The sequence below is a fragment of the Pinus tabuliformis genome, chromosome 5_2 (assembly GCF_031772625.1).
Source record: "Pinus tabuliformis cultivar Carrire ecotype Pingquan chromosome 5_2, CPIR1, whole genome shotgun sequence".
Taxonomy (NCBI): Eukaryota; Viridiplantae; Streptophyta; class Pinopsida; order Pinales; family Pinaceae; genus Pinus; species Pinus tabuliformis.
In genome coordinates, this window is record NC_142306.1 from 327,327,499 (window position 1) to 328,480,931 (window position 1,153,433).

General features: G+C 38.9%; 3 protein-coding genes and 1 pseudogene across 11 annotated transcripts; 3 read left to right on the forward strand and 1 right to left on the reverse strand.

The window, feature by feature from the left end:
- Positions 1 to 44,898: 44,898 nt before the first annotated feature.
- LOC149158830 (uncharacterized) lies at positions 44,899 to 567,982 on the reverse strand. Of its 6 annotated transcripts, none has more exons than XM_089436329.1 (13): positions 567,829 to 567,982; positions 567,614 to 567,698; positions 536,157 to 536,581; positions 496,264 to 496,476; positions 458,725 to 459,246; positions 451,434 to 451,544; positions 417,640 to 417,739; positions 371,366 to 371,434; positions 332,571 to 332,648; positions 234,186 to 234,320; positions 135,138 to 135,188; positions 46,256 to 46,522; positions 44,899 to 45,654 (listed from the first exon to the last, which is right to left on the reverse strand). In XM_089436329.1, exons 4-13 carry the CDS (start codon positions 496,347 to 496,349, stop codon positions 45,496 to 45,498), a joined length of 1,578 nt encoding a protein of 525 aa, XP_089292455.1. In that variant the 5' UTR covers positions 496,350 to 496,476; positions 536,157 to 536,581; positions 567,614 to 567,698; positions 567,829 to 567,982; the 3' UTR covers positions 44,899 to 45,495. The 6 variants fall into 6 exon arrangements, with proteins under 6 accessions (XP_089292455.1, XP_089292454.1, XP_089292453.1 ...); XM_089436328.1 differs by lacking the exon at positions 536,157 to 536,581 and adding an exon at positions 566,497 to 566,662; XM_089436327.1 differs by having other exon boundaries at positions 567,808 to 567,967.
- Positions 463,392 to 466,428, forward strand: LOC149158831 (uncharacterized). The gene is made up of 2 exons (XM_089433391.1): positions 463,392 to 465,994; positions 466,126 to 466,428. Exons 1-2 carry the CDS (start codon positions 463,790 to 463,792, stop codon positions 466,318 to 466,320), a joined length of 2,400 nt encoding a protein of 799 aa, XP_089289517.1. The 5' UTR covers positions 463,392 to 463,789; the 3' UTR covers positions 466,321 to 466,428.
- Positions 567,983 to 732,001: 164,019 nt separating the features above from the next.
- LOC149158832 (pentatricopeptide repeat-containing protein At2g13600 pseudogene) lies at positions 732,002 to 737,305 on the forward strand (annotated as a pseudogene). Of its 3 annotated transcripts, XR_016261725.1 has the most exons (6): positions 732,002 to 735,411; positions 735,510 to 735,689; positions 735,821 to 735,959; positions 736,238 to 736,649; positions 736,906 to 737,010; positions 737,247 to 737,305. The product of XR_016261725.1 is annotated as a pentatricopeptide repeat-containing protein At2g13600 pseudogene, transcript variant X2 (transcript). The 3 variants fall into 3 exon arrangements; XR_016261726.1 differs by lacking the exon at positions 736,238 to 736,649 and having other exon boundaries at positions 735,510 to 735,699; XR_016261724.1 differs by lacking the exon at positions 736,238 to 736,649.
- Positions 737,306 to 855,534: 118,229 nt separating this feature from the next.
- On the forward strand, positions 855,535 to 934,204 carry LOC149158833 (nucleolar protein 56-like). The gene is made up of 9 exons (XM_089436330.1): positions 855,535 to 855,832; positions 878,179 to 878,380; positions 878,502 to 878,716; positions 878,817 to 878,974; positions 908,737 to 908,924; positions 909,045 to 909,297; positions 909,430 to 909,578; positions 909,677 to 909,835; positions 933,562 to 934,204. The coding sequence occupies exons 1-9, from the start codon at positions 855,830 to 855,832 to the stop codon at positions 933,894 to 933,896; spliced, it is 1,662 nt and encodes a 553-aa protein (XP_089292456.1). The 5' UTR covers positions 855,535 to 855,829; the 3' UTR covers positions 933,897 to 934,204.
- Positions 934,205 to 1,153,433: the final 219,229 nt, after the last annotated feature.

A 1,153,433-nucleotide genomic window follows, 5' to 3' on the forward strand; every position in this document is an offset into this window, starting at 1 on the left:
TTCAAGCTTATGTTCTCTGTTGGCTACTTCTCCCCTTCGACTGTCTGCTGTCCTGTTGGCCCTTCGGCCCTCTTTCTGTTCTGTTGGATCCTCTCGTTGCCTCTGTCTCCTCCATATTATTTCCACAACGTTCAATAGCCTTCAACAGCATTCACTGCTGCTGCTTCTGCTATCTCACACTCTGGTTCTTCACCATACCAACAGTCACCACAGTCCTCTGTTTTTACTGTTTTATGCATTCCTGTGCCTCTGTCCATTCGTTTCCTCTTACACCGCCTCTTAGACTTCCTCAGTGCTCGCTGTCATTTCCTCTATGCTCGCTTGCTTCTTCAGCTTCCCATCTTTCAGTTTCCTCTGTCTATTCATGCTCACAGGACACGTTGAATCAATGGCCAGGTCCAAGTCATACGCAGAGGACACATATTTAGAAAACTGTAACAGCGCTCCTGTTTTCTCATGATAGCAAGCATACACAGGGATGGAATTATTTAACGGACCTTCCACGTCTTGATCGCAATCGCCATCGACATTATTTCAGCCTCCTGAACTATTAGAACCATTATCATATGCATTTAGGCCCTTCAAACCGAGCGCAAGGAAAATATGTAAATACACAGGAAATATGAGCAAAAATAGGCGAAAAGGCTAAAGGGTGGACTTCAAGAGTTATTTTACTCGCATCTATTCCGTATCGAGTTCGCTATATATATCGCAATTGACAATCAAGGTTTTCAGGGTCCTTTATACATCGAGCCCATGGCATCGCCAATCGCCCTGCGGATGCGATACAATCATTAAGCCATGTTACAGTGTTGAAGCGGGTCCACATGTTTTATCGCAATCAGTGCTTTGCAAGGTCCTATAGGCGGATGCGATATATAATACACGGTTTCATAATGTGCAGCGCGTTCGTGTTATTATCGCAATCGTAGTTTTAATGTGACAAGGCTTTAAGCGCTGCGATACATAACTCCCGATATGATGGACGCAATATTATTATAGACTGTTTTTAATGCCTCCGTCGGGTCCATATATATATATTGCAATCAGTGGTTCGGGGGTGACAGCCCTTTATACATTGCGATTACCGCGAATGCGATATTATATCAAGCCAAGTTTTGATGTCGCATCAGGTCCACAATGTTCTCCTGTCACATTAGTAAAAAAACATGTGAGGTTAAACCTGCTGTCCGATCATTCATTAGGCGATCTGCAGAGGTTCGCTCCTCCTAATCCCGCGAACCGCCCGCACGTTAACTCACGATAAAGCGGTTTTTGCCATGTCCCATCTACCATGCGTCGCCCGGTGATTGTGATCGCTCGCCCGCGTACGATTACCGCGCACCCTCGAAAGGCGGTGCGAACAATACCATTTACCGCCGTCCCTGCTCGCTATCTCCCGTGCATCTTTATCGCCCGGTAGCCGTTGGATCTTTTCGCTAGAAATCTGACGGCTCATGTTTGTTTGCTATTAAACGCGTCCACTGCTCCTCCGATAGCTCCTGATAACTCTGTCTACTTCCTCTATGGCTCCGATGGCTCTGTGTGCTCCTCTTCTTTGGCTATGTATGCTACTCTCCATTGGCATCTGACATGTACATAGATATCGCTCCTCTGGTGGTGCTTCGTGCTCTATTAGCTCCTCTCGTCTCCATCTGCTCCTTTGGTGGCTCTGTCTGCTCCTATTTGCTCTTCTTTGTTTTGGCATATATATATTATATATATATGTGGCTACTCCTGTAGGTTCTTCGTGGGCATGTATTACATGCAACGCTCTTCCGATATGGCTCCTCTTGCTCTGATATGCCTCCTGCTATATGTTCCTCCTGTAACTCCTTTTGCTTATGGCTTGGCTCTCCTGATGGCCTTGCTCCTGTCTCTTCATGAATCTGCTCTGCATCCCCTTGGCTTCATGTCATCCTCTAGTATCCAGAATATTTCCATATTGACATCAATGACAACCTAGGTCAACAGAAACTATATCACCACTCAATGCCCCTCACAGTGATCAATACATAGCACAACACATGTCTGTGTGGCAAGAAAGGTTGGAAAACACAGTTAGAGTTCCATTGTGGAACCTTAAGTTTTCCTTTACCTTTTTCCGTCCACCACCACCTTATCCTTGTTTGACGCCAAACACTGTGGGCCAGGATAACCCATAGTGACATGATGTAGGCCTGATGATAGGACCCTCCAAGTTGACTTGTCAAATTACATGGAGGCCAAATGGGCACCATGTGGGCAGTATGCTGTCATGGCCCCTTCTAATGGGGTGAGCTTAAAACATGTGTAACTTTTGATCTAGGAATCAGATCAAGGAAAAGTTGGTATCATGAGAAAACTCTCAACAAGCTGAACGTAATAGGGGATATCAAAGGTTAATTCCAAAAACTTTAAAAAATGAGGGTTTTTGCAAATGCCATCTTCATAATGGACCTTGTGGATAAAATTAAACAAAAAGTAACACCTCCTGCAACTTGAGAAAGAATAGGGGGTGAAAAGGAGTGTTGCAACAATATTAGCGTCAAGGAATCTTATCCACCCACTAGTTATTTATCAAGGGTTTTGGTTTTTGTTTGTTTGTTTTGTTTTGTTGTTTTTCTTTTTTGTTTTGTTTTTGTTTTCATCTCTCTCTCTCTCTCTCTCTCTCTTTTTTCCTACTCTTATGTATTATGTTTCCATATTATTAAAAAATTAATGGGTTAGGTAATTGCCAAATCCCACATCATGCCAACATGTTCTTAACATCAATTCACGTAGTCTTAGCCTTGCATCTCCTTTTTTCTATTTTCCTTGCCGAATCTTTTGTTGTTCTTTTCCTGACTTTTGGTTGTTTTCTATTAGTGGGTTTAGCTAATTGTCTTGAATCCCACATCACTTCAACACATTATTATTTTCAATTCATATTTTTCTAACTACTTATCAAATATATCAACATTCAATTGGCATCATCTATTTTGGTCAAGAGGATTATCAACTCCTTTCTTTTCCCTCCAAATCATGACAAATATATAGGTAATAACATATGTTGGGCAACAACCTTTATGGATCGAATCGACATGGATTTATTATTTACTTTAGTGCTTGGAACCAAGATAGTTATTTAACCTCAGCGAAAGATGACATGGTGTTAATATTTAATTAGTTGTTTGGCACCAAATTAGAGAATAATGGAAACTATCCACAAGATTTAAACCTCATTTGTTGTAGATACTTGCCAAAAATGAAGAGAGTTCCATCATTACATTGTCTTCAATAATTAACAATTTGATGTCACTAAGTGTTCTATTTTCTTCCACTAGAGTAGAAAAGAGATCAAATAAAAGAATATTTTTGTTCGTTGATCCACTACAAATAGTTTAATAGCATCCTTCTACTAGATTTGGATACTATATTTCTTCTTCTTAACCCTTTTAAATGTTTATCAATCATTTGATTAAACCTAAATCCAATCCACATTTCATGTTATCAAGTATTGACATTTGAATCAAGGACGGCTTTTCAAATATTCATTTTTCTTTCTTTGGCATGCTAATGCTATATTGATCCCCTTTCCCTAATTTGTTTTTGCATAGGGTGGGGCATTCTTTTGTCAAAGTGTTTACGACTCCACACATATTACAATAAATTTATTTTTCCTTCCAAAGGGGTATAAAAAATGATATCTTTTAGATTAAATAAAGTGATGCTTAACATCCACCTTATCCTTAACCTTTAATGCTTGACATACTCTTTAAGGGATCAATTTACGGGATAAGACCACACAATATATAGTTCAAGGTCTTCAAACCTTATGGGCACAATATGAAGTTGGATATGTATTTTTATTGTAATTGGTACACCATATACTAGTGGCTGGAGTATCACAGCCACTATCGGCTCAAAAAACCTCAAGGTAAAGGGCATGCTTAGATTTAGCTCCTTAAAACCTAAAAGTTCAATTTGGATTATAGTCATATCTTGAGAAAACAACATTTTTCCTTAGAATGGCCTTGTTGAGTGTAGACTACATATTCTGATATGCTAAATTGAAAGATCATTTAATTTATGTTGCATCCTTTATATTTGTAATTAGATTAAACTTTTAGCATTTTACTAAATCTAATCACCATTTCTTTCAAATTGTTGAGCCCTTTGGAGGGCTTCTTTAGAATTTGACAATCCTAGAGTTCAAGTGGAACTCTCAATATTTGATTCAATAAAAAGCCATTATTATAATATTTTGTTGATAATAGTAGCTATTTGGCTCAATGTTCCTCAAACCTTATATCATGACCCCTAGTGAATATTTACTCTTGTAGGTTGCTTACCTTTGGAACATAGAACACCAAGGATGATGTTCCTTTATGGGGGTGGGGTCTGTAACAACCATTTTTTATAACACCCCATGCATGTAAACACAACTGTATGAACTATATATGTATGTGAATCTATGTAAAAATTAATTGATGTTTTTCTTGAATGAAGGGACACATGGATCCAAATCTCTAAGGGGAGGGCTATCAAGTGACTATTTTATTCCTAGAGGGTCGCTTATAGGGTGCCATGAGCAATCCCACACCAATCTCAATAAATTGTAATGACTATTTGCCTAACCACAGACTGGCCTATGCTGACAAGAATTGAAGTTAGATTGGGAAACCTGAGTGGAGGAACTTTCCCATACCATACCCTCTCATTGTGGAAAGTGGTACAAAGAGAGAGGAGGCTGCAAAACAAAAAGGTTGAAGGTGCGAAGGAAGAAGAACCTTGTGTCATTTATGTGGAGAAGGATGATCGTCAAAGTCTGCAGTGGAGGAACATAATAATTGGTGCAAAATCTTACCACACATAAAGTAGACCATGTGATAGAAATAATAGAATAAGGGAGCTCTAGGTGAGGACACTAGGGAGGAACTCTGTTTCAAAGCTACTGGTGTGAAGGAAGAAGGAGTGAATATGTGTGTGTATTGAAACCTATGCTCTACGAGTTGGGGAAGTGTTCTCTGAGACTGTGTTGAGGCCATTGGATGATGTGTCTAGCCTGATTGATTAATTGGGAGCTCGATGTGTTGAAAAATGCAGCAAGAAAGTCTCACTTTGATTTTGCCTTGGTCAAATTGAGAAAATCCAAATTTCCACATTAGCAGACAACTTGGATGTAGTTAACTTGTGTGACATGGTTATTGTCACTCAGTTAGCTCAATAAATTCGAGTTAGAGGAGTTGGAGTTCAGTTAATCATGTGTGATTTCTAATTTTTAGCAATAAAGGTCATTTATTTCAAGTTGTTTTCAGTTAAACTAGTTATAATTGTTGGAGGAACTAGTGGAAGGTCAGCTGTGCAGTGGGACATAAGTCTAACTAAGTAATCATCCAATTAACTAATCAATTAGCCCAAAATAGCTAGTGCATGCAGAGAATTCGAGCTCCCCAGCTATGTTGGAGATTCCAAGGTAGTGTAACATCAGTTGTAGACTAGTCTTGAGTGTACAGGTGTTGCATGCAGTCAGATGATCAACCTTAGGAATTGCAAAATCAATTTGGAGAAAATTCCTAAATAATAGGGGCCTAATTTCTCAAAAATTGCACAAGGAAATAGGGGCTCAAGAAGAGGTAGAAATTGACTAAGTCTGGGTTATAGCTTCTCAGTGAGAAGAGAGATATGTTATTCACTTGCAGGTTGAGGTCAAATTGAACTAGAAATTGTAATACATCTCTATTCATCAGATTAATGCAAGCAAACATAAGGGGTTTTTAGTAGATTAGTTTCCCTTGGAAAAATAATGAATGCATGTGTGTTATTTCTCATTTCATGTTTGTGATTGATGTTCTAAATTGTGAATTGAATTCCATAGAGAATTAGAGTATGTTTGTGTCTCTTGATTTAGATTAAACTTTCATGAGCAGTTGCAATTCTACACCATAATTTCTACATGGTATCAGAGTAGGATTCATGTTAGAGCAAGAATTTTGAAGTTGTTTCTCATGAGGTTTGAATTTGCTGTTCAATGTAGTAGGATTTCTTCAGAGTTGGGCAGATGACCTTCAACGAGATGAGAGTAGAGTATGCCTTGGAAGGTAGCTCTAATTTCATTGCATGGAAGGATTGCATGGAGGCAGTGTTGGATGACAACAAATTGTTAGAATATGTCAAGACAAACATTCCAAAACTAGGATCATCTAATGCTCAAAAACTAGCTCAGTGGAAGAAAATGTAGCCAAGGCGAGGAGAATAATCTTGGAGGGAGTACGAGATCACATTGTCTCAAATCTCCATGAGAAAGAAATTCCTTTCGCAAGGTGGAAAGAACTGACATAGCTGTTCAAGAATAGTAGTGACCACAGAAAGTTGGCACTCAAGGATAAACTTTGAAATATCAAGATGCTGAAGAATGACACTATTCCACAGTATCTGAGCATATTTACACAAGTTCATGATGAGATTGGTGGGGTTGGTGTAAATGTTGTAGGAAATGACTTGGTAAGCCTAGATCTTCTAGGCCTTCCCAAAAGTTGGCATAACTACCAAGACTTGGTGAATAGGAGGGAGAAATTACTGAATTGGGAATTCTTATGGTCTGATTTGGTACAAGAAGAAATCAAGTGAAGTACCAGAGTTGGAGTAACATCCACAGAAGTAGAAGAGGACTTTTCTCTAGTGGGAAAATGATTGAAGTCCAAGGGAAAGAAGTCCCAAGGTTAGGCTGAATCCGGCCAAGGGGGCAAGAAGAAAGACTTGTCCAAAATAAAATTCTTCAATTGTCATGAATTTAGGCACTATGCTACAAAGTGTCCACACAAAAAGTCTAGCAAGAAGGAGAATGTAGTAGGAGCAACAAGTAAAGCTTTGGCTTCATAGTTTGAGCTTGAATTCACTCTTATTACATGCATGGACAACATAGTGATGGGGAGCATGTGGTACTTGGACTCAAGTGCATCATTCCACATGACAATGTGTAGAGAGTTTTTCAGTGACCTGGAACATAAATATCTCCATATGCATATTGAGTTTGGGGATGACGGAAGGTACACTGTGACAAGGATTGTACAGTCGCCTTTCGTAGGGAGTCAAGATCCCCTCTTTGACTCAAGGATGTCATGTTTGTTCTAGGCCTAATGAAAAATACCATCTTTGTGGCAGTTTTGAAAGATTTTGGTTGTGATGTGATCTTCAGCAAAGGGAAAGCATTCTTGAGACACATAACCATTAGACAGGTGAAGCAGATAAGGGTTTGTATCAAAAACCTATATGCACTTGAGATATAATATGCATGTACAACCTTGAGGAGAAAGACATAGATTAGAGATATGGTGGTTGAGAGGGAACATGATAGACCTCTCAAAATGGAGCCTCAGGAAGTTGTGGGGCAACCACAAATGGAGAGGAAGAGAGGAGGCAAAGTGGAGACATCCACTCATGTAGAAACCTCTAGTAGGGAAAGTGTTTGAGCAAAGTGTGTAGAGGGAGAAATTGCATCTATACCTCCAAAAGTGAGGTGGAGTGATGTAGATCCCTAGCCCCATAGTTGTAGATATTTGGGCAGGGTCCATTGAGGCGTTCTCCTCATGGATCATTACTTTGCTACAAGGGCCCACAATATTCAATAGTAGGAGGATCAGTTCCAGTCAGATACTGAGGAGTGCAGAGGAGTGTTGACAATATAGTAGGAGGCTCAATAGTAGAGTCAACAACAACACATTTTCCTAGTAGGCAGATTTCAGACATAGTTGATTCAATTTTTTTTTGGATGCTTCTCATTTGCAGATGTTGTAGTAGAAAAAAAAAAAACACTGAGAGGAATTTCTATAGTACATTCCACATGTGTAGGATAGGGGTGGTTGATAATCCATTTCTTGATGAGAGGGAGTGTTGAAAAATGTAGAAATAAAGTCTCAATTTGATTTTGCCTTGGTCAAATTGAGAAAATTTGAATTTCCACATCAACAAAGAACTTGGATGCAGTTAACTTGTGTGACATGGCTCTTGTCACTCAGTTAGTTTAGTAAATTCGAGTTATAGGAGTTGGAGTTCAGTTAAGCATGTGTGATTGATAATTTGTAGCAATCAGGGTCAGTTATTTCAAGTTGTTTTCAGTTAAACTAGTTCTAATTATTGGAGGAACTAGTGGAAGGTCAGTGGTGCAGTGGGACATCAGTCTAACTCAGTGATCATCTAGCTAACTGATCAATCAACCCAAAATATCTAGTGCACATAGAGAATTTGAGTTCCCCAGCAATGGTGGAATTCCAGGGTAGTGTAACATCAGTTGTAGACTAGTCTTGAGTGTACATGCAACCAGGTGATCAACCTTAGGAATTGCACAAGCATTTTGGAGAAAAATCCTAAATAATAGGGGCTTGATTTCTCAAGAATTGTGCAAGGAAATAGGGGCTCAAGAAGAGGTAGAAATTGACTAAGTCTGGATTAGAGATTCTCAATGAGCATAGAGATAGGTTATTCACTTGTAGGTTGAGCTTAGATTGAGCTAGTAATTGTAATACATCTCTATTCATCAGATTAATGCAAGAAGACATAAGGTGTTTTTAGCAGTTTTCTTTCCCCTAGAATAAGATTATGTGTATGCGTGTTATTTCTCATTGCATGTTTGTGATTAATGTTGTAAATTGTGAATTGAGTTCCATAGAGCAATAAAGCAAGATTGAGTCTCTTGATTTAGATTAAAATTTCATGAGCAATTGCAATTCTACAACATAATTTCTACACAATGAAGGACTAGATCATTGTGATGCTTCCTATAATATTGTGAATCTACTTGGTGCTTGTTTCATACTATTAAACCATTAGGATAGGGAAATTTGGGCCATTGTGGTGATTTCCACAAGGCTATGAAACCACCTGGACAGTGGACTATGGACCCCTACGATGCTTTCTATAAAAATGCAACCGGTAAACCATGAAAAGTAGTTAATTCAACCTCCTGGAAGTAAAATAAAACTCATTTGATCTTGGGTGAATCCCTATGTATAACCAGAGAGTAAGTCTGAGTAACTGTGGTGTTTACTGTTGGAGAGAGGTTGATAAACCACTTGAACAATGGAATCCTTCTCCCGGTCCCCTTAGACTTTGTATTTGGCTCATGGGTGGTTAGATGTAAGAAGGATTGTTGTGTGGTTGGCCTACAGTTGGGTGGAGAATTTAAGTCCCTCCTTCAGTTTCCAGTCATATTTAAACACATTGATAAGTGTACATTGATCATATGCATTGTCTTATGGAAAATAATGAATCTTGTTACATTGTGAATGATGCATCATCTGTGTTTATAAATATAAATGAATGTTTGAGCTATAAGGATTACTATATGTTCATGATTAGAATGAAACCATGTGTGCCCATGAATTTTTGAAGTATTCATGGAATATGTTTTTTATTATTGCGTGCATGGTGAATTAAAAATTATGTGATTATACTTAGTTAGTTGAGTTCCAGACTTATGGGTATACTTGGCTTAATTAGTCCTTACTAGTTGCCTTGTCAAAGTTGAGAATTTAAATATTAGGCATTGGGCCATGAATTTCCTTGAGCATGCAGAAGGCAGGGCATGAAGCAATCACCTCTTTGTTTTAAAAGTCTATCCTAATTACTCTTTAAAATTCACATATGTTATGCCATACCAACGGGAAGCGGAGTGAAACCCATGTGAATGATGGCGGGACGACATCGAGCGAGTATTGGTGGAACCACATCCTAGCGGAATCATGCGTTATGTACAAGAACCAATCATCAACCATAGGTTATAGTGGTTAATTTTAATAAAAAAGGTATGGTTGATACACATTCCAACACTGTTTCACTGTGGGTGAGAATTCTACGGGTGAAATTTGAGTGAAATTTGGAGTGTAGAAATTTATCATAGCTCACGCTCATTGCCCCTCACAGTGATTAATACAAAATATAACACATGTGAGTAAACTGATGGAGGTTGGACAAATCGGTCAGAGTTCCATTATATAACCTTAAGTATATCTTTACTACTCGTTGTCCACCACTACCTTATCCTTGTTTGACGCTGAACATCGCAAGCAAGGATAACCCACAATAACATGATGTGGGCCTAACACTATAAACCAATGAGTTGACCTATCAGACTGTATGGAGGCCACATGGGCACCATGTGGTCATTATGATAACGTGGCCCCTTCTGATGGGCCAAACTTAAAACAAGTGTAACTTTTGATTCAGAAATTGGATCAAGGTAAAGTTGGTATTGCTGGAAATATCCCGATAAGCTAAACACAACAGAAATGTCACAAATTAATTCCAAACACTCGCAAAAATGAGGGTTTTTTCTAACCCCATCCTCATAATGGACCTCAAGGATCAGGTTAAACATCAAGTAATGCCTCCCACAACTCGAGAAAGAACAAGGGGGCGGGAGGGATAATTACAACAATGTTGGCATTAATAAATCTTGTCTAGAATTGGAGTAGGTGAAGATGAATATTTTTAAAGGAATCCAACACTTTGGAATTGGACTAGATTGAAATAATCTAGAATGTGAAAGGTCACTTGATTTTTGTATCCAAGACCAATTTAGCACTTGTTGTTGACGATATATTCTTAAGATTTGACATGGGCTTGTAAATTGCAAGATGAACCTGTTTATGATGAAATTCATCTTTATTTTAATTTTATTTTGAAGTGGCATCATTGATTTGATTATGTGTTTTCTATTGTTGAGAATCGTTCTCAAATTCAAAAAGAGATTTTTTTTGAACAAGGACTAGTTCAGGATGTTGATATTTTGTGTTGTATTTCATTTTTTTGGAGTTGTGATTCAAGTTGTAGAAATTTTATTTTGTCTTAAGAATCTCTCAAATAGGTTAGAACATTAGTGAGAGTTTGTTTGTTTATTGTCATCGTATTGTCGATAGTAGAGAGTATTAGAGTATTCAATAACTTTGTTATTTGATCAATTCAATCCATTTAATGAATCACCTAAACCTCAAATTGTTTCTTACAACTCCACCCTTTAACAATAAGGCTCAACAATTCAAACTTAGCACATGGAGGGTGTCAAATTCTAAAAAAAATGTACTCATTTATAATTCAATTCAACTTAATTTCAAACATGTAAATGTAAAATTATAAAAAAAACATTTGCAAGTTACAATTATTCTTTATTTTGGAGTTGAATTGATACCATTGTCAAGCCACTCCTTGAGCAGGGGTAGTATGATGGTAGATACAACACCTCCCTTCAAGGCATCTCTGTTAGATCTAATTACTATATCCGAAGAATTCTATTCATATAACCACAAAGTAGGGAACAATGCCACATTTCCCTTCATTCAAAATAATACATTGGTATTGTGCTTGCAAGACTTGCAATCATAAAATAACTATAGAAATTGGCTCAAGTTATTACCGTGACAGTTGTTAAAAGCATGAAATTGAGTGTAGGCTAAGGTATATTATGGTGGTCAAAGTGTTTGGTTCAAGTGTTGAATCTTATATTTCTACTTTCAATGAGCAAGCAAAGAAAATCATTTGACACATAATAAATGAGCTTGTAGCTACTATATTTGAAGAAGTGGATCAAAAGGTATGGAAAATAGAGATTACGAAGCTGATGTGGGTTCCTTGTGTCCCTTTTATCACATAATATAGTTCAAGTACATGATTGAGATGAGGAAATGATTACATTTCATTGATGATCGAGGGAAATGTTGCTTAGGAAAAGGTTTTTTTAATTATTATCTATAGTTGACAATGCTTCTAGATTAAGTACGACCCTTAGAGGATAGTGAAATTCATAACTACAATTTAATCTCAATCTACCTAATCAAAAACCAAGTGGCATTGCAAAAAACATTTTTTCAGCTCAAGAGTCTTCATCATCCTCATTGTGGGGAGAACATGTAGAAGAGGAGAGGTGTAACAAACATTATTGCCAAAATTCTTGGAAAAAATCACCCATTTTCACCATGCACTCTTTCCACCTCCAAATCGTGTGTTATGTATTTCTTGAATTCCAAAAAAATCATGTGAAAATATGTAAATATCAAGCTAAACAAGCTCTAGGGATTTCAATATTTTGAAAGAAGGAATTTTTTTGAGGCAATGGAAGACCAAATGCCTACAAGGAATGGAAAATAGAAAACATAATTCATCGGAAATGACACCTATGCTACAAGTTCAATGGCCAAGGATACCCTAGAAAGAAACTTCCATGTAGAGAGAAATGATGCCTCTTTCTTTTTCATGCCTCCCGCTCTGGTAGAGTCATAGTAACCAAAAACAAAACGAAGCTCAATTTAGATATTTCAAATTCCTCTTATTTTTTCTCACATCGACCCATGGAAACCGTAACATTTTCAAATTTAAAAGAAACCCTAGGAGAATGCAGAGATAAATGATCTATGGGAGGAGGAGAACACAACTATGTGTGATAGAATTGAGACAGATGTTTGGAGGAATTCTTGAGCAATCACATACATAACACTAAGGAACTTCATAGAGTTGTATGAGCAAGCGAAGAAAGCCAAACACTCTGTTAGCACCTAAATCTGCCCTAGGCTGAAGGAAGGCAAAATTCAGGGTAACCACAAACCACGCTCAGTCTGGTAGCTAGCCCTACCAGAACAGGAGAGGGCTCTCTCCGAGTCACGCTCAGTGAATGGATAAACGAAATGGTCTGAGATGACTTACAGTGAAATATCTATCTTAGGCTAGTAAGTGAATATGGATACAAGAAACAATTTTTATGAATGACTGAGCTTCTGGGATGTTATGGGACCAACGGACAACAATGAACAAAGAATTTAATAAAAAGGCACAGATTACTTCGTGAGGCAAGGCAGGCGGAAAATGTAGCAATTTAGTTTGAAATAACACAAAATGGAGAGATTGTTTAGGAGAGTGAAAAGGGCATAGGAACATGAATACTTTTCAACAGAAGAAGAACATTGAACATGAAATTTTCCCACAGGTAGAACAATAAAATTGAATTCTACCTTATCTAACTCAGAAAATTTCACTGGAAATGAACATGAATTGAATTACGAAACATAACGAAATACATATGAAAAAATAAGAGACACATTTGCTACACTCACAACCACATGAATCTCATGAAACAGAGCCGCTGCCTTTCATTAATTCTCTGTCAAAAATATATAGTGAAGAAGCAGAGTTTCTTTCCCACAGTCTCCCAGAAGTTACAAGCCAACCCACCCTTTGCAAATGGTTTACATGCAATATATAGAATGTGCCATGAAGAGATAGAACGCCCAAGGGTTGGGGAGTTACTCAAATCATTACAAAATGGAGATGAAGAGCCAACCATCAGCTACAGGTGCAGCGTTACAAACATGACAAATGGCTTGGGTGACCGTTTGCCTTCCTTCGCCACTTGGATAGAAGCCAATTTGGAGAGAAAATACTTTAAATGCTGCCTTAGGTGCCAAAAAACCGAAATTTAGATGAGCGGGTCCACTTGGAGAAGTTGCGAATCAAAATTTCGCGAAACAGAAGCAAATTTGGCAATTTTTCCTGTGTGCGCCGCGCTACTTTGGAGCCTGATTTGAGGCACTTTCAGGTGTTAAAAATGTGCCCAAGTGTGCTTGTTGGAAAGCCTGTCCTGTCTACTTTCTAACCCAACTAGAATTTCTAAATTTGGTGCTCATTTGCCCCTCCAAATCTTCATTCTCCCAAGAATGCTTCCTGTGTGTCAAAAAAGGGGCAGAGAGGTCATTTTTTGGGTGTTTTTGACCTCCTGGAGACTCAGATCTTGCCCAAATTTCTTGTCCAAGCACCAGTAGTCGTGATTTTTCATGCTGAATCCAAAAATGCAAACCATTCTTCATTTGGAGCTCCCAATTTTTAGCGCCGCGCCACTGGGAGAAAAAACCTGTGTTTTGCCCAAAAATTTGTCATGTGACCAAAATTTCCCCAAATTCCTTGAAATTTGGGCTGGAGGTTCTCTATGGGGTGCTATGCTGTGCCAAGGAAGCTTTAGCCAAGATTCAAAGCCGATCTTTCTCTTTTGCCTCTTTTTCCTCTTTTGTTACTTTGCTCAATTTCGCCTTCAAGCTCCTTATCTGGGCCTTTGCACTCATATTTCGTGTCCTGTAATGATAAGCCATGTGTCTCAGCAAGGCATGGTCCTTGTCAGCTTTGTCCAGTAGCCTCTCCAAGTGCATGTTAACGCTCTCGAGATGGGCCTCCCGGTCCTCATTGATCTCTTGCTCCAATGATGTGAGCTCAACTCTTCTTCTTTGTGCAGCTTGGCGATGCTCTCGAATGTTTTGTAGCTCCATGATCGCCCGCTGATCCTCTAGCTGTTTGTTTCTCTGCTCCAGGTACTTCATGTTCCACTTAGCCCTCTCCAAGTCAAGGGATAAGGCCTCAATCACTGATTGCTACTCCTGGATGATCTCTCTAAGCTCTGCATTTGTTGGTTCTGTATCTGTCTCATCATCATGGAGGAGAACGAATTCGGTCTCTCGTTCACCTGATGGCCCTTCCTCCTGCACTGGCTCCTTACCTCTGCCCTGCTCCTATGATGCTGATGTCGGAAACGAGGCCCCTTCCACCCCGGGTGGAGATAACACTCGCTTTGCCGCTGCAAATAAATGTCTACTGCCTCTCTGATAGGTGATGAATACTGGCATAGTAGCAGTCTCATGGCGCTCATACTAATGTGAAGGACCACCTATCTCATGCTCTGCCTCTGATACTACCTGTGGAGCGCTGAAGAAGTCACGGGAGATGAAGTCCTCCCAAGAAATGCCCTGCAATCCCAACTGATGATCCACCAAAATCCGGATAAGAGCAAAGTGATAAACACTGTTGAGCTGCTACTGAGGGGTCTTATGCTGCATGAAATTTTTCATCCTCTCTATGTTCCCGCAAATGAAAAATGGGAGGTTCATCATCCGCACCCTGGTAAAGTGCATGAGCAACCTGATGTGATAGGCATATAGGCGAGAAAACCTCCCCTCACAACTGAAGTACTTCATGATCAATTTCATGAGCGGAGCATACTCATCTTTCAAAAATCTGAATGGGAAGACTCTTGTGAGATGCCTCAAAAAACTGGCCTTAATGTAAGGTTCATAGTATTTCCTATCCACATTCTTCTTCTTATGCCACTGTTCTCCAACATTTGGTATGCCTGTTGCCACTGAGATAGTTTCGGGTGTCAATGTGAAGGTGACCCCGGCCAAGATAGATTGACCTCCATGTAGGTGAAGCACAAACAGATGGGCCAACTCATGATGAACTCTGACATTTGTCACCCTTTGACAAAATTCAAAACATGCTAGGTGCTGGAAACATGACATAGCAAGAGGGCATGCCTGCAACTCAGTGAGGGTGTTTGGCTCATCCCTAACATGTTTGCCACTCCTGTGATGTCTCCTGGGGGCCTGTTCTCCTGAAGCTGTATCACTGTGAGTTTCCACCTCATACTCTGATGAACCCTCAGATGCCATGACTGCTGTTTATATACTGTATTAACACTGCCCTTTGATGATGGTGAAACTGAGTGTTGTTTGTGATATCTGCCACCAAGGGGAACAATGAAACAAAGGGAGTATTAGGAGGGGAGTAATGTAATGGGAATAGGGGTTATAGGGAGAATTTTGTTTAGAGAGATGTAGGGGTTTTGGGTATTTTGATAGGTTAGGGTTTGGGGGTTTTAATAAGGTAGGGTTTGGGGTTTTTATTGACCAATAGGAGGAGGGGAAAGGGAATATGAGTTTGGTAGTGTTAGGGTAGTGATAATAGGAAAAATGGCATAGGGGAATAAGGAATAGGGGTAAGGTAGGGAAAATAAAGCCTTGGCAACAACAACACAATGGCACAACCCTAGCAAAATGGTTTTTTGGTGTCTTCTTGTGGTTAACTTTATGAAATTTTTTGCATTTAATCACAGGAAATAAACCACCATATCTTTATCAAATTTGATGCACAAGTGAGTTTATGGAGCCTACCTTGCAATTTATGTGCTTCACAAAAAAATTTGAGGGAGTTTGTCAAATTCTGGGCGCTTTGTCTCTGTGCGCTGCGCGCAAAACCTAGTGCGCCGCACCAGTTATAAAAAAGCACTGCGGGCGGGCTCTGTGTGCACCGCGCCCCTGAAACCTTTTCCAAACTCCTCCAAATCGCGCGATTTCACACTCCACGACCTTGCAACGTTTTCCCTATGCCTTTGATTGCACAATGGGTTTGGTTTGTGATGGAAACTTGTGTATAAGACTTGGAGGTCATGATTTTAAATTTTGCTTTTTCAAAAAACCCACTTTTCTAATGTCATGTTTGACACTTTTTCACTGATTTTAAAACAACCCTGATTTTCACTTTTCCTTTGAAATTTTGGCTCAAATGATGAAATTTTCGACACTTTTTGCAGGGATTGCTTGACAGGACATTTGGCCACGGAAACCATGACTGCACTTGAAGAAATCAACTGAAGACCTTTTTGAAAATTTTGTCACCAATAACACTGTTTGACTTTTCTTCAAAACAGAGTTTTGAAGAACAGTCGAAGTTTATCAATATGATGATGAAACTCTGTGAATCATTACTTTGCAAGGGCATCACTCTGGCCTGCATGGCTTTACTGGACATATTAAAGACCAAATTGTTTAATTCCTAGACCTAATGACCAAAAATGACTTTTGTCCATTAAAGGACCAGACCTTGACTGTCATGGACTTTGGTGATCATTGACAAAAGACCTAAGCCAGTAGGGGCTAGACATGAGGGGAAATGACTAGCATGACCTTCTCCGTCAGATCATGGCATGCCCCTAGCGGAATGCAGCTGAGTGAATGGAGCGGGACACCTAAAAATGAAATGCATAAAGAGTTTTGATCTCTGACGGAGGACTGACCAGACCGACTCTAACACACTCAAGGAAATGTAATGCCCAATGGTAAAAAAAAAAATTTGGTGAGAGGGAGAGAAACTTGGATTTGAATAAATGACCTGGTTTGATACCACTATTAGGTGGAGGAAAAACTCCACATTTGGTAAAGATTAATGTGATGCAATCTATTAATATGATACACATAAAATATATGAGCTAGGACCTTTGGATTCATCTGTTAAGATGTCTTTTGGACTCCCTATTACCGTTCCTATTCACTTATGACTTCTAATATTCCTTCTAAATTGAATAATACAAAATATCATATCCCTAAGAGTTTAGGTTTCCAACGAAGCTGAAAAAACATTACCATGTTTATAGAGTTACTTATACTTTAATCGAAGATAGACATACATGTTGGCCACAATGTGTTGAGTCTCATAATTTTTATTTTATTTTTTATTTTCATTAATGTTCCATATTATCTCTATTAAACAAATAAGAGGATGACATGGTTCACACACCATATTACTTAATGGTTTCCCTTATTAGATAAATCATAATGATAATAAGAATGATGATGTCGATCTTCTAGATTTTTTATATCAAAGATAATGAGTTTTGTTTTATTAATTATATGTGTTAATAAGGAATATGTTCCTTCTAAAATCATTGTAACTTATGTTAGTTTTACAACTTTTCTTACAAAGATTTCATTAAGGCAAAATAAATTTAACAACGCCATAAGAAAATGTAAAGCCCTCTCTAGTGGTCTTATTATCCACTTCTTGAAAGTTAATGGTACCTTTAATATATCAATATCTTTCAAAGTGGATGACATCATTTCTAAGTTTACTATTCATTTATTTCCAAATATGAACTTTTTCAAGCTTCTTGATCTATGTGCTTCTTCATAGTGGTTATTCCTCTTCATGTAGTTCCTTAAGGTTATTAATTACATTTTTCATTTTCTAGGTTATGAATTTTGAATCTCATTTTGTAAATGGGATTTTAGTCATATAAAATTTTGTATTTGGGATTTGATTTCCATTTATCTTCCCTTAATTGACTTGTTCAAATGTCACTTCAAGTGAAAGTATGCATTTTATGCACATAAGAGAAAAAAATATAATTGCATAGAGGGACCAATTCATCCTCCCCTAGGAGGCAAGATGATTCCTTGAGTCTCAGAACTATAACCAATATTAGAAAGACATTTTATTTTATATTAGTAGGTTGTAAAAAGTATTATATCAAGAAACTCATAAAAAATAGATAATTTTTTCATTAGATGAAGGTTGGGTGGAAACATTTAATGTAAAAGGTTTCCTAAAATTTGCTAAAAGTACCTTTTTATATACTTTCATTGTTGAAAATAATGTTGGGTTCCATGTTCTTGTACGTTTTTCTCTAGTTTGGTATTTGAAACCTTGTTGGTGGTAACTGCCCATATATATTTAGTCAAATACCTTTCCAATGGCTTAAATCTATAAATCTCCATGGTGGTGCTTTGAAGGATTTATGTTCTACTCTAGTTTTGGCTCCTCTAGACACCCAAAAAAAAATTGAATTTCAAATATATGATTTTGATGCAATTCCTACTCAAGCAACTCATTATTGTTTATTTCGAGAGTTTTCAAAAGCAACGTTACATATATTATATGTGAAATAAGCTATTTTGCTTAGTTAAAGTTATTATGCATCAATGTCATTACTTCTTGGCCAAGGAAAAAATTGTGTACATTGATAATCTTCCTCTATAATTTTTCGATTCAAAATAAAAAATTGGATGAATAACCTATGAAATGGGCTACTTATCTTCAACAATTTCACCTCATTCTCAAGAATATGAAAAGACAAAACAAGAAGGTATCAAATAGGTTGTCTATAACTTCTGATTATTCATTGAGTCAATCTTGTTACAATTTCTCATCTTGGTCATCAACATTGACAAATTTATGTAGATGATAAAGACTTTGGCCGAATTTATTATATCTTCTTCATCCATACAACTCCAACATCATACCTTATTATAAAATATCATCTTAAAAATATGATTTTGTATAAATTTCACATATTATGTCTCCCAGGTGAAGCACTATTAGAAATTCTTTTGAAGGAAGTACATTCTGCACTTTAGAAAACCATTTTGGGAAACATAAAACACCTTATCATAATCAAAATTTATTTTACTGTCCTTATATATTAGAGAAATTATATAGTTTATTAAAAAATTTACTTTATATAGAACATCTCAACATGCTAAGAAAAGAGTTGGTCTCTCTAATCCTTTACCCATTCCATCCATGGTGTGAGAAAGTACTTCTAGGGTTTTTTTCTCAAGTTTTCTCATAATTCTAAAAAAACACAAATGCATTTTTGTGGTTGTTGGTAAATTCAACAAAATGGTTCAATTCATATCATGCTCTAAGATAAATAATGCTAAGGAAGTTTTACATATTTTCTTACTCATATATGAACTTATTTTGGTCCTAACAACATTATATTTGGTTGAGACTTAGGTTCGTTGGTCACATTTTTGGGATCCATTTGATATCTTTTAGTAAATACACTTTATTTCTTTACTGCATTTCATCATCAAATAGCCTTTCAAATTGAAGTGATTTAAAAAAATCCCGATCCTTTCTTTTGCTATATTTGACACAATATCCTTCACCCAATGGTATCTTTTGTTATCACATATTGAACATACATATAACATAGTAGTTCATATATAGTACATTTCCATTTGAGGTATGGATGGGTTTCCAACTACAAAGCATGTGGGATAAGGACAAAAAAAGCTTGAATAATTCTTCCTCATGCCAGACAACATCAATAAGCCCTGGATAATTTGCATTGAAATCCAATGAAGTAGAAAGCATAAAAGAAAAACAATGACTTTGAAATCATTTTTTGGGATGGGATAAAATTTGGTAGCACTTGGAAAAAATAATGTTCAAGCAACACACTTATCGCAAATACAGGCTTTGTGCTATGGTCCATACACAATTATTCAACAAATTGGTGATTTTGCTTTCATATTGGATCTTCTAGTTCACTTATGAATTCATGATTTTATTAACGTATATTTTATTAGGTTATATCAAGGGTCCACCTTAGAGATATTTGTTCAACATACACCATATGTCCTCCAAAAGCTATAAAAACCTTTGAAGATAGAAACTATTTTATATGCAATAGAACAAATCTCTAGTTCAGGAAAAATATTGCAGTCCAATACTTTGTCCCATGGGAGCAATGATGAGTCTTCTTAAATTTTTGATAAAAAATACTTTTCATGTTAGATAGGTTAATACCATGATCAATATGCCATTATGATGTTATTAAGTTAGAAAATTATATAATGCAAGATATTGTGTAATCAAATTATATTTTTATTAAGTTATAAAATTATATAAACAAGATATATTGTAATCAAAATTTGTGTGCTTTATTAAACACTAAATTAGGGAATGAATGGGAATTAAATATCAATATTAAGTGAAAATATATAATGAAAGGCCCATAAAAGACATACATTGTATGGGTTATCATCAAATTGAACAACTTTTTTCTACATCTTTGTCCCTTTATAGTTTCCTTGTATTTTATTAGGAGGTACTTATCCACCCACTACTTGTTTATCGATGGTTTTGTTTTATTATCTTTTCATCTCTTTTCCTTGCCTACTCTTATGTGATATTTTTCCACATTTCTTTTTAAAAATTAATGGATTAGGTAATTGCCTGAATCCCACATCACGTCAACATGATATTAACCTCAATTCATGTTATCATAGCTTTGTGTCTCTTTTTTTTTTCTCTTTTCATTTCCTAATAATTTTGTTGTTTTTTTCTTTGTTTTTTATTAGTGGGTTTAGATAATTCTCTCAAATCCCACATCACTTCAACATGCTCTTGATAACAATTCATACTTTTCTAACTACTGATCAAATATATCAACATTAATTTGGCCTCATCTATTTTGGTTGAGAGGATTATCAACTCCTTTCTTTTCCCTCCAAAGCATGACAAATATATAGGTACCAGAATATGTTGGTCAACCACCTTTATGGATCAAAACATGGAGTTATTATTTACTTTATTGATTGGAACCACGATAGTTATTTAACCTCAGTGAAATATGACATGGTGTTAATATTTAATTAGTTGTTTCGCACCAAATTAGAGAATAGTGGAATCTATCCACAATATTTAAACCTCGTTTGTTGTAAATACTTTCCAAATTTGAAGATAGTTCCATCATTACATTGTCTTCAATAACTAACAATTTGATGTCATCAAGCATTCTATTTTATTCTACTGGAGTATACAAGAGATCAAATAAAAGAAAGAATTTTATTTCTTGATCCACCACTTCAACGATATTAATAACATCCTAGAATACTTGCTTTCATTCTACCAGATTTGGATACTAAACTTCTTCTTCTTTACCCTTTTAATTGTTGATCAATCATTTGATTAAATCTAAATCCAATCCACATTTCATGGCATGAAGTATTGGCATTTGAATCAAGGTGAGATTTTCAAATATTCATTATTCTTTCTTTGGCATACTAATATCATATTGATCCCCTTGCCCTAATTTGTTTTTGTATAAGGTGGGGCATTCCTTTGTCAAAGTGTCTATGACTTCACAAATATTAAAATAAATTTGTTTTTCCTTCAAAATGGAAGTCACATAACAAATGATATCTTTTAGATTAAATAAAGTGATGCTTAACATCCACCTTTCACTTAACCTCTAATGCTTGACCTACTCTTTAAGGGATCAATTATGGGATAAGACAACATGATATATAGTTCAAGGTCTTCAAGCCTTATGGGCACAATATGAAGTTGGATATGTATTTTTCTCATAATTGGTACACCATATAGTGGCTCAAGTACCATGGCCACTATAGGCTTCAAAAACCTCAAGGTAAAAGGCATGCTTAGATTTAGCTTCCTCAAAACCTAAAAGTTCAATTTGGAGTATAGTCATATCTTAAGAAAATAACATTTTTCCTTGGAATATCCTTGTTGAGTGTAGGCTATACACCATAAATTTTCTCATATTTTCAATTGAAATCTCATTTAATTTATGTTGCATCTTTTAGATTTGTAATTAGAGTAAAATTTTAGCATTTGACTAAATCCAATCACCATTTACTTAAAATTGTTGAGCCCTTTGGAGGCCCTCTTCAAAAGTTTGAGAATCCTAGAGTTCAAATGCAACTCTCAATGTTTGACTCAAGAAAAACCCATTCTTATAATATTTTGTTGATACTAGTCGTTGTTTGGGTCAATGATCCTCAAACCTTGTATCATGACCTCCAAGAACTTCCATATTGTTGTTGCTTTACCTTCTTGAATTGTTAGGCAACCAAATGTTGACTTCTTATATAGAGAAAATTAGAAAAGAAAGAACTTGAGCATTATATTTAGTTAATGTATATCCCTACTGACTCAAGTTTATAAACCAATCCAAAATTTTACCTTAGTGCAAAGATTTAAATCTTACTAGCTGGTAAATGTTTCACATCAATTACTCAAGTTCTCCAAATTGTTTCACATACAAAAAAAGTGTTTTGTCCACCTTGATCCAAATTTATAAACCAACCCAAAGTTTGACTTGTAGTGCGAAGCTTCAAATTTTTCTTGTTAAATTTTTACATCAACTTCATAAGTTCTCCAAATAGTATTACACAAACACTTTTTTTTTGAAGGTCCTCATGCCAATTATACACGAATGTATTGATGTGTGACTAAGGAGGATTATGCATCAAATATTTACTTATATTGAATTATCAATCCACAAAATCATCTTTGTTAACATGTGTTTTTAACTCAAAGTCTCCTAAAATTTCATTCTTTGATTTATTATAGCTTTGACTTTATTAATGTGACTTTTGAATGGAATATACACTAGCATTCTTATCAACAATTTCTTTCAGTTAAAGGATTTAAAGGATAGATATTTATAGATGAACTTTCTTCACCACTATGTTTCTTGACATCTTTCACCATCAAATTTCAATTCCTATTAAGAAGGGTGGTTCTCATGTTTGATTGTATTATATTTATTCTTAATAAGGGGAGTGGGACCATGAATCAATAATACAATGCTTAATTATAACATTCATTACATCTTCTAATAAGTTGTCGAGTGAACACATTTATATTTGTACTTTATCTTTTATAGGTAAAGTAATATGCAATTATCACTCACCCCCTTTGTTGTCTTTTATCTAGAGACATGACTAAACTTGACTATGTTTATAGTTTGTAATGTATATACATATTTATTTTTTTTCCTTGGAAAAAGGTTGCAACTTCTTATTTAACATAAAAAGAGTGCATTTCACATATGCTTGAAACCAACATTTATGTAGCTGTCTAAAAGGATAATTTCCTTTCCTATATACATTCATATTAATCAAAGGCACAAACACTCTTCATTGATTATAGATAAGCTTCCCCATGTATAAATCACCAATACTAAAAAAAATATCTCTATACAACCCACAAAGGTCATGATCTCACCTATTATAAAAAATAAAAAACAATACATGCAATAAAAGTCTTTCCAACACATCATATAAAAGATATTTAAATTGGACAAATGTTAAAAACCAAAATGAATAAGCTTCTTATTTGAATTTAGAAAAACACATCCCTTGATGATTATGTTGTAGTATGCTGAGTGTGTGATCACAATGTCGAGTCATCACAAGTTCACTTGCTTCCCACACTTAGCCATTTTCCTGAAACTCCTTCCGATTGGACAACCCCCCTCTCACTGAACTCCGATTGGGCTACGCTACACAGTCTCAGCCCTTAGTGATGCTGCTCTGCTGCCTGGAACTGCACAATGCTTGAGGCTGTCCTCCGGGTCAGTTGCTTTGCACAATCCCAGAGGTGAGCAACCTACCTTCCCTCCACGAATTGCGTAGAAAATGCCTCAGGACCCGAATTGAACTGTGCACTTCGTAAGATCAGTCATCAAGCCTCCACCTTGCCTACTGGAACCCCACAATTCACAGAGAACTGAGCCTGAACTGCTCCCATAAATTACACAGAGGTGTCCTCCTAGTGACCTCCCTCAGTCGGGACTCACTGCTCTCACAAACTGCGCAAAACTGTCCTCTGGTCCCTCTGTTGTCCTGCCTTGTCTTCCCTCAGGAAACTGCATAGAGGTTCCCCTCAAGGTCCCACTTTGCAGTTGCCATTGGTGTCCTCAGTTGCGTAATCCTGCATCCCAGTGGCCTCTACGTAGTTTTCCCTGACAATGAAGACTATGCCCTGGAGTTCCTCATCCAAGCTTGAGCTGTGCTCTGCGTAGTCTCAGTGACCAGTCTCCCTTCCCCACTACATCCTGTTATAGTGGAAGAAGCATTCCAATAGTGGGGCTTCGATATCATTGGGGAGATTTTCCCACATTCATTAAAGCAACACCACTATATTTTGACTGCCATAGATTACTTCACGCAGTGGAAAGAAGGAATTCCACTGAAACAAGTGAATGATCAGGAAGTCATCAAATTCCTACAATAGAACGTCATCTCTAGGTTTGGCGTTCCTACGTCACTTGTTTTTTACAATGCAACGTACTTCTCTTCGTTAAAGATTTATGACCTTGCATTGCAAAATGGTATTGTTTTGAAGCACTCTACTAATTACTACTTGCAGGGAAATGGTCTTGCTGAGTCTACAAACAAGAACCTCATCCACATCATAAAAAAGACCATTTACTCTAAAAAATGAAACTGACACTCCGCTTTGGTGAATTCTTTATGGGTTGACCGAGTCACACCTAAGCCTTCTATGAATACCTCCCCCTACTTCCTGGTATATGGAAAGGAAGCCATCCTCCCATCGAACATCTACTTGCCTGCTCTCCAACTGTCCCAAGAATCCCAAGGTAAGTCGTGTCTGTTAGTTCAACGTAGGATGGAAAAAATTCACAAGCTACAGGAAGAAAGGATGAAAGCCAAAGAAAAATTTACACTCCACCAAAACCATATCAAGAGATGGTTCGACAGAAAGTCTGCAGGGAGTACTAGCTTTAGTGTGGGTGACTTAGTCTTAAAGTGGGACAAACCCCACGAGGACAAAGGAAAATAAACGAAGTTTCAATCCCTGTATATTTGTCCATTCACAATCCACGAGAAGCTTGGCCAACACATGTATCGTCTTCAATCACTTGACGGGAAGATTGACACTCTCCCTGTCAATGGACAAGACTTAAAATGTTATTTTCAATGAGATATGGGGCTGCAACCCGCGCTATGTACATAGTCTTTTCATTGCTTGTTGTGTTGTTTTTGTTCATTGTTTTGTTTTCTTTACTTTTCTGCTATTTTGCTTAGGTAAATAAGTGTTGTGCCTCACTGCGTTCTAGCTTCTGAATGTGTATGTGGTTGAAATTCAAAGAGTCTTGTGACACTGCAATGCTTGGCTAGTCTTGTGTCCATCTTCCTTGTGTTTGGTTGTAACTTTTGGCCGATGAATTCTTGACGGAAAATAGGATCCATCTATAAGGATAGTTTTGGTCAAACCATGAACTTGTGTCCAAACTGAGAAACCTCATGCCTACACTCAGTTTTATTCTCTGGTGTGTTCAAGCTCATCCAACTAGTAGAAACGAAGAAGGGGAAAATCTAAATGAGCAAACTTGAATCAAAGGTATTTACATGCTTCTTTGAAGGAACAACCTCTCCTACTCTCAATAAGTCAGGATCCCTCTTCCGACCCAAAAATAAATAAGTTCATATGCACAGTCCTCGTTAAAAAATAACAAAGGCGAAAGAAGAGAAAGGCTTCCTGCGTAGAGAGGTGAAGCAAGCAACTCCACCGAGGTACTGTCCAGGCTCGCTGGTAATGGAGAAATGCTTGTGTGCCTGCATGACTCCATCGGCATACTGTCCAGGCCTGCTGGCAGCGGAGCAACAATAGAGATGAAAAAATATACTTTGAAAATCTTAAGCTTGCGAGCCAAACTACCCTACCTGATTCGAAACACTGTGATCCGACTGAATCTTATGTTGTGTTCAATTGAGTTGGTACAAGGTGAACCATGTCTGTCCATGGGGTAAGTGGGGAAGCCGAAGTAATCTACACGATGAATCAATACTCCCGAAGGACCAAGGCCTTGCACTAAAAATGAACCAAAATAGAGAAACTAGTATTCAACCAGTGTGTCGCCAAGTGTTGTAGCAGCTGCAACACCCTCCAAAATTTTGGCTTGCACTCAAATTTCAGAGCCTTCCTTGGTTTTTCCTTTATGGTTGCAAACACTCGGGCTCATTCCATGAGCTCCCTTTGAGTCTTTTCACCCCTTTTTCTTGTTTGACCAACTGTCGTCTTTTGGCATGTTGATTGCTTTATCATGATTGTGGTCTTATTTTGATGATTTCGAAGGTTTGTCTTTGTGTGTTTGAGTTTTCCTAGCTATGTCTACATCTGTTGCACTCACACACAAAGTTGTAAGCACTGTTGTGCAAGTGTCATCATAATCGTCCAAAGGTCTATCCCAAGTGTCGCACTTGTCGCTTTCAACTCTAGACAGTCCCACATAGGTCATGCTTTGTTATGTTGTCCCAGTGGTCAGTGTTGTCATATTGCCAAAGTATGCTGAGTGTGTGATCACAATGTCGAGTCATCACAAGTTCACTTGCTTCCCACACTTAGCCATTTTCTTGAAAATCCTTCCGACCGGAAAACCCCCCTCTCACCAGACCCCGACCGGGCTGCACTGTGCAGTCTCGTCCCTTAGTGATGCTTTTCTGTTGCATGGAACTGCGCAATGCTTGAGGCTATACTCCGGGACAGTTGCACTGCACAATCCCAAAGGTGAGCAACCTGCCTTCCCTCCCAGAATTGCACAGAAACTGCCTTAGAGCTCGACCTGAACTGCACACTTTGTAAGATCAGTCATCAAGCCTCCTGCTTGCCTATTGGAACCCTGTAATGCGCATAGACCTGAGCCTACACTGCTCCCAGAAATTGTGCAAAGGTGTCCTCCCAAGAACCTCCCTCAGCCGAGACTCATTGCTCTCACAAACTGTGCAGAACTGTCCTCTGGTTCCTCTGTTGTCTTGCCTTGTCTTCCCTTAGGAAACTGTGCAGAGGTGTCCCTCAGGGTCCCACCTTGAAGTTTCCACTGGTGTCCTCAGCTGCGCAATCCTACCTCCCAGTGGCCTATGCACAATTTTCGTCGACAGTGAATACTGTGCCCTGGAGTTCCTCACCCAAGCCTGAGCTGCGCTTTGTGCAATCTCAGTGACTAGTCTTCCTCCATGTCACTTGGAACTGCGCAATGCGCAGGTACTAGGCCTTGTTCCTAGCCTGTCATCTGTCCTGGGCTCGGAACATGGAAAATAATGCAACATGATAAAATAGGAGGTTTTGGATTTGATGTCATCCCGTCATGAGTGAATTGCAGGAAAATGTACTATGATAGATCATGGCGAAGACGACGAATGGGATGATGAAGGAGTGCACATGCTAGAAGACTTACTTGCAGCTGGACGGACAAAAGAAGCCCTTCAAACAACAAGCGAAAGGAACACATGCATGTAGCCATCTTGCAAGACCAAGACCATTGAAGACCCCATAACATCAAGCCATGCAGAGGAGAAGACAAAGCACACCCGAGAGTACATCCATCACTTAGCAGCACAACAACTTGACATTGCCACCACAGCCAGCTAGTACATGTCAGTAGTGTCATGTCAAGTTGTGTCATGAGTTGTCAAGGCCACATCACCACTATGGGCCATATCTGTTGTAACCGAATGTAATGTAAAGTGAAAGTCCAATGGACGCACACATGAAGTTGAAGAGTCATGTCAGTTGAAAAGTCATAGGAAGTTGAACAGTCATGAGGGTAGTCCAAGAGTCACAAGGGTCAAGCATCACCCTTGGCTATATATACCCCTCCCATTGTATGAGCAAGGAATTTTCTCCTTGGCTCCTCCCACATAGCCTTGAGAGTTTCAGTCTGTTCTTTGAGGAGTGAGGAGTGGCTCCGATGTCCCACTACTGGGACTAGTGATGTATGATGTACATATGTGTCTTGGAATTTTTGCTTAATTCAGAAGCCTGTTAAGGCCATCATGTTTTGACACATGTTTTGTAGATGCTTGTAAGACTACTCTTTAAACATTTGTAATGCATGTTTGCTTAGCCTGTACTAATATAGTTGAACTACTTTGGTTGTTTTAGTACTTACATTGTTGAGTATGTGCTGCATTGCTTATCACTGATGTCTCGTCCTTATGGACTAATCTAAAGGACATTAGATAGACCTATCTTGTTTACTGGTTATAACAATCGTCACATCCGTGTGGAATACTCTACTAAATGGTGTACGTGTTTTCCCTTCCACTTCGGTTTTAATGATTGCTGCATCCGTTGTGGACTACTTCGATGGATGGCATCACATACCCTTTCTAGTTCGCATGTGTCTCTTCTTGGGTGGTACTACTACCTCTCACTTAGAGGCTCACTTTACTCCCCCCCTTTGTAGTAAGAGAACCTAGACACAAGTTACATTACACACTCACTAGGCATACTCACCTTGCTTTTTGAAGATACAAGCATAACACCCTCATGTGATGAACAACAAGAGCTAAGGAAAATCTCTAAGAGAATGGAAACTAGGCCATCGTACCAGATGGGACTCCTACACCAAACAATGTGAGGTTTAATTGGGACTTCATACCGGGGAGATCCTCTGAATGTTGGCAGTCCAACACCGTCAACAGATTGTCATTGATATTTTAGTCTCACCAACCCCATCCTAAACCTCCATACGAACCCTCAAATTGACTTGCATCTGTAATCCTTCTTTTGATAGGCCATTTGTTGCTACATTGGGTTCTCTATAAACATAGTGCTAAGGGATGTTTGAACACTATGTCCATTCTTTTTATCTATTCTAGAATGGGTTGTAATATGAAGTTGCCTATCTTGTAACATATTATAATCTAATTTACTACCACAAAAAGCCACCAAACACTTATATTTTTGAGATCCCCTTATTTGCTACTAATCTAAATAAAAGTGTTAGAGCCATCAACTTTGCATAGTTGTTAGATCTCTTGTAATTCTGCTTTATAACTACTATGATGAAAATTGTTAAAAAATAAAGTATCCCCTGCACTACCTATAACTTGATTCCCTAGGTGAGTACCATCAAAATACCCCCAAGCTCCTAACTTATCAATTAGAAGATAGTTTATCTTGGATTTTTGAACTTTAGAGAATTTTTATGCTTTCAAGATTGGTATAATTTCATATGCACATTAAAAGGATGATGGATACATATCTCAAAATAAATTGACATTTATAACTAACCAAATATCCAAAGATACCACAAGGGGAAGAAATTTGAAGATAAGTTTTGTTATGTTTTTTAATTTTAATTTTTATTATTCATGATTTTATTTATTTATTTTATGTTTAAATAATTGATTATTTCATTAAAAATTTATTGTTTTATTTTTATATCCAATTCTTCAAACACTCTACTGCATGCCTTTTCCATCCACCCCTACCAGTATCCTCTCATCCATCTTTTCCTAAATATTTCTAACATATGTACAATTGTTTAAAAGATGATTATTGTTTCTAATTTATACTTGGATGAAATATCATACTTCAGACCATTACTTCATTTTTGTATAACATCCCATGTCAATGATTAATTCCCTAGAACTAACAACATACACACCTTTGTTTTAAAGGGGGTTAGTTTTCCACAAGCCTTCCACTACTAGGGATCCTATTCTAGGTCTGCATCCACAAACATTAATTTGTACCCTAATCTAGGAGAATATTACCCAATCGATGGATTCCTAAACTAGACAAGGACATCCTCCTTATTGATTTGTATATGACTCTTCTTGCAATGTTCCACATAAAAATTCCATTGATAAGCTTCTACCTTTGTCATAGTTATAAACTCTACATTCTTCCACCCTTTTCATTAGATTGAGGCAATTCCTTAATGAACAACTTGACACATATTGTGAATTCCTTGGTATTGCAAAGTAGGAATCATATCCATTGGCTATCTATAGGCTTCTCCACATCCAACCTAGGGGCCAACCCCTATTTTGATATTATCCCCACTGCCAATTTTCTATACTAACCAATGATCCATTAGAGAAAAAAGACATTTCTAGAGCCTTCTAGACAATAGACACATTATGCCTATGTTTGTTTTCCTTCCTAATATGTTCTTCAACCAGAAGAGGTTCAATGTATTTTTGAGACAACACCCACCTCCCCAAACCTTCCTTGGAAATTAGCCTCCATAGAATTTTTATATTTAAGGCCTTGATAAAAAAATGCATGTTTTTAAAACCCCAACTTCTTACTATGGGTTAGCCAAGCATTGCGAGTTCACTAGGGGTATGCCATCTTTCTATCTCTTGCACATCCACATAAACTTAAGCATTTATTTCTAATAGTTTCCAACGCCCCTTTAGGAATTAAGGCCATAATATGCCAATAGACTGGAATTACCATTAGAATTGACTTGACTAGGGTCAATGTTCCTGCCACTAAAATCCCTTTATTACAACAAAATTTTGTTCTTTTTTCAATAGTCTATTATCCACTTCTAATTATTCTTCCTATAATCATTTGGTTTCATAGAGAACCTCGAGTACTTAAAACCTTTTTACAAATCTACATTTTGAAAATGCAAGATCTGTAGAATCTTTCTAACCTAATTATTGTCCACCTCATAAAAGGAAATGTATGATTTATGTATGTTTATTACCATATCAAAGAATATATTGTATAGATATAATATCTTCTTTATCTTGTCGACACATCTTCTATATCCATCAAAAAATAATAGTACATCGTCAATAAATAGTAAATGAATAAAATAGAAAGATCTTTCTTTTTATTTTTGTATTTTTGTATTTAGAGGAATCAACAACTAGGCTGGTCTTGTACTCACATGACACAGGGTTGATTCCAAACGCTACCACTATAACCTCTAGGTTCCTACATATGCCCCTTCTGTAGGCACAAGAGAATCGAGGGAATTTGAACCTTGGACCTCCTCACACATAACACTTCATTTTCACGACCATCACCAATTGAGCTGCCCCTAGGGGCTAAAGATCTTTCTAATTTTATTCCACTCAGAGCACTTGATTTTTTAGCCTTTAGAATTGATTTACTTAAAGCTTCTACTGTATATTGTTCCTTAGGTTGTTTTTGATAAGGGAACAATATCAAGGCATCCTATGAATGTTTTTACATCTTTCCATTTTAAGCTAATATGAAAGAATTTAATAACCATAAAAGGTATTCCTTATAATAAATAAATTAAAAAAAGGGCATTTCAAAAATTATAATAATAATAATAATAATAAATCAAATGACTTTGAACTATAATGTTACAACACACCTCATCAATTAGCCAAAGATAAACACCCTTATCCCATTCTAAGTAGATATAAAAATGAATTAAAATAATAATATAAAAACCTCACTTCAAATCCCATCAAGTGTGATAAGTTTAAGTCCTATTACTTATAATTCTTGGAGAATAGAAAGAGATAACTAATTCTTGGAAAATAGAAAGAGATAACTATCGCAACAAAAATGATAATAATAAATAAAACTAAATAAATATATCATTCAAAAGTTTTCATTCGAACTTCTCAACTTTCAAGTTAGCCATATTGAATGCTAATCAAACATTTTGAATACAAAACATTTCCTAAAAACATTTAGGACATAATCCAGTGTAATATTATGTATTAACGAGACTGGTAACAAAACCAACAAAGAAAATGATAATTATTTCATAGATCATGCATTTAACCATTAATATTCATCATTTTGAAATCATATCCATATGCAAAAATAATAAATGAAAACAATAAATGAGATAAAAAGAGGAAAGTAAATGAAAACAAAAATTAGAAATTAATTGTTCAAAATTAGTGATGAATCTATACCAACTTTTTAATGTGTAGTACTGTAATAAGGAAATTCAGGGTAAATAAAACGTCCTTGTTTAAGCAAGTTCCTAAATAGATGCATTATATTCATATAGAAAATGTCGGCCTCTAAAAGAGATGCATTATATTCATATAGAAAATGTCGGCCTCTTTGCTATATGAACCTTTCGTTTAAATAAATCCATTTCCCTAATCGTTTCTATAATTATTTTTATGTAGATATTTTTTTTCATGAAATTTACAATTTATTTAACTTGCTTATGACACTTGTCATTTACAATTGGCCAAGGCATTTTTACTTTTGATCTACAATGGGCCAAGGCATTTTTACTTTTGATCTACAATGGGCCAAGGCATTTTTACTCATTGAAGTTGTTACCTTTTTTTTCTTTGGCTATGGTCCCTTATCCGTGAATGACACATCTTTGTGATTTAGGTAGGGAATATTCTTTTTCCTCGAATGTTAGTTCTTTCTCTAGGGTCACATGCTAACAATGAGATATTGAACCTGCAACACATTATCTTGCTATATTCTTGCACTAAGAGAATAGTATGCCTACGCATTTTCTTGTATGAAATCTCAAGATCAGTGAATAAATAAAATGGAACTAGTGGTTGCACTTGATAAAATATCCTCACAAGAGCTAATGTTGAAAAATACCAAGATAAAGAGTCAATGATTCATTGTGCAAATAGAAATATTGTCACTTCAAACAATAGAATCTAGATTATCATGGCAAGCTGCCAAAGCAGTTTCATAAGCATGTTTTAGATACATCCAAAGATCTGAAGTCCATGAAAGAGTTAAACCATACTTGCAATGGGAACAAGTTGATCCTTAAATGCCTTTGTTATTCCCTTCACTTTAGTAATCTTGTGCTGCATGATTGTAACAAACTCCTCCTTTTCATTTACCCTTCTAATGTTTAGAACCACATCAACCCCTTTACTCCTATAGCTTCTAAAGAGAATTAGTCGATAAATAGTTATGAAACTAAACAATTTGTTCACCTTCTTCCTTATTGGAGAATATATTAGGTAACAATTGGTTAACTTCAATTTGTGCATTAGCCATTACAATAGTCTCAGAATAATGAAACAATTCAACATGTGATCTAAAGTCATGCATATGTTCTATGATTTCTCTCCAAGTTTTCTGCTTGGCACCAATTAAACAATTCCTTCCTAAGAGTTGATTCGATGCTTTTTTAGATCATCTTAAGCTTTTTATTAACACAACTATTTCCTCATTTCTTTCCCTGATTAATTGATTTTGCAAAATTTTCAACTCTGATTCTTTTCCTCTTTGATTTCATCAATCTTATCTTTGTTTGACTTATTCAAACAATTGATTTGATTAGCCAAATGAACAAATTGCACTTTATATGATGTTATTTGATCTAAAATGTCATTAATATTATCTTCATTATTTGAAAGATGAGGATCTTGTCAACATCCTCATCCAAAAAAATTGACAGGGATTTAAACTAAAAAGATTTCTCTATCAAGTCTTTTTATTATGAGCTCTTTTTATGATCTTTCTATTTTAGAAGAATATTCTTCGAAAGGCTTAACCTTTTCTCTCTTGAGCTCTGCCAACTTTTTAATTAGATGCAAATTAGTTTCTTTAATCTCACATTCTCTTATGCTAACAATTTTTTTAATTTATAGCATTAATTACTTCTTTAGAATTTTATTTCAGAATCTTTATTTACACATCCATGGCTTCCATTAGACTTTTTAAGTTTTCATTTCTCTTAGGCAAATTGGATATAGTTATCATTTTGTTTTCCAACTCTTTAACTCTTGTTTATAATACTTTCAAATTTGAGTTGTAGATTAAGCTTGCTTACTAAGCTTTACAACTTCTTTACATATGTTGTAGAATAAATTGATCTTTGAGAAACCATTTCTCTAGTCTACTTATGCCATTCCACCAAATTTGTATTGTTGATTTTATTCATATCAATTTGTGCAAATGATGCCTTGTACGCTAACTACTCTGAAACCTTTTGAGTGTTTGGTTGAAATACCAATAAGTTAAACTTATTCCTTTCTCGATCAATGGATGCCAATTGTTAGCTATTTAGTACTTTCATCATTAGTTGTATAAAGTTTCATTATGCTTCCTAGATAATATTTCAATTATGCTTCATTATGCTTCATTATAAAGTTTCATTATGCTTCCTAGATAATATTTCATCAAGGATAAGTTTTGTATTCTCTATATCATCATCAACATCAAGGAAGCATCAAGAAGAAGGTGCACCTTATCAAGTAAGTATATTTATGTCCACATCTGAATTTGTCAAGATGTTTTTTTGCAAGGAAAGCAACAAATAGGTTGGGGCTTCAAACTATCTTGCATGGAAGAAAATGAGATATCTGAATCTCATTGAAAATGAGGTTATGGAACATGCCAAAGGATCAATCACCAAACCAACGAAGGAAGATGCTCAAGCACTTGCAAAGTATATGAAAGGGGAAGTTAGGGCTCAAAGGATTCTTATAGAATCCATCAAGGATCCCCTCATCCCATATGTATAAAAACTCGAAACTTCAAAAGAAATCTATGACAAATTGGTGGAGTTGTATTACATAAGAACTGCTGGAGAAGTCATCTCATTAAGGAAAGAAATCTACAAGCTAAAGATGTCAAAGGAAGATGGAATAACCTCATACTTTATGAGGATATCTAAAATCAAGGATCAACTACAAGATCTGGGAGAAGTAATGTCTGATAGAGAAATGACTACAGTCGTATTAAATGCACTACCAGAGGAGTGGGGTAACTTTACTTCAAGTATTTATGGGAAGAAAGAAGCTACTCCATTCTAGGATCTATGGTCACTGTGCAAGATTGAAGAATCTATAATAAAGGCCAAATCTGATGTAGGATTTTGAGAAGTGTGGTTCTCGGAAAAAGAAAAGGGGCATGGCTAGGATTCAATCCTATAGGTGTCAAGAATATGGACACTACAAAAGAGCTTGTCCTAAGATCAAGAAGGACAATAACAAAAGAGGAAGAGAAGAAGCCCATATCACCGAAGAAGTGGAGGAAGCTGAAAAGAAAAAGTCTAAGAAAGAGGAAGTAAGACATCTCTACTGTGACTGAGATAGTCTTCCTCACCTAAGTTCTTTTCATAGCTAAGTCTTTTGTTGTAAGATATGGATATCATGATTCATTAAGAAATATGATGGGATGCATCATGGCATCATAGAAGCATTGAAAACAAGAGCTTGTGACATCATCATAAAGAAGCACGAAAGATAGTTGAAGCATGGCAGTGAACTATGAAAGGATATAGCTCTTAGAAACCTCATTTGTAACATAGGTGGCACTTATGGAGAAGAAAGAAAAAGGCCATCTAGAACAAGGCTCATCATACATATGTCAAAAGGAAACATCTGCTGGATGGGGATACTCTAGATCCTCAAGATTCTCTGGTGGAATCTTCATTGAAAGGTTCACTGATCAAGAGGTCATCGAGAATTCCAAACTTGTGGAATTCATGGGATGATGGTATGATGACATAAAAGGTGAAGCATATCAAGGGATTGAAGCTCTTTTCAATCAAGGAAGCTACTGAAGGAAATCTGGATGACATAAATAAAAATTAGGCATGTATGCTTACATTCGATATTGTAGAGTCATGTCATATGGTTGTAGGGAAAATGGATCAATGCTCTATCTTGAGAGCATAATCAAAAGAAAGGATCTCCTCCTTTGAAGGGACGCAGGAATGCATGGGTCACACATTCACTAGATAAAATCAACATAATGCAACAATTGAAGTTATCCTGATTGGAAATTCCTGGGAATGAAATGTGTGAAGAAAGGAAGGAAGAGATCATGGGATATGCAACCATGGAAAAGACAATCAACATCCAAAGACCAACAGATTTGACGTGGATATCCCCAAGAAAGATATGTAGACTCTGATGAAGTGTGAAAAAGAAAGAGATCCTTGATAATACATATCTTTGGGAGATGTGTCGATGTGTATGCAAGGTGCAGATGCAAACTAGAAGATGTCATGATGAAAGACCATCACAAAGGTAATTTTGATTTAAGTGCTCATTTCTTATTTTTGAACAAATATCTAGATGGGCTTATGTAGGGCTGATGAGGGAAGATCTATGGATATCTTCCACCACCAATGCCCATGTAGTAAGATGAAAGATCCTTAAGGAAACATGGCATGAAGGAAGGCCATATATGAACTGATGGATCACTTTCCGATGATGAGATGAGTGACTCATGGATGAAAGTGATGGATGGTCTGTGCCCTATGAAGAAGTCCCAAACATGAAGATTCTTGAATAACGAAAAGAATTTCATGATATTGTAAGGAGGAGTTCTTCAAGTAGCTGGTTGTCCCATCATCACCCCCTGAGGAGCTGCTGTAGGTTCTTAATTAAGAGGGAGCCTGGAAACAAGTTTATTACTTGAAAGAAGCTTGGAAGCAAAATTCCTAAGCCAAGAAGGAGCTTAGGTACATTCCTTCTGTAGGAATGAGTACATTTCTTTATTAGAATAGATATGTCCTCCCTAATGAAGAGGGAGAGATAGACACATCATTCTTGTATTCACTTGGGAAGACAAAATGGAGGATTAGGTAAACATCTAGCATCTGGTACTCTTTGGGAATGAATTAGGGCATCCAAGATAAGAGTAGTCATAGAGGACCAATATTCTTTGAGGACTGGGAATCCAAGATAAGAATAGTCCTGGTGGAACACACCTTGAGAACCCGGGTGGGGTATGTTCCGAGAGAGACAATGATGAGGGTGTCTATACATCATTGGTCTCACCAACATTGAGCTCAGATCTTATGGAGAGATAGAGCTATTAGTCAAGACCTTGCTATGTGATAATGCTGGTTGATATGATGCTAAACAAATGGGTTACCAATCCGACTATTCTTATGAGAATTCTTCAGATTGAGAATGACCAACTACCATTATGAATACCTCCCTAGTTAAGAGGGAGTGTTGAAAAGTGCAACTAGGTTCAGTCTTCATAATGACATGTGTAATAGTGATTTTATGTAATTGATGTAAAGAAGAAAATTAAATTATTTTTGTAGTACTTGAATCATGGGTTTCATGATCAAGGAATTTTATTTTAGTTAAAGTTCCCATTGTGAACCTTTAGGTTTTGTCATCTAGTCATAAGAGTTATATTGAGTCAATGTCATATAAGAAGGCCCCCCAAGACCAAGCAAAGGCACCTCCTACAAGTCAACTACAAGATGGAATAAAAGATATTCACCAAAAGACATGTCGACTCACACTCAACTCATGTCGGCTTATATACATGGGCAAACAACTATAAATAGGCAACTCGACCTCATTTCAGAAGGCATAATTTCGGTGAAGCAAGTTCGATCTGGAATTAAGAAGTGCAAAGATCACTTAGGAAGGAGCCTTATCATCAACAAAGTCTTTAGGAGTGTTTGCGACTATTTTAGGGTTGAACTCCACTCTCATGTGTGAAAGAAATTATTGTTATTGCTATAGAAAAGGCCGAAGTTTGTCTTGTTGTGCTAGAAGCCAGGTCTAGCAGTATATAAGGTCATACATCAAGCCGAGTTGAAGAAGAAATCCTTTCTACCCAAGCAAAGGAGATTAAGGGGTTAGATCATCACATGTGCTGCAACTAGGGTTTGCAAGGAGGACAAAATAGGTGCAGGTATGAAGCAGAAGGAAGATGAAGTTGAAGAATAACCGAGAAGGAGGAAGGAGTGGAAGGTTGACAATCGTTGGCTAAGGATCTCATCAAGGAAGCTTTGTGTCTTGGTCTTGGAGTGGCAAATAAGTCAAGGGTCTTGGTCTTGGTATTCGTTAATTGAGGTCTCTATAAGAAGAAGAATTTGTTCAGGTTTTCCTCTCAAGTGGGAGAGGTTTTGGCCCTCGCTGATAGCCTATATTATGTGTCTCTTGTCTCTTTCTGGTTTATGCATTGATAGCTGTTTGATGAAGAATAAGACTATAATAACATAAGTAAAAGAATATCCTAATCTAAGAAGTAAAAAAACATTCACAAGCAGTGGTCAATAGAAGAGATATCACTTAATCTCGATGCCCTAGATTTCTCAACAAGTTGCATGCTAGGGGTGGTGCTGTTCACTTAGGGGTTATAGTGGTAGTTATTGGAATCGACCTTGTGTCACGTGAGTATGAGATCGACCTAATTGTTGATTCCTCTAGTTAAAAAAAATAAATAAAAAAATAAAAAAATGACAACAACAACATTTTTTTTAGCTAATCCGTGTTTTACAATGAAGGAGAAAATATGAAAAAAGATATATAAATTTTTGAGATAAAGTGTAAATGATTTGTTGCAAGCCTTTGTCTAAGGTATTCTAAGGATACTATATGAGATAATATATACATTAGTAAAAGGCAAGGCTTGATATCACAACCTTATACTCAAATTGTAGTGTAACCTTGATATAAGTCTCGATCTCCAATCCTGGTCTATAGACTTAGTTGGAGAATCTCATAGAACTCCGTTTCCATTTGAGACGAGGCTTGTCTAAGGAGAAGGGTTTATACATGAAACAAAAACTAATTCACAAATTGCATGTGATCTCCCTTTGATGTCCTTGATAGAGGAATTGGGGTCCATTTCAAACACTCATAAGCGATTATCTTGTTCATCTTGCTTCCAAAGGTTGAGATGTGGGAAAGAGTCACATTGAAATTATTATAACAAGTGTATCATATATGACTAGCATCGAAACATCTTGAAATCATGATATGTGCATAGTTGTTAGTGAATAACTATGGCTAAGAATTTTGCAAAATTAAATATTCAATTAGATGAGAACTAGATGAGGGTAAAATATTATTCGTAATACTTAACATAACTTCATCTACATTGGAATATTCATCATATATGAATATAAGAGAAGTCATAAAGACTATTTGCTGAGGAATTGGGTAAAATGAAGAAGATAACATGGGGAAAAATTTGATATTGAGCTTTCCTCTAGCCATAATCGACAAATAATTTCTTGATTCAAGGACCAATTATTCACTTTGGTTGCTAATTCCTCCTTGTGAATGAAATTATTAGAAGAGGGCAGAAGAAGCATGAAAGGATTGGGTTTAGGAGTGACGGTTAAAATTTTATTTGTGCCCTATGCAAAGAATATATTGTAATTAAACGGGCCATATGATTTCCAAAAAGTATCAACTAAGTCCAGTTCATAAAAAGTAGGTATCATAGCTTGTGTTAAACCCCTTGACTGGATGGATGAAGAATAAGCTCCATTCAAGGTTCAATTTTTCATTGATTCTTGCGCTTTCCATAGGTTACCCCCAATTATTTGCATCACAAAAATATCCCAAAATAAATCAATTAGGATCTTTGAATCTTTAGAACCATATTCTATCTTACAAGAAAAACCTTTTGTTGGGGACCCATTCGCTTAAAAATCAATATCAATTATCCTTATCAAAACAATCAATGAATAGTTTGGTGTAATTACCCATTTTAAAGGAAAGCCCACTTGAATCACTCCTTTACTTGACAGTGAAAATAATCTAACGTTCTTGGTAGGCGAGCTTGAATGACAAAGATTTCCTTCCTAATGCCCAAATATAAGAAAAATCCATAAATGTTGCATACTTGTGATAATTAACAAGGTCAAGGTAGTTTTATGAAAGCAATTTCCTATTGTTCCAAAATAGTTGCTCTAACTTTGTAGTTATAAATAACCCATCATGTGATTTTAGATGAGGTTGTAATGTTAAAACTCAGGTTCCTTTTGTCTCGAACTGAACCCTCTGTCATCAGATTAATTGAAGGCGTACAAGTAGATTTTTTGGGTCACACAAAAAATGTTAACAATTTAGAATCTACGAGCTAGAAACAATATTCAATTGTTAGATACTTTTATTACTTGTTAGATTTTTCTTATGTTCTAAACACCATTACTTTCTTGGTAAAACCTGAAAGAAAGATGAACCATCAAATTTGGTTATTCTTAACCATTTGATTTTTCGAGCACATAAATAACATTAAAATTCACACAACTTATTTCATGAATAGTGATAATGAGATAAGTGATTCCATATCATTTGGTCTCTCAAAAAAATAAAACCTCAACAATCAAACAACTTTTATCATGAAATAAATATTAGCCATCAATACTTCAAAATATATGTTATCTAATCCTTTTGGACAAGATTTTTCTCACCAAATCCTAATAAACTTCACACCTGTAATAAAACGTGCACCCTTGAATCTATCTACAAAAGATTCAACATAAATATTATGAAAGGTATTTAACCATTGATTCAATTTCAAGCAAAATAAAACCTAATGTTTCATTTGAATATAAAATTTATTTACAAATTTCACTAAATTTTCCCATTAATACCAAAAACAAAAGAAAGAAAATTTAGAGAAGGGATAAATTGATTTAGCCAAATATGAACTATAACAATGTAATTAGAAAAAAGTGAAGTGAACAAAGGGCATCCTTGCATCAATCCTTTAATGGATATGAAGAACCTCGATGTCAATCTATTGATCAAAATTGTGAAAAAAGAATAGTAAAGACAAGTGGCCCATAATCCATCTCATGATTTGAATAAAGAAATAAATATGATATAGCAAGCCTTAGACATATCTAACTTCTTAACAATGGCATTCAACCTTTGAGTTTTGACAAAAAGTAGACCTTCTCATGCCACTCTTACGACATCATGGATTCATCTCCCATGCAAAAACCCAAACTATTCTTTAAAATTGCTCTGGAAAGACCTTCTTCACCCTAACAACAATTTTTTTTGCCTTTATCTTGTATATGCAATTTCAAAGTGAGAGAGGTCTAGAGTCATCAAATGATGCCATATTATTCCTTTTTAAACCGAATTTAGAAAAGTGAAATTAAAATCTCCCATTTTGGTTCTACTTGAATGATCTTCAATAGTTCTTTTATCATGTCATAGAAACATATAAAAGACTCCACAGTCCAACCAATCCACCTTGGACTCTTATCGCTCTAGAAAGAAGCCCAAATTGATTGAACTCTTTCTTTGACAATTCCTCCACCAATATTTCATTTGTCTCATCTCCTACAATGATTGGGAAAAAAAGTGATCTTTATTATTTATGAAATACTTTCTCCATCTAATTCTTTATAGAGCTCCTCAAAACGAGAAACCCAAATATTTGCAATTTCCTTGAAAGAATTAGCTTTATCATAGTATTTGCTAATGTTTTTCCTATGTTTATCACAATTGTGAAAGTATCTTGTATTTTCTTCTTCATTGGTTAACCACAAGGCCTTGCTCTTTAATCTTTATCAATATTTCTTTCTTCAAAGAGTTTCCTTGTAGAAAGTTCCACCCTTTTTTTAAACTATTCCAAAAAATTTCATCTAAGTTTCCTTCATCATCTTAGGCATATATATTTGTGATTTGTTTTTTCATAAAACTAGATCTTGATCATCTCTCCTCTTGATATGAGCTTAATTTGACACTAGACTCTTGAATTTTTAAAGATTAACAAGAAGTTGAACAATGGACTCCCTTGAAGAGTCACAACCCATTTTGACTTTAGTAGATTTATGATTCCCTGGTCGTCTGGCCACTTTGAATTAAATTTGAATGAACTATAAGGTTTCTTATCTTCCTCCTCTATTTGTAGCAAGATTGGAAGATGCTTTGAATTCCCTTACACCTCTAGCTAACACTCCATCATTTCAAAATTACTAAATATTGATTCAAATACTAGAAATTTATGGAGTCTTTTATAGATCTTCTCTTCCCTTACCCTCAAATTTCCCTAGGATGGGATCAACTTTATTAGCCTCACATCCACTTGCCTTGCTTCTTCATGTGTGATAAAAAATAAGCCAAAGGATCCTCATTTTATGAATTCCCCCATATCTCAACTCTTCTGATGGTAAGATTAAGGTCCCCTCTCGCCAAATGAGTTTAAGAAAATAAAATTCTAGTCCAATAAATCCTCCAAGAAAGGAATTCTTTCCTTATAAGGCCCATATACATTAACTATAGAGAGAGATTTCACAAGCTTGATTTGGCAGAGTTTAGCTCCAATCCTTGATACCAAAGATCACATGATTAATCAATCTCATTGAACTTTTTCTTCACCTAAAGAACAAACCCTCTAAATGCCCAACATTATTCATTGCCAAAATTTTCATTCCTTCAAGGACTTTGAGAGATCTTCAATGATTTTCTTTCCCTCTCCCATAGTCTCTTGAATCAATATGACGTCAAGTTTGTAAAGGTCAACTAAGCTATCCAAGGGATATTATTGGTGGGCTTACCCAAACCCCTTATGTTGAGGGGCATAATTATCAATGGGAAGCTTTCTCTAGGGCATGCCCTACTCTATAGGTCCCTTCTATGGTTTTTTGTTCTCTTCTATAACTTCCCTAAGGGCTTCATTTAAGCCATGGAAATATGGTTTTTCTTCCCCTTATAAGTTGAGATCCTTCCTTCCCTACATTTCTACTTAAGCCCCATACAACACCTCCAACATCCACAAACCTTGTCCCTTTCCTATATTCGTGGTGATATTTTAAAGGGTTGAGGCTAGGAGGTTCCTCTCTTACATCCATAGAGAAACAGTTTCCCAAGTCTCTTTGAGACTCTACCAACTCTAGTTGAGAGGTCACTTCCCCTACTAGAGATGGAAATCCTCACACACCTTGAATATCACTTGAAAACTGACCTTTCATCACCTTATCATTTTCCCCCTTCCTAGTCTTATTAGTAGGAAACACTTGTACACTTAAAGCCCATGCCATGTTTCATGAAACAAATTTACCTTTGTATTCTCTAGATAAAAAAGACAAATGTAAGAACAATTTAACTTACCAGGTTAGATAAAACTTTGTTCTAGTGGGGATTTCAAGCTCTTGGTTTCTTGAGAAGACATCTAGGTCCACCTTTGTCATTTCCAGTAGAGGACTAGTTGCACTCATGGGGTACCCTTCACAACCTAAAGGGATTCATTTCCAATTCTCTTTTTACAATCTATAATGTAGGATCTACATGATTCCGCTCTTTCTTTTCCAATGGATTACTACAACTAATCCTTAGTGCTTTTACATCCAAACCCTTGGTGGAATATGCCTCTTTTTCCATATTCTAACTTGTTGCTTGCATGACTTCTCCATTCTCTTTTATGGAACTCTAGGAGACAATGAGACCAAGTGCTCATATGTATCACATCTTGAACATTAGAATGGGATTCTAAACATACAACATTTGCACATAGTTTTGACTCCCCGCCTCTATTTCAATATCTTTGGCTAGACCATCTTTCAAATCTAGCTCAACCAAGATGAAAGCCACTAAACATGAAGTATCCATTTTAAATCATTCATTTACTTACAAAAAATTCCCAAGACTATCTCCAATAACCTTAAAAACTTCCATTGATTAGAGCTCCAAAGCCAAGTCCAAAAATTTAAGCCAAATAAGATGCATCGTAAGCCTCTATGACCTAGCTTCAAAGCAAGCATACCATTTTGTAGGGCTCTAAAACCATCCCGACTTCAAAATGTTTCTGCATCCTTTTTTGTTCAAAAATGAAATGCCAACCTACCTATCAATAAGAGTGTGGTAACTAGAGAAGTACCCTAGCATTGTCTTCCAAACCCTCTCTATCCAAAGTTTCTTGTTAGAAACATACATTCCATAGAATTGCCTAGTTAGGGTTTTCTTGACATTTTGACTACTTGATCTATAATAATAACTTCACCTAAGATTGGTTTGGTCTTTGATTTTAATGGCTTGAAACATTTTCTACTCTCCTTTAAATTAACCGGAGGAATACCACATTTCTTTCCTTTGTGATTCAAACCCTCACTTCTCATAACTTCTTTCTCTTCCACTTATGGAATACGCACCATTCTCTTTCTCGATACTATGACATCTTTCCTTCTAGTTCCTTGTATCTATGCACAAAAATATCTAAAGGTAAAAGGTTGTGACAAAACAAAGATGGCGTTGTTTCCACCTGACATGGGGTCTTGTAACCAACATAGCTAAAAATAGTTTTGCTTCTAATCTTGTCCTTTTGACAAAACTATCATCCCTTTATGACCTCCATCCTTCCATTGCACTTGAAGGTTTTTGGTATAGGTGATGGAATAGGCAATTTCCTCTATTTCCTTAGAGTGAAAACCATAAAAACAACACTTTGTCCACATGCCAGGTTTCCTCCATTAAGGAAGATAGGGAAACCCTTGATTAGATTTGTAGTGTAATTGAAATCATTCTATTTTGGCCCTAGGTTTTGCAAAACCCTAAATCTTCCAGCACCCTCCTCAACCACCATTGCTCACTACCATGTTATCAATTGTATTTGATTCCAGTGTATTTCTTTCAATATAAATGAATATACATATATTTCTTAGATCAATGACTCCACTTTATATTGAGATGTTTCAAGAACATGGTTAACAAAAAAAGTCTCTTTAATACAAAGGACGGTATAAATGATTCCTAAATTGATGACTTTCCACTTTATATTGAGATGACATTACAATAGGACAGTTAACAAAAAAAATCTACATTTATTGACAATTCAATAAAATTTGATTTTATCACAATTAATAAGTTCCATGTATTTCAAATACTCTCTTAGCAGGCAGAAGAAAATTAATTTTCTATTCAACTACGGTTTTGCATTATCCTCGGGTAAAGTTATCCATACGCATAATCTCAACATTTCTCACAGATCTCCAAAATAAACTAGAATTAAAAGTGTCAATCATAAGTTATTCCTTCTTGCATAACAACAAAATTAATTAGTCTTTAATTTTCTAATATTATCGTTCTTTAATCTTCATTTAATGATAATTCCATTTGCCATCTTCATCAATATAATGTTTCATAATTAAACAACTCAATTTTGAGCTTTGATTGTTCTTGTGGGCCTCTTTTTTATTTAATTTATATAATTAAATGAAAACTTAGCACAATAGAACCAATGCACATTGATTAAATTATTCATCCATTTGAAAAGATAATCTGTACACAAACTTAACATACATTCATTCACAGACTAGTACAAATAATGAAATTATGAGTGAATAAGCACCAAATAAAATATATATCTTTGGATTTGGCGTCTACCAATATTAAGTAGTCAGTTACACTTATACGCTGACTATGGCTCTTTTTTGACATTTAACTATTGACATAACTTGACACCTTGACTCGACCATCAGCCAACATTGAAGATTTGACTCATAAATCACGTACGGCCATTTGAACATGTTAGATATTTTTTTGACAATTTATAAAATTGACAAAATCATAATGCATAATATTAATTGAAAAGCTGACGCCTTTAGTCTTTAAAAATGTTGAATTAAATTAAAGGTTATCTTTAGCCTCGTGGATGTTAAAATAATTTCTTTCTTTCTTATTAAGAAAGAAAATGATCTTAAGATGCTGAAGATAACTTATAAGACAGATTGCTTCTTCATTTGGTTGATGTATTCGGCCCCTTTCCTGTGAAGCTTCACAATAAACGCTCCCAACTTATCGACAAACCCCTGACTAAATAGAATACCCCAAGAACTAGCTGCCAAAATATCTGCATAACTTTTATTTCTCAACTCTACTTGTAAATGATATTATGATAAAATGGCATTATGTAAATAATTTATCTAATTCAATGAGGCTCAACATATGAACATTGATTCAGACATAATAATCCTTCCCAGACAACAGCTCTTTGTGGGCAGACCTTTTCTAGCATAGCCTTGAGATTGCATCGTTCTTTTTCAATCCTTTCCAACAATTCCTTGCTTCCATTACTCCATTGCAATTGCTGGTGCATTGAAGAAAAAAAAGTCTAAGGTGATAATATATTAAATAGACAACCCTTTGCTAGTCACAGCAGACAATGTTTATATGATGTCATATTAAAAAAAGGAGAAGAGGGATATATATATATATATATATATATATATATATATATATATGACACACCAAAGAAACCCAAAGGATGCTTCCTCAAGATGGCACCCTTAGTAAACCTGTTGGCTTGGATTAGGGTGCTTAACCCAGGAGGATTCAAATGGGGCACTTGCTAGCATGGAACTAGCCAAATGCCCAACAACATTGGTGACAACTAGTTGAGTTACTCCTTGCACTACACACATATAGCCCTAAGGGTTAGCCCAATCAGTTGAACCATCTGTCCAAGGCATGTTGCTAATGGGCAGGCCATAGATCACAAGTTCAAATACAATCAAGTGCATCAGGGTTACTAGCCACTATTGTGGCCGATGGTTGAGCTTCCTTCCATCCGGATATTCTGGGGAAGGGGGGAGGGGAATGCCACAAGATTTTCATATATATATATATATATATAAGTGCCATGTAAGCTGTTATATATAATTTTTTTGTATCAAGAATTGAAAGCTTACCATGATCATCCACATCTTGTACATGGTCGCATACTCTTTCTGCTGGGTCGTATCTTCAAAGCCAGTGTCGGGCACATTCAAACACATGTCAATAAGCTCAAACTCTTCATCCAGAAAAGCATGTAATTGTTGGTAACTGTAGCCATCTGTAGGAGCTTTTTTCTTAGGACTGATATCAGAGTCTATTGTAGATGATGTTTCACTGTAGTGAGATCTAGGCTGCTGTATCAATTGATGAAATATGAAACGGCGGTGAATCCAAAGAGCCTACATCACAATAAGGATACAATAAAATAATGAAAATAATGTCAAATAGAAGGCATATGGATGCAGAGTAAGATGAATTATGTAGTTACATGGTTTTATACAGATGAAGTTTTCCTGTGAGACTTTGCCAACAGCACCATATAGGGGTAATAAACACCCTTCAAAACATATGCATTATTACAATCTGGTTCAATTTGTGATCAGTTTACTTTCCAAATTAACAGAGCATTAGAATCACAATCCAACATTTCTTCCAGCTGCTACATTTAAAGAATATCCATCTAATTGCAATTGGAGAAGGAACTTTGCATTCTGACCTTACTACTTTGGATGTACATAGTTGTGGGCCCAAAGTGTAAAATGACAAGGACTGATGATAGGGATATTTAGTGCACGATGAATGGAAATCGGAAGGATCCTTAGCAGAGAATTCATGTGCATGGGTGTAGCAAAACTTATTTTTTATCTAAACTCAAATATCAAGTAATCTCAAAACGGAAAGAAGTTAGCTCAAAAGTAGAAGATTCCCAAAATTAAAAACGTGGCAAAAAGCATAGGGCATACGTTTTATCTAACTTCATAGGATATAGGTACAGGAACATATACAAAAAGAGGCAGGAACATATACCAATATGTAATATTGTGAAAACTTTGGATACAACATAGCTGGACAACATATCTCAAGATAAATATGGATGTATATATGCAAAAAAAAGTTTTAAAGCATTATGTTCTCCAAAGCTAGTTGTCAAGACTCGAGATAATCCTTCATAACCTATAAAGGTGGATTTTCATCTACAATGAGGTATGCAGTTTTACGATGTCTTCAAGTTTGAAATATATTCCTTGGAATTTTGTTAAATTTATGCCAAAACAGTGGTCAAGTAGATAGAAAATATATCTTACCTAACATCTCGTGGTGCCACATTTAATGTCTTTTTGGCCGCAAGAAGCAAATATAATTTGGAATATTTTAGCAAACATCTATTAGCTGACATGAATGTATATAATAAATCTAGCATAAAGGATCTCCAATTGATGAGTAGTTATGTGACATACATCAAGCCTAATTACCATTTCAATACCAGTTCTGCATTTTCAGCTGTGTATTTGTTAAAATTGGCATGAATCTTGATTTATGCAATGTTCCTTCTTTTTCACTACATAATGGGAATTAATCCAGAACACATATGAAACAGATCCTATATGGATCTTATTACCACAAAATCTAGCGGGCCTTGGAGAGCGAAACCCTACAAGACAAAAGCTAAACAAAGTGCTAACAATGGGGTATAGGCCCTGCTGTTGCACAGAATGTCTAGGCACCGCGACAACGGCTTAGATTGGGGGCTGTCACCCTGATCCCCAATCTCTCCGATTAAGCTGTCTCCTACAACTGGCTAAGTGATCTAGGGGGATCCTCAAAGTGCTCAGAATTTTACAGTCTCAAATGCACTCGAAACCAGTGCCAAGTTGAAGAGCTCATCGCGCTAATTCCGACAGTATATTCGGTTTCGAAAATGGCCTCCGTATGAAGGAGAAAACGCACTCTGAAGTTTATGGCAAACATATAAAAAAATGGGCCTTGCAGGCAAGTGTCAGTCTCTCAGTGTGACAGGTGGCAGTCAACACATGTCAAAGTCAATGCATGTGGTCAAAGGTCGGTTGGATGGGTAGGGTCAGGGTCGAACCTGCGACCTTTGCCAACACAATGCAAAACCTTACCAATACACCATGTATTTCATTTATTAAGATATGGGCACAAACATGTATTTCTTGTTTTGTAGTATGGCAAGTGGGGGTAGGGTGGCGGAGCCCGCCACATCCGGCAGCCTCGCCAACCCAAAGACTATGGTTATCAACACTAACATATAACAAAGGTTGCATTAAAAACAATGGCGCAGAGTAAAGGTTATGTTTCAACGAAGTATTGATATATGGTGCAAAGTTATTAAAATCGACATGTCATATGCCACGGGGTGCAGTCTGAGACCATTGCCGTATATGGTTATAATATATGCCATATTTATATAATACGCCACCCATAACATTAATACGATATGCTATGTATTAATTCAAAGCACCAAATTAAAACTTGGTTATAATGTTTTTCAACTATGCCAAAAGAAATGCACCATGTATTAAAACAAATTGCCATATTTGCCATTCAAGTCCAGGGGGTCCGTGGGTTTGACCCCGGGACCTGCCCATGACTCTATAAAATGATATGCCATTTGTTGATTTTTGGTAGCATCGGATGTGCTCTAGCCATGAAAATTGGTGGAGAGGCTAAGGCACATGAGATCTCCAAGACCCAGAAATCGTTTGGAGAAATTCCACTCAGATGAAGAGATATTAAAATAATTAATATTTTTAATGGGTTCCTAAGTCTAAACTTAGGAAAATAAAAATATTAATGTGTATTAATATAAAATGGGTGAGAAAGTTCTAAGTGATGAGGATCAAGCCAGTTCTAATCTTAGCCGTTGATTAGGGACTTAATCTCGACCGTTGAATCGTCAACAGGAAAAGTATAAGAGGAGGCTTGAGGGTCAGTTGGAGACACACCAAGTTGATCAAGAATTCGATTTTCTAGGGCAGGGTTTGCTGAGAAATCAAGTTAGTGATCTGTTGTAGTGAGGGGTAGTTCGACAGAAAGCAGAGAATACATAGCAGAGAGGCACAGATAGTGTCGGAGAGACAATGCAGAGGCAGCCTGGGCTGGCGCAGAGACAGCCAGAGCTGATGCAGGCAAACACAGAGGATAGCAGAGCTGACGTTGGGCAGAAAGAGCTGTGCTGTGGTGTTTTCGTGGGGCAGATTGAGAACTGAGAGGCAAATGCAGAGCCATAGAGGGTGACGCAGTTCCGGAAGGAAGCTTGGAGTAGCTTTCGCTGTCCAGCGAAGGAACATTCGAAGTCACTGTGGGGTTCATCATCCAGTTGTTGATCAACCATAATATTTGTCTCTGGAGCAAGGTACTTCTGCCAAGGAAAATCTCTGAAGGGTGAGCCATTTCTAGCACCCTAGTTGTATTCAGAGAACTGCATAATAATAAAACCATCATATCTGTTGCACCAGTTGTCTCGCATTGTGTTTTTCTAAGGACGATTGTCCAAAAATAACGGTGTCCCTTGTGTTGTCTCAACTATTTCAGTTGTTGATCTATATATGTGTGAAAGTTGCATTTGTGTATATTTCGGTATTTATATTGATAAATAACTTGTTAATTGAAAGAACAAATAGGAGATAATAAACCAGATAATGCAGTAGGGATTTCTGATGTGTCAAACTTAGAAATTTCCACATGGTATCAGAGCGATTGCATATCACAGGAGGACAGAAAGACACCAATAGAAATCTGAAAATTGCAGCAGAAGCAATTGTCTCGAGGGACAACGCTTTTCCAAAGTAGAAGCAACAAGAGAAGAAGTGATGCAGAGCTTGCATCATCATTTCGAGCCAAGGGAAGGGCCAATGCAGAGGCAGAAGAGGCTCACGAAGAGCCACATCATCAAGTTCAGCCACGTAGGATTGACGCAATTGGTCGGAGGAGCAGATTCAGCCTCTGCTGAGATTCCGTAGAGCCTGAAAGGTTCCGTTTCTTCAGTTGCTGGGGCTTAGGGAGCTGGTGGGATGTTGTTTCTGTCAATATAGAACAATGTCTAAGGAGACGGACCCGAGGTAGAGGGAATCACTACCTCGACGGATTTCTAGCCAAGGAATCCAGATCCGAGCTGCAGTTGCAAGGAGAATTGGAGAGGAGCGGTTCGACAGCTGGCCAGAGGATTTCCAGAAGGGAAATCAGGACTTAGAGGGAGATTTCCAGGAGGGGAGTCGAGACTCAAAGGGAGTCCAGAAGAGGAGTTGAAATGGCTGTGAATGGACTGAGGGATTAGGACAGGTTGGACGAGGCTTCCAACTTCATCATTTGGAAGGCCGTAATCCTGGCAGTCCTGGATTGACATCGCATCAAGGACTTTGCCTTGAAAGTAGTGGCTATCCCAGTTGACCTAGCTGAGAATAAGAAGTATGAGGAGGCGATGATGAGGGCAAAGTGCGTGATCCTAGACAGGGTCAAAGATCATGTCATATCACATATTGTTGAGAAGAACACAACAAAAGAGTTGTAGGACACCGTGACCACCTTATACCAGGGCTCTTTCGTGCAATAGAAGATGCTATTGGAGAATCAACTGAGGTCATATCAGATGCATAAGGGAGAGCAGATAGATCCATTCCTTCTCAAGTTGCACGAGATTCGTGACCAGCTTACTTCCGTGGGATCTACACTGGATCCAGAGTTTATGGTCAGGACTGCCCTGAATGTAGTATCTGAGGAGTGGGAGACATTTTTCCAAAGTATTTTGGGCAGGGCTACACTTCCCGGTAGGGAGGAGATGTGGCAAACTCTTCAATAGGAAGAGATCAGGAGGATGACCAAGGTGGGGAGTAGTGGTATGGGAGTTTGAGTCAAGAAAGAGGAGGAGGAGGATGTAGCTCTAGCATTTGCGGGACAACAAGGGAAAAGAAAGAAGAAGGATATCTCCAAGGTCAAGTGCTTCAATTGTGGGGAGCTGGGTCATTATGCATCTCAGTGTCCCAGGAAGAAAGGAAAGGGAGAAGCTTCCAATTCAAAGACAACTCTAGCTAAGGCAGAGAAAGAGGTCGAGACTGATGATGATTGTGCCATGAATGCTTATGCGCCTCTAGAGAAGAGGTGGGGAGAAATCGAATTGTAGTCAAGAGGACTACATACTAAGGGTAGGATCCTTGAGGTGCCCAAGCTCATGGATCACATTCGACTATGGGAGCCCTGAACGAAAATAGCATGATGACAGGTGTCGGGGGGAGCAAAGTGTGGAGGAGCGGCAAGGCAGAGCTAGAGTGCAGAAGTCTGTAGTAGGCACAAAGGTGTTTGCAACAACGCAATGGCAACAGAGGGATCACATGATAACAACTGAGGTAGCTTCAACATCACGAGGCTTCTAGGTTGACTGGATGTTAGTATTTGGGTGAAGTCAGTTACTTACTTCAAGGTAACTGAGTTGCAGTGCAACGGTTAGCAGTGGCAGTGCTAGGGGCAACATGATGCAACATGTCGAGAGGGAGCTGTAGTACAGATGTAGCAATGGCAGTGTCATGGGCAACAGTGTAGAGGATGCGAGTCAGTAGGCCAAATATCAGCACAGGTATCGATGTGGAGGATCAGTGTGATGTTTCTATGGTGAAGCATTATTAGAGCACATTCCTCGCTAAGAGGGAGTGTTGATTTTCGGTAGCATCGGATGTGCTCTAGCCATGAAAATTGGTGGACAGGCTAAGGCACATGAGATCTCCAAGACCCAGAAATCGTTTGGAGAAATTCCACCCGGATGAAGAGATATTAAAATAATTAATATTTTTAATGGGTTCCTAAGTCTAAACTTAGGAAAATAAAAATATTAATGTGTATTAATATAAAGTGGGTGAGAAAGTTCTAAGTGACGAGGATCAAGCCAATTCTAATCTTAACCATTGATTAGGGACTTAATCTCGATTGTTGAATCGTCAATAGGAAAAGTATAAAAGGAGGCTTGAGGGTCAGTTGGAGACACACCAAGTTGATCAAGAATTCGATTTTTTGGGGCAGGGTTTGCTGAGAAATCGAGTTAGTGATCTGTTGCAGCGAGGGGCAGTTTGGCAGAAGGCTGAGAAAACATAGCAGAGAGGCAAAGATAGTGCCAGAGAGACAACGCGGAGGCAGCCTGGGCTGATGCAGAGACAACCAGAGGCAGGCGTAGAGCCGTAGAGGGTGATGCAGTTTCGGAAGGAAGCTTGGAGCAGCTTTCGTTGTCCAGCTAAGGAACAATCAAAGTCACTGTGGGGCTCATCATCTGGTTGCTGATAAACCAGAATATTTGTCTCTGGAGCAAGGTACTTCTGCCAAGGAAAATCTCTGAAGGGTGAGCCATTTCTGGCACCCTAGTTGTATTCAAAAAACTACATAATAATAAAATCCTCATATCTGCTGCATCGGTTTTCCCGCATTGGGTTTTTCCGGTGACGATTGTCCCAAAATAATGGTGTCCCTTGTGTTGTCTCAGTTATTTCAGTTGTTGATCTGTATATGTGTGAAGATTGCATTTGTGTTTACTTCGGTATTTATATTGATAAATAACTTGTTAATTGAATTAAAGAACAAGTAGGAGATAATAAACCAGATAATGCAGTAGGGATTTTTGATGTGTCAGACTTAGAAATTTCCACATGGTATCAGAGCGATTGCAGATCACAGAAGGACTGAAGACACCAACAAAAATTTGTAATTTGCAGCAGAAGCAGTTGTCCTGACAAGCAACGCTATTCTAGAGTAGAAGCAACAAGAGAAGAAGTGACGTAGAGCTTGTGTCATCATTTCGAGCTAAGGGAAGGGCTAGTGCAGAGGCAAAGAGAGGCATAAGAGGCTCACGAAGAGCCACGTCATCTTGTTCATCCAGGTAGGATTGACGCAGTTAGCCAGAGGAGCAGATTCAACGTTTGTCGGGATAGCGCAGGGCCTGAAAGGTTTAGTTTCTTCAGTTGCCGGGGCTTCAGTTGTGGGCAGATTATGATTTGAGGAGCTGGTGAGAGGCTGTTTTTTTCAATACAGAACAATGTCTAAGGAGACGGAACCAAGGTAGAGGGAATCACTACCTTGATGGATTTCTAGCCAAGGAATCTAGAACCGAGCTGCAGTTGCAAGGAGGATTGGAGATGAGCGGTTCGACAGCTGGCCAAAGGATTTCCAGGAGGGAAATCAGGACTCAAAGGGAGATTTCCAGGAGGGGAGTTGAGACTTAGAGGGAGTCCAGAAGAGGAGATGAAATGGTTGTGAACGGACTAAGGGATCAGGACAAGTTGGACGGGGCTTCCAACTTCGTCATCTGGAAGGCTAGGATCTTGGTAACCTTGGATTGACATCGCATCAAGGAATTTGCTTGAAAGTAGTGGCTATCCCAGTTGACCTAGCTGAGAATGAGAAGTATGAGGAGGCGATGGCGAGGGCGAAGTGCATGATCCTAGACGGGGTCAAAGATCATGTCATACCACATATTGCTGAGAAGAACACAACAAAGGAGATGTGGGACACCCTGACCACCTTATACCAGGGCTCTTCCATGCAGCGGAAGATGCTATTGGAGAATCAACTGAGGTCATATCAGATGCATAAGGGAGAGAAGATAGATCCATTCCTTCTTAGGTTGCAGGAGATTCACGACCAGCTTACTTTCGTGGGGTCTACACCGGATCCAGAGTTTATGGTCAGGACTACCCTGAATGCAGTCTCCGAGGAGTGGGAGACATTTGTCCAAAGTATTTTGGGCAGGGCTACTCTTCCTGGTTGGGAGGATATGTGGGTAGCTCTTCGACAAGAAGAGATCAGGAGGATGACCAAGGCGGCGAGTAGTGGTAAGGGAGTTCGAGTCAAGAAAGAGAAAGAGGAGGATGCGGCTCTAGCATCTGCGGGACAACAAGGGAAAAGGAAGAAGAAGGATATCTCCAAGGTCAAGTGCTTCAATTGTGGGGAGCTGGGTCATTATGCATCCCAGTGTCCCAGGAATAAAGGCAAGGGAGAAGCTTCCAATTCAAAGGTAGCTCCAGCTAAGGCGGAGAAAGAGGTCGAGATGGATGACGATTGTGCAATGAGTGCTCATGCGCCTCTAGAGAAGAGGTGGGGAGATATCGAGTTGTAGTTAGGAGGACTACATACTAAGGGCGGGATCCTTGAGGTGCCCAAACTCATGGATCACATCCGGCTACGGGAGCCTTGAGCGACAGTAGCATGATGACAGGTGTCGGGTGGAGCAAAGTGTGGAGGAGCGACAAGGCAGAGCTAGAGTGCAGAAGTCTGTAGCTGCGCAACAGAGGTTGCAGCAGTGCGAGAGGCATATAGGTGTTTGCAGCAGCACAGTGGCAGCAAAGGGAGCACAAGACAACAACTGAGGTAGCTTCAACATCACGAGGCTTCCAAGTTGACTGGATGTCAATATTTGGGTGAAGTCAGTTACTTACTTCAAGGTAACTGAGTTGCAGTGCAACAGTTAGCAGTGGCAGTGCTAGGGGCAACATGATGCAACATGTCGAGAGGGAGCTGTAGTACAGATGTAGCAGTGGTAGTGTCATGGGCAACAGTGCAGAGGATGCGAGACAGTAGGCCAAACATCAACACAGGTATCGATGTGGAGGATCAGTGTGATGTTTCTATGGTGAAGCATTATTAGAGCACATTCCTCGCTAAGAGGGAGTGTTGATTTTCGGTAGCATCGGATGTGATCTAGCCATGAAAATTGGTGGAGAGGCTAAGGCACATGAGATCTCCAAGACCCAGAAATAGTTTGGAGAAATTCCACTCGGATGAATACATATTAAAATAATTAATATTTTTAATGGGTTCCTAAGTCTAAACTTAGGAAAATAAAAATATTAATGTGTATTAATATAAAGTGAGTGAGAAAGTTCTAAGTGACGAGGATCAAGCCAATTCTAATTTTAGCCGCTGATTAGGGACTTAATCTCGGCTGTTGAATCGTCAATAGGAAAAGTATAAGAGGAGGCTTGAGGGTCAGTTGGAGACACACCGAGTTGATCAAAAAATTCAATTTTTTGGGGCAGGGTTTGCTGATAAATCGAGTTAGTGATCTGTTGTAGCGAGGGGCAGTTCGATAGAAGGCTGAGAATACATAGCAGAAAGAGATAGTGTCGGAGAGACAGTGCAGAGGCAGCCTGGGCTGACGCAGAGACAACCAGAGCTGACGCAGGCAGACGTAGAGGCTAGCAGAGCTAACGCTGGGTAGAAAACGCTGCGCTGTGGTGTTTTCGTGGGGCAGACTTTGAACTGAGAGGTAGATGCAGAGCCGTAGAGGGTGACACAGTTCCGGAAGGAAGCTTGGAGCGGCTTTCGCTGTCCAGCTAAGGAACAGTCGAAGTCACTGTGGTGCTCATCATTCGGTTGCTGATCAACTGAAATATTTGTCTCTTGGGCAAGGTACTTTTGCCAAGGAAAATCTCTGAAGGGTGAACGATTTCTGGCACCCTAGTTGTATTCAGAGAACTGCATAATAATAAAACCCTCATATCTGTTGCACCGGTTTTCCTGCATTGGGTTTTTCTAGGGACGATTGTCCAAAAATAGCGGTGTCCCTTGTGTTGTCTCAGTTATTTCAGTTGTTGATTTGTATATGTGTGAAGGCTGCGTTTGTGTTTATTTCGGTATTTATATTGATAAATAACTTGTTAATTGAATTAAAGAACAAGTAGGAGATAATAAACCAAAAATGCAGTAGGGATTTCTGATGTGTCAAACTTAGAAATTTCCTCATGGTATCAGATCAATTGCAGATCATAGGAGGACTGAAGACACCAGCAAAAATCTGAAAATTGTAGCAGAAGCAACTGTCTTGAGGGACAACACTGTTCTAGAGCAGAAACAACAAGAGAAGTGACACAGAGCCTATGTCATCAATTTGAGCCAAGGGAAGGGCCAACATAGAGGCAAAAGAGGCTCACAAAGAGCCACATCATCAAGCTCAGCTAGGTAGGATTGACGCAGTTGGCCGGAGGAGCAGATTTAGCCTTTGCTGGGGATTGCGCAGAGCTTGAAAGGCTCTGTTTCTTCAGTTGTCGGGGCTTGGTGAGCTGTGGGCAGATTGTGATTTGAGGCGTTGGTGGGACGTTGTTTCTGTCAATACAGAATAGTGTCTAAGGAGACAAAACTGAGGTAGAAGGAATCACTAACTCGACGGATTTCTAGCCAAGGAATCCTGAACCGAGCTGCAGTTGCAAGGAGGATTGGAGAGGAGTAGTTCGACAACTGGCCAGAGGATTTCTAGGAGGGAAATCAGGACTTAGAGGGAGATTTCCAAGAGGGGAGTCGAGACTCAAAGGGAGTCCAGAAGAGGAGATGAAATGGCTGTGAAAGGACTGAGGGATCAGGACAGGTTGGACGGGGCTTCCAACTTCGTCATTTGGAAGGCCAGGATCTTGGCAGTCCTGGATCGACATCGCATCAAGGACTTTGCCTTGAGAGTAGTGGCTATCCCAGTTGACCCAACTAAGAATGAGAAGTATGAGGAGGTGATGGCGAGGACAAAGTACATGATCCTAGACGAGGTCAAAGATCATGTCATACCACATATTACTGAGAAGAACACAACAAAAGAGATGTGGGACACATTGACCACCTTATACCAGGGCTCTTTCGTGCAACGGAAGATGCTATTGGAGAATCAGTTGAGGTCATATCAGATGCATAAGGGAGAGCAGATAGATCCATTCCTTCTCAGGTTGCAGGAGATTCACGACTAGCTTACTTCCGTGGGGTCTACACCGAATCCATAGTTTATGGTCAGGACTGCACTGAATGCAGTCTCCGAAGAGTGGGAGACATTTTTCCAAAGTATTTTGGGCAGGGCTACTCTTCCTGATCAGGAGGAGATGTGGGCAGCGCTTCGACAGGAAGAGATCAGGAGGATGACCAAGGCGGGGAGTAGTGGTATGGGAGTTCGAGTCAAGAAAGAGGAGGAGAATGCGGCTCTAGCATCTGTGGGACAACAAGGGAAAAGGAAGAAGAAGAATATCTCCAAGGTCAAGTGACACAATTGTGGGGAGCTGGGTCACTATGCATCCCAGTGTCCTAGGAAGAAAGGCAAGGGAGAAGCTTCCGATTCAAAGGCAGCTCTAGCTAAGGTGGAGAAAGAGGTCGAGACTGATGACGATTGTGCCATGAGTACTCATGCGCCTCTAGAGAAGAGGTGGGGAGATATCGAGTTGTAGTCAGTAGGACTACATAATGAGGTTAGGATCCTTGAGGTGCCCAAACTCATGGATCACATCTGACTACGGGAGCCCTGAACGACAGTGGCATGATCACAGGTGTCGGGTGGAGCAAAGTGTGGAGGAGCGGCAACACAGAGCTAGAGTGCAGAAGTTTGTAGTAGCGCAGCAAAGGTTGCAACAGTGCAAGAGGGACAAAGGTGTTTGTAGCAGCGCAGTGGCATCAGAGGGAGCACAAGACAACAACTGAGGTAGCTTCAACATCACGAGGTTTCCAGGTTGACTAGATGTTAGTATTTGGGTGAAGTCAGTTACTTACTTCTCGGTAATTGAGTTGCAGCGCAACAGGTAGCAGTGGTAGTGCTAGGGACAACATGATGCGACATGTTGAGAGGGAGCTGCAGTACAAATGTAGCAGTGGCAGTGGCAGTGTCATGGGAAACAGTGTAAAGGATGTGAGGCAACAAGCCAAACGTCAGCACAGGTACCGATGCGGAGGATCAGTGTGATGTTTCTATGGTGAAGCATTACTAGAGCACATTCCTCGCTAAGAGGGAGTGTTGAGTTTTGGTAGCATAGGATGTGCTCTAGCCATGAAAATTAGTGGAGAGGCTAAGGCACATGAGATCTCCAAGACCCAAAATTCGTTTGGAGAAATTCCACCCAGATGAAGAGATATTAAAATAATTAATATTTTTAATGGGTTCCTAAGTTTGAACTTAGGAAAATAAAAATATTAATGTGTATTAATATAAAATGGGTGAGAAAGTTCTAAGTGACGAGGATCAAACCAGTTCTAATCTTAGCCGTTGATTAGGGACTTAATCTCGGCCGTTAAATCATTAACAGGAAAAGTATAAGAGGAGGCTTGAGGGTCAGTTGGAGACACACCAAGTTGATCAAGAATTCGATTTTCTAGGGCAGGGTTTGCTGAGAAATCAAGTTAGTGATCTGTTTCAGCGAGGGGCAGTTCGACAGAAGGCCGAGAATACATAGCAGAGAGGCAGAGATAGTGCCAGAGAGACAACGCAGAGGTAGCTTGGGCTGACGCAGAGACAACCAGAGTCGATGCACGCAGACGCAGAGGCTAGCGAAGCTGACGTTGGGCAGAAAGAGTTGCACTGTGGTGTTTTCGTGGGGCAAACTGAGCACTGAGAGGCAGATGCAGAGCCATAGAGGGTGACGCAGTTCCGGAAGGAAGCTTGGAGCGGCTTTCGCTGTCCAGCTAAGGAACAATCGAAGTCACTGTGGTGCTCATCATTCGGTTGCTGATCAACCAAAATATTTGTCTCTTGAGCAAGGTACTTTTGCCAAGGAAAATCTCTGAAGGGTGAGTCATTTCTGGCACCCTAGTTGTATTTAGAAAACTGCATAATAATAAAACCCTCATATCTACTGCACTGGTTTTCCCGCATTGGGTTTTCCGGGGACGATTGTCCAAAAATAACAGTGTCCCTTTTGTTGTCTCAGTTATTTCAGTTGTTGATCTGTATATGTGTGAAGGCTGCATTTGTGTTTATTTCGGTATTTATATTGATAAATAACTTGTTAATTGAAAGAACAAGTAGGAGATAATAAACCAGATAATGCAGTAGGGATTTCTGATGTGTCAGACTTAGAAATTTCCACACCATTGTGCCATCAGGGGGGAGTTGAACAGTGAGTCTGAGAACTATGTAATATTTGTGCCTACAAATGCCTTTTTGGGCATAAATTGGCCATCCTTGGGCCTTTTTGAGAACGAAGAGTTGTGTTGGAGAGAAGAGGCCAAGGCCTTCATTCTAATAGTAACCAACAGTGCCTGCATGCACAATCCAGATTGGTGAAATTTTATGTAAAGATCCTTTTTGAGCATTCCTAATATAACAGACGCCCATTGGAAGCAGACTTAGAGATGTAGTCCAGGAGGGACGAACTCCGTCATCAATGTTTGTTGTGTTTTCTTCTTTTCTTGCTGCTGCTCATGTTTATTTTCAGTTCTCAATGTTCAAGGAACTTAAAAACTCAATTTTCTCTCATTCATTCACATAAAAGCAACCTTAGTTAATATTTGGTGAAATTGAGCAAATAGTCAATCCTGTGTTTTCGGATCATATTTTGGTATCAGAGCAAGGTTGATCATGTATAAGCAGGATATTTGCCAATGTGAATGTTGACTAGATCCAGGTCGCAATGTGGAGAAGGGAAACTTGAAGAGTTAAATCCAGAGATTGGAAAGAGGAAAGTCTCGCAAAAGATGGCAGGTTCAAATGAAGGAGAAGCTCCTGAGACAAAGAGTGAGGAGCAATTTTAGCAAATGTTCCTTAATATGCAAAGGATGATTGCAGAACTTTATGAAGACAAGAAGACTAGAGATGCAACTTCGTCTTCTAAAGGCACGAAAGTGAAAAAGGGCAAGGAAAAAGCTGATGGTAATGAACCTCCTTCTCCTCCATCTTCGTCTTCTTCTTCTTCCTCATCCTCTTATCATTCCAGTTCAGATTCAGACTCACAAAAGAAACCAAAGAAATCTCCTTTTTTGAAGCTTGATGTTAAGTTTGAGTTGCCAATATATGATGGTGAAATGAATCTTGAAAAGTTAGATAACTAGATAAAGCAACTTGAGGTGTATTGTAGAATTCAGAATATTGTTGATGAATCTGCAAAAATTCAGTTAGCTACACTTAGAATGGGGGGAACAACTTTGATTTGGTGGGAAAGTAAAACTCAATCAGATTTGAAGCATAAAGGTAAAATTATCTCTTCATGGTCTAAGTTTGTTAAAGATCTTAGAAAGAAATTATATCCTTTAGGATATATGCAACGAGCTTTGATAGATTGGCAGCATATAAGGCAAGGTAAAGGACAAAGTGTGCAAGAGTTTACACAGGAATTCAGGAAAAAGGCATTAGCACTTAATGTTCCATTAAACACACGGGATACTTTGTTAAAGTATATTGGAAGTTTGCATTCTTATTTGTGACATACATTGCTTATGTTTAATCCAACTAACTTTGATGAAGTGTGTGTACAAGCCATTCATATTGAATTAGGTGGCAGATCTTTTCAGTCAAACTTTTCAAAGAAACCATTCAAGCATTCAGAAAACAAAGACTCCAAAGACAACAAAGGGAAGAGAAAATCAAAGGGGAAGAAATCGGCAACAACTAAGAAAGAAGGAGAAAGGCCTACTTGTACTCATTGTCAAAGGGTTGGACATGATGAGTCCAAGTGTTGGAAGCTTCATTTGGAACTTAAGCCAAAGAAGTTCCTTAAGAAGAAGGGTGAGATGAAAGCTAATGTTGCAGTCCAACAAGATTTGGGATCCGACTCCGGTGATGAAAATAAGATAACCGCTATGGGTCTGATAGGTAATCCTTCTGAATCTAGCTCTAGTTCTACTTGTTCTGCATCTTCTTCAAAATCTAATGATGTGATTGAAGAAAATAAGAGAGTTGAATTGTTTCATATCAGGATTATCTCCAAGCACACTAAGATAGATACATTATTCGATAGTGGATCACAGGCAAATCTAATATCTGAGGAACTAGTAAGGAAATTGGGATTGGAAACTAAAAATCATCCAAAACCATACCCTTTAGGATGGTTGAAAGAAAACACTTAGATGCAAGTCACAAAACAATGTCGTTTAAGGTTTGCAATTACAACTAATTTTGTTGATGAAGTTGATTTAGATGTGATTCCTTTGGATATATGTGGAGTTGTGTTGGGTAGTCCTTATCTTTATGATCAAGATGCCATATTTCATAGAAAGGAGAATAAGTATCATCTCTTTAAAAATGGAATTGAATACATTGTCAGGGCACACAGAATGAAGACAAGCTTGGATTTAATCAATGTAAATCAAATGAAAAGACTCATAAGTTCAAGTAAAAAGTATGTTCTCATGTTTATTAAAGAACAACCTAAAGATAAGTATGATGCTTTCCAAGGGTGTGATTCTCAGTTTAAGGACAAATTGGTTGAAATAGTAGATTCTTATAAAGAATTGTTTAAAGAACCAAAAAGTCTACCTCCAAAACAAGAAATACAACATGAGATTCAATTACAATCTGATGCCCCTCTTCCGAATATTGGCATGTATCGTATGTCAGTCATAGAAAATGAAGAAATTAAGAAACAAATTCAGGAATTGGTTGATAAAGGCTTCATTCGACCTAGTTCTTCTCCATGTGGATCACCGATCATATTAGTCCCTAAGAAAGACAGAACTTGGAGAATGTGTGTTGATTTTAGAGCCTTAAATAAAATCACCATTAAGAACAGGTATCCTCTTTTGAGAATAGATGATTTGCTTGATCAATTAAAGAATGTTGTTTACTTTACAAAATTGGATTTAAGAAGTGGTTATCATCAGATTCATATTGCAGAGAATGATATATGGAAAACTGCATTTAAGACTAGACAGGGGCTTTATGAATGGTTGGTTATGCCGTTTGGTTTATGCAATGCTCCAACAACTTTTATGAGAGTGATGAATGATGTGTTTCGTCCTTTTCTTGATAAGTTTGTCATAGTCTATCTAGATGATATTCTTATTTTCAGTTCAAGTTTGGAAGAACATGTAAAGCATGTTAAACATGTTTTTGATGTGTTGCAAAGAGAGAAACTGTATCTCAAACTTTCTAAGTGTGAATTTGGGAAAACTTCCTTAGTTTATCTTGGTTACATAGTTGGAGGAGGTCATCTTAAAATAGATCCAGCTAAAATTGATGTAATCATTAAGTGGCCAAGACCTCAAAATGTGATGGAAGTTAGAAGTTTCTTGGGTGCAGTTTAGTATTGGAGGAAGTTTATTTCTCATTTCTCTTTTATTGCATCACCACTTCATGCTTTAACAAGTTCTAAAGTCTCTTTCCAGTGGGGAGGAAAACAACAAAAAACATATGATATTTTAAAGCAGAAAATTGTGACAGCTCCAATCCTAGCTTTACCAGACCTTCAACAACCATTTGAAATAGACACTGATGCTAGTGGGTATGCAATGGGTGTCATGTTATTGCAGAAAGGGAAGCCTCTTTGTTTTCATTCAGAAACATTTTCTAAAACAATTGCTAATTATCCATGTGATAAAGAATTATATGCATTAGTGGAAAGTGTTAAAAATGGAAACATTATTTAATGGGCAAAGAAATAGTGATTCATACAGATCATCAGCCACTTCAGTACCTTTAATCCCAAACTAAGTTGCAGCAGTGTGACATTATAGATGGATGGGGTTTTTGCAGCAATTCCACTTAGTAATCAAATATAAGAAAGGTACCACTAATAAAGTAGTTGATATGTTATCAAGACCTTCTTTGAATGCTTCAGTTATTCTTCAAAATAGTTCTTTAGCACATGAAAGTTACATTGAAAAATATGCTGAAGATACTGATTTCAAAGATGTTTATGAATCACTAACTCATGGTGCTCAGGTGGAAGAAGTGAATTATCATGTTCATGACAGGTTATTGTACCATCTTGGCAAGTTGTGCATACCACAGGGAGAAAGAGTGCATGTGATCAGGGAAGCACATTCTTCTCGTGTTTCAGGGCATTTTGGTGTGTCATGTGTTCAACAAGCAAACCAAGCAATAGAAAGTTAGGTTTGTATATGCCACTTCCATTTCCTTCTAGACCATGGGACAATATATCTATGGATTTTGTAGGAGGACTTCCTATGTCTAGAAAAGGGCATGATTATTTGTATGTTGTGGTTGATAGATTTAGCAAAATGTGTATTCTTGTTCCATGTAGAAAGCAAGTTACTGCTGAACAGACTGCACAGTTGTTCTTTCAAAATGTATGGGTTCATTTTGGGTTGCCTACTTCTATCATTTCAGATTGGGACTCTCATTTCATGGGAGAGTTTTGGTCCACTTTGTGGGGACTCATGGACACTAAATTGAAAAAGAGCACAACTTTTCATCCACAAACAGACGATCAAACAGAGGTGGTGAACAAAACAGTGGTACATCTTCTCAGAGGCTATTGTAGCAAGCATCCTAAGTTGTGGGATGAATCTTTACACTATGTCTAGCATGCTTACAACCGAGCCTTGCATTCTTCTATTGGTAGATCTCCTTTTGAGACATGTTTTGGGTACTTGCCGAAATCAACCATGGGCTTCATGTTTGGTGAAGAAGCTCAAGAGGATGAACATGGAGATGTCGACAAAGCAATCAAGTTCATTCAAAGAATCCAGAAGATTCATGAAGCAGTGCAGGATCAATTAGAGAAAAGTCAAGCCAAGTACAAAATGCGCCATGATAAGCATTGGGTGGATCATCACTTCCAGGTTGGTGATCAAGTATGGCTACACATTGGCAAAGAAAGGATGGAAGGTGAAGGTAAAAAGTGAGGCCTATTAGGTATGGTCCTTTTGAAATTGTTGAAAAGATTGGGTACAATGCATTCCGGTTGAATTTGCCTCCATATATGCACATATATTCAGTTGTAAATGTTGAAAATTTGAAGTTGTATGAACCTCCTATGATCATGGATCCATAGGAGAATGTTCAAATTCCAACTGTAGATGATTTTGCACCTGAATGTATAACTGAGTTATAGGAAGATACCATCTTGGACAAGAAGGTCTGCATTTCCAGGCGAGGAGATGTTGAGTATCTTCAAGTGGGACTCAAAGGCATGAATCCAAGCAAGGCAAGGTGGATGGAGATCGGAAGGGTGACAGAGCTGTACCCTCACCTCATGTCTGCTTAAAACCAGACTTTTGGTGGTCCAAAAGCTTCCAATGGAGAGGAATGATCCAGGAGGATCCTCAAAATGCTTAGAATTTTACAGTCTCATATGCTCTGGAAACCAATGCCAAGCCGAAGAGCTCGTCTCGCTGATTCCGATAGTATATTCGGTTTCGAAAATGGCCTCCGTAGGAATGAGAAAACACACTCTGAAGTTTATGGCAAAGAAGTAAAAAAATAGGGCCTTGCAGGCCAAGTGGAAGTCTCTTAGTGTGACACGTGGCAGTGAACACATGTCAAAGTCAACGCAGGTGGTCAAAGGTCGGTCCGATGGGTAGGGTTGGCGTCGAACCCACGACCTCTGCCAACACATTGCAAAACCTTACCAATACGCCATGTATTTCATTTACTAAGTTATGGGCGTAGGTATGTATTTCTTGTTTTGTAGTATGGCAAGTGGGGGTAGGGTGGCGGAGCCCGCCACATCCGACGGCTCCGCTAACCCAAAGACTATGGTTATCGACGCTAACATATAATGGAGGTCGCATTAAAAACAATGGCGCAAAGTAAAGGTTATGTGGCAACGAAGTATTGATATATGGCATCGAGTTGTTATTAAAATTGACATGTCATATGCCATGGGGTGCAGTCTGATACCACCGCCGTTTATGGTTATAATATATGCCATATTTATATAATACGACACCCATAACATTAATACGATATGCTATGTATTAATTCAAAGAGCCAAATTAAAGCTTGGTTATAACGTTTTTCAACTATGCCAAAAGAAATGCGCCATGTATTAAAACAAATTTCCATATTTGCCATTCAATTTCGGGGGGTTCGCGGGTTTGACCCCAGGACCTGCCCGTGACTCTATAAAATGATATGCCATTGTGCCATCAGGGGGGGAGTTGAATAGTGAGTCTGAGAACTATGCAATATTTGTGCCCGCAAATGCCTTTTTGGGCATAACTTGGCCATCCTTGGGCCTTTTTGAGAACGGAGAGTTGCGTTGGAGAGAAGAGGTTGAGGCCTTCATTCTGATAGTAATCAGCAGTGCTTGCGTGCATAATCCAGATTGGTGAAATTTTATGCAAGGAGCCTTTTTGAGCATTCCTAATATATTGGAAGCGAACCAGGAGATGTAGTCCAGGAGGACGAACTCCGTCATCAATGTTTGTTGTGTTTACTTCTTTTCTTGCTACTGCTCATGTTTATTTTCAGTTCTCAAGTTTACGTTTAAAGCACTTAAAAACTCAATTTTCTCTAATTCATTCACATAAAAGCAACCTTAGTTAATATTTGGTGAAATTGAGCAAATAGTCAATCCTGTGTTTTTGGATCACTAAGGGGGGTAGAACCTACAAAAATGGAAAGAAGGAGAACTTGTTGGGAACCAACCAGTTCGGGAGACACAGTAAAGCGACCAAGTCCTTGATTAAGATTTAGCAAGACTTATAGATTTGATTAGATTTAAACGATTGATATCAATGCCTTATGGAGTCAACAATCTTGCTAGGAAATTTTGGACCAAGTAATTGATTTGCAACTACTGCTTAGATGAGTAGCTACCTTATATGAAATGCAGATCCTAAAACTAATGTGAGATGCAGGAAACTTGATTAATTTTAGTTAAATGCCTATCTAATTTTTAACCCTTCAATCCTTTCTATATTGAGCCTGATTTCGTAGTAATTGGCAAAGAGAAGATAAGGTGAAGCACACTAAGGTGTGATTAACAATACCTTTTTTGAAAATCTAACATACACGGTGCCTCCGGCGTTGCATAGAGCTGTGGCTCTGACGACTGCAAAGTCATTGTTTTAAGTACTATTAAAAGCAGGCTTCTCAAGCAAAGATGGATGGGTACCTATCTCTCTATCGACCAAGCTTATGCTTGGAAGTAAATTTTAATTATGTAGAAGTAACTTAATATGCAAATGCACGATATGATTAGAAGACGAGATGAAGTTAGATTCGAGGATTAGAAGTGCTTATGTCACGATCTCTTAAAGCTCTTAATCACCAAAATGAAATGTTCACTTCGCTAGACAAAGATTGAAAGATAAACTTCTTAAAATATCACAATTAAAGCCCAAGCTTACTTCAAATCTTTCTAATACAATTATAGCTCAAAGAGAACAAAAACTTCTTCACAATTTAATATCAGATGCTCAAAAAATACTCAGCTTAGGAAACAAAAGATATGCAATTTATCACAATTCCACGACATAGTGTTTAATAATTACTTGAAAAATTCACCAAGAAATATGCAATAAATATCTAATAGTTCAAGTAATTAAACCACGCTTTGAATTAATTCAACGATGAACAATTTCGATAAATGTCAAGCATAAGAAAATGCTCAAAACCTTAGCATGCAAAATACTCTAGCAATTAAATTTCGAAAATTTAAATACCATGAAGAACCATGAAATTTAAATGCTATGCAATTCAAATAATTCAAGAATAAAAATGATTTTTCTTATGTGACCCAAATCTAGAAAAATTTATTGCTTTCGTATAGTCAATCTTTAGAGACGATTTAAAAATTATTTAAACGTGTTTGACTATAGAGAAATTAAAAATTTTAATACCACAAAATATTCCCTTTTAAATTTTAAAGTCCCAAACTCCTCACACAAAAAACCCCAAGAAAAAACTTTAGATTAATAATTTAATTATTCCTTAGGCAAATTTAATGTGCTAAGTTTTATACCCTGAGCCAAGAAAATCTTCAGATCTGAGCTAGATCTAGACCCTGGAGGGCAAGATCTGGGTTCAAAGATTGTTTGCAGAAATAGATCTGAGAAATCAACCAAGTAAATCTTCAAATCTGAGATTTTTCAAGCAGATTTGGGCGTTTTGAGACAGATCTAGGCCTTGGAGGGCAATATTTTATCCCAAATATTTTTTACAAAGCCAACCATTAAAGATTTTGCAATAAATTTGAAGATCTGAAGCAAAATAATTTTTTTCCGAACAAGGGTTTCAAGTTTTGGGGCTTCTAAGCCCAAATCTGCCTTCTCTTAGCCCAATGCTAGTTCTATTGGGCCTAGTGCTAGCTCTCATTGGCCCTAGATTCCCTTGCTTCATTTCTAATTTGAATATTTGATTTTTTGAAGCTAATCATTGGTGGGTTTTTGTAGAAAATTTGGTAAAAATCTGTGTTTCAGATATTGAATTTTTTTTTACAACTTGGGCAAGTGATCTTGAAGGCCTAGGGCCTAAAGGTTTGATCTCTAAACCATCTTTTTCCTCACTGTTCGCTACAACAGTCATATACCTTTCTAATAGTGGTGAAAAACCTAGGTTGCACGAAACGGGGAAACGAGAACTGATATGAAACACGACCTCCCCAAATTTTGGAAACGGGGAAATGCGAATATATATATATATATATATATATATATATATATATATATATATATATATATATATATAGGACATTTAAGGATATTAGAATATTCCTATTTAGTATTTAATGCTCATTCTTTTAGCTGTTGCTATTTTTATTCTTTTAGCAGTTTCTTAGATGAAACTGATTGTTTCCATATTCTACATAGAAACTTGATGTTTCTATTATTGTAAATATCTCTGTATTATTATTGAGCCTTAGCTTGCTCATGATTAATTTGATTTGATTGGAAATCCATATGCGTTGTTCGCACTGTTTTATGGTATCAGAGCACAGGGATTTTTTTTCGAAATAATTTTTCATAGTTTGAAAAATTCAGTAGTTCATTTCGAAACTGCTCTCAGGGTCTGTAGATTTCTTGATCAGCTATCCTCTTCGCATCCTAATCTCTTGAGTTCCTTCATTCCTTTCTAAGGTCGAGCCCTCTGTAAGCCAGGTAGCCTTCACTGAGTCTTAGCCTCGGCTTTGCTCACTGTGATAAAAGCTTACAGTCGTCAATCTCGATACAGAAAGGGATTCTTCTCCTGCATTATCATTTTATGAGGAATTAACTTTGTGGCGGTGCTCGGAATCGTGAAATTGCCTTGAAATTAAAACCCGGCATTTCGAATCCGGGGGCAGCAGTCTATTTGTCGGTTGAACAGTTTATTTGTTTGAAGCCTTGTTGTCTCATCGTGGCCCTTGAAGCCTAGCCACTGAGCATATCAGTGTTCGCTGCGAGGCGTGGCCTGACTTGGTCCCTCGTTTTGACGGTGAATCCTCATTTAACGTTTCAGCTGAGGATTTGCTTCGCCACACGGGAACGTTTCAGGTGAGTCTTCTCTCGTTTGTTTTTCCGGAGATAAAAGACCAGGAGGAAGAATACACGCAGGCCCCGGGAGTAAAGGCCGGGAGGAACGATACTGTGGCTCCGTCACGATACTTGGAATCGCACGGCCGGTATTTTTTTGCTCACGTATTTTGGCTCACGTATTTTGGCAGCGGAAGCGGTGGGACCCAAACCCAGTCTACGTATTTCCAGTCTACGTATTTTTCAGTCTACGTATTTTCAGTCTACGTATCAGTCCAAGCTTTATATTTATGTGTTGAGAAATGTGTCGACTAATAACAGCTGAAGCCGACATATCTGTGAACTGATACAGATCTGAAGCATGGTGTTGACACTTGCACATATTCTTTTCTAAAACAGAGTGTGGAGAATTCAAGCCTGAGATAGCGTTTTTTTTTTTTTTTTGTGAAAATTCAGGACTGTATAGTCAGTGAAACCTACTCTATTGCTATAGCAGTGTAAGGGTACAGCTACAGCAGTGGAACCTGCTCTATTGCTACTAGAGAGTTTGGGAAGAAATTCATTCAAGTAAATCAGCATTGTTATTACAGTAAAACAGAGGTTTTAACTTTCCAGAACTTTTGTGCCTCTTCATATCCGTCTTGAGTTTCCTGCCTATGCCTGTGGGCCCAATTTGTTGCTTCTTCCTATCTAGTGTTTGTTTAAGAAAATTGTGCTTCTTACAGTAAATCAGTTTCCTTTGGGAATCATTTTATATTTATATCAGCATCTGTCAATTTTGTCTGGATCAGCCAGCATCCGCATTGAAATCCGTGCAGGATTTTTTGTATTTTTTTCATATCTTGGGAAACGTGCAGATGGCTTCGTTAACCAGTCTCATGTTGGAAGGCAGTCAGGAATATTCCGAGCAGACAGCATCTGCCTTTTACGCCTTTATGGCTAAAAGGTCGTCAGATCATGTACCGTCTTCTGCTTGGTACATTGACTCTGGTGCATCACGCCATTTCTCTCACAGGCGTGACTGGTTTATTGACTTCTCACCTTTCAGTGATTCCGTGGTATTTGGTGGAGGGGAAAAATATACAGTGGTTGGCAGAGGTACCGTTCAGATCCAGTCTGGTGGGCGCACACTCATCTTCTTGAATGTATACTATGTTCCTGGTATGGAAATTAATCTGCTGTCTGTCAGCCAGATTATGAGGAATTCTCCTCAGCTTGATGTAGTGTTCAGTGCGCACAAGTGCTCCATTATTGACAGGGAGACTAGTATAACAATTGCTGTTGGCCTAGAGGACCATGGTCTATATAGGCTACTTGACACCGATGACTCTCCAGAAGTGGCTCTAGCAGCACGTGTCTCTCCCATCAGTACTCTATGGCATCAGCGATATGGGCATCTAAATATGCAGTATCTCCCTCAGCTTTCTCGGGAGGGACTTGTGTCAGGATTACCTGATATTCAGACTCAGCAATTGGGGGTATGCGGCGCCTGTCAAGCGGGAAAGCAACATCGGTCTCCATTCAAGGATGGAGAATCTTGGCGAGCATCTAAGGTACTTCAATTACTTCATGCTGATATTTGTGGACCTATGAATACAGCTTCTATCACTGCTTGCAAATATTTTTTACTTATTGTAGATGATTTCAGCAGAAAGATGTGGGTGTATTTTCTAAAAAATAAATCTGATGCACTTAGTACCTTTCAGAAGTTTAAAACCTTAGTTGAAAAAGAGTCTGGCTGTAACATCATGACTCTTAGGACCGACAATGGGGGGGAATTTTGTTCTTCAGCTTTTGCCAACTTCTGTGAGATTCATGGCATCAAACGTCAGTTAACCACACCCTACACTCCTCAGCAGAACAGTGTTGTCGAGCGTCGCAACCGCACGGTTGTTGAAATGGCTCGTTCCATGTTACAACACAGGAGTGTTCCAAACAGATTCTGGGCTGAAGCAGTGTTTACTGCTGTTTACCTTCTTAACCGATCACCCACTCAGGCTGTTACAGGGAAGACTCCTGAAGAGGTTTGGTCTGGTCGTAAGCCTAAGATCAGTCATCTCAAAGTATTTGGCTCAGTTGCATATGTTTGGATTCCAGCTGCTAAGCGCTCTAAGTTGGATTCCAAAAGTCAGAAACTCATGATGACAGGGTACAGTGATCATCACAAGGCCTATAGGCTGATAGATATAGCCACTGGTCGTCTTAGCTTCAGTCGGGATGTAGTATTTGATGAAGACAGAGGATTCTTTCAGTCTTCTTCTTCTGAGCAGTGTTCTGAGGATCAGCCTCACAGTGTTCTTCTTCCGGTCGGTCCACCTGATGGGAGGGATGATGTAGCATCAGTATTTGATAATACTCTATCTGAACTTCCTCCAGAAAATAACCCTCCCCTTGCGGCCCCTATTGCTCTTGAGTCTTCTCCACCTCCTCCTGATATTGATTCCTCTACTCCTGATATTGGTTCTTCTACTCTTCGGCCTAAATGGTGGGCTAAAACCATTGGTGATCTCCGGGATGATGAGCTCCTTGAAGGTAGAACTTCTAGACATAAGAACAGACAACAGTCTACAGTCAATTTTGCTCTTATGGCTAACCTACACAGTATTTTTGAGCCTCAAACATATTCAGAGGCTAAGGGTACATCTGAGTGGGAACAGGCTATGGAAGCCGAATTCCAGAGTCTTCAGAAGAATCACACATGGACACTTTCTGATCTTCCTGCAGGGAAAAAGCCCATAGGCTGCAAATGGGTGTATAAAGTGAAATACAAAGCTGATGGAACCATAGACAAGTATAAAGCTCGGCTTGTGGCTAGAGGGTTCTCACAAAAGGAAGGCATCGACTATGAGGAGACTTTTGCTCCTACAGCCAAGATGAGTACCATAAGGCTTGTCCTTGCTCTAGCAGCTCAGTTCAATTGGAAAGTTCATCAGATGGATGTAAAAAGTGCTTTCCTAAATGGTGATCTCCAAGAAGAAGTCTACATGACGCAACCTCCAGGATTCAAGGTTGCTGGTCAAGAACAGAAAGTGTGTCGGTTAGCTAAAGCAATCTATGGATTGAAACAAGCTCCTCGGGCTTGGTACAAGAAAATTGATCAGTACCTCACAGATCAGGGTTTTCAGCGGAGCCCATCTGATGCAAACCTGTACATCAAGCATACTGGTGATGATATCTTGTTTGTGGTTGTCTATGTGGATGACCTTATCATTACTGGCAGCTCTGCACATTTGATCCATGGGATCAAACAAGATTTATGCAGAACTTTTGAGATGACAGACTTAGGACTTCTTCATTACTGTCTGGGGGTTGAAGTTTGGCAGACTGAAAATCAGATCTTTCTCTCTCAGTCCAAGTATGCCAAAAATCTTGTGGACAGGTTCAGAATGCAGGATTGCAAACCGGCCACGACTCCTATGGAACCAGGGCTCAAACTTTCAGCACAGTCATCCTCTCCCCTTGTGGATGAAACTTTATTCAGGCAATTAGTGGGCAGTCTCATCTATCTTACTGCTACCAGACCTGACATCAGTTTTGCAGTAAGCTACATTTCCCGCTTCATGTCAGCTCCTAAAGCTGATCATTGGAAAGCAGCAAAGCGTGTGCTACGATATGTGCGTGGCACTTCTGATTATGGCCTCCTATACACTCGAAGTTCCAATCCTATACTCAGTGGTTACACTGATTCTGACTGGGCTGGTTCGGTTGATGACCGTAAATCTACAGCTGGGTATGTGTTTAATCTAGGATCCGGGGCTGTTACTTGGACTAGTAAGAAGCAACGGGCAGTAGCTCTCTCCTCAACAGAAGCAGAGTATCGGGGAGCAGTCAAGGCATCCTGTGAGGCAGTTTGGCTTCGACGTATGCTGGCAGATATGCATGTTTCCCAGACAGGGCCTACTTCTTTGTTTTGTGATAATCAGGGAGTGCTCAAACTTGCCAAGAATCCAGTCTTTCATGAACGAACAAAGCATGTGGAAACTCATTGCCACTACATTCGCCAGCTCGTTGAAGATGGCTCAGTTCAGTTGCAATATGTTCCCACAACAGAGCAGCCCGCCGACATTTTCACCAAGCCTCTTGGTCCTGATAAATTTGTAAAATTCAGAGGGTCTATTGGTGTTGTAAATAGATTGAGCATTAAGGGAGGGTATTAGAATATTCCTATTTTGTATTTAATGCTCATTCTTTTAGCTGTTGCTATTTTTATTCTTTTAGCAGTTTCTTAGATGAAACTGATTGTTTCCATATTCTACATAGAAACTTGATGTTTCTATTATTGTAAATATCTCTGTATTATTATTGAGCCTTACCTTGCTCATGATTAATTTGATTTGATTGGAAATCCATATGCGTTGTTCGCACTGTTTTAAAGAAATATGTGCAATCATAAAGCATATATGATACATTCTAATTTTTTTTTTTTTGTAAATTTGACTACTGCTATTATATTATACAAAAATTGTTACAAAAGAGTACATCCGCCATGCTAAGATGGCCGCCACTGAACATTTGAGCGCGCTATGACTGAACATAAACCTGAAAACTGTGGAGCTAAGGAGCTGTCCACTGACTCTAGACCCGAACACATGACAAACTAGTTACACGCAGATTGCTTTCTGTCCCTGCCAAAACGACACGGAACTTCCCAACGATCCAAAGACAAGACACGTAACAGACATTGAGCTATGCTACCCGCTCCCATTACAGACTCAGAGCTACCATTCATACCCGTCCCAAGACACTTGACCGACATTACATACGATGATAAGTATCGTGCAAAAACCATGAAGCCGCCATTCTGGAACTGAAAGCACAGCCAAGCAGAGGACTTACTCATCCAAGGAGGTGGACGGTTGTTCCTCCACCACTCGGCAGGCGTAGGGATCAGAGGCGCTCGAATCCGTGTGGGGAGGTTCATTGCGTGCAGGCTCGCTTGTTCCAGCCGTTGCTCCCGCAGTCGCACCCGTGGCCTCCGCAGCCGGGGGTAGAAGGTCCTGATTTGCCAGAGAAAGGCAATCCTGTTGAAGTTGAGTGTCCTTTGATTCATTGAGATGACCTGAGAAGGGTGAGCTATTCAGATTAACTCCTTGGTTGGCCAGGCGATCTGCTACCTTGTTGGCGGATCTCTTAACATGTTGGAAGATAATGCTATTGGGGCTCCTGAGCCTGTCCTCCAGTGCTTCAAGTCTGCTGAGCAATCTCCAACTGGAAGCTACTTTGGCAGCAGGTGATCCTGCCTGAATTCGAATGGCTGCGTTGATGAGGATCAATGAGTCGCCTTCAGCTACCAGCGGATAATATCCTTGTTGATCGGCTATACATATGCCTTTCCATAGGCCTTCCAGTTCTGCAACATTGTTGGTGTCATTGCCTATGGAGCCAAAGATAATGTGCTGAATGATACCTTGATCGTTTCGAATGACACTTCCGTATCCAGCTGCTCCTGGATTTCCTTTTGCTGCACCGTCGAAATTAAGTTTGAAGACTGATGATACTGGGGGTGTCCAATGAACAGGGGAGCCAATCTTGGGATGGGATGAAGAGGGGGCAGAAGGTGGGCAAGCAATGTGGAGATCCCATAATTTCCAGACCTGTAGCTCTTGTGGAGAAGAGGGCCAGTCTGTTTCTTGCTATGTTCTTATCGCCAAAGTTTCTTGGATACTTTGTTTGAATAGTAGCCAAAGGATGTCAGGAGGGCGCTTTTTATTGTTGAATACTCTGTTATTTCGTTCCTTCCATAGGGACCAATAGAGGAATCCTGGGATGAGAGCCCACAAAGAGTTTAACAGCGGACTTTTATACGGCGATTTGTGCCAGGTTCTTAGCAGGTTTGCGATATCTCCCTGACGGTGTACTCTTCGTTGATTGCATCGTTCTATTTGATTCCAGAGATGGGCTGCGAGGGGGCATGTCTCCATGAGGTGCAGTATGGTTTCCGACTGGAGAGCGCAATTTGGACATATTGATGGCCCAATGAATCCTCTTCTCTGCAAGTTGTCCCAAGTAAGGATGCGTTTTTTGCTCAACAACCATAGGAAGGTTGAAACTTTGGGCCAAAGTTTGGGCTGCCATATATTATTCCATAGCGGATCTCTGTTGTTTTGACTTGGAGCATATCGCAGTATATAAGCCTCTTTCGTGGTGAAGGTTCCCTTTGTTGTGTTCCCCCATCTCAGCTTATCTTGCTTATTTGACTGCTTGATTTTCCTATGGTTTAATTCTTCCTCAATATCTGCGTGGGTCTCTTTTTGCCATCCCGGTTGCCATGAGCAAGCTGGCTTCCATTGTTGGTAATCGCTGTTTGCCTGTTGTTGCCAGAATTGGGAGATGCGAACCAAACTGTGGCTTTGCATGTAAGTCTGCCAAAGTGGTTTGTGGAAAATCGTGGCAAGCTTTGGAAGTTGTTGCCACGAATCTTCCCAGAAACGCGCTGAGTTACCGGAATGAACTTCCCAGAAACTGTACTCCTGTATGAATGCACTGTGTAGCTTAGCCGCATTCCAGATCATGGAGCCAGAGATGCTTGGACTTATTCTGATGAGATCCTCCCATTGACTGCCAGGTGCATACTTGGCTTGCCAGAGTTTTGCCCATGGAATTAGAGGTTTGACCAGCCAGTTCCACCAAACTTTCGCGCCCATGGTATGATTACTTTGCATTGGATCCCGCAGGCCTAATCCTCCTTTTGATTTAAGTTGGCATACTTCTGACCATTTAACAAGGGCCCATTTCCTGTTGAGACCTGTGGATCCCCATAGAAAGTTCCGCTGAAGATTTCGAATGGCTTTGAGTACCCACTTGGGAGCAGCTAATATGGAAAAGAGGTAAAGAGGCATAGCCTGGAGCACGGACTTGATCATTACAAGTCGACTGGCTGTGTTTAGCGATCGGTATGTCCAGGATGAGAGTCTGGCTTCCAGCTTGTCCAGGAGCGTGCGCCAGGATGCATGCTTGAGAGCAGAAACCATAAGAGGAGCACCCAAGTATTTGGACGAGAGCACAGCAATGGTGAAGCCAAGGATGCGCGCTATATTCCTTTGAATGGAGACAGGGGTATTGAAAAAGAAGAGCTGAGATTTAGAAGCATTGATGGAGGTCACTGAGGCTTCAGAGAACAGCTCGAGCAAGGCTTTGAAGGATTTAGCTTCAGAAGAAGAAGGATGGCCAAAGAGCATGGTATCGTCGACAAACTGTTGATGAGATAAGGGGGAGAGGCCATGAAGCGTTATGCCTCTGATTGCTTGAGAGGAGATAACATGGTGTATAAGGCGGCTGAGCCCTTCCGCCATCAGAACGAAAATGAAAGGCGAGAGGGGGTCCCCTTGCCGGATGCCTCGTGAGGAGCGGAAAGGCAAAGATGGGGAGCCATTGAGAAGAACCGAGAAACAGGGAGATGAGATAAGGCTCATGATCCATCTAGTCCATGTTGCATTAAAGCCAAAGGCTAGCAGCATCTTCTGAATATACTCCCAACTAAGCTTGTCAAAGGCTTTAGATAGATCAAGCTTCATAATCATACCAGGTTTCTTTAGGATTTTTAGGGAGTGGAGCACCTCATTAGAAAGGATGATGCCATCCATGATTTGGCGACCTTCGACATAACCTGTTTGTTCCGGAAGGACAAGAAGCGGCAGGAGGGGTTTGAGCCGATTGGCCACTACCTTGGAGATGAGTTTATAAATAACATTACAGAGGGCTATGGGCCTGAATTTGTCAGGCGTATTGGCTTCTTCCCCCTTGGGAACCAGAGCAATGAACGTGGAGTTGAGAGAGGGGAGGAGCCAGTGCATGGAGCGAGATTCTTCCACTAGTTCCCAGACCTCTGCGTGTATTAGTTCCCAGAAATCATGAAAAAAATTTGCAGTAAAGCCATCAGGTCCAGGAGCCTTACCCTCTTTTAACTGCGCCATTGCTTCCTCTACCTCTTGCTTTGTGACTGGTTGCAGCAAATTTTTGTTGTGTTCTTCTGTGATGAGCTTGGGGATGTGCCTAGTGACCTCTTGTATTGCTGCTGTTCTGCTTCTGGTTTGTTCCTTGAGTGCTTCCTGAAAGTAATCCCTTAGCTCTTTTTCCATATCTTCATGCGTTTCTAATTTCTCCCCTTGGTTATTATTGATGAAGGTAATGTTATTGTGCATTCGCCGTTGAATGGTAGATCGATGAAAGAATTTTGTATTTTTCTCACCTTCTTTTAACCATTTTATTCTGGATTTTTGGCGCCAGAGGATTTCCTCTTGAGATCTCCGAGCTTCTAACGCTGTCCATGTGGCTTGCTCCTTGTCTGCCAATTCCTCTGTTCTGCCTTCTAGGATGATTGTTTGCTGTATTGTGCTCATTTCCTGTTCCAGTTTTTGCCTGGATTCCGTGATGTTCCCGAATTGAGTTTTATTCCACACCTTCAATACTTGCTTGAGATGTCGGAGTTTCTGTTGAAATATGAACATCTTTGCGCCTTCTGGAGGAGAGAATGATTTCCATGCCTCTTGGACCACCTCTTTGAATTTGGGATGACTGGCCCAAAAGGCTTCATATTTAAATGGTCGATTGCTGTGTTTACCAAGTCTCGTCCATTGCAGCATGATTGGCCAATGGTCCGATCCCCCCTGAGGTAGGATGGAAGCGTTAAAGTCTCCGCCCAGGTGGATAGCGTTGTCTGAGATGAGAAAGCGGTCAAGTCGCGAGGCAATATTGTGTACTCCCCTGCGCTTGTTCGTCCATGTGAAGGTGCCATTGGAAGTTTGTATGTCTATAAGCTGATTACTTCGAATGAAGTCTTTGAAACCGGCGCTGTCATCTTCTAGCTTCATGCGCCCGCCTTTTTTTTCTCCCAGATGAGTGATAAGATTGAAGTCGCCTCCACTTATCCACAATGGGAATTGTCTGGTTGAGTTTAGATCTGTTAATGCTTCCAGCACATCTAGCTTGTGGTGCATATCTTGCGGGAAGTATGTATTGGTGAGGAGTCCATGAATGTCCGTTCCAATAAGATGAAAATTAGCTTGAATGAAATGGTGGGTTGCATGAAAGTCTTGTAGCTTCAGGATCTGCGGATTCCATGCAATGGAGAGCCCGCCCGACGCCCCTACTGCGTCCACGGAAACTGATCTACTTCCGCTCCAGGCTTTGCGAAGGATCTTTTCAAGCGCTGTACTAATACTTTTTGTTTCTTTAAGGAATACCATTGCTGGTTTTTCCAACTATATCATATTCTTCAACATTCTGTGTTTCGAAGGACTGTTGAGCCCACGCATGTTCCAGGAGATAAGCTTCATGGGGAACTTTGGGGGTGGGGCTTGTAAAACGTGGTCAACTTCGGAAATCTCCCAGATTCCATAAGTATTTCTCCTAGAATGATGGTTCTTTGCAAATCGGTTTTGCGTCCCCTTTTCTTGGTTTCTTTTTGGATTTTCTTGCCGTCCCATGGACTGCCTGCTTGTACTCCAAGACATTTGCTGTGCTGAGCTTTGGCAAGGACTCCTGCAAGTCTGTCTATTTCCCATGGGGGGATTGAATTATATTCTTTTTGCTTGCAGGCCTCTTCAAGTTTAAGTATATCCAGACCATCTATACTTACCGTTTCTTGATCTTCCTCCATAATAATGGGGATGTTCTGAGGGTCTTCTGTAGCCTCCTCATGCAAACTGAGGGCTAGTGCGGCATCAAGATCCATGGATGAGGGGTGTATATCAGCTTCTATGGTTGGCATTTTGGCATTCGAGTCAAGAGGAGCATTGGCCATTATAGAGGAGGAAGGATCCGAGGGGTTTTTTAGATCCTTGGATGATGATCGTTGCGGAGGCGAGGCAGGGGATACATTTGGCTGTGAGACTGAGGGATCTTGAGGAGCGAGGGCTTGAAATCTGTTTTGGGAGGCTAGCTTTTTGGGGCTTGAGGGAGTAGCAGCCTGTTTTTTAGTATGTCTGCGTCGAGAAGGCACTTTAATGAAACCCTCAGAGTCTTTGCTGGGTTCATTAACAGAAGATTTGAGCTGGGAGGTCAGAGGGCAGTCTCGGAACAGATGACCATGTTCATGACATTTACGACAGCGGAATGGAATATGTTCATAATCAAGAGGTTGAGTCCATTCATAGTCATCGTGAAAAAGACTTACCGAGTCTGCAAGGGTCTTCTTGAGATGCATTTGGACGCAGAGCCTGGCATATGAGGTGAATCTTCTGTTCTTGGTTTCCTCAGCAACTTTTATAAAGGTGCCAATGCGATCGCCGATGTCCTTCAGCGTTTCTTCTCTCCAGTACTCCGTGGGGAGACCATACATGCGAATCCACACTGGAGCGTGACTTAGATCTTCTGTGTCTGGATTGAACCTCGGTTTCCAATCTCGCAGGAAGAGACCTGCGGAGTTGAAGAAGTAAGGGCCTCCTTCAAATACTCTTATTTTGTCCTCCAGGCAGGTGAATATAGCAGTGAAGAAGCCTTTAGGGCCTAGTAGCAGCGATACATGCCCTTTGGGTTTCCATTTGGAGGCGATCCATCCATATAAAGCTTTTTCTGTTGGCCAGAACCCGAGAAATTTTCCAATGAGTGCATGATCTTGCATGTATTGGATTTCGCCATTGATTCTATGGCTGGGAAGCTCAACTTTGATTCGTTCTGTTGCCTTGGGGATGCAAGTGGCCGATGTTGCCTTTCGCTGTGACGCTCTTGGAGTATTTGTCTCTTCCCCTTCCGTGTCTGGGTGTTGCACTGAAATGTCAGGCTGTTCGGAACTTTGGCCTTGTTCTGGAAAAGAACCAGGTGGAGGCGAGGAGAACACGGGTGCGCCGCCATTCCGTTGCTGTTCATTTGAAGGAGGGGGGGCTTGAGATCCCGCCCCTCCCTTCCGAGAGGACATGACGCGATGTCCTATATATTCCAGAACCGTTATTGCAAGCTATTCTGAGTATGATGACGTTCTGAGAAGGTCTGATGGCGCAGGGGCGCAGGACTGCGCATTGGCAGTAGGGTGCAGAGCTCAGAGCTCAGAAGCTAGGGTTTCCGATACATTCTAATTTATTATATTATGATAAAATTGTCAATTATCAATGCATAAATTATAAGTCTCTAATTTTACATCACATTTACTCATGAATGATCACATAATGAAAATAGAAATATCCAAAATCAGTCACGAGAAATTTCTAATTTCTTGTTTCATGTTTGATTGGGAGTTTCCTCCTACATAGTCGAACGACCTTAGTGTTCTTGATTAAATACAAGTTTCATACCCTGGTACCCTACATGCTCTTGATTATTGGGAGTCTCCCCTGCATAGAGGGCTTGGTTTTCTTGATTAAATACAAGTTCCATACCTTAGGACATGATAAAATCCAATGGAAACATTGCAATCCCCCCAATCCTGAAATCCTGAAAAATAGATAAGTCTGCTGGATTTTGAGTGAGATCTAAAATTCTACTTTTCCCATATGAAATCTAATGACGGCAAAACCACTCTCAAACATCCTGAGTCATTTCATGGTAATGTTAAAAATTTAAGTAAAATGATGAAAATGAAAAATAAAGGAGAATATCACTTTTACTTTAAGAATTTAACATTACCATGAACTGCATATGCCACAAACTTCCTGATGAACTGCATATCAACACTAGGGAAAAAGTTCACTTTTATAACTTTAGACCGGCATCTAAAAATCACTAGGATAACCTAAAAATAAATTAGAAAACAAATTAAAAAAAAATAAAATAAAAAACACAAGTAAAAAGCTGAAACGTGAGTCGTATGGCCCTGAAACGTGTTTCAAGTCGTACTGGCCACGTTTCAGTTTCGTGAAACGTGGCAGTATGGCCTGAAACACATTTAAGGGCCGTAGCACACGCGTTTTAGCGTTTCGTACTCGTTTCCGTACGGAAATGCCCCCTTGCCCTACGTTTCCTACAACATAGTGAAAAACACATCTAAGTGGTTTGAAATTAACTAAAAAATTGCTAAATACATTAATAAGTCATTTATGTTTGATGTGTATCAAGAATTTGGCCTAAATCTACATTTTGGGTCACTGTTATCTTTGAATAATTCTGTTTCTGAAGTCTGAAATATAACAATGGAAAAACTTCATATGGGTTAGCCTAAAATCAGTTTCTAAATTGTTTAATACATTAAGGAATTAATTTCTTGAGTTGGACATACATCATTAGACTTATTTCATGTTTTAATTGTTGGCTGTAATAAGTATATCAGATCTGATATAATTCCGGAAATCACATCATAACAGGCTGAAAATTTTTGATAATTCATGTGGGCAAGCTTGGAAAAATTTCGATAAATTTTTGGCATAAAGATATCAATGATAGCTCACTGTTTTCATTGTCATACTGCTGCTGTCATAGAGTTTTTCTTATTGCTGTCCAAAAAATTAGTTTTTGAAAATTAAGTACTCTGTCATGGAATTGTGATAAAATGCATATCCTTTGTTTCATAAACTGAGTATTTTTTGAGCATCTATTGATATTAATTGCAAAGAAGTTTTTGTTCTCTTTGAGCTATACCTGTATTAGAAAGATTTGAAATAAGCTTGTGTTCTAATTGTAATATCTTCAGGGGTTTAATTTTGAGTCTTCATTTAAAAAGTGAACATTTCATTTGGGTATTGGAAGTTTCTGCGACATAAGCATCTTTTTATCCTTGAATCTAACTTTATCTCATCTTCTTCTCATCATCTAGTGCATTCGCATATAAGTTAATTTTGCATGAATAAAATTTACTTCCAAGAATAAGCTTGGTCGATAAAATTTACTTCAATCTTTTCTTGAGAAGCCTATTTTTAATAAGTACTTAAAACGGTGACCTTGTAGTCGTCAGATCCACAACTCTCTGCAGTGCCGGGCACTGGGTATGTTAGAATTTCAGGAGAGGTATCGTTAATCACACCTTAGTGTGCTTCTCCTAATCTTTTCTCTGCCAATTACTACGAAATCAGGCTCAACATAGAAAGGATTGAAGGGTTCACATTTAAATAGGCATTTAACTAAAATTAACTAAGATTCTTGCATCTCACATTAGTTTTAGGATCTGCATTTCATATAAAATAGTCATTCATCTAAGCAGCAGTTGTTAATCGATTACTTGGTCTTAATTTCCCTAGCAAGATCGTTGACTCCATAAGGCATTGGTATCAATTGTTTAAAATCTAATCAAACCCTGTAAGTCTTGCTAAATCTTAATCAAGTACTTGATCGCTTCACTGTGTCTCCCGAACTGGTTGGTTCCCAACTAGTTCTTCCTCATTCCACTTTTCCATAGGATCTACCCCCCTTAGCCTGCTGTAGGGAGATAACTTAAACGAAGAGATTGGGGATCAGGGTGACAACCCCTGATCTGAGCGTTGTCGTGGTGCTTAGACATTCTGTGCGACAACAGGTCTTACTAAGATCATTTACATTATAACCATGTAGAATAGGTTTACATATTTAAAAAATTGTCGGCTGATAATGAAATCTGAATGGCGTGAACACTCGAACATGATAGATCCCTTTTGCGAAAAATAGGTGTACTGCTATAGGGTCGTTGACACAGACTGGTCAACAGGCCCAATGTCACCTCAGCCAAAACCTCCTGCTCTTTATAGACTTTCATTGACGGGAGGAGTCACGATAGGATAGGATCACCTCTGAAAGATATTCTAAGGGTAAGGTATAAGATGATCACACTAGGGCTCATTCAAGAGAGCGAGAAAATATAAGTTCAAGTCTTCACTAATGAAGTAATTGGCTCTCAATGAAAAGGTCTAGACAAAGGAGGTGCAAGACCTAAGGTTTTGAGGCTTTTGTCAATAATGGGAGTTCCAAAGGTCAAGACAAAAGAGAAAAGGTAAACCCAATGACCAAGAATATGGGTAAACCCAATGACCAAGAAAGGGAACTGGATAACCAAGTGGAAGAATCAAAATGATTAATCTCACTCTTCTTGTTTTGTATAAATTATAAAATAAAGGATTTTTGCTCGAGATTGGAGACTCTAGTGTGTGTGGCATGGAAATACTTCCTTATTTTCCTTATGGGAAATATTGTGAAATTTACTTTTGCTATAGACTATTTTAAAGCAATAGTGATGGCTTCTTCCTATTATGTTTCATCATTTGCTAGCTATGAATGTAAAATGGTTGCTTGTCACTAAAAATAGGCTAACCTGATTTTATCACTGGTTAATTTTCCACTGTTTTAACTATCATTTTTATAGTAAACTAATTTGTGTTTTAATGGTTGGAATGGTTACTTGATTCATGCTCATTTTTTTTTCTCTCATATCCTAGTTAGATGTTTAGATTATGATTGCATTCTATTACTGGTTCTAGTACTCAATTTTAGGATTTTGACACTTGAACTAAAGCTCATCCATTCATTTGGAAATAAGGCCAACATACCAGATGAAATTTCTATACAAAACAGAGAAAAATCTAATTGGGGCTTTGCTTCGGGCAAACTAATTTCATTTGGTGTGGGACATTTGTTCATGTCAACAGGGCCACAAACAACTATCTTAAGCAACCTAACCAATCATTCATTAAGTCGACATGTGCAATACTCCAACTCTAAAGTGACAAATGTTAAGCTCCAAGGTAAGCATGTCTGTTAACCAAAGGTACCAAGGTAAGCGCTTCATGTGACAAGGTCCAACACTCCAATGCTACCTCCTAAGTCATGCATTTTTATTTGTCCACCATGCTTCCATGAATGCTCCTCAACCTAAGCATCCTCAAGTCAAGCATAAGCCCCCATGTAAGCAACCAAATGATCCCATGCTACCTAGGGTTTAATGCTCTCCATATAGGTTCTCTTCGCAAGCAAGAAACTAAGCTCTTAATGTGCACTTTAGGAAGAATATCACCATCCCACATAGCAAACAAACCTCCAAAGGAAGTTTGCCACATAAGCATCAAGTCTAGGTACAACAATCAATGAGTGAGCTATCTTCAATGTAGATGTTCACTAAGATACAACCAAGGATAGGTATGACACCATGCACTGCACATCACATGAAGCATTCCCAAGCATGGCATAAACACTTTTGGAGTAACACCAAAAGCTAATAATTATGTTTTCTAATGGTTTATTGATCTATCAAATTGCTAAAGTTCAAATAGTGGCTGTTGTCCACAAACTTGCACACCTAGGAATATGGGAAAAATCCTTAACCCCACAAGGTGTGCTCCTTGTGGCAACGCTCAAAGAAGGCGTTGTCATGTTAATTTTCTTAGGGCTAGATTGTTCTTTGCTGTAGATAATTGCATTTTTAAACATTCACCCCACAATTATTATCAATTATGTAGAAAGAACAATAACATCAACATTGTAGCGGAACATAAAGGAACAACAAAAGAAAAGCATGCACAAAAGAGACAATGGGATTTTGGTTAGGGACCAGGGAAAAACCCCTCAAGGGGGAAAACCCATCCAAATTCTTCTTTTATTAGATATTCATCAATTGTTCAACTAAGATACAAAGTACAATAATCATGATACATTATCATCAAACACATCAAGCCTCTTAGGGCCAACTAGAGTCAGTTCACAACTTTGTTTATGAACTGAGCAAAGCTAATCCAAAATAGTTGCTATCATATTGGCCATATTTGTCATAGAAGCAATATCATCATCATCAAAGCAACATTATCAACTTGTCATAGCAACATTGTCATTATTAAATCATAGTGACTGTTGTCCACAAACTTGCACACCTAGGAATGTGGGAAAAATCCTTAACCCCATAAGATGTGCTCCTTGTGGCAACGCTCAAAGAAGGTGTTGTCATGTTAATTTTCTTAGGGATGGATTGTTCTTTGTTGTAGATAATTGCATTTTTAAACATTCACCCCACAACATCTTAACATTATTAGCAATTATGTAGAAAGAACAATAACAACAACATTGTAGCGGAACATAAAGGAACAACAAAAGAAAAGCATGCACAAAAGAGACAATGGGATTTTGGTTAGGGACCAGGGTGAAACCCCCAAGGGGGAAAAGCCCATCCAAATTCTTCTTTTATTAGATATTAATCAATTGTTCAACTAAGATACAAAGTACAATAATCATGATACATTATCATCAAACACATCAAGCCTCCTAGGGTCAACTAGAGTCAGTTCACAACTTCGTTTATGAATTGAGCAAAGCTAATCCAAAAGAGTTGCTATCATATCTGCCATATTTGTCATAGAAGAAGTATCATCATTGTCAGAGCAATGTTGTCAACTTGTCATAGCAACACTGTCATTAATAAATCATAAGCAGGGTAACAGTTATTATGGAGCCAAGTCACTGTAACATATGAATATAAGAACATGATTATTGTCACATTAGTTCAATGCCAAGTCATACTGTTATTGTCATTGTATATAGATCACTATCCTGTAGCAAAGTCTCTGTTATAAGATTACTGTCATAATAAATGTCACTATCTTGCCACATTGAATTATTACTGTCATTAAAAGTATGTCATCATCAAGTTCACTAATATGCATCATTTATGCTCATTGTCATATGAAGGTTCCTGTCATGTCATATATATATGTGTGTGCGCGTGTGTGTGTGTTTGTGTGTGCGACTAGGTCAAGATCATAGTTAAGTCTCCTCACTGTTGTATGGATTAAGATCAAGTCACAGTCCAAGTTTAAGTCAATGTCATATATTTTAGTCATTGATCAAGTCAATGTCCAACATATTCCAGGGCATTGTTATACTGTAAATTACTGTCTTATGATGAATATGGTCACCGTCCTATCATAATGCGAGCACATACCTCAGAGTGTAGAACATATAGAACCACAATGCCATTGTGATGTGTAACGATTCCTTTGATTATGAATGCGATACCTCAGGTCTTGTATGCAGTATGCGAAGCCTATGCAAATTAAAATTATGTATGTGATGCCTTTGGCCATGAAAGCGATGCCTTTGTTTATGTATGTGATGCCATCGACACTATTGAGCATATTTTTTTATTTTTTTTTGTAAATTGGGAGTTACTATTCATATTAAAAATAGAGAAATATAGTTACAAAAAGGCCAATGAGGCAGCTATCCAAAGACCAGCACAAACACGAGATCAATCCCACACCCAGGGAAAAAGGAAACAGGGGAAGAGAATCTGGGTGGGGAGACCGATAGCAAGGGCAAAATTCCAACTGTGAGCACACAGGCTCGACGCAACAAAAACCCTGATGAGCAGGCAAAAACAAGATAGAAACAAAAGATTACAAACCTGGAGGAGCCGGCATATCATCATCATCATATCATTGCAGGGCAGGGGAACGGGCCAAGGAGATCTGATCCAGGATCGACCTGTGCTCGGAGAATGAGATAAATCTTCAAATGAGTACTCTGTCATAATGGAAAAGCTAATTGGGCTGCTGCGATATAACGCTTGCCTTGTGCAGGTCATTGATATTGATTATGGTGCCCATCTTCTTGATTTCAGGTGATTCGAAAGAATTCCACTCCTGAGACACGAGCTGATCCTGGGTGATTACCCCCTGGTTGGCCAGGTAGTCGGCCATGCTGTTGGCCTTTCGTTTGACCGCTTGAAACAAAACCCCTTTTGCTTCTTTTATGTTGTCGTTAATTCGCTGGAGAATGCGGTTGAGACACCATCCAGTAGAGATTTTAGCCACACTTCGGCCCTGCTGTAGTTTTCGGCAAGCTTGGGTGGCAACATTGGAGTCTCCCTCGACCAGAAGGGGCCAATAGTTGTTTTGCTTGGCAATGATAAGACCCTTGGCCAGCGCTTGGAGCTCAACAACATTGTTGGTGGTATGGCCTAAGTTACCATAGTAAATCCACAGGATGGATCCCATAGAATTGCGAAAAACCCCTCCAAAGCCTGCTATGCAGGGTTGTTTTTGGACGCCCCATCATAATTCAACTTGAGGAAAGGTTGTTCAGGAGGATGCCAGATTGTCAAATACGAGGGATTAATCGAAACAGACTGGGAAGAAGAAGCATTGCCGGTGATGGGAAGATTAAGAAGATTAAGGATCCTGCAATCAGCTGCAGTTGGAGGGTGGGGGGAGTCCTGAAGCTTAGCAATGGAAGCAGATTCTCGCAACGTTGTTTTGATGTTGTGAATGATCTGCTCCTTGGAGGCTGCATTCCTGAAAGTTCGAGAATTGTGCTCCTTCCAAAGAGCCCAACAAATAATACCCGGAAGAAGGTTCCAGGCCAGATTGATAAGAGGTTGGCTAGAGAAGGCAGGGCGCCAATTTTCCAGGGTGTTGTGAATGGAATCAAGGAAGCGATCAGAGGTCTCAAAGACTAACAGGAACCAGGACCAAATGTTGGAAGCAAAAGGGCAGGTGTTGAGGAGGTGGTTGGTCATTTCAGAATCAGAGAGGCATAGACTACAAACAGAGGGGCCATTGAAACCTTTCTTTTGAAGATTGTCCCAAGTTAGAATTTTCCTGTGCGTGATCAACCAAAGAAAGAGACTGATCTTCGGCCAATGCTTCCTACTCCATAGTTTTTTCCATTTGCTGTCCGCTTGAGTAGAGGTCGGATTTTTTAGAAGGTTGTAAGCTTCTTTGATGTTGAAGGTTCCTTTCGGTTTGGAGCCCCATCTCAGAATGTCCAGATCGTCCATCCTTTGAATCTGCCTGTTGATGAGCTCTCTATTAAGGGAGTTTATAGGCTGATGGAGGTGGATTGGAAGATATTCTGTGAGGTTCTTCCAATCCCTCCAATCAGAAGTTTTAGTGTTTTTCCAATAATATTTTACTTTTCTGTTATTTTGCTCATCAGGGTATTCTTTAATAGGACTGTAAATCTCTTTATCCAGCCTAGGGCATTACTTCCACGCATCCTCCCAGAATAAAGCATGCTGACCATTGCCAATCTTCCAGAAACTGTGCTTTTGAATCAACGATCTGTTTTCCTAGGCCTTATTTCACATTGGAGACCCTTTAAGATTGCCTAAGAGCTGTAAGAGAGAGGCCCAAGGAGTCATGGGGGCATATTTGGCCTTCCATAGCATGGCCCAATTGGTGGTAGGATTTGTAAGCCATCGCCACCAAGTTTTAGCACCCATGGCCCTACCAAGGAGATCAGGGTCTCTAAGGCCAAGACCACCATCATGCTTGGGAGAGCACACTTTGTCCCAGGCCACCAGAGCCCACTTGCCATTGATGGCTTTGCCTCTCCAAAGGAAGTCCCTTTGGATGGTTCTGATTTGGCTTGAGATAGACCTTGGAGCCGCAATAGCCGAGAAAAGGTAAAGGGAATGGCTTGAAGGACAGAACAAACAAGGATTAGTCTACCCGCCAGATTGAGTGCCCTGAAAGTTCAATTAGAAATTTTCTTCTTGAGCTTGGAGATAAGAGATTCCCAATTTGAACAGGTAAGAGATTTATCAGTGAGGGGATCACCCAAATATTTAGAAGGAAAGAGACTTTTCTGGAAACCTAGGATATGAGCAAGATGAGTTTGAATCGCAATTGGGGTGTTGAGGAAGAAGATTTTTGATTTAGCCTTATTCACATCCAGACCAGAGGCAAGGGAGAAGTCGTTTAGGATTCTTGTGAAAGCAAGGGCTTCCTTAACCGAGGGGCATCCCATGAGGAGGGTGTCATCCACGAATTGCTGGTGGGTTGAGGGGGGGAGCCGGGGATAAAGCTGGAGACCTGAGATGAGACTGCTGGCCGAGGCTGCTGAAATAGATCTGCCTAACCCCTCCGCCAAAATAATAAAGAGGAAAGGAGAAAGAGGATCACCTTGTCTGATACCTCTCGATGGATTGATGATCGAGGTGGGAGAGCCATTAAGCAGGATTGAGAAGAAGGCACTGGAAACCAGGGCCATGAACCAAGTGATGATCTCTTTGTTGAACCCAAAAGCAGTTAGCGTGTGTCGGATATAGTTCCAGTTGATCTTGTCAAAGGCTTTAGACATATCCAGCTAGATCAACATCCCTGGTTTTCCTTGGTCTTTCAGCGTGTGAATGATTTCCTAAGATAGAATGATGCTGTCCATGATTTGCCTGCCTTCCACATATCCTGTTTGGTTTGCAGAAATCAGGAGTGGCAAAAGAGGCTTTAAACGATTGGCCAGAATTTTGGATATGATCTTGTAGATGACATTGCAGAGGGCAATGGGTCGAAACTGATCTGGGGAGTCTGCCCTTTCTGATTTGGGAATGAGAGCAAGGAAAGTGGCGTTGAGAGAGGGAAATATAGTTTTCTTCAATCTTGATTCCTCCACCAGGTCATATACCGAGTCCTTGATTGTGTTCCAGCATGCTTTGTAGAAATCTATGGTGAAGCCATCAGGTCCTGGGGCTTTTCCATTCGGCATTGTTTGAACTGCTTCTTCCAACTCCTCCATGGTTATCTTTTTTAGCAACATCTAATTGTGTTCTTTGGTTAAGATAGACGGGATATGATTGGTGATTTTCCTTATGTGATCCTCATTGTGGTGGTTGCTTTCAGTTAGGATGCTTGAGAAATGCCGATGGAGTTCTTCCTCAATCTGCTAATGAGTATCAAGCATCTGCCCCTGCTCGTTCTTGAGGTTGAGGATCCTATTAATTTTCCGGTGTTGGATCATAGATTTGTGGAAGAAAGAAGTATTTCTCTCCCCCTCTTTGAGCCATTGGATCCTAGATTTCTGTCGCCAAAGGATCTCTTCCTGAGTTACTCTTATCTCCCAATCTTTTTGAAGTTCCATTTTTGTTTGCTTTGTTTCCTCTGTTAACCCGTTCTGGATGATTGTTTGTTGAAGATATTTCATTTTTGACTCTATAATCTTTTTCTCCGAGGTAATATCTCCAAAGGTTTCTTGGTTCCATTTTTTTAATTCTTGCTTGATGAACTTAAGTTTTTGATGGAATCCTTTCATCTTGCTTCCTTGAGGGGGAAAATCTTTGGTCCACCATTCTTTGATTTTGTCTTGGAAATCCGGGTGGGAAAGCTAGAAAGCTTCAAACCTGAAGGGGGAGTTTTTAGGTTTTAAAGAGATCTGGAAGGTAAGGACAATTGGCCAATGATCAGACCCCGTCTGCGGAGTGATGATGGCCTCCGTTTCCAGAGATGAAAGGAAAAGGTCTTCAGAGATAAGAAACCGATCCAGTCTAGAAGCAATTTGACGCTCTCCCCCTCTCCTATTGTTCCAAGTGTGGATGCCATTTTTGGTTGGGGTATCTATGAAGTTCAGATCATCAATCATACCTTGGAAAGCTTGGGAGTCTGAATCAAGACGACGGAGACCTCCCCTTTTCTCATCCAGATTTAGGATCATGTTGAAGTCTCCCGCCATAATCTGGAACTTATTATCCATAGGTTGGAGATATATTTTTAGATGGTTGAGCCAGGCCAGCCTTTCTTTGACCGAATGAGGCCCATAGACATTTGTAATACATATTTTCTCTTTGGTGCCTATGACCTGAAGGATGGTTGTTAGGGCATGCCTTGAAGCAAATGAGTCAATCAAATGAAACCTGGAGTCTTTCCAGAAAGTGGCTATGCCTCCAGCCGTGCCCTGAGCAGCTATGGCTAAATGGCTGTACTGTTTTCTAAAACAGGTCTGCTGTATGTTCCTCATTTCAGACAGGCTGCTTTTTGTTTCTTGCAACAGAAGAATGTCTGTTTTTCCTGAGATTACTTTGGATTTAAGAATCCTTTTTTTTGAAGGGCTATTGAGTCCTCTTATATTCCAAGATGTGCAGTTCATGATAAAATGTTGGGGGTGAGAGATAGAACCTTTACCTTGCCCGCATTGATGAGGCTCAATCCCAGCTCAGCCAGATGTTGACCTTCTGTTTTCCGGCCTCTTCTTTTAGGTTGACCTTTGGTGATTTGATTATTGGCCTTGAGATTTGCTTTGATGCCGCCAACTGGTTGCTTCCCCCCCTTGGTTTGATGCTCTCTTTGTTTTTGGAAGTTCTGTTGCAAGATGTATGCTTCTTCTATACGTTTGAGGTGGTCTTCTGGAATACCCTCGAATCCTTTTGAGGTCCATTCCTTTGAAAGTTTCTACAGATCCATTCCCATCAGAATTTCCTCTATTGCTTTTTCCTCTGAGGTGTGAAGCTCCTGTGTGTAGTCCATTTCCGTTTCTTCCTGAGTTGCCTGTTCAGTTGTGGTTGGGTTTGTGGTGTTTTCCATTTCCGTGTCCATTTCCTTGTTCTGATCTGGAATTTGTTCTATGTAGTTGCTCGCTTGGCCTTTCTCCATTGTTGTTGATGAAAGGATTTCGTATCTGTTGTGTGTCACCTGCTTGGGGGCCTCCTTTCCCGTAGTGTTCCTTCTAGCTTGCTTGTTTTTGTGAGTAACTTTGATAAATCCCTGTTCACCTTTAGCCCTAGTTGGGTCGTCTTTTGGAGGTGGTTTATTCTGTGGGCAATCTTGGAAAAGATGGCCGTGCTCGTGGCATTTCCGACATCTGAATGGGATATGTTCATAATCCACTGGTTGGGTCCATATTTCGTCCCTGAAGTTCAGGCTGATAGCTTCGGGCAAAGCTCCTGAAACATCCATATAGGCACATATACGAGCATATGAGATGTAGTGTCCATTTCTTGTGCCTTCTGACATTTTGATGTATTCTCCCAATCTGTTTCCAATGGCTTGAAGCACCGATGGTGCCCAATAGTCCGTAGGGAGAGAATATAGTCGGATCCATACTGGGACCCTAGTGAAGTCTTCTTGTTCTGGCATGAAGTTCTCCTTCCAGAATCTCATGTATAGACCGACGGAGTTGAAAAAATAAGGCCCTCCTTCGAAGATGCGATCCTTGTCCTCCAGAAGAGCAAAAATAACTGTAAAGAAACCCTTCGATCCAAGCTGCAGTTCTATTGTCCCTTTAGGGTTCCATTTGGCCTGTATCCATCCTTTCAGAGCTCTTTCAGAGGGCCATATTCCCATAAACTTACATATAACCGCATGTTCCTTCATGTAATCTTTGTAAGCTTCTATGTTGGGTTCTTGTATGATTATTTCTGGAATTTTTGCTGCCTTTGGATGGCAGGCCTTTGCCGATTGGAACTTATCCTGAGCCGTATTTGTAGCACCCGATTTAGGGTTGTCAGGGTTTTTTGACGGGGTTGAAGCGCAAGCCGTAACCCCTGACTTCTCTGTGCCTCCAGTGTCAGATCCTTCTTGTTGAGGGGCTATGATAGCTTTGTCATTTTCCTGATGAGGGGAGCGTGGTCGGAGTTCCTGATTCGAATGAGGAATGGTTGATGAAGAGGTAAGACGAGTGAAGAAGGAGGTGTTAGGTGCATGAGAGGAGCCCATCACCTGCTGTTTGAAGGAAGGACCCCCTTGAAAGACCGTTTGCTCCATGACAGGCCCGCTCAACGAGCGTCCTGGGGAGCACAGTGGGAAGCCAAACTACAAGGGTAGAGCTTGTAGAAGCCCACAACGGAACCAAAGGATCTCAAAAATCGCCTCTCCCAATCAGGCTCTAGGGTTCATTCAGGTTTTTTCTCCATTCCTCCAACATTATTGAACTCCAACGTAAAAATGTTTTTATTGAACTCCTTGAAGCATTGAATTTTCAAGATGACACTATTGAGCATATTTGAGTGAAGCCTCATTGTAGATATATGAACGATATCACTGTAGATATAACCTGTCAATATGAGCCACTGCGTGTTAGAGTAGCGTGCGAGCCAACAAGACAGAACAGACTATGAGACTGTGATATAATGACATACAATGCTATTATGAATGCGTGCCATAGATATAAAGACGATGTCACTGTGCCATATAGAGATGATGCCATTTTGTCATACACTGATATGAAATTAAGCGAGCGACAAAGATATAGAGGTGCTGTCCAAGTACTACAAATATCAAACCACTGTAAACTATAATTGAGCATCAAGTGCAGGTCACCATAATAGAAGAGCGAACCATATATCAGTAATGCAAGCCAGTGACTTAAGGAGTTCAAGCACAAAAAACAAATTCGAGTTTTGTAGAAAGCAAACCATAGAGAATGGAGCGAACCTCAGATAAGTCAAAATGAACCAATGAACTTCAAAAACATATGAACCTTATAGTATATCGAACCTTATTGAATTTTCCATATCCCATATTTATATACTTTCATATGATCGTATTGGTGACCAAGTTGACTTTATAATATGGAGGGAAAACTCAAAAATTTGAATTTCCTTTTACATATATTTTTGTCTCCTTAATGAGAGATTTCCCCAAATTGATTTGCCACACAAAAAAATAATATCAATAGGAGTGTCCCAATCATATTAATGATATTTTCCTTTAACCAATTTTAGTTTATATTTGGGGCGAGATGGGACTGTATTGGGGCTTAGGGTTTCCCCTTTGGGGAAATTCATCCTAATGTTGCCCAATTTTGACACTCCCTCTTAGCTGGGGAGAAATTTCCATAATGCAAGTAGTTGCATCATCATTACATCTAAGCTTGTCTCATAGAAGAAGAATAATGGACAACCAAAGGTAGGGGAGAACAATCCTCAAAACCCTACAAATCGCACAAGTCAAATCACATGACCTCCATCTTGTTGATATTTGTAGCTTGGGAGGTACTCCAAACCCTAGGCAAGAAGGTTTTGGAGGAACGGGCAGACATAGTTTGTAGGCTAAGAACCCAAGCTTGGGGTTTTGTAGCTAAAGGTGTGTGGCAAAAACCATGAGGAGATTTTGGCACTGTTATCACTCAAACTAGCAGGGGTTCTAGGAGGGGATCCTAAGGAGCAACTACTAGGTCGATGGGCAACAATGGAGCGACAACGCACTGTCACCTCGGCTAAGGCTCCTTTCTCTTTACGGACTTTTACTGATGGGAGGAGACCCACATAAGGGGAATCACTAGAGGAATGGGTCAATAAGAGTATAAAGAGTGGTTCCTAAGGCCTATTCACAAAGATGCTCAATTAAATAGCTTGCTTGCTTTGAAAGCAAGGTAATGGGCTCTCTAGGAAAGGCTAAGAGGATTCTTGAGCCTAGGCTTGGAAGATATGCCTTAACAAGAGGCTTCCTAGACCTAAGGATCCTTGGAAAGAAATGGCCTTTATGTGATCTTTGTGAAATTAGAGTTGTAAAGTTGTGGAACCACAAAGGACCAGGTCGACCCAAAATTAGGTCAAGGGTATGGAGTTGATCAACCAAGGAGGGGCTTGACCTAATTATGGAAGAGAAGAGGATCAAAAAACAAATTTTATTTTGAGGGTTGAATGCAATGATCCCAATGAGGACACTAACCCAAGATCAACCTAGGGCAAGAGTTGGTCTTGTGGCTAGGGCTTACTATATCTTGGGATTCCACCATCAGAATTGCTTGAAATTTGGAGGACCTCTAGAGATAGCCCCAACGCAATAGTGGACTGCAATTTAATGGTTTTGAATAGATAGAATGAATTTCGCTTGATGCCCTAGGTGACCCTCTAGGGTTAGGCCTAGAATTTGGAAAAGTGAAGAAAAAAGAGGTAAATTTGATCACCAAAGGGAAGGATCAATGGCTTATTGCTTGGGTTTAATGGAGTCAAGATCCACATAGATCGAGATTTTTCGTGAGCTAAGGAGCCCTAATTGATCTTCGCTAGCCTCTCCAAGGGCAACAACTAGGTCCATAGGGATTTATACTTCAAATTTGCGAAAGAGACAAAGTTTCGAGGTCTTCAACCTAAGAGGTCCTTCTAGGAATATTCACCCAATCCCTTAAATATCAACGCATGCATTTAATCACTTATTCAAGGTCCCATAAGAATTTCGAATTATATTTATTATTAACCCATATAAGAATAATGATAACAAGATACATGCATTTGAAAAGTAAGATAACAAGAATAACATCAAAATTCGACTTACATGAGAGAGAGAGTATATCCATTCATCAATTTCACATTAGAAAGAATCTCCAAAGACAATAGCGAATATTCAAACATCATAGTGCATCAAGAAAGCTCCAAAAAGTAATCCCAACAAAAAGTGCGAAAATATCTCAAGAGATACTAATCCAATCCAAGTGATGATTAGAGAAATGAATCACCTCTGATCTATTTATGCAATATCTAATGAGTTAAATTTGCTTGATTAGCCTAATTAAGCCCCATATAATAAATAATGTGCAATAATAACATCCCTTGGTGACAAGCCCACCAAGATAGCTCAATAACATAAGAATAAGCCTCTCAAGAGGGCAAAATGATCAATATAATGGGTCGTTGGGCTATTGAGAAGGCCTAATGAAGTCCAAAGTGTGCCATGATGAGAGAATGGACTCCAAACATAGTGGACAAGGGGTTGGCCCTTTGTTTTCCAAGCAAGTCAATGTGGTGCTCCCAAGTGGGTGTGGGGGCACAAGGACATCCTCACGGGTCTCCAAGTGGACCAGAAATACCTATAAACCATCTGTAAGTGCTAGGATGATGACATAAGCCCTCCCTTTATCTCCTACAGTGAGACACATCCTCATCTGGACCTTGGAACATCTACCAAGTGTATGGTGCAAGTGTGGAGCCGACTGGGCATAGTGAACCAGGTGCATCATCCTCATCCAAAAGGTGGAACACGAGCAATCAATGAGTGGCGTTGGGGATCCATGAAGTACTCTCTGCTATGGTGGAGGGTCATGGCTCTCAACAATCACCCTACAAGTGCCCATGTGGCCCTCTAGAGGGCTAGGACCCCGCATAGGGAGACCAAGTCCCAAATGGATACCCACCTGCAATCTTGCATAACATCCAATGCGTCTCCTTGCCCTCCAATACAACAAATCATTAAAATAATTAAGTAAAAGAGCTTACAAGTCATGGAATCAATGGGGCACTTCATGGTAGCACGCCCTTCCATAGTGGGCTTTGGCATGAATAGGTGTCTCTAAGATCAATAAGGGGGTTAATCAAGGACCCTATTATGTGGTTTCAACATTTAAAGGGGGTGACATGTCCATGATAGATCCATCAGGTGGTAGGTGGAAAATGATATAGTGATGAAACAGAGTGGGGGTCAAGGGAATGGTCCAAGCCACATGCCATGGTAAAAGGGTAGTTATAATAAGGGAAGCCCACACCTGGGTATATGAGTGTAGGAGGGAGCAAATCCTGGGGCATGAGTTACCTCGACCTTTGTTTTTACACCCTTCTTCATATGCTTTTTTCCTTTGACTGATTTTTCTTCATAACTTCTTAGGGCTCCAGGGGATGAGAGCAAGATGTGTAGGATATTGTAGTAGATATCCCCTTTTAAGGTGGGGCATTTCATTGCCCACCAGGGGTTGGGACAATCATGGGTTCCTTAATGTGGAGAGGCCCATCTAGGGCCCATAGGAACCAGGGTGATGACCATAAGGGGTAGAGCTCATGTTTGGGTTTTGCCCACATGCTAAATTTGTATGTCTCGACCATTTATTGCATTTTTTGGTACATTTCTTGTTGAGAGTGGCCAAATTATGCTTTTCCTTTTCTTTTTAGCTGCATTATCCTCCGGGGCATCGTTCCAGTCCCGATCCAAAGTGTGGACAAGGGGAGGGGGAGGCTAACTATTAAATTTGGAAACTAGGGCCAAACATCACTTTGTACAACTCTTATGAGGCAACTGATATTTTTCTTGGATTCCTCTTTCTGAGAGGTGTAGGATTGATCTAAAGATCATCCCATTCTGACATGTACAAATGAAGTAATGAATTTATTTTGATTATGGATAAATTGTCAAGGTCGGCCAACCATCAAATTAGCCTCCTCCAGCCTTCAATGTTGCATATGAATACAAGGTGCCTCCTCATTTTGGCATCTCATCTCATTCATCTTTTTCTCTCTCATCTTGATTGGGTACAGATTTCTGGGCCTCTCTCTCTCCATACGTGTGAAAGGAAGACCGTCTTTTCTAGTTGCTGCGTTGACCAAATTTGACCGAAATTTCAATAGGCTGACTTTGACCAGCATTGACCCTGTTTGACTTCGGCTTTGTGAGGGAGACTTCTGTTTGGGCAGGCTGCTGTTCTAGGCACAAAAAACCGAGGCAGTTTGACCCCTACATTGACTGCCCTAATTCATGTTGCTGCGTTGACTTTTGTTGACCAGATTTGATTGGTTATTTTTACACTGTTTTGGGCTGCATTATCTTGTTGTTGGAGGCCGAGTTGACCAAGGTTGACCGAGCTGTTTTGGAGGTCAATTTTAGCCCTGTTGCCCAGGTTGACCTTCTGGTTAGGGCTTTTTGTTTCTACTGTTTTGGCTGATTAGTTTGGGCAAGTGAATATTGTAAATTGTACTCTCTCTGTGCGCTGAACTTTTGAAGAATTATAAGAAGAATTGAACAAGGGTTTCCCCACATTGGCGTTTGTCCCTCGCTGGTGCCATATCTTGTGTCCTCTTGTGTTGGCTTGTCTTCTACTGTTATTGTTTATGTTCTATCTGCATTTACTATCATGTTGATGTGATTGCTATACCGGATATGATATTGGGCTACTAAAGAAAATTGAAGTAAAATTGCTCTAAGCATAGAACATACCATTGTTATCCTAAAATTAACATGGTATCGGAGCTAAGGTGAAGGCAAAGCCCAAGCAAGAGTGAAGAGAAATCATTGATCAAGAACAAGTCTCAACGGCCTCCACATCCTACTTCAAGTCTGATGATAAGCTTCATGATAAGTCTGATTATAATGCATGGAAGATGTCCCTTGATTTGACTTTAGAAGAGAAAGATGTCATGGATTATGTGTAGGGAAAGATTCCGGAACCTCCTTCAAATGCACCGGCTGCTGCTAAGACAAAGTACAAGAAGGGTGAAGTCAAAAGAAACAAGATAACCAGGGATTCTATTCATAAGCACTTAGTTGCTTACATCTCCGATTTGAATACATCAAAGGAGATATATGACAGGTTGGTTAGCATGTTCAAATCTAGCAATGCAAATCAAATTCTTTTCCTCAAGAACAAACTGAAGGATATAAAGAATGGAAAAGGTGAGGATATTCAATCCTACTTCATGAGGATTACTGAGATAAAAAATGATCTTCTTTCGACTGGTGAAGCTATTGTTGACAGGGAGCTCACTCTCATTGCCCTTAGAGGTCTTCCTCCCGAATGGCATGTGTTCAACACTACTATTCTCAATAACGACAGAATTCCAGGTTTTGAAGAATTGTTGACTAGATGTTCTCAAGAAGAAACAAGGATGATGGAATTGGAGATGCCGTCAAATAGGAATAATCCTACCGCATTCTCTACTCATGCCAAGAGGAAGAACAATGCAGGTTCAAAGAAGCAAAGTCAAAGAAAATCGGGATTCAAAAATGGAAGGAAGGGAAGATGCTTCATTTGCAACAAGTTTGGTCACTATGCCAGGGAGTGTCCAAATAGAAGGGACACATCTCATGATGATGATCACAATCATTCTAGGGGCAACAACAACAATCAAAGAAATGGCAGGTTCAACAACAAAGGGAAAAGGAATGCTTCCGCTACTCAACTTGGAAATGATCAAGCTTCTAAAAGATCAAGAAATTCCAGGTATGATGAGTCTAATGTTGTAAATTCTAAGCAAAAGGAATTTGATCTTATATCTGCCCTCTCTAATGCCTCTCCTCTAGATACTTTGCGAAATTGGTTGATTTATAGTGGTGCCTCGAGGCACTTCAACGGGTACAAGGAAGCTCTTTCAAATCTGATAGAGAAGGATACTATTTTGGAAATTATCCTTGGAGACAATGCAACCTATCCCGTGAAGGGAGTTGGGAATGTTACCCCTCAATTGAATCAAGGTGACACCATTCATCTTCAAGAAGTACTATATGTACTAGATCTAAAGAAGAATCTAGTGTCTATCTCAGTGATGGAAGACATGGATTCAAGGTGGCATTCATTGATGGAAAGGTACGTGTGTGTTAAATAAATTTCAAAGAAGCATTTAATCTTGGATTCAGAGTTGACAGTTTATATCAAGTTGGAGGAAGTCCACTGGGAGCCATGTCTTGCGACACATCTCTTCAATCCAAACTATGGCATCAGAGGTTTGCTCATCTTCACTATAAGGCTCTACTTGATGCAAGAAAGATGGCTACATGTATGCTCGAATTCAAAATAGAGCATGAAGGTGTATGTCAGGGATGTGCCGAGGGAAAACATACAAGGGGACCATTCCCCTCAAGTGATAGCAAGACCAAAAACATTTTGCAATTGGTTCATTCTCATCTATCTGGTATGTTGCCTGAGAAATCATTAGGAGGATATTTATATTATGCTGTCTTTGTGGATGACTTCTCACAAAACTTGGAATATTTCTTGAAGAAGAAGGATGAAATATTCTCATGGTACAGAGCCTTCAAAGCCTTGTTGGAAAATCCAATAGGGAAAAAGATCAAGATATTGAGGACTGATAATGGAATTGAGTATGAGTCAAATGATTCAATGACTATTGCAGGGGAGCTGGCATTAAGAGGGAGACTACTACTACATATACTCCTGAGCAAAATGGTGTTATTGAAAGGAAAAATCGTTCCATTATAGAAGCCACTCATGCCATGCTTCATGATCAAGGACTTCCAAAGTTCCTATGGGGGGAAGTTGCCAACACTGCTGTGTACGTTCAAAATCGATGCCCTCATCAAGCATTAGACTCCAAAACTCCCGAAGAAGTTTTCACTGGTAAGAAACCTAATGTTTCTCATTTTAGAATTTTTGGTAGTCCCGTATACTTTCATGTGCCGAAAGAAAAGAGAAGTAAATTGAAGGCATCTGGGAAGAAATGAACTTTTGTGGGCTACAGTGAAACTTCTAAGGCATATAGAGTCTATGTGCTTGGTCAAAGAGAACTAGAGTTGAGTCGTGATGTCACCTTCAATGAGGATAATGCCTTAAGGAAGATTAGCAACCTTCCTATTCCAAGGAAGGACAAAGAAGCAGGTGCAGGAAATTAGGGAGATTCACAGGATGAGCCGATGCCCGATGTTGAAAAACCAATGGATCCCATTGATCCTCCTCCTCATGAGCCCTCCTCCTCCAAAAGGAGACCCTCATGGCTGAGGGAAACTCTCGAAGATGCTAAGAGACATGTTGCACTGAGGGGGCATTTTGTGAAAGCAAGAAGCCTAATAGCTACCAAGGGTACTTAACTGCTATGAGTACTGTTGACCACTACGTGTCAATGAACCATAGCAGTACACCCCCTTTTTTCGCAAAAAGGATAACACTTGATCGATGTGTCTGTGCTGTCCAGCTATCATCATCAACCTGACTTCCAAGATGTTGTGTAAACCCATTCTGCATGTATATAATGTAAATAATCTCAACAGATCCGTGTCATGTATGTAACGACTTAGGTAAACTTACATTTCTAATAACAATCTCCATTCTGCGAGTTTTTTGTCTCACTGATCTATTCTCGGATGGTGGTAGAGTTTTCCTCCAGTCTTACCCCAAAGTTGGAATGGATTTTGTTGCTAAGGATCTTAGGTGAATCCTAGTGTTCTAGATCGAGTCTATGTAAAAGTAATTTGAGAATAATCCTAACTATTTGGTTAGGTTATTTTATTACAAATTGCTTGGTCGGCTGGATTATGTTTGTGTCGCAGAAATGGGTAGATTGTGAGGGTCTTACAAATGGGCTTTCCCCCTTATGATGTAAAAAATATGAAAATCATGATGTAAAATGTCTTGAGAGTTGGAAAAATAATTTATCCCCTCATAGATTAATTAATTAAATTTTATGGCCAGAAATTAATTAAAATCCTAAGCCAGAAATTAAATTAATTCTAGGTTCTAGGTAAATTTAAATTTTCCAAAGGCAAAATTCGTCAGTCCTTAAAAATTAAATTTTAAAAGTTCCCAGGACTAAGGTAAATTAATTATTTTGATAAATTTTACACCTTTGATCCCCGGGGTTAAGTCAAAGTCAATTTTTTTGGGAAATTAACTCAAAAATTTAATTTTTGAGTTAATTAAAATGCATTTCATTGAAAAAGTCGAATTTATTCAAGAATTAAATATTTTGATGGATGAGATTAAAAGAAATTTTAATCTTCATCAATGGTTGAGATTGATTTGACGAGGATCACTCGAACTAGTCGTTGGAGAATTTATCTTTAAATAGGAAGTCATTGTCAATCGATTGATCTGACCTTTGAGTCGTGCGTTTAGCGAAAAGCTCTTGTGTAACCTTTTTCTGGATAATAAAGAAAGACTTTGGGGTTAAGTTTTGTTGGTGTTACTCTTCATAGGATTACTGTAAGATGTGTCGTTTTCATGCATAATTTTTCTAAAGCCATTGATGATAGCTTCTAAAGAGTGATTGGAGTACAGATATCTTGCTCAGTTGATGTGGTTTGAATAATAATCTAAATTTTGAACGTCATAGCAAGTATCTCTATTTGTCTGAATTTTATTATTATTTTCTCGCTCTATTTTTAATCGCTGGATCAAGTTTTGCAGGGAAATCTTGATTTTAGATTCTCGGGCGTTAGGGGAAGTTTTCAGTTGGACCAACCAACTTCCGATCCATGTTTTCTGAGGAGCCCAGTAAAATTAATCCCGAGCTTATCATAAGATTTTTGTTGGTGATGCACGAAGGGTTTCGAGTTAGCACCTCCTTAAAATTAAAAAATTTAATTTTTGTGTGGGAAATTGATAGATCTAGCTATTGAGAGCCTTAGATTATCAGATTTGGTGGGAGTGAAGTTGGATTCATACTCCTCAAATTTGATAGATCTACCATTCTTGTGCATAGACCTATAATTTTTTTAATTTTTTTTTTGGTTTTCTGACTTGGGTTTTCTTTTTTGGTTTTAGATTTTATCATTGTATATATCGTTTGGGTGTTTTCTTGTTGTCGTGCAGCTATAGATCTGAGGAGAAAATTTGTGCAGAGTTCAAATCTAAGCCATGGAGGGTAAGATTTGGATCTCTAAGGTTTATCAACATACTTTTCCAAGGATATTATTCAATTTTTTTTTGCACTCCAAGGGTTCCAAAATTTTAAATCTGGACATTTTTATAAGGGTTTCAAGGAAATCTGAAACATACTGGAAATGTTTAAAGAGTTTCTGCGCTACAATTTATTTGTTGATTGGTTTGTTCGATTTGTTGCCTGGAATTTTGGGTTCGCTACAAAATTTTGATTTTTTTAGAAAACCCTTATCCCTCCATTACTCCAACCTTCACTTGCTACCTGCATTTTTCCTTTTTCTTTGCATTTTCTGCTCCATTCCAAGCCCTAGTCGTCCTCCATTTCCTTGCGTTTTTGTTGCTTCGAGTTCTTTAACGTTGCCCTCTCCTCCATTGACCTGCAAAATCGTTGTTCCTCCTCCCTTCACCTGCGTCCTCCTTTCTCCTATCTTTTTTCGCTGCCCACATGCATCTCCTCCTTATCCCTACTCGGCAACCCTCTCCACGGCTTCCCGTTCCTCCTTATCCCTCTGCGCAGGTTCATTTTCAGCTGCAAACGACTGCCAAAACTCCTGTCCATGCTGGCATCTCTCCTCTACGTGAGACTGCAGCTCCTCGTACTAGCACCGCTGCTGTGGCCTCCCTATCCGCTGCCTTATCCTTCTCCGCAGCTCGCACTTCTCTCTGCGCTATCATCTCCTCCCTTTCGCGTTCTCCTAATCGCTGTCGAAACCCTTGCCCCTGCCCATCGAGCTCCTCTCCGCCTCATTCTCGACTTGTACAACAAAAACAAAACACTTCAACTTTTTCTTTTATTTATTTCATTTGTATTTTATGTATGCATTAGGGTTAGATAAATTCGACTTCATTTTATTTTTGTTTTATTTTTTCCTTTGTTGGTTATAAACTAGGTTTTGATCTTAATTTTATAAATTTTTACTTTAGTTTTGGGCTTCAATTGAATTTCTTTTATTACTTTAAATTTTAATTTTTTTTTTTAGTTAGTTTCATTTTTATTTTGTTTTAATTTGATTTTTTTTTTTTTGATTTGTATTATTTGCGTTAGTTAAAATTTATCTTATGACTATTTCAATTGGTTTACTTCTTTTGCTTTTTTTTATGCCTTCGTGTTCTGATTTTTTGGATTTTTTATTATTTTGATTCCATAAAAAAGAAAAACATTTAAAAATCTAAAAAATTTAAAAATTTAAAAAGCATTTAAAAAATCTTCATTTTTGTGACTTTAGAATGGCTAAGAAATTAAATTAAAAGAGGATTTGCACTTTCACATTAAAATTTTTAATGTGGCCTATGGCCCATTAAAATTTCAATTTATGTTAAACCCTTTTGATCTACTTTTGTCACATTAAAAAGTTAATTTCCTCATTTACCACATTAAATTGATTGCCTAAGGGATACTTAACATTCAATTTTAAAGTTCCTTGGTGTCATTGGTGTTAAATGTAAAATTTTGATTTTTGTGGTATTGATTTCTCTATTGGCAAGTGCAATTAATGTTTTGAAAATTATATTGGCTATAGGAGAAAGATAATTAATTCTAGATCTGAGTGATTAAAGAAAATCATTTTTAATCTAGAATCATTGCTTAGCATTTAATTTTCATAATTCTTCATGGGATTTAATTGCTAGAATATATTGCAGTTTTGGGCGTTTACATTTAATCGTTCATGATCGTCACCTTTGCCACATTATAAATTGCTTTGGGTAACTTTTTCTCATTTAGTTTATGGTCAATTGAATATTAAGGCACTAGTCTATAATCATTTCTATCTTGTGGTTGTGTCTTGGTTGTATTAGTGTTTAATCTATTCATCTCAGTTAACCCGAACTCATTTACATTCGTCAAGTTGTCCATCTTTAAGTCTCCTAGACCTTGTGTTCCACAGGCTATTCTCATTCATTAATCTTAGGGACTACCCCCCTTGACTTGTCTAGGAGAGAGTCTAAACGGAGTGAGTAAGGATTAGAGTGGCAGCCCTTACTCTGAGCGTTGTCGCAGTGCCTAGACACTTTATGCGACAACATTTTTTTGTGCCGTTGTCGGGGATAGAGTTTTTTCTGTCGTTGGTCCTCATGACATTTTTCTAATCATTTATTTTTTTCTGCCATTCATTAGCCCATCAAGCGACACAACATTTTTGGCGACGTTGCCGGGGATATTTTATTCTCGGCGTTTCATCGACATTTCCTCATCATTCTTCTCATTTCTCATCTCTCATTCGAGCTGACAAAGCCAACACATCTTGGCATTGCCACCAAGGACCTATTTATTGGACCTTGGCTTTACGACATTTCATGTCATTATTCTGGCATCATTTCGTCTCTTCATCCTAACTTTCGTCATCTCTCTCATCTAATCCTTTCATCTTCACTTTCTGCACCTGGACATTCCGGTTGGTTTCCTGTTTGGGTGGTGACTCCACTTATTCATTCATTTAATCCCAAACAAGGAGCCCTCCTTGAATATCCATCTGCCTCCATCCACTAACTTTTCGATTTTGCCTTTAGAAACTTTGTGAGAGATTTATGCTCAAGTGGCGACTCCACTTCTTCCATTTCTTAAAAGAATTTATGCTAGAAGCTCACTTCTTGTAGAGTAGGGATCTCTCTCTTTGATATCCATTTGGCCCATCTTTTTCTCGTTAAACAAGTCACCATGGATTATGACTTGTTTGCTACTTGTGATTTTACTAATATTCAGGGAGCTCTGCATGGTCATCCTTCTTTTTTTGGTGACACCATCGATGAATTTCCTCCTTTTCAAGGTAACAATGCTTTTACTGCCGAAACTCACCTTCACAATGTCAACCTCTATATAAGCAAGTGTCTCCCATATTCTAAATATGAAGATGAAGATTTTCATTCTTCCCTACACCCTTTTATTTTAGTATTTTATTTTTGTAGGTAGATGTTTTTCATGTTATTAGGATAGTTAATAAATGAAGACCTTATATCTTTCCTGTGCTTAACGTTATATGATGATTTTTGGATGGATGCTACTTATGTTATATTATGTGTTGCGTGGATGTAGATTCTGGATTCTCACATTCCTCCGGTGCAACAACGTGTCCCCAAGTAGAGCCAGATGTTGACCACTATGTGTCAACGACCCATAGCAGTACACCCCCTTTTTTTGCAAAAGGGATAGCACTTGATCGATGTGTCTGTGCCGTCCAACTATCATCATCATCCTGACTTCCAAGATGTCGCGTAAACCCTTTTTGCATGTGTATAATGTAAATAATCTCAGCAGATCTGTGTCATGTATGTAACGACCTAGGTAAACTTACTTTTCTAGTAACGATCTCCATTCTGGGAGGTTTATTGTCTCACCGATTCATTCTCGGATGGTCGGCAGAGTTATCCTCCAGTCTTACCCCAAAGATGGAATGGATTTTGTCGCTAGGATCTTAGGCAAATCCTAGTGTTCTAGATCGGGTCTACGTAAAAGTAATTTGGGAATAATCCAAACTATTTGGTTAGATTATTTTATTACAAATTGCTTGGTTTGCTGGATTATGTTTGTGTCGCAGAAATGAGTAGTCTATGAGGGTCTATTACAAATGGGTTTTTCCCCTTATGATGTAAAAAATATGAAAATCATGATGTAAAGTGTCTTGAGGGTTGGAAAAATAATTTATCTCCTCATAGGTTAATTAATTAATTTTTCTGGCCAGAAATTAATTAAAATCCTAAACCAGAAATTAAATTAATTCTAGGTCCTAGGTAAATTTAAATTCTCCAAAGGCAAAATTCGTCGGTCTTTAAAAATTAAATTTTAAAAGTTCTCGGGACTAAGGTAGATTAATTATTTTGATAATTTTTAAACCTTTGATCTCTAGGGTTAAGTCAAAGTCAAATTTTTGGGGAAATTAACTCAAAAATTTAATTTTTGAGTTAGTTAAAATGCATTTAATTGAAAAATTCAAATTTCCTTAAGAATTAAGTATTTCGACGGATGAGATTAAAAGAAATTTTGATCTTCATCAACGGTTGAGATTGCTTTGACGAAGATCACTCAAACTAATTGTTGGAGGATTTATCTTTAAATAGGAAGTCTTTTGTTAGTCGATTGATCCGACCTTTGAGTCGTTTGTTTAGCGAAAAACTCGTGTAATCTTTTTTTGGATAATAAAAAAATACTTTGGGGTTAAGTTTTGCTGGTGTTACTTTTCATGGGAAAACTATAAGATATGTTTTTTTCATGCATAATTTTTTCTAAAATCATTAATGATAGTTGCTAAAGAGTGATTTGAGTACAAGTATCTTGCTCAGTTGCTGGGGTTTGAATAATAATCTAAATTTTGAATGAAATAGCAGGTATCTCTATTTCTCTGAATTTTATTATTATTTTCTCGCTTTATTTTTTATGGATAGATCGAGTTTTGCAGGGAAATTTTGATTTTAGGTTCTCGGGTGTTGGGGGAAGTTTTCAGTTGGACCAACCAACTCCCAATCTGTGTTTTCTGAGGAGCCCAGTAAAATTAATCCTCGGCTTATCATAAGATTTTTGTTGGTGATGCACGAAGGGTTTCGAGTTAGCACCTCCTTAAAATTTAAAAATTTAATTTTTGTGTGGGAAATTGATAGATCTGGCTGTTGAGAGCTTTAGATTATCAGATCTGGGAGCGGAGTTAGACTCATATTCCTCAGATCTGATAGATCTACCATTCTTGTGCATAGACCTGTAATTTTTTTATTTTTTATTTTTTGGTTTTTTGACTTGGGTTTTAGTTTTTATCATTGCATATATCGTTTGGGTGTTTTCTTGTTGTCGTGCAACTACAGATCTAAGGAGGAAATTTGTGTAGAATCTAGATCTAGGCCCTAGAGGGTAAGATCTGGATCTCTGGGGTTTATCAACATACTTTTCCAGGGATATTATTCAATGTTTTTTGCAGTCCAAGAGTTCCAAAATTTTAAATCTGGACATTTTTATAAGGGTTTCAAGGAAATATGAAACAAAAGTATATTGTAAATGTTTTAAAGAGTTTCTGGGATACCATTTCTTTGCTGATTGGTTTGTTCGATTTGCGTCCTGGAATTTTGGGTTCACTGCAAAATTCTGATTTTTTTAGAAAACCCTTATCCCTCCATTACTCCAACCTTCACTTGCTGCCTGCGTTCTACCTTTTCCTCTGCGTTTTCTGCTCCATTCCAAGCCCTAGTCGTCCTCTGTTTCCTTGCGTTTTTGCTGCTTCGAGTTCCTTAACACTGCCCTCTCCTCCATTGACCTGCAAAATCACAGTTCCTCCTCCCTTCACCTACGTCCTCCTTTCTCCTATCTTTTTTCGCTGCCTGCAGTCATCTCCTCCTTATCCCTACTCAACAGCCCTCTCCACGGCTTCCCTTTCCTCCTTATCCCTGTGCGCAACTTCATTTTACGCTGCAAACCCGCTGCCAAAACTCCTCTCTTCATGAGATTGTAGCTCCGTGTCATAACAACGTTGCTGTGGCCTCCCTATCCGTTGCCTTATCCTTCTCCGCAACTTGCACTTCTCTCTGCACTATCATCTCCTTCCTTTCGCGTTCTCCTAATCGCTGCCGAAACCCTCGCCTCTGCCCATCGAGCTCCTCTCCACCTCATTCTCGACCCGCACAAGAAAACAAAATATTTTGACTTTTTCTTTTATTTATTTCATTTGTATTTTGTATGCGTTAGGGTTAGATAAATTCGACTTCATTTTCTTTTTATTTTTCCCTTTGTTAGTTATGAACTAGGTTTCAATCTTATTTTTTAAAATTTTTTCTTTAGTTTTGGGCTTCAATTGAATTCCTTTTATTTTCACTTTTTTCTTTTTTTAGTTAGTTTCATTTTGATTTTGTTTTAATTTGATTTTTTTTATTGATTTTATTTATTTATTTTAAATTTGATTTGTATAATTTACGTTAGTTAAAATTTATTTTATGACTATTTCGATTGGTTTACTTCTTTTGATTTTTTTTAATGTCTTTGTGTTTTGATTTTTTATTATTTTGATTCCATAAAAAAGAAAAACATTTAAAAAACATTTAAAAATCTAAAAAATTTAAAAATTTAAAAAACATTTAAAAAATCTTCATTTTTGTGACTTTAAAATGGCTAAGGAATTAAATTAAAAGAGGATTTGCACTTTCACATTAAAAACTTTAATGTGGCCTATGGCCCATTAAAATTTCAATTTATTAACCTTTTTGATCTACTTTTGTCACATTAAAAATTTAATTTCTTCATTTACCACATTAAATTGATTGCCTAAGGGATAATTAACATTCAATTTTAAAGTTCCTTGGTGTCAAGGTGTAGTGTAAAATTTTGATTTTTGTGGTATTGATTTCTCTATTGGGAAGTGTGATTAATGTTTTTTGAAAATTATATTGGCTATAGGAGAAAGATAATTAATTCTAGATTTGGGTTATTGAAGAAAATTATTTTTAATCTAGAATCATTGCTTAGCATTTAATTTTCATAATTCTTCATGGGATTTAATTGCTAGAATATATTGCAGTTTTGGGTGTTTATATTTAATCGTTCATGATCGTCACCTTCGCCACATTATAAATTGCTCTAGGTAACCTGTTCTCATTTAGTTTATGGTCAATTGAATATTTAGGCATTGGTCTATAATCATTTCTATCTTGTGGTTGTGTCTTGGTTGTATTAGTGTTTAATCTATTCATCTCAATTAACCTGGACTCATTTACATTCGTCAAGTTGTCCATCTTTAAGTCTCCTAGAGCCTGTGTTCTACAGGCTATTCTCATTCATTCACCTTAGGGACTACCCCCCTTGACTTGTATAGGAGAGAGTCTAAACGAAGTGACTAAGGATTAGAGTGACAACCATTTGAGCATTGTCGCGATGCCTAGACACTTTGTGCGACAACATTTTTTGGCACTATTTCTAGGAATAGAGTTTTTTCTGTCCTTGGTCCTCACGACATTTTCCTAATCATTTAATTTTTTTCGCCATACATTAGCTCGTCAAATGGCACAACACTTTTTGGTGCCGTTGCCGGGGATATTTTATTCTCGGTGTTTCATCGACATTTCCTCATCATTCTTTTCATTTCTTATCTCTCATTCGAGCCGACAAAGCCAACACTTCTTGGCATTGCCACCAAGGACCTATTTATTGGACCTTGGCTTTAGGACATTTCATCTCATTTTTCTCACGTCATTTTGTCTCTTCATCCTGACTCTCGTCATCTCTCTCATCTAATCCTTTCATCTTCACTTTCTGCACTTGGACATTCCAGTTGGTTTCCTGTTTGGGTGGCGACTCCACTTATTCATTCATTTAATCCCAGACAAGGAGCCCTCCCTAAATATCCATCCGCCTCCGTCCACTAACTTTTCGATTTCGCCTTTGGAAACTTTGTGAGAGATTCATGCTCAAGTGGCGACTCCACTTCTTCCATTTCTTAAAAGAATTTCTGCTAGAAGCTCACTTCTTGTAGATGTTTTGATTTTCTTGAGCAGAGATCTCTATCTCTGATATCCATTTGACCCATCTTTTTCCCGTTAAACAAGTCACCATGGATTATGACTTGTTTGCTCCTTGTCATTTTACTAATATTCAAGGAGATCCGCATGGTTATCCTTCTTTTTTGGTGACGCCATCGATGAATTTCCTCCTTTTCAAGGTAACAATGCTTTTATTGTCGAAACTCACCTTCAGAATGTCAGCTTCTGTATAAGCAAGTGTCTCCCATATTCTAAATATGAAGATGTGAAGATGAAGATTTTCATTCTTACCTTATCTGGAGATGATTTAGATTGGTTTGTTAATTTCCCTAATAACAATTTTGATTCTCTGCAATAAATCATTGATGCCTTTGAAGATAGATATGGAGATAAAGACAAAGTCAAAGTGAAAGCTGAAGTAAAGGGAACTATAGAAGTTGAAAATGATTTCAAGGAGTTAATTCAAATGGTTAAAGACATATAGTGAAATCAGCCTCAAGTAAGCAACTTAATCAGGCTCAACTTATTAAAGATATGGAACTTAATCAAGCAACATTAACAATTGATCATGCCGGGGAAATTAATTCTATGCAAAGAAGGTTATTAGCCCTAGAGGAAAAGATGACAATCATGGAATTCAATAGTTCAAATCAAGTAACTGCCATGGAAGCAAGTTATCAAAGAAGAAATAAGTTCGATTTAGAACAAATTGTCAACTATGGATGAAGAAATGATCATCATGAGATTCAATTATAATAATTAGTTAGCTACCATGCAAGCAAATCATAAGAAAGAGATAAACTATATGCAAAAATGCTTCATGGCCATTAAAGCAAAGAATGATAAAATTATAAAAGACATGGAAGTTGATCAGATATCTCTTCAGAACAGATTGTTGGCCATAGAGAAAAAGCAAGTACCATGTGTCATAAATACAGATGGAATAGATATCATCGAAAACAGATTAAAAATAATGGAAGTTAATCATTCTAATCAAATGTCTATTATTCAGAATCTAATAGCGACTATGCAAGCTAATCATGTCACTCTGCAAGAAAGACTCGTGAAAACTGAATTCAATCAAGCGAAGTTAATAGTAAGACATGCTACAGATATGAGTTCATTACATAAGAGGCTGGAAGAGAGGAAATCATAGGTCCCGTCTTGTTGTGAATATCCCGAGAAAGAAGCTAACTCCATTAACGAAGATTTAACTAAGAATGACATGATCAAAGAAGAAATTAAAAAAGATCAAGTTATAACTCATGACACCTCTGAGATTGATCCATCATTCTTGATAGAGTAGATGCAGAATGAGGAAAGACATGTCATGCATATCTTACATACTTCATCTGAGAGTTTTCAAGCAGAATGTTCCACATCATCAATGATACAACGTGCCACAAAGAAAAAGACCAAGAGAAAGAGAATAAGAAAGCGGTTTGATGCATTTGATGGCCGCGAGCAGCTTGATTTTCAGATAGCAAAAAGTCCTACTGTGTGTAGGATTGAACATGGCACATCTGAGAAACAACCGACAGATTTACCTGAAAGCAGACAAATGCTTAGTATGCACTATATTGAACATATCTGATGCCATGGGGCATCCTTTGCATTGTATTCCTAACCTTACACCCTTTTATTTCAGTGTTTTATTTTTGTAGGTAGATGTTTTCCATGTTATTAGGATAATTAATAAGTGAAGAGCTTATATCTTTCCTGTGCTTAACGTTATATGATGATTTTTGAATGGACGCTACTTATGTTACACATTGTGTTGCTTGGATGCAGATTCTAGATTCTCACATTCCTCTGGTGCAACAATGTGTCCCCAAGTAGAGCCAGATGTTGACCACTACGTGTCAACGACCTATAGCAATACACCCCCTTTTTCGCAAAAGGGATAGCACTTGATTGATGTGTTTGTGCCATTCAACTATCATTATCAGCGTGACTTCCAAGATGTCGTGTAAACCCTTTCTACATGTGTATAATGTAAATAATCTCAACAGATCTTTGTCATGTATGTAACGACCTAGGTAAACCTACTTTTCTAGTGACGATCTCCATTCTAGGAGGTTTTTTGTCTCATTGATCCATTCTCGAATGATTGATAAAGTTTTCCTCCAATCTTACCCCAAAGATGGAATGGATTTTGCCGCTAGGATATTAGGCGAAGTCTAGTGTTCTAGATCGAGTCTATGTAAAAGTAATTTGGGAATAATCCTAACTATTTGGTTAGGTTCTTTTATTACAAATTGCTTGGTCTGCTGGATTATGTTTGTGTCACAGAAATGGGTAGTCTATGAGGGTCTATTACAAATGGGCTTTCCTATTTATGGTGTAAAAAATATGAAAATCATGATGTAAAGTGTCTTGAGGGTTGAAAAAATAATTTATCCCCTCATAGGTTAATTAATTAAATTTTATGGCCATAAATTAATTAAAATCCTAAGACAAAAATTAAATTAATTCAATGTCTTAGGTAAATTTAAATTCTCCAAAGACAAAATTTGTCGGTCCTTAAAAATTAAAATTTAAAAGTTCTTTGGACTAAAGTAAATTAATTATTTTGATGAATTTTAAACCTTTGATTCCTGTGGTTAAGTCAAAGTCAAATTTTTGGGGAAATTAACTCAAAAATTTAATTTTTGAGTTAATTAAAATGCATTTAATTGAAAAATTCGAATTTCTTCAAGAGTTAAATATTTCGACAGATGAGACTAAAAGAAATTTTAATCTTCATTAACGGTCGAACTTGCTTTGACGAGGATCACTCGAACTAATCATTGGAGGATTTATCTTTAAATAGGAAGTCATTTGTCAGTCGATTGATCCAACCTTTGAGTTGTGTCCTTAGCGAAAAGCTCTTGTGTAATCATTTTCTGGATAATAAGGAAAGACTTTGGGGTTAAGTTTCGCTGGTGTTACTCTTCATGGGAACACTATAAGATGTGTTGTTTTCATGCATAATTTTTTCTAAAATCATTGATGATAGCTTCTAAAGAGTGATTTGAGTATAGGTATCTTGCTCAGTTGCTCGAGTTTGAATAATAATCTAAATTTTGAACGACATAGCAGGTATCTTTATTTCTCTGAATTTTATTTTATTTTCTCGCTCTATTTTTAATGGCTAGATCGAGTTTTGAAGGTAAATTTTGATTTTAGATCTTTGGGCATTAGGGGAAGTTTTTAGTTGGACTAGCCAACTCCCGATTTGTTTTTCTGAAGAGCCCAGTAAAAGTAATCTCTGGCTTATCATAAGATTTTTGTTGGTGATGCATGAAGGGTTTCGAGTTAGCACCTCCTTAAAATTTAAAAAATTGATTTTTGTGTGGGAAATTGATAGTTCTGGCTGTTGAGAGCCTTAGATTATCAGATGTGGGAGTGGAGTTGGACTCATATTCCTCAGATCTGATAGATCTACTATTCTTGTGCATAGACCTGTAATTTTTTTTAATTTTTTTTTGGATTAATGACTTGGCTTTTACTTTTTATCATAATATATATCGTTTGGGTGTTTTCTTGTGTTGACACCTAATCCTCTGCGATTGGGTGAATTTGGAATGTGCACAGTCATCAAAAAGATGAACTGATCAGTCACATTCATGTATATAACAATAGCTACCTAATGAAATAAACGAATCAGTTTTTCTGCCAAGTTTGGAGTTACTCTTGGCCTGACATGGTATCAGAGCCAGTTCTTAAAATAGTTGTAACTCTCTTCATTTCTGCTGTTGTCCTCTGTCGTTCTGACCTGAGCTCTGTCCTCAAACGCCTCTGTCATTCTGCCACACCTGCGCTGCCTTGAATTCACTCAGAATCCAAAACCGTTCCAGCGCCTCTGGGCTCTGTCCATTAACGCATCTGTCCACTGAGCTTTCGATGCTAAAGATTTGTTGTGGCGGTTGAAGGGAAAGCAACTGCTGTTTGAGGGGACTCAAAAAGATGGTACCGTGATAGAGCCATTGTAACCTGGAAGCCATTGTTATCACTGTATTGCCTGTATTGACAGTGAGTGCGGCATACTGTAGTGTAAAGAATCGCTCCAAAGATTTAAAAATTACTGTTGAAAAATACTTCCGATGCAGTGGGGGAATAGTAAACGTTGGAAGTTGATATTTGATTTGCTATCTGCTAACCCCTGCATTGTTTGAATCAAGCATTTTTCTAGTTCTTCGAACCGTGGCATACTGTCCACCTCTCAAAATTGCTTGCCATCATTAAGTTTAGGTGATTCCGTTCCGCGGACGTTTGGGCAGCATTTAACACAAAGCGCTCAATTGTTTATGTGTATGATGTGATATATATTACAGTAGTAACACAAAGCGCTCGAATTGTTTATGTATATGCGGTGATATATGTTACAGTAGTAGCGTTTAACACAAGCGCCCAATTTTTATGTGATATATATATGCTGTGATATATAGTACGGTGATAATGTTCAACACAGTGCTCATATTTTACAGTGGCAGCGTTTAACACAAGCGCTCAAATTGTTTATGCGGTGATATATATGTGGTGATATATGTTACAGTGGTAGCATGTTATCAACATTCGTTTCAATAGTCAATAATATATAAATGGCGTAGCAGAATCAGAATCATTCTTTTAGCAGCAAAAGTTTTTTTTTCTCCACAAAAGCACATTCTTTTTGCCATTAGAAGTATTATTCTATCAGCAGAAGTTATTTTTTTTTCACAGAATGCATTCAATCATCTCTATGGTAGGAATAGTTCTCACTGGAAAGGAGAACTATCCTAAATGGTCCCGGATGATAAAACACACCCTCATCTTCAATGAGTTGTGGAAAGGAGTGTGTGTCGGAGAAGGAGACAATGACCCAGTGCAGCGTACATCAGACAAAGAGCTCGTCATTTGGGAAAACAAGAACAACAAAGTCTATGCATTAATCGCAGAATCTGTAAATGAAGAAGTAAGTCGCCATATTTCATCATATTCAACTGCCTTTGAAGCTTTACAAAAGCTGAAAGAACTCTATGACTCACATTCTGCACTTGAGGTAGTCCAACTCATGATTAAACTCTTCACTCTTGAACTGCAAAATAATGATCCTCTTGCTCTTGCATCTGAAGTAAAGTCTATAATGCATGATATAAAATCCACTAAGGTTGAGCTGGATATCCCTCTTATTGCTTTTCTCAAGGCACTCTATCCTACTTACTCCAATTATCTTGAGTCTTTACAAGCAAATGGAAATCTTAAAGATATAATCTTTGACTCTCTTGTGAAAAAGTTTGCTGAAAGAGAGAAAGCCTTTGGAAAGAAGACAGTCCCTGTATCTTCTGAAGAGACTGTTTGCCTTGCTCATAAAGAAAAGCATCCTGCTCAAGATTCTACAAGAGGAAGAGGTGGACGAAGAGGAAGAGGAAGATACTTCAGAGGCAGGGGGGGCAGACATTCTCAAGCAGAAAAAACAGATCTGCATTGCATTCGCTGCAAACGAAATGGATCACATGATGCTTCTACATGCAAGCTACCATGGGACAAAATTGAGCAGAAAAGAAACCAGCAGAAAGGTAAAACTGATGATACAGACAAAGGTAAAGCACCTGAATCCGCTCACTATATTGAGGCACAATGTAACATTGGAGTAAATGAAGATTTGTTTAATGCTTCACTTGCTTCTTCGAAAAATGATTGGTTACTTGATTCAGGAGCAACCTGTCATATGACTCATAGGAAAGATTTTTTTGAAGATTCCACTGACAATGTTGATGGAGCAGTATACTTTGCAGATCAGTCAAAAATCAAGCCATCAGGGCTTGGCACAATCAGGCTTAAACTGCCTGGTCTTCCAGACTTTCTTCTGGATCATGTTCTATATCTCCCACAGCTCAAGAGAAACTTGCTGTCCTTGGTCCACATCCGCCAGCAAGTCACTCCATTCATATGTTTGATGGCAAGCTTGAGGTAAGAAAGGCTTCTGACCACTCACTTGTCATGAGGGGAATAGAAGAAGAAAGGCTTCTCAAACTGCAAGGAATCTCTACTCATGCACAACATTTCTCATATATTTCTCATCATGAAGAAGGTACACTTCCATCAAGTTTATTATGGCATGCTAGATTTGGACATTTAAACTATGATAGTCTCCGCTTATTGAAGAAAAATGGTGTTGCTGGTTTGCCTACAATTCCTAGGAAACATAAGCAATGTGATGCTTGCATTCTAGGAAAGCATAGCAAACAGTCTTTTCATGATTCACATTCAAGAGCACATAGGAAGCTTGAACTCATTCATTCAGATTTATGTGGTCCAATGCCTGTTCCTTTTGCAAATGGAAATAAATATATCATGACATTTATTGATGATCACACCAGAATGTGTTGGGTTTATTTATTGAAGAACAAATCTGATACTTTTCAAACATTCAAAAATTTTCATAAATGGATTGAAAATGATGCACAATCTCATATTGGGTCTATTCGCATTGATAATGGAAAAGAATATACATCAAATGAATTTGAACACTATCTTCGCCAACATGGGATCAAACATCAAACAACTGTGCCTTATAATCCCCAACAGAATGGTGTAGCTGAAAGAATGAATAGAACAATCTTGAATATGGTACGATCCATGCTTTTCTTCAAAAATGTAAAGATAATGTTTTGGGCTGATGCTGTTCTATGTGCTGCATATATAAAGAATAGATGTCCATCTAATGCTATAAGAAACAAGACTCATGAATTGTGGTATGGACATGTTCCTTCGGTAAAACATCTCAGGATCTTTGGTTCCACCTGTTATGCTTTGATACCAAAGGTACATAGAAACAAACTTGGTGCTAGAAGTCGTAAGTGTATCTTCCTGGGGTATTCAAACACCTCCAAAGCATACCGTCTCTATGATGAAGTAAATAAAAAGTTTGTTGTATCTAGAGATGTCATTTTTCTTGAATCATCCAAATCTGACAATGTTGTTGAGCGGCAACTTGATCGCTTGGATAGATTCACAAAAACGAAATCATTTCAAGAGTTTGATAATCAGATTCCACATCTTGAAGGGGGGATTCCTATACTAGATCAACATGTGGAATCTTCTTCTGAAGAACAATCTCCCCTGCATGAAACTCCAACAACAGATGATGCTTTAAGTGATGTAATTGATAGAATTGGGAGACTCAATCTTGATTCAGTCCCAACTCAATCAACAGAGCAGCCTGGACCATCTCAGAAAGGTCCCCCAAAGTGGCTGACAAAGACACTTGAAAGTGTTCATCCTGATGAAATTGGAAAAACAGGAACCAGAAATTCAAACCGACAAAATGGAGGTGATGTAGATGACTCTAATTCACCTGTTGATATGGATGTTACTTATGATTGTGAATTGAACTTGTCTACAGATTTTGAACCAACTTCCTTCAAAGAAGCTGCTTCTCATGATGAATGGAAAGAAGCGATGAAAAAGGAGTATGATGCCCTCATAAAGAATGGCACTTGGAAGCTGGTTGATCCTCCATTTGGAACCAAACCAATTGGCTGCAAGTGGGTCTACAAGAACAAATACAAAGCTGATGGCTCACTTGACAAGCACAAAGCTAGGCTTGTGGCAAAAGGCTTTGCACAGAAGGAAGGGGTCGATTATGAGGAAACTTTTGCCCCCACAGCAAAATGGGCCACCATCCGGACACTCTTTGCACTAGCTGCTCAGAACGGTTGGAAAGTCCATCAAATGGATGTAAAAACTGCATTCTTGAATGGATATCTAAAAGAGAATGTTTTTATGTCCCAGCCTGAAGGATTTGCTGTGAAAGGACATGAACATAAAGAATGCAAACTTGTGAAGTCCTTGTATGGTCTCAAACAAGCACCACGAGCCTGGTATGAAAAACTAACTGAGCATCTTCTGAAACTCAACTTCAATCATTTTGATCTTGATGATGCAACTTTATTTGTCAAGAAAGTTGGCAAAACAGTTGTATATCTTGTGGTATATGTAGATGATCTTTTAATGACAGGGAACAATGAAAGCTATATTGCATCCATAAAGAAAGAATTAGGAAAAAGTTTTGAAATGACTGATTTGGGCTATGTTCATTACTATCTTGGCATTGAAGTAACCCAACATCCAAAATCCATATTTCTTTCTCAAAAGAAATACATTGGAGATTTGTTAAACAGATTTGGCATGACAAAGTGCAATCCTCTTTCTACTCCAATGGAACAAAACTTAAAGCTCACATCTATCGAAGGAAAGGAATTTGAGGATGCAACAAAGTATAGACAGCTTGTAGGAAGTCTCATCTACCTCACTACTACCAGACCAGACATTTCATTTACTGTTGGAATCCTCTCCAGGTTCATGCAAAAGCCTTGTGAGGGACATTGGTTTGCTGCAAAAAGAGTTCTAAGGTACTTGAAGGGAACTCAAGACCTTGGAATCAAGTATACACAGGTGGACGACTTCAGCTTGATTGGATACTCTGATTCAGACTTCGATGGAGACAAAGAAACTGGAGTATCTACTTCAGGATATGCTATGAGTCTTGGATCAGGAGCTGTCTCTTGGAGATCACGCAAACAATTAGTTCCAGCAGATTCCACAACAGAAGCAGAATACGTGGCAACAACTGAAGCAACGAAAGAAATTGTGTGGCTCAGGAAAATTCTTGAAGATTTGCAGGTAAAACAAGTACAATCAACTCCACTCATGATTGACAACACCTCTGCAATAAAGTTGGCCAAGAACCCAAAGTTCCATGATCGTACAAAGCACATCAATACTAAATATCATCTGATCCGACATCATGTTGAGGCCAAAACAATCCATCTCCGTCATTGTTCCACAAATGAACAAATTGCAGACATCTTCACCAAAGCGCTTGGAAGAGAAAAGCTTGAAAGATTCAGAACGATGCTTGGACTCACCAACATCCCTTCAGATTAAGGGGGGGAATGTTGACACCTAATCCTCTGCGATTGGGTGAATTTGGAATGTGAACAGTCATCAAGAAGATGAACTGATCAGTCACATTCATGTATATAACAATAGCTACCAAATGAAATAAACAAATCAGTTTTTCTGCCAAGTTTGGAGTTACTCCTGGCCTGACATCTTGTTGTTGTGTAGTGACAGATCTGAGGAGGAAATTTGTGCAGAGTCCAAATCTAGGCCTTGGAGGGTAAGATCTGGATCTCTAGGGTTTATCAACATACTTTTCCCGAGATATTATTCAAATTATTTTTGCAGTCGAAGGATTTCAAAATTTTAAATCTAGACATTTTTATGAGGGTTTCAATGAAATCTGAAACATAAGTATAGTGGAAATGTTTTAAAGAGTTTTTGGGCTACCATTTCTTTGTTGATTGGTTTGTTCGATTTGCTGCCTGGAATTTTGGGGTCGTTGCAAAATTTCGAATTTTTTTAGAAAACCCTTATCCCTCCATTACTCCAACCTTCACTTGCTGCCTGCATTTTTCCTTTTCCTCTGCGTTTTCTGCTCCTTTCCAAGCCCTAATCGTCCTCCGTTTCCTTGTGTTTTTGCTGCTTCGAGTTCCTTAACGCTGCCCTCTCCTCCATTGACCTGCAAAATCGCTGTTCCTCCTCTCTTAACCTGCGTCCTCCTTTCTCCTATCTTTTTTTGCTGCCTATAGGCATCTCCTCCTTATCCCTACTCCGCAGCCCTCTCCATGGCTTCCCTTTCCTCATCCCTCTGCGCAGTTTCATTTTCTGCTGCAAACCGGCTGCCAAAACTCCTGTCCACGCTGGCATCTCTCCTTTGTGTGAGACTGCAGCTCTGCGTCCTAGCACCGCTGCTTTGGCCTCCCTATCCGCTGCCTTATCCTTCTCCACAACTCGCACTTCTCTCTGCGCTATAATCTCCTCCCTTCTGCGTTCTCCTAATTGCTGTCGAAACCCTCGCCTCTGCCCATTGAGCTCCTCTCCGCCTCATTCTCGACTTGCACAACAAAAACAAAATATTTCAACTTTTTCTTTTATTTATAACTTTTGTATTTTATGTATGCGTTAGGGTTAGATAAATTCGACTTCGTTTTCTTTTTTTATTTTTTATTTTTTCCCTTGTTGGTTATGAACTAGGTTTTGATCTTATTTTTTAAAATTTTTACTTCAGTTTTGGGCTTCAATTGAATTCCTTTTATTTTTACTTTTTACTTTTTTATTTTTATTTTAGTTAGTTTCATTTTGATTTTGTTTTAATTTGATTATTTTATTTTAAAATTTGATCTGTATTATTTGCGTTAGTTAAAATTTATTTTATGACTATTTCGATTGGTTTACCTCTTGTAATTTCTTTTATGCCTTTGTGTTTTGATTTTTTATTATTTTGATTCCATGAAAAAAATTTAAAGAACATTTAAAAATCTAAAAAATTTAAAAATTTAAAACACATTTAAAAATTCTAAAAAGTTTAAAAAACTTCATTTTTGTGACTTTAGAATGGCTAAGAAATTAAATTAAAAGAGGATTTGTGCTTTCACATTAAAATTTTTAGTGGCCTATGGCCCATTAAAATTTCAATTTATTAACCCTTTTGATCTACTTTTGTCACATTAAAAATTTAATTTCTTCATTTACCACATTAAATTGAGTGCCTAAGGGATAATTAACATTCAATTTTAAAGTTCCTTGGTGTCCTTGGTGTTAAGTGTAAAATTTTGATTTCTCTATTGGCAAGTGCGATATGTTTTTTGAAAATTATATTGGCTATAGGAGAAAGATAATTAATTCTAAATCTGGGTTATTGAAGAAAACCATTTTTAATCTAGAATCATTGCTTAGCATTTAATTTTCATAATTCTTCATGGGATTTAATTGCTAGAATATATTGCAGTTTTGGGCGTTTACATTTAACCGTTCATGATTGTCACCTTCGCCACATTATAAATTGCTCTGGGTAACTTGTTCTCATTTAGTTTATGGTTAATTGAATATTAAGACACTAGTCTATAATCATTTCTATCTTGTGGTTGTGTCTTGGTTGTATTAATGTTTAATCTATTCATCTCAGTTAACCAGGACTCATTTACATTCGTCAAGTTGTCCATCTTTAAGTCTCCTAGACCCTGTGTTCCACAGGATATTCTCATTCATTCACCTTAGGGACTACCCTCCTTGACTTGTGTAGGAGAGAGTCTAAATGGAGTGAGTAAGTATTAGAGTGACAACCCTTACTCTGAGCGTTGTCGCGGTGCCTAGACATTTTGTGCGACAACAAGCACCATTATTCAGTCTGAACCTTGCTCATTCGAAGAAGCTGTGAAGCAACAAGCATGGAAGGATGCTATGAACGAAGAGTACGAGTCAATTATGAAGAATGATGTCTAGGATGTAGTCCCTAGACCCCATGACAAATCTGTTGTCACCATCTGTTGTCAATGCTAAATGGCTCTACAAGATCAAACATGGTGCTAATGGAAGCGCTGAGAAGTTCAAGGCCAGATTTGTTGCTCGAGGCTTCTCTCAAAATGAAGGTGTGGATTATGATGAGATATTTGCACCCGTTACTCGCTACACCACCACCCGTTCGATTATAGCCCTTGCTGCCTCGCAAGGATGGAATCTACACCAGATGGATGTCAAGATTGCCTTCTTGAATGGTTCACTTAAGGAGGAAGTCTATGTGGAACAACCTGAGGGGTTTGAAGTTCAAGATTGTCAGAGACATGTATGCAGGTTGAAGAAATCCCTCTATGGGTTGAAGCAAACACCCTAGGATTGGTATGAAAGGTTCGATAGTTATCTGAAGAAGTTGGGATTTACAAGAAGTGAAGCTGATCTGAACCTTTACTTTAAGGTTGAGAACGATAGACCTCTCATCTTGGTACTCTATGTGGACAATCTCTTTCTGATAGGTGCAAACCCTCTTATTCATCGCAGTGGGGGCATCTCGACATTGGCAGAAGGGTTTCCAGGAGGGAAATCGAGGCTCAGAGGGAGTCACACCAAGAACTTCCAGGCGGAAGTAGATGAGTAGCGACATGGTAGTGAACAGGGTAAGAGACAAGGACAGACTGGGCGGAGCCTCAAACTTCGTAGTTTGGAAGGCCAGAATCTTATCCGTTCTAGACAGGAGCTATCTCAAGCAATTCGCCTTGAGGACAATAGCAGTCTCAGTTGACCCGGCTGATAACGATAAGTACGAGGATGCAATGGCGAGTGCCAAGAGCATCATCCTTGATGGGGTCAAGGACCATGTACTACCACACATTGCCAAGAAGAATACGACAAATGAGATGTGGGAGGCCCTAAAGAAGTTGTATCAGCATACTTCTGTGCAGAGGAAGAAGCTACTAGAAAATCAGTTGCGGTCATCCCAGATGCAGAAGGGAGAACATATCGACACCTTCCTCGGTCGATTGAAGGAGATCCAAGATCAACTGACTTCCATAGGGGCCACACCAGATCCAGAGTTGATGGTGAGAACAACCCTGAATGCAGTCACTATGCGAGCCAGTGTCCGAGGAAGAAGAGCAAATGAGAGGCTTCCGAGACCAAGGTTACACCAGCAAGGGCGAAGCAGGAAGTGGAGACACATGATGACTGTGCCATGAGTGCTCACACACCACTTGAGCGAAAAATGCGGAGACATTGAGCTATAGTCAGACAGACTATAGGCGATGAGGGGTAGGATCCTCAAGGTACCCAACCTCTTGGATTATACCTTGCTACGAGAGCCCTGAAGAGGAGTAGCAGGACTGGCAGATGTCGATAGAGTCGAATGCGGATGAAGCGACAGAGAGGGCTACAGTGCAGGAGTCCCAAGACAACGTGAGGCAGCAGTGAGAGATGCATGGAGTTGTTGCAGCAGCGCAGAGGTCAGAGAGGGAGCACTTGTCAGTGACAGAGGGAGTTTCAGTATCGAGGGTGTCTCTAGCCTGACAGAGATGTCAAAGTTGGGAGATCAGTTACTTACTTCTCAGTAATTGAGTTGCAGTGCAGTAGTTAGCAATGGCAGTGTTATGCGCAGTATAATGCAGCATGATGAGAGGGGTTGCCGTATAGATGCAGCAGTGGCAGTGGCAGGGCCATGGGCAGCAGTACATGATGCAGCAATGCAGAGGATGTTGGGCAGCATGCCTAGCATCAGCACAGGGATCGATGCCGGATGATCAGGGTGATGCTCAGTGAGGAGTATTACTAGAGCACAATCCTCGCTAAGAGGGAGTGTTGATTTGGGGTAGCATCGGATGTGCTTTAGCCACGAAAATTGGTGGAGAGGCTAAAGTACATGAGATCTCTAATACCCAGAAATGGTTTGGGCAAATTCCAAACAGTTTGAGAGATATTAAAATAATTAATATTTTTAATGGAGTCCCTAAGTCTAAACTTAGGGAAAATAAAATATTAATGTGTATTAATATAAAACTGTGTTAGAATGGTCCAAAAGTCATGGATCAAGCTAGAATTAATCTTAGCTGTTGATTAGGGACTTAATCTCGGCCATTGAATTGTTAGCGAGAAAAGTATAAGAAGGGGTTTGAGGGTCACTTGGAGAACACACTGAGTTGATCAAGATTTCGATTTTTTGGGGCAGGGTTTGCTGAGGAAGTCGAAAGAGTGATCAAAGATTGCAGTTGAGGGGCAGTGAATATAGAAGCAGAGAGGCAAAGATATTACCAGGAGGATCAGCACAGAAGGCGGGAGAGAGGGACGTAGAGCCAGCTAGAGGTTTATGCAGAGCCAGCCAGGAGTTGCGCAGTGCCTCAAAGAGCTAGCGTGGGTGATGCAGAGGCTCTAAGGGCTAACGCAGGGTCTCCAGAGGCTGATGCACGACAAGCCAGTGTGACGCTGGGCAGACGTTGGGCTAGAAAGGGCTGATGCAATCCCTAGAGGCTGACGCTGGGGTTTTCGTGGGGCAGATTGGAGTTGGGAGCTGTCAGAGTGTTTATCCGGGGTTTCAGCCGAAATATTTGCTTCCGAGTAGAGAGGTACTACTGCCAAGATTATTCTTTGTTGGGTGAGTCAGTTTTGGCACCCAGATTGTATTTAGAAACTGCATAATAATAAAACCCTCAGATAGCTGCACTAGTTTTCCCGCATTGGGCTTTTCCGGGGACATTGGTCTAAAAATAACGGTGTCACTTATATGCTTGTTTTGTTTCCTTCAGTTGATGATCTATAATGTGTTGATCATGTACTTGTATTTATTTTCAGTATTTACATGGTAAATAACTTGTTAATTAATTAGAACAAGTAGACAGAAATAAATTAGAAAAGTACATGAAGGGTTTCTAACAGTTAGACTTAGAAATTCCAATAGATGATGTATGCAGAAGGTGCGCACTAGGCAAGTACGCCAAAGCGACATTTTCCAGAAGTAACAATAGGGCTAAGAGTGTTCTAAGATTGATACACTTAGATATCTGCGAACCCATGTCCACAAAAGCTCTTAGTGGTGCCAAATACTTCGTCACCTTCGTTGATGACCATTCCAGAAAGACTTGGATTTACTTTCTAAAAACCAAGGATGAGGTTTTTGGTCGATTCAAAGAGTTCAAGGCTCTAGTTGAGAATTTGACATGAAAGAAGATAAAGATATTGTGCTCAGACAATGGTGGAGAATACATCGACAAGGACTTCACTGATTTTTGCACAAGGTAAGGCATCAAAAGAGAGTGGACAACTCGCTATAATTCGAAACATAATGGAGTAGCAAAAAGGAAGAATAATACTATTGTTGAAGCAACTAGGGTGATGTTGTATGATCAAGATATGCCCAAATTTCTACGGGCAGAAGCATGAAACGCGACTATTTATGTCCAACACATGACTCCTCATAGGGCATTAGGTAAGATTACTCTAGAGAGTGTCTTCACCGGTAAGAAGCTTGAGGTGAGTCATTTCAGGATATTTGGGAGTTTGGCATACTGCCATATACTCGAAGAAAAGAGGAAGAAATTGGATCAGACTGTGGAGAAAGGATATCTTGTGGGATATAGCGAGAATGCTAAGGCATATAGAGTCTATCTTCCAGGGAATAGGAAGATCGTAATTCGACGAGATGTAAAGTTCACGGAGGACATAGCTTTCAGGAAATCCCAAGAAATGCCTTCCGAAGAGCAGTCAAAGGATGATCCATTGGTCCAATCACTTCGACCAACAAAAACTAGCACTAGTATTTCTCCTAAAGGAAAAACTCTAGAGGTATCACAACAGGTGGAGTCTCAGGAAGAGGAGTAGATAGATATGCCCACTACTAGTGGAAGAATGAGCCGGGAACTTTGACATATACTACGAGATGCAGAGGATTTCGTCGATATGCCCAAGAATGAGAAAAGGGAGAGTAGACAGCCAAACAGATACCAAGCCTTGGTGGCTAAAGTTGGAGAACCCTCTAGGTTTTTAGGAGGCTATTCAGCATCAAGTATGGGTAGAGGCTATGGTGGAGGAATACAGTTCTATAATGGCCAATGATGTCTGGGAAGTGGTACCTAGGCCTCAGGACAAGCCAATTGTAGGTTTGAGATGGATCTAAAAAGTCAAATACGCTATAGATGGTAGTGTGGAAAAATACAAAGCCAGGTTTGTGGCTAAGGGGTATGCTCAGAAGGAAGGGATAAACTAGGAAGAAACCTTCGCCCCAGTAGCCAGGTATACATCTATTAGATCCATGATATCCCTTGCAACATAGATGGGGTGGGAGATTCACCAGATGGATGTCAAGACGACGTTCTTGGACATGGTGATAGAAAAAGAAGTATACATTGAACAACGAGAGGGTTTTGAGACACATGAGAAGAAATCTCATGTATGCAGGTTGAAGAAAGCCTTGTATGGGCTTAAACAGGCACCTAGAACATGGTACGGTTGAATTGATGGTTACTTGCAGAAGATGGGATTCGTCAAGAGTGATGCAAATCTTAACCTCTACTCTTTGGTTGTAGAGAATGAGCCTCTAATCCTAGTGTTGTATGTGGATGATCTTTTTTTGACAGGATCATCCAGGCTCATCAAATATTGCAAGGAAAACCTAGCTACAAAATTCGACATGAAGAATTTGGGACAAATGCATTATTTCCTAGGGTTGGAAGTTTGGCAGCAGAAGGGTGGGATTTTCCTTGGACAAGGGAGATATGCTACAGAGATTTTGAAAAGGTTTAGAATGCAGGACTGTAGACCTATGGCTACTCCAATGATTACCAACTGGAAGAAGATTGATGCATCCGAAGATAAAGAAGTCGATCCCACCTTGTACAGGCAACTCATAGGGTCCCTGATGTATCTGGTCAATACCAGGCCAGACATTTGTTACACTGTCAACACCCTTAGTCAGTTCATGGTGGAACCAAAGAGGGCGCACTGGGCAACAGCCAAGCATGTTATTAGATATATACGAGGAACAATCGAGCATGGACTAATGTACACCCAAGGCAATGACATCACGTTGAGTGGGTTCATTGACACAAATTGGGCTAGAAGTTCAGTAGATTGGAAAGGTACCACTGGGTACTGTTTCAACATTGGATCAAGAATGACCTCCTGGTATAGTAGGAAACAAAAATCCGTAGCTCTGAGCTTAGCTGAAGCTGAAAATATGGCAGCTAGCACAACTTCGTTTGAAGCCATATGGTTTAGGAAATTGCTTGTGAATCTATTTAGGAGAAGGATGGAAGTAACCATTATTTTGTGTGATAATCAAAGTTGCATCAAGATATCTGAGAATCCAGTTTTTCACGATCGGTTGAAGCACATTGACATTAGGTGTCACTTCATCATAGTCTGTCCAATGAGGGGCCATACAGTTGAGGTACACATCGACAATAGAACAGGTGGCAGACATTCTCACCAAGGCTCTAGGAAGAACAAAATTTTCTTATTTCAGGGAGAAGATGGGGATGGTTAAGAATCCATTTCAGTAGCAGAAGCGGATAGTATAGAGAGTTGCAGTGCAGCAGTTAGCAATGGCAGTGCTATGGGCAACATGATGCAACATATTAAGAGGGAGATGCAATACAAATGTAGCAGTGACAGTTGAGTGTCGTGGGCAGCAGTACAGGGTGCAACAACGCAGTAGATGAGGGGCAACAGGCCGAGCATCAACAACGCAGAGGACCGATGATGTGGATCAGGGTATTGCTTCTATTGGGAGGCATTGCTAGAACACATTCCTCGCTAAGAGGGAGTGTTGATTTTGGGTAGCATCGGATGTGATCTAGTCTCCAAGACCCATAAATCGTTTGGAGAAATTCCACCCAAATGATGAGTTAGTAAAATAATTAATATTTTTAATGGGGTTCCTAAGTCTAAACATAGGAAAATAAAAATATTAATGGGTATTAATAAAGATATGGGTGACAAGCTTCTAAGAGATGAGAATCAAGTCTATTTTAATCTTAGCCATTGATTAGGGACTTAATCTCGACTGTTGATTCATCAACAAGAAAAGTATAAGAGAAGACTTGAGAGTCATTTGGAGACACACTGGGCAAATACTTAGTAACCTGAGAGAAATCAATTCTAAAGAAGAAGTTCGATTTCAGAGGGAGAGTAGCAGGGTGAAGGAAGAGGAGGGTATCAACATCAGTCAGAGATTGAGGAAGAGGTGACGCAGAGCATCTGAGAGACAACGCAGAGGGAAGATCAGTGAGATAGCGTAGCTGAAGACGCAGTCCTCATGCAGGCTGACGTAGAAGTGACACAGAGGAGGGTAGAGGGTCTCTAGGGTGTTAGAACTTCTCCAGGAGGAGGAGAAAATTTGTCTCAGGTGTTTCTCTCAGAAGTATCTCAGTATTCTGTAGAATATTTCTTTGTAAAGAGATTGTTGCTGAAAGTTAACAAATAAACCCTCATCTGTTACACCGGTTTTAACGCATTGGGTTCTTCTGGGGACAATTGTCCAAAAATAACTGTGTCGATGTGATTGATTTTTGTGCTTGTGTATCACTGTTATTTTCTCTATGCTATTATGTGATAACTGCAATATAATTTATTTTAATGTTTACTAAAGGGTTTTGTAAATAACTTATTATGGAAAATAAGTAGGAGAAATAAATAAGTTATTGTAGTAGAATTTTGAGTTAGAAATTTTCACAAATTTTCGTTTCTCAAGGAAAATATGTTGTGAAGCTACTTGAAATTGAAATATTTGGATGGTGGACTACAAGTCCGTGACTACTCCGATGGAACTTAACTTCAACAAGTTATGCGGAAGTGCTGCCAGGCCCGATTTGGGAAATCCTTCTGAATATCGTCAACTCATAGGGGCCTTGATGTTCTTGGTGAACTCCCGTTCGGACATATGTCTTGCACTGAACACATTGAGTCAGTTTATGGTCGAGACTCATCATATACATTGGATTGCTGCCAAGAATCTCTTGAGATATCTCTGGGGCACAATCAGTTATGGACTGAGATAAACTGCCGAGAATGTGAGGCTCCATGGTTACTCTGATGCAGACTAGGTTGGAAGTGTAGTGGATCGCAAAGCTTCAATATCATGGATGAGCAGGAAGCAAAATTCGGTTGCTTTTTAAGCACCATTGAGGCTGAATACATTGCTGCTAGTTTGTCCTCCTGTGAAGCTTTCTGGTTGTGGAAGCTCTTTAATGAGCTGTTTGGACATGTGCTCGATACCACCGTGATCTTCTGTGACAACCAGAGTGGGATTCGTCTTTCTGAGAATCACATGTTTCATGATCGCTCTAAGCATATTGATATCAGGTTGTTGAAATTTCTAAGTCTACCCGTTAGAAATTTTATCTGTATTCTTCTGGTTTATTTCTCCTACTTGTTAATTAAAAACAATTTATTTAAACGTATAAACATCGAAATAAACACAATACAGTCTCAACCATCTACAGATCAACAACTGAAAGAATAGCAAACACACAAGTGACACCATTATTTTTGGACAACTCGTCCCCGAAAAAACCCAATGCGGGAAAATCGGTGCAGCAATTCTGAGGGTTTATTATTATGCAGTATATCCTTGAGTATAACTGGGTGCCAAACTGGCTCACTCGACAGAGGAAAATAATCAGCAGTAATACCTCTCTATTCAGAAGTAGGTATTCAAAAACCCTACCCCCACGAAATCCTCTTTAGCAACACTGAAGCTCTGCGTCAGCCCTCCTGGCCTCTGCGTCAGCCTCAAAACCCTCTGCATCAGCCCTCTGAGACACTGCGTAGCTTCTGGGACCGTCTGCATCACTCCTGTTGCCTTCTGCATGGATGACGCAGGCCCTCTAGCCTCTGTGCTGTCTCAGCTAGGCTTTGCGTGGCCTGCTCTGGCTTCTGCATCTGCCTCTCTGCCTCTGTGCTGGTCTCTCAACACTATCTCCGCCTCTCCACTAATTTTCATGGCTAGAGCACATCCGATGCTACCCTAAATCAACAGGTACCACTTTATCCAGGATATGGTACAACGGGGAGCAATAAGGCTCCATCATATTGGGACCGCATGAGCAGGTCGCCGATATTCATACAAAGCCCCTCGGGAAGGTCAAATTCTTAAACTTCCGTGAATGACTTGGAGTCATGGAGATACCCTCTTATGAGGGTCCTGTATGAGATGGATAGTGAGCTTTGGGAGGAAACCCTCTTATGAGGGTCCTGTATGAGATGGATAGTGAGCTCTGGGAGCTCCGGGGGGCTTGGGGTACTTCTTGGAGCGATGAGCAACCATAGGGTGATTCACCCTCCCCTAATGGTGCATTGTGTATAGGGTGAATGGTTCACCTTCCCCCGTGATACCCCATGGTGGCATATGCATAGGCTGAGTGCTTCACCCTCCTCTTTGGTATATGAGCAGGATGAATGGTTCACCTTTTCCTACCAGTACATCCTACCCATGCAGTCCGGGACTCATGGGAAGTACCTCTCATATGGCCAATGAGTAGGGAAATGAGGATAGGAACCATAGTACTACCGATGGACGCATCGTGTACTACCATACTCCCTATTCTAGGATGTTGATATTGATCTGGGATCAATGGAAACTGACTACGGGTCAGTTAAGAGTGGTATGACACACTCTCTGTTGTTGGAGACTAACTTCGGGTCAGTGGAGAATGGTATGATACATTTTCGATCATTTCTTCTTTCTTCATGGTTCAGCAGAGAAGAGTAGAGCAATGATAGGGATGGTACAAATTGTCAGACAGTTTGGCAGGTGATGTTCTCCCTAGTTGAGAGGGAGTGTTAAATTTGGCAACTAGGGCCAAACATCACTTTGGACAACTCTTATGAGGCAACTGATATTTTTCTTGGATTCCTCTTTCCAAGAGGTGTAGGATTGATCTAAAGATCATCCCATTCTAACATGTACAAATGAAGTTATGAATTTATTTTGATTATGGACAAATTGTCAAGGTCAGCCAGCCATCAAATTAGCCTCCTCCAGCCTTCAATGTTGCATATAAATACAAGGTGCCTCTGCATTTTGGCATCTCATCTCATTCATCTTTTTCTCTCTCATCTTGATTGTGTACGGATTTCTGGGCCTCTCTATCTCCACACGTGCGAAAGGAAGATTGTCTTTTCTAGTTGCTGCATTGACCATATTTGACTGAAATTTCAAGAGGCTCACTTTGACTAGTGTTGACCCTGTTTGACTTCGGCTTTGTGAGGGAGACTTTTTTTTTGGGCAGGCCCCTGTTCTAGGCACAAAAAACCGAGGCAGTTTGATCCCTGCGTTGACTGCCCTAATTCAGGTTGTTGTGTTGACTTTTTTTGACCAGATTTGACTAGTTATTTTGGGCTACATTATCTTGTTGTTGGAGGCCAAGTTGACCTGTTGAAGAAAATGTAACTAGGTTCGGTCTTCATAAATGTACTTTTGATATTTGTACTTATTCAAGAAAAGAAATATTATTTTTATAATATATGTCAATGAGTTTCTTGCCCATTCAAGTAGGTCTAGCACATGTTAAGTGCTATAGCTGAGTCAAATAGTCAAAACGAAATGTTGAAGGCCTTAAGGGCATGTTACACCATCTATGAATATGTATTAAAGTCAAGAGAATACCTCCAATCAAAGTCAAGTCTCCTCCTATGCAAAGGCACCACCAAAGAAGCTCATTCAAGCATGTTACACCACCAAAGAAGCCACTCGAAGTAAGACAACCGTTGAATTTTCTAAGTTTATTTGTTAGAAAATTAATCTGTATTCTGCTGGTTTATTTTTTCTACTTGTAAATTCTGAACAAGTTATTTAAAACATTTAAATACCAAAATAAACACAATATAGTCACAACATTTACAGATCAACAGCTGAAAGAAAACAAACGCACAAGTGACATCGTTATTTTTGGACAAATGTCCCCGGAAAAACCCAATGCGGGAAAACCAGTGCAGCTATTCTGAGGTTTATTATTATGCAATATTTCTTTGAGTGCAATTGGGTGCCGAACCGACTCACCCGACAGAGAAAAAATACACGGTAGCAATGCCTCTATATTCAGAAACAGGTATTCAGAAAACCTGTCCCATGAAACCCCTTATGGCCTCTGCGTTAGCCTTCTGCTGCCTTGCGTCAACCACAGGACCCTCTGCATCAGCCCTCTGAGGCACTGCGCAGCCTCTGGGACCCTCTGCGTCACTCCAGCAGCCTCTGCGTGAATGATGCGGTCCCTCTGGGCTTTGCGCTGTCTCTGTGTGGCCTGAACTGGCTGCTGCTCTCGCTCTCTCTGCTTCTGCGCTGGTCTCTCAATACTATCTCTGCCTCTCTGTCCAGTACTCGCTGCCCTTCGCTGTTGATCACTGATTCACTTTTGCTTAGCAACCCTGCCCTAGCAAAATGAGTGACTGATCACTCTGGTGTATTCTCTAGCTGACCCTCGAGCCTCTTCTTATACTTTTCTCGTTGGTCCTTCAACGATTGAAATTAAATCTCTAATCAATAGCTAAGATTAGATTTGGCTTGATCCATGAATTTTGGAAAATTCTAACCCAGTTTTTATTAATACCCATTAATATTTTATTTTTCCTACGTTTAGACTTAGGAACTCCATTAAAAATATTAATTATTTTAATATTCTAGGCCTTTCCACCAATTTTCATGGCTAGAGCACATTCGATGCTATCCCAAATCAACACTCCCTCTTAGCGAGGATTGTGCTCTAGTAATACTCCTCACTGAGCATCACTCTGATTATCTGGCACTGGTTCCTATGCTGATGCTAGGCCTCCTCGCCCAACATCCTATGCACTGTTGCATCTTGTACTGCTGCCCATGGCCCTACCACTGCCACTGCCACAGCTGCATCTGTATGGTAGCTCCCTCTGAATCTGTGCTGCTGCTGGTCCATCCTCCCAACACTGCATCTGCATTGCATCCCCTCTCATCATGCTGCATTGTGCTACTGCATACCGCTACTACATTGCAACTCAGTTATTGAGAAGTAAGTAACTGATCCACCCAACTTCTGACATCCCTATCAGGCTAGAAACACCTCGATGCTAAAGCTCTCTCTGCCGCTAACAAGTACTCCCTCTACTGACCTCTACGATGCTGCAACAACTCCCTACATCTCACACCGTTGCAAACCTCTCTATGCCATCCTGCATCGTTGCAACACTCCCGTGCTTCTCGCACTTTTGTAGCCTGCTAGCCTCGCGCTGCCCAGGAACTCCTGCACTGTAGCACTCTTTGCCGCTCCATCTGCATTCGTCTCAACCCACATTCACCAGTCCTGCTACTCTCTCCTCAGGGCTCCCGTAGCAAGGTATAATCCAAGAGATTCGGTACCTCAAGGATCCTGCCCCTCATCGCTTGTAGTCCTCCTAACTACAACTCGATGTCTCCCCACTTCTTTTCAAGTGGCACATGAGCACTCATGGCACAATCGTCATCCTCCTCGACTTCTTTCTCCGCCTTCGTTGGCGCTGCCTTCGAGTCAAAAGTCCCCCCCTCACTCTTCTTCCTTAGACATTGGTTCGCATAGTGACCCAGTTCCCCACAATGGAAGCACTTAACCTTGGAGAGGTCCTTCTTCTTCCTCTTCTCCTGCTTTCCCGTAGATGCTAGAGCTGCATCCTCTTCCTCTTCCTTCTTGATCCAGACTCCTTTGCTGCTACTTCCCATCTTGGTTAGCCATCTGATCTCCTCTTGGCGAAGAGCCGCCCACAGTTCTTCCCAATCTGGAAGACTCGCCCTGCCCAGTATGCTCTGGACAAATGTCTCCCACTCCTCCTAGTGGTTTGTATGGGATTCGGGCATTGGGTCTCAGTTGCGTTGGGCCACTAGATTGGTCCACAGATTTGGATTGCTGGAGGGCAAGCAATCTTGGGGCGAGAGGATTTGTAATGTTCATTTTTCTAATGTTCCTTATGACATGGTTAGGATGGACTTTCAGAGTTGGGGGGTAGATACGTCACAGGTGCAGATTGGTGTCATCAGCGTGCCCAGGGGCTTTTGGAGGGGTTTTGAGGAGTTTCTATGAGGTCCGATGGCATTTGCTTGGTATATTCCATCATCTGCATAATTTGCCTTTCGTTCCGGTCCATTCCGACAACTTTCAAAAAGCAAAATTATTATTGAGCCTAACTCAATTAATTACGCTTAAGGTAGCATTCCGAGGGGAATACTTAACAGAACACCTTAGTGTAATAGCTTGTTAGAACCAGAACGAGAAGATCTACAGGATGGGATGGTTAGATATGAGTTTCAGTGACTTGAGGAGACATGGCGGCGAATTTACCCTTTTTTCGCATTCAAAAGAATATTTTAATTAAAATAAAAGAGGGAAAAGTGCTCCATGATTAAAATAATAATAAAATAAGAGGTTTTAGAGGGGTCCATAAGATCTATAAATGAGGAGGAGGAGGCCATTGGAGGACATCTTGGATTTGATATTACTTATTGTATGAGAGGTTGAGAACCCATTTATCTACTTCCTTGGTAGCCCCAGGACGGAAACCCTCAGGTGTGCTAGTGGGTGTTGGACAAAAACCCAATACTCTTGAGGAGATTTCACTCAGAAATCTCACAGTGCTTCAGTGGAGTTTGGAGAGAAGTTTTTTCGTAGTCGGTTTGCAACAGTCTTCTCACCAAGCCATCTACATCATTGCCAGAGCCATTCATCAGTTGGGTCAGAGATATTTTTTTGGGTTTTGCTCCACTTGCTTAGCAAGCTCAGGTTCCACTATTCCTTCATGTTGATGTACTATTTTCAGTGGATTAATAAAATGGCTCAGTGATTTTATCGACATCCATTTGTGTATTATTTGTTGGTTGTGTCTATTTATGTTTATTTTGATGTTCAAGTTTATTTTGGTATCTACTGTTCAAATCCCCATTTGGGACATTACACATTCTTATATGTAAGTAATTTTTTAATGCTATTCTATCATTTTCTTATGTCACATGCATGTTACTGGGGATTTTCGCTATACTAGACTAAAATTTACTGCTTTTCTTATGCGAAATTGTGGAAATTTGTCTTTTTATAACGTTGCATCATGTCATGGGCCATGTTTGAATAAGTGAATATTCCTAGAGATATTTTGTCAAAGTTCTATCTTGATAAGTCATCATATATTGCAAATTTAAGTGTAACCATCTTGAAGCAATTGTCACATGCCCTAATTTCCATGTGAAATTGTCCTAGAGGCCTCATTGACTAAGTGAATTAAACTCTCTCATTGGAATTTTCTTGACTCCATTTCTCCCAAAAGAATAGGCACTGGTCCTCCATAGGTGATCACCTTGAAGCATATATTTCTTGCCTTTCCTCTCTCTTTTTCTAGGCCTAGCCTCTATAAGTGACCTAGGGCATCATTTTTCTCACAATTTACCCATAAAAGAAAATTCGATCTCTTGCCCTCTACTGCGCTGTTGCGCTCCTAGGACCCCTCCAAATTTGAGGCAATTCTAACGGTAGGATCTCGAGATATTCCAAGCCCTAGATCTGAGATCGATTCTTGCCCTTGGTTTCCCATTGACTAGTGACCTTATAGGGATCATTGCATTAAAATCAATGAAAATTTCTCCTTTGATCCACTTCTCCCCCTCAATTAGTTCAAGCACACCCCTGAATGATCAACTCCACCCACTTGAACTAACTTTGGATCCACTTGGTCCTGTGTGGTCTCACAACTTTTGGAAGATAAATTTACAAAGACCACTTGGAAACCAAGTTTTCACAAGGGTTTCTAGGACTAGGTTCCTCATTCGCAAACCCTAGCCCTTGGAACTTCCTTGGCCCTTCTGAGAGAGCCTTACACCTTGCTTCTCAAGCAAGCAAACCATACAATTGAGTCTCTCTTGTGAATAGGCCTTAGGAATCACTAGTTATCTATTCATTGATCCACCCATCTAGTGATTCCCTTTACACTGGGTCTCCTCCCATCGGTGAAAGTCCGTAACGAGCAGCGAGCCTTCGCTGAGGTGATAGTGGGCAATCGCTCCATTGTTTCCCTTGGCCTAGCAGTTGTCCTTTAGGATCCCCTCCTAGGACCCCTGCTAGTTTGAGCAGTAAAGGACCCAATGGACAAATGTGGACCCAAATGGGGAAAATGTGAAAAGGGTTTGTAATGAGCGGAGGGGAGTGGGATATATGGTGTCGGGAAGTGGGACCACGTGACCGATATCAGGGTTTCCCATGTAGTGCCGCTCATATAGCGAGTAGCTAGCAGAGGAGATCCCACGAGACTAGGATACAAGATTAACCCTCAAGTTGAGACAAGGGAACAAGAGTACAATCCAAGCCCATTCTTTCCACTGAATCCCCCCACTAATCCATGTCCAAATGTGACCAAGAAAAGAAAACATAAACACCCAATTACATAATGAAAATTCATACCTTCAAGTTTGGAAGGCCCATCTTCAAACATACGATCATAACAGATGAACGAGGGCACACAATGGCTAGCTCAGGTGGCGGAGAATAATGGCACATTGACCTATCTGGTGGTTGCAAGGCGCTGTTGGCTGTTGGCTGAAGACAAATCTAGGAGAGAATTTCTCTTATAGGGGTCACCAACTGGTGGTGGGTAACATGGTCAATATCAAATAGTTATGATTCTTTGATAGGAGATTTTACCGAGGTACACAACAAATTGTTTTTTAGCTGGTATAATTATGCCCAACACGATGGACATCAACAACAAAGATAAAAATGTCATCAATAACACCTAATTAGATCATATTAATAAATAATCTCTTAAGAATATAACTTGAAGCCTTGTTGCTATTTACTTCATATTGATTCAATGTGTTAGCTAATATTTCTTGAGTTGTTTTCTAAGTTCTAACAACTCTTATTTTCTTAATTAGAATGCCTTCTTAATCTTTATAAGTTTATTCTAAACTTAAAATATGGACCATACAGACAAAATGACTTTTACTTCTATGAACTATAACAGTTTCGATTGGAACATTATGATAGGTGTTGGGTCTTACATTCTACTCCTTCAAACTATGTATATTGCAATGCCTTGTTTCCAATAAGGGTCACAAGGAATAGAATTTTGGTAGGGGCTATATATGATACACAACAAAGTACTCTACATTATGTATGCCTTCTATAGTTTTTTTTCATGGAGTAAGTACTTTACAATTAAAGTAGAGAAGATGTTACTTTAAATTGCATCACTTATGGTCAATCAATCACCAAATAAATGTACAAAACAGTTGATCTTTGAAAAGAAAAGAATGTGCTGAATCATATACTCATCTAAAGTGATGAATCAATAGAAGTATGCGAAACATACCTCTCGGCCGATATAATATTTGATCAAATATTTGTTCCAATCAAGCTCATCCTACACATTAAAAACTTGTATCTTCAAAAGAGCTCTAATAGTAAAACAATATAAAATGTTTTAAAGCAGTAATAATAAAGTCAAATCAACAAAGCAAGTGCACATTAGTTAGATCTCCATCTCTATTTTGCAGCTATATATAGTCCACCATCAATGGTTATAGAGATTTTTTTGTTAAGTGGCAACAAGAGGGGAAATCTGTAGGTCCTTTATCATAAAGTAAATTCCAGAAAAGACACATTATAAAGAAATGCAAATAGGAATCTAGTATATTATCACTTTTTACTCTTGGAATTCGGAAGATGCAAATCATTTTAGTACAAGGAGGAAAATATCAAGTGAATAATGTGAAAGTGAAAATTCTCAAAGAACTCAAAAGGGTAAAGACTAAGAGTTAAATAAAAAACAAGAAATATTTTGATGGAAATAGTGTTGCAATCTTCGTATTATTGAATTTTCTAACCCTAATGTAATTTATAAGGTTAGAGTTAGACAACAAACTCCAATGGCACAATATGATCCCAAACAAAGTCTGAGCTAAGTAAATTTTCTAAATTTCTCATTAAAATATAGATTTTAGTTAGTACTTTTCAAGAACCAAGCAATACTATAATATGGATTCCAAAAGATACTTGGGGAACAGAACCACATGCTAAAGATTATGGCATAAGGTAATTATGTACAATTCGAAACATAAACAAAGCATGCAAGAAACAAAGAGAAATCTTAGGCCTTGTTACCAAGAAATCTAGCAGGCCTTAGAAAGGGAAAGCTAGACTAAGCACTAACAATGGGACAATGGTCCATTGTCACCACAACCAAGGTTCCCTACTCTTTATGGACTTTCACCAATGGGAGTCCCGGTAAGATGATAATCACCTTTAATTGATATTTTAGGTATAGGACACGAAGTGATCAAGTTAGAGCTCATTCGAAAGGGAGGCTCAATAAAGGTACTGTTAGCCACCATTTTGTAGTGATATCCCTAGATTTTTTTCCCTAGAAGATGGTCCTCAACTGACAGCGACCATTCCCTCGTAGCCACCAACTAGCTCGTTGTGCCACTTCTCTGCCACCTCAACCAGCCATGTGGTCCCTCACCCATCTGTTATGATTGTATGTTTGAAGGTGGGCCTCCCGAACCTAAAGATATGTCTTGTCATTTGGTAATTGAATATTGTAGTTTGCTTGTCATAGATACTTCTGGGCATGGATTAATGGGGGGATTCAGCGGAAAGAGTGGGCTAGGTTTGTGCTCTTTTCCCCTTGACCTCTTTTGGATGTTAACCTTGTACCCTAGTCCTGTGGGATCTCTTTTATTGACCTCTGGGTTTTAGGATGGTACTAGATGGGAAACCTTGATTTTGGTTGCGTGGTCCTGCTCCCCTATCAAAATATATCACTCTGCTTCCACTTATTATAACCCCATTCATCATTTCTCCCACCTGGGTCCACATTCCTTCACTGGGTCCACATAGGGTTAGCCTTCCCCCTCCCCTTGCCCACACATTGGGTCGAGCCTGAAATGATGCCTCAGAGGTTGATGCAGCTGAAAAGAAAATTAAAAGCATAATTGGACACAGTCAATAGGAAGATGTACCACAAAATGCAAAACATGGTTGGGACAAACACATTTAGCACGTGGGCAAAAGTCAATACATGAGCTCTACCCCATCATCATGGACATCACCCTGGTTCCTATAGGCCCTAGATGAGCCTCCTTTGTCATTCAATGAACCAACCCCATGATTGTCCCAATCCCCTGGTAGGCAATGAACCATCCTACCCTAAAGGGGGTATCCATTGCTATATCTTACACATCATGCTCTTATCCCTTGAGACCCAACTAGTCAATTAAAAAAAAATCATAAAAGGCAACAGGCATATAAAGAAGGGTGGAAAAATCAAGGCTGGGGCACCTCATGTACCATGATTGCTCCCTCTTATACATTATATACCCAAGTGTGGGCTTTGTGAAAATTTTTAACCTAAAATTCTACTGCAGCTACTGATTTATTTCACCTACTTATTCTTCACAATAAGTTATTTACGAAATCCCTTCAACGAATATTAAAATAAATTCTATTGCAATTATCACACAAATACACAGAAAATACATACACAAGAACCAATCACATCAACACATTTCTTTTTGAACAATTGTCCCCGGAAAAACTCAATGTGGGAAAACCAGTGCAACAGATAAGGGTTTTATTAATCTTCAGCAACAATTGATTTTACAAGGAATGATTTTATAAAGAAACTGAGAGAAAACACCTGAGACTTTCCCTTGGAAATTTTCTGACACCTTGGAGATCCTTCTCCCACTTCTGCGTCACTCTGCGTGGTTCAACGTGGCTCTATGTTCCTCTGCGTCAGCCTGTGTGAGGGCCGCGTCTCCCTCTGCACTGTCTCTCAATGTCCCTGCATCACCTCCTCCTCAGTCACTGACTGCTGTTGATGCCCTCCTCTTCCTCCACCTTGCAACTGTCCCTTTGAAATCGATCTCCTTCTCTTTGAGAATCGATTTTCCTTGAGATACTGAGTATCTGCCGATGTGTCTCCAAATGATCCTCAAGTCTTCTCTTATACTTTTCTTGTTGATGAATCAACGACTGAGATTAAGTCTCTAATTAATGGCTAAGATTAAAACATACTTCATCCTCGTCTATTAGAAGCTTCTCACCCTTATCTTTAATAATACCCATTAAAATAATTTTTTTTTTATAATAACTCCTCATCCAGGTGGAATTTCTCCAAACGATTTTTGGGTCTTGGAGATCTCATGTGCCTTAGCCTTTCCACCAAATTTCAAAGCTAAAGCACATCCTATGCTACCAAAAATCAACAGGCTTCCCTTTTATTGGCTACCCTTGTACCCCAGCATGTGGCCCAAGGTTGCCCCTTTTCATCCCCTACTCCATTCATCTCTTTATCGCATGTTGCCACCCTTAAAGGATGTACCTTGGACATACTATCCTCTTTAGAAGTAGAAACCACCTAATAGGATACTTGGTTAACCCCACTTGGATCTTGGAGACATTAGCACATGCCAAAGCCCACTATGGAAGGGCATGCCATTATGAAGTTCCCACCTGTTGTCCATGGTTTGTAAGCTCTTTTACTCGATTTCCTTGATCACTTGTCGTATTGGAAGGCTAGGGGACACATTGGATCTTATGCAAGATTGCAGGTGGTCTCCATTTTGGGTTTGGTCTCCCTATATGGGGTCCTAACCCTCCAGAGGGCTACATTGGCACATGCAGGGTGCGTGTTGAGAGCCATGGGCCTCCATAGCAGTAGACAACACTCCATGGATCCCTAGAGGTGTTCAGAGACTTCTCGAGATTCACCTATTGGACAAAGAAGATGCACCTGGTTCAACTTTGCTTAGTCGGCCCCATAGTTGTACCATGCACTTGATAGATGACCTAAGACTTGTACGCTGATGTGGCATCAATTACAACATCATTTGAGCCCTTACAGATGGTCTACAGGCATTTTCGACTTACTTGGAGATGCTTGAGGTCACTCATGTGCCCTCACACCCATTGGGAGCACTTCAAGTTTATTATGTGGAGAACAAGGGGCCAACCCCTTGTCCATTACTTTTGGGAGTCCTATTCATCATTATGGCACTTATGGACTTCATCAGGCTTCTTAGAGGGCCCAACAACATGTATTATTGATCATTCGACCTCTTGAGAGCATAGTTGCAGGAACCACCTCCCCCCCAAGGATCCAGAGGTAGAATCACATCCCGTACGGATCTGCCACCAATCCTTCGGCAAAACCGCGGATCTGAAAATCGGATTCGCGGTTCCATGATTTTTTGGCGATTCCTAGAAAATCAGATCCACGGGGGTCTGATCCACAGTTCTGCAAAGAATCAGGTGCAGATCTGTGGAGGTTCAGGTGCGTAGCCACCGCGGATCGTGAGCAGATCCGAGAGAAGGTGGAGGTTTCACATGGTTTCGCGAGGCTTTCTTTGTTTTTTTTAGAAATTTCAAACTATTATGTGAGGAACTATGCTTTCCGAATACTCCCAAGGTGCCCCTTGATGCTCCCTAGACGCTGTGAAAATTCGAGAACCCCACCTGAATCACCCTACTACAACAACTCATTAAACTTCTCCTATTTGTTAAATACTAAAACAAATTATTTATTGTTTCCTACAACAAATGTCGAAGCTAACACTGCAACCTTCACTTAATTAATTACTTTGGCCAAAACAAGAACATAACAAAATAGAGAAAGATGCACAAGTGACAGTATTTTTTGGACAAATGTCCCCAGAAAAACCCAATGTGGGAAAACCAGTGCAGTAGCTCTGAGGGTTTTTATAATTATGCAATAGTTTTTGAATACAAATTTGGATGCCCTTCCGGCAATCCAGTTACAAAGAAAATAAACTGGCAGAAAAACTTAGTGAGATTACCTCACTCTACTCGACAATTCTGGTTGTTCCAGCAGCTAAACCAATTGTCCTCGTCTATCTCTGTGCTGGCCCTGCGTAGCCTTGCGTCAGCCTCAACAAGCTCTGTGTCAACCCAACTCGGAAACGCCTGCCCTCTGGAGCAGTTTCCAGCCCTCCCGACTCAGAAATCTCAACTCCCTGGCAGATTTCAGATTTCTGCATTCGAAGACTACGTTGCTTCTGCGTGAGCCCTTTTGGCTCTTCATCAGCTTTGCATGGCCCTTATGGCCCAATGTCCACCCCTCCTAGGTCTGTGCTACCTCCTCCTGGTGTCTCTCCACCTCTCTGCTACTAATCCTGGGTCCTGGAGAAGATACTCCAACCCAACTATCCCTGCCCCTCTCTGCAAAAGCTCACTATTGAAAATCTCCCAGCAGCTGCTCTGCTTCAGAAAATCGATTCTATGAACTGTCTCTGTGTGTTCTTCCAAATGACCCTCAAGCTGTGAAAATTCCTAGATCTAACAATCTCAAGAATCCTACTGCAACCAGGTCAATCTACTTCTCCTAGATAGTAAATAACATTACACACTTATTTCAGATTTCTTCATGAAATATCGAAGTAAATTACTGAAGCATCCTACACCAATTTAATTATGATTTTGAAACATAGAAACTGAGCAAGGAAAATAGAAACACATAGGACTATTATTTTTGGACAAAAAGTCCCTCGAAAAACCCAATGAGGGAAAACTAGTGCAACAACTCTGAGGGTTTTATTATTATGCAGGAGAAATTCTTAGTACAATTTTAGGATGCTTCAACTAGCAATCTGATACAGAGAAAATACTGAACAAAGGACTGGTGAAATGATCTCACCTTGTCATTGAAGAATCAATGACTGATCCTGCTGCTTTGGAGGCTCTGCGTCACCCTATGCGCAGAATTGCATCACCCTAAGCAGTTTTTGCGTCACCCCTCCTGGGTATTACGCTACCTCTCCTTTGGATCCTTTGTTGGCTCAGAAATCGACCTTCTGCCTCCCATACTCAGACCCTAGCTTCCGACAACTAAATTTTGACTTCCCTCAGCAGGAACTCGACTTCCCCTCAAGGGCTGCGCTACCTCTACGTGGGCTAGCATCAACCTTCCTTTGGACGTCTTTTTGTTCTCCCTTTGCCTCGTACTCTCTGGAAATTCCTTCATATTCTCACTACCCCTTTGCTGCAAGATTTCCTCAATCGATCTTCCACCTGAGAACTTCTCACTTCAGAAAAACGATTTTCTCAATCTCTCTGTGTGTTTTCCAAATGACCCTCAAGCCCCTTTCCTATATCTTCTTGTTGGACAAACAACGACCTAGATTATGTTGATTTGGGGTAGCATTGGATGTGCTCTAGCCATGAAAATTGGCGGAGAGGCTAAAGCACATGAGATCTCCAAGTCCCAGAAATGGTTTGGGTAGATTCTCCCGGTTTAGGAGATATTAAAATAATTAATATTTTTAATGGAGTTCCTAAGTCTAAACTTAAGAAAAATAAAATATTAATGTGTATTAATATAAAACTGGGTTAGAAGGTTCTAAAGGACATGGATCAAGCAAAATCTAATCTTAGCCGTTGATTAGAGATTTAATCTCGGCCGTTGAAGGACCAAAAGGAAAAGTATAAGAGGAGGCTTGAGGGTTAGTTGGGAAATACATCAGAGTGATTAGTCATTTGATTTTCTAGAACGGGGTTAGCTAAGAGAAATCGAATCAATGATCAGTTGTAGCGAGGGGTAGTGAGTACGAGATAGAGAGGTAGAGATAGTGCCGAGAGACCAGCGCACAAGCCGAGAGAGGCAGACGATGAGACAGAGGGAACATGCAGAGCCTAGTAGAGACAACGCAAAGGCCAGAAGGGCCTGCGTCATCCATGCAAAGGGCAGCAGGAGTGATGCAGAGGGTCATAGAGGTTGCGCAGTGGGCCGACACAGAGGGTTCTGGGTTGATGTTGAGGCCAGGTGGGCCGATGCTTTGCTTTAGAGGTTGCTGGAGAGGGTTTCATGGGGGCAGATTTTCTGAATATCTGTGTCCGAATAGAGGTATTACTACCGAATTGTTTTCTCTGTCGAGTGAGTGAGTTGGCACCCAGTTGTATGTTGATTTTGGGTAGCATCGAATGTGCTCTAGCCATCAAAATTGGTGGAGAGGCTAAAGCACATGATATCTTCAAGACTCGGAAATGGTTTGGGCAGATTCTAACTGGTTTGGGAGATATTAAAATAATTAATATTTTTAATGGAGTTCCTAAGTTTAAAATTATGAAAAATAAAATATTAATGTGTATTAATATAAAACTGGGTTAGAAGGTTTCAAAAGTCATGGATCAAGCCAAATCTAATCTTAGCCATTGATTAGAGATTTAATCTCGACTGTTGATAGACCAATGAGAAAAGTATAAGAGGAGGCTTGAGGGTCAGTTGGAGAACACATCAGAGTGATCAGTCATTCATTTTGCTAGAGCGGGGTTGCTAAGCAAAGTTGAATCAGTGATCAACAATGAGAGGCAGTGAGTACGAGGCAGAGAGGCAGGGACAATACCGGGAGACCAGCACAAAAGCAGAGAGAGCGAGAGAAGCAGCTAGTCCACACTACGCAGAGCCTAGAGGGAATGCATCATCCACGCAGAGGGCAAAGGGAGTGATGCAGAGGCTATGCAGTGCCTCAGAGGGCTAACGCATGTCAACAGGAGGCTGACACAGAGGCCAGAAGGGCCAACGCTGAGCTTCAGTTGTGCCGGAGAGGGTTTTGTGGGATAGGATTTCTGAATACCTGTTTCCGAATATAGAGGTATTGTTGCCGTGTATTTTTCTCTGTTGGGTGAGCTGATTAGGCACCTAGATGTACTCAGAAAGACTGCATAATAATATAACCCTCTAAATAGTTGCACTAGTTTTCCCGCATTGGGTTTTTCAGGGGACATTGGTCAAAAAATAACGGTGTCACTTGTGTGCTTGTTTTCTTTCAGTTGATGATCTGTAGATGTTGATATTGTACTTGTGTTTATTTTCAGTATTTACATGGTAAATAACTTGTTAGGTAATTAAACAAGTAGGTGAAATAAACTAGATAGCACAGGAAAAATTTCCAACGGATTAAACTTAGAAATTTCAACATGGTAACAGAGCGTGGTTGCAGATCACAGGAAAACTGAAGGCATCAGTCGAGCATAGCATTTGCAACAGTTTCAGCTGTCCCGAGTGACAGAGCTGATCCTTGCAGAAGGCGACAAAGGAAGGAGTGACGCAGAGGGACTGCATCATCATTCCGGGCTAGAGAAAGGCAGCACAGAGGCTAAGGGAGGCAAAATCAAGTTCACGTAGAGGCCAGGAGGGCTAATGCAATTGGCTGGGGGAGCTGATTTGCCATTGTTGGGATTGCGCAGAGCCAAGTGCCTCAATCCTTCAGTTGTTGGGGTATAGGAGGCTATGGGTAATTTGTGGAGCAAAGATGGTGGGGCACTGTGATCAGAATAGTACCTAACAGGGCAAGACCAACGGGGAGGGAGTTGCTACCGAGGTAGATTTCTAGCCAAGGAATTCGGATCAGTGGTGCAGTTGCACAGACAATCGGAGCGGGGCAACTTGACATTGGCAGAGGGATTTCTAGAAGGGAAATCGAGACTTAGAGGGAGTCGAATCGAGAACTTCCAGAGAGGAAGTTGAGAGACTCAGCAGGAGTCAAACAAAGGACTTCCAGGAGGGAAGTAGAGAGACTCGGAGGAGTCGAAAGAAGAGTAGCGAGATGGTCGTGAATGGGCTGAGAGATCAGGACAGGCTGGACAAAGCGTCCAACTTTATGCTCTGGAAAGCCAAGATCTTGTCCATTCTAGATAGACATCGCCTCAAGGGCTTCGTCTCGAGAGTGATAGCTATCTCAGTTGACTCGGTAGCTAATGAAAGGTACGAGGAGGCAATGGCTAAGGCTAAGAGCATCATCCTTGATGGGGTCAAGGATCATGCGGTACCACATATTGCCGAGAAGGAAACGACAAAGGAGATGTGGGATGCCTTGAAGACATTGTACCAGCATACTTCCGTGCAGAGGAAGATGCTCTTGTAGAATCAGCTAAGGGCATACCAGATGCAAAAGGGAGAGCAAATAGATGTCTTCCTCGGTCGGTTGAAGGAGATCCATGACCAGTGAACTTCCATACGGGTCACGCCGGATGAGGAATTGATGGTGCGGACTGCACTGAATGCAGTTTCTGAGGATTGGGAGGTATTTGTCCAGAGCATACTAGGCAGGATGAGTCTTCCTGAATGGGAAGAACTGTGGGTGGCTCTTCGTCAAGAAGAGATCAGATGGTTGACCAAGATGGGGAGTAGCGGAAAAGGGGTCAGGATCAAGGAGGAGGAAGAAGAGGATGCGACTCTGGCATCTGTGGGAAAGCAGGAGAAGAGGAAGAAGAAGGACCTCTCCAAGGTCAAGTACTTCCATTGTGGGGAACTAAGTCATTTTGCGAACCAGTGTCCTAGGAAGAAGAGTAAGGGAGAGGCTTCGGACTTGAAGGCAGCGCCTGCAAAGGCGGAGAAGGAAGTTAAGGAGGAGGACGATTGTGCCATGAGTGCTCATGTGCCACTTGAGAAGAAGTGGGGAGACATCGAGCTGTAGTCAAGAGGATTACAGGCGATGAGGGGCAGGATCCTTGAGGTACCCAACCTCTTGGATTATACCTTGCTATGGGAGCCTTGAAGAGGAGTAGCGGTTCTGGCGGACGTCGGTAGAAACAAATGCGGATGGAGCAGCAGAGAGTGCTACAGTGCAGAAGTCCCGGGACAACGCGAGGCTAGTAGGCTACAACAGTACGAGAGGCACGAGAGTGTTGCACCAGTGCAAGATGGCACAGAGAGGCGTGCAACGTTGCAAGATGCAAGGAGTTGTTGCAACAACATAGAGTTCAGTAGAGGGAGCACTTGTTAGCAGCAGAGAGAGCTTCAACATCGAGAGTGTTTCTAGCCTGACAAGGATGTCAAAAGTTGGGCGGATTAGTTACTTACTTCTCAGTAACTGAGTTGCAGTGTAGTAGCACGATGCAGCATGATGAGAGGGGATGCAGTGCAAATGCAGTGCTGGGAGGATGGACCTACAACAACACAGATGCAGAGGGAGCTGTCATACAGATGCAACAGTGGCAGCGGCAGGGCCATGGGCAGTAGTACAGTATGCAATAGTGCAAAGGATGTTGGGTGTGGAGGCCTAGCATCAGCACAGGGACCGATGCCGGATATTCAGGGTGATGCTCAGTGTGGAGTATTACTAGGGGTAGCATCGGATGTGCTCTAGCCATGAAAATTGGTGGAGAGGCTAAAGCACATGAGGTCTTTAAGACCCAAAAATGGTTTGGGCAGATTCTAACCGATTTGGGAGATATTAAAATAATTAATATTTTTAATGGAGTTCCTAAGTCTAAACTTAGGAAAAATAAAATATTAATGGGTATTAATATAAAACTGGGTTAGAAGGTTCCAAAAGTCATGGATCAAGCCAAATCTAATCTTAGCTGTTGATGTACCAAGGAGAAAAGTATAAGAGGAGACTTGAGGGTCAGTTGGAGAACACACCAGAGTGTTCAATCATTCATTTTGCTAGAGCGGGGTTGCTAAGCAATGTTGAATCAGTGATCAGTAGCGAGGGGTAGTGAGTACGATGCAGAGACGCAGTGATAATACTGGGAAACCAGCGCAGAAGCAGAGAGAGTGAGAGCAACAGCCAGTCCAGGCTACACAGAGCACAGCAGAGGCAGCGCAAAGCCTAGAGGGACTGCGTCATCCACGTAGAGGATGGAGGGAGTGACACAGAGGCTCCCAGAGGCTACACAGTGCCTTAGAGGGCTGATGTAGGTCAGCACGAGGCTAATGCAGAGGCCAGAAGGGCTAGAGCTGAGCTTCAGTCGTGCCGGAGCGGGTTTTGTGAGACAGGTTTTCTGAATACCTGTTTCTGAATATAGAGGTATTGCTGTCGTGTATTTTTCTCTGTTGGGTGAGCCGGTTAGGCACCTAGATGTACTCAGAAAGACTGCATAATAATGTAACCCTCTGAATAGCTGCACCGGTTTTCCTGCATTGGGTTTTTTCGGGGACATTGGTCCAAAAATAACGGTGTCACTTGTGTGCTTGTTTTCTTTCAGTTGATGATCTGTAGATGTTGATACTGTACTTGTGTTTATTTTCAGTATTTACATGGTAAATAACTTGTTAAGTAATTAAACAAGTAGGTGAAACAAACTAGATAATACAGGAAGAATTTCTAACAAGTTAGACTTAGAAATTTCAACATTGTACTCAAGGATAGACTGCATAATAAAATAACCCTTTGAATTGCTGCATCGGTTTTCCCAAGTTGGGTTTTTCCGGCGACGAGTTCTCCAAAAATAACGATGTCACTTGTGTGTTTGCTATTTCTTTCAGCTGTTGATCTGTAGATGGTTGAAACTGTATTGTGTTTATTTCGATATTTATGTTTAAATAACTTGTTCGTAATTAACAAGTAGGAGAAATAAACCAGAGAATACAGATAAAATTTCTAATGGGTAATACTTAGAAATTTCAACAGATTAACTCTTAATCAAAGGCTCAGATCATTTTGGCTTGATCCGTGGCTTTTTCTAGAAGTTTCACCCCTAATTAGATTAATACCCATTAATATTTTAGTTTTCCTAAGTTTAGACTTAGGAACCCCATTAAAAATATTAATTATTTTAATAAAATCACTTCTGGGTGGAATTTCCCAAAATGCTTTTTGGGTTCTTTGGAATACCTGTGCCCAAGCCTCCTTGCAAAATTTGAGGCTTAATGCACCTCCGATGCTACCCCAAATCAACACAAGCCTCCTTAAATAATCTTCTCGTTGACATTCAATGACCCAGATTAGAAGATGATCAATAGCTAAGATCATTTAAGCTTGATCCTCGTCTTCTTCTAGAAGTTACACCCAAAGTTTATATTAATACCCTTTAATTATTTATTTTCCTAAGTTTAGACTTAGGGTCCCATTAAAAATAGTTAATTATTTTAATACAACTGTTTCTAGGTGGAATTTCCCAAAAAGATTTCTAGATTCTTTGGAATACATGTGCCTAAGCCTCCCTGCAAAATTTGAGACTTAGAGCACATTTGATGCTACCATAAATCAACACTCCCTCTTAGCGAAGAATGTGACACTGTTCTGTAACATCTCCCTCTGCGCTGCTGATTCTGACATGCTGTCCACCAACCTCTGCACAAATGTTGTATTTGAACTGCTGTTGACCCAACCACTGTCAACACTGCATCCGTACTGCAACTCCCTCTGAATTTCTGCATCCATGATATTGCTGGCACTGCCACTGCAAACTGTTGTTGCTAATGCATCAGTGACAGAAAAACATCCCAAATTACTGAACAAACTATGTTCAATATGATACCATGTGAATGTTGGAGCCCGACTACTACTAGTCTCTGCACTAACCCTCTAAATCTACTGCACTGTTGCTGACCTCTGTTTTGTGCCATCTGCACTGCTGCCAACTCTGCTCTACGCTGCCCAGACTGTGGCACTCCTAACCACTGCAACTGTCTCTCTGACACTCCTTGGCATCATCCAACACTAGTCCATCCCACTACTTGTAATCTGGGCTCCCATAGCAAGGAAATGATCCTAAAGGTGGGCTCCTCAAGGATCCTGCCCATTTGTATCTCTTTCGAACTAAAGCTCCAAATCAGCCCACCTCCCTCCTTAAGGTATCTTGGCTGCGATGGAGAACTCCTCTTTGATCTTCACGGGCGCAGCCTTTAGATCGTGTTTCTCATCTTTTTCCTTCTTCTTGAGAGGACACTGAGTAGCGTAGTGACCCACCTCACCACACCTGAAACATTTGATCTTCGAGACATCCTTCTTACATCTTCGTTGCTCATGTTGTCCCTTCGATGCAAGGGTTGCATTCTCCTCCGCCTCCTTGGGCTTCGATCCACTGCTACTGCTTCCGTCAAGTTTAACCTTGACTAAGTCTCTCCTAAGCTCCTCTTATTTTAGAGCTGCTCACATCTCATCCCAATTCGGCAAAGTTGCTCTGCCTAGGATACTCTGGACAAAAACTTACCACTCATTTGAGACAAAATTAAGGGCCAGTCTAACCAACTCCGAATCTTGAGGTGTATGCCCCACAATAGACAGTTCATCACGAATCTCCTGAAGCTTTGTGAGGAATGGATCCACACGCTCCCCCTTTTGCATCTGTGCAGATCTCAACTTCTGTTCATGGTGCATCTTCCGCTGCTTGGAAGATCCCTGATACAACGTAGAAAATGCTTCCCACATCTCCCTAGCAATCACCTTCAACTCAATTGCCAAGGGAGAATCATCGCTCTTCACTTGCTTCATCTGATGGGTCAGTAGATAAGCAGGGTTGGCTCAACAATAAAGATCAGAGACAGGTAGGTTCATCAAGTAGTGAAGGAGGCACCATGCCCGAAATTCAGGATCCCAAAAGGACTGATTACATGTTTGAAAATTCTTCAGCTATACAAATGTCTAGCACTAAAAAGGTTCTAAAGGGAAATGTTGTGTTGTGGTCCAAAAGGATGAAATATAACTCAGAATCTATAGTTGAAGGGTTACCATCACCTATATGAATGCAAAGTTCATGGAAGCAAGAACTTGCAGTAATTGAGAAGAAAGAAAAGCTGAAGAATGTCATTACGAAGACTTTTGGGGTCAGTGACAGGAAAGATTTAGAAGATGCTGTTGAGAACAAAATGGATATGAATAGTTCCATGGAAAGGCAGGTTACTGACTGTGAGTTGTCTATAACAAACTTGGTATCCTCCAGTCAGAAATGAGCTACTAATCTTTCAAAAGCTGTCAATCATGTGTTTCTTCACAACAACCTAGGAAAAGTTGTGCAGACCCTAGATAAAGCTCTGATATCAGGAGATGTGATAAGTGCTTATCATTGTGTTTTTGAAGAGTCCTTCATTGGGGAAAATATTCTAGATGGTTGGCTGTCTGAAATTTGTCCTTGCATAATATCAAGCTTGAGATTTATGGGGGCACTAGAAGCTTCAGAAGCTTATGTTATATTTTTCCCTTGTGACTGGGCAACATGTGATTTCAGAAGTGGTCGAGTCTCTCTGCCTGTAGGTGGAAAATTTACTGGCAAAAGGGACTTCTCCTGTGTTTATATGGTAGTTTCAGTCAGGAAAATAAAGTTGGAAGCAATTCAGAAGAAGTTACTTTCTGACAAAGGAGATGTGTCTAGCAGTGGTGTTGTATCTGATGGTCCAAATACATGTTTAGATGACGAATTTACAAGCAGGGATGCAATGCCAAAGGTTGAGATGTTAAGAAATATATCAAAAAATTCTCAGAATGAGTTCCTTACTAGATGTCCATATCTCTATGTTGCTTTTCAGGGTCAGATCTCTCTACATGATGTTGTTGTTGCTTGGCTTGATCCACATGAATTGCAAAAGGCTGAAGGATTCAAGCATCTTCAAGTGCTTCTCTTGGAACTCATTCATTCTGGTGTCTTTCAGCGCTATTCTTATGCCAAACAACTGATAATCAGTGGAATAATGGACAAAAGAGAAAGTCGTGTTGATATTGATAGAGCCAATCGGCACAGCTGCTCTCCAAAACAATCGTGTGGTTACGTGTGCTCAGCGTACCGTGGAGGAGCAATCTTGAAGACTGTAGTTTTGGGATAGCCGACCACCGAGATCCGCTGTTTATCCGTCTGCATGGATCAGCGTACAGAACAACAATCTCTGCTGTCTATCCGTCTGCATGGATCAACATACAGAACAACGGTCTCCACTGTCTATCCATCTGCGTGGATCAACGTACAAAACAACAATCCGTCGGCATGCTATCAGCAAGGGACGCCTGTGAGTTAAGAGCTGCCACCCTGGAAGACATTGCAGTCGTGTTCGTTGGTAAAAAAGAACCACGTGATCCGATCGGACAGGAGGGACCATGGGCCATGGTATTAACATAGAAGATATAGAGCCACGGACAAGGTCAACGGACGTGACCGAGCAGTGACATCCATTCATTTAAAAAAAAATCGATTCAGTCATTTAAAAACTTTATAATATAAGAATTAAAGATTAATTAATTAATTAATTAAAAAAATAAAGCACTGTATTAAAAAATAAAAATAAAAAATTATTATTAAAATATATATATATATTAAAAAAGAAATTTAGAGAAAATTTAGACTTATTAAAAAAATTAATTTATTATTAAAAAAAAAATTAAAAAATTCCAAGGAAATATTACTGATGAGCTATAAGACAAGAGGATGGCCAGATTATACACATCAAGACGACAGACACTAAGTGAAGAAAATCCACAACATTAAAGCTTTGAGGACAAAGCTTCCGAAGGAAGGGGCTATGTTATGAATATAATTCGTAACAAGTAAATAAATAAAATAAATGTAAATATTAAATAATTAAAAATTGATTATGTTAAATAGTCATGAAGTTAAGTGAAAAGGCATGTCTTTTAAACATGCCTAATCATGAAAGGTCACCTGTTGAGGTATAAAAGCAGGGCCTCATTGTAACATTCATCACTTATACATTTTATATATACAATAGATTATTATTTCAAATACCTCTTGTGTATTTTTACATTCAAGTTTCCAAGCTATCAGTTTTCTTGCCTCAGTATCAGTTTTTATGTTTCACAATATTTATCTTAGATTCGGGCACGGAAGGACCATCTAAAATATCCATATCATCCTTCTTCTCAGGAGGAGGAGGCGGAGGAAGGTGCCTTGCTTTTCCAAGGGCGACATCTTCATCGAACGTGACATCCCTACTAATTTCAAGCTTCCTTTGACCAGGAATATATATTCTAAATGCTTTAAAATTTTCACAATGTCCAACAAACATACCTTTTCTTCCCGAGACTTCCAACTTGTTTCTATTGTCCTTTGGCACATGAAAATATATGGAGCAACTAAAGATACAAAGAGGACCAGCATCAAGCTTGACACTTGTGAATACTTCTCCGGGGTTTTGTTGTCCAATGCTTGATGATGCACCCTGTTTTGAACATATATGACAACATTTGTTGCTTCTCCCCAAAGGAACTTCGACAACTTTTGATCATGGAGCATGGCACGGGTAGCTTCTATAATGGACCTGTTCTTTCTTTCAGCCACTTCATTTTGTTCAGGAGTATAGGGCACAATTGTCTCTTTCTTAATACCTTCCTTCTTGCAAAAATCAATGAACTCCTTTGATATGTACTCTCCACCATTGTCAGACCTGAATATTTTGATTTTCTTCCCTATTTGATTTTCGATCAAAGCTTTGAACTCCTTGAACATTTCGAAGGCTTCATCCTTGTGCTTCAAATAATATATCCATGTCTTTCTTGAGAAGTCATCAATGAAGGTGATGTAGTAGAGATGGCCACCAATAGAATGCACGGGCATCAGACCACATATATCAGAATGAATGAGATGGAGGATGTCATTTGTCTTGTTCTCGCTAGAGGGGAATGGTCCCCTTGTCTTCTTTCCACTGGCACAACCTGGACATTATCCATGACTGGCTTGAACCTTTGGAATCCCTGAGACCAATTTCTCCAATTTTGGAAGAGCATCATAATGTAGATGGGTCAATCTTCAGTGCCATAGCTCGCTTAGATGATTAGTATCATGGAAAAACTGTTGATTTGTGGTAGCATCGGATGTGCCCTAGCCATGAAAATTAGTGGAGAGGCTAAGACACATAAGATCTCCAAGACCCAGAAATGGTTTGGGGAAATTCCACCCGGTTGGAGAGATATTAAAATAATTCATATTTTTAATGTTGTTCTTAAGTCTAAACTTAGGAAAATTAAAATATTAATGGGTATTAATATAAAACCGGGTGAGAATGTTCTAAATGACATGGATCAAGCCAAATCAAATCTTAGCCGTTGATTAGGGACATAATCTCGGCCGTTGAAGACTCAACAGGAAAAGTATAAGAGGAGGTTTGAGGGTCAGTTGGAGATGCACCAAATTGATCAGTCAGTTCGATTTTTTGGAGCGAGGTTTACTGAGAGAATCGAACTAGTGATCTGTTGCAGTGAGGGGCAGTTTGGCACGAGGCCAAGAATACATATCAGAGAGGAGGAGATAGTACCAGAGAGACACCGCAGAGCCTAGAGAGGTTGACGCAGAGGCCGTTGAGAGCTACATAGAGCCTGAAGAGGCCAGCGTGGGTGATGCAGAGGGTCTGAGAGCTGACATAGAGGCTTTAGTAGTTGCGCAGAGGCTAGCAGAGCTGACGCAGGGCCAAGAGGCAGCGTCCGAAGAATTTTCGTGGGGCAGACTAAGTAATGGTGTGCCGGGAAGGGTGACGTAGAGAAGCTTGGAGCAGCTTTGCTGTCCAGCTAAGAAGTTGCAATTGTTGTTGTGGGATCGTTCATCCGGTGATTGATCAGCTGGAATATCTGTCTCCAAGGAGAGGTACAACTGTCGAGGGCATTCTCCATTGGGTGAGCCATTTCTGGCACCCTAATTGTATTCAGAAACTGCATAATAATAAAACCGTCATATCTGTTGCACCGATTTTCCTGCATTGGGTTTTTCCATGGACGATTGTCCAAAAATAACGGTGTCCCTTGTGTGTTTTGTTGGAATTTCTAAGTCTGACACGTTAGAAATCCTTCATGCACTTTACTGATTTATTCCTACCTAATTGTTCTGTGAATTAACAAGTTATTTACCATGTATACACTGGAAATAAATACAAGTACATGCTCAACACATTATAGATCATCAACTGAAGGAAATAGAAACAAGCACACAAGTGACACCGTTGTTTTTGGACTAATGTCCCCGAAAAAACCCAATGCGGGAAAACCGATGCAGCTATCTGAGGGTTTGATTTAATAAGCAGTTTCAGAATACAATCTAGGTGCCAAATCCGGCTCACCCAACAGAGAAAAATCTCGGTAGTTGTACCTCTCTACTCGGAAGCAAATATTCCGGCTGAAACCTCGAATAAATACTCTGGCAGCTCCACAGCTCCAATCTGTCCCACGAAACCCCAGCGCCAGCCTCTCTCTGGCCCAGCGTCACTCTGGTTTAGCCTGCATTAGCCCTTTGGCCCTCTGCGTTATCCATGATGGCCCTCTGAGGCACTGCGCATCTCTTGGCTGCCTTTGCGTGAACCCTTGGTTGCTTCTACATCCCTCTCTCCAGCTACTGCGTTGATCATCCCGGTGCTATCTCTGCCTCTTTGCTTCTGTATTCATTGCCCCTCGACTGCAACTCTGATCACTCTCTCAACTTTCTCAGCAAAGCCAACCCTAGAAAGTCAAAATCTTGATCAACTCGGTGTGTTCTCCAAGTGACCCTCAAGCCTCCTCTTATACTTTTCTCATTGAGAAATCAATGATCGAGATTAAGTCCCTAATCAACGACTAAGAGTAGATCTGGCTTGATCCATGACTTTTGGACCATTCTAACATAGTTTTATATTAATTCACAATATTTTATTTTCCCTAAGTTTAGATGTAGGGACTCCATTAAAAATATTAATTATTTTAATATCTCTCAAACTGTTTAGAATCTGCCCAAACACTTTCTGGGTATTGGAGATCTCATGTGCCTTAGCCTCTCCACCAATTTTCGTGGTTAGAGCACATTCGATGCTACCCCAAATCAACACTCCCTCTTAGCGAGGACTGTGCTCTAGTAATACTCCTCACTGAGTATCACCCTGATCATCCGACATTGGTCCCTGTGTTGATGCTAGGCTTGCTGCCCATCATCTGCACTACTGCATCCTGTACTACTACCCATGGCCCTGCCACTGCCACTGCTACATCCGTACTGCAACTCCCTCTGCATTCGTGCTATTGCCCATGGCCCTGCCACTGCCACTGCTGCATCTGCATTGCAACCCCTCTCATCATGCTGTGTTGTGCTGCCCATAGCACTATCACTATTAACTGCTGCACTGCAACCCAATTACTGAGAAGTAAGTAACGATCTCCCAACTCTGACATCTCCGTCAGGCTAGAGACACCCTCGATGCTGAAACTCCCTTTGTCGCTAACAAGTGCTCCCTCTCTGACCTCTGCGCTGCTGCAACAACTCCATGCATCTTGCACCGTTGCACACCTCTCTGCGCCATCTTGCACTGATGCAACACTCCCGTGCTTCTCGCACTGCTGCCTCACGCTGTATTGGGAATCCTGCATTGTAGCTCCCTCTGCCACCTCATCCGCATCTGTCTTTATCGACATCCGCCAGTCCTACTACTCCTCTTCGGGGCTCCCGTAGCAAGGTCTAATCCAAGAGGATGGGTACCTCGAGGATTCTACCCCTCATCGCTTGTAGTTCGTCTGACTACAGCTCAATGTCTCCCCACTTCCGCTCAAGTGACATGTGTGCATTCATGGCACAGTCATCGTCTGTCTCCACTTCTTTCTCTGCCCTTGCTGGCGTTGCCTTGGTCTCGAAGGCGTCTCCCTTGCTCTTCTTCCTTGGAAAGTGGATCGCATAATGACCCAGCTCCCCACAGTGGAAGCATTTGACCTTGGAGAGGTCCTCCTTTTTCCGTTTCTCCTGCTTTCCCTCAGATGCTAGGGCAGCATCCACCTCCTACTCCTTGATTCTGATCCCCTTGCCGCTACTTCCCGCCTTGCTCAGCCTTCTGATCTCTTCTTGGCGAATAGCAACCCACATTTCCTCCCAATCTAGAAGGGTCGCCCTGCCCAGTATGCTCTGAACAAACACCTCCTAGTCTTTTGAGACTACGTTCAGGGCTGTTCTCACCATCAGTTCTTGATCCGGCATGGCCCCTATGGAAGTCAGTTGATCACAGATCTCCTTCAATCGACTGAGGAAGGGGTCGATCTGTTCTCCCTTCTGCATCTGGTATGATCGCCACTGATTTTCTGGTAACATCCTTCTCTGCACAGAAGTATGCTGGTACAATTTCTTTAGGGCCTCCCACATCTCATTTTCCACTTTCTTTTCGGCAATATGTGGTACTACATGGTCTTTGACCCCGTCAAGGATGATGCTCTTGGCCCTCGCCATTGCCTCCTCATACTAGTCATTATTAGCTGGGTCAACTAGGATAGCTATCGTCCTCAAGGCGAAGTGCTTGACACGATTCCTGTTTAGAACAGATAGGGTTCTGGCCTTCCAGACTACGAAGTTTGAGGCTCCGTCCAGTCTGTCCTGGTCTCTTACCTCGTTCACTGCCATCTCGCTGCTCCTCTACTTCCCTCTTAGAAGTTCTCGGTATGACTCCCTCTGAGCCTCGATTTCCCTCCTAGAAACCCTTCTGCCAATGTCGAGATGCCCCCACTCTGATCCTTGGTGCAGCTGCACCACTGATCTAGATTTCTTGGCTAGAAACCCTCGGTAGCAACTCCCTCCTCCTTGGTCTTGACCTGTTAGGTACTGTTCTGACTACAGTACCCCACCAACTCTACTCTGCAACTTACCCACAACCTCCTAAACCCCAGCAAACTAAAGGTTAGAGCTCCTAGGCTCTGCACAATCCCGGCACCGGCAAATCAAACCTCAACCAACTGCATCAACCCTCCTGGCCTTTGCATGAGCCTGCCTTTTCCTCCCTCAGCCTCTGCGCTGCCTCTTCTTGGCTCAATCTTGATGACGCAGGCACTGCGTCACCCCTTCCTTGTTGCTACTTTGCTAGGAACAACTTCTGTTACTCGGGACAATTGTTTTCTATTGTTGCTGCTCTTGCTCGACTGATGTCCTCATTTCTCCTGTGATCTGCAACCACGCTCTGATACCATGTTGGAATTTCTAAGTTTGACACGTTAGAAACCCTTCATGCACTTTACTGATTTATTCCTACCTACTTGTTCTATTAATTAACAAGTTATTTACCATGTAAATACTAGAAATAAATACAAGTACATGCTCAACACATTACAGATCATCAACTGAAGGAAATAGAAACAAGCACACACGTGACACCATTGTTTTTGGACTAATGTCCCCGGAAAAACCTAATGTGGGAAAACCGGTGCAACTATTTGAGGGTTTGATTTATTAAGCAGTTTCAGAATACAATTTACGTGCCAAATCTGGCTCACCAAATAGAGAAAAATCTCGGCAGTAGTACCTATCTACTCGGAAGTAGATATTCCGGCTGAAACCCCGGATAAACACTCCGATAGCTCCACAGCTCCAATTTGCCCCACGAAACCCCAACGTCAGCCTCTAGGGACTGTGTCAGCCTCTCTTTGGCCCAACATTAGCCCAGCATCACTTTGGCTTGGCCTGCGTCAGCCTCTGGAGGCACTGCGTTAGCCCTCTGGCCCTAGGCGTCACCCACGTTGGCCCTCTAAGGCACTGCGCAACTCGTGGCTGGCTCTGCGTGAACCCTTCGCTGCTTCTGCATCCCTCTCTCCGGCTACTGTGTTGATCCTCCCGGTGCTATCTCTGCCTCTCTGCTTCTGTATTCATTGCCCCTCAGCTGCAACTCTGATCACTCTCTCAATTTTCTCAGCAAACCTAGCCCCAGAAAGTCGAAATCTTGATCAACTCGGCGTGTTCTCCAAGTGAACCTCAAGCCTCCTCTTATACTTTTCTCGTTGACAGATCAACGACCGAGATTAAGTCCCTAATCAATGGCTAAGATTAGATCTGGTTTGATCCATGACTTTTGGACCATTCTAACACAGTTTTATATTAATTCACATTAATATTTTTTTTCCCTAAGTTTAGACTTAGGGACTCCATTAAAAATATTAATTATTTTAATATCTCCCAAACTGTTTAGAATCTGCCCAAACCCTTTCTGCTTATTGGAGATTTGATGTGCCTTAGCCTCTCCACCAATTTTCATGGCTAGAGCACATCTGAAGCTACCCCAAATCAACATGTTTGTCTTAGTTATTTCAGTTGCTAATATGTATATGAGTTATGGCTACATTTGTGTTTATTTTCGGTATTTATACTTATAAATAACTTCTTGATGAAAAGAACAACTAGGAGAAAATAAACCAGATAATGCAGTAGGGATTTATGATGTGTCAAAATTAGAAATTTCAACATGGTATTAGAGCATTGCAGATCACAGGAGAACTGAAGGCATTGGCAATAATTCTAAGAATTTGTAGCAGTAGCAGTTGTCCCGAGAGACATCGTTGTTCCAGAGCAGAAGCAACAGAGAAGTGACACGGAGGGCCTGCGTCATCATTTCGAACTAGGAGGAAGGTCAACGCATAGGCAGAGAGGGGCAGATCAGACATACGCAGTGCCCAACCATCTTTCTTAGCTAGGAAGTATCAACGCTGTGGCCAGGAGAAGCAGATTTTATCGTTGCCGGGATTGCACAGAGCCTGAAAGGCTCAGTTTCTTCAATTTCCAGGGCTTGGGAAGCTATGGGCAAATTGTGATTAAGAAGCTGGTGGGGTTTTGGTTCTGTTAGAACAGAACAATACCTAAGGAGACAAAGCCAAGGTAGAGGGAGTTGCTACCTTGATGGATTTCTAGCCAAGAAATCTAGATCTAAGTTGTAGTTGCAAGGAGGATTGGAGAGAAGCAGTTCGATAGCTACCAGAGGATTTCTAGGAGGGAAATCAGGACTTAGAGGGAGATTTCAAGGAGGGAAGTCGAATCTCAGAGGTAGTCCAGAAGAGGAGCTGAAATGGTAGTGAACGAACTGAGGGATCAGGATAGGTTGGACGGGGCTTCCAACTTTGTCATCTGGAAGGCCAGGATCCTGGCAGTCCTGGATCGACATCGCATCAAGGACTTTGCCTTGCGAACTGTGGCTAGCCCAGTTGACCCAGCTGAGAACGAGAAGTATGATGATGCAATGGCGAGGGCAAAGTGCATGATCCTAGACGGGGTCAAAGATCATGTCATACCACATATTGCTGAAAAGAACACGACAAAGGAGATGTGGGATACTTTGACGACCTTATATCAAGGCACTTCCTTGCGATGGAAGATGCTATTGGAGAATCAGCTGCGATCGTACCAGATGCAGAAGGGAGAGCAGATAGATCCATTCCTTCTCAGGTTGCAGGAGATTTGTGACCAACTTACTTCCTTGGGGTCTACACTAGATCCAAAATTTATGGTAAGGACTGCCCTGAATGCAGTCTCCGAGGAGTGGGAGACATTTGTCCAAAGTATCTTGGGCAGGGCTACCCTTCCAGGATGGGAGGAGATGTGGGCAGCTCTTCACTAAGAAGAGATCAGGAGGATGACAAAGGCGGGAAGTAGTGGCAAGGGAGGTCGAATCAAGAAAATGGAGGAGGAAGATGCGGCTCTAGCATCTGCGGGACAACAAGGGACGAGGAAGAAGAAAGACATCTCCAAGGTGAAGTGCTTCCACTGTGGGGAGCTGGGACATTATGCATCCCAATGTCCCAGGAAGAAAAACAAGGGAGAGGCTTTCGATACAAAGGCAACTCCAGCTATGGCGGAGAAAGAGGTTGACATTGATGACGACTATGCCATGAGTGCTCATGCACCTCTAGAGAAGAGGTGGGGAGACATCGAGTTGTAGTCAGGAGGAGTACATACTAAGGGCAGGGTCCTTGAGGTGCAAAAACTCTTGGATCACATCCGGCTACGGGAGCCCTTAACGACAGTAGCAAAATGACAGATGTCAGGTGGAGCAAAGTGTAGTGCAGCAGCAAGTCAGTGCTTGGGTGCGGAAATCTGAGGCAATGCACTAGAGGTTGCAGCAGCAAGATGCACAGAGGGGCATGCAGCAGCGCAGTAGCAGTAGAGGGAGCACATAATAGTAGCAGAGGCAGATTCAGTTTCACGAGGCTTCCAGACTCACTAGGATGTCAATATTTGGGAGAAGTCAGTTACCTACTTCTCAGTAACTAAGTTGCAATGCAACAGTTAGCAGTGACAGTCCTAGGGGCAGCATGGGCAACATATTGAGAGGGAGCTGCAGTACAGATGTAGCAGTGGCAGTGGCAATGTCATGGGCAGTTGTACAGGAAGTAGCAGTGCAGATGATGGGAGGCAGCAGGCCAAGCATTAGCACAGGTACCGGTGCGGAGGATCAATGTGATGTTTCCATGCTGAAACATTACTAGAGCATATTCCTCGCTATGAGGGAGTGTTGATTTGTGGTAGCATCAGATGTTCTCTAGCCATGAAAATTGGTGGAGAGGCTAAGGCACATAAGATTTCCAAGACCCAGAAATAGTTTGGGGAAATTCCACCTCATTGGGGAGATATTAAAATAATTAATATTTTTAATGGAGTTCCTAAGTCTAAACTTAGGAAAATTAAAATATTAATGGGTATTAATATAAAGCTGGGTGAGAATGTTCTAAATGACATGGATCAAGAATTTTGCTTGTTTTGTATTTTAAGGGTGTCTATGTATTCACTTAGGCTCCCTAAAATATCTGTTTTGAAGGTGTCACCTTCCATTTCTACCTCAATGTCGACTCCTTTAGGAGAACCCACACTCACCAATATGACCAAACAATAACAAAACCCCCCTTACAATTCGCGGAGCTAATACGACTTTGACGGATGGAAAGCACCGCGAATGGTTTGTAGCATCGAGTCAAATCTAATCTTAGTCGTTGATTAGGGACTTAATCTCGGCCGTTGAAGACTTAACAGGGAAAGTATAAGAGGAGGTTTGAGGGTCAGTTGGAGATACACCAAATTGATGAGTTAATTCGATTTTTTGGAGCAGAGTTTGCTGAGAGAATCGAACTAGTGATTTGTTGCAACGAGGGGCAGTTCGACATGAGGTTGAGAATACATAACAGAGAGGCAGAGATAGTGCCAGAGAGACACAGCAAAGCCTGGAGAGGCTGACACAGAGGTAGCTGAGAGCTACGTAGAGGCTGGAGAGGCTAGCGTGGGTGATGCAAAGGGTCTAAGAGTTGACGCAAAGGCTAGTAGAGCTGACACAGGGCCAAGAGGCAGCACCGGAAGAATTCTCACGGGGTAGACTGAGTGCTGGTGCGTCGGGAAGGGTGACGCAGTCCCTTCAAAGTGACGCAGAGCAGCAGAGAAGCTTGGAGCAACTTTCAATGTCCAACTAAGAAGCTGCAATTGTTGCTGTGGGATCATTCATCCGGTGATTGATCAGTCAGAATATCTGTCTCCGAGGAGAGGTACAACTGTCGAGGGCATTCTTTATTGGGTGAGCCATTTCTGGCACCCTAGTTGTATTCAGAAACTGCACAATAATAAAACCCTCATATCTGTTGCACCGGTTTTCTTGCATTTGGGTTTTCTGGGGACGATTGTCCAAAAATAACGGTGTCCCTTGTGTGTTTGTCTTAGTTATTTCAGTTGTTGATCTATATATGAGTTAAGGCTGCATTTGTGTTTATTTTCAGTATTTATATTTATAAATAACTTGTTGATGAAAAGAATAAGTAGGAGAAAATAAACCAGATAATGCAGTAGGGATTTCTGACGTGTCATACTTAGAAATGCCAACACCAATGTTGGAACAGGTCTTCCAGTAACCCTGTAGAGTCCTTCATATCTTGATCCCAATGTGAATGCATCTCTCATAGGTGATCCAAAAGGCCAAGTCGGAACCTTTCCCTTGATGAAGGCAACCCTCATCCTTTTATCTTCCAAAGCGGATATTGATACCAAATTCTTCTTCAATCCCGACACATACATCACATCATGGAGCAAAATAGATTCCTCAGAATTCAAATGAAATTTGATGGACCCAAAACTTTTAACGGGATGAGAAGAGTTGTCACCAAGAATAATTTTCAAATTTGACTCTCTCTCTACCAAATTAGACAAAACTTCTTTATAACCAGAGAAGTGATGAGTGGCCCCACTATTAACCAACGAACTATCCCATGAATCCGAAGGAGATGAACTAGTAAGGGCAAAAATAAGAATATATTCAGATTGATTTACAACATTACTTTCATACCTAGAGAATCTTGAGTTCTTTTCTAGAAGACGATCTTCTTCATGATCACTTGGAGCATCTCCTCTTTTTCTTTCATCTCTTCCATTGTGATCATTCTTTCAGTCATCTCTTCTTCTTCAATCATTGAACTCGTTGTTGTTGCTTCTAGTACTGTAGTGTGGTCCATTGTTCTTCTCAGGGCAATCTCGAGCATAATGGCCTTTCTTATGACAATTGTAGCATTCAATTTGCAATAATTCCCTCCTTCCATTTGAATTTTGAGGCGGAAGCTTTCTTGAATTTCATGGATGTCCTTTTTCTTTCGTCTTCTTCTTGTCATGAGTGATGAATGCAGTGGGCTCTCCTTCTTCATGCTTTTGAATCGTTCCTCTTGAGTCTTGATATCATCCTTGATTCTTCTTGAGTGAGCTTTCCAACAATTTCATCAAATGATGGGAGGACATTGTTGTTGCTTATAGTAGTAATAAAGGTTTCCCAAATAAGAGGGAGATCTCTTAGAGTCACAATCACCAATTCCTTGTTAAGCACAAATTCCCCAACTTTTTGCAATTGATCTCTAAGACGAGATATCCTCATTATGTAGGATTGCACACTCCTTTGTTCATATTCGTGTCTTTGAGTTGATCTTTCAAGGAGATGATTTCATTCAAATTGTTGACTTCATACATGCCAACTATCTTATCACACATGTCCTTAGACTTCCTCAAATTTACAACATGTGCAAGTAAATTATCTTGTAAACCATTAGCTATAGTTTTCTTTTCTTTCAACTCACTTGTACTTGTTCTTGGTAGCAACAGAATCATTCTCCGGAGGCTCAGGTACTTTCCCTTGAATGTATTCCAAAACATCATTGTTATTATCTATGATCTCCAACCTGACTTTTCATGTAGCAAAATTGGATGAGTCACCCAACTTCTCATTTTCCTTGAAGAAGGAAGACATCTTGACTTGACTAGATTGGCTCCTTCAACTTTCCCAAAGATGATTGCTTCAATGCTTGTCTTCTTTTGGGCTTTTGCTTCACCTTAGCTCTGATACAATGTTAAATTTTCAGATTGTTCTATGTTGTATCAATTACTTTACCCCAATTCAATACTTCAATTAGCATGTCATGTCCCTTCTCACAAACATTAGTCACAGGCTGCAGCTACACATTTTTGGCACAATTTTGATTTAGGAGGAGGACCCCACACTTCAACTTAGGAACTTTGGGGCAAATTCGACTTTATTTAGTAGCTAGTGGGATATGGGTGCCACCCACATAGGGAATTCGAACTTGGCCATTCGATATGTTTGGAGGGAAATCAAATGGGTGGATGGAGGGGCCCACATGAGGCTAACGAGGCCCAAGGGAATATAAGGAGGGATTAGCGATCATTTTGGACTATCTTCGACATTTGCAAACAAACACTCACTTGTACGCTTTGTTGTTTTGCAAGTCTACATGCCATTTAACCATGAATCTCTCACGGGAGATTCAACCTTTACTTCAGGGGACCATTCGTGCCTGCTCTAGGGAGGTTGTTCTATAGGAGTTTTAGGGAGTCATGGGCAGAAACACACTTTAGTCATCAGCGCAGAGAGGGAACTGTGTATTCCTGGGCAACCAGGAAACACACAGGAGGAGTTGAAGGCCAGCAGGGGATTCATTGCTTGTTGGGAGATCTGGGAACTGAGGAAGCAGCATAGGGTAGGCATTTTCACTGGACTTTGTAGCTAGCTAGACTAGCACATCAGTGAGTCACATTTCTAAGCAGAGGAACAGTGCATGGGCCATCCAGCAGCAATTCGTGGTGACTTGGGGAGCAGCTGATCTTGCCCAAGAGCCATCCGGGGAGTTTGATAGCATAGGTAAATCCAACATTTTGGAGGAGTTTGCAAAGGGAGTTGCGGGCAGTTTCTAGCAGGTCGAATTTGGTAGCGATAGCTAGGGAGAGGCTCCAAGGGGGTCAAAAAATAGAAGTCAAAACCAACTAAATTCCCTTCTGGGTTTTTCTGGGTTTTGTCTAAGGAGTCCGAGGTTAAAAGCACACAATTTTCTGAATAGTTTTTGAGCACTTTCCAGCTAGTCGAAGTTCAGTAGTGCAATAATTTCTAGGACAACGCAGTGTAGAGTGGTGTAGCAGCTGGGCAGCCTTCAGCTCAGCCATTTTCCCACCTAAGGTTGCTCTTGCTTGTTCATTGGGACAAGCCAAAGTGCACCATTCCAATATATATTGTATTTACCCTGCAGATTTCTAATAATATGGCTCAACAGTTCCTTATTTGTAGCATTTCCATGGATGTTGAATGTGTATTTCATTTTTATATTCTACTGCACATTTTATTTGCTTAATATCACTTGTATTCCTACTTAGGAACATTACAGTGGTATCTGTTAGTGTCAGTCTTTCCAGCGTTCCTACAGTGATCAAATATGCTCTTACAAAGTGTTCTCAGAGTGTCAAGGTCAAATTTTGTCATTTCAGTGAGTCTTCAAACAAAATTTGGTCACTAGGCATTAGGTCTAGGGTTTGCCCAAATGTCAGTCCATGTCATCATTCAGCTGAGCCTATCATCATTCAGAGGATTGTCATTATCATGTCGGTGTCGAATGAGTCATTTTACACTTTGTTCATGCTTCAGTTGTGCTTTGGCAAGTTCATTTCCCTCTCCTAGGGTTTTGAAGGCAATTTCTCTTGGATGGTCAAATCACCGGCAAAACTTGTTTCCTGATGTTCATACACCTTTCCCTATCCTTAAAGTACCTTATCAAACACTTCCCATCCCTTAGATCCGCCAAATTCCTCATTTTTGCACAAACCCTAGTTTCTAGCTACAACCTGGCAATTTTCTAGGCTTGGCCTGTGTTTTGCCCTTTTGGACCCCTTCCCCTCACTCAATCTCTGAGATTCCACTTTCCCCTGCTTCCTAACATCCCTCCCCACTCCCAAAAATTTCCCCACGAATTTAGAAGCCCCCTATCCCCTTCATTTCGCTTCATTTCGGCAAAATCCCTTGTTCCACACATCGGGACAAGTTTCACTCAAAAGATGTTTCAGATCAATCAAAGATGAATTTTGGGAAACTGAGAGAGGTTTTTGTCCACAACATGCCAAGGAAGAAAAACCTCCTTCACTTTTTGCACAGGTGTCATGGTTTGAGAGAAATGTCAAGAATACCGTTGCCTCAGGAGAATCAAAGACACCTCTGAAGTGACCTTGGGAAAATCAAGTTTTCTCCTAGCTTGGTTGGCCAAATGATTTTCTTGATGGGTAAAATGATAACTAGACACAAAGAGCTTTCCAATGAGCTATCATGAGCTCAATTTGGGGTTGAGGAAGGCATTCAAAAGTTGACTGCAACAGCACTCTTCCTTGAGGCAGCCTCATTTGGCACTTTTTGACCAGTCTTGGGAGATTTGATTTTTGACAGGTCAAATCAACTCCAAATTGAAAAATTCCAGTTGGGTTGGAAAGTAGACTCAAAGACCTTTCCAACGAGCTATCTTGCGCCCAATTCCGACACCGGGAAGGCCTCCAAAAGCCTCCTGCAAAAGCGCGACCCGTTGAGAGCTTTTCTGCAGTTCAGAAAAGCAACGTGCGCGACCCGTTGAGAGCTCTTCTGCAGTTCAGAAAAGCAATGTGCGCGACCCGTTGGGAGGGGCGCGACCCGTTGGGGATTTCTCCACAGAAATTTGCCAGTAAGCTACCAAATGACCCCAAATCTCTTCAAGGTTGTAGGTAGGCCTCTGATCATCAAAGTATTTTGCTTGATAGAGAAAAATGAGCATGGGAAATGTGTTTTAATGCCATCAAGTTGAAATGAGAAGTTCATGTATATTTGCTTTAAAAATGTCAAAAGGCAAGTAGAGATAGGGTTTTGTTTTGCTGCTCTCAAGGTTATCCCTTTCACCCCCTGAGGTTGTTCATGAGGAGGGAAGGCCATCACAGTAGCATGATATTCTTGAGACCAGACATGTCAGCTCCACTCCTTTGGTCACTTATCAGAAAGGCCCAAGGGCCTTATTTGCAGCAGCTAGGCGAGTACTATCTCCACAGCAGGTGGAAGGGGTCTCGCCTTCATCTTCAGCTCAGCGAGTGTTATCTCCACATCAGGTGGAAGGGGCCTCGCTTTCTTCACCAGCACAGGTACTACAGAGGGGCAAAGAGCCCATGATTCATGAGGGTCCGGTGATTGATCTTGAGGCCAGTTCTCCTAGCCGAGAGGCAAAGGAGATCATTCAGCATCTCAGGGCTGAAAATGATGCTTTTCAGAAGAGACTTGAGGGTACCCAATGGACTATCACTTACCTGGAGCAGCGGAACAAACAGTTAGAAGAGGAGAAGGCACTTGATGAGCTATGGAGGATTCGTAGCGACCGAGTCTTGAACCGTAGGAGGCCCGGTGATCCATTGCCTGCTGACCGAGAGTCACTGCTCATTCAGGAGAATGCCCACTTGAAGAGGCTGTTGGCTAAGGCCAACCAAGAGAAAAAGCTGCTGAGAAACATGAAGAATCACTATTGGGCAAGGACGCATGTTTGCAAGGCCAAAATGAAAATGTTCCAAAGGAGGTTGTCCGAGGCTCTTAGGCGGAAGAAGAAGACCAATCCATTCCGTATCTTGGCTGAGGCATCCCTCAAGGATCATAGCACTCACTAGCATCAGCTACAGCACAAATCCCAAAATTTTTTGAGAATTTTGGGTAATTTTGGTATTTTTGGGAAATTTACAGGTTTTGGCTTCTCAACGGGTCTCACCCCCGGTGAGACCCTTTGTCATCGTAGCTCCGTTTTGCAAAAACTCAACATTTCTAGATTTGTCATGCAAAGTTACACATGCCTATGGATGGACTTGAGTTTTTATGGAGTTTTGGGCCTCCAAAAGGTCAAAAAACAGGCAAAATTTGACTTTCTGCCCCTTTTTTGAGTTGCAGAAGCAGTCTTGGGAGAATTGACTTTTGACTGGGCAAATGACCTCCAAATCCAAAAATTCCAGTTGGGTTGGAAAGTAGACTCAGAGACCTTTCCAACGAGCTATCCTGCACCTCATTCTGACACCGGGAAGGCTTCCAAACATAGCTCCAAAGTGCGCGACCCGTTGAGGAAACTTTGCCAGATTTGACCAGTTCAACCCAGAAAACGCAGTTTGGCTCCAGTTTGACTTTTTGAGGTGGATGGTGGTCCTCTTGGATGTAATTGTGACACTTTTTGGATATTTTTACTCTTGTTTAACTCTTCTAGAAGATTCTTGCATGTAAAGGGTAAAAATTGAATGTATGAACTGGTTTCCAAGTTTATAGAGGCAAGTTGTTTTGACTGCCTATTTTCTAGTGCTTAGTTTAGAAGTGGTTCAAACAACTCCTAGGATAGTGAGCTCGACCCATGGAGGCAGGGAAAGAGGTTAGATCATCTATATTATGTACTTTCTTGCTCATTTTCATGGTTGGACTCTTGAGGGAGAAGCTATCATTGTATTATCACTTGTATCTCTGCAATTTTTGGCTAAGGAAGACCAGGGTTTTGCAGTCATCTTTGGGATTCTTGTGGACTCATGTGTTTCTTCATGTTCTTGTAAGCTTTGTCATGTGATTCATTTTCTTTCTTTACTGCTGCACATTAAACAAATGAAGTGATAAAGTATGAATTCATGCTAGCCATGCTCTGCTTTTAAATTTGTTTAATTTCAATGTTTTCTTCTGTCTAAAGAGAATTCAAATTCATTGTTTGCTCTCTTTAGCCCTCTTATCTTTCTTTCCTAATCATTCACTTCAGTCAAAGACATCAGCACTGTCTCCTACCTTGCCTCAAGGAAACCCCCTGCAGAAACTGTGTCAAATCCCCGCACCCTAAATTGTAGCTCCTCAATTTGCCACCAAAAACCCCAAAAACCCCCAAATCAACCTTCAAATCAGTTTACTAGCCTAATATCAGTGTTACCGTGTTGGTCATCTCATCCTATTGAAAAATCTACCGAGATTGACCGGAGAGAGCCTTCTCCTGCCCCGTAGGGCTAGCTACGAGGCTGAATGGTTTGATGTAGCTTTGAGGTTTGCCTTTTTCAGCCTGAGGTGAAATTTCAAGTGCTAACATACTGGCGACCATACGGGGGAGAACAACTAATCGTTTGCTCATTGACGTGTTATTTCATAAGTCTTAGACGGAGCCTGAAGTTACGCCAGGTAGCCTTCGAAAACGCTCTTGTTTTACATCAGCGTTAGTAGATAAACGCTGCTTCAGTCAATCTCCGTGAGCTTGTGAAAACAACACTTCGATTGCATTTTACCCCAGTACATGTATCAAGTTCAGATCTGATTGTTGATAGTGGACAACGATCAGACACTGACAAGGCTGAAATCATTCACTGGCGACTCCTTCACTGAAAACTTCAGAGATCAATGCTTCATGGTGACTTCACTGCAGGAAGATCAGTGGCTTTGAGATTTTCAAGATGGATCGAATTGCAAGAAGATACGCTCCCTTGAGCCGAGATCACATTCCAGGTTTTCCAAATAAAATTTGAAAGGTAGATTGGTCAAGGAATTTGCCTACATTTAATGATGATGGTAAGAAGGATGCTGCTTTACATCTAGTTAGATTTCATATGCATATTCGCAAGTTGAAGGTGGATTTTCCTAAAGATTGCTTGATGAAGATATTCCTGGCCACTCTGGAAGGTGAAGCCCAAGCATGGTATGAAAGTTTGCCGCCTGCTTGTATTTACTGTTTAAAGGATTTTCATGCTATGTTCATTGAAAGATATATGGACTTTTATCCATCATTAAATTTGGTTCATGACTGTTGCAAGCATGCTTATGGTTTTATTGAAAGCCTTGAGAAATATTATGAAGATGATAATTTTATGGATGTTGAGATCATGGAGGCTCTGTATGAAAATCCGTTTTAGCAGCACACAGAAATCTTAGAGGATACTTGTCAAGATCAGCAGGCTGAAGATTTCCGTATGGCTGAAAATGAGGAAAGAGAAAATGTTGTTTCAGATCTGCCCACAGAAGACAACAGCATGCAAGTAAGTCCAGTGCTGATTGTAGAGTGTGATAATGTCCAGTCAGCTACTTCAGAACTACATTCAGATTGTGATAACCAAGCATACCTTGTGCCGAATCCTGAAAAGGAGAGTTTTGTTGTTGAGATCATAGACAAAGTTCTTGATCCAAATGTCCTTATGCCATCAAAACAGAGCCTGCATGAGGAGGTAATTCAGCCAACTCATGAACAACAAGATGAGATCTTTGTTCAAGTAAGTGAAAAATCTTCTTTCAATCATAATTTGGATAGTTTGATTGCCATGTCATATGAAGATGATCAACAATGTTTCCAAGTTTCAGAAGATCAGGACTGTCATTCAGATTTTTCATGTTTTGAAATGTTATTCCAAGAAGACAAGACTTGTTTGAGCAAAGGGAAACAGAAAGTCTTATCTCCTTTGTCTGAAGAGGAGATAGATCAGCTTTTGAAAGGTCATGCTACAACCCAAGCTAAAGCAAATCGGCAGTGTGCACATGGTCACGAAAGTGTTGGTGAAACTTCTTCCTCTTTTGAAAATGATGACAGTGTTGTAATTAGTTTTATAGATCAGCAAACAGATAATATTTTCTTTCATGAAGATGATGAGGCTGTCATGTTTGATGATCTTGAGGATTGTTTTCTGTTTAAGAATGACCTAGACCATGAAATTGAGGAATATAAGCTTGAGAGAAACAATATGTCAAAATTTCTCACGGTCAAGGAATTTACAGCCAACACTCATATGGCAGAAGCGTATACTTCTCTGTGCCTTCCTATCAATCAGCAACCCACTGTTCTTTCAGATCAGAATGAAGCGAGTACTTATATTTTTGCAGCTGGATCTCCAAACAAGGTAGTGCTTCAGGATTATCAAGATCCCTTTGGCATTCTTCTGCAAGCATTAGAAAAGATAAATGTTGCCTGGTTCATTATCATAAGCTTTGGTTTCAGTGGTTATTTTGAGTTGCCTACAGGTTCATCGTTTCGCCTGCTCGAGATAAGCGAGAGCAGAAATTTGGTATGTAGCCATCTGCTGGATTGGTTACATTAGAAAGCTCATTATACATGATTGTACATATTTCATTAGTATGCAGGTGGTTTTCATCATGATTCCAAGTCTTGATGGATTGCTGCCGTTTTTCCAAAAGCTTTGTAAAGTTTTGTTTTAAGTCGGTCATGAGTCATTTGTGTTTGGTCTATTGAGTGAGTTTTTTCAAGTTATTTCAGTTTGCCATCGAGTCGGTTTGAGTCAAGCTTCAGTTAAGTTTCAGTCAGTTTTCAGTCAAGTTTTCATTCAATAAATGTGTCAAAGTTTTGTGTCAAGGGTGTAAATAATGACTCCATCGCCCAATGGTTGCAAGCACTGGTCTGCTCTCCCAGATGTCTAAGGTTCTTGGCACCTCCAAGGAGCTACCATCCCCATTGGAGCCAATGTTAGTGTCAGTCTTTCCAGCCTTCCTACAGTGATCAAATATGCTCTTACAAAGTGTTCTCAGAGTGTCAAGGTCAAATTTTGTCATTTCAGTGAGTCTTCAAACAAAATTTGGTCACTAGGCATTAGGTCTAGGGTTTGCCCAAATGTCAGTCCATGTCATCATTCAGCTGAGCCTATCATCATTCAGAGGATTGTCATTATCATGTCGGTGTCGAATGAGTCATTTTACACTTTGTTCATGCTTCAGTTGTGCTTTGGCAAGTTCATTTCCCTCTCCTAGGGTTTTGAAGGCAATTTCTCTTGGATGGTCAAATCACCGGCAAAACTTGTTTCCTGATGTTCATACACTTTTCCCTATCCTTAAAGTACCTTATCAAACACTTCCCATCCCTTAGATCCGCCAAATTCCTCATTTTTGCACAAAATCCTAGTTTCTAGCTACAACCTGGCAATTTTCTAGGCTTGGCCTGTGTTTTGCTCTTTTGGACCCCTTCCCCTCACTCAATCTCTGAGATTCCACTTTCCCCTGCTTCCTAACATCCCTCCCCACTCCCAAAAATTTCCCCAAGAATTTAGAAGCCCCCTATCCCCTTCATTTCGCTTCATTTCGGCAAAATCCCTTGTTCCACACATCGGGACAAGTTTCACTCAAAAGATGTTTCAGATCAATCAAAGATGAATTTTGGGAAACTGAGAGAGGTTTTTGTCCACAACATGCCAAGGAAGAAAAACCTCCTTCACTTTTTGCACAGGTGTCATGGTTTGAGAGAAATGTCAAGAATACCGTTGCCTCAGGAGAATCAAAGACACCTCTGAAGTGACCTTGGGAAAATCAAGTTTTCTCCTAGCTTGGTTGGCCAAATGATTTTCTTGATGGGTAAAATGATAACTAGACACAAAGAGCTTTCCAATGAGCTATCATGAGTTCAATTTGGGGTTGAGGAAGGCATTCAAAAGTTGACTGCCACAGCACTCTTCCTTGAGGCAGCCTCATTTGGCACTTTTTGACCAGTCTTGGGAGATTTGATTTTTGACAGGTCAAATCAACTCCAAATTGAAAAATTCCAGTTGGGTTGGAAAGTAGACTCAAAGACCTTTCCAACGAGCTATCTTGCGCCCAATTCCGACACCGGGAAGGCCTCCAAAAGCCTCCTGCAAAAGCGTGACCCGTTGAGAGCTCTTCTGCAGTTCAGAAAAGCAACGTGCGCGACCCGTTGGGAGGGGCGCGACCCGTTGGGGATTTCTCCACAGAAATTTGCCAGTAAGCTGCCAAATGACCCCAAATCTCTTCAAGGTTGTAGGTAGGCCTCTGATCATCAAAGTATTTTGCTTGATAGAGAAAAATGAGCATGGGAAATGTGTTTTAATGCCATCAAGTTGAAATGAGAAGTTCATGTATATTTGCTTTAAAAATGTCAAAGGGCAAGTAGAGATACGGTTTTGTTTTGCTGCTCTCAAGGTTATCCCTTTTACCCCCTGAGGTTGTTCATGAGGAGGGAAGGCCATCACAGTAGCATGATATTCTTGAGACCAGACATGTCAGCTCCACTCCTTTGGTCACTTATCAGAAAGGCCCAAGGGCCTTATTTGCAGCAGCTAGGCGAGTACTATCTCCACAGCAGGTGGAAGGGGTCTCGCCTTCATCTTCAGCTCAGCGAGTGTTATCTCCACATCAGGTGGAAGGGGCCTCGCTTTCTTCACCAGCACAGGTACTACAGAGGGGCAAAGAGCCCATGATTCATGAGGGTCCGGTGATTGATCTTGAGGCCAGTTCTCCTAGCCGAGAGGCAAAGGAGATCATTCAGCATCTCAGGGCTGAAAATGATGCTTTTCAGAAGAGACTTGAGGGTACCCAATGGACTATCACTTACTTGGAGCAGCGGAACAAACAGTTAGAAGAGGAGAAGGCACTTGATGAGCTATGGAGGATTCGTAGCGACCGAGTCTTGAACCGTAGGAGGCCCGGTGATCCATTGCCTGCTGATCGAGAGTCACTGCTCATTCAGGAGAATGCCCACTTGGATAGGCTGTTGGCTAAGGCCAACCAAGAGAAAAAGCTGCTGAGAAACATGAAGAATCACTATTGGGCAAGGACGCATGTTTGCAAGGCCAAAATGAAAATGTTCCAAAGGAGGTTGTCCGAGGCTCTTAGGCGGAAGAAGAAGACCAATCCACTCCGTATCTTGGCTGAGGCATCCCTCAAGGATCATGGCACTCACTAGCATCAACTACAGCACAAATCCCAAATTTTTTTGAGAATTTTGGGTAATTTTGGTAATTTTGGGAAATTTACAGGTTTTGGCTTCTCAACGGGTCTCACCCCCGGTGAGACCTTTTGTCATCGTAGCTCCGTTTTGCAAAAACTCAACATTTCTAGATTTGTCATGCAAAGTTACACATGCCTATGGATGGACTTGAGTTTTTATGGAGTTTTGGGCCTCCAAAAGGTCAAAAAACAGGCAAAATTTGACTTTCTGCCCCTTTTTTGAGTTGCAGAAGCAGTCTTGGGAGAATTAACTTTTGACTGGGCAAATGACCTCCAAATCCAAAAATTCCAGTTGGGTTGGAAAGTAGACTCAGAGACCTTTCCAACGAGCTATCCTGCACCTCATTCTGACACCGGGAAGGCTTCCAAACAGAGCTCCAAAGTGCGCGACCCGTTGAGGAAATGTGCGCGACCCGTTGAGGAAACTTTGCCAGATTTGACCAATTCAGCCCAGAAAACGCAGTTTGGCTCCAGTTTGACTTTTTGAGGTGGATGGTGGTCCTCTTGGATGTAATTGTGACACTTTTTGGATATTTTTATTCTTGTTTAACTCTTCTAGAAGATTCTTGCATGTAAAGGGTAAAAATTGAATGTATGAACTGGTTTCCAAGTTTATAGAGGCAAGTTGTTTTGACTGCCTATTTTCTAGTGCTTAGTTTAGAAGTGGTTCAAACAGCTCCTAGGATAGTGAGCTCGACCCATGGAGGCAGGGAAAGAGGTTAGATCATCTATATTATGTACTTTCTTGCTCATTTTCATGGTTGGACTCTTGAGGGAGAAGCTATCATTGTATTATCACTTGTATCTCTGCAATTTTTGGCTAAGGAAGACCAGGGTTTTGCAGTCATCTTTGGGATTCTTGTGGACCCATGTGTTGATGGTGTGTTTCTTCATGTTCTTGTAAGCTTTGTCATGTGATTCATTTCCTTTCTTTACTGCTGCACATTAAACAAATGAAGTGATAAAGTATGAATTCATGCTAGCCATGCTCTGCTTTTAAATTTGTTTAATTTCAATGTTTTCTTCTGTCTAAAGAGAATTCAAATTCATTGTTTGCTCTCTTTAGCCCTCTTATCTTTCTTTCTTAATCATTCACTTCAGTCAAAGACATCAGCACTGTCTCCTACCTTGCCCCAAGGAAACCCTTTGCAGAAACTATGTCAAATCCCCGCACCCTAAATTGCAGCTCCTCAATTTGCCACCAAAAACCCCAAAAACCCCCAAATCAACCTTCAAATCAGTTTACTAGCCTAATATCAGTGTTACCGTGTTGGTCATCTCATCCTATTGAAAAATCTACCGAGATTGACCGGAGAGAGCCTTCTCCTGCCCCGTAGGGCTAGCTACGAGGCTGAATGGTTTGATGTAGCTTTGAGGTTTGCCTTTTTCAGCCTGAGGTGAAATTTCAAGTGCTAACATTATCAAATCCTAGTTCTTGGCTCAGCTGTGGGGATTGTCTCCTATGAGAGAAGGGGACCAACAAAACATCACCTATCGTAGGCAAAGATACAGGAGCAGAGAAAGGGAGTTAGAGATTACTCCAGACACGGAGGACAGGGGGAAAGCAGTGGCCGGAGAGGAGGAAATGACAAAGGCCAAGAGCAAGGAGGAGATGGTTTTCAACAGTCTCCTGAGGGCCTTGAGTGACTTGGCCAAGGGGCAGAAAGACATGCTAGAGGAGATCAAGTCACAGAACAGAGAAAGGACCACACCTAGAGGGTTTCTATGTCGGGAAACTTTCAGGGCCTCTCAGCCATTTGATCACCCCTTACTAGTAGTGCAACACCCTTCAGTCAGTGTGCCGATTCGGGCAACACTACCTTCTTTCATGCCAATGGCACAAATCGAGCCTACAAGGGAGGAAGACCGTCCTCAAATGGGGGATTACTTTAGAGTGGCAGTCTATGGATGAAGACTTCAAAGAAGCCGTCTCCTTCAAAGATTACTGCAAGCTCAAGCAGAGTGAGAAGAACAAGGGGTACGAAGGACAAGCGACCCGGAACTATGAGCTGCAGAGAACCATAGGGAGGATATATTTCCCTACTTTCGATGGCACTGCCAAGTGCACGACCAAGGCTTGGGTTGAAAAGATGGACACATACTGTCAACTCAACCGGATGACAAAGCAGGAAGCCATTAAGATGGCCATGCTGCACATGGAGGGGGAAGCCCATGATTGGTGGTTTCATGGCTTGACCACCTTAAGGCATGCCCAAATAGTTTCTTATGAGGACTTCACTCGGAGGGTAGTGGAGCGATTTGATCAGAGGGATTCGTAGGCTTATTTTAGAGAGATGACACAACTACGCCAAACAGGTAACCCAGAGTAGTACTTTTCAGATTTTCTGTGTGTGTCAGTGATGGTCCTGGATCTATCCGAGGCAAGGAGGGTGTATACCTTCATTGAGGGCTTGCTTGAGCCCCTGCGTGGACTGGTGAAGTCACGCAGACCCTCCACGCTACAGGAAGCAATCTTGTGTGCCAGAGATCTACAGGGGGCCATCCCCAAGACTAGAGAACCATTTCCTGCACGAACCCCTTTTCCACAGATGGGGCATGAAACTAGACCCCCACCGTCGAGGACCACACAGGGGAGGGGGCAGTTAGATGAGGAGACACGGAAGGACCTCCAGAGGAGGAAGCTGTGCTTCACATGCAGAGAGCCCTGGGCACCTAGCCATAGGTGCACTGCAGGTAGAGCACACTACATTGAGCTCTTTTCTGACAGTGACCAAGAGGATGAGGTGGAGCAAGATTGCGGGTGGGATAGATGGAGAGAGTCTGGCAAATAGAGGGCCACCACCACTGCCTCCACAGGGAGGGGTATCTCTTGCCCCAACAGGAGAAGTCCTTGCTTCTTTATGCGAGATTCCTAAGTTTTTGACACTGAGGATTAGAGGCACTGTACAGGGACAGAGGGTGTCAGTGCTGGTGGACAATGGAGCTACCCACAATTTCATAGATGCCAAGCTGGTCCAGAGGAGGGGCCTCACCACAACAGAGTTTGAAGGTTTTTCAGTCCTGGGGCCAGGTGATTGTACCATCTAGTGCACTAGATATGTGCCCTCCTTGACAGTAGTTATGGGGAACTACTCGATGACAGACCACTTCTTTGTGGTCGATGTGCTAGACACCAACGTGGTGATAGGTGTCCAGTGGTTGTATTCCTTTGGGCGAGTCACGACGGATTGGAGAAAACCAAAGATGGAGTTCATTGGGTCAAATGGCAAACTGGTAGTCTTGAAAGGTATGCAGTCTTACCCACCTCAGATAGTTTCGACCCATAAGATGGAGGCAGACCTATGACATGGGGACATTGCATGGGCAGTTGAGTTGAGGATCTCAGAAGCTGGGGGACAGGTGCAGCCACCATCAGTAGACATACAAGCTTTGCTGGACAGGTATGTAATAGTATTTGGGGACATTCCACCAGGGCAACCACCATTGAGCACATCATTGAGTTGGAGACGGGTGTATAGGCAATGATCACTACTCCTTACAGGCATCTCAAAGCCTATAAGGACGAGATAGAGAAGGCCATCCAAGAGCTGCTTGCATTGGGCCATATCAGGCCAAGTTCCAGTCCTTTTGCTTCTTCAGTGGTGTCAGTGAAGAAGAAGGATGGAACCCTCTGGATGTGCATTGACTATCGGGCCCTCAACCGGAAGACTCTAAAGAATCGGTACCTTATTCCCTGCATTGACGAGCTGATGATGAGCTTAGAGGAGCCAAGTACTCCTCTAAGATTGATTTGCGTTCAGGGTACCACCAAATCAGGGTGAGGGATCAGGATATCCCTAAGACAACTTTTCGGTGCCACTATGGGCACTTTGAGTTTCTGGTCATGCCATTTGGGCTGACCAACGCTCCAGCCACATTTCAGTCATGCATGAACCATGTCTTCTGGGGATAGTTGAGGAGGTTCGTGCTAGTGTTCTTCGATGACATTTTGATCTACAGCCGGACATGGGAGAAGCACCTCCAACACTTGGAGGAGGTATTATGCATTCTAGAGCAACAATTTTATGGCAAGCTCTCCAAGTGCGAGTTTGGGTTGACAGAGATGCTCTACCTAGGGTATATCAACGAAGCAGATGGGGTGAAAATCCACGAGGAGAAGTTCGGGCCATCTAGGATTGGCCCGTACCCCGAGATGTGATTGCACTAAGGTGCTTCTTGGGCATTTGCACCTACTACCGGAAGTTTGTCAAAGGTTTCTCATAGTTGGCAGCGCTTTTGATCGACTTGACCAAGAAGGGGGCCTTTGCATGGACTGATGGAGCATAGGTCGCCTATGATCGCCTCAAGGAGGTGATGAGCAATTATCCCGTTTTGGCACTTCCAGACTTTTCCTAGCCATTCACGGTGGACTGTGATGCATCTGGGGTAGGAGTTGGACCAGTATTCTCACAGGAGGGGCACCCCATAGCTTTCGAGAGTCGAAAGCTCCTACCGCATGAGCTGTCATATTCCATATATGATAAGGAGATGTTGGCCATTATGCATGCATTAGCCAAGTTCCGCCAGTACTTGGTGGGCATCCGGTTCCAAGTGAAGACTGATCACAACAGTCTTCGACATTTCATGGGCAGCAGGGCCTTATTGACAGGCAACAGAGATGGGTTAGCAAGGTGCAGGCCTATGATTTCGACATAGAGTATGTGCGAAGGAAGCACAATGTGGTGGCTAATGCTTTATCTCAGAGACCAGCTGGGTTATCCCTCATGAGCATCTGACAGGATTGGAAGGCTTAGTTGTTGGTGGAGTACTCCAAGGACAGGAGGGCATGCGAGGTATTGGAGGGGACACATGCAGATGAGCATTATCGTGTGATGGAAGGACAGGAGGGCATGCGAGGTATTGGAGGGGATGCATGCAGATGAGCATTATCGTGTGATGGATGAGATCATCTATTACAAGGGGCGCATTTACTTAGTGCCCAACTCGCAATTGAGGGAGAGGGTACTCTAGGCACCTCATGATTCACCATTCCCTGGACACCAAGGGTTCCAGAAGACTTCTATGGTTGTTCAGGAGAGATTCACGTGGAAGGGCCTCAAGGAGGACGTGTTGCAGCATGTATGAGAGTGTGAGGCTTGCCAATGGAACAAGGGGGAGTTGACCCTCCCTGCAGGATTACTACAACCAATTCCCATCTCGGAGGGGAAACGAGAGAGTATTTCGATGGATTTCATCATTGGGCTCCCCACAGAATAGGGGAAGGATTGCATATACGTAGACGTCGACAGGTTGACCAAATTTGCCCACTTCTTCGCCATCCCCACTAGGTACACGACTGCACAGGTTGTCGAGCTGCTCTTTCGAGAGGTTTTCAGACTGCGTGGGATCCCCAAGAACATAGTGAGCGACAGAGACAATAGATTCATGGGTGGCTTTTGGCAGGAACTCTTCAAGTTGGTTGGGACGGAGCTCACTCCTAGCACCAGTTATCACCCTCAGACAGATGGCCAGACAGAGAGAGTTAATCAGTGGTTGGAGGGGTACCTGAGGAACTATGTGACAGGTCAACAGAGGATGTGGATTCGATGGTTGCATCTGGGCGAGTACTGCTACAACACCACGCACCACATGTCCATTGGTATGACTCCTTTCCATGCCCTTTATGGATATGATGCACTGACTTTTGCTGATATTGTTTTTGGAGACAGCCGGGCCCCAAAGGCCAAAGACTGGGTCCAAGAGAGCCAAGATATCCTCAAGGCTCTCAAGGATAATTTGGTGACAACCCAAAATCAACAAAAACTTTATGCAGACCGGCACAGGACAGAGAGACACTTTGAGGAGGGGGACTTGGTATACCTTTGGCTGCAGCCTTACAGGCAGTCTACGCTGAAACAAAAGGGGGCCGAGAAGCTACAACCACACTTCTATGGGCCCTACCGAGTGACTAGACGAGTTAGGGAGGTGGCTTATGACCTGGAGTTACCTCAAAGGAGTAGGATCCACAATGTGTTTCATGTCTCATGCCTAAAGAAGGTGTTGGGACAACAGGTGACGGCAGCAGTTGATCTACCCCCATTAGATGATGAGAGCCACTTGGTGTTGGAACCAGAGGCCATTTTGGAGAGCAGGGAAAGGAGACTGAGGAGAAGGACCATCAGGGAGTTCTTGGTACGTTGGAAGAACTTGCCGGATGAGGATGCTCCCTGGGAGGGTGAGCACATCTTGGCGCACCCAACTTTGAGGTTGCTTGAGGGCAAGCAACATTTGGGAGGGGAGGACTGTCATGTCCCTTCTCACAAACATTAGTCACAGGGTGTAGCTACACATTTTTGGCATAATTTTGACTTAGGAGGAGGACCCCACTTAGGAACTTTGGGGCAAATTCGACTTTATTTAGTAGCTAGTGGGATGTGGGGCCACCCACATGGGGAATTCAAACTTGGCCATTCGATATGCTTGGAGGGACATCGAATGGGTGGATGGAGGGGCCCACATGAGGCGAAGGAGGGCCAAGGGAATATAAGGAGGGATCAGCTTTCATTTTGGACTATCTTCTACATTTGCAAACAAACACTCACTTGTACGCTTTGTTGTTTAGCAAGTCTACCGACTATTTAGCCATGAATCTCTCACATGGGAGATTCAACCTCTACTTCGGGGGACCATCCGTGCCCGCCCTAGGGACGTTGTTCTACAAGAGTATCAGGGAGTCAGGGGCAACAACACACTTCAGTCATCAATGCAGAGAGGGAACTACGTATTCCTGGGTAGCCAGAAAACGCGCAGGAGGAGCTAAAGGCCAACAGGGGATTCTTTGCTTGTTGGGAGATCCAGGAACTAAGGAAGCAACATAGGGTAGGCATTTTCGCTGGAGTTTGTAGCTAGCTAGACCAACACATTAGTCAGTGGCATTTCTGAGCAGAGGGACAGCGCAGGGACCATTCAGCAGCAATTCGTGGAGACTTGGGGAGCAGTTGATCTTGGCCAAGAGCCATCCGGGGAGTTAGGAGTTGGATAGCATAGGTAAATCCAACATTTTTGAGGAGTTTGCAGAGGGATTTGCAGGCAGTTTCTAGCAAGTCAAATTTGGCAGCCATATTTGGGGAGAGACTCCAAGGGGGTAGAAAAACAAAAGTCAAAACAAGCTAAATTCCCTTCTGGGTTTTTCTGGGTTTTGTCCAAGGAGTTCGGGTTAAGAACACACAATTTTTTGGGTGGTTTTTGAGCACTTTCCAGCTAGTCGAAGTTCAGTAGTGCAACAGTTTTCTGGGACAATGCGGTGCAGAGTGGTGCAGCAGCTGGGCAGCCTTCAACTCAGCCATTTTCCCACCTGGGGTTGGTCTTGCTTGTTCATTGGGACAAGCCCAGGTGCACCATTCCAATATATATTGTATTTAGCTGTAGATTTCTAATAATATGGCTCAACAATTCCTTATTTGCAGCATTTCCATGGATGTTTAATGTGTAGTTCATTTTTATATTCTGTTGCACAGTTTATTTGCTTAATATCACTTGTAGTCCTACTTAGGAACATTACATATCAATCTTTCAAATAAAAATTAGTCTTTCCATTCATCAAAAGTAATTGAAGATAGAACAATAAATGCAATGACAAAGGAGACAATCAACACATCAACAAGAGACACCAGGTTTGGTCAAAGACTAGGAAAAAACTCCACAGGGGGGAAACCCTTTGAAATTCTTCTTCTATTAGATTGTCATAAAATGTTCAGTAGAGAGTACAATGAGCCCAATACAATATCATCCAACAAAATAACCCAATAACATTCAGAAATAAGTTTCCAGCATCAGAAGATATCAGAGAAAACTTTTTCTGTCTGTAGTCAACTGCAGTCTGTTACCCACCATTTTGTGGGTGATATTCGTATGAGAAAATATTTCACCAAGATGGTCCTCAGCCGGAAGCCACCAGCCCCCTGTAGCCACCAACTAGCTCGTTGTGTCGTTTCTCCCCCACCTGAGCCAGCCATGTGGTCCCTCACCCACCTATCATGATCGTATGTTTGAAGGTGGGCCTCCCGAACCTAAAGGTATGACTCGTCATTTGGTAATTGAGTATTGTAGTTTCCTTATCATGGGCACCTTTTGGGCATGTATTAATGGCGGGATTCGGAGGAAAGAGTGGGCTAGGTCTGTGCTCTTGTCCCCTAGACCCCTTTTGGATGTTAACCTTGGACCCTATTCTTGTGGGATCTCTTTTACTGGCCTTTGGCTTTTAGAGATGGTATAATAGGGGAAACCTTAATTTTGGTTGTGTGGTCCCACTCCCTCATCCACATAATCACTCCCTTCCCACTCATTATAGCCCCATTTATCATTTCTCCCACCTTTCTCCCACCTGGGTCCACATTCCTCTATTGGGTCCTGTTGAAGCCTCGAAAATCGGGTCTACAACAAAAGGGATACCCGCTCGGTTCGGACCTTGGTTGGCAGCTCCTTATCCGTTTGGTATAGCGGGTCCGACTGGGGATATGGGACCAGTTTCCCAATCTATGAGTGTGTGTGTGTAGATTTTGATGTTCCTAATCTAACAGTTCCTAATTGAGATATTCTAATTCTAACTTTAATCTAATGCTATGCTATTGTAATCTAATAAGCAGCAACATCTAAGTTTATACTAACCCGGGATGTAATTCTTCTATTATGCAATTTAAAAAGATTTCAAATAACAACTAGTAATAAAGATCATTAAGCTATTATGAGAAAAGAAATCAATAAGGATGAATCACTTCGCATAAAAAGTTAGACGAAACAGTTGTGAAAAACATATCGCATAATGAGCTATTCATACATTAAGCATAAATAAATAGCTATCACCGTACAAAAGTTCCAAATGATAATTCAGGCATTCATGCAATAATACATAAAGAACTAAAAACGGTATATCACTTTAACACATAAGCAGAAATGGTTAAGAGATAAAAGTACCATTTATAACTAGTCCTACTCATGAGCTTCAAGCGACAATGATTTATCTCTCTTTGCTCTAACATCCACTAAGAGTACAGAAGTGCAACATCAGTAGCAGATATCAAATGCAAACATCAACAAATCCTGTTCCATTCATTCATCGAAACTTCCTTGGAGGGTGCAAAAGTGCATGTTCTGAGGACAAGTTTTTGATAAATTTCTGGACCCCTCTCTAAATGCATGAGAGGGTTTAAATACTACTAACTAAATAACTTAATTACAAAGATTCAGGATACGGTTTAAATGACCGCCCTTTTTCTAAGCAAAAATAAAGCAAAACTATTTCTAAAAATTAAATCTAATATCTAACTATTTCTGCATTTGCTCCTTAACATTGCAAGCATTCAGTATTTGCTTGAGTAGAGTCGGCTGACTGTCTTCCGCTTTTGATTGAGCTAAGCAAATAGAATTGGCAAGAGCTGGCACCATCTTCTCAGCAAAATCGATGATATACTCGAGAGTCATCCACTGACTATGTGGCTTTACCGTGTATGCCCAGTAATAATCTTATTTCAATTTGGTTAACCCTTTGGATTGCTTCTGCCTTTTCCAGTTTGTTTTTATCATTGCTTCCTTGCAATTTTCGGGCTTACAGGTGACTGAGCAGTTAGAGGCTTTCCTTCTCGAGCAATTTTCTTAGCGATGCATGATTATCACGCATCAGAAACTGCCTCCGTTCTTTGATCCAAGCTTCTCTGATGCATTTTTCGCCTTTTGCGCCTCTTCCTCTTTATCGGGTATAAAGCTCAAAATTTATGAAAATAATGACCTTGTGAGCTCTTGACCCTGACATTAAACTGTCTGTCTCTAATATCAGCATCGCTCAGTACCCATTTAACCATGGCTGTATATGAAAGATCTGTAATGGATGGCTCAGCAGTATTTTGTGAATTTGCAGCTCTGTTGCATGCGGTATCTGTTTATGAGGGCGCCTTTTCTCTGTCTTTGAACATTGGAGCCCTACCCTTTTTCCCCATAGCTTCCTGCACAGTGCTTTGTGTAACTTTTGTTCTTTGTTCCTGTAATTCACAAGTGAGGAGAGAGTAATGATAATAAATAATGACAGGAAAGCTTTAAATGCCATGGATATGCAAAAACATGCCATCTGACGTGAACTGGCTCTTCGAAAAACACAAAACCATACTTTATTAACAACTGGTATGTAATTCATTAATTATCATTTAAAGCGCGTATCCAGTTCTTGGTTCATGGAAAATTTTTTCTTGAATATTGAGCCAGGAAAATCTGCGATGGAATGTTCTTGCGATTTGCATCGCAGTGTCACATTTCGCTGTATCGCATTACTGCAATTTCATCGTGCTGTTCTATCACAAGGTTGTTTGATCGCAACATCGCAAATATCGCAGATCGCAATATCGCGGATCGCTTGATCGTTTAATTGTTATGTGCATTTTATGCGATTTTGCGACATGCGATATCGCATATCTGCAATTTTAAGGTTTTCCAACGTGAGTGTTTATTAATGCATATGATGCAATGGAGTTCGCGTCGCAATCTCGCATTTTATCATTTTGACCCATAAGAAAATGCCCTATCGTTCTTGGCACGATGCGATATTTTTTAAGGAGTGACATATAAGCACTAATTGATTTTTTTTTTTTAATTTTTTGACTAAGGGTCCCCACTTACATAGTGTTATTGCTAATACTAAATAAGGAGGGGGGTTGTTGGTGGCCACAACAATTGGCGATTCACTTGGAAGAACCAGTTATCTCTATTTTTTTCTATTGAATTTTCTAAACTTCCAAAACAGAAAATTTTTCAGAAAGTTAAACTTTATTATGGAAAGATAAAGTACATTATGCTTTAACCTGTCAATGACATTTTGTTTCAACTATTTTCAACTTTGATTATTTACTTCCTCAAGCTAGCCCTTGTATTTACATCAGTCATTACTTGGTCTTGTAAAGATAAAACAAAGTTTTCTCTGTAAACCAGTTTTAAATATGCTCATTTGTCGTAGGTAGAGCCTCTGCTGCCAGCAGGCGTTTATAGCCTTGACAGGGTTACCTATTACCCAGCAATGATCCTGTATCCTACTTAAAACAACCTACAACTCTCAAAGAAGAATCCACATCCACACTTATTGCTTTGATTTTCTTTTTTACTCTTAAAGAACAATGTCTTGGTTTGATAGCCAATTTATGACACAATCATTCACTTGATTTATAACTTTGCTGAACAAGCTGGCTCGTGATGAGACCCCTTGTCTTTCGATTGCAACAATCTTGAGTCATTGCCCTGTTGTGGTGTACAGTGTTTGGCAAATTCAGCAAGTTATAATATCTGTGATTATGATAAGCCGGCTCGTGATGAGACCTCTTATTCTTCAAGATGAAGTGTATCCTTGGGTTGTTCCTCTGAAAGTTGTAATCTCTTTAGCAGGGAGGAAGTCATTGTCTCCTTAAGATAACTCTGGACGACAATAGTAGAGTTTTTTGGAAACAGTTGTTCTACAGAAAATCTTTATTTTGTTATTGATACCTTTCATTGTACTGAGATAAAACAATTTCTTCACTAAAGGTTGTTTTCATCAAACTTTATGGAGTTGAAACTAGTATCATATCTAGGCTAGAGTCTTTAACCGTATCTATCAATAATAAAGATCAATTTTCCAAAAGATTTGCTATTTATACAAGCGAAAAATCAAAATCTGAAAGAGAATTGGTGTCTTGTGCATAAATGCCTAATGTAACCACTCACAACTGGTTTTATTATGAAAAGAAAAACAACTACTCTACAAAAAATAGAAGAATAATCTTCTATGGAAAATATTTCTTGAGAATTTGTCTGTTAACAGGCAAAGAGTCTCTCTTACCTGCTAAATCCTGTAACACAAATGTTGATGGACCTATGACTTCTACAATTTGAAAAGGACCAAGCCACATTCTTTGAAATTTTGTATGTTTGCCTTTCTCTTCATGAGCCTTGTCCCATTTTAAAACTAAGTCTCCCATCTGAAATCTTTTCTGGTCATTATGCTTGAATCAAAAGAGGATTTTACTAGTGCTTGATGATGAGCATGCGTTTTCTTAGCTTGTTCTCATTGTTCTTCTAATTTGATTATTTCCAATTTGTCTTAGCTGTAAGGAGGAAGTGGGTACTTCATCAATGTATTGAACTAGCGACAAAGAGGGAATTGCCGAATGAGTCGGAAGAACCACTTCTTTCCCATAAACTAAATTAAAGGGAGAAGTGCCGATAGAAGCTTTTTGCGTTATTCGGTCTGCCCATAAAGCATATATCAAAGCCTTATGCCAATTTTTATGATTTTGGTCAACTGTTCTTTTGATAATCCTGATTAGGTTTTTATTTGTGGACTCAGCTAACCCATTGCCTTGTGGGTAATAATTGGCCGAATATTTAAGTTTGAATCCTCTTTTAAGTGCAAATTCAGTCATTGCATTTCCAGAAAAGTATGATGCATTATCAAACATTAAAGTGGAAGGCAATCCAAACCTGGTGATTATAAATTGATCTATGAACTCAATGATATTTTCAGCATTAGCCATCTTGAGTGGAACTGCTTCTACCCACTTAGTAAAATAATCTGTTGCTGTAAGGATATATCTATGCTGCTTAGAAGAGTGAGGAACGATCTCACCTATTATGTCCAATCCCTACTGACTGAAAGGTTGCTCAATGTTAACCGGCTATAGTGGCAAGGATGGCTTCTTTTGTCTCCCAGCAGTAGTTTGGTAGACTTGACATTTCCTCACATAACTGTGCGAGTCTTTAAATAACGTGGGCCAGTAATACCCTGCGCGCAAGATTTTATGTGCAGTAGCATCTCCAGCATAGTGTCCGCCTGCTGGCCCATCGTGGAGTTCCTGCAAAACTTTTTCAGCTTCAGATTTCTCAAGACACCTAAGAAGAACAAAATCATAATTTATTCTAAAAAGAATATCATTTATGAGCTGATATTGTTTGGCTTTCAACCTTAGAGCTCTTTTCTTAGTATGATCAAGGTGTGAAGGAGCATACCCGTTGTTAAGATAATAAATGATATTAGCGTATAATGACTCTGCATTGTTTAGGCTTACCTCGCACATTTGTACCTCTGCAGATGGAATTTCAGAAACTTGCGATGCTCCAGCCAGCATTTTGCAAAAGCCTTGGCCTCTTACAATGTTTGCTGGTTTAATCTCAATGTCATATTCCTGTAAGGCAGTAACCCAATTGGCCCTTTTCTCACCCACATCCTTCTGTACTAGGAGATTCCTTACCGCTGGAAACGGTACTATAATTTTAGTATGGGTTTTGAGTAAGAAAGGTCTGAAGTATTTGACCGCTTTGAAAACAGCATAAGCCTGTTTCTCCACGTTTGAATAATTTAATTCAGCGCCCTGTAAATTTGAACTGAAAAATGCAATTGGGGCTTCCGCTTTTTCTTGATTTGCTTGAGTGAGTATCGCAACATATGACCTATCTGAGGCAAATGTATATAAAATAAAAGGCTCTGAAAAATTCGGAGTTGCTAACGATGGAGCATTAATAATAGCTTGTTTGATCAGGTTGAATGCTTCGTGTTCATCTTGGCCCCATTTAAAATTTGAGTTCTTTTTAATCATGGCTTGCAAAGGAGACACGATTCGTGAAAAATCTGGAACGAATCTCTTTACAAAGTTGATCTGACCAAGGAAAGATTGCATGGCTTTTTTGTTGTGAGGTAAGGATATTTGAGAAATCTCTTTGATTCTGTCGGAATTGATGTGAATTCCGGATTTTGACACTATGAATCCTAGAAGTTTCCCTTCACTTAATGCGAATTTTTTTTTTTTTTTCGGGTTAAGTGAAATTCCATACCTTAAACACCGTTGGAAGATTTGTTTTAAGTCTCTAAGATGGTCGCTTCGTTTCTTGGAATACATGGTTATATCATCCCAATAAATTACTACAGATTTATTGATTAAACCTTTGAATGCGATGTCCATGGCTCTCTGAAATGTGGCACTAGCATTAATCAAACCAAATGGTATCTTTCGATATGCGTATGTGCCCCATTTAGTTCTGAATGTGGTTTTCAATTGATCATCCTGATGTACCAACACTTGATTGTATCCTGAAAATCCATCCAAGAAAGACATTAATTCTGAGCCCGCCACTGCCTGCAATATCTGTTCCATAGGTGGTAAAGGAAAATTATCCTTTTGGCAGGCCTTGTTGAGGTTTCGAAAGTCAATGCAAATCCTAATATCTCCGTTTTTCTTTCTAATAGGTACCATATTGGAGACCCATTTAGAATGTCTGACAGGAAAGATTATTCTGGCTTTAAATAACTTATTGAGTTCAGTTTTTATCTGATTTTCCAAATTGGGATGGATCTTTCTCAGCTTTTGTTGGACAGGTTTTTCATTATCGATCATGGGAATAGTATGTTGGATGATGGAAGTGTCGTATGTTTTGAGTTCATCATAATTCCAAGCAAAAACATTTTTATATTGTCTCAAAAGACGAATATACGCTAATTTTTCTTCAGGGGCTAAGCCGAGACCTAGATTAATGTTTTGTGGTTTGGCATCGGTTCCTAGGTTTATTAATTCATAGTTCAAAGTTGAACTTTGGAGTTTTGAATTGGTAGACCTTTTAAACCGATCTTTCAATTCGTACAAGTCTTCTAACTTGACTACCAACTTAGGTATAGCATTGTTAGTGCTATCTTGTTGCAATTGTCGATCATGTTGGTCTTCGTCAATTATTTGAATGGAGTAGGATCCTTCAGATGTGAGGAAATTTACAATATCAGGATCGTCGTTGAATACTCTCCAATTTGTGATGTTATCAGGAATGGATGGTCTAAAGATTAATTCTATTGAGAATCTATCTGGACTAAAATCTTCTTAAGGAATAAGCTTAAAAGCTACGTTAGCCAAAAGGTCTGCACTTGCATTTTGGAGTTTGGGAATTGAAGAGATATTAAATGCTATAAAATGCTCAGTCAAATCTTGAACTAAGGATTGATAATGTTTTAAATGGCCGTATAAGCAATGTATAGTATTACGTACATGTCCGACCACAATCTCAAAGTCTCCGAAAACTTGAAGGTACTTGATGTCTAACCCGATTGCTTTGTACAACCCTTGGACCAAAGCCTCATATTCTGCTGTATTTTTGGTGCAATCAAATTCGAGTCTGCATGTTAGCATGATTTTATCTCCTTCTGGACTAATTAGAACGCATCCTGCTCCTACTCCTTCGTTAGATTTAGAACCATCAAAAAATAATTTCCAAAACAAAGATTTATTTACAGGACTATCTAAAAAATTGATACATTTTGAACTATCAGTTCGAGAAAAATTTTCGACTTGGGACAAAACAGAGTGTTCTAAATAGAGTGACGTATGAGCATTGAAATTGCCGAGGAAAGAATCTACCGAGTAGTTGCCAATAATGCTACTGTTATATGCTACTGGTTCATTTTCCCCCTCTAGCTCCGTTACTATGTATTTCTGATGTAGTTCTCGTTCAACTTTTATTTGATTTGGTTTACCATTGTAGGGCAACCACATGTGCGACCAGTCAGTTGCGAAGTATCCATGAAGTTTTTTTGACCAATCCTTGCTAAGAATTAAGCCATAAAATTCTGGAATATCAACAACTAAAATGTCAATAACTTGACATACCTTCGGGTTGGATGACAGCCTTATGGCTTGAGTTAGTTCGCCAATCACTTCGACTTGAAATCGATCTAGCTGAACTATGCGCACAACGGATTTCTGTGGTTGAACGTTTAACTTGGCACATATGGACTTTGGTAAAATATTCGATGAAGCACCAGAATCCACCAAACAATTGTGCACATTTTTATTGAAAATTTCATAAGGAGAAATGGGGGAGTATGAGATCTCGATCTTCCTCCAATTAGAGCGATGCCATTTGGATCAATCTTATTGATCGCATTAGTTGGAGGTCTTCCCATGTTATGAGAAGCTTGAGAAAGTACGACAGCAGGCAAAGGTGCAACTGGCACAGCATGTGATTCTTTCAGCATTATTTTCTGTTGATGCTTTAACTTGCTCAGTTCGTAAAGAGTGATGTTGGCCCTAGTCTTTTTCATATCTTCTATAATATTGTACTCCATTTCATCCGACACGATCAGTGTTTTAGATGGAGTTAATGGATCTGTCTGGACTGGGCTGGTTTGAGACGCTTTAGATGTTGTTTTCTTTGTTGTGACTTTATCCTTTATTGCAGAGCTTGCGCTCTTTGGCTTAGGGATAGTTTGGGGAGGATCAAGCTGATTTTTATTTCGTGTGCTAACTGGAAATACTTCTTGATCTTCTTCTTGTGGGAGGATGAAATCCCACATTCCTTGTAATTCTACAACTTCTTCTTCATCAGTTTGCCCTTCAGTGGCAATTTCCTCTTCCTCTTCTTCGGATTCAGCATTTGAAATAGCATTGGGTGGTTTTGAATCCGTTGAAGGGCCTCTTTTAAAAGCTCTATAGGGCTTTTTTGAAGAAGTTTCTGCTACTTGCTTTTTGATGTCGACCATTTCATTAGACATGGTCTTTAGAACTTTCTGCAATCCTTCCAAATCGAATGGATCTTTTGTTTGTTTCTTCTTGGAGTCTTCCTTGAAGGTGACTTTCTTGGATTTCCGTTCCTCTATCGCGGATTTCTTTTCTAGGGCTATTATATGTTTCTCTACTACTATTGCTTCTTTCATGTTTTCGGCTAAGGTTGTTTTATTAGCCCTGTCCACGAAGATTGCTATGTTTGATGGTAGAGCAGTGATATACCATTCACTTCGTACTTCTTCGCTGGGCTGGGAAGCAGTAGGAATTTTGTTTAGGATTTTATTGAAATGTAAATTGAAATCTTTGATAGGCTCTCTAGATTCGGCCCTAAGGTTGGATAGGTCGTTGATTAGTGTTGCCGTAGACCTGTCATCACCAAACTTGGTCACGAATTGCTCTTGGAAGATGTCCCAACTAGTGATAGATCCAGAGGGTAATGAGAAATACCATGATCCGACTGTTCCTTGCAGAGTATAAGGAAAAAGTCAAACAGCAGCATCTTCATTAGTAACCCCATTGAGATTAATGGATAGCATAAAGTTGTTTATATGCTCTTCTGCTAGCATGCCTGCCTCGGGATTAAACTTAGGCAGCCATTTCTCAGGATGGGCCGGTATTTGACTCAAGGGTGCAGGCATTAAGACTGCCCCAGGGTTATTCCATGGAGACTGGGCCATTGCTGAACTACTAACAGAGGAAAGTGCAGAAGATGATCCCTGTGGTTGGGAAGATGAGGATACTACGATTGCAGATGATTGAGGAAGAGTTGTGGGGGTTCCAGTGGACGGATGGACAATGATCTGAAGTGGTGGAGTGGATGGTTGACTTCGCGGTGAAGAAGTTGAGATGGATGATGATGATGAAAGAGTCTCGTTATCGGACTCCTTAGGGAATTTCCTTGCTCTTTTCCTTGTGGGAAGAGGTAATTCGGTTGGTTGAACACCAAACTTTTCACTCTTTAATCTGGTCAAGGGATGAGCAAGGTTATATTGCGAAGTCACGCTGCCTTGAGATTTATCAGACCTTTGAGGAGAAATAGAAAATCGCTGAAGTTTGTGAATCAGAGATTCGACTTCAGGAGGTTCAATGGTAGATTGTTCTGAAATGTCAGGGTTTGTAGCAGCGGTTGATACTCCAACGACTTCTAACTCTGGATTTAAGTGTAATGGAGAAGTCGGGGGAGATGGTGAGGGCGATTTACTCTCAGAATGGTATTCACCTTTAGATTTACTTGCCATTCATAGTTCATGCCCTCCTTCTAGCGCCAAATATGTTGAAGCCCCGAAAATCGGGTCTACAACAAGGGGGATACCCGCCCGGTCCGGACCTTGGTTGGCAGCTCCTTATCCGTTTGGTATAGCGGGTCCGACTGGGGATATGGGACCAGTTTCCCAATCTATGAGTGTGTGTGTGTAGATTTTGATGTTCCTGATCTAACAATTCCTAATTGAGATATTCTAATTCTAACTTTAATCTAATGCTATGCTATTGTAATCTAATAAGCAACAACATCTAAGTCTATACTAACTCGGCATGTAATTCTTCTATTATGCGATCTAAAAAGATTTCAAATAACAACTGGTAATAAAGATCATTCAGCTATTATGAGAAAAGAAATCAATAAGGATGAACCACTTCGCATAAAAAGTTAGACGAAACAGTTGTGAAAAACATATCGCATAATGAGCTATTCATACATTAAGCATAAATAAATAGCTATCACCGTACAAAAGTGCCAAATGATAACTCAGGCATTCATGCAATAATACATAAACAACTAAAAACTGTATATCACTTTAACACATAAGCAAAAATGGTGAAGAGATAAAAGTACCATTTATAACTAGTCCTACTCATGAGCTTCAAGTGACAATGATTTATCTCTCTTTGCTCTAACATCCACTAAGAGTACAGAAGTGCAACATCAGTAGCAGATATCAAATGCAAACATCAACAAATCCTGTTCCATTCATTCATCAAAACTTCCTCGGAGGGTGCAAAAGTGCATGTTCTGAGGACAAGTTTTTGATAAATTTCTGGACCCCTCTCTAAATGCATGAGAGGGGTTTAAATACTACTAACTAAATAACTTAATTACAAAGATTCAGGATACTGTTTAAATGACCGCCCTTTTTCTAAGAAAAAATAAAGCAAAACTATTTCTAAAAATTAAATCTAATATCTAACTATTTCTGCATTTGCTCCTTAACGTTGCAAGCATTCCGAATTTGCTTGAGTAGAGTCGGCTGACTGTCTTCCGCTTTTGGTTGAGCTAAGCAAACAGAATTGGCAAGAGCTGACACCATCTTCTCAGCAAAATCGATGATATACTCGAGAGTCATCCACTGACTATGTGGCTTTACCGTGTATGCCCAGTAATAATCTTATTTCAACTTGGTTAACCCTTTGGATTGCTTCTGCCTTTTCTAGTTTGTTTTTATCATTGCTTCCTTGCAATTTTCGGGCTTACAGGTGATTGAGCAGTTAGAGGCTTTCCTTCTCGAGCAATTTTCTCAGCGATGCGCGATTATCGCGCATCGGAAACTGCCTCCGTTCTTTGATCCGGGCTTCTCTAATGCGTTTTTCGCCTTTTGCGCTTCTTCCTTTTTATCGGGTATAAAGCTCAAAATTTATGAAAATAATGACCTCGTGAGCTCTTGACCCTGAGCATTAAACTGTTTGTCTCTGATATCAGCATCGCTCAGTACCCATTTAACCATGGCTGTATATGAAAGATCTGTAATGGATGGCTCAGCAGTATTTTGTGAATCTACGGCTCTGTTGCATTGCGGTATCTGTTTATGAGGGCGCCTTTTCTCTGTCTTTGAACATTGGAGCCCTACCCTTTTTCCCCATAGCTTCCTGCACAGTGCTTTGTGTAACTTTTGTTCTTTGTTCCTGCAGTTCACAAGTGAGGAGAGAGTAATGATAATAAATAATGATAGGAAAGCTTTAAATGCCACGGATATGCAAAAACATGCCATCTGACGTGAACTGGCTCTTCGAAAAACACAAAACCATACTTTATTAACAACTGATATGTAATTCATTAATTATCATTAAAGCGCGTATCCAGTTCTTGGTTCATGGAAAAACTTTTTCTTGAATATTGAGCCAGGAAAATCTACGATGGAATGTTTCTGCGATTTGCATCGCAGTATCGCATTTCGCTGTATCGCATTACCGCAATTTCATCGTGCTGTTCTATCGCAAGGTTGTTTGATCGCAACATCGCAAAGATCGCAGATCGCAATATCGCGGATCGCTTGATCGTTTAATTGTTATGTGCATTTTATGCGATTTTGCGACATGCGATATGCGATATCGCATATCGGCGATTTTAAGGTTTTCCAACGTGAGTGTTTATTAATGCATGCGATGCGATGGAGTTCGCGTCGCAATCTCGCATTTTATCATTTTGACCCATAAGAAAATGCCCTATCGTTCTTGGCGCGATGCGATATTTTTTAAGGAGTGACATATAAGCACTAATTGATTTTTTTTTTTTTTAATTTTTTGACTAAGGGTCCCCACTTACATAGTGTTATTGCTAATACTAAAGAAGGAGGGGGGTTGTTGGTGGCCACAACAGGTCCACATACGAATAGCCTACCCCTTCCCCTAGCCCATATCTTGGGTCAAGCTTGGAATGATGCCCCGGAGGTCGATGCAGCTGAAAAGAAAAGTAAAAGCACAAATGGGCACATTCAACGGGAATATGTACCACAAAATGCAAAAGATGGTCGGGACAAACACATTTAGCACGTGGGCAAAAGCCAATGCATGAGCTCTACCCCATCATCATGGCCATCACCGTAGTTCCTACAGGCCCTAGATGAGCCTCCTTTATGATTTAGGAGCCCCTGATTGTCCCAACCCCTGGTGGGCAATGAACCGCCCTACCTTAAAGGGGGTATCCACTGCTATAACTCACACATCATGCTCTTACCCCTTGAGCCACAAGCAATCAATTAAAAAAAAATCATAAAAGACAAAAGGCATATAAAGATAGGTGAAAAAATCAAGGTCAGGGCACCTCATGTACCACGATTTTTCCCTCCTATACATTATATACCCAAGTGTGGGCTTCCCTTGTATTAGCTACCCTTGTACCCCAACATGTGACCCAAGGTTGCCCCTTTCATTCCCTACTCCATTCATCTCTTTACCACATGCCACAATCCTTAAAGGATGTACTTTCGACATACTATCCCCTTTAGAAGTAGAAACCACCTAATAGGATACTTGGTTAATCCCATTTGGAGCTTGGAGACATTAGCACAGCCAAAGCCCACTATGGAAGGGCATGCCATTATGAAGTCCCCACTTGTTGTCCATGGTTTGTCAGCTCGTTTACTCAATTTCCTCGATGACTTGTACTGGAAGGCTAGGGGACGCATTGGATCTTATGTAGGATTGCAAGTGGTCTCCATTTTTGGTTTTCCCTCCCTATATAGGGTCCTAACCCTCCAGAGGGCTACATTGGCACATGTAGGGTGTGTGTTAAGAGCCATGGGCTTCCACAACAGTGGACTGTTGGAATTTCTAAGTCTGATACGTTAGAAACCCTTCATGCACTCTACTGATTTATTCCTACCTACTTGTTCTATTAATTAACAAGTTATTTACCATGTAAATACAAGAAATAAATACAAATGCATGCTCAACACGTTACAGATCATCAACTGAAGGAAATAGAAACAAGCATACAACTGACACTGCCGTTTTTGGACTAATGTCCCTGGAAAAACCCAATGCGGGAAAACTGGTGCAACTATCTGAGGGTTTGATTTATTAAGTAATTTCAGAATACAATCTGGGTGCCAAATCCAGCTCACCCAACAGAGAAAAATCTTGGCAATAGTACCTTTCTACTTGAAAGCAGATATTCCAGCTGAAACCCCAGATAAACACTCCGGCAGCTCCACAGCTCCAATCTGCCCCACAAAACCCCAACGTTAACCTCTAGGGACTGCGTCAGCTTCTCTTTAGCCCAGCGTTAGCCCAACGTCACCCTGGCTTGGCTTGTGTCAGCCTCTGGAGGCACTGCCTCAGTGCTCTGGCCCTCTGTGTCACCCACGCTGGCCCTCTGAGGCATTGTGCAGCTCCTGGTTGCCTCTGTGTGAACCTTTGGTTGTTTCTGCGTCCCTATCTCCGGCTACTGCGCTGATCCTCCCGGTGCTATCTCTACCTCTCTGCTTCTATATTCACTGCTCCTCAGCTGCAACTTTGATCACTCTCTCAACTTTCTCAGCAAACCTAACCCTAGAAAGTCGAAATCTTGATCTCTTGGTGTGTTCTCCAAGTGACCCTCAAGCTTCCTCTTATACTTTTCTCATTAACAAATCAACGGCCGAGATTAAGTCCCTAATCAACGGCTAAGATTAGATCTGGCTTGATCCATGACTTTTGGACCATCCTAACACAGTTTTATATTAATTCACATTAATATTTTATTTTCCCTAAGTTTAGACTTAGGGCTCCATTAAAAATATTAATTATTTTAATATCTTCCAAATTGTTTAGAATCTGCCCAAACCCTTTCTGGGTATTGGAGATCTCATGTGCCTTAGCCACTCCACCAATTTTCGTGGCTAGAGCACATCCGATGCTACCCCAAATCAACACTCCCTCTTAGCGAACACTGTGCTCTAGTAACACTCCCCACTTCTTCTGAAGTGGCACATGAGCACTCATGGCACAATCATCGTCTGTCTCCACTTCCTTCTCTACCCTTGCTACCCTTGCTGGTGTTGCCTTGGTCTCAGAGGCCTCTCCCTTACTCTTCTTCCTTGGACACTGGGTTGCATAATGACCTAGCTCCCCACAGTGGAAGCATTTGACCTTAGAAAGGTCCTTCTTCTTTTGTTTCTCCTGCTTTCCCTCAGATGTTAGGGCAACCACTTCCTCCTCCTCCTCCTTGATTCTGATCCCCTTGCCGCTCCTTCCCACCTTGCTCAACCTTCTAATCTCTTCTTGGAGAAGAGCAGCCCACATTTCCTCCCAATCTGGAAGGGTCACCCTGCTCAGTATGCCCTGAACAAACACCTCCCAGTCTTCTAAGACTGCGTTTAGGGTTGTTCTCACCATCAATTATGGATTTGGCGTTGCCCCTATGGAAGTTAGCTGATTCCGGATCTCCTTTAATCAATAGAGGAATGGGTCGATCTGTTCTCCCTTCTTCATCTGGTATGATCGCAGCTGATTTTCTAGTAGCATCTTCCTCTGCACGCAAGTATGCTGATGCAACTTGGTCAGGGACCCTGTCAAGGATGATACTCTTAGCCCTTGCCATTGCATCCTCGTACCTATTGTTATCAGCCGGGTCTACTGGGATAGCTATTGTCCTCAAGGCGAAGTACTTGACACGATTCCTGTCTAGCAGGGATAAGATTCTAGCCTTCCAGACTACGAAGTTTGAGGCTCCGTCCAGTCTGTCCTAGTCTACTCCGTGTAGTGCCATTTCGTTGCTCCTCTACTTCCCTCTTGGAAGTTCTCAGTATGACTCCTCTAAGCCACAATTTCCCTCCTGGAAACCCTTCTGCCAATGTCAAGATGCCCCTCTCCAATCGTCTGTGCAACTGCAACACTGATCTCGATTCCTTGGCTAGAAATCCACCTCGGCAGCAAGTCCCTCTACCTTCGCCTTGCCCTATTAGGTATTGTTTGGACTACAGTACCCGACCAGCTCCACTCTGCAACTTACCCATAGCCTCCTAAACCCCAGCAAACTGAAGGTTAAATCTCCTAAGCTCTGCGCAATCCCGTTACCGGAAAATCAGCCTCCTCAACTAGCTGTGTCAGCCCTCCTGGCCTCTGCATGGCTCTGCGTGAGCTTGCCTTTGCCTCCCTCAGCCTCTGCACTGCCTCTTCCTGGCTCAATCTTGATGACGCAGGCACTGCGTCACCCCTTCCTTGTTGCTACTCTGTTTGGAACAACTTCTGTCACTCGGGACAACTGTTTTCTGCTGCTGCTACTCTGTTCGGCTGATGTCCTCAGTTCTCCTATGATCTACAACCTCCCTCTGATACCATGTTGGAATTACTAAGTCTAACAAGTTTGAAACCCTTAATGCACTTTATTGATTTATTCCTACCTACTTGTTCTGTTAATTAACAAGTTATTTACCATGTAAATACTGGAAATAAATACAAATGCATGCTCAACACATTACAGATCATCAACTGAAGGAAATAGAAACAAGCACACAAGTGACATCGTCGTTTTTGGACTAATGTCCCTGGAAAAACCCAATGCGGGAAAACGGTGCAGCTATCTGAGAGTTTGATTTATTAAGCAGTTTCAGAATACAATCTGGGTGCCAAATCCGGCTCACCCAACAAAAAAAATCTCAGCAGTAGTACCACTCTACTCGGAAGCAGATATTCCCGCTGAAACCTTGGATAAACACTCTGGCAGCTCCACAGCTCCAATCTGCCCCACGAAACCCCAACGTCAGCCTCTCTCTGGCCCAACGTTAGCCCAGCGTCACCCTGGCTTGGCCTGCGTCAGTCTCTGGAGGCACTGCGTCAGTCCTCTGGCCCTCTTAGGCACTGCGCAGCTCCTAGCTGCTTCTGAGTGAGACCTGGCTGGTTCTGCATGAACCCTTGGTTGCTTCTGCGTCCCTCTCTCTGGCTATTGCGTTGATCCTCCCGGCGCTATCTCTGCCTCTCTGCTTCTGCATTCACTACCCCTCAGCTGGAACCCTGATCACTCTCTCAACTTTCTCAGCAAACCCAGCCCCAGAAAGTCGAAATCTTGATCTCTTGATGTGTTCTCTAGGTGACCCTCATGTCTCCTCTTATACTTTTCTCGTTGAGAAATCAACGGCCGAGATTAAATCCCTAATCAATGACTAAGATTAGATCTGGCTTGATCCATGACTTTTTATTAAGTTATGGTATGTTCTATGCTTATAACAATTTACTTCTTTTCCTTATTATATTCCACAGATTAGTAATCACATGTACATAAATTAAAGTGCAGATAGAATATTAAACGATCGACAGAAAACAAGCCAAGACAAGAGACACAAGATGTGGCAGCTAGCCAGGGACAAACCCCACAATGTGTGGGGAAACCCTTTGATCAAATCTTCTTTTAACTTCAATAATTCAGCAGAGAGAAATAGTACAATAAATCTGATTCATATCAACAGTAGCAAACCCTATAACAACAGCATCAACATTAGCGGCTTCATCATCAAACTAGGGCAGACAATATCTCACAACCGACCGTCGGATCGGCTTGATTCCACCACCAAAAGTTGCGGCTTCCAGAGGAGGTTCAGATGAACCTACAACACATTTCAGATGATGAGATCTTCTAGTCCACGTAGGTCAAACTTTACTTCTGCAGTTGCAGCTTCAGTTTCGGCAGCTTCCGGCTTTAAACTAGGGCAGTCGATATCTTGCAAATTGTCCGTCGGATTGACTTGATTCCACCACCAAAAATTGCGGCTTTCAGAGGAGGTTCAGATGAACCTATAACGTAGTTCAGATGAGGAGATCTTCTAGTCCACACAGGTCAATCTTTACTTCTGCAGTTGCAACTTCAGTTTTAGCAGCTTCCGGCTTCACGTGTGAGGGAGAGACCCTTTTCTGCATAGTAGAGAAGAGACTCTTTTCTGCGCAGTAGAGAGAGACAGATGTGATGAGATGGGTGAGTCCAAATGAGGAAAAGTCTTCTTGTATTTATACACAATGTTGGTGTTTGAATAGATGCGATTGTTGGGCTTCTAAGCCTACATGAGTTGTAGGTCGGCTTGATAATAATTCCATAATCAAGCCTACGGGGCTTTGGATTGACGGTGAATGGGTGCGCTGTTAAGGCACTCCTTGCGATAGGTCACTGGTTCAATTCCCCATGGGTACTTAGTTTAGTCTTAGCCTAGAAAAAAAAAAAATAATAATAATTCCATAATCAAAATAAATTCATATCTCCATGAATACTTATCGGAATCAGATGATCTTTATATCAATCCTACACCTCTCGACAAGAAGAATCTAATAAAAATATTATCAGCCATGAATAAGATGACCCACATAAAGTTTTGCCCTAGTTGCCAATTTTAACACTCCCTCTCAACTAGGGAGAACTTCATCTGCAATCTGTCTATCAGTCGTTACTATTCATCCATCAAATGCATTGCCCTGTACAACCTGTCCCTTGCCTTGCTCTACTCTATTCTGCCTGTTCTGCTTTGTCTTGCTCTGCCCTATACTGATTTGTATTGTTCTGCTCTGTTCTGCTCTGCTCTTGCATTGTTCTGATCTGCTCTGCTTTTGTCCGAATTATGAAGAAGAAGAAATGATCGAGGATGTATCATACTGACTCAAAGTCAGTCTCAGAGTATGTACCACTGGTCCCAGACCAGTCTCAACCAACCCGAAGTCAGCGTCATAGTGAGTACAACTCCACTGGTCCAGACCAGTATCATCCTCCACTGACTCAAAGTCAGTCTCAGAGTGCATACCACTGGTCCCAGACGAGTCTCAATCGACCCAAAGTCAGCTTCATAGTAAGTACCATTCCTACCACTGGTCCCAGATCAGTGTCGCAGTCTCAGAGAGTGTACCACTGGTCCCAGACCAGTCTCAACTGACCCGAAGTCAGCGTCATAGTATGTACCACTCTCACTAGTCCCAGACCAATACTGCACTGACACGAAGTCAGTCGCAGAGTATGTACCACTGGTCCCAGACCAGTCTCAACCGACCCGAAGTCAGTGTCATAGTATGGTACAACTCCTACCACTGGTCCCAGACCAGTATCATTGATTCCAGATCAATGGAGGTCATCTTAGCATAGGGAGTACAGTAGATACAATGATGCGTCCATCGATACTACTGTGGTCCCTAACTTCATTTCCTTGCTCATTGATCAGATGAGAGGTACTTCCCATGAGTCCCAGACTACATGGGTAGGATGCCTCGACAGGAGAACTTAATCAATCCCGTCCTCACAGGAAAACACATCAATCCTGCTACAATCGCCATGGAAAACACATCAATCCAGGCCACCATGGAGAACACATCAATCCAGATCTCACAAGAGAACACGTCAATCCTGCTACAATTGCCATGGAGAACACATCAATCCAGGCCTCATAGGAGAACTAATCATCCTACTACACAGGAGAGCGAATCATCCTATTTCACAAGAGAGTGAATCATCTTGTCCCACAAGAGAGCGAATCATCTTGTTCTAGTGCGCACCATTGGGGAGGGTGAGTCACCCTGTGGTCGTATGTTGCTCCAGTAAGAACCGCAAGCCCTCAGAGCTCCCAGAGCTCAATGTATGCAACATGCAGGACCCTTGTACAAGGGTTTCTTGACGACTCCAAGTCGTTTGGGAAAATCACAGATTAGATCTTTCCTCGGGGCTTTGACAAGGTGTATCGACCTGTACATCATCTTAATGCGATGGAGCCTCCTTGCTCATCGACTTACCATATCCCAGATGATGTCTATCTGCTGGAGCAATCGACGAATATGGGATTCCTCAATAATCGAATCCCACCTTTGGTTGTTACAGAGAATCACAGTGGTATGTGTTCAAACAGCTCACTGAAGAGCTTCCCCAACTAGGTAGCTTCATACGAGACCATACTCGTAGATATGTATCCGATCTTGGCCGTGCTTATGGCAACCAACTTCTGCTTCTTGCTCATCCATTATATCGAAGCAGAATCCAAAGAGAAACAGCACTGAAAAGTGCTCCAGTGATCCTCCATGCTACCTGCCTAATCAGCATCATGCAGTTTCATATTTCCGGCAGTGTATCTCAATCCATGAGAGATTGTGTCCCGAAGACATCTCAGAAGATTCTTGGCACCAATCTAGTGAGGCTCAACCAAATATGAGCTCACAATGCTAACTGCAAAACATATGTTCGGACGGAGGTTCACCAAGAACATCAATGCGAATGAATTTTTGAAACTCAGAGGCGTTTCCCAAATCTGGTCCGACATCACTACCATATAACTTCTGAAAGTTAAGATCCTCGAGGTAGTCACAGGCTTGCAGTCCACCATACCAAATTTTTTCAGAATCTTCACCACATATTTTCCTTGAGATAGGAAAATTTCCCTTGGCTTCTGCCACACTTCAAGTCCTTGATTCTTCATTTCAAATTCAGAAGCCAACTCCCTCTTACATTTGTGAATGAGAGGGTATGCACCTGTTAGAAAGAGGTCATCCACATACAACACCAGCATGAGAGGCCTGTCATCTTCAACCTTAAAGTAAAGGTTAGGATCAGCTTCACTCCTAGTGAATCCCAGCTTCATCATGTAGCTATCGATCCTCTCATACCATGCTCGGGGTGCTTGCTTCAGCCGATAGAGAGCCTTCTTCAACCTGCATACATGAGATTTTCAATCTAAATCTCAAATCCTTTGGGTTGCTCCACATAGACCTCTTCTTTGATCGAGCCGTGCAAGAACGTGATCTTGACATCCATTTGATGTAGGTTCCATCCTTGTGAAGCGGCAAGGGCTATGATCGAGCGGATGGTCGTATATCTGGCAACAGGTGCAAATATCTCATCATAGTCTATACCTTCCTTCTGGGAGAAACCACGAGCAACAAAACGAGCCTTATACTTTTCCGTACTTCCATCTGCTACATGCTTTATCTTGTAAAGCCATTTGGAAGTAACAACTGTCTTGTCTTGGGGTCTGGGAACTACTTCCCAAACATCATTCTTCATGATAGACTCATATTCTTCAGTCATAGCATCCTTCCATACTTAATGCTTGACGGCATCTGAGAATGATGAAGGCTCATTTTGTATGATCGTGCTCATGATGGTCAGGTATCCCTGATACCTATTAGGTTTTTTACTTTCACGAAAGGTTCCTCGGGGTGCAGCATGTCCTTCAGCATCATCAAGTAGCCCCCCTAAGCCATGAAGGCCTCTTCCTAGAAGAGGAAGCCTCAGGTGGATAAATAGGATCCATTGGTTCTTCCACATCAGGCATTGTTACATCATCTACCCATAGAGACAACTTCCACACCATTCTGCTCTGGAGTATGTGGTGTAGTAGTCTCCCTCTGAATGCCAACCTCAGATATGCCTGAGTGAACCAACTGTAATATATCGGATGTCTTGCTTAGGCTTGAGAGGAATGGTCCCCTTTTGAGCTTTCCTTCGGCACATCCTGGACATATACCTTCTTTCTATACTCGGAATTCAGGCATCCCTGTCACCATTTGTCTTACACCGAGTAGAGCTTTATAATGAAGGGGGCCAAACCTCCGATGCCAAAGTTTGGACTGAAAAGATGTGTCATAAGACATGACACCTAGCGGACCATCAACCTGATATAATGAATCAACACGAAACCCAAGAGTAAAGGCATCTTTAACATTATTTTTCCATATATGTACCTTGCCATTGCTGAAGGTTACCTTGTAGCCTTTGTCTTCCATTGCCGAGATGGACACCAGGTTCTTTTTGAGGTCAGGTGCATTTAATACATGCTGGAATTTCTAGCCTTCTTGAATGGTTGTCCTCTTCCTTGATTCCCAACTCTCCTCTTACCTTTGCTATTGAATTTGTCATTCCTTTGATTGCCATCACAGGGATTTTGATCATCGTCCCGATGTGAGTCCTTTCTATTAGGGCACTCCCTTGCATAGTGACCTGCTTTATCGCAGATGTAACATCGTCCTTTTCTTCCACCCTTAGGTCCAGCCTTTCCTTTTGATGTAGTCCCAGAATTATTTCTTTTCTTAGCATGTGAAGAAAGGCAGCAGGAGGACCTTTAGGCATGGGCATTTCTTGCTCTTCTACCCTTCTTTCTTCTTGAATGCATCTAGCCATTAATTCCTTGAAACCAGGAATTACATGACTGTTCAGAAGAGTAGTCCTGAACACGTACCATTCGGATGGTAATCCTCCAAGAGTCGTAAGTGCCATTTCCCTATCAGTAATAGTTTCCCCAATAGATAGGAGATCGTTCTTGATCTTGGTGATTCTTAAGAAGTATGCTTGCATACTCTCATCTTTACCCTTCTTGATTTCCCTCGGCTTATTTCTAGGAAACAAAACTTGATTTGCATCATTAACTTTAAATAAACTCACCAGTCTATCGTAGATTTCCTTGGAGGCGTTCAAGTCAGAGATGTAGGCCACCAAGTGCTTGTCGATAGAGTCCCAGATGATCTTATTTGTTTTGACTTCTCCGGTTTTCCATTTGTACTTGGCAGCAGCGGATGCATTTGATGGAGGCTCAAGAATATTGCCTCTTACATGGTCCAGCACTCCTTGATCTTCTAGGGTTAGATCGATAGACATCTTCCATCCGTGATAGTTGGCTTTTTCATGGAGCTTGTCTTCGACAAGAAAGAGTGTTGAGGACCCCATAGTTCTTTTAGGATAGCCTTGCCAATCTTCTCTTCGGTGATTGCTCTTGCTCTTGCTCGGGCTTTGTCTTCACCTCAGCTCTAGTACCATGTTAAGTTATGGTATGTTCTATGCTTATAACAATTTACTTCTTTTCCTTATTATATTCCACAGATTAGCAATCACATGTACATAAAGTAAAGTGCAGATAGAACATTAAACTATCGATAGAAAACAAGCCAAGACAAGGGACACAAGATGTGGCAGCTAGCCAGGGACAAACCCCACAATGTGTGGGGAAACCCTTTAATCAAATCTTATTTTATCTTCAATAATTTAGCAGAGAGAAATAATAAAATAAATTTGATACATATCAGCAGTAGCAAACACTAGATCAACAGCATCAACATTAGCAGCTTCATCATCAAACTAGGGCAGACGATATCTCACAACCGACTGTCGGATCAGCTTGATTCCACCACCAAAAGTTGTGGCTTCCAGAGGAGGTTCAGATGAACCTACAACACAGTTTAGATGAGGAGATCTTCTAGTCCACGTAGGTCAAACTTTACTTCTGCAGTTGTAGCTTCAGTTTTAGCAGCTTCTAGCTTCAAACTAGGGCAGTCGATATGTTGCAAACTGTCCATCAGATTGACTTGATTCCACCACCAAAAGTTGCGGCTTTCAGAGGAGGTTCAGATGAACCTACAACGCAGTTCAGATGAGGAGATCTTTTAGTCCACGCAGGTCAATCTTTACTTCTGCAGTTGCAACTTCAGTTTCAGCAGCTTCCGGCTTCACATGTGTGAGGGAGAGACCCTTTTCTGCGCAATAGAGAAGAGACTCTGTAGAGAGAGAGAAATGTGATGAGATGAGTGAGTCCAAATGAGGAAAAGTCTTCTTGTATTTATACAAAATGTTGGTGTTTGAATAGATGCGACTATTGGGCTTCTGAGCCTACATGAGTTGTAGGTCGGCTTGATAATAATTCCATAATCAAAATAAATTCATATCTCCATGAATACTTATCGGAATCCGATGATCTTTATATCAATCCTACACCTCTCGATGGGAGGAATCTAATAAAAATATTATTAGCTATGAATAAGATGACCCACATGAAGTTTTGCCCTAGTTGCCAATTTTAACACTTTTGGACCATTCTAACACGGTTTTTTATATTATTTTCCCTAAGTTTAGACTTAGGGACTCCATTAAAAATATTAATTATTTTATTATCTTCCAAACTGTTTAGAATCTGCCCAAACCCTTTCCGAGTATTGGAGATCTCATGTGCCTTAGCCTCTCCACCAATTTTCGTGGCTAGAGCACATCTGATGCTACCCCAAATCAACATAGATAACACTCCATGGATCCCAAAGATGTAAGAGATTGCTCGAAATTCACCTATTGGACGAGGAAGATGTACTTGGTTCATCTTTTCCCAGTCAGCCCCACAATTGTACCATCCACTTGGGAGATGAGCCAGAACTTGTATGCTAATGTGGCATCACTTACACCATCATCTGAGTCCTTACAAATGGTCTACAGGCATCCTTGACTTACTTGGAGACCCATGAGGTCACTTGTGTGCCCTTACACCCATTGGGAGCACCATAGGTTTATTATGTGGAGAACAAGGGGCCAACCCCTTGTCCACTACTTTTAGGAGTCCTATTCATCATTATGGAACTTATGGACTTCATCAGGGTTCTTAGAGGGCCCAACGACATGTATTGTTGACCATTCGACCTCTTGAGAGACTTGTTATTTTGTTTATGAGCTAGTTTGGTGCGCTTGTCACCAAAAGTTTGTTATTTGCACATTTTTATTTTATTTTAGGGGCTAATGTAGGCCCAAGTAACTAAATCGAACTCATTAGGAGTGCATAAATACAAATGTTGAGAGTTCATTTCTTATCATCACTTGGATTAGACTTGATCTGTCTTGAGATTTTTGCTATTCCTTCTTGGTTGACGAAATTTTGGAGCATGGATGAATTTTGATGTGTGGATTATCTTTTCTAATCTTAGAGCTTTTTAATTGGCGATTTTATTGATGGTGGGATATATTCTCTTATATGTAAGCACAAATTTTATGCTATTTCTTCTTTTACTTTGTCACATGCATTGATGATGAGATTTTTGCTATACTAGGGCTAATTGTTGCATGCATTTACTGCAAAATTGTGGGATTATGTTTCTATATAGCGTCTCTTTATGTACAGGTCATGTATGTTGAATGAATTTTCCTAAGGATAATTCTATCACTGAATTTATCTTGACAAGCCATCTTACCTTGCAAAACGAAATGTAAAAGCTTTTAAGGTCACTCTCCCTTGCCCCAATGACAAGCGAAGTTGTCCTTGAAGCCCCCTTGACCTAGAAACGAAGTCCATTCTCATATTCTTGTTGATTCCAATCTCCCCAAAGGATTAGGCACTAGTCTACCATACGCTGATCACTTAAAGAATCATTTTTCTTCACCTCTCCTTTATTCTAGGTCTAACCACAATGGGGCTCCTAGAGCACAATTTTCCCAACAAACCACCCATGGAAAAAATTTGATCACTTGGCCTCTACTGGGCTGGTGTGTCTCCTAGTCCTCCTCCAAAATTGAGGGAATTTCAACATTGGAGTTGTGAGATATCCCAAGCCCTAGACTCGAGATTGGTTTTTGCCCTAAGTTTCCCTAGGCTAGTTCCTCATAGGGACCATTTTGCACCGTTAAGTGAAGATCATTTCTTCGATCCCCTTCTCCTTGTTTAGGTCAAGTTCATCATTGGTTATTAAATTCCCTCATCCTGACCTGGCCTTGGTCCACTTGGTCCTGTGTGGTCCCATACCTTGTCAAAGTTAATTCTTCAATAACCACTTGGGGAGCCAAGTTCCATAAGGATTTTAGGGATTGGTAAGCTCTACAATTCACATTCCTTAAACCTAGCCCTTAAATCCTCATCCCCTTTTTCCTAGAAGACTTTGTACCTTGCTTAAAAAGCAAGAAAGTCCCACTCTTGAGTCTCTCCTAGGAGAGGGTCCTTGATATCACTTCACATCCATCTTAGTTGATCTATCCTCCATAAGTGATTCTCTATACATATCGGGTCTCCTCCCATCGGTGAAATTCCGTAAAGAGTAGGAAGCTTTATTTGTGGTAACAGTGGGCTTTAGCTTCATTGTTTCTCTTGACCTAGTAAGTGGCCCTCTAGGACCCCTTGCTAGTTTGAGCGGTACCACAGTCAACTTTGGTCAACAATCAAACTTCATTCAAACTTTACAATCGCATGGAAAGGAGCTATGTGAGCGACTGAAGGTTTCCAATCGCTCACTTGAGCCAACAAGCCAACGACTATGGTTGAATTTTCCTGTGACGAGCTAATGACTATAACCCAAAACCCTAAAAACATATGCGAGCTTCGGACCCTATAATTTCGGACTTTTGCGAACTTCTCTTGTCGACCAGCCTCAGACATGTGCGAACCAATCAATGAAGAAGAGAAGAAGAATATGCTTAGTGATGTCAAAATGAGCTTGAGGTCACTTGTAATTATAGGCTTCCAAGGGTGACCAATTTACCATTAGGGCCGACCTGTCCAAATGTGCATATGTGGGCTTTTCTTCATAACTACACTTCCCCTTGTCCAAATTTGATGATCTTTAGGTTGATTTTGGTCTTTTCAAAAAGAGGAATTCAATGCAATCATCAACTCCATCAAATGAGCTATCCAAAGTGGAATTTGACCCTAGTTGCATAATTTAATAGAAGCTCCCGAGAAAAGAGAAGAGGGAGGGAGGGAAGAGAGGAACTCATTGTTTCTCTGCCCAATTGTAGTCCTAAGTTTTGCAAACACCTGTACCTTCAATATATGTGAATGGAAGGTATTTCTTTGTGCGAGTGGCTTAAACGAATGGAGATTTTGGACTGTAAGTTGTGTGCTTGTTAAATGGTTGAGATTGAATTGAATCCCTATGTTTCAACCAAATTGGTTTCTGCTTATGAGTTGTTGTTACCGCAATTTGTATTTATGTGCATTGATAAATGGTCATTTTATGAAAATTTGTAGCTTGTTATACTGATTCACACTGAAAATCTGAATATTGTGGCCTTAATCATTGTGTGGTTGTTCATGGTTCTTTTGTATTTTGTTTCAAAACCTCATGGGGGAGTGTTCTTTGTCTTCTGGCATAGTGGCTCCCTGGTATTTATAGTGAAGTGAGTGTTGTTACAAAGACATAGTACCCTATTTGTGGTTCTGAAAAAAAAACCCTCTTTTGATTGATTTTTGATTGGCAAAATTCGTATGATTTGCAAATCTGGTGAAGAAAGGAAAAATAGTTTGTTTGTTGTGTTGAGTAACAAGTTTGGGGGCATGGAGAATTGATTGGGAACAAGGTCGAGTCATTTCACCTTCTCGAAACAGCAATACAATGTTTTTAAATGGGCGCTATGAAATCATTTCGCAACGCCTATAGGATTTTAACTATGCTACTAAATCATTTTGTAGCGACTGTACATAGAACTTCGGGACTGCATGTTCAGTTCCTAAATGTCCGTTTAGTCTGCCCGTTACACCCTTTGTTAAATGAAAACGTATGAAATTGGATGAGGTGAGAAAAAGAGTGGAACGTGAGAGGAAAATCTCTTCTCGAATTTATCAAAGTAAATCCATATTCTTGAGTCACTGCATATGTTAAAGGTTTCATGAAATATTCTTGAATGTGATGTAAATACAGAGTTGTGTGGAGTAGCCTGGGTTATTGGCAACCGATGTGACCCAGATTGCATCAAGTGGTATCAGAGTCACAAAAAGCTTTTAAGCTTTACAATTCTTAGAGAAAGATACATGAATATCTTGGAGGAAGCAAAGTTTACAACAAATTGAGGTAAATCTTTGTTTTCAAATTAAATTGAATTGAGGTTTGCTGATTGTGAGGTGTTGTGCAAACAGTGGAGGATGTCTACCTTGAAGTAGAACAGATTGACTTAGGAAGCAATCAAGAGGAAGAATGGTGCTGATTTAAAGAACAGGAAGGTCTGCAACAACAAAGGGATGACAACAGTAAGAAGAATTCTGCAGCAACAATTGTGTGTTCAAGTGAAGATTGAACAAGGACGTAATGATATTTTGTTTTCAGTTAATTGTGGATTACAAGTAGCAATGATGAATGTTTGCAGTTGAGGATGATGGCAAGGAACCTTGTAGTAGAAAGTGAGGAAGAACAACAAAGTTCTCAGAGGAAGAAGGTGAGTAAATTGCATGCAGAAGCCAAAAGAGCAAAGAGTGCTCAGATGAAGATTCTAGAGGAAGGATTCAACAAAAATACCAGGAGAAGACTAGGCATGGAAGAGCTTAGTATGGTATTTACAAACAAGTTGATGGAGTCATCTTGTTGTAGTGTCTTGTGTGCAACTCACCGTGAGCAAGGAGAAGCTCAAAGAAGAAGGAGATTTGTGCCTACTGAGTGTCATAGAAAAGGTTCAGAGAGAAGCCATAGAAGATCAAGTCAAGACAAACTTGATAGAGAAGTAGTTGGAATCAAGTTACAACTAGAGATGATGAGAGGACTTCTATAGAAAGATGATGAAGACCAGGGTTACAATGGACTCTCCAGAAGAAAGTAAAATGGAAATTGTTGTAGTTGAAGCTGAGACAAAGATCAAATGCTTAGTTGATGGAGAAACTGAAGGAGTTTGAATAGAAGATAAATGCTCAGTTGGAGGAAAAGCTCAAAGGAGTTGAGCTGCAGCAAAGGACAATTGTTGAAGAAGTTCTTTGTGAACTTAAACAAGGAGGAAAACCTTGGAGAGAGAGAGAATGATAATGTTGAAAGGAGACTCGTTGAAAATCTCATGGACTATTTGGGAATTGAAGACCAGCATGAAGAAAATGTTGATGAGAGACTAGTTGAGAGTCTCACAAGCAGTGTGGACAATCAACATATGATGGTCAAGGTGTTAATGGAGGATACAACCCATAATGATTTTGATTTTAACAATTGGTGTATGAATGCAGGAGTTGTTCCAAGTGAAGGGCAAAGCATTGATTTTGTTCTATGCCGAGAAGAGGAACAATCACTAAGTGTTGTTATACAGTTTGGAAGGAAGACAGAGGATAGTCAAGATGAAGACTATGTGCAAATGCAACCATGGAAGAACAATATAAGGGTGATGAACACATGTGTGTATGTTAATAAGGATGTTGTTATAGTGGGTGAAGCAGATGAAGATTTGATGGGCAACTTGGAAGCGTTGATTTTGGGTAGCATCGAATGTGCTCTGGCTCCGAAATTTTGTGGAGGCGCTAGAACACATGAGATCTCCAAGGTCCATAAATCGTTTGGAGAAATTCCACCCGGATGAAGAGTTATTAAAATAATTAATATTTTTAATGGTTTCCTAAGTCTAAACTTAAGAAAATAAAAATATTAATGGGTATTAATAAAGACATGGGTCAGAAACTTCTAAGAGATGAGGATTAAGTCTATTTTAATCTTAGTTGTTGATTAGAGACTTAATCTCAGTCGTTGATTCATCAAAAGGAAAAGTATAAGTGAAGACTTGAGAGTCATTTGGAGACACACCGAGCAAATACTCAATAACCCGAGGAAAATCAATTCTCAAGGAGAAGGAGTTCGATTTCAGAGGGAGAGTTGCAAGGTGAAGGAAGAGGAGGGCATCAACAACAATTAGAGACTGAAGAGGAGGTGACGCAGGGCATTCGAGAGACAGCACAAAGGGAAGAGCAGGGAGACAACACTATTGGAGACGCAGTCCTCACGCAGGCTGACGCAAACTGACACAGAAGTGACGCAGAAGTGGGTGAAGGGTCTCCAGGGTGTCACAACTTCTCCAGAAGGAGGAGAAAATTTGTCTCAGGTGTTTCTCTCAAAAGTGTCTCAGTTTTTCTGTAGAATCATTCCTTGTAAAGAAGTTGTTACTGAAGATTAATAAATAAACCCTTATCTGTTGCACCGGTTTTCCCACATTGGGTTTTTCTAGGGACAATTGTCCAAAAACAACTGTGTTGATGTGATTGATTCTTGTGCTTGTATATCATTGTTATTTTCTCTATGTAATTATGTGATAACTGCAGTAGAATTTATTTTAATGTTTATTGAAGGTTTTAGTAAATAACTTATTGTGAGAGATAAGTAGGTGAAATAAATCAGTGGCTGCAATAGAATTTCGTGTTAGAAATTTTCACATGGTATCAGAGCAGAGGTCAGGCAACAAAATTGAAGAATCTGCTATGAGTCAAGAGCATGATGCTGAGGCATCAACTTAGAGGGACTCATGCAAATATCCAGAGAAAGAATAGAGCACAAAGAACATGGATCACGATTATTCTATATTAGCTTCTACACTGGAAGAAGAAGTCGCTAGCTTAGCAAATTTTGCCTCCTCCTAGGTTTGGTATATAGATAGTGGAGCTTCCTGGAATATGACAGGAATACGAGAATGTTTTTCAAATTATCAGGAAGAAAGGATGAATTTCCAAATCACCATGGGAAATAAGGCAAAGTGTACCCTCGTAGGGAGAGGTACTGTAGTCTTTCGAACAGAAGCAGGGGATCGACTTTGAACAACCAATGTGTTGCATGTGCCATGATTGGGGATGAACTTACTCTCTGTATCTCAGCTTCAAAACAAGGGCTATGACGTTTTCCTCATTAAAGAGAAAGTATATGTCAAACACCCGAGTTGGAAAAATATGGCCCAGATTGGAACCGAAGTAACAGGCTGTATAGATTACAGTTAGAATCTCCAATGGCACTGATAGGTAGCAGTGGGGAAAAAGATTTGAATGAACCATGGCATAGGAGGATGGGACACTTACACCATGGGGCTCTAAGAATTTCGGGAAAACAGTATTAGGAGTTCCAGAATTAAGTACTGAATGAGATGATGTATGTAGAGGATGTGCACTAGGCAAGTACGCCTAGCATTTTCCAGAAGCAACAATAGGGCTAAGAGTGTTATGGGTTTGATACACTCAGATATCTGCGGGACCCATGTTCACAAAAGCTCTTAGTAGTGCCTAATATTTCGTTACCTTCATTGATGAACATTCCAGAAAGACTTGGATCTACTTTCTAAAAACCAAGGATGAGGTTTTTGGTCGATTCAAAGAGTTCAAGACTCATGCAAATATCCAGAGAAAGAATAGAGCACAAAGAACATGGATCACGATTATTCTATGTTAGCTTCTACACTGGAAGACAAAGTCGCTAGCCTAGCAAATTTTGCCTCCTCTTAGGTTTGGTATATAGATAGTGGAGCTTCCTGGAATATGACAGGAATACGAGAATGTTTTTCAAATTATCAGGAAGAAAGGATGAATTTCCAAATCACCATGGGAAATAAGGCAAAGTGTACCCCCGTAGGGAGAGGTACTGTAGTCTTTCGAACAGAAGCAGGGGATCGGCTTCGAACAACCAATGTGTTGCATGTGCCAGGATTGGGGATGAACCTACTCTCTGTATCTCAGCTTCAAAACAAGGGCTATGACGTTTTCCTCATTAAGGAGAAAGTATATGTCAAACACCCGAGTTGGAAAAATATGGCCCAGATTGGAACCAGAAGTAACAGGCTGTATAGATTACAGTTAGAATCTCCAATGACACTGATAGGTAGCAGTGGGGAAAAAGATTTGAATGAACCATGGCATAGGAGGATGGGACACTTACACCATGGGGCTCTAAGAATTTCGGGAAAACAATATTAGGAGTTCCAGAATTAAGTACTGAACGAGATGATGTATGTAGAGGATGTGCACTAGGCAAGTACGCCTAGCATTTTCCAGAAGCAACAATAGGGCTAAGAGTGTTCTGGGTTTGATAAACTCAGATATCTGCGGGACCCATGTTCACAAAAGCTCTTAGTAGTGCCTAATATTTCGTTACCTTCATTGATGAACATTCCAAAAAGACTTGGATCTACTTTCTAAAAACCAAGGATGAGGTTTTTGGTCGATTCAAAGAGTTCAAGGCTCTAGCTGAGAATCTGACAGGAAAGAAGATAAAGATATTGCACTCAGACAATGGTGGAAAATACATCAACAAGGACTTCACTGATTTTTGCGCAAGGGAAGGCATTAGAAGAGAGTGGACAACCCCATATAATTCGGAGCAGAATGGTGTAGCAGAAAGGAAGAACCAGACTATTGTTGAAGTAGCCAGGGAAATGGTATATGATTAGGATATGCACAAGTTTCTATGGGCAGAAGCATGCAACACGACAATGTATATCCAGAACAGGAATCCTCACAGGGCATTAGGTAAAATTACTTCAGAGAGTGTTTTCACCGGTAAGAAGCCTGAGATGAGTCATTTCAGGATATTTGGGAGTTTTGCATACTGCCATGTACCCGAAGAAAAGAGGAAGAAATTGGATCAGACCATGGAGAAAGGATATCTTGTAGGATATAGCGAGAATGCTAAGGCATATAGAGTCTATCTTCCGGGGAATAGGAAGATCGTAATTTGATGGGATGAAAAGTTCATGGAGGACAGAGCTTTTAGAAAATCCCAAGAAATGCCTTTTGAAGAGCAGTCAAAGGATGATCCATTGGTCCAGCCACTTCGACCAGCAGAAACTAGTGGTAGTATTTCTCATAAAGACAAAACTCCAAAGGTGGAGCCTCAGGAAGAGGAGGAGCAGATAGATATACCCACTACCAGTGGTAGAACGAGCCAGGAACTTCGACAGATACTACGAGATGCAGAGGATTTTGTCGGGGCACCCAAGAACGAGAAAAGGGAGCATAGATAACCAGACAGATACAAAGCCTTGGTGGCTCAGGTTGGAGAACCCTCCAGTTTTCAGGAGGTCGTTCAGCATCAAGTATGGGTAGATGATATGGTGGAGGAATACAGTTCCATAATGATCAATGATGTATGGGAAGTGGTACCTAGGCCTTAGGACAGGTCAGTTGTAGGGTCAAGATGGCTCTACAAAGTCAAATACATTGCAGATGGCAGTGTAGAAAAATACAAAGCCGGGTTTGTGGCGAAGGGGTTTGCTCAGAAGGAAGGGATAGACTACAAAGAAACCTTCGCCCCAGTAGCCAGGTATACTTCTATTAGATCCATGATATCCCTTGCAGCTCATATGGGGTGGGAGATTCACCAAATGGATGTCAAGACGACATTCTTCAACGGGGTGATAGAAGAAGAAGTATACATTGAAGAACTAGAGGGTTTTGAGACACATGAGAAGAAATCTCATGTATGCAGATTGAATAAAGCTTTGTATGGGCTTAAACAGGCACCTAGAGCATGGTATGGTCGAATTGATGACTACTTGCAGAAAATGGGATTCGTCAAGAGTGACGCAGATCCTAACCTCTACTATTTGGTTGTAGAGAATGAGCCTCTAATCCTGGTTTTATAGGTGGATGATCTCTTTCTGAAAGGATCATCCAGGCTCATCAAAGATTGGAAGGAGAACCTAGCCACAAAATTCGACATGAAGGATTTGGGATGGATGCATTATTTCCTAGGATTGGAAGTTTGGCAGCAAAAGGGTGAAATTTTCCTTGGGAAAAGGAGATACGCTACAGATATTTTGAAAAGGTTTAGAATACAGGACTGTAGACCTATGGCTACTCCAATGATCACCAACTAGAAGAAGATTGATGCATCCGAAGATAAAGAAGTTGATCCCACCTTGTACAGGCAACTCATAGGGTCCTTGATGTATCTGGTCAATACCAGGCCGAACATTTGTTATGCTGTCAACACCCTCAGTCAGTTCAAGTAGAACCAAAGAGGGCGCACTGGGCAACAGCTAAGCATGTTCTCAGATATATACGAGGAACAGTTGAGCATGGTCTAATGTACACCCAAGGCAATGACATCAGGTTGACTGGGTTCACTGACGCAGATTGGGCTGGAAGTTTAGTATATTGGAAAAGTATCACTGGGTATTGTTTCAGCATTGGATCAGGAATGACCTCCTAGTGTAGTAGGAAATAGAAATTCGTGGCACTGAGCTCAGTTGAAGCTGAATATATGGCAGCTAGCACAACTTTGTGCGAAGCCATATGGCTTAGGCAATTGCCTGTGAATCTATTCAGGAGAAAGATGGAAGTGACCTTTTGTGTGATAATCAGAGTTGCATCAAGCTCTCTGAGAATCTAGTCTTTTATGATCGGTGGAAGCACACTGATATCAGGTGTCACTTTATTAGAGACTGTGTCCAACGAGGGCCAGTACAGTTGAGGTACACCCAAACAAAAGAACAGGTGGCAGACATTCTCACCAAGGCCCTAGGAAGAACAAAGTTTGTTTACTTCAGGGAGAAGATGGGGATGGTGAAGAATCCATTTCAGTAGCAAAAGAGGATAGTATAAGGAGTTGCAGTGCAACAGTTAGCAGTGGCAGTGCTATGGGCAGCATGATGCAGCATATTCAGAGGGAGCTGTAGTACAGATGTAGCAGTGACAGTTATAGTGTCATGGGCAGCAGTACAGGTTGCAGTTGCGCAGTGGATGAGAGGCGGTTGGTCGAGCATCAATAGCGCATAGAACCAATGACGTGGATCAATGTGATGCTTCTGTTAAGAAGTATTGGTAAGGCACATTCCTCGCTAAGAGGGAGCATTGAATGTGCTCTGGCTCCGAAATTAGGTGGAGAGGCTAGAACACATGAGATCTCCATGACCCAGAAATCGTTTGGAGAAATTCCACCCGGATGAGAAGTTATTAAAATAATTAATATTTTTAATGGGTTCCTAAGTCTAAACATAGCAAAATAAAAAGATTAATGGGTATTAATAAAGATATGGGTGAGAAGCTTCTAAGAGATGAGGATCAAGTTTGTTTTCATATTAGCTGTTGATTAGAGACATAATCTCAGCCATTCATTCATCAACAGGAAAAGTATAAGAGAATACTTGAGAGTCATTTAGAGACACACCGGGCAAATGCTAAGTAACCCGAGGGAAATCGATTCTCAAGGAGGAGTTCAATTTCAGAGGGTTGGTTTTTGGTAGCATCGGATGTGCTCTAGCCTTGAAATTTGGTGAAGAGGCTAAGGCACATGAGATCTCATAGACCCAGAAATCGTTTGGAGAAATTCCACCCAGATGAATTATTAAAATAATTAATATTTTTAATAGGGTTCCTAAGTCTAAACTTAGGAAAATTAAAATATTAATGGGTATTAATATAAAATGGGTGAGAAAGTTCTAAATAACGAGGATCAAGCCAAATATAATCTTAGTCGTTGATTAGGGACTTAATCTCGGTCGTTGAATCGTCAATAGGAAAAGTATAAGAGGAGGCTTGAGGGTCAATTGGAGATACACCAAATTGATCAAGAATTCGATTTTCTGCGGCAGGGTTTGCGCTGAGAAATCAAGTTAGTGATCTGTTGCAGCGAGGGGCAGTTCGGCAGAAGGTCGAGAATACATAGCAGAGAGGCAAAGAGAGTGCCAGAGAGACAGCGCAGAGCCTCAGAAGGCTGAGCAGAGGTAGCCAAGACTGATGCAGAGGGTGAGGGGGCCAGTGCAGAGGACGTAGAGGGCCAAGAGGCTGATGCAGAGGCAACAGAGGTTGACGCAGGCAGCGCAGAGGGCTGCAGAGCTATCGTTGGGCTAAAGAGGTAGCGCTGAGGAATTTTCGTGGGGCAGACTGGGAGCTGGTTAGCTAACGCAGAGCTGTAGAGGATGACGCAGTTCCTGAGGGTAGTTGGAGCAGCTTTCGTTGTCTAGCTAAGGAAGCATTCAAAGTCACAGTGAGGCTATTCATTCGGTTGCTGTTTACCCAGAATATCTGTCTTCGAAGAAAGGTACTTTTTCCAAGGAAAATCTCTTAAGGGTGATCCATTTCTGGCACCCTAGTTGTATTTAGAAAACTGCATAATAATAAAACCCTCATATCTGCTGCATCGGTTTTCCCGCATTGGGTTTTTTTGGGGACAATTGTCCAAAAATAACGATGTCCCTTGTGTTGACTCAATTATTTCAGTTGCTGATCTGTATATGTGTCAAGGCTACATTTGTTTTTACTTCAGTATTTATATTGATAAATAACTTGTTCATTGAAAGAACAAGTAGGAAATAATAAGCTAGATAATGAAATAGGGATTTCTGATGTGTCAGACTTAGAAATTTGCACATGGTATTAGAGCGATTGCAAATCACAGGAGGACTGAATACACCAGCAGAAATTTGCAGCAGTAGCAGCTGTCCTGAAAGACAACGTTGTTCCAAAGCAGAAGCAGCAAGAGAAGATGTGACGCAGAGCCTGCGTCAGCAGTACAAGCCAAGGGAAGGGCTAGTGCAGAGGTTGAGTGAGGCTAGAAGAGGCTCATGAAGAGCCACGTCATCCTGCTCAACCAGGTAGGATTGACGCAGTTGGCCGGAGGAGTAGATTGAGCTGTTGTCGAGATTGCGCAGAGCCTGAAAGGTTTAGTTTCTTTAGTTGTCAGGGCTTGGGGAGCTGTGGGCATGTTGTGATTTGAGGAGCTGGTGGGACGCTATTTCTGTCAAAGCAAAACAACGTCTAAGGAGACGGAACCAAGGTAGAGGGAATCACTACCTTGACGGATTTCTAGCCAAGGAATCCAGATCCATGTTGCAATGCCAAAGGAGGATTGGAGAGGAGTCATTCGATAGTTGGCCAGAGTATTTCCAGGAGGGATATCACAACTCAGAGGAAGATTTCCAGGAGGGGAGTCGAGACTCAGAGGGAGTCTAGAAGAGGAGCTGAAATGGCAGTGAATGGACTAAGGAATCAGGATAGGTTCGACGAAGCTTCCAACTTTTTCATCTGGAAGGCCAGCATCCTAGCATTCCTACATTGACACCGCATCAAAGACTTTGCCTTGAAAGTAGTGGCAATTCCATTTGACCCAGCTGAGAATGAGAAGTATGACGAGGCGATGGCAAGGGCGAAGTGCATGATCCTAGATGGGGTAAAAGATCATGTCATACCACATATTGCTGAGAAGAACACAACAAAGGAGATGTGGGACACCCTGACCACCTTATATCATGGCTCTTCCGTGCAACAGAAGATGCTATTGAGGAATCCACTGAGGTCATATCAGATGCATCAGGGAGAGCAGATAGATCCATTCCTTCTCAGGTTGTAGGAGATTCGCAACCAGCTTACTTCTATGGGGTCTACACCGGATCCAGAGTTTATGGTCAGGACTACCCTGAATGCAGTCTTTGAGAAGTGGGAGACATTTGTCCAAATTATTTTGGTCAAGGCTACTCTTCTCGGTTGGGAGGAGATGTGGGCAGCACTTCGACAGGAAGAGATCAGGAGGATGACCAAGGCGGGGAGGAGTGGTAAGGGAGTTCGAGTCAAGAAAGAGGAAGAGGAGGATGCGGCTCTAGCATCTACAGGACAGCAAGGGAAGAGGAAGAAGAAGGATATCTCCAAGGTCAAGTACTTCAATTGTGGGGAGTTGGGTCATTATGCGTCCCAGTGTCCCAGGAAGAAAGACAAGGGAGAAGCGTCTGATTCAAAAGCAACTTCAGCTAAGGCAAAGAAAGAGGTCAAGATTGATGACGATTGTGCCATGAGTTCTCATGCACCTCTAGAGAAGAGGTGGGAAGACATCGAGTTGCAGTTAAGAGGATTACATACTAAGGGCAGGATCCTTGAGGTGCCCAAACTCATAGATCACACCTGGCTATGGGAGCCCTTAACAACAGTAGCATGATGACAGGTGTCGGGTAGAGCAAGGTGCGATGGAGCAGCAAGGTAGTGCTAGAGCGCAGAAGTCTGTAGCAGCGCAGTAGAGGTAGCAACAGTGCGAGAGACACAGAGGTGTATGTAGCAGCGCAGTAGCAGCAAAGGGAGCACATGATAGCAGTAGAGGCAACATCAGCATCACGAGGCTTCCAGACTGACTGGGATGTCAGTGTTTGGGAGAAGTCAGTTACTTACTTCTCGGTAACGGAGTTGCAGTGCAGCGATTAGTAGTGGCAGTGCTAGTCGCAGCATGGGCAGCATATTGAGAGGGAGCTGAAGTATAGATGTAGCAGTGGCAGTGACAGTGGCAGTGTCATGGGCAACATTATAGGGAGCAGCATTGCAGAGGATGTGAGGCAGCAGGCCAAGCATCAGCATAGGTACTGATGCAGATGATCAGTGTGATGTTTCTGTGGTGAAGCATTACTAGTGCACATTCCTCGCTAAGAGGGAGTGTTGATTTTTGGTAGCATTGGATGTGCTCTAGCCATGAAAATTGGTGGAGAGGCTAAGGCACATGAGATCTCCAAGACCCAGAAATCGTTTGCGTAAATTCCACCCAGATGGAGAGATATTAAAATAATTAATATTTTTAATGGGGTTCCTAAGTCTAAACTTAGGAAAATTAAAATATTAACGTGTATTAATATAAAATGGGTGAGATAGTTCTAAATAACAAGGATCAAGCCAAATCTAATCTTAGTCGTTGATCAGGGACTTAATCTCGGTCGTTGAATCGTCAACAAGTATAAGAGGAGGCTTGAGGGTCAGTTGGAGATACACCAAGTTGATCAAAAATTCGATTTTCCGGGGCAGGTTTTGCTAAGAAATCGATTTAGTGATCTATTGCACCGAGGGGCAATTCGGTAGAAGGCTGAGAATACATGGCAGAGAGGCAGAGAGAGTGCCAGAAAGACAACGCAGAGCCTTGGAAGGCTGACGTAGAGGTAGCCAGAACTGACACAGACGCTGAGGAGTCCGGTGCAGAGAAAGCAGAGGGCCAAGAGGCTGATGCAGAGGCATAAGAGGTTGTCACACGCAGCGTAGAGGGCTGCAGAGCTGACACTGGGCTGAAGAGGCAACGCTAAGGAATTTTCGTGGGGCAGAATGAGAGTTGGCTAGCTGATGCAGAGCCGTAAAGGGTGACGTAGTTCTTGAGGGTAGCTTGGAGCAACTTTCGCTGTCCATCTAAGGGAGTAGTCGAAGTCACTGTGAGGCTATTCATTCAGTTGTTGATTAGCCGGAATATCTGTCTACGAAGAAAAGTACTTCTGCCAAGGAAAATCTCTGAAGGGTGAGCCATTTTTGGCACCCTAGTTGTATTCAGAAAACTGCATGATAATAAAACCCTCATATTTGTTGCAACGGTTTTCCCGCATTGGGTTTTTCTAGGGACAATTGTCCAAAAATAACAGTGTCCCTTATGTTGTCTCAGTTATTTCAGTTGTTGATCTGTATATGTGTGAAGGTTGCATTTGTGTTTATTTCGGTATTTATATTGATAAATAACTTGTTAATTGAAAGAACAAGTAGGAGATAATAAACGAGATAATGCAGTAGGGATTTCTAATGTGTCAGACTTAGAAATTTCCACACAGAGGGAGAGTTGCAGGGTGAAGGACGAGGAGCGCATCAGCAGCAGTCAGAGACTAAGGAGGAGGTGACGCAAGGCATTCTAGAGACAACACAAAGGGAAGAGTAGGGAGACAGCACCATTGGAGACGCAGTCCTCACGCTGGCTGACGCAAAGTGACGCAAAAGTGGGTGTGTGAAAATTTCTAAACATAAATTCTATTACTACAACAACTGATTTATTTTACTTACTTATTTTCCAATAAGTTATTTACGAAATCCCTTCAGTAAATATTAAAATAAATTTTACTGCAGATATCACACCATTATACAGAAACAAACACATGCACAAGAAACAAACACATCAACACAATTATTTTTGGACAATTGTCCCCAGAAAAACCCAATGTGGGAAAACCGGTGCAGCAGAGGAGGATTTTATTAATCAGCTTTTCTTGAGTACAACTAGGGTGCCAAACTGGCTTACCCAACAGAGATAACCACACGACAGTAATACCATAAAATCCTACGGTGCTTCTCTAGGTTCAGCGTCAGTCCAGCTGGCCTCTGTGTAACTCCCAGACCCTCTGCATTAGCACTCTGCCTCACTGCGTCAACACTTGACCTCCCTGTGTCACCCACATAGGCCCTCCAGTCACTGCGCAGTTCGACTGCTTCTGCATCTTTCTGATTGGCTCTGCGTCTGCCTCTCTGATCTCTGCGCTAGTCCTCCGATATTATCCCTACCTCTCTGTTTGTTGAAGTTTCTAAGTTTACTTAGTTAGAAACCATCCATGCACTTTATCTAATTTATTACTACCTACTTGTTATTTTCCTTAACAAGTTATTTACAATGTAAATACTGAAAATAAACGCTAGTGCATGAACATATTACAAATCAGCAACTTAATGAAACATAAACAAACACACCATATGACACCATTATTTTCGGACTAATGTCCCTGGAAAAACCCAATGTGGGAAAACCAGTGCAGCTATCTGAGGGTTTTCTTATTAAGCAATATCAAAGTACAATCTGGTGCCGAAACTGGCCTACCCAACAAAGAATTTCCTTGGTAGAAATACCTCTCAATTTCTGACAAATCTCCTGGCTGAAACCCCGAATAATCCTTCCAACAACTACTCAACACCAATCTGCTCTACTGTTAGCCTCTCTCTGGACTGCGCCAGCCCCTCTCTGCCTCACGTTGGCCCTGCATCACCTCGGATGGGTCTGCGTCAGCCCTCTGGCCCTCTGCGTCAGCAACGCTGACCTCTCTGAGGCTCTGTGCAGCTCCCCGCTGCCTCTGCGTGGCCCTACGTGAGCCCTGGTTGGCTCTGTGTCACTCTCCTTGGCTACTGCGCTGCTCTCCCGACACTATCTCTGCCTCTCTATCTCTCTATACTCAAATTCCCCTCAGCTACATCTACCGATCACTAATTCTATCTCTCTTAGCAAATCCAGCTCTAGAGAATAGAATGACTGATCACTCTGGTGTATTCTCCAAGTGACCCTCAAGCCTCCTCTTATACTTTTCCTGTTGACATATCAACGGTTGAGATTAAGTCCCTAATCAACGACTGAGATTAGATCTGGCTTGATCCATGTCTTTTGGACTATTCTAACACAGATTCATATTAATACACATTAATATTTTATTTTCCCTAAGTTTAGACTTAGGGACTCCATTAAAAATATTAATTATTTTAATATCTCTTGATCTGTTTAGAATCTGCCCAAACCCTTTCTGGGTATTGGAGATCTCATGTGCCGCAACCTCTCCACCAAATTTCGTGGCTAGAGCACATCGGATGCTACCCCAAATCAACATTGTTATGTACTCGTTGCCTCTCACTGCAATCCAGTCCACTAGTTCAAATTTATCAGCAAACCCCACTCCAAAAATTGAACTGACTGGTCTCCCTCAGTGTGTCTCCAACTGACCCTCAAGTCTTCTCTTATACTTTTCCTGTTGATGAATCAACAGTCAAGATTAAGTCCCTAATCAATGACTAAGATTAAAATAGACTTGATCCTTATCTCTTAGAAGCTTCTCATCCTTATCTTTATTAATACCCAGTGATATTTTTATTTTCCTAAGTTGAGACTTAGGAATTCATTAAAAATATTAATTATTTTAATAACTCCTCATCCGGATGGAATTTTCCAAAATGATTTCTGGGTCTTCGAGATCTCATGTGCTTTAGCCTCTCAACCAATTTTCATGGCTAGAGCACATTCGATGCTACCCCAAATCAACAGGGTGAAGGGTCTCTAGGGTATCATAACTTCTCCAGAAGGAGGAGAAAATTGGTCTCAGGTGTTTCTCTCAGAAGTGTCTCAGTTTTTCTGTAGAATCATTCCTTGTAAAGTGATTGTTGTTGTAGATTAATAAATAAACCCTCATCTGCTGCACTAGTTTGCCCACATTGGGTTTTTCCGAGGACAATTGTCCAAAACAACTGTGTTGATGTGATTGATTCTTGTGCTTGTATATGACTGTTATTTTCTCAATGTAATTATGTGATAACTGCAGTAGAATTTATTTTAATGTTTACTGAAGGGTTTCGTAAATAACTTATTTGAGAGATAAGTAGGTGAAATAAATCAGTTACTGTAGTAGAATTTCGTGTTAGAAATTTTCACAGGAAGCTTTAGCGCTGCATGAGGAAAGGATGCTTGGAGAAAGTGAGAAAGAGACAATGTACATTTGTACACTAGAACAAGGATCCATCCTTGGAGAGGATGACAGTGATGAAGAAGATGCTGATGAGGGGCTCATTAGGAGTCTCACAAATTATTTGGAGAAGGCAATCAACATGAAGAAATGGTGACAAAAGCATCAAATGAGGCTACAAGGCCTTATGATTTTAAAACTGAAAATTTGTGTGTGAATGTAGGTTTAGCAAATAATGGTGGACAATTTTGGGAGATTGTTACAAAGATGAAGAAGAATGGACAAAATTTGAATTCTGTTATAAATGGAGAAGTCGAACAAATGCATGCGCAAAGTATTGAGGTTGAATATGATAAAAAATTGGAGATGAAGAAGGACAAGTAGAGGCTGGTTTCTGCTCTAGAGAAAGATGAAGTGCTTATAAGGTGTGAAGTTGAACTACAATTGTTGGAGAAGTTTCCGGAAGAGGAGAGAAATGGAAGGAGAGCATTTATACATGTCTAATTGTTGAATTTTCTAAGTCTATCCATTAGAATTTAATCTGTATTCTGTTGGTTTATTTTTTCTACTTGTAAATTATGAACAAGTTATTTAAAACATTTAAATACCAAAATAAACACAATACAGTCACAACATCTACCAATCATCAACTGAAAGAAAACAAGCACACAAGTGACACCGTTATTTTTGGACAAATGTCCCCGGAAAAACCCAATGCGGGAAAATCGATACAGCTATTCTGAGGGTTTATTATTATGCAGTATTTCCTTGAGTACAACTGGGTGCCTAACTGGCTCACCCGACAGAAAAAAATACACGATAGCAATACCTCTATATTCAGAAACAGGGATTCAAAAAACCTGTCCCACGAAACCCTCTCCGACACCACTGAAGCTCAGCGTTGGCCCCTCTAGCCTCTGCGTCAGCCCCAGGACCCTCTGCGTCAGCCCTCTGAGGCACTGCGCAGCCTCTGGGACCCTCTACGTCACTCTAGCAGCCTCTGCGTGGATGACACAGTCCCTCTGGCCTTTGTGTTGTCTCTGCTGGGCTATGTGTGGCTTGAACTGGCTGCTGCTCTCGCTCTCTCTGCTTCTGCACTGGTCTCTCAGTACTGTCTTTGCCTCTCTGTCCAGTACTCATTGCCCCTCGCTGCTGATCACTGATTCACTTTTGCTTAGCAACCCCGCTCTAGCAAAATGAATGACTGATCACTCTGGTGTATTCTCCAACTGACCCTCAAGCCTCCTCTTATACTTTTCTCGTTGGTCCTTCAACGGCCGAAATTAAATCTCTAATCAACGATTAGGATTAGATTTGGCTTGATCCATGACTTTTGGAACCTTCTAACCCAGTTTTATATTAATACCCATTGATATTTTATTTTTCCTAAGTTTAGACTTAAGTACTCCATTAAAAATATTAATTATTTTAATATCTCTCAAACTGGGTACAATCTATTCAAACCATTTATGGGTCTTGGAGATCTCATGTGCTTTAGCCTCTCCACCCATTTTCATGGCTAGAGCACATCCGATGCTACCCCAAATCAACACTAATAACATAAATATGTATACCACACCTGAAGAAATTTCGGTAGAATGTGATGAACAATTTCCTTGTGCCAATACAAATTTTAAAATTGATTTTATAGAAAAGTGGCTAACAGGAAATATAGAAGATGGAAGCCATAGAAATTCTGCACATTTGGATGAGAAGAAGGACGAGATGCAGCAGTTAGAGGACAACAACAATATGTTTCAGCAAGGAGACAACGATATCTTTGCTAAAGGGCAGCAGGAGGAAAGACATACAAGTGTCTTAAATAGCTATGGAGGAATGAAAGACAAATTTTCCATGAAGGAAACACAACTAGTGGAGGGCAACATAGATCAATACCAACAGAGATACAACATCTTCAAGGAAGATCGAGGAATGGCCCTTTCCATGCTTGTCGTCAGCCGTCAAGGCCTACTAACCTGAGCCGCAGGTCTGTCGTGACCTTACCTCCTTCTCGGCCCCTTCTCCTGCTTCCTCCAGCCCTGCCACAGCCTTTTCCCCTACCTCCTCTTCCCTCGGCTCCCCTCTTTCTTCCCTTATCCCCTCACGACAGCCCTTACTCCTCCCCTCCTGCCTGCCATAGCCTCCTCCCAGCCCTCCATGACCTCAAGCCCTCTTCTGCCAGCCTCCAACCCTCCTCCGTGAGTTTCTTTTCCTCTGTTGTAGCTTTCTTCCCCTCTCAGCAACCTCTCTAGGCCTCCTTCTACCCTAATGCAGGGCCCATTTGGCCTTGTGGTCCCTCATTCTTGACCTCCCTTCCCCTTATTTGTCTCTGTGGGTATCTTTAAGTATTCTGAAGCTAACTTTGAGCATGTTGCAAAGATTTGGAGTTAAATTTTATGTTCACAGGTGGTCTGGTCATTGAAGGAATTGTGATTAATTTTCCTAGTGATCTTCAAGGCCCAGGGCCTACTGGTTTGTCACCCTCAAACCCTTACTCCTCTCACTGTTTCCATTTCAGCTCTCTGATTTCTTCTTAGCAGTAAATAAAAGTTCATTTATGTGACGTAAGAGTAATCTAGTAAGTTGCTTGATAAATTAACAAGTCATTGCATGAGTTGGGTTTTCATTTTATTGACTTGTCTCTCAAGAAATTAATGACTGTCATCTATGTTAGAGATGCGTAATAAGATCTGAAAATACATCAGTGGCAAGGCCATTTTCTCATTGTTTGCTCTCTATCTCGATTCTCAAGTTCTTTAATCTAGCTCAAAAGGAAGTAAAAATTTTGGAATTGTTGGACATATTTGGCACTTATTTACTTACTGCTGTCCCAAAATAATCACTGTTCATTCAAAGTCATTGAAATACAAGTGGCATACAGAAGGATCATTGATGTTGTTCTATATTGATATTGCTCATTGCAATTATATTGAAGCGAGTTACTATTGGTTTGATGCACTAACATATTTGTTGCAAGTTCCCTAAGGCTTCAAAGTTTGCACTAAGATCACTCTCTAAAATCACTTGACAAACTAAACATCATAATCCAATAATCTTGCTAAGTTGTTGTTCAAGAGCTAATCTAAGGATCCAAGATGTTGGTGTTTCTTGCATCTAAGCGGATATTGGCATTAAGCGCATATTGTGAATAATTTTCTTAGCATCTTGTCACTTTGAAATCTAATTTTCTAATTATGTATAAGATTGCATCATTGCTTAATAAGTGCTCTAATTGCTTATGGTTCCCTTGACATTTATTGTGGACAATAATAAACCATTGTAAAAGATACTTCTTGCACTTAAGCGGTTGTCTTCCTTCCTTGGTATATATCTCCTGTGGGCAATATCTCATATTGATGATCTTTTCTGTAAGTAATGTCAACATCTATCTTGAGCAAGTGGCATCTTAAATTGGAAATCATTGGCTAATTGTTGAATAGATAATTGATCTAATCATTACTCTGGGTTTATTGGTTGTTGTTATCTTGAGCGTATTGAAAAATCATTTATCTTGTTGGGCACATCTTGATATCTTGTTAGCACTTGTTAAATTTGCACTTGTTCTTATGGTTAAGGTTGTCTTTTGAATATCATTGTTGTTGATTTTTGGTAGCATAGGATGTGCTCTGGCCATGAAAATTGGTGGAGATACTATGGCACATGAGATCTTCAAGACCCATAAATCGTTTGGAGAAATTCCACCCAGATGAAGAGATATTAAAATAATAAATATTTTTAATCAGTTCCTAAGTCTAAACTTAGGGAAATAAAAATATTAATGTGTATTAATATAAAATGGGTGAGAAAGTTCTAAGTCACGAGGATCAAGTCAGATCTAATCTTAGCCGTTGATTAGGGACTTAATCTCAGTCATTGAATCATCAACAGGAAAAATATAAGAGGAGGCTTGAGGGTCAGTTGGAGATACACCAAGTTGATCGAGAATTCAATTTTCTAAGGCAGGGTTTGTTGCGAAATCGAGTTAGTGATCTATTGCAACGAGGGGCAGTTTGGCAGAAGGCCAAGAATGCATAGCAGAGAGGCAGAGAGAGTGCCAGAGAGATAGCGCAGAGGACGCAGAGGGCCAAGAGGCTGACGGAGACGCAACATAGGCTAACGTAGCCAGCGCAAAGGGCTACAAAGCTAACGTTGCGCTGCAGAGGCAGCGCTAAGGAATTTTCGTGGGGCAGAGTGAGAGCTGGTTAGTTGACGCAGAGTCGTAGAGGGTGACACAGTTCCTGAGGGTAGCTTGGAGCAGCTTTTGTTGTCCAGCTAAGGAGCAGTCAAAGTCACTGTGAGGCTATTCATCCGGTTGTTGGTTAGCTGGAATATCTGTCTTTCGAAGAAAGGAATTTCTGCGAAGGAAAATCTCGAAAGGGTGAGCCATTTCTGGCACCCTAGTTGTATTCAAAAAACTGCATAATAATAAAACCCTCATATCTGCTGCAGCGGTTTTCCCACATTGGGCTTTTCCAGGGACGATTGTCCAAAAATAACGGTGTCCCTTGTGTTGTCTCAGTTCATTTCAGTTGTTGCTCTGTATATGTGTGAAGGTTCCATTTGTGTTTATTTCGGTATTGATATTGATAAATAACATGTTAATTGAAAGAACAAGTAGGAGATAATAAACCAGATAATGCAGTAGGGATTTCTGATGTGTCAGACTTAGAAATTTCCACACGGTATCAGAGCGATTGCATATCACAGGAGGACTGAAGACACCAATAGAAATCTAAAATTTTGCAGCAGAAGCAACTGTCCCGAGAGACAGCCTATTCCAGAGCAAAAGTAGCAAGAGAAGTGACGCAGAGCTCGCGCCATGATTTTGGGCCAAGGGAAGGGCCAACGCAAAGGCAGAGAGAGGTAGAAGAGGCTCACGAAGAGCCACGTCATCCTGCTCGGCCAGGTAGGATTGGCGTAGTTGGCCAGAGGAGCAGATTCAGCCTTTACCAAGATTGCGCAGAGCCTGAAAGGCTCAATTTCTTCAGTCGCCGAGGCTTGGGGAGTTGTGCGCAGATTGTGATTTGAGGAGTTGGGACGTTGTTTCTGTCGATACAAAACAATGTCTAAGGAGACGGAACCAAGGTCGAGGGAATCACTATCTCGACAGATTTCTAGCCAAGGAATCCAAATCTGAGTTGCAGCTGCAAGGAGGATTGGAGAGGAACAGTTAGACAACTGGCCAGAGGATTTCCAGGAGGGAAATCAGGACTTAGAGGGAGATTTCCAGGAGGGGAGTCGAGACTCAAGGGGAGTCCAAAAGAGGAGCTGAAATGGCAGTGAACGAACTGAGGGATCAGGATAGGTTGGACGGGGCTTCCAACTTTGTCATCTGGAAGGCCAGGATCCTGACAGTCCTGGATCGACATCGCATCAAGGACTTTGCCTTGAAAGTAGTGGTTATCCCAGTTGACCCAATTGAGAATGAGAAGTATGAGGATGCAATGGCGAGGGCGAAGTGCATGATCCTAGAGGGGGTCAAAGATCATGTCATACCACATATTGCTGAGAAGAACAGAGCAAAGGAGATGTGGGACACACTGACCACCTTATACCAGGGCTCTTTCGTGCGGCGGAAGATGCTATTAAAGAATCAACTGAGGTCATATCAAATGCATAAGGGAAAGCTAATAGATCCATTCCTTCTCAGGTTGCAAGAGATTCGCGACCATCTTACTTCCGTGGGGACTATACTGGATCTAGAGTTTATGGTTAGGATTGCCCTGAATGCAGTCTCCGAGTGGGAGACATTTGTCCAAAGTATTTTGGGCAGGGCTACTCTTCCCAGTTGGGAGGAGATTTGGGCAGCTCTTCGACAGGAAGAGATCAGGAGGATGACCAAGGTGGGGAGTAGTGGTAAGGGAGCTCGACTCAGGAAAGAGGAAGAGGAGAGTGCGGCTTTAGCATCTGCGGGACAGCAAGGGAAGAGGAAGAAAAATGACATCTCCAAGGTTAAGTGCTTCCATTGTGGGGCGCTGGGACATTATGCATCCCAATGTCCTAGGAAGAAAAACAAGGGAGAGGCTTCCAATTCAAAGGCATCTCAAGCTAAGGAATAGAAAGAGGTCGAGACTGATGACAATTGTGCCATGAGTGCTCATTCGTCTCTAAAGAAGAGGTGGGGAGACATCGAGTTATAGTCAGGAGGACTACATACTAGGGGTAGGATCCTTGAGGTACCCAAAATCTTAGATCACATCCAGCTACGGGAGTCCTTAACGACAGTAGCATGATGACAAGTGTCGGGTGGAGCAAGGTGTGATGGAGCATCAAAGCAGTGCTAGAGTGCAGAAGTCTGTAGCAGCACAGTGGAGGTTGCAGTAGTGCGAGAGGCACATAGGTGTTTTGTAGCATCAGAGTAGCAGCAGAGGCAGCACTGGATAGCAGTAGAGGTGGCTTCAACATCACGAGGCTTCCAGACTGACCAGGATGTTAGTGTTTGGGTGAAGTCAATTACTTACTTCTCGGTAACTGAGTTGCAATGCAACAGTTAGTAGTGGCAGTGCTATGGGCAGCATGATACATCATTTTGAGAGGGAGTTGTAGTACAAATGTAACAATGCCAGTGGCAATGTCATGGGCAACAATACAGGAAGCAACAGTACAGTGGATGTGGGGCAGTAGGCCAAGCATCAGCACAGAGGACCCATGTCGAGGATCAGTGTGATACTTCTATGGTGAAGCATTACTAGAGCACATTCCTCGCTAAGAGGGTGTGTTGATTTTTCGTAGCATTAGATGTGCTCTAGCCATGAAAACTTGTGGAGAGTCTAAGGCACATGAGATCGCCAAGACCCAGAAATCGTTTGGAGAAATTCCATCCGGATGAAGAGCTATTAAAATAATTAATATTTTTAATGGGTTCCTAAGTCTAAACTTAGGAAAATTAAAATATTAATGTGTATTAATATAAAATGGGTGAGAAAGTTCTAAGTGACGACGATCAATCCAGATCTAATCTTAGTTGTTGATTAGGGACTTAATCTCGATCGTTGAATCATCAACAAGAAAAGTATAAGAGGAGCCTTGAGGGTCTGTTGGAGATACACCAAGTTGATTAAGAATTCGATTTTCTGGGGCAGGGTTTTTAGAGAAATCGAGTTAGTGATTTGTTGCAGTGAGGGGCAGTTTAGTAGAAGGCTGAGAATACATAGCAGAGAGGCAGAGAGAATGCTAGAGAGACAACGCAGAGGATGCAGAGGGCCAAGAGGTTGATGCAGAGGGCCAAGAGGTTGACGCAGGGAAAGCAGAGGCTGACGCAGGCAACGCAGGCAACACAGAGGGCTGCAGAGATGACGCTGGCTGAAGAGGTAGCATTGAGGAATTTTTGTGGGGCAGACTGAGAGTTGGTTAGCTGACGTAGAGCCGTAGAGGGTGACGCAGTTCCTGAGGGTAGCTTGGAGCAGCTTTCGCTGTCCAGCTAAGGGAGCAGTCGAAGTCACTGTGAGGCTATTCATCCAGTTGCTGATTAGCCGAAATTTCTGTCTTCGAAGAAAGGTATTTCTGCCAAGGAAAATCTCTGAAGGGTGGGCCATTTCTGGCACACTAGTTGTACTAAAAAAACTGCATAATAATAAAACCCTCATATTTGTTGCACCAGTTTCCCGCATTGGGTTTTTACGGGGACAATTGTCCAAAAATAATGTTGTCCCTTGTGTTGTCTCAATTTATTTCAGTTCTTGATCTGTATAAGTGTGAAGGTTGCATTTGTGTTTATTTCAATATTTATATTGATAAATAGCTTGTTAATTGAAAGAACAAGTAGGAGACAATAAACCAGATAATGCAGTAGGGATTTTTGATGTCTCAGACTTGGAAATTTCCAAAATTGTAAAGTACTTGTTTCCTCAACTCAAAGTCTAATCTTAATTAAGTACTTAAGGGAACATCAAACAATCTCACCATTAAGAATCATTCAAATTTGCACAAGCATTCTAAGTTTAGTTGCATTAACAACTTACCTCCAAACATAAGCTTGGTTGACAGATATTTAGGGCTACTCTCTCTCAATTTAGCTTGAGGAACTTAGACCCTCTTTAGTGGTTAAAATGGTGACATTGCAGTCGTTAGAGTTGTTGAAATTTCTAAGTATTACCTGTTAGAAATTTTATCTGTATTCTCTGGTTTATTTCTCCTACTTCTAAATTACAAACAAGTTATTTAAACATATAAATATCGAAATAAACACAATACAACCTCAACCATCTACAAATCAACAGCTGAAAGAAATAGCAAACAGACAAGTGACACTATTATTTTTGGACAACTCGTCCCCGGAAAAACCCAACTTGGGAAAACCGGTGTAGCAATTCTGAGGGTTATTTTTCTATGCAGTCTATCTAAGTACAACTAGGTGCCAAGCCGGCTCACCCGACAGATAAAATAATCCGGTAGTAATACCTCTTCGGAAGTAGATATTCAGAAAATCTGCCCCACAAAACCCTCTCCAGCACAACTAAAGCACCACGTCAACCCTCCTGGCCTCTACGTCAGCCTCAAAACCCCCTGCGTCAGCTCTCTGAGGCTCTGTGCAGCCTCTCTAGCTCTCAGCGTCACTCCTACAGCCTCTACGTGGATGATGCAGGCCCTCCTGGCCTCTGCGCTGTCTCTGCTAGCTTCTGCATGGCTCCCTCTAGCTTTTGTGTTTGCCTCTCTGCCTCCACATTGGTCTTCCAACACTATCTCTACCTCTATGTCTCGTACTCATTGCCCCTCACTGCAAATTGATCACTGATTCGACTTTTCTTAGCAAACCCCGCTCTAGAAAATCAAATGACTGATCACTCTGGTGTCTTCTCCAACTGACCCTCAAGCCTCTTCTTGTACTTTTCCTGTTGGTCCTTCAATGGCCGAGATTACATCTCTAATCAACCGCTAAGATTAGATTTGGCTTGATCCATGTCATTTGGAACCTTCTAACCCAGTTTTATATTAATACCCATTAATATTTTATTTTTCCTAAGTTTAGACTTAGGAACTCCATTAAAAATATTAATTATTTTAATATCTCTTTAACCGGGTAGAATCTGCCCAAACCATTTATGGGTCTTGGAGATCTCATGTGCTTTAGCCTCTCCACTAATTTTCATGGCTAGAGCACATCCGATGCTACCCAAAATCAATACTCCCTCCTAGCGAGGATTGTGCTCTAGTAATACTCCACAGTGTGCATCACTCTGATTATACGACACCAGTACCTATGTTGATACTAGGCCTCCCCGCCCAATATCCTCTACATTGTTGCATCCTATACTGCTGCCCATGGCCCTACCACTGCCACTGCTACATCCGTACGACAACTCCCTCTACATCCGTGCTGTTGTTGGTCCTTTCTCCCATCACTACAACCCCCTCTCATCATGCTGCATCGTGCTACTGCTAACTGCTACTGCACTGCTACTCAGTTACTAAGAAGTAAGTAACTGATCCACCCAACTACTGACATCCCTGTCAGGCTAGAAACACTCTCGATGCTGAAGCTCTCTCTGTCACTATATTGTGCTCCCTCTATTGCCTTTGCACTACTACAACAACTTCGCGCCTCTGTGTTGTTGCAACAACTTTGTGCCTCTTGCACTGCTGCAAGCCTCTCTGTGCCATCCTGCATTGTTGCAACCTCCTTTGTGCCTCTCGCACTACTGCAAGCCTCTCTGTGCTACCAGGGACTTCTGCACTTCTAACACTCTCTGTCACTTCATCTGCATCCGTTTCTACCGACATTCGCCATCTTGCTACTCTAACTTTGGGGCTCCTGTAGCCAGGTATAATCCAAGAGTTTGGGTACCTCAAGGATCTTGCCCCTCATCGCCTGTAGTCCTCCTGACTATAGCTCGATGTCTCCCCATCTCTTCTCTAGAGGTACATGAGCACTCATGGCACAATCGTCATCCTCCTCTACCTCCTTCTTCGCCTTCGCTAGCGTTGCCTTGGAGTCATACGCCTCTCCCTTATTCTTCTTCCTTGGACACTAGTTCGCATAATGCCCCAATTCCCCATAGTTGAACTTAATCTTGGAGAGGTCCTTTTTCTTCCTCTTCTCGTGCTTCCCCGCAGATGCCAAAGCTGCATCCTCTTTCTTCTTGATCCAGACTCCTTTGTTGTGACTTTCTGTCTTGGATATTCATCTGATCTCTTCTTGGCAAAGAGCTGCCCACAATTCTTCCCAATCTGGAAGATTCGCCCTGCCCAGAATTCTCTGGACAAATGTCTCCCACTCCTCGAAGACTGCATTCAGGGCGGTCCTCACCATCAACTCCTGATATGACGTGGCCACTATGGAAGTTAGTTGGTCTCGGATCTCCTTCAGTCTACAGAGGAAATGATCTATCTACGCCCCCTTATGCATCTGGTATGACTACAGCTGACTCTCAAGTAACATCTTCCTCTGCATGGAAGTGTGCTGATACAATGTCTTCAAGACGTCCCACATTTCCTTTGGCGTTTCCTTCTCGGCAATATGTTGACCACATGATCCTTGACCCCATCAAGGATGATGCATTTTGCCTTGGCCATTGCTTCCTCTTACTTTTCATTGCCAGCTGGGTCAACTGGGATACCCATTGTTCTCAAGGTGAAGGCCTTAATGTGATGTCTTATCTAGAATGGGCAGGATCTTGGCCTTCCAGACCACAAAGTTGGATGCCTCGTCCAGCCTGTCCTGATCCGTCAATCCATTCATGGCCATCTCTCTGCTCTTCCTTTTGTCTCCTCCGAGTCTCTACTTCCCTCTGGAAGTTCTCTCTTCGACTCCCTCTGAGTCTCGATTTCCCTCATGGAAATCTGCCTGCCAACCATCGAGTCGCACCTCTCCGATCTCCTATGCACCTACACACTGATTTGGATTTCTTGGCTAGAAATCCAACTAGGTAGCGACTCTCTCTACCTTGATTTTTCCCCGTTAGGTACTGTTCTGTCTCGGCAGCAACAACACCCCACTAGCTTCACTCCTCACAATCTGCTCATAGCTTCTTAAGCCCCAACAACTGAAGGACTGAGCCTCTAGGCTCTGCGCAATCCCAGCACTGGTTGAAATGCTCCACTAGCCAACTGCATCAACCCTTCTAGTCTCTGTGTGGCTCTTCGTGAGCCTTTTCTACAATCCTCAGCCTCTGCGTTGGCCTTTCTTTGGCTCGAACTGATGACGCAGTCCCTCTGCATCAAACCTTCTCCGTCGCTTTCTGCTAGGAACAACTTTTGTCACTCAGGATAGTTGTTTCTGCTGCAAATGCTCTGCTTCAGCTGGTGCCTTCAGCTCTCCTATGATCTGCAACCACGTTCTGATACCAAGTATTACCCGTTATAAATTTTGTCTGTATTCTCTGGTTTATTTCTCCTTGTTAATAACGAACAAGTTTTTTAAACATATAAATATCGAAAAAAACACAATATAGTCTCAACCATCTACAGATCAATAGTTGAAAGAAATAGCAAACACACAAGTGACACCGTTATTTTTGGACAACTCATCCCCGGAAAAACCCAACTTGGGAAAACTGGTGCAACAATTCTGAGGGTTATTTTTTTATGCAATCTATCTGAGTACAACTGGGTGCCAAACCGGATCACCTAACAGAGAAAATAATCCGGCAATAATACCTCTCTATTCGAAAGTAATTCCGAAAATCTACCCCACGAAACCCTCTCCAGCACAACTGAAGCACTGCGTCAGCCCTCCTAGCCTCTGCGTCAACCTCAAAACCCCCTGCATCAGCTCTCTAAGGCTCTGCGCAACCTCTCCGACTTTGCGTCACTCCTGTAGCCTCTACGTGGATGACACGGGCCCTCCTGACCTTTGCGTTGTCTCTGCTAGCCTCTACGTGGCTCCCTCTAGCTTATGCATCTGCCTATCTGCCTCTGTGCTGGTCTTCTAGCACTATCTCTGCCTCTTTGTCTCGTACTCATTGCATCTCGCTGCAAACTGATCACTGATTTGACTTTTCTTAGCAAACCCTGCTCTAGAAAATCGAATGACTGATTACTCTAGTGCCTTCTCCAACTGATGCTCAAGCCTCTTCTTATACTTTTCCTGGTGGTCCTTCAATGGCCGAGATTACATCTCTAATCAACGGCTAAGATTAGATTTGGCTTGATCCATGTCATTTGAAACCTTCTAATCCAATTTTATATTAATACCCATTAATATTTTATTTTTCCTAAGTTTAGACTTGGGAACTCCATTAAAAATATTAATTATTTTAATATCTCCTTAACCAGGTAGAATCTGCCCAAACCATTTCTGGGTCTTGGAGATCTCATGTGCTTTAGCCTCTCCACCAATTTTCATGGCTAGAGCACATTAGATGCTATCCCAAATCAACAAGAGCTATAGTTTCTACAGCGCCAGAGGTATCGAGTGGTTGGAACATAGGGGGAAGTATCATTAATCAAGCCTTTGCTTGCTTCCCGTTGGCTTCCATCCCACAACTTGCTCTAGAGACTAGTTCCAAAACAGTTAAGATGGAGGTTACACTTAGAACAAACATTTAACTTAAAATCAACCAAGATTAGCTTGTAGGATTTACACTTCATATAGGATAGTCATTCATCCAAGTATCGATTGTTCATCCGGTTACTTGGTCTCTAATTTTTAATAAGCAAGAAGTTGACTCCATAAGACACTAGTCTCACATTTGAATTTAATCTAATCCTTAAGTCTTACTAAAATTAACCATGTAGCTAGGCCATTCAATCGTGTCTCCCAGACCAGTTGGTTACCAACTTGTCCTTCACCTTTACTTTTTCATAGGGACTAACCCCCATAGCCTGCTGTTGGAGACAGCTAGAATGGAGAGGTCGAGGATCAGAGTGACAGCCCCCGACCTGAGTCATTGTCGTAGTGCCTATACAATTTGAGCGACAATAGGGCCCATCTCTTGGATATTGTTTGGTTGGTTTTGTTGGATAGTCAAAGGATTGACTTTGACTCTTGGTTGATTGGATCATTGCACGCTCTCTCTCTCTCTTTGAACATTTTATGACAATCTAATAAGAAGAAGAATTTGAAAGGGATTTCCCTAGTCTTTGACCAAATTCTTGAGTCTCTTATTGCTCTTGATTGTCTTCCACTGTATATTGCATTTTTTGTTCTATCTACAATGGTTATTGATAATTGGAAGATTAAATTGTTTTGAAAGATTGTTAATTGAAGAAAAGAATTGGGCTAAAGTGATTGTATCAGGATTCAACATAGAACAGTGGAAAATTAACACATTGCCCCATTGTTAGCACTTTATCTAGCTTTTGTCTTGCAAGGTTTCTCTCTCCAAGGCCTGCTAGATTTTGTGGTAAGAGGCTGTACATGTATCTAGTCAAAGATGTCACCCACCTAACCTGTATAGTTCCTAGAATGGGTTTAAGTTGGTCATTAGGTTAGCGAAGGATGCTTTCCGTGAAAGTTTCATACTTGTCATGGCTTATGCATCCATCATAGTATTAAGATACAAATTCATAAAATTCATGTGCAAAACATGTAAATAATCTGCCCTATTTAATATATGAATAAGATCTACAACCTAAGGTCACTGGTAACAAACCCCTAGCTCTTTCTGAATGTTTAGCATTAGACCATATAGAAAAATCTGAATATTATTTGAACCAGCACGGGCATGGGCAAATTCATGATGAAAGGATCAACAAGAACAATTGTTGGTATTTGTTGAAACATTCCCCCAACTTTGGGTGCTTATTCCAAGCCAAGAAAGTATGACTTTCTTTTCCCTACAAGGTGAAATGGTTCTAAACAAATTTAAAGTAAAACTCCGTTGCAATTTATTCTTGGAATTTCATTCACCCACTTTTCATAACATGTTAATTTTTAACATTTAATCTTAAGTAATTCTCAACATTGACCTTTGGGTGTCATTTAGAACAACTTTAAGGTGAACTTCCTCATGTCATCACTAATATTTCTAGTCTTTCCTGCTCTGAGCATCATTCTAGCACCTCTTTCCTGGCCTATAATAAACAGAATGTTAGAGAATTGATTCAATGCCTAAAGCCAACCTTTTTCTTCTTATCCAAATAAGTAAACACAAATCGATATTAACACTTTAACTTATTCAAACACAAATTCTGTTTTAGAAATAAAATTTAAGGATTGCATATAAAGATCTTCTCAGCAAAAGTTATAGTATATACCTTCCAAATCATGAAAGGTTCATCCCAATCTTCCTTTGTATCATTCTGGAAAATTCCATAAAAATATTCTGTAGAAAAGACTTTGTTTTCTTTAGTAGTAGAACTTTTGCTTCGACACAGATGTAGCAATAAGCACTGCATCATCAATTCAATTACACATATTATAATATGAGAAGATATCACCACATTTTTAATCATTTTCTTATCCACATGAGGTAATGCCTGGGGTTCAAATATAGTATAAATCTAAGCAAACTTGTTGCAGAAAAAGCTAGTACAGAATTTGATGTAACCTTATCATTGAGCAATGCATCAACTTTGAGCAATAAAGCCCATGGCATCCACATCTCCTCTAGTGAGCTCAACCACCATAAAATTATTGTTTTACATTTTACATGTTAATAGAAATTTTAAAAGATTAATGCCATCTCTAAGCCATAGGCAAGAATTATGACATGACATTAACATTGATAACTTCAACATGGTCAATTCCAACTAGAAAAATCTTTTGATGGGAGACTATAAGACATCAAATATCGATATAAATGCAGAGACTATTCTTCATTGGATAAATGATTATGGCCAGTGCACATGTACATTGACTCTTAGTATGAAATGCCACCCTTAGAAAGCTTGATTAATATTACACACACTACTGCCATAATGGTTGGTACTGGTCACCACAAGTTTAAGTGGGCAGAACTGTATTGCCTTTCTAAAAGCACATGCATTCTGAACGTCAATGTCCATGACTTCGAAAAAGGTGAAATTGCTAAAGCTAACAAATTATTAATTTGAAATAATTGCAATTCTACCTGGAAATTTTTTGACATTAGAATGGAAGCTGAATAGACCATTGAAATAAAAGACATTCATGGCACACCATTGATAAATGGAATTAGGGTCCAAGAAGGTTAAAAGATATTATTTGTCAAAATTTCATTCTAAATTCCTTTTAACCATAGGTGGATTGATAAAAGTGTTAGAAACACAAATTGATAAGTAACAACTCACAATGTTCAGAGCCTATACAAGGTCAAAATATAATCCTTAATCTGTCATAGTAGAATCAGAAAATGTAAAAGAGTGTAGCATGGGAAACAGTTATACTTCATTTGGGGTAAAATCTCAAATGGTTATTAGAAAATTATCAAATGAAGTACGAGAATTAGTGTTTGTTGAGTACTGTTGTTTCTGGATGGCTTAGTTTGAGGAACGATAATATAGGTTTAAAATCCTAGTGATCCCAGGATTTTTTATAAATAAAAAGCTTATAATAAATGAGGAGAAGTTGTTTTGTTGTGAAAAAATGAGGTCTGCTCAACTCATCCCCATTGAGGTTATCCCTATAATTGATTGCATGTTGAGAATAGTGTAATCCTCACATTCAGCAACAATAAACACCTACACTAAAACGGATACAGGAACAGATACAGATAAATGGAGGGAAATGAATACAAGAAATTCTCAGAAAAGTTGGATATGATATGGTGGGGAGATGACAGAGATATGTATATTGTCATAGACAATATTCCTCTATCTTGATTGTCATAGATAACCCAATCCCTATCAAGTATTTCATCAAGAGCATACCACCCAATTCTAAACATTGACTTCGAAATCCTAAAATTACTCAAAGGTTGAATCCAATTGCTACCATCTAACAAAAGTATACACCGACTGCACCTTTACAAGAAGTGTTGGAATTTGTAAGTAATTCCAATTTTTGGATGCCAGATGATGATTTGACTGAGGCATTGTGAGGGTTGTTGACTAATTGATCGATGCATAAAGGGCCTAAATTTGCAGGTTCATCTAACTGTTTGGGACTGACTTGGATGATCAAAGTTGACTTAATCAACCATGTTTGAAGAGGAATGGTTAAGTACTGAAGTATAAATAAGTGAGCTCAATGTAACGACCAAAAGTCGTATACGCAGCGGAAATATTTAAAATGCTTTGTAGACAAATACATCCATCGTAGGATAGTAAGTGTAAATTGTATATTATATAAATAATTGATGTAGGGTGATTACAAATGAGAATGAGGGTCCTGTATATATAGCCAGGTAAGTACCCTTTCACAAAAAGGCATGTCTATAAGACATGCCTTTTCATTATTAACTAACTAACAATTAGTTAATTTACTTATTATTTATTATTATATTTATATTATTATGATTATTATTTATTATCTATTTTTATTTATTTTTACATAATTTATGTTAATAGCATTGCCTTCTCCTTCAAAAAGCCTTGTCCTCAAAGCTTACTGATGAAAAATCAGATCTCTTCTGTCGTTCGGAATATCTTATTGTTTCTGAGCTTTTATCTTTGTTGATACAAGACAATATGATGTTCTGAGCAATAGATAGAATTGTCGTACTGAAAACGGATCAGACCATCCTAGATTAACCTTCTATGGAATCTTCTGATTATTGGAATTTTGTAACAAATTGTTACCAATAGACTGAATTGAGCTCACTTTAGTATTCTCTATAACATAAGTTTGTTGTTTATGTTTTGAGTGATACAGATTTGTAGATTGATTAAGGTGTCTACTCTTGTGATTCGGATATAGATAAGCAGTTTTTCTTGTTTGAACTTCCTTTAATGTTTTTATGACAGTGTCTTGATTGCCACTAGGGATTGTTGTTGTTGACTTAACTACTGAATCTTTATTTGGGGTGTCCTCTGTTTGAACGACAACCTCTGAGTATGTTTTTACTTCAATAAGGTTTGGATTTGCCTGAACTACGAGATTAGTGGTCTTGATCTTTGTTTCTTCAGTTTGGACTGCTACATTTGGAGATTTTGATGCTTCCTTTGCGACAAGTTCTTTGAACCTATTCGTCAATGACTTCTTATCGTCCTTAAGTTTTTTAATCTGTTTGAGCAGATTTTGATTATGATTTTTGAGACGTAAGCATTCCTCATTCTCTGAGTCAACTTTATTTTGGCCTTCACGCTTCTCGTCTTTTAAACACTTGATTTGTTCTACTAATGTTTGGTTAAGGCTCTTTAAACGTAATTTTTCTTCTTCTTGTTCTAATAAATGCTCCTTGAGTTCCTTCTTTGATGCTTTAGCTTTCTTGACTTGTTCGAGTAGCTTTTCTTGGTGATCTCTTAGGCGCAAAATTTCTTTGTCTCTGCTGCAAATGACTTCTTCAAGCACTTTTTGCTTTTTTGATATAGTTTTTTTCATTATCTTGAACATCAAATCTGAGATATCCTTAAGGTCTTCTAATGAAGATTTTATTGATTTTGATTTACTTGTTATGTCTCAAAACATGATCATCTTCCCATTATAAGGAAACGTCAAAACTTGTTTCTTTATGTTTAACATGAATGTACCCAAATCCTTAAACTAGGGTTGACCGAGTATGATGTCAGTTTTTTATCCGTCCTTACAACATGAAATTGAGATATGTAGTCATAATGATCTATTGTCACTTGTAGATCACTAATTTTATACTCGTTTTGGTCAAAAATATTTTCCTTTACACCAATGCTTAGCTCTGGAATTAATAGTTGATTTTCCAAGTCGATGTTGATATAATTTTTATCATTGTTTGGGTTGATGGCGACATTAACTTCTCTTCCTTGGATATTTTCTTTTAATGTGATCTATAACTGAAAGACCATTATAGGAAAACCTTTCTTCCTTCATCATTTTAGAATTGAGCTCCATCATTTTTTTCAATGATTGATCCCATTTGTTTTGTCCTAATGACTTAAGGTATTATATTTAAAGTTCCTTTGGACTTTGTACTTCAAGCCTCCTTTAGAAGTGCATAATAGGAAATTGGATTAAAAGAGTTTTGAAGAATTATATATATATATATATATATATATATATATATATATATATATTTTCTACTTACGTTTTTTTCCTTTCGTACTTCAAAAAGAATATTTAAATATTGTTTCAATTGGCTTCTTTTAAATATCTTATTGTCTTTTAAATTTCATATAACTCTTTAAATTTAATTCAATTTCACTTTAACGTAAACTCTTAACTAATATTTTGTCCTTATGAAACCTTTTATAATAATACCTGCTTTGTACTTATATATATTTTCAATAATTTTATGACGTGAACTTTTCTTTAAATACACCTTTATAATATAATACTTCTCTTTATATATATTTTATTTATAATATTTTCTTTTTCTTTTTGAAAAGTTACACCCCTAGTGAAACATGGCTATTCACCTCTTCAGGTATAATATAAAATATATGTTCACTTATGTACTTTTGAGTCGGTTAATGTTCTCCACGTAAAAATTAAAACTTACCATTCACATAAAGAGATTTTGTATTCTTTTTATTTTTCTTTTACTTTTAAAATACCATGGGCAATTACCATGGGTTTCTAAAACCTTTCTTAATGTTTTCCACATAAAAAGTAAAACCTACCATTCACATGAAGAGATTTTGTTTTTCTTTTACTTTTAAAATACCATGGGCAATTACCATGGGTTTCTAAAACCTCCGTTAATGTTTTCCACTTAAAAAGTAAAACATACCATTCACATAAAGAGATTTTGTTTTTCTTTTAATTTTAACATACCATGGGTTTCTAAAACCACGGGCTTGTAAACCACTTAATGAAGAATCAAGATAATATTATTCCTTCTCTTACGTAAGTTTTAAATATATTTGGAAAGATTCTCTCTTAACTTTATCATGCACTTTTTATCAATAATGTATAACCTTTTTTATTTATTTATTTTTAAATCTTTTTTTTGTAATCTTTATATGTACTTATTTTATTTTATTTTTTCTTTTCTTTTTTGAATTTGAATTTTTTTTCTTTATTTATTTTTAATCTTTTTTTTTTGACTTTTTATTTTCTCTCCATATATATATTAATTTTATTATTATTATTATTATTATTGAATGGCCAAATGCTTGATAGAGAAATGGAGAAACTCCAAATTCTTGAGCTCAAAGACCTGGATCAAAGAACACAAATTTGTGCAGCGGTTGAGCAACCAGAGGATTGAACAACTCTAATACCAATGTAACGACCAAAAGTCGTATACACAGTGGAAATATTTAAAATACTTCGTAGACAAATACATCCATCGTAGGATAATAAGTACAAATTGTATATTATATAAATAATTGATGTAGGATGATTACAAATGAGAATGAGGGTCCTATATATATAGCCAAGTAAGTACCCTTTCGCAAATAGGCATGTCTCTAAGACATGCCTTTTCATTATTAACTAACTAACCATTAGTTAATTTACTTATTATTTATTATTATATTTATATTATTATGATTATTGGTTATTATCTATTTTTATTTATTTTTACATAATTTATGTTCATAACAGTTGAGCAAAGTGCGATGACATGCTATATTGCACTCCATGCTATAACACTATCTCTAGATGCCATTGACTTTTCTTCAATATGTTTACTTTTTATGGTTTATACTGATAAAAATGTATGAAATAATATTAAAATATCACATGTATCTCATATGGATCATTTGCTAAATGTGGCATCATCACAATTTCCAACATGACATAAGGGTAGTGGCATGAGAATGTACTAGGAATGGAGTAAATCAAGTCAAGGTCAAGGTCAAGAGTGCACAACGGTTCAAAAAAGGAAAAGCAAAACACTAAAACCTGCTGGAAAATTACTCAAAATAAGTGTTGGTCCATGTAACCCCCTAATAAATCCAGTCTAATGCATGCCGCAATATCAATTCTGATATGCAAGTTGTTTTATCACATATGCATGTCTCTAGGGTTTAGTGTAACAAAGGGATTGGCAAAAGAGTTGCAAAAGAAGATAAACACAATATGTGCTTCTACACTATGTTGTGACCCTAAGACTATAGTAGAGAAGCATTTTATGCAATAAAATACGCGAAGATCAATGCTATTTTGAATCAATAGTAAGTTTCAATAATTTTTCGAACAATACAATGAAAAAAAGATACAATGCATTATAATTTATTTTACCATTCATCAAATTAGAGTTGAGGATTTGGTCTAGATTTGTAAGCTTTGAGGCTTTATTTGTAAGTTATGAGTTTCAATTTAGGGTTAAGCTTTCATATAACCTATTTTTGCTCAGATTGTACAAGCACTACGACAAAGACTCAAGTCAGGCACTGTCACTTTGATCCCCAACCTGTCCGTTCTAGTTGTCTCCCAACAACAAGCTATGGGGGGTAGTCCCTATGAAATGATGGAAATGAAAGACTCGTTGGCAGTCAACAAGTCCGGGAGACATATATTTGGTTAATTTTAGCAAGATTTAGAGACTGGATTAGACTTGAATGTGAGACCAGTGCCTTATGGAGTCAACCTTTTACTTATTATCAATTAGATGCCAAGTAACCAGATGAACAATCGGTGCTTCGATGCGTGGCTATCCTAAATGAAGTGCAAATCCTACAGGCTAGGTGAAATGCAGAGTTTTGGTTGATTTTAAGTCAGATGCCTATTCTAAGTGTAACCTTCCTCTTAACTATTCTGGAAGTTGGAACTAATCTCTAGAGTACGTTGTGGGATGGAAGCCAACGGGAAGCAAGCAAAGGCTTGATTAACGATACCTCCCCCTATGTTCCAACCATCTGATGTCTTCGACGCTGCAAAGACTAAGGCTCTTACGACTGCAAGGTCACCGTATTAACCACTATAGAGGTGCTAAGTCCCTCAAGCTCAATTGAGAAAGGGGTTCCTATTGTCTATCAAAGGTAATTTATTAATGCAAGACTAATTTAGGGTGCTTTATGCAAGATTATGAGTATTTCTTAAGGTGAGATTACTTAAATGTGTACTTAGTTATGATTTTCTTCAAATTAGGATATTAAGTACTTAACAATGTTTAGAATAGGTAATCTCAACCATAAGACAAGTGCCCAAATGAACAAGAGCTCCTTTCAAAACAATTACCCAAGTGCTCAAGACAAAATTATCTTCTACAAGATATTAACCAATAAGTGATAACAATAATAGAAAGTAAGGAAACTTAGAGCAGTTATCCACTTTAACAATTAGCCAATGATTTTCAATACAAGATGCCAGTGACAATTATCCAAAGAGACAATAAGATTGCAAGTGTTCTTAGCCAATATTCTTCAACATAAAGTAATTATTAGATTTACCAATCTTCAAGCTAAGAACATACAATGATTATTAGAGATATTCAATTATTATTAAGAGCTTCTCAAGATATGCCAATATGCCAAGGATTTACAATAACCATAAACCAATAATGACAAAGGAAAACAAGAGCAATTATCCAATGATTCACTTAGAAGCCCAACACAATAATGCCAATTAGATTTCTTAATGCCAATGATTTTAAACACCTAAGAGAACAAATTACTTCAATGCCAATTAATATAGATGATTAGATCAAGATGTCCAAAGTAACTTTAACCGTTCAACACAATGCAACTTGAGATTAGAGTGCTTTAGTGAGTGGATTAGATGTGATCTTATGAAAACTTTAGTTAATTCACAACAACGAATGTGTTAGTGCACTTAGAACAATTAGAAACCAACTTGCTAATTACCTTCTTCACAATGGCACATATGACCATGAAACAAGTAACAATTATGGTGTAAAGCAATGAAAGCACTTATAACTTGTTTTCCAATGTTAAAATAGATCTATGACAACAGTGAGATAATTGTGAAAACATTGAGCTACCAATGTGCTAACTTGTGCCAAAATGTGTCAAACAAATTCAAAATGCCAAATCAGTTTTGTCGATTTAATAATTCAGATGTATTAGCCTTCTTATGATGCACTTTTGCCACTGTTAGGATCAGATCTCAATGAACTTATGACAGTCAATAGTAGATCATAGAAAAACACCAATTGTGCATTATCCAATTCACAAAATGACTAGTAAATTTACACAATGAATTCCTTGGTGTATTTAGGCAACTTATATGTGTGTTTAGGGCATTCAAATTAAAATTTTATCACTATTAGAAAGAGAGAGGACTGCTGTAGCAAAACAGAGATAAGTAGAGGGTTTCGAGGTGGCAAACCAAAGGCCCTAGGCCTAGAATCAGCTTGCCAAACTTGCCCAAAATTTTCTCCAAGGACTGGAACACCTGCAAACACCAAAAATCATGCCCAATACCTCTACAAACACACCAATACTCAGTCCAGAAATCAAATGATGACCTGCAGAGGCAAAGAGGGCAAATGATGGTCAAGAAAGGGCAATGCTAGGCCCTAGAGGGCTAGCATTGAGGTGGAGAAGGGCTGGAAGGGAGGATGCAAGGCTTGATGGACCTGTGTTAGGGCTGCCAAGCCCTAGTAGGCCCGCAGCGAGGGGAGCAGAGGCCAACTAGGGCCTGCGTTAAGGTAAGAAGAGCCCACAAGGGCGGCTGCAAGGGTGAGAGGCCATGGCAAGGCAAACGGAGGGGAGAAATGGGCACCCAAGGGAAGGGAGGGTAGGCCAAGAGGGGAAAAGGAGGACAAAGGGCAGGGAGGAGAAGGAAAAGGCCTTTAAGGCTTGTGGCCAGGCCTAAAAGGGCCAACGAAACCCACGACAAGGGCTAAGAAGGCAGGCTGAGGCATCTAGAGGCTTGCGGCTAGGCCTTAAGGCCCTAAAAATCCCACGGTCAGGGAGAAAAAGGTTGACGAAAAGGGTTATAGGGCGAACAGGGCCACACTGGGGCTAGAGGCCCACAAAAAATTTTGAAACCCTTGCCAAAACTTGAATTTGCTTCAGATCTTCAATTCCACTACAAAATTCCTTGTATCTAGCTCTGCAAAAATTCTAGAGACTAGATCTTACCCTCAACGGCTTAGATCTAGCTCTAACCCAAAAAATCTTCTTGAACCTCACCTGCACAAATGAAAATACAAGTGCCCAAAACCCCAATATATACAAAAAATTCAAAACCCCAGTTGCAAAACAAGGGTTAGAAAAAAATTATATACAAAAATTATCCTACCAAAATTAATTTACATATATACAGATATACAATGCTTGAAAGATTTTTTGAACAATAATTTTTTGCAAATTTTGACAATGGCTAGATTTATTTCGAAAGATAGATATTAATCACAACCTTAGCGAAGTAAGAAAATCACATAAAATATCTCATGTCCAAACAAGGTCAGCCTGTGCCCACAGTCTGTGAACTTGGAGCCCAAGGGCCTGGGTGTTAAAATTGTCAACTAGGGCCAAATTCCACTTTGGACAGGTCGGTTGATGGAGATAATCATTCCATTGAATCCCTCTTTTCGAGAGGACCAAATTTGATATAAAGATCGTCTCATTTGGATAAGTGGAAGTGTAATTTTAAATTTTTGTCTTCTCACAAGCAATTATCAAGGTCGGCCTCTCCTATATGTCGGCTCATTAAACCCAACAGACACGTCTCTTGTCCTCCATCGAATTATATAAATAGAGGTGTCTTCTCCCTCATTTGGACACATCATTTCCTCATTATTCTCTCTGAATTGGGCCGCAGAAGAGGAAGATCTCCAGCGAAGGTATCAAGGGCAAGTTTGTGATCTCTTTGGTCTTCATCATGAGCCAAGTTCCTCAGGTAGGAGGCCGAGCCTCTTAGGAGGAAGTCTGGGTTTTCTTGTGATCTGTTCTGGGCCTATTTCTCTTTCTGTTGCAGGTCCGAGTTCCTTCTGAAGCTGATCGCAAGTTTGGGTGTGAGACTATGGTATGGAATCTCTCTTCTAGGTGAGCTGCATTTCCAGGATACCTTTCTCAAGCAGGCTGCAGGCATTGACTTGATAAACAGAGGACCGTGAGGGTTATCATCTGCTCAGGTAGGATGAAGACCTGTTTTGATGAAGGCAGATTGGTATGAAGGCATGTTTGAGGGCTAGAATAAGCCCTGTCTTGTAAATAGATAGAGGGTTGACTACTTGGAGAAGGGTCACAACTGTAGAAGGCAGTTTGACCGAATTTGTAAGTGTTGAAGCAGTGTGCCACATGCCCTAACCAGAGCTCCTAGCAACAACAACATTCTTCAACCTTCATGATCATAAGATATGAGGTATTTCTGTAATTGTGAATATCAGTTGGATGGTTGACCTGATTATAGCAACTCTTAGATAAACTGAAAGCAGCCCTAACCTGTCCAAGCTTCTTCTGTGTATGTCATCAATTTAAGAGGATACATCTCGTTAGCTCTAGAATTGCATTTATGATTAAGGGTTGTGATTGTGGATCTCCTCATTGGCAAGACAATCTTGACTTTGTATTATTGTACTCTCTCTGCTGAACATTTGATATTAATAATAAGAAGATTTGATCAAGGGTTTTCCCCATCTTGGGGTTTTTTGCCTAGCTTGAGCCAATTCCTGAGTTCTCTTATCTTGGCTTGTCTTCTACAAATGTCATTTATGTTCTTTCTTCAGTTACTATCAATGTGATAATGGTTTTTGTGATTGCTAATAAAAATAATGGAAATTAAAGATTGGGCCTCTATGGAACATTGAAGTAATTGATCTAGCAAAGAACATGTTAAACTAAAATTGACATGGTTTCAGAGCTAAGGTGAGGGCAAGCCCAAGCAAGGAAGAAAGCAATCACAAGAAGTTTTCTGACAATTCTGACCTCCTTCCTCTTCAAAGATCAGTCATCGTGAAGCACTGAAACTCCTACTACAAAATTCTAGGTTGCAGATCCCAAAAAGGAAATGAGATCAAGGCCTCATCAATCAAGCATCTCTAGGACAGATCTCTCTGTCAAATTGTTGGTCAAATGATCTATATCTAAGGCCTTTTTTCATGACTACAGCCAAGAAGCTTTAGTTGCTTTATGGTCGAATCTTCTAACCCTTGAATTGAATTTGGTTTGGAGATAGTGTCTCACTCGGAATTCCTTCTTTGTTGCAGGTTTATATGAAGTCATATCTGAAGCTATAAAGTTCCTAGCATCTAAGCTCATATATATAATATTATTCTTGAGCTCATTGACATGCCTTCGGCCTTGTATTAGGGTTTTGTCTATCTCACAGAGAAGTATTTAAGGCTACAAAACGTGAAGTCCCCTCGGCCCTTGTGGCATCAATCGAGAGGGTTTGAAAAAGAGTAGTGTTCGGGATTGTCTGTTGGGCAGATGTTTATTGAAGGTAAAGGATCAACCTATGTGCGTCTCTGAGATTCTGGTGTCAAAGCAAAGGGGGTTCATGACAAATAAAGATCATTTCAAGGATCTTGAAATCTGAAACACAGCGTTCTAAAATCTCAGGAGTGTCCCAGGGAACTACAACAATTACAACAAATTTGTTGCGCTTTGCAATGCTTGAAGAGATAGGTTGGCTAAACAAAGACAAACTGTAGGAATTTACAGGGTAAGTTCCTCAAACAGAACACCAAAGGACACCGCTCACAACCAGATCGCATATCAATACACCAGTATTTTTGACGTGGTTAAAACCCTCAAAGAGGGAAACAGTCCACGGCCTGAGCCAACACGGCCACTTCAGGCAATTTATTAATAAAAGAATGAAAATTTACATATGTTTCTCTCATGCACGGATTATCAGGGTCACCAGCCCAATCGGAATCAGTGAAACCAACCAATAGAGGAGATGCTTCGGCACTGTAATGAATCCCAAACTGAACTGTACCTCGAACATAACGAAGTATTCTTTTAGCTGCTTTCCAATGACTTTCACGGGGGTTTTGCATGAACCGAGCAACAAGGCCAACAGCAAAGGAAAGGTCAGGACGAGTATGGGTTAGATACAAAAGTTTTCCTACAAGTTGACGGTATAAGGTAGCATCAACTTCAGGAGAAGTACAAGTGACTGAAAGTTTGACTCCAGACTGAAAGGGAGAAGGGGCTGGCTTACAGTCTTCCATGTGAAAATGGCGTAGAATATCACAGGCATACTTGGACTGGGAAAGAGAAATACCCTCCTTGGATTGCAAGACTTGAAGACCGAGAAAATAGTGTAAGTGTCCTAAGTCTGTCATTTCAAATTTCCTTTTAAGGCTAGACTTCACATGGTTTATAAGGTTGGGATCACTACCAGTAAGGATAAGATCATCAACATAAAGAACAAGGATGATAAGAGAGTTGCCCACTTTCTTGGTGTAGAGAGTATTGTCAGAATGACACCTAGAAAAGCCAGATTCTAAAAGAAAGCTATCCATTTTGGCATACCAAGCCCGAGGAGCTTGCTTGAGACCATAAAGGGATTTCTTAAGTTGACATACAAGGCTGGAGTCTGTTTGTATGAAGCCAATGGGTTGTTCCATATAGATTTCTTCATGCAAGTCCCCATGCAAGAAGGCAGATTTAACATCCATCTGATGGACTTCCCATTTGAAAGAGGCAGCAAGGGAAAGAACAAGGCGGATAGAGTTCATTTTGGCAACAGGGGAGAAGGTTTCAGTGTAGTCAATGCCTTCAACCTGTGAAAAACCTTTAGCAACAAGACGAGCTTTATGTTTATCAACTTTCCCATCTGGTCCATACTTGGTTCTGTAAACCCATTTGCATCTAACAAGTTTTCGTCCCTTTGGTAGAGGAACAAGATCCCATGTATCATTTGCCAATAATGAATGATATTCTTCATTCATAGCGGCTTCCCAATCTGGATGGCCTGAAGCTTCTGCAAAGGTGTCAGGATCATAATTTACTGGAGCTTGAGCCAGTAAAGAAGAGGCTCTCTCGAACTGAGAACGTGTGCGTCGCTGATTTGTAGGATCACCGGCAAGATCACCTGCTGCATCTCGAGTAGCACGAACCCATTTTGGAAGCTCAGGAGCTGAAGGAGGATCCTGAGATGGTGGGGGAGGATTGTCATCCTCACTTTCATCATCTGAAGAAGAAATGTTTTCAAAGGTAGAAGAGATAGGGAGAGGTGGCACATCCGCCGGACTAGGCTCGCAGGCCAATATATTTTCATCAAATTTTACATCTCTTCTAATGATAACATTTTTGGACTTAAATGGAATAAGTCTATAGCCTTTGACATCTTCAGAATATCCAACAAAAGTACATTTTTCACTCTTAGGTTCTAAAGCTTTATGCTTTCCATCTGGAATATGGGCCCACGCTTCACTTACAAAAACACGAAAGTGACTTACATCTGGTTTGATTGAGCTCCATGCTTCTTCTGGAGTGATATTCTTTAAAGCCTTAGTAGGAGTGCGATTTATTATGTAATTTGCACAGTTAATTGCTTCTGCCCAAAAACTAAGACCAAGTCCTTTAGATTGTAGCATACAATTAGCCATTTCCTTTAAGGTGCGATTCTTCCTTTCAGCTACACCATTTTGTTGTGGAGTATATGGAACAGTATGTTGCATTTGAATTCCATTCTCAGTGCAATAGTTGATGAATGTGTTTTTAACATATTCTCCGCCATTATCAGATCTTAACTTAAGAATTTGATGTCCAGATTGTTTTTCAACAAAGGCCTTGAAGGCCAAAAAAGTGTTAAATACTTCACTCTTGAGTTTTAAGAAGTATACCCAAGTGCGTCTGGAGAAATCATCAATGAAAGTTAAGAAATACTTGCAGCCAGAGAATGACACAACTGGAAGTGGACCACATAAATCACTATGCACAAGCTGTAAAGGGCCAAGAGGCACGTTTTTCAAAACTATCCCGATGATGTTTTCCGAGTACACATCCGGAACAAACACCATCTCTGCAAGATACCATAGGAAGACCTGTCACCATATTTTCTTTACATAGATGCTGAAGGGAGCGATAGTTTAAGTGACCAAATCGCTCATGCCAAAGTTTGCTCACTTCATCGTTATGAGCAACAAATACTGAGGGAAGATTTGTTGACCCAAAGTTGTGAAACTTATACAACCTTGTAGAATCATCAGCAATGCCAGTAGCCAAAATCTGTTTAGGATCTCTTAAGTCCTTGATTACAACATCATGAGGTGAAAATTCAACGATTTTACCTTCACCTGAATGAGTTATCTGATATACAGATAGAAGGTTGCAGGATAAGGTTGGAACACATAATACATCATTAAACTAACCATTGTCTAGATGAACAGTTCCAGTCCCTAGAACATTAAGAGATCTATCATCACCAACATATATATTTTTGGTGTTACAATCATTTAAAGAAGAAAACATGGCTTTGTTTTTGGCCATGTGATAAGAAGCTCCAGAATCCATGAGCCACTCATGAGAATGAGAAGAAGAAGATACATTTAATGCATAGCCAGACCGAGATGCTTGACAACCACATGCAGAAAGTGCCATTCCTGAAGATGAAGTTGAAGTTGAAGATTGCCACAAATGGATGTTATGCTTCTTCATTGTTGCTTCCAAGGCTTCCATCTTCTTAAAGCATTTTGATTCTAAGTGGCCATCTCAATTACAAAAATTGCAATGTCTATCAGTCTTCTTCCCTTTGTTTTTATTTGTCTTATCATTTTGTTGAAATGATTTTTTATTTTGGTGCTGAAATTGCTTAGGACCCTTGTTTGGTTTAGGACCATTCTTTTTAGGATATGACTTCTTAGGATTCTTTGAATTTGGTTGCTGCTGGGCGGCTAACGCTTTCTTGGAAGAGTTTCCAAGATTAAGAAGACCAAGGTGTAAGAGTTTTTCTTGTTCTCTTATTAAAGAATCACAAAAAGAGTCAAAGGAAGGGGACTTGTAGTCTGTTCCTTGAGAAATGAAGGCTTCTCTTGTAGAATGGAAGGTGGAAACAAACACAGAGTAGGCTGGTCCCAACTTTGTAAGAATGGAATAGATAAGGTTACTATCTTCTTTCTTAACTTTAACACCTTCCAAGAGATATCTAAGGGTCTTGAACTTGGACAAGAAATCTTCAATGCAAGAAAAATTATTAGGGTCCAATGTAAGCAACTCATTTTCAAGTTGATGGGCTCTAAGTTCATTTTTAATCCCAAAAACTTTATTGATTTGTTTCATTGCTTCATCAGGAGTATCAAGTTCTGCAATATGGAATCTAAGATCTGGAGAAATAGACATCCCTATCAATCCACGTGCTTGATCTTGCCTATTTTCCCATTTAGCAGCCTTATCTTCATCCTTCGGTTTCTTTTCTTGGCCTGAGGCTATTCTGTAGAGACCTTTACTTCTAAGTAAATCCTCAATGTAGGCCAACCATTGGAAGTAGTTGGTGCTGTCAAGGGTAACTTGGTATTGACTTTCCATTTCAACGGAAACTGAAGCTAAAGATGCTGAAACTAAGTGTTCCAATGGATCAATCTCGAAAAATTAGGCTGGTTTAAAAAAAACGGCTCTGAAAACGGCTTCCGGATGAAGAAGTTATGGCTTTTTGAAAAAAAGTTGTTGAAGTTGCCGACGAGGTGCGGGAATGTGCGGAAATGAAAAAGTCCGCCCCCACAAAATGGAGACTTGAACCCAAGACCTCTACTCTCTTAGAATAGCTTTGAACCAATTGAGCTATACAAAAAATTTGAGAGAGAGAGAGAGATAGGGGGGGTTGATGCTTTGGGTTGCGTGCTTGCTTTGAGAAGGCTCGTTTTCCCTACAAAACAAAAAACACAAAACCCAACACGGACATGCAAAGAAAACGAACCTTACAGCTCGAAGTTAGCTTTAGCTGAAAAACTAAATATTTTCAAAAATGAACCTTGCGGCTCAAAGTTAGCTTTGGCCGGAAACTAAATATTTTCCTCAATGTTTCTGATTTTCCGAGATCACCCTAAGGCGCAGGGAAAAGAGCATACGCATGAGAAAAATCCTTCCTTTCTGTTTTTTATTTGCCCAGATCGCACAGAGTTGCAGAGCAAAGAGCATACGCAGAAATGAAAGGTATAGATCCGGTAATAAAAAAGCTAAATAAACCGAAACCGAAATAAATAGAGATAATAACAGTAAACTGCAAATAAACACTGTATACCTCCAGATCTTAAAAATGACGCAGCTAGGGCTACCGGAAACCTTTTCGCGTGAAACGAAAGGGGTTCCTCACTGGAACAGATGCTCCCAACACAACAGAGCAGTCCTCTCGGCCCGAAAGCAGTCAGAAACAGCAGATCTAGGAAACAGCAGTCGGATGCAGTTCTACCGGCTTCAGATTTGGATCACCAACGGACGCGGCCCTCAAATAGCTCCGATACCGTGTAGGAATTTACAGGGTAAGTTCCTCAGACAAAACACCAAAGGACACCGCTCACAACCAGATCGCAAATCAATACACCAGTATTTTTGACGTGGTTAAAACCCTCAAAGAGGGAAACAGTCCACGGCCTGAGCCAACGCGGCCACTTCAGGCAATTTATTAATAAAAGAATGAAAATTTAAATATGTTTCTCTCATGCACGGATTACCCTACAAATGACCCTCCATGCGCTTTAAATAGAAATCATGGACCAATCGGGTGTCAAGCCACGGATCAACTGTCGGTAATACCGAGGAGAGAATGAACCGTCGGATCACTACATATCGTGACCGTCGGATTGTAAGTTACAAAATGTACAACGGTAAAGAAACACACTTTACCTAACTCTATACTAGACCAAGTTGTACTTAACTATTTCCTATGTGTCGGAATATCCTAACACAAACAAGTACATGTGGATCCTTCAAGGCCCCATTAACATTACAAGCAAAATATTCAGGTGATTATTCGATGCATCAAGCTATCTCTTGTTGAAATTATCCGAGACAAGCGAAATTTTCTGGTTCTTCTTTCAAAACAAAAAAATCTGATAAGCTATTAGTCTAGCCTCAAATCGTTTGCAGTAAATCCCAGTCTTGCATTAAGACTACTGTGTAGATGTATCATATCTACAACCTGCAACTATCATCGAAAATCTCATTTGTATGGCAATCTCTAGTACGTCCTCAATTCACAGTTTGCTCGTTAATCATCATATGCAACTCAAATATGGATGGCTTTACAGAATTGATATAGCAGTAATGCAACTTTACATTGGCACAACATCATAGCATGACACCATTTACATTTTGCAAGATGTTGCTAATGAATTACAAAATAGTAATAGGTACATGACTACATATGCTTGCTAAAACTTTCATAGTATTTTTTATATATGGCATCATGAGTATATATACCGTGACATCAATTTCCTGTAGCATTTTGAGATATATGCTGAAATCTCATCTCCAGTGAAATCCTAATGACTGTAAGACATCTTATGATTGACAAAAGTATTGACAGCGTTGATAATAAAGACAGCATCTCTCTTAGTTATTTCGTTCAGTTCACAAATATAATTGTGAACTGTCTTATATTTAGTATTTACACGAGGAGGTTGTTGGCATATCTCATTGTACATTCTATCCCAGCTAATTAGGGAAGGGTTTGTTCAAATCTGAGGTATAGCAGATATAAGGGCAGTCCCGCAGATTGATCTGGCAATCAATTCCACAAGCTTTTTGATAAAATCAAATCTTCTACAGTAAAGGGTTCAGTTGAAGCAAACTTTCAGCAGTTAAAAGATTAATCCCTGCAGAAGTCTTGTTCAACAATAAGAAGATTGGGCTCTATCTACCAGAGGTCCCATTATGTTCAGAATTTCTCTATTGTTGTAGTAGTTTGGTGGAAGGATGACTTGATTCAAGTCTGGCAATAAAGGTCCTATTTGATATGACAGGAGATGTTTGGAACAGTACTAATAAAGGCTAGTCACCTTAGCTTAATCAGAATTGGAGCAAATCATTCAAACGCAATCTCAGATCAAGCCTCCTGGAATCTCCATGCAGTTATAGTACCTGTAATATTGAGGTACTATCAATCAGTGTTGTGAAAAGTGCGATTAAATCGCGCTTTTTTCCTAATGCCGATTTAATCGCGCGTTTTATACCAAAAAAGCGGCTATATTTTTTTTTGCCGATTTTTTTCCGAAAAAAGCGCACTTTTTTCGAAAAAATTGCGCTTTTTTCCGAAAAAATCTCCGAGTGTCGGGGAAGCGGGTTTTATAATGCAATTTTGGATTTTTTTTGGTCATTTGGACAGTGGGCGCGCGTAGAAGGAGGAGGACGTCTTGGAGAGAGCAGCTGGAGGGTTTGTGAGCAAATCTAAGTGCTTGTAGGACAAATTCAAGAGGAGACCACCAATTTCTCCATAAAAACGGTATGTGGATTAATTTTTTTTTGTTTTCCTTGTTTAAAAACATTGTTTTTGATTGTTTTTGGTTGGGAAACTTCATATGGGCACCATTTTCCTTTTGTTTTCATTGTTTTTAAAGAATTTTTTGTATTTTTTCATTGATTTGGGATGGGTAACTTGGTATGACTATGGGAACCAATTTTTTTTTTTTTTTCATTTTTTTTAAACATTGTTTATGTTTTTTCATTTTTTTTAAACATTGTTTATGTTTTTTCATTGTTTTTGGCATTTGCCATTTGGTTGGGTAACTTGGGTTTGGAACTTTGGATTCTGGAAATTTTTAACTTGTAATTTGTAAATGCTAAATTGTAATCCTAAATTCCTATTTCCTAATCCTTATTTTCCCATAGGTTTGCAAATTCAAAATTCAAAAACAAACATGCCAAGGAAATTGGATCCTTTCTGGGAATATGGTGAACCTAAAGCTCCGAATGATAGACAAAACTTGAATTGCAAGTTGTGTGGAAAGGAGATACGCGGGGGGGTGTACAGGTTGAAGTTTCACCTTGCACAAATCCCTGGACATGATGTGGGGCCCTGTATAAATACAAATCCTGAACTTATCCAAAGAGCCATGAGAGCATTGGGAGAATTAGAGCACACTAGAGAGGCCTGTTGACCACTACTGGTCAACTACCCATGTAGTACCCCCCCTTTGCTTGGCAGAAAGGGGTAGCACCTGATCGACATGTCCGTGCCATCCCGCAGTCATCAACAGCTTGATCGATTTATGTTGTAAACCCAGTCTGCATGTATGAATTGTAAATAATCTTAGCAGATCTGAGTCATGTATGTAAATTGCCTAGGTGGACCTAACTTTCTAATGATCATCTACGTCCCGGAAGGTTTTTCGTCTCACCGATCTACGATCGGCAGAGTTTTCCTTCAACCTGACCCCAAAGCCAGGATGCATTTTGTTATTAGAACTTTAGGAGAATCCTAGTGTGTTAATCTGCTAGATTATAGTTGTGTCGCAGAACTGGGTGGTTTATGAGGGTCTATGTTAAAGTGGGTTTGTCCCCTTAAGATGTAAGTTGTAAAAATCATGATGTAATGTGTCTTGAGGGTTGAAAAATGTTTTAGTCCCCTCACGAGTCCTAAGTCCTAGGTCCTAGGTGATGTTTCCAAAGGCTTAGTTCGATGATTCATTTAAGAAAAATAATAAAATAATAAAATAAATAAAAATTAAAAAATTAAAAATTAAAAAATGAAATAAAAAAAAAATAATAAAAAAAAAAATTTAAATAATAAAATAATAATATTTTTTGTGAATGAATGCAAAATATCATTTTTTAATAAATCGACGGATGAGATTAAGAGATGTCTTGATCCTCATCGACAGTCGAGATCATTTCGACATGGATCACTCGAACTAGCCGTTGGGATCATTTCCTTTAAATAGGGTGTTAGGGGTCATTTCAGATCATTCGATCTGTGAGTCTTGTACTGAAAAAGCTCTCTTGTAATCTGATTTCTGGTTAATAAAAGAAGACTTTGGGGTCCAGATCTTGCTGGTGTTACTCTCTGGAAGTGCTGTGAGATGTTTAATTTTCTGCATATTCTATTTTTCAGCCATTAATAACAGTTTATTTTTAGAGTATTGTGAGCACAGGTATCTTGTTCACTTGCTAGGGTTTGAGTGTTGTTAGGGTTTCTGAAGTAATGGCAGGTATCTCCATTACTTTCTGAGATCTAGCAGCATTCTTGCTCTCTTTACTGATGGTTGCTTGAGCCGTGCAAAAAAACCTTTACTAAAGAATATTGGTGGGCATTTGGGGAAGTTCTAGGCTGAACCAGCCGACTCCCACAGGCTCTTCTTTGCAGAGCCCAGCTGATTTTGCCCTGGGTTAATCATTTAAACTTTCTTTCCTGGTTTGCATGAGAGATTTTCTCGAGTCTGTTCACAGCAAAATTCAAGTTTCTGATATTTCGAAAATTTTTTAATGCAGTCATCGTCAAATCTGGCTTTTTTTTTTTTTTTTTAGAGCTGCAAATTTTTTTCTTTGTAATTTTAACCTAATTTTGAGGGGTTTTTCTTAAAATTTTGCATATTATCTGTCGGGCTTTGTTTTTTCTCTTGCAGAGACAAGGTTGGGAGGAGAGTTAAATTTTTTGGGATCATTTTGAGATTTGCGTCATAAGCTTTCTATCAGTCTTCAGTATTCTCAACATCTGCAAACTGATAAATCTGTTTTTTCAAGCTCCACGGTCCCAGATCAGTGGATTTCAGTGGCAAAAGACCAGCCTTAACGCGTTGTTGCCAAGGATACCTGTAGACAGACACGCTCAGGGCATCAGGCCGCCTGGTGATTGACCCCGCGGAATAGAGGCATCGTGTGAAGTCATAACGTAAAACTGCCACTGTAAAACTTTCGTGGGCCTGCAATCGCCGCCGAATTTCTTTTAGTTAGCAAACAAAATCATGCCCAGTCTCCTTTCACGAGAACAAGCAGTAGCTTCAGCATAAGATACATTGATTCATGTACGGTAGCGGAATTCCATTAGCGATTTTTTGTCTGAGTCGGGGTCACGACTTCTGGTATTCATCAATTCGTAAAGTCGTGGATCGCCTCATCGTAGGTTGCAGCACGTTTAATCTTCGGTGGCCAGACTCGGTCATCGCCACAGGTATTCTCCAGCGAAAATGCCTTTCTACGCACGCAGTCTCTGACCCGTTTATGATTCTCCGCCATCGTGTAACTCTCCATCGTTTGCAGACTCGGTCATCGCCACAGGTATCGTGTATTTGAATGATATTTGCGTGGTTGCGTAGTTTTAGTCGTAGGGTTTTCAGTCAGTTTCATTTTAGTTCGATTCTATTGCCTTAGGATTTTCTAAATTGTATTTTAATAAAATTAAAAAAGGTTAAGCGTAGTTTTAGTTAGATTTTTTTTAATTTTGTTTTGTTTTAATTAGTTTTGTTTCATAAATCTTTGATTTTGTTTTAAACTTCAAAAAAAAAAAAAAAAAAATTGGGAAAATTTTCTCTTTTGCCAAGATCCAGTTAATTCCAGGAAATTATCATGCTGGATTCAAATTTATAAATGCGGAATGAATATTTTATCTGTACATGAATGATTATCTTAATATGGTATCTGGTTAATGATTTGTGATTTATAATTGCGTTAGTATTTTCTTAGTTGCTGGATATCGTTATTGAGATTTGGTCATTGCAGGAACTTTGTGGTTTTACTGGATATTTAAGCACAGTTCTAGTTATTTGATAATAAATGACTGATGTTCATGGTTTATATTCTTACATCATCTAGAAAGTAATCGTTTAAACATCAATCTCATAAGGCACTGGTCCACCAAATTAATAAAATCATTTTAGTGCATCGTGTCTCCCAGCCCAACTGTTTGGCAGTTGGCCTTCATCATTTCATAGGGTCCACCCCCCTTAGCCGTGGGAGACAGGCTTAAACGAAGGGATCGGAGATCAGAGTGACAGCCCCCGGTCTGAGCGTTGTCGTGTCAATCTGCGCGACAACATTTTTTGGCGCCGTTGTCGGGGATAGAGTTTTTCTGTCCTTGGTTCTTTCTTTTCAAGCTTTTCTGTGTTTAACTTCTTGTTCAGGTGGCGACTCCACTTCCTATATTATCTGCAAGAGTGTACACTAGAAGGCATCCAAGCAGTCTGTGCAACCCTACTCCTGATCCTGAAAAGGTCTTCAGGGTGCGATTACACAAACTCGCTTCTCGTACACTTCTTGGAAATCTTGGACAAGAAGCCCTCTCCGATATTCATTTGCTCTTTAAGGGTCAAGTTAGGCGCAGCACCATGAGCATGTATGCCCCTTGTGATTTTTCTAACATTCCTGGATACCCCAGTGATATTCCATTTGTTGGGATAGACAAATTGCCTAGCTTTCAAGGAGATAATGCCATTACTGCTAATTTCCATTTGCGAGATTTCAACATATGGATGGCTAAGTATGCAAGATCTACTGATTTTGATCATGAAGATGTCAGGATGACTCTTTTTATCTTGACTCTAGGAGGTGATGCTTATGATTGGTTTACAGAAAAGCCTCCAAATTCATTCAACTCCCTACAATCAATCATTAATGCATTTAAAGAAAAATATGGAGATAAGAGAGAGGGAAGACATCTTGTAAAAGCTATTAGTCTAATAAAAAAGAGAGAGGATGAAACTGTCGAGGAATTTAATAGAAGGTTTAATGGTATTATTAGAGAATTACCTCAAGACTATAAACCTACAGATAAAACTCTCCAAGACTTTTACATTGATGCCTTTAGTCCTGAACCATCTTATGAGTTAAGGCGTGCTAAACTTAATGATTATAGAGATTGCCAAGCCTTAGCTATAGAACTTGAAAAGGACAAGGCAGCTTCTGGGAAGTCTGAAATCCCAGGTTTTGATAGGGCTGCTACGAAACTAAAGGAACCTAAGGGAAAAGCAGTCCAAGAGCCAGAAAGTGAGCTTGTTCTCAAGTTGCTTCAAAAAATTGAAACTATGGAAATTAATCATAATAAGGAGATAAACACTTTGCAGAATAGGTTGATCCAAATGGAAAGAGCGCAATCGCAAAATTTTCAACCTCGAAATAATAATAACAGAAATAGTAATTGGCAAAGAAAGGGTCAATCTAGTGAGCAAAGACCCCCTAATCCGCTTACTAATCTGGTTGATAATGCTCCTCCTTACTGTCGTGTTTGTGATGCCCTTCATGAAGAGGCCACTTGTCCCATCGTCAGAAGAATCCTAGACAATGGAATGTTTGGGACAGGTGATCAAATAAATGTAGTGGGAAGCAAGTTCCCTTTGCCTATGAATGATTGGATAGAGGTTAAGGAAAGGAGCTATGATGTTATGAATCCTTCATCTGCTTTTAGTATAAATAACCTTGAAAATGAAGACGACATTTTGGCTAGGTTATATGGCGAAAAACCCTCTCCTGAGAAAATTTTAGAAATTGCTAGAGATAAGGGTTTAACCTATCAGAGAAGGGATAAAGATCAGAGCGGGAATCAAATTCCCACTCGAACTTTGAACCCTGGTGTAAACTCTGGAATAGATATCGATTTGGGAAGTTGGTTTAACAATGCAAAAATCTGGGTTCCTGTATCTGAGATTGCTAAGATCCCTTCCCAAAGAGACAAGTTACTAAAAGCGATTCAGGGTCCTCAAGTCACCCCTTCTCAACAGAAGACTCGCGAGGTTGACTATCATGATGCTCCCATATATCTGCAAAGCGTAGATGCTGATAACAAAGATCATCAACCCTTCTTTATCACCTTATTAGTCAATGGGTATAAATTGAATAATTGCATGTTGGATTCAGGCGCATCTGCTTGCGTTATGACTAAAAGGGTCATGGAACAGCTTAACTTAAGAGTTTCTAGACCCTACTATAATATATGTGCCATGGATTCTAAGAAAATCGAAGTACACGGTTTAATCAAGGATTTACAAGTTCATCTTTCAGTTTACCCAGACATCATGGTTGTTATGGATATTGTTGTCGTTGATGTACCTGATGCTTGGGGTATGCTGCTATCCAGAAAGTGGGCCTCTGATCTAGGAGGAAGCATTCAAATGAATTGGTCATATGCTATGATTCCTTCTCCTAGGGGTGATGGTTTTGTTAGACTAAATAGAGAGCCCGAGAGGATATTTCATGTTGAAGATCCTAAGAGGCCTCATAATGAAATAATTAGAGAACAATCTGACATCGGGAACTATTCTATCATGTCTAATTTCATAATTCCTCCCGATGATAAGATTAAGGATCTTAAGGATAAAGTTTGGTATATGTACTTCGATGGTGCGTCCTCTAGTCATGGTAAAGGTGCTGGAGTAGTGCTTAAATCTCCCCTTGGTCACACTTTCAAGTTTGCCTATCGTTTAGAATTTGAAGCAACCAACAATGTCGCTGAGTATGAAGCCATATTGTTGGGACTTGAATTGGCCAAGGCTTTGAGGGTTAAATTACTTAGCATTAAGGGGGATTCCGATCTGGTTATCATGCAACTTAAAAACAAATTCACATGTAGGAATCAGAGATTAAGAAACTATCGAAATGCTGTGTGGGATACTATGGAGCATTTCGATGCCCTTAACCTTGAAGCAATTCCTAGAGAACAAAATAGTTTGGCAGATGAACTTGCTGCCACAACTTTCCAGTTATCTGATGAGTTAATTAACGATAAAATCAAAATGGAAGTAATATTTAGACCATCTGTTCCAAATAACTCGGAGCATTGGCAAGTTTTTAACGACGAAAAGCAAGTCATTCGTTTTCTCAATAGTTTGGATGAGTTTGAAGATTTTCGGATAATTTCTCAGGAGGAGGGATCTTTAAATCATGAACATATCATAAATCCTACTCCTAGAAATGTGGTTGCCTTAGAGCAACATTTTGATCGGCATGATGCCACGAAGCTTAGAGAAGAAAACAAGATGGACCCAAGCGAGTACCTCAAAATTAACATTGGTACTTCTGAAAATCCGAAAATAGTTAAAATTGGTAAAGGTACTAGTTTGGAGGAAAGGAAAAAGTTAACCGATTTACTTCATGAATATAGAGATGTTTTAGCTTTTTCCTATGATGAATTAAAGGGCTATAGGGAAGATGTTATGGAGCATACTATTCCCTTAAAGGACGAGAATGCTAAACCCTTTCGGCAGAAACTTAGGCAAATTAATCCTAAATTAGCCCCCTTGGTCCAGAAAGAACTTGCAAAGATGCTTTCAGCAGGGATCATCGCTCAAACTAGGCATTCGACATGGTGTTCGAATTTGGTGATTGTTAGGAAAAAGAACGGTACGATAAGACTTTGTGTCGACTTTAGAAACCTTAATCTAGCATGCAAAAAGGATAACTACCCTTTGCCAAACATGGAAACTTTGTTGCAAAGAGTAACTGGGTCTGGAATGATGTCGCTGCTAGATGGTTTTTCTGGGTACAATCAGGTATGGGTTAAAAGGGAAGATCGACACAAGACCACATTCACAACACCATGGGGTACTTTTGAATACATCAGAATGCCATTTGGGTTAACAAATGCTGGGGCTACTTTCCAAAGGGCTATGGATTATGCCTTCAAAGCGTTAATCGGGAAAATTATCGAAATTTACCAAGATGATCTTACTGTTTTCTCTAGAGATGGTATCAGTCATATAGATCATCTTAGGCAAGTTTTCGATAGATGTAGAGAATATGGAATTTCTTTGAATCCGGCTGTCTGTTTTTGGGGTAACAGAAGGGAAGTTACTCGATCATATCATTTCTAAGGAAGGAATCAAGATCGATCCCGAAAGAATTGAAGCAATTCAAAAGATTCCTCTCCCGCATAATCTTAAGTCCCTTCAGTCTTTCCTTGGAAACATAAATTTTATTAGAAGATTCATCCCAAATTATGCAAAAATAGCTAAGCCCATTCAAAGTCTTCTGAAGAAAGATGCGAAATTTGTCTGGCAAGAAGAGGGCAAAAAGGCTTTCCAAGAAATCAAGTCTGCTATTGCAAAAGCTCCTGTCCTGGTTAGTCCTGATTACTCCAAGAATTTCATGATTTTTTCTTTCGCCTCTGAAGATACCATTGCCGGTGTCCTGCTTCAAAAGAATAAAGATGGTCACGAGCAGCCTATTGCTTTCATGAGTAGAGCACTTCAAAATTCTGAATTGAAGTACAATACCATGGAAAAGCAGGCCTATGCCCTGGTTAAGTCTCTCAAGCATTTTAAAACTTATGTGGGTTATTCTAAGATCATTGCTTTCGTTCCACATTCTGCTGTTAAGGACATATTAACTCAAACCGATTGCTTAGGGACTCGTGCTAGGTGGGTTACTAAAATACAGGAGTATGATTTGGAAATCAGACCCACCAAGTTGATCAAAGGCCAAGGCTTAGCTCAGATGTTAACCGAAGGTAATGAAAAGACTCTTGGTTTGTTATGTCTTAGCGATCTATCTTCGCCAGAGTTGCAAAGATTAGCGGAGCATGAGTGGTATAAGGACATAGTTTATTACTTGATGAATCTAGCATGTCCTAACCATTTAGTTGCTCATAAGAGAAGGGCTCTTAGACTAAAAGCCACTAAGTATTGCCTTATGAAGGATGGCCTTGGATGGAGAAATCCTGAAGGCATAGTGCTTAGGTGTGTTGACGATGTTGAGTCCAAAAGATTAATCTCCGAGTTTCATTCAGGATTTTGTGGTGGTCATTATGCCGCTAGAACTACCGCCCACAAAATCCTGAGAGCTGGCTATTATTGGCCTTCGATTTTTTCTAATGTGCACAAGTTTGTTAGAGCGTGTCAAGCCTGTCAACTGTTCACTGGGAAGCAGAAGCTTGCTGCCCTTCCTCTACAACCTGTCATTGTAGAGGCACCTTTTCAGCATTGGGGTCTGGACTTCATAGGGAAGTTCCATGAAAATTCTAGTAATGGCTACTCATGGATTTTGACTGCCACGGATTATTTTACTAAATGGGTCGAAGCCATTCCTGCTAAGAATGCCACTGAAAAGGTTATTATGGATTTCATTGAGAATAACATCATTACTAGATTTGGTGTCCCCGCTAAGATCACTACGGACAATGCCAGGGCTTTTAGTTCTTTAGAGTTTTCATCCTTTTGTTTCAAGTATGGCATTGTCTTATCTCATTCGTCAAATTACTATCCTCAGGGTAATGGTTTGGCTGAATCAAGTAACAAAAATCTTATAACCATTATCAAGAAGATAGTAGGAGATAATAAGAAATCTTGGGACAGCAAAATCAAGTATGCTTTATGGGCAGATAGAATTACTAAGAAGAAATCTACTGGTAGATCTCCCTTTGAATTAGTTTATGGCTTGGATGTTACTTTACCTGTGCACCTGAAGTTGCCAGCTTATCAGCTTCTCCAAAATTTTTCTACTAATAAAGATGTTGTTCAGAATAGAATAGATCAGATTGTCGAGTTAGATGAAGCTCGTAGGACAGCTTTCGACGCTATATGTAAAAATCAATCTAATATTAAGAAAAGCTTTGATAAATGCTCTCGATCTAGATCTTTGCAGGTTGGAGATATGGTTTTACTTTGGGATCGCAAGAATGAAAAGCCGGGAAAACATAAGAAGTTTGATAGTTTGTGGCTGGGACCATACATCATTAGAGATATAGCTGGGCCAAACTCATTCTACTTGAGCAGATTGGATGGCGAACGACTTGATCTACCAGCGAACGGCCAAATGCTCAAGCTGTTCTTCAGAGATGATATCTGATGCCATGGGGCATCTTCTGTATTGTATTTCTATCCCTACTCCTTGTCTTTTCAGCATTTCATTTCTGTTTTTAGGATTAGATTTACTTTTCATGTTATTAGTTAGTCAATAAATGAAGAGCTTTTATCTTTCCTGTGCTTAATGTATATGATAATTTTGGAATGGACGCTACTTATTTTTATCTGTGTGTTGTATGGATGCAGATTCTGGATTCTCACATTTCTACAGTGCAACAACGTGTCCCTAAGTAGAGCCAGATGTTGACCACTACTGGTCAACTACCCATGCAGTACCCCCCCTTTGCTTGGCAGAAAGGGGTAGCACCTGATCGACATGTCCGTGCCATCCCGCAGTCATCAACATCTTGATCGATTTATGTTGTAAACCCAGTCTGCATGTATGAATTGTAAATAATCTTAGCAGATCTGAGTCATGTATGTAAATTGCCGAGGTGGACCTAACTTTCTAATGATAATCTACGTCCCGGAAGGTTTTTCGTCTCACCGATCTACGATCGGCAGAGTTTTCCTTCAACTTGACCCCAAAGCTAGGATGCATTTTGTTATTAGAACTTTAGGAGAATCCTAGTGTGTTAATCTGCTAGATTATAGTTGTGTCGCAGAACTGGGTGGTTTATGAGGGTCTATGTTAAAGTGGGTTTGTCCCCTTAAGATGTAAGTTGTAAAAGTCATGATGTAATGTGTCTTGAGGGTTGAAAAATGTTTTAGTCCCCTCATGAGTCCTAAGTCCTAGGTCCTAGGTGATGTTTCCAAAGGCTTAGTTCGATGATCCATTTAAGAAAAATAATAAAATAAATAAAAATTAAAAAATGAAATAAATAATAAAATAATAAAATAATAAAAAAAAAAATTAAATAATAAAATAATAATATTTTTTGTGAATGCACGCAAAATATCATTTTTTAATAAATCGACGGATGAGATTAAGAGATGTCTTGATCCTCATCGACGGTCGAGATCATTTCGACATGGATCACTCGAACTAGCCGTTGGGAACATTTCCTTTAAATAGGGTGCTAGGGGTCATTTCAGATCATTCAATCTGTGAGTCTTGTACTGAAAAAGCTCTCTTGTAATCTGATTTCTGGTTAATAAAAGAAGACTTTGGGGTCCAGATCTTGCTGGTGTTACTCTCTGGAAGTGCTGTGAGATGTTTAATTTTCTGCATATTCTATTTTTCAGCCATTAATAACAGTTTATTTTTAGAGTATTGTGAGCACAGGTATCTTGTTCACTTGCTAGGGTTTGAATGTTGTTAGGGTTTCTGAAGTAATGGCAGGTATCTCCATTACTTTCTGAGATCTAGCAGCATTCTTGCTCTCTTTACTGATGGTTGCTTGAGCCGTGCAGAAAAACCTTTACTGAAGAATATTGGTGGGCGTTTGGGGAAGTTCTACGCTGAACCAGCCGACTCCCACAGGCTCTTCTTTGCAGAGCCCAGCTGATTTTGCCCTGGGTTAATCATTTAAAGTTTCTTTCCTAGTTTGCATGAGAGATTTTCTCGAGTCTGTTCACAGCAAAATTCAAGTTTCTGATATTTCGAAAAAATTTTAATGCAGTCATCGTCAAATCTGGCTCTTTTTTTTTTTTTTTTTTTAGAGCTGCAAATTTTTTTCTTTGTAATTTTAAGCTAATTTTGAGGGGTTTTTCTTAAAATTTTGCATATTATCTGTCGGGCTTTGTTTTTTCTCTTGCAGAGATAAGGTTGGGAGGAGAGTTAAATTTTTTGGGATCATTTTGAGATTTGTGTCATAAGCTTTCTATCAGTCTTCAGTATTCTCAACATCTGCAAACTGATAAATCAGTTTTTTCAAGCTCCACGGTCCCAGATCAGTGGATTTCAGTGGCAAAAGACCAGCCTTAACGCGTTGCTGCCAAGGATACCTGTAGACAGACACGCTCAGGGCATCAGGCCGCCTGGTGACTGACCCCGCGGAATAGAGGCATCGTGTGAAGTCATAACGTAAAACTGCCACTGTAAAACTTTCGTGGGCCTGCAATCGCCGCCGAATTTCTTTTAGTTAGCAAACAAAATCATGCCCAGTCTCCTTTCACGAGAACAAGCAGTAGCTTCAGCGTAAGATACATTGATTCACGTACGGTAGCGGAATTCCATTAGCGATTTTTTGTCTGAGTCGGGGTCACGACTTCTGGTATTCATCAATTCGTAAAGCCGTGGATCGCCTCATCGTAGGTTGCAGCACGTTTAATCTTCGGTGGCCAGACTCGGTCATCGCCACAGGTATTCTCCAGCGAAAATGCCTTTCTACGTACGCAGTCTCTGACCCGTTTATGATTCTCCGCCGTCGTGTAACTCTCCATCGTTTGCAGACTCGGTCATCGCCACAGGTATCGTGTATTTGAATGATATTTGCGTGGTTGCGTAGTTTTAGTCGTAGGGTTTTCAGTCAGTTTCATTTTAGTTCGATTCTATTGCCTTAGGATTTTCTAAATTGTATTTTAATAAAATTAAAAAAGGTTAAGCATAGTTTTAGTTAGATTTTTTTAAATTTTGTTTTGTTTTAATTAGTTTTGTTTCATAAATCTTTGATTTTGTTTTAAACTTAAAAACAAAAAAAACAAAAAATTTTGGGAAAATTTTCTCTTTTGCCAAGATCCAGTTATTTCCAGGAAATTATCATGCTGAGATTCAAATTTATAAATGCGGAATGAATGTTTTATCTGTACATGAATGATTATCTTAATATGGTATCTGGTTAACGATTTGTGATTTATAATTGCGTTAGTATTTTCTTAGTTGCTGGATATCGTTATTGAGATTTGGTCATTGCAGGAACTTTGTGGTTTTACTGGATATTTAAGCACAGTTCTAGTTATTTGATGATAAATGATTGCTGTTCATGGTTTATATTCTTACATCGTCTAGCAAGTAATCGTTTAAACATCAATCTCATAAGGCACTGGTCCACCAAATTAATAAAATCATTTTAGTGCATCGTGTCTCCCAGCCCAACTGTTTGGCAGTTGGCCTTCATCATTTCATAGGGTCCACCCCCCTTAGCCGTGGGAGACAGGCTTAAACGGAGGGATCGGGGATCAGAGTGACAGCCCCCGGTCTGAGCGTTGTCGTGTCAATCTGCGCGACAACAAGGCCAAAGAAGAACTCAAAAGGCAACTAAAAAGGTCAGCTGAAGGAAGTGGGCCAAGTGGCACTGGTTCTACTGCAGCATCAGTCAATCCGGTAGCTGCATCATCATTTTTTGTTCCTCGAACCACACCTGGTTCACAACCATCTATCGGTTCAATGCTAAAAAGAACTGAAAAAGAACAAGCTGACAGGTTGATGGCAAAATTTCTCCTCTAGAGTGATATTCCTTTCAGCATTGTAAGGAATAATCCATTTTTCCAACCCACTGTTGATGTTATTGCCAGTGTTGGCCCAGGGTACAAAATCCCTTCTTATCATGATTTCAGAGGCCAGATTCTTCAAGATGAAAAGCGTGACTGCACCCAAAGATTGGAGGATTTTAGGGCATCATGGGCACAAACAGGATGCACTGTTATGTCAGATGGTTGGACTGACCAAAAGGGGAGAACCCTTATAAACTTCTTGGTTAGTTGTCCCAAGGGGACTATGTTTATCAAATCTGTTGATGCATCTCATCAAATCAAATATGCAAGAACTTTATGTGATTTGCTAGATGTGTTTATTTTGGAGGTGGGTGAACAACATGTTGTCCAAGTCATAACGGACAATGCTGCAAATTATGTTGCTGCTAGTAGAATGCTTATGGACAGGCATCCTACTTTATTTTGGACACCTTGTGCTGCCCATTGTATTGATTTGATGTTAGAGGACATAGGGAAAATTCCTTTTGTCAAAGATATTGTTGACTCATCAAAAAGCATCACAAAATTTATATATAATCATACATCTGTGCTTAGCTTGATGAGAAGATTCACCAACAACAAAGAGTTGGTGCGCCCCGCCATTACACTGTTTGCCACGAGTTTCATATCTCTTCAATCCCTCTTGAATTCTATGTGGGATGTGAAGAGAATGTTTCTTTCAGAGGAGTGGCGTGCTTTGTCAATGAGCCGCAAACCAGAAGGAGAGGCCGTATGCAAACTAGTTTCATACCAGGAAGACTTCTGGGCGGGAGTGCAGGAGGTGTGCGCCGTTACTGAACCTTTGGTAAAGGTTCTTTGGTTGGTTGATGGTGAGAAGCCCGCAATGGGCTATTTGTATGAAGCCATGGACAGGGCCAAAGAAGCCATTCGGGCCTACTATGATGATAAGGGAGATGATGGGTTTCAGAAACAACTCCTTCTATGGGGAGTGATTGATGAACGATGGAACAACACACTCCATCGTCCCATTCATGCTGCTGGGCTTTTCCTGAACCCTACATTTTCTTATGCATGTGGGTTTGATTTTGATGCTGAGATCATGGATGGATTCTTATCTTGTGTCCAGAAGATGGTGCGATCTCCAGAACAACGTATAGAGATCTCTAAAAAAATTGAGACATATAAGATGGCAGGTGGCACATTTGGCTTTGAGATGGCTATCACTGATAGGACGATTAAAATGCCAGGTATTTTTTAGTTTGTAACTTTGTTTCAAATTTCATTGTCTCTTCAAATTCCATTTTTTTCTTATGTTTATTTAAAATTTTATTTGTAATTTTGTTGTAGATGCATGGTGGAAAATGTATGGTGGCAGAGTACCCCTTTTGCAAAAGCTTGCCGTACGCATCCTCAGCGAAACATGCAGCTCCTCAGGATGTGAGCGCAACTGGAGTGTATTTGAAAAAATACACAACAAGAAGCGCAACAGGTTAACACTTAAACATTTAAAATATTGCAAATTTCCAAATAAATTTTTGAATTCATTAAACAATATTTTTTTATAATATTAATTATTAATTATTATTTCATGATCTTTGTACAGGTTGGAGTCCCAGCGACTTAATGACATGGTCTACGTCTACTACAATCTTCGATTGTGGGTGAGGCAACTTGAGAGGACACCTGATGTGGATGCCATCTCATTGGATGGGATTGACACCACTGCTGCACGGAGGGTTGAGGCCGAGAGGCCTCTCATGGATTCTACTGATGATTGGTTAGTGCAGGATGTAGTGGAGGAGGAGCAGGAGGAGGAGGAGGAGGAGGTGACACCGCCTACCCGGGCTACCACTACCACCAGTAGAGGACGTGGTCTACCTCCTGTAGCTCCTATTTCTAGTTCTGCAGCGTCTAGAGCACATCAGACTCCACTGCCATTTCCACCAGCACAGGCACCAGCATCTACATCTAGAGGGAAAGGGAAAGCTGTGACATTTTCTCGCAAGAGGGGCAGAGGGAATCAATAGGATTAGACTTTCATTTTATTGTATATGACATTATGACATGATGAGATACATTATCATATTTTTTGTTGATATTTTGAGGCTGAGTTGGGACTCAGGAGTCAGGACTTACTATTCAGGACATGATTCAATGTTATGTGTGATTTTAGCGCTAGAAATGATATTAAACATCTTATATATTAGTTTTTTTATCATATTTATGTGTCAATGTATTTATTTTATGTTGTAAATGGTTTAGATATTAAAAAAATTGAAAAAAAATGAAAAAAAATGAATATTTTTGTACCAAACGCTTTTTTCCCGATTTTTCCGATTCGTTCCCCACGCCGATTTAATCCCGCTCGCGCTTTTCACAACATTGCTATCAATACAACATATTAATATCTCATACTAAAGAAGAGGAGCAAAGCTGAATGTTCAACTGAGGTAAGACCTCAGAGGGAGCAATAAAATCCCTGTCAGAATGGACAACTTTGGCAATTGGTACAATTGCAGACAAACTCGATATATATGCTTCAGGCAAGATCATTGTCTCGAGATTTAGTGGGAGCCATAATCTAAGATTCAGAAGATGATACTCTCCAGAGGGAGTTGTTTCTTTAAAAAGGCCTCATGGAAAACAGGTCTGATGAAATGAAGAAGCTGCTATCCAAATATAGACAACTTGAGAAGATCCTAGCAGACTCTCTGATTTCTCAGCTCAAAAGGATAGGACCATGAAAGGATCCTCTCTTGCATTATTGACTTCTGACGCCTATAAAGCTCCCTTGAAGCTCCCTTAGGAATGCTAGTTTTGGTAGCATTAGATGTGTTCTAGCCACAAAATTTTGTGGAGAGGCTAGAATACATGAGATCTCCAAAACCCAGAAATCGTTTTTGGAAATTCTGCCTAGAAGTGTCTCAATTAGATTATTAACCAATTTTTAAATATTTCCTAAGTCTAAACTTAGGGAATATGGTTAATTAATCAGTATTAATTGAGATAAGGCGTGAATCATCTAGAAACTCACACGGATCGACCCAGAAATGATCCTAGCCATTGATTAAGTTTTAATCTTGGTCGTTGGTGCTCCAACAATGGATTATAAAAGAAAGTCGATGTGGTGATGGAGATCATCCAGTGCAGATACTCAGTTGCCCAGGCAATTTGATTTTCTCAGTTGAAGCAGCGCAGCAGAGAAGATAGAGTCGGAGGGAGAGTAGCAAGTCGAGCAGGAGAGCAGCAACATTCTAGGAGAAAGTTTTCAGTTCCCGGAAGAGTTGAAGGAAGGAAGGCCGAAATCTTCAGAGGGCCAGCATAGGGACTGCACAGAAGTTGACGCAAGCAGCTCACGCAGAGGTTGGGGAAGCTATTTTGGAGGCAAGAAATAGCTATGGGGTGAGAGAAAATTCTCACAATATTTTTGCCATTGTTTTCTTCAGATTAGATTGCTAGTTGGGTATCTAAATTATTGTACTCAGATTTGTTGCTAAACATTAATAATAAAACCCTCATCCACTGCACTGGTTTTCCTAAGTTGAGTTTTTCCAGGGACAATTGTTCAAAAATAATCGTGTCAATTTTATTGTGTGCGCTAGAATTTTTTACTTTCCATTATTTTATTTTCCACAGTATTTGTATGGTGAAAAATGCAGTTGTGATTTATTGGTTATTTGTCGTAGTAAATAAACTGCAGAATTAATTTCTGAGTTAGAAGAATAACCTCCAGTAGCTGCAATAGATAGAATTTTCGCATGGTCTCGGAGCTTAATTGATCAGCCAGGAAGCTCAGAGAAGAAAAAGAAATTTCATTGTTCAAAGGGAGTAGCAAATCGAAATTCCCAGAGAGACTGCGTATAACCTAGAACAAGCAATTCGAGTTCCTAGGGCAGCAGTTTGATTTTTTCAGTTGAGAGGAGGCAAGAAAATTGAATTTCCCAGTTAGTGATTCCAACAGTCAGAGGGAATAGTTACAGCTCAGTTTTTTGTTGAGCAAAATACTGGTTGGACGCATAAAAGTTTTGTTGTAGGCTGCAGAATTCACGTCGGGAGGAAAAGAGAAATAGCACACTAAATTTGTTCCAGTTTAGCCATGGACAAAAGTAACATTCAAGAGACTTCAGATTTGTCTTCCAGATTGGAAGACGAATTTGCTTGCTTAGCAGGATCAACTTCACAGGGAGTCTGGTATATAGACAATGGAGCTTCAACTCACATGACAGGGGTTAGAGAATATTTCTCTAGCTACAAAGAGGAGCAAATGGATTTCCATATTACTATGGGAAACATAACGAAATGTACTCCAGCAGGGAGAGGTACCATAGATTTTCAGGGGGAGTTAGGAGCAAGCACCAGTGCTTCAGATGTATTGCATGTGCCAGGATTGGGTATGAACTTGATTTCAGTATCCCAGTTACATGATAAAGGGTACGATGTTCACTTCGTAGGGAGGAAAGTGTATGTCAAGCACCCAAGCTGGAAGAAAGTAAGACAAATTGGAGTTTGAAGTAACAGGTTGTATCGATTACAAATCGATTCTCCAATGGCACTATTAGGCAACAACAGTAGCAGTGGGAAAGAGTTGAATGAATTATGGAACAGAAGAATGAGACATCTACATTATGGAGCACTCAAGACACTCAAGGAAACCTTAACAGGGGTTCCTGAATTAGGGGCTGAACACAATGACGTGTGCAGAGGGTGCATACTTGGGAAGTATGCTAAGGAAAAATTTCCAAGGAGTGACAATAGAGTTCATGGCGTGTTAGGACTTATATACTTAGATATTTGTGGCCCGATGCCCACTAGAGTTCTGAGCAGCGTCGAGTATTTCATCACCTTTATTGATGGTCATTCTAGGAAAACCTGGATCTGCTTCTTGAAGACGAAGGATGAGGTCTTCAATCGTTTCAGAGAGTTTAAAACTCTCGTGGAGAATGCAATAGGGAACAAAATCAAGGTACTTCGCTCAGATAAAGGGGGAGAGTATATTGATAAAGACTTCACAGATTTTTGTGTGAAGGAAGGCATCAAGAGAGAATGGACAACTCCATATAATCCAAAGGTGTAGTGGAGCAAAAAAACAAAACCATTGTTGGAGCTGCAAAGGCTATGTTATATGACTAGGATCTACCCAGATTTTTGTGGGCAGAAGCATGTAACACGACAATATATATTCAGAACAGGACTCCCCATAGAGTATTAGGGAAGAAAATGCCAGAAGGAGTCTTCATGAGGAAGAAGCCTGAAGTCAGCCACCTTAGAATTTGTGGCAGCATTGCTTATTGTCACGTGCGATGATAAAAGGACCAAACTAGATTAGACCGCAAAGAAGGGGTTTTTCATTGGGTATAGCAAAACCCCAAAGGCATTCAGAATCTACATTCCTAGCTGTAGGAAGATAGTAGTAAGATGAGACGTGAAGTTCATGGAGGACCAAGCTTTCAGGAGGTCTCGAGAGATGCCTGCCAGTGATTAGAATCAGTCAACAGAAGCTCCTTTAGTCCAATAGCAGGGGCAGCCATGGGAGCAGCTGTGAAAATTCGGCTAACTTCGAATCTTATTGCAACAACTGATGTTATTTCCTCTATTTGTTAATTTAATTAAACAAATTATTTGTTGTGTGCTACGGAAAATATCGAAACAAATACACAGCAACCTTCACAAAACAAATAGTGCGAAAGAAATAAAAATGTTGGAAGAATAGATGCACACACACAAAAATACACAGGTATTTTTGGACACAGTCCCCAGAAAAACCTAACTCAGGAAAACCGGTGCAACAGCTGAGGGTTTTAATATTATGCAATAGTAAATCTCAGTACAAGACTATGGATGCTCAAATATAGCAATCCATACAGAGAAATGACTGAAAATAAATCTAGTGAGAAAAATCTCACTCCCATAGGCGATCAACCACTAACCTTGGCTCAAGTTGAGCTTCTCTTTGTTGCCTCTACACAGACACTGCGTCAACCTACGCAGTACTGTGTCCTCACAACTCGGAATTGCTTTCCCTCTTGCTATTTGATCAGCAGTTGTCTGGAAGATGGATCCTCCTAGCCTCTGGACTCTCTCTCTGACTTCTAGTACTGAATCACTACTTCTCCCCAGCAAAATACGGAGTCCCCTCTGAAGCACTGCGTTGCCTCTGTGTGGCTCTACGCTGCCTCTCAGCAATGCACTCACCGGAATTGGAAAAACTTCCTCTGACCTTACTATCACTACCCCTCTCACTGCTTCGAGCTCACTAGCTCTCTCTCCAGCAACTAAAAGCTGCTACTTAGGAAACCAATCTGCCAATGAAATCGAACTGCTCTTATGTTTTCTCCAAGCCCCATCGAGTTTCTTCTTATAATCTCTCGTTGAGACATCAATGACCATGATTAAAACTTAATCGAGGACTAAGATTAACTAGAACTCGATCCAAGTCTTTTTCTAGAATATTCTCACCATGATTTAATTAATACGCTTTAATTAATCATATTTCCTAAGTTTAGACTTAGGAAATATTAAAAACTGATTAATTATTTTAATTTTTAATTAAGTCGTCTCTAGGTGGAATTTCCAAAAACGAGTTATGGGTTTTGTAGAATACATGTATTCTAGCCTCTCCACCAAATTTTGTGGCTAGAACATATCTGTTGCTACAAAAACTAACACTCCCTCTTAGCGAGGAATGTGTTCTAACACTGCAACCCACTGAAGCAACACCCTGTCTCTGCACCACCTCCTCTCACGCTATTGATGTTTCGCTGTTGCTGCCCACCAACTGCTGCACAACTCTGATATATGCTACATCCGTGCCACTGTTGGCCATGCTGAACTGCTGCCAACACTGCTTTTGCACTACAACTCCCTCTCCATATGCTTTTGCTGCAACTGCAACAACTGCAATTGAAAAGCATAAAAAATACTGAATCAATTGTGATCAATATGATGCATCTATCTCCCAAGTCTCTGACTGTTGCTAGTCTTTGCGTTGTCACAGAAGCCTCTGCGCTGTCGCTGACACTGCTTTGTGCCAACTGCACTGCTGCCGACTCTGCACTGCACTGCTCAGTATCTAACCACTACTAGCCATTGCATCTGTCACTTTGGCTTCTGATTGCACCATCTGCCACTGGTCCATCCTGCTACTGAAATATTGTGGGATCCTGTAGCAAAGTATTGATTCATGAGGTGGACCTCCTCAAGAATCTTGCCCATCTTATAGCTCTCTGGGGCTATAAAACCAAATCACTCCACCTCACTCCTGGAGGTATATCGGTGATCATGGTAAACTCTTTCTCCAATTTGGACGACAGCCTGTCGATCTCCGTGGATGCGGCCAGATGATCCTACTTCTCCTCTTTGTCCTTCTTTTTGAGAGGACATTGAGTGTTGTAATGGTAAAGCTCACCACATCTGAAGCATTTGACCTTGGAAAGGCCCTTCTTCCTCCTACACTGCTCTTGATGCCCCTTTGATGTGAGGGCCACATTCTCCTCTTCTTTCATTTGCTTTGTCCCACCACTGCTGTTGCTACCACTGATGGTGCTCTTCACCAAATCTCGCCTCATCTCCTCCTGTTGCATATCAACCCACATTCGATCGCACTTTGGCAACTTGTCTCTGCCCAGAATAATTTGGACGAAGACTTGCCAGTCTTCGGAAACATTGTTTAGAGTTAACCACACCAATTTTGTAAGTTGGGGTGCTGACCCTACTGCAGACAGCTAGTCCCAAACATCCTGAATCCTAGTGAGGAATGGGCCTATGTGCTCCCCTTTTTGCATCCTTATACATCTCAACTTCTCCTCAAGACACATCTTCTGCTACTCGAAAGATCCCTGGTATAGCGTACCGAGAGATTCCCACATCTGCCTGGCAGTATCTTTGCCAACGATGTGAGACACCATGTGATCTTGAACCTCATCGAGAATCAACCTCTTTGCTTTAGCCATCTCTTTCTTGTAGGTCTTCATCTAATCTGCATCTGTGGGTATAGCTAGCACATTATCGATGTAGGCTTTGAGATCATATTCATCTAGAAGACATGAAATTCTTGCCTTCCAGATCACGTAGTTGGAGGCTCCATCCAACCGATCCTGATCTCTCAACCCTGCTGATGTCATTTCTGCAAAAAGTCAAACTCCTCCTCTTCTCCTCTAAGCAATTGTTGACTAGCTCTACACACTTCCTGCTGGAGTGGGAAAATATACTCACAACTACTATTGCTCTGCAGTGAAAAATCGAACTTTTGGACTAGAAGTTCCTTGAGGAAAGAGGCAGGGGACGAGGTAGAGAGGGAGAACAGGACCCATTTTCTGATACGAAGGTGGAAAACTTCAGGAACCGCATGGATATGTGAAAATTCCTTAATCTAACACTTCAGAAACCCCTACTGCAATATTTGGCTTACTATCTCCTACTTGTTCTTTACATTAACAAGTTATTTAATAACATAAACATCAAAGTAAACACAATTGCAACCTTCACAAATATATAGATCAACAACTGAAATAAACTGAGACAACACAAGGGATGTCGTTATTTTTGGACAATTGTCCCTGGAAAAACCTAATTCGGGAAAATCGGTGCAACATATATGAGGGTTTTATTATTAAGAAAATTTCTGAATACAACTAAGGTGCCAGAAATGTCTCACCCTTCAGAGAATATCCTTGGCAGTAGTACCTCTTTTCGGAGACGGATATTCCGGCAAATCAGCAGCCAGATGATCAACCCCACAGTGAATCATGTTGTTCCTTGTGCTGGACAGCGAAAGCTACTCCAAGCACTCCTCTAAAACTGTGTCACCCTCTCTGGAACTACGTCACCCTCTCTCCGCTGATCTGCTCTCAGTCTGCCCCACAGAATCTCCTCGACGCAACCTCTTCAGCCCAGCGTCAGCCTCTACAGCCCTTTGCGCTGTCTGCGACAACCTCTGTGGCTTTCTGCGACAGCCTCTGCGTCCTCTGCGTCTGCCTCTTCGACTTTTGCGTCCTCTACACTGGCCTCCTTCTCCTCTGCATCAGCGCACCTAGGCTCTGTGCTGCCTCTTCTGGCACTTTGTTGCCTCTCTAATATGTATTCTACAACCCTGGATCGAAATGTCTTGTTGAACTGCCCCTCACTGCAACAGATATCTAACTCGATTTCCTCAGCAAACCCAGCCCCAGAAAATCGAATTCTTGATCTCTCTTTGTGTATCTCCAACTGACCCTCAAGCCTCCTCTTATACTTTTCCTGTTGACGATTCAACGACCGAGATTAAGTACCTAATCAATGGTTGTGATTAGATCTAGCTTGATCCTCATTATTTAGAACTTTTTCACCCATATTATATTAATACACATTAATATTTTAATTTTCCTAAGTTTAGACTTAGGACTCATTAAAAATATTAATTATTTTAATATCTCTTCATCCAAGTGGAATTTCTCGAAACGATTTCTGGGTCCTGGAGATCTCATGTGCCTTAGCCTCTGCACCAAATTTCATGGATAGAGCACATTCGATGCTACCAAAAATCAACACTCCCTCTTAGTAAGGAATGAGCTCTAGTAATGCTTCACCATAGAAACATCACACTGATCTTCCGCATCAGTACCCGTGTTGATGCTTGGCTTGCTGCTTCACATCCCCTGCACTTCTCCTTCCTGTATTGTTGCCCATGACACTGCCACTACCACTGCTACATCTGTACTGCACTTCCCTCTCAACATGCTACATCATTCTGCCCATAGCACTGCCACTGCTAACTGTTGCACTGCAACTCAGTTACCGATAAGTAATTGACTTCACCCAAACACTGACATCCTAGTTAGTCTGGAAGCCTCGTGATGCTAAAGCTACCTCTGTTGATATCTTGTGCTCCCTCTGCTGCCACTGCGCTACTGCAACCTCTTATGTACCTCTTGCACTACTGCAACCTCCACTGCGCTGCTACAGACTTTTGCACTCAAGCACTGTGTTGTCACTCCATCACACCTTGCTCCACCCAACAACTGTCATCATGCTACTGTCGTTAAGGGCTCTCGTAGCCATATGTGATCCAAAAGTTTGGGCACCTCAAGGATCCTGCCCCTACATGTAGTCCTCTCGACTACAACTCCAGATCACCCCATCTCCCTCCTCGAGATGTGGCTTCCATCTCTGCCAAATAAATGTCGAACTGGTTCCCTTATCCCTCTTTCGTTGCTACCCCAGCAAAACTCAGATCTGGATTTCTTTGGCGCAAGAAACCCTCTAAGGAACAAGCTCCTATAGACTCCCTCTGAGTCCCGACTTCCCTCCTGGAAATCCTCCTGCCAACTGTCGAATCACTCCTCTCCAATCCCCCTTTACTGCTGCAACTTAGATCTGGATTTCTTGGCTAGAAATCTATCCAGGTAGTGCTTCCCTCTACCTTGGTTCAGTCTCCTTAGACATTGTTCTGCACTCACAGAAATAGCATCCCACCCGCTCCACAAATCAAAATTTGCTCAGCTCCCTTAGCCCCGGCAACTGAAGAATCTATGCCCTTCTGGCTCTGCGCAATCACAGTGAGAGCTGGATCAGCTCCTCCTGGCCACTGTGTCAATCCTTCCTGGCTCAGAAAGATGACTTGGCAATGCGTAAGCCTGATCTACCTCCCTCTGCCTCTGCACCAGCCTAGATAGTTGACGCATCTACTGTGTGGGCTCCTCCCAGCTACTGCGTCTTCCCCTCCCGGCTCAGAATGCTGACGCAAGCACTGCGTGAGCCTCTGTGTCACACTCTCTGCACTGCGTCACTCCCCCTGCCTCTTCAGCTCTGGAATAGCAATGTCTCTCGGGACAGTTGCTTCTCTACTGCAAACTCTTAGATTTTCTCGGTCGGTGTCTTCAGTCGCCTCTAATCTGCAATCGCTCTAAAACCATGTGAAAAATTCTGAATCAAACACATCAAAAACCCCTACTGATATATCTGGTTTACTATCTCGTACTTGTTCTTTACATTAACAAGTTATTTAATAACATAAACATCGAAGTAAACACAATTGCAGCCTTCACAAATATGCAAAAAAGAAACTGAAATAAACTGAGACAACACAAGGGACATCGTTATTTTTGGACAATCGTCTCCAGAAAAACCCAATTCAGAAAATCAGTGCAGCATATATGAGGGTTTTATTATTAAGCAGATTTTTTAATACAATTAGGGTGCCAGAAATGGCTCACCCTTCAGAGAATATCCTTGGCAATAGTACCTCTCTCTGGAGACAGATATTCCGGCAAATCAGTAACCAAATGATCAAACCCTTAGTGACTCTGGTTGTTCCTTGTGCTGGAGAGCGAAAGCTGCTCCAAGCACTCCTCTGGAACTACGTCACCCTCTCCCGGCTGATCTACTCTCAGTTTGCCCTACATAATCTCCTCAGCTCAGCATCATCCTTTACAGCCCTCTATGTTGTCTGTGTCAACCTCTATGGCTTTCTGCATCTGCCTCTTCGGCTTCTGTGTCCTTTGCGTTGGCCTCCTTAGCCTCTGCGTCAGCCCTCCTAGGCTCTGCACTGCCTCTTCCGGCACTTTGCTGCCTCTCTGATATGTATTCTTCAGCCTTGGATCGAAATCCCTTGTTGAACTGCCCCTCACTGCAACTGATCTCTAACTCAATTTCCTCAGTAAACCCAGCGCCAGAAAATTGAATTCTTGATCTCTCTTGGTGTATCTCCAACTGACCCTCAAGCCTCCTCTTATACTTTTCCTGTTGACGATTCAACGGTCGAGATTAAGTCCCTAATCAACGGGTAAGATTAGATCTGGTTTGATCCTCATTATTTAGAACTATCTCACCCATATTATATTAATATACATTAATATTTTAATTTTCCTAAGTTTAGACTTAAGAACTCATTAAAAATATTAATTATTTTAATATCTCTTCATCCAGGTGGAATTTCTCCAAACGATTTCTGGGTCTTGGAGATCTCATATGCCTTAGCCTCTCCACCAAATGTCATGGCTAGAGCACATCCAATGCTACCAAAAATCAACACTAAAATCAAGAGGACAACGAGCAGCGTAGACAAGGGAGCCAAAACCAGATTTTAGAGGAGTTGTTAAGCAGGGGCAGCTCATTATGGACATGATGCAACAGGGGATATGGTTGCAGGTGAATGGGAGACCAGAAGGAGAGCACCAAGGTGATGGGGGTTCCAGAGCCGAAGGGGCAGTCATACTTATCAACCCCCACACACCACTGTACGTGGATAGGAAGGTTGTCCTACCATGCCTCACTTCGTGGACGAGCCAGAGCCCGAAAGGGAACCAGACCCAGTTGTAGATTTAGTCCATTCAGTTGCATCCAACATTGATGAGTATGAGGGGTTGAATGCCAGGATCAAGAGGGTGATGTCCTTTGGGGAGTACATACACCTTAAGGAGAGGCATACGACTGGGGCTTGGACACATTATAAAGGGGGACAGTCAAGCCAAGATGTACAAAAGAAGCGGAGAAAGTTACACTCCCCAACTTTGATGGGTCGACTACGAGTTCAACCAGGGCATGGATGCAAAAGTTAGACACATACTTTCACCTTAATAACATGCATGAGACAAATGTTATCCGGATTGCTACTCTACACTTGGAGGGTGATGCCCAAGAGTGGTGGTACCATGGATTGATTACGTTGTGGCATATGCACTGTTGACCACTATTGGTCAACTACCCATGCAGTGCACCTCCTTCCTGTTGGCAGAGAAGGGTAGCTCCTGAGCAACATGTCCGTGCCAGCCTACAGTCATCGACAGCTTGATCATTTTTGTTGTAAACCCAGTCTGCACGTTTGAATTGTAAATAATCTAAGCAGATCAGAGTCATGTATGTAAAGTTGCCTAGGTGGACCTAACTTTCTAATGACGATCTGCGTCCCGGGAGGTTTTTAGTCTCACCGATCCATGGATCGGCAGAGTTTTCCTTCAAACCCAACCCCAAAGCCGGGATGCATTTCGTTATTAGGACTTTAGGAGAATCCTAGCGTGTTACTCTGCTAGATTATAGTTGTGTCGCAGATCTGGGTGGTCTATGAGGGTCTATGTTAAAGTGGATTCATCCCTTTGAGATGTAAATTGTAAAAATTGTAAAAAATCATGATGAAATGTGTCTTGAGGGTTGAAAATGTTGTAAATCCCCTCATGAGTCCTAGGTCCTAGGTGCTAGGTGATGATTCCAACGGCTGGGTTTGATGATCCGTCTTAAAATAAATTTAAATTTTTTTTTTTTAATGAATAAAAATAATAAATTCATATATAATAAAAAAAAAAAAAAAAAAAAAAAAAAAATTAAAAAATTAAAAAATTAAAAATTTTAAAAAATTTGAAAAATAAAAAAATAATAAAAAATAAAAAGCATAAAGCAAAAACCCTAAGCAATAAAATAATAATATTTTTGTGGATCACCCAAAACTAGCCGTTGGGATCATTTCCTTTATGTAGGGTCTTAGGAGGTCATTTTCAGGTTTATCTGAACTGTGAGTCTGTACTGAAAGCTCTCTTGTAAACTGATTTCTGATTAATAAAAAGACTTTGGGGTTTCAAACTGGCTGGTGTTACTCTCTGGAACTGCTGTGAGGTGTTTGAATTTCTGCATATTTCAGTTTTCAACAGTTAAAATAGCTGATTTTTTTCAGAGCATTGTGAGTACAGGTATCTTGCTCACGTGCTTGGGTCTGAATGTTGTAGGGTTTCTGGAAAATGGCAGGTATCTCCATTTTCTCTTGAAATCTAGCAGCATTTCTTGCCCTTTTTTGCTGATGCTTGCTTGAGGTGTGCAGGGAACTTTTAGGTGAAGATTATTTGTGGGCGTTTGGGGAAGTTCTGGGCTGAACCAGCCGACTCCCACAAGCTGTTCTGTGCAGAGCCCAGCTGTTTGTGCCCTGGGTTAATCTTTTAGGGTTTATTTCCTGTTTTACATGAGGGATTTTCTTTATTTCACAGTAAAGTTCAAATGTTTGATATCTTGAAAATGTTACTGCAGTCATTGTCAAATCTAGCTGTACCAGAGCTGTAAATTTTTGTCACTTTGCGTGAAATTTTGGAGGGTTTTACTGCAAAATTTTATGTATGTCCGCCAGATTTCGTTTTTATTCTTTGCAGATTGCAGATTGCCATGAACCTGTGAGAGCTTGTATTTCAGCTGCGTGGCTTTCTGTCAACAAAGAGAGGTAGCATCTGCGTATCCCCATTCAGTACGAAGGTTTCAAGATCCCAGGTATTTGCAAATCATCTGCTGGGCCAGTCCGCATTTTCAGAATTTTACCTGCGGTGACAGCTAAATCGATTTTTACTGTTATGATCACATTTTACTTCTGCAAATCTGGAGAATTAATTTAATGCATATCCCTTAGGAAAATTTCGAAAAGCCCTACGTATGACCTTTGCCTGCGTGAGATGTTCTTTTCGTGAAACAGGGTCATATGTTTTTTTCAAATAAGCCGTGGATAGCTTCAGTGTTGCAGCATTTTCAATCTCTGGAGGCCAGCGTGAAACATATTCCATATTGATGAGTGGTATCGTGGCAGCGTGCAGCATTTTTTTTTCTCTCCTCTTCGTATTACAGTCAGCTAGTCGCATATCTCTTCTCAGGCCACGCCATATACCTGCTTCTCCCTTCAAAGCAGCAGGGGTTTCAGCGTCTACATCTTAGCAAATAGCGTGAAGGTTTTGTTTGTTTCGGGCTTCAATACGTATTCATCTAAACGAAGACAGATTAGCCAGCATCGAATCCGGGTCGTCCTCCTTCTGCCTGCGGCTGAGACGTTGCCAGTCACGCCCCAAAAAACTTCCGGCTTGATCATTTCGTCTGCCACCAAACGGGCTCCCTGCATAACCAAAAAAAAAAAAAAAAAGGGCAGACGATAATACTTTCTGAGATCGAAAGCTGAGGTTTGTAACTTGCGTGGGCGTCAAAGCATCGGACCAGTGCTCTCTCGGCCCGTGTATCCTTCAGAAACTCACGCACAGGTATTTTCGTTCACTGTTTCGACTTGCACATTTCGTGGCTGAGGTATAGTAATGCTGGAATCGCTTGAGCGCATGAGTTTGGTGTTGTTCATGTGTATATAAATTCGCATTTTGCTGTAGGTTAGGGTTCTTTGAATTTCGTTTTTTTATTTCCTGTGTATGCATTTCCGTAACCTAAAAAATAAAAAATAAAAAAATTTTGATATAGTTTCGTTTATAGCCATAGTCGCACTTTGATTTTATGTTAGTTTTTTTTTTAGGGATTTAGGATTTTAGATTTAAACTTTAGTTTAGTTTATAATTTTATTTGTTTAGGATTTAATTTATATAAAAAAAAAAAAAATCAAAAAATATTTTATTTTGATTAGTTACCTTTAGTTAGATTTAAAATTCGACTTTGTTTTATTTAGTTTAGACTTTCATAAAATTAAAAAATCATAAAAATATTTTGGTTTTTAGTTTTTTAGTTTTGTATAGTTTTATTTTATTCTATGTTTTAGTTTTTTTTTTTAATGTTTTAGATTAATTTTAGTTAGATTTAAATTAGATTTTTGACTTGGTTTCAAAATAAATAAAAAATATTTGGAAAATTTCTTTTGCCAGTTTCAGCTTTTTTTTTTTTGTATGCTGTATCTTTCACGTTGAGATTTGAGCACGAAATTGATATCTGGTTCTCTGTTGTTTGAAGCAATTTATTTCTTTTAGTTTGCTGGATATCGTTGTTTGAAGAGCGTTCTGGTTTTACTGAATTTTTAAAGCATTGCTCTCTTTATCTGATGATTGCTGGCCGTGGTTCATGTTCTTCGATCATCTAGCTAGTAATCATTTAGACCTCTTAAGGCACTGGTCTGAGCGTATTCATCGAATCATTTTAGTGCTTATTTCAATCGTGCTTTTCGTCTCCTGGCCCAACTGTCTGGCAGTTGGCCTTCATCTTTCCTCAGGGTCTACCCCCCTTAGCCGTAGGAGACAGGCTTAAACGGAGAGACCGGGGATCAGAGTGACAGCCCCCGGTCTGAGCGTTGTCGTGTCAGTTTGCGCGACAACATGCACATCACTCCTTACACAGAGTTCACCAGAAGGCTCATTGAGAGATTTGAGAGGAAGGACCTAGAGTTACACTTCAAGGAGTTGGCCCATCTGAGGCAGGCTGGCAGCGCAGAGGCCTACATTTCGAAGTTCCAGAGATTGGTCATAATGGTAACTGACATTTGGGAGGCTCAGTTGATCATGTTGTTTGTGGAGGAGCTTGTTGAGCCACTGAGTGGTTGGGTGAGGGCCTACAAGCCCACATCATTGATGGATGCTATTTTCGGGAACCCAGATATGATTTACTCAGTGCCCAAGACCCAGGCCTTCCTCTCCACTAGACCCACTATTCCACAGGGAAACTAAGATACTAGACCACCATAGAGGGATGGAGGACGTAGTCAGCTACACAACAAGACCAAGAGGGACCTCAAAAGGAGGAAGTTATGCTTCACGTGTCAGGAGCCCTAGGCACCCGGGCACAAGTGCACGAAGGGTAAGGCCCACTACATTGAGGTGTATTCAGACAGTGAGCGGGAGGAGGAGTTTGAGTTGGGTGCAGAGCAGGGAGATGAGTGTGAAAATTTCGGGATCTACACATCAGAAATCCTATTGCAATCACTGGTTTATCATCTCCTACTTGTTTTTACATTCAACAAGTTATTTAACTATTTAAACAGCGATGAAAACACTATTGCAGACTACACATACATACAGATCATGAACTGAAAAGAGAACGAGATAAACACACAAGGGACACCGTTAGTTTTGGACAAACCTCCCCGAAAAACCCAATGCGAGAAAACTGGTGCAACGGCTCTGAGGGTTTTCTATTATTAAGCAGTAGCTCTGAATACAACTCTGGATTCCCTCTCGGCTATCCAGTTACAAAGATAAAAATATACTGGAAGAAACCTAAGTGAGATTATCTCACTTCACCCGGCAAAAATCTCTTCATTCCGGCAACTGCACTGATTATCCTTGGCTACCATTGTGTTTCCCCTTCGCAGTAGCTACGTGGGCCTGCGTGGAGCACATTAGGACACTGCGTGAACACTGCACTGCCTCCTGGAGCCTTGATGTTAGCCTTCTCGGCTAAACCTGCTGCTCCCGCACTGAATTCGGATTTTTGTTGGAGGGTGGCTCTACCCCTACGCTGGCACTGTGTCAAGCAATGTGTGGGCCCTCCTGGCCCAGCGTCACCCTCCCTGGGTCTGTGCTGCTTCCTTTGGCGTCTCTTTGCCACTCTTTGTTATGTATTCGAGGTCCTGAAGAAGATCCTCCAACCTCAACTATCCCTGCCCCTCTGCTACAACAGATCACTTGTTTGATTTTCTCAGCAAACCTCGCCCCAAAAAAATCGAACTGACTGATCTCTCAAGTGCATCTCCAACTGACCCTCAAGCCTCCTCTTATACTTCTCATGTTGATGAACCAACGGTTGAGATTAAGTCCCTAATCAACGACTAAGATTAAAACAAACTTGATCCTCGTCACTTAGAAGTTTCTCACCCATATTCTTATTAATACCCATTAATATTTTTATTTTCCTAAGTTTAGACTTAGGAACCCATTAAAAATATTAATTATTTTAATAACTTCTCATCCCAGTGGAATTTCTCCAAACGATTTCAGGATTCTGGAGATCTCGTGTGTTCTAGCCCCTCCACAACATTTCGGAGTTAGAGCATATACGATGCTACCCAAAATCAACACTCCCTCTTAGCGAGGAATGTGCTCTAGTAACAATTCTCAACAGAAGTGCTACACTGATCCACTGTATTGGTCCTCTGTGCTGTTGATGCTTGGTCTGATGCCCTTCATCCACTGCATTGTTGCTTCCTGTACTATTGCTCATGACTCTGCCACAGCCACTGCTACATTTGTACTACAACTCTCTCAAAATGTTGCATCATGTTGCCCATAGCACTACCACTGATCACTGTTTCACTACAACTCAGTTACTGAAAAGTAAGTAACTGAAACTTCACCCAAACACTGACATGTTGGTCAGTCTGGATGCCTCGTGATGCTGAAGCTACCTCTACTGCTAATCTGTGCTGAACCTCTATTGCAAACTGCATTCAGGGTAGTCCTGACCATGAACCCAAGATCTGGTGTAGACCCCACGGAAGTCAACTGGTCTCTAATCCCTTGCAACCTAAGGACGAAAGGATCGATCTCTTCTCCCTTCTGCATCTGGTACTATCTCAGTTGATTTTCTAATAGCATCTTCCGCTGAATGGAAGTGCCCTGGTACAAGGTGGTCAGTGTCTCCCACATCTCCCTTGTTGTGTCCTTCTCAGTAATGTGTGGTACTACATGATCTTTGACCCCATCTAGGATCATGCACTTGGCCTTCGCCTAGGCCTCCTCATAACTTTTTTACGGATCAGCATCGAACGGAACAACAACTACTTTCAAGGCATAGTCCTTGATGAGATATTTGTCAAGGATTGCCAGGATCCTAGCCTTCCAGATGACAAAATTAGAGGCTCCATCCAATCTCTCTTGATCCCTCAATCCATTGACCGCCATCTCTGCTCAACAAATATAGGATAGGTTCTCTTCTCCCTTTCCTGTTGCTAATCCAACAAGACTTGGATCTGGATTTCTTTGGTGCAAGAAACCCTCTAAGGAACAAACTCCTCTAGACTCCCTCTGAGTCCTGATTTCCTTCACAGAAATCCTCCGGCCAAATGTCGAATCACTCCTCTCCAATCATCCTTTGCTGCTGCAACCCGGATCTAAATTTCTTTGGCTATAAATATGTCAAGGCAGTGACTCCCTCTACCATGACTTTGTCTCCACAGACACTGTTCTGCACCAACAACAACAATGTCTCACCAACTCCTCAGATTGAATCTGCTCTGCTCCCCCAACCCCGGCAACTAAAGAATCTGAGATCCTTTGGCTCTGCGCAATCACTGCTTGAGCTCGATCATCTCCTCCTGGCCACTGCGTCACTCCTTCCTGGTCTGGAAAGATGACATGGCTCTGTGTGAGCCTGATCTACCCCTCTCTGCTTCTGCACTAGCCTAGAAGGCTAACGCAGTTACTACATGGGCTCCTCCCAGCTACAGCGTCACCTCACCTGGCTCAGATTGCTGACACAAACACTGTGTGAGCCTCTGCGTTGTTGTCGCGCGGATTGACACGACAACGCTCAGACCGGGGGCTGTCACTCTGATCCCCGATCCCTCCGTTTAAGCCTCTCTCCCGCGGCTAAGGGGGGTAGTCCCTGTGAGATGATGAGACCAACTGGCGACCAGTTGGCTGGGAGACACGAAACACGATGCGAAAAGCACTAGATGGATTTGATTAATTTAGCAGACCAGTGCCTTAAGAGATTATGGTTAAGATGATTACTTGTTAAATGATATAAAAACATGAATCGTGAACAGCAATCATTTGTCATCAGCGAAATCACAATGCTCTTAAAATGACCAAAACGATATCCAGCAACAGAAATCTTTTCAAAATGTGAATGCTTTAAAACCACCACAAGAGTCATGAGCCATTAACCAGATATCAACTTCGCATCTCGACTTGAAAATTTTAGCATCTCAGCATAAAACATATAACGCGCAAGCCCCTGAGACTTGCAAAAATAATTTCCCACAAAATTTTTATTTTTCAAAAAATCTTTTTTTTTTTTTTTTTTTTTTAATCTTTTTCAATTTTTATTTTTTTAATATTATAAAAATCAAAAAGGAAAAAATCTAAAACTAAATTCTAACCATTAAAAATAAAACTAAAAAATATATTTTTTCATTTTTTATTTTTTATTTTATTTTTTTAAATGACTTTTAATTAAAACATTAAAACTAAAAATCTAGGAAAATTTTAAAACTAAACTAAACAAAAAAAATGAATTAAAATTATTTACAAACTACAAATTAAAATGAGAATCTAAAACATTTTTTTTTTATATATATTTTTTTTTATATTAATGTTCAACTATATTAAAAAAAAAAAATTAAAATCTAATTAAGTTAAAATCCTAAGAGAAAACTAAACCAAAGTTTAAAGACTAAAAAAAACTATCTAATGAAATTAACATCTAACATAAAATCTATTCTAAATACAAACTACGCTATTTAAATCTAAATTCAAAAAAACTAACACTTTAAACTTAAATCTAAAATACCATATGAAACAAAACTATATAAATTTTTTTTTAAATATAAATCTAATCTAAACCTAATCTAAACCTACGCATGACTGAACGTTAAGCTAAAATGCAACCACCCAAAACGATACCAAAAATTAAATCGATGAAACGCAGTTACCTGGCCCGAGAACGATGAGAGACGGCATACATGTACCCAGCAGAACGTTACCAATTTTGCAGACGTCAAGATCGCTGAGGATTGCAAGAGACTGAAACGGTGGATGAATTTCTGAGCGTTTATGCATTGAACGATTGCTGGACCGGGTCCAAGGGAGATTTCTCCAGCGGCAGCTACAGGCCACGGTTCCAATATTTTACATTCACGATACCACCGATCCGCAGACTTTTGCAGGTTCAATCACCAGAAGGCAACGTTTTCGGCAGCAAGTTACATGGATAAGACGCCTTACGCTAAGATTTGCAGTCACATTCCTCCAGCAGCGATTTATAAAACGCATGGATTTTTTTTATGAGCAATTCTGACGTTTTCATACGTTATACCTATTACGTGGAAGCTGAAGGTGCCAGGGTTTTACAAATAAATATTTCAGAACAGCATTTGGAGTGGTTTTCGCTGGTATCATAAGCATAACCAGATGCGTTCAGCGTGGATGGTTCATTGGGAAAAATTCTCACAGATTTCTTTTCTTATTTTTTGTGCAATTCGAAAGGCAGCAAGAGAACCACGCTGCTTCATTCAATAATTTTTTCTTTCTGGGTATGAACACACATTGACAATCTCCGCCTTTTCCTCTTAAACTGAATTGTGTTAACCCTGATGGCGATCCTGCAATTACAAAAAAAAAAAGGACAAAACCCTAATAAAAACTGTACAAAAATTTGAAACCCTAGATCAGAGAAATTTCGAAACCCTAAGACAGCTGATTTATTTGTACAGATTTAGCCCCTTAACAGCCAGATTTAACCATAAATACAGAAATATTTCAAAGAACAGAAATTTGAACTGTGCTGTGAACAGACAGAAAATCTCTCAATGTAAAATACGAAATAAACTTTAAATGATTAACCCAGGGCGAAATCAGCTAGGCTCTGCAAAGGAAAGCCTGTGGGAGTCGGCTGGTTCAGCCTAGAACTTCCCCAAACGCCCACGACTTCCTTCAGAAAGGTTTCCCTGCACATCTCAAGCAACCATCAGCAAAGAGAGAGAGAATGCTGCTAGATCTCAGGAAATAATGGAGATACCTGCCATTATCCCAGAAACCCTAGCAACACTCAAACCCTAGCAAGTGAACAAGATACCTGTGCTCACAATACTCTAAAAAACAAGCTATAACTAATGGCTGAAAACTGAAATATGCGGAAAATTAAAGATCTCACAGCAATCCCAGAGAGTAACACCAGCACGATTTAGACCCCAAAGTCTTCTTTTATTAACCAGAAATCAGATTACAAGAGAGCTTTTTTCAGTCCAGACTCACAGATCAGATGACTTGAAATGACCCCCTAAGACCCTATATAAAGGAAATGATCCTAACGGCTAGTTCAAGTGATCCATGTAGAGATGATCTCGACCGTTGATGAAGATCAAGACATCTCTTGATCTCATCCGTCGATTTATTAACTTAAAATATTATTATTTTATTAGTTAGGGTTTTTGCTTGATTTTTTAATTTTATTTTTTTTTTATTGTTTTTCATTATTTTATTATTTTTATTCATTTTTTTAATTTTTTAATTCATTTTAAAATGGATCACTGAACTAAACCTTCGGAAACATCACCTAGGACCTAGGACTTAGGACTCATGAGGGGATTTAAAACATTTTTCGACCCTCAGGACACATTACATCATGACTTTTACAAAATTACATCTTAAGGGACAAACCCATTTAATACAGACCCTCACAAAACACCCAGCTCTGCGACACAACGATAATCTAGCAGATCAACACACTAGGATTCTCCTAAAGTTCTAATGACAAAATCAATCCCGGCTTTGGGGTCAGGTTTGAAGGAAAACTCTGCCGATCCGTGGATCGGTGAGACAAAAAACCTTCCGGGACGTAGATTATCATCAGAAAGTTAGGTCCACCTAGGCAAATTACATACATGACTTCATGTCTGCTAAGATTATTTACAGTTAATACATGCAGACTGGGTTTACAATCAAAAAGATCAAACTGCTGATGATGGCAGGATGGCACGGTCATGCTGATCAGGTGCTGCTTCTCTCTGTCAAGAAAAACGGGGTGCACTGCATGGGTAGTTGACCAGTAGGGGTCAACATCTGGCTCTACTTGCGGACACGTTGCTGCTTGCAGGAATGTGAGAATCCAGAATCTGCATCCATACAACACAAAAATAAGTAGCGTCCATCCAAAAATCAGCATATACGTTAAGCACAATAAAGATAAAAGCTCTTCATTTATTGACTATCTAAAACAGAAACGAAAATGCGGAAAAAACAAGGAGTAGGGTTAGAAATACGATACAAAGGATGCCCTACGGCATCAGATGTTTTCAATATAGTGCATACTGAGCATTTGCCTGCTTTTAGGCAAATCTGTCGGCTGCTTGTCGGATGTGCCATGTCCCATTTTGCATATGGTAGGACTCCTTCCTATCCGAAAATCAAGCTGCTCGCGGCCGTCTGATGCGTCAAATCTTCTTCTCATTTTCTTCCTCTTGTGCTTTTTCTTTCTGGCAGGATGAATTACTGATGAGCTGGAACTTTCTGTTTCGAAACTATTAGATGAAGTACGCGTGATATGTCTCTCTTTAGCCCGCATCTGATCTTTATCATTCTTAAGTCCATCCTCAATCAACCATCTTTCAACTAAACTAATAACCTCCTCATAATAAGATGGATCTTGTTGCAACAAATGAGAAGGCTCCTGATCTATTGATGTTATCTGTTTTCTTTCATTTTCCAATTTCTGAAATTTTTGAACCTGTATTCTAATGGCATCCATCTGTCTTGAGTGTTCAACCTTTATAGCACTAATTTGTCTAGCATGATGTTCTTCCATGTCTTTTATTACTTTAACATTTTCTTCCTTTATGTTCGTCAAGCAATGCTGCATGGAATTTATTTCTTCTTCATGATTCGCTTGCATGTTTCCAATTTCCGTTTCATGTTTAGTTTTCATGGCCTCAATTTCCTTAGCATGCTGATTTTGCGTGTCCTCAATCTCCTTATTATGTTTTTCTAGATGGGTGCGTAAAGTTTTAACATCATTGATAAGATTAATTTGGTTGCTTTCCAGATTTTTTACCAGCATCTTTAAATCTTGTATTATTTGCTTTTGCTCCTTTTCATTGTCACTTATTACTGATTTTTCACTATCCTGAACTTGATCTGACATATTCTGATCTTGAACTCTTTCTTCAACAGCTTGACCTTTAATATGATTACTTTCTTCTTTTTGCACAATTTTAGAGGTAGAAGGCAAGCTATGTGGACTATCATATCTATCTTTAAAAGCATTGAGAATGTCTTGTAAAGAAGTGAAAAAATCATTAGGAAAGTTATTAAACCAATTCAAGGCATCACCCTCTAAAGAACGGACAAATAGACGCATCTTGAAATCTTCATTATTATATTGAAGAAATCTACAGTATAAGATCATTACACAAGTAAACATGTTTAAATGCCTTTTAACAGTGACCGAATCATCACCCGAGAACTTAAGTAATTTACCAATGGCCTCTTTCGGAAGATCATGAAGACTATCAGTAAAATGACATGGTTTAAATGAATAATCCATGATGAACAATAAGGGATGATAGAACTAGATCTTTGCTCAAGAAAATCAAAAGATGAAAGAAGTGGAGTCGCCACTTGAACAACAAATCTGATTCTAAGATCCGAGAAGCAATCAACAAACAGATATGTGGTAGGCTTCTTGTCTGGGAAAAAATAAGAAAATGGAGTCGCCACCCAAACAAGAAACACACCGAAGAGATGCTGCTGATATGTGATGAAAAGATACCAAAATATTGAATCTGCCAGCTCAAGTGAGAGATGAGAAGATGAGAAGATGCATGAAAAGTCGTTGAAACACCGAGAAAAGGTATCCCCGGCAACGGCGCCAAAAATGTTGTCGCGCGGATTGACACGACAACGCTCAGACCGGGGGCTGTCACTCTGATCCCCAATCCCTCCGTTTAAGCCTCTCTCCCGCGGCTAAGGGGGGTAGTCCCTGTGAGATGATGAGACCAACTGGCGACCAGTTGGCTGGGAGACACGAAACACGATGCGAAAAGCACTAGATGGATTTGATTAATTTAGCAGACCAGTGCCTTAAGAGATTATGGTTAAGATGATTACTTGTTAAATGATATAAAAACATGAATCGTGAACAGCAATCATTTGTCATCAGCGAAATCACAATGCTCTTAAAATGACCAAAACGATATCCAGCAACAGAAATCTTTTCAAAATGTGAATGCTTTAAAACCACCACAAGAGTCATGAGCCATTAACCAGATATCAACTTCGCATCTCGACTTGAAAATTTTAGCATCTCAGCATAAAACATATAACGCGAAAGCCCCTGAGACTTGCAAAAATAATTTCCCACAAAATTTTTATTTTTCAAAAAATCTTTTTTTTTTTTTTTTTTTTTAATCTTTTTCAATTTTTATTTTTTTAATATTATAAAAATCAAAAAGGAAAAAATCTAAAACTAAATTCTAACCATTAAAACTAAAACTAAAAAATATATTTTTTCATTTTTTTATTTTTTTTTTTATTTTTTTAAATGACTTTTAATTAAAACATTAAAACTAAAAATCTAGGAAAATTTTAAAACTAAACTAAACAAAAAAAATGAATTAAAATTATTTACAAACTACAAATTAAAATGAGAATCTAAAACATTTTTTTTTTATATATATTTTTTTTTATATTAATGTTCAACTATATTAAAAAAAAATTAAAATCTAAATAAGTTAAAATCCTAAGAGAAAACTAAACCAAAGTTTAAAGACTAAAAAACTATCTAATGAAATTAACATCTAACATAAAATCTATTCTAAATACAAACTACGCTATTTAAATCTAAATTCAAAAAAACTAACACTTTAAACTTAAATCTAAAATACCATATGAAACAAAACTATATAAATTTTTTTTTTAAATATAAATCTAATCTAAACCTAATCTAAACCTACGCATGACTGAACGTTAAGCTAAAATGCAACCACCCAAAACGATACCAAAAATTAAATCGATGAAACGCAGTTACCTGGCCCGAGAACGATGAGAGACGGCATACATGTACCCAGCAGAACGTTACCAATTTTGCAGACGTCAAGATCGCTGAGGATTGCAAGAGACTGAAACGGTGGATGAATTTCTGAGCGTTTATGCATTGAACAATTGCTGGACCGGGTCCAAGGGAGATTTCTCCAGCGGCAGCTACAGGCCACGGTTCCAATATTTTACATTCACAATACCACCGATCCGCAGACTTTTGCAGGTTCAATCACCAGAAGGCAACGTTTTCGGCAGCAAGTTACATGGATAAGACGCCTTACGCTAAGATTTGCAGTCACATTCCTCCAGCAGTGATTTATAAAACGCATGGATTTTTTTTATGAGCAATTCTGACGTTTTCATACGCTATACCTATTACGTGGAAGCTGAAGGTGCCAGGGTTTTACAAATAAATATTTCAGAACAGCATTTGGAGTGGTTTTCGCTGGTATCATAAGCATAACCAGATGCGTTCAGCGTGGATGGTTCATTGGGAAAAATTCTCACAGATTTCTTTTCTTATTTTTTGTGCAATTCGAAAGGCAGCAAGAGAACCACGCTGCTTCATTCAATAATTTTTTCTTTCTGGGTATGAACACACATTGACAATCTCCGCCTTTTCCTCTTAAACTGAATTGTGTTAACCCTGATGGCGATCCTGCAATTACAAAAAAAAAAAAGGACAAAACCCTAATAAAAACTGTACAAAAATTTGAAACCCTAGATCAGAGAAATTTCGAAACCCTAAGACAGCTGATTTATTTGTACAGATTTAGCCCCTTAACAGCCAGATTTAACCATAAATACAGAAATATTTCAAAGAACAGAAATTTGAACTGTGCTGTGAACAGACAGAAAATCTCTCAATGTAAAATACGAAATAAACTTTAAATGATTAACCCAGGGCGAAATCAGCTAGGCTCTGCAAAGGAAAGCCTGTGGGAGTCGGCTGGTTCAGCCTAGAACTTCCCCAAACGCCCACGACTTCCTTCAGAAAGGTTTTCCTGCACATCTCAAGCAACCATCAGCAAAGAGAGAGAGAATGCTGCTAGATCTCAGGAAATAATGGAGATACCTGCCATTATCCCAGAAACCCTAGCAACACTCAAACCCTAGCAAGTGAACAAGATACCTGTGCTCACAATACTCTAAAAAACAAGCTATAACTAATGGCTGAAAACTGAAATATGCGGAAAATTAAAGATCTCACAGCAATCCCAGAGAGTAACACCAGCACGATTTAGACCCCAAAGTCTTCTTTTATTAACCAGAAATCAGATTACAAGAGAGCTTTTTTCAGTCCAGACTCACAGATCAGATGACTTGAAATGACCCCCTAAGACCCTATATAAAGGAAATGATCCTAACGGCTAGTTCAAGTGATCCATGTAGAGATGATCTCGACCGTTGATGAGGATCAAGACATCTCTTGATCTCATCCGTCGATTTATTAACTTAAAATATTATTATTTTATTAGTTAGGGTTTTTGCTTGATTTTTTAATTTATTTATTTTTTTATTGTTTTTCATTATTTTATTATTTTTATTCATTTTTTTAATTTTTTAATTCATTTTAAAATGGATCACTGAACTAAACCTTCGGAAACATCACCTAGGACCTAGGACTTAGGACTCATGAGGGGATTTAAAACATTTTTCGACCCTCAGGACACATTACATCATGACTTTTACAAAATTACATCTTAAGGGACAAACCCATTTAATACAGACCCTCACAAAACACCCAGCTCTGCGACACAACGATAATCTAGCAGATCAACACACTAGGATTCTCCTAAAGTTCTAATGACAAAATCAATCCCGGCTTTGGGGTCAGGTTTGAAGGAAAACTCTGCCGATCCGTGGATCGGTGAGACAAAAGACCTTCCGGGACGTAGATTATCATCAGAAAGTTAGGTCCACCTAGGCAAATTACATACATGACTTCATGTCTGCTAAGATTATTTACAGTTAATACATGCAGACTGGGTTTACAATCAAAAAGATCAAACTGCTGATGATGGCAGGATGGCACGGTCATGCTGATCAGGTGCTGCTTCTCTCTGTCAAGAAAAACGGGGTGCACTGCATGGGTAGTTGACCAGTAGGGGTCAACATGCGTCACATCTTATGCACTACGTCACTCTCCCTCTATGTCTCTGGCTCTGGAGCAGCACTGTCACTTAGGACAGTTGCTTCTCTGTAGCAAATTCTCTGGATCTCTCCGCTGGTGTCTTCAATCTCATATGATCTGCAATGCTCTAATACCATGTGAAAATTTCTGAATCTACACATCAGAAATCCTACTGCAATCATTGGTTTATCATCTCCTACTTGTTTTTACATTCAACAAGTTATTTAACTATTTAAACAGTGATGAAAACACTACTGCAGACTACAGATATATATAGATCATGAACTGAAAATAGAACGAGACAAACACACAAGGGACATCGTTATTTTTGGACAAATGTCCTCGGGAAAACCCAATGCAGAAAAATTGGTACAGCAACTCTGAGGGTTCTCTATTATTAAGTAGTAGTTCTAAATACAACTCTAGATGCCCTCTCGGCTATCTAGTTACAGCGATAAAAATATACTGGCAGAAACCTAAGTGAGATTACCTCACTTCACCCGGCAAATATCTTTTCGTTCCAGCAATTGGACTGATTATCCCTGGCTACAACTGCACTGCCCCTTCGCAGTTGCTGCGTGGGCTTGCTTGGAGCACACTGGGACATTGCATCAGCACTGCATTGCCTCCTTCTGCCTCCTAGAGCACCAACGTCAACCTTCTCAGCTAAACCTGCTGCTCCTCGATTGAATTCGGATTTCTGCTAGAGGATGGCTCGACCCCTACGTTGGCACTGCGTCAAGCAATGCATGGGCCCTCTTGGCCCAACGTCAGCCTCGTTGGGTCTGCATTGCCTCCTCTGGCGTCTCTCTTCCACTCTCTACTATGTATTTGAGGTCCCAAAGAAGATCCTCCAACCTCAACTATCCCTGCCCCTCTGTTGCAACAGATCACTTGTTCGATTTTCTCACCAAACCTTGCCCCAGAAAAATCGAACTGACTAATCTCTCAAGTGTATCTCCAACTGACCCTCAAGCCTCCTCTTATACTTTTCTTGTTGATAAATCAACGACCAAAATTAAGTCCCTAATCAGCGGCTAAGATTAAAACAGACTTGATCGTCGTCACTTAGAAGTTTCTCACGCATATTCTTATTAATACCCATTAATATCTTTATTTTCCTAAGTTTAGACTTAGGAACCCATTAAAAATATTAATTATTTTAATAACTTCTCATATGGGTGGAATTTCTCCAAACGATTTCTGGGTTCCAAAGATCTCATGTGTTCTAGCCCCTCCACAAAATTTTGAAGCTAGAGCACATCCAATGCTACCCGAAATCAACAATGAGGAGGGATCGTCTTCAGGGGGAGCACCACCACCATCACCACCCCCAAGGGGAGGGTCATTTGCTCCAGCAGGGGAAGTTCTTGCTTCACTTCAGGGAGTCTCAAAGTACTTGACACTTCGAATCAGGGGGGCTGTGCAGGGGCAGCGAGTGTCAGTCCTTGTAGACAGTGGGGCCACCCACAATTTTATCAATGCCCAAATGGTGGAGAGGAGGGGCATCCGCACAGAGACATTTGAGGGGTTCTTGGTGTTGGTGTCAAGAGACAAGACGATGTAGTGTACAAAGTATGTTCCTAGTTTGACGGTGACGATGGGGAACTACTGTCACTGATCACTTCTTTGTAGTTGATGTTCCGGACACCAATGTGGTGATGGGTGTCTAGTGGCTATACTCGTTGGGGAGGGTCACTACTAATTGGCAGAAGCTCAAGATGGAATTTATAGGCCAGATGGGAAGCTAGTAGTATTGAGAGGGATGCACTCTTATCCATGCCAGACAGTTTCAGCTCACAGGATGGAGGCAGAATCGCAGATCTACGGCATGGGGGCATAGAGTGCGCACTGGAGCTTAGGATTTCATAGACAGGGGCTCTCACTTGACCTATACATCTAGACATATTAGCCTTGTTGGAGAGGCACCATGGGGTTTTGGGGGAGATCTATCCAGGCAGACCACCAAACTGTGGGTTTGAGCATACTATTGAGTTGGACGAGGGGGTGCATTCAGTCATCGCTACTCTGTATTGGCACCCCACAACCTATCAAGATGAGATAGAGAGGGCCATATAGAAGTTGTTGAGATTGGGGCACATCAGGCCTAGTTCAAGTCCCTTTGCTTCTTCCGTGGTGCTGGTGAAGAAGATGATGGGACACTCCCCATGTGCATTGATTATAGGGCTCCCAATAAGAAGACGTTCAAGAACAGATACCCCATTCTGCGTATCAACGAGCTTAGAGGAGTGAAATACTTCTCTAAGATAGATTTGCGCTCGAGGTATCACCAAATCCGAGTGAGGGAGCAAGACATCCCCAAGACTACCTTTCACTGCCACTATGGACACTTTGAGTTCTTGGTGATGCCCTTCGGGCTAACCAACGCTCCAACTACATTCCAATCTTGTATGAACCACGTATTTCGTGGGCAGTTGCGACGCTTTGTCCATGTCTTCTTTGACGACATACTCATCTATAGACAAACTTGGGAGGAGCACCTTCAACACTTAGAGGTAGTACTTCGCATACTAGAGGAGCAACAGTTATATGCGAAGATGTCCAAATGTAAGTTTGGACTGACATATATGTAAAACTTTGGGCATGTGATTAGGAAGGACAGAGTGAAGGTACACTAGGAGAAGATCAAAGCCATCTTAGATTGGCCAACACCCAGGAATGTGACTAAGTTGAGAGAGTTCCTAGGCATTTGCACTTACTATAGGAGGTTCGTGAGAGGATTCTCACAGCTTGCAACACCCCTCACCGATTTGACAAAAAGGGGGGCTTTTGAGTGGACACAGGTGGCACAGGAGGCCTTTGAGCGCCTCAAGAAGGTTATGAGCAACTGTCATGTTTTGGCCTTTCCGGATTTCACACGGCCATTTGTACTGGAGTGTGATGCTTCTGGTGAGGGAGTTGGGGCCATGTTGACACAGGGAGGCCATCGTATTGCATTCAAGAGCAGAAAATTTCTACCCCATGAGTAGTTGTATTCTGTCTATGACAAAGAGATGTTGGTCATGATGCATGCACTAGCCAAGTTCAGGCAGGATCTACTGGGCAATCGGTTCAAGGTGAAGACTGACCACAACAGTGTTAGATTTTTCTTAGAGCAACAGTCATTGGAGGAGAGGCAGCAGAAGTGGGGGAGCAAAATCCAAGCCTATGACTTTGAGATTGAGTACGTCAAGGGCAAGCAAAACGTAGTGGTTGATGCACTCTCTCGAAGAACCGCGATATTATCTTTGATGGATGTCACTCGTGACTGGAAGGATCAACTTTTGGTTGAGTACTCCAAGGATAGACATGCTTGTGAGATATTGGATGGCACACATGGGGACGACAGGTTTAGGGTGATGGATGATGTGATATATTATAAAGACCAAATATACTTGGTACCCAGATCAAGGAGAAGATTATGCAAGCAGCTCATGAGTCCCCCTAGCAGGACACCCTGGGTTCCTCAAGACATATCGTGCCATCAGGGAGAGGTTTTCATGGCGGAGACTCAAAGGGGTTGTAATGAGACACGTACAAGAGTGTGTATTCTGCTAGAAGAATAAGGTGGAGTTGTCACATCCTGCAATATTACTCCAGCCGCTCCCCATTCCCGAGAGCAAATGGGAGAGGGTGTCCATGGACTTCATCACAGGGCTCCCGGTTGTGTAGGGCGGGATTATATCTACGTTGTGGTCGACCAATTGACCAAGTTCGTTCATTTCTTTGCTATCCCATCGAGATCCTCAACTTCTGGTCGAGTTGTTCTTTAGAGAGGTATTCCGGCTACATGGCCTCCCCAATACCATTGTTAGTGACAAGGACAGTTGATTCATGGGGGCTTTCTAGCAGGAGTTGTTCTGATTAGTGGGGATCGAGCTTACACCCAGCACCAGCTATCACCCACAGACTGATGGGCAGACTGAGATCATTAATAAGTGGCTAGAACAGTACCTACGCAACTATGTGAAGGGGCAGCAACGAGCCTAGGTGAGGTGGCTTCATTTGGGAGAGTTTCACTACAACACCACTTATCACATGTTGATTGGTATGTACCCTTTCCAAGCACTCTATGGATATGACACACTTTCTTTTTCTAACATTATATTTGGAGATTGCAGGGCCCTTAAGGGCAAAGGATCAGATTCAAGAGAGCTAGGAGATTCTCTAAGCTCTCAAGAACAACCTGCAAGTAGCCCAGAATCAGCAAAAGATGTACACTGACAGACATAGGGTGGAGAGACAGTTTGAGGTGGAGGGCATGGTTTACCTAGGGTTGCAGCCTTACCGACAGTCTTCACCCAAGCAAAAAGGGGCAAAGAAGCTAAGTCCGCGCTTTTATGGACCATACAGAGTGGCCAGGAGAGTTAGAACTTAGGGAGGTGGCCTACAAGCTTGAGCTACCCATAGAGAGCCGAATTCAAAACATATTTCATGTCTCATGCCTGAAAAAAGGCATTGGGGCAGCAGGTCACAACAACAACTGAGTTGCCTCCGCTGGATGACGAGGGGCACTTAGCATTGACACCGGAGACCATATTGGAGACACGGGAGAGGAGGTTGAGGAATCGGGTCATCAGGGAGCACTTAGTCAAGTGGAAGGATTTGCCAGATGAGGATGCAACTTGGGAGGGTGAGCAGATTTTGCAACATCCAGCCTTGCAGTTGCTTTGGGACAAGCAACATTTGCGAGGGGAGGATTGTAATGTCCCTCCCTAAATATTTTGCTAAGGAAAAACCACAATTTTGCGAATTTTGTCATTTTTGGGGCTTAAAGAAAATTTTGGAGAGACACTTAGGAAAAGGGGGTCGAAATCCTTTCCTTAGTGGAATGTGGGGGCCACTTTCACACAAAATACACATTTCTTGGTGAAGGAATTTGAATTTCTTAGGAAGGGGCTCGAATTATTGATGGAGGAGTCGACATGAGGAAAGGGATCAACAAGTATAAATAAGAGGAAGGCAGCAACATTTGGGGCTTTTTGTTCGACTTCTAAGTGTTGCTCTAGTTGTTTAGCTAAGTTACAGTGTTGTTGAGCACAAGAGTTTCACAAGGAGGAAGCTCAACCTTTTCTTCGGTGGACTACGAGTGCCACCCTAGAGAGGCATATTCTACTCATCTTTGGTAGCCAGGAGTATACCATGAAGTAGCACGAATTTCTGGCATGAGTGTAATGCAGGAAAGGGAGCTATGCAAGGCTTGGAGAGGTATTATGTTGGAGGGAAGAGATTTGTTGTTGGGTTATTTTCTCACACAAATACTTGTCGGAAGATGGGAATTTCTAGGAGCAGAGATGCCTTTCTCAGCAGAACGAATTAGTGTGGTTGGGCCTGCATCATTTTTCCCCAAGACTGCATAGGTGGTTGTGGAGTTGTTTGTGGGGAGGCTTGGTGAGTGGGATTGAGGAGTTGGGATTGTTTGGAGTTGGATTGGAGGGGATTTGTGGGGATTTTCTAGCCTTTGTTGAACAGCAAGCACAACATTTGCTACAGGTTGCATTTTCAGGAATTGGGAAGGAGCCAAGCATTTGGGGTCAATTTTGGAGCATCAAAACTACAGCAAACACTTTCTGAATTTTTCTAGGCTTGGGGCAAGGATTCCAGAAATAATTTGGCAAAATTTTCTAGGCAAATTTGAGGGGTCAAACAAGGGTTCCAAGACAGCCAGTAGTTCATTTTTCCAAGGGCCAACGCAAACATTTGTTGGGGAGATTTTTGCATCTTTTGGACAGCTTATATTCATCCACCTGGGGCTTATAGCTTGCTCTAAGCAAGCCTTGGTGCACTCATTCCAATCCATATTGTACTCCTTTGATGATATAATAAACTTGACCAATTTTGGCGCATTTCCGGCTCATTTCTGGTTATCTAATTTGTGTGCAATTTTATCGTGTTGAATGTTTTGCATTTGCTTAATTATCACTATTAATTTTCCATTAGGAATATTACAGAGGCCAATACAAAACTATTATCGAATACCAATATTAGTCATTGGAAGTTCATATATCATTCTCATCAAGGCAAATCATCAGTCGTCAAATCAAATTATTAGTCATTGGGTCAAGTCCCAATTTTTCTATCATAGAGAGATCTATAGTCCAGAACATATCTCATAAGTCATTATCAAGGATCATGTCAAAGCTCCAAACACTACTCATCTATATCAATCAGCTTCAAACTCTTGTACCACAAACTTTAAACATAACGACATATCTATATGCACGTCCCAATTGTTGGAAAATGTAACCATGTTCGGTCTTCATTAATGTACTTGAGTCATCATGTAATGTACTTGTTAAAAGAATAAAGAAAATAATTTTTATTATTGTAACAATGACTTGTGAAAGCATGGGTTTCATGCTAGGGTCATCATTATATTAGTCAAAGTCCCCATTGTGGACTCCTAGGATTAATATTGCATTTATAAAGTCATTCTACATTCAAAGAGACTCTTCTTGGGCTTTTGAAATATGTAAAAAGGTTTAGTATTGAGTCAAATATGATTTATGCATCCTCCACATCAAATCGGCCTAAGAGAGATCAAGTTGGTCTAAGGACCCTAATTCGACCCACAAGAAACCTATAAATACAAGCTAGTCGAAATCATTTGGAGCATCATCTCTCAAGCTAGTTTGATATCTCAAGAGTAGGTGGAGAAGTGCGAAGTAAGTTGTCGCGAAGTTGAAAGAAGTGTGAGTTTGGGGAAGTTTAGGGAGAAGAAGAAAATCGAACTTTTGGTGCTTCTCTCTCTTTTGTGTTCTGGATTGGGAGATCGAAGTCTCCTAAGTTTCGTTCTTTCCAGAAGTTGCTGCATAGTCGAAGTTGCTGGAAGGGGTCGAAGATCAAAGTTTTGTTGTTGTCAGACGCTGTTGCCTAGTCGAAGTTGCTGGAAGGGGTCGAAGATCAAAGTTTCGTTGTTGCTGGAAGCTACTGCCTAATCGAAGTTGCTGGAAGGGGTCGAAGATCAAAAAGACTGACTTGGTGTGGAGGGAAAGTTTGGTCATGGTCTAGGGTGAAGAGTCTCAAACGAATACTATTGAAAGGAAGAATTATCTTGACTGGGTTTTTCCTTCGAGGGGGGTTTTTCCTTCGAGGGGGGTTTTTCCCTAGCATAGTGCCTATATCTTGTGCCTCCTGTTTTGTGATCTTCATACACATATAATATGGTAATTGCTTGATGAAAGATAAGATAATAAAGAAGTAAAAGAAGCCAACACACTCACAAGTAATTATTAAGAAAGGAGAATCAAACCCTAATATAACAACTTTGATTTTCCAACATGGTATCAGAGTTAAGGTCCGGAAAAGTCGAAGATCACTTTGTTGGCATGGATTCTCCCTCTATGATGAACAACATAAGAAAGGGTTACAACACTGGTGCGTTCATAAGAATGGGTTCATATGGAAATAAGTGTCATTGAGCTATGGCATAGGAGCTGTGTGTAATGTCCCCTAATAATAATAAAAATAAATAATATAATATAATATTAAAATATAAGGAAATAAATGATAAACAATAAAGAAAAGATAATAATAGTAAATAATGAAGAAAATATCATAACAATATATAAATAAAATAGTAAATAACAATACTAGAGTTTTAAATAAATATAAATATAAATAAAATATAAAAATAGTAAAAATAAGTAAAGTTATCAAAAAGTAAAAAGGAATAAAATAAGAAAGAATTGTATTCAGAGAATTACTAAATTAAGTTAAACTTAAAATAAAGAAACAAAAGTTGCATGTTGACACATGGAGTGTGTGCATGCGGTTCCCCTTCCAATGTTAGTCTATTTAATAGACAGTGAGGAAGATGAGAGATCATTCTATGATTCCATCATATATTCTCTGGGGAGAAAAATGTTGTGAGACAAAGGATTCCCTGGTAGTAGTACGTTGATTAAGGGCTCGGGGGTGGCCAGCTGTAGCAAGATTTTGTGCAACTGAGCCTACAGTTGGGTGGAGAGTCGTCCCCAAAATTTTGTTGCAGTTAGCAAGATTCAAATAACATTCAACTCTGAAATTACAAGTAAGGAATATCATCGCTATAGGTAATTTGTTTTTGCTCATATTTCTTAAAATTCTATGTTAATTAGTTGAAGATAGGTGTCTTGATTGTAAATCACATAATTGATCTAATTAGTTGCATGTTTTAATTTCGGGGTTGTTACACTATGGTCATCCACATTATAAGGTCATCCCTACTCTTAGTCAACTGATTCATGGTATTCCTAATATGAAGTTAGATCATGAAGGTGTGTGCAAGGGATGCTCTCTGGGAAAACATACTAGAAAGATATTTCATAATAGTGAAACTAGGTCTAAAGAGATATTAGACCTCATCCATTCCAATGCGTGTGGACCCATGTTTGACAAATCACTTGGAGGTCATCTCTACTATGCGACATTTATTGGTGACCATTCTAGAAAGACATGGCTCTACCTCCTCAAAATTAAAGATGAAATATTTGATAAGTTTAAAGATTTTAGGGCTGAAGTGGAAACCCTAACCGAAAGAAAGATAAAAACTCTAAGTTTTGACAATGGTGGAGAATACACTTCCAAGGATTTGATTGCATATTGTAAGGAAGCAGGTATTAAGGGGGAGCTTATTGTTCCCTATTATCCCGAAAAAAATGGATTGGCCGTGTTGACCATTGGGATGACACCTGATGATTATATGAAAGACTCCATGCCCAGGGATGCTCCAGAGGACACTTGTACCATCAAATATTATCAATCAACAGAATTTTTTAACTCTACTTCTATCTTCTCATCATCTTTCTTGTACCTAAATTCCACACCCTGCGGAGAATTGTAGTAAGTGATACTAGTAATGATGAGTTTTGAGTATGTAACAGGCCTAGGATGTTGGGACTCAATCAGCAAACGAGTACACCTTGGAGTGTTTTTTTTATCTGGTTAATTATCCTTTCTTTTTCAGAGGTGGATAATTTTTTGGGTTTTTTCACTCACCTTTTACCCTAAGACAGTGTGACAATTTGAAGGTTGAATCCCTAACAAATTTTAGTGTCTAGAGTCGATGTATATTACCCTACTATATCACAAAAAAATCGTGGAATTTGGTTAGGTCTACGTAGTCATTTTTTATTTTTTTAGATTTCACACAAGTCAAAAATTGCAAATAAAATTGTATTTAAATTGTAATAAGTGTAGTCTAGAAGTTGTATGGAGTTTGAATAATCAAAATTAAACCTCTCACCCTCAACTCTCTACTATGACACACTTTGAGGGGTTAATAATGTGTTTTGGACCCTCAAAACCCACATTTCCTAAGTTTAGTGGAAATTGTGGCATTTAATTAGGCTCGAATTAAATAAAATAGAGAAATAAATTATTCCATGTGACAAAATGACGTGGAAATGAATTGGAAATTATCTTAAGTCAAAGAGTTGATTCAACAGACATGTGGAAGATGACTAAGCACACTGCATCATAAATACACCATTATTTCATAAAATCGAATTTCCCAGAGGTAAAGCAGCAGTTGCACATGTGGAAAATCGAATTTATTAGAAGAGCTCATGCACTAAAGGAATATTCCATGGTATTTTTGGACTGAAGATTAGGTGGGGCCTCATCTCACAGTTATCTCAGGTTCTTCTACGCTTAGCACTCCACTCTTGAAGATTACGAGTTTCACTTGGCCAGACTACGAGTCGCACATGGAGGAATCACGCAGTTTCTAGGGACCTATGCAGAGCTATCTCGGGAACATCTACATATGTGGCATCGCTTAGTTCCAATTTGCATTTGTTGACTGGAGTTATCATTGTACTTGGATTCACTCATGGATGAATTTACTATGCCATATATGGAATCCGATTTCCCTTGATGTGCACATATGGAATTCGATTTTGCTTTGATGTCTCTATCTTCTCCACATCGAACTTGACTTATCTTTCCTTGGGATTTGCTCCAAGTTCGTTTTTCACAGGCATTCTTCCTTGGGATTTGCTCCCAACTCTCTATATAATGAGACTATATGCTCTCATATTGTATGATGTAATGAGCTATTGGGCTTGAGGACACTCTGCCATTTTGTACTTGCATACTTTCTTAATACAGTCAAGAATTTGGGGCTATCTAGTTGGTGTTCTCTTGGCTTTATGAGGTGATGTCCTTTCATGTTACTGTTATTGTGTTTAATTTCTTTTGCATATTGAACTAATATTAATTTATACTTGTCATCTTGCTTGGATTGATGTGTGCAAACTATCTTGCACATATCATTGATTTAGAGTAGCATTCTAAGGATAAGCTTGCCAATTCATTTTAGGAGGAATGTTTGGTTTATCTTATTCATTATATTGCTCTAATCTTATGCAAACTAATATGTGTTCAAGTGTGTAGGAAAGATCTTTTGTATTGTGTGTAGTAATCCATCTAGAAGTGGGAGAAATCTCAATTAAATCAACTCACTCCTAGAGTCACAGCGATCCAAGACAACGATTTTTTCGCTCCAAGTTTTCTATCCAATGAAGAGAAAAAGAGAGTTTTCCTACTCTATAAGTACTTGATCATCCATTTAAATTCAAAATACTTCTTTGATTCTAGTTCTTTCAAAGTTATATCTCCTATTCAAGAATCATTTTCAAAGCTAGGCAAGTATGGGGGTTCACTCCCATTACTTGAGCAAGTACTTTGTAAATTAAATTATAAGTTTAGTTTTGGTTTCTTTTTCCTAATTTCACACTGACAATTGGTTTTTTTTTTGTGTTTTGCAGACCATAGGCTTGGGCATTGGGCAGCAAGGAGCTTGAGGAAAAGCTTTGGAAAACTACTCACTCGTGTGTATGCAGGACTCCCTCACGCTATCCAAAGATTGATCTCTAGGGAGGCCATAAGCAATTGGAAGAGAGTTGCAAACTCATCTAGGCCATGGGCATTTTGAGCCTTGTGAATCTCTTTTGGAGAGTTTTTTCCATCTTCAAGTTTGTTGTTGTTATATTTTTGGGCGAGAGAATCTAGCATTGTTAGAGCCCCATATTTGTAAAGATCTCTCCCGTATTGTGGGTTGCCCTCTTAAAGGCATTTTTACCCGCTTTAAGCGCTAATAAAAGATTAAAAAAATTGTTGGAGGGAGCTTGGGATTTTTCCCATGGCATCCCCCTTCCTCATTTAGAGGAGGGATTCTTGTGGGTGGCCTAATTTTGTTTCTAGTTTTTCTTAGCTTTATAGCTTTTAATTTCATATTGTGCATGCTTAAAATCAACACATTTCACTCCACATGCAAATTTTTACTAATCTTGTATTTAAATTCCCACATGCATACGCTTCCAAATTGTAAACTTGAGAAAATCTCATCTTATGTGTAAACACTTCATACTTTGGCAAGTTTTAATTGTTTCATAATTTCTTCAAGTATATGCTTCACTACTTGGTCACTTTATGTTATATGTCATGAAACCTATTGGAGCACTATGATTTATTTGAAACAATTGTAGCTTAAAAAAATATATTTCATTTTACTTGTTTATTTTCCATTCAATGGGGCAAACACATATGAGCTTATTTACATTCTAGCCTCTCCAGTTTTGCATACTATTTCTCTTTGAAGCATTTGTATGAAGCATTAGTTTAATTTGGGGAGTTAACACAATTTTCACTTCATCTAAGCATTTTAGTATAGCAAGACCCCAAGCCTCACTAAAACTTACCTCCAACTTAAGTTGGTTGAATAGACTTTTAGGGACCCTCTACCCCTATTGACTCCTCATTATGAAATCCAAATATTTGGGCAAAGATGAGGTCTAGGGACTAGAATTCAATTGTAACTTTTCCTTGGCACTAATTAACAAAATATACCACGAACAACGTTCCATCACATTTACTTTGTTTGCAAAGTTCTTAAATTTCTTGCTATCTTGATGGTTTAAAGTCTCAAATTCAAATCTTATTTCAAGAGGCGCTTTGGATGTAAGCATTGTAATCCCTTTTAATTTTACAATAAGTTTTGATTTTCTTGTACTTGGAAATTGGCTTATCTTTTGGTTTAATTGCATATTGTCTTGAATGGTTGATTTCACTTTCAAGTACTATTATTTTGGGGTTGTAAACTTAATTGCATGTTATCAGCTTGGTCTAACATTTGAATTCTTTTTATCATCTCATTCTCACAAGTAGATTTCTAATGGCATCTTTTTTAGCAAGATAGTTTCCATGCTTTGATTTGTAGACTTATTCATCTTAAAAGCATTTATAATATATTGTGCTAACAATTGATTGTTTCACTTTTCAGGATTATTTTGGCTTTCCATTTGAAAGCATTTCACTTCATTTTAAGCAAATACAATTTCATTTCTTAAAGAGCAATACTTTGAAGGCACTAGTTGTTTATGTATTTCATGCTTATCTTATGTATTGAGGGTTATTGTTCATATTAGTTTTGCTTATAAATCTTAAAGAAATAATCTATTTAACTCTAACAATTCTCCTAGGAAATCACATCTTTTTAACTTAACTTTTCATTAGGAACCACCCCCCTTAGCTAACCTAGGAGATAACTTAAACGGAGAGAGTTGGGATTAGTTTGAAAACCCCTTCTCTGAGTTCCCTGCCACCAACAACACCTTGTGGAGTTGAAGGCTTTTCTCACTTACTTGTAGGTAGGTGTAGGCGGCAGGGTCAACATTTTTGATGTCGTTGCCAGGAACAAGCTTTCTTGTACCTGGGAAATCGACTAACCTTTTGGTTTTAACATTTTTGAACTTTAGATTTAGATTTTTGCTCAAGTGGCGACTCCACTCAATCCAAATTTTGCAAGAGTCTCTATTAGTAGAAATTCAAGTGGTCTAGTTAGCCCCTCTCTTGATCCTGAAAGGGTTTTTAGAGAGAGGTTGAATAGACTTTCTCAGAGTAAAGCCCTTGCTAGTCTTGGACAAGAGGCTATTTCTGATATTCATTTGCTTTTTCAAGAACAAGTAGAGCCTAACATCATGAATGATCTTTTTGCTCCTTGTGACTTCACTAACATAAATGGCTATCCTCTCAATATCCCTTACAAGGCTATTGAAACGTAGCCTTCCTTTCAAGGTAACAATGCCATTAGTGCTACATCACATGTGAAAAACTTTAATGTTTGTATCTTTAAATGGTGTAACACTGCTAAGTATGAGGATGTGAAGATGAGACTTTTTGTTTTATCTTTAGAAGATGATGCTCCTGATTGGCTCATTGAGCAACTTGCGAACTCAAATAACTTTTTACAAGCCATTCTAACTGCATTTTTAGATAATTTTGCAGAGAATAACGAAAATAGGCATTTGATCAACGCCATTAGCAATATGTAGAAAAATGGGAATGAACCCATGGAGGAGTTTAACAAGAGATTCAATGGATTAGTAAAAAGCATGCCTACTACTGTTAAACCTCCTAATGAATTTCTTTTATGGTCATATCTGGATGTTTTTGGTGTTGACACTGCTTATGAGTTGAGAAGGAAGGAGCTTGTGAATTTAGGTGTAGCTCAAACTGAAGCCTTAAAAATGGAAAAGGCGAGAAAGCAATCAGGAAAGTTTGAACTTCCTGGTTTCACTAGAGGACCATCGAAACCAAATGATTCCAAAGACAAGGCCAAAGAAGAGACTACACATGATCCTATTAAGGAGTTAACCCAACTCATCAAGAGTATGGAGGCAAATCATACTATTGATTTTGGGTAACATCGGATGTGCTCTAGCCTTGAAATTTGGTGGAGAGGCTAAGGCACATGAGATCACCAAGACCCAGAAATCTTTTGGAGAAATTCCACCCGAATGAGGAGTTATTAAAATAATTAATACTTTTAACGGGTTCCTAAGTCTAAACTTAAGAAAATAAAAATATTAATGTGTATTAATAAAATATGGGTGAAAAAGTTCTAAGTGACGAGGATCAAACCAGTTCTAATCTTAGTCATTGATTAGGGACTTAATATTGATCGTTGATTCATCAACAGGAAAAGTATAAGAGGAGGTTTAAGGGTCAATTGGAGATACACCAAGAGAGATCAGTTAGTTCGATTTTTTGGGGCAAGGTTGCTGAGGAAATCAAGCAAGTGATCAGTTACAGTTAGGGGCAGTTCGGCAAGGGATTTTCATCCGAGGCCGAAGAATACATAGAAGAGAGGTAGCACAATGCCCAAAGAGACAGCGCGGGCCCTAGAAGGGTTGACGCAGAGGCCAAAGCACTGAGGCAGAGTACGCAGAAAACTGATGCAGGTAACGCAGAAGCCATAAAGGCTGACGCTTGGCCTCAGAGGCAGCGTTGGGGAGATTTTGTGGGGAAGACTAGGAGCAGATCAGCATATTCTAAGTCGGGAGAGGGTGACGTGGCTCTGGGAGTGACGCAGTTCCAGAGCAGTGCTTGGAGCATCTTTCGCTGTCCAGCATAGGGAACAGTCGGAGTCGTTGTGGGGTTTGATCATCCGTTTGTTGATTTGCCAGAATATCTGTCTCTGGATAGAGGTACTATTGCCAAGGATATTCTCTGTTGGGTGAGCCATTTCTCGCACCCTAGTTGTATTCACGAATCTGCTTAATAATACAAACCCTCTATATGTTGCACCAGTTTTCCCGAATTGGGTTTTTCCAGGGACAATTGTCCAAAAATAACGATGTCCCTTGTGTTATTGTCTCAGTTTATTTCAGTTCATGATCTGTATATTTGTGTAGGCTACAATAGTGTTTACATCGATGTTTATGAAATTAAATAACTTGTTAACGCAAAGAACAAGTAGGAGATTGTAAACCAGTAACTGCAATAGGGGTTTCTGATGTGTTAGATTCAAAAATTTTCACACATACCAGTCAAATAAATGCTATCCAAAATCGATTTGTGGCCATGGAAGAAATCAAGGTGGAAGATTCCCAAATAGAGGAAATGATAGATGGCAAACGAAAGGACCTCCCAATGACCATAGACCACCTAATCCACTTGAGTCTACAAACTTAGTTGATGATTCCATGCCTTATTGTAGACCTTGTGATGACATACATGATGAACTCACTTGTCCTTATGCAAGAAGGATCCTAGAAGGAGATATGGTGGGAACAAGTGAGCAAACCAATGTAGTTGGAAAAGAGCATCATTTGTCCTTGGAAAATTGGATTGAATATATGGAGAGGAGTCAGAAGGTAAATAAAAAGTCTCCATCCTCCTATAGTATAAATAATTTTGACGATTTGGATAGGATCACTGAGTTATATGGAGAGAAGCCTTCATCAACTCAAATTTTAGAGATAGCCAAGGATAAGGAAAGGGGAAAGAATAAAGAAAGAAATCATAGTAAAACTTTCACTCCACCCACATCGAAGTTGAATATTGACTTGGGAGGATGGATTAATAACGCTAAGATTTTAGTTCCTGTCACTGAAATCACGAAGATTCCCTCCCAAAGATATATATTGTTGAAAGTCATTGATGCACCCAATGGAAAAGAAATGTCTAATTTTTCTAAGGATAGATATGAGGATGCCCCTATCACTCTACAAAGTAGTGATATGTGTAGAGATAACAAATACCACCAACCTTTTTTTATCACTATGTTGGTCAATGCAATGCTTTTGCACAATTGTATGTTTGACTCTGGGGCATCATCTTGTGTCATGACTAAGAAAGTCATGAATCAGTTAAATTTGAGGATTTCTAGACCCTACCACAACATCTGTGCAATGGATTCAAAGATCATTGAAGTGTGTGGTTTGATAAAAGATCTTCAAGTCCACTTAGTTGTACATCCTGACATTATGATCACCATGGATATTGTGGTGATTGATGTGCCTGAAGCTTGGGGATGTTATCGTCTAGAAAGTGGGGAGCTGATATTGGGCGTAGCTTACAAATGGATTTAGGTTATGCTACCATCCCTAATAGTGAGGGAATCATGGTTAGATTGGATAGGGAATTGGAGAGAAAGTTTCATATAGAAAATCCCAAGGAGCCTCATAACGAAATTGTGTATGAATTTGATAAGTTGGGAAACTATGCTATTCTGGCTAATTCTTTTCCTCCTTTGGAGAAGGAGGTGGATTGTAAGAAAGATAGAGTTTGGCACATGAATTTTGATGGTGCCCATTCTAGGTATGGTAAGGGTTTTGGAATTGTCCTTACCTCCCCTCTTGGGCACATATTCAAGTTTGCCTATAGATTGGAATTCAATGCACCCAACAATGTAGCAGAGTATGAGGCTCTATTGTTGGGTCTTGAGTTGGAAAAAGACTTGAGGATAAAGTTGCTTAGTATCAAGGGGGATTCTGATCTAGTCATTCTTCAAACTAAGAATCAATTTTGCATGCAAGAATGATAGATTGAATAAGTATCGAAATGATGTTTCGGATAATATGGAATATTTTGATGCATCAGACCTTCAAGCAATTCCTAGGGAAAGAAATAAATAAGTTGATAAGCTCGTTGTTGCTGCATCTACATTACAGTTTGGAGAGAACATGATGGATGATAAAATTAAGATGGAGATTATCTTTAGGACATCAGTTCCTGATAATCTTGAGCATTGGCAAATCTTTAATGATGAAAGCCAAGTGGTTCGTTTTTTAAATAACATGGAGGAATTTTCTGAATTTAAGGTTGGCTACAAAGAGGAAGGATGTGATTATGAGGACTATAATGAGGTGACAAATCCCACTCCTAGGGAACGTGTAGTCTTGGAGAAAGTGTTTGACAGACATGATGCATCAAACAGAAAAGATGATAAGAAAATTAACCCAGGGAAATTCATTGAAGTGAATATTGGTACTCCTCATGATCGAAAGATTATTAAAATAGGCAAGGGTGCCAATGAGCAAGAAAGGAAGAATTTGATAAACTTACTTCATGAATAGAGATGTTTTGGATTTTTCATATGATGAATTGAAAGGTTATAGCGAAGATGTTATGGAACATACTATCCCTCTTAAAAATGAAAATGCCAAACCCTTTACGAAGAAACTTAGGCAAATCAATCCTAAGTTAGCCCCCTTAGTGCAAAAAGAATTGCAAAAGAGGCTTCGGGCTGGTATTATTGCTCACACTAGGCATTCCACATGGTGTTCAAACTTGGTTATTATAAGGAAGAAGAATGGATCAATCAAGCTATCTGTAGATTTTCAAAATCTTAATTTAGCTTGTAAAAAAGATAATTACCCTTTACCTAATATGGAAACATTATTGCAAAGGGTAACAGGATCTGGAATGATGTCTTTGTTAGATGGATTTTCAGGATACAACCAAGTCTTGGTGAAGAAGGAGGATAGACATAAGACAACATTCACCACACCATGGGGTACTTTTGAATATTTGAGGATGCCTTTTGGATTAACGAACGCTGGAGAAACTTTTCAAAGGGCTATGGACTATGCCTTTAAGGGTCTAATTGGGAAATTTATTGAGATCTATCAAGATGATTTAACTGTTTTTTCTAAAAATGGAATTTCCCATATAGGCCACCTAAGGCAAATTTTTTATAGGTGTTAAGAGTATGGAATATCCTTAAATCCTGCTAAATCTATCTTTGGAGTGACTGAAGGGAAGTTGCTTGGTCACATCATTTCAAAGGATGGGATCAAGATTGACCCTGAAAGAGTTGAGGCTATTCGAAAGATTCCTTTGCTTCATAACATTAAAACCCTTCAATCCTTCTTAGGAGAGATTAATTTTCTTAAAAGATTCATTCCAAATTATCCTGAGATTGCCAAACCCATCCAAACCCTCTTAAAGAAAGATGTTAAGTTTGTTTGGGGAAATGAAGGTAGAGAAGGTTTTCAGGAAATAAAGGATTCTATTGTCAAAGAACCTGTTCTAGTAAGCCCTGATTATTCAAAGGAGTTTTTGGTTTTCTCTTTTGCATCTGAAGATACTATTGCTGGGGTGTTGCTTCAAAAGAATAATGAAAGGCATGAGAAGCCTATTGCTTTTATGAGTAGGTCCCTTCAAGGGTCTAAATTGAATTATAGCACCATGGAAAAGAAAGCTTATGCTTTAGTCAAGTCTCTTAAGCAATTCAGAGATTATGTGGGGTATTCTAGGATAATTGCATTTGTTCCCCACTCTGCTATAAAGGATATTTTAGTCCAAGTTGATTGCTTAGGAACTCGAGCTAGGTGGGTCTCAAAGATTCAAGAGTATGCTTTGGATATTAGACCTACCAAGCTCGTGAAGGGCCAGGGATTGGCCAAAATCTTGACTGAAGGAAATGAGAAAGTGATGGGAATGATTTGTCAAAATGATTTAGAATTAACTTCGTCAGAACTTCAAATATTAGGTCAACTTGATTGGTATAAAGACATTGTTTATTATTTGCAAAATTTGTCATGTCCTAACCATTTAGTTGGCCATAAGAGAAGAGCATTAAGGCTTAGAGTAACTAAGTATTGCATTACAAAGGATGGTCTGGGTTGGAGAAATCTGGAGGGGGTAATACTTAGGTGTGTTGATGAAGTTGAAACCAAAAATCTTCTATGTGCACAAGTATGTTAGAGGTTGCCAAGCTTGTCAACTATTCACTGGGAAGCAGAAGTTAGCCTCTTTGCCTCTTCAGCCTGTGGTCGTGGAGGCTCCCTTTCAACATTGGAGGCTAGATGTTATAGGGAAATTTAATGAAAATTCGAGTAATGGCTATTGATGGATTATAACTTCCACTGATTACTTTACTAAATGGGTAGAGGCCATCCCTACAAAACACACCACCGATAACGTAGTGATAGATTTTCTTGAAGATAAGATTATCATTCGTTTTGGTGTCCCTACCAAGATTACCACCGACAATGCCAAGGCTTTTAGCTCTGTTGAATTCTCATCATTTTTCTTAAAGTATGGCATTGTTTTATCCCATTCATCAAACTACTATCCTCCGGGTAATGGCTTAGCAGAGTCTAGTAATAAGAATTTGATAACCATAATCAAGAAGATAGTAGGGGATAACAAACGAGCATGGAATAATAAAATTAAATATGCTTTGCGGGCTGATAGGATAACAAAGAAGAGTTCTACTGGGAAGAGTCCCTTTGAGTTAGTTTATGGCTTGGATGTTATCCTTCCTGTGCATTTGAGGCTACCAACTTACCAATTGCTCCAAAGTTTTACATCTGATAAAGATGTTGTGCAATGTAGCATTGACCAAATTGTAGAATTGGATGAAACCATATGAAGAGCCTTTGAGCATTGTTGTAAAAATCAATCTAAGGTAAAAATAATTTTTGACAAATCATCTAGGAATAGAATGTTTTCTAACAATGATATGGTTTTGCTATCGGATCGCAAGAATGAAAAGCCAGGTAATCATGGTAAGTTTGACAGTTTGTGGCTTGGACCATACATTATCAGGGAAGCAGCTAGACATAATTCCTACCATTTGAGCACTTTGGATAGAGAACCACTCAAGTTACCTATGAACGGCCAACTGCTCAAATTGTTCTATAAAGAAAATATCTGATGCCATGGGGCATCTTTTTGTATCATATTTCTAACCTCATCCCTTGTCATTTTTGTTTAATTAGTTTTATCTCACGAATAAATTGTCATTTATGCTCTTAGAATAAATTTTCATGTCTTCATTTTTGTACTTTATTTCATTTGATGATATTTTGAATGGATATTGTTGATAAATGTCTTTTGTCGACGGATGCAGATTCTAGGTTCTTGCACACTATCACTTCATATCCAGCATGCATCCCCATATGGAGCCAAATGTTGACCAATGGGATGACACCTGATGATCATATGAAAGACTCCATGCCCAAGGATGCTTCAGAGGACACTTGTACCATCAGATATCATCAGTCAACATAGTTTTTTAACTCTACTTCTATCTTCTCATTATCTTTCTTGTAACCAGATTCCACACTCTGCGGAGAATTGTAATAAGTAATACTAGTAATGATGAGTTTTGAGTCTGTAATAGGTCTAGGATGTTGGGACTCGATCAACAAACGAGTACACCTTGGAGTGTTATTTTTATCTGGTTAATTATCCCTTCTTTCCAGAGGCGGATAATTTTTTGGGTTTTTTCACTCACTTTTTACCCCAAAGCCAGGGTGACGATTTGAAGGTTGAGCCCTATTGACCACTACGTGTCAACGACCCATAGCAATACACCCCCTTTTTTCGCAAAAGAAATAGCACTTGATCAACGTGTCTGTGTCATTCGACTATCATCATCAGCCTGATCATGTTATATTGTAAACCCTTTCTGCATGTGTAAATTGTAAATAATCTTAGCAGATATGTGTCGTGTATGTAATTCCCTAGGCAAACCTAATTTTTTGGTGACGATCTATGTTCCGGAAGGTTTTTTGTCTCACCGACCCATGGTCGACAGAGTTTTCCTTCAGCCTTACCCCAAAGCCGGAATGGATTTTGTCACTAGAATGTTAGGGGAGTCCTAGTGTGCTAGATCGAGTCTATGTAAAAGTAATTTAAGAATAATCCTGGCCATTTGGTTAGGTTATTTTATTACAAATTGCTTGATCTACTAGATTATATTTGTATCGCAGAACTGGGTAGTCTGTGAGGGTCTTGTTCAAATGGGTTTTCCCCCTTCAGATGTAAAAATGCAAAATTCATGATGTAAAATGTCTCGAGGGTTAGAAAAATAATTTATCCCCTCATAGATCCTAGGTCCTAGGTAATTTTAAATTTTCCAAAGGTAAAATTCGTGGATCCTTTCAAACATTAAATCTTAGCTAGTCCAGGGACTAAGGTTAGTTGATTATTTTGCTAATTTTTATGCCTTAGGTCCTTGGGGTTAAGTCAAACTCAAAGTTTTGAGGAAATAAATGCAAAATTTTAATTTTTGAATATATTAAAATGCATTTAATTGAAAAATTCGAAGTTTCCTCAATATTTAAAATTTCGACAGATGAGATTAAAAGAAATTTTGATCCTCATCAACAATCGAGATCACTTTGACAAGGATCACTCGAACTAGCCGTTCGAGGATTTATCTTTAAATAGGAGGTCATTTGTCAGTCAGTGTCATCCGATCTTTTAATTGTGTACTAAGCGAAAAGCTCTCTCTTGTAATCTTTTTTATGAGCAATAAAGAAAGACTTTGGGGTTAACTTTTGCTGGTGTTACTCTTCATGGAAATGTTGTAAGATGTATTATTTTCATGCATATATTTCTTTTTGGCCATTGATATAACTTTTTGAAGAGCAATCGAGTACAGGTATCTTGCTCAGTCGCTGGGGTTTGAATGGTAATTTAAATTTTGAATATAATAGCAGGTATCTCTATTAGATCTGAATTTTATTATCGTTTTCTCGCTCTATGTTGACGGCTGAATTGCGTTTTGCAAGAAAATCCTTGATTATTAGATCATCAAGCGTTTGGGGAAGTTCTTGGCTGAACCAACCAACTCCCAATTCGCGTTTTTTGAAAAGCCCAATTTGAATTTGATCCCAAGCTTATCATAAGATATTATTTTTATGGGTAATGCATGAAAGGTTTCAAGCTTAGTACCTCCTCTAAAAGCCAAAAAATTTTGAATTTTTTGTGCTAAATTGTTAGATCTGGCTATTGAAAGCCACAGATCATCAAATCTGGGAGCGGAGTCAGACTCACACTCCCTAGATCTAATAGATCTGCCATTTTTGTACATAGATCTGTAATTAATTTTGGTTTTCTGACTTTGTTTTCCGGGATTTTTAAGTCATTGTGTATCATTTGGGTGTTTTCTGTTATACTGCAGCTACAGATCTGAAGCTGAAAGCTGTGCAGAGTCTAGATCTAGGCCCTGGAGGGTAAGATTTGGATCTCTGGAGGTCCATCAACATCATTTTTTTCAGGGAATTAATTTAGTTTCAATTCTGGATATTTCATGAGGGTTTCATTAACATATCTGAAGCAATTGGATTCAATATTTTCATTAAAATTTTCAGAAAATTTTTTAAAGGGTCTCTGGGCCACCTGTCTGCTACCTGGAGTTTTCAATTTCTCTGATACAAAAATTTTGAAATTTTTATTAGTCCACGGCCTCTTGCTATTGCCACACCTTCCCATGCCACCTGCTCCATACGCAGCCTTCCCCATTGATCCACTGCGTATTCTTTCCTTTCCCTTGCCGAGATCTCTTTCCTCGTTGTTCCATCTCTTCATTTAAGCATTTCGGACCTGCAAACACAGCTTCATCGCAGTCCATTCCAACACCATTCTCATTGCTCTGTCTCTGCTCCGTGGCCCTCACTGTTGTGTACCCTTTGTCCATGGCTTCGTACCTGCACTCAATCCACCATCAAATCCACGTTGCTCATCATTGATCCTTTGCTGTGTCTTCTTTTCTATCTGCTGCTATTGCCTAAGCTTCACATTCGACACCATTCCGGCCTTTGCTCCTACAACTCCCTCTTCCATCGTGCCTTAGCCCTCTCCTCTCCCACGGCCATCCCTGTCCATATGCGCTGCAAAGCCTCGCCCGCAGCCACGATTCACCTTTCCCACCTCGCGTTCCAGCCTTGTCCGCGTCAAAGCCTACAGCTACAAAATACACGCTGCCCGCAGCCACAATTCACCTTTCCCACCTCGCGTTCCAGCCTTGTCCGCGTCAAAGCCTACAGCTGCAAAATACACGCTGCCCGCAGCCCTTCCTCTCCTCTTTGCGCTATCCGTTCCAAACCTGGTCCAAGCCTCCTCGTCCTCGCTCACCTCCTTCGACCTCTGCTTTTCGTCGAGCCTCTCCTACAGCTACAAAACAATAAAAATCCATTCGATTTCCTTTTGTTAGTATATATGCGTTTCTGTTTTGTACATGCTAGGTTAGAGTGAGTTTTGTTTTTTATTTAGTTTAATTTCATTTTGTATTTTGTTTGTTCTCATTTCACATTTTTTTTTAATGTATGGGTTTAGTTTAGTTTAACATATTTTTTTGAAATTCGATTTGATTTCCCCTTTTTTTATTTTTTATTTGAATTTTCGATTTGCTATTTTGACTTTTTTTATTTGATTTCAATTTTCTTTTTTTTTTTATTTTTTTTTTGGTTTGATTTTGATTTTCTTATTTTTGATTTATGGTTTCGATTCTATTTTGATCTAAAATCTAAAAAAATAAAAAAAATCTAAAAATTTCTAAAATTCAAAAAATAAAAAAAAAAAAAAAAACTTTAAAAAATCCTAAAAAAAAATTAAAATATAAAAATTCTAAACATTAAAAAAAAAAAATTCAAATTTCAAAAAATTTAAATTTGTGATTAAGGATTTACAATTAAGGGGTTTTTCACTTAAACGTTAAAAAATTTTAATGTGGCCTATGGCCCATTAAAATTTCGATTTTTGACCCGTTGATTAATTTTAAATTCCTTGGTGTCTCTGATGTTAAACGCTAAATCTTAAATTCTCATAAATCATATTGACTGTTCTAGATCTTGTCATTAACAGTAATCATTTTTAAAATCTGGAATCTTTTGCATGTGACAGTGTTGGGCATTTTTATGGATTATCGTCACTTTTCGTCACACATTGAAAATCGTTCTGGATAGCTTGTTTTATTAATCGTTAATTCAAATATCAAAGGCACTGGTCTAAAATTATTTCTATCTTGTAGTCGTGTCTTGTTTACCTTGGCGCTTAATCTATCAATCCATCAAGTTATCCATCATTAAAATCTCCTAGAGTCTGTTTTTCACAGGCTATCCTCATCTATTCATCTAGGGACTACCCCATTGACTTGTGTAGGAGAGAGTCTAAACAAAGCGAGTAAGGATTTAAGAGTGACATCCCTTACTCCGAGCATTCTCGCGTTGCCTAGACACTTTGTGCGACAACAAGCCCCTAACACATTTTAGTGTCTAGAGTCAATGTATATTACCATACTAGATCACATAAAAAAATCGTTGAATTTGGTTAGGTCTAGGTAGTCATTTCTTAATACTTTAGATTTTCCCTAGATCAAAAATTGCAAATAAAGTTGTATTTACACTGTAATAAGTGTAGTCTAGAGAAATTGTATGGGGTATGAGTAATCAAAATTACACTTCTCACTTTCAACTTTCTACTATGACACACTTTGAAGGGTTAATAATGTGTTTTGGACCCTCAAAACCCACATTTCCTAAGTTTAGTGGAAATTGTGGCATTTAATTAGGCTAGAATTAAATAAAATAGAGAGAAATAAATTATTCCATGTGACAGAATGATGTGGAAATGACTTGGAAATTATCCTAAGTCAAAGAGTTGAGTCAATAGACATGTGGAAGATCACTGAGCACACTGCATCATAAATACACCACTATTTCATAAAATCAAATTTCTCAGAGATACAGCAGCAGTTCCACATGTGGAAAATCGAATTTATTAGAGGAGCTCATGCACTAAAGGAATATTCCATGGTATTTTTGCACTGAAGATTAGGTGGGGCCTCATCTCACAGTTATCTCAGGTTCTTCTACTCTTAGCACTCCACTCTTGAGGATTACAAGTTTCACTTGGCCAGACTACGAGTTGCACATGGAGGAATCATGCAGTTCCTAGGGACCTAGGCAGATCTATCTAGGGATCATCTACATATGTGGCATCACTTAGTTCGATTTTACATTTGTTGACTAGAGTTATCACCGTACTTGGATTCACTCATGGATGACTTTATTATGCCATATATGGAATTGATTTCCCTTGATGTGCACATATGGAATTCGATTTTTCTCTGATGTCTCTATCTTCTCCACATCGAACTTGATTTATCTTTCCTTGGGATTTGCTCCAAGTTCAGTTCTCACATGCATTCTTCCTTGGGATTTGCTCCCAACTCTCTATATAATGAGGCTATATGCTCTCATATTGTATGATGTAATGAGCTAGTGCCCTTGAGGAAACTGTCATTTTGTACTTGCACACTTTCTTAATACAATCAAGACTTTGGGGCTATCCGGCTGGTGTTCTCTTAACATTATGAGGTCATGTCCTTTCATGCTACTGCTATTGTGTTTAATTTTTCACGTATTGAATTAATATTAGTTTATACTTACCATCTTGCTTGGATTGATGTGTGCAAGCTATCTTGCACATATCATTGATTTAGAGTAGTATTCTAGGGATAAGCTTGCCAATTCATTTTGGGAGTAATGTTTGGTTTATCTTATTTACTATATTGCTCTAATCTTGTGCAAACTAATACGTGTTGAAGTGTGTAGGAAAAATCTTTTGTATTGTGTGCAGGAATCCATCTAGAAGTGGGAGAAATTTCAATTAGGTCAACTCACTCCTAGAGTCACAGCGATCCAAGAGACAGCCATTTTTTCGCTCCAAGTTTTCCATCCAATGAACGAGGAGCAAAAAGGAGTTTTCTTACTCTATAGCTACTTGATCATCCTTTCAAATTCAAAATACTTCTTTGATTCTAGTTCTTTCAAAGTTATATCTCCTATTCAAGAATCATTTCCAAAGCTAGGCAAGTATGGGGGTTCACTGCCATTACTTGAGCAAGTACTTTGTAAATTAAATTCTAAGTTTAGTTTTGGTTTCTTTTTCCTGATTTCACACTAACAATTGGTTTTTTTTTTGTGTTTTGCAACCCATAGGCTTGAGCATTGGGGAGCAAGGAGCTTGAAAAAAAGCTTTGGAAAACTACTCACTCGTGTGTATTCAAAACTCCCTCACGTTATCCAAAGACTGATTTCTAGGGAGGCCATAAGCACTTGGGAGAAAGTTGCAAACTCATCTAGGCCGTGGGCCTTTTGAGCCTTGTGAGTTCTCTTTTGGAGAGTTTTTTCCATCTTCAAGTTTGTTGTTGTTATATTTTTTGGAGAAAAAGCCTAGCTTTGTTAGAGTCCCATCTTTGTAAATATCTCTTTCGTATTGTGGGTTGCCCTCCTAGAGGCATTTTTACCTGCTTTAAGCGCTAATAAAAGATATAAAAAAATTGTTGGAGGGAGCTTGAGATTTTTGCCATGGCATCCCCCTTCCTCATTTAGAGGAAGGATTCATGTGGGTGGCCTAATATTGCTTCTAGTTTTTCTTAGCTTTCTCGCTTTTAATTTCATATTGTGCATGTTTAAAATCAACACATTTCACTCCACATGAAAATTTTTGTTAATCTTGTATTTAAATTCCCACATGCATACGCTTCCAAATTGTAAACTTAAGAAAATCTTATCTTATGTGTAAACACTTCATACTTTGGCAATTTTTAATTGTTTCATAATTTTTTCAAGTATATGCTTCACTACTTAGTCAATTTATGCTATATGTCATGAAAACTATTGGAGCACTATCATGTATTTGAAACAATTGTAGCTTAAAGAAATCTATTCCATTTTATTTGCTTATTTTCCATTTAATAGTGCAAACACATATGAGCTTATTTACATTCTAGCCTCTCAAGTTTTGCAAACTATTTCTCTTTGAAGCATTTGCATGAAGCATTAGTTTAATTTGGGGAATTAATGCAATTTGCACTTCATCTAGGCATTTTAGTATAGCAAGGCCCCAAGTCTCACTAAAACTTACCTCCAACTTAAGTTGGTTGAATAGACTTTTAGAGACCCTCTACCTCTATTGACTCCTCATTGTGAGATCCAAATATTTGGGCGAGGATGAGGTCTGAGGACTAGAGTTCAATTGTAACTTTGCCTTAGCACTAATTAATAAAATAAACCACGAACAACATTCCATCACATTTGTTTTGTTTGCAAAGTTATTAAATTTCTTGCTATCTTGATGGTTTAAAGCCTCAAATTCAAATCTTATTTCAAGAGGCACTGTGGATGCAAGCATTGTAATCACTTTTAATTTTGCAATAAGTTTTAATTTTCTTGTACTTGGAAATTGGCTTATCTTTTGGTTTAATTGTATATTGTCTTGAATGGTTGATTTTACTTTCAAGTACTATTATTTTGGGGTTGTAAACTTAATTGCATGTTGTCAGCTTGGTCTAACATTTGAGTTCTTCTTATCATCTCATTCTAACAAATAGATTTCTATTAGTATCTTTTTGAGCAAAATAGTTTCCATGCTTTGATTTGTAGACTTATTCATCTTAAAAACATTTATAATATCTTGTGCTAGCAATTTATTGTTTCACTTTTCAGGATTATTTTGGCTTTCCATTTGAAAGCATTTCACTTCATTTTAAGCAAATACAATTTCATTTCTTAAAGAACAATACTTTGAAGGCACTGGTGGTTTATGTATTTCATGTTTATCTTATGTATTGATAGTTATTGCTCATATCAATTTTGCTTATAAATCTTAAAGAAATAATCTATTTAACTCTAACAATTCTCCCAAGAACTCACATCTTTTTAACTCAACTTTTCATTAGGGATCACCCCCCTTAGCTAACCTAGGAGATAGCTCAAACGGAGAGAGTCGGGATTAGTTTGACAACCCCTTCTCTGAGTTCCCTACCACCAACCACACCTTGTGGGGTTGAAGGCTTTTCTCACTGACTTGTAGGTAGGTGTAGGCAGCAGGGTCAACAGGTCAAAAGGAGGAATAGGTCAATTGAAGAAGGCATTCGAACCATGCTCCTTGATCAAGATCAATGAAGTTCTTATGGGGAGAAGCAGCAATGGCTGTTGTATACATTCAAAATAGAAGTCCTCAGAAAAGTCTTGATAATACAACACTCGAAGAAGTATTCACAGGAAAGAAGTTGAATGTGGATCACCTCCGAATCTTTGGAAGTCCAGCATATATCCATGTTCCAAAAGACAAGCAAAAGAAGTTGGACTCTACTAGTATCAACCGTATATTCGTCAGTTATAGTCTTTCCTCAAAAGCATATAGAATCTACATAAAGGAAGGAAGACACATTGAAGTAAGCAAGGATGTCATATTCGATGAAAATCAAGCATACAAGAAATCAAAGGATAATCCTATTGATTCTGATGACAAAGAAGTTCCCATATTTGAAGAAGAAGAAGTTCATCATGAAAAGTCTACTACAAATCTCGAAGAATAAGGACCAAGTGAGCCTATTCAATCGGTGGTCATCCCAACCACAAGGAAGAGGCCAAATTTGTTGAAACCTACAGTAGAATATGTTGAAGGACATGAAGTTGTGAAAGGTTCCTTCAGTGAAAGTAAGAAACCAAAGAGATATTCTGGCTATGTTGCATATATGACAGTTAATTGAAGCTAAACCATCTACATTCAAGGAAGTTGCACATTAAGAGGTTTGGAAGAAAGCAATGCAGGAAGAATATCAATCCATCATGAAGAATGTGGTTTGGGGGATCGTTCCTAGATCTAGTGAGAAATCGGTTGTCACATCTAAGTGGATCTATAAGATCAAACATGTTGTTGATGGAAATATAGACAAGTATAAAGCAAGATTCATTGCAAGGGATTTCTTTCAAAAGGAAGGCATTGATTATGAAGAAACCTTTGCACCCACAGCAAGGTACACTACCATTAGATCGTTGGCTTCATTGGCTGCTACAATGGCGTGGAATATCCATCAAATGGATGTTAAGATCATGTTTCTGAATGGGACCATTGATGAGGAAGTGTACATAGAACAACTCAAGGGCTTTGAAGTGAATAGCAGGGACTCATGTTTGTAGACATAAGAAGGCCCTATATGGTTTGAAGCAAGCATCTAGGGCATGGTATGCAAGGATGGATCCATATCTACTTAGAATTGGGTTCGTGAAGAGTTCCATTGATCCAAATCTCTACATCAAGGTCGTGAGTAATAAGCCCATCATTGTTCTACTATATGTGAATGATCTATTCATCACAGGTGTAGAGCAAAGAATTCAAGAATGCAAGAAGACGTTGGCAGTTGAATTTGAAATGAAGGATCTAGGAGCAATGCACTATTACCTAGGTCTAGAAGTATGGCAGAGACTTGGGGGGGAGATATATTTGGGGCAAGGAAAGTACATCATCAAGTTATTGCAAAGAATTTGGGATGATGGATTCCAAGTCGATGACTACTGCTATGATCACGAACCTCAAAAAGTTGAAGGGCTCTGACTCTAGTCTCGTGAATCCTACCTCATATCGAGAGTTGGCAGGTTCCTTGATGTATCTGGTAAATACTAGGTCAGATATATGTTTTGCAGTGCACATTCCTAGTCAGTTTCAGTTGGAGCCTCGTCATGAAGACTGGATAGCTGCCAAACATATATTGAGGTATCTTCATGGCACCATACATCACTTCCTAAAGTATGATAATAAGGAAGTCAAGTTAATTAGCTTCACAGACTCTGATTGGGGTGGCAGTGAATTTGATGGAAGGAGCACTACTGGAGGATGCTTTAGTTTGGGAGTTGGTATGGTCTCATGGATGAGTAGGAAGCAAGATCCCGTTGCATTGAGTAGTGCCGAGGTAGAATCTGTGGTTGCATGTGAAGTAGGAAAAGGGGTTGTTTCGTTAAGGAAGCTTCTAACAGATTTGTTTGAGAAGTCTCTGGGTCCTACTGTGAGTAATTGTGACAATCAAAGTTGTATCAAGATTTCTAGAGATGTCTGGAGATCACGTGTTTCATTCGAGGACGAAACATATCAATAATAAGTTCCACTTTATTAGGAATTTGGTACCAAGATGAGATCGTGAAGTTGGAGAGTATGTCTCGACAGATGAACAGGTAATGGAAATACTAACAAAGGCTCTTCCTAATAAGAAGTTTGAATATCTAAGGAACCTACTTGGTTTGGTAGATATTGTTGATTGTATTGATGATAAATATCTAGAAGAGATTATTAGAATAATGCTATTTAGTGTTTAATGCTCATTCTTGTTAGTTGTTTCTATTTTATCTTTTTAGCAGTTTCTTAGAAGAAACTGGTTGTTTCTATTTCCTAATAGAAACTTGATGTTTCTATTTCTGTAAAATATCTCTGTATTACTTATTGAGCTTCATTTGCTCATGTATATCAATTCAATTCATTCATTGATTATGGTATCGGAGCTTTGGTATTTTTTTCAAAATAGTTTTTCATAGTTTGAAAAATTTAGGGCTTCATTTCGAAATTGCTCTTCTGTGGAAGCTAGTCCCTGCAATCGATCGATTGTGGAAGTTGGGCCAATTTTGCTTCGGGCTCGGAGACAGGGAATGTGAAAATAAATTCGCCTTCAGATTTCTCAACGGTGGCGGTGCTTTCATCGACTTTTCTTTTCAGTTGGAATTTTGTAGTGCACACGGACAGTTTGCGTGAATTTTGCCACTGCTTGCAGCGCTGAAACCGCTGAGGACTGGCATCTCAAGTCCGTCTTGAAATCCTGGGCGATTTCTCTTACAAGCCGCTGGAAAGGCAACTTTCTTATACGAGTGAGGTTCTTTACTCTGCCAGTCGTCGTGCTCGAAAGTTTTTGTCGGCCCGAGGTTTTCGTTGCTATCTCAGTGGATAATTCAAAGGGATTATTTGTTACAAATTTTCTTATCCTGTGTGTCCAGTCACCATTGATGTCTCAGTCACCGTCCAGTTTCCTTCCAGCATACCTAACATGGCTCCTCTCTAGCATGAGACTATATCTTTGTCGTCTTAGTCATCGTTGTTGTCGACAGATCAGCAAATCGAATTCTCCCATTACTGCATGCTCAGGGCTCGATACTGAAGCAAATCTCAGTATTTTTTCACGCATGGTATTTTCGCACGCCCGGTATTTTTCATTAAGGACAGTTTTCGATCTGTTGGAATATTGGTCACTGTATTGGCACTATATTTTCACACGCAGTTTTTTTTATGCCCAGTATTTTTTCATTGAGGACAGTTTTTTTCGATCTGTTGGAATATTGGCACGTATTGATCATTGTTGAGGATCTCATGAAAGAAAAGCCTCAATTTCTTACCTGAGCGTGCTATAATGTATCTGAAGCTGTGTTGACAAAGATGACTGTGGGAGTACCATTTTCTGTGACCCGTAGCATTCAGTTAATCGCTGGTCTGCGTATTTATCCACTGTTTCCTGGGCAATGTATTTCATTGTTATGTGAAAGAAAAGAGTATTCAATCAGAATCTCTGTCAATTGATGGATTTTTTTGTGTGGCTCGGTTTTTTTTACCAAGGTATTTTATTTTTTTTCCTTTGTCAAAAAATTTCTCCGATTACAGATTTGATGTGGGTTTTGTAATCTCTCAACTGGGTACTCCTCAGAATTTTCTGGGTGCATAGTTTTCTGTGCCTCGATTTTTTCAAGTTAGCAGATTTGAATTTTGTTTCGAGCACCGGTCAGTTTTTTGTTATGATCAGCGAGCATCTGCATTAAAATCCGTGCCAGACTCCTTTGTTGTTTTCCGTGTCTTTGGAAACGTGCAAATGGCCTCACTAGCTAATCTAATGTTGGAAGGCGGTCAATGCTTTAATGGCACAAATTATAACATCTGGAAACAGAGAATGTTGACCATTTTTTAATACAGGCGTCTTGATCAGCTTGTTTTAGGAAAAGAGCTTAGTCTTGGTACACTGGTACAGATCAGGACAAGTTTGATGATCGAAATCGAGAGGCTGTTATGCTTCTCAAACTCTCTGTGACTGATGATCAATTACCACAGATTCCTTTCGGCAAAATAGCTGCTGAGATCTGGCAACATTTGAAGGAATTGCACGAGACATCCGACAGGAGAAAAGCTTTCTTTCTCAAGAATCAGTGGTTCTCCATCATGATGGACGAACATATGTTTTTACAGGAACATCTTAACAAGATTAAAAACATTCGAGATCAGCTCAAAGCCATTGGTCGGACCATGGAGGAAGAAGATATGGTAGTCATCACTCTGAAAAGTCTACCAAAACCTTATGAGCACTTCATAGAAACACTCAACATTACCTCCACTACTGTTGATCTGAAGTTTCCGGAGTTATGTACCAAACTCATGCAGCAGGATCGTTGGAAACAACAGTTTGGTAGTGGTGCTTCATCAGCCTCCTCAGAAAAAGCTTTTGCTGCCAAATATCAGTCCTTTCAGCAAAAAGGTTCTTCTCAGCCTTTTGATCCTACTAGGAAGAAAAATGTGCAGTGTAATTACTGTCACAAGTTCAGCCACATGAAGAAAGATTGCCGACAAAAGATTACTTCTGAACAGAAGAAACAGGGAGGGCCCCATCAGACAGCGAATGTTGCAGAACATTCCGAGTAGACAGAATCTGCCTTTTACGCTTTTATGGCTAAAAGGTCTTCAGATCATGTCCCATCTTTTGCCTGGTACATTGACTCTGGTGCATCACACCATTTCTCTCACAGGCGTGACTGGTTTATTGACTTCTCACCTTTCAGTGATTCAGTAGTATTCGGCGGAGGTGAAGAGTACATAGTGGTTGGCAAAGGTACAGTTCAGATCCACTCTGGTGGGCACACACTCATCTTCCTGAATGTGTACTATGTTCCTGGTCTGGAAATTAATCTACTGTCTGTTAGCCAGATTATGAGGAACTCTCCTCAGCTTGATGTAGTGTTCAGTACGCACAAGTGCTCCATTATCGACAGGGACACTAGTCTTACGGCTGCTGTTGGCCTAGAGGATCATGGTCTATACAGGCTTCTTGACACTGGAGATTCTCCAAAAGTAGCTCTAGCAGCTCGTGTTTCTCCCATAAGCACTCTATGGCATCAGCGATATGGGCATCTAAACATGCAGTATCTCTCTTAGCTCTCTCGGGAGGAACTTGTGTCAGGGTTACCTAATATTCAGACTCAACAGTTGGGAGTATGCGGCGCCTGTCAAGCTGGCAAGCAACATCGGTCTTCATTTCAAGGATGGAGAATCTTGGCACGCATCTAAGGTACTCCAGTTAATTCATGTTGATATTTGTGATCCTATGCATACATCGTCTATTACTGGTTGCAGATATTTTTTGCTTATTGTAGATGATTTCAGTAGAAAGAAATGGGTGTATTTTCTAAAAATTAAATCTGATGTATTTAGTATCTTTCAGAAGTTTAAATCCTTAGTTGAAAAAGAGTCTGGTTGTAATATCATAACTCTTAAGACAGATAATGGGGGGGAATTTTGTTCTTCTACTTTCTCCAACTTCTGTGATACTCATGGCATCGAACGTTAGTTAACTACACCCTACACTCCTCAGCAGAACAATGTTGTCGAACGTCGCAACCGTATGGTTGTTGAAATGGCTCGTTCCATGTTACAACACAGGAATGTTCCAAACAAATTCTGGGCTGAAGCAGTATTTACCGTTGTCTATCTTCTTAACCAATCACCTACTCAGGCTATTAAGGCGAAGACTACCGAAGAGGTTTGGTCTAGCCGTAAGCCTAAGATCAGTCACCTCAAAGTATTTGGCTCAGTTGCATATGTTTGGATTCCAACTACTAAGCGCTCTAAGTTGGATTCCAAAAGCCAGAAACTCATGATGATAGGGTACAGTGATCATCACAAGGCCTATAGGTTGATAGATATAGCCACTGGCCATCTTAGCTTCAGTCGTGATGTAGTATTTGATGAAGACAGAGGATTCTTTCAGTCTCCTCCTTCTGAGCAGTGTTCTAAGGATCAGCCTCACAGTGTTATTCTTCCGGTAGGTCCACCTGATGGGAGGGATGATGCAGCATTAGTATTTGATGATGCACTACCTAAGCTTCCTTTGGAAAATAACCCTCCTCTTGCTACTCCTATTGTTTCTGAGCCTTCTCCATCTCCACCTGATATTGGTTCCTCTACTCTCCGGCCTAAATGGTGGGCTAAAACCATTGGTGATCTCCGGAATAGTGAGCTCCTTGAAGGTAGAACTTCTAGACATAAGAGCAAACAACAATCTACAGTAAATTTTTCTCTTATGGCTAACCTGCACAGTATTTTTGAGCCTCAAACCTATTCAGAGGCTAAGGGTACACCTGAGTGGGAACAAGTTATGGAAGCTGAATTCCAAAGTCTTCAAAAGAATCACACTAGCACCCTTTTTGATCTTCCTGTAGGGAAAAAGCCCATTAGCTGCAAATGGGTGTATAAAGTGAAATACAAAGCAAACGGAACCCTAGACAAGTATAAAGCTCGCCTTGTTGCTCGAGGGTTCTCATAGAAGGAAGGCATTGACTACGAGGAGACCTTTGCTCCTACAGCCAAGATGAGTACCATACGGCTTGTCCTTGCCTTAGCAGCTCAGTTTAATTGGAAAGTCCATCAGATGGATGTAAAGAGTGCTTTTCTGAATGGTGACTTACAAGAAGTAGTCTACATGACGTAGCCTCCAGGATTCAAGGTTGCCGGTCAAGAACAGAAAGTCTGTAGATTATTCAAAGCACTCTATGGTCTGAAACAAGCTCCTCGGGCTTGGTACATGAAAATTGATTAGTACCTCACAGACCATGGTTTTCAGCGGAGTCCATCTGATGCAAACCTGTATATCAAGCATACTGGTGATGATATTCTGTTTGCGGTTGTCTATGTAAATGACCTTATCATTACTGGCAGCTCAACACATTTGATCCAAGGGATCAAACAGGATTTGTGCAGCACTTTTGATATGACACATTTAGGACTTCTTCATTACTGTTTGGGGGTTGAAGTCTGGCAGACTGAGAACAACATCTTTCTCTCTCAGTCCAAGTATGCCAGAAATCTTGTGGACAGATTCAGAATGCAGGATTGCAAACCTGCCACGACTCCTATGGAACCAGGGCTCAAACTTTCAGCTCAGTCATCCTCACCCCTTGTGGATGAAACTTTATTCAAGCAATTAGTGGGCAGCCTCATCTACCTCACTGCCACTAGACCTGACATCAGTTTTGCAGTGAGCTACATTTCCCGCTTCATGTCAGCTCCTAAGGCTGATCATTGGATAGCAGCGAAGCGTGTGCTGCGTTATGTGTGTGGCACTCCTAATTATGGACTTTTGTACACTCGAAGTTCCGATCCTATACTCAGTGGTTACACATATTCTGACTAGGCTGGTTCGGTTGATGACCGTAAATCTACAACTAGGTATGTGTTTAGTCTAGGATCCGGTGCTGTCACCTGGACTAGTAAGAAGCAGCAGACAGTGGCTCTCTCCTCAACAGAAGCAGATTATCGGGGAGCAGTTAAGGCATCTTGTGAGGCAGTTTGTCTTCGACGTATGCTTGCAGATATGCATGTTTTTCAGACAGGTCCTACTCCTTGTTCTCTGATAATCAGGGAGTGCTCAAACTTGCCAAGAATCCAGTCTTTCATGAACGAACAAAGCATGTAGAAACCCATTGTCACTACATTCGCCAACTTGTTGAAGACGGATCCGTTCAGTTGGATATGTTCCCACAACGGAGCAACCCACCGACATCTTCACTAAGCCTCTTGGTCCTGATAAGTTTGTAAAATTCAGAGGGTCTATCGGTGTTGTAAATAGACTGAGCATTAAGGGAGGGTATTACAATAATGTTATTTAGTGTTTAATGTTCATTCTTATTAGTTGTTTCTATTTTTATCTTTTTAGCAGTTTCTTAGAAGAAACTGGTTGTTTCTATTTCCTAATAAAAACCTGATGTTTCTATTTCTGTAAAATATCTCTGTATTACTTATTGAGCTTCATTTGCTCATGTAAATCACTTCAATTCAATTCATTCATTGATTAGAGATTTGTTGAGGCTTTGCAAGTGAAGCATTGCTTGGAAAGACATCTGACCGGCACTTTGTGTTTATGTCTGGGTCCCGAAGTTGGAAAGGTGGTGTTGGTCATTGAACTTTATTTTCGATACACACCTGGATTTTTGGGTTAGTTGTTAGCAAGTAAGCCTGATGGTACCTAGAGGGGTTGAAAGCTTGAGGCCACCTTATTCCCACTTGAAGAGATTGCCCTGGTCAGGAATCTAGTTTGTGGCATTCCCTGGTCAGGAATCTAATCCATGGCATTGCGGTGCCTAAAGTTCTTCATGGTTCATATAGTTTGAGATCTTCCATTGTATTTGTACATTAAGAATACCTCACTAGTTAAGAGGGAGTGTTGGAAAATGTAACTATGTTCGGTCTTCATTAATGTACTTGTCAAAAGAATAAAGAAAAGATTTTTTATTATTGTAACAACGAGTTATTAAAGGATGGGTTTCATGCTTGGGTCATCATTATATTAGTCAACGTCCCAATTGTGGACTCCTAGGATTACTATTGAGTTTATAGAGTCATTGTACATTCAAAGAGACCCTTCTTGGGCTTTGGAATCATGTAAAAAGGTTTAGTATTGAGTCAAATATGATTTATGTATCCTCCACATCAAGTCGGCCTAAGAGAGATCAAGTCAACCTAAGGACCCTAATTCGACACACAAAAAGCATATAAATACAAGCTAGTTGAAGTCATTTGGAGCATCATCTCTCAAGCTAGTTTGATATCTCAAGAGTAGTTGGAGAAGTGCAAAGTCTGTTGTCAAGAAGCTGAAAGAAGTGTGAGTTTGGGGAAGTCTAAGGAGAGGAAGAAAATCGAACTTTTGGTGCCTCTCTCTCTGTTTCGTGTTCTGGATTGGGAGATCGAAGTCTCCTAAGTTTCATTGTTGCCGGAAGCTGCTGCCTAGTCGAAGTTGCTAGAAAGGGTCGAAGATCTAAGAGGTTGACTTGGTGTGGAGGGAAACTCTGGTCTTGGTCTAGCGTGCAGAGTTTCAAAGAATACTATTGAAAGGAAGAATTATCTTAACAGGGTTTTCCCCTCGAGGGGGGTTTTGTCCTGGCATAGTGCCTATATCTTGTGTCTCTTGTTTTGCGATCTTCATACACACATAATATGGTAATTGCTTGATGAAAGATAAGATAATAAAGAAGTAAAAGAAACCAACACACTCACAAGAAATTATCAAGAAAGGAGAATCAAACCCTAATGTAACTACTTTGAGTTTCCAACATCAGTCACCTACAAACACAAGTTCATTCTATGTATTCATATTATAGTAAACTTTGTTGCTCACAGATCTTTTTATTGTCAGATTCACATCTATAGGACTGACATACCTTAGGTGAACATCTGATTTCATGCATAAAACTTCATTTTTGTGTTTAGCAGGCATAGTCGCACCCATAGGCCTTCCTGCGCACAGTTGGATTGACTACAATCGTACACTTGACCTTACTTTTGTGCCACTGAAAGGCTACAGTCGCACCTATAACCCTGCTTCCGTGCGACTGAAGCTTAGAGTAAGGGAAAACTCTCTCTTCTAATATCAGAAATTTGTTGTAGATCAACAATGTCAGATATTTGTCTGTTTATGCCCATAAATCATACTTCAACAATAAAGAATATACATATAATGCAAATGATAATAGGAGAAGGGATCTTATCGAGAGATTCTCCCTATGAATAGGAAACCACTTTAGTCATTTTCATTCAAGTCATCAAACTGACTATAATATTGTCATGCATCAGCAGATCTGTTAGATCATAAAGTCAGACTATATCACATATTCATCATGGTCATATATGTTAGCATCAACTAATTCACCATTACATCAATCTTTCATCAAGGGTTAGTGTCATATAGCTAGTAGGAGCATACTTCAAGAATCATGATCGCAACATTACTTCTTTGTCATGTAACTCAATCCATCAAGTCAAAGCATTCAATTTTACCGTATGCCATAATTACTAAGCGCATCAAAGCATAACCATGGTCAACAAAAGATCATGAATATCAATCTCATTGTTATACTTCTATCATCATGGCTACCATGCTTTTCACAAACAAATAGTGTCAAGTTACCATCTACTAGAATCAAGGTGCTAACCTTCTTTATGGGATCAAGATATCCAAAATGATAGATGTTAGCCAAACATCAAGTATACCACTATATCAACATTAAGTAGCCTCATAGAATCAAGAAGTTCATCATGATCAAGAAGTAAGATACTTGTTCAATACCAAGTGCACCATTTCATCATAAGAATCATGAATCCAAATCACTTTCATATGTATGAGCCATTTGTGAAAGAGACATTTTCATCATATCTTGGGGCTTACCTTGCCATCCAATTTGCAGCAGAAAGATACCACCATACATACCTTTTAGTGATTCGATACATGTGCATCTTTTCATTTGACCTAGGCAGCGTGAAGCACTTTGTCATCTTTTCATCAAGTGCCTCTTTACCTTTTCCGGCTCTAAATTTTCTTTCCTGCATCTCAAATGATCCTCAAGGAGTGTCCTTTTCATCAAGGAGGTTAGAAACATCCAAATACTCAAATTTACATGCAGGAAGTATAATTAATGATCAAAACAATAATCAAATCAATAAATCTAAACAAAAGTAAGGATATAGAGAAGCATCATAAATCGAAAAGAACTTATCTTCAATGAAGGTGATTCTCTCCCTCTTGAACTAACCTTCAAGAGCCATCACTATCTATTGTCTATCTAACAATGTTGCCTTCACTATTTCAATCAACTTTATCAACAACCAGGCCTACTAGAGACTATCCTATCTAGGGCTACATCAAATTTGAGACAACTGCTTGAGCATCTTCACATTGACCATGCTAGGTTTCATATCTCAAATCTTTGCCATAAACCAAGGTTTCTCTCAAACCCTAACTTCATAATATCCATCAAACCCTAATACACAAATTGCCTAAGGTTTTTTTCAAACCCAAGGATTCTTTTAGGTCTCCTCCATCTTCTCTTTCTTCCATCAAAGGTGTCTCCATGGGGGTGATCTCCACTACTTTTCTTCAACCCAGCTCTAAAACCATGTTAATTTTTCATAGGGCTATATTGTTCGTTGCTTTGTAATTGCATTTCTTCATCAACACATTAAGTTCACCCCATAACATCATAACATTATTCAGATTTACATCAATATTCAGCAACATATGGACCTATGTAGAAAAAACAATATCGTCATCATCAATGCAGCAGAACATAAAGGAACAATAGAAGAAAATCATTCACACATAGAGACAGCAGCATTGGTTGGAGACTGGGGCAAAACTCACTATGGGGAAAACCCTTTCAAATTCTTCTTCTTATTAGATCGTCATCAAATGATTCAGTAAAAGAGAGTACAATGATCCATATCTTCATCTATGCAACTATTCAACAAAACAACTACAACATCCATGGAATGAACCCAACAATGCTTATAATCAAAAATCTGATTCTGAAGTCTGTAATAAACTTTCACTCTCTACGGTCTACTATCGAACACTGCAGTCACAGAGCGAAATCTTTGGAAGACTGAGATTTCATCTTTTAGGTCCCGGTCACACAGAAGAGGTGTCATGCGAGCGACCATAGTTTCTCAGTCGCTCCCTTAAGCCTAGCATGTGAGCGACTGGGGTCAGATCTGGACTACAGAAACCCTAACTCCCAGTCGCATGGATGGAGAGTTGTTCGTGCGACTAGAAGGCCTGAGTCACATGGACGAGCTGTTGTGCGAGCAGCTACGGTCAAATCCTTCCTGTGTTGTGCCTGCGACTAAGGCCCAAAACCCTAAATCAAAGATTCAAGCTTCAGACCCTGCAATTTCACCTCAGAGTGACCCTGATCCCCTGTGAACAAGCCTCGGACTTGTGCGAGCCAAAAACCAAGATAGAAGAGTGTCTCATAATAGATGTCCAAATGAGGTAGAGGTTACTTGTATTTATAGCCTTCGAAGGGTGTCCACTTTCCTTTAGGGTCAACCTTGTCAAATGTGCACATGAGAGCTTTTTGTCAAAAGTACACTTTCCCTTATCTGTTTTGAGTGATCTTTAGGTCGATTTTGGTCATCTCAGAAAGAGGAATTCAATGCAATCATTATCTCCATCAGGTAAGTTGTCCAAAGTGGAATTTGACCACAGTTGCATATTTTTAACATTATGTCTATTACAATCTCAAGCTATGGGTGAACCAGATAACAAAACAACTAACATGAATGCCATTTCATTGGATGTGATTGACACAACTCCATGGAGGGTGGTCATGGAGGAGGCACTTAAGTGGATGGAGGAGGAGTCAATGTGATAGAAAAGGGGGAGGAAGAGTAAAAGGATGGTCGTTGTTTTCATGTCATAAGTTTTCCTAAGTAATTGATCTTATACTCCTTTCACTTTTGCATGTTATTGATATGGCATTTCAAACCCACATCTCATATCCTACACGAAAAATACACATGGTATCTATTAATATTAAAGCTATTATTTTTCCAACATGGACAGCCATAATATTGTCCCTCGTAAATTACAAACTAGTGAATGTGAACTATTGTTAGACCCTACATTAGAATTAGTATAAGTTACTTCTTTGTTCTCTGAACTGTAGTACATACAAAAATCTACATAGGAGAAAATGGTTGCATAATGCTTTTGCAGCTTAATTGTTTTAACTTTTTTCCTTCAATATGAATTCAGGTCATCAAAACAATTTCAAGATATAGGGACACTCACTCTACGATAGTGAAAACAACAATTGTCTCCTACATGTAATTGTGCCCATCTTTTCGTTCTAAGCAGTTCCATCAATACCTGCATAAACAGAAAATAGAAAAAATGCATAATCAAACTAGATCACAAAAACATTTCATCTCAACTATATCAATTAAAATTTAGGAAATTGAGAAATTGAAATGCAACAAAACGAGGAACTAAATCCAGTAAGAAATATTGCAAATGATTAAAACAACATAACAAAAAACCAGTTTAAAACTGATGTACTTGAAAATTCTTATTCAAAGGAAATCGAACCTATCCATATAAGTAGAAAGTAGGCAAATGTTATTTTATGAGCAAGATTGAAAAAAGAGACATGGCTATATAGATTATTACCATGCCACTTTTTGAAGCACAATAGGAACTCTATGGTAGTCACGAAACATTTTAAATCTCCTTTTAGAGGCATCAATAACAATGCTACTAGCTGACAGAAAAATTTTAATTTCTATTTTTTATATTGATTTTGAGATGGTTAAAATCAAGGATTGAAAGTAACTCCATCTTGTTATGTACCCACATTCTTGTTGTGTCTTAGGAGATTTGTTAGGTCCCTATAATACTAGTGTAGCCCCTATATTGTTATTGGTGTGCCCCGTGGAAGCCCACTATTGTTATTGTTGTTCCCTTATGTTATTATTGTTATATAGGCCTCAATTATATTTTGACCCTTTAGACTCCTATATATACCAAGGAGGTCTCATCATTTGAATCATCTAAGAATTGTTCATTTATGTGATGTAAAAGGAGGTTGCCTCCTCGAAGTGGCTTATTATCTAGTCGTTGGTCTATCTTTTCTTATGTTTCTGTTTTGTTTTGATTTGGATATATAACATTTGGTATCAGAGTTATTGATCCTAGGGTTTTGTTGCTTCAAACGGTTCATCGTGGCATTTTCACTCTAACATTTTCTCTGTGAAACATCAGACCGTGAAATTGCTAACAAGTGGAGGCGAAATCTTGATGAACACCCGGTTAAAAGTTCATTGGTTTGTTATATTTTCAAGGATATGGTCCAAAGAAGTTAGGGTTTCTGTATGCTCCAAAAATTAAAATACAATCTCAAATAGGCGTCCTGGGGAAAATAGTCATAACTTTCTCTTCGTTCATCAGATTTGAATTCCATAAAAAGTGATTGAAAGTGCACAAACTATAGTTTTTCAGGTACGAGTTTCAAGGTCGTTATATAACAGTGGCACGTGGCATCTTGTACAAGTTCTCTCTACTGAACCAGTCCATAACCAGGTCATCATGAGAGATGTGGCATAAATTTATCTTGAAGAATCCAATCTCAATCTAACTTATGGGGTTGGAAAGAGGACATAGAGAGCTATCTCAAGATGAAACTTCAAACCTTGGGAGGCCAAACTCACAGACATACAACAGTTTCAAGGTTAGCCATATCAACAAGCTCAAAATCAAGCTCTTTAAAGGTGTGTATTTTTAAAGTTGCATAGCTTTTGTTTGAAAAGTCGGTTTGAAGTGATTTCAAGGGCATAGTGAAACACATACATCATTAAATTGGTTCCAAAATGCCTCCCAAACAAAAAAAATGCTACACCCATTAAGCCCTCAAAAAGCTCTACTATGGAGCATGAAGAAGAGGAAGAAATGCAACATGATCTATCAAAATTATGAACCAAGTGAAAAATATTTCTCTTTCACAAGAGCAACCAAAAATGAATTGGAAGCGATGGTGAATGTTAAGATGGATGACTTAAAAGTAGAAATAAAAGAGGACATGGATAGTTTAAAAGTAGACATCAAAGGTTTGAAAGGATGGCTTAAAAGCATAAATGGAAGGTTTTAAGGAAGGTTTGACAAAGCTGCTACAAGAAATGTTTCCTAGTGGTGACAAGGTATTCCATGAAACTCATGATGAGAACAAAAGGAATGTGAATCATGATTTTAGAGACTCTAACTTTGGGTTGAATACCAACCATATTCCAAAGATCAATATGAGAAAGTTTGATGGAAAGGATATGGTAACATGGATACTACAAATAGAGAAAATATTTGATCTACACAATGCGCAACACACACAAAAGGTACGTATTGCATCTTTATATTTAGAACTCAATCAGTTTGTGTGGTATTGTGGCTTTGTTCACATAAATCACTTGTCACTTGGACAATTTTTATGGAGGAATTGATAGCACATTATGAGGATACAAAAAGCAATACCTTCTTTAGCCAATTGAGAAATCTCAAACAAAAGGGTTCAATTCCAAAGCACATTCAAGACTTCCAAAGATTGAATATCAAGGTAACTAATATTACAAAGGAGCATCTAATTGATGTTTTTATAGGAACTTTATAGGATAACATCCAACATGAGGTTCTCCTTTGGGAATTGTTTCTGCCTCGCTTACACACCTAAGTTAACATGGGAAAAATCCTCAACCCCACTAGGTGTGGCCTTAGTGGCAAAGCTCAGAGAAGGGGTTGTCACCTAATCCAAACTCTCTCTGTCTAGGCTCTCTACTAGCTAAAGCCAAGGGGGGTGGACCCTAAGGAAGGTTTCTAAAGGAAAAACTTGCTGAAAACAACAAGTTCTATGAGATTAAGGGCAAAGAAATCACTTCCAAATGCAGCTAGATATAAATTCTATTAAGATCAATATGCCATTCAACACAGTAAAGATGAGAAACCAGTGCCCTATAAAACAATGCTTAAGCAAAGATTATATACTTGCAAAACGGAAAAAACACTTCAAGTTACAATGATAAGCAATGTTGTAAGACAAATGTTAGTACAAGAGATATTGAAATATGAGCAGTAAGATACAACTTGCAAAATAAATGAAACTTGTACTTTGAAAGAAATGCTCAAATAAAATAGTACAACATCAAATAGCTATGAGCAAGTAAATTAGATAAACAAGTACAAGAGAGATACAATATAATGTTGCAAGTAAGATAGAATGCCCACAAATCAACTTGATGTAAAATAAAATGATGCCAATTTAAACTACAAGAGATGCAAGTTATCTTGGTTAACTTTAAATGAATGCCCTAATTTATGGTGAGAAATCTTCTTTCAATTTTTTACAACAAAGTAAAAATTGGGGTGAGTTGCAAGGTAGATGGGCTGAGGAGGCACAAGTCCTTCATTAACAATACCCTTATCAAGATCCTTGCAATCCACGTGTCTTCATTCCTACAAGGGCGTGGCCACAAGAGAACTATGAGATCACATGTTTTGACCTTACTCAGTGCACAAGTGAAAGAAAATTAGAAAATCTTTGTCCTAAATTGTTTATTCAACCAAGCTTATGCTTGGAGGTAGATTTAAAAGATGCAAGCCTAATTTTAGTATGCAAATGAAATGCCTAAAATATTAATGAAATGTAGACAAAGAGACATATCGATAACAATGTGTTTCAAATAAAGTGATAACAAATGAAATTTGTGATCAAGATTTGCATTAAGCACAATATGACATGAACTTGTAATGATGCTCAATAAAACATGTATCAATAATTGTTAAATTGTGCAACTAGGGCCAAATTCCAATTTGGACAGCTCATTTGATGGAGATAATTATTGAATTGAATTCCTCTTTTCGAGCGGACCAAAATTGATCTAAGGTTTGAACAAGGAGAAATGTGTTTTTGAAGTGAAGCCCATACGTGAAAATTGTCAAGGTCGACCAAACCATCATGTAGGCTCATGAACCCAAGGGACATGTCTTTTGACCCACATGGATTCATATAAATAAGAGAGACCTCAAACTTCATTTGGCATCATCTCAACTCAACATCTCTCTCTCCACATCTGATTGGTTCATACATCTCATTGCGCAGCTATGTTTCTCTCACATGTGCGGATTTCAGGAGGCTCCTTTGACTGCGTCAACTTTTCTGTTTTTGATGAAGTTTGACCAGCATTGATTGAGGTGATTTTGACCAGATTTGATTGTGATTAGGGAGGATTTAACTCTATCTAACTAGGCCGCATTAATTGGCACAAGAACTGATGAATTCTAGGTTGTTTGACGTACATTGACCGCATGCCTATTTGACCGCAGGGTTGACTTTAGGTTGACGAAATATGACTACTGAATTGTTCACTATTTTGGGCTGATTTTGATCAGCAAGGAAGGCCAAATATGATTGGGTTTGACCGAGCTCCAAGTGCATTGTTTGTTGTTGCGTTGACCACCATTGACTTTCTGGCTAGGGTTGTTTGACTACTATTGACTAAATGCTAGAAGGCTAGCCCGAAACTGATGAAACTGTGGAGGGCGGTTATTCTCTATAAACTCAGTCATTGCTCTGAACCCCTTGGTCTCTTCTAGTACCTCCTCAATGGAAAGTATGCCTCCAGGCACCTCATTTACCTGTTGTGGGCAGCCATCGTCTAGAAACTGGGTCATAGTACTAGGTACCTTATCAACTATTGGCATCTCATCAATAGATGGCCCTCCGAGTGTATGCTCTACTCCCTCAACCAAGGTGTTAGCTGGAGCTACCAAAGAGGCCTCCAAAAATGGTAACTCCTGCGCCACATCGGGTATATCGATGTGCACCTCACCATCCTATATGTCCTCCTGCTCAACCTCCTCCTCGAGCTTTTGACATCTAAAGCCCGGTCTCCACCAGTAGAAATGCCTCCTAGTCTCATCCTCTAGCTTTCCTCGTCCTATCCACTCCCTTTGAGGGGGTCTGGTGTCCTTTTGGTCAAATCTCTCCATGAACCTCTGTGTGAACTCTTCATAGGATGTGATACGTACATGACCCAAAGGGATCATCCCTTGGTACCACCATTCCATAGCATCTCCATCCAAGTGCAAAGTGGCATGTCTAATAGCGTCTACCTCCCTCATGGAGTTTAGCCGGAAATATGTGTCCAATTCTTGTACCCATTTTCTAACAGAACTCCTAGCTGAACCATCAGAGTGGGTGAAGGTCATTTTTCCCTCAATGATACTCACTCTCCCTTGAGCCATGGGTTTGTCTATAGTTCACCCATCACAGTGTATACATGCCCAAATATTCCATGATCTTGGTGACTACTCCACAACTGGCCAAGGTCATGTTCTGATACCACTGTGATATTCCTAATGGAAATTTTACAATGATAAGAAAGTCATGCAAAGATAATAACGCAAAAATTTTCAAAAATGCATACACATAAACTAGAAATATCTCCAAATCCACAAACTGGCCAAGATTTTACTAATAATAGTATTGTGGTACAAACGAGTTGGAGAAAATGCACCTAGGCTTGCACAAGGCAAGCTACAAAAAGCTCAACAACTATAATAGCAAGCTCCTCTAGAAAATTGCATTATTGCTCCAAAACGACACTGCTGCTTGACTTTGCCCCTTGATTTTGCCACTCTGGAGTGCCTAGAAAATTCTATAAAATTAGGGGTGCTCTTTGCCCAAAACCCAAAAAAACCAATAAAGGGTTTGGCCTATCTCCAAGCCAAAGTCGAACCCACAAAATGGTGCAAATTCCCCATCTATAAGAATTAGGATTTCATGTTTGAATTTCGCCCAAAAAATTCTGTAAAATTATCTATAGACTCCTCTCAATAAACCCACAAAAACCTAGAAAGGGTTTTGGCTGAATCCACCAATCCCCGGTGACCCCCAATAAGTGCAAATTGCCTAATTTGGCCAGAAAACGCCCCACAAAATTAATACTGTTGAATTAAGCCCAAATCCACCAATGGAAATCTCTCCCAAATTTGGCTAAATTCTCCCCTGAGGAATACCTCCAATCTCCGACCTTTATCTCTCCTCAACCTTTATTCCTCCAACCCCTGTGCACTTCTAGAAATGTAGAATTTTGGCCCCAAGAATTCTCTCAACTCAGCGCAGCTGAAATAACTTGCAAATATGCCCAATGGAAACTCTAAATTGAGCTCCCCAAATTGCCTCACTAAGGAAACACTCGAAGTTCTCCGAAATGAGGGTGGAATTCCCGCTCGAAAATTCCTAGTGTAGAACAGCACGGTTGTCTTGGCTAAGCAGCTCAAGAGAACTAATGTTGAATTGTCAAATGATCAAAAGATACCAAATGGAGGCCTCCAAGCTCTATTTATAATTGCTAGTCCTCTCCCTTGCTAGTCCCCACCTTCCACTAATAAAATATGACTTTGCTGCCATTCTTCATTAAAATAATAATTTCTACTTTTCTCCCACAAAATAATATTTTCTCCTTTTTATTTAATCTCACCAAAAATTGGCAAAACTCCTTAGTGAATTTTGCACTCACAAAAATTCTGAACATTACAGCAAAGTCTTTGGGAGTGTTTTTGGACTGTTTTAGGTTGATCTCACTTCACACGTGCAAAGTAAAGGGATTGTTCTCTAATGCATAAAAGCCGAAGTTATTGCAGACCTATCCGAAGGGTAATTCAAGGAGGAAGCAAGGGTATGCTACAAGCCGAGTTACCAAAGGGTTTTTGGTTTAGGGTTTCTAATCAAGGAGTCTTAAATAAGTCTAAAGCAGAAGGAAGTCGAAGTCGAAGAGAAGTCAAGGAGGAAGGAGCAGAAGGTTGACTATCGTTGACTAAGGATCTCTTCAGAGAAGCTTTGTGTTTTGGTCTTGGAGTGGCAAATAGGTCAAGGGTCTTGGTCTTGGTATTCGTCAATTGGAATCTCTATAAGAAGAAGAATTTGTTCAGGTTTTCCTCTCAAGTGGGAGAGGTTTTGGCCCTGGCTGATAGTCTATATTCTGTGTCTCGTCTCTTTATGGTTTATGCATTGGTAGTTGCTTGATGAAAAGGAACAACTAATAATCTAAGTAAAGGAAAATCCTAATCTAAGAAAATAAAAAGCATTCACAAGCAGTTACTAATAGAAGAGAAATCACTTAATCTTTATGCCCTAGATTTCTCAACACGGTATCAAAGTTAAGGTGACTAAGTCAAGGAAGGGCATCTTATCAAGGGACACTCAAGGATCAAATCTCAAGGAAGGCATCTAAGCGAAGATCATCTTGAAGTCAAGGTCTACAAAGAAAGCATCAAAACCCTAGATTCCTAGCGTTGAAGACATCATTAAGAAGTCATCATTGATTTTCATCAACAAGACTTCACCATAAAAAGGGATCTCCCTCTCTATGAGATCAAGGATCATTATTGAAGAAAACTATCTTCATCAAAGAGAAGTTTTCCATTCTCTATATCATCATCAACATCAAGGACGCAGCAAGGAGAAGGAGCATCCTATCAAGAAAGTATATTTATGTCCACATTTGAATCTGTCAAAATGTCTTTTTGCAAGGAAAGGAACAAATTGTTTGGGGCTTCAAACTATCTTGCATGGAAGAAAAGGACAGATCTAAATCTCATTGAAAATGAGGTTATGGAACATGTCAAAGGAACCATCACTAAGCCAAGAAAGGAATATGCTCAAGCTCTTGTCAAGTATATGAAAGGGGAACTGAGGGCTCAAATGATTCTCATAGAATCCATCAAGGATCCCCTCATCCCATATGTATCAAAACTCAAAACTTCAAAAGAAATCTATGACAAACTGGTAAAGTTGTATTCCATAAGCACTGCTAGAGAAGTTATCTCATTAAGGCAACAACTCTACAAGCTGAAAATGTCAAGGGAAGATGGAATAGCCTCATACTCTATGAGGATATTTGAGATTCGAGATCAACTTCAATATCTGGGAGAAGTCATGTATGATAGAGAAATGACTACAGTTGTACTAAATGCATTACCGGAGGAGTGGGGTAACTTTATTTCCAGTATTTATGGGAAGGAAGAAGCTACTCCATTCCCGGATATATGGTCACTATGAAAGATTGAAGAATCTAGACTAAAGGCCAAATTTGATGTGGGAGCAGGTGAGCAAAATCAAGCTTGTGCTACAATGACAAGAGGAAGGGGAAAATTTGGGAAGTCTAGTTCTCATAAAAAGAAAAGGGACATGTCTAAGCTTCAATGCTATGGGTGTCAAGAATATGGGCACTACAAAAGAGATTTTCCAAAGATTAAAAGGGACAATAACAAAAGAGGAAGAGAAGAAGCCCATATCACCGAAGAAGAGAAGGAAGTTGAAAAGAAGTCCAAGAAAGAAGAAGAGATCTCTATTATGACTGAGATAGTCTTCCTGACATAAGTTCTTTTCAAGTTCCTAAGTCGTTTATTATGGCTATCATGATTCACTAAGAAAATAATGGAATATATTTAGGCATCATAGAAGCATCAAGAACTCGGGGCATCATCATAGAGAAGCATGAAAGATGGTTGGAATCTATGGAAGTCAACAATGAAGGATATAGCTCTTGGGAACTTCATTAGTAACATAAGTGGCACTTATGCAAAAGAAAGAAAGAAAAAAAGGTCATCTAGTATTGGTTCGTCATACAGCTGTCAAAAGGAAACATTTGTTGATGGGGACACTTTAGATCCTCAAGATTCTTTGATGAAATCTTCATCGAAAGGTTAACCGATCAAGAGAGGAAGCAAGTGTTTCATCAAGAATTCCAAACTTGTGGAATTCATGGGATGATGGTATGATGACATAAAAGGAAAAGCAGATCAAGGGATTGAAGCTCTTTCAATGAAGGAAGTTGTTGCAGGGAGTCTGGACAACCCAAAGAAAAATGAGGTATGTATGTTTACATTCGGTATTGTAGAGTCATGGCATATGGTTGTAAGGACATAGATCAATGCTCTATCTTGAGAACATAATCGAAAGGAAGGATCTCCTCCCTTGAAGGAATGCAAGAATGCATGGGTCACACATTCACTAGATGAAATCAACGTAATATGTCCTCATATGAAGTATGAGGTGGTTGACATTAATTGGAGGAAGGATTGGAAGTTCCTGAGAATGAAATGTGTGAAGAAAGAAAGGAAGAGATTGTGGGATATGCAACCATGAAAAAACGCAATCAACATCCATAGAACAAGAATATTTGACTAGGATATCTCCATGAAAGATATGAAGATTCTAAGGGAATCTGGACAAAGAAAGAGACCCTTGACAATATATACCTTTGGGTGATGTGTCGATATGTATGTAGGATGTTGATGCAAACTAGAAGATGTCATGATTTAATGTTCGTTTCTTTATTTTCGAACAAATATCTGGATCGGCTTATGCAGGGCTGTCGAGGGAAGATCTATGGATGTCTTCCACCACCGATGCACATGTAGTAGGATGAAAGATCCTTAAGGAAAGATGGCATGAAAAAGGCATCATGGCATAAAGGAAGGCCAGATATGGACTGATGGATCGCTTTCTGATGATGACATGGCTAACTCATGAATAAAAATGATGGATGGTCTGTGCCCTACAAAGAAGTCCCAAGACATGAAGACTCTGAGATAATGAAAAGAAGTTCATGACATTGTGAGGAGGAGTTCTTCAAGCAGCTGGTTGTTCCATCATCTCCACCTGAGGAGCTGTTGTAGGTCCGTAATTAAGAGGGACCCTAGAAACAAGTTTCTTACTTGGAAGAAACTTGGAAGCAAAATTCCTAATCCAAGAGGGAGCTTAGGTACAGTCCTTTATTGGAATAGATATGTCCTCCCTAATTAAGAGGGAGAGATAGACACATCATTCTTGTCTTCACTTGGGAAGACAGAATGGAGGATTGGGTAAACATCTGACATTCGTTGCTCTTTGAGGATGTGTTACTAAGTTGCAGGAAACGTGGCCCTAGGGGGCGTTTCGCCAGGGGAAACGAAACGAAATGCGTTTCCCCGTACCGTACGGCCTGGAAACGCGTTTCCGGCCGTACGGCCACGTTTCCCGAAACGGAAACGTGGCCGTACGGCCGGAAACGCGTTTCCAGGCCGTACGACCCACGTTTCCCCAAAAAAAACATTTGTTTTTTAAATTTTTTTTTTTTAATTTGTTTCTAATTTTTTTTAGGGTTTCCAGGATGTTCTAGATGTGTGTCTAAAGTTATAAAAGTGAATTTTTGCCCTAGTGTTGACATGCAGTTCATGGTAATGTTAAATTCTTAAAGTAAAAGTGATATTCTCCTTTATTTTTCATTTTCATCCTTTTACTTAAATTTTTAACATTACCATGAAATGACTCAGGATGTTTGAGAGTGGTTTCGCCCTCATTGGATTTCATATGGAGAAAGTAGAATTTTAGATCTCACTCAAAATCCAGCAGACTTATTTGTTTTTCAGGATTTCAGGATTGAGGGGGTTGCAATGTTTCCATTGGATTTTATCATGTACTAGGGTATGGAACTTCTATTTAATCAAGAGAACCAAGCCCTCTATGCAGGGGAAACTCCCAATAATCAAAATCATGTAGGGTACTAGGGTATGAAACGTGTATTTAATCAAGAGCACTAAGGTCGTTCGACTATGTAGGAGGAGACTCCCAATACAACAGTGGTCCTTCTAAAGAATGGGATGTGGATGCAGAAAATCCTGATTTGGATCTCTCTCTTGCAGCCTTATAGTCTTTATTGTACTTGCAGCCTCATATATTAATATAAATAAAGGCTGATTTTGAGATTTGGATATCTAATAAAGGTTGCTTTTGGATATTCCGATATTTTTATTTTCATTATGTGATCATTCATGAGTAAATGTGATGTAAATTAAATCTTAATGTTTAAGTGTAATAAATTATAATGTATCATTTATGCTTTATGATTGCACACACACACACACACACACACACACACATATATATATATATATATATATATTTAAATACTTTATATATATATATATATATATTCGCGTTTCCCCGTTTCCAAAATTTGGGGAGGTCACGTTTCGTATCGCTTCCCGTTTCGGAAACTCGTACCCGTTTCCCCGTTTCGTGCAACTTAGATGTGTTAGGGCATCCAAGATAAGAGTAGTCGTAGAGGACCAATATTCTTTGAAGACTGGGAATCCAAGATAAGAATAATCCTGGTGGAACACACCCTGAGAACCTGGGTGGGGTATGTTCTGAGAGAGACAATGATGAGGGTGTCTATACATCATGTGAAAAATCGGTGACCGGATTCCCCCTACAACAAACTCATGATATTTCTCCTATTTGTTAAATTACTTTAAACAAATTACTTGTAGTTTTCTACAGCAAATATCGAAATACATACACTGCAGCCTACACAAAATAAACAGTGCAGAAACTAAATACTGCACAGGAGAGAAATAAACACACACACAAATACACTGTTATTTTTTGACCAATGTGCTCGGAAAAACCCAACTTGGGAAAATCAGTGGAGTAGTTGAGGGTTTTATTATTATGCAGTAGTAATCTGAGTACAAATCATTGGATACCCAAACTGGCTATCTGATACAGAGGATAAACTGGCAAAGAGGTTGCGAGAAAAATCTCACACCATTACTGGCTAGCCCCACGCTGCCTCTGCAAAGTCTCTGCGTCAGCCTACACACATCTGCATCATAGCCTCTAGGAACTCCGTCACCTCCTCCTCTGATATTCTGCTCAATGTTGCACAAAGCGGGGACGAAGCGGAAGCGTTTTTTGGAAGCAGGGACGCGGAAGCGTCATTTTCCAAAAATCTAGGAAGCGAAGCGTCCACGGAAGCGTCTGCTATATATATATATATATATATATATATATATATATATATATATATATATATATTTATATTTTTTTGAATTTATACTCAAAACAAACATCCCAAAGAGCAAATTAATTGTAGAAGACATGAAAACATGCATATTTTTGCATAAATCAAGATAGATATAACATCCATTGTACATTAATGATCAATTATTCGAGCATCAACCATTTAGATGCATCAACCATCTAGAATCTAGATTCTTCTCTTCTTGTCTAGCGTTTGCCTCTACCTCGATTGCCTAGGGATATTAGTCAACATTGCCTAATTTTGATCAAACTACCTAATTCAAGACTTAAAATATGGTAGAAAAAGCTTAACATGCTTGATCGATGATTTTGACTTGATTGAAAGGTAATTTTTTGCTAAGGGCGTGCCGCGTGACAAAGGAGTTCAACAATTAACACCACCAACACTAGGGTACATATAGGGCTTGGTGCTCTTGATTAAATGCTAATCGCATACCTTCATACTTGATATAATCTAATGAAATGCCACAATCCCATTGATCCTGAATTCCTGAACACTGTTAAGTATTTTAATTTTTAATTTTTAACATTGTACATTGAAAATCCAAGTTACCCAACCTAAAACAACCATTCCAAAGTTCAAAGTTTCAAACACAAGTTACCCAACCATTCCAAACCCAAGTTACCCAACCAAATGGCAAAAACAATGAAAAATACATAAACAATATTTAAAAACAATGAAAAAATAAAAATAAAAATTGGTTCCTATCGTCATACCAAGTTACCCAACCAAAAACAATGAAGAAATACAAAAAAATCTTTAAAACCAATGAAAACAAAAGAAAAATGGTGCCCATACCAAGTGACCCAACCAAAAACAATGAAAAACATACAAAAACAATGTTTTTAAACAATGAAAACAAAAAAAATTAATCCACATACCATTTCTATGGAGAAATCAGTGGTCTCCTCTTGATTTTCTCCTCTAAGCACTTAGATTTAGCTAAAAACCCTCTCCAACTTGGTCTCCCAGCTCTCCTTTGCCCTCCGCACGCGACTGTCCAAATGAGCTCATTAAAAAACCCAAAAAACGTTATAAAACTGCGCTGTCGCGACCCCCCGCAATTATTTCCTTTTTTATCGCGATAAAATCGAAATTATTGCGATAATTTCAATAAAAATCGGCAAAAAAAAATTCCGGCAATTATTTCGTATAGTTATCACGATTTTATCGGGACAGCGAAAAAATCGCAATAATTTCAATTTATCGCGATATTATCGCAATTTTCACAACACTGGTATTAACCCTGATCTATCTTAATAACAAAGTACCATGATTGCTAAGTGACCTCTGTTTTGATGGTTGCAAACTTACTCAGAATCTGCGGGAAATCTCATTATATTTTATGAGTGTTTTTTTCAGAGAAATAACTGTTGAATATCATTGAAGTGGATTAGTGTCAGACAAGTCACCTTTTATATCATAAAACTGAAAATTCTGTTCTTGAATACTCTAACAAAATCTACTCTCAAGACATGCTTTGAAAAAATCCCTGTAGTGATTAATCTCCATTCACAACTTCCCTAACTTGACTTGGTAATTGTTTATTAGCCTTTGCTGATTGATGTGGTGTTGGAGCATGGACCAAATCACATCTCTGGTTTTCAGCTATTATAACATGTTTTGCTCAGGATAATTGTGATAAATGGACCAAATCATATCTCTGGTTTTCAACTATTATAACATGTTTTGCTCAGGATAATTGTGATAAAACACCTGTCATCATTTGAAAGTCTCATGGTTAAAGTGTTATTACTCATACATGTACCATTGCAATCATTGCTGGTAATAGGATGCCTAACCATGGTCCATACCAGTGTTGTTAAAATCGCGATAAAATCGCGATTTTATCGAAAAAGCGCGATTTTTTCATTTACCCGATTCAAATCGCGATTTTTATGCATAAAAATCGCCACTTTTTTTTATAACGATTTTTATCGAAAAAATCGCGAGTTTTTGAAAATATCGCGATTTTTTCGAAAAAATCGCGATTTTTTGGGTAAAAATCGCAGGGCACGGGGGCAGCGCTCTTTTTATATGCAAAATCGATTTTTATTATGTCATTTTGCTGTTTGCGCGCGGAGGAGGAGGAGAAGAGGTGAGGGAGAGGAGCTGAAGGGTTTCCGTCGGATTTGGGAGCGAATCGAAGCGTTTTTAAGAGGAATCCAAGCCTAGATCACCAATTTGTCCATAAAAGAGGTATGTAGATTAATTTTTTTTGGTTTTGCTTCTATAAAAACTTTGGTTTTCATTGTTTTTAAAGAATTTTTTGAAATTTTTCATTGATTTGGGATGGGTAATTTGTTATGACTATGAGAACCAATTTGTTATTTTTATTTTCTCATTTTTTTTAAACATTGTTTATTTTTTTTGAATTTTCATTGTTTTTTGGCATTTGGTTGGGTAACTTGGGTTTAGAAATTGGGATTTTGGAAATAATTAGCTTGTAATTTTGCAAATGCTAAATTGTAATTTGTATTATCATTTATGTAATCCTAAATTCCTATTTCCTAATCCTTATTTTTCCATAGGTTTGCAAATTCAAAAGTCAAAAACAAACATGCCAAGGAAATTGGATCCTTTCTGGGAATATGGTGACCCTAAAACTCCGAATGATAGACAAAACTTGTATTGCAAGTTGTGTGGAAAGGAAATATTCGGGGGGGTGTACAGGTTGAAGTTCCACCTTGCACAAATCCCTGGACGTGATGTGGGGCCCTGTCTAAAGACAAATGCTGAAATTATCCAAAAAGCCATGAGAGCATTGGGAGAATTAGAGCACACTAGAGACGCCAAAGAAGAACTCAAAAGGCAACTAAAAAGGTCAGCTGACGGAAGTGGGCCAAGTGGCACAGGTTCTACTGCAGCGTCAGTCAATCCGGTAGCTGCATCATCATATTTTGTTCCTCGAACCACACCTGGTTCACAACCAACTATTGGTTCAATGCTAAAAAGAACTGAAAAAAAAAAAGCTGACAAGTTGATGACAAAATTTCTCCTCTGGAGTGATATTCCTTTCAGCATTATAAGGAATAATCCATTTTTCCAACCTACTGTTGATGCTATTGCCAGTGTTGGCCCGGGGTACAAACTCCCTTCTCTTCATGATTTCAGAGGCCGGCTTCTTCAAGATGAAAAGCGTGACTGCACCCAAAGATTGGAGGATTTTAGGGCATCATGGGCACAAACAGGATGCACTGTTATGTCAGATGGTTGGACTGACCAAAAGGGGAGAACCCTTATAAACTTCTTGGTTAGTTGTCCCAAGGGGACTATGTTTATCAAATCTGTTGATGCAACTCATCAAATCAAAGATGCAAGAACTTTATGTGATTTGCTGGATGTGTTTATTTTGGAGGTGGGTGCAGAAAATGTTGTCCAAGTCATAACGGACAATGCTGCAAATTATGTTGCTGCTGGTAGAATGCTTATGGACAGGCATCCTGCTTTATTTTGGACACCTTGTGCTGCCCATTGTATTGATTTGATGTTAGAGGACATTGGGAAAATTCCCTTTGTCAAAGAGGTTGTTGACTCATCAAAAAGCATCACAAAATTTATTTACAATCACACATCTGTGCTTAGCTTGATGAGAAGATTCACCAACAACAAAGAGTTGGTGCGCCCCGCCATTACACGGTTTGCGACGAGTTTCATATCTCTTCAATCCCTCGTGAATTCTATGTGGGATTTGAAGAGAATGTTTCTTTCAGAGGAGTGGCGTGCTTCGTCAATGAGCCGCAAACCAGAAGCAGAGGCCGTCTGCAGACTAGTTTCATACCAGGAAGACTTCTGGGCGGGAGTGCAGGAGGTGTGCGCTGTTACAGAACCTTTGGTAAAGGTTCTTCGGTTGGTTGATGGTGAGAAGCCCGCAATGGGCTATTTGTATGAAGCCATGGACAGGGCCAAAGAAGCCATTCGGTCCTACTATGATGACAAGGGAGATGATGGGTTCCAGAGACAACTCCTTCTATGGAAGGTCATTGATGAGCGATGGAACAACACACTCCATCGTCCAATTCATGCTGCGGGGCTTTTCCTGAACCCTGCATTTTCTTATGCATGTGGGTTTAATTTTGATGTTGAGGTCGTGGAAGGATTATTAACCTGTGTCCAGAAGATGGTGAGATCTTCAGAAGAACGTATGGAGATCTCTAGACAAATTGAGCAATATAAGTTGTCAGGTGGCACATTTGGCTTTGAGATAGCTGTCATTGATAGGACGGTTAAAATGCCAGGTATTTTTTAGTTTGTACTTTGTAACTTTGTTTCAAATTTCATTGTTTCTTCAAATTCCATTTTTTTCTTATGTTTATTTAAAATTTTATTTGTAATTTTGTTGTAGACGCATGGTGGAAGATGTATGGTGGCAGAGTACCCCTTTTGCAAAATCTTGCCGTATGCATCCTCAGCCAAACATGCAGCTCCTCGGGATGTGAGCGCAATTGGAGTGTATTTGAAAAAATACACAACAAGAAGCGCAATAGGTTAACACTTAAACATTTAAAATATTGCAAATTTCCAAATAAATTTTTGAATTCATTAAAGTTTTAAACAATATTTTTTTATAATATTAATTATTAATTATTAATTTATTATTTCATGAACTTTGTACAGGTTGGAGTCCCATAGACTTAATGACATGGTCTATGTCTACTACAATCTTCGATTGTGGGTGAAACAACTAGAGAAGACACCTGATACGGAAGCCATCTCATTGGATGGGATTGACACCACTGCTGAATGGAGGGTTGAGACCGAGAGGCCTCTCATGGATCCCACTGAGGATTGGTTAGTGCAGGATGAGGGGGAGGAGGAGGGGGAGGAGGAGGAGGAGGAGCAGGAGCAGGCAGGAGCAGGAGGAGGAGGAGTTGGAGGAGCAGGAGGAGGAGGTGACACCGCCTACCCGGGCTACCCGGGCTACCACTACCAGAGGACGTGGTCTCCGTCCACCTCGGCCTCCTGTAGCTGCTACTACTAGTTCTTCAGCTTCTAGAGCACGTCAGACTCCACTGCCATTTCCACCACCACAGGCACCAGCTTCTACATCTAGAGGGAAAGAGAAAGTTGTGCCATTTTCTCGCAAGAGGGGCAGAGGAAATCAATAGGATTAGACTTTCATTTTATTGTATATGACATTATGACATGATGAGATACATTATCATATTTTTTGTTGATATTTTGAGGCTGAGTTGGACTTGGGACTCAGGACTTACTATTCAGGACATGATTCAATGTTATGTGTGATTTTAGCGCTAGAAATGATATTAAACATCTTATATATTAGTTTTTTTATCATATTTATGTGTCAATGTATTTATTTTATGTTGTAGATGGTTTAGATATTAAAAAAATTGAAAAAAAATGAATATTTTTGTGCCAAACGATTTTTTCCCGCTTTTTTCCGATTTTTTCCCGATTTTAACGATTTTTTCCGCTTTTTTCCCGGCGCCGATTAAATCCCGATCGCGATGTGTGCAACACTGGTCCATACTGCTGTTAGTATATCATGATAAATGTCATCCTAATTTGCTTCAAGGATAAAAACTTAAATCTCTGAAAATTTCTCCTAAATTGTTGCAAAATCAGTTCCTAAAAATATGATTGTTGTGACACCTAAATTATGATGGTTTGATTTCACTATCTTCACGGTCTTCATCTACAGCATTTCAATGCTTTTATAAGTCAAACAATGCATTTTTTAACCATATATACTATCTGACACCCAAATGAGCCACATTAACATGCACATAAGTTGTTAATGCTATAATGAACGGATAATTCAACTCATTGAATTGCAATGATTTCACAATGATTAATGTAATGATTTGAGTTTTTGACAGCAATGTAGTTGGTTATGCCTTGTCATTTTCATTAAGCGAAGTTTACTTTCTATCTCCAAGGATTATGCTGAACAAGCAATTGTTGGTCTAAGTTAAATATCTTTCAAACTTGTTCACATTGGTAATTTGATATACTATTCACGTTGCTGCGTGTTTTCCCTTATCTTCAAGAGTGGGTATCAAGTTTCCTTTAGTAAAGCTTAACTAGAAAAGCCTCCCCTTTATCACATGACCTAGCTTAGTTTGACTCCTAGCAAAACCCTCCTTAGGTTAGGAAGCCACTTCCTTAGCCTTGAAGCAAGGGGCGGGACCACTGAGGTGATTGTGGGTGGCTCACCTGATAGTGGCTCCTATTAATTTGGCAACTCAATGACAAATTCCAACCATGGGACATTCCTCTTTTCGAGAGGACCAGTTTTAACTTTTGACTATTGAAGCACTCAATTTGAACAAGGGAAAGTGTACTTATGAAGAAAATCCCACATATGCACATTTGGCCAAGTCGGCCCTAATAGGGAATTGGTCACCCTTGGAAGCCTATAAATACAAGTGACCTCAAGGCCCAAGCTCATTTGGACATCACCAAGCATCTTCTTCTTCTCATCTTCATTGTTTGGTTCGCACAGGTCTGAGGAAGGGTCGAGAAAAGTGGTTCGCAGTCGCACAGGTCCAAAAATACCTGGTCCGAAGCTCGCGTGTGTTCTAGGGTTTTTGGTCACAGCCGCAGGCTCGTCAAAGGCAATTTTCAGCTATAACCATAGGCTAGCAGGCTCAAGGGTGCAGTTGGAAGGTCTCAACCACATGCACACCTCTTCCTCCATGCAGTTGTGCTCTAGGGCTAAATTTGGCATCTGACCGCAGTTGATCACAAACAAGAAAAGTTGTCTCTGATATATATTGATGTTGGGAACGTATTTCTAAATGTTATAAGGATATTTTGTTGGATGATTTTGTATTAGGCTCATTGTAATCTCTGCTGAACATTTTATGACAATCTAATAGAAGCATTTTCAAAGGGTTTTCCCCCTTGTGGGGTTTTTCCCGAATCTTTGACCAAACCTGGTGTCTCCTGTTGATGTGTTGATTGTCTCCTTTATCATTGCATTTACTATTCTATCTTCAATTACGATTGATGATTGGAAAGATTAATTGTTATTGAAAAGATTGTTAATTGAAAAAGTGAATTTGACTTAAAGCAATTGAAATAGCATAGAGAAGTGTGAAAATTAACATGCTATCAGAGGTAAGGTAAAGGACAAGCCCAAAAGGAGACAAGCATTGAAGAAATCACATTTGGAAAGTTGAAGGAGCCTATCTAATTAAGTCAAGATGTCTTCCTCTTTCTTCAAGGAACATGAGAAGCTGGGTGACTCATCTAACTTTGCTGCATGGAAGATCAGGTCGGAGATCATAGCTGACAACAATGTTGTTTTGGAATACATTCAAGGAAAAGTCCCTGAACATCTGGAGAATGCTTCCGCTGTTGTCGAGAACAAGCACAAGAAAGGTGAGTTAAAAGCAAAGCAAATTGTAGTTGATGATTTACAAGATAATCTACTTGGAGAAATTTGAGAAGGTCTAAGGATATGTATGATAAGATAATTGGCATGTATGAAGTCAACAATTTGAATGAAATCATCTCCTTGAAAGAGCAACTCAAAGACACGAAAATGAACAAGGGAGAGTCTGTGCAATCCTACATTATGAGGATATCTCGCCTTAGAGATCAATTGCAAAGAGTTGGGGAAATTGTGTTTAACAGGGAATTGGTGACTGCAACAAAACCTTCATCACTACCATAAGCAACAACAATGTCCTCCCATCATTCGATGAAATTGTTGGAAAGCTTACTCAGGGAGAATCAAGGATAATATCAAGAGGAAGGATTCAAAAGCATGAAGAAGGAGAACCCGTTGCATTTGTCACACAAAATAAGAAGAAGAAAGGAAAAGGAGGTCCATCAATTCAATAAAACCTCCTCCTCGAAATGCAAAGAGAAGGAATGATAGAACATCATCTCACATTGAATGCTACAATTGTCACAAGAAAGGTCATTACACTCGAGAGCCCAGAAAAGAACAATGGTCCACGCTACAACACTAGAAGCAACAACAACAGGTTTGATGATCAAAGAAGAAGAGATGACCGAAGGAATGATCGCAATGGAAGAGATGAAAGAAGAAGAAGCGATCGTCCAAGAGATCATGAAGAAGATCGTCGTCTTGAAATCATCTCCTTGAAAGATCAAATCAAAGACATGAAAATGAACAAAGGAGAGTCTGTGCAATCCTACATTATGAGGACATCTTGCCTTAGGGATCAATTGAAAAGAGTTGGAGAAATTGTGCCTGACAGGGAATTGGTGATTGTAACTCTTAGAGGTCTCCCTCCCAATTGGGAAACCTTCATTACTACCATAAGAAACAACAATGCCTTCCCGTCATTTGATGAGATTGTTAGAAAGCTCACTCAAGAAGAATCAAGGATGATATCAAGAGGAAGGATTCAAAAACATGAAGAGGGAGAGCCTGTTGCATTCATCACTCAAAACAAGAAGAAGAAAGGAAAATGAGGTCCAAAAAATTCAATAAAACCTCCTCCTTGAAATGCAAAGACAGGGAATGATGGAACATCATCTCACATTGAATGCTACAATTGTCACAAGAAAGGTCATTATGCTTGAGATTGCTCCGAAAAGAAGAATGGTGCTTGCTACAACACTAGAAGCAACAACAACAGGTTTGATGATCGAAGAAGAAGAGATGACCGAAGGAATGATCACAATGGAAGATATGGTCCAAGTGATCATGAAGAAGATCGTTGTTCTAAAAAAGTCAATATACTCTAGGTATGAAAGTGATGTTGGCAATCAATCTGAATATATTCTTATTTCTGCGCTTACTAATTCTCTCGTCCAAATTCGTGGGACAGTTGGTTGATTGATAGTGGGGCCACTCATCATTTCTCTGGGTATAAAGAAGTTCTCTCTAATTTGGTAGAGAGGGAGTCAAATTTGAAAATTATTCTTGGAGACAACTCCACTCATCCCGTGAAAGGCTTTGGGTCCGTCAAATTCCATTTGGAGTCCGGGGAATCTGTTGTGCTCCATGATGTGATGTATGTGCCAAGATTGAAGAAGAATTTGGTATCAATATCTGCTTTGGAAGACAAAGGGATGAGGATTGCCTTCATCAAGGGAAAGGTTCTTACTTGGCCTGTTGGATCACCCATGAGAGATGCATTTACATTGGGATCGAGATTTGAAGGACTCTACAGAGTTATTGGAAGACCTCTTCTAGCATTGGTCCATGATACTAATCATCTAAGCGAGTTATGGCACTGAAGATTGGCCCATTTACATTATGATGCTCTTCTGAAATTGAAGAAATTGGTCTCTGGTATTCCCGATGTTCAAGCCCAACATGATGGAGTATGTCCAAGTTGTGCTAGTGGAAAGAAGACAAGGGGACCATTCCCCTCTAGCGAGAACAAGACAAATGACATCCTCCATCTCATTCATTATTACATATGTGGTCTAATGTCCATACATTCTATTGGTGGCTATCTCTATTATATCAATTTCATTGATGACTTCTCAAGAAAAACGTGGAAATATTATTTGAAGCACAAGGACGAAGCCTTTGAAATATTCAAGGAGTTCAAAGCTTTGCTCGAAAATTAAACAAGGAAGAAAATCAAGATATTCAAGTCTGGCAATGGTGGAGAGTACATTTTGAATGAGTTCATCAATTATTGCAAGAAGGAAGGTATCAAGAAAGAAACGATTGTGCCCTATACTCCCGAACAAAATGGAGTAGTTGAAATAAAGAACAAGTCTACTATAGAAGTTGTTTGTGCCATGCTCCAGGATCAAAAGTTGCCAAAGTTCCTTTGGCGAGGACCAACAAATGTTGTTGTATATGTTCACAACAGGGTGCCTCATCATGCATTGGACAACAAGACCCCCGAAGAAGTGTTCACAGGTGTCAAACCCGATGTTTGCCATCTCCGTATCTTTAGCTGCCCCGTATATTTTCATGTGCCGAAGGACAAAAAAACAAGCTGAAAGCCACAGGAAGAAAAGGTACATTTGTTGGATATTGTGAAAATTCTAAAGCTTTTAGAATATATATTCCTGGTCAAAGGTAGGTTGAGATTAGTAGGGATGTAATATTCGATGAAGATGTTGCCCTTGGGAAAGCAAGGGACCTTCTTCCGCATCCTCCTCCTAAGAAGAAGAATGATGATATGGATATTTTAGATGGTGCTTCTGTATCAGAATCTGATACAGATATTGTTGATGATCCCATGGAGCCCATGGACCCTTTAGATCCTCTTGCCAGGAAGAGGCCACTTTGGCTTCGTGACACATTAGAGGATGATGAGAGGCAAGTTCCATTCAAAGATCATTTAGAGAAAGAAAGAAGCCATGCAGATACCAGGGATATGTTACAACCATGAGGACTATAATTTAAGCCGAACCTCCCACCTTTGAAAAATTCACAAAAGAACAAGTTTGGAAGGATGCTACGGTCGAAGAATATGAGTCTATTATGAAAAATGATGTAGAGGATGTTGGGCCGAGACCGAAGGGGAAATCCATGGTGACTTCAAAGTGGTTATTCATGTTGAAGAAAGTGTAACTAGGTTCGGTATTTGTAAGTGTAACTTTGTTCTTTGTACTTGACAAGAAAAAGAAATATTATTTTTGTAAATTATTCGAATGAGTTTCTTGCTCATTCCATAGGTCTAGGAAAGTCAAAGAATCAAAGTCATGTTAAAGAGATCTTCTTGAGCATGAATATGGGTCAACCTAGTGTCATGTAGCCCTCCAAGACAAGCACCATCCTCCAAAGAAGAAGACTGCCAACAAAAGATGTGAAAGACAGTCAAGTCAGCTTCAAGGTATATATCAGTGTTGATAATATCGTTGATATATCAGCGATATTCGAAAATATCGCGATATTTTCGGCAAAACGATATATCGCCGAGAAAATATCACGATATTTTCTATTTTGAAAATATCTGCAACATATCGTCATATTTTGAAAATATCGACTATGTTTAAAAATCTGAAGAAAATAAAATTGATTCTTTATGCTTGCCGATATTTGTCGATATTTTCGCCGATATTGCCGATAAGATGTTTTTTGGACCCTCCCCGATATTTTGTCGATACCAATATTATCAACACGGGTATATATAGATGACATGTTGGCTCAATAAAAGGATGCAATGGTTCAAGTCGGCTTACACATTGAACAGACCACTATATATATACCCAATAAGGTCTTCGCAAAAGTGAGATAACATATCTCGAATTTTCTCTGTAATTCTTCGTGGGTACAGAATAGAGTCTCGAACATCTCTGCAGCTTTCGATGGTAATCAAAGTGAGTGAGGACAATTCTAAGACCTCGCAATCTCATAAGGTCTCTGTCCTTCGGATGGGTAAGATAATGAAGATCTCGGTGCAGTCAGAAGAACACACTCACTCTCGGCATACTAAACGAAGTCTCTGATCTCAGTAATCGCACAGTGCACTCTCAACATGTTATCTAGTCACACGCTCTGACACGACATACAATCTCGGCATTACTTCTGAGTCAATGCATAACCTTGATCACTGATATAATCTCTGTCTTGGCATAATAAAGCCTCGGCTTAACTACGATGAAAAGAATCTCGATGATCTCACAAAAGCATACTCAGTCTTGGTATATTCACGATGAATAGAACTCACAGTAATACGCTATGGCACATCATACATTCTAGACGAAGTTATAATCTCAGTCTATGTTTTACGAAGACTTAGTAACAAGTATTGATTATGAAAAAGATCTTCGTGCAAGATCTCATCGTTATAGCGTTGATTCAAGTGAAGACATGATCTCAGTAACAGAACAATGAAGATCACAGTAACAATGGAGCAACATTCATGATCTCGTTGTTAGAATTAATATCTCAGTGAAGATGCAACAATGATGACCTCCATGAAGCAGCAATGATGATGATGATCTCAACAGCAAGAAGAGGATTGGTGTCTTGGTCTTGGAGTGGCCTAGCAGGTCAAGGAGTGTGGTCTTGGTGTTCGTCAATAGGAATCTCTATAAGAAGAATTTTGTGCGGGTTTTCCTCTCCAAGAGGGAGAGGTTTTGGCCCTGGCAGAATGCCATATCTTGTGCTCTTGTCTCTTTGCTTTGATATCTATTTGTTGAAGTAAGAAATACACACACTAATGATAATAAGCAAAAGATTGTGCTAATAATCTAAAGACAAAATGCCTCACAAATAGTTATTATGCAAGAAGAATCTCATTAACTACATTAGCCCTAGACTCTTCAATAATTCAAGATCAAACATGAAGTTGATGGTGTTGGCATTATGATACAGGTGTTGTCCTTGATGGCAACTCACTCATAGGTCAGTTCAGATTTGATAAAGGGCAACTCACATTGTAACAAGTCAATTCAGAGGTAATAGGGCATTAGTACAAAAGAACAAGAAGTTGGAACAAAGGTCTACTAATAAGAATCAAGAAGTTGAAGGAAAAGGATGTTGTAAGGTAGTTATGCACGCACTTTCACAAGAGGAAAAACGCGTATAGGTTGGAAAATCAAGGAAATACAAGATTAAAGAATACCAAGGGTCAATACCATGGTATTAGCCCACAATATTGAGCGGAGTAATGACTATTTGATCCCGTCCAAGAATACCACAAGTTCTAAGTGTTGATTTGGTCCGAGGTATTGAGAAAGGCCAAAAACTATATAAGGAGGAGAAGATCAAAGGGCCAAGTGTGCAAGTGAAAGGGTTTCTTAGGAATACTTCTATCTGAATTATATTTTATGTTACAGGGGCTATGATTATGATATAATCTGAAATATTTTGTGCATCTTGAATTCAATGTTGGATCAGGATCATGAGATCTGAAATGACTTATCATCAGATGATTTGATATTGGTTGGGCTAGATCTGATTGCTTACACATGTCTTATTCTTTAAATGTCACAATCTGGGTATGTCTGAAGTCTAGAATAGAAGCAAAGTTGTAAGTTTGTATTTACAGATCTATACGCTGGTTTGCCTTCGTGAAGGCGCGTATACACGCTGGTTCGAAGCTTCCAAGTAGCGTATGCAAAAGAAAAGCATGTTATTCAGAAATTACTGATCTATCTTATCAGTGCTGCTGGTTTACTGTTGTCTTTCAATGATGTCTTCTTAGATCTGAAAGTAGAATTGAATGCATAAGGAGATTGAGTCTGATTGATTTATTGATTAAGTGAGAAGGGTGATCTTTGCTGCTGACTGTCTAGATCTCTATAATTTGACAGTAGATGTTCAGAATATTACTGGTTGGTACAGATTTGATTCAGAAATTTTTATGATTCAGTAGTTTTGGAGGTATACATAGGTTTGGTTAAAGGAAGTAGCGTATACACGCAGGTTGGGTTCATTAAAGTAGCGTATGCATTCTGATGTATGATTTTTAAGGTTGCAGCTGGTTCTGAATGATGATGCAATTTTCTAGGTTCAACACAGTGTTCTGGTGACAGTGATCTCACTGTTCAGATTCATTGATTATTGGTTGATGCAGTTATTATTATAGAGTTTGAGCTTCAAAGTTTCTAATGGGTCCAGTGTGAAAATTTGATGAAACGAGGCCTTCATATTGTGTTGTTATGTACCAGGGGCATCCAGTGTCAAAATTTATGAAACGTGGCCCTTGGAGGAAGAGTGAAGGTCATAGCCTTCTAAAGGCCAGCGCCTACGTACTGGTAAACATATCGGCTAGTACAAGAGCTAGAGGGTTGTAGCTCCCTTCCAGTAGGAACTGGAGAACAAGAGAAGGTTGTAGCCTTCTGCAGGTGGGTGCCTGCATACTGGTATGAGTCTGCACCAGTACAAGATTGTAAACAGATTTTCTTTATATTAAAAAGAAGACAAAGATAACAGCAGCAAGTGGTTTTTCTCCCGCATTGGGTTTCCACCTTAAATTTTGGTGTTCATGTGTGTTGCTTATGTGTGATGGTTTATTTTGTTATTACTACACATAGTTACTATTTAATAAAAAACCGATGCACTGATTAAAGATCAACACATGATGAAATAACTAAATCAAGAAGTTCTCTGGGTATATGCTGGTTTCCTTAATAACAATTGCGTGCACACGCGAGTTCACTTCACTAAAGTAGCGTATATAAATTTGATTATGAAGTTGAAAATTTATTAATTGTAAATACTGATTCACCCCCCCCTCTAAGTATTATTTCCAACAATTGGTATCAGAGCAGGTCCTTCAAAAGAAGCTTGATCGCTTGAAGGGAGATTTTTCAAGATGAACAATCACGAAGGCATGGGATCTATCAAACCACCAATCTTCAATGGGAACAACTTAGTTTATTGGAAAATAAGAATTAGAGCCTATCTTCAGTTGCTTGGAGCTGATGTTTGGGAAATTGTGGAAGGAGGATACCAATTTCCAGCAACAATACCTACAGATACAGCAGGTGAGAAGTTATACAAAACCAATGCCAAAGCAGTCAATACTTTATTGGGAAGTCTGTCAGAATCAAAATTCGTCAAATTCATGCAACCCAAGACAGCGAAAGAAATATTGGATAAAATCATTCAAAGCTACAAAGGAGACTCTCAGGTAAAACATGCTAAGCTCCAAACTTTTAGAATTCAATATGAAACTCTCAAGATGCATAGTGATGAAAGTATTGCTAGTTACTTTTTACGAGTAGATGAGATTGTCAATCGTATGAAGAATCTGGGTGAAGAAATAAAAGAAGCTACTTTAGTAGAGAAAATTTTGAGATCTTTGTCTTCTAAATTTGAGTCAAAAATATCTGCCATAGAAGAAAAGCAGGATCTTCAATTTATTACTGTTCTTCAACTTCATGGAATTTTAACTGCCTTTGAAATGAGGAAAGGAGGTCCATCAGATATTAGAGAAGCAACTTTCAAAGCTTCAGCAAAGGGAAAAGAAAAAGAAGATCTCGATGAATCAGAATATATTTCAGAAGAAGATGAGGTAAACTTTGTCAAGAAGCTTCAACGGGGTTTCAGAAGATTCAGAGGTAAGCTTCCATTCAAATGCTTTGTTTGTCGTAGAGTTGGCCATTATGCTGCAAAATGTCCTCATAAAGAAAATCATGAAAAAGGAAACGAATCTGCAAAAAGTAATAGAAAATAGTTTGTTAATAGAAGTTATTATACTCATGAAGATAGTGATGGATTGTCTAATAATGACGAAGATGAAAATGAACAAGATTTTAAACTACTCATGGCTTATGACAATGATGACTTCATGGATGCCTTAGAAGAGGAAGATTTTCTTGAAGAAATCATTAAACTCAAAATCTGTTTGGAAGAAAAGAATATGATCATAGACACTTTGACACATCAACTCACTAAAAGAGAAAAACACAATGAAAAATTAGAATGTGAAGTAGTGGGTCTAAGAAAAGAACTTGAGAAGACAAAATCTCTTAATCTTAGATTTGTTAAAGGATCGGAAACTTTAGATGAAATCATAAAGGTTTAGCGTTCTCCTCTTATAAATATTGGTCTTGGATATACTGAAGAATCATCCCAATCACAAAAGTCATCAGCCACCACCAAAAGCTCTCTTGATGCAGCAAAGACCAATGAACAGTATGTCAATCGTCAACAAAAGCCTAAAAGTATTCATCAGGTAAATCATGCTCAATTTACTCCAAGGATGAACATCAATAAAAGCATCAACCAAAAGGTAAACAATACCAGAAGTTTCTATGATCACGAAAACTTCTTTAATGGACAATGTTTTTCATGCCATAACTTTGGGCATAAGGCTATTAAATGTGTTGCTTACAAAACTATCATGACTAGAGAAGCACGAAATCAAAGAAGCGTAACAGGAATCAAGAAAGTTCTTATAATAACTTTTCTCCTACTTAAGATGAAATTGAATGTTCGTTTTGCAATAACTTTGGTCATGAAGAATCTGAATGCAGGAGCAAATTTCGGCCAACAATTCAAAAGGAGCAAACATCATCAAATCCCAAGGTATGGAGAAAGAAGGAATATCAATCAGAAAGATGTGGCATAGCTCTATCTACAGAAGGACAAGAAAATCAGTGGTACATTGACAGCGAATGCTCTAAACACATGACAGGTGATAAAGATAAACTTCATTCATATAATGCTTTAGAAAAGGAAAAGAATGTCTCCTTTGGAAATGACACACCAACTGTCATTAAAGGTAAAGGTTCTGTTTATTTGAAAGAAAAGGTTAAAGCTGGAAATGTCATGTATGTTGATGGTTTAAAACATAAATTTTTGAGTGTTAGTCAAATGTGTGGTCAAAGAAATGAAGTTGTGTTTCAATCAAGCTGATGTGTGGTTCGTGAGCTTGATACAAGAAAGACCGTAATCAAAGGTACAAGAACTCCAAGCAATCTATATATACTAAAAGGAGGACAAAAATAATGCTATCGAAGAAAAACAAATAAAAACTGGTTATGGCACAGAAGATTGGGCATCTAAGCTTTTCTCAAATAAGAAAAGCATGCAGGCTTAAGGCGGTTCGTGATCTTCCAGATATCAACATCCCAAAAAATACCATTTGCAAACCATGTCAAGTCGATAAGCAAACCAGAGTTCATTTCAATGACAAAGAAGGATCAGCAAGAAAGCCTCTTGAACTCATCCATGCTGATTTGTGTGGGCCAACAAGAAAAAAGTCACCCTGCGGAGAAGAATACTTCATTTTATTCATTGATGATTTTTCTAGAATGTGTTGGATTGGTTTACTAAAGCATAAAGATGAAGCATTTGAAAAGTTTATAGCCTTCAAAGCTTTAGTCGAAAATGAATATGACCGAAAAATAAAGTATCTCAAATCTGATCGAGGGGGAGAATTCATATCAAATGATTTTTTATTTTTTATTTTTGTGAACAACATGGAATAAAAAGGCAGTTCTCTATTGCCAGAACTCCTCAACAAAATGGCGTAGTAGAAAGAATGAACAGAACAGTCCAACAAATGGCTCAAGCTATGCTTGATGAATCTGGAACTCCTGCCACCTTCTGGGGTGAAGTTGCATTTACTGTTGTAAATATTCTCAACAAAGCTAATGTTCGAGTAAACAGTGATCAAACTCCATATGAACTTTGGTATGGTAAGCCTCCTACTATAAAACACTTTAGAGTTTTTGGAAGCAAATGTTTCATCAGAAAGACTGATGAAAAACTTGGTAAGTTTGAACCCAGAGCAGACGAAGGAATTCTTCTTGGTTATTCATCTAGAAGTAAAGGATACAAATGTTATAATAAGAGACTTTGAAAAATTGTTGAATGCATTGATGTAGTAATTGATGAAGCATGCAGAAATCCAGAACAGATGAAATCAACAAAGGAAGATGACAATGAGGAAGACGGTGAATGCTTTCCCGTATCAAATCAAAATGATATAGAGGAAGAAACCAATGAAGCATCAAAAGCAGATACAACTAACAAGGAAAAGACTTCATCCAGGTATGTTCAAAAGAATCATCCTAAATCTCAAATTCTAGGAGAAAAAGGGTCTGGAGTACAGACAAGAACTTTTGCAGGAACTTCAAGTTATCTAGCATTACTATCCTCCATAGAACCACAGAATGTTAATGAAGCTAGCAAAGATGAATGTTGGGTTAAGGCAATGGATGAAGAACTTGACAAAATTGAAAAGAATGATACTTGGGAACTAGTTCCTAGATCTCATGATAAAAATGTTTTAAGAACAAAATGGATATTTAAGAATAAGTTGAATGAAAATGGAGAGGTTATTAGAAACAAAGCAAGACTTGTTTGTAAAGGGTATGCTCAACAAGAAGGTATAGACTTTGAAGAAACTTTTGCACCTGTTGCCAGACTTGAAGCCATAAGAATGTTTCTTTCTCTTTCAAGTTTTCGAAAATTCAAAGTATATCAAATGGATGTAAAATCAGCTTTTCTTAATGGAGATTTAGAAGAAGAAGTTTATATTGAACAACCAAAAGGATTCATTCTAGGAAATGATGCAAAACTTGTATGCAAGCTCAAAAAGGCTCTATATGGTCTGAAACAAGCTCCAAGGGCCTAGTATTATCGTCTTGACAAATATCTACAACAACAAGGTTTCACAAAAGGATCTGCAGACAACAACTTATACACAAATATTGAGAATGATAAACAGCTAATTATTGTTGTTTATGTTGATGATATCATCTTTGGTAGAAATGAAGAATTCGCCTCGAAAATCCATCCCGATATATGGATACTCCACAAACACTATCTCTTGGCAGTCGAACCACTCAAAGAAGGCAGATGAGAAGGAGACCTGTGACTGGCCAGCATGCCTAGCCATAAGGTCCACCCATCTCTGCATCCATGGTTCTCTCGGTGCAGGCAATCCCAGTGAAATGTTTTGAGGTTGCATCAGTGGGATTCTTTCCAAAGCAAAAGCAGTCAATATGGATCCATAACCAAAATTCTTGGTTGCAGCAAGAATTTGAAATTTCCTTACTTGGTGAACTTACTTATTTTCTTGGTCTACAAGAACAACAAACAAAAGATGGTAATTTTTCTTTCACAAACTAAATATCTCAAGTAGATTTTGAAGAAGTACGGAATGGAAGATTCTAAACCAGTATGTACTCCAATGGTAACAGAATCCAGTCTCGGTTCTAACGATGAATTACCTAAGTGAATCAACTAGCATACAGATCTATGATTGGAAGTCTGCTTTATCTAACAGGTACCAGACCTGATATCATGCATGAAGTAGGAATTTTTGGAAGGTTCCAAACAAATCCTAAGGAATCACATCTTCAAGCTATAAAAATAATATTCAAATATCTTCAAGGAACTCAAGACTTTGGTCTATGGTATTCTAAAGATACAGATCATACTCTTCATGCATATACAGATGCAGATTGGCCAGGAAATGTTGATGATCGAAAAAGCATTAGTGGAGGTGCATTCTATATGGAATCATAGTTAGTATCTTGGTTCAGCAAGAAACAAAGTTTGATTGCCTTATCTACAACTGAAGCGGAATATGTGGCTATTACATCTTGTTGCACACAACTACTCTAGATGAAGCAAACATTGCAAGACATTCAAATCACATGTTCTCCACCCCTCTCCATTCTATGTGATAATACAAGTGCCATCAGTATTTCGAAAAATCCAGTCATGCACTCCAAGACCAAGCACATACCCATCAAGTACCATTTTCTACAAGAACAAGTGTTTGAACAAAAGGTTAAATTGGAGTATGTTCCCTCCAAAGAACAGGTTGTTGATATATTTACCAAACTGCTTCCTAGAGAAACATTTGAATATCTCAGACAAAAGCTAGGAGTAGTTTTTGCATCATCCTGCTGTTAAATCCAGTTTTCAGAGGAAGGTTCCTATACGCGGGTTTCATGAAGGATAGTCGCGTATATACGCAAGTTTCTGTGGTTGCATGAGCGTATATGTTTTTCTGATAGAAAAACAGTGGGTCAGACTCTGATATGGGTGCTCAGTCTAATATTGATGATTACAGTCTGTTGATATGCTTTGTTCATTGATTTTTATCTAACTGATGAAAGATGCCTTGATGAATAATTTGTTGATAAAGCACAAGTAGAACAGGTTCAGGGGGAGCATTAGCCTTCACAAACATTCTGCATTATTGGCATTATGGTTGCTAATTTCAGCTATGGTTTCAGATATTCATCGCTGCATAGGTCATGTAAAGATCTAGGGTGTAATATGTCTCCTTCTGTCATAGTCTATTTTTGAATGAGTCCTATTGGACATATGTTGTAATTTGTATCCTCACTATGCATGGTAAGGATGATGTAACAATTGCTATATTTCAGTCATGTATAAACAATTGGTATATCCCCACTTGGTTGGGTAGATGAGTCAAATCTGGTGTATCCCCACTTGTTTGGGTGATTGATGTATGTATGAGCCATTGGTGATAGGAAGGTCATACTCACATGGTTGAGTTATAGAGATATGTTATTGTTTTAAAAAAATATCTCTGCAGACTTTGCATGTACTCAAAGGGAGCATGGACAGCATAGTGTATCTCAAAGGGGGAGAATAACTTGGTCCGTCCTTTGCCCTTGATGTCAAAGGGGGAGAGTATTTTGGTGTTGCTTGATATCTCAAACAGGTTCTACAGCTTGAAGTAATCAACACCAATATGGTTGCCATCAAGTCCAAAGGGGGAGATTGTTGGCATTATGATACAGGTGTTGTCCTTGAGAGCAAATCACTCACAGGTCAGTTTAGATTTGATAAAGGGCAACTCACATTGTAACAAGTTAATTCAGAGGTAACAAGGCATTGGTACAAAAGAACAGGAAGTTGGAACAAAGTTGTATGTATCAGAATCAAGAAGTTGAAGGAAAAGGTTGTTGTAAGGTAGTTTAAGTTGTATACACAGGTTCACCTTGTCAAAGCAACGTATACACGTGGTTTCATAGAACAAAAAGAGCATATACATATGCACGCACTTTCACAAGAGGAAAAAAGCGTATGGGTTGGAAAATCAAGGAAACGCTGAATTAAAGAATACCAAGGGTCAATACCATGGTATTAGCCCACAATACTGTTGGAGTTTCTAAGTTTACTTAGTTAGAAACCCTCCATGCACTTTATCTAATTTATTCCTACCTACATGTTATTTTCCTTAACAAGTTATTTACAATGCAAATATTGAAAATAAACACTAGTGCATGCTCAACATACTACAGTTCAGCAACTAAAAGAAACAAAAACAAACACACCATATGACACCATTATTTTTGGACTAATGTCCCCGGAAAAACCCAATGGGGGAAAATGGGTGTAGCGATCTGAGGGTTTTCTTATTAAGCAATATCAGAGTACAATCTGGGTGCCGAAACTGGCCTACCCAACAAAGAATTTCCTTGGCAGTAATACCTCTCGATTTCTGACAAATCTCCTGGCTGAAACCTCGGATAGTCCTTCTGACAGCTACTCAGCACCAATCTGCCCCAGAAACCCCAGCGTTAGCCTCTCTCTGGACTACGTCAACCCCTCTCTGTCCCACGTTGACCCTACGTCACCCTGGATGGGTCTGCGTCAGCCCTAGGATGCCCTGCATCAGCCCTCTGGCCCTCTACGTCAACAACGCTGGCCATTCTAAGGCTCTGTGCAGTTCCCCGCTGCCTCTGCATGGCCCTACGTGAGCCCTGGCTGGCTCTGCGTCACTCTCCTTGGCTACTGCGCTGCTCTCCCGGCACTATCTCTGCCTCTCTATTTCTCTGTACTCAAATACCCCTCAATTGCATCTCCCAATCACTCTAATTATATCTCTCTTAGCAAACCCCGCTCTCGGGAATAGAATGACTGATCACTCTGGTGTGTTCTCCAAGTGACCCTCAAGCCTCTTCTTATACCTTTCCTGTTGACATATCAATAGCCGAGATTAAGTCCCTAATCAACAGCTAAGATTAGAATTGGCTTGATCCATGTCTTTTAGACCATTCTGACATAGATTCATATTAATACACATTAATATTTTATTTTTCCTAAGTTTATATTTAGGGACTCCATTAAAAATATTAATGATTTTAATATCTCCTTATCTGTTTAGAATCTGCCCAAACCCTTTCTTGGTATTGGAGATCTCATGTGCCCCAACCTCTCCACCAAATTTCGTGGCTAGAGCACATTCGATGCTACCCCAAATCAACAAACACTGAGCAAAGTAACGACTATTTGATCCCGTCCAAGAATACCAGTGTTGTTTTGGTCCAAGGTATTGAGAAAGGCCAAAAACTATATAAGGAGGAGAAGATCAAAGGGCCAAGTGTGCAAGTGAAAGAGTTTCTCAGGAATACTTCTATCTGAAGTATATTTTATGTTGTAGGGGCTATGATTATGATATAATCTGAAATATTTTGTGCACCTTGAATTCAATGTTGGATCAGGATCATGAGATCTGAAATGACTTATCATTAAATGATCTAATATTGGTTGGGCTAGATCTGATTGCTTACACATGTTTTATTCTTTAAATGTCATGATCTGGGTATGTCTGAAGTCTAGAATAGCAGCGAAGTTGTAAGTTTGTATTTACAGATCTATACGCTGGTTCGCCTTGGTGAAGGCACATATACACGCTGGTTCGAAGCTTCCAAGTAGCGTATGCAAAAGAAAAGCCTGTTATTCAGAAATGACTGATCTATCTAATCAGTGTTGCTGGTATACTGTTGTCTAGATAACCGGATTCGTCCTATAGGCCCCACGAATCTCGAATCCATCGTGTCTGACACGATTCTCTCGAGATTCGTGTCCAAAAACCATGACATGTCGTGTCCTATTTTGACACGTCGAATCCGACTGCGTGCCACGATTTTGGCAGCGTGTCCTGTTTTCCGGAACTCGTTAGGCAGCAAAAGTGACCTGCACGGGTATGAAAAGGCCGCATTTGGTCATTACAGCCACGCATATTTTCATTTGGCAAGCGTTTTGGCAGCTTAATGATCAAGTCTAGGCCCTAGTATTGATATGCTGTTCATGGTAATGTTAAATTCTTAAAGTAACATTACCATGAAATGACTCAGGATGTTTGAGAGTGGTTCTGGCTTCATTGGATTTCATATGGAGAAAGTAGAATTTTAGATTTCATTCAAAATCCAGCATACTTATCAGTTTTTCAGGATTTTAGGATTGGGGGATTGCAATGTTTCCATTGAATTTTGTCATGTATTAAGGTATGGAACTCGTATTTAATCAAGAGCACCAATCCCTCTATGTACCTTGATGTTAGTGACATTGGTTGTCGAACTCCTATATCATGACCCTCCTAAAAATGTACGCATCACTCAAACAAAATCTTGACTTGACATGTTATGCTTGTTCTATCTTATGTTAATGCTTAAAGGGTGATATTAATGACAAAGATCCCTATACAGATACAGAGGTAATGACAAAGATACCTCTGGATATTAATGCTTAGAGGGTGATATTAATGACAAAGATCCTGATTTTCCAACAAGACTAAAAAATTAGACATTTCTCGTGGTGGCAAGAGGGCCAAGCATAAGAAATAGATAATAGATTGACATGTATTTGAATTTTGTATGTACTATGCATGCTAATAGCTATAGATGAAGATCTATATTTGAAATCAATAAATTTGTATCATTAATTAAAATTTGTGTAAGAAATATCTAATTTTTAATATATATATATATATATATATATATATATATTAATAAAATAATATATAACGAATCCTACGTGTCCTGTTCCGGGGGGTCAACGTGTCCGAATCCGACACCACGAATCCCGAATCCTACGAACCCGAATCCCCGTGTCAAGTTTGTCAATGATGTCTTCTTAGATGTGAAAGTAGAACTGAATGCATAAGGAGATTGAGTTTGATTGATTGATTGATTGATTGATTAAGGTTGCAACTGGTTCAGAATGATGATGCAGTTTTCTGGGTTCAACGCAGTGTTCTGGTGACAGTGATCTGATTGTTCAGATTGACTGATTATTGGTTGATGCAGTTATTATTATAGAGTTTGAGCTTCAAAGTTAATGATGGGTCCAGTATGAAAATTTGAAGAAAAGAGGCCTTCATATTGTGTTGTTGTGTACAAGGAGCATCTAGTCTGAAAATTTCTGAAACGTGGTTCCTGGAGGAAGAGTGAAGGTCGCAACCTTCTGTAGGCCAGTGCCTATGTATTGGTAAACATATCGGCTAGTACAAGAGCTAGGGGGTTGTAGCTCCCTTCCAGTAGAACAAGGAGAACAAGAGAAGGTTGTAGCCTTCTACAGGTGGGTGCTTACGTACTGGCATGAGTTTGCACCAGTGCAAGATTGTAAACAGATTTTCTTTATATTAAAAAGAAAACAGAGACAACAGCGGCGGGTGGTTTTTCTCCCACATTGGGTTTCACCTTAAATCTTGGTGTTCATGTGTGTTGCTTATGTGTGATGGTTTATTCTGTTATTATTGCACATAGTTACTATTTAATAAAGTACTAATGCACTAGCTAAAGATCAACACATGATGAAACAACTAAATCAAAAGTTCCTTGGGTATACGTTGGTTTCCTTAATAACAGTTGCGTGCACATGCGAGTTCACTTCACTGAAGTAGCGTATATAAATTTGATTATGAAGTTGAAAAGTTATTGAATTGTAAATACTGATTCACCCCCCCCTCTCAGTATTATTTCCAACAAATGGTAGCATTGAGAAATATAAAGCAAGGTTCATGGCCAGGATTCACTGAAGTAGCGTATATAAATTTGATTATGAAGTTGAAAAGTTATTGAATTGTAAATACTGATTCACCCCCCCCTCTCAGTATTATTTCCAACAAATGGTAGCATTGAGAAATATAAAGCAAGGTTCATGGCCAGGATTCTCCCAAAAAGAGGGAGAAGATTATGACAACATATTTGCACCTGTGGCTCGATATACAACCATTCATTCGATAGTTGCTCTTGTCGCAAGTCAAGTATGGACTCTACATCAAATGGATGTGCAGACAGCATTCCTCCATGGCATGTTACAGAAAGAAGTGTATGTTGAGCAACCACAGGGATTTGAAGTAGAGGATCGAAAGACACATGTTTGCAGGTTGAAGGCAGCATTGTATGGTATGAAGCAAGCCCCCATGGCATGGTACGCCTGTATAGACAATTATTTGGTGAAGTTGGAATTCACAAGAAGCAATGTCGATCCCAACCTCTACTTCAAGGTAGTCTAAGGTATGTCGTTGATTTTGGTTTTATATGTTGACGATCTATTCTTGACAGGTAGTGAGCCTCTGATGATCGAGTGTAAGAGGGAGATAGCCTCTGAATTCGAGATGAAGGACCTTGGACTCATGCACTACCTTCTAGGCCTTGAGGTATGGCAAAGGCCCAATGAGATTTTCCTTTCACAAGTTTTTGCCCACACCGATGGAAATGAATTTCAAGAAATTATGTGGAGAAGTTGCAGGACCCAATTTGGCGAATCCATCCAAGTATAGACAGTTGATTGGGGCTCTGATGTTCTTAGTGAACACCCGTCCAAACATATGCTATGCAGTGAACACATTGAGTCAATTCATGACCAAGCCTCTCCATGCACATTGGATCGCTGCCAAACACATTTTGAGATATTTGCATGGGACAATCACACTTAGTCTAAGATATTCTACTGGAGATGTTCAATTTCATGGATATACCGATGTTGACTGGGCTGGAAACATTGTCGATAGAAAGAGAATGTATAGATGTTGTTTTAGTCTTGGATCTGCCATGATATCATGGATGAGCAGGAAGCAGAAGTCTGTAGCATTAAGTACCGCTGAGGCAGGGTAAATTGCCGCTAGCATGGATAGTCGCGAAGCAGTTTGGTTGAGGAAGCTCTTTGGAGAGCTATTTGAGCAAGTCCTAGACACGACAATGATATATTGGGACAAGAAGATTGGGATCCATCTGGCAAAGAATCTCGTATTTCATGACAAGTCCAAGCATATCAAGATTTGATATCATTACATTTGAGACATGGTGCAGAGAGGAGCATTTAGACTCCATCATATATCAACAAATGAGAAGATTGCAGATATTCTCACCAAGGCCTTGCCGAAAGGGAAGTTCTTGGTCTTCAGAAAGCAACTTGGATTGTTGGATGTGACCCCTCCTGATAAGGGGCATCACTGATCGAGAACACTAAGCCAACTCTTCCCCCCTGTCTGAGCTCCCCTATCTGTTACACATAGGGTTGGAGATGTTGCTCCCCTATTTGGACCTTTGTAGAGTATATCCCAGTTGGCATCATACCCACCAACTGGGTTTGTTGCGATTATCGCTCCCTGTTTGGCCGTCACGTTGAGTGTGCACTTAAGGGTGTACACCCAAGTTGATTATGTTGCAGGTGTTTTACCACATGACTCTGAGGATCACTGTTGGAAAGAGCAATGGACAATAGGATGGATTGAGATGTACTCCCCTATATCACCTATTGCTTGATATGGGAGTGAAGATGTTTTTCTCCCCCATGAGATTTCGAGTTGAGATGTTCTCACCAATGTGGTTTCATGTTGTGATGTGCTCCCTGATATTGTTTCCGGATTGAGATGTGCTCTCTGTCGTTATAGAGGGTGGAAGTTAATGCTCCCTGATTCTTCTTCTTTAGATTCGAGAATGTTTCAGCAGATAGATTTGAGAAGAGATGGGAAATGATATGACGAAAGGATAAACATGACATGATGCAGTTGGAATTTATCCCTAGCTGAGAGAGAGTTTTAATTTGGCAACTAAGTGACAAACTTCAACCATGGAACTACATTCCTTTTTCGAGAGGGGACAAATTTTGACTATTGTAGCACTCAATTTGGACAAGGGAAAGTGTACTTGTGAAAAAAAAACCCACATATGCACATTTGGACAGGTCGGCCCCAACAGGAAATTGGTCACCCTTGAAGCCTATAAATACAAGTGACCTCAAGCTCATTTGGACATCACCAAGCATCTTCTTTTTCTCTTCTTCATTGTTTGGTTCGCACAATGATGAGGCAGGGTCGAGGAAAGTGATTTGTGTCTGAAAATGCAAGGTCCAAAGCTCGCACGTGTTCTAGGGTTTTTGGTCACAGTCGCAAGCTCGTCAAAGGCAATTTTTGGCCATAATCACAAGCTAGTACGCCCAAAGGTGCGGTGGAAAGACCTCAGTTGCATGCACACCTCTTCCTCCATGTGATTGGGCTCTAGGGCTAAATTTGACATCTAACCGCAGTTGACCGCAAACAAGGAAAGTTGCCTCTGATATATTGATGTTGGGAACATATTTATGAATGTTATAGGGTTATTTTGTTGGATGATTTTGTATTGGGTTCAATGTACTCTTTACTAAACATTTTATGACAATCTAATAGAAGAAGAATTTTCAAAGGGTTTTCCCCCTTGTGGGATTTTCCATGGTCTTTGACCAAACCAAGTGTCTCTTGTTAATGTGTTGATTGTCTCCTTTATCATTGCATTTACAGTTCTATCTTCAATCATTGTTGATGATTGGAAAGATTAATTGTTATTGAAAAGATTGGTAATTGAAGAAGTGAATTGGGCTAAAAGTAATTGAAACAACAAAGCAATGTGAAAATTAACAGCTCCTTGGCTCTTCTGCTATGGTTAGGAATTTTTACTTTAGGTGAGAGTTTGAGTCACAACATTCTCAACTTGAGTCTTCAATGCAAGGGCATTGTAAGGATTGTCCTAGAAATATAATTATTTCTAAAGGTTCCATATATTTTTTGCATTTTTTCAAAGTTAAAGGAAAAATAACCTTACTTGTTGAGTTGACATATGGTTCACAAGCCAACAACGATGGCGCCAAGCCCGGTAATTCATCCGTGATTTCTGCAACACAAGAAAAGGAGATCAAAATAATTATCAAGCAATGAAAGAATGTCAAATGTTTTTTACTTTCATTAAAATATTGCTCTTGTATATTTTCCTCCAAAAAGGGATAACAGTGTAAATAAAAGTTTAATAAATCACTACTAGGTTTGAAAAGATTTATTTTATCAAGCTAAAAAAAATAATATGTATTTCATGAAACGTTAATCAAAGTCTTCACTAAAATATTGCTCTTGTATATTTTCCTCCAAAAAGGGATAACAGTGTAAATAAAAGTTTAATAAATCACTACTAGGTTTGAAAAGATTTATTTTATCAAGCTAAAAAAAATAATATGTATTTCATGAAACGTTAATCAAAGTCTTAATCAATAGGTATCAAACAGACTACTACTACAAAAGCATTCAATGCTCTCATTTGAAAAAATGTACAAATTATGTAACATGTTGAACTAGATCAACGTTACCTTCTATGAATTCACTTCAATCATGAGAAGAAACTTTTCACCTAAGTTCTTTGAAATCTTCTTGCATATTAATTAGGAATCTTAAACTCTAGTAACAAACTAACATCTTTGAGCTTTCAGATTCAAAGAAACATGCAATTCAAACAAATCATACTCCAAATGCTAGTCAATTAAAGAAATCCTTTTAAAAGAATTCGCTGGAAATATATCATTATAACTGTTACAAGGAAAATAACATGACATTTCATTTTGGAAAAACATGATTTGCTCATTTCTAGTATTATAAGCACAAATTCGCCCCATTTTATGTTGAGAATATGATACCAATTTTCCAAGTGCAATGGATACTTAGCGCAATATTTCTGAAAACTAATAATTACTTCTAATAATGTTGATCTTCTTTAAGTTTTTCCAATATATCGAGCAATTATACTTCAGACATTCAACCATACAAGAATAGTAGAACAATAGAGATCACAATGCACAAAGAGAAATTCTTCTTCAACAAGAGGCACACCTAGACCTTCTAGTCATCAACTAGGTCAAACTGACCCTCAACAAATCTATGGTCAAACCCTCCATGTCAAGCCTTCCAATCTAATCCAACACTTTGCTCTACTGATCTACCCTAGAATTTCGGCCTTCTCGCAACTACCAGAATCCAAGAATTTCAGCCCCCTACAATAGCCTAGAAATTTCGACCCCTGCAACAAAAATTCCCTAGAAAAAGAGCGAGTTGGAGAGAGAGAGTCCTCTCACACGTGCAAGCTAGAGAGGAGAGAGAGAGAGGAGATGAATTCATCATTTTCGTCCTCCTTGGCCTTCTTTTCCTTTGCTAGGATGCCCAGAAACTATCTTGCTTGAGATAGTGCGAATAGGAGGTCGAGTAGCCTTTATATAGTGAACTGGTTGGGTCAAATGGGTATGGCTCTGCGTGGGCTGACTTGACAACCTTTGGAGCCAAAATTTCAAATTCAAAAAATCAAATTTTCTTCCTTTAAAAGTTCGAAAGGCCATGACTCAAAAATATAATTTTTCTTTTGACTCCAACATGAAGAACATGCTTTACAATAATCAAAATAAATACATCAAGGGCGAAAATATACATTATGAAGGCTGACCATAGTTACAAAATTCGACTTATGATTCAGCAACAAATACACTCAAATACATATAAAACACATATCAAGTAGGGTACATCAGGAATTTACACTTAAGAAACGCCCAAAGAGAAAATTAAATTCATTCATACCATTCCCATGTGTGTTTCTATTGTTCAATAGGTCCCTTTATATGACAATTGTCAATAAGTGACCATAACAACTATGTCATAAATAGATATTTAGTTCAAACATACCCATAACATCTCCCTAAATCTCTCAACATATTCTGTGAAATCCATATCCCCAACTTTTCTCCGAGACATTATTCTTAGATTTGTACACAACCATTTAAACGTGGTCTACTACACTACTTTTATGCAATCCAATCTTACAAACATCATGCTGGAAAATATATCACCGAGGGTCCAAAAACTAACCTATTGATAACATCTGGGAAAATATTATCAAGTTTAAAATAATATAAAAATATTCATTTTTTACACATTTAAAGCAACAAAATCAAATAAATACATTGTCACTTAAATATGAAAAGAAAACTAACATAAAAGATGTATACGATGTCTAATGATACATCACACATCAATATTCAATCATGTCCCAAGTCCTAACTCCTACGCTTCAAAATATCATCAAAAGATATAAAAATATATATATAATCATCATGACTCATATGGAATCCAATAAATAAACTAAAGATTTTCTCTACCCCTTTTAGAAGCAAAGGTAAAGACTGTGGTAATGGATCTTCCTCTAGATGAAGAAGGCCCTGGGATTGGCACTAGACTCTGAAATCCTCTAGAAGAAGAAGGTGAAGCTAATGTCCACCATCTTCATTGGACTCCAATGCTACCAAAACTAGACCAAAACTGGTGTAACCAATGGGTTTGACCAGTTTGGGGGGCAAACCGGTCCAATTCGAGGTTTGGAAGCAGAAATGGCCAGTTTGGTACCAAATTGTGCTTTTTTCACCAAACCAACTAGTTTCATACAATGTGACCAAGCATGCCTCTTTTCACCAAACCAGCTAGTTTCATACAATGTGACCAAGCATGTTCCACATACAAATTAAAAAAACAAAAAAAAATTTGTGGGGCAACATAATATTCAAGCCCATGGCAGTGATATTGCTATGCAATTAATGGTAATGTTAAATTCTTAAAGCGAAAGGATCAATATGAAAGATTGTTAGGATATTCCGACACATAGGAAATAGTTAAGTACAACTTGGTCTAGTATAGAGTTAGGTATAGAGTTAGGTAAAGTGTGTTTCTTTACCTTGGACATTTTGTAACTTACAATCCGACGGTCACGATATGTAGTGATCCGACGGTTCATTCTCTCCTCGGTATTACCGACACTTGATCCGTGGCTTAACACCCGATTGGTCCATGATTTCTATTTAAAGCGCATGGAGGGTCATTTGTAGGGTAATCCGTCCATGAGAGAAGCTTATGTAAATTTTCATTCTTTTATTAATAAATTGCCTGAAGTGGCCGCGTTGGCTCAAGCCGTGGACTGTTTCCCTCTTTGAGAGTTTTAACCACGTCAAAAATACTAGTGTATTGATCTGCGATCTGGTTGTGAGCGGTGTCCTTTGGTGTTCTGTCTGAGGAACTTACCCTGTAAATTCCTACATGGTATCAGAGCTATTTGAGGGCCGCGTCTGTTGGTGATCCAAATCTGAAGCCGGTAGAACTGCATCCAACTGTTGTTTCCCAGATCTACTGTTTTTGACTACTTTCGGGCCGAGAGGACTGCTCTATTGTGTTGGGAGCATCTGTTCCAGTGAGGAACCCCTTTCGTTTCACGCGAAAAGGTTTCCGGTAGCCCTAGCTGCATCATTTTTAAGATCTAAAGGTATACAGTGTTTATTTGCAGTTTACAGTTATTTTCTCTCTGTTTATTTCGGTTTTGGTTTATTTAGCCTTTTTTATTATCGGATCTATACCTTTCATTTCTGCGTATGCTCTTTGCCCTGCGACTCTATGCGATCTGGGCAAATCAGAAACAGAAAGGAAGGATTTTTCTCATGCATATGCTCTTTTCCGTGCACCTTAGTGTGATCTCGGAAAATCAGAAACATTGAGGAAAATATTTAGTTTCCGGCTAAAGCTAACTTCGAGCCGTAAGGTTCGTTTTCTTTGCATGTCCGTGTTGGGTTTTGTGTTTTTTGTTTTGTAGGGAAAAAGAGCTTTCTCAAAGCAAGCACGCAACCCAAAGCATCAAACCCCCCCCCCTCTCTCTCTCTCTCAAATTTTTTGTATAGCTCAATTGGTTCAAAGCTATTTTAAGAGAGTAGAGGTCTTGGGTTCAAATCTCCTTTTTGTGAGGGCGGATTTTTCATTTCCGCACATTCCCGCACTTCGTCGGCATCTTCAACAACTTTTTTTCAAAAAGCCATAACTTCTTCATCCGGAAGCCATTTTCAGAGCCGTTTTTTTTAAACCAGCCTAATTTTTCGAGATCTATCCATTGGAACACTTAGTTTCAGCATCTTTAGCTTCAGTTTCCGTTGAAATGGAAAGTCAATACCAAGTTACCCTTGACAGCACCAACTACTTCCAATGGTTGTCCTACATTAAGGATTTACTTAGAAGTAAAGGTCTCTACAGAATAGCCTCAGGCCAAGAAAAGAAACCGAAGGATGAAGATAAGGCTGCTAAATGGGAAAATAGGCAAGATCAAGCACGTGGATTGATAGGGATGTCTATTTCTCCAGATCTTAGATTCCATATTACAGAACTTGATACTCCTGATGAAGCAATGAAACAAATCAATAAAGTTTTTGGGATTAAAAATGAACTTAGAGCCCATCAACTTGAAAATGAGTTGCTTACATTGGACCCTAATAATTTTTCTTGCATTGAAGATTTCTTGTCCAAGTTCAAGACCCTTAGATATCTCTTGGAAGGTGTTAAGGTTAAGAAAGAAGATAGTAACCTTATCTATTCCATTCTTACCAAGTTGGGACCAGCCTACTCTGTGTTTGTTTCCACCTTCCATTCTACAAGAGAAGCCTTCATTTCTCAAGGAACAGACTACAAGTCCCCTTCCTTTCACTCTTTTTGTGATTCTTTAATAAGAGAACAAGAAAAACTCTTACACCTTGGTCTTCTTAATCTTGGAAACTCTTCCAAGAAAGCGTTAGCCACCCAACAACAACCAAATTCAAAGAATCCTAAGAAGTCATATCCTAAAAAGAATGGTCCTAAACCAAACAAGGGTCCTAAGCAATCTCAGCCTCAAAATGAAAAATCATTTCAACAAAATGATAAGACAAATAAAAACAAATGGAAGAAGACTGATAGACATTGCAACTTTTGTAATCGAGATGGCCACTTAGAATCCAAATGCTTTAAGAAGATGGAAGCCTTAGAAGCAGCGATGAAGAAACATAACATCCATTTGGAGCAATCTTCAACTTCAACTTCATCTTCAGGAATGGCACTTTCTGCATGTGGTTGTCAAGCATCTCAGTCTGGCTATGCACTAAATGTATCTTCTTCTTCTCATTCTCATGAGTGGCTCATTGATTCTGGAGCTTCTTATCACATGGCCAAAAACAAAGCCATGTTTTCTTCTTTAAATGATTGTAACACCAAAAATATATATGTTGGTGATGATAGATCTCTTAGTGTTGTAGGGACTGGAACTGTTCATCTAGACAATGGTCAGTTTAATGATGTATTATGTGTTCCAACCTTATCCTGCAACCTTCTATCTGTATATTAGATAACTCATTCAGGTGAAGGTAAAATCGTTGAATTTTCACCTCATGATGTTGTAATCAAGGACCTAAGAGATCCTAAACAGATTTTAGCTACTGGCATTGCTGATGATTCTACAAGGTTGTATAAGTTTCACAACTTTGGGTCATCAAATCTTCCCTCAGTATTTGTTGCTCATAACGATGAAGTGAGCAAACTTTGGCATGAGCGATTTGGTCACTTAAACTATCGCTCCCTTCAGTATCTATATAAAGAAAATATGGTGACAGGTCTTCCTATGGTATCTTGCAGAGATGGTGTTTGTTCCGGATGTGTACTCGGAAAACATCATCGGGACAGTTTTGAAAAACGTGCCTCTTGGCACGCCTCAGCCCCTTTACAGCTTGTGCATAGTGATTTATGTGGTCCACTTCCAGTTGTTTCATTCTCTGGCTGCAAGTATTTCTTAACTTTCATTGATGATTTCTCTAGACGCACTTGGGTATACTTCTTAAAACTCAAGAGTGAAGTATTTAACACATTTTTGGCCTTCAAGGCCTTTGTTGAAAAACAATCTGGACATCAAATTCTTAAGCTAAGATCTGATAATGGCGGAGAATATGTTAAAAACACATTCATCAACTTTTGCACTGAGAATGGAATTCAAATGCAACATACTGTTCCATATACTCCACAACAAAATGGTGTAGTTGAAAGGAAGAATCGCACCTTAAAGGAAATGGCTAATTGTATGCTACAATCTAAAGGACTTGGTCTTAGTTTTTGGGCAGAAGCAATTAACTGTGCAAATTACATAATAAATCGCACTCCTACTAAGGCTTTAAAGAATATCACTACAGAAGAATCATGGAGCTCAATCAAACCAGATGTAAGTCACTTTCATGTTTTTGGAAGTGAAGCGTGGGCCCATATTCCAGATGAAAAGCATAAAGCTTTAGAACCTAAGAGTGAAAAATGTACTTTTGTTGGATATTCTGAAGATGTCAAAGGCTATCGACTTATTCCATTTAAGTCCAAAAATGTTATCATTAGAAGAGATGTAAAATTTGATGAAAATATATCGGCCTGCGAGCCTAGTCCGGCGGATGTGCCACCTCTCCCTATCTCTTCTACTTTTGAAAACATTTCTTCTTCAGATGATGAAAGTGAGGATGACAATCCTCCCCCACCATCTCAGGATCCTCCTTCAGCTCCTCAGCTTCCAAAATGGGTTCGTGCTACTCGAGATGTAGCAGGTGATCTTGCCGGTGATCCTACAGATCAGCGACGCACACGTTCTCAGTTTGACAGAGCCTCTTCTTTACTGGCTCAAGCTCCAGTAAATTATGATCCGGACACCTTTGCAGAAGCTTCAGGCCATCTAGATTGGGAAGCAGCTATGAATGAAGAATATCATTCATTATTGGCAAATGATACATGGGATCTTGTTCCTCTACCAAAGGGACGAAAACTTGTTAGATGCAAATGGGTTTACAGAACCAAGTATGGACAAGATGGGAAAGTTGATAAACATAAAGCTCGTCTTGTTGCTAAAGGTTTTTCACAGGTTGAAGGCATTGACTACACTGAAACCTTCTCCCCTGTTGCCAAAATGAACTCTATCCGCCTTGTTCTTTCCCTTGCTGCCTCGTTCAAATGGGAAGTCCATCAGATGGATGTTAAATCTGCCTTCTTGCATGGGGACTTGCATGAAGAAATCTACATGGAACAACCCATTGGCTTCATAAAAACAGACTCCAGCCTTGTATGTCGGCTTAAGAAATCCCTTTATGGTCTCAAGCAAGCTCCTCGAGCTTGGTATGCCAAAATGGATAGCTTTCTTTTAGAATCTGGCTTTTCTAGGTGTCATTCTGACAATACTATCTACACCAAGAAAGTGGGCAAGTCTCTTATCATTCTTGTTCTTTATATTGATGATCTTATCCTTACCGGTAGTGATCCCAACCTTATAAACCATGTGAAGTCCAGCCTTAAAAAGAAATTTGAAATGACAGACTTAGGACACTTACATTATTTTCTCGGTCTTCAAGTCTTGCAATCCAAGGAGGGTATTTCCCTTTCCCAGTCCAAGTATGCCTGTGATATTCTACGCCATTTTCACATGGAAGACTGTAAGCCAGCCCCTTCTCCCTTCCAGTCTGGAGTCAAACTTTCAGTCACTTGTACTTCTCCTGAAGTTGATGCTACCTTATACCATCAACTTGTAGGAAAACTTTTGTATCTAACCCATACTCGTCCTGACCTTTCCTTTGTTGTTGGCCTTGTTGCTCGGTTTATGCAAAACCCACGTGAAAGTCATTGGAAAGCAGCTAAAATAATACTTCGTTATGTTCGAGGTTATGTGTTCACTCTTGGTTCAGGACCTATTACATGGGCTTGCAAGAAACAAGGTGCCATTTCTCTTTCTTCAGCAGAAGCAGAATATCGTGGTGCCGTAGAAGCTAGTAAGGAAGCCTTGTGGCTTCGTCAGATCCTATCAGAGTTTGGCTTTCAGCAGCAGCATCCGACTACACTTTGGTGTGATAATCAAAGTGCCATTCAGCTATGCAAAGATCCATTCCAACATCAGCGCAGCAAACACATTGAACTGCACATGCACTTGATCAGAAAGCTCATTCATGACCATGTTCTTGAAGTGCAATATTGTTCAACAGATGATCAAGTTGCAGACATCTTTACAAAGGCTCTCACAGAGGCGAAGTTCACTAAACTTCGATTTATGGAGTTCAGGAAGTTGTCACTAAGGGGGGATAGGCTCTAGTGCCTCCTTCCTTCTCCTATTGTGTCATATTTGTAAATCCTTCAATCCTATCCCAAGTTGTTCTTAAGGAAGGATGTTAGGATATTCCGACACATAGGAAATAGTTAAGTACAACTTGGTCTAGTATAGAGTTAGGTATAGAGTTAGGTAAAGTGTGTTTCTTTACCTTGTACATTTTGTAACTTACAATCCGACGGTCACGATATGTAGTGATCCGACGGTTCATTCTCTCCTCGGTATTACCGACACTTGATCCATGGCTTAACACCCGATTGGTCCATGATTTCTATTTAAAGCGCATGGAGGGTCATTTGTAGGGTAATCCGTCTATGAGAGAAGCTCATGTAAATTTTCATTCTTTTATTAATAAATTGCCTGAAGTGGCCGCGTTGGCTCAGGCCGTGGACTGTTTCCCTCTTTGAGGTTTTAACCACGTCAAAAATACTGGTGTATTGATCTGCGATCTGGTTGTGAGCAGTGTCCTTTGGTGTTCTGTCTGAGGAACTTACCCTGTAAATTCCTACAAAGATAAAGGAGAATGTCAAATTTACTTTTCATCCTTTTACTTAAATTTTTTATATTACCTTTAATTGACTTGTGAATTTTCCTAGAACCTAGCACCTAGCAATAATCTCAGACAAACATGATTTATCAATTTATGCACAGCAAAGTTCCTAATGAAAAATGCACAACAAAAACACACAAAAATGATCATCACACATTGGATGCACGATATACCCAGGAAAGCCACAAGAGGAAATAACCAGCAAACTTGTTCTATTAAAAACTTGGGCTCTCATACCAAAGATAATGGCCCATCATAGGAAAGATACAAACATTTGAGTAGCCTCCTACTACTCCCTAAGTACCCCTTGCTCCCTTCCTGAAGCCCCTACCAAACCTGAGACACTTGAGTATCACACTCCTCCTCCTCTTGAGGCTAGTGCCACTGTATGGTGTCTTCACCTCTCCTTTTATAACATATTAATGACTAAAACCCTAACCCTAGATCTCAATGGTTAGGATTAGGTCTTGCCATCTCAAGATCGACGGTTGTGACTTAATCTCTCATTGAGATCACTTAAGTGATTCAAATTTATAATAAAGTTACTATTAATGATTAAATACAAAAGGTACTTTATAAAATCACTTTACAAAGTTTATCATCTAGAGAAGCAATTTTGCACATGCTAAGACACCAAGCAATTGTGGAAGTCCTACCGAGCTACACAATCCAACACTCCCTCTTAGCTAGGAAGGTACTTCCATAACCGAGATCCACCATCAAACTCATCACATCCACTGTAGTTGCTCCCTTTGACAAAGAAGTTTGTCCTACTACTAGACATGAAACCTAAGCTGAGAACCATGCTCCTAGAAGCCTTTCGATGCTGAGCATCCTACATGTCTATCCTCAACCATGACATCCTTGAGACTGTTGACTCTCCCTCTAAGCCTCAAGATCATAGATCTTGTCGACTGACCATCCTATTCTGCATATCTCAGCCCTCTACTACACGCTACCCAAACCTTCTACTTGGATTTTCTACATGCTACCCAAGCATGCTGCCAAACACTCTTGTTGGGTTGTCTTTGTGCAATCCATGGTTCCTCACACCATGTACTGTACCCTTGTGCGTTGACTTCTACCCGAAACACATTCACAACCTATCTAGGAGCTGTTACCCACCACCTATGGGTGACCCCTTAGGAGAATTTTTCTCTGAGATTTATCTTTAGCCGACAACCAACAACCCCTTGACAACCACTAGTGTAGTCGATGTTGTGCTAGATGTTTTCACTCCCAAAGCTAGTCATATGTCCCCTCGCCCATCTATCGAGATCGTATGTTTGAAGGTGGTCCATCCACTCCTAAAGGTATGATTTTTCATTACGTAATTGGGTGCTTATGCTTGTTTTTCTTGGGCACACTTGAGTATAGATTATTAGGTGACTTGGAAGGAGGAAGGGCTTTTACTGTAGTCTTGTTCCCTTACCTTAATTGGGGGCTTAATCCTTGTGAAAATTTCATCTATTACAATAACTAGAAATTATTCTCCTAACTATAAATTTAATTATGCAGTTTATTTGCTACAACAAACAATGAATAAATCACTATTGCAATTTTCACCATAAAAATATTGCAAAAAATAAAATACTGGAAACTGAGTAATTCTAGTACACACACAAAAATTTAACACAGTTGATTTTCGACAATTGTCCCTGGAAAAACCCAACTTGGGAAAACCGATGCAGCAGATGAGGGTTTTATTATTATTTTTCAGCAACAAATCTGAGTACAATAATTTGGATGCTCTACTGGCAATCCAATCTGGGAAAAAATACTGGCAAAATTATTGTGAGAATTTTCCCTCACCCCGCAGCTGGTTTTTGTCCCCGAAATTGCCTCCCTAGCCACACGCAATCCCTTTTGTGTCAACTTCTACACAAGATCGTGTTGCAATGTGCCTCTTCCAGAAACCTATGAAACCCTCATCTCTATCTTTGTTTGGCTCTGGAACTGACTCACTGCCTCATCTGACCAAAATCCTGACCTCCAACTGCTTAATCATTAGCTCCCCCAGCTAGATTGAACTGACTGTTGTTGTGCCTACACAATCCTTCGTAAATCATCTGGGAATTTCGCACTACCTCTCACTGCCTCTTTCGAAACTGGAATACTTCCTCTGGAAATGTTGCCGACCTCCTCTACCACCTGCTACTCACTCTCTAACTCAATCTTCTCTGTTGAATCTCTGCCACTGAGAAAATCGAATTGCCTGGGCAACTTAGTATCTGCACTGGTTGTTTCTCCATCACCACATCAATCCGTTCTTATATCTTCCTGTTGGGACTCCAACGGCCAAGATTAAATCTTAATCGATTGCTCATATTATTTTTTGGATCGAACCGAGTGATTTTCTGGAGAATTCTCACCTTGACTTAATTAATTCTAAGTAATTAACCAATTTTCCTAAGTTTAAACATAGGAAACATTAAAAAATTGGTTAATAACCTAATTAAGTCATCTCTAGGTGGAATTTCTAGAAATGATTTCTGGGTTTTGGAGGTCTCATGTATTTTAGTCTCTCCACCAAATTTCGTGGCTAGAACACATTTGATGCTAAAAAAATTAACACTCCCTCTTAGCAAGGACTATGTTCTCTCTTGTACTGCACATCCTATTACAACACCCTGTCTTTGCATCACCTCCTATCACGCTGCTAATGTTTGGCCATACTCCCGACCAACCACTGAGCAACTCTGATGTTGCATTTGTGTTGTTGTTGACACTGCCATACTGCTGCTAAGTCTACATTTGCACTGCAACTCCCTCTCATCTGTTTTTGCTGCAACTGCAACTATTGCAACTGAGAAGCATCCAAAATAATATGTCCCTGCCACTTAAACGAGTTCTCCACCATACCCATTTGTTCCCTAAAATAGACGAACTTAGCTCTCCCTAGAGCTTTTGTGAGTATATTTGCACTTGCTCTTCTATGGGAACATACTGTAGTTGGATCGTGCCACACTGTACACAATCTCTGATGAAATGACATCGAATATCTATGTGTTTTGACCTGTCATTAAACACTGGATTCTCAGAGAGCTTCATGCAACTCTGATTATCATAGTAGATATTGGTTGCCTCCATCCTATGCCTGAACAAGCTTACTAGCAGCTTCCGAAGACATATAGCTTTGCACATAGTTGTGCTTGCTGCCATGTTTTCTGCATCTGCAGAGCTCAGTGCTACTGACTTTTGCTTCCTGCTACACCACGAAACCATCCCTGATCCAATGCTGAAGCAATACTCGAAGTTACTTTTCCTATCTATTGAACTGCCTACCCAACCTGCATCTGTGAACCCACATAGTCTGACGTCATCACCTCGAGTATATCTCAACCCGTACTCGACTGTGTCACGCACATACCTCAAAATATGCCTTGTTGTTGCTCAATGTACCCTCTTCTGCTCTACCATAAACTGATTGAGGGTATTGACTACGAAGCAAATATCTGGCCTAGTGTTGACCAAATACATGAGACACCCAATACGTTGTCCATACAAGGTGGGGTCGACATCCTTGTCCTCTGATGCATCTATCTTCTTCCAGTTGGTGATCATGGGTGTAGACATGGGTCTATAATCCTGCATTCTGAACCTCTTCAGAATATCTGTAGCGTATCTTCCCTGCCCAAGGAAGATCTCCCCGTCCTTCTGCCACACTTCCAATCCTAGGAAATAGTGCATCAACCCCAAACCCTTTATATCAAACTCTACTACCAGGTTCCTCTTGCAATCTTCTATCAGCCCTGATGATCCTATCAAGAAGAGATCATCCACATACAATACTAGGATGAATGGCTCACCCTCTACCATCAAATAGTAAAGGTTTGGATCTACGTCACTCTTGACAAATCCCATCTGTTGCAAGTAGCTGTCAATCTAACCATACCATGCCCTAGGAGCATGCTTGAGTTCGTATAGATCTTTCTTCTGTCTGCACGCATGACTGCGCCTCTCATGAGTTTTGAATCCCTCTAGTTGTTCTATGTACACCTCTTCCTCTATCACCCTGTTCAAGAATGTTGTCTTAACGTCCATCTAGTGAATCTGCCATCCCATCTAAGCTGCTACAGATATAACTGACCAAATAGAAGTGTATCTGGAAACTAGGGCGAAGGTCTTCTCATAATCTATCCCTTCTCTCTGTGCATACCCCTTTGCCAAGAACCTAACCTTGTACTTTTCCACACTGCCATCTACAGCATACTTGATCTTGTAAATCCATCTAGAACCTACAATTGACCTATCTTCAAGCCTTGGCACCACCTCCCAAACATCATTCATCATGATAGAGCTATACTCTTCTACCATGGCATCTACCCACACCTCATGATGTGCAGCCTCCTGAAAGATGGAAGGTTCTACAAACTGAGCCACCAATGCTTGGTACCTGTCAAGATGTCGGCGTTGTCTCTTGTTCGTCTTAGGAGTTCCAATAAACTCCTCTGCATCTCTCAATGTCTGACGAACCTCTTTGCTGACTCGACCAATAGTGTTGGGAGGTTCAACCAGCTCCTCCTCATCCTGCATTTGCTGCTTTGTCTGCTATGAACTCCCCGGATCTCCTGCACCTGAGGAAATACTGGTACTAGTCACTGTACTCGATCCCTGTGACTGTCCTACTACCGATCCCACTAGCTGCGCCTGCTGTTGGACAAAAGGAGCTTTTGCTGACTGATTCAGATCACCTGCAGGCATCTCACAAGATCTCCTTAAGGCTCGGTCCTCCATGAACTTCATGTCTTGCCTCACCACAATCTCCCTACTACTAGGAATGTTGATATTGCATGCCTTTGAGGATTCGCTATATCCAACGAGAAACCCCTTCTTTGCAGTCTGACCAATTTGGTACGCTTTTCATCTAGCACGTGGCAATAAGCAACACTGCCAATGATCCTGAAGTGACTAACTTCTAGCTTCTTCCCTATGAAGAGTCCTTCTAGCATTTCTTCCTCAATGCTCTATGAGGAAACATGTTCTGAATATACAATGTCATGTTACTTGCCTCTGCCCATAAAAACCTGGGCAAATCCTGATCATAAACCATAGCTTTTGCAGCCCCAACTATGGTTCTGTTGTTCTGCTCTGCTACTCCATTCTACTGTGGATTATATGGAGTTGTCCATTCTCTTCTAATGCCTTCTTTCGAGCAAAAATTTGTGAAGTCTTTATCAATATCTTCTCCACCATTATCTAAGTGAAAAACCTTGATCTTCTTCCCTGTCACATTCTCCACGAGAGACTTAAACTCTCGAAAACGAACAAAGACCTCATCTTTGGTCTTCAAGAAGTAGATCCAAGCTTTCCTGGAATGGTCATCAATAAAGGTGCGAAGTATTCGGCACCACTGTGAGCTCTAGTGGACATCGGGCAGAAATATCTGAATGTATAAGTCCTAAAACATCATTTGCTCTGTTGTCACTTCTTGGGAATGTTGCCTTAGCATACTTCCCAAGTGCGCATCCTTTGCACACATCATCGTGTTCTGTGCTAAGTTTTGGAACCCCTGTTACTGTTTCTCTGAGCATCTTGAGTGCCCCATGGTGTAGATGTCCCATTCTTCTATGCCAAAACTCATTCAGTTCCTTCCCACTACTACTGTCATTGCCTATCAGTGCCATTGGAGAGTCGAGTTGCAACCTACACAATTTGTTGCCTAGAACTCCAATCTATCTTACCCGGTTCCAAAATGAGAGCATGGTGTATATGATGTAAGCAATGATTACACCCTTAAGGTGGGGCAATTTATCGCACAACAGGGGTTGGGACGTGCATGGGTTCCTTAATGATGTAGGGGCACTCATAGGGCCCTAGGAACCATGGTGATGGCCATAATAAGGGGTTGAGCTCATGCTTGGCTTTTGCCCACTTGTTATATTAAATGTCCTAGCCATCTTTGGCATTTTATAATATTCTTTTTCTTTTATTTCTTGCTTGTGACCATGATATGCTTTAACATTCTTTTAGTTGCATCAACCTCCAGGGCAACATTTCCAAGCCTGACTCACACATGCAAATAAGGGGAAGGGGTGTGCCAGTGCCTTGTGGACCCAGAGAAGGAAAATGAGCAAATAGGGCTTGTAATGTGCGGAATCGGGAAAACAGGACCACGCTGCACAAAATCATGGTTTCCCAATTAATGCCCTACCTAAATCCATAGGCCGATATGGGAGATCCCAAGGGACTAGGATTGAGGATAAACCCTCCATTTAAGGTGAGGGAACAAAACCACAGTCAAAACCCTTCCTTCTTCCAAATCACCCAATAATCTGTGCCCAAGATGCCCAAGGAAAAACAAACATAAGCACCCGATTCCACAATGAAAAGCATACCTTTTGGGTTGGATTAACCACCTTCTAACATATGCTCTCTACAGATGGGTGAGGGGGCATATGACTAATGCAAGGAGCAGAGATCAAATGGCACAATGTATTGGCTACACTAGTAGCTGGCAGGGGTTGCTGCTTGTCGGTAGAAGATATATTTAGGAGAAAAATTCCTGCTATGGGGTCACCCATGTTGATTTTGGGTAGCATCGGATGTACTCTAGCCTTGAAATTTGGTGGAAAGGCTAAGGCACATGAGATCTCCAAAACCCATAAATTGTTTGGAGAAATTCCACCCAGATGAGGAGTTATTAAAATATTTAATATTTTTAATGGGTTCCTAAGTCTAAACTTAGGAAAATAAAAATATTAATGGGTATTAATAAAGATAAGGGTGAGAAGCTTCCAAGAGACGAGGATCAAGTCTGTTTTTATCTTAGTTGTTGATTAGAGACTTAGTCTCGGCTATTGATTCATCAACAGCAAAAGTATAATAGAAGACATGAAGATCATTTGGAGACACACCGGCAGATACTCAGTATCCCAAGGAAAATCGATTCTCAAAGAGAAGGAGATCGATTTCAAAGGGAGGGTTCTAGGGCGGAGGAAGATGAGGGCACCAGCAGCAATCAGTGATTGAGTAGGAAGTGACGCAGGGGCATTGAGAGACAGCGCAGAGGGAGACGCAATCTAGGGGAGATGCAACCCAGGCACAGAGGGACACAAAACCACGCAGAGTGACGCAGAAGTGACACAGAAGTGGGAGAAGGGTCTCTATGGTGTCAAAATGTTACTAGGGGAAAGTCTCAAGTGTTTTCTCTCAGTTTCACTGTAAAATCATTCCTTGTAAAGCAATTGTTGTTGAAGATTAATTAAACCCTCATCTACTACACCGGTTTTCCCACATTGGGTTTTTCCAGGGACAATTGTCTAAAAACAACTATGTTGATGTGATTGGTTCTTGTGCATGTATAACGCTATTATTTTCTCTGTGTAATCATGTGATAACTGCAGTAGAATTTATTTTAATGTTTGCTAAAGGGATTTCATAAATAACTTATTGTGAAGAATAAGTAGGTGAAATAAATCAGTTGTTGCAGTAGAATTTCAGATCAAAAATTCTCACATGGTATCAGAGCAGAGATCCAGCAACATGAGAGAAGAATCGACTATGGGTCAGGACCATGATGCAGAGGCATCAACTCAAAGGGACTTACGCAGATTTCCAGAAGAAAGCACAAGGGGCATGGATCACGATTATTTTATGTTAGCTTCCAGACTGGAAGAAGAAGTCGCTTGCCTAACAAGCTTTGCCTCTGAGGTTTGGTATATAAATAGTGGAGCTTCCTGGCATATGACAGGAATTCGAGAATGTTTTACAAATTATCAGGAAGAAAGGCTGAATTTTCAAATCACCATGTGATATAAGGCAAAGTGTACCCTCGTAGGAAGAGGTAATGTAGTCTTTCAAACCGAAGCATGAGAGAGGCTTCGAGCAACCAATGTGTTGCATGTGCCAAGATTGGGAATGAACTTACTCTCCGTCTCTCAACTTCAAAATAAGTGCTATGACATTTTCTTCATTAAGGAGAAAGTATATGCCAAACACCCGAATTGGAAAGAAAAGGCCCAGATTGGAATTAGAAGTAACAGGCTGTATAGATTACAGCTAGAGTCTCCAATGGCACTGATAGGCAGCAATGGAGATAAAGATTTGAATGAAATATGGCACAGGAGGATGGGACACTTACACCATGGGGCTCTGAATTCTCAGGAAAACAGTTTGAGGAGTTCAAGAGTTAAGTACCGAACGAGATGATGTATGCAGAGGGTGCACTCTAGGAAAGTATGCCAAAGCAGTGTTTTCCAAGTGCTCAAAGTGTTCTAGGATTGATACACTCAAACATCTGCGGACCTATGTCCACAAAAGCTCTTAGTGGTGTCAAATACTTCGTCACCTTCATCGATGACCATTCCAGGAAGACTTGGATCTACTTTCTGAAAACCAAGGATGAGGTTTTTGGTCGATTCAAAGAGTTCAAGGCCCTAGTAGAGAATCTGACAGGAAAGAAGATAAAAGTCTTGCGCTCAGACAATGGTGGAGAGTATGTTGACAAGGACTTCACCGATTTTTGCACTAGGGAAGGCATCAAAAGAGAGAGGACAGCTCCCTACAATCTAGAGCAGAATGGAATAGTAGAAAGGAAAAATAGGACTATTGTGGAAGCAGCTAGAGCAATAATGTATGATCAGGATATGCCCAAATTTCTATGGGCAGAAGCATGTAGCACGACACTTTATGTCCAGAACAGGGCTCCACACAGGGCATTGGGCAAAATCACTCCGAAAAGGGTCTTCACCAGGAAGACACCTGAAGTCAGCCATTTCAGGATATTTGCGAGTTTGGCGTATTTCCGTATACCTGAAGAAAAGAGAAAGAAATTAGATCAAACTGCTGAGAAAGGATATCTTGTGGGATATAGCGAGAATGCTAAGGCATATAGAGTCTATCTTCCAAGGAGTAGGAAGGTAGTAATTCGGCGGGATGTAAAGTTCATGGAGGACAGAGCTTTCAGGAAATCCCGAGAAATGCCTTCCGAGGAGCAGTCAAAAGACGATCCATTGGTCCAACCACTTCGACCAGTAGAAACTAATACCAACAATTCTCCTAAAGGAAAAGCTTCAGAACAAGAGGAATCTCAGGAAGAGGAAGAGTTGATAGATGGACCTGTTGACCCCTACTGGTCAACTACCCATGCAGTGCACCCCGTTTTTCTTGACAGAAAGAAGCAGCACCTGATCAGCATGTCCGTGCCATCCTGCCATCATCAGCAGCTTGATCATTTCAGTTGTAAACCCAGTCTGCATATATGAATTGTAAATAATCTAAGCAGATCAGAGTCTGTAAAGTTGCCTAGGTGGACCTAACTTTCTATGATAATCTATGTCCCGGAAGGTTTTTCGTCTCACCGATCCATGGATCGGCAGAGTTTTCCTTCAAACCTGACCCCAAAGCCGGGATGGATTTTGTCATTAGAACTTTAGGAAAATCCTAGTGTGTCAAATCTGCTAGATTATAGTTGTGTCGCAGAACTGGGTGTTTTGTGAGGGTCTGTATTAAATGGGTTTGTCCCTTAAGATGTAATTTTGTAAAAGTCATGATGTAATGTGTCCTGAGGGTCGAGAAATGTTTTAAATCCCCTCATGAGTCCTAAGTCCTAGGTCCTAGGTGATGTTTCCGAAAGCTTAGTTCAGTGATCCTTTTTAAATAAATTAAAAAATTAAAAAATGAAGCAAAAACCCTAACTAATAAAATAATAATATTTTAAGTTAATAAATCGACGGATGAGATCAAGAGATGTCTTGATCCTCATCAACGGTCGAGATCATTTCTACATGGATCACTCGAACTAGCCGTTGGAGGCATTTCCTTTAAGTAGGGTGCTAGGGGTTATTTCAGATCATCTGATCTGTGAGTCTGTACTGAAAAGCTCTCTTGTAATCTGATTTTCTGGTTAATAAAAAGACTTTGGGGTCCAAATTGTGCTGGTGTTACTCTCTGGGATTGCTGTGAGATCTTTTAATTTCTGCATATTTCAGTTTTAGCCATTAATCATAGCTTGTTTTAGAGTAGTGTGAGCACAGGTATCTTGTTCACCTGCTAGGGTTTGAGGGCTGCTAGGGTTTCTGAAATAATGGCAAGTATCTCCATTATTTCCTGAAATCTAGCAGCATTCTCTCTCTCTTTGCTGATGGTTGCTTGAGATGTGCAGGAAAACCTTTCTGAAGGAAATTGTGGGCGTTTGGGGAAGTTCTAGGCTGAACCAGCCGACTCCCACTGGCTTTTCTGTGCAGAGCCCAGTTGATTGTTCCCTGGGTTAATCATTCAAAGTTTCTTTTCTGTTTTACACTGAGAGATTTTCTTTCTGTTCACAGTGAAGTTCAAAATTTCTGATATATTGAAAACATTACTGCAATTTATTGTCAAATCTGGCTATCCTAGAGCTGTAAAAAAATTTGATTTTAGTCAATTTTTTTGAAGGATTTACTGTGAAAATTTTGCATATATCTGCCGGGCTCTTGTTTTCTGCTCTCCAGGGTTATCATTCCGCTGCCTGAGTTGTTGGAAGCGGCAGGCTCATAAACAAATCGTCATCTTCCGTTGAGCTGGATTACAAATTCATTTCATTCAGCATCGCATCCCTCCAGACAAAAAGAAATACATACATCGCTGGAGCAAACAGGGTAACGTTTCATGGGTTTCAGGTGAGGGCAAAGATTTATACGTTTTCACTGATTGAAAATCCTCTGATGTCGTTGGTGTCACGTGAACAGTAATCACTGCATTCCGATTTTGCTATAACATATGCGCAATTTTCATTTAGAGTTCTGGTTTTGTTTGATAAAAATAAATATAGGGTTACATTCACTGTGATTTCATTCAAAGCCAGAAGACGCAGGTAGGGGTTTGGCAGAGCAGATCGTTTGTTTTTCAAGCCTCCGCAAGCAGTCTATGCGTGGCTGCTCCATTGGAGACCCGCTGTCACCAACCCATCTTCAAAACTGGGCAGCAAAACTAAACCTGTTCCACATCGAAATGATCTCAAATCGTATTTGCTCCTCGTGGTCAACTGTGCTTAAGCCGGGGCTATGAAAATCGTGAGGCAGCCTGAAAGCGGCGTGAGGCGTATTTTCTTTTGCTGCGGTTCTCTGCCATATTCATCGTTGACCCAGCTTTGTCTGCTACGAAACCGCGTCTTGCCACACTTGCAAACCCTGCAAAACCGATTTTTTTTTGTGGCCGCCGACAGGTGATTCGATCTTCTCTGGCGGCTGAGGTAATATCTTGTCACGCCATTTCATTCATGCAGCTAGCCGTCGCCACAGGTAATGCGCATTGGTATAGTGGTAATGCGTTTTTTGGGTCCTTTCGACGGCTAGGGTTTCTCCTTTCCTATTTCCGATTTGATGCCCTTTGGTTTCTTACGTGTTAACAGCGTATGCTAGTATAGTTTCTGGTTCACGTGTTTTTGATTAAATGGGACAGCGTATTTGACTTGGGCATTTTAGATAGGCTAACGTAGATATTAGTTTACGTTTAAGTTTTGTTGTAAAATAGATTTTAATATTTAGTTCTCATAGATTTTTAATTAGATTTTTTTTTTAAAATGTTAGATTTTCTTTTTTTAAGGTTTCATTGTTTAAAACTAAAAAAATAAAAAGGTTAGCGTAGGTTTCTATTTATTTTTTCATAGTTTCGTTTTATAGTTTTTTATGTTAGTTTTTTATTTAGTTTTGTTAAAATGTTAGCGTTAGTTTTATGCTATAGTTAGTTTTAGGATTTTAATTTATGTTTTGTTATAAAAATAAAAAATATATATATATATAAAAAATAAAAATAAAAATTAGATTTTTTTTAATTTTAATTTAATTTTTTTGTTTAGTTTAGTTTTAAAATTAGATTAGTTTTAGAATTTTAAATTTTTTTTAGATTTATTTTTAATTTCCACAACATTGAAAAATAAAAAAAAAGATTTAAAAATTTTTTGAAAAAAATAAAAATTTTTGTGGGAAATTATTTTTGCCAGTCTCAGGATCTTTCACGTTATACGTTTTATGCTGAGATGCTAAATTTTCAAGTCGAGATGCAAAATTGATATCTGGTTAATGGTTATGATTCATGGTGGTTTAACGCATTCATTTTTTTGAAAATTCTCGGTTGCTGGATAGCGTTTTGGTCATGTGATTTCGCTGATGATAGATGGTTGCTGTTCATGGTCCATGTTTCTTTATCATTTAAAAAGTAATCATTTAAACATTGACTCCACAAGGCACTGATCTATTAAATCTCTAAATCCATCTAGTGCTTATCATATCGTGTATCGTGTCTCCCACCCAACTGTTTGGCAGTTGGTCCTCTCTATCTCGCAGGGTCTACCCCCCTTAGCCGCGGGAGACGGGCTTAAACGGAGGGATCGGGGATCAGAGTGACAGCCCCCGGTCCGAGCGTTGTCGTGCCAATCTGCGCGACAACAGAACCCACTACCAGTGGAAGAACGAGTCGGGAACTCTGACAGATTCTACGGGATGTAGAGGGCTTCAATGGTGCACCTACGAATGATAAAAGGGAGCGAAGACAGCCAGACAGATACAAGGCCCTAGTACCTCAGGTTGGGGAACCCTCTAGTTTTAAGGAGGTCGTTCAGCGTCAAGTATGGGTAGATGCTATGGTGGAGGAATACAGTTCTATAATGGTCAATGATGTCTAGGAAGTGGTACCTAGGCCTCAGCACAAGTCAGTGGTAGGTTCGAGATGGATCTACGAAGTCAAATATGTTGCAGACGGCAGTGTGGAGAAATACAAACCCAAGTTTGTGGCTAAGGGGTATGCTCAGAAAGAAGGGATAGACTACAAAGAAACCTTCGCCCTAGTAGCCAGTTATACTTCTATTAGAACCGTGATATCCCTTGCAGAACAGATGGAGTGGGAGATTCACCAGATGGATGTCAAGACGACGTTCATGAACGGGGTGATAGAAGAAGAAGTATACATTGAACAGCCAGAGGGCTTCGAGACACTTGAGAAGAAATCTCATGTATGCAGATTAAAGAAAGCCTTGTATGGGCTTAAACAAACACCTAGAGCATGGTACAGTCGAATTGATGGCTACTTGCAGAAGATGGGGTTCCTCAAGAGCGACACAGCTCCTAATCTCTACTATCTTGTCGTAGAGAATGAGCCTCTAATCTTGGTGTTATATGTGGATGATCTTTTCCTGACAGGATCATCCAGGCTCATCAAAGACTGCAAGAAGAACCTAGCCACAGAATTCGACATGAAGGATTTGGGGCAAATGCATTATTTCCTGGGGTTGGAAGTTTGGCAGCAGAAAAGTGAGATCTTCCTTGGACAAGGGAGATATGCTACAAAGATCTTGAAGAGATTCAGGATGCAAGACTGTAGACCTATGGTTACTCCAATGATCACCAACTGGAAGTAGATTGATGCATCAAAAGGTAATGATGTTGATCCCATCTTCTACAGGTAGCTTATAGGGTCCCTCATGTATCTGGCCAATACCAGACCAAACATTTGTTATGCTGTCAACACCCTCAGTCAGTGCATGGTGGAACCCAAGAGGGTGCATTGGGCAGCAGCCAAACATGTTCTCAGGCATATACAAGGAACAGTCGAGCATGGACTATTGTACACCCAAGGCAATGACATCAGGCTGAGTGGGTTCATTGACGCAGATTGGGTTGGAAGTTCAGTAGATCGGAAAAGTACAATTGGGTAGTGTTTCAACATTGGATCAAGAATGACCTCCTAGTGAGTAGGATGACGTGGCTCTTCATGAGCCTCTTCTGCCTCTCTCTGCCTCTGCGCTGACCCTCTCTCTACCTCGAAATGATGATGCAAGCCCTCTGCGTCACTCCTCCTCTGTTGTTTTTTGTTTAGGAGTAGCTCTGTCTCTCGAGAAAGCTGCTACTGCTGCAAATACTTCTGATTGTGTTGGTGCCTTCACTCCTCCTGTGATCTACAACCCTCTGATACCATGTTGAAGTTTCTGAATCTCACATCAGAAATCCCTACTGCATTATGTAGTTTATTTCATCTACTTGTTTACTCCATTAACAAGTTATTTATACATATAAATACTGAAAATAAACACAAATGCAACCTTAACTCATATACAGATCAGCAGCTGAAATACTAGACAAACACACAAGGGACACCGTTATTTTTGGACAGACGTCCCCGGAAAAAACCAATCCGGGAAAACCGGTGCAACAATTCTAAGGGTTTTATTATTAAGTAGATTTCTTGAGTACAACTAGGGTGCCAAACTGGCTCACCAAACAGAGATTTTTACACGGCAGTAATACCTCTTCTCAGAGATAGATATTCAGCAAGTTTGTCCCACAAAAATCCTTTTGATGCCTCTCCAAGGCTCTGCGTCAGCCCAACTGGCCTCAGCGTAGCTCTAGAACCCTCAGCGTCAACCTTTTGCCCCTCTGCGTCAGCTCTTTGACCTTTTGTGTCACCCACGCAAGCCCCTCAGCCTCTGCGCAGTCTCTAGCTGCCTCTGCGTGGCTCTTGTTGCCTCTGCGTAGCCTCCTCAATCACTGCGCTAACCCTCTGGCACTATCTCTGCCTCTCTGCTATGTACTCACTGCCCCTCACTGCAACTAAGATCACTTGTTCAAATTTTCTCAGCAAACCCCACTCCAGAAAATCGAACTAACTGATCAATCTTGGTGTATCTCCAACTGACCCTCAAGCCTCCTCTTACAATTTTCCTATTGAGTCTTCAACAACCGAAATTAAGTCTCTAATCAATGACTAAGATTAGATTTGGCTTGATCCATGTCATTTAGAACATTCTCACCCAGTTTTATATTTATACCCATTAATATTTTAATTTTCCTAAGTTTAGACTTAGGAACTCCATTAAAAATATTAATTATTTTTAGGCCGATAGGCCTTTCCTATGCATCAACAATTGTCAACACTTTCAGGTGAGACATTTTCAACCGTTGATTTGAATTGTGACTGCTTTTTCCAAATATCAGTTGAGTTGCCTTACTGCTTTTTTCCATTCTTTTATGTCACTCTTGAAGATTTTTTACTGCTTTTCCCTGCCAGTTGTTGTTCTTCTTCTTCTTCCCTGGCTTTTGGCAAGCACTAATTAGTATTAAGCATCTCACAGAGCGCGTTCTCACTTTCATCTCATCATTTTCTTCAATACTCTACATTGCATTGGCTTGCCTTGTTTCTTGTTCAAGTTTATTTTCTTTGTTGCATGGCCATGCATTTTGGATTTTACAGTGCTTTATTTTCGTTGTGTTTTCCTCTGTTTTGAATTTAATTTATGTTTTTTTTAAAAGGGTGTTTGCATGGTTTATCCTGGCGATTCTATTTTTTGCTGTTACGTTGAGCAGAAAATCGATAGAGATGAAATTCTTGATCCATTGGAATGAAATTCTCGAAATTTTTTATGGATAGAAGCAGGTATGCTTTTGGTTTTCAATATCTATGGGTTTAGCAAACCGTCAGTGCATCGCTGCGTTTGGTTCGAGTCATGCTCTGGCCTCTCTGATCAATTCTTATTGTTGTGAAGAGAACGAGAATGAAAATTTCGGGGCTTGTGAAGAAGCGTTGGGTATATTGCATCTGATTCCTATAACCCACGAAACTGCAAAATCACTGACAGAGACAGCGTTCATTAGGTCAATGGCCTTGATCTTGCAGAAGGGAACCACTGAAGCTCGTCTTCACGTGACAGTTTTAATGCAGAAGGTTTCTGTTTGGATATCTGATTGGGAATTTGTTGCTAGGGAAAGGATTGATATTTTCCAAGGGCTCTTAGAACTCATAACAGGTGAAGTTTGCCATCAGGCAACTGTGGCCGCCTTGGTTGTCCTCATAGCAATATGTAAGAAATCCCGAAAGAACAGATTGCTGGCAATCGAGGCAGGCGCTGTATTTTCTCTGATCGAATTACTTCCAGATGCTGAGAAGCCCAAGTGTGAAAGGATTTTAGATCTGTTGGACATGCTAGTGGACTATGCAGAAGGAAGGGCTGCCGAGAAGCCCAAGTGTGAAAGGATTTTAGATCTGTTGGACATGCTAGTGGACTACGCAGAAGGAAGGGCTGCCATGGCTGATCACGCTATGGGTATTGCTGTAGTCTCGAAGAAGATTATTAGGGTTTCAGAAACTGCCACTAAGAAAGCAGTGCGAATCCTTTGGTCACTTTGCACATATTCTTCAAATGCGTTCATTCTTCGGGAGATGCTTCAGTGCGGGGCTCTATCTAAACTGTGTATGCTTCAACAACTCGATTGCACAAACAAAACAAAGCAGAAAGCGAAGGAGGTATTGAAATTGCATGCAAATACTTTCAGAGCCTCCGCTTGTCTTCCCCACCTGATGAGAAGTGATTATCCAAATTATATTTAAAATTATACGTAGAAAAAACTTGAAAAATTATCAGATTTTCTTAACTTTTAGTGAGAATGGAAGAATTGTATAAATGCTTAGTAGATCTAGACATATTTGAGATATATGTTTATCTTTATTGTGCTGATCATAATTTTCGCTAAATATTCTAGCAGTGTGTATTAGCAATTGCATAACAGATATGATGAAAGAAGTTAAGATGTCCAAGTTTCGTTTTTGGTGTATTATGGCATTTACAAGTCTCACTGTTTCTCCAATAAATCTTACGCACAAATCTCCAATCCTTTCTAATCCGAAACCAATTTACTTTATGTTCTGTCATAACAATTGCTGCACTCGTATAGTGTCAATTTCCTGCAGGTTGTAGTTTTGAGTAGATTTCATGAGAGTTTTCCAAATGATTTCATTTTGCACAGAATGGACTATCTGTGCATATGCACAGTGATCCCCTTTGTTGATCAAATATCATAAACCTGAGCAAAAACTTATATGTAGAGTCATAATTATTTGAGTTTGAAAACCAGGAAACTGGAATACATTAAGTTGCTATTGGGCAAAAGCATGACCCTTTGCACATGCAACAGTTATCCATTGTTGATGTTCTTTCGCTTGAAGACTTTGGAAAAGCAAAGGCAAGGGACCAATTAGAAGTAATACGATTCGTTTCAAAATAAAACATGGGTCAAAATCTTCTCAGCTGTTTCAAGGGGTTTAGATTCTAAAAATAACCCATAACAATTTTTTTTGGGATGCGTATTATAAAATGTTAAAAGAAAGGTTAGATTTTTCATAACTATTAATGTTCTTACTTACTTCGATGTTTGAATGTTTAGTTTCTTGGTTAATTATTTATCACATAATAGTTTCTCTTAGTATCTAGTTAAAATCATTTTTATTTTATTTTGGTTTTATTTATTCCATGATAAAATAGGGTGTAACTTTCCAGAATAGAAAAATCATCACCTATCTCATACATATATAAATATCCTAATACTAGAATAGAAAAATCATCACCTAGCTCATACATATATAAATATCCTATTACTCGAATAGAAAAATCATCACCCAGCTCATACATATTACTAATTACTTATATAGACGATTTTTTCTGTCACTTAATGAAAGCTTTTCAAAGGAAATTTGACACATTATCTTTTTGAATCCCAAACTAGAATTTGTGTTATGAATATTGTTCAAGTTTAGACATATTATTTCTATGAATGGCCACTTGAATTCATTCATGTGTTTTGAACATTGTTGATTCTCGTTAGTTTAAGAAAGGGCATTGCATTTAGTTTAAATAACGTTTTTGAATCCTACCATCACCATAATGCATTTTGGTTTGCCTCCACTCTTAGGCTCCTTTATAGATGAAAATTATTATTTATATTTTCTATTTATATATGTAGATTGTAATAACATTGGGGACTTATTAGTAAGATTAATCACAATTTAATTGTTCAATGTTAATGTCAATTTGAAAAGAACATACTAAATATTTAATGAACCTAAGGTAATCAAGTCATTTAAGAATCACATATTCCATCATTCTCACAGTAGTGCTAGCATATTCACTCAAAACACATTATTGAGTTCATATTGGCATATGTTTTTCTTGTTAAAATTCATAAAATGGTTACTTCTTTTGTAACTAATATCATTATTGTTCCATCCTCCTTTAATATGCAAATCACCGCACTCCTGATTTTCTTTAGTCCTACCTCGCACTCCTGAGAACACTAATGCATTAATGGGTCATGGGACGCTCCTCATCTCATTCGGAGACATGGAGGATCCGTAGACAGTGTTGTCCTTTCGTCTTACCTCTCTCTGAGTAGATAATGTATTAATGGGTCAAGGGGTTTTGTTTTTTGTGGTTCTGTTATGGCTCATGAATGGATGTGTTTATGGATTGAAATTTAAGGAAAATATGGGTTTACTGTAGCATATGAATGGGATGCAAGCATTGAAATTTCAGAAGTTGGGTTTATTGTGCATATGAAATGGCATGTGTTCATGCTTTTGAAATTTTACTCAGAGAAAAGAAAAGATGGATTTGGTATTGCATATGAATGAGATGTATTCTTCGTATATGCTTGGCCATCTATAGAGGTTTCTTGATTTTGGGTAATTAACTTACTCTAAAATGAAATAAGACATTCAATGTGTTCCTTGTAATATAGATATAAACAAAACATCTAAATAAATGTAATTGCACAATGATCCAGTCCAAGAAAACAAGGCTTTCCACAAACCAATTAACTCTTCTAGAAAAATTCAACAATTCCAATTTAATAATCCTATCGGCCTCTCTTTGTACCTTTTGGGACAATTGCTAGTAATATCTCTCTAACCGAGTGGAATTTTGTTATGAAACCAGCTCAAGAAAAGATAGATCAACGACTTAGAATTCAGCCTCTTCGAGGGGGCAACCTCCTTTACATTACATAAATGAACAATTCTTGGATGATACAAATGACAAAACCTCCTTTCTATATATAGGAGTCTAAGGAGTCACAATATAACCCAGCCGACCTAACAATAATAATATAAAGCCACAAAAATAACAATAGAGGGATTCTATGGGGCACGGTAATAAAAATATGGGGATAATAGGGGCACAACAATATTAATAAGGGGTACAATTACAATAGTAATGGGGTAATCACTAGTATTATAGGGACCCAGCATGCCCCTCTCCTTCAAAAAAGTGTTGTCCTCAACGCTTGAGTAGTTTTGGATACTTCTGTATAAAATTCTCATCCTCCCATGTGGAATCTTCAGCGGATAAGTTCTTCCACTTGATAAGATACTCCGAAATTGATCGATTTCATAGCTGTCGAGTTCTTGTTTCTGTGACTGCTTCCGGTTCCAATATAATTTTTCGTTCCTCGTCAAGTTCTGGCAATATTGTTCGAACTGGGAGCTTGTCGCCTATAACCTTCTTTAAACATGAAACATGGAAAACTGGGTGCAATCGAGAAGCTGCAAGAAGCTCCAATTTGTATGCCATAGTACCAATCTTTTGCAACACCTTGTATGGACCATAATACTTTGGTGATAATTTATTATCCTTCTTAGCTTGCTTGAGGGACATTTGCTTATATGGTTGTAGCCATAGGAATACCCAATCACCTACATCAAAACTTCTTTCACTGCGATGTTGATCTGCCTATTGTTTCATTCTATTCTGTGCCAACACGAGGTTATCCTTTAGGAGTTGGAGGACTTGTTGTTGATGTTCGATGTGATGTTCCACTGCCTGAACCTTAGAATTTTCTCTTAAATATGATGTGATGGATGGTGGCTGATACCCATAAAGTGCCATAAATGGGGTCATTTTTGTCGTTGTATGGAAGGAAGTGTTATACCACCATTCAGCCAGAGGCAACCATTTGACCCATTGTGTCTGTTTATCAGATACAAAGCAACGAAGACATCGTTCCAAACATTTGTTTACTATCTCAGTTTGCCCATCAGATTGAGGATGATAAGATGAGCTATGAGCTAACTGAGTACCAAGACAAGAAAATAATTCTGTCCAAAAATTTCCAGTGAAAATGGGATCTCTGTCACTTACAATAATCTTTGGATTTCCATGTAGCTTTTGAATTGTTTCCATAAATGCAGTAGAAACTGTACTGGTTTTAAATGGATGTGATAATGCACAAAAGTGTGCATACTTGGTAAGTTTGTCAACTACCACCATGATGACACACTTTCCCTCAGACTTGGGTAAACCTGTGATAAAATCCATTGAAACCTCCTCCCAACGTTGGCTTGGAATGGATAAAGGTTGTAATAGACCCGGTGTCTTAATTGTTTCAACTTTATTTTGTTGGCAAACCAAACATTCCGCCACAAACTTTTGAATATCTGATTTAAGGCCATCCCAAAAAAAATCCTTCTTAACCCTGTGGTAAATTTTTAAAAATCCTGAGTGCCCTCCTAAGGGAGAAGTGTGCAATTCCATAAGAATCTTTTGTTTTAGCTAGGAATTCTTACAGAGGTATAAGCGATCTTTGTACCATAACGAATCATTTTGCCATCTAAATGTATCCGACGTACTGGAATCTTGTTGTAACTTTCGAATAAGTGCCCACACTTCTTCGTCATTCTTCCATTCCTCCCTTGCTTCGTTTATCCTATCTGGTTGGATAATAGAAATGGCGCACAACAATGCTTCCACATCCTCATCCTTTCTTGAGAGTGCATCTGCCACCACATTTTGCTTCCCTTTTTTGTAGATGATTTCAAAGTCATAACCCAACATCTTTGTGACCCACTTTTGTTACTCTTCAGAGGATAATCTTTGTTCTAAAAAGTATTTAAGGCTATCATGATCCGTTTTTGCCTTGAAGTGTCTTCCCATTAGGTAGGGTCGCCATTTCTTAAGTGCATGGAGTATTGCCAACATTTCCTTCTCATAAATAGCTTTGTGTAAAAACTTTCCCTTGATTGGACGACTTTCAAAAGCAATGGGTCTTTCATCTTGCATTAGAACAGCACCAATTCCATTTCCTAAAACATCACATTCCACAATAAAGGTTTTTGTGAAGTCCGGTGTAGCTAAGACCGGTGCTTGGCACTTGCCTCTTTAAGATGTTCGAAGGCCTTTGTTGCTTCCGGAGTCCATGAAAATGCATCTTTCTTCAATAATGCAGTGTTCCACGGGGATGCGTCCCCCAGGGTCGGGTGCGCGCACCCCTCGCACCCCACGCACCCGGGACGGGGAGTCTCTTGGGGGTGTGTTTCCCCACGCACCCTTTTTGGGGAGTCTCGGGGAGACGCAAGGGGGTGCGTTTCCCCAGTATGGGAGTCTAGACTCCCCACGACTTCCCAAAAAGGGTGCTTCTGGGCGTCCCCCTTCAGTGTGGGAGTCTAGACTCCCCCAAAAAGGGTGCCCCTGGGCGTCCCCCCTTTAAATTTGTCTAATAAGACTTAAAAATTCAAAAATCAAAACCATTAATTTTTTTTTTTTAAACTGAAATTAAAACTAAATACTAAAACTTAAAAATCTAAAAAAAAAATTAAAATTAAAACTAAATAACTAAATCTTAAAAGCCTAAACCTAAAAGTCATGAAAGGCAAAACTTAAAGTTAAAAGCTCATTTCATTTCAACCCAAAGTCATTTCCAAGACTCTGAGCCAGTCGCCTTGCATTGCTCTAGCCCGTTGTTTGCAACTTTGCCTGAACATTGAAATGCTGAGCTGAGGGACGGTGAGCCGAGTCATTGTTGTTGAGAGAGCGTGTTGCGTCCCCTTGCAGGCTTGTAGAATGATGAACCATTGAATCAATGAATGATGAATGATATCGATCAATGTATTTGAATATTTTATTATTGATTTTTATTTTTGTTTTTCGAATCTCATGGTATGTATGAATAATAATTAATTCAATAATGAGACTTGTCACTTGAGTATGTCATATGAATGATGTATGTATCAAAATGAATGATGAGGATGGATCAATGATTCAAATTTCAATTGTCTATTTAATATTTTTATGCTTTCATTATTGAACAGTGAACAATGAATATGAACTTGAATTATTATATTATATTATATTATATATATATATATATACCTCGACGACTCCCCGCACCCCCGAAATTTCCCTAAAATTTGAGGGTACTCCCACACGTCCCCCCTGTGTGTCTCCCCGCACCCGCGTCTCCCCGCACCGGAGTCATGGTGGAACATTGCAATAATGTTGTTAGAGGTGCTGCTAGTCTCCCATAATTCTTAACAAACTTGCGATAATACCCTGTCAACCCGAGAAATCCTCGCAGATGCTTTATGGATGTGGGGATTTTCCATTCCTTAATGGCTTTAATTTTGCTAGGGTCTACCTTAACCCCTTCATGAGATACAATATGACCCAGATATTCCACCTCTTGGACTCCAAAGAAACATTTGGATCTTTTTGCATATAATTGTTTTTCCTCCAATAGTTGTAGCACCCTGTCAACATGTTCAACATGATCCTTCCAAGACTTGCTGTAGATTAGTATATCATCAAAAAATAATAACACAAATTTTCTAAGGAATGGTTTGAAAATTGAATTCATCAAACCTTGAAATGTTGAAGGTGCATTGGTAAGGCCAAAAGGCATGACCAAAAATTCATAAAGACCCTCATGAGTTCTAAATGTTGTTTTCGGAATGTCTTCAATCTTCATTCTGATTTGATGATATCCTGAACGAAGATCCAACTTGGTGAAGTAAATTGATCCATGCAATTCATCCAGTAATTCATCAATGACAGGAATGGGAAACTTATCTTTAATAGTGAGCTTGTTGAGCTCCCTATAATCTGGACACATGCGCCATGATCCATCCTTCTTGTGCACCAATACTACTGGAGCAGAGAAAGAACTTTGACTCGGTTGAATTATACCAGCCTCTAGAATTTCTACAGCCATATGTTCAATTTCACTCTTTTGGGCATAGGGATATCTGTACGGCCTGATGTTTGGAGGAACACTTCCTGGAATCAGATGAATAGCATGATCATGACCATGCATAGGTGGGAGACCTTTGGGAGTCTCAAACACCTTGGAATGATTGTCCAAGACTTTTTTGAGATCTGGAGAAATAGATGATTCCGATGTGGAAACATCTAGCGAACATAATTGTGCAATTACACCTCTTTGTTCCTTTTTTAGAAGCTTTGTCATACCATTAGAGCTGATTATCTTTCCTGGTTTCCTTGCAATACCCCTTAATTCAACTTCCTTTCCTTCCGTAGAAAATTTGATGAAAAGTTCTTGAAAATTAAAAGCTATTGTACCCAAAGATTGTAGCCATTGGACTCCTAGTACAACATCAGCACCTCCCATTGGAATGGAAAGCATTGGGCTAGTCAATACATATTCTCCCATGGATAGCTTGATATTATGGCACTTTCCAGAGCAATTTATTGTTCCCCCATTTGCAACCATCACTTGACACTCTGGTGCTGGATATAAGAAGCAGTTCAATTCTTTTGCTACCTTACAATGAATAAAATTGTGGGTACTTCCTGAATCAATCAACACTATTACCTTTTTCTTCTTGATTTGTCCTTCTATCTTGATGGTTTGAGGAGTGGTAATTCCCGCCAATGCATTACAAGATATGGTCGGATTCATTTATTCTTTATCTAGGCTTTGTTCTTGGAGTATATCCTCTTATTTTGACCCTTCTTGCTCCTTTTCTTCTTCCTCTTCACAATCTATGTAGAATAATTTCTTCTTAGCACACTTATGACCTTTAGTGTATTTGCTATCACAACTGTAACAAAGCCCTTTTGCTCTTTTTTCTTCCAATTGTTGTGGTGTCAACCTTATAGGTTGTGGAAGACTAGGGGCAACAACACTTCCGTCTTTATAGTTGTGAGTGGTATGCTTCCTGGTTGCCATAATTTTGCTTTCTATTTTTCTTGCTAACCAGAATGCCTTCTCTAATGAATCAGGTTCCCAAAGGCGAACATCATGTTGGATATTATCCTTTAAAGACCCTATGAACACATCAATCCTCTGTTCCTCTGGAATATTTTTTACCCTTATGTTCAACTTTTGGAACTCCTCAATGTGCTCCATTATTGAACCCTTTTGTTTGAGACTTATCAATTGGCTAAAGAAAGTGTTGTTTTTTGTATCCTCATAATGTGCTATCAATTCTTCCGTAAAAATTGCCCAAGTGATAAATTGTTTACGAGAGCAAAGCCATTGATACCATAAAAAACTGATTTGGTTCCAAATATAACGTTGCAATACATACCTTTTGTGTGTTTTGCACATTATTGAGATCGAAAAATTGCTCCATCTGTAATATCCATGTTGCGGGATCCTTGCCATCAAACTTCCTCATATCGAGTTTTGGAATATGGTGGGTCTTCGATCCAACATTAGAGTCTATGAAATCATAATTAACATTTCTTTTGTTCTCATCATGAATTTCCTTTACTACCCTTTCACCATTAGTAATCATTTCTTATAGAAACTTTGTTAAATCTGTCTTCAAATCTTCCATGCCTGTCTTCAAATCTTCCATGTTTGTCTTCAAATCTATCTTCAAATCATCCATCTTAGCTTCCACGTCAATCATCTTAGCTTCTACGCCTTTCTTTAAACAGTCCATCTTAGCTTCTAAACCTTTCTTTAAACCATCCATCTTAACTTCAACATCTTTCTTTAAACCATCCATCTTAGATTTTGTTCCTTTTTGTGCAAGGGACAGTTGTTGCACTTGGTCTTGTAATTTTGATATGTCATGTTGCATTTCCTCCTCTTCTTCATGAGTCATGCTAGAGCTTTCAGGTTCCTTACTAGGTGTTTGCATTTTCTTTCCTCGGGGCATCAGTTACCGATAATAATGCTCTACTATGCCCTTTGAATTCCTTCAAAATAAATTTCAAACCAATCTTAAGCAAAAATTTAAAAGAATCTACACACCTTTTTTCACTTTGTAGGAGCTCGATATTGCCTCTGATGTATCTCTGTACATTCAAATCATCCAGTTCTGAAATTGTGACTTGCAGTAGCCCTCTTTGTCCTCTTTCCAATGCCACCAGTCTGATCCAAATTGGATTCTCCAAGGAAGAGTTATGCGAAATCTCCCACAGTGACCTGATTATAGACTAGTTCAGTAGAGCGAACTTGTACGACGTGCCACGAGTCACTGTTTCGACCTTTGGCTCTGCAAAATATATACAAGAAACTACAGTCCGTCCTCTTTCTATACCTTCTTACGAAATTTCAATCCGATGCTCAGAGAGAAAGTTATGACGATTTTCCCCAGGTCACCTGTTTGGAATGTAATTCAGGAGTCTGCAAAAAGACCAACTTCCTCAGATCATATCTCCGCAAATATAGCGCAAAAAGCTCTGAAATTCGGACCCGAGCTTCAGCGCGATGTCTTCTCAAATGAGTTTTTTTTTTAGCTTCTGAAACGTTGCAGAAAAAAAAGTTATAGCGAAAATGCCACGATGACCTGTTTGGAGCAGCGAAACCCTAGAATCCAAAGCTCTAATTCCAAATGTTATGAAACCAGCTCAAGAAAAGATAGAAAAGATAGATCAACGCTTTAGAATTCAGCGTCTTCGAGGGGGCAACCTCATTTACATTACATAAATGAACAATTCTAGGATGATACAAATGACAAAACCTCCTTTCTATATATAAGAGTCTAAGGAGTCACAATATAACCCAGCCGACCTAACAATAATAATATAAAGCCACAAAAATAACAATAGAGGGATTCTATGGGGCACAGTAATAACAATATGGGGATAATAGGGGCACAACAATATTAATAAGGGGTATAATTACAATAGTAATGGGGTAATCACTAGTATTATAGGGACCCAACAAATTTCCCCAAACCATTTCTGGGTCTTGGAGATCTCATGTGCTTTAGCCTCTCCCCCAATTTTCATGGCTAGAGCACATCCGTTGCTATCACAAATCAATAGTGGATGGCCTCATTTTGGGAACTTTTTGCTCATTTATCATCTAAACCAGTATTTGCTCAAGCTGTTTAGCTGGGTCAACAGAGTGTTGTTCAGCAAACGAGATCTCCAAATGGAAATCTCAACATACCTTCAGGAGACTTCGAGTGCCAACCCCAGGAGGAGATTCACTTCATATTGCAAAGTTGTTCCAGTGATTATTCAAGCAAAGTCGTGGGTTTTTCTCAGCAGGTTAGACGCAGAAGAGGAATACGTTTTACTTGGGAGAGACGATTGTGGGGCAACACCTTGTCGGGATTGTAGGGAGATAATTGGGCTACAAAATTGCTGAAGAGTTGGAGTGTTGGTTGGTCACAATCCAGTGGATTTTTTGTCGTGGCAGCATCACCTTTACAAGGACTACGTGGGCCTGCGCAGAAGCTAATTTCGGGCAACACGTGGGAGTTGAGGAGAGGCTCAATTGGGGCATGGATAGAGCTGGGATTTATGGAGGCTACCAGAGGGAAATTTTGCTAGCCTTTGTCATCCATTTGTTGGGGTTGTGAGGGAAGATCTACAGGTGGGACGAATTTCCCACCTATTGGAGGAGCAAGTGGAAATTGGGGCAAAATTCTAAGGTTTGAATTAGACCAAACCCTTTCTGGGTTTTTTTGGGTTTGCTGAGGAGAGGCTAAGATTAATTTGGCAGAATTTTCTGAGTAGTTTAGAGGGCTCAAATAGGTGTCTCTTTCCAAACAGTAGTTGCTGGTAATTTGCACCATTTTGTGGGTTTTCCTAGTGGTTGGTTTGGGGCAGATTCCTTTCTGGGTTTGGTTGAGCACATTGTGGAAAGATGCCAGCTAGGCACAAGAGTGGCAGATATTACCATTTTCTTCTAGCAGCAGGAGCAAGATTTTATTGGGTCTGCATAGAGCTTAGTTGGGCTGATATTTGTGCACTTCGGCAGTGTTTTCTCGACCTGGGGCTTTGCTTGCTTGTTCTAGCAAACCCAGGCTCCTCTTTCCCCGACTATATTGTACTTATTGAGTTCAAAATTTAATATAAAGACCCAATTTTGGTGCCAATATATGTGTATCTGCCATTTATGTATGATTTCCATTTTTGGGTATTGTTCATGAGCATGTCTTTATGTTATTCGTTGTTAATTCCCCATTATGAATATTACACACCTTAGCTAGTCTCCCCTGCTCTTTATGGACTTTCACCAATGGGAGGAAGCCCGATAGATACATAATCACCTCTGATAGATATTCTCGGGTTAATAGTGTTAGGTAATAAAGTTGACTCAGAAGATGAGAAACCAAAGAAAGTTCAAACTTATGCAAATGTGGCAGTTCAAACAATGGAAATTCCAAATGATGATACCAGCTCAACAATGGCAGGACCTTAAGGCAATCAGTGAGCTGCCAAAATGATAAAGGAAAGTCCAACCAAAAGAACTATTTATGAACATCTGAATCACAAGAGCAGACTTTCCAATCAATCTACGTACCAATATCACTCAGAACACAAGCAACAGAGGTATGTTCCAAAGAATACTGAAGTTTGTAAAATCCAGTCCTCTGATAACTATTCATCACAAAATTCCAGTGATCAGAAGATTCAGAAATTTCAAATGATGATGTCAGCTCAACAACGGCAAGACCTGAAGGCAATTAGGAAGCTGCCAAAATGATAAAGGAAAGTCCAACCAGAAGAACTATTTATCAACCTCTGAATCATAAGAGCAGACTTTCCAATCAATCCACATACCAATATCACTCAGAGCACAAGCAACAGAGGTATGTTCCAAAGAATACTGAAGTTTGTAAAATCCAAACCTATGATAACTATTCATCACAAAATTACAGTGATCAGAGGATTCCATAGAAGGTTAATTTAGGATGGCCAGATCCTTCCTCCATGCGACAATTTTATATGTCACTCCAAGGATCATAACAACTTGTATCAACAAAGATGATTGTCCCGAGACAAGAAGACATTCGTAGCAGAAAAAGAGATCAAGTCCTTTCATCAAAAAGTTTTGAGGACAAAGCTTTTTGAAGGGAAAAGCAATGTTATGAACATTTGAGGACAAAGCTTTTTGAAGGGAAAAGCAATGTTATGAACATAATTTATGTAAGAATAATAAATATAGATAATAAATAACAATCAAAATAATATGTAATTAAATAATAATTAGTTAAAGAAAGAGGCATGTCTCTACAAGGATGACTCTTCGTGAAAGGGTACTTCTTGGCTATATATACAGGACCCTCATTCCCAATTGTATCATCTTATTCATACATTTAATATATAATCTTGTATCTCAATGGAGATCGACATATTCCAAGTCTTTTGGAGCATTTAACGTTTAGGACGAACTTTGTTCACTTCAGTCAAACTTTGAGGTCTTGTAGACAAGACCTTAAGCTTGATGATTATGCTCTCGAAATCCACCAATTCCCTCTAATGAATTTCACTCTATGCCCTAGCCTAGCCATCCAAGAGAAGGGGACCGAAATTTTAGAAGGAGAAAATATGGAGAGAGAAAGGTTTGATCACCAAATGGTTTGGACCAATGCCTTCTCCTTTGGGCTTATGGAGTCCTAGATGCTTTATATTTGCCATAATCATCTTTAAGGAGGTCAAGAATTGATGCCCTAGCTACCAACCCTCAACAATTACCCACTCAAAATTTATGGAGTTTTATGGAGAAAAACAAAATTTCATCCACTAGGAACATTCATCACATGTCATGCTATGAGTAACATGTGCAATTGCCAACCAAATAGCTTTCAAAATAAATCTTCAACAATTAGGGCACAATATAACATTAATCTAGTTGCAACAATTCCATACATTAGACATTTTTCAAGAATAAAACTTCAACAAGAGGCACTTACAAGATGACAATATGATATATCCATCCACAAATCAAGAGATGGCTCTAAACAAGACCGAATTATAGCTCCAAGTATTGAAATGCATCCAAGACATCCAATAGCCAATCCAAAGAAAAAGTGAGAATTTTGCCAAGAAGGTCAAAATTCCAAGTGTGATGATGATCCAATACAAATGAAGTTGAGTTCTATTTATATGAGACCTAGTAGGTTGAATTATTAGCCTAAGAGCCCCTTAACATTATAAAATTAAGCAAGATACATGCCTTGGTCACAAGCCGACCAAGTAGCTTTTACAAATTATGAAATAACCATCCAAATACTAGCAAAATTGATGACGTCATACTGATGTAGGGCCATTGGAGGACCACATTGAGTCGTCTAGGTGCCAAAGTGTGCGAGAGGACTCCATAAATCATGAAGTAGGGGATGGTCCCTAACTCTCCATGCAAGTCATCACATGGGGCCCCAAAGTGAGTTTGGGGCATAGAAAACAGTCCAATGGGTCTTCTGATGATAGGATAGCCTGAAATCCTTCAATATTGAGGGCACTAAAGATGGTGCTTGCCCTCCCATGTCTCAAGCAGTGAGACAAACGTCCTTTAGGCCTCGGATCAGCTGCCAAACAATGTGATCAATGTTAAGCTGACTGGGGCACACTGGTCCAAGTGCATCATCTCGTGAATAAAGTGGGGCAATGAGCAAACTGTTGAAGGTGTTGAGGGTGCCCATGGCATGAAATGATGCTCTACACATGATGGGAGTCCCATGGCTCTCAACACTTCACCGGGGGTGTCAATATGATCCCCGGTGGACGTGGACCGCAATTAAGTTGTCTAGCCCGTGATGAAACCACTTGCCAATTACATATAATGTCTAGTGTTGCATCCTCACCATTAGGTACAATAATTCATTAGTGCATCTAAGTGAATCAAGCTTGTTTATCAAGGGCACATTGAGACTTCATAGTGGGCTTCCCTTCCAAATTTGTGGCTTTGATCTCATAATAGTGTTACCTCCCTAGGTAGGAGTGGCTAATAAATAATACTATTACGTGTTCCCAGCCCCCAAGAGGAAAGACATTTCCTTAGTACATCTTCATTTGATAGGTGTCATGTGAATGATGATGAATGGACGGGGACACGAGGGTCTTGATGCCAAATGCCATGGGTACAAAGGTGGCAATGATGACGGATGTCCACATATTGGGTCTATAGATGTAGGAGAGAACAATTGTAGATACATGAGTTACCTCAACCTTTGTTTTTCCACCCTTTTTTATTTGCCTCTTGTCTTTTCTTCATTTTCCTTTGTATTATTGCTCGAGGCTCCAGGGAATGAGAGCATCGTGTATATAATATAAGCAATGATTACCCCCTTAAGGTGGGGCAGTTTATCGCCCAACAAGGGTTGGGATGTGCATGGGTTCCTTAATGATGTAGGGGCACTCATAGGACCGTAGGAACCATGGTGATGGCCATAATAAGGGGTTGAGCTCATGCTTGGCTTTTGCCCACATGTTATATTAAATTTCCTAGCCATCTTTTGCATTTTATAATATTCTTTTTCTTTTATTTCTTGCTTGTGACCATGATATGCTTTAACATTCTTTTAGTTGCATCAACCTGCAGGGCAACATTTCCAAGCATAACTCACACATGCAAATAAGGGGACGGGGTGTGTCAATGCCTTGTGGACCTAGAAAAGGAAAATGAGGAAATAGGGCTTGTAATGTGCAGAGGGGGGTGAAAAATGTAGGTCGGGAAAACAGGACCACACTACACAAAATCATGGTTTCCCAATTAATGCCCTTCCTAAAGCCATAGGCCGATAGGGGAGATCCCAAGGGACTAGGATTGAGGATAAACCCTCCATTTAAGGTGAGCGAACAAAACCACAGTCAAAACCCTTCCTTCTTCCAAGTCACCCAACAATCTGTGCCCAAGATGCCCAAGGAAAAACAAACATAAGCACCTGATTGCACAATGAAAAGCATACTTTTTGTGTTGGATTAACCACCTTCTAACATATGCTCTCTACAAATGGGTGAGGGGACATATGACTAATGCAAGGAGCAGAGATCAAATGGCACAATGTATCGGCTACACTGGTGGCTGGCAGGGGCTACTGCTTGTCGGTAGAAGAGATATCTAGGAGAAAAATTCCTGCTATGGGGTCACCCATGTTGATTTTGGGTAGCATCAGATGTGCTCTAGCCTTGAAATTTGGTGGAAAGGCTAAGGCACATGAGATCTCCAAAACCCATAAATCGTTCGGAGAAATTCCACCCAGATGAGGAGTTATTAAAATATTTAATACTTTTAATGGGTTCCTAAGTCTAAACTTAGGAAAATAAGAATATTAATGGGTATTAATAAAGATAAGGGTGAGAAGCTTCCAAGAGATGAGGATCAAGTTTGTTTTAATCTTAGTCATTGATTAGAGACTTAATCTCGGTTGTTGATTCATCAACAGCAAAAATATAAGAGAAGACTTGAAGATCATTTGGAGACACACCAGCAGATACTCAGTATCCCAAGGAAAATCAATTCTCAAAGAGAAGGAGATCGATTTCAGAGGGAGGATTCCAGGGCGAAGGAAGATGAGGGCACCAGCAACAATCAGTGACTGAGGAGGAAGTGATGCAGGGGCATTGAGAGACAGCGCAGAAGGAGACACAATCCAGGGGAGATGCAACCCTCATGCAGAGGGACGCAAAACCACGCAGAGTGACGCAGAATTGGGAGAAGGGTCTCCAGGGTGTCAAAAAGTTACCAGGGGAAAGTCTCAAGTGTTTTCTCTCAGTTTCTTTGTAAAATCATTCCTTCTAAAGCGATTGTTGTTGATGATTAATAAAACCCTCATCTGTTGCACCAGTTTTCCCACATTGGGTTTTTCCGGGGACAATTGTCTAAAAACAACTGTGTTGATGTGATTGGTTCTTGTGCATGTATAACGCTATTATTTTCTCTGTGTAATTATGTGATAACTGCAGTAGAATTTATTTTAATGTTTGCTGAAGGGATTTCGTAAATAACTTATTGTGAATAATAAGTAGGTGAAATAAATCAGTGGTTGTAGTAGAATTTCAGATCAGAAATTCTCACATGGTATCAGAGCAGAGATCCAGCAACAGGAGAGAAGAATCAGCTATAGGTCAGGACCATGATGCAGAGGCATCAACTCAAAGGGACTCACGCAGATTTCTAGAAGAAAGCACAAGGGACATGGATCACGATTATTCTATGTTAGCTTCCAGACTGGAAGAAGAAGTTGCTTGCCTAGCAAGCTCTGCCTCTGAGGTTTGGCATATAGATAGTGGAGCTTCCTGGCATATGACAGGAATTCGAGAATGTTTTTCAAATTATCAGGAAGAAAGGATGAATTTTTAGATCACCATGGGAAATAAGGCAAAGTGTACCCTCGTAGGAAGAGGTACTGTAGTCTTTCAAATCGAAGCAGGAGAGAGGCTTCGAGCAACAAATGTGTTGCATGTGCCAGGATTGGGATGAACTTACTCTTCGTCTCTCAACTTCAAAACAAAGGTTGTAACATTTTCTTCATTAAGGAGAAAGTATATGCCAAACACCCGAATTGGAAAAAGAAGGCCCAGATTGGAATCAGAAGTAACAGGCTGTATAGATTACAGCTAGAGTCTCCAATGGCACTGATAGGCAGCAATGGAGATAAAGATTTGAATGAACTATGGCACAGAAGGATGGGACACTTACACCATGGGGCTCTGAGAATTCTCAGGAAAACAGTATGAGGAGTTCCAGAGTTAAGTACAGAACGAGATGATGTATGCAGAGGGTGCGCTCTGGGCAAGTATGCCAAAGCAGAGTTTTCCAGAAGTAACAATAGTGCTCAAAGTGTTCTAGGATTGATACACTCAAACATTTGCGGACTTATGTCCACAAAAGCTCTTAGTGGTGTCAAATACTTCATCACCTTCATCAATGACCATTCCAGGAAGACTTGGATCTACTTTCTGAAAACCAAGGATAAAGTTTTTGGTTGATTCAAAGAGTTCAAGGCTCTAGTAGAGAATCTGACAGGAAAGAAGATAAAATTCTTGCGCTCAGACAATGGTGGGGAGTATGTTGACAAGGACTTCACAGATTTTTACGCTAGGGAAGGCATCAAAAGGGAGAGGACAACTCCCTACAATCCAGAGCAGAATGGAATAGCAGAAAGAAAAAACAGGACTATTGTGGAAGCAGCTAGGGCAATGATGTATGATCAGAATATGCCCAAATTCCTATGGGCAAAAGCATGCAGCACGACAATTTATGTCCAGAACAGGACTCCACAAAGGGCATTGGGCAAAATCACTTTGAAAAGGGTCTTCACCAAGAAGACACCTGAAGTCAGCCATTTCAGGATATTTGGGAGTTTGGCGTATTGTCGTATACCTGAAGAAAAGAGAAAGAAATTAGATCAAACTGTTGAGAAAGGATATCTTGTGGGATATAGCGAGAATGCTAAGGCATATAGAGTCTATCTTCCAGGGAGTAGGAAGGTAGTAGTTCAGCGGGATGTAAAGTTCATTGAGGACAGAGCTTTCAGGAAATCGCGAGAAATGCCTTCAAAGGAGCAGTGAAAAGACAATCCATTGGTCCAATCACTTCGACCAGTAGAAACTAGTACCAGCAATTCTCCTAAAGGAAAAGCTTCAAAACAGGAGGAATCTCAGGAAGAGGAAGAGCTGATAGATGTACCCACTACCAGTGGAAGAATGAGTCGGGAACTCCTACAGATTCTACGAGATGTAGAGGGCTTCAATGGTGCACCCAGGAATGATAAAAGGGAGCGAAGACAGCCAGACAAATACAAGGCCCTAGTAGCTCAGGTTGGGGAACCCTCTAGTTTTCAGGAGGTCGTTCAGCATCAAGTATGGGTAGATGTTATGGTGGAGGAATAGAGTCCTATAATGGTCAATGATGTCTGGGAAGTGGTACCTAGGCCTCAAAACAAGTCATTGGTAGGTTCAAGATGGATCTACAAAGTCAAATATGTTGCAGACGGCAGTGTGTTGAAATACAAACCCAAGTTTGTGGCTAAGGGGTATGCTCAGAAGGAAGGGATAGACTACAAAGAAACCTTCGCCCTAGTAGCCATATATACTTCTATTAGAACCGTGATATCCCTTGCAGCACAGATGGGGTGGGAGATTCACCAGATGGATGTCAAGACGATGTTCGTGAATGGGGTGATAGAAGGAGAAGTATACATTGAACAGCGAGAGGACTTTGAGACACATGAGAAGAAATCTCATGTATGCAGATTAAAGAAAGCCTTGTATGGGCTTAAACAAACACCTAGAGCATGGTACAGTCAAATTGATGGCTACTTGCAGAAGATGTGGTTCCTCAAGAGCGACACAGCTCCTAATCTCTACTATCTTGTCGTAGAGAATGAGCCTCTAATTCTGGTGTTATATGTGGATGATCTTTTCCTGACAGGATCATCCAGGCTCATCAAAGACTGCAAGAAGAACCTAGCCACAGAATTCAACATGAAGGATTTGGGGCAGATGCATTATTTCCTGTGGTTGGAAGTTTGGCAGCAGAAAGGTGAGATCTTCCTTGGACAAGGGAGATATGCTACAAAGATCTTGAAGAGATTCAGGATGCAGCACTGTAGACCTATGGTTACTCCAATGATCACCAACTGGAAGAAGATTGATGCATCAAAAAATAAAGATGTTGATCCCACCTTGTACACACAGCTTATGGGTCCCTGATGTATCTGGCCAATACCAAACCAGACATTTGTTACGCTGTCAACACCCTCAGTCAATGCATGGTGGAACCCAAGAGGGTGCACTGGGCAGCAGCCAAACATGTTCTCAGGTATATACAAGGAACAGTCGAGCATGGACTATTGTACACCCAAGGCAATGACATCAGGCTGAGTGGGTTCACTGACGCAGATTGGGTTGGAAGTTCAGTAGATCGGAAAAGTATAACTGGGTATTGTTTCAACATTAGATCAGGAATGACCTCCGGGTGTAGTACAAAACAGAAATCCGTGGCTCTGAGCTCAGTTGAAGAAAAATATATGGCAGCTAGCACAGCTTCGTGCGAAGCCATATGGCATGGGAAATTGCTTGTGAATTTGTTCAGGAGAAGGATGGAAGCAACTAGGATTTTGTGTGATAATCAGAGTTGCATCAAGCTCTTTGAAAATCCAGTATTTCATGATCAGTCGAAGCACATTGATATCAAGTGTCACTTTGTCAGACACTGTGTCCAACGAGGGGCAGTACAGTTGAGGTACACTCCTAGAGAAGAACAGATGGCAGACAACCTCACCAAGGCTCTAGGAGGAACACAGTTTGTTTACTTCAGGGAGAAGATGGGGATGGTCAAGAATCCATTTCAGTAGCAGAAATGGAAAAGTATCGAGAGTTGCATGTGCAACAATTAGTAGTGGCAGTGCAATGGGCAGCATGATGCAGCATGTTGAGAGGGAGCTGCAGTACAGATGTAGTAGTCACAATGGTAGTGTCATGGGCAGTAGTACAAGAAGCAACAGTGCAGTGGATGTGGGGCAGCAAGCCAAGCATCAGCACAGAGGACCAATGCAGAGGATCAGTGTGATGCTTCTATGGTGAAGCATTGCTAGAACACATTCCTCGCTAAGAGGAAGTGTTGATTTTGGGTAGCATCGGATGTGCTCTCGCCTTGAAGTTTGGTGAGAGGCTAAGGCACATGAGATATCCAAGACCCAGAAATCGTTTGGAGAAATTCGACCCGGATGAGGAGTTATTAAAATAATTAATATTTTTAACGGATTCCAAAGTCTAAACTTAGCAAAAAAATATTAATGGGTATTAATAAAGATAAGGGTGAGAAGCTTCTAAGAGACGAGGATCAAGTCTGTTTTAATCTGTCATTGATTAGAGACGTAATCTTGGTCGTTGATTCATCAACAACAAAAGTATAAGAGAAGACTTGAGGATCATTTGGAGACACACTGGTAGATACTCAGTCTCCCAAGGAAAATCGATTCTCAAAGAGAAGGAGATCGATTTCAGAGGGAGGGTTGCAGGGTGGAGGAAGAGGAGGGCATCAACAGCAGTCGATGACTGAGGAGGAAGTGACACATGGGCATTGATAGACAATAGTGCAAAGGGAGACGCGGTCCAGGGGAGACGCAACCCTCACGCAGGCTGACGCAGAACCACGCAGAGTGACGCAAAAGTGACGCAGAATTGAGAGAAGGGTCTCCAGGGCGTCAGAAAGTTTCCAAGGGAAAGTCTCAAGTGTTTTCTCTCAGTTTCTCTGCAGAACCATTCATTGTAAAGCGATTGTTGTTGAAGATTAATAAAACCCTCATCTGCTGCACCTGTTTTCCCACATTGTGTTTTTTCCGAGGTCAATTGTCCAAAAACAACTGTGTTGATGTGATTGGTTCTTGTGCATGTATATCGTTGTTATTTTCTCTATGTAATTATGTGATAACTGCAGTAGAATTTATTTTAATGTTTGTTGAAGGGATTTCGTAAATAACTTATTGTGAAGAATAAGTAGGTGAAATAAATCAGTTGTTGCAGTAGAATTTCAGACCCACTTTGGGTAGGTAACAAGACCGACCAGTGTTTTGGAGCCTACATGAGCTTCAAAAATAATGATTTTATTTCCTTTAATTAGGTACACTTGAACACTGACCATAGCTACCAAAAGTCAACACACCCAACATGTGGGAAAGGTTCAACAAGTCTTTGGTTTGTGTGGCATTATCTCTTCCCCCTGTTAGTTTCAGGCTACAAACTCATTTATCTCCAAGAGCATTTAGGCCACCTAGAATATCCTTACGTAGGTCAAATGAAATCTAACCAATAGTAGAGTGGGTCGAGATTTGGCAAGGCGACCTATTTAGAGATAGAGGTTGCAATATACTTGTATTACAGAGCTCCCACATTTCTTGGCCTAACCTTAAGTAAGAAGGGCATCTTTTATGGCATGATCTCTATTATCTAGTGGCATGCTCTTGGAAGGATTTCCACACATTGGCTCACCAGCATGCTTTGTTTCCCTCAGATATGCCCAAAATCATTGAGCATGTTGGACTCATCCTTTAAGAGGAGGTCTTTAAAATGAACGTTGCCATGTGGGGTTCATTTTGGCAGGATTGGAGGTAATATCACTCTCAAAAGCTATACTCCCTTTTGGATCAATGTCAATGGATAACCCCTGTCCTCAATGCTTGTTTGGTTTCCTCATATCCAGAGGATGTCTGAGTTTGTCAATTGCATAGTGTGTGATCTATGCATCTGTGCTACAAACTTCCGGTTTTTGCATGGTTAGTTCTTTATCCAGGGCTCCCCTCCAAGGCTAGGTTGGCAAAAAATTATCTCTGTGATGGTCTCTACCCAGCCTGGAATGGCATAGAAATGGTGAAGCACTCGTTCTAAGATTGTCAGTTTGCCAGTAACTGTTAGAATTATGTTTAGGATTAGTATACAATGCTTCTTCAAGGGAGGGCACACTCAAAAGCAGCTCTTCTTGGTGGTTGCAATTATTTGGTCCACTCCTCTTTCAATTGGTATTTGGCATTGTTTGATGATCTCTACTCTATTTTCCATTTGGAATATCCATCATAGGTTCCTTTTTTTATAATAAGATCAGTTCTTTGACTACTTTATGTAACCAAGGAGGGATGACATATGTATGTAATTGTTGACCAATGGTTTTTGGCTCACTAAGGATGCCAAGTTTCTAGATACAATGGCATATTCTGGTTTTATTTCAGATTTAGTAGCACTGAGGAAGAGGATATAACCTTCACTGTATATACCCTTCCTTCTTTTATTTTGCTGATGTGAATGTAAGACGCATTAAAAAAAATAGTGACATGAAAACACTCTAAATAAAAAAAGTCAGTTATTTGACATGTCAAAGAACTATAATTATCTATGTACCTCAGCAATACGCTCTAAAAAATCTGATTCTCTTTCTAAAACCATGAGAGGTTCCTTAGATTTTGCACCGACATTGATGATCAATCTTATCAACCAACGCCTGTAAACAACAAAAACAAACATACAACTGATTATTTTTTGCAATTTTACACAAATCTTCAAATAGCAACAGAAACGAAATAAATCACCAAAACACATTGATTTACAATATTATATTAAGCATGAAGAATAGTGGAAGAGAGAACACATATTAATCATTTTGATCAGATATTGTGGGAATCAAAACCAAACTTCAAAATGGTCTATTGTGATTGAACCTGATTGAAGATCCAGATATCTGCCAAATCATTTCAGTTGTTTGCGTTGTTAAGTTTCATAGCATGTAAAAATTGCAGCAGAGAGAGTTTCAATGTTTACACCTCAACAAAACTTCAACCCAGTAAGAAGTGTCAAAGGAGGGTTTCAGCCATGGTACAAACAAGTGGGAAAGGTACCGATGTGTTTTGTACAAGTACAAACACCCTCAATCTGATTGCAGGAGTGCAGATTCGAAACCATAGAGATGGTGCAACTCTTTTCTTGATTATATAGGAGTCAGTGGAGTTTTTTTGGGTGTGGTTTTACAAGGAGACAAGGGCAATATGGTTGGCCACACAAAAGGTGCAAAAGGCTTGTTGGTAGTTTAATGAATGACCATGGGTGAGCTCCTATAGTTAATAATGTGTATCAGAGAAGAAGCCGATGAAGGGAACTCCCACCTTAAGAGTTTATTACCTTTAACTATCTAGATGGCAATGGTTCTATTCATGTTGTGATACAATCTTTGCACGCAACGTTTGGTGGTTTAAAGAGTGCCTCTTCTAGAAACCCAGATAGGAGTGGTCACCCATGTCTATAATTGGTAATGTGGTCAATATGGAGAACAAGTTTGTGACCTCAGACATGAATGTGATGATCAATTCAAAGCCAATAGTTGAGCCTTTGTGAAATGAGGCCATGTCCCCTTCTCAGGATGGACTAGGGCTTGCAATTGTATCTAGGGATTCTACCTTGGTGACTATGCATGAGGGCTTGGTGATATGAGATGGTCAATTAGATGCCAAAGTTAAGACAATGCCACTTATAATGAAGCTTCAACTTAAGGAGATAGGGGTTCCCTCTTAGCCTTCAGTCAACAACCATGTTGTAACCCCTCCAAATCCCAATGACTTACAACAATTTCCTAATAGACAATAAAGAGTATATTGAGTGCGAAAATTCCTATACTCAAGGAACCCCTACTGCAGCAAAACTAAAATTACTTCTCCTACTTGATTTTAATATACATTATCAAGTTATTTTTTGAAAAATACTGAAGTAAATTACTTCTGCAGCCTACACAAATTTAATTTGATTACATGAAACAAGAAACTGAGCAAAGAACAAGATACATAGGACATCGTTATTTTTGGACAAAATAGTCCCCATAAAAACCCAATGCGGGAAAACCGGTGCAGCAGCTCTGAGGGTTTAATATTATTAAGCAGTGGTTCTGAATACAAAGTTGGATGCCCTCCCGGCAATCCAATTACAAAGAAAAATACAATGGCGTAAAATTGAGTGAGGTTACCTCACTTCACCCGGCAGATTCCGGCTGATCCAACAACAGAACTGGCTAACCTCGGCTATCTATGCACTAGCCCTGCGTAAGGCCTGCGTCAACCCTGCACTGCCTCTTCTGCCTCCTGGAGCTTCTGCGTCAACCTTCCCCGGTTGTTCCAACAGCTCCCCGGCAATTCTGGATTTCTGCGTGAAGGCAACTTCCCTTCTGCACTGGCCCTTCTGGCTCTGCGTCAAGCCTGCATGGGACTAAACTAGCCCAGCATCAATCCCTCTAGGTGTTGTGATGCCTCCACTAGTGGCTCTCCGCCTCTCTACCTAGTATTCTCGAACTATCCCTACCCCTCTACTGCACAATGATCACTTAGTTCGAATTTCTCACCAGAAATTTCGAACTCTAGATCAATTCGTTCTCTCGGCGTGTGTTTCTAAATGAACCCCAAGCCTCCTATTGAAATTTTTAAGTCTGACACGTTAGAAACCCTTCATGCACTTTACTGATTTATTCCTACCTACTTGTTCTGTTAATTAACAAGTTATTTACCATGTAAATACTAGAAATAAATACAAGTACATGCTCAACACATTACAGATCATCAACTGAAGGAAATAGAAACAAGCACACAAGTGACACCGTTGTTTTTGGACAAATGTCCCCGGAAAAAACCCAATGCGGGAAAATCGGTGTAGCTATCAGAGGGTTTGATTTATTAAGCAGTTTCAGAATACAATCTAGGTGCCAAATCTGGCTCACCCAACAGAGAAAAATCTCGGCAGTAGTACCTCTCTACTCGGAGGCAGATATTCCGACTAAAACCCCGGATAAACACTCCGGCAGCTCCACAGCTCCAATCTACCCCACGAAACCCCAGCGTCAGCCTTTCTCTGGCCCAGCGTTAGCCCAACATCACTCTGGCTTTGCCTGTGTCAGCCTCCGGAGGCACTGCGTCATCCCTCTAGCCCTCTGTGTCACCCACGTTGGCCCTCTGAGGCACTGCGCAGCTCCTCGCTGCCTCTATGTGAACCCTGGCTGGCTCTACGTGAACCCTTGGCTGCTTCTGCGTCCCTCTCTCCGACTACTGCACTAATCCTCTCGGTGCTATCTCTGACTCTCTGCTTCTGTATTCACTGCCCCTCAGCTGCAACTCTGATCACTCTCTCAACTTTCTCAGCAAACCCAGCCCCAGAAAGTCGAAATATTGATCTCTTGGTGTGTTCTCCAAGTGACCCTCAAGCCTCCTCTTATACTTTTCTCATTAACAATTCAACGACCGAGATTAAGTCCCTAATCAACAGCTAAGATTAAATATGGCTTGATCCATGGCTTTTGGACCATTCTAACACATTTTTATATTAATTCACATTAATATTTTATTTTCCCTAAGTTTAGACTTAGGGACTCCATTAAAAATATTAATTATTTTAATATCTCCCAAACTGTTTAGAATCTACCCAAACCCTTTCTAGATATTGGAGATCTCATGTGCCTTAGCCTCTCCACCAATTTTCGTGGCTAGAGCACATCCGGTGCTACCCCAAATCAACACCTCCTCCTTATACTTTTCTCGTTGAGACTTCAACGGCCAAGATTAAGTCTCTAATCAACGACTAAGATTAAAAACTTGACTTGATCCGCTTTCTAGAACATTATCACCCATATTTTGATTAATACCCATTAATACTTTAATTTTCCTAAGCTTAGACTTAGGAACCCCATTAAAAATATTAATTATTTTAATAAAATACAATCCGAGTGGAATTTCACCAAACGGTTTTTGGGTTCTTTAGAATTCATGTGCTTTAGCCTCTCCACCAATTTTCATGGCTAGAGCACATCTGATGCTACCAAAAAATAACACTCCCTCTTAGCGAGGAATGTGCTCTAGCAACAATGTCCAACCACATATTGCTCTGTCTCTGAAGCATCTCCTTTCAACACTATTTTTGCCACCAACACTATGTTGTTGCTACCACTGTATTGCTACTCATGACACTGCCACTGCCACGGTTGCATCTATACTACAGCTCCATCTGCATATGTTGCTAACACTGCCACTACTAGCTCTGCACTACGTCATTTTCCAATTGTTGTTGCTCAGCAGCGGAAAATCATCCCAAATTTTTGAACTAACTATGGTCAGCATAATACCATGTGAATGTTAGAATCTGACTGCTACTAGTCTCTAACCCTCTGAATCTTCTGCGATGCTCCCGACTTCTGCATTGCTGCCAACCTTGCTCTGCGCTGATCAGTCTCTGGTCTCAGGCTACTGCATCTGTCTCTCCAACCAACCCACTGCATCATCTGACACTAAGTCCATCTCACTACTGCTGAATCTCGGGCTCCTGTAGCAAGGAATTGATCCAAGAGGTGGGTTCCTCAAGGATCCTGCCCACATGTAGTCCTCCCGACTATAGTTCTATATCGCGCCATTTCCCTCCTGGAGATGCATGGGCACTCATGGCAAACTCATATTCGTCAATTTTTGCTGGAGAAACCTTAGGATCATGTTTCTCATTCTTATCCTTTTGCTTCAAAGAACACTGGGATGCAAAGTGGCCCATCTCGCCACATCTAAAACATTTCACCTTCGAAATGTCCTTCTTCCGCTTCTGCTTCTGCTGTCCCTTTGATGCTAGAGCTACATTCTCCTCCTCCTCCTTGGTCTTCGTGCCACTCTCATTGCTGCCATTAAGGTTGACCTTAACCAGATCCCTCCTTAATTCTTCCTGATGAAGGGTTGCCCACATCTCCTCCCATGAAGTTAGTCTTTCCCTGCCTAATATACTTTGGACAAAGACTTGCCATTCATCCGAGACTCCATTCAGGGTCGTCCTTACCATCGCGGTAGACTAAGGAGTAGACCCCACTGCAGCAAGCTGGTCTCTAGTGTCCTAAAGACGTTGAAGATAGGAGTTAACCCCTTCTCCCTTCTGCATCAATGTCCGCTATAACTTTTGTTCTAAGTACATCTTCCGTTGTTCAGAAGAACCTTCATACAGTGAAGACAGCTTCCCACATTTCTTGGGTTGTATCGTTGCCTTGTAAGTGTGAGACCACATGATCTCGAACTCCATCGAGTATGAACCTCTTCTCCTTTCCCTGCTCAACCTTGTACTTCTTATTTTGATCATTGTCCGTGGGAACAGCCACAACACTCTTGACGTAAGCCTCAAGATCGTACTCCTCCAGAACAGCGAAGATACTTGTCTTCCATATGACATAGTTGGAAGCTCCTTCCAACCTGTCCTGATCTCTAAGCCCATGTGATGCCATCTCACCCAAACTGTCAAATTTACTCCTCTAGTCACTGCGCAACATTGGTTTGCTGCCCAGCAAGTGAAAAATTCGAACTTTTGAAGAGAAAAGTCCTCTGAGGAGAAAATTCCCCTTCTATGTGTCTCCATTCTTTTCCCACTGATTTCTGCCCCAGCAGAAACTGCGCCCTTCAAGCGCTACACTGAGGCTCTGCGTCACTCCCTCTGCCTCTACAAGCTCACGAACCGGAAACCGTACCTCTCTTTCGACTCTCTCAGAGAGAGATTTCCTCGGAATCTCTACTTTCCCAGCAAAGACTACACAATCCCTTCAAGGGGATTCGAATTTCTGCCAAATGCAGCTATTGGCCACTCTGCTCAGCGTTGGATCTACTCTTCCTGTTTCAAAATCAATGCTCTGATACCATGTGAAAATTCCTATACTCAAGGAACCCCTACTGTAGCAAAACTGAATTTACTTCTCCTACTTGATTTTAATATACATTATCAAGTTATTTAAAAAAAAAAATTGAAGTAAATTACTTCTGCAACCTACACCAATTTAATTTGATTACATGAAACAAGAAACTGAGCAAAGAACAAGATACATAGGACACCATTATTTTCGGACAAAATAGTCCCCAGAAAAACCCAATGCAGGAAAACCGGTGCAGCAACTCTGAGTGTTTTATATTATTAAGCAGTAGTTCTAAATACAATGTTGGATGCCCTCCCGGCAATCCAATTACAAAGAAAAATATAATGGTGGAAAACTGAGTGAGATTATCTCACTTCACTCAGCAGATTCTGGTTGATCCGACAGCAAAACTGGCTAACCCCGGCTATCTCTGTGTAGGCCCTGCGTCAACCCTGCACTGTCCCTTCTACCTCCTGGAGCTTCTGCGTCAACCTTCTCCAGCAATTCTGGATTTATACGTGAAGGCAGCGTCCCTTCTGCGTTGGCCCTTTTGGCTCTGCGTCAAGCCTGCGTGGGCCCAGACTGGCCCAGCGTCAGTCCCTCTAAGTGTTGCACTGCCTCCACTGGTGGCTCTCCGCCTCTCTGCCCAGTATTCCCGAACTATCCCTACCCCTCTGCTGCAGAATGATCACTTAGTTCGAATTTCTCAGCTTCCAAGCCTCAGAAATTTCGAACTCTAGATCAATTCGTTCTCTAGGTGTGTGTTCCTAAATGAACCCCAAGCCTCCTCCCTATACTTTTCTCGTTGAGACTTCAACAACCGAGATTAAGTCTCTAAGCAATGACTAAGATTAAAAGCTTGACTTGATCTGCTTTCTAGACCCATATTTTGATTAACACCCATTAATACTTTAATTTTCCTAAGTTTAGACTTAGGAACCCCATTAAAAATGTTAATTATTTTAATAAAATACAATCCGTGTGGAATTTCACCAAACGGTTTTTGGGTTCTTTATGACTCATGTGCCTTAGCCTCTCCACCAATTTTCATGGCTAAAGCACATCTGATGCTAACAAAAACTAACATTGAGAAGCACATGTATTCAGAGATGAAAGGAGATTCTTTTGTTGTCAAATGCCAAATGAGAAGGTCGTCAATTGCTAGTGTGGGTTAAACAAGGAGGTCAAGGGGATCTCCTTGAGCTCTTACTAGAGATTGGGATCGAAGTATGTTTGCTTTTTGTTTAATTCAAATGTTGCAACTCACCACATGTTATAGTCTAAAACATGGAATATTGGTGATTTACGAACCTATACTTAATCATGAAGTACAATTTTTAATCCAAAGGACCAAGGAAAGCTAATTATCTGCTATGGTTGGAATTCCTAACCCTACTAGCTAACACATGCCTTTTTGTTGATGTGTTTCCCCATAGATTTGTTAAAGATTTTATTGGTAATGGCCAATATAAATCTTTTAGACCAAACCCAAGGGTATGTGTGGAGGTGGATTTGAAGCAAAAGCTTCCCCACTTCAATTTTGTTTGCACCAATGATGGTGTTAAACTATAGAAGGTTTGATGCCTCAATCTACTAAATTCCTGCTCTGCTTGTCAAGGTCAGGATCATTTGAATCAAGATTGCCCTCTTCATAAACCTTATTATTGTAAAATCTAGCAAGCCTAGTGCAAAGCCTCACTAGGAAACCTAAGTCTTATGGCAACATGAGATTAGCCACCACTGTCACCTTAGTGGCTTCTCTCCAGTTGTTTACTGGTGGATATTATCCCCACAAGGGAGGCTTCCTAACAAAAAATCACCACAAGATATTCAACTAAGGAGGGGTCAATGGCGATGCAAGGTCTAATGATTGGAGGAAAAGGTACCAGAAGCTTTGGAAGGCTGAGATAAGAGTTTCCTAAAGTTCAAATACACTTCCCTAAGATCTTTATAATTTATAAGAGAGTTGTTATAAGTTAGGATTTGTAAGAAATGCAGATTTAGGGCATAAGATGAAATATAGCAGCTCTAGGAAAAGCATATAAGAGAATATGTAATGTCCCTTCTGAAATTAAATTGTTACAGGTTTATTTATTCTACAATTCTGACAATTTTGGAGGCCATGGGACCCATGTGATTTTTGGAAAAGACTTAGGAAGGAAAAAGGGGCCGAAATGTTTTGTTGGCATAGCGTGAGGCCACCCACATGAGGAAATACGCACCTACTTAGAGGGAAGTTCAAATGGCTAAGGAGGGAAAGTCGAATTGCTAGTTGGAGGGGGCCCACATGGGAAAAGTGGCCCATGAATTATAAATAGAGGAGGCTCAGCCTCATTTGGTATCTTTTGACATATTGAACTCAACCTTAGTTGCTCAAGTTGCTTAGTCTAGAAACTGTGTTGTTTAGCACACGAGTGTCTCCGAGCGGAGATCTCAACCCTTGCTTTGGTGGACTTCGAGTGCCACCCTAGCAAGGCAATTCGTACTACCTTGTAGGAGAGCTGGTGGAGTTTCACAATCATATCATTCAGCATTTGTCTCAGTCAGTGCATGTTTCTAGAGTATGCAAAAGGGGAAATACACAGGGTGTTGCTTGTGGGTTCCTCTGGGCAGCAACTGTCGAGGGAGTTTGGGCATTGAAGCTATAGTGGAGGATCAACCTTCCGGGAGAGTTTTGGAGCAAGAGGTTGTTGCATTGGAGCAATTCGATTTACAGTCCCCTAGCTCACATGGGAGTTGTAGGAAGGAATTGTAGAGCTGGAGTTGGCCGGGAGAAGTAGGAGATCACTTGGAGGGTCATTTGAGGAGGATTGCTGGAGTTGGGGGAGCAGAGATTGACAGGATCAGTCACAGCAACAGAATTCGAAATTGGAGGGGGGACAAGCTGTGAAGGGTCAACTTTTTAAGGTTGGAACCAAGGGAAACCCTTTCTGAGTTTTTCTGGGTTTTGGGGAAGGATCACACTCCTAATTTTATAGAATTTTTTGCGCAGATCTAAGCGGCCAAATAGGGGTCCCAACTCAGCCAGCAACTAGAGGAGCTAAGGGGAATTTGGGCCAAAATTATGAGGTCAACATTTGGCCCTCCTTCGTGGGTTATTCTGGGTATTTGGTGGAGAGGTCGGGATTAATTTTCCGTAATTTTCTGAGCACCGGAGGTGGGGTTTCCAGCGACATCCTTGCAACAGACATCACAGTTTCACAAGGGCAGCGTGGAGCATCATTGCAGCAGTAATTGTGCCATCTGGGCTTGACATATTACCACCTGGGTTTGATCACTCTTGCCATTGAGGCAAGCCCAGGTGCACCACTTCCACATTATTGTACTTTTCTCCCAGATTATAATAAAATGGCTCAGCTATTGGATATTCCTGGACTTTTAATGGGTGTGCATTGAATGTTTCAATTTTATGGTGTTGTTTTTATTATTTTCTTTGCATAGCACTATTTTCCCTAGTTTGGAACATTACAGAAAATCAATAAAGGGTCAAGGCTATCAATAAGGCCAGCAAGGGTTAGGGTAGACAATGAAATTTATGGCTGAAAATGGATATGACAGCAATAAGTACCAAGACGTCAACCTAATTTTGGGGTTAAAATATGCAATTAATGCTAGACATTTTCTTCATTATTTATTAAATGTAATCCCTTCCAATAAGGAAATAACATATGGACATAAAATTGCATAGATTTTAAGCTAACCCTAACCCTAGTTACAAGAAATTAGAGAAAGAAAGAGAAATTTATAATGGTCAACACCTACTAGACTAGTGCCTCTATCCAATTGGGCAATGGAGTCAATTAGGGTGAAGTCAATGATAGAGGTCTTTGGATGAAAAGGGTGGAAGATTGAATTTCTTCACTTAGAAAACCTAATGACTTCTCTATGTGGGAAATTTTAAGGTCAAAGGATGCATGAACCAAGTCCATTTGATGGATTCTTGCAAGACATTTTACATACCATAAAGAATCAAGATTTCAAGAAAAGATATTGCACTTTTTCATATGGCACACATAGAAACCCTAAATTCAGAAATTTAAGATGCAAAATGGAAGAAAATGAAATTAAACTTACACAATTCCAACAAGAACCACTTTAGTCAGTCCCAAAAGTTGTTGAATTTTGTAGCTATGGTCAGTCTTCATAATGTGTCATTTGTACTTGTAATGATGAAATATAAATTATATTTGTGAAAGAAAATTTTATTTGAAGCATCTTCTTCATGCTTTCAAGAAAAAGTAAATATTTATTTGATTTTATATTTGAAAGAATAATTACGAAAAGAAGGAAAAATGAAAAAATTGAATTTTTGTATTTGACACTTGTTGTCGCTCAAATTGTAGTTACTTTTTAGGCTTCTTTAGGGTGACTAACACTTGATTATGCCACTGTTTAGATTAGTCTTCAGATCTTGTTGGTAGTCCTTATAGATGAGATGATGAGCAACTTGTTGGGGAACCAACAACTCAAGGATACACAATTGAATGGCCTAGAAACTTGGTTTGAAATTAAGCAGAAAGTATGATTATTCAACACAATTTGATTAGATTCCTTAAGATTATGAATTAGAGACCAGTGCCTTTAAGTTAATTACTTGCACAATATGGATTAATATTCCAAGTTACCGGATGAACAGTTGCTGCAAGATGCAAAATCTATCCTAAATGAAGTGCAGGACCTAAATCTATGTGAGATGCAAGCTCTTGGTAGATTTTAATTATATGCCTAGTCTAGGTGAATCCTTCTCCTCAATTCTTTTGAAGCTAGTCTTGAATGCAAGTTGTAGAGAGAAGTCCAAGGGAAGGAGGCTAAGGGCTCATTAACGATACCTCCCATGGAGTTCTAACCATCCAGGTGCCTCCGTTCCTACAAGGGATTTCCCACAAGAGAACTACAAAGTCATTGTGTTAACTGCAAGTGAGGGTCCAGGCTTCTCAAATTGTGTGAAGAAGATGGTCCTCTCTTTCTTACAACCAAGCTTATGCTTGGAGGTAAAATTTAAAGATCCACTTCTAAACTAGAATGAAGATGCAAGATATGAGTTATTGCTTCAATGAGATTATTAAATATGTTAAATGCTTCAACAAGATTAAATCACTTGAAATCAAAATGCTTATAATGATATTCAACACAAGATGACAAGAGAAATACAAGCAAATATATGAAGCACTTAGAGAACGATTTAAAGACTATCTCAATGAAATAAGATTAGGAATTCCAATTATCCAAGAGCATATCAGATCTTATTAATGTGCCAATAAGATCTCAGTTAAGTCCTCTTATGTTAAATATTACTTAACAATTAAGCACAAGAACAAAATGAGAACAATTTATCACTTAGATCATAAGCCAATGAAGCACAATAGATGATCTTAAACACAATAATAATAAGCGCTAATAGAGACAAGCACAATAAGAGATTGCTAACAGTGATATGCAATGTATGCAACTAGCAATGCAAATGCAATTTACTAACAATGACTAGATATCCTTAAGACAAGATGCAAGACATATGCAACCAGTTAACCAATGATGAGATCACTTGAGGAATGCACCAAACTTTTGCAAATTAGATCAGCAAGTTATTAGTATGAAAACAGTCCAAAAATTGACAAGAGAAGCTACAAAACACAACAATGATTAAGCCCCTAGGTGATGAATGTTAATCTTGTAACAACCCATCTAATTGACCCATTAATAAAAATGTTAAACCTTATAATATATGAATATATCTATACATTAAACTTTATGATATATAGTTAGACCTTACAAATATAATTTAAAAGATATATATATCATTAAATAATTATAAACATATTTTGAAATGTTATAAGTATATATATAACATTAAATAATTATAACATACATGTGATAAAATGTTATAAGTAGAAATCGTTTAATCTTCATAAAATATATTAAATAAAGGTTATGAGAAATATCATTTAAGATATACCATGTATTAAAGGAATGTTATGAATATATATAAATTTAAAAGTTATGAACTATGGAAACAGCGTGCCAACATTGATATCACATTTGTTCAATCGTATAAAAATATCTGAACTCATAAAGACCCCTACCTACTGAAATTTATCACTGGAAATATCGCGAGAGACTTCAATGCTGAGAGGCGGTGGCTGCAAGTGGGAGGGCGGCCACCGCCAGGCAAAGGGGGATATTTATAGCAGCAGCCTGACCCGGGAGCAGGGGGGAAAAACCGGAGGAGGATTGAGGATTGATCAGCAAAAACCAGGAGATACCTTGCAGTGGCAGAGTCTTGACTGATCTGAGTTCTGGGCACGGAGGGACAGAGAGCCTCTGTGGAGAGCTTCTCTGGATTGAGCAACCAGGTTGCTCTGTCAGGTCGGGTGGAATTGGTCGTCTCAGAATTGAATCAAATCAGCCAGCAGTTCAGGATTACCAGTCCTGAAGCGGAATCGGAAGTCGGCAAGCAGCTCAGGTAGGTGCAGATTTCAATTTTATGTATTACTGTTTTCAAATTTATATGCGTGTCTATCTGGTTACTGTAAATTAATAATTAGGGCACTACAAATCTCTTATGTTCTTAAGCTTGTTTGGGAGTTACTTTTTAGGCTTCTTTAGGGTGATTAACACCTGATTATGCCACTGTTCATATTAGTCTTCAGATCTTGTTATTTATGACAGTCAATATAAGAGAGGAAAGGTGAGAGGATCAAACCCTTTAGGCCTAGCGTTCTAGCTCCAATGGAAAACTTGTCTTGTTGGGGCACAAAAGAAACTAATTTTGACCTTGAGAAAGCAATGTAAGACCTCCAACACCTGCAACCATCAATGACTAGACTGAAAACCAAAGGAATGCTCTCAAAACTCCACGGCTAGGGCAAATTTAGGCCTTCTCGGCCTGTGGCTATGATAGTTGAGAAAATATGGCAAGTGCAAGCCCCAAAACTTGATGTGTAGCCTTCAAAACTTGGAGATTGGCCCTTTAAAAGTCCTGCAACTCGAATGTATTAGTGTGAAAAACAAGATTGTCGATGGGTCAGCGCACCTAGAGCATGCGGCTAGGGCTTTAGACCCTCTAATGCTTGTGACCAAGCCTAGAAGTGGCCCTAAGGCTAACGGCTAGGCCTCAAGAGGCTCGAATGATGATGAAAGAGAAAAATAAGCCTTCAAATCCCTTCCTCGATGGATAAAGAGCCTGCAAAACCAAGATTGGTTCACAAATTCACTATTTTATGACAAAAATTCAATGAGAACCCACTACAAACCCTTGCCAAAAATCACTTTAGGCCTGCAAAACAAGTTATTAGCCCTCAAAATCAATGCAAAGGTGAAACAAGGCCCCTCTAGGGCTATGGCTAAGTCAATAAGGCCTAATTAGGCCTGGGACTAGGGTTTATAGGCCTGGTTAGGGTTGTGTCTAGGGTGAAGTGACCTTTTTAGGGTTGCAGCCAAGGCCTAGAGGCCTTGAAACCCTTACGGCCACCTTCTGCAAGCAAGATTTGTCACTTTCAAGCCCAAAAATGACCTTAACCTCAGAGAAACCACCTACACAATCACTTCAGAAGTCAAATACTTAAGAAAACCCCAGTTTACGCAATAAACAAGCCCTCTAGGGCTAGCTGCTTCCTCAAGGAGGCTAGGCATTGCAATTTTGGCACTTGGGTCTTGAAGCTTAGGGTTCCTAGACCCCAAAGCAGCCCTTTTTGGCTGAACGCACTTCTTCTCTTGGTTGGACAGCTCCTCCAAAGGTGAATCTAGGCCTAAACCCTAGTTGTCTAGGTTAGGTGAGGGTCTCAAAGCTCTTGCTTTGGATTTGTCTTTGAATCCTTGAGCTAATGGCACCTGCAAGTCAAATAAATAGAGTCAAGCCACAAGATCTAAAAAATTCTAAAATAAAACCCCAAAATACTATTTACAAAATGGGAAAATTAATATACAAGGGTTAGAAAATTATTTACAAAATTATTTACACTATTCACAATTAAAATCAAGCTATAGTTAGCAAAAAAATCCTTTTAGCCCAAATAGATTCTGAAAATAACTAATAGAAATAATTTTATCTTGATGTACAAACCCTAACTCTGCACAATAGATCATTAGATAAGCTCAGAATCCAAACAAAGTGTGGTCACCTCAAAGTCCATGAACTTGGGTTTTCCCCAAGGGTTGAATCACCTGAAAAAATCTCTATACACTTGAAACATAGATTATTAGTTTCACGGGGTTTCAATTCACACAAATAGACTAGAGAACTTGAGATACCTACTAGATCTACCAGCTTTAATGTGTTTACTCTAGCCCAAAACCTAAAGCAAGATACCTATGCTTATAGATAGTCCAACCACTGGCTATGGAATAATAATCTTCAGTTAAAGAACAAAATCAAAGCATTAAACCCATTCAACACATACCATGAATCATCAAGACAGAGACACCTTGAATTGAAACCCCAAAGACTTTTATTGAAAATATTCCAGCAGAGCTTAGCTTAGTACAAAATTATCATTGATTCAAGTCACAATGAGGAGCATGAGAGCTTCCTTATATAGAAAAATGAGAAGGGTCAACCCCTCCAAGAGGAAATAACGGCTAGTTACATCGATCCATGGCTTGATCCTTGTGGAAAAAAATTTGATCCCTTGATTAGCTAGCACAAATCTCAAAAAAACTTTGACCTTCCTTGTTCACTGTGCTAGAGGGATCAAACTTTGACATTTGGACCATGGAGGACCTCCCAAAAATGGAATTATTGTTACTCGTGCAAAATATTCCACTGCTTGGTCCAAAAATTTTGATTTGCTGGGAAATAGTCTTCTCTGGCCCAAACGAATTTCTGAACTGGGTCCTTTTGCCTTGGAAATGAGGCTTTTTGTTTTTTGACTTAAATTATTTCCCTTTGAAAATAGCCTCAAATAATTTTTTATGAATTTTCCACTTGGAAGGTAATTATTTCCCTTCATTTTAATTTTTGATAATTTTTAATATTATTTTTGCCAGAAATTAAAATTTATAAAAAGACTCAAGAGGGGATTAAATATTTTCCACACTCTAAGTGCGTCTAAAAAAATATTTTGGTAATGGTATTTTAATTATGAGAAACCATTCACCAAAAATATTCCTAGGCAACACTTTTTACATCAAGATATTACAATAATCACCCATAGAAGGGGAATTTACAATAAACACAATCCCTTAGACTCGGCCAAATTTTGCAAAACAAGACACACGATCAAGTATGATAAAAATACATAACTTGATAACACTAGGACTCACCTAAGACCTTGTCAACGAGCTCCACCCTAGCTTTGGGCTATATCTAGGAGAAAAACTCTGCCAATTATTCGTGTTTACAAACACAAATAATTTGGGGAGGTTAAAAAGTCCCTAGAGTGAAACCCTTTGAGAAGAATCATAAGCTTACCTAGGTGTTGTTACATGGTTTAATAGTCATACTAGAATCATTTTTACAATAATTTGCAAAATTTGGGATTACAATGACATATTGGAATCTGATGATTGCTAATGACTCTGAAAAAATTTATCCTCCTAACAAATACGCTGCTTCTTGGAACAGTTTACACATGTATGTTCAACAGCACCACAAGTGACCAAGTCGACCCTCCAAGAGACAAGTCGGTCTGCCAATAAGAAACACCCTTTCGCATGGTTAGATGGCTATAAATAAGCCTATTCGTCTACCTCCAAGGACACTTCAGATCACCTCATATATCTTTGTTTTGTGCGAAGAAGACAAGGAGTACAAGGACAAAGATCAAAAGGAAGCTACTTGCTTGCTCTAGCAATCAAAGGAGGTCGAATTTAGGATGATTTTCCGAGGCATAATTTTTTGTCGCATAGTGCAAATTCTTTGTGGTTTAGTGGGAAGTTTTGAGGTACAAATGTCTGTGGCATCATCCAAATTTGAGGTTGAGACAGAGGATGAGTTTCAGCCTTTTTAAGACCTTGTTTTCTGTGGTACATCTATGTGGCATAGTGCGCATTATGAGGCAAAGTTGTAGGACATTTTCGGTTCTCTTGGAGACCTTCCTACAAAGATCTTTGTGCCTAGAATTGTTGAGGGTTGACTTGGTCCTTGGTGGCTGGTCATCTTGTTGGTTAGTTGATTGATGCATTTCTTGTTGCATTGATTCTCTAAGGAAATGGTTGGTTGGGTTTTTCCCCCGTTGTGGGTTTTCCTAGGGTAAAATATTATTGTCTCTTTGTGCATTGTGATCTTTATTGATTTGATGTTTTCCATGGTTGAATTTCTAAATGTATAATTGCGTAATGTTGCACTGGTTGTGGGGACGGGGAGTATGGGGGGATGAGTTTCCAAGACGGCTAGAGCGCACCCCCAAATTTTCAGGGGACGGAAAGTGCGACAACTTATTTTTATATTTATTAAAAAGGTAAAATTAAAATAAAATTTAGTAATTCAACATAAACATGAATGATAAATTAAAATATAAAAATTAGAACTATTACTAATTTTGAAATTCAAATTACAAAATAAAATACCAAATTCTAATACTATCTAATCATCATTGTGCATCACAAAAACAAATCTTGTCATCATTGCCCATTGTCAAGAACTTAAGAAATGTTACTAGTCTGCTACAGCCTACAATCTACTACTGTCTACATAATCATTCTATGATGCATGATGAATCATTACAAAAATTAAATATCAGCTAAACTTTAAAGACTAAAATTTAATAAAACTGTAAACATGAACAAATCATTAAAATTTAATTATAAATCCCAAATTAAGGGCCTAGAAATTAAGAACCTTGCGGGACCTGTCATCAGTGTAATGTGTATCATAATCATTCAGAATTGCTATTATTTACAGAGCACAAAAAGTATTACCATCCCATCTATTTACCTTATAACATTAAGTGTTAAAGATGAGTTAGCCATTGAAATGCTTAATTCAGGAGTAACAAATGTTATGTACAAAAGTAATAATGTCATAAAGTGAAAAAAATTAAGTAATAAATGATGTTTATGTTAATGTAATCAGTGAATTAGTTGATTGGTTCCTAAAATGAATAATGGAACTTGATGTGAAAATTACTCAACCGAAATTCCTACTGCAACAAACTGATGTTACTTCTCCTACTTGTTATTCCATACAAGTTATTTATTGTGTTCTATGGTAAATATTGAAGTAAATACACTGTAACCTTCACTTAATTAAATATTATGCGGAAACGAGAGATTGAGCAAGATAGAAAATACAACACAAATGACACCGTTATTTCTAGATAAATGTCCCTGGAAAAACCCAATGCGGGACAACCAGTACAACAAATCTAAGGGTTTTATTATTATGCAGTAGTAAATCTGAGTACAATTCTTGGATGCTCAACTAGCAATCTGATACAGAGAGAAACTGGAAAAAATGAATCGTGAAGTGCTCTCACCCTGTCACTGAGAAATCTGAGATTGATCACGCTGAACTGGAGCCTCTGCGTACCCTCTGCATAGCCTCTACACAGAACTGCGTCACTCCCACGCAGTTCCTGCGTCACCCCTGTTGGGCATCACGCTGCTCCTTCTCTGGACCGTCTGTTGGCTAGAAAATATGAATCTTTGCCTCCCGATCTCACACCCTAGCTCCCAACTACTGAAACTCGATTTCCTCAACATGAATTCGATTTTCCCTCTAAGGCATGCGTCATCTCTGCGTGGGCCAGTGTTTGCCTCTCTGGACATCATTCTTCCCTCTCTTTACCTCATACTCTCCAGCCCAGGAAAGCTTCCTTCTTGCAGATACTCACTGTGAAAATTCGTAGATCTAACAATCCCAGGAATCCTACTGCAACCAGCGGAATCTACTTCACCTAGATTGTAAATTACATTACAAACTTATTTCAAATTTCTTCTTGAAATATTGAAGCAAATTACTAAAGCAGCCTACACCAAATTAAATATGATTCTGAAACATAGAAACTGAGCAAGGAAATACAACCACATAGGTCACCATTATTTTTGGACAAATGTCCCTAGAAAAACCCAATGCGAGAAAATCGGTGCAGCAGTTCTGAGGGTTTATTATCATTAAGCAGTAGAATAATCTGAATTCATCGTTGAATACCTCACATGGTTATTCAGTTACACAGAGAGAAATATTGGCAAAAGCTTTGTGAGATTACCTCACACAATCACTGAGAAAAAGTCTCAGTTGATCCGGTCACTAGATGAGGTGCCCCTGGTAGGCCCTGTGTTGCCTCTATGTTGTCCCAACGTCAACTCTCCTAGGCACTGCGTCACCCAGCCGGGGAATCGATCTACAGCCCAAAGTCACTGCTCTCAGCCTCCCAGTCTCACACCCCGACGTCTGGCTCCTGAAGTTTACTCTGTTGCTAGATTTTCGACTTTCTCTCTCACCCTCTGCATTGCCTCTGCATGGCCTTGCTGGCCCTGTGTCAACCTCCGCGTCTGGGCTATTGGATCACCCTCTACCTCTCTCTGTTGATGATTCTCTGGCTGAGAAAATCTCTCTCTCCGAAAGCTATCCCTACCCCTCAACTGCAAGAGATCTCCTCAATCGAATTTTCCTCCTGAGAACTCTTCACTTCAAAAAATTGATTTATTAATCTCTCTTGTTGTATTTTCCAAATGACCCTCAATCCCCTTCTTATATTTTCCTGTTGGACAACCAACGGCCTAGATTAACTCCTAATCAAAAGCTCAGATCGTTTTGACTTGATCTCTGTCTTTTTCTAGAAGTTACACCCACAATTGGATTAATACCCATTAATATTTTAACTTTCCTAAGTTTAGACTTAGGAACTCCATTAAAAATATTAATTATTTTAATAAAATCGTCTCTGAGTAGAATTTCCCAAAAAGGTTTCTGGGTTCTTTGGAATGTAATTGCCCAAGTCTCCCTGCAAAATTTGAGGCCTAGAGCACATCCGATGCTACCCCAAATCAACACTCCCTCTTAGCGAGGAATGTGCTCTAGCAATATACTGTTGTTGCATACTGCTCTGACTCTGAAGCATTGTCCTCCACACTGCTGATATCTGACATGTTGTCCACCAACTACTGCGTTGCTGCTGTAACTATATTGTTTCCTTTGACACGCCATTGCCAATGCTACATCTGTACTACATCTCCCTCTCAAATATTGCATCTACTATGCTGCTAGCACTGCCACTGCTAACACTGCAACCGTACTGCAGCACAGTTGCTGAGAGAAACCACTGAAAAACATCGAAAATCACTGAACTAACTGTGTTCAGTATGATACCACATGAATACTGGAACTGACTATTGCTAGTCTTTGCGTTGATCTTCTGAATCTACTACGTTGTTGCTGACCTCTGCTCTGTGCTATATACATTGTTGTGAACTCTGCTCAGCACTGCTCAAACTCTGGCGCTCCTAGCCATGGCAATTGTCTTCCCGACACTCCTCGGCACCATCTGACACTAGTCCATCCTGCGACTGCAAAACTAGGCTCCTATAGCAAGGTATTGATCCAAGAGGTGGACTCCTCAAGGATCCTACCCATCTGTAGCGCTTTCGAACTACAACTCCAAATCAGCCCACCTCCCTCCTGGAGGTATCTCGGTTGTCATGGCAAACTCCTCGTCGATCTTCATTGTTGCAACCTTAGGATCGTGCTTCTCATCCTTGTCCTTTTTCTTCAAAGGACACTCGAATGCATAGTGGCCCATCTCGCCACATCTAAAACACTTCACCTTGGAGACATCCTTCTTTCGTCTCTATTGCCCCTGCTGCCCCTTCAATGCAAGGGCTGCATTATCCTCCTCCTCCTTGGACTTCGACCCACTACTGTTGCTACTTCTGTCAAGTTTGACCTTGACCAGGTCTCTCCTCAGCTCCTCTTGTTTTAGAGCTACCCACATCTCATCCCAATTAGGCAATGTTGCTCTACCCAAGATACTCTGGACAAAGACTTGCCACTCATCTAAGACAGAATTGAAGGCCACTCTAACCAACTCTGAATCCTGAGGTGTATGTACCGCAACAGACAACTCACCACGGGTCTCCTTCATCTTCGTGAGGAATGGATCCACACACTCTCCCTTCTACATCTAAGCAAATCTCAGCTTATGCTCCAAGTACATCTTTCGTTGCTCAGAAGATCCCTGATATAACGTGGCCAAGGCATCCCACATCTCCTTAGCAGTTGCTCTGCTAGAAACGTGGCACACCACGCGATCCTTAACTCCATCCAGGGTCATCCTCTTGGCCTTTGCCATCTCAGCCTTGTACTTTTTCAGCAGATCTGCATCCGCAGGTTCAACCACCACACTGTCGACATACGTCTTGAGGGCATGCTCATCTAGAAGGAAAGACATTCTAGTCTTCTAGATGACGTAGTTGGATGCTCCATCCAATATGTCTATCCTGATCACTCAAGCCACTGGTTGCCATCTCCTCCGAAAATTGTCAAACAACTCCCTCTTTCTCCCAACTGCGTAGCTTCTAGGCTAGCCTACGTACTCCCTGATGGAGCTGGTAAGTCTGTTGCTCCTCTGCTGCCCAACGAATGAGAAACACTGATTTCCACGGTAAGAAACCACTGAGGAAGTATTCCCTCACTATGTCATTTGCTTCCTTCTTTCGACAGCTTTTCTGCCCAGCACTCAGCTTGCAGAAAACTGCGTCCCTCTAGCTTTGCGCTGAGGCTCTGTGTGGCTCTTTTTGCCTTGGCAAATTCTCGATCCGACAGTCTTACCTCTCTATCGACTCAATCAGAGAGAGACAACCTCGAAAATATAGCCTCCTGGCTAGAACTGTGCAATCCCTCAAGGGATTCGAACTATTGCTTGCTACAGCAAGTTGGCCCTTGCTTCAGTGCTAGATTTGCTCTTCCTATTTCACATCAAACCCTCTAATACCATGTGAAAATTCCTAGATCTAACAATCTCAGGAATCCTACTGCAACCAGTTGAATCTACTTCACCTAGATTGTAAATTACGTTACAAACTTATTTCAGATTTCTTCTTGAAATATTGAAGCAAATTACTGAAGCAGCCTACACCAAATTAAATATGATTCTGAAACATAGAAACTGAGCAAGGAAATACAAACACATAGGACACCGTTATTTTTGGACAAATGTCCCTGGAAAAACCCAATGCGGGAAAACCGATGCAGCAGTTTTGAGGGTTATTATTATTAAGCAGTAGCATAATCTGAATACATCATTGAATACCTCACAGGGTTATGCAGTTACAGAGAGAGAAATATTGGCAGAAGCTTTGTGAAATTACCTCACACAATCACTGAGAAAAAGTCTCGGGTGATCTGGTCACTCAATGAGGTGCCCCTGGTAGGCCCTACGCTGCCTCTACGTTGTCCTAGCGTCAACTCTCCTAGGCACTGCGTCACCCAGCTGGTGAATCGATCTACAACCCAGAGTCACTGCTCTCAGCCTCTTGGTCTCACACCCCGACTTGCGGCTACTGAAATTGACTCTGTTGCTAGATTTTCAACTTTCTCTCTCACCCTTTGCATTGCCTCTGCGTCAGCCTCTGCATCTGGGTTACTGGATCACCCTCTGCCTCTCTTTGTTGATGATTCTCCAACTGAGAAAATCTCTCTCTCTCTCTCTGGAAGCTATCCCTGCCCCTCAACTGCAAGAGATCTCCTCAATCGAATTTTCCTCCTGAGAACTTCTCACTTCAGAAAATCTATTTCTTGATCTCTCTTGGTGTATTTTCCAAAAGACACTCAAGCCCCTTCTTATATCTTCTAGTTGGACAACCAACGGCCTAGATTAGCTCCTAATCAAAGGCTCAAATCGTTTTGACTTGATCTCCGTCTTTTTCTAGAAGTTACACCCACAATTAGATTAATACCCATTAATATTTTAATTTTCCTAAGTTTAGACTTGGGAACTCCATTAAAAATATTAATTATTTTAATAAAATTGTCTCTGGGTGGAATTTCCCAAAACGGTTTCAGGGTTCTTTGGAATTCATGTGCCCAAGCCTCTCTGCAAAATTTGAGGCCTAAAGCACATCCGATGCTACCCCAAATCAACACTCACTGCCCCTCACTGCAAGAAATCTACTTGATCAGAATTTCCTCCTGAGAACTTCTCACTTCAAAAATTCAATCTTTTAATCTCTAGGTGTGTTTCATTGTTTTTCAAATGACCCTCAAGCTCCCTTAAATAATCTTTTCGCTAACATTCAAAGACCCAGATTAAAAGCTAATCAATGGCTAAGATCATTTTAGCTTGATCCTCGTCTTCTTCTAGAAGTTACACTCACAGTTAGATTAATACCCATTAATTATTTTATTTTCATATGTTTAGACTTAGGATCCCATTAAAAATAATTAATTATTTTAATAAAATTGTTTCTGAGTGGAATTTCCTAAAATGCTTTCTGGGTTCTTTGGAATACATGTGCCCAAGCCTCCTTGCAAAATTTGAGGCCTAGAGCACATTCGATGGTACCGCAAATCAACACTTACTATGTATATAGACAACACCACTAGTAATTTAGTAGTACATTGATATGTCATCTTATCTCTCATCTAGTCTCTCCGGCTTATCTCTTGCATATATTTAACATGGTATTAAAGTCATGGTGATTATGGCATAGGGAAATATCAAAGATTCATGCCAAGAAAAGTTTTATCACAGACATGGAGAAAGAGACAAGTTCAAATTGAAGGCCAATTAATTCATGGAGTATAGTGACTGTAAACTATAAAAATGAATAAGTCAATAAAAATTTAATTATAAATCCCAAATTAAGAGTCTCAAACTTCACCCTGTCACTCGACTCTTACCTCACCTACAAACTTCACTCGAGTTCTCTTAGCTCTATTTACCTTTGCCGCCATGAATGGAGTTCTTGGCTCAATGTTTCCCTTTGCCCACCGTCTCATACTTCGATCGACTCTTACCTACAACCCTCACAACTTGTGTTTACTTACAACCTTCGCTCGAGTTCAGTGTTTACCCGCAACCTTCGCAACACGTGTTTACCTTTGTCGTCGTGTCTCTGTAATAGTGTTTACCTTTGTTGTCGTCGTGTAGTGTAGTGTGTAGTATGATGTAGGTTTAGTTTAGTGTGTATGTGATAGGTTCAGTTTGGTCAATTTGTTTAGGTTGCGATAGGGCTTAGGTTTCAAAATTTGTTTTTTTATTTTTTTGACTTTAAAGTTTAACAGTTAGGTTTTCAAATTTAATTTTTTTAAGTTTATTGTGCATGTTGGACTTCCAAAGATTCGGAGGTGATCCACATTTGGCTTCTTTCCAAAGAATACTTCTTCGGGTATTGTATTATCAAGACTCTTATGAGGACTTCTATTTTGAATGTATACGGTTGTCATCGCTACTTCTCCCAATAAGAACTTTGGTAGGTCTTAATCAAGGAGCATAGTTCGAATGCCTTCTTCAATTGACCTATTCTTGCTTTTGGCCAATCCATTTTGTTCGAGATAATAGAGAACAATGGGCTCCCTCTTAATACCTACTTCCTTACAATATGCAATCAATTCCTTAGAAGTGTATTCCCCACCATTGTCATACCTCAGAGTTTTTATCTTTCTTTCGGTTAGGATTTCTGTCGATTTGGGGTAGCATCGGATGTGCTCTAGGCCTCAAAATTTGCAAGAAAGCTTAGACACATGCATTCTCCAATACCCAGAAATTGTTTTGGGAACTTCCACCCAGAAACAGTTTTATTAAAATAATTAATTATTTTTAATGGGACCCTAAGTCTAAACTTAGGAAATTAAAATAATTAATGGGTATTAATCTAAACTGTGGGTGGAACTTCTAGAAGAAGACAGAGATCAAGTCAAATGATCCTAACCATTGATTAGAATCTAATATGGGTCGTTGATTGATCAACGAGAGGATTATAAGAAGAGACTTGATGGGCACTTGGAGAACACATTAGAGGCAGAGACTCAGTTACCCGTGTAAGATCGATTTTCTCACTGGTCGAAGTTCGACAAGAGAAAATTGAATCAGAGGGAGAGTTGCAAGTGAGAAAGAGAGAGAGGGCATCAGCATATTCAAAGAGTGCAAGGTAGCAAGATGTAGAGCAAGAACAGGGTGATGCAGAAAGAGGCAGCGTAGAGGCAGTTTGATGCAGAGCTTGCGTGGGCAGTTTGACGCAGAGCTTGCTTGGGCAGTTTGACGCTAAGCCAGGGAGAGCAGTTTGACGCCGAGAGGATCAAAAGGATTCCGAGGAAGAAGTGCTTCACCTAGGGTAGAACTTGGTCAAGAAGTGTCTATAAAATTTCTCATTCCTATTTTGTTGGCAGTAATTTGTACATGAGAATTTGTTGACGAATAATAAAACCCTCATATGTTGCACCGGTTTTCCCACATTGGGTTTTTCTGGGGACGATTGTCCAAAAATAACTGTGTCATTGTGATTGTATTTGTGCCAATATTTTTCCTTACATTTACTTTCTGCAATATTTTAATTGTGAAGACTGTAGTAGAATATATTTCGATATTTGCCGTAAGAATACTGTGGATAACTTATTTCTGAGATAATAAGTAGAAAAAATAATATTAATCACTGCAGTAGGATTTCTATTTAGGAATTTTCATTGTTTCCACTTCAACCCTAAACTCCTTGAACTTATCAAATACTTCATCTTTTGTTTTGAGGAGGTAGAGCTATGTCTTTCTAGAATGATCATCAATGAATGTCACATAGTAGAGATGACCTCCAAGTGATTTATCAGACATGGGCCCACAAACATTGGAATGGATGAGGTCTAATATCTCTTTAGACCAAGAATCACTATTATATAATGGCTTTCCTGTATGTTTTCCCAAAGAACATCCCTTGCAGACACCTTCATGATCTAACTTCATATTAGGAATACCATGAACCAGTTGACTAAGAGTAGGGATGACCTTATAATGTAGATGACCATACCTCTTATGCCCAGCGCAATGGGACTTATTTCCATATGAACCAAAGCTTGAGGAGGTGGTGTAATGACTCTATAAAGACTTCCTTCAAGAACACCAATAACCCTAGCTTTATCAATGCTAGAGTCTTTTCCCCAAACCAATACTTTTCCATCAACAAAAGCAATTATTTCCCCTTTATCTTCTAAACAAGAAATAGAAAGCAAATTCTTTTTCAAACCTGGAACATATAGAATGTTGTTGAGGTGCAGCTTCGATCCATTATCCAGCTTCAACGATGTTGATCCCAGGTCTCTAACAGCATAGCTTTTGTTGTCACCTAATTCCACTGCATGAGAAGATGGCTCCTTTGATAGTGTATGAAGTTGTTTGCTTTCTCCTGTCATGTGTCTCGATGCTCCACAATCAATGATCCATGCATTGTCATCATTAAGAGAACCTATAAGAGCAACCAAGAATCCTTGACTTTTGACCTTGCTGAATAAGCAGAAGATGACCTTCTTGATCCAGCTTCCAGCAGTGTTGATACCCATTCTTATGTAGTTCATCAAAGAGGGGGAATCCATGCCAACAAAGTGATCTTCGACTCTTCCTGACCTTAGCTCTGAAATCATGTTGGAAAATCAAAGCAGTTATATTAGGGTTTGATTCTCCTTTCTTGATAATTACTTGTGTGTGTTGGCTTCTTTTACTTCTTTATTATCTTATATTTCATCAAGAAATTACCATATTATGTGTGTATGAAGATCACAAAACAACAGACACAAGATGTAGGCACTATGCCATGGGAAAACCCAGTCAAGAAAATTCTTCCTTTCAATAGTATTCTTTGAGACTCTTCACCCTAGACAAAGACCAAACCTTCCCTCCACACCAAGTCAACCTCCTAGATCTTCGACCTCTTTCCAGCAACTTCGACTAGGCAGCAGCTTCCGGCATCAATGAACTGGGAAGACTTCAATCTCCCAGTGTAGGGCACGACACACACACAGAGAACCACCAAAAGTTCGATTTTCTTCTTCTCCTTAGACTTCCCCAAACTCATACTTCCTTTGGCTTCCCAGCTTCAGACTTCGCACTTCCCAGCTACTCTTGAGATATCGAACTAGCTTGAGTTGTGATGTTCCAAATGACTTCGACTAGCTTGTATTTATAGGCTCCATGTGAGGTCGAATAAGTGTCCTTATGCCGACTTGGTGTGGACGATACATAAATCATATTTGACTCAATAGTAAACCTTTTTACATGATTCAAAATCCCAAGAAGGGTCTCTTTGAATGTACAATGACTCTAAACTCAATATTAATTCTAGGAGTCCACAATGGGGACTTTGACTAATGTAATGATGACCCAAGCACGAAACCCATGCTTTAATAAGCCGTTACAATAATAAAAATTATTTTCTTTATTCTTTTGACAAGTACATTTCATGATGACTCAAATACATCAAATGAAGACTGAACATAGTTACAATTTCCAACATAGATGACCTTATTATCATAAGAAAGAATGATGTTCCTAAAAGAAATGAAGCCTTGAAAGGTTGAAGTTTATCAGATGTTGTAAAATAAGGAAGTTGTTGATCTCCCTAAGTTGAGAGGGAGCTTGAATAGAAGAAAGGGTATATCTCCCCAGTTAAGAGGGAGGGCATATTATTACAGTTATAGTAGATACCTTGCAGAAAGAATGAAACCAAAGAATGAACGAAAGTACTACAGATGGATGTTCGTAAAGTTGCAAACAAAAGACTTGAGAAGTACTGAGGGTGTGTTTGGTGTTGTTGAGGAAGTTAGTATTTGGATAACTTGATGATGATATAAGTAGCATCAGAATGACTGAGGACCCTGAAGTTATATATATATATACATATATAGATATATATATATATATATATATATATATAAAGTTTATTACTAATTGGGGTTGTGATTGTGCAGGATCTCTCCGTAAAAGTGGATTATTTGAAGCATACTTGGATTTGTGGATATGTCTGGCTTAGTTGATTAGGATAGATAAAGCATCTTGGGGCGACAAGTTGCTTGGGAGGACATCTGGCCAACCTGTCATGATATCTAGATCCTGAAGTAGGCAAGGTAGCGTTGGTCTTGGAGCTCTGACCTTGGATACGCAACTAGATCCTTGGGATGGTGTTAGAGCTTAAAAGTCTGATGGTCCCTGGAGTGGCTAAAGCTAAAGTACACTATCCAATTAGAATACCCCGGTCAGGTATCTAATCTGTAGCACTACGTGTGCTATGACTCTTCATAGATCATATCATTTTGAGATCTTCCAGGTACCTTTGCCTACATGTAATTATGAATACCTCCCTAGTTAAGAGGGAGTGTTGAAAAATGTAACTAATGTCGGTCTTCGTAATTGTACTTGAGTCATGATGTAATATATTTGTCAAAAGAAAGAAAAAGAAATTTTATTATGAAAGAAAAATTATTTACTAAGCATGGGTTTCATGCTTTATTATTTTATTTTTTGGTCAAATCCTCCATTGTAGGCTTCTAGGGTTTATGTCAAGAGTCTTTGTACATGTCATCATGTAATAGACCCTTCTTGAGCTTTATCTATCAAGAAAGAATATTATTTTGATGTAAAAAAAAGCTTTGTTACACCGGAACGGCTCCCGGGAGGTGGGAAACCCGTTCCAATGTTCCCGCACTGCCGGGAGCTTGTGAACAATATGGGATCGTTTCCTTTTCAGTGGGAAGGTCATTGGGACCTGCGGACCATTCCGAAAGCCTTGATGCCTAAAAATTTTAGAGTTCCCGCATTCCAACATCAATTTGGTGCCAAAAAAACTCCAATTCCCAAATTCGCTTGCAAAAAAACTCCATTTCCCACCAAACTCACTCATAATCCTCCATAAATGTTGTTCCTCGACCTCCTTTTCACTCCATCACTGTAGTTGTTAACTTGTTTGCTGTTGGAGAGCACAGTTATTTGCTGGTATTTGTTTGCAAACAGTAGCAGAGGGAACAGTTCTGCTGTCTGGTATAACCTTTGCGCTATTGTTGTTCTGACTATCATTGTATTGTTGTTTTTCGTTTTGATTTTGATTTTGATATCTAACGTTTCTGCAACAATTCTTAATCATTTTCCCTGGTCGTTCGAGAGGTTGTCTGGTATAACCTCTGCACTATTGTTGTTCTGAGTATTGTTGTTTTGACTATCATTGTTCTGCATTTTGATTTTGATTTTGATATCTAACGTTTCTGCAACAATTCTTAATCATTTTCCCCAGTCTGCCTGCATCACTTACGAGTTACCGGTACTTTAAAATGGGGCATGGCCTGTACTAATTCAACAGTGGTATCGCCCTCTGAGAGATCCAACAAAGGATTAACCTGTTTGTAATTTGATTGAATATCTTCCTCTGTTTTATAATAAAATCAAGAGAATATTTTCAGGTCTTGAATGCACCAGCACGTGCACATTAATAGCATCATCGTTTCAGTTGTCTTTTAGCCAGTGTTGCAGCTCATTGTGGAATGTATACTTTGTAGCTTACCTGCCATGAAAGTACAATCAGTAAAAATTACTTGAATCAGTGAATATTTTAGAGCCTCTGAATTCAATCACATGCGTCTTAGCTAAAGCTAACAGTTCCGCAGTTTTATTACTTTGTCATGTAATCATCCAATGCCTACATAAAAATATTAACAACATTCACAATAACTATGGTTGAAAAATTAAGAGTTTATTACTCAAGGGCTAACCTGCACCATCTCCCCTCCTCTCATAACCGACATTGTCTTCTACTGGAATGTTGAATCTACTGATTCTTTTATTGCAGTCTGAGATGCATCCTCTTTTGGGCCTTCACCAGTACCTTCAACATCCTTAATTATCTCAGTTCCGGAACTTCGATTTTTTGATGAGGTAGTGAAATCAACTGATCTATGCATCTCTATTTGAGATGCATCATATTTTGAACATTGTACTGTAGCTCTATCAGACTTGACCACCTTAGTTTGAGAATATTTATTCTTTGATGTGGAAACTTGTAACGCATCAGATGCAGAATTATCTGATACTATTTCTTTTTAAATTACAGTCTTGAAAGACTTTGACTGAGGACTCCTCTAGCTCAGTCTGATGTTTATTCAAGCGGGTTTTGTCTGATTCCTTGTCTGCTATGTTTACTGGCTTATTGTCATCGTTGTCATCATTGTGAGCTGAAACTGGTTCAAAAGTGTCAGGCTTGGAAGGATCAACCTCTGATACGAAAGAGGCAGTATTTGCATCACAATCAGCATGAAATCCAAAGACCGAAGGTATTTGACTAGAAAGTACAGGAGAAGTACACTCTCCTTAGGACCTGATGGGTGGATCCTTACTAAATCCATGTCTGACCCAAATGTATTTTCCTTCCTTTGGCTTGAGGATGCTTCAACATGTTGTTGACAATCTCTTCTACTATCTACGTGATGCTCATTCAATACTCTATCAGCAATTGCCAACTCCTTCAAATCTCGTTCAAACTCATTATTCTCATGTGTTCTGGTGCTTTCCAATCTTGCATAAGAAGTTTGAGCAGACTCTCGAGAACCCAAACATACTGGTTGTTCAAATTTATTGGAAGACAAATCTTCGGCCATTTATGAAATTTAGTTGTTCCTTTACTATATGCTTTTTTACTTTTATTTAGTTTGTCATTTTATTAATAAAATATAATTTGAGTGATAGATGTTAGGAAAGTATTCTAGTTTATTTTTATAGTTTAATTTTAATTTAAAGATAGGTAATTATAGCTTTTTTTTAAATGAGAAACTATATTATTAGTTTACATCATATAAAAGTTTATTAAAAATTTTAAATATATAAAAAGTTCAGTCATTAGATTTAGGTATACAATTTGTCTATAAAGAAACAAGGGTCATAAAACGCTAGACAAAGCAGAAAAAATTTAGAATCTAAGAGTATGAATAAGTTCATATGAGTGTGTAAGAGTGTTATTCGCTATCTTCTAAATATTATTTTCTAGTGCCACTCTACCTTTAGATATCCTATATGTTTCATAGTTCTTATCTTTATATACCAGTAAAAGAAATGTAAGAAATGCTGATTTTAGAAGCACAATGTTATGGAAAAGAGATTTTATTATGGAGCTGGAAAAATTAAATTCTCATATCATTTTTTGAATCATAAGTACAAAGTATTTTCATATCATTCCTTGAATCATAAGTACAAAGTAGCTCGTTTAGTTTCATTTGAAAATTTAAGAAAAATCACATTTCAATTTTGTATACAAGTACATGTTATTTAAAAAAAAAAAAAATCATTGTACATTTTGTTTATAATTTGTTTTTTTGTCTCTTGTATTAATCAAGGAAATCATGGAGAGTGGTAGTTCAATACCAAGTGGATATGAAAATTCTTCTCTTCCTCCAATTCCAAGTGGTCAAGTCCAACAAAGCACAAACCCCAAGAAACCCTTGTTAAAGCTTGTGAAGAAAATTACAAAAAACAAGAAAAAGAATAGTGGTGGTTGTGAAGAATGGATGTGCACATTGTGTAACCATGTGTTTAAAGGAAGCTACACTAGGGTGAGGCATCATCCTTTTTCCCTATCTGGTGATGGGGTAAAGGGTTGTACATGTACTATTGAGAAAATGGTGGAGTTGACAAAACTTCATATGGCTTCCCTAGGATCCAATGTAATGAACTTGCACAATGATTGTAATTTTAAAGTACCTAGATCTTCTTCCCATGATATGGAAGATTCGGTTAATCAAAATGCATCAAACAAATTTGAGTGTGCGGGGGGGTCTACTTCTAGGAGGAGTAAGAGGCCCACTAGTTTTGCTCAGGAACAAATTTCTAAAATCTACAATGTATTACATAGGGATGAGGTTGATGTTGCTATTGCTGATTTTTTTATGACAAATGGAATTTCATTTAATGCTACCCGTTATCCACGTTACAAAGAAATGGTACGAAAAATCATAGTTGTTGGGCCAAAATATGCACCTCCAAATTACAACAAAATGAGGACATCAATGTTAGATAAGGGGTGACAAGATTGCAAGGGCTTATGGGACCCCTTAAACAATCTTGGATTTATTCAGGGTCTTCAATAGTTATGGATGGTTGGAAAGACATTCAACAAAGGCCATTGTTGAATATTATTGTTACATCTCCAGTGAGACCCTATTTTTTAAGAGCAGTTGATTGTAGTGGGAAACTAAAGGATGCTACCTTCATGTTTGAAGTATTGAAAGAAGCAATTGATGAGCTTGGTCCTTGAAATGTTGTACATGTAATTACTAATCACAGATGCAGCCCATGTTTGCAAAGCAACGGGTTTGATGGTTCAAAGTCGATATAGGCATATCTTTTGGACTCCTTGTTGCGTACATGCCTTGAATAATGTCCTCAAAGACATTGACAAAATATCTTGTATTGCAAAACTCATTTTAGATGCAAGAGATGCACAAATGTACATTTGCAACCACCATGCCTCTTTAGCAATCTATAGGATGTATTCAAGGAAGAGGTTTTTGAAACCTGCAGAAACAAGATATGCTACATACTCCATTCTTCTTCAACGTATGGTTGAGGTGCATGCATCCTTACAAGCCATTGTTGTTTCCCAAGAGTGGAATGCATGTTCTGAATCTAAATCGGTGCAGGCAAAGAAGATAAGAGAGCAGCTTCTCAATGATGATTGGTGGTCTAATTGTAAATATGTTGTTTCTTTCACAGCTCCAATTGTGGAGTAGAATAGGTATGCAGATTTTGATTCCCCCACCCTTGGAGAAGTTTATGAATGTATTGATAGCATGGTAGGCAAGATAAGGCACATCATTCAGGATAGAAACCCCTCTTTGGAGTTCTTCAATGAAATTCATAAGATAATAGGGAAGAGTTGGATCAAACTCAATACCTCTCTTCACATGGTTGCTTATGCCCTTAATCCAAAGTAGTATATGGAGAGACCAAACAGAGTTCTACCCATTGATGATGAAGAAGTGAAACAAGGCTTTCTTGATGCCATATGCAAAATCTATACACCTAATGAAGCAATTGTAATGTGGGAACAATTTATTGATTTTGCTACCTTAAACCCTTCCACATTCTCTCAAGATGCAAAGGTGGACATCAACATTTATGCACAAAGGAATCCCATTGGATCGTGGAGAATGTACAGGAGGAAAGCCCAAGATCTTCGAAATCTTGCCTCACGCTTGCTATCTCAGGTTTCTAGTTCATCGGCAGCTGAAAGGAATTGGTCTACTTATAGTTTCATTCACTTTGTTAAGAGGAATAGGCTTACCTCTAAGAAAGCAGAGAAATTGGTTTATATGCATAGTAGTCTTCGACTTCGCTCAAAGAAGCTACCTGAGTATCTAGAGGGCCCTGCAGCAAGATGGGATGTTGATGCTGAGGAGGCTTCTCAGATTGATGATGATGAGGATAATCCTTCACCAGATGCAGGTTTAGTTGGCATACCTTTAGGTAGCATTGCAGATTATCTTGATATTGAGGATGGTGATGATGGAATTGGAGTGCCTAGCAAGGCTCAAGGTTATATGGATAGTCTTGATGCCAAAGGTTGCACTTTATGATCATCTTCAACTTCAATCTTTAATGTTATGTTTTGGCCGTTGAGCATTTTTGGACCATGTATTACTTTTCCACTTTGGGCATTTGCCATTCTTTTTTACTATGTACTACATTGAGCATGCTAGCAATATGAATATTAATATGATGAGTTCTTGGATTTTCACTTTGTTTCTTAAATTCAAAAGTGTCTCTTGAATCATTTACATTTTCAAATTTTCATTTTTGAATTTGATATTCATATAATGAATTAAAATTTTAAATTGATTTTAATATTTGAATATTTTGATTATTATATAAATTATAAATTAAAAAAAAAAAAATATATATATATATATATATAATATTACTTCTCCCAATTAGCCGTTTCTTGGAAATCTAGGGGAAACCTCTAGCTGTTACGGACACCCGTACCCAAGTTCCCAACGTTCCCACGTTCCAGAAACTCGTGCAACATAGAAAATAAGTCATTAAGGCCTCCTCCACCAAGTTGGCCTCAAGGAAGACAAGTCGGCCTCATTGGGAGCCAAAATCCACAATATAAAGGAAGCAACTCGACCTCATTTGGAGCACACACAAGCAAGTTCGATCTGCAGTAGTTGGAGGAAGAAAAGGAGAGCGAAATTCCCAAGGAGATGGAGAAAACCCTAGTGAAGGAGAAGGAGACACTTGTCAAGCAAGAAGAAGTTGATTTTCCCTCTCTTTGACTCACATGTGCGAAATTCTGAAGCTGATGGGGTGCCGAAATTTCAGATTTGCAGTAGGGCTGAAACTGGAAGTTGGTGGGCCGAAATTTTGTGTTGTAGCTGGGTTGAAGTTGGTTCACAAGAAGTGACTATTGAAGTTTGCATAATCATTTTGGAAGGTTGACTTGGTGGAGGAGGAAGGTCATTTGGTCTAGTCAAAGGTCTTGGTCTATCTCAATTTGTCTTGAATCTACTAATGGAAGAGTTTGACTGGGTTTTCCCCTTAATAGGGATTTTAGCCCTAGCTGAGTGCCTATATCTGGTGTCGTTGATCTTCATGTTTTGATTTGATGATTGCTCGATGAAAAGAAGATAAAAGAAGAACTTAAAGAAAGCTAATAAGTATATAAGTATGTCACAAGTAATTGTCAACATTAGAAAATCTTTCTTCCTTTCTGATTATCTAACAAGTTGGAGAGACTAGACAAGGTTTCAGAGAGAGAGAGAGACTTGGAGAGTAAGAGCAGAACTTGGTGAACCAATGTGATTCAATGTTTGCATCAGGTGATGATATCAGAGATCTTCTTGTTACAGGTAGTTCAGAATTGGGTGAACTTCTTCATTCTCTTGATATCTCATTGTATTCTATTTCTCAGTTGAACAATTGATTTCTAATAGAAGAAGAATCTAGTTGGGTTTTCCCCTGGTCATTGGACCTAAATTCTGTCTCATTGTGTTTTTGGTTGTCCTCTATTTTGCATATGGTTTATATGGTGTATGTTCTATCTACAATTGCTTAACTGATATTGCAGCTGGAATAAGTTTCATTTTAGGTAATTGTTTCAGCATAGAACATCAATTTTCAACACACTTTTCCCTATTATGGAAGCTTGGAATGTTTTTCCATGTAATCGCCTTTAAAACAACAATGTTCCATGTTTCACCGACATGATGTTTGCAACATTGCTCTTGAATTCATTTATCTACTTTTCTGGTCACTTACATACATTAATAAAATTATTTTAACTACTTTTGGTTGTTTTCCTATTTCCTGCATTACTCCTAAATTATGCACCTCATATATATTTTCCTCTTTATATAACTTTTCTTCTTACATGCAAGATATTTCTTGCTTCCCCTTTTACAAACCTTTATATCCCCATGAAAAAATTTGGGATAAACGACTTGTAAATGAAAACACAAAATTAAGATCATATCCGTGTAAATATGCATGGTGAGCTTTTCCCAAGTTAATATTTCAGCTGCCTAGTTTTCCTCACAAAGACTGTAGGATTATATGTTACTGAAAAATGCCCCAGAATCATTTGAATAAGATGGAAATTTTTAAAATTGGTGTAGTTGGCATATTACCGATAAGACCAAGCTTGCTCACTCTTTGGAGCATAGGAAAGAACAAGTGCTGACAACTGAAGCTCTGCCCCATAAACTTCGTTGATTGCTTTTTGTGATATAACCTGTTTCCTGCACCATAAACACAGTAAAGAAATTTTCTTTATTTTTTCCTTTCCAGTTCAAGGTCTCTGTCTACATTTTAAATAATGACACATACTAAACATAGATGCAGATATGCTAATGGGAATTACCAACTGATATTGTATATGAACTTAGTGATGACAATATTTGATCTTGCCAGGCTTGCAACATAAAAATGCCCCCTTATGTGTATCAGATAAAGGAAATGGTCTCACAAATTTAAAATAGATAAGAAATTAATCTTTTAATTGATCAAGCGAAGTCTGTTTAGTATCATCCTCCATTAAGAGTGTAGGTCCCACAGGATTTACCAAAAGATGCAGGGCATGAACTTGGTCATGAGAATAGCTGATCTTCAGGGACTAGCAACAGTTTAGTAATTAACACATACAAGATTCCCAGTCATGCTTATCAGATAGCAGGATTTCAACTTATGTATACTCTAATGAAAGTATATTTAAGAATTAATCTTAAAACTTCAATTTACTAAGTAATGTCCATACAAAGGGTTCCTTTGTTAGGGCAGGGAAGAGGGAAAAGAACGGGCTAAGACTTTGTAATAAACAGTCCTGTTTATTATTTGAAGACAGAATATTTCTGCAATATATTTTATTGATTGATTGAATGATTAAGAATGACATCACAATGAGCATCGTGACAGTGTATTTTTATGCATTGACTGGTCATGAGATGAAGAGGAATGTTCTCCTTGTCCTTTCATTAAATTAATCATAATTATTATTAATTATATTTGTAGTATTATTACGTTTATAACAATGCCACCCTCTCAAAGACTGTTTTTTCCTCAAAGCATAGTAAATAGGATTCTCTCTAGTTGAACATGTTTTTGTGGTGGAATGAACCTTATCTATTTTTAAGGGTTTGACTTCATCTGTGCTTTGAATGTTGGTGAGATTCCTTTGTATTGTTTGCATCATAGCCTTAAGTCTTTTAACTTGATTGTTTAACATGAAAGCTTTATGTTTCCTACCAATATATTTTCCTTGCTTCCATTGTTGTATGTTTGATTGTGTTTCTTGCCCTTTTTTTATTTGTAATTGATTCTTCTTGAGAGTGTTGTTGAAAATGTAACTAGTGTCAGTCTTCATAATATACTGTAAATCTATCATAGATGTATTTATTATATTCATTATTATATTTTATTTTTGGTTAAAGCATGTTCTTCATGCTCACAAAGTCAAAAAGAAATTATTTTGAGCCAAAGAAAATGTACTTGAGTCATGTCCCATTTGGACATTTGTAAGAAAAAAATTGAATTTTATATTGAGTCAAAGTCCACCAAAATTGTCAAGTCAGCCCTCCTTGGGAACAAGTCGCCCTGGGCCTCCAAGAGCCACCTATTCGACCTCCTAAACAGAGATATATAGAAGACAGTGCGATCACTTGGAGGGAAACTCACTCATGATCACATCGTGTATTTTTTGCACCTAGCTAATGGAGAAAAGATCAAGAAGAAGGGAAGAAAGAGCTCGCACATGTGGAGGAATTTTAGAGCTAGTTGCAAGGCCAAATTTTAGAATTTTCTATGTTGATTTCTGGTAGCATCGGATGTGCTCTAAGTCTCAAAATTTGCAGGGAGGTTTAGACACATGTATTCTCCAATACCCAGAAATCGTTTTGGGAAATTCCACCTGAGACAGTTTTATTAAAATAATTAATTATTTTTAATGGGACCCTAAGTCTAAACTTAGGAAATTAAAATAATTAAAGGGTATTAATATAAACTATGGGTGAAACTTCTAGAAGAAGGCGGAGATCAAGTCAATATGATCCTAGCCATTGATTAGAATCTAATATGGGTCGTTGATTGATCAACGAGAGGATTATAAGAGAAGGCTTGATGGGCACTTGGAGGACACACTGAGAGAGTTCAAAAGATCAAATTTCTGAAGCAAAGCAGCTGCCGAAGAGAGATTCGAAGTGAGCTTTTGCAGTGAGGGGCAGTGAGTATCTAGAAGAAGGAAGTTTTCCTGGGCTGGAGAGTACGAGGCAAAGAGGGCACAACGACGTCCAGAGAGAGGCAGACATTGGCCCACCCAGAGCTGACGCAGTGGCAGCATAGGCCTTAGAGGGAGATCGAATTCTTGCTGAGGAAATCGAATTTCAGTAGCCAAGAGCCGAGGTGTCAGACCGAGAGGCAAAGATTCGGATTTTCCAGCCAGCTGAGGGTCCAGAGAAAGAGCAGTGAGATACCCAGCAAAGGTGATGCGGGAACTACATGGGAGTGACGTAGTTCTGCGCAGAGGGTATGCAGAGGCTCCAGTTCACCATGATTAGACTCAAATTCTCCCAGTGACAGGGTGAGAGCACTTCACCATTCGTTTTGTCCAGTTTCTCTCTGTATCGGATTGCTAGTTGAGCATCCAAGAATTGTACTCAGATTTACTACTGAATAATAATAAAACCCTCAGATCCGCTGCACCGGTTTTCCTGCATTTGGTTTTTCTGGGAACATTTGTTCAAAAATAACGGTGTTATTGTATTGTATTTTCTTTCTTGCTCGGTCTCTTGTTTCCGCATATAAATTAATTAAGTGAAGGCTACAGTGTATGTATTTCAATATTTGTCGTAGGAAACTACAAATAGCTTGTTCATGTAAATCTAATAAGTAGGAGAAATATCATCGGTTGCTGCAGTAGGGATTCTGGTTTAGGAATTTTCACATGGTATCAGAGCTGCAGGTGGAACAAGAAGAGCAATGCTAGAGAACCTAGCGCTAACCAAAAGAGGGAGATCGAAAAGTTGCAAGAGGCAGCAATTCAAAACCCTAGAGGGTTTGCGCAGTTCTTAGCCGAAGGGCTGAAATTTCGAGGCAGCCTCTCTCCGAGTGAATCGACGAAGAAAAGGGCTTCCAGAACGAGTTTTTGTCGAGGCAGAGGGAGCAACACTGAAATCTCAACGTGAGGAGAAGCTGGTGGGACGCAGATTTTTCTATAGACAGTTTTCTAGGCAGAAAATCGTCAGAAGAGAGAGGAGAAGCACAGCTGAGGGAATTTCTTCCTCAGAGAATTCCTAGCCAAGGAATTCAAATTCTCTAGAGCTGAGCAGCAGCAAAGGGCAGCATTTTTACTAGCTCCAGCAGGGAGTGCGTAGGCTAGCCTAGTAGTAGCACAGAGGAGAGAGGAGATTTTTGACATTTGTGGCAGAAATGGAAACCAGTGGCTTGAGGGATCAGGACAAGTTGGATGGGGCATCCAACTACATCATCTAGAAGGCAAGAATGTCATTCCTTCTAGATGAGCATGCCCTCAAGACATACGTCGACAGCGTGGTGGTTGTCCCTGCAGATGTAGATCCGTTGAAGAAATACAAGGCTGAGATGGCGAAGGCAAAAAGAATGATCCTCGACGGAGTGAAGGATCATGTGGTCTGTCACATCACTAGCAGAGGGACTGCTAAGGAGATGTGGGATGCTTTGTCTATGTTATATCAGGGATCTTCCGAGCAACGGAAGATGTACCTTGAACAGAAGCTGAGATCTGCTTAGATGCAAAAAGGGGAGCGTGTGGATCCATTCCTCACGAAGCTTCAGGAGACCCATGATGAATTGTCTATTGTGGGGCATACACCTCAAGATTCAGAGTTGGTTAGACTGGCCCTCAATTATGTCTCAGATGAGTGGCAAGTCTTTGTCCAGAGTATCTTGGGCAGAGCAGCTTTGCCGAATTGGGATGAGATGTGGGCAGCTCTAAAACAAGAGGCGCTAAGGAGAGACTTAGTCAAGGTTAAACTTGACAGAAGCAGTAGCAATGGGTTGAAGCCCTAGGAGGAGGAGGAGAATGCAGCCCTTGCATCGAAGGGACAGCAGGAGCAGCGGAGACATAAGAAGGACATCTCGAATATAAAGTGCTTCAAGCGTGGTGAGATGGGTCACTACACAACTCAATGTCCTCTCAGGAAGAAGGACAAAGATGAGAAACACGATCCAAAGGCTATGCCCGCGAAGATCGAGGAGGAGGTGTTCGCCATGATAGCCGAGATACCTCCAGGAGGGATTGGCTGCCAAAATGGATTGGTTTTGGTGATGCTGAGAGGTAAGTCGCTCCAGAGAAGACACCTCCCCATAACTCTATCTGCTTCTTGCTTCTCCTTTTTCTTAACAATTGATTTTATGGAAGGTTGTGTTCCATGTCTTATTCGTGGAACGAAAAATGATGACCTCGCACTAGCAGTAGCAAGTGATGATATGGAGCCCCTCCCACTACCCTCAGCCTCGAAATCAAAAGAAGACATCCCAAAAGATCGACCTGCACGTTCAGCTTTGTTTCCTTCCGCCTCTTCTTTCTTTATGTCTTTTTCATCAATTGCTTCAAGAGTTTTTTGTATAAGCTCCAGACTAGAAACTGTACAAAGCCCAACATCATGTCCAGGGAGTCTAGCCAGATGGTATTTCAATCACGTAACCCCTCTTGTCACCCTAGTCCCACACAATTTGGATGATAGATATGCCTGATTTGTCCCACCATCAGGCTCCCCATACTCCCAAAATGGGTCCAAGGCTTTTGGCATATTTGTAGTGAGCTAATTCAAACCTAGGGCATCAAAAAAAATGGAATTAATGATTAAAGCTACTCCACCCATACACAAAAAATAATAAGTAATAACCACCTCATTTTACAAAATATTTTTTTTGCTACATTATTTGCAATGTGAATTCAATGAAAAATGACAATAAGAGGGTGCATTTGAAAGTTAAAAAAAGAAATCGAGTTTGCTGTCCAAATATGGAGAAAACCCTTGCATTGGCTCATGGGCATGAAAATCATAGCAAATGGATAAAAACAAAAACAAAAAAAATGTTGGTAGGCAAAGAGGTAAGCAAGAATAACCCTAAATCTATCAAAAAAATCATTAACATAGGGGTTTCTTAGACCATACCTGTTAATGGAAAAAATGAAGATTGTCTCACTATTCTTCAATCTTTGATCAACAAAAAATTTGTTGTTGGTGGTGCTAATGGCTCTTCAATCCTCAATTCCTCCTTGACAACAACCACAATGCTCTCCCCTTCCTTATCCAACACTTAGAAAAGAAAAATGAGCAAAAGAAATCGATTTTTCCCTGTTCTAGCTGCGGACTAGCCGGCCCGGCGATATTTCACATTGTTGCGCGATATTTTCGCGAGATATCAGCGATATCTTGGAAATATAGCAATATTTCCGGGGAGCGAAAATATCGCTATATTTTATCAGCGATATTTCCGGGGAGCGAAAATATCGCAATATTTCTGAATATCGCCAATATCTCGGCGATATTATCAACACTGAGTTATATTAATGTCATGGAGGAAAGTTACTTTTGGTGGGCTACCATGTATTTTAATATTAATGTCACTTTTGTCATAAAGTGACTTTATGAAAAAAGTACAAGGTACACTTTATTATTAAAGTGATTTATATTTTGAAAGTGATTTTATGAGAGAAAAAGTGCACATAATACAAAAACATTAAAAGTGACTAGGAATCTCATTAATTGAGGGGGACACATTTAAGAAGGGATCAAGAGAGGGAATGATCTCCACCCTTGATCTAATGAGCTGTTAGATCTCAAGGGTTAGGGTTCTCTTCATTTTGAGATGACAAAAAGGAAAAAGGAAGGGACTCCCTCATTTTTCATTCTTTACATGAGAGTTTTGGAGGAGAGGGAGAGAACAAGAAGGCTGCTACACATATTGCAGGAGGAGAATTCTCAGCAAGGAGCTCCAATCCCAAGGAAGAGGGAGTGATAAATCTGCTGGCACAAATTTTTAGGAAGCCTGATTTTCCTGGCAGAGAAATTGGACTGCTTGCTCAGATTTGGAGGCAGCTACAGGTGGTCTCCAGGCACAGTTTTCGAGGCCATTTGTCAGCAGGCTGGGCATGCAGATCTAGCCTGAAATTCTGGCATGAATTCCAATGACAGTCTCTGCAGCAAATTCCAGGAATGTCAACATGAACTCAAAGGCTCCTTCGACGTGAATCCCAAGACTGTAAGGTCTGAAAAGCAGCACGAATTTTTCAGAGAAGAATCTGCTGTGTTTGACCCATTTTTCAAGGCACCTTCAGCATGAGAGCAGAGGCAGAATAAGTGGCTGGGAGAGTCAACAGTGTGGCAAAAATTTTCATGCTACAAGGGCTGTAATATCTCATCAGCAAAAGAGAGATAAGTCTGTCATTATTGTGCTGCATAATTATTTTCCTTAAGAAACAAATTAAATCCTCCTTGAAGACTGGTTTTCCCCTTGTGTGTTTTTCCAGGGTCATTGGACCAAAAATAAGTGTCTCATTTATTGCTGTGTGCTTGCATTTTATTTTTTTATCTAAGCTCAAAATGGAAAATGCAAAAAAGTAGAGTAGTCTCTTATGTTTTGAGTTGAATGCAAATTTAATGTTTATATCAGCTACATGTTATGTTGAGTTTGGGCATTAAACCACATGCAAAAACTTAAAACTGGGTTGGGGCTACAGCAGTTTACAAATTCTACACATTAAAAATTTCAGAATTCAAATATTAACCTTGTAGTTTAATCTCATAGTAGCTCCCAATTGGTGTATTTTAGGGTTGACACAGAAATAAATATTTTGCTATAACTACACCTAAGCTCTTCCACATGTTGGAGAAGCATAGAAATGGCTACAGGAGGAGATTGTGAGTGATTGAGATCCAAATTTAGGAATAGATATTCAGAGCATATTTTTGAATAACCTATTTCTACTCTCCATGAGTTCTAGATATCATTCCCAAACATAATGACAAGCTTGTTTCACAAATATTTTGAAGCATAACATGGAATTACAAATGTTAAGCAATAATAAGGGTTCAGGGTCAATCTACTTTTTGTATCATAATAAAAACCTAGTACTATAAATCAAATGGAAATGTTGTAGCATGCCAGGAATTGATCATTATGCTAGAGATCAAGTTCCACAATAACAAGAGCTGCCTGCCATAGGATTTCCTCTTTGGACCTTAGTGCATTCCATACAGGATGTCAATTAGAAAATAGTGAGCCTCCATGCAAGTTCTGCCCAATCTTCCATGGTTGACCCACTGTGCAGTAAATTTTGTTTACTAAAATAAAGAAAGAGAGAAACAATAGACAATAGAAGAGGAAAAAACCTCTAAAGACTAAAAACAAATGGTTTTTATAGAGGGAGATGAAATATACCTGGAATTCCAAGCACTAGCATAGTCACAGCTTAATATCACAACAACTTTGCTGTGCTTCAAAAGTGCAGCTTCTACAGAGTGTAAATCCATTGTACTTCTATGCTCTCTGAGAGTTTCTGATGAACTTCCTGATTCACATACATATGGCAAACAATCTTCATTTTGTGATAAGTCACCAAGGATTTTATACTGCCTGTATGAAAACAGGTAAGCAGATTTTGCAGCCTTAAATAGAGGAAGCAAAGCTGGGATGCAAATAGCAAGCTTATGATCTCTGCACCAGAAAACAGATCTATCATAGGATGGTCCTCTGTTGCTCTCTGTATTCCCCCCATCAACAAGTAGGAGATTTGACTTTACACCAACACTTTCAAAGGGTAAACCTTCAGATGTTATAACCAAATTCCTCTCTCCAGCAATAGATGTCTGTACATCTTCAACAAGAGATTCAGTAGTATCTTGGCCTTCTAAAACATGGAATGATGCTAGTTGAGAAGGATGCACAAAGCCCACTTCATCACTGTGTGAAAATTTATAACAAGCAATTAGAAATGAAAAAACGCAATGTAGCATATGCAATCATATCAAAAGTCCATGTAGGAAAGAAAATATTGTTTTCCAAAAAATTGATTACAGTGCCATTATGTGTTTTACAGACCAGGAAAGATAAGTCAGAATGCTGGTGTGGGGAGGAACTGAAAAAAAATTCCTTAGAATTGCTCCTAACTAGTAGAACCCCAACAGTGCAAAAAGTAATGATTGAGCATTAAAACATAAGAGCTCTTACAACCTAAGAATTTGCGGCAATTTCCTCATGTCTACATGCTAAAGTAAATTGCTACATATGAAAACGTTTGCTTATTGATCAACGTATTGGTCCACAAAGAATTATTGGCCTGAAGGTATAAGTAGGCCTCTTCTTAGATATAAGTTTGATAAACTATGTTTTGATTCTAAATTATGATTCAAGGGTAATAAATGCACAAAGAACCATAGAAAATGAAGGCTTCTACGAGGGTATACCAATCTAAGAAGGTACCTTTTAGGGAATACCAGACACAAATTCAGTAGGGAACAATCAAGGGTTTTGGCATTATGGCTCCCTATTGGGCAGAGATAGGCTACCAGACTAGGATAGAATGTGGGCAGATTTGCAGTAGGAGATGTTGAGACGAGCTCTATTGAAGAACTCCATCAGTGGCAGCAGCAGCGGATCAAAGTAGGTAAAGGAGGAGGAGAATGTGGCCCTCGCATCTAAGGGTTCCAGTGAGGGACAAGGGGAGCCGAGAATGAAGAAGAAGGACTTGCCAAAGGTCAAGTGCTTCAGGTGTGGTGAGCTTGGTCACTTCAGTACCCAGTGTCCTCTCAGGAAGAAGGACAAGGAAGCGAAGCAGGACCAACAGGCAGCTTCAACAGAGATCGATAGGCTTTCCTCCAGATTGGAGGAAGATTTCGTGATGTTTGCCGATATACCTATTACCTCCAGGAGTGAGGTGGGGTAACTTGGTGTTGTAGCAACAAAGCACTACAATTGGGCAGTATTCCTGAGGAGTCCACCTCATGGATCATTACTTGGCTATGGGGGCCCACAGTATTCAGTAGCGGGATGGATCAGTGGCAGTTGCTGAGACTAGCAGCAGTCAAATGCTGGGGAGCGCAGTGCAGAGTTGGCAGCAGTGCAGTTGGCACAATGCAAAGTCAGCAGCAGCACAGATTCTTCAGTGACAGTGAAGATGCTAGTAGCAGTCAAAGACTCAGGAGATAGATGCATCATATTGATCACAATTGATTCAGTATTTTGGATGTTTTTTAGTTGCAAATGTTGCAGTTGCAGCAGCAACAAATGAGAGGGAGTTGTCGTGCAGATGCAGTATGGCAGCGTCAGCAGCAACATAGATGCAACATATATTAGAGTTGCGCAGTGATTGGTGGATAGCAGTAACCAGACATCAGCAGCGTGATAGGAGATGATGTTAAGACAGGGTGTTATAGCAGGATGTGTAGCACTAGAACACATTCCTCGCTAAGAGGGAGTGTTAGTTTTTGTAGCATCAGATGTGTTCTAGCCTTGAAATTTAGTGGAGAAGCTAAATTAAATGAAATCTACAAAACCCAGAAATCGTTTCTGGAAATTCCGCCCAGAAGTGACTTAATTAGATTATTAACCAGTTTTTAAATATTTCCTAAGTCTAAACTTAGGGAATATGTTTAATTAATCAGTGTTAGTTAATTCAAGGCGAGACTCATCTAGAAACTCACACGGATCGATCCATATATGATCCTAGCCATCGATTATGTTTTAATCTTGGTCGTTGGTGCTCTAACAGAGGATTATAAGAGGAGGTCGATGTGGTGATAGAGAGATCAATAGAGATACTTGAGCAATTCGATTTCTTGGCAGATTAATTTCCTAAGTAGCAGCAGTTAGTTGCCAGAGAGAACCAGAGATCGAAGAGTGAGTGAGGGGCGGGGACAATGATCCGGAGAGGCAACAACAAGAGGGACGAGTTATCCTAGTGAGGCAGCACAAAGCACTACGCAGTAGCTTCAAAGAAGGCAATTTGGTTTATTGGAGAGAAAATCGTTCTCAGTTCCGGAGACCGAGCAAAGGTTCCAAAAGGTCGGAGAGACGATTTCCTTAGCAGTTGGAGCCAGAACGACTTTGTCAGAGACTAGTTGGAGGCTTGATGTCAAGCAGAGCAGCGCAGACACTGATGCAGAGGGTCAGAGGGTCGAGTTTCTGAAGACAGGTTGTGTCGGGATTGCTGGTGGAGGAAGGGTAAATTCCCTTCAATAATTTTGCCCAAAATTTCTTGTTGTGGATTTGCCAGTTTCGGGCATCCAGATTGTACTCAAATTTTCACTACTGCATAATAAAAAAACCCTCACTGCTGCACCGGTTTTCCCAAGTTGGGTTTTTCCTAGGACATTTGTCCAAAAATAATTGTCTCATATTTTACGTGTGTGTGCTAGCATTTCTCAGTTTCCAACGCATTATTTTCCACGGTATTTTATTTGTGAAGGTTGCGGTGCGTTTATTTCGATATTTGCCATAGCAAAGAAATTGTTAAATTAATTAACAATTAGGAGAAATAATACTAGTTGTTGCAATAGGATTCCAATTTTAGGAATTTTCACACAGATCACTACTACAACTAGTATGCATGGTGTACAAAAGATTAGGGCTTGAGGTCAAATCCATTAGATCCTCAATTTGCCCATCAAAATACAGAGGCAATGGACGTCTTACTTTCTGAAGGCAGTCCTTTAGCCTTCATCCCTTTAGGTCCTCTTATGTACTATTTGTTGTCGCACAGATTGTCATGACAACGCTCAGACCGGGGGCTGTCACCCTGATCCCTGATCTCTCCATTTAAGCCTGTCTCCCGCGGCTAAGGGGGGTAGACCCTATGAGGTGATGAAGACCCACTGTCGACCAGCTAGGTTGGGAGACACGAAGAAACAAGCACTAGATTGATTTGCTGAATTAATAGACCAGTGCCTTGTGGGGTTAATGTTTAAACGATTGATTATCAGATGCTGAAAAAATATAAACCATGTAGAGTAACCATTTATCATCAAATTAATGTTTATCAAATGCAAGAAAATGCTTAAATGATACTCCAGCAACTGAAATTTCGAAAGATAAAGTAAAATATTAACCAGAGATCACATTCATGCAATTAATCTTCAGATGAACATTGAATCATGTTAAACATTAATTCCCACATCAAAATTTTAGCCTCAGCATAAAAGATGAAACCTAAAAAATTCCTGAGCCAAGACTGAAATTGGCAAAAAATTTCCCAAAATATTTTTATGTTTTTCAGATAAAACAAAAATTAAAACTAAATGAGACCTAAAAATCTGAATAATATCAAAATCTACACTTAAAAGAAAAGAAATTCCTTTTTTATAATTTTATAATTTTTTATGATTTTTATGATTTTTTAATTTTTATATATTTTTTATGATTCTTAAAAAATAAAACTTAAACTAAAATATAAAATTTAAATCTAAAATTTATGATTTTTTAAAAGTTTTATAATTTATTTTTTTTTATATTTTTAAATGTTAAAGCCAAAAAGGGGAACGAACGAAACTAATTAAATCTAGAATCTAAACTAAAACTATGATCTAAACATAATAAAATCTAAATCTAAGATCTAAAAAATCAAAACCCTAACTAAAAACAAATAACAATTAAAACTAAACGCTACCCTCCCTTTTTTTTTCTTTTTTTTTTTCTTTTTTACTTGACTTTTTAAATTTAAAAAAATCTGAATGTGCAAACCTAAAAAAAAAAATGAAATAAAACTAAATAAACGAAACTCAGATCTAAACCAATGTTACCGGAATCGCCCCCCCCCCGGAGGATCCAAACCAGGAACCGCGCCCCGAGCGGTTGCGTTCCGGAATCCACAGAGGAATCGCGGTTCCGTTTTCAAGGTTGCGCGGTTCTGATTTTTTTTAACGATTCCTGCCAAAACAGGTTGCGCCACCCCGGAATCGCGCTTCGGCATGCGGTTCGGGCATGGGGTGGCGCCACGCAACCTGCCCGGAAGCGCACGCCACCCGCACGCCACCCGGGCGCAACCCGAACGCAACCCACGCAGTTCAAATTTTTTTTTTAATTTCATTTAATATCTAACTTAACTAAGCATGAGGGGGTGGGTTAGGGGTGGGTTAGGGTCACTTTAGGGTGAGTTTAGAAAAGAATAAAGCCCCCATTCTCTTCTCATTTTCTCACTTTGAGTTTATGAGAGTTGGAGAAGAGAAGAGAGGAGAGGAGAAGAGAAGAGAGGAAAGGAGAGGAGAAGAGAGGAGAAGAGAGGAGAGCTTGGAGGAGTGAAGAAGGAGGAGCTAGGAGAAGGAGGAGGAGCTTGGAGCAAGAGCTTGGAGGACTTCATCTACAAGAGCTAAAGAGGTAAGTTCAAACCCCAAACTCCCTTGTTTTTTTGAAAAAAAAATTGTATTTTTCTCCTCCCTCTCCTACTCTTTCCCATTGTTTCTACTTGCTCCTTTATTTACAGGTTGTCCACCACCTATATCCATATTCCAAGATGGTGTTCTTTTGGCTTCTATGTATCATTCCACTCTTGGTTTTAATGATGGCAAGGGTGAGGAATAGAGGGGAAGAGGAAGGGGATGAACTTGGGACTCCTAATAGTAGTGACCCAATGTATGATGAGGAGGAAGGGTTTGAAGAGGAAGGGGATGAACTTGAAGAGGACACTGAAGCACAAGATGGGAAAGGTACATCAAATCCCTTGTGGACCTTTGTGACCAAACTTGAAGGGGGAAAGGGTGGTGGATCTTACAAATGGATGTGCCCTCATGATTGTCATGGAGGAAAACCATATACGGGTTCATATACCCGTCTGAGGAGGCATCTTTGTGGGGTGCTAGAGAGTGATGAAAAAAAGGGTTCTGTGGGGGTAGCCATTTGCACAAAAATTTCAAGTGAACAAAGACAAAAATACATCAAAATAGAGATGGCTGCACAACAAAAAAACAAGAAACAAAAAACTCATTCAGAATCAAGTGCAACCTCTAAATTTGGTAGTTGCCCATCTCCTTATGGTACTTCTGCAACCTCTGGAGGTAGAAAAACAATAGGGGATTTCCTTAATGTTGCTGGGAGGGATGATGTGGATGGAAAGGTAGTCCGTTTTCTTTGTGCTTGCGGTGTACCATTCAATGTGCTTCGCTCTCCCTATTGGCATGACATGGTAAAGGCCATCAATGAAGCCCCAAAAGGATACAAGGCCCCCAACTATGAGAAAGCTAGAACAGTGTTATTAGAAAGAGAAAAAGCTAAGGTTCAAAGAGCTTTGACACGTTTTACACATGAGTGGGTGGATTATGGGGTATCCATTGTATCAGATGGGTGGACAAATATTAGAAACCAACATTTGATAAATGTTCTTGGTGTTTCTTCTAAGGGTGCAGTATTTATTGCATGTCATGACTCCTCCTCCATCAGTGCAACTGCACAAAACATTGCAGATCTCCTATTGAAATCAATCAAAGATGTTGGTCCGAATAATGTGGTTCAAGTGATCACAGATAATGCAGCAAATTGTAAGGCAGCAGGAAAAATTATTGAGCGTACTCATCCACACATCTTTTGGTCTGGGTGCCTGGTTCACACATTGAACCTTTTGATGCATGATATTGTGAAACACAAAGAATGTGGGTGGATTGCTGAGGTTTACAGGAAAGGGAAGCAGCTCATTAAATTCATCACAGGGCATACAAGGGTAAACTACTTCTATGGCACTTACTCCAAGTTGCAATTGCTTAAAATTGCAAAGACAAGATTTGCTAGTTATTACCTCACCTTTAGGCGGCTAGTGAGGGTGAGACAAGCTTTAACTAATCTGGTGTGTGCTGAAACATGGGATGAAATTAACCAGTGTACAGATGGTGCTACTGCAGATGTAGTCAAGGACACTGTTCTTGACACTTACTTTTGGTCACAGGTTAAATATGTTTTGCAATTCACCAAACCAATTTATTACATGATCAAGTTTGCAGATTCAGATCGACCAGTAATTGGGGAGGTGTATGAGCAAATGGATAGCATGTTGGGGCAGATTAAAGACATTGTTGAGCCTAGAGATACCACCTTGTACAATTATATTCGTGAAGAGGTGGAAAAGCGATGGGATATGCTAAATGTTCCATTGCATGCATTAGCATATGTTTTGACACCTAGGTACTATCATCCATCATGGCTTTCAAAACCAGCACCTGGGGGGGGAAGCAGGAAAAAACCACACCAAGATAAAGAGGTTCACGAAAAATATATGGCTGCATTGAGTAGATTAATCCCTGATAATGAGGAGGCTGCATTGGTACGGAGACAGCTGAGCAACTATACGCTCAACACTGGTCCATTTGGGAGCATGCATTCAATTGAAGATCGAGAGCATTTTTCTGCTCTTGAGTGGTGGAACATGCATGGAGGGCCTACTCCAGTTCTACAGAGTTTGGCATTGCGGGTGCTATCACAGGTGGTAAACACTTCTTCTGCAGAGAGGTGTTGGAGCTCTTATTCTTTCATCCACAGTGTTAAAAGGAACAGGTTGAGTTTAGACCGGGCAGAGAGCTTGGTTTATGTTCATTACAACTTGCGATTGTTGTCCCATTACTGTGAAGATGCAAAGTCTAATAAAGACTTGTTGATTTGGGACAAGCATCCAGAGGAGCCCAATTTGGAGGATGGAGTGTTGCAACTAGAGCAATTAGAGGATGCTCTCCTGGTATGTCCATTATGGTATACCGTATGAATTTTCCAATTTTCCCTTATAAAGCATTTCTCTAATTCATGTTTTTAATTTTTTTGTTAACTAGTGTTTTTTTTTTTTTGCATGAATTTTTTGAGCGATTCTAGGATGATGATGACCGTGTTGATATGCCACCACCCCCACCCCCATCTGGTCCTAGGTTCCATGGTTCAACACCAACAGCAGGGGGTTCTTCTTCATCAGTTCCAGTGCCACGACTTACACAGGGACCATCTTCTTCATTGCCACCACGTGGAGGCACGCCATCACGTTCTATTCGTGGTGGAAGGAGGAGAGATTAGTAGATATATTCACAATCTACTTCTTTTTGTCATAGTCTATAGATTACTCATTAGACTTGTAGACTTGTGAATTTGAATTTTGAACCTTTTTGGCTTGGCGGTGACCAAGTGACATATTTTGTAAACATTATTATTTGAATTTTGGACATGACAAATGTTGACAGTTGCTCACTTGCTAGATAAATCATAATATGCTTAAATGTTTTATGTTTTATAATATGCTTAAAAATTTGATGTATGTTTGTAATAGCTAGAATATAGATGATTGTTGTACATACTAGTAACTACAATGGAATCATGGATGCCATATCTATCTTGATTTATGCAAAAATATGCATGTTTTCATGTCTTCTACAATTAATTTGGTATTTGGGATGTTTGTTTTGAGTATAAATGCAAAAAAAATATATAAAAATATATATATATAGCAGACGCTTCCGCGGACGCTTCGCTCCCTAGATTTTTGGAAAATGACGCTTCCGCGCTTCGCGCTTCCGCTTCGCGCTTCCGCTTCGCTCCCGCTTCGTGCAACACTGATCTAAACTATATACTATACAAACACTTGATCGTATCTTAATAACCAAAAAGAAAATCCTAAATCGAATAATTCCAACGATAACCGACTATATCGAAACGTAAAACCCAGGTGCATTTAAAATATGATCATAACTATGCTTACCCGGTCCATTAAAAAAAAAAATTGTTAAGAGCTCGATGTATACGGGACGGCGGCGATTGAAAGAAAAACGCGTGGGTATGTTCAGGTTGAAGCCCGACGTGCTGACTCAATGAGAGTGTCATCCAAATCGTAATGCCTGCGTTTTGAAAAAACGATTAACCTTTTTGATGCTGCGCAGGTCGATGGCACCAAGGACGCAAACGAAAAATGAGCTCAATCCGGCACGCAGATGGTCAGCAAAATACTGAATCGGGGCTTTGATGCGGGTTCAACAAAGAAATGGGAAACACAGATTTGCAGGTGGCCCGCTGATTTAAATAGATTGCGCTAACCCTGAAGTGACTTTGAATGCTGCTGCGTATTTTGACGGGGATCAACTAACTTGTGGACGTGAGAGGGTGTGCGTATGGCAACTGAATAGAGGTACGACTTTGCTGAGTGAAGATTCGAACAGATGGTGGCCACGGTGCAGAGGTGTGGGTTCAAAAAATTTCAAACAGTGCTCAGAAGGCTTGGTGGCCACGGTGCAGAAGCGTAGGTTTATGCGACTGTAAAGAATGGAGATCAGATTGATAGAAATTTGGACGGCAGTGTGGAGATAGAATAATGTTGAGCGCTGGTTCGGCAAGGGATACACGTTGGTTGACAATGATTTGTCTGCAGGCAGCCTGAGGTAAACTTGGTTGTGAAATGGAGAACGACGTGGAGAGAAAATGACAACAGCGAAACTGCAACCCGTAAGCAAAAACCTGCAAAATTTGGAACCCCAGATCTGAAAACGCCTGATGTCTGAAACCCTTGGACAGCAAAACGGCGCAGATAAAACTTGGAAATCTTCAGAAACCCTGCAACCTGGAATGAAAAATCACCCGAAAATGATATGTGCATAAAATAAAAACTGAAATCCCTAAACCCAACAAAAAATTTACAGTATTTACAAACTGAAAGCTTTTCAGAACCCAGATTTATCAGTAATCACAGTAATATTATCAGAATTTAATTTTAATGTAAAATGCTTCAGAAAACCCTGCATGCATTCATAAAAAATATATTTCGAATGATAAGCCCGGGATCAAGAACTGGCTAGGCTCTTTCAGAAAACACAACCCGGGAGTTGGCTGGTTCAGCCGAGAACTTCCCCTAACGCCCGGTAATCTAAAAAAAAGATTTCCTGCACAGCTTAAAATCAACCATCAACATAGAAGGAGAAAACAATAGTGAAACCTCGATCAAATGGAGATATCTGCCACTATATTTCAGAATCTAAACTATCATTCAAACCCCAAAGATCAGACAAGATACCTGTGCCTAGATCAATCTTCATTAAGCTATCATTAATGGCTGAAAATAAAATTATGTAGAACAAATAGAACAATCTTACAGCATTTTTATAAGAGTAACACCAGCAAGATTTTTAACCCCAAAGTCTTCTTTATTGCACAAAAAAAATGAACTACAAGAGAGCTTCTTCAGCACCAGACTCACAGATCCAATGCTCTCAAATGACCCCCTAGGACCCTATTTAAAGGAAAAAATCCCAACGACTAGTTTGAGGATCCATGTTGAAATGATCTCGACCGTCGATGAGAATCAAGATATCTCTTAATCTCATCCGTCGAATTAGTTAATTCATTAAAAAATGAAAATTTGCATTTATTTACTCAAAAATATTATTATTTTATTATTTTTAGGGTTTTTGTTTTATTTTATTTTATTTTTTTTTTTTATTTTTTTTTAAATGGATCCTCGAACTTAGCCTTTGGAAAAATCACCTAGGACCTAAGACTTAGGACTCATGAGGGGATTAAAACATTTTCTAACCCTCAAGACACTTTACATCATGACTTTTACAACTTTACATCTTAAGAGGGAAAACCCATTCGCATAGACCCTCATAAACCACCCAGTTCTGCGACACAACTATAATCTAGCAGATTAACACACTAGGATTCTCCTAAGATTCTAATGACAAAATCCATTCCGGCTTTTGGGTTAGGCTGAAGGAAAACTCTGCCGATCATGGATCGGTGAGATGAAAAACCTTCCGGAACGTAGATTATCACTTAGAAAATTAGGTCCACCTAGGCAATTTACAGACATGACTCATATCTGCTAAGATTATTTACAATTTATACATGCAGACAGGGTTTACAACATAAATTTATCAAGCTGTCGATGACTGCAGAATGGCACGGACATGTCGATCGAGCGATACCCTTTTTGCAAAGAAAAGGGGGTGTACTACTATGGGTAGTTGACCGGTAGTGGTCAACACTATTCATGGTGGTCCTTTGCCTCCTTCACATAGTGACCTAACTCCTTTCATATCTCTGTCAAACCAGTTGCTCACAATGTGTTTAGCCCATCAAACACAATTCATATCAACCTTCAAATAACTTCAGTAACTCACAGTAAATTAGCCCTTCAATTCACTATATATCAACCCTCAAAATATCAGACACTTACAATGGATCTTTTCCTTCAAACCATTGCGTGTTAGCCCTTAAAAAATGTTGTTCACAATTCCATTTGTGAACGGACTTCAAAAGCATATCTCGCAATCCACCTTATTTCTTGAATAGCAACCCTCCTTTTGTGCCTTGTTAGACTCTACACAGACATAAGACATTCACATGCCTGGCCACCAACCTAAGCTTCTCGGCCTCTACTCCTAGGGCTCTGAATCTCTCAGCGCTCCTTCTATTAGGCCTACAGCCTACCTTGGAAACCTCATTGCTTGGTGCCTCATTTATCTTGCTTGGGTGACCTTCTAAGGGCACGGCTTACCTCCTTTACCCCTTGGTTCTGCCCTTTTCATCAGCCTAAGGCCTCACGGTTGCCTCCTATTGTGCCTGTGGCCTCCTTATCTATCTGCGGCCCTTCTTTTTGTTCATAGCACGGAGGGCTAACAGCCCTATTACTCTGCCTGAGACAAATCTGAGGCCTCCTACCTCCACCTACAGCTTCGGCTTCCCATTTTCTGGAGCAGTGGTTGTAGCAGATCTGAGGCATTTCAGCCTCCTCCTAGAGCACAAATGGAACCTCAACCCTCAGAACTATGTGGGCAAACTTGGATTGATCATTATACAAGGAAGCCCCCCTGCGTTTGCACAGTAAACCAAATTCTCCACGTCTAGTAGTAGGTAACTCGACTTGCTTCTTCTAGGGTAGAACCCTTCTCCCAAAATCAAAGATCAGACCATAAAATCATCTTCTCCTCACTGTGGATTCTCCTTGAGGACAATCGTCCACGAAAAAACCCAATGTGGGAAAATCGGTGCAACATATAGAGGGTTTTATTATTATGCAGTTTTCTAAATACAACTAGGGTGCCAAAAATGGCTCACCCAACAGAGAATGCCCTCTGCAGTAGTACCTCTCTTCGAAGACAAATATTCCGGCTAATCAACAACCAGATGAATAGCCCTACAATGACTTCGACTGCTCCCTTAACTGGACAGTGAAAGCTGCTCCAAAATACCCTCAGGAACTGTGTCACCCTCCAAGGACTGTGTCACCCTTCTACGGCTCTGCGTCAGCTAATCAGCTCTCAGTCTGCCCCACAAAAATTCCTCAACGCAGCCTCTTCAGCCTAGCGTCAGCTTTGCAACCTTCTGCGTTAGCCTCTTGGCCCTCTGCGTCCTCTGCACTGGCCTCCTCAGACTCTGCATCAGTCCTAGTTGCCTCTGCATTAGCCTTCCTAGCCTTTGTGTTGTCTCTCCGACACTTTCTCTACCTCTCTATTATGTATTCTCGACCTTTTGCCGAACTGCCCCTTACTGCAACTGATCACTGGTTCGATTTCCTTAACAAACCTCGCCCCAGAAAATCGAATTGACTGATCTGTCTTGGTGTGTGTCCAACTGATCTCAAGCCTCCTCTTCTACTTTTCCTATTGACAATTCAATAGTCGAGATTAAGTCCCTAATCAACGGCTAATATTACATCTGGCTTGATCCTTGTTATTTAGAACTTTCTCACCCATATTATATTTTTTTTCTAGTTAAGACAAACCTAAGTACCCACGGGGGATTTGAACCGGTGACCTATCGCAAGGAGTGCCTTAACAACGCACCCATTCACCGTCAATCCAAAGCCCCGTGGGCTTCTCACCCATATTATATTAATACACATTAATATTTTAATTTTCCTATGTTTAGACTTAGGGTCTCATTAAAAATATTAATTATTTTAATATCTCTTCATCCGAGTGGAATTTCTCCAAACGATTTCTGGGTCTTGGAGATCTCATGTGCCTTAGCCTCTCCACCAATTTTCATGGCTAGAGCACATCCGATGCTACCATAAATCAACACGACCCACACATGTGGACAAGGGGAGAGAGTGTAACAATGCCTTCTAGACCCAGCGGCCATGTAACCCAGAGAGGGAAGATAATGAAATAGGGCTTGTAATGTGAGACAGGGAGCGAAAAATACGAAATGGGAAAACGAGACCGCACTACCAAAATTGAGGTTTCCCAAGTAGTGCCCTTCCTGAAGCTATAAGCCAATAGGGGAGAGCCCACGGGACTAGGATTGAAGATTAACCCCCCATTTAAGGTGAGGGAACAAACTACAATCAAAACCATTCCTTCTTCCAAGTCACCCAATAATCCATGCGAGGTTTCCCAAGTAGTGCCCTTCCTAAAGCTATAAGCCAATAGGGGAGAGCCCACGAGACTAGGATTGAAGATTAACCCCCCATTTAAGGTGAGGGAACAAAACTACAATCAAAACCATTCCTTCTTCCAAGTCACCCAATAATCCATGCCCAAAGTGTCAAAGGAAAAGCAAGCATAAGCACCCAATTGCACAATGAAAGACATACCTTTAGGTTAGGATTTCCCACCTTCAAACATATGGGTGAGGGGACATATGACTAGCTCAGGGACCAGAGATCAAATGGCACAATATATTGGCTACACTAATGGTTGTCAAGGGTTGCTAGATGCCTGCTAATGACAAATCTATGAGAAAGAATTTCCAATGGGGTCATCCACTTTTGGTTGATAACAAGGCCGACTTGACACTTGGGGCCTACATGAAGCCCAAAATTCATAATTTATATTTTCATTTGTACAATTTTCTTTGGCAAGCTTAGGAGGCCTCTTAGGATGCGGGAATACCTCCCAATGCTACACAAAAAATCAATAGTAAACAATTTCACAGTAACCTGAAAGCTAACAATATGGAGCTCAATTGATGAGAAATGGAACAATATTCTCCATTGTCCCATTCAAGTAGCATGGTTTTGCCTCAAACTTGTCTTCTCTTACTTCTCTGGTTTTAAATTTGATGATTAGGTTACGGATGGATTGCCCCAATGTGTTCAAAAGATGGTGTTGACTACCATTAAACGCTCGAAGATTTCCAAACAAATGGAGATATATACACTAGCCACTAGGACATTTGATTATGACATGGTTGTCCAAGACAAGAGCACTAGGATTTCAAGTAAGTTTGAAGTACAACTTGTTTCAAACTTTCAAATTTCAATGTTTTTGCTTTCTATCTATTTGTTACCTAATGGAAATATAATTCGCTGTTTTTCGTTTTCGTTTATTCATTGTAGATGTTTGGCGGACAAATTACAACAAAAGAGTCCCAAAGTTATAGAAACTTACTGCTTAGTCAAACTTGCAACTCGTTAGGGTGCAAGTGCAACTAGAGCATCTTTGAACAATACAATCCAAGAAGAGCAACAAGTTATAGATGCTCAAATTAAATTTTTATTTATTATAATTTCGTTCATTTTAATCTATGCCTATCAACCTCTAGTTACAATATGACCCTTATATAGGCTAGATGTCCATTGCCTCAATGACATTGTCTATTTATATTACAATCGCAAGCTATGTGTGAAATAGATTGACAAAGCACCTGACACAAAGGTCATTTCATTGCATGTGATTAACATCCATGGAGGGTGAAGGCCAAGAGGTCTATCACGGAGCAAGCACTTAAGTTGTAGGAGCAAGATACGAATGTGTTGGAGGAAGGAGGAAATTGGAAGAAGATGTTCCACTTCCAATGCAAACAAATTTGGAGGAGGAGATTGAGAGTATAATAGCCACCACCTCCACAAAGATAGGCCACTAGAAGAAGACATCTCGCTTTAGCTTCCACCCTATCCCCAACAATTTCCAACTCAACCCCAACACCTGCACCTTCAACCTTAAGATCAACCCTAGGACTTGCACCCACTAGTTATAGAGGAAAAGTGGTGACCTTTGTCAGTAAAAGGGGTAGAGGAAATCAATGATTCCTTGGTGCATCTATAATTGTAGTTTCTAGATGCATTATGATGATTCATCTCATCTCATTATGATGATTCATCTCAATTCCAACTCAACCCCAACGCCTGCACCTTCCACCTTAGGATCAACCCTAGGACTTGCACCCACTAGTTCTAGAGGAAAAGTGGTGACCTTTGTCAGTAAAAGAGGTAGAGGAAATTAATGATTCCTTAGTGCATCTATAATTGTAGTTTCTAGATGCATTATGACGATTATTTTTGTTTTGATGTGAATTTGTATCATCATGTCAAGACTTAGGACTCACAACATCTATTAGAATTCAGTATCAAATTTCAATATGTGATGTATCGCTTGACATCTTATACATCTTATAAATCAGTTTTATTTTCATATCTATGTACCAATGTTTTATTTTGACGTTGTTGTTTCTTTGGATGTTTAAAAGTTTTGAAAATTTTATTATTTTTGTACTTTTTTTAATGTTTTCCAATATTTCCCTCAACATTATAGATAAGTTATATTCTGGATCTTCAACAAAATATTTGCCAACATGGTAGGCTTAGCAATAGCTACACCTTGGCTTATGCTCTATGATCTTGACTCCAATTTTGTTTTAGCGGTAATCTAGAGCATTGTCATTGCATTTGTTTGCTATATCTGAGTCTACACCCATGACGTGAACACATTGGGAGAGGGGCACAAATGTTTGTCGTATTTTAATGAGATTGTACTTGATCTTGCAAGGAGGCTAGAAAAGGGGCCTTATTTAGCAAGCAGGATAGCAAGATATCAGTGATTGTATTATTACTATCAGAGACTCCATTGTTGAAGTCTTATCTTGTTATAACTCTCACCTTGGTTTAGCAGCTGGCTAGCAAGGCTTTTAGCCATTATAGTCTAAATTCTCCTCATTTTGGTGAGTACAGAAACAATGGTCTTGATTTTGCTCACCACTCAAGATTGTGAGCGAGTTGATCTTGTGCATGACATTCACTTGCCATATCAATGCCCCAAGGGATATCATCCAAGTAGGGTAGTTTATGTGTTAATTTGGCAACTAGGGCCAAATGTCACCTTGGAAAACTCATATGAGGCAGCTGATATTTTTATTGGATTCCTCTCTCCGAGAGGTGTAGGATTGATCTCAAGATCATGTCATTCTAACATGTACAAATGGAATTATAAATTTATTTTGTTTATGGACAAATTGTCAAGGTCGGCCAGCAAACTAATGTAGTCTCAAAAGCCCAACACTCACATCTATTCACCCTCAATGTTGCATATAAATAGAAGGAGCCTCCTCCTCATTTAGACACTTCACTCACTCACATATCTCTCTCTCCTTCATTGACTGGGTACAGATTTCTGAGGCAACTCTCCACACGTGCGAAGAAGGGCAGTTCTGTTCCTGCGTTGATCGAAGTTGCAGGAAGGGTGTTTGATCAATGTTGACCTATTTGACTGCGGTTTTGTGAGGGTTACCTCTGTTTGGGAAGGCTGCATTTCTGAGCATAGAAAACGAGGCAGATCGTACTATTTGATAAGCGTTGACTGCAGAAGGGATTGACTATAGCGTTGACTGCATAAGGGATTGACCAGGTTTAACTGGATACTTTCAAAATGTTTTTGGGCTGATTTGATTTGTTGTTAGAGGCCGAGTTGACCAAGTTTGACCGAGCCATTATGGAGGTCAAATTCTGCCCTGGTGACTAGCGTTGACTTTCTGGTTAGGGCTTTTTGTCACTGTTGTTTGTTGGGACAGATTTCACTGTGATTGGGCAAGTGAATATTGCATATTGTACTCTCTCTCTCTACTAAAGTTTTGAAGAATAATAAGAAGAATTGATCAAAGGGTTTCCCCACATTGGGGTTTGTCCCTAGCTGGCGCCATATCTTGTGTCCTCTTGTCTTGGCTTGTCTTCTACTGTTATTGTTTATGTTCTATCTTCATTTTACTATCATGTTGATGTGATTGCTAATCTAGATATTGATATTGGGCTAATAAGAAAATTGAAGAAAAACTGCTCTTAAGCATAGAACATCCAATTGTTATCTAAAAATAACATGGTATCAGAGCTGAGGTGTAGACAATGCCAAGCAAGGGTAAAAAGAGCAATCACTAAGAAGAGCAATCACTGAGATCCTTTGATAAAGGACGGGATTCAATGGCCTCCACATCCTACTTCAAGTCTAATGACAAGCTTCATAATAAATTTGATTATCATGCATGGAAGATGTCTCTTGATTTGACTTTAGAAGAACAAGATGTTATGGACTATGTGCAAGGAAAGATTATTGAACCACCTTCTAATGCACCGATTGCTACTACGACAAAGTACAAGAAGGGTGAAGTCAAAGCAAAGAAGATCATCAAGGATTCTATTAATAAGCATTTAGTTGCTTACGTCTCCGATTTGAACACATCAAAGGAGATATATCATAGGTTGGTTGGCATGTTCAAAGCTAGCAATGCAAACCAAGTTCTCTTTCTCAAGAACAAATTGAAGGACATAAAGAAGGGAAGAGGTGAAGATATTCAATCCTACTTCATGAGGATTACTGAGATCAAAAATGATCTTCAAAAAGGTAAGATGTTTAATATATATATTAATATAAGTCTACATATGAATTTAAATATTATTATAGTTAGTAGGATAGTGTCGATCTTTATATTAATTTTGGTATTAGGTTTTTATATTCTATTAGAGCTCTCTTTAATTTAATATAATTACTAGGATGTTTTTAATATAAATTAGACTTTAATGTATGTTTTAATATAGTTTAGTTTTTAAATATAGAATTAAAAAAAAAAAAAAAGGAAAAAAAGAATAAGAATTTAGGTTATTTTAATATTAATTTATTTAGTTTTCCTAATTTATTTAGATTGAGCTTTATTGATATAACTTTCTTTTTATTATATTTTTTATTAAGTTAGTTAGATAAATTCTAGGTTATTCTATCATTAAGGTTTTACAATGATCTAGTTTTATAAAATTTAAAATTTCATAGGCCTTAGGTTATTTAATATTATTGTTATATAATTTTTAGGTTTTATGATATTATTATTAAAATATTTATTAGTTTTAAGTTAGTAATATTAATTTAGTTTTTAGTTATATAAATGTTATTGATATTAATATTATATATATATATATATTTTTTGGACCTTAGCATATTTTCTAGTTTTCCTTTCTAGTTTTTTAGTTTTTTGTTTTTAATATTAATATAGGGTTTAGGTTATATATAGATTTTTGATATTAATATTAATATTTATTTCAGTCTTTTAGATATTAATTTTAATATTGGTTTTAGTTTAGAGTTTTTGGTTTATTGATATTAAATAATTGATATTAATAAAAAAAAAAAAAAAATTAAATAATTAATTTTTATAAATTAAAAATTAAAATAATAGTTATTAATTTATAATGATTAAAATTAATATTAATTTTAGGTTTCATTTTATAGCCGACCTGTGCTGCTCCTTTATTATTCCCTCATTAGTATTTATTTCTTCCTTCCGGCTCTTCTTTTATCATCTTCTATCATCTTTCTCTTACCCTGATGATGGATCCCATTTGGGATTCGAAACGTTGGTGTAAAAATTCCATTACTGTGGGTTCTCCGGTCAAAAATTTAAAAAGCTCAAACCACAGATCTCTGAAATCCAATATCTTATCCCTGTACGGAGGGGATACTTGGAGTGAAATCCTTGCACTGGAAAGTGTTAGAATAAGGATAAAAAGAAGAGCCTCAGATCTTCAGTTCCTCAAAAATTGCCGGGATAGCAATCTCATTCCTCCATTTGCACAGGTTAAACATAAGTTACATAATAAATTCAACAGTAAAGCATTTCTCCATCTGAGTTTCTCTTTAATCCGGTCTGAGATCAGAAGAATTAGAGCATCCCTGGAGCATCTTGGTCGTCTGGCCCTCTCTTCCCACCTTAAACTTGCCAGCAGCATTGATAAAGACCTGTGGGCCATTATAGATGGCAAGACTGCTCTGAAAGCAGAGAAGGAATGGCAGACTGCGCAGACCAGACAGCACAATAAGCTATCCAAGCTTCTAAAGGTCAAAAACGCAGATTCGATTGAACACACAAAAGCTCGGACAGCAATGGAATCTGGTAACCTCGCAAATGGCCCCAATCCCAATAAGCATACAGGTTCAGATAGAAACAGCGGATTAGATTTCGATAATTCGGACAAAAACATCAGAATGAAAACCGATAATGCACAATTAAGATCGTTGCCAAGCAGAAACCGGTTTATTAATTCGATAATCTCAGAAAATATCGAAAATTCCTTTGTTTACATGTCGGTTTACAATGATTCAGACGCAGATTCAAATGGTTCAAACGCATATTCAAATGAGTCGGTTTACAATGGTTCAAACGCAGATGCAAATAATTACATGCCGGTTTACAAATGTTCAAACGCTAGTCCAAACGCAGATTCAAATGGAAACGCAGATTTAAATAGTCCAAACGCAGATTCAAATGGAAACACCGTAAGCATTATTGATAACAGCAGAGAGCAGAACTTTAGCGTAGAATCGATGATGGGAAACAGAGAAACGATGATGGGAAACAGCGAATTCAATCTGTCCAATAATAATTCGACCAGCCATTTAAGTGTGGTTACTGAAAACTCAAATGAAATAATTGCTAACAGTTCAAACATCAGATCCGGCAGAAATGGTAAAAATGGTAATAATTTGAATGGCTTGTTCAGTGAAAACGCAGATCCAGAAAATTTAAATGAAAATTCTAATAACAGAAATAGTGAGTGTGACAATAAAAGCAGCGATATTTTTATATGTGATGTGTCCAAAACTGTAGCCATGAATAGGATCATCTTAGATTCTGATAACCCCCTGGGCAGGGCGGGAAATGAAAAGGATGAAGACAATGTGAGCATGGATAGTAACAAGAGGGTGCAGGTCTCCAGAGAAGATGCGCATGACATAGTCAGAGAGAATATCCAAAAAGATGTGGCAAAATGCAATGAGATAAGCAAGGGTGACAAGGAGGCTGGCAAAAACTCATATGCATCAAAAAGGAAAGTAGTTAACCTGTCTTCCGAAGTTCTTGACCAGGTAGCCGTTAATGTTCTCAGCAAGGGGATGGGGTTTGCAATGGCCCCCAAAAGCCTCCCCATTGAAAAGATGATTTGTAGCATTGAAGATGGGATTAGCAACCTCCCTCTTGAAGACAAAGAAGCATTAAGACAAGAGTTTTCCCTCATCATGAGAAAAGCCAAGGCCCCCAAAAGCAACTTGAGTAAAGAAGAGCAAAAGGCTTTCAGATCCTTACGAAATAATGACAAGTTAGTTATTCTTAAAGCAGATAAAGGAGGAGCAGCAGTTATCCTTGACAAAGAAGACTATGTTAAGAAAATGAATGATCACCTAAATTGTGGCAGTTATAAGAAGCTGAACAGTAATCCCATGGCCAAAATTATGAAGGATGTAAAAAAGATTATCTCAGATTCCAGCCTTGAGGAAAAATTGAAGAAGAAATTAACCCCCTCTTGTGAAACCATCCCTAGGACAAGTTTTTTAATCACCTTAACTCCATCTCCCCTGATATTAAATTCACTATGGAGCTTGAAGAAAATATGAGCATTCCTTTCTTGGACATTCTTATCATTAGAAAAGAGGATGGCTCTTTGGGCCATAAGGTTTTCAGGAAGTCAACTCACACGGAGAGCTACCTTCATGCAGATTCCCACCATCACCCAGCCCAAAAGCTTGGCGTTCTGAACACTCTCGCCATTAGAGCCCTCCGGATTTCTGACTCAGATCACATAAATGAAGAAAAGAGGCATTTGGTTTCAACTTTCAAAAATATTGGCTACAAGGATCATGAGATTAAGAAAGCCATAAAGAAAGCTGAAAGGAGGTTGTCATCTCCCAAACCTAAAGATGAGAATCAACCTCAGGATGGTAAAGTTTTTCTCCCTTATATCCATGGGGTCACAGATAAAATGGCAAAGATCCTAAGAAAGAAAAATATTATAACTCAATTCTCAGCTCCCGGTACCATCAGACAAAGTTTAAAATCTGTTAAGGATGATATTGACAAACAGCAGCTTAAAGGAGTCTATAAAATAGACTGTTCATGTGGAAAAAGCTACATAGGTGAAACTGGTCGCTCCCTCCAGACAAGACTGAAAGAACATGGCGCTGACATCAGGAATGGAAGATCCCGTACCTCAGCCTTGGCAGAGCACTCCTCGAAGACTAAACACCACATCTGCTTAGAAAACGCATCAATTATCGCAAGAGAAGAGCAGCATCAGAGACGGAAAATCAGAGAAGCCCTCGAAATCTTGAAGCATCCGTGTAATCTGAACAGAGACAGCGGTTTGGAGATCAGCGGAAGCTGGCTTCCACTGATCAGTGAAATCAAGAAGCGTCTGCCCGGCCCCAGGTAAGTTGTCAAAAAGGTAAGATGTTTAATATATATATTAATATAAGTCTACATATGAATTTAAATATTATTATAGTTAGTAGGATAGTGTTGATCTTTATATTAATTTTGGTATTAGGTTTTTATATTCTATTAGAGCTCTCTTTAATTTAATATAATTACTAGGATGTTTTTAATATAAATTAGACTTTAATGTATGTTTTAATATAGTTTAGTTTTTAAATATAGAATTTAAAAAAAAAAAAAAAAAAGGAAAAAAAGAATAAGAATTTAGGTTATTTTAATATTAATTTATTTAGTTTTCCTAATTTATTTAGATTGAGCTTTATTGATATAACTTTCTTTTTATTATATTTTTTATTAAGTTAGTTAGATAAATTCTAGGTTATTCTATCATTAAGGTTTTACAATGATCTAGTTTTATAAAATTTAAAATTTCATAGGCCTTAGGTTATTTAATATTATTGTTATATAATTTTTAGGTTTTATGATATTATTATTAAAATATTTATTAGTTTTAAGTTAGTAATATTAATTTAGTTTTTAGTTATATAAATGTTATTGATATTAATATTATATATATATATATATATATATATTTTGGACCTTAGCATATTTTCTAGTTTTCCTTTCTAGTTTTTTAGTTTTTTGTTTTTAATATTAATATAGGGTTTAGGTTATATATAGATTTTTGATATTAATATTAATATTTATTTCAGTCTTTTAGATATTAATTTTAATATTGGTTTTAGTTTAGAGTTTTTGGTTTATTGATATTAAATAATTGATATTAATAAAAAAAAATTAAATAATTAATTTTTATAAATTAAAAATTAAAATAATAGTTATTAATTTATAATGATTAAAATTAATATTAATTTTAGGTTTCATTTTATAGCCGACCTGTGCTGCTCCTTTATTATTCCCTCATTAGTATTTATTTCTTCCTTCCGGCTCTTCTTTTATCATCTATCATCTTTCTCTTACCCTGATGATGGATCCCATTTGGGATTCGAAACGTTGGTGTAAAAATTCCATTACTGTGGGTTCTCCGGTCAAAAATTTAAAAATGGAGAAGCTATTGCTGATAGGGAGCTTACTCTCATTGGCCTTGGAGGACTCCCTCGTAAATGGCACGTGTTCAACACTACTATTCTTAACAACAACAGGATTCCAAGTTTTGAAGAATTGTTGACCAAATGTTCTCAAGAAAAAACAAGGCTGATGGAACTAGATATGCCTTCAAATAGGAATGATCCTACTGCATTCTCTGCTCATGCTAAAAAGAAGAACAATGCAGGTTCAAAGAAACAATGTCAAGGAAGACCAGGTTTCAAGAATGGAAGGAAGGAAAGATGCTTCATTTGCAACAAGTTTGGCCACTAAGCTAGGGAGTGTCCTAATAGAAGGGATACACCTCATGATGATGACAACCAAAACAACAACAATTTCAGGGGCAACAACAATCAAAGAAATGCCAGATTCAACAACAAAGGAAAAATGAATGCTCCCGCTACTCAACATGGAAATGGTCGCCCTCCCAAGAGATCAAGAAACTCCAGGTATGATGAATCTAATGTTGTTGATAACAAGAAAAAAGGATTTTATCTTATATTTGCCCTCTCTACTACATCTCCTCTAGACATCCTCGGAAATTAGTTTATCGATAGTGGTGCCTCAAGGCACTTCACTGGGTACAAGGAAACTCTTTCAAATATGAGTGAAAATGATATAAATTTGGAAATTATCCTTGGAGACAATGCCACCTATCCGGTGAAGGGAGTTGGGAATGTTACTCTTCAATTGAATCAAGGTAACACCATTCATCTACAAGAAGTACTATATGTACCCGATCTAAAAAAGAATTTGGTATCTATCTCGGCAATGGAGGACAAAGGATTCAAGGTGGCATTCATCGATGGAAAGGAACGTGTGTGGAATAAAAATTTCAAATATGCATTTACACTTGGATTCAGGGTTGATAGCCTATATCAAGTTGGACGAAGTCCATTGGGAGCGATGTCTTGCGACACATCACTTCAATCAGAATTATGGCACTTGAGGTTTGCCCATCTACATTATAAGGCTTTACCCGATGTGAGGAAGATGGTGACAAGTATGCCTGAATTTAAAGTAGAACATAAAGGTGTTTGTCAGGGGTGTGCCGAAGGAAAGCATACAAGGGGACCATTCCCCTCCAGTGATAGCAAGACTACCGACATATTGCAATTGGTTCATTCTGATCTATCTAGTATGATCTCTGTAAACTCTTTGAGAGGATATTTATATCATGTTATCTTTATGGATGATTTCTCTCACAAGACTTGGATATATTTCTTGAAGAAGAAGGACGAAGTATTCTCATGGTTCCGTTCTTTCAAAGCTTTGGTCGAAAATCAAACCGGGAAGAAGATCAAAATATTGAGGACCAATAATGGAACCGAATATGAATCAAATGAGTTTAATAATTATTGTAAAGAAGTTGGCATTAAGAAGGAGACAATTACCGAATATACTCCTCAGCAAAATGGTGTTGCTGAAAGGAAGAATCGTTCTATCGTAGAAGCCACTCGTGCCATGCTTCATAATCAAAGCCTTCCGAAGTTCTTATGGGCCGAAGCTGCAAACACTGTCGTGTATGTTCAAAATAGATGCCCTCATCAAGCGTTGGACTCCAAAACTCCCTAAGAAGTTTTCACCGGTAAGAAACCCGATGTTTCTCACATTAGACTTTTTAATAGTCCCGTATATTTTCATGTGTTGGAACTCAGAATAAAAGAGAAGCAAATTGGATGCTTTAAGGAAGAAAGGAACATTTGTGGGCTACCGTGCAACTTCTAAGGCATATAGAATCTATGTGCCTAGTCAAATAAAAGTGGAGATAAGTCATGATGTCACCTTCGATGAGGATGTTACCCTTGGGAAGATTAGTAACCTTCCTCCTCCAAGGAAGGACAAAGAAGTCGATTCAGGAAAGCAGGGAGAACCGCAGGATGAGCCGATGCTTAATGTTGAAGGACCAATGGATCCCATTGATCCACCCCCTCATGAGCCCCCTTCCTCAAAAATGAGACCCTCATGGCTTAGGGAAACTCTTGAAGATGCCAAAGGTCATGTTGCACCTAGGGGGACATTTCGTGAAAGTAAGAAGTCAAATAGGTACCACGGGTACTTAACTACAATGAGCACCATTGTTCCATCTGAGCCTTGCACATTCAAAGAAGCTGTAAGCACCAAGTTCAAAAGGATGCTATGAACGAAGAGTATGAGTCGATTATGAAGAATGATGTCTAGGATGTGGTTCCTAGACCCAAGGACAGATCTATTGTCACCTCGAAATGGCAATGTTTTAAAACTCCGACTCTGACTCCGACTCGGCCGAGGGTCGACTCCGACTCGGCCGAGGGTCAACTCCGACTCAGTATCGACTCAGCCAGCTCGATTTCAATGACTCGGTCGTTGTAAAAAATACATTAAATATTTATTTTTTATAAAAACACATAATTTTAAAGATTTTCATTCATGTTTCCAAACACACAGCATTAGAATATAGATAGAAGACAACATATGATCAAAGTAGACTCATGAATATATCCATTATATCAAAATGGCACCCAGTGCACTGTCCAATACATACACGATGATGATATAGAGATCAAAAGAAAAAACACATAACCAAGGAGGCTATAAATGGCCTCTACAACAAAAGTTTGTGACCAGTACTACTGGCTACTGCTAGAGTTGCCAACATCATCTGGCTCGGTGTTACTTGGGAGCGGGATCGAAAGTGGGGAGTGAGAGCGAAAATGGGAGCAGCAGCGACATTTTCAGAAGCTCTCAATTTGGGAGCGAATCCCGAAGGAGTTCGACAACCAATGTCACTAACATCAAGGTACATAGAAGGATTGGTGCTCTTGATTAAATACAAGTTCCATACCCTAAAGGCTAATACATGACAAAATTCAATGGAAACATTGCAATCCCCCAATCCTGAAATCCTGAAAAACTGATAAGTCTGCTTGATTTTGAATGAATCTAAAATTCTACTTTCTCCATATGAAATCCAATGAGGCTGGAACCACTCTCAAACATCCCGAGTCATTTCATGGTAATGTTAAAAATTTAAGTAAAAGGATGAAAATGAAGATTAAGGAGAATGTCACTTTTACTTTAAGAATTTAACATTACCATGAAATTTGAATAGCATATCAATACTAGGAGAGGGGATTGGACCCCAAAGACCAAAAAACCAATTAATAAAACCATTTGGAGTCCCCCACACTCAGAAAAAACATAAAAAATAAAATAAATAAAAAAATAAAAAAATTGTGTTTTTGTGGTTTACTGGCCACATGAAGTGACCAGGGCGAGTTGATATGAGCTCGGCCGACCGAACCGGTTCGACGGCCGAGTTGCAAATTTTTTTACCAGCTCGTACCAACTCGGCTGAGTCGGTTCTGAGCCGGGTCGGCTTTTAAAACACTGCGAAATGGCTTTACAAGATCAAGCATGAAAATGATGGAAGTGTTGAAAAGTTCAAAGCTAGATTTGTTGCTCAAGGCTTTTCTCAAAAGGAAGGTGTGGACTACGATGAGATATTTTCACCTTTGCCCGATATACCACCATTCATTTGATTATAGCCCTTGTTGTCTCGCAAAGATGGAATCTACATCAGATGGATGTCAAGACCGCCTTCTTAGATGGTTCAATTAAAGAGGAAGTCTATGTAGAACAACCTGAGGGGTTCGAAGTTCAAGATTGTCAAACACATGTACGCAGGTTGAAGAAAGTCGTTTATGGGTTGAAACAAGCTCCCCGAACTTGGTATGAGAGGATCAATAGCTACCTGATGAAGCTGGGATTTACAAGAAGTGATGCTGATTCGAACCTTTATTTTAAGGTTGAGAATGATAGACCTCTCATCTTGGTACTCTATGTGGATGATCTCTTTCTGACAGGTGCAAACCCTCTTATTCATCTATTCATCAATGTAAGAGGGAGTTGGCTTCCAAATTCGAGATGAAGGCCCTAAGATTAATGCCTTACTTCCTAGGGTTAGAGGTCTGGCAAAAGCTAGGTGAGATTTTCCTTTCTCAAAGAAAAAACATTGTGAAGCTAGTTGAAAGATTTGGGAGGGTGGACTGCAAGTCCGTGACTACTCCGATGGAACTTAACTTCAAGAAGTTATTCGAAAGTGTTGTTGAGCCCGATTTGGGAAACCCTTCTGCGTATCATCAACTCATGGGGGGCCTGATGTTCTTGGTGAACTCTCGTCTGGACATATGTTTTACAATGAATACATTGATTCAGTTTATGGTCGAGCCTCATCACATACATTGGATTGCTGCCAAGAATCTCTTGAGATATCTCCGAGGCACAATCACTTATGGACTGAGATACACTACCGGGAATGTGAGGCTCCATGGTTACTCTAATGCAGACTGTGTTGGCAGTGTAGTGGATCGAAAAATCACATCTAGATGTTGCTTCTCTCTAGGTTCTGCTTCAATATCCTGGATGAGCAGGAAGCAAAAGTCGGTTGCTTTGAGCACCGCTGAGGCTAAATACATTGTTGCTAGTATGGCCTCTTGTGAAGCTGTTTGGTTGAGGAAGCTCTTTAGTGAGTTGTTTGGGCATGTGCTGGATACAACCATGATCTATTGCAACAACCAAAGTGGGATTTGCCTTTATGAGAATCCCGTATTTCATGACCGCTCCAAGGATATTGATATCATGTACCACTTTATCCGAGATATGGTACAACGGGGAGCAATAAGGCTCCGTCATATTGGGACTGATGATCAGGTCACAGATATTCTTACGAAGCCCCTGTGGAAGGTCAAATTCTTAACCTTTCGTGAACGACTTAGAGTCGTGGAGAGACCCTCTTATGAGGGTCCCGTATGAGATGGATCTTGAGCTCTAGGAGCTCTGGGGGCCTTGGGGTATTTCTTGTAGCGATGAGTGACCATAGGGAGAGTGGTTCACCTTCCCCTAATGGTGCGCGATGTATAGTGTGAGTGGTTCACCTTTCCCTGTGATACCCAATGTTGAGATATGCATAGAATGAGTGGTTCACCTTCTCCTGTGGCATATGAGCAGGATGAGTGGTTCACCTTCTCCTGTCGATACATCCTACCCATGCAGTCTGGGACTCATGGGAATTACCTCTCATCTGGCCAATGAGTAGGGAAATGAGGATAGGGACCATAGTACTACCGATGGACGCATTGTGTACTACCGTACTCCCTATGCTAGGATGTTGATATTGATCTGGGATCAATGGAAATTGACTTCGGGTCAGTTAAGAGTGGTATGACACACTCTCGATTATTGCAGACTGATTTCAGCTCAATGGAGAATGGTATGATACAATCTCGAACATTTCTTCTTTCTTCATGGTTCAGTAGAGCATAGCAGAGCAAAGACAAGGATGGTACAGATTGTCAGACAGTTTGGCAGGTGAAGTTCTCCCTGGTTGAGAGGGAGTGTTACATTTGACAACTAGGGCCAAACTTCACCTTGGACAACTCATATGAGATAGCCAATATTTTTATTGGTTTCCTCTCTCCTAGAGGTGTCAGATTGATCTAAAGATCATCTCATTCTGACATGTACAAATGGAATTATGAATTTATTTTGTTTATGGACAAATTGTCAAGGTCGGCCAGCAAACTAATGTAGGCTCAGAATCCCAACAGCCACATCTATTTATCCTCAACGTTGCATATAAATAGAAGGAGCCTCCCCCTCATTTAGACACTTCACTCACTCACATATCTCTCTCTCCTTCATTGATTAGGTACGGATTTCTGAGGCAACTCTCCACACGTGCAAAGAAGGGCAGTTTTGTTCCTGTGTTGACCAACGTTGACCGAAGTTGCAAGAAGGGTGTTTGACCAGTGTTGACTTGTTTGACTACGGTTTTGCGAGGGTTATCTTTGTTTGGGCAGGTCGCAATTATGGGCACAGAAAACGAGGCAAACCATACTGTTTGACCAGCGTTGACTACAGAAGGGTTTGACTGCAACATTGACTTTCATTCAGCAGGGTTGACTAGATACTTTCAAACTGTTTTTGGGTTGATTTGACTTGTTGTTGGAGGCTGAGTTGACCAAGTTTGACCGAGTTGTTTTGGAGGTCAAATTATGCCCTGTTGACCAGCGTTGACTTTCTAGTTAGGGCTTTCTGTAATTGTTGTTTGTTGTGATAGATTTCACTGTGATTGGGTAAGTGAATATTGCATATTGTACTCTCTCTCTCTACTGAACTTTTGAAGAATAATAAGAAGAATTGCTCAAAGGGTTTCCCCACATTGGGGTTTGTCCCTAGTTGGTGCCATATCTTGTGTCCTCTTGTCTTGGCTTGTCTTCTACTCTTATAGTTTATGTTCTATCTGCATTTTACTATCATGTTGATGTGATTGCTAATCTGGATATTGATCTTGGGCTAATAAGAAAATTGAAGTAAAATTGCTCTTAAGCATAGAACATACCATTGTTATCTAAAATTAACATGGTATCAGAGCTAAGGTGAAGACAAAGCCCAAGCAAGAGTGAAAAGAGCAATCACTGAGATCCTTTGATCAAGGAAAGGATTCAATGGCCTCCACATCCTACTTCAAGTCTAATGACAAGCTTCATGATAAATCTGATTATCATGCATGGAAGATGTCTCTTTATTTGACTTTAGAAAAACAAGATGTTATGGACTATGTGCAGGGAAAGATTACTGAACCTCCTTCTAATGCATCGGCTTCTAGTAAGACAAAGTACGAGAAGGGTGAAGTCAAAGCAAAGAAGATCATCAAGGATTCTATTCATAAGCATTTAGTTGCTTACGTCTCCGATTTGAACACATCAAAAGAGATATATGACAGATTGGTTGGCATGTTCAAAGCTAGCAATGCAAACCAAGTTCTCTTTCTCAAGAACAAATTGAAGGATGCAAACCAAGTTCTCTTTCTCAACAACAAATTGAAGGACATAAAGAAGGGAAGAGGTGAAGATATTCAATCCTACTTCATGCGGATTACTGAGATCAAAAATGATCTTCTTCTGATTCAAAAAGCTATTGTTGATAGGGAGCTTACTCTCATTGCCCTTGGAGGACTCCCTCGTGAATGGCACGTGTTCAACACTATTATTCTTAACAACGACAAGATTCCAAGTTTCGAAGAACTGATGACCAGATGTTCTCAAAAAGAAACAAAGATGATGGAACTAGATATGTCTTCAAATAGGAATGATCCTACTGCATTCTCTGCTCATGCTAAAAAGAAGAACAATGCAGGTTCAAAGAAGCAATGTCAAAGAAGACAGAGTCTCAAGAATGGAAGGAAGGAAAGATGCTTCATTTGCAACAAGTTTGGCCACTATGCTAGGGAGTGTCCTAATAGAAAGGATACAACTCATGATGATGACAACCACAATAACAACAATTTCAGGGGCAACAACAATCAAAGGAATGTCAGATTCAACAACAAAGGAAAAAGGAATGCTCCCGCTACTCAACATGGAAATGGTCGCCCTCCCAAGAGATCAAAAACTCCAGGTATGATGAATCTAATGTTGTTGATAACAAGAAAAAAGAATTTTATCTTATATCTGCCCTCTCTACTGCATCTCCTCCGGACACCCTTGGAAATTGGTTGATCGATAGTGGTGCCTCAAGGCACTCCACTAGGTAGACCAGATGTTCTCAAGAAGAAACAAGGATGATGGAACTATAATAGCCTTCAAATAGGAATGATCCTACTGCATTCTCCGCTCATGCTAAAAAGAAGAACAATGCAGGTTCAGAGAAGCAATGTCAAGGAAGACCGGGTTTCAAGAATGGAAGGAAGGAAAGATGCTTCATTTGCAACAAGTTTGGCCACTATGCTAGGGAGTGTCCTAATAGAAGGGATACACCTCATGATGATGACAACCACAATAACAACAATTTAAGGGGTAACAACAATCAAAGGAATGCCAGATTCAACAACAAAGGAAAAAGAATGCTCCCGCTACTCAACATGGAAATGGTCACCCTCCCAAGAGATCAAGAAACTCCAGGTATGATGAATCTAATGTTGTTGATAACAAGCAAAAAGAATTTCATATTATATTTGCCCTCTCTACTGCATCTCCTCTAGACACCCTGGGCAATTAGTTGATCGATAGTGGTGCCTCAAGGCACTTCACTAGGTTCAAGGAAGCTCTTTCAAATATGATTGAAAAGGATACAAATTTGGAAATTATCCTTGGAGACAATGCCACCTATCCCGTGAAGGGAGTTGGGAATGTTACTCTTCAATTGAATCAAGGTAACACCATTCATCTACAAGAAGTACTATATGTACCCGATCTAAAGAAGAACTTGGTATCTATCTCGGCAATGGAGGACAAAGGATTCAAGGTGGCATTCATCGATGGAAAGGTACGTGTGTGGAATAAAAATTTCAAAGATGCATTTACACTTGGATTTAGCGTTGATATCCTATATCAAGTTGGAGGAAGTCCATTGGGAGCTATGTCTTGCGACACATCACTTCAATCCAAATTATGGCACCGGAGGTTTGCCCATCTACATTATAAGGCTCTACCCGATGTGAGGAAGATGGTGACAGGTATGCTCGAATTTAAAGTAGAACATGAAGGTGTTTGTCAGGGGTGTGCCGAAGGAAAGCATACAAGGGGACCATTCCCCTCTAGTGATAGCAAGACTACTGACATATTACAATTGGTTCATTCTAATCTATCTGGTATGATGCCCGTAAACTCTTTGAGAGAATATTTATATTATGCTATCTTTATGGATGATTTCTCTCGCAAGGCTTGGATATATTTCTTGAAGAAGAAGGACAAAGTATTCTCATGGTTCCGTTCTTTCAAAGCTTTGGTCGAAAATCAAACCGGGAAGAAGATCAAAACATTGAGGACTGATAATGGAACCGAATATGAATCAAATGAGTTCAATAATTATTATAGAGAAGCTAGCATTAAGAGGGAGACTACTACCGCATATACTCTTGAGCAAAATGGTGTTGTTGAAAGGAAGAAGCGTTCTATCGTAGAAGCCACTCGTGCCATGCTTCATGATCAAAGCCTTCGGAAGTTCTTATGGGCCGAAACTACAAACACTATCATGTATGTTCAAAATAGATGCCCTCATCAAGCGTTGGACTCCAAAACTCCCAAAGAAGTTTTCACTAGTAAGAAACCTGATGTTTCTACCTTTAGAATTTTTGGCAGTCCCGTATATTTTCATGTGCCGAAAGAAAAGAGAAGGAAATTGGATGCTTATGGGAAGAAAGGAACATTTGTGGGCTATAGTGAAACTTCTAAGGCGTATAGAATCTATGTGCCTAGTCAAAGAGAAGTGGACACTAGTCATGATGTCACCTTTGATGAGGATGTTGCCCTTGGGAAGATTAGTAACCTTCCTCTTCCAAGGAAGGACAAAGAAGTCGATTCAGGAAAGCAGGGAGAACCGCAGGATGAGCTGATGCCCGACGCTGAAGGACCAATGGATCCCATTGATCCACCCCCTCATGAGCCCTCCTCCTCAAAAAGGAAACCCTCATGGCTTAGGGAAACTCTCGAAGATGCTGAGAAACATGCTGCACCTAAGGGGGCATTTTGTGAAAGTAAGAAGCCGAATAGGTACCAAGGGTACTTAACTACAATGAGCACCATTGTTCAATCTACGCCTTGCACATTCGAAGAAGTTGTAAGCACCAAGTTTGGAAGGATGCTATGAACGAAGAGTATGAGTCGATTATGAAGAATAATGTTTGGGATGTGGTTCCTAGGCCCAAGGACAAATCCATTGTCACCTCGAAATGGCTCTACAAGATCAAGCATGGCGCTGATGGAAGTGCTGAAAAGTTCAAGGCTAGATTTGTTGCTCGAGGCTTCTCTCAAAAGAAAGGTGTGGACTATGATGAGATATTTGCACCTTTGCCCGATATACCACCATTCGTTCGATTATAGCTATTATTGCCTCGCAAGGATGGAATCTACATCAGATGGATGTCAAGACCGCCTTCTTACACGATTCAATTAAGGAGGACGTCTATGTAGAACAACCCGAGGGGTTCGAAGTTCAAGATCATCAGACACATGTACCCAAGTTGAAGAAAGCCCTCTGTGGGTTGAAGCAAGCTCCCTGAGCTTGGTATGAGAGGATCGACAGCTACCTGATGAAGTTGGGATTTACAAGAAGCGAAGTTGATTCGAACCTTTATTTTAAGGCTGAGAATGATAGACCTCTCATCTTGGTACTCTGTGGACGATTTCTTTCTAACAGGTGCAAACCCTCTTATTCATCAATGTAAGAGGGAGTTGGCTTCCAAATTCGAGATGAAGCACCTAGGATTGATGCATTACTTCCTAGGGTTGGAGGTCTAGCAAAAGCTAGGTGAGATTTTCCTTTCTCAAGGAAATTACATCGTGAAACTACTTGAGAGAAATTACTCTCGTCCGAACATATGTTTTGTAGTGAATACATTGAGTCAGTTTATAGTCGAGCCTCATCACATACATTGGATTTCTACTAAGAATCTCTTGAGATATCTCTGGGGCACAATCACTTATGGACTGAGAGACACTGTCGGGAATGTGAGGCTCCATGGTTACTCTGATGCAGACTGGGCTGGCAGTGTGGTGGATCACAAAAGCACAACTGGATGTTGTTTCGCTCTAAGTTCTGCTTCGATATCCTGGATGAGCAGGAAGCAGAAGTCGGTTGCTTTGAGCACCGCTGAGGTTGAATACATTGTTGCTAGTATGGCCTCCTATGAAGCTGTTTGGTTGAGGAAGCTCTTTAGTAAGCTATTTGGGCATGTGCTGGATACCATCATGATCTATTGCGACAACCAAAGTGGGATTCGTCTTTCTGAGAATCCCTGTTTCATGACTACTCCAAGCATATTGATATCATGTACCACTTTATCCAGGATATGGTACAACGGGGAGCAGTAAGGCTCCGTCATATTGGGACTGATGATCAGGTCCAAGATATTCTTACGAAGCCCCTGTGGAAGGTCAAATTCTTAACCTTCCGTGAATGACTTGGAGTCGTCGAGAGACCCTCTTATGAAGGTCTCGTATGAGATGGATGTTGAGCTCTAGGAGCTCCAGGGGTCTTGAGGTACTTCTTGGAGCGATGAGCAACCATAGGGAGAGTGGTTCACCTTCCCCTAGTGGTGCGCGATGTACAGGGTGAATGGTTCACCTTCTCATGTCTGTACATCTTATCCATGCAGTCTGGGACTCATGGGGAGCACCTCTCATCTGGCCAATGAGTAGGGAAATGAGGATAGGGACCATAGTACTACCAATGGACGCGTCGTGTACTACCGTACTCCCTATGCTAGGATGTTGATATTGATCTGGGATCAATGGAAATTGACTTCGGGTCAGTTAAGTGTGGTATGACACACTCTCGATTATTGCAGATTGACTTCGGGTCAGTGGAGAATGGTATGATACATTCTCGATCATTTCTTCTTTCTTCATGGTTCAGCAGAGCAAAGCAGAGACAAGGATGGTACAGACAGTTTGGCAGGTGAAATTCTCCCTAGTTGAGAGGGAGTGTTAAATTTGGCAACTAGGGCAAAACTTCACCTTGTACAACTCATATGAGGCAGATGATATTTTTATTGGATTCCTCTCTCCGAGAGGTGTAGGATTGATCTAAAGATCATCTCATTCTGACATGTACAAATGGAATTATGAATTTATTTTGTTTATGGACAAATTGTCAAGGTTGGCCAGCAAACTAAGGTAAGCTCAGAAACCCAACAATCACGTCTATTCATCCTCAACGTTGCATATAAATAGAAGGAGCCTCCTCATTTAGACACTTCACTCACTCACATATCTCTCTCTCCTTCATTGATTGGATACAAATTTCTGAGGCAGCTCTCCACACGTGCGAAGAAGGGAAATTTTGTTCCTGTGTTAACCAACGTTGACCGAAGTTGCAGGAAGGGTGTTTGACCAACGTTGACCTGTCTGACTGTGCTTTTGTGAGGGTTATCTCTGTTCGGGCAGGCCGCATTTCTGGGAACAGAAAACAAGGCGCACCGTATTGTTTGACCAGCGTTGACTACAGCATTGACTTTTGTTGACCAGGTTTGACTGGATACTTTCGGACTGTTTTTGGGATAATTTAAATTGTTGTTGGAGGCCGAGTTGACGAAGTTTGACCGAGCTGTTTTGGAGGTCAAATTCTGCCCTGTTGACCAGCGTTGACTTTCTAGTTAGAGCTTTTTGTAAGTACGGTTTGTTGGGACAGATTTCACTGTGATTGGGCAAGTGAATATTGCATATTCTACTCTCCCTCACTCTGCTGAACTTTTGAAGAATAATAAGAAGAATTGATCAAAGGGTTTCCCCACATTGGGGTTTGTCCCTGGCTGGCGCTATATCTTGTGTCCTTGTGTCTTGGCTTGTCTTCTATTGTTATTGTTTATGTTCTATCTGCATTTTACTATCATGCTAAGTTGCAGGAAATGTTGGCAGGGGAGGAGTTTCCGTATGGAAACGGAAACGAAATGCGGAAACGCGTATGGTACGGCCCAAAAACGCGTTTCTGGTTGTATTGGCACGTTTCTCGAGGTGGAAACGTGGCCAGTATGGCCGGAAACGCGTTTCTGGGCTGTACGACGTTGTTTCCACATTCAACTTGACTTTTTTTTAATTTTTTTTTATTAATTTGTCTTCTAATTTTTAATTAGGTTTTTCTAATGCCTTCTAGTTGCTTCCAGATGCCTGTCTAAAGTTATAAAAGTGAACTTTTGCCCTAGTTTTGATATGCAGTTCATCAGGAAGTTTGAGGCATATGCAGTTCATGGTAATGTTAAGAATAAAATTCTTAAAGTAAAAGGAAAATGAAAAATAAAGGAAAATATCACTTTTACTTAAATTTTTAACATTACCATGAAATGACTCAGGATGTTTGAGAGTGGTTTTGCCCTCAGTGGATTTCATATGGAGAAAGTAGAATTTTAGATCTCACTCAAAATCTAGCAGACTTATCTGTTTTTCAGGATTTCAGGATTGGAGGGATTGCAATGTTTCCATTGGATTTTATCATGTACTAGGGTATGGAACTTGTATTCAATCAAGAGAACCAAGCCCTCTATGCAGGGGAGACTCCCAATAATCAAGAGCATGTTGGGTACTAGGGTATGAAACTTGTACTTAATCAAGAGCACTAAGGTCGTTCGACTATGTAGGAGGAGACTCCCAATCAAGCACGAGACAAGAAATTAGAAATTTCTTGTGGCTGATTTTGGATATTTCTATTTTCATTATGTGATCAGTCATGAGTAAATGTGATGTAAATTTAGAGACTTATAGTTTATGCATTGACAATTGACAATTTTATCATAATATAATAAATTAGAATGTATCATATATGCTTTATGATTGCACATATTTCTTAAATGTCCTAATATATATATATATATTCGCGTTTCCCCGTTTCCAAAATTTGGGGGGTCACGTTTCGTACCCGTACCCATTTCGGAAACTCATACCCGTTTCCCCGTTTCATGCAACCTTGCTATCATGTTGATGTGATTGCTAATCTGGATATTGATATTGGGCTAATGAGAAAATTGAAGTAAAATTGCTCTTAAGCATAGAACATACCATTGTTATCTAAAATTAACACTATGGTTCACAGGTCAATCTAATATATCCTCTACCAATCAGATCATCGAGATGCTTCCAATAAAACATGAGCATAATTTCCAACAAGTGTGAGCCCCTCATGAATTGTGATATTGCAATTTGCTCCTTGTAAACATGTCTTTCATGAGTTTGATAGCTCTTGGTTTAAGTTTTATTGCATACTCTTCACTAGAGTTTTAACAGATGTCCCTTTGGTTATAAGCATTTACTGAGTAGTTCCAAAAGGTTGTTACCTGAAGTTTCTGAGCATGAAATTGCGACATCAATTTTGATGCATAATTTTGCTATCCCTGCTGGATAACAGTGTCTTGTCCATGATAGAGCATTCTCAGAAGGAAAAGGGCACAAAATTTGAGAACCACAATGGAGTGGAAGTATGGGTATGTCACAAGGTGGTGTCAGAGCAAGAAACTGAAGTTAAATTATCACTATCACCATTGAGAATAACGTTAGGTTCCTTACGAGGTGGCAATATTCAGGATTTTGGATCATGGAATCTGCTCACTAACAAGTTCTTCAAGATCACTGAAGTTTCATGTTACGAAAGGAATGAATATGAGAAGAATATTATAGGAGCCATCAGTCGCTAGAAAAGCCAGATCAGTAATCAAGTTGTGATTGCTCAATTTTCTGTTGTTGATGAGAAGTTTTATGTGAAGTACTTTGTAGAAGTTTTTGATTGACAGAAACTAAAGTCATTTTCTCCTTGAGAATAACTTACAGCAAAGTGTCATTTTACTGTACAGTTGGTTGTTGCTGAAGTGACTATTATTGAAATATACAATGTAAAACTTGCACATAGGGAAAGTCTGCAAAATGAAATTGCATGAAATAAGAAGCCTGAACAAGAAGTTGTGCACTCGCAAGGATCAAAAAAAAGACTAAGAATTTGTAAGGTCGGGTCACAGAAAAGTAGGGCTGAGGAAATTGAAGACCCACAACAAAATTGTAGACTCACGAGGACCAAAAGAGATACTAAGTGTTTGCAAGGCCAGCTAAAATAGTAAAGTTATAAAAATGAAGACCCACAAAACAGGTTGCAAACTCACAAAGTAAGGTTAGTTTGCAGACTCAGAAGGATCAAGAAAACTACTAGGTGTCACACAGCCACCTCAAAAAGTAAAGGTATGAAAATGAAGACCTGCACAACAAGTTGTGACCCTGCAAGAATTAAAAACCCAATTAAAGAGTTCATAAGGTCAGTACACGAGAAAACAGGAATGCATAAATTGGAGACCACAACATAAGTAGCATACCCACAAGAATCAAAAAGTGACTCCGTGTTTGCAAGGTAAGTCAACAAAAAAGAAAGGCGGCAGAAACTGAAGACCCATTCCAAAAGTTATGGACCTTAAAGGATCTGAAAAATGACCAAGTATTCATAAGGTCAATAATGGAATTGTAATGTTGTGGAAATCAAAGACCCACAAAAGAAGTTGTGAATTTGTCAAGATTAGAAAAGTGACTAAGTCCATAAGATCAGTTCGTGGAAAAAAAACAGGTTACAAAATTGAAGACCCAGAAAAGAAATTGTGGACAAAGTAATTGTCTGTCACGTGCCAGCATTGCTCATGGCAATCCACAGTCACATTAGTTATAGGAGATCCCTGATTCCATTCTGACTAAGTTATTATAAAAAGTTTAAAACCCAACATGCACCCATCACAAAAACTTCAAGATTTCCTCCCGAGTGTTAGTTTGTTACTTTAATTTTTTAAAACATAAAAGGACTCATAACAGTGAAGTGTAGAAGATGACAAGCTGAAAATGCATAATTGATTAAGGCATTACAATTGATTTAAACAAGAAAATGAATTTTGGGCATTACAAAAGATTATAATTTAACAAAAACGAAAACATGATTATTGTTGAATGAGAAAATTACATGAGAGGATCTTGGTCTAGAATGACCTCCAATTGAGTCAGTAAACGGATGCCATCTTCATCACCATAATCATCCTTCGAGGCCATTGCTATTACTTCAGCTACCAAAATCTTCAGTGGTGTCTGTGTAAGCTTGCCCAGTGCCCTGGCTTTTGTAGTTGAATTGTATATAGTTAAGAGTTCAGGTCACCCATGAAAACAGATAGGTCACAACCTGCATTGCACAAGCCAGAATTACTTTCCCACAAAATCACCAAACTAGTTGCTTCCATTCACTCAGTTTTGCATAAAAGTTTGATTTGATATTAAGAGTAGCCTTCACAGTGAAGAGTATTTGAAGTGAACTCTAGATATTCAATCTATTTGTCATCTAATATTAATCTCCCTCACTTATATGATGGAAATTATGATGTATGTAGTATGAGTAAGTATGAATGTGAAGTAGAGCCCTAAATTTTCCCTTTTTGCCCAATGAAAGTCTTTGAATTTGAGAGGATGGACCCTCAAAGTCCAAAATGCATTTGGAGATCACTTCTTTGACATTAGACTACAAGCTCATGTCCTAGAACTCCAAATGGGAACAAGCACTAAAAAGCAAATTTTAGTAACTTCTAGTAAGGTTTAAAGATGTATTGCCTCCCTTGGGTCAAGTTAGAACTCCTGTCCTGCCATAAGCTTATACACATGATTTATCAAATTATAAATTGTGCAATACTTTTCTTAATAAGTATTAAAAACAGAGTAATACATTCTGTAATACATACACATGTACTTCTGCACACATTATATCTAATGACATTGCGAAAGTGGCAATTGCATTTAACACAAGTTCATGTTACACATATAATTGTCATTCTACATGATTTCAAGTCTGTTAAACATGTTCTTGCTACAGTAATTTAAGTGTCCCATAGGATTAGTTAGTCCTCACACACACAATGTTGAGTTTCTGTTGATTGACCTGGGTCTTGAAATCTTTAGAGCTAATGAACTAGAAAACTTGAACCATACAAAAGCCATAAATTCCCTGGTACTCATGACTAGCCACATTCATCTTGTGGACAACCTAGCAAAATATGTTTCCACGCTGTAACATTGATGGGGATCCTTCTAGATTTGACTTACTTAGCACCTAAATCAACTCAGATGCACACCAGTGTAGTCTGCTCCTTGCAACAGCAACACTATTTCACGAATTGAAAAGGGAACTTCATTCCAAATAGTCAATATGAGACTCCACTGTGTTCCTTGTGCATTCCTGTGCATTCCACTTACACATTTACACACTCAAGAAAGATTCTTGTCAATATAATGTCTTTATTTTTTACTAGGAAAAGCCAAGGGAGAAGGGCAAAGAAACTATGTCATGCATGTGTTTAAGGTTGAAACAAAGCATGCCCTATGTTGGAAAACCAAATACAATTTGTACAAGCACTATTTCTAAACTACTGATAATTATTTGTGAATATAGGGCTTCTTTTAATTCTTCTTCATCAAATAATTACACTTCAGAAATTTAACTAATAGCAATGACAAAAAAGTAGATATCACAGTGCACTCTAACAAGAGACAATATTTTATCCTATGAAAACCCACAAGGGGTAAAACCCAGCAACCATTTCCTTAAAGAGATCCTTCAACAAGACATCAAGACATAGACAATACTGACCAATCAAGGTGGCTTCCACAAGTTCTAAGCTCCTCTTCACAAAGTCTTCCAACAAGATTACAAATGAGGGGCTGATCCTCTCACCATACCACAGAAACAAAGCTCAAATCTCTTTCCTCTAAGGCTCGGACTTCGGATAGGATACAGATCTATGGAAGCACAAAACTCGGACCAAATCACAGCCCTGAAGTGGCTTGGATCTTGGACTAGAGACAAACCTGAGGTGACCTCAGATCTCAACCCAGTTACAGACCTAAGGTAATGACAATCTCGGACCAATCAATGAGCTTAGATCACAGAACAATAGGCTTATAATATCCCTCTAGGGCTTGACCTAGTAGAAAAAAGATCACGTACAAGTAGACTTCCGGACCACTAAAAAAGATGCTTGGAGTATCCTTCTAGGTCTCGGCCTAGTACCAAACTTCAGATCACAAGAAACTTGGATAAGGAGCATATCTTCAGACCTTTTCAAAGAGTAACAGACCTCGGACTTGTTCCACAGGAGCCACAAACTAGTACAGACTTTAACGAGAGAGAAAAATAAACTTCTTTGCTTGATGCTAACCCTTGTATACTTCCTTGTGTTGATTTTTTGGGTAGCATCGGATGTGCTCTAGCTCCGAAATTTTGTGTAGGGGCTAGAACACATGGACCCGGAAATCGTTTGGAGAAATTCCACATGGAGTGCATGTTATTCAAATAATTAATTATTTTTAATGGTGCCTAAGTTAAAACTTAGGAAATTAAAATAATTAAAAGGAATTAATGTAAATATGGGTGAGAAGCTTCGAAGAGACGAGGATCAAGTCTAATTTAATCCTAGTCGTTGATTTCTCAACAGGAAAAGTATAAAGGAAGGCTTGGGGTCAGTTGGAAAACACAAACGCAGTGAGAGTAGCACTTGAGCTAGATCAAAATTCTAGGGTGTGGTTTGCTGAGAATTTCGAAGTATGTTTCTAGTGCAGAGATGGGCAGTTCGGCAGTGGGACTTTCATCCAAGGCCGATAATACATAGCAGAGAGGTAGCACAGCACCAGGGAGAGACAACAAAGCTCTAGGAGTGTGATGCAGAGACTGGTGGGCTGATGCAGTCACTTGGAGGCAGTGTGTTGAAATTTCTAAGTCTGACACGTTAGAAACCCTTCGTGCACTTTACTGATTTATTCCTACCTACTTGTTCTCTTAATTAACAAGTTATTTACCATGTAAATACTGGAAATAAATACACGTACATGCTCAACACATTACAGATCATCAACTGAAGGAAACAAAACAAGCACACAAGTGACATCGTTGTTTTTGGACTAATGTCCCCAGAAAAACCCAATGTGGGAAAACTGGTGCAGCTATCTGAGGGTTTGATTTATTAAGCAGTTTCAGAATACAATCTGGGTGCCAAATCTGGCTCACCCAACAAAGAAAAATCTCGAAAGTAGTACCTCTCTACTCGAAAGTAGATATTCTGGCTGAAACCCCGGATAAACACTCCGGCAGCTTCATAGCTCCAATCTGCCCCACGAAACCCCAGCGTCAGCATCTAGGGACTGTGTTAGCTCTTTCTAGCCCAACGTTAGCCCAACGTCACTCTGGCTTGGCCTGCATCAGCCTCTGGAGGCACTGTGTCAGCCCTCTGGCCCTCTGTGTCACACACGCTGGCCCTCTGACTGCGCAGCTCCTAGATGCCTTTGCGAGAGCCCTAGCTGGCTCTGCGTGAACCCTTGGCTAGTTCTGCGTCCCTCTCTCTGGCTACTGCGCTGATCCTCCCAGTGTTATCTCTGCCTCTCTGCTTTTGTATTCACTAACCCTCAATTGCAACTCTGATCACTCTCTCAAATTTCTCAGCAAACCCAGCCCTAGAAAGTCGAAATCTTGATCTCTCGATGCGTTCTCCAAGTGACCCTCAAGCCTCCTCTTATACTTTTCTCGTTGACGAATCAACGACCGAGATTAAGTCCCTAATCAACAGCTAAGATTAGATCTAGCTTGATGTAATATCCCGTTTCCGGGATATCCCTCAAACCCAAGCAAACTCCAACCAAACATGTCCAAATGATATAGTGACCGGGAAACTCAAAGTGATAAAAACAACAGTGGTACAACATATAATAATGTGAACATGAAATATAAGCAAATACTCAAGAAATGCAGAGAGCAATGCTAAGCCATTTTATTATACTGAGTAATGGAATGAGTACAGGAGGTGATCAGAAAGATGGCACCTCGTCTTGCACAAGGCAAGTGAATAAATACACTCAGAATAGCAAAGGAATGACCTCTCCCTAAACTACGTCCAAGCTACTGGAGAAATGTTGTGTTGTTGTTACTGCTAGAAATCAAATGAGGGTTTGGGGCCGTTCTCCTCCTCAGAAAATGCTGAAACTCTGGAATCAGACTCTACTCAAGAAACCCAGAAAAACCCAGAAAGCTTTTCTGAAATAGCCGAACCCCGAAAATCACCCCCTTGGGGATCTACGCTGTCCCTCAAGGCTCTGCGCTGCCACTGAATAGAATCCACCAAAACTCTGCCCGAAACTCTACCAAAATCCTCCAATATGCAAGAGCTGATCTCTTGCTCAATCTCCCAGCTCTAATCCTCCACCAAACCCCCAATTCGGAACTTCCACCAAAAGAACTGCGTCCCTCTCTCTCAAGACTGCGCAGTCCTCAAATGCTCAGCTCCTCCACAATGCCAAAGATCAATCCTACTGCAAAAGACTGCTGGAAACTACCTTGCCTGAGTAGGCACTCGAAGTCCCCCGGGGCTAAGGGTGAGATCTCCGAACGGAGACACTCAATGCACTAAACAGTGCTGCAGACAGGCTAAACAGCCAACGTGCTCCAAGTTGAAGTGACTAGCTCAAATGCACATAATCCAATGACAAAATTAGGAGACTCCCCTCTCCTTTATAGCGTTGGCCTCTCTCAATCCCAAGGCCCACCTCCTCCAACGTAGTCCCTCTCTTGCCACGTGTTCCTTTCCATCTGCATAGTCCCTCCAAGTGTCTGCGTGGGCTCCATCTCTGCGTGGTCCTTTGGCCCCCTTGGCTCCCCTTTAAGTCACAATGTTGTGCTACTAGGGAATGACTTTATTCTAAAGGTGAGTTATGTCCCTGTTTTCCTCACCTTTTTAATTTATAAATAACTATAGAAGTCAAAATTGAGCAAAATCGAATATTCCAATTAGCCATGGCTAATTAGGAATATTACAGTCTCCCCCGGCAAAATGTTGCTTGTCCTCAAGCAACTGAAATGATGGATGCTGCAAAATTTTCTCTCTCCTAAGTGGCATCCTCATCCGGTAAATTCTTCCACCTCACCAAGAATTCCCGAACCATCCTGCTCCGCAGCTGCCTCTCCCTGGTATCAATAATAACCTCTGGCTGCAACACCAAATGCCCCTCATCATCTGTGGGTGGTAGCTCATCTGTCACTGTCACATGCTGCCCCAATGCCTTTTTCAGGCATGATACATGAAAGATGTTATGAATCTTGCTGCCTTGGGGCAGCTCTAACTCATACGCAACCTGTCCAATCCTGCATATCACCCTGTATGGCCCATAAAAGCAGGGCTTGAGCTTCTCAGCCCCCTTCTGCTTCATTGATGACTGTCAGTATGGCTATAACTGTAGGTAGACCAAGTCCCCTACCTCGAACTGTCTCTCCACCCGACCCCTATCGGCATACAGCTTCTATTGGCTCTATGTTGTAGCCATATTATCCTTGAGAGCTTGGAGAATATCCTGACTCTCTTGGATCCAAATCTTGGCTCTCGGAGCCTTGCTAGCACCAAACATCATGTCAGCGAAAGATAAGGGATGATATCCATACAAAGCATAGAATCGTGACATACCAATGGACATGTGATGTGTAGTGTTGTAGCAGTACTCCCCCAGATACAACCACTTCAGCCATGCTCGTTGTTGCCGTCTGACATAGTTACGCAAGTAGCCCTCCAGCCACTTGTTCACTATCTCTGCCTGCCCGTCCGTCTGTGGGTGATAACTGGTACTCGGTGTCAACTCCGTCCCCACCAACTGGAAAAGCTCCTGCCAAAATCCGCCCATGAAACGGCTGTCGCTGTCACCGGTGATGGTCTTGGGAAGACCATGTAACCTGAAGATCTCTCTGAAGAACAGCTCGGCCACCTGTGCTGCTGTGTAGTGTGCGGATATGGCGAAAAAGTGTCAATCGATCAACGACGACAAAGATGCAATCCTTGCCCTATACCATGGGCAACCTTGTGATGAAGTCCATCGAAATACACTCCCATTTCCCCTCCGGAATGGGAAGAGGCTACAATAATCCTGCGGGATGGCTCATCTCCCCCTTTTTCCTCTGGCAAACGTCACACTCCCGGACATGCTGGAGTACGTCCTCCTTGAGGCCCTTCCATGAGAACCTCTCTCTAATGGCCCTGTAGGTTTTGGTAAACCCCTGATGGCCTGCCAATGGTGAATCATGTGACGCCTGAAGTATCTTCTTCTTGAGCTGAGATCTCTCAGTCAAGAAGATCTGGTCCCTGTAGTAGATGATCTCATCGACCACCCTGTACCTGTCATCCGCCACCTGCCCATCCAGAACCTCACATGCAAATCTGTCCTTGGAGTACTCTACTAAGAGTCGAGCCCTCTAGTCTGCGTCCAAGCTCATAAGAGACAATGTGGCTGGTCTACGTGAAAGGGCATTTGCTACCACGTTGTTCTTACCCTTGACATACTCAATGTCGAAGTCATATGCTTGGATCTTACTGATCCACTTCTGCTACCTCTCCTGTAGCTGCTTATGCTCCAAAAAGAACCTGAGGCTGTTGTGATCAGTCCTCACCCTAAACCTGTTACCCACTAAATACTGCCAGTACTTGGCCAATGCATGCATGATGTCCAGCATCTCCTTGTCGTATATAGGATACAACCTCTCGTGCGGAAGGAGCTTCCGGCTCTCAAAGGCTATAGGGTGACCTCCCTGCATCAACACTGCGTCGATCCCCTCTCCCGACGCATCACACTCCAAAACAAATGGCCACGTAAAATCCGGCAATGCAAGCACTGGGCGGCTGCTCATAACCTCCTTGAGCCTGTCAAAGGCTCGCTGCGCCGTATCCGACCAACTGAATGCCCCCTTCCTCGTCAGATCTGTCAGGGGTGCAGCAAGCTGTGAGAAACTCTTGACGAACTTTCAGTAGTAAGTACAAATGCCAATGAATCCTCGAAGTTCTGTCACGTTTCTCGGCTCCGGCCAATCTCTGATGGCCCTGATCTTCTCCTCGTGGACCCTCACTCCGTCCACCCCTATGATGTGTCCCAAGTATAACATCTCCGTCAATCCAAACTCACACTTGGAGAGTTTGGCATAGAACTGTTGCTCCTCCAAGATGCGCAATACTATCTCAATGTGTTGGAGATGCTCCTCCCAAGTCCTGCTATAAATGAGGATATCATCAAAGAACACCAACACAAGCTTCCTTAAGTGACTGCAGAAGATGTGATTCATGCAAGACTGGAATGTAGCTGGGGCGTTGGTTAGCCCGAAGGGCATCACCAAAAACTCAAAGTGCCCACAATGACACTTGAAAGCAGTCTTGGGAATGTCCTGCTCCCTCATGCGAATCTGATGGTACCCAAATCTCAAATCAATCTTTGAGAAGAACCGTGCTCCTCTCAACTCATCCATCAACTCATAGATCCTGGGTATGGAGTACCTGTTTTTCAGTGTCTTCTTGTTCAGGGCCCTGTCGTCAATGCACATCCTCAATGTGTCGTCCTTCTTCTTCACCAACACCACGGAAGAAGCAAAAGGACTCGTGCTCGATCGAATGTGCCCAAGAGCCAGCAACTCCTGAATGGCCCGCTCAATCTCATCCCGATAGGCCTTGGGATGCCTATAGGGGGTAGTAATCACTGCCTGTATGTCTTGCTCAAGCTCAATGGTGTGCTCAAACCCCCGGTCCAGTGGTTGTCCCGGCGGAATCTCCCCAAATACTGTGGCATACCTATCAAGGATGGACTGTATCTTTGGGTGCACTGTCTACCCTGTAGTCCCTGTCTTTGATGCACGTAGTTCTACTGCCCACTCTACATCTCCCTTCCGGAAGACTGCCTCCATCTGATGAGCCGAAACAATCTGAGGCAGATATGTGTGTTGTCCCCGTATCTTCTCTGGCTTCCCTGTCTTTTCATCATCCCACTCCATCTCTAGGGTCTTCCAATCTGTCGTGACCTTCCCTAGAGTGATAAGCCACTGAACACCCAGTACTATGTTGGTGTTTGGAATATTGACCACGAAAAAGTGGTCAGTCAGTGTGTAGGTGCCCATCGTCACTGATAACTCTGGGACATAATGAGCACACACCATGGTCTAATCTCCTGGGACCAAAACTGAAAATCCATCGAAGCTCTCTGTCTGTATACCTCTCCGCTCAACCATCTATGCATCGATGAAGTTGTGGGTTGCCCCACTATCAACCAAAATTGATACTCGTTGGCCACGTACCGTCCCCCATAAGCGCAGCGTCAAATACTTGGGAACTCCTCGCAATGCTGCAAGGGCTCCTTCGATAGGTGCAAAAGCTGCACCCCCGCTATTGGTGGTGGAGGCGACGAGGGACCCTGCACGACATGACTATCTCCTGCCTCCACATCATCCTCCTCATTCTCTTCCCCGCTGCTCTCGGAGAAGACCTCAATAAAGTGTGCTTTGCCAGCAGCACATCTATGTCCTGGTGCCCACGGCTCCTGACAGGTAAAGCACAACCGCTTCTTCTTCAACTCCCTCCTGGCGTCATCATCAATCTGTGCTCGTCCTGGATTCCCTTTTAGAGGCAGAATCCTCACGTCTTTCCCCTTAGGCTGGAAAGCCTGTCTCTAGAGATAAGGTGTCCGGGTCCTAGGTAAAGCATCCTGTAAGTCGCGGGTCCTGCTGATAGCATCCTGGAGTGTGACTGGTCTAGTGGACCTGACTAGACCCCGAAGTGGCTTTGCTAACCCGTCAACAAACATGTAGATCCACCGTGCCGTGGATAGATCTGGAACCATTACTGAAATCCTCAAGAAGTCTGCAATGTAGGTCTTTGGGCTCCCTATTTGCTTGAGCCTCGTCAGCTCAACGAAGTGTTGTTCCGAATCCCTCCGGTCAAACCTCTCCATCAATCTCCTAGTGAACTCGGCATATGTCGTCACTGTGGAGTGTCCGAGTGTAACCAACCCATGGAACCACCAGTCCTGGGCCTCACCATCCAAATGTAATGTCGCCACCTTGATGGCCTCCGTCTCCGGCATCTGGTTAAGCTGGAAATAGATGTCCAGCTTCTCCACCCAAGAATTTGTCGAACTATTTGATGAGCCATCAAATGTAGGCAAGTGAAATCTACTAGCTGTGCGGTGGGTGTCTCCATCATGATAATGCCGGTATCCTCTGTGATGGTCGCAGGGTTTACTATCGCGCTGGAGCTGAACAAAGTCTCTGAATGAGATAACATCCCTGAACTCCTGCCCATAAGCCTGGTACTCTGCAAAATAATCGCCCATATGACCGGGCTTTGCCTCCTACTGTGCTCCGGCCCCCGTATCTGCTCCTAGGAAAGTGGGCATGGTAGAGCGTATAAGGGCATGTGAGGCCACCTGCTGAGTACTATCACGCTGAGTGGCACCCTGCTCTGGCAAATGGTGAGATGCACCTGATCCCTCTCCAACTTGTAAAACTCGTGGGCTCTCACGCTGTCTAGCCTCCACCGCCGTGAATCTCTGCCCCATCACCTCGATCTACCTCGACAAATCCTGCACTGATTTGAGAAGCATGTCCGCAAATTTCTTCCTGTCATCATCTGCCAACGGTTCCTCCTGCTCTGCATCCACCACAGGCTCCTCCTGTTCTGTGTCCACCAGCCGAACAGTCTCCCTCTCCGTAGGTGTTCTCCAATCTACGCCCAGTGTCTTTGTATCTCCTAGCTCTGTAACAGATGTAGGGCTTTCCCCCAGTGTCATAGATTGCTAGCTCCACAGGCTGAGCCAGATTTATGCTCTGATACCACTGTAATATCCCGTTTCCGGGATATCCCTCAAACCCAAGCAAACTCCAACCAAACACGTCCAAATGATATAGTGACTGGGAAACTCAAAGTGATAAAAACAACAGTGGTACAACATATAATAATGTGAACAGGAAATATAAACAAATACTCAAGAAATGCAGAGAGAAATGTTAAGCCATTTTATTATAATGAGTAATGGAATGAGTACAGGAGGTGATCAGAAAGATGGAACCTCGTCTTGCACAAGGCAAGTGAAGAAATACACTCAGAATAGCAAAGGAATGGCCTCTCTCTGAACTGCGTCCAAGCTGCTGGAGAACTGCCATGCTGCTGCTACTGCTGGAAATCAAATGAGGATTTGGGGCTATTCCCCTCCTCAGAAAATGCTGAAACTCTGGAATCAAACTCTAATCAAGAAACCTTGAAAAACCCAGAAAGATTTTCTAAAATAGCCGACCCCCGAAAATCACCCCCTTGGGGATCTACGCTATCCCTCAAGGCTCTGCATTGCCACTAAATAGAATCCACCAAAACTCAACTCGAAACTCTGCCAAAATCCTCCAATATGCAAGAGTTGATCCCTTGCTCAATCTCCCTGCTCTAATCCTCCACCAAACTCCCAATCCGAAACTCCCACCAAAAGAACTGCGTCCCTCTCTCTCAAGACTGCGCAGTCCTCAAATGCTCAGCTCCTCCACAACGCCAAAGATCAATCCTATTGCAAAAGACTGTTGGAAACTACCTTGCCCGAGTAGGCACTCGAAGTCCCCCGGGGCTAAGGGTGAGATCTCCGAACGGAGACACTCAATGCACTAAACAGTGCTGCAGACAGGCTAAACAGCCAGCGTGCTCCAAGTCGAAGTGACTAGCTCAAATGCACATAATCAAATGACAAAATGAGGAGGCTCCCCTCTCCTTTATAGCGTTGGCCTCTCTCAATCCCAAGGCCCACCTCCTCCAACGTAGTCCCTCTCTTGCCACGTGTTCCTTTCCATCTGCGCAGTCCCTCCAAGTGTCTGCGTGGGCCCCATCTCTGCGTGGTCCTTTGGCCCCCTTGGCTCCCCTTTAAGTCACAACGTTGTGCTACTAGGGAGTGAATTTATTCTAAAGGTGAGTTATGTCCCCCTTTTCCTCACTTTTTTTATTTATAAATAACTATAGAAGGCAAAATTGAGCAAAATCGAATATTCCAATTAGCCATGGCTAATTAGGAATATCACACTTGATCCATGACTTTTGGACCATTCTAACACAATTTTATATTAATTCACATTAATATTTTATTTCCCCTAAGTTTAGACTTAGAGACTCCATTAAAAATATTAATTATTTTCGTATCTCCCAAACTATTTAGAATCTGCCCAAACTCTTTCTGGGTATTCGAGATCTCATGTGTCTTAGCCCCTCCACCAATTTTCGTGGCTAGAGCACATCCGATGCTACCCCAAATCAACACTCCCTCTTAGCGAGGACTGTGCTCTAGTAATACTCCTCACTGAGCATCACTCTGATCATCCAGCATCGGTCCGTGTGTTGATGCTAGGCCTGCTACCCAACATCCTCTGCACTACTGCATCCTGTACTGCTACCCATGGCTCTGCCACTGCCACCGCTGCATCCATACTGCAACTCCCTCTGCATCCATGCTGCTGCCCATGGCCCTGCCACTGCCATTACTGCATCTGCACTACAACCCCTCTCACCATGCTGCATCGTGCTGCCCATAGCACTACTGCTAACTGTTGCATTGCAACCCAGTTACTGAGACGTAAGTAACTGATCTCCCAACTCTGAAATTTCCGTCAGGCCAGAAACACTCCTGATGCTGAAGCTCCGTCTCTCATTGACAAGTGCTCCCTCTGTGACCTCTGCGCTACTGCAACAACTCTGTGCATCTTGCACCGTTGCACGCCTCTCTATGCCATCCTGCACTGGTGCAACACTCCTGTGCTTCCCGCACTACTGCCTCACAATGTCCTGGGAATCGTAAACTATAGTTCCCTCTCTCACTCCATCCTCATCCGTCTCTACTGACATCCGCCAGCACTGCTACTCTTCAAGGCTCCCGTAGCAAGGTCTAATCCAAGAGGCTAAGTACCTTGAGGATCCGATCCTAGATGGCTCTGCGTGAACCCCTGGCTGGTTCTGCGTCCCTCTCTCCAACTACTGCACTGATCCTCCCGGTGCTATCTATGCCTTTCTGCTTCTGTATTCTCTGCCCCTCAGCTGCAACTCTGATCACTCTCTCAACTTTTTCAGCAAACCCAGCCCCAGAAAATCGAAATCTTGATCTCTTGGTGTGTTCTCCAAGTGACCCTCAAGCCTCCTCTTACACTTTTCTCGTTGACAAATCAACAGCCGAGATTAAGTCCCTAATCAACGGCTAAGATTAAATCTGACTTGATCCATGACTTTTGGACCATTCTAACACAATTTTATATTAATTCACATTAATATTTTATTTTCCCTAAGTTTAGACTTAGGGACTCCATTAAAAATATTAATTATTTTAATATCTCCCAAACTGTTTAGAATCTACCCAAACCCCTTCTGGGTATTGGAGATCTCATGTGCGTTAGCCTCTCCACAAATTTTTGTGGCTAGAGCACATTCGATGCTACCCCAAATCAATACAGTGCTGAGGTTTCTGTGACAGATCAATTTCTGAGCCGAGAAGGCTCACTGGGAGGGTGACACAGCTCCTAGAGGAGGTGACGCAATTCCAATGCAGCGCTGGGAGTAGCCAACGCTGCACAACACTGGGGACAGAGTAGTCACCTGTGGGGTTTGTTCATCCAGTTGTTGGGTCTGCCAAAATATCTGTCTCCGAATAGAGGTACTTCTGCTGGGTTTATTCTCTATTGGGTGAGCTGGATTTGGTACCCTAGTTGTATTCAGAAATCTGCATAATGATAAAACCTTCATATCTGCTGCACAGGTTTTCCCCTGGGTTTTTCCGCGGACATTTAATCCAAAAATAAGTGTGTCATTTGTGTGGTTGTCTCATTTATTTTTTCAGTACTTGATCTATATATTGTTGTAGGCTGCAGTGTATTTGCATTAATATTTTCTGAATAATTCTGAAAATAACTTGTTAAACTGAAGAACACAAGTAGGTAATGCAAATCAGTTTACTACAGTAGGATTTTTGATTTGTTGGATTCAGCAATTTTCACACCTTGAAGGCCTTTGCATAGGAGAGAAAATGATTAATGCTTGTGAGATCGCATTAAATACCAAGGAGAGCAAATTAACCTCTTTATATAGCCATCATGTGATCCGAATGGATGTGTTTCTAGGCAAGCCGATTTGACCATCTAGAAGGATTTGTTACCCACCACAGTGGGTGACCCCATGGGAAAAATTTTCTCCTAGATTTGTCTTCAACCGGTAGCCAGCAGCGACTTGATAGCCCGGATGTGCTTCTTTTCTCCGTCACCCAAGCCAATGATTGTGTACCCTCGCTCACCTGTCATGATCGTATGTTTGGAGGTGGGCCATTCAATCCCAAAGGTATGATTTTTCATTATGATTAGGTATTTATGCTTGTTTTTCTTGGGCACACTTGGGGATGGATTACTGGAAGACTTGGAAGAAGGAAGGGCTTTGACTGTACTCTTGTTCCCTTACCTCAACTGGGGGGGTTAATTCTAAATCCTAGTCCCGTGGGATCTCCTTTATTGGCTATTAGCTTTAGGAGTGGCACTACATGGGAAACTTTGATTCTGGTTGCGTGGTCCCGCTTCCTGATACCATATATCCCACTTCCCTGTCCCCTTCCCCTAGTCCACACCTTGGGTGGGGCCTATAAAAATGCCCCGAAAGTTGATGCAGCTAAAAAAAAGGATAAAAGCATAATATGGCCGCATACAATAGGAAATGTACTGCAAAATGCAAAAGGATGGCCGGAACAATAAAATTTAGCTCATGGGCAAAAGCCAACCAAGCATGAGCTCTACCCCCTATCATTATGCCAATCACCCTAGTTCCTAGGGCCCCTATGAGTGCCCCCTGCATCATCAAGGAACCCATGAATGTGTTGGAAATACTGAGAGGGGGGTGAATCAGTATTTCAGTTTATTTACACACAATTCGTTAATTTACTTAATTAAACATTCAAAGCATAACAGAAACCATCAAAACGACATCACATGAAAGACAGTACACCAAAAATAATGTCCAAACCAAGTTGTGTTATGTATGACATACATACAGCATTTACTAGTCGAACTGGAAGTATAAACTCCCCAAGAGGTTTTACTAGCAATCTGAAAGGAAGCAAATGCTCCCTGAAGGTTGGGCTCCCATACCAGGGATAATGGCTCAGTTACAATGAGCTGCACTCAAGTCACTCCCGAGTCCCACTACCACTGGTGTTGCTATCCAACACTGTTGTTGCTGCTGCCACTGACCAGTGCTTCTCATACTGTCATCCACACTGCTACTCCTACCTCTACTGCCGGTAGACTTCACCGTTCATCCACTGTAGCTACTATCTACTTCTGCTATACTACATACTTTTGTCACCAATTACTGTTGTTGCTACTGTCACATATACTGCTCCAAACCTACTGCCAATTCTTCCACTATTGCCAATGTTGCTATGTTAATCAGGGTCACATCATTATCATAATTGCATTAAAGTCACTATTTGTTCATCATATAGCCATATTCCAACATAGACATAAATCAAAGTTAAGGTCCCTGCATTACTGCATGCATATCATACAAACTCTAGGTTACATCCCACGTTCTTACTGTCTAATCATCATGGTCTTGTCATGTCGTCTCAGGTCACTGCCAAGGATAAGTCATACCTCCAAGTTATATAGCAAGGATCATGTGTATATGAATGATGAAGGTTGCCACACTCTGTATGAACACTGAATGTTATTTTACAGTATATCAATCTGGGTTACACTCATTTCACAACAACTGAACCCTTCCACCACCGTCAAATTGTTATGTAAGTGACTGTTGTATATATGTCAAGGTTTTGCATTCAATATTCAAGACTCCCAAAACTGAAACTCTGCCATACTGCTATGTCAAATCTGAGACACTGTCATACTCTATATGCCAAGGTATTTGAGAACCACATCATACCTCTGTCATCATTCATAATGTAGATAACAACCATGGAAGTATTACAGAAGTTTGGTCTTCTTAATGATTCGTCCCATCTACTGGAGTGTGAGCTCAAAACAAAGAAGAGATGCCCACGACAAGAGCTACAGGAATGTCACCTTAAAACACAGAGATTAGTCACCCATTTTAATCCATCCAAAGCTACAGCAGATGATGTTGCATAGTACTGTTCCATGAGTGCAAGATCAGAATCGAAGTAGCTTCAATACCTTTACCAAAATCACCATTTCACTGTTCTATTCAATCCAACATTTGACACAAGGAAGTCGAAACAAATATGAGCTCTTAACTGCTTCAAATACTTTCTTTAAGTCAATAGGAATGCATCATTGATTAGGGCTTCTTACATCGGATCAGCAAATCACTGATCAACAAGAAAGGTAGTTCAAGAAGGTTGTCCTTGTAGGCCTCAGGAACAATGTTGCGAACATCGCCTCAGGAACAATGTTGCGAACATCGCAATCGGGATTAAATTGGTGAGGGGAAAAAATTGGAAAAAATCGGTAAATTTGGGAAAATATCAGCAAATACAAAAATATTCATATTTTTTCAATTTTTTTAATATCTAAAGCATCTACAACATAAAATAAATGCATTGACACATAAATGTGATAAAAGAACTAATATATAAGATGTGTAATATCATTTCTAGTGCTACATCACACATAACAGTGAATCATGTCCTGAATAGTAAGTCTTGAGTCCCAACTCAGCCTCAAAATATCAACAAAAAATATAATAATGTATCTCATATCATGAGTCATAATGTCATATACAATGAAATGAACCAAATAACTAATACCACTGATTTCCTCTGCCCTTCTTGCGAGAAAATGCAATAGCTTTCCCTCTAAATGTAGATGGCAGTGGAGTTGGCAGTGGACTCTGTTGTGCTCTAGAAGCTAAAGAACTAGGAGCTACAGGAGGTAGACTACATCCTCTACTGGTGACAGGGGTATCCTAGGTAGGTGGTGTCACCTCCTCCTCCTGTTGCTCCTCCTTCTTCTCTTCCTTTACCACCTCCACTACCTCTTGCTCTAACCAATCAGCAGCAGACTCCATGAGAGGCCACTCGGCCTCAACCCTCCATGCAGCAGTGGTGTCAATCTCATCCAATGAGATGGCCTCCATATCATGTATCCTCTCAAATTGCCTCACCCACAATCAAAGATTGTATAGACGTAGACCATGTCATTAAGTCGTTGGGACTCCAACCTGTACAAGGGTCACAAAATAATAATTATAAAAAAACTATTATTTAATGAATTCAAAAATTAATTGGAAATTTGGAATATTTTAGGTTTTAACATGTTGCGCTTCTTGGTGTGCATTTTTTCAAATACACTCTAGTTGCGCTCGCATCCTGAGGAGTTACATGTTTGGTTGAGCACTCGAATGGCAAGCCTTCGCAGATTGGGTACTCTGCCACCATAGCTTCTCTACCATGCATCTACAACAAAATTACAAATAAAATAAACATAAGAAAAAAAATGAAATTTGAAAGTTGAAGCACAGTATGAAGTTATGAACTTGAAAAGACAATGAAATTTGAAACAAACTAAAAAATACCTAGCATTTTAGTCTTCCTATCAACCACAGCCATGTCAAAACTAAATGTGCCACCTGTCATCCTGTATATCTCCATTTCTTTGGAGATTTATGCATGTTCTACTAGAGATCGCACCATCCTCTGAACACAGGTGAAGAATCCATCCATGACCTCAGCATCAAATAAGAACCCACAGGGGTAAGCAAATGCAGAGTTTAGGTAGATCCCTGCAGCATGAATGGGACGATGGAGTGTGTTGTTCCATCGTTCATCAATCACTTCCCATAGGAGGAGATATTTCTGAAACCCCTCATCTCCCTTATCATCATAGTAGGTCCGAATGGATTATTTGGCCATGTCCATGGCCTCATACAAGTAGCCCATTGCGGGCTTGTCACCATCAACTAATCAAAGAACCTTTGCCAAAGGTTCAGTAATGCTACACACCTCTGCACTTCTACCCAGAAGCTTTCCTGGTATGAAACTAATCTGCATATGGTCTCTCCCTCTAGTTTGCAGCTAAATGCCAAAGCACGCCATTGATCTGAAAGAAACATTCTCTTCACATCCCACATAGAATTTGTTAGGTCCCTATACTACTAATGTAACCCCTTATTGTTATTAGTACAAACCCCTTATTATATTGTTGTGCCCATGTAGTTCCCATATTGTTATTATTGTACTCCATAGAAGCCCACTAATGTTATTATTGTGCCCTTACATTATTATTGTTATGTCGGCTCTAATTATATTATGACCCCTTAGACTCCTATATATAGAAAGGAGGTCTTGTCATTTGTATAATCTAAGAATTGTTCATTTGTGTAATGTAAAAGAGGTTGCCCCCTCGAAGAGGCGTATTTCTAAGGTGTTTATCTATCTTTTCTATCTTTTTGTGCGCTGGTTACATAACAAAATTCAAGAGGGATTGAAGAGATATGAAACTGGTGGCAAACCGTGTAATGGCAAGGCGCACCAACTCCTTGTTGTTGGTGAATGTTCTCATCAAATGAAGCACAGATGCATGATTATATATAAATTTTGTAATGTTTTCTGATGAATCAACAATATCTTTGACAAAAGGAATTTTCCTATGTCCTCCAACATCAAATCAATGTAATGTGCAACACAAGGTGTCCAAAATAAAGTAAGATGCCTCTCCATAAGAATCTTGCCAGCAGCAACATAATTTGCAACATTGTCCGTTATGACTTGGACAACATGTTCTAGACCCACCTCCAAAATAAACAAATCCAACAAATCACATAATAATCGTGCATCTTTTATATGTGCAGATGCATCAACAGATTTCATAAGCATTGTCCCCTTGGGACAATTAACCAAGAAGTTTATAAGGCTTCTGCCCTTTTGATCGATCCAACCATCTGACATCACAATCCATCCTATGTGTGCCCATGATGCCCTAAACTCTTCCAATCTCTTGGTGCGGTCAACCTTTTCATTTTGAAGAATGCGGCCTCTAAAGTCATCATAAGAAGGGACTTCGTACATTGGGCCAACAATTGCAATAGCATCAGCAGCAGGTTGGAAAAATGGATTATTCCTTGCAACGCTGAAAGGAATATCACTCCAAAGAATAAACTTGCCCAACAACCTGTCAGCGTCTTCTTTCTCCTTTTTTTAATAATTCAAGAGTTAGATGGTTGTGAACCAGACGTGGTTCTAGGAACAAGATATGATGAGGCAGCTACAGGGTTGGTTGTAGATACTGATGCTGAAGTAGAACCAGCTCCACTCTCATATTCACCTTCTAACACTCTATTCCTGCTAGTTGACTCTTCAGAGCTGACTTGGACAGTTTGGTTTGCTCTATTTCTTCCAATAATCTGAGGGCTCTTCAGATGATTTCCGGATTTGTATTAGTGCAAGGCCCTGCCTTATGTCCAGGGATTTGTGCAAGGTGATACTTCAATCGGTATGCCCACACAACTTGCAAGTCAAGTTTGATCTGTCAAACCCTCCAACAGGTTCACCAAATTCCCACAGAGGGTCCAATTTCCTTAGCATGTTTGTAACTTTGTTGAAATCTTGAGTTTTAATGTAAGAAGTTTGAAGTTGAACCTAGGGCACAAGAACAATTGCAAGTTAAAAAGAAAATTTAAAAAATACATACAACACATTGAATTTTTTACCAAAAAAAACTTCAACTCAATGCAACAATAATGGAAAAACTGCACATTCAAACCCAAGCAAAAATGATTCAAAAAAACTAGGGCACAAAAAGAAATTAAACTTATAAATCTAACAATCCAGTTTTTGCATTTTTTACCAAAATGAACCCTCTCCACTCTATGCAACAAAAATGAAAAGAAAAAATCACAATCAAATCCACTGAAAAATCATTGAAAATCAATGGGTTATAGAAACCCAAGCAAAAACAAGAAAAAACCAAAAAAAATGGCCAAATTTGGTGCACATACCTGGAAACCACGCTTTGCTAAAGAAACTTGGTCCAAACTCGAATTTTTCTTCCATGGGATGCTAAATTCTTTCGCTTTTCTCCTCTCATGCCCTTGTAGATGACTTCTTGTCCTCCTCAGCTCTCAAACTTGCCCATTGTCTAAAAAATGACAAAAAAAAACCAAAATCGGCTCTTAAAACACGTTGTTTCGCCCATCACGATTTTTTCAAGTCGAAACGCTATTTTTTCGTAAAACTCACGATTTTTTGGCAACTTTTTGAAAAAAAAAATCATCGGCAATTAAATCGGGAGCGCGAAAAAATCGTGATTTTTTTAAAAAATCGCGATGTTTGCAACACTGCTCAGGAATAAATGTCAAACTAAACCTAGGTATCTAGACCGCAAGCTGCTTCATGAGACCACTTCAATTGTGCAATGACAGGGATCAAAGTGTTGAAAAATGTGTAACTAGGTTAGGTCTTCATAAATATGAAATGTACTTTTCATTCTTGTATATTCTAAAAAAAAAAAAAATATATATATATATATTGTTATTTTGAAGCATGGGTTTCATGTTCAAGGTCTTTTATTTTAGACATCAAGCACCCATTGAGTGCGTCTAGGGTTTGTCCTAGGTCAAGAAGTCAAAAGAGACATTGTCATAAGTTGAAGACCACATCGGGCACATTGTAACTTGTAAAAAGAATTATTTTTGTAGGAATTTACAGGGTAAGTTCCTCAGATAGAACACCAAAGGACACCGCTCACAAACAGATCACAGATCAATACACCAATATGCTTGACGTGGTTAAAACCCTCAAAGAGAGAAACAGTCCACGGCCTGAGCCAACGCGGCCACTTCAAGCAACTTATTAATAAAAGAAATAAAATTTACATAAGCTTCTCTCATGAATGGTCACCCTACAAATGACCCTCCATGCTCTTTAAATAGAGATCATGGACCAAATGGGTATTAAGCCACGGATCAAGTGTCGGTAATATCGAGGAGAGAATGAACCGTCGGATCAGTTAATGTCTAGAACATATTGTGACCGTCGGATTGTAAGTTACAAAAGTACATAATAAAGAAACACATTTTACCTATCTCTACACTAGACCAAGTTATACTTAACTATTTCTTATGTGTCAGAATATCCTAACATCTCCCTTAAGAACAACTTGGGATACAATTGAAAGATGTACAAATAAGGAGGCATTAGAGCCTATCCCCCCTTAGTGACAACTTCCTGAACTCCAACAATAAATCGAAGTTTAGTAAACTTCGCCTCTGTGAGAGCCTTTGTAAAGATGTCTGCAACTTGATCATCGGTCGAACAATATTGCACTTCAAGAACATGGTCATGAATGAGCTTTCTGATAAAGTGCATGTGTAGTTCAATGTGTTTGTTGCGCTGATGTTGGACTGGATCTTTGCATAGTTGAATGGCACTTTGATTATCACACCAAAGTGTAGTCGGATGTTGCTGCTGAAAGCCAAACTCTAACAGGATCTGACAAAGCCACGGGGCTTCCTTACTAGATTCTACGGCGCCACGATACTCTGCTTCTGCTAAAGAAAGAGAAATGGCACTTTGTTTCTTACAAGCCCATGTAATAGGTCCAGAACCAAGAGTGAACACATAACCTGTAGTAGACTTCTGATCATCAAGGTCACCAGCCCAATCGGAATCAGTGAAACCAACCAATAGAGGAGATGCTTATGCACTGTAATGAATCCCAAACTGAAATGTACCTCGAACATAACGAAGTATTCTTTTAGCTACTTTCCAATGACTTTCATGTGGGTTTTGCATAAACCGAGCAATAAGACCAACAGCAAAGGAAAGGTCAGGATGGGTATGGGTCAGATACAAAAGTTTTCCTACAAGTTGACAGTATAAGGTAGCATCAGCTTCAGGGGAAGTACAAATCACTGAAAGTTTGACTCCAGACTGGAAGGGAGAAGGGGCTAGCTTACAGTCTTCCATGTGAAAGTGGCGTAAAAGATCACAAGCATAGTTGGACTGGGAAAGGGAAATACCTGCCTTGGATTGCAAGACTTGAAGACCAAGAAAATAATGCAAGTGTCCTAAGTCTATCATTTCAAACTGTTTTTTAAGGTTGGACTTCGCATGGTTTATAAGGTTGGGATCACTACCAGTAAGGATAAGATTGTTGATTTGGGGTAGCATCGGATGTGCTCTAGCCACGAAAATTGGTGGAGAGGCTAATGCACATGAGATCTCCAATACCCTGAAAGGGTTTGGGCACATTCTAAACAGTTTGAGAGATATTAAAATAATTAATATTTTAATGGCGTCCCTAAGTCTAAACTTAAGGAAAATAAAATATTAATGTGAATTAATATAAAACTGTGTTAAATTGGTCCAAAAGTCATGGATCAAGCCAGATCTAATCTTAGTTGTTGATTAGGGACTTAATCTCGGTCATTGATTAGTCAACAAGAAAAGTATAAGAGGAGGCTTGAGGGTCACTTGGAGGACACACCAAGAGATCAAAATTTCGACTTTCTGGGGCCGGGTTTGCTGAGAAAGTTGAGAGAGTGATTCGAGTTGCAACTGAGGGGCAGTGAATACAAAAGCAAAGAGACAAAGATAGCACAGGGAGAATCAGCACAATAGCCGGAGAGAGGGACACAGAACCAGCCAAGGGTTTACGCAGAGCCAGCCACAGCTCACGCAAAGGCAGCCAGGAGTTGCGCAATGCCTCAGAGGGGCCAGTGTGGGTGACGCAAAGAGCCAGAGGGCTGATGCAGTGCCTCCAGAGGCTGGCGCAAAGGTTATTGGGCTGACGCTAGGCCAGGGAGGTTGACGCAGTCCCTAGAGGCTGACGATGGGGTTTCATGGGTCAGATTGGAGCTGTGGAGCTGCCAGAGTGTTTATCCGGGGTTTCAGCCGGAATATCTGCTTCTGAGTAGAGAGGTACTGCTGCCGAGATTTTTCTCTGTTGGGTGAGCCAGATTTGGCACCAAGATTATATTCTGAAACTGCTTAATAAATCAAACCCTCCAATTGTTGCACCGTTTTTCGGCATTGGGTTTTTCCAGGGACAATAGTTCAAAAACAACAGTGTCACTTGTGTGCTTGTTTTTGTTTCCTTCAGTTGATGATCTGAAATGTGTTGAGCATGTAATTGTATTGATTTATAGTATTTACATGGTAAATAACTTGTTAATTAACAGAATAAGTAGATAGGAATAAATCAATAGAGTACATGAAGGGTTTCTAACAGTCAGGCTTAGAAATTCCAACATGGTATCAGAGGATGGTCGCAGATCACAGGAGAACTGGGGACATCAGCCGAGCAAAGCAGCAACAACAGAAAACAGTTGTCCTGAGTGACAAAAGTTGTTCCTAGCAGAGAAGCAGCAAGGAAGGGGTGATGTCGTGCCTGCGTCATCAAGTTCAAGCCAAGAAGAGGCAGCGCAGAGGCTGAGGCAAGCAAAGACGGGCTCACGCAAAGGCCAAGAGGGCTGATGCAGTTGGCTAAGGAAGCTGATTTTCCCGTGTCGGGATTGCGCAGAGCCTAGGAGCTCTAACCTTCAATTCGTTGGGGTTTAGGAGGCTGTGGGTAAGTTGCAGAGTGGAGCTGGTGGGGTACTATAGTCAGAACAGTACCTAACAGGGCAAGGCCACGGAGGAGGGAGTTGCTACCGAAGATTTCTAGCCAAGAAATCCGAATCAGTGGTGCAGCTGCACTAGCGATCAGAGTGGGGGCATCTCAACATTGGTAGAAGGGTTTCCAGGAGGGAAATCGAGGCTCGGAGGGAGCCACACCGAGAACTTCCAGGAGGGAAGTAGAGGAGCAGCGAGATGGCAGTGAACGAGATAAGAGACCAGGACAGACTGGACGGAGCCTCAAACTTCGTAGTCTGGAAGGCCAAAATCTTATCTGTTTTGGACAGGAATCGTGTCAAGCACTTCGCCTTAAGGATGATAGCTATCCCAGTTGACCTAGCTGATAACGACAAGTACGAGGAGGCAATGGCGAGGGCCAAGAACATCATTCTTGATGGGGTCAAGGACCATGTAGTACCACATATTGCCGAAAATGACACAACAAATGAGATGTGGGAGGCCCTAAAGAAATTGTACCAGCATACTTCTGTGCAGAGAAGGATGTTACTAGAAAATCAGCTGCGATCATACCAGATGCAGAAGGGAGAACAGATCGACCCCTTCCTCGGTCGATTGAAGGAGATCCGAGATCAGCTGACTTCCATAGGGGCCACGCCGGATCAAGAATTAATGGTAAGAACAGCTCTGAACGCATTTTCAAAAGACTGGAAGGTGTTTGTCCAGAGCATACTGGGCAAGGCGACCCTTCCAGATTGGGAGGAAATGTGGGTTGCTCTTCGCCAAGAAGAGATCAGAAGGCTGAGCAAGGCGGGAAGCAGTAGCAAGGGGATCAGAATCAAGAAGGAGGAGGAGGTGGATGCTGCCCTAGCATCTGAGGGAAAGTAGGAGAAATGGAAGAAGGACCTCTCTAAGGTCAAATGCTTCCACTGTGGGGCATTGGGTCATTATACGACCCATTGTCCAAGGAAAAAGAGCAAGGGAGAGGCCTCTGAGACCAAGGCTGCGCCAGCAAGGGCAAAGAAGGAAGTGGAGGCAGACGATGACCGTGTCATGAGTGCACACACGCCACTTGAGCGGAAGTGGGGAGACATCGAGCTGTAGCCAGACAGACTACAAACGATGAGGGGCAGGATCCTTGAAGTACCCAACCTGTCGGATTATACCTGGCTACAGGAGCCCCGAAGAGGAGTAGCAGTACTGGTGGATGTCTGTAGAGACGGATGCGGATGGAGTGACAGAGGGAGCTACAGTGCAGGATTCCTAGGTCAGCGTGAGGCAACAGTGCGAGAAGCACGGGAATGTTGCACCAGTGCAGGATGGCACAGAGAGGTGTGCAACGATGCAAGATGCATGGAGTTGTTGTAGTAATGCAGAGGTCAGAAAGGGAGCACTTGTCAGCGACAGAGGGAGTTTCAAGAGATGTTAGAGTTGGGAGATCAGTTACTTATTTCTCAGTAACTGAGTTGCAGCGCAGCGGTTAGCAGTGGTAGCAACATGATGAGAGGGGTTGCAGTGCAGATGCAGCAGTGGCAGTGGCAGGGCCATGGTCAGCAACACGGATGTAGAGGGAGTTGCAGTACATATGCAGCAGTGGCAGTGGCAGGGCCATGGGTAGCAGTACAGGATGCAACAGTGCAGAGGATGTTGGGCAGCAGGCCTAGCATCAGCACAGGGACCGATGCCGGATATGGAGTGATGCTCAGTGAGGATTATTACTAGAGCATAGTCCTCGCTAAGAGGGAGTGTTGATCTAGGGTAGCATCGGATGTGCTCTAGCCACGAAAATTGGTGGAGAGGCTAAGGCACATGAGATCTCCAATACCCAGAAAGGGGGCAGATTCTAAACAGTTTGGGTGATATTAAAATAAATGATATTTTTAATGGAGTCCCTAAGTCTAAACTTAGGAAAAATAAAATATTGATGTGAATTAATATAAAATTGTGTTAGAGTGGTCCAAAAGTCAAGGATCAAGCCAGATCTAATCTTAGTCATTGGTTAAGAGCTTTATCTCGGCCGTTGATTTGTCAACGAGAAAAGTATAAGAGGAGGCTTGAGGGTCACTTGGAGGACACACCAAGAGATCAAGATTTCGACTTTCTGGGGTTGGGTTTGCTGAGAAGGTTGAGAGAGTGATCAAAGTTGCAGCTGAGGGACAGTGAATATAGAAGCAAAGAGGCAAAGATAGCGCCGGGAGAATCAACGCAGTAGCCAAAGAGAGGGGCGCATAACCAGCCAGGGGTTCACGCAGAGCCAGCCAGGGCTCACGCAGAGACAGCCAGGAGTTGCATAGTGCCTCAGAGGGGCTAGCGTGCGTGACGACGAGGGCCAGAGGGTTGACACAACGCCTCCAAAGGCTGACGCAGGGGTTACTGGGCTGACGCTAGGCCAGAGAGGTTGACGCAGTCCTTAAAGGCTGACGTTGGGGTTTCGTGGGGTAGATTGGAGCTGTGGAGCTACCGGAGTGTTTATCCGGGGTTTCAGCCAGAATATCTGCTTCCAAGTAGAGAGGTGCTACTGCCGAGATTTTTCTTTGTTGGGTGAGCCGGATTTGGCACCCAATTGTATTCTGAAACTACTTAATAAATCAAACCCTCAGATAGTTGCACCGTTTTCCCGCATTGGGTTTTTCCGGGGACATTAGTCCAAAAACAACGATGTCACTTGGGTGCTTGTTTCTATTTCCTTCAGTTGATGATCTGTAATGTGCTGAGCATGTACTTTTATTTATTTCCGATATTTACATGGTAAATAACTTGTTAATTAACAGAAGTAGGTAGGAATAAATCAGTAAAGTACATGAAGGGTTTCTAATAGTCAAGCTTAGAAATTCCAAAAAAAGATCATCAACATAAAGAATAAGAATGATAAGAGACTTACCCACTTTCTTGGTGTAGACAATATTGTCAGAATGGCACCTAGAAAAGCCAGTATCTAAAAGAAAGCTATCCATTTTGGCATACCAAGCCCGAGGGACTTGCTTGAGACCATAAAGGGATTTCTTAAGCCGACATACAAGGCTCGAGTCTGTCTGTATAGAGCCAGGAGGTTGTTCCATATAGATTTCTTCATGCAAGTCCCCATTCAAGAAGGCATATTTAACATCCATTTGATGGACTTCCCATTTGAAAGAGGCAGCAAGGGAAAGAACAAGGCGATAGAGTTCATTTTGGCAACAGGGGAGAAGGTTCCGGTATAGTCAATGCCTTCAACTTGTGAAAAACCCTTAGCAACAAGACGAGCCTCATGTTTATCAACTTTTCCATCTGGTCCAAACTTGGTTCTGTAAACCCATTTGCATCTAACAAGTTTTCGTCCCTTTGGAAGAGGAACAAGATCCCATGTATCATTTTCCAATAATGAACGATATTCTTCATTCATAGCTATGTCCCAATCTGGATGGTCTGAAGCTTATGCAAAGGTGTCAAGATCATAATTCACTGAAGCTTGACCCAGTAAAGAAGAAGCTCTATTGAACTGAGAATGTGTACGTCGTTGATCTGTAGGATCACCTGCAAGAGCACCTACCACATCCCAAGTAGCACGGAGCCATTTTGGAAGCTGAGGAGCTAAAGGAGGATCCTAAGAAGGTGGGGGAGGATTGTCATCCTCGTTGTCATCATCTGAAGAAGAAATGTTCTCAGAAGTAGAAGGGATAGAGAGAGGTGGCACATCCGTCGAACTAGGCTCGTAGGCCGATATATTTTCAGCAAACTTTACATCTCTTCTAATGATAACATTTTTAGACTTAAGTGGAATAAATCTATATCCTTTGACATCTTCAGAATATCCAACAAAAATACATTTTTCACTCTTAGGTTCTAAAGCTTTATGTTTCTCATCTGGAATATGGGCCCATGTTTCACTTCCAAAAAACACGAAAGTGACTTACATCTAGTTTAATTGAGCTCCATGCTTCTTCTGGAGTGATATTCTTTGAAACCTTAGTAGGAGTGCGATTTACTATGTAATTTGCACAGTTAATTGCTTCTGCCCAAAAATTAAGACTAAGTCCTTTAGATTGAAGCATACAATTAGCCATTTCCTTTGAGGTGTGATTCTTCCTTTCAGCTACACCATTTTGTTGTGGAGTATATGGAACAGTATGTTGCATTTGAATTCCATGCTCAGTGCAAAAGTTGATGAATTTGTTGTTAACATATTCTCCGCCATTATCAGCTTAAGAATTTGATGTCCAGACTGTTTCTCAACAAAGGCCTTAAAGGCCAAGAACATATTAAATACTTCACTCTTGAATTTTAAGAGGTATACCCAAGTGCGTCTGGAGAAATCATCAATCAAAGTTAGGAAATACTTGTAGCCAGAGAATGAAACAACAGGAAGTGGACCACATAAATCACTATGCACAAGCTGTAAATGGGTTGAGGCGTGCCAAGAAACACGTTTTCCAAAACTATCCTGATGATGTTTTCCGAGTACAAATCCGGAACAAACACAATCTCTGCAAGATACCATAGGAAGACCTGTCACCATATTTTCTTTACATAGATTTTGAAGGGAGCGATAGTTTAAGTGACCAAATCGTTCATGCCAAAGTTTGCTCACTTCACCATTATGAACAACAAATACAGAGGGAAGAGTTGATGACCCAAAGTTGTTAAACTTATACAACCTTATAGAATCATCAACAATGCCAGTAGCTAAAATCTGTCTAGGATCTCTTAGGTCCTTAATTACAACATCATGAGGTGAGAATTCAACGACTTTACCTTCACCTGAATGAGTTATCTGATATACAAATAGAAGGTTGCAGGATAAGGTTGGAACACATAATACATTATTAAATTGACCATTGTCTAGATGAATAGTTCTAGTCCCTACAACACTAAGAGATCTAACATCACCAACATATATACTTTTGGTGTTACAATCATTTAAAGAAGAAAACATGGCTTTGTTTTTGGCCATGTGATAAAAAGCTCCAGAATCAATGACACACTCATGAGAATGAGAAGAAGAAGATACATTTAGTGCATAACCAAACCGAGATGTTTGACAACCACATGCAGAAAGTGTTATTCCTGAAGATGAAATTGAAGTTGAAGAGTGCTCCAAATGGATGTTATGCTTGTTCATTGCTACTTCCAAGGCTTCCATCTTCTTAAAGCATTTGGATTCTAAGTGACCATCTCAATTACAAAAGTTGCAATGTTTATCACTTTTCTTCCCTTTGTTTTTATTTGCCTTATCATTTTGTTGAATTGATTTTTCATTTTGAGACTGAAAGTGCTTAGGATCCTTGGTTGGTTTAGGACCATTCTTTTTAGCATACTGCTTCTTAGGATTCTTTGAATTTGGTTGTTGCTGGGCAGCTAAGGCTTTCTTAGAAGAGTTTCCAAGATTGAGAAGACCAAGATGTAAGAGTTTTTCTTGTTCTCTTATTAAAGAATCACAAAAGGCATCAAAAGAGGGGGACTTGTAGTCTTGTCCTTGAGAAATAAAGGCTTCTCTAGTAGATTGGAAGATGGAAACAAACACATAATAGGCTGGTCCCAACTTAGTAAGAATGGAATAGATAAGGCTACCATCTTCTTTCTTAACCTTAACACCTTCCAAGAGAAGTCTAAGGGTCTTGAACTTGGTCAAAAAATCTTCAATGGAAGTAAAATTATTGGGGTCCAACATAAGCAACTCATTTTCGAGTTGATGGGCTCTTATTTCATTTTTAATTCCAAAAACTTTAGTGAACTGCTTCATTAGGGGTATCAAGTTCTGCAATATGGAATTTAAAGTATGGAGAAATAGACATCCCTATCAACCCACGTGCTTGATCTTGCCTATTTTCCCATTTGGTTGCCTTATCTTCATCTTTAAGTTTAGTTTCTTGGCCTGAGGCTATTCTGTAAAAACTTTACTTCTAAGTAAATCCACAATGTAGGACGACCATTGGAAGTAATTGGTGTTGTCAAGAATAACTTGGCATGGACTTTCCATTTTAACAGAAACTGAAGCTATAGATGATGAAACTAAGTGCTCCAATGGAAAGATCTCAAAAAATTAGGCTGATTCAAAAAAATGGCTCTGAAAACGACTTCCGAATAAAGAAGTTATGGCTTTTTGAAGAAAAGTTGTTGAAGATGCCGACGAAGTGCGTGAATGTGCGAAAGTGAATGATAATGTTATATTTTAAAAAAAAATCCCCCTCCCCCCTTCCAAACTTAGTCTAATTAGCTCACTTTTAAAAAAAAATTATGTGACCCACTTTTATAAATAAATGAAAGTCATTTTTACAATGGTACTTTATGAGCTACCCACTAAGTTGTAAACTTAAATAAAAGATAAAGAGACTTCAGAATTATAAGTGACTCACTTTTTATAATGGGTAAGAACACTTTTACATAAAGTAACTTTAAAACATAAGTTAAATGTGCTTTTTGAAAAAATAACTCAACAAAAATCAAGACTTGAACTCAAGACCTCTATTCTCATAAAGTAACTTTGGACCAAGTGAGCTAGTTTAAAAGATTAGTAATTTTTGGAAAAGAGAAAGGGGTTTTTTTTTTAGTCACTGAAGCTTTGGGGTGTGTGCTTACTTGAAAAAACCCTTTTTGCCTACAAAACAAAAAACCACACAACCCAACAAGGACATACAAAAAAAACCAAACCTTATGGCTTGAAGTTTTTTTTTAGTCACTGAAGCTTTAGGGTGCGTGCTTACTTGAAAAAACCCTTTTTGCCTACAAAACAAAAAACCACACAACCCAACACGGATATACAAAAAAAAACCAAACCTTATGGCTTGAAGTTAGCTTTCGCCGGAAACTAAATATTTTCCTCCATGTTTTTTATTTTCCGATATCACACTAAGGCACGGCGGAAAAGAGTGTACACATGAGAAAAATCCTTCTTTTCTGTTTCTGATTTGCCTAGATCGCACAAAGTCGCGGGGCAAAGAGCATACGCAGAAATGAAAGGTATAGATCCGTAATAAAAAACAGACAGATAAATAAACTAAAATAAAGAGAGAGATAAATAACTAACACTGCAAATAAAGACTGTATACATCCAGATCTTAAAAATGACATAGCTAAGGCTAGCGGAAACCTTTTCGCGTGAAATGAAAGGGGTTCCTCACTGGAAAAGATGCTCCTAACACAATAGAGCAGCCCTCGCGGCCCGAAAGCGGTCAGAAACAGTAGATCTAGGAAACGACAGTCGGATGCAGTTGTACTGGCTTCTGATTTGGATCACCAACAGCTGCGGCCCTCAAATAGCTCTGATACCATGTAGGAATTTACAGGGTAAGTTCCTCAGATAGAACACCGAAGGACACCGCTCACAAACAAATCACAGATCAATACACCAGCATTCTTCATGTGGTTAAAACCCTCAAAGAGGAAACAGTGCACAGCCTGAGCCAACGCAGCCACTTCAAGCAATTTATTAGTAAAAGAAATAAAATTTGCATAAGCTTCTCTCATGAACGGTCACCCTACAAATGACCCTCCATGCTCTTTAAATAGAGATCATGGACCAATCGGGTGTTAAGCCACGGATCAAGTGTCAGTAATATTGAGGAGAGAATGAATCGTCATATCAGTTAATGTTTAGAACATATCGTGACTGTCGGATTGTAGGTTACAAAAGTACATAATAAAGAAACACACTTTACCTAACTCTACACTAGACCAAGTTATACTTAACTATTTCCTATGTGTCGGAATATCCTCACAAATTTTGTATTTAAAAGTGTCAAAATACCCTCCAAGACCAAGTCAGCCTACCAGCTGAGAAGTCTACCTAATTTGAAGAACTTCATCCAACTTGGAAGCCTATATATAGGAGGGAACTCAACCTCCTAGAGGCACAATTCATTCTCTCATCAAGTAAGCGAAGGAGAAGAAGAAAGAGGCTAGCGAAGAAAGAAGAAGGACGAAGATCAAGTGTTTGGGCTAGTTTCTCTCTCTCTCTCTTCACACGTGTGAAGAAAGGAAGCTCGGGTTTATGTTGTTGAGTTACGGTTTTGCAATTGCAAGATCGAACTTGGAGAAAGTGCAGAAAGAAGGTCGAAGGAAGCCTCATTAGGTCATCCTCAAGCCCTAGAAGAAGAAGAAAGTCAAGCAAAGGTCTGAAGAAGTCTTGGAAGCCCTAAATACGCTCACACGTGTGGAAGCAGTTGTTGTTGGAAGGGCTGAAAATTTTAGACTTGCAGTAGAGGCCGAAATTCTGTTGTTGGGGGTCGAAGTTGTGTCGCTGGGAGAGATTTGACTGGGTTTGACTTGGACAAAAGAATCACATCATAAAGAAGGCTAGACTTGGTCTTGGAAGGGTATTGGTCTTGGTCTAAAGGTCTTTGAATTTGTCAATTGAAGAATCTACAAGAAGAGGAGATTTGTGGGTTTTCCTCTCAAGTGGAGAGGTTTTCGCGCTGGCTTGCAACCTATATCATGTGTTCTTGTGTACTGTTGATCTTCTTATTTTAATAGTTGTTTGATGATAAGAAGTTAGAACAACATAATAATAAGAGGAGGTTAATAACTAAGGAAAAGTAAAAAGACATTGTTGCACCCATTTTGTCACAAGTTTGAGTAAGCAGTGTACAAAAATTTTCAAAGATCAAGATCATCAGCCAACTAGTTGCTATGTCATTGTAAACCCAATTTATTCAAGTTGTAATGTAAATGATGCTAGTATGACCGTTTAATTATGTAACACCACCTAGGTAAGCCTTTGATTTTAGCAACGAATTTCATCCTAAGAGATTTTTAACCTTACCGGTAACCGCATTATCTATGTTTGTAAACATGGATAATCGGCAAAGTTTTTCCTCCAACTTAATCTCCAAAGCTAGGGTGGAATTTACTGACAACATCTTAGGTGAGTCCTAGTGTTATATCGAGTTTTTGTAAAAATGGTTTGGGAATAATTTAAGCTATTTGGCTAAATTATTTTGTTATAGATCACTTGGTCTACTAGATAATATTGTGTCGCAGAATTGGGTAATTGTTTTGGGGGTCTATATGTAAAGGTGTATTCCCCTTTTGAGGGTTGAATTTGTAATATTTGATGTAAAAAATATTTTAGTGCATGGTCCCTCATAGTTAGACACCATGGCTAAAATATTTGAGGGTGGAAAAAATAATTGATCCCCTCTTGTTTCAATTAATTAATTTTTCTGGCTAAAATAAATTTAAATCCTAAGCCAGAAAATTAATTAATTTAGAATCCAAAACTAATTTTAGAGAAATTAATTTCTCAAGTGGAAAATGACCAAAAAATTCGTGGGTCAAGAGGAAGTCAATTTTTCGAGGTCCCCCACCAAGGCAAAAATTGTTTTTTTAAGAAAAAGTAAGCCCTTGGACCTTGGTGGTTAAGTCAATGTCAAAATTTTGAGGAAATTAACCCAAAATATTAACTTTTGGATTAATAAAAAATGGGTTTTACGAGAAATTCGAAATTTTCCTCAAAATAAATATTTTCGACGACAGAAATTAAAAGATGATCAAATTAGTATAAACGATCGAGATTATTTTGACAGGAATCAAGCCAAATAGTCATTATTTTCCACTTTGAGGATTTCTCTATAAATAAAAGCCATTTTGCTTCTCAAATAACAATAATTCTCGATTATATAAATTTGTAACGCTGGTATTGAGCCATTGCTCTACTAGGAACATTTGATATCATAATAAAAAGATTTTGAGGTTCAGTTCATGGTGTTCTTTGCCCATTGATCTATGGTACGTGTTGGTTATGTGTTTTCCTATATTGTGCTAAAATTTTTATTAGCTTGTTATTTCATTTGCCAATGATAAGAGCATTCTATTGGTAAAATCTGGTTTTATCTTAGGTGATCTGATCCACCATATGATCTAACAAGTCTGCTTGAGAAAATATATAGAGATTTGCAGGTACATCGGCCCTCAGGCTCCAAGTTCACAGACTTCGGGGAAGAGCTTACCTTTTTTGGGCTCTAGGAATTTTTATATGGTTTTCTTACTTCGCTAAAGGCTGTGGTCAATACTCTAACTTTCGAAAATACATTGATCCATTGTCATTATTCAAAAAAATATTACAAGTATTGTATATTTGTAAATATTTTGTATATATAATTGTAAAATAATCTTCATAAAATATTTTTCTAACCCTTGTTTTGCAGCAATTGGGGTTTTGGGGTTTATTTTGAATTTTGTATATATTGGGGTTTTGGGGAAATTTTATTTTCATTTGTGCAGGTAATTTCTCAAGCCAAATCTGGAATTTTGGAAGGATTTCAAAGGTTTCTAGCCTCTAAAAAAATTCGTTGGGGGTTTTAGAGGTGGATCTAGGCCTAGGAAGGCAAGATCCACTCACTAGTTCTCCAAGCTCAACGCTCAAGCAGAGGAAGAAGTCGCTAGCCTTTGGTGGCAATTTCATGGCGAATTTTGGTGGTTTGGGAGATCTGAAGCATAATTTGAATTTTTTGCAAGGGTTTGGAAATTTTTTAGGCCTTCTAGGCCTAGAGTAAGCCTCATTTACCTTAGTCGTGGCCTCTCCTCCCCTCCTTGGTGAGCCGCAACCCTAGTTTAGCCGCCAAACCCTAGCCGCAATCCTCTTTTCCCTTGTCGTCCCCTTCTAGGTCCTCTTAGAGGCCTCAGCCTCCATTTTGGGGAGTCGCTTGGTCCTCTAGAGGCCTCACCCTTTTAGCAACACCAGTTAGGCTAAGCCGCAGCCCCTAAGGGGCCTCTTCCCTTAGCCGCAGGCCTAGAAAGGCTTACGGCTGCCTTTTCTAGGGCCTTCGGCCTTGGCAACAGGCCTTAAAGGTCTCATCCTCATCTGCCGCAACCTCCTCTCCCTCTCGGCCCTCCTTGGCAGCCTTTATTCCCCTAAACGGTAGGCCTAAAGGCCTTTTTCACCCTTGTCGTAGGCCTATTATTGACAGCCTAACAAATGTCTGGCCTTGTATTGACTAAATACATCAGGGACCCTATAAGCTGCCTATACAAGGTGGGATCAACGTCTTTATCCTTTGATGCATCAATTTTCTTCCAGTTGGTGATCATTGGAGTAGCCATTGGTCTATAGTCCTGCATCCTGAATCTCTTCAAGATCTTTGTAGCATATCTCCTTGTCCAAGGAAGATCTCACGCTTCTATTGCCAAACTTCCAACCCCAAGAAATAATGCATCTGTCCCAAATCCTTCATGTAGAATTCTATGGCTAGGTTCTTGTAGTCTTTGATGAGCCTGGATGATCCTGTCAGGAAAATATCATCCAGATATAACACCAAGATTTGAGGCTCATTCTCTACAACAAGATAGTAGAGATTAGGATCTGCGTCACTCTTAACGAACCCCATCTTCTGCAAGTAGCCATCAATTCGACCGTACCATGCTCTAGGTGCCTGTTTAAGCCCACACAAGGCTTTCTTTAATCTGAGTACATGAGATTTCTTCTCATGTGTCTCAAAGCCCTCTGGTTGTTCAATGTATACTTCTTCTATCACCTCGTTCAAGAACACCGTCTTGACATCCATCTGGTGAATCTCCCACCCCATTTGTGCTGCAAGGGATATCACAGTTCTAATAGTCATATACCTAGCTACTGGGGCGAAGGTTTCTTCTTAGTCTATCCCTTCCTTCTGAGCATAACCCTTAGCCACAAACCTGGCTTTGTATTTCTCCACATTGTCATCTGCAACATATTTGACCTTATAGATCCATCTCGAACCTACTACTGACTTGTCCTGAAGCCTAGGTACCACTTCCTAGACATCACTGACCATTATAGAACGATATTCCTCCACCATAGCATCTACCCATACTTGATGTTGAATGGCCTCCTAAAAACTAGAGGATTCCCCAACCTGAGCTACTAGGGCCTAGTATTTGTCTGGTTGACTTCACTCCCTTTTATCATTCCTGGGTGCACCAATAAAGTCCTCTGCATCCCGTAGAATCTGTCGAAGTTCCTGGCTCGTTCTTCCACTAGCAGTGGGTACATCTATCAGCTCTTCCTCTTCCTGAGATTTCTCCTATTCTGAAGCTTTGCCTTTAGGAGAATTGTTGGTACTAGTTTATGTTGGTCGAAGTGGTTGGACCAACGGATAGTCTTTTGACTGCTCCTTGGAAGGCATTTCTTGAGATTTCCTGAAAGCTATGTCCTCCATGAACTTTACATCCCGCCGAACTACTACCTTCCTACTCCCTAGAAGATAGACTCTATATGCCATAGTTCATTCAAAATCTTTATCTCCATTGTTGCCTATCAGTGCCATTGGAGACTCTAGTTGTAATCTATATAGCCTGTTACTTCTGATTCCAATCTAGGCCTTCTTTTTCCAACTCAGGTGTTTGACATATACTTTCTCCTTAATGAAGAAAACGTCATAGCCCTTGTTTTGAAGTTGAGATATGAAGAGTAAGTTCATCCCCAATCCTGGCACATGCAGCACATTGGTTGCTCAAAGCCGCTCTCCTACTTCGGTTTGAAACACTGCAGTACCTCTTCCTACGCGGGTACACTTTGCCTTATTTCCCATGGTGATCTAAAAATTCATCCTTTCTTCCTGATAATTTGAAAAACATTCTCGAATTCATGTCATATGCCAGAAAGCTCCACTATCTATATACCAAACCTCAGAGGAGGCAGAGCTTGCTAGGCAAGTGACTTCTTCTTCCAGTCTCTAAACTAACATAGAATAATCACGATCCATGTCCCTCGTGCTTTCTTCTGGAAATTTGCATGAGTCCCTTTGAGTTGATGCCTCTGCATCATGCTCCTCACCCATCGCTGATTCTTCTCTCCTGTTGCTGGATCTCTACTCTGATAACATGTGAAAATTTCTGATTTGAAATTCTACTGCAGCCAGTGTTTTAAAAACTGTTTTGAAAAACCGGTTACCGGTCAAACCGGCCGGTTAGCAAGCTGGCCGGTCCGAACCCGGTTAGACCTTGCCTTTCGCCATTTTTTGGGCCCTAACCGGTGAAAACCGGCCGGTTTAGGACGGAACCGGCCGGCTCCGTCCTAAACCGGCCGGTTTTTGGCATGCCCACTGAATCATGCAAAAACTTATTTCTGGGCATTAAATCTGTCATATGATAGAGACTAAGGTGCCATATTTTGAAGGAAGTAGCGCTGGTTATCTTGGAGATCAATTTATTAAAAGGGTAACTTCTGTAATGCAAGGAAAATCACTCCTGGATAACAGATTTCTCTCTGCAAGCAAACTTACTAAATAGCAGCATTCTCTGTATTAAAACTACAGCCACCTTGTGCCATAGCCACGACAAGACAAATATATGTTTAAGCAGCCCAAAATTCACATAATCCACCAGGCCGAGTTGCTTTGTTTGTTGGGCAGTGGAATGGTTTATCATTGGCAACAGGGTAATAAAAAGACTTCAAGGAATTGGAGGCAGAATACCTCAGCTCTAAGCGCCAAATCTTCTTGTGCAGAGACAGCAATCAAACTCAGTAATCCCTATTTTCTACAGGCAAACATTCTCAGGTTTCCATGATATTTTGTAACCAGATTTGACATGAGAATCTTTCCTTCAGTTTTTAATAAATAAATGGTGAGTTGCACATGCTTAATATGTTGTGCATATGATGCTGAGGTTTTCTATTTAACTTGCATGCAAAATATTTGTCAAAATAGTGCTGCCCTTTTATCTATAGGAAAATTGTTTGAATAATCTGTTTGTCAAAATGGCTGTTAATAAATTGTTTCAATGAGTTAATGGACCATGTAGTGGTTGGATGTATGATAAGTGTTTGACAAAAGGCTTCAATGAGCATTTTCATTATTGCAAAAGTTTAATTTGGCACATTTAGGAATTATTATATTGGCTGATTGGGCAATCCCAAGGGGTATTAAATTGCACATTGGTGGGAGTCATTTGGTGGCCAGTGTCCTCAATTGCAAAGGTTTGCAATTAGAGTCCTCAGTCAAACTTGCAGTGCTTCAGGTTGTGAGCGCAATTGGTCTGTTTTTGAGCGCATACACACGAAGAAGAGAAACCGTTTGGAACAAAAACGGTTAAATGATCTTGTTTTTGTGCAATACAACCTTCGACTGAGGAGGAACCAAATGATGAGCAAATCACCTGATCTAGATCCCATTGTGTTGGACGATATTGATCCAACATCAGAATGTGTGGAGGAGACTGAAGATCCTGTGTTTGAGGCTGATTTTGATATCGACATGGCTTTAGCGGGGGATGAGGCAAATGATGTGGCGCATCAGAACCAGGATCAGTAGCGGCATCAAGGAAAGGCAAGGAACCAATGCAAGGCACTAGTCGTGCAGGTCGACAAACTCGTGCTTCCATTAGGTCCACTTCTATTGTCATTGGTGGCATTGATACTGAGGTTGCAGATCAGGCTGAGGCATCCTCAGACTCTGAACCAGATGATTTCTATGTAGCTCCTGATGATGATCCTGTGTCTAGTAGTGGTGATGGACTTGATGATTGATCATGTGTACACTGTAGACTTGTAGTAGGCCAATGGCCTCATAGCTTGCAGCATTGTTTTTGGACTTTATAGGCCATTTAGAGCCTCATTTCTTATGTATTTTGCTATTTTGTCGATGATATATATTGTACTCGGTGCCATTTTGATATATTCACCTTTACATGGTATATAAATGAGCAAACTTTGCATATTTTGTCTCTATTGGCTTGGAATCATGGTTTTACATCTTAAAAATAGTTTTGTTTCATTAAATGTATTTTTTTTAAACTGGTTCGTTTAGACCAAACCAGTCCCGGTTAGACCGGTTCTGGTCGGTAAACCGTTTCATTAGGTGGACCGGTCCGGTCACCGGTTCCGGTTTTAAAAACATTGACTGCAGCAACTCATTTATTTCACCTATTTATTCTTCACAATAAGTTATTTACGAAATCCCTTCAGTAAACGTTAAAATAAATTATACTAAAGTTATCACATAATTACACAGAAAATAACACCGATATACATACACAAGAACCAATCACATCAACGCAGTTGTTTTTGGACAATTGTCCCCGGAAAAACCCAATGTGGGAAAACTGGTGCAGCAGATGAGGGTTTTATTAATCTTCAGCAACAACCGCTTTACAAGGAATGATTTTACAGAGAAACTGAGAGAAAACACTTGAGACTTTCCCCTGGAAACTTTTTGACACCTTGGGAACCCTTCTCCCACTTCTGCATCACCTCTGCATCACTTTGAGTGGTTCTGTGTCCCTCTGCGTGAGGGTTGCGTCTCCCTCTGTGTTGTCTCTCAATGCCCCTGTGTCACCTCCTCCTCAGTCACTGACTACTGTTGATGCCCTCCTCTTCCTCCACCCTACAACCCTCCCTCTGAAATCGAACTCCTCCTCTTTGAGAATCGATTTTCCTTGGGATACTGAGTATTTGTCGGTGTGTCTCCAAATGATCCTCTTCTCTTATACTTTTCATGTTGATGAATCAACGGCCAAGATTAAGTCTCTAATCAACGGCTAAGATTAAAACAGACTTGATCCTCGTCTCTTAAAGCTTCTCAATTCTCACCCTTATCTTTATTAATACCCATTAATATTTTTATTTTCCTAAGTTTAGACTTAGGAACCCATTGAAAATATTAATTATTTTAATAACTCTTTATCCGGGTGGAATTTCTCCAAACGATTTCTGGGTCTTGGAGATCTCATGTGCCTTAGCCTCTCCACCAAATTTCAAGGCTAGCGCACATCCGATGCTACCCAAAATCAACGTCATCTTGTCTTGGCTTGTCTTCTACTGTTTATGTTTATGTTCTATCAGCGTTTTACTTACATGTTTATGTGATTGTTAAACTGAAATTGATATTGGACTCATAAAGAAATTGAAGTAAAATTGCTCTAAAGCATAGAACATACCATTGTTGCCTAAAATTAACACCTCTTCAAGGAGGTGACTTGCTTGCCAAATTCTTCATCCTGCTTTTTCTTTGTTTGCCTCTTGCAACATGCTTTTGATGTGATCAAGTTCATGATCCTTTTTTGGAGTATGTGTCTGCTTCTGCAATTCAACTTCTCTTTTTAGCCTAGTTATTTCATCAAAAGCAAAAGCATATTTGGACTCATTCCAATTTTCAGCTTCCACATGTTTGCGTTTTAAAGTTGATCTGCCTTCAAGTGGTTAACCCTTTAAAAAGGACAGGCTCTGATACCAATTGTTAAAAATTCTAAGAGGGGAGCGAATCAGTATTTCCGTTTCTTTTCACACAATTTGTTAATTCACTTAATTTATCATTCAGAGCATAACATAAACCATCAAAACTACATCACATGAAAGATAGTACACCAGAAATAATGTCCAAACCAAGTTGTGTTATGTATAATTTACATACTACATACAACATTTACCAGTCGAACTGGAACGCAGTATAAACTCCCCAGGAGGTTTTACCAGCAATCTGGAAGGAAGCAAATGCTCCCTGAATGTTGGGCTCCTGTACCAAGGATATTGGCCCAGTTACAATGAGCTGCACTCAAGTAACTCCTACCACCACTGCTGCTTCTATCCAATATTGTTGTTGCCGCTATCCAACATTGTTGCTGCTGCTGCCACTGACCAGTGCTTCTCATACTGTCATCCACTACTGTTCCTCCTACCTCTATTGCTAGTACACTTCACCATTCATCCATTGTAGCTACTGTATACTTCTGCTATACTACTTCATACTTTTGTCACTGATTACTGTTGCCGCTACTGTCACATATACTGCTCCAAAACTACTGCCAGTTCTTCCACATTGTCAATGTTGTGACTGTTATGTCAATCAGGGTCACATCATTATCATCATTGCATTAAGGCCACTGTTTGTTTGTCATATAGCCATCTTCCAACATAGACATACGTCAAAGTTAAGGCCCCTGCAACACTGGATACATATCATACAGATAATAGGTTACATCCGACGTTCTTACTGTCTAACCATCATGGTCTTGTCATGCCGTCTCAAGTCACTAACAAGGATAAGTCATACCTCCAAGTTATATAGCAAGGATCATGTGTAAATGGATGATGAATGTTGCCTCACTGTGTATGAACACTGAATGTTATTTCACGGTATATCAATCTGGGTTATACTGATTTCACAACAACTGAACCCTTCCACCACTGTAAAATTGTTATGTAAGTGACTGTTGTATATATGTCAAGGTTTTGCATTCAATATTCAGAACTGCCAAAACTGAAACTCTGTCATACTGCTATGTCAAATCTGAGACACTGTCATACTATAGATGTCAAGGTATTTGAGAACCACATCATACCTCTGTCATCATTCATAATGTAGATAACACCCTAAGGAAGTATTACAGAGGTTTGATCTTCTTAATGATTTGTCCCATCTACAGGAGTGTGAGCTCAAAACATAGATAAAATGCCCACGACAAGATATACAGGAATGTCAGCTTAAAACACAGATTAGTCACTCATTTTAATCCATCCAAAGCTACAGGAGATGATGTTGTCCAGTATTGTTCCATAAGAGCAAGATCAGAATCGAAGTAGCTTCAAAATACCTTTACCAAAAGCACCGTTTACTTCACTGGCCACAGAGACAAGTATTTAAACCATTTGCATTCAGAAGTGTTGACCCAGAAATTGTGTTGAGAAAATGAATGCCCCATAGAATAGACAAGTGTTTCTTCCAACACAAAGGTCACAAAATGAATATGCTCTCTCCTGTCTTTGACCTTCTAAAACTTTCCGCAGAGGATGGACGGTCTAAGGCCGCAGAGAAGAATATTTTTCAAAAACCATCTTGAGGGAGTTGAAGGTGGTCGACCAGATATAAATCTTCAATCCTTCTACAGTAGTCTCGTCCTGAATTTTAGATGCTTCAGATATTGTACATGAATGATAGGCTCAAGTCTTTGGAGAAAGAGTCTTCTTCAGATCTGCGGAATTGGAGAGTTGGCTCAATCTTCAACTGCACATGAATTACCTGCAAGAAAACCATAAAATACAGCGAATCACCTAACCCAATAAGTAACCAAGCCATAACCCTTTCTGTAATACATATTGGTCTCCTTCAAGATTGATTAAGGCCGCAGGGTTATTTCAGAGATTCTCTTTAGGCATCCAAAACCTCAGATAAGGAGAACCAGAACATTGTCTCTTATGGTAAACAAAACTATTCCAAGTCTAATTAACACGGAAATGAGTACCCATTGATATATCTATCTGAGCTGAGATCAACCCTTTTTATAGTCATGAGAGAGGCTTCTAGGAGCCAACATGAAGGAGAGGAGGGAAATCATGAAATTTAAAAATTTGACCAAAACCCTAGCAGACCTAGGGTTGAGCTTTGGGTAAGGTTTAATTCTTTTAATAATAATATGTAAAAAAAAAAAAAAAAATCCCTTTAGATAATAATTGACCTCCTATAATCCTGATGACTTAGCCAAAATCATTTTTGGCAATTTTGACTTTTCATTGTTTTAATGTGCTTATAATGTTATGCCACATCAGCACACCTTGTCGCCACATCGTTAGCCCTTGGGGTTTTGGACCAAAGTTGGGGCTTGCAACTCGGACTGGGCATATCTCACAAACCGTGAGGGCCCACAAGACACTCCACACATCAACAGAATCAACATGATGAAGAGAGTCCAATAGCGTGGGTCTCCAACACAAATGTGGTGATTTGATGCTTCAAAAAAACCTCAGCCCACAAAACCCAAATAGGGGTTTGGAGATGTTTTGCAGCATATGGAGGGCATCACCCTCTTTATCGTGATTTTTGAGGCCCTCTCTCACATTTTTAGCACAAGAGGCCTCAAAGTTGCTCCTCTAAGCCTCCACGCATGCATGACGTCAGCCTTGGGTGGGCTTAGGAGAAGAATTTTATTAAATTTTAGATCGATCATGGTTGGCTTGTAACCATGGGTGGGTTACTTAGCATATTAGGCATATGTAGGTGCTTTATCTTTTGTAATTTGAACTCATAACAGTTGTATAAATAGGCAAGACCTAGTATCATCCTAAACCATCATACTTGGGGTTTTCGATACCTCATTAGAGATTTTCGGACCTGCAATTTGGAGAAGAATTTGGATGTTTTTGGATGACTTTTGATGTTTGGATATTTTTGCTATGCTTTTGGAGCTTCTAATTGGCATTGTTATGGATGGATATGTTCTTCACTATCTTGTATGTGCTCTTTATTGATGAATTCTGATTTTGTTAATGTTTAATGCATTAATATTGTCTCATGGTTATTAATGTGCCCTAATTGTTGAAACATTGTCTAAAAATTGTAACTATTGGGAAATCTTGCATACATTACTCATAGACAGTCAATGAAAGAATGTTCCTAGGGGAATTTTTACATTTACATCGTTGAAAATCCATTTACAAATGTCAAAGAAGTATAAATACCTAAAGAGCAGCGACGTTGCTTCTATTAGGTCTCCTTGAAGAGTGAGTTGCCCATATTGAGATTATTCTTAACTCCAGTTCTCCCAATGGTCAGGCACTAATCATAAATCCTTGGTGATCACTCAAAACTCAAGAATTATCTCTCCTTTCACCTTTGTTTCTTGTCCCCCTAAGGATAAGGAGGCTAAACTAGGGCTTGGTGCAAAATCTTTTGGAGGGGGGCATTTTAAATTTCGTTTGGATAAAACTCTTCCTTTGTGTCTCCTCTAATAGTGCTCAAGTTTTGGTGGAATTCCCACGATGGATTCTCCGTAAATTTGATGCCCTAGTTGTCACATCAAGAGGGAACACTAGAGGCTAATCCTTCAACTTGGGGATTTCTTTGAAGGCATTTGCTTTAGTACTTGTTGAAGTAAATCATCCATTGTATTTTCTCTTATCTACTTTGACCTTGGGTGCATTCAAATCTCGTTATATATCCCAACCCTAGGTCTCATGTAGCCTTCTTTCAAAAGGGTTTTTCATGGAAGGTCTTACTAGCTTCTCCCAAAGCTCATACCTTGTTGAACCTTTCCATTGAATGAGCTACCTTCCCTCACTTCAAACATATCAGAGATACACATCTATCACAAGAGAGTATTACTGGGACTCCCCCCATCTGTGAAAATCCGAGAAGAGTAAGGGACTTATGTTGTGGTAACAGTGGACCTCTATCCCAAGCATTGTTGTGCCCTCTGGCCTTTGCCTCTTTAGAAAGCCTGCTAGTTTGTGCAACAACAGGGCCGACTTAGCACTTATGGAGCCATTTGGAATTATGAATAAAAATAATAATTTTCTTCTTTACAAAAATACATTTTGACCAATTCAAAAGCATGAAAACCATGCTAAAAACAATAATAGTTTTGTTCTTCTCAAATACAATGATAATAAAAAATTTAAAAAAATATGAAGATCAACCATAGCTACAATTTCAACACTCCCTCTTAGCTAGGGAGGTATCATAATCACAGTCAAGATGTCAAACAAGTTGAAAGGTTCTTTAAGGAAGGGTCAATATTAGATCAGCGTCATTAATAGTTCATCACCACTAGCATCATTAACCATCCAGTATCAAATCACCATGGTACTAACATATCCATGCATGGTCTCCCTAAGAGACATCAATCAACCAATGTCTCATAATCATTGTACCAATCATATCCCTACATAGTCTACTAAAGAGACATTAATCAAATCCATACATGATTTCCATCAATAAGCTCTCTCTAAGACAAGATCTGAGCTAGATGATGGGAGACTCCTATCAAACCAGGTAGCTTCTTAACCCATTTTCCTATATTGGCCATTGTACTAGACACAGGGACAACAACCATTTATTGGTCACAATATAAGACACGGGGAAATGTCCATCTTCCTATATTGGTCAACGTGCTTAACACAGGAATAATATCCTTATATTGGTCCAAGTACAAGACACAGGAAGATGCTCACTGAAACATTCTCCCTATACTGGTCAAGGTACAAGACACGGGGATAATATCCCTATACTAGTTAAAGTACAAGACACAGAGAGAACGAATGTCCAAAGATGTTGTCTTATCTGTCAAACCATTCTTCTTACACTGGTCACATTGACACAAGGATAATGTCCCTACATACCAATCAAGTGACACGAGAAGAATAACATGATCTAGGTAGATCACTACTCCCTCTAAGCCAGAGAGGCATTCTCCACAAGTCCCAGCTTATCTGTAAAATATACAAACTTTGCTTTGGGAGAAGCTTCATCAGAATGTCAATTGCTTGCTCATTAGTGGACATATTGGATCTTTATTACTGCCTTATGCACCATGTCACGAATATGTTGATACTTGACGCCAATATGTTTTGACTTGCCACGGAAAATTGGATTCTCTGACAGCTTCATACAGCTTTGATTATCACAGAATATTATTGTGGCTTCCAGCATCTGATCAAACAATCCGGCAAGCAATACTTAAAGCCAAATTGCTTCTAGAGTCACAACACAGGCTGTCGTGAATTCAGCTTCCGCAAAAGTAAGTGCCACAAAAGACTATTTCTTGCTTATCCAAGAAACCATTGCAAAGCCAAGATAGAAACATCCACCAGTTGTACTCTTTCCATAGTCAGAATCAGAGAATCCTTGCAATTTGATCTCATTTCCTGCAACACATTTTAGACAATAATCAGCAACCTGCTCATTAGCAAACATGTATACTAGATCATACCAACTAGCAAAACAACTTCTGAAGCCCAATTGTTTCATAAGTTAGCTATGCAAAAAAACATTCATGTTATTCATTGCATTGAGGGCATCTGGGCTTCCTATTAGAGACCAAAGACGCAAGATGGCTTTGGCATCAATGAGATAGTTGACCTAGTGACTGAGCACATACATTCCATAGGGGAGTTCTAGTCGACGCTAGTGGCTAGGCGGTTTGTGAGTAGACTCCATGGGTTGTTTTGGCGTGTTGGTTGTGCATGGGGTCGCAGGTTGATTAGTATGTGAAAATTTCTCAATCTAGACACAGAAATCCTACTGCAGTCACTGGTTTAACATCTCCTACTTGTCATTTCATTTAACAAGTAATTTAATTTCATAAACAATGATGTAAACACTACTGCAGACTACGCTGACATACAGATCATAAATTGAAATGATAAATGAGACAAACACACAAGGGACACTATTATTTTTGGACAACACGTCCTCGGAAAAACCCAATTTGGGAAAATCGGTGCAGCAGATAAAGGGTTTGTATTATTAAGCAAGCAGAATCTGAGTACAACAGGTTGCCTCTCACACCGGCTAACCTTATAGGGAAATCACGGCAGCAAGAAATACATACAAGGGTTTACCTCACTCCCCAAGTCACAGTTGATCCAATAAATGATCTGACACCCTCCCGGCAAACACTGCGCAGTCTCTACGCAATCACTGCGTGGGCCTGCATCTTGCCTCTAGGGGACTGCGTCACCCCTTCCGCTAGATCAATTTGCCGAGTGAAGTTTGTCGTTCAGCCCTCCCAACTCAGAACCTTGCTTCCCCAGCAAAATCTCGGACTATTGACAAATACTTTGCACTGCCACTGCAAGATCCCCTCCTGGACCGCGTGAGCCCCTCTTGGGCTGCGTGGGCCTCTGCGTTGCCTTCCTTTCTCTCAAGCTGCCTCTCTGCTACATATTCTTTGGCTCGAAACTTATACTCTGATCCAAATCTCTGCTTCTGCCCCTCACTGAAATAGATCACTTGTTCGATTCTTCCAACAAACCATGCCCCAGAAAATCGAACTCATTAATCAACTTGGTGTATCTCCAACTGACCGTCAAGCCTCCTCTTATGCTTTTCCTGTTGATGAATCAATAGCCAAGATTAAGTCTCTAATCAACAGCTAAGATTAAATTAGACTTGATCCTCGTCTCTTAGAAGCTTCTCACCCATATTTTTATTAATATTTTTATTTTCCTAAATTTAGACTTAGGAACCCCATTAAAAATATTAATTATTTTAATAAAATACAATCCGAGTGGAATTTCACCAAACGATTTATGGGTCTTGAAGATCTCATGTGTTCTAGCCCCTCCATAAAATTTCAGAGCTAGAACACATCCGATGCTACCCAAAATCAACATAGTACACTCTAGCAGAACCCTGTAGGAGGAGGTGGCATCGGCAGGCCACCAAATAGGGCATTGTATGGAGATGATGCTCTCATTTTTATGTTGTGCATAGGGGTACTGAGGATCGACACCGTAGTGTTATTTCCATTAGCATGTGTGGAGTTAGGCCACTCAGAACTACCAAGGCAAATGAGGAGGTGTAGCTCACATCATGGTGGGTTCACTAGCAAAGGGGTGAACGGATTAGCACATGTGGGACACTAGATGATACTGTGTGGTACAGCAGTGGGCAATGGTGACCAACAATGCATGGGGTTGTGTCATGGAATTCAGTGTTATGCGGAGGAGTGCAAGAGTATGTGTTTGTGTACAGCAAAGTATGGTGATTTACAGTAGGTTGTTGAAACATCTCCTCCGAAGAGGTCCCCTGACAAGGACAACAGGTGTATCACTGGGTTGGGCTTACCCAGGATCAATGAGGGCATTGGCAAGCATCTCTCGAACACATCCCACGAGACTCACATGCCCATTTTTCCCTCGCATTGTTTACAATCATGGAGGGTTTGGCTATTGTCCCTCGACATTCTCAGCACAACCAACAGGACGTGGGAGGCTCACCTAATATAGTTGGATGGAGCTCAATGCACCAGGAGAGAGACTTCTTAGCTATGGCACATGGTCTGGGCGCGAGTTGGCAAATGCGGGTTTAGGGATGGGTCGATCTGGTACAAAGGACATTATGTGGTGTTACAGGAGCATATACAACAGGTGGATCTTTCTTCCAGGAAGGTGTTTAGGTCCCAGACAGTGTTGGAATGCGCCATCAGGAGATAAGATAGCAAATATCACCGAGTGTTATGGCAAGCATAGGGCAGTATTGCATGCACCAGATGGATTCATGATATAAGAATTTTTGTTAGGAAACCAGCTCACAAAAAGATAAAAAGATAGATCAATGCCTTAGAATTCAGCCTCTTCGAGGGGGCAACCTCCTTTACATTACACAAATGAACAATTCTTGGATGATACAAATTACAAAACCTCCTTTCTATATATAGGAGTCTAAGGGGTCACAATATAACCAAGCCGACCTAACAATAATAATATAAAGGCACAAAAATAACAATAGTGGGATTCTATGGGGCACAATAATAACAATATGGGGACAATAGGGGCACAACAATAACTATAAGGGATACATTTACAATAGTAATGGGGGAATCACTAGTATTATAGGGACCTAACATACCCCTCTCCTTCAAAAAAATTGTTGTCCTCAACACTTGAGTAGTTCTGGGTGCTTCTGTATAAAATTCTCATCCTCCCATGTGGAATCTTCAACGGGTAAGTTCTTCCACTTGATGAGATACTCTGAAATTGATCGATTTCGTAGCTATAAAAGTTCTTGTTTCTTTGACTGCTTCAGGTTCCAATATGATTTTTCCTTCCTCATCAAGTTCTAGCAATATTGTTTGAACTGGAATCTTGTCACCTATAAGCTTCTTTAAGCATGAAACATGAAAAACTAGGTGCACTCAGGAAGCTGCAGGAAGTTCCAATTTGTATGCCATATTACCTATCTTTTGCAACACCTTGTACGGACCATAATACTTTGGTGATAATTTATTATCCATCTTAGCTTGCTTGAGGGACATTTGTTTATATGGTTGTAGTCGTAGGAATATCCAATCACCTACATCAAAACTTCTTTCGCTGCGATGTTGATATGCCTGTTGTTTCATTCTATTCTGCGCCAAGGTAAGGTTATCCTTTAAGAGTTGGAGAACTTGTTGTTGATGCTCGATGTGATCTTCCATTGCTTGAACCTTAGAATTTTCTCTTAAATATGATGTGATGGATGGTGGATGATATCCATAAAGTGCCATAAATGGGGTCATTTTTGTTGCAATATGGAAGGAAGTGTTATACCACCATTCAACCAGAGGCAACCATTTGACCCATTGTGTATGTTTATCAGATACAAAGCAACGAAGATATCCTTCCAATCATTTGTTTACTATCTCAGTTTGCCCATCAGATTGAGGATGATAAGATGAGCTATGAGCTAACTGAGTCCCAAGACAAGAAAATATTTTTGTCCAAAAATTTCCAGTGAAAATGGGATATCTGTCGCTTACAATAATCTTTGGGTTTCCATGTAGCTTTTGAATTGTTTCCATAAATACAGTAGAAACTGTACTCGCTTTAAATAGATGAGATAATGCACAAAAGTGTGCATACTTGGTAAGTCTGTCAACTACCACCATGATAACACTCTTTCCTTCGGACTTGGGTAAACTTGTGATAAAATGCATTGAAACATCCTGCCAACGTTGGCTTTGAATGGATAAGGGTTGTAATAGTCCTGGGGTCTTAATTGTTTCAACTTTATTTTGTTAGCAAACCAAACATTCCGCAACAAACTTTTGAATACCCGATTTAAGGCCATCCCAAAAAAAATCCTTCCTGACCATGTGGTAGGTTTTTAGAAATCCTGAGTTCCCTCTTAAGGGAGAGGCGTGCAATTCCCTAATAATCTTTTGTTTGAGTTGGGAATTCTTACATAGGTATAACCGATCCTTGTATCATAACAAATCATTTTTCCAGCTAAATGTATCAAATGTACTAGGATCTTATTGTATCTTTTGAATGAGTGCCCACACTTCCTCGTCATTCTTCCATTCATCCCTTGGTTCGTTTATCCAATCTGGTTGGATAATAGAAATGGCGCAAAAAAATGCTTCCACATCCTCATCCTTTCTTGACAGTGCATCTGCCACAACATTTTGCTTCCCTTTTTTATAGATGATTTCAAAGTCATAGCCCAACATCTTTGTGACCCATTTTTGCTGCTCTTCTGAAGATAATCTTTGTTCCAAAAAGTATTTAAGGCTATCATTATTTGTTTTTACCTTGAAGTGTCTTCCCATTAGGCAGGGTCACCATTTCTTAAGTGCATGTAGTATTGCCAGCATTTCCTTCTCATAAATAGCTTTGTGTAAATATTTTCCTTTGATTGGACGACTTTCGAAAAAAGCAATGGGTCTTTGTTCTTGCATTAAAACAACACCAATTCCATTTCCTGAGGCATCACATTCCACAATAAAGGTTTTTGTGAAGTCCGGTGTAGCCAAGATTGGTGCTTGGCACATTGCCTCTTTAAGATGTTCAAAGGCCTTCGCTGCTTCTGGAGTCCATGAGAATGCATCTTTCTTCAATAATGTTGTTAGAGGTGCTGCTATTCTCCCATAATTCTTAACAAACTTGCAATAATACCCTGTCACCCCGAGAAATCCTCGTAGATGCTTTATGGATGTGGGGATTTTCCATTCCTTGATGGTTTTAATTTTGCTAGGGTCTACCTTAACACCTTCATGAGATACAATATGACCCAGATATTCCACCTCTTATACTCCAAAGAAACATTTGGACATTTTTGCATATAATTGTTTCTCCTCCAATAGTTTAAGCACCATGTCAACATGTTGGACATGATCCTTCCAAGACTTGCTGTAGATTAGTATATCATCAAAAAAATACTAACACAAATTTTCCAAGAGTTTGAAAATGGAATTCATCAAACCTTGAAATGTAAAAGGTGCATTAGTAAGGCCAAAAAGCATGACCAAAAATTCATAATGACCCACATGAGTTCTAAATGTTGTTTTTGGAATGTCTTCAGTTTTCATTCTGATTTGATGATATCCTGAACGAAGATCCAACTAGGTGAAGTAAATTGATCCATGCAATTCATCCAATAATTCATCAATGACAGGAATGGGAAATTTATCTTTAATAGTGAGCTTGTTGAGCTCCCTATAATCTGGACACATGCGCCATGATCCATCCTTCTTATGAACCAATACTACTGGAGCAGAGAAAGAACTTTGACTATGTTGAATTATACTAGCCTCTAGCATTTCTGCAACTATACGTTCAATTTCACTCTTTTGGACAAAGGGATATCTGTAAGGCTTGATGTTTGGAGGAAAACTTCCTGGAATCAAATTAATAGCATGATCATGATCACGAATAGGTGGGAGGCCTTTGGGAGTCTCAAATACCTTGGAATGATTGTCCAAGACTTTTTGGAAATCTGAAGAAATGGATGATTTAGAAGCTTTGTCATTCCATTAGAGCTTATTATCTTTCCCGATTTCCCTGCGATACCCCTTAATTCAATTTCCTTTCCTTCTGAAGAGAATTTCATGAAAAGTTCTTGAAAATTAAAAGCTATTGTACCCAAGGATTGTAGCCATTGGACTCCTAGTACAACATCAGCACCACCCATTGGAATGGAAAGCATTGGGCTATTCAATACATATTCTCCCATGGATAGCTTGATATTATGGCACTTTCTTGAGCAATTTATGGTTCCTCCACTTGCAACCATCACTTGACACTCTGGTGCTAGATATAGGAAGCAATCCAATTTTTTGGCTATCTTATAATGAATAAAATTATGGGTACTTCCCGAATCAATCAACACTATTACCTTTTTCTTCTTGACATGCCCTTCTATCATGATAGTTTGAGGAGTGGTAATTCCAGCCAATGCATTACAAGATATGGTCGGATTCATTTCTTCTTTTTCTAAAGTTTTGTCCTAGTGTATATCCTCTTATTTTGACGTTTCTTGTTCTTTTTCTTCCTCATTTTCACAATCTATGTAAAATAATTTCTTCTCAGCACACTTATGACCTTTAGTGTATTTGCTATCACAACTGTAACAAAGCCCTTTTGCTCTTTTTTCTTCCAATTGTTGTGGTGTCAACCTTGTAGGTTGTGGATGGCTAGGGGCAGCAACACTTCCATCTTTATGATTGTGAGTGGTAGGCTTCCTTGTTGCCATAATTTTGCTTTCCATTTTTCTTGCCAACCTGAATGCCTTCTCCAGTGAATCTGATTCCCAAAGGCGAACTTCATGTTGGATTATCTTTTAAAGTCCCTATGAACATATCAATCCTATGCTCCTCTGGAATATCTTTTACCCTTATATTCAATTTTTGGAAGTCCTCAATGTGCTCCATCATTGAACCCTTTAGTTTGAGATTCACCAATTGGCTAAAAAAAGTGTTTCTTTTTGTATCCTCATAATGTGCTATCATTTCATCCGTAAAAATAGCCCAAGTGACAATTTGTTTACGAGAGCAAAGCCATCGATACCATACAAACTGATTTGGTTCCAAATATAAAGTTGCAATGCGTACCTTTTGTGTGTTTTGCACATTATAGAGATAGAAAAATTGCTCCATCTGTAGTATCCATGTTCCGGGATCCTTGCCATCAAACTTCTTCACATCGATCTTTGGAACATGGTGGTTCTTCGATCAAACGTTAAAGTCTATGAAATCATGATTAATGTTTATTTTGTTCTCATCATGAGTTTCATTTACCACCCTTTCGCCATTAGTAAGCATTTCTTGTAGAAACTTTGTCAAATCTGTCTTCAAATTTTCCATGCATGTCTTCAAATCGTCCATCTTAGTTTCCATGCCATCCATCTTAGCTTCCACGCCGTCCATCTTAGCTTTTACGCCTTTCTTTAAACCATCCATCTTAGCTTCCACGCCTTTCTTTAAACCATCCATCTTAGCTTCTACGTCTTTCTTTAAATCATACATCTTAGCTTCTGCTACTTTTTGTGCGAGTGACATTTGTTGTACTTGGTCTTGTAACTTTGATATATCATGTTGCATTTCTTCCTCTTCTTCATGAATCATGCCAGAGCTTTCAGGTTGCTTACTAGGTGTTTCCATTTTCTTTCTTCGGGGCATCAATTACCGATAATAATACTTCACTATGCCCTTTGAATTCCTTCAAACTAATTTTTCAAACCAAGCTTATGCAAAAACTGAAAATTAAATTTAAAAAAAAAAAACAAACAAACAAACAAACCTTTTTTTTCACTTTGTAGGAGCCTGATATTGAATCTGATGTATTTCTGTGATTTCAACTCTTCCAGTTCTGAAATTGCGACTTGTCGTAGCCCTCTGTGTCCTCTTTCCAATGCCACTAGTCTGATCGAAATTGGATTCTCTAAGAAAGATTTATGCACAATCTCCCAAGATGACCTGATTATATACCTTTTCAGAAGAGCAAACTTGTATGAAGTGCCACATGTCACTATTTTGACCTTTGGATCTGAAAAATATATACAAGAAACTACAGTCCGTCCTCTTTCTATAACTTCTTACGAAATTTCAATATGATGCTTAGAGAGACAATTATGACGATTTTCCCACGGTGACCTGTTTGGAATGTAATTTGGGGGTCTGCAAAAACCCTAACTTCCTCAGACTATATCTCCGAAAATATAGCGAGACAGGATCTGAAATTCAGAGCCGAGGTTCAAACCGATTTCTTCTCAAATGGGTTTTTGTTTTAGCTTCTGAAACTTTGTAGCGAAAGAGTTATAGCGAAAATCCCACGATGACCTGTTTTAGCTTAAATTCTGGAGCTTGCAAAAACCCTAACTTCCTCAGATCATATCTCTGAAAATATAGCGAGACAAGCTCTAAAATTCGAACCTGAGGTTCAACACGATTTCATCTCAAATGGGTTTTTTTTTTCGCTTCTGAAACGTCGCAAAAAATAAAAAAATAAATAAATAAATAAATTATAGCGAAAATGCCATGATGACCTGTTTGGAGCAGTGAAACCTTAGAATCCAAAGCTCTGATACCAAATGTTAGGAAACCAGCTCACAAAAAGATAAAAAGATGGATGAACACCTTAGAATTCAGCCTCTTCGAGGGGGCAACCTCCTTTACATTACACAAATGAACAATTCTTAGATAATACAAATGACAAAACCTCCTTTCTATATATAGGAATTTAAGGGGTCACAATATAACCAAGCCGACCTAACAATAATAATATAAAGGCACAATATTAACAATATGGGGACAATAGGGGCACAACAATAACAATAAGGGATACAATGACAATAGTAATGGGGGAATCACTAGTAGTATAGGGACCTAACAAGTTTATATTCTGATTGCATGCAATGACCGGAGATGAGGCAGAGAGGGATTCCAACAATTGTCAAAATTGTGTTGCAGTAGATCTGGCATTGGGATTCAGGGATTCAGTTGGTTGATAGGACCCTCCATTCCGTGATCGTGGCAGAGGGTGATCTAGTTCACCTTGGGGTTGACACATGGGGGATCACTGAGACCTCCATTGTAGGGTGAGACAGATGTGTCTTGTTACTGCTCAAGGTCACAATTGGAAATGGATGGGTAGACATTGACATCAGGGAGATGCTTGGGCAGGATGAGCTTGGCCTGCACAAATATTTTGTCATCAGATTCCAAGAGAAGAGGATCTAGTCTATGCACAATGGGCAATCTGTCATAGTCAGAGTGGCACAACGTCAGCATGGTGGCACCCTTCTGAGACTAGCATGGGAACTAGGCATCACAGGATTTGGCGGTTCAACTACCCTCTGGGGTGAGCTGGTTTCTACAGGGGGAGATCATTCAGATCTTCCATTGGAATTTAGTGATTCATTGTTGACATGGGGCATTTCACTAGTATGGCAGGATGTTTAGCAGGAGTTGATCAGGATTTTTCCCTACTTCAGTGCCCTGCTCACGAGCGACATACAGAGGGCTTCTGGAAATTATATCTTGTTCGATGGCAAGTGGAGCAAAGGAGGCTTCACATGGATCAGGATGGTTTGGGACCCTGATGTCATAGGATTTATTCATGTGGTGGTGGCACCGCAGCTAGTAGTAGTTCACGGGCGCAATTGGGACCCTGGCATTAGCTAAGTCAGGCTTATGGAGCAGTAGCATATGGATATTGCTTGAGGATAAGCAATTTTTGGTGGGGAGGACTATAATGTTCCCAATTTTGAGTGTGCAGAATCACTAAGGAGTTTTTGTCAATTTTTTGTAATATTGAATTAAAAAAAGGGAGGGAAATATATTATTTTGTGGGAAAAAGGCAGAAATTATTATTTTAATGTAGAATGGCGACCAAGTAATATTTTTTTGGGGAAGGGAGGCAAAGTATTATTTTGAAGGAGAATGGCAGCAAATTAATATTTTATTGGAGGATGGAGGAATATTATTATTTTATTGGAGAATGGCGGCAAAATAATATTTAATTGAGAAAAGAGGCAAATGATTATTTTATTTAAAATGATTTGTCTATAACGCGACTTTTTGAAAGCTTTTCCGGCGGGTTTTTCCGGTCGAAATCCAGCAGCAATTTATTGGAATCGCAAGTTTGATAGCTAGTTTCTGCACAATGAAAGCGTCCCAAGGGTTTTCGAGGGTGCTGAATCCAAATATGCAGTTAAAAAACCATTTTAACTGCAACAAATCAAGATTTAATCTCAATTTCTTCCGCCGGATTCCGTCACCGGAATCTCCAAAAAGTCGCATTATAGACAACTCCTATTTAAAATGGCAGCAAAAGGTCTCCTAGTGGAAAATGGGCCCCACCAATAAAATAATAGGAAAAAAGGAGAATTTAGAAGCTAAGAGAAGGCTCAAAGGAGAATTATAAATTTCCAGCCAAAAAGACCAGCTGATATGCAACTAAAATCAGCCCAGATCTGAAGATTTTCTCCTAGTTCGAGTTCATTCATCTTGTGCCTGCTTGGAGGCTGAGTTATCTGACATAGTGGGTCTGATTTTTCTTATTACAGTTCAAGTGTTCCTCCAAATGGTATTGTACATTTTCACAAATGTTCTCAAACTGAAAGTTGCTCTTCAATGGACTTGTAAACAATGATTTTTGCTCCCAATTGGAAATCAGAATTTTACTAAGTTATTGACTGAAGTTTCCTTCCTAGTTTCAAAAACTCTCTGTTATGATAATTCTTCTGCATGATTGGGCTGTTATATGAGCATTTACATGCATATGGATGATTACTTTAATGAACAAACAAGATAGATACACTTACAGCAGTCCTACTCACAAAATGTTTGACATAACCACTCATTAAAGAAAACCACAACTCAGGAAACACATTGCCATTTGGAAGAAATTTCAGATTGGTACACATACAATTCAGAAGACCTATTTGCAACAAATGGTTTTCTTCCCTTCAAGAAGACCAACCAATTTCTAGGCTTTATTTTTCTATAATGATAAAAACTTCACATCCATTGCATCACTTCATTTCTTACTTTCCTTAGCTTCATCCTTACTACCAACTAATTTTCTTCCAACAAGGCCATACAATGAATAGGCTTTTAAAACCTAATTGTAACTAATGAATATACATTTTTTATCTTTAACATCCTTCTTATTCTATTTTCTTTTGGAATATGTGTGAAAATTCTATCACTGCAGCAACTGATTTACTTTTCCTACTTATTTCATCACAAGTTATTCACGAAATTACTTCAACAAACATTAAAATAAATATTGTTGCAGATATCACACTGTAATACAGAAACAAACATATGCACACATTGACACAGTTATTTTGGACTAATGTCCCCAGAAAAACCCAATGTGGGAAAACCGGTGCAGCAAGGGAGGATTTTATTATTCAGCAATTTTCTTGTACAACACGGTGCCAAACTGGCTTACCCACAGATAGACAAACTTCCAGTGATTTTCTAAACCCAGCGTAGGCCCTACTGACCTCTGCTACAGCCTGAAACCCTCTGCGTCAGCCTACTAAGGCTCTGTGCAGCCTCTCTAGGCTTCTGCGTCACTCCTGCAGCCTCTGCGTGGATGACGCAGACCCTTCTGGCTCTACGCAGTCTTTGCTGCCTCTGTCTAGCTTCCTCTGGCTCTGCGTCTGCCTCTTCTGCACTGATCTCCTGTCTATGTATTCCGTACTTGCTGCCTCCTGACTGCTTTCCAAACCACTGGTTCAATTTCTCAGCAAACCCCACTCCAGAAATTGAACTGACTGGTCTCCCTCAGTGTGTTCTCCAAGTGCCCCTCAAGCTTCCTCTTATACTTTTTCTGTTGACAACTCAACGGCCGAGATTAAGTCCCTAATCAACAGCTAAGATTAGATCTGGCTTGACCCGTGTCTTTTGGACCATTCTAACACAGATTCATATTAATACACATTAATATTTTATTTTCCATAAGTTTAGACTTAGGGACTCCATTAAAAATTATTTTAATATCTCCTGATCTATTTAGAATCTGCGCAAAACCTTTCTTGGTATTGGAGATCTCATGTGCCCCAACCTCTCCACCAAATTTCGTGGCTAGAGCACATCCGATGCTACCCCAAATCAACACTCCCTCTTAGAGAGGACTGTGCTCTAGCAATACTCCTCACTAAGTATTACTCTGATCATCACGCATTGGTACTTGTGTTGATGCTAGGCCTTCCTGCCCAACATCCTTTGCACTATTGTATCCTGTACTACTACCCATGGTTCTGCTACTGCCACTGCTGCATCTGTACGATAGCTCCCTCTGCATCCGTGTTACTATTGGCCCTTTCTCCCAACACTGCATCCGCACTACAACTTCCTCTACATCTGTGTTTTTGTTGGTCCTTTCTCCCAACACTGCATCTGCACTGCAACTCCCTCTGCATCTATGCTGTTTTTGGTCCTTTCTCCCAAAACTGCATCTGCACTGCAATTCCCTCTTCATTCGTGCTGCTACATACTACTTCTGAAAGAGGTTCTTTACCATCCCCATCTTTTCCCTCAAGTAGTCAAATTTTGACTTTCCAAGGGCCTTGGTGAGGATATCTGCCACTTGTTCCCCTGTAGGAGTGTAGCTCAACTGTACAGCTCCTCGTTGGACACAATCTCTGACAAAGTGACACCGGATATCAATATGCTTTGACCTATCATGAAATACTAGATTCTTAGAGAGTTTGATGCAACTCTGATTATCACACATGATCCTGGTCGCCTCCATATTTCCTCTGAATAGGTTTACCAGTAGTTTTCTAAGCCATATGGCCTCACACGAATCTGTGCTTGCTGCCATATATTCTGCCTCAGACGAGCTCAAAGACACGAACTTCTGTTTCCTACTGCACCAAGAGGTTATTCCTGATCCAATGTTGAAACAGTACCCAGAGGTACTTTTCTGATCCACTGAACTTTTTGCCCAATCTGCATCAATAAATCCACTCAACTTGATATCCTTCCCCTTGTTGTACAAGAGCCCATAATCAATTGTTCCCTATAAATACCTGAGAACGTGCTTGGCTGCTGCCCAGTGAGCCCTCTTTGGTTCCACCATGAACTGACTGAGGGTGTTGATAGCATAGCAAATATCTGGCCTGGTATTGACTAGATACATCAGGGACCCTATGAATTGTCGGTATAGGGTGGGTTCGACATCCTTGTCTTCTGATGCATCAATCTTCTTCCAGTTGGTGATCATTGCATAGCCATAGGTCTACAATCTCCCATCCCGAACCTTTTCAGGATTTCTGTAGCATACCTTCCTTGCCCAAGGAAGATTTCTCCTTTCTGCTACCAAACTTCCAACCCTAGGAAATAATGCATTCGTCCCAGATCCTTCATATCGAACTTTGAGGCTAGATTCTTCTTGCAGTCTTCAACGAGTCTGGATGATCCGTCAGGAAGAGATCATCCACATATAATACTAAGATAAGTGGCTCGCTCTCTACGACCAGATAGTAGAGATTCGGATCTGCGTCACTCTTGACAAACCCCATCTTCTGCAAGTAGCCATCTATTCAACCATACCACGCTCTTGGTGCCTACGTCAGCCCATACAAGGCTTTCTTCAGTCTGCATACATGAGACTTCTTCTCATGAGTTTCAAAGCCCTCTGGTTGTTCAATGTATACTTCTCCTTCTATTACCCTGTTTAGAAATGTCATCTTAACATCCATCTGATGGATCTCCCATCCCATCTGGGCTGCAAGTGATATCACGGTCCTAATAGATTTATACCTAGCCACCGGGGCGAAGGTTTCCTCATAGTCAATCCCTTCCTTTTGAGCATACCCCTTAGCCACAAACCTGGCCTTGTATTTTTCAATACTGTCGTCCGCAACATATTTGATCTTGTAGATCCATCTTGAACCTACCACAGATCTATCGTGAGGCCTTAACACCATCTCCCAGACATTGTTTACCATTATGGAGTTATACTCCTCCACCGTTGCATCTAGCCAGACCTGATGATGAGCTGCCTCCTTGAAGCTAGCAGGCTCTCCATCCTGAGCTACTAACGCCTAATACTTGTCTAGCTATTTTCGCTCCCTTTTACTGTTCCTTGGCTCTCCGATCAAGCTCTCTGCATCACGCAGAATCTGACGAAATTCCCTACTAGTTCTTCCTCTACCAACAGGTGCTTTTGTTCGCTCCTCTTCCTCATCCTGAGAATCTTCCTAATCTGAGGAAGGATTCTTCACTTTCGTTGGTTGAAAAGGCATGACCAACGGATCCTCTTTCAGCTGTTCCTTGGAAGGCATTTCGTGAGATCTTCTGAAAGCTCTGTCCTCCATGAACTTTACATCTCGTCGTACTACCTTCCTACTCCCTGGAAGATAGATCCTGTATGCCTTAGCGTTCTCGCTATATCCTGCCAGATACCCCTTTTCTGCAGTCTGATCCAGCTTCTTCCTCTTTTCTTCGGGTATGTGATAATATGCCAAACTCCCAAATATCCTGAAATGATTGACTTCAGGTGTCCTCCCAGTGAAGACTTTTTCTGGAGTAATCTTGCCCAATGCCCGATGAGGAGTCCTGTTCTAAACGTAGACAGTTGTGTTGCATGCTTCTACCCACAGGGATTTTGGCATATCCTAATCATACAGCATGGCCCTAGCTACTTCTACAATGGTCCTATTTTTCCTTTCTACCACCCCATTCTGCTCTGAATTGTAGGGAGTTGTCCACTCTCTTCTGATGCCCTCCTTAGCGCAATAATCAGTGAAGTCCTTATCGACATATTCTCCACCATTATCTGAGCGCAAGACTTTTATTTTCTTATCTGCCAGATTCTCCACTAGAGCCTTGAACTCCTTGAATCAATAGAAAACCTCATCCTTGGTTTTCAGAAAATAGATCCAAGTTTTCCTTGAGTGGTCATCAATGAAGGTAAGGAAATACTCGGCACTGCTGAGAGCTTTGACAGACATAGGTCCGCAGATATCTGAGTGTATCAATCCTAGTACACTCTTGGCCATGTGGTTGTTCCTAGGAAATGCCGCCATGGCATACTTTCCTAGAGCGCATCTCCTGCATACATCATCTCGTCCATACTCAGATCCGGAACTCCTGTTACAGTGCTCCCGAGAATTCTCAGAGCTCCATGGTGCAAGTGACCCATCCTTTTGTGCCATAGTTCGTTCAAGTCTTTGTCCCCATGATTGCCCATTAGCGCCATTGGAGATTCTAGTTGTAATCTGTACAACCGATTACTTTTGATCCCTGCTCTGCAGTTTCTTTTTCCAGCTCAGGTGTTTGACGTATACCTTTTCCTTGATGAAGTAGACGTCATAGCCCTTGCCTTGTAGTTGTGACACGAAAAGTAAGTTCATCCCCAATCTTGGCACATGCAGCACATTTGTGGCACGAAACCGCTCTCCCAATTCTGTCTGAAAAACTATGGTACCCTTTCCTACTGGAGTACACTTTGCCTTGTTCCCCATGGTGATCTGAAAGTTCATCTTCTCTTCTTGATATTCTGAGAAACGCTCCCTGATTCTCGTCATATGCCATGAGGCTCCACTGTCTATATACCATACCTTTGATGACGCAGCACTAGTCATGCACGCCACTTCTTCTTCCAACCTGGAAGCCAACATAGAGAAATCGAAATCTCTCTCTCTTGTGCAATCTTCTGAAAATCTGCGTGAGTCTCCTGAGGTGGATGCCTCTGCATCGTGGTCTCGACCCATAACTGATTTTCCCTTTCTATCTCTGATTACTTGCTCTGATACCATGTGAAAACCCTATCACTGTAGCAACTGATTTACTTTTCCTACTTATTTCATCATAAGTTATTCATGAAATTACTTCAACAAACATTAAAATAAATATTGTTGCAGATATCACACTGTAATACAGAAACAAACATATGCACACATTGACACAGTTATTTTGGACTAATGTCCCTGGAAAAACCCAATGTGGGAAAACCGGTGCAGCAAGGGAGGATTTTATTATTCAGCAATTTTCTTGTACAACAGGGTGACAAACTGGCTTACCCACAAATAGACAAACTTCTAGCACTTTTCTAAACCCAACGTAGGCCCTACTGACCTTTGCTACAGCCTGAAACCCTCAGCGTCAGCTTGAAACCCTCTACGTCAACCTACTAAGGCTTTGCGCAACCTCTCTTAGCTTCTGCGTCACTCCTGCAGCCTCTGCGTGGATAACGCATGCCCTTCTAGCTTTGCACAGTCTCTGCTACCTCTGCCTGGCTTCCTCTGGCTCTGCGTCTACCTCTTCTGCACTAATCTCCCATCTCTCTGTTCCGTACTTGCTACCTCTTGACTGCTCTACAGACCACTGGTTCAATTTCTCAGCAAGCCCCGCTCCAGAAATTGAACTGACTGGTCTCCCTCAATGTGTTCTCCAAGTGCCCCTTAAGCCTCCTCTTATACTTTTTCTGTTGACATCTCAATGGCCGAGATTAAGTCCCTAATCAACGATTAAGATTAGATCTGGCTTGATCCATGTCTTTTGGACCATTCTAACACAGATTCATATTAATACACATTAATATTTTATTTTCCCTAAGTTTAGACTTAGGGACTCCATTAAAAATATTAATTATTTTAATATCTCCTGATCTGTTTAGAATCTGCCCAAACCCTTTCTGGGTATTGGAGATCCCATGTGCCCCAACCTCTCCACCAAATTTCGTGGCTAGAGCACATCCGATGCTAACCCCAAATCAACAATATGAACAAAGGCTTTACAGCCAAACACACTAAAGTGTTGGGTGTCATGGTTTTCGCCTAACCAAACCTCAACAATTTTCACTCCCACTAATTTGGCAAGGGATCTATTCAATACATAGCTAACTATGTTGACAGCTTCAGCCCAAAAATTATTGAGTGATTCTTTGCCTTTTAGCACACACTTAACCAGTCCGACTATTGTGCAATTTCTCCGTTCAGCCTCTCCATTTAGCTGCAGAATATAAGCTACATTTTTTTGATTTATTACTCCATGTGCTTTATAAAATTTGTGAAAATCACCACAGGTGTATTCACTAGCTTCATCAATTCTAAGGAATCTTGGTTTTCTACCTCCATAAATTTCTACATCACTTTTAAACTCCTTAAAACGGGAAAGTACATTCGATTTATCCTTTAAGAAGTAAATCCAAGTTCCTCGAGTGAGAAAATCAATGGAAATCCTGAAATACCCAACACCTCCTATTGTTTGCATTAGCAATGTGATCCAACAAGCTCGTTGGTCACCATGCTTGTCCTCTTGGAAACTAGCCTTGTGTTGTTTGCCTACAATGTTGATGTTTGTAGCTTGGGTAGGTACTTCTGCACTGGTCTAAGTGTCTACACATGCAGAAGTCGTCCAAGATCTCCTTAGACACTTGCTCTAGTGTGAACAAGTTGTTTTTGTAACTTAGCCTAAGTTAGACTTAGGAAAAGCACATAAGTATTATGTTGGCTTATTGAACTAAAGCAAACTTAGGAAAAGTAAAGTAGATTACTTTAGTGAATATGTTTTAATATCGGTCATTGATCTCAAGTGAGGTGAGAACTAATCTCAGTTGTCAATCACTTCAGAGATTAGGTTTAGGGTTTGTTACCCACCACCTGTGGGTAGTACCCATAGGAGAATTTTTTTCTCCTAAATGGTCCTCAATCGATAGCAGTAGCCCCTTGCAACCACTAGATAGCTCAATGTGCCACTATCTCCACCACCTGAGCCAGCCATATGCTCCCTCGCCCATCTGTCATAATCATATGTTTGAAGGTGAGCCTTCCAACCCCAAAGATATGGCTTCTCATTGTGTAGTTGGATATTTGTGTTTACTTATCATGGACACTTTTGGGCATGAATTAGTGGGGGGATTCGGTGGAAAGAGTGGGCTTGGTTTGTACTCTCGTGTTCTCTATCCAATTTGATGGTTAACCTTGTATCCTAGTCTCGTGGGATCTCCTTTATTGCCTACTAGCTTTAGGGGTGGCACTACATGGGAAACCGCGATTTTGGTTACATTGTCCCGTTTCCTGACACCATATACATCACTTCCCTCTGCTCATTATAACCCCATTCACCATATTTCCCATCCGGGTCCACATTTGTCCATTGGGTCCACAACGAGTCAACCTTCCCCCTCACCTTGTCCACACCTTCGATTGGGCCTAGAACAATGCCCCAAAGGTTGATGCAGCTACAAAGGAAAAGAAAAATCATAATTTGGCCACTCTCAATAGGAAATGTACCATAAAATGCAAAAGATGGCTAGGACATACAAATTTAGCGCGTGGGCAAAAGCCAAACATGAGCTCGACCCCTATCATCATGGCCATCACCCTAGTTCCTATGGGCCCTCATATCAGCCCCTTACATCATTGAGGAACCCATGATTGTCCCAACCCCTGGTGGGCGTGAACTACCCCACCTTAAGGGGTATCCACTGCTATATCTTACATATCATGCTCTCATCCCTTGGAGCCCCAAGCAGTTATAAAAGAAAAATCAATAAAAGACAAAAAAATATGAAGAAGGGTGAGAAAGCAAAGGTCAAGGTAACTCATGTACCATGATTGCTCCCTCCTACATTCATACACCCAAGTGTGGGCTTCCCATATTAAAGTTGCCCGTGTATTGTGGCAAGTGGCTTGAAGCCCTCCCTTGATGTCCTACTCCATTCTATCATTATTTCACATGCCACCTGCCATTTGATGGATGTACCATGGACATGTCACTCACCCTTTGAGGTTGAAACCACCTAATAGGGTCCTCAGTTAACCTTCTTCTTGAACTTGGAGACAATTGTACGTTCTAAAGCCCATTATGGAAGGGAATGACACTATGAAGTGTCCACTTGTATCCATGATTTGTAAGCTCATTTATTCAATTACACTAATGTTTGGTTGTACTGGAAAGTGAGGGGACGCATTGGATCTTATACAAGATTGTAGGTGGGTCTTCATCTTTGGTTTGGTCTCCCTATGCGGGGTCCAAGCCATCCAGAGGATCATATAGGCATTTGTAGGGTGAGTGTCGAGAGCCATAGGCCTCCACCATAGCAGAGAGCAGATTGCCACTTCATGGGATCCTCAGTTACACTTATTGCTTGCTTGTGTTCCATTTACTTGACGATGATGATGCACCTAGACCACCTTTCCCAGCTAGGTAAATTCTTGCACTACACACTTGGCAGTCGATCCAGGGTCCAGATGAGGATGTGTCTCACCATGGGAGACAATGGGAGGGTTTGCATCATTCTTCCAACCCTTACAGATGGGATGCAGACTTGTTCAATCCATTTGGAGACCCATGAGGATGTTTTGTGCCCCCATAGCCACTTGGGGTCACCACAGGTCATTTGCTTGGATATCAAGGGGCCACCCCCTCTCATTGCTTGCTCGTGTTCCATTTACTTGACAATGAAGATGCACCTGGACCACCTTTCCCAGCTGGCTAAACTCTTGCACCACACACTTGGCAGTTGATCCAGGGCCCAAATGAGGATGTGTCTCACCATGGGAGACAATGGGAGGGCTTGCATCATTCTTCCAGCCCTTACAGATGGGATACAAGCTTGTTCGATCCATTTGGAGACCCATGAGGATGTTTTGTGCCCCCATAGCCACTTGGGGGCACCACAGGTCATTTGCTTGGATATCAAGGGGCCACCCCCTTTATCACTATGTTTGGAGCTCATTCATTCATCTTGGCACACATTGGACTCCACTAGGCCTCTTCAATGGCCCTTCGACCTATTGTATCTATCATTTTTCCCTCTTGAGAGGCTTATTTTTGTATTATGGAGCTATCTTGGTGGGCTTGTCACCAAGTTATGTTATTTTTGCACATTATTTTATTAGTTGGGGCATTATTAGGCCTAATTAGGCAAATTGAACCCCTTAGGGAGGATATATATTGATGTGATGATCATTTCATTTGATCATCACTTGGATTTGGACTTGTATCTCTTCTTGAGAATTTCGCTAGCCTTATTGATGGACGAATTGGATTATTGATGCATTTCGATGTTTGGAAGAGCTTATCTTTTATCTTGGAGCTTCGATTTTCTTGTCTATTGATGATTGGAGGATTTTCACTATACTTGTAAGTGTCATTTTCATGGTTTATTTCTCATGTCTTGTCACTTGTGCAATGTATGAAGATTTTCGCTCATGAAGTTGGTGTAGCTGCCTTAATGAAATGTGAATTTATTGAACTTGTCTTTGTGAGGGTTTTTCATATGTTTCATGCAAAAGTATGGTGAATAAATGTCCTAGGGGTATATGATTGTTCATTATTACCTTGATAAGTCATCAATTGCAGCATCAAAGAAGTATAAACTTTCCTAGTAACCTAGTTGTTGCCTCTAGGGCCATGCAAAGTTGCTAGGAGACTCCTTGATTAGGTATAAGACATCTCTAAACATTGGATTGCATTGACTCCATTCTCCCAATAGGCTAGGCACTAGTCTAGTCCTAGGTGATCACCAAACGAAGATTTCTTTCACCTCCTATTTTCTAAGCTCTAACCTAGAAGGCCATCTAGGGCATCACACGAATTCTATTGTAGTCATCAAAAATTAATGAAAATTGGTCTAGAGTTGCACTAGTGAGTCCTCTAGAGGTCCTCCAAATTTGAGGCTATTCCGACTATGGAATCTCGAGATATCTCAACCCATAGCTCGAAAACCATTTCCCTAGTTTGCCTTTGGTTAGTAGCTTCATTAAGGACCATTGCATTAAACATTAAAGCTAAATTCTATCTCTTTGATCCTTTTCTTCTCCATCACTTGGTCAAGACCCATTGTTTGAAGCTTCACTCTGAACCCTTGATCTCGTTTGGGTCCACTTGGGCTTCTTTGTGGTCCTGCAACCTTGTCACTCCAATTTCACAAGGATTGCTTAGAAACATAGTTTTAAAAACCGCTCAGAAAAACCGGTAACCGGTCAAACCGGCCGGTTAGCTAGCTGGCCGGCCCGAACCGGCCTAAAAACCCGGTCAGACCCTTCATTTGCCCGATTTTTGGCCCTAACCGGTGAAAACCGGCCGGTTTTAGGCACAACCACCATAAAGTTAAAAAAACATGTTTTTGACTGTGTTTGAGGGGTTTTGGGGGGGGACTAAGGGTGTTTCAACCCTAACAATGTTGGCAATTAATGGTAATGTTAAATTCTTAAAGTAAAAGTGACATTTCCTTTAATTTTCATTTTCATCCTTTTACTTAAATTTTTAACATTACCATGAAATGACTCAGGATGTTTGAGAGTGGTTTCGACCTCATTGGATTTCATATGGAGAAACTAGAATTTTAAATTTCACTCAAAATTCAGCAGACTTAATGGTTTTCATGATTTCATGGTTTGGGGGTAAACAATAAATGCAATTAGAGCTCCAAATGATAAGAAAAACTCCTGATCTAGATCCCATTGTGTTGGACGATATTGATCCAACATCAGAATGGGTGGAGGAGACTGAAGAACCTGTGTTTGAAACTTCGAGGCTGATTTTGATATCGACATGGCTTTGGCGGGGGATGAAGCAGATTATGTGATGGCATCAGAACCAGGATCAATAGCGGCATCAAGGAAAGGCAAGGAACCAATGGAAGGCACTAGTCATGCAGGTCGACAAACTCGTGCTTCCATTAGGTCCACTTCTATTGTCATTGGTGGCATTGATTCTGAGGTTGCAGATCAGGCTGAGGCATCCTCAGACTCTGAACCAGATGATGTCTATGTAGCTCCTGATGATGATCTTGTGTCTACTACTAGTAGTGGTAATGAACTTGATGATTGATCATGTGTATACTGTAGACTTGTAGTAGGCCAATGGCCTCATAGCTTGCAGCAATGTTTTTGGACTTTATAGGCCATTTAGAGCCTCATTTGTTATGTATTTTGCTATTTTGTTGATGATATGTATTGCACTCAATGCCATTTTGATGTATTCACCTTTACATGGTATATAAATGAGCAAACTTTGCATATTTTGTCTCTATTGACTTGGAATCATGGTTTTACATCTTAAAAATAGTTTTGTTTCATTAAAAATTAATTATTTAATGTATTTTTTTAAAACCGGTTCGTTTAGACCAAACCAGTGCCGGTTAGACCGGTTCCGGTCGGTAAACCGGTTCATTAGGTGGACCGGTCCGGTCACCGGTTCCGGTTTTAAAAACATTGCTTAGAAACCCTATTCTTTTATGATTCTTTGATCTAGGGCGCTTCTTATTAAGAGATACTCCTCAACCCTAGGTCGAGGACTCCTTCTAGCCCTTATAGGAGAGTCATCCACCTTGCTTATAAAGCAAGTAATCCCCATCATTAGAGTCTCTCCTTTGAATAGGCTCTTGGAATCACTACCCTTACATTATTGACATATTCCTCCTAGTGATTTCACAAATACCAAGAATCCTCCCATCGGTGAAAGTCCGTAAAGAGAAGGGAGCTTTAGCTGAGGTGACAATGAGCTATTGCTCCATTGTTGCCACTTGACCTAGTAGTTTCTCTATAAGAACCCCTCCTAGGACCCCTGCTAGTTTGAGCGGTAATAGAGTTTTAGCTCATTGTAAAGTTATAAAAGGAAAGCTAGGGAGAAGGAGAAGACACCATACAACAACACAAGATTGAGAGAGGCTTCTCAATGAGTGTGTTGGATCCGAAGAAGGCATAGCAAGGAGATCCAAATCAGCCAAGGAGGGTTGGATCAACGAGATTAGATCCAATGTTGTATATATTTCCTTAGTTGGGTCATTTTTTAGGAAGGAAGTCCAAGTAAATTTAGAACTTAATGACGAACTTTGATTAGGCAGAATCTGTGTGTTATTTTCATGATAGGGATTAGTAAATTTGTTTTTCGCTGAATTAATTTGGTTAATACCCTAGTTAGTGCTTTTATCAAGTAGACGTAAATCTACTCAAAACTAATTGTTGGTTTGTTAGGGTAAGAAAAATTAACATGGTATCAAAGTGTAAACTATGAAGTACCAAACTCTAAATCACAAGTGTTAGTTTCATACTGGATTGTTGGGACTAGGTTCAACCATGATTGCACAAAACAAAAAATAATTTAAAAGGGGCTGAAGTAAACCGGTCGTACGTCTACATTACTAAAGATAATTTTTTTAAAGACAAGGCCAAATTTCTTTCTTTTTTCTTGAGACGAAAAAAGGGCAACAGGGAGGTGGCCGACATCCCTTAGTGGACTATATAATTTTTTTAAAGACAAGGCCAAATTTCTTTCTTTTTTCTTGAGACGAAAAAAGGGCAACAGGGAGGTGGCCGACATCCCTTAGTGGACTATCAGACCTACACACAACCACCATCCGACAAAGGAGTGTGGAACATTGTTGGGGCAGAGGAAACAGCAAGAATCAACCACAAGTTGGGTTAGGCGGCGGTGGATCAGCTCTAGGGCGACTGCACAGGAACAACCACAAGGTGGTGAACACTGCATCAAAGGAACAATCTACAATTTTTGCCAGCGCATGGAAGAGTAGCTCGAAGTGTTTTCCAATCGATGATTAATAAAGTGTTGCAGTTGCATAGAGTAGCAGGCAGTGGAGTTTGCTGCAAATCCAACCATAGTTAATTGCATGCAAGGGGGGTCGAAAATCCAAAGGCGACCAAGGTCGATCGGCCAGCACAAGAGTGGGAACAGACACAAGTCGAGTCCGCAAGGATTGGGCGCTAGGGACGAGTGCAACGGCAACTGCTAAGCAAGGCACACACACAAAAAAAATGTGTTGCGTAAGTGGCTTAGTTGCGCAACAAATCAGCCATAAGGACCGACCACCTAGGGGTGGTAGACAAACCATGACGTAGGAGGGCACAGGTGAAAGGTCGGTGGGCCAGCTTGCATAGAGATTGTACAACGGCGGCTCGATTGCGCAGACTGCAGAGGAGTTTGGGTCAAGGAGTTAGTCCAAGCTGATTTTGATAGCGGGTGGTAGCAGCCGCCAGCTGAGCTGCTAACCAACAACAAGTAAGAGAGCTTCAGTTGAGTCATTGATTAGGCCAGCAAAGCCAATACAAGCGACACAAAGGCCATGGTCGTGGTTGTAGACTCACAACCAACAAAAATTAGAAAATAAAAAATTCTTTGTCAAGATGTGGCAAAATGACTACAGTGGGTCTTCAGTACGAAGACAAGTTAGAGTCTAGACAGAACATCAAACTTCCTACCTTGAAAGGTTAGGGTCACCCTAGTTCTCAAGAAAAACGATCTCCAAGAGATTATTGAGATTGAGATTTTGGAGCCATCAAATCCTCAAGAAAAGGCCATCCTAGCAAAGAAGGAGATAAAGGCACAAAGGGTACTCTTGGATGTCGTGACGGATCATTTGATCCCTCACTTAAACGAGAAGAAGACAGCTAAGGAGATATTGGAAGCCCTAGTAGACCATAGGAGTATTCTAGAGCAAGACAATAAACAGGAAGATGATATTGAAGATATGCTCTGGACTAAGTAGATGACCAAATTTGTCTTATGATGAGTTATCTAATGAAGATCGTGCAAATTCATGATCAACTTGTAACAATGGAAGAAAAGGTAGAAGACTCAGAAATAATAAATGTGGCGTTGAACGAGTTCTCAGAGGCATGGAATTTGTTCATCAAAAGAGTTTGTGCTTGAGATAAACTACCCAGATTTGATAGGCTAGGGGATGACTGTATACAAGAGGAAATTAGGGTATAGTCAAAGGGAAAAATCAGCAAGCAGGGAGATGACAAGAACCTGGCCTTGATAATAAAGGGCAAAGGAAAAATTTTGAGTAGAAGTGAGGAGTCAACCTCACAGCCGAAAAAGGAGGACTTGAATATGGTCAAGTGTTTTACCTGTCATAAGATGGGACACTATGCTTCACAATGTCCATAGAGGAACAATGGGGGAAAGGGCACGTAGTCAGCTGTCGCTGCATTGGTAGAATCTCAAGAGGAGTTTGCCAAGAGGTTCCAGACTGAATTTGTACTTGTTTTCTACCTTACCTCAGGCACATTACAAGTGGGTGCATGGCTACTTGATAGTGGAGCCACACAAGGCATGTGACAGGAGCAAGGGAATAATTCGAGAATAATTCGACAACCTTACCAAGTGGAACTCAACACTGCATGTGAAGTTTGGTGATGATGCCAAACATGCAATTAAAGCGGTTGGAACAATGATATTCCAACTTGAGCCAAGACGCAAGATGGAAGTGAAAGACATGTAGGTGTCAGAACTTAGGTGGAGTTTGCTATCAATCTCCATGATGGAGAAGGAGCCATATGTTGCTTTCCAGGATGAGAAGGTATTGATCAGACCCAACAGATCTAGCTCTAATGAGGCCCATGTCATAGGAGTTAGAGAGAGAGCAACATGTGTAGGCTAAAGGGCCAACGTATTCGAGCGAAGAAAATGAAGTAGAGTAGTGACAAAAAACAAGGAGCAGGCAGCTGAGAGGGAGTCAGCCTTCAGGTTTAGGAGAGGAAAAGCCAACAAATTCTTCCAAATCTATTAAGAGGGTCTCTCGGTACAAGATGTCCTTACAATATGTTCAGGAGCAGGAAGCTTCTAGGAACCAGGCCAAGGACAACTAGATTTCAAGGATGTTTCCAGACCAAATGGCAAGGAAGACTTCTAGTTCAAAGGGAGCAACCATGGCAGCAAATGTAGTTCCAAGTGGCATAAGTACTACCCTCGCTAGGAGGGATTGTTGATGTTTGTAGCTCAGACAGGTACTTTTGCATAGGCCTAAGTGTCTAGGTTTGCAAAAGTAGCTCAAGATCTCCTTGGACACTTGCTCTAGTGTGAGCAAGTTGTTTTTGTAACTTTGCCTATGTTAGAATTAGGAAAAGCACATAATTATTATGTTGGCTTATTGGGCTAAAGTAAACTTAGGAGAATTAAAGTAAATTACTTTAGTGAATCTGTTTTAATCTCAGTCGTTGATCTCAAGTGAGGCGAGATTTAATCTCGACCATCAATCACTTTGGAGGTTAGGGTCAGGGATTTAGCTCAATGTAAAGTTATAAAAGCAAGGCTAGGGAGAAGAAGAAGACACCATACAGCAGCACAAGATTGAAAGGGGCTTCTCAGTGAGTGTGTTGGCTCCGAGGAAGGGGCAACAAGGAATGCAAATCAACCAAGGAGGATTTGCTTAGCTGGATCAGATCCAGTGTTTTATGTATTTACTCAATTGGGCCATTTTCGAGGAAGGGTGCCCAAGTAAGTTCAGAGCTTAATGAATAGCTCTGATTGGGTTGAATTTGTGTGTCATTTTCATGATTGAAATTGGTAAATTTGCTTTCCACTGAATTTATTTGGTTAATACCCTACCTGGCACTTTTATTTATAGATGTAAATCTGCTCGGAACTAATTACTGGTTTTCTAGGGTAAGAAAATTAACATACAAGACATCCTTCACAAACTACATCAGCTAGCTTCATCTATGGTAACCATTTAACCATTTGCTTCCCATGCAAAAGTTGAAGATATGCAAAATTTAAGTGCCCGTATCTTTCATGCCATGCCATGTAACTTTGTTTGTTGTTCACTTGCCATTAATGATCCCTTGATGACTAGGACTACCTCAAAATTATACAAATCACGTTCTTTTACTCTCTTGCCATAACTACATTGTTCATTTTGTCCTAGATTTCACATTCTTTGTCATCAAAACTACTGAGAAATTTTGTTTGATCTCACATACAATAATTAAATTCCTTTTAGCAGCAACTGCATACTAACCATTTTTTAACTTCGATTCAACCATTTGACATCTTCGTAGTAATACTCTTTTTTCCCTTTACTTCATAGTCATAAGTAACTTCATTGACAGTTAACACTGAATCTCCATCACCGATTTTCTTCTCCAAGTTGGCCAATTTTCTATACCCCGTCATAGGCTTGATTGCTACAGAATCCGGCCACCAAACAACATTGACATGAGACTTACGTATTTGCACAACAACATATAAGAAGTCATTTTAGCATCCCATTCTTTGCATTACTCAATAACAAAGTCAGGTTTTTGAGATTTATTACTTTGACTGTTCTTTTCACCCTTATAATTGGGAGCGGATTTTTCCAACAAGCCCTTTTTAAATGACCTGCTTTTCCGTAGTAAAAACAATTTTTAGAATCTAAACTAGAAACGCATCTATTCTTATTGTCTGGTTTCCTCTGCTTAGTAAAATACTTTGTTTGTTTTCCTGTTACCATCAATGCTCAGTTGGGAGCGCCTTCCTTCTCACAGAAATTCAATTCTTCCTGCATTAATAAACCAAAAAGTTCTTGGAATGTTAACTTATCTGCTCTGTCAGTTGGCTTGAAGAAGTTTTTATAAGAGGTTGGTAAGGTAATTAGTGCCAGCGTTTTCCAATACCTTATCCTTCATAACAACACTGGCCAGTGGCCACTGCTATTTTATAACCTAAAGAAGAGATCATTTACAGTAATTTCTCTACTTTACCTCCTTCACCCATCTTATGTGACATGCCCGCGCGCACACATATACACACTCCAATCATCACCCATTCCTAAAACAAAAAATCAATTTTTCCATGCAATTTAAGCATCTTTCACTTTTCTGGATGTTTGATCATTGGTTTACGAACAGGCAATGTCAATACCAGTGTCTCATTATTTTTGTTTTCAAATTTGGTTATCACATCCTGATCTACTACACTAGCGGATTATTTTCGGTTCCCCTCGCTAATCCCCATAAATTTTTCAAGGTAATAGTGCTTTCCGTTAGTAAAGTACATGAGGCACAGTTTTGACCATTCAAGTTCTGTGATTCAAAAGAGTATATTGAGCTCCCAGCATGTTCAAAATTCTAAAGGTAAACTGATTTACTGATTACCTCTGTTTCGTTGAACCCACAAACTGTTCAGCCCTCGGGCATTCTGTCTCACCGCTGCCAACAGCCACTACTGACCCAAAATATTCTGCCAAAAAATACGCAAGCAATTATGCCCATTCTCCAAAACAAATACTATCCTTAGACAGACTGATAATTTTTGGAAAAAGAAACACAAAAAATTGGCGCAAATATACAATTTCTTTCTGATCTTTAACTTGAATTTATGGTCAGCGATGGCTGGGCGAGTTCCAGCTTCCTCCCAAAATCTGGCTGCAGGACAGTTCATTTCAACGAACGTCGCTTCTATATTGTATTTCCGTACTTGTGCTTGTATTTGTCCGAGACACGGAAATGCAACTAAAAGATAGTGTCAAAAAAGCGGTTTTTTGGCCCGGGCACGAATTGGTGTGTATTTAGTGGAAGCAAATTATGTGATATTTTTTTCCGAATGGTTAGTTTATTATTTTTGTTTTTTTTTTTTTAAATTTTAATAGCGTGTGTTTCTTCTTAAAAGGTCACAAGTTTAAACTCAGAGGGGTAGAGTATGTATGTCTTCATAGACTCTGCGGAGGTGGGTCAATTGTCCCATAAACAAGGGGTCTCAAACACTAATTTAGTATCTCACTTGGTAGTGACCTTAAAATTGGATAATAACAAGATAAAAATAGTTTATGGGACCATAGTCTATAGTTTGTTAATGTATTAAGTTTACTTTTATAACATTTTTTTAAAGATATTTTTACTTTTCAATTTTTATTTTGAATTATATTTTTCTTAATAAAAAAGATTTTGAACTTTTATGTCTATATTATGGCTATTCATCATTCAATATGATGAGATATCCCAATAAAATTGGATGATAATAATAATAATAATAAAGACGTTGGTTTGAAAAGAAATAATATGATATTTTAAGATCGATGAGATAAACATAGTTTATAGAACCATAGCCTATAATTTGTTAATGTATTAAGTTTACTTTTATAACACTTTTTTAAAGATATTTTTACTTTTCAATGAAAAGATTTTGAACTTTTATAACTATATTATGGTTATTCGTCATCCAATATGATGAGATATCCCAATAAAACTAGTAACGAAATTTACTTTTTAAAATTTGATGTTTGTCAACTCACTGAGAAAGAATTAATTCCTTCACCAATTACCATTTTAGAAATGGTTGATGCAAGTTTTATTATCAAATTTGAATTATGTTTATGACATTCTTTGTGATAACATTGTTATTCGGTTATGAAGAATATTATTATGAATTATAAATGCATTTATATATGAATTATTAATTTTGATTTACATTCCTTCTATCTATATTATGGAGTCTTTCTTGTGTTACACTGTTAGTGTTTATTAATGAAGGAAATTGGTAATTGTTAGAGGATAATTTAAAAGTGTTAACATTCTATATGTGTAAATAGACACATAAAGTTGATCAAAAGGTAATACATACATTCCATGTCTTAGTTCACATAGGGATTCATTATAGATTTTGAATTAGGTCTTATGTTACAATATCATACTATAGTGATAATGTTACAATATCACACTATAGTGAAATTGGTTTTCATTGATGAATGAAACTATTGTTTGTTGGAGGATAATATAATCAATGCCAACTTTCGAAATATGTAAATCATTCTTGCAATTACCTTCAAATCTATTTATCTTCATTTTCCTACTTTGCTTTGTTTAAGAATAATGCATAAACACTTTTTCAGTATACCCCTTGAGGCTATTATTTCTCCTTTGTCATCTCAACTCTATCATTACTTCATTTGGGGCTTGGAAGCTACCAATTGTTGTGATTTAGTGTAATATTCCTAATGGAAAATTTACAGTGATAACAAAGACATGTAATAAATTTCAAAACAAAATTTGTTCAACAATTTACATATATAACATAAATTTCTCCTCAAACACCAAACTGGCCAATTTTCATTAATATAATGGCTGGAGTACAATGGAAGATGGAAGAGGTGCACCTGGGCTTCACAAGAGCTACAAGCCTCGGATGATCAATGCAAAGATGCCCAATTATTGTAGAAATGTTGCTCTCCATAAAACTACGCTGGCCCTCTAATTCTGCACTGTTGCCTGACTTTGAGGTATGATTTACCCCCTCAAAACAGTCCATAAAATGCTATAAAATTAGGTGTGCTCCTTGCCAAAAAACCATAAATGGTTTTCCCTAGTTTTGACCCTCCAAATTCAGCCTCCCAAAAAAAATCCCTCCAAGTATAATGCTAAAAAATCCCTCCAAGTATGCCTCCCAACTAAATCCCAGCAACCCCACTCCTCAATCCTTCAGGCAAGGCTCCCTCTAAACAACACAAACCATAGACTAAGCAGCCCTGGGGAAAATGACGCATTCCCTTGAAACAAAAATTTGACCTGAGTGCTAAGCTCCTCCTCCTGTTGAAATATCACTCCTCTAAGTTGTAAATTGGAAAAGGATCACTCTGGCAACACTTCTCACCCAATTCCCGACACCTCTACTCCACCAAAGCAACGTGGCTTCCTCCACTATGTCCCTCCTGAGCCAAGGCAGCGTAAATCTTTGTAGGATGTAACTCTCTCTGCCTCCAAATGAAAATGGAAGACCTTCCTAGGGTCGCACTCGAGGTCCACCGAAGAAAGGGTGAGCTTCACTCCTTGGGAAGCTCTTGTGCTAAGCAGCATGTTGTAGCTCAACTAAACAGCCAAAGCAACAATGAATTCTCAAATCATCAAAAGGCCCCAAATGTTGCTCCTCTTCTCCTATTTATGCTTGCTCCCTTGAGTCTCATGTGGGTCCCATCAATAATTTCAACCCCCACTTAGGAAAATCAAACTTCCTTCAAGGGGTGTGTATTATTTATGGGTGAGTGGCCCCCACATTCCACTAAAATGCACATCGACCCCCTTTTTCCTAAGTTTCTTCACCAAAATTGCATTAAGCCAAAAATGACAAAATTGACAAAATTGTTTTTCTCACCTTAGGGAAAATAATTAGGAAGGGACATTACAGTCCTCCCCTCCCAGATGTTGCTTCTCCCCAAGAACCTGCAAAACCAGATGTTGCAAAATTTGTTCACTCTCCATGTGGCATCCTCTTTTGGCAAATCCTTTCATTTGACTAGTGCTCCATGATCACCCTATTTCTCAACCTCCTCTCTTGGGTCTCCAATATGAACTCAATTGTCAAAACTAAGTGCCCCTCATCATCCAAGGGAGGCAACTCAGTTGTTGTTGTAACATGTTGCCCCAACGCCTTTTTCAGGTATGAGACATGGAACAGGTTGTGGATCCAATTCTCTGAAGGTAGCTCCAACTCATAAGCCACCTCTTCCACCCTCCTGGCCACCTTATACGGCCCACAAAACTGAGGTCGAAGCTTTTATGCCCCCTTTTGCTTGAGTGGAGACTTTCTATATGGTTGCAAGCGTATGTGGACCATGTCCCCTACCTCAAAATGTCTCTCCACTTTGTGCTTATCAGCATTCATCTTTTGTTGATTTTGGGCCACCTGCAAGTTGTTCTTAAGAGCTTGGAGAATCTCCTGGCTCTCTTGAACCCAATACTTCTCTCTTGGGGCCCTGTTATCTCCAAACATTGTGTTAGAAAAGTGCTCGAAAAGGGGACATACCAATCGACATATGATAAGTGGTATACTCTCCTAGATGAAGCCACTTGACCCACACTCTATGCTAACCCGTCACATAGTTGCACATGTACCCTTCCAACCACTTGTTCATGATCTCGGTCTGCCCATCCGTCAAGGGGTGATAACTAGTATTGTGAAAATTCGGAAACCCTAAATCCTACAACAACAACTTATTAAGTTTCTTCTATTTGTTAAATAGCTTGAACAAATTATTTACTGCATCCTATGGTAAATATTGAAACTAATTAACTACAACCTTCACAAATACAATACTGAGGAAGAAAAATGATACTCGAAGAACAGATGCACACACACACAAATAACAGTGTTATTTTTGGAACAGTGTCCCCAAAAAAACCCAACTTGGGAAAATCAGTGCAGCAGTTGAGGGTTTTATTATTATGCAGTAGTAAATCTGAGCACAAATCTATGGAAGCTCAAATCTATCTTTCCATACAGAGAAATAATTGACAAGATACCTAGAGAGAAAAATCTCACTCCCACCGGTGATTCGACACCAACCTTGGCTCAAGATGAGTTTCCCATTACTGCCTCTTCGTCCCACAACTTGGACCAGTGTCTCTCTCATTAACTAATCAGTTGTTATCTAGAAATTCAATCCCCCTGGCCTTTGGGCTCCCACTTCGACTTCTGGCACTAAATTTCGACTTCTCCTCAACAAAATACGGATCTCCCTCTGAAGCTCTGCATTGCCTCTCTGTTGTGCACTCACCGGACTAGGGAAACTTCCTTCCTTACTATCCTTTCCCCTCTCTCACTACTTCAACTTCACTGAATCACCTCCAGCAACTGACTGCTACTACTTTGGAGTTCGATTTCCCAACAAATTTGAATTCCTTGTCTCTCAAGTGTGTTCTCCAACCCCCATCGTATTTCTTCTTATAATCTCTTATTAAGACAACAACGACCAAGATTTAAACATAATCGATGGCTAAGATTAACTAGAACTCAATCCATGTCTTCTTCTAGAAGATTTCACCATGACTTAATTAATACCCTTTAATTAATCAATTTTCCTAAGTTTAGACTTAGGCACCATTAAAAAATTATTAATTATTTTAATTAAGTCGTCTCTAGGTGGAATTTCCATAAACTATTTATGGGTTTTGGAGAATACATGTATTCTTGCCTCTCCACAATTTTTGTGGCTAGAACACATCCGATGCTACAAAAATCAGCACTCCCTCTTAGCAAGGAATGTGTTCTAGCGCTTTAACCCACTTAAGCAACACCCTGTCTCTGCACCACCTCTTACAATGCTGTTGATTTCTAGTTGTTGCTTCCCATCAACTAATGCACAACTTTGATAAGCGTTGCATCTGTGTTGCTGCTAGCCCTGTTGAACTGCTGCCAACACTGCATCTGCACTGCAACTCCCTCTCCATTTGTTTTTGCTGCAACTGCAACAACTGCAATGGAAAAGCATCCAAAATACTGAACCAACTATGTTTAGTATGATGCATCTATCACCTGAGTCCTCACTTCTGCTAGACTATGCGCTGCCAGTGAAGCCTCTGTGCCGCCACTGACTCTTCTCTGTGCCATTTTCACTGTGTTGCCTAGTATCTGACTGCTACTAGTTACTGCATTTGTCACTCTAGCATCTGACTACACCAACTACCACTAATCCATCCTGCTACTGCATGTTTTTGGGATCCCGTAATAAGGTATTGATTCATGAGGTGGACCTCCTCAAGAATCATGCCCAACCTATATCTCTTTGGGGCTACAAAACCAAATCACCCTGCCTCACTCCTGGAGGTATATCAACGATCATGGAAAACTCTTCCTCCAATTTGGAGGACAACCTGTCAATCTCCGCGGATGCAGCTTACTAATCCTGCTTCTCCTCCTTGTCCTTCTTTATGAGAGGACATTGATTGTTGTAGTGGCCAAGCTCGCCACATCTGAAGCATTTCACCTTGGAAATCTCCTTCTTCCTCCTGCACTGCTCCTGCTGCCACTTTGATGCGAGGGCCACATCCTCCTCTTCCTTTACTTGCTTTGTCCCACTACCGTTGTTGCTACCAGTGATGGGGGTCTTCACCAAATATTGCCTCATCTCTTCCTGTTGCAGATCATCCCACATACGATCTCAGTCTGGCAAATTTTCTCCGCCCAGAATACTCTGGACGAAGACTTGCCACTCTCCAGAAATGTTTTTTAGAGCAAACCGCACCAACTCAGTAGGTTGAGGCGTTGACCCTACTACAAACAGCTGATCTCAGATATCCTGAAGCTTAGTAAGGAATGGGTCTATGCGCTCCCCATTCTTCATCCTCGTGCATCTCAACTTCTCCTCAAGATACATCTTCAGCTACTCAGAAGATCCCTCGTATAGCGTAGCAAGTGCTTCCCACATCTGTCGGGCAGTATCTTTGCCAGCTATGTGAGACACCTCAAACCCCATCGAGAATCAGCCTCTTTGCCTTCGCCATCTCCTGCTTGTAGGCCTTAAGCGGATTTGCATCTATGGGTACAACTACCATGAGATTGATATAAGCTTTGAGATCATACTCATCTAGAATACAGAAAATTCTTGCCTTCCAGATCACGTAGTTGGAGGCTTCCTCCAACCGATCCTGATCTCTCATCCCTATTGATGCCATCTTTGCAAGAAATTTTGAACTCCTCCTCTTCTCCTCTGCACAACTACTAACTAGCTTTTCACACTCCCTGCTGGAGTGGGAAAATATGCTCACAACTATTGCTATTCTACTAGGGAAATTCAGAATTCTGAGCTAGAAGTTCCCTGAGAAAAGAATTCCCTCAGTGAGTGTTCTTCCTTCCTCCTAACCTTATTTTGCACTAGAAAACTACTGCAAAATAATTGTGTCCTAGCTGAAGATTTGCTCTGCAAGGAAAATATTGTGTCTCCCTTTGCCTCTGGTAAGCTTTGATCTGGAAAATCTAATTTCTTTACCGACTCTCTCAAAGAAATAAATTTTCCTCAAAAACTAACCCTCCCGGCCCAAGGACTACGTTGCCTCTGCAGATATTCGAAATTCCTCCTCCCTTTTATTATTGAGCTCTCTAGCTTACGATATGTTCTATGATACCATGTGAAAATACGGAAACCCCGAATCCTACTGCAGCAACTGATTAAGTTTATTTTATTTGTTAAATAACTTTAACAAATTATTTACCCCATCCTATGGTAAATATCGAAACTAATACACTGCATCCTTCACAAATACAATACTGAGGAAGAAAAATGATACTGGAAGAATAGATGCACACACACACACACAAATAACACTGTCTTTTTTGGACCAATGTCCCTGAAAAAATGTAACTTGGGAAAATCGGAGCAACAGCTGAGGGTTTTATTATTATGCAGTAGTAAATTTGAGTACAAATCTATGGAAGCTCAAATCTAACTTTCCATATAGAGAAATAGTTGACGAGATCTAGTGAGAAAAATCTCACTCCCTTCGGTGATCCGACACTAACCTTGACTCAATATGAGTTGCCCCTTGTTGCCTCTGCATCAGCCTACACATATATGTGTTCAACAACTTGGACCAACGTCTCTCTCGGTAACTGATCAGTTGCTATTTGGAAAATTGACCCTCCTGGCCTCGGGCTCCCACTCCGGATTCTAACACTAAATTTCAACTTCTCCTTAGCAAAATACAGATCTCCCTCTGAGGCTCTGCACTACCTCTCTGTGGCACTCACTGCCTCTCTGTTGTGCACTCACTGAACTGGAGAAACTTCTTTCCGACCTTACTATCCCTTCCCCTCTCTCACTACTTCGACTTCACTGAATCACCTCCGGCAACTGACTGCTACTACTTTGGAGTTCGATTTCCCACCAAAATCGAATTCCTTGTCTCTCAAGTGTGTTCTCCAACCCCCATCAAATTTCTTCTTATAATCTCTTATCGAGACAACAACGACCAAGATTAAAACATAATCGATGGCTAAGATTAATTAGAACTCAATCCATGTCTTCTTATAGAAGATTTCACCATGACTTAATTAATACCCTTTAATTAATCAATTTTCCTAAGTTTAGACTTAGGCACCATTAAAAAAAGATTAATTATTTTAATTAAGTCGTCTCTAGGTGGAATTTCCAGAAACTATTTATGGGTTTTGGAGAATACATGTATTCTAGCCTCTCCACAAAGTTTCGTGGCTAGAACACCTTTGATGCTACAAAAATCAACAAGTATGGATGTAAGTTTTGTCCCCACTAGCTGGAACAACTCCTGCCAGAAAGCCCCCATAAACCTGTTGTCTCTATCACTAATGATCGTCTTTGGGAGATTATGTAATCGGAAGACATCCCGAAAGAATAACTCCGTCACTTGGGAGGCTAAAGATCTTGATGAGATGGCGAAGAAATGGGCAAACTTGGTCAACCTGTTGACCACCACATAAATGTAGTGTCGCCCCTGCGCGGCTAGGAGCCCCGTGATAAAATCCATGGACACACTCTCCCACTCCCTCTCCAGAATGGGAAGTGGCTGCAATAAATGATGGGATGTGACAGCTCCACCTTATTCCTATGGCAATCTACGGACTCTCGCACGTGCCTCAACACATCTCCTTTGAGCCCCCGCCAAGAAAATCTCTCTATTATATCATGATATGTCTTGAGGAAGCCCGGGTGTCCTGCTATGGGGGAATTGTGAGAGGCCTGCAAAATCCTCTCCTTCAGCTAAGATCCTGGCACCAAATATATCTGGTCTTTGTAGTAGATCACGTCATCCATCACTCAGAACTTATCATTCTTGTGGGTACCATCCAAAATCTCACAAGCTTGTCTTTTATTTTAGTACTCAACCAAGAGTTAAGCCTTCCAATCATGCGTAAGGTCCATCAGAGATAGTGTTGCGAGCCTCCTAGAGAGGGCATCTGCCACTACGTTGCGCTTTCCCTTCACATACTCAATCTCAAAATCGTAAGCCTGAAGCTTACTCACCCATTTTTTATGTCTCTCCTCTAATGACTGCTGCTCCAAGAAAAACCAAAAAATGTTGTGATCAATCTTTACCTTGAACCAGTTTCCCACAAATATTGCCTGAATTTGACTAGTGCATGCACCATGACCAACATCTCCTTGTCGTACAACAAGTACAATCGCTCATGTGGTAGTAGCTTCCTACTCTCGAAAGCAATAGGATGGCCTCCCAGTGTCAACACAACCCCAACTCCCTCGCCCGAGGCATCACACTCCAGCACAAAAGACCTCATGAAGTCTGGTAAAGCCAAGGCAGGACAACTGCTCATAATCCTCTTAAGGTGCTCAAAGGCCTCCTTCACCACCTACGTCCAATCAAAAACTCCCCTTTTTGTCAAATCGGTGAGGGGTGCTACCAACTGTGATAATCCCCTCATGAATCTCCTATAATATGTGCAAATGCCCAGGAACCCCCTCATCTCTGTCATGTTCCTAGGTGTCGCCCGATGTAGTATGGATTTGATCTTCTCCCGGTGTACCTTTACTCTGTCTTCCCCAACCACTTGCCCCAGGTACAACATTTCTATTAGCCCAAATTCACATTTGGACATCTTCTCATACATTTGTCGCTCCTCTAATATGTGAAGCACTACGTCCAAATGCGGAAGGTGCTTCTCCTAAGTCTGGCTATAAATGAGTATGTCGTCAAAGAAAACAAGGACAAAACACCTCAATTACCCACGAAACACATGGTTCATACAGGACTGGAATGTAGCCGAAGCGTTGGTTAGCCCAAAGGGCATCACCAAGAACTCGAAATGTCCATAGTGGCAACGGAAGGCAGTCTTTGGGATATCTTGTTCCCTCACCTGGATCTGATGATATCCCGAATGTAGATCTATCTTAGAGAAGTATTTCGCCCCTCTAAGCTCATCCATCAGCTCGTCAATGCGCGGAATGGGATATATGTTCTTCAATGTTTTCTTGTTGAGGGCCTTGTAGTCAATACACATGTGTAGTGTCTCATCCTTCTTCTTCACCAGTACCATGGAAGAAGCGAAGGGACTCGAACTTAGCCTGATGTGACCTAACCTCAGAAACTCCTGGATGGCCTATCTATCTCGTCCTTATAGGTATTTGGGTGCCTATACGGGGTGGTGATGACTGCGTTCACTCCATCCTCCAACTCAATAGTGTGCTCAAACCCACGATCTTGTGGTCTTCCTGATAGGATCTCCCCAAAAACCCCCTAGGGCCTCTCCAGCAAGGCCAATTTATCTGTATGCACAGGCTGTTTCGGAGCCGCTGTCTTCGAAATCCTCAACTCGACTACCCACTCTATGTCCCCATGTCGTAGATCTGCACGGAGAACCCCTCAAATGTCTCTATCTGGATGCCCTTGCGCTCCACCATTTGAGCATCAATAAATTTGTGGGTGGCCCCACTATCCACTAAGACTGACACTCATTGCCCTTGTACTGTCCCCCTAATATTGAGAGTCAAGTACTTCATCACTCCATGAAGTGAAGCGAGGACTCCCCTAGATGGGGCAAACAATCCTCCTCTTGATGGTGGTGGTGGTGGCCCTCCTGATGTTTGTCCTTCCTCCTCTCCCTGCTTAGCTCCTATCTTAGACACCTCATCAGGATCACGATCTGAATACACCTCAATGAAATGGGCCTTGCCCTTGGTGCACTTGTGCCCATGTGCCCAAGGCTCTTGGCACGTGAAGCACAACCTCCTCCTCCAAAGGTCTCTCCAAATCTCATCATCCAGCTGCCCACGTCCTCCATCTCTCTACGATGGCTTGGTGTTTCGATTCCCTCGTGGTGTTGTGGGTCTAGAGGGAACAAAATCCCCAAGCCTTGGACACTGCATCAATCGTGTCCTTTGTCCCGGAGATAACATTCAGAAGTGATGTGGGTTTGTAATCCCTCACCCAACCACACAGATGCTCCGCAAGCTCCTCCACAAATAGCATAACTAGTCGAGCCTTTGAGATGTCTATCACCATCACTGCTAATCTCTGGAACTCCGTAATGTAAGCCTCTGCATTTCCAATCTGCCTCAGATGGGCTAACTTCCTGAAATGAAACTCTGGGTCTTTTCTCTCAAACCTCTCCAACAACCTCCGAGTGAACTTTGTGTAAGTAGTGAAATGGATGTGTCCCAATGTGATCAACCCTTGATACCGCTACTCCTGGGCATCCCCCTCCAAGTGAAGAGTAGCAATTTGTATAACATCAACTTCCTGCATGGGGTTTAGGTGGAAATATGTGTCTAGCTTATGGATTGATGCCCTTGCCGAACTCTTTGCTGACCCATCAAAGTTTGGAAGTGTAGCCTTCCCTGCTAACTTTTGCACATTTTGGTTAGATGTTCCCCCTCTATAATGGGCTCCAACCCCTGTAGTGCATCTCTCCTTGAGGTGGATGTACTCCCCAAAAGACATCACACGCTTAATCTGAGCATCCAACCCCTCATACTTATCAATGGTAGATGCAACTGAGTGGACTAAATATGCAATCAGGTCTAGCTACCTCTTTGGCTGGGCCTCCTCCACAAAGTGAGGTAAAGTAGGACAGCCAACCTACCCACGCTGGGGAGTATGTGGGAGATGATAAGTACGTTTGCCTCCTCCTGCTCTGGATCCCCCGTCACCTTGAGGCTCTCCCTCAAGCCTTCTACCCTTCTCCAGCCCCATCACCTGCTGCATCATGTCCATCATGAGTTGCCCTTGCCTCAACATATGTTGATTAGTCCTCAACAACTCCTCTAAAACTTGGTTCTAACCCATTGGCCTGGGCTTCTCGTTGTCCTCATGATGATCCATCCCTCCTCTACGGTTCTCCACCTCGGTGTCTAAAAATGGGTCTGGGCCTTTGTCTCTACCTCGACCCCTACCTTTGCCTCTACAACGACCTCTCTGGAAGACTACCCCTTGGTATCATGGTGGCATCACCTATTGTTGTCCCCCACCCTCGCAAGAACATGCTCTGATACCACTGTAATATTCCTAATGGAAAATTCGCAGTGATAACAAAGACATGTAATAAATTTCAAAACAAAATTTGTTCAGCAATTTACTTATATAACAGAAATTTCTCCTCAAATAACAAATTGGCCAATTTTGCATTAATATAGTGGTTGGAGTATAATGGAAGATGGAAGAGGTGCACCTGGGCTTGCACAAGGCAAGCTACAAGCCTCAAGTTATTAATAAAAAATGTTCAACTGCTGTCGAAATGTCGCTCTCCAGAAAACCACGTTTTCCCTCTAATTCTACACCGTTGGCTGACTTCATACTCTGATTTACCCCTTGAAAACAACCCAAAAAATTCTATAAAGTTAGGAGTGTGCCCCTTTCCAAAAACCTAGAAAAACCCAGAAAGGGTTTTCCCTAGTTTTGACCCTAAAAAGTTGGCCTCCTAGAGCTTGGCCCTCCTCCAAACTAGAAATTTGCACCTATAGCTAGAACTGTTGTTTCTTGCTCCCAAAATGCTAAGAAATCCCTCCTAGTATGCCTCCCAAAAAAATCCTAGCAACCCAACTCCTCAATCCTCCGGGCAAGGCTCCTTCTAAACAACCCACACCATAGATTGCACAGTCCTGGGGAAAATGACACAGTCCCTTGAGCTAGAAATTCAACTTGAGTGTTAGGCTCCTCCTCCTCTTGAAATATCGCTCCTCGACACTGGAAATTGGACAAGGATCACTCTGGCAACACTTCTCACCCAGTTCTCGACACCTCTGCTCCAACAAAACAGTGTGGCTTCCTCCACTACGTCCCTGCTGAGCCAAGGCAACGTAAATCTCTATAGGATGTAACTCTCTTTGCCTCCAAATGAAAAGGGAAGACCTTCCTAGGTTGGCACTCAAGGTCCACTGAAGAAAGGGTGAGCTTCACTCCTTGTGCTAAGCAGGACATTGTAACTCAGCTGAACAACCAAAGCAACAATGAATTTTCAAATCATCAAAAGGTCCCAAATGATGCTCCTCTTCTCCTATTTATGCTTGCTCCCTTGAGTCTCATGTAGGTTCCATCAATAATTTCAACCCCCGCTTAGGAAAATCGAACTACCTTCAAGGGGTGTGTATTATTTGTGGGTGAGTGGCCCCCACATTCCACTAAAATACACATCGACCCCCTTTTTACTAAGTTTCTTCACCAAAATTGCATTAAGCCAAAAAAATGACAAAATTGTTTTTCTCACCTTAGGGAAAATAATTATGAAGGGACATTGCATTTAGTGACTATGAGTGTGATTGCCATTTGAAAATTGTGCAAACCCCTTAGACATGCTTCTCCTCCATCACCTTAATTTTGTAACCACTCCATTTAGGGTTTGGCAACTACCATGGGTTTGGCTACATCAAAAGGGTTTTGAGGTGGCTCATTATATATTTTAACAACACTTACTTATGCTCACTAAACAAACAAATCTCAATCTTCTTGCAAAAGTTAATGTGTGCAAGGTTTCTTTTAAAACTTACCCTAGTTTTAAAGCTTATCTTGGTTAAAAGATAGTGGACGTGGGCTTCTTGCCATTCTCAATACTTTTGTACACACACATTCCACATAACTTGGAGAAAAAATTGGTAATTATTGAAGCACCAAATTCCATTAGAATTTTGAGCATATAAACTATTAATAACTTAGCTATTTAAATGTATTTCTTTCATCGTTGGTATTTTGTCAATGAAACAATCTAGGTCACTTCATTCATTTTTAACATAGTAGTGAATTCATAAATATAGAGAGGGCAAGACGGTTACAAATTCTTCACCTCACACTTACACAAATTACTTTGAATAATGTTATTCAACTTTTATACCAATTAAGAAGTTTCAATTTTCATCGTAGATTTTATATGATGATCAACACTCTTCACTTGGTAAAATTATTCCTAGCTTGATTTGTTGAGCACACACTAATACCAAGGGGTGGGGTGAATCAATATAAAACATTTTTTGCTTACTCAAACATTCGTGAACCATAAGAAAACTATTACATGTTAGATTTATCATTTGCAAAATATGGAACACAAGATTTATGTGGAAACCCTTTCAAGAGAAAACCACAAAACTTATTTTTATAATTCTTTGTAGGCACCAACCCATTGTTACAAATATTAATAGGCACCAACCTACCAAAGACACCAATCCCCATTGCCGCAAATATTTGTAGACACCAACCTACTAGAGACACAAAACCCCATTGTTGCAAATATTCATAGGCACTAACCCACTAGAGACACCAATCCCCATTGTTGCAAATTTTTGTAGGCATTAACCTACTTTATTGAGGTTGCTTGCTACTTCTGCATTCACTAGGTTAGCTTTTTGCTTTTGGCTTCACCAAGTTGACTTGTTTCTTATGCCCTCACTAGGTATGTTTGTTGCTTCTACCTACCTTCAACAGGTTTGCTTCTCCAAAAACTTGTTATTTTTGGCCTCTTCCCAAGAACCAACTTGTGCAACATGCCACATATCCAATTTTGAAAATCTCATTCTAAAATTTTTATGTAAGGAACTTTTGTATGTCTCCTCAGATCTTTGAAGATTTCACAATCTCAAAAGTCCCAAAAATGAACTTGCAACAAAAATTCCAAGCTAACTTGTTTAAATTGATTTCAGGATCATTCAAAAACCCTAACTTCCACAAGGTATATCTATGAAAATATAGTGAACTTAAGTCTGAAATGTTTGCCTAAGTTACTGTTATATTTTTGTACAATCACTAAAAAATTTACAGTCTAAATCATCCCATAAAATAAATTATAGCAAAAATGCCAAACTGACATGTTTGAAATTGATTTTACGACTATTCAAGAACCCTAACTTCCATAAGGCATATCTCCAAAAGTGTAGCGAACCAAAGTATGAAAGCTTGATCACATGTACCCAAATATCTCACCTACATTTGTTAATTTTAGATAATAGTGGTATGTTTTATGCTTGCAAAACATGGTATTAGAGCCGAGGTGAGGACAATCCCAAGCAAGAGAGAAAAGAAATCACTAAGATATATATTTGACAAAGATTATTGGACACTTCTCGGTGGCCTTACATCTTATTTCAAGAATGAGGACAAGCTCAGTGACAAGTCTGACTATCATGCATGGAAGATTGCTTTGGACTTGACTTTGGAGGAGCATGAAGTATTGGAATATGTGCAAGGAAAAGTGGTGGAGCCTCCTTCACATGCACCTACTGCTGTGAAAATGAAATATAGAAAAGGTGAGGTGAAAGATAAGAAAATTATAATTGACTCCATTCAAAAGCATTTAGTTGCCTAGTTTTCTGATTTGGGAACTTCTAAGGAAATGTATGATAAGTTGGTTGGGATGTTTAAAGTGAACAATGCAAGTCGAATTCTCTTTCTCAAAAACAAGTTGAAGGATATCAAGATGGATAAAGTGGAGTCTATCCAATCCTACTTCATGAGAATCACTCATATCAAGAATGACCTGTTATCTATTGGAGAATTTATTGTTGATAGGGAGCTCACTCTCATTGCTCTTGGAGGTCTTTCAAGACCATGGGATATATTTTTCACCACCATTCTCAGCAATGACAGATACCTGGTTTTGATGAGTTATTAGCTAGGTGCACTCAATAGGAAACAAGGATGATGGAGAGAGATAAATCCAACATTGGAAATGAACCTACTGCTTTCTATGCACATGTTAAGAGGAAGAATGATGTTGGTCCAAGGAGATAAGTTCAAGGATCTAAGAAGGGATTCAAAGGAAGAGGCAAAGGAAGATGCTACAATTGCAATAGGTTCGACCATTATGCTAGAGAGTGTCCTCAAAAGAAAAATCCTCCAAGGGATGATAATAACAACAACAACAATTACAAAAGCAATGGCAATCAAAGGAGCAACAGGTATAACAACAAAGGAAAGAGGAATACTCCTGATGCTTGAGAAGGATATAGTCGACCTCCCAAGAGGACAAGAAATTTGAGGTACGATGAAATTAATGTTGTAGAATAACAAGATGAGTTTTATCGTATTTCTGCTCTATCTACCGCCTCTCCTCCGGATACTTTGGATCATTGGTTAATTGATAGTGGATTCTTAAGGCATTTCACTGGATACAAGGAGGCCCCCTCAAATTTAGTTGAGAAGAAAACTAATCTAAAGATTATACTTGGAGATAATGCCACCTACCTCGTGAAAGGGATAGGAACTGTCACTCTTCACTTGAATTATGGTCAAACAAAACATCTATAGCAAATGGTGTATGTGCTTGGTTTGAAGAAGAACCTAGTGTCTATTTCTGCGATGAAAGACAAATGTTTCAAGGCAGCTTTCGTTGATGAAAAGGTATGTATATGGCATAGAATCCCTAAAGATGCTTTTACTCTTGGATTTAGGGTTGATGGTCTCTATTAAGTTGGTGGAAGTCATTTGGGAGCTTAGGCAAGTGATACTTCTCTTCAATGCGAGCTATGGCACCAGAGATTTTCCCACTTACATTACAAAGACTTACCTGGGGTAAGGAAGATGGTCACAAGGATGCTTGAGTTTAATATGAACCATGAAGGAGTTTGTCATGAATGTGCAGCTAGAAAACATACAAAGGGGCCATTCCCTTCTAGTGAAAGCAAGACAATTGATATTCTTCAATTGATCCATTCTGACCTATCTAGTGCCTTGTCTGTAACTTCATTAGGACGATACACATATTATGCAATCTTTGTGGATGACTTCTGATGGAAAACATGGATTTATTTCTCAAAGAAGAAGGATGAAGTGTTCAAATGGTTCCATTCTTTCAAAACACTGGTGGAGAATCAAACAGAGGAGCACCCACATTCTCCCTTGCATCTTACACAAGTCTCTCAACTTCCCTAGTTCTTTCCCTACCTTCTCTAGATAGTTATGCTTGAGTGGTTGTTTCCACTCTCTGCTCCTCAATTTGTGGTTACTCCACAATTTATTTAGGTTCCTCCTTTGGAGCTAAAAGTTCCTCTTCCCGTGGGATCTGAAACTCCCTCTCAAGAGAGCACTGCATCACTTTCTCCTCATAAAATTTTACATCCCTTCACACAATTGTCATTCTAAGGGATGGAAAATACACAAGGTAGGTTTGGGGAGGTTTTGTGTAACCCACAAATACCCCCAAATTTTTTGATGGCTCTAGCTTCTTCCTTGATTCTTTGGAGACATGGTAGTAAACAGAGGCTCCAAAAATCCCAAAGTGAGACGAATATAACTTTCTCCCCGAGAAATCCTCCTCAAGTGTAATCATGCCTAGAATCTGATGAGGACTCGGGTTCTGCAAATAGACTGTTATGGTTCATGTCTCAACCCACAAGGGCAGAGGTAGGCCTTGGTAATGCAACATTGCCCATTGTTTCTCTCGTAATGCTACGATTCTTTCTCTCAGCCACCCCATTTTGTTATGTGTTTTGGGATGCTATCAACTCTTGTCAAATGCCTAATTGTGCATAGAAATTTTTAAATTCATTTGACACGTCGTCACCTCCATTGTCGTTCCTAAGAGCCTTCACCTTCTTATTAGTTTCTTTCTCAACCAGTGCCTTGAATTCTACGAACTTGGAGAATGTCTCATCTTTCTTCCGCATGAAGAAGATCCAACACTTCTGTGAGAAGTCATCAATAAAAATGACAAAATATTTTTGCCTGGCAGTGGAGGCTGTTAAGAAAGGTACATAGACATCAGAGTGGATCCTTTCTAGGACTGCATGTGCTTTGCTATCCCGATCATGGATTATGGATTTTGTGTACTTCCCCAAAGTACATCTTTTGCATACATCCTACAGCACAAGTTCTCCTTTGGGGAGGCCTGTGGTTATCTGTTGCATGATCTTCAAAGTGCCATGATGAAAATTCTCAAGTCTACTATGCCAAAGTTCACTGATATCGTGACTTTGCACCTTCTCCACCTTAGTGCTTAATGTAGAAAATCATTGAAATTTAGATTATACAAGTTCTTCACATGAACCCCAATTTCTTCACCTATCATGTGGCTATGTGTCTTAGGAATGCCTTCCTTTGCTGAAGATCACATCATAACCACAGTCTTCCAAAACTACAACAGAGACGATATTTTTCTTTAGGCCCAGAATGAACATGACATCCTTGAGCCTAAGGGGGGATCTTGAATCCTTTGGAAGGTGACTGTACCAATCTCGGTCATGTTATACCTTCCATCGTCCCCCATCTCGATGTGCATATGCAAGTATTTTTCGTCCAAGTCACTGAAAAAATCTCTACACCTTGTCATGTGGAACGATGCACCTGATTCCAAGTACCACACACTCCCCATCATTGTTCTGGCCATGCATGCAATGAGGGTAAAGTCAAGCTTGAATTCTGTATCTAAGGCTTCAGCTACTGCTCCTCCTGAGGTCTTCTTGCTTGCCTTTTTGTGTGGAAACTTCGTGGCATAGTGCCTAAATTCAAGACAATGGAAGCATTTAATTTTGGAGAAATCTTTCTGATTGCCCCCTTGACTAGATTCTAGTTTGGATTTAGATTTCTTCCCTTTTCCCTTCTTTCCCTTTCCAACAAATGTAATTGTTTCTTCATCCCCACCCTTGGATGAAGTCCCATATTTGGTATTCTACCTTATTTCCTCTTGTACCAAATTAGACCATAAGTGTTCCCAATTCAATAGTTTCTCCCTCCAATTCACCGAATCTTGATAGCTATGCAAGCTCTTGGGAAGGCCCAGAAGGGTTGGGCTTACCAAGTCTTCTTCAGGGACATTAACACCGACCTTGCCAAGTTCATCACAACATTGTGTAAACTTGCTTAGATACTGCAGAATTATGTCATTCTTCTGCATCTTGATACTTCAAAATTTATCCTTCAGCGCCAGCTTCCTATGGTCGCTATTATTCTCGAAAAAATCTATCAGTGTTTTCCACATTGCAAATTAACTTTATTTTCCATGGAGATTTGATACAATGTGATCCCGTACTCCCTCCAATATTATTCTCCTCGCTTTGGCTACATCTTTCTTCCACTGAGCAAGGTTCTGGGGATCAGATGCTTCTCGTTTTGCAACATCTGATTTTATGTATTCTAGCAATCCATTGTCATCCAATACCATCTCCATGCAACAAAATTAGAGGTGCCTTTGAAGACATACTCTAGCCTTAGTCCATTAAAGGCCATCTTCTCAGATCCAATGAAATCCTGCTACACTGAGCTCCAAAATCGAACCTCCTAAGAAAAAAATCGAATTCCTGCTCTAATACCGTGTAGAAATTACAATGTAGATTTGTAGTTGCTCATGAAGTTTTAATCAAAATCACAAGACACAAACCTACTCTACTGCTATGTAAAAAGTAATTCATAATCTAGAACAAAAAATTTAGACATGAAACAAGTATTTTTCCCTGGGAAAAAAAACTGTTAAAAACCCCAATGCCTTCTTGCATTAAGTCAGAAGAATAGAGATGTATTATAATTGCTTTTCTCAACTAAGTACAACCTGCATGTCCATAACCTATCTCTCTACTCACCGAAAGGTTCTAACCCATACTTATTCAAAATTTTCCTCTGCTTGAGCTCCTATTTCCTTGCACCGTTCCTTGAGGAATTAGGCCCCTATTATTTAGGAAAGTCCTCAAATTGATTGCGTAATTCCTTTTGGTTGATCATCGGACTGCATGCAACACCTGTACACTCAAGACTAGTCTACAACTGATGTTACACAACCTTGGAATCTCCACCAAGCCTAAGGAACTCAAATTCTCTGCATGCACTAGCTATTTTGTGTTGATTGATCAGTTAACTGGATGATCATTGAGTTTGACTAAAGTCCCACTGCTTAACTGACCTTCCATTAGTTCCTCCAAAAGATGGAACTAGTTTAATTGAAAACAACCTGAGATAATTGACCTTGATTGCTACAAATTAACAATCACAAATGCTGAAATGAAATCTAACTCCTTCAACTTGAATTTACTGAGTAAACTGGGTGACACAAGCCATGTCACATAAGTTAACATCATCCAAGTTGTCTGTTGATGTGGAAATTTAAATTTTCTCAATTTAAGCAAGTCAAAATCAAATTGAGAATTTCTTTTTGCATTTTTCAATGCCAAACATTTAGAAAAAATTTAAGAGCATAACCTTTTACAGATATTTGTATGGGCTCAAAAATTTAATGAGGATGAGAATTTTGGAGGGTTGTTGTAGCAGATACAACACTTGGAAATTCACTGGCAGGACCTCAACTTCTTTGTTTAGGCCTTACTTACGCCCTAAGTCTAGTCCCTAGGAAGTATTGATTCATTCTATGAGTTACATTAGCTTCACTACTTAGCCCCCGTTATGGATGTAATCTCTTCGACTCTTCTTAAATGTTCACGTACATTTCATAAAACTAGTCAAAGCCCAATTATTTCGATTAGGGAGAAGGATAATATGTATGTGCGAGTTTAGATGTTGAGTGTTTTAGTACTATTCCCTGGTGTTTCCTTGCTGCCAGCAAAACTATTCAGTATGTTGGTGGAACCATTCATGAAATCACAAGAATTACTTCACTTCCAGTAGACCTGTTCAACACCTCGATGAAATTGCTTGCGTCACCTCTTGTGCAAGAAGCCTTTCTCTTCTTTCGCCCTTTATTTTATTTTGTTTATGCTAATTGGAATTTTGTAGGCATTTATTGGCTAGGGTGGAAGAGGGATCCTAACTTATTTAATGGACAATAGAGGTTGTTCCTTATTTTATAGGGACTTAAATATTCTCTGAAATTGATTTGCTTGCTTAATTTTTCTCCTTTCCCTTCTCTACTCGATTGATTTGACACATTCAACACACCATTTGATACATAGATGATTGAGGAATGACGATCCTATAATAGATGCAGGTGTTATAGTTATACTAAATTTATCCATTCGAAATGAGTGGTATTTTCCATCTGGACAGCATTGACCTTTGGAGATATTTAGGGCCATATAAAGGAAGGAGATCTAAGGTCTTCCAAAAGTTGGATAGTTGCCACAATTCCCTTTTAAACTCTTATTGCATTATCATTGATCCAAACAAGATTTTCTTTCACACGAGATCTTATTTATGTACAACGATCTGAAAATTGAAATGCATTGAAAACAAACGAAAAGAGAAAAAACATGATACATAACATAAAATAAAAAAGAAAGTAAAGCACTATGTACATGTTAGGGACACAACCCACGGGATGCTACTAAAAATATAGCTTTAAATCTTGGCCATTTATGGGAAGAGAGTTATTCTTCCCATCTAAGAATTGTAGACGATAGATGTGAGGGCCAAGTTTCTCATGTATTATTTATGGAGCAATCCACAGGGATTGAAACTTAGTTTGTTTTCCCTTTTCCTTGTGGGATTTATCCCACTTCAAGACTAGATCTCCCACACCAAATTATTTATATTTTACAAACCTTTTATCAAAAAAATGCTTCGTGCACTTTTGATGGACAATAATTTTTTCTTTGGTCTTCTGCCTTTCCTCCTCCAACTTTAGAAGTGTGTCAATCCTATTATGAATGGTTGGAAATGGTCTACCTCGAGATTCATAGGACAACTACAAAGCTGACAGGTAGAGATTGAGCAGTAGGATTTCCTCTTTACCATAGACAAGAAAGTAAGGTCATGTTCCGAGAGAAGGTTCTCGAGTTACCCAATCAACCCAAAGAGCATTAGTCAAAGCATTGTGTCAATCCTTTGTTCATTCAATATGAATTCCTTTATCATTTGAATTAAAGTCTTATTTGTGGATTATGCTATATCATTTCCTTGAGGATGATAATTTGATTAATGCTTCAAGACAATACTATTCTCTAATGCAAAATCGTATAATTTCAATGATGAAAAGTTTGTTGCATTATCAAACACAAGTGAAATAGGAACGTTGAACTTGGTGATGATATTCTTATCAATAAAATGGATGACTTTTTGTTCATTCACTTTGATGAGCAATATAGCTTTGATCCATTGAGTAAAATAATATGTAGCAATCAGGATGTATCAATGTTGCTTTGAAGAGTGAGGAAAAATCTCTCTAATTACATCGAAAACCCACTCCTGGATGGTTTCTTTAAATGCGATCGGTTTCAGAGAAGCGACTGATCTTCTCTCTTGACCAACACATTTTTGAAAGATGGGACAATTACAAGCATATGCATGTTCATCTTTAAATAACTTTGGCCAGTAATACCCAACGTGCATAAATTTATGTGCAGTAGTGTTTCCAACATATTGTCCACCAGCTGGTCGGTGACACAAATCCTTCAAAACTCTTTTTGAGTTAGGTGATTCTAAGCACTTCAACAACACACAATTATGGTGTTTTTGAAAGAGTATACCATGGATGAATTGATATGATAGTGCCTTTAGCCAAATGGCCCTCTTTTTCTTTGTTGAAAGATGAGGGGGAAAAGTTCCTTGTTCAAGGTATTGCCATATGCCCACGTATCTCAACAATGATGTATTTGGTAGGGAAGTTGAATCAATATTGTACATCTTGATTTCTTGCTCCCAGCTGGATGTTTCTTCTTATTTTGAAACGATTACTTGCATGGTGAGCTGACAAAGACCACGCCATTTAATGATGTGAACTGGTTTGAACTCCAATTCATACTCTTGTAAACATGTCATCCAGTTCACCCTTCATTATCCCAACCCTTGTTGTGAAAATAATGATTTGACCACTGGATGGGGAACGAAAACTATGACATTACTCTTAAGAATATAAGGCCTGAAATGTTTTATTGCTTTATAGGTTGCGAAAGATTACTTGTCCATAGCCGTATAGTTTAGTTTTGATCCTTGTAGCCCCACACTCATGAATGAGATTGGTTGTCCATTATCTTAATTATCCTTTTAAGTTAAGACAACCAAAATTGAAGAATCGAAAGTGAAAGTATATAACAAGAAATCCTACTTGAAATATGGGTTGTACAATGCGAGAGCTTCAGCTATGGATTGCTTTATCCGGGAAAAAGCATCCTTTTCATTTTGATCCCATTTATATATGACATCCTTTTTTATCATGTCCTGTAATGGTTTCACAATCTATGCATAGTTTGAAATATTGTTTTTAAGAAAAATTATCTTCCCCGGGAAGGAATGCATCACTTTCTTGTCTATGGAATAAGGAATTTTAATAATGGTATTAACCCACTCTGTGTCCACTTTGATGCCACTCTTCACTATAATGTGTCGTAAGAGATTTCCCTGAGACACTGCGAAGATGCTTTTCTTCAAATTCAAGGATGTGCCATATTTTCTACATCGATCAAAGATTTGATTCAAATGATGAAGGTTATCGAATTTTCTTTTTGAGAAAATTGTTACATCATCAAAATATACTACCACACTTCAATCAATTAATCTTCAAAATTCGATGTCCATCACCTGTTGAAATGTTTCTCCCGCATGGATCAAGCCAAAAGGTATCTGCCTGAAAACGAATGTACCCCATTTTAGTCCGAAATTAGTTTTTAGTTTTTTAGGTTTTGCTTTGAGAACTTGGCTATAACTTGATATTCCATCGAGCAACGAAAAAAATTATGCACCAAAAACCATCTAGAGTATATGTTCCATGGATGGCACAAGATAATTATCTTTGTCAAAATCTTAGTTGATATTTCAAAAGTCTACGCATGATATGATCTCACCAGACTTATTTCTTATTGGAACTAGGTTTGAAACCCATGCTGGATGTCAAACTTTGAATATTATGCGAGCATCCAACATTTTTTTTAACTCCATCTGTATCAAGGGCTCAATTATGGGGTGCACTTTTCTCAGCTTTTATTGAAACGACTTGTAGACTTCCTTTATCGGAATGGCGTGCTGAATGATCCTTTTGTCATATGTTTTGATATCATCGTAGGTCCATGCAAATACATATCGATACTACTTGAATAATCAAATAATTATCGTTCTTATATAGAACAACACACACTGAAATTAATGTACTTAGGATCCTCACCAGTTCCTAAATTAATTTGTTTGTGTGACAAGGTAGAACTTTGGGTTTTCATATTTGTGGGTCCTCTAAAATGGTTCTGCAGATCAAAGAGATTTTCTAATGAAACCACACCTTTAGGAATTGGTTTTCCATTATGCACTTCAGATCCTTCTTGAAAATATCTTTTGTGCTCATCCTTGTCAATAGTTGCATCCTTAAATATATCTGCATTCACCATGAAATTGAGAACTTGTTTGTCATTATTAAATACAAGTAAGTTAGTAATATTATCTGGAATATAAAGTTTAGAAATAATTTCTATTGAAAACCCATCTCTAAGTAGAGTGAATCTAGTGGATGCATTGGCCAAAGTATCTGTGGTAGCATTATTTATTCTAGGAACATACTTAATATCAAGGCTTAGAAAGAAGAAATCAACCTTCACACTTCTAGGTGGTAATTTTTGAGATTAGGTGAAGCATAATGAATTGTATTACGTACCTCCTTGTGATACTCTCAGAATCAACTATTACCTTTAATCCTCGTACCTTAAGGTCAATGGATTTCTTCAATCCAAGTATTAGTGCTTCATATTTTACAACATTATTCATACACTCGAACTCTAAGCGACAAGAGATTAAGTATTTATTGTTCTATGCATCCATCTGGATACAACCTGCTATGACTCCATCTTGTGTATTTGATCCATCATAGTACAAGGTCAAAAGATTAGTATCAACCTCGTTAGTTTCTAAGATAAAATTATTTACATCTATGATACATGTGTCATTATCACTAGTTGGAGGACTAGGAAGGACTTCCAAATAAATGTCTGATGGTACAGGAGATGACAATGCATGATAACATTCGATGTCAGATTCTAGAAAACAATTTCCCAAGATTTCTTGTGCCACACTTATAGACTTGTTAAGTGCCTCCAATTTTGTGACTGTATATCTCATCAAAGGCTCACTATTCGCTCTGATCTAATTGTTTTTCCCTTTATATGGAAGCCATAAGTGGGACCAGTCTGTTGTAAAATAACCTTGTAGTTTACTCAACTAGACCCTATTTAACAATAAACATAAGCTTCCAGGATGTTCACAATGACTATGTCAATGAATTGATGAACTCGAGCATTCGAAGATAGTCGAATCAAAACATTATTTAGTTCATATATTACTTAAACCTAGGACCTATAAAATTGTATAATCCTAGCATTTGCCTTTTCCAGTTTAGTGTTAATTTTTTTAGCAATTGATAAAGGCATTACATTTGTAGATGCACCAAAATCAACAAGACAATTCTGGACATTATAATTAAAAAAATCAAATGTTAATAAAAATGGAGGAGAAGAGGATTTTGAATTTACATTTGCAACATTAACAATAGATTCAAGGTTTGGGATGGTATTAGACTTATCAGATGATGGAGTCTTAGAAGCAACAACTACTTTATCTGATGGAGGCATTGATGCAAAAGTTTTGATGACCAATTCTCTTTGGCTTTCCAACTTAGCTAGTTCATAAATGGATATGTTTTCCTGGGTCTTCTTCATATATTCAAAATATTATATTCAACGTCGCATGCCACATTCTCCTCTTTGGTAGGCTGAGTTATAGAAGTTGGTGGGGAAGCCGTGTTTGGAACTTCAAGTATGTTAGACTTTCTTTTAGCATTCCTTGAAATTTTCTTAGAAGGTTGGCTACTAATAGACTTGGATTGTGAACTTTGCGCTAGATAATTTGGGGGTAAAATCCTTCTCATAAATGTATTTCTCTAATTTTCAACTTTCAGCTCAAATACTGGTCCTTTACTCCAAAGTTTTGATTGTTTAGGTTGTTGTGTAAGAGAAGTTTCACCAACTGCAGGTTCACCGACAGCTTAAAATTTACTATTTGCAACCAAATCTAAGGTGAAAATGGATTCTCCAACATTTGTGTTGTCTTCCAGTATGGATGCTTCGCCTCCTTCCTTTAGCGGATCAACTTGTCCTTGTGTGGATTGATCATCAAGAACTTTATTCAACATCGCAATCATGTTGAATATCCACTAAAGACACATCTTCTCAGAACGTGCTTCTTGATGAAATGTACAAAAGTTGTCCATACCCCCTGCGTTGACATTTAAAGCCACATTGGAGCTTTGTGAAGATTGAGTTGGATGATTGGTGTTTTTCTTTAAAAAGGGCTTGAAGGATTTGCTACTGGAAGAACCCTCACTATTTTTTCTCTTTAAATCAGATACTTCATTTGTTAGTTGCTTTAAAGATTTCGTTAAGCTCTCCATATTAAAAGAGTCTTTATCCTTTATTTTGACAAAGGAGGTTTGGGACTTCTTACCAATGTCCTTCAAGTCTTCTTGATTAGTAATAACTCCAATTGCTTTCAAGTCCTTTTCGACTTCTATGACCTCATTAAATTTTTTTACTGACATGCCTTTAACAACTCTTTTAACGAACACCAAAATGATGGTTGACAAAGGATGAGGTACAATATTGATGTGTTGGAATCATGTGGTTGCACATCTACGGGGAACTTATTTAAAATAGTAGTGAATCATTGATTAAATTCTGTTCTCTTTGTTCACCATTTTAAGATTTCTTAGTTCTTTCAATAACATGGTTGGAGTCTTATCATCGACAAGTTTGTCTATAAGGAGCTTCTTGGACTATCTCCAATTATGGATTGAATTAGCTGAAAGGTTGTAATACAATATCAATGCCTTGTTTTCAAGTGTATGGGAACAATCTACAGGCCACATCGTCATAGTTCCAACACCCTTAACTATAAATAGAAATATTAAATGTGATCCTCAACTATGGTTGTCTTATCAAGGTCATACTTTGTTAGGAACTTTTTTGGGTGTTTTGGTAAACAATGTAGGGCGCCTGGAAGAGCTAGTGGCACTTGGGCCATCCAATCCAATTGTTGATCATTTGCCATGTTTTCATTGTTTTCTTCCTCATCATTATCTAAGTCTAAAGATTCTTCCTCTTCATTGATCATTTTCTCATTATCGTTCAACCCATTCTTGTGATCATTCAACTCTTCATTGTCTAGTATATAAATGTTTACCCCATCTTCCTCCAGATTTCAGGAATTGGGTGGTAGCTTGTTGCCTTAGTATAGGTCTCTTTCAACTGAGTCTGCGAGATCATCCAAGGAAGCATTCACCAAATCTTGAATTGCAGTGACTAATAAACCACCACGAGTTGTATCTCTAGTTGAATGCTCTGAGGGAGAATATATGCAACCGAGAGTAACCCTAGTTTCATCATGAACTCACATGTGATGGAATGTAGAGATATGAGTTGGTCATATGTAACCTCAAATGTACGTTCCACACTATGTGGAGGTGGATCTTCTATCTCAGGTAGATGTGAAGGAGGTGAACCCAGACAATTACTTCCTTGTTGTGATGATTCAGGACATGAATGTGAAGATTGACCTACCATGCACTGGTGACCCTCCTTCTAGCACGAAAATGTGTTGGCGGTGCTGGAAATTCCACCAAAAATAAGGGATCTTCCTGATACAAAGTCCCAATTAGACTCTACATTGTTTGGAGTAGGAGTCCCATCAGTAATGATGACTCGACCGCCATTTTTCTTAACTTATGATATACCTTGGCAAAAATCAACAACATATGAGAGAACCAATATCACTTTTGAGACATGCAAGTAATGTTAGCTTTTTGAAATGCGTAAATATATTGTGCATAAAATACTTCCACGAATAAAGTAAATAACATGAGCCTTTAAAAGAACAATGATAACACTACACTAATAATGTTTATAGCCAGTTGGGTTAACTTGAAGATTTTCTACCTTTCCTACAACTCCTTTTGTATGTCGAGCAAAGGTGCCACTACTTTGTGCAATGTAGTCATTTCTTCGTATACCCGCTTCATAATATCTTCCAACTCCTTTAATTCTTCAAGGATTGTAGATTGAAAACCTTCTCTACTGGAACATGTAGAAGACACCCTTTGACTCTCCATAAGGGTTGCTCATTCTATTGTTTTGCATCAGTTAATTCTTTCTTCAACCATTCAACCTCAAGACTGAGATAATCAATGTTATTTTCAGCCATTGTTGCAAAGGCTACACCTATGAAAGCGATTTCTTTTGGATTGATCTTAGTGATTGTAACAAATTATCTTTCTGTATTGATGGAGATTGTTTGATCTAGTTTATTCAGAGAGTATTTCCTTCTCTCTTGAATGATTTTTTGCTGATTTGATCAAACATGAAACTGGAGATATCCAAGATTCTATCGTCTCCTGGAGGAGAGATACCCATTTCACTAAGAGGAAGATGCCCTCATGTTAGAGGAGTTGGAGGCTAGATATTTAAAGTGGCTACAATCGAATCAACTTATTTTAATATGTTCTCCTTTGTTCGCTCATCATCCATCTCTTGGGTTATTAGTTCTTCTTCCAATTTCTTAGACTTTTCCCACAATATCTTACAATATATGTGCATCGAAGATATCTCTTTAGAATATGCCCATTTCCATTCCAACCTTGGGAATTCATTTTTTGCGCATATACCGTCTAACATTTATGAAGACATGTAGAATTATAGTTGCTCTCCTTTTGCTACATTCTTTGATTTTGTAACACACTATTACAGTGATGGAGCTATCAAATCGAACCACTTGAAAACAATTCCTTTCGTAGCGCACTCAGCGAGTGGAAGATGAATCTACACTTTCGCACGTATCTGTGTGGAAGTTGATCTTAGCAAAGGATTACTGGACCGCATAGTACTGAAGCATAAACATCATAGCTGGATGCAAACAATAGATTATGAAAATACAACATTCCGATGCAGAATATGTCGGCAGATAGGGCACCTACAAAATGCTTGCCCAGATTCCAAAAAAGACAGCCAAAGAAGGAGGAAATCTGGGAAAAAAAAAGGTGGACATTCCCCCCACCAGACCCTGAGGAAGAGGAAGCAGGTGAGGAGGAATTGCCCATCCCAAATGAGAACAGCCAAGCAGAACCGCAGAAACAATCTCCACAAGTGCCCATGGAATCGCAACCGGAAAAGGCTTTCGACACAATGGAACTCAGTGGAACCAAAAGGCAGCATAAATCGGACACCTCGGACTCTGACAAGGAAAATCCTCGACCCGGTGAGGAAAACCCACTTCAACTCGTTCCCATGCATCCGGCCCAAGGCGAGTGGCGCAAGGTAGAGAAGAAAAAGGGGAGGAAAACTTGATCTTCCCCCTATCTGGCATCTCAGTGCTCCAGGCATGGTTTATTTTATCAGTTTTTTTCGCTGTACTTGACACTTGTGTCAACCATTTTTTATCAGGCTACATAGCCTTGTCTTTGCAATGCTTTGGCATCTACAAAATGTAATTTTCAAAATTAATGGAAATTACGACTTTTTCCAAGGGAAAAAAAAAAATTCCTTTCGTAGCGCAAGGGTGCGCCATATAGACCCATTTTTCTTCAAAGAATTTGTCATTTCACACCCATATAATATGCAACACATGGCTATTAAATACTGGTATACTTTCCTCCACTTCTTAGTTTTTTATACCTTCATGCTTTTGACGAAAGTTACTTGTCTCCTACCACCAAGATTTGTGGATATCTAGAATAGATTTTTCAAAACCACTGTATAATCTTGAATTGAGATATTCTTCAGGCTTAGGGAGATTGTAGTACATATGAATATCTTGAGCCTGATATGTAGCCAATACTTCATCCTTTGATCTTCGAACAACCATGTTTTGAGGGTTAATGTGTTGTAGGATCCATCATATTGTCTCTGTACAAGGTATCACTAGATAATGGAAACAAACCCTATGAAACCTGATATTCTTAATGTTAAGGTACACCTATTTATCTTCTTAATCTTCTAGAATCACTTTCCTGACAAAGTCTTAGAATATATTTTTCCAAGATAAAGTCATCGACTCGTCGATGAAATAGGATGTGTCCTTGAGTATGGGTACTTTAAGCTTCACACTATTCAGGACAACCTCAATGTTGCTTTCCGCAGTTTCCCTTAAAGGTCCTTTTCTTGTAATCAGAGGCATGGTTTCGATTGAAGATGTAAAACTCATACACTCAATATCTCTTGTACCTCGAAACTCAAAATAATTCATGGCAAGATACACACTTAGTCCAAAATGTCTATTCTATCTCTATTATGCTTGTGTAACCTTCACTATAGAAAAATAGTGCATTGGGCTTGGTGTAGGCGCATTGAGTAGATGCAAGGGCTAGTCAACTAGGGACTAGAACTGCGTAGTGTGCTAGCACAAGGCAGGAGAAAACACCCAGCATGGGTGGATTTGGTAGACGCAATGGTTTAAGTTTGAGCTTATGGGATGCGTTGACGCGACTCAAGGGATTTTAATTCAAGGTATAGAGCTATTGCGCTTTCCTGAGCTAAGGTTTTTGGAGTTATCCTCTATCTTGCACCAACGCACCAAGTGAAGAGGAAGGTTTACAGTGGTGCATTCATGGATTTTAGTGGAAAGGTATGAGGCTAGGTTCCTAGATTGCACGGGCTCGCCACTAAGCGGCTGGGTATGCATGCTGCCACGAGTAGAGTTAACAAAGGGTGGCCGAGGAATGTTATAAGATTACGAAACGCTGCATAAGATGAATGGAAAAATGAAGAGAAGCTTGGAGAAATGAAACAACAAGAAAACAATCACAAACATAGGGTGAGAGAGATATGAGCTTACCGAGATTTAGTGCACTACGTAGTTGAAATTTTGAATGGAAAGGAGATGCCACTCGCAATTTCAACCTCTGAAAAAACGATGTAACTCACATTTTCAAAGTTTACTAATGTCAAGCTAATCTTCATTGTGATCTTGTTAAACACATGATTTAACCACTTCGTATTAGTTTTGACTCATGACATAACCCATCATTCCATTCAAATTTACATGCAATAAAAGTCACCAAGATTGATTACCATCTAATTTGATATGTGTGACAAAAAATAATAAAATATAAGAATTCAATGAAAACTTAATTATAAACTACTTAAGAGTCATTTTCATTAATTGGTTTAATGTATGGAAGTTACATTACAACACTCCCCCACCTCACACCACTCTCATTTTTCCATTACCCAACTTAGTTATAGAACAACGAACATACACATTCTAGTGGCAAAGAGGCAAAATATAAATAAGAACATAATATATTTCAATAAAAAAGTAACATAAGAGATCATTAACTTAATAATTATATGTCAATGCATTTCAAGCGTGTGACACATTTATGTTTAATACAATGTTTCTTACTAGTTTTTTTTCTTTGCTAGCATGTTTATATTTTTTTATATTGTTATCTGATTCTTGATGCTTTTATTCTTTTAATTTACATTATTGTTGAGAATGTAAATATGGCTATGTGCATGCAACTAAATATGGTCCACATCTAGAATAAAAGTAAACTTTTTATAAGCCATCCAGTTTATTTATATGAACATTAAAAAATATGACTCATTATTGATAAAAACATCCAATTTAGTATAAATCATTATATATAATAATGTGATTACTACTACGTATATTAGACATAGTGGTGTGGTCAACCTCTAGTTATCTACCACCAACAACCTCGATAATAGGCACATCATCCATAACATCTTCATACACCTGGAAGAAAATTTATAATTATGTTATGATCCTTAAATCCTAAACCTATTTATAATTAACCATTCAAAGTTATTTCACTTATTTATCTCCACATTTATAGTAGTAGTATTTTTTTCCTTGCCTTTCTTCAACTCAACTAAGGCTTTATATCCATGCTTCAAGGCAATTTTTATATTGTGTAGGGTGGGCTTCTTTCTATTCTTGATTGGCTACATGTCATAACATAACATAATTATTTTTCACTAAAACTAAATAATAGTGAAATAAAATCGTAATGAAAAAAATTAAAATTATATTATTTACATATCTCCTTTTACATAAAGATACCCTTTAGAGCCAAGTTTATGCTACCCAACCTTGTCCCATCTAGCCTTTGTGTCCTTCAAAGTGTCTTTAAGCCTAGCAAAAGTTTGAAGTGTATGTTAATGTTATTTACTTGTTCAAGTCAAATACAAAATTATAAGTTCAATGTATCTTATACTATAATTATCTTTCTATCTCTCGAAGTCTTCGGTTCATTCCCTCTTTTTTTATTTTCTTCTCCTTAAAATCCTCCACTAGTGCTTCCCATTCCCTTTTGGGAACTAGTAGCATACCACATTTGTGTTAGGTGTCCTATACTATCTTTAAATACTTCACTGCCATAGAGGAAACCATTGTTTGGTTGAATACTTTACTAAAAAGTTGCACCATGTGATTAATTAACCCTTTTTTCAATTTAGGATTTGGTCTTAACTAGTTTTGATTATTGGTGCGAAAATACTAAACATCTTCTCCTACAACTATTTATAAACCAAGATATTCCTAGCTAACTTAATCATATATTATGATTAGATTTATAAAATCAACATAAAAATATTAATTTGTATAAAATAAAAGTAAGTTGAGGGATTAATAATTACCATGAATTTTTAATCCCTTTAACAAGACAAGTTCATCATCCACGTGTAAAGAAATAGGAAACTCCCAGGTGTTGTTGACAATTACGGCCGACAAGAGAGATGAATCATTATTTAAATTAGGGTATCAAAAGGAACAAGAGTAGAGGCACCAATAGTACTAGGTGTAAAAGTCATCAAGGCTTTAGTAGTAAGTGTAAGAGAAGGGATAATACTATTAGGTGCAAAAGTAGGAGCACTAGCAACAAGAGTATTGGCAGAGGAATTGCGAGTGGTTGTAGGTTTGGTACTCCTAATTCTTGTGGCATCTTGTCTTAAGAATTGTTATAAGAAAAAAAGTTATACCAAGTATAATTCATTGAAATTATCGAAATTGCATGCATTCCAACAATTGACTCCATCAAATTTCAAAAGTTAATACATTGAATTGACTGGTCCTTGAAAGCAACCATTCTTGTTCTTTGTTGCTTTCTTTCGAACCATTTGACATCAAACTTGGTAGTTCTTCTCTCCATGTTTTAACTGGGTTTCCGATGGATGCAAGAGGGCTAGATCATCATAAAATCCATCATCACCACCATGAAAAGGGCGAGTGGAAACCTACAAGCAACCAAAGTTAAGATGGATTATAACAATAATAAACATTGATAAAAAAAGATATAAATTTTATATTGCATTGCCTACCCTACATAAATTGCTTTACTATGATAAACGTGCAACATAGACACATGTTTGTTAATTAGAGAAAAAATGTAGTAAGATAAAAATAACAAATCATATTCAAACACAATATTAATAGATACAGACTAAAAATTGTAAAACATCGTACCTCTTTCCTTAATTTGGTTCAAATTGAAATATCTTAATGCGTCATTTTGCAAATATTTTCCGAAAATACCGTGGCAAAGACTTGCCTAGAAAAATGGTTAGTGAGGAAAGATATGTAGAAGCAATAAGTACATCAGTTAGATCAAAACCAATTGTTGCAGCAGGACCATCACCCTCGCTATAGGCGCCCATAGTATCATAGTAGCAAGTTCAATGTCAGCAGGTGTAGTTAGTTATTGAAATGAAAAATGCATAGCTAGTTACAATTATCACTTGAGAGACAATTGTAGAAATAGTTACAGTGACACGAGTAATGTAAATTGGATAGTTGCGGAAAGCAAGGCACAGTTCCAACCAAAGAGGTTTCCTGTTTTCTGGAGAAGGAAAGGAGGCCGAGTTAATTCCAATAGATGAAGTTGAGGGAGGCAGTGTGAATTTGCGAGTTGCAAAGATCAAGACATAATTCCATCCAGATACCATCAATCAGTCCATGTTGCTACAAGAGAGCAACAATAGGTAGTGTTTCTATCGAGAAGAGTTTCCAGAGACAAGATTGATATTGCCAAAACAAAACTTCACAATCCAATTTGGCATGCAAAAAATAGTGTGAGTTGCAGTTGCAAATACTCAATGATTAAGGCAGTTTGATTTTCCAATAGCATGTGATTCAATAGTGAGATTGAGTAGCAGGTGGAAGAGGAGCAGAGTAGTTGATTTTCGAATGAGATTTCTAGTTCTGTAAGAGTTAGCTAAGAGAGGGACGAGTTTTCCTCAATGACCTACACAAGGCCTACATAGCGGGTTTGTTGGGAGAATTTGATTCAACCAAAGGAGGAGTTGATTCAGTTGTTGAAGGATGAGATAAATTGAAGGAGGGCGAGCGATTCACTTTCCGAGGTAGAGACATGTAGAGCTACATGATTCGGTAGTTTCAGAGGCAGAGCAGATAGAGCTTGCTCAAGAACTATGCAGAGACTCATGTAGGGGAAATTCGTACAACCCAATTTGGCCATATTTCATATCATAATTTGTTATGGTGTTGAGGTATTTGCTGTAACAGCCCTCGTGGAAAATTTCATGTAATAAAAGTTAATAAAGGCAAAATAAGACCACGGTTAAGGTGCATGTATTCCAAGCTAAATGTTGGGCAAAGATGTCCTAGTGGGCATCACTGGATGTGTGTTTTGGCTAAGGAAAATTGGCAAAGGCTAAGGCAAAGGCATTAAAAGGAAATAAGGCATTTTTGACACATATATTTATGAAAATAAAGGAAATTAGGAGAAGGAAGGTAAAAGGTCACATATTGCATGTGAGGAGGAAATTGAAGGAAAATAATGGAAAATGAAGAAAATAGAGGCTTCATGCATAAAAAGGCTTTTGAGGATCAATTCATGGCTTTTTTCAGTTCAAGATTTTGTCAGTTCAAGTTTGTAGCTCTCCCATTATTCTTTCTCTTTCTCACTCTCTTGGTCACTTAGAGTTTTCTTGGAGCACTCTAGTTTGGAGCAAAGGAAAAGGAAGGCAAGAAAAGGAAAAGCGAGCAAGGAACAAAGAAAGGAAAGCAAGATCAAGTAACTTTAGCAGGAATACTTGCAGGTAACCTTTTGCATGTGTGATTTCCTAGCAGGTTTGGACATTCACGGCTTTGCATGTTGGTGTATGGTTCTCTTGTTGTTGGTGGCATGGTTTTGTCGGGTTATGACAATGGATTTCAGCCTAGCTTAGCCTTTTTTCGGATGCCATGGTATGTTGGGATGTTTATTTCGGTTTTGGAACTTTGGAATTGTCGGATGGATTTCGAAATTCGGGGTGGAGGTAGTCTCAAGGTTCATTCCCAAAGGCCTAGGAATCCCTTGACCTGTTTTTGCGGGATAAACGATAAAGCCTGAGGGAGCAGTCTCGGTTTAGGGCTTAGTGATCCGAGTTGGTCTGTGGTAAATCCTGAGAGACAAGGAGACCTAAATTCCTCAAGGATAGTGATGGATTCCGGATGGCGTTCCAAGTTCTATTCGGTTGTGATTGGAGCACCGGTTTTGGTGTGAACATGGTTGGATGAAGGTGGAGGTGGTTTAACCTCTGGATTCATTTGATTGTTCTTGGATTGGTTGTTCTATTAGATCCCACATTCATGCTTGGGATATGGCATATGGTTGACTCGCTGAAAGAGGTATTTGGTTCAGCCATGTCCATGGTCGAGTGGTACATGGAAGTCCGAACCTAGTTAGATTTTCCTATGATTAATAAAAGTTGAGTTCTCTTACTTTTGCATTGATTTATATGTGGATTTAATGGTTGTCATATCCCTAATATTTATATGGTTTTATGCTGGTTATAAGCATGGTTTAATGACTGGTTCATGTCATGGTTATTTGATATATTTACTTGTAACTGTTAAATGGATGGATGCAATACCTAATTGATAATGTAGTAGTTCAATGGAGAAGGAGGTGATCCTTATGGTTATGTTTCATAAGTTGTTTCAGTCATTTATGCTTTGCCTTGTATCCTAGACCTATAGGTTGCATTGATGCCAAGTGTTTGACAGAATGTCAATCCTGGTTGGGGATGCTCAGGCCTAGTGCTGAGGGTGATTTTTGATTGATCAGCATGGTTATCATGTTTTTAATGATTTCGAAAAGTTACAACAAGTTCCGGGCAGAGACGAAGATTTTGGGCTAGAAAAGTGGCTCAAATCCCAGGGTCGCTAGCACAAAACTGGAAATTCTAGACCACAGTCGCTGGAAGGCAGGGCTGTGAGAGTGATTTTAGGTTGCTAGTTTCTCCCTTTCCCAGAGCATGAGAGCAACTGAGGCCTAAGAGCTGCAAATTAGAAGTGGGACCCAAGGACAGGCTATCTAGGTGGCTGACTTGTCTCCTGAGGAGTCCGTTGATGATGTTGGATGACTGTATGTGACGTTTCGTCGGTTCCACTTCCTTAAGTTGACATAGGAGGTCGAATTTGGTTGTAGTAGCATCTCTCTTCATGTTTACCTTAGTTGGCATGGTTACTTTGGGTAGACCTGGGAGGGGGTGTTACAGATTGGTATTAGAGCATGGTTACGCTCTCTTTGGGTCATATCTGGTGCTACAAATATGGGTGAATGTGTTGGTCATGCATGCATGTCAATTGCGTGTGTGGCTCTTACACTTGCATTCCATGTGCTTGTTGCACTGCATCATATTGATCATGGTAGTAGTAAGGTTATCATGAGGAACTTGATGTGATTTTATGGAATGCATCGTCATGAGTATATGACTAGTTATACAATTATATGTAGCTTGATTACATCCTTGTACGTTGGTTGCATTCTTGGTTATTTGATTGCATGCATCAGTCTTGTAGGTTGATTACAAGAATTGATCGCTTATGCTCGACTACATGCAGTTATGCGTATGTGTAGTTGATTAGGCATTGCTTATGTAGGTTGATAGTTACATGAGGCAATGTGTCTACTGGAGTATTGGTTGTTGTCATGCATGAGGTCATAGCATGCATTATTGATATGGCCTTGCATTGACGACTGGACCCTAGTTAGTATGATGGTTATGCGTTGATGCACTTATTGATATATGTCTATATGTTATTATGGTTATGTTGTACATGCATCACATTGATTTGATGATCTTGCAGACAAGGTATCCTCCTCGAGTATGCTAAGGTACGTTGATTTATGGTGATTTGGTTTAGCCGACATAGTATGGCTTTAAAGAAAGAGATCAAATGGCCAGCAAGGTGGTAGACTACATAGAATCTCCCTATGCATAAGATGGGCAGCGTGGTGTGGGGCACTCTTTTGACTTAGCAGACACCTTGAGAAGCCTGAAGGAAGAAATAAGGAGTTACAAAGTAGACAATGACAAAATCATGCAGGCACAAGAGAAACACATAGAGGTGAATGCGATATTACTTCAAAGTTTGTTAGATTTGCAGCAACAGGGACCTCTTCAGATCAGCCATGGACATGAGGATAGAACTAATGGGGCATATGGCAACAGGTCTCATAGTAGACATGTGTTAGATAGATCTGACACTATCAGAGATGGCAGGTTGTTGGACACTCTGGATAGGAGAGGTACTGGACACATGTATTACTCTAGTTCTGGTTCTGATAGACATCATGATCGTCATCATTATCATCCATACATGAGGAATGATAGGGGATATTTGCTAGATGAGTTCAAGAAGGCAAAGCCACCTACATTTGATGGAGAGATGAAGAGATCGCAGGATGCAGAGGCTTGGTTTCTTGGCATGCAGAGATTCCTTAGATTGCATGATTACTCAGAAAACATGAAAGCAAGGATAGCCCTTTTCAGTCTCAAATGTAAAGCAGATATTTGGTGGGAAGACTTGAATAATGTCAAGGAAATACATGAGGATGAGTTGACTTGGCATGTGTTTGAAAGGATCTTCAAGAAGAAGTACTTGTCTGATAGGTATTATGATGACAGAGCTAAGGGGTTTGATGAGTTGCAGATGGGTTCTATGGCAGATGAGGAGTATACTAGCAGATTTTTGGAGCTGTTGAGATATGTGCCTTAACTCAGAGAGGAGAAGTCCAAGGTTCATAGATTCATCAATTGATTTCCAGTTGCATACATAGATCACATTGAGTTCGATGAGCCTAGATCGTTGGAGGAGGCCATCCAAAATTTGAAGCATTATTATGAACAGTTGAAGTGCAAAGTTGAGCCAAAACATGACTTGAAGAGGAATGACAAAACTAAAGTACAATGGCCACAAAAGAGAGGAAGACCTCAAAATGCAAGTGAGAAAGATAATGCAGTTCCTTACAAAGAATTCAATACAACTAAGAAGGGACATGGAGAGCAGTATGTTAGAGGTGCTAGTAGGGAACCATTGCAATGTTGGATATGTGGTAAGGATCATCACAAGTGGGATTGTGTGCAGTATCATAGTGGTGGTAGATCCCAGATCTACAGTGCTTAGGAGGCGCATACAATTGGTGATGTTGGTCATAACATTCCTCAGATTTATGCAATTATGGACAGTGGGCAGGTGGATCATCAGACATTGATCATTGAGATGGACGATAAGCTTTATGATAAAGTTGCTTCTATTTCGATTGATCTTGGATCTAACTATAGTTATATTAATCCTGACCTAGTAGATAAGTTTGGTTTGAGAAAAGAAGTACATGCAGAATCTTGGTTGGTATAGTTGGATACTGGTACAAAAAAGCGAGTTCACCATTGGGTAAGAGCTTGCACATTTGAGTTAAATGGTATGCCTACAACAACGCATTTGAATGTATTGCCATTGGGATCATATAGTATGATTTTGGGTATGGATTGGCTATACCTTCACAGAACCAAAGTGAATTGCTTCGTCAAGGCCATTGAATGTGTGGATGACAATGGGGAAAAGAGGACCTTGTAGGGAAAGAAGAAGCCTACATTAGTGAGGATGGTTACCACTATGCAAGCTAAGCTTAGTTGTAGAAAAGGTTGTGTGATGTTTGCAATACACATTTCCAGTGACAAGGGTAAGGAGGTTGAGGATGCTGATGTGTTGAGCAGGTACCTAGTATTGCAGCAATTTCAGGATGTATTTCCTGAGGACATTACAGAGTTTCCACCTCACAGGGAGGTAGACTTTTCTATTGAGTTGGTACTAGGGGCAACTCCATCCTTGAAAGCACCTTACAAGATGAGCACACATGAGTTGGTAGAGTTGAAGTTGCAGTTAAAGGAAATGTTGGACAAAGGATATATCAGACCTAATGTATCACCTTGGGGCGCACCAATGTTGTTCGTAAAGAAGAAGGACAATACTCTTAGATTGTGCATTTATTACAGGCAACTAAACAAGGTAGCAATTAATAAAAGGTACCCTTTGGTGAGATTGATGATTTGTTTGATCAGCTAAAGGGAGAAGTAGTGTTCTCTAAGATCGACTTGAGATCTGGATACCATCAAGTACACAAGGAAGAGGATATCTTCAAGTCTGCGTTTAGGACCAGGTATGGGCATTATGATTTTGTTGTTGTTCCATTTGGTTTGACTAATGCTCCAGCTACATTCATGTGTTTGATGAATAGTGTGATGTGTCCTTATTTGGACAAGTTTGTTGTTGTATTCATTGATGACATACTAGTATATTCTAAGAATGAGGAGGAACATGCCAAACATTTAGTAGCAGTGTTGAGATTGCTAAGAGAATATCAATCGTATGCTAAACTTAGCAAGTGCAACTTCTTTCAGATTGAGGTACATTACTTGGGACATGTTGTTTACAAGGAAGGCATAGTAGTGGATCCAGAAAAGATAAGGGCCATCATGGAATGGGAAACTCCTAAGAATGTAGATGAGGTGAGATCATTCATGGGATTGGCATGTTACTATAAGAGGTTCATCAAGAACTTCTCATGCATTTCATATCCTATCACATCATTGCAGCGAAAAGGTAAGAAGTTTGAATGGACGGTAGAATGTGAAGATAGTTTTGTGCAACTTAAGTAGTTGTTGACGCATGCACCAGTGCTAAAGATTGAAGACCTAGACTAGGAGTTTGTTGTGTGTACATATGCTTGCAAAAGGGGACTTGGTGGAGTTCTAATGCAAGAAGGACAATTAGTGTGCTATGATTCATAGGAATTGAATGAGCACGAGAAGAACTATCTGATGCATGATCTTGAACTAACATCGATTATACATGCATTGAAGATGTGGAGACATTATCTTCTTAGCAGGAGCTTTACATTGATGAGCAATCACGGTGGGTTGAGATATTTGTTTGACCAGCCAAATCTAAATGTCAGGCAAGATAGATGGTTGGCCACCCTTAGTGAGTTTGACTTCGAGATCAGATACATCATAGGGAAGGAGAACTAGGTTACAAATTCTCTTAGAAGGAAGGTACAGGTATTTCATATAGCAACTATAAGCTCTTATGGGACATGGTTATAGGATATGATTTTGCAGGCAGGTTAGCAGGATGACAAATACATAGATATCATGCACAGGTTACAACAAAGCATAGGTACAGGTGCAGGTACGAGTACAGGTGACGAGGATGCAGATTATCATCTCACGACAAATGGCTTGGTGAGGTTTCGAGATAGGATCTATGCGTCGAATAGAGTGAGATCAAGAAGCTTATCTTGAGGGAGTTTCATGTGAAACTGTAGTGGGGTCATCCAAGATATCTGAAGACATTGACGACGGTAAAGAAGTTCTATTATTGGCTAAATCTGAAGAAATAAGTGGCAGAGTTCATGGCTAGATGGTTATATTGTTAACAGGTAAAGTTAGAATGCAAGCATCTAAGTGGTTTACTACAACCTATTGCTATTCCATAATGGAAATGGGAGGTAATTTCCATGGATTTCATCACAGGTCTTCTAAGGACAGTGAAGAAGCATGATTCTATTGTGGTCGTGGTCGACAAGTTGAGCAAGGTATCTCACTTCATTCAGGTGAAGACTACTTATTCAGCTATTAAGGTAGCACATGTGTTCATCAAAGAGATAGTGAGACTACATGGTGTTCCAAAGAAGATTATGTCAGACAGGGATGAAAAGTTCACTTCTGAGTTTTGGAAGGATCTATTTGCAGGCTTGGGTACATAGTTGGCCTTCAGCATAGCGTATCATTCGTAGAAAGATGATCAGACAAAGAGGGTCAACAATATATTGGAATATATGTTGAGGATGTATGTGATGCAACAACAGAGGAAATGGGAAGAGTATCTACCATTGGTTGAGTTTCCATACAACAATGGTTATTAGGAGTCATTGAGGATGAGTCCTTTCGAGGCATTGTATGGACATAGTTGTAATACTCACATCAGCTAGAGTGATCTAGTGAACAGGGTACTTATTGGACCAAACATGTTGGCTGAAATGGAGCAAGAAATGCAAGTTATAAAGAAGAACCTAAAGACAACATATGATAGACAAAAGAGTTATGCAGATTAACACAAGGTATTCAAAGAGTTTCAGGTTGGGGAGCATGTGTATTTGCACATCAAGCCAAAGGAAATCTCTTTGAGGATTGGTTCATGTGCCAAGCTGGCACCACGGTATTGCGGGCCTTTCAAGATCCTTGAGAGGATTGGACCAATGGCATATCAACTTGCACTGCCTCCAACATTAAAAGTCCATGATGTTTTCCATATTTAATTACTTAAGAAGTATATAAAGGATGTTGATCATGTTATTGATTGGTCTGTATTGCAGGTGGAGCAAGATGGAGAGTTCCAACCGGAGCCTCAGTGCATATTGTAGTGGAAACATCTCATGCTCAGGAGTAAATCCATAGAGCAAGTTAAAATGCAGTGGAAGCACTTTGCTCCTGAAGAAGCTACATGGGAGATGGCAGATCAGATGCAGCCCTATATCCTTCATTATTGTTCGGCTTAGGCAAAGCAATTTTGGTTTGATGTTGGTATATGTTTTGATATTTGTATATGTATCTGTAGATGGATGTAAATACCGCCATGAGCTAAGTTATAAAGCTCCAATAAGCGGTATGGGTATCATGTTACTATGGTTGTTATATTGTCATGTTGTCATGATGTTTTGCTTTTGAGCAGGTTCTTCAACGTAAATACTGCAACAAGCTAAGTTATAAAGCTCCATAGGTAGTATGTTTGCTTTTCAGTAGTTTTGCTGAGGTCTTTGTGTGGTTTAACACCAAGGAATATGTTCCTTAAGGGAGAGGGTTCTGTAACAATCTTCGTGGAAAATTTCATGTAATAAAAGTTAATAAAGGCAAAATAAGACCATGGTTAAGGGACATGTATTCCAAGCTGAATGTTGGGAAAATATATCCTAGCGGGCATCACTGGATGTGTGCTTTGGCTAAGGAAAATTGACAAAGGCATTAAAAGGAATTTTTGGCACATTTATTTATGAAATAAGAGGAAATCAGAAGAAAAAGAAGGTAAAAGGTCACAGGTTTCATGTGAGGAAGATATTGAAGGCAAATATGGAAAATGAAGAAAATAGAGGCCTCATGCATAAAAAGACTTTTGAGGATCAGTTCATTGTTTTTTTTCAGTTCAAGATTTTGTCAGTGCAAGTTTGGAGCTCTCCTATTATTCTCTTTCTCTCACTCTCTTGGTTACTTAGAGTTTTCTTGGGGCAATCTAGTTTGGAGCGAAGGAAAAGGAAGCAAGGAAAGGAAAGGAAAATCAAGTGAGGAACAAGGAAAGGAAAGTAGGATCCAGCAACTTCAACAGGAATACTTGCAGGTAACCTTTTGCATGTGTGATTTCCTAGCTGATTTGGACATGCATGGATTTGCATGTTGGTGTATGGTTCTCTTATTATTTGTGGCATGGTTTTTTCAGGTTATGATAGTGGATTTCAGCCTAGCCTAGCCTTTTTCCGGATGCCATGGTATGTTGGGATGTTTATTTTGGTTTTGGAACTTTGGAATTGCCAGATGGATTTCGAAATCCGGGGAAGAGGTGGTCTCACGGTTCATTCCCAAAGGCCTAAGAATCGCTTGATTGGTTTTGGCGGGATACACGGTAAATCCTAAGGGAGTAGTCTCAGTTTAGGGCCTAGTGATCCGGGTTGGATTGCGGTAAAGCGTGAGAGACAAGGAGACGAAAATTCCTCAAGGATAGTGATGGATTCTAGATGGCATTCCAAGTTCTATTCGGTTGTGATCGAAGCATCGGTTTTGGTGTGATCACAGTTGGATGAGGGTGGAGGTGGTTTAACCTCTTGATTCCCTTGATTATTCCTGGATTGGTTGTTCTATGAGATCCCACATTCATGCTTAGAATATGGCACGGGGGTGACTAGCTGAAAGAGAGATTTGGTTAAGCCATGTCTATGGTCGGGTGGTACGTGGAAGTCCCGAACCTGGTCGAATTTTCCTATGATTAATAAAAGCTAAGTTCTCTTACATTTGCACTGATTTATATGTGGATTTAATGGTTGTCATATCTTTGATATTTATATGCTTTTATGCTAGTTATAAGCATGGTTGAATGACTGGTCCATGTCATGGTTATTTCATATATTTACTTGTAACTATTAAATGGATTGATGCAAGACCTAATTGATGATGTAGTAGTTCAATGGAGAAGGAGGTGATCCTTATGGTTATGTTTCATAAGCTGTTTCAATCATTTATGCTCTGCCTTGTATCCTAGACTTGTAGGTTGCATTGATGCCAAGTGTTTGACAGAATATCAGTCCTGGTTGGGGATGCTCAGGCCTAGTCCCAAGGGTGATTTTCTATTGATCAACATGGTTATCATGTTTTTAATGATTTTTGAAAGTTATAACAAGTTCTGGGCAGGGGTTAAGATTCTGGGCTAGAAAAGTGGCTCAAATCTCAGGGTCGTTGGCATAGAACTGGCAATTCTGGACCATAGTCGCTAGCATGCAGGCTTGTGAGAGTGACTTTAGGTTGTTGGTTGCTCCTTTGCCCATAGCATGAGAGCGACTGAGGCCTAAGAGTTGCAAAATAGTAGTGGGACCCAAGGACAAGTTGTCTGAGTGTCTGACTTGTCTCTTGAGGTGTCTGTTGATGATGTTGGATGACTGTATGTGACGTTGCATTGATTCCACTTCCTTAAGGTGACATTGGAGGTCGAATTTGGTTGTAGTAGCATCTCTCCTCATGTTTACCCCGATTGGCATAGTTACTTTGGATATACTTGGGAGGGGGTGTTACATTTTCCTCATGGATATTTTTGCGAGTATTTCTCCCAAATTAGATTGTCAGTTGGGAATCCATAGATTGTACTCAAATTTGCTACTGCATATAATAATAAAATCCTCATCTACTGCACCGATTTTCCCACATTATATTTTTCTAGGGAAGATTGTCCAAAAATAACGATGTCAACTTTGTGTCTCTGATTGCTCTAAATTTCTTTGTTCTGCATAATTTATTTATATATTGTAATTTTATTTGTGAAGAATTATAGTGTGAATTATTCGTCATTTGCCGTAACAAATAAATTGCTTAATAATTAACCAATTAGAATAATAATTTTTAGTTACTGCATTTCATGGAATTTTCAAATATTCGGCCTCCTCTCTCTTGCCAAACTAGAGAGGTAGAGTCGTAGGATTCAGTGAGTTCTGGAGGTAGCGCAGATAGAGCCTGTGCAAGCAATGCGTAGAGGCTCATGTAGGGGCAATTCATACAACCCACTTTGGCCAGATTTCAGAGTAGAATCAATTGTGGTGTTGAGGTATTTGATTTACAAATATTTTTCCAGTATTTCTCTCAGATTAGATTGTCGTTGGGCATCCATAGATTGTAATTAGATTTGTTGTTGCATATAATAATAAAACCCCGATCTACTACACTATTTTTCCCACATTATGTTTTTCTAGGTTCAATTGCCCAAAAATAATGGTGTCAATTTTGTATGTGTGATTTCTCTAAATTTCTCAGTTCCATATAATTTATTTCCGTTGTATAATTTTTATTTGTGAAGAATTGCAATGTGAATTATTTGCGGTTTGTCATAGCAAATAAACTTCTTAACTATTAACCAGCTATAAGAATAATTTCCAGTTGTTGCATTTCAAGGAATTTTCACATATTCAACCTCCTCTCTCTTGTCAAACTAGATAGGCAAAGCTACATGATTCAGTGAGTTCCAGAGGCAAAGCAGATAGAGCCTGCACAAGCACTATTTAGAGGCTCACGCAGGAGCAATTCATACAACCCAGTTTGGCAAGATTTCATAGCAGAATCAGTTGTGGTGTTGAGGTATTTTCCTCACTGGTATTTTTCCAATATTTCTCTTCGATTGGATTTCCATTTGGGCATCCATAGATTGTACTCATATTTATTGTTGCATATAATAATAAAACCCTCACCTGCTACACTGATTTTCCCACATTAGGTTTTTCTAGGGACAATTGTCCAAAAATAACGATGTCAATTTTGTGTGTGTGATTGCTCTAAATTTCTCAGTTCCACATATTTTATTTCCGCAACATAATTTTTATTTGTGAAGAATTGTAGTGTGAATTATTCATTGTTTGCCATAGAAAATAATCTGCTTAATAGTTAAACAGTCAGAAGAATAATTTCCAGTTGCTGCATTTCAAGGAATTTGCACAATCATTAGCAAAATCCCATTTGTTACAGTCCTTGTACCATCCCTTATGTTATTGGATCCAATGATGTCCACTTTGATTTTCAAGCTCCTAGTTGTGTACATCATGTGGTGAATTATGATTTGCATAATGTATATGAACCACTAATACGAAAAGATGGCATACATGTCATGCATTCCACAAGTCATTGTACTAGAGGCTTAACTTTCTCTCAAAGACATTACATTTCTTTTGTGTCAATACCTTGATTACCAAAACAAACTAGTTTTGTTTTTTCTTCTTCCTATAATGGTAACTAGTGAATCGGTAAATTCAAATGACTACTATGGGAAAGACCTAGGATTGAATCACATTCACTGCCACTATTCACCTCAATATCAAGATATTCAAAATTTTCAGCCCCTTCGGGCTTATAGAAATTACTCGTCATGATTTTCAAGATGTTCAATTTTTTGCCACACAGGCTTACATGTCTTTGGAGAATAGAACTCAGTTGGAGGGGGAATTAAACCCACTAGCTACAACTCGAGCTATTGTCCTTTGGTTAGTTTATTATCTATTTAGTTGGTCATAAAGTCACTTTTCCTTCACAAGTTAATTATTTATGATAGTCCAATTTTGAGAATATTTTTTTCTCATTTATAATAGAACTTGGGCATAATTTCCTTTCAAAAGGGGAAGATGGTATCACCTATATATATTTTTATCTATATTAAGTGCATGAGCCTTGTAACTTAACCATGCATTTTTGTTTTGTTTTGTTTTGTTCTTATCATCATTATGTGAAGACTTTCCCAAGTAAGATTTTTTAATCTCCAAAATTACACATTTCCTTTGGTCAATATTATCCTAGTAGGGATTGCTTTCAACCATGTTTGTAATTCTAAATTGTGCATAATATGTGTAAATTAAATTAGAACCTATGCACTATTTCTTTTTCACATTCTCTCTCTTTCCCTTTTTTCTTAATATGCACTTGTATCACCAAATTTGTTGAATTGCATTTTACATTTGATTAAAGTTGACTATACATGCTCTTGCATTTACCCATATCCATGTTGGGAGTATGCATAATCTCCTTTTAATTACAATGTATATGTCTAAAAACTAAAAATGCATTATCCATGAGCATCTCACTTCCTTCTATAATGCATGTCACTTGCTTTTTCAATTCCTTAAGATGATTTTGTAGTATAGGAAATCCTAACAACAAACAAATTCCCTCAAATTTTCCATATTGTTTACAAAATTATAGCCACAATTATGTCTAATTGACCTAAACAAGTCCTATTCTTTGTAATAATTAAGGAGTAAGGGGGACATTGTGATAGGGAGATAGATCCCAAATAATATAACAACTTAAAGGGAAACAACTCACTTTCTAGTGGTTCAAAAGAAAAGGGGCATGATTATTGAATTAGATGTGTCCAAAACTTATTAGTGCGTAAGTTGATCATTTCTCCTATAAGTTTAAAGGGATTTTAGTTTTGATTATTTGTTATCCAAGTGGATGCATCATTGTACCTAAACTCTCTTTTTATATTTTTTACTCAAATGATCCATGTTCACACCCTTTTAGTTTACTCAAGCAATCAAGGAATGATGAAGGTGAATTCTTTATTCCCATATTTTCTCATATTTTTGGTTTAAGATTTGGATAGACTGAATTATAATTTATGTAAAGTTAATTTACCTGTTGTTTCACTTAAGATTGACGGTAACATGGTAGTTATATCTCATAAACAACTTGTCAGTACTTTAATTTTCTTTGGTTAGGTACTGATATCACCCCAAGAAACTCTCCTAGGTTGTAGCTCGGAGATGCTCGGGAACATTACAAACTCAACTCAATGTTGGAAATGGATGAATGGAAGGAATGATGCTTGTTCAAGCCAGATAACCACTTCTACTTTGCTTGACTCTAGACATGCGTGAACACCCCTAGACTACAAGGCTTTAGACCACCAATTACTCACAGTTTAAGGGTTGGGTGAATATGGAGAATACTGACCACACCAGCAGATGCACAATACCATGTGATGGCCGGCTACAACCAGTAAAGAGGTCTGCAAATCTAATTCCCTAGTGCACAGACAGGATGACAGCTCTCTATCACTAAGTGAAAAGAAACCTGATCAATACATTCACTGATACATACAAGATTATAACACAGAGGTAGGATGACAGCTCCTCTAATGCTACACATCAAGAATTCAGGAAAAATGCATGTCAAGCATAGCCTAGAACAAAATAGAAATGGAAAGTGAGAAATTAACAACAAAAGAAGCTTGTATTAGCTGAAAATGAAGACGAGATGCTGCAAGTATCAAAGCAGTTACAGTCTCCAGAAGTTGAACCTTACATCAAAACAACAACCATCAACCTTGATTACATCTGTTTTTTTGGTATATATAGAGTTTTCATTACAAAAAATGTTTTGTTGTTCTATGCGTGGAGGGGTCATAATGGACCACCAACCGCTTATACTGTCTGATGGAGTTTCTGGTGCAATCTGCCTGCTTTAGTGAACAAAATTGATCTTCTTGGATGCTCTGTTGTACTTCTCGAATAGCTGCAGTGTCGTATGGATGAAATTCCATAACTGATAAACGCATTTGACTGCTCGACGCTTGTCCTTTTCCTTCTCGGCCATCCTTCCTGTAAAATGCGGATGTTGAGGAGCTACTGTGCCAAGTACTGGATGCTGGCCACCTTCGTCCTTTCGGGAGTATGGAATGGCTATGGACGTGGACAGTATGGACGAATGGAGGGGGAAGATCGGCCGTTGGATCGCGCAGATGGACAACGGATACGGCTTAGCAGGGGCTATCGGGAAGGTGAGGTGGAAGATGATCGTGAGCCGTTGGATCTCGGGCGGACAGATCCAACGGTCATCGGGCTTCGCAGATGCACGGGGGTTAACGAGCGGGGAGGACGGTTTTGGCGGTGAGCGGTATTTATCGCACCGCCTCGGGGCACAAGGTGGTAATCATACAAAGGTGCGTGATTCCATCAGAACTGTGACGCGTGGCGGTGGGGACAAACGAAAACCACTTTTGATCGTGGGTTATCGTGCGGTCAATTTGTGGGCGCGGGAAGAGCGGACGCCATCCTATCGCGGCGGAGACGATTAGACAACGAGGGTTTAATCGCACAGGTTTTCGTCAGATGTGACAAGGAGAGAACTGTTGAGAATGCAACAAGATGATGGAGCTTAGTGGAAAGAAGTCGCCTTCACTAAGTGGGCCGCAGGCTATTTTGGCGCAAAGTCTATTTTTAGACATATGGATCATGGTCTATGAGTTGCAGTATGTTATTTGTGGATGATTGGTCATGTTGGTAAAAATATATGGACTTCTATTTTTAGACATATGGGCAGGTTTCTATTTTTAGACTGCCAGGCTAAAAATAGAAAAGTCAAATATTATTGTCTCATAATAATATTTAGACTATAAACATTATCTTATCCTCTTGGAGCACTTCAGTTTGAGCTACAGATGTGGCACACACAGCTGTCAGAAGGAAATACGCTTTCTTTGTGGGTCAGTTTAGCTATTGCATGCAGGACATTAGTTAGAACTCATGTAGTTGAGTTTGGTGGAGTTGATTGTGGAGTTGATGGAGTTGTGTTCAGTTTGACTTGGTTGAACTAGTTGTATTCAGTCTAACTAAAGAATACTCTAGCAATGAGTTGTGTGAATTAAATATTAATTAATTCAATAATTATTAACTGATAAAGCAACTGAAGAATCCATCGGTTAACTCAGTGCATGTACAGTTCAGTGGAGACAGGTGTTAGAGGTTGAGATTGCTATCAGTTGTGACTATAGTTGTGCATGAGATCTTTCACAATCAATGGGATTGAGTTATGCCAATGAGGACTGCTTAGTGTGGGCCAATACCAAGGTAATTGTAGCATGTGCTCATGTGATTTTCGCTTGGGATGTGCAGTGGAGGTAGGCAAAGCAGCGGTGGAGATTTGAACCTACGACTTGTTCGGATCTGAGCTAGTTTTGTGTGTAACAGGTGGAGATAGTACTGAGTACTTGTGAGGAGTATTGTACTATGTATTGTTACATGTTCTCAATCATTATAATATACAAATAGTGTGGGGTTTTCAACTATATGCTTTCCCCGGGTTACATACTGTGTTAATGTGTGCATGCGATTGATGTTTCATTGTTTTTGATGCTGCTAAATTGATGATCAACGTAGAGGAGATTATGTATTATGCATGTATTCTGCAATAGTGTATAATCGGGATAATATCTATGAATAAGTGATTAATTATTCAAAATTTCTACAAGAACTTGTGAAGGTGCGCTGTCATGTGATTAAGGTTATATGATGGTTTAAACTCCGCGCCCGGGCTTAAGGGAAAAGGTTAACAATATATGGTTTTTTAAAATCAAGCTCGAGAAATGGAGATGAGAGGAGGGTGATTGGAGTGAAAGGGGAGGCGGAATGACTAGTTATAGGCCTCCTTTGAGCAAGAAATGAGGACTGAGCTTCCTTCTGAGATTTCGAATATCAGCAACATGTGGCGGAGCTAACATTGGCTCCTTCTAGGAATGAGATCCTCCCTATGAGGTCTCAAGAACTGCAGATCATTGCCTTTCCTGTGAAAAGCAAACTAGCAAAATTTCCCAATGCTCCATTGGGCATGGAGTCTAGCTGAGCTTGCACTAAAACTGATAAAGCAACATATTTACAATTTTAAGGCCGAGAGACCTTAAATAACATAAATTTTCAGAAAACGCCCATTAACTGGGCCATCAAAAACTGTCTCCCCTTCCATAATTTGCAGTATGAAGGTATTGTTCCCTTGGATCTGAGAAATGATAAAAGGCCCTGTCCAGAAAGCATCAAATTTCCCATCATTGCTTTTCTTCTCTTTCAGTGAATCCCACTTCAAAACCAAGTCTCCGACCTGAAAATTATTTGATTTTGCCCTCATATCAAAGACTTGATCTTCTTCTAATGTGCCGCAGACCTTTGAACCAATTGTTCTCTGATTTGGTGTACCTATGCTAAATCAGTGATCCTTTTTGCCATGTCTTCTTCCTCATTTTGCTCTTCTTGTAGGAACTTTGCCACAGGGAGAGTTAACTGAATTGGGAATACAACTTCAGTGCCATATACCAGCCTAAATGGAGAATTCCCTTTGGATTTCTTGATGATCACTCTGTCAGCCCATAGTGCATATTTAAGCTTAGAATCCCAGTTCTTTTTGTTGTTTTCCAACAGCTTTTTAATTATCCTTATCAGGATTTTGTTGGAAGATTTTGCTAGACCATTGCCTTGAGGGTAGTATGAGGTGGAATGAACTAGCTTAATGCCCATTGAGTCACACATATCCACCAACTCTTTTGCCCTGAAGGCGGCTGCATTATCTGTGATTATTTTATGTGGACACCCAAATCTGGTGAAGGTATTCTCTGTCAAAAACTTCATGACCACTTTATGATCAACCTTTCTAGTAGGGATTGCTTCAATCCATTTAGTGAAATAATCTGTGGCTACTAATATCCACCTATGTTGGCCACTGGAATGTGGATTGATCTCTCCAATGAAGTCTAAGCCCCACTGTTGAAAAGGGCCATTTGCATGTATTCGTTTTAGAGGCAGGGACTTCAATTGTTGTTTTCCTTCAAATCTTTGTCACCTATCACATGATTTAACAAATGAAAGGACATTAGAAAACAAGGTGGGTCATTAATATCCAGCTCTAAGGATTTTGTGGGCTGTAGTTTTCCAATAATGATGTCCTCCACATATGCTGGAATGAAACTGATACATGACCTCAATGGATTGTCCTTTGTCCAGACACCTTAGCAAGATCCCAGAGGGATCCCTCTAGTAGAGTAGATTTTTATGAATGCAATATTTTGCTGCCTTGAGCTTAACAGTTCTGGCTTGGCTTGAACTAAGGCCTGTAGGGGTTTCTAGCTTCAACAAGAATTGAGCTATTGCAGAGTACCAATCACAAGAAGCTAGATTTTCTGCCACTGATTGATTTCTTCCTTATTCAGTTGTTTCTTCTTCTGTTTGACCATTTTCTGCAACTGTGCTTATGATATTTATGTCCAATGTCCTGCAATTTTCTTCAGCCAAAAGTCTGGCAAGGCCCTGACCTCTAACAATCTTGGTGGGCTTCAATTCTATATCAAATTCAATTAACTTTGCAATCCATTTAACCCTTCTTCCATCAGCATCACGCTGTGTTAAGACATCTTTTATTGAAGCAGAGGATACATATGCAATTATCTTGGAATGCATGATATAAACTCTGAAAGCTTTTAAAGACTTGATAAGAGCATATGCCTGTTTTTCAATGATATCATACTTCAACTCAGCATCCCTCAATGTTTTGCTGAAAAAAGCCACTGGATGCTCTGAGCCTTCTTCATCCGCTTGCAATAAAACTGTTGCAAGGGTGTCATCAGAGGCAAATGAAAATATATGGAACTCCTTGCTGTAATTTGGACTGCTTAATGTAGGAGCTTCCATAATAGCTTTCTTAATCGACTCAAAGGATTTTCTTGCTGAATCAATCCACTTAATCTCTGACCCCTTTTTCAACATGGAGGTAATATGCTTTACAAGTTCTGCAAAATTCGGGATAAACCTCCTCACAAAATTTATTTTGCCCAGAAAGGACTGGATATCCTTATTTGATCTCAGGACAGACAAGGTCTGTATTGTTCTTACTCTTTCTGGGTCAATTCGGACACATGTAGCAGAAACAATATGTCCTAACAGCTTGCCCTCTTCCAAAGCAAACTGTGACTTTTTAGGATTGACTGAAATCCCAAACCTTCTGCACTTCAGGAACACTTTCTTCAAATGCTGTAAATGATCTTGATGACTGCTGGAGTACACTGTTATGTCATCTAGGTAGATAAGGACGAACTTATCCTTCTCCCCCACAAATGCTATATCCATAGCTCTCTGAAAGGTGGCTCCAACATTCATCAGTCCAAAAGGCATCTCAGAATACATAAAAGTGCCCCAAGGAGTGGTGAATGCAGTCTTCTCTTGGTCATCTAGATGTACAATAACCTGGTTATATCCTGAAAACCCATCCAGGAAAGACATCACTTTGGCCCCTGAGACCTTCTGCAGCAAAAGCTCCATATTGGGCAAAGGGTAATTGTCTTTTTTAGAGCATTTGTTCAAGTTCCTGAAATCAATATAGAGTCTGATTTCTCCACTTTCTTCTTCACTACCACTAAGTTGGCTACCCATTTTGAATATCTGAGAGGGACTATGATTTTGGCAGCCAATAACTTTTTTATTTCTTTTCAATCAAAGGAAGGAGCAAAGGATTTATGGGTCTCAGCTTCTGCTTAAAAGGGATGGTGTCTTTCTCTAAAGGGATTTTAGGATGGATGATCTTTTTGTCATATGTTTTCCGGTCACTGTATTCCCAGGCAAAGACATCAACAAATTGCTTCATTAAATGGCAGTATTCAGCACTTTGGGCAGCAGACAGATGAGTGGACAGATATCTGGGTTGATCTTGACTCCCTATATTATGCTTACAGACTGCAGATTGGTCTTCCTTTTGGGCAGCCTCATAAGGCACATCATTTTGGTCAAACAACTTTTCTAATGGAACCAAACCGTTAGGTATATGATTGCTGGGCAGTTGGACAATGCTATCTTTACCAATTCTGTTTCTAAGCTGGGACTGGGGATTTTCTTCCAAGGCTTCATTCTCTTGGTCAATTTGCATTTTAGAAAATTCATCAATAACTTGCAGAAACCTATTCACTTCAACATCATCCTCAAAAAATTTCCAATGTTGGACCTTATCAGGCAAGGACGGTCTATATTTCATCTGAACTTCATAAACTAGTCTGGGAGGCATGGGAGGGATGAACATGCTAGCAGACACAGCAAGGGAATCATCAAGCTGGTTCTTGGCTCTAGGGACATATGAGATACAAAAATTATCAAAGGAATCTTTGAGTCTCCATACCTCATCTCTGTATGCTTTCAGCCTTGGGTGCTTTGCTTGAAATGTTTTATTCACTTGCTGAATGATAAGATCAGCATCTCCAAACACTTTTATATTTCTGATTCCTCTGTCTTTAGCTGCGTTAAGGCCCAATAGCAGGGCTTCATATTCTGCTATATTGTTGGTGACTTGAAAAGCCAGCTTAAAAGACAGATGTGTGCTTTCTTGTTTCGGAGATATCAGCACCACCCCTGCTCCTGCAGTCTCCCTGGAACATGCTCCATCAAAGAACATCTCCCAAACTTGACTTCCTTGCTCTTCCTCGGCCTAAACTATTTGTTTCCTGAGCTGCATTGAGGCCTTCTGAGATTCTTCTATTTGGAGGATACATGCTCCAAAATCAGTGTCCACGGCATATATGGGATGATTAGAAGGATTCTTCTCATCACTGATGATGTAGGCCAGTTGTGCTTCTCTGTACAATCTCCTGCTTTCTCCTCCAAAAACTGGGACAGTGGCATAAGATAAGTCATTCTGTAATGTCCCACCTAGTCTCTTAATCCACCCTCTAGACAGCAGCATGCCAAACTTAGGAGGAACATCTGCTACCACAATATCCATCATCATACTCTTCATGGGCAACTGAGTCAGGGTAATGGCCAGGTCTTTGATTAATCCTAGGCATTTTACCTTCCTTGAATCAAATGAGAATAAGTCATGATATGGTCTAGTGATATCAAGGCCTAACTCTTCCATGACAGCTTTAGGCATCAGATTGTGGCTGGCCCCTGTGTCTAGCAAGCAATTGTGGAGGATTTTGTCATGAATGGTCAAGGAGACATAAAATGATGGAGAATTATTATCAGCAGGTTCGATCATAGGGCTAAGCACAACTGCAGGTTTATCATCTTGCAAATTGACATAGTCAGTGGAGGTTTGTGTGGCTTTCAGCTCAAGAGCCTCAAGGATAGGCTTTCTAAAAACTTCACTCCTTACAAGTTCTAACAGAGGCACAAATATTTTTAACTTCTGGACTTCTGACTCAAAACTGAAAGGGGAAGGGGACTTATCAAGACCTCTTACCTCTTGAGTTGGTGCTTTGAGGATGACTGGATCAGCTGTTGGTCTTTTCTGTCTGATATTCTGTGACTCTGTCTGGACAGCAACTTTTTGGGCAGGACTCTCCTTGACATTGTTTGCTTTTGACCTCAAATTATATCTTTACTGTTCACCAGTCTGCAGAATAGCCTCTCTGTCCCACTCTTGACTGGTTTGGTCCAGTAGTAATGATTCTTCATATGCAGCCAATGTCAAAAAGGTAGCACTACCTTTATCTTCCATGCAACGGATTTCATCCTCCTCTTCAAACTGCTCCTCCTCCATGACTACATTCTGGAAAGGAGCCTTAACTTTCTGTTCTTCATTTGCTTCTTTACCCCTTTGAATGATTTGCAACTACTCATTTTCTCTTCTGAATGGATTTGGATTTCTTGGAGCAAATGTGTTTTGAAACCTTGTTTTCCCAGAACTCTGCTCAACTTTCAGCTTAGATATCTCAGCAGCCAATGACTCTATCATTTTAGTCATTTTATCTAATTTGGGTTCTGAAGATGAAGCAGAGGAAGAAGAAGCCTCACTTCTCTGCCTTCTTCTGTCAGCATGACTTTTAAGCTTTTCCGTAGCCATAATATTTGATACCACCTCCAGTGTTGCATCTTGCATATCAACTAGAGTGGCACATCTTCTTTCTCTCAAAAGTAGGCAGAAATCAGAGTCAAAAGCATTAGCATAAGTGAGTTTGGCAGAGGTGGGGGTAGGCTTTACTTCAGCTGGTATCTTACTATACATACGGTTAAATCTTTTATTAAAATCAGGCAATGATTTCCCATTGTCCCTCTTTAGGTTTCCAAACTCAGTATGGTAATAGAGCAGATCCTTTATATCTCCCCATTGTTTCAAAAATGCATCATCTAATGCTTCAATATCAGCAATAGACCTAGGGGCCAATTCTCTAAACCACTTTCTAGCCTCTCCATCAAGGCTCTGGACAAATACTCTCATCCACACATCATCCTCACCGATATCCAGGTTATCAGCATAACTATAAAAAGACTCAAGGTGTTCTTCAGCTGTTACCCCCTCTGTACCAGTGAATTTGGGCATGTATTTATGATATTCTTCTACATGCATGGCATTCAAAGGAACAGGTAAGACCAGGGGTCCATACCTAGCAGCTATGATTCTTTCCATCTTCGTGAGAGCTTGTTGGCTTGCCATGACTGGGATAGACGGAAGGATACTGGTAGATTAAATGGTAGGAAGTAATGAAACAGATGACAGACACCAAGGAATATGATGGACTGTATGGGAGGCTTCCTTTGGACTGAGATCCAAAGGGGAACTGACTGAATAAGGAGCTCTATGAATCTTTGAAGGTATTTCTTCACTAACAATGCTAGGCTCAAAATTTTCAAACTGTATATCCTCGGCTATAACCTTCTCCTTCAAAGATACATAAGATTTCTTGGGCTTACCTGATCCTGATGCTCCTTTCTGTGATGTTTTCTTTTGCTTAGCAATCTTCTCAGGGTTAGGCACTGGGTCAGCTGGTGATTTTTGAGGATTTCTCAGGGTATGCCTCACAAACTGAGCCAGAACTGAAATGTGGAGTCGCCACCAGGTAGGTTCTCCTTTAGAGTCGCCAGATAGATGATTACAACCAAAAATGTGTCCAAACTTTGTCTATCATCAAAGCATGGAGCTATGTCGTTCTCCAAGGGAAGCTGAGCTTCAATCTCCTCTCCCCGACAACGGCGCCAAACAATGTTATCACAACAAGAAAATCTCCTAGGTTGTAGCTTGGAGATGCTCAGGAACATTACAAACTCAACTCAATGTTGGAAATGGATGAATGGAAGGAATGATGCTTGTTCAAGCCAGCTAACTACTTCTACTTTGCTTGACTCCAGACATGCGTGAACACCCCCAGAATACAAGGCTTTAGAACTGTGACGCGTAGCGGTGGGGACAAACTAAAACCACTTTTGATCGCGGTGTTGTAGGGAAAAGTATCCGACTCGGATGACCCTAACCCGCTCTAAGGGTGACAGTTCCTTAGCAACAACTGTAAAGCAAACTACTGAAAGTTTTCTTCTTTATGAAAGCAAAAGAGAATGGAGAAAGCACTAACCGTTGCCTTGCGCTTAATGTCGAATCCAAACTCTCCTCCTTGGCCGCTTGCTCCTAGCTCTTTGTCCTTTTGCTCGCCCAGATGCAATGAGATCCTGCAAAAACAACAAAGAAGGAAACTACAAGAGGCATGCAATCATAACCGGTTCATGGATTAGTGTAAACCAAATATGCAATCATCACAATATACAATTGAAACAAGAGCACATAGAAGAACCTCAATAGCTTTTATTAATGAAGAAATAAAGGTTCTGAGAGGATTACAACCATTGCAGGCTCCAACCCAGCAACACCTCCCAGCAGAAAGAATTGCTCTTCTTCACCTCTCTCAAACAATCACCCAATAACTCAAGAATGAAACCAACAGCATAGCATTACTTTGCACAAAATTCCAGCCTCCTGAGCTCATAGGAGAGAGCTCAATATATAGATGAATTGAGAAAGGATGAGTCAGCTTGCAACTGATGTGTAGCTGCCTTGTGTCCTCTCTCTCTTCAGTTAATCTTTAGTTGATCTTCAGTTCTTGAGTCCACTTGGTGAACCTTGCTTCCACTTGGAGAAACAAAGCCTCTGACTCATCACAAGGCGAAATACCTGATCCAAGTGTCAATTTTGGAAGATTCCAAAGCTATGACTCACTCTGCCACATGTCCAAACTCGCCCAACACAGGTGGGCTTTGTTCTGCCTGCTTTGCAACGCAGGTACACCATGGAGCAGTTGTGTTTCAGCGCAGAAACCCAGTGGAGCACCTGCTTTGATTTCAGGATTGCTTGTTTTTGAGTGTTTTCAGGTGGAGAACTGATCTGAGAGCTGTTGGTTTGCTGACCTTGTTCCTCTAGGGGTAGGAACATCATGTTTAGGGAACTTTGGATCCCTTGGATTATTGACAATTCATGCTTGTTGCTGTAAGGCACAAAATTGTCTATAACAGATGCCCCCTAAAGTATGAGGTCGTTTATCGGGTGAAATGCTTTATTGAGAGGATCCGAAGTTCATTCAATCTGCTGAGAAGTGTCCTGTAATAAGATACAATACAATACATTATTTTTCATAAATTTTCATGATCTAGCTGAGGCGGGCATTCCCATGCTCAGCTTTATAAATACATTTTGGTACATAGAACAGACGATCGTCTGATGCTAGACTGATAGTTCTCTGCCGAATCTATCATCCTTCACTGATAATTCTCTGCCGAATTTATCATCTTTTGAAAAGGATGATCATCTGTTGCAATGATGTACATATCAAATGTCTTTATGTCCTGAATATATATCGCAGCCCGGATGGATGAAACTAGATCCGGGGTCTTCAATCTCTTCCGATCTTCACTCGATGTACAAGTCGATCCATGTGAGAATTTCTTGAAGTCGAACATGGAAAGACATCGCTTGATTACTGGTCAATAATGAAAACCGTTAACAAGCGCGAGAGGAATCACCGATAAGGATGATGACCCTCAAGGTACGGCAGTACAATCTACATGGTGGGAATAAAGGACTTGGCGTCGACCACCATGCAAAATCTTCTGGTCGAAGGTCAATGATGTATACCTGTCGCCGGAAGTGAGAAACTTGCCATTGAGGCATGCAAGCTTCAAAGTACTGAGGGGGGTGTTCCTAGATCAACTCCTTGGATAATGAGCTGATGTCGACAAGGAGCGATCCGTCAAAGGAGGGCCTTAATGAATCCCACATCAGTGACACGGAACGGAGCTAGTGATTATGATGAGGTGAAAACAAACTGTGATGTATGATTCAGGGTGGCGGTCATGAAGTGGATGAAGGATAACGTATGGTAGTGGGTGGAACAGGGTTGACTCTTTACAGAACCACATCTCTTGAACATATAACGACACTGATGTGATGGATTGGTAGCATTACCCCAATTGTGGATGGTGTGGCGAGGACCATGATTCTGCGACCGGTGAATGAAACAACCCAACCCGATGCGGACGGAGGACAAAGTGTCATGTTCAAGAGCGACTTGCTACCATTAATACTGTGAGGTTCTCCCAATTTTTCCCCAGTCATTGCTGACCAGTACCTCTTTATTTTTGTCAAGCTTGAGGAGGATAACATATGCTTGTTCTATAACCTGCCCTTCGGGCAAGCCCATCGCTATGTTTTAACGAGCCTAGCGATAGGGAAACTCGTTCTCGTCTAAAGACAAGTTTGTCGCTATTTAATCATTTTAACGAGTATAACGACAAGGAAAACTCGGTCCTTTTCATTTTTAGAGAGTCTGAAAAGGTACGAAAAGTTAACTCCAAAATTCCTTTTTCGTCTTCTAATCCCTTAAGTCCGAAAAAGTATAAAACAATACAGAAGGGATGAATTTTCGGTTGCTTTAACGAGCCGAACAAAACAAGCGCTCGATCTTTTTGTGCAATAACCCCTCAGGTCCAAAAAGATTAAAATCTAGAGGAGGGATAGCGTTCGGGTCGCTTTAACGAGCTGGAAGGCCAAAACTCGGCAAACTTTTCATATTTTACGAGTCAGTGAAAAGAGCTCAAAGAAGACTCGTCTTTTGAGGAACGAGTGATGAACAGGGATAGCAGCAGATTCCAGGTACAGGTTGGAATTCTCCAATCACGGCAGTGTCACAAGGATGGCTAAGTGAAATCACTCTTCGCAGCTGTTCCTCAAAATGGGTAAACAAACATATGGAGGTGAACGATTGGCCAAATGAACAGATGGAGGTGATGGCATATAAAACACGACCAAGGGCTTTTAATATGGCTTTCAACGGTTACATTTCTCGAGGTTGTTTACCGGTTCATTTTTCTGGGTGAGCTTGAACTGCTAGGGAAAGATTGCTCACAATCTACGTTTATTTTTTAACGAGCATGGACTTCTGCACAAAAACTGCTCGATGAACTACGCTTATTTTTTAACGAGCATGAACTTCTGCACAAAAACTGCTCGATGAACTACGTTTATTTTTTAACGAGCATGAACTTCTGCACAAAAACTGCTCGATTATACCAGTCTTTAATACAAGGAATGCTTTTAGGTGAGGTAATCTTATTTAAGGAGCGATACCTCACTAATTACTCCAATTTGGCAGGTTTTGACTTTTGCCTTTCATCCTTTCTTTATGCAAGCTAGAGATGACCAATCCTACGAGTTTAACGGGTTAGAAAGACCTAAAAAAACTAAAAAAACAAAAAGCCGTCCCATGCTTGCGTTCCAAAAGGTTTGCATGCCCCCAGGTATAAAGTATAATTTCGAGATTCTGCCATCTCCTACTTATTATCCGAAAAATGGTTTTGTTTGCTGCCGCAAACTAAACTTTCTTTTCGGCGATGTCTATCATTAGGTTGCTAAGGATGGTGACTACTTGTTGCAGCAATTTCCTCTCTTTCTTTGAAGACTGCCCCTACTTATCCTTTAAAACCCGCTGTTTTAATGGGTGAGGCTTGAAATTCAAAGATCGTGCCTTCTTGCTGTCACAAATAGGCCCCCTCCTTAGTAGAGCCCACTTCTTTAGACAAAGGGAGCGACCGCTTCGCTCACATAACTTTGACAAAAGAATTTTATCCTAGAACAACCCTCCCTTCCACTGCCGGACGGGGTACGGACTAGTCCATTCTTCTGCGGAAATTAACTTTATACCCAAGGTTTTCTCTGCCCAAGGCAGGCCAGGGTGCATGCCCCCTGGGTCCCAGTTCTTTCTTTCCGAATTACTCGCATTCATCGGGAAGTAGAACCGGAGGCGGTGGCATTCCTTGAGTGAATAAACCGTTAAGGGATGGTATTTGACTATTTGCAATGCGTGATCCTGGAAATGAAAGTTGGTCTACGAGCTGTACCATTCTTCCTTCGTGCGGAAAACACATGACTCTAAAGAGCGAGGACACTATTGCCTCCATGCAATATATATAGTCTCGTCCAAGGAGTAAGTTATATGCCAAGGGTCCCTGGACGACCATGATGTTCATGCGAACTGACTTCCCTTTCAATGTAAGCGGAACATTGGGGAGAATCCCTAACGGGTGACTGGTTCCTTTATCAAAACCTGATAGATTTCTCATCTCAGGTAAAAGCGCTGGGCAACCCAGTGCTTTCCAAGCAACAGAGGAAAGGATACTCACAGATGCCCCTTCATCAATGATAGTTCCAGCCATCACCATTCTGTAGATTTGGACTATGATTCTGAATGGGATACTAGCTGGTAACCGGGGTCTGCCTAATTGATTCCAATCAAAGGATACAACTAGGTTGCTTGGTGGTGGGACCGCATATACGGCCGGATACGACCCTGACGATGTTCCTTCCTGCGATAAAGGAATGGGCGCATTGCCCTGATGCTCATCAGAGTCTGTGTTGATGAAAAGAATATGGACGGTGTCATCCTTATCCTCTTCAGTGAGGGTGTCATTTGAAGATGGGTCTTCAATGACGGAGTCATTGGACGATGAAACCTCTGAAGGAAGAACCGGGTCAACTGCCGTTTCGACCTTTAGACTTTCGTCTGGTCTAGATTCAATAGGTTCATTCTCAATGACCGACACTTCAGCTGACCACTCGGGTGGGTCAGCTAGATTTTCAACTATCGAGGGATTAGGCGCGAGTTTTTGGTATCCAGGAGGAAGTCGTAACGGTGAAACCGGACAATCTTCCAAAACTCTCTTTGCCTCATCTAAGAATGGACATTTGTGGATGGCATGCTCGCCTTCACACAATACACAGGGTGATCTTGGTCTCCTTCTTCGTCCTTCACTCTCGCTAGTTGACGGACTGCAATCAACATGACTACCAGAGGTTGATGCTACCGGATTGTGCAACCTTGGGGACCAGTCCCTTAGTATCCGGGGAATACAAGGACAATCACGATGGAAGTGGGTCCCTTCGCAAATGACACATGGCGATTTAGGCCCGGTCGGTGCAGTGTGTGGGTTTTTGTCAGCTGTCTTCTGCTTGCCCCCAGTCGCCTTCGCCATAGGCTCCTTCTGCTTCTTTTCTTTCTTCTTCTTTTCCTTCTTCTCCTTGGGAGGTTGACTTTTGCCAGCTCTACCTCGCGAAGATGAAGGATCAGAGGAAGTATTGTAAGAAGTGGAAGGCTGGTGGGTAGTTCTAGACTGTTCTGACTGTTGATTCGACTGCTCAGGATTAGTGGCGATCTGGACTACATTAGTTGAAAAGAGCCATACATGGAGGCCGATTGTCAATCCTGGAAGTGACAATGTTTCCATATGAGGCGCACCAACATCTCCCCAAGAGGAGAAGGGATTTGGACTTCCGCCAAGGTTGCCTCCTTGGTTGGTGGGCTCCATACTTTTCAACTGAAAGATCAACGTGGGAATAACAGGTGATTTTGTTCCGTTTAAAATAAATTTTATTAACGATGCTTTTAGACACAAACTTGCTTTTTCATGTTTTAAGAGTCGAGAAAAAGCTAAAGATGACTCTAGTCGCCTTCGATGTATTAACGAGCCCGAAGTGACAAATGCTCGGTTGGACCTTTTCAGTTATAGAGTTTGAAAAAGGCCAAAAGAAACTGCTCTGGAGATCTAGGCAGAGGGTGTGCCAAACCTTTCGCGAAACCACAGAATACGTTTTACGGTACGGGTGGTCGATCTTCGTGAATGCTGTGTTCACTGCATCGCGATCAGTAGGGCGGTCGACACGGCTTCCTATGGATAAAGGATAATTGCCTATAGGGGTCTCCCAATATATACTCGACGGTACGTGGGAGCACAAGTCCGTATTAGTGCCACCGACTCTCAGGAGGAATCACCCACCTTCGTAGAGATCGACAGTCACTATGTTTAACGACGCCGGAACACGTCTCTACCTAGACCCCTAGATGTTTGCGTTATGTTACAAAGCGTTGTTATGTAAATTGGATTTATTTTAATGTTGATCTTGTTTAACAGTTTGCCTTTAAGGATCACCACGAGATGTATATAACAAATTCCTGAATGCAGTCTAAGATGAGAAGCAAACTTTTCAATCTTTCAACTTTGAAAACCTTAACTACTGAGGGAAAAGAAAGGCAAATCTTTTCGCACAGATCATAGAGCACACACTAAAATGCAAATTTTTCCTAAATCGTCAAGCACACAGTCAAATGCAAAATGCACAATGCATGTATTTTCTTTTTCCCTTTCTTAATGTGGATGGATACAAAAAGAAAGTGGTTATATAACTTTGATTTCGATTTAAAGCGAAAGTAAACAAGCTGTCCAACAATCAAAAGACACCTTAAGATTCACTTGTTTAATCACTGGAAATACATGAAATCAAACCATACGAACGAAAGTAAAATGACTAACCAGCTATGGACAGCAAACAAGCTAACTCTTTAGACCAGCAAAACGCCTAACACAGGTTCAGATCTAAGAGGCCAAAAGCATGACTAGTTTACTTTTCGTTATGGGAAATTGTACAATGAGCAAGAAATACAAAGAACAAGTACAAATTCGTTATATAACAGAGGCTGAATGATGGCAAGTAATATTGGTTTCAAATCAGGCACAAGACTGACACTTAGCAGCAAAACTAAGTGAAAACAGGCAAGAGAAAGGAGGAAACCCCAAATGCACTAAGCAAATTTGGGTCAACGCAGGCTCTGCACAGTCAAACTGGCTCTCAGCGCAGGTAGCCAGTTCGGGACCTGCGTTGCAAAGCAGGTAGCCTGTGTACTACCTGCTCTGGAAAACGAGAGTTGCGTTTTCACAGTTTCCGGGTCATAATTTTCTCAAAAATGCACGGTTTTTGCTCAAATCAGAAGCATTCAGTCAAGCAAACTTAAAGGGATGATTTAGAAGGTGCAAAGCTATCACTAAGAGCTTACAAGGATCTTTGTAGATCAGCTCTTCAAATCATGAATCTGCTCAGAAGATGAGCAAGAGTAGCAGCCCCTCTACTTCGCTTTTGATATAGTCAAAAGCTTTTCGATTCGGTACTCTTTGGTTCAGGAAATGAATAGCAAAAATACTACAAACACAATCAAACGGATACGATCCCCAGCGGAGTCGCCAGTTTGTTGTAGGGAAAAGTATCCGACTCGGATGACCCTAACCCGCTCTAAGGGTGACAGTTCCTTAGCAACAACTGTAAAGCAAACTACTGAAAGTTTTCTTCTTTATGAAAGCAAAAGAGAATGGAGAAAGCACTAACCGTTGCCTTGCGCTTAATGTCGAATCCAAACTCTCCTCCTTGGCCGCTTGCTCCTAGCTCTTTGTCCTTTTGCTCGCCCAGATGCAATGAGATCCTGCAAAAACAACAAAGAAGGAAACTACAAGAGGCATGCAATCATAACCGGTTCATGGATTAGTGTAAACCAAATATGCAATCATCACAATATACAATTGAAACAAGAGCACATAGAAGAACCTCAATAGCTTTTATTAATGAAGAAATAAAGGTTCTGAGAGGATTACAACCATTGCAGGCTCCAACCCAGCAACACCTCCCAGCAGAAAGAATTGCTCTTCTTCACCTCTCTCAAACAATCACCCAATAACTCAAGAATGAAACCAACAGCATAGCATTACTTTGCACAAAATTCCAGCCTCCTGAGCTCATAGGAGAGAGCTCAATATATAGATGAATTGAGAAAGGATGAGTCAGCTTGCAACTGATGTGTAGCTGCCTTGTGTCCTCTCTCTCTTCAGTTAATCTTTAGTTGATCTTCAGTTCTTGAGTCCACTTGGTGAACCTTGCTTCCACTTGGAGAAACAAAGCCTCTGACTCATCACAAGGCGAAATACCTGATCCAAGTGTCAATTTTGGAAGATTCCAAAGCTATGACTCACTCTGCCACATGTCCAAACTCGCCCAACACAGGTGGGCTTTGTTCTGCCTGCTTTGCAACGCAGGTACACCATGGAGCAGTTGTGTTTCAGCGCAGAAACCCAGTGGAGCACCTGCTTTGATTTCAGGATTGCTTGTTTTTGAGTGTTTTCAGGTGGAGAACTGATCTGAGAGCTGTTGGTTTGCTGACCTTGTTCCTCTAGGGGTAGGAACATCATGTTTAGGGAACTTTGGATCCCTTGGATTATTGACAATTCATGCTTGTTGCTGTAAGGCACAAAATTGTCTATAACAGATGCCCCCTAAAGTATGAGGTCGTTTATCGGGTGAAATGCTTTATTGAGAGGATCCGAAGTTCATTCAATCTGCTGAGAAGTGTCCTGTAATAAGATACAATACAATACATTATTTTTCATACATTTTCATGATCTAGTTGAGGCGGGCATTCCCATGCTCAGCTTTATAAATACATTTTGGTACACAGAACAGACGATCGTCTGATGCTAGACTGATAGTTCTCTGCCGAATCTATCATCCTTCACTGATAATTCTCTGCCGAATTTATCATCTTTTGAAAAGGATGATCATCTGTTGCAATGATGTACATATCAAATGTCTTTATGTCCTGAATATATATCGCAGCCCGGATGGATGAAACTAGATCCGGGGTCTTCAATCTCTTCCGATCTTCACTCGATGTACAAGTCGATCCATGTGAGAATTTCTTGAAGTCGAACATGGAAAGACATCGCTTGATTACCGGTCAATAATGAAAACCGTTAACAAGCGCGAGAGGAATCACCGATAAGGATGATGACCCTCAAGGTACGGCAGTACAATCTACATGGTGGGAATAAAGGACTTGGCGTCGACCACCATGCAAAATCTTCTGGTCGAAGGTCATTGATGTATACCTGTCGCCGGAAGTGAGAAACTTGCCATTGAGGCATGCAAGCTTCAAAGTACTGAGGGGGGTGTTCCTAGATCAACTCCTTGGATAATGAGCTGATGTCGACAAGGAGCGATCCGTCAAAGGAGGGCCTTAATGAATCCCACATCAGTGACACGGAACGGAGCTAGTGATTATGATGAGGTGAAAACAAACTGTGATGTATGATTCAGGGTGGCGGTCATGAAGTGGATGAAGGATAACGTATGGTAGTGGGTGGAACAGGGTTGACTCTTTACAGAACCACATCTCTTGAACATATAACGACACTGATGTGATGGATTGGTAGCATTACCCCAATTGTGGATGGTGTGGCGAGGACCATGATTCTGCGACCGGTGAATGAAACAACCCAACCCGATGCGGACGGAGGACAAAGTGTCATGTTCAAGAGCGACTTGCTACCATTAATACTGTGAGGTTCTCCCAATTTTTCCCCAGTCATTGCTGACCAGTACCTCTTTATTTTTGTCAAGCTTGAGGAGGATAACATATGCTTGTTCTATAACCTGCCCTTCGGGCAAGCCCATCGCTATGTTTTAACGAGCCTAGCGATAGGGAAACTCGTTCTCGTCTAAAGACAAGTTTGTCGCTATTTAATCATTTTAACGAGTATAACGACAAGGAAAACTCGGTCCTTTTCATTTTTAGAGAGTCTGAAAAGGTACGAAAAGTTAACTCCAAAATTCCTTTTTCGTCTTCTAATCCCTTAAGTCCGAAAAAGTATAAAACAATACAGAAGGGATGAATTTTCGGTTGCTTTAACGAGCCGAACAAAACAAGCGCTCGATCTTTTTGTGCAATAACCCCTCAGGTCCAAAAAGATTAAAATCTAGAGGAGGGATAGCGTTCCGGTCGCTTTAACGAGCTGGAAGGCCAAAACTCGGCAAACTTTTCATATTTTACGAGTCAGTGAAAAGAGCTCAAAGAAGACTCGTCTTTTGAGGAACGAGTGATGAACAGGGATAGCAGCAGATTCCAGGTACAGGTTGGAATTCTCCAATCACGGCAGTGTCACAAGGATGGCTAAGTGAAATCACTCTTCGCAGCTGTTCCTCAAAATGGGTAAACAAACATATGGAGGTGAACGATTGGCCAAATGAACAGATGGAGGTGATGGCATATAAAACACGACCAAGGGCTTTTAATATGGCTTTCAACGGTTACATTTCTCGAGGTTGTTTACCGGTTCATTTTTCTGGGTGAGCTTGAACTGCTAGGGAAAGATTGCTCACAATCTACGTTTATTTTTTAACGAGCATGAACTTCTGCACAAAAACTGCTCGATGAACTACGTTTATTTTTTAACGAGCATGAACTTCTGCACAAAAACTGCTCGATTATACCAGTCTTTAATACAAGGAATGCTTTTAGGTGAGGTAATCTTATTTAAGGAGCGATACCTCACTAATTACTCCAATTTGGCAGGTTTTGACTTTTGCCTTTCATCCTTTCTTTATGCAAGCTAGAGATGACCAATCCTACGAGTTTAACGGGTTAGAAAGACCTAAAAAAACTAAAAAACAAAAAGCCGTCCCATGCTTGCGTTCCAAAAGGTTTGCATGCCCCCAGGTATAAAGTATAATTTCGAGATTCTGCCATCTCCTACTTATTATCCGAAAAATGGTTTTGTTTGCTGCCGCAAACTAAACTTTCTTTTCGGCGATGTCTATCATTAGGTTGCTAAGGATGGTGACTACTTGTTGCAGCAATTTCCTCTCTTTCTTTGAAGACTGCCCCTACTTATCCTTTAAAACCCGCTGTTTTAATGGGTGAGGCTTGAAATTCAAAGATGGTGCCTTCTTGCTGTCACAAATAGGCCCCCTCCTTAGTAGAGCCCACTTCTTTAGACAAAGGGAGCGACCGCTTCGCTCACATAACTTTGACAAAAGAATTTTATCCTAGAACAACCCTCCCTTCCACTGCCGGACGGGGTACGGACTAGTCCATTCTTCTGCGGAAATTAACTTTATACCCAAGGTTTTCTCTGCCCAAGGCAGGCCAGGGTGCATGCCCCCTGGGTCCCAGTTCTTTCTTTCCGAATTACTCGCATTCATCGGGAAGTAGAACCGGAGGCGGTGGCATTCCTTGAGTGAATAAACCGTTAAGGGATGGTATTTGACTATTTGCAATGCGTGATCCTGGAAATGAAAGTTGGTCTACGCGCTGTACCATTCTTCCTTCGTGCGGAAAACACATGACTCTAAAGAGCGAGGACACTATTGCCTCCATGCAATATATATAGTCTCGTCCAAGGAGTAAGTTATATGCCAAGGGTCCCTGGACGACCATGATGTTCATGCGAACTGACTTCCCTTTCAATGTAAGCGGAACATTGGGGAGAATCCCTAACGGGTGACTGGTTCCTTTATCAAAACCTGATAGATTTCTCATCTCAGGTAAAAGCGCTGGGCAACCCAGTGCTTTCCAAGCAACAGAGGAAAGGATACTCACAGATGCCCCTTCATCAATGATAGTTCCAGCCATCACCATTCTGTAGATTTGGACTATGATTCTGAATGGGATACTAGCTGGTAACCGGGGTCTGCCTAATTGATTCCAATCAAAGGATACAACTAGGTTGCTTGGTGGTGGGACCGCATATACGGCCGGATACGACCCTGACGATGTTCCTTCCTGCGATAAAGGAATGGGCGCATTGCCCTGATGCTCATCAGAGTCTGTGTTGATGAAAAGAATATGGACGGTGTCATCCTTATCCTCTTCAGTGAGGGTGTCATTTGAAGATGGGTCTTCAATGACGGAGTCATTGGACGATGAAACCTCTGAAGGAAGAACCGGGTCAACTGCCGTTTCGACCTTTAGACTTTCGTCTGGTCTAGATTCAATAGGTTCATTCTCAATGACCGACACTTCAGCTGACCACTCGGGTGGGTCAGCTAGATTTTCAACTATCGAGGGATTAGGCGCGAGTTTTTGGTATCCAGGAGGAAGTCGTAACGGTGAAACCGGACGATCTTCCAAAACTCTCTTTGCCTCATCTAAGAATGGACATTTGTGGATGGCATGCTCGCCTTCACACAATACACAGGGTGATCTTGGTCTCCTTCTTCGTCCTTCACTCTCGCTAGTTGACGGACTGCAATCAACATGACTACCAGAGGTTGATGCTACCGGATTGTGCAACCTTGGGGACCAGTCCCTTAGTATCCGGGGAATACAAGGACAATCACGATGGAAGTGGGTCCCTTCGCAAATGACACATGGCGATTTAGGCCCGGTCGGTGCAGTGTGTGGGTTTTTGTCAGCTGTCTTCTGCTTGCCCCCAGTCGCCTTCGCCATAGGCTCCTTCTGCTTCTTTTCTTTCTTCTTCTTTTCCTTCTTCTCCTTGGGAGGTTGACTTTTGCCAGCTCTACCTCGCGAAGATGAAGGATCGGAGGAAGTATTGTAAGAAGTGGAAGGCTGGTGGGTAGTTCTAGACTGTTCTGACTGTTGATTCGACTGCTCAGGATTAGTGGCGATCTGGACTACATTAGTTGAAAAGAGCCATACAGGGAGGCCTATTGTCAATCCTAGAAGTGACAATGTTGCCATATGAGGCGCACCAACATCTCCCCAAGAGGAGAAGGGATTTGGACTTCCGCCAAGGTTGCCTCCTTGGTTGGTGGGCTCCATACTTTTCAACTGAAAGATCAACGTGGGAATAACAGGTGATTTTGTTCCGTTTAAAATAAATTTTATTAACGATGCTTTTAGACACAAACTTGCTTTTTCATGTTTTAAGAGTCGAGAAAAAGCTAAAGATGACTCTAGTCGCCTTCGATGTATTAACGAGCCCGAAGTGACAAATGCTCGGTTGGACCTTTTCAGTTATAGAGTTTGAAAAAGGCCAAAAGAAACTGCTCTGGAGATCTAGGCAGAGGGTGTGCCAAACCTTTCGCGAAACCACAAAATACGTTTTACGGTACGGGTGGTCGATCTTCGTGAATGCTGTGTTCACTGCATCGCGATCAGTAGGGCGGTCGACACGGATTCCTATGGATAAAGGATAATTGCCTATAGGGGTCTCCCAATATATACTCGACGGTACGTGGGAGCACAAGTCCGTATTAGTGCCACCGACTCTCAGGAGGAATCACCCACCTTCGTAGAGATCGACAGTCACTATGTTTAACGACGCCGGAACACGTCTCTACCTAGACCCCTAGATGTTTGCGTTATGTTACAAAGCGTTGTTATGTAAATTGGATTTATTTTAATGTTGATCTTGTTTAACAGTTTGCGTTTAAGGATCACCACGAGATGTATATAACAAATTCCTGAATGCAGTCTAAGATGAGAAGCAAACTTTTCAATCTTTCAACTTTGAAAACCTTAACTACTGAGGGAAAAGAAAGGCAAATCTTTTCGCACAGATCATAGAGCACACACTAAAATGCAAATTTTTCCTAAATCGTCAAGCACACAGTCAAATGCAAAATGCACAATGCATGTATTTTCTTTTTCCCTTTCTTAATGTGGATGGATACAAAAAGAAAGTGGTTATATAACTTTGATTTCGATTTAAAGCGAAAGTAAACAAGCTGTCCAACAATCAAAAGACACCTTAAGATTCACTTGTTTAATCACTGGAAATACATGAAATCAAACCATACGAACGAAAGTAAAATGACTAACCAGCTATGGACAGCAAACAAGCTAACTCTTTAGACCAGCAAAACGCCTAACACAGGTTCAGATCTAAGAGGCCAAAAGCATGACTAGTTTACTTTTCGTTATGGGAAATTGTACAATGAGCAAGAAATACAAAGAACAAGTACAAATTCGTTATATAACAGAGGCTGAATGATGGCAAGTAATATTGGTTTCAAATCAGGCACAAGACTGACACTTAGCAGCAAAACTAAGTGAAAACAGGCAAGAGAAAGGAGGAAACCCCAAATGCACTAAACAAATTTGGGTCAACGCAGGCTCTGCACAGTCAAACTGGCTCTCAGCGCAGGTAGCCAGTTCGGGACTTGCGTTGCAAAGCAGGTAGCCTGTGTACTACCTGCTCTGGAAAACGAGAGTTGCGTTTTCACAGTTTCCGGGTCATAATTTTCTCAAAAATGCACGGTTTTTGCTCAAATCAGAAGCATTCAGTCAAGCAAACTTAAAGGGATGATTTAGAAGGTGCAAAGCTATCACTAAGAGCTTACAAGGATCTTTGTAGATCAGCTCTTCAAATCATGAATCTGCTCAGAAGATGAGCAAGAGTAGCAGCCCCTCTACTTCGCTTTTGATATAGTCAAAAGCTTTTCGATTCGGTACTCTTTGGTTCAGGAAATGAATAGCAAAAATACTACAAACACAATCAAACGGATACGATCCCCAGCGGAGTCGCCAGTTTGTTGTAGGGAAAAGTATCCGACTCGGATGACCCTAACCCGCTCTAAGGGTGACAGTTCCTTAGCAACAACTGTAAAGCAAACTACTGAAAGTTTTCTTCTTTATGAAAGCAAAAGAGAATGGAGAAAGCACTAACCGTTGCCTTGCGCTTAATGTCGAATCCAAACTCTCCTCCTTGGCCGCTTGCTCCTAGCTCTTTGTCCTTTTGCTCGCCCAGATGCAATGAGATCCTGCAAAAACAACAAAGAAGGAAACTACAAGAGGCATGCAATCATAACCGGTTCATGGATTAGTGTAAACCAAATATGCAATCATCACAATATACAATTGAAACAAGAGCACATAGAAGAACCTCAATAGCTTTTATTAATGAAGAAATAAAGGTTCTGAGAGGATTACAACCATTGCAGGCTCCAACCCAGCAACACCTCCCAGCAGAAAGAATTGCTCTTCTTCACCTCTCTCAAACAATCACCCAATAACTCAAGAATGAAACCAACAGCATAGCATTACTTTGCACAAAATTCCAGCCTCCTGAGCTCATAGGAGAGAGCTCAATATATAGATGAATTGAGAAAGGATGAGTCAGCTTGCAACTGATGTGTAGCTGCCTTGTGTCCTCTCTCTCTTCAGTTAATCTTTAGTTGATCTTCAGTTCTTGAGTCCACTTGGTGAACCTTGCTTCCACTTGGAGAAACAAAGCCTCTGACTCATCACAAGGCGAAATACCTGATCCAAGTGTCAATTTTGGAAGATTCCAAAGCTATGACTCACTCTGCCACATGTCCAAACTCGCCCAACACAGGTGGGCTTTGTTCTGCCTGCTTTGCAACGCAGGTACACCATGGAGCAGTTGTGTTTCAGCGCAGAAACCCAGTGGAGCACCTGCTTTGATTTCAGGATTGCTTGTTTTTGAGTGTTTTCAGGTGGAGAACTGATCTGAGAGCTGTTGGTTTGCTGACCTTGTTCCTCTAGGGGTAGGAACATCATGTTTAGGGAACTTTGGATCCCTTGGATTATTGACAATTCATGCTTGTTGCTGTAAGGCACAAAATTGTCTATAACAGATGCCCCCTAAAGTATGAGGTCGTTTATCGGGTGAAATGCTTTATTGAGAGGATCCGAAGTTCATTCAATCTGCTGAGAAGTGTCCTGTAATAAGATACAATACAATACATTATTTTTCATACATTTTCATGATCTAGCTGAGGCGGGCATTCCCATGCTCAGCTTTATAAATACATTTTGGTACATAGAACAGACGATCGTCTGATGCTAGACTGATAGTTCTCTGCCGAATCTATCATCCTTCACTGATAATTCTCTGCCGAATTTATCATCTTTTGAAAAGGATGATCATCTGTTGCAATGATGTACATATCAAATGTCTTTATGTCCTGAATATATATCGCAGCCCGGATGGATGAAACTAGATCCGGGGTCTTCAATCTCTTCCGATCTTCACTCGATGTACAAGTCGATCCATGTGAGAATTTCTTGAAGTCGAACATGGAAAGACATCGCTTGATTACCGGTCAATAATGAAAACCGTTAACAAGCGCGAGAGGAATCACCGATAAGGATGATGACCCTCAAGGTACGGCAGTACAATCTACATGGTGGGAATAAAGGACTTGGCGTCGACCACCATGCAAAATCTTCTGGTCGAAGGTCATTGATGTATACCTGTCGCCGGAAGTGAGAAACTTGCCATTGAGGCATGCAAGCTTCAAAGTACTGAGGGGGGTGTTCCTAGATCAACTCCTTGGATAATGAGCTGATGTCGACAAGGAGCGATCCGTCAAAGGAGAGCCTTAATGAATCCCACATCAGTGACACGGAACGGAGCTAGTGATTATGATGAGGTGAAAACAAACTGTGATGTATGATTCAGGGTGGCGGTCATGAAGTGGATGAAGGATAACATATGGTAGTGGGCGGAACAGGGTTGACTCTTTACAGAACCACATCTCTTGAACATATAACGACACTGATGTGATGGATTGGTAGCATTACCCCAATTGTGGATGGTGTGGCGAGGACCATGATTCTGCGACCGGTGAATGAAACAACCCAACCCGATGCGGACGGAGGACAAAGTGTCATGTTCAAGAGCGACTTGCTACCATTAATACTGTGAGGTTCTCCCAATTTTTCCCCAGTCATTGCTGACCAGTACCTCTTTATTTTTGTCAAGCTTGAGGAGGATAACATATGCTTGTTCTATAACCTGCCCTTCGGGCAAGCCCATCGCTATGTTTTAACGAGCCTAGCGATAGGGAAACTCGTTCTCGTCTAAAGACAAGTTTGTCGCTATTTAATCATTTTAACGAGTATAACGACAAGGAAAACTCGGTCCTTTTCATTTTTAGAGAGTCTGAAAAGGTACGAAAAGTTAACTCCAAAATTCCTTTTTCGTCTTCTAATCCCTTAAGTCCGAAAAAGTATAAAACAATACAGAAGGGATGAATTTTCGGTTGCTTTAACGAGCCGAACAAAACAAGCGCTCGATCTTTTTGTGCAATAACCCCTCAGGTCCAAAAAGATTAAAATCTAGAGGAGGGATAGCGTTCGGGTCGCTTTAACGAGCTGGAAGGCCAAAACTCGGCAAACTTTTCATATTTTACGAGTCAGTGAAAAGAGCTCAAAGAAGACTCGTCTTTTGAGGAACGAGTGATGAACAGGGATAGCAGCAGATTCCAGGTACAGGTTGGAATTCTCCAATCACGGCAGTGTCACAAGGATGGCTAAGTGAAATCACTCTTCGCAGCTGTTCCTCAAAATGGGTAAACAAACATATGGAGGTGAACGATTGGCCAAATGAACAGATGGAGGTGATGGCATATAAAACACGACCAAGGGCTTTTAATATGGCTTTCAACGGTTACATTTCTCGAGGTTGTTTACCGGTTCATTTTTCTGGGTGAGCTTGAACTGCTAGGGAAAGATTGCTCACAATCTACGTTTATTTTTTAACGAGCATGAACTTCTGCACAAAAACTGCTCGATGAACTACGTTTATTTTTTAACGAGCATGAACTTCTGCACAAAAACTGCTCGATGAACTACGTTTATTTTTTAACGAGCATGAACTTCTGCACAAAAACTGCTCGATTATACCAGTCTTTAATACAAGGAATGCTTTTAGGTGAGGTAATCTTATTTAAGGAGCGATACCTCACTAATTACTCCAATTTGGCAGGTTTTGACTTTTGCCTTTCATCCTTTCTTTATGCAAGCTAGAGATGACCAATCCTACGAGTTTAACGGGTTAGAAAGACCTAAAAAAACTAAAAAAACAAAAAGCCGTCCCATGCTTGCATTCCAAAAGGTTTGCATGCCCCCAGGTATAAAGTATAATTTCGAGATTCTGCCATCTCCTACTTATTATCCGAAAAATGGTTTTGTTTGCTGCCGCAAACTAAACTTTCTTTTCGGCGATGTCTATCATTAGGTTGCTAAGGATGGTGACTACTTGTTGCAGCAATTTCCTCTCTTTCTTTGAAGACTGCCCCTACTTATCCTTTAAAACCCGCTGTTTTAATGGGTGAGGCTTGAAATTCAAAGATGGTGCCTTCTTGCTGTCACAAATAGGTCCCCTCCTTAGTAGAGCCCACTTCTTTAGACAAAGGGAGCGACCGCTTCGCTCACATAACTTTGACAAAAGAATTTTATCCTAGAACAACCCTCCCTTCCACTGTCGGACGGGGTACGGACTAGTCCATTCTTCTGCGGAAATTAACTTTATACCCAAGGTTTTCTCTGCCCAAGGCAGGCCAGGGTGCATGCCCCCTGGGTCCCAGTTCTTTCTTTCCGAATTACTCGCATTCATCGGGAAGTAGAACCGGAGGCGGTGGCATTCCTTGAGTGAATAAACCGTTAAGGGATGGTATTTGACTATTTGCAATGCGTGATCCTGGAAATGAAAGTTGGTCTACGAGCTGTACCATTCTTCCTTCGTGCGGAAAACACATGACTCTAAAGAGCGAGGACACTATTGCCTCCATGCAATATATATAGTCTCGTCCAAGGAGTAAGTTATATGCCAAGGGTCCCTGGACGACCATGATGTTCATGCGAACTGACTTCCCTTTCAATGTAAGCGGAACATTGGGGAGAATCCCTAACGGGTGACTGGTTCCTTTATCAAAACCTGATAGATTTCTCATCTCAGGTAAAAGCGCTGGGCAACCCAGTGCTTTCCAAGCAACAGAGGAAAGGATACTCACAGATGCCCCTTCATCAATGATAGTTCCAGCCATCACCATTCTGTAGATTTGGACTATGATTCTGAATGGGATACTAGCTGGTAACCGGGGTCTGCCTAATTGATTCCAATCAAAGGATACAACTAGGTTGCTTGGTGGTGGGACCGCATATACGGCCGGATACGACCCTGACGATGTTCCTTCCTGCGATAAAGGAATGGGCGCATTGCCCTGATGCTCATCAGAGTCTGTGTTGATGAAAAGAATATGGACGGTGTCATCCTTATCCTCTTCAGTGAGGGTGTCATTTGAAGATGGGTCTTCAATGACGGAGTCATTGGACGATGAAACCTCTGAAGGAAGAACCGGGTCAACTGCCGTTTCGACCTTTAGACTTTCGTCTGGTCTAGATTCAATAGGTTCATTCTCAATGACCGACACTTCAGCTGACCACTCGGGTGGGTCAGCTATATTTTCAACTATCGAGGGATTAGGCGCGAGTTTTTGGTATCCAGGAGGAAGTCGTAACGGTGAAACCGGACGATCTTCCAAAACTCTCTTTGCCTCATCTAAGAATGGACATTTGTGGATGGCATGCTCGCCTTCACACAATACACAGGGTGATCTTGGTCTCCTTCTTCGTCCTTCACTCTCGCTAGTTGACGGACTGCAATCAACATGACTACCAGAGGTTGATGCTACCGGATTGTGCAACCTTGGGGACCAGTCCCTTAGTATCCGGGGAATACAAGGACAATCACGATGGAAGTGGGTCCCTTCGCAAATGACACATGGCGATTTAGGCCCGGTCGGTGCAGTGTGTGGGTTTTTGTCAGCTGTCTTCTGCTTGCCCCCAGTCGCCTTCGCCATAGGCTCCTTCTGCTTCTTTTCTTTCTTCTTCTTTTCCTTCTTCTCCTTGGGAGGTTGACTTTTGCCAGCTCTACCTCGCGAAGATGAAGGATCGGAGGAAGTATTGTAAGAAGTGGAAGGCTGGTGGGTAGTTCTAGACTGTTCTGACTGTTGATTCGACTGCTCAGGATTAGTGGCGATCTGGACTACATTAGTTGAAAAGAGCCATACAGGGAGGCCGATTGTCAATCCTGGAAGTGACAATGTTGCCATATGAGGCGCACCAACATCTCCCCAAGAGGAGAAGGGATTTGGACTTCCGCCAAGGTTGCCTCCTTGGTTGGTGGGCTCCATACTTTTCAACTGAAAGATCAACGTGGGAATAACAGGTGATTTTGTTCCGTTTAAAATAAATTTTATTAACGATGCTTTTAGACACAAACTTGCTTTTTCATGTTTTAAGAGTCGAGAAAAAGCTAAAGATGACTCTAGTCGCCTTCGATGTATTAACGAGCCCGAAGTGACAAATGCTCGGTTGGACCTTTTCAGTTATAGAGTTTGAAAAAGGCCAAAAGAAACTGCTCTGGAGATCTAGGCAGAGGGTGTGCCAAACCTTTCGCGAAACCACAGAATACGTTTTACGGTACGGGTGGTCGATCTTCGTGAATGCTGTGTTCACTGCATCGCGATCAGTAGGGCGGTCGACACGGCTTCCTATGGATAAAGGATAATTGCCTATAGGGGTCTCCCAATATATACTCGACGGTACGTGGGAGCACAAGTCCGTATTAGTGCCACCGACTCTCAGGAGGAATCACCCACCTTCGTAGAGATCGACAGTCACTATGTTTAACGACGCCGGAACACGTCTCTACCTAGACCCCTAGATGTTTGCGTTATGTTACAAAGCGTTGTTATGTAAATTGGATTTATTTTAATGTTGATCTTGTTTAACAGTTTGCCTTTAAGGATCACCACGAGATGTATATAACAAATTCCTGAATGCAGTCTAAGATGAGAAGCAAACTTTTCAATCTTTCAACTTTGAAAACCTTAACTACTGAGGGAAAAGAAAGGCAAATCTTTTCGCACAGATCATAGAGCACACACTAAAATGCAAATTTTTCCTAAATCGTCAAGCACACAGTCAAATGCAAAATGCACAATGCATGTATTTTCTTTTTCCCTTTCTTAATGTGGATGGATACAAAAAGAAAGTGGTTATATAACTTTGATTTCGATTTAAAGCGAAAGTAAACAAGCTGTCCAACAATCAAAAGACACCTTAAGATTCACTTGTTTAATCACTGGAAATACATGAAATCAAACCATACGAACGAAAGTAAAATGACTAACCAGCTATGGACAGCAAACAAGCTAACTCTTTAGACCAGCAAAACGCCTAACACAGGTTCAGATCTAAGAGGCCAAAAGCATGACTAGTTTACTTTTCGTTATGGGAAATTGTACAATGAGCAAGAAATACAAAGAACAAGTACAAATTCGTTATATAACAGAGGCTGAATGATGGCAAGTAATATTGGTTTCAAATCAGGCACAAGACTGACACTTAGCAGCAAAACTAAGTGAAAACAGGCAAGAGAAAGGAGGAAACCCCAAATGCACTAAGCAAATTTGGGTCAACGCAGGCTCTGCACAGTCAAACTGGCTCTCAGCGCAGGTAGCCAGTTCGGGACCTGCGTTGCAAAGCAGGTAGCCTGTGTACTACCTGCTCTGGAAAACGAGAGTTGCGTTTTCACAGTTTCCGGGTCATAATTTTCTCAAAAATGCACGGTTTTTGCTCAAATCAGAAGCATTCAGTCAAGCAAACTTAAAGGGATGATTTAGAAGGTGCAAAGCTATCACTAAGAGCTTACAAGGATCTTTGTAGATCAGCTCTTCAAATCATGAATCTGCTCAGAAGATGAGCAAGAGTAGCAGCCCCTCTACTTCGCTTTTGATATAGTCAAAAGCTTTTCGATTCGGTACTCTTTGGTTCAGGAAATGAATAGCAAAAATACTACAAACACAATCAAACGGATACGATCCCCAGCGGAGTCGCCAGTTTGTTGTAGGGAAAAGTATCCGACTCGGATGACCCTAACCCGCTCTAAGGGTGACAGTTCCTTAGCAACAACTGTAAAGCAAACTACTGAAAGTTTTCTTCTTTATGAAAGCAAAAGAGAATGGAGAAAGCACTAACCGTTGCCTTGCGCTTAATGTCGAATCCAAACTCTCCTCCTTGGCCGCTTGCTCCTAGCTCTTTGTCCTTTTGCTCGCCCAGATGCAATGAGATCCTGCAAAAACAACAAAGAAGGAAACTACAAGAGGCATGCAATCATAACCGGTTCATGGATTAGTGTAAACCAAATATGCAATCATCACAATATACAATTGAAACAAGAGCACATAGAAGAACCTCAATAGCTTTTATTAATGAAGAAATAAAGGTTCTGAGAGGATTACAACCATTGCAGGCTCCAACCCAGCAACACCTCCCAGCAGAAAGAATTGCTCTTCTTCACCTCTCTCAAACAATCACCCAATAACTCAAGAATGAAACCAACAGCATAGCATTACTTTGCACAAAATTCCAGCCTCCTGAGCTCATAGGAGAGAGCTCAATATATAGATGAATTGAGAAAGGATGAGTCAGCTTGCAACTGATGTGTAGCTGCCTTGTGTCCTCTCTCTCTTCAGTTAATCTTTAGTTGATCTTCAGTTCTTGAGTCCACTTGGTGAACCTTGCTTCCACTTGGAGAAACAAAGCCTCTGACTCATCACAAGGCGAAATACCTGATCCAAGTGTCAATTTTGGAAGATTCCAAAGCTATGACTCACTCTGCCACATGTCCAAACTCGCCCAACACAGGTGGGCTTTGTTCTGCCTGCTTTGCAACGCAGGTACACCATGGAGCAGTTGTGTTTCAGCGCAGAAACCCAGTGGAGCACCTGCTTTGATTTCAGGATTGCTTGTTTTTGAGTGTTTTCAGGTGGAGAACTGATCTGAGAGCTGTTGGTTTGCTGACCTTGTTCCTCTAGGGGTAGGAACATCATGTTTAGGGAACTTTGGATCCCTTGGATTATTGACAATTCATGCTTGTTGCTGTAAGGCACAAAATTGTCTATAACAGATGCCCCCTAAAGTATGAGGTCGTTTATCGGGTGAAATGCTTTATTGAGAGGATCCGAAGTTCATTCAATCTGCTGAGAAGTGTCCTGTAATAAGATACAATACAATACATTATTTTTCATACATTTTCATGATCTAGCTGAGGCGGGCATTCCCATGCTCAGCTTTATAAATACATTTTGGTACATAGAACAGACGATCGTCTGATGCTAGACTGATAGTTCTCTGCCGAATCTATCATCCTTCACTGATAATTCTCTGCCGAATTTATCATCTTTTGAAAAGGATGATCATCTGTTGCAATGATGTACATATCAAATGTCTTTATGTCCTGAATATATATCGCAGCCCGGATGGATGAAACTAGATCCGGGGTCTTCAATCTCTTCCGATCTTCACTCGATGTACAAGTCGATCCATGTGAGAATTTCTTGAAGTCGAACATGGAAAGACATCGCTTGATTACCGGTCAATAATGAAAACCGTTAACAAGCGCGAGAGGAATCACCGATAAGGATGATGACCCTCAAGGTACGGCAGTACAATCTACATGGTGGGAATAAAGGACTTGGCGTCGACCACCATGCAAAATCTTCTGGTCGAAGGTCATTGATGTATACCTGTCGCCGGAAGTGAGAAACTTGCCATTGAGGCATGCAAGCTTCAAAGTACTGAGGGGGGTGTTCCTAGATCAACTCCTTGGATAATGAGCTGATGTCGACAAGGAGCGATCCGTCAAAGGAGGGCCTTAATGAATCCCACATCAGTGACACGGAACGGAGCTAGTGATTATGATGAGGTGAAAACAAACTGTGATGTATGATTCAGGGTGGCGGTCATGAAGTGGATGAAGGATAACGTATGGTAGTGGGCGGAACAGGGTTGACTCTTTACAGAACCACATCTCTTGAACATATAACGACACTGATGTGATGGATTGGTAGCATTACCCCAATTGTGGATGGTGTGGCGAGGACCATGATTCTGCGACCGGTGAATGAAACAACCCAACCCGATGCGGACGGAGGACAAAGTGTCATGTTCAAGAGCGACTTGCTACCATTAATACTGTGAGGTTCTCCCAATTTTTCCCCAGTCATTGCTGACCAGTACCTCTTTATTTTTGTCAAGCTTGAGGAGGATAACATATGCTTGTTCTATAACCTGCCCTTCGGGCAAGCCCATCGCTATGTTTTAACGAGCCTAGCGATAGGGAAACTCGTTCTCGTCTAAAGACAAGTTTGTCGCTATTTAATCATTTTAACGAGTCTAACGACAAGGAAAACTCGGTCCTTTTCATTTTTAGAGAGTCTGAAAAGGTACGAAAAGTTAACTCCAAAATTCCTTTTTCGTCTTCTAATCCCTTAAGTCCGAAAAAGTATAAAACAATACAGAAGGGATGAATTTTCGGTTGCTTTAACGAGCCGAACAAAACAAGCGCTCGATCTTTTTGTGCAATAACCCTCAGGTCCAAAAAGATTAAAATCTAGAGGAGGGATAGCGTTCCGGTCGCTTTAACGAGCTGGAAGGCCAAAACTCGGCAAACTTTTCATATTTTACGAGTCAGTGAAAAGAGCTCAAAGAAGACTCGTCTTTTGAGGAACGAGTGATGAACAGGGATAGCAGCAGATTCCAGGTACAGGTTGGAATTCTCCAATCACGGCAGTGTCACAAGGATGGCTAAGTGAAATCACTCTTCGCAGCTGTTCCTCAAAATGGGTAAACAAACATATGGAGGTGAACGATTGGCCAAATGAACAGATGGAGGTGATGGCATATAAAACACGACCAAGGGCTTTTAATATGGCTTTCAACGGTTACATTTCTCGAGGTTGTTTACCGGTTCATTTTTCTGGGTGAGCTTGAACTGCTAGGGAAAGATTGCTCACAATCTACGTTTATTTTTTAACGAGCATGAACTTCTGCACAAAAACTGCTCGATGAACTACGTTTATTTTTTAACGAGCATGAACTTCTGCACAAAAACTGCTCGATGAACTACGTTTATTTTTTAACGAGCATGAACTTCTGCACAAAAACTGCTCGATTATACCAGTCTTTAATACAAGGAATGCTTTTAGGTGAGGTAATCTTATTTAAGGAGCGATACCTCACTAATTACTCCAATTTGGCAGGTTTTGACTTTTGCCTTTCATCCTTTCTTTATGCAAGCTAGAGATGACCAATCCTACGAGTTTAACGGGTTAGAAAGACCTAAAAAAACTAAAAAAACAAAAAGCCGTCCCATGCTTGCATTCCAAAAGGTTTGCATGCCCCCAGGTATAAAGTATAATTTCGAGATTCTGCCATCTCCTACTTATTATCCGAAAAATGGTTTTGTTTGCTGCCGCAAACTAAACTTTCTTTTCGGCGATGTCTATCATTAGGTTGCTAAGGATGGTGACTACTTGTTGCAGCAATTTCCTCTCTTTCTTTGAAGACTGCCCCTACTTATCCTTTAAAACCCGCTGTTTTAATGGGTGAGGCTTGAAATTCAAAGATGGTGCCTTCTTGCTGTCACAAATAGGCCCCCTCCTTAGTAGAGCCCACTTCTTTAGACAAAGGGAGCGACCGCTTCGCTCACATAACTTTGACAAAAGAATTTTATCCTAGAACAACCCTCCCTTCCACTGCCGGACGGGGTACGGACTAGTCCATTCTTCTGCGGAAATTAACTTTATACCCAAGGTTTTCTCTGCCCAAGGCAGGCCAGGGTGCATGCCCCCTGGGTCCCAGTTCTTTCTTTCCGAATTACTCGCATTCATCGGGAAGTAGAACCGGAGGCGGTGGCATTCCTTGAGTGAATAAACCGTTAAGGGATGGTATTTGACTATTTGCAATGCGTGATCCTGGAAATGAAAGTTGGTCTACGAGCTGTACCATTCTTCCTTCGTGCGGAAAACACATGACTCTAAAGAGCGAGGACACTATTGCCTCCATGCAATATATATAGTCTCGTCCAAGGAGTAAGTTATATGCCAAGGGTCCCTGGACGACCATGATGTTCATGCGAACTGACTTCCCTTTCAATGTAAGCGGAACATTGGGGAGAATCCCTAACGGGTGACTGGTTCCTTTATCAAAACCTGATAGATTTCTCATCTCAGGTAAAAGCGCTGGGCAACCCAGTGCTTTCCAAGCAACAGAGGAAAGGATACTCACAGATGCCCCTTCATCAATGATAGTTCCAGCCATCACCATTCTGTAGATTTGGACTATGATTCTGAATGGGATACTAGCTGGTAACCGGGGTCTGCCTAATTGATTCCAATCAAAGGATACAACTAGGTTGCTTGGTGGTGGGACCGCATATACGGCCGGATACGACCCTGACGATGTTCCTTCCTGCGATAAAGGAATGGGCGCATTGCCCTGATGCTCATCAGAGTCTGTGTTGATGAAAAGAATATGGACGGTGTCATCCTTATCCTCTTCAGTGAGGGTGTCATTTGAAGATGGGTCTTCAATGACGGAGTCATTGGACGATGAAACCTCTGAAGGAAGAACCGGGTCAACTGCCGTTTCGACCTTTAGACTTTCGTCTGGTCTAGATTCAATAGGTTCATTCTCAATGACCGACACTTCAGCTGACCACTCGGGTGGGTCAGCTAGATTTTCAACTATCGAGGGATTAGGCGCGAGTTTTTGGTATCCAGGAGGAAGTCGTAACGGTGAAACCGGACGATCTTCCAAAACTCTCTTTGCCTCATCTAAGAATGGACATTTGTGGATGGCATGCTCGCCTTCACACAATACACAGGGTGATCTTGGTCTCCTTCTTCGTCCTTCACTCTCGCTAGTTGACGGACTGCAATCAACATGACTACCAGAGGTTGATGCTACCGGATTGTGCAACCTTGGGGACCAGTCCCTTAGTATCCGGGGAATACAAGGACAATCACGATGGAAGTGGGTCCCTTCGCAAATGACACATGGCGATTTAGGCCCGGTCGGTGCAGTGTGTGGGTTTTTGTCAGCTGTCTTCTGCTTGCCCCCAGTCGCCTTCGCCATAGGCTCCTTCTGCTTCTTTTCTTTCTTCTTCTTTTCCTTCTTCTCCTTGGGAGGTTGACTTTTGCCAGCTCTACCTCGCGAAGATGAAGGATCGGAGGAAGTATTGTAAGAAGTGGAAGGCTGGTGGGTAGTTCTAGACTGTTCTGACTGTTGATTCGACTGCTCAGGATTAGTGGCGATCTGGACTACATTAGTTGAAAAGAGCCATACAGGGAGGCCGATTGTCAATCCTGGAAGTGACAATGTTGCCATATGAGGCGCACCAACATCTCCCCAAGAGGAGAAGGGATTTGGACTTCCGCCAAGGTTGCCTCCTTGGTTGGTGGGCTCCATACTTTTCAACTGAAAGATCAACGTGGGAATAACAGGTGATTTTGTTCCGTTTAAAATAAATTTTATTAACGATGCTTTTAGACACAAACTTGCTTTTTCATGTTTTAAGAGTCGAGAAAAAGCTAAAGATGACTCTAGTCGCCTTCGATGTATTAACGAGCCCGAAGTGACAAATGCTCGGTTGGACCTTTTCAGTTATAGAGTTTGAAAAAGGCCAAAAGAAACTGCTCTGGAGATCTAGGCAGAGGGTGTGCCAAACCTTTCGCGAAACCACAGAATACGTTTTACGGTACGGGTGGTCGATCTTCGTGAATGCTGTGTTCACTGCATCGCGATCAGTAGGGCGGTCGACACGGCTTCCTATGGATAAAGGATAATTGCCTATAGGGGTCTCCCAATATATACTCGACGGTACGTGGGAGCACAAGTCCGTATTAGTGCCACCGACTCTCAGGAGGAATCACCCACCTTCGTAGAGATCGACAGTCACTATGTTTAACGACGCCGGAACACGTCTCTACCTAGACCCCTAGATGTTTGCGTTATGTTACAAAGCGTTGTTATGTAAATTGGATTTATTTTAATGTTGATCTTGTTTAACAGTTTGCCTTTAAGGATCACCACGAGATGTATATAACAAATTCCTGAATGCAGTCTAAGATGAGAAGCAAACTTTTCAATCTTTCAACTTTGAAAACCTTAACTACTGAGGGAAAAGAAAGGCAAATCTTTTCGCACAGATCATAGAGCACACACTAAAATGCAAATTTTTCCTAAATCGTCAAGCACACAGTCAAATGCAAAATGCACAATGCATGTATTTTCTTTTTCCCTTTCTTAATGTGGATGGATACAAAAAGAAAGTGGTTATATAACTTTGATTTCGATTTAAAGCGAAAGTAAACAAGCTGTCCAACAATCAAAAGACACCTTAAGATTCACTTGTTTAATCACTGGAAATACATGAAATCAAACCATACGAACGAAAGTAAAATGACTAACCAGCTATGGACAGCAAACAAGCTAACTCTTTAGACCAGCAAAACGCCTAACACAGGTTCAGATCTAAGAGGCCAAAAGCATGACTAGTTTACTTTTCGTTATGGGAAATTGTACAATGAGCAAGAAATACAAAGAACAAGTACAAATTCGTTATATAACAGAGGCTGAATGATGGCAAGTAATATTGGTTTCAAATCAGGCACAAGACTGACACTTAGCAGCAAAACTAAGTGAAAACAGGCAAGAGAAAGGAGGAAACCCCAAATGCACTAAACAAATTTGGGTCAACGCAGGCTCTGCACAGTCAAACTGGCTCTCAGCGCAGGTAGCCAGTTCGGGACCTGCGTTGCAAAGCAGGTAGCCTGTGTACTACCTGCTCTGGAAAACGAGAGTTGCGTTTTCACAGTTTCCGGGTCATAATTTTCTCAAAAATGCACGGTTTTTGCTCAAATCAGAAGCATTCAGTCAAGCAAACTTAAAGGGATGATTTAGAAGGTGCAAAGCTATCACTAAGAGCTTACAAGGATCTTTGTAGATCAGCTCTTCAAATCATGAATCTGCTCAGAAGATGAGCAAGAGTAGCAGCCCCTCTACTTCGCTTTTGATATAGTCAAAAGCTTTTCGATTCGGTACTCTTTGGTTCAGGAAATGAATAGCAAAAATACTACAAACACAATCAAACGGATACGATCCCCAGCGGAGTCGCCAGTTTGTTGTAGGGAAAAGTATCCGACTCGGATGACCCTAACCCACTCTAAGGGTGACAGTTCCTTAGCAACAACTGTAAAGCAAACTACTGAAAGTTTTCTTCTTTATGAAAGCAAAAGAGAATGGAGAAAGCACTAACCGTTGCCTTGCGCTTAATGTCGAATCCAAACTCTCCTCCTTGGCCGCTTGCTCCTAGCTCTTTGTCCTTCTGCTCGCCCAGATGCAATGAGATCCTGCAAAAACAACAAAGAAGGAAACTACAAGAGGCATGCAATCATAACTGGTTCATGGATTAGTGTAAACCAAATATGCAATCATCACAATATACAATTGAAACAAGAGCACATAGAAGAACCTCAATAGCTTTTATTAATGAAGAAATAAAGGTTCTGAGAGGATTACAACCATTGCAGGCTCCAACCCAGCAACACCTCCCAGCAGAAAGAATTGCTCTTCTTCACCTCTCTCAAACAATCACCCAATAACTCAAGAATGAAACCAACAGCATAGCATTACTTTGCACAAAATTCCAGCCTCCTGAGCTCATAGGAGAGAGCTCAATATATAGATGAATTGAGAAAGGATGAGTCAGCTTGCAACTGATGTGTAGCTGCCTTGTGTCCTCTCTCTCTTCAGTTAATCTTTAGTTGATCTTCAGTTCTTGAGTCCACTTGGTGAACCTTGCTTCCACTTGGAGAAACAAAGCCTCTGACTCATCACAAGGCGAAATACCTGATCCAAGTGTCAATTTTGGAAGATTCCAAAGCTATGACTCACTCTGCCACATGTCCAAACTCGCCCAACACAGGTGGGCTTTGTTCTGCCTGCTTTGCAACGCAGGTACACCATGGAGCAGTTGTGTTTCAGCGCAGAAACCCAGTGGAGCACCTGCTTTGATTTCAGGATTGCTTGTTTTTGAGTGTTTTCAGGTGGAGAACTGATCTGAGAGCTGTTGGTTTGCTGACCTTGTTCCTCTAGGGGTAGGAACATCATGTTTAGGGAACTTTGGATCCCTTGGATTATTGACAATTCATGCTTGTTGCTGTAAGGCACAAAATTGTCTATAACAGATGCCCCCTAAAGTATGAGGTCGTTTATCGGGTGAAATGCTTTATTGAGAGGATCCGAAGTTCATTCAATCTGCTGAGAAGTGTCCTGTAATAAGATACAATACAATACATTATTTTTCATACATTTTCATGATCTAGCTGAGGCGGGCATTCCCATGCTCAGCTTTATAAATACATTTTGGTACATAGAACAGACGATCGTCTGATGCTAGACTGATAGTTCTCTGCCGAATCTATCATCCTTCACTGATAATTCTCTGCCGAATTTATCATCTTTTGAAAAGGATGATCATCTGTTGCAATGATGTACATATCAAATGTCTTTATGTCCTGAATATATATCGCAGCCCGGATGGATGAAACTAGATCCGGGGTCTTCAATCTCTTCCGATCTTCACTCGATGTACAAGTCGATCCATGTGAGAATTTCTTGAAGTCGAACATGGAAAGACATCGCTTGATTACCGGTCAATAATGAAAACCGTTAACAAGCGCGAGAGGAATCACCGATAAGGATGATGACCCTCAAGGTACGACAGTACAATCTACATGGTGGGAATAAAGGACTTGGCGTCGACCACCATGCAAAATCTTCTGGTCGAAGGTCATTGATGTATACCTGTCGCCGGAAGTGAGAAACTTGCCATTGAGGCATGCAAGCTTCAAAGTACTGAGGGGGGTGTTCCTAGATCAACTCCTTGGATAATGAGCTGATGTCGACAAGGAGCGATCCGTCAAAGGAGGGCCTTAATGAATCCCACATCAGTGACACGGAACGGAGCTAGTGATTATGATGAGGTGAAAACAAACTGTGATGTATGATTCAGGGTGGCGGTCATGAAGTGGATGAAGGATAACGTATGGTAGTGGGCGGAACAGGGTTGACTCTTTATAGAACCACATCTCTTGAACATATAACGACACTGATGTGATGGATTGGTAGCATTACCCCAATTGTGGATGGTGTGGCGAGGACCATGATTCTGCGACCGGTGAATGAAACAACCCAACCCGATGCGGACGGAGGACAAAGTGTCATGTTCAAGAGCGACTTGCTACCATTAATACTGTGAGGTTCTCCCAATTTTTCCCCAGTCATTGCTGACCAGTACCTCTTTATTTTTGTCAAGCTTGAGGAGGATAACATATGCTTGTTCTATAACCTGCCCTTCGGGCAAGCCCATCGCTATGTTTTAACGAGCCTAGCGATAGGGAAACTCGTTCTCGTCTAAAGACAAGTTTGTCGCTATTTAATCATTTTAACGAGTCTAAACGACAAGGAAAACTCGGTCCTTTTCATTTTTAGAGAGTCTGAAAAGGTACAAAAAGTTAACTCCAAAATTCCTTTTTCGTCTTCTAATCCCTTAAGTCCGAAAAAGTATAAAACAATACAGAAGGGATGAATTTTCGGTTGCTTTAACGAGCCGAACAAAACAAGCGCTCGATCTTTTTGTGCAATAACCCCTCAGGTCCAAAAAGATTAAAATCTAGAGGAGGGATAGCGTTCCGGTCGCTTTAACGAGCTGGAAGGCAAAAACTCGGCAAACTTTTCATATTTTACGAGTCAGTGAAAAGAGCTCAAAGAAGACTCGTCTTTTGAGGAACGAGTGATGAACAGGGATAGCAGCAGATTCCAGGTACAGGTTGGAATTCTCCAATCACGGCAGTGTCACAAGGATGGCTAAGTGAAATCACTCTTCGCAGCTGTTCCTCAAAATGGGTAAACAAACATATGGAGGTGAACGATTGGCCAAATGAACAGATGGAGGTGATGGCATATAAAACACGACCAAGGGCTTTTAATATGGCTTTCAACGGTTACATTTCTCGAGGTTGTTTACCGGTTCATTTTTCTGGGTGAGCTTGAACTGCTAGGGAAAGATTGCTCACAATCTACGTTTATTTTTTAACGAGCATGAACTTCTGCACAAAAACTGCTCGATGAACTACGTTTATTTTTTAACGAGCATGAACTTCTGCACAAAAACTGCTCGATGAACTACGTTTATTTTTTAACGAGCATGAACTTCTGCACAAAAACTGCTCGATTATACCAGTCTTTAATACAAGGAATGCTTTTAGGTGAGGTAATCTTATTTAAGGAGCGATACCTCACTAATTACTCCAATTTGGCAGGTTTTGACTTTTGCCTTTCATCCTTTCTTTATGCAAGCTAGAGATGACCAATCCTACGAGTTTAACGGGTTAGAAAGACCTAAAAAAACTAAAAAAACAAAAAGTCGTCCCATGCTTGCGTTCCAAAAGGTTTGCATGCCCCCAGGTATAAAGTATAATTTCGAGATTCTGCCATCTCCTACTTATTATCCGAAAAATGGTTTTGTTTGCTGCCGCAAACTAAACTTTCTTTTTGGCGATGTCTATCATTAGGTTGCTAAGGATGGTGACTACTTGTTGCAGCAATTTCCTCTCTTTCTTTGAAGACTGCCCCTACTTATCCTTTAAAACCCGCTGTTTTAATGGGTGAGGCTTGAAATTCAAAGATCGTGCCTTCTTGCTGTCACAAATAGGCCCCCTCCTTAGTAGAGCCCACTTCTTTAGACAAAGGGAGCGACCGCTTCGCTCACATAACTTTGACAAAAGAATTTTATCCTAGAACAACCCTCCCTTCCACTGCCGGACGGGGTACGGACTAGTCCATTCTTCTGCGGAAATTAACTTTATACCCAAGGTTTTCTCTGCCCAAGGCAGGCCAGGGTGCATGCCCCCTGGGTCCCAGTTCTTTCTTTCCGAATTACTCGCATTCATCGGGAAGTAGAACCGGAGGCGGTGGCATTCCTTGAGTGAATAAACCGTTAAGGGATGGTATTTGACTATTTGCAATGCGTGATCCTGGAAATGAAAGTTGGTCTACGAGCTGTACCATTCTTCCTTCGTGCGGAAAACACATGACTCTAAAGAGCGAGGACACTATTGCCTCCATGCAATATATATAGTCTCGTCCAAGGAGTAAGTTATATGCCAAGGGTCCCTGGACGACCATGATGTTCATGCGAACTGACTTCCCTTTCAATGTAAGCGGAACATTGGGGAGAATCCCTAACGGGTGACTGGTTCCTTTATCAAAACCTGATAGATTTCTCATCTCAGGTAAAAGCGCTGGGCAACCCAGTGCTTTCCAAGCAACAGAGGAAAGGATACTCACAGATGCCCCTTCATCAATGATAGTTCCAGCCATCACCATTCTGTAGATTTGGACTATGATTCTGAATGGGATACTAGCTGGTAACCGGGGTCTGCCTAATTGATTCCAATCAAAGGATACAACTAGGTTGCTTGGTGGTGGGACCGCATATACGGCCGGATACGACCCTGACGATGTTCCTTCCTGCGATAAAGGAATGGGCGCATTGCCCTGATGCTCATCAGAGTCTGTGTTGATGAAAAGAATATGGACGGTGTCATCCTTATCCTCTTCAGTGAGGGTGTCATTTGAAGATGGGTCTTCAATGACGGAGTCATTGGATGATGAAACCTCTGAAGGAAGAACCGGGTCAACTGCCGTTTCGACCTTTAGACTTTCGTCTGGTCTAGATTCAATAGGTTCATTCTCAATGACCGACACTTCAGCTGACCACTCGGTCAGAATCATGCTTATAACCAACATATAACAAAAATATTAACCATGACAAATCAACCATCAAATCAACATAATAAAAAGTACAAGTGCTCATAGATGACAATAGGAAAATAAATCTTATTTACCTTATGCAAAAGCCAACCACGTAAGGGATTTAGACGTACCACCCAACCATAGATTGTATTGAACCAAACATTTCTTTGAGCCAATCACCCCTATGCCATATTCCAAGCACGAATGTCCGATATCATGGGGTAAACCAAGACATAATAAACCAAGGATTCCAGAGCTTAAACCACCTCCACCCTCAAGCTACTGTGATTTCACCTAAACTGGTCCTAAGATCATAAAACCAAACCAAGCTTGGATGGCTCCGAATTTCTTTATCATACTTGAGTAATTTTCCTATATCCACCCACATGTCAATGGATTCCCAAAGAAAACCATATCCACCCCCATCCCTTGGGATTTTTCCTAAGACCACCTCACTCGATTCCAAAACCTTCCGGAAATCCAAAGCTCAACCAAGAATGAATCCCATCATACCATGGCTATCCAAGAAATGGAAAAGCAAGGCTGAACCATTGTCAAACCAGAAAAAAACCTATGTCAATGACATCAAATGAACCAAATAAACAAATGCATGTACCATGCATTCACACCTCACCTAGGAAATCACACATGCAACCTAATATCTACAAAATCCTCCTGCTAAAGTTTTTGATCCAAACTTCTCCTTGCTTTCCTTTGCTTATCCTTTTCCTTCCTTGCTTGTGTTTGCTTGCTTTCTCCTCTTGGATCTCTCTCTCTCTCTCAAAATTGATCCAAGCCAAATCTGACAAAAAAATTGTATATTGATCCTCTGATGCCTTTTTATTATTGATGTCTCCATTTTCTTCATTTTTCCTCTAATTTCCCTTGCATACAAATCTGTGTCTCTTCACCTTATTTTTCTCCTATTTTCATTTATTTCTCGTAATTAAATGCCAATTATGCCTCTTTGCCTTTGCCAATTTCCATATCCATAAATAAACCAAAATTGATTCCCAATATGGTGCTTGCCCACCATTCAACTTGGAATACGTGTCTCATAACCTTGGTCTTATTTTGCCTTTATTATCTGTTATTACATGAAACCTTAACCCGAAGCTGTTACAAACCCCTCCCCCTTAGGGGAACACCATCCTTGATGTTTTATGTCAACTATGATCGACAAACACTGAAAAACAAAAACATACTTTTTATGGAGCTTTATAACATAACTCGATGCACTATTTACAATGACATCCTGCTAAAAGAAAAACAAAACATACTACTTATTGGAGCTTTATTACACAACTCATTGTGGTATTTACAACCATACATATATACATACATATACCAAAAACTCATTTTCTTGAACCAACAAATAATGAAGAATACAAAGGTCGCATTTGATCAAACGTCTCCCATGTAGCTTCATCAGGGCCAAAGTGCTTCCGCTACACTTTAACTTTCTTTATTGCTCGATTTCAGAGCATGAGCTATTTTTGCTTCAATATGCACTGAGGTTCTAGACGAAATTCTCCCTCTAGTTCCACCTACAATACAAACCAATAAATCACATGATCAACATCATGCACATATCTCTTAAGCAATGAAACATGGAAAACATAATGGAATTTCATTGTTGGCGACAGTGCAATTTTGTAGGCCACTGGTCCAATCCTCTCAAGGATCTCAAAATGCTCACAATGCCGAGGTGCCATCTTGGCTCATGATCCAATCCTCAAGGAGATCCTCTTGGGATTGATACGAAAGTACACACGCTCCCAAACCTAAAACTCCTTGAATGCTCTGTGTTGATCTGCATAACTCTTCTGCATGTCCTATGTTGCCTTCAAATTCCTTTTAATAGCCTGCATTTCCTATTCCATCTCTTCCAACATATTCAGTCCAATCAACACCCTGTTCACTAGATCACTCCAGTTGATAGGAGTATTACAACTTCATCCATACATAGCTTCAAATGGTCCTCAAGAATTCATGATACCCATTATTATATTCAAACTATACCAGTGGAAGATATTCCTCCCACTTCCTTTTCTGATGCATGACACACATCCTCAACATATCCTCAAGAATCATGTTCACCCTCTCTATCTGTCGATTTTTTTACGGATGATAAGCTGTACTGAAATCCAACTTTGTCCCTAAGCCTATAAACAACTCCTTCCAAAACCTAGAACTGAAATTGGCATCTATGTATGATATGATATTCTTGGGAACACCGTGCAATCTCACTGTCTCCCTGATGAATATCTAAGCTACCTCATTAGCTAAATTTGTAGACTTATTGTAATGCAGTGAGATATCTTACTTAACTTGTCCATCAAAACCATCATGGAATTATGCTGCTTTGATATCCTCAGAAAACTTGTAATGAATTCCATGGAAATGACCTCCCATTTCCACTCTGGAATCAGAAAATGCTGCAATAAATTCACTAGATGCTTACACTCTGCTTTCACCTGTTGATAGTCCAAACATCTTGTAACAAACTCAACTGTCTCTCTCTTTAAGTTCAGCCAATGATATAACTGCTTAACTGTTATCAATATCTTCTGATATCCTAGGTGACCTGAATATGGCTTGACATGAAAATCCCTTAAGATAAGCTTCTTGATCTCACTACTATCTGACACATAAATCTTATTCCTGAATCTCACCAAGCCATCTACTGTGAGGTGATACTCCTCATCCTTACCACTTTCACCTTGTTGTTGTAACATGTGATCACTCATCAAAATGAACCTCCTAGCAAGAAGATAATGCCTCCACATCTTTAAGGCATGAACGATAGCTACTAGCTCAAGATAATAAGTCACATAGTTCTTCTCGTGCCCATTCAACTTCCTTGACTCATAGCATACCACTTTCCCTTCCCACATCTAAACTCCACCAAGTCCTCTCTTGTAAGCATTTGTACATACCATGAACTCCTTATCAGGATCTACAATCTTCAAAACTCAAGCATTTGTAAGCAAATTCTTTAACTATTCAAAACTAGTTGCACACTCCTCAGTCCATTCAAACTTCTTTCCTTTTCTCTGCAAAGATCTAATAGGATAGGAAATTCGTGAGAAGTTCCTAATGAACCTCTTGTAATAACTTGCTAGTCCCATGAATGATATGACATCATCCACATTCTTATGGTTTGGCCACTCCATGATAGCTCTAATCTTTTCTAGGTCCACAAATCTACCTTCCTTGGAAACAACATGTCCCAAGTAATGAATTTTACTCTGAAAGAAACTCCACTTTCTAAGCTTGGCATACAACTGATGTTCTCTCAACAATATTAATATTGTTTCCAGGTGCTCAACATGGTCTTCCTCATTCATAAAATATATCAATATGTCATCAATGAACACTGTAACAAACTTGTCCAGATAAGGATGCAACACATTGTTCATCAAACACATGAAAGTAGTTGTAGCATTAGTAAGACCAAAAGGAACCAACACAAATTCATAATGCCCATATCTAGTACAAAATTCAGCCTTGTAGATATCTTCTTCTTTGATGCGCACTTGATGATATCTTGATCTCAGATCAATCTTCAAAAACATTGTTGCTCCCTTCAATTGATAAAAAAAAAAATCATCAATCCATGACAAATGATACCTGTTCTTGATAGTCACTTTGTTCAACTACCTGTAATTAATGCACAACCTGAGAGTACCATCCTTCTTCTTTACAAACAACAGTGGTGCACCCCAAGATGATATACTTGGCCTTATATATCCCTTATCAAGCATTTCCTTAAGTTGCAGCTTCAATCCACCAACTCTAGAGTACTCTTTCTATAAGGTGCCTTTGATGCTAGTGCTGCTCCTGGTACCAACTCAATAGAAAATTCCACTTCCCTATGAGGATGCAACTTTGAAATCTCTACAGGAAACACATCCTAAAACTGTTGCAAAATAGGATACCTCTTCAAGACTTCATCCTCAACATCCTTCCCCTTGTCACAGGAGACATGCACTACAAATAATACACACCCTTTCCTGCAACTACACTTAGCTTGCATAGTTGTAACCATTCTCACTGATGTAGGCTTCTTCTTTCCCTACAAGATTCTCTTCTCTCCATCATCATCCAAGCACTCAATAGAATTCTCATAACAATATAACTTAGTCGTGTGAATGAACAACCAATCCATGCCCAAAAGCATACTGCATGATCCCAAAGGAATCACATTTAAATGTGCTCATGTAGGCATACCATTCAGCTCAAATGCACAAGATATCACCCAATGATTAACTCTTCTCTTGGTCCCTGTAGCCAACTACACCAACCAAGATTTTGCATGCACTTATTTATCCAAGCAACACTAATCCACTAGGTCAGGACTTATATAACTATAATTGGATTTGGGTGTAACTCCCTTCTCCCACATTTACCTAAGCTAACCGGTCCACCAGGGTAAACATGTGATAAAGAGCTACTCTGATATGACTCAAATCCCCATGTACAATTAAGGAAGTGGAATCAACACACCAAAACTAAACTGACCTTCCTCAAGAGCTACAAGACCCCCAAGGGCTAACCAACCACTCTTGGTGCCCAACCAATGAGTTAACTTGATTTTTAACTGAACTAGACCCCCAATCACTCCCATAACAAGCCCTCCATGTGACTGAAACCCTCCAGTCACTCCCATAACAAGGCTTCCATGCGACTGTAGTATTTTTCAAGCAGTTTTGTGTTATTGACCCCAAAATTTGAGCAATTTTTTCAGGGCTAGGAATCAGGCCTCTGCCCAAAACTTGATGCAATTCTTAGAAATGATAAATAACAAGAAGACAAGGCCTCTAATGCAAAACTTGAACAAGGACCTGACCTGACTCGTCCTAACCATGCCAAGCATTTCGTCAAACACATCATGAACATGTAATGTACTGGTCATAAAAACACATCTGAACATAGAGACCTCATACTTATATCAGATTCGTCAAGAGGGTTTGATGCCCTCTCACAATAGTTGCATTCATCTATTAGGCCATACATTCATTACCATTCATTTACTAAACAAAACATGATGAAATCCATAACCAAATTCTATCATAAAACCATGCTTATAACCAACATACAACCAACAAAATAACAATGATATAACAACCATTAGAATCACTTAATGACGAGCACATTTACTCATAAAACTCAAGAGGAAATATTCTTATTATTCATATGCAAAATACAACCAAGTCAAGGACTTCCACGTACAACCTGACCATTGATTGGGTTGAACCAAACATTTTTGTTAGCCAATCACCCACGTGCCATATTCCAAGCATGAATGTGGGAGTTACAACAAAACTGACCATGCTTCTCAGGCTTTACCGCATATCCCACCAAACTAGTCAAGGATTTCTAGGCTCGAAGCAAGCACCAATACAACCAAGATTTAACATATATCCCGCCAAGGGATTCCTAAGCCCAAACAAGAAACACACAGTACTGGGCTTTACCGCAATCCCACCATACACCGATCCAGGGATCATTAGGCCTCTACAAGCATGGATGCCTCCAAATCTCTCCACATAAACTGTGAGGAATTTGTCATCTTCGACCTCTAGGATTTACCGTATATCTCGCCATTTACCAGTCAAGGATTCCTATGCCTAATAAGGGTATCAAAACCAGGCTTTACCGCGATCCCACCTTCACCAATCCATGGATTCGTAGGCCTTGTGATTTTCTCCGAGACCACCTCACTCAGTTTCAAAACCATCCGATAATCCAACTAGACCAAATGAAAGAACCCCATCACACCATGGTTATCAAGAAATGGAAAGGGAAGGTTGAAAATCACTGTCACACTTAGAAAAACCCGTGCCAATGACAATAGGAGAACCAAATACACGCATGCATGTACCATGTATGCCAAAACTAGCAAGGAAATCATACATGCAACTCGATACCTGCAAGTAATCCCATTATAACTGCTTGATACAAATATTACTTACTTGACCTTTACTTCCCTTTGCTTTCTTGTCCTTCCTCTGCCTTCCTTTATCAAGTGGTAGAGTGCTCCAAGAATGATCTAAGTGTGAAAAAGTATGAGAGAGTAGAGAGAATAGAGAGAGAGCTCCAAAAGTGATTTGAAAAATAGGTTGTGAATTTCTTCAGAATCCCTTTTATTAATGAGGCCTCTAGTTTCTTCAATTTCCATTATTTTCCTTCATTTTCTTCCTCACATGCAATATGTGACCTTTCATCTTCCTTTTCTCCTAATTTCCATTATTTTCATAAATAAAATACCAATTAATGCCTCTTACCTTTTCAAATCCTTTTCCATTACCTTTGCCAATTTCCCCTTAGTCATAATAAACCAAATGAACACCCACTTAGATGTTTTGCCCAACATCCAGCTTGGAATGGTGTCCCATGACCTTGGTCTTATTTTGCATTTATTAAATTTATTACGTGAAATTTTAATCTGGGGTTGTTACAAACCCCTCCCCCTTAGGGGAACATCGTCCTCAGTGTTCAGTGACACCTACAACCAGTAAATCCGTTGAAAACCAAAACATACTTCCTATGGAGCTTTATAACTTAGCTTGATGCAATATTTACAATGATCAACATGTTGAAAGAAAACCAACATGACAACATAATAACATGACACCCATGCCACTTATTGGAGCTTTATAACATATCTTATTACGGTATTTACATCCATACACATATATACATACACCAAAACTGCTTTACCTCAACCGACAAACAATGAAGGATACATAGCCCACATCTGATCAACCATATCACATGTAGGTTTATCGGGCCCATAGTGCTTCCACTACACTTTAACCTGCTCGATTACTCAATTCCGGAGCATGAGCATCTTTCTCTACAAAACGAACTGAGGTTCCGGCTGGAATTCTCCTTTTGGTTCTATCTGCAATACATATTAGTCAATCACATGATCAAAATCTTTAACATACTACTTAAGTAATGACATATGGAAAACATCATGGAGTTTCACTATCAGAGGCAATGCAAGTTTGTAGGCCACTGGTCCAATCCTCTCAAGGATCTCTACAGGGCCAGAATATCGAGGTGCCAGCTTCGCACATGACCCAAACCTTAAGGAATTCATCTTGGGCTTGATGCACAAATACACATGTCCCCCAACCTGAAACTCCTTAAATTCCCTATGCTGAGATGTATAACTTTTTTTCCTGTCTTGTGCTTCCTTTACATTCTTCTTAATAACCTTCATTTCATGTTCCATATTTGCTAACATGTCCAGTCCTATCAATACCATTTTCATTGAATCACTCCAACTGATCGAAGTATTACAACTCCGCCCATAAAGTGCCTCAAACGAACTCATCCTTAGTGACTCCTGATACCCATTGTTGTAAGCAAACTCCACCAGAGGTAGATACTCTTCCCACTTCCGTTGCTGGGTGCATCACATACATTCTCAACATATCCTCTAGTATCCTGTTGACCCTCTTTGTTTATAAGCTATGTTGAAGGCAAACTCTGTACCCAAACCTACAAATAAATCCTTCCAAAACTCGGAAGTGAACTTAGTGTCCTTGTCTGACACAATATTCTTTGGAACACCATGCAACCTCACTATATCTCTGACGAAGACTTGTGCTATGCCACTAACTGAATAGGTATAATTCACCAAAATTAAGTGTGCTACCTTTTTCAACCTGTCAACCACGACCATTATAAAATCATGTTGTCTAGATGTCTTCGACAAACCTATAATGAAATCCATGGAAATTACCTCCCATTTCCACTTTAAAATCAAGATCAGCTATACTACACCATATATATGCTTACACTCTGCTTCTACCTATTGACAGTCCAAATATCTAGCCACAAACTATGCCACTTCCTTCGTCAGATTTTACCAGTAGTAGAACTTCTTCACTATTGTTAGAGTCTTCTGACATCTCGGATGACCTGAATACGACTTAGCATAAAATTCCCTCAAGATAAGCTTCTTGAGCTCACTGTTGTCTGACACATAAATCATGTCCCTAAATCCGACCAAACCATCCACTGTGAGACAATAGTCTACATCCTGATCACTTGCACCCTACTGTAACCTATGCCTACATCCCCCATACCTGCCATCCTACTGTTCTGATTGTAATATTTGATCCTATAGATTTGTCCCATATGAACTTATAAGTTCTATGTGATTTACCTGCACTCTTATGCTAAAAGCATCTGCAAACCATATTGAAGTTAAACTCACTGATCGTCGCCAATCATCTAGCTTTCCTAGAATTTAGATTCAATTGGTTAAATAACTATCTCAATCCATTGTGATCACTCATCAATATGAACTACCTACCAAGAATATAGTGTCTCCACATGTTCAAAGAATGGACGATCGCTATCAACTCAAGATCATGTGCGACAAAAAATTTCTTGTGCTCATTCTATTTCCTTGATTCATAACATACCACCTATCCCTCCTACATCAAGACTCCACCAATTTCTCTCTTGCAAGCATTCGTACACACCACAAACTTTTTATCCAGATATGCAATCTTGAGAACTGGAGCATTTGTCAACAATTGTTTCAACTGCTCAAAACTTGCTGCACATTCCTCTCTCCATTCAAATTTCTTCCCTTTTCTCTACAATGATGTGATAAGATACGAAATCCACGAGAAGTTCCTAATGAACCTCCTATAGTAACCTAGTAACCCCATAAATAACCTTACCTCATCCATATTCCTAGGAGTTTCCCATTCCATGATAGCTTTTATCTTTTCCAAATCCAATGTTATGCCTTCCTTGGAGACAACATGCCCCAAGTAATGTACCTTTGTCTGAAACAAAATTCATTTGCTAAGCTTGACATACAATTGATGTTCTCTTAGCAATCTCAATATTGCTTCTAAGTGTTCAACATGCTCTTCCTCATTCTTAGAATATATCAATATATCATCAGTGAACACAATAACAAACTTGTCCAGATAAGGACGCAACACACTATTCATCAAGCACATAAAGGTAGTTGGAGCATTATTCAAACCAAATGGAACTACAACGTACTCATAATGCCCATAGCTGGTCTGGAAAGCAATCTTGTAGATGCCTTCTTCTTTAATGCATACTTGATGGTATCCTGATCTCAAATCAATCTTCAAGAACTCTACTGCTCCCTTCAACTGGTCAAACCAATCATCAATCCTCAACAACGGTTACCTGTTCTTGATGGTTACATTGTTCAATTCCCAGTAGTCAATACACAACCTAAGAGTACCATCCTTCTTCTTCACAAATTGTATCGGTGTACCCCAAGGTGATACACTTGGACTAATGTATCCTTTGTCAAGCATTTCATTCAATTGCAACTTCAATTCTACTAACTCTGGAGTGCTCATCTTGTATGGTGCCTTTGATGCTGGTGCTACCCCTAGTACCAACTCAATAGAAAATTCCACTTCCCTATGAGGCAAAAACTCTGAAATATATGTTGGGAATACATCTTGAAATTGTTATAGAAATGGGTACATATTCAAGACTTCTGCATCCTCAACATCTTTACCTTTGTCACTAGAAATATGTACTGCAAATAGCACACACCCTTTCCTATGACTGTGTTTTGCCTACATAGTTGTCACCACTCTAACTTATGTTGCCTTTTTCTTACCTGCAAGATTCTTTGTTCTCTATTGTCATCCAAGCACTCAATATACTTTTCATAAAAATCCACCTTGGCCCTATGAAGATACAACCAGTCCATACGCAACAACATATTGTATGATCCCAATGGAAGTAAATTCATATGCACTGATGTAGGCATACCATTCAACTCAAATGCACAAGATCTTACCCAATGATGAAGTCTTTTCTTTGTACCTGTAGCCAACTGCACTAATGAAGACTCTGTATGCACTTCTTTATTCAAACCAAAATTATCCACCAGGCCAGGATTAACATAACTATAATTAGATCCAAGGTCAATCGAAATATAAACAACTTGATTACAAAGCTTACCATCCATCTCGATAATAGAAGCTTGGTGGTCCGCCTGCCTATTATCCAATGCTTCATAAGTTCGTGGAATGCTATGCCCAACATCCCCAACTGTCTACGCCTCTTGAGCACTATAGATATGAGGCCTACCTCCCTGATTCTATGAACAATCCTTCTTGAGATGCTTCTTACCACATGTCCAACATTTCCATTATCTCTTTCCATCACTTCTATTCTGCTGCTCTCCAGGTTGAGGCCCATTAAACTTCTTATAAGGTACAAAATTCTCTCTCACCTGCATCCTGAGGTCTTGTTCACTTTGACTGCCATTTACCTTTAGCTTTGTCTTTCCCTTTCTAGCCTTGCTGAGACTTTGTATTACGCTTTGATTTATCATAACAATGCTTTAGATTTCCAATGACTTCTTCAAGTGACTGAGGATCATCATACTCAATCCAATCTCTAAATTATAATGGTAATCCATGAAAAATATCTAAAATTTGGCTTTCTCATCCTTAAGATACAGTACATACCTCAATAGCTCCAAGAATTTAGTCATGTACTCCTCATCTGTCATCAATAACATCTTTAGCTTATAGAACTCCTTGGCTTTACTATCATAATAACTCTCTGACACATATTTCTTCTTGAAAAGTCTCTTGAATCATTCCAACTCAACTCCTTTGTCCTGATGTCTCTGACCTGCTTCACATCTTCCCACCAGATGTTTATTTTCCCTTTGAGGCTAAAGATAGATATTCTAGCCTTCATGTTTTTTGTGTAATCACGCAACTCAAATAACTGCTTCATCCCAGGTAACCATGCCTCTACATCTTCTGACTTCTTCAAATTTCCATCAAAGGTAGGTGGCTTGGAATTCTTGAACTCATCTGGAAAATATCCCGTGTCACTCCTCCTATAAGGATGATAATGATAATGACCATGGTACCTGTCAGAACAAGAACTAGAATAGAACCTGTGTCTATCACCTCTCCTATCATGTGTATCCAAGAACATGCCATCTTTGACCATGTCATCCCTATCCGACCTGTGTCCACCATGAGACCCACTAACATATGCTCCATTAGTTCTTTCCTACTATCCATGACTAATCCTAAGTGGTCCTCGTCTGTGCAAGTCTGACAAACTCTAAAGGATAACCACATTAACCTCTGCTTGTTTCTCCTGCGCCTGAATGATTTTGTCATTACTTGCTTTGCAACTTCTTATTTATTCCCTAAAACTTCTCAATGTGTCTACTATGTTAGGTGAGTAACCATTACCATGTTTCTCATCTGATCTATAAGGAGAATATTGGGAACTGTTGTTTACCATCTTGCTAGTCATCTTTGATCTTCTTCCTGCAAGTATACCATGTCAGCTAAATCAAAATATAAACATAATCAACATACCTCAGTATAGTTCAGGGGAGCATATCTCATTTGCAAGAACAACCAGATTAGCACAATTTCATGTATAATCATAATCATAACAATACATTAACATCATCTAAGTCATTATCCAGTTATGATGCATGGAAATACCAACTGTGTACCATGACCTCATTCACGACAACTATAACCATGACAATGCATGCATACATCCACATAGAAAATAGACACACACAACAAATGCATATTCAACCAACATGCATTCATGAAAAACACATCCCAACAAAAATACCTTCAACTTATACATGAAAAATCTACTATAACAATGACCACCACCATGCATACATAACAAGCACATATACAACCTAAATGCATGCATGATAAACACATTCCACCCATCCAGTCCAAGGGGTGAACCATGCTCTGATAACACTCTGTAACACCCTCCTCTGACATTTACCCAAGCTAACCAATCCACCGAGGTAAATGTGTGATGAAGAGTTATTATGATATGATTCAAATCCCCGTGTATAATTAAGGAAGTGGAATCAACACACCAAAACCAAACTGACCTTCCTCGGGAGCTATAGGAACCCTAGGGGATAACCAACCACTCCAGTCAACCCTTGAGTTAACTTGGTTTTTAACTAAACTAGACCCCCAATCGCTCCCATGAAAATCCCTTCAAGTGATTGAAACCCTCCAGTCGCTCCCACATCAAGGCCTACATGCGACTGCAATTTTTTTTAGGAAGTTCTGTGAGAGTGACCCCGAAATATGAGCCACTTTTTTCAGGGTTATGACTCAGGCCTCTACCCAAAACTTGATGAAATTCTAAAAAATGATAAATAACAAGAAGAAAAAAACTTGAACAATGACCAGTTGTACTGTTCAACAACCACCATTTTAATATATTATAAATTTCCTATGAAATTTATTATATTAAAACACAGACCCTTTAATTTTAGAAAAGCCTTTGATTTTATTTCTTAAAAAAAAAACCAAAAAATTTTAAAATAGAAAACCAACAAAAAAAAGTTGTTAATAAAATCCTATAATCAAAGTTTAATACTTAGGTTTTTAAACTAAAACCCAAGTATTAAACCTTGATTATCGAAATCATTTCCATAAAAAATAAAATAAAAACCAAATTTTAATAGCCCCCGAGACCAAAACTATACTTAGGCTTTAAAAAACCTTAAGTATTAAAATGGGTTATTTAATTAAAAATTAAAATGAATCGGAGTTTTCAAATTCCCGAAGGTTAAAAACTTTATAACTCTGCCATATCCCGCATCGCACATCGACATAATAAAAAATTCCATAAGGCAAAGACCCTCTGCTAACACCGATTGCGATTTGAATATCTCGATATGCGATATTCAAACTGGACATGAAAACAGAATTAAATTCGTTGAATAAAATTACCGCATCTACACGATTGCAAAAATATAAAGGTTTTAATCCCTTTACGCATCACCAATTGTGAATGCGATATAAGTCTCGGACCCGATAGGATTATACATGTTAATTCATAAATTTTCCCCCGTGTCCATGGCTATCGCAAATAACAAAGGGTCATTGCTCCCTGCTTCCTGTGTTTTAACCGATTGCGATTGCAATATGATCCATGTCACATCATCATGTCATCATTCGTGATGACATTGCCACATCACCCTGGGACTTTTCAATCACAAGTTTTAAAGGGACACAGTTTATAACAATCCTTCACCTTAGCCGATTTGTGACTGCGATTTGATATGCGATATAGGATTGGACCCGACACATAACTTAAAATTTATCTATAATATTTCGCGTCTATGTCCTTCGCAAATTTCGTAGTCCTGTCCATTCCTTTGCCTCCACTCCGAACGCCGATTTCAATAATACGAAAAGCCCTACTTGTCTTGTAAAAATAAACGCCTCAGATTTAATATACCTGGATCAACGACAAAGGAGATTTCGAACCCCCTTGCGCTCAATTTTAAGTTTCTCAAGGGGGGGGGGGGAGTCTAAAAAGTGGTTTTTCTGTCCAGCCTTCTATTTAAGTGTCACTCCTTTGTTCTTTCAGACTACCCTCTTCACAAACTACTTACCACTTTGAACCCTGTATGAAAAAACCGCTAAACCTCCACTTTTCATGAACGTCTGTTTTTCGATTTGCGATAAGATCGTAAAGTCCACCTCTCTTATCACAGACATCACTCAACATTCTTCTCCATGATGTCTATGTTCGGGATTTATTACACTGTACATTTTTATCCTGATTTCCTGCAAACGTGATTTGTTTCAAATGAAACTCGCTTATCAATATCATTTATTTTTAGCTTATCGATTCCTATTTTTCGTGTTCAGGTTCATGAGAAAAGAGGATAACTATGTTGATAAGTGGAAGTTCAGTTCAAACAAACGAACAAGCATCCCGATAATCTGATGGAATAAACAAAGTCGATGAAGACAACAAACCACATCCAGAAATTCCTACCAAAAAACTGTTTTCCTTTAATCTTTATTGAAGGGATCTGTTTAAATTCACTCAACGCTTTGCACAATACATTCAATTGTTTTTCTGCTATTTAAGCTTACTTGTTGTATGAAATTAAGGTCCTGAATTTTATGAAGAAAGGTTTACGAAAGCTCGCACTATTGTACTTTCATACTTTTCTCAATAGAACGACTAGAACATTGTTTTAGGAATTTTCATAAATAATTTTGAGAAGTTGCATTTCTGTAATCCTGAAATCATCTTTGTGAGAAGGACTAAACTGCTACTATTTCTTTTATGAGTTGAGCAACATGCATCTGGTATTTCTATCTTTGTACCTCTATTTTTTTCATAAATAAATAGTGAATTTATCTTTTCAAATTGCTTATTACATGGTATTTAAAGAACAATGTTACATGTATTCATTTCTGATCATGTTGCCATTGACTTTTTAAATACATGTTAAGAAATTTGCTTTGGTATTCTAAATGTGATATGTTTTTTTTTTTAAAAGATCGGTTATGGTTTTATATATTCTAAAAAAGAGAGAGGAGAAAGCTCTTGATACATATGGGGCTGTAAAGAATCATGCTAAAGGAGAATAGATTGGGATCACAGTCCCGGGTTCCTTTAGACATGAATCCAAAAATTCCATAGATTCCAACTACATTTCTACCATAATGTCATACAAACTAATAAAGTAAGAAAATACACTTACATAACATAACTTTCAGAAACTAAGAAACTTCAAAACACTTATGAGGCTTTTTAATATTTGTTTACAGATTGACCTTGTTGAGATATTTGTTTACTACTCTGGTAGTTGGAGTTTTCTCCTTCTTGATCCAGATTTATGTTTTTGAGGTAGTTGACTGTCTCCTCAAGGTGAGTGCACTTGTTGGTGAGGGAGCCTATTAAGCCTTATGGCTCTCCAATTGTCTCTTCAAAGCTGATTTTTTAGACGTTATTCGAATCTCCAAGTCTTGGATTGTCTCTCTTATCTTGACGATCATGAATTTGTTAGCTCAGCATGTAGCACATTTCTCATTTTTTGAATCTTGGTCTATTGGATTGAAGTCCATTGTTGAGTGATCTTCTGCTGTCTTTTAACCTGAGATATAATCGTCTGTGATGCGTTGGTTCTTCCTGGTGTCTTTGCTAGGTGAAGGCACTGTTGTTGTTCCAGTGAGCTTGATAGAGTGTTGCCTATGTTCCTTCTTGCTGGTTGGACGAAGATCCAACTTCCCTTGAATAATGCACCAGTCTGCTAGCTTGATTCAAAATAGGAAGCAAAAGAGATCAAGCTTTACTATAGTGAAAGCGGAAATGGATGAGGTAAGATAGAGGTTAGAGATGAGAGCAGAAAAGGGCAAAAAGCCAAAGGGAGAGCAAAGCGATGATTGAAATATGCTCACGAAAATATTGCGAGCATGAGGGAAGCAACATTCCAGAGGCAACAAGTTTGAGGGAGGCTTGGGATCGCAAAGAGAGGAAGTGTGAAGGCACGAGAGGGCCAAGGGAAGGCGAAGAAGGATGGATTGCAGACTAAGAAGCAAGGAGGGGACCGCAGGGGAATAAGGAGCTCGCTGGAGAGAAAGAACAACATGAAGAATAAAGGGCGATTGGGGAGTGAAGAGAGGAGAGGGAGGCCCGAAATATAAAGGAGAGGGGGGATCAGAGGAAGGCCAAATCAGCTAGAAAGAAATGATGATCTGGGAGAGCTCGATTAGAGTCAAATTGCATATCTTGAGGCGGATATAAGGGCAGAAGTTTCGCAGTGTGATGCGAGTAGAGTCACGAGAGCTCCATGCTCTGTCAGATGAAAATGATTCATTGTGTGGATATGTATGGGTACAATAGATCACATATGCATTGAAACTCGAAATATAATCGATTGTAGAGAATTTTGACATGCTTATCAGATAGGGACGATTGGACCAAGGAATAAGTGTGAGGAACACATCCTTAGTCACTCTTGTTTCCCCTTCAGACCTGGCTACTACCAAATTTGCATGGTGGTCAGTGAAGCTATTGTTTTCCTGCAAGATATGTTTAAAAGTGACATTTCCTAGGTCTTCCATATTTTTCCTTATTCTATTGAGGATTTGGTGCATGGAAGCATTTGGAGGATTTCTTCTACCGATCATGGCTTTAATGATGATAGCTAAATCTCCCATTATAATGGGATATCTGTTTTTTTTTTTTTTTTTTTTTTTTTTTATTTATCTTAATCTTGGTGCCCATTAACAGGCCATAAGCTTCGGCCCTATTGTTAGAGGCTTCCCCCAACCTCCACTCATAAGTGATTGGATTATTTCCCCCTGGTTCGAGGAGGATCCCTCCTGCTCTAGCTCTACTCGGATTTTTTTTGGAGGCACCGTCGAAGAAAACACAATGCCTGTTCAAATTTCCTTTCCTTGTTGAAAATTCTTCCTTATTTAATCTAATTTTCCATTTTTGAGTTGGAGGTCTAGCATTAGGATTGATATTCCATTTACTTCTGATAGTTATGTGGCTAATCCAATTCCTTTCTTCTTACTGGAGGCTTCTACTGTCTATTTCTTTTAAACTTTTCATGTTTAAAAATTTTGAAGTGAGGTCCCAAGTCTTTGACAGAACTATTCCAATATTTGGGATTTGGTCTTTGAAGATGCTATGATTTCTTGAGAGCCAGATATGCTAACAGAGTAATGACAAGAGACTATCCCAAAACCTTTTGATGGTTTGATTGTTCTTCAATGAATAACGGTAACTTTTATTCCATTCAGTGAAGAAGTCATTAAAGGTTATGGAGAAGTTGATCTCCATTTCCAGAGGGTTAGTAAGATGCTTCCAACACTTAGTAGTAAAGGGGCAATCCAAGAAGAGGTGTTGGATGGATTCTTCTTCATTTAGGCACATTGAGCACCTTGATGGGCCAAAGAATCCCTTTCTTTTAAGGTTATCAGCTGTGAGAATTCTGCCTTTTAGAAGAGTCCAAATGAAAATCTTAACTTTGGGGAGGCATTCTGTCTTCCATATAGATTTCCAAGGGGCCCAATCTTGTTCATCTTGTTGTCCCTGAAGAGTGATTAATCCAGACTTGACTGAGTAAGCACCCCCACTAGGATCCGAGATAACTTTGTCTTCATCCTCCATATTTGTTGGGGCTGATCCTTTGAGATGGAGGACTAAGAGATCCCATTGGCTTTTTAAATTTAGAGGCAGATTTGGAATGTGAATTTTTGTTTTTTCCATCAAGATATAGAGTGCAGGGAAGTTAGCCCCTTATCTTGCATCCATTCTATTAGCTCATGGATACCTGGGTAGGATGATAAAGGCTCTTTCCCCACGATTCTACCTCCCCATATCTTAATACTTTTGCCATTTTCGGGCATCTTCGAAGTGTACTTAGTGATAGTAGGTAACATTTTTTTTACTAGCTTCCATACTTGCGAGCATGGCCTTATTGGAACATTTTCATCCAACAAGTGAATTCTTTGATGGCTCAAATATTTTAATGCCAAAGTTTGTTTCCACCAGTTGTCCTTTCCAGTTATCATTCTCCATATAAGTTTGGCCCTTAGGGCAACATTCATAATTCCTGGCAGCCTTATGGATAAACCTCCCTTCTCATAACGCAAAATTACTTGTTCCCATTTGACCAAGCTGAACTTTTTGGTCTCGTTTTTTCCTCCCTGCCATAGAAAACCCCTGATTTTTAATTCCATTTGTTTGTGGACGCTGGCCGGAGCCAAAATAGTGGCATATTAGTAAATTGGCAACGCAATGAGCATGGCTTTGATTAGTGTCACCCTGCTCGCTATGTTCAACCACAGCATACCCCAACTTTGGATTTTTTCCTTGATCTTTTCAGTTTATGTGCTCCATAACTCATCCTTTAGGTTTTATTTTGATATTGGTAGCCCTAGGTAGAAGAAGTGGCTCCAATTTGCTTATATGGGAATCTCAAGGATTTGAGATATTCTTTGAATGGTGCGGGAGGAGGCATTCCAGCCATATATTCTATATTTTGCATTGTTTAAGAGATCACCTAAAACCTCCATGAAATTATCTATGACTTTTTTGAACCTTTGGGTAATAATGCATGAGGCTCCACCCATCAACAATGTGTCATCTACGACAAGGAGTGATTGATGCTTCTTACACCATATGGTATGTGCAAACCAGTTAGTGTTATTTCTCTCCTACTCTTTTCCAAAGCTCTACTTAAGGAATATGCCATTATTATATATAAGAAAGGTGAGATAGGACAACCCTACCTCAGCCCTCTAGAACTTTGAAAGAAATCACTCGGTCTTCCTTTTATCAACGAGGCTATCCATGGTCCCATAATGCAGGCATTGATTACGTCAATGATGTCGTTTGAGAAGCCAATTTTTTTTAAGACTGCAGTGAGGTAAGGAAGACTTACACGGTCAAAGGCATTGGCCATATCCAGTTTTATGATGATTCCAGGTTCTTTTTTCAGCATGCTTGAGTGTAGAGCTTCCTGGACAACCAAAACGTTGTCAATAATTTGTCTATTTGGAACAAAGCCTCCTTGGTTTTCCAAGATAATCTCAGGGAGAAATTTCTTAATTCGGTTGGCTATGATCTTCGTTATTATTTTGTAAGAAGAGTTGGACAATGAAATTAGCCGAAATATAATAAATGTGGAAGGCGTTGCATCCATTGGAATTAAAATCAGATAGGAGGATTTAGGAAAGCCTCCCATTTTTTTTTATAAACACATTCCTTTTCATTCTTACTAAATCCTTTTTTATTATATGTCAAAACTGTGTGTAAAAAGCAATTGTGAGTCCGTCCTGACCCGGTGCTTTATCTGGATGGAGGCCCCAAACAACTGCCTCAATTTCTTCTTCTCCGATTTCTTGCATAATTTCTGAATTTTGGACAACACTTATCTTCTTTGGCACATGCTGCAAAAAGGATTCGAAGTCTGCGATTTCTCCATTTGTTGTTGGGAGGTTTTCAAAATGTTTATGTGCTTCTTTTTTAAATTCAAGAGCTCCTCTAATTTCCTGTCCCTCAATTTGGATTTTGTCGATCTGATTTCTCGCCCTTCTAATTTTCATAAAATTATGAAAAAAGGTTGTGTTTTTATCCCTTGCTTTTAGCCAAAGGCTTCTTGACTTTAGTCTCACCACTTCCTCTTCTTTCCGGTTTTCTCTATATATTTCCCAGAAGAGGGCCTTTTCCTGAAGATGGTCCTCTTTGGTCTCCTCCTCGTTTTCTTTTGCCTCTCGGAGTTTCTCCATTTTTTTAATAACTCATCCTTTCTTTTCTTTGATTGTTTTCCGTTTTCTTTGGCCCATGTTTTCAGTTCCTTTCTCAAGTTTTTTAACTTGGTTTCCCACACATAATAGGGGGACCCCGTGACTTTTTGAGATCACACATCCGCAATTAGATTTTTGAAGTCTTCATTGTTGTTCCATGTTGGGCAATATCTAAAAGGTATTGGGCCTTGATTTTCCATCAGCCCCATAGAAATTACCACTGACTTGTGATCTGAAGCTATTGTGTGAATGATTCTTGATCTTGCTGAGTTGTAGTTGGAGATGATGATGTCCCAAACCAAAATGCGATCTAGTCTTTCCTTTATATTATTGCTTCCTACCCTTTTGTTGTTCCACGTATACTTACCATTGTTGGGGGGAATGTCTATTAGGTTATTTTTTTCCATTATGTTTTCGATAGCATCCCTTGAAGAATCTGAATGGTAAACCCCGCCAAATTTCTCCTCCACATTAAGGACAAGATTGAGGTGCCCTCCAAAAATTATTTTTCTATTTTGAGTATCATTTAAGGTATCTTGAACCGTATTCCAGCATTGTTTTTTTTTCCCTAAAGTGATTGGGAGCATATATGTTGACAATGCAGAATTGCTCATTGGTGGTTGTCTCTTTTAGGTCTGTTCTAATCCAGTGTTGATCCTTTTGTTGTTGAAGCAACTCCCATTTTCCTCTCCTCCATAAGGTTCATACCCCCTGAGGCCCCTGTAGCTTTTTGAGCTGTTCCCTCATAATTTTTTAGATTTTTTATCATTTTTTCTAAGTCTTGGCAACTGGTTTTGGTCTCCTGAAGCATTAGAATATATGGGATTTCCTTTACTAGAATATATTTTGTTGCATTTACTTTAAAAGGCATCCCCAAACCACGACAGTTCTAGGAGACCACAATCATTATTTATTTGGTTGATGGGCAGAGGGTCCTTTCCCTCTTTGGTGATTTTGGTTTTTCTCATTGTTCCCATAGCTTTTCCCAAAAAAGGAGTCCATGGGCTGTTGCGTTCCTAAAGCCATTTCTTTTGCTGCCGCTTCATCTCTAAGTTCTTTGTTAGATTTTCTTCCTGCTTTCTTTTGGTATTCTAAGGTTTGAAGTGATTCCTTTGATTGGTTTCTTATCAAAATTCTATCAACTGAGGGGGGAGGAGGGCTGCGAGGGATAATAGGAATGGAGGGGGTGAGGATATGGGAAGGAGAAAGATGAGGGGAGGAGGGGTGGGATGTGGGAGGGATGGGAGGATCATTAAGAGGTCCGAAGGGGTTGGGATTGATGAAAGATGAGGAGATTAGGGAAGGATTCTCTTGGGGGGGGATGATGGGCAAGGAGCAGAGGGAGGGTGGGGAGCTAGGGGTTGGCTTGAGGAGGTGAGTGGTTGTTTGTTTGCTGATTTTTTCATTTTAACTTGTTCCCATTTTGCTTTTGACTCTTCTATATTTCTCTTTTGGTTCACATCTATCAATATACTTCCCTACTGCATTCCCAATGGCCCTTATAGATTCATCACCCCATCAATGTAGAGGGAGATGAGGGATTCTTACCCAAACTGACATTGCTCTAGGTACATCCAATTCAGGGTCGAAGTTAGGGGTCCATCCGTTTAAGTATAGACCTCGCATGTCCACGAAGTATGGGCTGTTTCTGAAGATTAGGTCTCAATCTTCCTTCGTTTCAAAATAAAAGGTGTAATACCATCTTCCACAGAACCTTATAGAGATTTTTTCATTTACTGAAGCGGACCAGTTCCTTTCAACCCATTTTTGAACTAAATGAGGAGAAGGCCAGAGTCCTGTAAACTGGTCGACCAAGCCCCTTTCAAATAGAGACAGAGCCGCCCGATGGGGAAGAGACGAAGGTAGAGATATCTCAGGGATGTCTTCGAGCTTCTTCACAAACTTGGATATCGAAGGCCTGTTTCTTGGGGGGTCAATGGCAGAGATCAGGGATGCAAAGGCATCTACATTTTCATCATGCTCAGAGATCAATTTTTCTAGAGGAGGATCTCCATCCTCCGATGGATATGGTGGTTCCATGATCACAGCAGGAGGTTGCTCTGATCAGGTCAATGCTCAAGACTGGGGGCCCTCGGGGTGCACCAGGGAGGGGCTCACGGGGAGAGCGCGCGCTGCAGAGCTCTAGCTTTAAATGTGATATGAGTTATACACATTATTTTGATTAACTATTTAACCAAAGTAATCATCTTGAAATATTTTCATTTCCATTAGTGTTTGAGCAATCTATATTGTCATTTACTAAGGAAAATCATTATAGATCACATTTAGATAAATGTTAAACAATCTCGGGTTATAGAGTAGATTAATGCATATGTTTTCCATTTAATTCATTGATGAAAATCCATATATTTCAGTCCACTATAATCATTACACATTCATTCAATCACCTTTCATTGGGAAATTGGTCCCATTATATCCAGTCGGAGCCACTACCTAAATGGAAAAGGAGTTGTCTTAAGGTTCGGACTAGGTGGTTTTCCCCTGTGTTGATGCTGGAATTTCCAGGCCTCAACACTTTTGGCGCTAGAAGGAGGGCCTGCAGACTATGAATGACAATTAAGTCCAATCCAAAAAAAAAAGGCCATTCCAAGGGTGATTTCCCCTTAAAATATCCTACAACTTCCAGATCCCCTCCAGAATCTCCTACTTTTAGATAAGGAGTTGTACAATCGCCTCCCAAGTCTCTTAGAATACTTCCTCAGGTAATCCCTACAGATTATACTCCAGAATCACTAGAAAATATAGCTTTGATAAAGAAATTAGAAGACGTCTCCATTTCAACAGAAAAGCCTGAATCATCTTATGTTTCTGAAGGAGGTATAACTTATATTTTTCACAGAATTGGTGTTTTGACTTGGTCCCAAAGTGCAAAACTTGGCATTTCACCATTTGAATTTCCACTTCAATCCCGCCGAATGAAAACTGATACATTAGGTTCCCAAACATCTACTAGTGAGATTACCTCATTCTCTCATTCACAAACATCTCCATTTATTCCTTTTTCATTTCCTTTTTCTCTACCGATCACTTCATCTATTTCCATTTCCTCTACACAAATGACTAGTGTTTCCTCAAGCAGCACTATCACAACCGCTAGTTCTTCTTTCATCACATCCACCTCCCCAACTGTTACAATGGCAGCTAGGCCTTGGTGCAATCCTCGAATTTTTCAAATGCCATCACCACTTCATCCTCTACCAAAACATCCTGAAATATGGCTTCCCAAATTAAATCCTGATGATGGGTTACCTGCTGAAGAGAACCTTCATAATTATATGTTAGCCATCAATCTTAATGATGTAGTTGAAGAAGACATTATTGTTATATTATTCTAGTAAACTGTTACAGGATCAGCAGGGTCTTGGTACTTTTCATAACCAACCAATTCTATTACTAGTTGGGATATTTTTGAAGAACAAATTTTGACTAAATTTGGTGATGATCGCTCAACCGCATCTCTTATCAACAACCTTTCCAATTTAAAAATGAATTCAGGGGAAAAGATAAAAGATTTCAATTCCAGATTTAACAAATTGTTAAATAAAATCCCAACTACTTCTATACCTTGTGTCGATGTACAAATTGCATTGTATATTTCATCTCTTCCTTCTAATGTAGCAATTTTTGTAGATAGAGCTAATAAAAATTCCTTGGTAGAAAACATGAAAGAAACTGTGTTTGTAGAGAAGGGGATAAATGGACTAGAAAAGGAAAAGGATCAGGACAACAAAAAATTAAAAAGAGTTATATTTAAGGATGAATATAAAAAGAAAGCACTTAAAGATCCCTTTGATCTTGAAGCCTTGCAACAAGTCCTTAAAACTTTGTCTAACGAGATGGTAGAGATCAAAAAACAAGTAGCTGAATCTTCTTCCAAAAAACATTTTAGAACATACATAAGAAATCAACCACCTAAGCCACAACCTCCAAACATGATCTCTAATGCAGAAACTGATGATGAAGATGAGGAGGAAGCATCATTTTCTGCTGATGAATCCCAAGATGAATAAATAATCGAGTTAAATGGAATGTGGGATTTTATTCTTCCTATTTCTGATAGTGAAAATGAATATGAAGCGTTACATGTTGGCATAAGAAGTAAAGGTCGAGTTCATCCTATACAACCAATTCAATAATAGAAACCTTCAACTTCCACTGCTAAAGATAAAGTTGTTAAAAAATCCATTTCCACTTCGACTTCCCCCCGAGTAATTCAATCTTCATCCAATTCTTCATCTTCGCCCAGAACCTTAGTAGTTTCAGATACTATTGAGTACAATATAGTTGAGGATATGAAGAAAATAAAAGCAAACATTTCCCTTCATGAACTCACTAAACTCAAACAACAACATAAATTTTTACTGAAAGAATTGAACGCAGTACCTGCTTCTCCTCTTCCTGCTGCTGTGGTATCCAAAGCTTCTAACGGAATGGGTAAACCTCTTGGTCATCCATTATTTGGTTCCTCTGATCCTATTATGATAGGTGCCAAGTCTAATTCACATACCCCTTCTTTTCTTTTGAATTTTGAAATATTTAATAAAAAATGTACATAACTACTTGGTAGATTCAAGGGCTTCTTTGAATATCATGCCATATTCAGTTTGTCTGAAATTAAACATGTCACCCCAGAAAACTGTCGTTCACAGTGCAACTCGATAGAACAAAAGTCAGAGTCATAGAAGAAATGAATTCAGTTCTTATTAGATTATCTTCAAATCTTGAAGTTTCTCAAATAATTGATATACTAGTTGTTGATATCCGAGATTTCTACGGTTTAATTCTTAGTAGAGATTGGTTAGAAAAACTACACGGTTATTTTTCCACTGATTGGTCTCACTAATGGCTTTGATATAATGGAAAGCCAAATCAAATTAGAATCAACCAAGAAAAACACATGAAACATTCGGTAACAGATTTGAAAGGTGAAAAATGAGGCAATAGCATTTAATTAGGCAGTAGCATTTAATTAGGCAGTAGCATTTAATAACAACATTCTTGGAAACTATTCTACTTAATCATTTTTTGAAGATTTTAAAGCACAAACGTCACCATTTTTTAGTAATTCTATAACTTCTCAAATTGAAATTTTTTCACAGACAAACTTTTCCAGATGTGTAAATATGCTAAAAAAACCATTAGTTAATTCTTTATTCTGGACATTGTATTTTGATGGGTCGATATCAAGTGATGGTGCAGGAACAGGTTGCATATTGATTAATCTTGAAGGCGTGAATACAATGTTGACTTGCAGATTGGAATTCAAATGCACAGATAATATTGCGGAATATGAGGCATTGGTCCAAGGCATGTACAAATCAATTAGCCTTGACGTTAAATACTGTCAAGTTTTTTGAGATCCAAACATTGTAATTGTATCTCTACACACTTGAAGCATTATCAGTCTTTGGTTCAGTCTCTCACTTCACATTTTTTAGCATTTAACATTTCTGCTATTCCTAGGATTCAGAATGCCAGCACTGACCTTCTTGCTAACGTTGCATCAAAATTGATCCCATCCGAAGATTACAGTCCCGATAGATTTTCTATAGAGTTAATCTTTAGACCATCCATTCCTGATAATATCACCAATTGGTTGGTATTTAATGATGATGAAGACATTTTAAGCTTCTTAACTTCTGAAAAATCATACGATGACCAAATAATTGATGAGGATGAACACAATGATAAATTAAAACAGAAAATCAATGTGTTAGTGTCAGTATCTTCACACTTCCATCAATGATCAAATTGCTCTTTTGCACACATATTAGGTGTCTCATCCGATCAGCTGCATTCCATTAGGTCATGGATCAACTTATGGTAGTGGTTTCATGTCAATTTCCCTCATGACATTCACCTGCTGACTTGTTTTCACAATTTTTAGGTCATTTACTGTCATCCTGTTTTATTTCATTTATAAAAATTAGTTTTAGGGTTTAGTCTCACTAGGTCTTAGGGTTTGTCATCGTGGTCATCTTAATTGAATAAAAAGGTCAGCAGGCACATGAGGAGGATTAATAAGTTCATCAAATCATAAATTTACTTTTGATATGCTCAATAAATCATTTTTTTACCTCAAAACAGAGTTTTTCCATTTTATGTACAAATTTCATGTAATTTAAGTGTTTCTATATGTAATAAGTTTAGCAGCTGTTCCTAGTCACCTTGCCAATTTCTGCTACTACAAAAATAAAAGCACCAATGCATCAATCCATCAAATGGTCAAGAAAAGTCAAACTTCAAATGAAAAACAGAGTTTTTGAGAAAAAGTGACTAAGACTTTATAAAAGTGGGTTTGCAATGAGGAAAAATTAAAGTGCATCATTTATAAAGTGAATTTATGCTAGCCATTCATTTCATTGTGCAAAACATCAAGTGAAGAGCCAAAATCGCGATTTGAAGGGAAATTGAGCAAAGGAGGAAGAAAACCCTGTTTTTGCAGCAAGTTTGCCTGGCGCTGTGCATCAAAGGGTTGGCGCTGCGCATCAGACCAACGCTGCGTGTCTTCTGCCAGTGTAAAAATACACAGGCGCTGCGCATCAAGCAGGCGCTACGCATTGGGCCCAGTGCGCTGCGCATTGGCCAGGGAGGTTCCAAAATCACTCAAATTCATCCTAAACTCTCCCAAACGCTGCATTTCACTCCTACAAGTAAGTTTTCATCAATCTTGAGCTGAAATTAGTCTTCTTCATGTTTTCTTCATGAGTTTTGCTTCTTAAAATCAAAACCCTAGCTTGCCTTCATACATTTTCATCTCATTGCAAAATTTTCACTGCATTACAAAACCACCATCTTTTTCCCCTTTTCCCAAACTTCATTGCCCTTAATCTACCCATTAATTCCATTTTCCCTTTCCCTATTCCCCTAAAAAACTAATTCCCTTCATTAAACCCTAAGTCCCTCATAAGTCAAAACCCTAGTTTCCTAAATCTTTCCCTTCATTCCCCTACTCCACTTCATTGCTATTGTTCCCTGCAAAATCTCTTCATACTCATCTTCTTTGTCCCCACCCATTATCATTGTCCACCATATCATCATCACATTGCATCATTAAGACAAGCATCATGGAAAGAAGCAGTGAATCAAATTTTGAAGAAGATACACTTAGTGATAGCTCAAGGGAAAGAAATGTGTAGTCTAGGAAACCTCACAAGGGTGGAAAAATCATTAGGGAGGAACCTATTAGCACGAGTGAACTCCTTGCTTGCCCTCTAGCCACCACATGTTTCAGATATCAGTCCTGTTTTGAGTTTTGTGAAATGGTTGAGAGGGTTAAATATCACCATGAGTTAGCAAGGCAGTTTGTGATAAACATGGAAAATAATGTGGTGCATCTCGCTGGTAAATTTCACTCTTTCACCAGCTATCTTGCAGAAGCTACAAGAATGCTAGATGTAGGGGAAAAGTGGAACAAAAGGTAGAATATCAGTAAACAACATTATGAACCTTACATCAAGGCCAAATACCACGGTAAACTTAGCAGGGTGTTTCCTTTCAAATTCTTGGAGGACTGGTATGTTCCACTAATGAAGCTTATCATCAAATACTTTACATGTGAGGGTAGGTTCTCCAGACTTTATGCCTACCACATCAGATTGCTTAACTTCACCAGGGTCAGAATGATGAGCATTCCTTATTTCAGATGTAAAAACATATAGAGGATGACAGTGATTGCAAAAAGAAAACCATATCCATAGCAGCTCAATAGTATTTATCATTTTTTCGTCGTCAAAATTGTTGTTTTTCATCAGCTCACTCATTTGGGAGTGTCATGGGAAACTTTCATTGCCCATAAATGCTTCAAGGGGCCTCAAATATTTTCAGATCCTCAAGAGGAAGGTGAACCTTCCTGGCAACAAAAAGAGCCTGAAAGTAAAATAGAAGAGGCTCATGTTCTTGTGCTTGTTACTTATGAAAGAGGCACTAGGACGCTTTTTGCAGCTGCCAAACGAGTACTATCTCCACCAGGGGTGGAAGGGGTCTCGTTTTCTTCACTGGACCACAGGCAAATGCTATCTTCACTGGGGTGAAAGGGGCTTTGCCTTCTTCTCCAATTAAACAGGTATAGGGCAGAGACAAAGGAAAGCAAAAGATGCATGAGGAGGACCCTACTGAAGGGAAAGATAGGGACTTTATTTTGATTGAGAAGGATGTCACTGATTTGGGCTCTCAAAGCTCAAGACTCAAGGACATGATTATCAAAGAGAAGGAGGTTGAAATACAAGCCTTATCACTTAACCTTTAGAGGGCCAAATGGATCATCAACTATCTTGAGCAGGAAAGAAAGTAGTTGGAAGATAAGCAAGCTATTATGGAGCTACAAATGATTAGAGAAAATAGGTAAGTGGCAAAGAGAAGAAAAATCAAGATGACATCCGTTGAGCAAGAAATTGAGGCTGAATGAGAATCATGGTTGGAAAGGGTGAACATTCACCTTGAGAAGATGCTTGAGAAGGCCAATAAAGAGAAGAAAATGTTGTGCCACATGGCCTATCACTACCTAACCCGGAATAAAATTTGCAACATAAGGGTGAAGAGGTTAAAAGCCAAACTAAGGAGCGCCTTAAGGGCCAAGACAGGACATGATAAACTCAAGATTTTGGTTGAAGCTTCATTAGCTTAGCAAAGCACTTAATATGGTTGCTTCTTGCTAAATTTGAAGAAATTTTGGGAACTTTTTGTTATTTTGCAATATTGTACATAAAAACACAGGAAATTTCAGCTCATGTGCAGTGCCACCGGCGCTGCGCATTGAGTTGGCTCAGCATTTTTCCAAATGACTTGCAGTTTTGGATTCCTCATGGAAAAATAATGAAACCCAGAAAGTTTCATAAAATTTGGAGGAGATTTGGGTCACCTAAAGGGAAAAAAACACCTAAAAAATGCCCTCTCTGCCACTTTTTGGACCCATAGGAACCAGTCTTGGGAGAAATGATTTTTGAAGGGGAAAATCAACTCCAAATTAGAAAATTCAAAGTGTTCCAGAAACTAGACAGGCAGAGCTTTCCAACAAGCTATCTTGGGCCTGATTTGGTGAAGTGAAAGGCCTCCAAAAGTAGTCATGAAGCGGAGCTACGCATCAAGCTCAGGGCGCTGCGCATCAGGCAAATTTTTGCCAATTTTGCCTAAAAACTCAGAATTTCACCCAGTTTGACTATCAGTTGACTTTTTCTATTCTCCTTAGTAAATTTGTGATGGTAAATTATGTAATATGATGTAAATTTTATGAAAAATGACTTGAGGGGGTAGATACATCAGTTAGAGGTGATTTGAGGTTGAATGAATCAGTTTTCATAGTTTTAGAGGCAAGCTATTCCACTGACTATTTTCTAGTTCCTAGTTTAGATGTTGTTGAAATAGCTCCTTGACTCATGGATTCGACCCCTGATGGCTAGCATAGGTGGTTTGATGCCTATATTATGTACTTTCTTAATCATTTGTAAAGGTTGGACTCTTGTGGATGCAAAGAGCTTCATTGTAAATCACTTTTGTAGTTTGGAAAGGAAATGAACTAGGGTTTTGCAGCATTTTGTGGGATTCTCGTGGTAATGTGTCTTGGAATTGTTTCCTCCTTTGTTATTTAGTTTCTCTTATGTGTATATGTGCTAGCATCTATTTCTTTCTTCATAACTAAATGAATCAAGATAAATAGGTGGAATCCATTGATATTCAGTGCTCTGCCTTGAGGATACATTTAGTTTTTAATGTTTTTTGCTGTTTGAAGAGGACTCATGAACTTTGCATGCCCTCTCCAACTCCTCACTGGTCTTAGACTTACCATCACACCCAATTCAGAGTGCCAAAACACCTACCTACCTCGCCCCACAAAATCTCCTGCAAATCTGAGTTGATTTCCCGGACCCAAAGCTGTCGTCTTCATTTGATCCAGCAACCAACCATCAAAATCAAACAAAATCCTCTGACCTAATATACCTAGCCTAAAATCAGCATTTATTTTCAGTCATCTCAAGCCTTAGTTTCCATATTCTAATTGAGATTGACAATGAGAGAGCCCTCTCCTGACTTGGTAGGGCTAGCTACCAGGTTAAGCGTGGTTTGATGTTACCCTAGACCTACCTTCCTTCAGCCTGAGGTAGATTTAGGCACTAACACAATGATAATCCCATACCCAAATCTGTAGTAAAAATTAAGGATATTTATGATTTAAAAGACAAATTTAAAAGAGTTACTAATTCAAAGCTACAAAGTTCAAATTTGAGATTTGAACTAATAAACCTTGGAACATATCTTAAACCTTAGAACATCAATTTAGGACTTCGTATCTCGTCTGAAAAAAGATTATCCTTCATTGATTTGTTAAAAAAATATAAGGATATATTTGCTTGGAGATACGAAGATCTCAAAACATTTGAAACCTCCATCATTCAACACACAATTTCGATGACATCTAATGATAAGCCTGTCCAACAAAAATTAAGGAAAATTCATTCGAACTTAGAAAATCAAATAAAAACGGAATTGAATAAAATCCTTAAGGCTAAAATCATTTTTCCTGTTAGGCATTCAAGATGGGTTTCCAACTTGGTACTTGTTAGGAAGAAAATTTGTGATATCCACATTTGTATAGATTTTAGGAATTTCACTAAGGCCAGTAAAAAGGATAATTTCCTGCTACCCACTATGGAACAGATTTTACGATCAGTTGTTGGTTATGAACTTATGTCTTTTCTTGATGGTTTCTCAGGTTATAATCAAATCATGGTCCACCCAGATGATAGGCTAAAGACTACTTTCATAACTAAATGGGGAACTTATGCCTACCAAAAAATGTCATTCGATTTAATAAACGCAGGGGCCACTTTCCAACAAGCCATGGATATAGCTTTCAAAGGTATGTTAAACAAAACAATTGTTGTTTATCTGGATGACATTATTTTTTATTCAAAGGACATAAATAATCATTTGCAAGACTTAAGACAAATTTTTGAACACTTCAGAAAATATGTGATTTCGTTAAATCCGAAAAAGTCTTTTTTCGCATCAAAAAATGAAATTTACATTGACCCTCATATAATAAAAAAAACTTCACAAATTTCTCCACCATATAACAAAAAAATCATGCAATCATTTTTTGGACAGATCAATTTTGTCAAAAGGTTTGTCCCTGATTTCTCACAACTTATTTTTCCGTTACAACAAATGATTAAGAAAGGCACAATTTTTAAATGGGGTCATCATGAAAAGCAAGCATCCGATTTAATCAAACAGATAATTATCAATTCTCCTTCTTTAAATAATCCGAATTTCTCCAATCGTTTCCTCTTATATACCTTTGCTTCTTCAATGCCTTATGTCATTGTTTTGACACAAACTAATAATCATAAAATTGAAGCACCCATCTCTTTTTTCAGTTCAAATTTTCAGGGTGCTGAATTAAATTATTCAGAAGTAGAAAAACAAGCATTTGCTGTATATAAATCTGTAAAGCATTTTAGACCTTTTCTTTTTAAAAAACACACGAAAGTAATGGTCGCATTCCCAACAGTGAGGCAATTACTAATGCATAAAGAATTAGGAGAAAAGAGAGAAAATTGGGTAACAACTCTGCAGGAGTACGATATTGAAATTAAACCAGCCAAAATTGTCAAAGGGCAAGGTTTCTGCAAGTTGCTTACAGGAGAATCTAACATACCAGCCGAAGGGGACACATGTAACAATGAACACATTTATGAGGTAAGTGTAATTGATACTGAGTCCCAATATGCTGATTTAATTTTTTATTTGAAAAATGGATATGCTCCTCCCGAACTCAATCATAAAAGAAAAAGAGCTTTACGATTAAAAGCAAGTCATTATGATATTGTTGATAATGTGTTATTTAGGAGAAACTATGATTCCATATTGTTAATATGCCTTGAAAAGTCTGAAGCACAAACAATTTTGCAGGAACTTCACGATGGACCAACAAGTGGACACTTTGGAGGAGATACTACTGCACACAAAATCTTACATGCTAGACACTACTGGCCCACTCTCTTCAACAATACCCACACATACGTAAGGAAATGCAAACCATGCCAAACTGCGTCTGGAAGACAACGAAAACCAGCCTTGCCTCTGCAGCCAGTCAACATTGAGAAATCTTTCGAACAATGGGGACTGGATATCATAGGTGAGATCGTTCCTCATTCTTATAAACAACATAGATATATTATGACTACTACAGATTACTTCACTAATTGGGTGGAAAAAATTCCACTAAAGGTAGTCAATTCTGAATTTGTTATTGAATTTATTGATCAATTTATCATTACAAGATTTCGTTTGCCTTCTGCACTTATATTTGATAATGCATCTTATTTTTCGGGCATTGGTATGATTGAATTTTCAATTAGGAGAGGTTTTAAACTCAAATATTCTACTAATTACTATCCCTAGGGAAACAGTTTGGCAGAATCCACTAATAAAAATCTCCTTAGAATAATCAAAAGAATTGTTGATCAAAATCAAAGAAACTGGCACAAAGCTTTAATATTTGCTCTATGGGCTGATAGGATAACTCAGAAGGCCTCTATAGGCACTTCTCCATTCAACTTAGTATATGGGAAGGAAGCCATCATTCCATCACATTTAGCTCTTCCTTCATTAGCCCTAGTTCAATTTATTGAAGAAACACCTTCTTCTTCCTTGCAATTAAGAAATTCACAAATCCTAAAACTAGAAGAAGAAAGGGAAAAGGTCAAACTCACACACACCAAACATCAACAGATGGTGAAAGCTTCTTTTGATGCAAGTTCAATCACACAAATATCCTTCCAAGTTGGAGATCTAGTTCTCAAGTGGGACAAAGCACACGAAGAAAAAGGGAAACGTACCAAATTTCAGAAATTATGGCTTGGTCCATTTCAAATTAATGAACAAATAAGCCCATTTACATTTATACTTCAAGATTTATCAGGAAAGAGAGACTCTCTTCCTGTAAATGGGCTCATATTAAAGAAATTATTTTCTTAAAAAAAAATTAACTAAAAAAAAATCTCTAAAAAATCGCTTCCATTGTGCATCCCGCTGCAATTTATCTTTCCTTTACAGATTTTGTTAATAAAAATGTTAAATAGTACTTTATTGACTTTTCAAACATCTCTCAAAATTATTTTTCATCTTTTCATTTTGAAGGTAGGAATTTTTAAAGAAGTGGTTACCAAAATTGAAAACTAGATAAAAAAATATATAACTCTGAAATTTTTCCATTAAGTTGTGAAATCTTTTGAAAACCTCAAAAATTATATCCTTTTACTCTAGTTTCTGCAAAAAAGGTTGTCCTTAAAAAGTAAAGACTGCCTTGCGACTAAAGAACTTTCAACTCAGATTTGACATCCAAAACGCTTAAGGAGTCAATGATCTTCCCCATCCATTAAAAAAGAAATTTTAGAGTGTAATTCTAAAATATAATAAATCTAAAAAGATAAGAGGTCTCATCACGAGCCTTCTTACCATGATCAGAGGGAACGAATTAAACTGACATTACCATATTGAATACTAAATCAGGGTAATGGCTTGTGATTTTTCAATTATAAGACAAGGGGTCTCATCACGAGCCAGCATGTTCAGTTTGATTATTACTAGTGAATGACATTGTCGTTATCTGGTCACCAAACCAAGACAATGGCTTTTTAGCATCAATAAAACAAAAAAGAAAAGAAAAGAAAAATAAACTTACCTCTAATTATTGCACTATTAAATGGATGGGACACTCGATTGTTGTTGATTAAATGGTAACCTTGTCGAGGCTATGAACGCTTGCTAGTAGCAGTGACTCTACCTATGACAAAAGAGCACACTACAAACTAAGTCATAAAAGGCTCCCTACTTTATTTGTATATACTGATTAATGACTGATACAAGTAAATATGTGTTTTTCTTTCACGAAAGGTTTTTAAAAGACATTGCAATTTAATGAGTTTTATTGTCAGAGTAATTTTATTTATCTAAATGTTTCGAAAAGTAGTTTCCACTTCCTAAATTATTTTTACTAAATCTTTGAAGAAATTCGTCATTTATCAGAGATAACTGGTTCTTCCAGTGAATCGCCAATTGTTGTACTATTCAACAACCCCCATTTTAATATATTATAAATTTCCTATGAAATTTATTATATTAAAATAGAGACCCTTTAATTTTAGAAAATCCTTTGATTTTATTTCTTTAAAAAAACCGAAAAATAGAAAACCAACAAAAAAATTGTTAATGAAATCCTATAATCAAAGTTTAATGCTTAGGTTTTTAACTAAAACCCAAGTACTAAACCTTGATTATCGAAATCATTTCCATAAAAAATAAAAAAATAAACCAAATTTTAATAGCCGCCGAGACCAAAACTATACTTAGGCTTTAAAATACCTTAAGTATTAAAATGGGTTATTTAATTAAAAACTAAAATGAATCAGAGTTTTGAAATTCCCGAAGGTTAAAAACTTTATAAATCCGCCATATCCCGCATCACACATCGACATAATAAAAAGTTCCATAAGGCAGAGAACCTCCACTAACACCGATTGCAATTTGAGTATCCTGATATGCGATATTCAAACCAGACCTGAACACAAATTTAAATCTGTTGAATAAAATTCCCCTGTCTTAGCGATCGCAAAAATCTAAAGGTTTTAATCCCGCTACGCATCACCGATTGCAATTGCGATATAAGCCTCAGACCTGATAGGATTATACATGTTAATTCATAAATTTTCCCCCCGTCTGTGGTTATCGCAAATAACAAAAGGGTCATCGCTCCCTACTTCCTATGTTTTAACTGATTGCAATTGCGATATGATCCATGCCACATCATCACGTCATCATGACATCATTCGTGACAACACTCCCACGTCACCCCAGGACTTCGCAATCGCAAGTTTTAAATGGACACAGTTTATAACAATCCTTCACCTTAGCCGATTTTCGACTACAATTTGAAATGCGATATAGGATTGGACCCGACACATAACTTAAAAGTTATCTATAACATTTCACATCTAGGTCCTTCGAAACTTTCATAGTCCTGCTCGTTCCTTTGCCTCCGCTCCAAACGTTGATTGCGATAATACGAAAAGCCCGACTTGTCTTGTAAAAATAAACGGCTCAGATATAATTTGCCAGGATCAACGACATAGAATAGTTCGGACCCCCCCCCCCCCCTTTCGCTCAATTTTAAGTTTCTCAAAGGGGTGTGGGTTGGGGGGGGGGGCCCGCTCGGAAAAGTGGTTTTTCCGTCCAACCCTATATCTACGTGTCACTCCTTTGTTCTTTCAAACTACCCTCTTCACAAACTACTTACCACTTCGAACCCCCTCCGAAAAAATTGCTAAGCCTCCCCTTTTCATCAACGTCTGTTTTGCGATTTACGATAAGACTGTAAAGTCTGCCTCTCTTATCACAGACCTCACTCCACATTCTTCTCCGAGATGTCTATGTTCGGGGTTTATTACGCTCTACATTTTTATCTTGATTTCATGCAAACATGATTTGTTTCAAATGAAACTCGCTTATCAGTCTCATTTATTTTTAGCTTATCAATTCTTGTTTTCCATGTTCAGGTTCATGACAGAAGAGGACAACTGTGTTGATAAGTGGAAGTTCAGTTCAAACAGACGGACAAAAATCCAGATAATCCGATGGAACAAACAAAGTCGATGAAGACAACAAATCACATCCATAAATTCCTACCAAAAAATGTTTTCCTTTAAGCGTTATTGAAGGGATATGTTTAAATTCCCTCAACGCTCTGCACAATACATTCAGTTGTTTTTCTGCTATTTAAGCTTGCTTGTTGTATGAAATTAAGGTCCTGAATTTTATGAAGAAAGGTTTACGAAAGCTCGCACTATTGTACTTTCATACTTTTCTCAATAGAACGACTGGAACATTGTTTTAGGAATTTTCATAAAGAATTTTGAGAAGTTGCATTTCTGTAATCCTGAAATCATCTTTGTGAGAAGGAATAAACTGCTGCTATTTCTTTTATGAGTTGAGCAACGTGCATCTGGTATTTCTATCTTTGTACTCTGTTTTGTTCATAAATAAATAGTGAATTTATCTTTTCAGATTGCTTATTACATGGTATTTAAAGAACAACGTTACATGTATTCATTTCTAATCATGCTGCCATTGATATTTTTAAATACATGTTAATCAATTTGCTTTGATATTCTCAATGCGATATGAGTTATACACATTATTTTGATTAACTATTTAATTAAAATAATCATCTTGAAATATTTTCATTTCCATTGGTGTTTGAGCAATCTATATTGTCATTTACTAAGGAAAATCATTATAGATTGCATCTAGATAAATGTTAAACAATCACGGGTTATAGAGTAGATTAATGCATATGTTTTCCATTTGATTCATTGCTGCAAATCTATCTATTTCACTCCACTATAGGCATTACACATTCATTCAATCACCTTTAACTGGGAAACTGGTCCCATTATATCCAGTCGGAGCCACTACCTAAATGGAAAAGGAGTTTTCTTAAGGTTCGGACTAGGTGGTTTTCCCCTGTGTTGATGTTGCGATTTTCGAGGCCTCAACAGGACCTGAATTGACTCATCCTAACCATGATATACATTTCGTCAAACAAACCATGAACGTGTAATGTATAGGTCATAAAAACACATTTGAACATAGGGACCTCATACTTATCTGAGATTCGTCAAGAAGGTCTGACGCCCTCTCACAGTAACTGCATTATCATCTATTAGGTCATTCTTTCATTAACCATTCATTTACTAAACAAAACATGATGATATCCATAACCAAAGTCTGTCATAAAACCATGCTTATAACCAACATATAACCAACATAATAACAATGATAGAACAACCATTAAAATCACATAATGACGAGAACATTTACTCATAAAACTCAAGAGGAAATATTATTATTATTCATATGAAAAAGCCAACCAAGTCAGGGAATTCCACATACCACCCGACCGTAGATTGGGTTGAACCAAATCTTTCTTTCAACCAGTCACCTTCGTGCCATATTCCAAGCATGAATGTGGGATTTACAACAAAACTAACCATGCTTATTAGGATTTACCACATACCCCACCAAACCGGTCAAGGATTTATAAGCCCAAAGTGTAACACCCTCCTCCCACATCTACCCAAGCAACTGACCAGTCGAGGTAAACATGCTACGAGAGGCCACTCTGATATGATTCAACCTCCTAAGTCGCGATAAGGAAGTGAAACCAACAGAAACACACCATACAGACATTCAACATCAACGTTAGGACCCTCAGGAACCAATCCAACCTTGCTTCCAACCAGACCCTGGGTCCCACTGAGATTTTGGACCACTTGACCTCTGGACACTTTCATGCTATGGGCATGCTACCGTCCAAGGACCTCTGGACGCTCCCACAGGCCTGCAAGCCAATGTCCAGGGACTATTTTGCTCAGTTATGTGCCAATGTACCTAGGATTTAAGCCACATTTTCAAGCCCATAGCCCAAGTCGCTGCCCATAATTGAATCACACCTTTAGAACAGTAATATAACATGGATATAACAGTACTAATGCAATTACTTGAATAAGACCTTGACTAGACCCCTACTAGCCATGATAGGAATTTCGTCGAACATATCACGAATATGTAATCTACATGTGTAAATGACATATCTAAGCATAGGGACCTCATACTTATCTGAGATTAGCTATGAGGCATTGTTTCCTTATCACTTTAGCTACAGTCTCATCCATTATGCCATAGATACATTGTTCATTCATATACAAGTAAAAACATGATCGGAGCCATACATAGCCACTGTCATAATACATACTCATAACCAACATAATAACAACAGAAATACCAAGGAAACATTTGCCATATAATCCACATCTAAACCAATATAATACTCAGGAGTTAACAAGGAGAAATAACCTCATATTAATGATGTAAAAGCCAACCCGGTATGGGACTACCACATTCCACCCAACCGTAGACATGGTTGAGCCAAATATCTCTTCAGCCAGTCACCCCCGTGCCATATTCCAAGCACTAATGTGGTATCTCATAAAACACATCAATCCAAAACCATCTAGGGCTTCCAGAGGCAAACCACCTCAACCCATCAAACAGTGATCCGACCTCATGGTCGGAAATCACAAAACCATCATCAGATTGGTCTCTATCCAAGCCTTCTAGGGCTTTAGAGTGTTTTTCCAACCAAGTCTCCAAGACTAGTAACTCAACCCATAACTTTGACGGGCTCTAGAGCGTTTGTCCAACTAAGGCTACAGGACTAGTAACTCAACCCACCAAGGGCTCCAGAGTGTTTGTCCAACCAAGGCTACAAGACTAATAACTCAACCCAAGCTATTACAGGGCTCTAGAGCGTTTGTCCAGCCAAGGCTCCAAGACTAATAACTCAACCCAAGCTGTTACAGGGCTCCAGAGTGTTTTTCCAACCAAGGCTCCAGGACTAATAACTCAACCCAAGCTAAGGAAACATGAGAACCAAGCAAAACAAAACAATGAAAATAAAGCCACAATCTCCATGGGTATCCAGGAAATGGCAAGGCTAGGCAAATCCAATGTCAATCCCGACCATCCTCCATGCCAATGATAGATCATAACCAACAAACCACATGCATACACCATGCATGCCAAAACTAGTGAGTAAAAACATACATGCAACTCATTACATGCATGCAAAATTCGTTGTAGCTGCTGATACCGATGTCCTCTTGCGCTTTCCTACTCTTACTTTGCCTTCTTGCTCCAAAACTCTAGGTATGCCACACTGTCCAAGAGTTGTCCAAGAAAACTCTAAGTGTCCAAGACTATGGGAGAGAGAGAATAAAGAGAGCTCCAAAACTAAATTGACAGAGCTTACACTGACCAAGCCTCCCACTGATCTTCAGAAGCCTTTTTATCAATGAGGCCTTTATTTTATTCATTTTCCATTATTTTCCTTCAATTTCCTCCTCTCATGCAACCTCTGAGCTTTCACCTTCCTTTTCTCCTAATTTCCATTATTTTCATAAACAAAATGCCAATAAATGCCTCATGCCTTTCCAAGATCTTTGCCATTGCCAATTTCCTTTATCCATAATAACCGAAATGAACACCCACTAGGATGTTTTTCCCCCCATTCATCTTGGAATACGTGTCCCATCACTGTGGCCTTATATATTTTTACATGAATTTTTAACCAGGGTTGTTACACAAAGCAAGAACCAATACAACGAGGATTTACCGTATATCCTGCCAAGGGATTCCTAGGCCCAAACAAGAAACATACACTACCAGGATTTACCACAATCCCACCATACACCGGTCCGGGGATCACTAGGCCTATACAAGCATGGATGGTTCTAGATCTCTCCGCCTAACCATGAGGAATTTGTCTGTCTCCAACCTCTTGGATTTACCGTATATCCCACCATTTATCGATTGAGGATTCCTAGGCCAAATGAGGGTATCACAACCAGGCTTTATCGCAATCCCACCTTCACTGATCTAGGTATTCCTAGCCCTTGTGATTTTTCCTAAAACCACCTCACTCAATTTCGAAACCATCCAGCAATGCAACTCAACCAAATGAAAGAACTCCATCACACCATGACTATCCAGAAATGGCAAGGGAAGGCTGAAAACCACTGTCACACCTCGAAAAAACCATGCTAATGAGAACAAGAAAACCAAATACACACATGCATGTACCATGCATGCCAAAAGTAGCAAAGTAAATCATACATGCAACTTGATAAATGCAAGTAATCCTGTTGTAGCCACTTGGTCCAACTCTTCCTTTCTTGATCTTTGCTTCCCTTTGATTTCTTGTCCTTCCTTTGCCTTCCTTTCTCCAATTCTAGAGTGCTCCAATAATTCTCTAAGTGTGCAAGAGTATGAGAGAGTAGAGAGAATAGAGAGAGAGCTCCAAAATTCAACTGAAAAAAAAAAAAAAAAAAAAAGGTTGTGAACTGATCCTTAGAAGCCCTTTTATTAATGAGGCCTCTATTTTCTTCAATTTCCATTATTTTCCTTGATTTTCCTCCTCACATGCAACCTGTGACCTTTCACCTTCCTTTTCTCCTAATTTCCATTATTTTCATAAATAAAATGTCAATTAATGCCTCTTTCCTTTTCAAATCCTTTGCCATTGCCATTGCCAATTTCCCCTTAGCCATAATAAACCAAATGAACACCCACATATATGTTTTTCCCAACATTCAGCTTGGAATACATGTCCCATGACCTTGGTCTTATTTTTCCTTTATTAAATTTATTACATGAACTTTTAATCTGGGGTTGTTACACTAGGGTTAATCAAAATATCAACAACTTGATCACAAAGCTTACCTTCCATATCAATAATGGATGCTTGATGATCAACCTACTTATTATCCATTGCTTCATAAATTTGAGGAATACTCTGTCCAACATCTCCAACTGTCAGTGCCTCTTGAGCACTGTAAATCTGAGGTTTGCCACCTTGGTGCGACATTCTATCTCTTGTGCGATGCTCTCCACCAGAATTCCAAGACTGAAAAGGCTTCCATCCATCTCCCTTATTCTTTTCCTCAAACTGAAATCCATTTCCTTTGTCAATTGCACTGAAACTTCTTGTAAGGTTCCAGATTCTCCTTATCACCTGCATCTTGAGGTCTTCCTTGCTTCTTGGCCCACTTTCCTTTAGTCTTGTCATTACCTTTCTAATCCCACTTAAGCTCATTATTATGCTTAGATTGCTCATAACAATGCTTCAATTTCCTGATGAATTCCTCTAATGACCAAGGCTCATCCTACTCAATCTGATCTTTAAATGCTAAATGCAATCCACTGATGAACCTTTGGACGTTTGCCTTCACGTCCTTAAGGTATGGCGCACACCTCAGTAGCTCTAGAAACTTAGTTGTATACTCTTCGTCTATCATAGAACCCATCTTTAGCTCATATAACCCCTTAGCCTTTCCATCATAATATATCTTTGACAAGTACTTCTTCTTGAAGAGTCTTTTAAACTCATGCAAACTCAACTCCTCCATCCTAATGCCTCTAACACACTTCATATCTTCCAACCAAATATCTGCTCTTCCCTTGAGATTGAAGACTGTTATCTTGGATTTCATATTCTCTGAATAATCATGCAGCTCATAGAACTTCTTCATCCCAAGAAACCATGCTTTTGTATCTTCTGGTTTCTTCACATCCCCATCAAATGTAGGAGGCTTGGATTTCTTGAACTCCTCTGGAAAGTACTCCGTCTCAGTCCTCCTATAAGGATGTTGGTTATAATGATGATGATGATCTCTCTCTGAACTAGAAATAGAATATAACCCATAAGCACTAACTCTCATGTCAGGTGTATCCAACCATATTCCACGTCTAGCTATATCATCCCTGTCCAACCTGTGTCCTGATCGAGACCTGCTACCATATGCCTCATTAGTCCTTTCCTCCTATCCATGAATGATCCTTAGTTATTCTTGCTTTTGGAAATCTGATAAGCTTTGAAGGATTACTGCATTAACCTTAGCTTGCTTTTTCTAATCTCTGGAAAGTCTTTCCTGTCATTGAATTATCTTATCATTATCTACCTTACAACTTCTAATTTCTGCCTTCAGACTTCTCAGTTATCTGCTATATCAGGAGAGTACTCATCTCCTTGCTGCTTAGTTGATCTATAAAGAGAGTAATGTGAGTTGTAATCCACCATTTTTCTCATTATCTCTGATCATCTTCTTCCTGCAAACATACCATGTTAGATAAAACAAATATAGACATAATCAAAATCATACCTTAGTAAAGTTTAGGGGAGACTATCTCATCTGCACAAATCAGTCCAGATTAGCACGACACACACACATAGAATGACACCAACATATCAACCTATTGACATCATGCATGATAAATCAATTGTAACATCGACTATATACATAACAACCATAGCCACTACAATGCATGCATACGACTAACATGCATGCATAACGATCACATTTAACCCATCCAACCTATAATGCTCCCTCCCACATTTACCCAAATTCACAAGATTTCTAGGTTAAACATGAGACGAGTGTCACTATGACGTGACCCGACCTACAAGTTCTAGTTAAGAAAGTGGGGCCTACAAACTAAACACTTACTGACATCCTACATGTGTAGGAATTTACAGGGTAAGTTCCTTAGATAGAACACCAAAGGACACCACTCACAAACATATCATAGATCAGTGCACCAGTATTCTTGACGTGGTTAAAACCCTCAAAGAGGGAAACAATCCACGACCTGATCCAATGTGGCCACTTCAGGCAATTTATTAATGTAAAAGAAAGAAAATTTGCATAAGCTTCTCTCCTGAACGGTCACCGGACAAATGACCCTCCATGCTCTTTAAATAGAGATCATGGACCAATCGGGTGTTAATCCACGGATCAAGTGTCGATAATACCGAGGAGAGAATTAACCATCAGATCACTTCATGTCTAGAACATATCGTGACCGTCGGATTGTAAGTTACAAAAAGTACATACTAATGAAACACACTTTACCTAACTATACACTAGACCAAGTTATACTTAATTATTTCCTATGTGTCGGAATATCCTAACAACAGGGACAATAAAACAATCAGGAGCTGAGAAACCACCCCAGGGGATCAATCCTTTAGATGGAACCCTTTCTCACCAAATTAACACCCCAACCACATGCATAACAAGGCAAGAGTGTGGTTATGATGCCCCAACCACATGCACAAGCCCTCTTCCATGTATTTATAAACTAAAATGGTTTTGAGATATGAGCCACCTTTTTAGGCTAGACCCCAGGCCACTGCCCAGAACTGCTTGTAACTTTCCTTAATCATAATTAACATGAAGATAATGCCAAACATTCAAACCTGAAGCCAAAAATTGACCTAGACTGCTTAGAACATGATAGAGATTTCATCAAACATATGGTAAACATGTAAGCTACGGTCATGAATGCATATATGATCATAAATCTCTCAACTTCATTTGAGAATCACCAAGAAGGTCTAATGTCGTCTTAAGTAGATTCAATAACGCTTGTTAGCCCATGCATTCATCTACCATTCAAATACTTATCAAATCATGAACAAGCACCATACCTAAAGCACATCATAGAATCATGCTTATAACCAAAATATTAACCATGACAAATTAACCATCAAATAAACATAATAACAAGTACACATGCTCATATATAACAATAGGAAAATATATCTTATTAACTTTATGCAAAATCCAACCAAGTCAGGGACTTTTATGTACGACACGACCATAGATTGGGATGAACCAAATCTTTCTTTCAACCAATCACCCCCATGCCATATTCCATGGATGAATGTGGGATCTCATGGGATAAACCAAAACATAATCAACCAAAGACTCCAGAGGTTAAACCACCTCCACCCTCAAGATATCGTGATATCACCTAAACTAGTCCCAAGATCACAAAACCAAACCAAGCATAGATGCCTCTGATTTTTTTCACCATACCTTAAATAATTTTCCTGTCTCCATTCACCTATCAAGGGCTTCCCAAAGAAAACCATCTCCACCCCCAACCTGTTATGGCCTAAATCTACCTCAGGCTGAGAAAGGCAGGTCTAGGGTAACATCAAACCACGCTTAATCTGGTAGCTAGCCCTACCAGGTCAGGAGAGGGCTCTCTCCTTGTCAATCTCAGGAAAATATGATCAATGAGGTTTGAGATGACTGATGTAAAGACTGATTTTAGGCTATGCATATGCTCAGAGGTGTTTTATTGAATTTAATGTTGGTTTGCTGGCTCAAATGTGAAAGACAGATTTGGGTCCGGGGAATGGACACAGTCTTGCAGAGATCTCTATGGGGCGAGGTAGGAAAATGGTTTAGTACTTCAAATTGAGTGAGATGGAGAGCTTTTAGACTAGTGAGGAGTTGGAGAGGGCATGAAAGTCTCAGGGATCCTCTTCAAACAGCTGAAAACATAAATAACTAAACAAACCCTAGGTAGAGCATTGCAACTTCAATGAATTCTACCTTTATCCTTGTTTCATTTAGTTAAGATGAACAGAGAGAGATGATGGCATACATAAACACATGTAAACTTGCAATTACAAAAGGAAAAACAATACCAAATCAAGTTGCCACAAGAATCCCACAAAGTGCTGCAAACCTTGGTCTATTCCTTTGCCCAACTGCAGATATGAATGTACAATAATGCTCAAAGCATTCACAAGTGTCTAACCTTCTGCCAAGGTCCAACCCCTACACTATGAAATTCATAAAATATATACATTTGTTCATCCTTGTACTAAGGGAATTGAGCTCAACCATTTTCTTCAAAATAGAATCAGTTACATTAAACTTGGACCGAATTTTTGAAAATAGGTGTTGAAGATGAACTCGTATCTCCTAAACCATAGCACATGTTACAAACCTGAAAGAGGTTTTTGTAGATGAGGTCATGTTGGAGAAAAACCTCTCTCAAATTTTGGAAATTCGTTTCCAGATGCTCATAATCTGTGCCACAAAATCATCTCTAAAACATAAAATCATTAAAAATTTAAATCTGTGAAAATGAGCTGTAAAGATCTAGTCACATATCCCAATTCATGACACCTGTGAATAAACTGAAAGAGGTTTTTATTATATGGCTCATGATTAACAGAAAAATCCTTGGTTTTTGCAAAATTACTTTCCATCTGTTGTAAAATGGCACCGCACTAAAATGACTAAAACAGTAAAAAAATATGAAAATTTTGCTTTGTTTTAATGAAGGCTCCAAATATCACTGTATATCTCCCACATAGTAGCACGTGTGCATAAACTGAAGGATTTTTTTGTTATTTGGTATGTGATCAACGAAAACCTCTTTCACTTTTGAAAAATCCTTACCATTATTTCAGAAACTGATTTTGTACTAAACTTGTCATTGTGTGCAGCAACTGACCTCAAAACATGCATAACCAAGAATCACTCATTCATTTCGATCATATCTTCATCCAGGAGTTGGTTATGGGAATGTGATATACCGTTGGAAATATTTTTCCGAGCTTCTTCTGATGGACACACTTGTGACATGTTTTGTGCTGAACATCATGTGCAAAACATCTAACAACACCGGACATAGTAAGAGCTCATGTTGATCCCTGGTGACAAGCTGCGAAAACTGGAACTAACACAACCTTTGGGAATTTTCCTTATTCCACCTTTCCTAGTTCCAAAACCTTCTGGAAATCCAAATCTCAACCAAGAATGAATCCCATCACACCATGGATATCCAGGAAATAGCAAGGTGGGCTGAAACCAATGTCAAACGAGGAAAACCCCATGTCAATCACAACAAATGAACCAAATAAATAAATGCAAGTACCATTCATTCACACCTCAGCTAGGAAATCACACATGTAACTTGTTACCTGCAAAATCCTCCTGTTGAAGTTGTTGATCCAACCTTCTCCTTGCTTTCCTTTGCTTGTCCTTTTCCTTCCTTGCTTGTATTTGCTTGCTTTCCTTCCTTGCTTGTATTTGCTTGCTTTCTTGCTTTCTCCTCTTGGAGATCTCTCTCTCTCAAAACTGATCCAAGCCAAACCTGACAAAAAAGTTGTGTATTGGTCCTTTGATGCATTTTTATTATTGATGTCTCCTTTTTCTTCATTTTCCTTCATTCTTCCTCTAATTTCCAATTATGCCTCTTTGCGTTTGCCAATGCCTTTGCTAATTTCCATAGCCATAAATAAACCAAAAGTGATGCCCACTATATTTCTTTCCCACCATTTAGCTTGAAATACGTGTCTCATGACCTTGGTCTTATTTTGCCTTTATTATCCTTTATTACATGAAGCTTTAACCCGAGGTTGTTACCCATAATAAAAAATTGCTTTTATAACTTTGATGTGTTGCAAACTTAATTTATGGGTTTGCATAAATGATTTTGTTTTCTAGGATCCATAAGGAAAGAAACCATCATCTCGCATCTATGTGTTAGCTTTTTCGAATCTTCATAAAATTCACACATTGGAGCCTTGAATTTAGAAGCTAAACAATTTGTCTTCTTACGAAAATTTAGAAGAGAACTAAAGCATATAAGCTAGAAAATGAGCAACCTCACAATGCCATCTTATAAACTTACAACAACTTGTCCATGCATAAAACGTTACTTCAAAAGCATATAAAAATTATGCTAATTCTTTTTAATGTTAATCCTAATTCAGTGAAGTACCAAAAAATAATTAGAAACACTTGAAGCTTAAATCCTGCATACGAGCACTCAAATGCGCCAATATATAGTTACAAATGAATGAAAAAAGATTAGAAATAAGGAAAGGAGGATGTGAAAAGATGTTAATTCTCAGAATCATAAATTCACTAAGGCAAACTCATGGGAAAAATAATGGGCATCGTGGATCCAATATCCAAAAAATAAAACTCATAACATTGACACGTGTTAGGAAAAATACTAAGAGGGGGGGGGGGTGAACCAGTATTTTAATTCACTTCAAACTTTCAATTTCTTATTTAGAATTCTGTACACTATTGTTCTTCATGCAACCTGCATATGTATGCGAGTTCAGTCAATGTAAACAACGTATATCCAGTTTACTTAATTTTTCATAACATTCATCAGTAAGTTAATTTAACCATTACATTATTAATTCATTAACCATCCATTATGCTGTAAAGAAAAAATATGAGCAACACACATAGAGCACCAAGATTTTAGGTGGAAACCCAATGTGGGAGAAAACCACCATTATCGTTATCTCTGTCTTATTTCTTGTTATAAAATATTCATTACATCTAGTACTAGTGCAGACTCTTACCAGTATGCAGGCACCCACCTACAGGGGGCTACAACCTCCACTCGTCCTCCAGCGCCCATTGGAAGGGAGCTACAACCACCTAATCTTGTTTACCAGTTCCTATTGGATGGAAGCTCCTACCCCCTCACTAAATGCTACAACCCTCAACACCTTGTGGACCAATTTTCAGAATGTTTCAGACTTGATCCACGTGTCAAACAATCATCAAAAAACTTGTAGGCCTCTTTTCATCAAATTTTCGTACTGGAACCACACAAACAATTAAGCCCAAACCAATATCCAAACTAGAATACTGAAATACAATTCTGAATCACTGAATCTTTGTAAGTCAACTGAACCTGTGAAGCATCCAACTAGTGAATACAGATCCCAACCAGAAAAACTAAACTTCAGAATATGTACAAGACTGTTCTTAATAGAACCTGCGTATATCCACACTTCCTTTGCATAAAAATTGCATACAGATCTCATATTATTGAACACTGAATCATTTAGCTAACTGAATCACTGTAACATTGAATCAACCACTGAACTATTCAAAGATCATTGAATCACGCCCAGTCATACTTATGTACCATTAAAACTAATCAATATTTCAATTCACAACCAAATCTACCCAATCAACATTGTCAGGCACAAATCAACATGACAGAGACGTCATTGATAGACAACAACAAACAAAACATAATTGACCAAATGAAATCATTAAGAAGCACTACAAACCCTAGTACATATATGCGCCTTATAAATGACAAATCAACATATGTATGTGTTTACCATGCACATCGCCAACGTATAGATCTCAGCATACTGAGTAAATTATCGCATAATTTATATGCTATATTACTGAACTAGATCTGTGTATGTACATGAAAAATCAGAAGCAAACATGCATACAAATCTTATATATTTCATTGCAAGCATAACTTCACACTCTGGAACCTTTACTGTCAAAACTATAGACTTATGAATAATTCATTTAGATCACAACATCACTATAATAAAAAAATTCATCATTTTCAGCTACTAAGACATTTGCAACAAGTAAATCAATCAAGAACACATGTCAACATATCTTCATATCTTTCAGATCTGAGTCTTCTCCTTTCTCCCTGGCGCACACTTATTCCAAATCAAATCATTCATCAATAATTCATTACTTTCACACCTAACACATTGATCTCCATATCCTTATATAACTTTCACCTTAGCCAATACCTTAGTTAAATCCATTGGTAATGTCATTAGTATTCTTTGACGCTATCAAATAAATGTTTCTGAAACCATTACTATGGGCCAATACCATGGTAATGACACCTGGTATCTACATTACCATGGTTCGGATTCTGTATGTGAATTTTACCTACAAGACCCGCGTATGTACGCGACCCTTCTTAATAGGATCTGCATATAGTTTATCAAACTTCACATTTATCATCAATTTGTAATATAACTACCATTTCTTTGTCCATATCGTCTGTAGCATCCGTACCAATTTGCATGAGTTCCACAGTCATCAATGTTGAAATCAAATACATCTTTATCAAGCAGGTTTCCATCAAGGACAACACATTAGCTATAATGACAACAACCTCTCCCTTTGGACTTGATGGAAACCACTTTGGTGTTTGGACACCACCTGCAAACACATATGTAAACACACTTACAAACACCAAGACTTCTCTCCAAATAACTCTCTCCAAACATCAAGCTTCTCTCCCCCTTTGACAACAAGGGCAAAGGGCTGAACTAGGACGAATGAAGTACTTCCCTTATAGTGTTGACTGTTGTAGGTATGATCTGCTGAATATGACTCAGGGAATCTACATACTCACCATGCCCCTCTTGAGCATATGCTAGACCAACAAATATGACCTTTCCTATGACCAATGACTCTTTGTTCCCATGATTACATCAATCACCCAACATAATGGGTTTACATATTAACTCCAAATTTTATATCAATGTCCCAACATAATGAGATTACACACAAGACATGACTTGATCCCAATAGCTCATACAAGATTGAATTTTACAATGATTTACAACATGGGTCTTTTCATGACCTTTACATCAAGAGACATATATGACACTTATAACCAAAAACAGGAACCTCAATAATGAGGTAGCAAGACCATGATAGTCATCAACAACCACCATGCACCATATAGGAATCTGCAACATAAACATATGATAGTAGCAACAGAGAAGTATGAACATCCTCATCATCAAGAAGTTGTGTAAGATAAGGCAGTGTAGCATCAATTTCTCCATCAAGTGTATTAAGAAGTATCAACAATCAATAATGTAACTACAACATAAGTAACCCAAGCATTCTGACATAATGACAACAACATAAGTATCTTCAGTAGTAACAACAATAACCACCATAAAGCAACAATGATATGTACTCATCATAAACCCATCACACAACAAGAAGTACTCAAGCAATCATAATGCCAACAATGCACTATTAGAATCATAGTAGTTGCTCCCCCTGAACTTGTGCCAACTTCTCACCATCAACTCTGATCACATCCATCTCATCAACCAACAAATACATCAAGAACCGTCTCATAAACAACAACATGAGATCAACTTATATGAATCAATCATCATTTTTAAACTTCATAACCAACAAATTGTGACAAACCAATGTCAGGACAAGAATACTAATAATGAAATGATGGAAGCATATGGGAAGCCCCCCCTGAATTTGTGCCACTCCATCTTCATTACTAAGAGGCATACATGACTGTCTAGCTCCAAGGTCATGTATAAACATGACTATCTTTCATACAATCCATGTACAAAAAGTAAAATGTTTGTGTTTATATCCACACCCCCCTTGAACATGACATACATGTTAGAACAATTAGTAGAGTGAAGACGCAAGAATCATTTGTAATTTCAGTTTGAGATATTCAAAGGAATCACGTGGAAGAGGCTTGGTAAATATATCCGCAACTTGTTCCTTTGAGGGAACATATTCCAAATCGACATTTTTCTCAAGAACTTGCTCTCTAAGAAAATGGTATTTAATTGGGATGTGCTTAGTTTTTGAGTGCATGACAAGATTCTTAGAGATAATTATGGCACTAGTATTGTCACAAAGAATATGTATATGTTGAGGATAAGTGACTTGAATGTCCTACAATGTTTGAATCATCCATAGAAGTTTAGTACAACAAGAGGTAGCAACAACATATTCTTCTTTAGAAGTTGATAAAGCAATATAACTTTGTTTATTATGAGGCCTTGGTACCAGTTTCCTTGTATGGTTCTTTTCTATTTGATCAAGTTCTTCATGCATTGCCTTAACCCAAAATTCATCTTTTCTTGTTTGATTCACATTTTTAGGTTCAATTGTGGATAATAAGGCTAAGTGACTAGATGATCCAACAAAAGTTATTCTATTTTGTATTCCTGCTTCCTTATCACCTAGAATTTGAGATTCAGGATGATTTTTTTTAACATACCTTGATGGGGTCTTTTCTGCCATACTTGTATTTTCATTTCATTCTTCTAATGCTTCTCTTTCTTCTTCTCCTACAACTTCTTGGATTTTAGTAAGGATAGGTTCATCATCTGCTTGTGCTTGCATTTTGGTACCAATGGATGCTTCATCAATCACAACATCTATACTTTCAACAATCTTTTGAAGCCTTTTATTATAGAATTTATATCCTTTGCTTATGGAAGAGTATCTAAGAAGGAATCCTTCATCAACTCTAGATTCATTTTTTCCAAGCTTATCATCATTTTTATTTATGAAACATTTTCTTCCAAAGATTCTAAAGTGTTTGACAATTGCAGGCTTACCATACCAGAGTTCATATGGAGTTTTATCATTGTTTACTCGAACATGAGCCTTGTTAAGTATATCCATGGCTGTATGTACTACTTCTCCCTAGAAGGTGTGAGGTGTTCCTGACTCATCAAGCATGGCATGTGCCATTTGTTGAACTATCCTGTTCATTCTTTCTGCCACTCCATTTTGTTGAGGAGTTTTAGCTATGGAAAATTGTCTTTTGATGCCATGTTGTTCACAAAAATTGAAAAATTCATCTGATATAAACTCTCCTCCTCTATCATATCTAAGACATTTGATTTTTAGATCTAATTCATTTTCTACCAAAGCCTTGAATATTTTAAAATTTTCAAATGCCTCATCTTTATACTTTAGTAAACCAACCCAACACATTCTCGTAAAGTTATCAATAAATAACATGAAGTATTGTTCACCACGAGGAGACTTATTTATCATAGGTCAACATAAATTAGGTGAACAAGTTCAATGGGTTTACTTGAAGTACCTTCTTTGTCTTTAAACTATGGATTGCTTACCAAATTGACATGATTCACAAATGCTATTTTTAGGTGGAGAAATGTTGGGCAAGTCACGAAATGCTCCCATCTTGCTTGATTTGTATATTTGAGAAAAACTGAGGTGTCCCAGTCTCTTATCCCAAAGCCAACTTTCTTCATATTTGATAAAAAAGCAGTGCTCTTTGCCGCCTTCTAACATATAAACATTGCTTGGAGTTTTGGTTCCTTTGACAATGATCTTACTTGTATCCAAATTTCTTACCACACAATTCTCTGATCTGAAAATAACTTTCATGCCCATGATCACACATTTGACTAACGCTTAACAAGTTATATCTTAGCCCATCAACAAATAATATATTCTTAGCCTTGACCTTTTCTTTTCAAAATACAAATCCTTTTCCTTTAATGGTGGCAAGCCAGTTATTACCAAAAGTCACATTCTTTTCTTTCTTAATTTCATTAAATGTAATGAACTTATGTCTTTCACCTGACATATGCTTAAAATATTTGTTGTTAATGTACCATAGATTCTCTTAATCTCCTGCATACAATGCTAGACCACATTTTTCAAAAGCAATACTTTTCTTTTTCCATGCCTTGGGGGGTATTGTCTTCTGTTCATGCTAATAAGATTGCTTCATCCTGCTTTTGCATTCAGTTTCTTCATGACCAAATTTATTGCAAATATAACATTTAATATCATTCTGAAGAGGTGAGAAAGCATTATAAGAATATTTCTTTGTCCTGATTGCATTATGTTGTTTTCTTGCTTCTCTAGTCATAATCGTTTTATAAGCAACACATTGAACTGCTTTGTGACCAAATTTGTGACAAGTGAAGCATTGACCATTGAAGTAAGAATACCTAGGAGTATAATACCTTCTTGAGTAGCTTTCCCTTTGTTCTTGGAATTGTTGTTTTGCCTTATAATAGTTTGATCCTTCATTCTTTTGCCGAGTCTCGTGATTACTTCTTTTTACTGTATTTACATAGATTTTTGTACCCATTTCAAAAGATTTCATTGATTCTGATGTTTCACCATTTTGGTTTGGATTGTAGCAAAGCCTTGTCTTGATTAGTGGAGAATGTTGCACTTTAATGATCTCTTTTAAAGTTTCAAATTCTTTAGAAAATCTAAGATTTAGAGCTTTTGTTTTATCAAGTTCCTTTTTTAGGCCCACAATTTCAAGTTCTAAGGTTTCACAATGCTTCTCCCTTTCTTGGACTTGTTTCTTCAAAGTTTCTTCTATTAATTTAGCCTCTTCTAGACAGATCTTCAACTCAGTCATTTCTTTAACAAGGGTGTTTTCTTTATACATACTGACTTCTAGAGCACCCATAAATTCATCATCATCATACTTATCTACACCTTGTTCTTTGAAAGCCATAAGTAGTTGCCAATCTTGATCTAATTCATCATCCTCATTATTGGAAGAATATTCACTATCTTCATGAGTATACAAACTTTTCTTGCCAGTAAAACCTCTTTTAACATTCTTTTCATGATTTTCTTTATAACGACACTTAGTGGCATAGTGACCTACTCTTCCACAGGCAAAACATTTAAAAGGAAGCTTACCTTTGAACCTGCCAGATCCTACTTGGAACTTCTTCATAAAATTCACATCTTCTCCATTTGAAATGTAACCTGTTTGCTTAGGCTCTTCCTTTTCTTTCCCTTTGTTTGTGGCTTTGACTGCAACTACTCTAATACCTCATGTACCCCCTTTTCTCATCCCAAAAGCTGTCAAGATCCCATGGAGTTGTTGAATAGTGAGATTCTTCAAATCCTACATTTCTTCGATGGTAGAGACTTTGGAATCAAACTTTGGGGTTAGTGATCTCAAAATATTTTCAACAACAATAGTATCCTTTATTTTGTCACCATGATTTTTCATTGAGTTAATAATCTCATCTCTAAGGTAAAAGCTTTCAATGCTTTCATCATCATGCCTTCTAAGAGTCTCATACTAAATTCTATATGTTTGAAGTTTAGCACTTCAAACTTTCAATTTTTTATTCAAAATTTTGTATGCTATTGTTCTTCATGCGACCTGCGTATACACGTGACTTCAGTGAACGTAAACAATGTATTGTGAAAATTTCTTAAACCGAAATCCTTACTGCAGCGACTGATGGTATTTCTCCTACTTTTTATATTTACAAGAACAAGTTATTTGTAGTTTCCTATGAAAAACATTAAAATAAATACACTGCAGCCTACACCATTTAAAATAATATGTTGAAACAAGAAATTGAACAATAGAGAGATATAACACAAATGACACAGTTGTTTTTGGACAAACGTGCCCAGAAGAACCCAATGCGGGAAAATTGGTGCAACAGATATGCAGGTTTTTATTATTAAGAAAAAGTTATTTCTGAATACAACCTCTGGATACCTTGTTGGCAATCCAGTATGGAGAATATCACTCGATAGAAGAAATTAGTGATATTACCTCACTCTACATTGCAAGTCCCAACTAATCCGATAACTGAACCAACAAGTCCCCAACTACTTTTGTGCTACCCCTGCGTGGGCCTGTGTCAACCTCTAAGGCACTGTGTTACCTCTGTTGGGAATTGATTTTCTCTCTGGAGATGATTCCATCCCTCCCGGCTCAGAACGTCTAGCTCTCTAACAAATTTCAGACCTTTGCGTGGAAGGCTTATGCATTGCTCTACATTGGTCCTACGCGAGCCCTTTCTGGCTCTGCGTCACCCTCTCTGCCAATTGCGCTGCCTCCTCTGTGTGTCTCTCTGCCTCTCTACTGAGTATTCTTGGCCCTTAAGAAGATTCTCTAGCTAAAACTCTCTCTGCCCCTCTCTGCATGATCACTACAAAATCACTGTGTTGCCTCTAGCTTCAACAATTCAATCTGACTGATCAACTCTTTGTGTGTCTTCCAAATGACCCTCAAACCTCCTCAAATATTCTTCTCGTTGATATTCAACGACCCAGATTAGAATCTAATCAATGGCTAAGATCATTTTGCTTGATCCTCATCTTCTTCTAGAAGTTACACCCATAGTTAGATTAATACTCATTAATTATTTAATTGCCTAAGTTTAGACTTAGGGTCCCATTAAAAATAATTAATTATTTTAATAAAACTGTCTCCAGGTGGAATTTCCCAAAAGTCTTTCTAGGTTCTTTGGAATACATGTGCCCAAACCTCCCTGCAAAATTTGAGACTTAGAGCACATCTGATGCAATTAGAAATCAACACTCCCTCTTAGCGAGGAATGTGCTCTAGCAATGCCTCCCACTGAAGCATCACCCTGACTTCATATCATCATCCTCTGCACTGTTGATGTATGATATGCTGTCCACCAACTACTACATTGCTGCTACAATTGTACTGTTGCTGACCTTGCCATTGTCAACACTTCATCCATACTACATCTCCCTCTGAATTTCTGCATCCGTGTTACTGCTGCCACTGCCACTGCCAACTTCTCTCGCACTGCAAACTGTTGCTGCTACTTCATCAACAATGGAAAAACATCCCAAATTACTGAACACGTGTTCAACATGAATGCATCCCAATGCTGAAGATCTATTTGTTGTTATTCCCACGCTATCTCTCTGAAGCCATTGCGCTACTACTGCTACTGCATTGTGCCTCCCTGCATTGTTGCAAATCTGCACTCTGTTGCTCATACTTGGTGTTCTAGCCACTGCATTTGTCGCTCCAACACTCCTCTACACCTTTTGGCACTGATCCATCTTGCTACTTCTGATCTGGGCTCCCATAACAAGGAATTTTCGAAAGGTGGGCTCCTCAAGGATCCTTCCCATGTGTAGCTCTTTCGAACTACAACTCCAAATCATCCCACCTCCCTCCTGGAGGTATCTCGACTGTCATGGAGAACTCCTCCTCTTCGATCTTCACAGGTACAAACTTCGGATCATGCTTCTCATCTTTGTCCTTTTTCCTAAGAGGACACTGTATTGCATAGTGACCCATTTCACCACACCTGAAGCATTTGATCTTCGAGATGTCCTTCTTTCGCCTCCGCTACTACTGCTGCCTCTTGGATGCAAGGGCTGCATTCTCATCCTCCTCCTTGGGCTTCGACCCACTGCTATTGCTTCCATAAAGCTCACACTTAACCAAGTCTCTCCTCAGCTCCTCTTGCTTAAGATCTATCCACATCTCATCCCAATTTGGCAAAATCGCCCTACCCAGGATACTCTGTACAAAGACTTTCCAATCTTCAGAAACAAAATTGAGGGCCAGTCTTACCATCTCGGAATCTTGAGGTGTTGACCCCACAACTGCTAATTCGTCACAGGTCTCCTGAAGCTTTGTGAGGAACATATCAATGCGCTTCCCCTTCAACATCTGCGCAGATCTTAGTTTCTTCTCTAAGTACATCTTTTGTTGCCCGGAATATCCTTGATACAACGTTGTCAAGGCATCCACATCTCCTTAGCAGTCCCTCTGTTAGCAACGTGAAAAATTGTGCGATCCTTTACTCCATCAAGGATCATCCTCTTGCCCTTCGCCATTTCTGCCTGGTACTTCTTCAGCGGATCTGCTTCTGCAGGCATAACCAGCACACTGTCAACATAGGTTTTGAGAGAATGCTCATCTATATGGCATGACATCCTTGCCTTCTAGATGACATAGTCAGATGCTCCATCTAATCTGTCCTGATCCCTCAGCACACTGGTTGCCATCTCTACCAAATAGAAAGTTGAATGACCTCCTCTCTCCTCTGCGTTGCTGCTAGGTTACCCCTTGTTGCTGCTTAGCTCGTGAGAATTCAAATTCCTTAGCTGGGAATTCTTTGAGGAAGAAATTCCCTCAACCATGATTCTCCTCTCTCTTCTGACGATTTTCTACCCAAAAAATTGCCTCTTCCCCACGTTGAGGCTCAACGTTTCTCCCTCTGCCATGGCAAGATTTCGATCTGGAATCCCTTCCTCTCTATCGACTCACTCAAAGAGAGACTCTTCTAAAAAATTTAGTCCTCCTGGCTTGGACTGTGCAATCCCTTTGTGGATTCGAACTGATACCTCCTCAATCTCCTTCTCTGCTTAGTGCTGGGTTCTCTGGCACTATTCTTCTTGCTTCACTTGCACTCCTCTAATACCATGTGAAAATTTCTTAAACCGGAATCCATATTGCAACAATTGATGATATTTCTCCTATTGGAGAAGCTTCAAACATGTGATTCCATGGTTTTGTAGTAATCTTCGCTGGTTGGTGGGTAATGGCCAGAGCATTTACGTTGGGATGGATGCTATAAAGGGCCTTTCCGATTCCCATATTCTCTCTGTCCACTGCATTCACTTTTTAAATCAACAAGGAATCTTCACACTTGACAATCTAGCTAGGGTGTAGCCCTTCCCCCTGGCCTCTCCCTCCTGGCCTCACGCTTGGCATTTGGGCCTCCCTTAGCATTTGGAAGGGGAATGGGAGTCTTACCGCTATCTTCTATGTCAAGATGGGATCACTCTATCACATAACAAAGACCTTTTGGTATGGGGTGGTCAGATACTAAATGGCCGAATCTCCATCAAAGAAGTATATTCTTACATTTCCTCCTCCATTCACTCTTTACCTTATTTTGATTGGTCTGCTAGCATGTGGGGTTGGGACGCTCCATTGAAGATCAAATGTTTTTCTTGGCTTATAGTCTATAACTGCATTCTCACCTGGGATATCTTGTTGAAGAAGGGTTTCATTGGCCCTGGCAGGTGCATTCTATGCAAATCGGCTTCTGAGGACTGCTCCCACTTATTTTTACATTGTCCCTTTGCTTCTACTATTTGGCTGGAGGTTTCTCTTTTGTTGGGTGTTTCTGTCACTCGAGATGACTCTTCAATTGTGGCCTGCCTCATGACTTGGGCTCAAAATGCACCTGCTTATAGGCCTGTTCCATTATATGTATGTTGCACAAAAAATTGTTACCTTGACATTCTGCAATCTGTGTGAGTCCATTACCACTCATACTTTCCTCCTTTGCAAGTCTTAAGCCTCAGTTCTTCATATCAAGCCTTGAAAATAAGAGAAAGTCCTCAAAAGTCTCTAAAAATTTGGTTCCGCACTTTCTCTTAGCATTCCCTGCGGTCCCGCACCTAAAGCTCATGTCCCCTGCACACCTGACCGCTCTGTCTCTGTGTTATGGGTGCGAACCCCTGTAAAAGTTAAAAAGGCGCAAGTATATTCTTAAAAACTCACTTTGAGTCATTTCTAGAAGCTTCTGGAAGGAATCTTGAGGTGGCAAGTTCGCTCCCTTAAGGTTCATGCATCCCATACCTTAAGGAGCTAACCCCTTGATGTGAGGAGCTTATCCCTTTGAAGGAGGACTCTATCCCTTCATAGGTGGACCTGTAACCTCCTTCCTCTGCACTATAAAATGAAGCATTGGGCTGGTTACTGGGGAGGTTGAAAGCTGAATATTTTTGAGGTGAAATGCTGTTGGAACTTAGTCTTCCTAATTGAGCTTTTATGAGGAGAGATTACATACCTCTTTGATCTCATTTGGAAGAGTGTAAGGCTTGTCAAAGTAAAGGAGATTCCTGTTTCGAACCCTGGGAAGAGCTTGTTCAACATCAAGGCTGAAAAGGTTGTAAGTTTCTTCTACTTCAAAGTTAATACAAATAAGTTTGTTTTTCTCAATAAGCTGTGTTTTATGGTTTATTTTATGGATTCCTTGATCACCATAATGAACATGATTTATGATATTAGCTATGCAGGTGTTATTTGATGTTTGCTTGTTTGTGATTGCAGGTTCTCAAAAGGAAACTCTTTCGGACGGTTGAAAGATGGCTACTACAAACTAGAGTTGGACTTAAGGCAAGGTCTAAACACTTCTATAGTTTTTATTTATGAATCGCATATGTTTAGAGAAAGATAGATTTATTTGTCTGCTTGTTGTTAGATATCTTTTGATACTAGGGAGATCGGCCTTGTCTGCAATATCAATTTATCCGGCCAACAATGTATTGTGGGGGATTTCGAGGGCTTGAAACGATCTTATCTTTGAAAAACAAATTCTCTAACTCATATCAGGTTGCCTTAAAAATTGTTGCCTTCTTCATGGAAATCGATCCTTGGCTGCCAAAGGCCTCCTCCCATTCTATTTCCATGCTTGATCTGTCTGACATCTTTCCCATATGTTTTTTTGATGGGGCTGCCTCGGGAGGCATATGTGGCTGTGGTGCTTTCTTGAGAATTGACCCCTCTTCACATTATAGGTTCTGTTGGTCTGGTGGCAGGGGAGACAACATCAGGGCCGAGATGATTGCTTTATGGGGTGCCTTACAATGTTCCTTATGGCTGGGCATCGAGTGGATTTCAATCTTTGGGGATTCCCTTACTTTGATTCAATGGATTTCAGGCCACTCCACCCTTGGGGTCTCCTCCCTCTGCAATTGGATGATCCATATTAGGGATCTAAAGGCAACCTTTTCTGACATCTCCTTCCAGCATATCTTCTGTGAACAGAATCTCGTTGCTGATGCCCTCTCCAAGTAGGGCCTGTCTCTTTCTCCTAGTTTTTTCCATTTTGAGTACTTTGCTGTTGGTTTGTTATGTGGGTAGGGATTTTTTCGAATTTTCATAGGTGGTTTTTGGCAGGTTTTTCCTATCTTTCATGGCCTCTCCTAGGCCTGTTGTATGGTTCGATGTCTATCTTTGTTTTCCTTTCTGGTTTTGATGCCATCTAAGTATGCTTGTTGCCATGCTCTCTGAGGGTTGCTCTGTTTTGTTTTTTGGATGGATTTTGGTCTTCAAGGCTCATTCCTAAGCAACACTGATGAACTGTATTTGATCCAAGAATATGTAAAACTCTTCCTCATTTTTAATGAAGAATGGTTATGTTTTTTTCCTCTGAAAAAGAAAGTTATTTGCAGTTTCCTACGACAAACATTGAAATACATACATTGCAACCTAAACCATTTAAAACAATATGCTGAAACAAGAAACTGAACAATAGAGAGATACAACACAAATGACACAATTGTTTTTGGACAAAGGTCCCCGAAAAACCCAATGCAGGAAAACTGATGTAATAGGTATGAGGGTTTCTATTATTAAGCAGAATTTATTTCTGAATAAAACCTATGGATGCCTTGTTGGCAATCCAGTACAGATAATATCACTCAATATAAGAAATTAGTGAGATTACCTCACTCTACACTACAAGTCTTTGTTGATCCGGCCATTGACCCAACGAGTCCCCACTACTTCTACGCTACCCTTGCATGGGCTTGCATTAACCTCTAAGGAACCGCATCACCTCTATTGGGAATCAATTTTCTCTCTGGAGCTGATTCTAGCCCTCTCGGCTTAGAACATCCAACTCTCTACGTGGGTCCTCCATGAGCCCTTCCTAGCACTGCGTCACCCTTTCTACCAACTGCGCTGCCTCCTATGTGTGTCTCTTTACCTCTCTACTGAGTATTCTTGGCTTCAAAGAAGATCCTCCAGCCAAAACTCTCTCTGCCCCTCTCTACGTGATCACTACGAAATCACTGCGCTGCCTCTAGCTTCAACAATTCGATCTCACTGATCAGCTCTCTATGTGTCTTCCAAATGACCCTCAAGCCTCCTTAAATAATCTTCTCATTGATATTCGACAACCCAAATTAGAAGCTAATCAATGGTTAAGATCATTTATGCTTGATCCTCGTCTTCTTCTAGCAGTTACACCCACACTTAGATTAATACCCATTAATTATTTTAATTTCCTAAGTTTAGAATTAGGGTCCCATTAAAAATAATTAATTATTTTAATAAAACTATCTCCGGGTGGAATTTCCCAGAACTTTCATGGGTTCTTTGGAATACATGTGCCCAAGCCTCCTTGCAAAACTTGAGACTTAGAGCACATCTGATGCTACCAGAAATCAACATGTATATCCAATTTACTTAATTTGTTATAACATTCATTAGTAAGTTAATTTAACCATTGCATTATTAATTCATTAACTATCCAATATGCAGTAAAGAACAAATATGAGCAACACATATAGAACACCAAGATTTTAGGTGGAAACCCAATGTGGGAGAAAACCACTATTGCCATTGTCTCTGACTTCTTTCTTATTATAAAATCTTCATTACATTTAGTACTTATGCAGACTCTTACCAATATGTAGGCACCCACCTGTAGGAAGATCCAACCCCCACTCGTTCTCCAGTATCCACTGGAACAGAGCTACAAACCCCTAATCTCGTTTACCGACTCCTATCGAAAGGAAGCTCCTACCCCCTCACTGAAGGCTGCAACCCTCAACACCTTGTGGACCACTTTTCATAATGTTTCAGATTGGATCCACCTGTCAAACAATCATCAAACAACCTATAGGCCTCTTTTCATCAAATTTTCATACTAGACCCACACAAACAATTAAGCCCAAACCAATATCCAAACTAAAATACTGAAATACAATTCTGAATCACTGAATCTCTAAAGCATCCAACTACTGAATACAGATCCCAACCAGAACAATTAAACTTCAGAATATGTACGTAATTGTTTTTAATAGAACCTGTGTATATACACACTTCCTCTACATAAAACCCATGTACAAATTTTAGATTATTGAACACTGAATCATTTAGCTAACTGAATCACCATAACACTGAATCAACCACTGAACTATTCACATATCATTGAATCGCACTCAATCATACTTCTGTACCATTAAAACTAATCAATATTTCAATTCACAGCCAAATCTACCCAATCCACAACGTCAGGCATAGATCTGTTGGAAATAATATTGAGAGGGGGGTGAATCAGTATTATCAGATCAATAATTTTATTTCCCAAATAGATTTATATACACTACTTCAGTGAAGTGGACTAGCTTGTACACGCGACTGTGCTTAAAGAAACCAACGTATATGCAGAGAACTTGTGATTTAGACAGTTTATCATGTGTTGAGCTTAAACCGGTATATCAGAGATTTATTAGATAGTGCAGTAAAAGAATAATAAAGCATCACACATGAGCAACACACATGAACACCAAGATTTAAGGTGGAAACCCAATGTGGGTAAAAACCACCTGCTGCTATCGTCTCTGTCTTCTTTTAATAATAAGAAAATTTGTTTACAATCTTATACTGGTGCAGACTCATACTAGTACGCAGGCCTCTACCTACAGAAGGTTACAACCTTCTTTCATTTTCCAGCTTCTACTGGAAGGGAGCTACAACCCCCTAGCTCTTGTACTAGCGAATATGTTTACTAGTACGTAGGTGCCAACCTATAGAAAACTCCACTCTTCCACTAGGGACCATATTTCATGAATTTTCAGACTGGATACTCCTGGATCACAACACCACAAGTTGAAGGCCATGTTTCATCAAATTTTCACATTGGACCCATCAAAGCCTTTTAAACTTAAACTGCATCAACCAATATTCAGTTAATCTGAACAATCATATCACTGACACCAGAACATTGTGCTGAACCCAGAACCCTGCATCATCATCCATAACCAGTTGTAACCTAAAAAATTATGCATTAGAGTGTATATGCCACTTGGTTGAACCCAAACTGCGTGTATATGCTACTTCCTTTAACCCAACCTACATATATCTCTAAAGATACTGAATCATAAACTTCTGAACCACAGACTGTACCAATCAGTGACATTCTGAAGATCTATTGTCATATTACAGAGTTCAAAATAGATAGCAACAAGGATCACCCTTCCTTCTCAATCAATCAATCAATCAGACTCAATTTCCTTATACAACAGTTCTACGTTCATATTAGAAGACTTCAATGACAGACAACAGTAAAACAACATAATTTGATTAGATAGATTAGTCAGATCTAAAAAGAAGCTTTTCTTTTTGTATACGCTACTTGAAAGAGTCAAACCTGCGTGTACACGCCCTTTGGCTGAGACGAACCTGCGTACAGATCTGCAAATTTTGACTCAGAACTTTGCTGCAATTCCAGACTTCAGACAAACCTAGATCATGATAGATAACAAATAGAACAGGCGCAAAACATCAGATCTGGTCTCAACCAATAACAGATCATTCAAGAATAAGTCATTTCAAGTCTCATGATTCCTGATCCAATGTTGAGCACATGAATATTTCAGATCCAGTCCCAAACATAACCCTGTAATATATACTTCAGATAGAAGTATTCCTTAGAATCTCATTGCTTGCACACCCTGGCCTAATGATCTTCTCCTCCTTATATACTCTTAGACCATTCTCAATACCTTGGACCAAAACCACGTAGGACCAATACCTTGGACCCAATACCTAGGGTCAATACCTTGGACCAAATGCCTCAGATCAATTACCTTGGACCAAAATACCTTGGATCAAATACATTGGACCAAAAACTTGGTTTTCCAACATGTTGTGCTTTTCCTCCTGTGAAAGTGTGTGTATACATTATACGCTACTTTTGTTCTGTTAAACTGCGTGTATACATGCCTTGGACAAAGTGAACCAACATATACCTTTCTTTCTTCATTCTTTGGAGTCTAATTTGTAATCCTTTGTTGTTGACCTGCTGCACTGTGAACTTTCATCTGAGTGAGTTGCCATCAAGGACAACACCTATATCATAATGCCAACAATCTCCCCCTTTGGACTTGATGGCAACAACAACACCAAGACACTCTCCCCCTTTGACATCAAGGGCAAAGGGCGGACCAAGATATTCTCTCCCCTATGCTATTCATGCTCCCCCTGAGTACATGCTGAATTCTCTGATTGAGCTCCCCTTTGTACATGCTGAGATGCACTGAAACCGTCCATGCTCCCCCTGAGCACAAGCAGAGTCTGCAAAAATATTCTCCAAAAGAATAACATGACTCTATAACTCAACTATGTGAGTATGACCTTCCTATCACCAATGACTCATACATACATCCATCTCCCAACCAAGTGGGGATATACCAAATTTGACTCATCCACCCAACCAAGTGGGGATATACCAATTGTTTATACATGACAGAAATATAATTACATCATCCATCCCATTCAAAGTGGGGATACAAATTATGTCATTTGTCCAATAGGACTCATTCAAATGTATGAGAAGACATATCACACCATATACTTTTACATGACTTAAGCAGCAAAAGGTATAAACATCTGAAGCCATAGCTGGACTCAGCAACCATAATGCCAACAATGCAGAATGAGAGTGAAGGCTAATGCTCCCCCTAAACCTGTGCTACCTATGCATTGTTACCAAGTCAATGATCAAGGCATCTTTGTCAGATAGATAACAAATAATGAACAGAGCATATCAATAGGTTGTAATCATCAACATCAGACAGAGCACCCATATCAAAGCCTGCCCCAGTGTTTTTCTTGTCTGAAAAATATATACGCTCCTTGACCCACAAAAACCCGCGTGTGTACACGACTATACTTCATGAAACACATGTATAATATCTTTTCTCTGAAAAATTGAATTTAACAGCAGGATGATGCAACAACTACTCCCAGCTTTTGTCTGAGATATTCAAATTTTTCTCTGGGCAATGGTTTAGTGAATATGTCAGCAACCTGTTCTTTGGAGGGAACATACTCCAATTTGACCTTTTGTTCAAGCACTTGTTCACGTAGAAAATGGTATTTGATGGGTATGTGCTTGGTCTTGGAGTGCATGACTGGATTCTTTGAAACACTTATGGCACTTGTATTATCACATAGAATGGAGATGGGTGGAGTACATGTGATCTGAATGTCTTGCAAGGTTTGCATCATCCAAAGAAGTTGTGTGCAACAAGATGCAACAACCACATATTCTGCTTCAGCTGTAGATAAAGCAATTGAACTTTGTTTCTTGTTGAACCAAGACACTAACCTGGAACCCATATAGAATGCGCCACCACTAATGCTTTTTATGTTACCAACACTTCCTACCCAATCTGCATATGTATATGCATGAAGAGTAAGATCTGCATCTCTATGACACCATAAACCAATGTCCTGAGTTCCTTGAAGATATTTGAAAAAAAAATTGACTGCCTGAAGGTGTGATTCCTTTGGATTTACTTGGAATCTTCCAACTATTCCTACTGCATGCATGATGTCAGGTCGGGTACCCGTTAGATAAAGCAGACTGCCAATCATGGATTTGTAAGTTGGTTGATGCACTGCTGCTGATTCATCATTTGAGCTGAGACTGCATCCTATTACCATTGGGGTACATATAGGTTTAGAATCTTCCATCCCGTACCTTTCAAGATCTGTTTGAGATATTTGGTTTGTGAAAGAAAAATACCATATTTATTTTGTTGAACTTGTAGACCAAGAAAATAGGTAAGTTCACCAAGCAAGGACATTTCAAATTCTTGTTGCAATACTGAAGCAAAATTCTGACTCATGGATTCTTCATTGCTACCAAAAATGATATCATCAACATAAACAATAATAATTAGCAATTTATCAGTTTCAATCTTTATATATAGATTGCTATCTGTTGAACCTTTTGTAAAACTTTGTTGGTGTAGATATTTGTCAAGGCGGTAATACCATGCCCTTGGAGCCTGTTTCAGACCATAGAGGGCCTTTTTGAGTCTGCATACAAGTTTTGCATCATTTCCAAGAATGAATCCTTCTGGTTGTTCAATATAAACTTCTTCTTCTAAATCTCCATTCAGGAAGGCTGATTTTACATCCATTTGGTATACTTTGAATTTCTGAAAGCTAGAAAGAGCAAGAAACATCCTTATGGCTTCAAGTCTGGTAACAGGTGCAAAAGTTTCTTCAAAATCTATACCTTCTTGTTGAGCATACCCTTTACAAACAAGTCTAGCCTTGTTTCTAATGACTTCTCCATTTTCATTCAGCTTGTTTTTGAATATCCATTTAGTTCCTATAATATTTTTATCATGAGGTCTAGGAACTAATTCCCAAGTATCATTTTTTTCAATTTGCTCAAGTTCTTCATCCATGGCCTTGACCCAACATTCATCTTTGCATGCTTCTTTTACATTTTGAGGTTCGGTGGAGGATAGTAATGCTAGATAGCTTGAGGTCCCTGTAATAGTTCTTCTTGTCTGTACACCTACCTCTTTTTCCCCTAAAATTTGAGTTTCTGGATGATTTTTCTGAACATACCTAGACGAAGTCTTTTCTTCTACCATTATCTCTTCTTCTGGTGCTTCATTGGTTTCTTCTTCAATATGATTTTGATTTGATGTGGGAAAATAATCCCCATCTTCTTCATTGTCATAATCTTCTGTTGATTTTATCTGTTTTGGATTTTTGCATGCTTCATCAACTACAACATCAATGCTTTCAACAATTTTTCCAAGTCTTTTATTATAACATTTATATCCTTTACTTCTGGAAGAATAACCAAGAAGAATACCTTCATCTGCTCTAGGTTCAAACTTACCAAGTTTTTCATCAATCCTTTTGATATAACATTTTCTTCCAAAAACTTTAAAGTATTTTACAGTAGGAGTCTTACCATACCAAAGTTCATGTGGAGTTTGAGTGCTGTTTACTCAAACATTTGCTTGGTTGAGAATAGTTACGGCAGCGAATGCAGCTTCCCCGCAGAAGGTTGCAGGAGTTCCAGATTCATCTAGCATAGCTCGTGCCATTTGTTGAACTGTTCTGTTCATTCTTTCTACCACACCATTTCGTTGAGGAGTCCGTGCGATGGAGAATTGCTTTTTTATTCCATGTTGTTCACAAAAGTCAAAGAACTCATCTGAGGTAAATTCCCCTCCTCGATCAGATTTGAGGCATTTGATTTTTCGATCTGATTCATTTTCAACCAAAGCTTTGAAGGCTTGGAATTTTTCAAAAGCTTCATCTTTATGCTTTAGAAGACCTACCCAACACATTATGGAAAAATCATCAATGAATAAAATAAAGTATTCTTCTCCACGAGGTGACTTTTTCCTTGATGGTCCACATAAATCAGTATGGACAAGTTCAAGAGGCTTACTAACTGACCCTTCTTTTTCCATGAAGTGAACTCTGGTTTGCTTGCCTATTTGACATGGTTTGCATATTGTATTTTTTGGGATGTTGATATCTGGAAGATCACGAATAACCTTGAATCTGCATGCTTCTCTTATTTGAGAAAAGGTTAGATGTCCCAATCTTCTATGCCACAGCCAGTTTTCATCATTTTTGCTTAGATAGCACTGTTGTTGTCCTCCCTTGAGTATGTAAAAGTTGTTTGTAGTTCTTGTACCTTTGATCACGGTGTCTCCTATATCAAGCTCATGAACAACACATTCGTTTGATCGAAACACCACTTCATTTCCTTGATCACACATTTGACTGACACTCAACAAGCTATGCTTTAAACCTTCTACATACATAACATTTCCAGCGTTAACCTTTTCTTTCAAGAAAACAGAGCCTTTACCTTTTATGATAGCAGGAGTGTCATTTCCAAATGAGACATTCTTTTCTTTTTCTAAGGCATTATATGAGTGAAGTTTTTCTTTGTCACCTGTCATGTGTTTTGAGCATCCATTTTCGATGTACCACTGATTTTCTTATCCTTTTGCATACAAGGCTATACCACATCTTTCTGTTTGAGATTCTTTCCCTCTCCATATCTTGGGATTTAATGGATTTTGCTCCTTTTGAGATGTTTGCCGAAATTTTCTCCTGCATTCAGATTCTTCATGACCAAAATTGTTACAGATTGAGCATTCTATTTCATTTTCAAGAAGAGAAAAGTTATTATGGGAACTTTTCTTGATCCTTGTTACATTCCTTTGATTTCGTGCTTCTCTAGTCATGATGGTTTTGTAAGCAACACATTGAGTAGCTTTGTGTCCAAAATTATGACATGAAAAACATTGCCCATTAAAGAAGTTCCTGTGACTATCGAATCTATTGACCTGGTGATTGTAGTTTCTATTGATATTCATCTTTGGAGAAAATTGAGTATGATTTACCTGAGGTTGGTTGTGGCTTCTATTCATCCTTGGAGTAAATTGAGTCTGATTTACCCGGTGATCTGCTTTATGCATTTGTTGACGATTGTCATATTGTTCACTAGTCTTTGTTGCATCAAGATAGCTTTTGGTGGAGATTGATGACTTCTGTGATTGAGATGCTTCTTCAATATATCCAAGACCTGTCTTTATCAGAGGAGAACGCTGAGCTTTGATAATTTCATTCAAAGTTTCTGATCCTTTAGCAAATCTAAGATGGACAGATTTCGTTTTCTCAAGATCCTTTCTTAGACCCACAATTTCATATTCTAGTTTTTCATTGTGTTTTTCCTCTTCAGCAAGTTGGTATGTCAAGGTATCTATAATCATATTATTTTCTTCTAAATAGATTTTGAGTTTAGTTATTTCTTCGTGAAGGTCTTCCTCTTCTAAAGCATCCCAAAAATTATCATCGTCATAAGCCAAGAGAAGTCTATAATCTTGTCTAGTTTCATCTTCATCACTATTAGATAAACCATCACTATCTTCATGAGTATAGTAACTCCTTTTATTCACAACTTGTTTTCTATTCCCTTTTTCATATTCCTTTCCTTTTTCAAATTTATCTTTATGAGGACATCTGGCAGCATAATGACCGACTCAGCCACAAGAAAATCATTTGAAGGGTAACTTACCTCTAAACCTTCCAGAACCCCGTTGGAGCTTTTTGATAAAGTTTACCTCATCTTCTTCTTCTTAAATATGTCCTGATTCATTGTGTTTTTCCTTTCCTTTTGCTAAAGCTTTGAATGCAACTTCTCTCATATCTGATGGTCCCCCTTTTCTCATCTGAAAGGCAGTTAAGATTCTGTGAAGCCGTGTCATAGTGGTATTCTGCAGATCCTGTTTTTCTTCTATGGCGGACACTTTGGATTCAAATTTAGCAGACAAGGATCTCAAAACTTTCTCAACTAACGTAAATTCCTTAATTTCTTCACCCAGATTCTTCATATAATTTACAACCTCATCTATACGTAGGAAGTAACTAGCTATACTTTCATCACTATGCATCTTAAGAGTTTCATACTGAATTCTGAGAGTTTGAAGCTTAGCACGTTTTACCTGAGAGTCTCCTTCGTAGCTCGGAATGATTTTGTCCCATATTTCTTTGGCTGATTTGAGTTGCGTGACTTTGACAAACTCTAATTGTGACAAACTTCCTAATAAAGTATTGATAGCTTTGGCATTGGTCTCATATTTCTTTTTACCTACCGTATCTGTAGGAATTATTGTTGGAAATGTATATCCTTCTTCCACAATTTCCCAGACATCCGTTCCAAGCAATTGTAGATAGGTTGTGATTCTTATTTTCCAATAAACAAATTTGCTCCCATTGAATATTAGCGGTTTGATGAATCCCATGCTTTCTTGATTATTCATGTTGATGGATCTCCCTTCAAGCGATCAAGCTTCATCTGAAAGACCTGCTCTAATACCAATTGTTGGAAATAATACTGAGAGGGGGGTGAATTAGTATTATCAGATCAATAATTTTATTTCCCAAACAGATTTATATATGCTACTTCAGTGAAGTGAACTAGCGTGTACACGCGACTGTGCTTAAAGAAACCAGCATATATGCAGAGAACTTGTGATTTAGACAGTTTATCATGTGTTGAGCTTAAACCAGTATATCAAAGATTTATTAGACAGTGCAGTAAAAGCAGAATAAAGCATCACACATGAACACCAAGATTTAAGGTGGAAACCCAATGTGGGTAAAAACCACCTGCTGCTGTCGTCTCTGTCTTCTTTTAATAATAAGAAAATATGTTTACAATATTGTACTGGTGCAGACTCATAGCAGTACACAGGCTTCTACCTACTGAAGGTTACAACCTTCTTTCATTTTCCATCTTCTATTGGAAGGGAGCTACAACTCCCTAGCTCTTGTGCTAGCCAATATGTTTACCAGTACATAGGTGCCAGCCTACAGAAAACTCCACTCTTCCACCAGGGACCACGTTTCATGAATTTTCAGACTGGATCCTCCTGGATCACAACACCACAAACTGAAGGCCATGTTTCATCAAATTTTCACACTGGACCCATCAAAGCCTTCTAAACTGCATCAACCAATATTCAGTAAATCTGAACAATCAGATCACTGACACCAGAACATTGTGCTGAACCCAGAACCATGCATCATCATCCAGAACCAACTGTAACCTCAAAAATTATGCATTAGAGTGTATACGCCACTTGGTTGAACCCAACCTGCGTGTATACGCTACTTCCTTTAACCCAACCTGCATATATCTCTAAAGATACTGAATCATAAACTTCTGAACCACAGACTGTACCAATCAGTGACATTTTGAAGATCTACTGTCATATTACAAAGTTCAAAACAAATAGCACTAAGGATCACACTTCATTCTCAATCAAACGATCAATCAGACTCAATTTCCTTATACAACAGTTCTACGTTTAGATCTAAGAAGACTTCATTGATAGACAACAGTAAAACAACAAAATTTGATCAGATAGATTAGTCAGATCTGAAAAGAAGCTTTTCTTTTTGTATACGCGACTTGAAAGAGTCAAACCTGCATGTACACGCCCTTTGCACCTGTGTACAGATCTGCAAATTTTGACTCAGAACTTTGCTGCAATTCCAGACTTCAGACAAACCCAGATCATGATAGATAACAAATAGAACAGGCACAAAACATCCAATATGGTTTCAACCAATAATAGATCACTCAAGAATAAGTCATTTCAAGTCTCATGATTCCTGATCCAATGTTGAGCACATGAATATTTCAGATCTAGTCCCAAACATAACCCTGCAACATAATATATACTTCAGATAGAAGTATTCCTTAGAATCTCATTGCTTGCACACCCTGGCCTAATGATCTTCTCCTCCTTATATACTCTTAGACCATTCTCAATACCTTGGACCAAAACCACTTAGGACCAATACCTTGGACCTAGTACCTAGGGTCAATACCTTGGACCAAATGCCTCAGACCAAAATACCTTGGATCAAATACCTTGGACCAAAAACTTGGTTTTCCAACATGTACACGCTTTTCCTCATGTGAAAGTGAGTGTATATGTTATACACTACTTTTGTTCTGTTAAACCGCGTGTATACGCGCCTTGGACAAAGTGAACTAGCGGATACCTTTCTTTCTTCATTCTTTGGAGTCTGATCTGTAATCCTTTGTTGTTGACCTGTTGCACTATGAACTTTCATCTGAGTGAGTTGCCATCAAGGACAACACCTGTATCATAATGCCAAAAAGATCATCATAATTGAGACATCATTGACATACAATAACAAACAAACCAAAACGGATCAAATGACATCATTAAGAAACAATGCAAACCCTAGTACATACACAAGGCTTATACATGACAGATCGGAGTATGTACGCATTTACCATGCACAACACCCTCGTACAGATCTCAACATACTGAGTAAATTATCAATGAATTTATACGTTATATCACTGAACGAGATCCGTGTATGTATGTGACAAATCAGAAGCAAACCTGCATACAGATCTTAAATCTTTCACTACAAGCATAAATTCACACTCTGCAACCTTTACTGTCAAAACTACAGGCTTTTGAATAATTTATTCAAATCACAACATCACTATAATCACAGATTCATCATTGTTATCTACTTAGACATTTGCAACAAGTAAATCAATCAAGCATACATGTCAACATATCTTCAGATCTTTCAGATCTAAGTCTTCTCCTTGCTCCCTGGTGCACACCTATTCTAGATCAAATCATTAATCAACAATTCATTACTTGCACACCTAACACGTTGATCTCCATCTCCTTATATAGCTTTTTCCTTAACCAAAACCTTAGGTAAATCCCTTGGTAACGTTCTTAGTATTATTTGACGGTATCAAATAAACGTTGTTGCAACCATTATTATGGGAAAATACCATGGTAATGACCCCTGGTATCCTAATTACCATTGTTCGAATTATGTACGCGACTTTTACCTACAAGACCTGCGTATGTACATGATCCTTCTTCATAGGATCCGCATATAATTTCTCAAACTTCACATTTATCATCAATTTGTAATATAATTATCAGTTCTCTATCGATATACTCTGTAGCATTTGTACCAATATGTATGAGTTCTAAAGTCATCAATGTTGACATGAAGTACATCTTTATTAAGTAGGTTGTCTTCAAGAACAACACATTAGCCATAATGCCAACAACATGATTATCAAATCTACAATGGAAAAACAATATGTTCTTTTTTCCACCACTTCATGAAGGCAACAAGTTTATGTTCTTAGATATCATATGCAACAAATATCTATTTTATGTCCTTCAAATCAATGTTCATATCTTGTACACAACGAAAGCAATTTTTATGACTAATCATTTATGTCATGACAGTCAATACCAACATATTTTGGTTTGTATTTACTTTGATAGTATGCAAGGTTAATGTAATAATGATAAGATGGTTTCCCTATTTGTAAAAGTTTGGATATGTTGAATCCTTTTAACAAATTAAAAATGTTAACCAATTTTGTAAATATATGTATATTTCCTATTAGTTTAATATTTTTGTTTTCATTGATTAAAAAAAAATGAGATGATTTTGAGTTATCAAAGTTAAGTATTTATATCTTGTCATGGGAGGTTTGTGTTGCTAATTTAGAAGCTTAGAAGTCTTCAACAATTTCCATCTAATCACTCATGATTTCACTTATAATAATATAGATCCTTCCATTTAGCAAGGAATATGTGCCCTGCAAAATTTGCATCATGCATCCCTATATTTGTCTCTGAGATGTATGTGTACCTATACATCCCATTGTGTGTTGTTATATGTACCTAGGGGATGTTTGTATTGTTTATTTAGAGTATTAGTTATATTCAATAATGTTAGCGTACTCATTAATGATGTCACTCATAATAATAAAGATTCTTCTATCTAGTGAAGGATATGTGCCATGCACAAGTTGTGTAGATCCCAATGCCTTCCAAATTATGTTTGACACTCATACATTTGAGAATAAGATGTATTTCCATCCATACATCTAATTGTGCATCATCAAATGTATAGGTGCACATACATCCCACTATCATGATTAGATTATAGGTACATCGCAATGCATGGATGCATATATATTCCATCATGAATATAAGTGCATGAAGTAATAAAGGTTTTAGTGTGTGTACAACTTGTGCTTTCTCCATATCTCACTTCCATCTTCATAATTAAGTTATTCAAAACAAAAAAAATCCTATTATAACATTTATCAAATTTTTTAATTATAAAATTAAATTAGAGACTTTGAAATATTCTAAATTTATTTAAATTTTTGAAAATCTTATTATAAATTAAATCAAATAAAATTATAAAATTATGTTTAATTAAATCAAATAAAATTATAATTTTTTTTAATTGATTTTTTTTTAAACTGTATTAAAAAAAAATTATTTTGAATTTTATTTAATATTTATGTTAAAGTATTTTTATTTTATTACTTTCATTTGATAAACAAATAAATTTTTTTGAATGGTATTTAATATTTATTTAAAAAATCTTCATTTTATTATTTTCATTTCATAAATATTATTTTTATTTTACTTTCATTTTATTTTATCATTTTTTTTGTTTTATTTTATTATTACACATTTATTTTTGTTTTGAAATTTGCATTTGACCAAAAAGTTATTCTATTTATCCATAGTTTAATATTAGGAATTAAATTTTTGTTATTTTTTATTATTATTCAAATTTATTTATTTGTAAGGTGATTGGTTGAAGTCTTATTATAAGTTATTTAGTAACTTCCACTTCTATTAGTTACTAATTTTTCATTTTCATTATATATATATATATATATATTGTTTTATGACTTATAATTTTTTTTCTCGTATTTCCAATTTAAAGTGACTTATTATTATATTAAAAGCATATTTTAATAAATTTAATTATAAAAAAATAATGTACATTAATAAAAAATAAAACACACATATAATAAACAAATATGTTAAAGTGTATATATGTTAATATAAACCATATTAGTTAATCACATTTCTTAATATTGAGTGAAATATAATATTTTATTAGTTGTTTTATTTGTATGTTTATTGTTTTTTTGTTTAATTAAATTATATTTAAACTAAATGACAGGTACTAGCTACTATGTAGCCTTTGTTTATATATATATATATTCAATTTTAATATATTTTTTTGTTAAGCTTGGCAGGTCCATTCCATTTTCTATTATATAATAAGTAAGTTTACACCACACAGATTAACCAGGTGGCCTCAACTTGCCTCGAGGGGAAACCAAGTCTGTTGGCCACCGGTCAGCGTTATAAGCCATCCAAAAACAATATTGTTTTAATCTTTCTAGTCAGGCTAGATATGTTTCTATCTCATGTCCATACACTACATAACTGTAAAAACTGACATTTGCAACATGAAAATTAAAAGCTAACCACATAAAACAAAATTATGCATGGGGATGAGTTTAATCCTTCTGATCCTCTGAGGCAGATGCGACGAGAGCTGGATCCTTGGTTGATGCCCCTAGCATGCCATACAACTCCAGAATGCAAGGGATGTGGTGGTCGATTCTGTCCAGCCTAATATCATGTTTATGCAACTGGAAGAGAATTTTCTCCATGTCCTTCTTATAATTCGGCATTCCCTGAACTGTCACCGCCATACCCATGGATATCTATTCCATTGCCTTGCTTAGTAAACTCTTCATTAACAAGTACAAGTACAACGTTTGCTTGAACTGTGTGATTCTCCCACGGGTGTTACCCGGATCCGGGACGAGAGTCCTCCAATTATCCATCTCTTCCTTTGACTCACTTCCTTGCTTTACCTCCTCTTCCCATTCTTGCAACAATTTTCGAATGCCAACATCCGTCCCCTCACAGTAAGCCTCTACTGCTTCGGTGATGAGGTTCTCTACTGATTTCCGGCCCTTACGTGTTTCCGACGTGTTCGATGACCCCTTATCTGTCCAGGGAACCAGGCCTCTCCTACCACGCCCACAACCTCTCGTTGCACGAGCCATGACCTATTTTTGAGAACATTGATGATACCCATAAAAAGTTAGATTAAAACTCATAAATTTTGTAATACACCACCTTGCCTGTTCATGATTCTTCTCTCCACCATTTCTCACCACATACGTGCAAGGGTGGGTCGAAGCCCGCAGTTCCCAAAGGAGAGGTCTTTGTCCCTTACCCCTTGGCCCGCCATTATTCCCTTCCCCCTTACTATGGATTGTATGTAGGTCATCCCACCCCATCTCAAGCCGAGCCCGCAAGCCCTCCTTGATTCTAGCAGTACGCCCACGATAGGTCCAGTTCCTTGCTCCCTCGGCCCAAAGATAAATGGCTTTCCCTTTCAAGTCCCTCCGTCTGGTTTCCGCTCAGGATTCCTGGCCTTGCCATCAATCCCGTGAGATTTCTAGCTACCCCAACGGTTTCTTTGCAGGCCACGGACATGGCTACGACCCTAACCCCCTGCCATCAGCTTCCCCCTGCCCCTCTCTACAAACCTCGGCCCCTCTTGAATTGCGGTGCCACTATCGAGCTTTCCCCCGACCTTAATTACAGAGCGCAGAGCTTCCCAACCTCGCAACAAGCTTTTCCCCCCAGCAATCATGGGCGTTACCCATTTGGGAGAAGGTATAGACACAGAACCAGGCCATGACAAGCAATTGTCTCCCCCATTGCCACCAACAACATTTTATTCCCCAGATTTTCAGACTCTTTCCCCTCCTTTCCCCCTAGCAAAACCCCAATCAAAACATAGATTCAATGTTGAGCAAAGCCGAATTACATACCTGGTTTCAACAAGCGTCCGTCCACGGCCTAGGTTCCTTACCAAACCCTAGTGTTATTGTTTTGCCATAACATATATTCCATACATTTCACCATAACATATATTCCATACATTTCAATAGAGTATTAAAATTAGAATTTGAAATCACCAAAATTCTTAAAAATTTGAATGTTAATAGTCTCTCACACACCATCTAAAATAAATGAGAATTTTGTTTGCATAGACATGCACATGCATTTATTTAAAATAAATTTAATATATATATTTTAATAGTATGGAAGAGTTAGTTATGAAATGTTTTTGTTTTTTTGCCATAGTAAAGTACAATATTTATCAACGTTTTGAAAATGGGGTAATAAGTTAAAATGATTTTACTCGAGGGAAAATCACTATGATTAAACATGTTTGATAAGGTTGTATCAAGATAGTTGACTTTCACAAGAGGTCACACTTACTAAGTGTAAATGCTATAGGTGATAATTATTGCTATGTTGTTCATCTTGTTAATTTCAATCTCACTTATTTACCTTATAAACTTTATGTGAGATAATAAATATTAAATAAAAACATAAAAAAAAAAAATTTAGAGAATTTTTTTTAAATATTTTTACTATTATAAAATTAGACAAAATAATCCAAAAAACATTGGTAAGTATACTATATACTAAAATTGATAAAAGTTATATAATACAGGTAAGTCTGGAGGAATTGAACAATCATATTTTTGGCTGGAATCTTCGAAAAAAATTTCAACAAATCTTGCAGTATTTAAATTATGTTTTTGAAAATGATAGTGAATTCAGTACCATCAAAAATTTCGGGTACACCCAAAATCTTGAAGTTTAACAACTTTAACCTGAATTTAAATCATATTTTTGAAAACTGCAATGAATTTAGTACCATCAAAAATTTCAGGTACACCCAAAATCTTGAAGTTTAACAACTTTAACCTGAATTTACAAAAAACACAGCAAAAATTTATCAAAATATTACCAAAATTTTGATAATTTACTCATGTTTATACTCCTCACAAATTAGCGAAGTAGTAATATGCACTAATGCCTTTAAGTCTATAGCAGTATTAGGCTCCATTTTACCATTAAAACTCAACCGTAGCAATTCAACCTGAAAAGTCTATAGTAGTATTAGGCTCCATTTGACACATTAAAACTCAACCCTAGCAATTCAACCTGAAATATACTTTGTAATAATTTTTATTACCATTTCCATTTTCCGAGGCTGTGCCCTGAATATGACACGCTAAAACCACCCGCAAAGGGGTGTGATTGATTGCATGAGATTATAATTCTGCGGAGATCATTGCACATTTTGCAATCAGAGTTCACAATGATCTATGCAGATCACCTGGCTATAATAACTGAATGTCCCAATCATCCATTACGATCACCAGTACGCATTTGCTAAGGGCAAACTAGAAATGTCGAATTTATTGAAACCCAAGAAAAATAAATCAGCTTTGTTTGCACAACCGATGCTGAAACTCCCCCTCAAAAGAAGAGAGACAATAGCCAATGCTGTTATAGTGGAAGGCAACAATTCCATTAGAATGACGTCCAGAGAAGGGCGCTTGACGGAGGCGCTTCGCATTCTAAACGCTATGAACGAATCTGTAGCCTTTTCAGAGTATGGTTATCTATTGCGGGGGTGCGTTAACCCAGAGGGGATTCGAGATCGATACCTTTTTGGGAACCGAAATCGTAACCATGTATCTCAAGTGCGGGAATCTGGTTGACGCGCGCAGGGTTTTTGATCAAACGCCTGAACGAAATGTTGTATCTTGGACCGCCATGATTGCAGGCTATGCTCGGCATGGGTTTGGTTGGGAGGCCCTGGCATTGTTTTATCAGATGCAGCAGATGGGTGTCCAGCCCAATCAGTTCACATTCGCTGGCGTACTCCCGGCATGTGGTACCTTGGGATCTCTGGAACAGGGTAAGGAGATCCATCAAGAGATAATTAGGAATGGGTTTGAGTCTCATGTCTTTGTAGGGACTGCACTTGTGGATATGTATGCTAAATGTGGGAGTTTGGAGAATGCGCGACATGTGTTCGATAAAATTCATCAACGAAATGTGGTTACCTGGACGACGATGGTTGCAGGATATGCGCACAATGGGCATGTTGATGAGGCGTTGGAATTGTTTGATTCAATGCCTGAACGGAATGTGGTCTCGTGGAATGCGATGATTGCAGGCTATGCACACAATGGGTATGGCGAGGAGGCACTGAGGCTCTTTCAGCAAATGCAGTTGCATGGTGTCAAGCCAAATTCGAAAACTTTTAGTTGTGTTCTGTCGGTATGTGCCAGTTTGGGATCTCTGCAACAGGGCAGGAAAATCCATGAAGAAATAGTTGCAAGTGGATTGCAGTCTGATGTCTTTGTGGGGAGTGCTCTCGTAGATATGTATGCAAAATGTGGGGATATAGACAATGCCCGCAATTTGTTTGATAAAATGCAGAGTCAAGATATGGTTTTGTGGAATTCGATGATCGCTGGATATGTGCAGAATGGACATGTTGATGAGGCTGTGGAGCTCTTTGAGAAAATGCCTGAACGAAATGTGACCTCCTGGAATATAGTAATTGCAGGCTATGCACAGAATAGGTATATTGCTGAGGCAGTGAAACTCTTCCAGAAAATGCCTGAGAGAGACGTGGTCTCGTGGAATGGCATGATTGCAGGGTATGTGCAAAATGGACTTGTGGAAGAAGCCATGGACATATTTCTTAAAATGCCTGAACCAAATGAGGTCACGTGGAGTACAATGATTGCAGGATATGCTCAAAATGGGTTTTTGACTAAGGCGCTAAAGCTTCTTAACGAAATGCCCGAACAAAACCTGGCTTCATGGAATTCAATGATTGCAGGATATGCACAAAATGGATACATGGATGAAGCCCTAAAGTTCTTTATGAAAATGTCGAAACCAAATTTAATTTCCTGGACATCTATGATTGTAGGGTATGCGCAGAATGGGCATGTTGATGAAGCATTGAAGTTCTTTCAAAAAGCACCTCAACGGGATGTGGTTTCATGGAATGCGATGATTGCAGGGTATGCACAGAATGGGCATGGTGAGGAAGCCCTGAAATTCTTTCTCCAAATGCAAATGGCAGGTTTGACAGCGAATTCAAAGACTTTTGCTAGCGTTCTCTCAGCATGTGCCAGTTTAACATATTTGGAACAGGGCCAAAGCATCCATGAAGAAATAATTAGAAGTGGATTCCAGTCTGATGTTTGTGTGGGCAATGCCCTCATAGACATGTATGCAAAATGTGGGAGCATAGAGAATGGACGTGCAGTGTTTGACAAAATGCAACAACGAGATGTGATTTCATGGAATGTGATGATTGCAGGATATCAACAGAAAGGGCATGTTGATGAGGCCCTGAACCTTTTTCAGAAAATGCCTGACCGGGACATCATCTCTATAAATACAATGATTGCAGGATATGCACAGAATGGATTTGTTAATGATGCTTTGAAGCTCTTTCAGGAAATGCCAGAGCAAAATGTGGTCTCATGGAATACGATGATTGCAGCATATGCGCAGAACGGACTTGGTGAGGAGGCTTTGAAGTTTTGTAAACAAATGCAATTAGAAGGTGTGAAGCCAAACTTACAGACCTTTTCTAGCATTCTCTCAGCATGTGCCAACTTGGCATCCATGGAGCAAGGCAAAGAAATTCATGAACAAATAATTAGAAGTGGATATCATTCTGATGTCTTTGTCGTGAGCGGCCTTGTTGACATGTATGCAAAATGTGGGAGCATAGAAAACGCACGCGTTGTGTTTGATAGTATGGATGAACGGAATGTGGTTTCATGGAATGCGATGATTGTAGGATATGCTCTGCATGGCTGTAGCAGGGAGGGCCTTGATATCTTTGAACAAATGCAACGTGCCAACGTGAAACCAGACAATGTCACTTTAGTTGGTATTTTGTCTGCGTGCTGCCATGCAGGACTAGTAGATGTGGGCTGGCAATACTTTGATCAAATGAGTCAATCTTATCAAATTACGCCTACAATGGAGCACTATGGCTGCATGGTTGACCTTCTTGGTCGTGCTGGGCATCTAGCTGAGGCAAAGGACCTTATCAGCAAAATGCCAATAAAACCTGATGCCACCGTGTGGGGTTGTTTGCTCGGTGCCTGTAGAATTCATAACAATATAGAGTTAGGAGAACTTGTGGCAGAATGCCTTTTTGAGCTGGATCCCGACAATGCTGCACATTATGTGCTGCTGTCAAACATTTATGCTGCATCTAGCAGGTGGGATAACCTTGAAAAGGTGAGGAAAATTATGAAAGACAAGATGATCCAAAAGAAGCCAGGATGCAGTTGGATTGAGGTTAATGGACAGGTATATTCATTCATCTCAGGAAACAGATCAACCCCTCAAGAAGAGAAAATTTATGGAAAGTTGGATACATTATCTAGGCAGATGAAAGCTTCGGGGTATGTTCCTGACATGATTTCTGCTGAGTGATATCGAGGAGGACCAGCAGGAACAAATTTGGTGCCACCATAATGAGAAGCTGACAATTGTATTTCACTTGATAGAAGCATTACCGGGAGCAACGTTTTGAATCATCAAGAACATACGAGTATGCACTGACTGATTCTCTTCCAGAAAGTTCATCTCCTAATCATTCTATAATCGTTGATAATTATTCTGAGACGCCAGATGTTTCCATTATTTCAGGATTGAGAGTGTTCTTGTGAAGATTATTGGGGAAGACAAGTGACATAAGCTTTAAACACAAGGTTGCAAGATTATAAGGCTGTCAAACTTGCATTGCTAGAGTTGGAGTTTATATTATTTTTCATCTATCTTTAATCCGGAGCCACACATCGACCTTCTGAATTTGTGCTTAATTTTCAGGTGGTGAGAGGTGGTTATTAGTTTATATTCTTTTTTTGCTTGAGCAGATTCATTTTTAAAATAATCAACCATATTTCTTACCATCTCCAGAACCATTGCTTACAAACCCGTTGTATAAATATTGCTTGCAGGTCCAGTCTGGAGAATAAGCTGAGAGAAAATGATAAGAGATGCAGAGCTAAAGATTCATTATCATGAGAAGAAGAGCAATTACTATGACATAAGAACGGGAATTTTCATGCAGAAGCCTACCTAAACCTAACTGACAAGGTAATGTTCTTTACACTACAACAGTTTCTTTTTCTTCTGGGCGGCGTTTTTGTTTCTAATCATAGCATTGTCAACCACTTAGAAACCCATTGAGGGCAGGACTATAAATTGTTTCTTCTTCTTCCTTTTTTGAAATAATTCAGAGAACTGTTAGCCTGATTCATTGCAATCTTGCACCAATAATGTCCTAGATAATAACACTTGTGACAAGAAATATCAAGTTACTTATATATCTCTAACACATGACTTGATGCCTATGCTGATTTTCGTAAGTGAAGGAAAGAAAGTCCAGGGGCATTTTCAGAGAGAAATTCCACCAAAGGCATTTTGATAATAAGGGTGCCAAGAGTTCGATATGTTTTACTGTTTATTAATATCATTGCAGCATACTCTCAGCCTATGAGTAGGTTTCGTTATAGAAATCATACTTGAGATCTCTAACATCATATACCAGTAAGCACAACAAAAGTGACAATTAACAAAAGTATGACTGCTTTTTGGGTCAACTTTGCCATATCAAGAAAACAGAAAAGTACACACTGAGTGTCGCTCTTCCATCAAGCTCACCTCCAAGACTGTTCCTGATATCTCATTTTGAAAGACACCTAATGTTTCCATCATTCAGGATGGATAAATTTCTTGTGAAGACTATTGGTGAAGACAAATGGCATAAGCCGTAAACACAAAATTGTAAGTTTATGATATTGTCAACCCTGAATTGCTAGAGTTGGAGTTTATATTACTTTTCATCAGTCTTATATCAGGGGCTACATGTCAATCTTTTGAATTCATGCCTAATTTTCAGGTGGTAGGAGGTTGTACTTGTTATATATCTTATTCTTGTTAATTGCTTATTCTTGAACACTTGTTTAGTCAATTTTATGTATTCAACCCTATTTCTTTCCAACTCCAGGAACATTACTTACAGACCTACTGTTTCTTGCAGGTCCATTCTGGAGAATAAGGTCAGATAAAGATTTGTTACCATGACGAAAAGCAATCATTAATATAAGAATGAGATTTTTTATCCAGAAGTTATCTGCCTGGCAAGGTAATGTTCTTTACACTAACAGTAATTTTTCCTTTTAGCGGCACTTCTCTGTTTCTAACCTTAGCACTGTCAATCTTTTAGAAATCCATTGATGTCAATGACTTAGCATCCCAAGCAGTGCATAGGCATGGGACAATCTTAGTGTGGCCGAGAAGATTGCTGGAGGACATAGGCATGGGACAAGACAGTCCCATTTTTTTTATGTCTGATATCCAAAGTTGTGTTTCTGTGTGCAGGAATCTAGTGGTTCATTTCTTCTTTGTGGTTCACAGACGCCAGAGATCGGTGACCACTACATCCATGAATATTTGTACAAGGCAGATCAACCCGAAGGGATCACTTCGTGCCGGCTCAACCATGGAGCCTAACCCAAAGAGTGTCAAGAGAATCGAACCTGTGATCTCTCAATAGCAAAGGTGCTTTAACAACGGAGACTCGACCAATTGAGCTAACCTTCAGGGCTTCCAGCAGTTCATTTAAAAAACAAATAATATCGTTTTTTCTTATCACTTTGTTAGAGAGAGTCCATAATGGAGACATGGATCTGCACTAGGAAATGGTATTAGACGTATTGACCAAAGCATTGCTTCTTTCTGTATCATTGAGGACTATTGGGATTAGTTGGGCTCTCATCTGGGGTGGGGGGTGTTTGCAAAAGTGAATTGAGTCGATTCATATTTCTGACAATGATATACTATATATGTATATATTTTTTTGAATGCCTCTCGTCAAAAACAGGAATTTTGCCTGTGGACTTGTGGAGTCAATTCTTGGCTTAGTGGTTGTGACCCAGGAAAATCTAATCCAGTCAAAGTCACCTAGAGATTGCAACTGGCTCCATCCACATATATGGCCCCTTGTGAATGCAATAGGCTCAGGAGGGGCAAGCATATCAAAAGCCGAATTTGAACCTGGGTGGGAAGGAGAACAATCTCTCAATCTTAACCACCCAAGCTAGACCCCATTGACAATAACAAACTAATTAAGTCACTAATTTCTAAATATTGACAGTATGTACAAGATACCCAAACATTGGCAGCAATTAATTATATTGACAGTATGTACAAGATACCTAAACATTGGCAGCAAGTAATTAATTGCTGAATGTAACTGAATGAAATTTGAAAGTACCTTTCCTTCATGGAATTGATGTACGGAAACTATATATAGAGAGAGAGTAAGAAAAGATAATGAGGCATGGAGCCTTTTGTGATGGGTAATTGAGATGGTGTGGGAATCTCCCTTATTTCTCCAATTTTTTTATTTTTATTTTTTTTTCATGTCTTTGTCCTGTTAGTGTGTGAACCATAGCCATACTCTATTGGCTTTACTTGACCGTCCACAGTCTGTCCATTATACTTGAACAACAAAAATAGCAAAGTCAGTCGGTTTCTCTTCACCGTCAGGTGCACTTTTGGTTGATTTTTCTTTCCTCTTGTCCACTGCCATCTCTGGAGTTCTAATCGATGAGATAGTCAAGTGGAGCACTGGATAGTCATGCCTGGCACTTTGTCTTTCATCATTTAGTCTTTCCCATGTTCAGTTAGCGTTTGTGGTGAAAATTGAATTTCTGCTCACGTACCACTGTCATGTTTGGGCTGCATTCTTCAGTTTTACTATGGTGTAAGTGTGGGAAAAACCTATGGTGAGAACACCACTCAGGAGAGCACTAGGTAGAGTTGTGAAAGGACAAGGCGATTTTAGCAAACTAAGTGTTGGGTAGAGTTATGTAACACACCCAATCCCTTAATAAGGTGTTCTATGAGGGTATGGGGCGCACATGCTCAATTCTCAAAGTCATTTTATGGAGATGAGGTATCCAAATGTTCTCTTCTTTTAGTCATCTCAATCTCTTTTCTGAGAACACTGTCGCTTGTCGCTCGTCAAGAGCTTTCCAACGATATAAGTTTCATCTAATTCTAAGCTTTAGGCACAAAGTTATGGCTTTTAGAAGATTCATCGTTCTAAGTCACATTAGCAATCGTACCACTGACACATGGTAGTTCCGTGCCGACATGTCACCACCACACCACAACACATCTGCAAACTAGACACTTTAGCTAACATGTCATATTCGGATCCGGGTTCCTATTTTTCCACCCCCATGGCTATTCTTAAAAGCTTCGAACTCCCAAATGTTTGGATCATCCAACATCTGGAACCTGGTGAGGTGCGCTGGACAACAAGTCAAATACTTGGATTTCTAGATGCCCAAATACCCATAATGTCCACTATCTAGATTTTCCAAAAAGTCCATTTATTTGAAAAGTTGAATTCTCAAATATCCATATTGCCTCATATCCAAGAGATATCCACTATTTGGATTTCCACATCACCTTCCATCGTGACTGCCACCTAGCCTTCCACATCAGTAATGTCACACCCAATTGTCATGTCATCATGCCATCAAGGCATCGTCGATGACAGTCAACCTTTGCATTTTCGAATATTTGAATTCACAAATATCGAGACCATCTAACATCCAAAGGAAAACAGGAAAACCATGTTGTTCCTTGAAATGTTCTTGGCTAGGGAACCATGCCAAAGAACTAACGCACTTCAATAATCATTAGAGAAATTTTGAGGTCTAAAATAAACCTCCTAAGGAATATTATACAATAATAGTGTAAATAATAAAAGAAGATTAGATTACATCATCAAATTTTATAGGAAAAAAAAAAGACTATTTTTTTCAACTCGGATTTTCAACTTATCTCCCTTCGATTTTATTCAAATTTCGAGAAGAATCTCTCATTGGATGTAGAATTTAATTCTTCATCCAAGGAGTATCCATGTATTTTTCATTTTTCGTGTAGTGGGGTCCATCGAAAGTATGCAACATGGGTACTCCTTGGATGAAGAATTAAATTCTGCATCCAACGAGTATGCTTGCTCAAAATTTGCGTAAAACCGTAGGGAGATAAGTTGAAAATACGTGTTGAAAACATATTTTTTTGTTTTTATTTTATTAAATTTTTTACTTTTTTACTCAAAAAATGGTGAATCATCCCCCATGGTTGACATCATCACCTTGAATCCTATTGGTTCTTATAAAGTTGATTTTGGTTGTACATTGTTGTTTTGAGGCCCATTTTTTACCTAAAATTTCTCTAATTGGATTTGATCTAAAATTTTCCTCCCTACCTTATAATTTTAAAGACGATTTTTATTATTTTTTTTTTTGTTAACTTGGCAATACTTCCTCTATTTATATTACTTTTTCAAAATCTTTAACTTCCATTTGCTCTAGGTGGCTGACCTGCTCGAAGGAAACCAGATAGCCACCTATTTGCATTAAACCCTGTCCAAAATTTAAAGAGATTTATTGCTATCCATCTAGCATCATTGTTCTGACTGTCTATACTACTGTTTCTAGAAATCAATTAAACAAGTAAGTGCAATTCATCAAAATTCTTTGAATTCAAACTGGACCACTGCATCAATCCTCGTCCGAGGATATTACTGGGGCTGGCGCTTTGGCACTGGAGCCTGGCATCTCGCTCCTCTGCTCGATTCTCCACTTCAACTCTTTTAGAGTTTGTTCGATTCTTCCCAGGGCCAGGTTATTTCTATAGGTCTGTATCTGAATTGTCACTATCTTCCTGAGTAATTCCGCCCTGACTGGATCCTTTTCCTTGTTTTTCTCTTGTGCCTCTGTTCTGTCACTCGCCGCTTGCTCTCAATGCAGGGACATAACCTATGCCACCACGTTCTTCCTTACCCAGTATTGCTGTATGGTTTGCCTAAATAGGATGTGCCTTCCACGAGAATTCCCTAGATCAGGAACCATGCTTTTCCACTCCTCCATCGGGATGTCTTGGTGTTTGATACTGTCGTTCAGTTCCCTCTCCCAACTCGCAATTTGGGCTCTAATGTCCGGCAGATTCCCTGCCATGTAAGTGTCAATAATTGTCTTCATATGTTCACTGCTTGGCTTCCTCCCTCTTTTCTTGGTCGACCCACTTGTTCCTTCTCCCTTCTTGTTTTGTCTCTTACCTCTCCTGGGGGCCATGTTACTCTTTGCTTGTCTGCAACTTTCATCTTCTTGGTGTTCTCTGTTCTCCTCACGATACTGTCCCGGTATGTTAAGATACCAACTTGCAGGTCTGTTGCCTCTTTTGTCCGCAGCCTGATTCTTCGCTCTTCGGCCACCTTCCCTCTCGCCAGCTCTTCTCGCCGTCGTCTACATGCGTTTTGCTACATTTTGATTTCCGTTAGGTTTTATTCCTCTCTCCCTCCGGTCCCTTGCCTTTACTGCCACCTATCTGGCATTATTACCTGCACGGATCCCTACACCCTCCTCTCGGGATGCTGCCCCTCTGTCCTTACTGCCATCTCCTCTCATTAATCCGCACTTTCTCCCGGCTACTCTTGTCGTGTACATGTTGTCCTTGTCCTGACACGTGTTAACGTTCTTCTGCCCACACCCCTGCTCATTGCCCTACTCTTCTCTCTGTCATTCTCTTCTGTCACCGCCCTCGTATTCTCGGGAGTTGTACCTTCTCTGTCCTACTCCATCACCTGCCAGAATGCCTGTCCACTCACTTCATTCTCCGCATCTATCCTTTCCCCCACTTGTCTTCTTCCTCTCTCTTCCCGGTCACATTTTCCCGGTCTCTCTAGATTTCCTATGATGTTCCCCGATCTGAGGTTCCTCTCTCCTCCTTTGTCTTGTTTGAGGAGTTGCACTAAGGTTGCCATATCCTCCATCTAGAATAACTCTGCCTCGCTTGAATCTAGAGTTCTTCCACCATGCCTACACCCCTAGTTTGCCAGGTTGTCTGTTGATTCGTTGCCTTTCCTTTTCACATGGGTGGGAAGGATGTAGTCTACCTGTCTTATGAGTTTGCCAATCTCCTGCACCAGCCAAGCGGTTCTCCAGCTTTGACTGATTTTCTCTGCTTGGGTTCCTTGCTATAGCTGTTTGACTATATCAACTACCATTTTCGAGTCTCCTTCAACCTGTAGATTTTGGTATTCCTCCCTTATGGCAATTTCCAGCCCTTTTTTCAGTGCATGGAGCTCTGCTTCATTGTTTGTAGCATTACTGCAGTGCATCACGTAGCTTCTGAAAGTCCTTCCCCTATTGTCTCTGAATACTCTGCCAGTCCCTGCCTCGCCTGGGTTTCCTTTCGCAACCCCGTCGAAGTTCAACTTAATGAACCCCTGTTGAGGATTTCTATAGTGATTGGCCACCTCCACCTCGTTGTTTTGGTGTACCCTTACTATCTTGTGCGTCATACTTGGCTTTAGGTTCAGGGGTATCATTATTCTTGTTTCTGTTGGGTCCGTTTTCCAATCCTCCTCAAACCACCTCTCAGTAAGAATGGTCTCTCTGATATTCTGTATAACTTGGTTCCATATCTCTGTTCTTGTTCTACCTTCCTCCTTGAAAATCAGACGGTTTCGCTCTTTCCAGATATTCCACAGAATAAAGCTTAGCAAGAGTCTCCATGCCCTGTTCAGGATCGTGTTCTGGTAAGGTTTTTTCCTCCAGTTATCTATTGTTGTTTTCATGCTATTTATATCTTTGTCACTGATTTCAAATATTTGCTGATGTTGTTTCCACAGGTTTACGCTAACTTTGCAGGCATTGGTTAGATGCTTCATGGTCTCTTCCTGTTCTTCGCAGAGGGCACATCTCGATGGGCCTTGCGTTCCTTTTTTCCTCAGTTGGTCCCATGTTAATGCTCTCCCGTGTCTCAGGATCTAGGTAAAGAATACTACCTTCATCGATGTTTTTGTTTTCCATATGCTTTTCCATTTTTTTTTTGTTTTTGGATGTTTGTTGTATCCTGCCATTAATTGGTAGCATTGTACTATTGTGAACATACCTTTGATTCTATGTCCCCATCTTAGAGTGTTCGTCCCATATTTGATTGCTACTTTCCTTGTTGTCATTTCCTTTTCATAGATTTCCCATTGGGGTGTTGCTGGCGCTTCAAGACAGTTTTCCTGTTGTTTCCACTTTCTCCAATATCCACCAGATTTCAGGGACCAGTAGTTTCGTACTATGTCTCCTTCATTTAGGCTGGTGAATTGGTGGATCTCTTGGAGCTATCGCTGATTGTTGAATTTTTCTCTCTGTTGCCACGCTTCTTCCCAGAAGTTGGCTTTATCCCCTCCTCTGACTTTCCAAAAGCTGTGCTCTCTGATTAGATCCCTATTGGCACTGGCCAAATTCCAAATTGCAGAGCCTTTCTTCTCATTTTGACTTCTCAGCTTTCCTTCTGGAGACCTAGGCATCTCATATTTTCTCTCTCATAGTTTTTTCCACAGGTCTTCCCCTCCCTGTGTCCATTGCCACCACAACTTTGTCCCCATTACCTGGTTTAGAATGTATGGATCTCTCAGACCTAGTCCTCCTTCTTTTAGGGATTTACTTAGCCAGCTCCAGGATAGAAGGGCCCATTTCTTTGTCTTACTAGACCCTTGCAATAAGAATTTTTTAAACATATCTACCATTTTCTGGCAGATTGTTTTAGGTGTGGCTTGGCTAGTAAGTTGATATATCGGGATGGATTGGAGCACTAATTTTAAAAGAATGATGCGGCTCGGGATATTCAACGCCCTGAATGTCCAATTTTGCATTCTCCGTTGAATCTTTTCCATCAAGGTACTCCAGTTGGCCACTTTGTTTTGCTTGTCATTTAACAGGATGCCTAAATACTTAGTAGGGAAGTTCCCAATTCTAAATCCCATGGTTCTTGCCAGGAAGGCTTGGGAGGAAGCTTGGGTATTGAAGAAATAAATTTCCGATTTCTCTTTGCTTATCTCTGTCCCAGAGGCCCCTGTGAAATCTGTGAGAATTTCCATTATCTTTTTTGCTTCTTTGAATGTTGCCTGTCCGTATAGCATAACGTCATCGACAAATTGTTGGTGGGTTAGAGGTAAGTCATTTCTCCATAATCTTAGGCCCTTCAGTTGTTCGCTATTAACTTTAGCTTCTATCAGTCTTCCTAGTCTATCCGCTGTAAGGATAAACAAGAACGAGGATAGCGGGTCACCCTGCCTGAGCCCTCTGGATGCGTTGAAAGCTTCTGTAGGTGACTCGTTTAGTAGTACTGACATAACTGGTGTAGTTATCATTGACATTACCTAGTGTATCCACCTGTCATCAAAGTCGTATGCCTTTAAGATTTTTTGGAGGTATCCCCAATTAAGTTTGTCATAAGCTTTGGCTAAGTCTAATTTTATCAGCGTCCCTTTATTTTTTGAATTTTTCAAGGAATGAATTGCTTCTTGTGCTACCACTATGCCATTTGTTATTTGTCTGCCTTATTTTCATTAAAATTATTAGTCTTTGAACAAGGCCTTCAATTATGATAGACAATAGGTCAAATAAGTAATGAACAAAGAAATAAAGAAAACATAAGATAAGAATGATGAACATTTAGCAAATTGTAAAAAACCTTTACCAAATGAAAACGTACTAAACGATGAATGTAGCAGTTAGCATGCATAATTTTCAACCATTATAAATTGTATATTCAACAATATATGAAAAGAGAGAGTGTTGGAAACACGTTGAATCCTTCACAAAATCATTTCATCAATAAGATTATTGCAAACCCATATGATAGGGGAAGTAGTACCCAATTAACAATTTGAGAAACGAAACTCTTTAGGATTGTTCACAATTTCAGATAAGTATGTAGTAGAATAAATCTTTGATTACTTGAGAAAAACATTACATAACATTACATAGTAAAAACACGTCGTCATATAGAAAATGGTTGAATCTAGCCAAGTAATAAAGTTTTATTGTTCTTTCACTCAAAAAGAGGCCTCACGCAGGGATGCCCTCTCTCCCCTCTATTAGTTTTGCTCATTATGGAGGGCCTCAACAAACTCATCTTGGAAGAACACAGGATGGGAAAACTTCAGGGCATCAGGATTACAGACAGATGCACACTGACCCATCTACTCTTTGTAGATGATGTGATGATCTTCCTTAATGGAGGTATAGGGGATCTGACCAATCTACAGAATATCATGGCTATATTTCAAACTGCTACTGGTATGGAAATCAACAGCCTAAAATCCACAATAACGGTTTCAAGATGCTCACCTTATGAAATATAGTTCGCCCTCCATAGTGTCCCATTCACTCTACTACAGTTGGATGATGGTCTTAGGTACTTGGGGTACTGGTTAAAACCCCTTGGATACAAGATTGCTGATTGGACATGGTTAATTTCTAAGCTAGAGAAAAGATTTAATATCTGGCACCACAAGTACCTCTCCAGAGCGGGCCGACTGGTTCTTATTAAAGTTGTACTTGAAGCTACCCCTGTATATTGGATGTCCCTAACCTGGATCCCTAGGGGCATACTCTCTTGAATTCAAAATCTCTGCTGCAGATTTCTTTGGAAGGGCAAACAGTCCAGAAGAATTTTTCCCTGGGCTAGATGGGAGTTACTAGCACTACCAAAGAAATGGGGGGGATGGGGAATTAAAAGACTGGACAATTTCTCTATTGCACTGGCTGCTAAGCTAGGATGGCAACTGGTTACTACAAGTAGCTTGTGGACAAGGGTGGCATACTCGAAATATATATCTCCCCACAACATGATGGACTAGATCCAACAACCCAACTGGAACAAGTCTAGGATATCTATCATATGGAAAGCAGCAATAAACTCCCTGCCCCTCATCCAAGATGGGATCTCATGGAAAATACAGCCTGGTTCATCAGTGCGCATTAGATTAGATCCCTGGATCGGTAGCAGCAACTCACACAGGTTCCCACAGGAATTGATGCTCCTTCTCAACAATTCAGGGATCATTAATATTAACCACATTGCGGATCCAAAGCACACCTTCACATTTCAACAGCCATGGAAGACTGCATGTCAACTACATATCCCTCAGATTTGGCATCATCACTAGGGAGAATACATTGTTGCACTGAGTAAATCACATATCGGGTTTACAGAGGGGGAAGATGAGATCATATGGACCCATGCAAAAAATGACATATACTCTCCAAAGGAAGGATACCTCTGTATCTCTGTCGTCCATCAACCACCAACTGTTGAGCATTGGTGGAAATATCTGTGGAAACTTAAGGCGCCTCCCAGAACGAGACTATTTATGTGGACAATACTCAAGAACAAGGCCCCCACGGGGGACAACCTCAACAAGCGAGCCCATCATGGTCCATCTTGGTGCTGCATATGCAAGAACAACACAGAAACTATCGATCACCTCTTCCTTACCTGCCCGGTCACTGTGGACCTATGGAATACCACCCTTTGAGCCATCAATATTCACTGTCAATGGCAGGGTACATCTGTTTTGGATGCATGGATATCATGGTTGACCATTGCTGCTCCAAACAAGGCAAGGAACCTACTCCTTCTCCTCTGTTGGGCGATCTGGATAACACGAAACCTATACATCTTCCATAATACCATCCCATATTGACCCTCCATCACTGCCCGCATATTGGCCACCTATAACTCCATCCCTGACGACGATGTTGCTCCATCCTCTAGGAACATTGTCCCCGAGGTCATCAATCGAGACTACCCCTTGGTGTATTTCGATGGCTCTGCACAGGATGCAAGATGTTTGGGGGGGGGGTGCGGGGATGCTATACTATACCTCTCTGACTCATTACTTTAAAATACAAATGGGTCTGGGAAGGGGCACCAATAATTATGTTGAGCTGATCACTCTAAGTCATTTCCTACACTTTGCCATGGAGAAACATTGCAGAAATATTCAAATCTTTGGGGACTCCAAAAATGTTTACAACTGGATAAACAATACATCAAATTGTCATGCATTTTCTCTAAGACCTATTTTGGAAGAGGCACACAGATTCATTGCACATTTTGATCATTTTGTTTGTCGCCATATCTACAAGGAACATAATTAGACTGCCAATCAACTATCCAAGGAAGCTGCGAACTAGCCTCATGGTACATGGATGATTCAGGAGCAGAGGGACGGTGAACACTATCGGTACTACCACCGTCCATATATGGACTACACAACATCATTGGCTCAGAGGGGCCTGATTTTCATGTTTATAGTTTTGCTTAAATTATTTCGATTTACTAGCTATATATATAAGACAGACCACTGTACTCCCTGCAAGAAGTTTTTTTACCTTTTTGAAAAACACAAAAGACATGTTCTCCCTGCATGGAGAATCAAAAAAAAAAATTATACATTTTTTTTTGATAGGCGAACAGCCTCACTATATAGCATATGCGAACTGCGTCTACAATATGTAATTTTCTTATATCATTGAAAATTATGATTTTTCCTAGGGGAAAAAAATAAAGTTTTATTGTTGTGTGTTACAATAGGGAGGGAATACCAAAAACCGTCAATCCCTTGGACATGAGTTCTCAAACATATTTATACAAAGTTTTTGATTGATATTAATTAAATTTGTTGTTTCCTAGGGCCAACACTACAAAAATAAATATTTATTGGAGAGAAACTAAATAGTTGTCGTGTATGACAATATATTGCACTTTGATCCTCCAGTGGTCTTAATTCATCCTTATCTGGAAAATCGAGCAAGATATTTCCAATTTAGGCTTGTAGGATAATTGAATGTAGCCATCATTCTATAAGCTATATCCAACTTTGTATATTTTTCATATGTAGGGACTATAGTAAAAATATTTTCAATCTTCCACTAGCTTGTCCACAATGGCCTGCTCCTTAATGCACTTGACATGTGTAAAAAATTCTCAATTTTATTTATGTCTATTATTAATAATTGTTGATATGCTTCTTGTGAGAAAAGTTTTCCCTTTTTACCCTAGTAAGTAGGTAAACTTGGTAAACTCATTTTTAGTAGATTATCAAGTTTATTATGAAAATGTTCCACATTCCTCTCTACTATATTGCATTTAGTTTGGGTTGTTTGTGTAAGGATTTTCTTCGTCAAGACCTTATTTGTCTCCATGATAAGTAATGTCATGTCTGTGAGACCTAGTTTATTCAATTCTTGCCATGTTTTGGAACTGAGGAACTTTATAATTCTATTAACCATAGGAGGCTTGTTGCCTAATTCATTCCAAACTTGTTGAATAGATTGTTGTGTTTGAAAAGTTAATGTCTTTTCATCTCCGGTGAGTACTATAGAATCCCATATTCTTATAATTTTAAATATAATTTGATCCCATGCAATATGCCTTGCTCCTATCAAATAAGTCTTATCCACCAACTTATTCTGCAAATAATTTATTTCTTGTTGTAGCTTTGCCTTATTATCCTGATAAGCCTTGATAGTGCCATCCTTATCTAAAATTTGTTCTTTTAAAATATAGATTTTATCATTCTTCACAGTGAGGAGTGTAGAATCCCATATTCTTATAATTTTAAATATAATTTGATCCCATGCAATATGCCACGCTTCTATCAAACAAGTCTTATCCACCAACTTATTCTGCAAATAATCTATTTCTTGTTGTAGCTTTGCCTTATTATCTTGATAAGCCTTGATGGTGCCATCCTTATCTGAAATTTGTTCTTTTAAAATATAGATTTCATCCTTCTTCACAATGAGGAGTGTTGATTTTTTGTAGAATTAGGAGGTATTCCTGCATGGCAAGAGGGGTCTCTAAGTCATCCTAGAAGAATTAAATATAAATTTGATTTTTGAGTATCAGGTCAGCCCAGGAGGGTGAAGGGACATGTCCCTTAGGTTATCACACCCATTCGACTAGTATAAATAGATAATGTGATGCCTCATTTTCTCAAGCAAGCAAGAACAATTCTTCTTCTCTCTTTATCATTTTTTGTTTCACTTCTTGAGGTCGCACGTGTGGGAGAAAGGACAAAATTTGACGAGCATTGACCGCGCTAATTTGACCTTTGTTTTGACAAAATTGACTGGGCGTTGGCCAAACTTGTTTGACCGTACAACATATTGGATTTGACTATAGGGCTGAATTTGACCAAGGCCAAAGTTTGATCAAATTGGTGTTTTCGCTAGTTTGACCAGCATTGACTAGTTGCTGATTTTTACCGGCTTTGACTAGTATTTTGACTTGGATATTGGCACCGATTTCTAGGCAACTTGTTGATTTGTAAACCTTGCTAAAGAATAATTTCTCCTTAAGAAAAGTTGCTAGGTTTTCTTCCAAGGTGTTAGAAACAATGGAAACCATGACACTTTTGAGAGGGGGGAGGGGTGAATCAATAGTGTGGCCAAATTATACAGTTCTCAACAAAAATCACTTTTTAACTACTTTAACAATGATTCATGGATCAACAACACAACTTAATCATGTAGAACATAACATTATAAGCATCAAGCACATGAGCAACATATACACAAGACACCAATATTCTTTTTATTACAAAATTCAACTTATTTACATCATTTCCCCACAAGTTACTACTTGTAGGTTTATCAACTGCTATTGAAAGGAACTTCTATCCCTACTCATTTATCAACTACCACTAAAAGGGACTGATGCCCCTGCTCGTTTACCAATACTCACTGGAAGAGGCTTTTACTCCTGCTCGTTTATCAGTCTCTGCTGAAAGGGACTCTTGCCCGTGCTCGTTTACTAGCACCCACTAGAAGAAGCTACTACCCTTAATTTGCAAGCTACCACTTGCTAGTTCTGTTGATCCATCTTTCATCCATTTTCAAACTCATATCAATAGGCCATTTATGTCACAATCAAATAAATCTTGCACACTGCTACTGCTCACCAAAGCCACCTTACAAATACCTTCAACAATCTTTGATTACTAATAGAACCACTTTCAACAATCTCTGATTACTGATACAAACCACCACCACCTTCAACAATCTGTCATCGCTGGACAAATCACCAAACTTTATGCACTAGCAACATCAACACAAATTCGTTCTCTGCCTTCTCAAACACCTTTGAGATACAAATATTGCTCTCGAATTCACCTTTGATGCATACCCAGACTATTATGCATCACGTTGTACCAACAACCTCTAATCCACACACTCTGCTCGTCCCTCACACAAGTCTGCTACTCAAATTTTGCTTATAAAGATTTCTAGACTTGATATTTTTGGATTGGAGTTTTTAGTTAACTTGCCTTCAAAGCTTTGCATGAATCTTCAAATTTGCCTTTGTCTTATTCATTTCAGTCCTTTGAGTCTGTTCACTAAGTTATCAACCTTCAATAAACTTTTTCTGCAGTTCTGGGCTCAATTTCTAAGTTAAACTGTCGATTTTAGCAATTCTAGCCTTTTAACAAGTTTTAGTTGGGCTTCTACTATTTTTATCTGCAGTTATCTTTGGCTAAATGTCTAAATTAACTGCTAAAACTGACAATTCCGCCTTTTTGAGCTTAAGCCCCTTTTGCTTTAGCACCTTCCTGCTTTCCTGCCATAGGACCAGGTCTCCATGACCACCGGTTCAAGGCTTTCGATGCTTAGCCTGTTTAAGCCCTTCGCGGGCCAAACTCCTTTGTTAATGGCTCTGCGCCATTGGTTTCATTTCTACGTGAAATGACCAAAGGGCAAGCGCTTAGTTGCCTTAAGAGTCTTTGTGACTCATTAGCCAAGCATTTGGGTGCTAAGCCCTTTATGTCCTACGCGGGCTTGTTTTCTTCGTTTGTGGTTCTGTGCCATTGGTCTTGTTTCTACACGAAACGACCAAAGGTCAGGGTTTGGCATTAAGGTCGGAGCTCCCGAGCCCGACGCTTTTATCCCGACAATTCTTTAAATTGCGCAAAGAACTTCTTCCAGTTTATCTCCTTCGGGCCATGCTGTCATGTGGGGCCGCCACTTGCGCTCTACCTATTGGCTGAAATGTCCGCCTATCAGTGCACTGCCTCTTTTTTATACCTCCGAGCTAGCCCTCAGCGGGCCGAGATGTCAATGTGGGAGCTTCTTGACCGCTTCCCATTGGACAAAACTTCGCTGTCGTGTCCCGGCATCCACCGCCCGACGCTTTCCTTTGTTGCACCCTTTACAATCCTCCAAGGTGCCCCCGCCAAGGTAAGTCTGCTGGGATGGCGTCATTCCGCTCCATTCATCCCGACACTAATACGTATACGCCGCTGAGGTAACTCCGTTGGGCCACGCTGTAAGGTGGTCTCCTCCTACGCCAATAGAAATGCTTCCCATTGTTGCATTGTCGACCACGCCTGCACGATCCTCTGTTTGTCTGCTCTGCTAGGCTTTACCATCGTGTTTGACACTTCTGTCAACTTTGGCTATGCGCCAAGACTCCTCCAATAACCTTTTAACGAGTCTGTTAACTTTGACTTGGGGTCACCAAACTTGACTGGCCCTATCTTTGGATCCAACGTGCCATTTTCAATCTTCCATATAGCATTGAAAACTTTTTTATGAACTCTTTCCATCTAAGTAGGTTTCACCTACTTTTGAGATGATCAGTGGCTCCAAAATTGGCTCCAAAGCCCCTGCACCATTATTGCTACCATGTTGATCTTCTTGTGACTGATCCTTTGCCATGCTTTGCCTTTTCCTTTGCCAATAATGACAAACTAGTCACCAATGCATTTGTAGTTTCCATTTGCTTGCCTTTGCCAACGATCTTTGCCATGACCTTTGACTTTTCCAACAATGTTTTCCTTTGCCATCAATGACAACATATTTACCATTGCAATTGCCTTTTCCAATCTGTGTCATTGCCTTTGCCTTTGACTTTTCCATTGATGACAACATATTCCAACACAAAGTTGGGTTTCTCAGGGTAAAAATATTATCTCTATTGTGCATGGTTGTCTTTCTACGATCTTTATTGTTTATGCCGCATTTATTGTTGATATTTTATGAAGTGTAAATGCTCAATGATATCAGTGGCATAAGAATATTGTGTGAGAATCATTAAGAAGTGATTATCTGATAGAAAATTGTATCTATTGTCTAACTTGTAGAAAAATTCATCATGGAATTAGATCTTTGTTGAAATAGAAACCATTGAAGTCAGCTTAAGAAACAATATTTAACAGTTTGATTGGATTTTGAATCTTTTGTTAAAATGGCACCAAGTCTCAAAGTTGAAGACATGTTAGATGGTGCCATCAACTTCAGAGCTAGGGAGACCAGGATACTCCTTTTCTTGGAAGAGAATGAGCTTCAGAATCATGTGGAGAAAGTTATTCTAGAGCCAGAGGGCACTGAGGAGAAATCCAAGTATAAGAAGGATGAAGCCAAGGCTAAGAGAATCTTGATAGATTCCATAAATGATCACTTGATTCCTCATGTTTCCAGTTTGAAGATTGTCAAAGAAGTGTATGATGCTTTGGTAGGATTGTACGAGAGTTGAAAAACTAGTAGGAAACTAAATTTGAGGCATATATTTCGAAGTGTTATGATGTCTAGATCAGACTATTGTTTCTTATCTTGTGAGAGTCTCTCATTTGAGAGATGAGCTTACAACCATTAGATATTCTATTGATGATACATAACTTGTTATAGTGACTCTCAATGGATTCTCTTCCTCATGGGATCCATTTGTTCAAGGAATTTGTACACGAGAGAATCTACACAAGTTTGATAAGCTATGGATTGATTGTTCCAAGAGGAGACTAGATTTTTGTCCAAGAACAACTTGCAAAATCCACAGGAAGAAACTCAAGCTCTTGTGGCCCATGCAAGGGGAAGAAAAAGAAGAATAAACTTTGGAAAGTTTGATAAGAAGAATGCAGGTAGAAGACTTGTTCTAGTTCCAAATCAAAAGAAGAAGGATATGTTAAAGATTAGATGCTTCAATTGTCATAATTTTGGTCACTATGCCTCTCAGTGTTTTTAGAAGAAAAGGAAGAGAAAGCAACATGGATCAATAGCTCATGTTATTGATGATGATGAACATCCACCACAAAAGAACATAAAGGAATCTAAACCCGATGAGATTGCATATGGACTTTAGAAAGATACTTCTTTTGACATTCATCAATGTTTTTTTTCCCATGAAGGCCAAGGATGGGGTCTTCAATAGGATTCAGGAGTTTAGGACTCAGGTAGAAAACTTGATAGGGAAAAAGATCAAGGTTTTGAGGTCAAAGAATGGAGGAGAGTATACTTCCAAGGAATTTAATGATTTCTGCAAGGAGGCAGGGATCGGGTGGGAGTTGACAATTCCCTACAACCCTCAATAATTTCTTCCTTGATCAAAAGATAAGTATCATATTTTTCTCCATTGTTTTTGGTCAGCCTCTTGTCCTTTTATTTTGTATGGCCTTGATTCTCCTTTGATTTTTTTTTCTTCTTACTTTTATTACAGATTTTCCTTTTCCATGGCCTCTTGGATGGGGTTTGGGAAAAGGAAGAACATGTCCATTGTGGAAGCTGCCAAGGCGATGATTCATGCAACAGATGGCAACATCCAAAAATACAGAGCATTATTTGTGGCAAGAGGGTTCTCCTAGAAAGAGCAAGTGGACTACAAGGAGACATTTGCTCCAGTCACTAGATGGTCAGGTTCTTGTATGGCCTAAGGGCTCAAGCACAGACTTAGTAGGATTAATTGGTGTTCGAGAGGTAGAATTGTACAGAGTGTTGGGACATCCAAGATCGTGCCAGGTGAGCAGAAGAGCTTCTAGTTCCGAGGGAGCAAACAATCAAGAAAAGTGGCAGGAGCAACCTTCTAAGAGGACTTCATGGGTTGAGATTATCAAACAAGATGCTTAGAAATAGGTCTCTAGGATTTGTATTCCTTCCATGAGGGGACCATGTTAGACAACAGAGTATGCTTCAATGACAAACGAAGCAACAATGGCAAAACGATTTGCTTCTATAACAAAGGAAGCAACCAAAATTACCACAAGAGGATCTGCTTTATTGCCAGAGGTAGTTGGCCTCAGAGTTTGAGATGAAGGATCTTGGCCTGATGCACTATTTCTTGGGATTAGAGGTATGGCAGAGACTAGATGAGATCTTCCTCAAACGGGGGAAGAACATAGTCTAGATTTTTGGTGGGCTAGTTGTAGGTGTTAAGGATAATCGTTCAAAACCAGAAACAATCTCTTCAAGTTCAGGCGGGACTTCTTCTCGGTTTTCCTTTGGAGTATCAGTCATCAACCTCTAATTTTAGATATGCTGCTAAAACAACAGAACTATTAAATTTACCCAAAATATGGTAAACCTTCACTTTCTCTACGAAATAAAAAAGAATTAAAACTTCAGTTTAAAACCTTATCGCGTCCGCCATTCCACAAATCTTTATCGCGTTAAACCTCTGTCGTCGATCTCATTCTTCAATCCGATGGTTATTGCTTTCCCCGCTCACAAACTAGCCAGATGATCTCCATCGTTGATCAATCCTTCTTGATCCAACGGTTGATGCATAATCTCGCGTGGATTCTTGCGCGATGTTTAACGAGCCGAGAGCACACGAGAAAAGCAGTTTTCCCGTGCTACGTGTCAACTGCTAAGTGTAATCGCGTGAAATTTCAGAATACAACTTACCACCTTGAGACCGCATGAGAAACAACTTTCTCCTACAAAGACCGCTTTTCTATTCTGTTTAACTTCTACACTTGTTAGCACACGATAACTGTTAGATCTATTGGATCTGGCGATCAGACGGTTAAGACCTTTTCCTGGGTTTCTTGAGAATTTATCAGGTTTTCCTCATTCCGCCAAGGTTTTAGCGCTTTCGCCAAATTTAATCTATCTCTAAGTTATATTCAGTGTATCGCTAACTAAACCCTGTGGTTTTGAAATACATTCAAATTATTTAAATGCACAATGTATGAAGATTTAAACGTGATAACACAAGATTATACAAAACTCTAATTCTAAAGGCCAAATTGGAAATCAACAGTATCCAGAAATATTTCGAAGGAAAGTAAAACCTCCGGGATTGACCATTCATGCACAGAATACACAAAGACAGAGATTTCAAATTTTACAGTCTAATCCTCCACATCCAAATCCTTTTTCATTAATTCAAAACTTACGTAAATACCTGTACATAAAACAACCAGATCCTAAATGAATGGATCGAAACTGCCTAATCCTATTTAATCTGCATGATATTCTCCTCAAAAATCTCAACTAAGCCTAACTACTTGAATTAATTACAAGATAATCCAAATCCCTGAATTCTAGCTCAAATCCTGTCTAAAAAGCTTTGTAAATTGACAGCTAAAGGATCCCACTCCTTTGCTTGTAAACTTTTTTTGTATTTTTGGAATAAAATCAAAGTCTTTTGTCTTCAAGCCTCATGCCCTTGCATCAGACCCCTGAGGACAAAATTCTCCATGGGCTCCTATCCATGAGCTCTTCTACAAAATTGCCCAACTTATGTAGCATGGTATCTGTCATCCAGGTAGCATCAACAATTGGTTGATCCTTCCATTTGACCAAATATTGAAAATACTCCTGCCCCCTTGTCTTCTTAAACAACCTCTTGTCTAATATCCTTTCTGGTTGCAATGCCTTTGCTGTAGGTAATTGTTTTACCTAATCAACCTCTTGTTCTTCCTTGTCTTCTATTGTATCCTCTGCATTTCCACTTTCTTACCTGTACAAATCAGCAACATTGAAAATTGGAGATATTCCAATATCACGAGGTAATTCAATTTCATATGCATTTGCAGAAAATTTCCTCAAGACTCTGCATGGTCCAATTTTATTAAATTTTAACTTGTTATACTCTCTTTTTGGAAATATTTCTTTCCTCAGGTGTGCCAAAACCAAATCTCCAACCTCAAAATTAACTTCTCTCTTCTTCAAGTCTGCTCTGCTCTTGTACTTTATGTTGCTATCCTGTAACTGTTGTTTTACCTGTTCATGTATTGCTTGAACCTCTGAAGCAAAGTCTTCTCCTTTAGCACTCCTCATTTCAGCTTTTCCCAAGTCTCTTAATTCTGACACTCCTCTTAGGTGCATTCCATAAACTATATGGAATGGACTCTGCCCTGTACTCATGTTAGGAGAATCATTATAAGCATATTCAGCTTGTGCCAAAATTTGATCCCACTGTTTTGGATATTCACCTACAAGACTTCTCAAAAGATTACCTAAGCTTCTGTTTACAGCTTTAGTATGTCCATTAGTTTGAGGATGATACGCTAAACTGAAACTCAATTTAATACCAAGTTTCTTCCACAATGTCCTCCATAAATGACCAACAAATCTGGTGTCTCTGTTTGAAACAATACTCTTAGGTAACCCATGCAATCTTACAATCTTCTTAAAAAACATATTAGCAATGTGAGTAGCATCATTGGTTTTATAACATGGAATAAAATGTGCCATTTTAGAAAATCTGTCAACCACAACATAAATTGAATCATTTACTCTTTGAGTTTTTGTTAAACCCAAAACAAAATCCATACTTACCATATCCCAAGGTCTATATGGAATAGGTAATGGAACATACAAACCTATTTTTTGGCTCCTCCCCTTGCATACTGACAGACTTTACAATTTTTAACATACTTCTCCACTTCAGATCTCATCTTCGCCCAGAAATAAAACCGGTTCAACTGCTCATAAGTCTTGTCTGCACCAAGATGTCCTCCAAGTCCACCACTATGTTTGTCCTTAATTAAATTTTCCCCCATAGAACAATTTGGTATGCACAATGGATTTCTTTTAAACAACAATCCTTCTTGCAAGAAAAAATCCAGCCACTTACTTCTATCCAATGTTTTAAAACTCCGACTCCGACTCCGACTTGGCTGAGGGTTGACTCCGATTTCGACTCCGACTTGGTATCAACTCGGTCGACTTGATTTCAATGACTCGATCATTGTAAAAAATACACTAAATATTTATTTAAAAAAAAAAAAAACAAACAAACAAAAAAAAAAAACAAAAAAACAAAACAAAACAAAAAACAAACATAATTTTAAAGATTTTCATTCATGTTTCCAAACACACAGCATTAGAATATAGATAGAAGACAACATATGATCAAAGTAGGCTCATGAATATATCCGTTATATCAAAATGGCACCCAGTGCACTATCCAATACATACATGATGATGACATAGAGATCAAAACAAAAACACATAACCAAGGAGGCTAGAAATGGCGTTATTCTCCAAAATAGATTTTAAGTCATCAAGGAAATAATACAAGGGTCCAAGAGTGTTCCTCGGTCCAAGAAAATCCCAAAGTGCATGTGTACATCTTCAAAAGGTGCCTCCTCCACCATGATGTCATCTAGGAGACAACCTATGTCACCCTTTTCAAGCATGTGAGTGACATAGCACCCCTAAGGGTAAGCATTGGCATCAAAGAGGGATGTGTTAGCCCTCATAAGTCATCTCAATGATAACCATCCTCATCTGTGCTTTGGAAGAAGGCACCATCCACCAAAATAGGGTCAAGGCCAGCTAAGAGGCATCTTTAGTCCATTTGGGCATATCATCAAATAGTCCAACGTCCAAGCTTTTAACTTTAGTGTTTTATCATTTGGAGGCTCATCAAGGGGTGTAGCATAACGTGGAATCAACTCAAGGCTCGATGCTCATCTTTGGAGAGCCAAGGTTGGGGCCACAAAGTTAGGTTTGCTTTAAGATAGGGGCAAAGAACCTATTGAAAGTTTTTGAAGAAATATGAAGCTATCCCTTAAGGAATCTCTACTACATATGTGATACCACCTAAACAAACCTCTCAAGATCAAGTGAGATAAACTTATTTAAGGACAAAAAACCATTAAAGTATCACTATGAAAACCTTGGAGTCCCAAAAAAAAAAAAATTAATATTTTTTAATTCACGGGTCGTTGTCATCCAACCCGGCCGAGCCGGCCGGGTTATTACCGAGCCGACCGAGTTGTTAGAAAACTCGGCCGGCTCGGTAATAACCCGGTCAGCCGAACTGGTTCACTGACCGAGTCGACTCTGTGAGGCCTTGACTCGAACCAACTCGATCGAATCGGTTCCCAGCCGGTCGAATCTTAAAACGCTGCTTCTATCTAACAAAACATGATTTTTACAAACTTCAAATGCCTCTTTAAAATCTAAATCTTTCTCATATAATTCTTTAAGAAAATCAAAACCCAACACTTGAATTTGACTTTCGTAAACTAGGATATTTTTTCTGCTTAAGGCATCTGCTACTTTGTTTGATTGGTCATTTATATGTTTTAATACAAAATTAAAACTTTGAAGATATTCTACCATTTTTCATGTTTCTAACTAAGCTTTGGTTGTTGCATAATGTACTGCAATGCATGATTGTTTGAATAAAGTATAAACTCTTTAGACATCAAGTAATGTCTCCACTTTTTCAATGACTGTACCACTGCATAAAATTCCTTATCATAAGAAGAATATTTCTTCTTTGATTCATTCAGATTTTCACTGAAATAAGCTAGAGGTTTGTCCTCCTAACTTAAAACACTCGCAATAGCTTCTCCACTAGCATCACATTTCACTTGAAAAGGTTTATTAAAATCAGGCAAAATTAAAATAGGTTTTTTAGTGATATTTCTTTTCAACAGTTGGAAGTTCTTCTCTGCTTCAGCAGTCCATTTAAATGGTTGTTTATCCTTATTTATAGTGTCAATGATAGAAGCATTGATCTTACTAAAATTCCTTGTAAATTTTCTATAACAACTAGCAAGACCATGAAAACTTCTTACCTCAAAAACACTTTTCGGTGAAGGCCATTCTATGATTGCCTTTATCTTCTCTAGATCCATCTTTAATCCATCAAGAGAAACAACAAAGCCCACATATACCAACTCTTCCTTCATGAATGAACATTTCTTTAAATTTAGCAATAACTTTTCTTGTTGCAGCTTCTGTAAGACATAACGCAAATGTCTCATATGTTCCTCTTTAGATCTGCTGTAAACTAATATATCATCTAAATATACTATTACAAATTTACCAATAAATTCTTTCAACACTTCATCCATAAGTCTCATAAATGTACTATGAGCATTTGGTAACCCAAAAGGCATTACCATCCATTCATACAATCCTTCATTTGTTTTAAAAGCAGTTTTCCATTCATCACCTTCTCTAATCCTTATTTGATGATAACCACTTTTTAAATCCAGCGTTGTAAAATATCTTGCTCCACTTAAACAATCTATCAAATCTTCAATTCTAGGTAAAGGAAATCTGTACTTGATTATTATTTTATTGATTGCTCTTGAATCGGTGCACATTCTCCAGCCTCCATCTTTCTTTGGACTCAACACTGTTGGCATTGCACAAGGACTCAAGCTCTCTCTAATCAATCCTTTATCTAACAATTCTTGAACCTGTTTTCTGATTTCTTCATTTTCTGTGGGAGTCATCTTGTACGCTGCTTTATTTGGTAGATTTGCCCCTGGAATCAAATCTATATGATCACTGATTTTTCTAATGAGTGGTAACTCATTAGGCAAATCATCTACAATGATATCACAATGATTCTTCAGCATCTCTTGAATTTCAATTGGCAAATCAGAAATTTTAGTAGAAATAATTATTACCTTGGGTTTGCAAATCAATGCAAAATTTACCTCATCCTCTTCAATTTGCTGCAAGTATTCTTTTCCACTCAGCAATAAGGTCTTTGGATAAGATTTTCTTGATGCATCCTCTTTTTCCATAGGCAGCAATGTATGGTTAATACCATCTTTACCAAATTTGTATGTGTTCTTTTTCCCATCCTGCATAGCTTCGTTGTCATACTGCCAAAGTCTTCCCAGCAATATGTGACACACATCCATAGGCATCACATCACACAAAATTTTGTCTTTGTATCTGCCCAACTACAACTCCACTTCACACTGTGCATTCACTAACAACTAATGTCCTTTTTGAAGCCATGACACCTTGTAAGGTGTTGGATGTTTCTTTGTCTTTAATTTCAACTTCTCCACCACTTCTGTAGAGACCAAATTATCAGCACTGCCACTATCAATTATCATTTGACAACATTTTCCTTGAACCTTGCACATAGTCCTGAACAAAGTCTTTCTCTGTGCTGGCTCGACAACTTCCTTTGTTGGCTTTAACAAAACGTTGTTAACTACCAAAGATTCCCCTTTCTCTGGTACATTTTCTTCTTTTGGCACCTTTGTTGCTTCCTTTTCATTCTGAGCAACAATTACATTTCTCTTATTTGTTCCTGCATTTTCTTGGCACTTGTAGGCTCTATGTCCCAGCTTGTTACATTTGTAACATCTGATTTCTCTTTCTCTGCCTCTACCTCCTCTTCCTCTAAAAACTTTTTATGCCACTTGCATCACCTTTTGTGGGTGTATGCTAACTCGAGCTACTGCTAGCTCCATCTCTAGGTCTTTTAGATCTTCCTCTACCACCTTGACTTCCTCTTCCTCGGAAAGTACCTCTACCACCTTGACATCCTCTTCCTCGGAAATTACCTCTACTTCTGACAGATTGCTTCCTTGTGAGTTTTTCTTCAGCCTTCAATACCATCTGATAAGCCTCTTCCATTGTTTTAGGAAACAACAAACTTATCTCATCTTGGATCTCCATTCTAAGATCATTTATATATCTTGCAACCTTCTCATCTGTATCTTGAATTTGTCCAGCTCTTATGCTTACGTTGTAAAATTCCTCTGTGTATTCTTTCACTGTCAAAGACCTCTGTTTAAGGTTCTGCATCTATCTATATAAAGAAAGTTGATAATCACTTTGCAAAAACTAACCTCTCAACTTTGCCACCATCCTATTCCAATTTTTAATTGGTTTCTTACCAAATCTTTTTCTTTCTGCCTACACTCCATCCCACCAAAGTGTTGCATGTCCTTTCAATTTTGTGACAGCAAATTTCACTCTCTTTCCTTCTTCCATTTCTTCATAGTCAAAGAATTTATGCATGTCATTAATCCAGTCTATCAACTCGTCAAGGTTTAAACCTCCTGTATACACTGAACCCTCAAGTTTGGGTTTAAATGTGGATCCCAACACTGATTTAAAGAATCTCATTTCAGGAGTAACTTCTGCAGGTTCCTCTTCTTCTGCAGCTTCAACTTCAGGCTCACTGACATCTCCATCTCTTTGATTTCCCATTTCCATTGCTTCTAATCTAGCTTGCATCTGTTGCATAGATTTCAACACTTCAACATTTGCAACTGGTCTTCCTCTTCTTTGATGACCACCACGTCTTCCTCCAACTCTGAAAGCCATGTTGGACTTCTTTCTCTGATCTTTGAGATCCTGATCAATGTCAATAACCTGGCTCTGATACCACTAATGGTGCGCTGGTTGCAGGTGTTAAGGATAATCGTTCAAAACCAGAAACGATCTCTTCAAGTTCAGGTGGGACTTCTTCTCGGGTTTCCTTTGGAGTATCAGTCATCAACCTCTAATTTTAGATATTCTGCTAAAACAGCAGAACTGTTAAATTTACCCGAAATATGGTAAACCTTCACTTTTTCTACGGAATCAAAAAGAATTAAAACTTCAGTTTAAAACCTTATCGCGTCCGTCATTCCACAAATCTTTATCGCATTAAACCTCCGTCGTCAATCTCATTCTTCAATCCGACGGTTATCACTTTCCCCGCTCGCAAACTAGCCGAATGATCTCCACCGTTGATCAATCCCGCTTGATCCAACGATTGACGCGTAATCTCGCGTGGATTCTTGCGCGATGTTTAACGAGCCGAGAGCACGCGAGAAAAGCAGTTTTCCCGTGCTACGTGTTGGCTGCTAAGTGTAATCGCATGAAATTTCAGAATACAACTTACCACCTTAAATTTACCCGAAATATGGTAAACCTTCACTTTTTATACGGAATCAAAAAGAATTAAAACTTCAGTTCAAAACCTTATCGCGTCCGTCATTCCACAAATCTTTATCGCATTAAACCTCCGTCGTCAATCTCATTCTTCAATCCGACGGTTATCACTTTCCCAGCTCGCAAACTAGCCGAATGATCTCCACCGTTGATCAACTCGCTTGATCGAACAATTGACGCGTAATCTCGCGTGGATTCTTGCGCGATGTTTAACGAGCCGAGAGCACGCGAGAAAAGCAGTTTTCCCGTGCTACGTGTCGGCTGCTAAGTGTAATCGCATGAAATTTCAGAATACAACTTACCACCTTGAGACCACGCGAGAAACAACTTTCTCCTACGAAGACCGCTTTTCTATTTTGTTTAACTTCTGCGCTTGTTAGCACACGATAACCATTAGATCTATTGGATCTATCGATCGGGCGGTTAAGACCTTTTCCTGGGTTTCTTGCGAATCTATCAGGTTTTCCTCATTCCGCCAAGGTTTTAGCGCTTCCGCCAAGTTTAATCTATCTCTAAGTTATATTCAATATATCGCTAACTAAACCCTGTGGTTTTGAAATACATTCAAATTATTTAAATGCATAGTGTATGAATATTTAAACGTGATAACACAAGATTACACAAAACTCTAATTCTAAAGGCCAAACTAGAAATCAACAGTGTTCAGAAATATTTCGAAGGAAAGTAAAACCTCTAGGATTGACCATTCATGCACAGAATACATAAAGACATAGAGATTTCAAATTTTATAATGTAATCCTCCATAACCAAATCCCTTTTCATTAATTCAAAACTTACATAAATACCTGTACATACAACAACCAGATCCTAAATCAATGGATCGAAACTAACTAATCCTATCTAATCTGCATGATATTCTCCTCAAGAATCTCAACTAAGCCTAACTACTTGAATTAATTACAAGATAATCCAAATCCCTGAATTCTAGCTCAAATCCTATCTAGAAAGCTTTGTAAATTGACAACTAAAGGATCCCACTCCTTTTCTTGTAAACCTTTTTTGTATTTTTGGAATAAAATCGAAGTCTTTTGTCTTCAAGCCTCATGCCCCTGCATCAATTTTGAGGAGATTCGATATGATGGACCACATGTCCATAAATACACATATGGTAACGAGTCTGAAGAAGTTGAGTGATTCTGCTTTAGATTCAGATTTGATGGATCTCATGATGTACATGGAATTGATTAATCCTTGATGTACCTGGTTAACACCAGGCCAGCTATTTGCTTTGCAATGAGCACCTTGAGCCAAGTTTGTGGTTGCGTTGAGACATGTACATTGGGTTGTAGTGAAGCATGTGTTGAGGTACCTACATGGTATAGTTGGATATGGTTTGAGATATGTCATAGGTGATGAAGTGAGGTTGCGGGGATATACTGATTTAGATTGGACTAGGAGTGCAAAGGACAAAAAAGACCACCTTGGGGTGCTACTTCATCTTAGCGCTGGCTATGATATCTTGGTTTAGCAGGAAGTAGACTTCTATTGCACTCAATACAACCGAGGCAGAGTATATTGCAACCAATGCTGCGAGTTAGGAAGCAGTGTGGCTTCAAAAGCTACTTGCAATGCTATTTGATCAAGAAAAGATAAAATATCACTTCATCTGAGATATGGTGCAGAAGGGAGCAATGGAGCTCCAATACATATCCACAAGCGAGCAAATTATGGACCTTATCACCAAGCTCCTATCTAGAGTGAAATTTGTATACTTCAGAGACAAGCTTGGCGTGAAGAAGAATGTCTCCCTCCTTGAGAGGGAGCGTTGATGTCTTTGCAGGATTGGGCATATATTCTCCCACATGAGTCATGTTGATTTGATCATGGTGGAATAATACAATTCACCTGTGGAGCCATGTTAATTTGGTTGGGTCACACTGATTTGACCAGGGGTGAATGTCCTAGGGTAACTGTATCATAGGGAAGATCTCTTGAGTGGCCATGCTGATTTAGTTCGGTCATGCTGATTTGACCAGGGGAGATTGATGCATTCACTTGAGAAGCCATGCTGATTTGGATGGATCATGATGATTTGGTCAGGGGTGAATGGCCCAGGGCAAACCCTCTCCTGAGGTGCCATGTTGATTTGATCAAGGGAGATTTATACATTTACTCGAGAATCCATGTTGATTTGGCCAAGGGTAAATGTCCTAGGATACTCACATTTCTTATTCCAGGATGGAGTGATCTATATTTATAGACGTGCATGTGAGGACTTACATTCCCTACTCCAAGATGGAGTGATCTATGTCCATGGACATAGATGTGAGGGGACACTACATCAACATAACAAGTTCATAAAATTTTCTCGTGGAGGAGAAATTTCAGCTAAGGGGAATCTATTTGCAGCTAATGAGAATAACTCTTGCGCTACGAGGGAGTTTTGATTTTTTGTAGCATCATGAGGTATTTTCACATGGAAAAAGTGGTCTCCAATTTGGCCTAGAAGAATTAAATATAAATTTGATTTTTGAGCATCAAGTCGGCCCAGGACAGTGTAGGGTCGTGTTCGTTGGGTTATCACACCCATTTGATTAATATAGATAGATAATGTGATGCCTCATTTTCTCAAGCAAGCAAGAACAATTCTCCTTCTCTCTTTATTATTTTATGTTTTACTTCTTGAGGTTGCATGTGTGGGAGAAAGGACAAAATTTGACTAGTAAGTTGATCTTTGTTTTATGGTTCGAGTTTGACCAACATTGACCGAGCTAATTTGACCTTTGTTTTGATTGAATTGACTAGGAGTTGACCAGATTTGTTTGACCGCATAACAGATTGGATTTGACCGCAAGAGTTGACTGCAGGTTTGAGTTTGATCATGGTGAAAGTTTGACCAGATTTCATGTTTTGGTTGGTTTGACCAAAATTGACTAGTTGTCAATTTTTCCCAGGTTTGACTAGTATTTTGACTTGGATATTGGCACACATTTCTAGACAAATTGTTTATTTGTAAACTTTGATGAAGAATAATTTCTTAATAGAGTTCAGGCTTCTGTGATCCATATCAAGTTAGAGAAAAATTCTTCGGCGAAAATCACATGGAATACCATTTGTCAACGCGTTTCGAACCAACTAGTGTGGTTCATCGTCAGGACAAGTTGAAGAAACAGATCTAGCTCATCATGTTAAATAGTCTGAGCGGAGCCTCCAACAGCTACCTTGCCTAACGGCTAGTTTGACTCTAGGACCAGGGTCAAAATTATTATATTAGTTTAATTAGTATAAAATAAATAAATTATTATTGAGGGTATTTGGTTTAAGAAATAATTATTAAATTAATAATTTAAAAGGAAAATTAGTTAAATAAATGACCTTATAATAAATGAATAAGTTGAATGCCTAAATAAAATATATAAAGTAATATATAAAATAATTTTATTTAAAAGTATTTTAAATAAAATTATTTTATATATTACTTTATATATTTTATTTAGGCATTCAACTTATTCATTTATTATAAGGTCATTTATTTAACTAATTTTCCTTTTAAATTATTAATTTAATAATTATTTCTTAAACCAAATACCCTCAATAATAATTTATTTATTTTATACTAATTAAACTAATATAATAATTTTGACCCTGGTCCTAGAGTCAAACTAGCCGTTAGGCAAGGTAGCTGTTGGAGGCTCCGCTCAGACTATTTAACATGATGAGCTAGATCTGTTTCTTCAACTTGTCCTGACGATGAACCACACTAGTTGGTTCGAAACGCGTCGACAAATGGTATTCCATGTGATTTTCGCCGAAGAATTTTTCTCTAACTGAATAATTTCTTCTTAAGAAAAGTTGTTGGGTTTTCTCCCAAGGTTGGTTTTCCTAGGGTAAAAATATTGTCTCTATTGTGCATGGCTTTCTATGATCTTCACTGTTTTTGCTACATTTATTGTTGACATTTTCTAAAGTATAATTGTTCAATGATATCAGTGGCATAATAATACTATGTGGAAATCATTAGGAAGTGATTATCTGGCAAAAAATTGTATCTATTGTATATCTTGTGTTTTCACTACATTTGTTGTTGATATTTTCTGAAGTATAATTGCTCAATGATATCAATGGCATAAGAATACTATGTGGAAATCATTAGGAAGTAATTATCTGGCAAAAAATTGTATGTGTTGTATATCTTGTAGAAAAATTCAGCAAGGAGTCTTTTTAAAAAATTTACTTCCTCTTCTTTCAAGTTCAAATCTAATAGATTTTGGGCTAACTCTTAAGATGGATTTGATGGAGCTCTTAGTACTATTGAAGTTGTTGGATTCATTTGTGTTGAGACACGAGATTGAACTTTATGCTCTCTTTCTCCTTATTTAACAATTTTATCTGCCTCTTACAGTTTTCCAATTACTTATTCAAACTAATTATCTGAATCAATAACTTTTCTTTTTTATTTCTCAATGATTAACAACTATGGAGTTTGTACATGCTCCAAGCTAGGAACTTTAAGTCATTTTTTTCAAAGTAAGGATATCGACCTTCTTTGACTTTATTAGTGCTTCAATAGATTACTTATTCTTTGGATCCAGTCCCAACAATACTACCCATTTTTCCAACTCTTCAACTCTCATTTGCCTCGCTCTGTTAAGTACTTTTTCTTGTTTCATTTGGTTGTCCATATTTGTTACCATATTTTGTACTTTTGAATTACTTAATGTTGATTTGATTACATTTCTAAAAACTATTTCCCCTATTTGCCTATGCAAGTCCATCTTGTCTATCACATGGATTCTATCTACATCCATGGAGAACTTCATGGCTTTGTAGTCATAAATTGTCTCAATAAACTCAATTTCAGGCTCTAAAAAAGATGTATTAAATTGTCCCTTTTTGTAGTCGATAGCTGACAACAATCTTGTGCTTGAGGGTACTTGCTTCCACATTTGAGAATATAAGTCTTGTCTTATTTTCATATTCTTATTTTTTATTTCCACACACTGAGAAAAAATATTTTCCTGTCAAATAGGCCCAGATGATGATGGTGATGAAACTTGTTGATCTTGACCTGCATTACTTGGAATAAGTGCAAATGGCACATGTTCCAAAGAAAAAAAAATGGCTTGCTTGATGTAACTTCTTCTATTCTTTTTTAGCTCTTGTTAGTCATCCTCTTCCATGTCTAAAATCATTTGAGTAGGCTCTGGATGTGTTCTTTATAAGCCTTCGCTTGTTCCCAAGGAGTTTCCAAAACATGGATTTGAGAGGATTGATTAGAATCAAATCGTTGTTGTGAAATAACCAATTGTTCTAGTTCTCATGTATTTTTGTTTGGTAACATTTCCAATAAGGCTTACAATTGTGTGCATAAGGTGTGGTTCCATGGTTGAGTTTCTTCTTTGAAATATTTTGATAAGCGCCATAGGCCCAAGGCTCCCATTGTACCAAATTCAAATCTTTGAACATTTTTTTCTGATTCTTGTAAAGTTGCCCTGGTGTTAACAATAAAAGGCCCAACTTCTTTTTTCATTTTAAATGTGGTTTGTTGCTTTTTAGAAACAAAGTCTAACTGATCATATATTAATCTATGTCTAATGTACTTCAAAGGAAAGACTCTCACAGTGAGAAATATAGGAAGCTAGTAAGGAGGAGCTTCACATCCATAGACTCTAATTGCAATGTATTCTTGAAATAAAAACTAGTCACCAACCTTAATGTTTGAACTTAATTGTAACACTTTCTTCATTTTAGAGAAGATCCTAGTAGCGACTCTTCAAAAATGATAGAATGGACAATGGACATAAACCTATTAACATATTTAGCAAAACCTAAATTTTGTGGTTTCTTTATGACCAAAGGGGTCAAGTGAAATAAAAAGGAATGAATTCTTAAGTCATCTTGCAAGTTTAGATGCAGACCAACACATTTAGCAACTTGAGAATAGAGAAAAAGATAAACTAAATATCATTGAAACCTAAAAGACCTAAGGGTGGTAAACTGCGTTAACTGAAGTTTTATAGGGTCTGCTAATAATTAACAATAATCAAATCTCAAAATAGTTGTATTATTTGTACATAGTACTGATATGAAAACCAAAACTATTTCATCAACTGCTTGGTTTATCATAACCTAAAATAGAATAAATCATGGTAATAATTTGGTCTTGAAATTTAGGAAATATTGTGGCATTGTAAGGTGGAGGTTTTCAAGAATTGAAGAGCCAAGGGTGAGATAATACTTAATTAATGTAGATTTTTCTTGCTAGGATATTCTGTGGTATGATGTTATTAGGTTTTCCTTGCTATAGACAAGGTATCATTCGACATAATGAATTTGAACATCTCATAAATTGAGGTTAAGTTTATTTGGAAAGGGACGATGCTACTTTGAGAAATAACAACTTAATAACAACTTGCTTACTAAGAAGATAATTCTAGGAACACCAGATCACAATTTAGGAAAAGGGTATGCTTAAGGAGTAATGCATTTTTCCAAAGAGGATTCCCATGAATGAAAGAAATTGTGTAAGCTGATAAAACAGTAAAATACTTGCTTATGGAGGTTGAAAAGGTCAAATTCAACAATAACAATGTAATACATGTTAGTCTCTATCAACAAGGCTCATATCATCAAGGGTTGGGGTGCGGGAGGTCCTGGAAAAAATAGAGTTAGGTTTCTTCATTCCTTTGAAAAACAAACCAAAATGAAGGAAAAAAACTCCCCGAGACAAATAACACGTGTTGTATACCTGGTATGTTTGACTTTGGTAGTCAAAATGTGCTTTTCCAACAATTGTTGGCGTTCTGCCCTAGGTTTGAGAAAACACTTGAAATCTCTGGAACTCTTTTGTTAAGAGGTTGGGATGCAAGTAAACACTAGCAAGACCAAAGCCATGATTTTTTCTTTGAAAAGAAAAAAACAACAGGTTACCTTTTTCTTGAGGGTAGCCCCTTGGAGGTTGTAGATGAGTACAAATACCTAGGAATTGATTTCCACTATAGGCTAAACTGGGAGACATGTAGATCAAAGAGAATCCAAGGAGGGTCAAAAGATTCATACCTTCTTTAGAATAGGTGTAGACAAGTAGAATTGTGGGATTGGAATGTTAGGATATTCCGACACATAGGATATAGTTAAGTTCAACTTGGTCTAGTATAGAGTTAGGTTAGAGTTAGGTAAAGTGTGTTTCTTTACCGTTGTACATTTTGTAACTTACAATCCGACGGTCACGATATGTAGTGATCCGACGGTTCACTCTCACCTCGGTATTACCGACACTTGATCCGTGGCTTGACACCCGATTGGTCCATGAGTTCTATTTAAAGCGCATGGAGGGTCATTGTTCGGGTAATCCGTGCATGAGAGAAGCTTATGTAAATTTTCATTCTTTGATTAATAAATTGCCTGTAGTACCCACGTTGGGACAGGCCGTGGACTGTTTCCCTCCTTGCACTCTGAGGGTTTTAACCACGTCAAAAACACTGGTGTATTGATTTGAGATCTGGTTGTGAGCGGTGTCCTTTTGGTATTCTTTCTGTGGAACTTACCTTGTAAATTCCCACATGGTATCAGAGCAAGCTCCTCGGGCTTGGTATGCCAAAATGGATAGCTTTCTAAAAGAAAGCTATCCATTTTGGCATACCAAGCCCGAGGAGCTTGCTTGAGGCCATAAAGGGATTTCTTAAGTCGACAAACAAGGCTGGAGTCTGTTTGTATGAAGCCAATGGGTTGTTCCATATAGATTTCTTCCTGCAAGTCCCCATGCAAGAAGGCAGATTTAACATCCATCTGATGGACTTCCCATTTTAAAGAGGCAGCAAGGGAAAGAACAAGGCGGATAGAGTTCATTTTGGCAACAGGGGAGAAGGTTTCAGTGTAGTCAATGCCTTCAACCTGTGAAAAGCCCTTAGCAACGAGACGAGCTTTATGTTTATCAACTTTCCCATCTGGTCCATACTTGGTTCTGTAAACCCATTTACATCTAACAAGTTTGCGTCCCTTTGGTAGAGGAACAAGATCCCATGTATCATTTGTCATCAATGAATGATATTCTTCATTCATAGCTGCTTCCCAATGTGGATGGCCTGAAGCTTCTGCAAAAGTGTCAGGATCATGATTTACTGGAGCTTGAGCCAGTAAAGAAGAGGCTCTTTCAAACTGAGAACGTGTACGTCGCTGATCTGTAGGATCACCGGCAAGATCACCTGCTGCATCCCGAGTAGCACGGACCCATCTTGGAAGTTGAGGATCCTGAGAAGGTGGGGGAGGATTATCATCCTCGCTTTCATCATCTGAAGAAGAAATGTTTTCAAAAGTAGAAGAGATAGAAAGAGGTGGCACATCCGCCGGACTAGGCTCGCAGGCCGATTTATTTTCATCAAATTTTACATCTCTTCTAATGATAACATTTTTGGACTTAAATGGAATAAGTCTATAACCTTTTACATCTTCAGAATATCCAACAAAAGTACATTTCTCACTCTTAGGTTCTAAAGCTTTATGCTTTTCATCTGGAATATGGGCCCATGCTTCACTTCCAAACACACGAAAGTGACTTACATCTGGTTTAATGGAACTCCAAGCTTCTTCTGGAGTGATATTCTCTAGAACCTTAGTAGGAGTGCGATTGATTATATAATTTGCACAATTAATTGCTTCGGCCCAAAAACTAAGACTGAGTCCTTTAGATTGCAGCATACAATTAGCCATTTCCTTTAAGGTGCGATTTTTCCTTTCAGCTACACCAAGATCCAGTCCAACATCAGCGCAGCAAACACATTGAACTACACATGCACTTCATCAGAAAGCTCATTCATGACCATGTTCTTGAAGTGCAATGTTGTCCAACAGATGATCAGGTTGCAGACATCTTCACCAAGGCTCTCACAGAGGCGAAGTTCACTAAACTTCGATATATGCTTGGAGTTCAGGAAGTTGTCACTAAGGGGGGATAGGCTCTAGTGCCTCCTTCCCTCTCCTATTGTGTCATATTTGTAAATCCTTCAATCCTATCCCAAGTTGTTCTTAAGGGGGGATGTTAGGATATTCCGACACATAGGATATAGTTAAGTTCAACTTGGTCTAGTATAGAGTTAGGTTAGAGTTAGGTAAAGTGTGTTTCTTTACCGTTGTACATTTTGTAACTTACAATCCGACGGTCACGATATGTAGTGATCTGACGGTTCACTCTCACCTCGGTATTACCGACACTTGATCCGTGGCTTGACACCCGATTGGTCCATGAGTTCTATTTAAAGCGCATGGAGGGTCATTGTTCGGGTAATCCGTGCATGAGAGAAGCTTATGTAAATTTTCATTCTTTGATTAATAAATTGCCTGTAGTACCCACGTTGGGACAGGCCGTGGACTGTTTCCCTCCTTGCACTCTGAGGGTTTTAACCACGTCAAAAACACTGGTGTATTGATTTGAGATCTGGTTGTGAGCGGTGTCCTTTTGGTATTCTTTCTGTGGAACTTACCCTGTAAATTCCTACATGGAAGACTAAGAAAACCCTTTTTGGTTTATTAGTGGTGCTAGTTATCATATATGGTTGCGAGATATGAGGGAGAATCATGTCAAACCACAAATGAAGACAAATAGAAAGACTTCAAAAACAGATAATCACTAGTAGTCTTAAGGTAAAATCAACGGTCCAATATGATATCCTTTTAGCTTAGGCTATTATGTTTCCAATTGAGGCTTCAATGGTCATTCATTTGTCAATTTACCTAAAAAAGTTTGAAAATAGGAATAAGCACTGCTAGCCCAAAATGGTTGTTGAAGAGGAGCTAAATCGTTGGAAAAAGACATGGATGAAACAAAATAGAAAGTGGCTAGGAAAGTGGGACATAAATCTGCTTAACTATCCTCACATGAAAGAGGAGATTAAAAAAGTGGGTGCTATAAAAATTTAGGATTGTCGTGTGGACAAAACAGGTAGACAAGAAGAAACATATTATGTCAAAGAATTTAACCTCACATGGAAGCATGTTGATAAGGAGCATTTGAGATCTTGAACCAAGGGAAAGGCTAAAATTATAATTGTGCAACTGAGGACTAACTCCCATAATCTAAGATGTGAAACTAGTAGATGGATGGTCCCCAAAGAAGATTGTGAAGAAATAAATTGCATTTTTTGCAACAAAGGGCTGGTAGAAACATAATGGTGTTTTATTAAAGAATGTGCAACATATGAAGATATGCGTCGTCAATCTGATAGCAACCTAAAGGAGAACAGTCTCACTGAATTTTTGAGGAGGCAAGACTTCACAAAACAATGAATTTCTCACTCAAGATTCATAATAGGGGAGCCAACATGGAAACGAATCTGAATAGGGATTAAGTTGTTTTTTTTGGTCCATCAACCGCGAGGTCTCTTGGCAATCATTAAAATTCATTCATTCATTCTTGGTCACCCTCTCGCTTTCAAGTAAAACATAGAAAATAAGGGTTTTTCTTGTCCCTTCTCGCTTTTAGCCTCATTTTAGAAATTTGGGATGTGTAGCAACATCTCATTCATCTAAAATTGCATGGGAAACAAAGTTTGACTTTTTAAGGGTCATGGCAATCCACATCATGATGATGTCACATGCTTAGTTGACTGTCCACCTAGCTGTAAAGCTTGTGTGGCTACAAGGTCAACAACCCTGTCAACCATCATGTTGGTAGGAAGATCTGTCATTAATAATGTGTTGTGATGTCATCGCCATGTCACAATTAGTGGCGGGGGGTCAATAGTGGTTTTGATCATTTTGGAGTAGAGGGCACTAACTCAATGAGCATTGGCCACATACATTAGGTGGGTATTTACTTCAAGACCCTCCCCTCTATAACATATAAAATTCTAGTTGGGGTTGTTAGATCCTCTGACAATCATATATTTGGTGGGCCGACACGTGGATTTGCATGTTATTTAATAGAAACCCCAAATTTCATTTTTTTAACATTTTTTACATTATGTCAAAAATTTTAAAAAGGTAAACCCCAAAATTTTAAAATTTATTCACACCAAATGTAAAAAATGTTCCTTGCTACAACAAGCCATTTTCTTGAAATTCTAGATCTTAGATTCCCAGTCTCTACATCATCCACCACGACATACACCATAACGAATGCCACATTAACTTATTTACACCATTGTTCAACATCAACACTCCATGTTAACATGCCACATCACCATAACCTATCCATATTGCTATATCTAGAGTTTCATGTCAGCGACCATATCAACTACCACATAATACCTTGTTAGCATGCTACATTCGCAGTCATCTAAATATAGGTGTTTATTTTTGGTCCAACAATACTTGCTTTTCAAAAATTTCAAGGTTCTAGATAACGATATATCTCTGCTAATAGGATTCTTGTCATGAGGTTCCTCTGCCCCAAGGTTCCGACAAGGCTAGAATTCGACATCTTTTTGGATGGTTGTTATTCCCAAACCCACATTTGACGTGTTAACATAAAATTTACATGACATTATTAATAGTCACTAAAATTTTAAAATTGTCAATTTGATTTGCATTTACCAAAGGTTCCACCATAATTTCTAGTATTTATATAATTTATTACTCACACGATATTATGTAGGATGTGGCCTAGAATATAGTGCAGATACTACAAGAGTGAAGCCATGACACCTAGACGAGATTTAGTCAAGGAGCAAACGAATTCGTAAATGTAATTTATTATTTAGTTGTCTACCTCGTGTAGTCCTTAATCCCAATCCAAATGCCCATCTAGTGAATTCATTATTCATTTATCAAAGGGTTTTCTCTTAGAGTTGAAATTCATTATTATTTATCAAAGGGTTTTCTCTCTGCTCTGTCTCAACTCTGGTGGGTCTACTATCTATGCAATGTGAAGCTCTTTCAACTTTTTGTTTTTTGGTTTTGCAAATCCATTAGGTTAACTTTTAATCTATGTGGGAGTGGGTGAGGGATCTATTCTATCTTAAGCACGTCTATTGTTGCCCTTTGCTATTTTGTTCATGAGCTTAACTAATTCTATAGCCAAGCTTCTATTATTTATGTGTCGTTTTGTGAGTTGAATAAATCTCAATTCAAAACCATGGAATTTTTACATGGATTCCTATTTTGTGAGATATCCTTAATTTTGGTTTTAATTATCACAGTAATTGAGCTTAACTAATTCTATAGCCAAGCTTCTATTATTTATATGTGTTTTTTAGATGAATAAAACTCAAATCAAAACCATGGAAATTTTACATGGATTCACTAGATACACATGTGAAGATTATGATTGATACTTTGGTAATAATTATTTAAAATGGTTTTTTTTGTTAGAATTTTTAATGTGTGTGTTTTTCAAAGAGTTTTGTGGAATAATAATGTAAAATTTCTTTTTAAGTAGAAAATATTTATTTTTTGAGATAATTTTGCTTAAATTAATAAGTAAAATAGTGATGTATGTTAATGCATTTATGAATATATTTTTTTCCCTTAGGAAAAATCGTAATTTTATTAGTAATAACAAAATTACATTTTGTAGACGCTGAGGCGCATATCCAAAAGCAGGTCAAAAACTGTTGTCAAATGAAAAACCAGAAAGAAAGTAACCGGAAGAAAGTAATGTACATTTGGGGAGAAAATTATGCTTTTTTCCCTCTTTCCTTCTCAACCTTTCGCCACTCCCCTTGAGTCAGCGAAGACGAAAATAGTACGAGAGAAGTGTCCTCCATAAGGCGTGGATTATCCTTGTATGAATCGAAGTGGTTTGGGGAATGAAGTCTTTTGGCTCCATTGGTGTCCGTTGTGTCTGGTATCTTCTCCGGCAAGGAGTCCATCAAATCCTGTGATACAAATTCCTCAGTTTCTGGCTCCTTGTGTGTCTGATTGTTTGCTTTGGGAATAGGGTGTTCTTTTTCCGTAGCTTCCTCCTCAACAGGGACATCATCAGGATCTGGTGGAGGGATAGTTGCCTCCTCATCCTCTGTTGCTTCATATGGATTCACTGTGCATTGCTAGCCTCTTGGTTTTTGTGATTGTTTCTTATTTCTTCTGGTGTCTTTTTTGGCTTGTGGGTAGGTACTAAGAAGGTGACCTGTTTGTTGACAGCCACGACACCGGAATGCCGTATTCTCATAATCTAGTGGTTGTTTCCACTGTGTGTTGTTATGGATCAGAATTATGTTGTCAGGTAAGCCTTGACTAAGATCTACCTCTACACAAATTCTGGAAAAGGTATGTATGCCTCTGTTGACTCTTTCCACGTCTAGCTTGAGGAATTTTCCTATTGCATTCCCCATTCCTTCAAAGACTTTGGGTAGCCAGAAGTGTAGCAAGAGGTTGTGTATCCTGACCCATATCGCATTTTGGAAACCACCATAGTAGTGGCATCAAAACCTAGGAACCAGGGAATCATGAAGAGTCCTGCATTGCACCAAAACCATGGTCCCTCATGGAGGACATATTCCCTTTCCTTGACCATGTCGAATTTGACAATAAAAAAACCTTTGGAGCATAAATGGGTGTCACAATTTGTTGTCCATGTGGAGTAGATCCATTGTTGTAATGCATTTGATTTGGGCCAAAAGCCATTAAATCTGCATATGACATCCTTTGTATAAAAATCAGTATAAAATTTATTTACCTCGGGCAGAGAGATTGTCAGTACTGGAGTCTACGTTTTTTGCTCCACAATGTAGGGTCTATGTAGATCTTGTGGTGGTGTTGGTTTGGTGATGGCTTCTCCCTTCCCTTTGACTGCATCCTTGAAAGAACCTCTGCCCTTTGAGCTAGATCCAAAGCTTCCACCTCTCATCCTTGTGTTTAGGATGATGGTTGAGTCTGACATAATTCCATAGTCCTGCATTGTGTATTGGCCCTGTAAAATTTGTCCTGCATATATCAAGCTTTGCATGTTTGTTGATATGCCTGTATGTGCTTGTATTTCATACTTTATATCTTTTATCAGCCTCCCCTTCCAGGTTCGCTTGCAAATCATTCTTCGTGACAGAGTTCTGATAAAGATTTGTATTAGATCTTGACAGGAGTCCTTGGTGGTTAGTGCTGTTCTTGGCCAAGATCCATCTGCCATTTGGGCCGCTGAAGCTGTAGGATCTATGCGTTTCGGATCATGATGCTCTTCTTGTAGCTGCAATGGTGAGACCGCATTGCCGTGCTGCTTGGGTTTGTGTGTGTTCCTTATCCCCTTCTTGTCTGCAGCCTGTTGGGATGGTAATAGGGATTCCTCAATGCCGATAGGTGAAACCCTTCCTGGATATATGTTCGGATATATGCAGCGCTTTTGTGCCAACCTGTATATGAGCAAATCGATTTCATTGACAGTATCGAGCTTGTTCAACAGGGCAGTAAGCAAAGTCATTCTGAGTATCTGATCTGGTGGTTCAATGGCAGATCTGGACCACTGACTACCTTCCCTGGTCAGGATGCTCGATCCAAATCTATGGGTTGGCCCTGCAAAAATGCCTTGGACAAGATCGGGTATATAGGGAGGATATGTGAAATACAAATTGGCCCTTACCACAGAGATGATGCCTTGAAGTTAGCTTGATCTGGTCCCGTCAGCGCCCAGGTGTCCCACCTGCAGCTCGGTCGCCTCAAAGATCTGTAAACTCGGATCTGGGTATATTCCTCAGCGTACTCCTTTGCCGCTGTCATCCAGTGCTTGATGGTGTACTCGCAGAAGGCAGAAACTGTTTGACGGAGATCGATAGGGTGTGTGGCCATGTGGGTGGCCCTGATGAGGTCAGTATCAAGGTAGATCTCGCCCTTCCAATCGTTGTTTCGGACATAATGGTCGTCAGATGAGAGATCCTTGCTCGACCGGTTTGAGTGCCTCCAGTCAGTCAGCCGCAAGGGTTTCTTTGGTTCCCCGGGTCCTTGGTTGAATCTTTCAAGAGGATCGTCATGCTGTTTGCCAAGATCATGCCCCGGAGGTCAATCGCGGGAGCGGTGACAGTTTCTGTTGCGGTAAACTCCTTTGCGCCGCGTCGAACCAGTGTATCCGCCATATCTCCACTCCCTAGCTGTTCCAATTCCATTTGAAGCAATATTTTATAAATGGAATCCTGGAATACAAAAGTTTAGATCACGATAGAATTTTATATCTTTGCGCCTTTAGGCTAGAGATATAACTAATACTCCTTAGCCTCAAATCCATTTATGAATATTATGTTAATCAAGTTTTATTATATTTTTGAAAAAATCATAAAACAACGATTTTTATTTATGGGGTCAGAGATATTGTAGCATTCAGAGTGTAAACTTTTAAATAAAAGCTTAACATGAAAGAGATGTTGTAGTGTTCATTAAGCAGTGTAAACATTTAAATGTATACTCAATATGTAAAAGATATTGTACTCGTATGTATCACATTAAAATAAATTTAAGTCATAATGATTCATATTCGTAATCATAATATTTCAGAACATATAATTACTAAACATATAAGAACTTTATAAATATAATTAGCCAACATATAATTAAGAATAAAATTATTTTTAAATATATAAATGTAAAATATATATTTAATATAAATAGTAATTATAAATTAAAATCTATTTAAGCATATAAATTCAAAGAAATCATTCATATTTGTCCCCATATTTAAAATTTTATATTTAAATTTGATTAATAAACATATACAAATTTCAATATTCACACATACACACACATATATAATTAAAATGAATAATAAAACATCTAAAAAATTGTTATATATATATATATATATATATATATATATATATATATATATATATATATATATATATATATATATATATATATATATTATTAGAATTTTATTAAAATTATCATAGATCCATCTTAACTTCGGACCTACCAAGTACTGAAAGGGATCAAATCTCTCAAGATGCAAACCTTGAACAAAGGTTTGCACCTCAATAGATTTGATTTCTCACTACTCTTAGTATTTCTTGAGTTAAGATAAATCTACGCTATTTTGGAACATCACGCTAATAAAATGTTTTAACTATAAGAAATTTTTAATTTTCACTTGTTTATAAAATTGTTTTTGTTATTAATATTTTTTAAACGTTACATCTCTTTATATATATATATATATATATATATATATCAACATTTTTTAAAATGTTACATGTCAACTTCAAATTAAACATCCTTAAAAATTGAAGGAATTACAAATCTCCATCATACTTTGAATGAGAAGAACTTATTGATGAAATAAGAGAACACAGTCTCTTTTAAATATTATATATGAACCCTATATTAATCAAGGAATAAATTACACATTTCACTCAAAATGAAATATAATAAAAGAGTCAATATAAATTATTTTAGTTTTAAAGTTGATATAAATTTATGTTATTTATAACTAAAAGTAATTTTTTTTGTTACTGATATATTTTTGTTTTAAATGTTACATGTTAAGTGGACATATAACTATATTTTTGTTTTACATGTTAATGTCAATTGAACTTAGAATGAACTAGAATTACACATTATGTAATATGGGTAATATTATTTTCACATGTCAAGTGAACATAGAACTATGTTTTTGTTTTACAGGTTGATGTCAATTAAACGTAGAATGAATTACACATTATGTAGTATGAGTGATATTATTTTCACATTTCATTTGTCAACTCCCTATTAAGTAGTCAAAAAATTACATATCTCTCTCATACTAAAAAGTAAATTGTTATTATTGTTTGATTACTTTTATTTCTCCCTATAAAGTTTGAAGTAAATTTAAGGTGGAAATTGAAGTATTTTGTTTATAGCCAACATTGATTTTTTTGGTATTAGTATTTTTTAAATTTGTTAATGTAAGTATTATTTTATTATTTTTAAATTATAACATCTCCTTCATATTGGGTTCTAGAGCACCCCTCTCCCTCATATTGGGTTTTAGAACACCCCTCCACACAATTTTAAATAAGATTATTTATACACATAGAGATGTGAAATTATATAAAATTCAATATTATTATTAAGAACTAACATAGATCCATCTTAACTATGTATCTACCAAACACTTAGAAGAATAATATTTTGCACTTAGAAAGTGATTTGTGTCTTGAGAGATTTGATCCCTTTCGACACTTAAGGGAGAGAAAAATTTGTAAATAAATTAATGTATTTCACTTTCTATTGGTAGTGAGTTGCTACTCACATTAAGTTATATTTTGTCATGTGCAAACATTAAAACTTTTCTTTTCTTTTTTGTCTTGTATGATTTGCACTATGGTTGTTTTAGTTCTAGAAAATCTATTTAAGAAAATAGCATATCCCATTAATGTGTATTTTATGGTAAATTTTATTATATTAATAAACAAAACAATGATATAATGCATTTTAAAGATTTTCTAAATGTTCAGCGTATTATTAAAACTTGGTGATATTATTCATTATTGTAGAAAACTTCTACACCCAAATTTTATTTGGGGTATATTATTTATAGGGTAGTGTTACTTTTTTTTTCTCGTTCCATTTGGTACAATGAGATGTTATCCCCTCCACTTGTATCAATTCCTACTGGGGGATATCTTTGGCCTGTTGTGATAAGGTTCAATGAGTAGGCTCCGCTACCCTCGTGGAGTCTCAACCCTTGCTAAGTCATAAATTCCTTATATATTTGACTTACTGACTTTTAGATATACTTTTGGTGTTATAGTGACAGTGACTAGGTGTGATCTTAGGCCTTGTCCAAATTATATTAAATTTTGAAGATAATTTTACTTAAATTAATAAACAAAATAGTGATATAAATCAATCAATATCTATATACTATACTAATATAACCACATTGCCATATTCTCAATAGATCATAAAATAAGAACTCTTATAATTTATGAACAAAAAGGGAGCAAAAAGTCTGCAAACACATGTTATATTTCTCTACCTATAGGTGAGTGGTGACTACCCACATTACTATGTACTTTATCCAAACTATAAATATCTATATATATATATATATATATATATATATATGTTTTACGTTTTTGTTGTTGTTGTTGTTTTAAGGAAATATTCTGGCGTATCCACCCGAAGGGGTCACATCCCATTGACTTATTAGTAGAGTCTAACCCCAAAGGTATTGAGGATAATTGACCCTGTGACCGCCCATTAGCGAAGTGCTTTAGTAACATAAACTCGACCAATTAAACTAACCCTTATGTGTGTGTATATATATATATATATATATATATATATATATATATATCATTAATATATTTTTGAGTAATTTTACTTTAATTAATAAGAAAAGCAATAATATAATGTATATTCAAAATATAAGTAAATGTTAAATAAAATATTAGAATACGACAATACTACTCTTTATCATATAGAAATTTTATAATAAAATAAGTTTTGGAGTTTTTTTAAATAAATTATATGTATTAAATATTTAAAGAAATACTTTTCCAATTATTTATTTATATATATATATATATATGAAATTTTTAATTATTTATGTTAAATTTTTATTATATTCTTTTTTATTAAATTTTATTTAAATACATATATATTCAAATTAGTTTTAAAACCTTTAAAATGTGAAAAGATACAAAATTATAAAATAAAATGTCATGGACAAATTTCATTTAAATTATTTAAGTTTGATTTCATATAATTTTTTTATCTCAATGTGTTACACACTATATTTTAGATCATTTTTATCAATAGGATTATGTTTATTCTTAACTTAGTGAAATTTATAGATAATATTGTAAAGAAATTTGATAGACATTAATCAGTGTAGCATGTAAAATGATAGTCATGAAGAACAAATGATTGTCGTCAAAATTTCACTTGAGAGGTAAAGTAAATTTGAAATTCCAGGTTTGGGTTTCAGACATTCAACATCTAAATGTTTCTTTGGGATCCATTAAAACGAACATTGAGTACTTGGATATTCAAATATATGGAACATCCTAATTGTTTTGCTATTGAGGACCAAAATTTTAAGATGCTCAAATATTCAAATATACTAAATATCTAACATTCACTAGACATCTTCCCCTAGTCCATTTATCTATACACAACGTCCACCTTATAACCCTGACTAGCCCTTAAAATGATTACCCACTTTCAAGGCCTAAAGAAATAAATTTACTGGGGCCTCCTGAATTAAAGTTTATGCCTTCTCCCTTTGCTAAATCTATTTCCAAAAGCAGTCAAATAGTTTCCCATATTAATTTAGGAATAAAGTACTGAGAAATCCAAAGAGTGGTAGTTACGCGATTTCTCTTATTATGACATTATCTTGTGAAGTTTTTCATTATTATTATTTGTTCTTTTGAAATATCTTTTTCTTATCATCGAGATTAATGCCAAGCAACAAATAGAAGAGAACAAAAGATGTAGGCACGTTGTCGGGGAAAAACCCCACTCTAGTAGAAACCATAGACAAAATTCTCCCTTCAGTAGATTCAAGATGAGAAGACCAAGACCCTTACAACTTAGACTTGAGACTACATCCACCCATCAAGTCAACCTTTCCATGTCATTCTTTAGTTCTACCATTCTTTGCTCCTATAGCAGTCATCTTTCTTCACACTTGTATCTTTGAAGAGATCATCTCTACAACCAATCCGAGCTCCTTCATCCACTGTGATACCAAGACTTGACCACTGTGATAGCACCACTGTTATAGCATCATTGTAAAAGCACCGAGTCACTGTGATATCACTGTAATAGCACCAAGTCACTTCTTTCGATGGTAGCACCGAACCCATTTGTTGTGGCAGCACTGAGATATTTCCCATGAAATAACACTGAACCATACCTTGTGACATATCACTGAAACTGTGTCTTTAATCTCCACTGTAATCCGCATTTGTATCACCGAATGTATGCCAAAATGTCACTATGACTTATCCGAATTTTTCTCTAGAATCCGAGCTCCTTTCATGTGATGATACCAAAAAATTTCCTCTGTGTTTGAACTTTCTCTGGTTCTGTAATGAGAAGATGTAATCCTTGTATATATAGTTGTTTCCATATGAAAATATACTGGCACATGACTTTGACGAGCAGTGTCTCTATATTAAGCCGACATGTATTCTTTTGACGGTAACCGACTTGATGAGGATTCTTTCAACAACAAGGAGACTTTGATGGATGGAGGATTCTTCACAAATTGACTTTGACAATAACTTAAAGCCTACAACGGAGGTTTGACCTATACATTTTACCCAAGCATGAAACCCATGCTTTAACAAGTCAATTAAAATAATAATAAAATTATTTTTTCTTTCTTTCGACAAATATATATTACATTTTGACTTCAAGTACAATTGTGAAGACCGAACCTAGTTACATTCTTCAACACTCCCTCTTAACTAGGGAGGTATTCATATTTACATATAATCATAGAGGTACATGGAATATCTCAAAAAACCTCATCTACGAAGAAGTTTAGGCACCACAATGCCATGGACTAGATTCCTGACCAGGGAAATCTATCCATTGGTCTCTCAACACTTGAGGCACCGCAATGCCACCGAATAGATTCTTGACCAGGGAAACCTATCCGAGTGGTACTAAGATGGACTCAAGCTTTCAGCCTCTCTAGGTACCATCAAACTTACTTTCTAACCATCAACCCAAAGAGCCAAGTGCTTGTAGAGCTCAATGACCAACACCACCCTTCCAACTTCAGGACCTAGACATCAACACAAAGTGTCGTCCAGATGTCCTCCCAGACAATGCTTCACTCACAAAGCCTCAACACCCCTTGATCCGACCGATTAAGGACAACAAATCTCTCCCGATCAAACTAATCAGTAACCAGTATGCTATCAAAACCTTCAAGAGATTTACCTATACAAACATAACCCCAATCAATAATATACTTTCAGATGTCTATAAACAAATACAAACCTCCGAGGTTATTCTAGATGTTTCTCCTCAACTCAGTAAGACTATCAATCGAATCTTTGAAAAGTATTCCTTAATCATATGCAACAACATATTCTTCAATCAGATCCAGCTTTCCTTCTTTCAATAACACCTCCAATTTCCTTCTCTTACTCATGTCCTTCACTAAAACTTACGGTTGTTAGTCCTAGTCTAGTGCATGACACATGAGTCAGAGAACCATATCTGTCACTCCATCTTAATCAGAGAGGATCTAATCATTTATGTACCAGTATTTTAAAAACCGGCCAGTTTGAATCGGTAACCGGTCAAACCAGCCGGTTAGCTAGCCCACTGGGTCAAACTAGCAAAAAAACCCGGTTTGACCCTTCATTTTGCCCAAAAAAGAGACAAACCGATCTTAACCAACCGGTTTAGGATGAAACCACAAACCGGTTGGTTACGTCCTAAACTGGCTAGTTAGCTGCCATAGCCACGGAGGACCCACGCAACATTGTTTTCCAAGTTTTTAGGGTGTTTTGGAGGGAAAGTAAGGGTTCTTTCCCTCCAAAAACACCCTCTCTAAGCCTTTAAAAGGCCCTTCTCCCTCTCATTTGTCTCACACATTTCATTTGAAGTATTTGCGAGCTTGATTGGGAGCTTGGAGAGTGTTGATTTTTTGTTGGAGTAGTCATCTTGGAGGCTTGGAGTTGGAGTTGGAGCTATTTTGGAGATAGTTTGGAGTTGTCAATGGAGTTGGCATCTTCAAGAGGAGGCTAAGGAAGCTAGTATGCATTTCCAAGTAATGATTTTCACTTGAAAATTCCTCATTTGACTGTTTTCCATGTATTAAATTTTTTTATGTGTTCTAAACTTCTAACTTCTATCATCTATGATATCAAATCTATAGCTCTATGCTATCAAATTTTGTAGGCTACATATGCATTTGTTTTCCTAAATTTAGCTTTGGTTTTCCATGTTTCTTAGCTGCAATTTTTTTAAATGGCAGTTTTCTTTGCAAATTTTAATTATTTCAAGCCAACATGGCTCCAAAAGTAAAGGACAATGCATGGGCTCATTATGATGTGATTGATGGAAAAATGATATGCAAATTATGCCTTAAACCTATTGGAGATGGGGGTATTCTCATATTGAAACAACACTTGGATGGGGTAAGAGGCCAAGTAAAGCCATGTGATGCACCAAATGAAGTGTTAGGTCCTGTTAGGGTAGAATACCTTTCCAAGCTTGAAAAGTTTCATGAGGATAAGGATAGGGAGAAGACCATCCAAGATGACATTGCAAGGAAGAGGGAATTATTAGAAGCCATGAAAGAGAGTAGGTATGACGATTATGAGTCTCAAGACTCTTCTTCTATCCCTTCCACCATTGACCCCTTTCACTATGTTCATCCTTCTTTTGGCCAACTATCAAAAGGAACAAAGAGAACAAACATCCATAGTTATTTCTCATCCTCTGCCAACATTGCCTCTTCTTTTCCCACTTCCTCCCAACCAAATCATCAACCCACTTTGGATCAACATTGGAAAAAACAATGCAAAGAAACTTCTCATCAATACATTGGTAGATGGTGGTATGATGCATATATCCCATTTAATGTTGCTCGCTCACCTTATTACCAAGCTATGTGGGACTCTCTTATAGTTGCAGGAAAGGGCTTCAAAGGCCCTAGTATGCATGACTTGAGGGGAGCTCTTTTACAAAAAGAGATTTCTTCCATTGATAAGTATTTGGCTAAGTATAAAGATTCTTGGCTCAAAACAGATTGTTCCATCATGTTAGATGGATGGACCGATGGAAAGAACCACACTATCATTAATTTCCTTATTTCTTGCCCTCAAGGAACCATGTTTTTGAGATCAATTGATGCACATGATAAGGTGAAGGATGCAACCCTTCTATTTGAGATTTTGGATGACATTATTCAGGAATTTGGGGAGCATAATGTTGTGCAGGTCATCACCGATAATGCCTCAAACTATGTTCTTGCTGGAAATATGCTTGTGTCCAAATATAGGACCATATTTTGGACTCCATGTGTTGCACATTGCATAGACCTTATGCTTGAGGACATAGGAAAAGTGGAGTGGGTAAAAAACATTGTAGAGCATGCCAAGTGCATTACAAAATACATTTACAACCACTCATGGGTATTGAACCTAATGAGGAAAAACACTGGGGGAAAAGAGCTTGTTAGGCCTGCAATTACGAGATTTATAACTCACTTCCTCACGTTGAAATGTCTTAATGCTCAACATAAAAACCTACAGAAAGTGTTTTCTACTGATGATTGGAATAAATCTCAGTGGGCTCGTAGATAAGATGGAAAAGACACCAAAAAGAAAGTGTTTGGCAATTATTTTTGGAAAAGGTCTGCAAAGCTTGTGAAAATTACCAAGCCCCTTGTTAAGGTGCTAAGGATGGTGGACGGGGAAAAATTGGCCATGGGCTACATTTATGAGGCTATGGATCAGGCAAAGGAGCAGATACGGGAAAATTACAAGGATATGCTAGTTAAATATGGACGTATATGGGAGATCATTTATAACAGATGGAACTCTACATTTATGAGGCCATGGATCAGGCAAAGGAGCAGATACAGGCAAATTACAGGGATAGGTTAGTTAAATATGGACGTATATGGGAGATCATTTATAACAGATGGAACAATCAACTCCATCGTCCTATACATGCAACTAGGTATTTTTTGAACCCAAAGTATCATGATAAAGCTCGGCCAGGAGATCTGCAAGATGGGGAGGTCATAGTTGGATTGATTGTTTGCTTGGAGCACATGGTCCCTAGCCATGTAGACCAGTTGGAAATACATAGACAACTTACTCTTTTTAGTATGGTAGTTGGTACATTTGGCAAAAACTTGGCAAAGATGGCAAGAGATGTGGATCAACCAGGTAAGCAGCTCCAATTTCCAGTTTGTTTTTATTTTCAAGTTAAATTGTTTACAAATTTACAATTCAAATTATCTATAAATACTTGTAATTTGTAAATAAGTTATGAAATGAACTAAGTTACTAATTAATGTATTTTTTTTGCAGCACATTGGTGGGAGTCATTTGGCGGCCAACGTCCTCAATTGCAAAAGTTTTCAATTAGAGTTTTTAGCCAAACTTGCAGTGCTTCAGGTTGTGAGCACAATTAGTTTGTTTTTGAGCGCATACATGAAGAAGAGAAACCATTTGGAAAAAAAATTGGTTAAATGATCTTGTCTTTGTGCAATACAACCTTAGACTAAGGAGGAACCAAATGATGAACAAAACACTTGATCTAGATCCCATTGTGTTGTACGATATTGATCCAACATCAGAATGTGTGGAGGAGAATGAAGATCTTGTGTTTGATTTTGATTTTTACATTGACATGGAATTAGCGGGGGATGAAGCTAATTTGGTGGCGCCATAAGAACCAATATCAATAGAGGCATCAAGGAGACAAAAACAAACAATGGAAGGCACTATTCATGGGCTCGACCAACTCGTGCTTCCATTAGGTCCACATTCTATTTTTCTTGGTGGCATTGCTACTGAGGTTGTAGATGAGGCTGAGGCATCCTCAAACTCTGAACCAGATGATGTTTATGTAGCTCCTGATGATGATCCTGTGTCTAGTAGTGATGATGAATTTGATGATTGATCATGTGTATACTTGTAGACTTGTAGTAGGCCAATGGCCTCATAGCTTGTAGCATTGTTTTTTGACTTTATAGGTCATTTAGAGGCTCACTGATTATGTATTTTTTTGATGATATGTATTGCACTCGGTGTCATTTTGATATATTCACCTTTACATGGTATATAAATGAGCAAACCTTGCATATTTGGTCTCTATTGGCTTGGAATCATGGTTTTAAATCTTTAAAAAAAAAAAAAAAATGTATTTTTTTTAAACCGGTTCAAAAAAATACAAAATGCTAACTCAATAGAATATCGATCATGGTGGGGTATTGGTGACAAAAACACAAAACTAATCATCAAAATGTTTAATATGTTAAGTTAGTAGGTGACCATGGAGATGTTCACATTGGCCCCCCTCTTCCTTCTTGTTACTTTCAATATCTTTTCCAATGCTCTGTTGTAAATGACCATATAATGTTTCCTTTTGCACCATTTCCTAATAATTTATACATTTTCTCATTTTTCACCACCAACCTATGAATTTCTTATTGTAGTTGAGCATTTTTGCTCTTTAGGATAGAGTTATCGTTCTTGACATAACAATCCAACACCTTGAACTCTTCAACCATTGCCTTTAGTTTTGAAATTTTCTTATCTTTCTTCCTTAACCCTGGAAGTGAAGGTCCACTTGAGACAGTAGATGAGGTAATTGGTATAGGTTGTTAATAATAATCAGTAGTGTCTTTAAACTCAACAAGAGTAGATGGACCAACAATGTCTTGAAGATGGACATCATAAATCTTGGGATTAGTATATCTCATTCGGGATCTTTTGGATGAAGAGGCTATAACTTCCTTTTGTTTACATGGCTAAATGTGGTAAACACAATGTTAAATGTATCTTCCTCGGAAGTTTCAAGAGATATAGTTTGTTTTGAATCTTGAGGGTGAAGAGAGGATGAGGCCTCTTTTAGGTGCTTTGGAGGGGGAAAGAAGCTTCCTCACGTTGCTGGAGTGATGCTCTTCTTTCCATAATCTTAGTCACCCTTCTAGTGAGAATAAGTTGTTATGTCACCTTGTCAACCTTCTTGGGCTTTTCCTCACACTGTTGAATTTCAAATATGTTGTCATTACTCTTGTTTTCCTCCTCCTCGTCAACTTATTTTCCTCTATCAACTTCTTCAACTATTTCTATGTTAGGTTCTCAAGGTGCTTCTCTTAGCAAGTGGGGTTGGGCATCAAACCAATTTCTAGTAAGGAAATTGTTCCATGTGTCCTCCCTTTTCCTAAGATATTCTAATATTAGGAGCTTTATCAACCCATGATGATACAAACTATTATTCATGTTTGTAGGGTTCTTGTACACTTTCTTTGCGATGCAACCAAGACTTTTATTCAAATAAAAAGGGAAATTAACAAGTTCACTTGCTTAGAAATGGAACAACAATATGATATTGTAAAGGAAGGTTATCACATACATCCCTTCACATGTAACATACTTTTGGATTACGAATAGGAGGTTACGCCATTTATCAAATATCTATGACCTCAAGACCCCTTTTCCCTAGTCAACATTCAAGTCCTCTGAGCACAAGAATCATCTCAACACCTCCTTCTCAGTATGCTTGTCTTTAAACCATTAATCGCCAGTCTAGTGGATTCTAGTGGCTTGGGCCATTGACTCATCTAAAAATGGCCATGACTATGTCTCCAACACAAGCAATTTATCCATCAAAGCCTTTTGCAAAAGCTTGGGTGACTGCATTGTCATACCCATAAAGGCTCCTGATAAATGGAAGCCATCTTGTTTCCTTCAATATGGGTTTACATGCATTGTATCTAAGATATGCCTCCAAAAATATGTTTGACAGAGGCTCTTTCCTAGCAACTCCTAAATTTCCCATATTAGCTTCAATGGAGGAGCATTAAGGTACCCTTCGTTTCAATGATTATCTACTAGTGACGAAGTGGGAAGATGGATTGAGAGAGAGAAGGTGAATTGATTGAAGTAGAACTCCTAGTCAAGGAACTCATCCCAAGTCTTGTTAATTAGATGAGTAGGGAGGCACTCTATTGAATGATCGTGGATGCAGAGCATACCTCGTGATGAGCGTCGATTGTTGGAAGTGGACAAGAGAACGATGGTAAGTGTGATGTGGAATGGAATCATGGTAAGGGACATCGAATGAGGTGGTGGAAAAGTCACTCATGTTGATAATGATCAAGGATTACTCATGTTGATAAAGATCAAGGATTTATCAAAAATATAATTCCAAGTCCTAACGTATTAAAAGCTTAATCTAACATGCATACCTCTGGTCTTACCATGTGATTAAAACATACTTGCAAACAAACCCTTGGAACCTTCATGCTTATGAGAATATTAAGGTTCTTGATCATAAAATTGTTGGGCTTGTTAAGTATTGGAGTGTTGAGATTGTCTACTTTGAAGTGTTTACGTTGTTGAGTACTAAAGTGTTGAGGTTGTTAGACATTATTATTTTGGAACAAATGCCCGTGTGTCTTGAAAAATAATAATTGATCACCCTGTTGAATGATTGAATGAAAAAATCCTTCTTCTAAAGAAGACTTTAAGGATGGAGGAAGAAGAGGAGGGATTTGAAGTCATTTGGTGACTTCATACCCTAATCCAATCATCACGTGTTGCTAAAGAACCCAACATACTACAAATTGTCTTGAGTTGGCATGTTATATGTAGTCTTGTAGCCATTATGTATTCATGTAATAAGAGTTACAAGATTATGTGTTGGTTACAAGAAAACTTGTAGGTGCATAAAAAAATATTGTTTATGCTTCCTTTTACTTTCCCAAAGACCAACATCCTACAAGTTACTATTCTGAAGGTGTAACAACCTTAGTTAAAAATTCCATGTAAAAGTTAATAAAGGCAAAAATAAGACCAAGGTCATGGGACATGTATTCCAAGATGAATGTTGGGCAAAATATCCTAGTGGGTGTTCATTCGATTTATTATGGCTAAGGAAATTGGCAAAGTCAATGACAAAGGCTTTGGAAAGGCAAAGTTGCATTAATTAGCATTTATTTATGAAAATAAAGGAAATTAGGAGAAAACGAAGGTGAAAGGTCACAGGTTGCACGTGAGGAGGAAAATGAAGGAAAATAATGGGAAATGAAGAAAATAGAGGCGTCATTGATAAAAGGCTTATGATGATCAGCTGATAGGATTTTTCTCAAGCTTGGTTAGTGTAAGCTTCTAGCTCAAGATTTTGCTCAAGCTTGGTTAATGTAAGCTTTTTTTCAATTTAGTTTTGGAGCTCTCATTCTATTTTCTCTCTCTCATACTCTTAGACACTTAGAGTTTTCTTGGAGCACCCTTGGAGAGTGTGGCATACTTTGATGCTTGGAGCAAGAAGGAAAAGGAAGAGCAGGAAAGCGCAAGAGGACATCGGGATCAGCAGCTACAACGGGTTTTTCTTGCAGGTACCGAGTTGCATGTATGTTTTCCTCGCTAGTTTCGGCATGCATGGCATATGTATGTGGTTTCTTGGTTATGATCTGTCATTGGCATGGAGGATTACCTAGATTGACAGTGGATTTTCCTAGCCTTGCCATTTCCGGGATATTCATTGTGTTGTGGGTTCATTTCCTTTTATTTTCTGCTTGGTTCTCATGTTCCTTTAGCTATGGGTTGAGTTACTAGTTCCTGGAGCCTTGGTTGGACAAATGCTCTAGAGCCCTATAACAACTTGGGTTGAGTTACTAGTCCTGGAGCCTTGGTTGGACAAATGCTCTGGAGGCTTTGGTGGGTTGAGTTACTAGTCCTGGAGCCTTAATTGGAAAAACGCTCTGGAACCAGGGGACAACTGTGGGTTGAGTCACTAGTCCCAAAAGCCTTGTTGGAATAAACGCTTGGTAGAGACCAATCTGGTGATGGTTTGTGATGTCCGACCATGAGGTGGAATCACTGTTTGATGGGTTAAGGTGGTTTGGCCTATGGAAACCCTAGTTCGGTTTTAATGGATTGTTCCATGAGATCCCGCATTCATGCTTGGAATATGGCATGGGGGTGACTGACTGAACAGAGATTTATCTCAGCCATGTCTATGTTCGGGTGGTTCATGGAAGTCCCAAACCTGGTTGGTCATTGCATCATTAATATGAGGTTATATTTCTCCTTGTTAATCCATGAGTATTATATTGGTTTATATGTGGATTATATGGTTGTTGTTTCCTTGGTATTTTTGTTGTTATTATGTTGGTTATGAACATGTATTATGACAGTGGCTATGTATGGCTCTCATCATGTTTTTACTTGTAAATGAATGAACAATGTATCTATGGCCTAATAGATGATAATGCAACTAATGTGATAAGGAAACAATGCCTCATAGCGAATCTCAGATAAGTATGAGACCCCTATGCTCAGTTCTGCTGTTAAGACCTGTAGATTTCATATTTGTGATATGTTTGACAAAATGCCTATCATGGCTAGTAGGGGTCTAGTCTAGTCCTTGTTGATGTTTTTGCAAATGTATTTTTGTTTTGCTGTGAATGTTCATCTCTGAAGGAGTCATTGATTTATGAGCAGTGACCTAGGCTCTGGGCCTGAAAAAGTGGCACAAATCTCGGAGTCGCATGCACAACAATGGGCAAAAAAGTCCCCAGAAACACCCTTGCCCTTACTGTGGGAACTTCTGGATCCTCCCAGATGCACCCTTGTCCATATCAAGGGAGCGTACAGGGGTTTGATGCACTAAAACTTAAGTTGGTCTCAGGGGTTGGTTACTTGAGTGGTTTGGATGGATCCTGAGAGTTTTGTTACTGATGTGGAAGGCCTGTATGATGTGTTTTGTCGGTTCCACTTCCTTAACTGACACATAGGGAATCGAATCATATCATAGTAAATTCTCGTCACATGTTTACCCCGGTTGGCCGGTTACTTGGGTAAATGTGGGAGGAGGGTGTTACAGAGTGGTATCAGAGCGGGTTGATCACTCTTTGGGTCATATCTAATACCACTTAGTGGTATCAAAGCGAGTTTCCCTCTCTTTGGGTCATATCTAAAACCACAAAGTGGTATCAGAGCATGGTTTCGTTCTCTTTGGGTGGTGTCTCGTTTCCGATCTCCTTGTATGATATTCGATACGACATAGTGGTATTAGAGCATGGTTCAACCCTTCGACTGGATGGGCAGGGTGTTGTTCATGCATTCATGTCGGTTTCATATGTGTTCCTTATGCTTATAGTCCATGGGCTTGTTGCATTTGCATGGTGTTGATCATGGTTGGGGTGATGTCACCATGTGAAGGTTGATGGTGTTGTTGTGGGATGTGTCATCATGAGTGTATGGTTGTATATGCATTTGTTATGCATGTCAGTGTCTATATGTTGTTATGCATGCATTTTCATGGTTATGGTTATGCATGTATGGTAGGTCAGACATGCATTGTGAGGTCATTGTATGCAATTAGGTCATCATGATGATATTGGTATGTTATGATGCTAATGTGTTGGTTGAGATAGAGCAGGAGATGCAAATCATTAAAGTGAATTTGCAACAATGGACTTTGGGGTAAGAGCGGATCATCATATAGGTTTGTATGGTGGGTATGCATGTATGTTGGTTAATGTTTGTTATAAGCATTAAGGTTACTGATATGCCTGTCATTCTATTATTATTATGGTTACATGTACAATAAATGCTAGTTGATTAGTGCAGTCATATGCACATGTGTCGGATAGTCATGAATGATAGTAACATGTGGTTGTATGCATTATTATTGTTGTTTTATGATAGTCAACTTGATGAATATGTTATATGTTGTTGATGAGCATGCTATATGTTAACTTGTTGTTGTTATATGTTAGTTAATGATCAGCGTTATTACATTAAGACCTTGATGTTATATGTATCATGCTAAATTGGATTGGCCTATGCAGATGACTAGGGTTATGACATTAAGGTATGAGTTTCACTATGTCATTTATTTGATGTTTGAGTGTTTGATTATATCATCTAGTTGACTTATTTAACATGGTATGTTTGCAAGTTGGTTGAATGTTTGATGAATTACATAATATGACTATGTTTATGTAAGATTGCTCGCAGGAATGATATTGTTTTAAGGGTTTTAATCACATATATGTGTTGAGATAGATGATATGTACTTGACTGTAAGTAGGTGACAGTTGAAGAATTATGTTTAATGAATATGAGTTGAATATGGATTATGACATGATTGTTAGTCTTGGTAAAGGTTGATTTCAAATTAGTAGATATGTTGTCTTGATATTTGGAACATGTGGCTAACATGTGCGTTCAATTACAAGGCAACGTGATTGGCACAACAAGGTAAGATAATTGGTATATTGTTACATTTATTCATGCACTGATAGTTATGTGTTATCGCAGAATGATACAGAGAATTGCATGGCAAAGAAATTGCCATGGAATCTTGAAGAAGGCTCAGGTTGAGCTTTCCCTTGGAAGCACTGGGAACCCATGGGGATTGAGTCATGATTTCTGTTGAGAGTATTTTTCTTTCGGTACCTTGCCATTTTCTTGCGCTTGATTTGAAGTTTTGTTATGCCTAGTGAATGATCATGCCATTTTGTTTGCGGTGTAGTATTGTTATTGGTTTTCATGATTTTCTTCTTGTTTGTTTCTTGTTCTTGCCTTTTATGTTTTGAGGGCCTTGGGAATTGGTTGGGAAAGAATAAATTTGATGGAACTCTGGGAGAGTTGTGTGGAACCCAACATGCAATGTAAGACTCAGATGAAGTCAGTGCATGTATAAGGGCAGCTAAAGGTAAGAGTATGACAATCTAAGTTGGTTGGGTCCATTAGTGTAAATGGATGGTGGCAGGATAATCATGAGAAAGCTAACAGGAAAGGTAAAGTGAATGGATGTGAGGCATCTAAGTCCTTGGCTATGTTGGGAACGGTTGTTCTCAATGTTGTGCATGATGTGCATGGATACAAGGAGTTCTCTTAACCTTGACCTTGTGATATTTGGTAACTATGTTGTGATCATGTTTATGCTAATGTTTATATATATGCATGTATATATGTATGTATGTATGTATGTTGTCTGATAAGATCATGATTGTTTTGTGTTGATGTTATATATATGTGTGTGTGAGTGTGTTGTTGTTGTTGTTTGACAGGGTCATCAGGAATCGTTCTTGTGGAGGAATGATTGCTTATGCAGGTGAATGGCATGAAGAGATTTCGGGTTCATGAGGAATCTACTGGGAAGAGTAGCCTAATAGATCTCTGAGATCAGTATCATGTGGATATGAATTGATATTATGTGATTATGCTATGTCTATGTTTATGTTATGGACAAGCTAATGCTGAGAGATACATCTGCGGAATGAAAACAACGTGATCCGTGGTATGCTAGGATAAGCATGTATGGTAGAGAAACACTAGAAGCAAGGTTTCTTAGTAGAGGCAGTGTGGTTTTGGATGTGCATTGCTATTGTTGTGTATATGTTGTGCATATTTTATATTCAGTTATTGTACCTATGGTGTTGTGTGCATATTGCATATGCAATACTGGGTATAGATGGTGCTATGTACATGTTGGATATGCGGTGTTGTGTACATATCGTATTGTGTGCATGATGGATATGCAGCGTTGTGTGCATGTGGTACTATGTGCATGTTGGATATGCAGTGTTGTGTACATATGATGTTATGTACATGTTGTATATGTGGTGCTATGTACATATGGTGTTGTGTGCATGTTATATAAGTGGTACTATGTACATATGGTGTTGTGTGAATGATTTTACATGTGGTGTTGTGTGCATGATTTTACATGTGGTGTTGTGTACATGTTGTACATGTGGTGTTGTGTGCAGGGAGTGTTCTGTACATGTCATGCATGAGATGTTGTGTGCAGGGAGTGTTCTGTACATGTCATGCATGAGATGTTGTGTACATGTGGTGTCGTGTACATGTTGTGCAGGTGGTGTTGTGTATAGGTGGTACTATGTACATGTTGTACATATGGTACTGGTGTACATGTGGTATTGTGTGCATGTCGTACAAGTTGTGTTGCGAGCATGCAGTACTATGTGTGTGCATTGTGTAGTTGTGGTATCATGACATATGTATTCATTGTGTTCTACTATGTGTACGTATTTGTGTTGTGTTGTACACCGACTGTAGGTGTATGTATTATGTTGTGTGTACATCAGATGTAGGAGTATGTATTGTGTTGTGTTGTACACTGGGTATAGGTTTATGTGTTTTATGTTAGGTGTAGGTGCATGTATTGCATGGTGTTGTATGCCGTGTGTGGTTGTATGTGTGTGATCCACAATATGTGTACGTGCACATGGTTGAGGAGAAGGCACTGGATGTTTTTTGGGTGTGGCAACCAATCCGATGTGCGTACAGAATAAGGACAAAGGTAGAATCTAAGGATTGATTAAAGGATAAGTGTCAATATTTTATTTCAGTTTTATTATGCATGTGATTTATGATTATGGTCTATCATGATTACATGTGATTTATGATTCTGGTTTATGATAGTTACGTGTGATTTATGATTTTAATCTATGATGGTTGTGTTTTGAGCTAACCTGATGTGATATGTTTATACATGATGATTTGGTCAAAGATGTTAGCTTGACTTGTTGTGACAAGAAGCGAACAGAATTGCAAGTGTACCTTGTTGACGGGCCACCAATGAGGTATGATTATAAGTTATTTCAATTTATTTTGAATCTAATGGAAATTATGTGCTTGGTACAGGAAAGCATGAAATGCCTAGTTGGGTGGTCAATTGACGGCAAGCATTAGCAACAACAACAAAAGGAATTGGAACGACAACAGTATGTTGGTAAAGCATTCAGGAGTAGGGCCATTGTGGGACACCGGTACCCAATTGTGTCCATTGATTGCCATGAGAATGATATGACCGATATGATGGTTTTAAGACAGAGATATGCCTTGGTGCAAGGAAACCTTGCCGAGGGATGGATTGCCCGGGGTGGGGGTGCCATCGGAACTTGGAAGGTGTGTGATTGCTTGGAAGGGCGTGGCCGATTTGCTTGAGGGAATGTGTAGCAGAGAAGGGAAGTCTGGGGATATATTTGTTTTGGTCATTATCATAACCTAAAATAGAATAAATCATGGTAATAATTTGTCTTGAAATTTAGGAAATATTGTGGCATTGTAAGGTGGAGGTTTTCAAGAATTGAAGAGCCAAGGGTGAGATAATACTTAATTAATGTAGATTTTTGTTGCTAGGATATTCTGTGGTATGATGTTACTAGGGTTTCCTTGCGTATAGGCAAGGTATCATTGGACATAACGAAATTTGAACATCTCATAAATTGAGGTTAAGTTTATTTGGAAAGGGACGATGCTACTTTGAGAAATAACAACTTAATAACAACTTGCTTACTAAGAAGATAATTCTAGGAACACCAGATCACAATTTAGGTAAAGGGTACGCTTAAGGAGTAATGCATTTTTCCAAAGAGGATTCCCATGAATGAAAGAAATTGTGTAAGCTGATAAAACAGTAAAATACTTGCTTGTGGAGGTTGAAAAGGTCAAATTCAACAATAACAATGTAATACATGTTAGTCTCTATCAACAAGGCTCATATCATCAAGGGTTGGGGTGCGGGAGGTCCTCAATAAAATAGAGTTAGGTTTCTTCATTCCTTTGAAAAACAAACCAAAATGAAGGAAAAAAACTACCCGAGACAAATAACACGTGTTGTATACCTGGTATGTTTGACTTTGGTAGTCAAAATGTGCTTTTCCAACAATTGTTGGCGTTCTGCCCTAGGTTTGAGAAAACACTTGAAATCTCTGGAACTCTTTTGTTAAGAGGTTGGGATGCAAGTAAACACTAGCAAGACCAAAGCCATGATTTTTTCTTTGAAAAGAAAAAAACAACAGGTTACCTTTTTCTTTGAGGGTAGCCCGTTGGAGGTTGTAGATGAGTACAAATACCTAGGAATTGATTTCCACTATAGGCTAAACTGGGAGACATGTAGATCAAATAGAATCCAAGGAGGGTGAAAAGATTCATACCTTCTTTAGAATAGGTGTAGACAAGTAGAATTGTGGGATTGGAAGACTAAGAAAACCCTTTTTGGTTTATTAGTGGTGCTAGTTATCATCTATGGTTGCGAGATATGAGGGAGAATCATGTCAAACCACAAATGAAGACAAATAGAAAGACTTCAAAAACATATAATCACTAGTAGTCTTAAGGTAAAATCAATGGTCCAATATGATATCCTTTTAGCTTAGGCTATTATGTTTCCAATTGAGGCTTCAATGGTCATTCATTTGTCAAGTTACCTAAAAAAGTTTGAAAATAGGAATAAGCACTGCTAGCCCAAAATGGTTGTTGAAGAGGAGCTAAATCGTTGGAAAAAGACATGGATGAAACAAAATAGAAAGTGGCTAGGAAAGTGGGACATAAATCTGCTTAACTATCCTCACATGAAAGAGGAGATAAAAAAAGTGGGTGCTATAAAAATTTAGGATTGTCGTGTGGACAAAACAGGTAGACAAGAAGAAAACATATTATGTCAAAGAATTTAACCTCACATGGAAGCATGTTGATAAGGAGCATTTGAGATCTTGAACCAAGGGAAAGGCTAAAATTATAATTGTGCAACTGAGGAGTAACTCCCATAATCTAAGATGTGAAACTAGTAGATGGATGGTCCCCAAAGAAGATTGTGAAGAAATAAATTGCATTTTTTGCAACAAAGGGCTGGTAGAAACATAATGGTGTTTTATTAAAGAATGTGCAACATATGAAGATATGCATTGTCAATTTGATAGCAACCTAAAGGAGAACAGTCTCATTGAATTTTTTGAGGAGGCAAGACTTCACAAAGCAATGAATTTCTCACTCAAGATTCATAACAAGGGAGCCAACATGGAAACGAATCTGAATAGGGATTAAGTTGTTTTTTTTGGTCCATCAACCGCGAGGTCTCTTGGCAATCATTAAAATTCATTCATTCATTCTTGGTCACCCTCTCGCTTTCAAGTAAAACACAGAAAATAAGGGTTTTTCTTGTCCCTTCTCGCTTTTAGCCTCCTTTTAGAAATTTGGGATGTGTAGCAACATCTCATTCATCTAAAATTGCATGGGAAACAAAGTCTGACTTTTTAAGGGTCATGGCAATCCACATCATGATGATGTCACATGCTTAGTTGACTGTCCACCTAGCTGTAAAGCTTGTGTGGCTACAAGGTCAACGACCCTGTCAACCATCATGTTGGTAGGAAGATCTGTCATTAATAATGTGTTGTGATGTCATCACCATGTCACAATTAGTGGTAGGGGGTCAATAGTGGTTTTGATCATTTTGGAGTAGAGGGCACTAACTCAATGAGAATTGGCCACATACATTAGGTGGGTATTTACTTCAAGACCCTCCCCTCTATAACATATAAAATTCTAGTTGGGGGTGTTAGATCCTCTGACAATCATATATTTGGTGGGCTGACACGTGGATTTGTATGTTATTTAACAAAAACCCCAAATTTCATTTTTTTAACATTTTTTACCTTATGTCAAAATTTTAAAGAGGTAAACCCAAAATTTTCAAATTTATTCACACCAAATGTAAAAAAATGTTCGTTGCTACAACAAGCCATTTTCTTGAAATTCTAGATCTTAAATTTCCAGTCTCTACATCATCCACCACAACATACACCATAACGAATGCCACATTGACTCCTTTGCACCATTGTTCAACATCAACAGTCCATGTTAACATCCCACATCACCATAACCTATCCATATTGCTATATCTAGAGTTTCATGTCAGCGACCATATCAACTACCACATACTACCTTGTTAGCATGCTACATTCGCAGTCATCTAAATATAAGTGTTTATTTTTGGTCCAATAATACTTGCTTTTCAAAAATTTCAAGGTTCTAGATACCGATATATCTCTGCTAATGGGATTCTTGTCATGGGGTTCCTCTGCCCCAAGGTTCCGACAAGGCTAGAATTCGACATCTTGTAGGATGGTTGTTATTCCCAAACCCACATTTGACGTGTTAACCTAAAATTTACATGACATTATTAATAGTGTCTAAAATTTTAAAATTGTCAATTTGATTTGCATTTACCAAAGGTTCCACCATAATTTCTAGTATTTATATAATTTATTACTCACACGATATTATGTAGGATGTGGCCTAGAATATAGTGCAGATACTACAAGAGTGAAGTCATGACACCTAGAAGAGATTTAATCAAGGAGCAAACGAATTCGTAAATTTAATTTATTATTTAGTTGTCTACCTCGTGTAGTCCTTAATCCCAATCCAAATGCCCATCTAGTGAATTCATTATTCATTTATCAAAGGGTTTTCTCTTAGAGTTGAAATTCATTATTATTTATCAAAGGGTTTTCTCTCTGCTCTGTCTCAACTCTGGTGGGTCTACTATCTATGCAATGTGGAGCTCTTTCAACTTTTTGTTTTTTGGTTTTGCAAATCCATTAGGTTAACTTTTAATCTATGTGGGAGTGGGTGAGGGATCTATTCTATCTTAAGCACGTCTATTGTTGCCCTTTGCTATTTTGTTCATGAGCTTAACTAATTCTATAGCCAAGCTTCTATTATTTATTTGTCGTACGTCTATTGTTGCCCTTTGCTATTTTGTTCATGAGCTTAACTAATTCTATAGCCAAGCTTCTATTATTTATTTGTCGTTTTGTGAGTTGAATGAATCTCAATTCAAAACCATGGAATTTTTACATGGATTCCTATTTTGTGAGATATCCTTAATTTTGGTTTTAATTATCATAGTAATTGAGCTTAACTAATTCTATAGCCAAGCTTCTATTATTTATATGTGTTTTTTAGATGAATAAAACTCAAATCAAAACCATGGAAATTTTACATGGATTCACTAGATACACATGTGAAGATTATGATTGATACTTTGGTAATAATTATTTAAAATGGTTTTTTTTGTTAGAATTTTTAATGTGTGTGTTTTTTAAAGAGTTTTGTGGAATAATAATGTAAAATTTCTTTTTAAGTAGAAAATATTTATTTTTTGAGATAATTTTGCTTAAATTAATAAGTAAAATAGTGATGTATGTCAATGCATTTATGAATATATTTTTTTCCCTTAGGAAAAATCGTAATTTTATTAGTAATAACAAAATTACATTTTGTAGATGCTGAGGCGCATATCCAAAACAGGTCAAAAACTGTTGTCAAATGAAAAACCAGAAAGAAAGTAACCGGAAGAAAGTAATGTACATTTGGGGAGAAAATTATGCTTTTTTCCCTTTTTCCTTCTCAACCTTTCGCCACTCCCCTTGAGTCAGCGAGGACGAAAATAGTACGAGAGAAGTGTCCTCCATAGGGCGTGGATTATCCTTGTATGAATCGAAGTGGTTTGGGGAATGAAGTCTTTTGGCTCCATTGGTGTCCGTTGTGTCTGGTATCTTCTCCGGCAAGGAGTCCATCAAATCCTGTGATACAAATTCCTCAGTTTCTGGCTCCTTGTGTGTCTGATTGTTTGCTTTGGGAATAGGGTGTTCTTTTTCCGTAGCTTCCTCCTCAACAGGGACATCATCAGGATCTGGTGGAGGGATAGTTGCCTCCTCATCCTCTGTTGCTTCATATGGATTCACTGTGCGTTGCTAGCCTCTTGGTTTTTGTGATTGTTTCTTATTTCTTCTGGTGTCTTTTTTGGCTTGTGGGTAGGTACTAAGAAGGTGACCTGTTTGTTGACAGCCGCGACACCGAAATGCCGTATTCTCGTAATCTAGTGGTTGTTTCCACTGTGTGTTGTTATGGATCAGAATTATGTTGTCAGGTAAGCCTTGACTAAGATCTACCTCTCCACAAATTCTGGAAAAGGTATGTATGCCTCTGTTGACTCTTTCCACGTCTAGCTTGAGGAATTTTCCTATTGCATTCCCCATTCCTTCAAAGACTTTGGGTAGCCAGAAGTGTAGCAAGAGGTTGTGTATCCTGACCCATATCGCATTTTGGAAACCACCATAGTAGTGGCATCAAAACCTGGGAACCAGGGAATCATGAAGAGTCCTGCATTGCCCCAAAACCATGGTCCCTCATGGAGGACATATTCCCTTTCCTTGACCATGTCGAATTTGACAATAAAAAAACCTTTGGAACATAAATGGGTGTCACAATTTGTTGTCCATGTGGAGTAGATCCATTGTTGTAATGCATTTGATTTGGGCCAAAAGCCATTAAATCTGCATATGACATCCTTTGTATAAAAATCAGTATAAAATTTATTTACCTCGGGCAGAGAGATTGTCAGTACTGGAGTCTACGTTTTTTGCTCCACAATGTAGGGTCTATGTAGATCTTGTGGTGGTGTTGGTTTGGTGATGGCTTCTCCCTTCCCTTTGACTGCATCCTTGAAAGAACCTCTGCCCTTTGAGCTAGATCCAAAGCTTCCACCTCTCATCCTTGTGTTTAGGATGATGGTTGAGTCTGACATAATTCCATAGTCCTGCATTGTGTATTGGCCCTGTAAAATTTGTCCTGCGTATATCAAGCTTTGCATGTTTGTTGATATGCCTGTATGTGCTTGTATTTCATACTTTATATCTTTTATCAGCCTCCCCTTCCAGGTTCGCTTGCAAATCATTCTTCGTGACAGAGTTCTGATAAAGATTTGTATTAGATCTTGACCGGAGTCCTTGGTGGTTAGTGCTGTTCTTGGCCAAGATCCATCTGCCATTTGGGCCGCTGAAGCTGTAGGATCTATGCGTTTCGGATCATGATGCTCTTCTTGTAGCTGCAATGGTGAGACCGCATTGCCGTGCTGCTTGGGTTTGTGTGTGTTCCTTATCCCCTTCTTGTCTGCAGCCTGTTGGGATGGTAATAGGGATTCCTCAATGCCGATAGGTGAAACCCTTCCTGGATATATGTTCGGATATATGCAGCGCTTTTGTGCCAACCTGTATATGAGCAAATCGATTTCATTGACAGTATCGAGCTTGTTCAACAGGGCAGTAAGCAAAGTCATTCTGAGTATCTGATCTGGTGGTTCAATGGCAGATCTGGACCACTGACTACCTTCCCTGGTCAGGATGCTCGATCCAAATCTATGGGTTGGCCCTGCAAAAATGCCTTGGACAAGATCGGGTATATAGGGAGGATATGTGAAATACAAATTGGCCCTTACCACAGAGATGATGCCTTGAAGTTAGCTTGATCTGGTCCCGTCAGCGCCCAGGTGTCCCACCTGCAGCTCGGTCGCCTCAAAGATCTGTAAACTCGGATCTGGGTATATTCCTCAGCGTACTCCTTTGCCGCTGTCATCCAGTGCTTGATGGTGTACTCGCAGAAGGCAGAAACTGTTTGACGGAGATCGATAGGGTGTGTGGCCATGTGGGTGGCCCTGATGAGGTCAGTATCAAGGTAGATCTCGCCCTTCCAATCGTTGTTTCGGACATAATGGTCGTCAGATGAGAGATCCTTGCTCGACCGGTTTGAGTGCCTCCAGTCAGTCAGCCGCAAGGGTTTCTTTGGTTCCCCGGGTCCTTGGTTGAATCTTTCAAGAGGATCGTCATGCTGTTTGCCAAGATCATGCCCCGGAGGTCAATCGCGGGAGCGGTGACAGTTTCTGTTGCGGTAAACTCCTTTGCGCCGCGTCGAACCAGTGTATCCGCCATATCTCCACTCCCTAGCTGTTCCAATTCCATTTGAAGCAATATTTTATAAATGGAATCCTGGAATACAAAAGTTTAGATCACGATAGAATTTTATATCTTTGCGCCTTTAGGCTAGAGATATAACTAATACTCCTTAGCCTCAAATCCATTTATGAATATTATGTTAATCAAGTTTTATTATATTTTTGAAAAAATCATAAAACAACGATTTTTATTTATGGGGTCAGAGATATTGTAGCATTCAGAGTGTAAACTTTTAAATAAAAGCTTAACATGAAAGAGATGTTGTAGTGTTCATTAAGCAGTGTAAACATTTAAATGTATACTCAATATGTAAAAGATATTGTACTCGTATGTATCACATTAAAATAAATTTAAGTCATAATGATTCATATTCGTAATCATAATATTTCAGAACATATAATTACTAAACATATAAGAACTTTATAAATATAATTAGCCAACATATAATTAAGAATAAAATTATTTTTAAATATATAAATGTAAAATATATATTTAATATAAATAGTAATTATAAATTAAAATCTATTTAAGCATATAAATTCAAAGAAATCATTCATATTTGTCCCCATATTTAAAATTTTATATTTAAATTTGATTAATAAACATATACAAATTTCAATATTCACACATACACACACATATATAATTAAAATGAATAATAAAACATCTAAAAAATTGTTATATATATATATATATATATATATATATATATATATATTATTAGAATTTTATTAAAATTATCATAGATCCATCTTAACTTCGGACCTACCAAGTACTGAAAGGGATCAAATCTCTCAAGATGCAAACCTTGAAGAAAGGTTTGCACCTCAATAGATTTGATTTCTCACTACTCTTAGTATTTCTTGAGTTAAGATAAATCTACGCTATTTTGGAACATCACGCTAATAAAATGTTTTAACTATAAGAAATTTTTAATTTTCACTTGTTTATAAAATTGTTTTTGTTATTAATATTTTTTAAACGTTACATCTCTTTATATATATATATATATCAACATTTTTTAAAATGTTACATGTCAACTTCAAATTAAACATCCTTAAAAATTGAAGGAATTACAAATCTCCATCATACTTTGAATGAGAAAGAACTTATTGATGAAATAAGAGAACACAGTCTCTTTTAAATATTATATATGAACCCTATATTAATCATGGAATAAATTACACATCTCACTCAAAATGAAATATAATAAAAGAGTCAATATAAATTATTTTAGTTTTAAAGTTGATATAAATTTATGTTATTTATAACTAAAAGTAATTTTTTTTGTTACTGATATATTTTTGTTTTAAATGTTACATGTTAAGTGGACATAGAACTATATTTTTGTTTTACATGTTAATGTCAATTGAACTTAGAATGAACTAGAATTACACATTATGTAATATGGGTAATATTATTTTCACATGTCAAGTGAACATAGAACTATATTTTTGTTTTACAGGTTGATGTCAATTAAACGTAGAATGAATTACACATTATGTAGTATGAGTGATATTATTTTCACATTTCATTTGTCAACTCCCTATTAAGTAGTCAAAAAATTACATATCTCTCTCATACTAAAAAGTAAATTGTTATTATTGTTTGATTACTTTTATTTCTCCCTATAAAGTTTGAAGTAAATTTAAGGTGGAAATTGAAGTATTTTGTTTATAGCCAACATTGATTTTTTTGGTATTAGTATTTTTTAAATTTGTTAATGTAAGTATTATTTTATTATTTTTAAATTATAACATCTCCTTCATATTGGGTTCTAGAGCACCCCTCTCCCTCATATTGGGTTTTAGAACACCCCTCCACACAATTTTAAATAAGATTATTTATACACATAGAGATGTGAAATTATATAAAATTCAATATTATTATTAAGAACTAACATAGATCCATCTTAACTATGTATCTACCAAACACTTAGAAGAATAATATTTTGCACTTAGATCCAATTTACATGGTAGCCCCCCGCGCCCTGCTGCGCACCTGACCTGAACCCTGAGCGTGCCCGCGCCTGGCAGCTTTGCTGCTGGGCTGCAGCCTCCTGCTGTTGACCCCCCATTGCCCAGGGCCTTCTGCCCTCTCCTCTACTGGGCCTCCTGCCCTTTTACCCTTCCCGTTCGTTGGCGGAGCGCCCCTGCGCTGCACTATGGATCCACCCTCTCAGGAGCAGGCAGAACTGGAGAAAGCTTTTGCATCTCTCATTCCAGAGAACAACACGGAAAGGATCTGCCCTTCAGCCTCAAAGTTTGTCAAAAAACTTGATGCAATCCCGGAAGTATCGCTCCCCCCCGCCCTTCCAAGGAGAGCTGCTGTGGCTCTTGCTGAACGAGGCTTGGTTGGCCAGTTCACGGGGTTATGGCCTTCTCCTCGCACGGTCCAACGTTGGGTTGAATGAAACTGGAATGCAATGGTCCAAGGCAAGATCGCAATAAGGTTTTGTGGAAGGGGGTTCTTCACCTTCCTCTTTGAATCAGTGGAAGATCGTAACCTCATTTTCAGAAATGGTCCCTACTTCATGGACACCAGAGGCCTTTATCTCAACCGATGGACTCCCGACTTCGATCCAGAAATGGACGTCCCCAACGCGGTCCCCGTCTGGGTCCGCCTTCCACATCTGTCGCTCCATTGTTGGGGAGATGAATCTGTGCGAGCCATCGGGAACGCGGTAGGGAAATACATCGATAGATCGGAGCCAAAGGAGAATATGCATGCATGCGCTAGGATATGTGTAGAAGTGGATTTGGGGAAAGGATTACCGGAGGCAATCAAACTCAAAGTAGACCAGTGGACGCACATTCAGCAGGTGGACTACGAGCAGCTGCCATTCAAGTGTAAGGTATGTCATGAATACGGGCATTTTGCTAATAGGTGTAGCAAATCTAAATCAATAGATAATAGCAATGATGAAGCCCCGGAAGAAGCTTGGGAAATCGTCAAGAAAAAAAAGACAAACCCTCCCCCTGTTTCATCAGAGCCCTCCTCTGAAACCCCAATCCTCTCTTCTCAACCCTCTGGATCTGGCCCTCCCTTCCCTTCCTCCTCCAATCCTTTCGAATCCTTGGCATCAGAGGAACCCTTATCCCCCCCTCCGTCTCCCAAGGGCCCCAGGGCTTCCCCTTCTTCCCCCCTCCAGGCCTCCCCCCCTCCAACAGTGGAAAGAATTCTAACTAGAAATAAAACAAAGGAAAACATCTCAGCCACGGACCCCCCAAGAAAAGTAGGAAGGAAATCAAACAAAGAGATAAGAGATGAGAATGCAGCAAAAGAAATGGCCACAGGGACCCAACAACCAATGGATACTTACCTTGATAAGAATAAAGGAAGCGGGGAGAAGATGAAGGAGAAGAGCGGGATCCACAACAAATCAAGTAAATGATGATTTTGGTCTCTTGGAACTGTAGGGGGATGGGCTCCTCCCTAAAATCAAATGCAGTCCGAGACCTTATTAAAGCAGAACATCCAGACTTCCTCCTACTCCAGGAGACCAAAATCAATGAACAAGAATTCCATAACAGTCTTAAAAGAAGTAGAAATTATGAAGGACTAGCCATGAGTGCAATACGAGCCTCAGGAGGCATAGGGGCAATCTGGAATAAAAACAAATGGAAACTCACAGACAACAGGCAAAACAGATGGTGGATCAGACTAGATATGCAAAGCACAGCCAAGATGGAGGAATACACAATTTATAATGTCTATGCTCCTCCCCATTTCAGAGACAAAGCCTCTTGCTGGGATTCTCTCATCACAGATCTTGTGACTGCCCAAGGGAGGAATATTTTCCTGGGAGGAGACCTTAACTTAATAAGGAATGTAGATGAGAAAATAGGAGGGAATTTTTTGGTTGATCCCTCAAGAGACAAACTGGAAGAAATCATTCAAACACACAGTCTTATTGACATCCCTCAGAATGGCCGCTACACCTGGTCAAACAAAAGAACAGGCAAAAACAATATCAAAGAGAGACTTGATCGAATTCTGGTTCAGGAGAGAATTGTTGCCAACTTCTCGAGGATTCGAAGTACAATTATACAGGGCTTCATATCAGACCACAAACCAGTGGCGCTGCATTTAGACAAAGGGGAAGACATGGGTCCGCTGCCATTCAAATACAACAGAGCATGGGATTCCAGTGAGGACTTCAGAAACGTGATAAAAGAAGCCTGGGCAACGGAGATAACAGGCTCCCCACACTTCATTTGGGAATCGAAGCTCAAACTGCTGCGGATTGCCATAAAACAGTGGGCTAGGAATCACGCGTTAGAGGAAAGGAAGGAAAAAACCGACCTGCAAATGAAATTAGAGCAATGGAATCAGGAAAAGGAAGCCGGCCAAGATACAGAAGAAGACCAAAGGAAAGAAAGTGAGCTGTATAAGGCGCTCTACAACCAGCATCGTAAAGAAGAGGACGAGCAAAGACAGAAATCAAGATGTCTCTGGCTCAATTCTGGGGACAAAAACACCTCGTTTTTCCATAACAGTCTTAAAGTAAGGAGAGCTGGAAACAACATTGAAAGGATAACATTTGAAGGCAGAGAGCTTATGGACCAAGGGGAAATCAAGGAGGCGGCATCTAGACACTTCCAAACTCTTCTTACAGCAGACCCTCACTATCAGGAAAATCCGGAATTCCTCAATATCATTGAGAGAAAGATCTCTGAAGCACAAAACTGTGAGCTGGACAAAGAAATCTCAAGGGAGGAGATTGAATGGTCAATCCATAGTATGCCCTTGGAAAAAGCCCCTGGGCCTGATGGCTTCACGGTGAGCTTTTATAAAACTCATTGGGATATCATCAAGAAAGATTACATAAGAATGGTGAAAAATTTCCACTCAAAATGTAAAATGGGCAGCAGCATCAAATCTTCACATTTAGCGCTAATCCCAAAAGAGCCCAATCCCCAATCTTTTGACAGGTTCAGACCTATTTCATTGTGCAATGTCTCTTACAAAATTATCACTAAGATCCTGGCAAATAGGTTAAAAAAAATCCTTCCCTCACTCATTTCCGAAAACCAAGGAGGATTTGTCCCCAAGAGACATATAACAGATAATGTTATTCTCATTCAGGAGGCGATACACAGCAGCTTAGCCAGAAATGAAAAGGGTATGATCATCAAGCTGGACATGGCGAACGCTTTTGATAGGGTAAACCACTCTTTTCTGCAGGCAGTCCTAAAGAACTTCGGTGTCTCAGAGCTCTTCATCAGCAGGGTCATGGAATGCATCTCCTACAATTGGACAGCCCCTTTAATTAATGGTAGGCCCTGCAGCGCCTTCAAAAGTTCAAGAGGCCTGAGGCAAGGATGTCCTCTATCTCCTTTCCTCTATATCATCATGGCAGAAACACTAAGTTTGCACCTGGAAAACAAGCGAAAGCTAAAGGAAATAATAGGAGTGGACATTGTTCGTGGAACCAAGGGGATCAATCACTCCTTATTTGCAGACGACACCCTTCTAATCGGCGGTGCATCAAGCCTCATGGCCAGGAGATTCAAGAACATCCTGGACCTCTTCCTTCAAGCCTCTGGGGGCAAATTAAACAACAATAAGTGCATGGTCTATACCTGGAATGTACCAAGATACATAACTCAAAGAATCTCTATGATCATGGAAATCCCAACCCAATCAAATTGGTCCCACTTTATGTACTTAGGGCTGCCACTAGCTAAAGAATCAATCAAAAATGAAGTTTGGGTAAAGCTAATCGAGAAATTGAGAGGGAAACTGCAGAGCTGGGGGATGTATTGGCTCAACTTGGCGGGCAGAACAATACTCATCAAGGCCATTCTATCAGCTCTTCCTATCTACCAATTTGCCATTACCCTCGCCCCAGCAAGCATCCATAAGCACATGGAGCTGATTATCAGAAGTTTCCTATGGAAGGGGGGAAAGCAAGACACAAAAAAATTCAGCTTGGTGAAATGGGAAAAGGTCATCCTTCCCCTAGAAAAAGGAGGACTGGGAATTAGAATTCCAAGACTGGCAAATATGGAAATGGGCTTCAAGTTAACTTGGAGAATCCTCAACGAGAAAGGGACCTGGTGGGCAAAGGCCATCAAAAGGAAATATCTGAATGGGATCAACAACAACATCCTCTCTGAAGTCATCACTGACAGACATTGTACACCTGTTTGGAAATTGATCAAAAAAACTCTTCCCCTCTTCAAATCTAGCATATCTAAAGCCCCAGGTAACGGAAGACATATCAGCATATGGGAGGATAGAATTATGGGCACGGAAGCCAGGGAAAAGTCCACCAAATTCAGGCCCCTTCACCAGTGGATGACAGAAGCTAACCTCAAAACCCTCTTTGACATCTCCCTTTGGGACCAAAACAGCTGGATAGGATGGAAAGCACTGCATCTCCCCAATGAAATAGAGAACCTCTGGAGTGACCTTAAGCTCTCTCTCACAGGGTCAGCCCCTATAAACAGAACGACAGATGACAATTATGTTTGGGATCCAAACGGAGGTAGTCACAGTGAAAGAAGGTTACAAGGCACTCCAAAATTCAACAGCAATCAACAACTGGCATCTATATAAAGCAGCATGGAGAATTGAAAGCCTGCCGAAGATAAAACTATTCAATTGGACCCTGCTTCATGGCAAAATCCTAACAGCAGAAAACCTTAGGAAAAAGGGCATCCAGGGCCCCTCATTTTGTTTCATGTGCAGGGAGGCAGAGGAAAACATCAATCATCTTTTCATTGACTGTCCAGTAGCAAGGTCCTGTTGGAAGCTTATAACTAGTCCTCTAAATATTGGAGACCTTCCCAATCAGATTTCTCTCCTCCAGAAAGGTTGGGGGAAAAGCTTCCCTTACGCCAACAAAAACATGAATCTGGCAAAGAGGATATGGACCAGCATCCCTTCAAATCTCTGTTGGCAGTTATGGTTAGCTAGGAATGAAAGTATTTTCAAAAATACGAAACCTAGTATATCCAGCATTCTGGCCAAAACAACTGCTCTCATCACAGAAACAATAGAAGCAAATGGAATCTCTCAAGCTGACCCGGACTATACAGATGGCAGGGTGAAGGAGTGGGTTCGGAGATTCAACTATAAACCAAGAGCAAAAAATAATACAATAACAGGCCCTGGACAAAAGGATTGGAAACTGAGAGGGACAAAGGACGAAGTCAACAATTGGATCCAAAATCAAAAGAGGTTTACACTCCACTTTGACGGGGCTTCAAAAAATAATCCAGGCAGAGCTGGAGCTGGGGGAATAATTAGGGATCCTCAGGGGAAAACGATTGTTACATATGAGTGGGGCTTGGGTACCATGACGAATAACAAGGCTGAAGCTTACAGCCTTCTAATGGGGACCTCCATCGCCATGAAACTAGGCATCCAAAATCTTCTAGTACTGGGCGACTCTGCAATCATAACAGCAGCTATGAACTCTGGAAAAGACTTTAACCAAACAGCCTTAAACAGAATCAAAGGCAGAATCATGGATCAGATCAGGGGCTTCAGCAAAGTGACATTCAAGCATATCCTAAGAAGCAACAACGTGGAAGCGGATGAGCAAGCAAACAATGCAACAGGAAGATCCACGGGCCAGGTAAGGGAAAACAATGAGTCTTATGAAAGGGATATTCCATAGACAGGCCTCTATCCCCTCTCTCCAGGTTATCGGTCACCTCAGGCATCCGTATCAATGCATTTGGCCCTTCCACAACTTATCTTCATCATTTCCTATCCTTCTCGACTGCCAAAACAGGTGTTACAGGACAGCATATCGCCCTCAGGATCCGAGGAACGCAGGCAGGGTATGGACTCTCTCACTGACCAGCGCAGACATTTTCAGATGGTGTGATCACGCCCATACTGGTGGCAGGCTCCTCGGGCACGTAAAAATCACCTCTAAAGATCTCACCGATACCAAGAACAGATACTCTACTACTCGAAACAAAAAAGAACAAGTCCTCACCGCTCCTATAAATGACAGTGAGCATCTCAGGACCACCACAGTTCAAGGCTATGCAAGACAAAGGCGCGGTGATTTCTACAGGCGAAGGCTTCAGTTAGCGGGCTCCTTCCAGGATCATAAGATCAGCTTTTTGTTTATGGTAAACATCGGGCTCCTCTCGGTTTTCATTAGTCAAACTAATCTTTCGTTCTGTTTTCGCAGAGGTCCAGGGATTACTTATTTCACAGTGGACTGCGCTTCTTCTCCTCCGATCCTCCCTCTCAGGATTTTTGTCCCTCCCTTTGTTCTTCTCCGCCCTGCTACCCTCCTCCACTACCACTCCTCTGTTCTTCACTCCGTTCACTGCCTCATGGAGAACCAAGACCTGATAAATGTCCATGACCCAGCCATCAGGCCAATCGACAGACTCTTCAGCAGAGACTGCACCATGTGTAAAGCTCACACAATAACGATCAACAGTTTTGTGAAGCAGTTTAAGGATTTGAAGGATGATTTCGAAACTGATAGCAGGTCGAAGAGAAAGAAGCCAGAGAAACAGAAGGAAGAGATTGAAAGTCTCAAAGGAAGGTACAGTCACCTTGAAGAAGCCATCGATCAGATTAAAGCACTCTCTCAAAGTTACCAGGCTGAAGCCTCCACCAAGGCTAGTGCAAGGAGGGATCCCAGGCCGGATGATTCAGTCACACAAAAACTCCCTAAAATCTTACATGGTTTTCAAATTCTGCTGGTTAGGCGGCACCTTTGTAAGGCAATATAGCCAATCTCTTTTTAACTTCAGTCATTATAGAGGCAGAATTGAGGAAAATGGGTCTGCGTACCTAATTTTGATCCTCTTCGCTCTAATCTCTGACATCTATGTACTAGAATTTTGATCTTGGGGTTTTATAATATGAAAGTAACCGAAGTTGTTAAAAAAAAATATATTTTGCACTTAGAAAGTGATTTGTGTCTTGAGAGATTTGATCCCTTTCGACACTTAAGGGAGAGAAAAATTTGTAAATAAATTAATGTATTTCACTTTCTATTGGTAGTGAGTTGCTACTCACATTAAGTTATATTTTGTCATGTGCAAACATTAAAACTTTTCTTTTCTTTTTTGTCTTGTATGATTTGCACTATGGTTGTTTTAGTTCTAGAAAATCTATTTAAGAAAATAGCATATCCCATTAATGTGTATTTTATGGTAAATTTTATTATATTAATAAACAAAACAATGATATAATGCATTTTAAAGATTTTCTAAATGTTCAGCGTATTATTAAAACTTGGTGATATTATTCATTATTGTAGAAAACTTCTACACCCAAATTTTATTTGGGGTATATTATTTATAGGGTAGTGTTACTTTATTTTTTCTCGTTCCATTTGGTACAATGAGATGTTATCCCCTCCACTTGTATCAATTCCTACTGGGGGATATCTTTGGCCTGTTGTGATAAGGTTCAATGAGTAGGCTCCGCTACCCTCGTGGAGTCTCAACCCTTGCTAAGTCATAAATTCCTTATATATTTGACTTACTGACTTTTAGATATACTTTTGGTGTTATAGTGACAGTGACTAGGTGTGATCTTAGGCCTTGTCCAAATTATATTAAATTTTGAAGATAATTTTACTTAAATTAATAAACAAAATAGTGATATAAATCAATCAATATCTATATACTATACTAATATAACCACATTGCCATATTCTCAATAGATCATAAAATAAGAACTCTTATAATTTATGAACAAAAAGGGAGCAAAAAGTCTGCAAACACATGTTATATTTCTCTACCTATAGGTGAGTGGTGACTACCCACATTACTATGTACTTTATCCAAACTATAAATAGATATATATATATATATATATATATATATATATATATATATATATATATATATATATATATATATATATATGTTTTACGTTTTTGTTGTTGTTGTTGTTTTAAGGAAATATTCTGGCGTATCCACCCGAAGGGGTCACATCCCATTGACTTATTAGTAGAGTCTAACCCCAAAGGTATTGAGGATAATTGACCCTGTGACCGCCCATTAGCGAAGTGCTTTAGTAACATAAACTCGACCAATTAAACTAACCCTTATGTGTGTGTGTATATATATATATATATATTTCATTAATATATTTTTGAGTAATTTTACTTTAATTAATAAGAAAAGCAATAATATAATGTATATTCAAAATATAAGTAAATGTTAAATAAAATATTAGAATACGACAATACTACTCTTTATCATATAGAAATTTTATAATAAAATAAGTTTTGGAGTTTTTTTAAATAAATTATATGTATTAAATATTTAAAGAAATACTTTTCCAATTATTTATTTATATATATATATGAAATTTTTAATTATTTATGTTAAATTTTTATTATATTCTTTTTTATTAAATTTTATTTAAATACATATATATTCAAATTAGTTTTAAAACCTTTAAAATGTGAAAAGATACAAAATTATAAAATAAAATGTCATGGACAAATTTCATTTAAATTATTTAAGTTTGATTTCATATAATTTTTTTATCTCGATGTGTTACACACTAAATTTATATTTTAGATCATTTTTATCAATAGGATTATGTTTATTCTTAACTTAGTGAAATTTATAGATAATATTGTAAAGAAATTTGATAGACATTAATCAGTGTAGCATGTAAAATGATAGTCATGAAGAACAAATGATTGTCGTCAAAATTTCACTTGAGAGGTAAAGTAAATTTGAAATTCCAGGTTTGGGTTTTAGACATTCAACATCTAAATGTTTCTTTGGGATCCATTAAAACGAACATTGAGTACTTGGATATTCAAATATATGGAACATCCTAATTGTTTTGCTATTGAGGACCAAAATTTTAAGATGCTCAAATATTCAAATATACTAAATATCTAACATTCACTAGACATCTTCCCCTAGTCCATTTATCTATACACAACGTCCACCTTATAACCCTGACTAGCCCTTAAAATGAAGGGTTGGGATTACCCACTTTCAAGGCCTAAAGAAATAAATTTACTGGGGCCTCCTGAATTAAAGTTTATGCCTTCTCCCTTTGCTAAATCTATTTCCAAAAGCAGTCAAATAGTTTCCCATATTAATTTAGGAATAAAGTACTGAGAAATCCAAAGAGTGGTAGTTACGTGATTTCTCTTATTATGACATTATCTTGTGAAGTTTTTCATTATTATTATTTGTTCTTTCGAAATATCTTTTTCTTATCATCAAGATTAATGCCAAGCAACAAATAGAAGAGAACAAAAGATGTAGGCACGTTGTCGGGGAAAAACCCCACTCTAGTAGAAACCATAGACAAAATTCTCCCTTCAGTAGATTCAAGATGAGAAGACCAAGACCCTTACAACTTAGACTTGAGACTACATCCACCCATCAAGTCAACCTTTCCATGTCATTCTTTAGTTCTACCATTCTTTTCTCCTATAGCAGTCATCTTTCTTCACACTTGTATCTTTGAAGAGATCATCTCTACAACCAATCCGAGCTCCTTCATCCACTGTGATACCAAGACTTGACCACTGTGATAGCACCACTGTTATAGCATCATTGTAAAAGCACCGAGTCACTGTGATATCACTGTAATAGCACCAAGTCACTTCTTTCGGTGGTAGCACCGAACCCATTTGTTGTGGCAGCACTGAGATATTTCCCATGAAATAACACTGAACCATACCTTGTGACATATCACTGAAACTGTGTCTTTAATCTCCACTGTAATCCGCATTTGTATCACCGAATGTATGCCAAAATGTCACTATGACTTATCCGAATTTTTCTCTAGAATCCGAGCTCCTTTCATGTGATGATACTGAAAAATTTCCTCTGTGTTTGAACTTTCTCTGGTTGTGTAATGAGAAGATGTAATCCTTGTATATATAGTTGTTTCCATATGAAAATATATTGGCACATGACTTTGATGAGCAGTGTCTCTATATTAAGCCGACATGTATTCTTTTGACGGTAACCGACTTGATGAGGATTCTTTCAACAACAAGGAGACTTTGATGGATGGAGGATTCTTCACAAATTGACTTTGACAATAACCTAAAGCCTACAATGGAGGCTTGACCTATACATTTTACCCAAGCATGAAACCCATGCTTTAACAAGTCAATTAAAATAATAATAAAATTATTCTTTCTTTCTTTCGACAAATATATATTACATTTTGACTTCAAGTACAATTGTGAAGACCGAACCTAGTTACATTCTTCAACACTCCCTCTTAACTAGGGAGGTATTCATATTTACATATAATCATAGAGGTACATGGAATATCTCAAAAAACCTCATCTACGAAGAAGTTTAGGCACCACAATGCCATGGACTAGATTCCTGACCAGGGAAATCTATCCATTGGTCTCTCAACACTTGAGGCACCGCAATGCCACCGAATAGATTCTTGACCAGGGAAACCTATCCGAGTGGTACTAAGATGGACTCAAGCTTTCAGCCTCTCTAGGTACCATCAAACTTACTTTCTAACCATCAACCCAAAGAGCCAAGTGCTTGTAGAGCTCAATGACCAGCACCACCCTTCCAACTTCAGGACCTAGACATCAACACAAAGTGTCGTCCAGATGTCCTCCCAGACAATGCTTCACTCACAAAGCCTCAACACCCCTTGATCCGACCGATTAAGGACAACAAATCTCTCCCGATCAAACTAATCAGTAACCAGTATGCTATCAAAACCTTCAAGAGATTTACCTATACAAACATAACCCTAATCAATAATATACTTTCAGATGTCTATAAACAAATACAAACCTCCGAGGTCATTCTAGATGTTTCTCCTCAACTCAGTAAGACTATCAATCGAATCTTTGAAAAGTATTCCTTAATCATATGCAACAACATATTCTTCAATCAGATCCAGCTTTCCTTCTTTCAATAACACCTCCAATTTCCTTCTCTTACTCATGTCCTTCACTAAAACTTACGGTTGTTAGTCCTAGTCTAGTGCATGACACATGAGTCAGAGAACCATATCTGTCACTCCATCTTAATCAGAGAGGATCTAATCATTTATGTACCAGTATTTTAAAAACCGGCCAGTTTGAATCGGTAACCGGTCAAACCAGCCGGTTAGCTAGCCCACTGGGTCAAACTAGCAAAAAAACCCGGTTTGACCCTTCATTTTGCCCAAAAAAGAGACAAACCGATCTTAACCAACCGGTTTAGGATGAAACCACAAACCGGTTGGTTACGTCCTAAACTGGCTAGTTAGCTGCCACAGCCACGGAGGACCCACGCAACATTGTTTTCCAAGTTTTTAGGGTGTTTTGGAGGGAAAGTAAGGGTTCTTTCCCTCCAAAAACACCCTCTCTAAGCCTTTAAAAGGCCCTTCTCCCTCTCATTTGTCTCACACATTTCATTTGAAGTATTTGCGAGCTTGATTGGGAGCTTGGAGAGTGTTGATTTTTTGTTGGAGTAGTCATCTTGGAGGCTTGGAGTTGGAGTTGGAGCTATTTTGGAGATAGTTTGGAGTTGTCAATGGAGTTGGCATCTTCAAGAGGAGGCTAAGGAAGCTAGTATGCATTTCCAAGTAATGATTTTCACTTGAAAATTCCTCATTTGACTGTTTTCCATGTATTAAATTTTTTTATTTGTTCTAAACTTCTAACTTCTATCATCTATGATATCAAATCTATAGCTCTATGCTATCAAATTTTGTAGGCTACATATGCATTTGTTTTCCTAAATTTAGCTTTGGTTTTCCATGTTTCTTAGCTGCAATTTTTTTAAATGGCAGTTTTCTTTGCAAATTTTAATTATTTCAAGCCAACATGGCTCCAAAAGTAAAGGACAATGCATGGGCTCATTATGATGTGATTGATGGAAAAATGATATGCAAATTATGCCTTAAACCTATTGGAGATGGGGGTATTCTCATATTGAAACAACACTTGGATGGGGTAAGAGGCCAAGTAAAGCCATGTGATGCACCAAATGAAGTGTTAGGTCCTGTTAGGGTAGAATACCTTTCCAAGCTTGAAAAGTTTCATGAGGATAAGGATAGGGAGAAGACCATCCAAGATGACATTGCAAGGAAGAGGGAATTATTAGAAGCCATGAAAGAGAGTAGGTATGACGATTATGAGTCTCAAGACTCTTCTTCTATCCCTTCCACCATTGACCCCTTTCACTATGTTCATCCTTCTTTTGGCCAACTATCAAAAGGAACAAAGAGAACAAACATCCATAGTTATTTCTCATCCTCTGCCAACATTGCCTCTTCTTTTCCCACTTCCTCCCAACCAAATCATCAACCCACTTTGGATCAACATTGGAAAAAACAATGCAAAGAAACTTCTCATCAATACATTGGTAGATGGTGGTATGATGCATATATCCCATTTAATGTTGCTCGCTCACCTTATTACCAAGCTATGTGGGACTCTCTTATAGTTGCAGGAAAGGGCTTCAAAGGCCCTAGTATGCATGACTTGAGGGGAGCTCTTTTACAAAAAGAGATTTCTTCCATTGATAAGTATTTGGCTAAGTATAAAGATTCTTGGCTCAAAACAGATTGTTCCATCATGTTAGATGGATGGACCGATGGAAAGAACCACACTATCATTAATTTCCTTATTTCTTGCCCTCAAGGAACCATGTTTTTGAGATCAATTGACGCATATGATAAGGTGAAGGATGCAACCCTTCTATTTGAGATTTTGGATGACATTATTCAGGAATTTGGGGAGCATAATGTTGTGCAGGTCATCACCGATAATGCCTCAAACTATGTTCTTGCTGGAAATATGCTTGTGTCCAAATATAGGACCATATTTTGGACTCCATGTGTTGCACATTGCATAGACCTTATGCTTGAGGACATAGGAAAAGTGGAGTGGGTAAAAAACATTGTAGAGCATGCCAAGTGCATTACAAAATACATTTACAACCACTCACGGGTATTGAACCTAATGAGGAAAAACACTGGGGGAAAAGAGCTTGTTAGGCCTGCAATTACGAGATTTATAACTCACTTCCTCACGTTGAAATGTCTCAATGCTCAACATAAAAACCTACAGAAAGTGTTTTCTACTGATGATTGGAATAAATCTCAGTGGGCTCGTAGATAAGATGGAAAAGACACCAAAAAGAAAGTGTTTGGCAATTATTTTTGGAAAAGGTCTGCAAAGCTTGTGAAAATTACCAAGCCCCTTGTTAAGGTGCTAAGGATGGTGGACGGGGAAAAATTGGCCATGGGCTACATTTATGAGGCTATGGATCAGGCAAAGGAGCAGATACGGGAAAATTACAAGGATATGCTAGTTAAATATGGACGTATATGGGAGATCATTTATAACAGATGGAACTCTACATTTATGAGGCCATGGATCAGGCAAAGGAGCAGATACAGGCAAATTACAGGGATAGGTTAGTTAAATATGGACGTATATGGGAGATCATTTATAACAGATGGAACAATCAACTCCATCGTCCTATACATGCAACTAGGTATTTTTTGAACCCAAAGTATCATGATAAAGCTCGGCTAGGAGATCTGCAAGATGGGGAGGTCATAGTTGGATTGATTGTTTGCTTGGAGCACATGGTCCCTAGCCATGTAGACCAGTTGGAAATACATAGACAACTTACTCTTTTTAGTATGGTAGTTGGTACATTTGGCAAAAACTTGGCAAAGATGGCAAGAGATGTGGATCAACCAGGTAAGCAGCTCCAATTTCCAGTTTGTTTTTATTTTCAAGTTAAATTGTTTACAAATTTACAATTCAAATTATCTATAAATACTTGTAATTTGTAAATAAGTTATGAAATGAACTAAGTTACTAATTAATGTATTTTTTTTGCAGCACATTGGTGGGAGTCATTTGGCGGCCAATGTCCTCAATTGCAAAAGTTTTCAATTAGAGTTTTTAGCCAAACTTGCAGTGCTTCAGGTTGTGAGCACAATTAGTTTGTTTTTGAGCGCATACATGAAGAAGAGAAACCATTTGGAAAAAAAATTGGTTAAATGATCTTGTCTTTGTGCAATACAACCTTAGACTAAGGAGGAACCAAATGATGAACAAAACACTTGATCTAGATCCCATTGTGTTGTACGATATTGATCCAACATCAGAATGTGTGGAGGAGAATGAAGATCTTGTGTTTGATGTTGATTTTTACATTGACATGGAATTAGCGGGGGATGAAGCTAATTTGGTGGCGCCATAAGAACCAATATCAATAGAGGCATCAAGGAGACAAAAACAACCAATGGAAGGCACTATTCATGGAGCTCGACCAACTCGTGCTTCCATTAGGTCCACATTCTATGTTTCTTGGTGGCATTGCTACTGAGGTTGTAGATGAGGCTGAGGCATCCTCAAACTCTGAACCAGATGATGTTTATGTAGCTCCTGATGATGATCCTGTGTCTAGTAGTGATGATGAATTTGATGATTGATCATGTGTATACTTGTAGACTTGTAGTAGGCCAATGGCCTCATAGCTTGTAGCATTGTTTTTTGACTTTATAGGTCATTTAGAGGCTCACTGATTATGTATTTTTTTGATGATATGTATTGCACTCGGTGTCATTTTGATATATTCACCTTTACATGGTATATAAATGAGAAAACCTTGCATATTTGGTCTCTATTGGCTTGGAATCATGGTTTTAAATCTTTAAAAAAAAAAAATTAATGTATTTTTTTTAAACCGGTTCAAAAAAATACAAAATGCTAACTCAATAGAATATCGATCATGGTGGGGTATTGGTGACAAAAACACAAAACTAATCATCAAAATGTTTAATATGTTAAGTTAGTAGGTGACCATGGAGATGTTCACATTGGCCCCCCTCTTCCTTCTTGTTACTTTCAATATCTTTTCCAATGCTCTGTTGTAAATGACCATATAATGTTTCCTTTTGCACCATTTCCTAATAATTTTATACATTTTCTCATTTTTCACCACCAACCTATGAATTTCTTATTGTAGTTGAGCATTTTTGCTCTTTAGGATAGAGTTATCGTTCTTGACATAACAATCCAACACCTTGAACTCTTCAACCATTGCCTTTAGTTTTGAAATTTTCTTATCTTTCTTCCTTAACCCTGGAAGTGAAGTTCCACTTGAGACAGTAGATGAGGTAATTGGTATAGGTTGTTAATAATAATCAGTAGTGTCTTTAAACTCAACAAGAGTAGATGGACCAACAATGTCTTGAAGATGGACATCATAAATCTTGGGATTAGTATATCTCATTCGGGATCTTTTGGATGAAGAGGCTATAACTTCCTTTTGTTTACATGGCTAAATGTGGTAAACACAATGTTAAATGTATCTTCCTCGGAAGTTTCAAGAGATATAGTTTGTTTTGAATCTTGAGGGTGAAGAGAGGATGAGGCCTCTTTGAGGTGCTTTGGAGGGGGAAAGAAGCTTCCTCACGTTGCTGGAGTGATGCTCTTCTTTCCATAATCTTAGTCACCCTTCTAGTGAGAATAAGTTGTTTTGTCACCTTGTCAGCCTTCTTGGGGTTTTCCTCACACTGTTGAATTTCAAATATGTTGTCATTACTCTTGTTTTCCTCCTCCTCGTCAACTTATTTTCCTCTATCAACTTCTTCAACTATTTCTATGTTAGGTTCTCAAGGTGCTTCTCTTAGCAAGTGGGGTTGGGCATCAAACCAATTTCTAGTAAGGAAATTGTTCCATGTGTCCTCCCTTTTCCTAAGATATTCTAATATTAGGAGCTTTATCAACCCATGATGATACAAACTATTATTCATGTTTGTAGGGTTCTTGTACACTTTCTTTGCGATGCAACCAAGACTTTTATTCAAATAAAAAGGGAAATTAACAAGTTCACTTGCTTAGAAATGGAACAACAATATGATATTGTAAAGGAAGGTTATCACATACATCCCTTCACATGTAACATACTTTTGGATTACGAATAGGAGGTTACGCCATTTATCAAATATCTATGACCTCAAGACCCCTTTTCCCTAGTCAACATTCAAGTCCTCTGAGCACAAGAATCATCTCAACACCTCCTTCTCAGTATGCTTGTCTTTAAACCATTAATCGCCAGTCTAGTGGATTCTAGTGGCTTGGGCCATTGACTCATCTAAAAATGGCCATGACTATGTCTCCAACACAAGCAATTTATCCATCAAAGCCTTTTGCAAAAGCTTGGGTGACTGCATTGTCATACCCATAAAGGCTCCTGATAAATGGAAGCCATCTTGTTTCCTTCAATATGGGTTTACATGCATTGTATCTAAGATATGCCTCCAAAAATATGTTTGACAGAGGCTCTTTCCTAGCAACTCCTAAATTTCCCATATTAGCTTCAATGGAGGAGCATTAAGGTACCCTTCGTTTCAATGATTATCTACTAGTGACGAAGTGGGAAGATGGATTGAGAGAGAGAAGGTGAATTGATTGAAGTAGAACTCCTAGTCAAGGAACTCATCCCAAGTCTTGTTAATTAGATGAGTAGGGAGGCACTCTATTGAATGATCGTGGATGCAGAGCATACCTCGTGATGAGCGTCGATTGTTGGAAGTGGACAAGAGAACGATGGTAAGTGTGATGTGGAATGGAATCATGGTAAGGGACATTGAATGAGGTGGTGGAAAAGTCACTCATGTTGATAATGATCAAGGATTACTCATGTTGATAAAGATCAAGGATTTATCAAAAATATAATTCCATGTCCTAACGTATTAAAAGCTTAATCTAACATGCATACCTCTGGTCTTACCATGTGATTAAAACATACTTGCAAACAAACCCTTGGAACCTTCATGCTTATGAGAATATTAAGGTTCTTGATCATAAAATTGTTGGGCTTGTTAAGTATTGGTGTGTTGAGATTGTCTACTTTGAAGTGTTTACGTTGTTGAGTACTAAAGTGTTGAGGTTGTTAGACATTATTATTTTGGAACAAATGCCCGTGTGTCTTGAAAAATAATAATTGATCACCCTGTTGAATGATTGAATGAAAAATCCTTTTTCTAAAGAAGACTTTAAGGATGGAGGAAGAAGAGGAGGGATTTGAAGTCATTTGGTGACTTCATACCCTAATCCAATCATCATGTGTTGCTAAAGAACCCAACATACTACAAATTGTCTTGAGTTGGCATGTTATATGTAGTCTTGTAGCCATTATGTATTCATGTAATAAGAGTTACAAGATTATGTGTTGGTTACAAGAAAACTTGTAGGTGCATAAAAAAATATTGTTTATGCTTCCTTTTACTTTCCCAAAGACCAACATCCTACAAGTTACTATTCTGAAGGTGTAACAACCTTAGTTAAAAATTCCATGTAAAAGTTAATAAAGGCAAAAATAAGACCAAGGTCATGGGACATGTATTCCAAGATGAATGTTGGGCAAAATATCATAGTGGGTGTTCATTCGATTTATTATGGCTAAGGAAATTGGCAAAGTCAATGACAAAGGCTTTGGAAAGGCAAAGTTGCATTAATTAGCATTTATTTATGAAAATAAAGGAAATTAGGAGAAAACGAAGGTGAAAGGTCACAGGTTGCACGTGAGGAGGAAAATGAAGGAAAATAATGGGAAATGAAGAAAATAGAGGCGTCATTGATAAAAGGCTTATGATGATCAGCTGATAGGATTTTTCTCAAGCTTGGTTAGTGTAAGCTTCTAGCTCAAGATTTTGCTCAAGCTTGGTTAATGTAAGCTTTTTGTCAATTTAGTTTTGGAGCTCTCATTCTATTTTCTCTCTCTCATACTCTTAGACACTTAGAGTTTTCTTGGATCACCCTTGGAGAGTGTGGCATACTTTGATGCTTGGAGCAAGAAGGAAAAGGAAGAGCAGGAAAGCGCAAGAGGACATCGGGATCAGCAGCTACAACGGGTTTTTCTTGCAGGTACCGAGTTGCATGTATGTTTTCCTCGCTAGTTTCGGCATGCATGGCATATGTATGTGGTTTCTTGGTTATGATCTGTCATTGGCATGGAGGATTACCTAGATTGACAGTGGATTTTCCTAGCCTTGCCATTTCCGGGATATTCATTGTGTTGTGGGTTCATTTCCTTTTATTTTCTGCTTGGTTCTCATGTTCCTTTAGCTATGGGTTGAGTTACTAGTTCCTGGAGCCTTGGTTGGACAAATGCTCTAGAGCCCTATAACAACTTGGGTTGAGTTACTAGTCCTGGAGCCTTGGTTGGACAAATGCTCTGGAGGCTTTGGTGGGTTGAGTTACTAGTCCTGGAGCCTTAATTGGAAAAATGCTCTGGAACCAGGGGACAACTATGGGTTGAGTCACTAGTCCCAAAAGCCTTGTTGGAACAAACGCTTGGTAGAGACCAATCTGGTGATGGTTTGTGATGTCCGACCATGAGGTGGAATCACTGTTTGATGGGTTAAGGTGGTTTGGCCTATGGAAACCCTAGTTCGGTTTTAATGGATTGTTCCATGAGATCCCGCATTCATGCTTGGAATATGGCATGGGGGTGACTGACTGAACAAAGATTTATCTCAGCCATGTCTATGGTCGGGTGGTTCATGGAAGTCCCAAACCTGGTTGGTCATTGCATCATTAATATGAGGTTATTTCTCCTTGTTAATTCATGAGTATTATATTGGTTTATATGTGGATTATATGGTTGTTGTTTCCTTGGTATTTTTGTTGTTATTATGTTGGTTATGAACATGTATTATGACAATGGCTATGTATGGCTCTCATCATGTTTTTACTTGTAAATGAATGAACAATGTATCTATGGCCTAATAGATGATAATGCAACTAATGTGATAAGGAAACAATGCCTCATAGCGAATCTCAGATAAGTATGAGACCCCTATGCTCAGTTATGCTGTTAAGACCTGTAGATTTCATATTTGTGATATGTTTGACGAAATGCCTATCATGGCTAGTAGGGGTCTAGTCTAGTCCTTGTTGATGTTTTTGCAAATGTATTTTTGTTTTGCTGTGAATGTTCATCTCTGAAGGTGTCATTGATTTATGAGCAGTGACCTAGGCTCTGGGCCTGAAAAAGTGGCACAAATCTCGGAGTCGCATGCACAACAATGGGCAAAAAAGTCCCCAGAAACACCCTTGCCCTTACTGTGGGAACTTCTGGATCCTCCCAGATGCACCCTTGTCCATATCAAGGGAGCGTACAGGGGTTTGATGCACTAAAACTTAAGTTGGTCTCAGGGGTTGGTTACTTGAGTGGTTTGGATGGATCCTGAGAGTTTTGTTACTGATGTGGAAGGCCTGTATGATGTGTTTTGTCGGTTCCACTTCCTTAACTGACACATAGGGAATCGAATCATATCATAGTAAATTCTCGTCACATGTTTACCCCAGTTGGCCGGTTACTTGGGTAAATGTGGGAGGAGGGTGTTACAGAGTGGTATCAGAGCGGGTTGAGCACTCTTTGGGTCATATCTGATACCACTTAGTGGTATCAAAGCGAGTTTCCCTCTCTTTGGGTCATATCTAAAACCACAAAGTGGTATCAGAGCATGGTTTCGTTCTCTTTGGGTGGTGTCTCGTTTCCGATCTCCTTGTATGATATTCGATACGACATAGTGGTATTAGAGCATGGTTCAACCCTTCGACTGGATGGGCAGGGTGTTGTTCATGCATTCATGTCGGTTTCATATGTGTTCCTTATGCTTATAGTCCATGGGCTTGTTGCATTTGCATGGTGTTGATCATGGTTGGGGTGATGTCACCATGTGAAGGTTGATGGTGTTGTTGTGGGATGTGTCATCATGAGTGTATGGTTGTATATGCATTTGTTATGCATGTCAGTGTCTATATGTTGTTATGCATGCATTTTCATGGTTATGGTTATGCATGTATGGTAGGTCAGACATGCATTGTGAGGTCATTGTATGCAATTAGGTCATCATGATGATATTGGTATGCTATGATGCTAATGTGTTGGTTGAGATAGAGCAGGAGATGCAAATCATTAAAGTGAATTTGCAACAATGGACTTTGGGGTAAGAGCGGATCATCATATAGGTTTGTATGGTGGGTATGCATGTATGTTGGTTAATGTTTGTTATAAGCATTAAGGTTACTGATATGCCTGTCATTCTATTATTATTATGGTTACATGTACAATAAATGCTATTTGATTAGTGCAGTCATATGCACATGTGTCGGATAGTCATGAATGATAGTAACATGTGGTTGTATGCATTATTATTGTTGTTTTATGATAGTCAACTTGATGATTATGTTATATGTTGTTGATGAGCATGCTATATGTTAACTTGTTGTTGTTATATGTTAGTTAATGATCAGCGTTATTACATTAAGACCTTGATGTTATATGTATCATGCTAAATTGGATTGGCCTATGCAGATGACTAGGGTTATGACATTAAGGTATGAGTTTCACTATGTCATTTATTTGATGTTTGAGTGTTTGATTATATCATCTAGTTGACTTATTTAACATGGTATGTTTGCAAGTTGGTTGAATGTTTGATGAATTACATAATATGACTATGTTTATGTAAGATTGCTCGCAGGAATGATATTGTTTTAAGGGTTTTAATCACATATATGTGTTGAGATAGTTGATATGTACTTGACTGTAAGTAGGTGACAGTTGTAGAATTATGTCTAATGACTATGAGTTGACTATGGATTATGACATGATTGTTAGTCTTGGTAAAGGTTGATTTCAAATTAGTAGATATGTTGTCTTGATATTTGGAACATGTGGCTAACATGTGTGTTCAATTACAAGGCAACGTGATTGGCACAACAAGGTAAGATAATTGGTATATTGTTACATTTATTTATGCACTGATAGTTATGTGTTATGGCAGTATGATACAGAGAATTGCATGGCAAAGAAATTGCCATGGAATCTTGAAGAAGGCTCAGGTTGAGCTTTCCCTTGGAAGCACTGGGAACCCATGGGGATTGAGTCATGGTTTCTGTTGAGAGTATTTTTCTTTCGGTACCTTGTCATTTTCTTGCGCTTGATTTGAAGTTTTGTTATGTTTAGTGAATGATCATGCCACTTTGTTTGCGGTGTCGTATTGTTATTGGTTTTCATGATTTTCTTCTTGTTTGTTTCTTGTTCTTGCCTTTTATGTTTTGAGGGCCTTGGGAATTGGTTGGGAAAGAAGAAATTTGATGGAACTCTGGGAGAGTTGTGTGGAACCCAACATGTAATGTAAGACTCAGATGAAGTTAGTGCATGTATAAGGGCAGCTAAAGGTAAGAGTATGACAATCTAAGTTGGTTGGGTCCATTAGTGTAAATGGATGGTGGCAGGATAATCATGAGAAAGCTAACAGGAAAGGTAAAGTGAATGGATGTGAGGCATCTAATTCCTTGGCTATGTTGGGAACGGTTGTTCTCAATGTTGTGCATGATGTGCATGGATAAAAGGAGTTCTCTTAACCTTGACCTTATGATATTTGGTAATTATGTTGTGATCATGTTTATGCTAATGTTTATATATATGCATGTATATATGTATGTATGTATGTATGTTGTCTGATAAGATCATGATTGTTTTGTGTTGATGTTATATATATGTGTGTGTGAGTGTGTTGTTGTTGTTGTTTGACAGGGTCATCAGGAATCGTTCTTGTGGAGGAATGATTGCTTATGCAGGTGAATGGCATGAAGAGATTTCGGGTTCATGAGGAATCTACTGGGAAGAGTAGCCTAATAGATCTCTGAGATCAGTATCATGTGGATATGAATTGATATTATGTGATTATGCTATGTCTATGTTTATGTTATGGACAAGCTAATGCTGAGAGATACATCTGCGGAATGAAAACAACGTGATCCGTGGTATGCTAGGATAAGCATGTATGGTAGAGAAACACTAGAAGCAAGGTTTCTTAGTAGAGGCAGTGTGGTTTTGGATGTGCATTGCTATTGTTGTGTATATGTTGTGCATATTTTATATTCAGTTATTGTACCTATGGTGTTGTGTGCATATTGCATATGCAATACTGGGTATAGATGGTGCTATGTACATGTTGGATATGCGGTGTTGTGTACATATCGTATTGTGTGCATGATGGATATGCGGCGTTGTGTGCATGTGGTACTATGTGCATGTTGGATATGCAGTGTTGTGTACATATGATGTTATGTACATGTTGTATATGTGGTGCTATGTACATATGGTGTTGTGTGCATGTTATATAAGTGGTACTATGTACATATGGTGTTGTGTGAATGATTTTACATGTGGTGTTGTGTGCATGATTTTACATGTGGTGTTGTGTACATGTTGTACATGTGGTGTTGTGTGCAGGGAGTGTTCTGTACATGTCATGCATGAGATGTTGTGTGCAGGGAGTGTTCTGTACATGTCATGCATGAGATGTTGTGTACATGTGGTGTCGTGTACATGTCATGTTGCGCACATGTTGTGCAGGTGGTGTTGTGTATAGGTGGTACTATGTACATGTTGTACATATGGTACTGGTGTACATGTGGTATTGTGTGCATGTCGTACAAGTTGTGTTGCGAGCATGTAGTACTATGTGTGTGCATTGTGTAGTTGTGGTATCATGACATATGTATTCATTGTGTTCTACTATGTGTACGTATTTGTGTTGTGTTGTACACCGACTGTAGGTGTATGTATTATGTTGTGTGTACATCAGATGTAGGAGTATGTATTGTGTTGTGTTGTACACTGGGTATAGGTTTATGTGTTTTATGTTAGGTGTAGGTGCATGTATTGCATGGTGTTGTATGCCGTGTGTGGTTGTATGTGTGTGATCCACAATATGTGTACGTGCACATGGTTGAGGAGAAGGCACTGGATGTTTTTTGGTTGTGGCAACCAATCCGATGTGCGTACAGAATAAGGACAAAGGTAGAATCTAAGGATTGATTAAAGGATAAGTGTCAATATTTTATTTCAGTTTTATTATGCATGTGATTTATGATTATGGTCTATCATGATTACATGTGATTTATGATTCTGGTTTATGATAGTTACGTGTGATTTATGATTTTAATCTATGATGGTTGTGTTTTGAGCTAACCTGATGTGATATGTTTATACATGATGATTTGGTCAAAGATGTTAGCTTGACTTGTTGTGACAAGAAGCGAACAGAATTGCAAGTGTACCTTGTTGACGGGCCACCAATGAGGTATGATTATAAGTTATTTCAATTTATTTTGAATCTAATGGAAATTATGTGCTTGGTACAGGAAAGCATGAAATGCCTAGTTGGGTGGTCAATTGACGGCAAGCATTAGCAACAACAACAAAAGGAATTGGAACGACAACAGTATGTTGGTAAAGCATTCAGGAGTAGGGCCATTGTGGGACACCGGTACCCAATTGTGTCCATTGATTGCCATGAGAATGATATGACCGATATGATGGTTTTAAGACAGAGATATGCCTTGGTGCAAGGAAACCTTGCTGAGGGATGGATTGCCCGGGGTGGGGGTGCCATCGGAACTTGGAAGGTGTGTGATTGCTTGGAAGGGCGTGGCCGATTTGCTTCAGGGAATGTGTAGCAGAGAAGGGAAGTCCGGGGATATATTTGTTTTGGTCATTAGCATTGCCATATGGAATCAAATGCGCATTAGGAGTGTGTTGTGGAACAATGAATTGGTAACTGTTCACCGAGAGAACAAGTGGCGCAGGATTATAGCGTTGGACATTGGATGCAGATTTGACCCTATAATGGATTTTGGACTTCCTGGGAAGGAGGTGAATCCTAGTATTACTTTGAGGGTGGATGTGTGAGCCTTTGGATTCCCTTGTTGTGGATGCAAACATTGTATCCTTTTATTTGCTAGTTGAGAAAATGTGCATATGTATATATATGTGTATTGTTGTAAATATTATATTGAGTTGGATTTATAATGCTCCATAGATAGTATGATTATTTGCTGGGTGAAGCAAACGTATGTGTATATATGTGGTTATTATTGTAAATACCGTAATGAGTTGTGTTATAAAGCTCTAGTAAACGGTATGTTTGTCGTGTTTTAGCAGATGGCCATTGTAAATACTGCAATGAGCTATGTTATAAAGCTCCATGGGCACTATGTTTTGTTTTCAACGATCTTGTTGGTTATAGGTGTCATTGAACGCTGAGGACGGTGTTCCCCCAAGGGGGAGGGTTTTGTAACAGTCGTGGTTAAAAAATCCATCTAAAAGTTAATAAAGGAAAAAAATAAGACCAAGGTCATGGGACACGTATTCCAAGCCGACTGTTGGGCAAAACATCCTAGTGGGAGTTCATTCGGTTTATTATGGCTAAGGAAATTGGAAAAGGTAATGACAAAGGCTTTGGAAATGCAAAGAGGCATTGATTGTCATTTATTTATGAAAATAAAGGAAATTTGGAGAAAAGGAAGGTGAAAGGTCACAAGTTGCATGTGAGGAGGAAAATGAAGGAAAATAATGGAAAATGAAGAAAATAGAGGCCTCATTGATAAAAAAGGCTTTTGAGAATCAATTGGTAGGATTTTTCTCAAGCTTTTGCTCGAGCCTAGTCAGTGTAAGCTTTTTGTACAATCCCTGCAGTCTGCACCATTTAGCATTTTATATCGCTCAAATAAAGGTTAGTTTATTGACACCTAATTAAAACCTTCTCAATATTCTTTAAGGCTTCATGAAAATAGTTACCATGCACAAAAAATTCATCCATATAAATCTCAACATAATCACAAATAAGATAGGAAAATATGGCTAATATAACTCTTTGAAAAGTGGCGGGAGCATTGCATAAATCGAAGGGTAACACCCTATAAGCGCAAGTTCCCCAAGGGCATGTAAAAGTGGTCTTTTCCTAGTCTTCTAGAGCTATCCGTATTTGGTCATATTCACTGAATCCATCAAGAAATGAGAGGTATTCTTTACCAACCACCAATGAAAGGAAGGGGAAAATAGTATTTCAAAGTGGCCTTATTTAATTCTATGTAATCTACGCAAATTTTCCACTTGATATTTTTAGGAACTATCATCAGGGGTGAAACCCATTGGATATCTAAAATAGGGTAAATAAAATTGGCATCCAAATATTTCTGCAACTCCTCGTTTACTATTTCTTTAAAGGCTAGGTTCATTCATCTTTGTGGATATCTAATGGGGCAAGCATCTTCCTATTATGGATGTGATGTGTACATGAGTTGGGATGAATGCCTTTCATATAATGGTAATCCCGGGAAAATGCACTAGCGTGCTTTCACAACATGTTAATTAATTCTACTTGTTGGGATTGATCAAGTTGCAGATTTATATATAAAGTTTTGCCTAGACTAACCTCTACATGTACAGTACAAGATTCATAAGTGTCAGTGGTTGATGCAATCACTGATAGTGATGGTGGATTGTGAGGATCATAGTTCTCTTTAAAATATGAACTAAAAATATGATAATAGAAAAATAGAGTTTTGTGGAGGTTCCAGATTGACAAGAAAATATTTTATCGGCCTTTCTTCAATTTGTTCTTTAATTTGTACAATTCAATCCACTGTAGAGATTGACTCAATGTTTTCTTCATCACTATTAGTGTTTTCAATCCCTAATGTTTCTTCCTCAATGGTTTTGCGGCAAAACACGAAGTCGTAGTTTTAACAGAGTCCCCGTGTGAAATAATTATATTTCTAAACCAAAATCCAATAAAGGTATTTGTGGTAGCCAACCATGGTCTTCCCAAAATTATAGGGTGTCCTCCCATAGAGACTTTAGGTTGCAATACCATAATGTCCAAAGGGCACTCCCATGAATCAAGGGAAGAAATAACATCATTATTACACCTTCATGTTTGATTTTCAACATATCGGCTAACATTAGAAAAGTAGGTGTGGGATGAAGATTAAGTAATTACAATTGCTCCATGGTCTACTTTGTCATTATGTTAATGGTGACCTCCAAATAAATCAAGACATTTGGGATGAGGACTCCACTAATATGGATTGACATGATAGGGTAACTAATATTTGTATATTTTTCTATGAGGGGTTGTCATGTTATCAAGTTTGTTGTCTTTCCTACAAATTGGATAGTTTTGGGTTCGAACCTTTTCCTTCCTAGCTTTTTCAAATAGATTTCGCTAATAGTTTTGGCATAAATGGGGGTATCTCTAATGGCTGGAAGTAAGGGAGATTAGGTGTAGATGTTCCTTAGTTACGGTATCAACTCATTTCAGAATGTTCAATGGGCTTTTCCAAACTGAGCCTTTGTTGATAAGGAGGTGAGCTAAATGATTGTGGGGATCTTGATCTTGAAGGAATTTGTAGTATTTTATTATTTTTCGTTTGCATGGGGGTCTCCTTCTTAGATTTATCTTCAATGACCACACAATAGTTTTTTATTGAGAACCCTTCCTGACCTAAGGTGTACATCCTGAAACCTTATAAGTTTTATTAAGTAGGTAGGAAAGGGTGGTGATTCAACATTATAAGCAAGCTGAATCACTTTTTTGTTCGGATTGGGTAATGGCTAGGCAATGAATTGAGTTGGATTTAGGGGTTGAGTAGATTAAAATTGTATGTGGATCTTGTTAAGGTGGTGGTAGTTGTGTTATTGGTTGGGCTCTTGTTTGTGTAAAGTTTGGTTGTTGATTCAACGATGGAGGTGGTCGTGTAGGATAAGGTTGTTGAGGTTGCATATGGTGTTGGTAAGCAGGAATAACCCCAAAGTTAAGACCTCACCATCCTTGTTTCCAAGGATAGCATCGAACTAGTTGTGTTGGGCATGCTTGCCAAGCCACATTAGAATTATAAAATTTAGGTGGATATTGTTAATGATAATAGGCAAGAAATTGTTATACAATTTCAAAGGTTATACTTGAGGTTCTCAGCTACCAAGGACTCTTTGGTGTTAATGCACATAGTTTCTCAGTTACTTGATCTTCTCCTTGGTACATTAGCTTTAGCCCATGTAGAGAAAGACACTCTTTTTCTGAATGTTTACTTGTACAAATGGAACAAACATTAATATTATCCAAAGGGAATTCTTTAGGTGGATGTTCTTTTTTAAATTTAGGACAAAAAATAAAAATAAAAATAAAAAAAGGAAAATTTTCATCTTCTTGATTCTTTTTTACTTATAAGGTATCCAACTACACACCGAGGGTGCCAAGAAGATCAACTTTAAAATTCTCTAATAAATGGCCTAACTCTACTCTCGTAACAGCACTTGTAGTTGATTTGGTAACTTTCGAAAAGGTGCCTTGAATTCCCTTACCAGATCAAGCTTGTCCCCTTTAATATATTTTGCAAAGATATAGTTGTGACACATCTCATGTTCCCATCAATTTGGGAAGGTTAATTGATTCATTGTAAACCCCCCTAAAAAAGATGGTTCTAATAGTGTTCAAGTTAAGCTTATCTTTTCTAGATCTTAAAGGCTATAAAGGAATTGTTCTAGATAACCCTCCAAACTTTCATCCTCTTTTTTGTGCCATTTTGAAAATCTCTTCCCTTGAGTCTTTAGCTTTACAATAATCTTGATCTTTTCTGTAATATGCTTAACCTGCAGAAAAATATCAAAAGCGCGAATATGTCAGCAATACCATAGAAAAATAACACAATGAGATGAGAACAACATAAATATTTTATTAAGATCTGCAGCTAATAATTTCACTTGTCTCTTCAAGGGGGCAACCTCCACTAGAGCAGAGCTCAATTACACACAAAAAAAGACAAATATTTCCTTCCTATCTTCAACATTTTATAGTTTCTTGACACCCAAAAACCTAACTACTCGTGGTCCCTTACATGTTACGGGTCAACCACTTTATTTATTAACTATGGCTCGTTATAACTAATTGAGGTCCCTTTTTACAATGTGGCTCAACCACTTACAATGCTTATGGGCTTTACTAACTAACATGACTTTTACAAGGCCCCTTGGACTTATTACATTAATAGAGTGAGGGTTGGACCCCCAAAATTTTCTAAGAAAAATTCTACGCATTTCATCCCATGTTTGTATGGTACTCTTAGCTACGACACAGTGTATCAAATTCAAAGAGAAATGTGTCAGGGTCTTTGATGACCATGCCACAAAAATGAGGCAACGCTGATGGAGGAATATTTTTCATTTGAACATGTGCAATAGGATCTATAGTAGGAAATCCAAATGTTACCTCATCCTCATCTCTTGTATGCATGTCCTCTTATTTATCATGTGAACTTCACCTCCTTGTTCCATATTCACCCCTCCAATAAAGTTGAATTATGTGTATGTTGGAGGAGTCTCCAGATCTTTAATTATGTTGGAGCCTATTTCAAGTCCTGACAACTAGAGTTGACTTACTACAATGGTTTCCTATATTTGTGGGTCCTATCTAAGGCTTCATTGGTTCCGTGTCTCTTCTTGTTTTGACTTTTAGGATCTTTGGACTATGATGCTCCCACTTTCGACCTACTTATAGAGTCTTAACTGTTGAACTATGAAATCTAAAATTGCTTGCCCCAAAGGTTGATTGATAATGTAGTCCTTTATGCTTTCCTTCTTTTATACGTACCTTCCAACAAGTTAGAATTCAAAGGGGTTTGCTTGTCAAAAGTAACTATATTTTATTTTCTTATAAATCTACCCTAGTGTCTCCAATGTTATCCCTATTCATATAGTGCTAACATTGCCTTTGGAACCAAGAAATAAATTGATGGAACTAGAATAATGGTGTAAAAATAAATTCACACAACTTGATTGCATAAATTAAAACTAAACCATTAGTGCATTGATCTCCTTAGTGTCTCCTAGGCAATGGCGGCAAAATATAAGTTGGTTTAATTAGTTAAAGGATTCAACATTAAATTATCAACCATAGTGTTCATCAACTTTGAGATACTACAATATACGTGTAAAGTTCATATTATTAACGAGTTTCTATCCTATCACTATGAAAAGAAATGACATGACAAACAAAACCAACTGAAAGTAATCTCACAGGGAACTTGTTCTTCAAACAATAGACTTACAAAAGATGATTATAGAGATTCCATGAGATAATATTATTGCACGAGACCATTATTACATTCGTATCTCGTTTAAGTGACCTCAAACTAAGTCTCAAATTTTGTTCTTCATGAGGGTAAAGACCACAAGCAAAGGTAGGGAAGGAAATAATTCTAATTCTATTAAGGCCACTGGGGTTATATACGATGTCCCTGATTGACAAGACCTTGTTTGTCATGCTAACTGGAACAAATGGTCATTGTACAACCACGAGGGAAGCAAAGCCTAACATTGCCCTCAATTTGCTCTCTCAAACTCTATAATCGAAAAGTAAAGATGCATAAATCAATGAATTTAGTGGAAACACACCAAACTGTGCAAGGAAATGAAACATATCCATGTTTGCATGGAAAATAAAGTCTTGGGCAAGGTTTAATTTTGTGGGTTCATACACATACTGGTCATATGGATCAATACTATATTTTGGGCAAGTGAATGGGTCTATTCTAGTATACCTGCAACACACACGACATCAATATTCACACTCATACAAAACAATATGAATACAAGCAACAATGTGTACCTGCGTCACACCAATGTTAACATAACAATGTATATGACATATAAAATTCAATAAATAAGATACACAACATGCGTAATGACACAATGTGAGAAATGTGAGAATGATAAACAACAACAAATATACTTCACAAATCAAACCAAAATAGAGTATATAAAACAAGGTGTTACGACATGCTTTCAAGAGACAAGGTACAATAGAGATGCAAGATAGATGTGGTTGGATTGGTGGGCCCTCCCAACCAACCATGTTGCTCATATTAACTACCTAAACTAAGCGTAAAGCATGTAGACACATCAGATGTGAAACACCAACACACAACATCGTAAAAATTCAATCCAAATTAAATTGCATGTCAACTAGTGTAAGCGAAACTCGGTATTTGATCAATATTATGATAAAATAATTCAAATTTCATTGATCTACTTCCTAATCGTTTCCTTTCTCCCGTGCGATGCACACAGAGTCGTGATTTACACAAATACATGAAGAAGAGAAGCGAACAGGAAGATCCAGGGGATCCCCTCTCTTGCTCGACAAATATAGGTTGATCTCAACAAAAGCCAAGAAAGGAAGATATGAGTGGATCTCATGGCCAATTCTAGACAACGAACCCACCTATCAAACTCTAAACTAGTGTTATATGCAGCTTTTGGAAAATCAATTAGTATAGGTTTAACAGTTGCACTTCATTCCAAACTTGGAGATTTGGTCAACACGAGTTTGATTGGAGGCCGACTCCTTGTGAAATGACCCTTGGCAAATTAACATGAGAAAATAATGATGGTGTGTAGAAGAAAAACCATGTTTTCATTTTTTCCCAAGAATAGTGGAACCCTCTTGAATTTGGAGGTTGGTTACATGATCCCCATGAAGGTTACCAGATTTGCTAAAAAAACCCTCATTAATAGCATAAATCCCAAATTAAGTCTCATAATCATGCTAAACCATTGGAAAAAATATATAATATAGACAAATTACCTTGCAGGTCTCTTTTGGTGGCTTTAATCTAAAAAGGCTTGAAAGGATGATATTATTGGTCAAAATGGGCATTGTATTATGTCAAAATGGGGAAAGACTTGCAAGAAAACCACATCAATTTCAAGCATTGACAAGATTCGACTGTGATGTTGTTCTTACGCAGAGCCATAATGGTCATTTTAGAGAACCAATCAACAATCGTGAACACACAATCATTACCATTCTTGCTAGAGGGAAAATATAACATGTAATCCATGGAAACTTTCTCCCGGGGCTTGTCTAACGCATGTAGATGAGTGTACAACCCCTGCTTCTTGATGGTTGGTTTAGAAATGGCATTGGAAATGCAAGGTATGATATACTGATAAACATCTTGTTGAAGCTTTGGCTAGTAGAAATACTTCTGAAGCATTGTTAATGTCTTCTCCACACCAAAGTTCCCTACTACCCAACTATAATGGGCTTCCCAAATTAATTTGCCATGTTCGCTTAAAGAAACACAAAGGTGACCCAGGTATAACAAGAGTTCATCTTAGAGGTGGAAGTATAGAATTTGTTTATCTGCAATCAATTTATGGTATGTCGTAGCAAAGTGAGAGTCATTATTGTATAATTGTGGCCATCGAGAGGTCTCACGCCCACAACAGTTAAGAATCGTGGTTAGTGCCACATCCAGGGGTGAATTGAGGTAGTTTGCAACATAGTTAGTGTTGTGTTTCCTGTACTTGATGTTCAAGTGGAATTATTGCAAGTATGTGGACGATTTTTAATGGCATACATTCTATAAATTTCCTTATGTTTGCGAATTGCAAAGGCCTATGATCAGTGTGGGTGATCAACAACTTCCCCATAATATAATGCTTCCATTATCGACATGATTGTATGATGGAGTACATATCCTTGTCATAGGTGGGGTATGTTCTAATAGTATTAAAGACAATTTCATTGTGATAGGCATCTAGATGTCCTTGATGAGTGCAAGGTGAGGATTGGTGCAAAGTAGAAGTAGTGTTTCAAATCCTCAAATTCTTCATTTTGTGATTCAAACCAGGAACAAATTTCTTTGGCTCCACCCTTGGTCACTTGAATTAAGGGCCAAGTGATAGGAGGGGTCCCCAACACGCACATTCAGTAGAAGTTAGCAAGGCCCAAAAAGTTGTAGAGTTTTGTTAGGGTCATTAGGGATGGCTAATCCCAAATGACTTGAATCTTGGCTAGGTCCACATGCACCCTATGTTTATCTGTGATGTATCCCAGATACTAAATTTTCTACATGCCAAATGGGCATTTCTCTAGATTAGAATACAACTTGTGTTTTCACATGGTCCTCGTGACCTATTAAATGTGCTTAAAGTGTTCTTCATAGGTTTTATGAAATATGAGGATGTCATCCAAATATACAACCATAAAAGATTTTGTGAACGACTACAAGATATCATTCATCATTCTCATGAACATTGCTAGAGCATTCAAGCCAAAGGGCATGACCAACCACTCAAAAATCCCTTCTTTATATTTGAAGGTTGTCTTCCATACATTGATTACTCAATTGGAATATAGTGGTAGCTTGACTTCAGATCCATATTACTAAAGAATTTTTCCACCTTAAGTTGATCAAGAATATCATTAATCCAGGGGATTAGGTCTATTTTTGACAATTATTTTGTTCAAGTTTGTATAATCAATACATAGTCTCCATGTCCCATGCTTCTTTTGCACCAACACAATTGGGCTCTTGCAAGGTGAGGAGCTCGGTTGAGTGTGACCCTTTAAGATGAGCTAATGAATCTACCATTTTATTTCCTCATTCTATAATAGAGAGCATCTATATATTGGGTCATCACGTAAAGGAGCACCAAGTACCAATTCAATTGAGTGTTTGACCTGGTAGTGCAGAGGCACCCCCACAAGTGAAGCAAAGATAATTTTGTATACTTCTACAATCTTGTACACCTACTTCTCTTATATAGAGAGCCCCTTGTGCTAAGTCTATGGTTGATCCAAGTAGCTCCAGAAATAGAAGTGGCCTTGAAAAATCTCAAAAATCAAAGTCATTGATTTGAAGTGGAAACAGGGTTAGTTCGAAGATCTTGACACAAGATTTCCAACGACGTGAAAGACACCTCAATCCGAGTTCGTATGTGAAAGTTATGGCTGGTCAAAGTTATGGTCAAACTAGGCCCAATGGCAGCGACTAACGAGGCAACAATTTGGTCGAAACGGGTGAATTTGTTGCCTCTTTAATTTTTCGGTGACCCTCAGAACTCGGTGGAAAATTTTTGTATAGTGTGCCTTATATTTATATGTCCATGTGTGTGGGAGGGGGGGGGTGGGTGGTGGCGGGCTGGCACCCCCCAATGGCATACGTTTGAATATAATGTGGTGGGTAGGCCACCCACCAGCGGACCCGCCCAACCCACCAATCAATACAACAACATGTGGATGGAGGTCAGCGGGGTTTGAACCTGCCTGACCCAAGTGGGTCGACCCGCCAACGGGCGGCCCCAATTTTAAACAACCGTAAAAACCATAAACAAAATGTAGTGTATTCAAAACATGTCTGAACCATATTTGAGGCACGTTGAGTTTTGAGCCCAGTCCGCCCCCAACAAACTCTATTTCAAAGTGCCGCCGACCAACGGGCCAAACGACTCCTTTGTAAACTTTTCCTCCAATCTTACTTATAACCCATCATTCGTCCAAGCACAGAGGAGGAGTGACAAAACCAAGCAACAAGAATCAAATTGCAGGTGGAACTAGGAGCGCGCCCAGGCCAGAACCATGCCCAGATGGGCATGGATTTCAAGAAAGATTCCTAGGGGATTTTGGGAGAGTCTTTTTGCGGGGAATCTAAAGATTCCTTAGAGCTCCAGAGATCACTTGCTTAGAATAGGGTCAAGTTTATAGTCGTTTGACACGATTTCATGCCACGAATCCAATGGTGATGTTTGTTTCTGCAACTGAGCTTTTCATTTTCAGTCCATGTCAGAAAATGGAGGTATAAGGGTCATTTATGTAAAATTGATTGTAATTTATTTCTATTGTTGTTTAATGAAAGAGGCCTCCCCACATTGAGCAGGGCCCAAAGACGTAGCCCACTCTAGGTGAACTCCGTAATCAAATCATTTTGTGCCTTTGATCTCATGGTTGCTTTTTTTATTTCCACTTCTTTTCATATGTTTAAGTTACTTTGTTACATGCTCTTTTATATGCAATTATGTATGCATTCATGTAGTAAAAGATTTGGATCAATGGTGGCCATAGTGACCTTCCTTTCACCTTCTCATCGAACCATGAAGAGGACAAACTTTGTAGTATGATATATTACCTTCGAGCATTATTTTGCTAAGACCAATAAAATTTTGGTAATTAAAACTACTTATGGTGCCTTGTAAAGCTGACCCCCTAGAGTAACTATAATGTTGCACTGACAAGACTCATAAACAACATGACATTTCCACATATAAGGTTGTCTTAAAGGGGCATCACAAACTTTGAGTGGGGCAACATCACACAATACCTCGTCTTTGAAGGGCTTCATATCATGGGATATGTGACATCCCCAGTTGACCTAGATGTCTCGCTCATGGCCCAACCAACCAATGGTGTATGTTTAGGGGTGTGATACTTTCAATCACTTAAATCTCTTGATGGCCTCAATTAAGATTAGGTTCTTCTAGATCCCATTATTAACAATGAAATGTAATGTGGCCCCTTAACCCACATCTTTGAATGGAATAGGTGCTCCCCCTCCCCAAGCTTCTCTAACTCTTCTGTTTTAATCTCTATGGTTGCAATGGTAGCATTGGGTTTTGCATCAACGATCTGCTTTCATGTTTTCGAAGTTATAATTTGAGCCAAGGTTCACTTCCTTTACTTTAAGATCAATCAACAATGATTGTTTTGAGTGGCATTAATTAATGTTTGACAATGGGATTTAGTGGATCTCACACCACTTTCCAGTGTCCTTCTTCGACTTCACATTACCGTTCTTTGCCTATAACTTGGGCTAGTAGTTGAGGTTATCTCTCCTTGCTTTGTCCCTTGTTTTTTGGGTTAGAACTGCCTTTTCCAATCTTCTCTTGAAGCATATTTCTAGACCCAAACTCTAATTTATTCCTTTAATTCAATTTCTACTCAACTCTAACAACATATCGATAAGAGACTCCTAGCGAGGAGATGCCCAGGAAATGCATCTCTATTTGGATATACGTATGTAGGCCACTACGATACTTTAAAACCAGGCACCACTCAGAGTCTTTGATACCTAGCTTTGAGTGCAAGGTAAGGAAAATATTCATGTAACCTGGCGTTGCATGGTCTCTCTCCTTTCATAGAGTTTTCCCTCTCATGTACTAGTCACCATAATTCCCTATAGGGAAGAATTCCTCCTTGTGATCATCAACAAAAGCAACCCAAGTGGGTCCTACGTTGAATATTGCAGACTCATCTTTGTTGTATCTCTCCTAGTAAGCTTCCCAATAATCTTTGACATAGGGAAGGGATTTCAGAAGTGCAAAGGTGATCTTCTCATTGTTAGAAAAATAAATGGACATAATAACAACCCTCTAACATATTTAACCATTTCTCCAAAGCATATACATCTATTTGGCCTTCAAATAAGGGGATATCAAAGTTAACTTGTACCTTGAAGGGTGTCGCACCTCCAAAATTGTTGCTTGTTGAAGGTGCCTCAATTGCTGTTAGCAGTTGTCAAGGGATCTGGGTGAAAATTTTCATCATCTCATTCCTCTGTTGTGTGAGTGCTTCCTCAAGCATTGACTTGATAACATATCTTGATTCATGACTTCTCTTTTCTTCCACCATGGGAGTTCACTTGGGTTGGTGAAAGTGATCATTCCTAAGTGAAACCAACTCGAGACCCAGCCCTTTGTACCCTGATTTCATCAGGGAGATGGACTAAGAAACAACAAGGAGCATATTTATTTGATACCACTAATCTAGGTTGTACAAGGAATGAAATGAAAGGAAAAGGAAATGGAACACACACATAGAGAGAAATGTAATGAAGAGCACAATAATATAGTGAAAACCGAAACTTCCATTGATAACTAAAATAATAAAATGTTGTAAAACACAAATATGTTAGAATGGTGGTAGTTATCTCTAGAGGGAGAGAGATGGGGGATTGCATTCACAAAAAGATATTACAAGAGGGCAAAAGAATGGCCTTTTAACATAAAGAAATAACCCTACAGGTCCAAAATCCTAACCCTGGAAGGTGAAGTACCAAAAGGTTTGCGAGCCTCGAGGTGATTAGTTGGTACATCAACTTCCTAGGATGAAATTTTTGCATAGAATGTCGGTTTGGGGCGCATTGTAGCTTGCTGGAAAAAACTATCTGATAATTTCATCAACTAGCTTGCAACGTTTTTCTTGGGCTAAGAAATGTCATGGGTTGGCAACCCATGGCCTCTAAATGGCCAAAAAACACCGTTTAGGGCCTCAAAATGACCCCATAATTTTAGGGAAAAAAAGCCATAGAAAAACTACCAAGAAGATAGAGAACTGTTAGGTCAGTGTAAGCGGTGGGTGGCCACCTCAATCATTGGATGGAAAAACCTTACCCAAGTAATTATCTTTTTAATTCAAGTATATTGACATAGTGTATGTTCAAGGAACTAGAACAAAAGGCTTCAATGATTAACTGTTATGGGCACTATAAGGATATACAAGTTCAATGCAAGGTATTCTTCTTTAAAGTGTTTATCAAGGATGAAAGGGATATAATTGGTGGGGCTCTTGACTTTAGTTTGAATAGATCCAAAAAGTTGGGGGAAACGCTAGAGTGAATATAATACTTGACTTTTTTAGATATAAGATCAAGGAGGTTAGTTATGTGGATGTTAAACCAGTAAAACCCATGCCTACTTGGCAGAATAATAGGTCTTAGGAGGCAAGGGTCTCAAAGAGATGAAACAAAATTTTATTTTGTGGCTCTTCTAAACTAGTCAAATAAGGTTAGAACCTAGGTGGAGGTTGGGGGAGGCTCATATTATTACCAATCCTTTTACAAATAAAGAAACATGATTGTAAATGTGTCAACCCTTTAATTCTAATCTCATTTGGATGAAAGAGGAAACTTTTGAAGATTTGGTTAAAAGGAATGGGTGTTTTGTGATCATAACTTTGGGGAAACAACTAGCCTTTCAACTTGTAGTCGGCTTGAAAAAGTTAGAGGGGGCTATCATAGCTTGAGCAACAAATAAGAAAAAAAAATATGGACATGGATCTAAAAGTTGTACAGAAGGAGATTGAGGTTATGTATGAGTAGAACAAGGAAGGGACTTAAGAGGAGGACGGGAGATCAAAACTAATGGAGTTGGAAATGAAGAAGAGAAAGATGCTAGAATAGAGAGAGGGGTAATGGAGGATGAAAAGTAGGGCTATGTGCTTAGACAAGGGAGATGAGAATGTTGAGTTCTTTCATAACTTTGGAAATCTAAGGAAAAGAGTCAATACTATTTGGGAGATGGAAAATGTAGAAGAAAATCAATGATCAAGTTTATAAACATTGTAAACCTCAAAATCCCTTATTTTTAATCCATATAAAAGAGAGGAAAATAAAGCTAACATAGCTGAAATTTTTAAGTAAAAATCAAAATTTTCCATTTTTGTTACAGGATAAGATAATTAGATGCTAATAGAAGACAATTCAAATGATGGATTAAAAATCAATTTAAACCTTTTTCAAAGACAATAAAAGTCTAAGCTTGAACAATTACATACTGGAGTTCTATTATAGGATCCCATGGCTTTGTGGAGCAAGGCTCTACCTGATCTAAAAATTGGGCACTTAGGCTTCTTGTCTAACTTACAAGAACCTCTCCCACTTCCAAAGCTTGAATACTCCCAAGTCACAAATGATTAACCAATGTGGAATTAAATATGTGCTTGAAAATAAGGTGTATGCTTATGTCTGTTTTAGAACTGTTTATGTGCTTTTAATATTCTGTTTTTATGTTGATACAACATATATATATATATATATATATATATATACAGTAAACAATGCAGCAATAAAACAAAACACACGGAACAACAATTTAATATGGAGTTCACCCAAAACTCTTGGGCTACGTCTCCTTGAGCTCTAGTCAACTCAACTAGGCTCTCTGGGATTATGGTCTAAGTTCTTTTTACATGCTTTTGGCTCAACTCCACTATTTTACACAGAAACAATGGGTTTAGACACCATTTTATCCCTGGCTTTTGAAGCTCTCGGCTCTGGCTCTGGCTCTCGGCTCTTGGCTCTGGCTCTGGCTCTTTGGCTCTGGCTCTTCGGCTCTAGCTTCTTTCTTTGCCTCTGCTTCCTACTTTGGCTTAGCCTTCTGCGCTCCTGTCTCAGCACTGCCCTCTCTATCTCTGTCATTATGTGGCTTTTAAGCCAATTGGTGTTGTCCATTCGTTTCCTCTTCTGGGCTCTCTGGCTCCCGCTCAAATCCCCACTCTGAGCGTTAGCAATCATTGCTAAACGCTTTCAGGGATGGTGGCCACCTGTTCTGTAAAAGAAGGACCATCGGTGCCTTTGAAATCCTCAGAATATTCATTCTCTGTTTACACAGAGAAAACACTAAAACACGGGAAAATCCGCCAATCTACCATTTGTCGGACTTGAAATATCATTAAATCCGCCCTATATTCCATCGGGTCCGCCTTTAAATCGCTATCGCAAGCTGCATAAGCGCGAGTTCCTTTGTATTTTGGTTTATTGTTTAAAATCCCAAATATAAAGAAAATCCCGAAAAAATCCTTTTTATCGGACTTCAAATTCTATCAAATCTGCCCTATAATCACATCAGGTCCACCTTTTGCCCCTAGCACAATCCCCATCGTCAAGCTACAGGATCACCGATCCAATGGTCCATATGCGATCTCAGGCGGCTTAGGAATACAGAGGTTACCCACCCGAAAAGGGGGTTTCCCTGTTCCTCCGCCAAGCCACGTGTCATTCATTGTGTGGGATCGAGCGAAGCCAGCCCAAAACCATTTAAACGCTTGAGGCCCGCTCGAAATTCGCCTTTACGGAACTCAAAGACCATTAATCGCGCCTTTATTTCCCCTTTGGATCTGGTTTTATCGCTTTTGGGCTTTTTCCTTTGTAAATACACAAAAAATACCCTTTTACTGGATTTCAAATTTTATGAATTACGCTTGTGAAATCCATCAGGACCGACAATCACTGATCCGATTTAATCATGGCCGTCCATTCCTCTTGCGATCCGACGACTGAGATTGCCCGTCGCGATCGCTATCGCATATTGCGTCACATACGGCCTAGGGGTTCTATACATCACCAATGCCGATTCGTCGATTCGATCATCGGTGATCGGCGTATCGCATGATCGCAATCGCTAGGTCCAAGGTCCCGATATCGCACATGTGCCTGCCTCCGATCCAATTGATCGGATCGGCGGATCGAGATTTCTTTTGCCTCCGCTTAAGTCCTTCCCTTTGCCTTTTTCCAATGTGATTCCCCTTTATAAGGGTTTTTTGCCCATTTTAGGGGATTTTGCCTCTTTTTCTAAAGAACAAAGGGCATCTTCTTTCGGTGATAACTTCTGCATCCTAAGTCCATTTTTTCCCATTCAAGTTGCAGTAGATTCAGAATGAAAATATCTATGCAATGGGGCTATGTCTAGGAACTTCTTTGAACTTTCATTTTCCTCTACGAGGGACACTTAGACTTAGGAGTCTATCCAAAATTCATTTTGGATCATGCCTTCCCACTAAAAGAACTTTTGGTCTCCAAAAGACTGATATACTGATCTGAACAATACCTGAGAGTAACAACACCCTCTTCTTTCAGCCTCCACACACTTTCCTTGCATAGTGCCCCTGAACTAAAGTCTCTAACCACTTCCCTTCCTGGATGGGCTGGTCTTCCTGTGACGAACTGTCTTTCTCCTTGCCTTCCTGTAGAACTTCTGCTGAGATGGTCATAGAAGGTAGTTTGAACTCTTTTGCCTTGATCATTGATCCAAGGTTGTTCAAACAAATGTGAAGTATATCTGCTTCACAAAACTTTCATTTGTACCTATTTGACAAGCTGTAAACAACAACTGTTAACAACAACAGAAATACAGACAACAACTAGATGGCCTAAACTCCTGCTTCAACAAAAGAAACAGATTACACAGCTTGTGAACACCTCCATGTCTTACATCTGCATACAAATGATGGACTAGATAACAAGCCCACAAAAAAATGCCTTTAAACAAATGACCCTTCAAGTCAAGCATGTAGAAAAATACCATTAGGACTCTTTTTCAAAAGATGAAACACTTCATTATTATCTCCATCTTGGAGACCAAGATAACTTCTCCCAAGTCAACATTGCATCACATGCATGTCAAAGCAATCAACCCTACAAGTTAATTACACATACATGTTCAAAACAAGGAAAACATCAACATCCTTGTGTTCATGCACATCATGCTTATGCATGCATTTCATGCTTCAACTTTCACTTAAGCATACTGTACTTTCGAAGCTGAAACGAAATATAATGTTGCTGCAACAAAGTGAGTCTCCTACTCAACCTTTTTCCATTCACCTTCTTGGTAATAACCTGCAACTTTCATCTCATTAACAAAGAAATGCAAATAAATGCATCAATAGACATGCAACCTTAATTGGATAAGAACTCTAGCCATTTCTCACCAATCCCTTTCAAAGGTACTACCTTTGTCTGCACATCAGCATCAACATGTGAATCATCTTGAGACACATCAGTCATGGAATCTTCCTTTTCATTTCTGCCATCTTCTCTTTCCACTTTCTTCAGCTTTTGTGGAAGCATTGTTGTATTCAGAGTCCAACGTTTTGCAGCAAGATGCCCTTGCTTATGGTAGCATGTGCGTCCTCTTAACACCATGATTTGCCTTGTCCAATGGACCTTTGGCTTTTTGCTTCTTTTCCTTCAAAATTTTCCTTTATGTGGCCATTCTCTTCCAACATCTAGAAACATGATGGTTATCCAAACCACAAAAGGAACATGCAATTCTTTTCCAATGCTTATGTGGAAATTTATCATGCTTTGCAAAATCAAAAGGAAAATGTTTAGAACCAGATTTATACCTGCCTCTTTCACCTTTATTGCCTTCGTGAGGAGGTGAAGCAAATGAAGAAGTGGCTTCCTTTAGAACACCATTAATCTCTTCAAGGCTGTCAGAGTCTCCACAACTCTCTAGTTCAAGTGCGTGCTTCTAAACACCTGCATCCTGCAAATGTTGTTTCAAGCTATTGCATTCCTCCTGAATACGACCTTCACACTCTTGAAGACCTGCAATGCAACTCCTTCTTGGAGTTGTTTTAATGGTCTTCATGGCAGCTTTGGAACTTTCTCCATAAGCTTGTCCATAGCCAAGACCCAAATACTTAAGCCTTTCCTCAATTATTATTGGCTCAAAAATACCTTGTGCATGTCTACCCAAGCCTTTTCCTTTGTAGCCCATCTTGGACATTAGCTTGGAACCTATGCCTTTGGTATGTCTTGCAAAAGAACCAATATAAGCATTCTTAAAGGAATCTGAAGACAAACTGGAATGGTTTACCTCTTCTTCAAGCTAATACTTGACTAAGGCTTCTTTGGCAACAAAGAGCTGTGACTCCAACTCATGCATCCTCTTTAGGTTCATATTTGCAATATGAAGTTGCCTCTCCATTTCCTGTAGTCTGTCAGAAAGCAACTGCTTCTCTTCCTTCATGGAATTCAACTGCTCTCTAAGTATGTTGCTCTTTCTTCCATCCTCATACATTTCTCTCACCCTGTCCATCATGGTGGACAAGTCTTGCTTCATATCTTCATCAAAGAGTCTTGTGATGAAGAAAGAATAATTTGATGACTCACTTGTAGAAGTTGTCATTATGCCAATGAACAAAAGAACTTCAAACAAAATTAATAAAGAGCTTATTCAACAACCTTTTGCAACAAACCTCTTGTGCTCTAAGGATTGCTTTGAGATCCTTTGGAATAGAAGAATGCCTTCAACGCCTCTTCCTTCTTGTCCTTCCTAGACTGAGCTATCAACAACTTTTCCTTCACCTCTGCAAACTCAAACAATAGTCAGTCTGCAAACAAGCATACAATCAACCTCTGGCTGTTTAAACACCTTTTAGACAAGCAATCTTTGCTCTGTCAATCAAGCATTCTGATATAACCTTCTTTGAAGGTGAGGTTAATCAATCTCAACTCTGATACCACTTGATCTGAAAATGGGGCACTTAGGCTTCTTGTCTAACTTACAAGAACCTCTCCCACTTCCAAAGCTTAAATATTCCCAAGTCACAAATGATTAACCAACGCGGAATTAAATATGTGCTTGAAAATAAGGTGTATGCTTATGTCTGTTTTAGAACTGTTTATGTGCTTTTAATATTCTGTTGTTATGCTGATACAACATATATATAACAGTAAACAATGCAGCAATAAAACAAAACACACAGAACAACAATTTAATATGGAGTTCACCCAAAACTCTTGGGCTACATCTCCTTGAGCTCTAGTCAACTCAACTAGGCTCTCTGGGATTATGGTCTAAGTTCTTTTTACAAGCTCTTGGCTCAACTCCACTGTTTTACACAGAAACAATGGGTTTAGACACCATTTTATCCCTGGCTCTTGAAGCTCTCGACTTTCTGGCTCTCGGCTCTAGCTCTAGCTCTCGGCTCTGGCTCTTGGCTTTGGCTCTTGGCTCTGGCTCTGGCTCGTCAGCTTTCACTTTGGCTCTGGCTCTTTGCCTTTGGCTTCTTTTTTTGCCTCTACTTCTTACTTTGGCTTAGCCTTCTGCAATCCTGTCTCAGCACTGCCCTTTCTGCCTATGTCATTCTGTGACTTTTAAGCCAATCGGCGATGTCCGTTTGTTTCCTCTTCTAGGCTCTTTGGCTCCCGCTCAAATCCCCCCTTTGAGCGTTAGCAATCATTGCTAAACGCCTTCGGGGATGGTGGCCACCTATTCTGTAAGGGAAGGACCATCGGTGCCTTTGGAATCCTCAGAATAGTCATTCTTTTTTTAACAGAGAAATACACTAAAACACGGGAAAATCCACCAATCTGTCGTTTATCAAACCTGAAATATCATTAAATCCATCCTATATTCCATCGGGTCCGCCTTTAAATCGCTATCGCAAGCAGCATAGGCGTGGGTTCATTGTTTAAAATCCAAAATACAAAGAAAATCTCGACAAAATCCTTTTTATCGGACTTCAAATTCTATCGAATATGCCCTATAATCACATCGGGTTCGCCTTTTGCCCTTAGCACAATCCCCACCATCGATCTACGAGATCTCTGATCCAACGGTCCATATGCGATCTTTGGCGCCTTAGGAATATGGAGGTTACCCGCTCGAAAAGGCGGTTTCCCTGTTCCTCCGCCAAGCCGTGCGTCGTTCATTGTGTGGGATCGAGCGGAGCCAACCCAAAACCATTTACTGCTTGAGGCCGGCCCGAAATCTGCCTTTACGGAACTCAAATACCATTAATCGTGCCTTTATTTCCCCTTTGGCTCTGGTTTTATTTTTTTCGGGCGTATTCCTTTGAATTTTGGTTTTATAGCAGAAATACGTAAATACACAAAAAATCCCCTTTTATCGGATTTCAAATTTTATGAATTACGCTTATGAAATCCGTCGGGTCTGGCAATTGCTGATCCGATTTAATCCTGGCCATCCATTCCTCTCGCGATCCGACGGCTAAGATTGCCCGTCGTGATCGCTATCGCATATCGCGTCGCATACGGCCCAAGGGCTCTGTACATCGCCGATGCCGATTCGCAAATCCGATCATCGGTGATCGACGTATCGCATGATCGCAATCGCCAAGTCTAGGATCCCGATATCGCACATGTGCCTGCCTCCGATCCGATTAATCAGATCGGTGGATTGGGGTTTCTTTCGCCTCTGCTTAAGTCCTTCCCTTTGCCTTTTTCCGATGCGATTTCCCTTTATAAGGGTTTTTTGCCCATTTTAGGGGATTTTGCCTCTTTTTCCAAAGAACAAAGGGCATCTTCTTTCGGTGATAACTTCTGCATCCTAAGTCCATTTTTTCCCATTCAAGTTGCAGTAGATTCAGAATGAAAATATATCTGTAATGGGGCTATGTCTAGGACATTCCTTGGACTTTCATTTTCCTCTGTGAGGAACACTTAGACTTAGGAGTCTATCCAAAATTCATTTTGGATCACTACCAGAGTTATTGAAGAAGTCAGGTCAAGTAATAAGGTTCCAACCTTTAATTATACATATCTAGATTTGATTCCAAAAAAGGATAAGCCTTAGACATTTAGTGAGTTCATAACTATGTCTTTGTGTAACTATGTGTATAAAATCATAGTTAAGATTTTCGTTGTAAAAGAAAAAATAACTTTGAGAAGTTATTGCTCAAGAACAATTTGGTTTTATTGTGAGCAAATAGATTCATGAAGCTGACTAGGTAGTGTACGAAGGTTTACATACAATAAAAACTAAGAATGCATTTTCCATGGCTATGAAATTGGACGTATCTATGGCTTACGATACAACTAGTTGGATATACCTTATATTGGTGATTCAACATGTTAGTTTTTGTCTTTTAGTGGTTAAATGGATGATGGGTAGTATCACATCTATCACTTTTGTTGTTCTTATCAATGGTCTCATCTTTTAATATTTTAATCCAACTAAAGGTTTAAGGCAAGGTTTCCCTTTACCCCTTTGCTTCTCCTTTCGTGGTTGAAGGCTTTAGTAGAGCTATAACGGAGGTAGGAAGATTATGAGGTTAGAGGAGTTGGAATTGGAAGGGATTTATCTTTAACATACGTACTTGTTGTTGATGATGTTTTGATGTCTAATGGTGGTACAAGGGAAGCAAGGAACTTGAAGGAGATATTGGAACTTTATGGAGTGACAACAAGCATGGAAGTAAATGTGCATAAATAATTGATTTTCTTTAATGGTTTGAAACATAATATGGAAACATTGCTACTAGGGACTTTCCCTTTTATGTTCATCAATTCACACAATGGCTTTAAATATTTGGGGTTTCTCGTAAAACCAAATGCATATGGCAAGAAACACTAAGGTTAGTTGTTAGAAAAGATAAAATGTAAAGTTAACAATTGGTGTAATAGATGGTTATCAATAGGGGGTGGTTGGGACTAGTTAAATATTCAATGGAAGCTCTATATCGATGTTTTGGCATTCATTTGCTAATATCCCTAAAGGGGTTCTTGAAAAATCATAAAGACATGGTTTAAATTCCTTTAACCAAGGAAGAAAGAAGAGGATGGTATACAATTGGTAAAATAGTAGTTATTAACAAGGACACAGGAGGAGGGTTGGTGGGGTCTAAAACATATACATCATTTTGGAAGGTTCCTAGTAGTTAACAGTCTATTGTGAAAAAAATATTATTGAACACAAATATACATGTCTAAAGAGCTTATTTAATTTGATTAGGAGTCCAAAAAAGAAAATGAAGAACAATTTATACAACAAGAAGGTAGTATTACATGAATTCCCGGTAATTAGAAATCAATTGGCTTGGAAAGCTGGAAATGATATGTAGGTTGGGATTGGATTCGATTATTTTCTTGGATTACGGGGAAAGAGACTTATCTAAAGGAATGATTAGACATCTTCATGCAAGATGCAATTGTACATTCAATTGAGTATGATATCCATTTATTATAGAAATCTAGCATTGAAGTTGGAGGTATGCACAATATTTAAGTTTGAAAGGGGATCACACAATATTATGGAACATATATAAAAATAATTTAAAGAAAGGTCATATTACGTCAAAGTAGGAAACAAAATCACTTAGTCTAAAAACATGAATATAGTTGAATATGATGGCTACAAAGCTAACTATGCAACATATAATCACAAGTCTATCTATCAGTGGAGCTCAAGGTGGAAGATAAAAGCACCAAAAAACACTAAAATCTTTATGTGGCTTACATTAACAAGTAAAGATCTGACATGGGAAATTTTGCAAAGGAGGAGCAGGTAGGGTCTAGGGAATTGTATGCAGTGTAGAACATAAGTAGAGAATATATCTTAATTGTCTATTAACTACCCATATACACAACATATCTAGAAGAAGTTGAACGTATTAGAAGGATGACAAAATGTATGCCTTGGTGAGCTTCTGGAAGAATGTTTGAGGAAATGGTTTGTTAAAATTGGATTGAAATAATTTAGATCTCTTCCTTGTTTAGTTAATGAGGGAATTTCACTAGCTACAAATTCCTAAATATTTGCTAAGAATTTTTTTCCACCCTTTAAGGTTAATGCTCAAGTGAGATTTGTGACGCCATAATATAAAATGGTTTTCAATTAAGGAGGACATGAGTGAATTGACAAGTTTCTAATTCGGAGCTTATATGAAAATGCAAAGAAGGGTCCTCAATGATTTAGCAGCCATGGTGGAGTTATTAATTGATTAAACTCTCTTTATGTAAAGTTTAAGATATGTCTAGGAATGGGTTCCAGTAATTTTGCAAAGTGCATGGCTTTAAGATAAATGTGTTTTACAAATGAATGTAACTCGTATTAAAATTTTTGGGGATTCATCATTGTCAATCAATTGGATGAAAGGGATATCACAATTGCATAACTTTATTCTTAGGCCAATTGGTGATCATCTACTGGAATCCTTTGTGTTTATTCTTTCAAACATATTTTTAAGGTCAAATTGTTGGCTAAAGGTATTGTGGTTATAAAGGAGTTTAGGGAGGAAACCTCTTCTCTTATGTAATAATTTTATGAAATGGTATGTCTCCTAGGTTCTAGTTCTTTGCTTTTCTGTAGTTTTTACGAAAAGAGTTAATTTCATATGTTTTGTAGACCATAAATTTCGTTTTTGAATAAGATGAGATAAGGTAATATCATGTTATTAATGTCTAGTGATTGAACACAAAATTAGGTCTATGGGAATAAAAGATACATTAAGTGTGAATACAACGTGGGAGTGTAGAAGTAACTCCCAGGCAATGTTTAAAGCTAGAAAGTGGAAGAAAAAGTACAACATATACAAGTGTCTAGCTAATCTAATCACTAGAATATCTAATTAAAAGAAAAGGCTATATAATAACATTATAGGTGCATTAATACAAAATGAGAATCCAAGAATATAACATCTCAATGATGATCAAGTGTGAGAGAAAAATGAGGATGATGCTAAGGCCCGCTGGTCCTGATGATCGATGGAGATGGGGGGTAAGTAGGGTACAAGCTTGAGTTCCATAAGGTATGACCTTTGGGGATATATAGGAGGGATCATAAATTTTCTAACACCCAAGGTCAAAGGAAATAAGATTTGCTACTCCATTAAGGTCGAGTGCTAGTTTGATGGGTAGGAGGCACCTTGTTCTCAATCTGTCTAAAGTTGGTCCATCCACCACTTTGGTAATGTATGGTTTGAGGTCTAGACTAGCACCTCTGAATTGGTTTAAAGGATATTGGTTGGCCATGCTTGAGGGATTTGTCATGGGAATATTGGAGGTCTTAGTACTCTATGGTTTGAAGAGCTTTGAAGATCCATTGGTCTCTTTTTGTCTCAATTGAATGGAGCGACATGAAAGTGTAAGGTGATCCTCTTAGTGGCCATGTGATGCAGTGGGACATGCAAGAATCAAGATCCATGTTTGAACATCCCCTGAATGAAGAGGGCTAAGAATCTCTACTTGATGTTGAAATAAAGTTAAGAGTTAGCTTCCTAAGTCCCTATAAAGTAGTGTTAGTGTTCTTTGATGTCATAGTAGAAGGGGCATAAGAAAATGAGGTGCATCTTGGTATTTTACTCATATATGTGGCACATATGGTACATCCTATATGCCCAGGGAATATGGTGATCAATCTCCATCCAAATTCTATGAGAGCCAACATAGAGCTAACTAAGAGCGATCCTCAGTGAGTGGATCTAATGTCTACATGTATAGGGGGCAAACAATGATGCCATATTATAGCTCTTTAGAGGTAAGGTCCAACCTATAGATGCCTCTTTGATGGCATGATTCATTCCTTGTCCATTCAGTTTGAGATGGGTTAGCGTGTTAAGGGCCCCTCTTCCCGATGATCAAGGATGAGGGGGTGAGCAATGTACAAGCTCACTCTTGGAGTCATCGAGAACCATAAGCGTGATCTTGGTGGGAATGTAGGAGTGAGGGATCTTAAATTTCTTAACACCTAAGGTTAGAGGAAAGAAACTCCTGATAGGACTCACATTTCTCTATTGAAGTCGAGTGGTGGTTTGATGAGTAGTAGGCGCCTTATTTTGAATTTGTCTAGAGCTGATCCATTTGTCATTGTGGTAATGTGTGGTATTAGGTCTAAATTGACACCTCTAAATTAACCTCAAGGATATTCGTCAACCACCCTTGGGGGGTGTCAAGGGTGGATTCAAGGTCTCACTACTCTATGGTTTGAAGTGCTTAAGAAATTCATTGATCTCTTGTTGCCTTGATTCAATAAAGCAACATGAAAGTACGAGGTGATCCTCCTTATAGTCATGTGATGTGGAGGGACATGCAAGAATTGAGACATATGTTTGAACATATTTTAGATGAAGACGACTGAGCATCTCTACTTATGATGCCAAAAGAAAGTTAAGAGGGAGCTTCCTAAGTCCCTATAAAGGCAGTGTTAGTGTCCTTTAATCTCATAGTATAAGGGGCACATGAAAATGAGGTGCATCTTGGTCTCTAGCTTATATAGGTGGCACATATGGTAAATCCCATATGGCTAAGGAATATGGTGGTTATTCTCCACCCAAAGTCTATGAGAGCTAACACAAACTTAACCAAGAGGCATCTTAAGTGAGTGGCTATGGTGTCTACATGTATAGGGGAAGAATAACGATGCCATTTCATAGCTCTTTAAAGGTGAGGTCCAATCTATAGATTCCCTCTTTGATGGGTTGATTTATCCCTTGTCTACTTGGTAAGAGACAAGTTGATATGTTTAGTGATTGCTTGAAGGGGGAAGGCACTCTAGGGAAATGGTCATCGACTAGAGAAGATTATAGGCCTTTGTTATGGGGTAATTTGAGGCAAGATCCTATGATGAACATAGTGCAAGGTAGGGATGGATCTCTCCCCTTAGGAGTAGAGTCCCCAAAAGTTTAGAATATATGTAGGGAGGAGACTGGATGAAAAATGACCTCGAGGAAAAAGTGATGGGCTCCAAACTTTGCCTAAATGATGAGCAGGGAACTATACACTTGCATCATATGATGTGTTTGAGGAGCAGGGTTTGGACTCTCTCTCTTCAACTCTAATCAGTTTGTAGTAGGTTTTATCTCTAAATATTTGAACCATACAAGATTATGGGTATAATAGTTGCCTTTATGAGGTGGAGTTTTGATGAGACCCCAAAGAGGGTCATATATATATTCTTAGGATGATACCTAGATAGTCTTTACTTTGAAGCAGATAAAAAGCCATTTATGCCTAAGAGCTAATGCAAAGGTAGATATGTGAAATACAAAAAAAAAATCTTATGGTAATCGATGTTAAGAATGAAAGATTAAACTAGAGAAAAATAAAATAAAATATATATATATATATATATATATATATATATTTTTTTTTTTTTTATAAATCGAAATAGTTAAAGAGTGTAACTTCTATTATCTCAACAAATAAAAGTCGTTTTTTTTTTTAATATTTATTTTATAAATTAAAAATAAAAGTATATTTCAAATTTTTAATCAAAATTCAATAAATTAGATAGAATATATTACTTTAAAAATTATGAGAACGCTGAAATACTACACACCAATACAATAGAATACTCAAGATCAATATAACCATTCTAGATCCATCTTAATTATGGATCTATCATGCATCAAGAGTGATCAAATCTCTCGAGGTGCAAACCTCTTTAAATCTAGAGTTAAGATGGATTTAAATCTATGTATGATGTAAGTTTGAGCATGTTTGAGAAACTCTCAATTGCAATAATATTTTAATTTTTTTGAAAATAGTGAATAAACTTACATTTATACATGAGGATTTCCCTCGCAACTACTTATGATTTGCATGAAAACAATTTATAGAGCAAAGCAAAATTTAATTAAAAAAAAAAGCTAACAACACCAAAGAAAAAACTTTTGACAAGAATGTTCGCCTTAATTGTTGACACCGTAGGCTGGGAAAGTTACGCTAGGAGTGTGTCTGTGATTGTGGTTGTCCTTTTTCCTTTGGTTTTTGATACTAGTGGATGGTAGTTTGTCCATTGCACGTTTGTACTCTACGGGAGCTTGTTTCCCCTTGTGCGAGTTCTGGACCAATACATAATTCTCTATTACCCGAAGAAATCAATTCTACATTAATGGAAGTCTCATTGATATTATTGTTACCTACCCATTGACAATGTAAGTTTGAGCATGTTTGTCAAATTGTCCATTGCAATTTTTTTTTGTTGCAAATATTGAATAAACTTACATTTATACATGAGGATTTCCCTCACAACTACTTACAATTTGTATGAAATTAATCTATAAAATGAACCAAAATTTAATTTTGAAAAAAGCGAACAACACCAAGGAGATTTTTTTTGTTGAGAATGTCGGCCTTAATTGTCAGCACTACAGGTCGAAAAAAGTTATGTTAGGAGTGCATCTGCGATTGTGGTTGTCCCTATCCCTCAGTTTCAATGTCGTGATCTTACAAAGCATCGGGGAACACCCTCCCTTCTATGTTTTTGTTTAACATTATCTTTAGTGAATGGAGCACAATTTTGGAGGAGTGCGGTCCACTAGGAAAACATGCCTCTTTTTTGCTTGAGAAACTTTCAAACCTCCCAGCCATATCAATGGCAGTTTCTAGCATCGATGAGATTTTGCTTGTGGATGGTGGTTCATCCATTGCGGGTTTCTTCTTTGCAAGAGCTTGTTTCCCCTTATGCGCCACTAGGCAAACATGATTGTTTTTCGCTCGAGAAGCTTTCAAACTTCATAGGCATATCGATGGATATTTTTGGCCTAGTTGTTTGTCTACTATGAGCTTTTGTTTCACGAGAGCTTGTTTCCACTTCTGTGAGTCTTGGACCGATAAAAAAATCTCTATTACTTAAAGAAATCAATTCTACATTTATGAAAAAATCATTAGTATTATTTTTACCTACCCACTCTTTCGATTGAAAAAAGAAAATTCATTGGAATTTTATGCCTTTAAAAATGCTACATTAAAGAAGAATCCCATGGGAAAAATCATGACTTGTCAAAACCTGAAGTATAAAAACCACCAGTAATTTAACCGAATCAAAATGTTTTACATAATATAACATTACAACATCTCTTCCATACATTTTTTTTTTTTAATTATTTATTTATTTATTATTATTATTATTATTATTTTCCAAATAAAACTAGATTGAAAAGTGGCTTACATTGAGGAATTCAACCCTATGTGTGATTTACAACAAAAAGAGTTCATTGGAGCTAGCATTTCGTGGAGGGCAAAGGTTCTTGTTGCTCAATTAAGGACCAACTCACATTAACTTCGGTGTGAAATAGGATGGTGGAAAAGGCCTAAAGAAGCTTGGGAAGAACGGGTGTGTACATTTTGCATGTCTGGGGCTGTGGAATCGGGAAAATATTTCATTTTGGAACGTGATGCATTCAAAGACATCAGAGAAAGTTATGAGAACATGTTAGCATCAATTTCTTGGCATTGTCTTTATAGCGAGGGGATTGTTGAAAGGTTGGGTTAGCTCATCATCAATTTGAATTGGAAAAGGACTAAATTGCAAAGAGCAAAAAACAGGGAACTAATGGCCTCATAAACTATTTTTAGTCTTGTAAACTTTAAAATATCATTTCATTTTATTTCATAAGGTGTTGGCCATTATATATAATTACGCTTTTCTTTATTTTGGAGGTTTATATATTGCTCAAGGCTGCCTAGTTACCCAAAAAAATCTAATATTATATGTCATTATGCTTGCCTTTTTTTTTTTTTGAATCTAGGATAATCGGTGACTAGTGAGAGTTATCCTAAATACCCAGGATCAAATCTGACTAGCTGCCACTATAAACCTAGGCTACGTGTAACAACCTGCAAACCACACAATAGCAGGTAACTTATACCTCAACAAAAACCGAGACGTCCTCTATGAGTGCTTGCCTTATTACTTGAAACGAAAAACATTAGCGTAGGTGAGGAAGGAGAAATTATAATTCATGACGAGGCGCATAACTTCGTTCAAAGTCCACACAATCCCATTTCAGGTCAAACTAAACGATGATCGATTTTAAATTTTCGCTTTAATATTTTGGTGGTAACACACAACTCGCCTCAAACTCGAACACAATTCACGTGTGGCGAATAGGGAAGTCTTAAACCCTAAAAGCCCCATACATCTACGAAATGCCTCTATCTAGGTATCTGTATTGACAAAAGATACTTTGGGGCATGCATTAAGCGGAAGCACGACACCAAACAAAGGCGGGGTTTTTAACAGAACCCTGGAGAACAGGGGAAGGCCAAAATTGATCTCTAGAGTAGCACAGAGCATGGGAAGGAAAGGCTGCTGCATATTGTCATAATCGTATTCAACTTCTAGTTTATTATCACGCCCTAGAAAGCTCGCTCTGAAATGGTAAGCTGTGTTGTTTGAACTCGGAACCTTTGCTTCAATGGAGGTGAACACAATAACTAGTTTATAACATGCAAGTTGTATTTTTAACCATTGCGTTTCTCTATTAAGCTCAGAACATTAACTGTTACACTGCAGTGTACTGCTAAATGTTCAAAAGTTAGCTAAGCTGCTTAGCATTTTTCTGTGTGAAACTTCACGCAAGGAAGCTAACAGACCATTCGCTCGGACCTTTTATTTTGGTGTTAAAAGAGAGGTTCTAATATGTTTTGGCAATTTCTTACATATGCAACAAATGTTCAGAGCATAATGATGTATGTTCTGTAACCTGACAAGCTTGGAAGCATTCATAGGCGTCGATGCTAGCTACCAAGCCAGGATGTTCTGGGCTTCCCAGCCCATGATAAACTTAGCCCATGACATATTGTTTAGAATTAGACTACATTTCAAAAACTTATAGAGACGAGAAGCTACGGACTGACCAACAAAAGCAACAGATAAGATGTAAGATAAAGATAATTTTATTAAGATCTAATGGGGTGGATGATCGCAAAAAGTAGGTCAATGCGACTAGAATTTGTAATCAGTGTAATACATAGTGGTAGTGCAGAAGTAGCTCCTATACGTAGCCAACATCATCAGGGAAAGATCTAGTGGGATAAACCTAACGTGTTTGCCGAGACTGCTTTTCATCGATGAGATATTCTGAAGGTGCCTTGTATCTTGGACCTTTGTCGAAGTTAAGGCACCGACAGCACTTCGCTCTTTAGATTGCCATTCCATCTTGAAAGACCTCGCCCTTGGTAGCGGGCATCTTGCCATCCTGCTCTGTAAGTTTGGTACTCAGCTCACTCTCGATTAGAATCAGCGTATGCTTGTAGTTTTTCTCCGTTCGTGCCAATCAGCTCTAGAAATGAGCTAATGCTCGGATGTTCTATTGGCTTAGCTAGTCGGGAATCATTGAGGCGTTTCTTTTTGTTCCTGGATGGCGAGTTTCAAGAGAAGTTTCTATAGAGGACTTCCCGCTGTCTGCTGCCTTTCCAATAGTAATGGTCTGTAGACATTTTAAATGTGGAGGCCATCTGTTGCATGTGGTCAGGGTAATTCCTCTCTTGTGAATACAGTGTCAGTGGTGCCCCTAAGAACATTTGCGTTATGCGCTTCCTGCCCTGCTTCTCCCACGAGGACTTCGAACTGGATTGAACTCGTGGAGTCGGCTTGTCTGACTGTTTTGATGCTTAAATCGGTCCAACTGGTGGCACAGAACTGGAAAACCCTGGTTCAGTATTGAACTTGTCAGTTACGCACAATGCAACCAAAGACCTTCTGAACACAATATTCTAATTTTTTATTTATTTATGAGTCGGGCAGCCTAATATTCAACTCTAGGGCCTTACTAATGTCATTTAATTAAAGCTAATGTTAAATTCAATTAATTTTTCTACTAAATTTTTAACATTACCTTTAATTGTTTCAAGATGTTTGAGAGTGCTTCCATCCTCATTGGTTTTCATATAGAGGAAATAAAATCTTAGATCCCACTCAAAATCCCACAGACTTAATAATTTTTAGGATTTTAAGATTGGAGGATGGCAAGTTTCCATTGGATTTTGTCATGTACGAGGGTATGGAACTAGCATCTTATCAGGAACAACAATCCCTTTATGTACCTCTTTGTCAGTGGCTTTGACAATTGAACTCCTCTGTCATGACCCTAGTAAAAATATATCCATCACTTTAACGAAATCTCGATTTGACATGTTAAGCTTTTTTTATCTTATTTTAAAGCTTAAAGGGTGATATTAATGACGAGGATCCAAATATAGGTAATGGTTTTGATGATATGTAGGTATTTGTTGTAGCATGACCTTATTCTTTTTTTGATGCTAGAGGCCATCTAGAGCCTATTTGTTGATGTATTTTTGGTTTAGAGATGGATTGCCCTCGATGCTATTTTGGTTACATGTACCCTTGTTATATATATATGAGAAACATTGCACATATGTGTATAATGGTTTGGATCCATATGGATGCATGCGCGCGCCCCCCCACACACACACACACACATATATTTCAAAATTGAATACTTATGTATTTTTTGATTGATCGGTTTTTTGGTCTATTTTTTATTTTTTTTGTTTTAGTTTAGTTCTTGGTTTTGGGGTTGATCAGTTCAATGACTGGTTTGATTTTAATAACATTTCTTTGTACCCATGAGGGTTGCTCAAGTGAGTGTTCCATTGGGCAAAGGGAGAGGGAGTAAATAAAAAAATGCAGGACTCTTTGCTAGCATAAGATATAGAGTTGAAAACTAGAGGCAAGCCATAGGGAAAGGGTGGGATTGATAATCGGCGATTACAAAGAAGCAAGGTTTGCACTATGAGGATGTCAACACTATATAGGTCACTTGGTTAGCCTAGTCAACATGTGTACATGTGCCCAACACCTAGGTACACATTTTGGGTGGGGACTCCATACTAAGGACATCGAGTGTTGCCCATAAGAACTTATTACATTGGGAACTTTCGAGTATACCAATGGGTATGAAAAAGTACCCAAAATTTGTGTCCTATGCTTGGGGTATGTGTAGAGGTACCTTGTGCCCTTGAGGCATTATCTCATGACAACTTCGTACTTGTGCTATTGGAATTGGACTGGAATAGATGGAATCGCTCGGTTCTGTTGATGTGAGTATTTTCGGAAGGTCTTTGACATCGACTTGGTTTCTTAGTATGTGAAAGACACTATTTGCCTCTTCTTCTGTTTTATGTCTTCTTTTGTAAGTCTAACTTAGGAAAAATACAATAATTAAAGCAAATTAATTATTGTGGACAATTGAGTTATTTTCTAAGGATAAATAATTTCATTATTTAAGTGACTTGGAAATAATCTCAATTGTTGATCTCCAAGATGGTTCTAGAAGGGAGATTGGGGTTAGGGATTTGGACTCAATGAAGATTATAGATGGAGCCTAGCGAGGAGGTGAAGATACAAGATGAAGAGCATAGTTGTGTGACCGCGTCATCATTCAGAGAGCGATTTCCTCTATAGTGTGAGTGTCTTAGTGACCAATGTGCAGGGAAGGAGTAATGCGAGTGGGTTCGTACGAATCTAGGGAGGTTGAGTAGGAGGAGATTGCAAGGTCATGTTGCCAGAGGGAGATCAAGTTTATTTGGAGGATGCCAAGTTACTGGGGTGCTGGGGAATTTTCTTGTGTGCATTAGTGATAGGGTGCAGATCGAGTTACTGGAGGGCACATATCTAATTGCTAGATGCCGAGTTCTTTAGGCCAATTTCATCCGGGGCAGTTTTACGTCGAATTCATTTTGAGGTAGCCCTAGTTGTAGGTTCCAGTTTTGTATTTTTCCTTAAATTTCTGTGGGTCAAAAAACTAATGAAATGACGGAGAATTGATTGTGGGTTAATTAATTTTACAATGTGTGATTGATCTCTTTGGTTTATTTTCACTACATATTTTTAATTCTAGAAGTTAGAAATACAGTGATTTTATTTATTTTATTTTTCGGCAAATCAATGTTTATGTGGGTAAATAAATAAATTGTTGGGGATAAATTAATTTGTTGTGCTAAAATAAATATGGCCATATTAGAAATTTAACATGGTATCAGAGCAATCTAGAAAACTCCAAAGGAGAGATTTGAGATCATTAGGGTTAGCAATAACATAATTATTTCATTAAATTTTGCAGCTGGGTTTTGTGGTCGCAGTTGGTTTGTGGAGATGGCATCATTGTTCAGTTTGAGATATGAAGACAGGTTGGATGGGGTATCAAATTACAGCCCTTAGAAGGAGCGAATTACCTAGATTTTGAAGTTGAATGGTCTTTGGGATTTAATGAGTAGAGATGTGCAAGTTCCTTTAGATTTGAATCCTGCAACTTAGCATAGGCGAAGGATATGAAAGCGAGTTGCATAATTTGGATGTGTGAGGGATCATATAATCCTCCACATTTTAGGGAAAGACACTGGAAGACTAATGTGGTTGGGGATGTGATTGGTCTTTATCAGATTACAAACGAGAATAAGAAAATGGTGCTGAAAGAGAAGTTGAACAATATTAAAATGAATAGATCTGAGACCTTGGCATCTTATCTCACGAGAGTCCAGCAGGCTCGTGATGAGCTTGCAGCTGTTGAGAAAATCGTGCATGATTCAGAGATGGTCAAAGTTGCTATGAAGGGGTGCGCGAAGTAGTGACCCACTTTTGTGGATGGGATTCTTGCTTGTCAACAACCTCTTGATTAGAGCCGATTATGGGATGACTTTACCCAAAAGGAGATCTGGGAAAATTCCTTGACCGAGGGACAACGAAAGGGCGGTGAGGAGAAAGATGAAGTTTCTCTTGCTACACAAGTGAAAAAGGGGAAAAGTGAAGGCCAAGTAGAACCAGGGTGGAGGAGCATCTTCATAGAACAAGAAGGAAGAGGACATGAGCAAAGTTAAATGCTTTGCTGATAAGTTAAATGCTTTGTCATAAGTTCGAGCATTTTGCCAATTAGTGTTAAACAAAAAGAAGGGCAAGGGTAAGACTGCTACAACAACTACTGTGCAGACGAAGGAGATGGTGGAGAAGTTCGATAAAAAATTTGCTCTAGTATCTTGCCTTTCTGGAATAATCACGAAAGGTGTTTGGTTCATGTATAGTGGAGCATCTCATCATAGGATGGGATCTCAGGATCTCTTCACTAGCATGACCGGGTGGCCTAGAGATGTAAATGTGGAGCTTGGTGACAAGGCCTAGTATGTAGTCGAGGATACTGGGAGTATGGAGTTCTAGATGGACTTAGGAGGCATCATGGAGGTGAATGAGGTGTTATATGTACGGGGATTGGAGAAGAATCTCCTTTTAGTTTCGACAATGAAAGACAAAGTATTGGAGGTCAACTTTACAGGAGGTGAAGTGGTTGTTGGGTCGAAGGAGACTGATTTCAATAAGTAGTGAGTGATCGGTAAAAGGGAGAGAGATCTCTATAAGTTGTGAGGGCAACTAGAACGAGATTTGGCATAGGAGGATGGGACACCTACACTACAAAGCTCTTTTGATGGTGCAAAGGATGGTTACTGGTTTTCCAAAGATCCAAGTGGAGCTTGACAAAGTGTGTAAAGGGTGTGTGCTTGGCAAGCAAATCGAGATTGCATATCCTTACAGTGAGACCAGGTCAAAGGGCGTGTTATACTTGGTGCATTCTAATATTTGTGGTCCTGTGTCTGTGATGTTGATCACAAGGTCCTCATATTTTGTGATGTTCATATATGATTATTCCAAGAAGACTTGGATCTACTTCTTGAAGACCAAGGATGAGGTCATTTATCGGTTTGAGGAATTCAAGGCTTTTGTGGAGAACCAGACAAGGAGGAAGATTAAGGTGCTGAGATCAGATAATGGGGGCGAATATACCTAAACGAGTACCGGGACTTTTGTAGTGAAGTAGAAATCAAGAAGGAGCTCACAGTGGCTTACAACCCTCAACAAAATGGCGGTGGCAAGAGGAAAAATAGGACCATCATGGAGGTTGTGAGGGCAGTGATTTGTGATTAGGAGTTGCCTATGTTTTTGTCGGCGGAGGCTTGCAATACAACTGTGTACGTGCAAAATAGGAGTCTTCATAGAGTGTTGGAGGACATGAATCTTGAGGAGTTGTTTACGAGAGTGAAACCGAATGTGAGTCATTTTCACATATTCGGTAGTCCAGTTTATGTCCACGTGCCTACAAAGAAGATGACTAAGCTGGAGCCCTTATCTAAGAGGGGCACACTTGTTGGCTATAATGAGGTCTCAAAGGTCTACCAAGTCGACATTCCAAGACAGGGAAAGGTGATCTTGTGTTGGGATGTTAGGTTTGATGAGGACAGGACACTTAGGAGATCTCATGCGAGGGAGTCAACAGTGGTAGAGGAGCTGGAGCGAGAAGCTCCTAAGGCTGAGTAGGGAGCAGTAGCACTAGTAGGGACACAACTAGTAGATTCAGAGGATGAGTTGGATATTCCTTCAAGCTCTACTAGGAGAAGGCCAAGATGGGTTGAGTAGACATTGAAATATGTTGAGGAGCATGTGGATGCTTCTAGTAGATCTTTCAGGTAGAGCATACCACCGACTAGATTTTCTAGTTATTTGGCACTGTCGAGCACCTTCAACAAGTCTGAGCCTTCCATTATTAAGGAGGCTATAGGTGAGCAAGTTTGAGAGTTGCCATGATAGAGGAGTATAGCTCCATCATGAGCAATGATGTTTGGGATATAGTGTCGAGACTAGAGGGGAAGTCTGTGGTCACTTCTCGATGGATCTACAAGATCAAACATGCAACTGATGGCAGTATCAAGAAGTATAAAGCGAGGTTCATGGCGAGAGGGTTCTCCTAGAAGGAGGGAGTGGATTACGAGGAGACATTCGCACCCATCGTTAGATATGCATCTATTCAAGTAGTTATGTCCATTACTTCAGAGATGGGGTTGGGTGCATCAGATGGATGTGAAGATTGCTTTCCTCAATTGAGTGATTGAGGAGGAGGTGTATATTGAGAATCCCCAGGGTTTTGAGGTATATGGGAGAGATCTTGATGTCTGTAGGTTGAAGAAGGCCCTTTATGGGTTGAAGTAGGCTACGCATGGTATGTCAAGATTGATGGACATCTTCTTTGTTTGGGCCTCACCAAGAGTGAGGCAAATCCCAACTTGTACTTTGTACTCATTGAGGGTGAACCACTCATCTGGTATTATATGTGGACGATCTCTTCTTGACGGGATTAGAGAAGCTCATAGGGTTGTAAGGAGGATCTTGCTTCAGAATTCGACATGAAAGACGTTGTCTTGATGCATTACTTTTTGGGATTGGAGGTGTAGCAACAACCAGGAGAGATTTTCCTTCGGCAAGGCAAGTATGCAGTAGAGATCTTGAGTAGATTCAAGATGGAGGATTGCAAGCCTATGTCTACACCGATGATCACTAACTTGAAGGAGTTGAGTGCTTCCGAGGGTGAATCAGTGGATCCCACATTGTATAGGCAACTGATAGGTTCTTTGTTGTATTTGGTCAGCACTAGGCCGGAAATATGTTTCACTGTGAACACACTCAGCCAGTTCATGGTGGAGCTGAGATAGGTTCATTGGGTAGCAGTGAAGCATGTGCTAAGATACCTGTGTGGGATAGTAGAATTTGAACTGAGATATGTTTGAGCTGGAGGAGTGGAGTTGCACGGGTACACAAATTTTGATTGGGTAGGGAGTGTGGTGTATAGGAAGTCCACATCTGGATGTTGTTTAAGCTTGAGATCAACCATTATCTCATGGTTCAACTAGAAGCAACAATCAATGGCACTTAGTTCAACAATGGTAGAGTACATGTCAACGAGTATGGCGAGTTGTGAGGCATTTTGGCTTCCCAAGATGCGTGCGAGACTATTTGATCTGTAGATGGGGCCAACAGTGATCCATTGTGATAATTAGAGTTGCATTAAGCTCTCTGAGAATCCTATGTTTCATGATCGATCCAAGCATATTGAGAATTTGAAATAAAATATCACTTCATTAGAGACAAGGTCTAGAGCGATGGTATGAGATTGCAATACATTCCTACAGAGGAGTAGGTGGCAAATGTTGTCACGAAGCCTCTAGTGAAGGGAAAGTTTGTGAAGTACTGAGATAAACTAGGGGTAGTGGATAATTCCTTCCTTACTAGGTGGGAGTGTTGATGTGAGTAGCTTCAAAAGGTCTTCTACATCGGCTTGGTGTCTTAGCATATGGAAGACATTTTCACCTCTTCTAGTGATTTATGTCTTCTTTCCTAAGTCTAACTTAGGAAAAATACAATAATTAAAGTAAATTAATTATTGTGGACTTTTGTGTCATTTTTTAAGGATAATAATTTAATTATTTAGGTGACTTGAAAATAATTTCAATTGTTGATCTCCAAGATGGCTATAGCAAGGAGATTGGGGTTAGGGATTTGGACTCAATGAAGATTATAAAGGGAGCCTAGTGAGGAGGTGAAGATATAATAGTAAGAGCACAATTGTGTGGGCGAGTCATCATTCAGAAAGAGTGATTTTCTTTGTAGTGCTTGTGTCTAAGTGACCAGTGTGCAAAGAAGGAGAAGTGCGAGTGGGTTCGTGCGAATCTAGGGAAGTTGAGTAGGAGGAGGTTGTAAGGTCGAGTTGCTAGAGGGAGATCAAGTTTGTCTAGAGGAGGCAGAGTTGCTAGAGTGTTGGGGTTTTTCTAGTGTGCATTAGTGGCAGGGCGCAAATCAAGTCACTGGAGGGTGCAAATTTGATTTTCGGAGGTCGAGTTCTTTAGGCCAATTTCATCTGGGGTCAGATTTCCTTGAGGTCAATTTACCTAGGCTGAATTCATTCTGAGGGAGTTGAGTGGCAAGTTCCTGATTTGTATTTTTGTAGGTCTAAAAACCCAAATTTTTCAGATAATGAAATGACATAATTATTTTGCAATGTGTGATTGATCTCTCTAGTTTTTTCCCGCTTCATATTTTTATTTCTAGAAGTTAGAAATGCTGGTGATTTTATTTTTTGGCAAATCAATGTTTATGTGCGTAAATCAATAAATTGTTGGGGATAAATTAATTTGCTGTGAGAAAATAAATCTGGTTGGTATTAGAAATTTAAATGGTCCAATTGTTTCGATGCCTAAAGCGGTTCAACTGATGGCACATAGCCAGAAAAGTTGAAAACACTAGTTTGGTACTGAATTGGTTAGTTTTGTACAATGCAACCAAGGACCCTTCGAACAAAATTAAAAAAATAGCAATTTATGAGTGGGGCAGCTTGATATTCAACTCCAGGGCCCCACTAATTCTATGTGAATAATGGTAATGTTGAATTCTTAATGCAACCTTTTACTTAAAGTTTTAACCTTATCATTAATTGTCTCAAGATGTTTGAGAGTGGTTCCAATCTCAATGGAATTCATATGGAGAAAGTGGAATTTTAGATCCCACTCAAAATTCGATAATAGGTTTTAGGACTGGGGGGGGGGGGGTTTGCAACATTTCCATTGGATTATGTTTTGTATGAGTGTATGGAACTAGCATTTAATCAATAGTACTAAGCCCTCTATGTACTTTACTGTTAGTGGCATAGATTGTTGAACTCCTTTGTTGTGACCCTAGTAAGGATTTACCCATCATTCAAACAAAATCTCAATTTTACATGTTAAGCTTTTTCTATCTTATTTTAATGCTTAAAGGGTGATATTAATGATAGGGGTCCTAATATAGGTAATTATTTTGATGATATGTAGATATTTGGTGTAGCATGACTTTTTTTTTTGTTAATGCTAGAGGCCATCTAGAGCCTCTTTGTTGATGTATTTTTGGTTTAGAGATGGATTGCATATATATATATGGATGATAAACTTTTCATATTTGTGTATAATGGTTTGGATTTATATGGATGGATGCGCATGAATATATGTTTTTTTCAAAAATTTGAATATTTATGTATTTTTTGGTCGACTGATTTTTCGTTCTGGTTGTGGTCCAGTTTCCGGTTTTTGGGTTGATTGGTTCGATGACTAGTTTGGTTCTGATAACATTGCTTTGCACCCATGGGAGTTGCTTAAGTGAGTATTCCATTGGACATAGAGAGAGGGACTGAATAAAAAATGCAGGACTCTTTGCTAGAATAAGTTATAGAGCTGAAGATTAGAGGCAACACGATTGGAAAGTGTGGGATTGATAATTGTTGATTCTAAAGAAGCAAAAATTGCAATATGAGGATGCCAACACTTTGTAAGTCACTTGGTTAGTCTAGTGTAACATGTGTACATGTAACCAACACCTAGGTACACATTTTAGATGGGGAGTCATAGTAAGGACATCGAGTATTGCCCATAAGAATCCATTAGGTCGGGTAATTTAGAGTATGCCAATGGGTATGACAAAATACCCAAAATTTGCATCCCATGCTTTTGGGTATGTGTAGAGGTACCTTGTGCCCTTGAGGGAATTTGCAAAAGTACCCACCCATGGTACCCGTTTTAGAGGATTAAAAATAAAATTCTCTAAACCCAATTTCTAGTTTTGGTTTGTCATTTTGTTTTTGTTGGGTAGTTGTTTGTTGTTGGACAATGGTTTGGTCGCTGAAAACTCATAACAATAGCGGATTTGTAGTGTCTTTCCTTTGATTTCGACATTAAGCAATGATTGGTATGTATCAAGTATGTATTATTAATAGTTTTTAAAACAAATATTAATATATTTTTAATAATTATATATTTGGGGTATGGTCCCCTATGTCATACCCCGATGCGCCTTGTTGCCCCATGAATATTTTTTTGGGGAGGTCTCTTGACATATTGGATATGCATCCCAATTTATCCACATCACACTAGAAACTTGGTGTAACCGTGTAACATAGGGGGTGCTTGAGGTTCGCTGCAAGATTTGACACAAATGGGCTTTGATTTTGAAGGATCATGATAAGTAATGTGGCAACTCATGTTTAATAAGCTTTCATAGATGTTAGATTAAATGTGTGGGGGTGAAACATAGGGACTTTGAAAAAATATAACTTTTGGAATATGATTATCCAACTAGGCAATGGGAGCCTTCATATCCTCTTTGGCTTTGATACTTGGAGAACCTATATCTTTTTTAAATGTGGTTAACCTAGTTGAAATTTGGATTGGTAGCTCTAATTTGAATGCTATGATTCCCACTAAATGAAGCGATGTATCGTTGCCATTAAATGCAACTCTACATCACCTCTTCCACAAAAAGGAGATGCTAATTAATCTTATGTTGTTACATATGCTTCTACTTGCTTGCTTTATTGATGGGACTCCACAATGATACATCATGCAATACTATGACATTGCCTTCCCAAACACCTTCATTGAATAAGAAGAAATATCCAAAATTTTGTACTCAAATAAGTGGGAATATTTCATTGATCAATACTTGCTTTATTGATGGGACTCCACAATGGTCCATCATGCAATACTATGACATTGCCTTCCCAAACACCTTCATTGAATAAGAAGAAATCTCCAAAATTTTGTACTCAAATAAGTGGGAATATTTCATTGATCAATACCAGAAGAATGATGATACGAAAGATTGGGGAAACCTCTTTTAATATGAAAAGTTATAGAACTAACATAGTTATAAGTCATTTATGTAAGCAACTAACAATTGTTAACTAACTTATGGCCTAGTGGGTTTCAATTGCCCTTACTCTAGTTACTTAATGGTCCAAACATTAGTTTAAGGAGCTTATCACAAAATAACTCTTGCAAAAATCAAATTTAGTCTAGATTCTTGGCACATAAAATGCTTTCCACCATAATCAAGCTATGTTTCAAAGATACCTATAAACCTATTACTAATAACTTATGAATCACTTATTTGTAAGTGGGTTTGATTAGACAAAAATGGCCTTTGTTAAATGTATTGGGCCATTAATAGCGTATGGAACCCAATAAATAACAAATACAATGAGTATGTGCATTGTACCCATAGGTCTTCTAGTCACAAGTCGTGTCAAGGACACAACATGCCCTTCCTTCTTAAAATGCCTTGATCATAGGCCTGTTGCCACACAATCTAGCAGGGGTCCTAGGAGGGGTACCTAAGGAACAACTACTAGACTAAATGACAACAATGGGACAAAGACCCACTGTCACCTCAATTAGTGTCCCCGACTCTTTACGAACTTTCACCGATGGGAGGAGTCCCAGTATAAGGGAAAACACTCAAATGATAGGACCATTGGCAAGGTATAAGGTGATTTCCAAAGCCCATTCAAAGGAGAGACTTAGATAATGGCTTAGCTACTTCAAAGGCAAGATGATGGCTCTCCAAGAAAGGCATATGAGGGGGCCTAGACCTAGGAGGAAAGGATACTAGATACAAGTGATACTCCTAAATCAAAGGCTTCCTAAGGAAATGGGAAAGACCTCTCTTAGGGTTATGTAGGATAAGAACCATATAAAGGTTTGGGACCACAAGAGAGACCTAGGAGAATCCAAGCGAGGCCTAGGGTTTGCAAAATTACAAGAGGAATGATCTTCAATGAGATACCTAGGTCAAGCAAGGATGAGAGAGGTCAAAGAATGATTAACTTTCATAGAGTTTTCAAGAGCAAATGACCTTTGGAATGCCACTAACAAAAGAAGCTTAGGGGTAAAATCGATGTTGGAATTAGGGCTTAGGATTTCTCCTAAACTAGCCACAGGAATTGCCTCAAATTTGGAGGGCAAGTAGAGGACTCACCAACGTAGTTGCCTACCAACTCGCTCTTAAAAACACACCTCCTAAAGCAATTTGCACTATGCCCTATGTGACCTTCTAGGGTTAGGGCAGAAAAATTGAAAAGAGAGAAAGGGAGAATATTTTAGGGTTGATCAACTAGGATTAGGACCAATGCCTAGACAATTGGGAGAAATGGAGTCAAGATTAGCTTTGATGAAAGAACTTCACTTTATCAAGGATACCTAAGTGGCTTTCACTAACCATAAGAGGCAACAACACAACTACAAGAGGTATTTACACTTTGTTTTGGCAAAGGTTGATGAAGTTTCAAGGTTGCGTGGATAAGGCAAGCCTCTAGGAACATTCATTCGCATTATCTAACATGTAATGCATGCAATACTTCAAAATCCCAGTGTTTTCATGAATTCACATTTAATTAGGGCACATTAAGATTGTGACAAGATATTCCATACATTAATCATGCAACAAAGTAAAGAAATAGCATCAAAATAACACTTACAAGATAAAGCAAATATATCCATCCATCACGTTTGCAAAATAGAAGCTCCAAGACAAGATAATGACAATCCAAACATCAAAATGCATCAAAAGCTTCCAATTTAGTCCATTAATTGCAGGTCATAATTTTTTTTACAAGAGAAATCCCAATCCAAATGATGATGAGTTACAAATGAGGCTCTTCTTCAATTTCTATGAGCCTTAAGCGATTCGATTTGGTCCAATTAACCTAATAAGCCCCTAAAAATGAATTTAATGTGCAAAATAACAACCTTATTGGTGACAAACCCACCAATTAGCTTAAAAGTATACAACAAGCCTTCCTAATGAGGCCGAAATGATAAAATAATGGTGCAAAGGGCTGTTGGAAGGCCAAGATAAGTCGTCCATGCGCCAATATGAAGGAGAGGGCTCTCGAATTGGCCCCTTGGTTTCCAACCAAAACATATGTGGTGCTCCCAAGTGGCTGTGGGGCACAATGAATGGTCTCATGGGTCTACAACTGGATCAAACATGTTGATTCTCCATCAATAAGGGCTAGAATGATGATGTAAGCCCTCCCATGTCTCTCTGGATGAGACAACACCCCATCTGGGCCTTGGAATAACTGCCAAGTGTCATGTGCAAATGTGTGGCCGACTGGGCAGTGTGGTCCAAGTGCATCATCATCTCTATATGGATGGGGCACGAACAAGTAATATGGGGTGTTGAAGATGCCCATGGCATGGCAATAAATGCTCTGTTGTGGTGGAGGCCCATGGCTCTCGACGCTCACCCTACAAGTGCCATTATGATCCTTTAGAGGGCTTGGATCCCGTATAGCAAGGCAAAGCCCAAGATCAAAACCCGCTTGCAGTCCTATTTAAGAGCCAATGTGTCTCCTCACCTTCCAGTCCAACAATTTATTAGAGAAATTGAGTAAATAAGCTTTCTAATTAGGGAAAAAGTGGACACTTCATAGTGGCATGCCCTTCCAAATGGGCTTTAGAGTGTACAAGTGTCACCAAGCTCAAGAGAGGTTGATAAAGGATCCTATTAGGTGGTTTCAACCTCTAAGGGAGTAACAGGTCCATGGTACATTCGTCAAATGGCAGGTTTCATGTGAAATGATGGTGGAACGAAGTGGGGCAACTAGGAAGGCTCTAAGCCACATGCCATGGTACAAGGGTAGCTATGACAAGGGAAGCCCACACATTGGGTGTATAGATGTAGGAGGGAGCAATCGTGGTACATGAGTTACCCCAACCTTTTTTTTCCACCCTTTTTCATATGCATTTTGCTTTTTATTGATTTTATTTCTTTTAGCTGCTCGGGGCTCCAGGGGATGAGAGCATGATGTGTATATAAAGCAGTGATTACTCTCATAAGGTTGGGTAGTTCATTGCCCACCAGGGGTTGGGAGAATAATGGGCTCCTTAATGATGCAAGAGGCACACATAGGGGCCCTAGGAACCACGGTGATGACCATAATGATACCATAATGATAGGGGTAGAGCTCATGCTTGGCTTTTTCCCACCTGCTAAATTCCTATGCCCCGACCATCTTTTGCATTTTGTGGTACATTTCTTGTTGTAAGTGGCCAAATTATGCTTTTAACTTTTTTTTAGCTGCATCTACCTCTGGGGCATCGTTCCAGGCCTGACCCAAAGTGTGGACAAGGGGAGGGGGAGGGTAACTCTTTGTGGATCCTATGGACAAATGTGGACCCAAATGGGAAAAATGTGAAAGGGGTTATAATGAATGGAGGGGAGTGAGATATATGGTGTCGGGAAGTGGGACCACACAACCAAAATCAGGGTTTCCGATGTAGTGCCACTCCTAAAGCTAGTAGCCAATAGAGGAGATCCCACAGGAATAGGATACACGATTAACTACCAAGTTGGGACAAGGGAACACGAGTACGGACCCAGTCCATTCTTTTCGCCGAATCCCCCAAATAATCCATGTCCAAATGTGTCCAAGAAAAGCAAGCAAATATTACATAATGAAATCCATACCTTCGGGGTTAGAAGGCCTACCTTCAAACATAAGATCATAACAGATCGGCAAGGGCACATAATGGCTTGCTCAGGTGGCGGAGAATGGTGGCACATTGAGCTATCTAGTGGTTGCAAGGGGCTGCTGGTTGTCGGTTGAAGAAAAATCTAGGAGAATAATTCTCCTATAGGGGTCACCCACTGGTGGTGGGTAACAAGGCCTAAGGAAGAGCAAGGTAGAATTGCATATGGGACCTCAAGTCATACGTCTATAGTCGTACATGTAGGATATAGTTATATGCTACACACCATATTGCATTCCCTTTTCATAGTGCCTTTGACCTCAAGGTTGTAGTAGAGATTGATGATAGTGATAATTAGAGCTAACTAATGGGATTTGGGGACCTATTTCTTCCATTGTTGCTATATTAATCTTTGTGGTTTCTTTATTGTAAAGAGTAAGGTGTGTGGTAACTAATAGTCTTAATAAGCAGTCGGGGCTCCTCTATCATTACATTCTCTTACATCTCTTTACTAGTCCTTTACAATTACATCTTTTGTCTTCTTTGTATTTTACTTCTTGCCCTTCCTAACCAATGACAATTATAAACATTGGTACAATACTTGTGATGCAATGTAAGAAGCCTCTTGCCAATTCTTGTAGGGAATGCATATTCTTTTGATACTTGTTTCATCTCAAAACATCCCTCTCTAGAATGATACATATTAGCTAGGCTTTTATCTTCCTCAATGGACTTTTGTTGCAACAGCGTCAATCTTTCGTCATTTTAGCCTATAAGCACAACAATTTTGGAATCACTGTTTTGATAGGTTGTAACTTCTCGAATATTTCTTAGAAGCATGTTGAGTAATATATCAAATTGTAGCTGCAAAAAATTATGTGAAATAGCATTTTACTCGCTTCAATTTGGAAATCTATAAAAAACTATGAGTTTTATTGTGTAAAACCATTTTTCCCCATAAATAAAAAATGTGCTTTGGTCTAATTTTGAAATGATGATAACTTCTTCATTATAAACCCAAATCAAGTATGTGATATATCTATTCGTAGCTAAGAATATGTAATTTCCAGTGGGTAATTCAAACTTGAGAATTTCTTTTGAGAAGTTGCCAAAAACTCGAATTTGTAAGACAAAGTCGTACCAAATTAGAATTTTCTTCAAGCTTCTTATCTTGGTTGGCTAACCCTTGATTTGAGTGCTTTTTCCCAATCCACTTAATATTTTGAGACCATTTCAAATTTGTGAATATGTGTTGAAAAATCTTCTATAAAGTTTCTGAAATCTTATTGGAAAGTTTTGAAAAATAGTCTTGGAAAGTTGCAACCCTTGTTTGTTCTAAAACAACTTGTAATGCCCATGTAGTCAAAATGGACATTAATGCTACACCAAAAATTGACAATTAATGTTACACTAAGCTTTTGATATGTGGGACACATACCTAGTTTGTTTAGAGACCCCTAAAAATTCAGGCGATGAAAGGGTACATTGGGGTAGGACATAAGGGCCCTTGCCCTAAATATATAGATATCTAAAGTTCAGACTTTTAAAAATTACCATTAATAATACATACTTGATACATACATGAATGATATTACACACCAATTATTGTTTAGTGTCAAATCCAAAGAAAATATTCTACAAATCCATAGTTGTTATGTGCTTTCAATTGCTAAACCACTGGCCAACAACAACAAAATAATGGCCCAACATTGGAAAATTGTCATTGTGATTACTTTTTTCTGTTTCTGTTTAGGGTTTTATAGAATAGAAAAGGGCGGGAAACTAGAAATTAGGTTTGAGGTATTTTAAAAAAAATTACTTAACCTAAAAAAGGGTTCCATGTGTGAGTATTTCACTGTTATGTTTCCTTCGTAGACACATGGTAACTATATGTGTACCTAAACATAGGGGGTGGGGGTTTTTGGTACTTTATCATACCCATAGGTGTGCCATGAAGTACTAGACATATCAAGTACTTATGGATCGTACTTAACATCCTTGATAAAAATTTCTATTTGGAACATGTACTGGGGACTGGGTATGCGTAATTGTGTTACACTATTGATAATAAGAAACATAATAAAGGCTGTAATATCATAAAAGGTTGGAGGAAACTATTTACAATATTGGGGGCACTTGCACACACAGGTTGGAATGCATTTACAATACCTAAAAGATGGAGGAAGAAATGTCCAAAATGTTACTCAAATTAGTGACACTATTTCATTGCCTGATAATAGAATGATGTTGTAAAAGAGGGGGAAATCCCTTTTAATACAAGAAATTATAGGACTTAGTTACGAGCTATAAATTTAAATGACTAAAAACTCTCAATTAAGCAACAACCTAGTGGATCTAAACCACCATTGGCCTCATTGATTACCCAAACATTAGATTAATGAACTTATGAACACAATAGTTCATGCATAAAATAAGTTGTCTCTAGGTGCCCAAAATAGCTCATGCACGGAATAAGTTGTTGTTGGGTACAAAATATAGGTCATGCACAAAACACATTTGCATAGGAAATAATACACCATGCAAGGGCAAACATGTTTCTAGGGGATTTGAACTTTGCTGTGAAACATCACCGCATTGCGTAATCATTGATTCAAGACCCCTTTGAAAATTTAAGCATATTTTTTGAATTAAAAACACCTTTAAATCATGAAAAGAAATAAAGTATAACTTGTGGTATTAAAAAGTCAAGAGAAGCAATAAATGTAGAAAATGATGGTTAACTCCAAGAATGTAATACCCTACTTTTAACCCCCAAATTATGACGCAATAAATCACTTATTATTTGAATGATGAGGTTGTGTGACTAGAGTCGAGCCGTGTGGGTTGAGTTAAATTACTTTGTGCATATATAATGTAAATACATTCTAAATATTCCTAGTGCAGAGTTCAAGGCTAAGACTTGACCAGTGAATGCTTATGAGTCTAGGTAATGGGCTAGGATTATGGTGTGGTTGTGATGTTTTAGATGCGTGTAAAAGCGAATAAAAGGAAATGCATGCTAATGTAACATCCCACCAAAAAGGTTACTTGGGAAGCAACAAGGGGACCATGATACGATAAGAGGGGAAGAGGAAGGGAGTTGGATGGGTGATATGAATTGGCACTCCTTTGAATTACAACCTTCCATACCACGATTCCTTGAAAACATTCCCATCAATCTTTCACTTGGGTGTTCCCTTGGATGTTTCCCCATGCTTCTTGGGAAGGGCACACTTGTCTTATGCAATTTCTTGGGGGAAATCCATTATTCATCCTCATTCATGAATCATTTTTACACTATAAGATTCAAGTTGGGAACATTTGTCTCCCATGAGCATTCTCCCTTCTCCCATTCAAATGCTCTTCCTTTCCTTGTTCATTGAAGCACTTGTGTGGAACCATCACTGTTATGCTTGCAAATGAGGAGACAAACCCATGGAAGTATCACTAAGAAGATGTGGGGAGTTGGGGACTTCCTGTTGAGAAGTGAGAGGAAATGGGATGGTCTTGGGGCAAAAACCATGGTTGGAATGTCTATGACAGTTGAAGCAAATACAATAAAAATCTGTAACCCAATAAGTGATGCTCATGGATAGTTTGAGCCAAGTGTCCTCCACTTGGGCATTGGTAGTATGGCACCAATGGTCATGGACATATTTTTCTTACATTGGAAGGGATTAAGATCTTGGAGCTATTGTGAAGCAAAGAAAGGAAGATGTCCCGTGCATTGTGAAGGTGAAGAGAGTGCCATGGCAATTGATGGCCGGACGAGGGCTTAGAGTGCTTGGTAGTGAGTAGATTGGCTATGACATGAGAGTAATGGGTTGGGTCAAGTAATATTAGAGTCACGCATGAGCTTCCTTTATCTTGGTGGTATCATGATTTGGTTTGGGGGTGGAATCCATAGTTGATTCTGAAGATTGGCCTATGAATCGCTCCTCAACAATATGTTGGTTTGACGAGCTTGCATTATTCATAGACAAGTATTCAAAATCAACTCTTTTATGGAATGCTTATTGTTTGAAGTGTAGTAATTAGCAGATTGGCTATATCATGAGAGTTATTGGTTGGGCTGAGCAAAGCTTCTTTTGCCTCGGTGGTAACATGGTGTAACTTGGGGGTGGAATCCATAATTGATTCCTATGGTTGGGCTATGAGTCACTCTTTAACAACTAGCTTGGTGGGCTTGCATTCAATAAGTATTCACATCAACTTTTTGTGGAAAGCTTTTTGTTTGTAAATTGTTGTGTGAATTCACGGAATCAAATTTGTAGTGAACGAATTCAAACTATGCATGGTTATTTTTACTACTAATTGTTTTTGCATATGAATTCAAAATTATATTGTTGTTAAAGGTAAAACTAAGCATAATAGTAGGCTATTAGAATCTTGATTAGAGTGCCTCGATGGCTAAGGGAGACATCCAAGTACACCTCAGATTGTTATAAGAGCTCAATTTTAGCATTGGGCCAATATCATTAGTTTATGTGAATTGTTTGTTGAAATTTATAGTTGCATGCCAATTGCTTAACAAAATGCCTTAATGAAAATATAATAATTCTGTAAATTTGAATGCTCATGGTGGGGATTCACCAACTAGGTTATATTTTAGGCTTATGGACTTGTTTAATGAAGTAGATTTAGTGTGAAATCATGGTGTTCATAGTTTGAACACCATGAATGAGTAGAAGTTACAACACTAGCATTGTTATGGATTGACAATGTGAGTTGTACAAGGGAAGCTACAATGGCATGCTAACTAGTGGACACAAAGGAATTCAAATAGCCAAGTTTAGTTAAGGAATAGGTCGACTCTTAATGAACTTGAATTGAAGTTGGTCTAAAATTGGGGCCTTTCCTTAGCTTTCATAGAAGTTCATAAGGGGCTTGATTTTCTAAAATGGCTTGATGGCCCTATTTGAAAGTTTTTGATAGCTGTTGAAAAATGATTTGAGGGGCTCAAGTTTGAAAATGAGTCTATATTCTAAAACACTTCAAAGTTTAGAAGGGGGATGATGTTGGAGTGCTTGAAGTTTTGAAATGGCTTCAAGTTCAAGATTGGGTTGAAGTTTGAGTTGGCTATTGCAAGTAGTTTGATAGCTGTTTAGAAATGGTTTTAGGGGCTTAAGTTTGAAAACAAGTCGATATTCCAAAACGCTTGAAGTCTAGAAGTGGTATGATGTTGGAGTGCTTGAAGTTTTGAAGTAGCTTCAAGTTCAATATTGGGGTGAAATTTGAGTTGGTTCGGTTGGGTTGAACATGCTCCAAAATTTGGAAGAAGATCGATGACCATTCTTATCAAATGGCCCGAAGTTTTCAAAATTGCTGGACGAAATTTTTCGGAATGGTCACTGGAGTTAAGTTTGAACTATGGCTATTGGATGAAGTTTCATAAGTGATTGAGGTATGAAATATGCTTGAAACTTCAAATAAGCCCAAAGTTTGAAATAGGCCCAATGTTTCATAAGTGGTCAAAGTTTGAAAAAAGCCTGAAATTGGAAAGGCGCTTGAAGTTTGAAATAGGCCCAAAACATGGAAGTGTTCAAAGTTTCATAAGGGGTTGGAGTTTGCAAATGCTTTGATGCTTGAAATAGGATTGAAGGTTGAAGTTTGAAAGGGGCACAAAGTTCAAAATTTCAATGTAGACCGATGGCATTAGTTTGAAATCACTCCGAAGATTAAAAGTGGCCCAATGGTTAAAATTTAAGTGGCCTTATTTGAAAAAACCTTGAAATTGGAAAGGTGCTTGAAGTTTGAAATAGGCCCAAAACATGGAAGTGTTTAAAGTTTCATAAGGGGTTGGAGTTTGCAAATACTTTGATGCTTGAAACTGGATTGAAGGTTGAAGTTTGAAAGGGGCACAAAGTTCAAAATTTCAATAGACTAATGGCATTAGTTTGAAATCACTCCGAAGTTTAAAAGTGGCCCAATGGTTAAAATTTAAGTGGCCTTATGGTTGATGTTCTTAGGTGGCTTGATGGGTCAAAGTTTTGAAATTACCCAATATTTGAAAGAGCACTAATAGGTCGATGAAAAGAATTAGGCCTATTACCCCCTCACCTCTAGGGGTAACTAGAGGAGATATTGTTCTTCGATGATTCACGTCAAATACAATTTTCCCAATGATGACATTCAGGATTCTCCATAGATAGCTGCTTGTAGATGCCTCTTTTATAATGCTCAGATCACTCATTGGATATGGTGCTTGATATAGATGATGTACATTTGTCTACTGCTTCATAGTAAGTGTTAGCACCCAATGTATATGACATGAAAGTAGTGATCATGGATTGGATTAAATAATGAATCATGATGCTTGGAAGTTATGCCTTTTGCCTCGTTTTACCTTGGTGGTCATCATCGACATCCTTGTCCATTGTTGCCACTCTTGAGTCTTGAGTAGAAGGGGTATTGACAGGGACTTTGATAGGGGTTATGTGCCCATGCCCTTTCCTTACATAACATAATCCATCTATTCTTTCTTCACTACCCTTTCTTTTGGAGCTGGTGTTACATGTATCCCAAAAATGTTCGTGCTTCATAATCCCATGGGAAGACAGGCTTGGATGCCCAAGGTAAAATAGAAAGAGAAATATATGAATTTCAAAATGCAAAAGAAATAAAGGGATATCAATGATAAATCAAAAGCCAAAGTAAAGCTTGAGCTCTACACTTTTGCTATGAGGCCATTGCCCTAAGTCCTATGTAATGGAACACATAAATAAGGAGTAAGCTAAATTATCCTAACTCCTTTGCAATGAAATGCATGCAAAAGAAAAGCGGGGTTTGTGAAACGAAGTAAACTAATTTAAGAAAAGGTAAGAAAGGGGTAGTAAGATATAGTGCCGAGGAAAGGGTAACTCAATGCATAATCGTCCCTCTACAAGGGCATTCATGAGGATGGATATCTTATGTAACCTTGCATGTAAATGATACCATTCCCATGAAGTAAACCCAAAATCACATCATTGTCATGTACACTTCCCTAATGAGTTTCTCAGGAAATACTCCTCTTCTTGGGTACTTGTACACCTAATGGGTTTTATGATGATCCTCCCATATTTAACTTGGAAAATTGCATAGAGTCATAAGCTAGTGTGAAGTTTGAAGATGATCCCTAATCTGGACATTGTGGATTTTGATACCATTTCTTATATGAACCCGAGTAAAGAAATTATTTCAAAGGAGAACCTCACAGGGAAACTCCCAAGCACTTCCTCACATTTGCTGATGGCACTCAGTCCAAAGCAATCGGTGCTGATTATGGTACCTGACCTGGCAGTGACATCACGTGAAGCATGCAATAGAGGCAGCCAACTTGGGGAATCGGCCGCTAGACCTCCTACATGAAGCTCGAAGCACCCAAACACTAAAGCTAACCCACCAGGATATTAAAGGGTGTTATGACCATATTGATCCCTAATATCAAATTTTCCTTATTTGATGAACATTTTTAGAAGGTTAGCTAAGTTTTTTTAAAATTTTTATCCATAATTTGCCATATGTTTTCATACATGTACCTTTTCAGTGTATTGTATTTTTGCTGGATATTGTAGTCCATGTATATGTTTCTAAAATGTACTGCAACTTTTGTTGGATCTTGTACAGGCTCTATATTTGCTGTTTGAATTTGCATCTGGGTATGGATTATTTGAGGCCCATGGATTAGATGAAATTGGGCAGAGCATAGAAGCTGTTCAGAACTCTGTCATTGATATGAATCGTTTTGGGAAGGTTGTGAAGTTTGTTGCAATTCAACCATTTAGTTCTGCATTAGATGCTCTACAGCAGTGCAATGCTGTATCTGAAGGTTTATGATGTTTTAACTTTTTTCCCGCCCTTTTCCAAAGTCCCATTTATGTAATTTTTTGAATTTTTTAAAGAAATGTAAGGCAACTTTTTGAAAATGGCTTTCTTTGTTTGAGATACAGGACTGTTGACAGATGAGTTGAGAAATTTTTTGGAGCTAAACTTGCCAAAAGTCAAGGAGGGGAAAAAGCCAAAATTCAGCTTGGGAATATCAGAGCCAAAGCTAGGCTCTCAAATTTTTGAAGTTCTGAGAATTCCTTGCCAGAGCAATGATTTTGTTTTGGAGCTTCTTCGTGGTGTCCGCCTTCATATTCACACATTCATTAAGAATCTCAAGGTTTGTTTTAGATGTCATGCCCTGATATAGTCAGATATGTATGCTTAACCATGGGCAGGAAGTTCTGCATTCTAATGGACCAGTATGTTGTTTCTGTCAGGAAGCAGACTTGGAGAAGGCCCAGTTAGGTCTTGGGCATAGTTATAGCAGAGCCAAAGTAAAGTTTAATGTCAATAGAGTGGATAACATGATTATACAGGCTATTAGTCTTCTTGATACTTTGGACAAAGACATAAATACCTTCTGCATGAGAGTAAGGTATTGCCCATTTCAATCTGATTTTTTCTATTCAAGTTAATTCTGTACATGTGGGCCTTAAATATCAATCTATTTCCCTTGATTGTGTCTAAAAGTTATCAAGCTGCTGAATTAGCGCTTTAGAGTTTGTATTAACTTGCAAGAGTGAATTCATTTGCTAAAGTGTCCTACTGCCTTGGGTGAAACTACCAAATATAGTTAATCTGAATCAAGTTCATATCCAACCCGCAAGTTCAATTGGCAAATTTGCAATTAATAAAAAACTAAATGTGCTAGCTATGCTCTTGAGACAGGCACGCTAATTGGATACTTAACATTGTTCCTAGTGCCTTAGGTGCAATTATTAAGCTATGGTAACCCAAATGCCTTGCTGGTTACCCGGTAAATTGAGCTTGGAAGTTTGAATAAGAGGGATTTTAACTTTTAAGTGAATATTTTGACTCATGGAAAATCTAGCCTTTAATAACCATTTCAATTTGGCTTTTCTTGTGATAATAAGAGAAACAAACATAAGGTTGAAGTCAGTTGTAATTACTTTTCTGAAGAGGCAGTTAAAACACAATTTCTGTGAGAGCTTGACTTAAAACTAAAACTGTAACAATTAAAATTTAAATCAGAGGTAGTGAGATAGTAACTTTTTTTTTGTAAGATAGCAATTTTAAGTAGTTAGGCATATCGTAGACAACCAAAAGGGGAAATTGCAGAAGTAATTATTTGTAGCTGGGCATATTATGGATAACTGAAAGGAGAAATCACATTGCTATTAATCATGTGAGTATCCAACAAAAAGGAATATTTTTTTGGATTTCTAAGTGGGATATGGGTGTGAAACTACAATCTTTTGTTATGCTAATGGTAGATTAGAATAGAGTTTTGCATACTCTATCATGTACCCTGTGTTACTAGTAACGTGATGTCAGAGAGTGGTCACTGGGCAAAACTTATCATAAGTGAAAACCCATAAAAAACGTGGTATGTATAATGTGGGTTGTGTTTCTTGTTTTTGGGCAGGTAATGCGTTGCGGGAGAAACCCACTACATCTTGGGTGAAACCTAACTGTTTTGCAGTGAAACACAATCTGTTACTGTGCATGTTTCTCAAACAATATCAACAAAATTTGGTTCTGCAAAAATATTGAAAAAAAAACATAAAAAGAAAGATAAAAACTAAAGAAAGGTTATTCCACAAACTCATTATACACCCATAAGTTATAACCCATTGGTGTTATTATTGAGTGCCTTTAGCCAATGTTTTAAAACTCCGACTCCGACTCGGCCGAGGGTCGACTCCGACTCCAACTCCGACTCGGTATCGACTCGGCCGGCTCGATTTCAATGACTCGGTCGTTGTAAAAAATACATTAAATATTTATTTTTTATAAAAACACATAATTTTAAAGATTTTCATTCATGTTTCCAAACACACAGCATTAGAATATAGATAGAAGACAACATATGATCAAAGTAGGCTCATGAATATATCCACTATATCAAAATGGCACCCAGTGCACTGTCTAATACATACACGATAATGATATAGAGATCAAAACAAAAACACATAACCAAGGAGGCTATAAATGGCCTCTACAACAAAAGTCTGTGACCAGTACTACTGGCTACTGCTAGAGTTGCCAACATCATCTGGCTCAGTGTCACTTGGGAGCGGGAGCGAAAGTGGGGAGCGAGAGCGAAAACGGGAGCGGGAGCAACATTTTCAGAAGCTCCTAGTTTGGGAGCAAATTCCAGAGGAGTTTGACAACCAATGTCACTAACATCAAGGTACACAGAGGGATTGGTGCTCTTGATTAAATACGAGTTCCATACCTTAATACATGAAAAAATTCAATGGAAACATTGCAATCCTCCAATCCTGAAAAACTGATAAGTCTGCTGGATTTTGAATGAAATCTAAAATTCTACTTTCTCCATATGAAATCCAATGAGGCCAAAACCACTCTCAAACATCCTGAGTCATTTCATGGTAATGTTAAAAATTTAAGTAAAAGGATGAAAATGAAGATTAAGGAGAATGTCACTTTTACTTTAAGAATTTAACATTACCATGAAATTTGAATAGCATATCAATACTAGGAGAGGGGAATGGACCCCAAATAGCATTTAACTAATTTAGTAAACACCTTGGAGTCCAAACCAATCAGCGAACATTTCAAAAATTCATTAAAAAAATGACAAATCGTTGTTTTGATGGGGTTACGGGCCGCAGTTTATGACTCGGCCTCCCGAACCGTTTCCTCCACCTAGTCACAATTCTGGGCATTGAAACGGATCAACTCGGCCGTTTCCGTTTCGAAATGGCTGAATTTTAAAACTATGCCTTTAGCTAAGGTGCACACCATGGGTGATATCTCCATCAGACAATTTGCAATGAAGATATCGCAAGAAATGTGATGAAAGTGAATGTTGGGCGAGAGTGCACCAACACGAGGTGTCGAAATTCGACACTTGGGGTTTCCATTTGGCGCATTGTTATGAATATAATTTATATGAAAATAATATAAATTATAAATTTGAAGTTGAAGCATTACAGAGTAAAAGGGTGCTTTTTAAATTTTGTAGAAATTATTAAATTACCTTTATAGCACAAGGATTGCAAAGGTTGAATAAAAAAATATATAAAGGAGTTTTGAACGGCGAAGGAAAAAAATTATTTAAGCTTTGAAGGGTTAAAAAAAATCAGTTTAAAGGTAGTTTTAAATTACGAAGTTTTTTTTTTTTTTTTTTCCCTTGGAAAGAAGTCTTAATTTCCATTAATAATAAGAAATTACATTTTGTAGATGCCGTAGCATATGCATATTGTGGCTAGATAGCCAGTCAAATGAGTGATACAAAAAACATGGTCTCCTCACAGGGAGCACTGTAAAAAACATCCCAAAAATGGTGACTGTCTTTTCACAGAGAAAGATAACTATAAACATCCAAAAATGGAAACTGTCTCTTCACAGAGAGATCGGTAAACTGTATTGTATGTTCATGTGCACCGTAAAAAGGAAAGCAAAACATGATTATATACAATTGTTCAAAAAACCATGATGGGCTTATAGCCCCTGTTGAGCATGCAAATCGATGAAGGGTCTATGATAATGCTGGTAGAATACTCCATCGATTTCTTCCTGAATTAACCAATCATCATCCTGCCTGAGCGCTGCCTCCTTTGATAGGAAGTCTGCCCCTGAGTTGCGCTCCCTGTAAATGTGATGACAGACAAATGAATCAAAAGATGATATAAGTCTGTGTGCTTCAGCCAAAATGTGCCTCAATGAATATGCAGAGCAATGTGATGTTCTATTTAACCAGTTGCATACTATTTTGGAGTCCCCAAATAGTTGAAGATGAATGCATTGTTTTTCAAGTGCAAATTGAATGAGATGTTTTGCAGCACATAGTTCAGAAAAATTATTTGTGCCCCTCCCCAATCGCATTTGAATTTGTAGCAGTGAGATTCATTAATATATAATATGCACCCCCCCCCCCAACCACATCCTCCTTCCTGGGCAGATCCATCAAAGAATGCCCATGGGATGGATTTATCAATGGTTTCGGGCTGAATAACTCTGGTGGGAGGGTTAGGGTCTTCTTCAGGAAGGAGGTCAAAATCAGCAATGACCCTGGACATTATGGAAGGCCAATGAGGGGCCTTTAGATTGAAAACAATATGATTTCTAGCGATCCAAAAGGCCCAGCACATGAGTAATGGCATATTCCTGTCCTTGCCACAGAGCTATAAGAGAAAAAATATAATTTTTATTAATAAGGAATCCATAAAGGTTTTCAAAGTCCATATATAAAAAGGGTTTAATTTGTTTTGAGAAGTGGTTTATAACATAATAATAATAAAAGGGCTTAAAAACAAATTCCAAATTCAACTCAAAAAGTTCCAATCAAAGTTCTATAGAAATTTCTAAAAGGGATTACATAAGTTTTGATAAAAAAAGTCTAAAAGTAAGGAAATATACTTGAAAGAATTCAAGAAACGAAGGGAAGATGAGTTACACATATAAGTCATTTTGGACTAAATGTCCGTTTTGTAAAACGAAATTTGGGTATCAATGGATTTATAAAAATTGCGAAATATGTTGTCCAACACGTGGGAAATTATTTAGTACGGAAAAACGTCAAGATAATGAGCAAATGGAAATGAAAAGATTAGAGGAAAGTCTCACAGAATTTGAACAAAAAATTGAGGTATCAGAAGGGGACATAAAGATCTCGAAGATATGTTTTAGAACATATCAAAAGAAAAAGATGAGGAAATTTTGCGTCTGAGGGACCATATGTTGAGAAATGTAAATCATAATTGTATTTGAGTCATGATGTAATGTATTTGTTAAAAGAAAGGAAAATAAAATTATTTGTAAAAGAAAAATGATTTATTAACATTGATTTCATGCTTTATTTATTTTATTTCTAGGTCAAAGCACCCATTGAGGGCTTCTAGGGTTTATGTCATGAGTCGCAGTCCTTGTCATTATGATCTAGACCCTTCTTGGGCTTTGTATGTCAGGAAAGAAATTTGTAAATGGGTGAAAAGTATCATTTGTGCTTCCTCCACCAAGTCGGCCTCATAAAGGAGCTTCGAATCACTATAAATAGTTGTGCTACTCGAACTATTTGATCATCCAATCCAAGAATTTGATATGCAATTGAAGGAGTGCGAAATAATAAGATAAAGGTGTGAAGAAAGCTAGAAGAACAAGTAGAAATCCTAAGTGAAGGAGGAATCCTAGTGAAGAAATTGAAGACCATTTCTCTTTTTTCTGCTCACACGTGTAAAATTTTGAAGGTGTAGGAGGGTCAAAGTTGCAGGTCTGTAGTAGGGCTAAAAATCTGAAGCAGTAGGGCCAACATTTGAGTTTGATGCAAGATTGAAGCAGTTTGAATTGAGTTGACTTTTGGAGTTTGGCTAATCATCTTGAGAGTTTGACCTGGTGTATTGGTGGAGGTCTTTGTCTTGGTCTAAGGGTCTTGGTTGTCTCATTTGATTTGGTTCTTGAAGAAGAGAAGATATTTTTGGGTTCTCCCTTCAAAGAGGGGTGTTGCCCTAGCTGAGAGCCTACATCTTATTAGTTTTTGTAGCATCGGATGTGCTCTAGCCACAAAATTTGGTGGAGAGGCTAGAATACATGTATTTTACAAAACCCAGAAATCGTTTATGGAAATTCCACTTAGAAACGACTTAATTAAAAATTAGTTTATAATGTTTCTTAAGTCTAAACTTAGGGAATATGATTAATTAAATAGTATTAGTTAAGTCAGGGTGAGAATTTTCTAAAAAAGACATGAATTGAGTTCTAGTTAATCTTAGCCATCGATTAAGTTTTAATAATGGCTGTTGATGTCTCAACGAGAGATTATAAGAAGAAACTGTTGGAAATAATACTGAGAGGGGGGGGTGAATCAGTATTATCAGATCAGATAAAACTTTTCAATTTCATACTCAGAAACATATACGCGACTTCAGTTAAGTGAACCCGCGTGTACACGCGACTGTGTCTAAAGCAACTAGCGTATATGCAGAGATCTTATGATTCAGTTAATCTTATCTTCAGTAAATGCATCAGGATATTATTAAGCATATTCACAGTAAACAGATGCAGTATAACAGAATAGATCATCACACAAAAGCCACACACATGAACACCATGATATAAGGTGGAAACCCAATGTGGGTGAAAACCACCTGCTGCAATTTGTCTCTTTCTTCTTTAATGAGAAACTTCTTTTACAATGTACTGGTGCAGTCCTTTACCAGCACGCAGGCTACAACCTGCAGAGGGCTACAACCCTCTCTCGTTTTCCAACTACTTTTGGAAGGGAGCTACAACCCCCTCAGCTCTTGTACTAGCTGATCCATTTACTAGTACGTAGGTGCTGACCCTACAACCTTCAGGGACCACGTTTCATACATTTTCATACTGGATCCAAGAGTACAAAGCAAACATTACCGCAATACAATCATCAACTTATACTTGCATCATAATTCATTAAACAACCCAATACCGAATCACTGAAACCCTGTCATCAAGAACACAGAACCCAAACCAGAATCTAGAACTCTGCAACAACCACCAGAATCAGCAGCAACCTGAAATATTAACACTTATCATGCATACGCTACTTCACTGTACCAAAACCGCGTGTATACGCGCTTTCTCCAAAGGCAACCCGCGTGCAGATTTAGAAATGATTACTTCTGCCTTTGCTGTCAGATCCGACCCTTGCCAAGCGTCCCGAACAGATAACCAGCAATACCAGATCTTCTCACTGCGTCAGACACCCACAATCCATACCCCTTTGCCTAGTGATCTTCTCCTTATATAGCCTTAGGCCTTGTTCAATACCAAGAGCCAAAACCATAGAAACACAATACCATCAACCTCGAAACTAGGGATCAACACGTCCGTCGAGACATAATGGTCCGAAACCATAGGCACAACTTCCAAGGACTAACCGCCATGGACCAAAGGTACTTTTCCACATACACGCGCTTTTTCTGAAGCCAACCTGCGTGTACACGCGACTTGGTCTTAACAAACCTGCGTGTATGAACTTCCTTGGCAAGCTGTACTAGGATCTGTCTTCTGATTAAGTTGCCATCTCCTGTACCAACTTCTGAGCATCTGTACCAACCTCTGAGTGAGTTGCCATCAAGGACAACACTTGAATCATAATGCCAACAATCTCCCCCTTTGGACTTGATGGCAACCACCACACCAAGTCACTCTCCCCCTTTGACATCAAGGGCAAAGGGTGGACCAAGATATTCTCTTCTTTGGTATACCCTCTCCTGTCCATACTGCTGTCCATACTCCCCCTGAGTACATGCTGAAATCTCCAAATGTGCTCCCCCTTTGTGTATGCCAAAGTGTACCAATCTATCCATCCTGCTCTTGCTGAATTGTGCTGTTCATGCTCCCCTTGACTGTAGGCAAGATCTGCAAAAGATGTTCTTCAAGAAGAACAAAGACTTATACATCATAGAAGACCTTCCTATCACCAAAAGACTCAACATACATTCATCACCCAACCTAGTGGGGATATACCAATATTGACTCATCCACCTAACCATGTGAAGATACATGATAATACATGAACATTTCATCATTCATCCCAGGCATAGTGGGGAAACCAACATAGGCCGTTACATGACCTTGACATCATAAAAGAGATACATGACATAGTGATGAAATATCTAGACCAAGACTTATGAAAGCCACCAACAGCATCATGATCTGTACCATAAGCATCAGCCTGCAATACCATTCCTAAACAGTAAGATGTATCATTTAGCTTCATAGACTTTATCAACACCTTCTAACCATAATGCCAACAATGCATTATTTGAAGAATATTCTCCCCCTGAGTGTAAGCCAACCATGTCTGAACCATTTCCTGAGTCTGTTCTGCTCCCCCTGAGCCTGAGCCAACCATGACTGAACCTGGGTCTGTTCTGCTGCCCTTTCTCCATATACGCGACTTTGCAGCCTGTAACTCGCGTATATACGCGACTTGTCTTCATTATATAAGCGTATGCAGGATGGAATACTGAATTTCACTTTCAGATTCCCCTGTGTCTGTTATGTCAGCTGACTGAGTTATCCCACACCTTTCTGTCTCTGTCTTCTTCAATTCCTGCAACTGTGATGATGTATGGTCCTTTTGTCTTGAATTTTGAAATCTGCTCCTGCATTCCCTTGCTTTATGCCCATAGTTGTTGCATGTATAGCACCTTATATTTTTCATGTTCCTTCTATCACAATCAATTGCTTTGTGTCCATATGCATTGCAGGCAAAGCAATACCCTCTGAAGTACCTGGGATGCGATGATCTTTCTTGAACCATTCTACTTCTGCATCTGGCTGCAACATGTCCAAGATTATGACATACATAACATTCAACATTATTCAGCGGAGGAAATAATCGTCTATCACGTCCATAGTTAGGAGTAAAGGATCTTCCTTGAGGAATTTCTTTCCTTGGTTGTTCCTTGAGCATTTCAGATTTCTCATTAGAGTTTCTTGTCTCACCTTGTGAACTAGATTCACCTTCAACATATTCATGAAAACCAAGACCAGTCTTGATAGCAGGAGATCTTTGACTATTAAGAATATCATCCAAGACTTTAGAACTATCTTGAAATCGTAAAAGCTTATCCTTTTCTTCTAGTTTACCTTTCAAGATATTTACCTCAACTTGATGTTGTTCTTCCTTTTTCAGATACTTCTTCCTTAGGTCTTCTTCAACTTTTCTCCCTTCTTCCACTTGTCGCTTTAGTTTGATCACTTCATGTTCTTGATCTTCAAGATCTTCTTTTAGAGAGAGGATCTTTGATTCAAGTCTCTGAATAGTTGTGCTCTGATCTTTTGCTATATCCTGCAATTTCTCCCTTACCCTGGTTTCTGTCTCCAATAGTTCTTTTAGTTTGCAACTTCTTCAGTTTCTGCATTCGTCTCTTCATGTGCCATGAGACTTTTAATATCCTCGCTATTATTGGATGAAGCATTCTTCTTCTTATGTGCCATGAGACTTCTAATATCCTCACTATCATTTAATGAACTTTTAATATGGGTATAATAGCTTCTACCATCTTCTTCATATATCTTTTCTTTGTTATGAGGACATCTAGCAGCATAGTGACCAACTCTACCACATAGAAAACATTTGAAAGGTAGCTTATCTTTAAACCGTCCAGATCCCCGTTCAAGATTCTTGACAAAATTTACCTCATCTTCTTCCTCTGACACTTCGAATGCGGCCTCTGGTGGTACCTCTTGTCGCATTTCAAAAGCAGTTAAGATCCCGTGAAGCTGTGACATGGTAATTTTCCGCACATTCTCCTTTTCTTCTATGGCAGATACTTTAGAATCAAATTTAGTAGACAGAGATCTCAAAACCTTTTGAACTAAGACAACTTCCTCAAATTCTTCACCCAGATCCCTCATACAATTCACAATCTCATCCATACGCAGGAAATAATTAGCTACGCTTTCATTACTTCGCATCTTAAGAGTTTCATATCGGATTCTGAGAGTTTGAAGCTTTGCTATTTTTACCTGATCATTTCCTTCGTAGCTTGTAACGATTTTGTCCCATATTTCCTTAGCTGATTTGAGATGCATGATCTTCATAAATTCTGATTGAGTCAAAGTACTCAATAGGACAGTAACTACTTTGGCATTGAGCTCATATTGCTTTTTCTCTGCTGGATCTGTAGGAGTTGCTGATGGGAATTTGTATCCTCCTTCTACAATTCCCCAAACTTCTGCTCCAAGCGACTGTAGATATGCAGTGGTTCTTATCTTCCAGTGAGTAAAATTGTTCCCGTCAAAGACTGGTGCCCTGATGTGTGCCTCTCTTTCTGGATTAGCCATTTGATGGATCTTTTCCTTCAAGCGATCAAGCTTTCTTTGAAGGACCTGCTCTGATACCAATTGTTGGAAATAATACTGAGAGGGGGGGGTGAATCAGTATTATCAGATCAGATAAAACTTTTCAATTTCATACTCAGAAACATATACGCGACTTCAGTTAAGTGAACCCGCGTGTACACGCGACTGTGTCTAAAGCAACTAGCGTATATGCAGAGATCTTATGATTCAGTTAATCTTATCTTCAGTAAATGCATCAGGATATTATTAAGCATATTCACAGTAAACAGATGCAGTATAACAGAATAGATCATCACACAAAAGCCACACACATGAACACCATGATATAAGGTGGAAACCCAATGTGGGTGAAAACCACCTGCTGCAATTTGTCTCTTTCTTCTTTAATGAGAAACTTCTTTTACAATGTACTGGTGCAGTCCTTTACCAGCACGCAGGCTACAACCTGCAGAGGGCTACAACCCTCTCTCGTTTTCCAACTACTTTTGGAAGGGAGCTACAACCCCCTCAGCTCTTGTACTAGCTGATCCATTTACTAGTACGTAGGTGCTGACCCTACAACCTTCAGGGACCACGTTTCATACATTTTCATACTGGATCCAAGAGTACAAAGCAAACATTACCGCAATACAATCATCAACTTATACTTGCATCATAATTCATTAAACAACCCAATACCGAATCACTGAAACCCTGTCATCAAGAACACAGAACCCAAACCAGAATCTAGAACTCTGCAACAACCACCAGAATCAGCAGCAACCTGAAATATTAACACTTATCATGCATACGCTACTTCACTGTACCAAAACCGCGTGTATACGCGCTTTCTCCAAAGGCAACCCGCGTGCAGATCTAGAAATGATTACTTCTGCCTTTGCTGTCAGATCCGACCCTTGCCAAGCGTCCCGAACAGATAACCAGCAATACCAGATCTTCTCACTGCGTCAGACACCCACAATCCATACCCCTTTGCCTAGTGATCTTCTCCTTATATAGCCTTAGGCCTTGTTCAATACCAAGAGCCAAAACCATAGAAACACAATACCATCAACCTCGAAACTAGGGATCAACACGTCCGTCGAGACATAATGGTCCGAAACCATAGGCACAACTTCCAAGGACTAACCGCCATGGACCAAAGGTACTTTTCCACATACACGCGCTTTTTCTGAAGCCAACCTGCGTGTACACGCGACTTGGTCTTAACAAACCTGCGTGTATGAACTTCCTTGGCAAGCTGTACTAGGATCTGTCTTCTGATTAAGTTGCCATCTCCTGTACCAACTTCTGAGCATCTGTACCAACCTCTGAGTGAGTTGCCATCAAGGACAACACTTGAATCATAATGCCAACAGAAACTCGATGGATTAAGTTTTAATAATAGCTGTTGATGTCTCAACGAGAGATTATAAGAAGAAACTCGATGGATTAAGTTTTAATAATGGTTGTTGATGTCTCAACAAGAGATTATAAGAAGAAACTCGATGGGGCTTCGAGAACACACACCAACAGTTCGATTTCATTGGTAGATCGATTTCCTGAGTAGTAGCGCTAAGTTGCTGGAGAGAGAGCTAATGAGCTCGAAGCAGTGAGAGAGGGGCAGGGATAGTAAGGCTGGAGGAAGTTCTTCCAATTCCGATGAGTGCATTGCAGAGAGGTAGCATAGAGCCACGCAGAGGCAACGAAGTGCTTCAGAGGGGATTCCGTATTTTGTTGGGGAGGAGTGATTCAGAGCCAGATGCCTGAGAGAGAGTTCGGAGGCTAGGAGGATCCATCTTCCAGGCAACAACTGATCAAATAGCAAGAGGGAAGCAGTTCCGAGTTGTGGGACGCAGTACTGCGTAGGCTGACGCAGAGGCAACAAAGAGCAGCTCAACTTGAGCCAAGGTCAGTGTCGGATTGCTTGTGGGAGTGAGATTTTCTCACTAGATTTATTGTCAGTCATTTCTCTGTATGGATTGTTAGATTTGAGCATCCATAGTCTTATACTCGAATTTACCATTGCATAATATTAAAATCCTCAGCTACTGCATTGGTTTTCCCGAGTTGGGTTTTTCCAGGGACTCAGTCCAAAAATAATTGTGTATTTGTGTGTGTGTGTGCATCTATTCTTCCAACATTTTTATTTCTTTTGCAATATTTATTTTGTGAAGGTTGCAATGTATTTAATTCGATATTTTCCGTAGCACACAACAAATAAATTGTTTAATCGAATTAACAATTAGAAGAATTAGGATTCGAGGTTTGCCGAATTTTCACACATCCCGTGTCCTTCATCTTCATATTTATGTTTTGGTAGTTGCTTTATGATAAGAAGATAAAATAAGACAAAGAAATTGAAGGAGAGCTAAATGAAGATAAATAAATATCACAAGTAATTATCAAGATAAGAAAATCTTTCTGCCTTTATGATTTTTAACATGGAATCAGAGCTAAGGTAAAGGAGAAAGGAAAAGGCAACTTGAAGATATTTGTCTCATTATTGGCACATCTCTAAATTAATTCATTAGCTAGACACAATATGAATTCTGGGTTGTTTCAATAAGTAGTAGTGATACAAGCTTCCTACTAGCTATGGAATACATTAAAGGATGACAATAAAATTATTAAGCTACAACATGCAAGATTCATAACTTGGATTTGAAATGCGAAGGGAAATTGGTACACAACTATAGTTTATACAGAGATGTAAGGCAGCCTATACAATTAGGCCGAATAACAGTATTGCAGAGAATGGAAAGATGGTTGAACTTAAGAATCACTAAAAAGGAGTATATAAGGAAGTCTAGTACAATTTTGAGCATGATAATTAATCCGATGATGAAATCCTGAGTTACAAATCAATACAAAATTCGAAGCTTTGAAATCTGAGTTACAAACCAATACAAAATTCGAAGCTCTGAAATCCTGAGTTGTAGATGGTATACTAACAATCGTTGTTGTATGATGCATCTGATCAATAATCAAGCCTAGTCAGGGCCGAAAAACTCTGATAGATAAATCGAAGGTTTGGGCATTATAAGGTCTCCAAGTCACCTCAGTGGTTTGAAGTCACAAAGTTCTTAAAAAGGTAATCAAATAAAGGAAAGAGACCAAATCCGAAATAAGTAAAGGTAGAAAGGTTACCTATCTGAAAAATTGCACAAGTAACATTTTCAAAACTTACAGTCCAGCGAGCAAGGCAACTAAAGCCCTATTCTACAATAAAAGAAGCATATCACATTCATATTGTTGAAGGAAGTATGCCTGATTGAAGAAAATTTGGTACCAAGCTTGAAGGATTACGAAGTCACAATTAATCACCTTGTGTAGAACATTCCTCTTGAGAAGATCTTGACGAAAGTTGCAATACCCTTGAAGGCAACCTTCGACCTCGACTTTTTTTTGGAATATTCTTTGCATCTTGAAGAAACCATTGCAACAAAGGACTAAGTAGTCCTTGAGGTAAGTATAATTGTTTTTGTCCATATAAGGCCTAATCCATTTTATATTAGGATTACGTAATCTCATTTTGATTCTACGGTTGTAATATTGAAGATTGTTGGAAAACCCTTACCCTATTTTGTTCCCTCATAAAAACCCTATTATTTTTTGGTCTCTAGGGTTTGTAGGTAGTCTAGGGTAAAGTGAGAAACCCTAGTAAGGATAAAATTGGTTTTCAAACCCTAGGTTTGATGTTTTGAATGATATCATCTAGAAACTTAGTGTATTTCTCCCTCTAAAGATTCCATGAATTCCCTAGTTTGTTATCTTGCTCTTGTACTTGTATACTTTTCGTGGTACTTGTCTATTAAATGTTGGAGGTACATAAAGTAATGTTGATCTTATGTGAGAAAGAGCTCTTCAATAGGAAACCCTACAAGGTTTGAAAAAGGACCAACTCAAGGTATGTAAACTTGCAAGATCTGTAGCAGATAAGAAGGTACGATCATTTTGAAATTTGCTCTATATTATTAACTCTTTCATGTTTAGGGTTTTGCTAGAGAATCATAAAAGTTTCTCATAGTGTTAGGGTGATTGATCTCTAGATTAAATCAACCCTCATCTTACTATCTTTTGCTATTTTTGGTAAAACATTAATCTTTAGGGTTCACTATATAAACCCTAGCCTTTTGATGTTTAGGGTTTGTTGATGATGAGACCCTAGCTTTTTAGAGTTTGTTGAATTAAGGTTTATGACAAAACCCTTGAAATAGTTAATGTAAGATCCTAGGAATGCAACCCTAGGTGTATATGCCTCCGTATGATTAAAAACTAACTTGTTCTAACTGTTAAAGTTTTCGATGATTATATCTAGGGTTTACAACAAAACCCTAGTAGAGATTGATATAAGATTCCATGGCATGATAATAAAACCCTAGATGTAAAATTCTTTCGCTATGATTGAAATCCTAACTTGATTTAGTTGTTGATATCTAATGTTTAGTTTTGATGATGGTATCTAAGGTTTGTGACAAAAACCCTAGCAAAGATTGTTAAAGTCCAGGACATGAAAGTGTAACCCTAGTTGATTACTAATCTAGATATATGTTTTGAATATCTAAGTTTTGATTATCCTATATGTTCTCACTGTGATGAAATGATATCCCTTGATTGATAAAGATGACTACATGCCCTTGTATGTATATATTTGTGCTTGGTTGTTGAAGATTTACATGTACATAGTCTTCAAGATGTTGAAGGTGCTTACCTACCTCATACTTGATGATGATGTTGAGCATGATGAAAAGAGTGAGATATAAGAATCTTAATGGCATTAAAGTCTACATGATTGATTAATAAATGACCTTGTTGCCTTATGAAACTGGAAGGAATGATGCTCTGGAAGGTTGAAGTTCTCCGATGATATGATGATGCAAAAGAAAGAACTTATGTGGCTGAGTTGTTGATGAATTTGTCCTTTAGTAGAGAAGAAGCTTGGATAAAGAAAGTGTATATCTCCCTAGTTAAGAGGGAGGGCATATTGTGACAACTATAGTAAAGACCTTGAAGAAAAAATAAGATCGGAGAAAGGCTAAAGCATTGTAGATGGTTATTTGTGATTGATGAAGTTGTGAACAAGAACTGGATGTTTTGAAAAGTGCTAAGGCTGAGTTTGGTGCTGCTGAAGAAGTTGAAGAAGGAAGCTTCAATCAAGATGTGTTTGGATATTGTGATGACCTAAGCACTATCAGAATGGTTGAAGACCCCGCTATTTTGTGCTAGCATATAAGAACATATATATTGGAAGTAATTAGGGTTGTGTGGCTACATTATGATGAACAAGTAGCTGATGTATTGATCTCTCCTTGAGAAGGTTGTGAAGTATGATTGGATTGGTGGATATCTTTGATTTGATTGAGTGGGAGAGATGAGTACCATAAAACTGCCCATATGATTGTAATTGGGAGGACATCTTGCTCTGGTTAGTATTGAGATCTTAGTTGTTGATGTCTAGATCCCAGTGTGGGAGGGTATCTTGGAGCTTCGATTTAGTGTTGATGATACTTAGATCCCTGTAAGGGTTGGTGTCAGGGCATGGAAGACTAGATGATATCTATATTGATACCAGGGCTGTAGCTTGATGGTACCTATAACAGTAGATGCTTGGATGACACCTTAGTGCCTGTTGGGAGGATACCTTGGTAGTTAGGGTATCCCTAGCATTGCGTATGCTGTTGTATTCTTCTTAAACACTTCAAATGGGGGTCAACCTTGTACCAGTTGAACAATTATGAATACCTCCCTAGTTAAGAGGGAGTGTTTAGAAATGTACTAATATCGGCCTTCATAATTGTATTTGAGTTATGATGTAATATATTTGTCAAAAGAAAGAAAAAGAAAATTATTTATAAAAGAAAAATTATTTATTAGCATGGGTTTCATGCTTTATTTATTTTATTTCTAGGTCAAAGCAACCATTGAGTGCTTCTAGGGTTTATGTCATGAGTCATAGTCCTTATCATTATGAACTAGACCCTTCTTGGGATTTGTATGTCAAAAAAGAAATTTGTAAATGGGCAAAAGTATCGTCTGTGCCTCCTCCACCAAGTCGGCCTTAAGTACATCAAGTCGACCTCATAAAGGAGCTTCAAACCACTATAAATAGCTGTGCTACTCGACCTATTTGATCATCCAATCCAAGAATTCAATCTGCAATTGAAGGAGTGCGAAATAACAAGAGAAAGGTGTGAAGAAAGCTAGAAGAACAAGGATAAACCCCAAGCGAAGGAGGAGGAACCCTAGCGAAGAAATTGAGGACCATTTCTCTCTCGTTTCTGCTCACACGTGCAAGAATCTGAAGGTGCGGGAGGGTCGAAGTTGCAGGTCTGTAGCAGGGTCGAAAATCTGAAGTAGTAGAGCCGAAATCTAAGTTTTATGCAGATTGAAGCAATTTGACTTGAGTTGACTTTTGGAGTTTGGCTAATCATCTTGAGAGGCTGACTTGGTGGATTGGAGATCTGACTTGAGTTGACTTTTGGAGTTTGGCTAATCATCTTGAGAGGCTGACTTGGTGGATTGGAGGAGTTCTTTGTCTTGGTCTAAGGGTCTTGGTTGTCTCATTTGATTTGGTTCTTGAAGAAGAGGAGATTTTTGGGTTTTCCCTTTAAAGAGGGGGTTTGCCTTGGCTGAGAGCCTACATCTTGTGTCCTTGATCTTCATATTTATGTTTTGGTAGTTGCTTGATGCTAAGAAGATAAAATAAGACACAGAGAAATAGAAGAAGAGCAGAAAGAAGATAAATACATATCACAAGTAATTATTAAGATAATAACATCTTTTTGCCTTATATGATTTTCTAACACCATAGTAAAAAATTACTTGCGAAGGTCAATAAGTCCAAATCTACAAAGAAAAAATTACAAGAAGAAAAGGAATATCTTGAGAATAAATTCAACGAGAATCTATCAGAGGAGGAGGAAGAAAGTTTGTGCTTAAAAATCTTTAATCAAAGGTTATTATAACAAATCAAGAGTTTAAAAGATGAAAAGGTTGAACGTCAAAACACTGAAAATAAGGTTGATCAATCAGAAATTGAAGAATACTTATGTATTAGAAATCATAATAAATGCCTACTCACTCAAATTAATAAACTTAAAAATGATAAGAAATCATTGAAAAACAAACTAGGACTTATCACGAAAGAAGCATTGAAGTCTTCAGATGTAATAGTCCAAGTTGAAGAAAAATAAATAGATATCACAACTCAAGAAGATGACAAACCCAAGGAAGTAAAAACATATTCAAATGTTGTTGTTGAAATGACGAAGATTTCAAGTGAAGATTCACTGATTAACCAAGCGACTTTTGTACTTGAAGGAAATAAGATACTTCAAGTAAATCAAGAAATCGATGTAAACAAGATAAGGGGAAATCATATCACAAGAAATTATGTACACCCAAATCATAAAAGCAGACATCTTAGCCGGTCTACAAATCCATATCACTCAAACCAGAGACAAGTGCCTTATATTCCAAAGAATTCGATGTCACCATAACCCAGTCTTGTGATAATGATTCATCTCAAGTTTCTAGTAATTGTAAGATTCCACAAAAGATTGATTTAGGATGGTCAGATCCCTTCTCTGTTCAACAATTTTTTTATCACTCAGAGGTTCCTATCATCTTGTATTATGGAAGATGACAACTTGAAGAATTTCGAAAGGTGCAAATAGATCACAAAACAAGGAAACATATGACACCTTATCAACAATAAGCTTTGAGGACAAAGCTTTCTGAAGAGGAAGGCAATGATATGAATATACTTTATATAAAAATAATATAAATATAAATAAATAAATAATAAGAATAGTTAATTAAATAATAATTAGTTAATGAAGAGACATGTCTCTAAGGACATGAACGTTCATGAATCGGCACCTCCCTAGGTATATAAGTGGGCTCTCATTTGTAACAATATAATCTCATCAATTCTTTTATATACTATTCAATATATGTATTTATATCCTCAATGGATGTCTTCATGTTCCAAGTGTTTGGAATATTATTGTGAAGTATGAACTTTATTCGTTACATTGGTGGCATGGTAGATGTGGTGACTGAGCACTCGACTTGGCCTAATGATGGGTGAGGAGGCCTAAGATGACACCATGAGAGGCAACATGGATGCCCCAAGGCACGAGCCAAAATGCCCCAAAATGAGAGACCAAATGTTGGAGGAGGTCGACCTGGGATGATTTGGACCAAGGGAGAGGGTGACATGGTAGAATGGGTGGTGGGACGAGTCCCCAAGACGATCGATTGAAGCCATGTTGGCTTGGTGGCATGGAAGGCCAAGACGAGATTAGATGAGGGTGCGTCAACTGCGCGAGATGGAACTTTCGTGCAGGGACGAAATTTGAGGGCACTTGAATGAAATTTGAGTGCATTCGGGCAGAATGATGAGCCAGCTCGACCTAAGGTGCCCAACACATGGCGAGGTGATGGGATGAGTTGACCCATGCGAGAAGTAAATCTGATCGAGACATGGAGTAAGAGAACCGCACGAAGGTTGGGTGGAACAATATAAGTAAGGTTGGTTGGAGGACACAAAACACACAACTGAACAACACAAGAACACAAAGGAGCAAGGGGACAAGGAATGAGTGAGGGAGCCAAGTTAAGACAAAGGAGGAGGAGCCAAATCGAAGGCTTAGGCCTGTGGTCATGTAGGATTTGTTACCTCTCAAACTAGCTGGGGTCCTAGTAGGGGTTCCTATAGAACAACTACTAGGTCAAGGGGCAACCATGGAGTGATAGCCCACTGTCACCTCAGCTAAGGCTCCTTGCTTTTTATGAACTTTCACCGATGGGAGGAGACCCAGTATAAAGGGAATCACTAGGAAGGATGGATCAATGAATGGATAGAGAGTGATTCCCAAGGCCTATTCACAAGAGGCTCAAATAATTGGTTTGCTTGCTTTGAAAGCAAGGTGATTGACTCTCTTAGAAGGGATATGGGGATACTTAGACCTAGGGATGGTGAATAGATTTTAATGAGATGTATCCTAAACCTAAAAATCCTGAAGGAGAAATGGCTTCTATGCAACCCTTGCGGAATGCGACTTACAAATTTGTGGGACCACAAAGAACCCAAGTGGACCCAAACTAGGTCAAGGGTGTGGGATTGATCATTAATAGATGGGATTGACCAAGTTTGGGAGGAGTATAAGATCAAAGGAATAATTTTCTTTTGGAGTTTAAATGCAATGATCCAAATGAAGAGACTAACCAAAGGGAAACTAGGGAGAAGAATAATCCTTGATCTAGGGCATGCGATATCTTGGGATTCCAACGTCAGATTGAGCTAAAATTTGGAGGACCACTTGAGAAGACCCCAACGCAGTTGTGGACCAATTTTCACACAAATGATTTTTTGTGATGTCCTGGGAGACCTTCTAGGGTTAGGCCTAGAATTGGGAAAAGTGAAGGAAAGAGAGGGAAATTTGGCCAAATCAGTGCCTTATTGGTTGGGCTTAATGGAGTCAAGATACACATAGATAAAGAATTTCGTGAGCTAAGGAGCCCTAATTGATCTTTGCTAGCCTCTCTAAGGGCAACAACTAGGTCAATTAGAGATTTATGCTTCAAATTTGCCAAAGAGATGAAGTTTCGAGGCTCAAAACCTATTAGGCGCCTCTAGCAACATTCACCCACTCTCTTCAAGTACAATGCTTTCATTGAATAACCATAACATGCAGTAAACTAGTAAAATAACAAGAATAACATCAAAATTCGACTTACATGAGACAATAGAGAAAATCCAAACATCATAGTGCATTAAGAAAACTCCAAAAAATTTACCCAACAAAAAGTGTGAAAATCTCTCAAGAGATACTAATCCAATCCAAGTGATGATGAGAGAAATGAATCACCTCTCATTTATTTATACCATCTCTAACAAGTCTGATTGACCTAATTAAGTCCCAAATAATACAATAATGTGCAATAATAACATCCCTTGGTGACAAGCCCACCAAGATTGCTCAATAACATAAAAATAAGCCTCTCAAGAGGGCAAAATGATCAATAAAATGAGTCGTTGGGCCTTTGAGGAGGCTTAATGAAGTCAAAAATATGCCATGATGTGAGCATGGACCTCAAACATAGTGGACAAGGGGTTGGCCCCTTGTTTTCCAATCAAATCCCTATGGTGCCCCCAAGTGGGTGTGAGGGGCACAAGGACATCCTCATGGGTCTCCAAGTGGATTGAAAATGCTTGAAAACCATCTATAAGGGCTAGGATGATGACATAAGTCCTCTACAGTGGGACACACCCTCATCTGGACCCTGGAACATTTGCCAAGTGTATGGCACAAGTGTGGAGCTGACTAGGCAATGGTGAACCATGTGCGTCATCCTCATCTAAAAGGTGGAACACGACCAATCAATGAGCGGTGCTGGGGATCCATAAAGTACTCTCTGCTATGGTGGAGGCCCGTGATTCTCAACGCTCACCCTAAAAGTGCCAATGTGGCCCTCTGGAGGCCAGGAACCCGTATAGGGAGACCAAGCCCCAAATGGAGACCCACCCGCAATCCTGCATAAGATCCAATACGTCAACTTGCCCTCCAATACAACAAATCATCAGAATAATCAAGTAAAAGAGCTTACAAGACATGCAACTAATGGGGCACTTCATGATGGCATGCCCTTCCATAGTGGGTTTTGGCATGTACAAGTGTCTCCAAGCTCAATAAGGGGGTTAATCAGGGACCCTATTAGGTGGTTCCATCCTTTAAAGGGGGTGACATGTCCATGCTACATCCATTAGGTGGTAGGTGGCAAGTGATATAGTGGTGGAACAATGTTGGGATCAGGGAAATCATCCAAACCACATGCCATGGTACAAGGGTAGCTATATTAAAGGAAACCCACACCTGGGTATATGAGTGTAGGAGGGAGAAAATCATGGTACATGAGTTACCCCGACCTTTGTTTTTCCACCCTTTTTCATATGCCTTTTGCCTTTGATTATTACCCCAACCTTTGTTTTTCCACCCTTCTTCATATGCCTTTTGCCTTTGATTGATTTTTCGTCATAACTGCTCGGGGCTCCAGGGGATGAGAGCATGATGTGTAGTATACAGCAGTGGAAACCCCCTTTAAGGTGGGGCAGTTCATCGCCCACTACGGGTTGGGACAATCATGGATTCCTTAATGATGGAGTGGGCTCATCTAGGGCCCATAGGAACCAGGGTGATGGTCATGGATAAGGGTTAGAGCTCATGTTTGACTTTTGCCCACATGCTAAATTTGTATGTCTTGGCCATCTTTTGCATTTTGTGGTACATTTTTTTGTTGAAAGTGGCCAAATTATGCTTTTTCTTTTCTTTTTAGTTGCATCAACCACGGGGCATCGTTCCAAGCCCGACCCAAAGTGTGGACAAGGGGAAGGGGAGGCTAGCCCTTTGTCGACCCAGATGGGAAATATGATGAATGGGGTTATAATGAGCGGAGGAGATTGATGTATATGGTATCGGGAAGCGGGACCACACAACCAAAATCGGGATTTCCCATTTATTGCCAACCCTAAAGCCAATAACCATTAAAGGAGATCCCATGGGACTAGGATACAAGGCTAACCATCAAATTGGGCAGAGGAGATGTTATCACTCAAAAAATTTCCTTGGCTGTAACAGAAAACTCTCTAACGTAACCTTTTCAAACCAATCTTGCAGATTGAAGGCTAGCCCCTTCAATCCAGAGAGGGCTCTCTCTAATAACCTAATCACTAAGCTTAGCAACTAGCTGTGTCTTCAAACAATGGCTAGATCTTCAGTAGGGTTGTGCTGAAATAGGGTTTGGTTGGGGATAAAACAATTAATCCATTGGGCAATGGGGTCAACAAATCAGGTTTGACTGTATGAATCAAGATGGACATAGGCAGGGTAGATGGCAAACTGTAGACATATCAAACATCATCTTAATGGTAGTAGAAGGAGATAACAATCCACTATAGTAGGGCATGAAACATGAATCGTGCAAGCTTTAGAAGAAAGAGTGGAAGTGTCTAAACCATATGAACCAGAGCATTAACTAATGAATTCTGTCACATAATCTCATTTAAACATCAGAAGATAAAAGATAAATGACATCACATAGAAAGGAAACTATCACAGAAGAAAACTGACTGAGTATACCATCACAAGAATCTCTGTATCATTGAACATAATATCCTAGTCTTCTTGGCACTTGAAAAGATAAGTAATTTGATCACACATAGCAAAAAAGAGTCTTTGTTTCAGAGTCCAACCTCTTTAAATTACAAGAGTATTGCTTAAATAACAAAAAATACAATAACCATCTCTTCCTAGTTTGTTGGAAATAGAAAATCGATTTACAATCCTAAAAGATAAACTAAAACAATAGGTTGCAATAGCTATGGAATGCTTGAGGTTGTTGAAATCAAAGGTTGATTAATCCATGCTGCCAAGTGCGCCCTGTGGTGCTGGATTTATTTTAGCTGTTCACTAAATTAGGAGTATTTTTTGACTTGTAGATTTTGTTGCCTTGAATATTGGGATTGCTGATCCTGTGCCTAAAAAATCTCAACCTCTGCCTGTTTGTAGCCTTGCTGATTTTGTGTTTGGATGTGCTCAATTGATGCCATCATTTAGCTCGATTCACTTTGATTATGGTGCTGATTGCTATTTTCAATTGATATTTGGTGATTTGATTGGTAGTTGTCACACTTCTAAATGTGACACCTTCTGTTTTTTGAATTCACCAGGATATCCTGAGCACTCCACAGGCTTCAGCTATTTCACTCTTACTGTGCGCTCTTTCCCATTTGTTTGTCATTAAGAGCCTATCCTCCTCTTGACCTTTCTTCATAACATACTATCCAGGCCCAAAGTCATGATCTCCAAGATAATCAATAGGAAATAAGGATTGTGAATCTACACAAAAAAACTGAGTACCATTATGATAAACTACATCCACCTTATGCACCAGTTATATTGGAACAACTACAACAGCTCCAGCTGGCAGAGTAAAAGTCTTGTCTCAACTTCATGTCATGCTTTAAAGAGCCTCGTTGCAGAAGTAATCATGCAGATAAAAACCAAGCATCTCCACACTGGCTTTTGAAGCAACATATCAACTAGTACACTTGTCATTCAAAATCCCAAATCTGAAAACAAGTTTTGGCTGGGCATTCTTTGCGTGAGCATTTGGCAGTATTCTTCAACAATGAGACACTTGAAACCTCAGATTTCCTTATGATGACACCTTCTTCATTCAGGCGCTTTTGTGGACATGATTATTGAAAAATGAGCATTTCATGTGGCAATAGACTGATAAAGATTCTTCCTAATCACAGACACACTGCAAAGTGTGCAGGAGGCTGCAAATTGTTTCCATAGTTAACCAACTCTCAGTTATATAATTCCATCGTTGTCTAGTTAAACAGCTTCATAAAGCATTCATATGGAAAAAGTATCCGACTCGGGATTTAATGCTTGATTTTCTAATTGAGATCTGAACTCTATACAAATTTGGCACAAGCTTCAGTGGATTGCGTGAGTTCAAAAATCAAAAGGGCATGAAATATGCGTGACGGTGACATGTGGAATTTTCTGCTTCTCGGAAAAGAATTTGTGGACAACAACCTAAAAAAACAATGAAGTGAGCTAACAGCGTTGCGGGTTATTCTGATACGCAACTAGGGTTACAAATTCTTCCAAGGTTGACTTGAATTACATGGACAAGAGCACCAGGTTACCTTTTTTCACTTTTTTCACAGTTGTCCCATTTTACATGTCAAATGATAATTTTTGCTTTTCAGCGTCTGAAGCGTTCTCCTCTGGGATTTGAAGCAAATCTTTTAACCAGGGTCTTCATCAGCTTCTAATACAAGCTGTTCAAAGCTGAATGATACTACTACATTTCCATAATCTATCGCAAGAAATGCATCTTCTTCCAGGGGGAATTGCCAAAGCACTAGAGAATATCTCTACGGTTCTCAATAGAGGGGCCAGGATGCTCCCTAACATAAAAATAGTTAGAAACCTGCACACGATCTTCATGATGGGGTGCATGAGGGGATGCAGTATTTACAGCAGCAAATGGATATAGCCATTCATCCGTTGTAGAGGAAAGAGTTCCAAGAATCAATTGAGAGGGAGTACGAACAATGAGATGCATTTTTATAAGATAGGCATACTAATATATACATCAAATATGTTATCTATAAATGTATAAAGCCCATTATAATGTATAATATATGTGTTAGGAATTACTAAATGTTATAATTATAAAAGTAAATTTATTAAAATATATATAACTATAATTATTAGTAGCTATACATATTTTTTTAGTATTTAAAAAATTTGAAAAATATATCTAGACGATTTAATATTGTAGTATATATAGATATGAATTTAATGGCGAACTTCATCCAAACCTTATTAAAAATTCGTATTCGAATTGAACTTAATAGTTGTCGAATTTGAACTTGAACTCGAACCATGTGACATAGGCTGCATTTGTCTACTTTGACAGGTTTACTAGGGACGTCATCCACAAATGTGGGGAAGCATCCCTTGGGTTTCCCTGCAAGGTTTTTCTTACCTGGAAAAAGATTGTGAATATGACCATGATAGAGATTCAGAGCATGTGCAGGAAAATATCAATAGATTTGAGATTTTAAGATTGGTCTTGATTCTTGACTGAATATACAGATGCAATGTAGAGGGAATGAATACTAAATCTTTGACAGAGAGACATGCTTAATTTCTTTTATTTCTCTTTTCCATCACACCGAGTAGTTAGTCACCAGTCAAAAGAATTTTCTTGTTGAGTTGTAATACTATTTCCAACTGTGACTTGCAATGGCTGAGATAATGATGAGCACATAACTGGTAGTTGGAGACTTTGCATCGAAAGCATTCAAGGATCCACAAAGATTGTGTATAAAATAGTAGAAGACATTGGATAGCACAACAGCTACATTGCAACTTGTCTTTGGCTGTGATGGTGAGGTGTCTATAGGGTCCAGAGACTTTGAGAGTTTGATGGGTGATGGCAAGCTACGACTGGCTTGTATAGAGTGTACAAGGGCCGGCAGATTGGATTGCACATCTGATCACCAAAATTTCCCTTTCTTAATAATGCTAATGCAAGTTTTTGCTTGTAAAGGAAACAACGCGAGAACAATCATTTTTATTGTTTGCCCCCTCTTAGTTATAGTTATAGCTAAAGGCTAAGTGACATGACATGTGGAGACACTGATATGGGTTTCAAACACAGGACATGTAGATCCCTTAAAAATGATACTAGGGGACACTATATATACTTATAGTGCAAACAATACAAATGATTGTTCTTCTGTTGTTTCTGTTTCAAGCAAAAAATTGCACTAGAAGTATTAATAAAGGGAAATCTTGGTGATCAGATATTCAATCCAATCTGCTGTGTGTGTCTGTGTGTGTGTGTGTATAGATGCCTTAAACATGATACAAGGGGACACTATATATAATGTCTCCTTGTATCATGTTTAAGGGGTCTAAATGTCCTGTGTTGGACACCCATGTTGGTGTGTCCACCTGTCATGCGACTTAGCTATTACTATAACTAAGAGGGGCAAACAATAAAAATGATTGTTCTCGCATCGTTTCCTTTACAAGCAAAAAATTGCACTAGCATTATTAAGAAAGGGAAATCTTGGTGATCAGATGTGCAATCCAATCTGCTGACCCTTGTACACTCTCTACAAGCCAGTTTTAGGTTGCCACCCCCCTTCCACACTCTCACAGTCTCTGGACCCTATAGACACCTCAGCATTGCAGCTGAAGACATGTAATGTAGCTGTTGTACTATCTGATGTCTTCTCCTATTTTATGCACAATCTTTGTGAACTCTTGAATGCCTTAGATGCAAAGTCTCCAACTGCCTGTTATGTGCTCATCATTATCTCAGCCATTGCAAGTCACAGTTGGAAATAGTATAACAGCTCAACAAGAAAATTCTTGTGATTGGTGACTAACTAATATTTATTTATTTATTAACACACTGGGAAAACCTATCATAATTTAGTTGTCAAACTAGCAGTGAGGACAGCCATCACTGGCTGCTATCTGCGAATGCAGGCTGACTCATCACCGTTATTCAAGGAAAACCATGCCACCTGGATTACCTGCTGGTGGTCTGTAAGGGGCAAGGCCAAGACCCAGAGGCATTTGGCAGGAGTGAAGGCCTTGCTCCTTACGGACCACCAGTGGGTAAAGGTGGTGTGGTTTTCCTTGAGATAAAATAGACAAAGATTTATTTTTTTGGAACATTGATAAAATAGAGATACATCAAACACACATCAGGGTGCATTTATTGAAATGTCAGTACACCCAGCATGTCAGAACACCTGTTGTTTGAGTGTTGGACACATGTACTTGCGTAGGACATGGTTCCCACGATTTTCTGACATGCAGACACTGATTGTCCAAGGTCCAAATGTCAAAGTGTCTGACACACTAAACATGTGACATGCAGGGCTAGGAGTGCGTGTTCTGTTTCAGAGAGTGATATTTGTATTTTGGTAATTTCCTTTACTAGTTTTCTTGGTAGGTGGATAGATGACCAAGCTATTCTTCTGAGGCTAGATGGAATCATGAGTCCTTGATTTTTTATTGTTGGAGAGAACTTCCTGTATGTGACCTACTCATTGATGATATGTGAATCACCACAAACACTGAGATGTGATTTTAAAATATACAGTAAAGTTTACTGTGAGCTGTGTTGAGTTGTCGACTGACTGTGGTCTGCAAGGGAAACCAACTAAAGTTTTCGTGACCAACACAGCACAATCAGTTCCACTCACTTGGAAATATTTGTTGTGGACCTTGATGGAGGGCTTCACAACTAAAGGTTTCGTGACCAACACAGCACAATCAGTTCCACTCACTTGGAAATATTTGTTGTGGAACTTGATGGAGGGCTTCACAACTACGGACTTGTTCTATAATGTGCTACTAGTGAAGAGTGTGTGTAAGAAGAAGGGATAAGTCATTCTAGGTCAACGACTCAACTGATATAGGCAATGGTATGTCTCTATCACCACAGAGGAGGCAGATAGACATGAGGAGATGGAATCTGAAACTTAGTCACTATTATATTTGTGACCTAATTTATCATTTTTAATATTGGGCATTTTGACATTTGCATTTTACAATTAAAATTTCCATTCTAATTTTTTTTCTCAAGGAAAAAACCATGTTTTATATTGAAGAATAATATGTAAGTTTGTAACACATTCTTCAGGTGCCAATGCACAATTACATCAAAACAGTGAGTATAGTAAAATACCGACAGTCAAAGAAAATACTGACATAATGACGAGCTCGTTCAACAGCAATATCATAAAACTATAGTCCCCACTAGACTGACTATAACAGAGATACACACTTCAGACTTGTTCAAACTAATTTGGTGCCCAGGGACACAATACATCAAGTGGAAGAGGGTATCTTATCATTGACTGCCAAAATCAAAATACCACTATAATGTCCAGCACATACCCACAATAATGCATAACAGACCCCACATGATTGGCTGAACTAGTAAGAGTCATCCAGCCAAATCAAACATATTCAGAAACAATATGCAGATGTGACTTGGAAAAAACTGAAACAATAATCACAAGGTGTCTGGATTCATGAACAAACCCATCATACAGCTCTTCTGGCAGCAAGAAGCCTGGCTCCTGTAGTAAGCTTCCTCATTCAGTTGTTGGATGATGTGTGAAAAGGAAATCAATTCAAACAGACCTGTAATATCCTTAATTTGCGTGGCCAGTGGCTCTAATGTAACTTTTTGAATTTGTAGATCATATTTCAACCATTCAATTTAACATTGAAACCCCGAATACCTGTAGTTTATTGATATTCATCCCCTTTGTTTCAGTCAACATAATCAGAGATCTGAGCGACATAAGTTCAGTAAAATTGTTTGGTCCACGAACTAAATATGCTTTGAATTTGGAGTAATGGCTCTCACTCAGAAACAATAAACCATCCAAAGCATATTTCACCTAAGTCACATGACACGATGACACGAGATACGGATGACACAGAAATACAAGTGTCCAACACAAGGCACGGTGACCACAGAAACAGGACACAGAGGACACATTACACACACACACAAATTTGTTATATATATTAAAAATATAAACAAATTAGTAAATTACACATACAAAAAATGAAATATAGACAATTTTTTTTTTTTTAAGAATGTATAAATTAAAAACATTTAGGATTTTACATGATCACAATACAAATTCAATCATACAACTTTCACTCTTTAGCCTGTTGTCTTGCTAAAACAATGTTTTTTTCAGCATTTGATGCTGCTATGGAAGCCCCACTTCTAGCAAATGGAGCACTAGCAGAGCCTGATGAAAATGAAGGAGGGAGAACAACATCAGTGGGGGCATCCCTCCCTTTCCTTTAACTTTTTTCAGCTGCCCTTGATGATTGAGCCATGATTTCTATGAAATTAGGAAGACAAGGCACTGCTATAGGAAAAAACTTGAAGATTGGTTGACAAATCCACCTGCACAACACCTGGGATCCCTTCTAACAGTACACAACAACCCTCAACTAAACTCCAAACTGTTTGACACCTCCAACCTTTTGAGTGAAATGAGCTCAAATGAAAGGGAAAACATGTCTTTATATGGTGCAGGCCTCTTTTATGGGGAACATGGTGAGGGCATGTGTCGGATACGTGTTTGGTAGGTGTCCCGTGAATTGGACATGTGTCCTCGCGTGTTTGTGTCCAACACTTAGGATACGGGGCACGAGCCCTGTCTGGAGGTGTCTTGTTACTTAGGTCCTCACATTGACAAGTTCTATCAAAAAATCCGCAAGGTATTCACTTATGGATCTGAAAATTGGCAACTTGGTGAGGACTCCTAGGTTTTATATCTTTCTTTAATGCTTGAAGTAAAACAACAGTTTGGGCAGAAACCTGGAAAGGAGGGATATATCTCTGTTGAACCAAAAGAGCTTTTTGAGCTAGCCATAGACCCCACAGAGCAAGGATAGGAATTGTTCGGCTGCCCTTGAGTTCTCATCTCTGAAACCATATCTGCAAGCAACTTTCAGTTGTATTTCCATCCCACACGTCTTGTAAACTTAAGGACCGCCTGATGTCTCTCCAGACTTGAATGGAATAAGGACAATATATGGCCATATGTGTGATTGTCTCTTCACTGTTTACATAAAGCACAGATGCTAGGACCCTGAACTTTTCTTCTCTGCAATAATTCTCAACTCAAGATCCTATTACTTAGTGCCAGCCACATATAGATGATGGATTCTTTTGGAGCCTTTGCCTTTGAGAGTTTAGTCCACCACCACCTGGTGTCTTGCTTTTCCAGAAGCCAAATATTCCAGCCTGGCATTGTAATATCCTCTAGGATTATTCATAGACCAATGCAGACTATCTGGTTCATCCTTAATTCTTATGTGTCCTTTTCTTAGCTCCTCAATATATGTGGTCCACCACACAGCATAATCACCTTGCAACCACAACACATTACATGTCTGTAGAGTTCCTGTCAGCAATTTGATTTAGAGTATAAAGACCCAGCTTATGTGGGAGATTGATCAGGTTATCTGAGGAATATGCTATTTCCACAATGTAATATGGTGCCAGCCCCAATGTGGACAAGTCTTCCTTTTCCCACCCCCAAGCTAAAAACTTACCAATGATAGGGAAAACAAGAACCAAGGCTTTCCAGTCATTGGAAGCATTTTTGTGACTCTTTCTATCATTCCTTATCCCACTCAGAAAAGAACCTGGAGAGTGATACTTTACGATGATTCACTTCTCTGTTCTCCCCCATTGTACCTGTCATCCTCTGAAATTTTGGGAGATTCTCTAGATGTGCTGTGCATGCATCTCCACATACCAGAAACTCGATGTAACATAGGTTATAGCACATTTGTTATATTTTGTCCAAGAGAAATGCACTTTTATTTAGTGAATGCTGCATATGGAACACTGCCAAACTTGGCTAACAACTTAATTTCCAGAGTTCTATGCCCCATGGGTTTTGAACCTGGGTCACCAATATTGCTAAGTCCCATATCTAAGATAAGTATCGACCAGCTTCAAACTCATTATACAGACTAAGCCTTAGTGACTTTAAAACATTACATAGAGTAGCTATTGACTCCTGATTATTTCCTAATAAATATCTGATCGCTTGGGCAATTTGCTAAGTTGCTTAATTTTTGTTTTTAAATATCATAATATGAATTTGCTCTATTAATATATACTGTGATGGATATGGTTCTTTGTAATGTATTATTTGATGCCTCTTGCTTTTTAGGCCTTTTATTGCTAACTAATTTAGTGGCATATCTATAGGGAGTGGTACTCATGGCATTTTCCCGAGCTGGTGAAGATTATCAATGACAACTATATCTATGCAAGAGTAGCAAAATATGTGAAGGACAAGTCCACTTTGTCAGAGGATGCCATATCTGAGTTGACAGATATAACTGGTGATGAAGACAAAGCTAAGGATATTATTGAGGCTGCTAAGGCTTCCATGGGTACACCTTTATTTGTTGGATGAAAACTTTGATCATTTGCTGAAATTACATTATGTGGATTGCTGTAATTGCTGATTCATTCTTTTTGTGACATATTATACTTATGATTTGTTATGTCAGGTCAAGACATCTCTCCAATTGACTTAATAAACATTGAGCAGTTTGCACAGAGGGTTATAGAACTTTCAGAATATCGAAAGCAGCTTCATTCTTATCTTGTGTCAAAGATGCAAGATATTGCTCCAAACCTTGCAAGTTTGATTGGTGAAATGGTGGGTGCTCGGTTGATATCTCATGCTGGAAGCCTTACAAATCTTGCAAAATGTCCAGCATCAACTCTTCAGATTCTTGGTGCCGAGAAGGCTCTTTTCAGGTTTCTGTGCAATTTACTGATTCATTTTTCTTCTGTGCATTCTGCATTTGGCTTTCTGTTTCTGTCTAAACTGGCAATTTTCATAGTTTTTGCGGCTTTTCAGAGGGTACTGAGATTGTGTGGATGTGTCAGGGCACTTAAAACACGTGGAAACACCCCAAAATATGGTCTTATTTTTCATTCTTCTTTTATTGGGAGGGCCTCTACTCGAAATAAAGGTCGTATATCACGTTACCTGGCAAATAAATGTTCCATAGCTTCTCGAATTGATTGTTTCTCTGGTAAGTATATGCTACACAGTTTTGGGTATTTTACCTCAGTTTAATTGGATTAAGTGGATATTTACTCATGCTTTTTACTAATGAGCTTTCTTTACCAGAGGTGAATACAAATATATTTGGTGAGAAACTTCGAGAGCAGGTTGAGGAAAGGTTAGAATTCTATGACAAGGGCATCGCCCCTCGTAAGAACCTTGATGTTATGAAAGAGGCTATTCAAAATTCTGGGAAGGAAAATGGTGACATGCCTAAACTTGACAGTAAGTGTCTTGTGTTGCTCATCATTTTTTTGTTTTTGCAGTTATGCATTTTTATTCCCTTTTTGTTAATTTAGTCAGCAGAATTGTATTTTGAAAAAATGCATCTGATATTAAATTACTAAAGAATAATGAGGTGCATCAAGAATAATGCATCATGGAGCCAAATTGTGGGCATAAAGTTAAGATGTTAATATAGACTGTAGATTTGCTCTATTGCTAGTAGGTGCTGGGTGTTGAGAAATCCGGGGCAAACTGTCGAGGGTTTTTAACAATTGATTTCTCTTTAACTTGACATCTACTTGTGATATATTAATGCTTTATCGTTATCATTATTATGTTCTTTTCAACATAATCAAGATAAATGCCAAATAGGAAGATCACCAACACAGAGAACAACATAAGTAGGCTCCAAGCCAGGGCAAAACCCACAAGGGGAAAATCCTAGAGAACATCCTCTTCTTATAGAATTTCTTTCAATGAAGACTTCCAAGACCAAGACACAAGACTACTCACCAAAATATCAGGCCAGTCACCCATAAATCTGCTTCACAAATCTGTCACTGTCTCTGCGAACTTCGGACCTGTGGAAACCTTATCTTTCCACAGAAAAACTCCTTTCTTATTTGCTGCCTTTTTTTCTAGCTCCTTCCTTCTTCGCTGACTTCTTCCTTCTTTGCTGCCTTCTTCTAATTCCTTCACACCTCTTGTTTTCCTTAGATCAGATCAGAGAGAAGTATATGAAATGTGTGTATTTGAAGGAGGTCAAATTCCTCCCTTTATATAGCTTTTTGCGTGGGAGCACATGCCTCTTCTAGGTCGACATCATGGGCTGGCCGACCTGACTGTTTTGGTGGGTCCTAGACTCTTTAATTACATAAAATACATTTCTTTGCTTTGATACATGAGCCCTCCAAGGGACTTCACATCACGACCTTGACTTTGACTCTTATACAAAACCCTAGAGCACTCAATGGGTGCTTTGACCTAGGACAAGAGACCAATGGGCAAGAAACCCATTTAAAATATTTTCTTTTACAAAATATATTTTTATTGAATTGAGACTTCTGTGATCCATATCAAATTTTTGAAGAATCTTCGGCGAAAATCACATAGAAAAACTTTTGTCGACGCGTTTCGAACCATCCAGTGTGGTTCATCGTCAGGACAAGTTGAATGAGCAGATCTCATTTAGCACATTAAATAGATAGGGCAGAGAATCCCATGACTCAACGGCTAAAAAACAACAGCTAGAATTCACTGGATAACGGCTAGTTTGACTATGATAAAGGGAAAATATTATTAATATATATAATTTTTTTTGTTTGTTTGTTTGTTTAAATAGGAAATTTTTGGTTATTAAAATTAAAATGTAAGTGGACAATACTAGAATAAGTAAATCAAAAAATAAATAATTGCAAATATATTGATAAATATAAATTAAAATGAATTAAATTAAAAATTATATAAAATAAATTAATTTCAAAATTATTAGTTAGTTATAAACGCCAAAAATAGAGTAATAGATATTTATTAAATATATACTTTAATAAATATTCGTCAAAGAGTTAAAAAGAAAAATATTACAATATTAAAAATTAATTTAAGGAACTAAAAATAGTATATTAGTTTTAAACTATAAATTAGATTAATTTTAAAATTAATTTTTGTAAATTAAAATAAAATTAACAGACAAATAGTTTACACAAAAAAAATAAATAAATAAAATAAATACGTAATTACAAATAAAACTAACCATATTACCATATTATATATATTAATAATATTTTCCCTTTATCATAGTCAAACTAGCTGTTATCCAGTCAATTCTAGCTGTTGTTTTTTAGCCGTTGAGTCATGGGATTCTCTGCCCTATCTATTTAATGTGCTAAATGAGATCTGCTCATTCAACTTGTCCTGACAATGAACCACACTGGATGGTTCGAAACGTGTCGACAAAAGTTTTTCTATGTGATTTTTGCCGAATATTCTTCAAAAAATATATTTTCTTATTCTTTCTTTTGACAAGTACAATAATAATTATGCCAAGTCATGGTTCAAAGTTCAAACACAATTATGAAGGCTGAAATGATTTACAACTTTCAACACTCCCTCTTAACTAGGGAGGTATTCATAATTGGCCACAGGTACAAGGACATGACTTCATTGAAAAGTTCTCATAAGAAGAATCAGATTGGTAAGCTATCTCATAACTTATTTTTCTAGCTTATAATAGTGCATCTCATCATATCTACCAACATTGTCTTCTCCATTTTGTCTTCCCAGGTGAAGACCATAATGATGTGTCTATCTCTTCCTCTTAATTAGGGAGGACATATCAAATTCCAATAATAGAATGTGCTCATTCCTATGGAAGGAATGTACCTAATCTCCCTCTTGGCTTAGGAATTTCCAAGTTTCTTCCAAGTAAGAAACTTGCTTCCAGGCTCCCTCTTAATTAGGGACCTACAACAACTCCTCGACTAGCTGCTTGAAGAGATCCTTCCTTCGATGTCATGAATTTCTTTGTCCAAGAGTCTTCATCTTTGTGGCTTCTTCATAGGGCATAGATCATCCATCACTTTCATCCATGGGTCAGTCATGTCATTATTCTTTTCATCAAAAAGTGATCTATTCGTATTCATCTGTTCTTGCTTCATGTCATGCTGCCTTCTTCATGCTAGATTTTCTGGAAGGATCTTACATCCTTCTATATGGTCCTCTTGGAAGTCATCCACAATTTTTCTCTTTGGCAGTCCTGCATAAGGCCATCCATATATTTGTTCAAAAATAAGAAATGAAGACTTAAATCAAAATTACCTTTGTGATGGTCTTTCATCATGACATCTTCTTGTAGGTATCAACATCCTGCATACATGTTAACACATCTCCCAAAGATATCCATTTTCAAGGGTCTCCATCTTTTTCAGACTTCCATCGAAGTCTTCATATCTTTCCGGGAGATTTCCTAGTCAAATCTTCTTGGTCCTTTGGATGTTTATTTTCTTTATCATGATTGCGTATCTCACGATCTCTTCCTTTCTTTCTTCACACATTCCATTCCCAGTAGCTTCCAATCAGAGTCCTTAATTCTAGTCAACCACCTCATACTTCATATGAGGACATATTATGTTGATTTCATCTAGTGTGACCTATGCCTTCCTGCATCCTTTCAGAGGAGGAGATCCTTTTCCCTTGATCATGCTTCTCAAGATAGAAGTAGTGATCCATGTTACCTGCAACCATACGACATGACATTATAGTATTAAATACAAGCATACACAGCTCATTTACCTATAGATCATCTAGGCTTCTTTCAACAACTTTCTTGATTGAAAAGATCTTCAACCCCTTTATTTGCTACATTTCTTATGTCATCATACCATTATTCCATGAACTCCACAAGTTGGAGTCCCTGATGAAACACTTGCTTCCTCTCTAGATCGGTGAACCCTCTTATGGGGATTCTATCAGAGAATCTTGAGGATCTTGTATATCCCTATCCGGCATATATTTCCTTTTTGACTTGATATATGATGAGCCTTGTCCTGGATGACTTCTTCCTTTTCTAAAGTTTGCAATGAGGTTCCCAAGAGCTATATCCTTCATATTTGACTCCCATGGATTTTGTTCTATTTGTCCTTCATGATTCCCTATGGTGATGTCACGAGCTCTTGTTTCTAATGCTTCCATGATTCCACGATGCATCTTATAATTTATTATAGCCATATCCTATAACAAAAGATTTAGGAGCTATGACAAGACCTTTTGTGAGGGAGACTATCTTAGCATAGTAGAGATCTCTTACTTCCTCTTTTCTTGGACTTCTTCTCTTCGGTTCCGCTTCTTCGGCGATATGAGCTTCTTCTCTTCCTCTTTTGATATTGTCTCTTTAGGACAATCTTTCGTGTAATGTCCATAATTTTTACATACATAGCATTGAATCTCAACTATGCTCTTCTTTCTTTTCTGAGGAACAAATTTTCAAACTTCCCTTTCCGTTTTGCAAATATTTGAGTCCTTTAACGTTCAACACTTTTGCCTTCAACATGTCTTCTTCTATCTTGCATAGAAACCACAAGTTGTCGAATGAGGTAACTTTCTTATCCCCATGGATATTTGTTACCTTGTTCATCAGTTAGTGCATTTAGAACAATGATGATTATCTTCTTATCATCTCTCCCAGATCTCGCAATTGAGATCTTATGAAGATATCCCTTCATTCTTTGATACCTTCAACTTTGTGTAGATCAGATCTAAGTCATGTGACCTTCTTTATCGCATCTTCAAAGAATAGCCTTACGAGCTTATCATATACATCTCTTTGATGTCTCCAATATTGCTATATGAGGGGACCTTTCATAAGAATCCCTTTCCATGTATTCAGAGGAGACCTTTTCATTGATGTGTTCAATGACTTCACTTTCTTTGAGGACTATGTCTATCCTCCTTTTTCATGCAAGGAATTTCGATGACCCAACCAGCTCATAGATCTCCTTGCAAACACGAAGTCATTTTACCAAATTTGATTAAAGAATGAAAGATACTTACTTGACAAGTGAAGATGAAATCTTCAACTTGATCACTTTGATGATGGTTGAAGAAGATGTATTAGTGCTTCCTCTTGGATGATATTCTTTGAAAAAAAAAGGAATTTCTTCAGTAAAGAAGATTACTCCTTTTATGATGACAACACCTTTTGATCTAGCTCCTTTTGGTGATGGTGATTAATGAGGATGTTTTGTTTCTTCCTTGGATGATCTTCTTCAAGGACAAGGAGAGGATCCTTGCTTCAATGAGAGGGAACTTGCTTTGTAGCTTTTGAAGATGATGGCAATGCCTTCTAGCCTTCTTTGTCTTCAAAATACTTCACCTTCTTTGGTAGTGAATGAGTGTAGATCACAAATGCTTCTAGGGTTTCAACTTTCTTCAAGATAATGTGATCTTCGCCTTCAAAGTATTTTGAGCTGTCTTGCTTTGTAGATAACTTGATGAGGGTCTTTGTGGTATTTTGATGATGACTAGAGGATCCAAAACTTTTGCTGTTGTAGACTGCTTCTTCGATGTAGATCTTGATCTTTTGCTTTGATAACCTTCGACTTGCTTAGATGCCTTTCTTGAAACTCGATCCTCGAGTGTTTCTTTGATCAGATGCCTTTCCTTTGACTTTTGCAACTTAGCTTTGATACCATGTTGAGAAATCTATGACATTAGCATTAGGTGATTTCTCTTCGATTAGTGACTGTTTGTGAATGATTTTTACTTGTTTAGATTAGGATCTTCTTCATGTTAGATTATTAATATTCTTCTTCATCAAACAATAACCAATGCATAAACATAAATAGACAAGAGACACAACATGCAGGCTATGAGCCAGGGCCAAAACCTCTCACTCTTTGAGAGGAAAACCGACACAAATTCTTCTTATAGGGATTTCAATTGACGAATATGAAGACCAAGATCCTTGACTTAGTAGCCACTCTAAGACCAAGACACACATTCTCTTGACAATCCTCTTTTATTGACTCCTCTTCCACTGAGATCTTCATCATTGACTTGAGATCTTCATTACTGCCTTGAAAACACTATTTCCTTCACGAGCCCTTATCACAGAGATAATACAATAGTATTACCAACAACAAACTGTTGTGTCATCAATGAAGCCTTACTTGCACTTCATATAGCACCGAGACAGAAGTACTACAGATCATCATCTATACTGTGATTATATTCGCTGTGATTATGTCCACTTCACAGATCTGAGCTTCTTCATTGAGATTACTGCCACTTTGATCTGAGCTTTTGTCTTGCTGTCACCTTAGACTTGTTGCCATTGTGATCTGAGCTTCTGTCTTGCTGCCACCTTACTGTGATCCGAGCTTCTAGAGGGATCCATTTCCTTTTAATATTTTGTCATCCATACTGTCTGAAATACAAAGAGACTTTTCTGTGGAGATCTGAAACTGTCTTGCTGTCTCATCTACTGAAAATTTCAGAGGTATGTGAAGTCTGCACTGGAGATTCGAACATTCTCTTTGTTTTTACCCATCCGAAAATTACGGAGAGATGTGAAATTCTCTAACTATGGAATAGGCTGAGGTGGGTATATATAGTAGTTTGTCTATGTATATACGCTGACGTGTCATCTCAAATAGATGTGTCTTCATATAAGCTGAGCTGACATGAATTTCTTATGCATATTGAGGCCAACATCAGGAGGAGTATTAGTGCTTATCGTTGGAGGGCTCTCTTCATACATGACAGACTCTTTGACTTTTACTGACCAATCCTAAGGCTCTCAATGGGGGCCATCTAAAATAAAATCACTTGCTCATGAAACCCATGAAGCAAGACTTACAATAATAATTTTATTTTATTCATTACATCATTTACAAAAGTCGCAATTACATGTCATTATGAAGACTGAAGCTAGTTACACTTTTCAACAAAAGGGAGACTTCTCCAACAAGAATTTAGAGGTTAGATAAAACCCTACGCCAAATGGCTCTTTAAGGAGCTTGCAAATTATACACCCTATAAAGATCTTTAATAAAGATAAACTCGGGGTGAAAAACAAATGATGGATTGGATGAGACTACCGGAAAATCCTAAGAGGTCAAGTTGTTTTCTATGAATTTTCAAGTTAGCCTTCCTGCTAGCCACCATCAAGTTATGGATTGCTAATATAAGTTATGGTTTCAAAAGAATGCAGTTTTTAAAGCATGCAAAACTTTACAATAACAATAGAAATAACCTTTTAAAGGTATGATCAACAAGGGCGTTCATGTTATCAAACGAGATAAACAAGGGATAGGTCAACAATATGTTTTTGATGGATGCAAATGCACAAGCCAACAAATAAGACATAGACATCAATCCTAACAATAGGGATGAAAAATGCATGAAAAAGATAGAGTTTGCGTTTTTAACAATAAAATATCCAATACCAAGCTTTGGGTAATAATAACATATCAGTGCAATTTGGCTATAAAATGCAAATTTAACCAATCCCTAACCCTAGTTTACTATAAAAGAAAGGAAGGTGGAAAAGTTAAGTTGATTGATACATAATGACTAGTGCCTTCAATCAATTGGGCATTGGAGTCAATAGGAACAAGTCAAAAGGCTAAGGGCCTTGGATAGAGAGGAGAGAGAGTTTGCTTCACCTCCAAACCCAAGTGGCTTTCTATTTTAGGAGATTTAAGGTCAAATGTTGCAATCTAGTTCCTTTTATGGATACTTGATAACAAATTTTTCTTAATAAGAAATGGGAGTTCATAAATGATATTGCAATTTTTAATATGGCACAAGATAAACCCTAATTTCAGAAAATAATGCAAAATGGAAGGAAAATAATGCAATGTGTATGTTAATTCTATTTACTTGATAACTGTTTGTGTTAGCTTTTTACTTATTAGCTTTGATCTTTGTTAGTTCAATATGCAATACATCAAACAACTACCAAAATAGTAAGAACAATGACACAGTATGTAGGCTCCAAGCCAGGGCCAAAACCCCTCCTCTTGAGGGGAAAACCTGTAAAATCTCTTCTTAACTTTTAGATCTTTCAATTGATGAATACCATGACCTAGACTCAGACAAGTACCCTCCAATACCAAGTCTTCCTCGACCACCTGTTGCAATATCTTCGACCTTGATATTCCCTTGAGCTCACTTGTGTTGATTTGAGTCATACGGCTAGTAGGAAACCCTAAAGGACCTTCACTTGCCTTCTTGCTCTTCTTGCTTCCAAAATCGAACTTCTAGACTTCCTAAGTGCAAAAACCCTAACTTCGCATTCCAGAAGAAAGTAGAGAGACCCAAAAATACTTTGGCTTCTTCTTCACACTTCTTTCTTCGTCCTTCTACTGCTTCCTTCTTCGTATGAGAGATGAGTGAGTGAATGATCCAAATGGAGGACGAGTTCAGCGTATATATATAGGCTTCCTTTAAGGGTGGACATGTCTCTTCACTTAGGCTGACTTGACAGCTCATGTATGCCGACTTGATCTTGGAGGTATTTTGACATTTTCAAGACAAAATAATTTTTCTTTTACAATTTACAATGTGCCCATAGGGTCTTCCATATATGAGAATGACTCTTATATCTAGGACAAACCCTATAAGCAAGCACTCAATGGGTGTTTGACCTATAAAATAAAAGAACTTGAGCATGAAACCGATGCTCCAATAATAATAATATTTCTTTTTCATTTTATATATACAATAATACATTTCATACTAATGAAGATCGAACCTAGTTACGCATTTTTCAACAAGAAAGTCTCTCCTTGTTAAACATATCCTCCCCAAGACAATTCACATCCGAATTAGCCATTGCATCCAAGTGAAAGAGAGAGAACTAGTGCACACTCTTTGTAAGAAAAAGAATTGTATGTGACAATGAATCTTGTAATTCGACTCCCAGCTACTTGTATGAGTGCAACCAAGTCAAATTAGGCATAATTTACAAGTAAAAACCCTAAAGTTTGACTTCAAGTACTAATTCGTCACACGATGACCTAGAGATAGCTTTTCATAATGATAAAATGTAATAAATGACGATCTTTCTTCCACACATATGGGAAAAGTAGTTTTCTAACATGATGTCATACTCTTAAAGAGAGTATCTCCATCCAGCATGGTGCCAAGAAATGTCCAAGAGTGCTTCTCACTCCAAGACATCTCATCAATGTGAAAGGGTGCATCTCTGGGCCACAACTCCTCAACCAGTATGTCATCATCAAAAGGCCATACACCATGACTCTAGGGTTCGCGTGGTTAATGTGGCAAGCCTAGGGCATGATGTTGTCATCAAGCAAAGTGTATACCAACCTTGCCAAAGTGTCTTAAGTCATCTTGATCATCATTTGGGCTTTGGAACAAGGCATTGCCTATCAAGAAGGTGCAAAGTCAACTGAGGGGCATCTTGGGTCCTGTAGGGTACATCATTAATTCTGTCAAAGCCATGGCTTCTTTGATCAACATTTTAGTATCTGGAGGTGTAGAAGGTGCCATGCATCCATGTTAGGTCTCCTTAAGGGCGAACACTCATCTCTGTGGGGGCAACATTGTGGCTACAAGGTCATAAGTGCTCTCATGCTAGGCTAGACATCCTTTCCAAGGTTTTGTAAAAGTGTCAAGCCATCCCTCAAGGGATATCCAATGCATTTGGGAGAAACCACCTTATTCAATAGCCTTATTAGGTGTTTCAACCCCAAGGGGAAAGGACAACTCATAGGAAGACACACAAATCCATAGGTGCATGTGACAAAGGTAGACATGGAATGAGAAAGACTTCAAGGAAGATGCCATTGCCTTGGTACTAGCTCAATGAGGTCCATCATCTCGAGTGCAATGATGAGAAGCAAGAGTAATCGTGAGGACCTAAGTTACCCCTTTTCTTGGCTTATTTTTACCACCCCTCTAGTGCACCTTTTACTCTAATGTTTTTCTTTTTCTTTCTTGCATAGCTTGGATATCCAACTTGCTTGATGCTTCTCAATACTCCTTAAAGATGTTGTAGTTTATTACTCATCAAGGTTGGGACATTTTATTTAGATAGAGCATAATATGTTAGGAATTGGCTAATGGCTAACGTGGGGTGGAGCTCAGTCTAGGCTTTTGTCCATGCACTTTAATTGTCCCAGTCATCTTTTGCATTTTACATTTTCTTTCATTTGTGGCTATACATGCTTTTATCTTTCTTTCAATTGCGTCAACCTCTAAGGGAAAAGTTTTTGGGTCCTTACTCAAAGATGAGGATAAAAGGTGCTTGTATTGGTGACAAATGACAATCAACCCAAAGAATGGAGGTGGAAACAAGGGACTGTTGAATGTTTGTAACTATGGTTGGTCTTCATAATGTATATTCTAGCCTTTAATGAATTCTGTAAGCATGTTCTTCATGCTATGGTCAAAAAGAAAATATTAGTAGACATGTTCTTCATGTCGGTCGAAAAAGAGAAAAATTTGAATTTATAAAAGATAAATTTAAGCTCCAAAGGATGAAGTCGACCTCCTCCTAGTCAAGTTGCTCAGCTCCTAAGAGGTACCCTTTCAGCGAACAAGAAAGATACAATGGCAATCCTTGTCACTCATTCAAGAAGTATGCTCTCTGTTGATCATGCGAAGAAAGGACAAAACTAAAGGACGAAGATGAGGAGAAGCCTCTCTCATGATTAGCCCTCACTCTTATTGTTTTTATATTGTTATTGGCTCTCATACACATGACAAGGTAGGAAAGACATTTGATTGCAAAACTGAATTTATGGAAGGCCAAAATTTCTGTGGTGAAGAAGAGCAGCAGAGGACTGAATTTTGAGGAAGGCAGAAGGTCTAATCTATTATATGGGTTGATGACTCAACTAGGAGGGATGGACTAGGTTTGACCCAGTTGTTGACTAAGATGTATCTCTATTGAATTAAAGAATTTTTATATTGAAAAGGCTGCTAGGTTTTCCCCATGTGTGGGTTTTCCCAAGGTAAACTCTTGTGTTCTTGTGTGGCTGTCTCTTTATGATTCTCTAGCATTGTGTTTTACTGTTGATGCCTTTTGTGTAATTGCTTAATGATGGAATGATGGATAAAATTGTGTAAAATAAATAAATTCATTAGAAGCAATTATCAAAATAAAAGACTATAGAAATCAACATGGGATCACAGCTGAAGGGTGAAAGAGCAACCTCAAAAGGAAGTCATCTAAGTCATCATCAAAGGACAAGATTTGTCCTCCTCCTTGAAGAAGAGATACACTCTGCTAATTCAATACAGTGACGAAAGTCTGGTGTAAATTCGGAAGCCCTAAAATCTCATAGCTTCATAATTATCTCCAAAAATAACGAGGTTGCAAAAGGCCGAAGTCCTGATCTTATCTTTGTAGGGCCAAATATTTCCTCGGGGGGTTTGTTATGGAAGGAGTCCTTATTGGCAAGAAATAAAACAACGTTTATCTATCTTAATGATCCAAAGACTCATATCTTAAAGAGATACCCTCAACATCGAGCCTCAGGGCTTCTTCAATGATCGAGAAGCCTCAAGATGTCCGATGAACTTCAAACTGCATCTAAAAGTTATGGAAGAGTCTGCTTACAATTCTTTGTTTGGTCACTATTTTAATCATTGAAGCTTATTTTAAGGACATAAAGTTGCGATGAAAGATGCGCTGTACTAGGAGTCCAAGCCTTTATGACTAGGACCAAAAATCTCATAAATGTTACAAAGGTCAAAATACCTCAGATCAACCTCTGCTTAAGGGACCGAGATTACCTCAGTAACTTATAAAAGAACGCCGAGTGACCTCTTAGAAAATCCACAAACAATACAATTTGTTTGATATATATTATTGTTGTGATTTGATTAACGTTTCAAAAGACAGAATCATTAGAACATATATTGTTCTCAAGAAGAAGTCCTGAGCATAAAAGGTGTTTTGTCTAAGGCCAAAGGATCTTCACTATGTCAAGAAGGTGATTAAGCCTTTGTAGAAGGAAATCTTAACTAAAGTAACCTAGAAACATTCTTATTTTGATATCATTCTTGTTGTTGATATGAAGTCTCCAGCTTGTCATGTCTTGAGATCAAAGATCAAAATCTAAATTTTGAAGATCTCAAAACCAATGAGACCAATCTATTGTATTCAATCAAGTATAAATTGAAGTTGCTAATGTTCATTTGCCAAGAAAGATTACTTTTTAGAACCCAAATTTATTTACAACGCCGGAAAAAGTTTTCAGAAGAAAGGTACCAAGACCATGGAATATCAGAAGGTAATTGGTTCTGGCAAAGTCAAAGCCAACAATGTTTGATTACATTGCAAGGTATGCATTATCTCAGAAATTTTGTTCTTTTGAGGATTGACACTGTATTTCCTTGAATCTCAAGTATAAGCAAATTTGGGATAAGACTGTGCTATAGTTTGGGAATGCATCTCAAGAGAAAACAATATAAATCTTAGGTCTTTGTGAAGATTTCTAACTATATTCATTGAAGACTTTGTGTGAACGAAAGATTGACTTTCTCATTATGTTTCAAGATTGATCAACCTAAAAGGAAGAAAAAGAAGAATGAACTAATTGCATTTGTGCTAGGAATGCTTGACATCCTAAAGATGAGTTGAAGTAAAGTCTTGTATGGACCTTTGTACAAGATGTCTCCTTGGCATAGGTATATGTCACCATATCATTTCAAGTATGCAGTTCTAAAAGTTCCTTTCTAAGCCAAAGGAAATTAAGGAAATTGTTTTGCTGACAAATTTGAAGAAAAATCCTTAAAAATGATTTGAATTATGTCGAGATACTTGCTCTGAAAAGACATGATAAAAGGGGTACACTTGTTACTAATATGTAACAGTGAAGAAGAGGTTAAGCTCCTCTTTAAGTTTACTCTTGTCTTTGAATCCTTTGCCTTGTTGTAATTATTATTCCATTGCCTCCTAGTGAGGATTGCAGGTACATATTAAAGGTTACCTAGACTTTGGTAGCAGATGGAAGAACAAAGAAAAGTTGTGACAAGAGGATTCTCTTAGAAATAGGGATTTGTGATGAGGGATATTGTACTAGATGAGATCTAGAATTCGAGGGAGCAAACAGATCAACAAGATTGAAGTATGCCTTGATTTATGCCAGAGAGAAGTCAGTGGTGACTTCAAAGACAGTATGATTGGATGGCAAGAAGTACAAAGCGAAGTATTACCTCAGTAAGATGGAGGAAGACTATGAAGGGACATATTGTCAGGTATACTTCTATTAAAATTTATTATTATTATGATTTCTGTTGAAAACTACATTATATGGATGTAGAGACTGTCTTCCTCGATGAAAGAAGTGTACATAAGAGCTACCTAAAGCTGGTGAGGTACATGTATAAGTCTTATAGTTGTAAGCAAAAAAAGACTTTGTACCGACTCCTTAGATTTGATACACTTGGATCAAGGTTGATCCTATATATGATTTGTTTTTTGACGATAGCAGAAGAAACCATGATTTAGAGGAAGCAACATTGACCGAAAGGATCTCTTTTAGAGGGAGTAGTTAAGGCTTCCTCAGAACCCTTAGCTTCAAAGGGAGTTGATCTCTAGATTCAAAGTAAATAAAATTGACCAGAGAGTTGATACATTATAATAACATTAGTGGTAGAGGGAGCTACCAGGTTTGCCAAGACAGGGTCTACTTCAGAAAGAACACCCAATTAGGATAACCTGAAAATAGCCAAGATGATGGATCAAGTGAAGGAAGCAAATCAGTTTATGATCGAGCCAAGACCTGTGGCTCAACATATGTTAGAGTACCAACATGGTACAATTGGTCATGGCACAATCAATTATGATTTGAGAGATGACTCAAACCAAGAAGTATAATTGCAAGGATTCACATTGGGCAAGGAATACTGAAGACATAATGAGTTTGCATATCGCTTCAATTTGGGCTTCAATCTTGTGGATGAGTAGGAAGCAGACATCTGTTACACTCAGAGGCTGAGTATGTTGCAACTTTAATAGCGAATTATGAAGCAGTATGGCTCCAACTCATAGGATAGTTTGATCAGGTGCAGATGACAACATGATGACAGGTTGAGGCACCTTGAGATCTAGTACCAAGACACGATACAAGAAGAGAGCAATACGGCTCCAGTATCACCAAGCAGATTGTCCTAGGACAAGCTTGGAGTGATCTCTCTCAGCGAGAGGGAGTGATGAGACAGTAACATCAGAGGACAATCATTCTTATGAAGAGTGGTCCTATGATTCTCAGTGATAGAGAGTATTGATATGATAACGTCATAGACAATCATTATCTCTGTGTCAAAGATGTTGACCAGTTGGGGAGAATGGTCCAATTGAGGACAATCGTTCTCCCTGTGTCAAAGATGTTGACTAGTTGGGGAGAATGGTCCAACAAAGGACAATTGTTCTCCTTGTGTTAAAGATGTTGACTAGTTGGGGAGAGTAGCCCTAGAAGCCCGGATCACTTAGTTGAGTGCATGGCTTTCAACATCACACTTAGTCTCTCAAGATTGGATGAGGAGCTCATTTAGCATTAGGCCCAGTTACTCATGTAGAGTGTGGCCTTTGGAGTTTTTACCACGAGTCAAAGGGGTTGACCATGAGGGTGAACCAAGGCTAGTCAAGGTCATGAGTTCTGACTAGTTGGGTCAGTGGTACCGGCCAGAGTTATGATGAACAGTTGATGCTATAAATGTTATGCCATGTGTCAGGAGTACCGACCAGGATTATGGGTTAGTGGTAACAACCAGTTGTCGTAACTAGTTGATGTTGATGATTTACCATATGTCAGAGTTGCTGACTAGATTATGGTAATTGGATGATGATGCTATATGTCAAAGATGCTGACTAGATGATGTTGATGATGTCAGAGATGCTGAGTATATGATGTTGTAGATGTCAGAGACACTGACTAGATGATGCTGATGATGTTAGAGATGTTGATTATATGATGTTGTAGATGTCAAAAATGCTAACTAGATGATGCTGATGATGTCATAGATGATAACATATGATGCTATAGATGTCAGAGACGTTGACTAGATGATACCGATGCTTTACCTTATGTCAAAAGTGTTTGACAAGGTTGATGATTTTGTTATAACCTTTTCATAGAGAAATTCTATCAACATGAGAACATCTAGATAGTCATTCTCAATACCTCCCTAGTTAAGAGGGAGTGTTGAATTTTTGTAACCATGGTTAGTCTCCATAATGTATATTTTAGCCTTTAATGAATTCTGTAAGCATGTTCTTCATGCTAGAGTCGAAAAGAAAATATTAGTAGACATGTTCTTCATGTCGGTTGAAAAAGAGAAAAAAATGAATTTATAAAAGATAAATTTTATCTCCCAAAGATGAAATCAGCCTCCTCCTAGTCAAGTTGGCTCAACCTTTAAGAGGCACCCTTTCGGCCAGCAAGAAAGATATAAATAACAACTATTCGACCTCCTCTAATGGCAATACTGTTGAGAAATCTACGACAACTAGATTAGGCGATTTCTCTTACTATGATAACTGCTTGTGATGTATTTTTACTTAAGTTGATTAGCTTCTTCTTTCACTTTATTATATTTAGTGTTCTTATCATCAAACAACTACCAAACAATGAAGAACAATGAGACAAGAGGACACGAGATATAAGCGATAAACTAGGGTCAAAACCTCTCCAATTGAGAGGAAAACCTGCAAGAATTCTTCTCTTCTTATAGATCTTCAATTGATGAATTCCAAGACCTTTGACCCTTGACCAAGACCCTCCAGTCAAATCTTTCGTGCTTTCTAGCAACTTTTGCAATTTTGATCCCCGACAAATTCTTGTGCAACTTCAACCAACAGATTCTTTTGCAACTTCGACCCAGCAGCTTCAGTGCTCCGACCTTTCACTACTTCAACCTAACTGCAGCTTCACAACTTCGATGCAGCTTCACAACTTTGGTGCAACTTGACAGCTTCAATGCAACTTCACAGTTTCAATGCAGCTTCAAAATTTCGTCTTGACCAGTAACTGTAAAAACTCTAACACAAGAGAGAGAGAGAGGCCCAAAACTTCGATCTCGCTCTTCTTCTCCTTTTTCGTCCTTTTCCAGCTTCTATCTTGTGGAGATCGAACTTGCTTGAGAGTGTGTTCAAATGAGGTCGAGTTCCTTCTTATTTATAGGCTTTTGAGGGGTTCAAGTTGCTATCTTTTGGCCAACGTGATCTTTGCACCATGACGATGTCTTGGAGGGTCTTTTGACTTTATTTTGACTCAAGTATATTTTCTTTACAATATGTAACATGCTCAAAAGGGTCTTTCATACATGACAATGACTCAATTTACTTTTAGACTCAATGACAAGCCCTAGAAGCACTCAATGGGTGCTTGACCTAAAAATAAATCTCCCTTGAGCATGAAACCCATGCCTCAAGAATAATAATTTTCTGTTTATCTTTTTCCATTAAATACATAAAATCATGATTACATATGTCATTATGAAGACCGAACCTAGTTACATATTTCAGCACTCCCTCTTAACTAGGGAGGTATTCATAATCCACACAAGGTACTTGGACATTCTCAATTTGAAGAATTCTCATACGCAGAGTTGGATTGGTGACCTATCTGTTTAGCATCATATCATCCAACATTGTCACATAGCAAAGCCTTGACTAACAACGCTATCTCTCCACAAGATCAGAGCATAATGCTGACCAGACCAATGATTTATAGACACCATCATCATTGTCTCTTAAGGAACATACCCCACCTAGGTGTTCACAGGGTATGTCCTTCTAGGACTATTCTTATCTTAGATTCGCAGTTACAACTACTCTTATCTTGGATGACTTACCACATCCTCAAAGAGTATTGGATGCTAGATGCTTACCCAATCCTCCATTCTTTCTTCCCAACTTGAAGACAAGAATGATGTGTCTATCTCTCCCTCTCAACTAGGGAGGTTCCTATAAAGGAATGTACCCATTCCTACAAAAAGAATGTGCCCAAGTTCCCTCTCATCCTGGGACTTGTACAAGCTCCCTCTTAACTAGGGACTTGCTTCCAAGCTCCCTCTTAACCATGGACTTGTTTCCAACTACAACTATCTATTCTTTGGTGGAGATCATGGGACTGATACCTGCTTGTATGGCTCCTTTCGATGCCATGAATTTCTTCTTCATTATTATGGAGACTTCATCCTTTTTTTGTAGGGCATCGACCATCCATCACTTCCCTTCAGTCATGTCATCCTTTTCTTCAATAGAAAGTGATCTTCTAGTCCATATATGAATTTCCTTCATACAACTACCTTTTCCATATCATGTTTATTTTAGGATCTTCTATCCCACCACATGAGTGCTAGTTGTAGGTGACATCTACAACTCTTTTTTCGGTAGTCGTGCATTAACCCATTCAGATGTTGTTCAAAAACCAAAAATGAACATCAAATCAAAATTACCTCTTGTGATTGCCTTTCACCATGACATCTTGCTTGCAATATCAACATCCTGCACATTCTTAAGCACATCTGCAAGACTTTCAATGTCAAGGGTCTCCTTTCTTTACGGACCTTATCAGGGTCTTCATGCATTTTCTAAGAAGATGTCATGGCCAATTCTTCTAGTCATCGGATGTTGATTTCCACAGTTGCATCTTTCACGATCTCTTCTTTCTTTCTTCACATATTGCTCCCTAGGAACTTCCATCCATAGTTCCTTCATCTTTGTCAACCACCCCATATTCCATATGAGGACATATTATGTTGATTTCATCTAGTCAATGTGTGAACCATGCCGGAGGAGATCCCTTTTCTTTCATCATGCTCATGAGATAGAGCATTTACCCATGCAACCATATGCCGACAATGACTCAATTAAATACATGCATACATACCTCTTTCTTTATTCTGGTCATCTAGGCTTCCTTCAACAACTTCACTTTCTTGCTCGAGAGTACTTCAACCATCTTGACATGCTACATTCCTTTATCACCATACCATCATCCTTCTAAACAATGAATCCCATACAAGGTGGAATTCTCAACAAGACGCTTGCTTCCTCCAAGAGAGGTGAACCTTCTAGTGAATATTACAACAGAGGGTCTAGATTATCCTCATCCAGAAAAAGCTCCTTTCTCATGACGATGATGTATGCTGAACTCCTTCTATCATGCTAGATGACTTTCTTTCAACCATATGCGCTACACATGCTTTCAATGAGGTTACAAAGAGCTACTTTTGTTATATGATCTTTGTTACATCCATGTAGAATTCTACTTTATCTATTCTTTCAAGCTTTTTAAATGATATCATGAGCTCTTGCTTCAACGATATGCTTCTAGTATGATGCCATCTTCTACTAAGATGTATGTCGTCATAATGTTTCTCATCTTGACTGCCATGGTGGATGTCTTTTCACCTCCCACTTCTTCTTGCTATGAATTGGAGAAACCCTAATAGTGGAGATCTGTCCCTTTGGATTTCTTCTCATCAGATTCTACTTCTTTAGTGATACGAGCTTCATTTCTTTCTTTCCTTTTGTTGTCCTTCATGAATTTTGGACAATCTCTCTTGTAGTGCTCATATTTTTGACAACCATAGCATTGGATCTTTGACATATTCTTCTTTTCTTTGAGGACCAAACTTCCCAAATTTTCCTTTTTTCATAGCCATGGCAGCAAATGCTTGAATTTGTTCATTTGATCGCACGTCACTTTTTTCCTTCAACTTGGTTTCTTTAATTTTACATAATGACCAAAGTTCATTGAATGGGGTGGCTTCCTTCTTTCCAAAGATGCTAGATGTGAAGTTGCCCCATTCCTTTGGAAGTGCATTGAGCACTATGGTGGTCATTTCTTTATCGAATATTTCTCCGAACTCTTGTAGCTGGTCTCTTATTTTTGATACCTTCATAAAATATTGGGCTATTCCATCTTTCTTTGAGGTCTTCATTTTGTATGGCTCGTTCCTCAAAGATATTACTTCTCCTGCAGTACTTATAGAGAACAATTATATTAACTTGTGATATATTTCTTTTGATGTCTCCAACTTTGATACATATAGTATGAGGGGATCCTTGATGGATTCTATGAGAATCCTTTGAGCCCTTACTCCCCCTTTCATATACTTTGCTAGAGATTGAGCTTCTTCCTTTGGCGGCTTAGTGATTGATCCCTTAACATGTTCAACGACTTCATTTTCTATAAGGATCAAATTTGTCCTCTTCATCCATGCACGAAAGTTTGATGACCCAACCAACTTATTGCTTTCCTGGCAAAATGAAGTCATTTTTAACAGACATATATATAAAGATACTTGTGAAGATATTCCTTGATGACACTATCTTCAACTTGATGCCTTCTTGATTTTTGATGATGATGTTAGTAATAGAAGATGTCTTCTTGCAAAAGTGATCCTTGGCTCAAATAGAGGGAGATCCCCTAGATTCCTTGATGATGACAATGCTTCTTCTTGTTTCCTTGGATATAGAGTGTGGTGGCCTTCCCAAGATACTTCAAATGTAGGGTCTTTCTTTGATTGAGTGGATTAAGGGTCCTTGAGGTCTTCTTTCTTTTGAAGATTATAAGCTTCCCAAGAATGCTTCAAGTGTAGAACCTTTCTTTGGATGAGCTAGGGTTTTGAGGTCTTCTCCTTATTGTTGCTTCTTGATGGTGTGGTCCTTGAGTAGTCCTTCTCAATGCTTCTTAATTTGTTCAGTCCTTATGAATCCCTTCTTGATGATTCAATGTTCTTGATGTTTCTTGAATGATATTCTTGTGTTTCGGTCCTTGAGTATCCTTCTTTAAGCTACCTTTCCTTGAAGTAGTCACCTTAGCTCTAATTCCATGTTGAGAAATATAGGGCAGCTAGATTAGGTGGTTTTTCTTACTTTGATAACTGTTTTTGATGTATTTTTACTTAACTTGATTAGCTGCTTCTTTCACTTGCTTGTATTTAGTGTTCTTATCATCAAACAAATACCAAACAATGAAGAAAAATGAGACAAGAGGACACAAAATATAGGCAATCAGCCAAGGCCAAAACATCTCCAATTGAGAGGAAAACCTGCAAGAATTCTTCTCTTCTTATAGATCTTCAATTAACGAATTCCTAGATCTTTGACCCTTGACCAAGGCCCTCCAAGACCAAGTCAAATCTTTCATGCTTTCCAGCAACTTCTGCAATTTCGATCCCCAACGAATTGTTCTGCAACTTCGACCAACAAATTCTTCTACAACTTCGACCCAGCAGCTTCAGTGCTTCGGCCTTTCACAACTTTGACCTCGCTGCAGCTTCACAACTTTGATGCAGCTTCACAACTTTGATGCAACTTCACAGCTTCTATGCAACTTTACAGCTTCGATGCAGCTTCACAACTTCTATGCAACTTTACAGCTTCTATGTAGTTCAATCAAATTTTCATCTTGCCCAGTAACTATAAAAACCCTAACACGAGAGAGGGAGAGAAAGGCTCAAAACTTTGATCTTGATCTTCTTCTCCTTTTTCGACCTTTTCCAGCTTCTATCTTGTGGAGATCGAACTTGCTTGAGAGTGTTAGAAAATCGCAAAGGCAGAAAGATTTTCTTATACTTGATAATTACTTGTGAGATTCTTGTGTTCTTATTAACTTTCTTTGGTTCTTCTTTTATCTTAATTCATCAAGCAATTACCAAAACAATAACATGAAGATCAAGGACACCAGATGTAGGCAGATAGCCAGGGAAAAACCCCAATCTTGGGGAAAACCCAGTCAACAACTCTTCTTTCAATAGTTTTCTTGAGATAATCCAAGACTCTAGACATAGACACATACTTCCTCCACACCAAGTCAACCCTTTCCTTTTTTAGCAGATGATCACTTTCCAGTACTGTCTGCAACCTAGATGCAACAGTAGGAACAACAGTACTTCAATGCAGTGGTATCTTCGACCCAACAACTTCGATCTTAATGCAACATCTTCAACCTTGAAGCACCTAGTTCTTCGACCTTGAAGCAACACTTTGACCTTTATGCCGTATTTCGACCTTGATGTCGTAACAAAACTTCTTGATGCCGTAACAGAACTTTGACCTTGATGCTGTAACCCAGAAAATCACACGTTTGAGAGAGAGAGATAACCCAAAACCTTTGATCCTTCAATTCTCCTTCTTCCACTGCAACTTTGCACTTTTTCATGGCTTCTTCTAGGAGATCGAACTTGTGTGTGTGATTGTTCTCCAAATTAATAGAACTACTTCAATAAATAGGCTTCTAGTGAGGTCAAATTACCTTTCTTGAGGCCGAGTTGGTGTGGAGGTGACATAATTCATTTTTGACTCGTTTTTTTTTTTTTTTTACATGATTCAAAAGCCCAAGAAGGGCCTCTTTAAATGTACAATGACTCTATTGACTTAGAATAAATCCTAGAAGTCCTCAATGGGGACTTTGACCTAAAACATGATGACCCAAGCATGAAACCCATGCTTTAATAAGTCGTAATAATAATAATAATTTTTATTTTCATTTATTTTCATAAGTACATTTTATTATGACTCATACAATTATGAAGACCGGACCTAGTTACATTTTTCAACAGAGTGTTCAAATGAGGTCGAGTTCCTTCTTATTTATAGGCTTTTGAGGGGTATGAAATTATGAATTGCTATCTTTAAGCCGACTTGTCCCTTCATGTTGGCCGACTTGATTTTTGCACCATGATGAGGTCTTGGAGGGTCTTTCGACTCGAATAATTTTTCTTTACAATATGTAACATACCCAAAATGGTCTTTCATACATGACAATGAGTCAATTGACTTGTAGACTCAATGACAAGCCCTAGAAGCACTCAGTGGGTGCTTGACCTAAAAATAAATCTCCTTGAGCATGATACCCATGCCTCAAGAATAATAATTTTATTTCTCTTTTTTCATTAAATACATAAAATCATGATTACGTATGTCATTATGAAGACTGAATCTAGTTACATATTTCAACAACTACAAATTTCAGTCAAGAAGTATGTTTTCTGTTGATCATGCGAAGGAAGGACAAAACTAAAGGACAAAGATGAGGAGAAGCCTCTCTCTTGATTAGCCCTCGCTCTTATGGTTTTTATCTTGTTCTTGGCTCTCGAATGTGTGACAATGAAGGCAGGACATTTGATTGCAGAACCAAATTTATGGAAGGCCAAAATTTCTGTGGTGAAGAAGAGCAGCAGAGGACTGAATTCTGAGGATGGCAGAAGGCCTAATCTATTCTATGGGCAGATGACTTAACTAGGAGGATGGACAAGGTTTGACCTAGTTGTTGACTAAGATGTATCTCTGTTGAATTAAATAATCTTTATTGAAAAGGCTGTTCTGTTTTTCCCCAGGTGGGTTTTCCCTGGGTAAACTCGTGTTCTTGTGTGGCTGTATCTTTATGATCCTTTAGCATTTTGTTTTACTGTTGATGTCTTCTGTGTAATTGCTTAATAATGGAATCATGGATAAAAAGGTGTAAAAGAATTAAATTCATTAGAGGCATTTATCAGAATAAAAGACCCTATAAAAATCAACAGTTTCTGATGGAAAGTGATTAGTATGGATTACCTTGTGTATGCTATATCAATCAATGCTCTCTATTTGTGCCCCTCATGAACAATGGGGAACGAAAAGGCCTCATGGAAGGTCACACTGGACTAGGGGCAACAACCTCTCAGGTGAAGGACGGGAACAAGGATACAATCGAGAGCAGTCAATTATTCAGGGAAACCCATGATTCATATTAGAATGCCCTTAACATTAAATGAAAGCACATGATAACATAAATGGTTAGTGTGCCTTGTATAGATGACTAGGTAAGGAAGAAAGCACCAACTGGACATATGTGGAGATCTCAGTGACATAGCGATCTGTGGATTATTGATAGTGTTGTTGGCTGGCAGGGTGGTCATATAGGAGAACAAATTTCTCCTAGGGGTTACCCACTTGGGTGAGTAACAGTCCCAATCCAAGGGTAATGTCTTAATGATAAAACAAGAAGTCATTGTGCCTAAACAATCGTATGAAAAAATAATGCAAGAGGATGGTAAGCTATGGTAAGAATGTTCTAATGAGAAATATACTTATTTAACGAAATTTTAATTTTAATTGTAGTAGAAGGTAAGTGAAAGTACAAGCATGCAAAACAAAAAAAAAGACTAGATAGCAAGTGATAACACCTTCCTTTGTTGTGAAAATGCAGGTGGTGAAACACCCTTTTTTGTCAAAATGCAGCTAATGGTAAAACTCGAGCTAAAGTCAAATGTATAAGCAAATAGGGCCAAAAAGTAAATGCAAGACGTACAATAAAAATTGAAAATAAACCTGGAGGCTGTATGGACCAACTTCTAATCTTTCTGAATGAATTTTTTTGATTGGTTAGCCATTTAAAAACTGCAGGGTAGCTCTTAAATAATGTTTATTTTGGTAGATATGTAAATATTATGTAAACAATAGAATAGACTGAAAGATCAAAATCCAGATCTTGAGGAACAAAACTATTATTAATATTTCAAATTGGAAGAGTTACATCTTGCCCATAACAGACTTGACATATATGCAATATGCATAGCAGGACAAATCCATGATTTAGAGGCATGGTTTCGTATTTTTAAATAGGGGATATATTGTTTTGTCTTCTTTCATAAAATAATATATCCTAGTGCAGTGTAGTACCTTGAGCTACTTTTCCTATGTTTTCAGTCTGCAAGCAGAGTTCCGTAAGTTATTTTTTCAAAAGTTTCGCGCTCTGCAAACCTCTCTTCATTGCTTTACCATAGATATGAGTGAAGTAGTTGTGTATTTAAGGAATCCCACTGCTCCTCGTAATGGCATGCATGGACTAACTTTACACAAAATGGATAAACCTCTCTTCGTTGCTTTACCAAGAATAGTGCAAAACAAGTTTTTATTACTGGTACTCTAGCAGTACGCCTAAACATGGTAAAACATATGGTCAAAAGTAATCCTTAATCATCGATGTGCCAATTTGTTTATAATATTGACGCATTGAATATTTTGGTTATGTCTACCTTTAGTAATTTTCCATATATCCCTGAGATTTGGATAGTGGCAGCCAAGAAGAAAAGGAAGAAGACAAAGGATGACCAAATGGAGAATGACAAGAAAGAAAATAAATATTATCTTAAAGAGAATAATAAGAAACTTGCTTCATCATAAACAAGGTAAGAGCAATGCAACTTTTGCAGTTATTGATTTACTATGGGTTTACTGTGTGTTTTGGCAGGTGAAAAGAAGAAGAAGAAGAAGAAAACAGACCAAATGGAAGTTGATCTGTTGAAGCAAGCACCCGAAGCAGAGGAATTTGCCGGATCGGAGAAGAAAAGAAAGAAAGAAAAGAAACGTCTTAGAGAGGACATTGATGCTAGTGAAGAAAATGGTGTTACTGAGGAAGAGCTGGTAGCTTCTCCAGAGAAAAAGAAGAAAAAGAAAAAGAAAGTTGTAGATGATACGGACAGTGTCTTGGAAAAAGAAACTGCTGTAAATGGGCTAGGTACTGTTGAAGGTGAGACAAAGAAGAAGAAAAAGAAGAAGACAAAGGTGAATGCAGACACTGATTAGAGTAGACTTTTTAAGGTTAATGTGTGAGGATGTCATGGTGATAGTACTTTGTATGATTCCAACCTAGATCATAGCAGTGTGCATTCTGCTAGTTCAGGAAGCCCGAAGAATTGATCCGAAGGGCTGGTTGGGGAATTTCAATTTTGTAGTTTAAAGGAATTTTTTTAATGTGAACGTTCCATTTCTCTTGAATTTCAACCTTTTGTGATGCTTTGGGTGAGATCAAGCTGGAATTTTAGTTAGTGAGAGTATTTTCCACTTGCAAGTATTTTATATTAATCCAAGTGCTATGAATTTTTCCTGTTTAAGGTTTCCAATGTTCTGCTTATGTAATGCACCTTATGGTAGTGTCGTTTTCTCTCGATCACTCGCGAGTCAGCAATGATTGGCCAGTGCTTTTAAACTTGCATTCGAGAAAATATGCTGAAGGTTTACTATTTTTATTCTGTACACAGTTGCCTGTTTTTTATATCAACTTTTTCTTCTTGTTCCTTGATTGTTTATGTTGCTTGACCATTCGGTCATCCACCTTCTTGCCCAATATGTAAAGTTTGTTCAATGGTTCAGAGATTTTGGTTCTTCACCCTGAAGCAAATGCCACCCTTTGACGCCCAGACTCATCAGCATACCACATGCAGCAGATTAACTTCAATATTTTAGTACTTGACCTACCTTGTGGAAGGAAGAGATACATGTCATAACGTAATAATGTTTTTTGTTGCTGGCGATTTAAAGAAAGAGACATGCCATGGTTTTGAACTTGTAAAGAGTAGTAAAATAACAAACCACCTGGTGATGAATATATGGAGTCATCAAATATTGGAATAACCTGTTATAACAGAGGTTTTGGTTTGTGTTCATCTTTGACTTCGGTGATAATGGAATTTTGGAAAATCCACGTTAGTGGGAAAGAAGATAAAATTCACCATTATCTTTAGGGAAATGTATAATTTGAGAATTTTAAACTTGTGTAAAATGTAATGAATAAATGCAATGTATAAACTTCAGATAAAATTAATAAAATTGTATATAAAATGCAATGTATAACATCAGATAAAATTATAATAAAATTTCCGCCCATGGTTGTTTATTTGTTTTTAAGACATCAAATTTGATTTTGATTGATCAATTTGTTTTTTTGGGTGCTGTCATAATATCTCTGGATTTTTTAAGAGTGTTTAGTTCAAATTGGGCGAATAGAATTTTGGAAAATTCATGTAATGGAGAAAGATATTGTAAAATTCGCAAGTTATTAAGTCTAAAAAAATTCATATTTTTCAAAATTTAAAAATTTATAAACTCAAAAATTTCAAAATTTATGTTTATAGAAAATTCATGTACCAATTTATGAAAAAAATATATTTAAAATATATAATTATGTTTTAGGTTTTAATGTTGTTTGCTTATCATTTTATAACATAATCAAAATCATTTTTAATTAATCAAACTTATTTTTAATTGAGTTTTGTAAAGCATTTTTAAATCTATTTGTTTGAAATGATATGCCTTATTCTAATGAAGCTACAATTTTGCTCGGAAAACAATAGAAATTTCGGTAAGATTTTGAGAAAATGCATAATCTAGATTACAGCTGTTAAGCTTCAGGATTTTGGGTGCTCAGGGGTTCTTGATGGTGCTGAATCTATTTCCAACATCAAAAAAAATAATTCAAACACTAATTGAATTTCTTGAATATTTATCTTTGCCAGATTTTGGCAAGAATTTTTCCATTTAGGTGAAATTGTAGCCTCAGTAGACAACGCTTAATGATATTTGTCAATTTTTTTTCCTTAATATTCAACAAAGTAAGTATTGAATGTCATTTGCATCATGTGCTATTCTATTTTGAACCTCTTGGAGTAGTAGGTTCTCAAAGGAGTAAGGTTATATGTTATACTATTTGGAACCTCTTAGAGCAAGGGTCCAAAAGGAAAAATAGTAGGTTTTATATATCAATTTATTATTATCTTTTTACTTGTTTTATACATTAATTTATTATTCTCTTTTTAACTTCATGGAGCATTGGAGTAAAACTCAACCTTTTATCCTATTTTGAACTTTTTGGAGTATTAGGTTATTAAAGGAGTGTTATATTATTTTGAATCTCTTAGAGCAATGGTCTTAAAGAAAAAACAGTAAGGTTATATACATTAATTTATTATTCTCTTTAATATCATTTTTATACAGAGTCCATTCATGATTTTTAATTAATTCTACCGAACTTATTGTGTCAAATAGAAATAGCTATTAAATTGCATTATTTGATTAGCAATACTATAATGTCCACTGGTTATTCTTGCAAAATATGCCTCAATACATTTGTTGTGTAGCCTTTATGTTTGGAAGGCTAGGCTTCTATAGTTAAAAACATTTTAATGTTGGCATTGCTACAATACATAAAATACCTGCATCAACATTTTTTTGTTATTGTTTTTTGCTCTGGGGCCATGGTACTAATGATGTGATATTTTGTGGAATCTTCCGTAAAGATATAAATGTAACTTTTGTTTGTTTTCTTTTCTAACATAGGGAAATGGGAGTCCATGTCATAGCAAAGAAATGTGCATATAATATTGAGGGGGAATACTGTGGAATTCCGTAAGTTATCAAATCTATTTTGACTCTAAAGTTTGATTAAACTTAATTTTTGGTACTCTTTTTACTTCGTAAAAACTGTGGATGAGTGCCTCAATGTTTAAATGGAAATCATCCTCTCTCTCAGCCCTAGGGCGAGAGTGATGGTCAATACAACAATATTCATAGGCACGTAGCCATCAAAACAATATTTCTCATCATCATGTCACTCGCAAAGACTCAAACCTGAGTGGGGAAGATAACAATCAGTGTTCCCAACCATTGGAGATAACCCCAATTGACATATGAGTGCCTCAAATTAGTGTTTACTAGTAATGATATTGCAAAGCTCAAATAATCCAAAATTCATCCTCCATTCCCACAATCCACAATCCTACCCCACCTTTAAGAACAAAGAAATGTTTTTATTAATTTTGATACCCGTATATACATGGTTAATAATTTCCTTGTATTGTAAAGTTTTCATGGGTTTACATATAGTTGGGGGTAAATATAATATTTGGTCACACTATTGAAAATACTAAAGACAAAATAGTAAGGTTAACATTCCAAAATAGTGCCTTTAGAGTTCAAATCACACTTGCTTTTGTGAGATATGGGGCTTGGTAATAAGAAAATTATCCTCTGACTAACTTTACTACTAGTTCTTATCCCTATGAAATAGGGGAATCACTTGTTTATTAAAATACAAGCTGAAAGGTGCAAATGATGCAACATTTGTGTGTGGGCTAGGTGCGAGTTTAACCACTTTTAAATTCTCAGAGATATATACCCTTTTTTGTGTGACAAAAGAGTAATGTAGAACAAAGCATTGTGCTTCTTTTCCTTCTTATTTTCTTAGATTTCAATGCAACATTCATCAAGAGACTCCTAATCCTTGGGTTTTCACAACTCTTGGATTATTCGATGATCTTGTTTGCTTTTTCTCATTTCCCTAGTCCATATGAATTGATTCTCTTTTCTTTTTTGAATGATCCACGATCTTCCTAGTTGATAATATTGAATCCCAGGTTACATGTCGATGAATTTAATGGTTGCAAGGACGTCTCCTTAACTATGTTGATCGCTATATCAAGAGCAAAAATCAATCCCACTACATATTATTGTGAAATATTGCAAAAAATTGCCAACAATTCCTTTTTGTCTAGTAGTTGTCCCATTCCCCAAGCTTCATTTCCTTAGTATCATACGAGTCAAAGAATGTTATTGGCAACCATGCAACTCAACAAAAACCAAAGCACTAAACAAAAACCAAAGCACTATTCTTTAACAATTAAATTTAAATATAGTTGCACAATATTTAAACCATTTAAAATAAGTGTTCGACAAAAATATAGATAAGAACAAATGAAACACTACTATGGAATCACTCATTTTTTTTTTGGATGAGAAGGGATATCTAATCATAAAGACAACCACATGAGAGAATTGATATCATTAGAATATTAAAGATGTGGCCCAAATGGCTTATTTATGCTCTCTTGTTTTTTGGTTACCTGCCACACTCTAAAAAATAATTTTATATATAGCGTTATACAATACAAATATAGCTCCTTAGGTCACTTCTCACCACAATATATGTTAGGGTCTTGCCCTAACTCTCTTAGTTGGTGTGATAGGTTATTGGTTAATGTATTGTGGGCCACATGTATTAAATAAGGCTCCACGAGGTAGTAGAATGTGAAATCAATAAATGTAAATGATTTTATTAAAGAAGGTCCACTAGTTAATTGTTGATGCCTCGTTAATGAAAGTTTATGTCAACTATAAATTATATTTAGGAGTAGTTGCTATGTAATTAGTAATCAAGTGAATATTATTGTATATGAAACTCTTCTTTTGTTGGAGGAAAAGACAAGTGAACATTGTATTCAGGGTTGAATATCAATAATTGTTTTATTTTGTTGCTATATTTTAATTTCTTTGGCTCTGAACATTGTATTTCAACTAACAAGGAACACCACAAGTGGCATCAGAGGACTTTTTTATGCTAACATGTGCTTCAATTTTATATTCTTTTTGTTGGCATTGCTATCATTGATGACAAAGGAGCAAAAGGAGTGAAGGATTTGAGCTTGTTGTGCGTGTGATGTCAGTTTTATTATTGTTGTTAGTTGCAAATATTCCTTTTGGATGGAGATGTTGTGATACTTGTTAAACTGCATACATATATTTCCATGTTGTGATGTTACTATATTGTTGATCACTGTTATGATGATGTTGATGCTTGTTATGGCTTGATGCATTATGGTTTTGTGAGATGCAGTATGGTGCAGAGATTGTTGTGATGGAACATAGAGGTAAAGGCAAAGGCAAAGACATGAAGAATATTCTTAGGCTTGTGATGTTATCGATGTTGATGTATTGCTGAGGTATGTTGCAAAGGTTGCGGCTATACGTTGCAGAGGTTCAAGTTGAAGAAGTGGTTGCAGTGTTCTCGTGACAGTTGAAGGTTTCATGTTTGCACAATGTAATTCCTATTCACTTAGTTCAGTTCCTATTCAAATGTTCATTGACAGTGAGTTTAGCAACAGAGGCATGCTCCTGAAGATGCTTGGTGATTTTGTTGACTTGTTATGATTAGAACAAAGGAGTTGTAATGCAAGAGAATACAAGTTAATGTGTTGCAAAAGAATATTAATGAATCCTATTTGAATAAGTTGAAATTATTTTCATGTATTTTTATTATTCAAAGAGATGAAACATTTTTGGCACTGAAGAGACACCTTTGGAATGCAAAGAGACAAGACTTGTCATTTCAGATTCATGTGTGGAATACTAACAACCATCAAAGTTCATTTATAAAAATGTGTGAGGTTCGAAGGTAAAAGATTCTAGAGAGTTAGAAAGTATGTGAGAGCTGATTGAATTATTGTTTGTGCGTTACCTAGCACATATGAAGTTGATGTGAAACATATTTGAAGAGGAGGAGAGGGAGAGATAGAGATGGAGGTATGCAAAATTGAAGACTGGGTAAACCAACATGTTGTTTCTTGTATGTAGCAAGGGATTGTAATCTCTTTTTATTATATAGCTTGATAGAGAATATGTTGTAGCGTGTTGAGGTAGGAGCCTCCTGTGGATTGTAGCCTACATAAAACTTATGGGAGTTGGAGCTTCTTTGCATGTTGTATCTTGTAGAAGAAATTGAGGCAGTAGCTTCCTAGATGTTAGAGCCTACATAAAATCATATGTAATAAGGGAGTAGGAGCTTGCCTTTGCATCAAAACAATAAAAAATCATGGTGTCCTCCCTTTATGAGTTTCCATTTATATCTGGTGTCCATATGTGTTGCTGTTATGTGTTGATGTGATGTTTTGGCTTACATATTACTTGCTGTTCACATATTAAATCCGTTGTTCATAATGTGTTAAGCTGCTCATTTCACAATTCAGTTAACCATTGATTTTTTTTAGAATTTATGTCCATGAATGTACTAAACTGATTCACCCCTCCCTCTCAGTTTAGTCTAGTTCCCAACACTTTTAAGGCTAGTGATGTGTTTCAAAGTTTTTAAATAACATAGGGATTTTTTGTTCAACGAGTGAACTTGTATTTGTGAAAGAATACATGTAGAAATATAAGAGGCATTACCTTGTTGGACACCCAATTTGTGACCTTTGTTAGTACCCCTTTGAGAAGTACCACATTAGACATCATCACACATATTTTCCTTTCACATGCTTTTGGGTATATTGAAAGCTCCTTAGATGCACTTGAAACCAGTATTACATTATCATGTTAATTTTCTTGTTGCTATAATACACCAAGAGTAGTGCTCGAGGAGATCACTTTCACGTGCTTGGGAATCAAATAGTATAACTAAGGGTATCCTCCTTGGTGCCATGAAAGATTTGCCCAAGTAATATTGTTAGAAAACTTGACACATCAGAGAGATATAGCACTTGACACCCTTTTTGTCCTTAGTGTTGAAGAATGTAACTAGGTTCGGTTTTCATAAATTGTATTTGAGTCATAATGAAATGTATTTATCAAAAGAAATAAAAATAAAATTTTAATATGACTTATTAATGCATGGGTTTCATGCTTGGGTCATCATGTTTTAGGTCAAAATTCCCATTGAGGACTTCTAGGATTTATTTTGAGTAATTAGAGTAATTGCCCATCTAAAGAGACCCTTCTTGGGATTTTGGATCATGTAAAAAGATTAATTATCGAGTCAAATAAGGTGTTTGTTATCTCCACACCAAATTAGCCTCAAAGAGATCAAGTCAGCCTCAAACAGGGTAATTCGACCTCACGAGAAGCCTATATATACAAGCAATTTAAATTCATTTGGAGTACTCACACTCATAAGTTTGATATCTAAGAGAAGAAGATCATAAAAAGTGCGAAGTTGTTGGAAGAAAGAAGAGCGAAGTTTCTGGGTTTGTCTCTCTCTCACTCGTGTGGATTTACTGGGATATTCACTGGAAGGATGAGGATACCACTGGGTCGAAGTTGTTGCTAGGTCGAAGTTATTGTTGAAAGGGTTATCATCTATAGAAGGAATAAAATGATGACTTGGTGTGGAGGAAGTCAGTGTCTAGGTCAGGAGTCTTGGATCATCTCATGAAATTATTAAGGAAGAGTTGTTGATTGGGTTTCCCCCTAGATATGGGTTTTTCCCTGGATGTCCGCCTACATCTGGTGTCAGTGATCTTTGTGCTCTTGTTTTGATAATAACTTGATGAACTAAAAGATAAAAGACTCGAACATAAGAAAAACATAAGAATATCACAAGTAATTATCTATATAAAGAAAATCTTTCGGCCTTTCTGATTTTCTAACATGGGATCAGAGCTAAGTCGAAGAAGGGAAAAAGGCCACTTAAAGATCTATTGAAAGGATAATAAGGAGCTTTAAGAAGCTTTGAATAAGGGTCATTAAAAGGATCATATAAGAAGTCAAGTCTATCATCTTCAAAGACAATGTCTAACTCAATGAAGGGAGAAAACAAATTAGAAGGAGCATCCAACTACAAAGGCATGGAAGAAGAGGATAGACCTCAACCTCGAGAAGAATAAAGTTTTGGATCTAGTCAAGGGAAAGGTAAAGAAGCATACTAATGAGTTAAGTGATGCTGAGAAGGAAAAAATTCAGGGAAACATAAATATTGGCCATGACACTAACAATGAATGTAATAAAGGATAACCTCATCCCCTATATATCCAACATAGATTCTGCTCAATAAATGTATGAGGCATTATCCAAATGCTATCAAGAATCTTGGTCAAATAGGAAGTCTTAAGAATGAACTAAGATCTATAAAGATGACAAAATAAGACATCGTGGCATCCTTCTTTCTAAGAATAACTAGGTTAAGAGATGAACTCTAGGAAATTAATCAGATAGTACTGGAAAAGGAGTTTGTAATCACTGCTCTTCTAGGATTACCAACATCTTGGAGCACCTTGTCATTAGGTCTCAACAGTTGGAAAGAAACTCCTACATTCGAACAACTATGGAATGCATGCAGTAAGGAAGAAGTCATAATTTCTCTATTAAGCAACACAGAGAATGAAGAGGAGAAAGTTTCAAATGCCTATTCCGCTCATCAAAAGAAAAAAAGGATTATTCAAGAAGTCTAAAGGGCTTAGAAGGAAGATATACATATCTGAAATTCAATGCTACAATTGTCACAAGATGGGTCACTATAAAAACAATTGTCCTGAGAATCCGAGAAATAGAGATGATGCAAATGTTGCCGAAGAAGGATCTCCAAAGAAGCACAAGACCGAATAATAAGAAATAAATGAATTATATTACTAAGTCCTACTCTAAGTTTTTGAATTTTTTTGTATTTTTGATTTTTAGTACTTATAGGTTTAAGATACTTTGGATTTTTTTTTTGAATTGTTTTGTTAAAGTTATAGGTATCCCTCGAGATTGGATTGGCCTCACCAATTTTCCAAAGATAAGTATCTTACTCCTTGTATTATATTTCATCTTTGGTTTTCCTTTTCTTATCTAGATGTGTTTATAATAGATGATAATAACACTTCTTTTCATATTTTTCCTTGTTTAGGAAAAGCCCACTGATATGCTCAAGGGCCATGAAAGACAAAGCATTGGAATTGACGTCCTATAAGGTTTGTCTAAATCAAAGGTATGTATTAATTATCAATTTTGTTTCTATTCGTTATAAAGGCATACTCATTCATACTAAGGAATTTGTTTTACATTACTAACAAGTGTTATGTCTAGGACCTTTGAATCATAAACATTCTTGTTTGGGAGTTAATCATTAGATTGAATCTACCCTAATTAAAATCATTATGTTTGTGGATCCCTAAAAGGTTCCCTGTAAAACCATAACCTAAGGGTATTCTAGTGTGAACAATCCTAGTCTACTTAGTGTTACTAATGAAACCTAGAAAATACTGTTCTTTTGATGTTTGGGGTTTTGATGGTAATGTCATGTTTATTGTTATGGAAACCATAGTCCTTTAGGGTTGGATGGTAACGTGTTCCTAGACCTTGAAGAATTAGGGTTTGTAAGTAAAACCCTTATGTATCGAGAGTTAGCTCCTAGGAATGAATCCCTAGGTAAATGTTTGTCTATACAATCAAAACCCTGGTATGATCTAGATTGTTATATGTCTGACTTTAAATATATTGATATTTGTGTCTTGAGTTTGTCCTATATATGTTATGATATGTTTGTGCATGAATATCCTAGATATGTATTTGTGCTAACCTATTTGTTGATAAGTTCTAGGGTTTCTAGCTAAGCCCTAGTAGAAGTTTTATATTCTAGGATATGATGTGATGATGTTGTTTCCACTATGATGTTAAAATTTAGGGATTACAAAAAACCCTAGTAGAAGTTGGTCATATCGTTGAAATCTTGGATTGTGTTATAATTGTTTTATTTGTTGATATCTAAGGCTTAATGTCTCATGCATGGAATCTAGGGTTTGCATTAAATCCTAGTAGAAGTCTAACATATGAATTCTAAAGTTGTTGGATGCACTGTAGAACTATACTTGTTTGAATTGCTTCTAGAGTTTACAATATATTATAGTAGAGTATGCCATATCTTTGGAAGAAATATTGAGGCCCTAGATATAATGGGACTGATATCTTGATTGAGTTACTAATGCGATCTAGGGGTTATAACCTAACCAAAGCAAAATAAGTTGAAGTATAAAAGTATGTGTCTCCTGTTTTTTTTGAACCTAACTAAGTTTAGGTATTTGATAAATTATAATGCTTCCATTATTATATGATTATGATATAGTTAACTTGATGCTTCTATATGTATGTATATGGATGTACTTGCTATCTAAGTTGTGCAGGTACATACTCTTCAAGATGATGAAGATGTTCGTAAGTAAATCTGATTTGATAAGCATGATGAAGGAAGTTATATGAATGATGATGATTAAGAAGGATGGAAGCCATGAAATATTCTTCGATGTCATAAAAAAGAAGTTGATCTCCCTAAGTTAAGAGGGAGTCTGGATAATGAAAAGAGTATATCTCCCGAGTTGAGAGGGAGGGCATATTATAGTCATGATGGATATGTTGAAGAAGAAAATTGGAAATGGATATTGAGGTGCTGCTGAAAGAAGGAAAGCAAGATTTGGTCGCTGTATGTGAAGTAGGAAATGAAGCTGAATAATTGAGGAAATTTTTTGTCAAGATTTGTTTGGGAAGCCTCGAAGTCCTATTGTGATGAATTATAAGGCAACATCTAGATGTTATAAGACCCCGAAGGTTTGTGTTTACTCATGAGTATTTGAAATATTGTTACTGATCGGGGTTACGAATGTTCATGTAAATCTCTCAAAGTTTTTTGAAAAGCATGCTCGCGTTTAGAGAGATTTAATGTGTTGAGGCATTGTGTGTGTAAAATTCCTAGGAGGACATCTGGCCGGGATATGTGTTGATGTCTAGATCTAGAAGAGGGATGGTGGTGTTGGTATTGGAGCTCTGACCTTGGATACACACCTAGATCCCTGGGTTGATGGTCAGCAAGTAATCTTGATGGTACCTAGACTGGCTGAAAACTTTAGTCCAGCTTAGTCCCACTCGGATAAATTACCTTGGTCAAGAATCTACTCTGTGGCATCGTAAGTGCCTAAAACATTCATGGTTCATGTGTTTTGATATCTTCCATGTACTTGTATATGTAAGTATGAATACCTCCCTAGTTAAGAGGGAGCGTTGAGGAATATAACTAGGTCTGGTCTTCATAAATTATATTTGAGTCATAATGAAATGTATTTATTAAAAGAAGGAAAAATAATTTTTTAATATGACTTATAAAAGCATGGGTTTCATGCTTGGGTCATCATGTTTTAGGTCAATTTTTCCATTGAGGACTTCTAGGATTTATTCCGAGTCGTTAAAGTCATTGTCCATCTAAAAGACCCTTCTTGGGATTTTGGATCATGTAAAAATATTAATTATTGAGTTAAATAAGGTGTTTGTCACCTCCACACCAAGTCGACGTCAAGGAGATCAAGTCGGCCTCAAACAAGGTAATTCGACCTCACCAGAAGCATATATATACAAGTTGTTTGAATTCATTTGGAGTACTCACACTCACAAGTTCGATATCTAAGAGAAGAAGAGCAGAAAAAGTGCGAAGTTTCTGCAAGAAGGAAGATAAAAGTTTTTGTGTTTGTTTCTCTCTCACTTGTGTGGATTTACTGGGATATTTTTTGGAAGGATGAGGATACTGCTGGGTTAAAGTTGTTGCTGGGCTAACTGCTGGGTCGAAGTTGTTGGTGGATCGAAGTTCTGTTGCTGCTAGGTCGAAGTTATTGTTGAAAGGGTTATCATCTGCATAAGGAAGAAAAGGCTGACTTGGTGTGGAGGAAGTCTGTGTCTAGGTCAAGAGTCTTGGATCATCTTGCGAAATTATTAGGCAAGAGTTGTTGACTGGGCTTTCCCCTAGACAAGGGTTTTTCCCTGACTATCCACCTACATCTAGTGTCTGTGATCTTTGTGTTGTTGTTTTGGTAATTTCTTGACGAGCTAAATGATAAAAGAGGAAAATAAGAAAAAAATAATAATATCACAAGTAACTATCTATATAAAGAAAATATTTATGCCTTTATAATTTTATAACACTTAGGACCCTACAAACTTTAGCTTCTCCTTGCAAACCATAGATTGTGCAACATTGGAAGCAAAATTTCTACATAATTTGTAATATTAGGAATTTAAAAATTTAGGAAGTATTACTCAAAAAGGAGTAATATGAATTTAACCTCAAGTGGTCAAGAGAGTTGGTTACATGAAGGATGAGATTATTTGAGGCTAGACCTCAGTCTGAAGTACCTCAGAAGTTTAAAATACCCCATAGACCAAATATGGTTGCAGTTGTCGAATATGACCGCAAATGGATAAGGAAAGTTTGATAAGGAGGGCTAAGGATGTTTGACAAAATTTTCTTATTAAATATTGAAGTATATGGAAACAAATCTTATTTTTTTAAGGATCCAAATTCTATTAAATACTAGACTCAACTCATCTAGAAGAGGAGTCTGATATCTTCTGAATTACTCTCTCAAATCAAAGTTGTCTGCCTTACGATCTAGAAGAATTGTTTGACATCATAATAATGTTATGGAAAATACTCCTCTTGAATAGAACTAGTTCCCTTAGAAAGCCCTATTTACTCCTATTGCTACTGTTGTTTCAGAGGCCTTAGAAGTTGGCCAAAAGAATCCTTGTATGTTGCTGGAGACTAAGTCGAGATTGGACAATATGCTTTTGAAAAGGAAACTCGCATGATTATCTCTCCAAAAGAAAGATCTTATCTATACTAGTTTCTCCACTGTTTAGGCATGGAAGTACAATGGTATGTCTATCTAAATATTTGCATGGTTCGTTACATATATTTGAAGATCTATGAATGGGAAGATGCCAAGTTAGTTTATTTACTTTTTGAAAGTTGCAAAAAAGTATACTTACATATTTAGACTCCTATATATGTGATAAATTCAAAGATTGGATTGTCAATATCTACTTCAGGATGTGCTCTCTCTAGGTTCCTTATTTCCTTTTTCAATAACAAAATGTAAGGAAATTGTTTGGCCAAATGTGAGACAGATTTTCTAAGAAGAAGTCTTAGTCACTCAAATTATCCCTCAACACCATCTTATGATAATCTATGCAACATTTGAAATTCCATTCTAAAGGAAACACAGAGAAAAGCCTTGAGTTAGCTTATACTCGAGATGTTACAACACTTTACTTGTTGCAGAATGACAATGAAAAATCTCATGATTGGAGTTATAATGAGAAAGCCTTTCCAATTTTTAGATACCTGTAGGTTGTTATTTATTTATAGAGGGCAATGGAATGCCATGATCTCATCCTCTTCTTTAAAGACATCTTACCATCACCTTGTTGACATAACAATTGGAGGAGCGATTACTTTGTTGATACATGTATACAACATGACGTTTTTCACATAAATTATGTGGACTTAGGGTTTATAAAACCTGGAAGTCTTGACATCATCACGATTTTGAAAAGATAAAGCTACTAAAAGAGATACAACTAGATTGTGTGTCATCCTGAAGCATAATGTCTTGAATAAATTTCAGGATTGGATTCATGTGAAGAAATCTCCTTGGGATATGTATTCAGAAGAAAAGTATATGTACTAATGTGAAAGTATCTCATACATGATGAGTTGCATTATACTACTGAGATGTACTTATTGATTTTGGCCAACCATCTAAAATATAATCAATTTGATTTGATACAAGAAAGTTGCTCCAGAAATAGAGGAAGCTAAGAAGAGAGGAACATAACACTTGTGGAAGACATGATAGTCCTAGGGTCTATAAACCCTAGATAAATCATAAAGAAATAACACATAGATGAAACAATTAGTTGAGTTGTTATGATCAAAGTTTTTTTGAGTCATCTGTAAATATGGAGGTGTTCTTATAATAAAGAATAAGCTACTTGGGTTGAAAGGGTCAAAATTAATGGTTAGCTAAGATTACATGGTTACTAGAATATCATCAATAACCAAATATGCTAGGTTTTGTAGATGACAAACTATGGTGGTCCTTCAAAATATGTAAAAAAAATTATAGGGTTTGTAAACCCTAGTAGACTAGAAGGCCCTAGGGTTTGTGGATAAAACCCTAGAGATGGATTTAGATTAATATTTTTGCTGAAAGAAGAAACCCTAGCTCAAGAAAGTAAAAAATTACACGATGCCGATGATGAGGATGAGGTTGATAAATTTCCAAGTTGGATGCAAGAATCCTAATATTAAGAGGGAGCTGGAATTTCCCTATAATCCTCAAAAGATAACTATTTTATATATATCATCTTTGACTATTACTATTGTTTTTGTTTTACTATTAGTTAGTCTCTTGTCTTTGTACCCTTTGATTGGTTGTAATTGTTCTTCCATATCATCCTATTGTGGATTGCAAGTACATAGTAAAGATTGCCTAGACTATGGCAACAAATGGAAGTAACGGAAAAATAAAGCAAATCATGTGAGAAGAGGAATTTTCTAGAATCAACGATTTGTGTTAAGAAATATATTATATGGAATGATATCCAAGCTCAAAGGGTGCATATAGTATACCTTGATTATGCCAGGGGAAGTCAATGATATCTTCTAAATGGATCTACAAGATGAAACATTCAATAGATGATAGCTTAGAAAATACAAAGTGAGAGTTGAGAATAGAAGGTTCTACCAGAAAGAGGGAAAGGATCATGACAAGATGTCTGCTGTAGTTGTCAGTACACTTCTGTTAGAGATATTGTCATTGCTTTGAAAATTGCACGAGGTGGATGAAAATATCATTTTTATCAAATGAAATAATTGAGGAAGAAGTGTACATAGATCTACCTCACGACTTTAAGGTACATAAGAAGAAATCTCATGATTGAAGAAGGATTTGTATGATCACAAGTAGATATGTTGGGCTTGATATTTTTGGATTGCCCAATCAAAGATTGATCCTATATGTTTTGTTTGCAACGAAAGTATAAGGACTCATGTGTTAGAGGGAGAAGTTGTGGCAGAAATATTTGCTTTTGTAACATAGGGAGAAATCAAGGAGCCTTGTTTTAGTTTTATAGGGAGTTGAATTCTGAGTTTGTGATGATGGAATGTCATAGAGATTGACAGGATATATAACTGATATGTTATAAAACAAGAGTGGTAGAGGGAGCAACCAAGATTGCCACAACAATAATTGTTTTAGAAATATCACCCAATTAAGGTAACTGGAAAGAAGCGGATCATATCATGGTTGAGCTAAGGCATGAAGCTCAACATGTGTTGAAGTATTATCATGGTACAATTGTTCATGGAACAATCAATTATGGTTTGAGTTATGTATCAAATAGTGAAGTATAGTTGTAGGGATTCACAAATTTAGATTGGGCAGAGTGTAGAAGACAAAAAGAATTCACTAGAATATTGCTTTAGTTTGAGCTATGTGATGATTTATTGGATGAGCAGGAAGCAAACATCTGTTGCACTCAATATTGTAGATGTTCAACGTATTGCAACTTGATTGGAAATTTGATAAGAAATATGGCTTCAAAGGCTACTTGTAAGATTTTCTTGATCAAGTGCAGGTGACAACCATGATGATAGGTCAAAGCATAATGAGATCCAATACTAATACATGATACAAAAGGAAGTGAAGGATAAGCTATGTGGCTCCAATACTATTCTATAGTCAAGTAGATTGTGGAAAAATCCTCTATCCTAGGATGAAGTTTGTATACTTCGTGGACAAGCTTGAATTGATTATGTCTCTCTCAAAAAGAGGGACTGATGAAACCATAACATCAAGGACAACCATTATTCCTGTGTCAAATATGACTAGATTAGGGAGAATGGTCCAACAAAGGACAAACATTTTGCATGTGTCAAATATGACTAGATTAGAGATAATGGTCTGGCAAAGGAAAATAATTCTTCCTGTGTCAAATATGTTGTTTGGAAGAATGGCCCTAAAGGCCCAAAATCACTCAATTGAGTGGGTGCCTATCAACATCAGGCTCATATTACTCTCCAGATGGGTTGAATGAGCTCCTTTAACATCATGGCCTAGAATGAGGCCTTTGATTTGGGATCAAATTACTTAGATGAATTGAGTGTGTCCCTATGGTTTCACCATGAGTCAAAGAGATCAATCAGGATGATGGTTAACTAAGATTAGTCTGTATACCATGGGTCAGAGGCACTGAACAAAATTTTGGTGACTAGTTGATGTTGAAGATTTACCATGTGTCACAATTGTTGACCAAATTATGGTAATTGGTTGATGCTATTGGTTTACTATGTGTCATAGTTGTTGACCAAATTATGGTAACTAATTGATGTTGTTAGTTTTACCATGTGTCACAATGTTTGACTAGAGTATGGTAATTGGATGATGCTGATAATGATGAATGTTATAACCTTTTCTTAGAGAAATTTGTCAACATGATAATATTTATATAATCATTATGAATACCTCCCTAGCTAAGAGGCAGTGTTGAATTTTGTAGCCATGGTCGGTCTTGATAATTAATATTTTAGCCCTTGATGTATTTGTAATAAATGTAAAACATGTTCTTCATGCTATTGCCAAAAGAAAATTTTTAAGACATGTTCTTCATGTCCTTTTCAAAAGAGAAACTTTGAATATAGAATTTAGAATTTTTAGCTCCAAGAAATCCAAGTCAACCCCTCCTTTTTGTTAAGTCAGCCGAAGTCAAAGAGACACCCATTCGACCTAGTAGAAGACTATATAAAGCATTCAACCTCTTCCTCTAAGGTACAATTCATATAATCCATAAATAAAGTATTCTTTTGTTCATCAAGTGAAGGAGACAAGGAAGAAAGAAGGATGAAGTTGACCAAAAGAAGAAGCTCTCCCTCTCTCTCACATGTGTGATATTCTCTCTGCTGTTGTCCTTTCATGTGTGGATCAGAAGGACCAAATTTATAAGGTATGATAGAGCTGTAGGACTGAAATCCTTGGGACCTATAAAAGCATGCCAAATTTATGCCCTAGCAGGTCAAATCAGTAAGAGGTTGTTGTGTAGACTTATGCCTTTACTAAGAGATAGTTGGACCATGTTTGACCAAGTCTACTTTACTGGTCAATTTGACCTTGTGTTTGAATAGAAGATCTAGGTATGTCTCTTGTTGAACTGAAGAATTTCTCTATGGAAAAGGATTTTTCCTGCATGTGCTTTTTCCCAGTGTAAACTCTTATGTTTCTTGTTTGGTTGTCTCTTTATGATCCTACTGTCTATTGTTGAAGATCTTCTATGTAATTTCTTGATGATTAATGTAAATATGAAAGAAGTTAAAGATAATATAATTATAAGTAATTACCAATAGAATACCTACGAAAAATCAATAGAATAATATATTGATGTTTTTCAACATTTAGCTATTGAAACATAAAATTTAACTGTTGAGTTTTTTAAGCAATGCTTCATTATTAGTCTCAAGGAGGAAATTATAGCCTAAGTAGAGATGAACCATCCTAGTATGTGGTTGGAGACTACTCAATTGACTTTCCATGTACAAGTCGTATCCCATGCTCAATCCAAATGCCCAAACTTTCCTCCATGTCCACACCCAAATATAATATCTCTTCAATGACCTATAATATGCCTCAAGGGCTACAAGTTGACACACACTATAATAGTGGAGCATCGACTCAAGGGGATCTGCTACAACTATGAAAAAAGATTATATAGGGCATAAGTGTAAGGAACAAAAATGATTCATGGTCATCTTTGAGGACATTTTTGATGATGAAGTTGATGGTGGGATTTCTTAGGAAGTCACTACCATAAATGAGGAAGTTCCTCTTCGTGATTAGTGGAGTGAAAAACCAAAATATTGCTTCATGCTTTGATTAATATTTCTTCTCCTTAGACATTAAATCTTGTAAGATCTATTAATCATTGGAAGGTCATTATATTAATAAATATTTACAATACCCATAATTTCATTCATTGTTGCATTGCCCAAGAAACACCATGTTATTATCCATTTGTTAATTCTTATATTACGATTGCTAATGAGGGGATCTATGAAATGTGGTGGTTAGTATATGTGAAACTTCAAATGGATGAGTATTCCTCGAAAAATAAAACATTTGGCATTGAAATGGGCTATTGTCATATTGTTTCAGGTGTTTAATGGATAAGAACATTTGTCCCCATCACCGTGGATTTCTTGTAATTATACATGAGTTTTTAGTATGATGGAAATTATTATATGCTCAAAGGTTTCAAGGTAGGATCTCTGGAAATAATTAGATCCCACAATATGTTAAAGCATTTGAAGAAGGGTCCTTTTGGCATTATTGAACAATTTCATTCTTTTCAAAGACTCAAGAAGGATTCTAATCGAATTCATTAATGTTTTTAGTTAGTATTGGACAAACCATTAGGGCAATTTTGCGGTATGAAATGAGTCTGCTAAAGAAAATTATAAAATAATAAAAGAAGTGTAGTGAATTTTTTTAAAGAAAATTAAAAAAAACCTACTTGGCTATTGTATACTCAACGTATCTCCTTATACGTTAACTCAAATGTCAAGTGTAGACACCTGCTGGATGCAAAATTATATATTAAGCATATCTCCTTATAAGTTTACTCAAATTTCACGTCCGATGAGTACCCACTTTGCTGCATACTTTTGAGTAGACCCACACTGAAAATACATGAAAAATGCTTCTTTTTTACGAAACAAAACACATTTTTTAAAGCATTGAAGGAATCACAAATTTCCCTCATGACTTGATTTAGAAAGCACATATCAATGGAATAAACTCTCTCTCTCTCTCTCTCTCACACACACACACACACACACACACACACACACACACACACACACACACACACACACACATATATATATGTTGAAATATTTTATTTAGTGTGCACATTGAAATATTTTTTTTCAATTTCACATATTCACTCTATGAAATGATTAAATTACACGTCTCTCTCACAATGAAAAGTGCAAAGATAAGAAACTTTTTAATTTCAATTATTTGATCTTTCTCTATATAAAGTTATATACAATTTTATTATTTAATATGAACTTTGATTTTTTTTTGCCCCAAAAGAGCAAGTAGGTTTTGCATTAATATAAAGAGCTAGTTTCAATGCCAAAACCCATACATAAGTCTTCATTTTCAAGGATTAAACTGATTTTAGAAGCCCATAGTATGGCTATTTTTTCCTATAGTTCCAAAAGGTTCCTACTATAAACCTTACAAACGCTGCCTAACAAGAGCTTGTATCTACATAACATCAGTAAAATTCAAATTATAAAAATGATCTAACAAAGGAGGTCCATGCTTCAACTGATGCATCTCAGTCTTGAGTGTGTTATTATTTGTTTGCTCTATCTTCCTCTTGAGACACACTTTCATTTGTCTATTGATGCTCCACAATGGTCCCTACTTCCTCCTTGGTAGATTGAACACCACGGGTAGAGTTTCCCTTAATTTCATCTACTTTATTGCCCATAATTTCCACTGGGAACAAACCTCTTCCTGGAACATCTCCAATTTATTCTGCAACAATATAAACTTGGTATAAATTAACAAATGAAAGGTTTCCATCTCCTTTTCTTCCATAGTTCCTTTATAATTCAACACTTTCAACAAAACCTTGAGTGTCTTTGATAATTTAGTTAGGAGTTGGTTCAACTGTGCCTATTCCTCCTCACGAATTGATGTTTCAAACTCTGCCATGGTGCAACTATGCTGCTCCACGCTCCTAATCCCTGGGAATAACAACCACCTCTACACTTGAATTAAGTAGTTTCATAATGGAAAGCGTGAGTAGAAGAACCTTGAATGCGTCTGTCCCTTCGTCCTGAAGCATTAAATTAGAATGCTTCCAAATCCATCTTAGTACCTTATATGATTTATTGGTTTAACGATCAAAGGATACAAAGAGGAGGGTACATTAATTCCAAACTATGCTGGATTGGATGCAATATCAAAGCCGAGGTACTAATCGCTTGTGTGAGCACTTTCATTCCTTAGTTAATTAAAATATAAGGCCTCCTCTTCTCACATGCAATTTCCACTCAATGCCAGATGTTAAGACGAAAAAGACAAGGGTTCATTCCTTTTGATTTGCATGGTTCGATACGAAATGTCAGCCACCCTTCCATCCTTGCTATCACCATATGGCTGATTTTGATCCATTTTTCCAGGAGATATGCGACTCCTTGTTTCTTCCTATTACTAACTTGGCCCTTCTTTCATGTATAACATTTATAACTATATTTTATGCCCTTCATTTTCTGTATGATTCATGGAAGAGGGACATTTAATATTCAGTGATCCACTTCTAGGATCCCTTGCTCCATGATGGCACCTCTATTCACTAGGGAGTCTGGTTTTTCATTCAAATTTCTATAAACATGATAAAAATCAATTTGTTTAAATATTTAGTATTTGCAATGCAATTCTTTGAATAATAGGGGGAATGGCTTGATTTTGTGGTCCTCTAGCTTTCCACACCTGACGAATCACTATCATAGAGTCTCCAAACACTGAGATTTTGGAAATTTTATTTTCAATTGCTATTTCCAGTCCCTACCAAAGCCCTAGGAATTCATATTGATTATTGGATGCTATACCCAGGCCCCCAGATCATATTGGTTCTTTGTTTGATTGTTAGGGAAAAGGATAACCCATCCCACTCCTGCCACCCCCGAATTTCCTTTCGAGGCTCCATTAAAGAATAGAGAATATTGATTCCTTTCTTTACACCACTATTGGAGCCCCTGTTGGTTTTGTCGAATTCAAAAATTCTTTTGACTGGCTGGTTGAAGTTTGAAGCTTCTATCATGATCTGACAACTTGACCACTCTAATCCGTTCCTTTTCCACTAGATTTAGACTTTCCATATTGGATTCATTATATCCACGAACTATGACTACCTCAAATAATATACTTGTTTCCTTATGTGCCACCCTGGTGAGATCAAGTTGTTCTCCTTTGAATATGGCTTTGTTCCTGACGATCCATATTGATTAGAAAATGTATTTAGGGAGTGCTTCCCAACACCTAACTGTAAGGGAATGTGCCTTCCTTGGCCAAGGGATTTTAGTGCGCCACGTTTCAAACATTTTGTCCCGTGTTCCCGAAATGCCATCTATATAAATTATATTTGCAAATGAATCTTGTTATACTTCCAAAGAAGAGGGGCACTATATAAATAAGTGTGGGATATTCTCCTCCAATTCTTTACATAGTACACATCTTGAGGAGCCTTGAATGCTCCTTTTTCTAAGATTCTTGACAGTTAATTTTTTTGGTGAACTAAGTCCCAATAAAACAAGTTAATTTTTGGGTTTCTATCAGTATGTTATATTTTCCTCCAGATATTATTAGGAGCTATATGGGGAAGCCTTTTGAGCAGTATTCCATAGCTCGCTTTGATAGTATATCCTTGATATGAGTTTATTCTCCATGTTCTCTGATCTTGCGAGGTGACTGAAATGGGGGCAATTCCTTTTACATTCCGTATTAGGACTTCCCATTGGTGCTGGAGTTTTGGGGGTGAATTGGGACATCTCCAAACTTTCCAAATTATGAGAGCGTCCCAAGTCGAAATATCTTTAATTTTACTACAAATTCCCACCTCATCCAATCTGCAAGATCACAAAGGCCTTCTTGTTGTCCGAGGGGTCCTTCTGGGGAGAGAAATATTTTATTTATGACTAGTACTAAAATATTTTATTTTTTATTAATGCAAACACATACACACACGAACACTACATGTCAAATGAGCATATAATAAATTATGCATATTTCATATTGGACTATAATATCAATATTAGTTTTATATGCTAGGAGCCAGCTCCATATAAAGTAGTGAAGGAAGTAAAAATATCCCCCATACTAAAATGTAAAAAATTATATACTAAATTAGAAATTCTTAAGTTACAACTAAAATCTCTATATGTGAAGTTGATGTAAAATAAAGGCAGAAATTGAAGTATTTTATTTATGACCAACATTGAAATATTATTTTATCATTACTATTTTTGAGAGATAAAATCTTATTCTTTTATGAATATGCTTCCATTGTTTGATTTGATTTGTTGAATTTCAATTTGTGTTGTGTTTGTGTGTGTGTCTAGTATGTAAATGAACTAGAATGGATCGTGTATATATATATATATATATATATATATATATATATATATATATATATATGCTTCATTATAGCATTCTTCCATAATAAATTGTAAAACACCTATCAACATTCATAAATAATTAATCTATAAAATAAAAAAAAATAATTTTCAAATTATTTAATTATAAAAATAAAAATAATAATTAATATAACTTCATAAATTTATTATATTAAAATTAATATTAATAAATGATATTCTCACCATTTTTAATTAAATAACCTAAAATATAAAAATATGCTAAATCCAAAACCATATACCAAATACCATGCAATCATTGAACTAAGATAGTTCACACCCACCAACTAATTTACATTAACTTCCATTCAAGTACCATTACTATAGGTGTTCTTAAGTGCACTAGATATACAATCCAAATATCTTATAAAAAATATAATACAAAACAATGTAACAATACCTACACGATCATTGAACTAAGATACTGAATACCCACCAACTAATAGGTTCAAATTAATTGTTTGCATTATGGCTAATGTGTTGTCCTTGATGGCAACTTGCTTCATAAAGATGTACTTGATGTCAAAATTTACGATTGTGGAACTAATGCAGATTGGTATAGATGCTATAGATGATATGGACAAGAGAAACGACAGTTCAGTTACAAATGAATGACAAAAGTGAAGTTTGATATAGTATACACGTTCCTGTGAGGAAGGGTTACATACATACGCAAGTATTGTGAGTAAAAGTTGCGTATAAAATCCGAACATTGGAAATATGGATACCAGGGGCCATTACAATGGTATTAGCCCACAATAATTGAAGCGATAATGTTCATTTGATCCTGCCAACAATTACTAACAAAATTACCAAAGGATTTACCTAAGGTATTTGCTAAGGAAAAAACTATATAAGGAGACAAAGATCAAGGTGTTCGGTGTGTAGGGAAATGAGTTATTCATATGTGATTTGATTTGAAATAGGTGTGCACCAGGGAGAAAGGAGATGGATCGGATCTGATAAATCTAAAATGAAAGTTTTCATATCTGTATGCAGGTTTGTTTCTGAATAGTCATGTACATAAGCAAATCTGTTTATGGGTAGTAACTTATGTAATTTGAGACACGTTTTTCAGTACACTGAGATGTGTACATGGGTACTGCACATGATAAGAGCGTGTATTCTGAATTAGATTTGCTCAGGGTTTGCAGTGCTTCTAGATGATGACTGTTGATGAGTTCTGTTGTATTTGCTATTTGTCTGTCAATGATGTCTTGATAAGCATGATCTATATATGGCAGTGTTGTTTGAGTTGATTTCGTTGTGGATTGAAATATTGATCAATTATAATGCTGCAAAAGTGTGACTCAGTATAATTCAATGTTCTATGACTGATTCAATACTTGATTTAGTGGTTCATTAAGTGTTACTATGATTCAGTAGGCCAAATGTTCTAGTGTACAATAATTTGAGATTTGTACATAGGTTTTATGTAGAGGAAGCACATATATATGCTGGTTCTCTTAAGAACAATTGTGTATATATTATAAAGTTCATTTGTTCTGATTGAATTGTGTATTCAATAGCTTATGCTTAAGAGATTGAATTGGTTTATAGTGATTCAGTGGTTCAATTCTTGTGACTCAGTATTTTCAATTTGACATATTTGATTTGGGCTTATTATGGGTGTGGGTCTAGTTTGAAAATATGATGAAAGGTGGTCTACATGTTGTTTGATGATTGGCTTGTGGATCTAGTGTGAAACATTTTGAAACGAGGTCCACAAGGTGCTGAGGGTTGTAGCCTTCAGTGAGGGGGTAGGAGATCCCTTCTGGTAGGAGCCAGTAAAAGAGATCAGGGGGTTGTATTTCCCTTCCAATGGGTGCTGGAGAATGAGTGGAGGTTTTTTCCTCCTCCAGGTGGGTTCCTGCGTACTGGTAAGAGTATGCACTAGTACAAAATGTAATGAAGATTTACACCGATAATGGTGGTTTTCTCCCATATTAGGTTTCCACCTAAAATTTTGGTGTTCGATGTGTGTTTCTTATGTGCTATACAACATACTGGATGGTTAATGAATTAATAATGCAATGGTTAATTTAAATCACTGATGGAATTCATGTCAAATTAAGTTATCAAGATATACATGTTTTGCATTCATTAGAGTCACGTACATACACAGGTTGCATGAAGAAAAATAACGTATATGGAATTGAAAGTTTAAAGTGAATTAAAAATACCGATTCACCCCCCTCTTAGTATTTTTCCTAACAATTGGAATCAGATCAGGTCCCTTCGAAGAAGCTTGATCGCTTAAAGGGAGATCCATCAATATGGGCAATCAAGAGGGAGTATCTTCTATTGAACCACCTTTGTTTAATGTAACTAAATTTGTATTTTTTCAAGTTAGAATGAAAGCATATTTGCAGACACTAGGAGATGATGTATGGGAAATTGTTGAAGGAGGATATCAATACCCAACCTCCATTCCCACAGATGATGCAGGGAAGAAACAATATCAAATCAATGCAAAGGCTATCAATGCTATCTTGGGAAGTTTGGCTGAATCTGAGTTTGTGAAAGTCATGCACCTGAATACAACAAAGGCTATATGGGATAATATTTTCCAAAGCTATGAAGGTGACACTAAGGTAAAGAGTTCTAAACTTCAAACATATAGAATTCAGTATGAGGCTCATAGAAAGCATGGTGATGAAAGCATTGCAAGTTTTTTCATTAGAGTAAATGAGATTGTTAACTCAATGAAAAATCTTGGTGACAAAATAAAAAGATTGTACTTGAAAATATTTTAAGATCTCTAACCCCAAAGTTCGATTCCAAAGTATCCGCCATTGAAGCGATGCAAGATTTGAAGAATATCATTATTGAATAACTCCATGGGATCTTGATAGCCTATGAAATGAGAAAATGGGGTACATCAGGTATTATAGAAGAAACATTCAAAGCCACAATCAAAGGGAAATAAAAAGAAGATTATAAGGAAACAAGTTACATTTCAGACAAAGAAGAAGCGAATTTTTCGAAGAAGCTCCAAGTGGGAACTGACAGGTTCAAAGGTAAGCTTCCTTTTAAATTTTTTTCCCATGGAAGAGTAGGTCACTATGCCACTCAGTGTCCTTATAAAGAAAATCATGAAAATGGAAATAATGTTTCAAAGAAGAATGCTATTTTTTTTGATAACAATAAAAGTTTTTATACTCATGAAGATAGTGAATATTCTTCCAATAATGAGGATGATGAATGAAACCAAAATTGTCAATTACTTATGGCATTTGACGAACGATGTGTAGATGAATCTGATGATGTCTTTATGGATTCTATAGAACAAATTGATAGACTCAAGGTCATAAAAAAGAATTAAGAAAACAAAATCAGTATGTATAAAAAAAATACTCTTGTTGAAGAAATAACTCAGCTAAAGATCTGTCTAGAAGAAGCTAAATTAGTAGAAGAATATTTGAAGAAACAAATCCAAGAAAGAGAAAGGTATTATGAAAACTTAGAACTTGAAACTGTGGGTCTAAGAAAGGAACTTGAAAAATAAAAGGCTCTAAATCTTAGATTTTCTAAAGGATCTAAAACTCTAGAGGAAATCAATAAAGTGCAATGTTCTCCACTAATCAAGGCAGGTCTTGGATACAATCCAAATCAAATTGGTAAAACATCAAAACCAATAAAATATTCTGAAGTAGGTACAAAAATATATGTCAATGTAGTAAAAGGAAGAAATCATTAGAGGAATCAACAAAGGAATGAAGGATCAAATTTTTCTCATGCAAAACAACCTTTCCATGAACAAAGGGCAAGCTACTTGAAAATGCATTATACTACCAGGTATTCTTACTTCAATGTTCAATGCTTCACTTGTCACAACTTTGGTCACAAAGATGTTCATTGTGTTGCTTATAAAACAATTATGACTAGAGAAGCAAGAAAACAACATAATGGAAACATGAAAAAAAAGTATTCTTATAATGATTTCTCCCCTCTTCAGAATGAAGTTTAATGTTCTATTTGCAATAACTTTGGTCATGAAGAAACTGAATGAAAAAGGATGATGAATTCATCTTATCAACATGAACAAAAGATAAATCCTCCCAGGGCATGGAAAAAGAAAATTACTTCCTCTGAAAATTGTGGTCTAACATTATATGTAGGAGATCAAGATAATCTATGGTACATTGATGACAGGTGTTCAAAGCATATGATAAGTGATAGAGATAAGTTTGTTTCTTTTAATGAAATTAAGAAAGAAAATAATGTGACTTTTGGAAATAACTCACTTGCTACTATTAAAGGAAAAGGATTTGTGTTTTTAAAAGAAAAGGTCAAGGCCGAGAATGTATTATTTGTTGTTGGATAAAGACATAACTTGTTAAGTGTTATTCAAATGTGGGATCAGGGGCATGAACTTATTTTCAAATCAAATAATTGCGTGGTAAGATATTTAGATATAGGTAAGATCATAATCAAGGGAACTAGAACTCCAGGCAATGTCTATATCATAGAAGGCGACAAAGAGCACTATTTTTTGAGAAAATATGAGGAAAGCTGGCTTTGGCACAAAAGATTGGGATACCTCAACTTTTCGTAACTATACAGATTACGCAAGATGGGAGCAGTTCGTGACTTGTCCAACATTTCTCCACATGAAAGTAGCATTTGCAAATAATGTCACTTTGGTAAGAAATCCAAAGTTTAGTTTAAAGCTAAAGAATGCACTTCAAGAAACCTCTTGAACTTGTTCATACTGATTTATGTGGACCTATGAGAAAGAAGTCTCCTCGTGGTGAGAAATACTTCATGTTATTGATTAATGACTTTACAAGATTGCGTTGGGTTGGTTTACTAAAGTATAAAGATGAAACATTTAAAAAGTTTAAAATATTCAAGGCTTTGGTAGAAAATGAATTGGAACTAAAAATAAAATGCCTTAGATCTGATAGAGGAGGAGAGTTTATATTAGACGAACTTTCAATTTTTATGAGCAACATGGCATCAAAAGAAAAATTTCCATAGCTAAAACTCCTCAACAAAATGGAGTGGCAGAAAGAATGAACATAATAGTTCAACAAATGGCATGTGCCATGCTTGATGAGTCAGGAACATCTCACATCTTCTGGGGATAAGAAATACATATAGCCATGGATATAATTAACAAGGCCCATGTTCGAGCAAACAATGATAAAACTCCATATGAACTCTAGTATGCTAAGCCTGCAATTGTCTAACACTTTATAATATTTGGAAGGAAATGTTTCATAAAGAAAAATGATGATAAGATTGGAAAGTTTGAATCCAAAATCGATGAAGGAATCCTTCCTGGACACTCTTCCAGAAGCAAAGGATAAAATTGTTATAATAAAAGGCTCCAAAATATTGTTGAAGGCATAAATGTTGTGATTGATGAAGCATCCACAGGTAACAAAAAGGAAACACAATCAAATGACAAACTTCTCCTTACTAAAATCCAAGAAATTGTAGGAGGAGAAGAAAGAGAAGCATCAGAAGAAGGATATGAAAATAAAAGTATGTCAGAAAATAATCCATCAAGGTATGTTTATAATAATCATCCTGAATCTCAAATTATAGGTGATAAGGAATTAGGAATACAAACTAGAATAACTTTTGTTGGATCATCTAGTCACTTAGCCTTACTATCCACAATTGAACATAAAAATGTGAATCAAGCAAGTAAAAATGAATGTTGGGCTAAGTAAATGCATGAAGAACTTGATTAAATAGAAAATAACCATACATGGGAACTTGTACCAAGGCTTCATAATAAAAATGTAATTGGGACAAAGTGGGTGTTTAAGAACAAACTGAATGAAAATGGAGAAGTATTTCGAAATAAAGCAACAGTTGTATGCAAAGGCTATGCTCAACAGGAAGGGATAGAATTTGAAGAGACATTTGCGCCTGTAGCTAGACTTGAAGCCATAAGAATGTTTCTTTCATTTTCCAACTTTCATAACTTTAAGGTATATCAAATGGATGTTAAATCTGCATTTTTAAATGGGGATCTAGAAGAAGAAGTTTATATTAAACAACTTGAAGGATTCATACTTGAAAATGATAAAAATATTGTTTTCAAACTTAAGAAGGCATTATATGGGTTAAAACAAGCTCCTCGTGCATGGTATTATCATCTTGACAAGTATCTTCAACAACAAGGATTTAAGAAAGGATTTGCAGATAACAATTTATATATCAAATTTGACAAAGACAAACTTTTGATAGTAGTGGTTTATGTAGATGACATCATATTTGGAAGTAATGTTGAATCTATGAGTTAAGGATTTGCTTCAACCATGCAACAAGAATTTGAAATGTCTTTACTTGGTGAGCTAATATACTTTTGGTCTTCAAATTCATCAAAACAAGCTCCTCGTGCATGGTATTATCATCTTGACAAGTATCTTCAACAACAAGGATTTAAGAAAGGATTTGCAGATAGCAATTTATATATCAAATTTGACAAAGACAAACTTTTGATAGTAGTGATTTATGTAGATGACACCATATTTGGAAGTAATATTGAATCTATGAGTCAAGGATTTGCTTCAACCATGCAACAAGAATTTGAAATGTCTTTACTTGGTGAGATAATATACTTTATTGGTCTTCAAATTCATCAAACTAAAAACGATATCTTTCTTTCTCAAACCAAGCATCTCAAGAAAATTATGAAGAAATATGGAATGGAAGATTTCAACGCGGTATGCCCACCAATGGTAACATGATGCAATATCATTCAAAATGATGATTATCCTATGGTTATTCAACCCAAATATAGATCTATGATTGGAAGCTTGATATATCTTACTGGGACAAGACCTTACATTATGCATGCAATTGGCATAGTTGGATGTTTTCAAGCAAATCCTAAAGAAACTCATCTCAAAGCAGTAAAGATGATATTCAAGTATCTACAAGGCACTCAATATTTTGGTGTATGATATCCCAAAAACACAGATTTTTAATTCCATGCTTACATGGATGCTGACTAGGTAGGTAATGTTGATGACCACAAAAGTACTAGTGGAGGAGCATTCAATTTGGGACCTTTCTTAGTTTCTTGGTTCAACAATAAACTAAGTAATATTTCCTTATCAACTATTGAAGGATAATACGTTGCTGCTACCTCTTGTTGTACTCAAATTCTATGCATGATATAAACATTGTAGTACCTGTCACTTGTCCTAAACATGTACCTATTCTCTGTGAGAATACTAGTGCCATAAGTATATCTAAAAATCCTGTCATGCACTCAACAACTAAGCACATCCCAGTTAAATACTATTTTCTTAGAGAGAAAGTTCTTGAACAAAAAGTCAAGTTGGAGTATGTTCCTTCAAAGGAACAAGCTGTAGATTTATTTACCAAAACTCTTCCACGTGATTCCTTTGAATATCTCAGACACAAATTAGGAATGATTCTTGTCTAGTCACTCTGCTAATTGTTCTAACAGACATGTCACGTTGAGGGGTAGATGTGGCTGTAAACATTAGCAATTTACTTCCTGTACAAGAATCTTATGAAAGACAGTCGCATATATACACGTATTTTGATCTAGACACTGGTCACATATGCTTCTAAATAATGAAAAAGAAGTGGCATAGAATTAGGGGGAACTTCTCATATGCTTCCATCAATTATTCTTGACTTTTTGGCTATGATATTGATTTGTTGCAGATTGTTATTCATACCCATATGCAACTTAGGAATGATGATTCATGATAAGGTTATGAGTTGTTGTAAAATATTATATTGCTACTGCTAAAATGATTCTTTGGTGCATTTGCTGACTGATGAAATGGATATGATTAGATTTGATGATGAATAATTGGCACAAGTTGAGGAGGAGCATCTGCTATGATAGTGAATTGTTGGCATTATGGTTTCTTAAGAACTTCTTATTGCATGATGATATTTATGATGAGTTAATGATTTACTCACTATTTGTTGGCATCTTTCATTGATGAGAAGATACATATATATTGCAGTCATTATGTTAGAACACTTGGGTTGCTTATGTTGTACTTATATTATTGATTGATAATACTACTTAATGCACTTGATGAGGAGAGATTGATGCCTACACTGTCTTGTCTTAAAAGTTGAAGACGATAATGCTGCTGTCTAGTGTTGCCATCTGATGATTATGTTGCAGATTCCTATATGGTGCATATTGGTTACTGATGGCTATCATTTTATTGCTACCTCACTATTGAGGTCCCTATTTTTGGTTACAAGTGTCATATATGTCTCTTGATGAAAAGTTCATGTAAACATCCATGTTGTAAATCACCGTAAAATTAAGTCATGTATGGGCTATTGGGATCAAGTCATGCTATATATGTAATCCCATTATTTTGGGACATTGATGTAAAACTTTGGGTTCAATATGTAAACCCAATATATTGGGTGTCTGTTGTAATCATGAGTCATTGGTGATATGAAAGGTCATCTTTGGTTGAGCCATACAGTCTTGTACTCTATTGAATATCTTCAGAAGGTTCAACATATGCTCAGGGGGAGCATGGTCAATATGCAATTTTCATGTTTCATATCAGCATATCAGACTTACAATGAGCACTACAAAGGAAGTCCTTCATTCATCTTGGTTCATTCCTTTGCCCTTGATGTCAAAGGGGGAGAAAATATTTGTGTTTGGAGAGAGTGTTTAGAAAGAAGACTTGGAACTGTTTGTAGGTGTGTTTGAACACCAAAGTGGTTGCCATCAAGTCCAAAGGGGGAGATTGTTGGCATTATGGCTAATGTGTTGTCCTTGATGGAAACCTGGTTGATAAATATGTACTTGATGTCAACATTGATGATTGTGGAACTAATGCAGATTAGTACAAATGCAACATATGATATGGATGAGATAAATGACAGCTTAGTTATAGATGAATGACAAAAGTGAAGTTTGAGAAAGTATATGTGGTTCTTGTGAAGAAGGGTCGCATACATACATAGGTCTTATGAGTAAAATTCGCATACAAAATCCAAACCATGGAAATCGGGATACCAAGGGTCATTACCATGGTATTGGCCCATAGTAATTGAAGTGACAACGTTCATTTGATCCCGTTAACAAATAAAAATGACATTACCAAAAGATTTACCTAAGGTATTGGCTAAAGCAAAAGCTATATAAGGAGATGGATATCAAGGTGTTAGGTGTGAAAGTAAATGAGTTATTCATATGTGATTTGATCTAAAATAGGTGTGCACCAGGTAGCAAGGGGATGGCTCAGATTTGATAGATATGAAATGAAAGTTTTCAGATTTGTACGCAGGTTTGTTTCTGAATAGTCGTGTACATATACGGATCTATTTTTGGGTAAGCGCGTATATATTTTGAGATACAATTTTCAGTATGCTGAGATCTGTACGTGGGTACTGCGCATGATAAGGGCATATGTACATAGGTCTACATTATAAAAATTGTGTGTATATTCTGAATTAGATCTGGTCAGGGTTTGAAACGCTGCTTGATGATGACCGTTGATGAGTTCTATTGTATTTGTTGTTGTCTATCAATGATGTCTTGATAAGCATGATTTGTATCTGGAAGTGTTGTTTGGGTTGATTTAGTTGTGGATTGAAATATTGATCAGTTATAATGCTGCAAAAGTGTGACTGGGTATAGTTCAATGTTCTATGATTGGTTCAATACTTGATTCAGTGGTTAATTTAGTGTTACAATGATTCAATTGGGCAAATGATTCAGTGTATAGTAATCTGAGATCCATATGCAGGTTTTATGCAGAGGAAGCACGTATGTATGCTCGTTCTCTTAAGAACAATCACGTATATATTCTAGAGTTCATTTGTTTTGATTGAATTCTCTATTCAGTATCTTATGCTTCATAGATTCAGTTGGTTTACAATGATTCATTGGTTCATTTCTTGTGACTTAGTATTTTCAGTTTGGCATATTTGATTTGGGCTTATTATGGGTGTGGGTCCAATTTGAAAATATGATGAAAGGTGTCCTACATGTTGTTTGGTGATTGACATGTGGATCTAGTGTGAAACATTTTGAAATGAGGTCCACAAGGTGCTGAGAGTTGCAGCCTTTAATGAGGGGGTAGGAGCTCCCTTCCGGTAGGAGCCAGTAAATGAGATCAAGGTGTTGTAGCTCACTTCCAATGGGTGTTAGAGAACGAGTGGAGGTTGTAGCCTCTTGCAGGTGGGTTCGCGCATACTGGTAAGAGTCTGTACCAGTGCCAAATGTAATGAATATTTTCTTTATATAATAAGAAAGAAGAAAAAGACATTGATAATAGTGGTTTTCTCCCACTTTGGGTTTCCACCTAAAATCCTAGTGTTATATGTGTGTTGTACTGCATACTAGATGGTTAATGAATTAATAATGCAATGGTTAAGTTAAATCATTGATGGAATTCTTATCAAATTAAGTTATCTGGATATACGTGTTTTTCATTCAAATAGAGTCGCGTACATATGTGTGTTTCATGAAGAACAATAGTGCACATGGAATTGAAAATTTAAAGTGCATTAAAAATATTGATTCACCCCCCAATATTTTTCCTAACATTAATTTCCACTTAAGTACTAGTGGCAAGAGGTCTTTTAAGCGCACACCTATAGAAGGGGCTTGTGAAATGTGTAAGTCCTCTTGATATTTATTGTTTGTGCATAGAAAACCATATTACACAAGATGTGTTATGAGATTGCTTATTCTTAGTGGTGGTGGCATGAATTGTTTTTAAACCAGTCTAGATTTATCTTAACTCCAAATATAACAAGTGCCGAGAAGGATTAAATTTCCTTAGATGCAAATTTCTTTTAGAGTGATTTAATCCCTCCCAACACTTAGTAAATCCAAAGTTAAGATGGATCCATGTTAGTTATTTATTATACATATTTTTAAACTATCACCATTTATGTTATAGTTGATATTAAAAAAAATAACTTTTTCATTATTTAGAAAAATAAATATAATAAACCTAATTGATAAAAAAGTAGAATATATAAAATCCTATTAGAAAACTATCTTGAATTTCAAATTTAAATTAGTTTTAATACTATTTTAAACAAGAGCAGTAGTTTATTCTGTCCTTTTCAATCACCATTGTTACGTCACTCTGTGTAAAATAATAATCAATGCTATTACTTGATCTGCATATTTTCAAACTATCACCATTTATGTTGTATTTGATATTAAAAAAATTCACCTTTTTCATTATTTGGAAAAATAAATCTAATAAATATAACCAAGAAAAAAGTAGAACATATAAAAGCCTATTAAAAACTATCTTGAATTTCAAAGTTAAAATTAGTTTTAATACCATTTTAAACGAGAATAGTAGTTTACTCTATCCATTTCAATCACCATTGTTACGTCACTCTGTGTAAAATAATAATCAATGTTATGTATTGATCTTCAAATTTAATTCTATTACAAATGAATTCCTTTTAATGGGCAGGGAAACTTTGTTTGACCCCCATATATATGAGAAATTGCTGTTTGGTTCAATTTCCTTGTCCTCAAATTCATTTCAGATCTAAGGATTAAAGATTTTAATCCTAGGTAACACTAGCACAAACACATTTCACCAATGGATAAAGGTAATATTCACTTCCATAGGACCAAATATATCGATTAAAATAGAAAATTTAAAAAAAATCAAAAAAATCATAAAATTATGACAATTACTAAATGCAAACATTTTAAAGAATAATAAATCTAGAGAGTTAAGCAATCATATACTTGGAGAAAATAAATGATCCATAACTCTTCAGGAACTAAATGAAATAAAAACTTAACAAAAAACACAAAGTTACAAAGAAAACATAGCTTCAATTCATTAATATCAAAGTACTGAAAACTATTTACATGCATAATGGAAATAAACTAGCTCGGATGGTGGTAGCTTACCTCTGAAAAGAGATGTGGCGGATACATTCCTTTGAAATGTGTTACAATTAGGCTTGAAGGCATTTTTATTATTGAGAAATAATGGAAAACACTAAACATCCAAAAACCTAACCCTAGGAGATGAAGCGCCAAAACCTTGTGGGCCCCGTTGCGGTTAGTTGGTACATCAACTTCCCGGGGTCGTAACTTTGGCATACGATCTTCGTTTGATGCATATGATACCTCGTTAGAAATATATATCCGAGGACTAGGAATTTCAACTATAGATCCCAATTATTATTAAATTGACTGCCCATTTAAAAAAAGTCGTTTAGGGCCTCAAAATGGCTTCGGAAGTCTAGGACCCAAAAAAACTACCAAAAATAGTAAACTTGGTTACAATTAAGGAAACTAAAATAAACAATGGTCGGGGCCCAAGTGGAATAGGAGGGTGGCTACCAATATCTGCCGGAATTAGTCCTCCCTCCTTAGGAAGAAGTGGTTCCCATTGCGTTGAGTGCCTCCATGAGATGGGGAAACTTCTGCAAAACTTGGTCCCGGGTGAGCCACTTGGTGCAGGAGTTGGCTAAATTTGACAACCCGATACAATTGGATATTATGTATGCGAGTGGTATTTAACTCTATGTCCATTATCCAATCAATTGTGGCATGTTTCATACAGTTTGGATTAAGCTCTGTTGGTGTCGGCTACTCGACAATGTCTAATGTGTCCAACAATGGTGGAAAGTATGGCTGAAGGCGATCCGCATTGAACATTGGGTGCAGGCCAAGGAACGAAGGAATTCCAAGCTTAAAAAAATTGTCTCCCACATCCTTGGTGATGGTTTAAGGTCTGTATCAAAGGGGTTAGAGCTTCCGATGGGCTTCGACAAGGAATTCTTTTTGCAAATGCAACCAAACTTTGTTGCCCACATGAAACTTATGTGGCACCCAATGGTGATCATGCTACTACTTGTACTTGGCATTGGACTTATCCAAGATGTCTTGAACCTACTGGTGGATGTACTGGATGCGTTCAATAAAACTGGTTTCTTTATCATCCTCAAACTATACATGTGCAAATTATGCTTTTGTAGTCACATGAGGCATGACAACATCAATCAGAAACAATGGTTGAAATTGTTGAAGAATGTAATTACTGTTGGTATTCATAATTGTATTTGTCAAAATAAAATTTATTGTAAAAGAAAAATAATATTGAATCATGGGTTTCATGCTCTTTCATTTATTTTCTATGTCATAGCCTCTATTGAAGGCTTCGAGGTTTTATCAAGAATCAAAAGAGTCATTGTCATATTTATTAGACCCTTCTTCGGATTTTGTATCATGTAAAGAAATTTATTTTTGAGCCAAAGATGTCATTTTGTCCCTCCTCACCAATTCGACCCAGTCTTAGAGAAGTCGGTCCTATTGGAGAAAATTCAACCTCATGGAAGCAATATAAATAGAGAGATCTCGATTCATTTAGAGACACACACAACAAGTTTGATATACAAGAGAAAGAGGTAGAAAAGAAAAGAGAGGTTGAGGAAATGGAAAAATGAAGTTTGGGAAGACAAGAACCAAATTTATGGGCATATATCTCTCACATATGGGAAATTATTGGACTGTAGTTGGGGCAAAAATTTCTGAATCTATTGCAGGTCCAAAATTTTGAAGTTGGGGGCCAAAATTATGTAGCTGGGGGCCGAAATTCTGGATTGAAGTTGCATTTGTGACATTGGCACTTCGATACTTTGGCAAGGATCATCTACTGGAAGGAAGGGATGAATTTGTGATTGTAGAAGTTCTTTGTCTAGGTCTAAAGGGTCTTGGTATATCTCAATTTGATTTACTAGTGGAAGAGTTTGATTGGATTTTCCCCTATAGAGGGGTTTTAGCCCTGGTTGAGTGACTGCATATGGTGTCATCAATATTGATGTTTTGATTTGATATTTGATTGATAAAAAGAAGATAAAAGAAGAAAATAAATACAGTTAATAAGACTACAATAATATCATAAGTAATTATAACCATAAGAAATTATTTCTGTCTTTCTGATTTTATAACATGGTTTTAGAGCTAAGGTGAAGAAGGAAAAAAACGGAAACTTGAAGATATACTAAAAAGGTCAATAGATAAGGATCATATGAGAAGAGGAAGGGATACTATCTAAGAAGACAAGACAATAAAGACCGAAAATAAGCTAGAAGGAGCCTCTAACTACAAGGAATGGAAGAAGAGAATGGATCTTATTCTCGCTAAGAATAAAGTTTTGGATTTTGATCAAGGAAAATTTAAGAAACCTAGAGATGATGCAGGAAAGGAGAAATATTGGGAAACTGACATCTTGGCCATGAATATAATAGTAGATGGAGTAAAGGATAATCTAATCAAATACATATCCAATATAGACTCTTCACAAGAAATGTATGAATCCCTCTCCAAGTTATTTACCATCAATAACATTGGTAAGATAACTAGTATCAAGAATAAACTAAGAACAATAAAGATGATAAAATATGATACCGTGTCATCATATTTTTTAAGGATCCCTCAAATAAGAGATGAACTCCAAGCTATTGATGAAATTGTACCAGACAAAGAACTTGCAGAGTCTCAAAAATGTCTTCAAAATATCATCCACTTTCACCTTTATCGCCACCATTCCACTCACATGTCACAACTCCATAGCCATATAATCTTTCATTAGCTTCCATTTTCATAATTATATGGGTTCCATTTGTGTTTTCCAAAAGTTACTAATTTGTAGTATTATAAGTGAATTAAATGGTTAAAACTTAGAAAAATGGCATGTACTTACTAATACTCAAAAGTGGCTTGATTTTCATGACATGTGTAGGTAATTTGGAAGCTTCCAAAGCACCCTTATGTGGCCTACTATTCTCAAATTCAAATTCCCTTCAAGATAGGGAAGAAGATTTGGATAAAGGTAAAAGAGGATATGTGTCTCATCATTATCTATTTGAGTTGTAACTGTATGAGATTTTCTAAGGATCTAGGGAGAGAATAATGGACCTTCATTAATGAGGTAGATTCTTATGTTTTTGTATAAATAGGAGAGCCTCCTCCTTTCAAAGGCATGTGTAAAGTTGGGGAAATGATCTTGTTTTGAATATATAATTTGGATTTGGCACCATGCTCATGAGTGATGTTCACTTTGATTTGGTTATGCTTGTATTTGGATCCTCTCAACTTTCCATCCCTCATGCTTTTGGATTGGCCACCTATAATGTGTGAGATTTATTGTTTTTCATAGATTAAATTTATTGTCTTTCATAGATTAAGATTTATTATTTTCCATAGATTAAGATTTATTGCTTTCATATTTAGAGGTTAAGAATGATTATTTTTTCTTTCATTTTATCTCATGTGGTTTTGATTATTCATTTCATAGGATCCTGATTTGATAATGTACACATGATCCCTTATAGTAAATTTCATTTCATTCAATTTCATTTCTGAAAGAGTGGTGTGCTTTTCAATTCCTGCAAGTGTGATAGATTAAGGCTTCAATTCCTGCAAGTGTGATAGATTAAGCTTTCAGTTCCACACACTGTATTATAATTTCTTTTGAATTGATTGTTGAATTAGAATAGGTGAATTTTGTTTGTCATTATTTGGTTTCATAGTTAGGTTGATCTAAATTGGAAGTTAATTTCTAGCATATACAGTGCACTCATGCTTCGCAAGTTTTACGAAACCCCCTGGGTTGAAAATTAAATGATAGGTAATTAATTTGCCCCAACATTTTGGCGCCGTTGCTGGGGAAGTGTGCATAGGAATTAGCTTTCAGTCTAGAGTTCATTTTTTTTTAGATGCATGATTAAAGCATGTAGATGCATAAATCATTTAACTGCATATATATATATATATATATATATATATATATATATATATATATATATATATATACCTTCAATCACCTACCACCCCCACTATATCACGTGGTGCAATAAGAGCCACACATCCACATCATGAATTCTTTTTTTTTGCAGGTAGAAGAGATGACAAAGGAGGATGGAGGAATGGATGGAGATCCTTTTGGATTTCCCATTCAAGAAACTGATATCAATGTTCAAATGAAGAACATCCCTCCATCCATACTTCCTAACTTCAAAGGTATGAGATCAGAAGACTCAAAAACTTTTCTTTTTGAATTTGAAATCATTTGTAGATATTATCGATACTCATTACACATTCAAAAATTAAATTTGTTTCCAACAACATTGAAGGATAAAGCTCTTAGATGGTTCACGACTTTAGGAAAAAATTCTATAAGGACATGGGATGATATGAAAAGAGTATTTTTGGAAAAATATAAAAGTCATTACAAAAATCATGACCTTAGAAATGAAGTCTTTAAGATGAATAAAAAAGAGGATGAAAATCTAGAAGACCCAGTGGAGAGATTTACTTATAATATCAAAAGATCTAAAATGCATAATTTAGGATCATACATATTAAAAACGCTCCTACTAAATGCTATAAAGGATGAATGGATTGATCTTCTTAACCTGGTAGGAAAAGGAAATGTTTATCAATTGTCATTCCAAGAGATTTTTGAACTATATAAGAACATATCAAGAGGAAAAGAAAAGTATGGAAGATTTCCTCAATATCTAGTTACGACAAGGGAAAGTAAGTTGACAACGGGATTGGTAAGTCAAACTGAACTTAACAATTTACTAAACATTCTTGGTAATTTAAATGAACAAATTGAGATGCTAAGAATAAAAACAAGCAAAAAGTTGAAAATGTTGCTTTGCATTCATGTCCACTTGATACCATCAAAATTTGTAAAATTTGTGCAGGACCACATACTACTAAAGATTGCCCATCATTACCAGGGTTAAGGGCAATTTACCAAAAGGATAATGGAGTGAATCAAGCTCAAAGAGGACCATGGCAGTCTCATCAACCCAATATGATGAAATATCCTTGTGCACAATTTTAGGTTATGCACAACATAATTGGCAAACACCTTTGCCTTGGTAACCTTGGCCATCTCAATCCCAATCTCAAAACCAATCTTGCAAATAGGGTTGGGAAGAGCCCTATAGAGGAAATCCATCATATACTCAATCTTTCACTCACTATCCTCAATACCATTATCATTGTTATCCATACCATTCACCTCCACCACAACATCAGTTTCACCCTCAGTTAATCTCAATTCAACCTTTCCCATTACCACACACACAAACACCCCAAAGATCCATTCCCACTCCACTACTTGCACAACCATTTTGAATCCCCAACAATAAAACACCTCAATCCACTTACAATGTTGAGGTATTAAAAAATGATTCACCAGCTGTCATTGAAGAACAACAACTAGAAGAAGAAGATTCAGATAAGATCCAAGAATCATGGATGCCCATCGATAAAGAGAAGTTGTTGGAACCTAAGATTGAAAAGTTTCATGCATGCCTATCACCAGATTCTATGAATGGAGATCACATATGTGAGGACTTGCATGACATGATAGAAGGAAGCCAAGGAAGACAAGATTATATTGAATCTTGGTTCAAGATAGTCATTGGATCCCAGTATTCCATTCTTCAGTATCTTCTGACATCATCTCAATCAAGACAGTTGGTCTCTCATACACGGGTACGTATCAAGGAATATATTTCAAACCTACATATGAGTATATCTATCATTTTGTTACATACATGGCTCCATTGGAAACATTCATATACTTAAAAATAAAATAAAAAATCAAGTAGATAAATTAGGAAAAATAAAATCAAGCTTGATTTCATTTTTCTTTCCTAATTGCATTTTTTTTAGAACTTTAAATATTTAGATTTTTATTTATTTTCTTGCATTTTTTTCATTAACATCATAAATATTTTCAATAAATTGATGTTTTGATTAAAAAAATAAATAAAAAAAATCATGTTTTTGAATAAGGGAAATGCAATTTTTTAAATAAAAATGATCAATTCTTTTTTAAGGGAATTGAGAAATTGACTATTTAGGCTCTCATGTGACTTGTAAAAAATTTTGCGTTAGCTTAGTATCCATCATAATAAAAAAATTCATATATAAATATTGCTTCAAATTGCTGCCTATTTATTCCTTTTTTGTTTGAATTGATTCCACATCCATCATCAAAAACTTCGTGTTGAAGGGCTTGACATAGACTGATTTTTAATTAAGCCCCATCCACAATCCAGGTATCGTAAGTCTTTAACCCAAATGATCCTATGATTATGGAAATTTTTGTGATTGCTAAAGCCAACGACGCTGCAAGGTATCTTATGGCCTCTCCGAGACAGTTCTGCTGCTGGTGAGCTGTCATTATTTTCTCCGTGCTGCTCTCTTGAAGAATCCCTGGTGTCATCAGAATTTTCTTCATGGAACTGTAAATCATGAGCTAGCTTTTCACACAATCTCACATACTTTCCACATAGATTACAATACTCTATTCTATTCCCACAGATGTTCAAATGTTTATCAAGATCGACAACTGACAGTGGAAACTCGCACTTGTCACGTTCATGGATGACTAGTAATTCACAATCAATGGATTCGCCACACTGTGAACAAGATACAAACAAAGATCTCTGATGGTTCCATTGGCAAAATGACATGATAGAATTTGGGTTTGAGGTGAGGATTGATTTAATGCACTCCTCATCCATGCTTGGCCGTGGACATGGAAGACCTAGCAGTTACTTGAAGCAGAGGAAATGCGTAGTAGCTTAAAAACATAAGTTTTAAAACACGATTTTTGGCCAAATGAAAACGAATTTCAAAAAAATAAAACGTGGGTTTTTCTCAGAACGGGGTCAGTTATAAAACCCAGAAACGATTTTCTCAAATTCATAATCGATTGGGAGATATTCGAGGTTCTCTGGAGCCTTACTTGGCAAATTGCGTGAGAAAAAAATGGTTTGCAATTAATGCACAAAGGCAGTTGCAACCCTTATCCGATCTCCCTGATCTACAGGGGTTAGATCTACCATGGAGACGCTGAGAAATACCATACCAATAGCAACTTGGTGAGCTTGAGAAGGATTTACATGTGTGCTATCTAAGATGCAATGCTGCTCGGTGATATAAATCGAATGAAAACCTTACACCGAAGGCTGTTAATTATGCTACTCTTTGGATTGCTTTTGTAGAACAATAGAGTGCTGAGTCGGTGCCATTTGCAATTTTTGTTTCTCACAAGCCATCGTGTTGAGAAAAGTGGGTTTTTGCTAGGAAGGATTGTAGCTGTGCTTGTGACAATGACATTAGGTACACCAATGGCCACTAGGCAAGGTCCTATTTTCATGGCTGGTAGTATCTCTTCTTACTGATGCTTTAGCACTTGCTAGAAAGTCACTCATAGCTAGTGCATTTACAAAAGAGACTATATCTGAGTCAAAAAGGTTGTTCTTAATGTTCTTCATATAGGAGTAAGATATGGTATTGCCTTAGCTGTGATTCTATTTATAGGATTTGGATCCTTTGCTAAGTTATTCACAAAAGATCCAACGGTCTTGGAGGTTGTAAGATACAAAGTTCTGTTTGTTGTTGGTTCTCAACTAATCAATGCCCTCACATTTGTATTTGATGGTCTTCACTATGGCATATTATACATGGCAAATTTCGTTTTTTTTTACATTGTTTTTTTTGTTATGTTTTGTTTTTGAAAGTGTATATATATGTTTTGTATAATATTTGATTATTTTCATTATTCGTTTTTATTTTTTTTAATCAAGTGTTTTTTTAATAACATTTGTACATTTATAGGTTTTGTTATGATTTTGTTATGTTTATTTGTATGTATATTTTAGTTTGTGTACATGTTTTTCTTGTTTTGTTTTTTCTTTTATGTACAACTATTTTACTTTTTAATTTTGTAAATATCTCATTATTTTTTTTAGATTGTATATTTTATTGTTTTTTAAGAAAATTGCCATGAGGAAAATTGTCTAAAAATTTTGATGCGAAATCTGGAGTGAATTGAGAAAAAGATTGTTCTGATGGTCCACTAAAACACACCTGTCGAAGGAAGAAAAAAAAAAAAAAATTCATCTATTTGCTAATTTTTCTGGAAGACGCATTGATCAATTTGAAGATTGGACTGGTTATTTGTTCATAACAAAAATGCATAGATGTGTGTACTTAATTGTTTGTTCAAAATTTTAGCTGCAGAAATTGCACAATTATGCAGCTGAAAAACAATTTTGCAGCTATGTATTTAACTTAATGATCTACTTATCAACAATGCATTCTAATCAGACAATCATGATCGAAATTTATTGGTTTTGTCTAATGATTATGTTTTCAAGCATGATGCAGGAAAGAGGAAGAACTATGAAGGCACTTTATCTGCACGATTGATTGATGAATTTTTTATTGAGGATTCTTTTGCAGGAATCATTAAGCATTCACAAATAATATTTCTTTATCTTTATGAAATGCTATGATTCAAACATAAATTGAGGAAATTGTTTTCACAATTGTGAAATTGGACTAACTATTTGAAATAAAAACACGTCATGAACCTGTCAATTATGCAATTTTTTCGAATATACTTAGAGAAATTGATCACTTCTCCTTGATCACACTCAAATTTGTTGCAATGTTAGTGCCATGTTTGTTTTCAGGTTCCAGGGAAATCGAAGAATTGAAGGAAGCCAATTTATGCATGGTTGGTTTTCTACGACCAATTTCAAGAAACATAAACCAATTGAATCGATTTCTATCATCCATAAATGCCATCATTTTTCCTCTCCAAACTCATAAGCTATCCAAGAATTTTCACTAAGCATCGTCATCACCATTTTCCTTGCAAAGAGTTGCATGTTTCCTTCACATTTTCCATTTACATTTTCCATTCACATTTCCTTAATTTCCATTCATTAACCCATTAATAGAGACATTCAGGTTGCTTACATGCTCATTTGTCATTTTGCTTTCCATTCGCTTGTTTACCCTCTTGTCATTTTCCTTTCCATTAAATAAACCTTGATCCACTGCAAAAATTTTCATTCATAGTCCTTTCAAAATCATCATTTCATACTTGCGTTAGATGATCAAGGATTCATTAAGGCCTCCCTTCTAACAAGTCTTGGCCTATCGACATTAGCACATTATCTAGGTTCAAGGCTAGAGTCCTTATTAATACCTTGAGGCTTGTATGCATCAATGAAAAGTTCTCTCATTGACAATCATGGGAATACATCAATGTCCCTTGATCGTTGGATCTTGCAAGTGGCTAGACATCAACTCATCTATTCGCCCTTTGCAAGATGTACTTAGGTACCTTGGCACTCGTTGACATTAATGACGAGTTTGCCTCGCATTGGTTAACGACATTCATTAATGGCCAGTAATCCAATGACTTCTTTTCATGCTCGACAACAACACATTCATTCACATGGCTATAATTGTACCATCGGGTTTTGTAGCAGGGAAGACTATATCATTTCAACATTTTGCAGCAGATACAATAGATTTAGAAGCAGAAATAAAGAATCCAATTTCACCACCTCATCCACTATTTATGCAACCAAGAAGCAGATGAAATTCTACATTCTATTCCATGATCCAACAACAGTTACAACTTCTCTACATATGCATAGTTTGTCCACTTCCTAGGTAAGTAAAGATATGTTCTTTTCTAGCTTTTAATCACAGAATTCCTTGAATACTGAAGTTATACTTTTTGGAAAATACTTCAATTTACTTATTTAAAAAAAAAAACCATAAACACCTTTAGTTGGGGGGAAGGGACATCAATCTATGATCACTCTTCATATCACTTCATTTCATCCTAACATACTTGTCCTAATCATTAAGATTGCAATATGGTTCAAAAGTTATGTGATTTGCAAATAAAGACTAAATGATGAGAATATTATATGGCTGATTTAACTATGTTCAATGAATCTTGCTGCAACAAAATGAAACAAGGTATTGAAACACAAGAACCAATACCAATTAATATTTGGTTGTCACACAAGAACCAACCAAACATGTTGCAATTCAACGTATGACAAGGAATACTTTGCAAATAAAATTTTCAAATACTATCAAATGCAAAGTTTAAGGACATATGATATAAGCCAAGCTCATTCAAAAACAAATCATGATTAAACAATGTAGTAGATTGCATGAGGACATGAAATAACGTTAGTTGGGGGGTATGTAGAGTCTTACAAATGTCTTCAAAATATCATCCACTTTCACCTTTATCGCCACTATTCCACTCACATGTCACAACACCATAGCCATATCATCTTTCATTAGCTTCCATTTTCATAATTATATGGGTTCCATTTGTGTTCTCCAAAAGTTAAAATTTCTAGTATTATAAGTGAATTAAATGGTTAAAACTTAGAAAAATGGCATATACTTGCTAATACTTAAAAGTGGCTTGAGTTTCATGACATGTGTAGGTAATTTGGAAGCTTCCAAGGCACCCTTATGTGGCCTCCAATGCTCAAATTCGAATTCCCTTCAAGATATGGAAGAATATTTGGATAAAGGTCAAAGAGGATATGTGTCTCATCATTATCTATTTGAGTTGTAACTGTATAAGATTTTCTAGGGATCTAGGGAGAGAATAATGGACCTCCATTAATGAGGTAGCTTATTATGTTTTTGTATAAATAGGAGAGCCTCCTCCTTTCAAAGGCATGTGTAAAGTTGGGGAAATTCTCTTGTTTTGAATATAGAATTTGGATTGCACCATGCTTATGAGTGATGTTCACTTTGATTTGGTTATGCTTGTATTTGGAGCCTCTCAACTTTCCATCCCTCATGCTTTTGGATTGGCCACCTATAATGTGTGAGATTTATTGTTTTTCATAGATTAAGATTTATTGTCTTTCATAGATTAAAATTTATTGTTTTCCATAGATTAAGATTTATTGCTTTCATATCAAGAGGTTAAGAATGATTATTTTTGCTTTCATTTTATCTCAAGTGGTTTTGATTATTCATTTCATAGGATCCTGATTTGATAATGTACATATGATCCCTTATAGTAGATTTCATTTCATGCAATTTCATTTTTGAAAGCGTGGTGTGCTTTTCAATTCTTGCAAGTGTGATAGATTAAGATTTCAATTCCTGCAAGTGTGATAGATTAAGATTTCAATTCCACACACTGTACTATAATTTCTTTTGAATTGATTGTTGAATTCAAATAGGTGAATTTGGTTTGTCGTTATTTGGTCTCATAGTTAGGTTGATCTAAATTGGAAGTTAATTTCTAGCATATAAAGTGTATGCATGCTTCACAATTTTCACGAAACCCCTAGGTTGACAGTTAAATGATAGGTAATTAATTTGCCTCAACAGAACTCATGATTGTTGCACTACTAGGTCTACCAAAATCTTGGAGCTCTTTTGCATAACGAATTAGTGGTTGGAGGGATACACCAACCTTTGAACAAATGAGGAATGCATGCAGTCAAGAAGAAGCTCATATCTCATTACTAAGTGACAAAAATGAGGACGACGAAAACAACACTTGAAATGCCTACTCTGCTCATCACAACATGAAGCGAGTATAAAAGAAGTTGAAAGGACAAAAGAGGAAGGTTGATCTATCAAATATTGAATGCTACAATTGTCATAATGGGACACTACAAAAGTCAATGTGCTGAAAACCCAAGAAATAAGAAAAGAGAAAGAGAACATGCAAATGTTTCCGATGAAGCTCCACCCAAGAAAAACAAGACTGAAGAATCCGAAGTCAAAGACTTATTTGCTAAAGTCTCTTAGGGATACTATCACTTGCATATCCTTCTACTTTAGGTTTTGTAATTTTTTCTTTTATGTTTTTACTTCTAGAGTTTTTAGATGTAATATATCTTGTTAGAACTTTTTGAATTGTTAAAATTGTAGGTATCCATTAGAAAGACTAGATTAAGAGGGAGCCTCCACCATTTTTTTTTTTAACTAGAAAGAGTAGTGTATATATATTAATCCACACCCGTATGTCGCCAAAAATTGGGAAAATTACATCAAAGTGTTAATCCTACTAAGGGCTTCTGTAATTACATTTTTTTCATCCCTTCCTAGAGTATCTTTTCCCAAAAACAAAAAAAAATTGTCCCCTTGATACTAGCATATGGCTATACATTATGCAGTACTGGTTTAGCAAATATTTACAAGTAAAGTTTCCTGTCAAAAACATGCATGAAACAGACATAAAATACTTTTTACTCTTCCATCGACGTTGGACTATTGAGATCAATTCCAGTGTCTTCTTCAATAGTCCTTGAGTTGTTCTCGACCATTTTGAGCTTCAGGTGCTCAATTTGTTGTCTCAGAGCATCCACTTCATCCTCCAATTTCCGAATGCAATCATTCTTCTCGATCTGGTGCTCCTGCATTTCCAGTGCCTCCTTTTGTTGCTGGTGGATGCATCTCTGCACAATTTCCAGACCCTCCTTGATTTCCAAATGCTCCTTCTCACAGCTTTCACAAGTATGCTTAAGTCTACCACCCTCTCGTGCCAAACACCCCGTGACCCATCCGACTGAGGCCGATGGCAACCCTAAGTACCAGACATCGAGCGTTCATCTTCAAAATTTCTCATAATATTCATATTGACTTCAAGGGAGCGACCACATCGACTACCCACATAGATGTTGTAAACCCATTACCCAATTATGCTCCAATCATGCTTCTTACATATAAGAATAGATGACGCTGAGTCACCACCAAGCTTAGCGAATGTGTTTCCACCTTTCCTGATGCCCAACACCTTCCCCCAACTGCCGTCAATAAAATTCACCTCCACCGTGCCGAAAACTATGGCAGTGGCACTACCAGGCTGCCTAAGATCCTCTGCCACAGTTGTTGGGCCTTAGCATAAAACACCCAAGCAGAGAATTAACAAATAATGAAGCAGAGGATCATATTGTTACTCAATTTAAATGATATGTTGGTCGAAACTCTGATGCATAATTGATTATGGGTACTCATGATGCTAAAATCCAAATGCATCATAATAATTTCTCTTCTTTTTGATGCGTCCATCATCTTGTCCCATGCCTTCATCCCTCACATGGACTGGTCATTTCAGAGTAGAGGGATTAAATTCTTCTCACCCTCTCCCAAATTTCTCATGGTTCCTTCGCTGAATTCCTGACCACTACAACTGGTACGAGGAGGTGAACTCCGAGTTCTCACGCTGGGAGACCTCCTGAATCCAAGTGTAGGATGAAAATAATGAAATAAGCCATGCTACAACATTATCCCAATTAAGAAGATTCCATGAAGCGTGAGGAAGGGCCAGGAGAAATTAAGGGTGATGTGACAGGGGTCGAGGGATAAGGGATAGTGCATGTTGCAATGTGGTGTCTAGGGTGGAAAAGGAGAAGGGTGACGGGGGAGATAGGGAAGGGTGACGAGGGTGATGGGGGAGGGGAAGGGTGATGAGGGAAAGGGAAGGGGAGGGGTTGGGGAGATAGGGTAAGGTTGGGGGGGCGATGGGGGGAGGGGATGAGCGGAAAGGTGGAAGGGAAAGAGGGGGGAGCAGGGGGGTAAATAGGCAAACCAAATTAAACCAAAATGTCTCTTTTTACTGAAATTCTTAATCCTACTAGGAGTACACTCCACGATCAAATTTATGAAATTCATAACCATGATTAAGGAATGAACATTGTTTCCTCTATACCATTCACATTACTACTTTGAAAACAGGGCATTGATCCTAATAATGATCCTCTACTTTGAACATTGTACACCATACTTATGATATGGTATCTTTACCTTTCTTGAGATCCTACAATTCCAAGGTCAAATTGGCTAGCTGACTCTGTCTCTGTTGTACTCCTGCATGAGTATCCCTAATCGACGAAGCTTCCAGCTTCATCGCAATCTCCAATTCTTTAGCTTGAGTCGCGATCTTTTACTACGTCAAAGGTAACCTAATATGTGGCAGTAGCGCGACTATGAACCACTCTTTATGCTGTTCTAGGGGTATATTAAAGCTTACTTGACCCATCAACACCTTGAATTGCTGATCCAACTCCCACACAGATTCAGTCATTGTATGTTTGATTTCTTTTAGCTCTATGATGCATTGTGATTCTGATTTCGTCTTCTTGAATTATTATACTAATGTTTTCTTAATTTTATCCAACATAGTAGTCAGGTTAGTCACAGAGTATTTCATATACCAGGTTAGCACTCTTTCTCGTAGCGACGTGACGAGATGCGCCTTATTTACATCATCACTAGTGATATGTCTTGCTGTCCATACTGCATCAACTACAAACTAGAATTGATCAGGATCCTCTGATCCCTAGGCAGCTTATTGTCATTGGCCATTCTCCTTCTTGGGGGCCTAGGTGGAGGGGGAGGGGGTGGGCATGTATGGGAATTATGGGGAGGGGGATGGGGTGTAAGGGGGGTGGATGGATGGGGAATCCAAAAGACGACCTGATTCTTCTCAATTCCTAACTTCGACGCGCCTTCAGGACGAGCGGGGGAATGTCGTGAGGTTGTAGGATTACTTCTTTCTTCTTCACTCTTAGATCCTCCTAACAAGGGGCTATAATCAGTTTCAATAAAATTCTTCGGATCTATTCTGTATTGTTTTCCACTTAGCATAGATCCTGGTTCAGGCTTATTTCCTCTTTGTCCAAACATTAATATGATTTTATTCATAGAATCCCTTTTTCACACAATAACATCTTAATCCAGAAATCAACAACTCTAGAGATATTGTTATTGACGTTCTTGAGTCACCGTATCAATTCAGGATTCCACTCCTTAGGTTATTTGTTCTTGAAATAAGTCTTATGCTCAATCAACTTAGATACCCACTCGTACAATTCAATGTGAATTAACCAAAGAAGATTTTGTATTGCTCTTCGAAGACAGACTTCTACAACCAGTATTCAACTGATAATCAAGGGTTTTTGTTCAAGATTAAGAGGGTTTTGAATACCCTCAAAGAGATAGGTATTCAACACCTCCTTCTTTAATTATTCTTGTTTCTATTTTATCTTTGTACTTTCATAGTTTTCTAATAAAGTTTGCAGGTAAAGACAATATCTATCTAATCTTGATTAGCATATGGAAGAATTGGAAGAACATGGAAAAATATGAAGATTAAGAATGAGGAAAAATAATTTGATTCAATGGAAAATAAAAAGAAGTAGTTCACCTTTCTCAGCTAGAAAGAAGTAGCTCTAATTTGTTTGATTCAGGAACACATTGATTAGGTTGAAAATACTGATGTTGATAGAGATACTACTAATAATTGAAGCTGATATGATTTCTTGGAAGAGTGTGAAGCAAAATTCTGTTGCAATATGAAGAAAGAATATGTGAAGGCTTGTGCAAATCAAATATGAAGAATTTTGGCTCCATAAGGCATTTAATGAACTATTTTATGACATGTTGGATTCAATATGAAGATTGTCAGAAAACCATGAAGGTCTAAGCTCGTTATGATGTGATGCAAATAGGAGCCAAAAAACTACAATAGATCTCCATGAAAGAACAAGTAGTCGATGAATAAGTGAAGTTACTTTCTATGAAAGGATGGGTATTTTTGATACAAGTTTAGGCTTGTGATTATCTCCTCCCTAGTTGAGAGCGAGTGAGTTTAAACACCATATTATCCATGTGTCATGTACTATGGCCAAGACTAATAGCTGTAAGCCTAGTAAAGACACTAATAGGTAGAATGGTGGGTTGGACAAGTATCTCGGAACTATATTTTTTGAGGATTTTTGCTTTGACCAGGACTAATTTCCATAAGTCAAGTACATTAATCCAAGATAAGAATATTTCCGAGGATCGATATTTCCTTGTGTCAAATATTGTGACGATGGATTCAAGAAATAGTCCTGTGAGGACATACCTAGTGAACATACATATGGGATATGTGCCTAGAGATGAAATGGTGTCAAAATTTATGCCTCCCAACATCGTGGTTTGATCTAATGGAGAAATAGAGCTTGAAATTCAAAGGCCTTGCTATTTTTGACAATTCTAGCTATGATGATAAAAAATCATCGTTGGTACGTATCAATATAGATCCTTTCTTATATGGATAATTTAACTTGAGAGTATCTTGTTGTGTCATTATGAATACCTCCCTAGTTAAGAGGGAGCGTTGAAAAAGGTAACTAGTGTCGGTCTTCATAATGTAATACAATAAAATTTTATCATTATTATATTTAACTTTTGGTAAAAACATGTTCTTCACGCTCAAAGAGTCAAAAGGAAAATTATTTTAAGACAAATAAATTGTACTCGAGTCTAGTCCCACTTGAACTTTTGTAGAGAAAAGAAAAAGACATTTTTATTGAGTCAAAGTCCACCAAAACTGTCAAGTCAACCCTCCTTGGGAACAAGTCAGCCTGGGGCTCCAAGAGCCACCTATTCGACTTCCTAGACAAATATATATATGTGTGTGTGTGTGTGTGTGTGTATGTATGTATGTATGTATTTTTCCAAGAGGTCGTATATATATATATATGTGTGTGTATGTGTGTGTGTGTATGTATGTATGTATGTATTTTTCCAAGAGGTCGAATATATATATATGTGTGTGTGTGTGTGTGTGTGTGTCCAAGAGGTCGAATACACACACACACACACACACACACACACACACACACACACATATATATATATAAGAAAGTTCGACCTATTGGCATTCACATCAAGCACATTTTCAAGAAGCTCTTTCTGAACTGGAACAAGAAAAAAGGAACCCGAATCGAAGGATTAATGGACCTAGAAGAAGGAGATCGCACATGTGGAAGAAGACCGAATTTCAAAAGCTATCTATAGAACCAAATTTTAAATATTGTTAGAGGAGTGAAATTTCAAGAAGACCCAAAATTTTAGGGGCCGAAATTTCAGGAGTGGAACAATTCGACCATATTTGATGCAGTTTGACCTATGTTGACTTTGAGTGTGGAGGTGACCTGGAGGAGGGATGAAATTAAAGTTTTGGTGGAATTTTTGTGTCTGGTCTTGGCCTTGGATATCTCATTTTTATCTGATTATATAAGAGACAAATTGTTGTTGGGTCTTCCCCCTTGTGGGGTTTTGCCTTGACTTGGATCCTAATTTCTAGTGTCTCTTGTCTCTTGTGCATTATTTTCTCTATATTTTTCTAATGTGTAATTGTTTGATGACATAAATAATAAGTATAAACTAAGAAAAGAATGAATATCAGTCACAAGTAATTACATGAAAATAAATTATATCATCTATATGAATTTCAACAATCCAAACTAGTGTAGTTGGCATATGTCAAAGACAATTCCATTGAAAAACATACATTCATAACCATGACTGCACACATAAATATACTCCTAGGAATTATAACGACATGGGTCGTAGATGGTATATGGTTTAGACATATAAGTCATTGCTCAATAGGCCTCCATGGTATAGGTGAAAGACTATCTTAAAAAAATAGCAAAGGAACATGGTTCATTCATTATGTAGTAAAAAAAATTATTTGCAACATATAAAGTAATTGCACAAACAATAATCACAAACTTCATGTAGACTCATAGTCCATTCATAAAATTCATCATTGACACAAATCATTTGTACATTAAGAGCATAGATCTGGAACGAATATCCTAGAGAGCTCATATTTATATTAACCAACAAACAAAAAAATATACATAAGTTCCATGTGTCTGACAACAAACACTTAGAAGGTGGTTATTCATATCATATTACTGGCCAATTCCATACAATACATAATATTCAATATTCCTAGATTAGCACCATGTCAGAGCTTCAAGGCACCTAACTCCATGGAATCCATCAATTGAATACAGATAATATTAGGTGGCAATGAAAATAAAAAAACATAACAAAACATAATAGCGTAGAGTACTCGACCACCGAGCTACTAACTAAACATAATCCAACTAGTTGAACCCTTGATCATCAACAACCATCCTTTATATAGGGGTAGTATTCCATATCCATCTTAGGTAATCTTCTACCAACTCACCCTGCTAACTCACCTACATGAGTTGTCCTCATACGTGTAGAGCCTTAATTGTCCGCTGCACCATACCTTGCCGAATCACCACCTTTGCCCATGTATAAATAACCTACATTGTTGGTGGATACCTTGTCGACTGGGGAATAATTCAATTACAACACAATAATATTTGGTCTTTGTTGCATGTTTGTGTGGTTTGTTGGGCAATTTATTAGTCTCTTGTGTGTGGTGCTAATCCCCCTCTGCATGGTATCCCCATTCTTAGGAAAATTTTCAATTTTTTTTTGCCATTTATTATTTACCCCAACAATCCACTAACACTACTTGTGGCTTGTCTTAAAGCCAAATTTCCATTTTTATACACTGATGGAAGGGAGAACCTTGATGACCTTTGCCACAAATTTATCAAATGATTCATTGGCCTTGTGCATGGTGGATTCGATTCTTTTAGTATTTATGGCGAGGTTTGTGGAAATTTTGCAGACATTAGGGTAACTTGGAGTAGGGGCCTAGTCTCAACAATAATATTATGTGTTTTACTCTGTGCCACAACAAGAAAATCAATGATCTGCATAGCCTCATATTGCAGTTTCTCAACATTCCGTTCTATCTTTTGCTTCTTTTATCTCCATTAGTTAACTTGTCTTCCTAAGGTTGCACTCTCATGCATTGTAGATAGATGTTTTGGAGTGGGTAAAGATAACATACTGTTGCATATGTTTTCACTCTGCTACCGAGTAGTCTAGATCTTGGAGACAATTTCCTTGAGCTCGACACTATGTGGTAACCTGTTCCATGGCTCTATGTTAGCTTCATACAATTTGACACACTCCTATTCCCTTTTTTGCACACTTTCAAAATATTTGGAAGTTATGTGCACTTTCTCCCTTTTGTCAATTTCTTCCATTGGGGTAGCATGTTTGATTTGTAGCTGTAAATTCTCCACCTTTACATCCAAGCTATGAATGACTTGTTCTATTTTTGACAATTTTTCTTTAGGAGGAAAATCAACTTCCATGGGAACATTGGGAATTTTTTATCGAGGTGGCTCTAGACACATGCAAAAGTCCAATAGGACTCAGGAAGGGTAAAAAATCAAAGTGTTTGGATTATGCTTGAACCAGGTTCATGTTGAAGATCTTGTCGTCGTGATCGCGGTGGTGTGAATGGTTCGTCAAACCGAGCTCGTATGTGAAAGATAGAGCTCTTCAAAGTTTGACATGGCAGGGGAAAAGAGGGGCCCACAGTGTGCCACATGGCATCCCAGTGAGCCGGTGAGACCCACATGGCAGCCCATCAGCCGTTAACACTTGGTCCCTAGTCATTGGCTCCTTACCCTGCAAAAGACAAAAATATGATATTAAATACCCCAAAAAACAAAATCCATTTAAAATAAAACCATTTTTAAAATTATTAAAACATGGTTATAACCATATAAAATATCATGGTTATTAAATGGTCATAAAACAAACAAAATATATTTTGAATGCATATGTCAAAAATGGAATGTGGGTTGCATATATGGTTATGTTTGTTATGGGTATGTGTTGGTTCCACTATAAATAAGCAAGGCACGTTTAATACCATCCAAACAATACACACCCAACCACCACATATTACGGGGGGGCAGGCCTAGCCCAACCCATGATTCTTGTTTTTATAAGATAAACACAGCGGGAGGTAGGTACGGGGGGGCAGGCCTAGCCCAACCCATGATTCTTGTTTTTATAAGATAAACACAGCGGAGGTAGGTACGGGGGGGCAGGCCTAGCCCAACCCATGATTCTTGTTTTTATAAGATAAACACAGCGGGAGGTAGGTACGGGGGGGCAGGCCTAGCCCAACCCATGATTCTTTTTTTTTTAATTTTTTTTTATAAAAACAAGAGGAGGCGGGGTTTGACCACCCAACCTTCTCCCTGTTAAATAGATCCATAACCACTCCGCCCAACGGAATTCTTGGGTAATCTGCCCTCAATTTTTTTATAAACCATCATTTGTTCAGTGCACGGGGCAGGGGCAGGGGCAGGGGCAGGGGCAGGAACCAGGAGAGGGCGCGTATTTCGAGGTGGAGGAGGTAGTGCACACAGTTCGAGGCAACATTTTGCAGGAGGGCCGAATTTTCACTTTGTCAGATTTTGACAAATTTTATATGCTTTCAGCACTTCTCAACGCCATGAACACAATGGCACTGTCCGTTTCTCCATCAAGGTTCTGCATTTTTTGGCCATTTTTTTAGTATGGAGGTGGAACCATGGTTGCTGCAAAAAACAGGGAGCGGAACCATGATCCTTGAAATTTTCCCGAGGAGGTAATTTTTCTCCATGCCAGAATATAGTCAAGTTTATAGTTATTTTTCACGATTTTCTACAGGGATCACAATGGCAAGGATGGATTCGCCTTTTGAGTTGCATATTTACAGTCCACCCATGGAGCAGAATCTTTGAGGAATCTAAAAGATTCCTTGAGCCCCAAATTCTCAATTTCTTAGAATCTAGAAATTCGAAAGTCGATTTTACACTATTCGACGCCACAAATCTGATGATGTGTTCATATTTTTCATTTTCTCATTCTATTATTCAACCAATTTTCTAAGTGGAATGCAGGTGTTAGCATTCATGTGCGAGCAGTCATTTCCATGCGATTGATGCCGTGAGATCGATGGTCCGAACAGCTTCAACAGTTTGACATCCGCTTTTTCAGATGGCTCCTGGCTGTGAGGTATATGCAATGTGTTCATGTACTTCTTTTTATATACATTGTGCTGCACAGATCCCTGTTTGATGTTGATGGGGGATCTTGTTTATTACTTGTTTTCATGCTTCCTATTTGATGTGACACAGAATCGTCTATGTGATGTACTTGTTGTCATGATTTGTCATGTTATGTTTTGAGATCCCTTTGTTGTATGTTGATGGGATACTCATGTGTCGCTATGCATGTTGTGTTTTGAGATCCCTTTTATGCTCCGTTGGGAGGATGATCATCATGCATGAGTTTGTGTCATAATGATAGGAGTCCTTTGATTGAGAGTTCTTGTAGTGGAACATCTCTTGGAGCCACTCCTACGTGAGGGAATTTTCCTTTTATGATAGCGACATCACCTCTTATGTACATAATCATTACTGACAACACTTAATGCAGCGGCCTACACCATCTTGACACCAGGGCCCGGAGACATAGTCCCTCCTGGACAAACTCCGTTATCAACAACTTATGTTTTTTTTATGTTGCTGATGATTGACATGTTCCTCTTATTTATAGCATGCACCTGTATTCATTTATGTTATTTTAAAAATGCAATTTAAAACATCACGAAAGTAAAAGGTCTTGGAAGGGTCCTTCATCACACCCAAACTTGGATCAATTTTACTGTATACTACTTCGACAACCTATCAAAGCGCACCTTCTCTTTCCTCTGCTTGGTGGCTTGCCTCTTCTAGGTGGGTCTTCACTTCTTGTAAAGCTTGGTGATCAAAGTTCAGTTGGAATAGGTCCACTAAGGCTTCATGTGCTCAAAATTGAGACTCCTTGACAATAAAATAATTCAAGGAATGTAAAATTGACATTGGTAATTGTGAAATAATTAAGTCTACCTAAGGTAATACTTGGGCGCACTGTTGGACCTCAGTGTCTACAAAATGCACCATGACTAGGGGCATGAGTAGAGTGCGAGGTTCCAAGGAAGTCGTATAGGGTTGTGACATTTCTGGCTGAATCTCTGGCATAGGTTTGACACTATTTTCCTCTGTTTCTTTCATGGGTTCTAGCACACTTGGTGCAGGAGTTTCTACCTTCAAAGCCTCTATCATCAAATGTAGTTGTTTTAGTTGCTACTACATGTAGTATTGCAAATCCTTTTGTTCTTGGAAGACCTTCTCTATTGTTGTGATAAGGGGAGTAGTCCCCTATTCCGTCACTTCATTAAGTTGTGCCGCTAGTATCTCTAAGTATTCTTTTAATAGAATGGGCTCAATTTTTGTTGTCTTGTTATCCTTCATCTTTTTCCTCACGCCTTTCTATTGGCATGACAATAACCTCTTCTCTTTTTCTGACACAATTTCCTCTTCCTCTGAGTCCCATGATGACATTGTAGGATGCACTTACTATGGTTCCTACGGTGGAGACTTTGGATGAGTCTTTGTTTAGGGTGAAATATTCCCTCTTGGTTAGCATTTAACTGCTAAATTTCAGGGTTTGTCTTTGTCTCTGATTTGATATCCTCGACATCTTACTATGTGTTAGGCACTAATACATTGGGCACTGGTACCCTCCATTCCTCTGGCGACTGGTTAATGATCCGTGACTAATTAGAATCATCGATATTATATCGACATTGTAGCCACCACTCGCTAGGGTCAACCTTGGCCTTAATAAACATAAAATGTACAATTGAAAAAAATCGTGGCACTAGGCCTTAAGAAATCATAATTTTTATTAGTATGGATAATAATTTTATAATAACATGACTAATTTATTCCTTCCACATACAAAAAATAATATTATCCTATTTCTAGTCCATAGTAAACCACAAAGAAATAACCCTAGGTGAAATGAAGTTTGGTTTGTTTGGATTAGGAAAATGGACATCCTTTAGAAGTTGCCACATGGTGAGGGTGATCAAGATCAACAACCATGAGTAATGGAAGTTAGTTTTCTTATCTTGCACATTGAGACAATCCTACGTGAATTGGTTCAAAAATAATTTAGCCCATTTCATTTGTACTCCTTCCATGTGCTTCGTAAAAGATGTGACTATGCTTGTTGGGAATTTATCCTTTTTTCACTTCCTTAGCAGCTTGCAAGCCATCAACTTGGTGGAAAACCACACACCTTCTTGGTTAATACTAGAAATATCCACTCCACACTTCCCACGCTCTACATAGATTTCTCCTTGACTTCTTTAGCCATTGTCATCTCATGTTTTTATCAAATAATGGCTATGGGTCCTCACCATATGTGGGGAGCCCTTTAATTATAACAATCAAATTCTTTTTAATCTTTGTTGGTTTTTCAAGCCACAAAAAACATTCATGCACACAAATCAACAATAGTTTAACACAAATATTTTCTTCTAGACTCTGAACGAAATGTGGAATATCTAGCAAGTTCAAGATACTAGATTTATCCAATCCTGTGGCCCATTGATGAACTTCAACCACCACTAGTTGTCCTGGTTGTTAAATTGTTTGGGTGTATTGTTCGTGAGAAAATTCCAAGAAGTTATTGAGATCCCGCACATCATGGAAATTGTGCTTGAGCTTGTATACCATGTCCAACGTATGTCCTTCCTTTACGACTTCTTATGAAATTGTGTAGGTTTTAACCATGTACAGATAATGTATGCAAACAAATTCTTAAAACTGATAGAAAATATACAAAAAAATCATAGTAAATATAAATTGAGATCTTTCTCTTGAAACCCAAAATTAGGAAAACTAGATTGATTTTTCATTATGTTCCTTTATAATGTTACAAGATATTATATACATGACGTAGCATTCATAAATCCCCAATCCTTTAACCCTAGATTAGAATATAACCATAGTTCATTTGACTAGATATAAAAACTATGGGAAAAAACCACCATGCACTCGAAAATCGCTAATAGCAAAAAATACTTACTATAAATCATAGAAAATGGACATAAAAAACCATCCCCCAATTTTTGTTTTTTTCTTGTTTTTTTGTTTTCTAATATCCGGGGCGCTGCCCCCCGGTTAACCCCCCCATTATGGCCGACACATACATATCGTGCTTGGAGCTAATTGTGCAAAGAATATAACACATACCCAACATTCTAACACTTCTTGTTTTGTTTGCACACAGGGGGTTGCAAGAGTCCACAATCATCAATTTGTGACAATAATTCCCATTTTTTTCTCTAGAACAATAGAACTTCTTAGTGCTCAAAAAATTTGTCAATGCATCTACAACATTCTTCAAAGTGTCCACCTTTACTAGCAACACCTTTTTGTTTTCAACCATATTTCTCACAAAGTGATACTGAACATCAATATGCTTTATCTTCGAATTATAAGCAAGGTTCTTTTCCAGGGAAATCACACTTTTGTTGTCACAATAGATCCTTATAACTTTCTATACCAATCCCATACTTGAACACAATTCCTATAACCAAACTACTTCCTTGCATCCACGAGTGGATGCCATGTATTTAGCTTATGTATTTGAAAGTGCCACTACAAAATGTCTCTTTCTCATCCAACTGATTTCTCCTCCAAATAGGTTAAAGACACACCTAATATGCATTAACAAAGCCATGTATGTCCAAAACTTTGTCCAATGATGGTATTCCTTGGTAGCACAAACCTAAATCACTAGTGGCACACAGATATCAGAAAACTCATTTTACTGTTGTCTAGTGCTCCTTCCCTAGTTTTGACATAAACTTTATCAATACTCCTAATGCATGTGTAATGCCTAGTCTAGTACAAACCATTTCATAAATCAAACTTCAACTGTACTCACATATGGAACTTAAGACATGTCCTCTTCCTCTTCTGATGTATTGGGACACTATTATGTAGATAAATTTACATCTATAGGAATATGAACCTTCACCTGTTTACTATCCTGCACATTAAACCTCTACAATATTGTCTCGACATACTTCCTTTGATTTAACTATATTTTCCTTTTTGCTCAATCTCTTTTAATTTCCATGCCCAAAATAAAATTTGCAGCTCCAAAATCCTTCGTGTCAAATTTAAAGGACAATTGGGTCTTCACATATTGGATAATTTCTCTGTCATTTCTAATCTACAACATATCATCCACATACAAGACCAAATAAACAATACGATCAACAACTATTTTAAATACACACAGTGACCCGCTTTTCTCCTTGTTGCAACAAAATTTTTCAAAGCTAAAATGTTGAATATTTTTCAAACAAACTCTAGCAAGGAACCAAAACTAAGAGAAAGGTCATTCTTCGTTGTTTCAAAACTGAAATTGTTAAGAAAGTGTGGCTTGCAAAGAAAAAAAACAAACATATTTCAATATTCCTTACTGTCCTCGTAATGTAATCAAAAGAAAGATAAAAGAAAAATAGCATGTCAGTATCAACCTTCTTATATGCCCTTATATGTATGCATATTTTGATAGGGATTGCATACATGCTTTTGTGCCACAATATCTGCAATATCAAGTGGAAATTTCTGAATTTCTAAGTTTAAATAAAAAAAATATTAATTCTCAAAGTGGACAAATGCTTCTTATGCTTACCCAAGATATCATAATTACAACTAGTATTCTCCTCAACATGTAGTTTCTTAATGAAATAACTATGCATAAACTATCACCATGGGCACTTTCAACTATCCATAAGCCCACAATTGTTAGATCTCCACATGGAGGACCATATTGGACAGGAAGTCAACTTTTTCAAATGTGCTTACTTGTTGATTTTAACTACATTGGCATGGACTCAGAGATGGTTGTGTTTGTCTACGTGAAATAAGAGTTAAAGGAGGCGGACCACTGGATGTAGAGAAAGCATGCTCAAATGGTATTCCCGGGCTTATAATTTCATTATTGGTGGATCATCCTAGAAAGTTAAATCAGGAAGTGGGTAATTTCCTAGAGGATAAAGTTGGTTTATGTGCAACAAGTCTTGTTTGGGCACTTTCTGCAATAACACCGTGCTTGACCGGTGGTGCCTTCCATGATATTCTACTAAATAAGGAGCCTTTTAGTATAAATCTTGGGTTTGATGAGTGAACTGCATGTCAGATATATTAAACTTTGGGATAGGCATGGCGATGACAGTGATGGTTTGAGAGGCTTGGTGAATGTAATCACCAATATATTGGCATTTTCTTTCATCGTTACACAACAATGCTTTGAGAGACTTGGTGAATGAAATCATCAATATCTTGGAATTTCCTTTCATCATCACACAACCATGTCTTGGCTTAACCTCAAAATATGAATCATGATTAGTGGTGGTCGTCTTCTCAACTCCAACTATCTAAATGTAAGAGTGGGTATTGAAAATTCATATATTGCAAAAGCAGATGCTGAGAATATGTCTCATTATTTACAAATGTTTCATGAGGTTCATATTTCTGTGCCTATTTTGAAGTGCTGGGAGCATTTGGATGTGAAAGACATTGGAAGACATGTTGCTTTTATTTCCAAAATGACCCCGATTGATGTACCATAAAATTTTCCTTCTTTGCAGTTAGAATTTCCGTTAGCCATATTAGTGCAGTCCTTTTGTTGGTAAGGCTGTGAGTTTTCATTTTGTTGCAGCTACTAGTTTTCTTCAAACATGAGACGATGAACATTATTACTTTGTTCAGGTGAATGGTAGCCCATGGTAGACTCCTTCATGTGAGAATTTGTGGTTTTACATGCCGAGCCACCAGAAAGCATGTCAAAAGGAAATTAGCCAAATATTTAGTATTTTAATGGTGAATTTGATATACATTCTACATTTTGTGATAAGACTAAGCAAAAATCTCAATTTTGCCTGTATGAAGCATAAGGTGCATAGTTCATAGGCTTCTAGTGTTAAAATATGAATGAAGAGCTTCCTGGAGCTATGAGATGCAGGATAGTTTCAAAATTGGTGAACGAGATTAATATCTCAAGGTTTCAGAACAAGAATTCCATTAATGGTACAAAGCTTAGAGATACAGTGCCGCAGAGACCTGAGGCTGTCAATGGAGTCAGAAATGAATTAACAAAAAGATTATGACAAATGTGATATAAGGGAATTCCTTAATGACAAATGGAATCACGAATTTTGTTGTAGCCACCACCAAGACTCCAATAAATCGTAGAGTTGAGCCTGCAAAAATATTCTGTGATTCCCATCCTAGAAGTTCATGAAGGCCGAGAGTTTGCTAGTAAGACTTCTATTACAGAAAAAATTCCGAGGGTTCAGACAAGTGAGGTTTACGCTCATATGAAAAGATCTCAAAGACCTCCTGTAAGTGTTATGAAGTTTAGATTCATTTTGGTGGTGCGATCAATGACTCACAATGGTACGTGCTCAGAACTAGCTCGATTAATTACATGATATCCCCCTTCCCCATCAAATTTTAATGGAAGGGGGGTCTCTGAAAAGGATCAATGCCAATACCACTTTGCTGAATTAATGTTGAATATTTGTTGAGAGACCCCCTGCCCAATTTTCAAAACCAGGAAGAGGGTAGTTTTGATGCTGGGGCCACATGTCCTTCTGTTCGAGTTTTAAGATTTCTTGCATAAATTTGACAGGTCAAGAAACTTCAAAATATATTATTTCATATGTTATAAATATTTTATGAAGAGGGTAATTTAGTATGATATATAATAATATTAGTATATATTATATTAAAATTATTAAGACGCTGTATTAATAATGAGTCATTGATATTTTAAAAACTCATTATTATTGTTTAATAAACCCTTTTAAAACAAAATAAATAATTTTATAACTGTAAACAAGTAAGTTTCATAACTGAATTAGCCCATTATTTTGGTTTGGGAGGAAATAAAAGTAAAAAAATGAACCAAGAGGGTTCAAAGGTTTTTTATTTTTATTTTGGTATTTGTGCAATATACAAGTATAGAGAGTAGTTAATAAAAACTAGTTTTGATTATAGTATTTGAGTAGAGAGTAGTTAATAAAAACTAGTTTTGATTCTAGTATTTGAGTAAAGTTACAGTTTGCACATATTTTTTTGCGTGTATTTATTGTTTTATATTATGTTTTTTTTTTTACTAAAATTGATGTATGAAGCAATAAAATTAGATTTTTTTAATGAAAAAATAGTTTGATTAAAAGATTGCAGAATTATATACATTGTTGTTACTTTATGATGGTACTTGTAGTTTGAGAAAATTGTATTAATAAGCACTCCATATTTTTAGAAAATATACTCACATAACCTTTGTTTTCTTGTTTCCTTTATCATTTCATTCTCAGGGTTTGAAACCTAAATTCTTCTTTGCTTATGTTTAGGAAAAATCCCGTCTCTTCTAAGTTTTGCCTCTTGCCATCACATTGATTTTGAGGTCTGTAGCCCTAAAGTATTGAGAATTTTGATTAGAAATTATGAGCCTCTGAGTGACATCATTCATTGCACTGATATAGTTTAATTCCAACCAATTATTTTAAAAGTTCTTATGAAGGTAGTGATATCTTGGGCATTGACTTCTGAAAACTGAGAGTTGTCTCTAGAGATACAATACTCTTTGTGAATCCAAGTCCATGTATATAGGTATATATTTTTTACTACCACATCCTTGGTGATTGCTTAACCCATATAGAGACCATTTTATCCTATATATTGATTTTTCTTACCCTTTAATGTAAATCCTTCTAGCTGCTTCATGTAGATCTTTTCTTCGAGATTCCCATGAAGGAATTTTGTCTTCACATTCATCTGTTCTACCTCAAAATAAAAAGCAAAAACAACAAATTAAAGTAATCTAATAGAAGCTAAGTTGGAAATGGGAGAAAAATATCACCAAAATCAATTCCGTGCACCTGGGAATAACAATTTGCTACTAATCAAGCTTCATAATTCTCCACTTTGCCTTCTGCATTAAGCTTTTTCTTAAACACCCATTTTCTACCAATGGGTTTTCTTCCATATAGAAACTCCACCAGACCCCAAGCCTCATTCTTGTCCAAGGCTTCCATTTCTTCAACTATGTCATTTTTCTAGAGTTTTCCATCCTATGAATCCACTGCCTCCCTAAGATTTCTAGTATCATCATCAGTAATGAGTAAATAAAACTTTGAACGAAAATCAGATGAAGTATACCACTATGGATACCTTCTTTCCCAAACTGATCTCCTCATAACTAGAGTATGTGGTTCGTCTCCTTCTGATTCCTATTCTTTTATGGAGTCTGATTCTTCATCCTTTAGTTCAAACTCCATGTTCTTTAGCTCCTTTTTCATTGGTAGGGATTATGTTTCATGACATCTCTCACTTATCTAAATAACACATTTCGACTATACACAACCCTCTTTGTTTCTAGGTTCCAAAGATTGTAACCTTTTAAACCATCTTTATACCCAATAAATATCCACCTATTAGATTTGCTGTTCAACTTAGTTCTTTTCTCCTTTGGAACATGTACATATGCATTGCAACCAAAAACCCTAAGATATGAAAGAGACTGTTTCTTACCAATCCATGCCTCACGTGGAGTCTTATGCTCCAACGTTGATAAAGGTGATCTATTAACCAATCAACATGCAATATCCATTACCTCTGCCCATAATTTGTGTCCTAACCTAGCACCACTGAGCATGGTCCATATCTTTTTCATCAACATCCTATTCATCATTTTTGAAACTCCATTTTTTGAAGTGTGTGTGGAGTATTCTTCTACCATGCTATTACACACTTCTTACATAAATATTTGATTACTTCCCGCAGAACTCTCCACACCATAATCTTCTTCTTTGTCTGATTTTCCACCAAAGCCTTAAATTATCTAAACCTGTCAAAGAATTTAGAGTTATTCCTGAGGAAATATATCATTTACTCCTTGATAAGTTACATATAATTACTTAGTGATGGAATTGACACAGGGCCAAACACATCACTATGCACTAGTTGTAATATTCTATCTGCCCTCTTAGCATCAGAGGATAACTTCACCTGATTCTATGTCCCATATACACAATGTTCATAGCAATCAAAATCTATAGAGAAATTAGACATACCTTCTACCACACTACTACCATGTAGTATTCAAAGGCCCTGTTAGCTACCTATACCAATAGGTTTCATATTTCATGATTGACATTGAAAAGGTCCAAATATGCTCTGCTTTGATGATGCAAAGATCACATATTTCCAAGAGAATACAATCTGTGCTTGTAGCTTGATGTGGACTCAATTTTTGATGGATGGTCCAACAGTCTAATCTGGATCATGCCATGTTTTAAATTTTCAGTTGTAGAATAGAGAAAGAAGTCTATCCAAACTGTTTAATCTTGGCAGACAAGTAGTTTAGGTAGAGAAGAAAAGGCTTCCAACAGCTTAATCTGGGACCTTGGAAGAAATAAGGGTAGAAGTAGATAGAAAAACAAAAGGAAAAGCCAAAGAAAAGAAAAGGCAAATAAGGGTCTGCAAGCCTAAGTGCACCCTCCAAGAAGAAATAAAAAATGCTAGGCAAGTAGATGGGTAGGCAGTTGGGGTTGCAGAAGTATCACTCATTACAATTGAAGGTATGCTAACCTATCTCACAAAACAGGGTCAATGGATGGAGAAGTCTTCTTCTCTATCAGGTTGCAGCAAGAAGAAGGGCAGCATAATAAAGAGCAGCCCCCACAGCAAGAAGGGGCAGTTGAGGCCCCAATTTCCATAGAACAGCAGGCACAAAATACGGTGCCTCCAAGGCAAGAAACATCAGTTGATGCATCAATCCTCCAAACTCCACAAAAGGAGGATACTAGCAGAAAAAGGGACAGAGAGACTCCCTTGACCACATCAGAAAGTCATGGTGAGAAAAGACAGAGAATGAACCCTTTCTCTGATGAGGAAATGCCAACAGGGCAGTCTCTGGGCATAGGCCCACCTAGCAGGGAAGCATCTGCAAGTTCCTTCCAAGAGGAACAAAACAAAACTGTGGGAGGAGAAGTCAGCTCCTCTAGCCAGCAGAGGGAGGGTGAACTGAGCATCAAACAACAGTTCATAGACATAAAGAAAAGAAGTGAGCACATAAAAATACAGCTATATAATCATTTGCTGAAGATGGCTCCCACCAACCAGCAAAGACTGATGTCTGCTTTTGATGTCAGTGAAGGCAAGATTATCATGAGTCATTTCTTACCAGCTGTAGCACAACCCCAAACTCATGCAGATTATATAAGGACCAATCTTGAGGTCCTTGCCAAAGACATCCACCCAATGGATAAAATTGAGTTGCACAAACAAACAGGTGAGATGGTCTATGCCTCCTTGGCAGACAAAACCTTGGACAATTATAGGCTGGAAAATAGCCTTAATAATACATCTGCCTAACTTGAGTTGGAAAGGGCATCATCATAGGCTAAGGACAACAGAATTAGGTCCTTAGAAGATATAATTATTGAGATTGGGCATGATCCCAAAGATATCAAGGGCATCCAGGAGATATTGAAGTTAAGGGATGCAGACATGGCTGCTTTGAAGAAAAAGATAAAAATGCCAGCCACAATTCACCCTCAAACGGATGAGGTTGCCTAGCAGAGGCATGATAAAGAAGCCACAGATTTGCTGGTGTCTCTCTACAAGCAGCTTATCCAGACACAAGAAAAGCTGGGAGAATCAGAGGCTGCACAGGCAGCACTACAGGCAGCTTTGAAGCAAAGAGAAGAAGGTCAGACCTCCCAGCCTCCTCCTGAAGTGATAAATCTTGAGGAAACTGCTCCAATCACTGTTCCTCCTCCTCAACAAGCAGAACAGGCAGCAACATCCACCTCAGCAGCACCACCAGCAACAGAGCAGGCCCCAAGCCTGGACATGCAAAAGCTGAGGAATGAGATCCAGGCCCTGGAAGCTCAAATGACAGAGCTGAATGAGACCAGGGATAAATTGGCCAAAGTGAATGATAGATATGACAAATCCAAGCAGTCTGTGGCAGAAAAGGGCAGGGAGATAAAAGCCCTCAAAGATAAAATCAAAGAGCTAGAGAATGAGCTCAAATTAGATAAGGTGGTGGCTGAGCTTAAAATAGTGTTGTGGGCTAACATTGGCCAATCTATAAATGAGCAATGGCAATATATTGAAACAATCCATGAGCAGTTAGAGCTCATTCCAAAAGCACAGACTGAGATTCAAAGATCAAGAGCTGCTCTAAGCAACATGCCTGAAATAGCCACCAGGATGATTAATGTGCTTAACAATAGGACAAGTACTCAGTTGGCTGCCATGGGGATCTCAAACAGAACTGAGCACATTCAGTTAATCAAAAGGGTTCTTACACTGAGAAACTTAGTGCAGACATTGGAAAGAAGAACCCAGGATATGCAGACTGAGGTGAACAGGTTTTTGGAGAAGTTTCAGGTGTTAGAAAACAGAGGGCTCCCTAGCTTACTGAACAGGGCAGGGAGATTGTTCACACATGACCAGTATGCCAAAAGGGTTAACACATTTGCCACTAGTCAGATCAATGAGAAGCCCAGCACCTCAGAGGAAACAGGGCCAGCCACAGGACAGACTCTCTACAACAGAGTAGAAAATTTATTTTTTATAATGAATGAAATCAAACACCTGTTTGAGGCCCCTCCCAATTTTTATAAGTATACAGAGGCAGAGGAGACTATGGATGCAATTCTCAAGCATCAACTACCTACACTAGAATGGTGGACCAAGGCCATACAAACTATTTTATAAACAGGGTGCCATTCAACAAATTTTGATCATCAAAAATGCAAATTGTCATACACAGGACAGTTTAAAAAGAATCAGCATGCATTAAAGATTAAAGCTGAGCCAACTCAGCAGAAATTTCGGCCAACGAAGCAAAGTAGGAAGCTACAGGTGTCCAGGCCGAGAAGCTACAGCAGAGCAGCTCCAAAAGCGCATTTTTCAGCATTTATGCAGATCACTCCAACCGACTCAGTGGCCTCCAAAGGCCAAAATATCTTCTGACAAGCATAAAGATGCATTTACTTTGTATTCAATGATGTAATAACTTTCTGATCTAAATATCTTGAAAAGTTGGTGAAGATATTTCATTTCTCAGATGACTCAATGCCTGAGATATTTTGTAATACGGTTTGTATATATTTGCTCCTCGCATAAGCTTGAGGGGTTGTTGTTGATTTCTCCTGAAGAAGTTCTTATGCTGTAATCCTTTCAGAGTTTAATAAAGAAAGTGATGGAATTTCTCGGATTTCTGAAGTGTTGAATGCGTTCTGGTGTCTGTTGAGAACTGCTGGATTCCTGTGTACTTCACAATACAATAAGTTTCTGTAACTCTCTTTGTTATGTGCTTTAATATTTTACAATCCATATATGTTTCTAATTTCTAAGTGTTTGACAACAAAGAAAAAGAATAACCTTCAGGACTTATTCATGCAATACCCTGAGTTCAATCTGCGTTGTTAATGAATGTTTTTTCTTAAGCTATAATCTTGATAAGTGTAATTCTTAATTGCTGCACTTTCAGAATATATCTTTCACAGTGACCTTTGTTTCAGGAATTCAAGTTTGCTCCTGTGCAACATGTTTCACTCTCACATCACCAGTTCAATAGAGAATTCTTAATTGCTTTCTGTTGGCTGACCATGCTTCACCACTTAAGTTTAAAATTGTTTGTTTAAGATACAAAATAGGCCCTGCAGTCTGAACATCACCACTTCTGCATTTCAAAGCATTTCATAAGCTCAAGACTCCATTGCCCAATGATATACTACTTTCTAAACACTACATCTTAAGCCCTGAAAGAAGTCCTTCAACCAAAACATAAACCAAACCCTGAGCATAGAGACAAATCATAAAGAGAGAGCCCTCTCTGATTACAGTTTGGCTAGGAACTGTGATCAAAAGATTGGTTAGTGGTTACCCCGGCCGTATTCCCTTGGGAGTCATAGGGAACAACCTGGGTGTTAACATAATTGGCGACTCCGCTGGGGACTTCTTAGGATTTTCCAATTTCTATACATCTCTCAAAACTGCAAATCAAGCCTGAAATCAGTCAGGAAGCCTTCAAAACTGTTTCTGTATCACATGGACAGCTTTAGGGAAGAGCTTTTTCAGTGAGTCTTCATCTCAGCTTTGAAATATATATAGCCATTTCAAAATCTTTATCCAGTCCTTGCAGATATAAAAACTTCCTATAAAATCCTAAAAAACAGTTAGAAGCTGGCTCCCAAGAAATATCCACGGCATACTAGGGCAAATCCTGACCCTAATCCACCCATCATCGTTGATAATCCAAATACCATCCCTAGAAACATTAGGAGGCAGCAAAGGCAGGAGCAACCTGCTGATCTAACCTCAGATTCAGATCATCCCAGCCTTATCTCTACCCCATGCAAGGTCCTTTTCCGGTCTACTCCTAGTTCCCCTAGTTCACCATCCACATCTCAAAGTCCTCCTCTCACATCTTCATCCACTGCACATATCCCCTTGACCAACACTGTAGGTTCACCCTTACCTATTACCCCTGTGGTACCCACTGTTCCTATTATCCCAGCTGCCCCTGTTAATCCTCTAAACCCTGTAAATATGGCTAACAGATATGCACCCTTGCAAATACTAGCTAATGCTGCAGCTCTACCTCAAGATTACCAAACCAAAATCTCATATTTTGACTCCAATGGCCCTCTGACAGCTGTCCAGCATGCTAAGAGGATGCAAGACCATTTTGAGACCTATGAAATAGATGATGACAATGTCAGAATGAGGATGTTTGTTCAAAGCCTAACTGGGGATGTAAGAACTTGGTTTAGATCCCTGAATGCAAATTCCATCACAACTCCTGATGAACTGTATCAAGCCTTTACTAGCAGATGGGAAAAGAAAAAGGATCCTCTGCACATACTTGGGGAATATGACACGATCAAAAGAGGCCCCCAAGAGACTGTTTTGGAGTATTGTGCAAGATTTAACAATGTATATAACGCTATCCCACAAAATCTAAGACCCCCTCCTGATTTGGCTTTGTACAAATTCCCTGATGGTTTTGACCCTGACATGGCCTATCAGTTGAAGGAAAGAGATCCTCAATCCCTTGCAGAGGCCCAAAGGGTTGCTGTTACAGTGGAGGCCAACCTAATTGCCAAAAGAAACAGAGCAAGGTTGGAGAAGAGGACTGTTTTCAAAGAGGAACCCTCTGCCTTTGATCAAAAGCTCAATGCAATACTCACTGGAATGAAAAGATTGGGTGATAGAGTGGAATCGGTTGAGAGAAAATCATCATGGGAAGCGCCACAAAACAACCCTCCTAGGAATCCAAATTTTAGGAGAACTCAAAACCCAGGCATTGGCAAAGCCAGTGCTGATCAAGACATAAGACCCCCTTTCCAAGAAAATTATGCAGAAACTTCCACATCAATCGAGCCCAATGAAGATCCTGAGATTAATTTAATGGGTCTAGATGGTGAAAGTCAAGTTTTCTTAACACAAGAAGATCATGAGGATGATGAAATCAAACTGTTCCAAACTAAATCAGGTGAATCCTTTGACTTTAAACAAGGCTATGACACTGCTGTCTATGAAGTCCATAAACAATACAAGCTAAGGAGCAGAACTGTGAATGTAAATCAGCCTGATAAGATAAAGGATAATCAGCAGCCTAAAAGAGCTATAGTCACAGGATCTAATGACAAAACAAATTCACCTGCAGAAGAAGTGATTATTGAAGAGATCACTGAACCATTGTCCTTAAAACAGCAGCCTATGGCTACTTCATCCTCTCACCCTAATTCAAATATTACTCCTCAAGAGATGAGTAAAAGAGACAAGTCCCAAAGTCAAGATAAAAATCAAGAAGAAGATTTAATGAACAAGGAAAGGACTGTTATCCATAACCCTAAGACCCAATCTGAAAAACCCTTTGATCTAGAAACTGAAATTGGCAAACTAAAGATAGCAATTCCTCTCTCAGAACTAGCCAAGCATGACATCTATAAACTACAGATCAAGAAATCCCTTCAACTCACTAGCAACAAAGATGATGTTAATGTGTTGGATGATACCCCAGAATTACTGTTTGGCCCAGAAGTGGATGGAAAAACAGTAGTCACAGGGGTATTACCTTTTTATGTCAGCTTACATATTCATGATAAAATATTACATAATGCAATGTTTGACTCAGGTGCCTCCCACAATCTCATGCCAAAGGCAGTCATGGAGAGATTGAATCTAGATATAACAAGGCCATACAAGGACCTGTTTTCCTTTGACTCTAGTCAAGTCAAGTGTTTAGGCCTCATAAAAGATTTATGTGTGTCTCTGGTTCAATACCCAAACAAAACCATTCTAATGGATGTGGTAGTTGCTGATATCCCACCTATGTATGGGATGCTGTTATCAAGATCATGGGGAGCTAAACTCCAAGGCTCCCTACAATTAGACATGTCATACGCCACCATCTCTGTTTTTGGGCAACCAAAAAGACTATACAGAGAAACACTCATGAAATACATGGTCAGCAATGAAGAAAAGCCTCAAAACTTTCCCATATATGTTGTCCATTCAGACATAGACTCATACATTCTCTTCAATAACAGCACAATTCTCTCAAAAAATGATGTTGAAACCAAAATACTCATAGAGGAGGAAGACTCTAATGAAAGAAGTACCAGCCATGAAACAACAGTCAATCAAATGCTAGACACTGCTGCTGTTCTAAATATCAAGCATACCCAATCAAATGATGAGACTGTCCTAGAAGACAAGCTAGATGAAAAACCAAAACTTCTACTCACATTGCCAGCCCATGAACAGATCATTAAATCGCCTTCCCAACAGGATATTCTATGGTTCCTTGAATTTGATGGCTCAGTCAACAAATTAGGGGCAGGAGCTGGAGTTTGGGTACACAATAAAGAAAATAGTCATGCAGAAGGCAGAGCCTATAGATTAAACTTCAAATGTACTAATAACATGGCAGAGTATGAAGCTTTGTTACTAGGCCTCAAGTTAGTAAAGTTCTTACAAGTTGCCAGGGTTTCAATCATGGGTGATTCAGACTTAGTTATCCAACAAGTGAAGGGAAATTTTGTCACCAATGACAAAAGACTAAGGACTTATAGGTCTGCTGTTGCTGAGGTACTAAACTTTTTCTCTGAATTCCAAATCACTAAAATTCCTAGAACCCACAATCTGCACGCTCATAGTTTAGCCACATTTGCAAGTACTTGCAAGCTGCCTTTTGAGCCCCATCATTGTTTTACAGCTGAAGTAAAACACAAACCCTCCATTCCAAACAATGTTAATGATTGGCAAGTATTTGAGGATGATGTGCAAATAAACCATTTTTTAACTCTGCAACAAGAATTTGCAGGATTAAATATTGACACTGATACAGCAAGTCAATCACAAATACTTGATACAGCAAGTCAATCACAAATACTTGATACATCAAGTCAATCACAAATACTTGAAAGAGCAAGTCCATCACAAATACAGTTTCAAAAGATTACTCACCCAATATCACCTAGAACAGCAAAACAAATGCTAAATCCAACTATTTTCAACAAGGACAACATTCAGCAAATTCAATCAATCAATTGTGAGGAAGTGGCCAATGCTGAAACTGAAATCATAGAGCTGAAAGACAATTTTCTACCAACAGGCCTAACTCCACTAGAGGACATCTTTGATTCAAATGATATTCCCAGAAAACCAAAAATGCAGCCCTTAAATGCAGCCATTGAAGAATGCAACATTGGTACCATTGACAAGCCCAAAATAATCAAATTGTCTGCTTCTTTACCTCCTGATCAAAAGCCTTTATACATTGACCTCTTTAAAGAGTTCCAGGATGTCTTTGCATGGAGTTATGAGGACCTAAAATCCTATGATACGTCTGTTATCCAGCATACTATCCCTCTCAAGCCTAATCAAAAACCCTTTAAACAAAAACTGAGGAGAATCAATCCAATGCTTCTCCCAGCAATGGAACAAGAGGTACAAAAAATGTTCAAGGCAGGCATCATAGCACCAATCAGATTCTCTGAATGGATCTCCAACTTAGTCCCTACAAGAAAGAAAACTGGTGAAATAAGGCTGTGTGTGGACCTAAGAAATCTCAACCAAGTATCCCTCAAAGACAACTATCCCTTACCCAAGATGGATCACATTCTCCAAAGAGTGGTAGGGGCTTCAAGGATCTCATTACTGGATGGATTTTCAGGCTTCAATCAAATCCTGGTGCACCCTGATGATCAAGACAAAACAGCATTCACAACCCCATGGGGAACTTTCAAATATGTAAAGATGCCTTTTGGATTGAAAAATGCAGGGGCAACATTTCAAAGAGCAATGGATATTACTTTTGCCAAGGAGATTCATGAATTTCTAGTCATTTACTTAGATGACCTTACACCTTTCTCAAAATCAGACCAAGAACATATAAAACATTTGAGACAGATCTTCCTAAAATGCAGAAAATATGGAATTTCCTTGAATCCCAAGAAATCCCTGTTTGGTTTAGAGGAAGGTAAACTCTTGGGCCACATCATTTCTAAAGATGGCATTAGAATTGATCCAGACAGGATACAAGCTATCCTACAAATGCCCCACCCAAGAAATATCAAAGAGTTGCAAGGATTCTTGGGAAAAATCAATTTCTTGAGAAGGTTTATCCCAAACTTAGCAGAACTGATCAGATTATTAAATAACATGCTAAAGAAAGATTCAAAAGTCAAATGGACTGTTGAAGCCAATCAAGCCTTTGAAGGTATAAAACTGGCCCTTACCCAAACCCCAGTGTTGACCAATCCTCAGTTTGACAGAGAATTTATCATTTTCTCCTTTGCCTCCCAGCATACTATTGCTGCTGTTTTGTTACAAAAAGATGACCAAGGAAATGAAAAACCAATTACTTTCTTTAGCAGAGCTCTTAGAGATGCACCTTTAAAGTATCAAATCATGGAAAAGCAGGCTTATGCTTTGGTCAAGGCCATTAAGGACTTTAGGATTTACATCCTTTATTCACATGTTATAGCTTATGTACGAAGTCCTATTGTCAAAGACATTCTCACCCAAGAAAATTTAGAGGGCAGAAGAGGAAAGTGGATTGCAAACATTTTGGAATTTGATATTGAGATAAAACCTACAAAACTAATAAAAGGGCAAGGTTTGGCCAAACTAATGACATAAGCAAATTTCCAAGCCTTAGACATCAACCAGTTGGACAGTGAACCGGAGCTGGCGACTCCAAAGATCAATGTAGCCTTTGAACAATCCCCTTGGTACTCTGATATATGTTATGTATTGCAAAACCTGTGTGCTCCCACAGGATTGTCCAGAACTAAATGTAGGTTCTTAAAAATGAAAGCTTCTAAATTCTGTGTTATGGATGGAAATTTATTGTGGAAAAACCATGAAGGAATATTGCTAAACTGCCTAATTGAGAATGAAACTGACAATATCATAAAGGAATTTCATGCAGGTGACTGTGGTGGACACTTGTACTGGAAGTCCACTGTGGATAAAATACTAAGGGCTGGTTACTACTAGCCCACCATGTTCTTTGATGTCAAGAAATTCACTACCTCATGTCATAAATGTCAAGTGTTTGAGGGAAAGAGACAGCTGCTGCCACTTCCCTTGAGGCCTATTGCAACAGAGAGACCTTTTCAACAATGGGGCTTGGATTTCATTGGGGAAATTCATCCCTCATCTTCAGGCCAACATAGATGGATCTTAACAGCCACAAACTACTTCACCAAGTGGATTGAAGCTGTCCCATGCAGACAAGCAAATGATTCCACTATCATTCAGTTCTTGGAGAACAACATATTGGCTAGATTTGGCTGTCCTGACAAAATAATAACAGACAATGCTGCTGCTTTCAGATCCAAGAAGATGGTCAATTTCTGCCATAAATTTCACATCACCTTGGGCCATTCTACTGCATACTATCCCCAAGGAAATGGCCTTGCTGAGTCATCAAATAAAAGTCTGGTAAACATCATAAAGAAAGTACTAGAAGAGAACAAAAAGAATTGGCATAAGAAGCTTGTGAATGCTCTATGGGCAGATAGACTAACAACCAAGAGATCAATTGGAACTAGCCCATATGAGTTGGTTTATGGATTGGAAGCCAAATTTCCCTCATCACTAGGGGTACCTGTTATGAAAATTCTTCAAGAAAGCCAAGCTGAACCAAATGATATGCAAAGAAGAATCAATCAAATCATATGTTTACAGAAAACTAGAGACCAAGTTTTCAGCAGAGTTCAAGTTCTACAAGAAAAATTAAAGAAGGCCTTTGATAGGAAAACTAAGGCAGAAGATTTCAACATTGGTGACAAAGTCCTCAAGTGGGATTCAAGAAGAGAAGATAAGGGAAAACATGGAAAATTTGATTCCCTTTGGAGAGGACCATTTGCTGTCCAAGCTGTACAAGGAAACAACACTTATTTCCTTAAAGGTCTTAATGAAACTGATTTGGATGAAGGTCCTGTGAATGGCAGGATGCTGAAGCACTATTTTGAATATCACCCATAAGTGCAGCCTGAGTTTTCCCTTGTACATAGCCAGATGTATATATTATTTTCTGTCAACATGTAAAGATGCAATTTCTCAAAGTTTTCTTAAACTGCCAGCGAAAGGTGAATAGAATCAGAGGTCTATCAAGAAGAGAAGCACACAATTTTGGCATTTCAAAGCAGCAAACTTCAAGATTGGCAAGAGCAGTTAAGGGGCAAGGCAATCTGACCTGCTGTTCTTGGTCTTTCAAATGAAAAACCATCCCCATGTGGAGCCACTGTTAGCTACCTATACCAATAGGTTTCATATTTCATGATTGACATTGAAAAGGTCCAAATATGCTCTGCTTTGATGATGCAAAGATCACATATTTCCAAGAGAATACAATCTGTGCTTGTAGCTTGATGTGGACTCAATTTTTGATGGATGGTCCAACAGTCTAATCTGGATCATGCCATGTTTTAAATTTTCAGTTGTAGAATAGAGAAAGAAGTCTGTCCAAACTGTTTAATCTTGGCAGACAAGTAGTTTAGGTAGAGAAGAAAAGGCTCCCAACAGCTTAATCTGGGACCTTGGAAGAAATAAGGGTAGAAGTAGATAGAAAACCAAAAGGAAAAGCCAAAGAAAAGAAAAGGCAAATAAGGGTCTGCAAGCCTAAGTGCACCCTCCAAGAAGAAATAAAAAATGTTAGGCAAGTAGATGGGTAGGCAGTTGGGGTTGCAGAAGTATCACTCATTACAATTGAAGGTATGCTAACCTATCTCACAAAACAGGGTCAATGGATGGAGAAGTCTTCTTCTCTATCAGGTTGCAGCAAGAAGAAGGGCAGCATAATAAAGAGCAGCCCCCACAGCAAGAAGGGGCAGTTGAGGCCCCAATTTCCACAGAACAGCAGGCACAAAATACGGTTCCTCCAAGGCAAGAAACATCAGTTGATGCATCAATCCTCCAAACTCCACAAAAGGAGGATACTAGCAGAAAAAGGGACAGAGAGACTCCCTTGACCACATCAGAAAGTCATGGTGAGAAAAGACAGAGAATGAACCCTTTCTCTGATGAGGAAATGCCAACAGGGCAGTCTCTGGGCATAGGCCCACCTAGCAGGGAAGCATCTGCAAGTTCCTTCCAAGAGGAACAGAACAGAACTGTGGGAGGAGAAGTCAGCTCCTCTAGCCAGCAGAGGGAGGGTGAACTGAGCATCAAACAACAGTTCATAGACATAAAGAAAAGAAGTGAGCCCATAAAAATACAGTTGTATAATCATTTGCTGAAGATGGCTCCCACCAACCAGCAAAGACTGATGTCTGCTTTTGATGTCAGTGAAGGCAAGATGATCATGAGTCATTTCTTACCAGCTGTAGCACAGCCCCAAACTCATGCAGATTATATAAGGACCAATCTTGAGGTCCTTGCCAAAGACATCCACCCAATGGATAAAATTGAGTTGCACAAACAAACAGGTGAGATGGTCTATGCCTCCTTGGCAGACAAAACCTTGGACAATTATAGGCTGGAAAATAGCCTTAATAATACAGCTGCCCAAATTGAGTTGGAAAGGGCATCATCACAGGCTAAGGACAACAGAATTAGGTCCTTAGAAGATATAATTATTGAGATTGGGCATGATCCCAAAGATATCAAGGGCATCCAGGAGATATTGAAGTTAAGGGATGCAGACATGGCTGCTTTGAAGAAAAAGATAAAAATGCCAGCCACAATTCACCCTCAAATGGATGAGGTTGCCCAGCAGAGGCATGATAAAGAAGCCACAGATTTGCTGGTGTCTCTCTACAAGCAGCTTATCCAGACACAAGAAAAGCTGGGAGAATCAGAGGCTGCACAGGCAGCACTACAGGTAGCTTTGAAGCAAAGAGAAGAAGGTCAGACCTCCCAGCCTCCTCCTGAAGTGATAAATCTTGAGGAAACTGCTCCAATCACTGTTCCTCCTCCTCAACAAGCAGAACAGGCAGCAACATCCACCTCAGCAGCACCACCAGCAACAGAGCAGGCCCCAAGCCTGGACATGCAAAAGCTGAGGAATGAGATCTAGGCCCTGGAAGCTCAAATGACAGAGCTGAATGAGACTAGGGATAAATTGGCCAAAGTGAATGATAGATATGACAAATCCAAGCAGTCTGTGGCAGAAAAGGGCAGGGAGATAAAAGCCCTCAAAGATAAAATCAAAGAGCTAGAGAATGAGCTCAAATTAGATAAGGTGGTGGCTGAGCTTAAAATAGTGTTGTGGGCTAACATTGGCCAATCTATAAATGAGCAATGGCAATATATTGAAACCATCCATGAGCAGTTAGAGCTCATCCCAAAAGCACAGACTGAGATTCAAAGATCAAGAGCTGCTCTAAGAAACATGCCTGAAATAGCCACCAGGATGATTAATGTCCTTAACAATAGGACAAGTACTCAGTTGGCTGCCATGGGGATCTCAAACAGAACTGAGCATATTCAGTTAATAAAAAGGGTTCTTACACTGAGAAACTTAGTGCAGACATTGGAAAGAAGAACCCAGGATATGCAGACTGAGGTGAACAGGTTTTTGGAGAAGTTTCAGGTGTTAGAAAACAGAGGGCTCCCTAGCTTACTGAACAGGGCAGGGAGATTGTTCACACATGACCAGTATGCCAAAAGGGTTAACACATTTGCCACTAGTCAGATCAATGAGAAGCCCAGCACCTCAGAGGAAACAGGGCCAGCCACAGGACAGACTCTCTACAACAGAGTAGAAAATTTATTTTTTATAATGAATGAAATCAAACACCTGTTTGAGGCCCCTCCCAATTTTTATAAGTATACAGAGGCAGAGGAGACTATGGATGCAATTCTCAGGCATCAACTACCTACACTAGAATGGTGGACCAAGGCCATACAAACTATTTTATAAACAGGGTGCCATTCAACAAATTTTGATCATCAAAAATGCAAATTGTCATATACAGGACAATTTAAAAAGAATCAGCATGCATTAAAGATTAAAGCTGAGCCAACTCAGCAGAAATTTCGGCCAACGAAGCAAAGTAGGAAGCTACAGGTGTCCAAGCCGAGAAGCTACAACAGAGCAGCTCCAAAAGCGCATTTCTCAGCATTTATGCAGATCACTCCAACCGAATCAGTGGCCTCCAAAGGCCAAAATATCTTCTGACAAGCATAAAGATGCATTTACTTTGTATTCAATGATGTAATAACTTTTTGATCTAAATATCTTGAAAAGTTGGTGAAGATATTTCATTTCTCAGATGACTCAACGCCTGAGATATTTTGTAATACGGTTTGTATATATTTTCTCCTCGCATAAGCTTGAGGGGTTGTTGTTGATTTCTCCTGAAGAAGTTCTTATGCTGTAATCCTTTCAGAGTTTAATAAAGAAAGTGATGGAATTTCTCGGATTTCTGAAGTGTTGAATGCGTTCTGGTGTCTGTTGAGAACTGCTGGATTCCTGTGTACTTCACAATACAATAAGTTTCTGTAACTCTCTTTGTTATGTGCTTTAATCTTTTACAATCCATATATGTTTCTAATTTCTAAGTGTTTGACAACAAAGAAAAAGAATAACCTTCAGGACTTATTCATGCAATACCCTGAGTTCAATCTGCGTTGTTAATGAATGTTTTTTCTTCAGCTATAATCTTGATAAGTGTAATTCTTAATTGCTGCACTTTCAGAATATATCTTTCACAGTGACCTTTGTTTCAGGAATTCAAGTTTGCTCCTGTGCAACATGTTTCACTCTCACATCACCAGTTCAATAGAGAATTCTTAATTGCTTTCTGTTGGCTGACCATGCTTCACCACTTAAGTTTAAAATTGTTTGTTTAAGATACACAATAGGCCCTGCAGTCTGAACATCACCACTCCTGCATTTCAAAGCATTTCATAAGCTCAAGACTCCATTGCCCAATGATATACTACTCTCTGAACACTACATCTTAAGCCCTGAAAGAAGTCCTTCAACCAAAACATAAACCAAAACCTGAGCATAATAGCTAGCCTAAAACACCATCAAAACAGAGACAAATCATAAAGAGAGAGCCCTCTCTGATTACAGTTTGGCTAGGAACTGTGATCAAAAGATTGGTTAGTGGTTACCCCGGCCGTATTCCCTTGGGAGTCATAGGGAACAACCTGGGTGTTAACAGGCCCTTCTCTCCAATATGTCCCAGTCTTTGATGCCATAACATAGTCTTTTCTCAAGAGACTACAAGATTTTCTACTCCACTCTTAGGAATAACATAATTATTGCACACATCAATAACAATACGACCCAAAATTTTGTACAAAGTTTTAATCCAAACTCACCTCATGAATACCAATTCTCCTCGAACCATCTTATAGGTATCTTTCTCAAACACTGTTTTTACACTTACATCATCCATCTTGCTTACAAAAATTAAAGTTCTATCCAATCTTAGAATGTGTAGAACACTAGGGAGTATTATAATCCTTCCACCTATCAAATTCAACTTGAATTTTCCTCGTCCTATAATTTTAGTTTTCCTGTCATCACCTAGGAATACATCACCACCATCATATCTCTCGTACTCATAGAACCACTCCCTATGGGGAGTAATATGAAAGGATGCACCTAAGTTAGTCATCCATGCCTCATGATATATGTGTGTACTTGAAGAATCCAAGTACACATCCCCACCTTCATCTGAGGTGGTTTATGCGTCTAGAGAAGGAGCATCATCAAATCCCTTTCCTTTTTTAGTAGTTTTGGATCTACAATATTTTCTAAAGTGTCATTCTTTTCTACATTTCCAACATACCTTTACAAATTTTCCTGGATATTTAGTTCTCCCTATAGATTTATATCTCCCACTCAAGGAATTATTTCTATTTATGTTTTGGGAGTGTCCTCTTACATACAAGGAATCTTCGTTTTGGCTCTCCATGTTTTCTGTCTCATCTCCTCCAACAACAAGGATGTAAATATTTCATCAAATTTTAAGGTAGTTGCATTACTACCTATGGCAACAACCAAACTATCCCATGAGTTCGGTATAGTGCATAATAGAATAATGCACTTATCCTCATTTTAAATCTTAATATCAACATATAATAATTGGCTTACCATGGTATTGAAGGCGTTCATATGCTCTATCACTAATTCTCCATCCTTCATCCATAATTTATACAACTTCTTCTATGGGAATTTTTTTTACCAGGGATTTAGATTGATACAAGTCCTTAACTTTTCCCACAAATCTTTTGCTGTAGCTTCTCAGGAAACATTCAGTAATACTAAATCTGAGATACACAAATGTATTGTGGTCATTTTCCTTCCGATCTAACTTGGTCTAATTTTTTAGTGACATTTTCGTTGGTTTAGTACCTGGATCCACAATGATCCATTGATTTCTATCCATTAATATATCCTCCATATTGAGCTTCCAGAGCTCAAAATTCTATCCATTGAATTTATCAATCTCTATATTTGCAATATTTGTCATTTCCTTTCACCAAAAGAATTGATCCTGTAGTTCTCCCACTATCTACCACAAGCTCGAGCAAAAACTCTTAGCCACAAAGGTGTCCCCTTGAATCCAAAACTACTCTAATAGAAAATGGAGGATTTAAACCTATACAAATAATAACTGCAAATAAATTCTTAAAACTAATAGAAAATATACAATGGAAATCATAATAATTATGCACAAATATTTTTCTCCCGGAACCCAAAACTTGGAAAACCAGATTGATTTTTCATTATGTTCCTTTACAATGGTACAATACATTATATACATGTTGTAGCATTCATAAACCCCTAATATATTAACCCAATATTAGAATATAACTATAGTTCCTTTGACCGAATCTTCAAAACCATGGGAAAATCCACCATGCAATCGAAAACTGCTAACAACAAAAAATATTTACCGTAAATAACAAATACCCAATAAATTGGGGTTGTAATCAACTGATACCTTGGCTCCTTGGGCATGTGAATTTTTGGTTTGGTAGTAGCCTATGGAATTGACACACCACCAACACCCATAGTCCTTTATTTATTTAGGACTAATGGGGATGCCATGGTGAAAATTATTTGGAATTGAGAAATGAATTTTCAATTCAAGCTATGATATTTGAAGTCACTTTTCTCTCTCTTCTATCTCGAATCTACACTTGGAAAATATGTGCAAATCAAATTGAAAACAAAGGAAATACTGACAACTATGTGTCTCATCTGCATCTCTAGATGCATTAATTGTTAGGAAATCATGACATTACCCCACGATAACTTTTTTGAAATTCACATGGTATGGACCTTCGAGCGAGAATGCCTTTTTTGGTTTTGGCTAGATTAGAGTGTCAACAACCTTTCTAATAGTGGTACCAATTTGGACTATATTTTTCTTTAATTAACTTTATTTCCTTTGTCATTATTGAGTTCCATGGTTTCCAGTCCACGTGGGTGGCACATGCTTTTGTTGGTGCATTTTTCTAAACTTTTCCATTCTTTTTTATCATCACCAGCTACCAACTATAATATACTATTCAAGTCTCTGCCGATACCACATGTTTCTTCAACGATTGGTTTTCTTGACTGTGCAATGTTCTAGTACATAGTGTGCCAACCTTTTACTATGATAGGAAAGATTTACAACGCCAACTATGTCACAACAATCCCCATGGTCTCTACTACACGACTCCTACTTGCAAGCACAAATAACATTATATATATATATATATATATATATATATAATTTATTTATTTTTTTATGGTGCTTCGATGGATAAATCATCTGGGTCGAGGAGCGACTATCCTTATACAACTTCAACTTTCTCCCATTAACAAGTTCGTCGAGGAGCCCTTCATTTAAATTTTCCAATTGAAATACCCTTGCATCTATGATATAGTGAATAACATAGGGACCCAACCAATGGATTTGGAATTTCCTAGGGTGATTAAAAAATTTACTGTCATACATCAACATAAGATCGCTAATCTAGAACTATTTTTGCTTGATATGGTGATCATGCCATGGTTTTTCCTTGAATTGTTGCACATTCTATTGGAATAATGCCAAAAATTGATCCACGTCTAACTGCAATAGCTCCTCCAGTCTTTGCTTGACTCTGCTGGAATCTACCAATTCTATCGCTCTAGTAATGTTGAGGCTAGTGACTATGAAATCCATTGGCATTATCACTTCTTGTCAATAGACCAATTGGAAAAGTGTCTAACTTGTGAGATTCTTGTATGTGGTATGGTAGGCCCATACAAATATAGGAATCCTTAAGTCCCATTCATCTATATTCACATTCATTCCATCGCCAATGCGATTTCAAAAAGTTTGTTGAAGGCCTCAACTATGCCGTTTTCTTGTGGATGACATGGTGTACTCTTTTGATTATGTATCTAGAAATCCTCTACCATAGCTTCAATAGTCCAATTCAATAAATGAGTTCCTTGATCACTCATCATAATTTTGGGGCATCTAAAGCAAGTAATACAATTTTCAAATAAAAACTTGGAAGCGGTCTCTGCAATGCAATCTTTGATAGGTGTTGCTTCAACCCATTTGGTCAAATAATCCATCATGGTGATAATTGTTTAGTCAATTTAATGTCTTAAATTGCTCTACATAAATTATCAATCCGGGTATCGTAAACTGATGAAGTGTGGTGCACTATATGTGCTTAGTTAACCTTTCTCTTACTTCGTTGTTTTATAGTTTATGTTCAACTCTTCTAAAACTCTTCTTAAAACTCTGCTTCAAACACATGTGCTGTGTAAAGCACGATTAAGAAGTAGTCAGAAATAAGTCCAAAAAGTAGTCAAGCTCTAAGGTGACAAGTAAGAAAAACCACTTTAAAGACCAGTTATAATGTTCAACTCTTCCTAAAACTCTGCTTCAAACACATGTGCTGTGTAAAGCACGATTAGGAAGTAGTTAGAAATAAGTCTAGAAAGTAATCAAACTTTTAAACTTGTAAAGAAAGAGCTTGAAAGAAATAACTTAAAATGAAACTGAAAGCAAAGAACTTGAAATGACTTGAAAGTAAATGACCACTTCCAATGGCACTAGACACCATTCATGCTGCTGCAAATAAAAGAAAAGAAAGTCACTTTTAAAACCAAAGATAAAGATTATCTCTCTCTAACTCGATGCTTCTAAGCACATGTACTGTGTAAAGCACGGATAGAAAGTAGCTTAAGTTGAATTAGAAAAGTGAGAAAAATCTGCTTTAAAGACTAATGATAATATTTTGCTCTTTCTAACTCTCTACTTCAGCCATATGTACTATGCAAAGTATGGTTAGAAAGTAGTGAAAGAACAGTCTGAAAAGCACTCAAAGCCAGCTGCAAGTTAGTGATATTTTGATCTTAAAATATAACAATTTATGATGAAGATCATTTATGTGTTAGCAGCTCTTTGAGAAATAAAATTAAAAATCAGCTATAAAAACAAAGGCAGCAGCTTGAACCTGTCAACTTCAAATACCATTAGTTTGTAAAGCAAATACATAAACATAAAAACAAATCCCGGGAGAAAATAAAATGCAATAATTCAAACTGTACAAGGCAGGGGCCCCCTTCTACCTATGAAATCAAAGCATACTTAAAATTGCATGAATGAAAATCTAATCTACCTTACATTCAAAATGAAATCTAATCTACTTACATCCTAATATGCTTCATGACATCTACTTCACATCTCCTTCCATGTTGAGAACATCAAAGCTTTATTCAATTTCTTCAAAAGTGCAAAGTACAACAAAGCTCTCCAAAGAGAGACTAAAAAGAGACTAAAGAGACTAAAGAGACTAACTAATGAAGGAGAGAGACCTCCTATTTATACAAAAAGATGAGAGCCATCTCATTAATGATAATCCATGAATCTCTCCCTCTACCTCTAGAGTCCTAATCAAAATAGGAACTGATAAGACACATGTCTTTTAGAGTTACAATACAATTAGGAGATGTGACACATATCCTCATGATCCCATGATTCTTTCCAACCAAATTCGAATTTGGCCTTAGAGTGCCACATAAGGGCCTTCTAGAAGTCTCCTTTCAACCTACACATGTCAACAAACTCAACCCATTTGTTAGGTATAAGCATATGCACATTATTTTCTAATGTTTAACCACAAATTCACTTAAAAGGCTTAGAAATAATAAATATTGGAAAAACATAAAGGTAGCCCAATGATAATGAAAGTGGGATGAATTTGGTGACATAGTAGTGAAATGGAGGTGAAATGGAGGTGATATAATGGACATAATAGTGAAAGTGTAATGGAAATGAATGACATTTTCAAGACTCAACAATAATGTATCACACTCAACTTATCTTCACTGGTGGATTGGTCGACCCGATGAAATTGATGAACTACTTCTCAAATGGATGTAAAATTAATTGTGGATCAAGTGGCATCTCATCTTGTCGTGAAGGTTTACCTACCCTTTGACACATGTTGCAACTGTGATAAATTTCCTTCGCACCACAATGGACAATATGCTACCACAAGCCCATGCACAAAATATTTTGTATGGTTGCTTTCCTTGCTTAATTACCTCTAGCCACTCCTTCATGTGCCTCTGTGAGTATGGAGATCCTCTTGTGCTACAATACACATCGCCACAATATTCCATCTATGCTTAATTTGTGCAAATATCTCACGTTGAGCTAATAGTCCATGACCTTGATAACTAATTTCCTTTTCTGTGCCATTATGTAATCCTGTGGTACCATCTTTGTAGTAAGAAACTGGATGATTTTAGGAAAGTGGTCATCCACCATCTCTACACAAAATATTTACATGTATGGTAAGCCATCATTGACATTCCCTACCTCATCACTGGAATTGATTCTTGACAAATGATATGAACTTTTGTTTAGCTTACCATGTTTTACAATTATTTCAAAATCATATTATTGAAATAACAACAACCATTTTCATATCCTCCTCAACACTAGCTTGTTGACAAGGTACCATAGTGTAGAGTGGTCCATATAAATATTAAAATGTGAACCCAACATATAATGTATAAACTTTTGCAGTGCATACAACATTTCCAAACCTTCATGCTCTATGGTGGTACAACTCCACTCTGATATTGACAAATTTCTATTAGAAAAAGAAATCAGATGGTCCATTTCATATTCCCCTGGTTGTGGTAGTATTGCACCTAGTGCTATTGTTGAAGCATTCTCATGAACATGAAATTCCTTGCTCCCATTTAGAAAGGCTAGAATTAACACATATAGTAATTTCTCCTTCAATGTCTCTAGCTCCTGTTGACACTCTTTAGTTCATTCGAACTTAGCATTATTTTTCAACAACATTTCCAATGATGCAGTGATATGTACATATCCATGCATAAATTTTCTATAGTACCCAATATATCCCAGTTTTGCGCACAATTGTGACATTGACATTGGAGGCAGAAGTTTCACTAGCAAAATAATCTTTTCCAAATCTATTAGTAACCCTTCTTTAAAAAAAACATGCCTGAGAAAAATTCCCATTGGAAAGTAGAAAATTCACTTCTTCAATTTCAGGGAAATATGAAACTATCTGCACCTATATAGCATAAGTCAAATAAATTCAATATGCTTCTAGAGATGGCTAAAAACAATCCAATCATTTAGGTAAAATTCCAAAAACTTATGAATGAATTATTTAAAAGCTGCCACCACCATGAAGGAAAACATCATTGGCACATTATTAAATCCAAATGGCATGATAGTATATTGAAACCATCCCCACTCTGTCACAACTGTTGTCTTGTGATGGTCCTCCTTAGAAATTCTAATATGGTGGTTCCCTAAGAACATGTCTATAAATAAATAAGCTTCATGGCATCCAACATTCTGCAAGACCTCATCTGTAAATATGGTGGGGAATGGATCATGGACACATGCATCATTCAACTTCCTTAAGTTGACACTAATTTGAATTTCACCTATCTTCTTCAACTACACAACCATTGGATTGATCCATTCTAACTCTTCAACAAACTCTATGATACTCACTTTCAACATCACGTTGAGCTCCTCCCTAACTTTCTACTTATAAATTTGATTAAGGCATTAGGGTCTTTGACATACTAGATTTGCATCTAGTTTTAAAGTTATTTTCATATCCCATACCTTGTCCACTATACACTTCATCTCTACAAAAGTGTTGGGAAACAATTCTTGATATTCATGTAGTAGGTCGAAAATATTTTTAATAGTCTCTTCAACCCAATAATCTCCGATCACTACGAACGTTAGACTGTACTCAATATCAATATTTATCTTGTGCATTTTCATAGGCTTCATATAGTTTGGCACAATGGAGACCAGTTGTGGTCCATTCACTTGTTTCTCTCCCTTGGACTTTGGGATGTTAATATCCCTAATATCTTTGTCGTTGTCAATCTATCATGCTATGTGATAACACTCTCCCAATTTCCTGGTAGTCTGGAAATTCCAATGGAATGCACATAGTGGCACCTCCTTCGACAAGGTCTTTGGTTCCAGTGCAATGATTTTATCCTTAATGTTATGAAAATCCTGATATATTAGTGGATTATCGACCTCTAATTGAAAACTAAATGTATAAATTTCTACGATTACTTCCCATTCTGCAGTGCCTTGTCGTAGTTTCAACTCCATATACTAGTTCTAGGGTGCAATATCCAATGTGTACACAAAATGGTGTACCCACTTCACCTTTGGAATGTATTTATCTCTCCATCCTACGACACAATTCTCCAAATGATAAAATGGAAACTCTTCACTAGTATATCATTCTGCATAATCCCTATTGTCCAAACAAAATTTGATTCGCAGGAGGTTCGTAGGATGTTTCCACATCTCTTTGTGTGCCTTATGCGTTTCCCACCAATTTGTTGGAGAAACTTTGAGAGAAATGTATAGCACAAACAAACTAAGATGGTTTGGAACCTATACTTCCAAATATTTTAAAAAAGTAACAACATCTGTCAATCTCTCGATGTGGGGAGGTTCCCAAAGGTTCCGAAAGGTTCCCAGACTTTTGTGCCAATCTAATACGCACAACAAGTAATATGAGCACATCATATAGTGGAAATATCGTGGAGGCACTGCTTCCAATCCTCTAATGCCTCATCAAAATCCGACCAACGTGAATTAATAATTCACTATCTCAATGTATTGGATGCATTTGGTTTGACATAGTTGTTGCGCCACACTGTTACATTATGAATATTGTCAAGGTCAACTATGTTGATGTCCTCTCTCACAGGTTTGACATAGTAGTCTCACTCCTTAGGATCTAACGGTATGACGAACCATAGATATCCAAATTCAAAATTCATCTACCTCTTCTTCAAGTTAATAATGGATTGGTTATCTAACGCCTAGTAAATACCAAGTAATGCTGGGTAAGGGTCTGCATCATCCAAAATTTCAAAGACTTCGAAGTCCACCAAAATATTTACTCTGTCAATATTATTTTCCACATTTACTAATCAGTCGATCGAGAATACTGATATTGATTTTGAAGGAACAACTTGATCGACGACCATATAAGCTTGGGTTCCCAACAACTTCCATGTATTCTTTGGTAAAATATTGACATCAAAACCCAAATATAAGTTAGTATTATCCATATCATAATCTGCTAGCTGGGCACTGAACTTGAATTTGTTGTTGGTGCACCTTTTTTGCAACAAATAATTTACCATCCTTGGAGATACAAGAGAAAAATTAGATTTCTTATCCTGCGCATCGTGATCAATGGTTTCCTACACACAATGATCAATCACTTGACACAATCTCTCCATAGCCTATTCATTTTTCATCAAATTTAAACAAATCATTATGAAATTTTGGATGGGGATTACCTCCTCTGGAGTCACTTTAGGTGGAGGTTCATCGTATATTAGCGAAGTATTGCAAATCGATTTCCCCCATGGATATATCACTAAGCTCGACGCACCCCATTATGTTGTTATGAAATCCCTCCTTTCCTTCCTGTAAGTCTGCTTTTCCCTGGAAGGATTGAACCTTAGAGTAGGATTTGCAGCTTTATGAACCCAATAATGAGGTTTCTTTGATAGATTTACCACATCCATACCTATTTTGGTCTCACCTCTAGTCACCATACACACTTTAGGGTGGTTTTGGTGGGCTTATGCTATAACCATGTGAACATTGGGTATGTGCTTCTCCTGCCATTTTGCTAGTAACTGTAGGAAATATTTCATGGCATGATTGATCTCCCTACAGTATGTACAAGTCATGCAAGGATTCAAACAATCTCTTGTTATATGTTTGGGTTGACCAAAATTATAGCATATCATTTTAGACCACAATGTCCTAATACTAATAATAGAGAAAAGTCAGTAAATAATGAAGAGTCAACCTCAAGTTTGTAAGCTGCGTGCAGGGTAATTAGTTTGATCCAAGGGATGAAAATGGCTTATTTTAGGGTCCTATATTATAGTAATATTAGTAATTTATATCTTAATATTAATTTGAGGTCATTTTTGTAAATATCAGTCTTGGTTTCATGAGTGATATGGTCTAGAGGGGTCTATTTGTCATAATTCAAAGTGTAATGTCATGAGGGATCATCATTAAAAGGGTAATCATAAGGGGTCAAGTTAAATAGGTATAGTGGTCAAGTTGCATCAAGGTAATCATGAGAAAGATTGTGTTGTCATGCTTTTTCATCTTGGGCACATAATTATAGGTGTTTTGAGTTAGTTTATGTGTCAAATCATGACTGGTCATGACATCAAAAAGGGTACAACGATCAGGAGTACAAGTACCGTGCTTTTACCAAAGTGTTACGCTTTTGTTTTCCAAATTCAAAATCGTGATTATTACCATCAACTCTTCTCTTGATCATCATGGGAGGTTATTTTCATGGTTACATTCATCCAAGATCTCTCATCTCTTTATCATTCTCATCAAAAGCTCGGTGTGTGGTCATTCTTATTCGTTGCACAAAGGAGGTAAGGGAGGCACTGCACTTTTAATCTAAGAAGAAGGTTTTGGGTTTGAAGGTTTGCATTTTTCCTAGGAGAATTATCACAGGTTTAAAACGTTGAATGAGTCATTCCATGCCATCCCAGTGCCCTCATCATGTCAAATGATGGTCGGAGCTTGGAGCGCCACGCTTATGCGCTGCGTTTTCACACAATCATCGTATTTTAAACATATATCTTAAACCATGTACCTTGTAACATACCACTTTGACACCATATTAAAAATACCATGCTACTCGCAGATACCTCCTAGACCCAATATTAAATTCCACATTTTATGTTCCCTCACTAAATTTAACTTGGATTAAATTTAGATGCAATAGTTGTCACCTGTATGCATATATAATCATCTCATAACAAATTTTACACATGCAATTATACCCATGCATACTTCACATCACAGAGGAAGAACCCATCTTGATTATTCAAGATCTTGCATTCAGTTTTCATTCCTTTGAGGATTCAACACAAGCTTGAAAGGCACCATGGTCATAAATACATTGTAGCTAGCATTTCCCTCCATCATGATCATAGTGTTACTATCGTAGTTGAATGTATTACTAACACACACACACACACCCACACACATATATATATATTATGTAATATGAACAATTGGCTAAAAAGGAGCCTCAATGGATGCAATTTTCCTTACGATGCATAATGCATAGCCTAGATAATAGGAATCACCGGCTATACAACTGCAACCTTAAAACATATTTATTCATCATACACAATTGTCTTACTATCTTTAAATTTTACATAGGGACACAGATACCATTGGTCACCTATATCCTTAATTCAATATTAATAATCACCTATTATGATCCCACCATTAACTACACACTTTGAGTTAATTTACCTTCACTAGTGCTCACATGCATAAGCATTCAATCATTCCCATAAACAAAGATAACACATGAAACTTACACATATGCTGAGAGATTCAACACATAAGGAGTGAGAGGCAAACATACAGTGCATCCCCTGCACTTGAAGCAAATCAAAATACGAGAAGGAGTCACTTGGAAAACCGAGCACCGCCACCCAACCTAGAACTGAATCTTCCAGTTCACCCTCGAGCCAAGAGTTCTTGCCATGGATCAACTACCTCGCGTTGATTTCTATAATGGGTATTTAATACCCTCTTTCATGATATGGTTTCCATTTGCGGCGTCCCATTTTTATGGATTTTTTAAATCCATTTGCCTAGGCTTTTCTTAGAAAATCTCGCCTTTCTCTCCTGCGAGGATTTTTCTCATAAAATATTTCCTTTCTCTTTTGTAAAGCTTTTATGTTTTTCTCAATGGATATTTATCTCCAATCCATTCAACTTATCCAAAGTTGAATCTAGAAGATTTATCATGAAATAATTATCCCTTCCCATTCACCAATGGGATTTGGCAAGAATCTCATCTGGGTGTCTTGCTTTTCCAAGTGATTAATTATTTTATTTATTTCATAAATTATTTACCTTTCTTGTTACACATTAGACCTAGATTTTATCAGCTTAGGTTAATAAGGGTTTACATACGAGGGAGGGGTGTTACATACTGCCCCTTAAATTTATACCATCCTTGGTGTATTACTGCATCTTACAATATTATTTCTTCATTCACAGGTAGCTATCTATGAATTCACAAACTCCCATGGCCTCTCCATCTGATGCAAATCTTCCAATATATAACAGTTACAAGGAGCACATCTCCTTCCAGTGCTACCTGTAACATTTGTGTTAATAAATTTTGTGAGAGATTTGAGATGCAAAAAAATAAATGCATGTTCCTCCCTGCATTCTTCCAAGCCTTTGTGTTCTTGCCGAACACTTGCTCCTTGCAGTTTTCTTGCATACAACAAGTAAAACTAACACATTTGGCTAAATCAATATGTACAAAATATCATATCAGGTTAGCTCACATACGTACCTATCTCATAGATTAGAATCATAATCACATGCATACAAACTGAAAATAAACCACTAATACTTATCCCTTAATCACGTCTTAGATTCCTTCTTCTGTACACACTCTAGGTCAGTTGTTATACCAGACAATCACCCAATGTCTTCATGCATACCCACACATAGTGTGTATTACACACACATAGCTATACATGTCATATATTATCATGAAATACATGTATCCATACTGGTACCATATGTACCGCTTGTACATAGTACCGTTTATACAATTTGTACACCATACTGATGTCCATAGCATCACCTGCACGACACATACTTCATCCACATGTTTCTAACCATGTTAGTATTATGCCAAAAATTCCTTCATTTATTTATACTACCTTTAGGTAAGTTGAACAAACCATGCTCAGTTTATCGATAGGAGAATAAGGAATTTCATGGACCTGTTCAACTTCTGCAACCAGTGAATTTTTTTTATGTCAAAGTATTCAAGTGCTTTTATTTAGCAAATCATTTTCCTATGTCATGTGGTTGCAGTACAATGTCAGAAAAGTAGTATCATAGAAGTAATCATGCATACTACAACTTTATCATACTCATAACTTTGAGTTTTGGGATTTAATCTGTCACCTGGGCAAGGTTTTAACAACAACGGAATATTACTTCTGCTTAATCATAAAGTAGACTATTGACTATGATACTTAAATTTATCTTTAACCAATAAAATGATCATTTGGTACTTAAAAGTACTCCATACTTAACTAGTCATGTCATATGCTCTTTTTACACCTCTTCCAACATCTTGTTGGCCATGAATAATTTTAGGTATAAATTCATTTCCCCTTCATGAGTTATAAATGAAAGTTACAATGTTTTCAATTCCACACCCTTTAAGTTTTTAGGCACTATGTGTACGAGGGTGTGATCCTAGGGTATTTACATGTTAACACCTCCTTTTAACATTAAATCACCTTGAAACAAAGAGATCAGTTATCAAATTTATTAACATGAATTCCCGTGTGATTTATGCAACAATTCTTATGTTGTCCTATTCAACCCAGACAACATTATCAATGCAATTTGTTAGGTACTTCCAAATATTGCTTGGTAGGAATTAGTGATACAAAGTATGTATTTCAATTTGTATGGTTGTCAAATCTATTTGAATAGATTGTTGGAACCAATTGTCTACACAATCTCAATTACCAGTATCACTTAGCCGTCAATATAGTGAAGTCGTCATATTAATTTAACCACGATTTGTTGCTCAGTTTGTTATCCTTTCTCTTATCTTACTTGATGCATGTGTTATTTTACTACTAACATAATATCTTTAGATCATCATGAGCCGTAATTATGCGAAACATTTTGGTTTACCAAATCTTTGTTTACTAATTCAGAGTCATGTTTCGAATCTAGTGTATAAAAGCAAGCTGCTCGAGATTGTTCTAATGCACTAAGAACCACCATATATACTTTATTTATATAAAGTAGAAGCACACAGATCATTTTACTCTTATCACTTCCCACAAGAAGTACATTTGTAGGATCTCAATTCATTCTGCAGATTGGAAAGGTTCATGTTTGTGAGATGTTACCCACAAAACCCCATTTATATCTAGATGGAAATGTACATTAAAGTAAATGTTAAGTTGCAAAGTTTCACACATTAGAATTTGAGTGAACTGTTGGGAAGGTTCTCTTAAGCTTAACATTGTCTTTCTTCTATTAACCTAGGAGTTGCTTCTATACTCCCATTATGTATTTACACTAGATGTACCTTTGGTGTCAGTTCCATCGACTTTCTTATGAAGGTCATACAATTAGTAATGTATGATGTCTTCCTGCATACAATAATTTGTATTGTATGTGTGCCTACTCTTCACACTTTGACCCTAGTTCAGTCCAGATTTGAACATACAATTTGTGCTTCTTATTAATTACAATTATTTATATATTGTTTTACTCAAAGACACCTGTAGGTCCAACTATGCATATCCAATGAAAGATGCATATGTCATGGAATATAATAACTTGGTAAGGTCAAGTCTGCTTTAATAACATTTTTCCCCGACCGAAGAAATAAATCACATTCCAAAATGAATTGCATCATTACATATAGATTCATTAATCAAAAGATTACATTGAAAGACAATTTGTACAATTACATTGTCTTATACTACAACACGTCCTTTACGAACTTAACACTATTTCATGGGAGCCTTTACAATTAGATATCCTTACATAACACCGTAGAACTTATTCTAGTGTGGAATCCACTTAGTTAACCATCAACTCATGTTAATGTGTATAATATATCCTGGGTCTCTTATCTGATGAGGTATATTGCTGTCCAAGCACTATGAAAGGAAACACTTGATATTTTACCTCTTTTTGTTTGTGAGCTACCTTACTAGAGTTTAACCTTTCCTCTTTTATATAATCATCCTTTCTTAGGATGTTTATAAAATTTATTCCACGAATTTATGTCCTTAATTAGAGATCATACAACTCATGATTTGATGTTAATATGGGTAGAATAAGGTGATGAGCATATCACTAAATTACATCAAAATTTTAATCCAATACCCATACTTTAAAATTACTTATTTACCTCCCTTATTTATTCATAACTTTCATAATATATCCTCCATGATATATATTCTTCTTACAAAGGTACTACCTATGATAATTGAATATCTCATTACTACTGTGGGTATGGCATCCCACTTCCAATGCAATAACCCTACTTCACAATTATTAAAAAATTGTTTATTTCTCTAGCTCTATTATGCACTTCTAACACTATGTTGACCATGTGTAAGTATCTTAAACCAATGTTAAATCTTGGTATAAAGTCTTTGTGCCTCCACAATATCTTAAGTTTTAAAGAAAACTTCTACAACATATACTGAAATAAAAATTTAACTGACATTGCATAAGTAGGCATTATAAAATAAATAACCAATTTAAGGTTGACCATTTCTTACTTATTGAAATAATCATTATGTTATTTGTTGTCATTTCCTTGCATACTCTCTATCCTACCACCATACAAGCTTGCAGGGTTTAGATCTAAATTTCAATATTACATCTAACCTTGTTCATTCATCAAGCTTGTCTAAATTTTTGGCCTATCAGGGTAATGTGTCGTACATCAATTTTTAGACTACCATGTGCAAAGCCTTACACCAATTTTTTTTTTTTTTGAAAATTTGCGCCATCACTGCATGAAGCACACAATGTGTCATATATGCGTGTAGCTATATGAATGTGTTTGGTCATTAGCACTATGGTTGATTATTCTATTTCTTTTTATAGAATGGACAATCCAACTTTGAGGATTTCACACCACATTATGATGACTATAATCATGTAACAAAATAAAATTAAAGGATGTGAGTGTGTCTACTAATCGTTTTGACAACAATTGCGATGTGGTTTATGAAGTGTTACATGCCCCAAAAACTTTTCCAATACAAAAGTTGACGTTGGAATGAAAGTCTTCATGCTGATATGATAATGCATTTTCCCACTCATCCTATGCCAAATGAGAAAAAATACCCATACAATAATGTAATCATGCAATATAAAATATGTCTATTCTTGTGGGGAGCATTATGCATGAAGACAACAACTCATAATTTAATTACTTTTAAAATTACCAGTCTTGTGTGATCGAAGGTTGCCATGGACCTTGACTATGTTCCAGTTTTATTCTCGAGCGACAGACAAAAAATAGGAGCATCTTCTCCACTTCTGCAAGTATATAACAGAGGTGAAATCGTGTCAAGGGAATGAAGGCACAATCAACCTACTTTCACACTCACGGTGAAGGGTAAGCAACCTCCTTATTAAAAATAGTTTGAACATTCAATTTCCCCCAACTTCTTAGGCTCCTTCGTTATGAATGTTTTCACAACAATCATACTCAACACACAACAAAAAAAACTCACACTGCTGGAGAACAATTTACAATTTTCCAACTAAACTAGAAAATCTGTCATGAAAATCGAGTTCAATCACCCATTTATACGTGGCCTCAACGCGTCGGAAAGATAGAGCAATTAGTTGAAGGTCAGGATAAACATTATCCACCCTTCTTGCCTTTATCCTTCCATGTCTGTGTCCATCACATGGAGAGGATAATGTTAGAGTGTCGTGTAATTAAGGATAACTCTATCCAAACTAAGGATAAATATACCTATGAGGATAACCATTATCCAAACCAATTGCGTTTGTAGCCAACTCGATCAACCATCGAACACCTCCAAAACTATGGATAAGGCAAGCACAAATAAAAAAAATGCCTTGAAAGGGAAAAAACAGTTAATCGAATCAGAAAGGTGTTGTTTTCAGTTTTAAAACTACCAATCATACACACACTTCCTAAATCCACCATTATACTTTCTCCCATTTTTATTTTGTATGAAACATTATATGTAGTGATGACATCTGCACCTTATCTGATCCTTATAACAAGTATCACGAACTAGTATCCGTTGACCCGTTACTGGTGTAAATGGCACACAACACTGTAGATTTGGGTAGTAAGAAGAACCAAACTGATAGTAAGCATCGGCCCAAGAGTGATCAAATACATATTCACCATATGAGTGGCTTTTTACATAAAGTGGAACAACACCTAACACCATGCTGTCTTGAATAGTCACAACGATGTGCTAAGGTAACCCTCTCGTCTCCTGAAGAGAACACCCTGTATCTTTTAAATTATGAAGAAAAGCATGAGTATGGAATGGATTAAGTTTCGTACGAAACCTATAGCACATGCATCCCAATCCTTTGTGAGATGGATGACACTATTGATTGTTATGAAACCAGCTCACAATAAGATAGAAAAGAGAGATAAACGCCTTAGAATTCAACCTCTTCAAGGGGGAAACCTCCTTTACATTACACAAATGAACAATTCTTGGATGATACAAATGACAAGACCTCCTTTCTATATATAGGAGTCTAAGGGGTCAAAATATAATCAGAGCTGACATAACAATAATAATGTAAGGGCACAATAATACCAATAGTGGGCTTATATGGGGCACAATAATAATAATATGGGGATTACATGGGCACAACAATATAATAAGGGGGTTGTACTAATAACAATAAGGGTTTACATTAGTAGTATAGGGACCTAACATGCCCCTCTCCTTCAAAAAGTGTTGTCCTCAACGCTTGAGTAGTTCTTGATGCTTTTGTATAAAATTCTTGTCCTCCCATGTGGAATCTTCAAAGGGTAAGTTCTTCCACTTGATGAGATACGCTGAAATTGATCAATTTCGTAGCTGTCGGGTTCTTGATTCTGTGACTTCTCTAGGTTCCAATATGATTTTTTCTTCCTCGTAAAGTTCTGGAAATATTGTTTGAACTGGGATCTTCTGCAACTTTTGAATGAGTGGCCACACTTCTTCGTCCTTCTTCCATTCATCCCTTCCTTCATTTATCCAATCTGGTTGGATAATAGAAATAGCACAAAAAAATGCTTCCACATCCTCATCCTTTCTTGAGAGTGCATCTCCCACAACATTTTGCTTCCCTTTTTTGTAGATGATTTCAAAGTCATAACCCAACATCTTTGTGACCCATTTTTGTTGCTTTTCAGAGGATAATATTTGTTCTAAAAATTATTTAAGACTATCATGATCCATTTTTACCTTGAAGTTTCTTCCCATTAGGTGGGGTCGCCATTTCTTAAGTGCATGTAGTATTGACAACATTTCCTTCTCCTAAATAGCTTTTTGTAAATACTTTCCTTTGATTGGATGACTTTCAAAAGCAATGGGTCTTTCATCTTGCATTAAAACAACACCAATTCCAGTTCCTGAAGCATCACATTCCACAATAAAGGTTTTTGTAAATTCCGGCGTAGCTAAGACCGGTGCTTGGAACATTGCCTCTTTAAGATGTTCAAAGGCCTTTGTTGCTTTTGGAGTCCATGAAAAATGCATCTTTCTTTAATAATGTTGTTAGAGGTGCTGCTATTCTCCCATAATTCTTAACAAACTTGTGATAATACCCTGTCAACTCAAGAAATCGTCGCAGATGCTTTATCGATGTGGGGATTTTCCATTCCTTAATGGCTTTAATTTTGCTAGGGTCTACCTTAACACCTTCATGAGATACAATATGAACCAGATATTCCACCTCTTGTACTCCAAAGAAACATTTGGAGATTTTTTCATATAATTGTTTCTCCTCCAATAGTTTGAGCACCCTGTCAACATGTTGAACATGATCCTTCCAAGACTTGCTGTAGATTAATATATCATCTAACACAAATTTTCTAAGGAAGGGTTTGAAAATGGAATTCATCAAACCTTGAAATGTAGAAGGTGTATTGGTAAGGAAAAAATGCATGACCAAAAATTCATAATAACCCTCATGAGTTCTAAATTCTGTTTTCGGAATGTCTTCAGTCTTCATTATGATTTGATGATATCCTGAACGAAGATCCAACTTGGTGAAGTAAATTGATCCATGCAATTCATCCAATAATTCATCAATGACAAGAATGGGAAATTTATCTTTAATAGTGATCTTGTTGAGCTCCCTATAATCCGGACACATGCGCCATGATCCATCCTTCTTGTGCACCAATACTACTGGAGCAGAGAAATTACTTTGACTAGGTTGAATTATACCAACCTCTAGCATTTCTGCAACCATACATTCAATTTCACTCTTTTGGGCATAGGGATATATGTACGGCCTGATGTTTGGATGAACAATTCCTGGAATCAAATGAATAGCATGATCATGATCATGAATAGGTGGGAGGCCTTTGGGAGTCTCAAATATCTTGGAATGATTGTCCAATTGTTTTTGGAGATCTGGAGAAATATATGATTTCGATGTGGGAACCTCTAGCGAACATAATTGTGCAATTACGCCTCGTTGTTCCTTCTTTAGAAGCTTTGTCATACCGTTAGAGCTGATTATCTTTCCCAGTTTCCCTGCAATACCCCTTAATTCAACTTCCTTTCCTTCCGTAGAAAATTTGATGTAAAGTTCTTGAAAATTAAAAGCTGTTGTACCCAAGGATTGTAGCCATTGGACTCCTAGTACAACATCAACGCCACCCATTGGAATGGAAAGCATTGGGCTATTCAATACATATTCTCCCATTGATAACTTGATATTATGGCACTTTCTGGAGTAATTTATGGTTCCTCCACTTGCAACCATAACTTCACACTTTGGTGCTGGATATAGGAAGCAATTCAATTCCTTGGCTATCTTACAATGAATAAAATTATGGGTACTTCCCGAATCAATAAACACTAGTATCTTTTTCTTCTTGATATGTCCTTCTATCTTGATAGTTTGAGGAGTGGTAATTCCAGCCAATGCATTACAAGATATGGTCAGATTCATTTCTTATTTATCTAGGGTTTTTTCCTAGAGTATATCCTCTTCTTTTGACATTTATTGTTCATTTTCTTCCTCCTCTTCACAATGTATGTAGAATAATTTCTTCTCAACACACTTATGACCTTTAGTGTATTTGCTATCACAACTATAACAAAGCCCTTTTGCTCTTTTTTCTTTCAATTGTTGTGGTGTCAACCTTGTAGGTTGTGGAAGGCTAGGGGCAACAACACTTCCATCTTTCTATTTGTGAGTGGTAGGCTTCTTGGTTGCCATAATTTTGCTTTCCATTTTTCTTGCTAACCTGAATGCCTTCTCTAATGAATCAGGTTCCCAAAGGTGAACCTCATGTTGAATATTATCCTTTAAAGTCCCTATGAACACATCAACCCTATGGTCCTCTGGAATATCTTTTACCCTTATGTTCAATTTTTGGAAGTCCTCAATGTGCTCCATCATTGAACCCTTTTGTTTGAGATTTATCAATTGGCTAAAAAAGGTGTTGCTTTTTGTATCCTCATAATGTGCTATCATTTCTTCTATAAAAATTTCCCAAGTGACAATTTGTTTACGAGAGCAAAGCCATTGATACGATACAAACTGATTTGGTTTCAAATATAAAGTTCCAATACGTACCTTTTGTGTGTTTTGCACATTATGGAGATCGAAAAATTGCTCCATCTGTAGTATCCATGTTCCAGGATCCTTGCCATTAAAATTCCTCATATCGATTTTTGGAACATGGTGGGTCTTCAATCCAACATTAGAGTCTATGAAATCATGATTAACATTTCTTTTGTTCTCATCATGAGTTTCCTTTACTACCCTTTCACCATTAGTAACCATTTCTTGTAGCAACTTATTCAAATTTATCTTCAATTCTTCCATCTTAGCGTCCATGTCATTCATCTTAGTGTCCATGCCATCCATCTTAGCTTCCATGCCATCCATCTTAGCTTCCACGCCATCCATCTTAACTTGCATGCCATTCATATTAGCTTCCACACCCTTCATCTTGGCATCAGTTACCTTTTGTGAGAGTGAAATTTGTTGTAATTGGTCTTGTAATTTTGATATATCATGTTGCATTTCTTCCTCTTCTTCACGAGTCATGCTAGAGATTATAGGTTGCTTACTAGGTTTTTCCATTTTCTTTCTTCGGGGAATCAATTAATGCTAATAATTATTCACTATTCCCTTTGAATTCATTCAAACTAATTTTTCAAACCAATCTTATGCAAAATTTTAAAAAAACTACACACCTTTTTTTTTCACTTTGTAAGAGCTCGATATTGAATTTGTTGTATCTCTGTAACCGCGGATCTTGAATATCTGAAATCACGTCCTGCAGTAGCCCTTTGAGTCCTCTTTCTAACCCCACAAGTCTGATTAAGATTGGATTCTCCAAGGAATAGTTATGCCAAATCTCCCACAGTGACTTGATTATAGACTAGTTTAGTAGAGCGAACTTGTACAAAGTGCCACGTGTCACTGTTTCGACCTTACTACCTGAAAATGATATACAGAAAACTACATGCTATCCTCTTTCTGAAACTTCTAATGGAATTTCAATTTGATGCTCATAACAAAAGTTATGACGATTTTCCCCAGGTCACCTGTTTGGAATGTAATTTGGGAGTTTGCAAAAACCCTAACTTCCTCAGATCATATCTCTACAAATATAGCGACACAAGCTCTGAAATCCGGACCCAAAGTTCAGAAAAATTTCGGCTCAAATGGATTTTTTTTAGCTTCTAGAATGTTGCAGAAAAAAGTTATAATGAAAATGCCACGATGACCTGTTTGGAGTAGCGAAACCTTAGAATCCAAAGCTTTGATACCAAATGTTATGAAACCAGCTCACAATAAGATAGAAAATAGAGATAAACGAATTAGAATTCAACATATTCGAGGGGGAAACCTCCTTTACATTACACAAATGAACAATTCTTGGATGATACAAATGACAAGACCTCCTTTCTATATATAGGAGTCTAAGGGGTCATAATATAATCCGAGCCAAAATAACAACAATAATGTAAGGGCATAATAATAACAATAGTGGGATTCTATGGGGCACAATAATAATAATATGGGGGCTACATGCACACAACAATATAATAAGGGGGTTGTACTAATGATAATGATGGGTTACAATAGTAGTATAGGGACCTAACATTGATATAGAGATTGTTCCGAGATGCATCCCACCACTGGATGTTCCCTCTATCATTGGTTCAAGAATTTTCTCGGTGCTGATAAGAAATTTACGTCCTTGTGGCTCTACGAGAATATTGCATTAATATATAATGGGAATGCTCTGTGCCTGGGTTTTCCCCTGGAAGTGGATATGTCCTGGAGTAAAATTCAGTTGTTTCTTGGACGAACCCAAGTGGACTATAGAACATCAGGTGTATACAACGAGGAATTACTATGGAAGAGGCGAACTACACACCCCTCTGTGACCATTTCTTAGTGCTGCTCGACCCGCCTAGTGTATGATCTATAGTCTCAACTAATATCAAAACACCATGTCTGAGCTACAGTCTCAACTAATATCAAAACACCATGTCTGAGCTACAGTCTCAACTAACTGATTGTAGAACACCGAGGCTTTTACATTTACACTATGTGGCAGGGATTTTTCATACTGATAGAGGTTATAGTTTCGACAATTGTGAGATATGTTAGTTTAAATCAAAGAATTTGAACCTTTATGAGAGGCCATCCCCGATAGCATTCTACTTTGAGAGCCCATAGCCGCAACAATTTTAAGAGTACCACATACTCCAGATTGAACATGCTTGAATTTTTAGAATCTAGACATGTAATCGTTGGCATTTAAGTAGCAGTTAAGAAGGAAAAGAGATGCTTATAAGTAGTATAAAAAAAATGAGGCCAATAGCCTTTTTAACCAAGAATACTCCTTGGCCACTGCTTGTCATTTTATTTTCTCACACAGGCTTTATAGGTTGTATACATATATCGTTTATGGGCGTGGTTTAAGCTTGAAAGCTGATTTATATCATTTATGTGATTGGTAAAGTGTTCCCTTTACCTTGTAACAATTATGTTGACTCTTAATACTGCAACTATATTAATACTTTGGAATTCTAGTTATAAACATATATACACATATTGCCCTTATATATATATATAAGTCATTTAGCTATTCACCTTTTAAAGGATTATAGCTATAATATTCATACCCCATGAACTAATCATATCGGAACTATGGAACATGGTACTTATGGTCCTTGTGGAACACTCCCATCATCGTACTCGATTAACCATTTAAATTCTTCTTTGCACCCACACTATTCCTTAGTGGTCCATGCACGCAATAATCCTTTATTTGTTCTAAAACTCACTGTAATGGTCACTAAAATATGTATTCCAACTATCTCTCTCTCTCTCTCTCTCTCTCTCTCTCTCTATCTATATATATATATATATATAGTGGCTACACTGGATCAACAATGTGGACTTTTAAGTCCAAATTACTAGATTTATTTACTATGTTCCACATCAACACTTCACATTACTATGCACACACGATATCTAGAGGAAGATTTAACATGGGCATTCAACATAGTAAGATTAGGAATTTATATTTCATTCCTTTGATGATAAAAAACATTAATGCATTCCATGCAAACCACCACTTCATATTCAATGTTTAAACTGTCACCGATTATGCAATTTGCAACCCTTGAAGGCATAATTACAAATCCTAAAGTGAGCCACAGATTTTAAAGCAACCATTAGTTCAAAATTACCTTCAATTTCAATGTACTCCTAGTCTTATTCTTATGGATTCTAAATCCTTAGGGCACTACTCAAGAATTCATCAGAATATATTTATGACCAATCCCTTTAATGAAACCTCTTATTTGTTTAGGACCTAGTTAAGGACCTACCAGTCATTCATACCATATAGAGGTGGGTTGGCCCTTAGGCCACAATATTTGAACTTAGATGCTTTGATACCATTTGTAACATACCTCTTTGACACCATATTAAAAATCCCATGCTACTGGAAAATACCTCCTAGACCCAACATTAAATTCCACCTTTTATGTTCCCTCACTAAATTTAACTTGGATTAAATTTAGATGCAATAGTTGTCACCTGTATGCATATATAATCATCTCATAACAAAGTTAAGACATGCAATTCTACCCATGTATACTTCACATCACAGAGGAATAACCCATCCTGATCATTCAAGGTCTTACATTCGGGTTTCATTCCTTTGAGGATTCAACACAAGCCTAAAAGGCACCATGGTCATAAATACATTGTAGCTAGCCTTGCCCTCCATCATGATCATAGTGTTACTGTCGTAGTTGAATGTATTACTAACATATATATATATATATATATATATATATATATATATATATATATATATATATATATATATATATATATATATATATATATATATATTTTATGTAATATGAACAATTAGATAAAAAGGAGCCTCAGTGGATGCAATTTTCCTCACGATGCATAATGCATAGCCTAGATAACTGAAACCATTGGCTGTACAACTGCAAACTTAAAACATATCTATTCATCACACAAAGTTGTATTACTATCATTAAATTTTACATAGGGGCACAAATACCATTGGTCATCTATCTCCTTAATTCAATATTAATAATCACCTATTATGATCCCATCATTAACTACACACTTTGAGTTAATTTACATTCACTAGTGCCCACATGCATAAGCATTCAATCATTCCCATAAACAAAGATAACACATGCAAATTTACACATATGCTGAGAGATTCGACACATAAGGAGTGAGAGGCAAACATACAGTACATTGTCCGCACTTGAAGCAGATCAAAATAAGAAAAGGAGGTCACTTGGAAAACCAAGCACCACCACCCAACCTAGAACTGACTCTTCCAGTTCACCCCTGAGCCAAGAGTTCTTGCCATGGATCAATTACCTCTTGTTGATCTCTACAATGGGTATTTAATACCCTTTTTCATGACATGGTTTCCATTTGCGGCATCCCATTTTTATGGATCTTTTTTATCCATTTTCCTAGGCTTTTCTCAAAAAGCTTGCCTTGCTCAGAAAAGCTCGCCTTTCTCTCGCGCAAGGATTTTCCTCATAAAAGATTTCCTTTCTCTCTTGTAAAGCTTTTATGTTTTTCTCAATGGATATTTATCTCCAATCCATCCATCTTATCCAGAGTTGAATCTAGAAGCTTTATCACGAAAGAATTATCCCTTCCCATTCACCAATGGGATTTGGCAACAACCTCATCTCTTGGTGTCTCACTTTTCCAAGTGATTAATTATTTTACTTATTTCATAAAGTATTTACCTTTCCTGTTACACATTAGACCTAGTTTTTCTCAGCTTAGGTTAACAAGGGTTTACATAAGGAAGGGGTGTTACATACCCGTTTTCCGTAATTTTTTATAGTAGATGCATGGAGGTAAGATGAATAAACCCACTTAATTTTAGGTCAAAACACGTCATGGTTTCCGAGAAACGGGCCACTGTAATCTACAACCATTTTCATATTTTTTCAAAATCCATGTATCATATTTGGCTCAAATTGTTTGTGGAGAAGGGTTATGATGATATTAAGTTTTTGTCAAAATATCAGCTCAATTCAGCTTACCATTTAGGAGATATTAAAAAAATATCAGTCACGATCCTTCTCTGCTACGTTTTTGGGTGTGAAGATGGACACTTGGCATTTTTGAGGAAGGGAATATTGAAAGGGGTATATGATAAAGTAATTTTAGTGTTAGTATCATCATCAATGTGTGCATATTGTATACAAAAATCCTCACCACTTAAACCATAAGAAGAAGATGGTGCTGCATTTTTTCCTACATGAAGATTTGTTAGATTTTTAGGTGTTGTATGGTAAAGAAAACTTTATGAAGGGGAAGGTGTATGCATGTTTATTTGCAAGTGTTGGAGCCATCAAGTAGCTCAGGAACCCGCCGGAAACATCTAAACCATCAAGCACTATGCTTCGTCATTTCTAAATAAGTTGGAGTTTGCACAATGATAACGCTGTGCTTCCAGGCAATTTTTTTTGACCGACTTATCTTAGTAAAAACATCGTATATATATATATATATATATATATATATATATATATATTTATAATGCTAGTAATTGTCCGTCAGTAACTCATGAACTCATTTTGAGGCTGAGAAGTCAACGTAAAGTGCTTAAAAAATATCTAGTTGTGTAGTTCCTAGACTCTAGCAATCAGTTCTATTTTCCTTGCAGAAATTAGAAACAATAATCCAAATGAGGAATTCGACCCCTAGAGGTCAGAACTAACTAATTTTTGTCTATTTATGATGTAAATGTAGCAAGAGGTTGTTCAGATTGGAGAGAAAATTACACTATACATATTATAATATTTTTTTTTCTTGAGTTTTAATGAAATTGGTGGATCAGAAGTACCTAGTTAAATCTCTTCAGAGATTCATGTGATTCAGCTCTCTTGAATTCATTTAGTTAATGGTGCTGATATGTTTCCATCATTTAGACATTCCATACATTTGTTTCTGCCATAATCATTTTAAGATTCATCCATTGTTTGATTCCTTGAGATGGTTAACTACTTTCTTTATTCTTCTCACATCTGCAACTATTAATTGGAAAAAGTAAGTGTTTCTATCTTACCTCTGAACAACTTTTCCCAATTCATTTAGCATCCACCACGTCATTGATATCAATTTTTAGTAACTCCATGCCCAATGGGTTTTTCTCTGTCCCGCCACCACATCTATAAACTCTGCTATTTGCTAAATATCTAGCCACTTTTATTCATTGAAACCACTCTTTAGTGGTTGAGCTGAAAGACAAAGCCCTTTATGGGGTTGGAAGGGCTAGTTTCCAATTTCACAAGTGGTTTACAGTTACCTCTGGGTTTCCTTCCTACAACCAGAGGAAATTACAGAGTGCTAACAACTTGGATGATGGTGTGCAATGGATCCTTTGTGCCAAGTTGTTCTTCCTCCTCTGTTCCTTCCTCACTAATACTCACGTTGTAAATTTTATTCACCATGTTATGTTTTCCATTTCCTTTATGTTGAAAAATAGAAAAAATATAGAAAAGAAAATACAAAAAGAAAAGAGAAATAAAAAAACAGAAAATACAAAAAGAAAGAAAAATAGAAAAAAAGAAAATAAAATGGGATTTAAAAAAAAGAAAAAAAAGAAAAAAGAAAAAAAGAGAAAAGAGAAAAGAAAAAAGAAAAAAGAAAAAAGAAAAAAGAAAAAAGAAAAAAGAAAAAAGAAAAAAGAAAAAAGAAAAAAGAAAAAAGAAAAAAGAAAAAAGAAAAAAGAAAAAAGAAAAAAGAAAAAAGAAATATCTATATATATATATGATAAAAATAAAAATAAAATACCAAAGTATAGGCGCGCTTGTTTAAATGTTGCTGCATTATATTTGTATTATTGTTTAAATATTCATTATGTTAATTAATCAATGGTTAATTAATATATTGTTAATAAACTAAATTGATTTGACATCTTTGTCGGATTGTAATAAAGCTCGAGCGAGAACCAAAGGGAAAGATTACCCTCACTCAGATCAATGACGGGGGATGAACTACAGAAACCCCCCCCCCCCCCCCCCCGCGCTATCGACATTTAACAAAGGGGGGGGGGGGGAGGAGGGTCCGAAAAGTTGTTTTGTAAATTCCGTCTGTGGCTATGTGGCGTCTCCACAACCATTTCGCTCCCCCTTTCCAAAACCACAAACAACCTACCCCCCGTGAAAACCGCTCTCTCACCCGCTCCACTCCTGTCGCCACTTTCAAACCTCCTCACACCTCGTCACATGTCATTCCCTCATCCGTCCATATCATATTACCGTTACATTAATAAATTTCCCCACCTACAACTAATTAACCATTATAATGAATAAATATTTCTCGCCAACTTCTAAGTACATCAACTAGATGTGCCAAAACGGTTAATTTGTTTAACTACCTTATAAAAAATCTTGCTGCCCTTCAAACTCCTTTCTCCCATTCTCTTGCAACAACGCTAATATCATTAAGATTATATCGGTTGACAAGCACTTGCTACACTAGCGACCACCAATTCCCGGTAGTTCAATACAACTATCTACAAATTCATAATTCAACATGTCCTCGTCCAATGGTAAGTCCAAATTAGTGGTAGAAAGCCCAATGTTGCCCCCTGTAGTGAATTTAGATGAATTTCCCCTGGTTGAAAAGCAATACAAAATCTTTGAAACCCAGTGTGAGTTCGATCTTTATGAACTCCATAACTGGGAAAATTAGAAGTTTTTAGATGATAGTGATGAATTGAACATATGGGACTCCTTCCTACCCCAATTTGTCTTTCCTCAGACCCATTTCTTCCCAGAATTTTTCACCTAGTGTCATTTAAGGTATTTACCTAGTCAGAGGGTTGTAATTGCCCAAAATAATGAAGTCTTGTTTACTGTCACTCCTGAATCAATATGTCAAATCCTTCAAGATAAACCTATAACCCCACTGCATCCTTTTTCTGTATATTCTCTCATGGAGAGATATCAGAAACTCACATTCCCTCAAAGAGCCAAAATTTTGGACTCATTTTTACCTAAGAATTCTGGTTACCAAGAACCAATCCATCCTACTCTTCTTCAATATTTCCAGAAATATCTAGGCAAGTCATCTCTATGGTTTCATGTCTATTAGGTTACCCTAGTGATCAGTGGGTAGATGAGGTCATTCTAGCATTTTTGTCAATATTTTCAGCAGGTGATAAACCATCACTCATTTTCAACTACAATCAATTTTTGGTAGAGAGAATTAATGATCAGTTTCTGAAGTTTTATATTGAAGGTGCATTTAAGCATCAATCAGTCCTTGTGTATTTATTTCTATTTTTCCAAGCAGATAGATTTAAATTTCCACTACAAAAATTACATGCATAGGGGAATCCTCAATCTATTATTCATTGGTAAAAAGAACACAAAGGAGTATTCTTTCAGTGTTTGTGTAAATCAATTTTTACATTCGACATTGTGTCTTCTCAACAATGATATTATACCCCAAATTTCACTTGAAATAAAAATAATTCTTCACCTCTCTGAGAAAACTAAGATTAGATACTGGCACCTCTATCATAATTACACAGAAATCAAGATCTATGGATGTGATCTTCCTCCCTGTAGGTTTCCAAAATTTGTACCAATCAAAATTTTTGCACTGGAATATATCAGAAAAATGATGAACATGGATGATCTAAATTTTGTATCCAACAAGAATAAATCTCAGTTTAAAGTAAAAGCACAAATTGGACCATTTATTGTCAACACCAGAGCAACAAAAAAGGAGGCAAATGTTCTCTTGAAATAAATGAAGTTAAAATTGAGCTTCACCTGGTATTATGATCCCTTGGGGATTATTTCTAAGTTAAGAGTCGAACAAAAGACTACACCTTATGCACATACACCTAGGCCAGAAATAGAACAATATGCAAATCAAGAGGAGTGGCAGGAGAACACATTGCAAGAGGCAGATGAACAAATTGATATTCAAACAACTTCACAAACTCCAGTTCCTCAAGAGAAAGAGACTAAGAGGCCAAGAGAAAGTTTGTCTCCTTCAGTTTTATAAATGCAAGAGACAGAATTCCAAGTGTTTTAAAGAAGAATGAAAATTAATACTCAGGAGGAGTCTTTTCAAGAAGAAAGTTCACAAGAGCAAGCAACAATGATATTGACAGGTTCTCATACTTCTACCTTTCCAAGGATTGAAGAAATAAACACATATTCTCCTATATCATCTGTTTCTTAGGGTACAAAAAAACAGAACATTTTTGCTTGGTATAAAGAGATTAAAAGAAATAATGAAGAACTGAAGGCCACCACATATTTCAAATTCTGTAAACATACTTTTACTACCCAACACAGACTTCTGTTTGCACTCGATACTAAAAAAGGACAATTTTAGCTAGCTTTCTTGGAACCCAAAGTTCTAGTCCCTAGAGGTGCAGAAGATTATAAGACATCAATTTTTTCTTTTAACACCAAAAATATTCATGCCATTCATCAGATTGACCTGCATAAGTAGGCTAGAGAAATGATGTATTCTAGTTTGACCAGTTCAACTATGACAACCTCCAAACTACAAGCTTCACTGAATAACATTCATTCACAATTAAAGATGGATAAAATGTCATCCCTGGCCAAAGATACCAGAACTGAATCATTGGAAGAAATGGTAATAAAATTAGGATATGATTTGTTAAATCATTTGAAGAAATGATCAAGAACAAGAATGCTGATATTCAAGCATTAAGGAAACAACTGAAGCTTCCTACTACAAAACATCCGCAAGCCAAAGAAGTTGGTCAATTAGAAATAGAAAAAGAGAATATTTTCAAAATGATAATCGAACAAAATCTCTAGATACAAAAGATGGAAGCCGAAATGGAGACAATGTTAAAGGAAAAATAACAATAGCTTGATTTTTTAGTAGCTATCCCCATAGCAACAAAATCTATTGCAATTACTTCAACAACATGGACTTCTACATCAGCAATTGTTACAATGGATAAACAGTCCACTGATGTAGAAACATATTTATCAAAAGCCATGGGAGAATTAACAATGAAGGATCAGGAGACTGAGAAATTAAAAATTCTACTTCAGAAGCTCCAAGAACAAAAGATTAAGACAGATAATGCATAATTGGTCGAGTTGCAGAAAATTTATTAGTTGACTCAGCAAGTGGAAACTTATGAAAATGAATTTGTAATTGCTCAGATCCATTGCTTAGGACAAAGAAAATATTTGGCTTAATATTAATGAATCAATTACTGAATTGTGGCCTTCAATTGAGATTATTTTTGAACAAGAAGAGTTGTTAGAGAAATCAAAGGAAGCAGTGGTAGAAGTAAAGGAAGACCTCGACCATAAACTAGGAAGATGATATAAAAATAATCAAGGTTGCTAATTCCAAGACAAAATAAGAGCTTGAAGAACATGGTATTGAAGACATAACTGAAGCTGTGTTGGAGGTGAGAAGGGTACATACTATAAGAAATTTAATGCTACAACTGGAGAATAAATGTCATAATTTAGAAGTCTAGATTAAAAAGTTTCACAAAAAATTTAATTCATTACATGTAAAAAGACTTCCAGGTTTGCAGGGTATAGGTGATAAACTAATTCCACTGGAAGAATATTAACAGAGATTACATGATATAGCAATAGATAAAGCTAAACTTGATAAAATCAAAGGAACCATCACTGGAAAGGATTTCATGGAAGGTCTTAGTTATAATTTATTAATTCAGCATGAGATCAAGTATATATTAATAACTAAGCATACTTTTGAGAAATACACTGAAGTGGATGAATCATATAGAAAATTATTAAAGTTTTCTATTCCCGATGAAAAAAGATGGGACAAATTGTGTGAACTCATCAAATGAGAGACAATAGATTTTCAGCAGCAGAATACCAAGTTTTTAGGGACAAAGAATATATTTTTAGGATCAAGAAACATAACAACAAATTTATAACTCCAGTCACCAGAAATAGTCCTCGAATTCTGTGCAAGATGTCAAATCAGTTTAGATTTTCTCTTTTCTAGTTCTATTTTTTATAATAAATCCAAATCAGTTTGGAGAATATATTTTCTAATAAATTTTGATTTCGAGTCTAGATATTTTGAGAAGAAACTCTATAAATACTATGTAATTCGAAGTATGAAGGATTGGACCCTTGTGACAAGCCATTGAGAATGTTTGTAATTCTCCGAACTGTTTATGAGATTAATAGAAGGATTCTGGACTCATTTTGAACTTGTGTTTTCTTATGAGTTTTCTATTTTCTTATTATGTTTTCATTTTTTCTTATTTCTACACATGTTTAAAGTTAATAGGAAATATGGGTAAGATAAGATTGAATATCAATATTTATGAAATCCCTTGCAAATTTATAATCAATTAAAGAGATTAATTAACTGAAACTATCTATTTGAGTTAATTCCTCTACATAATTTAATTGTTTCTTCCTGTTATCTTTAAATATGCCCTGTTTGGTTGTAAAAGGATTTTACACGCATCATATATATATGACAAGTTAATTACTCTTAAAGAATCATATATATCATCTTAAATTTCTATATTTCATAAACATTTTAAATCTTAACTCTGTTAAAGGTGAAGAATCAACCCTTTTATTATATAAAAAATAATTAGGATTTTCATCTGTTTAACAGTTTAAATCATTGGTCATCCAAACCCAAATTAAAACAACATTTTAGATGCTTTGACATAGTTCCTTAGCCAACAACTATTTATAAACTTACAACATCAGATTGGTGCCATTGTCGGGAAACAAAAAATTGAAGTTTCTTTTCCCTGGGACAACAATAAAACTTTCTTCTTAAAGGTGAATAAGAAGTTAGATGGCTAAAATAATTCACCTGGCGAATCCATTGGGTAAACTTGGATTCAAATAAGCACACTAGGTCTCATTATGACTCTAAGATTCATTCTCTGTTATTAGATCTTGAAAGGTTAGTAAGAATCACCTCTTCTAGACACATATTAGAAGCCTCTTCTTCTTTTCTTGCATCTCTTTCACCAGAAACTGTATCAAAAATTGATCCTTCTCAACCTATCCCAATTCCTACAAAATTATCAAATCTACCACCAAAAGTGTTAGAACTATATCTAAAGGAGTTGACCTTCAATCAACTTTATTGGTTCATAAATTTGAATCAATTCACCTTTCTATTACTACTTCATAGGCAACTGATACAGAAGCTCAGTTAGGGTCTGAATTGCCTGATTTCAAACCAAAAGATTTTATTTCTTCTGTGATACATACTTACCCATCTACTTCTATCAAACCAAAGGAAGGCTTTACTATTTATACCAGTCCTTTTGCTTTTGAAGAAGAAGACAAATATATCCCATAGTTTCAAAAATTAGCTATCCCTACTCAATTCATACAATCTCCTTCCACCTCCTAACATCCATATTCATCTCAAGTAATTTCTTCCCAACATCCTTCTTCTTGTTCTTGTTCTTCATCTTGATCTTGATCTTCATCTTCACCTACATCACCACATTCAATGGGTTTTTGGCCAATTATAACAACTCGTTATGCAGCACTAGTCCTTCCTCCCACAACTCAACTCCATCCTTTTCCTGATGTATATTTGAAACATTTACCGAGATTCAATGAAGAAACATGACCATCTACTGAAGATCATCTAGCCACATTTTTAAATATTGCTGATAATTTAAATATTCAACATGAATATGTTTATACTAGACTCTTTGTCTAGTCATTAGAAGGAAATGTTCGAATTTGGTTTAGACAATTACAACCAAATACTATTAATTCATGGGTTGAACTAATAAACATTTTTAAGAATAAGTGGGAAATTAAGAAAGATGATGTTTACTATTTAACTAAATTTGAAGATTTGAAAAGAAACCCAAATGAACCTGTTGCTGATTTCATCAAGAGATTTAATAAATTGTATAACAAAATGCCCCCAGACTGTAAACCTCCAGTAACTGCTGCCAAAGTTAGATTTTCTAAGGCATTTGAAGATGATTTTACTGGTATGCTTAGTGAAAGGAAGTCTGAAACTTTAGTAGATATGCAGACCAATGCAATTGAATTTGAAGCTAATAGGTCAACATCTAGTAAACTAAGAGCCAAAGCTGAAAAGACTAAAAAGAGGTTGAAATCTAGAGAAGAAGGTGCATCATCATAAAAAACTAAAGATGAAGGAACCAAAATTGATGAAATAACTTCTCTCCTTAGAAATCTCTCTAATAGAGTCTCTAAGAAGAAATATCAACCTAGAGTTATTCAACCAGTTACAAATAGACCACAAGTTAAATATAGAAGACCTTCTCAACCTAAAATTTTGCAAAGACCAAATAATGACCAGCAAATCTAACCTCCCTTATTGATTGATGATTAATACCTTGAAGAAAACATTCATGCTTTTACAAATGATATCAATTAGTTTGAATATTCCTCATCCCATAATGCCTTTATTCCAATAAATCAGGGTCAGGTCTCTGCCCAAAATCAAGAAAATTCTCAAATTTCTAAATATCAAGATTTTTCTGAGTTTCTCATTGCTGAGTTAAATAGAAGATATGACTTAAGGCCTAGATCATGACCTGGTAGACCAACCAAGAAGGTAACCTTTGATGAACCTCAAGTTAAAACTTCTGAAACATAAACATCATCAAGTGAAACACATAATCAGTTACCAGACAAAAATATTCTTGAAAAAAATACTCCAACAATTAAGGTTGAAAAAGAATTAGAAAGAGTTAAAACTCCAATTCCATTATTTGAGCTCTTTAAAAATCCAGGTTATAAAAATCAAGTTTCAAAATGGATTTCATCTTTAAGTATTGATGCAGAAGAAGATGTCATAAGTTTGCAAGATGAAAAACCTCAAGTAGTTTTTGGTCCTATCTTTGATATGATTGATGAAAGTGTTCCTCCTTTTTATGTCACTTTGAAAATTCATGATTACCTTTTATATAATTGCATGTTAGATTCCGCGGCTTCTCATAATTTAATGCCTAAATTAATCATGGATCAACTTCAATTACAAATCACTAGACCATATCATGATCTGTATACTTTTGATTCTAATAAAGTACCTCACCTCAGATTAATTAAGGATTTAGTTGTAACATTTGCTCAAATTCCTGTTAAGAGTAGAGTCTTGGATATAGTGGTCACAGATATTCCACCCAAATTTGGAATGTTATTGTCTAGATCTTGTTGTGCAAAATTGGGAGGGAGTTTACAAATGGACAGGTCTTTTTCTACAATCCCAGTTTATGGAGGTGAACATTTAAGGTTATATTAAGAGGTTAGATTTATTAACACAGTTTGTAAAGCAAATGAAGCCATCAATCATCCAATTTATGCCATTGATCAAGATTTTGGATGCTTTACTTTAGATGATAAGGATCTTTCAAATTCTCAAATCAACATTCAAGAAGTTGTTAATACCCCTCCAATTTTAAATACCGGTATTTGGAAAATGTACTTTGATGGAGTATTTTCCAAATATGGAGCTAGGGCTGGAATTGTAGTCATTTATCCTGATAAGAAAAACATAACTCAATCCTTTAAATTAGACTTTGATGTTACAAACAATGTAGTAGAATATGAAGCCTTACTTTTAGGATTGGAGTTAGCTAAAAGCCTAAAGGTTCAAAATTTGATTGTATTTGGTGATTCAAAGTTAATTGTAAAAAAATTATAAACTTTGTAAAAATAAGCACCATAGGCTTAGATATTACATGAATGAAGTTTGGGATTGTGTAGAAAATACTTCAAACTTTTAATATCACATCAATCCCAAGAGAAGACATTCATGTTGATGCCTTGGAAATTTCTACCAGTTCTTTTAAAATCCATGATCTTATGAAATTGCATTACCAGATTAAAGTGAAATACAAACCCTCCATTCCTGATAACCTTAAACACTGGCATGTATTCGAAGATGATGAACACTTAAAAACCTTTTTACAAGCAATAGATGAATTCTCAGCTTTGCATATCGAAGAACAAATTGATGAAAGTAAATTAAATGAAGACAATCAGGACTTAAAGTTAAACAAAAAAATAGAAGATCACAAAATCATTCAATTATCTAATAATTACATTCCAGAAGGTTTAGTTCCCCTTGAAAAACTCTTTGATCATAATAATGTCTCAAAACCCTCATTATTAAATTCACAATAAGAGGAAGTTCAGGATTGTAATAATGGAACTTCTAAAGAAATTAGAAATGTTAAAATTTCAGCATCATTGCCTCAGGAAATTAAAGACCAATATGTCAATCTTTTCAAACATTATAAATATGGATTTGAATGGTCATATGATGAGCTAAAAACCTATGCCACAATTATTATTCAACATAAAATTTCTCTCAAACCTGAAGTTAAACCTTTTCAACAAAATTTAAGAAGAATAATTCCAATCTTGCTTCCAATTATTGAAAGAGAAATTAAAAAACTATTGGATGAAAAAATAATTTTTCCCTTAAGATATTCTGAATGGATAGCTAACCTAGTACCTGTTAGGAAGAAAAATGGTGAAATAAGACTATGTGTCGACTTTAGAAATCTAAACAAACTGTCTTTAAAAGACAATTATCCATTACCAAAGATCGATCAATTACTTCAAAAAGTCTCAGGGTCAAGTAGAATTTCAATGTAAGATAGTTTTTCTAGATATAATCAGATTCTGGTCAGTCCAGAAGATAGAGAAAAAACAAAATTTACAACTCCTTTGGGTAAATTTATGTATGATAGAATGCCATTTGGTCTAATCAATGTTGGAGCAACATTTCAAATAGAAAATGATCTTGCATTTATTGGTAAGATAAATAAATTCATTATCATTTATCTTGATGATTTAATTGTATTTTCTAATTCTGATGAGAAACATTTGAAGCACTTGAGGAAAGTTTTTGAAAGGTGCATGAAATATGGGATTTCACTTAATCCCAAAAAATCGTTGTTTGCAATGAAAGAAGGGAAGCTATTGGGACACATAATATCAAAGGAAGGAGTTGTTATTGATCCAAAAAGAGTCTTGGCAATTGAGGTAATTAATTTACCTAAAAATGAAAACGAAATTCAAGAATTTCTAGGAAAAATAATTTTCTTGAGAAGATTTATACCTAATTATGCTGAGATAGTTAAAGATATTACTAATATGCTTAAAAAGGATCATGAATTCAAATGGACAATACATGCTAGATATTCGTTTTCATAGATTAAGAAGGCTATTTTAGAAGCCCCAATACTAGCTAGTCTAGACTACTCAAAAACCTTTGGTATCTTTTCCTTTGCCTCTGACACTACCTTAATTATCGTTTTACTACAAAAACATGATGATGGATATGAGAAACCCATTGACCTTTTCAGCAAGGTGATGAGGGATGCTGAATTAAGATATGACATCATAGAAAAACAAACTTATGCCCTTGTACAAGCCCTGAAAGAATTTAGAATCTATGTCCTACATTCTCCTATCATTGCTTATGTTCCAAACCATGTAGTAAATTTTTTTTTGACACAACGTGATACATGCAGAAAAAGGGGAAGATGGAGTGCAAAGATACTTGAATTGGATCTAGACATCAGACCTACTAAATTAGTGAAAGGACAAGGTTTAGATAAACTTTTGGTTGAATCAAATTGTAAGGTTCTTGGTATCAATACCATTTTGAAGAGTTCAAGTGAGAAGAATCCACAAGAACCTTCTTCGTGTTCAAGTGAGAAGAATCCACAAGAACCTTATTCTAGTTCAAGTGAGAAGAATCCACAAGAACCTTCTTCTAGTTCAAGTGAGAAGAATCTACAAGAACCTTCTTCTAGTTCAGATCCTATTTCTCTTCCTTTACACATTGATGAGAAATTCCTACTTTCAGATTGGTATAAAGACATAGTGAATTTTCTTCGAGATTTAAAGTACCCTCCTGAATTTACAAGGAATCAATATAGATCTCTTAGAATTAAAGCCATGAAATATTGTATCATTAATGCTAATTGTATTGGAAGGATCCTCTCAATATCTTTTTATGATGTCTAATTTAAATTGAAACAAATGGAGTTATTGATCAATTTCATGAAGGCATTTGTGGAGGGCATTACGCTTGGAAGGCAACTACATACTAGATTCTAAGAGTAGGCTTCTATCGGCCTAAATTATTTGCACAGGTTGGAGCTAAAGTAAGTTGTATTCCATGTCAGATATTTTCTGGTAAGCAGAGATTAGAAGCACTACCTCTTGTTCCAGTGTTACTTGAAGCACCTTTTTTACAATGGGGATTAGATTTCATAGGTGAAATAATTCCAGCATCAAGTAACTAACATAGATGGATTCTAACTGCTACAGACTATTTTACCAAGTGGGTAGAAGCAATTCCTGTCAAGAATGCAACATATACAGTAGTCATAAAATTCATTGAAGAGAACATATTGTTTAGATTTGACTATCCACAACAATAAGTTACAGATAATGCATACTATTTCAATAGTATTAAAATGATAGAGTTTTGTCAGAAATACCAGATTTCATTACATCATTCTACACCTTATTACCCTTAAGGTAATGGATTAACAAAATCATCAAATAAAAGTTTGGTTAAGGTCATTAAGAAGTATTGGCACATCATAAAAGGAGTTGGGATAGTCATCTCAAATATGCAGTTTGGGCAAACAAAGTATCACCCAAAAAATCCATTGGAAAGTCCCCTTTTCAACTTCTCTATGGAACTGAGGCAATTTTTACTACACAAATAGCATTTCAATTCAAACTTTGGAAATATCAAAATAAGATGAAAAGTTTATTTGGCAGAAAGGCTAGAGAAAGAGACTTCAGACAAGGTGATCTAGTTTTAAGATGGGATACCAGAAGAGAGGAAAGAGGCAAGCATGGAAAATTTGACAATTTGTGGTTGGGACCATTCAACATTGCAGAAGTAAAGGGTAACAATACTTTTATTTTGCAGAACCTGGAAGGACAATATTATTCATTTTCAGTCAATGGGTAATATCTCAAACATTACATTCAGTATTAAAAATGCTTGCAACCATAGTTCATTGTAAATTTCCAGTTTTCTTTTAAGTTTCACTATAAATTGGGATTTTTACAGCAAATGCTCCATAGCTCGAGGAGAAGGCACATGGATCTTCAAGTTCTATGCATACCACAGGGGAATCAGTCCCCATATGGAGCCAATGTTGTAAATTCTATTCACCATGTTATGTTTTCCATTTCCTTTATGTCAAAAAATAGAAATATATATATATATATATATATATATATATATATATATATATATATATAAAAATATAAAAAGAAAATAAAAAAAAAAAAATAAAAAAATATAAAAAAGAAAATACAAAAAGAAAAGAGAAATATGAAATTAGCATAAAATAAAAAAATGAAATAAAATGGGATATATATGTGAGAAAAATAAAAATAAAATCCCAAAGTATAGATGCACTTGTTTAAATGCCACTGCAATATATTTGTATTATTGTTTAAACCTTTATTATGTTAATTAATCAATGATTAATTAATATATTATTAATAAAGTTAATTGATTTGACATATTGTTAGCTTGTGATAGATCCCGAGTGAGAATCAAAGGCGGAGATCACCCCCACCCTGATCAATGGCGATGAACTTCGGACCCCCCCTGGACTATCGACGTTTAACAAAGGGCGAGGGGGGGGGGGGTTCTGAAAAGTTGTTTTGTAAATTCTTCCCGTGGCTACGTGGCCTCTCCACAACCATTTTTGGCCCCCCTTCTCGAAAACAACAAACATCCTACCCCCCTGAAAACCGCTCTCTCACCTGCTTCCACTTTCAAACCTGCTCACTCCTTGCCACATGTCATTCCCTCATTTGTCCATATCATATTACTGTACATTAATAAATTTACCCGCCTACAACTAATTAATTGTTATAACTAATAAACATTTCCCGCCAATGTCTAAGTGCATTAACTAGATGTGCCAAAACGGTTAATTCATTTAACTCCCTTATAAAAATCCTGCCGCCCTTCAAACTACCTTGCTCCCATTCTCTTGCAACAACCCTAGTATCATTCAAATTCTATCGTATGACAAGAACTTGCTACACCAATGACCACCAGTTCCCAGTAATTCGATACACCTGTCTACAAATTCATAATTCAGCATGTCCTCATCCAAAGGAAAGACCAAATTAATGGTAGAAAGCTCAATGTTACCCCTGTAGTGAATTTAGACGAATTTCCGCTAGTTGACAAGAAATACAATATCTCTGAAACTGAGTGTGAGTTTGATCTTTATGAACTCCATAACTGGGCAAATAAGAAGTTTTTAGATGATAGTGATGAATTGAGCATATGGAACTCCTTCCTACCCCAATTAGTCTTTCTTTAGATCCATTTCTTCTCGGAATTTGTCACCTGGTGTCATTTAAGGTATTTACCCAGTCAGAGGTCGTAATTGCCCAAAATAATTAAGTCCTATTTACTGCCACTCCTGAATCAATATGTCAAATCCTTCAAGATAAACCTACAACCCCTCTGCATCCTTTTTCTGTACATTATCTCATTGATATATGTCAGAAACTCACATTCCCTCAAAGAGCCAAGATCTTTGACTCATTTTTACCTGAGAATTCTGAGTTACCAAGAACCAATCCACCCCACTCTTCTTCAATATTTCCATAAATGTCTAGGCAAATCATCTCTATGGTTCCATGTCTATTAGGTTACCCTAGTGATCAGTGGGTAGATGAGGTAATTCTAGCATTTTTATAGTATTTTCAGCAGGTGATAAACCATCACTCATTTTCAACTACATTCAATTTCTGATGGAGAGCATTAATGATCAGTTTCCGAAGTTTTCTACTGAAGCTATTTTTAAGCATAAATCAATCCTTGTGTATTTATTTCTATTTTTCCAAGCATATAGATTTAAATTTCCACTACAAAAATTACATGCATAGGGGAATCCATAATGTTTTATTCATCGGACTTCATTGGTAAGAAATAGCACAGAGGAGTATTCTTTCAGTGATTATGTAAATCAGTTTTCACATACGACATTGTGTCTTCTCAACAGTGATATTATACCCATAATTTCACTTGAAATCAAAAGAATTGTTCACCTCTCTGAGAAAACTAAGATTGGATATTGGTACCCCTATCAGAATTACACAGAAATCAAGATCTATGGATGTGAGCTTCCCCCCTATAGGTTTCCAAAATTTGTACCAATCATAATTTTTGCACTGGAATATATTAGAAAAATGATGAACATGGATTATCTACATTTTGTATTCGACAAGAAGAAATCTCAGTTTAAACTAAAATCACAGATTGGACCATTTATTGTCACCACTAGAGCAACAACAAAGGAGACATATCTTCTCTTGAAACAAATGAAGTTCAAATTGAGTTTCACTTCTTCTTATGATCCCTTGGGGATTATTTCTAAGTTAAGAGTTGAACAAAAGACTGCACTTTATCGACATACACCTAGGCCAGAAATAGAATAATATACAAATCAAGAGGAGTGGCAAGAGAACACATTGCAAGAGGCAAAGGAACAAATTGATATTCAAACAACTTCACAAATTCCAGTTCCTCAAGAGAAAGAAACTAAGAGGCCAAGAGAAATTTTGTCTCCTCTAGTTTCAGAAATTCAAGAGACATACTTCCAAGTGTTTAAAAGAAGAAAGAAAACTAATACTTAGGAGGAGCCTTTTCAAGGATAAAGTTCACAAGAGAAGGACACAATGATATTGACAAGTTTTTATACTTCTACCTTTCCAAGGATTGAAGAAAACAACACAAATTCTCCTATATCATCTGTTTCTCGGGGTACAAAACAACATAACATTTTTTCTAGTTATAAAGAGATTACAAGAAAGAATGAAGCACTGAAGGCCACCACATATTTTGAATTATGGAAATAAACTTCTACTACCCAACACAGATGTCTGCTTGCACTCGATACTGAAAAGGGAAAATTTTAGCTAGCTTTCTTGGAACCCAAAGTTCCAGTCCCTAGAGGTGAAAAAGATTATAAGACATCAATTTTTACTTTTGACACCAAACAAATTCATACCATTGATCAGATTGACCTACATAAGAAGGCTAGAGAAATGATATATTCTACTTTGACCAGTTCAACTATGGAAACCTCCAAACTATAAGCTTCACTGAATAACATTCATTCACAATTAAAGATGGAGAAAATTTCATCCCTGGCCAAAGATACCATAATTAAATCATTGGAAGATTTGGTAATAAAATTAGGATATGATCCTAATGATGTTAAAGCAACTGAAGAAATGATCAAGAACAATAATGCTGATATTCAAGCATTAAGGAAACAACTGAAGCTTCCTACTACAAAACATCCACAGGCCAAAGAAGATGGTCAATTGGAAATAGAAAAGAGAATATGTTCAAAATGATAATTGAACAAAATATCCAGATACAAAAGATGGAAGCCGAAATGGAGACACTATTAAAGGAAAAAGAACAACAACTTGATGTTTCAACAACTATCCCCATAACAACAACATCTATTGTAGGTACTTCAACAACAGGGACTTCTACAACAAAAACTATTATAATGGATACACAGTTCGTTGATGCAACAATAAATTTATCAAAAGCCATGGGAGAGTTAACACTGAAGTACCAGGAGATTGAGAAATTAAAAACTCTACTTTAGAATCTCTAAGAAAAAAAGATTAAGACTGATAATGCATACTTAGCCGAGTTTCATAAAAGTTATAAGTTGACTCAGTAAATAGAAAATTACGAAAATGAATCTGTAATTGCTCAGACCATTACTCAGGCCAAAGAAAATATTTGGCTTATTAATGAATCAATTACTGAATTGTGGCCTTCCATTGAGATTATTTTTGAACAAGAAGATTTGTTACATAAATCAAAGGAAGCAACGACAAAAGTAAAGGAAGAGCTCGACCACAAACTAGGAGATGATACAAAAATAATCAAGGCTCTGAATTCCAAGTCAAAAGAAGAGCTTTAAGAATATGGTATTAAAGACAAAACTGAAGCTGTCTTGGAGGTGAGAAGGGTACATACTAAAAGAAATTTAATGCTACAACTAGGGAATAAATGTCATAATTTAAAAGTTTCATAGAAAATTTGATTCATTACATGTAAAAGGACTTCTAGGTTTGTAGGGTATATGTGATAAACTAATTCCACTGGAAGAATATCAACAAATATTGCATGATATAGCAATAGATAAAGCTAACTTTTCTAAAATCAAAGGAACCATCACTTGAAATGCTTTCATGGAAGGTCTTAATTATGATTTATTAATTCAGCATGAGATAAAACATATATTCATAAATAAGCCTAATTTTGAGAAATACACCGAAGTGGATGAATCATAAAGAAAGATATTAAATTTTTCAATTCGTGATGAAAAAAGATGGGACAAATTGTATGAACTCATCGAATGAGAGACAATAGATTTTTAGCAGCAGAGTACCAAGTTTTTAGGGACAAAGAACATATTTCCAGGAACAAGGAACAAAACAACAACTTTATAGCTCTAGTCGCCAACAATAGTCCTCGAATTCTATGCAAGATGTCAAATCAGTTCAGATTTCCTCTTTTCTAGTTCTATTTTTGTAATAAATACAAATCAGTTTGGAAAAAATATTTTGTAACAAGTTTTGATTTTAAGTCTAGATATTTTGAGAAGAAACTCTATAAATACTTTGTAATTCGAAGTATGAAGGATTGAACCCTTGTGATAATCCATTGAGCATGATTGCAATTATCCAAAATGTTTCTGAGATTAATAGAAGGATTCTGGACTCATTTCGAAGCAGCTTGCGTTTTCCTATGAGATGTCTAGTTTCTTATTATGTTTTCATTTTAAATTATTTCTACACATGTTTAAAGTTAATAAGAAATATGGGGAATATAAGATTGAATATCAATCTTTCTAAAATCCCCTGCGAAGTGATAATAAATTAAAGAGATTAATTAACTAAAACTATCTGTTTGAGTTAGTTCCTCTACATAATTTAATTGTTGCTTCATGTTATCTTTAAATATGCTCCATTTAGCTGTAAAATAATTTTACACTCATCATCTATATATGAAAAGTTAAATACTATATTTGAATGTTTAAAGAATCATATATATCATCTTAAATTTCTACCTTTCATAAACATTTTAAAGATTAACTCTGTTAAAGGTGAAGAATCAACCCTTTTATTATATCAGAAATAATTATGATTTGCATTTGTTTAATAGTTTAAAGCATTGGTCATCCAAACCCAAATAAAAACAACATTTTATATGCTTTGACATAGTTCCTTAGCCTAGAAATGTCTACAAAGGACAACAATTCGAATCACAAACTTCACCTTCTCTTCCATCACAGTGACCTTCACCTCTATCCAAGTTGGAGGGCCCTCTCCATGGCACTATGATCCACTATCGATGCAGGAACTCTTCCTATGCACCACTATATACTTTGTGTTCTTCTTTATCTGTGTGACCCCTAAACCTTCTCTAATATGTATGCTTCGAATTTACATGACCCACCTGTTAATGCTCGAATTTTCCTCAGGCCGAGGAAGGCAAAAATCAAGGCAACATCAAACCACGCTCAGCCTCGTAGCTAGCCCTACGAGGACAGGAGAGGGCTCTCTCCGGGTCAATCTCGGAAAAATATAATCAATTAGGCTCGAGATGACTGAAAATGTAACTAATCTTAGGCTAGGTATTAAGTGTAGAAGTTCAAAGGTGAGTTTTTTGGGGTTTTTGTTGAATCAAAGGGAAAAGCAATTTTGGGTGCGGGAATGAGACACAGTTTCTGCAGAGGTCTGATTGGAGCAAGGTAGGCAATTGTTTTGATACTTTAAAAGCAATGAGGTGAATAGATCAGACAGGTGAGGAGCTAAGGAGAGCAAGAAAACCTCAAGAGTTCTCCTTAAATAGATGAAAACATAGGATATCAAACAAACTTAAAGGCAGAGCATTACAGATTATGAATTCTACCTTAACACTTCATTTGTTCAATTGCAGAAGATGAGATAGGGAAAATGATACACATAACAAACTTACAAGTACTGAAAGAAGCACACCATCAAGACATAAAGCCACAAGAATTCTAAAAGTGCTGCAAAAACCTGGTCTTTCCTTTGCCAAAATGCTGAAGTAAAATGTACAATAAAGTCTCAAAGCCTGTTCCCAAAGACTCCAACCCTGAAAATGACTAAGAAAATACATAATATAGGCAAGCTAACTCATTCCCTTGCCTCTAGGGGTCGAGCTCATCATCCTAGGAGCTGTTTCAATCAATTCTAAACATGGAGCAAGAGGAGTGAAAAATAACATCACAAGTCAAAACTGGTCAAACTGGCTTCGTTTCCTGAGCTGAAGATGAAAATTGTGCCAAAAAACCCTGATGCGCCGCACGCCTGAGCCCTATGCACCATGCGCCTTTCCACCTGCATTTGGGACACTTCCCGACATCCAAATTGAGCTCAGGTTGGCTTGTTGGAAAGCCCTGGATGTCTACTTTCCAACCCAAGTGGAATTTTCCAATTTGGGGTCCATTTTCCTCTCCAAAAGTTAATTCTCCCAAGACTGCTTCCTGTGTGTTCAAAAAGGGGCAGTGAGGTCATTTTTTGCATGTTTTTTGGGCTTTTGGGGACCCAAACCTTGATGAAATGCCTTGGAAATAGCTGAGCATGTATATTTCATCATGAAAAATCCAAAAATGCAAACCATTTGTGATTTGGACCTCCCAATATTATGGGTCGCGCGCTGCGCGCTATGCGTTGAGCCAAAAAACCTGTTTTTAGAGCCAAAAATTCAAAATTGACAAAATTTTCTCCAAATTCCTTGAAATTTGGGCTGGGGGTCCCCAATCAAGTACCATGCTCAGCCAAAGAGGCTTCAGCCAAAATCCGAAGACGATCAAGCTCCTTTTGTCTTTTTTGCTTCTTGACCGCTTTCTTCAATTTTTCCTTAAGACTCCTAATTCGCGCCTTGCAAACTAGGTTCCGGACCTTGTAATGCATAGCCATGTGTTTCAATAATGCATTGTCTCTATTGGCCTTTTTCAGCCGTTCCTCCAAGTAGATGTTGACCCTCTCGAGATTAGCCTCTCGATCCTCATTTACCTGTTGCTCTAGAGAGGTGAACTCAATTTCTCTATGTTGGGCAGCTTGGCGATTCTCACGGATGTTCTGTAGCTCTATGATCACGTGCTGGTCCTCAAGCTGTTTATTCCGCTGCTCTAGATACTTGATATATTGGGTCTTCTCTGATTCTGAAGCTGTCTCATCATCATGAATAGTAACAAAACTTGATGGCTCACCTGAAGGCCTCTCCTCATGCTTGGGCTTCTTGCCCTTATCCTGTACCTGCGGTGCTGCTGTCGAAAGCGAGGCCCCTTCCACACGAGGTGGAGATAACACTCGCTGTGCTGATGAAGTCAACGAGACCCCTTCCACCCCGGGTGGAGATAGTACTCGTCGTGTAGATGCAAATAAGGCCTTGTAGCCTCGCTGGTATGTCACATATGGAGGAGCACTTATATGCTCAGTCTCGGGAATGCCTGACTAGTGTGAAGGTGCTCCCTCATCATGAACTATCTCGAGAGGTGGCTGTAATGCTACAAAGTAATCACGGGAGGTGAAATCTTCCCAAGTAATGCCCTGCTGTGCCAACTGATGCATCACTACGATTTTAATCAATGCATAATGATAGATGCTCTTATGCTGATGTGCTGGGCTCTTCCTTTGTACTAAAGGCACCATCCTCTCTATGTTGCGACACATGAAAAACGAAATGTTCATCATACGTACCCTTGTGAAATGCATCAACAAACAAACATGCTACGCATATAGACGTGAGAATCTGCCCTCGCAACTGAAATATCGGATGATGAGTTTCATCAATGGTGCATACTCATCCCGTAGGAATCTGAAAGGAAAAACTGCACTCAAATGTATTATATACCCGGGCTTGATATATGGCTCATAGTAGAATCTGTCTAACTGCTGGCGTTTACTCCATTCCTCCCCTACATTTGGTATCCCAGTGGCCTGAGCAATAGTCTCGGGTGACAAGGTGAAATTCACTCCGGCAAGGTTTACATGACCATCCTGTAAATGCAGAACAAAGAAACGGACTAATTCCCGATGATGCTGGATTTGTGAGATCTGCTCACAGTATTCAAAACATGATTGATACCGAAAATAGTCCATTGCAAGTGGACAAGCTTGTAATTGAGCCAAAGAAGTAGGCTCCTCCCTGACATGCTGACCACCTTTTCCACCTTTGTGATACCTCCTTGGCACATTTACCTCCGGTGTAGAATCACTATCATAATCCTGCTCATAAGCTGACTCGGTCTCTGACATGTCTTTGAAAACAAGATAGGTGGAATATATACGTTGATGTATAAACTGTGTGTACAATTGCTTGTAAACTGTTCTTTTGCTCTAAGAATGCTGTGACCAAGGGGACACAAATGCACAAGGGAATATTAGGACAGGGGAAGCATTAGGGAATTAGGAATTTGGAAATAAAAACAAGGGACTTAGAAAAGGGAAGGGAAATGATAAAGAAATGTGTTTTGTAATAGAGGTGAGGAACTAGGATTTTGAGGGATTATAATGTAGGATGAAGGAGGGAATTAATGGGGAGAATGAGGGTGAATTTGGGAATGGGAAATAAAGGGAAAGGGAGAAATAATGACAACCTTGGTTACACTCTGTTTTTTGAAACCCTTACAACAATTTTTACACTAAAACCCTACCACAATTTCGTTGACAAGGAGGGCTCTCCTCTTGGATTTCAAAGGCAAACATATCATGAAACATTACATTTATCTTTCAAAAACCAAGCACAAGTGATAGATGCGAGCCTACCTGAAATTTTGTGTGGAAAGGAGGCGAGTTCATGTGCTTCTAATCAAATTTCGGGCTCAAAACCCCAATGCGCCGCACGCCTAACCCAACGCGTCGCGCGCCTCTGATGCGCTGCGCGCTTGTATTTTTGCACTGCAATTTCTTGCCTGATGCGCCGCGCGCTCCTGATGCGTCGCGCGCCAAGTCCAACGCGTGGCGTGCCCCTGAAACTGCTCCAACTTCCTTACAAATTCACAATTTCACTTTGGAACGATGCTCTTCACTCTTGGCATGCAAAATGAGTTGAAAATGCATGAAATATCTTTATAAAGACTCCCTTTTGATTTTTGCTTGGTCCATGACCCATTTTGTAATGTTTTGTCGTTGACACTTTTTCAGGATTAATAGACTTCTGACCTTTTTGGTTTCCTCCTTAAATTTGATTGAAATGATGATTTTCTTTGCAATTTTTTGCAGGGATAGCTGTGATATGATCTGGCAAAGGAGACCAAGGCTGCGCTTGGACATTTCAAGAACTGAAATTTTTGAAGATTTTTACAAAAATGAGATGACGACTTATCTTCAAAACAGAGTTTTGAAGAAAAGTCCTAATTTATCTGTATAATGATAACAATTATTGAAGTAACCACCTATCGAAGACATCCCTCTGGCCTGCTGGTCTTCTTAGACTTTGCAAAACAAGACTGACTCAAACCCAAGACCTAATGACCAAGAACCATTGTTATGACCCAAAAATTTGAAACAGGACTGTACATGACCTTTGAAGACTTGTTTTTATGAATAGACCTGAACCAGCAGTGCCAAGCAAGAGGGGAATAAGTAACACAAACCATTCCGTCAGAGTTATGGCATGCCTAACGAAATGCAACCAATCAAAACCGATGGGACACCTAAACATGAACTGCAAAAAAGAGCTTTGATCTCTAACGGAGGGATAACTAGACCGACTCTAACATTGGCTCCAATGGGGATGGTAACTCCTTGGAGATGTCAAGAACCGCAGATCTCTGGAAGAGCTAGACAGTGCCTTCATCCATTGGGCGATGGAGTCATTATTCCAACACAAAATTTTGAGAATTGAATGGAAAATCAAAAACCAGTTTGACCAAAACAGACTCAAAACTAAAAGACTGATACAACTGACTTGACAAACTCGAACCAACTAACCTCTATTTTCAGAATTATAGCCTTCACTGCGGGTCCCAAACTGAAGATGAGAAGTTAGTATACATGTGCAATAAAACAAAAGTAAAACGATATGTACAATGATGATGAAATGAGCAGAAAATACTCAAAAGTAGTATCTCTTTAACAGCCGACCATTAATCGGCCCTCCAGGACATTCATCTCCATTCATTTCTTTGAGAAGGAAAGCGTTTTGGCCACGATATGCTGCAATCTTATAAGGACCCTTCCATAAGTTGTCAAATTTGCCGTGTTTTCCTTTGTCTTCATTCCGGGCATCCCATCTTAGAACTACCTCATCTAGCTGAAAAGTGTTTGTTTTTTCCTTCCTATCATAAATCTTTTTGATGCGCTCCTGCAATTTGAAAGTATTCTGCAATACCTCCTCCCGTGTCTGCTGCAAATGTATCATCAGATTAATCCTCCTTTGCATGGGATCTTCGTCACTACCAGCTTCCTGAAGCAATTTGACTACTGGGACAGCAAGCGATGTAGGAAAAACCGTGTCTGTGCCGTATACCAACTCGAAAGGAGACATGCCAATAGACTTTTTCTGACTCACCCTATCAGCCCACAAAGCATTCACCAATTTCTTGTGCCAGTTCTTTTTATTAATCTCAAGCAATTTCTTTATGATATTAACCAAAGATTTATTAGATGATTCGGCCAATCCATTTCCTTGAGGATGATATGTAGTTGAGTGTCCTAGGCTGATATTGTATTTATAGAAAAATTCCACCATTCTCTTTGATTTGAATGCTACTGCATTATCTGTGATTAGCTTACTAAGACATCCAAAACGTGACAAAATATTGGTTTCAAGAAAAGAAATGATTACCGCATCCGTGGCCTGTCGAGTAGCAATAGCTTCAATCCATTTTGTAAAATAGTCCGTGGCAGTAAATATCCATCTATGCTGTCCTGATGAGGCCAGATGAATTTCCCCGATGAAATCCAATCCCCACTGCTGAAAAAGCGCACTAACTTCAACAGGTTTGAGAGGCAAGGGTTGTAGTTTCCGCTTTCCTTCAAAAATTTGGCATTCATGACAATTCTTAACAGCCTTAAACACATCTGAAAACAACGAAGGCCAATAATACCCCGCCCTTAGAATCTTATTTGTTGTGGTTTTCCAAAACAAATGGCCCCCGCAATCTCCTTAATGAAAGTCCTTCACAACTGCTTGAGCTTCCTCCTCTACCAAACAATTCAATAACATTCCACCAGGGTCTTTCCAATATAATGCAGAATTTGGCAGCTTTCAATTTCAACGTTCTACTCTTGTTTCTAGGCATTCCGGGAGGCGAAGACAAATTCTGAAGTATATATAAAATATCAGCATACCAAGGAGAAGAAAGAAACATATTAGATACCTGAACTGACATACTCTCTTCATCTTCATCGGTCATGGCAACAATCAAATTTATGTCTAGAACTTGCAGATTTGTTTCAGCCATTAGTTTCGCAAGTCCTTGTCCTTTGATCAACTTGGTTGGTTTAATCTCCACATCATATTCTAATAATGCAACAATCCACTTACCTTGTCTTCCCTCTGGGTCTGTCTGTACCAAAACATCTTTAATTGCTGCACTAGGAACATATGTTATTATGTGGGAATGTAGTATATATACACGGAAGTCTTTCAAAGCTTTTACAAGCACAAGTGCTTGTTTCTCAATGATATTGTATTTCAATGCTCCGTCTCTTATAATCCGACTGAAAAAGGCAATGGGTCTTTCAACTCCTTCTCTTTTTTGCATTAATACGGCTGCCAATGTGTGCTCAGAAGCAAATGAAAACAAAATGAAGTCCTGTGTGTAGTCCGGGCTGATCAAAGTAGGGGCTGAAGAAAGAGCTAATTTTACCAAATTGAATGATCTTACCGCCTCCTCAGTCCACTTTATCTGACTGTCCTTTTTCAGCATATTCGTGATTTCTCTAAGATGCTCAGCTAGATTTGGAATGAAGCGACGCAGAAAATTAAGTTTACCATTGAATGATTGTATTTCTTTCTTGTTCCGGGGCTTTTCAAGCTGCTGAATGGCTTCAACACGTGCCGGGTCCACACGGATGCCGTCTTTTGATATGATGTGACCCAAGAGCTTGCCTTCACTCATGGCGAAAAGGCTCTTTTTTGGATTCAGCGAAATGCCATATTTTCTGCACTTTTGAAAAACAACTTTCAAATGATATAAATGTTCCTCATCAGTCTTTGAAAATACAGTTAAATCATCAAGGTAAACAACCAAAAATACATCTTTTTCGTTAGCGAAGGCCATGTCCATTGCGCGCTGAAACGTAGCACCTGCATTCTTTAAACCAAAAGGCATTTTGGCATAATGGAAGGTTCCCCACGGAGTGGTGAAGGCTGTTTTGTCTCGATCATCTTCATGGACCAAAATTTGATTATATCTAGAATACCCGTCGAGTAATGACATCCTTGATGCTCCAACTACTCGTTGCAATATATGATCCATCTTTGGCAATGGATAGTTATCTTTTAAGGACACCTTATTCAAATTTCTGAAGTCAATACATAAACGGATCTCACCTATTTTCTTTCTTACAGGCACCAAATTTGATATCCAATCAGAAAATCTGATAGGCACAATGATTCCTGACTTATATAACCTGTTCACCTCTTTTTCAATCGATGGTAGCAGCTTAGGATTGATCCTCCTCAGCTTTTTCCGGAATGGCTTCTGATTTGGTTTGATTGGAATAGTATGCTGAATGATATTAGTATCATATGTTTTCAAATCGGAATAATCCCATGCAAAAACATTTGCAAATGAAGACAACAATCTGATATACTCTTCCTTTACTTTTGGTGTCAATGATTTGGATAACTTTACCGTCTTAGGATCCTGAGCCGTTCCAATATTTACCTCTTCAACTCTTTTTTCTGTTGGCTGCAATGTTGGTTTGCGGGCTACATCGTCCTGATCAAAAAGCTCCTTTAAAGGTATCAAACCTTTAGGAATCACATTGTCTTTGAGCTGTAATACTTCCATCTGATTTATTTGCAACTCATTGCTACCATCATCATGTTCTGCATCCATTAAAACATTTTCGAACTCACCTTTATTCTGCAGAAAATCATTGATCTCCTCATCATTTTGGAAAACTTGCCAATGTATTTGATTATCCGGGACAGCGGGACTGTGCTTCACATGGATTTCAAATTTATTACTTGAGTTCATAGGAATTTTCAGATTGCTGGCCGCCTTAGCAAGTGCTTCTGCAATGCTATTTTGAACACGAGGCACACACGTCAATGTATAATCTGAAAATACTTTTAATATATCTAGAACAACATTCTGGTATGCCCGCATCCGAGGGTGTTTTGTTTGATATTCGCCTTTAACTTGCTTGATCACTAATTCAGAGTCTTCGTACATGGAAATCCTCTTAGCATTTAGCTTTCTTAAAATTTTCAGGCCAGCAATCAAAGCTTCATATTCGGATTCATTATTTGAACAATCAAAAGCAAGTTTATAAGAACATACTCGGACATTACTTGGTACTTTGTCTGAGACAGAAAAAGGACTACGTACCCAAATTCCAATCCCAGCACCATCATTACCTACTGCTCCATCAAAATCCATGGTCCATAAACCACCTTCCTCTTCTGCCAAGTGCTGAAAGGTTGTTTGCTGTGATTTTTCTGTTTGCTGTCCATTACTTCCAGCTGATTGGTCTGCTGTTCCTGACGTTCTTTCCTTAGGACTTCTCTGAAATTCTCAATTGTTTCTGGGATATCATTTATTACAACTAACTGACTATCAATATCATTTAAACTATCTGAATACAAAACGAAAGATTCAAGATCTGTATGTACATAACTGATAGGATGATTGATTGGTTTCTCCTTGCTGGTAATCATATATTTCATTTTCTGTTCCCGGTACAACTTTCTCATTTGGCCAAACACGAGAATCGTTGCATAAGAGAAATCAAGCTGAATTGTTCCTTGCAATTTGGCCCCCCAAGATTGAGAAAGGAGCATACCAAAGCGAGGAGGAATGTCGGCCACAACAACATCCATCAAGACATTCTTTGCAGGGATCTGATCCAAACTTACAACCAAATCTTTGATTAACCCAATACATCTCACCCTGCTGGAATCAAAAGAGTAGAGATCATGATATTTCCTAGTGATATCCAAACCCAACTTTTCCATGATGGCCTTTGGCATAAGATTGTGGGAAGCGCCAGTGTCAAACATAGCATTATGCAATACAAACTCATGCAGCCTTAAACTTATATAAAAAGGAGGTACTTCCGACTCACCACTTAATGCTGGTCCAAATATCAATTCCGGCTGATCATCCTCAACACTGACCATATCAGACATTGGGTCAAAATTCAGAATTCTGGAGACTTGTCCTCTATAGTTGCTGTTCTTCATGAGATCAGTTAATGGAACAGACACCTTCAATTTAGAAATTTCATTCTCCAAATTAAACGAAGAAGTCTTGTCCACTTCTTTGGCTGGAACATCTTTCTTTTCAGGTTTATCCTTTGGTATGCTGATCTGATTTACCTTTTCATCTGCTGGGATTTCATTTGCTGGAATAGGCTTGCTGGTCATAGGGTCAGCACTCTCTTTACCTTTCTTTGATGCAGCTGATGTTTCCTCTTTAGATGCTGGAACTTCTTTTCTCTTTTGGATGGGATTTATGGGAACATTTCTGCCTCTTAGTGATAATTGGCGCTGCTGAGCGGACAATGCATGCATATAACCTCTCTGATACTCATCTGACTCTTCCTCCAAAGCGATCTCATTTGCTAAGATAAAATCTGCATCATTTTGAACTGCTGATCTTGCTGTCTTTTCATCATCTTCAGTGATAAATGTGGGCATATCGTCAGGAGTAAAAAAATGATTTTCTTCTCCAATTACCTGATCATCATCATCTGACTCAGGACCAACAAAATTCTACTGGAGAGGTGTCTTCACTTGCTGCTGTTGTGATGGTGTATCTTGTGTTCGCTGTTCACACTGTTTGATCCTAAATTGTGGCTGTTGCTGACCACGAAAATTAGGATTCTGAATCTGCGTTTCAGGATTGTCGATAGCTAACCTTTTAATCATTTTTTCTACCTTGCGAAGAACTTGGTCTGATGTAGAAGCTTCTTCCTTTATAGTAACCTTCCTTTCAGCTTTCATTCTAGCTCTCTTATCATTCAAATTTTCTTCAACACTGACTGCAATTTTCTGCATCTCTTCTAAGGTGGCCGGATCTCTCTCCCTTAGTTGGTATGCCATGTCTGGATCAAAACCATCGGGGAACTTGAGCAGCACTGATTTTCTGGTTGGTTTTAAATCATCCGGAATTGCATTGTATACTGCATTAAATCTGATACAATAGTCTTGAACGGACTCTCCAACATTCCTTTTAAGTTTAGTATATTCGACATTGATTTGCAGCGGATCTTTCTTCACTTCCCAGTGTTCTAGAAATTGTCTTTTGAGATCATCTAATGTAGGAATACTTCTGGCTGGCAGATTTCTAAACCATTTCCTTACCTCTCCACCAAAAGTCTGTACGAATAACCTCATAGTCACATTTTCTTCATCAATTTCATGAAGATCAAATAAATCCGCCATCTTATCCACATGCTGTTGAGTTGTGATATTCTGAGGTGTGCCATCAAACAAAGGAATTTTACTTTGATAATCTGCAGGCATGTCATTCAAAACTTGAGGCAAAGCGAGGGGTGCAAACCGAGCTGCCATTGCTTTTGGAGGATTTGGTCTAGGGGTAGTTGGAGGAGTAGGTGTAGCTGAAGTATGTGAGGTATGTAGGGGTGTATGTGGAGGAGAAACCACGTGGGATGAAGAAGGGGAACTGACTGTAGATTCTGGATATGTAATTATGGGAGAAATGGAGATGAAAGGGGGTTCGGTCTGCTCGTGCAAAGCAGAAGCCGTGATAGTATATCCAATGTTAGCAGATGCAGCTTCTAGAAAATCAACCAGATTTGCAGCTTGAATATCTGTCTGAAGTTGTCGTAGGATAAAATTTTCAACCACTTTATTGTTTCTCTCGATTTCAAGGGCAGCAGCAAAATCAGGATTGGGAACTAGAGAATCAAGTGCACTTTCAGATTTAGTTTTAAACAACGATAGTTCAAACCTCTCGTCAAAATCAATTTCTTAAAAATACTTAAAGATAGCCGGACATGAATGAGATTTAAATATGAGGCGAGGATCTGAAGCCAGCTTGTTATTTTCAAAATATAAAGGAACAAAACAACTGGTCAGCTTGTGAAAACTCTCAACTTATCATCCAAAATCTTAGAGTTTACAAATGTACTGGGGTGCTTCAAATGTCACTGTCAAAAGCTAAACCGGAGATTGACTGAAGTAACTTTGATCTACTTGCGCTAATGCAAAGCAAAAGCATTTCGAAGGCTACCTGGCTAATCTTCAGGCTCCGTCTGTAGCTTATGAGAGAAATGACATCAACGGGAAAACCATTCTAATCGCTCCCCAGTATGGTCGCCACTATGTTAACGCTCGAATTTTCCTCAGGCTGAGGAAGGCAAAACTCAAGGCAACATCAAACCACGCTCAGCCTCGTAGCTAGCCCTACGAGGACAGGAGAGGGCTCTCTCCGGGTCAATCTCGGAAAAATATAATCAATTAGGCTCGAGATGACTGAAAATGTAACTAATCTTAGGCTAGGTATTAAGTGCAGAAGTTCAAAGGTGAGTTTTTTGGGGTTTTCGTTGAATCAAAGGGAAAAGCAATTTTGGGTGTGGGAATGAGACACAGTTTCTGCAGAGGTCTGATTGGAGCAAGGTAGGAAATTGTTTTGATGCTTTAAAAGCAATGAGGTGAATAGATCAGACAGGTGAGGAGCTAAGGAGAGCAAGAAAACATCAATATTTCTCCTTAAACAGATGAAAACATAGGATATCAAACAAACTTAAAGGCAGAGCATTACATATTATGAATTCTACCTTAACACTTCATTTGTTCAATTGCAGAAGATGAGAGAGGGAAAATGATACACATAACAAACTTACAAGTACTGAAAGAAGCACACCATCAAGACATAAAGCCACAATAATTCCAAAAAGTGCTGCAAAACCCTGGTCTTTCCTTTGCCAAAATGCTGAAGTAAAATGTATAATAAAGTCTCAAAGCCTGTTCCCAAAGAGTCCAACCCTGAAAATGACTAAGAAAATACATAATATAGGCAAGCTAACTCATTCCCTTGCCTCTAGGGGTCGAGCTCATCATCCTAGGAGCTGTTTCAACCAATTCTAAACAAAGCACTACAATCTAGGCAGTCAAAACAACTTGCCTCTATAAGGTAGGAAACTGATTCATTCATTTAATTTTCACTTTTTAGTGAATGAATCTTCTAGAACAAGTAATAAAGTGTCAAAATTACATCATGTTTCATTAATTACATCAAGGGGAGTGAAAAATAACATCACAAGTCAAAACTGGTCAAACTGGCTTCGTTTTGCTGAGCTAAAGATGAAAATTGTGCCAAAAAACCCTGATGCGCCGCGCGCCTGAGCCCTATGCGCCGTGCGCCTTTCCACCTGCATTTGGGGCACTTCCCGGCATCCAAATTGAGCTCAGGTTGGCTTGTTGGAAAGCCCTAGATGTCTAATTTCCAACCCAAGTGAAATTTTCCAATTTGGTGTCCATTTGCCCCTCCAAAAGTTCATTCTTCCAAGACTACTTCCTGTGTGTTCAAAAAGGGGCAGTGAGGTCATTTTTTGCATGTTTTTTGGGCTTTTGGGGACTCAAATCTTGATGAAATGCCTTGGCAATAACTGAGAATGTATATTTCATCATGAAAAACCCAAAAATGCAAACCATTTTGATTTGGACCTTCCAATCTTATGGGCCGCGTGCTGCGCGCTACGCGTTGAGCCAAAAAACCTGTTTTTAGAGCCAAAAATTCAAAATTGACAAAATTTTCTCCAAATTCCTTGAAATTTGGACTGGGGGTCCCCAATAAAGTACCATGCTCAGCCAAAGAGGCTTCGGCCAAAATCCGAAGACGATCAAGCTCCTTTTGTCTTTTTTGCTTCTTGACCGCTTTCTTCAATTTTGCCTTAAGACTCCTAATTCGCGCCTTGCAAACTAGGTTCCGGACCTTGTAATGCATAGCCATGTGTTTCAATAATGCGTTGTCTCTATTGGCCTTTTTCAGGCGTTCCTCCAAGTATATGTTGACCCTCTCGAGATTAGCCTCTCGATCCTCATTTACCTGTTGCTCTAGAGAGGTGAACTCAATTTCTCTATGTTGGGAAGCTTGGCGATTCTCACGGATGTTTTGTAGCTCTATGATCACGTGATGGTCCTCAAGCTGTTTATTCCACTGCTCTAGATACCTGATATATTGGGTCTTCTCTGATTCTGAAGCTGTCTCATCATCATGAATAGTAACAAAACCTGATGGCTCACCTGAAGGCCTCTCCTCATGCTTGGGCTTCTTGCCCTTATCCTGTACCTGCAGTGCTGCTGTCGAAAGCGAGGCCCCTTCCACGCGACGTGGAGATAACACTCGCTGTGCTGATGAAGTCAACGAGACCCCTTCCACCCCGGGTGGAGATATTACTCGTCGTGTAGATGCAAATAAGGCCCTGTAGCCTTGCTGGTATGTCACATATGGAGGAGCACTTATATGCTCAGTCTCGGGAATGCCTGGCTGGTGTGAAGGTGCTCCCTCATCATGAACTATCTCGGGAGGTGGCTGTAATGCTGCAAAGTAATCACGGGAGATGAAATCTTCCCAAGTAATGCCCTGCTGTGCCAACTGATGCATCACTACGATTTTAATCAATGCATAATGATAGATGCTCTTATGCTGATGTGCTGGGCTCTTCCTTTGTACTAAAGGCACCATCCTCTCTATGTTGCGACACATGAAAAACGGAATGTTCATCATACGTACCCTTGTGAAATGCATCAACAAACGAACATGGTACGCATATAGACGTGAGAATCTGCCCTCGCAACTGAAATATCGGATGATGAGTTTCATCAATGGTGCATACTCATCCCGTAGGAATCTGAAAGGAAAAACTGCACTCAAATGTCTTATATACCTGGGCTTGATATATGGCTCATAGTAGAATCTGTCTAACTGCTGGCGTTTACTTCATTCCTCCCCTACATTTGGTATCCCAGTGGCTTGAGCAATAGTCTCGGGTGACAAGGTGAAATTCACTCCGGCAAGGTTTACATGACCATCCTGTAAATGCAGAACAAAGAAACGGACTAGTTCCCGATGATGCTGGATTTGTGAGATCCGCTCACAGTATTCAATACATGATTGATACCGAAAACAATCCTTTGCAAGTGGACAAGCTTGCAATTAAGCCAAAGAAGTAGGCTCCTCCTTGACATGCTGACCACCTTTGCCACCTTTGTGATACCTCCTTGGCACATTTACCTCCGGTGTAGAATCACTATCATAATCCTGCTCATAAGCTGACTCGGTCTCTGACATGTCTTTGAAAACAAGATAGCTGGAATATATATGCTGATGTATAAACTGTGTGTACAATTGCTTGTAAACTGTTCTTTTGCTCTAAGAATGTTGTGACCAAGGGGACACAAATGCACAAGGGAATATTAGGACAGGGGAAGCATTAGGCAATTAGTAATTTGGAAATAAAAACAAGGGACTTAGAAAAGGGAAGGGAAATGATAAGGAAATGTGTTTTGTAATAGAGGTGAGGGACTAGGATTTTGAGGGTTTATAATGTAGGATGAAGGAGGGAATTAATGGGGAGAATGAGGGTGAATTTGGGAATGGGAAATAAAGGGAAAGGGAGAAATAATGACAACCTTGGTTACACTCTGTTTTTTGAAACCCTTACAACAATTTTTACACTAAAACCCTACAGCAATTTCGTTGACAAGGAGGGCTCTCCACTTGGATTTCAAAGGAAAACATATCATGAAACATTACATTTATCTTTCAAAAACCAAGCACAAGTGATAGATGCGAGCCTACCTACAATTTTGTGTGGAAAGGAGGCGAGTTCATGTGCTTCTAATCAAATTTCGGGCTCAAAACCCCAGTGCGCTGCGCGCCTAACCCAACGTGTCATGCGCCTCTGATGAGCCGCGCACTTGTATTTTTGCATTTCAATTTCTTGCCTGATGCGCCGCGCGCTCCTGATGCGTCGCGCGCCAAGTCCAACGCGTGGCGTGCCCCTGAAACTGCTCCAACTTCCTTACAAATTCACAATTTTGCTTTGGAACGATGCTCTTCACTCTTGGCATGCAAAATGAGTTGAAAATGTCATGAAATATCTTTATAAAGACTCCCTTTTGATTTTTGCTTGGTCCATGACCCATTTTGTAATGTTTTGTCGTTGACACTTTTTCCGGATTAATAGACTTCTAACCTTTTTGGTTTCCTCCTTAAATTTGATTGAAATGATGATTTTCTTTGCAATTTTTTGCAGGGATAGCTGTGATATGATCTGGCAAAGGAGACCAAGGCTGCGCTTGGACATTTCAAGAACTGGAATTTTTGAAGATTTTTACAAAAATGAGATGACGACTTATCTTCAAAACAGAGTTTTGAAGAAAAGTCCTAATTTATCTGTATAATGATAATAATTATTGAAGTAACCACCTATTGAAGACATCCCTCTGGCCTGCTGGTCTTCTTAGACTTTGCAAAACAAGACTGACTCAACCCAAGACCTAATGACCAAGGACCATTGTTATGACCCAAAAATTTGAAACAGGACTGTACATGACCTTTGAAGACTTGTTTTTATGAATAGACCTGAACCAACAGTGCCAAGCAAGAGGGGAATAAGTAACACAAACCATTCCGTCAGAGTTATGGCATGCCTAACGAAATGCAACCAATCGAAACCGATGGGACACCTAAACATGAAATGCAAAAAAGAGCTTTGATCTCTGAAAGAGGGATAACTAGACCGACTCTAACACCACCTCCTTGTTAAAATTCTATTGGTGATCGTCTCTATTCTAGTTCTCTTGCTTGTCTCTATATCACAAACATACCTGGTCCCATTGCAAGAGTCTTAATTGTGCTACTTGCTTTGCTCACTCTTAGCAATAAAAAACATGTCTCTACTACTCCTAGAATAACCACACCACTGACACTTCTTCATCTTTTGAGAGCTATTCTCCCCCTCTATAATTCCTCCTCTAGCGCTGAATCAAATTCATCCCCCAACATTGGCCTATTTATTGGCATCCATCCCTTCTTATCCTCTAAACTCTCAACTAACTTATTATGCCTTTTTTGTATCTCCACTGCTCTTCACACCATTTTTTGTTTCTCTGCTTCAATCCATCCCCTTGTCAGCTCCTCGGTTCCTCACGTTGCATAAGGATTTAACTACTCATGGTGTCAGACTCTAACGACGTTATTCCATTGTCGCACAAAATTTTTTTAGTCAGATTTTATATTGTTCTCAAATATCTACCCTGTGGTTCCCTGAAGAAGTATTGTTCGATAGAAATGAAAGATTAGGTTGACTCTACTGTAAACTCTACTATGTATCCTTCTAGCATGATAGTTAACTATAAATCAACAGCTCTAGCAACATAATTACTTACAATATTTACTCTTTGCAGCAGCTTTGGCATCTAGCTATATGATTCTAGCTGGGGTCTCAGTCCTTGTCGCTCCACCTAGTATTTGAGGTGCTCCTGCAAAATTACAAGGAACTCCACAAAGAAGATTTTGTGGAACTTAGAAATAGGTATGTCTGTAACCAAGATTCTGGAGTAATACGTAGGTTCCTAGTTTTATCTACCACGAACTTATCTCATTTATAGTCCAAACACTCTTCAATCTCTTCTCTAGTTGGTGTCCACATCCCCTTTTCTACCGCAGACCTTCAAGTGCCGACAACAAAACCATTTGTTGATGCACACAGTTGAAATGATCCAGGTTTTAGGAAGTTTCCAACAAAACCCCCATATACTAGCACTTTCAAATCCTGCAAGAAGATGAGGTATCACTTGAGAGATGCTAATGTTTTTTTAGAACCTTTCAAGGTTATGCAAGAAGATATGGGAAGAGGAAATAGTTATGGCTTAAAGAAATCTGACCCAAACTAGCGCAGTTGCCATACTTCATTGACTATTCATTTGAACAAACATACATTCATAATCCTTATTGCACACATAAAAATACTCCTATGAATTATAATGAACATGGGTCACATATGATATATGGTTTAGACATATAAGTCATTACCCGACAAGCCTTGATGGTATAGGCATAAGACTATCTTTGTGAAAATGATAACAAAGAAGCATGGTTCATTCATTATGTAGTAACATAATTATTTGCAACATATAAATTAATTACATAGACAATAACTAGAAACTTCACGTAGACTCATAGTCCATTCATAAAATTCATCATCGACATAAATCATTAAAACATCAAGAAAATAGAGTTGGAACAAAAATCCTAGGGATATCATATGTCTATTAACCACAAACACACTGTAGGTTTAAACTTGTACATAAATTACCTACAAACAAATTATTAAAACATAAAAATATACAATGGCGAGAACATAAAACAAATATACACAAATATTTTCCAATGGATCCAAAAACGAGACTACTAGATTAATTTTTCATTATATTCATTTCAATGTTAAAATACATATATATGCATGACAAATCATTCATAAAACCCAATCCACTAACCTTGGATTAGAACATAACTGTAGTTCCCTTTACTGGATCTACAAAATACCACGGGAAGAAAACCATCATGCCCAAAACCATGTGCAAACCCCATGCACAAAACAATTGGTACATACATCCACCATCTTTGGGTCCACATAATTTTTTTTTCCCGGAGCACTACCCCGAACCCCATGCAAGGGGGATGCCACCTCGCTGCGCCCGACACAACGTACAACACATAAATCTAGTCGTGGAAAGAATATAACACACACCCAACACAAACAAATATACATAAGTTCCATGTGTCCAACATCAAAGACTCAGAAGGTGGTTATTCGTATCATATTATTGCCAAAGCCATACAATACAAAGTAGTCAAAATTCTTAGATTAACACCATGTCAAATATTCAAAGGAACTAACTCTGTAGAATCCATTAGTAGAACAAGAATAAAATTAGGTAACAGTGTCAATATAGAAAAAAATAGAGCACTCAACCACTGAGTAACCAACTGAGCAACCAAATGAACAAAATCCAATGAATCAAACTATTGATCATCAACAACCACCCTTTATATAGGGCGGTCTTCCATATTCGGCTCAGGGAATCTTCTACAAACTCACATTTCTAGCTCACCTAGACGAGCTATCCTCATACATGTGTTGACAGACGAAAGAATTCCTCCTAAAACGAGTGAGTATTCGCTTGATCAGGGTCCCAATTAGACCCCTATTTGTTTGGTTTGCCTATATACTCTTCAAAACAAAGGCCCAGTTTCATGTTCTAATCTCATCTAAAAAAATATAAATAAAAACTAATTAAAAAAAAAACTAATCTAATGTAATCATCCTAAATACTTACAAGTAAATATAAACAAATATACAATCTGCTATGTATGAGTTAATCTTCATGAACAATCTAAACAACAAGGGATGGAGAAATCACCCAAATGCAACACTTTGAGAAAACATTGCGTATGTTTAAATTAGTGATAACCCTGACTGGAATGTGGGTCTAGTCAACCACTTAAATTGATTTATGGGCTCTGTTTTAAAGAACTTATGAAAAGTTGATTATATTTTTTATGCTTTTTTATGTTTATTTGCATATAATGAAACTAATCTAAATGATAGAAAATAAATCTATCTTGATAACGAGAGAAAGATTGTTAACTATCTTTTTGAATATTAGAAAATGAATGCCAATTCACTTAAAATAAACTGAGATAAATCTGAGTTAAATAAAACAATTCAACAATACAATATACTTTATCATTTCAGAAGAAAATATAGAAGTACATTCCAACATTCAACATGTATCGATATAAATGAAAACGATAGAATAAAATACCAATAACATCTTTCAAAAACTTAAAATATCACAATGTACTTAAACCACAATATTCAAAGATACATCAACACCTAATTGGTCTTCAAAAAATGGACTCAAATTCTCTTATTGCAAGGTGATTATCTTAAAGTGCAACAATTTCCAACCATCTTGGCACTGTGATTTGAGAAGAAAGGTCCCACAAGAATATAACTTCCTCCTTACTTTAGTTAAGCCTCCCCCAAAATCCTCTTTAGACCCTCTATTTATAATCACAAAGTTGAATATTAAAAACATAAGTTTGTTTCTTGACAACTTGAGGAAAAATTGTTTCTGATTTATTGGGACCTGAATAATACTTTTTTCTCCCATCTTCAATTCAATCCATAAATCTTGGAGCTTCAAGTGATACCGACTTTCTACAAATTCTGCAACTAATATTCATAAAATTATCATTTAAAAATATATTAAAACTAAAACAAAGACTCCAATGTAAAACAAAGGAAATTAATCATTCAAAGAAAACTTGATTTTGGTAAATTAGAAACAAATTCCAAAATCTGAGCCAAATCAGTTTTTGTTGCTGAAATTTTGATAGATAGATAGTATAATGATGAGATCAAAGCAACCAAATATTTTGGCATCAAGTTTCATTTCCAAAAATCAACCATAAATTTATATTTATTAAAAAAACGTAGCCCATTTTCTGCTGAATTTATGGGAGGTTTAGATTGCAGATTTCTTGAAATAAATGTTTCCATATTGTTTTCCTCGATTTCCTCTTTCCAATGATCTATTCTGGGCCTGATTTAGTGCCTTGTATCTCAAGATATTCTCTCTCGAAGTTGAAGCCCTATGGCATCTTATGTAAAATTTGTCAAATAGTTTGTGTGTTCTGTCGAATGGGTAAAGTTAAAAGAAAATATCCGACATGCATGGAGAGACTTGAGCTTTTAGTGTTTAAATAACTTAATGAGTTCAAACTTATTTTTATGAAATGAGGAATAAGGTATGGAGTGAGTTAATGTACACTACACATTTTGACATAAGTTTAGAACCCAAATAAAATGTAAGGTTTCAACCAATGTGAATTGCACATAAGTTTAGAACCTATTGTAGCGGCTACAACCACTCTCCAAAATTTTGCCTATTCTTTGATTTTGGAGCCTTCCTTCTTATCCACAAGAGCTCATCTTGCACTGTTTTAGGTATTCATGCTTCGATTGAGACTTATTTTTTAATTTCTGCTTATGCTTGCTTGTTTTCACACTTAGCTGATCTTTCTAACTCAAAAGCTGATCTCCCAACTTGGTCTCACAACAGTTTTGGGCTTGCCTCCAGAAACTATGCAATCCTTGAGGGCAAGCAGCCTTGATGATGGGAATTGCGTAGTTTTCACTGGAAGTCAACCTTGAGCTTAGAAACTACACAGTCATGGAAGGAAGCCTAGCACTGAGCCCATATACTGTGAAATCCCTCATTGAGCTTGGAAACTGTGCAATGCACTGAGCTAGAAAGTTTCCCAGTTCTGTGGAACTGCACAGTCTTTCCTGGAAGTGTGCATGGCAAGTTTCCCCGGAAAAGGAAAAAATAAAAAAACATCCCTAAAAAATAGGGATCTATTTTTAGTATCATGAAGGAGGCACTTTTGTTATTTTTGGAAACTTCTGCCAAGTGTCGCTTTCTCCTTGATTTTAGCATATGCGTTATAAACCCTAATTCACTCAAATCTATTTAATCGATGACTCTAGAGCTCATTTTCACATTCGATCTTGGAGATATAGAATTCCCGAGGAGATCAAGGAACATTCGGTGTGATTGTCATCGCTTTTCCGGGTGAGTTTTTCTTTTGTTGTCTTTTTCTGCTTTTTTTGTCGCTTTTTGTCGTTTCGCTTGTGTGAGTGTTGTTTTACTTATTTCTCTTCATATTTGCTAGTGTTTCAACTTTTTTTAACTTGCAGAAGTGTTTTTTAAAGTTTTCATTTACCTTTCACAAGTGTCGTATTGGTTTTCCTGTTTTGCACCAATGGTTGTCGTTGCGATGGCTTTCCTCACATACTTGATTTTCCTTCTATTTGATTAGTTATTGCACTTGATCTACATTGATTTACTCATACTTAGTCATTTTTATACTCAACTTCACATCATCACTCACTTCTACTTATTTTCCACACTTCCACTGGGAAGATCTTCACTTGCTTTGTCCAGATCTTTCCTTGCCCAACTGGGCACTGCGTAATCCTAAGGCTCAATCCACAAGCTTGGCCTATGGAATGACGCAGTGTGCAATACATTTTGGCTCCAACTATGTGTTGCACAGTTTTAGGGGTCAACCCGTCACCTTGGCCACAGAGACTACGTAATGCGTAGTCTCTCCCAATCTTTGCCCAGGCTGGGAGTACGAATTGCGCAGTCCTAAGCCTAAAGCTTCATCCTTGGGTGTTGGGATTGTGCAGTGCGTAGTTCCCATAGGTAGCCAATCCCTCTTGCCAATGAAAATTGTATAATACCTCCCATTAGATGCCTGGTTTGCTGCTTGATCATGCCTTGTAAGTAAATTTTCTAAAGACTGATATTTGCTTGCCATGAGTGTCTTTTCTATCCCACAAGTACCATAGTTGTTGAGAAATTCTCTCCAACAGTCACTGTTACCATGGTACCAAAGAGAGATGCTTCAAAAGAGACCACTAAAGCAGTATTGAGGAAGTAGTTGAGAAAACACCAGTAGAATTGTTGTGTATGCAGACACTCAGCTGTTTATAGAAAAGGGGTCAACACTAACATGAAAACAAGTTAATGAAGCTCTTTCAACAAAGAGCCTTGAGGGAGATCTAGAGGACCGATATGTGTATCTCAGTATCCGGTAGTTAGGAATACACAATTTTGCATGCATATATCCAGCCTTCCCATGTGTAGATGTCATTAGTTGGATTGTCTCACACATTGATGAGATGACCATGACATTGAGCAATGCTAATGGACAAAATCTTTCCACCTTTCAGGAAGAAGATTATCAGTTCATGTACCACTTGCTCGAGCCAGTGAAGCTCATGGACTCATTCTTCTATGCCACCCACAACTATGTGAACACAAGGGACATTGTCAAAGGCTGGGTGAAAGAACCATCAAAGTTTTGACACACACGCACCCATGTATACAAGAAAAAGTCCCTCAGGAAGGCCTACAAGCTCTTGGTTATCTTAGCTTATAGGATCCATGGTCAACAGAGCACGCAAACCTTTCCTGAAGGTGGGAAATCTTATTAGACCAGGTTGTGAATCAGAGGAAGCCATTCAACTGGTCAGATACGTTGGCTTGACAGTTGAGGTCCCATGCAACACAGGCTCAGAGTCCTCCCGATGGTGAGAACACAAGGTTCTATATGTTTGCATATTTATTGGATGCAATCTGTGCACAACAATAGTTCCCTGGAATGAACTAGATGTGGACACCACAAGAATACACCTTGGATATCTATTGCAAGTTGCTTTTGGATTGTAATCACCGAGGAGTAATGGAAAAACTAATTGACCACTTCATCATCCTACTTTACAACCGTATCTTTGAAGATGATCCACCTTGAATGTCACAAGGAGCAATGGAGGCGATACCAGATATCGCAGATTGGTATAACTCACCAGGTGGAACCTTCCTTAGAGTTTTCAGCAAAGAGAAGCCTTTGCATGTTTTACCAAAGTATGCCACTTAAAATATTATCATGCAAGAAGTGTCATATGATCTCGCCACAGGGTTTTCATCATCTTTGCACAAGAAGAAGAAAACACCATGGCCCACTCTTCCTTTGAAAATCGGATTATACAAGATAAAGAACTTGAAAGTCACAGATGTCGAGAGAAAGGAAATAGTCAGGTTTGCATTTGGTACTTGGGACTATAATCCATATGATCCCTATGGTATTTGTAAATACCACTGTGTGAGAGTTTAATTTTCGTGGATCGGTGGGGCATTCAATTGGCCAGAGGAGGACCCATGGAATAACTGCTACAACGCTTTGAGACTCTGTGAGTTGGTCAGTTTAGTAGGGTATTCTTAGGATGCTCCAAAAATGGCAAGAGTTCCAAAAGAAACAAAAACAAAAGGCAACAATCCAATGCAGGACAAGGGAAAGAGAAATATTGCTAATAGTCTAGAGGGAGAACAAAGCTGCAAGATGAAAGTAGATCCTATTCTCATGAAAAAGATTTAGCAGCAAAAGCGAAGAGGAAGTAGAGGATACAAAGAGAATAATGTAGGAAGAGAGAAAAACAAAGGTTGCAGGAAGGATAACTGAGGTTGGATGGAGCAAAACTGAAGCTATAGGAGACAGAGAAAAGCTAAAGGAAGAACAAGAGTTGAGGAGGAGAGAACAAGAAGAGAAGCGGAATCAGGAAGAAGAAAAAAGGCAAGGCTCAATGACAAGAGAAACAACACCGATATAGATTGAAGAGCAGGAACAAATCCAAACAACAACTGAGGAGGAAGGTGAATAGATGCAGGATTGGGAGCTTGCTCGACAGATTGAGCACTTGATTGAAGTAACATACATGGAGATGGAACAGGAGCCACAAAATGAATATGTTGATCTGATGCCGAGCGCACCCACATGTCACCATTCATTCTCCACCACCTCCAGCAACAGAGCCAGGCCCGAGCAAGGAAGGGGCTGTTGTTCCCCTCGATGATGATATGGTGATGGATGTGTACAATCTATCATTTAACGAGTTCCAAAAGAGGATTGTACAAGCGCAAAGAAGCATTTTCGGGATGATCACACATCACCTGCATTCATTAGAGAAAGGGTGATAGTAACAGACACCATGAAGCATAAAAATTCCATTGCCGAAGCCAACTTGGCCTTTACAGGAACAACAATGTGAAACATTCAGTATTTGATGGTTGAGAATGAGAAATTGACACAAAACTTGCAGCTTTCCAGGTAAGAGGTAGAACAACTCAGCGCAACAACACATAATGTAGTTTCCGCATAGGTTTACTTGGAGGAGATGAGGGCAATGATACTTGCTGAAGTATCAACACTGGGAGAAACCATGCAAAATCTCTGTGTGGGGTTTGTGACTGTAAATAAAGTAGTTTTCCATTTGCATGGTCCAAAACAACAAAGCAAAGAGTTTGTTAAAACTCTCAAGAACATACAAGTTGCCATTACTTATGTGTAAGAGTGGACAATGAGATGCAAAGGGGCACTACTTCACTTAGTGAAGAAAATTAAGCTACAGGTAGAGTTGGAGAAAGTGAGAGTTCGGATGTTGATTCAGAACAACAAGAAACTCGCCTCATTTATTGGTAGCATTCAGGCCTCATATGTATAGTTGTTCAGTAGTTTGGATGTCTTGGTGAAAACACACCAGATCCCATTAGTCGGTTCACTCACCAAGGCGAAACCCATGAACCAAGTTTGAAAGGAGATTGAAGAATAATTGGAGCAGATGAGATAGATTGCCACCAAGGAATACTTGAAGCTGAAGAAACAGAACATGCAAAATTATATCAATGGTCCTGTTCAAGTTATAACAATGTTGCTCATGCTTCAAAACGAACTTGAAATTGGTTCCAAGACATTGTACTCAGATTCCAAGGAGGATAGAGTCTTCTTCTAGCGAGACACCATCACCCATTCATTGATCTACCACCATATTTTCCCACCTCACATACTCAGAATTTTAGCATAGGTTTGGATTGTCAGTCTGATGGTTGTGAGGAAGTGTTATCTCCTTGTCATCCATCCTTTGTTCCCTTTGATCCTCCATATTGTGATCTGTCAAGTTCACCTGTTTCGAATATTTCTTTTGATTTTCACGAGGATCAAGTTATGGATGGAGTTGGTGTTGAAAAATCAACCCGTGATATCATTTCAATGACTGGGGTCTAAATCTGAACAAATATCTGCGATGAAGGATTACCTCCTTCCTCCCATACCTCTTCCTCATTATCCTGACATTTCCCACGATTCTGTCATTCCAGTTGAATCTTGTGAAAATTAAGTTTCTATTGATGTTACTACTTTTAATCATTCTTATAACACATGGAATGTCAGTTTCTCATCTGAATTCGGAGAGGACAAATCTATTTTTTCTGATCCTCCCAATATCTCATCTTATCTTTCTAGAAATATAGAGGGTGAATTTTCTCGTTCTCCATCATCCCCTCTTTATGATTCGTTAGATCATGAGGATGCCCTCATTAGGGCAATTTTAAGGTCTAAAATGGGTCTCCTAAGAAAAATGTACAACCAAAGTAAACTTTATAAGGACCAATAGGATTCAAGATGATGATGTCAACCATGGGGGATGATTCACCATTTTTGGAGTTAAAAAGTAAAAAGATTAAAAGATAATAAAATAATAAAACTATTTTTTCAACTCGTATTTTCAACTGATCTCCCTAACGTTTTACTCAAGTTTCGAGTGGGAGTAATCATTGGATGCAAAATTTAATTCCTCATCCAAGGAGTACCCATGTTAAATACTTTCTATGGACCCTACTACACAAAAAATGAGAAATACATGAAAAAACGTGATTGCAATCATGTTTTTCATGTATTCTCATTTTTCATGTAGTAGGGTACATCGAAAGTATGCAACATGGGTACTCCTTGGATGAGGAATCAAATTATGCATCCAACAGGTGTTTCCACTCGAAATTTGAGTAAACCCATATTGAGATAAGTTGAAAACACAAGCTGAAAAAATAGTTTTTTCTTTTTTTTCCCTCTAAAATTTGATGATGTAATCTAATCTTATTTTATTATTTCCACTATTATTTTAAAATTTACTTAGGAGGCTCATTTTAGACCTCAAAATTCCCCTAATGTGTTTTTAATCTTGAATTTTTTGATCGTGGCTGTCATGATATTTTCATTGATTCATTTGATCACGATTCTGGTTTTTCCACTGTTGATCTTTCTAAGCCACAAGTCTTCGATGATCCATCTTCTAGTGAATTGGAACTCCCCTAAGCTGTCGAGGCACTTCAACCTGAGATGATGGTTATGTCAGGTTCTCGTAGTCTTGAGGTTAGTTCTGTTTCCGATCAAAATTGTGTTGAATCTTTCTAGGTTCCTCATCACCCCATTGTACACATTGAAAATCCATCTATTTTACAATTTTCCCATCCTCCACCCGTATCACACGATCCTATTGCTTAGTCATTGGAGGAGTCACACATGGTGAGCACAATTTCAAAGTGAAAATTTTCTTATTTCTTTATGTTCGTCCATTTTCATAGTTCGAAAGTTTGTGCTTGCATGTCTTTAGGTCGCAGTGTGTCTACACACCACCATACATTTGCAGAATGCCTCCCATGAGCATTTCTTTCTTTCTTTTCTGCGCATTCTTTCAAACTTCAAACGTTTTGGTATGCACTGTCTTATCTTTTTTATTTGCTGTTATGCTTGTATATATTTCTTGACATGCATACCCTCATGTACATAGGCCAACCAATGCGCTGGTGGCTACATTGGAAATATCATTTCACGTGAGTTTCGCTTATTCACTGTTAGGTTAGGAGTAGAAGTAGTTGATTTATTTTTTTGTTTGATTTTCTTTCATTTACTTTCTGTTTTTCTTATTTCCTTTTGCTTGTTTTCTTTTCAGTCATAGGATAGATTTTGCATGAGACCATGCTTGGCTTCTCAGACAAGCAAGGTAAAAGCCAAGAGGAAGTTGTATTTCTATCAATGCTTGGTTATATGTCTATTCCTTCTCTTTATAAGAATATTTCATTTCTTTTGGATGATGGTACTCTGATGAAAAATACGTTCCTTTCGGATAAATTCACAGTCAAATCATGATGGTTGCACCTTTAACTAGTACCGCTACTCTAATCGGTATTGTATTTTTGGTTAAACCTTGTCAACTAAGTAGAGTAGAGTAAGGAGGGGAGGAAAACATTAACAATTATGTTAGAGGTGTATATAAACATCCTTCTCTGAAGGTACAACCTCTTCTTCATTCAACAAGTCGGGATCCCTCTTCCACCCCATGAAATAAATAAGTGCTTATGCATAGTTCTTTGAACAAATAAAAATGAAAAAATGAAAAATGAAATAAAGGGTGAAAGAAGAGAAAGGATTCCTACACATAGAGGTGAAGCAAGCAACTCTGTCGGGGTACTGTCCAGGATCGCTGGTAGTAGAGCAATGTTTGTGTTCCTGAAGTGACTTCACGGGGTATTGTCTAGGCCTGCTGGCAATGGAGAAACACCAGAGATGAAAAATATGACTTTGAAAATCTCTTTTACTTGTTCATTTATATACTCCTCATCCCCAGTCGAAACAACTCAGTTTGACCTGGCTTGGTATGTGTGATGCCAATGAAGGTAATTGTAGGGACTGTATCTTTAACTCAAGTTGGGTGAAGAAGCTCTGATAATCAATGAACTGAACAATACTTCCGAAAGAGTTAGACCTATTTTACGTGAGACAAGGTCCATATACAGAGCTGGAGTTCTACCAGTGTGTCTCCAATGTTGTAGCGGATATAACCACCCTCCAAAATTTTTCCTATGCTTTGATTTTGGAGCCTTCCTTCTTATCCATAGGAGCTCATCTTGCACTTTTTCAGGAATTCATGCTTTGGTTGAGACTTATCTTTTCATTTGTGCTTGTGCTTGCTTGTTTTCACACTTAAATGATCTTTCTAACTCACAAGTTGATCTCCTAACTTGGTCTCACAGCAGATCTGGGCTTGCCTCCAGAAACTGCGCAATCCTTGAGGTTAAGCAACCTTGATGATGGGAATTGCACGGTTTTCACTGGAAGTCAACCTTGAGCTCAAAAAATGTGCATTCATGGAAGGCATCCTAGCACTAAGCCTAGAAAATGTGCAATCCCTCACTGAGCTCAGAAACTGCGTAGTCCACTGAGTCAGAAAGTTGCCCAATTCCTCGAAACTGCACAGCCTTGCATGGAAATTTTTGTTGGAAAAGGAAAAAAAGAAAAAATATAAAAAAGAAAAAAACATCCCAGAAAAATAAGGATATATTTTTAGTATCCGAAAGGAGGCACTTTTTCTATTTTTGGAAACTTCTGCCAAGTGTTTCTTTATCCTTGATTTTAGGCATGCATGTCATAAACCCTAATTTTCTCAAAATCTATTTAATAGACACCTCTAGAGCTCATTTTCACATTCAATATTAGATCTCTATCATTCCCAAGGAGATCAAGGAACCTTTGGTGCAGTCTTCGTCGCTTTTCCTGGTGAGTTTCGCTTTTGTCTTCTTTTGTCGCTTTTTCTATTGATTTTTGTTGTTTCGCTTGTGTGAGTTTTTTTTTTTTACTTATTTCTCTTCATCGTTGTTTGCATTTAAAATTGTTTTAACTTGTAGAAGTGTTTTTTTAAGTTTTCATTTGCCTTTCACAAGTGTCGCATTGGTTTTCTTGTTTTTCACCAATGGTCACCATTGCGAAAAATCTCCTCACACACTTGATCTATTTTGATTTACTCATATTTAGTTAGTTTTGTACTCAACTTCACGCCATCACTCACTTCTGCTAGTTTTCCACACTTCCACCGGGAAGATCTGCACTTGCTTTTAGACAAATCTTGCCTTGCCTAGCTGGGCACTGTGCAATCCTAAGGCTCACGCCACAAGATTGGCCTTTGGAACCATGCAATGCATAGTATAGGATGGCTCAAACTATGCATTACATAGTTCTAGGGGCCAGCCTGTCACCTTGGCCACTGAGACTACACAAAGCAGATTCTCTCCCAGTCTTTGCCCAAGCCTCAAGATTCATCCTTGGCTACTGGGAATGTGTAGTGCGTAGTTCCCACAGGAATCAAATCCCTCTTGCCAATGAAAATTGCACAATCCTTCCCATCAGATGCCTGGTTTGTTGCTTGATCATGCCTTGTAAGTAGATTTGCTAAAGACTGATATTTTCTTTCCATGAGTGTATTTTCTATCCCATAGATACCATAGTTGTTGAGCACTTCTCTCCAGCAGTCACTATTACCATGGCACCAAAGAGAGTTTCTTCAAAAGAGACCATTGAAAGTAGTACTCAGGAAGAAGTTTAGAAAACACCAGTAGACTTGCCAGTGTATGCAGACACTCACCTATTTATAGAAAAGGGGTCAACACTAACATGGAAGAAAGTTAATGAAGCTCTTTCAGCAAAGATCCTTGAGGCAGATCTAGAGGACCGACAAGTGTATCTAAGTATCCAACAGTTAGGACTACACAAGGTTGCATGCAAATATCTAGCCTTTCAATGTGCATATGTCATCAGCTGGATTGTCTCACACATTGATGAGAAGACCATGACATTGAGCAGTGCCAGTGGACAAGATATTGCCACCTTTCGGGAAGAGGATTACGAGCACATGTATCACTTTCTCGAGCTAGTGAAGCTTATGGACTCATTCTTCTATGCCACCCACAACTATGTGAACACAAGGGACATTGTCAAAGGCTAAGGTGAAAGAGCCATCGAAGTTTCGACAGGCACCAACCCATGTATACAAAACAAAGTCCCTCAAGAAGGCCTACCAACTCTTGGTTATCTTATCTTGCAGGACCCATGGTCAACATAGCACAAAAACCTTTCCTGAAGGGTGGGTAGTCTTATTGGACCAGTTTGTAAATGAGGGGAATATTTTCAACTGGTCATATCTATTGGCTTGACAATTGATGGCCCATGTAGCACGAGCTTGAATTTATCCTGATAGTGAGAAAGAAAGGTTCTATATGTTTGCATATTTACTGGATGTAATCTATGCAAAACAATAGTTCCATGGCATTAATTGGATGTGGACACCACAAGAATCTGCCGTGCATATCTATTGCAAAATGCTTTCAGATTTTAGTCATCAAGGAGTAATGGCACAACTAACTAACCACTTCATCATCTCACTTTACAAGCTTATATTTGAAGAAGATCCACCTTGCATGTAACGAGGAGAAATGGAGGCGATAATAGACATTGCATATTGGTATGCCTCACCAGGTGGCACCTTCCTTAGAGTATTCAGTGGAGAGAAGCCTCAGCATGTTTTACCAAGGTATGGCACCGATAAGATTGTCATGCAAGAAGTGTCATATCATCTTTCCGTGCAGGGTTGTCAACAACTTTGTACATGAAGAAGAAAGCACCATGGCACTCTCTTCCTTTGCAAATTGGATTATACAAGATAAAGAACTTGAAATTCGAGGATACCGAGAGAAAGGAAATAGTCAGGTTTGCATTCGGTACTTGGGACTTTAATTTGTATGATCCCCTTGGTATTTGTAAAGACCACTGTGCGAAAATTTACTTTTCGTGGATCAACGGGGCATTCCATTGGACAAAGGAGGATCCATGGAGGAATTTCTACAATGCCTATAGACTTCGTGAGCTGGTCATTTTAGTAGGGAATTCACATGTTTCTCCAAAAACGACAACAATTCTGGAAGAAACAATATCAGTAGGTAGAAATCCAATGCAGGACAAGGGAAAAAGAAATATTGTTGACATTCTAGAGGGAGAAAAAAGCTGTAAGATGAAAGAAGATCCTACTATCATGAAATTAACATTATCAAGGGAAGCAAAGAGGAAGCAGAGGATACATAGAGTAGAGCAGAGGAAGAGAGAAAAGTAGAGGTTGCAAGAAGTAGAATTGAGGTTGCAGGAAGCATAACTGAAGTTGCAGGAGACATATTAGAAGCTGAAGGAAGAAAAAGAGTTGAGGAGAGAACAAGAAGAGAAGAAGAATAAGGAAGAATAACAAAGGCAAGGCACAATGATAGAAGAAACAACACCTATACAGGTTGAATAACAGGAACAAAGCCAACCAACAGTTGAGGAGGAAGGTGAATAGATGCAAGATGGGGAGCTTGCTCAATAGATTGAGCACTTGATTTAATTAATAGACATGTAAATGGAAAAAGAGTTGCAGAATGAAGATGTTGATCTGATGCTGAGCACACCACATGTCACCATTCAGTCTCCACTACCTCCAGTAGCAGAGACAACCCTGAGTGAGGAAGGGGATGTTACTCCCCTCAATGATGATCTAGTGATGGATGTGCAAAATCTGTCATTTGATGAGTTCCAGAAGAGGATTGTACACGCAAGAAGAAATAATTTTCTAGATGATCACACATCACATACATTCGTTAGAGAAAGGGTGATAGTGGCGGACACCCGAAAGAATCCAAATCCCATTGCAGAAGCCAACTTGGCCTTTTGCAAGAGAAACAATATCAAACATTTAATATTTGATAGTTGAGAACGAGAAATTGGCACAAAACTTGCAAGATTGCAGGTAAGAGGAAGAACGACTCCACATAGTAGCACAAAATCCCATTTTCGCACATGTTCACTTGGCAGAGATGAGAGCAATGATACGTTCTGAAGTATAAACACTCGTAGAAACCATGCAGAAGTTCTATGAGGGGTTTGAGATTGTACATAAAGCAGTTGTCCGTTTGCATGGTCCAAGACAATTGAGAAAAGAGTTTTTTAAAACTATCAAGAACATACAAGCTGCAATTACTTATGTGAAAGAGTGGACAAAGCGATAGAAAGGGGCACCACTTGACATAGTGAAGAAAATAAAGCCAGAAATAGAACTAGAGAAAGTAAGAGTTTAGATTTTGATTCAGAACAACAAGCAACTCACCTCATTTATTGGTAGCATTCAGGAATCATATGTACAGTTGTTTGATAGTTTGGATGTTTTGGTGAAAAAACACCAGATCCCATCAGTTGGTTCACTCACCAAAGCCAAACCCAGGAACAAAGTCCGGTAGGAGATCGAAGAGTACTTGGAGCAGTTGAGACAAATTGCCACCAAGGAAGACTTGGATCTGAATAGACATAAAATTCAAAATTATATCGATGGTCTTGTCTAAGTCAGAACAATGTTTCTCATGCTTCAGAATGAACTTGAAACTGGTTCCAAGACATTTTGTTCGGATGCCATGGAGGCTAGAGTCTGCTTCCATCCAGACACCATCACATAGTTCGGGGACATCATCACATAGTACTGAGCTTGGCACCAATATGTGACCGAGAAGAAACAAGTGGAGGTTGATGAGTTAAAGTTATCCCAAACTCAAGAATCATACTATTGTGTCTTGTTAGGATGTCAATTTGTCTCTACCCTATTTTGTCGTATATGGGTACAAGTGTAAAATGTAATATTATTTGTAATTATTTGTAAGTGAAATTGTTAAGTCCCTATAATACTAGTGATTACCCCATTACTGTTGTACTTGTATCCCTTATTAATATTTTTGTGCCCCTATTGTCCCCATATTGTTATTACTATGCCCCATAGAATCCCTCTATTGTTATTTTTGTGGCTTTATATTATTATTGTTAGGTTAGCTGGGTTATATTATGACTCCTTAGACTCCTATATATAGAAAGGAGGTTTTGTCATTTGTATCATCCAAGAATTGTTCATTTATGTAATGTAAAGGAGGTTTCCACCTCGAAAATGTTGAATTCTAAGGCGTTGATCTATCTTTTCTATCTTTTTGTGAGCTGGTTTCATAACATTTGGTATCAGAGCTTTGGATTCTAGGGTTTCACTGCTCCAAATAGGTCATCGTGACATTTTTGCTATAACTTTTTTCTACAACGTTTCAGAAGCCAAATAAAAAACCCATTTGAAAAAAATGACATTGAATCTCAGGTCCGAATTTCAGAGCTTTTCGCACTATATTTGTGGAGATATGATCTAAGGAAGTTGGTCTTTGTGCAAACTCCTAAATTACATTCCAAACAGGTGACCCGAGGAAAATCATCATAACTTTCTCTCTGAGAATCAGATTGAAATTTCATAAAAAGGTACAGAAAGAGGATGGATAGTAGTTGCTTGTATATATTTTCAGAGCCAAAGGTTGAAATAGTGACTGGTGGCACGTCGTACAAGTTCGCTCTAATGAACTAGTCTATAATCCGGTCACTGTGGGAGATTTGGCATAACTCTTTCCTGGAGAATCCAATTTGGATAAGACTAGTGGCATTGGAAAGAGGACACAGAGGGCTAGCACAGATCGCAATTTCAGAACTAGATGATCCGAAATTACAGAGATACATCAGATTCAATATCAAGCTCCTGCAAAGTGAAAAAATGAGTAGTTTTTTTTTTAAATTTTTGCATAAGCTTGGATTGAAAAATTAGTTTGAAGGAATTCAAAGGGCATAGTAAAGCATTATTATCGGTAATTGATGCCCCGAGGAAATAAAATTCAAACACCTAGCAGGCAACCTAAAAGCTCTAGCATGACTCACGAAGAAGAGGAAGAAATGAAACATGATATATCAAAATTACGAGACCAAGTGCAACAAGTGTCACTTGCACAAAAAGCAATAGAATCTAAGATGGATGGTTTAAAGAAATATGTAGAAGCTAATATGGATGGTTTAAAGAAAGGTGTAGAAGCTAAGATGGATTGTTTAAAGACAAGCATGGAAGATTTGAAGACAGATTTGACAAAGTTTCTACAAGAAATGCTTACCAATGGTGAAAGGGTAGTAAAGGAAACTCATGATGAGAACAAAAGAAATGTTAATCATGTTTTCATAGACTCTAATGTTGGATCGAAGACCCAACATATTCCAAAAATTGATATGAGGAAGTTTGATGGCAAGGATCCCGCAACATGGATATTATAGATGGAGCAATTTTTCGATCTCAATAATGTGCAAAACACACAAAAGGTACGTATTACAACTTTATATTTGGAACCAAATCAGTTTGTATGGTATCAATGGCTTTGCTCTCGTAAACACATTATCACTTGGGCAATTTTTATGGAAGAATTGACAACACATTATGAGGATACAAAAAGCAACACTTTTTTTAGCCAATTGATAAGTCTCAAACAAAAGGGTTCAATAATGGAGCATATTGAGGAGTTCCAAAAATTGAACATAAGGGTAAAAAATATTCTAGAGGAGCATAGGATTGATGTGTTCATAGAGACTTTAAAGGATTATATCCAACATGATGTTCGCCTTTGGGAACCTGATTCATTAGAGAAGGCATTCAGGTTAGCAAGAAAAATGGAAAGCAAAATTATGGAAACCAGGAAGCATACCACTCACAACTATAATAATGGAAGTGTTGTTGCCCCTAGTCTTCATCAGAGCCAGCTGTTCCATCCCCTAGCTAGGTTCCTCGTCTCACACCTATCCTTTTGCCCACGTAACCCTACCTTCTTGCTCCATCATTGTCTTAGCCTTCTTTAAGCCAAGTCAGCCTTCTACACTCTCTCACCACTCCATCCACTAGTCCCTGGGTCACTCCAGGCCCCTATCCTACCTCCCTATCCATTCATGCATCTTCCCTCACTCACCAATCCTCTAAAATCCACTTTTTAAACATCCTGTAGAAATTTCTGAACATCCTGTAGAAATCTTTGAACATCCTGTAGAACCCCTGCAGACTTGCTGTAGAAGCTCACAAATGAGGTTTCTTGATAGCCAAACTTTGTGAAAATCTCTAGAATGGTGTTAGGGACTCCTTAGACCCTCTCTGAACCTTCCCAACCTTTTCCAAGCATTTCTCCTCCTTGATCCACCCCTGCACAGTAAAAAGCCAGTTAAAAGCTCATGCATGATAATTCTAATAACTTATTCAAAAATACAAAAAGATTTTTTCTTCAGGTAGAGGTAGTCTAGACACATGTATTTTACCTTCATAGAAGTAATGGCATCCCTTCCAGTAGTTTGCATTCTCTCCTTTACATCTGTAGGACTAGCTGGTAGAATTAGGGTTTGCTAGGGTTTGCGTTACTTTTTGGCGTTCAGTTTCTTTTCGCAAGTAGATTAGCTTCCTTTGAGTTAGCTTTCATCCAGCAGTTAAAAAGCTTCTTCTAAGAGCTCATAGAAGTTGGCTTAAGCCCCTAGCGGACTTGTGCCAGTTGACCAAGTGACAGCTGCGGCAAGAGCTAGTACTTGTGCATACAACACCGTCGCTTCCAAGTTTGTTACGAACTACCGGGTTGATAAAGTAAAGAAGGGAGTCCTAGGAGTTGCAGCATTATTGCTGCAATACTAGAGCCCACCATCTTTTTGGCGCCGTTGTCGGGGAAGTGTCAGAGTATTGGTGATTGTTTCTTTTCTTCTATTTTCTCCTAAAACCTTCTGCTAAGTAGTTCATTTCATTTCATTTCCGCAAAAGTAGAGTAGATATTTCCTGCTTTCATAGATTATCATTTCAATTCCACAATTTCAATTCTGCAAGCGTAGATTAGCGTTTCAATTCAGCAAGCGTAGACTAGCATTTAATTCCTGCTATTTCATTTGAGCAAAATAGATTAGTCCTTTCGTGCTTTCATTTCAATTCCGCATTTTCATTTCAGCAAGATAGTTAGTTTCAGTTCAATCTATTTTAGTTTTGCAGGTACTAGAAGAGAAAAAAAAACAAAAGCAATCAAAAGTCTTTCCATTTCATGCCTCGTAGGAACAGAGATAAAATCGACAAATTCTTACCCAACACCCCCACCACATCACTGAGTCAACCTTCTCTCTTCTCTGGTGACAGTGAGCTAGAAGAACCTATAGGTGAACTTCTTGAGATATACAAAGATCCTATAATAGAAGAAGAGTTAGAGAACACTCCATCTGAAGCCATGGCTGAAAACCGAAATGGTAGAAGAGAAGATGAGAGAATAGAAGGTGCCTTTCCCATCCGAGAGACCAATGGAGACATGAAAATGAAAAACATAAGCCCCTCCGCTTTACCTCACTTCCATGGATTGACTACTGAAGACCCTGATACCTTCCTGTTTGAGTTTGCTGTCCTTTGTCGAACTTATGACTATGCTGAGGATGAGAAAAAGTTGAAACTCTTTCCCTCTACCCTCAAGGACGCAACATTACGTTGGTTCATGGGGTTACCTGGAAACAATATCACCACTTGGGCTCAGATGTAGCAAGCTTTCAATACCAAATACCGGGACTACTGTAGATCCAAGGAAACTAAGGGAGAAATCTTTCGGATGACCATGGGAAGCGATGAATCTTTAGAAGACTACAAGGAAAGGTTCGAACTTAGTTATAAATGAGCGAGGTGCACACTTGACCCGGAATCTCTGAAGCTGGTTCTGCTCCGAGGAGTCCCTGAAGACTTTCTGAACACCCTTAACATGCTGACTGGAGGAGACATCTACCAACTACCTTATGAGGACATAAAGACCGTGTTTAGAAACCATTCTAGGGTGGCTTGGAAGAGAGGTAGGGGGAATCATCTCTCAGCTAGTACCACCTTCTCCAAGCATGAGTTTGCTAACCAGATGGAAGACCTCAAGAGTGAGATGAGACAGACTATTGCCATGCAACTTGATACCTTCCGAATTCAGCAAAAGAAAGAAGAAGCTGAGAGGGCTTTGGCCATTTTTTGTCCTAGATGCACGAGGAAGCATCCCAAGAATGAGTTCCCACTGCACTCAATAGAGGTATGTTTCATTTGTGAGGAAGACCACCCCACCAACCAATGCCCTACCTTGCTTGGATTTAAAGCCATGTATCTAGGGGTTGAGGTGGCTACTGAACCTCTCTACTTCCTCAACCAGAGGAGGCCACATGGACCCAGACCTTACCAACAGGGGATGCAAGGGACATCCCAAGCTTATTATAACCCCAACAAATCCGCTCATATACCTTCTTGGGGCCCCCCTGCTCATCCTTCCTGGTCGACACCTCCTCCGTGGTCTTATCCATCTCCATACCATACTCAACCTCCTTCTTATTTGTTTCACTCGCATGCCCAACCACAACCTCAGTGGAATGCACCTCAACCGGGGTGGAGGCCCCAATACAACACTCCTCCCGCCATTTTGCCTCCACCACCGGCTGAACCACAACCATTACCTCTTGTTCCTCCAAGACAACCCCAGATGCCTGCTCAACCAAACCCGAACCCCAACAACAGACAGGCCCAATAGGTATATACTGGGGAGACAACATGCCCTACCTATGCTGTGGAGATCCAGGAGGTCAACCTGCGATCTGGGAAGGTCCTTCCAGAGCACCAACCTCCTCCCCTAGAGGAGGAGGAAGAGAAACAGGAAAGTGAATCCCAAGCCATTCCACCCTTTCCTGAGCGACTCACAGTAACCACACAACCCAACCCAGAAGAGAATGAGCTTCTGGGAGAACTCAAGCAGTTGTGTGTGAAAATACCACTTCTCCAGGCCATAAAAGATGTACCGATATACAACAAATGGATTAAGGAGAATTGTTTCAGGTACCCAGGTAGGTGAAAGAGAGATGCCTCAACCATCAATGTCATAGGACAACTGTCTGATCTCATGTTGGGGCAAGTAATATGTCCAAAGTATTTGGACCCTGGGAGTCCTGTAGTTGATTTCCACATCAATGGCACCATCTTACCCCACACCTTGATTGATCTAGGGGCCACCATTAATGTGATGACCAGGGACACCATGCTTAAGCTCAACCTTCAGAGTTCCTTAAGGAAGACCTCAACAATGTTGCAATTGGCAGACTGCTCCACCGTGACTCCTGAAGGGATTGTGGAAGATGTCTTGGTCTCTGTTGACTCCTGGGAGTACCCTGCAGACTTTTTGGTCCTTCAGCCAAAGGTAAAACTCATGGGATATCCCCTCATTTTGGGAAGGCCTTGGCTGGCTACTGCAGATGCTTACATCAGCTGTCGAGCAGGAAGCATGACCATCAAAAATGGGCCTATGTCCAAACAGTTGGTCCTATACCCTCCTGCCCAACCTCTGCTAGAACATGACTTACCCCTATGGTTGGAAGAAGGAGAAGAGGATGAGGTCTACTCTGCACCATTATGCATAGTAGAGGCCACCAGGGGAGGTCCTCAAACCGAGGATGATTTGATTAAGAACTTAATCCAAAATCCTCCCCCTGGTGCACTATCCTTGGAAGAGTTGGTGGAAGATACCCAAGTCAATGCTTTAGTGGACCTATGTGCGACTGATCCGACCACTCCCAGAGTTAAGAATGTGGAGTTTGGCCCTGAAAGAATTTTAAAGATCAGCTCTTCTCTCTCTCCCTCTCAGGAAAAGGAGCTATGTAGCCTCTTGACCCACCATTTGGAGGCTTTTGCCTGGAGCTACAAGGAAATGAAAGGAATCCATCCCTCGGTCTGTACCCATCATATTTACATTAAGGAGAACTTCAAACCAGTCAAGAAACCTCAGAGGAGAATGAATCCAGCCCTTAAGGACATTGTTAAAGAAAAAGTGCAAAAATTGTTGGATGCAGGATTCATCTACCCCATATCGGACAGCAAATGGGTTTCCCCTTTGGTGTTGGTACCCAAGAAAAATGGGAAGTGGAGAATCTGTGTGGACTACAGAGAACTGAACAAAGCCACCAAGAAAGACCACTTCCCTCTGCCTTTCATAGATCAAGTGTTGGATGGACTGGTAGGAAAGAAGTTTTTCTCTTTCCTAGATGGGTTCAACGGGTATAATCAGATACAAATCAGCTCGGAGGACCAAGATAAGACCACCTTCACTTGTCCATGGGGTACCTTTGCCTACCGAGTCCTTCCCTTTGGGCTATGCAATGCCCCTGCCACTTTCCAGAGAGCTGTATTGAGCATCTTTTCCGAGTTGGTTCATGATTTGGTGGAAATCTATATGGATGACTTTACTCCTTACGGGTCTAGCTTCCAAGAAGCCTTGTCCAACCTGGGAAAAGTTTTAAGCAAGTGCATTGAGATGAACCTGTCCCTCAGCCCTGAAAAATGTGAATTCCTGACGACTGAAGGGACTGTGTTAGGTCATACCATTTCTCGCCAAGGATTGCAGGTGGATCCTAATAAAATTGCTATCATCAAAAATGTTCCACCTCCTCAGAAGGTCGGAGTTTCTTAGGCTTAGCAGGATATTATAGAAGATTCATTAAAGACTTCAGTAAGCTAGCCTCGCCATTGTTTGGCCTCTTAGCAAAAGATGTTGAGTTTAAATGGACTGACGACTGTCAGAGGGCTTTGAATGAATTAAAGGATAAGTTGGTGTCCGCCCCAATTTTGAGAGGCCCAAACTGGGCCCTACCTTTCCACATCCACACTGATGCCTCGAACAAAGCCATAGGGGCAGCCTTAGGAAAAGTTGAAGAAAAAATTCCATATTCCATATACTTTGTCAGCAAAAACTTATCCAAGGCGGAAATGAATTATACTGTAACTGAGAAAGAATTCCTGGCCGTGGTCCATTCCCTGAACAAGTTTCGACACTACATCACTGGCTATCAAACATTTGTACATACTGACCATGCTGCAATTAGATATTTAATGAATAAGCCTGATGTGAATGCTCGTATTATTAGATGGTTACTTTTGTTGCAGCAGTTTGATTTGACTATCGTTGACAAACCAGGTAAGGAAAATGTTGTTGCTGACTTCTTGTCTAGATTGGATTTGCCTGCAGGTGAAGAAGGAACAATGGATGACCAGATGCCAGATGAACATATGTTTGCTATCTCAGTACTCTCTCCATGGTTTGCTGATATAGCAAACTATATGGTCTCAACACAGTTCCCTCCGCATCTATCCTCAAAGGAGAAGAGCAAAATCGTGAGGAAGAGTGCCTCATTCACTTGGATCTGGGGCAACCTGTTCAAACTTGGCCCCGATCAAATCTTAAGGCATTGTATAAGGGAGGAGGAAGTCTTTGACATCCTCCTAACCTATCATGATGGACCTTGTGGGGGACATGTTGCAGCCAAGAGGACTGCCTTCAAAATTCTACAGGCAGGCTACTATTGGCCCACTCTTCATCAAGATGTCAGAAGATATATCAGCCAATGTGACCAATGCCAAAGGATGGGGAAACCGACTCCAAGGGACGAAATGCCTCTCCAACCTCAAGTGACTCTTGAGGCATTTGAGAAGTGGGGTATGAATTTTGTGGGTCATATCAACCCTCCTTCAAGGAAAAGGTCTTACATCATTGTGTGCACAAACTATCTGACAAAGTGGGCGGAAACCAAGGCAATCAAAGTAGCAACAGAAGAAAAGGTGGCTGAGTTTTTAAGAGAAAACATCTTCTACAAATTTGGCTACCTAAGAGAGTTAGTCACCGATCAAGGAAGCCAGTTCACCTCCAAATTAATTGAAGACTTTCTCGCTCATCACAAGATCAAGCATAGGACTTCCAACCCATATCATCCTCAAGAAAATGGGCAGGTGGAAGTCACCAATAGAGAATTAGAAGGGATTTTGACTAAGGTGTCGAGCAGCAGCAGAAAGGATTGGGCAGATCGCTTGGTTGAGGCCACTTGGGCCTACAACACCACTTGGAAGACCACAACCAGTTTCACACCTTATGAGCTGATCTATGGGAAGAGAGCTTTGCTGTCAATCGAGTTTGAGTACAACACATTGAGGATGGCAGCTCAGCTGGACCTAGATCTCAGCCATGCTCAACAAGAAAGGTTATTGCAGTTGAATGGGTTAGATGAACACCGAATGCAGGCCCTCCTCCACTCAGAAGTGGTTCAACTTCAGAGGAAGATATGGCATGACCGACACCTCAATGACAAACAATTCTAGCCGGGAGATTGGGCATTGGTGTATGATTCTAGACATAAGGATTTCAAGGGGAAGCTGAGGACAAGATGGCTAGGACCATATGCAGTGGAGAAGTGTAATGACAATAGTTCTGTCCTTATCTGGACCATTGATGAAGAAACCATCCCCATGCTTGTCAATGGGCATCGACTAAAGATCTACAGGAAACCTCTTTCGAGGCAAGAGTTCATCAAAACTATGGAAAAATCAGTGCTGGTCATAGAGAAGGGTTCTGCCTCTGTTTTGGGCACACCCTGAGCATCATTATATATATATATAAAAAGAAAAAAAAAGAAAAAAGATCCTTGGGTGGAAACCTTTCTGAGGCACCCAAGGCAGATGGTAGGGGTGAAAACCTCATTGAGGCACCCCTGCTGTCTCTCTGAAAAAAGAATTGGAATAAAAAGATCCTTGGTTGAAAACCTCTCTGAGGCGCCCAAGGCAGATAGTAGGGGTGAAAACCTCATTGAGGTGCCCCTGCTGTCTCTTAAAAAAAAGAAAAAAGAAAAAAGAAAAAAGAAAAAAAAAACAAAAAGAAAGAAAAAGAAAAAAAGAAGAAGAAGGAAGAAACAGAAAAAAAACAAGTTTGATCTCTGGAAATTGTTGCAGGTTGCAGGAACACAATGCAGAAAGGAGGCCTCTCAACTCAAGGAAAAGGGTCCCTACCAAGCTACCAGGAAACCTCACATACACTCCCTCCATGAACACTCATTTTTTCCAAGGTTTGGACACAATCTGGTCATGGTTTAGCCTTCTACAAGAAGCTACATGACTTTCTACAGGAAGTTCTATATTTCTGCAGGAAACATCCTGTAGAGCCTTTGGGTGGGCCAGGATCGATTTTGGAGAAGGATTTGAAGCTTGAAGTCCATTGAGGAGGCATGCAACCACTCTTTTCTTCCATCCTCCACTTGTTTCACCTCCTTTCACCACCATTGCTGCCATCTGGTCAAATATACCTGCACAGTCATACAAGAACTCTGTTTTCTCAGATATATATATATATATATATATATATATATATATATTTTTAAGTGGGAAATAAAGCATGCAAAGGCTCGCACACTTTACCTGTCAAGGTGACCTTAGGACCCTGCACCTGTGAACGCGACTCATTTATTTCAGCATGCACCCCAGGAGGAGAAATGGCTACAAGATGTCCTACAGGAATCCTGTAGCAGCTGATCCGGCTGGAGCACATACCATGGAGACACTAGCAGCTCATGAAGTCGGTGCATGCAGCATTCACCACCAGGAAATCAGGTCTCAAGGTCTCGTAGCCAGCAGCAGCCAATGAAGAGGAGCTCCAGCACCCGTGCACGAAGCAACAGCAAGCAGATCCAGCATTCCTCGTCCCGAAACCTGAAAAAACCACGTCCACGGCCGCACAGGTAAGTGCCTAACCTTATTTCGTCAAATTACATAAGATATACTCTAAATGTGCATGACTGTGAGAATGGACGGATTGAACAAATCTGGTAGCCATTCAACTGACCACCACAACCAGTCAGACGGCCTCGTAGGATCCGAATGGGCTTGGTTATGTCGAAAAGACGGGCAATTGACACGTGGGAAGTGTCCAGTCGGGGAGAAGCGGCAGTATGACAAGAATGGCGGCGGTGAATGCAGAGGGAAGAATTCGGCAGTCAGGGACACGCCGAGGAATGATGGCTGTGACGTCTGCCAACGGATCGACCGAGACAGCTCACCCCCGCGCCATGAATTCCGCAGCAATTCAAAATCGGCTGATTGAATAACTTATGATACACTGCAGTCATTTACACTCACAACCGTTTTGCAGCTGAGTACATGTCCTCCTCCTCTGCAAGTTGTTAGCCCGAGTTCTCGGTCTGTTCCAATGTCCTGCTGCTGCTCAGACTCGTCCAGAACCACCTAACGTCCTCCAGAAGCCGTGCACGATTTCTACATGAAGCTGCGCTACAGGGAGCCCAGCATTACGAAGAAGCTTGGACTGTTCACAACGAGGGTGGCAATTCTCAGTGAGGTAGGCCTGAACATAACTTTCCCATGCAAATAATTCAAAAGGTGGTGAATTCGACGTGTTGAGGGGGTAGGGAAAATGTGAATGCAAGTTTGTCTATGAATTCAAAAGCCGTTTTCTTATCGCTGCATGAAATTGTCTTCGTAGTCTGCATGCGAGATTTTCCCCAGGGTCTTGAATTGAATTCCCGCCTGTAGAAAAATTGAGACACTGTCAAGGCTCACCGGTGAAAGATTGTGAACTTTATATGGCTGTGTGCATAAAAGAGACGTAGCTCTGCGCTCTGTGTAGAGAAATCCCGAAGTCCTCCTTCTGTACACAAGCAGGCAAGTTCAGAACAACAAAAACAGAGTTTTTTACGGTGCCGGGAAGGTTCATTAGAAAATAACCTTCGGACTCAAAGAAATTACGGGAAACCCCTGAGGTGGTGGACTTGTTTTCCCGTGCAAACTGGATGTAATTCTGTGACAAGCTTCAAGGTCACGATGACGAAATTACAGAAGAATTCCTAAGGTCCTTGAAGCCGAAGTCAAATACATTGGCCATTGTCAACTTCAGAGGATTGACCCTCAGACTCACCCCACAGCTCATTAGCAGAGTAACTAATCTACTGATGGGGGTACCTTGGGATAAAGAGGAGAGAAAATTGGGTCAGAAAGCTAAAAAAGAGTTCTTCTTGCCAGAGGAACAATTTTCAGAGGACAAGAATAGAGTTCGAAGAACTAGCCTACAACCGTTCTGGAGTGAAGTCAACATCCAAATTATGAAGTATATTACGTGTGAGGGGCGATTTAGCATCGTGTATGGCTATCATTTCCGGTTGCTCACAGAACTCAGGCACCAAATGGACCTACCCTCAGAACAAAAATTGAGCATTCCTTACTTCCTCCTGCAATCCATGATTGAGTGTGCCACCAAACTGAGAGAGGAGACACCAGACTAGCTAGCCCATCATGGGTTTATCAAGCTCCTCGTGGAAGATGCACTCCACACCTACACTGCCCCTCTCTCCTGGGAAATTTCTCGGAATATGTCTAAGGATGATGACATCCGAATTTTGGCCGAGGAGCTCACTTCCTCCAGCAGCGAGGAGAAGGAGCACACTCAGGCAGAGAAGAAAGCTAAAGGATAAGAAACCCCGGGCAAAACACCAAAGAAAGAACATAAAGGAACACAAGAAAAAGGCCAAGCTGCCAAAACAGGGGGTGGTAAAATTACACCAACACCCAGGGAGAAAAGACTACAGAGCAGGGTAGAAAGGACTGAGAAAGTCCAAGCCAGTGAGGGCACCCCTAAGGCAGCCTCAGCCAAACTAAAGGAAAAATCACCCTCAGCCAAGCAGGCTAAAATGGTGCTATCTGCTTCTACAGGAAACCAGAAGGCTATTTCTACAGGAAGTTTAAAAACGACTTCTACAGGAAGCCAGAAACCAGCCACTACAGGACTTTCTACAGGAAGTCTGGAAAAAGGACAGCAGAAGGAGAAATCGGCCGAAATTCTAGTTAGGGATGCAGCAGCTGTGCTGGCCACCCTAGGTACCTCTCCCAAGCCAAAGGAAAAACGAAAGAGGGAGACTCCTCTGTATTTTAAAGCAAGAAGGAGTGTGAGAATTAAGACTGGCAGACCCCAGCCTCCATCAAAAGAGCCAATCACAATTGTGGATACCCCTACCACACCAAGGGATAGGTCCCCCTCCAAGGCATCCATTACTTATGAGCGGGGGAGCCCGAAAACATCCTCATGGAGGGAAAGGATGGAGAAATTGAACTCGGAAGCCTCTCTACAGGATGCCGAGGCAGTTCTACAAGAAACTTTGGCTAGGTTGAAGGAAACTGAGCAGATGGAGGAAAGAGTAGCCAAGTCACCACAGGAGGAGGAGACGATCGATGTCATCATGGAACCAAGCCCCCAGCCTAGCCTGGGGTCTTATTATAACTTTTTGGAGGTCGGAAAAATTATTCCTCAAAAATTCACAGTGCCACTATTTCTAGCACTAGAGGAAGAAAGAGTACGAACCCACACTTGGATGAGGATCGCTAAATCCAAGGGAGTAGAAGATATAGGGCCTCTAGAGGAAAAGCTCAAGGAAACAAAAAGAGAGTTGGCAAGAGTACGGCATGTGGAAAGCTCCCAACAGGCCAAGTTAAGAGAAGAGAATGAGCTTCCTTGGCAGCAACTACAACTACAGGGACAGAGAAAAGAAGAGGACACAACAGCCAAGGACCCCATAGCATTGATATCCGCTCACCAGCACCTAGCAACCAAATCTAAGGCTTTATGAGAGTACATGGATCGGCAGGCTCAGGCCATAGCACACTTCGAGGATATGGAGCGATTATTAGGGGAAATTGTGTTCATGCTTGCACCCGTAGGTGGAACACATTGTCCCATAGCCTCAAAATTAGGGAATATCACACTCCAACTAGAACGAGGGAGGCTTTGGCACGAGTGCCTCTCTACAAGAAGTCTATGCAGGACCTCCAGGCCAGCTGGATAGGCCTCAAGCTAATTCCACCTTTGCTTTTGGGATTGTTAGAAGGAGGCACAAAAGAAGAAGAGCATAAGGAGTGGGAAGAGGTGGAAAGGAAGGCCGGATTCCATGACAGTGAGGAGGATACTACTTCAGAAGCCTGGGATGTGAGGGTGGCGATTAAAGCAATGAAAGACGAGGAGCTGGACTAGTTGCTCAGAGGATGAGCAACCCTTTTAGCAGGGGGGTGATGATGAGCCCCAAATTTGGTAGCTTGTTGGGCTCATTTGGCCTAATTATCCTTGTTCAGTCCTTGTTCAATCCTTCATTTTTCATAGCTTATGCATTATTTTTCAGTATGTTTATGTCATTTGTACGAATAAGGGTAGTCACTCTTCCTAGGTGGCTAACACGTGCTCATTTCAGGTTTTTTGACACATGTTGGAGAAAAACCGAGCAATCACGGGCTAGAAGACAGCCAAGCTTGAGGTGAGGATTCGTAGGGGGGTTGTCTATGGCATTAAATAGCCCTTCCTTGGGATCTTCACCCCCAAATCCAAGCTCCAAAGGTCACCAAAACCGGATCTAGAAGGCAGCCAAGTAGATTTTGGAAGGGGTTGTCTACTCACAGTTTGGACAGCCAATTCCCATAGATTTAGGAGGCCAGCTAGGGCCCTCGTGGCGTATAAATGTTAAGGCCTCAGCCTTCATAAGTGACTTTTGGAAACCATTGCATATTCTTCACTACAGTGCTGTTAGCTTTACTTTGTTCTCTTGTAGCCATTTTGGCATAACTCTTGACTTATGACTATTTTTTGATAATGAGAAGCAGTCTGATTCTATATCAACTCTGAGTTTTCTATAGGAGCCATAGCTCTCAGGGTTGGGCCCAACCTGAGAGCTTAGGGCTTCCTTTTTGTACTGTTACCTTTCCTTTATGCATCGTTGTTTTCCTTTTATGCATTTGAAACGTATTTCTGTTGGGCAGATTTAGTTGTGTTGGTTAAATAGGTCACTGTTTATGAATAGAATTGCTTCAGATGTTTAAAATAGATTGGTAGGATAATAACAGGGAAAAAGCTCCAAGAAAAGGGTCAACAACACTCTCAGTTTCACCTCATCCTTATTGGATTAGGGGCTGGAATTGAAGAAACAGTGCTGCCCCAACAAAAGAACTAGTTTTCTTGACCATGCAATCCTTAGTGTACTGTTTTCATTTGCAGAATTTAGTTATGGGTTCAGATCTCTAAAATGTTTCTTTGCATGATTGATGTACCTGGTTTTCTTTCCAAATAAAGCTATTGTTCATTCGTTTTATTGACAGTTAGATTAGATTAGCTAGGACTTTGATTATTTGTAAGACTTTGTTGATTCGGTTAAATGTACACCGTGTAGGGCATCTCTACCACTCTCTCATCCACCTAAGCTTCATCAGAGCCAGCTGTTCCATCCCCTAGCTAGGTTCCTCGTCTCACACCTGTCCTTTTGCCCACGTAACCCTACCTTCTTGCTCCATCATTATCTTAACGTTCTTTAAGCCAAGTCAGCCTTCTACACCCTCTCACCACTCCATCCACCAGTCCCTAGGTCACTCTAGGCCCCTATCCTACCTCCCTATCCATTCATGCATCTTCCCTCACTCACCCATCCTCTAAAATCCACTTTTTAAACATCTTGTAGAAATTTCTGAACATCCTGTAGAAATCTCTGAACATCTTGTAGAACCCCTGCAAACTTCCTGTAGAAGCTCACAAATGAGGTTTCTTGATAGCCAAACTTTGTGAAAATCTCCGGAAGGGTGTTAGGGACTCCTTAGACCCTCTCTGAACCTTCCCAACCTTTTCCAAGCATTTCTCCTCCTTGATCCACCCCTGCACAGTAAAAAGCCAGTTAAAAGCACATGCATGATAATTCTAATAACTTATTCAAAAATACAAAAAGATGTTTTCTTCAGGTAGAGGTAGTCTAGACACATGTATTTTACCTTCATAGAAGCAATGGCATCCCTTCCACTAGTTTGCATTCTCTCCATTGCATCAGTAGGACTAGCTGGTAGAATTAGGGTTTGCGTTACTTTTTGGCTTTCAGTTTCTTTCCGCAAGTAGATTAGCTTCCTTTGAGTTAGCTTTCATCCATCAGTTAAAAAGCTTCTTCTAAGAGCTCATAGAAGTTGGCTTAAGCCCCTAGCGGACTTGTTCCAGCTGACCAAGTGACAACTGCGGCAAGAGCTAGTACTTGTGCATACAGCATCATCGCTTCCAAGTTTGTTACGAACTACTGGGTTGATAAAAGTAAAGAAGGGAGTCCCAGGAGTTGCAGTATTATTGCTGCAATACTGGAGCCCACCACTCATTTTCATAATCAAGACATAAAATTACCACCCACTACTAGGAATCCTACTCCAAATGATGTGAGGTCTAGTTGTGACTTCATATCGGGGAGATCCCCTAAATTTTGGCAGGTCCAACACTGTAAAAAAACCCAAATTAAATGTAAGGTTTCAACCAATTCTAATTTCATTAAAATGAGGACCCACATGGAGGTAAATAGTAATAAAATATGACGACCCACATGGAGGTAAATAATAATAAAAATATGACATGACCCATATTAAATGACCCATAATAAAAATTAACATTTGGTTGGTTTGGTTAATTATCAAAGTCGGGAGGTGTATATGATTGGGAGGTCGGGTTAATAAGATAATAAAACTACATTCCTCTCCCTGAACTTCGACCAATAAAATAATAAATAATTTTTTAGTAATATGCACACACACACATAAACAAATAAAATAATAAATAAATAAAATAAAATCAAATTCGAAAGACGAAGGGTCGATACTTAATGTATGCATGATGATATATGGTCGGGAGGTCAGAGGTGTATAAGATTTAAGCAAACTACATTCCTCATAAAATTTTAAAGAATCAAATAATGTACAATTCATAAGTCAGGCGGTTTGAAACAAATAAAATGGAATTTAAATTGCATCCTCCCAACCTCTGACCCCTAAAATAATAAACTTAATAAAATAATAAAATAAAATTAACAATAATTTAAAATAATAAAAAAATAAAATATAACTAATGTATGATAATAAAATGATAATGAAAAATAGAAATGGAATGAAATATATAAGCTGACTTGTCATATATTGGATGACATGACATGTGTTCATGTCACGTAGGCTTCCATGTGTCATGTCATTTCATCAAAATAGTTTAAAAACACAAAACTTCAAACAACCATATTTTTGATCTGAGACTCAAAATTCGACAAATTTTATATCGTTGAAAATGTCTCGACAAGGTGGAGGTTATGGAAATATTAGAAATGACAAAATAAGCAAGCCAAAAATCACTAAAAATAGGAATCCAAATGCAAAGTAAAATGATATTTTCTAAATTTTATATAAGGGACCCTTTATTTTTATTAAAAAAAATTAAGGGGGGTTGTTAGGGTGACAACAACATGCAAAGCCTCAACTATCTACCACACCACGCCTGCTGAATCACCACCTTAGCCCATGTCTAATAACTTCCATTGCTGGCAAATACCTTATCGGATGAGGAATACTTTGGTTACCACGTAGTAATATTCAACCTCTATCACACATGTGTGAAATATTTCAAGCATCTGCGTGATTTGTTGTGCACAGTGTCAGTCCCCCTATGCAGTATCCCCATACGTAAGCAAAATTTCAAAAAAAATTCCTGCATGTCTTCTTTACCCCAAAAACATAGGAGGGGTGATGTAAAACTTCCATTGACACAAAGCATAATTTTATAGATTGTCTAGGTTTGCAACCACTTATTAAAGGAAAATATGAAGTAATGAAGGATCCAAGGGTAAGTTAGGAGACATAAGGGAGATCAAACTTTTATGACCAAGAAAGGAAATCAGACTTATCTTTGACAATATAAGACAATTCATAGAACTCAAGGATTATGATGACTAGGTGGAAGGGTATACAAATGATTCAACATAGATGTTGTGGTCAATGGTGACACCAAAATTTCCCTAGATAAGACTCATGTGAAATTAATAAATTAGGAAAAGGCCCAAGCTCATAATAACTCCTTTCTTTGCACTAGTTTATTTTTTAAATTATTTTTTGGATTTCTTTGTTGTTTAATGGAATTAATGAATCAAGAAATAAAGCATTTGCCTATGGTGAAAGAAAATAGAGGTTATAACATGTGAAAATGCATATGCCAAAAAGAAATTAAATGAATGAATTAAAAACAATCAAAGAGCACTCAAGCACACACCCCTCTCTATTAGCAATTGTTTTCATGTAGTTAAACACGAAAAGAAAAAAGAAGAAGTGATAAATGGTGTGAGCAAAAAAAAGAGTTACATGTCATAACTGTATAATGAAAAAGTTGAGATCATAATGGACAAAATGGGATAAGTGAGAAGAATGAAGCTTATGATTGAAACTTAATTTACAAGAGCTTTGGGGCCTATGAAAATTCTTAATATATATTTGAAATGGAAAATATGTTCTACTCTAGGGAAACCCATCATTGGAAAATTTTTAAATGGGATGCATGGAAATGTGAAGTACTCAGTTGGGATAACATACAAACATCCAAGGGGGGCATGGTGTATAAAATTTTGTTAGAAAAAAGGTTAAGATGCAATGTTAAAGAGGGGAGATTTAAACTTACATTACAATTCGAGAATATTCCTTATCAGGCCATACATGAGAAAGAGATATCCAAAAGTAACATGAAATGCACATGAAATAAAAATTATAGCATTATAAAGTTATTTATGAAGTGTAAAATATGACAATGTTCAAAAACATAGACTACTTGACAACATCTCATTAAATGGAAATCAACAATGTTTATTCTGGAAAGTTGGGCCAAGGTATCCTATTGCAAAGAAAATGAAGTAGGTCTAGAGGCATGAAAACTATTCACATTACTAAGGGAAACATGGTTCAAAGGTTCAATGTCATTTTAATCCAACTGAATTGTAGTCAAGGCTTCAAAAAAATCATCACCAATAGGGAATATTAAGCACAAAGAGATAGATAAATTAAAAAATGTCATTAAATATGACGCTAAATACTTAGTCACATAGTAAGTCTCATGGATTAATGATTAAAGCTTCTTCTCATTGTGAGTAAAGAGTAGAGATTGGAGAAGTGAGGATGAAGAAACATAAGATACTTGTGGAGGGGCACCAAAAAATACCCTCAGAATTGATAAATATTATAGTGATTAGAGAAAACATAAAATATAAGAGGAATCAGACTCCCAAAGCCTACCAAGGGGGAAGATATCCAGATTTTGCATAGAAAGGGAGCTATACATACACTGGTCAATGATGACCACTTTCCCTTCATAAGGAAATTGAATGGTATATGAGATAAATTCCATGAATATTTTCATGGAATGCATTGAACTCCTCTCAAGTAGCATGTTGTAGTCCAAAGTAGCATCCACAAATTATACATTAATTGAAACAATTTTCTGACGTAAGGTAATAAGTAAACTAGTCAAGGATCTTAGAGGATATGAAGGGCTCACGTCAAAGTCTCTCATTGTATTTTTATGATGGAACAAGATCAAGAGAACCAATTTTCTTCTACAATTTTTATGACACGCTACAAGATGAAGCTCCCTCATGCATTAAACATTGATGACTGCTGAACTTTTGAACAATAATTGTGGCATGAAAAGCCATAGAATGAGGGAGATATAGTTATGCATTATATAAGTAAAACCCATCAATCTAGAATTTATAGGATCAATACCTACAATAGAATTCAATAGGGCATTATTCCCTGAAGGACAAATTTTAAACACCTCTAATGCATACATAATACAATGAAATTGCACCAAATTTATTTCATAGGTAAAATTTTTCAATATAGAATCTCTAGGATCAATAGCTCCAATAAAATTATGCCATGAAGGACAAGCTTGAAACACCTCTAATGCAAACATGAGCCAAGGAGATTGCACTAATTTTTTTGCAATGTTGAGTACCTTTATTTAGAGGATTATGCATGATTCTCCATGAAATAATTTTAGCTTTCCAATGGTGCTTTAATTGATAATGCACCATTGGAGTTGGAGGGCATAAATTTTTTTCCCTCAAAAAACACATGGATTAATGTCTCATCATTAGATTATGTATTTTGAGAATAATTGTGATAGTAATCATCAAAATACTATACTAACAAGGGTCATCCATTTGAAAGTTTCCCAAAGAGATCAAAAAATTTGAGGCTCTAACTTGATTAGAAACAAAATTATGCTGAGGGAGGCATTGCTACAATATGTGAAGAAGTTATGGGTTGATTGAATTACACATTTAATCCCTTATTTGTTTGAATTAAATAAGGTTGGGATACTCATAAACATAATGGTTGTCCCTACAAAAAACATGTGGATTTTTGGGATTCTATCTTGTTATTTTATTTGACCCTAATTGGCATTATTGTTTCCATGACAATAGTCTCATTTCCCCCATGAACTTGGTTATTATTTCCTTGATTAGGTATTTTGTTACTTATTTATTGAGCCAAAACTTGATTAGGTTGACAAGGTCAAATATAAACCAAGTTAACAACAAAGAAATGGATGAATTGGGAGATGCCCCTAGTAATAAATGGATGTAATTGGAACACTTATGGCATGATAAGTAGATGAGCTATATACATGAAATATTCCAAGGAAGCACTTGCCCATGCATAAGGATTATCACCTCTAGGAAAAGGAAGATGATTGAGTTGGTTAAATGAATTATTTCTAAACCATGTAACACCCCATTTTTTAACCCTAGCTTGTAAATATTAATATGACATGTGTTGTTGAGATATGCCAACATGGATGTTTTGTTAAACCCATAATAATGTAATTATGTTTTTATTGTTAATGAAAATTTGCAAATATTTGATTAAATGGGTGGAACACCTATATTGACTGTGATGCCATGAGAAGGAACTAATGAGGGGGAAGTAATGGAAATCATTGGTTGTTGAAATTATTCTTGTTCATAAGTATTTTGTTGAGTCGAAAATTAAAATCCAATTTTCCCTTTTTCCAATAAATCAATTAGTGAGGGAATTGGTACCTGAATTTCCAACTTAACATAATTATGAGGGGTAGTTGGTATTTGTGTAAAACTATCACTCAAAGGTATGGGAAAGTACCTATATGAAAAATTCTAATCTAATCTATCAGTTTGGTTTAGCTTTGGTGTTTAGGAGAAATGTTGTTATCCTCCCCACCCAGGTTCAATTCCTACATGTGACATGTTGAGTTTGTAGAGTCCCTACTTTACACCTCATCCTCTATCATTACCTATTGCTTTCATCACTTTCCTCTCTCTTTTACCTCATTTTCCACCCAGATCATTACATTAGTTGTCATTAAACATGATCAAGTGAGCTTTGCTAATGGATAATTGTTTTGTTTAGTTTTTGACATACTTGCAGGTATTCCGCAGCTTTCTGCTGATTCCGCAGCCATCTGCTGATTCCGCAGCCATCTACTGATCCCGCAGCCATTTTGTTGTTCTCAAAGATCCACATGCTATTTTGCAGAATGAGCCACGTGGGCATGTTGGAATATACATGCTCGAGGTTCCTGTGCCATCAGTTCAGCCGACCACGTCACTTGTACCTCCGGTCAAAGGGGGTCAAGTTTCGGTCAAATAAAGACAGCTCAACGTGGATACGTAAGCTGTTTGATCACGTCGGTGGAAAAGGTGACCTGTCCATGTTTTGAAAGCCGTGGGGGACATGATCTAATGTTAGATTCATTGCCCATATCAACCAAAACCTCCAGCTTGACCACGAAGCCTATGACGTGTTAATTACATCTTTAATACGCATGACAGTTAGTTCATTTTCTGTTTTTATGTTTACGTATTAAGCCATCTTACAGGTGCCTATATATACCTGTGTCTGCGTACGCTAAGGTAACCTTTTCAGATGCTGTAGTGTATGTATTTGTGAGAATTTTGGCACGTTTTCAAACTCTGTTTTTATAAAGAGCTGTTCCAGCACTTTTGGATTATGTATCTTTGCATATAAAGTAATGGAAACGCTGTTTTGAAGTCTTAAGAGCATCTGAGTTTTCTGTGGATAATATGGATGGAGGGCCCCTGTTCGTATTATCCTTGTAAAGTATTTTCATGTTCATATTTCTGCAATTTCTTTATTTTACAAACAGAATTTCTTTTCTTGAGTTATGTACAGTTTGATTTCTCTTTGTTGCTGCAGCCTTTATTTTCACTGATCAGGTTTACTTCTTTGCAGGTCCCAGGATTAAGTGTGTTGTGTTTGCTTTAAAATCTAATGGTAGTTGCAGTTGTCTTGTTCATGATGCTGCCCCTTTTTACTCTGTTTTTTTTAGATTAGTTTTAGCTTAGTTTTACAAGTTGGATGCTAATTCATTTATGCTCTCTTTATCATGAATGGCTTATATTTCAAGAGAACAAAACACTAATTAATTGCAGCTTGTATTTGAGTAGTCTTGGCTTGTGATACTAATACTTTTTCCACTTGTTACACATAATCACATATGTAGGAAGCAGTATGTTGGAAAAAGCTTAGTAGTGTTACAATTTGTCAATTAGAGTAGATTAGAGTTTTTATCAGTTCTTGGATTTGTTTTCAGCTACCTCCTAATCGTGTTTTACGCAGTACTAAGTGGTAGAAGCAGGGAGTTAGGAGGAGATAATCATTAACATCAATCCTTGAAGTGATTTTCTTGTTTCTTTTATTTGCAGCAGTATGGATAGAGACTAATGCCATTAGAACGTGGTCATTTACTTTCAAGTCATTTTAATTTACTCATTTCTTTCAAGTTCTTTTCTTTACAAATTCAGCAAGTAATTAGAAATCACCTTCACTCACACACACTTTCACTCATCTAGAACTCACTTTTCACACACTTGCACTCATCTGTTTACAACCATCACTCCATCAAAGATAAGTTAACCATAAACAACACCCCCAAAAACGACAAAAGCTCTAAGAAAGTTACTTAAGTACATATAGTACACCCTCACTTCATCAGCTTACGAGCCCCGGGTTGACAATTAATGACATCAATTTAGGAACACTAAATTGACTAAACATTTTGGCGCCGTTGCCGGGGAAGTGAAATTAAGTAGCCATACTTAGAGAAAAAAAAACAATAAAAAATTTTCAAGGAAAGAAGTTAATAATCTATCCAAGTATGCTCTCCTCTTGCACTTTAAAGTGATCTGGAGGATCAGAAAGGAGAAAGTTATTGATTTAGTAGTCTCTTGAGTATGCTCTCTTCTTGCACCTAGAGTGAACTGGAAGATCAGAAAAAGAACTATTAACTTGACTTGAAGAAAAAATAAAAAATGACATGCATAGAGCTAGAGATTCTAGAGGACGGTTTTTAGCTAGAGCTCGAAGTTCAATTTTTACAAGTCCATCTGCTTCAAGGGATAGACAAGAGACACCCCCCTTATCTCCAACCGAAACTCCTAGTCCTAGAATTCCTGGAATTCAAGAGCCAAGAGTTGACTCTCCTACACCTTCTATTGAGTTTGAACCAGGAAGAGACTCTTCTCTTTCTCCTACAGGAAGACCAATTGTAATTGAGGAATTGGAATCATCTGAAGAAGAAGGAGAAATCTCTTCTCATTCACCTTTTGTAGAGGAACCAGAAGATTTTGAAATCCCTAGGAGAATCATCATGGCAGAGGAAGAAGGAGGTGGTAGAGGTAGAGGTAGAGGAGGAGGAGGAAATAACAATAACACTAATGGAGGAGGTAGAGGTCCCATTGGAGGAGGAAATAGAGATGGGGATAATTCATTTGGGTTTCCCATTGTTAATGAGGATTCCCGAGCCACCATGAAAAACATATCACCATCCGTCCTCCCAAATTTCCATGGGTTAAGAACTGAGGACCCTGAAACATTCTTGTTTGAATTTGAAGTTGTGTGTCGAACCTATGACTATCTGGATGATACTCAGAAACTCAAGTTGTTCCCCTCAACATTAAAAGATCAAGCTTTGAAATGGTTTATGGGGTTACTCACTCAATCCATTAGGACTTGGGATGAGATGAAACAGACATTTTTGGATAGGTATTTAGACTATTGCATGCCTACTAATCACAAAGACGAGGTTTTTAAAATGATACAAAAAGAAGATGAGAGTCTAGAAGATTTACTTGAAAGGTTTCAATATAACTTGAAAAGAGCAAAAATGAACACCTTGGATGAAGAGACCTTAAAAGCCCTCTTATTAAAAGCCATCAGGGATGAATGGATAGACATCTTAAACATGATGGGGAAAGGGGATATTTCTCAACTTTCTCTCAATGACATAGCTGAACTTTGTATCCATCTCTCAAGGGGCAAATCAAAAACTCAAAAAGGGCCTAGAGATCCTTCTCTCCTTAGGGCAAATAAATCTGCAACAGGATCAGTGAGTAGGGCTGAAATCGGCAATATGCTTGATGAATTTAAAACTGACATCTTAGGGAGTCTTAGTGAACAACTTGATACCCTTAAGATTCACAATAAACAAAAAGCAGAAGCTGAGGCTTTGGCTATCTTTTGCCCGAAATGTAGAAAGAAACATGCTTTAAGGGAATGTCCCTTAGATGCACACGTTGTAGAAACATGTGTAATTTGCTCAGAAACTCATGAGACAAAGGATTGTCCCTCAATTCCTGGCCTCAAAGCAGTCTTTCAAGAGGATCCAGATACACTTGAATCTCTCTGTTTCATTGCAAGGAGACCGTGGCAAGGACAACAGAATCAAGGGTTTAACAACTCTATGAATTCTCAATCCCAACCAAATTGGAATCCTTGGCAACAACCTTGGCCTCAACCTCAAAATGCTTTCCAAGCATGGATGCAAAGCATGCAAAATCCTTATGCAAGACTTGCTCAATTCTATCAATATCCTCCATCATTTCAGAATCAGCAAGCTCCACAACTTCCAAACCAAGGTCAACAAATATCATTGCCATACCCTCAACAACAACAAACTCCTCCACAAAATCAAAATTCTCAACTCACCCAGCAGAAGTCAAATCAACTTCCCTCTCAGCCATTACCAAATCCGAATAATAGGAACCCTCAAAATGCTTATATGATGGAAGGTCAACCATTCCCTACCTACATGGTTGTTCCTCTTAATGAAGTACAACTTAGATCAGGTAGAATCCTAGATCAACCTTCCACAAGTGTTCAACAACCAAGCATTTCTGAGGAAGAATCTCTCAAAGTCAATAAAGGTTCTGAAGTATCACTTCAAACCCAAAATATCCAAAAAGAAAAAGAAAAAGAATCAATCTCTACAACTCCCATAGTTGAGCAACCTACACCTACAGCTACGCCTCCCTTTCCTGAAAGATTGCAAATTGATAAAGGGGTGGAAAAGCAGATATGGGTGCCTGACTATAACTTCCTAGATGAATTGAAAAATGTATGTATCAAGATCCCCTTGTTACAGGCCATTAAGGAAATTCCCATTCTAGCGAAGACAATAAAGGAGTTGAGTTTGAAGAAAACAGTAAAAAGAACCAGAGATACTAAAAGGATACATCTAGTTGGAAAAATTGCAGACATAATGATGGGTAAGATTACCATGCAAAAGTATGTAGATCCCGGTAGCCCTATTGTCAAAACTCATATTAATGGGGTTGAAATCCCAAATACTCTTATTGACTTAGGGGCCGCGATCAACATCATGAGTAGACAGACCATGGATCAGTTAAAGCTTCCTAACCTTCTCTTTACACCCACTCTACTGCAGCTTGCAGATAGGTCAATCATTAAACCTGACGGTGTATTGGAAGACATTCCACTCTCTCTAGATTCTTGGGAATATCCTGTTGATTTTATGATTTTAACTCCCAAGAATAATCTAGGAGGACATCCTCTTATTTTAGGAAGACCTTGGCTGGCCACAGCTGATGCTTTCATAAGTTGTAGGTCTGGAGACATGTATATATCAGATGGTAATTCCACCAAGAAATTCAACTTGTATCCCCCAGCAAAAGCCATAACAGAAATAGGAGAAGATGAATGGGTAGAGGATGAAGATACTATACAACCAGTTCTAACCATCTCTGAGATCAGTGAGGATAGTCAAATTCTAAATACATTAGAAAATTTTGAAGTATCTTTAGAATATGACTCTGAACATTTTCAGATAGATGCAGACATTGAATATCTCTCCTCTAGACAAATGTCTCTCTTCTCAATGGAAGAGTTTGGCAGTTCTTCAGTTGAAATCCTCCCAGGAAAAACATTAAACATTAACAAGAACTTGGGAAGACCACAACAAGAAGAATTAACTAAACTGTTGCAAAAACATTCCACTGCCTTTGCATGGGAATACACTGACATGAAAGGAATCAATCCTAAGACTTGTATTCATCACATCTACATTGAAGAGAATAGCAGACCTATTAGGCAACCACAAAGAAGGATGAATCCAAACCTTAGGGAAATCGTGAAAGAATAACTCCAGAAATTGCTCAAGGTAAACTTCATTTACCCCATCTCAGATAGCCAATGGGTTTCTCCCTTGGTTATAGTGCCCAAAAAGAATGGTAAATGGAGAGTTTGCATTGATTATCGAGAATTGAACAAGGCAACCTTAAAGGATCATTTTCCTTTACCTTTTATTGATCAGGTACTAGACACTTTAGCAGGTAAAAAGTATTTCTCATTCTTGGATGGTTTTAGTGGGTACAATCAAATTCAGGTAGCACCTGAAGATCAAGACAAAACCACATTTACTTGTCCTTAGGGAACTTTTGCCTACCGAGTACTCCCTTTTGGATTGTGCAATGCACCTGCTACATTTCAAAGGGCTGTATTAGGAATCTTTTCAGATCTGATTCATGATTGTGTAGAGGTATACATGGACGATTTCACAGTTTATGGTAATACATTTGAAGAAGCTTTGGAAAATTTGGAAAAAGTACTGGTAAGATGTAAGGAAACAAATCTTTCTTTAAGTCATGAAAAGTGTTTTATGATGTTTACTGAAGGGATTGTTTTAGGACATCATATTTCAGGAGATGGGATCAAGGTTGATAAATCCAAAGTTGAAGTCATCTCTAAGTTACCTGTTCCAAATTGCAAGAAGGATGTTAGAAGTTTTCTTGGGTTTACTGGGTATTACAGAAGATTTATTGAAAACTTCACTAGGATAGCATCTTCTCTTTTCAAATTGCTTACCAAAGACTGTGAGTTTAAATGGGATCCTGAGTGTCAATCTGCCTTTGAAACTTTAAAGTCTAGAATATCTGAAGCACCCATCTTAAGGGGGCCAAATTGGAAACTCCCTTTCCACATCTCTACTGATGCTTCAGATACAGCTCTAGGAGCTGTTTTGGGACAAAAGGATTTGATCCCTTATGCCATTTATTACACAAGTAAGAATTTGACTCCCACTGAGTTAAATTATACTGTTACAGAAAAAGAGTTCTTAGCTATGGTACATGCAATCAACAAGTTTAGACATTACATAACCGGCTATGAAACCTTTGTCCATACTGATCACTCTGCCATAAGATACTTAATGAACAAACCTGTCACTAATGGTAGAGTTACAAGATGGCTTTTACTCTTGCAAGAATTCAACATTACTGTGTTAGATAGACCTGGAAAGCAAAACACAGTAGCTGATTTCTTGTCTAGAATCCAAAACACTAATGAGGATTCTCCAGTAGAAGATAAGTTTCCAGATGAATACTTGTTTGCAGTAACTACCAAGACTCCTTGGTATGCAGATATGGATAATTATCTTGTTACAGGGAAGCTTCCTCTACACTTATTTCCTAATGAGAAAAGGAAAATCATACGGGAGAGTTCACATTATTCTTGGATTTCTAATGAATTGTTCAAAACAGGGCCAGATTGTATAATCAGAAGGTGTGTTCGGGAAGATGAAATGCCTGACATCCTTAAGGCATGTCATGATGAACCATGTGGCGGGCACTTTGTGGATAAGAGGACAGCCTATAAAATCCTTTCTTTAGGATATTATTGGCCTTCTCTCTTTAAAGATGCAAAGCAGTATGTTAAAAGGTGTGACAGCTGCCAAAGAGTTGGGAAACCAACTCCTTCAAATGAAATGCCTCTACAGCCTCAGGTATGCATCGAACCCTTTGAGAAATGGGCTCTAGATTTCGTTGGACCAATTAATCCACCATCAAAGCAAAAGAAATATATACTGGTTTGTACTGATTATGTTACTAAGTGGGTAGAAGCAAAAGCATTGCCTTCTGCCACTGAAAATTCAGTTGTTCAATTTCTTTTTGAGGATATCTTCACTCGTTTTGGTGTCCCAAGGGAAATTGTGACAGATCAAGGCAGCCAGTTTACATCGAATTTGATGGAGAAGCTGATGGAGGAATATAAGATCAAGCACAGAACATCTACTCCCTACCATCCGCAATCTAATGGTCAAGTGGAATCCACCAATAAAGTTCTTGAAGGCATTGTCACCAAGACTGTTCATCTTCATAGAAGAGATTGGGCGGAAAGGCTCCCTGAAGCCTTATGGGCCTATAGGACCACATGGAAGAACACAACAGGACATTCCCCCTATGAACTTGTTTATGGGAAGGAAGTCCTGCTTCCTATTGAGTTCCAAATCAAGACCTTCAAGATGGCAGTCCAATTGGGAATGAGCCTCTCAGAAGCTCAAAGACACAGAATGGACCAGCTAAATGAGCTAGATGAAATGAGACAAGATGCGATTCTAAGGACCGATCTAGTTCAGCACCAAAGATCTAAATGGCATGATCGTCATATCAAAGAAAGAAAGTTTCAGAAAGGAGATTGGGCTCTATTGTTTGATTCAAAATTCAAAGACTTCAAAGGAAAGTTTCAAACTCATTGGCTTGGGCCATATGAGATTGATGAAGTCTTTAACAATGGAGCAGTTCGAGTGAAAACTATCGATGAATCCCATACTCCTCTTATTGTGAATGGCCACCGCTTGAAAATCTACCAGAAGCCATTCTCAAAAGAAGAGTTTGTCAAATTGTTCAAAGGAGATTCTGCAATCAGGCTGGCGGAGAAGGATTCTTCTCCTCCATTAGCCTAAAGCTTTGGTTTTTAAAGAAAAAAAAAAAGAAAAAAGAAAAAAAAAAAAGAATAAATGTATGAGCCTGAAAACCAATCTCTGATTGGCAGTCTCATACAGAAAACTTGAGGTGAAAATCAGGGTCACCTGACACCTCATGTTTTCTAGAATTTTTTTTTTTCTCTTTCTTCCCTTATTTCATTTCATTTCATTTCATTTCATCATCACCACCATTTCACCCACCATTTCATCCATTTTCCACTCCACCTCATTTATTTTCACTCATCCATCCACCCACTACACTCCATCTCATCAATAAAGTCATTTTTTTTACAACTAAAGTTCTTTTGTGCAGTTGGAGGCCACTACTGCAGATTCCGCAGCCATCTGAGGATTCTGCAGCCATCTAATGATTCTGCAGCTCTCTGTACCTGCACAAATAAAAAAACACAGTCTGTTTGAAATTTCTCTACAGCAGTAGTCATCAATAATAGTCATGCAAAAATCAGTGAAGGGTTAAGTGGCAAGTTATCAGAGGCAAAACTAAGCGGGGAATCTGAGGTATGTTTCAAATCCTAAGCTAACAGTTATTTCATTATGTAAAGTTCTCTAAATTATGTTTCTTGCCACTAAGTGTAATGATTGCCTAGCCATAAGACCATATATCCACGTATCATCCACGACTATCAGTCCTTAATTACCACGATTTTAAATCTCACTTCCGGCTGCCTCTTCCATTAAGATCTCGTACTTAGGTGACGTAACCTAATGTACTACGTCTCCACTCACGCAGCCAAGTGTAATTTCGAAGCCGAGATCTAAGGACATAGCCGTTGTTTGTTCATTAACCCTTCTACCCTCTTACGCTCATATCATTTCACTCCCATTTCCACTCGCATGTTTCATTCCATATACGCTGTTACCACACTCTGTTATGCCGTGCTCACTACGCTGCCATTCACCATACTCTGTTTTTCCCTCTCCGTTAATTCGAAACACCAGTAGAGGTCTGTTACGGCTATATTCAAAGTTGAACCCATAATCCTCGGTGCTTGAGGCCGTAAATTCACTGTGTAAGGCCATTTTAAAGCCAAGCTCCAAAACAGAGCCGTGAATTCACTGTGTGATACCCTTGTTGAAGCTGTGTTCCAGAACAGAGTTGTGAATTTACTGTGTAAAACCCTTGTTGAAGCCGTGTTCTGAAACCAAAGCCGTGAATTGACTGTGTGAAGCCGTTTAAAGCCGTGTTTCAAATAGAACAGAGCCGTAAAAGCAAATGGGAAAGCTCTTGAGGGCAGAACCGGAAGGTTCAAAGTTTTTGGAAGGTTATCCTCAGGTCAAAGAGGCTCTACAAAAGGAAAATTGGCTACAATGTGTACAGAAGTTCAAAGGCTACCATAAGGAGGTGACAAAGGCCTTTGCAAGGTCCTTCAAAGAAAAAGATGGTCACGTGGAGATAGGAGACTTACAATTCACAGTCAATGAAAGCAGCATAGCTCAAGCTACCTCACTCCCACAGACAGGAGAAAGGTGGTTCAAGAACCGGGCAATCCAAGATCAGCAGTGGAAACGAATTTTGAAAAACCCAGGTATGGACACAAGTATCTTTACCAAAGGGATTCCGGTTTCATATGTTAAAGAAGAGTGGACCACCTTACTCTTGTTAGTACAGAAATTTTTCACTTGTGAAGGCAGATTTGGGGTCTTATATGTCTATCATGCAAAGGTTATGATGCATTTTCTAGGTGATGACATTAATCTCCCTTACTTTCTCTTTTCAAGTCTTAAGAAAATGTGTGCAATGGTCCAAAAGAACCCTAGAAATGCTGAAGCACATTTATGTCATCACGGTCTTGTGAAATTGTTGGTAGAGGAACAATTAAAATAAAAAAGAGACTCATGGGAGAGGTTTCTCATAAGGAACCATTTTCAAGAGTTAGGAGAAACTTCTGGAGGACCCCCTCAAGTGCCAAAAAGAAGTAGAAGGAAAAGAGGAGAGGGGGTTAACCAAGAAACCACTGCCCAAACAGAAACCATTGTTCCTGATACTACTATACCTGAAACAACTGCCCAAGAGGAAACAGTTCAAGACCAGTTTGATGAGGGAACTGATATACAGCATTCTGAACAGGATATTGATCCTGGATTTGCTGAAGATGATAACCAAGCAGCCCAAGGAATTATCTCTGAAACCCTCTCAGAACTTGCTCAAGAAATTGCTCAGAAAAGGAAAGAAGGGAAGAAGAAACGTAAGCAAGATAAGGGTAAATCTGTAGTCCAAGAAACTTCCCTCATCCCTGAAGATACTAGTGAGGAAGATACTCAACCCTTAGCTCAGAGAATGGCCAAACTTCACAAAACTGCTCTTTCCAAAAAGGAGACAAAACAGAAGCAAAAAGTACCAAGAGAAAAACAGCAGAAGGTACCAAAAGAAAAACAGAGTGCCACCTCTGTAAGAAGGAGCAGCAGATTGCAAAATAGAAAAGTAGGGGCCACAAAGGGTAAACAGTCATTCTTCATTGACTTAAGTTCACCTCAAAAAGGTACTGCAAGTCCTCCACACGCTGAGCACACTGAGACTTCTCCTCCACGTAAGGAAAGTCCGTTTGAACATGAACTTGAGCATGAACATGGATCTGAATTTGATTATGAACCAAGTCCCAAAAAGTCACCTGAAGTGGACCCGGAGCAGCAAAAAGTATATAATTATCTGGAAACATTGGAGCAAGCAGCCGCTGGCCCTAGTAATGTTCAGCCTTTAGAACAACAAGTCCACTCCTTGAAACAGGAACTTTTTGAGATTGAGGTTCTAAATCGACATATCACGCAAGAAAATGAAAAGTTGAAAGAGCAAGCCAAATTGGATAAAATGATTCATGATAACACCATGTTACATTTGGGCCTGTGGCAAAGAAATAACAAGAAGTTAAAGAAGAGATGCAACAAGCTCAACAGAGCCTTGATCAACCTAAAGTTCAGATGCCTAGTAAAGAAGCCAAGGGTGAATGTGTCTACACAGAGAAAGAAGAGGAGATTGGATGTCTTGGCAGAGGCATCACAGCAGGTTGATTGATCAGTGTTTTTTGCATGAGGACATGCAATGCCCTCGTAGTGGGGGTATGTAGAGTCCCTACTTTACACCTCATCCTCTATCATTACCTACTGCTTTCATCACTTTCCTCTCTCTTTTACCTCATTTTCCACCCAGATCATTACATTAGTTGTCATTAAACATGATCAAGTGAGCTTTGCTAATGGATAATTGTTTTGTTTAGTTTTTGACATACTTGTAGGTATTCCGCAGCTTTCTGCTGATTCCGCAACCATCTGCTGATTCCGCAGCCATCTACTGATCCTGCAGCCATTTTGTTGTTCTCAAAGATCCACGTGCTATTTTGCAGAATGAGCCACGTGGGCATGTTGGAATATACATGCTCGAGGTTCCTGTGCCATCAGTTCAGCCGGCCATGTCACTTGTACCTCCGGTCAAAGGGGGTCAAGTTTCGGTCAAATAAAGACAACTCAACGTGGATACGTAAGCTGTTTGATCACGTCGGTGGAAAAGGTGACCTGTCCATGTTTTGAAAGCCGTGGGGGACATGATCTAATGTTAGATTCATTGCCCATATCGACCAAAACCTCCAGCTTGACCACGAAGCCTATGACGTGTTAATTACATCTTTAATACGCATGACAGTTAGTTCATTTTCTGTTTTTATGTTTACGTATTAAGCCATCTTACAGGTGCCTATATATACCTGCGTCTGCGTACGCTAAGGTAACCTTTTCAGACGCTATAGTGTATGTATTTGTGAGAATTTTGGCACGTTTTCAAACTCTGTTTTTATAAAGAGCTGTTCCAGCACTTTTGGATTATGTATCTTTGCATATAAAGTAATGGAAACGCTGTTTTGAAGTCTTAAGAGCATCTGAGTTTTCTGTGGATAATATGGATGGAGGGCCCCTGTTCGTATTAGCCTTGTAAAGTATTTTCATGTTCATATTTCTGCAATTTCTTTATTTTACAAACAAAATTTCTTTTCTTGAGTTATGTACAGTTTGATTTCTCTTTGTTGCTGCAGCCTTTATTTTCACTGATCAGGTTTACTTCTTTGCAGGTCCCGGGATTAAGTGTGTTGTGTTTGCTTTAAAATCTAATGGTAGTTGCAGTTGTCTTGTTCATGATGCTGCCCCTTTTGACTCTGTTTTTTTTAGATTAGTTTTAGCTTAGTTTTACAAGTTGGATGCTAATTCATTTATGCTCTCTTTATCATGAATGGCTTATATTTCAAGAGAACAAAACACTAATTAATTGCAGCTTGTATTTGAGTAGTCTTGGCTTGTGATACTAATACTTTTTCCACTTGTTACACATAATCACATATGTAGGAAGCAGTATGTTGGAAAAAGCTTAGTAGTGTTACAATTTGTCAATTAGAGTAGATTAGAGTTTTTATCAGTTCTTGGATTTGTTTTCAGCTACCTCCTAATCGTGTTTTACGCAGTACTAAGTGGTAGAAGCAGGGAGTTAGGAGGAGATAATCATTAACATCAATCCTTGAAGTGATTTTCTTGTTTCTTTTATTTGCAGCAGTATGGATAGAGACTAATGCCATTAGAACATGGTAATTTACTTTCAAGTCATTTTAATTTACTCATTTCTTTCAAGTTCTTTTCTTTACAAATTCAGCAAGTAATTAGAAATCACCTTCACTCACACACACTTTCACTCATCTAGAACTCACTTTTCACACACTTGCACTCATCTGTTTACAACCATCACTCCATCAAAGATAAGTTAACCATAAACAACACCCCCAAAAACGACAAAAGCTCTAAGAAAGTTACTTAAGTACATATAGTACACCCTCACTTCATCAGCTTACGAGCCCCGGGTTGACAATTAATGACATCAATTTAGGAACACTAAATTGACTAAACAGAGTTCACAATGAGTATTTTTTGTAGTGGATTTGAGCCTTGTTTCCTAAGCAACCCATCATGGAATGAAACATGTATATTCCTTGTATGGACTGATTTTTTTTTTGATTTGTTGGCTTGTGGGGGCCTGACCCAGGTTCAACATTAGTTAGCCAAACAAATCCCTACACTACTGGCCCTTTCAGCATCAGCCCGCGGAGCACAGACTGAAGTCTCACCCGAAGCAGTATGGGGGGATGTTGGAACCAAGTTTCCACACCCTTGAGATGGTTGTGATGTCGTTTTATTCCAACTATACCTGCCTTTGCGCAGTTTGCTTATCCCTCTGCTATACCCTCCATTACCTTCACGAAATGTTACAATCGGCTTCCGCGTAGCCCTAACCAAGGCATGCTATGCTTTGGCGCTGCTAGGGCAGCAAACTGCGATATCTCCAAAACTAATCTAAGTATCTTACTTATCTTATTAACAGATCTTAGTTAGCTTCGTGTAAACATATGTTCTTACTTGCGTTCACTTAACCAATATAGTTATACACATTCGCTCATCATATAAGAATTAGAAGTGAAATTCATACCCAATATAACAGATGCATAAATAGGAAATAAAGACGTGGAAATTATATAATACTTCTCTTTATTGATAATTCTAATGTTTACAGAATCGAATCACCCTGCGCACTGAGCTGCAGGGGTCCGCGCACTCAGCTGCGTACTTCTAGGCTTCTTCTCACTTAGCTGCAGAGCCTCTACCTACGCTATGACCCAAAACGTAGACTTCTACTTCAAAGCTATCTCTCATACTTCTTCGATCATTGATTTCTTCCATGTATCTTAACTACTTAGAGCTTCTCTCTATTTATACAATCCCATGGTCCGCGGACCATGGGTAGATATTTTACAACCGACATTACATTATCAAAATAAGGGTGGACAACCCTATGAATCTTTAACATCTACGCGCTCCGCGACCACAAAATGTGGAGTCTTTACATTTGGATTACAAATATTGGTCCAAAATATGGGCTTTAAGCCCCAAAACTGCCCTTAGGGGATCCTGCGCCTAACAGGCCCCCAACACAAACATCGCGACTCACCCTCGATTCACTCTGCAGGTGCAGAGATATTAGCGCGAAGACCTCCCAACTCTATTTGGATCACCACAACTTTGGCAATGCACTGAGCGGCTGCTTGCTGGACTTCTTCCACGCGCTGTTCAGTGACTGCTGCTAAACTGTTGCTATGAATATTCTGCAGAGCTGCCTGCAGTTTCACGAGCTTTCCTTCAATGGAGGCTATGATCACATAAGCCTTGTCTATCCATGGTTGTAGGCACACTTTTAAGACCACTTCTTTGTGTCGAGCGCAATCCACCTGTTCCTTGAGCACCTTTGCCTCCTACATCCGTGAAGTCCTCTGTGTAAGGGCAACCGTCTGTGTGGTCCCTTTTACCTCGTCATACCTCTATTGGAGCTGTCGCGCCTTTGTCTCTAGGCGCTCTACATTTGGGTCCTCCTAAAGGGTGGTTAGGACCTTGAATGACTGTTCAAAAAGCCTTCAACTATAGTTCTGCGATCTGTAGGTTCAGCTCCAGCTGAACCCTTGCCATCTTTGCTTGAGCGTCGTGCACCCTTGTGGCAAATTTGTGGACACGTGCCTCCACTGATTCTTCTTCCTGAATGTCCAACTCGGGACCATCCGACAGGCTTCCTCCACAACCTGCATTATCTGCTTATTTTTCTCTACTGCTTCGTTGTGCTGCAGGCCCAATTGCTTGATGTTGATGCGCTGCTCGCTCATCACCTGCAGAGCACGACTCTCTTGGGCCCTGAGTTCCGCGGTGACTCCATCCTGTAAGAGGTAGAGCATCTCCCGAGGGAGCGCGGCCATGTTCAATCCTACCCCTTTCAGACTGCTAACCATAGGCCTGTCGGCCTCATTTTTTGTAGTGAGCGCCCCATCAGGTAGCAGTACCGCGTTGGTCACCCTTGTGCGCAACATCTCCTTGGCAGCTGAAGTGCCAATCACGAGGTTGGTGGACACTGTGCCAGCCTATGGAGTGCGAACCTGCAACTCCTGTAGTTCTGTTCGAAGAGCCCCCAATACCAGCTGTTGTTGTTCTTCAAATTGTTGGAGGGCCTCCGCGGTGACATCCCTCACCGTTTCTCCATGTCATGCAAATCCCCCTCAGTGAGGGTGATTGGGTCGAAGGACGTCTTGGATGCCTTGGTTTTATTTTGTGGCACTGCCTTCTCTCACGGCCGCAGATGCTTGAGTTGGGTGGACATCGTCTGCGAGTCTACGCCACCTTATTATATCTCTGTCTCTGGTTTAGTCCCGGGCGAAGGTGACTTCTTTCCTTCATGCTCTTCTTCTCCTATTTTCTGTTGTTGTTTTTTGGTCAATTTTGTAGAGTCACGAACTGCCTGGGCCTTAGCCTTTGCTTCCTCTTTCCTGCGCTTCTCAGCCAGTTGCGCCATTCGAAGCTTTGGCTCTTCCTTATTTCGTTGCGCGGCTGACTTATTTGTTTCCACCGCGGAGCCTGCTGGAGCGCGCCACTCCAGCGGCCAAGACTCAAGGACTACAAATATCACGTCGTCAGTCACCAGATATGGTAAGTTATGCCATGTCTTCATAGGGTCCTTCCGTTCCTTGATAAAAACATGATGGAAATCCGCTTTGAACTCTGCAAAGCTCTGCAAACTGGCATAGACCGTGGGTGACAATTGCAGCTTGCGATTGATCCCCATTCGGATGCTCATTTCCATTAGGACCCAGAAGATCTTACTTTCTATAATATGTTGTGTGTCATTGGTTTCCCACAATGAAGCGTACTTCGCTGCCTCTGGAACGTATGGCGCGAACGAAGGGAATTGGCTATCTTTGGGCAACTCCCATGCCACTAGTACTATCGAAAACAGGAGCCACACATAGTGAAACGTTTTGCTCTGCTCCTGTGCCTCATGACAGTTCCCAAGGAACTCGCCGCATAGATAGTTTTGCCAGTTGAAATGGACTCCTTCCGCACATTTGGCTGCTAGTGTAACCACAAGCGTGGGCACCTCATCTGCGCGACACTTCCGCATCACCTTCCCAGCTAGGATTTGTGTCCCGACCTTGAATGCAGGGTTATTAATGCTGGAGATGGCGTATCCTCAGTTCTTGTTCTCCAACTTGAACCTCTTCTTCATTGCTTCCACGAGGGCCAACTCGCCACCTTTTCCTTCGGAAATATTAACTGGATCCTCCCCTGAGTAAGGAAGCCATGTAATTCAATGAATCAAATGGTCTGTGATGGGAATGGGCTCCTCCACCCACAAACACCGATCATGCACCAAGCAGAGCAGCTGCCTGATGACGAAGACGGTCACTGGGGCACGGTGGTAATGCGACACTCAGAGTAGGTTTAGCAACTCGACTTTCTCTACACCTCTGAGCCATGTCTGTAGCTCCAATTGAATTTTTCCAGTAGTCGCGTCAATCCTCTGGTGCATTAGCTTCTCTATCGCTAAATGCGGGAACTTCTCATGGTCTGTGAGGTCCCAACATTCAAACTTCAACACAGGAACCCGCCCCAAGTGCAGTCCCTCAAAAACCATATCGTCTGGGAGCAGAGAAGTTTGCAGAGAGCTCTTGCTCTCATCTAGGTCGTTTGGCATCTTGGCTTTACCCTTGTGCGGAGGAACATATTTAGGTAACCGGGTAATAGGGTCTGCATCCTAGGTTTCAACTTCCATTTCATCGCCCTCCTCATCCACCAGGATTTCTTCAGACTCCTCCTCATCGGCCTCTAGATTAATGGCCTTCCCCTTTTCCTGCAAGGTGAGCTTGGTCCTCTATGGGTTTCATGGTGAGACGTGCACCAAGATCATAGCATGCTTATCCTTCTTAGGCCGCGGTCTTCTAGGTGATTTAGGGACCTCAACTATTAGTCCAACACTCTCTGGGGCTTCCACTACTGCAATTTCCTGCGCGGCTTCCTCAAGTGTCAACATGATTCTAGTCAGGAGGTCCTGCGTCTCCTTCGATAATGTTTCAAACACTGAACTTGCTCTCAAAGCCTCAAATTTCAAAAGGTCCATACACACTTGATAATGCAACAACTGAATTTTCAAAATGCCAAGTGTTTTTTGTTGGACAACTACTTGTAATTTATAGGGCCTTTTGAATTTGAATTCGACCATTCCCACACATTTGGTCCATTAATGCTAGATTGGTGGCAGATTTTCAAGAATCTAACCCGTAAATATTTCCTTAAATGCCTTTCGCTCGCTCCATTTTACCTCAAATTGACCATCAAATCGTGAATAGTGACTTTAACGGTCACTTTCCAGTGGACCTGTGCACTAGCACAACTGTCTTTGCGCTGTCGCGGACACTGTGACACTTCGCTGCTTCGCACAGTCCTAACATCGCACAGCTCCCGGGCAGTGTAGTTTATAGTACCGTGCCTCCTTTCAGCTGCCTGGATCGCTAAGACTATGCTTCTGTTGGATAGTCAGATGGACGGGCCACCTGTGTATGGCTTCAAATGAATGCCATTCACTTTTCCTAGGAAGGGATCTCCATTTAACTTAACTAGCTGGACGCGCCACCATCGGTAATCTCCTTAATAAAATATGGCCCCAGCTAATGCATTTTGAGTTTCCCTAGAAATTTATCAAACTTATTGTCATACAACAACACCAAGTCATTCACCTTAAAGGTGCACAACTTAATATGTCGATCGTGCCATGCCTTTTCACGCTTCTTTTGGACCTGCTGGTGAAATCCAGCCAAAAATATCTCTTCTTCTAGCTCATCCAACTATGCGAGCCTCTCTTCCAGGGCTCCGCGATTCGTCATACCGGTGAGCGCTGCTATGCATAGACTAGGCACGATGTATTCCATAGGCATCATAACTCAACCCCGTATACCAACCTAAAGGGTGTCTGTCCCGTAAACTTCTTACACGTTGTCCGATAAGCCCAAAATACTGCAGGTATGCGTAGGTCCCAATCACTTCACTGAGCATTGCATACCTTGGTCAGCGTGTTTTCAAGCACTTTGTTGAATGCCTCCACTATCTCGTTAGCCTGCGGGTGATAATGTGTGATATTTTGATGATACACCTGAAATTCCTCCGTTAGTGCGCTAATCGTCTCATTCAGGAAGTGTGTACCATGATCACTCATAAAGATCTTTGGATAGCCAAATCGCGTCAGTACATGCTCAAATAGAAACTTCGCGACAATCATGCCCATGCAATCCTTCACCGACTGCGCTTCTGCCCAACAGTCAAGTACTCTGTCGCAATGATAATGTACCTCGCGCTTGTCTTTCCTTGAGGCTGGATAGGTCCTACAAAATCTATTACCCACTTTTTGAAAGGTTGCAATGTCATTTTTGGATTCAAAGGAATCTCATCCCTCTACGATGGCCTACCTGTTCTTTGACATACATTGCACACCTTGCAATATGCTTTTGAATCCTAATGAAGGGTTGGCCACCACAACCCTATGTGTAGAATCTTTTGCACGGTTTATCTTCTAGCATAATTTCCTCCCGTGGCACCCTCATGAGCGTCCATGATGATGCTGCTTCATTCAAACTCAGGTACATACCTTTGTTGGATCTCATTAGTCCCCATCTTGTATAGATTCCCAACAATGACAGAGAAGTCAACCATGGACACCAATAATTCCTTCTTTTGCTGGACAGAGTATCCTTCCCGCGCAGCTCCAGTTGTTAGGAAGTGTATTATATCCTCGAAATGTCCATCCATAGTGCGCACAACAAAAAGCTGCACGTCATGTAATCCTTCCTCCAAATTAGTGGGTTCCGCCCCTGTCTCAATGCGCGACAGGTGGTTGGGTCCTGTGTTCAGTCATCCAGGCTTCACAACAACTTCAAAATCATATTCTTGGAAAAATAATAGCCATCTACAAATGTACCCCCCCAAAACAGGCTTATTTACCAGGTACTTGAGTGCAAAGTGATCCGTATACATTTCAAAGTGGCCTCCTAGCAAGTAGTGCTGATACTTCTGGAGCGCATACACCATAGCTATCCCTTCACGCTCTGTGGTGGAATAGTTCGTCTCTGCTTTGGATAATCTGCAACTTGCGAATGCAATAGGGTGGTCCAAGCCTTCTCTGCCATCATGTGTTAGTACTGCCCCTAACGTTATACATGACGCGTCAACATGTACATGAAATTATTTCTTCCAGTTCGGGAAGACTAGAATCGACGCAGTAACCATCTTTTCTTTTAATATATCTAGGCTTTTCTTGTAGTCATCGTTTCAGCAGAATGATACATCCTTCTTCAACAATTTTTCCATTGGTGCAATGATCTGGGCATAGCCTTTGATAAAATTTCTGTAATAAGTGACAGTTATCGATGGCATGTTTTCCGGCTATTTGACAGATAGCGCACCACAAAGAAGGTGCCATGCTAGGTCCTGCTTGAGCTTCTAGCCTTAAAGGCATCGGTCCTCCTCCTGCAAGGTAATTTGTAAAGACCGAGCAGTGGTCTTTGTCATGACCCTAGCTCTTGCATTTCACGCACCATACTTCTTCGCGTACCTCTGGCCGAACCGTCCTATCTTGCTTTAAGCTTTTCATCTCAAGGCACATATTTTGTAGCTGTTGTGTGGATCTGCTAAACTCCTAGATTAGGATCTTGCGTTGGAGTCTCATGTAGTCTCATGGAAATCTCCAAGGCCTCTGCCTGAGTTGTTAGCTTCTATTGCGACAACTCGCTCCTTAAGTGGGGTAGTAGCGAAGCCACAAACCACTTGTGATGTTGTCGATCTGTCAAATTCATGTTGTCTTCGCGGATCTTACATTTCAGCCTCTGATCTAGTTCCCAAGGCATTTTTCATGGGAGCATCGTTATCTCTTTGAATCCCACAATCGACTGCGCTTCAAATTTAGGCCTGCTAAATTCCCTATTCAGTGCTGCTTGGATGTCTGCTACTCTAGCATTTGGGTTATCGTTGGAGTAATTAATATACCAGGTTAGTGCGCGATCTTGTATAGCACTAACCAATGTTGCCTTCTTTATGTTATCATCTATAACACCTTGAGCTTCCTAGACAACCCTCACAATGAACCAAAATTGATCCAAGTCCTCATTTACCAAGCCTTTGAACAAAGGAAACTTCACTGTGTTTGCCATATTGAATTGCAGTGGTGATGGAGGAGGTACAGGTGAAGTTGGAGGTGATGGCAGTGAAGATGGAGGTGGTATTCGCGGAAATCCCTGTCTTATCAATTGAATAGCACTTCATGGAGAGACCTTTGCTATCCTTTCTTTGTCCCTTCGCGGTGGTGAAATCAAGGGGCTATACTTCGGACCCTTATTTCCTTCATTTCTGTAACTTTTTCCGCTTCGTGTAGTCTCAAACATCAAGGTAACTGCATAACCCGTTTTTTGCACAACATCGTTTTAATCCAAGTATTCAAATATTTTACGTACTTACCTCGCAGTCCTTTGAAAAAGCGTTGCTCTACCTCGCTATAGCTGACTGAGGTGTCGGCTGCGAACTCGGTAACAACCCTCCTATAATGCGATCAAGCCAATGATCGATGGGGCACACGATCTTATCCTCTGATGCTTCCAAACTTCGCACTAGCTCTGGGGTCCACACAATAGGACCATCAAGTTTCCACCTTCCTTGGCTATCTGTTAGCTTTGCGATCCACTTGTATAGCTCAGTAGGGAAAGAGGCGAAAAATATTTCGTGGATCTCCATATACAGGTATTGGTCCAACCACTATTCTTTTGACAGTCGCGGGTTTCTATTCTCCTACCTCGCGAACTCGTGAATCCTTTTGTCCAACTAGCCTTCGATTTCTTTCTTAGTTGGATTCTAGTGATACGACATCACACATCTCTCATGCAGATTCTGGTCCTGGCAACAGAACCATTTGTTGGCTTGTGGGGGCCTGACCCAGGTTCAACGTTAGTTAGCCAAACAAATCCCTACACTATTGGCCCTTTCGGCATCAGCCTATGGAGCATGGATTGAAGTCTCACCCGAAGCAGTATGGGGGGATATTGGAACCAAGTTTCCGCACCCTTGAGATTGTTGCGATGTCGATTTATTCCAACTATACCTGCCTTCGCACAGGTTTCTTATCCCTTTGCTCTACCCTCTAGTACCTTCATGAAATGTTACAATTGGCTTCCACGCAGCCCTAACCAGGGGCTGATATGCTTTCATGCTACTAGGGAAACGAACTGCGATATCTCCCAAACTAATATAAGTATCTTACTTATCTTATTAATAGATCTTAGTTAAACAGATGTTCTTACTTGCGTTCACTTAACCAATACAGTTATACACATTCGCGCATCATATAAACATTAGAAGTGAAATTCATACTGAATATAACAGATGCATAAACAGGAAATAAAGACGCATAAATTATAGAATACTTCTCTTTATTGATAATTCCAGATGATTACAGACTTGACTCACCCTGCGCACTCAGCTGCGGACTTCTAGACCTTTGCGCACTCAGCTGCAAAGCCTCTATCTATGCTATGACCCAAAACTTAGACTTCTACTTTAGAGCTATCTATCATACATCTTCGATCATTGATTTCTTCCTTGTCTCTTAACTACTTAGAGCTTCGCTCTATTTATACAATCCCATGGTCCGTAGACCATGGGTAGATCTTTTACAACCGAAATTACATTATAAAAATAAGGGCGGACAACCCTATGACTGTTTAACATCTACGCGCTCCGTGACCACAAAATGCAGAGTCTTTACATTTGGATTACAAAAATTGGACCAAAATACAAGCTTTAAGCCCCAAAACTGCCCTTGGGGGATCCCGCGCCCAACATGATCTAACCCATGAATTTGTTGATTTGGACCACAAAATATCGTGCTAGCATTTCAAAAATGAAGCTAGTTCGTGACAAAGAGTGTGGGATACACACAAATGGGTATGTGGGAAAAACTTGAGTTAAAATATGTATCAATTTGTTTTTTGGTTGATATCAGAACAACGAGGGATTGTTAGATTGATTTTTTATTTTAAGAAATCAAGCATAAGTGTCTTTAGCTCGAGCTAAAAATTAGGGTTGTGCATTTAGGTGTATAACTGCATAAGCATGAAGGAATTGAGAGGGGAGATCACTTAGGGACTAATAAGAAAATTAAGGGAATCCCATGTGCTATGAAATCTAGTAGAGGTGACCCTTGTGGTTTTAAGAATACCCTTTTGCTAATTGGGTTGAACGAAATTTGTTGATTTATAATTGTGAAGGAGAGTAGCCTTCAATCTTCCACCTTTTGTTGGCTAAGTGAAAGTTCCCCTAATGGCATCATGGCATGAATAGGGGGTAGAAAGCTATAAGAAAAAATTATCACACAATTGAGCCTATGGTTGGGTGGAAAATGGCTCACCCTTCATCGATTGCAAACAACTCTTAAACTCTACAAATACACGTCTCTATGTTTTAAATTTGCAGTGTGTTATTGATTTGATGTCATGCAAATGATGTTATGAAATGTGTAAGTAGGTTTTGATCTGTTGAATTTGTGTAATGAAATGTATATGTACATGTTTGTATGTCTGAGTTGTTAATGGGAAATGAGTACAACACTCAGAGAAATCTTTTAATCAATTTATACTTATGATGACATGGCTGTAATAAGCATCTTGAAAGAGAAATTTATGGTTGGAAGGGAAAATGAATTATACCTCTTAGTTTTTTGAATGACTTTTATGGTTTGATTGTAGTGGATGACTCCCAATGGTTTATATCATGAGGTTTGTGCTTGGAACAATTAGGGAAAAGAAGCATTGAACCTACTACTCAAGGCTAGGCTATCCATTTGGAGTTATGAAAGAAATTATAGGAGTAAAATCCATTCTTTTATGATGTATACCAAGAAAAATAACCTTCAAAAATAAGCTGAAATAATTTGATAAATTAAAATAATTAATGAACTTATAGACTTTTAAAATTTACCTGAAGGATTGAGTGGAAATTCTTAGAGCTTTATCCAATAAGATTAATTGATAAAAACCCCGTTGGGGGAGTTGTGGTATTATATAGATGATAACCATTCAAAATGGGGTAACTAGGAGACTTGGAAATATTTATATAATTGTATTTTTAGGATGGTTAGGAAGATTCTTGAAGTTGGCGATTCTAGGAGGAAAAACTCCTCACTATGGGTGAGCACAAGAGTTTCTATGGACTGTCATAATTTTGAAAAGATACACGTGAGTATTTTATTGTTAATTGATAAGAAATTCCATAAAGATTATGTTCCTTAAGAAATAGGTCTTAGTTTTAGCCTCTTCATTTGATTTGGAATGGGATTTCAAGATTTAAATTATTTATATTAAGTTGAGTGACTAGCTTCACTCAAGTCCTGCTAGCCAATGAATAAATTGGTGCTTCTCCTCTCAATTGGATTGTTTTGATGAAGTCTAGTTAATTTTTTACAAATATGAAAATTTAAAATATGTATATTACATACCCCTAAATGCATAAGAAAACTCAACTTGAATTTGTTTTTACATTCATGAGAGGATATCAATAGCAATAGGGGAATTTGGAATTTACTGCTCAATATCCATAAGGTTTAATGAAGAATATGGTACATGCATTTCCTTAAGCATCGTCCATGTGTAATTGGGAATTTTCTAGGAATACATGATTGGGAATTTCCTTGGACAACTTGAGAGGTTACTTGTATCTTTGGTATTTTTATAATATACTATAATTGGATTTAAGGAACCTAGCTAGGTTATAATCTCCTTGTGTTGGGACACAAGTCATTAATCTTATTTTAATATTCTATAGAGTAGCAAGGCTCTTTAAGCCATAAAATTTCCATTACAAGAATAGACGAACAATCCCCAATTTGAGCCATTGAACTAATATAGAAAGGGTGTTTCCAGGGACAAGACTCCATAAAACTCAAAGTCCTTAAGGCACCATTCAAACTCAACAACAATGCTTAAGATTATCATGTCATTTTATGGGAATTGAACCTGGGTTGATAGGATAAGAATCATTCCTTCCAACCACCCAAAGTAAACCCAATTGACACACACACACACACACACAATATCATGTGGGGCCTCCTGACCACATTTTATTGTGTTCAACACATGAGCTACATGTATATAAATACCACACATGAAATAATACACTCACAAAAAGGGTCGACATCCACATGTATACTTGTGTGGCCCTAATATTAGTATTTAAAAAAGTGATTATGACCATGTATGGTCTTATGTCCATGGAGGGTAAGGTCCGTGGCCCTTTTCAAATGAGTATATCCCTGTCTACTAAGGAAATGAAAGGTTGAAGGTGCCAAAGGTGTGCTCATACCTTTGTCTTGGTATGCAACTGAAAACCATAAATACAATTCTCATGTTGCTTGGAATTTTGGTGAGAAATTGAGCTATAGTGGGCTATCCCTTCTAGACATTGATTGGGTGTTGAAATAGAGTAATATGAGTGGCAAATCACATGGGAATGCAATAGAAAACCAACTAGACATTGAAGTTGGTATGAGGACTTTGTTGAAGTGATTTTGGTCGGTCCTAAAAAATATCGATGCTTATAAGCAGGTGCCACATATATCATCAAGTTGTTTGGGTATAATCAAGGTCATGGTTAAGCTAGACATCAAAATGGTATATTAAACCACCCTCTTGTTTATGGGATAAGAGAACCACCTCCAAACAGTGATTTTATTGCAAAAGTCTATAGAGTTGTACATACTTAGCTACCCTCAACCCATGACCTCTTAAGAAGAAACACATGTTCTTAAACATTAGGCAAACTTAAGCTGTATAATAACAATAATTGATGGACCTCATTAATAAGTATATTATAAGGTCCATCTGGCCATCCTTCAACACATAATTACCTCTTTCATCACATTTGATAGCATCTTTTTGACTATAATGTGTTTATTAGGAAGACTAAAGGATGTTTATCATATCTTGTGGCCTAACATGATTAATGTGTATGAAAATTATGCATTTACTATGCAGATATATGTTGGAGGAAACTTTAGAATATGTAGGAGGCTTGTCCCCTACATTTACTCACCTACAACTCCACTTTTTCCTTGCATTTACTCACGCACAATTCAAGGATCTACTAACAACTAATGAAGTCAAGGATTGCGAGGATCTCAGGGAGCTAGATCCAACTTTCTAGGGATTTTGGAGGGAAGCAACCCTATTTCCAAGGAGGCTGCCCCTCAGTATTTTTTTTATAAACAAAGGAAGCCCAAGGGCTTAATAAGATTCAATTTTTTGGAGAAGATAGAGATTACTAAGAGCTAGGGGATCAAACTTGTCATATTCATTCCTTTTATAATGTACTTGAACACTATTTTATATTAATGTGAATCTTGTTGTTATATTTAATCTGAGTTTGCTTTAGAGGGATGAGTCCCCTTGGATTACATCCTAACCTAGAGGCTCTAGTCTCTCTCATATGTATTTTAGTCATGCTTCTTTCCTAGAAATATTTTATTTCCTTCTTGACAAGGTTTGTTTATAAAAAATTTCTTGTGCAGGTCTATCAATTACCTCCCTTGTGGGAAGTTTTGTTAGAGACATTGTGTTGACAAGAAAAAAATATATAATTACTTTCTTTTGTAGTTGTTAGGTCTCAGATTAGACTTCTTCTTGCATCTTTGTTTTCAGTAAATTAGTGATCGGTTTAGCAGTTTTCTTTAAGCATAGGAAGCACAGTATATTGTGGAAGAAGTACTTATGAAGACTTCAATATAGGTTGCATTTAAATGTAATAGTTAGATTTCAAATAAAATTCAACTCATCCTGCCTTTGTTATCTCAACTTTTCTACAATTTTCATTGTTAACATGATCTAGGTGATTAGAAATATTGATTAACTTTCTGTGGTGCAAAAGTACTACTGTTGATTTTCAGGGTTATAATTTTCATTTACACTCCTTATCCCACCACCATATACCTTCTTTCTACCTCAAAAATCCTTCAAATAATTGTTCACTGAGAGTACATTTGGAGTTTGTTAAAGGCCACATAATTCTCATGGATCTAATCATATAGAAAAATAGGGCAATCCTGTAGCATCTTGTAGCACTATGTAGAAGCCCTCCAAACTTGACCATAATTGTCCTTTAAGATTTATTTTTTCCTCCTAGCATGAATAATGTCCCTTAGGCTCTGAAACCATGATTGAGGAAGACCAAAGACCACTTGTGACTTTCCTTTCTATCACTGCAACACATTTCAACAATTAGGGTTAGTAGATAGGTTCATGAATTGAATGACATGGTGATTATTTTCATGATTACTTTGTGAAGCACCTAATGAAATATATTGATATAATATCTATTTAATTCATTTATTAAATGATTACTTCATGCTCTTTAACTTATACAATGTATATTAGGTTTTCTTTCTTTGTTTCATGCTTCTTAGGCTAGGGTTTCCATTTCAAGCATTGTCATTTCCTATGCATAGACTAGGTTTTCCTTTGATGTAACATTTGCATTCTGCAATTAATGCAGCCTTTACATGTCCACATGTAGGTTTAGAATTTATATTTGAGCAAGTAGGTTAGTATTTACATTTCTGAAAAGTAAATAGTGTTTCCATTTTTGCAAAATAGATTAACATTCCCATTCTGCAAGAAGATTAGAACTTTCCTTTGATGCAATATCTTTTATTGCAAATATAGATTCAATTGATAGAGTGGTCTTTGTATACCTTAGTCTGGTTCATTTCTTATGAGTAAATTGAGTATAGATTAGCCTAATGTGCATATAACACTACCACCTCTTAAGTTTTTACAGACCCTGGGTTGATAATTAAAGCTGGTAGCCTTAGGAGTTGCAACACTCTTGTTGCAATACTAAGGCTCATCACTTTTTGGCGTCGTTGTCGGTGAGGTGTCTAAGTAGGTGTTTTTTATCCTTAGATTTGTTTTCTCTTTAATTTTACATTTTCTTTGCATTACTTTTGCTTATCTTGAAAAATATTTAAAAAAAAGGAGAAGAAAAATCAAAAAGCACAAAATTAGTTCATGCCCCATAGCATTAGGGAGAATCTAGGGAAATTTCTACCAAAAACCCCCACCCCTTATAGTAGTCGACCATCGCTCTTCTTTGGTGACTCTGAACCTTCTACTCTGACCATAGAGGGGTTGGAGAATCCTTTAGGTGAGAAACCATAAATATTTGAAGAACCCATAGGGGAGGAAGAACCTACATTACCTACCCAAAACATGGTTGAGAATAGGAAGAATGAGCTCTTTCCTATCCAAGAAACAAATGGGGAGGCTATAATGAAGAACACAATCCTCATTGCTCTCCCACACTTCCATGGTTTAGCTTCTGAGGACCCTGATACATTAATGTTTGAGTTTTTTGTGGTTTTTAGAACCTATGATTATACTTCTGATGAGTAGAAGCTAAAGTTGTTCCCTTCCACCCTCAAGGATGTAACCTTGCACTAGTTCATGAGCGTAGAATGAGGCAACATCACCACTTGGGCTCAAATGGAACAAGCCTTTAATCATAAATGTAGGGATTATTGTATATCAAAAGAAACAAAGAAGGAGATGTTTAGGATGACCCTAGGGCCATATGAATCCTTATAGGATTATAAAGAAATATTCCAACTCAACTACAAAAGAGCCCATTGTTCCCTTGACCAAGAATCCTTGAAGCTTGTATTTCTTCGAGGGATTAGGGAGGATTAGATGGAAGCTTGAATATGCTATCTGGTGGAGACATTTACCAGCTAACTTATGAAGACATCAAGACAATATTCAAGAATCATTCTAGGGTTGCAAGGAAGAGGGGTAGGTCCAGTCAAGGCCTAATCAACTCTTCTCCCTCTACCTCAACCATCAAACATGAAATACAGAGCATGCTATAAGACTTTAAGGGTGAGATGTTGCATGCCTTTTCCTTGCAAATGGATACTATACAGATAAAAAATAAGCAAGAGTAGGAAGAAAGGGCACTAGCTATCTTTTTCCATAGTTGCACCAAGAGGCACCCCAAAAATGAGTGCCCACTGAATGTCATAGAGGTCTGCTTTATTTACGAGGAGAACCATGTAACTGAAAAATGTCTCTCTCTTCCAGGCCTGAAGGCTATATATTAAAGTGTAGAGAGTGGCTTAGAGTAGCTTTACTTCATCAACTAGAGGAGGCCACAAGGGTCTCTACCATATCAACAAGGCATGTAAGGTGCACATTACCCTTCTTTTAGTACAAAACATAGTGCACCCTTTCAACCTTGGTATCTTCCATCTCACTCATCTTGGTTCGTGCCCTCCCCTTGGTCCTATTCTCCTTAGTATCCTCCTCAGCCTATCAATCCACCCTTCCATCCATATCAACCTCAACCTCCTTAATGGGGAAACCCTTCACAAGGATGGAGGCCTCAGGAAACCCAACCTCTTACCTTAATTCCTCCTCCTCCACCTCAACCAAAAATACCCCACAATAATCCACCCAAGAAACCTCAGATTCCTGCCCAACCTAATCCGAACAAAAAAAAGGCAAGCCCAACAAGTCTATAGTGGGGAAACATCTTATCTTGCTTATGCAGTGGAGATCTAGGAGATCAACCTTAGGTCAGGGAGGGTACTTTTAGATGCTCACCCATCTTCTCGATTTGAATATCTTGAAGAAGTGAAGGAAGATAATGTACCTCAGGAAAATATGCCTCCCTATCCTGGAAGGTTGGTCTGACCTGAACAACACACCCCAGAAGAGGGTGAACTTCTGGGAGAAATGAAATACCTGTGTATTAAAATACCCCTTCTCCAGGCCATCAAAGATGTTCCCATATACAACAATATTATCAAGGAAGAGTGATTCAAGAGGTCTGGAAGAAGAAATAGAGATGCCCCCACTATCAATGTTGTTGGGAAGTGTGGAGTAGGAAGATTCTCTCTGCAGATAGAGACAATCCCTCTAGCCCAGGGGAGAGGGTCTAGACAAAAACAAGACAATCTGACATAAGTTCCCTTATATTGAGAATGGATAAGATCCTACCTCTTGTATCACTAATCCTTGTTTGATGAAGTCCTTGTGTCTTTGCTCCAGTGATCAACTCCTTAATGTCAATGAAGCACCTGAAACAAATAGACAAGAAACCAAAGCACACATAATATCATACAAAAGATTCAACCTACTTAAGAGGCTAAGGAGTCTTAAGCTACCAAATAGCATATGCAATTGATATAGGAAGAAAAATATCAGTTGTATTATTATGACAAAAAGGAAAGTACAACCTTCGCCTTAGCATTGTAGGTTTCCTTTGATGTGTCTGGGTTCCAGCACCACTATTAGCATCTCATGATTCACCTCAAACAATGGAAGTTCAAGGATTATTCCTCTTTACTCCAAACCAAACAAGCTACAAACTACTTCTCGCTTCACAAGCACAAACTAGAAGGCTAAGGCTCTCAAGGGTTGTTTTGGCTATCAAGATTTTGCAGATTATTCCAGCCCTTTCATTAGCTAGCTAAGGTTGGAAAAGGAGGAGTTTATATAGATTGAGAGAGGGGATATGGATCCTCTTATGATGGGAGAGGTCTTATCCCTTTTGGTTTGTTCCATTTTAATAGGGGAAAGAGGCCCAAACAGTCTCTCTTGCCTCTATTTCAACTAACCATTTACCAGAATTCCGTTCACAAAGCTTCTCGACCTGGAAGCTTCGACTCCGTTTTTAAAAAATTTCCAAAAGTGGGTTGGCATGGGTAATGGATGGATACCAGTGCTGATCGATGCAAGGCTCAGTGTTAAACTCTACAATTTGGCGCGGGGAAGAAACTGAGGGATAACACTGGCCTTGAAAACTGAGTTTGAAGGAATATTCTTGTGAAATGATGTAAGAGGGAAATGTTCTATAGATGAAAAGGGATGTAAAGAAATGTTCTTCATGATAGGGAAACACATGAGGGTCACTGTAGAGGTCCTCAAGGATCGAGGAATAGGGAGTATAGGGATAGTGGCAAAATGTTGTGTAATAGATGCCCCCTAAAGTGTGAAGGTCGAACAAGAGTGAGGGGTGAAATGATTTACAAGTAGATGCATGAAGCCATAGACCATCATTGGAAAACATGTAAGAAAGCATAGATACATATACATCACTGAAATCTCTGATAAAAGATACATGAATCGTGGCATGGACTCAGCCATTCAGAAAAATATCATGTAAATGGATCCAAGGTATGGGCGTAGCCATCCAGTAAGAAGGATCATATCTAACCCAAGGTATGGTTGCAACCATCCAATAATGAGAAGGATCGCATATAACAGACTCATGGTATGGTCACAACCATCCATTTGAAAGAGACATGTATGTAAGCATTATCATGTCACGTCGCCTCGCAACCTGGAATTTTGTTATCTGAGCCCAAGGTCTTGCTCTGAAACACGACCCAATCAAAGTAAAAATTCTAGCATGTGAATAGATGTGTCGAATTCTAACATGATATAAAGTCTCTTGATTACCAGTCGATGATGTGAACCATTAACAAGCGCGAGAGAAACCACCAATAATGAGAATTGCTCTCAAGGTACCAGCAACACAATTCACGAAGTGTGAATAAGGAACTGAATTCAAACACTCGTGAAGTCACTCGATCAAAAGCCAATGAGGAGAACTTGTCGTCGAGTGTGAAGAACTTTCCATTAGGGCATACAAGCTTTAAGGTATTGGAAGGGAGTCTCTCGGCCAACTTCCCGATAATGAGATAAATTCAACAGGAAGTGACCTTATCAAAGGAGGGCCATGATTTATCCCACATCATCGACGTGAGACAAGGGGATGCAATGATTATGGATGATACAGAGAATCAGGAATGAGTGTAAACTGCAGAAGGATTAACTCTTGAACATATCGGCGACACGACTCTGAAGTTTGGCAGCTTTTTGGATCCATAAGATCAGAGGTCATGATCACGTGGCAAAGATCAAATGGAAAGGAAAAGGTATATGAACCAAACCCAAGAAGGTCAATGATGAAGTGAGGATATCCCAACCTGACACGAAGCAAAGGAGTGTCATGTTTAAGAGTGACAAGCTACCGACACAACTGGTAAAATTTTTCCATTTTCCCCCACCATTTCTAGCAGGTACCCCAATTATTTTTGATAAAAAGCTTGAAGGGGATATCATATGCTTGTAATATAAGTCCATCTTTTAGATGAATCCGACCTAGTAAGATTAATGAGCCCTACGAAGGAGAAGCTCATGTTCGTCATGGTGACGAATCTAATGTCATTGAATTTTAACGATTTTGATAAAGGAAAAACTCGATATCTTTTCCATGTTTAGAGAGTTTGAAAAAGACACAGAAAAGAAAACTCCAAAAGGTCCCTTTTCTTAAAGTTGTCTCTCGAGCCCGAAAAGGTAGAAAAAAATACTCGAGAGTACCTCTTGGCCATGTTTACAAAGGAGTACCTTTTTTGTAAATAGTTTATCCTAGCCCGAAAAAGGGGTAAACGTATGTTGGGTAAACGATGTTTTAGAACCATTTACGAGGTCAAAACGACAAGAACTCGACAATATTTTCATGTTTTGAGAGTTGGAAAAGAGCTTAAAGCAGACTCCCCATTTTTATTTACTTTAACAAGTCAAAAAGGGAAAATACTCAGCAATCTTTTCATTTCAATTTTTTATGAGTCGGGAAAAGAGCTTAAATACGACTCTAGTTTTGCATCATCACCAACAAACCATCACCTGTCACTACACAAGAAGCAAATGCATTATCCATTTCTAAGGAAAAATGGTGAAAAATACTTTTTAAAACCCTAAAACATAGCAAAAAGCTTATAAAAAGGGAAAAAAGTAAAACATTTTTACCATTTACCTCATTTACCTCATTTTGAGCAGTTTTTTACCCACTTGTGCCCTAGATTTTCAGGAGCGGATTCCTGCGGATCCAGGAAGCCGATCATCGGAGCGTTCATTTTAGGTAAGAGCGGTGGCCCTATTCTTCGCATTAATACCTATTTTTAAGCATTTAACTGTCTTTTTAGGGGAATTTAGAGGGCTTTTTGCAAAAATTTTTTGCCAACGTTCGGCACGGGATTCGGGCACGGGACCATGCCGATCGTCGGATTTTAACACAGGGGCTCGCACCGTCAACACACCTATTTTAAAAATAGTCGCGTCAGCTCAAAGAATAAAAAATTCATGATTTTTACCCAAATTTAATGCTTTAAACCAAAATTTTTCCTTTCAAGAATTGATGTTGTCTTGAATGTGGGGTGTTTGTAGGCAAATCAAGGTGAGAAAATGGTGATTGAGTGGAAAGAATGCCAACATGAAAGAATAGAACAAATGGACTTGGAGGATCGAAACTGTATTGACGCATTAAGGAACTGTGGGCTCCTCAAGTTCTTTCTGACACTAGGCCTACGTGCTCAACCTGAGCTACTGCAATACCTAATCAGTCTATGGGATATCGAACGAGAGGTATTTGTGATCCATGACCAAGAGTTGGAGTTGGAGACTTCAGACATTTATTTCATTACTGGGCTGTCTCGCAGAGGGGAACCAGTCTAATTGTATGGAGGCAAGCTTATTGGGGCAAGCGTAAACATGTTGCTTGCCCAACATTTCCTAGGAGCTCTGAGATCTACAAGCGACAAGATTGATATTATGACAATAAATGATATTATATTGAAGGTCATACTTTTGACCCTCAACCGAGTATCTGGGGCTCAAGCATGACATGAGTCCAACAAATCTCGCTTCCAATATGCTGTGGAGTGTATGGCACCCACTATCTACCACTGGGCAGAAGCAATGGAGGTAAACATGAAGTGGAAATTATCCAAATGCAACGCAGGGAAATTGAGGCAATTTGGATATGGCTCTGTTCTAGTAACCTTCTTCCTAGAATGAATCCCACTGTTCCATTATCATATGGCGAAAGTGAACCCCCCAGTACCACGAGATCCAAGGATGGTTCGATGGAGAAAGTTGATGCCCTGATTTAGAGGGGGCCAAAAAATGTCTTACAAGCCCGCCTTCTTTGTGTGGTTTAGAAGACAACTAATTGTTGTGGAGGATTGACCGTACAACGAGACTGACTTCCACGTGGATCTTGACATACCACTCCCAGAGGGAGAAGAATTTGATGATGGAGGTGAGAAAAACATTTTTTTTTGGTTTTTTATTGTTTTTGAATATATGTATTCGTGACACCTTGACTTTGTAATTGCAGATGTTGGACTAGAGAGACCAGCAGGGATGTCCCCAATTATGAGGTGAGTGGCTCAGAAATTCGAGGTCACTCCTTACTAGGAATGAGTTGACAACGAAGAGGAGATTGCTCAAAATCTGGAGGGCCTCATGAGAGGGATTCCAGAGTATGCATGGATCGAGGAAATTCCTCGCCATTATCAGAGACACAGGGTTGGAGTATCGGATCAGATTCTTCGATTACTGACTCGTGTAGTATGATAAATAACATGCTATCACGAGCATCATGCATAGTAGTCCATAGTTAGCATCTACTGTTTTGAGGCCTGCGAGCCACAAATGTACTTGGAACACATATATTATTTTTTGGATTTTGATGTATTACACTCAAACATTATCGACATATATATCCTATAATTCCTGTTTACTATTATACAATGTTTTCACATATTGCGTAAATACCTGTCTAAAACATAATTAGCCAATGCATCTGTTAATGTATTCATATGCCTAGGAATGTGATGATATGTGATATAATCAAAATTTCTTTCCAAGAGACGAATACACAAATACATTATCAATAATTGAGGGTTTCTGATAGAATATTTCCCATTTAGCTGAAGAACGACAAGTTGCCAATCAAGGTTTACCACCATTTCTCAAATGTCAAGAGCAATGGATTTTGACAAGAGTTCAAGAACTGCGCTATATTAAACATTGCTATTAGTTGTTTGACCCAAAAAAATTTCTTGAAGATCAGTCAAATCACCATGAGGGTCATAAATAGCCCATGACGTGGATGATAAATTCCGGGTACTATGGCAAGCACCATCAGGGAAACCAACATAAAGAATCACAGACATCTGCAAAGTAGGTGAAGACATAATAAGCAGGAAAGCTGCTTGAAAAAACACACCAAAAATGCACAAAAATGAATAACACACTTATGTACATAAGTAACCTTGTGAGATGAATAACGCATAATACTTTTTGAGGTACAACCCATTACGGGGCTTGTTCAAAGAGTTACCCTCATAATCAATTAGCTGATAGGCTCCTTTTTGTAATACACACTTGATAATATAGGGCCCATGCCACATGGGTTTGAATTTTCCTACCCCTAGCTTATCGTTAGCTTGGTCATATAGAAAGACCAAATCTCGCTCATGAAAAACATGAGGAGAGACAGTTTCATCAAAATGGGATTTAACTCGCTTTTTTTGTGCTTCAATGACTAAATCAGCGAGACAACGGGTTTCATCTAGTCATTCCAAATATAGGAGACGCTCCTCTTGAGGCGAGGTATCCAGGAGTAATTCGACAACGAACTTGAGTGAGGGAATTTCACATTCAATCGGTAGGGTAGCTTCCAGACCATAAACTATCTGAAAAGGTGTGAATCCAGTTGCATCTTTAGTCGAGGTTTGGTAGGCTCACAGAGTTGATAAAAGCATGAGATGCGAATTGGATTTGTGCATCCTAATGGTGCGCTGAAGCATAGTAACTAAAAATTTGTTTACTGCTTCAACGTGGCTGTTGCCCTGAGGGTAATAAGAAGTTGAGCTGTCGTGATGTAAGCCTAATTTAGAAGTCAGCTCAGCCATCATATAATCGTGAAAATGGGAGCCATGGTCAGTGACAATGGCTTGAGGCACTCCAAACCTTGAAATAACATGATTGAAGAGAAATTGCGCCCCATTTTACCATTGGTTGAATATGTACGCATCACTTCGGCCCATTTGGTGAAGTAATCCATGACAACGATAATATAACCATGCCCCCCAGCCGAACGAGGTTTACATGTCATAAAATCATCGCCCCATTTGGCAAAGGGACCAACAATAATAACGGGGTGAAGGAGAGCAGGTGGGGCACGCATTTTTCGCTGATAAATCTGGCACTCTGGCATTTGTAGAAAGCAAGAATGCAATCCTTAAAGATGGAGGGCTATAAATAGCCAGCGTGGAGGATCTTTTGAGCAGTGGCGTAGCCAAAAAAATGGCCACCACGTGCGCCAGAATGGCAATCATTTAAGACTCTTTCAGCCTCATCGAGAGTTAAACGTCGGTGAAGAATCGAATCAACACCAACGCGGTATAAAGTATCCCCAATGGTGCGGTAAGGTTGGGCTTGACGACGAATATGTCGACGATCATCCTTGGTCAACGAAGATCATAAGGTAGAAGTTTCGAGATACACGATGATATCACCATACCAAGGATCGAGAGTGCTAATCAGAAAAAGAGTCTCATCGGGTAAGTTCTCATCAGCATCAATAGGTAGAGAAGGAGAGGAAAAGAGAAAATCAACTCAGCAAATACAAGTGACTTCTTTGATTTGGCACTAGTGAAAACCAAATCGAATTCTTGGAGGATGAAAATCCACTTGGAATATTTTCCCCCAAGTAATTGATGAGTTAGAATATAAGTCATGGGGTCACAATCGGAAATCACGGTTGTAGTGCGGAGGAGAATATAATGCTGAAAGCATTGAACAACCTAAATAGTAGCCAAAGCCAATTTCTTGACATGAGAATAACGGGTCTCAGTATTGAGGAGAGGTCTTATCCCTTTTAGTTTTTTCCATTTTAATAGGGGAAAGAGGCCCAAAGAGTCTCTCTCGGCTCTATCTCGACTAACCATTTACCAGAATTCCATTCGCAAAGCTTCTAGACCTGGAAGCTTCGACTCCATTTTAAAAAAATTTCCAAAAGTGGGTCGGCACAGGTAATGGATGGATGTCAGTGCTAATTGACGCAAGGCTCAGTGTTAAACTCTGCAAATCGACGCAGGGAAGAAACTGAGGGATAGCGCCGGCCTTGAAAACTGAGTTTGAAGGAATATTCTTGGGAAATGATGTAAGAGGGAAATGTTTTGCAAATGAAAAGGGATGTAAAGAAATGTTCTTCATGATAGGGAAACACATGAGGGTCACTGTAGAGGTCCTCCAGGATCGAGGAACGGGGAGTACAGGGAGAGTGAAAAAATGCTGTGTAACAGATGCCCCCTAAAGCGTGAAGGCCGAACAAGAGTGAGGGGTGAAATGCTTTACAAGTAGACGCATGGAGCCATAAACCGTCATTGGAAAACCTGCAAGAAAGAATAGATACCTATAAATCACTGAAATCTCTAATAAAAGATACATGAATCGTGGCATGGACTCAGCCATCCAGAAAAATATAATGTAAATGGATCCAAGGTATGGGCGTAGCCATCCAGTAAGAAGGATCATATATAACCCAAGGTATGGTTGCAACCATTCAGTAATGAGAGGGATCACATATAACAGACTCATGGTATGGTTGCAGCCATCAATTTGAAAGAGACATGTATGTAAGCATGATCATGTCACGTCACCTCGCAACCTGAAATTTTGTAATTTGAGCCCAAGGTCTTGCGCTCAAACACGAACAAATAAAAGTACAAATTCTAGCATGTGAATATATGTGTCGAATTCGAACATGATAGAAAGTCGCTTGATTACTGGTCGATGATGTGAACCATTAACAAGCGCGAGAGAAACCACCAATAATGAGAATGTTTCTCAAGGTACCAGTAGCACAATTCATGGAGTGTGAATAAGGAATTGAAGTCGAACACCCGTGAAGTCACTTGATCAAAAGCCAATGATGAGAACTTGTCGTCGAGTGTGAAGAAATTTCTGTTAGGGCATGCAAGCTCTAAGGTATTGGAAGGGAGTCTCTTGGCCAACTTCCTGGATAATGAGCTGAATTCGACAAGAAGTGACCTTGTCGAAGGAAGGCCATGATTTATCCCACATCATCGATGCGAGACAAGGGGATGCAATGATTATGGATGATATAGAGAATTAGGAATGAGTGTAAACTGTAGAAGGATTAACTCTTGAACATATCGGTGACACGACTCTGAAGTTTGGCAGCTTTTTGGATCCATAAGATCAGAGTTCATGATGACGTGGAAACTATCAAATGGAAAGGAAAAAGTAGATGACCCAAACCCAAGAAGGTAAATGATGAAGTGAGGATATCCCAACCTGACACAAAGAAGAGGAGTGTCATGTTCAAGAGTGACAAGCTACCGACACAACTGGTAAAAAATTTCCATTTTCTCCCACCATTTCTGGCAGGTACCCCAATTATTTTTTATCAAAAGCTTGAAGGGGATAACATATGCTTGTAATATAAGTCCATCTTTCAGATGAATCTGACCTAGTAAGATTAATGAGCCCTACGAAGGAGAAGCTCATGTTCGTCATGGTGACAAATCCAATGTCATTGAATTTGAATGAGTTTGACAAAGGAAAAACTCGGTATCTTTTTCATGTTTAGATAGTTTGAAAAAGAGACAGAAAAGAAAACTCCAAAAGGTCCCTTTTTTTAAAGTTGCCTCTCGAGCTCGAAAAGGTAGAAAACAATACTTGAGAGTACCTCTTGGCCATGTCAACTAAGAAGTACATTTTTCATAAATAGTTTATCCTAGCCTGAAAAAGGGGTAAACATATACTGGGTAAACGATGTTTCAGAACCATTTATGAGGTCAAAACGACAAGAACTCGACAATATTTTCGTGTTTTGAGAGTCGGAAAAGAGTTTAAAGCAGACTCCCCGTTTTTATTTACTTTAACAAGTCAAAAAGGGAAAATACTCGACAATCTTTTCATTTTAATTTTTTACGAGTCGGGAAAAGAGCTTAAATACAACTCAAGTTTTGCACCATCACTGACAAACCATCACTATCACTAAACAAGAAGCAAAGGCATTATCCATTTCTAAGGAAAAATGGTGAAAAATACTTTTTAAAACCCTAAAACATAGCAAAAAGCTTATAAAAAGGGAAAAAAGTAAACCATTTTTACCATTTACCTCATTTACCTCATTTTGAGCAGTTTTTTACCCACTTGTGCCATAGATTTTCAGGAGCGGATTGCTGCGGATCCAGGAAGCCGATCGTTGAACCGTTCATTGTAGGTAAGAGCGGTGGCCCTATTCTTTGCATTGATACCTATTTTTAAGCATTTAACTATCTTTTTAGGGGAATTTAGAGGGCTTTTTGCAAAAAAAGTTCGCCAACGGTCGACATGGGATCTGGGCACGGGATCGTGCCGATCATCGGATTTTAACACGGGGGATCGTGCCATTGGCACACCTATTTTAAAAACAGCCGCGTCGGCGCAGAGAACCAAAAATTCACGATTTTTACCCAAATTTAATGCTTTAAACCAATTTTTTTCCTTTCAAGAACTGAAGTTGAGTTGAATGTGGGGTGTTTGTAGGCAAATCAAGGTGAGAAAATGGTGATTGAGTGGAAAGAACACCAACATGAAAGAATAGAACAAATGGACTTGGAGGATCCAAACTGTATTGACGCATTGAGGAACTGTGGGCTCCTCAAGTTCTTTCTGACACCAGGCCTACATGCTCAACCTGAGCTACTGCAATACCTGATCAGTCTATGGGATATCGAACGAGAGGTATTTGTGATCCATGACCAAGAGCTGGAGTTGGAGACTTCAGACATTTATTTCATTACTGGACTGTCTCACAGAGGGGAACCAGTCTAACTGTATGGAGGCAGGCCTATTGGGGCAAGCGTAAACATGTTTCTTGCCAAACATTTCCTAGTAGCTCTGAAATCTACAAGCGAGAGGATCGATATTATGACAATAAACGATATTATATTGAAGGTGATACTTTTGACCATCAATCGAGTATCTGGAGCTCAAGCATGACATGACTCCAACAAATCTCGCTTCCAATATGCTGTGGACTGCATGGCGCCAACTATCTGCGACTGGGCAGAAGCAATGAAGGTAAACATGAAGCGGCAATTATCCAAATGCTAAGTAGGGAAATTGAGGCAATTTGGATGGATCCGTTCTAGTAACCTTCTTCCTGGAACAAATCCCACTGTTCCATTATTAGATGGCAGAGGTGAACCCCCCGGTACCACGAGATCCAAGGATGGTTCAATGGAGCGAGTTGATGCACTGATATGGAGGGGGCCAACAAATGTCTTACATGCCCACCTTCTTTGTGTGGTTTAGACGACAACTATTTGTCGTGGAGGATTGGCCATACAACGAGACTGAGTTTCGCGTGGATCTTGACATACCACTCCTAGAGGGAGAAGAATTTGATGATGGAGGTGAGAAAAAGATTTTTTTTTTGGTTTTTTATTGTTTTTGAATATACGTATTCATGACACCTTGACTTTGTAATTCCAGATGTTGGACCAGAGAGACTAGTAGGGATGTCCCCAATTACGAGGTGAGTGGCTTAGAAATTCGAGGTCACTCCTTACTAGGAATGAGTTGACAACGAAGAGGATATTGCTCGAAATCTGGAGGGCCTCACGAGAGGGATTCCAGAGTATGCATGGATCGAGGAAATTCCTTGCCATTATCAATGACACACGGTGGGAGTATCAGATCAGATCCGTCGATTACTAATTCATGTAGTATGATAAATAACATGCTATCACAAGCATCATGCATAGTAGTCCATAGTTAGAATTTATAGTTTTGAGGCCTACGAGCCACAAATGTACTTGGAACACATATATTATTTTTTGGATTTTGATGTATTACACTCAAACATTATCGACATATATATGCTATATTTCCTGTTTACTATTATACAATGTTTTCACATATTGTGTAAATGACTGTCTAAAACATAATTAGCCAGTGCATCTGTTAATGTATTCATATGCCTAGGAATGTGATGATATGTGATATAATCAAAATTTATTTCCAAGAGACGAATACGCAAATACATTATCAATAATTGAGGGTTTATGACAGAATATTTCCCATTGAGCTAAAGAAAAACAAGTTGCAAATCAAGGTTTACCACCATTTCTCAAATGTCAAGAGCAATGGCTTTTGACAAGAGTTCGAGAATTGTGCTATATTCAACAATGTTATTAGTTGTTTGACCCAAAAAAATACCTTGAAGATCAATCAACTCACCATGAGGGTTATAAATAGCCGATGCCGTGGATGGTAAATTTCGGGTACTACGGTAAGCACCATCAGCGAAACCAACATAAAGAGTCCCAGACATCTGCAAAGTAGGTGAAGACATAATAAGCAGGAAAGCTGCTTGAAAAGACACACCAACCCAAAATGCACAAAAATGAATAACACACTTATGTACATAAGTAACCGTGCGAGATGACTCATGCATAATACTTTTTGAGGTACAACCCATTACGGGGCTTGTTCAAATAGTTACCCTCATAATCAATTAGCTCATAGGCTCCTTTTTGTCATACACACTTGACAATATAGGGCCCATGCCACATGGGTTCGAATTTTCCTGCCCCTAGCTTATCGTTAGATTGGTCATATAGAAAGACCAAATCTCGCTCAGGAAAAAACACGAGGAGAGACTGTTTCATCAAAATGGGATTTAACTCACTTTTTCTGTGCTTCAATGGCTAAATCAGTGAGACAATGCGTTTCATCCAGTCATTCCAAATATAGGAGACGCTTCTCTTGAGGTGAGGTATCCAGGAGTAATTCGACAACCAACTTGAGTGAGGAAATTTCACATTCAATCAGTAGGGTAGCTTCCAGACCATAGACTATCTGAAAAGGTGTGAATCCAGTTGCGTCTTTAGTCGAGGTTCAGTAGGCCTACAAAGCTGAAAAAAGCATGAGATGCCAATTGGATTTGTGCATCCTAATGGTGTGTTGAAGCATAGTAACTAAAAATTGGTTTACTGCTTCAACTTGGCCGTTGGCCTGAGGGTAATAAGAAGTTGAGTTGTCATGATGTAAGGCCAATTTAGAAGTCAACTCAACGATCATATAATCATGAAAATGGGAGCCATGGTCAGTGAAAATGGCTTGAGGCACTCAAAACTTGGAAATAACATGATTGAAGAGAAATTGCAGCCCAATTTACCATCAGCTGAATATGTAGGCATCACCTCGGCCCATTTGGTGAAGTAATCCATGACAACGATAATATAACCATGCCCCTTGCCTGAACGAGGGTTACATGTCATAAAATCATTGCCCCATTTGGAAAAGGGACCAACAATAATAACGGGGTGAAGGAGACCGGGTGGGGCGCGCATTTTTCACTGATAAATCTGGCACTCTGGCATTTGCAGAAAGCAAGAATGCAATCCTTAAATATGGAAGGCCATAACTAGCCAACGTGGAGGATCTTTTGAGGAGTGGCGTAGCTAGACAAATGAGCACCACATGCGCCAGAATGGCAGTCATTTAAGACTCTTTCAGCCTCATCGAGAGTTAAACATCAGCGAAGAATCGAATCAACACCAACGCAATATAAAGTATCCCCAATGATGCGGTAAGGTTGGGATTGACGATGAATACGTTGACGATCATCCTTGGTCAACAAAGATCAGGAGGTAGAAGTTTGGAGATACACGATGATATCACTGTACCAAGGATCGAGAGTTCTAATCAGAAAAAGAGTCTCATCAGGTAAGTTCTCATCAGCATCAGTAGGTAGAAAAGCAGAGAGAAAAGAGAAAATCAACTTAGCAAATACAAGTGACTTCTTCGATTTGGCACTAGTGAAAACCAAATCGAATTCCTGGAGGATGACAATCCATTTGGAATATTTTCCCCCAAGTAACTGATGAGTCAGAATATAAGTCATGGGGTTGCAATCAGAAATCACGGTTGTAGTGCGGAGGAGAATATAATGCCGAAAGAATTGAACAACCTGAATAGTAGCCAAAGCTAATTTCTCGACATGAGCATAATGGGTCTCATTATTGAGGAGATTGGGGCTAAGGTAATAACTGACATGTTCATGACCTTCATCTTTGTCTTGCACTAGTACCATAGCAATAGTGCTAGAAGTTGTAGCTAGATAGAGGAAATAATCACGATGATAGTTTGGAGGGTGCAATATAGGAGCATTAATGAGGACAACATTCAAGGCATCAAAAGACTTTTGGGCAATCTCATCCCAATGAAATGGAGTTCCTTGCTTAAGTAATCAGGTGAAACCTGAAGCTAGCTCAGCATATTTAGGCACAAAGAGATGAAGGAAATTCGATTTCCCTTGTAGAATTTGTAATTGATGCAACAAAGAGGGAGGGGGTAGATTAATAATAGCATTGAATTTGAGAGGATCAAGATGAATACCATCCTTTGAAACAATAAAACCGAGAAGTTTTCCGGACTCAATGCAGAAGACACACTTATGCGGGTTAAGCCGAATGTTATAGTGTCTACAGTGAAGAAATATTTGTCGAAGGTGATAGGGATGGTCATGGCGCTTACATGAATGAGTAGGAAGATCATCCAGATAAGGATGAATGATGATTTTAATGTCATGAAAAGCATAGGACATCGCTCGTTGGAAAGTAGTCCCAGCATTCTTAAGGCCAAAAGGGAGGTTTTTATATGCAAAAGTCCCCCACAGACAGATAAAGGTGGTCTTGTGTTGATCAGCGGGTGCAAAGTTTATCTCGTTATAACCATAAAACCGTCCATAAAGGAGAAAATCTCACTCCCAACACATTCATCTATAATCTGGTCTATAAAAGGAGTGGGATAATTGTCCTTCGGACAGGCACTATTAATGTCACGGTAATCAACACAAACCTGAATGTTGTCTTGTTTCTTAGTCACCGGTATGATGTTGGACACCTAATCTGTCAGAGGTATATGATAAATAAATCCATATTTAAGAAGTTTTTCAACCTCTGCCTTGATGGCGACCACTTTTCTACGGTGCACAGGATGAAGCCGTTGATGAACGTGCTTCACGTTAGGACCAGTCTTAACAGAAATGTCAATAGGAATCATTTGGGTAATATTAGCCATGTTCCCTTCTGACCAAAATTCATGGGTCATGACAGGCATCTGAAGTGGTTGGGTTGGGAAACAAGAAGAGAACACCTCAAGATAGGTAGACATGACTTCCGGGCCAGGTAAGAACGATGAACGATGATGAGTATCATTCCAAGGTGATTTCTTAAGAGACATAATTTCCATGATACTTTTGTTAGTAGGAAACGTCTCGATTAAGGGATTGGAAGAATCTGAAGAACGAAGCCAAGGAGATTGAGAATACGCATCAAGAGACATACCCAAAGCAGTGTGATCAGTAGATACCGAGGCTGAAGCTGAAACAATCTCCACATAATTAATCTCGGCAGGGCTTAACGAATGACATCACCACATGAATCAACTTGATATAGAGGGGGAATGACCCAAGGATCAGACTTAACTGAGATCATGTTGACTGAGGCAACATATAGAGGTGGAAGAGGAAAAATACCATTAAGGCGGGATCTTTGAAAAGTCCAGTGCCCACACTTTCATATGGAGCATCGATATGCTTCACGTGAGGAACATTGCCATCTGAGGAGGAAGAGGCAAAGAAAGACAATTGATCGACCGTGATGATTTTCCCTTCATGAGAAAAAAAAAGCATGCCGAATAGAGAGGAGGTTACATAATGCATAGCATGGGTCCAACTCCGCCCGATTAGAAGATTATAATTAAGATTTGCATCAACAATTTCTACTTCGACATTAACTATCTTACCTTCCAAGGTAATGACAAGATTAGGAAGGACACCGAATGGTCGAGAATCACATCCATCAAAGGGTTCCAACATGTTAGGTGATTGGTTCAGGGTATGAGAACCAATTGCCTTCTAACAAGACCCAGACATGATGTAGGTAGAAACACCTTATCAATGGCGATCTTGTGAATTGTCTTTTCATTAATTATCACCTGAATGAGAAAGGCAATCTGATGGGGTAAGCGTGGAACATGGTTTTCTAGATCAAACCAAATGAGATTTGAATGAGATGGATCAAAACCTCCAATGGTCGACAGTAATGCTTTCCGTTGAGAGGGACAAATTTGAAGGACCTCAAGCGCAAACATGGCTGATGGCGCTTGAGCTAAATCCTCAACAATGTTATAGTGCTGAGCGGCTCAAGCATTTGGATTATATGAGGACTTTTGCAACACACCTCGAGAGGGTGGTCGGAAAAGAGAATCAGGACTAGGTCTCTTTATATGGAGAGGACCGGAGGTAGATGGGATAGAGGAGGAAGGGGTACTTTCATTCTCTTTCCCTATCGTCAGGGTTCAATAATATTTAGATATGGTAGCCACATTTATAAGCGTATTCATCATAAACACTTGGGAACTTGCGGAAGTGGAAGACTGAGGCTGGTATACCATTTGGATCTGCTGGGATGGAAAGGGTTCTTTTAAGACATATGGGGTCCCTTTTATCAAGCGACCAACTTCAGATCATCGGGGACAATCCTTAGTATAATGATCCTCCTCACAAATGAGTTAGGGATACTTCGGCTTTATTTGAGAAGAATCGCCAGCAGAATATTTAGGAGGGTCCAGTTTTAGGGCATCGGCTTTGGCCTTGCATTTTCCCTTCTTTTTACCCTTATAGGTTTTTTCTGTTGCGGTAGACTGGGCAGCATGAACCTTAGAGGTCTTACCAGGACCAGGTGAAGTTCTAGAGGGATCATTGGAACTAGTGTTCGAGACTGATTTTTTCTTTGAAGAAGATTTCACGGGAGTCTGAGACACAGAACCGATCACTCCATCAACAGGTGGTGTAGCTAGAGACTTCAATGCTGTCAGATTGGATGATGGTCTTGGAGCATCGGGTAACATCTCATATAATGTGCCAAATTGCGAGTAGACCAGGTCTAAATACTGGGCATGATTGATGGCTTTCTCCTCAGTAACACACCCACCCATAGCTATGTCCCTAGCAATTGGGCCAACGAATGATTTTGTGAACCATTATGTTAGTAATTGATCAAAAATTTCAAACTTGATCAGGCCACGCTGACATCTCCATTCGTGGATGTAATCGGAGATATGGGTCGCGGTGTCTTGCTTAAGTGATGTAAGTAGATAGGTTCCTGTTTCATAGTGAACTGGTAGCTGGAAATGAGCGAGGAAAACCATAAAAAGAGTGTTGAAGTCACTGTAGGTGCCTCAAGGCAATTTGATGTACCATTTCGCTGCAGCCCTTGTGAGAGTTCTTTGAAAAACTTAGAGGCGGATAGAATCATCGACGTCAGAATTGGAGGAGCACCAGAGGTATAATGTCATCATGTGGGCTTGTGGATCCTCCTCCACTTTTCCCTCAAATTTGGGGCAATCGCTTGGAACTTTCATTGAGACTGGAGGCCAGTAAGGCGAATGAAGGATAGGATCATTAGTGAGCCTTGACACATCTGACAGTTCCAATGTGGCCAAGAACGACACTTGCACGTTAAAAGGCATGTGGGGCCTTTGAGTATACCCAAACTGCAGAACCCATCCTTTTTGGTAAGGTTTTTTCCCCCACAATGGAGGATTTTGTCCATATGGAATTTGATTTTGCCCCCACTGGAGGTTACCTTGCCCGTAGGGAGGATTCGGACTTGGATAGATTTGATACTGTCCTGCCATAGGCTGTTGATATGTAAATGGGTTAAAAGGTTGTTGAGCCTGTTGACCTTGGGCTCAAGGATTTTGAAACTACTGACCCTAGACATAAGGATTGTGAACTTGCTACTGCAGGGTTTGACCTTTCCCTTGCAAAGGTTGACCTTGGCCTTGAATAACCTGACCTTACTGATATGCATATACGAATTTTTGCTGCAAAGACTAGCTTTGCTATTGCAAAGGCTGACTTTGTGGCTGCTGTAAAGGTTGGCTTTGCCACTGCACAGGCTGACCTTGTGGCTGCTTCAAAGGCTGGCCTTGTGAGGACAATGGTTGGGAGGACTGTTGAACAAATTGTGCCTGTGGCTGCAAAGGTTGGTACGACTATTGTAAAGGTTTCCCTTGTGGTTGTAACAGTTGTCCTTGCTACTGCAATGCTTTCCCTTGCTGCTGTGAAGGTTTCCCTTATTGCTGCAAGGGTAGCTGGATAGTTCTTGGATAGTTCCCGAATTGAATCTGGCCATATCCACCAGGCATAGTGGATTGGCCAGGATGAACATAAGGTCCAGCTTGAGGAATGTAAGGCGGAGTAACCAAGGCTTGCGAACCATATTGAACATAAGCCGGTTGGAATGGAACCTGAGCCATATATAACTACTAGTATTGGACGTTACCTGACGTGGATGGATCAATAGGGTTAGGACTATCACTGTAAAAAGGTTGATTCATTCCAACCATGTGAGTTTGTGATCCACTCACATTGGTTTGGCCTGACATAAGAGGAACATTCGAATCTTTCCCCCCAGGTGGTGGCACAGCCGGTCCACTGACTAGAGGGGTAGAAGAACTTACTGAGACTTGACTTGAGACAATCGGTTGGACCGGGAGAGTTGGTCGAAACGACGAAACAGGTTGAGACAGAATGGTAGGTTGAACTAGAACTAAAGTGACCGCAATTTGTACAATCGGTCGAGAGGTCAGGTTCTGAATGAACGTACCTAATGTAGGCATAGCGCTAGAAGACCAGATGGGGTTCTGATATAATGATGAGGCACTATGAGTGCTTGAAACGAACTGAGCAAGAGAGCTATAACCATGCGGCAATATGGGCTCACTAAACTCAGGATAATAAAGGGACGGGAATCTTCTCGTAAAAGGGAAACCTTCT

What these genes read in the sequence shown, in the direction of transcription:
- LOC149158831 (XM_089433391.1), top strand. Translation starts at nt 463,790, where the DNA reads ATGGTGTTCTTTTGGCTTCTATGTATCATTCCACTCTTGGTTTTAATG. An exon ending in AATTAGAGGATGCTCTCCTG is followed by an intron (nt 465,995 to 466,125) that starts GTATGTCCATTA and finishes GAGCGATTCTAG; the next exon opens with GATGATGATGACCGTGTTGA.
- LOC149158833 (XM_089436330.1), top strand. An exon ending in GTGCAATGCTGTATCTGAAG is followed by an intron (nt 878,381 to 878,501) that starts GTTTATGATGTT and finishes TTTGAGATACAG; the next exon opens with GACTGTTGACAGATGAGTTG. An exon ending in GCCGAGAAGGCTCTTTTCAG is followed by an intron (nt 909,298 to 909,429) that starts GTTTCTGTGCAA and finishes TGGATGTGTCAG; the next exon opens with GGCACTTAAAACACGTGGAA.
- LOC149158830 (XM_089436325.1), bottom strand. Translation starts at nt 496,349, where the DNA reads ATGGCCTCGAAGGATGATTATGGTGATGAAGATGGCATCCGTTTACTG. An exon ending in GTTGTTTTCACTATCGTAGA is followed by an intron (nt 234,321 to 332,570) that starts GTGAGTGTCCCT and finishes TTGATGATGCAG; the next exon opens with TGCTTATTGCTACATCTGTG. An exon ending in ACAAGATGTGGATGATCATG is followed by an intron (nt 45,655 to 46,255) that starts GTAAGCTTTCAA and finishes TCAATGCACCAG; the next exon opens with CAATTGCAATGGAGTAATGG.